Raw genomic sequence first — 1,120,831 nt, 5'->3', positions numbered from 1 at the left:
TTCTGGATACTGAATTTGGAATTCATTTGAATTTGCACGAAGCAGAAATGTTTGCGCTCTGTCAATTGCGATAAGACTGGCTGGCTGGCCAGCGCTACTCTCTCTTAACTTCCCAACCTATATAGCACGTGTCATTTGGGCTGTACTATATCTGATATATATATATAGCTAATCGATCTTGTTACCTGCAGCAGGGGGCAGGGCTGACTGGGCTTAACACTATTTTGGATTAGTATTAAGGCTTTATGAGCTTATGGAGGACCTTAAAAGATCATTTGGCCAGACCCGCACATCCTGTGCTGCCTTTTAAGCATAGCCTCCTGGCAATACCCCCATTCGGGTCCATGCAGAATGCAATTAAAGTGCAAGTGCTACCCGCATATGCTGGCCAACTTCCAACCTGGCCATAAGCGGGCTCCCTCAGTCTGTTCTTCAGAGAAACTTGATTTTTACATCTTATAATTTTCGTTTTATTTCGCCATCCAAAAACTAATTAAGGCTATAATTATTTTATAAATATATATTTGATACTGGTCTCTTGGTCCTTAAGTAGTATTAAAAAAAAGAACTTAAAGTAGGAAAAAAAATGTGTGTGGTGGTGTTTCGTGTTTCGTTTTTCGAGTTATTTACAATTTGAGGCACTTGGTTCAACTCAACATTGACTAGAAGAGAACAGGATGTGGTTTTGGGGATCTTGGCAGCGGTTTCACTGCTCTTGCCATAGAGAGATGTAGTCCAAAATCTCCTCGTCGTCGGGCGTGCAGTCCTCCTCGTCCAGTTGGAAGTGTTCGTAGGGCTCGAATTTCAGCTGGAGCTGGGAGTGTGTGTGTCCCTCGTTGTCGAGGTGATCCAGGTGGTCCATGTGGTTGGACAGTTGCTGGGGAGCTGCCTCGTAGGTGCCGGAGTCGAAGGACATGCTGGAGTTGAAGGAGGAAGTGGGCGAGTGGCAGGTTTGTTGGTTGTTCGCGACAGAGCCAACGCCTCCATTGGCACCTGGCAGGGATGTGGCGGCCACCAAGTTGCTATTCAGAGAGATGGCTGTCAGGGGCTGGTGGTTGAACTGTTGCCTCTGCAATTGCTGCTGCTGCTGGAGAGGATTGGAGGCGGCGGTGGTCGTAGTCTGGTAGTAGGTGTTGTGCTCCGAGGAACTGCAGGTGCTGCTGCTGGAACTGTGGCTGCTGGACTCGTCCAGGCAAAGTTGCAGCTGGGCGACTGTGTTGCTTGTGGCACTACCGCAGCTGGGTGCTCCTCCGTTCAGGTCATCCACCAGATCCTGCAGCCTCCGGATGTACTCCACGGCGATGCGCAGAGTGTCCACTTTGGAGATCTTCTTGTGGGGTCCTCGGCCACCGCCCTTGGTCAGGTCAGAGATGATGGATTGCGGTATATGCTGGCGCAGTCTGGCGAAGCTGTTGTTCACCTGCTTGACACGATTCCGCTCTCGAGCGTTGCGCCTCTGGACCGACTGGGACTGGTCCACATTGTAGGGAGCCGGCGAGGAGCCAGGCGACAGAGAAGCTACCGAATCGGAGGATCTGGCCAGGGCCATTCCCCTCGGCGTATACTTGCGGGTCTTGATGGGCATGGCACCACCCGACTGATTCAGTTGACTTGGCTGGTTCTGGTTGCCAGGATTCGATGGGCTGGGAGCCGGCATTATGTGCTGATAACGAAAGATCTTCGTGGCCGTATTGATGGTCGTGGGAAAGAGATCGTGGTTCGTGGTCAGCACACTCGATGACATGGTTATAGTTCTCGTTGTTGGATTGCAAACTTTTGTCATAAACGCACACAGTTTCTGTTGTTGTTTCGTTTGATTTGGCTTTCGAGTTCGATTAACAGAAAAAAATAAGTGAGGAGAGGAGAAGGCTTGAACTTGATCGTTTGACACCTTGCACAAGAATGAGTCCCTTCGTCCTAAACCCTCACGTTATGTACCCTTCAAGCTAGAGAGTGGCTCAAGAGCCAGGCAGCGAAGCCGCCGTTGAGAGAATCGGAGAGAAACGCGGCGCGCGCGAGCGAGCGAACGAAAGAGCTACCTGTCCAGGTAGGCGAAGTAAAGTGAGTAAAGTGAGCCACAGGTAGTCTCTCTTGCGGCTCTCAGGTAGTACGAACTTGCCCCTTGGCTTGGAAAACTGTTCCCACTCGGCAAAACCACTCAAATTTCGAGTCAAATTGAAACTCTCAAAAAAAAAACGAGAGAAAAACAACGATCGCCTGCATTTTTGAGTGTTCTTTTCGCTGCGGCACGCCAGCAATTTGATTTCCGTGTTAATTAACTTAGCAAAAGTCGCGATCGCCAATTTCATGTGCAGCTCACGCACGCCCCTATTCATTAGCGCCGGACGGATCGAAGAGATCTCGAGGAGATCCTGGCATCCTCCTTATTAGCCATGCAGAGTCAGGGCCGCGAAGGTGTTCGAACAATTTCACATATTCCTCTAATTAAATGATCAAAAGGATCACAGGTTTTTCACCCAACGCACGCCGTTGTTTGAGATGTGACAAAAGTTTCGGATGGCGTGTTACAGTGAGGACTGCGTTTCGAGATAGATTTTTGGTTCAGCAGCTTCAGATGGTATCTCTATATCCCATAGTCGCTTCCCTTTCAGGAAGCTCTCACTTCCGAGTGACCCGCGTGTATCGGTGCATTGGTCATCGTCTGTCATTGACTGAGGAGAACTGCAACTTCACCAATGCCGCTTCCCTTTGTCACGATCATCAATCGATGAGCGAGTGGAAAGGGGAAAGAACCGCCAGCGGCCAGGTGTAAGTTATATTTTTATTGTCCTCAACTCGTTCCCTTTGTTTGCCGCAGCCAGCATTTCCCTTTTGCCAATATCATCGGTGGCAGTGGCAGTGGCGGTGGCACTTCTCCATTTCCATTTGCCAAATCTCTGCTATCCCCGTTCTCCGATCCCAAATTCAAAATCAAAAACCGAAACCAATGCCCAGACTGAAACTGAAAACCAAAGCAAAAACCTTTTCAACCATGACCAGCAAACGGCGCTTCTCTGTGTACCTTCTCTATCTATATAGTATATATTCCTGAATCCTTTGACAATTTCTCTAACCTTTTTTGCATGCTGCACTTTGTTTAGGATTTCCACTCTTCGTTTTTTGCTTTGTAATGCCGGGATCGGTAGTTGGTTTCCATTATTTTGGCATCATTAACACGTTCATTGTTCCCGAGTGTCGCAGAATTTTTTGGCAAACCGACTTTCTATTCAAATTTCCCGCTTTCCCCGGGATCCATTGTGGCGGATTTTGATAAATGTCAGGAGAAAAAACCCAGAGAAATGCTGGTGAAATGCCCAAAATAGGGTTGAAGTCCTGCCAGTCTTTGTGGCCAGAATGATCTATTGTGTCTGCGGCTATCGGACTGAAGTGGAATGCATTTGCGCAATGATTGATAGCTTGGCTTTGGGATCTAAAGATCTCAAGATCTCAAGATCTGAAGAGGGCAGAGCCTTTCTTCTTCCCTTTGTTTCAGCACCTCTGATGGGTCAAAAGTCAAGTCGCGGCGAAATGCAAAGCCAACACATGTAAATCTCGCTCGTGCCAGTTGATCTTTAGCTTCGATCGTATCGGATGCTACCTGTCTAGTCTACACAATCCAGTCAGGATAACGATCAACAGTAGCCCTAGAGAATATCTAGGATTTGGGAGATCTTAAGATAGATTCTATATCCTGGCTGGGTGATCAAGGGGTGAGGAGTATGTAGATGAAGTCATGCCATCTTGATCTGGCATTCACTCACGAAAAAGCATATCTCGACAGAGGTAATCCTGTGGTAATTCCTGTAAGAAACAACCTGAAAACCGTTGCAAGTGATGGCCGGTAACCTGTAAGTTGGCACTGCCACAGCGACGTTGCCCCGACAACCGGTAAACAACAACTTTTTTGGGCCGCTCTGCTTGTTTTGTGTCCTTTTTGGCCGGACTTGCAACGCTTGGAAGATTTAAATGCGTAATTACTTCGATATGAGGCATAGTTCCGGGCCGCGAAAACGGGAAACGGAAAGGACCCTCGGGAGGTGGAAGCGAGATGGGGCGTGCGTTAATTGCGCGAGCAAGCGAGAGGGTCCGATACAGGATATTATGTACTAGACACTCTCTATATATCCTGATCGGAGGGGCGACGCGTGCGTTTTTCCAACGAAACTTGAAATGCAAAAATGAATGCTGAATGTTAAGTGGAACGAGTTCCCGTTGCCAGGACCTGGCCAGGAAGAGCGCAGGAGATCGTGGAGGGAAAGAGAAAGGAACAGAGTGATGGATATTTATAGACTCTCCACGTGCCGTGTCCGTTCTACACGCGAAAAAAGAAAGATGTAGTCAGGTTTAGGTTCTGAGCAAGCTTTCTGATTCTTCAGAATCTCTTTTAATCTTCTTCTTGATAAAATCAATATGGAAATGTGAAAATTTGTTGCCACTTTCATGGAAATTCTACGTTGAAACGTTGCCTGGTTTTGCACAGTGCAGTCAGCGAAGCGTAGTTGTTGGGTCGGTCATTTTCGTAGTTAATATTTTAATTAAATGCAGGAGCAGGATCAGGAAAAAGAGCAGGAGCAGAGGCAGGAGCAGGCGCAGGACTTGCTCCCTCCATTCCCCTGGAAACGCTGTTGAATTTCTGGGCTATGGCGACGCGTGGCAGGTGTATTTAAGCGAACGAATTGGGATCGCGAAGGGGAAAACGCTGGAGAATGGGGAAGTGGTCGGGGCACACCACGGGCTTAGACAACCGACTTCCCTGCCTCGCTGCCTCGCTGCCTGCCTACCTTTCTTTCTGCCATCCGTCGTGGTGCAGCTGAAAAATAAACGAGCGCAGCGCGCCGCTCAAATAAAATGGAAACACACGCTCATTTGCTAGGGGTTGCTGTTGCTGTTGCTGTTGTTGTTGCTGCTTATTTTGCCCCGAGATGCATTTGCAGTTTGTTGTGGACGCCACAAAATAGGGGAGCCAAAGTCAAAGTCACTGCCAGGAGATACAAAAGAGCGGCGTGGATAAAGGTACTTAAGTAGGGATACCGCGCGAACGGCGCATTGAACTTTGCACGGCCCGAAAGTTCAGATCGAGCCCCAGGTTTTTGGATAGCTCGTCATGCCAAATCAAACAAAGAGGGGATCGGTTCGAGAGGAAATTTCAGATTTGGCTTCTCTTTTTGGCCCGTATTTTGGGGTTCGACGTGGGGTAGTTTGACTTGGCCATGAGGCTTGTTCCAGGAATGCCTGTCTTACGTCTTACGGTTTTGCAGCTGTTTTTAGGGCATTGCCACTCCCATTGACCTTTATTAGATTCTATGATTTGCAACTTTACGTTGGAATATTACTTCCCATACTTAACAGTATCTAAGTGATTGTAAGGGGAAAGTTCCATCAAGTTCGCTTTCAGGGCATTCCCAGTTCGAGCTTCCCTTTTGGCTTTGGCTTTGTTAGGGGTTTGCTTTATGAGTGGTCGCGGGCCAACAGAGCCAAGCTAAGATGCTTTGAGAGCCAGACGAGCCAGTTCGATAGACGGACGGCTGATAACTATCATTACTCGGCGAGAGGAGGAGTGTGTTTTGTCCATGTGGATTCGATTTCTCAGTCTCGTCTTTCTGCGGTCTCGAGCTGGATGATCATTGGACCCTGGTGGTGGGATATAATGACGATCAAGATTCGACGCTGGAAGTTGGGAAGAGGAGGAGGGAAAGAGAGGCTAAGCAAAAGGCAGTAGCACGCACCATTAGATGCGGTCAACATGGAAACATCTGCTCTTCTGTGTACTCTTTTGGGGTCAAAAACAAGAACTGAGCGATAGAGATAGAGAAGGCAACTGACAGAGATGGCTAGAGTGGTGTAGTAGAGTGGCGTGCGCCATTTTCGAAATGAAAAGTGTTTCGGAGTTCTACGAGCTTTGTAGATGCCACAAGCCAGAGATCGAAGAACAAAGATCGCAGATCACAGATCGCTGATCCCAGATCCCAGATCCGAGATCCTCGCAACACATCCCCATGCAAATGAAGCCATTTGGCCGGCATATTTATGGCCTACACAGTTGCGGCTCATTAAATTTTAATCAATTTTTTGTGCTCCGCTTTCGCGGACGGCGAACCGTAAATCGCAGTTTAGTTCGGGATTAGCGCATATAACGTTTAATTTAAAAACGCATAAAATTTTGTAACAATGTCGCAGGCTAGTCCAGATGATCCTCCAACTTCATTGATTCCGTTTTCGAGTCTGGAGTTCCATTCCCAGACGGAGGTTGAATTCTTTAAGACTTTTATTGGACTTGACAGGGGCACATCGCAGCTTGAGTGTCTATTTCTGAATGCCCTTTCTTGCGGGGGGAGCTTAAGAGGGGATAATATTGAACTTTAAACTTAACAAACCTATCAAAAATCTAAGCATTTAGTATAGAAAATATGGTAAAAATCTTGGATTTTATGAAGAGTATATGAGAGAGAGTGTATGAGGATAGAGTTTGCTTTGGAAACTCTGGGCAAGGAAAGGATTTTATAGACTTTTAATGAAGCGAATGGCATGCGTTTGGAGCAAGGCAATGGGTTGCTACTCGAAGGAAACAGAGATCTAATTACAGCAGACACTGCCTAGCCTAGTCTAGCCAATAGATTTGCCAACAAATCATCAATCAGCAACGGCATTAGAGCCAAATTCGACACCCTAGGTCGCCTAATTTGAGCTAATCCCCTGGCAAAGTGCGCTCGGGGAGGTGTGAACAGCCACACGAGACAAATACAGGTGAGAAAAAGTGAAAAAGTGAAAAAGTGAAAAAGTGAAGATCGAGAAGGTAAATTAAAGGCGAAGAGATACTGACTGGAATCCTCAATGGCGGGGACTGGCATCCTATTAGTGGCAATTTTAAGCTGATTTACGCAGCACCATGTTCCAATTAAAGTTCTCGCCTGAGCCTCTTAAAAACTCATTAATCACCCGCCTAACTACGTTCACGGATGGTTTTCGAACTGGTCCCCAGATCAATTTCCAAATATTGCAAAAAAAGAGGAGGAGAAAAACGCACAGACACGGCCGTTGGAAAAAAAGGTGCGAACCAATTTGCACCTCAGACGTGGCAAAAAGAAGGCAAAAGGGCAGAGTCGTCCTTTGTCGAAGGGCAAGCCCAAGTTAATTTCTATGAATTTCACGCCTACCAGAATGGAAATTACCCTGGACAAGCTGCATTTGCGCTGATCGACTGATCCTGGCGCCAAGTTAATGGCAAATGGATAAACCTTGGAAGTTTTCGACTTGGCTGCGGGCTCCTCCTTTCTAGGATTCCTCCAGCGAGGACTATGCGCTGCTGCTGCTGCTGCTGCTGTCTTATATATATTTTACGATCTCTCTCTCTCTCTCTCTCAGTTGGTCGGAAACTCAATATTCAGCAGCCCAATTAAACCATTAACATCTAGACATGCACCAATTTAGGTGCCTTCAAATTATTCAACGACCACACATTATAAATTTTAAAGCGCGCAGACCCATAAAAAGCCTCTCGGGTCTTCTTCGGTCTCGGACCCGCAAAACGAGACGAAGGCGGACGAACTTTTGTCACAAGATGTCAAGTCCGGGTGATTTACTCCTTGGCCCCGAGAGTGCCAGCAAAAACTTGAGCCACTGTCTGGCCAGTGTCCAGGCACTGGGAGAAATCCTAAAGTTGAAGTTTCCTTAACCCAAACTGTCTTTATGAGAAGGCAAGGCTGGATTTTTGCCAGTGCAGTATCGAATTCGAGATGGCATCGATGGGTGTCTGGTCCGTTTGATTGCCGGGAAATTAAAACGTTACGCTCGTTGACGCAATGCCCAAAACGAAGTTGACATGGCGATTGGTTTCCGTTTTAATGTGATGCCCCCTACCAGGACTGGGCTGGGATCCTTGGTGGATCTGGTGGATCTGCTGGATCCGCTGGATCTCTGGGGCCATCAATCACCCGAAATCACCCACAGGGATGCGAGGATCGCTGAGCGACTCTCCGACTGTATATATCTCGCAATTTTCACTAATAAAATTGCATAAAATATATGCAAAAGAATTACTCAGCAGCCAGAACGCAGCAGCAGCAGCAGCAGAACTCATGCCGCAGGGCTGCGAGAGAAGCTGAGGCTGTAGAAACTTTCAACACCTTCGCAATGTTTATGGAGTCTCATGGAGCTGGCCAGGCTTTGCCTTCAAATTGTTTCTGATTAGGGCTATGCACTGATCCCACTGATCCCACTTCTCCCGAGGACCCTCCCAGTCCACCTCCACCTTCAGAGCAAGTTGCGTGTGCGGATCGTTCTGGAGTCTGGTGATATATCTGCCTTTGCCGTTCTTGCATATATAATTAAGGAGCTGCAGCTCCTCCGCTTCTGGGTTTAGGGTCAGTGGGGAATTTGGGAAATTAATTCAAAGTTTTTGCAGTTTTCGTTTGGCTGAAAAGTCAGCCTAGAATAGAAAACTCAGAGATGATGTTTGTAATTCCAATTAAAACGAAGACAAAATGGTCTCTGAAATAGTGGAATATATTTTTTATCTTTTTTTTATATATTTTAGTAAAGAAAGTATCTTCTCTGATTCGCCATTGGGCGCCAAGAAATCTCGCAGCTCACACCTTTCCGCGGATGGGGATTCGTTTTGCTGCGTTTGGCTGCTGACCAGATTGTCATCACCATACTGCGAAGTGGAACCTTCCTCTGTGCTTCACACCTCGTTTTGTTCTGCTTTTGGGATTGGGGATCGGTCGGTCGGTGGGGGACGGGGGTGGTAAGGTAGGGGAATCGCCTAATGCAATAACAAATATTTATACTTTTTGCGATAAATGTTTGCGTTGGTTAATAAAGCGATTTGTTATTTGTGTTTTCGTGTCCATAATTTATATGCCTAAATTGGATTAAGTCGTCGGGTCACGCAGGCTCCACTTTTCTGCGGAGGCGTTGGCATTGGCAATGGCGATGGCGTTGGCGTTGAGTGTTCCGAGTTGGACTCTCGGATTTCATCTACGGATCGGTAGCGCCGCAGGCATCCGCCTCGCAAAAGGTGTGAAAAAGTTGAGAAACTTTTCCCTTATTACTTATTTGTTTGAGGCTGAGGCAGGTTCCCAAGTTCCCAAGTTGCCGAGTTTCCAAGTTGCCAAGGGGAAGGACCACGGAGCTTAATGGTTTCTGTGCCTGTACATGGCAAATTACTTAACCGGCAACCTAATGACAACACCTACAAAACAGAGTCCCCTCTTTCTGCCCATCCATCCGCCTAGGTAGCCTGGCACCAGGGTCTCTCGCTCTCCGTTTCTGCTCGGCTCGGCAACGAAGCGATCATTTACAGGGCACGATCATTTATTTAAAAATTATTGCCACATCGATCACCGGCAGAGACACACGATCGCCAGACAGGGAGAGAGAGAAATGCAGACTGGAAACTGGAGACTGCACTGCGAGAAACGAATGGGAACGTTTGTTAAGTTAACATCTATTTTGGCTTCGAGTGACCAATTGCTTAGCCAATAATCTAGAATTTCATACCTCGTTGAGTTTGTTTTCTAATTTACAGTCGAACTGCATTCACAGGTTGAAAAGTCACATTTATTCTAATTTTCGCAAAAAAGAGGATGTTTCCCCTTATCGAAAATGCAGAATTTGGTTCCTCCTTATTTCCTCCTTTAAGAGACAGCATTCTCTCCATAACTAAGCCGATAGTTGCCCGAATCTGGAAAGGCATACCTCGTTGGATTCGTTATTAAATTTCTAACAAAACTGCATTCACAGCTAAAAATCTTTATTTTTATCCATTTCTCGCAAAAAATGATGTTCGAAAATGCTAAAATCGGTTTTATCCCATTTTTCTCCTCAAGGCGACAGTATTAAGCCCATAACTCAGCCAATAATGGTCCGATTATGGAATTTCATACCTCGTTGAGCTCGTAATTCGAATTCCAAGAAAACTGTATCCCCACCTTGGAACGTAAAAATCTTTTCATTTTTCGCAAATTTTAATGATGTTATCTGTTATCGAAAATGTGAAATTAGGGACAAAATTGATTTTCCCAAAATGGAATATCGAGTGATAGGGTTGGTAAGTGGTCGTCATTAGCAACACAAAACAGTTGTTCTTTTGGCTGTGCGATTTGTTTTGACCGAAATAGAGCTAAAAATCCGAAAATAATGTTGCAAATTTCTGTTAAAAATCGGTTTTTTGACTTTTTAGCCATTAAATCAGAGCTCGCACTAAAAAATCAGAACAATAATGATAAAAGCGAGTATAGGGGTGTTAAGTTTCGGTAGTTAACTGCATAAAACAGTCACTGTTTTAGTCGAGCGTCTTGTTTCGACAAAGTTAGAGCAAAGAAACGGAATCTATGCTGTCAAAAGACGTATCCTTTATTTTGGGCTAATAAAATCAGTTTTTTAGCCATATCACAGCCAAAAATGGTCCAAATGAGGAATGTAATACCTCGTAGGACTCGTAATTTGACTGCCATGATTTCCAATTGATTTGCATTCAAATCTGGGAAACTTAATTTTTTGACATTTTTTGAAAATTTTGATGATGTTACCCCTTATCAAAAATGCGAAAAATTGATAAAAATTCAAACTCACAAAATCTTTAAACCAATGATGAGGAAAGTTAGTTTTGGTCGTTAGCTGCTCAAAACTGCTTTTATATTAACTCTGAGCCTTCATTTGACCAAGTTATAGCTATAAATCCGACCAAAACTATGTTAATTTTCTGGCGAAACGCAGAATCCTGATTTTGGTCTCAAACTAACAAGAATTCTTCCCATTACAAAGCCAATAATTGTCGGAATGTAGAATGTGATACATCGTTGAACTCGTAATTTAAATTCCAATCGAACTGTGTCCCCACCTTGAAACGTAAAAATCTTTCAATTTTTCATAAATTTTACTGATGTTACCCCTTAAAGAAAATCCAAAAATTTGTTAAAAATTCAAACTCACAGAAGCGTCAAACCAATGATGAGGAAACTTTATTTAGGTCGAAAGCTGCTCAAAACAGTCTTTACTTTAGCTCTGAGCCTTGTTTTGGCTAAGTTATAGGCAAATCCGATCAGAAATAGTGTCATTTTCTGTCGAAACTCAAAATCCTGATTTTAGCTGAAAAGTAATCAGAATTCTTCTCATAACAAAGCCAATAATTGTCGGACTATGGAATGTCATACATCGTTGGATTCTTTATTAAAAATCCAATCGAACTGTGTCCACAGTTTAAAATGTCAAATTTTCGCCATTTTTAGCAATTTTGATGATGTCGAAAACCCGAAAATTGGTTAACCCCATTTTCCCTTCAAGAGTACACTATAACTCAGCCAATTGTGGTCGAAATACGGACTCTGATACTTCGTTGAGTTTGTTTTTAAAATCTTATCATATCTGCATTTAAACCTGAGAAAGTTTTTTTCAAAATTTGCTTCTTAAAAAGGCGAAATTTGTCTGATTTTCCCCTTATGATTCCCCCTTATAATGATCAGTGTTTTGACCATGGCAACTCAGATAGTCAACAGGCGAAGTCAAGATCTAGTTAGTGGTCTTTCTCTGCGTGTAGGCAGTGTTCCCTGTGCCGTTTCATTATTATAGGGCACGCTCGACTGTCGATCGGCGATCGTCTGGCTGAGTTTCCTCCAGCTTAGGTTAGGTTTCGTTGCCGGACCTCCTCCTCCTCCTCCTCCTTCTCCTTGTTTTTTGCACATTTTGATGAGGCTGCAGCGCATTGGACCGGATATGCTGCACACGCAGCAGAGTGATCTACATTTATTTATGGATCCTGGAACTCGGATGGGCAAGAGGCCTCAGAGCGAAGGAGATGCATAGAGGAAGAGCCACCGAAAATCAATTGTAACTTTTGATTTTGATGAATTGATTTGAGATTGCGTGGCTTTCGATAAGAGTCCTTCCTGTTCCCCATTCCCCATTCCCCATTCCCCGCCTGACATTTTGCCATTCAAATCGCGGCGAGCGAACAGGCTGTCATTAGACCGCAATTAGGCAGCATTTTTCAGAGCCACAGAGCACACACTTCGGGGCGATAAGCATAGACATTATAGGCAATTTGTTGTAATTGAAAATTAAAGTGTCAGCCTGTGGCGTCCAGGGACACAACTGGATGACTGGCTGGTGGATCCTCCCCTCCCTTTTCGGCCCTTCTTCCAGGTCCCCAATCCCGCCAGTCCCCAATCCCCGATAAAGCCTGTCTGGAGATGGAGAGTGGCCGGCATTTATGCAGTTTTGTCCTCATGACATGATCGCCGACGCGATAACGCCGGGCCTTACAAAGTGCAGATCCTGCGCTTACATTAAGCTGATATGCAAATTATGCGGCGGGCTTATTCCGGCGAAACAACAACGTTGATCGTCGATCGTTGAGCGTTCGTCGTTTAAATTAGCGTTAGCAAAAGTATGCCAGGGTCTCGGGAGATTATCGGTTCCCCCGATCGATCCTCGATCGCCGCCTGTATTTGTATTTAAAATTTACAACTTTTTGCCTTTGCCAACGTTTTAATAACGTTTTGATGAATTTTATATGCACCGCTTGTCGTCGATGGCTTTTGGCCATCCGATGCGATCGCCCGATCGCCCGATCCGCCGATCGTCTCCCAAAGAGCCGTCGAGCGGGCGAGTGTCAGTTTATGGGTTTCATTAAATATTTGCCCCTTGATGATATGGCCATCGAGCCGGGGAACTCATTCATTATTGATCATCGCGATGGCATCTGGCACTTGTCGTTGTCGTTGCCGTTGCCGTTGCCGTTGTTGTCGTTCTCCTCCGCGAAGGGGGCGTCTATCGCAGGGACTCGTTTTAATAGTCCCCGCCGATAGTCGATCGATCGTGATTATGTTGTTGCCAATTTTTACGATCGCAACGTTCAGTGTCGTCCAGCCCTTTCTGCATATAGATCGTACTGCATGGACATAGCTGTACGTAATCTGGATCATTTGACAATATCTCTGACTGGGCACTAATTTACGAAACACCGAATGCGAGGCAATTTAATCGATTAAAAGTTGCAGCGAGGCAACTGGCCCCCATCGGCTCATTGGCTGGCTAATAAAGAACCTGATATATTACATGCCGAAAGTCTGGATTTTGGAGTCAGGAGTCAGAATGGGAGTCCTCGCCAGGGATCGCCGGTGGTGGCCACTACTGTGGAGCAACTTAATTTCAATCGCTTCGCTTATTGTTATGGCTCTGTTGTCGTCCTACAGTGAAACAATGGGATCAGCGACGGCAGCAACATTAAAAACAACAACAAAATCGAAAGAGAAAAAAACGGCAGTAGCAACAGCAACAGCGGCACACCAACGAAGCAGCAATAATAAAATTTAAGGAACCGATCGATCGGGGGCCATCTGATGATCTCCCAGCGATCTGCGATCCGCGATCCTCCGATCTCCGATCTCCGGAAAGATGCGATCCGCTCGATCCAATTATTGTGTGCGTTGTTGCAATAAATTCGTTTATCGCCGCCGTCGCAGCGGCAGCCAAAATCATTTAAAAGCGATCAGCTTAGCTTGTTGTTGCAACGTTTCAGATTAAGTGATTGCCGAAAAATTGTTGCCGCTCGTACAGTGCGTTTCGGGAGCAGTAAGCTAGTCCTCAGAGCTTAAACTACTCAAAATGTGGGACTTGAAAGAAGAACTTCAAGGCAAGGAAGGAAATATATCTTTATCATGATCAGGGATAAAGTCACCTTGCACTTATTTGACGCACTGTTCGCTGGCATAGCCAAAAGGGCCGCCTGAAGCCGCTTCCCAGACTTACAAATTGATTGAGTTATGTAATTGCAAAGCAGCTCAGTTGGCCAGAGTTCAGCCCGCCTCAGCGGCCTTTACATGACTGCGCTTTACATTTTAATTAAGAAAACGACGTTGCTGAATAATAAAATAGTATCGGGGTGGGGTGTGGGGGCAGAGGGTCTTCGGAGAGGCGCTTTCCTTGCCCGGCTGTCACAAGAGCGCTTTTTCGTCGATCAATGCCATTTCACTCGATGTCGAAGTGGATGATGCCGTTGAGGCTGCTCTGGCTGCTGGCTGCTGGCTGTTGGCTCTGAATCCGTGTGAAGCACATCATAAATCACCAAGCGACACCGTTTCCAACTCCTGATTTACACTCAGGGAAAATGTGACCCTGAACTTACTTAAAGTAACAGAAAGTTTGAATCTAGATGGATAGATTCTGGTTTTGACCCAGATAGAGCTGCTGAAAATGACTGAAGGGGAAGCCTAGCTCAAGAAACCTTTCCTTTTTTCTCACTGTGCAGTTTTTCCAACTCTCCAGGCTGGTAACTCCATCTCCACGTCGATGTCTCCATGTCCAATGCTCGTGTCTCCTTGGCATTTCTGCCTGCCGCCGCTGCTGCTGCTGTTGCTGTTGCTGCTGCACTTGTTGTAAATTTCCTCCGAAACTGTGAAGCGTCGTTGCACAAGTGCTGGAAGTCTGAAATCTGAATCTGAATGTGCAAGTTGGTAGCATGGCAGCATGGCAGCTTGGCTTTTGGCTTTTGGCCGCGCTTCTGGTTAGCAGTTGCTGTCATGACGTGCGCACAATGCGTGCGCATAATTCAGAGTCTGGAAACTCAACTCCATATGGGGCTGCGTTGCGTTGCGTTGCGTTGCATGCAACACGTAGCAGCGAAGCTCACTCACTCATTCATGCAACCTCCTTCCGCCGGCCCCACCGGCGGCGATCCTCCTCAGCTGTCATCACTCGGCTCATTGATTCGAGCACGGCACACATTCCTTCGGCTTGCCACTTGTCAACACTTCGTTTCAACAACTACTCCTCTTTTGTGAGCCTGACTCTGGCCTGGCTCTGGCCTGTGGCTGGCTCCCTTTGATAAGTCAATCATGCCACAAGTGCCACATTCGAGTGTGGCTGCTGTTTCGTGGCATTGTTCGTTTTTATCTGCAACATAAAGCAAACGGACTTTGATGGGGCCCTCCCTTTGTTTAGCTTATTGTCCTCCGTCCGATATCCTTTGATGAGCCTTCGACGATCATCGTTTGCATTTCCCTGACATCTCCACTTCTTTACGGGCTACCATCAGCAAGTGCCGAGCACTTTGGCTGTGTGGGAAACCCGCGGAGGATTCGCCAGGATCCCATTAACCCGCTGCTTGAGCTGTACACCTAACTGCTGCCAGGGTCAAGTAATTTGCTTCCACTTAACGGGAGGGGTTATGGGGTATGCCCCAATCGGGACTCGATCTCCTCCGCGGTGAGTGGTACAAATATTTTTTTACAGCTCATTAAAATGTAATTTGAAGAGCGGCCAGGGCAGGGCAGCGCAATAAACCGTTGTTGCATTGATATTATCTCGCAAACAGCCGAACCGGATTGCGGATTTCGATGGAGGGCAACAAGGGGGGAAGTTAAGCAAAGTAACACCCGAATAAGTGAGGATGCCGGCTAAATGGCAACTTTTGCGCGGCAAGTTGAGCATTCAACAATTTAATTAAAATGAAATTTCCGAATCACATTCTGTGGGAAAGGAAAGGAAAGGCCAAGGAGCGGGGAGGGAATAACTGATCTTGGCAGCAGGCTGATCGTGATTGCAAGACTTGCCGCCAAAGCCGCATTGCGCCTCCGATATTCCACGGGCCAAACCAAGCTCCAGCCAGTGCTTCCACTGCTGACGATGATCAATGATCGCTGAGCCGACCGACGAGTCCCCCAGATCCCGATCTGAGCATCCTCAACGGATTCGAGTTTAGTATGGGTTACTCTCTATATGTATATATATATATAGATATAGATATATATATGAAGGCATATAAAATAGTATGTAATTCGCCGTGCATTACGTGTATCTGGCGTTGTCATCGTGCCAGTTTACCCGCATATTATTAATTGGATAGCCATAGCTGGGATCTCCGCTAGAATTTATGTGTTAATTTGTCTTGCCGCCAACTGTTGATTTATTTCAGCCAGCTCCGCTTTGCCCATCTGCCTTTTAGCTGCTTTTTTTGTTTCTGTGACTGGTCTGATCTGCCCTGCTCTGCTCTGCTATGCTTTCTTATCAGACCGTTGTGACCATTAGCGGAGGGCCGCGGCAATTTGTTGGCCGGCTGCCAGACGACCGGCGACATAATCATTTCCCCACCGCCACCGCCAGAGCCAGAGCCACCGCCACTGCTGCAATTTGTATTGTTCGCATAATTAAATTGACGCTTGACATTCCAGCCAGGCCAACTCCGGTCCACTCGGCTGACATTGACACGCGCAGCCTCCACACTGCCAGAAAAGGTTCTTGAAATCAATCTGAGGGGGGTAAATATAAGCAGATATTATAGTCTCCAGGGAGAAAGGCATGTTTCTTGAAGGGAATCCATATCCATTTTGGCAATCAAAGAGCATGAACTCTTCCCCTTTTTCGTCCAGTGAACTTTAACTGCTGCTTAGTCGATCGCAACTCCATCTGCGAGTCCGTCTAGTTGGTATAATTAGCGACGATTAAACACTTGTCGGTCCCACCCAGCTGCGGTTGAGAACAAAAGCATTTTATTGCTTTGTCGGGCGGTTCCTTTGCTATTTTGCTAGTCTGCCAAGCTTCCAAGCTGCCAGGCTTCCAAGCTTCCAACCTGCCAGTTAGCTTCTGCTAGCCAAGCTAGCCAAGCTATTCCGCCTCGGACCCAATGGAATTTCTCAAGCGCAAGGACACATTGCTGTTGGCAATTAGGCGCCCGCCGCTCCTCCATTCAATGGCAATTGTTGTCAGGCTTGTTTGATTAGTCTGTAATTGGTGGACGGATCGGGTTCTTGCTTCTTGCTTCGATCTGGCGATCTGGCGATCTGACGATCTGTCGCTCAGGCGATCTGACGATCCAAGATCGATCGCCGTAAATACTTAATTATGAATTTATTGATTTTAATGAACATTATCAATTTGCCATATGGAAAATGGGCACCTCGGACAGGAGACAAAGCATTTCAACAAAATATTAATCAAGTGTGTGGCACCATCAAGGTCGCCGTCCATGGTGGATAATGACAGGCTGCAGCAGCAGCGGCGGCGATCTTCTTCTTCGTCGAACTGGAACTGCAACTTGCCTTGCGATCTTTCGCTGCACAGTGGGAAAAGAATGCACTTTACATTGATACATACTAACCAGCCGAAAGCTGCTTACAATCGTACTTCTATGCCAATGGCAAACGTTTTTCTTTCTGTGCCCTCGCTTAGCTTAGATTGCAGTTCATCAGCGACATTAGTCCAGGATCCATCTAGATGATCGCTGGCGGTAGCGCCCTAATAGAAGATCACCGCCGATCAATTTGCCAGTTGAAGGTATACAATCAGGCTGCTGAATGGGTGAGAAAAGGGGCTGGAGCTTAGATCGATCTCGGGGATCTGTGCGGATAAGGCGTGGCTGGGAGATCAATGCAAGATTGTAAGATATCAGAGTAGAGTGGCTGACCTGCAATCTTCAACAAGTTCCCCTCGAAATGTCACTCCAAATCGATATGCATATGCCTCGGGCGAAAGCTGAGCAAACACTCACAAGGACTAGGGCAAGGATGTGCCAACAAATAGACAAACAAAGTTCGAGTATCTGTATCTTTGGGCCTACGATCGTACGAGTATATGTGAGGTAGCTAAGGGCGCACACGCGTGTCCTGAACAAGCTGCAACTGCAACGGCAACAGGAAGACGTGCCAATGTGCAACGCGTGCGCCTGCCTCGAGTGATAAGGCCTCCTCAAACACACACATAGAGCGTGTGTGTGTGTGTGTATAGAAGACACACTCGGTAGAAGGACACGAAGAAAATATTAATTTACACTAGGCAGAATGTCAGCTGCCCGTTGGCGTAAAAACGGTACAAGCCCCGAAGAAGGCACCGTACACTGGAAATAATATTTTAAACTGAAAGTCAAAAGAGAAATTCCATCAGAAGTTAAGCTTTATGCCCACTTAATCTGAATGATCGAAGTTAATTGGTTGGATTTACAAAGATTTTAAAATTCTTGAAAGAAATTTAGTCAGAAAACCTTTCTCTCAGTGCAGTGGAAGGGCTGCCAAAGGCACGAAATCAGAATGCATCTGCAGTCCTGGCACGCACGCTAAAAAATAAATATGAGAAGCAGCCATTTGCTAACCCCATCGCACACACACCTTGCACACACCTTTCGAGGGACCTCTAACCCGGCGACATAGGAGTCGAACGGGTGTTATATATATCAGCGGGATCGGGGATAGGGAATCGAAATGCAAGTAGAAATCAAGGAGCAAATGCCAGTTGACAGAAACGCCCCCGACATGTGCAACGATTTTTGCAGCTTGCAGCGATTAGGAATCTGAATCTGAATCTGAATGCGGATCGATCGGTTGAACAGGAAGGAAAAGGGGTTACTTCTGCAACGTGCAACAGTGTTGTGGCAAAAGGTGATAAAAGATAGATCTGAGCAGGGGGAGGGTAGGACATAAAATGGGATGAGCAACACGGAAAGAAATACCCTTTCTGCTTTAAATAGTCAGGTATTGGATCTAGAAAATCAATCCGTAAGAGTTAGAGTAGCAGCTTACTTAGTTCAGTTTACTGCCTTAGAGGAAGCTTCGCAGACTGTTGGCTTTTCGGGCCAGTTCATCCCGCATCTAGGTGCATTTGTCATAATTGCCCAGGGGACTCGAGGAGGTGAAACGAAGGCGGTTTTATGCGTCTTGCGGTGGTCTCTCGGTGGTCTGATCTGCTGGGATCTGCTGGGATCTTTGGGATTTGCATTACGCGCAGCCGCAAATGATGCAAATTTCCTTAGAGATTGCCGCTAAGATTAGGCAAGAGATCCTGGCGGCTTAGCCGCAACTAAATGCGGCTTAAACAGTGTTCCTAGGCGTGAGATTTTCATTACGATCTGTTTCAGGTTTTGGCTGGTTGGCTGGTCAGGTTGGCTGGCTCTGGCTTCTCTCCTAGCCATTTCCTATAAATGTACATACGAGTATGAGTGTGTGTGTGTGTGTGTTGTCGGCGAAATTTCAAAAACCCTATTCCCGGGAAAAACGGAGGCTGAGAGAACAAGAACCAGAAGAAAAAACACAATGATCGGTGGGTTTTCCAGGCGGTTTTCCTTGGCAGGTCAGGCAGGTCCTGTTCTGTCCGGCTGCCAGGATATGTGCCCGTCTACGGATTTGTTTGCATGCAAAACAGTTTGCAGACGTGTGTCAGTGTGTGTGTGTGTGTGTGTGTGTGTGGGTATGAAACCCGAAACCCTGACCACAAAAGTCAGTTCACCTCCTCCCCAATCCAGAGCTCCAGAATGAAGAACCTCAGGGTAGGGCATATGCCCAGGAATTATTCCCAAAGGAACGGAATAAGAGTACCGAATGGCCGCGGGACATTCTGGGCTGGCTGCCAAAATAATTAAGTCGTTTCCTCCGACAATTAAATAATTCTCCAAATCGCTCTAAACGTTCAGAACTTTCTGTGGCTTGACTGGCTGAATGGCTGGCTGGCTCCCTGTTTTCGTTTCCCCTCTTTCCCTTGTCGTCACTCCCCTCCGTTTCTCGTCTCTCGAAATGCCACCGAAATTTGTTTAATTACGTTTTGGCTGCGAGCGACAGTTTAACATACGAGTTTCGCGATGCGGCGCAGCGTGAGAAAAATGCATAATTTTTGTAGTGTGATTTGGGCTTGGGTGCCGGCCAACCCATCGCACATTCATCATGGATCACGCAAGACAGTGGGCCAAGGTGGGGGTTTAAGGATATTCTTAACTGAAATTAAAAACCGAATTGCTTTTCTTTAAACTTTCTCTTTGTCTTCTGACAGAGTACAATCGGAAAATGAAGAATGAAAGATAGCCAAGCAGTTAAAACTAAAACTATTGTAAGAACGATAATCCCTTTGATTTGGAACCACTGTGCCACGCCCCCCCTATACGAATATTTTCGGCACAAAGGCGGTAGCGCATAATTACTCTTTTGCTTTACATTCGGCCAGGCGAATTCCAGGAGCTGTCCACGTCCAGCTGGTCAACTTTTTGGCCAGCCTCGGGCGTGAGTCGCAATCCTCATCGGAGAAGGCCTTCTGTTTGTTGTGCATCGCCTTCTGGACAATTGTCATAATGCTTTGTGTCCTTTGTGTCCTGGCACCCATTGTCTTCCGTTTCGGACCACTCGAAACGAAAGCCATTCGAATCTGATTTGTGGGCGGACAGCGTACAGCGGCTTCTTTCTTCGAGGTTTTGTCAAAGGCAATTAGGATTCTTTGACCTGAAGGCGCGTGCAAAGCGGTTTAGGGCCAAGAAAGAATCTTCGTGATCTAGTTAGCGCTGGCAATGGAAGTAAATTGGGTTACCCGGAGGTTTGTCAACATTATCTTTGAAATCTGGTATCTGGAAACTGGGATTTGTGACTTTGTCGCCCTCTGCTGATCTATATCTGATTTTGCGGCTTAGTTCGTGTCACGTGTGGGCGTGCCTCACGCTGATTATCCTCCCAAAGTCGCTCACTTCTTTGGGCCTTCAGCCAAGACCTAGAACATTCATACATATCCTTTGCATAAATCAGAAGAAACTAAGCTAAGAACTAAGAACACAAAAAAACGAAAGCCGTCTCGACTTCGAGTCGTCTGCATGAAATCAATCAAATTGATGCGCTTCGATCGGGGAATATTTAAACTAACAAAGTTGGGAAGGCCTTCTTTTAGAATGCCTTTTCACTGCTAAGTGGGGTATATTGGGACTACTAGTACAGAAGTTTTTGGTTTCAAATCTCTTCATGTCTTCCTGCTACCCTTAAAAAGTAAAAAGCGTGACTTTAATAAGGACTTTCTTAATATCGTAGTGGAATAATGGGTATCTGTTAACCCACTTTCTGAATTTCTCCCTTTCAAGGTCTCCATTCCATGGTTTCTCTGCTACCCTTTAATAGAGGATATTGCAAATCATAAAAAAAAACATTTTAATATAGTTTTTCTTTATATCTCTTAAAATCAATGGGTATCTGTTGGTCCAAGTTCTGAATTTCTGCCTTTCAAGTTCTCCTTTCAGTTGGTTCTCTGATACCCTTTAAAAGAGGATCTTACATTCCACAAAATCATAACTCTTTCATATAGACTTTCTTTATATCTCTTAGAATCAATGGGTATCTGTTAGTTCAAGTCCTGAATTCGCCTCCTTCTCGTTGTCCATTCAATGGTCTCCCTGTTTTAGCATAAAAGCAATCATAATCCGCACACACTGAGCGCTGACAAAAAGTTGTCAATTAGGTTCATCAAGAGCGCATGGCAAGAGCCGATCTCTATCCCGAAAACTCGATCCTCCGGGTTTATATGCATATGTTAATGCAACCTGCATGTAGTCAAATGGAGCAGCAACTTGATCCTCCGCTGTCTGGCTGGCTGTCTTTGGGGTCTTCTGGGTCTTCTGGGTCTCAAGTCCAGACTGCACAGGAAGAAAACCCACTTCTTTGTGAATAAATTAGGGAAAAATAATGAAAAACTCAAACTAGGTTTGCCTTTTTAGTAGATTTCATTATAGAAAACTAAAATCTGGGTTCTTCCCCATGCCAGCTTTGGTTGGCAATCAGATTTTTCTCTCTGTGTGCCTATCTCCTGGACGTGGATGTCGTCACCACCCAGGCAGCGAGCGCATTTATTATGATTGCATTTTGGCCAAAAATGTTGTTTTTTGTTGGTGCTTTGTGGCCGGACTGCTGATGTTGTTATTGGTGTCCCGCTGCTTAGTTAAATGAGACATCAGTTTGGTTTAGTCCCTGGGACTCTCGACCCCATCATTTAGCAAACTGGATTAACCTGGCTACCGGTCGGTATTGGTACTCCTTCTCAGGCCACATCTTCCCCCGCCTCCGGCTCCGGCTCCGGCTCATTTGGGTGGGCGCACTTGCTCTTGTTATTGTTGATAATGATGATGTTGAAGCCGCTGTTCTCTGGCTCTGGCTCTGTTGTTGTTTTTGCATGTAATACTCAAGAGGGGGAAAATCCCCTTCGCAAAAGAAAAGGGAACCTCTTCAGGGCTCCCACAACTCGCAGGACTGTGAGAAAAAATGCGAGGCAGCAGTTTTAATGTCTTCATTACGCGCTACCCAGCGTAGAAGGCAAAACGACAAAAAGGCAAAACGGCAAACAGGCAGCCATATGTAAGAATCGAGGAGCAGGACTGCTATATATTGTTTATTTATGAATGTCATTCAATTTATTATATCATTGTATATTTGAGCCGAGTTGCGTTGAGAGGGAAATGAACGCACAGGTCTGGAATCTCCTCTCCAAGTCCAGTTCAGTCTTCGGTCCTCAGTCTTCAGACCTCAGCCTTCTGTCTCCAATCTTCAGTCCTCCCAGTCTCAGTCTCAGTCTCAGACCAGTCCAGACTCTAGATGAGAAGAAAGGGCGCTGACCAGCTATCGAGCATCAGCATCATCATCATCGTCGTCGTCGTCGTCGTCGACGTGCTCCTCCGCACTAACGGGCTTTTGTGGCAGAACCTCATCGTCTTGTCTTTGGAGCTGGACATTTCTGGACATCGGTTATCGTTCTGCCACAGCCATTTGCATCACTGACCAGCCAAATCGGATCGGAGCTGCTCTAAGCATTAAGACAGGGTATAGTTGGATCAGCAGGTGCATGATAATGGCTCAATTAGGGTTATCTGCTACCCTGTAAATGTATTATATGTAATATTATAGTACTATAATACTCGTTGATGGCCAATTTTGGAATATTTCTCGGCTGGCAGCCCTGCCTTAGAGTGTGTCCAAGTCGGCTACTCCAAGTCGGGAACCAGCGCTGCACTTTGCGATTTGCGATTTAAACTCGTTTCTCTTCTGGTTAGTTGCTCGTTTAGCGCAATGTTCTGATCGCTGCCGCTGTTGCCGCTGCGGCTGCTGCTGCTGCTGGTGCTGCTGCTGCTGCCGGTGCCCGATTATTGTATATCATCATGCCGGCGATTCCTCGATTCGTTCCGTTCCGTTTCGATGCGGTTCCTCCGCGATCTGCGATCCGCGACAAGTTGTCAATGCTTATAAGTCTGGGTATATGGCCTCCTCCCTCGCTGCGACTGTCGCAGTATTGCATAAGATAATTGGTGATTTTCATATCGATTTATGCATCCGCTGCGGCGACTGCGACTGTGACTGCGACTTATTCTTCTGGTACCTACTCCCCTGCCCCCTGTCTTCTTAGCCGTTTAAACATCTTACCATTTGGCCATTAGAGAGCGTTTAGCGCTCAGCGGGAGCGGACCAAAACAATAATTAAATCATAAATTTTGTGGCTTAGATTCTGAGGGCAGCGTAGTCACGCCTCCCAGGCCCCGACTAAGCTAAATCAACGTCAACACTTTGGAATTTATTGCTCTATTTGGTGAAAGTTTGCCGCGATCGAATCACAATAATAAAAATAGTCACACGCCCCCTAAAAACGAGAGGTAAACCGAAGGGCACTGGGAGAAACCCGGGGAGAAAGGCTATAAGAGTGATATTTCTTCTTAGATCTTTCTACAAGGTCTTCTCTCTGAGTGCAGCAACTAGACTTGATCCTCGGACAGCGCAGTCCTTAGTCCTAGTTGCGGTCAGCGATTCGTAGATTGCAGCGGGTCAAACGTTTTGTAAACAATTTGGAAACAAAAACGCCCGCTGCGATCACGTTTCACTTTCTCCTGGGATCATCGCGAAAGGGTGGACCTTCGATCGGATGGATATAAATTCCTATATCAAGGGAGAGGGAGAGGGAGAGGGAGAGCGGGAGCTGGGGACAGCGTTCTCGGAAGGCCCAGATGATGGCTTGTTAATGGCATTTTACGGTGCCTCATAATCAGCGCAATTATGTTGCATTTTCAAATTCCGAGAGCTAGCAAGTGCCGCGAGTTCTGTGGCCTTTTCCTTTGTAGCCAGCCGCCCGATGGCGTCGGCTGGTTTTTCAGTTTTTCAGTTTTTCAGCCTTACAGTTTTCCATTTGCCAGCCAGTTTCGGCTTTCGGTGGCATATCCTTGTTATCCTGGCAACAACCGCAAATGTGCTAACGAATCTTGCCGCCGACGCGACCCGCACACTCGCCCAATTAACGCGAAAACCCAAAACTCGAGATGGCCGGGGAAGAGGCGTTAAACGATCTCGCACCTCCGCCTCGCTGACTTGGCGAAAAATGCTGAGCTCAACATTTTCCAGCTCTTGACTGCGGGAAATTAAAGGCATTTCCCCCCACTACTTCACTGTAAGAATCAGTTTCAGTGGTTACTTGAGGGTATTAAAAGTGTCATTCCTGGTTTACTTCTTGGCTCTTGGCGGATCGATCGATCCCCCTTTCTGGGTGGTGTGTGTCCAGTTGCTTGTTGGCTGCCCCAAAAAGCGGCCGGCTTACAAGATCGCCGCAGAGTGATCGACACTAATCCGGGGCAGAATCCGCTTAGTGACAGTCCGCGTCATGGTGGCAAGTCGATCCTTCGCTGGCACTAAGAAGCTGTTGAGTGGCCGGGTGACAAGTGAGCGGATTGCAGAGGCTTGCTTAGTAGTAAGTGCAATCGATGCGTGGGGAAAGTGGGGGGTGGGGGGTGGAATGATCAGCTAGGGAGGGGTATGATAATGATATAGTTATTATTATTTTAAGGGATATTTAGGGATACAAAGGGAGACAAGGGACGGTAAGGACCTGAGCTCTGGCATTTTAATTGTTATCACTTGTTGCGGCGGCGCAAGTCAACTTTTGTGTCCTGGACGAGGATGAAGTCATTATTCACGATTATCATCCAATTGACTGGCTCGCAGCGATCCTTGCCAGTTATCCTGCGGCTTTCACCTCCATTTCTTTGTCCGATTGCCGCATTTCTATTCATTTGTCTTCTTTTTATTGTCGTAAACCGCTTTCGAATCGCGCTGCATTGATCCCATTAGTACGCCCCATTTAACACCTTTCTGTGGCGGATCAGGTGCACCGGGTCCTTTGATCTCGGGCCGCAGGAGCGTGAAAAAGGATGCTTGTTAGGCCATGATTACCGCGCTGCTCTCAGGACCCATTGTCCTTGAACTACACGCCCCGCAATCGTAACTCAAGCTGTACTTTACCCACTAATGACATCACACCAATCGAAATCGATTCGAATCGAAACGAATCGATTCCCACGATCCTCGTTCTGTTGACACAATCGAGTCGCTCCGTTGGCCAAATATTTGCATAAGCCTTTGTGGAAACCGGAAATAGGATTCCATCCAGCTAGCGGTTTCCCCAGCTAAGCAAACACGTCAATAAGAAGGGAATAAATCCAGTCAGGCAAAGGCTGATCGATCTCATCCGACTGACTCAAAAGTGATTTCTACGCCCACCGAACTCTCGATACCAATTTGGAATTTCGAATCCCAGTTCATCAGCATAACAATCAAAGGCTCGAAACCCTTTTGGCACCCCTCCTCTACCCGCCCTTGGGCTTACCTTTCGGAATTTGCCCGGCCTGTCCTGTCCGCGTCCTGTTTTTATAATTCCATTTTTCACACCACTCCTCGGATATATCCACCTGTTGGAAGCGAGGAGTGGTGGTGGGGCCCTGCCATCAAAAAGGACTTTTTCGTAGAAACGCATCGAATGTGTTCGATTTGCTTAATTGAATTTTTCCCTCCTCTACCAGCTGGTGGAGTGGAGGAATCAGGGCAGGCTGCTATTAATAGATTCACACGCACGTCGGCTTGTGATTTTTAGGATGCCTGAATCGGGGATCCAGGGATAGAAGCAGAGAGATCAGGGAAGTTAGCGGAAGTCTCGACTGTTTACAGAACGGTGCCTAAACTGACGAGAGGGAAAACGCGCGGATTAGCGGAAATATTTTAGAAGGAAAGTAGTTCAAAGGCATTTCCCTAGGAGAAGGCCACTTGGCGCTTCTACATTCGGGATCGGCCTTTGAAGCTCTTTAAGGGAAGAAGCTGGATTGTTCCTCATAATGGGCATTCAATTGAGGGGCTACCCACTGACTTCCCCCGAAGGCGCTGTCTGTCCAACTTGAAAGTGCCGAAGGCTGTGGCTTCTGCTCCTGCCGCGTGTCGTCGTCGGGCCTAACGGAGGAAGGAGGAAATCCCTGGCCTCCGGGTCAATTAGAAAGGCAGTTCCTTAGGGCGCAACCTCTGAAGAGGCTTACAAACGCCTTACGCCACGTCCCTTTCAAAGCGGACAGAGCCTTATGTAATTTGCGTTGACTACTTTTCATTATCATTGTTGCCCTGACAATGGCAATGGGTCTCTGTTTCCTGCCCTTATCCTTCGGCCACGTGCAAAAAAGGGATGTGTGTTTGTTTTGTTTGGTTTTCCATGCCAATCGGTTTCTCGGACATTCACCGCACGCTGCGTCCAGGACAATTGTCCAGTCTAGGCCAGTCCAGGCCAGTCCAGGCCAGTCTAGGCCATCCCAAAATCATATGCATATCTGTCACCCAATGTTGCCCAGATAGACTAGCTGTCTCGCAGCTGGAGGCGAGCTGCCAGGCTTATGCAATGGAGCACCGCCACCATCTCTTCAACGGAAGGAGCTTCAAAGTGGCCGCTTTGCTCTGTGACCTTGGCCGAGGAGTTTTCAGTTTTCAGTTTTCAGTTTTCAGCCCAGGCCAGTCGTCTGTCACGGGCGCGGTCATAACATTTCATTGCCATAATTTCTTATGCAAATATCCTGTGGCAGCGTTGCGAATTTATTAATTACTCGCCAAATGCCTGCAACCACTTGGGATGTAGTCGGGTGTAGTCGGTGTGTCCTATGCTGCACTGCAAGAAAATGTTTGTCCCCGCTCTACTACCTTTGGGAAGACCTTTCAAGTCAACAAAAACCTTTTCTGCGAGTGGATTTAGCTACCGGTTGGGACGGGGCGCCGCTGATCGCAGTGGTATCTCCCGAAAATCTTCTGCCACAGCCACAGCCACAGCCACAGTCCTACAGCCACTGCCACATCCAAAAAGTATATCCCCGCGCGCGCTGTCTGTGTGTATAATTAAAATGTTCAAAAAAGCGACAGTGTTCATTTTTTCATCATAAATTTCAAAAAGATTGCCATTTTGGCGCTGGACGCGCGCGTCTCCCATTTGAAGTAAACCGCGGCGGCAATGACAACGAAGCCGAGCATCGGGAATGATCGGGCTGGGTGGGCAGGAGGGGATGCCGTCGGACGATGTGGACTGGACCACATTTAATTGGCATCGGCTGCAACCCGTTTTTGCTGTTTTTCTGTTTTTCAGTTTTTCAGTTTTGCAGTTTTTCAGTTTATGCCATATTTTTTGTTGTATTTTTTTACGTGGCTGCTTTTGTTTTTTTTTTTTTTTAGTTTTTTTCGAGTAATTTTCAAATCAAACCAAGGTCTCTTATCTCCACCTTCGAGTCGCTGCCTTGTGGCATGCGCGTGCGCAGCGGCAATTTGATGAAATGCATATGAAATCAAAAGTGAGTTTCGACGGGGCGCGATCTCACAAGTCCATACAGTTGCGGCGAGAATAGCAGGTATTTTCGATGCCAAGAGACATCTTGGAATATATCTCTGATATGGCTAGCTTTTATTTCTTTCCTTAAGGCGGTGCCATCTAGCCAGCCAGCACTGTAAGGCTTGGGGAAACACCGAAAGAGAGTGCAGGGCGAGTAATTAGCCCGGTCACGCAGTGTGAATGGCCACCGAACTCTCGAATGCTTTTAAATATTTAAAAGTCTCGTCTTTTGCCACGCGACCTGGTCTAGTCCCGCTGATCCTGGCGAGCTCGCTGATCCCGGAATGCCCCGCCAGCAATTGAATATGTTCTCAGCTTTCAGCTTTCAGTTCTCAGCTCTTTTCGGATCCAATTAAATGTCGTAAATTTCATTATAAAAGTGGCTCTGATGGCCTGCCCAGCCTGGGGACTTCTGGGAATTATGAAAGACAAGAACTTGAGATGGCTAATCAAATCAAAATGCGAGAAGGAGTTTAGTTCTGAGCCATCTACTGTCTCTAAGCCTTAGTTTGTGCATCTCTTAGTGAAAGTTTCTCCATCCCCAAGTGCCCCCGATTCTCGTGTTTTGTTTGCTTTTCGGCAATTAAAGAAAGGCGCTCCCCGCACGAGTCTATAATTAAGAGCAGGAAGAACGCTTTTGAAGATCGCCGGACGCCGCTCTTGAGATAATTAATTTAAATAATTTGGCAAAGTGAAAGCCCCGCCGCTGAATTGAGACATTTGGGCGAGGTAATTAAGGCATTACCAAAGTTTAGGTTAAGGCCAAAGGAGAGGATAAACAAAGACAAGGCTCCCCTCTAGAGATATTCCCCTTCTTCGAGAAGTAAAAGTACTTTCTAACTATGATTCCTTCCTATGCCAGAACATAATCTCTTATGATTGCATTTTTGATCTTTTTTAAGTAATTTTTAATAACCATCAAATGACGGGGGACCCTCGCAGGAGTAATCCCCTCGAATCGATTCCCATTGTGAGTTACGTGCAGCGAAGGACCAGAACGCATCATTATCATTTCAGGTGCATTGTCAAGAGTAATCAGCTTAACTAATGAAAACTTCAGAGTTCCAATTCTGATCCTTCAGAGCGGAGGCACGCAATAGGATTCTAGTTTGGTGGGCGTTTTTAATTGCCAGGGCAGGGCAGGGCAGGGAATATGGGAAAGAACGAGGGAAAACGGGAAAACTGTAACAATGACAAGTGCACCTTTTGTGTGTGGCAAATGGAGGAGGAGGGAGGGAGTTCTGGTCCTTTATTGTCTTCCCCGTCGGCGCTGCACTTGTTTTTCGCAAGAAGTTACATAACATCACAATTACGAGGACAATTCGGTCGGCGTTTTGCCTCTTATCTTCTGGCTTAAGACCTACTAATATATAGATATACAGGACATATCAGTGCGAATATCTGTAATTGCAATGCGGTGAGTTCTCTAGAGGGCGCGGCTCTGCCCCTTTTCTCGCTGCGGAGAAATCTTGGAAGGATGTCACGGCCGAACATAAATTACATTATTCTTTGTCAACATTTGTGAGTCAAAAAGTCGCGTTCATGTTAAACAAATAACTCACTTGTTGCTCCCTGGAAGTTATTTACGAGACATCAGTCAGCATCAGACGGTGTCTGGGCCAGGCTAAGGCAGGCTGGTCCAGGCTGGGGCTGAGTCCCATGGTCCATGTGTTGTAATCAGAGCATCCTTAATAAATCATAAATTTATTCGCCCAGCGTTGCATGTAAAGAGTGCCCTGCATCGGGCATAAAAAAATAAACAAAATCCATAAAGGACGAGCTTAGTCAAGGCAGTTCGACTAGCAGATACTCTCTAGCTAAAGCTTTCTCTCAGAAAGTTGTTCGAAAAGGTCAAAGAGTAGGTTAAAAAATCTTTAAAAAGTATCAAAACTTTAGGATATTTCTCTAATATGAAGAAATTCTATTAACTTATCTTTAATTCTTGAATTTCTGCAGATCTTTCTACATAGGCAGCATACTCTCTCTCCTCCCAAAGGGCTCTTCATGTACGGCCAATGCCCCAAAGGGGTTTGCAAGCGGCCCCGGGGCGATCTGGAACGATCTGCTACATATTTCTGCATATATTTCTGGGATCGATCCCCTTTTCGGGGCCATGTCAAACGTATTATTAACTTCACACAAAAAGCGTTCGATTTTGCACCGTTTGCTGTCGCCGAGACATTGTGTCGTATGTCGTATGTCGCCTGTCGCCCATTGAGACCGCCAATGGAGGAGGACCCGGAGGAACCCTCCCTCTTCTCCCTCTCCCTCTCCCTCTCCCTCGCTTCGAGGCTTCTCCTTTGGCCCTTTGGCCCTTTTGGCTTTTGTTTTTATTACCAAAACCGTTTCACATTTATGCAATGCAAAAACAGGAAAAGCGCCGGAAATAATAATTCGATAAATGCGCCATGAAGAGACCTGTGGGCCCCAGAACCGTTCGATTCTGGGCTCCTCCAACGCTGCCCCCAAACAGGCACAGTGAGAAAATCTCAGTTAGCTGGCAAGGAAATCAGCAAAGAGGATGCCATCCAGAATGGATGATTTCTTGCTGTGCACTCGGCACTGCTTGTTGGAGTTCAGCGGTCTTCCTTGCACCGCATATCGAATCGATTGGCATGGAATCTGGCCCGAAAAGAGGAGATCATTTATGGCGGTCACCTTTCGCTGCTGTTAGTGATTTGCACAGCCAAAAGCTGCCGTCGAGTGACGGAAGTGCGTAGCTCCCCCCCTATTTTCATTGGTCTAGTAATGAGGTTCAGTGCGCAGGACAGGAAGTGCGCGTGGGATGCAGGAGAGTAGCTGAATCCCATGGACAAGTTCAATGTCGTTCGGCATATATAGTCGCTTATTTTATCTGCAACTGCGGCCACTTCATCGCGACAGCTTCCGTTGCGAAAGACCCCAGCGGATTCCTTGACTGCTCCTGACTTTGTCGGGGGCGATCTGAGCAATTGCCGACCTGTGTTTTCCTCTTGTTTCGCCAGCATTGCTGGAATAACTCAAAATTAGTTCAACAATCGATCGATCGATCGCTTGGGAATTGTCGGCACTCGGCCTCTGATTAACTTGGCCATATGCAAAAATGCAACCCCAATGGTTAACCAACTTTATTTATGCAAAGTGGCTTGCTCAAACCGAAAGTCCTGACAAATTGTTAGGATAATTTGTGGTTCGGCAATCGCTGATCTGGCAGATACTTGAGAGTAACTGTAAAGTTACTGTTGCTGGTTGAGGAAAAGGGGGGGAGATCTTGAAAAACAAGGCAGAAAGAGTCTTCGTGCCAAGATCATGCTCAAGATTTACACTTCCAATGTCTATTTCCCAGTCCAAATTTCTAGATACGCAAACACATTCGAGATTTCATTATAGTTATCAGTTTAATGTCCTCCATGTTGGTTCAAAAAAATGTACTTAAGCCTAGATTGTCTTCCATTTACGAGCTAGCCTTATAAACTATATAAAAACTTAACCGCTAATTTGTACAGGCAAAAAAAAAAGGTGGGTTTTGGGCAATATAAATACTCTGTGGCTGAGGTAATACTTGTTGGCCAATCAATGGTTGTTGTGGGCGATGCTTGAGGGCGACTAGCGATTGCGGGCGGTGCAGGGAGAGCCCTACAGGTCGTCCTGCCAGAGGGAGATGTAGTCGAGGATGTCCTCGTCTTCGGCACCAGAGCTGCACGAGTTGTTGCGGTAATCTTCGTAGCTTGTTTCCAGCTTGGCAGCGATGTTGGAGGAAGAAGTGGTGGCCGATGATGCTGCTGGTGTGTAGTAGGAGCTGCTGCTGCTGCAGGAACTGACGCTGCCAGTGGGCGATTGCAACTGCAATTGCTGCTGCCAGGCGTAGAAGTGTTGCTGTTGCTGCTGTTGCTGTTGCTGCTGCTGGAAGTGCAGATGCTGCTGCTGCTGCAACTGCAACTGTTGCTGCTGCTGCTGCTGCTGGTGCTTCTGCTGGTCGTTTTCATCAATGACTTTCTGCAGGCGTCGAATGTACTCAACGGCCATCTTCAGGGTGCTGACTTTGCTGAGTTTTTTATTGGCGCCGGGACCGATTCCACGGCGACCGTTGCTCAGATCGGCAATTACGGCCACGGGAATGTGTTGCCTCAGCTGGCTGAAGCCGTTGTTGACCTGCTTGACGCGGTTGCGTTCCCGGGCATTCCGCCGGATGACAGAGGGTCCATTGACCGGGGAGGAGGACTCCTCGTCGTCGTAGAAGAAAGACTGATTCTCGCTGCCCAAAGCCATTTTCAGTTTTGACTTTTGAGGATATGTTGATGTTAATGTTTAATGACTAAGATGGTCTTTGCTTGAGCGCTGGCTCCGTTCTGATGCCCTTCCCTGTTCCGTTCGGGCTATTTATAGGGGTCCCAGGGCCTAGGGATCTCGCACGCGGCTATCTACCTGCCCCTGCACGAAAAGGTGCAACAACAGCATCATCACTCAAGGATCGCTTGAGTCTCGTGAGCGGAGTGGTTTCTCAGATTTTTCTAGAGAGGCCTCTCTCAGAGCGAGAGAGTGAGACTCTGCGATTTGCAGCTGCCTCTGGCTTGAGTGTTCCCCGTTTCGAGTGGGAAGAGTTTCTCGTTTCTCCTGAGTGGTTTCGCCCCATCTTTTCAGCTGCCCAATGTCTGCAAACCAAAACTTAAACCTGGCTCTGTCGCGTGCCGGCTGCCAACCGGTTTCAAAAAGCAAAAAGGTTCAGACTTTAGGCCCCAGACCCCAGACTTCAGACCCCAGACCGCAGCAGCAACCCCTTTCAAGCAAAGGCGCTCCGGCTTCTCCTAATGAAATTGGCCAGCCAGCTTTTACGACTCTAATAGTTGGGCCTCAATAAATCAGAAGTCAGTCTTAAGGAATCAAATGCTAAGCTCACATTAAGTTTGTGATTGATTTTATGTAGGAACAGCGGCTATACTTTACCATACCAATTAGAAGTAAGAACTACTTCTTAAGGATTACAGAAGAAAACCTTCAAACGACGACATTTCATCGTCTTTGTCCTCAAAGTTGACCTTCTGATCGACTCAGTTGACAGCCATTTGGCAGTCATTGAAACCAAGACCTTGGGCTGCTGTCCAAATCCAAAGTTATATGACCCTCCAAGGGTCCAAGGCCGCCTCGTCAACACCTCAAACGGTGATCCATTCGAGGTTGGAGATCCAGCAAGGCAACCTGATCAGCCGGAGGCACTTTTCTATTAACACTCCTAATGCCCCGTGGTCCTTTATGCCCGTCGTAGCTGTTGGAATTCCTCTTGGCCGAAAGTCGAAAGCATTTCGAAAGCATTTAGGCGGCCAGGAGGCTTCCATTATGCCCAGAAACCATTGTCCGGCGATCGCCGCTGGAGGATTCTGGTTGCACGCTAGGAAACCGAGCCGAAATGGATTTGAATTGGCATTGTCGCACGCTGGGCCTCGTTTAACACTTCGTTGCCGGAGCTGCGGGGGACACGGCGTGGCATTGCGTAGGGAAAGGACATCTGAGGACATTCGAGGACATCTGAGCACAGGTCACTGGGCATCCCCGATTGTCAACCAGATGGCCAGAGACCGACCGGTCGAAAGAATCGATCATATCCGGTCGGTCATGCAAAATTCGTGTTTATGCAATAGAATTTAGGGTAGATTCGGTCATGGTTTTGATATTGTCTCGGGCTTTTCCATGTTTTTAGCAGAGCCACTGCCGCAGCATGCTTAAGGATTGGAAACTATTTAAGGATCCTCTGTAAAGATCAGCTCCTGAAGAGCCTTGCTTGCTTTTTCTTGGCCCGTTTCATTTTCCATTCGGCCTGCAGCTAGCTCCATGGAGATATATTTTGTGCGAGGATCGGTGGATCGGCGGATCGGTTGGCGATCGGCAGCATGAGGCGCTATCATTATCTGACACAAAAATTTAATATAAATTATGTTGACATGTTGGCTTAAATACGTATGTATGGGTTTTGCCTTTTGCTTTCGGCCGTCGGCTGTCGGCTGTCGGTTGTCGGCTTCCTCGCTGGCTTGCTGGCTCGCTGCTTTGCTTACGACCATAATTGAACCCAAAATGAATCGGCGATGCGATGGTCTGGTCGGCTTCTCTGACTTGGGGCCGACTAACTAGTTCAATAATTGCTAGTAAGACACGGGGACAGCAAAACGAACGAAACGGAAAACCCGCGGGGATAAGTCGAAGGGGGTAAAGGGTAAGGGGTCTCTGCATATATGGCATATCCAGCGAATGAAGATGAAGTCGTCATTAATATCGACTCGGCCTGTCAATAACTTGACATCGCATCATTTTTTCCACACTTCTCTGCAGCGGCACCCTTTTGGCACAGTAGAGCCTCGTTTAAGGGACAGCAGCTACCGTAGGTCTTAACAGTACAAGGTCAGGTTATGGTCGTTGTTGGTTTCTACCAATATGGATGGGATCCTAAACTAAACTCTGCTCTGATTATCTGCTATATTAAGAAAGAAGATCATTGATCTAGGAAAGTTGGTTTAGTTTACCAGATATTGATAATACCATATAGCAGGTTGAGATATCGAATCCTTGAGTTCTTCTCCAAGTTTAACCGAAGGCTTAGACAGTCTTAAGCTAAGCCTAGGTATCAGTGATCGTATTTCAGTGGCTGATCAAATCAAAAGTCAACTGTCAACTGTTCATGGCCATCAAATTGCCGCCTGATCAGCGCTGGCCCAGCCGATGAAAGGGCGAAAGCCGCTCTTGATTTCGATTTCGATTTCCGATTCTGCTGCCCCTCCTTACTCCCACTTGAGATATATATTTTTATACATATATATATGATTTATGAAAGCAATGGGAATGTTTCAACGAATCGGTGCGACATCTAAGGTGAGCGATTTGACGCCGCCGATTCTATTTGGCCAATGCCTTGTATCGCCAACTGGCCCGAGATATTTATGACCAGGAGGAGCAAAAGGCCAGACCAGGAGCAGCCAGAGCAGGAGCAGCAGCATCAGCTCCTCCTTGAGAAATCCAACGAACAAGGATGGTGATTTTTGATTAATTGTAATGCGAGAACTTTGATTAATTGCGGGCGGCAAGCTGGGCCAACATAACAATTTGTTTTGGCATTGCATTAAATCAATGGCAAGATGTCGAGGGGGAATGGGCTTTTCGGTTTCGGGCATCATCGCGGCGTGAGATTGTAAGGCCAACACCTCGATAGCCTCTGCTGCCGTATTTATGAGTTGGCTCGAAATTTATGAATGGTCTGGTCACTGTTTTGGCCTCGACCATCAAGCGACAAGACACTGAGAGAAATGTCTTCGTCTTAATCGCAGATCATTCAGGTCAGAAGGGATTCCTAGAGATCTGATACCAAGACATCCCAAAGTGTTGATGAAAACATCTCAAATAATATGATAGCTTTCCGATTTCTTCGCGTGTACGCGCTCTTCTTCTTCGCCTTTCATCTGCTGGCGATTGCAATTATGCAAAAAGTTGTCAAATACAGGAGGCAAGGGGCGTGGCAGAGCATGACTATCAACAAAATATAATCAACAACAACAAGGGCTGCCGAAAAAGTGGCCAACAAAAATTGTACCAGTTTCTGTATTTCCCGACAGAGCTCAGCAGAGCTCTCAGCAATTTACATGTCTCATGGAATCAAGAGCACTCCACATTCTCCGTGTGCCGCCCAACAAAACCAATCAACGCGTCTGTCAAAGCCGCAAGGAGGAGGAGGAGGAGGAGGAGGAGGAGGTGGTGGCATGAGGGGCAGGCTGGAAGCGGTTGCTTATCGGTAGCCGCGCTGAAATCGGCTTCTGGCACTCACGATCAGCACAAAACCCGACAGTCGACAGTCGGCAGTGGACAGTGGACAGTCGACAGTGAAGCCCCCCTAAAACCGAAAACCGTGAGCTGAAAGCCCTTCCCCCGCAGCAGCACCCAAGCGGTGACCAAGTGCATCGCCGACTGGAGATCGACCCTTTAGCGATCCGTGCTCGTTGCTCCTGTCACAATTACAACAGCAAGTGCAGCGAACTAATGACGACCACGGTGGCAGTCCGGTGCCCCCGCACAGTGGTACGAAAGCCAAGAAACTTGGCATAAAAGTTGGACTTCAACTTCTGCTAGGCTACTTACTAGTTATTCCAAAACAATATTCATGAAGTTCATTGATTTCTCATATTTCCCATCTGATGTTGGAGTGAATTTCCTTTTCCGATACCCTCGAGGCACTGTGCAAGTTGACAGGGAAACCTGATATTGCACACACGCGCCTCATGGCCCGAGCGTTAAGTTGAGGTCTTGAGGTCTCGCAGATCAGCGCTGCATACTGGGTATGGGGCACTGGTTACTGGCGGTGCACTGGCCATCGGGAGCCTGTCGTCGAGGCTCGAGACCCAAGACCCGAGACCCGCGACTCGTTTTACCTTTTGGCGTGCGCGTGCAGTGCAATTAACTTTTGTAGTAAGTCAGCCGGGGCAACACTTGACATTGACTTGGCCGGCGATCGGGATGGGGATGGGGATGGGGGATGGGGATGTAGATGGGAATGGGAATGGGAATGGTAATGTGGATGGGAATGGGGATGGGGATCCAAAAGCGTGGACTTGGGGCGACAATTTCACCTGTTGGCTCTTGCTGCTGACACAGTAACTTATATTATTTGCATGCAGGAAACTGGTTTGGGCACGTAAAATGTAAGATGAATATGGCGGACGTTGCCACGTGCAAAAGGCCGAAAATGAAGTAGAGAATGGTCTAGTTTTGGTAGTTTTAGTAGGGGGCGTGGGCCATCAGGGTCAGAGTTCAGGGAGTCGCACGCTGTGATCGGTACACGGGATTAGTGAGCTATTTCGATTGCGGAGGCGTCGCCCCATGTCTGCCAATATAATGTGGGTCACCCTCTGTGACCCCGAACCAATTACGAATGTCCTCCCAATTGGCAGGCTAATTTGTTCTCTCTCCTTCAGCACATCATTAGTTCATGTTTAAGGATGGCCATTATGGATGGGTTTCCCTCGCAGAGAGATCTTCCCCTCATCATCGAGATTGCTACTAACTAAATGCGAAGTCTAACTAAGAACCTAAGTCTAACTTTAACCTTTCTTAGTTACATCTTCAGTGCAAGATTTGCACCTGAGATCCTGAGAGGTTCTGCCAGGCTGGCCATTTAATGTGGGTCACCTGCGGGACTGCTGGCCAATTACGAATGTTTTTCCATTTGTAGGCTATTAATTTTCCTGGGCCCAGCCACTTCAGCACATCATTAGAGGGCAGATCTTGTTCAATTTTTGGTGGCTTGTTCTTGGTTTCGTTTTCAGTTATGTTTTTTGCGGGAATGGGCCGATTGCGTGCGCCTCGTATGCTGCCTTCTGCCTGCTGCCTTCTGCCTGGTGCAGGTCTTAACTGATTCTCATTGATTAATTGCCATCATTAGCATACGGCAACGACGGTATGATTGATATGGATATGGCCAAGTGCATATATATATAAATATATGCAATATATATAGCCTATATGGCTGGACCACCGGCGAAGTTTCACCTCGCCGGAGTGGAATGTGGAGCTCTTAATGCCGCACAGCACCTTAAAAGGCAAGTGGCTCTGAGATTTGGGCATAGAGAGATCCAATGGGCGCTAATTGTTAACAAATTGTTGGCCACAAAGGGAAAAAGAGGGGCGAAAAACACGCAAGGTTCGTCGGTCCTCCAGCATCGGTGTATATTGTATCTCCCCCCTCCTCATCCTCCTCCTCCTTCTTTTTATTTTTATTATTTTTGGCGGCGCACGCAATCCTCGCGTAACTGAGAGAATCCATTACAAGACTTACAGGGTCACGCAGTCCGTACGTAGCCCGAACCCTTTTCCCACATCCCGATCCTACACTACATACACACAGTAGCCGGGAATGTCGGCCGAGAGCGGCATTGTCAAGTTTATTAGACCATTCCGCAGAATGGATGGCATAATAATAATGATGAGGCGCATTCCGAGCATCGTTGCCAGGGCCTGGGAACCGTAATTGAATATTAAATGCAAATTTTAAAATAATTCGACCCAGCAGAACGGCCAGAAACCGCTATCAGCTATCTGACTGATCTCATTTAAATTACAGGTGCTTGTCTTTGAAGTGCGGATGTATTTTCCGGACTCTTGTTAGCCTCTTGCCTTAGCCTTTAACTATAAAAATGCGGGCTTTATACTCAAAGGTCTTGTTGAGTCCCCATTTCTCTCTCAAGAGAATCAGTATTCTGCCCATAACTAAGCCACAAATAGTGAAAATATAAAAGTTTTTACCTTTAAGCTCTCATATAACTTGAGCTTTCATATAACTCATATCATATCATATCATTCAAGGTTCATAATGTAAACTTTTGGCCATGTTACCGCCTATCGAAAGTGCGAAATCGGGTTAATCTCTTCCCCCTCTTTCCCCCTCAAACTAGAAGTATTCTGCCAATAACATAGTCAATAATAATCCGAATTTGGAATGTAAAACATCGATGAATTCGTAATTCAAATTCCATGAAAACTGCATTCACCCTTTAAAATGTCAAAACTTTGCCATTTTTCGTAAACCTTACGAAAAATGCTGAAATCGGTTTATCCCATTTTTCTCCTCAAGGCGACAGTATTAAGCCCATAACTTGGCCAATAATGGTCCGATTATGGAATTTCATACCTCGTTGAGCTCGTAATTTGATTTCCAACAAAACTGTGTCCCCACCTTGAAACGTAAAAATCTTTTCATTTTTCTCAAATTTTAATGATGTTATCTGTTATCGAAAATGCGAAATTAGGGACAAAATTGATTTTCCCAAAAAGGAAAATCGAATGATAGGGGTGGTAAGTGGTCGTCATTAGCAGCACAAAACAGTTGTTTTTTTGGCTGTGCGATTTGTTTTGACCGAAATAGAGCTAAAAATCCGAAAATAATGTTGCAAATTTCTGTTAAAAATCGGTTTTTTGACATTTTAGCCATTAAATCAGAGCTCGCACCAAAAAATCAGAACAATAATGATAAAAGCCAGTATAGGGGTGTTAAGTTTCGGTAGTTATCTGCATAAAACAATCATTGTTTTAGCCGTGCGTCTTGTTTCGACAAAGTTAGAGCTAAGAAACGGCAATAAAACCGGAATCTATTCTGTCAAAGGACGTATTCTTAATTTTTGGCTAATAACATCAGTTTTTTAGCCATAGCACAGCCAAAAATGGTCCAAATGAGGAATGTAATACCTCGTAGGGCTCGTAATTTGATTGCTTTGATTCCCAATTGATTTGCATTCAAATCTGGAAAACTTCATTTTTGGGCATTTTTTTAAGATTTTGATGATGGTACCCCTTATCAAAAATGCGAAAAATTGATAAAAATTCAACTTCATAAAATGGCCAAACCAATGATAGGGAAAGTTAGTTTTGGTCGAAAGCTGCTCAAAACTGTCTTTATTTTAGGTCTGAGCCTTCTGTTGACCAAGTTATAGCTATAAATCCGATAAAAACTATGATAATTTTCTGGCGAAACGCAGAATCCTGATTTTGGTCTCAAACTAACAAGAATTCTTCCTATAACAAAGCCAATAATTGTCGGAATGTAGAATGTGATATAGCGTTGAATTCGTAATTAAAATTCCAATCAAACTGTGTCCCCACCTCAAAATGTCAAATTTTTGTTGATTTTCTCAAATTTTGATGATGTTACCCCTTGTCGATGTTGCGAATCTTGGTTTCTCCCTATTTCTCTCCCAAAAGGACAGTATTCTCCTCATTACTAAGCCAATAATGGTCCAAATATGGAATGCAATACCTCGTCGAGTTTGTTTTCGAATTTCCAACAAAACTGTATACCCACCTTGAAAAGTGATATTTTTGCTATTTTTCATAACTTTTGATGATGTTACCCCTTATCGAAAGTGTGATATTTGGCTTCTCCCCATTTCCCCTAAACATTGGTAGTATTCTTCTCATAACTAAGGCAATAATGGTCCAAACTTGGAATGTAATACCTCATTGAGCTCGTATTTTGATTTCCAACAAAACTGTGTCCCCACCTTGAAACGTGGAAATCTTTCCAGTTTTCTCAAATTTTGATGATGTTACCTTATAGAAAATCCAAAAAATTGTTAAAAATTTAAATCCACAAAATCCTCAAACCAATGATGAGGAAAGTTTGTTCTGGTCGAAAGCTGCTCAAAACAGTCTTTACTTTAGCTGTGAGCCTTGTTTTGGCCAAGTTATAGGCATAAATCCGATCAGAAATAGTGCCATTTTCTGACGAAACTCAAAATCCTGATTTTAGCTCAAAAGTAATCAGAATTCTTCTCATTACAAAGCCAATAATTGTCGGAATATGGAATGTCATACATCGTTGGATTCGTTATTAAAAATCCAATCGAACTGTGTTCACAGTTTAAAATGCGAAATTTTTGCCATTCTTAGCAATTTTGATGATGTTAGCCCTTATCGCATATCCACAAATTGGTTAATCCCATTTCCCTTCTCAAGATTGCAGTATTTTGTCCATAATTAAGCCAAAAGTGGTCCAAACTTAAAATGTCATACATCAATGAAATCGTAATTAAAATTCCATTCGAACTGTGTTCCCACCTAAAAAAGTGAATTTTTAGACATTTTTCTCAAAAATGATGATGTTACCCCTTATCGAAAATGCGAAATTTGGTTAGACCCGATTTCCGCCTAAAAAAGGTTGTATTATGCCCATTACTAAGCCAATATTCGTCCAAACATGAAATGCCATACATCGTTTAGTTGGTTTTTGAGTTTCTATCAAATCAGCATTTAAAATCAGCAGTTCAAAAAGTAATTTTTTGTTGTATTTCCAAAAATTGCCGCTGCTGTCCCTTACGGAAAATGCAAAATTTGGCTATTTCCGATTTGTCCAAAAATGAACTGGCAATAAAATCTGCACCATACGCTGTCAGCTTGAAAATGAGGAACTACAAAGCTAATTTATGAAGTAATCCTAAGATTAAGTCGAGGATGAATTACCTCAGTTTAGAAGTGATAAAGCCATCAGCTAAACCATGGAGTTAAGCACCCGTTCATGGCGATGATCTAATCCTAATCTTCAGGCCTCATCCCTGGAGTTTTCTGCACCCCAATGGTTCCGCCATTAACATTACGCTGAGATCCAGAAGTGTCCTGCATTTAGACTGATGAATAGACCCATCGAACGGACTCAATTTCTCGTGGATCTCATTCACACGTTCTCATATTTCCTGTGCCCACTTGGCCGGGCAATTTAGTGGCCTCCACCTGCCCTGGCATTCTCGGCCCCATATCATATGTGATCGATTGAATAGACGGAGCCGCCCCATAATCTAGAGCCATCCTGATGATCGTGGCTCGTCATCATTATGCGGCCCATGGAGCTGCCATAACTTTCCATCAACAGTTTCAATTTCAATATAGCCCAGCCAGTCCCCCTAGAAGTCCCTCGGCCACTGTCAACGGTCGGGTAAAAGTAGCTAACTACCAGTTTTTCCTCCCTTTTCATTTCGTTTATGTTTCTTTTTCGATTCCCATGCCCTGCCAGGGGGTATGCCAAGTCCTTGCAACGGGCAAGTCTCATGTCGAACGAAGGAGGGTGTTCGAAATTCGCATTTTCTTGATGAATTTTTAGCAATTGTGTTTTCGCTGTTTTGCTGGGACTTTGAGGAGGATGAGCTGGGGACTCTTGGACACATCGCCTGGGGCAACAATTTCATTTTCACTCCCGAGGCACCAGCTTACGACGATGATTATGACGACGAGAGGACGATGATGATGAGCTTGCGGCGACCGCAGGCAAAAGTGTGCCCCAATTTAATTGAAAGCGGTTTTCGAGCGGCCTTGGCCACTCATTTTTTCTTCTCTTTTTTGTATTTTTTTGTATATATTTTTCCCTTTAACTTTTCGCAGTTTCATTTCGAGGTGTTGCCTTTAGCTGCAGCTTTATTGATTGAATTGACGAAATGGAAATTTGTCAATTCTCACCTGGCCATGTGAATAAATATTTGTGGTCGAGTTTGTGTGTGTGTGTGTGTGTGTGGAGTCTCAGACGGAATCTTTGCGGTTGACTTTCAGTTTTTGGTCTTTCGCTGGCCCAGGCAAGGTCAGAAAGTCTTTAAGATAAGGGGCCGAGTAAATACCCCCAGCGCAGCCAAGGGACAACAGCTCAATCGCATCCTTGCGGCCAAAGTGTTATCCTGCCTACAAGAATAACCTTTTAATTAAGCCATGACGATAAGCAGGCCGACCGACCGTTTGACTCTCTTCACGCGTGTTTGTCATATCGGAAATAAAGAAGAACCGGACTTATCGCCACGGTCCTCCATGAATGAACTCTCTCGGATCTTAGGAAGGAAAGGCAAGGGGAAGGGGTATCGCCTCATGAATGAAACTCGTTTGACATTTGGCAAACGATTAGATTGGACCGCAGCAAGTGCATTAGTTTTATCCAGCTGCACACGGGGCCGAGCCTACCTTCCTTTTGCTTTACTTTCTTACCTGCAGATACAATTGTATCTTTTCGTTTCGTTTTTTGTGCGGCTACACGCTACATGCTCGCGCTATCTTTATCGCACTTTTCCGTTGGGTTTCGGGTTCTGGGCTAGGTTCTTCTTCTCTTACTTTTACGATCTTACCGCCAACAAAGTCATTTCTGGTCCGGCAATTTCGCAGTGGCCCCAACCGATGTCATAAACTGCGGCCATTAAAACGAAATTTCAATTGCAGGCGAATCCAGCGGATCGCATCCCAAGGGGCCAGCAGGCCGCGAATTGAGCGATTAACTTGCACTTTCCCTGCTCCCAATCGAGATCTCTCCCTCTGTCGTTCTCCCAAACTATGCCTTAATTTGAGCTGGAAATATATCGGAAAAATAACCAAATAATCGGAGTGTATTTAATAACTTGCTTGGCTTTGTGGCGCCGCTTTTTATTGCAAGCCTAGTTGCAGTTTCGATCCGCTTTTATGTGGCCCCCTGGCTGAGCTCGCATTTCACGCCTTCCTGCGACCTTCGGCAATCAATTAAGGCTTTGATTAAAGAGCATAAAACTCTTGATTTGCCATGCCTTTAATTGAATTCGCTGAGATACCGAAAGCGGTCTGTTAAATACCCTGTTTACAAGCTGTCCGTAATCCACTTTTCCGTTGAGGGGCCAAGCGAAAGACTGAGGCGACGAACTCCGCTGGAAAACAGCTTGAGACGACTTTGTAGGCACTTCTCTGTGGCACAGCGGTGGCTCAGCTTGAACTAGGAAAGAGCTGGCGCCTTCAATTAAGCTCAAATCAGTTTGCTGATGAAGCTGCAAGATGGTTTCCCAAAACTTAAATTTAAAACCGCAGCAGGATATTCAAATGAGAAGGGCAAAACTCATACGAAACGGAAGCCACAAATGGCAGCGTGAAATTAGAGGGCGTCTAACGTGGAATTAGCAGCTCGTTTCGTTCGCCGGATTTATTGCATTTGAATAACTCAAATTATATGGCCAGACCGACTTTTATCTCAATATTTGTTTTGGCCAAAAGCCGAAGGGTCGCAAAATTTCTATAATTTGCATGGCCTGCTCTGCTGCTCTGAGTTTTGGGCTTTCTTATTTTTTTGGCTATGTAAATCATGCGGTCTTAACCGCAAATTAGCCACACGTACGATATTCTCGCGCGTTTCTCGTTTCTGGTTTCTCGTTAAGCCTTAACGCTGCCTTAATGTTAACCAATAAATATCAGACAGACTGGCGTGTTAATAGAGCAAGTGTTGTTTTGCTCACTTTTGGCGTTAAGTGCCTCGCACAGGCACAGGAGGCTTCTTCTTCTTCGAAGCCCTGTCCGTCCGTCCGTCTGTCCGTAATCACTAAGTAAATAAATGCTGCCTGCTCCTTATTCCTCTGTTTGTTTTTCGAAAGTTGGACAAAATGCCACGCCCCCGAAACTGGGGGCATAAATCATCGCCTGGATGTGGGGTGCCGTGAATAATCGCAGATGCACAGTGGAAAAAAAACCGATCTCGCCTAGCTCTATCGATAATTGTGACTCTTCAATCTTAATCTTGTTTTGTTTTTATGAGAAAATTTATATTTTGATGGAAAATCAGGAAAACTTTTCATTTAATGAGTCTTCTTTTGTGTTTTTTCCTGGCCTTAGGAAGTGAGATCCCAGAAGGGGGCCACACTTGTACTTATGTGTGAAATCCTCACCCTCGGAGGGAAGAGTTATCTTTAACGTGCTTATCACCTGTGAAAACCCTAAAAGTATGTTTGGATCTCAGTTACCTTTCCAATGACGCGATCAATCTATCTACCTCAAAGGTAAAACTCTTGCGTGTCGACTGTATGTAGCGCCACCTGTTGGTCGGCTTGCCATGTAAACTTCGCATGACGCCACCTATGAATAAGGCCTTCCCCTGCTCGATCTTCAGCCTGAGTGTCTTCAAACCTTGCTAAAGATCTTGCTTTTTTATACTTTCCGTGTTCTAAAGAGATCCAGAAATATCATCCTCTTTCTGTTTTTAAAAAAATGGTTTATTTATTCCTTGCTTAAAATACAAAACTAGGTGAAATTCTTGATTTGCCACTTGTGATCTTTGATCTTTGTAAAATAACCGCAGTTGCCGTGTGTTTTTTATGCGTCGTTTCTCATGAGTTTCTTTGTCTTTAAATAACCTATACAAGAAGCGAGTGAGTGAGAAGATACCCGTGTACCATTCAGGGGCTGAGTTAGCCCTGGTGCTGGTGGTGCCACCAGCCAGACTGGCGGGCATTCACGTAGTTCTTCAGGCCATCCGGATGTCCACTCGATGGGGCTGGCTGGTGGGTGGGAAAGAGATGGGGACCGCCACTGGTCTCGTAGTTAATGCCATTGTGCTGGTTGAAGATGTAGGCCTTAGGCACCTCCACTCCGGCTGGGCCCACTGTGTTCGTGGAGACGCTGATGCTGGAGACCACATTGCCCGGATTGGCAGGCAAATAGGTGCGACTCGGAGGCGGTGGCGATGACACCCAGTTGGTCTGCGGCTTCTGTGGAAGAATGGGGCGATACTGCTTGGTGTACAAGGGAGGGCCAATGGGCAAGGCGGGCTGCTTGGGGATGGAAACGGCATTCGGGGGTCCATAGGCATTGTTCCTCAGATCGCACACGGTATTCTCGATCAGAGTGGTCAGGGGAGCCGTGTAGATGCGGAAGTTGACATCGGAATAGTCCAGGTCGGAGAGTAGGAAGACGGGCATCCTGTCGGACAGAACCCAGACATTCTTGTTCTCATCGATCTTGACATCGGCCGGGAAGACCAAGCCCACATCATCGCGATCCACAATGCCGTGGAACTGCGGGGTGTACGGCATCGACGAGTGCCAGCATCCCACGGCATTTTGGTCGATCAAATTGAAGAGCTCAACGCCGTCGTCGCTCATTACTCGCGAGGTGGTATGGGCATTGGGACCACGTTCGTCCAGGGCGATGAAGTCATGGTAGCTGTCCTCCGTCCTAGTCTCATCCCTTAGGATCCTTGTGGAGACGGCGAACTGACGATGACTGGCCAGGGGACTGAAGTACAGGGTGCGATAGCCATCCGAACGAATGGGCGAAAGGGACATGCCAAAGATACCCTCCTCACCCCACTGGAAGTTGATTCCGGCCACGTTGAAATCGCCCCTCAACGGGTCTGGGAAGAAGTACGAATGGGCCGAGAACCTCCAGGACTTGTTCTGCTCCCAGGAGTAGGTGATCAGGCCATAGCCCAGCTCATCGGCGAAGTAGGCAAAGGCATCGTCGCAGTTCTTGCCAATGTCCACGGCAATATTCGCGATGAAGGTATTCGGATTGGTGTCCACTCCAGGAAGTTCGTACCTTCGGATCCTGGTGTCGGTGGCCAGGTCGAAGACATTGACGGCGTAGGGGCAGGGATTTCTGGTGGTGTTGCCGATGCCCACGGTGCCCGTGTCCAGGACCCACAAGCGACCGCACTCGTCGACCTTGATGCGATAGGCGGTGGTTATGCTGTTGGCGCAGTCTCCGGCGGTATTGGCACGCCAGTCTGGGTAGGGAATGAGCTCCGGGGAGCCCGTCAAGCTGCGGTCCATGTTGATGTAGGTGAGAGTGGCCGGAATGCCTGGGGAAATTCGGGATATCAAAAGAGTTATTCAGAGTTTAGTTTGGGGATGCGGATTTCTGCTAGCCAATCTACTTAGTGCCGGAAATGGTTCCTTACTAAAAGAAGCTAATAAAAACGTTGTCTTGTCTTCGGCAGATGATGATCTCTTGGAAGATAAAACAAATCGTTAAGGTGTTGGCTCAGACGATATGCTAAACTTAGCATCAATTAACTAAGCACTAACGACGCTTTAATGGTACGACGCTCTGGAAGTGGACAACTTCTGGAAGTTCTAGGTTCGCAGAGCGATGGCGCGACCGCTTGGGCAAACCTGAGTCATAAATTAGCTCATAAAGTGGCACTGTTGCAAGTTGCGTGCAATTTCCGATGTCATTAGCCGGCAGCAGCAGCAACTGAAGCAACTCGCTCTGACATCATCACCAATATATAAACGATATCTTAGCTCTGATGTATGTACATACTCTGCCAACGCCATCGTCATCGGCATCGGCATCGGCAGAGTTTCCGCTCCAGTTGCTTCTCTTCAATATCGCTTGGTTAATTGAATTGCCGGGCATTTTCTGGTTTCGGTTTCTGTATAGGTTTTTCTCTTTCCAAGCGACATTTCCACGCCGCCCCCTATGCAGAGTGGCCCGCCCCATTCGATCCGCCTATTAATCAGCGATTAAGCGATATATTTGACAGCCGATTTTCCGCCCCATCGTCGCCTTTTAATTTGTGAGTGTGTTAAGATAAATCAGACTACTAATTAGTTTGGGGAAATTGATGGTTGTCTCAGGCAAAAGGAAGATGAGGAATCTCTCAGTGATTACTGATCAATATCTCAACTGTTTCGTGGACTTAAACTAGTCAGATGACTAGACTTTACTTGCAAGTTTGTTTGATTCTAATCTGTAAGTCTTATTGCCAGTCTCCGCCCCCTGCAAGTCGGCCATTTTTTGCTATCTCATTTGTGATTGAGATAAGCCTGCGTCTCGGAATGGGCCACACAGATCGAGCGGTTAATGCGTCCACGTCTGCGACCACGACCACGACCAGTCAATGGATCAGTGAATCAAGTGGCTTGAGTGGCTAAATGACCAGTGGCTGCTGACTGCTGGCTGCTGGCTGGTGGCTGCTGTCTGCTGGTTCAATGGCTGATGGCCTAATGAATCTGTATGAAACACGAGCTGTTGGCTCGTTATCCGGCCAATTAATGTTGCCAATTCTCGGTTTCAGTTTCATTTTCAGTTTCGGTTTCAGTTTCTGTTTCTGTTTCTCGATCGCATTCTCATTTCAATTTCAATATTGATTTCTCAGACTCGGATTCGATTTCAATTTGTAATCCTGTCGCTTAGCCCATTACTTATGTGGGAATTACAGAGCCGCATTACGGCAATAACTGTCGGTTTGTTTTGAGTTCGGAACTGACGTGGAGGACTGATTATCTAATGGACTTTGCCGGAATTAGCCAAATAAGAGCCATTAATCAAAACCATAACTGTCAACTTCAGGTGTCTTTTGAGAGCTGTTGTTGCCACCGCCGATTTGCTCTGACTAATTGATTTGCTTCGATGGCCATTGAAGCGTGCCTCAGAGTGCCTCCACTTTGCCGCAACTTTCACGAACTTTTGTTTGCCCAAGCTCGGCCTTCTGGGTTTTGTATTTCTGTGACTTGCGCCGGGCATTCTGTTTTGCTTTTTTTGTCTGTACTTTGAGACCTTCAAGGCTGGGCCAGAATATGCCAAATCCATCCCCATCCCCCCCTTTAAGTTAATTAATATTTCTTGTGATTCCTAATCCCCAGGTAAGACAGTGGCTGACTCCCCAAAACAAACTCGAAAAAGGTTTGCAAACAGTGAAACAGTCTGCGCCGCAGAACAAAGCCATTGTGCAACTCTCACTTCGATCGGACAGAAAGCTAATCATTGGTTAATGGCATAATGCCCATAATAAGTTATTGTCTGTGATTGGATTTCCATTTCCATTTCTGTGCGGCGACCCTGAAGAAGCCTTCACAATTCGGATGGTCATATAATACCATATAATGCCTTAACCCATGCCCAATGCCGCGCTATTGGCTCCGATTTTACAACGGTTAATTGTTTAAAGTTTTCAAATGTAAATCCAACACGCAAGTATCAACCGGATCCGTAAGAGGTCGGTCGACGAGCTAGCAAATCACTTTCCTGGAACTAATCGATGGGGGTTCTGGGCAGTCAAAGGGTTAAACTAGTGGAAGTTTTGGAAGTTTTTGAGGCGAAAAATCTTTGTTTTTCCCGCCCAAAGATGGTGGAGTTCCCCAATTCTACAAAATCAAAACCATTTTTTTGTTCACTTTTTGAAATTTTTACCCCATAGTATCATAGTATCACTGAAAATCGATACATTCTTGCCACCATCACGAGTACATTTTTCATGGCACCTATCGGCGCTCCAAAGGACGGACTGCCCACTTGCCCCACCGCACAACCTGAATTGATCAATCAAGCCAAAAGCGAACTGTCAACAACCGCTGGCAATTCCTCAATCACTCAGATTCCGACCCAATTTGTAAGTGCTAATGATGCCCAAACTTAGCCACGGCACGCTTGCAATCTGCATGCAATCTCCATGTGGAGATCCCCGATCCCCCGCCCGATCACCCCCATCCCACCCACTTACCATCTCGCCAACGGGGGACGGTGACGAAGAGACGATTGCCAAAGTGCTCGACGCCAACGGGTAGGCCGTTCTGGGGAATGTAATCACCGCTGGCCAGAGCCTGCTCCTTGAGCTGGTTGTTCGGGAAGGCGAAGTCCAGTTGGTTCCAGCTGTAGCGCTCCTGGAGCTTATAGGCCGCCCACGAGGGAGTCGCCACCAGCAGGGTGACCGCTGCCACCAGGATCCATCCTTTGGTTCGGAACATGGCACTAGACTCTTGGTCAACGAACACACCAAACACACTTGGCCAAATGGGTGGATGGCAAACAAAAAAAAAACAAAGAAACGAAAAGGCTTTTAAGTTCTTCTGCGGAGGTTCTTTAGTCCCGATCTGGGGGATATCTCTCTTTAATCCTCTTCTGTGGACCGTGGCGCGCTTACGACTGTTGGCCGGAATATGTCGGCTACGTTTTATATGAGGTTTTTTTTCTCCGAAGACGCGGGCAGGCCAATGAAAACGAAAACGAAAACGAAAACGAACTTCGGTGGTTTCAGCGGTTCGGGTGGCGGTTCAGTGGTCGGTCGATTCGGTGGTCGGTTGGTCTATGCGGTTCCCATGGATCGGCCAAGTTAAGGCATTTCAGTGCGTGGCTTTTGTCCGTCATGATTGATTTTCACGCATGTTTAATAAATTCGAGCCCCCGAAACTCAGCTAAAAAGCTGCCTTTCGCCGGGCTTGCAATTTTTCTTATTAACTCTTTCAAGTACTCCGAGTTCTCTATACTACCTTCTGGCCTTCATCGAGCTGTAAGGCTGTGAGGGCTGGAGTGCAATTTGCTTATAAAATATCGATGAACATAAATCAAATGGGGGAGTATCTTTCTGCCTAAGGCAGAATCTGCTTAAGGGGGAGGACATTTCCAAGCACACTTTTGGGCTGAGTTGGGGGCTGCGTCGTAAACTTCTTGTTTGGAAATATTTTAAGGCTTTCGGGCCTAATGTCTCCGTGGAATGTCTCGTTACTCTCAATGGCCGCCTGATTATTTGGCTTAATTTACATTAATGGGAATGGGAATTGGCCAGAGCACTTACTTCTGCATTAGTTTAGCTAGTTTATATGCAAATAGGCAGGGCATTAAGGCTTAACGATGTTAATATAATAATATTTATCACATTTGTAGAGTATTCGGATCAGGTATTTCTTGTCCGGTTCCATAAATCTGAATTACTTGGGCTCGTTTCGACGATTGCCTTAGCTTGAATTTCGATTGGGCCGTTCCGATGATTCACACTTTGGCGAGGGTCAAACTGTTGGTTTCCGCTAATTATGAACAGGTGATTTTTTAGCATAAACTTAGGTACTTGGCTAGATATATAGATACAAGTTGAGAGAGAGAGAGTGAGAGTTACATAACTGCCAGCACTAACTGGACGTAATTTGGCGTAATATTGCGGTCCCTGTGGACCACCTGGACTTTTCGGGGGAGCCCTAATGAATGGGTAATGCTCTAATGGCCATCGCCGCAAGCGTATGCGAAAACTGCAACTGCAACTGCAACTGCGACTCGCATAACTCTTGCACCTGGCCAGCCAGAAATAAGGTAATCCAACTCTAGCCACACGCATAATGAACGAGCTGAAACCTCGTAGCTAAAGATACGTTTTACGAGCTCCACTGAAGAAGTGGTTAGCATTAATCTGCGAACTAAACTCGAAGTAAGGAAAGCATTAGAAGGTAAAGTTGGGATTTCTAGGATATCAGAAAGGAGATTTTACTCCGTTCTTCTCTGAGTTCCTACTCAGAATCTACTTAGAATGTTCTTTAGTGGTTCTCCATTTTGCCACAGCCCAAATCTATTCTAATTTCATGCAAAATATTTGCCATTCGGCTGCCCCTTGGCCGCATTCTGAGCCCTGGCCTGGCTGCTGCGGCTGCTCACCCACAGATCAGTAAGCGGACCGAAAAATATGTTGCACATAATTACGGCTAATGCTGGCTGAATTTATTGCGATCGGCAGGTCCATAAAAAGCCATACTTAAAATAACCAGTACGCTTTTATTAATTAATTGTGTGTGCGTTGCATAACGAGACCAGAGACCAGAGACCAGAGACCAGGCACTGGCAAGGCAATTAATGATGCGATCGCCAGCAGTGGCAGTGGCAGCCGTTGAACCTACAATTTAAATCGAATTGGCTCGTTTTTGTCTGTCTGTTTTGTCGTGTGGGATGCTGCGATGCATGTTTTGGTTTGTTTTGGGTTACAGTTTTCAGTTGCAGTTTTCACAGTTTTCACAGTTTTCGCTGTTTTCGCAGTTCAACGCTGGCAGCGATGATTTATACGCGCTTTTCTCAATAATTGAAACAAGTTATCTGCCGCGGCAAGAGAAGCAAACGAAACTAAAGACAACGAAGCCAAACAACATTATCAAATGGCTAAGTGGCCAGCCAAAGTGGCCAAAAACAAAAACGGATATTTGTGGCATAATTGACAAGTGATTATGCAACCAGCAGAGGCAGAGGCAGAGGCATAGGCAGAGGCAACATTAGACATTATTTACACACAGGATAACTCGAAGTTGGGCGGAAAATAAAACCAAATACCGAATGACATTGCCCGGCCCGTGTTTCATGTTTTGTTTTTCGTTTTCCTTTTCTTCCACTTATGGCAGGCCGCCTGCTTCCACATATCCCCCCCCTCCCCACTTGGCTTTCCATCTTCGATCCATTTGGAAAATGGCATGGAAAACCTGTTGCTCAACCGCTCTAACCTTAGTCGCGTACAGCTTTTCCATTCGTCTTGCTCGATGTTTGTCAGAGTTTTCAAGTTCAATGTCCATGGCCCTGACCGGCCCCCGGACCCCCTCTTTGGCGTACTTCTCTGCCGGATTTATTTGTCTTGGCCAAAATCGGACAGGCCGCAGCAGAGATTTCCTGCTCGCAGGCACCCATCGCAGATGTCCCCGTCTGACATGCACTGCGAGAAAAGCTATCTATGAAGTATTAGCATTCCGAAATTGCATCTTTTGGAGATAAGAGATTCCACTTTGTCAACTGAAATTCTAGGCTAGCCACCAAGGAATCTTGTAAATTGATTTAAGCCAAAAGTGGAAAACATTTAGATCTTTCCTTAAATGAGTTTTAGCTCAGATTAGCCCATTCTTAGTCCTCAAATGGAGTAATTAGATGCCGGCAAAGGCTCTGCCTGCTTGCCGTTTGCAAAACTAAGCAAATAAGACCAAAAGTTTCCGTAATTTGATTTCTGTGTAAGCTTTAGCTCGCTTGCCACATTGCCAAAGACATAATTTGCCTGCTGTGGCACGCTGCACGGTGCACAAGCGGAAAGATCAACTCAAAAAGAGCTTAGGGGAGTGCATAAATCAGCGGGCTGCATTCGAAATTGATTAGCAACTCGTCGGCGGGGCGACTTGGCTATCTTAAGCCATCGCCGGTTGCATTTCTTATGGGTCTTTAAGCCACTCAGTGCGGTAATCGGGCGATAATCGATTAATAATCGCCCGATCTCGTCAAGGCGAACATTTCCATTAGTCCCCGAATGAGCCAATGGGAATGATATACATCTCCCAAGTCAACTGGTTCCGTTCATCATCCAGTTCCGCCGCATAAATCCGTGTAAAGTGTCCAACCTCGTTGGCCAGCAGTCAAAACACTTATTGGCCGCCATCAGCGTGGCTTTCGATATTAATAAAAGTAAATGGAAAACAAGCATAGAGCAGCCACTTACTTAATCTGGGTTTATTATTTTAAATAAATTCCGTTAAAAGGGGTATAAAAGTGGCCATTAAATAAATCAGACTCTTTATGAATTCATTTCGAAATTCTGTTTAAAAGTGGCAAGCCTAGAGCGGGGGAGGTTTCCCTGATACCTAATAATTCTTAGTAGAACCCTTTAAGGCCTTAACTTAACTTTAATGAAAACCAAAAGTTTAGATTAAGGCAGAATGATAAATATTTATTATTACAAAACAAAAAAACAAAGAAAGAAAGAAAGAATGTCGAGAACTTTCTAGTTCCACCACCATGGAGGGGATGGGGTGACGTAGTTGGCCACATTGAGGTAGTCCTGCTGGACGTCATCCGGCACAGAGTCAGCCGACTCCGAGTCACCGATGAGGGATTCATCAGCCTCGCTGTCCTCCAAGGGCTGGGCACTAGCCAGGGAACCCATTAGGGCCAAGATGAGGACCAGGCCAAGGATCAGTTGATGGAAGAGCTTCATGTTTGGAATACTTGGGACGGGGACTTGTGGGTTTGATGGAGAAAGTGATCTGCGGCTGCTTTATATAGTCAAATCGGAACCATTGGGAACTAGGGCTCAGGTGTTTTGCCGGTTATTTTCCGGCCAGCCTTGTTTGTCTTTTCACATGTCTAGAAAAAAAAATGCCAAAACAAGATAACTGGGCTATATTTGCTCATAGCTTTTGGCACGAGCTCTATTGAGCTGGTCAGGGTTGCTTTTTTTTATCTCTCCTCCTAACAAATATTTTACGTTTTTTGCCTGTTTGCCCGTTTTGCTTTTCTGCTTTTCTGCTTTTGAGCTACTGATATTGAGACGTGCGTGCGTGCATGCTGGTGGAGTATCGTTTATTGATTTCCTGGTGAAAAGCTGTTGTTGCTGCTGCCACTGTCGCTTCGGCTGCCAATTAACTTGCTAAAGAGCTGCATTGCTGCCCCATGTTGCAACATTGAAAACGTCACAGCCATGTCGCCCGCTGTCCAGTTTTGGCACTCGCCTTGCTGCAATTAGTTTTCAATTAAAAACTATTTAAATCGCAACGGACGGCCAAGCGGCTTCCTTCTGCTAAATGGCATCATTAGTCACTAGCGCCAAGCTCTTCTGGAAAGATAGCAGCCAAAACTGGCCAAGATGGCACTTCCTCAAACGGAAGCTGAGCTGCAGATATAAACGTGATTTTATCTTCATAATTAGCCAATCATTCGGAATGGGTTTTAATTTGAGTTCAGTTTGATTTGGGAAATCAAAATCAGAATCCAAATCATCAGCAGTGAAAGGGTTCCAGCTGTCTGTCAGCGGGTGCAGGTTGGCTAATCTACATATCGATATATTTTGCCTGAAACGATGAACAATTTTCGATCACACCCCGCTGGCTTTTCGAGCGTAATTAGTTTGTAATTTTTTGTGTTCTTTTTGGCAATGTGAAGGACCGAGCTGGTAGACCCAAATTGTAAGCCTCTAATTATGCATAAAAACTGTGCCTTTGTCTTGGCCAATTAAATTATTTAGCGATAGGCAGCAGCAGCAACAACAACAACAACAACAACAACAACAAAAACATATTAAATTAATTATCAACTGAAGCTGAACCGAGCGAAGCGGCGGACTAAGCTGATGTTTGAACAACTGCTAAACGGAGTTCTAAGTGGGGTGGTGTTTTTCTTCTGAGTGGAACAGCCAGCTGGATGGGTAGGTTTTGGCCAAGCCAAAACGAGCGCCCTTGGGTTCTTGCCACGCTCTGCTTCCTCTGCTGCCTTTTGACGACACGCCGCCGGCCCGAAAGTGAACTGCACAGAGAGAAAAGTTCTCTTCGATTCTTCGAATTTTGAATTTGAGTTTTTGCCTTCTGGCCAAGTCAGCTATTGAGCTTAGCTAGGAAATAAGCGTGGCCCGCAATAAGAGAAGCCGCGAGTTCCGCTTTGGCTTTTCGATTGCCTATTTTGGGGGCGATTACGCATACGCCCCGGTGTCAAGGCTAGCAATGATTTGCTACAAAAATGTAGGCAGACTCGCAATGAATGTACTTCCACTTTTCAAATCAATTGTATGCCAAAAAAAAGAGGGTCTGTCGAAGCTGAATATACCCTTTAATATAGCTTAGAATAGAAACTGATCGATTCTTGCATACCCAGTGATCTGCTTACTCCAAAGATCAGCTTTTTCTTGGGAAATCTTATAAAGTTAAGACTAAATTTTAGCCCTTAATGTTGAAATTAAATAGGTATTTGCCCGTTAAGATAATGCCGCATTAACTTCTCGTAGAAAAGGGTATCGCAAATTGGCAAGCAAATATCAGAGTGACCCACCACGCCCGTTTGGTGTCGTTTTTTTCTCTCTTTTTTTGGCCCTCCAGCCACAAGGCTGAAACGGTTTCGATTCCGTTAGCGATACTGCAATGCATCAGCCATCAGCCGAGCAATCAATCAATGCTAACATTTCACTTTGCGATCGAATTGGATCGAATCAAAGCAAACAAATTGGGCCACAAAGCACGGCCAAAATCGCCGATCATTACCCAAGTTCCGATCGGAACCGGTTCGCGCTGTGACCTAACTAGCTCGCTGGTTACCAAATCGTTAATCCAACACCTCTGGATTTTAACTCCAGTTAAGTTTGCCCGATTCGCTGGGCAAAAGTTTTGGCCGAAAAGCTGTTGGTTAAAGTCTCGGAGCCCAAGCCGAAAGCTCAGGATTGTGTATTGGCAGCAATGGCTGGGTGAATGTCTTGAGAAATGTACATATTAGTGTAGACTAAAGGTAAACTAAGTTAATTACTAAAAAAAAAGTACTTAAGGAGGTAAAGAGTGGGTTAGTCCCTCGCTTAGTTGTACCACCAAGGTGCTGGGGTGGGCGGGTAGTTGTCCACATTCAAGTAATCCGGGTTGGCAGCGGGCAGGGAAACGGAACCGGTGGTAGTGGGCCACCCTCGAGCTTCGACGCTGTCGCGTTCTTGGGGATCTGGAAGAGTTCTGGAGAGTCGATTCCATCTCAAGCGTTTGCTATTGGGTCGCTGCATAACGAACGAAGTCGTAGGGGCTTCCACATTTTTCAGGACCCGCTGACGTTCCAGTTCGTTAAGGGCCTCCAAAATGAGGCTCAACTTCTGGCTGTCCCCCTTGGAAAGGGGGGAAGATACTCTGGCATGGCCACTCTGAACTCTGGTTGGGAGGAGGACAGCCACCAAGGTGGCCACCATGAGAACAAGCCACTGTCTCGACATGATGCTGCACTGGATCTAAAGTGCTCTTAGCGGGCTATCAGCACATTTATAGCCCGTCTATGATAAGGTACACAAGTGTTAATGTTGCATCGACTTCTCTTGACATCGTTCGGTTCTGTTTGGAGAACTCCAAGCGCCTTACGTAACGCTGGGTAAATGTTTGGCCAACATACTGAGCCATGCAAAGAGCCATCAAGGTTAAGTTCAGCCCTGGGGTAGGGCTCGTAGTTCGTAGTCATTAAAAGGCCTCTCGTTAGAGTTTTCATGTTTTACCTTTCGTTTTTATTCGATATATAATTAAAAGTCGTTTTTTGTTCATAAGTGTATCTCAGAAAAAAAATATAATAATAAAAGTATCTGCTAAGCACGCGTCGATTTGGAGGCGTGTTCAGTGGAAAGAGGAAAGTGGAAAGAGGAGGGGGCAAGGTCGGGTATATAGGTGTATATATAGTAGGGGAGGACGGGGAGGACTGGGGATGGATCGGCTTCGGGGATTGGTGCTTAGTGGTCTACGAGTGGCTTGGATCTCCTCGTTCGTGGGCTCGCTCCGTGTGTTCCGTTTTGGTGACTTTCTCTTCGCGCAAGGAGGGATCTTACTTACATAGTATGTCCGCGTCTATCAGTAGATTAATTAGTGTAATATGTGTACAAAGCTAACGAGTCCTTGGTGGAGGAGCAGAAGGAGGAGGAGGAGGAGGAGGCGGCGGAGGAGGAGACTTAAAGGACAAACAATTTGTAAGAGTTAGTATCGCTTGTGTGGTGGCCAAGACATCATCCCAGCTTATGGGAGGATGCAGCAGCGAATCGTGACGAGTATTCTATTCAGGATTCAAAGGAGGCGGATGGCGATGTGTGGGTGGTGTGGAGTGGAGTGGACTGGACTGGACTGGACTGGAGTGGAGTGGCTTTACAGGATCGTGCCGGGCTTGCGGAGCGGCAGGCGACGACGCTGTCCCAAGAGTCCCAGTCCACGGGCCTGCTGTTTCGTGGTTGCCTCCGTCGCCTCTGTGGTATCCTGCTCCTGCTTGGCGGCTCCCTCGGCGCCGGACTCGTCGCTGGCGCCGGCGGACGCCTCCTCCTTGGCTGGCTGTTCCGCGGAAGAGTCGGCCGATGAGTGCTCCTCCTCAGCGGGGGATTCTAAAAGGGGAGAGTCCGATAGAAGATTAGGAACTAAGTCAAAGAAGAAATGAGAATCTCAAGAAGAATCACCTGTGGTGGAGGTGGCGGCTCCCAGGTGGAGTCGTCGCTTGGCCAGCAGGGGATTGATCTTCCTGGGCGCAGGGGTGGGGGCTGCGGCTGCCTTGGGCTTAACCGCATCAGTCTTGTGCGTTAGGGCGTTGAGGCGTGGCCGGGTCTTGAGGCGATTCAGCCCGGAAACGGGAGACGCAGGCGCGGAATCGGCAGCCTCGTTGGCTTTTTCGCCGGACTCGCCGCCAGCTGTCTCCTCCTCCTTGACGTCGTTGTGATGGCTACTACTATCGGCGGCGGAATCCTCGGCGGGTGTTGCCTCTTTGGGTGCCTCCGTGCTGATTCCTGAGCGGCCCAGTTTTCCGCGTGGCAGCAGGCGGTTGCCGCCGGCGCGGTGCAGGTTGAAGCGGGACGGACGCACTGGTTCCGCAGGAGCTGGTGCTGCGGACTTGGCCTCCTCGGAACTGGCGGTGGCACCACTCTCAGCCGCCTCACTGCCCTCGGCGTTAGCGGGTGCCTTGGTGGTGGTGGTGCGACTGCGACCGCGCAGTGCCAAGCCGGGACGTCCTCTCAGTGTGCTCCTTGCTGTGGTTGAAGAGGGGGTGGCAGAATCAGCGGGAGCGTCGCCCTCTGCGGGTGATTCCTCGCTGGGACGTTCGGTGGTGCTAGTGGTGGTGGATCCACGCAGGTTGAAGCGGTTGCGAGCTGTAAAATGAGAGGGAGCAGAGATGATTTCCAAGTTTTTCATAGCTGGGAACATGTCTTAAGCTAGCTTAAGTCCTTGGCCCTAGTCCTTGGAAGGCATATTAAATCATAATCTGATCCCGAGTGGCTGACCTCGCTGATTGCTTTCACTGCGCAAGAAACCCGAGACTAAAAGTGATTTCAATTCACTTTCCCAAAGGCCTGAAGCTTTGCTCTTGACCCAGTTAGCGGAGTCAGTGGCCGAAGGTTGCTGAAGGTGAAATGCTAATAACCGATCAATCAGATGCATTATCTAAGCCAAGTCCGATCTGATCAGCTGTAACTCTGCCCGATAAGTAGGTGTCGAAATGGCAACGAAAAGCTTCTTTCGTTGAAAACGAACACAAAATTTACAATGTAAATATTATTCATGGCTCTGTCTTTGAATGCCTTGAATTAGGCAAATGAAGTTTTAATTTATTTGAAAAACTGGAAGCTTGCCTATCTATCAGATACTTACGTCTGCCGCGGGCGAAGCCCGTGCTGACCGGCTTGACTTCCTTGGCAACCACCGCTTCCTCCTCGGCGGCGGGGGCGGCCGCTGACGTGGCCTCTGGTGCAGCGGTGGTGCGCGCTCCAGGACGAGAACGGCCTCCGATCGAGGGACGCGAGAAGCGATCTTTTTGGGGGGTACAAAAAGAAGATTTTATAGGAAAATATTTCATGAATTCAGCAGGGCAGACGACTTACTTCTTCCCGTTTTGGTGGTTTCGCTGGCCGGGGCCTCGGTGGTGCTGGTGGTGGTGCTGCCGCCCTCGGCTCTGTTCAGCTTGAAGCGATTGCGTCCGGCCAGGCCATTCAGACCGGCTCTCCTGCCTCCGAAGAGGGAAGGAGCCGCCGTGGTTGTGGTCGTCGTTGTGGTGGTGGTTGGTGCCTCCGTGGTAGTGGTGGTGGTGGTGGTGGTAGTGGTTGTGGTGGTGGTGCTGCTAGTGGAGGAGATCTCATCGATCAGCGTGGTCAGGCCGCCGGCCTCATCCTCGTCCGTGCTGCCGGTTTCGGGGGCAAACGTGGTGACACCCTCGGATAGTTCCGATTCCGGAACCGTGGTGGTCTGCTCGTTGTTCAGGTTCTCGTTGGTCAAGATGGCGTACAGATCGAGGGCGGCCTTCTCCATGGAGGGCGTGGTCTGCTCGGATTCCTCCTGATCGGCTGGAACTTCGGTGTCCTTCTCCTTCTTGGACGCCTGCTCCTCCTTGGCCTGTTGCTCCTTCTTCCTGGCCGCCTCCTCCTGCTCAATAGCAATCACGGGTTTCAGCTCATTCTCTCCCTTGCGCGTCGCCTTGGTCTGCTTTTCGTCGGTGTTGAAGGTGGCACTGTCCACCAGTTCCAAGCTGGGACGCTTGACGCTGATCTTCTTGCGCTCGGCGGCAGTTTCCAGGGAGTCCAAGGCGGGCGTTGGTGGCACCTCAATGTTCTTGCCACGGCTGGGGAAACGTGTGATCATGGGCAGACGCTCGGCTTCGATGTCTTCGGAGGCATCCGAGGATCTTCCCTTGGCCTTGCCACTCTGCAGGCTGTTCTCACTGGGAGTGGCTGTCGTGCTCCTCTCGATATTGGTATACCTGGTCTTGCCACGCGTCTCGGGCTCTGCCGCTGCCTCAGCCTTGCTCGGCTCCTCATCCTCCTCGTAGTAGTAGACATACTCGTACTCGTAGTCCTGGCCATTGGGTCCCTTTTTGATCTCAATGCGGGATTTCTTGTTGTTCTCACTGCCCGCTCCCTCCAGGGCAAAGTTCTGGTTGACGAACTCCTCGTGGGGGTCAACAACGATGTCCTCGTCCAGGTTGTCGATCTTCTTGGCAGCCGTGGGCAGGGTGGTCAGCAGTGGAGCAGGTGCCTCCGTGGTGGTGCCCTTCTTCTGGGCCAATTCGGCCTGGGCGGCCTCCTCAATTTCACGCCTCACTTCGGCCAGCTCCTCCTCTTCGATGGCCCTCTTGGCCTCGATGCTCTTCATCACATCCTCGTTGATGAGGGCACTCAAAATGGGATTCAGTTCTGGGCGCTCTTTGGTGGGCAGCAGGTTCATCGAGTAGTCGGCGGGATCTGTGGCCCTTATGCTGATCTTGTGGGATGTATGGAAGCCCTCCTCCCGCTCCACGGCATCGGGATGTTTGTGCGAGGTCTCGAACGGGATCGTCGGAGCTGGACTCTCGCTGGCAGACTTCGAAAGGGGATCCACTGACTCTGCCGCGGATCGAGAGGCCAAGAAGGCTATTAGGAAGCTGCAGGAAGAAGATTAAAGAGGGGAGGGGTTATCAAGATGGCTATAAGTTTATCAACTTCTCTTAAGACTAATCTAAGCTGAGACTAATAAGCCTATTGCTCTCGCTCTGCTTGGCTTTAACCGCTTAAGTACTATCAGCTCCCCATCTTAATTTCTGGCTGGCTGCATTCAGCCATGTCTTAGCCAATTAATCTCTTACAAAAACTCTATTATCGCCTTCGGCTGCCTTTGCTTTATACCCTACCTACCTCGGGCACTCCTCGCTACTCGTAAAACTGTATCTGCCAACTGGCAAACTGCAAACTGCATTGCACTGCACTTTTGCAGGGTATTAAGCGGTTCGTGGAACGCCGTTTGGCCTTTCTTTCTGGTTTCTAATCGGCGCGTGCTCCTAATCAGCCACCATGGCTAGCCGGTTTTCAGTTGGCTTTTCAGCTTTTCAGCCTTTTCAGCGTTTTCAGCCATTTCAGCTCCAGCTGGCGGTCTCCGATGTGCTGCCTCATCTCCAATCTGGCATAAAAAACCTTTCACAATTTCATTAGCCACACAAAGTCGATTGCGCATGCGATCATGATTTGGCCATCATGTCTAGCCGCCGAATGGAGCGTGCAACACCGGCTGTATAGCAGCCACCGGCACCACCGCCACCGCCACACAATAGTTCATTGGGCTCTGCGAATCCGCAAGCCGCAAAACGGTTCCAAAACGACCGGGAAACTAGAGCCAGGAATCGCCAACCGGTTTTCCACAACAAAGAAAACTGAAAAGGTGTTAACCCATTTCGACTCCAGACCAGATCAAACCAGATCCCAGCTGGAGGTCCCCAGTGCTGGGACTTTTAGTTTCAGCTCAAGAAAATTGAAAAGTGAACACGGAACGTAGTCAACTCATTCTGATCAGCGGCGATTTCTCGCAGTGCATGCGAACAGAGCGCTCTTGACGATAACTTTTAACATTTTGAATTATGTGCAAGTCTGGCTAGCTGGCTGGCTGGCTGGCTGGCTGGCTGGCTGGCGTTCACTTCTCGAACAAGTTTTCGGGGACCAGCAAGCGAACAGGCAACTTGGGCTGGCAACACCTTACTGCAAAGGTAGACAACTTCAACTTATTTTAATTGCAACAGCCCCAAAAACGGGCAGCCCAACAATGGCCAAAAGCCATAAGCCATAAGCCTGTGCGACTTCAAGAAAAGTTATAATTATGGCCACATCATGAAGCAGCAGCAGTAGCAGCAGCAGCAGCGGTGCAGTGCAGCAGCCAAAAGGGTCTCTCGGAGCGGTTGGGCCATGTTATGCATGAGGTGACAATGCGCACAGCCGCCTATACTATACTATATAGTATATAAGTTTACCGTTACCCACTTATAATTGCAGTAATCGCAGCTACCGAATCGGTCATTAATGCTATTAATAAGCCCAGGCAGAGAGACCCGATTCGAACTTAAGTGCCGTTCAATAGCTTAACTAACGAATTTGGACCATGGCCAGAGAGATATTAGAGGTGTGAATAGGCTAGGATCCATGGCGGCAGCCTTGATGGAAATTATCTGATTATTAACACTAAACTGAATCACTTCTCTGTAAGTTTTGGCCAATAACGCTGACTGCTGACTGGTGGCTGTTTTATGGCTAATTTCGTGCTAAGTTTCTTGCCCGAAACTCACGTTATTTCCCGCAGTTTATTAGCTTCGATCGAAGCTGCTCAGCCCAGACATGATCTCTGAGTGAGTCACCACACAGAATGCGTGTGTGGATCGAATTCCGAATCCAAACCGTAAACCCGAAGAATCGCTTACACTCATTCATGGCCAGACTGCCTTGACTTGGATTTGCAGTGAACACCTTCGGCCAAATTGGATCATTTATTGCCTGTTTTTCGAGCATTTAACGGCGTTAGCTGGCACTTGACTACTCTAAGCGGCTAAATGATGGAAATTAACTAAGCCGAGTGATGATTTTCGATCGTTTGATGGCTGCACTGTGAGGAATTGGAAGGCTGAATTCAGGAAGTTACATCTCTGGATCTTTGGGTTTATCTCAATCCACCTTCTTAAGAAGCTTTGATTCCACTTTAAATCTTAGTTGGTAACTCCTAGTCCGCTTTTCTGAGTGCACTTTTCCCGCTCTGTTCGTGCAACTCTACGGAACGGAACTCCGCTGCCAATGCTAACCCCTTGTTGGCCATCTTTGCTTTTTTGGGCGCTGCACTTTATGCAACCAGACAAACCCGTGGAAAGGGAGTGCTGCTCATTCCGAAGCTTTTTCAGCCTGTTTAGTCTTTTCAGCTTTTAGCGGGTGTGGCATGCAATTTGTATTTTAATTTGGCAATTCATTTTGGCCAAAAAAACGGGAGAAGAAACATATATATCTGCGGGTGATTTTGGCTCGGATTCGGATTCGGTTTTCAGTTTTCGGTTTTCAGTTTTCGGTTTTCTGCTTGTCTTACAGTCTTCGGCGGCCATTGACGTTTTCGAGAGGCAGTGAAGCGGCAATCAGGCAGTGGCTGGCTGCTAAAGAAACAAAAACTGCTAAATCGGCAGCCGCAATTGCAATAGCAACAAGCATATTATGGCCATATTATAGCCATGAAATGTAAAGTAAGTTTTGCATTGTTAAGTGGATGCGTCGTCGTCGTCGTCGTTGTTGTCTTCTCCTCTCGCAATAGCCGTGTTTCCCTCACATATATTTATAGCTTTTTTTCTGCATTGTTGACCTTTTTGAAAGAGAGATCGCGGCACCTCGCAGGTCTGACCTTTTGCATGCAAAAGTACAACAAATGCGAATACAATCATTCGGCGAGTCATTGCCACGCCAGCGTCGTGCCAGCATTGTGCATATTTAACCGTTGATTGACTGAGTGTCCGCATAAGTGACCAAGGTTAACGGTTGCCTGCAGGCCAAAATTTTGATCTGCTAGCCCCCTGTGGCGTATACTTGATTTTATCTAGCGTATACTTGATCTGTTTATGTGAGCAAAGGCATAGCTTTGGTGGTTCTGCAACAGACATTTTACTTATCAGAAGAACATTTCCAAGAGATCTCCTCAATATTCATCGTCTTTTGGCCAAATTTCTTGTAAAACTGAAATCCCACTGCGAGTTAATCACTATCATTATGCCCGCCAAAATAGTAAAAAGTAACCACTGCGAAGCCCTTAACTAAGTTTGCCAAATGCGTGAAATTGTTAACTTGACCTTGAATGCCTGCAATTGCCTTTGCCCCATGCCCCATGCCCCTTGCCCTGGAATCGGTTATTATCCTATTATTTCATGATTAGTTTTGACCATTTAACTTACATTTTGAGCAGCATTTTGAGCTGTGTTTTGTGGTTGTTGTTGTTGCTGTTGCTGTTGCTCCTAGGTTGCTCTCCTTGTTGTTGTTGTTGTTGTTGTCAATGCTGTTATAGCAACTTTTTCGTTAACTGCTTTTTTACATAAATTTTATTGACACTTTTTGAAAGTCAACTGCTTTGGCTTCGTTGGGGGGGGGAAACAGAAACAAAAAACAAGAAAAAAAAACAATAAAAAATGGATGTAAAAATAAATAAATAAATGACAGAAAATGATTTTTCGAAAAATCTTTAATTATGCACTTTGTGTGTGTTTTTTCTTCTATTTTTTATGTTTTTTTTTTTATTTAAATATTGGACACATTAGCTGGCTGATGTTGTTGTTGTTGTTGTTGGCTAGTTGCTCTTGTTGTTGTTGTTGTTTTTGTTGTTCACTTTGGTCATTTTTCGAGTTGCACTTTCACTTTTCACTTTTATTTTACGTGTTGTGTTGTTCACTATTTCGGCTTTGGCTGTTTGTTTTCCTTTTCATTCCATTCAGCAACAGAAAATCAAATCAATTAAGGAAATCAATTTAACAGTGCGGGAGTGTGTGTGCTGGTGTGTGTGTGTGCCCCCTCTGAGTGTTGTCAAAATTCTTCAAAAACTTACAAAAAATATTCAAAAAAAAAAAAAAAGAAAAGAAAAAGACCAGAAAATGCGTAACTCAAAGTGCACTTTTTGCGGCTTTTTCGAGCTCAAGTTCCGACTGGGCTTTGACTTCTTGAGCCGCTGACAACGCTTGTTTTATATGGCCAACCAACACACACACACACACACTCACAGACACACACACACAGTCCAACACACACACACACACACAGAGACGTGTGCCGGGAGGATATGCTGTCCGTACCATGGACTCTTTTTCTGAAGACCTATCTACTATATGTAGATATAGATGTATATATCTCGGGTCTTCGGGGAGCAGTCACTTTCGATTTCGCTGCCAGCTGAACGTGAAATGGCAAAATGATGAACGCTCCAACCATCGAAAACCGTTGCCGTTGCCATTCTGCCGCCGTCGGCCGAGGCAGCAGCGGTGGCCGCGGCAGAGGCTTCGACTTCAGCTACAGCTTCAGCTTCAGCTTCAGCTTTGGCTTTAACTTCAGCTTCGGCTTTAACATATCGGTAACATCGTGGATCGGGGATCGGTGATCGGTGATCGGTGATCGGGGGGTGCCTTTGGGGTCTTGACTGTGCGACAGAGAGAGCGAGCAAGAGCGAGAGCGAGAGGGAGTGATCGAGCGTGAAGGAGGAGTGCAGAACGAACGACAGGAGCGGTGTTTTACTTCGCTTAGCGGCTTTCGGCCATGTTAACACTAAATCATTCACACCTGCTGCCGATCGTTGTTGCTTTTCAATGGCGTTTGGCCACTAGGAAGTTCAATACTGCACTAGTTTCGGCGGCCCGAAGAGGGATCAGGCCAGAGCACATACACTTGAAGAAAAACTAGAGATTTGCTAGAAAGAGGTTTCCTTTTGCAGTTCTGATCGACAAGGGAATGGAAGGGATCTTCGAACTAAGGGTAGAGGCCAAACTTATACCCAAATCCCTTTCAGGGATAGTCAGGAATGAGCTGGGCTGATATCGATACATGAAACTGATACGGATATGCTTTTTATCAGCTTTGTAGTCTTTTTTCTTCGTGCAGCTGCGACATTCACTTGCATTTTTTGGGATGCTCTCTGGCCGCCTCGGTCTCAGCTAACTGCTGCTGATTTCATAAGCCAAAACTGGTTGGCAGCTGGTCTCAAGGCCGTTTGTTCGTTCGTTCATTCGTCGCAGTCGTCGCAGTCGTCGTCGTCGTCGTCGCTGTCGTTGATTAACCGCATTACACATACGCCGCGTTGGCCGCAGTGGCCGCTTTTTTAACCGCTTCGCCTGCAATTAGCAGGGCACGCAACATGCTCATATGCAAGCCAGCAGCAAGCGGCCAGCAGATCATCACCCCGGTTTCCCCCAGATGATATTATCCAATCTGTTGTGGGGCTTATTGATTAGCCGTTGCTCATTTGCTTACCGAGTATTTATGCAATTCCAACAGCGAGATCACAAGCTGGCCAATTGGATGGGCCAGATGTGGGTAGCTCGACTCTGACTTCGACTCTGACTCTGACTCCACCGAAAGGAGGGGCGAAAGACACCTGCGGACCAGAGCTCCCTGCCAGTGTCCAACTGACACCTTTTTTTCGTCGTCCAGGGTGATGTTGGGTATACCCGGCGGATACTTAATGAAACTAAGCAACCCATAACTACTTCCTAAGCTAGCTGTAGGGTATCATCCCTTATCCCTTATATGAATATTTCTTGGAATATCCATTTCCTAAACTTTTAAGAAGGGGTATTGGCTCGTCTACACACCCAAAAGAGGCATCTCAGCTGAGCTTCAGTTGCTCGGTTTCTCAGTTGCGGTTCGAGTTCGGTTTGGTAATCCCCACAAAGTGGTTAAAATCAACCTGTACAGTGTACACCGAAGACCAGCTCTGCTCCAGCTCCTCCTCGCCTCGCCTCCCTCTCTTCCACCCTGCTCCCTCGTTCCCTTTTTGATTTTGTTTACTTTGCAAGTGATTGATCAATCGGTTTTCTAATTAGCATTGATCGATAAACTGGAACGCTTGCTTTGCTTCTTTTTTCTGCCTGTGATTATGTGATAAATATTTGCAAGCCCCGAAAGGGGGCAAACAGAAACAGAAGAGGCGAGCCCAAGAGCTTCCTCCTTTGACGGGCGAGTGCAGCGAACCGGGAAGTGATCTTGAGGAGCAGCATATTCCTTATATGGTACGGCATGAGGGATCCTTTGGTGGCGTGGCCTTCGGGCAGCAGCTGCAGGGACTTCTTGAATTTCAAGTGATCGTCTTTTGAAAATCCCCCAAGTGAGTCAAGTCAAGCCCCGTCGAGGTCAGATTGATCAAGTTACCCGGGAAGGGGGCACATTGCTATGGATGCCATGCATGCCATGGATGGGGATGAGGATGGGGATGGGGATGGGGATGGGGATGGGCGGGCAAAGAAAAAACCCAACTCTTAATATAAAGAGCAGGTTTCGATCGGGGTAACAGGATGCATTTTTCTGGCATCACCGCATCGACGATCGAGGTCAGGAGCCGAAACACGCTCGTAATAAGTGCCCAGCTAGTGCTAATGAGCAGGGGGCGTGGCATGAGGGGTGTCTCAAGGACGTAGCCGGGAATGATAATTGCACTGGCCATCGGGCCAGATCAGGGAGTGAGCAATTTGGTAATTGCATAACGCAGAGAGAGAGAGTGAAGATGACAGCCAGATGACAGACAGGGGAGGGGCCGAAAGAGTAGCCAGGCTTGGGAAATTTACCAAAAAAAGTGAATCAAATTTGTGCTTTAATACCAAGAACTCCTTTTGAGAGGCCTTAAGCCACAAAAAACCCCGACCGATGACATCACAAAGTGGCTCAAAGTGCCTGTGGCTTTTGCCAATTCATGGGCCAAAAATATCCGGTACCCATTGGGCAGGAAGGAGAGCCCAGCAGGGAGATAAAGAGACTTCAGGTACCGACCGACCGGCTCTTTCTTCGCATTGTAAGAAACTCATAAAATTGTAATAAAAACAAAACCAGCCGCGGGGGGAAAAAGAAAGAAACAACAACTGTTATCCAACATTTCAAGTGTTCGTTCGAGAGTGTATATATATATCTGTACATATATCTATGCTATATATGTGGCCATATCTGCATACAGATGTACGCAAACAGGAGTGGCCAACTTGGAATGTTAATGCGGCCTGCAGTCGTTGGCGTCGCCGAGATCTCCGATCTCCGAGCCCCCAGTCCCCCAGTCCCCCAGTCCCTCAATCCCAAGTCCCCAATCCACTCCAAACAAACAAAAACCAAAAAACGACACTCGCACGTAGGCCCAGCCATCGCCTCGCCTCGCCTTCTCTCTTTCGCACACCATCTACCCGTCTCTTTCTCAGCGCTGTCCTCTGCCGTCTCTTTCGGCCTTTGGGAGTTACGTGAACTCTGAAGGGAGCCGAGGGCGATAACTGACCGGCAAACTGGACAAAAGCCAAAAGAATAAAGCACTCCTTAGGGTACACTCAGAGAAAAAGATTTCCCTTTGAAAGTTGAAGTTTAAGTTGAGACTTTGGCTAAGAAAGTAACTCAAAGATTTGTACTAGAAGTTTAGGATTTCTTTTGTGAAGTTTTCGTTAAAGATTTCTCTCAATGTATTTCGAGTCACTTTTTCTCAGTTTTTCTTATATTTTCAGCCTGGGCGCGCATGTTAGGCCAAGTAAAATTTATAACTGTCAATTATTATGCAAGAGCTGTGTGTGTGCTGTGCGGGGTAGGGGGCGTGGCAGAAGAGAGTGCTGGCAGAGCAATCAGGAAATACCCGAAGTATGCATGTATGTACCCCCCCAGCCAGCCAGGCACTCGCAGAGTCTGAACACGTATCACTCCCCCCGGATTAATACCCTTTTCAGCGGGCGGACACAGAACTTGGCTTTATCTTTTTGTTTATATGCTGCGGTTAATGAAAATATTTTTAATGCCTCGCCGCGGCCGCCGTTCTGGGCTTTATAGTTTCCCAACTTTTGAGGAGTGTCGCCCGGGGGTTCAACGTACGTCAATGGCTGGCCTTTGAAGACTCCGTACGCGGGACGTACGCCTTCTGTCAGGCGTGCTGAAAGGCAGGCCGAGCCGTAAACATCGTAAAGATGATGTTGTCGATCATCATCAAGATGATGGCTTCCACGTAGGCTGCAATTAAATGATTCACTTGGTCGGTCGCACTTGGACATTATTTCTCGATTCGCTGAGAACCTAAAACCGTTTTTTAGTTTCGACGACCTTCCAGCGATTTCCGGCTCATATCTATATAGTTTCTGGGCCGAGTGCCGTTTCACATGCATAAAATGAATAATGAAGCGCGAATCTGAAGTGCAACTTCATCGTCTTTTTGGCTTTGTGGGCAGAAAAAGTGGGTGGATGAGAGATTTCCTTATACGTCGAGTTATGGAAATCAAGCTGAGCATTTTAGCCAACTCAAAAGTTCAACGCATTTTGGAGCTGCTCTTGAGACTTGTTATAAGTCTTTCAGCGAAGACGATTGTAGTTTAGCTTTGAGATTCTGATTGATCGTGAAATGTCCATATGCCTAATATATATCCCAATTTGCTGGATCTTTGGCATTTCCCTGTCGAGTTTACATTCGAATTATAAGCCATTAAAGCGTGTCAATCTGTCGATCGACCCACCCATCCATCAATCAATCATGGCGCCATTGAAATTATGCAGCCAAGAGCGAAAAATTCCAAATCACATATCTTTGATTAAATTATGACTGACTGTGTCGTCTCGCCTCGCTGCTAGTTGTAAGGTTTAAATTCCGATTTTATTTCATTTTCATTTTCATTTTGCTTTTTGCTTTTTAGTTTTAGTTTTATTTCATTGCAATCATTTTGTGACCCACTTCGAAGTGCCTTTGGTCGCGCTCTTTGGGTGTTGTTGCTGCTGCTGCTGCTGCTCTGCGGCTTTTATTTTATTACGAAAATTTGTTTAATTTTAAACTGTTTAACTTGATTTAACTTAATTGAGTCACGAAGGCGACGCAGAGGCAGAGAAGCGGAGATCAAAGTGGAGATGCAGATAGAGATGGCGATCGAAGTGGTAACGCTGCCCGAAAGTTACATAAATTGGCATTAAAACGATTCAATAATCGAATGTCAGGGGGGGAGGGTTACGGGGCGTGGCAGAAGGGGGCGATCAGCAGAAGAGGGACAGCGGACAGCGGACAGAAACTCAAACCGAAAAGAAAAAACCTGAAGCAACCGAGACGAACCACCATTTGGCATTTGCATACAAGTGCCTGTACAGCGGGCACACTCGAGGGCAAGTTGCTAGGGGTAATGTCAAGGGTTTCCTTGTGAAATTTACAAAAAACAACGAAGGTTAGCTCTGGAGCTTAGGGTAAGAAATGGAAGATGTTAAGTTGGCTTTTAGGAAATATTCTAGAATTCTTTGGTTCATCAACTCTCTTAGGGACATATTTTAAGGAGGGAGTACTATTTAGTTGCCCTCAGGCGTACGTGTCTGGTGCGATCAGGTGAACATTAAACAACATGAGCTGCAAGTGACAGTCAGACCCCTTTTCGTTTTGTTATTGTTTTTTTTGTTTTTTCCAGACCCCGAGACCGAAAGGTGAACAACATTTTTTCGCCCCCCTTTCTCGCTATTTTCCCCCCCCCTCCTCGCGCCTTTCTGTTCACCTTTCTCGATCCGTTTTTCGATGGCATTTAACACTTTGACATTAGTGTTGCCACAGCACAGCAAGCACTCTGTGATCAGTGATCATTGATCATTGGGCCGGGGAGTGTGCCGCCGCCTCACAACCTCACAACTTCATTAAATATTTTGCCAGCTTGCCATTTTGCATGGCAAACGACTTGGTCTATTTTTTATGATCCAACTTAATGGGCGGCTAAAGCGCAAAAGCGCTCAAGGTTAAGCCTTAAGCCCAAAAGCGACTCTATATGGTAACTAACTAGTTGGACTAGATTCGGACTCGGATCCGGTATCGGAACTCTGTTCTCTCCCTCCAGGGAGGAGGATTCAAGAATGACCGATGAGTAAGCTTCGCTCTGCTTCGCTCTGCTTCGATTCGGATGCGGACTTCGATTGGCTTATAGAGATTGCAATCATGATCGCGGCGATCGCGTCGTGTTCGTGATCTACTTGTCAACACCTACACACGCCTTGGGATCTCTGAGTGCCTCGAGTGGTTCCGGTTCGACTTCAGTGTTGTTGTTGTTGTTGTTGTTGCTTTCGCTGCACAGCGAGAAAAGATGTTTGGTTTTATTTCCCATAAATTGGATTTAAATAGAGATAGTTTTGGGTATGAAGACTCTGATTAGGGAAACTAACACCTTAGGCTGGGCTTAAGTTAGTTTTTTTGTGTAGAAAAAATCAAAACAACAGGTTGAGCTTTCTTCAGGTGTAGGCTTAAGTGATCAACGATCGGCGCGGATCCAGTTATGCATTTGGCGTGCGGGGCACAACACTGATAACTAATTATGCGACCGCTCTCTGACGTAAGGCCCCGAAATGAAGGGCACTAAAGGCGATCGCAGCGGAGAGAGTGATCGATTTGGTTCGGATCGGATCGAAGCGAAGCGAAGCGGCTTGGATGGATTGTCGGGGCAAAGAAAGTGACATCTAATTGCGATGAAAGCGGTGATGGCGATTAGGGATAACCCAGTGTCGCATAACAAGTGAAAAGATAACTGCGATTAACGCTTGACGATTAACGATTAACGATTAACGATTAACGATTAGCGATCACTGATCACCAATTAGCGATTAACAATCAACGCTGATCGCTATCACTCAGATTTCCCAACGGACGTTTATGGCCCGTCATTTCCCCGAAGAAATCGGAATCTGCTGAATGCCCGAGACCAGCCCAATGTCAAGACCACTCTCATCCTCGATCCGCCAACCTGACTTTGGTTTACGAGCAGAGTGTCTTCCTCCCAGCAGACAATGGCTCACTGTCACTTGTTGGCTGATTAGAAAACTCGTTGTAAAAGGCGGTAACTACTTTCATTACCGTCTCCTCTCGGTTGAACAATCTTCCGAGTGGGTTTTCTTTTTCAAAACACAGTGGTAAACCCACATTTATGGCCTATTATTTCATATAGTAGATAGAGCAGCTATATGGTCCCAATAAATCTGGGTATCAGCGTGGCAAATGGCAAGCCATCTTGGCCAGAAATCACAAATATTTCCGGTCGAGCATGCCATCGAAAAGCCACAGATACCAGAATCTCCCAAGTTTGTCTCGAGTTGAGTTCCACTAAGAACGGGTTATCATCGCTGAATATGCTTTTGTGGACATTTTTATGTCGTTAAATTATTTCACACTTTTGATTTTTTCTTACTAAATATTTATGAAGCTCTGACGTAGAGTTTTTAATTTATGCAACGAATATTTTTTAATATTCCCATTAGGTATTTCGTGGCAAAGGCAGAAGTAGAAGGCAAGGCAGTATTTCTGCAGAATTTTGGTATCAGGGGATTTTCGGGGGTTTTCTTCACTGTTTTTTTTAACCATTTAAGCCCCCTCCTGGTCAGCGATTTGATCAGCTGCGGAATGAATTTTAAGTTTTACCTCTATGCCTTGGAATTTCGGGCGATTCGTCAAACAACCAAAAACAACACTCCACTTTTTTTGCACTCTTTTGGCACTTTCCAAACGCGAACTGTAAATCGAACTTCAAATCTTATGAAAACTGCAAAAAAATATTCAAAATAAATTGAAATCGAGGGTTCTCCTTGACTGCAGGGATGCACCCTCTCCGTTTTTCCTGCCACCGCGTTGAACGCGTCCAATTACCTCTGCAGACTTTCCGTTAATGTTTCGAATTTCGAAAAACTGACGGCAGAAAAGCCAAAAACAAAAAAGCAAACAACAAAAGGAAAACAAGAGAGAAAAGCGCCGCGTTCATAGTCGAAGTCTTTGATACCCTATAACTTTGAAGGTGTCTAACGTTTTCCGATCGAAATGGACCCTAATTCAGAATGGGTATTACCAGAAAAAAAGACAGGAGAATGGGACACACTGCAGCTGGAGAATGGAGAATGGAGGAGTCTCTGCACCCGTCTCTTTCTCCGCTAGTAGCCCCGTCTCTTTCTGGGCCATGGTGTGGGTGCAGTCTGGCATGCAATGTAAAGGCAATCGCCCAGGTCTAGTGACTGGAATCGAATTGGTAGAAAAACGAATAAAATCCAGTCAAAAAAAGGCACTGAGAGAAATATTTGCGTGGTCTTTGGGTTAGAGAGTTTCCATGTTTGCCGGGTTTTTCCCAGTGCAGAAAAGTGTTGCCCGAGTCGCGACCAGAATCGCTGATGTTGTAATTGTTGCAACTGGCAACTGTCGCATGAATGTTGCATGTTGCTGGCTAGGCAGTTGCAGTTGTTGCCTCGCCGTTACTTCAGAGGTTTTTATTACCCGATTTGATATGCGGATCTCGTGTTTAGCAGTCAGCAATCTCTGCTTTCGTGTTTCTCTTATTTTCGAGGGTATGCAGAAATCGGATCTGCCTGATCCTATTGGTATTGGTATTTATCGTGCAGCCATGGCAGGCAGGCTTGGCTCATGAGTCACGGGACTTGATCGATTGAACGAGTGAGCCGCGCTCGTCAATGTCTATGGCAATGTTAATGGACTTGTAAGCGGCAGGAAAAGTGTCCACTGTGCTGGTGAGAAGGGGAGTGGGGGATAGAAATGCCTAAACTGGTTTACTTTATTGGCTTATACAACGGAGTGGCAGTTAAATGTCAACGGGAATTCGGACTGCAAACGATTTCCTTGAAAAAAAACAGCTCAGCGAGATAAGTTTAAAGAGAAAGATTTATTCTTTTGTTAGGTAAACTTTAATGGGAAATCATTTTTAACGGTTTCAATATAAAGAAAAATATATATTTTTACCTTTTACTCTAGCTTAATATTAGCTGTGAAGTTTTTCGGTTTTTGTTTTTGAATTTTAACATTCGAAATCGCAAAACTTGCTGCTGAAAGCAGTTGGCAAGCAGTTCATGGTTGGTGTCCCAGCTAAGTGATGGTTCCACCACTGACCGCATGCCAAGGCGAGGCGCCACAGTGGCTTGGCGCCAAGTTTTTCGAATTAAGCTTAACTTTATTCTTTTTCGCGTTGTTTTGCACTAATTTAGTGCTGTCAAACGGAAAAATTCAAATTGCAAGCTTTGGCGGTGAATTACGAAAGTGTTTTCCAATGATTCAAGATTTTCAAGTTTCTACAAAAATGAAAAGAAAATCATTTTTCATCGATCAATGATCATGATAAGATCGGCATTTGTTTAATTGAACGTTATCATTGGCAGGACCTTATCGCACGGCCGTGTATTTATCATATTAATTGATCGGCTCCCGCGAATTGCAGTCCACTTTGCCGTTAATCGATTGCATCTCCCCATAGCCATCATTAATTTCCCCGCCGTTATCGTTCATATTTCACGCGATTGCGAAAAGGATTTTCGTAAGCTGAGAAATTATGGCACAGCGTCAGTCGGGGGATTCCGGTTGCATTTCCACTGGCAGTTTGATTTTCTATCGAAGTAATCATAAGATTTCTCCCCCCTTAAGAGTTTTCTCTCCGTGTGCCACCCAAATTGGTGTCTTATAACCTGACTAGAGCCATAAATCTCGGGAGTTAGCACTGGCTCCGTGTCCGTAGGGCAGACAAGTAACAAATGGCTGTCTCGAGGTACACGGATTCATGTCAACCCATTGGTCATGGCCCAGGGGAAGACAATTGCAACGCGGCGTCAAAACTTGTCTGGCCAATCACAGCCCAAAAAAACTATCTTTTTAATGACAGCCCGAAAAGAGTTGCAGAAAAAAGAAATGGGGCGGGGAGAGATGAGGGAAATGCATTTGCCGCGCCTGGAGCAGGAAGTCGAGGCTGCAGATCGACTCCGTCTCGAAATCCAGGCTCAAACTCAGACATCGACATCGGCGACAACTGCGAAGAGTGCGTAATTGCTTTTTAAGCCTGATTTCTGAGGCACGCCCTGGTGGCCCCCCCCTCAATCTCAGCCTCAATCTCAATCTCAATCCGAAAAGGAAAAACAAAAAATGAAAATGCCTTACTATTAGCGCTAAAAGCTGAGCTCCAAAACTGTGAGATTACGGCGCCTTGGCGGAAGAGATGTCGCCTTGTCGTTGGCCAAGTAAGTACCCCAAAAGATACATGATGCAGCCAGCCCGCCCGTCGTCGCCCACGTATGAAAACAAGCCAGAGTGCTGGCAAAGGGAAAGTCATGATCCGGCAGGAAGTACTGTACTCTAACTTGGGTAACCTTCTTTTCATAAGGGAACCCTACTTTGTAGTCAAGAAACCGAAGACTTTCAAGCGTCTTGAAACTAGTCCAAGTCCGACATGGCAATGGGCTGTCGAATATGGAGCGTGTAATCAGCGTGAAAACTTAACGCGTCGGAAAACACAACTTCGCGGCCTCAGAGCAAGCGGCAAGCGGCGAGATAATCGTCGATAAAACCCATTGGGCTGGCACATCTGGCCGTCGATCCATTAATTAGCCAACTCCATCTCGTTATGGCCATCGATTTTGAGCGATGTTCGAGCATTATCTTATGCAAAAGTTTCGCAGGCCTGTTAACTTGTCCCTTTCGGCATGTTTGCTTTTCTAACGCGAATTGCGTGTTTTGGTTTTAACGCAAATGTCAAGACTAATCACGGTTAGGGCCTGTTGGGGCTTAGGGCTTTGAAGATTGATCTGCGTTGGGAGAAAGGCTCGAGCTTGGAATTAATGGCCATGTTAAGGGATTTTGAAATTACAACTTCCTGGGGGCATATTTTTGAAATGTTTTGGGAAATTTTTGATAGCCTGTTGGCTGGCTTGTGAAAGGGCGTCTTTCCTTGCCAAAATCAAAGCCTGAAAAGTTTATATTTTCAAAATGTTTAAGCAATATGATGACTCTTTAGAAATATATCTAATATCTGTCTTTTGGCCAAGTCAAGAAGTGGCAAAGTTGCTGGGAATCTTGCATCTGTCCTTACCCAGCAAGGTTTCTCCTGGAAGCTGCCGCCTCACGTGCTGACCCCTCGGAGGCGGCAGGCTTTGGGAAGCGGTAGCCGCGAGCGGCAGCCAAAACAGTTGTACAACATTTACCGGTTTATGGGGCACGCAGCTAAACAAACGACAAAAACAAAAAGAAAACCCAAACAACAACGAAAAAAGCAGCCCAACAGCTGATCCAGCTCTCTTGATATCCATCAGCCTCTCTTACTCGCTGCCCGCTCTCTTTCTCTCTCTCTCTCTCTCTCTGTCTCTGTCTCTGCCTTCGGTTTGGGCCGCTTGTAATGCGCTGGCTTAAAAGTTAACGACTGCGCAGGCGCGCCGCTCAGATCGTTGATGGCGTTCGCAGCGACCGCTTGGCATACGTCGCGTTTTTAGCCGCCAGCGCGATTTAAACCGCCAACCAACCGCCGAAGTGCGTTTTTTTTTCACACACCGCTCTTAACCCCTGTAAGCCCCCCAATCGAGTGTGTGTGTTCGGATGTGTGTGTGTGTTTGCCATTATTTAGGAAGTGTGCTGGCTGGCTTGATTACCATTAAACTTAACAACTATAAAGCCATAAAGCCAAACAGCCTTTCAGCCATTCACACCTACAAAAACAGCGAACTTAAATCCTGGGCTGCTGCTACGCCTCCGTTTCCATTTTCATGAAAAGCTTAACTTGGTTTTTTTTTACGTTTTTACGTTTTTTGTTTTTTGTTTTTTGTTGAAGTGCCCATTTCCGCATTTAGAAAAAGTGCTCGAAGTAATTACCACTCGAAACTCTAACGAAATGCAAATTAATTACGAATAATCGAAAGAAATCATTTTGCTATTTGGATTATAACTGCCTCTGAGTGTGTGTGTGTGTGTGTGTGTGTGTGTATTGCGGTTCCGCGCTAATAGTTTCCTGCATAACAACAACAACAACAACAACAACAAGAGCGATTACAATAATATTAATGAAAACAACAACTTTTGGCCAACAAGCTAAGCTGGCCAAATAAAATTGTTGCGAAAGTGTTTCTTTTTTTTTTTTTTTTGAAGTTTTTTGTTGTGTTTTTGTTTTGCGTTGCATGTGGCAGGCAGGCAGGCAGGCAGGCAGGCAGGCAGGCAAAGGCAGCTGCCGCCGCTGCAAGTTAACTTGTTGCTGCCGTCGCTGCTACCTAACAAAATAAATTTTATTTTTATGACTTTTATGCGAAGCCGATAAGATGACAGCCATAACAACAACAATAACACCAGGCAGCAGCGGCGGCTGCAACTGCAACACAAACAGCACACACAATACCCCCAAGTTGGGTTGAATCGAAGCTGGCTTGCTCTTCATAGCTGGGCATTACTGTAGTTTACTCTTCTGGAAATCTCATCAATTTCCATCAACTTTCTTAGTTTTACCCAGCAATAACTTTAACTCAACGAAAACTCTTCTTTCTGTGCATTTCTGCATCCATCTCGATAGTCTTCGATAGAGTATCTCTCTGTCAGCAAGCTGGAGTGCGTGACCCCGCAGCCTGTCTCTGTGTGAGTGCGATTGTATCTATGCATCGCCATAGTGGCCAGTTTTGCTCTTGGACGACGGAAAGGCAGCCAGCTTTTGAGCCTGATCCCAGCCAAATCCACTTGAATGCCCGAAAGTGAAATTTCACTTTGCAGTTGCTGTGGCCTTTCGGCAGCTAGTTGTTGTTGTTGTTGTTCAGGCGGCTCTTTGATTAACTTAATACGAGCAACCATTGTTAGTTAGTTAGTGACTTGGGGCTGAAGCAAGTGAAGTTTCTCTTTGAATAATCCGAATTCTACCGAACGATCAAGGCAAACACACACATAGAAAAGATGGCAGCCTTCAGAATTAGCAGCCAAATCTGCAGGAGTAGCAGACTGAAAGGAAAGGAGGGGAGGAAAACCAACCAAAACCAAATCAGCAGAGGAGGAGGAGGTGGAGGAGGATTAGCACTGAGTCACTTAGTGATCTGCAGCTGGCTGGCCATCATCTCCATGGCGTCTGTAACCATGGCCAAGCCACCGGATCAGGAAGCCATCCATCACAAAATGGGTAAGTTAAAGGCTGTGTGTATCTGTGACTTAATTAGCTAGCTGTGAAAGTGAAACTAAAGCTAAAACTCAAACTGAAACTCAAACTGAAACTGAAACTGAAACTGAGAATTATGGGGCTCGAAGTCATCAACCGGCGGCCAATGGCCAAGACTCTCGGGCTGGGGATCAAGTTGAGCAGCTGCTGATGGCTTTGATTTGTGGCAGCAGCGCTTTCACTTTGCCAGCCTTTGTTTTGCTCTTGCTCTGGCTCTAGCTCTTGCTCTGTTAAAGAGTGTATGGAGCTAGACATGGGGGCCAGTTTCTATCCCTAAGAAAGCCAAGCTGCAGGTTAATTCTATCAGCAGATGTGGCTCTTTGCGCTGCGCTTACAAAATATCAATTAAAAGGTGAAAAATCTCAGCTGGAGTTGCTAATTTGTCGGTGGCAGAGCGTTGGGTGTTGAGTAAGCCGTCTAACAAAAGGCGAAAAGAAAGCCAAACAAATTAATCAGCAGAAACGAACATGAAAAAGGCAGAGAGAGGGGGGCTGAAACTGAGAGGGGGGATCAAGCCACCAGTTCCAAAAAAAAAAGAAAAAGAAAACAATGCAAAAGACATTTTCCCAGACATTTCTCGCCGCTCTTACGACATCTTCGGCAATTACTGGAAGAGTTGAATCTCCCCGTGGACTGGAGATTGAAGATCGAAAAAAGGGGAAAGGGTGGTGGGGAAGGGGGTAAGAGAGTAGGGTAAAAGGGGACAAGAGACCCACAGACCGCATTTTCCACTTGCTTCCGTATGCTGGGTTAATTTTCCTTTGTTACATGGCAAGACAACTCCATTTGGTCGCGTCGTTCATCTGCCTTTTCCCAACTACCAAGCTGTCCCTCTCTGTCTCTATCTCTCTCTCTCTCTCTCTCTGTATCTCTGTGTCATTATGTCAATGCAGCCTGTACCATTTACCAATTACCATGCACTCTTTCCCTCTTCACGAAACCAAAGACATTTCCCAGTGACATTTTCCTGGCCACAAAGACAATGCCAAAGAAGTAGCAATGAAAGGGACTCAAAATATTTGAATGCTGTTTTGATCTGTTGGGATTGCCTTTCATTTACCCAGCTATATATATATGTATATATCTTCTTGAGATAACAATATCTTTAAGGTGGAGATGTGTCTCAATATTTAGCAACTCATTGGGCCAAAGTCAGAAACCACAGATTGCATCACGACCGCAGCAGCTACCTTGTGACAATTTCCCAGGCCCTGAGTTGAGTATATGCTATATGGCTTGTCAAAGAGATATCTGAACAATCGGCCCACTGATGATGACGCCCCCAATTTGGGCCACAGATCTTAGCCAGCCAGCCCGTCTTATAGCCGAACCGAACCGTATAATGATCCGATCCGAGGAAACGAGGCGGTAAAATGCAACCGGGGCGAACAACAATTGCCATTCATTTGCACAATGAATGAAATTTAATGAGCGCAGCTCGCATAATACAAATAATAAGTACGCCAAATAATGGGTGAAAAGGCCCCTCGAAATATGAAAAATACGAAAAATACGAAAAAAAAACACAAAAGTACATGTTCAAAAATTAAAACCCAAAATGAGTTGAAGCAAACAAACAAATCTTGGCCATAACGTAATGGCCAGGTGTAGCAAAAAAGCCATTGCGGCATGCAACTTCGTTTTTTTTTTTTACATATTTACTCATATTTATTTATGGCCGAATTCATGTCCGTCTACTACTATTTCGCTTGTACAACCCACCAAGTTTTGGATGGTTTTTGACCAAAATTAGTTCTTCCTTTCATGCGTGGCTGCCACTCGCAGTCTGATACCATTTCAAGTGTTAAGAGGGAGTGTTAAGGAAGGCAGATTTCGAGTATTTTGAATATATTTTTGAGCTTTTTTTTTACCTATAACAGCCTAAAGAACGAATGTTTTGTGCAGCTTAAAAGCTAAACAAACTTTCTGTATCATTTTTGGGGTGATTTTCGAAAAATCAAATTTTAGTAAAATTTTGCATTTTTTTTAAGGGGTCTAAATTGGCGAAAAATGGATTAAAATTTACTTTTTGAGGTGTGAACACAGTTCGAAGGGAAATTTAATAACGAATTCAACAATGTATGACATTCCATATTCCGACAATTATTGGCTTTGTCATGAAAAGAATTCTGATTACTTTTGAGCTAAAATCAGGATTTTGAGTTTCGACAGAAAATGGCACTAATTTCATCGGATTTATGCCTATAACTTAGCCAAAACAAGGCTCAGAGCTAAAGTAAAGACTGTTTTGAGCAGCTAACGACCTAAATAAACTTTCCTCATCATTCGATTGATGATTTTGTGGATTTAAATTTTTAACAATTTTAAGGGGTTTGTAAGGGGTAACATCATCAAAATTTGCAAAAAATTGAAAGGTATTTACGTTTCAAGGTGGGGACACAGTTTTGATGGAAATCAAATTACGAGCTCAACGAGATATTACATTCCATATTTGGCCCATTATTGCCTGAGTTATGGGAATAATAATGTGTCTTGAGGAGAGAAATGAGATAAACCGATTTTCACATTTTCTGTAAGGGGTAACATCATCAAAATTTGAGAAAATCAACAAAAATTTGACATTTTGAGGTGGGGACACAGTTCGATTGGAATTTTAATTACGAGTTCATCGGTGTATGACATTCTACAATCCGACAATTATTGGCTTTGTTATAAGAAGAATTCTTCTTATTTTGGGCCAAAAATCCGGATTATGCATTTCGACAGAATATTATCAGAGTTTTTGTCGGATTTATAGCTATAACTTGGTCAATTGAAGGCTTAGAGCTAAAATGAAGACAGTTTTGAGCAGCTTTCGACCAAAACTAACTTTCCTCATCATTGGTTTGACTGATTTGGGAAATTTAATTTTGGGCAAATTTTGCATTTTCGATAAGGGGTACCATCATTAAAATTTTCAAAAAATGTCAAAAAATTAAGTTTCCCAGATTTGAATGCAAATCAATTGGGAGTCAAAGCAATCAAATTACGAGCCGTACGAGGTATTACATTCCAGATTTGGACCATTTTTGGCTAAGCTATGGCTAAAAAACTGATTTTATTGCGCCAAAAATCAAGTAAACGTCTTTTGGCAGCAGATATCCCTGTTTGGTTGCCGTTTCTTAGCTCTAACTTTGTCAAAACAAGACGCACGGCTAAAACAATGACTGTTTTATGCAGATAACTACCGAAACTTAACATCCTTATACTGGCTTTTATCATTATTGTTCTGATTTTTTGGTGCGAGCTCTGTTTTAAGGGCTGAAATATCGGGAAATCGATTTTAAGCACAAATTTGCAATATTCATTTCGGTTTTTTAGCTCTAACTCGGTCAAAATAAGACGCACAGCCGAAAGAACGACTGTTTTGTGCTGCTAACGACCACCACTTACCACCCCTATCACTCGATTTTCGATTTTGAGAAAATCGTTTTTCGGCCAAATTTCGCATTTTCGATAAGGGGTAACATCGTCAAAATTTATGAAAAATGGCTAAATTTGTACTTTTCAAGGTGGGGACACAGTTTTGTTGGAAATTAAATTACGAGCTTAACGAGGTATTACTTTCCATAATCGGACCTTATTGGCCAAGATATGAGCAAAATACTGATCTTTTGGGAGAGAAAAAGGGAGAAACCGAAACTCGCATTCCCGATAAGGGGTAACATCATCAAAATTTCAGAAAAACATGCAAAATTGAACTTTTCAAGGTGGGGATACAGTTTTGATGGAATTTTGATAACAAATTTATGGATGTATGACATTCCGAATTCGGACCATTATTGGCTGAGTTATGAGAATAAAACTGACATATTGAGGGGTAAATCGGGTTAAACGGAATCTCGCATTCTCGATAAGGGGCAACATCATTCAAATTTTCAAAACATTGCCAAAAATTTGACATTTCAAACTGTAAATACGGCAATCTTAGGAATTAAAAAACAAACTCAGCGAGATATAAACTTCAATGTTCTGACCATTATTGGCTAAGTTATGGACGAAATACTGACTTTTTAGGGGAACATAATTTTGCGTGTTTTGGGAGTAGGACAGAGATTCAAGGAGTCCCCATTTCTCGCTGTGTAGTCATGACATGAGTACAAAATTCGATTTATTATTTGCAAAATTCACTTCGATCAACGATCGACGCGGAGGAGGAGGACTGAAATCGGGAGATGTGGTCACGTCGACTCCCTGACTTTGTGTCTTCATCCTCTCCTGTTGCTGGCTTCTGCTGCCACCGGATTTTGCTACCAACTTTGGTTTTCGGTTCATGTTTTTTTCTTCAAGCAGCCTGTGGGCGTTGTGGTGGGCGTTTTTCGTGCTGGTTTTTTGCGGTTGACAGAAGATTGAATGAAGGAGGGGGCCAATATGATCAATCGAAATGGGAAAATTGATTGAGGTGCTTTTTAAGAGGAAAATGTGGCAAGCTGATTGCTGTGGGAAAATGTGTTGGCAAAAGGAAATGGGGTGTTCCTGCACTTCTGTGTTAATCAGATCATCAAACTTGATTACTATTCTTAATTGAGAATATAAAAACTACAATTTTTACCAGAAGAATCAAGGAAAGAGATTCTTAATGAGGAAACTTAACCTGAGATTACTTTTGATACTCAATTTACCTGATTGATAACCAGAAGGGAAACACAATCAAATGACCTTTTGCATGTTGAATATGCATTTGCTTTGCTTTTTAGACAGTTTGATCTAGCAGGGGACTCCCCGTTTGGGTTGCGGTTTTCTTGATCGATTTTTCGCTTTAATTTTGGGGGATTTTCTCTCCTGCCCTGCCCCATTGCCGTGAAGGCGTTTCTTCGCCAGCAATTAACATCTTGAACTTTGACCAAAGTACACAAAAATCGGAACAAAGCCCGCAATTCGTTTAGCTTTAGTTTCGATGCCGTTTGTTGTCTTTGTTTCGGCCGGGCTTTGTGCTTAGCGGCTGTTAAACTTAAATGCTGAGTCTTAACCTTTAAATTCGGCGAACTGGCTGAATGGGAATGGGAACCGTCGTCGTCAGGCGGAGAGTGTAATTACACATATTTTGGGGGCACTGTGTTTGCGTTTCGTTTCGTTATTGGGCAATGCTATCGCAATCTCAATCGCAATCGTAATCGCAATCGAAATCAAAGTCGGTGGCAAAATGGTAAAGTGGCAAAATGTAAACACAAAAGGCCCAAAGAAATGCCGCCAAAATCAATCAATTGGGAAAACAAATGACAAATGACACCGGCAAACGGTAGCGACTTCGAGCTCCGATTTGAGTCGATCGTAGATCATCGAGAGTTATGCAAATCGGGCTAAATCGATAGCCAGCCTGATGATTCGCTTACATAACCAACCACCCGCAGGTCTAATGAGAGGTGGTGGGTGCATAATTAGCCCGGCTCATTAATAACTTTTTTTTTTTTGCTCTACATTGGGCGAAAGTGGCGGCGCAAATTAATCAAAATCAACACAGCCAGCCGCTAAATGCGGCACATTTGAAATCGCGTTTGATCGGCTTTTGTTTTGCATATTTCTGTTCGATCGAATCGATTTTATTCGCAACATCGAAGGTTTTAATGGAGTTTTCAATAGAAAGCCCAGGAACAGATACACTTCCGAAGGGCTTTCTGCTTACAGGGTTCGTCTTGGCATTAAAGTTTAAGATCAGAAGAAGTTCGAGATTCTTAAGCAGAAAAGAAACCTTCCTTTCAGCCTACTCTTTGGCTAACGCTTCTTGGTAGCTACTAGCCACCTTCAAGAGTATTTCCATTTCGTATCACAGATACTTTCCATTTCGAGGCACTTCCTCCGGGCTGATTAATTGCCTTTTGTGGGCCACAGCGCTGGCTCTCTGTGTCGACTGGGACTGTGACTGTGTCTGTGATTTTGCAGTTACAAGCTGTAAGCCCGAGCTTAGTTTATGTGCAATTTGTCGAACAAAATGGTGTGGCAATCGGCTAATACGAACTTAATGATGTCTTCTTTGGCTTTCGCGGGGAAATGAACGAAAAACGAATAACGAATGACGACTAACATGGAATAAACGAACGTCTAACGTAATTGCTCGGTGCGTTGGCCCATGCCCATACCCATGCCCATTGGACATTATTTTGAGCATCGTTTTGAGCATTTTGGCCATTTTCGACACGCACCGCTGGCCATTGCAATCAATCAAATCACGGCAAAGTTCCATTTCCATTTCCCGAAAGCCAAAGCCAAAGCCAAAACCAAAAACAAACAAAAACAAAACGCAGCCTTTGGAGAGGTGAATGCAAATTGCGTTATGAACATAATGATCAGTTTGTGGGGAGTGTTGTAATGATCCCATCGCGCCTCCCCCCATTCCAAAGACTCGACAGAAAATCAATCAGCCATCAGTTTCGCAGCTGCCGAAAAGTTTGATCTTCGATTGGGTTTTCGGGGGATCGAAGTTTGGTATTTTGAGGATTGGAATTGGGATTGGGACTGGGACTGGGACTGGGGATGAGCCAACCGTTTTGGGTAAACAACCATCATCGGCGTGTTGTTTGCTTTGCTCCGGCCGCCAGCTGTTGGCTTTGAGCCATCAAATTGGATCTGGGAGTTACTGGGAGGGAGGATTTTGGGTCCGCCACTCGATGGCCCGAGTGTTGTTTTAATGTTTCCCCAACGACGACGACGACGACGCGGTGGCATCGAGAGCTCTCCACTCTGATTACAATGTTTCAAAAGAGCCCAAATACATCATTATTAAATGGGGGTTATCACTGCGGAAAGGCGGTTTGGTAATCAACGTGATCGAGGAGCGTTTGAACTTTCAAACTGTTAAGCTGTTCAACGATCAGAGATCATTATTTGGGAGTTGCAAAGAGATTTCCATATGAGGTTTATCTTTTATCTCTCTAAGAATCCATTTTCCTTGCTGCTTTCTTTCCATCTTCGCTTTGGGAAGCTGTTCAAGCTGTCCCCTAGCTAACCTTCACCTTGTTGGCCAAAATGATAAAAACAAAACGAATTGCGCGAAAAGCGTTGCTGCACATTGGAACAGAGAAAAAACAAACTGTCCGCTGTCCGATGTACGTGCCATGGTCTCTGGTTCCAGGCCAAAGTGCTGCCAGTTTTGGGCTTTTGGCCTGGAAACGTGTTTGCCGCGTTATGCTGACTCAGTGCTCAGTGCTCAGTGTTCAGTCTGCTCCCAATGTCTGCCGCTCAATGCCCAATGCCCAAATGCTCACTGTCCACCGGGGCGAATGAGATATATATCATGGATATGGATATGGATATGGATATATCACGCATACGCCAAGTGTGCAATTGCAACCTAATTAACCATTCAGCCACACAATAAGCCAAATAAAGTAGATACAGCTACGAAGGCATTACATTTTGATTCGATTCGATTTTGACCGTCAAAAATTGCCAAGTCTCTGAGGGCGCGACGAGCGACGCGTGCGCCCTTGTCTGTAAATATTTTGAAAGGGTCGCCGTCGCCCCCGTCTGGCGGGGCACTCTCGCGCGGCCAATCAAAGTTTTGGCAGAAATCAAATCGAATCCGAAAGCCGCATCGTTAATCATTCCGGGACAGGATTTTGCACAGTCTGATTGGAATTGTTTTGAATTTATTGTGATGGCTTTTTGATTAGGTTTTGATTTTAATTTATGCCTCTCAATGTTTTTTTTTCTGTTTGGGAATGGGAAAGCACGTGCGTAGATCTCACTATTTGCTCTGTTTTTATAGTCCAAAAGGTATTAGTTTCTAATACTAAGTCCTACTCTCTCTTAAGTACAGTGTAGGCCCAAGCAATCGAGGGATATCGATGTAGTTCTTAAGCCAAGTTACTGACACGCCCAGCAGGTTTCTTTAACTTCTTGCACTTCGGAGTCGAAGTCAAAGTCTGACTGAAAACACCCACTCGAAGGCGCAGTTCGGGGCATTGCACAAGCCCGAGAAGTACCTGAATGGTGGGGCTCTGAGCTTGCAGTTGCAGTTGCAGTACGAGAATAGATACGCCGCCGTCTGTGAGCAATGCCTGGGCACCTATGAGATACGATGCCCAGCGAAGCGCTCAGCCACTGCACAATGATCAGTGAGCCATGCAGAGTCAGTCATTCAGTTAGTCAGTCAGTCAGTCAGTTAGTCAGTCAGTCAGTTAGTCAATAAGTCAGCCAGGCAGCCAGGCAGTAGAACAAAATATGGAAAATGCGAAAAACCTCAGAAACAAAACGCAACTAACTAGCCCGTCCTTGGCCAGTCAGCATTATATATAATTATTTCTACAAATTCTTCATTCTTCATTCTTCGCTCGTTGATGTGATCACGAGGCTCTGATTGGGATAGGAAGACTGTTGGCTTAGCGGGTGTACCAAAGACAAAGACTCTAATGAGACCCGGCGATGGGAAAAGTGTTCTGGCGAGAATGATTGCGATTCAGTGATTTGCCAGCCATACACCGAAAGTAAATGAGGCTAACAATATTTTCCACTTATTAGTGAGCTAAATTAGTTTGAGCTTTGAGTTTTCCGGTGTATGGTAGAGTTGCCAAAGAGCTGTGATCCAACATGACTTACAAATAAGCCAACTATGACTGTGTCTGTGTCTGTGGAAGAGACCCTGAGGGTCACACACATATTTATGCCATGCAACAGTTAGCGGAGTCATAAATAATATTTAAAAGAGCCATTTAAATGCTATTATTGCGGCTGACTATGACTGCGAGTGCGAGTGCGACTACAACGCCAAGAAACCACTGCAACTGCGCTTGGCCAGGCAGGCAGTGGTTGCTGCTGCTGCTGCTGCTGCTGCTGCTGCACCGCCAACTCGCTGAGTGAGTGACTAACTGGCAGTTTCATTAGATTAATAACAGTAACGAATACACATAATGGAGATCAAGTGCTTGGCAAGCGCATGCATGGCATACCCTGTAATCTCTTGGGGATTAGCAAATGGCTGAGAACTACGGCCACACTTCCTGGAGATCATCATGACTGCAGTGACCCTGAATGGAGGTTTCAAGACATTCTCCTGGCTCATCCTTAGTCTGCTCTCTTGAGAACCCATTCATAGCCCGCCCATCTCTATGATTGCCCTTCCAAGCCTAAGTACCCCCTCAGAGAAGGCAAACAAATATGATTTATCTATCAGACCAGATCGAGCAGCTAATGTGCCTGTCGTGGCCGTGTGCTGTGCTGCGTTTCAGTTACGTTTCGATGTTCGATGGCATTTGTGATGTTCGTGAAAAGGCACAACAAATCATTTCTATTTCCAGATGCTGGCCGAGAATTCACGAGCCAAATGTTTGACATTTAAGGCTTTTGGAAACGTGGATATATGCTGGCTGGCTGGCTTTTGCTGGCTGGCATTGTTGTTCTTGGCTTGGTTTTGACATTGAAGCTCATCGAGGAGCGCCAAACGGAGATCGTTCGACTCTGCTCCGCTCTGCTCTGCTAATAATTTATGGCATTTCCACAGCGACCTAAGGTCAGGCATTAAGTAATTGTTGTTTATTGGAAAATGTCATGTTCAGTTAGTCGATCGATCGGGCGGCCAATGTCAGCCCAAGCCTCGCAGATGCAGATGCCTCCAGTGCTGCGAACGGAGATTGGGGTCAGCCGAGGTAGAACAGGTGGCACTTCCACGGGCACTTCCCATGTTCCCAGCCGCGGGCATTACAACACTTAACGCATTGTAAGCCATTAACCCAGACAATAGCCCTGATGTTAGCCGGAAATATGGCCCCCGGGTGGCGGGGAAAGAAGCAGACGGACGGACGGACGGACGGGCTCTAATTACAAGCGAAACTCGGTTGAGCTCTGGCTGTGGCGTAAAACTGCAGCTTAATGAATCACTTCAATGACAATGCCGGGGTCAAAATAACGCAGACTTAATGATAACACTTAATGAAAACACGGAGACTGGAACTAAAGTCAAGAATGGTTACTGGAACTAAGTTCAGCTCTTGGGCTTACCTTGGACCCTTGGACTGTAGAATGTAATTACATTTACAAACCAATTATGGCTCGGACACGTGAAATTAATTAAAAACAGAGCCTCGGAGGATGCCTGGCCCGGCCCTTTCAAAGAAACCCAGAAGAAGGCTGAAACCTAAAACTGAGCTTAGCTTGGGATTAGCTTTCCAGTTGCAGAAACAGCGGCCTTGGTCGCTGGCTGAGCTGTGAGGGAAAGATCTCGCTGGCTGTGTTTACATCTCATGATATGTTACATTTCCCGGATGAGGGAAAAATCGTGTTGTGACTAACTTTGATTTATCACAGTTGGTGTTAGGGAGGTGGCGACGAGGGGGAGGTGGTAAGATAGCCAGGCAAAGGCAACTCAATTAAAGTTCAGGCGGTGCACGGTGAAGTTGTCATAAATAAAAGCAGTAGCCGGAGACAGTTTAGGGCGGGGGGACGACACTTTATGGATGCTATTTATAAGACAGCCACTCGGCAGGCCCATAAATCAGAGACAATGCACACCGTTGAGTGGAAGATTTATACGGGCTGTTGGAGCGGGAATGTACCTGCAAGTACACGGAGAGAAATGGGGAGGCTATGGGGTATTAGAGAGGAAACTTTGACCAGATTCCTACTTTTAAGCTAGTTTTTCCCAGGGAAAAGTTGAATATATAGGAAGGTAAAAACTAAAACTAACTAAAATTTAGATAACTAGTCCCCAGCTGATCTCTCTCGGTGTACGCAAGGCGGACTGTTTATGCATAGCTGAAAGCTTATGCCGATCATGTTGGCATGCCAGGCACGAAACTGTAACTCAGGCTCAAAAATAAGAAACCGAAGCTTAAGCTGAAATTGAAACTGAAATTGAAGCTGAGACTGAAACTGAAACTGAAACTGAAACCGAGAGCGAAACGAAATTGACTTGGCTGTGGCTGGCTGGCTCATGGCTAAAAGATGGCTAATTGCCGAGCGACGTGTGCGGTGTGTGTAGAAATTAGCTCCAATGCTAAAGTTAGAGCACGTTATTCGAATCGGAGCAGACTCATTTATCACCCGGCCAAATTGCTGCTCTTCTCTGCCATAATTGTCGGGCTTTTCCAAACTGAAACCTAAACTTAAACTGAAACCTAAACTGAAAGCCAAACAAAGTCAAAACTGAAACTAAAATCGAAACAAAGGCATTCTAAGCGATCGGCGAAGACTTTAATTCTATGTCATTTGCTGGCAGCGAACGGAATCGAAAATCGAAAATGGAAAATTGCCATCTGCATGCGGAATGAGGGGTTCGTGGTGTGCTCGGCATAATTGAGCCACTCCCACACCCCATCGCCACCCCCCTTCCCCTTCCCAACCCCACCAGAAGTCTGTCCTTGTGGCTGCCCGCGTTCGTGTTTCGAGTCTTTTGTTTCAAATTTTTTATTTTGGTTTCAATTCGATTTGTTTTTTTTTTTTTTTTTATATTTTCGGCTGCCTGACATTTGGCGCTGCAGAAGAATTCTTCTGCCTTTATTGGTCAAGTTAAATGTCATCCGCTTGCTTTGGCCTTTAAAGTTCAAGTCTGCAGCGAGCAGGCCCGGCCATCATTATTAATATTCCTGCCCAGATTGGGGTTGGGTATGGCCATCCATCCGCTGACCCGCAGCTCTAGTTAATGCCTGGCCAATGCGGAAGCTGGAGAAGACCGGGGGAAGCGGCATTCTAGCGCTGGGCGTTGTCAAGGCACTCCCAGTTCGGAAAATGATGGATGGCTCTTCATGATTGAAGATGAAAGGTGAGAAGTGCACCCTCTCGCTAAGGGTAGATCTATCTCTGATGAGTTATGGCTAACTATAGGGCGTGCCCCTTACTTAAATCAGTTTTTGTGGCAACCTCGACCGCTGGATTTTCTCAGCCAACAAAAGGCGATGAGAAAAATGCAAATTTAATTATGCCCCAGCAACGGCAACAGCAACAGCAACAGCAACGGCAACCACAAACATCGTAAATGGCAGTCAAGTTTACTTGTCTGTTTGTTGTTTGTTTTCTTAGCTGTTGTTATGTTGTTGTTGTTGTTCCTCCTGTGGTTGTTGTTGCTGTGAAGTTTTTCATTAATTTGGTTGTTACTCGGTGTCTCGGTGTCACTGCCTCGCCAGGCACTGCCCAGCTGTCCCAGACCATGGCATAGAAACCATTTATTCTAACATAATGATCGCGCACCCACTCCATCAGTGATAATTTATAGCATCGCGCATACGCCGTGCTGGTCGTGTGTAAGCATCTTTTGCCGCCACCACCACTACACAGGCCAAAAATTTAGCCATAACTTTGAGAATTCCCATAAAAACTGTGAAGAGTCCGTTGAAGAACAGAAGATAATTATCGTTCGTTTTAAATACCCATTAAGTATAGATATATGGATATAGATATATCTGAACAATTTGTCAGTCTTTTCGATCCGTGTACTGACAATTAACGGGCAGCAAGTGCTGGCCAAGTGGTTAGTCTTGAAATGCGATTCTCGCCGACTCGTCCGAGTGTGTGGATATCTCTCAGCCAAGTTCTACGATTTGGTAGCTCTCCCCGCTGCGGTTCCCCTCTCTGCCTTCCCAGCCATTTCCATCCCAATAACAACTGACATTGACCGCTTGCATCGGCCGGCCGGCTAAGCTTGAGACGTTGGAAAAACTTCGAAAACGAAGCTGAGTCATCATCATCAGCAGCCAGCATCACACCGAAGCTGGCCAGATTCTTTTCGGCCAAGTCAAGTGCAATCGAATTGCAAATGAAGACCAATGAAGTGGCTGGCCTGCAGCGCGGCCTCAAGGTTGCCTCGCCTCAATGCGGAAAACACGAACCGAAGGTGGGGAGCTAGAAAAGGCAAAGAAAAACAGTAATAGAAATAAAGATAAAGGGGCAGTGGGAGGGACGAAACTGTCATTAAAATGTAACATAAAAAGCGGCTAATTGCTAACATTTAGTTATGTATGCAAGCTGCTGGAACGGCCTCATAAATAACCGACACGACACGACTGTCAATTCGAAAATCCAACACCCTCAACTTGCAGATTGCTCGCTGAATGTCAAAGGTTCCTCTATGGTTCCATAAGAGGGGGATCAAGGAGGGGGCTTGGTAGAATGGAAAGTTGCCCAGGCGACCGACATTGACATCCAAAGGGTCGGATTGAAAAGTCCCAGACTGGATTAGTATCCAGTCAGCCAGTAACCCCTCCACCGCTGTAATCCATTCGTGAAAGCCATTCCAGCCAACCTGTTGTGAAAGTGCCGAATGATTTGGAAAATTTATGAGGTGCAGAGGAAAAGCTGGCGGGGGGTGGGCTGTGGAGGGGGGTACACCACGAAACACAACCCACGACCCGGTCCGTGTTTACACGCATGCGCCGCTGTAAGTGCCAACAAACTGCCGGAAAATTGCATACCCGAGCGCTGATGAGTTGCCACAGGAGATGGAAATTTGGGAAAATCCCCAAGGGGGAAGGCAAGCGAAATGGGGAGTGCCTGGAAAATGGATAAGAAATGAAATGAACACCAGGAGAGGTGTGGAAAGGAGTGGAGGGGAGTGCAATGAGTGATCGAGGGGCTTGGGCAATGTTGGGTGACTATCTGTGGGATGTTTAATCATCAGATCGAGTTATAGTTACTCGAATTAGTGTCTTAGTTGGTTGATTTAGCAGAAACCCCAACTCTCAGAGCTAATTTATGGATGTGGCTTTGAGTTTCGGCGGTTTTTGGGGAGGCGCGACAAGTGGGCCTGGCCAAAAGATGATTGCGATGACGATGACGATGACGATGATGATAATGATAAAGGTGATGGACGCATTGAGGCGGCCATTTAACGCCCACTTAGACACGCTTCCCATTGCCCCATTACTCATTGCAACAGACACTGACACACACACAGAGACAGAGGCAGGGTAACAATGTGTTAATTACACGGCTGACGCCCACGTCGCAATCCGATACAATCGGGGGCCTGGAGACTGAAAAATTAAAGAAGAGCCGAGCCATGGAGAAAAACGCGCAACGCCGACGACGATCGCAATGTGCAATTTTGCTGTAAGTGACTGAAGAGACACGCTCATGTCATGGTGATCGCACACAGACTTGCCCATATATATATATATATCTTTATAGATATATATCGGTATTAAGTACACTTGAAGACACGGCGAGGGCTTTTGCTTTGCGGGCACGACGCGCTCAATTTAACGCATACGCCCATTGTGCCATCTACATCTGCCTAGGCATCTGCATCAGCAGCAGCAGCAGCCTCCTTATCGCCTCAGGGTCATCAAATACAAATATATATATATATATCTGGCTATATCTGGCTGATCTGCTGATGTGCCTTGGCTGAGATTTCGCCAGCTTACTCCACTTTTCCTCTGCCTTTGCCTTGGCACTTTCATAATTTCCAAATTTAAGCAAAGAAAACGTTGCCACAGCTCGTGCCTGGCTTTCGTTTCGGAGTAAAAAGCAAAGGTATTTGGCGACTAGCTTAGTTTAGTTTTCCATTTCGAAACTCATCCATCAAAGTGCCGGGGCAATGTCACCTTCGACTGGCCAAGCTAATTCAGATTCACAGAGCTTGAACGTAAACAGATTTGCACCTCGAAAAGTTGATTCATTAAACTTGATCCCATTTTTAATCACCGATTGATTGGCTTCTTAATGTTAGTCGAGAGTTCTCTGGGGGAAACTAATTCGTGTTTGGAAACGGTTTTGCAAGGAGCTTAAAGAGCAGTCTCTTGAGATATGTAAGAGAAAGTCTTTACTCGTCTTTGGATTGCCAGCCAGGCACTTGAAGTTTGAAGTATTTGTGAATATTCGCAACCATCCAAATATCGTTTGATTATTTACAAATCAAAAGCGAAATCGAAATCGAAATCGAAGCTGGTTTATCTTTGCCGTGGGTGTCCTGTGTACGTGATCGATTATCCAGCAGCAAGTCGCGGCAATTTGGTAAATTAGCCAAATCGTGGGATATAGACAGAGATACTGATATAGATATAGCCTTATAGGCCCCGTCAAATGGATAATAAAGTAATCTCCACTTACCACACGACATATCTGCGTGTGTTTGACCCATTTCTGGCAGCCAGCCACTATCAAAGCCGAAAATCGAGCTGGCTTTTCGCTTTCAGCCAAGAGCCGACGGAACCCAATTACAGTTAACAAACTCATTATGTTCGGTGCTTGCCAGTCGGGAGTTGGGAGCTGGGAGTCGGCAGTAGGGGAACCAAAAGCCAAACTACCAGCGGGTGTTGGGCCAAAAACAAACCATATAGCATGCAGAGAAAAGTCTGAAAAATTCCAAAAAAAAATAAGCAAAAATAAAACAGAAAAACAGAAAACAACAGCAAAAGTACAAGCCAGAGCCAAAAATTGTGTTGAAACGACGAAAATCGCATGCGAGTACGAAAGGCTTTTGGCCGATGAGGGTGGGGTCTTAACTATATAGAATTATATATACCGATGCAGAGATCGAGGAGATGGAGATCGTTAGCTCCAAGAGCAGCATAAGCCTAGAACAGCAAACACTGAACACACACACAGAATCTGTGCCAGCTGCCCGGCTCAGCTCAGCTCAGTTCGAGTCACATTTTTATCGACTTTTATCGATACGACATTTGACTGGCCGGCCAACCACAAGGCACAAGGCTCAGAAGCCGAAACTGAGGCCAAGAGCCCAAGCCCAAGAGCCAGAGAGTAATTGAGTTGGCATACGACTTCGCATTGACTTCGCATCGGTTCAGCGTTAACAGACTCCCAGCCAAAGCTCAACTCCACTGGCATGCATTTTGGGGGCGAAGGTGCCAGAATTCGGGCCAAGCCAAAACCTAATGGCTTCATCTTTAATTACTCCAAAATAATAATATAAAATTGATATTAATTTCGATTTAAGATGGCCAGCTAATGGCTTTTCCTTACCCAGTTGATAATCAAGACAAAACTATTAACGATTTGTCATTGCCATGAGCAACCTTCGGTGGCTTACTTCCAAGATAAAAGGCAATGTTTTTGCTACTTGTCATTCGGCTTGGCTTTCTGTGGCCCCACTCGCCAGAGGAAATGTCATCTTCTGCAGCATTTCCTGCTCTGTCGAGTGATCCCCAGCACTCAGCACTCGAGACGCATGTTCGGCAACACATTTCACCACTCGACGTCTGAGCACCGCACAAGGGCTCCTCATCTCATCTCCCTCTCATCTCATCAAGCACCCGGGCACTGCTCTCAACTCTCAAATCTCGAGTGGGTTTCTTTGACTGATTTCTGATTTCTGATTTCTCCTCTTCATTTGGTTATCTTTCAGCCGAGTTCCCGGAAGAGGACAGCGACATGCTGATGGAGCCGAATGACTTTGCCCCCATCACCGTACTGAGATCGCATGAACAGCACTTCCACATGCCGCCCACAACGCAGCTTCAGCCCCAAATCCAGGCCAGAGTTCAGCCCAGGGCCCAGCCCAGGCAATTCCAGACGGCAGCCCAACAGAATCCCGACGAGGAGGACCAATTCCGACCCATTGCCAATCCGAACACCAAAGTAGTTGGGGATTCCCACACGCAGGCGGCCCAGAACTTCTATCCGCCCTTCTACCACGAGGCCCCGCCCCTGGGCCACTCCAGACCCTACTTCGGACATGGACCACCGGTATCGGAGAGCACGTCTCTGTCCCTGCCCCTGCCTCTGTTGGCCCCTCAACAGCAACAACAGCAGCAGCAGCAGCCACAACATCCGGCAAATCAACAGCGGAATTTCGATGCCAGCATACTGGGCAGCGGAGACTTTGGGGTGCTGAGAGGAGGAACCTTCTATCCCGAGGAGGAAATGCCCTATCACCCGGAAGACAACAGTGATTACATCTACGGAGATGCCAACAACGGACACGGACGGCCCTCCGAGGGATTCGTGCAGAAGTACACCTACCCCGAGGAGCAGTTCGCCAATTTCCGGGACTTTGCTGACATCAATACGCCGGCGGACTCGGCCTTCTCCCAGTTCGTGGTGGTGTATGCGGCCAAGAATGCCACTGCGCCGCACTCTCATCCGCATCCCAAAAACATATTCGAGCAGCTGGAGCTGCTGGACAGGGAGAAGGAGAAGGAGAAGGAGCTGGAGAAGACCAAGAGCCAGCCGAAAGCCTCGTCCAAAAGCAAGTCGAAGTTGTCGAAGACAAAGTTGCAGAAGAAGTACCGCAAGAAGGCGGCTCCCAAGTTACCCGATCCCCTAGACATAGAGCCCTTACTGGCCCTCAGTTAAGCTTGGTACTAGCTAAGGTACTATATGCGTAAAAACAAAAACAAAAACAAAAACAAGTTAAAAAAAAGAAAAACAGAAAACAAAAAAGGAAAAACCATGAACAGAAACACCCATTACCACTTTCGTTTCCCCTCCCCCTGTTAGTTTTATTTATTTTATTTCGAGATGAATGCAAGCCACGCCCACAAGATAGAAGAGCCACCGCCCAAGCACCTGTATTGTCCCATCCCTTAACCCATATACGATCTACCATATAATATGCATCCATGTTTTTTTGGTCTGTCTGCTTTCTGTCTCGCATCGTTTGTTAATTCTTAAACCTAGCCCGTAGTCTGCCGCATCTGCACCTGCACATGCGTCTATATAGTATATCTCTTATATGCATATGCGTATCTAATGTAATTATTTTTTGTCTAATTCAGCATAATTTTATTATGTGAGTGTACATAAACGAGAAATGTTAAATCTAATGTTAAACCTAAATAAAAACGAAATAAAATCAAAGCCACACCACGACAGTTTCCTTTATGGCGCCGTCAAGGAGAGTCTTTCCTTAAGGCGTCTCGTATTTAGCGTAAAGTGCATTCAGTAAAGTGGTGAAAGAGCCCGCGGTGCGAAAAATCTGCGAGAGAAACAACCTCAAAGAAGGTTAATCCAAGCTTAGTGACTAGCCAAGTGCTTACCCAGACGAGGAGCGGCCTGCCCAGCTCGAAGAAGTAGGCGCCCAGGACCGTGTCGCGTTGAGCCCGCTGCAGGGGCAACAGCAGGAACCTTCTTTGCTGCGGAGATAGGCTTTGCCAGGGAATCACCTCGTACAGCTGACTGGAGAATCCCTCGGCCTCGAGTCTCACCTGCTCGGCGCCAAAGAGATAGATGCACAGCTGGGTGGTGACGACCATTGAGAAGAAGCCGAGGAAGGCGAAGTTCTGGTCGGTATGCGGCATTATATACTGGCAGATCACGGAGCAGTAGAGCACGCAGATCACCAGGACCTCGACGAAGGCGATCTCCATGAAGCTGGCATTGAACCTTCTGACCAGCCTCAAGAGCCGGGCATGCTCGACGATCAGGCCACTCCAGCCCAAGTCGGAACGCGATGGATCGGAGTGCTCCTGAATCCATTTCAGCTGCTGGCCAAGGCGACGGTACTGGGAGCTCAGGCCCAGGGCACACCAGCCGTACAGGGTGTCCACTCCGGTGGTGGAGCAGCAGAAGAAGCTCAGCACGAAGACCATCAGGCAGCAGTCCAAGGCGTAGATATGCGGTTGGGTCACATCGTACGGTAGTCTGTGATAGGGAGATACAGTGAAACACCTTAGAGGAAACACCTTCTTCACCCACAACTTACGCCACTCGGAACGAACTGACTGGGGCGAAGTCTCCCGTGGAGTGGTATTTCAGCATGGTCAGAGCCACAGGCATCAGCAGAAAGGAGACGCTGGTGCCGGCACACATCATAAAGTAAATGGCAGCCAAGAGTTGGCCACGACGGTTCTGGGACTTCCATTCGGAGTCTCCGAGACTGTCGACCGTAAATGGCTGCTGAATCAGCTGAATGAGGGCCACCAGGTCGTGGGATTTGGCCAAGAATATGGCCATCTTCAGCAGCGAGGAGATCATCTGCAAGCCGTGCATCAAGGCCTCGGAACAGAGCACGATTTGGTTGCGATGTTGGACCATAAAAGCGCAGACGGTGCAAAGTTCAAAGCCGGTGGCCACGAACATGATGCCATAGAGAGCCGGGGATCGCAGAACTCTTCCCTTTGCCTTCGGCACCAAGTCCAGGCCCATGCGGGCAAAGGTGAAGCGCTGCGTCCACAGATTGCCCAGGAATACCTCGAATAGCTTTGACATTTCGCCTCGAACTGAGAGTTGGCAGGGAAATGGATCTAACCGGAAGCCAAGGACTACTTAACACACTTTTTGGGGGCTGGCTGGAAGGAAACTTTTGTGACAAAACTCTGTCAGGCTAATTGGGCCTTTAAATACAAGTTAATTTAGCGCCCCCCAAGAAACTTGGCTAAGTGAAACTGGTCGGCTTGGCCAGCAAATGATTTAATTACACGCCCGAGGCGACTGTCCGTCTAAACCGCCCAGCCAGCACCACTCATGGTCAACGGTGGAGCAGGAAAGTTATTTTTAAGAATATTTATTATTGATTAAGTTTGTTACTAACTTTTAAGATAAGTTACTTACTAAGTTAAGTTGAAATTCTAACCAGTTTAAGCCACAGTGATTCTTATTTTTCACCTGTGACTCCTCGTTTCGTCCCACTGTGCCGCCGCGTTCGTCATGGTTAACGGTAACACTTGGCTCCCGGTCTTGCCGACGTTTGTTTTTAGATTTATTCGCGTCGTATACGAGTATATCTTTCCAGCAGCGACCGCTGCAGTCATGGTCATTGTCCGCTAGCGGTTCTCGCCGCCGTGGGCCGTGGTGGCAGTTTGGGTTTATCTATTCCCGATTTCGGTATATATACAGCACCATATGCCTTGACGTTCGGAGGCTGGCACTTAATTTACGGCCTCGCCTTAGCTGCCTGCGTATGTGAAAGAGCTCTGTGTGCCATGCAAATGCGTACTCGTGGACTCGTGTTAGCTTACATCTGGTCTCTACCATAAGTATTTTTAATTAACCGAGAAAACTAATTACAGAAACTCCCTGGCCCGCCTCCTAGCTGGCAGAATATCAATTAACCGGCAATTGCCGCCCCTTGCAGATCGTGGGAAAATCGTGGTATGACCATAGCAAACTCCTTCTACTAATCTTTGTCTTTGTCTTTATCTGAGTAGAAATAGAACAAAGAAGTAGTTGCCAGGCGACAGCTGTAACAGCACAGCCATAAATCATCTTCGAATGGCCATCTTCATTGGCATGCCCACGCTGCGTATGCTTGATGTGGGCCATTCAAGCAATTTGCTAATTAATAATGGGCTGGCCAGCGATTCGAATCAATCGGAATTGACTTGCAAATGCCTTAATTAATTAATATGCATAATAAACGGCAATTATGGCTGTGGGAAAGGTGTGTAAATGATGAATGGCCATCCCATGAGCTGCACTCGGAGAAATTCCAGAGATTAAGGTACATGACTTGGTCAAGTCAGTGTGGAAATTTGATAGTTTTCCACACAACAAGTGCCTGTGCCGAGAAGTGTCACGCAGAAGGCTAGGCACTCCCCTCTTTAAGCAATGGAAATTGGAAACCAAAAATCTGAAAATTCCCCAACCAAGCTGTGGCAGCAAAAGGCGAAAAACCAAAACAAAAACAGAACGAAGGCAGTGAGACAAAGAGCTAGCAAGCCGCGAACACCCACAGCCCACACGAGGCAGCATTCTGTTGGCCTATGGAACTATGTTGCCAATAAACGCGGGCCATAAAAATTTGTACAAGCCACGGATTCGGATTCGGACTCGGATTCGGGGTCTACAAATCTGGCGACAAGCGCAAAATCACCAGAAAAATTACCTCAAAAAGCGAAAAAAAAAGAAAAACAAAAAGGTTTTACACACTTGGAATCCGTTTGTGGCCTTATTTTCGGTCTTGCGGCTTTTTGGGGCTATTTCCGTTTCGTGCCGCTGAAAACTTTATTAATATACAAATCGTGAGCTTAATTGAAATTTATTGTTAATGAAAACAAAATTATGGCCGCTACGCCGAACTATGGCCACTTGACACGAAAGAACAGCAACGGAGAGCACCGAAATGAGATCGAATCGAATGGAATCGCCCACCGGAGTCACGAGTTTCGGAGCCAAAAGAAGGGAGCCCATTTTTAATTTGGCATTTAAGCGCTCATTAAGTTGACAGAATGCGACGGGTGAGTGACAGAATCTGTGGCTAAATGGTGGGTGGAAACATCTACCGTATGCAGTTCTGGCCAATGAGTATTGCCAAAGATCCAAGAACTGGAGATTTAGATAGCCTTTTCAGCTCATCTAGCTGGGGGTACCTGTGCCCCAGCCAGTCATGAGGCATGAGGCATGAGTCATGACCACTCCACTCATTCACCGTTCTTTTCAAGCCCTTTTTTTTCTGCTGCTGGCCAAATATTTACAATCGAACTTCTACGAGAGCCCATCATCGAGCTTGGCGCGACGGCGGCTTCTGTTTGCCTAACCACTTTGAAGTCTGTGGCTTCTCAGCCTTCCAGCCTTTCAGCCTTTCAGCCTTTCAGCCTTTTAGCCTTTCACAGTTGCCAACTAATGCAAATAAATTGTGAGCAGTCACCTGTCAAGCGGGCTCATCAAGTCCCTCGGCCTGGCTGCCTTCTTATGCCACCACCAAAGCGGTAGAAAAACCCAGAGGAGATTGCGCCGAGGAAGCGATTGTTGTGTGTCCCTCAAACGAGCAACCGTTTGGCGGATGTAACCTGCGCATTCGTTGCATAAAGCCACTGAGCAAAATTATTTCTCAAATGATGCTTCCGAAGAAGCCTCAAGTTTCCAGGAGCTAAGGCAGAGGGAGGGATTCTTCACCAAATCTACTTCAGCGAGAGCTGAGAGAGATGAGGCGAAATGAAGTTAAATTCTTCTACTATTTTGATCATAAATAAGCCAATAATGAACTGAATAAGGAATGTCATACATCGATGAACTCGTAATGAAAATTCCTTGCAAACTGCATTTAAAGTTGAAAAAGTACATTTTTGGCAGATTTTTGCAAATTTTTAAGATTTTACCCCTTATTGAAAGTGCAAGTTTCAGTTTCTCCCTATTTCTACCCCAAAAGATCAGTATTTTTCTCATTTCTTGGCCAATAAAGGTCCAAATGTAGAATGTAATACCTCGTTGAGCTCGTAATTTGATTTCCAACAAAACTGTGTCCCCACCTTGAAATGTACAAATTTAGCCATTTTTCGTAAGTTTTGACGATGTTACCCCTTATCAAAAATGCGAAATTTTGCCCAAAATTAAATTTCCCAAAATCGTCAAACCAATGATAAGGAAAGTTAGTTCTGGTCGTTAGCTGCTCAAAACTGTCTTCATTTTAGCTCTGAGCCTTCTTTTGACCAAGTTATAGCTATAAATCCGACAAAAACTAAGATAATTTTCTGTCGAAACGCAGAATCTTGATTTTGGGCCCAACATAAGAAGAATTCTTCCTATAACAAAGGCAATAATTGTCGGAATGTAGAATGTGATATAGCGTTGAATTCGTAATTAAAATTCCAATCGAACTGTGTCCCCACCTTGAAACGTAAAAATCTTTCAATTTTTCTCAGATTTTGATGATGTTACCCCTTACAGAGAATCCAAAAATTTGTTAAAAATTCAACTTCACAAAATCCTCAAACCAATGATGAGGAAAGTTTATTTAAGTCGAAAGCTGCTCAAAACAGTCTTTACTTTAACTCTGAGGCTTGTTTTGGCTAAGTTATAGGCATAAGTCCGATGAAGATAGTTCCATTTTCTGCCAAAACTCAAAATTCTGATTGCTGCCCAAGGTAATAATACCTCGTTGAGTAATACCTCGTTGAGTTTGTTTTCTGATTCCCAGCAGATCTGCATTTGAACCTTCAAAAGTGAATTCTTCCCCGTTTCTGTGAAAGTGCAACCCCCAATCTCAACCACCAATTCAGATCAGAATACCTGTTTGCCTTTATGTACGAGGTGTGTTCAAAAAGTAAGGTGACTCTTCAAATTTCGCGAATTTCAAATTTTTCGATTATCGATTTTTTTGTTTTGTTATATTGGTACACTCTTCCCTAACATCTGTACCAAGTTTCAATGGAACATCCTCTTTTGTTTGGTTGTGAGAGGCGTAAAGTTACAAGTTGTTTTGCGAGCTCGGCGATTTTTTGCTATCGAAAAATATGGATCAAAGGATTTGGATTTTTTGGCCAAAAACAACACCACAATAATGCCTCAGCCACCATATTCACCGGATTTGGCCCCATGTGACTTTTTCTTGTTCCCAAAACTGAAGATAATCGAAAAATTTGAAAAATTTGAAATTTGAAAAGTCACCTTACTTTTTGAACACACCTCGTATAACTTCTAAAAGGTTTCGATAATCGAAAAATTTGAAATTCGCGAAATTTGAAGAGTCACCTTACTTTTTGAACACACCTCGTATTATTTATTCTCAATCTTAAAGTACAAATTCATATATTTTCCAATCCATATCGAATAGTTTTACAGTTAAAGATTGTTTTAGGGAACAAAGAAGATTGTCCCAGGATAGTTTTCAAAGATCATTAAGTACGTTAATGATAGAAACTGTGACGTTAGGTAAAGAATCGCTCCTCGTTGGTACTCATGAATAATCGTAATGTTGATGATTTTGGAGTTTCGTGAGCTTCGCTTTTGGATTTGGCAAGGCGCTGCTGCCTCTCTCCGGCAAACTGTCAATGTTAATGCTGGAAACTTGAAAAAATGCGACTGCGTTGTATTTGTCGTTTTGTAATGACTTTAATGCCAAGCATAAACAATTATTTTCAATTGCAAAACATTCTTTTGTTGTTCGTCGACCGCCATCCTCTATCCGCTAAAAGCCATTCGCCATCGTTTGTTTTCTGTCTTTTGTCTTCTGCTCTGTGTGTTGTTTGTTGTTTGCTGTTCGTTGTTGCTTGTTGGGTGCAATTGGAATTGTAGATTTAAGATGTCGCAGATGTTCGGATGAGTCGCTGCCTGCAGAAGTTTCTCACATCTGACGGCTCGATGAGTCAGTCAATCAGGCGAGCAGTCAGTCAGTCAATCAGTCAATCGGATGCTCGATCGATTGCCAAGTCATTAAGCAGCACGTGTTGGTTGGTTGGGCAAAAGTGCGTTAGCATAAGCAGCTGCACTATCAAGTATTCATTTCAGTTTCAAGTTTTCAATGTTCAGTTGAGAGGAATCCTTGGCTCTATAATCATATTCGTTCCTCCTCTGTAAGACAGAATCCTTGGCTCCCAAAACACACTCCCTCCCTCTTGCCTCTGCAAGACTGAGACTGCATTACGCAAAGCCTTTGTCCAGTTCTTCAGAGAGCACAGGGGCAGCAAAGTGTTAATGGCCATTGTTCAAACAAGCGATCATTGTGATTACTCATGTCAATTATTATATAAGACAGATGTGTCGGCATGCGGCGAAAGCCTCAAAGAGTAAGCCAGGCAAAAAGCAGCGGCAACAGCAACAGCAAAAGCAACAGCAAAAGCAGCAACCGAACTGCAATTGATTTTGTTGTATAATTTCTACGGCTTTATCTTGTCGGCAGCTGCATGAAATTTATTGAAGATGCGCTGTGCTTTATTGCCGGCGGTTGATGTCGTCGATGGTCGTCGACAGGGTGGGAGGGGGGCGGGGGAATCGCCGCTGCAGCTTAACGAGTCGAAGGAAATTTCGCAAAACGAACGACTTAAGGCACGAACTTCTGGGGCTTGCGCGCCATTAAACTTATCGCCCCTGATCTAAATTACCTGTGAGCTCAGCTGTTGCTGCTCTGATAGATGGTGCATCTAAAGGGGGTCTCACTGTACGAGTATCCAAGCCAATTAAAAACAATTAATAACTTTGCTTAACACAGCATTTGGACTGTCTTGCCTTGCACTTCCACGGACAGAGCCTTTCGTTTGGCAATCTAATTGGGTTATCCAATGGAGCGGCGCCATAAGGGTTGTGTGTTCATGTCGGCGAAAGCAAGAAAACTGCCAATTTGGTGAGCAGAATGGATGTTGAATGTTGGATGTTGGATGCTGGATGCTGGATGATTGGAGAGAGCGAAAGTGAAATTGTCGTCGTCGTCGTCGTCGGTGGCATGCAAATTGAAAAATACTCGCCGAAAGTTGACAATTTCCAGGCCCCATGTTTCTGTTTTCCCTCGCCTTTTCCCCTCAGTGTACGATTTGCTGCGGAGCAGGAAACATTTTGCAGCTATTGGAGTAGCGGATCCGCGGCAACCGGCCATGAAAGAGGAAATCAATGTTGCAGCGGCCGAGAGCAGCAGAAAACCAAAAACAGAAAACGAAAAGCCAAAAAAAGAAAAGTCACACGCTTTGGCTGGAAAGCGAATCCAATTTCACTTGCCTTGCTTGCTGGCCAAGTCAAATGTTTTTGCCAGTTGGAAGTTGGTAGTTTGGTAGTTTGGTAGTTTGGTAGTTATGAGTGCAACAACAACATAAGTGCAGCAGCCACTGCAATTGGGAAAAGAGTAGCAGAGGCAACATCATCATCAAGGCAATTGACAAGATGTGTCAACCCGGACGCGGCACTGAGAGGAATACTTGCCATCGAAATGGATTTGACTCAGCCTAAACATCGATCATGATTCCCAGTTCATCATTAAATCTTCATTTATGCTCTTTCATTACTTCTATCACTACACCTTTTCGCTCAGTGCAGGCGAGAAGAGAAGAAACAAGTGAAATGCGCAGCACGAAAAGGAAAGCGAGAGTTGCAATAGCAATCGACTTGCAGCAGAGGCAATTCGCTTCGATTGCATAGAGGCAAACGAGTTTCCTGTTGGCCAAAAGCGCGTAAAGTGCCCCTGCCCCTCGTTCCTGCTCCTCCTGCTGTTGGTTAGCAATTTTTCACAATTTGCAATTATTGAATTTCTTCGATGACATCAGCGAACGAGAAACGATAACGACGACAACACGTTGTCATACTTGGATGTGGCCGTTGCTGTTGCTGTTGCAACTGCCGCTGCCACTGCTGCTGCGGCTGATGTCGATGGCTTCCTGTCATTTGATTTCATTTCGCTAATGTGTAATTAATTTGAATTTGCATTATGTTGCAGCAGGCGAGTGTTGCGGCTGCTAATTAGCCGTTGCTGGTTGCCACACCAGGGGGTAGTGACTCCCCTCCCAACAGGAGCGATGGGAGGAGGCAATCACTTCCTAAACGGCTCAGCTTAGCTCAGCTGTTGCAACACTACGTTGCCACATGTAAACCCTTAAGGAGGAGTGCGAATCTGTAAGCCCGAATACCGAGTCTGGGCCAACCGCAAGAAGATTGCTGAAAACTGAAAACTGAAAACACAAAGGCAGAGCGGAAGGGGAGGGATCAAGACGGAAAATTTATATAATCATGTCAGAGCCTGACGCAAGATGATGTTGCAAGCTGGCAGCAACATCGGCAGTCAAACAGCAGTAGCGGCAGCAGCGGTAACCAGCGACGAGTGTCATTGACTAATGTTGCATGAAGCGCATAAAGCTGGCAAAAGGTAACCACAATAACCAAAAATCCAATCTATGGAAACCGAAACTCAAGCCCAAAGCCCAAACCGAAACCGAAACAATAGAACCGAAGTTTCTAGCTGCTGCTGCTGCCGCTGCTGCTGCCTCTGCCGAGCTTCCAAATCCAACTTTTGGATGATCAAAGCCCAGCCCCACACTGAAAGAAAATCTCAGAGTTTGTTCTTTGCTAGGAGTTGGTTTTTCCATAAAATTGCATTCACTTTCCACGGTGTAACGGCTGTCGCCGCATTGATGGCTCGTCTATAATTTAATGCCGTTCAGCAGACATCTTCGAAATGTGAATAGGTTGAAACAGGGTCACCTGCAGAGGGGTCTCAGTTGGGGGTGCCTCTGGCGGGCAAGGAGAGCTGTGTGGGTGGGGTGGGTGTGCATTTATATCGATGGTAGCCTGACATTTGTCGGCAAACGTGAAAGGGCACAGGCATTTTTGCCGAAAATAGAAACATTCGTTGTTGTCTGTCAACCTGCACCTCTTTTTCCCTCTGCTGCACTGCGAGAAATCTTTGAAATTGGTTGAGAAATACAAAAGTACTTACTTGGGAATATTTCTCTGCGTGCCGCAGTATCGCTCCTCCAATCGATGGGGCCTCAAAATGCCGCGCTGCCACTTCGATGCGCCACTCGGCGTGCCAAAATGTTAAATGGGACAAGACAAAGGCAAACTCAAGGAGTTTGGCTAGCTAAGGGGGGGGCTTAAAACCGGCCAGTTCCCACTTGCCACTTGCCACTAGCAGCACCGGCAAAACAATCGCCTAACCAGCTGAGCCTTCGCTCTCGGCCCGGCCAAATGTCAGGTACAAATATTGCCACAGAACAGCAAAAGCAATCAAAAATAAACCATGAAAGAAACAAAGCTGCATTCCACGGTGGCACAAACATTGGCGAGACAAAATGGGTTATTAGACAGCCAACGGCCTGCCGCTTGCCCCGAGCAGCGAGGAGGAAAAGGCCAAAGCCTGGGCCTAGACCTGGGCCTGGGAGTACAAATCATCAAGCTGCGGAGTGTGGCAAAGACTGGGATGAACTTTCTGTGAGAATAATATTCGAAGCTTAATCCAAATTGCTCAAATCTTAACTCTATGTATTATTTCCCCTTAGATCTTGCCATGAATGTATTCAAAACCCCTTGAAGGATGTCCCCTAGTCTCGTCTGTTTGGTAAATCAGAAGCAGAAATCGTGTGGCCCGGCGAGTTGCTTGGCACTTTTCGGTTTGCGCAATTCGCGGGCCTCAAAAGATTGACCCTTTATTTGGTGAGCTCACCTTTTGGTTTCTTCTGAGGGCTCTGTGGCTCGCTCCACCGTCTGTGGAATTCTTCTGAAGCGATCAATGCCACAAGAGCCGAGTCAAATGTTGCAAGTCATTGGGGTTTTTGCAACGATTTGGCGTCGATTTAACTTGATTTGAATCGATCATCATAATTCAAAAGAATCCAATCGAATCCATCGAATGCCGCCGATCAATCCGTTTTGGCATTTGGACACCGATTGACAGCCGCCCCACACAGGCCGATGTCACATTTCGCAGAGTTTAGATCGTAGAGCTCAAATCATTGAGACTCCAATCTGAGATGTGTAATCTCTGATCAGTGATCGGCGATCGGCAATCGGCAATCGCATAATAAACGTCCTACGACTGTCAAATGCCAACGAAATGTCATTTCGAATCGGCCAAATGGCATAGCCAGCGGAGGAGAATCGATATGGATTTGGATTTGGATCTCGATTCTCTCCATGGCAAAGTCACAAAGTCACAAATTGACAATTTTCGATTCGTGGGCTTACACGAATGGCACGTACGGTGGTGGGTAACCTTGACTTTCAAACCGAAATGTCAGCGAGGGGAATGACTTAGACATGCAAAGCACATAATCAAAATAAATAAAGCCAAAGACAATAGTCAGTAAGTAAATAGACACACAAAAGATGCCAGCCGAGTGGAGAGACATTCGCAGTCAATCAATCGGACAACCCGTACAAATTGTACATTTTAAACGGATCAAAGTGATTGCAGGAGAGGGGTAAGGGGAGGGTAATGCTGATCAAGGGGGCGGGGCTGTTCAATTAGAGCCACACCATCGATGATCTCAAGGCGAGCATTATGAGAAAACACTCCCTGGCTAGGCTGGGTATCTGCTGACGAAGGCCTACCTTTCTTTAGGAGAAACCAATCTTAGGAGTATCAATCTCTGATATCTGAAGGCCTACTCTTCTTAGGAGAAACCAAAACTTATCAATCCCTGATTGGAATGATAAAGATATCTGACTAAGCTTTGATTTTAGTTAATAAACGAGAATAGAATTCAGTTCAGTTACCTAACCAGAAGACAGACAAGCTGCTAAGGAGTCCAAATCAATGGCCATTCAAGTTACAGTTTAATCCGCCACATATTTGTTTTGATACTTTGATATTGTACAGTCGAGGGTGATTGATTGATGGATAAGAAGATAAGAGAGCCCAAGAGTCCAAGAGCTAGTCAGTATCCATTGTCCATTCATCTGAAAAGATACCCAGCTGAAAGATACAATTGCCGGGGCTACCAGAGTTCGGCGCACCCAGAAACCAGCAGTTCTTATGGAGATCAATTTCGGAAGATAAGATTAGAGGGCGGCCAACGGAACAACAAAGCTGAGCTGAGCAACACCGCCCACGCCAAAAAGGCCAGACACAGTCTCAGTTTCAGACTCAGTCTCACAGAATGAAACCCGATTTTTGGAGCAGAAGTTAGTTGGCAAAAAACGAAGCCAAAAGTGCCGAGAGGCACAGTGGTCGAAAAGACAATTATTAAGCTTAAACAAAGGTTCTTGTTCAACGAATTAGTTCCGTGTATCGTTCATTGTTAATTGTTGTTAATTTGAGAAACGTTTTTGACAGCCAATAAATATGGATTGGGTCTGGACCGGATTGGCTCCTTTCTTCCATGGTTTCCCATGACTCGGTTGGGCCATCGATCTGCCGCCGACAGTTTCCTTCCTGCGTAGACTGCGAGCTGTCCGCACACTTCCCGGAGCAGTGGAGCAGCCACTGTCTCGCTGGGAATATGTGTTGGCGTCGCCGGCCGATTGGTTTCAATTTGTTTCCCATTCAAACACACTCATGTGTGGTGGCATGTGGCATGCGGCTATGCTCCGATCGTATGCTACACGCAAATAAGGAAGCAATTTGCTTCTCTTTTTTCCAGCCACAGAGACCTGAACTGAAGTGAGGAAACGAAGTGAGCTGGCTGGCCGAAAATCTGAGTTCGCAAATTCGCAGACAAATTATTCGCAACGCCAACGCAGCGCCAGAGGAATAATCAAAGAGCTTGAAAATGGGAAAACACAGCAGGGAAAAAGGGTGGAAAACCTCCTGAGCCGTTTTGGGCATTCGAGCCAAGAATTTCAGTGGGGCTGGCGCAATCGTTTATTATTTGGTATTATGCATGCCAAGCGACACCTTTGGCGCTGATTGATTGACTGACGGATTGATTGACCGAACCAACAATCTTCCTATACTATATATATAGTTTGGATCTATCCAGAGGATATATCTGTGGCTGTCACACACGTCAAGGACGAGAATGATGATGACAATGGCAGCCGCGGAATGGCTGCATAAATTTGCATAACGAGAAATGCGAGCAATCGCAAATCATTGCAGCCAAATCATCGAAAAGCACTGGGAAAAACAGTAGAGTAGCTACTTTATGGCCATCTTTGGTTTAATATGAAGGAAAATCTGTGAAAATGCAATCAGAAAATCAAGTTTATAGAAGGTTTTCCTATCAGTTTTATCATAACTTTGAGTTATGTGAAAGAAACAACAATTTATTCGAGTGCATTGCCAAGCTAGTCCCGTGACTCATGTTCCTGCCCAGAGGAGCACTCGAAGACAAGTATTTTCTTGGAGTGCAACTGCAACTGCAACAGCTGCCTGCTGCTGCTTTGTTGCTCTTCATATTTCTGCGGCGCAGCTCTGTCGCCATCCATTCGTCGTGCTGTTCGCTTTTCGTTTGGGACCACCGCTTATCGCGATTTGTAACAATAAGCCGCTGAATAATTTTCGCATTTTTCTTGTTTGATTTCATTTGGCTTGTTGCAAGAGCAGTCGGCCGCAGTGTGCCGCTCGCTGCTAGCTGATCGCTGCCAGCCTTGTTTGCATTTCAATGTCTCTCGCTGGGGCTTTGCGTAAATATCTGCCATTTTATTACAGTATCTTTATCGACCTGGGAGCCAGCCACAAAATTTTAATGTTTAATTGGCCCATTACGGCGGCGCTCATCTCGTCGTTTGGAGAAACAAAGCCTAATGAACTTCCGTTTTGCCTTGGCCAAGTCTTGCTTATGCTTGGGCTGGGAAAAAAGCCGAAGAGAAAGAAAGGTTGCTTGAGTCTTGACTTGAGATTCGAAATAAAGGTAGCCAATCCTTAGATCTCAGCCTAAAAACTCCCAGAACAGAACAAGTTGTTCATCTGCAGCTCTCTAGAATCAGACTGCCGCTGATTGGGGCCTTTCATGGGGCAAACGTAACCAAGTTATTCGTGCCCATGTCAGCCGTATCTCTCCATCTAAGTCAAGTGGCAAACATTCAGCATTCGGATTCCATTTGATTTCAGAATAGAACCAACGATTTGCATTTCCATTTGCATCTGATCGCGATCATAAAGGTTTTCGGTGGTGCGGTAAATGACTGCAATTAACAGGCATTCTTCAGCATTGCCCACGCATCATAGATGCCACGTCAAATCGTCGACTCTTCGAATATCACAATCAAGTTATCCACTTGTCCAAGAAGTAGCGCCTGTCTCGGCTCCTCTGTCCCCATCTTCTGGGCTCTTTGGCATTCGGTAGACGGTCTTCTGTCTACAGTCTTCTCTGTGTGTGCAGTGATTGTTGTTTTAATTAACGAGCTCAGCTCAGCTCGAAATCAATTGCCTGCCAAGCCAAGCAGCATTACACAGGCAAAAAAACTCGATCATTTTATTGTCGTTCTTTTTGGGAAGGGGGAAAAATATGAATAAATTATTTTCTGATTAATCTTAATCCCCTTTTTGATCCTTCAGTAAGGTGCTTTCTGTGGCCTTCGATCCTTCCCTTGGCCATATGAAAACCAGTAAAATGGCCACCAGAACTGCCACGATTACGGCTAGAATGAGCATCATCTTGGCATTGGCCAACCAGTGCTTGCGTTTCAAGCGCCCAGATTGACGGACAAACTGGGAGGCCCCCTGCTCCAGTTGGTCAGCCCGTTCCGTTAGCTCTGACAGAGCCTGATCGCGTTCGAGGACCTTCTCCACATTGACCCTCATAATCCCGACCACCTCATCCACCTGGCTCTGGGTATCCAGCAGCTTCTTCTGGACATCAGTTAGGGACTCTACCTCGCCTTGGGCCCTCAAGTCCTTCAATTCCATCTCGAACTCCGAATCCGAATCCATAATTTTAGTAATAAAGTTTCGTGTGGACAGCTCAGGCTCGAAGTTAGGCAACAGAATTTGAGAGGAAAGTCAGAGGAGGCTTAGTTGGGAGAAGAAGTGGGAGATCTGTACTATATAGATATCAATATATTTATTCACTAAAAACTACATTTATTAACAATCATCTTTCGTTAATCATTTTCTCCGAGTGGGGCTGCTGTTTTTCTGCACTTTGTTTCTGTTACTGATGGGGCTGCTCTACTTGAGCACTTCGGCTTGGATTTCGTCTGTCTAATCTGGGGTCTCTTGCCGATCTGCTAGAGACATTGAACACGGCTGCTCCAAATGCTCAATACGGTTGCCGGTTGCCGGTTGCTGGTTGCTGGTTGCTGGTTGCTGGTTGTTTGTTGCCAGTTGGTAGTTGCTGTAGTGCCAGCTTGTTTATTAGCCCAAATGCGAGTTCGCCTGCTCGCTCGACATTCGCTTTTGGATAATTATTTATTAAGGTTTTACATAACGCAGCCATCTGTCTGTCCCTGTCCCTGTCCCAGAAAAACTACACTGCATACAGCTACTAAACATTAACCGATTCAAGGTTGTTCTTACATCGACGCTACTAGATACAGATTCAGCTACAGATAGAGCTGCAGAAAAGATACAAAATGCAAATACAAAATATGAGAAATCCAACCAATTGCCTTTGACGGCATCCCATTTTCCTAACTTAACACTAAGTTTTTCCCAGTGACGGCTCATCTGCAGATGCAAATGCTGATACAGATGCTCGCAGAGATGAGCTGTCGCCGTTGCCGTTGTCTTGCCAGCTAATGGATAGAGATATTATTTCTGCGAATGTCGAACTCGTCCCTGAACTGTGAACTCGCCGTTTCAAATCGAGATCTCTCAGTGTGCGCGCGCTGTCAACTCATCCGGCTGAACATCTCAACTTTGTTATATTTTAGCCTTTAATGTTTCTGTAAACTTTAACTAGCATGTAGCGCAGCTTGTTGGCCTAAGTATTCGGACTAATCAAGGTGAAGCCATGTCCCTTTCCGCTGGCAAAGTTCCAGTCTCTTGTCTATCTTAGATTTTGTGGGGAGGGCAATCCGCACTGGCCTTTCCGCCTCCTGAATTCAGATCATAGAGTCTTTCTTTGGGGAATACATGATGCTGCCCCATATCGAAAGTGCAAGTTTCGGTTTCTCCCGTTTTCGCTCCCAAAAGATTAGTATTTTGCTCATAACTTGGCCAATAATGGTCGGAATATGGAAAGTAATACCTCATTGAGCTCGTAATTTGATTTCCAACAAAACTGTGTCCTCACCTTGAAAAGTACAAATTTAGCAATTTTTCGTAAATTTTGACGATGTTTACCCCTTATCGAAAATGCAAAATTTGGGCCAAAATTTATTTTCCCAAAATCGAAAAACGAGTGATAGGGGTGGTAAGTGAGGGTCGTTGGCAGCACAAAACGGTCGTTCTTTTGGCTGTGCGACTTGTTTTGACCGAGATAGAGCTAAAAACCGAAATGAATATTGCAAATTTCTGTGAAAAATCGGTTTCCTGATTTTTCAGCCTTTAAATCAGAGCTAGCACCAAAAGATCAGAACAACAATGATAAAAGCAAGTATGGGGGTGTTAAGTTTCGGTAGTTAACTGCATAAAACAGTCACTGTTTTAGCCATGCGACTTGTTTCGACAAAGTTAGAGCTAAGAAACGGCAATAAAACCTTCATATTTGCTGTCAAAAGACGTATACTTGATTTTTGACGCAAAAAATCAGTTTTTGAGCCATAGCTTAGCCAAAAATGCTCCAAATGAGGAATGTAATACCTCGTAGGGCTCGTAATTTGATTGCTTTGATTCCCAATTGATTTGCATTCAAATCTGGAAAACTTCATTTTTGGGCATTTTTTTAAGATTTTGATGATGGTACCCCTTATCAAAAATGCGAAAAATTGATAAAAATTCAACTTCATAAAATGGCCAAACCAATGATAGGGAAAGTTAGTTTTGGTCGAAAGCTGCTCAAAACTGTCTTTATTTTAGGTCTAAGCCTTCTTTTGACCAAGTTATAGCTGTAAATCCGACAAAAACGATGATAATTTTCTGTCGAAACGCAGAATCCTGATTTTGGTCTCAAACTAACAAGATTTCTTCCCATTACAAAGCCAATAATTCTCGGAATGTAGAATGTGATATAGCGTTGAACTCGTAATTAAAATTCCAATCGAACTGTATCCCCACCTCAAAATGTCAAATTTTTGTTGATTTTCTCAAATTTTGATGATGTTACCCCTTATCGATGTTGCGAGTCTTGGTTTCTCCCCATTTCTCTCCCAAAAGGACAGAATTCTCCTCATTACTAAGCCAATAATGGTCCAAACTTGGAATGTAATACCTCGTTGAGCTCCTAATTTGATTTCCAACAAAACTGTGTCCCCACCTTGAAACGTAAATTTTTTGCAAATTTTGATGGTGTTACCCCTTACAGAAAATCCAAAAATTTGTTAAAAATTCAAATCCTCAAACCAATGATGAGGAAACTTTATTTAGGTCGAAAGCTGCTCAAAATAGTCTTTACTTTAGCTCTGAGCCTTGTTTTGGCTAAGTTATAGGAATAAATCCGATGAAAATAGTCCCATTTTCTGTCGAAACTCAAAATCCTGATTGCTGCCTAAAAGTAATCAGAATTCTTCTCGTAACAATGCCAATAATTGTCGGAATATGGAATGTCATACATCGTTGAATTCGTTATTAAAAATCCAATCGAACTGTGTTCACCGTTTAAAATGTCAAATTTTTGTCATTTTTCGAAAAAAATAACGATGTTACCCCTTATCGCAAATGCGAGATCTGGTTATCCTCGATTTTCTCCTCAAAATGACAGGATTTTCTCCAATACTAATATGGAATCCAATACCTCGCAATGTTTGTTTTTTAAATCCTAGTTGATCTGCATTCAAACTTCTAAAAGTGAAATTTTTGACTTTCTTCGGAAAAAAGATGTTACTCCTTGTGGCGAAAGGGAGAATTGGTTACTCACAAGTTTCGCAAGTTTCAACTATGCAAACTTCGGTTAGTTCCGATTCTCATTCGCCTTGCAAAAATAACAAATGAAAAGCTTATTTGATTTATTTTATACTGAAAAGATCTGATGTGGCACGTTTCTGCAAGAACAAAGTGGGGTGTCCAGTATCGATTTGTCGTCCGGTTGGGATTTCTGCATCAGCCAGGCGGGGTGGGAGGACGGGGCTTAGGCAAACCGCATGCACTTGGCCTTCTGGGTGTAGGTGACGGCGCCGTACTCCTCCACTATCTGGTCGATGGCGATCTTGTTCAGATTCTCGAGATAAAGCCGCGTCTTGCGGGACTGGATGATGTAGCTGATGACGTCGTGCATGTTGTCAAAGAAGAGGAAGCCAGCGGTGCCGCAGCTGAGGTCCAAGTAGCGGAATCTGTTGACGTCGCAGGTGCATCCATCGAACAGGAAGTATATGAAGTCGTTGTTGTTGTGGTATCGGAAGACAACGTAGTTGCCCCACGGGGCCATCACGAAGACCCGCTCGGCACACCGGAAGCCGGCCCTCAGGAGCTTGCAGATGCTGTCGTAGCAGCCATTCTCCGATCCCACCACCGCCATCGTTTCCGGGATGCGAAGTAGCGCCGGATAATGATTCGGCTGGGCCCGGAGGACATCGTGGGGGCCACTGGACTCTGGACAGGTATCAAGCGGTTGCATCTGCTTCGGCAGTTCCGGGCATGGCGGGCATGGTGGCGCTTCGACGGGCGCCACAGCAATAGTAGACTTCTTTCCCTTGCCTTTCTTTCCCTTTCCCTTTCCCTTCTTGCCCATGGTTACGGGGGTTCTGCGAGTCTCTCTACGATCTCCCGACTAAACGGACTGTCTTCCAAGTCTCTGAACTTTCAACTCGGACACGGCTCTGCCTGCAATCGCCTTCAATCACCACCAGCGACTAACCAGAAGGGCTCATGTTATTCCCAGAAACCTGAGGAGGAACACGAGAGATGGCTTAGTGACGTTAACTGGAGGGATTGATGAATGGATCAAAAGCTTAACGAAGGAAGGGAGTTCCTCCCTTGCCACGAAGAAGGCATACCGCGTGATACCTCGCACTCACAAGATAGGTTAGACGCTATTCGACACACCGTCCCTTTTGTCTCACAATCTTTCAGTTTGGCCGAAAGGGGAATTTTGGATTTGGTCGAAAGCGAATCGGAAAATTTAGTAAAGATTTCCGGTGGAATACTTTTTCCGAGATCCCGTTGTGTGTTTTGTGTGTTCACAGTCGGATTACTTCTGACCGAAAGCCATCTGGCTGGTGGCAAGTAAGTTTACAGACTGACAGTTCGGGCAAGGCAAGTTGATCGGAAAAACTCGGAAAAACCTTGGGCCTTATGGTTTCAAATCGTAGCAGGCCTTAAGGAAAGGATTACTTGGATGTGTTCTTAGGCAGAGGAATCTTTCGAAATGTGATTGGAATTCAGAAAATCATCGGAACATGCAAATTAGATGCTTATGTGAGTTATTTTGCTGGTCATCCATCTCCCTGTCGGCATATCTATCCATCTTGGTGCCTGGGCATCCGAAACTGGCTGCTGAAGCGCCGTTCTCCGAGAGACAAATGCAAATTAAGCAATGGCCCGCGGCCACAGCAAGGCAGTTTAATTAAGTTGTGTTTGCCAAGGAGGCACAGCCGTGGCCAGATTCGAGATATAGTGATGCCAAACTATATAGCCAGCCGTGCAGGGGCACATGTTCTTGGGCAATCAGGTGGGAAGTGCGATTGCAAAAGGATCCTCGGCCGGCGGCAAAAAGTGAACGGCTGTCAAGGCAATTAAAAGAGGTGCCCACTGTGTGCACTCGGCGAGACCCTTGACGAGCTGGGGGAAGCCAGGTGAACGTGGGATCTGCGGGAGAACTCGAATGGTAATTGTGGAAATATGGAAATATGGCTAAAAAGTTAGAGAGCGAGGCAGCCAAAGCAGCCAAAGCAGCCAAGAACCTGTTGCAGAGTGTTACTGCATTTTCCGAGTGGACAATGGACGAGTGGATGAAGTGCAATTACCCAGAGCCTCGGGTTCTGCACAGTGGAAACTTAACTTAGAAAAAGGTAACAAATACTAGACTACTCCCTCTTGAAAAGTGAAAGTCCTTTCCAAGCTGATTTAAGAATGGGTTAAGGCCCCATCGCCTGACTGCCATAGATATTTCTTGGTAGTTTCGGTTGAGATTCGGGCCAAGATTTTCCGACCACAGTGCATGATTTCAGACGATTGGCCTGATCGCATGCAAATCTATTAGGCACCCAACTCCCCCGGAGATCGCCGACTGAGCCATCGACAGTCTGATATTCGGCCTAGCAAAGTGGTTATGGCTTTGGGTCTCGTGTTCCTTGGCCGGTTCATGTCTTGAGCCGACTACTTTTCCACCTTTTTGTTTGCCCAATTTGCGGCATTAATTTGTTCGGCGCTTTAATCAAACGAAGCCGGCCAATGGTGTTGTATGAACGTGGAAAAGTGCTTGGGACAAAGCAAACTTGGGAATTGCTTATGGAAAATGCAGAAATTATTAAGTAGGTGGAGGTGTATTTTGTCTATTAACTAGAAAAATGATCATTGCAAGATCTATTCTTGTTGAAATTCATTAAACTAATTCCGAACTAAGAAATAATCAATATAAGAAGAAATATAATTGGTTAAGCTACCCGAGACAGTCGCATGCTTTGCATAATTCCGCGAAATTTATGCCTTAAATGATGCCCAAATGCAGATAAGCACGTGGGATCAAGCTCTCACAATTATGTTTGGTATGTTGCCAAGTATTTTCTGCCAAGTTACCGCGATGATGACACCGGCGCTGCATTGCAATCGCAACTACACACAGATCCAGTGGGTTCAGTGGGTTCAGTCGGTTCAGGTGCCTTCGGTGGTTAGAGATTCGAATCCGAATCCAAGTCCGCATCCAGCGGGGCACACTTCTTCTACGAGTATTGCTTCATCCCAGTGAGACTCTCGGCTAATGGGGCAACTCAACCTGTCTCGCCGACAACGTGAGTCGGCAGGTTTAGGACACCCATATGAAGGAATATAAATATATATATATATATATGCGGGTGCTCATCTGTGGTTATATAACCAGCCGCCACAATGTGCAACTTAAACCAGCAATTTGTTGTTTTATTTGTTTTGTGTTTTGGGTTACTCTTTGCTGATATGTTTCCATGAAGAAGGGCTAACATTATTTTTATAATTATTTCATTATTAGAATCTAGTTAGGCAGATCAAGGGGTGTAAATTTGTGATTGTGCTTGGAAAGAAAGTGGATCTTAAAGCTCTAAACTTTGTTATTTTAACTTATTTTATTAGATATTTAAGTTCGATGTTAAGGAAGGCAACCTACTTTATAAGACTATGAAAGATCAGCCAAGGCTTTAGCTAAAGGCCAAAATAATCAGGCGAAAGGGGCTTTTATATTCCGCAGAACTAACAATTTCTTAGATTTTCGTATATAAAAATATAGAAATTATTATAATTTTAAGGATTTATTTTAAGATTTTAAGTCAAATTCAGTAAAGTCAGCGAATTCGAAAGTTAACAGCGAATGTGAATGCTAACAGCCATGCCAGTCAATTTGAATGTTAACTGCCATGTTAATACGATTTTATGCTATGTTATGTTAACTTAATGTTAATTGAAATTCTTCTCATTCCAGGCTACCAATAATTCCCAACTGCTTCTAGTCCAGAAGTCGTGACTTGGGAGCTGCCGGCACATCATAAATCTGTCACGTCATCCTGAAGTTTGTGTGTGTCTGTGCTGGTACAGTGCTTGGAAGTGGTCTATAGGGGTGGCCCAGCATATTGGGTCTGCCGCGACTCTAGGAAGATGCAGTGCGTCATGGATTCTTTTGGACTTGGATGATGTTTCTTCAGCTGGTTGTAGATGTGATATAGCTAATAGCTATCGTGACAAAGGCGGACTGCGGCATGAGGAAATCTGAGTAAGCGGCCATCTTACAAAGTCGATGTTGGTATATTTATGTTTGTTAATGGGTCTTGGAGCTACTTCGAGGTACTTCTTTGGGGTTTAGCTGTATGAAATGCAGAAGTCCAGGGGAAGATTAAGTCTCTGGAGAATGTAATAAGTAAATGTCTTGTCTTGTTTTAAAGAACTACTTGGATCATCTTGACGTAGCTTAAATATTTAAGCATTATTCTCCGATAGGGCTGTCCTAGCTAAACTTACCACCGATTGTTTGTCAAGAGTTAGAAATGGCGATTCATTCATTGATTTGTTCCTTCATCTATGACCTCAGTCACCAAAGTTAAGGTTGTGGCTGAAAAGGTCTGCTCAAAGCCAGTGAAATCCAGTAACCTTCCCAGTCCAAAGTCTTTTCCTGCATAAACTTAACAAGAAGTTCCGTTGACAGCTCTTTCAAACTCAACAGAAACGAAAGTTTCTCTGAAAGATATTCGGCCGTTACTCTTGGCCAACTTCTTCGCTTTAAGTTTTTCAAAAGCTGTAAAGCTAAGAAAGCTAGCCGAGCTAGCAAAGCTCGCTTCCCACCAAGCAGCGACAACTACCAAAGCCACAAAGTTCGAAGTTCGAATAAGCAAGCTTTCGAGACTTGGCCTGAGCTTGTGCTGAATAAGTTTATGCTGACTGTACTTGCAGAGGGGAAATGGCGCATAATTCACGTGGGAATATGTCGCTATTTGGACCGAAAACCCCCTCTTTGGCTTGCCCCCACTTGCCATACTCCTCCTCCTCCTCCCCTTACGCTTTTCCTTTTGGCTCGACTGCATCTCGATTCGCAGCTGGAAAATAGAAAACGGTTTCTTTGACTGGCGACAGACTTCTATCCTGCAGCCTGTTGTGGAGTGCACAGAGAGGAGAAAGCAATCGAACCGCCGATTACTGGGCCACGAAAGTGCAACGAACTGAAAGGCGGCGCCAGCGAGTCTGGGCCAAGCCAAAAATAAGGACGAGGACCAAGTCATTGGGTCGCAAGCCAAATAAAAAATTAATGGCCAGCGAAGGGTGGCCAGCGGGGGAGCATAACTCCCTGGCGCCAACAAAATTTTTATTGCAGCTCTCGAATGGTTTGTTTCTGGGTGCAGGTGCAGGTGTAGCCACTGCCAGGGTAAACAGAATGCCAAAAGGACGAAAGAGTTGCCCAGGCAGCCAAAGGGCAGCTGTAGTTTCCCATTTAAGTACCCTTAAAAAGGGAAACCTTCCAGCGCCCAATGCCTGTTTAAGTTGACCTTTTTCCGTGCTCCCTCCCTTCCTGGCGGATGACCTCTCGAGCTAAACTAAACAGGTGTGATTATCCTTACATCGATTTGGCAACTTCCTTGTCGGGGTCACCAAATCACTTTCAAATACAATTACTCCCCGATTAAGAATGTAATGAGGCGGGAAGTCGGGAAACGTCCTGGGACTCTCCTGGCCTTAAATCCTCCCACGGGCATATACAAACTTTGACAACAAAGAGCCTTCGAGGTGAACTTTCTTTGGGCCTCCTTTCTCTTTAAGCATGCTGGCCATTAAGTTGCTTGTTTGATCTTCTGAAAGTTCTCTAAGAACAGATTTGATATGATATAAAAGTGAGGTGGAGTACTCTTTCTAGGGAAGGACTATCCTGGCTTTCAAGCCCCAACCAATTTCAATTATGGCCAATTGATTCGATTGTCTTTCAGTTAATTTCTGCCAGTTGAGCCAAATTGCCCATGCCAATCGCCATTTTACATTCCAAAGTCGTTTGTGGCTGCGGCATCAGCTTGGATTTGTTTTTCCCGTCTTTGGGGGATTAGCAAAGGGAGCTTTGCCAGCAGTGAGGCGAGACGAGACCACGCGACGCTAAATAAAGATGACACTCGAAAATTGAAGTCCCCTTTCCCCTGCTCTTCCCTCCCCAAAATGTAAATGATAGAAGATGGCAAATTTATGTAGAGACCAAAAACCGAAGACTGATGATTGAAAATTCCATTCGACTTTTTTGTTTGTTTGCCTGCCTGCAATTTGCGTTCCGTTTTCCGACGCTTACGCTTTCGCTTTCGCTTTCGCTTACGGTTTTTTAGGCGCGTGGAAATGCGCATAAGGAATATGCAAACAAGCGGCCTCCGGGCGTACACTCGAAGGAGAACCGCATGGAGCCAGCCCTGTGCAAACATATCAATGCCAAGCGTCGAGGGAGCGCTTTTCCACATACTGAACGAATCCCATATCTCGGGCCTCCCCTACTCTGTCGCTGGCTATCTCTTACGGGTTGGTTGGTGATAAAGCGATTTGGCCAAAGTTGGGCCGCTAAACTGCGGAGCTCAGCGAAAGGAGAGAACACGGCTAAACTGGACACGTGCCTCTAGTTAGGGCGAAAGGCCATGTCCGAGTCGGTTTCGGTGGGATTGAAATCAAGGGAAAATCAAAAGGAAATTACGGGAAATTCGGGGAGGTATTTCAAATGATTTTCAGAACCATTTCAATAGACATCTCAGGCAAGTTAAAGCTTGGTCCTAGCAGGGCATCAAAAGGCGCATCAGTCAGACAAAAGGCAACCGAAAATGTACGACTATTTTGTGGGGGGAAGCCGAGAAAAGGCGTCGGCCACGCCCCGCGTCAAGTGAGCCATGTGTGCGTAAGTGTTAGTGTTTCCTCCCAGGTGCGTCTGTAGGTGTGCGTGTGGATGTGCGTGTGCGTGTGTGTTGGTGTTGGTGTACAAACAAGCCATTTCCGGCAGTTACGCAGGGCGGGTGGTTGCTGGGTGGTTTTGAGTAGCAGTTTGAGGCTTTTATTTTGGCCATGCTGCAAGCCATGTAGCAGAATGCCAGGACAAGATACGAACGATGAAACGGAGAGGAGAGAGAGGGCAGAGAGGACAGAGAGGACGAAGGACGTTAAGCACCGCCGTGAGCTTCAGCTTGAAGGCCCATAAGTGTCCCGTCTGGGTCCCATTGTGCACAGTGGACCAAAAAGCACTATTTTACGGCACTCGAGGTGAACGAAGAGCGCAAAGAGGCAGCCCATTGAGCGAGCAATCCACATGCTCGACGCCAGTTGAGATAATAGCCCTAAAGCCGCTGTCCATAAACTGCCGAAAAGTGCAATTCCCCGGACTTTGCAGTGGCCAATTAATATTGAAAGTTAGTATTTATGAAGCCACAGAGACCACGATTAAGTTACTAACTTAGTTCAAATTTAATTCCAGGTTCAGTACTCAAATATTATCACTGCTTTAGGAGAGTTACCTTCGCTTTCGAGGCCCCTCTCTGGGAGCCACACTGTAACCAGTGTGGGCTCGAGCTGCAGGGGACCCACCGCTTCAGATGGCATAAGTACGCCCTAAAGGCCAAATTGTTTCCCATTTGTAGACTTAACGTTCTTGGGGGCCATCGAGGAGCATCGAACATCGAATGCCGAGCATTGAGCAGGAAACATGGGGGCATTCTGTATTGGGGAAAGTGTTTTGCTTACACAAGACGAAAAAAGTGGACAAACTTTGGGGAAAGTGGAAGAGATATACCTTATATGGTAGGAAATCAAACCCAAAGATAATTATTCTCAGTGTTTTAGGGCCATCAATTGCCCGGGAATGACATTGACGACAGAGAGCCAATGTCGTCGAAGCAATCGGCAAGTACTAAAGTACCGAGAACTAAATGCTAATGTGTAATTAGGCACACCCAGCCAGCCACTCGTGCCGTCTTTAATGATATCCTGCAGGAGCATATCCTGTATCCCACGCTCGTGTCCCCCATATCCTGCGCTTGCTCCTGTGCTACTCCTGTTACTGCTGTTACTGCTGTTACTCCACAATGTTCCCTGTCTGCTGGCCAGGTGACTAATGACGAATCAATGGGGTCAGACGTGGCGTAGCGGGTGAGGCAGGTGACGCTCCCTTTAATCCCCTGAGGGATCTCAATGGCTGTGCATACAAATCGCTGTCGCCAGCATAGCACGCCCTGGAATAATTTATTGCATGTTATTAGCATCACGCATACGCCGCGTTGGCCGTGATTGATGCCACCACATCCCTGCCACCCGCGGCACGCAATGCAATCTAATTGCCAAAACGAGTCGGAACCCCTCCCTTCTCCTGCACAAGAACAAAAAGTGCAAACTTGCGCTTTGTTTTATTTTCTCTTTCAATCAAATCTTTTTGATTTCCCATTCTTAGATTGATTTTCTGTATAATAACAATATTTAAGACCAGAAACTGCAGTAATTTCTTGCTGTGTGACATCTCGCATTAATCATACGCCGCGTGTGCTGATAAATGGCGAGCAGTAAGCGGAGAGCAGTAAGCGCAGAGCCAGTAGACAGTTTCAAATGCAGCTCAAGAAGTAGTTGCAGCTCAGATAAGAACCATGGCAGAAAGACGAGTGCAGGAGAAGCGAAGGCTGGCGGGGGAAAGCAAACATTCTTGGTCCAAAACAATTTGGCGAAGTATGCCCCAGGCAACACGCTGCCACAAAACTTTTTGCGAGGGCTAACAAATGGCTGGCTGGCTGCAGGATGTTTGAAGTCCCTCACTGTACCATACCTTTCACCACTTCTCCCCGGCAGAAAACGGAAAACAGAAAGGAACACCACCCTTTGCATAAACTTCAAAGTCCAGCGGGGAACACAGGCAATGTTGTAAGTGGCCCAATCAATTCGGGGCAAGCAAAAAGGAAAGCCGGTTGTCTGTCGGGGAATATCTTAATGAAACATTAAAGATACATTCTGGCTGAATCAGTTTTGGTTAAGATTTGAGACTGAACTAACTTACAAGTTGAATTTGAAGCCGTGAAAGGCTAGCCTTCCATTCATAAAGGCCTCTGAATTGAAGCCACATCCACATCCGGTGAAGTCTCAGGGCTGCCCATCTCACCAGCCAACGCATTCACTCACTCGAATCGCAGAGGAGAATGGCCACGAGGCAGAGCCCCCGACACGCGTGTATGGCTTTCGAACTTTCACCTATCCCCGCCCCGCCCTCTGCTGCGCATGCAGGCATGCAAATGGCATCTGGGCACCACAAACACCCACCAACAGACACCCATCCCCTGCTGGCACCCCGCCGTGTGTCTAACTACATCAAGTTATTAGCGCTAATAGAGCCTAAGTGAGAGATTAGATCGATGTTATGACTCCTGCCTCCTGCCTCCTGCCTCCTGCCTCCTGCCTCCTGCCTCCTGCCTCCTGCCTCCTGCCTCCTGCCTCCTGCATCCAACCGACGAGCAATCAAGCCAATAAGCACACTCGACGAACTCGAGGTGCCACTCCTGGGCTTAATCGGATCGGGTTGGTATTAGAGGGGTTATTTGGCAGCATCATGTTGCTATATAGCCATATATGACCCGATATTCTCCTTGAAACTTGAGATACTCCAAAAAGATAAGGATCTGAAGGCCAACTTGAATCTAATCAGAAGATATTCCCAATAAGTCTCTATAACTTTAGCAGTTTGAGAGGAAACCTTCAAGCTGTCGACTTCTTTAAGCAGACTTTAAGGCACAAATTTTGTTGAGTGCAACGTGGCAATGTGGCAGCGTGGCAAGCTATGTACACAGTCCATACAGTCGAAGGAAATGGCTGTAAGTTATCGAAGTCATTAGAATTAGAATTTAGATCACAGAAGAGCCTTTCCCTTCGGTTATCTCCCATCTGTTGCCATGATCAATGAGCTAGTACCGTAGATATATCAATATAGCCAGAGATTTATTCAGATTTTCAAGTCATAGAACTTTTCTCTCTCTGCACTGGCACCTGTTGTTGCTGTTGGCCATTGGCTGTTGGCCGTTGCTCGTTGCTCGTTGGTTGCTGCCTTTTGGCGGAGACTGTTGACAGGACTCAGTCGCGTTTGACAGAAGAGTTGACGTTGACGATGCTGGCGATGATGAACGCCGGCGGGCGGCTGCTGTGTGGGCGTGGCACTTGTAAGCGATGATGAATGCGCTGCCACAGTGTGCCGCCGTGTGCTTGGCTTCCTGGGGAACTTGTGACAGTGACGACACGTCAACGACTTCCTCGCCTGCTTCCGCTTCCGCTTCCGCCAGGTGGGCGAAAGGCTGAGAGCCTGCCTACTAGGCGATCTGCTTAATCAATTTAAAACGGAACTTTTGATATTTTACATTTAATTTGTGTCTAATTAATTGAATTGTTTGCCTGGCAAAACCGAAAAAGTTTTCATGGCTATGATAACTTTTACTTTTTCGTTTACTTCCCCGAAACACCAACACCATCGCTTACGCACACACAAACATACACTCTCTCTGGCATGGCGGGCTATAAAACGCAGCTGCTGCCTGTGGGGGAGTGAGGGAGTGTAGTAGCCACACTGGGAGAAAGTGAAGTGTCTTTTGTTTAGATGAGGAAAACATACTTTGCAGGAAACTTAAAGCCATCTAAGACCGACTTTCACTTTCTTTTTTGAGTGCATCGGAACGTGGTTGCGTGCCGCCATTAAATGCCGCTGTGATTCGAATGCTGCGTGCTCACCACCCACCCGCCCCCTATGTAGCTGTATATAGCTTCAGATCAGGCGACGGCCTATACTGCCCTAACTTCTTCTTCCTTATGGTAATTTGCCGAGGTTTTTAGGTCCAGCGCTCGTCAAACTAAAAAGTAGGAGCTTTCCATAGGCGCAGATAAATGATTGCCGAACAAATTTCAGCTGGAAAACTTTTCCAAAAAGAAGAGGCCCTCCTGAGGTGTGATTAAGTGGGGAGTTTTCCGGGGAATTAAACACTCACTGGCTGTGTTAATGGAACTCAATCAGATCTTAATCTCTATCTATCTCTCATCTTTGGAAGACAGACTCGAAATTTGCAACCCAACCTGCTTGCAACTATCTGAAATGGCCTGTCAAAGTTCTTGAAAGAGTCTCCGTCCCTAATGATCAATTTGCAGCAACGCATCCCTCATGCGACCTTCAGAGTGCAAGTGTGGACCTCATAGATGCAACTATTCATGCCTTCGGTGAGGTCGCAGCCATAGCTGAGTAATTAGCGAGAGTTTGGAGAAGCAAACTCAATGTCGCCCTGTCGCCCTCGCTGCTTTTCCCACTTTCCCACGAGCTGCATAAAACTTTCAACAAAGTTGTGCTCCAGATTCCACAGGATTGGGTCAGTGCCAAGTGCCAAGTGCCGAGTAGTGCCGAGCTCCGAGTGGCAAGTGCCAAGTGCCACAAAAAAGGAAAACACATTTCGAAAATTGATTGCTGTCGGTTGCACAGCGGGAAAACAAGGAGGGAACTATCCGGAGCGGGCTCTGGACTCTGACTATAAAGAGTTTTCTTTCGGTGTAGGAAAGGGGTCGCCTGGCATTGGAGATGCCGAGATGCGAGATGCCGAGCCAGTGAGCTGCTACCAAGGTACAAGCCGATGCACGATGATTGCAGCTTATTTCCAGGGGGATCGGGGATTATTGCTGCCAGCTTGTTATTAGCCATTAGCTTTTGTTGCCAGCAAAACATTGATAAACAAACTCTTGATTGAAAACCAACAAAGCGCATGGCTCAGTGAATTTCCGAATGCACCCAAGAGGATTCGCAGCCGCAGCCCTGGGGCGGAAAATCTGTGGCAAAATGCGGGGGCGAAAAGGAATGGAAAACACAATGAGGCCGTCGTGTTTAAATGTTGAACAAGCATGGGCGGGCAGTGGGGCTGGCGGTTGGTCTTTGGATCGCTGCTAATCCCGCTCCTTGTACGAGTATTGTTTCTCTTTCATATCCGCCCACCCCCACATTAATTAAAGGGACAAAACCGATATGCTGAGAACCCGAAGGGCCACACACACACACACATTCCCAGACAAACCTCATCATCATCGTCATCCTTCGATTGGAATTAGAAGAAGGCAGGGCATGGGTAGGAGAAGGGGAAGGGGAAGGACCTGCCTTTGATCTTACTTGGCCTGCGACTAAATGCCACTCCATTCATAGATGAAACTCCAAAGCAGAGAAGACGTCGGAATGGCTGGAACTCCAAATTGGATTGAAGGGCGAAACAGGACTGTTGCTTAATATTCATTGTTACGTTGCAAATGAGAAGAAGTTGCGTTTATCTCGACGGTCTTTCTGTCTTCAACTGCCAATTTGTGACACTCTCTCTCCCTCTTGGAAGTCTTCGCTTTCGGGGCTCACTGTAAAGGATGATACGCGAGTTGGATAGCCAGGCCGTTGGCCAAGCTAAAGTCCGGACAATGTTCAATGGGCTTAGCCAGATGATGCCATCTCAGTCGTTTTGCCATTGTCGTCCAGTCTCTGTTTTCTGGTTTCTGGTTTCTGTTTTCTGGTCCTGGCTTCCTCCTGGCCATCTGATTTCGATGCAGCTTTCACCTTCCTGCAAAATCCCAGGCGAGTGCAAAAGATTAAGATTATGCAAATCGAAGTACGACATGCAAAATGCAACAAAAGGCAAACAGAAGCGCCCCGAGTGGGTGGTCTCAGTTAGCCGACGCCACTGACTGAATGTGTAGGGGGGTGGGTCCCCTTCTAGAGGGGGGGAGTGGGTTGAAAGGCAGCAGTCAGCAGTCAGTAGTGACATTAATGATGTCAGGGACTTTGAGCAGAGCCAGATTTATATGTGTACCATACATATTGAATGAGATATGGAGAGGGCGTAATCCCATGCAGATATTAAACTTTAACAGCCGCCTGACCTCTGAGCTCAAATCAAAACTCATGACAATCTGATTAAATTCCATTCCTCTCGGTCATGGTCATGGCTGGAATGCTCATTAATCATATTACTCCACCTCCATCTAGCAGCAGGGGCTTAGTCAGGCTGTCAGGCTGTCAGGATGAGGGGCTGTTAGTTAGTAGAGCCTAAACCAAGGTGTCCTTAAACCAGATAATCTCGATTAGTTCTTTGATACAAACTTAAAAATCAGTTTAGTGGGAATCCAGAGGCAGACCCTGCCCATTGGGATAATGGCCTGAGCCCTCACCCCTCGCAGCCCCATTAATGAAGGCCCAAATGTCAAATAAGTGAAGGATATTGCTTTATTTTATGCGATTTTATTTCCACGCACACACGGCTGCATATGTAGCCGAAGATGTATACGTGTATATATAGTAGGGAGGGCTTACATGCGTCAATCGCAGGCGTGGCAAGAAAGTTCTTCAGCGCGTAAATTGGGCCGAAAAAGAGGGAAAATCCGGAAGAGATTCAGCGGCGGCGTCGGAGGGGGCAGGCAGAGGGAAAAGCAAAGCACAAAACACAAAACACAAAACACAAATAATAATAAAAGAAGTTAATGAGATTGGAATACAATAAAACTTAAGCGCATTTTTAAGGTTGAGTTTTCCTCGACTTAAGCCCCGGGAAAATCGATTGCTCCCGTTGTGGACTGGACAATCGGGAGAGGGGGTGGTCGACGACCATTGGACAGGAGCAGGGCAGGGCAAGGCAGGCAAGCAAAAGCAGCTGACAGGACAGCAAAGCAACAGGATCCGCACAGGACAACGACAAATTGTTTGGGTCTGTCCCGAGACCAAGGCGCGAATGCAGACGCCGACCAAAGATAAACTTTGGTTTATGCGGGCGAAAAGTAATGATAAGCAGTGAGTAGGTTTTCCAGTTACGAAAGTTGCCTTCTCTGTTCTCTGTTCTCCTTCAGCTGGAAGAAGAATGCACAAGAAGAATCTTGTTTTGATATCCAAATAGCCTTCGTCTAAGGTCTGTCTCCCTGCTTTTCCGTTTATCTGCTGGCATAAACCGAAGGGCCACCCCACTTCTCACTTTTCTCGCTTTTCTCACTTATTCTTGCCGTTCTGTTTGTGTTGGGAGCTGAGAGCTGGGAGCTGGGGGTTGGGAGTGCTGGGAGCTGAGTTTGCTGCTGGGTTATATATCTGTATATCTGGTGGGACTTGGGCTGCTTGGGACAGGGGCGTTAAGAAGATGAGCCTTTGGCCGGGGTGTCGGAGAGCCAGGGTGCGGAGGCGTTCGCAGGCTGTGTGGCCACAGCTGAATCATGGAAACTTATTGAGCACTCGCGCCCGCCTCCTCTTAGGCAGAACCTTTCCGGGCACTCGATGTCCGGCATTCAGCAGGCGGCAGTCGGGGATTGGCTCTCATTAAACTTGGCATTCAAATCACATCGCAACCAAAAGCTAGCCCGGACTTCACTTTCACTGCCACTGCCTTTGCCACTGCTTTTTTCCACTCGGAATCACTTAGGGGCGGCGGTTGGAATAGCAATGTGAATGGAGGCGTGCCGTGGGTGGGTCATCCTGTCAATCCTAAACAATTTGCTTTCTTACTCTGGCAAGTGTGTGGCCAGCAAGCGGAACAGTAACCGACCGAGTCGCATTAAATTCAGGAAAATCGTGATCTAGGAGGGGCTGCAGTCCGGGCACTAAACCCGGCGAATTCTTAAAATTGTTTAAGATGCCATAAAACTCATGCAGAGTTGTGGTTAACTTTTTGAGAGCCAACAGAATGTGCTGTAAACCTGATTTTCTGCTTTCTTTTTTCTTTTAAATGTTAAAATGCCAAAGTCAGCTGTCGAGGAATTTGAAAAGTTTCCTTCCTGATTGGCTTCCTTTTTGGAGGACAGACTGACATGGCGCCCCACAACGTTATCATCGGCTGTATCCTAGCACATCCTGCCATGGCCTGGGGCTATGAATGCCTGGGAATGCGTGGTGCCTCAGGCAGTGTGGGAAAGGAAAGTGGAAAATGGAAAAAGGCGAAAGTCTGATGGCATGCATTGATTGGCCATCGGCATTTAATCACGCTTCCAGGAAAACCACCTCACCTTCTCGCACATCTTGGCTGCGGTTTGGCCAAATTCTCGACCTAAAGTCCAGTCCAGGTCATTCTTCAGCGTCAGGGTGGCTTCTCGCGACTCTGCGTTGCAGCTATTGCAACCTGACATATGCACTTTTTCTGGCCAGTATCTATTATTAAGCAAACTGTGCCAAAAGCCACTTTTTTAGGCTCTTGCCGAAAACAGCCAAGCCAAATCTTAGTTAATAAAGTAAAGCAAAAGCTTTACCCTTACTTGTTGCTTTGATAGGAAACGATTTCTAGGGCCAAAAGGTACTCAGAAGGTTCTGTTTTTAGGGAAATAAAATTCCTCAAGCCTTTCAGAGACCTTCCCAACTCCCAAAAAGTTGAAAGAGTTATTAAAATTCGACTCTTAAATACTTACACGAAGTCAACGCCGACAACCGACAGCCTTGAACGGACAACTGCAGAGCTGTTGACAGAAGTGCAAACCGAAAAGGCGAAAACCAACCAAGCCACCCACCCACTCAACACAACCTCCCAAGAGAGCTCTGAGGGGGGAGCCATTTGACGGTTCATTTGAATTTTCGGCGGTGCCAAGTCAGTTCGCACTAATTAACAGCCTTCCGAGGGTGAAGGAAGCTGGAAAAACAGAAACTGTGGCAGTGGCAAGCAGACGAACGAGCAGCAACATGCCAACACACGGACCACCGAGCCAAACACCAAAAGAACACATCAATCAATCATCGTCATTGTCATTATCATTAGCATGCCCAGAACCAGAACCAGAAAACCAGAAGCAGGAGGAGGAGCAGGGGGAGGAGCAGGAGTAGAGAGAGAGACGAAGTCTGTTGGCCATCATCAAATTTTCATTACCATCAATAATAAGCCAGGGCCAAGAGCAGAAAGCAGAAAGCAGACAGCAGATGATAGCGAGGGAGCGGTGGATGTGCGAGGGAAACTGCTTGGCTGTGCTGTGCTGGAGATAGTAGGGAGCTTAGGAAGGGGCTACTACTAGGTTCTAGGAAGATCACATGGATAGGGCCAGCAGGATGGGATGGGCTAGGGCTAAAGATAGGGATAAAGAGTTTACTCTAATCGAATTGCTTTCAAATTTGATTTGCCCGACTGTTCCATGCACGTAGGCTTTGGCCTTATTGTTATTGATGTGCTCGATGTTGTGACCAGTCCGTTCGTTGCACTCTCCCTTGCCCCTGTGACCTGTGGCCAGTTCTCAGGCAGTGCAATTTGGCCAACTGGGCAGCTCCTTTGCATGTCAGCCTCATAAATCATGAAACCATAAATCAGCAGCATTTCCAAAGATATCAAAACGAAGAGCCAAGCTGGCCAATCAGAGTCTGCGTATGTCACAGCAGACAGCAGCAGCTCAATCATAGAAGTCTTCGGTTTAATTTACCTGCAAAATAAAAATGTTTAGAAAGGACAGGAAGAGGCATCAGATTGTGGCAGAGACAACCTTTAATATCCGCAACTTAAATTGAATTTGTTGCAAATTAAAATGCAATCACTAGAGTCCGCTTCGATGCCACGGGATTGATAAACCAATTGCCCTTTGCATTCCGCCCACTGCTCTTCCCATCCTTTTGCCAAAGAGTCAGTCCTCCGTCCGTCCAGTGCTGGAAATCCCCAGTGCTTATCGGCTATGTGGCCATGCATACACACCTTTGGCTTGGCCTGGGATGGTCCGGATTTCACGCGGAGATGCGGCGACACAGATGGACAAACGGACAGACAGACAGATGGACGGACGGACTGGCGAACCGCAAACAGATGCTGGTTTCACCGAAGGTTTCGTTTTGCCGTTTGGCCAACAGCGCTTGTCAAACGCATCCACAGTGTGGGTCAGGTCAGCAGGGAAGGATTTTTAAATTAAAAAATTATCTTTTTTTCTTAAAATTTAGTTTTGAGATTTGAATGCAATTCGAATAGGAATTGGAAAACAAACTTCATGAGGTATGACATTCCTCTTCGGGAACATTTTTGGAAAATTCTTATTTAGTTTGGGCATAAAATCAAGACGAGGCTTTTGACAGAAAACTGCAACATTTTGTTGTGTTTTTTTAGCTATAACTTGGTCGTTTTAAGACTTACAGCTAAAATGAATACAGTTTCGTGTAGCTAACGATTTGCACTTACGAGCTCTATCACTGGTTTTTTGATTTCGCATCAAACATCATCGAAATTTGAGAAAAACTTTGAAAATTTCGCTTTTCAAGGTGGGGATGCAGTTTTGTTGGAAATAAAATTATGAGTTTATCGATGTATGACATTCTACATTCTGACAATTATTGGCTGAGTTATGAGAAGAATTCTGATTACTTTTGGGCAGCAATCAGGATTTAGAGTTTCGACAGATAATGGCACTATTTTCATCGGTTCTATGCCTACAACTTAGCCAAAACAAAGCTCAGAGCTAAAGTAAAGACTGTTTTGAGCAACTTTCGACCAAAATAAACTTTCCTCATCATTGGTTTGAGGATTTTGTGGATTTAAATTTGTACCATATTTTTGGATTTTCTATAAGGGGTAACATCATCGAAATTTGCGAAAAATGTAAAGATTTTTACGTTTCAAGGTGGGGACACAGTTTTGTTGGAAATCAAATTACGAGCTCAACGAGGTATTACTTTCCATATTCCGACCATTATTGGCCATGTTATGAGAAAAATACTGATCTTTTGGAGATAATTTGTAGGGATAAACCGAAACTTGCATTCCCGATAAGGGGTAACATCATCAAATTTAGCGAAAATGGGCCAAAATTTCACCTTTTCAACTTTGAATGCAGTTTACAAGGAAATTTTTTGACGAATTCATAGAGGTATGACATTCCATATTCAGACTTTTATTGGCGTAGCTATGGACAAAGTTCTGGGAGGATTATATGAAAACAAAACTTGGATAGGAATAATCGTAGGTGGACATGGAAGCGGCTAATTTATTTACTTCCCAATCCGAAGAACGAACTAATCTAATTTAGTTTCAATCTATTTCCATATTTCTCTGACCCCTCCTGTAAGGCCCATATCGACGTTGAGCTTGCCGCGATAAAGAAGCTCCGGGGGACAATGGTGGGTGGCGTGCGGCAGGGGGTGGCTGACGGAGGGGGAGTGGCAACCTGCTGACAGCTTCTGGCTTCCAGGCAGCCTGCATGCCAGACATGAGGATGGATGCATATATAGATTTATATGTGTCTGGTGATTGGTTTTAACATGAAATGTGGTTAACAGTAACCAAATATGCTGGCCGTGGAAGTACAGTGGTCACTGTCTGCAGGATACCAAGTAAAAAAATAGAGACGGAGATATCATTCGGTGTCAGCCCGTCAACCCACTTGACCCCAACGCAGGCACGAGGCCTTTGAAATTGGAAAACTTTGGGCTCTTTAATTATTGGTCTGAAATTTGAACTTATTATTTAGCCAACTTTGGCAGGCTCCCAGCTTGCTCTTCGTCTTCTTCTGATTCGCATTGTTTACGCAGTGTCAATGCCTCAACCGCAACTTTGCGGGGCTGGCCAAATCCAATTTGTAATCAAACCGAAGAAGAAGCCTCTGTTGAGATCGCGAATCTAATGCCCTTTTCTAAGGTCATCTTAGCTAAGCAATCTAAAGGGGAACTAAATGTGAAATATCGATAGGAAGATATAGACAATCTCTCTTTAAAGACCTCTACTCGGTTAGCTTAAGTAGGTTGGTAGGGTGTCTCAAACCTCGTTGGCGCCTGCTTTGCCCTGCAACCCCTCTCTGTTTGCCAGCTGATAATTGAAATTTTAATTGAACGTTCGGCGGGCCAAGGCAGAGGCATAAACAAACACCTGAGAGCAGGCGGCTGTACGCTCCGTGTACCGCTTGCTGATGGCGAGAGACAGCGAAGAAGGGAGTTTGTTGGGGAGTTCGGTGGGGTCGAGACCTGGGATCCACCTGGGCCTGAGCCTGAGCCCCAAATTCCGCTGAACCTGCAAAAATCATTAAAACGAAATCGAAATCAATTGGGCGTAAAGTTTTATGCATGCCTTTATTTATTTATTTATTTTTTTTACATACATCCTTGCAGTCAGCTAACGACCTGAAATGAAAATGAAAATGAAAATTTTTATATGCGGAACATAAAATGATTGTAAGCCGAATTGAGGCCTCAAAACAGCCTGCTGATTGGGCAGAAAGTATCTACAGGGATCTACAGGGATATGGGTTATGGGTTATGGGGCGTTATGGGCTATGGGCTATGGGTATGCCGATGTAATCCGGCGATGTAATTAAGGATTCAGCTCAGCTCAGTCGAAGCCCCTCAAATCACAGTCAGCATTAAAATGATTTAATGAATAGAGAGAGACTCAGTGTCAGTGTCAGTGTCAGTGAAACAGATATGTTAGCAAAGGGTTATCCTAGGCAGTAAGGTGTTAAAGGCAGTTCTGGCTGATCAACTGCATCACGAAGAAGATAGTCTTAGTCTCTGAATAGTAACTCTGTTTCTGGTATAGCAGTTCCTCTGCCTCTTGCCTGAAAACATTCAATTTTCCTGCTAACGAATTCAATTTACGAAAAATAAAACTAAGCAAGCTGAACTGATTTTGGAATGGCTCTACAACGAGCCTCCTCTCCCTCCCCAAAAACTGTAAACGAGGCGCCTAACGCGGCGCCCAAGGATATGCAACAATTTATAAGGCTTTACGCGTCCTTTGACCCGCAACAAGTGACAAGGTGGCAAAGGAGCAAAGGGGACAGAGAGACCAAAGAGGGCAAAGAGGGTGAAGGGGACACACATTTTTCTTTTTGTATCATTAAAAATTGACTGGGAGTTTATTATGATTGAACTGTTTCCATCTGGCATTTGGCACCCGCACGGCATTAATACACATCAGGCAACGGCTGCGGCACGAGAGCTGTACGTGTGCACAGCGAGAAATGTTGTTGATCATTCGATTTCGTTTCAGAGGGTAAGGACCCAAGAAAAAGAAAGATCTTCAACGAGAAGAAGATTCAGAAATGGTGCGGAAAATCAATCCAACTTGTTGGGAATATATTGTAGCATACTTTTTAGGGTAATTATGTTCCTCGAATGCCAAATTTCATAACGAACTGCTTTTCCGGTGTACTCGTACGTGTGTTCTCCTTGTTTTCCAAAGTCCAATGAGAGCTCAGCGGTATGCGTCCCAGTCAGTGTACGACGGATAGACAAGCGGAGACGGGGACGAGAAGGGAGACGGAGACGGAGACGGAGACGTAGACTTTGCTACACACACGGGCACAGCGGTTGGCGGGAGAAGTGAAGCGAAAACAATGCGGGAAAAAGCGGATAAAAGGCGGCTAATGCGGAATGCGGAATGCGGGCAGGTGTGCAGGAGGAGCGCAGTTTTTCCAGCTGCAGAAAGACAAGAAATGAATACGAAAAAATGAAAAAACACAACAACAACAACATATTCACATTCACCAGGCAATAAATAACAATAGAGTCATAGTCATGGCTTCGAAACGTTATGCATATTATAAATCGTATTATAATCGTGTTAGTGTGATTCGTTTTCCATGAATCTTCTGTTTTAAAATCGCTTTTTAACTTGTTTCTTAACTAAACTTTGTTTGGCATTCCCTGAGAACTCCTTCCAGTTCGTCTTTATGTGGTCATTAAAGAGCTAGATATGTTTTCTGATTAGAAGGTTTGATAGAGTTCGTTTAAATAAGATCGAAGAAAGAGTTCCGCTTGGAAAACTCTTCTACATCTATGATCTGTCAAGCCTGGGTGTTATGATTACTTTCACCGAAATGTAAATAGCCTTTATAGGTTCAGCCTTATCATGCCCAGCCATTCGTCTTTCCATCCCATTCGTGGCACTCATTTCGGCTGCAATCCATCTTTTGTCTTGATAAATAATGCTGGCCATTTGTTCGACTCTATCTGGGCATTCATCATACCGTTTGCAGTTAACCTTTCCGCAGCATTCGGTGGTATCCTATGCCATCTGTATCCCCTAGCTGTTGCATCTGCTCCGCTGGAAAGCTCCGCAGGGCAGAGCTTTGCATTCAGCTAAAGCTTCGCCCCGCTTCGTTCCCGCTTTCCCGCTTTTCCTTTCATTCGAAGGAGGCTCCAGCATTGCTGAGATGGGAAACTCGCTTATTTCGTTCATTGTTGTGCTGGCTGACTGGCTGGCTGGCTGGCTGACTGGCAGGCTTTCCTTCGTTCCTTCGTTTTTCGGCATGCACTTGTGGCGCTTTTCCACCCAAAACCTCTTTTCCATTTATCCACCACTCCATGAACCACCCACCACCCACCACCCAACAAAAACAACCTCTCTCACCTTGGCACACTTCGGGTGGCCGGATTCAGGTTCGGATCGAGGTTCGTTATGCTCGTTGCCTGTCCCTCGGCGTCGTGCGAATTCTAGTTTCGGGCATGCATCAAGTGTAACGCTCGGTCCGCTGCCAGTTTTTCCCGGGAACTCGACGCAGCGTGTTGTTCCATCGCTGCTGCCCCAAAACTTTCCATCTTTCCATCTCAACAGCCTAAGCGACCAAACAGTCCTCTGTTGGCCACAAACAAAGGAGTATACTGGCCGAGAAGCGACCGAAGAATTCGCTTTCGAGTGAACAATCTTTTTTTTTTTTGCAACCTGTGCCTGTGTGTTAAGAGTGTTAATTGGAAATCGGAAGTTGATTTGCCAGGAAAACCAGCTGATTGAAAAAATATTTCAAATTGATTCGAAGAACAGGCAGGTACCCAGCAAGAAGTCAGAACTGCGTTTAATCGAAAAACTTGCCTTGCTCGCTTGAAGTTTTACTATTACTAAAAGTTTAACAAAATCTGTGACTGAATATCTCTCTCTATATAGTATATATCTCCATATCGGTATTTTTGGAACGACATCGGCGGGCTACCGACGTATGATTCGGCGAACGATAATTCATTTGTAATCTGCATTGATCGTAAATAAGCTCATCGCTTGTCATAATTAATTCAATGAGGTCTTTTACTCTCTGCTTTTATTATTCCTGCTATGCAGGGCAAGACCTGATATCGGATATATGTGTATATATATCCTGATATCTGATGTCGTAAATTACGCCATACAGGGTGCCTTGCATTTTGTGTGCAAACTTTCAGCGTTTTTTAGTTTTTGTTTCTGTTTTGGCCAGGCGATGATTTATTATTTTAGCCATTATTAGCCGACTTCTTATCGCCCTTTATGCAGCTTTCTGCTTCAATGGGAATCTCTTTTTGCTCTTTTTTTTTTTGCCAAAAAGGAGTAATATATTGGCTCTCGTGTGTGTGTGTGTGAGTGTGTCTGTGTGTGTTTAATTCATTAACTGAGTAATCGCAATCGATAATGCGATAAAATGTTTATTCTACGCACAGATAAACCGCTCTACGGCCAGCGAGTGCTGCCATTGTCATGGCCAACGGCCGATTATTGCACTTATTACTCATCAATGTCATGGTTCCCGATTCGAAATTTGCTTTTCCCAGGAATTTTTGGTTTTTTTGTTTTTTGGTACTCCCCAGACAGGCACCAAAGTGCAAAATGGTTAATGGTTAATGGCTGATGGCGGCCTTTACGACTGCTGTTGGCCCATTTTTATAGCCTTCTGTCTGAGATATAACATAACATATAGCAAAATCAAGAACAGGATATTGGGGAGTCCTTCTCTTATCTCTTATCTACAATCTCCTGTATCTCCTGTGTAATCGCTCACTCCACGCAGATTAACTCCATCCACTCTACGGGTGGATACCCTGCTGGGTATTTGAAGATGCCAGGATTAGGGCAGCCAACGAGCGATTTGCCTGGATTTGCGGCTGAGCTCCGCCTTTCGGCCATGTAAATGTATACCTATATCGGTATATATATATATATCGAAGAAGACATGTCTCTTGTCTGATACATCGTTTATCGTTCCCTTTCATCCCAACTCCCATTCCCATTCTCATTCCCATTCCCATTCCCAATCCAATTCCGCTTAAACTCAAATCAAATCGCTGCGAATATGAAACACTAATTGAAACGACAACGACAACGACAACGACAACAGTCACAGTCTCCCGGAGGGCGGTTGAAAGACCTGCTAGGGGCGTGGCTGGAAACGGGGCAGAGCCATAAGTCAGCCCCTAAGTCGAGGGGCAGTTCATTAGGGGATCAAATTCAAGGCAACCCGAGACAAGCTCACGCACTGACTGCACAGAAAACAAACTGCATAGAGTTTGTAATGAGAATATTGAGTACTTCCTTAGTAAAAGCAGTCCAAGCCAAAAGACTTTCCAAGAGCGAACCTAGTTTTTGGTAATCCAAAAAGGGAACTAAACCCACCAATCTCTGAATGAAAATCACTTTAAGTAGCAGTTCAAGAAGCTGTTTACATTGCTGTCCTTGATCCTTGAACATTCTTCATAAGACATATATAGGAAAGGCCATCACCAAGACGCTTGTCTATAAGAAATCTTGCCTTGTCGGCTGTTCAACACCAACTTAGGCTGTTTTCTTGAGCCGATTCTGTTGCAGGCCCTAAGATGAAGTCGAAGAGCTGACAGCCCAGGAAACGCAAAACTAGAAAAGCAGAAAACTAGAGCGACAACTTTTCCGAAAGACAAAAGACAACTTTTTGCGCACACTGGAGCTCCTTAAGCCACGGCCGTTGCTGTTGCTGTTCGACGAGCAGTGAAAGATATGAGAAAACTCGAAAGGCCCAACTAACTCGGCACTCAAAACTCGAAACTTGTCCCACTGTGGCGAGCAACAAGCGGCAGGCAGCAAACACACATGGCCCATGGCTGATAAGGAGCTCTTGTGCGTCGGCATGTCATTTGGGTGCTTTGGGTCATTGGCTTTTCCTCGTGGAAAACGTCCCCAGCCGCAGTCAGACTTCAGTTGCCGTTGCCGTTGCCATTGCCGTTTGCCTGCACCGAAAGAAAACTGCTGTTAATTTAATCAATTTCCCTATAATTGTGGAATTTAAAATCAACTTCAGTTCGGCCAATTAGCCCACTTGCCAGCGATAAGAGCCAGCCATTGCCCTCGCTGGGTTGTTCTTTTATTTGTTGACAGTGCGGGCGTTCTGTTTCTGTGTTTCTTCCTAATCAGGTTTTTTTTTTTTGCGGGGAGTGTGTGCCTGCGGCAAAGATGCCACCCATTGCCACCCCTTTACCCTTGCTTGTGTGTGTGTGCCATTTGATGGGAGGGACAGAAATTTGTGCCTACATAAATGATAAATATGCATGTGGCACGTTAACCCCACGAACACAACCGCCCGCAAGCCACTCTCTTATCTCGTCATGCTAAACAAAACCGACACAAAATGGCATTTATAATTACTTGAGCCCTCGTTCTGGCTGTGGCTTTGCGATTAAGCCGATCTGGAAAAGCCTCAGCCCCATCCCCAGTCCAAACCCAAACCCTACCTTCATATGGCTTGTACTTTATAGGTTCCTACGAGTATATATGTACACCCGAATGGTTATTGTGACAGATCAAATTGTGCCTCCTCCAGCATCCTTCTTCCATAAATATTCAAATCAATTTGGAGAAAGTTTCCTCAATGGGCAACGGGAATGCGTAATGCCACAAAGAGTTGGGTTTAATGTTCAATGTGCGGTCTGATTATGGAGCTTAGTTTAGTAGTTTATGGGTGGGGAGGGGTCTACCACCCAGACTCCTCTCTCAGACAAACTAAATTATTCACTCGACTCACTTCTCGGTGTCTAAGCTTATAGACTTTTCAAGTTTAAAGAGTCAGGTACTGCTTAAAGATGAGTTAATAAACTGCAGAAAAAATGTATCTTTTGGGCCTCTCTCTCTGCCCTCTGCTTGCTGTGTCATTTGCTTGTTTGCCGCTCATCCCTCCCCCCAGACTCGCTCTCCTTTGTTCCTTTTGTGACATTTCATTTCGCTGCGCCTTGCTTGCCTTGGCTCTGATTGTTTATTTGTTTTTCATTTGATTTCCCAGCCCAGCCCCGATTCATTAGCATTTTGCCTGACCGAAAAGAAGAACCCAAAAACAAAAGGCAAAGGAAAGGGAAATTTATGTTGAGGGAACACCCAAAGGAATTCAGCTTCGTGGCCATTGTTGCCTCTTGCCTGTTGCTTTGCCAATTGTTGCATTGTTGCTTGGCCTGAGCCTGTGATTTGTGATCAGTAATAGGAAGCCCCACAAAGATTAAATTATAATCGCTATTCCTTCGGCTATTCCTGCCTGAAGGCCCCTCAGAAACCACCAAATTTAACAGCCTCCGCCAAGCGATAGAAATGAGGTATAAATTTAAGGAAAAGGAGGGGGGGGATGTGGAGGACATTCAACATTTTGTGACCCTTTCTGCAGAAGGACCACCGTCCACCGTCCACCGTCCACAAACCATACCTTAACACCCTCCTCTATGTACTGGGGCGCTTTATGTTTATAGTCCATGTACGAGTACTATACACATGTATTTATGCTTTTCAATTTTAGTGCTGCACCTGGCTGAATGCTGCTTTCACTGGAGAGCAGGTGAGCCAGTGAGCCAGCGAGCCAGTCAGCCAGTGAGCCAGTGCATTCAGGGCCAGTCACGAACATCAGCCACACATAAAAGCACAAGCAAACACCGGGTAACCAGGTAACCAGGTAACCACCAGATAGGGACATTAGGTTGCTGGCCACCACCCACCCACCCACTCACCAGCCAGCCAGCCAGCTAGCTGAATGGTCGTGCTAATCTGGCGCATACGAGTACCTTCTCCTCCTCCTCCTGCTGCTGCCACCGCTCCAAACTAGAAATGCTTTTGCATTTGCCAAATTTCGTGGCAAATTCTGGTAAGGCTCTTTGCTTTCACCATGGACCAGTTGCATAATTTCCCATAATTCTGTCCTTCCAAAGCCCCAACGATCGAGCTGCTTTATGTGCCTGATTATTCCGTAACACGTTTTACGATCCCATTTATTATTGTCGAATTGCATTAAATAAAAACCGGAAAATGTTTGAGATAATAAAAAGAGGGAAAGCCCAAAGTGAGGAAAGCATTTAGACTAGGAGAGTGCCCTACAAAAAGATGTTGGCTATGCAGAGTATGAGACATTATGCCATTATGAAAGTGCAACAAATGTGAATTAAATGATTTTCGAGTGGCGGGGGATTCCGCAAAGTTATTAGCAAAGTTTTATGGGAACAAAAGTCGGGCAGATCGGGCCGGAAATTGAAGGAATAGTTGGGCAAGGCATTCTTCTTCTGCGCCTTTTCCACTCTCTCCCACTCTGTCCACCGTTCTATGGGAAAATCGAATGGTTTGAGTGCATTTGAAAAGTTGCATTTTCTCCAGCACTTTTCCGCTGTCTCTTCCTTCCATCCCTTCCGACTAGGAATAAGTAAAGAAACCAACAAAATTTCATACAAATTAATTTAGTAAAGCGAAGAAAGAAGAGGGCGAAAAGGGTGGAGGAGACCCTCAAGACAAAACACAGGAACCACAGGCAATTTAGCCGCTCTACGCGTTCCCTCCTTGCAGCCGCCACCTTTGACCCCCGCCCTGCCGCCCCCTTTCTTTTTGCTAGGATAATCCATTTATTCAGCTGACTGCAGTCAATATGCCGCAACTCGTTTAACTTGAGCAAATTTTCGGGCTCCTAAGCCGCAGCCAAAGTTTCCCTGCCAGTTCGGATCAACTTGTCTTAATACCCACTACCCACTGCACACACACACACACACTTACTCACACACACATACAGATACCTACTCCTGAGAGAAGGAAAGGAAAAAATTGAACACACAGCTGCCAAAGTTTGACTTTCTTAAGCGTCTTTCAGTCTTTGGTCTTCGGTCTGCAGTCTTCTTACTGAAAAAATCACAGGCTTCTTGCCTTGGCTTAGGGGAAGTGCATTTTGAGTGCCCCAAAAAGTAGGCAAGCAATATTCACAGGACTAATATCCCGAAATTAAACCACACAGCAGCCCAAAGATCATTAATTCTTAACAATTTCTATAAATTAATCCATTCTGAGGGCTACGGAATGTGGATGATGCCCGGCAATTGAATTGCCCTTCCTCTGTCTCTCGGTCTGGCCGGCGTGCTTCAGCACGGTTTTCCTGTTTCTCCCGCTTTTCCTGGGCTCTTCCTGCCCTGAATGCTGAGTGATTTCAAGGCATTTTCCAGCTATTTCCGGTTGCTTGCAGTAAACTTGTTTTGTTGCAGCCACGCAGCTTGTGGCACATTGTCCCGAGCACTGCAGTTCGCAAGGAAGGGGGTGCTGGTCACAGATCGAATTTCACATTTTATTTTCTGGTGCAAATAATGTTGCACATTTTTAGGGGCACTTACACTTGATATGAAGGAATCTCGGATTAATTTCTTTCCTTTCGGGGAACTTTAAACTCACTCGCAGACCTGCTCTCTCTCTCTCTCCATTACAGACTAATTAATGTCAGCCTTATTGTTCTTGCTTCTCCTTTGCTTTGCCCAACATAAACTTAGTTAGGGAAAGCAGAACCTGCTAAAAATGCCCATAAAATAAGAATAAGCACCACGGCATTTGGGGAAAGCTGCACGCAGAGAAAGCAGTGCCCAAGCAGGGGCCTTAGCCCAACTCGGCCAACATAAATCTGTTTAATTAGTCGGAGTTTCAGCAACTTGAAAGAAGTTTAACATTTCCTTAACTGCCCTGCAAGGTGGCTTTAGCTCAGGATGGTAGCAAAATAGACGATTCCAAGAACTTAGCAAACTTCGATCATCTGAAATGTTTTTTATTGCTGAAACTAAATCAAAATAAGAGACAAGCCAAATTTTAATTTCAAGATCTATGATGTATAACGTTCTATAATATGACAATTATTGGCTTTGTCATGAGAATAATTCTGATTACTTTTGAGCTAAAATCAGGATTTTGAGTCTCGACAGAAAATGGCACTATTTCTGATCGGTTTTATGCGTATAACTTGGCCAAAACAAGGCTCAGAGCTAAAGTAAAGACTGTTTTGAGCAGCTTCCGACCAAAATAAACTTTCCTCATCATTGGTTTGAGGATTTTGTGGATTTAAATTTGTACCATATTTTTGGATTTTCTATAAGGGGTAACATCATCAAAATTTGAGAAAATCAACAAAAATTTGACATTTTGAGGTGGGGACACAGTTCGATTGGAATTTTAATTACGAGTTCATCGGTGTATGACATTCTACATTCCGACAATTATTGGCTTAGTTATAGGAAGAATTCTTGTTAGTTTGAGACCGAAATCAGGATTCTGCGTTTCGCCAGAAAATGATCTCAATTTTTTTCGGATTTATAGCTATAACTTAGCCAAAAGAAGGCTCAGACCTAAAATGAAGACAGTTTTGAGCAGCTTTCGACCAACACAAACTTTCTTCATCATTGATTTGGGGATTTTGTGAGCTTGAAATTTTAACAATTTTTCGCATTTTTGATAAGGGGTACCATCATCAAAATTTTCAAAAAATGCCCAAAAATTAAGTTTTCCAGATTTGAATGCAAATCAGTTGAGAATCAAAGCAATCAAATTACGAGCTCTACGAGGTATTACATTCTTTATTTGGACCATTTTTGGCTGTGCTATGGCTAAAAAACTGATATTATTAGCCCAAAATCAAGTATACGTCTTTTGACAGCATAGATTCCGGTTTTGGTGCCGTTTCTAAGCTCTAACTTAGTCAAAAGAAGACGCACGGCTAAAACAATGACTGTTTTGTGCAGCTAACAAGCAAAACTTTAAGCTCCTATACTTGCTTTTATCATTATTTCTCTGATTTTTCGGTGCGAGCTCTGTTTTAAGGGCTAAAAAATCAGGAAACCGATTTCTAACAGAAATTTGCAATACTATGCTCGGTTTTTTAGCTCTATCTCGGTCAAAACAAATCGCACAGCAAAAAGAACGACTGTTTTGTGCTGCTGACGACCCCCACTAACCACCCCTATCACTCGTTTTTCGATTTTGGGAAATTAATTTTGCGGCTCATTTTCGCATTTTTGATAAGGGGTAACATCGTCAAAATTTACGACAAATTGCTAAATCTGTACTTTTCAAGGTGGGGACACAGTTTTGTTAGAAATCAAATTATGAGCTTAACGAGGTATTGCAATCCATAATCGGACCATTATTGGCCAAGTTATGAGAAAAATACTGATCTTTGGGAGAGAAAACGGGAGAAACCGAAACTTGCATTCCCGATAAGGGGTAACATCATCAAAATCTGAGAAAAACGCGCAAAATTGTACATTTCAAGGTGGGGATGCAGTTTTGATAGAAATTTAATTACAAACTCAGCGAGGTATTGCATTCTACATGTGGACCATTATTGACATAATTATGGGCAAATTACTGTCATCTTTGCGAGAAAAACGGAGATCCCTTCCTTCCCTTTTTTGAGACAAGGTAATATCATCAAATTTAGCGAAAAAGTTATAATATTGCACTTTTTCAACTTTGAATGCAGTTTTGATGGAATTTTAATCACAGATTTATCGATGTATGACAGTCCATATTCGGACCATTATGGACTTAGTTATGGACATTAAACAGTCGTTTTGAGGGGAAAGTTGAGATAAACGAAGTTTGGCAGTCTTTATTGTCTTATTCCCAGGACTATAGTTGATTGTTAATTGCCTCCAAAAGTTAGGAAATGTTTTTGTTTGAAAGTACTAAAAATTAAAGACGTATCCTTCCGCATTTATCAGCGTTTGAAAGTGTCTTTCATTACCGTGAAACAGTTTATTTGATGTATTGATTTTATTTACCCTGCAATGAAACAGCCGCCGCCCTCTTATCGTGCAGGTGTTTATGGTTTTTGTTGCTGTTTCTGTTTCTGTTTCCGTTTGGTCGGAACGGTTTTCGCTTTAATTTCAATTATCAAACACTGACGACCAGCGGCAGAGCGATAAGCAGGTGGCTCGTAATTTATAGCTTTTTGTCTCTCATCAGAACCTTTTCCATTCGCAGGTAAACAGGGGAATTTGCCAAGGAAATTATCATCATCGAGTCACGTAATTAAAACGAAACGTAAGACTCGAGAAAGAAGAGCAAATATTTGCATTTTCCGGTGGCGGAGGAAAGGGAAAAACGCTGGCGGGGCTAATAATAAACTAGGGACGAAGGACTAAGTAAGGACTAAGCAAGGACTGCGGAGCGAGGAGTGTTGAGTGAGGAGTGAGGACCCAACTACCAACCGTTAACGTGGCCATAACAGTTTGCCAGTTAGCGCTACAGTTACTGCTCCACTTACACCGACTGCTGATAATAAAACGCCACAGACCGACGGCGAATCGAAGGAGAAGAAACACAGGAACACACTGAGCGAAAAGCGAGGGGCGTTGATTTATCAGAAGACTCGCTACAAGGACACCCAGCAACCAGCACCCAGCACCAGGCATACCAAGGACTGCAGGATGCGTGGCCGTCACTTACGTCGCCGATTCAGCCTGCAGCCATCGTTCATGAAGGATGACAATGCCGAGGATAAACCAAAGCGTGACAAGTAAGTTATGGCTGAGCGGGGGCCACCCCAAAGGAGCCTGGCTAAAATGTAGCATACATAATGGGGCCCACCTGGCTTGGTCTTATCGTAGTGGGAAGGGGGAAGAACTTTTGAAGATTTGAAGGGCATTAATTGAATATTTCTGGAAGTGTAGATGAGCCATAAGGAAGGGCATTATAAAATCATTTTTGCAACAATTACGGCTTCTTGATCTTGGACAAATAAGTGCTAATGGGGTGTCCGGAATGTTGGCTCCCATAAATTGTCCTCCCTAATGCTTGCCTCCCACAAATCCATATTAAAGTGAAGGCGAAAGCGAAAGCCAGCTTAGACTATAGACTATAAATATGCGGCGGGACATGTGTAAGTCTGGTGGGGAAATCCCTGGTAACCAGACAAAGTGTCAAGGGAGATGTCTGAATGGGGGACAAACCCCTTCCCGAACTTAAATTGCTGCCCACAACGAGGAATCATCGAAGGAGTGCCACATGGAAAAGGTTTTTCCAGCACAACGTGGTTAGAACCAATCCTGTGGGGGGGGGTATGGCCAGATAAGCAGGCAACTCGTACTTTTAACTGGCATCTTTGTTTTCACTTTTCGGGGTAACATTTTCATTTCTTCATCAAGTTCAAAGGACGAAAAAAGCACAAGAAAGAGGAATGGGTAGAGGGAAATGGGTAAAGGGAAACGGCCGTGTCCTGTCCGTCCGTCCGTCCGTAGTTTGCATACTTCTCCTTTGTTTCGCCTGTCAGGACAAGAATTTCATGTTCTGCGGGCCTTTGATTACATTCTTCTTCTTCTTCTTCTTCTTGTTTATCCTTCCCCTGTTGGGAAAATATTTATAGAACGCCATCGCCATCGCCATCGCCATCCAAGGTGCCAAAAAAAAGAGAAAGAAAATACAAGAAAATCTGACAAAACAAAAAAAAAAGGGAAAACAAGACAGGACAGAATCGCGCTTATTAAAGTCTAATTTGATCCGCTGTTGGTTAGACGTCTCCCATGGGACAATTATGCTACTTCTGCTCCTTCGATTTCCCTTTTCCCTTCCCACTTTTCCCTTGGTTCCTGCTGATTTATCGCTTCGCAGGGCCACGGAGGAGGAGAAGGAGGAGCTGTCATTCTCGGATTCTGCGGCTTTGTGGTCATTGTCCAGCCGGAAATGGCATTGGATTTCATCGCAGATGTGCCGTGTTCTCCGCCCGGAATATTTCCTGTTCACTTTCGCTGTCAACCAGCAGCACATGCAGCCGAGATAACAAAGTTTCTTCTTTCAGCATACATGTGGCACTTCAACATTTCTACATTTCTACTACATTTCTGTATTTCAACAACAGATAACCGCATTACGAGGGAATCCCCTTCGCTGTACCCCAATTTCTGCCAGCATCTTGGCATTCTGCATTCGGATATATAATATATATCAGAATGTCATTATACTACAGATATTTGGCTACAATTTCAGCTTACACCACTTAAGTTAGAGCGAGTCTATTCCCCACTTGATCTTATCCACAAACAACAATAAATCCTGAACCTCTATTCCATCCCAGCAAAGTTTCGGAGAGCAACTTTGGGAGTTAATAATAAATGGAAAGTTTGTCTATCAGAAACTGTGTTAGCCTTCATGTCCAGCATCCTAGCGTGGCAGGTAGCTGCGTATCAATGTTATTAGCTTTTACATTTTGAGAAAGAACAAGTTAGTTATTTTTAAAATCAATTATGATGCTGGCGATTCCCTCCCCCCCCCCTCCACCCAGTTCCCAATTAACCTTCAGGCAGACCGCACTCACCTGCATTATGAACCTGCAACATGGTGTTTACCGCATGCATAAGGTCCCTTTGTTTGCTCTACTTCCGCAGTTGCCGCTTTGTGAGGTCGCTGTAATGATTAATTTTAAATGTGGCGCACAGATTTAATGAGCCGCCCATGGGGATAAAGTAAAACCCATTGAAATCGCCAGGGGGCGGGGTGGTTGGCTGTTATTAAATCATCCAACAAAGTGGAGAGCAAAGCCTTGGCTCGGCGCTGGCTGGCCAGCGAAATTAATTGAATTGAAACGAACTTAACCCACTCATGTCACATTTTATGTTTCATGTTTTTCACTCACTCGCTCTGGCTCTGGCTCCCTCCCTCTCTGGCTTTGGCTTTGACACTCCGAACCGAAAATCACGTATACGCAGAGTGGGCAGGAACAACGCGGTGGACGATGCCATCGGACCGGCCAACGCCCGCCACAAAATCGTCGTCATGGGCTCTGCGAAAGTGGGCAAGACCTCGATAATCACCCAGTTCCTGTACAACACCTTCAGCACCAAGTACAAGCGGACCATCGAGGAGATGCACCAAGGCAACTTCTCCATCGCCGGCGTCAGTCTGACCCTCGACATCCTGGACACCGCCGGATCCTACGAGGTGAGTTTTTCACTCCTAGAAATAAGTGTGTTGTCCCTTACCGTTTGATAATGAAAATTCCGTCCGATTGAATGATCGAAATGGCAGGGGAAGAGGCAAGGCCTGATTCAGTCACTCCTTCTTGGTGGCCAAACTATTTTATGATTCACCGAACGTAGTCCTTCTTTCTGTGAGTGCACTCACTTTCCTTTCTGGCTTCATTAAGTGAATCAAATTGTCTGTGGCCAGAGGAGGGGGCAAACAGCCGGAGCAGGCACTCGGGCTGGCTTATCCTGTGGCCGGACCTTCAGCAGTTTCACTCAAGCTCCCCTGGGTCTTCGGAGTGCAGGAGGGGGGCAGGAGTGGGAGGGCTTTTAATTTTAAATAACCGACTCTAATGAGCTGCAACAGGGCGCCAGGAGCATTTAGTTTAGTTTGGCTCTTCAATAATTTCCAACAGCGACAACTGGCCAGGGTTCTGGCTGCACGTACCTCCGGTACCTGGAGTCCTGCAGTCCTGGATTCCTGGATACATGGCTGCTGATTTTCCTGGAACGCGGCTGGCCACCATCATTACCATCATCATCATCATCATCATCATCCAGCTGGCTGCAGCGGAAATTACAGCCTGCGATTCAATTTCACTGGCACTTCCGCTGCGCGTGAATCGAAATGCTCTTGTTCGTGAAAAAGGGGGGTGTGCCACGCCACGCCTCACCTTTCCATGAAGAATATATATATAGTCGGGCCTTATGAATGCAGGCACAATGGCCCGATGGATGTATGCTACAAATGGAGTCAGTCAGGCAGGGATTGCAAGCCCAGTGAAGCCAACTGAACTGTGACTCTCGACTCGACATTCGACATTCGAGGCTGTGTCCTTGGCGAGAAATGAGGGAGCACTTGAGGAATCATCTGCCGCCTGCACTGAGGGAAAATCCATTAAATGTTGATAAAAGTTGATTAATTCAAAGGGAAATGGGAACGAGAAGATTTCTCAACAAGAATGTGCTTGGATATCCAAAAAGAGAAGCTAGAGCTGCAGGAAGCAAGGGCAGACACCCGTTTCTTGCCGTGCAGCATATGGCATATTCGATTTATGTACAATGCAATGATACAAGAGACATGGAGGCCAGAACACAGAGCACACACTGCACACAGCACAGAACACAGAGCACACAGAACACAGACAAGGGAAGAACAGGGAATGGAACTAATGAAACGGACTCGCTCGGCAGCTCAAGCGAAACCCTTGAAATTGGAAATGGGAAATGGGATAATCATTAGGAGCCCGCTTGGAGGAATCATCTCCGAAATCAGGCCGAATCGCCACCCTTGCGTTCGATGGAAGCCAAAACAAACAAGGGGGCCTCTCTGTGTGTGTGTGTGTGTGTAATAAGCAAGCAGCCCAGCGAGGCATAAATTTTAACACATTCACGCATTGCTCATATATTTTACGACCCTCTACCCTCCACTCCCGAACGAAGGGGTGAGCCATAGAGTGCCTGTAGTGGCCCCGAAAACATAAACATACAGCTCTGCTATCTTCCTCGACGTTAAGGAAGCCTTTGATCGCGTGTGGCATGATGGCCTGCTGTATAAGCTGAAATCTCTTCTCCCGACTGCCCAATTCCTCTTACTTAAATCATATTTACTTGGTCGAAGTTTTATGGTTGAAGTAAGAGGAGTGAGGTCAAGCATAAGATCTGCTCGTGCTGGGGTTCCACAGGGGAGTGTCCTGGGTCCCGTGCTGTATACTCTGTTCACTTCTGACCTGCCTTGTCCGAATGAACCAAACACACTTCTGGCCACCTACGCCGATGACACGGCGTTCCTAGTCAACTCCTCTTGCCGTATCGAGGCATCAAGAATCACCCAGGAATTTCTGGACACATACGGCAAGTGGACCAACAGGTGGAACATAGCGATTAATGGAAGGAAATCACAACACTGCTGTTTCGCTTGGAGAGTGCAGTCCCTTCCGGAGGTCAAACTTCACGACGACATCATTCCGCAATCATCACAGGCGCAGTACCTGGGCCTCATTTTAGATAAGCGCCTCACGTGGAGGCAGCATACTTCGAAAATAGCAGCTACTTGTCGTTCCAAGCTTAGGAAACTCTACTGGTTGCTTAAGCCAACGAGCAAGCTAAGCCTAGCTAACAAAGTGCTACTGTACAAATCAATTGTGGTGCCCTCGATGATGTACTGCATCCAACTATGGGGCTTGGCTTCGGATTCTAACGTCATGAAAATTCAAAGGGTTCAAAACCGGGCGTTACGCATGATTGCAAATGCGCCTTGGTACGTCAGAAACAAAGCTCTAGAAGATGACCTCCACATTCCCTCTATTAGGGAACAGATAAACAGGCACTCGAGTCGGTATAACGATCGTCTCACAGCTCACACAAACCACCTAGCCTCCTCGCTAGCTCACACTACTATAAGAAGACGTTTAAAGCGAAGGCATCCAGCCGATCTCTGGACAAGAGGACGCCAAATTTCTCGAGTCCTAAAGCAGTAAATTTAGCATTAGCATTTAGCATTGATCTCTAGTTATCTAGTTATAAAAATTTGTTAATTTCCTTCCTGTTAGGTATTTATGTTATTTGTTCTATGTAGTACTCAACGTATTATAGCCATTAAGTTGGCTGATTGACGTTTAATAAATATTAATATTGTTATATCAAAAAAAAAAAAAAAAAAAAAAGAAAACATAAATCGCCTAGTGGCAGGACATATCATGGGCTGTGTGTAAACACGTTTCTGCGAGTACAGTGCAGTGTGTTGGGTTAATAATAGTCAGCCTTTGGTGGGGCGAGAGGAGGGGCAGGTCAAGTCTGCCGTCACATAATCCTGTGATATATGCGATGCCCGATGGGCGATGGGTGATGGGCGAGAGGGGACTTTTAACCCGACTAAAATCCATGGAGAGTGCACTCTTTTTTTGTGTGTGCCATCTTGCCTTGGGGTGGTGCGGCACACGGTGCGGATGCGCAATCATTTGCAGCCAAGTGGCTCGCCACTCGCAAGTGGCATTGTTCTGTTGCGGCGAAAGGCAAACACAACCACTTCGGAGGACAGTGCGTTTCGCAACGATAAATCTTGCGTCAATCCGAAAACGCACTTCTCGCGAGGAGTTAAGGAAAGGCATTCAAACTGGAGGCTGCAGCGGGAAAACAGTTTTAGCCGAGAGCTTAGGCAGCCGAACCGCGCTTTAAGCCCGGCCATTGCCATCGCCATCGCTGCGGGCCATCAACTCTCGCATTCCGCTGGCTGGCCAAATAGTTTTCATGCTGACTTAGTCCCGCAAGGTTCCGCCATGCGTATGAGTGATATTTTTGCGTGTGCCAAAAGTTAACAGGCCGCTGGCATAGCTGGCTAGTATTTATTCCGCCAAAAGCGACCAGCGACCAGCAACCAGCAACCAGCAACCAGCCAGTGAAATTACTGGCCGAGCGGGCGAATAACTCCGCTGTTTACCTTCCGCAAATGGTATTTGCACAAAAATTCCAATTTGCAAATATTTTTAAAGTCTATACTTACGGTAGGCAGGGGAAGTAAATGTTAAATATTACATTTTAGTCTATGGCTGGCAGAGTGGCGAAGATAGGACGTGGTCGACCCATAAATTACCCATTTCCCTCCTCGTCGAATCCTGATAATTGTAATTGAATTGGGCTGGGCTGGGCCTGGCCTGGCTGAAAAAACTGCAAAATAAAGCTGGCATTGTTTGCCGACCAGCCTGACATGTAATTGGATTCACCCGCCCACCCTTTTCCACATATTCACATTTTACATTTTTCATTTTGCATTTTGCATTTTCCATTCTTTCTTCTCCATTTTGCAAATAAATAACGCAAACCTTATGAGTCGATAATGGCATATTAAGGGGGCTGCTGCTGGTGCTGCTGCTGGCTTTTCCATTTTTCCATTGAGGGCTCAAATTAACCCGAGCCCGGCTCCAAATTGATCACTCATTTCTGGCCACAAGCGGGAGATTGTGTTCCTTTTTTTTGCATTGTTTGTGCCTGGAAAGGTAAACAGGAAGGCACAAGGGAGCGGGAGCAGGACTAACCACATGGACAGCCATCAACCTTTGACATTATCGCGCTGTATTTGCAGGGCATTCACTGGAATTTAGCGGAGCAAAGCAAACAGTTTGGCCAAATGGAAAGATAGCACGAAATCCATATGCTTTAATATCTGTTTATTTGGTTTTCCATTTTTCATTTTTCATTTTTAAATCGAGACTATTTACACTGGCAGAGCTTTGTAGTTGCAACGCAGCCCAGTCCCAGTCCCAGTCCCAGTCCCAGTGTTGAATCAATAACAAATTCCCAGAACAGAGCCATGAGCCTGCCTTTCCTGTCCTGTTGGTCTTCATCCGATTAGGAAAAAGCTCCTCCCTGTGCCCGATATTAAACTATGTTGTTGACAAAGAAAAACCCAGCGGAGAGGGGAGGGGAAGGGAAATTCAATAAATGCAGAGCTTGCCACACGGAGCGGCACGTGTGAATCAAGTTAGAGGAACTCCAAACTAAGTTAAAGTTTTGCATTTTGTTTCAGCCTTAGTCCGAATCAACTAAGTGCATATCGAGTGCATGTGTTTTTTTTGGGTTTTTGGGTTTTGGGTTTTTGCTTACCTTTGCCACATGACGCCACATCATCCGCAGAGAGGGCAGAGGGGGGCTGGCTGGAGGCATTTCCATGGCCAACCTCGCGGAATGATGAGTTTAAATTAAGAGCTAATACTTGGAAGTTTCTCTTCAATTATGCAAAACGAGTGAATTGGGCTGGCAACGGGGCGTATGCAGAATGCGGAGAACTCAAGAGCACAAAAAACTTGAGGAAAGCAAAGCAAAGTTTTGGAGGCGAAGGAGCCGAGCTGAGCTGGCACTTCACTCCTCGTGTTATTTACAGTAATATGCTATCATATCAAGAGGAGGAAAGGCCAGGAAAAACAGTGCCAGCTCTTTTTTGATGAGAGAAAAACATGGGTTTTTCCAAACCAAGGAAAAGCTAGTAAAACAACGCAGAGAGAAAGCAATGGAAATGGGCAGCAGCATGCGAGGGAAAACTAAACAAGTTTCATTGAAGAGCCGAAAGAAAAACGAGATCAGACGAGAAAGCTTAAATTCCACAGCCAAGAGGATGAAGGATTCCTTTTCCAGGAACAGGTTTGCAGGGACGAAGGAGATGTCCTTCATCTATAACCAAAACTCAGCTCATAAGTTAAGACACATTCTGAGTATTAATTGGTTAATGCAAACTTAAGGGACCCATGACAATGTTTTTCCTATTTTCCCAATAACTACCATCATTTTCCAATGACTGTTATGGCTTTCCGATTGGGGTTTCGGGTCTTGGGTCCCTGGTCCCTGGTCTCTGGTCTCTGGTCTCTGGGTTCAGGTTCAAGTTCAGATCCAAGGTCAGTCCTTATCTTCTGCCTTTCACTCTCGGGTTATCCGAACTGCACGACACTTGGTTAGTCATTGTGTCTTTTTTCCAGCTTTCTTGTTTTTCCGTTTCTGTTCTGCTTTTTCGAGGGCCTTCCCTCGGCATTCAGTTTTTGTTTTTGCTCGCCGGGGGTTTCTCATTTGGACTTTCATTTCTCAGTAGTGGCCTGCACATTTCAATGGTAGCCTTTTTATTAACACGGACCGCTTTTCCACCCACAGTTTCCCTTCCTTGTCAGCCTGCCTGCCGGCTTGCTTGCTGGCCTGTCGTCTGTGTGCGTACTCAATTTGAAACTAACTCGGCCCAGGCACATGATTTTGAAAGCCATTAGTGCGCTGTATGGGTGGGTGGCTGGTTAGATGGTTGGCTGGTTGGCTGGCTGCCTTTTTCCCACATTTCCCACACCTCTGCGCCACCCTTTCGTTCGCATTTCCCTGCACAACGTACGAACGAGTATATATTGTGCCCAAAATGCTGCGGTTGCGGTTTCTGCCGCCGCCAGTCAGACAAACGAGAATGGCAAAGAAGACGATGCCAGTGAACTGTCGCCGCAGTTTTCCCGACTGCCCCCTCTCTGCCGCCCATTCAAATCTCCTGTGAGTGCGTGGCTCTAATTCGTTTCATTTGTGTTATGATTCATTTGTTATTCAGTTTCAGCAATTGCATACGGAAAAAGAGTGGCTGTGGGGCTGCTTTGGGGAAAAGTGGGTCAGCTGGAGGAGTGAGGAGTAGGGAAGTAAGCACCTTGGTTAGAAAGTACAGGCAGCCATTTCGGTTTGTTAACAGCAGATAGTAGGTTGGCTTTTTGCTCAGTGCACTGCCACATCGAGGGGGAGCTACCGAAAAATCAGCGAACTCGGAAAACTCCCAGCTGTCCTGGGACTAGCACTGGGACTGGGACTGGGACTCTGAAAGATTCAAAACACAATTCACAAATTGTACACATGCGGACTCTGTTTTGGGTTGGTGGGCATCACACAACCTGCCACAATCGTCAACATGCAATGACATGGGGTCAGATGTCAGACAGAGGAAGGGAGGAAGGGGCTCGGCTTAGGTCAGGGTCAAAGTGGTGGAGCCATCAAGGACCTTTAATTAAACCAGAGACAAGCAGGGGCACACTTTTGTGTAAATATTAATTAAGGAATGTCGGATTGCAAAATGCGGTGAACTTTCGCATGCATTAATGGCAAAGTGATTTCCATTTTCATTTTCATTTTCATTTCCATTTTCATACTTTCCAACCAGTAATTGGGTGAACAAGCTGGGACCTTCTCCCACTCGTGTCTAACAGAAGACTTTCCAGTTTGATGGGGTTATTCAATGTACATTTATTGGAAACTTTTATTTTATTTAAAGGAAAAACTGAACTATTGCCGCATGGCTGAAGGCCATTTGGTTTCAGCTTTGTCCGAGCTGCAAAACATGGCAAATTATCCAATTTTGAAAGCTGTGAGCTGTCGCACGTGAGCACTTTCGTTTGTGGGGAGTTTTGGGCTAATTTAGCAGGAAATGCTATGGGAAAAGCGTTCTGCTGGATGGCGGGCTGGATTTTATAGAATTCCGTGGACTCTCCTCGCGCACAGAACAAAGAGATTCCAATATCTCCTTCTGCTTGATGGGGGTGGGGGATGGTGAAAAGTGTGAAAATGTTTAACGGGCATAGAACACACAATTTGCATTATTATCCCTGATTATTCAAATATGTGCGTGTGTGGGGAATTAATATGCAAATTATCATTGAGAAAACAATTGCCGTTGATGATTGCCGTCGCTGTTGCTGTTGCTGTTGCTGTTGCTGTTGCTGTTGCTGTAATTTACATTCCCTGTTCAGCTCCTTAACTCATTTTTCTGTTTACGCATTTTTATGTACTGCCAGGCAGAACTTGGCCAGGCAGGGAACATAAATTATATATGAAAACATTAAACGCAATAAAAGAGTGTCTAGAAGTTAGTAATATTAGGTTGTCATCCATCCATAGTTTGACACCAGTGGACAGGTTGAGAGTGTACTCAAACCTGTTACCCACGTAACGTAGATTTTGAATACATTTTTCAGCCTTTTTACCTATAACTTCGTCAAAATAAGTCGCACAGCTAAAAGAAAGACTGTTTCGGCAAGCTAACGACCGAAACAAACTTTCTGTATCATTTTCGTGATGATTTTCGTAAAATCAATTTTTGGCTACATTTCACATTTTTGATAAGAGATAACATCGTCTTTTTTTGTGAAAAATTCAAAATATTTGACATTTCAAACTGCGAACACAGTTCGATTGGAATTTTAATAACGAATTCATCGATGTATGACATTCCACATTCCGACAATTATTGGCTTTTTTATGAGAATAATTCTGATTACTTTTGAGCTAAAATCAGGATTTTGAGTTTCGACAGATAATGGTACTACGAGGTGTGTTCAAAAAGTAAGGTGACTCTTCAAATTTCGCGAATTTCAAATTTTTCGATTATCGAAACCTTTTAGAAGTTATACGAGGTGTGTTCAAAAAGTAAGGTGACTTTTCAAATTTCAAATTTTTCAAATTTTTCGATTATCTTCAGTTTTGGGAACAAGAAAAAGTCACATGGGGCCAAATCCGGTGAATATGGTGGCTGAGGCATTATTGTGGTGTTGTTTTTGGCCAAAAAATCCAAATCCTTTGATCCATATTTTTCGATAGCAAAAAATCGCCGAGCTCGCAAAACAACTTGTAACTTTACGCCTCTCACAACCAAACAAAAGAGGATGTTCCATTGAAACTTGGTACAGATGTTAGGGAAGAGTGTACCAATATAACAAAACAAAAAAATCGATAATCGAAAAATTTGAAATTCGCGAAATTTGAAGAGTCACCTTACTTTTTGAACACACCTCGTATATCAGATCGGTTTTATGCCTATAACTTAGCCAAAACAAGGCTCAGAGCTAAACCAAAGACTGTTTTGAGCAGCTTTCGACCAGAACAAACTTTCCTCATCATTCGATTGATGGTTTTGAGAGTTTTAATTTTTAACAAATTTTTGGATTTTCTGTAAGGGGTAACATCATTAAACTTTGCGAAAAATGGAAAGATTTTTACGTTTCAAGGTGGGGACACAGTTTTGTTGGAAATCAAATTACGAGCTCAACGAGGTATTACATTCTTCATTTGGATGATTTTTGGCTGTGCTATGACTAAATAACTGATTTTATTGCGCCAAAAATCAAGTATACGTCTTTTGACAGCATAGATTCGGGGTCGCATGGCTAAAACAATGACTGTTTTGTGCAGCTAACAAGCAAAACTTTAAGCTCCTATACTTGCTTTTATCATTATTTCTCTGATTTTTCGGTGCGAGCTCTGTTTTAAGGGCTAAAAAATCAGGAAACCGATTTCTAACAGAAATTTGCAATACTATGCTCGGTTTTTTAGCTCTAACTCGGTCGAAACAAGTCGCACAGCCAAAAGAACGACTGTTTTATGCTGCTAACGACCAACACTTACCACCCCTATCACTCGATTTTCGATTTTGGGAAATTCATTTTTCGGCTAAATTTCGCATTTTCGATAAAGAAAAATTTACGAAAACTGTCGAAATTTGTACGTTTCAAGGTGGGGACACAGTTTTGTTGGAAATCAAATTACGAGCTCAACGAGGTATTACATTCCGAATTCGGACCATTATTGGCCAAGTTATGAGAAAAATACTGATCTTTTGGGAGCGAAAAAGGGAGAAACCGAAACTCGCATTCCCGATAAGGGGTAACATCATCAAAATTTGAGAAAAACGGGCAAAATTTGACTTTTCAAGGTGGGGATATAGTTTTGTTGGAATTTTAATTACAAGTTTAAGAATGTATGACATTCCGAATTCGGGCCATTGTTGACTTAGTTATGAGAACAAAACTGACATTTTGAGGGGCTAATCGGGTTAAACCAAAAGTCGGGTAATGAATAAATCTAGATTTGAATGCCAGTTTGTTGGAATCTTAATTACAATCTATTTTCCCTTCTGCCCACAGTTCCCGGCGATGCGTGCTCTTTCCATATCCTCGGCGGACGCATTCATCCTGGTCTACGACGTCACCGATGCCACAACCTTCGAGGAGGTGCGTGCGATTCGCGACCAGATCCACGAGACGAAGGCCACCTCCGCAGTTCCGATTGTGGTCGTCGGCAATAAGATCGACCTGCTGGCCGATGGCGAAACTGAGCGGGAGGTGGGTGGCTAACAAAGTTCTTATTTCTAATCAATTCTCCAGCAGAAACAAAGGCCGCGATTCTTCAGAGGACAAGCAGAGGTCGTTTGCTGGCCCGCTCTGCTCTGCTCGGCCAATTTGCATCAATTTTAATTGTCATTTATCCGAAAGCGGGAAAGTGTGACCGCTTTGATTGTTGTCTCTTTTCGGCGTCGTCGGCGTGGATTTGGCTGGAAGGCATCTTTATACAATAATAATCGCTCCATTGTTCCAATTGCCACGCCCCCAGATCCCTCGCAAATTGCTTTTGCCGGCGACGAGGCGGCAACACGAGGCGTTTTCAGCAATTATGTAAAGTTTGTCGGGCGCGCAAAGCGTGGGATGGAAAAAAGGACAAACAGTTTAATCAAAAGTTTTCCCCAACTGGCAATGGCAGTGGCAAAGGCAGTGGCAGTGGCAGCGGGGGGTGCCAAAGGGGAGTCAGTTAAGCAATTTGTCCGAATATTTGCAGAGACAGCCCCCAGTCTAAAAATGGTTGGCAGTGCGAACGCGGTGTTTCCCGCAATATGAGTGACTTCACGTGCAGCTCTGTGGAGCAGCGAAGGGACATAAAACACTGCCCAGCTGTTTCGGATGTCACGGGGAACGAAGAATGTAGCGTTTAAAATGTCAAGGTGGGCGGTGGGCGGTGGATGGTGGGCAGTGAGAGGGGCGTGGCAGATGAAGGGGACTGCAACATAATATCAGAGACAGCAGGCTGGGCAGGACAGACAGACTGGCGGAATAAAGTGCAAACTATGCGCGAAAGTCGCACGAAATGAAATGCCATCAAGTGTGGCAGCACTGCGGGAAATTGCCATGAAGTTGTGAGGACTGTAAGCTGGAGCAGTGGGAAACTAAGGAAAGCCTTTCACCATTTCCCCTCTCGAGTGTTTCAAATATTTCAAGGAACATACATTACCTTGGAAGCAACTGTCAGTCATTTTCGGGTTAGAATCAAACTATTTAAGCTTCAACTTGCTTATTAGTTTTTAAGTATTATTTCTTGCTGTGCCCGTCTTTCGCTTTCTCCTTGGCAGCTTTTGCATAATTAGTGAAAAGGGAGATTCGTGGCATGCGGCTGGGCTGGGAGAAGAAAGTGGAAAGTGGAAAGCCGGCGGGCATCATAAGAACTGCATCTGCGGTTCCCATCCCCGTACCGCCTCCCTTTCCACTTGCAAGTTGCAGCCATTCTGCTGTCAGCTGCATTGCAATTCTTCCCGAAAGAAACGAGCGGCAAGAATTTGACAGACAAAAACTAAGGAAAATGCCAACGGCAAGAAGGCGAGGAAAATGAGGTATGGGTTTCCTTTGAATGAAAGCAACACAGCAGCGCAGCCAATTAGAATGCGATGAGTTGGTAAACACATTGTTTCACGGCTGCCATCTTAGGGCAGTCTCAACTTATGTAATAATATCTAGGAAGTTCTGGGCTCTAAGATTGTCCTGATTTCACGTTGAACTACAGCGATGACAAGGTCTGAGAATCTATAGAAGGGTATGCAATGCCATTTCCAAGATTACTTTCCCGCGAAATAGTCTCGATTGAGAGTACCTTATCGTAATAATAATAATAATGCCCACCCAGCTGATGCGAAGTCGAAGTATTTTGCATATCTTAAGTGGGCATCGCCCCGGCCCCCACATAAGTAAGGCCTTCGGGTCACACACCAAAGTGATTCTAATAAATTCCGGGCATAAAAACTAAGGAGGGTGCTCGAGGGGGGAGGGAAACTCGCAAAGGTACGAATATGAACGGGAAAAGTAAGTTTGCGGCGGAAAAGAGCAGAGGAAACTCCAGTTTGATGGGCAAAATTTTGAATTGCGAAAAGCAGAAATGGAACCGGAACCGGAAATTTGACTTGTTCGAGCGAAAGGTGAAATGTGAAGAGTTTACCGGTCTAATGTATGCATAACCAAGTTGCATAACATCAAAGAGATCTATATCTAGATGACTCCCAAATATCAAAAACTATATCTTGGAAGTGAATATATGAAATCAATTTAAAGGGCCAGCGGGTTTTCCCTCCATTTGGCCTTTATAAATTTTAATTTGGCCTTGTTTACCTTTTCCCTCGCTGCTGCTGCTGCTGCTGCTTTCTCCTTTCTCATTGCTTGTCGCTTATCCGGTGCGTATTTCGCCATTATTTATGTAGTATATGTCCTATATGTAGTTATATGCATAAGTAGTTCGGGGACCAGGCTTCCTGCTTCTCCTTCTGCTCCTGCTCCTGCTGCACTGCTTTCTTTCCCTCCCCCACTGCTTGACACTGCTTACCACTCCTTCGTTCACCTTCATCTTCCTCGGGGTGTATTGACTTTAACCGAGTTCTGATATAATAAAAATGCAAATTGCTAGCAAACGCCAGACTGTCGCGCTCCTTGGCTTAGCCCCTCGACGCCGCCACCCTCTCCCACCTCTTAGTACCCCGTACACCCCCTACACTAAGAGAAAACGCAGCTACTTATGAAGGATCTACTACCATAACCATCGTTATATCACTTATCTCACAAAGAAATGTCATGTTTGTTATTGTTTTTGGCAAATTCATTTCCGTAAATCTCATAAAAAAGAGCTTTTATCAGTTTCTGTATCTCCAAGTGCTAACTATTTCTTCCAGTGCATTTCCTCCTTGCTCTTGCTCTTTTCCCTGACTCCCTTTTTTAGGCAGTGTGTATTTTTTTGTTCAACGAAGCGAAATCAACTTTTTGTTGTCGCCTTTGTGTTGCGGGGCTCCTTTTTTGGGTTAGACCGCTTTAAGCCTTGCAGAGGGGAGGGGGCGGAGAGGTCTGCAAAATTCGGTAGGGTCCGCTTGCCTTTTTGTTGCCGTAGCCGCTCACTGGCGCCCTTTGAGTTTGTTCATTTGGAAGAATTAAGCCCCAACGTTCGGCCCGGTTCAAAGTCAGCAAATTTCTACGGCCGTCTTAAGACGCTCCCCTGCCCCTGCCCCGCCCTGCCCTGCCCTGCCCTTTTCCACCTTCTTTATATTTTTTCAATTTTTTGTTGCCTTTTTCCCATTTATCGGCGCAATTTAGACGTCTATAAGGATTTTCGTTGCCGATAAGAAATAATAAAGTTTGGCTGGGGCTCAATTTTTAGTTGGGTCGTGGCAGGTATTGGGAGGCAGTGGGCGGTTGAGGGTGGCTAGCTGTATGCGAAATGAATTAATTTGTGATAGTTGAGCTGGAAACGGCTTGCCGTCTCTGGCATTGATAAGTTATCAACCAATTTTTAAAGAGTTTTCAGTTTATTAATACATTATTGCTGTTCTTTTGCAGGTGGAGTACGCCACCACGGAATCGGTGGTCACTGTGGACTGGGAGAATGGCTTTGTAGAGGCCTCGGCCGCCATCAATGAGAACATCACCCAGGTGAGTAGAGTCATCTGTGCCATCTTTAAGGTCAGCATTCAAGTGCTTGTAACGTTGCAGGTGTTCAAGGAGCTGCTGGCCCAGGCGAAGATCACCTACAACTTGAGTCCGGCCCTGCGACGTCGTCGCCAGTCGTTGCCGCAGCAAATTGGAAACAATGGGCCGGGCACCCCGTTGCACCACCATCACCACCACAGCCACCACCACCAGTCGCAGCAGCCGCACCACCACAGTTCCGGAGGCGGGTCCTCGGCCTCAACCTCGGCAGCGGCCGCAGCAGCAGCGGCGGCCTCCTCCAGTGGCGGTTCGCATGCCCCGACACCTGCCCAGCTCCAGCACCTCCAGCGAATCCAGGAACGGAGCTTGGGCGCCAAACGCAACTCGTGCAGCATCTCCTAAAGGTGCGGACTCGATTTGAAGGCGGCACCACGGCAGCTAAACCAAACTAAAGCTAAACTTAAAACGGTCTCCTACAAAACGGTTTTCAATACTTCTCCGAAACGGGGCTTACTTCCACGTCAAGCTATTACCTAGAGACAAGCATCTGAGGTAAATAAGAAGGGCAGGCACCTGTACTACTGGTCCTTGATTACATTTTCCACTTTTGACCTAACAAGCAATGCTAACTAATACCCGTAGTTTGAACTTAAACTAATCGCCTTTGAAAGGCATCTTGAATAGTATTATTTTTACAGCATACTTCTCGGCATATTTCAATCTTTAGAAATCTTATTTAGAATCGCTAGGAGAGGAAAGAAGGTCAACTAGCTAATAGACCTGTAGTCTTCAGGGTAATAAAACTAAGCCGCTGGAACGGAGGTTCCCTTCTAGGACTTACCAAACTTTTAAATCTATCCAAAACCAAATCGAACCGCACTCGAGTGTACCTCTCTCTCTCTTGCTATAGTCGCTCTAATAACTTCGGTACCTATATATCAGCCTCCGGTTTCTCAAACTCAGCTTTCAATATATTTATACATATATATATATATATACGGGGAGTGGAAGTATTCCGATATTCCGATATTCCGATAGAGAAAGTTGAATCCTTAGACAGCAGCTCTATGGCTTACTCAGATAAAATACACAAACTACTTAGTCCCAAGGTCGAGAGCATTCTTTTATATGTGTCTCAGCGTTAAACTATAGCTTGATTGTCGTGTGCGTGTGTGTGTGTGTGTGTGTCTAGTTACAGTTTCTCCTTCTCCGACAGTACAGGAATATATATAGATATATAAATATCGATATGTATATGATTTATCTGTGTATAGATTAACCTCGTAGCGAGCCCTGTACTGGAAGACAGCGAAGACGTACATATTTTTGTAGACAATAGGTCGGTAGAACCAGGCGCCAGTGTTGAGAAGCGGAGATAAGACAGCCGGAAATGAAAACGAAAGCAAATGCATAGTTAAGAAGTATCTCAGATGGGCAAGGACTTGCTAAAGGCAGCTAGGACCACTGTCTGTAGAATCTGTAGAACCGTGATGAGTGTAAAATTAGTTGGTATTCCTTTTTTTTTTTTGATCCCATTTAACGGTTAGGTAGTAGTGTTGGTTAATGCCAGAGAAGAGGGAAGAAGATTGAAGGTTAAGATTGAAAACGCAATGAAAACACCAAAGACAAAAGCAAATGCAAATACAAAATACGAGAATACGAGTATAGATCGATAGAAATATGGTACATATATATATATATAGTATATATTTGAAGATGTTATGTGGTATGTGGAGGGAGGTGTAGTCGTTACTTTTGAGATACAGAACGAAAAACGGGCCAAAGCTATTATATGTTATAGTATATCGGTAATCGGAAATCGGTAATCGGTAATCGGTAATCACACGTAATTTATTTGTGGAACAATAATACTATATATACCCGAATTCGAACCCCCAAAAACCAAAAAACCAAAAAACCAAAAAAACCAAAAAACCAAAAACTAAAAAAAACCAAGACAGAGTGTTATATTTATACCAGTATAATAGTTCTATGTATTGCTACAGGAAATACTTCAAAATACTTATATATACATATATTCGGTACATAGCTATGGGATTACTAGACGAGAGTACCGCTCGAAGGCCAAGGCGTATTATTATAACTTTATACGGATATTGATGTGTTGCAATCGAAACGAAACGAAACGAAACGAAAACTTCTAAGAATTTACCATATGTACTTGTTTAGCTCCAGCAAATCGTACAATATCAACTATATATATATATATCTGTGTGTGTGTGTGTGTGTGTTATATGTGTGTCACTGGTTGTTTCAAAATACAATATATATAGTATGTATAAGCCCGATCTGAGGCTGGCCCAGCTCCAAAGACTAGGTGTATCTACATTGTTGTTGTTGTTGTTGTTCTAGTGGGATTCCCCCAGCAAGAGTTGGCCAAAGCACAGAGCAGGGTGCTAGAGTAAGTGAGTAGTAGAAAGTACCTAGAAATACGGGTATACGGAGTGTGAGCATTACAGCATTACAGCATTACGTAACATATAATTACATAGCCATTGATTTAGTTAGGCAGCGCACTGTGGCCACCAGCCGAGTGGAGAAGGCTCTTGGCCTTTCGTCATTACTAATTACCAACGAAGTTCAAACTCACTTCGAGGACACAGTGCGTTAGTTAACAAAAGACAAAAGCAAGCAAAGCCACGTAGAATTGATTAAGGTGTTAGCGATCCCAATCTCGATCCCGATCTCGATCCTGATCCCTAGGTATTTACGCCCACAACAAGTCGCTAAGTTACATATCTTTGGGGGTGTTTCTTGGATTACAACATTAGTTTACATTACTTTAAAGTCATCTCAATGTTTTTGTGGGCAGAAATACAGAGTCGTAAGTGGGATGACCTCCTTAAACTTCCGGAGTAGCGTGTCCCATTTAGTCAGTCAGTACTCTGGCAGCACTCTGGAAGCCCTCTTTGGACGCGAGTTTCTTTGGTTCCTAGGCCACAACCTCTGCAGCTGGATATCTAACAGATAAATAAATATATATATATACATCAATATGAATATTTACATACGGCAATACATATATGCATATACTATATACATACATATACATAATGAATAATTATAAATGTAATTAATAAAAGCGAAAGACAAGAACCGGAAATAAATGCAAGGGCGAGGAATTTTTTTGTGCTTAAAAGTTCCTATTGTGTTTTTCATCCCGTCGAAAGTTTCGCCGGTAGCGAGCTTTAAGCTTTAAGTCAGATGCCAGCGTTATCATTTCGAAATTCCCGCCTTTGGAGTACTCACTGTACTTGGCCCAGACACTGTACAGATTAGAGGCAAAGCACCTGAAGGCGGGGGCGTGGCAAATCGGGCCGAACAATCAATAGTGTCTGTAATCGACGATAAAATTTGATGCAAGGTCAGCCGAGTAAACGTGAAACGTGCAGGACCAAGGATAAAGGTTAGCCAGCGGGGCATTGCAAGGGCTCTGCAAAGTAGCTAGCTCTTTATGTTTAGTCACCCTACACCTATGTCTTACTTTTAAGTATTGCCTTTAAATTTCTTTTAATTTATTTTTGTGTTCTTGTTTTTATTTTGATAGTTGCACTTAGCAAATACATCTTGCTGCAACCCACGGCGTGAAAACACTTCTACCACTAAAAATGCATCACAACACTAAAGTTAACACTCACACACACTCATCCGCACACCATATTCCACACTGAAAGAAGGTAAGAACAGTCACTCTCTGTATCCAAAATCATTTATGAAAGTAGAAAGTAGAAAACCTCTTATATTATACTCAAGAAGTTATCCTCAACTGTAAAATTCCATTACTAATGACTAAGTCAAATGGCATTTCATTTCAAACGAAACTAGCAGGCGAAATTAAAATTAAAACATGAGATTCGTAATTAATCTGATTCATGGCCTATGAATCACATCTCGTGACAAATCTCCACAAAATTTGGCCTCGGCCATACGAAATCTGGAATGCTGGCATTATGGAAAAATAACAAATTGGTTTTCCCCTTACTCCCGAATGAATCTGGATGACTTCTAAGTATAGCCAAGACTCGTAACTCTTAGAAAGTGATGCTGAGTTACCTAGTTTTCCCGCTTCGATTATGAATCCTAGATTCTCTATCAAATGGCAGGTCTTTTCCTTTCCTTCCAAGGAACAAATAGGCCCCAACTATCCAGCGTAGGCCATCAGGCCGCTGGAGCTGAAAAAAGGCGAAGAGGACAATGTCTTTTCATATCAAAACAGACGCAGGCGCACTCCGGTCCACGTTGCGTATTCGCCATGTGAACTGGGTACAGTGTGCACCATAACACGAGTGTGTGTCCGTGTGAGCCGTAGTACTACCGTATTGCCAGTACTACAATTGTAGTGTTTTCATCCTTGCGGTGGGTCAGTGGGTGAAGGTGGGAAGAGGGTCACTTCGTTTTGTGTGTGTTTGTAGATGTGGCTCTGGCTCTGGCTCTGGCTGTGGCTGTGGATGACTGGGCTGGGCGGTCGATTGGCGGCAAACGTCGCCGACAGTTGGCTGCCAGTGGCACACGGGCATTCCATCAACTTGCAACACGCCACGAGAACTCAGGCCCCCAGGAAAAGCGAAGAGCATAGTTTTGTTTTGAAACTACGCTGCACTTTTGTCCACCGGCCGGCGTTTCCACAAGACAATAGGATAATCCGTAATCGGTGGAAAACCGAAAACCCTGTGCAGCTCCACGCAACTCTTGCGATTACGTTTGGGCAGTTAAAGTTGGTCGGTTGGTCGGTTGGTCGGCCCCTGTTTAGTACATATAGTGCATAGTACGTAGTACATGGTACAGAGTACATAGAACACGTGACCTTGCCTGGTAAGCAGTTGGCAGGCGGCTGGAAGGGGGTGGTGTGCAGCGCATGAAGGACCTTGAACATAAAGGTGTAAAGTTGAGTGAGTGAAAAGCAATAATAAAGTAAGTGGTTAGGACCCAGGAGGTGATATAATGGTTACCCAGATATTAAACCCTTACTTAGTGTCTGAATGGTGTGGTTTCCGGTAATCCAAACCAAGTTAATGCCGAAATAATGTTCATATTTTCAAGTTCTGAAAGAAAGAAATGAGAAATGGAAATATTTGTATAGCTTTGGCTCTTGTTCCTTGTTAGTTTCGTGCAAATAGTCATTGGCAAAGTAAATCTAACTTATAGAAGTAGTAATGTTCTTGCTTATCAACTAAATATTTGGATAAATAAAGAGGAACCTATCAGTCCAAGTACATAAACAAGTACTATGACTGCTGGTAACTGTCACATTTCTGTTATTTTTCGTATAACTCAGCCATAATGTCTAGTATTCCCAACTTCTGTGATTTGAATCAGACGTAGAAGCGGATCTGGCTTCTACAAATGCCACAAGCCCATAAAAAACGGAAGTGGCGAGTACCACGTTGACCCAATTCGACATAGAGTCGCCCCAAGTGGGATTGGATTTGGAATTCAAGATCACTGCCAGCCGTGATTCTGCAGAAGCGATAAGCGGTCCGTGAAGAATTCCGGAAAAGTGCCCGATAAGGCCTAAGTAGAGCCCGGTTCGGTCTCAGATAAATCCCAGGCTCACCACCAGCCTCATTCCCCAGCGATAAGCTGAGCCCTTGCCAGTGGCTGTGGTTTCTTTTTATATATTAGGAATTCTTCGCTTTTTGCATGCGGGCAATCTGTGTTCGAAAACCGACTCTTTATCGTTATATATATCCTAATAATGTATATTATTGTGTGGGTGCCGACGGCGGGCTTAAAAACCCAGCCTTTTCGGTTGCCAGCAGTTAGTCGCCTCCGGTCGTCGCAGTCAAGCGGTCGCTAACCAGGATTCCCTGGTCTTATCCTAATCCTGTTTCTTGTTTTTCTTTTCTTTTTTTTTTTTTTGAGTTTTGGTTAAATGAGTTGAATTGCGCGTTTGGAAAGTGAAGTTAATTGTATGTCAGTTTTTCATTTGGCGTGCCTAGCTGACCTTTGTTTAAATATTGCTAGCTGCCTTGTGAAGGGCTTACGTGTGATTGCAGCTCAACTGGCAGGATAAATGTCCTTTGATATTGTCTTTACTTTTTATTTTTTGGCTTTTAGCCTGTTGATAGTGAGTGATTAATATCGAAAAACTATTCAAAGGACGAAAACATCCTTTTTAAAGTGGTTTTGTTTCCGTTTTAAATGTTTCATTTGCTAATCTTACTTTTTGTCTATTTCAAAGACAAACTTATATCCGGATGTGTCAAAGAAATATTGTGACGTGGTTAGCTTTTTCATTTTCGTTTCTCTCTTTTCTTATTAAGTTTGCTGTTCAAAAAGGTTCTAATGGAAAGGATAGACAAACATCTTTAAGACAACCATTCCGCAACGTAAGTTTCCTGCACAAAGTTAGAAATTGTTTCATTTTTGAATTTCCTGCTGCACCAAATCAAAATTTGAATTTTGGCGCCAAATTGAAGGCCGTGTTCATCTTCCGATAGGTATCGCACAAGCAGCGCTGCTTATCAAACGAAGTGCCTCATTTTCAGAAAATTATTCAATAATCATATACACTTAAGCATGAAATAACTAATTTCGTTTTTCGTTATTAAAAAAAAAAACTTTTTATAGTTTTCAATATCCAAAAAGAACCAAAAGTAAATCAACATTTTCAAATAAGCATGAAGAGCGCGGGAAATAAACATTTAGTATGACCGACAATGTGTCGTTTTCGCTGGACCCTTCAGTGTGACCATTGAGTGCTTAGAATGTGCGATGATTATCGCCTGGCGATATCGACGACCCAAGAAATCACGCGTTCTGCATATCGATAGTTGGTCATGTACAAAATACCATTCCTCGGGTAAATTAAAACGCGAAAATTGCGTGAAAATCGGGGAAAAGCGCTGCGACAGGCAGCGGAAAACTAAGCTAACGGTACGCTAACGTGAAGGGAAGGCGGCGGCAACTCGCGAGCGGGAAACTTCGAGCGGTGACGACGAAACGGCAGTGCGCAAATGTAAAATGCACGGAATATTCGCATGTGCAGTGTGATAATAAATAAACGCCACACAAATTTTCGGCGCAGGGGCAAACACACCAATACACAAAAGCGGCGGCGCGTTCGTGTGCGTGCGCCTTTTTTTATTCCGTGTGTGTGCTTTTCTGTGTGTGTGTGTGTGTGAGCGTTTGGATCTGTGTGTGAGTGTGTGTTATCACAAAGGAGCTGGAAAACAACAACACAAATACATCAGCAACAGCAACAGCACGCAGGTGCGTATGTGTGTGTGTTTGTGTGTGTGTGCAATGGTAGGCGGGGGGAGGTGTTGGAAAATTATTCGATTTTCCACAGCGACAATACATACGGGCCATATACATATACAAATGCATAGAATATAGACTTCTAGTGGTATAGGTGAGTGCGCAAAAGTTCTCGAGAGCTAAACTAACGGTTCTTGCCAGACCTACGTGTGTATGTCTCAGATAATTATGCATGTAGTTGTGTGTTACCGTTACAGCGGCGCCTTATAACAAAACCCAACTGCGAGTGTCCGTAATTAAAACATGCGCCGCAGCTAAAATGTGAAAATGAAAAGCGGAAAACCCGCGAGAACTTGCTGGTGCAAGAAGGGGGGCGGGGTGGTGGTGTTGCACTTTGCATTCGCATACATGGCGTATGCGTAACACTTATCATTTCCAATTGGGAGCACCCACACCACACACATTTCCAATTCGGATTCGAAGCTGTGTGTGCATCTTATGGATCTGTGTGTGTGTGTGTGTGTGTGTGCGATTCTGCGGCCTTAGGGGTTGCAACAGCCACCCAAACCACCCCTTAAGATGGAAATTTGTGAGATACACACACGAAACAAAAACAAAAAATAGAGCGAGACGGCTAGCTCGCAGCAGCCTTCGTTCAGATTTCCCATTCGCAATATTCGAGGACGCCACTGTAATGGGATTTTTGGGGGTGGCTTGAAAAGTACAGTTCCAATTGGGAAAGCCAACGTGGCCGCCAGGCTGTGTTTGTTTGCATTCCCAGCTGCCTCCCAAAATGATAGCTCCTATCTTGGCCTGGTTTCTGGTTCATGAATTCTGAATAAAATTTCGTAATGTAAATGCTAAGATAATGACGGCTGTAATTTGAATTTGAATTTGAATTTGAATTTGAAAATGTAATGAAGATTTCTTTCGGTAGTTAACTTTTAGTGCCGCCACTGTGAATTCTTGTTCGTTGCGTGTGTATAGCCCTCGTGTGTGTGTGCCTGTGAGTGGGTGGCTGTGGGCGGCGGGTGGGCGATGCGGTGGTTGGTGCGCCGTCGCCACCGCCACCGCCGCAAAAAACGAACCGCCGCATGCGTAACTTATTTTTTCTCGCCTTTCTTTCGTCTTTCCGCTGTTATCATTGTTTCTGTAGAGTGTGTGCGTCAAGTACACAGCAAGAAAACAACAAGAGAGAGGCAGAGAGAGAGAGAGAGAGAGCAGCTATCGATTATATATTTGCAAGAGGAGACCGAATAAGAAAGGGAAGAACGCACGGTGGGGTAGAATTTGTCTCTCGTGGCAGAAGAAAACGTAGGAAATGTTTACAAAACTGAAACCCAAGGCATCTCCTTTTGTTAACTGAATTTAAAAAGTAATTTTGTAGGTAGAGGAAGACTCTTAGAGAAACTTAAACTAATTGGGTGGGAGATCGCTATTGTTCTTAATAGATTTCCTAGAACTGATAACACTCTATTTTCTGGCATCACGCCCACAGTGACAAGCTCTACTGATTTCGACTTTGATTTTCCAGCCAGCAGCGATTAGCCGCCTCTGTGGTTGTGGATGTGTTGATGTGTTGATGTGTGTGCGCTGACGCAGTGGGAGTTTGCTTGCATTTGTTGTGGTCACACACACACACGCACGCATACATACACATACATAATCTACATATCAGAAGAATAAATATAGACAGGAGAGCACTGCAGCATTAGTAGCGCTCCGACTGTCCTTGGAGTGTTTGAAAATGTTGGAAAAACCAGCCTTATAATCCCCTAAGGATAGCAAAACTCCTAGGTGATCTCCGTGCGCAAGCGCAGTGAGTTTTTTATTTAAAAGAAATCTCATAATTAGTACATAGTCTTGTGAAGAATTGGGAAGTATCTAAGAATATAGTAGAGCTGTAGACTGGGAAATCAAAAGTATAAACCTAATTTAAATACAAAGTGCAAAGGGTCCGACTAGGAGTGGCTTAGCAACTAAGTTAGGGTTTGCCCAGTTGCCTTGGCACCGGCTTATGCTTGGCGCTCGTAGCATGGATCTCGGGGCACTCGGCGCACTTTTTCCAGGCAAAGCCTGGGAAGGGAAAAACCCTGCGCACGCAACCCCGTAATGAAAAGAGACGGGGCACACGACACCACTGGCCATGCGAATAGGTGTGCTGTTATAAACTTGTTAGGGTTGCCTTCATTGTTACTTTTACTAAACATGTTTTTGTTTCTAAACAAATTCACTTTTTATTCTATTGTCTGTACAAGCCAAGTGAAAAGATCCCCCTGTCCTTGATAGAGAAGCCAGTTTGCTCAGCATCCAGATTAGTGTCGCAAGGGATGAACGAAATCAGGTTGGTCCTTGCTCATACAGCGGCTGTCTGTCTGAATCTGGATTGAGCCCAGCACCAGAAGTGGGTTCACCTTTTCGGGGCCGCCACTGTGGCCGGATGTATGGCACGCGCAAGTGAAATGGGCTTACAACCCCTAAAGGGGATGGGATGGTGGTGTTTTGCCTCGCAACATATCCGATGTAGAGGGTGGTTGGGTGGCGCGAGCAGTGCATGCGTGGTGGTTTAAAAAGAACCAAGCAAACGGAGAAAAAAACAGGATAAGCAGTGCTATCATGGGTTAAACTTCGAGCTCGGCGCGTTTGCGTGTGTATTTGTTGCTGGTGGTGAAAGTTGTGAGGTGTGGGGTGTTAGGGGTGGCTTTTCCAGTGTCCGAATCTCTGCTCTCAATTTCCCGTCGGGGGTGTTATTAACCCATATAGCTGTGCTCTTCTGCCAGCAAGTGGGGGAGGCCAAAAAGGGGTATACATTGCACTCTATCGGCCTATTTATTTGGCCATGAGGGAGTAGATGGAGTAGATGGAGTACTGCTGAATGATTATTTCAAGTTTTTGAGGCTTTCGAGGCTTCATTTCCATACGGAGAGGACAAGGCAGCTTTTCGGGACAGAGAAAGACGGACAGACATTATGTATTTATTCGGTATATAGCCATCTCAGGCGGCGATGTCGACGCATGGGCGCAGTATTGATTTTTCACTGCGTCGACGTCGCTGCTTTGTCGCAATCACTCCATGGGGTGGTTTGTGTTTCCCTCTCTTTCTCCCAGCTAGCGCCCTCTCTTTCTGCCGCCGCGTTGCCGTCGTTGGATTCCGAGTTTCTGAGCAAACGCAAATAGAACTTGAGCACAGAGAGCCACTAAAAGCGGTGCCGAGTGGTTCGTTCGGGAGCCCTAATCTAGTTCCAAAAATTGTTGTTTTTTTTATTTATTTTCTGTGCGAGAAAGAAATGTGCCAAAAGTTCTAAACTTGTTTACAAGGCCAAAATACCCGAAAAATTACAACAACAACAGCAAAAAATATAACCAAAAAGTGCATAAAAAGTAAAGATAGCTGAAAGTCAAAGGCGACAGTCGGATTACACTTAACTGCCCGTCACATAAAAATCCCTGAGGCAAGCGAAAACCATAAAAAGCGATTGATAAATGTTTCCCTCGGAATTATTGCTTAGTTGGGCCAAAAGCAAGTGCCCAAATATCGAGCTCTGTCTCAGTGCGCACGTGCAGCGGCCCCCAAGAAAGCGAAAGAGAGGGATGTACTGGGGGAGAAAGAGAGGCTAGACTGCAAATCTGTGCGGGAGCAGAAGAATCTGGGGATTCTGCGCACTCAAACACGGAGAACCGAGAATGCACATGCCCAGAAACGGGCAGTGAGAGAGCGCGATTTGGGTTTGCTTGATATTTTTCAATATGTGAGCAAAATCGTAGCCAGAAAAATAAACAAATAATCGTATTCAGAGAATGCCGAGCATTACATGTCAACTTTATTAATTAAATCCCAATAAGAGCTAGGAGAAGATAAACAGAAAGAGATAGATAGATAGATAGTCCGGCAGAAAGAAAGATAGAAACTTGAAGTTGGATCCTTTATCTCTCGGCTTGTGTCTCAGGGTCAGCCTTCTTCAGTTTTCCGCGCTACCTGTGCCACATGGAATGCTTTTCCTCACCTTGCCCCCATATCTATTAGCATAGAGTACACGTATGTACAACGTACATACACCCAAGTGCCCAAGTACCCGCCGTTTATCGGCTCCCGAACCAAACCGATGCGATCCGATCCGATCCGATCCGATTCATTGGGGCCCTACGAAAAGCGACTTCAACTGATCGTCGACGGCGCTAATCTGCGACTGTGGATCGCTTGAATTACAAACAGTTGTGCATATGTACCTTGGTATATATGGTGTACATACGACCATATGCATATAGTGTGCATGTGTGTGCATGTGTGTGTGTGTGTGTGTGTGTAGATATTGCTGCCGGGTCCGTCCGTGTTATAAAACTTTGAAAAGTTCGCTTTTGTCGTTCTATTATTGTCGTTGGCGGTGTTGCGCATGCGCGCTTTTGACCTGATTCACTTGCCGCTTATCAGCAGAAGCGGCACAGAGAAGCGTTCCAAGTTGGATTGCTGATGGGGGGATGGTGCTGGTGCTGGTGCTGCTGAAGTACCCTGTAGTCGTGGTGGTGAGGCACCGTTGTTGGGGCAGCGTGATCAACCCTCTGAAGAAACTCGTTTCAGCTTGCGTTGTTGTGTTGCCCTACGAATAAGTTAGTACTGACTACTAATGGCACATATTAACTAGAGATTCCACCTTCCATATGCCTTTACCAGTTCCTTCTTTTAAGTAAGAACTACTAGCAGAGACCTGAGAACTAATTTGAATCCAACTTTCCCTCCCCGAACAGCTCTTATCACACTGCGCATGCGAATAGGACCTTCGGGAATCCATTAGAGAAGGTCTAAGGAGAGAAGCGGAGAGGAGAGGAGCGAATCAGCAGAAGGGATCAGTAGGGAATCCCCACCGCCAAACTGGCCACCACAAGCTATCGGTTGGTCGTGGCGCCGGCGGGCAGCCAGCGGAGTTCGGCTGGCAATGTGGTGGTGACCACGACTTCCTCGGGCGCCAATTCCTCAAACGGGGCCAACGGAGGAGGAGGAACACCCGCTGGGAGCAGTAACTCGGGAAGCGGTCTCAATGTGACCACCATCACAACGACAGGCGGAGGAGGCGGTGGCGGCCAGTTGCAAAGTGCCGGCAACAGTTCCCAGAGCAACGGTACCACCTACAAGATCGAAATGCTGGACGAGGACATACAGAGCTTGGGATCCGATGACGACGACGAGGATCTGATCAGCAGCGATGGCAGCTTGTACGACGGAGATCTGGGCTCCATGCCCGTCAACGATGATGTGGCCCACCAGCTGGCGGCCGCCGGACCAGTGGGCGTGGCAGCGGCGGCAGCAATTGCGAGTTCCAAGAAGCGCAAGAGGCCCCATTGCTTCGAAACGAATCCCTCGGTCAGGAAAAGGCAACAAAATCGACTGCTACGCAAGCTGAGAGGGATCATCTACGAGTTCACGGGCAGAGTGGGCAAGCAGGCGGTGGTCTTGGTGGCCACACCGGGGAAACCCAACACTAGCTACAAGGTATTCGGAGCCAAGCCGCTGGAGGATGTGCTGCGCAACCTGAAGAACATTGTGATGGATGAATTGGATAATGCACTGGCCCAGCAGGCGCCACCGCCACCACAGGATGATCCGTCACTTTTCGAACTGCCTGGCTTGGTCATCGATGGAATACCAACGCCCGTGGAGAAGATGACCCAAGCCCAGCTGAGAGCCTTCATCCCGCTGATGCTCAAGTATTCCACGGGCCGAGGTAAGCCCGGATGGGGCCGGGAGTCCACAAGACCGCCCTGGTGGCCAAAGGAGCTGCCCTGGGCCAACGTGAGGATGGACGCCCGCTCCGAGGACGACAAGCAGAAGGTGGGTGGGGTGGGTGTTCCAACAGCCGCCCCCGATCTCCCTTGGATCATACTAACTTCTAAAATCGTTTCCCACTTCAGATCAGCTGGACGCATGCGCTGCGCAAGATCGTGATCAACTGCTACAAGTACCATGGAAGGGAGGACCTGCTGCCCACCTTTGCCGACGACGAGGACAAGGTCAACGCCTTGATCTCGCAGTCGGGCGACGAGGACGAGGACATGGAGCTCTCGAATCCTCCCACCATCCACACGGTCACCACCATGACTCCGCCGACGGGCAACAGCAATGTGAGTTCACCTTACCTTGGGTTAAGTTCAGGTTTTTGTTTCGGGGATGAGCCCTGCGGGATGAAGATGAAAATCTTGTTTTGTTTTTTTTTTTAACCTTTACTGGTTCTGGTTTACCCATGGAGTTGCCCATATTACTAATCCGCACCAGGCATTTGGAAAAGCATACATACCGATCACATTACTAATCCATCAACCAATTTACATCGAATAATCATCACAGCAACCGCAGCAGGTGAACGTGGTGAAGATCAACAGTGCCGGGACGGTGATCACCACCCACACGGCTCAGAGCAATACCCCTGCTCCGACGATCATCCAGAGCACCAATAACCAGCATGTGACCACGACGGCCACGCTGCCCGCCTCCACCAAGATCGAGATCTGCCAGGCCCCGGCACAGCAACAGCAGCAGCACCACCAGCAGAACCACCAGCACCATCAGACCCACGGCCTGCCCAGCACGGTGCACATCCAGCCGGTGGCCGGAGGTCAGCCGCAAACGATCCAGCTGACAACGGCCAGTGGAACGGCGACGGCCACCGCGGTACCGACAACAGCCGCCGCCGTAAGTGCGGCCCAGGCCCACTCGCACTCGCATTCGCAGGCCCAGGCTCACTCGCACTCCCAGTCGAGTGGCAACCAGACGGTCACTGCCCAGCAGATAGCCAATGCCCAAGTCTGCATCGAGCCCATTACGCTCAGCGATGTTGATGTTCGTACTAATCCGGATGAAATGCCCTTTGAATTGCTGTTGTGCCCACTAATCGAGCCGGGTCGGGGGTCGGGACATGCGACTATTCATTCTGGACATCCCAGAATGATGAATCGCCATCGATATTCATATATATAGTAATCCCGTTGGGGATTAGGTTGCAAGTCCTGGTCCTGACCCCTGGCCCTTACATTTTCTGTTCCCTGGATTTAATTTGGCTCACTCTTTGGTTGTTTCTGTTTACTTATCGTAGAACCTGGATGTTGTGGCTCCCTAGGACTCACTTGACTTTTGATTTTAACCAGATACTTGACCTGATTTTGCTTTGTTTGTTTGTCCTTCTGTTGCAGCTGGTTGTTGCCGAGTTATTGGTTATTTCCATCATTATTTGCATCCACCACTACCCGAACACTCGCACTCACATGTAAATACGACTTTAGCCACTCTAAACCGCACAGAACGAACTTAACTTCATTTATGCCCTAAGTTTTGCCCTCATTTACTGCCTGTTTACCTTGTTTGCTTGCCGTTTCTTTTTATTTCATTTAAACGCTTCATTTAGCTTAGGTAGAGTTAGCCATGTTGGTCCGTTACTAATCCCGATTCACCCTCCCCATGCAGTACACCACGCAAACTGTGCTCTCGCAGAATGCCGATGGCACCGTGTCGCTGATCCAGGTGGATCCCAACAACCCCATTATCACACTGCCGGACGGAACCACTGCCCAGGTCCAAGGTGTTGCCACGGTACGTTGATCTAAATCCTAGGGTCCTTACATTACTCCTTACATTATTCTAACATTTTTAACATTGTTTTTTTTTTAGCTCCACCAAGGCGAGGGCGGGGCCACTATACAGACGGTTCAGAGTCTCACCGATGTCAATGGCCATGAGAACATGACCGTGGACCTCACCGAGACGCAGGATGGCCAAATATACATCACCACCGAGGATGGCCAAGGTATTTATTAGCACTTGATATTCCTGGATGTTCCTTGAACTATCATCTCTTACTTCTCCCAGGCTATCCCGTTTCGGTGAGCAATGTGATCTCGGTGCCCGTCTCCATGTACCAGTCAGTGATGGCCAACGTGCAGCAGATCCAAACGAACAGCGATGGAACGGTGTGCCTGGCGCCCATGCAGGTAGATACAAATGCAAATCGCACCACAACCACCGCCGCCGCCGCCGCCAGTTCCTCAACCAGTTTGGCGGGGAATGGCGGCGTTCAGTGCTACTCACTGATCTCGGCGGGATCGGCGGTCTTGGGCCGGCGCAGTGGTGCAGTGGTGGGTCAGCAGGTGCCTCCCGGGGGGCGTTACTATCTGGCCGCCACTACCACTAGCAGCAGCACCACCAGCTCCACCAGTTTCGGGCCGAATAACAACAACAATAATAGCATAAAGATGCCCTTGCCCATGCCCATAGCCCTGGCAACGCCGAATATTCCCCAGGTGGCCAGCACGAGGTCGACCAGGAGGGGCGGGACTAGTGGAGGAGGAGCTGGAGGAGGAGTAGGGTTAATGCTTCAGAAGCGTAGGAAACCCAATGCCTCTCTTAAGAGCAGGTCTCATATGAAATCCAGTGAAACGAGCTGCTCCTCCGGCAACTCCTCCTCCATACGCTGCGTGGACAGCGCCAGCTTGACCAGTGCCCAGATCCAGCTGCCAGCCATCAAGCTGGAGCACCTGGAGTAGAGTCTCGCTCCAGTTCCCTTCCCTAAGATCTAAGAATCCAGCCCATCTCAAATCTAGTCAAATGCGGCTTTGCACAAAAACAAAAACAAAAACAAACACAGAATTGTACGAGAAAGTAGGAAAATAAGGAAAACGCACGCGAATGCACTTGCCATCTAAACGTAGACACGCACATTGTGAATGCCAAAAAAGAAAAAGAAAAGAAAACCCAAACTAGAGCACTGTTAGGGACCTCAGATACTAACCAAGTACGAATTGAATTTAGTGCCGAAGAAGGAATTTGTTGATAATTGAAACCAAAAACCAAAAACACACACACAGCTAGAGCGTTAAATCAAAACTAAAACCGAAAACAAAATTGTTCCTAGTTAACAGAGCTACAAACATTTAACACCTTCTAGTTTTAGGGACTTAGCCATTGTTTATTAGTTAATTAGTGGTTAGTTACATACAGAAACCGTGCACATAATATTGCTTAGAGCGCAACGCAAACCAAATATTAACCCATCTAAGTTGTACTGTACCGTCGGATTAGTTAGCTAGTACTAGTAAGTAGTGAAGCGAACAGGGATCGATCAACCAGTCAGTCCGTCGTACTTGTCGTCGTTAGCCGCCTCATGAGTTTTAGCTCCTCTTGACCCCGTTGACCCTGTTAACCCTGCTAACCCCTTTGACCCACCAATCCAATCCAATCTCTTAAACGTAGACAATTCGCATTGAAAATGCGCTACAGCGGGGAAATGATTTTGCCATTGGAGCTAATTAGCTTTAGTCATGAGATGTGTATGTGCTATATATGTGGTATATATGATATATATGGTATATATAGGATATATAGTATATAGAGGGGGGGTTCGAGAGACTCCCCTCTGGAGTGCGTGGAAGTTCACTTGATGTTGATCTGTAACTATTACCATTATTGCTAATGTGTTTATCCAATCGATGACCATTGCTATTATCACTATTATTATTATTATTATTATTGTGTATACATGTTTTATTTTTTATATATCGGATCTATTTGAATTGTTTTAGACCAAATTTTATGTTTAAACACTGGTCAAGTTGCCAAGTTGCCAAGTTGAATGAGAAAAGAGCTAGCGAGCGAGCGAGAAGCCAACAAATTTTATTGAATAAATCTTTTGTTGTTGTGATTTTATTATAATTTTAATTTGAATATTTGCTAGTACATCGTGTAAGCTGAAGTGCTAATAAAGCTAGCAAATCGACTTGACATTTATTTTGTTTTTATATTTCATTTTTTGTATATTTTCAACTCGATTAATTCCCCTTAGATTAGCCCTGATTTTGCTTTGAGTTGCTGTAAGTATAATTTGTATATTTTACCTTATACTTTTTATGCCTTATTTCTTATCTTTTTCGCCAGATAACAGATAACAGCCAGTGAAGAGTATCGAAGAGACCCGACCCATGGGCAATGTCTTACACTTAATCCAAATTATTAATATTCCTTTTACTAATCCTGACTATCTTGTTTCGCCCTCAAGGTGGAGAACGGCGACCAACTGGAGACCATCACCATGTCGCCGGGAATGCACCAGATGATGATCCAGGGAGGGCCCGGCCAAGAGCCCCAGCTGGTGCAGGTGGTCAGCCTGAAGGACGCCACTCTGCTGAGCAAGGCCATGGAGGCGATAAATTCCGGCAACGTCAAGTCCGAGGACACGATCATCATGGAACAATAGCTGGAGCCCATAGACGGCATGATCTCGCCCGGACTGAGCGAGTGACGTGCCGTGTTTGAGCATCCCGGCTCCCATCCCCATACTTAGGGTTCCTTTTACCCCCACCAAGAGGATGTTTTCCTAGTACCTGAAAGGTGTTGCTAACGGAGGAAGGAACCCCTCGGACTCGTCAATCCAACCATGAACCATGAACCATGAACCATCAACCATCTAATCATCGCATGTCTAGTCAAGAGAGCGTGCTCTGTATAAAGCGATCAATCAGTCTAGTCTTCGTATAGAAAATTATCTTTAATTATTCGTAACTCCCCTAATCCTAAATCATTCTTTTAGTGTTATTTTTGTGCTTTTTTTTGCTCTATAAATAGTTCAATTCTGGGCTGGATACTCATAGCTATAATATCGTAACATACATATGCCTAGACCTAAGCATTATAGGCGTTACTTGTACGTACAACCCCAGATATATACTCGTATATATACCCGTGTAACGTTTGCAATAACTAACCAATGGAATATTCTGAGAGGCGAGAGTCGTGAGGCGAGAGGCGAGAGTCAGGCAGAGATTACAAATTAAACGTACGATCTAGGACAACTGATAACGAACCCATGCAATGTAAACAGAGAGCATCACTTTAAACTTAATTAACTACTTAATTACTAACGATAACGAAACCTAATTATCGAATAAACCATAAAGTGTACGAGAAAGTCGGCCATTTCTTAGGACCTGAAGTGCTGGGCAGGATGTGCGGCTTTTAAGTTGGTGATTTGGTGATTTGCCGATTTGGTGATTTATTTAGCCGGCCCATCGAAGCAGGAAGCCCAGTGACGCAACAATCCGGAAACCTCGGGAAGGTTGCCCACCGAACAGCCCCTCCTGCTTGATCCGCAGAGTGCTTTTGTCTCTGGCTGGCTAAAGCTGGGGCCCCAGCTTCGATACGAAAATTACATGCCAAAATGTGGGAAATAATGGGAGGAGGGAGGAGTGGACACACACCATACACCAAACACCAAACACACAGCACACCAAAAGTATCATAAGTTCATAGAGGCAGCAAACACGTTTTTCGCCGCGCGCTGCACTGCACTGCAATTTAAACGAGGCACGCGGAACGTTGACCCGCTGCTCCACTACACTACAAAAACTGGTGGCTCCCGGGGAGCGGAGGCGAAGGCGAACTGCGACTGGGGGAGACCCGAATGGAAGTGTAACTGGAGATCTGGCATAGGTCGAGGTTGCTGCGCTTCCTCGTTGCAAGTCTACGGAGGCCTCGACGTCTGAGCAAAAACTTGCTAGACATCAACCTGGAATACTTCGGTAAGTCCTTTTACTTTCTTTAACTGAACTTTAGCTTTTATATAGTATTTTGACCAAATCCCAACATATTTTTAAATAGCTATAAAAAGTGAAAAGAAAACCTGTTGCTCATATCGTTTATTTCAGTTCAGTTACCATGTTGGCCATGTGGCATGTGGCATGCCATGCCATTGGCGTTGATTCCATCTTAAACGCCCCTCATCTGAATCATCATCAGTTGTCTGCCGCTGCTTTGGAGAGTGATATATCTAACGACTTGGTCTGGCCGTCCTCCGCCCGGTTCCTTTTGGGATGCGATGCCGCTGCGTCTTCAGCCAGCAAATCACACCTTGCCACTTGCAATTTGCAGCAGCAACTGGCGGCGGCAGCGGCGGCGACAGCAGCAACTTGCGTCTGGGTCGCTGCAATTGACGCCACTTTGTTTGCTTTGTTTTAGCCGCCTTTCCTCGTTTCCACGTGTCACCTGCCTGCCCCCTCTCCTGTGCGTTGTGTAAGAGATGCTGATGCGGGATTTATTGAGCCGCACTTTCGTTTGTTGCCCATCTGCAATTAGTGAAGTGTGGCCACGCCCCCAATGATAGTTTCAAGAAGAGCTAAAGAAGTTAGGTCACCAAAAACCGATCAATATTTTTAGAGTTAGATAAGCAGATTACGAGATACCACGATTTATGCAGGAGATACTTAAGGGAGGCCACACATTTGTGGTTTCCAAAATAATTTCAAATTTATTTCTGTTAATTTTTGAAGCTCTCTTATTGCATATAATCTTCTCATTAGGTGGTTTAATAGGCAATCAAATGCGTTGCATAATGAGAAATAGTTTTTTATGGTTTTCAAGTTAAAGTTTCAACGCTTGCTAGGTGGATCCTCCCACAATCTTTTTGTTGGGCAATACCCAGACTTTATACTTACAAATTATTGCTTATTAAAATGAGATAATCTTTGCTACTGCAACTCCATTAAGAAGTTAATGGAGTTAGTTAATGCTAGCTGTCCTTTTCCTTGCTCATTTTCAACTCCAAAAATTCCATACTGCATATTTTCTTACCCAACTTCGATCTCAATCCCTCCATGACTAATTCCCCATTTGGCCAATCCGTCTGGACACGTTGGCTCCGGTGATTTAATGGTATTCTGCGATTTGTGACTGCAACGAATGCGCGGTCGTCACGCCCAAGATGATGGATTGACCGGCCAGTTGATCGCCTCCGCCGGGCTTTGTCATCGTGGCGGGCTAAATTGCCAGCGATATCCCCAGATGCAAATCAAATAACGGCATCAATTGTACAACGATGCAAGTTGCAAGTCGGCCTGATGTTGCTGTTGTGACCAGCGAGGTTGCCGCTGGTGCTGCTGCTGCTGCTGCTGTTGCTGTTGCGGATTATGCAATGAGAAAGGTGCAGCAGCAACTTGTCTGGCGGGAGATGCGCATTTGCTATACAAACAAATCTTTGGCCGACTGTTGCAGCAAACTGTTGCAGATGCGACAATCGAATGCAGTTGCTGTTATGAGTTGTCTGCCGCTTTCGCCCGATGCCTTTTGCCACCCTGCCGGCACCGAGAGCTCCAAAAACCATAGCCCAGCGCCCGAATCTTCCCCCCTGACTAATGGCGACTTTGCGACGATGATGCGGCAGCATTTGGCCCACATAGCGCCGATGTGGAGGCTCACCACCCCAGTTACACGGAACGAAACAACTGCAGGTAATCCAAAATACCTTTCTTGGTTTTAAGTTATTATATCTAAACCTGATAGGGAGTAAACTAGAAACTAGGTGGTGCTTGTGATTGCGAATTACTTCTGCTAGCAGTAAAAGATCAAATCAATAAGCTTGAAACCTCAGGTTGTCAATATCCGAAACGTAAAATCTAATACATTAGGTACGGCTTGAAGTCGCTCCCAGTTTTTCGCAGTACCCCAGCAGCACCTCCAACATCTGCCAGCCGCAGAGTGAGCGTAGAAAATGGTTTTTCCTTTTGCTTTCTGGCAGAGCGAAGCTTTTCCGGTTAATGTTATGTTGCCTGTGGTTTCGTATATAAGCTCTGGCTGCCATCGATGGTCATGTCAGTTGTGGATTCGCACTTAACCCACTAGTTAACCCAAACGGAGCGTTCCAAGCGATGAAAGTACGGCGCATCGTTCGCAAGGATAACTACTAACTTATAAATTCCTTAACAAATCCTGCGCATGCGCAGCGTGTTCTAACTTTTTTTTTCGAGTGATCCTCATGCAGTGTTCTCTATGTATGTTTCAGGCCTTTGTGTGTCTCTTGCTCATTGGAGCGGCCAGTGTGACGGCCAAACCGAAGCCCGGTGGAGGAGGCGGTTGGTCCTCTGGAGGTGGTGGAGGCGGAGGCGGTGGCTGGTCCTCGGGAGGAGGAGGTGGCGGTCATGGAGGTGGAGGCGGTGGAGGAGATGTACAGATCATTAAAGTGATCACGGAGAGTGGTGGCGGCGGCGGAGGTGGCGGATGGTCATCTGGCGGAGGAGGAGGAGGAGGAGGCGGCTGGTCATCTGGCGGAGGAGGAGGAGGCGGCTGGTCATCTGGCGGTGGAGGTGGTGGCCACGGAGGTGGAGGAGGCGGTGGTGATGTGAAGCTTATCAAGGTCATTAGTCTCGGATCCGGAGGCGGTGGAGGAGGCCATGGCGGTGGTGGCGGTGGAGGCTGGTCTTCCGGCGGAGGAGGAGGAGGCGGCTGGTCTTCCGGCGGAGGAGGAGGAGGCGGCTGGTCATCTGGCGGAGGAGGTGGTGGTCACGGAGGCGGTGGCGGAGGAGGCACCAAGGTCATCAAGATAATCAAGCTGAGCTCTGGAGGCGGCGGTGGTGGAGGCCATGGAGGCGGTGGTGGCGGAGGCTGGTCTTCTGGAGGAGGCGGCGGTGGCGGTGGCTGGCAGCCTGCTGGAGGTTGGGCCTAATACTAGCCGACAATCCTAGGAAGCCATTGAGGCAATTCACATCACCCTTTGTAAATACTGTACGTATCCACATCTTTTTTGTTATTTCGTTACTGTACCCCACAGAACTGTTACTGAATTAAGCAAGAGACTATGTAGCAAATTCCATTTGCTTAGAACACAATTTGCATTTTAAATAAATGTTCCAAGTAACTGTTATTTCACAATTTTGATACATTTAAAAATAACGTCTTTTATGCTGCATTAAGTCTGCTTCTGGACGATCTTCTGTGCGTTTTTGCAATGATAAAAAATATTGTTAGACACTGCCATTATTTTTGCAAAAAAATTAGAAATCACAGCCAAAAATGGCCCAAATATGGAATGTACTACTTCGTTAGCAGCACAAAACAAGACGCACAGCAAAAAGAACGACCGTTTTGTGCTGCTAACGACCACCACTTACCACCCCAATCACTCGTTTTTTGATTTTGGGAAAATCAATTTTGGGCAAAATTTCGCATTTTTGATAAGGGGTACCATCATCAAAATGTTCAAAAATGGGCCAAAAATGAAGTTTCCCAGATTTGATTGCAAACCAATTGGGAGTCAAAGCAATGCAATTACGAGCCCTACAAGGTATTACATTCTTCATTTGGACGATTTTTGGCTGTATTATGGCTTAAAAACTGATTTTATTGCGCCAAAAATTAAGTATACGTCTTTTGACAGCAGATATCCCGGTTTGATTGCCGTTTCTTAGCTCTAACTTTGTCAAAGCAAGCCGCATGGCCGCAGCAATGACTGTTTTATGCAGCTAACAACCAAAACTTCAACTCCCTATACTTGCTTTTATAAATATAGTTCAGATTTTTTGGTGCGAGCTCTGTTTTAAGGGCTAAAAAATCAGGAAACCGATTTTTAACAAAAATTTGCAATACTATGTTAGGCTCTTTAGCTCTAGCTCGGCCAAAACAAGACGCACAGCCAAAAGAACGACTGTTTTGTGCTGCTAACGACCAATACTAACAACCCCTATCACTCGATTTTCGAATTTGGGAAAATCAATTTTGGCCCAAATTTCGCATTTTCGATAAGGGGTACCATCATCAAAATGTTCAAAAATGGGCCAAAAATTAAGTTTTCCAGAGTTGAATGCGGACCAATTGGGAATCATGGCAATCAAGTTACGAGCCCTACGAGGTATTACATTTCGCATTTGGACCATTTTTGGCTGAGCTATGCCAAAAACACCGATTTTTTGGTGCCTAAAATCACGTATACGTCGGTTGATAGCAGATATTCCGGTTCCTTGCAGTTTCTTAGCTCTAACTTTGTCAAAACAAGACGCATGGCTACTACAATGACTGTTTTATGCAGCTAACTACCGAAACATAACAACCCTATACTTGGTTTTGTTATAATTGTTCTGATTTTTTGGTGCGAGCTCTGTTTTAAGGGCTAAAAAATCAGGAAACCGATTTCTAACAGAAATTTGCAATACTGTGCTCCGTTTTTTAGCTCTAGCTCGGTCAAAACAAGACGCACAGCCAAAAGAACGACTGTTTCGTGCTGCTAACGACCAATACTAACAACCCCTATCACTCATTTTTCGATTTTGTGAAAGTCAATTTTGGCCCAAATTTCGCATTTTTGATAAGGGGTACCATCATCAAAATTTTCAAAAAATGCCCAAAAATTAAGTTTTCCAGATTTGAATGCAAATCAATTGGGAATCAAAGCAATCAAATTACGAGCCCTACGAGGTATTACATTCCTCATTTGAACCATTTTTGGCTGTGCTATGGCTAAAAAACTGATTTTATTAGCCTAAAATCAAGTATACGTCTTTTGACAACATAGAGCCCGGTTTTGTTACCGTTTTTTAGCTCTAACTCTCTCAAAACAAGCCGCATGGCTAAAACAATGACTGTTTTATGCAACTAACTAACGAAACTTAAAATCCCTATACTCTTTTTTTTGTTCTGGTTTTTTGCGGCGATTTTAATAGCTAAACAATCAATTTTTGACAGAAATTTGCAATATTATTTGCGGTTTTCTAGCTATAACTTTGTGAAATCATGACGTACAGTCAAAAATACGACTGTTTTGTGCAGCTTTTGAATAAGACTTAATATTAGATTAGCATTTTTACGAATAATTGGCAAAACTTGACAATTTTGTAACTAATCCAATTTAAAATGTTTTTTAGGCGATGGCGGAGCTCTAATGCGGACCTTTATAACAAATGGAATCGGCTATAAAATATTTAAAAGGACCCCGCTTCCTGATCGGAGAAGGACCTTTGTCACGCAGATCGATAGATTTATGTTTGTAAAATAATATGTCCTAAAATGTAAAAACGTTTCAATAAAATAAAATTATTAATTTCATTGTAATGGGTATAAGTCGGAATTTTGGCATATGGGAACTGGCGAAAACTTTTGACAAAAATATGATTAGAAATTTTTGACGAAAATTGGACAAATGTTTTGACCAAATTAGTAATGAAAATTTTTGACCAGTTTTGACAAACTCGTCAAACTGGCCAAAACTTTTGACGAGTTGTTTAGGCACTCCGGGCGTGCGTTTTGTGGCATGTGGGAACTGGCGAAAACTTTTGACCATATATGATTAAAATTTTTGACGAAAATTGGTCAAAAGTTTTGACCAAATTAGTAATGAAAATTTTTGACCAATTTTGGAAAACTCGTCAAACTGGCCAAAAGTTTTGACGAGTTTTTTAGGCACTCCGTGCGTGCGTTTTGTGACATCTTTGTTACACGCCTAAAAGTATGCTAACAATTTTGGGCTAACACTGATAGAATGCCTAAAAGTAGGCTGCTTTTTGTTAATATTCGTGGCTAACCTTTTAACATAGGAATGCCTAAAGTCAGGCTAAAGTTAACATTAACGCAATGCCTAAGAGTATGCTACACTCGTTTGCATTAATGTAATGCCTAAAAGTATGCTGACATTTTGCGCCAGTCGTATATGCCTACAAGTATGTCACAATCCCCCAACTTCTTCAATAAAGCTTTCCATATACGTTTATTTCTATTCATGTTATCAAACATAAAATACATTTTCACGACGAGAGCGTATTCCGGTGTCGGTCGTCAAATGCCATTCCATTGCTCCATTCTTAATTCGATTCACAGAAGTCCTCCACCTTGGAATACTAATTAGTTATCATCACCCGCATCGACCTATTCGCCTGCAAATAAACAAAACAACGTAAAGATTTGTTAGTTTTAAAACAATGCGCATGTAAAAAGTTTTCAACTTTTATTTAGGTATAAGGGTTTACAGTTTTGGTTGTTAGCTGCATAAAACAGTCACTGTTTTAGCCATGCGGCTTGTATTGACAAAGTTAGAGCTAAGAAACGGCAACAAAACCGGGCTCTATGTTGTCAAAAGACGTATACTTGATTTTGGGCTAATAAAATCAGTTTTTTAGCCATAGCACAGCCAAAAATGGTTCAAATGAGGAATGTAATACCTCGTAGGGCTCGTAATTTGATTGCTTTGATTCCCAATTGATTTGCATTCAAATCTGGAAAACTTAATTTTTGGGCATTTTTTGAAAATTTTGATGATGGTACCCCTTATCGAAAATGCGAAATTTGGGCCAAAATTGATTTTCCCAAATTCGAAAATCGAGTGATAGGGGTTGTTAGTATTGGTCGTTAGCAGCACAAAACAGTCGTTCTTTTGGCTGTGCGTCTTGTTTTGGCCGAGCTAGAGCTAAAGAGCCTAACATAGTATTGCAAATTTTTGTTAAAAATCGGTTTCCTGATTTTTTAGCCCTTAAAACAGAGCTCGCACCAAAAACTCTGAACTATATTTATAAAAGCAAGTATAGGGAGTTGAAGTTTTGGTTGTTAGCTGCATAAAACAGTCATTGCTGCGGCCATGCGGCTTGCTTTGACAAAGTTAGAGCTAAGAAACGGCAATCAAACCGGGATATCTGCTGTCAAACGACGTATACTTAATTTGTGGCGCAATAAAATCAGTTTTTAAGCCATAATACAGCCAAAAATCGTCCAAATGAAGAATGTAATACCTTGTAGGGCTCGTAATTTGATTGCTTTGATTCCCAATTGATTTGCATTCAAATCTGAAAAACTTCATTTTTGGGCATTTTTTGAAAATTTTGATGATGGTACCCCTTATCGAAAATGCGAAATTTGGGCCAAAATTGATTTTCCCAAATTCGAAAATCGAGTGATAGGGGTTGTTAGTATTGGTCGTTAGCAGCACAAAACAGTCGTTCTTTTGGCTGTGCGTCTTGTTTTGACCGAGATAGAGCTAAAAAAAAACCGAAAATAATATTGCAAATTTCTGTTAGAAATCGGTTTCCTGATTTATTTGCCCTTAAAACAGAGCTCGCACTATATTTACAAAAGCAAGTATAGGGGTTTAAAGTTTTGGTTGTTAGCTGCATAAAACAGTCATTGCTGCGGCCAAAGCGGCTTGTTTTGAGAAAGTTAGAGCTTAGACACGGCAACCAAACCGGGATATCTGCTGTCAAAAGACGTATACTTAATTTTTGACGCAATAAAATCAGTTTTTTACCCATAGCACAGCCAAAAATCGTCCAAATGAAGAATGTAATACCTCGTAGAGCTCGTAATTGCATTGCTTTGACTCCCAATTGGTTTGCAATCAAATCTGGGAAACTTCATTTTTGGCCCATTTTTGAACATTTTGATGATGGTACCCCTTATCAAAAATGCAAAATTTGGGCCAAAATTTATTTTCCCAAAATCGAAAAACGAGTGATAGGGGTGGTTAGTATTGCTCGTTAGCAGCACGAAACAGTCGTTCTTTTGGCTGTGCGTCTTGTTTTGACCGAGCTAGAGCTAAAAAACGGAGCACAGTATTGCAAATTTCTGTTAGAAATCGGTTTCCTGATTTTTTAGCCCTTAAAACAGAGCTCGCACCAAAAAATCAGAACAATTATAACAAAACCAAGTATAGGGTTGTTATGTTTCGGTAGTTAGCTGCATAAAACAGTCATTGTAGTAGCCATGCGTCTTGTTTTGACAAAGTTAGAGCTAAGAAACTGCAAGGAACCGGAATATCTGCTATCAACCGACGTATACGTGATTTTAGGCACCAAAAAATCGGTGTTTTTGGCATAGCTCAGCCAAAAATGGTCCAAATGCGAAATGTAATACCTCGTAGGGCTCGTAACTTGATTGCCATGATTCCCAATTGGTCCGCATTCAACTCTGGAAAACTTAATTTTTGGCCCATTTTTGAACATTTTGATGATGGTACCCCTTATCAAAAATGCGAAATTTGGGCCAAAATTGATTTCTCCAAAATCGAAAAACGAGAGATAGGGGTGGTTAGTATTGGTCGTTAGCAGCACAAAACGGTCGTTCTTTTTGCTGTGCGTCTCGTTTAGACCAAGTTAGAGGTATAAACCCGATCAAAAATATGGCCAGTTGCGTCAAAAGTCGTAATCCAGATTGTTGCCCAAAAATAATCACAATTATTCTCATAACAAAGCCAATTGTCAATGTCATACACCACTGAATTCGTAATTAAAATTTCAGAAGGACTGGGTTCACAGTTTAAAATATAACATTTTTACCCCTTACTATTATTTATTCAAGGGCTCAAGAGAGTGACCCGGATTCATTCTATTAAAAGCTATAAATATAAGACTTCCAGCTAGCTCGAAAAGTATCCGCTTTTAAATTGACGCTTCCTTAGAGCATCTGCTACAATTGCGGGGGATTTTTGTGATTTGTAAAATTAAAAAGTTATGCGGCTCAGCTTGCGAATTGCTTCTCACATACAGATGAGTTTAGAAGGGAAACAACGAAGTTAAAATACGCTTACATCGAATGCAGTTACATTATCTGGCATATGTTAATGTTCCATCATAGTAGAACTGACCATTAGTTGGCGTGAGTTATCTCCTAGTTGACCCTTGCTTCTCACTGGAGGCCCAGTTAACTATACTGGTTTTGCCAATCTCAGATATATTCACCACTATGTCCGATTCTCTTCTATTTAGAAGATGAGTAAGAGGGATTTTCCAGCAGATGTCATGCATATAATTGTTGATACTCTGCCTGGGTAGCGGGTACACCCGGCGTATGCGCAATGTTTGCTATACTTCCACTACTAAAACTATGCACATCCATAGACATAAAGTCCTTATTCAGTCGAACTAAACATAGGTGTCCTTTAAGTGGGAAAATAGGGCTGATCAGATCACTTAACTAAAACTACCTAAAACGTGGGCGTATGTTCTTAGAACTAGTCAGAGTATTTTTGATTCGCCGATTTCATTATCTCCACTGAGCCATTCAGTAATTAATGTTTAATGCCCGCTAGCCAACGTTATTGTTGTTTAAGTAACTCCCCCGATAGCCTGAGAGAATGCGATGGCTCCCAGTGATGACGACAACGAATCGATGGCAAACAATGGATGTCATATATAAAGATGCACTTTACAGATTGACGACTAGTTAACAATCAGCTTTGGCGTCGAATAGAACGGATTGGAAGAGCTTCAGAATTCGGAACCGGAACTTCAATCTCAACTAGTCAACTAACAAGATGAGGCCCTGGCAGCTCATCACTATTTGGCTGCTAGTCCTGGGCAGCTGCGTGGACTTCACTACTCCATCTTTGCTTGGCCTAAAGAAGAAGCTGCTTTTTGGCGGTGGAGGCGGAGGAGGATTCGGTGGAGGTGGAGGTGGAGGATTCGGTGGTGGTGGAGGCTTCGGTGGTGGCTGGGGAGCGCGGGCGGCGGCCATAACGGAGGGGGAGGCTACAATGGAGGAGGCGGATACCAAGGTGGCGGCGGCGGATATCACGGAGGTGGCGGCGGTGGATATCACGGAGGAGGAGGAGGAGGAGGAAATTATGGAGGCGGAGGCGGCGGTTATCCTGGCGGAGGCAGCACCATAGATGTTTATGTCGTCAAGCCAGTCTACAGCGCAGGAGGTGGAGGAGGTCACCAGTGGCGAGGTGGAGGTGGAGGTGGTGGTTACCAAGGAGGAGGTGGTTACCACGGAGGAGGAGGTTACCAAGGAGGAGGCGGCGGTGGAGGTTACCATGGAGGAGGCGGCGGTGGCGGTTACCATGGTGGCGGAGGAGGAGGAGGAGGACCTTCCCAATGGGGTGGTGGCGGCGGTGGTGGCAGCGGCTCCTACGCAAGCAGCAGTGCTAATAGTTGGTCCTCCGGCGGAGGAGGAGGTGGCTGCCAGTCCTGTGGAGGAGGAGGAGGTGGAAACGGAGCCTATGCAAAGGCCTCAGCAAATGCCTATGCAGGCAGCTGGTAGGCTTCCCCTGGAATTTTTTTTATTTTTTTAACTGTTCCCTTAATTATTTCAAGTTTGTAAAAACAAAATCTAGTGAAGTTATTATGAGAAGTGAATAAAAGGGCTAATATAAATCAAAATGGATGTTTGATCTATATATTTAAGCTGTGACTAAGTCGGAGCCCAAGACCACGAAAACAGTGGCTAAAAATACGAAGTTTGGTTTATCAAATTTTCCCCTCAAGATGACAGTATTATGTCTATAACTAAGCCAAAAATGGCCCAAATATGGGATGTAATGCCTCATTGAGTTTGTTTTCGAATTTCCAACAAAACTGTTTACCCACCCTGAAAAGTAAAATTTTTGCTATTTTTCATAATTTTTGATGATGTTACCCCTTATCGAAAGTGTGATATTTGGCTTCTCCCCATTTCCCCCAAACATTGGTAGTATTCTCCTCATAACTAAGGCAATAATGGTCCAAATATAGATTGTAATACCTCGTTGAGCTCGTAATTTGATTTCCAACAAAACTGTGTCCCCACCTTGAAACGTAAATACCTTTCAATTTTTTGCAAATTTTGATGATGTTACCCCTTACAGAAAATCCAAAAATTTGTTAAAAATTCAAAATCACAAATTCGCCAAACCAATGATGAGGAAAGTTAGTTTTGGTCGTTAGCTGCTCAAAACAGTCTTCATTTTAGCTCTGAGCCTTCTTTTGACTAAGTTATAGGTATAAATCCGATAAAAACCATGATAAGTTTCCGTCGAAATGCATAATCCTGATTTTGGTCTCAAACTAACAAGAATTCTTCCAATAACAAAGCCAATAACTGTCGGAATGTAGAATGTCATACACCGATGAACTCGTAATTAAAATTCCCATCAAACTGTATCCCCACCTCAAAATGTCAAATTTTTGTTGATTTTCTCAAATTTTGATGATGTTACCCCTTACCCCCTAAAATCGGTTTATCTCATTTCTCTCCTCAAGCCACATTATTATTCCCATAACTCAGCCAATAATGGTCAGAATATAGAATGTAATACCTCGTTGAGCTCGTAATATGATTTCCAACAAAACTGTGTCCCCACCTTGAAACGTAGAAATCTTCAATATTTAGCAAATTTTGATGGTGTTACCCCTTACAGAAAATCCAAAAATTTGTTAAAAATTTAAATCCACAAAATCCTGAAACCAATGATGAGGAAAGTTTGTTTTGGTCGAAAGCTGCTCAAAACAGTCTTTGGTTTAGCTCTGAGGCTTGTTTTGGCCAAGTTATAGGCAGAAACCCATGAAAAAAGGTACCATTTTCTATCGAAACTCAAAATCCTGATTGTTGTCCAAAACTAATCAGAATTATTCTCACAACAAAGCCAATAATTGTCGAAATATGGAATGCCATACATCACTGAGATCGTAATTTGAACTCCAGACGAACTGCATTCACAGTTTAAAATGACAAATCTTTTCAGTTCTTTGCAAATTTTGATGATGAAAATGCTAAAATTGCTTACTCCCAATCCTGAAGCCTTGTTTCTTGCAAAAGACAAAAGACAACAGCTGATGGGTCAAAAGGATGGGTTCAAAAGCTTAACTATGAAAAAGTTAAAGGTATTTTACAATATTATTCCTTATCCCTTTGGAGTCGCTGGCTCTCGCACGCAGTAACAACGACCATGCCCACATATTTGCAAAACAAAAACCTGTTTGCCCACTTACTTGGCGGGCTGCAAAAAATGTAAACAAGTTAAAAAAAAAAAAAAGAAAACAACGAGCAAACATGTTCGAAAAATGCCAAAACAACTTTTGCAATGGGTGAAAGATATTTACAGCCAATTTCGTGCTTTCCCCGCTCCTCGTTTTTACGCCATATTTGTGCGTGGGTGAGTCTGGAAATCAAGGAAGTCGAAGATTAACAACATTTAAGATTTTCAATGGTTTTCAAAGTGATTTTCCCAAATTGGCATTTGTTAACTCACTCCGTTAACTGCTCCGAATTGGAAGTTCAATGGATGGATGGTGGATGGATCAGAGGTCTTGAGTCCAATTATCACAGCCGAGTTTCAACATCGTTTTCCTCGCTTCCCTTCAGTGGATTTGATGAAAAGGTTATTGATCGATTCGCTTTGAGATTCTTGACAACTTCTCCACTTTTTTTCCATTTTCTGTCTTTCAGCGAGCAGCTGCAGATGCGCCAGATTCCTCCGACTTCTACTGGAAAAACTCGTTTCGGGTTTTCCCTCGAGCGCTGAACCAAAATGATAGCTCCTTTGGCGCCTCTCTTCTCTTCGAATTTCTCGAAAATCGATCGAAGGGGAGTAGAGGGAGATTGGAAGATTGGCTGTCCATGCTCTAGGAACAAGATTTGCCAACAAAACAATGGATAGCTGCGAGACTTCGCATTTATTTTCTCTGCGTGTAGGTTTTCCTCTCTTGGCTTTACTTGAGCTTTTCCTTAAAGCGTTAACAGGTTTTCGGTCAACTTGGCCAATTGCTAATTGGAACCGATCCGCTTCTCACCCTGCTGCGTTTTTTGCCCGCTTAAAGTTTTTCTTGTCTTGCTGGTTTTCCACGGCGGAATATGGATATAGAGGGGGGGAAACTCATCCGATTCTGCTCCCATTTTGTATTCCCGTTTCCCAATTTTCTGCATTCCACTCGGTAACAGATTGAATCGCATCGAACTGTCTTTGCTTCTGCTCGATAGCTCTATTACAAGCGGAATTTTAATGTTCCCAATGGAAACCGCATCGGCGGAATTGGGACAAGTGGAAAATGGAAAATTGCTGGAGAAAGGAGCCATTAAAGATGCTGCAACGGGAGTGTCAGGAAGCGAAAGAACACGGAATGGATGTCCAATTATCATAAGCAATTTGGGCTAGAAGAGATTCTCACAAGATTTGCTTCCATTCGAAAGGCTTAACTGGGAGTTATCAACATTATTATTGATTTTGGGAACGGGTTTGTATTCCTGATCATGGGGGTCACCCCCTCACAAGGGGGTCTGTCTTTAAGAGCACTTAATATTTGAAAAGAAATAAAACCTCTTCGGGGGGAGGGCGGAATATATGTACTATATAGGGGGGTACCTATTCAGGCGGTATTCGCAGCACGCAGGCCCCGGCGAGTGGCAACTGTAAAACCAGTTAAGGATCCCCAGCGATCGTTTGACATTTTGTCGCCTGGCGCACGATCGCCAAAGGGGTCATCGGAAATGGTAGGGGGTTACGACTTTGGGTGGCGGAGCCGAAGACTCGTCTACGCGACTGCCTCTTCGGGTTTCTTCGGGCGTTCGAGCAAACCGAAAATCAAGCCGCCAGCCAGTCTTCGGTCCGAGCTTAGCCAACGAAGTCGCAGAGCGGAGAAATATCGCAGAGAATCAGAGTTCAAGTGGGAGGGAGAGATATATAGAATATCCCCTCTCTGTCGCACTCAATTCGAGCTGGGCTTTTAACCAAACTGTGCGTGAAATCGGTAAACCAAAACCAAAACCAAAATCGAAAAGCCAGTCTAAAAAATGAATACAAAATCCTTTAGCCCAAAAATAGATCCTTAAGTTCGCGTCGCGTGTGATGTACTATATAGACTTTTTTTTACATATTTTTTTATGGTTTATATAACAAAGTTTCGATTTCATTTCATATTTTTTAGCCAACACGAATTTGAATTTAAAATTGGACACATACGAAAAGGTGAGCTTAAAATCAATATTTGTGGCTAGGCTAGGGGTCTATATACTAGTTTTCGTACAGCCTGCAAACGGGTCTCGGAGCTTGGCTCAATGTCAAGAGTTGGGCTTTCGAAAAGACCACCCCCCGCCCACTGGAATTCGTTAATTAGCATGCCAAGCCGATCTTGGCTTTAATCGCAGATCTTTGAGATCTCTTGCGAGAGACCCCAGCTCGTGCCGAATCGCTTGAAAGCCATCAATCTCCATTTAAACCAGCAGAGACAATAAAGCGACAGATATACCATAATTATGCGAAAAACAACAACGCAGCCAGAAAATTCCTAAAGACAGTTCTTAGTTCATAGTTCTTAGTTCTCAGTTCTCAGTTCTTATTTCTTAACTGAATGAAGTCTTGGGAATGCGTAGAAAAAGCAGGTTGAATGGCTTGGAATGCGGCGTTATGATATCTCAGAGACGTGTCAAGGTCAGCGGGCAGTCAGTCTCGAAAGGGGTAAAAAGCGGACAACGGGATCCTGTTCTGGAATATATTCAACAGATTCCTTTGTTCCCCAAAACCAGGTATGCTCATCAGAAAGTCGAGGCACGAACACAAGAGCTGAGGTCATTGCTCAAATCATTTAAGATTCAGATACCTTCTCAGTCCTCCACTTAAAGAATTTTCTGCCCGTCTGCCGACGACAGACTTAACCGACTTGGAGTTGAGTTTCGGTCCGCGGTTTTCGGGACTCGGCCAGAGAAAAGATGGTACAGGGGCAGGTTGTGCGATTTAGACATCTCTTGGCTTTGGTTTGGCTTTGGCTTTTGACTTGATTTGACTTCGCTTCACTTCACCACACTCAACTACATTCTCGAGTTGACGTGACTCTAAGCGGGCTAATTGAAAGCCAAGGAATATACCCTTATACTTCGGAGTCTACCAGCTTTGATATTTCAAATGAATTAAATCTTTAAATCCTCATGCTAGTCAGCACTTGCCTAGAAGAAATCCTAAGCTGGCTAAATAGATGACGATAGGGGGAGGGAAGGCCTAGGTAAAACCTACTGCAGCCTCCCTCCCTAGGGAAACCAAAATTCGACCTTAAGATTTCTTGGCTGGGGATCAAATTTGTCTGCGTTTTCTTCTCTTTACTTTGTGGTTTGTGTTCTTTTTATGGCCGTACGTTCAAGTGAATGGCATTAGGAATGGGAAGAGGGAAAATGGATCCGCCGAGAGATAGACAGATGCTGGGGCATCTTGTATCTCTATTTGGCATCTGGACGGAGTTTGTTTTCCACTTGCTGGAAGATCTGGGTATGGTCCCCATTCGAAAGTATAGCCGTGTGGACAGACGCATCTCTCGGATTGATTGCATCTTCACTGTCAGACTGCCAGCCCGATGCAGCCAAAGTGAAAGCTAGATCGGTTTACCTGCCCTGTCACCCTGCTCCCAGATCCTTAGGCAAAGGCCTCAGTATGGACAGCTATCGAACCTCGAATCCGGCAAAAGGCAAAAGTGAAATTGCAAGAAAACAAAAACTGAAAGAAATAAAAACCTGCACATAACGACAAACAACTAACAATAAACGACTTTGGACCGAGGACGGACAACTGCTGGCCATTATAATTGGCGGACAACAACAACAGCAACAGAGACAGCAAATAGGACGCTTGAGTGGCTGCCAAATGCCCGGAATCGATCCGATCCAATCCCCACCACTCCACTGCAATCCGGTCCACTCTAAGCCAATCATATCAAAATGCTTACTATCCAAAATCGAAAATATCAAAACAAAAATGGCCAGCAATAAAGAGATACTCTAGTAGCTGGGAATATTTGGCCAAAAGAGAGGTTTGAAGGAGACCCTGACGTTAGGTTAAGCAGCCTATACTATCATAAGGCTTAAACACAGTAGAAATGTCTTAGCCTGTTTATGGAAAGTCATCTGAAAGGGTGATAGAGCAAGCATCACTATCAAATTAGTTCAATCGATCAGGGTATCCACCGATTCGGCTTGGATCAGTAGCCAGCTGGATTCGTTAATCGAATCGAAATGGAAACCAAATTGGCCTCCATGGGACTGGGGGCTGGGGGCTGGCAAAGCCAAATGAGAAATAAAAACCACACACAGACACAGAAGTAAACACAAATAATTAAGCATGTACGTTCGCGAGAGAAATATGATTAAAATTCCCGGGGCATACGCAGATCACCCCATCGAAACCCCCCGTTTTGAGAGTGGCTAGCCAAGAAAGGAAAGCGCGTTCGACGGACGACGAAAATGATTTCAAATATTTTTGCAATTACATTGAAAGTGTTTTCGATTTTTTCCGACGCTGGCGTGCCAAAGGGGTTAATAAGACAGGGGGCGGTGGGAGGCGGGCGGCTTCACTGGCGGCAGGTGTTAATCGCCAGAATGTGGCACTCAAATCGTTATTGCCATTGTTCAGTTTGAGTTATCGTCGAGCGAAGTATTTATTGTTGAAAGTTTAACAGAGCTGCTATAAAAAATCTTCGAGCTTTCCGTTTGGGGGATGATGCTCACCGGAAAAGCATTTCTCCGCGACTTTTACTGGGCATTTCCCTGATACCGTAACTCCGATTTCCTCGGTTCCATTCGATTGCACTCCTTGCAGTGTTATCAATTAGTTTTCCATTTCCATCTTGTGGCTGGTTTCATTTTTATATCTTGGTTCTTTGCGTTCTGTTTCTGTCCCACTTGATGCGTGACATTCGTGACTTTTGCGAAATTCCTCGGACGGGGCTTACCTAGCTCTAACTTTTAACAGATCCCACCTGTTCCAGTGTCCACTGTCCACTGTCCACTGGGAAAGAAGCTGAAAAGTGCATAGGAGGCAATCCGAGTGGCTGCATACAGAAACAGAGACCGAAGAGGCAATAAAACAAAAAGCCAAAACTGAAAACTGAACACAATCAAATCCAATCCAAAGAAGCAGAAGCAGAAGCAGAAGAAGCAGTTGCCTTTGCCGCGGCAGCAGTAGAAATAGCTTTGAAAGTGGCACAAAGTAATTTTAATGCTGAATGGAGCGTAAAGTTGTTTAACTGCAATTGCAATGCATTTTTTTTCTTTCGTTTTTTCTGTTTTTTCAGTTTTTTTGGCCAACAAAAGAAGCAGAAATCCAAAACTAAAACCAAGTGCAATTATTTTTGACACACAAACGATTGCCGCACTTGCTTTTGTTTCATTAATCGTTTGGCTTACAAAATAACCGAAACTCACAAGCGTCTCAGAACGGTATAACTTTGCATATGCCCTGCCATATTACCATATTACCCTATTACCATATTACCCTATTACCATACCGAATGAATGGCCATCTCTAAATTGATCGTGAAGTCTTTAAGTTTATTGATACGCAGCATGGCTCTTCATCCTCATTTGCATGAGAAAGACTACGACGAATGACTACGGGGAAACAGAGACCTCGATCGAGGTGAGGTAATAGCCAGGGAAAGAGCCAGAGAAATGCCTACATCAAGCTCTTCTTCGCTGGATGACCAGCTCAGGCCCTCGATTGGTTAACTTTAATGCGTGTCCCCCAGGCGAATCGAATCGATACTGATTTCTACACTGAGGCAAAAGTTAGCAGCTAAGTAATGGCATCTCGACTATGATTCTGGTCTAAGATGGCAAATCCTCCACCTGATCGTCATTCGAAATGCATTTTGCGTTGTGCAGTGGCCTGGCTGGCTGGCTGGCTGGCTGTAGTTATTGTGACATCGTGGGATCCTCCTCTACGTGGGGCATTACCTCATCCACTCCATGAGCCGCCCCTTGATTATGAGCTGTATTAATCCCCAGCCCAAGATGATGATTAAGTGCATTGTTTTGAGTTTGATTTTAAGCTGTGTTTGTAGTTTGCTTTCTGCTCATATCTGTCTTACACAGACTCAATTGCCCCACAAACTGGAATGCATTTATTGATTGACTTTGGCTCCTCTTTAAATGCTGCACTCTTGGAGCTAAAAGTGTAACGTCACATCTGTTAATCATCATGTGAAACAGGTGCATTCGATCGCTAACAGATTCGTAATCAATATTTAAGAGGCTTACTGATTGCAGTTGCTCATAAAGATCATTGAATGGGTGTGTGGGGAGGGGTTACACTGTGACCCAATTACCTTAGCAGTCTTTTCGAAATACACACCTTCTATCAAGTCTCTGTGATCTGAAATCCACCTATAACCTTCTCTAATATATAAGAGATACTTCCAGAGACTTAGAACTCACAAGCCCCGAGCTCCTCCCCCAAATAGTTAGCACCATTCCAGCCCACTCCCACTATTTATGGATCGCAATAATGCTGTCATCCGATCCCAAAAACTCGGAACCAGAGTCGAGTGCCATCATCGCAACGCCCGCGCTTAGCTCACTTGACTGGAAGGCGATGATCTAATCTGAGACAGGCGAATGGCGACATCAAGCACCGCCACTGCTTTACATCTGAACTTGAAAATCGCGCCAGTGGGTGGAAAAGAGGGGGAGTTGTGAACTCTTCCAACTGGAAGACAATACCGCAGACTCCACGGAAAACGGGGAAATGAGAAGGAGAAAGAGTGGCGAAGATTTGTGGTTAACGATTGTTTGGGGGGAAAAGTTCATTGCACTTGGAGGCGAAAAATCGCTGACTGTTTATTGCTGTTATTTGTTGTCATTGTTGACTTGTTGTAGTCGCTGTTGTGGCTGTTATTTTTGCAGACCAAATTGGCGGGGAGGAGACAAAAAACAAGGTTCGTCGGGTCTCCATTTTGCCTCCACCTTGAAAGATTGCAATTCAATGACTTGAGAAATTCGTCGGCTGCGTTTGTCGCTAAATTTAGGTGAAATTTCGATTTGAAAACGAAAGTGCTGCGTCGCTGAGTCTGTAGTACATGTAATATTTCTATACAGCAGTGTATTTAGCAACGTAAATAGTTTCTTTTATGCTGCTTACTTAATGGGTAAGGTATCAAAGGCTTAGAACAATCTGTTTTTAGTACATAAAACCATATTGAAGAAAACCCTTAACAAGCTGTGGAAGGCAGCGTGCCAGTTTTTAGCACCATTCCTTAGCCTGTCCTTCCACTTTTAAGCACTTTCAAAATGCAATGGCACTCTGGTGCTAAGACAGTCACGTCCATTGATATTGGCAGGAGTTTCTGCGGCTGCGGCTGCGGCTGCGGCGCATGCCAAGGCATAAAAGTATAAACAAAGCACAGAAACCGAGACCCAAAACACGAATTATTGAAATTCATGCCACCTACACGAGGGGAGACACGCCAAAACAAACCCAAAAGCAGGCAAAACGAACGAGATTTTGCATATTTTCACCTTTTAAATGGCTATTAGTGTGCGTGTGTGTGTGTGTGTGCTACCACTGGCCATCTCCCGGTATTTAGGCCAAAACTGAGGCACTGGCTCTGGCTCTGGCCAAATTAGCACTTGGGCCCGGCCGAAACGTTAAATGTGTTAAGGCGAAGTAGAAATCTCGATCGCACCTGAACATGAAATGCAAACAAAATAAACAACAACGTCGACAAACGGCCAAAACAAAAACGAAACGAATTCCAATTGGAACGCACAGGCTGCAGTGAAGCCACAATAAAGAGGCCACTAACAAATATTATAATCAAATTTCAAGCTATTTGCCATTTAAATTAGTTTAAGTTATGACGGAGATCAAAAGATAAATATGACTCGATCGGATTAGGGGAGCTTGACTGTATAAAGTCAAGTTTTTCAATACTTTTTACCGCAATTTTAATTCGGGCTACTCGATTCGTTTCGGCTGCGTTTTTTGCTTTGTTTTCCTCGGAGTTTTTCGCTTATTTCTTCGATCGATTCTTCAATTACGGCAATTAGCCAACAATTTCGCTTTTCTTCTGCACAAAAGCCGGCGGAGGGGAAAAGGGAAGAGACCGAGCCCGAGCCCAAGCCCAAAAATCTTGTTCGGTTTCGGTTTCAGTCATACCGAATCAACATTTATCGCATCGTTGCATTTGAACTTTTTCAACCAAAGGGGGAAGCCACGGGGAGTGGCTTTGGTCTCCCAAGTGGCTAAATTTAACTACGGCGAGGCACGAGAGAAGAAACGCTGAAAATGTTGTTAAACATTCAGGCAAGCTGCAAGTTTGTTGACCGTCATTGTCGAACTTAACATCTCAAATAAAAGCCACTTAATGGGTGCCTAAAATTCATTAGACTCTCCTCCATTTATCACATTCTCAGAAGAATCCCAAGTAATTTCAGCCAACTAGCCAGGCAGGCCAAGAAATAACTCAATTTAGCCGCATATTTAAGAGCACCCCTCAGCGAGTCAACAACTGGGGTCATTAATCAAGCAACCGAACTTTAAACAAACTGCATTTATAATCCCAGCCAAGCTGCGTATACGTAATGTGACCAGGCAGATAATTGGGCTTACGGCCAGGCCAAGTGCCAGCCATATTGATATCCATCTGATGCCATTGGGATGCCTGTCTGGCAGCCGACTGCCTGACATATTTGGGTTGAATGTTAACAAAAAGCAAAAGCAAGGAAAACAGAAAACAAAAGCCAGCCAAACAAATGAGAAAACCAACTCGAACTCGAACTCGAAGCCGATGAATGCCTGACCACAGCAAAATCGGCAAATGTCGCAATTAACATATTTCTCATGTGTGCAAGTACAAATGCACATATGTATATGTATGTGTATATGTATAAGCTGGGGTCTTACATACTCGTCTATGTACTAGGGGATCGTTAAATCTGAGGGGTAATCTGTACATCGGGGGAGAACAATGGGATTCTGGATGGAATTTGGCACGAGCGAAGTAATATGGCACTTCAAATCTGTGCTTTTCCTTTGTCAGTTGTCAGAAGCCCCTCCTTAACTGCTGCTAGTACGCCCCTGTGTTTTTGGTATTCACCTGACATTGCCTCGAAGTCAACTCGAAGTGAGTAAGGCATGAATCGTGGCCCGAACAAGAAACAAAGCGTTTGTTCGAGTGACGAGCCCAACCCTGAACAGCCCAACAGATTTTGGACCAACCCCTCGAAACTGAAAACATGTACTACCCATGGGAAAGATTCGCGGCATTTGGGCTACTAATTGTATGAAAGGTGAGGAGGGCGTTTATTACATAAAAATGTGACTTGTATGTGCATCTAATAACTGCGTATCTGAGAGATCACGAAGAGGATCTGACGGCTAAGACCTGCTGATATGTTATATTTAATAAATTGCTTAAATTATTAGAATATTATGAAATGCATTTCGAAAATGCCATCTTTGGTATGAGTTAGCCATCTTTAAGACTGCTCGCCCTAACAGAGATCTAATTTATGTGACATTTCAATTAGCGCAGTGTCAAGACCATCAGCAACAGTTCAGATAATGTTGACTCACAGCCGCCTAGAGAGGAAACACAGAGCATAGCTTATAGAGATAGAAGATATACTGTAAGCTAAGTGAGATATATGTAAGATATGCAAGATTGTAGGGGAACACAATGGATAGCTAGACTCACAGACTACGTGTGGCACACGAGTGACTGGTGCCAATCGCAGGTACAGCCATCTGCTAATCACGGCCAGAGTCACCGGCACACTCCACGCATTCCCAGCCGTTCGATGCCGATAATTCCGGAATAATTGCATCGGATCGGAGTAAGTCGAGTAGGCCCACTTCATTACTGACACATTCAACCGGCGGCTAATGATACACTTGGTTCGGTTCACTGCCTGATGATTGGCTTGATTGAATGATTGGCCAATTGATTGATGCCGAAGTCAAAGACCCTCGCATCGTGTTCAATGTGGGTCAGCAGCTCTACCATAAGCTCCAAGATCTATTAGAACTGTCCGATCAGTTGACATAACAACTTGCGCAACTGAGAGCCTCCAAGACAATGCCACAGATCTCGACTAATGAACATTTTCATTAAGCCAGCTTTAAAATTGGTAATAGGAAAGAACCCGTATATCTTAACCTCGAAACTGCAGTTCGATGATGGACGAACTTATTCCCAAAGATCTTTTTAAACCTCAACTTTTCTCCCTGCGTTTTCTCTTTAATTTCCAGGTATCGTTTGGTTACCATAATGCATTTGCTTGTTTCGCTGTTTGTTTGTCTAATTACGCAACCGTCGGCGGATGCAGTGCCGCTGCATTGGTGGTTTGACCAAAAGCGACTCGAGTTCCGTTTACCCCGCGCACCCGAATTCCGTACCCAAAACCGCGCTGCTGCAAATATGGCAAACCCATTTCCATTTCCATTTCCATTTCCGCGTGTCAACAAACTTCTTCAGCTCTGCACATCAGTGAAATTTTAAAGAGCAGGGTGGCGCAACAAAGGGGAACCACCGGAACCTGGAAAGTGTCCGCTCGAGTAACTGCACCCATGGTGGGTGCACCGAAAGAAATACTCTTCACCCTACATGGGAGTACATTTAAACTGCACATGACTCTTGAAGGCAATGATCACTAAACCAAAAGGGAAATATAATTCCCATCAAAAAACAAAGGTTATGAGATCAAGAAAACCTTATACTCGAAAAACCTAACTCGATAATCTTGGCCTGATCTGATCTGATTTTTTCGCTGAGTGGCGCGCACTGAAGAAGACATGGCATAGATCACGGCGTGCTCCGGCTTTCAAACTGCAGTTGGTTGGGTTCCAACTTTTACTTCGGTTCATCCTCCGCCTTCAAAATAGCAGATCCCCACACCCGATCCCAATCCCCTCCCATTCCCGCTACTCAGCAGTGGAAAGCCAAGAAGCACGTAGACATAATTTATTGCCAAATGCATGGAAGACTCGAAGTGGACACGGCTCGCTGGCCACGTTCGTGTGTCGTGTCCATGGATCCACAGATACTTGGATGGCTATCTATCTGCCGTTCCCCCTCCCCGCCCCCTTTTGGAACTTTTTCGATTTCTTCGAGGGCCCGGACCGGGCGTAAATTGTTAAAAACTCGTCGAAAAATGTGCAATAATTAAAGCGTATTAAATAGAAAGAAAGAAAAGAGTGCAAGGCAAGCGTAAAGTTGTTACTCGATGCGTCGGCAGCCTAACGAGTCTTAATTAAAGTGAAAATGCCAAAAGATTGGCATGGATACGTCTGTAGACATATCCACGCCATAGATACATCCACTCCATCCATTGCGAAGTGCAGTGTCTGGTTACCAAACTCAAGAGGGTGATGAAACCCCTCGTCTGGGACGGGAGAGTTTTCAGGCACTGGGGTTAGGATATCAATGATAGATCCAATCCGCAAAGCTCTCAAGGGATTACATAAACTATACTAAACTACCCTCCTTGCTAGGCCTAACTACTTTGATCTGCAAAAGGTTAGTCTTAAGTTTTTGCATTGTCTTTGGGAGTACAATTAGACTTAAGCGCTAACTACGATTTCAATTTAATCTTTCAATATTTTCCCATTTCATCAGCTTCAGCTTCTCAACTCAGTAGACAAGCGAAAGATTGTCAGCCGAAGTGTCAATTGATTTTGGGTGGCAACCACGTTTAAACAGAGCCAAGAAGGTGCTTATTAAAATGGCAAATATGCCGGTCTAAAGAATGCTGTCGCGGAAACCCGCGAGCTATCATATTATTTGGCGATCTTATCAGATGGATGAATTCCAGTTTAATCAAAATATTTTCTATTGACTCACCTGAAAATCTTCTCTTTAATCCAATTGCAGCGATGTCATAATGGAGCCAATGACCATGCTGGTGTTGGCCTTCCAGCTGCTGGCGCTCTTCTCAATCGCCGGTGCGCTGCTTATCTACTTGATCTGCAAGGTGCGGGAGGATAGCGCCTCAGCCAGTGCGGATTCCCAACCCAGTCGGGTTGTCCTGGTCACCAGTGCGGATACCGCTTTGGGCCTCCAACTGTGCACCCATTTGGCCAACAAGGGATGCCGGGTTTTCGCTGGAATGAAGGAGGCTCACGATTCGCTACCCGCCAAACTCCTCTGCGGCTGGATGAAGATCAGGGAGTACAGTGAGGAACCCATTGCGGGCACTATTATCCCAATGAGACTGGATGTCACCCGCGAGGATGTGCTACGTGAAGCCACCGTTGCCATGGGCGCGCACTTGAATGCCGACGAGAGGGGTATTGCGGCCGTTATAAACACCAGTGGCAGCGTCTTCCGGGGCAAGGTTGAGTCCCAGGATGTCCAACAGTGGGAACACATGCTTAAGACCAATATCCTGGGCACACTGCGTGTGGCCAAGGCCTTTGTGGGCTTCCTGCGTCCAACACGTGGAAGGCTTCTATATTTGGGAGGCGGAGGAGGAAGTGGAGCTGCTCGAACAGGTGGCGATGGCCTGGTGGCTTTTAATGCCTCCCGCGTGGCAGTGGATAAGTGCGCCGAAGAGCTGCGCAAGGAGTTGCAGCCCTACGGCGTCAGCGTGGTGGCTTTGGACACTTGCGGCATGACCGCGGAGTCATTGTACAAGGCCCCAGTGGCGCAGAGTGAGTTTTTTTTAACAAGGCACATAATATGCATAATTTACATATTTCACCATTCTCTGCAGCCATGTCGTCCACTGCTGGAGCTCCCACACAGTATACGGCGGACGTGCTCAGTCCGGGATCCCTGCAGGTGATCGAGCGGGCGTTGTGGGACTTTGCCCCGCAACAACGCTATCCGCTCCTGAGCCACAACAAGTACCAATTCACGTTGCCATGCCGCTCCTCGCTGCGTCTCCAAAGACCCGTAGCTTCACCCGTCGGCGAAACAGCCACTCAGTCGGTTTGAAATCCACCACCTTCCACTTCCTGTATATATGCTCCTGATCCTGATCCTGATCTTGATTCCGATCCCCGTCTCTTGAACTTATCCCGCTCCAGATACTGTTCTCTGTTTTATTCTATCTGCAAATTATTTTTGTTTGATGATATTTCTTCCTTTAGGAAGGCCTTTATAATAATATTTTATACTCGTTTTTGTACACACTGCTAAGGTGTAATTAATGGACATTGTACGTAATGTTGCGATATATGAAAAAATAAATCTTTGTGCTAATCTACGAAGGCGTGTTCTGTTATCTGTCATCTAACATTCGATGGGTTGTGGGACTTCTTGCAGTTCCTATTCGTACTTCGAGATAAAGTCGTAGCGCAGCACGGAGGCAGGGAGAATATCGCCAGCTTTTGCCAACGGGCGATCAGAGGTACGTCCGGGCAGATTTACCAACACATCCGCACCCACAATGCTTTGCAAGCGACTGCTTATCTGGGATTCGTACACAACAGTGGTAATCAAATGGCGTTATTTCTGGGGGCTTGTGGCTTACCTGATCTCCATTGACACTGGCGTAAAGCTCTCCAGACTTCGAAATCACTGTGGCGCGAACAAACTCTGGACGGCTATCCAAACTAAGGTCGTTGAGCAACTGCAAAAGGATTTCAAAGATGTTGGTTAAATTAAAATATTACAAAAGTGGCTTAAAGTAAAACCTTTAAACTAGTTTAGAAATCATTTGATATTTATTAAAAAATGACATAAAGAACTTCCGCATTTGCCCAAGCACCCTGCAATTAAGGTGAGTTGACAAACTATTTCTTATCGCAAGCAGATAACGCGCTCCACTCGAAAGCAAAAGTGTCAGGTAAACAAATAGCGTCAGAAACGACGACCTACAGCAATCTGGAATCATCTAATTCATTGCCAGATGATAGCCATCATCAATCACAATAGTATGTCGCCACTCACGATTTCGCAATATGGTTAAATCAAATCGAAACCTACCTTCACATTGATCACAGGCAGGGAGCACTTGGACTGATCCCAGCCAGCTGCCCAACGAATGGCGGGAAGGGCGAACAGGTGGAAAGTGACAAAGGCAGACACTGGATTACCGGGCAGGCCGAAGAAGTACTTATCATGGCGGCTGGCAAAAGTCATGGGCTTGCTGGGGGTGAAAAGGTACAGATAGAACATTTTGGGAATGTATTTTCTATTGAGGGTATCTTACCCCGGCTTCATGTTCACCCTGCCACAGTGAAGCTTGAATTGAAGGTCCTCCAGTACGGGCTTTATAAAATCCTTGTCGCCCATTGAGACACCACCGCTGCAAATGACAAAGTCCACCACATCGAAAAGGTCAGACAGCGTCTCCTTGGTCTGTTCGAAATTATCGCTTAGAACACTCGTGTGCATGCAGTCAAAACCAAAGTAGAGCAGCAGTTCCGACAACATGGTAGTATTCGAGTCGAAAATCTTGCCCGGAGAAGGCAGTTCGCGAGGAGTTAGCAGCTCACTTCCAGTAGATACTATAGCCACCCTGGGTTTGGGTAAAGCCAACCTATGGCCCACGGAGGCTAGCAACGATTTGACCACCACGGACGAGGGATCTGGAGCAGGGAAAATACGATCATTAGTGCTCAGATCATGTCCCACGGGCCTTAAGAAAAAAAGAAATGTGTCATTTGGATTCACCGAAGGAACCGAAGGAATACCTACCGCACATCTAAGCCAGGTTGTGGCTCCACCATGATGTCAACCAGGCTTTCCTGCCCGTGCTTGTCACGCTGCAGCAGCTTGGTGTCCTCCACCTGCACCACACAATCCGCCTCCAGCGGCAACGGCGCTCCGGTGTTTATTTTGAAGCACTCGTCCTCTGCCAGTGGCGAATAATTTGGCTGAAAAACAGATGGAAAATAAAAATAGAGTTCCGATAACTTCATAAACGGGACTCACTGCATCACCGGCGGCTATACAGCCCAAAACACGCTTGCTTCCCGAAAATCCAGTGGACTTCATGGCGTAGCCATCCTTGATAGATGCTCGGAAGGGTGGTATGTTAACCGGAGATTTGAGCTGCCAGAGTATCTGGTCTAGTTTGTTGGGCCACTTAACAGTGTTAAAGATTATGGAGAGTACCTCCTGGACGGGCAACATAGGGAAGGGCGAATTGCGATCAGAATCAGTACCTTTCCCAGTTTTATGGGGACAAATGTGTCCCTTATGCGTGGATCCTTGAACAGCTGCATGGACTTTTCGCACAAGGTTTAACTCATCACCAATAAGATGAAGGGCATGGGGGAGGATTTCCTCCACGGTCTCAAAACACTCTTTTACGGCCTTCTCACTGCCGGGAAAGTTAAGGATCAGGGTATTTCGTGCAATTCCACAGATGCCACGGGAGAGAGCAGCGAATTTAGTCTTTTTTAGGGATTCCTGCGTAATGTACAACGACAGTTGAGGGCACTCCTTGTCTAGCAGCGGCCTTGTGGCCTCTGGAGTCACATCCCGTGGTGCAAATCCGGTTCCGCCGGTGGTTAGAATCACTCGTAACCCCTCCATATCGATCCACTTGCGCAGCTCTTGCTGGATGACATCCTTTTCATCCGGAACTACACTTCCTATTACATGGCTGTTGGCAAAAGAATCGCTGATCATTTGCTTTAGCCTGGGACCACTTCTATCCTTCGCCGGGTCCTGCCAACAGGTGTCACTAACTAGGGACACAGAATAGACGTGTTATCAGATATTTTGGGGGACTTGGTGCCACTCACCGGTTAGTACTCCAAAAGTAATCGACTCCATTACGTCATTTGCACCGGTTTCAACTGATCCCACTGACAAACTGACAATTAAATTGTTGAATACAATACATAAATTAGCACGCCAACTTTTTGCTTTGGGTGGTTATCGATAAGCGATTACTGAATTGTGGTGTGTAAACACTGATTTCGATGGCTGGAGCTTTAACCCTATCAAGGGCAAAAAATGTTTATAAAATAAATAAATATATGTATCGTTTTTAAAATAATTGGCTCTAAAAGTTCCTTTTAAAGCTTATATATACATATAAATTAATAAAGTGGGATACTTTAAGTCATTGAGGAAAATATAAATGTAGTTTTCCGTACCTCGTGTAAATCCGAATTAAAGAGATCTCCATTTGTAGTCATATAGCTAGATGGGTTTTTTATTTACACTACCCTACAACAGTACAAAAACACCGATGATGACTGAATACCTCCGGGTGCTCCTGCAATCCTGGACCGGATCAGGATCACTTGGTCTGCTTCTCGCCCTTAGTACGCTCCTCGAGGGGATCATAGCCCTGGGCCATCTTCTCCTTAAACTGCTCATAGGTTCGCTTGCGATCAAAATGCTTGACCCACTGACCAGGACAGGATTGCTCAAATAACTTGCGGAGGTTCTGACAGGCGGAGGGTACTTTTTCCCCGCTGGTGGAGCTGTGCTTTGGAGCATGCTCGTCCAGACACTTCCAGTACTCATCTCGGTTGCTCCAGCACTTGGTGCGCTCCGCTTTGTCCGGGAAACTCATCTTTCTGGTGATTGGCAGTGTTTTCGCCTAGCCGGTTCTCTAGATTTCGGCGTGCTTTCGTTTTCCAACTTTCGCGGTCGCTGTCACTGGCGGGTTCGATTGGTTTTCTGTTAGAGCTTCAACTTTTCAATCGTTTGCAGCCGCCTTAAAAACAGAAATAAGTTATTAAACAATTTATTTTAATAAAATAGAGAGACACCAAAACCAACCTGCAATATTACAAAACAATAAATCAGCTGTTATATTCGATAATTTTCCGGCTTGTTGACCAAGTGGCAACATTGCAGCATTGCAACACTGCGATATTTTGGGCGCTTAAATTTAAAATTCAAACTGTATCAACTGCCAATTAATAGAGCTCCACAAATATGCTTCTTAGTGTTAAGATGAGCTTGACTCGCAAGTCGTAATAATAAAGGAGGCAACTTTTCTGCACACTGATATTTGTTTATTGATCGCACCGAATCTGCTGTTTGTATTTATTGTTTATTTGATTTAATTATTATCTTAATACTAAACGAAATGAAATGTGCCTCTCCCATGGAGGTATACTTTCGATATTCCAACTAATAAGCAATTTTGTGCTAAATAACTCAAAGAATATCTTTGCAAATAAAAAATACAAAAAGCAAACAAAACAAATTAAATGACAATTCTTTTGCTGTCCGCAATAACAATTAAGATAATTAAAAACATACGTGTTTTGTGAGTTATGCTATAATTTCTAAGTGTGATCCGGATGTTATAGCTCCGGGGACATCGAAACCGTACATATTCAATAAAAATCTTGTTGCTTATCGTAGGTACACAAATACGTATTTATAGAAATGCCAGTTGATAAGTCTCAGGGGGACGTCTTATGTCCTTTGACCCCTGATACCTTGTGGCGAAAGGGAGTGGGGAAAGGGGAATGGGTGAGAAGGATGGGGGATAACCTACATCTTAAGCTACATGCTCCTATATTGTCGTTACAAACATTTACAGCTTACACCTATAGACGTAAAACACACTTCAAAGTTTTATAGCCCGATATCCAAGTTCATATAGCACTCGGGGGATCGTTGGACGCGGGGATATGATATCAGGGTTGGATCTCTAATACATACATCTAATGATCGGCTGGAATCGGATAACTCCCTCATTAAGTAAACCGCAGTCCGTCGTTTCAATTCTCTGTCGACTATCGAGGGTTCATGTCTCAAAATGCATAGCAGTTTGTGATCTTGGTCGAGTGATAGCTGGATAGATAATTCCTGTATGTAACCTTTTTGGTCTGAAGCCATATCGGGTGGTTTTCTATAGGGAGCGAGGAGTAAGGAGTGAGGTCTAGGGTGTTATTCTCTTCGAGGCACTTGTGGCTTGGCTAACGTTGCTTGGCAAACTGAAAAACTCTAATACGAATTGTGCATTATAATGCTTCCGATAATGGATTGGAAAGAGGAGGTGATATCCAGTTGGGGTGTGTGCGCGGGGGTGTGACTAAATACAAAACAACTTCAACTTATTTTCTGTTAACTACTATCAGTACTTTACCCTGCACAAACACATACATACTTATATGCATGTTTAATATATATTAAATGGTTGTATAGACACTGTTTCTTTAGCTTATCAGATACATATATACTAATCTAAATCAATGCTTGATATCAAAAACATTCGTTCGCTTACAAATTCCTCGTTTACTTTTGGTTTATTGTTACATTCACTTGCTCGGAACAGTGCATTTTAATAATAATTATATTTTGTGTTCGAAATAAAGATGTTCTTGTGTTAAAAGTACTTAAAAGCAAACATTAAAAGCCTTTTCATTGATTTTCTAAACATGCCAAAACAAAAAACTATAAACGCGCTGATTCTGATTCTAGAGACTGTTCTCTCTCTTTCATTTAAACCTCTGTCTCCCTCATTCTTATGACTAGATGCACTTTTCCGCGATTATATTTGTCCATTTTCCCAGTTTCCCTTAATCTAATTTTAAGTGTTAAACATTTACATTTCGCACGCACACACACGCCCAAAACTCCGGGAGGGGATTGGGATTTGCACATGGCATTTAGTTTCTCATAAAAAAACAAAAAAAAATATTAGCTGATTACAGGTAGCGGTAATAAAAATATTAATAATAGGGTAAACAAATGAATAAAAAATCAAACAAAATTAATATTAATCAAACATTAAAATTAGACAAAAATTTGTAAACCATGAAACATTTGGCAGTCGAAAAGGAAACCCCTCGTTGGGCGTCAATTTCGATTTATCATGCATACGATATAATCGTATATATACTAAATATATGGCGATCGTTCCTGCTGGTGATGTGATGTCAGATGTCTGATGTATCTGGTTAGTGGTGGCTTGGTGGGGGATTCTGTTTTGTCGTCTGAGACTGAATAGTCTGGAATCATTTCGAGTTGAGGTCTTGGAGGCCTACGCCTGCTCCATCTCCTCGGAGGCAATTGTGGATGGCTGCGTTTCCGTTTCCGGTTCCGCTGTATCCGTAGGCGAGGCATTTGTGCTTGAGGATTGGGAGGCGTACTTGCAGGAGGCCGTCAGACAGCGACAGCCCACACTGGACCGGTGTTCTACGCGCCAAAACTTCTCCCCGTAGTCGTAACTAAAACGAAGCAAATAAAAATATCCAAGGGTATTCAAGGTAGGGACATTTCTAGAGAATATATATGAAAGTTCCTATGTTTCTATATGATCCGATAGTTAACAATTTCATTTAATAAGTTTTTGAACTTTTCTAACACCTTCATAGATTCTCTACTTTTTTTTTGCTTTTCACAATAAGTTGAGAACAACCAAATAAAATAATCCAAAATAGACTTACCATATCTCCTCGCCGGCATCGATATCGCGGCAGGCGAAGAATGCTATCTTGGGGAATCTGTAGTCCTGGTGCTCGTAGAAGACGCGAACGGGCAAAACATTTGGCTCACACGAGTGGTTAAAGAACCGGGTCACATTGCCATAATAATTGGCATCTATGCAGTGCCCGTTGTCCAGGTCGTAGTAATAGCTGTCATCAGTGCGACGATCAGCCTCCATAGCGGTCAGAATCTCACCAGTGTAGCTGGCCACAAACGTACCTTTCGGCACGTTGGCCAAGGCCCGAACTCCCCAGCCCTTCGCCTGCTCCTCGCACTCGATAATTTGCAGAGGTGTCCTTGTGCCATTTTGTACTACGCGGTTCTTGCAAGAGAGCTTTTTCAGGAATAAAATAGACCAGCATAAATATAATATATTAGATGTAAAGGTCATTACTCCTAAGCCTCACCTGATTGCAGCCGCAAACATCATTGCATTCGAAGATAACCGCCGGATCCTCGTAGTTAAAGTCGGCGGTTAGGCGGCTTTCGGCGGTGTACCAGTTCTGCGAAGAGGCTCCATTGCATTGACACCGATCGCTACTGCAGCTATCTGGACATGAACAGATGCGCATCTGAGAGACTCGCCGGTCGATCTGCACTGAATTTTGCTGAATAATGCATTGCGTTACGTAGCGAAAGTCGGGCCACATGAGGGAATCGGCCTCATCCTCGTTCTCGGACATTGCCAGTTCGTTACGCACTGCCTGGATGGGTCGTGCTTCTCGGCCATTTGAGGCATCTGCACAAACCACAAAGGTTCTAAGGCCCAGTGGCCGAAAACAACGCATCTGCATGTTAAACCCAACGGTGCGACCGCATTCGGACTCCTCGTTTGGGATGCAATCAAAGGGCAGCTGCTCCGCTTTGTTCTTGATCATTAGATCAGCTCCATTTGCTATCAACGCAATGCACATACGGGTGACAGAGTGTCGGCAAGCAATGTGACTGGGGATTTAAAAAAAATATATTTTTTATACAATGCTTAGTTGGGAGTGCGACTATACTTACAGAGGAGTGTCGCCTTCCACATTCTGCACATTGCAGTCTGCCCCTGCCTGGAGCAGCACAGTAATCGTGTCCAGACCATCGTTGTGCAGTGTCGACCAATGAAGCACTGTATTGTTGTCATTGTCACAGATGTTCGGATCGGCCTCTTGGTTTAGCAGAAAGCTATGGAAGTAAACATTATTAATCATCCTTAAGAAATATCACAATGATAAACCCACCTAACGATGTCCGTATGCCCGAGCTCTGCTGCCCAGACCATGGCCGTCCAACCGCCTTCATCCTGGGCATCAATAAAACTCAGGAAGCTGGTGATATTTCGCGAAGCCCGATAGCTTTCCACAATCAACTGAGTGGCCTCCACGTTACCCGACTTGGCAGCGATATGCAGACACGTCTTGCCATCGGGACCCTTTTAAAAATATACACATTTTAGTATGACTAAACATCATTGCCGCAAAAAGAAATATTAACCTTGATGGCAACATCGGCTCCACATTGTAGAAAGAGATTGAGCATGTCGCACTTCTCGTTCATTACCGCACACATCAATGCCGTCCGCAGTTCGCTGTCTACAATGTTCACGAAATCCTGTGAACTGGCTCCCTTGCAAAGCAGCAGGTAGGCCATCTGGAGAGTACCCGAGTGGGCCACCAAATGTAGACAGGTGCCATTCAAGTACTCACGAATTGGGGTAAGCACATTAAAGTCGGCAGCTGCTCCAAAAAACAAAAGTTCATGAGAAAAGGTGGGCTTATTTGTGAAGTGCAATCACTCACCCAGAATCTCCGCCACACGCTCTAGGTCATCGTTTTGCACCGCATAAAACATATCCCGCGAGGTAAACTCTGTGGTCACGCGTCCACTGGCTGAAACAACATGTCCACGCAGCACTACATTCATCACGGAGTCGGGTATCAACTGTGCAAAGTTGATCGTGTTAAGAGCCTGGCCGGAGTTCAATTTGGAGCCTCCCACCTTCCCCCTTTGCGTTCCATTCGCCTTCAACGTGGAGGATGCTGCGACCGAAGTGACGGCGGAAGAAGATCCACCCTTGCTTTTAACTTTGGCTCCTTGATTACTGGATTTCCCAACGGCTCCAAATTGGGCTAAATGCGAGGATGTCGTCAACTTGGCGGGTTTTCTGTGTGGAAATATAATATTTGTTGGTAAATAAATATTATTTCCTCGTGGGAATCACTTACATTTTGTACTTCTGGGTGGGCAGAAAGACTGGCAGTGACTGGCACTTCATAGTCACCGTAGATGTGCGCTCTGGTGTGTCCAATCCGCAGTGCGGGCACTTAAGCACCAACATAGGACTGCTGACCTTGGCTCCATGATCGTTCTGATCACTACGTCCCTCCTCGTAGGGCGTGTTCAGGATGAAACGCTGGGCACAGTCCGGATGAAAGAAGTGCTGCTGTTTGCACAGCACGAATTTGCCCTAAACATGAGGGGTACAAAAATAAAAGTTAATTTAATGAAGCTAACAAAAAATAAGATTTCCTTACCTGTGTACAAAAGATACCACATCCTGCACAGCAGTTGTGGGAGTGCAAGCGCTTCTTGTGCTCGTCACAGAGGATCATATAGCAAACCCTTTGGCTGGGTCTCAGAAGATTGTGAACCTCTGAAGAGAGCTCGTTGCAGCAGCCAATTTTCTGCTCGTCAATGTGATCGATGGCACAGCAGTAGGAGGAATCCGGGGCATTCCTGGCATAGTACTGGGAACTCTTCTGGCACAGACAAATAAACTTGGCCATTTTTGATGTGCTGGGCCTAGAATCCAAGTCTCGGATAGGCGTAACATCGGCTAGAATCGAATTGTTGAGCGAGTGAAGCTGTTCCGCATCGAGAGTGGAAACGGCCACACCTGCTACGGGTGCCACAGTTCCTCCTGCGGATCCTCTTACTCCTACTCTTCTCGTAAGTTTAGCTGGCTGTACAATTGGATTCCGAGACGATTTTTGGGCTGCTGCAGACGTTGAAGGCAGTTCTTTGGTAACCGTGTTTCTCAATCTCAAAGTAACACTCGGTTTCCCTACTTGCACTCTTGTCGTAGGCACAAATTCATTGTCGGTATTGGAGCTATCGTTATCTGAGGCCTCCTCGCTGTGATTCCTCTGCAGACCAAGATGCTTCAGATGTTTTTCCTTCTGCTTGGCCAGTTTCCGTTGCTGTTTCTTGTTTAACTTTCTCTCCTCCGGCGATCGATTCGCATTAATTCGGGATGCCTTGATGTCGTTGAGGAACTGCTCAACATCCGGACACGGGCGCACCTTGCTTTTGGCCAGAATAGCTGCTCCACTGTTCTCAATGTCACGTTGGGACTTGGAAAACAGTCGCTTCTTTATGGCACTTGTGCCAGCTGGATGTCCCGGTATTCCTTCGAAGTTGCTGCCATCGGACTTGTCGCTCTTTTGCCTCGAGGTGGACGAATTGGAGCCACCGGCGCCTGTTGGTGGTGTCTCGAATTCCCCATCTGCTTGTCCTGCTGCTGCTGCTGCAGCTGCTGCACTTTCCCAGTGGGTCATCCTCTCAATGTGCTTCGTTTCGAACTCACAACGCAGCTCATCGTTTTCCAATATCTTTGTCGTGGGTTTAATTCTCCTTTTCGAACGCTTGGGCAGTTGCATTTCGGATCCTCCAGTGGGAATGGATTTCTTATTACCATTGGTTAAGGGATGCGAGGTTGAGGGTCCCGTTTCTAATTTGAAACCAGGCTGAATCTTTGCTTTGCGACCTCGCTTTTTTGGTGGAGTCTTTTCATCCAGGATGGCTGGTGGCAAGGGTACAGGAGTAACTTCCATCATCGAGAGCCCTCCAGACGACTGGTGTGTAAGTGGCTCTGCCTTAACCTCCTCCCAGGTGCTTCCATCGACGGGTAAGCGATTGCCTAACCGGACACTGCGACGCATCCTCTTGCCATCGCCCAAGGGAGCTTCTCCCAATTCTTCATTCTCGGTTTTCACCACAACAAAATCTCCTAATTGCTGATGATCCAACTGCTCATCGGGCAGCTTCCTTTTACGTCCCGGCTTTTTCTCGACCACCGAATCCTCCACCAGGGGCAGAACATCACTGGAGTCTACCTCGGCATCCGGCCTTATTTTCTTGGCTCGCCCCCTTCCACGTTTGGGAGCAGGTTGTGTGATTTCCTCGGGGGATGAAGTAGTCATTCGTGACGATTTCTCCGGCTCCTTCTTCACCTCCAGACCAACGGGTGCTATAATCTCATCCAGCGTTTGCTCCTCCTGTTGACGGTTCACCTCCACTTGCAGCTCCGATGCCTCGGCTTCTGCATTTTCCACCTGAACACGTTCATCGGTGGTTGGAGTGGGCGTGCCACTGAGTGTGGGCGTATCTGTGGGACGCGGTGTTCTTCGAGTACGACGCGTTCCGCCTGGTGAAACTTGTTCCTGCAAAATACAGACACTCATTCAATGTGCCGGACTTAATAAATCCTCAGTATTAGGTATACTGTCCAGAAGGACCAGCCCTGAAGGAATGCTTCTAATGGCTTTGTCGGTTGCCAAGACAACTGGTTCTACCAAACACACGAGGCCAGCTGGACGAACGGATGAATGAATTGATGGTTTAACCCCCCTAGTTTTGGATGCAAATTCACCAAGAAATGTGTATACAAATCCCCCTCGAACTATGCAAAACTATCTATTATTTATCTTCAGATGAAGTATGTTTATACTCTCATGGGAAACGTTAAGCTTCTTTATTTTATTTCAACTCTTGGAGCTCTTGCTATCTCCTTTTAACCAAATCCTATCTCCTTTAATCAAAATGTATTAACTATATAGGATAAAAATAACTTTTCTTTGTTTTCAAGAATATCTTTTATAATTTACAACTCACCAAGCTAATCGATTAATACGTTACACCTAATGATGATTCGCAGCAGCCACTCGTTACCTAGTGCCCGATAATGATTGGGAATAAAAGTGAACCAAAGACCCATTATAGCTACTTTAAACGTATGTATTAATGCTGGTTGTCTAAAACCGGACAATTTCTTCAAGCTTAGATTGTTCGTTAACTTTTAACTTTATAATTGTTTTTGTTGTAGAAAAACTTAAAGATGCATACGTTTTGTATAGTCGAAGGCCACCGCGACCAGTGCTCGCTAACATGGTCTGTGAGTCTTAATTTGTTAGAAAATAAGTGATTTATATAGGGTTAAGAGCTGTGCATTCTAGGGTTCACAACTGCTAAATTAGACCACAAAAAAAAAACAACAAACAAACGAAAGCATTTCGAAGCTCACACACACATTTACTTACATTTTTATCAGCTGCTGCCTCTGACGGCGTCACTGCCCGCTGCTCGCTGTTCACACACGAATTTGAGTCTGTTGCGTCAGCAGCGACGTCGACGCTGGCAGAATTGACAACAAGTGGAGATGCTGCTGCTTCAGTTATTGTTGTTGCTAGTAATGTTTTTGTTATTGTGGTTGTTGCTAATTCTGCACTTGCTTCCTGTTTTTCTGCTGCTGCTGTCTCCGGTGCTACTTCTTCTTGCTGCGCTGCCGCCTCTTTTTTACGCTGCTCAGTCTTGATGCGTTCACTCTGGCCGCCCTCTTCAGACGTCACTGCCGCTGCCGCGACTTCTGTTGCACTTTTTTCTGCCTGCTCGCTGCTTTCCACTTTTACCGTTATGGCTACTGCTGCTGGTGCCTCTTCCACATTTTCCTTCTCCTTTGCTTCCTTTTCCAAGGCTTTTTCCTCTTCTTCCTTCTCTTGTGCCACTTCCTCTTTAGCTACTTCTTCTTCTTCTTTTTGTTTTTCTGCGTTTTCTTCAGCTTTTTCAGCACTCTGCGCTGCCTGCGTAGCTGCTTCTGCTGCTGCTTCCTCTTCCAACTTCACAGCAGCGGCATCCACAACATCCGCCAAATATCCTTTAATATCCTCAATTTCCTCCAGATTCCTGGCCTCCTTGCGCTCATCCTCCTTGTCTTTGTGCTTCTTGTCCTTGCAGGCAAACTGGTTATTGGCCAAATTGCGCCATTTGAGGGTTTTGTCCTCCGCCAAGTCCATATTCAACAGCGTACCGCCCTCCGCCGTCGAAGTGGCACAGTCGCTATTGAAGGTACTGGACATACTGTTCATCAATTCCACAAAGTCGGTCATTTTTCCTGTTTTCCACTGAAGTTTTCACTTCGTTTCAATTCGCTCTTAATATTTCTTGTTTTTCAGAATAAGAATCAATATTCCATGGTTAGACCAAAAAAGAAACCCTCATCAATTTGGGGGCTCTGGAATATAATTTTTGTTGGCGATAAGATTGCTGTCGCAGTGGCAGCGCAGCAGCAGCGTTTTGCTTTTTTGTTCTCTTGAACTTTTAATTATTTTACACAGATTTTATGGTTTAGCAAAACAAACAAAATATAATAACGAATGATTTAATATAAAATTTGGAGCTTCTCAATCTTTTCTTCTTCTTCCTATTCTGTTTCTTCTTCTCTCCGCCTCTGCCGGCAGCGACGTCGACTGCGCTTTTTGGTGGCCACAGTTAACTGTTTTTTCTTCTCTCCCTTTATTTTTTATTTTTTTTTATTTTTGTGCAGGCAAAAACACGCGACGTCACTTAAATAAATCATAAACTAAATTATTAATAATTACTAGCACTTCTTTTTTTTTGGTGGCCTTAAGAAGCAGAAAATGTTTGTAGAAATCGCTGCTTTGCTGATTAGCTCACATGCTGTCGAATATTGCTCTCTCTCTCTTTCTCTCTTCACCACCTAGATTGTTGTTGTTACACTGCCGACGTCGCTGCTGCTGCGTTTTGGTTGCTGCTGCAGTCACTTTTTTTGATTTTGGAATTATTAAGCTTATTTTTTCATGCCCAATTCTGCGACGAATCTCAATGCAACTGCTTTTAATTTCTATGGCTTCTTTTTAAGGGCTACTTCCGAAGAAGAGGCAAGTTCAGAAGAATTATTATTAAAAAATATATAAAGAAAAGCACACGCACAGACACACTACTGTGTTGGAGACGCACGCACACGCACACTCGCACACACCGCGTAGAGCACAATAACACACAGTGTTACCAGATGATGAAATGGACTTTCCCCCAAATTCAAAAATATTAGTTAACCGTATTTTCAAAATCCCTTTCTCAACGAAATACTGATAACGATAATGAATTTTTGGCCATACGGATCAGCCTATCTTTAAAAGGATATTGTTGAAATTGTTATCGATTATAGTAATAATGTCTTTCTGTGGAAAAGAAAAGATCCTAAGCTTGCCCGTAAAAAATGTTGAATCCTAAAGTTGAAAAACGCCTAATCTTTATACAGCAACAGCACAACAGCTAGAATTGGAAGAAATAATCGATAGTTTTTGGGTTTGGCACCGCTGGTTGGGATATGCACTTAGTAAGTTTATAGGGTTACATGGTTTTTGTCTGAGCTACGGAAATTTGTATATGTGAACACTGGCAAAGGCGTGAAAATAATTGGTACAAAAAAAAACAGACCTTTGTTGTTATTATTATTGTTTGTTAATTTATAGTGAACAGTTGCTGCTGCTTTATTGTTGTAAGCAAGCAATTACTGACACACACAAAAAAACACAGATACAGGCGGGAGAGTGCGAGGGGAATCCCACGTAGAATGTGAGAAAGATGCGCATGCGCGGACGAAGATTGCTTCCGATTATCCTGTCGCTACTCTTGATCGTCTTGCTGAGTCTCTGTTACTTTTCGGGCCAGTTGAGGGATTCGAGGGAATCCCCCGATGACGAGTTCCTGCTACACTTGCCGCCTGAAGCGGAGGAGGATCCCTCTAGCCCCATCCACCTGCCCCCAGCTAATCCCCTCTTAAATCTTACAAATTTCCAGTATTTGCTAGCAAGCAATGTTTGCCGAAAGGCGGAAAGGGAACTCTTGGGTAAGTTAGTAAATTAATAATAAGTTTTTTAAAACTATCATAATCCTCTATGTCTGTCTCGTTTAGCCGTTCTGATTGTGACCTCATATGCCGGACATGATGCCCTTCGATCTGCCCACCGGCAGGCGATTCCTCAAAGTAAACTGGCCGAGATGGGGCTGCAAAGAGTCTTTCTCCTAGCGGCCCTACCTCCCCGAGAGAAGTTTATCAGCCAAGATCAACTGATCAGCGAGCAACAGCGGTTTGGGGATCTGCTCCAGGGAAACTTCATCGAGGACTATCGCAACCTGAGCTACAAGCACGTAATGGGACTTAAGTGGGCCTCCCAAGAGTGCAAGAAGCAGGCCAAGTTTATCATAAAACTGGACGACGACATCATCTACGATGTGTTCCATCTGCGCAGGTACTTGGAGGCCCTCGAAGTGGGCCAACCAGGACTGGCCACTTCTAGCACTCTGCTTTCCGGCTATGTGCTGGATGCCAAGCCCCCCATTCGCCTGCGTGCCAACAAGTGGTACGTTAGCAAAAAGGAGTATCCGCATGCCCTTTATCCCGCATATTTGTCCGGATGGTTATACGTGACCAATGTTGCCACGGCCGAGAGGATTGTGGCGGAGGCAGAAAGGGTGTCCATATTTTGGATCGACGACACCTGGTTGACAGGGGTAGTGCGGACCCGTTTGGGTATTCCCCTCGAGCGCCACAACGATTGGTTTTCCGCCAATGCAGAGTTTATCGACTGCTGTGTCAGGGATCTCAAGCAGCATAGCTACGAGTGTGAATACTCTGTGGGACCCAATGGCGGCGATGAACGACTACTGGTGGAGTTCTTGCACAACGTGGAGAAATGCTATTTTGATGAATGCGTTAAACGTCCGGCAGGCAAGTCCCTGAAGGAGACCTGCGTGGCGGCAGCCAAGTCCCGAGCCCCGGAACATGGTTTGGCTGAAATTAAGCCGCTGCGGCTGAGGTGACCTCGGCTGTTGGATATGTTGACCAAGCAGCTAAGCCAGCTCAGTAACTAGTAATTAATGACATCCATGTGCAAGGGGAGGTAGTAGTATCCTCCTAAAGGTGTGTAATCCTCCCACCACTCATCTTAGTTTGTAGCTTAGCCTAGTTGTTGCAATCAGGGGTGACCCAAACATTCTTTCCAACCGAATTCGTAAAGTCTGAGCGTATTTACTCTGAAACCCATCTAAAACTCGACCAATTTCGATCGATTATCGAGATCAACCCGTTTCGCTGAATTCGAAAGTAGTGTAAGCATTCTTGCAACACTAGCATTACAGCTCCACCAGACTCCGTCCTCAAAAGAATGTTAGATTTTAATATCTTTCTAGCAATTTATTATGGATAAAACTGCATTTATACAATTAAATTTGAGTAAATAAAGAATATTCTAACTAAAAACCTGCAGACTCTTTCTCTAGTTTATTAACACTGTCATTTTTGGGAGAAATTTTGGTGCAAAAATCTGGATTAAGAGATTTAACATAACTGACCATATTTTTGATCGGGTTTATATCTCTAACTTGGTTAAAATGAGACGCACAGCAAAAAGAACGAATGTTTCGTGCTGCTAACGACCAATACTAACCACCCCTATCACCCGTTTTTCGATTTTGGGAAAATCATTTTTGGCCCAAATTTCGCATTTTTGATAAGGGGTACCATCATCAAAATTTTCAAAAATGCCCAAAAATTAAGTTTTCCAGATTTTAACGCAAATCAATTGGGAATCACAGCAATCAAATTACGAGTCCTACGAGGTATTATATTCCCTATTTGGACCATTTTTGGCTGTGCTATAGCAAAAAACCTGATATTTTTGTGGCCTAGATAATGAATACGCCTTTTGACAGTATAGATTTCGGATTTGTTGCCGTTTCTTAGCTCTCACTTTGTCAAAACAAGACGCACGACTAAAACAGTGACTGTTTTATGCAGCTACCAACCAAAACTTAATGCCCCCATACTTGCTTTTATAAATATGGTTCTTATTTTTTAGTGCGAGCTCTGTTTTAAGCGCTAAAAAATCATGAAACCGATTTTTAACAGAAATTTGCAATACTATGCTCCGTTTTTTAGCTCTAGCTCGGTCAAAACAAGACGCACAGCCAAAAGAACGACTGTTTTGTGCTGCTAACGACCAATACTAACAACCCCTATCACTCGTTTTTCGATTTTGTGAAAGTCAATGTTGGCCCAAATTTCGCATTTTTGATAAGGGGTACCATCATCAAAATGTTCAAAAAATGCCCAAAAATGAAGTTTTCCAGATTTAAATGCAAATCAATTGGGAATCAAAGCAATCAAATTACGAGCCCTACGAGGTATTACATTCTTCATTTGGACGATTTTTGGCTGTAATATGGCTTAAAAACTGATTTTATTGCGCCACAAATTAAGTATACGTCGTTTGACAGCAGATATCCCGGTTTGGTTGCCGTTTCTTAGCTCTAACTTTGTCAAAACAAGACGCATGGCCGCAGCAATGACTGTTTTATGCAGCTAACAACCAAAACTTTAAACCCCTATACTTGCTTTTATAAATATAGTTTTGATTTTTTGGTGCGAGCTCTGTTTTAAGGGCAAAAAAATCAGGAAACCGATTTCTAACAGAAATTTGCAACATTATTTTCGGTTTTTTAGCTCTATCTCGGTCAAAACAAGACGCACAGCCAAAAGAACGACTGTTTTGTGCTGCTAACGACCAATACTAACAACCCCTATCACTCGTTTTTCGATTTTGTGAAAGTCAATGTTGGCCCAAATTTCGCATTTTTGATAAGGGGTACCATCATCAAAATTTTCAAAAAATGCCCAAAAATGAAGTTTTCCAGATTTGAATGCAAATCAATTGGGAATCATAGCAATCAAATTACGAGCCCTACGAGGTATTACATTCTTCATTTGGACGATTTTTGGCTGTAATATGGCTTAAAAACTGATTTTATTGCGCCACAAATTAAGTATACGTCGTTTGACAGCAGATATCCCGGTTTGGTTGCCGTTTCTTAGCTCTAACTTTGTCAAAACAAGACGCATGGCCGCAGCAATGACTGTTTTATGCAGCTAACAACCAAAACTTTAAACCCCTATACTTGCTTTTATAAATATAGTTTTGATTTTTTGGTGCGAGCTCTGTTTTAAGGGCAAAAAAATCAGGAAACCGATTTCTAACAGAAATTTGCAACATTATTTTCGGTTTTTTAGCTCTATCTCGGTCAAAACAAGACGCACAGCCAAAAGAACGACTGTTTTGTGCTGCTAACGACCAATACTAACCACCCCTATCACTCGTTTTTCGATTTTGGGAAAATCAATTTTGGCCCAAATTTCGCATTTTTTATAAGGGGTACCATCATCAACATTTTCAAAAATGGGCCAAAAATGAAGTTTCCCAGATTTGAATGTAAATCAATTGGGAATCATGGCAATCAAATTACGAGCCTTTTTAGGTATTACATTCGTCATTTGGACCATTTTTGGCTGTGCTATGGCTAAAAAACTGATTTTTTTTGCGCCCAAGGTCAAGGTTACTCCTTTTGACAGCGGAGAGCTCAATTTTGTTGCCGTTTCTTAGCTCTAGTTTTTTCAAAACAAGACGCATACTTTCTTAAAAATGTGCATATATACATACATACTTACATTTATAAGTACGACCATGTGGACGCGCACACATACATTTCAACTTGTCCCGCGGAGCACCGTTTGCTTTTTGCATAGAGAGTAGTTAATTTCACCATGAGAACAATATGTATTGAACAAAACTCGAAACCTAAACCTTCGATCACATTTTAGGTATTATTTTATCTATTTTTAACACTCTTTAAAACCAAAAACAATGCACGAATGCAATTTAAAAGTGTAGCCACAAGCATGTCAACTGTAAAACTGAAAGAACTTAAAAGCTCAGAAGCGAAGTAGAGGATTACGGTAAAACAGCTTTCTCAAAGATCTTCTTTCTGCTTCACGTCCCACATTTTTCGTGTTCTCTTTATCAAAACTTTTAAATAATTTTAAATAAAAGGAAGGTGACAAATAATATTGATTAGATTTACGATTGCTATTACATTCAAATGTACTTCTCCTACTATTTGAAATTCAAAATTATATGCATACAAAACTATGCAGTTTTACTTTTAAAATATATGTACAACAAATTATCCGAATATGTCATTATCGTTTCTTTATTATCATAAATAAATTTAAATTAAATAAATGCAATACAATTAAGCACAATTCCATTGATTTGCTATCGTTGAAATTACTTTCCTTGTCTCTGCTTCTTCGATCAATTATTCTTAGTTCCGTTTTGATTGCTTTTGTTTACTGTTATTGCGTTCTGTTTACAATTAAATAAATGTGAGGGCGTGTGTGGGTCTGTGTGTGAATGAGTGTGGAAATGGGTGTGTGTGGAGGTGTGTGTGAGTGTGTTTCTGTGTCATTGAGTGCGAGTGTGTGCGGCTGCAGTCTCTATAGAAGTTACAAAAGGGATCATGATCCATTGTCCTATCTCTCTTTCTCTCTATCCCACTCATCTGCCCTATCATTCGCTCTCTCCCTCTTTTTTCTGGCAAGGACAATGTTTCAATTCTCTTTCCATTCCCTTTCGTAACTTTATAGAAAGTACGCGCTCGCAACTTTTCCTTCTTGCTTTTTCATTTTCGTTTCTTTTTTTCTTACAAATTTGCATACGTGAAATGTGCTTGTGTGTAAGTGTGTGTGTGTGTCTACTAGGAAATGGTTTCGTTTCTTTGCTCTCGGGGGAATTTGTATCTCACGCTCTAAGTCTAAATAAATATAAATAAATAAATTGTATATTAAGTAATTAATTTAAATGTATATCATTAAAAAAAAAAAAACAAAAAATTATACGGTTGTCAGTAGTGTGGGTGTGTGTGAGTGTGAGTGGGAGGGGCTACGCCCACCGGGGCAAGAGCGAGACAAAGCGATAGATTCAGAGTGTTCGTGTGTATGTGTGTGAGAGAGAGAGCATATGTGTGTGTGAGTGACAATTTTGTTGTGTATTTTCTTTTTGTTTTCTTTTCTTTCTTGTTTTTCTTTTTTCGTTCTATTCTGCTGTTTCATCTTGCGTTTCAGTTTTCGCTCCTTAAGCTCCGCTTATGCTACGATCTTGTGTGGCTGCATCCACTTCTTCATGTAGTAGCAGAACAGAGTGGAGATGTAGAGCAGGATCATCAGCGCACAGGTGACCGCGAGGGCCAGCACCGATGTCTTCGTGGGGCAGGGCTCGATAATGGTGACGGTTTTGTCTGTAAAACGAAAGGGAGGTACAGTCAGTATTGTTGCATCAGCTGCACTCTCTTCACCACTAACCTTTGGCAAAGTCCGTGCTGGGATCTGCCTTAAAGAACTCTCGCTTCTCATCGCCAAAGTCCAGGACCAGAATCTCCTGGGAGATGTTCATATCGTCCTCGCTCTTGGTCTCATTGCTGCAAGGAAAATGTGATTATATTTTCGGATTACTTGGCCAACCTAAGATCCAACTTACCTCTCGATGGAACGACGACGCCTTCTGCCCAGGGATTCGAATGACTCCATGTTCCATTCGCACACAGCTGGCTCACAGGGTCCCAAGCAGTACTTGACATTGCACTGGAAAATTACACCGTAGCTCTCCGTGAATCGGAAGGCCTCGTATGTAGACTGCAGGGCATTGCCATCGGCGGTGAAGCCGGGGAAGATGGTGGGATCGGTGGGGCAGCCGTCGTCGTCGATGATCTTGAAGCTGGTGCGGGCGTCCTTGGCCATGGCAACACAAGACCGAGCAAAGATGCCATAGGGAGCTGTTCGATATAGACACATTTTATAAATAGAGCTCCTTGGTGCCCTCTTTTCCCACACTCACTGTCTTCGGGAATCTCGATGCGGAAGTTCAGACGGTCTCCAATACGCACAGTCTCCACCTCGCGCTGTCGTGTGTCCAGAATGCGGATCCTTGGTGGTGGGGCCTCCGGCGAAGAGTTGATGTGGATCATTTCCGGATCGCGGATGGGCATCATGCCGAAGGTGATGTTCTTGGAGCTCATGTCGTACGTGCACTTCACCTTGTAGATCTTGTCGGCCTTGGTCATCACCACGCTGTGATGTTGCAAAACCACAGTGTTGGAGTAGACACCAGTCTGAGAAAAAACAAAGAACAAAGTTGATTGGCGTTGTTTCTCTTCATTTATGCTGATGTCGTACCACACTCTGCGTGTTACAATCCTGTCCAGCCATAGTCAGATCCAAACGGAAGGCATCCGAGTTGATGACATCGATGTTGCAGGTCTCCGAGCGTCCCAAAGCGTAGATTCGACCGTTGAAGGGTTTGTTGGTGCGTACCTGGACGGCAATCCTGGTGTCTTTGCAGTGTACGGAAACTAGAAGGGGAAATCAACGATTATTATAAAAACGATTCTTCTTAAATTCACAAAAGACTAACCATCATAGCAAGTTCCGGTCTTGTCGCAGTTCACGTCATTGCGGGTCAAGTTGGTTAGGTTAGGATCCTCAATGGTGTCCAGGCTTACGGGCAGTGTATCGATCTTGTCAAGAGTTCCCGGTGGAGAACCAGCTCCAGAACCGGCTGCCTTCTCGCACTGATTCTCAAAGTACTGACCAATGGGCTCACCATGATCGATCAACGGACGCTCGTGGTTCAAATAGGTAGATGGGCCATCGGGCAGGGTCTTGTGGTCCAAGTGATACAGCCTGCAGTTGTACTGTGCTCCTTGGGGTTGGCCCAAGTACAGGAAAGAGCGGCAAAGGAACTCGGATTCAATCTCACAGGCCAATCGGCAGGCAGATTCGGAGGTAACCTGGAGTTCCTTGTCGGTATAGTAGTGCAGTCCCACGTATTGGGCAACCTTCTCCTCGGAGACTCCCATCTTTTGGGCATTGCCAAACGAGCGAGTGTTTTTGCAGGCCTGAGCTGGCTTCAAGCAGAGATTCTCAAAGTAATCCGTACCCTGGGCATCCACCAGCTGGACAAACTGTCCAGAGCTGCGTCTGTCGGAGTCACTGAGCACACACTTCATGTTGTTATAGTCATACTCCACCGATCGGCAGACGAAGCGCCTTTCATTGAGACAAGCCGACAAGCAGGCCTCCTTGGTGCTGGTGTAGATCAAGGCATTGTCCAGGCCACGGATCACCTTGTTGGGGACCCTCTCGAAACTCCACGGCCGATGGCAGACATTCTCGCTGCGCAGCTGCAACTTCACCATGTAGTACATGTTGGCGCTTCGTTGCGGAGCTGCTGAAGGATTGGCCGCCGAGGAGTCGTTCTGGAGTTGACAATGGGTCTCCTGCGATGGCGACAGGGGATTCACCACGAAACTGAACGCCGCCGCTTGGCAATCAGCCTCCTCGCGACACCATCCTTGGCATTCGTAAAGGGAGAGGTTCTTCACGCTGTAGTATGTATTGCCCGGGAAGTCAAAGTCCGTCAGCTTTTCAAAGGCCATCCGCGCATCGATCTGTCCGGGCAAGACCACCAAGAGGACCAACACGGCCGAGAGCAGCAATGGACCCATGTGCATACCCATGTGCGTCGATGATCGGTTGCGATTTCTCCTGCTCTCCGGTAATTGCATTGCGATCTGGAAATTAGAAAACAATGTCAGAGGTTAGAGGGTTTCCATTATATTTCTTAAACATATATTAATCAGTGAAAGAAGCAAAGTTTGAGAGGAAGAACACATTCTTTATATGCGAACAAATCTTCTTTCCCAGGAGTTAAAGGCTGAGTGCTACTTCCTGCCCCCCACTTTCCATTGAAATAGATCGATCAGGTACAGAGGAAAACAAGTGGTTGGGCAGAGTGGTTAGTGGCTCTCAGTTGAGGTGGTGCTGTGGCTACTACTTCCGCCCTTGGACAGGCCTGTTACACGCTTAACTAAGCGCCGAACCAACCATCTAACCCATAAAAAACTGAGCGGCAGCTGTGGCCCATTCTCATTCCCATTCCCAATTCCCATTCCCATTCCCAATCAGCATTTCCATTCAGACCAGTTCGTTGGCTCAAGTTCAGCAGACATCTTCCCACATCCATGTCGACATCAAACTCTTTGACTTTCGAGAGACTTTAATGAGCTGTCCAACGGGGAAAGGAGCTAGCTACGTTTTATTGACGATCTGCGGTTTGAGTTTCTAACGGCCCACTCCATTCCCGTTCCACAAATCCTATTCCCCTATACCAATAGCAATTCCAATTCCAATCTCTGGCAGCCGCTGCGCAAAACAACTTTTTGGCATTCTTGTGGTTTCCATTGGAGCAGCCAGCAGCAAATTGCTTTCTGCGGACAACCATCCAGCCATCCAGCCAGCCAGCCCATCCAAGTAATCCAACCCATCTACCGCCCCAGCCAATGGTGCATGGTGCATGGCGGTTCAGGGAGTTGACCTGCAGGTGCAAAGGCATCGTTGCTGCAATGTGGTGCATGCATGGTGTATGCCAAAATAGATGGGTGGGTGGTCCTCCTTACCAAAGAAAAGCGAAATCGAATCGGCCTGGAAATTGAGGTATAATTGAGATCCTCTTTGAGTTAATGGATCATTGATGCTGAACAAGAACAAGTTAAGTACTTCTTCTGTATGCAATCAGTTCAATAAATTTCTATTTTCCCCTTTTTGGGCAAACTACAAAATAGGTTATTCCGTTCCCAAGCCAAGGTATTCCCCATCTAATGGCACACCAATTCGGTTAATTATTCATCAGACCATCCATTCGGCGGCCCGAGGGGGATCCATTTGATTCATTCATTCATCTCGAGTCATGGATTATTTAACTGCATGCATTTGCATTCATTTCGCTGTGCCATCTACAAATGGTCAAAGTCTTGCGGAAGCTAATGCCATATATGTTAGCCAGCTGTTGGTTGGCCTCTTCTCCGACGACTTCTTAACTCCCTTTAGTGCCTTGCCTTTTTCCACCTCCCGCAATGACTTCCAGAGCGGCATTTAAGTCGAAATTTATGGGTTTTTAAACGCCCCCATAGGAAGTGGATGGAAGGGAGGGGGAGACCGATTCCGGCAAGGGAGTGCAGATCGTTCTAGCCCGAAGCAATTATATTTACATATTCAATTCAATTTGTTTTGCGAAAATTGTCCAGAAACGAGCGGACACAAAACTCCAACTCCAACTCCAACTTGGACTCCAACTCTGGCTTGGACTTGAAGTTGGAGTTGGGCACTGGCAATGCAATTATTTCATGCATTTTCCCCGCTGAATTCGCCCTCGCCAGTGATTATAGAGCTTGGAACGTGGCCATTACCAACGATATTAAACCAGCCCAACACGAGCTGAAAATGGCCAAATGAAAACCGAGAATCGGTGCCGCACCGTGAAAAAACAGCAGATGGATTCTGGCCTAAAGGCATTTCAATTCTGCTTAAGGCCAAGTTAATATGTCTAAACAACTTACAAATTCTCAGTTTTAAGTTACATTCAAGGTATTCCTATTTGGCTAATACTTGCTAGAACAATTTCGTCCAGTGCAGAGGTTATTGGGAATGGGAAATGGCAAACGATATAACAGGGGCATCGAATTCTCCGCAGACCAGTGCCAAATGTTGAACGTTGCCGGCGTGTCCGATTGCAGGGCAACATCAGCAACATCAGCAACATCGACAGCGACATCAGCAACATCAGCAGCAGCCACTACGGCTGCTACCACAGCAAGAACATTAAACAGCGACAACAAATGTTCTGTATGCTGTATGAAATAGGTGGCAAAGACACCGTGGAATGCCCGCTGATGTTGCTGTTGCAACTTGCGATCCTCCTCGAAGCGCACGACAGCAACAACGGCAACCACTGCGACAGCAACAAGATCAGCAACAGCAACAGCAACAGCAGCAGCCCGCAGCAGCAGCCAGCAGCTACTCAACGGGAGCCAAACTAAAATTGTCGTTGCCCCAGCTGCAACAGGGGTCTGTTGCATCTTCTCCAGCAACCAGCAACAACATCTGCAATTGCTCTCGTTTTGCATGCCTTTAGTAAAAAAGGAAATAAGCGGGCAGGATTAATGTCCAAAGCTCAGACCAGACAATGCGACAAAAGTCCAAGTCCAATACCTTAAATTACCTAAAACTGACTTTTAAAGGCAGCCCCATTTAAGGCTCCAATGGGATTAGGGCTAATACCTTTAATTGTTGTTATTGCCGAATTGATTATTTGTATAAAATTCAACAAATTCTGATTCAAATAACAGCTTAATTCCCTCTATCAGAAGTTATCTTCCGTTGTTATCTTTTTCGAATATCACCTGTAGGCTTTAGGCCCAGTCGTTGGCCAAATGAAATGCATTTGAACCGAGGCAAATGAGCAGTGCGCCCTAACAGAAGCCAATTACAAGGGCTGTGCTATGGTCCGAGATCTGAGGGCCCAGATAAAGCCCAGATTTCTCTGGACATCTCCGGTTGTTGACGTCATTGTTGCAGATTTGCTGGCCCTGGCCCTGGCTCTGGCTGTTGGTCTTCTTCTTTTTTTTTTCGGTTCCTTCTGAGAAAGAATTGCAATTGGCCCGGCCGATTGCCAGCTCACGAAGCTCGTTATTTATAGCCGGGCGGGCGGCTATTGGGTTTATTTTTGGCCTCCGTTTTGCGTCCTTGACCATTTCTAATTTGAGTTTCTCATCATTTCTGGGATTTGCCTACTGCAATTACAGAATCTTCAAGGTTCATGAAGGTCACCACCCCACAATGCCAACTGTTTTTCTTGCCGCTGCTGCGAATGCTAATTATATGGCCGGGAATCGGAGATCGATGGACTGCAGTGCTCCTCATCATCTGGTGGCCATCTCAAATGGTCAATGGTCAGTGCTGGCACGCCCCCTTTAGCCCCCGCCTCTCTCTTTGGTCAATTCTTGTGGCCAGTGGCGCGTACTTGGATTTAAGTTGGCTACCCGGTAATCAAGAAAATTTGCAGTTACGACGAGGAACGCGATGGGAAGCGAGGAACGGGGAGAATAAAACGGAATCGAAACGAATCGCATTTGAGGCAGAGAAGAAAACATAAAACAGAAAACAGAAAACATAAAACAGAAAGCAGAGAAGAAAAGAGAGTGCTGAGGATTCGAAGAGGGGTCTTCAAAAGGTTATCATTAGGCACGCTTACTTCTGCGATCTTCTTCTGCCATCTGCCATTTGCCATCCTTCCTCTGCCCATTCTCATTCTTGTTTGGGACCTCTAATTACGCCAAAGAGAAAAGCCAGAGAACGGCAATTGCATCATAAGCAGATACGAAGCTATATGAATAAGGAAAAGGAAAAAGAATGGACCTGAGATCACATCATTAGAGAGTGAAGGGGAAAACGACGACCGATGAAAGGTCAAAGGGGGCCTGCCTGGCTAACACTAATGACAATGACCAGTGAAAGTAGCCAAAGTCAATTAGACAAGAAGCTGAGATTTCCATTTCTTTTTAGCCCAGAAGAATCACTTCAACAGTAACAGTCACTGTCACAATCACAATCACAATCACAATCCCGGCATAATCAATTAAACGGAGATGAGCAGGAAACAGTAAATGCCCAATAATTGGTCATGCCAAATGCAAAGCGATTTGCCTGTCAATCAAAGGAATTTTTCATATCATTTGAGATCGAAAAAGGAAGGCACGCTGAGGAGCATCCTCGACCATTCACTTTGCACACGATGCAAAAATAACCTCTGGAGTGCACACGATTTCTGGTTTTCAGTCACAGTCACTGTCAATAGCAAAGTGCCAACTTGGCAATGCAAACACAAACACTCGCCTTCAAGGGAATTATGAGGTTCTACCCTGCATACCCTGTACCCTAATCCAAGACGGGAGATATATAGTTGAAATGTGATTTGAAAATGCTCGAAGAATAATGTCTACTTTGATATTTGGAAATTAAATGAAGTTTAAGAGAGTCAAGGGAGCCGACGAGATGGCCATAGAGTCATTCTTCTTCCCTCGTTATGAGTGTGAACGGATGCCAGTCCGTCTGTCTGTCTGCTGGGCCCGTCTTTGGGTGTTTGCCTGTCCACTCGATCAATTGGGCTAAAAGGAAATGGGAAACAGCAAATATACACACTTGCCACAGCAGAGGAGATGCAATTTGTTGCTGTTGTTGTCACAACACGCGAATGCAATGGCCGCATCATCAAATCTGCTACTACTACTTCTGCTACTATTTCTCTCTGTGCAGGGAGAAGGGGAGACAGAACACTCTCAATCACTTAGCTGGTGGCAAGAGACCCCTGGTTCCTCGACTTTTTCTACGTACTCTGCTGCTGCTGGCACCTCTCGCTGCATTTTGCAATTATGTAATTTTCAATCATCGCTGGCTTAAAGATGTGCACTGCGAAAACGTGCAGCCGAGCAAAGTTGAAGCACCTGCCATGCACCATGCGTGCTGTATGTATATATATACATATATATATATAGATATATAGTCTTATGTATATAGATAAGGCTTTTGTAATAGAAGTGCGAAGCAGCAATAATTGCTATCGAACAATGGAAGCGGTGGCCAGCTTTTCCTTGGACAGCTGCCTTTTCCCACTCAGAGCTACCACTTTTCTCAGGCTGTCGTTCTCATTCTCATTCTCATTCCCATTCTCAGGTGGTCAAACGTGCATTTAAGCCTGCTTCTAAACGAAAATATTAAAAGTTATAATTAAAAAAGAAGATACACAGAGAGAGAGAGAGAGAGGGAGGCAGTAAGATGAACACTCGAGTGGCCATATTAAATGGAAAGCCAGATCAAAGTGCCTTGCCAGAAAATTGCATCGAGGTTGCTTGGAAGTTTTCTATAAATTTCTTTTTTAATTTGGAGTAGACACCTTGCCAGATCCTCGCCCCATAGAACCCAGAACCATGGCAAGGCGCCATCTATTAGTCCGCATACGTACTATTAAGAACCGTTACCAATCTAATCGAGCTGACACCCACTTAGTGATAGGCATCCTGAGCTAGAAACGAGGCGGGAAGCTACTAAATCTGATCACCTATATACGATAGGAGAAGTAGCGAGACTTTGGACGAGAAGCTAATGAAGAATGTCCAGAAAGATCGGCTGTTAATGTTTCTAATCCCTGAAATGGATTCTAGAATTCCTAAGTTCCTTAAAATCCTTGGACGTAAGAACTGATCTTACCCATGGCAAGGGCATAATCATAATGGTGCCCAAAATCAAGTTGGCCAACATGAATAAGGCTAAGAGAAAGGTGCCGCTCCCCGAAAAAAAAGGGGGGGAAATTTTCGCGGACAATGTTCTTGGGGCATGTGAAAAATGGTTGCAGCTGTTTGGCTGTTTTTGTTCGGCTGTGGCTGTGGCTGCTGTGGCCGTTGTTGCCATTTTTTTTCTTTTTTTTCGTTAGAACCGGAAATTTATTGCATAACAAGTTGGCAGAAACGATATCCTCTTCTGGGGGAGCTGCCTCAAGGTTGTAGGAGCACACACATTGCAACAGCAACATGTGGGGAGTTATTTGAAAGTGCTGCCCCATCGACGATGCATGCAACAAGATATGCAACACGGCAATCCAACGGGCAAGGGGATTCAAGGGGGTCCATGGGCGGGGCAGCAATCGGGTGTGGCTTCAAACCTCCTGGTCAGCCGATGGAACGTGCAACATTCAACAGAAAACGAAAAAGAAACCCAAACATTTCATAAATTCTTCGCCACGGCATAAATGTTTTGAATGTTCCTTTTCCTCGCTCCAGATGCGTATCGATAAGTGGGGACTACGGGTGGTTCCAGGGTGGACCTACCTATAGGTCCCCCGTCATCGGCTCTAGTCTATTCGGCAGTTGTCTCATCAATCTCTCATTGTCAGTTGGCCAAAGAAAGCACAGAAAGAAATGAACTTATTTTTTGTGTTTCTTAATCACTCTCAAAAGTGAATACTTTGGTACATAAGAAGCTGGTGAGAATCTTTTTAAGATTATTTTTTCAACTTAAAGACAGAAAATCAGCTGTTGTGATAACTTTAATACGTTGTTTTTTTAGCAGTGCAGCAAGTGGGAAAAGAGACTTTTAGTTCTTGGAATCAGGATGGGATGGCGGGCACTTCGTTCTCGGCTCTTTCGCGGAAGTTGGCCAACAAAAGCCATTAGCCAAAGAGCCAAAGAGAATGGGGATGGCTTCGAGTTCGGATTTGGGAGGGAGTTGAAAGACAGAGAAGATGAGTTCGCGGCAAGAGGCTGAGAGACTGAAAGCGAAGATGAGATTGAGAATGAGGATGAGGATGAGGATGAGTAGAGGATTGGGGCTGGCAACAAAGAACAGGAGTCATTAGAGGCGCATTTGAGGCCGTGGAATGTGTTGGAGCCGAAGCCCGAGAAACTCTCTCTCTTGGTAGACCGAAGACTAGAGACCACAACTCCTACTTCAACTCCAACTTCATCTCCAACTTCAACATCAAGTTTCAAGTGGCGGGCAAAAGAACGTTGCATGATTTATGGCAATTATGAGCAGCAACCTCCAGTTTTGCCACGCCAGCGAAGAAATGATGATGACAACGAACGAACGGAGGGGCGAAAGGGGTAGAGAACTACAAACAGCAAACTGCAAGTGCAGGCATCAAAGTTTCAACAATTAATTGCAATTGTGGGCCCTAAAATGTGGGCATGGTCAGGGAAATCAGCGTCGGAATGCCCGGCAACGTAAAGGCAAAAACCAAACCTCTGCAGTCATCATCCAACGCTCAGATGAGGATCACCGACTGGAATGCCAGTCAGAGTTCCGCTCTAAGGGAATCCAGAGGTCCAGATAAATGAGAAGTGATCTTGGACAGGCGACTTCCTTGCGATCGCTAAAGATTCAAAGATCAAAGACTTTTCTCTGCCATTGAACAACTTCCGATGACACAAATCCAAAGTTTGATTAGTTTTCCTCTGTCAAACGATGATCGTGTTTAGTGACCTTATTAAACTATTTACTCCTCTTACTACCATATAACGAATCAAATCTAATACCCGATCATACCAGATGAAGGCTAAAAATGTAGCTCAACCATCCCTCAAAGTAGGCCCTCATCTCCCAGAGGACGCTCCGCATTCCCACACAATAAGTCTGCCTGCTGATCCGCCTCCAGATTGGAAAAGCCATTCCTCATCGATCAACGGGTTGAAGAAGAGATAGGAACTGTCAGGCGACATCATAAGCGAGATGGTCCAGCGCATCGCATCGGCATCACTTTGTGGTTGACATCTCTGTTCTCTGTCCTCTGTTCTGCGTTCGCTGTTCACTTTTCCTGGGGCTATCTGTATCTGTGGCATGTATTTTTAGCCATCTATCTTGGCCGCAAGCCCGAGGAACACGGCTCATTACAACGAGCCCGACACTTGGCCAACAACAGCCACATCTGCATATGGATAACTCATTTGGGTGTGGACCTGGCGCTAGACATCCTCGGAATCACAATCGGCTAGCCGGCTCTAGTCCTCATTAAAAATATTTGCAATTTAAAGAGGAAAACAAGAGGGTCTTACGAGCACTTCGGCCTATTTTTAAATGCAAAACTCGCGCCGTCGCACGACAAGACAGTCAGGACATGGAAATAATTGAATGCGCCGGGCTACAAGTCGGTCTAAATACACGGGAAGGGGGCTGGCTGCACTGCGAGGGGTGGCTAGTGTGGTCATTTTAAAAATGCAAATATGGAAATTACAAGCAAATCTGGTTCAATATTAACCAAACTTTGGGTTTTTGGATTTTCTCTCTGTGCATCTGAGGCTTAACTTCCCCACAGAAGCGAATGGAACGGCAAATGGCAGCAGATGAAGATGACCAATTTGCTGGAACATGTGCGCCGGGGCCAAGCCCCGGGACCGATAAGCAAATGTAAACCAACTACTGGCTCCTTCTTCTTGGCCACAAAGTGGCCCATTGTGGCTCATTTTGTAGTTTGTGCAATTTTAAGAACAACATTTAATTAACAACGGCAGCCCATGGCCAGGGGTTTTTCGGGGAGAGATACCCAGACGTTCCACCTGATCAAGTGGCTCTAATGTGTGTGTCTATCTCTGCTTTGATTTCCTCCTTGCTGTTCTCAGGAATGTCTTATAGTTTGTTTAGATTAGTCTCTCTCTAAACCTAGTGATTTCATCTCGTAAAGATATATCTTTAGCCGAAAGAAGTGTTGAAGAAACAAAAGACTTAGGCAACGAACTTGTCCGAGCAACAGAAACTTCAAAAGTCGGGGCAAAGATTGCGGATTAACTGACAAACAAAAACACAAAAGAGTTACCGTTCCGTTTCGTTCCGTTCTGCTGCTAACTGTTCAAGGCGATTAGGCCAAATTACCAACATTTTTCCAACAATTATGGGCCATTATTGGACCAATTAGATGGCCGGGCTCAAATGAAATGCGCAAACAAATTGAAATTGAAAGAAAGTCGAATGCAAATTTGTGCGTAGTGCAGGTGAGAAGAAGTTGGCGTCGAAGAGGAAGCGGCATTGCTAGATAAACAGGCCAAACGAGAAGATGCGGGCTTACAGAACACAGAACAAACAGGCGGTCGGGCACGGGGCGGAGGAAGAGGAGGAGGGGAGGTGCTATTTGTTTAAGTTGGCTTTAACAGCTTGCGGACGTTCGCCGTTAGTTGACCTGGTTAACTGTCAGTTGAATGAGCGATAAAGGAGAAACGGGGCGGGGGCTTGTACTAACTACAATTTGAATGCTCAAAACTTTAAACTGCCAGATGGCAAAAGGTCGCAACCCTCCGCTTCTCCATTGAACCCACACAAAGGCTGTATTCCAAAAAGAAAAACAACGCACGTACTTAGAAAAGATGATCAAAGGCTCTCGTCGGGATTAGTAGAAGGCGGTTTGGCAAGGGGTGGATCAGCGGCAATGGCAGGGGCAGGAGGCGTGGCCCGGCACTGTCATTAGCCGGCCCTCAACCCACTGTAGATGATCATACGATAATGCTGTTTGCTCAATTCACTTCTCTCTCTCTCTCTCTCCATAGCCTTCTACTCTACACAGGAAACGATTTGCCATGGCTTGGCCTAGGAAGGCCATCGAAATGAGCTCCGAAAAGCCTTTTACAGCCAACTATTTGTCTCTGTGCAGGCTTATCCCATCTCTCTCACTTGGTTGTTGCATGTTAATGATGCACAATTGCAGGCTGCAGCAGTATCAGCGCAACATTGGAATGCCAACAATGGCCACTTGGGCCCATTATGCTCCGATGGACGTCCACGTCTGTCGCATTTTGCTGATTCTGTCGATTTGGCTGCGGCTTGTTATACGCCAAAGCAGCTGAAGAAGACGAGATAGCTCCACCTTCTTCTACTGCCCACTCCTTTCTTCTGGTGCGTGGCCTATTGGATTTGTTTTGGCCATGTCTTGTCTTGGCCCTGATGTCTTTTCGCTATGTGGTGAGTGAGTAGTGCTAATGATCAGCCTGCCTGCCTGCCTGCCTGCCTGCCTGCCCTACGGTTTCCCCATGTAATTGACCTTTCTTTTGACGACTTTATCTTTGCCGCAATCTTTGACTTCTCTCGCCACTTTCATCGTTATCTGTGAAAAGTACCTGACTCAGTCTATATCATTATTTACTATATTATGTATGGTAGTTAGCTTTTATCGATAGCACTAATCAATATTTGTAACTTTCCTTTTGATAAGTGAAAATTACCCCCTTCTCCGCCCGCCTTGCTCATTTCCTAAGACACTCAATCATCTCTCTCAGCGGAATCCCTAGTCGAGTCGCATTAATCTGACATCTTTCGGGAAAGGATGTCTCTCCACTTTCCTAATGCCATCCCAAATCAATCCCCAGAGATCGCTCAAACAATCGGCAGGCACAGCCTGGGTGAAACTTTTCCACTTTTCGCTCAGGTGTCGAACAGAGAGCTTGGATGTGTGATTGGGAAAGTGCGTTGTGCGGGTATTACCCTCCTTCTGTACTGCCCCCCCATCGTCCTCATCGACCAGGCTCCTCCGCCAAATCACGCTCAATTTGCAGCAGTCGCGAGAGAAGTTGGAGAGACTGGGTCGGTCCCCAATGCTGGCATCGAGAAGTGGGAGCCCCAAGTCGGGCAAGCGGTCGGTCACATGGAATTAGGCCAAGTTCTGGCCAACCACACACACACACACTCGTACATACATACTTGTAAAGACACGTCGCCAGTGGCGTTTTGGGTATTGGAGCCATGTCAAAGATTCCGCCGTTTGGGCCAGCATTTCAGTTGCAATCTGTTGGAGGACTGCAAGACTGGAAGACTGGAAGACTGGGGCATGCAAATCCGTTCAAATGCAGCAATTGAATGTGGGTCAGGCGGATATTCCATTTGGCTGGGTCCACTACTTGGGTTCGCCGATCTTGGACACTTGCTCCCCCGGTTCCTTTTCCCACTTTCCACTTCAAACTGAAGTGTTTGGGGTTTGGGAAGTTGAAGCTGAATCAAACCAGTTCCCAGCCGCCATCTCTCTTCGGCTCATTCCTGTGCCTTTTCTCTACACAGAACATGCTTTTTGCATATATTTTAATGATCGTTTGATAAGTCAAAGGTGTTCTACCTTAAAAGCAAATTATTTCTCAAACCCAAACCCAACACACAACTCACTGATCTTCAAGTTGATTTTTATTATATAGAAAGAAGAATGACTCGTTTTTTGTTTCAATGTATTTGTCACTTCTTCTTCTTGTTGTTCTTCTCGTTCTCAAATGAGAAAATGAGTTTCTGCGGTTTCTCGACTTCTTGACTTCTCGGTTTGGTATCCTTACCGACTCGCTTTTTATGCCGCTGGTAATCATAATGATGAGAATGGAATCTCGCGTATTTATGCCAGGCAGTAATCGGTTATAGGTGCCACAAAGCTCTCGACAAAACACCAATTGAAGAGCAACTGCTTACAGAACTGGATGTGTAACCGGGGGACTCGTTTAATGTGTAAACCATAAATCTGAAATCTGCAATCTGCAATCTGCAGTCTGAAGTTTCATTTGCTACCTTTCATTCGCCGTGTTTATTACCTGTAATTTCTCCAGCCATGCGGTTAGATTTATATGAGGCTTCTTCTGCTCGAGATGGTCTCATTAATCGGCCTATTTAACGACCCATTATCGATTCTCATATTATCATTGCACTTATTCCTACCATTTATTCCCTTTCTAATGCTTAGTTCCCATTGCTAATCTAATGATCTTAATCCCTACTTCATCTGCTAAGTTTCTCATTAAAAAAAAACTCTTTCAAATTTCAATTTATAGAAAAGAGAAATCTCTTTTAGCCATCAACTGTCGAATCGATCTCATTCTGTCACCGATTTCCTGGCCTTAACCATTTTCACCTCAGCTATTTGGTTTTTCGTTTCGTGTTTTGTGCTAAGAGCCAAGTTAATTCGCCCGCTTTCTGGCTTCTTGTCTTTGCATTTTCCTTAACTTTTTGTTTGCCACTCGAATGTGGAGCGACCTAACCCAAAACTCTCATTATGCAGTGCCATATAGCCAGTAGCCTCTTTCCTTCCCCCGCCGACTACGTGCCCTGTCAAAAGGTTTCAATTTTTTCCCCACATTTGTCGCTTGAGAACTTTTCATTTTCATTTCTCTTGGAGGGAGAGGAGCTGAAATTTATTATGCACATCGCTGTTGGCACGACCTAAGACAATCTGGCCCAGAGAAGACCTGTGTACCAAATTTCCAACCGAGAAACCACCTCATTCACATGCCACTCAGGCCCCTCTGACTTGGACTTGTACTTCGACTTGGACTTGAATTTGGATTTGGCGTTGGACATGGCCAGAGGTGGAGTGGAACTGGAGGTGATGGAAAGTGGGGAGTGGGGAGTGGGAGGAGCAGCCGAGATCGTGGCATGCCGACATGTGACTGCGATCTCCCAAAGCTGCAAAGATGCAGCTCCTCTTCGTGGGCACAGTGGTTCGCAAATGACTTCCAGCTGAGTTCCTACTAAAAATGAAAAATTTGTGACACAGAAAACTCTTCTTTTTCGGGGAAATTCTACAGCAATCTCTTCTGTTATTAATTGGGTTAAATTTTCAGTAGAAAGCTTCTTAGCTATTCTTCCATGCCATTTTGGGATTTCACTCATTTTGCCAGCAAGGAAAACCAAACAGATATCAATGTACGACGGGGCCATCCATTATTCTCGTTGTCATAACATACGCCAGATGAATATGGCCAAGCACAACACCAACCATTGGCAATAGGCAGCAGCAGCAGAAATGGCTGAAAGGGAAGCCATGGAGTCGATGGACAATGGCAATCGCCCTCCGCCCATTTTATTTATCACTTTTGTCGGTGCTCTTGACTTTGAGTCAGGCCTCGCCACACACTTGGAAAAAACTTTGGGTGGCGTTTTACAGCATTTTATATTTCTGTCTTTAGAGATGCAAAACAAAAGGGATTTGAGTTTCTGTGTTTCTCTTTTTACCGAAGTTAGAACCAAAGAAAACCCTAACAAATATTGGGATTTTTACAAGGGTCGTAGCACAGTTTTTCGCCTTAAATAAATAAGAATTTTGTTCATAACTTAGCTAAAACTGCTCGTAGCGTGGAATGTAATATCTCGTTGAGTTTGTCTTTTAAATCCTAGTCGATCTCTATTCACACTTTAAAAAGTAAAATTTTTGCCATTTTTTGAAAGTTTTGATGATGTTACCCCTTATTGAAAATGCAAAAATTGCTTACTCCCATTTTCCTCCTCAAGACGACAGTATTTTGCTCATAACTTGGCCTATAATGGGTCAAATATGGAATGCATTACCTCGTTGAGTTTGTTTTCGAATTTCCAACAAAACTGTTTACCCACCTTGAAAAGTAAAATTTTTGCTACTTTTCATAATTTTTGATGATGTTACCCCTTATCGAAAGTGTGATATTTGGCTTCTCCCCATTTCCCCCAAACATTGGTAGTATTCTCCTCATAACTAAGGCAATAATGGTCCAAATATAGATTGTAATACCTCATTGAGCTCGTAATTTAATTTCCAATAAAACTGTGTCCCCACCTTGAAACGTAAAAATCTTTCCATTTTTCGTTATTTTTGATGGTGTTTACAGAAAATCCAAAAAATTGTTAAAAAATTAAATCCACAAAATCATCAATCGAATGATGAGGAAAGTTTGGTTTGGTCGAAAGCTGCTCAAAACAGTCTTTGGTTTAGCTCTAAGCCTTGTTTTGGCTAAGTTATAGGAATAAAACCGATCAGAAATAGTACCATTATCTGTCGAAACTCAAAATCCTGACTTTAGCTCAAAAGTAATCAGAATTCTTTTCATAACAAAACCAATAATTGTCGGAATGTGGAATGCCATACATCACTGAATTCGTTATTAAAATTCCATTCGAACTGCATTCACAGTTTAAAATGTCAAATTTTGTCCGTTTCTTTCAAATTTCATGATGGCAGCTTCCTATTTTGCTCTCTGTACGATGAACTCTTCCGTAGATGTACCTACAAGTCATAGATATGCCGATCGACATGTATGTTTCGTTTCGATTCGTGAAAACGTGCGCGACATGCGGAGAATTCAATAAATAAAATCAAATAAATTCGGTGAAAGCGAGAACTTCGGGGCGGCCAAGGGGGCGGGCCAGAAGCAGAAGTCGTGTTGCTGCTAATGGCCTCCCCCGAACCGCCTCATGGCAACCGTAGGCTGCCTCCCCTTGCTTTTTGGCATTTTCCCATGGATCTCTTTTCGTATTTTTCTGGTTTTATGGCTCAAACGCGCCTCACGCCTCGCCAAAAAAAAAACCAAAAGCAAAAAGCAAACTGGCTATAATAAATCAATCAAAGGGAATAGTTAGTTAGGCCAAAAGAATCGAAGAAGGCGGTCGAGAAAAAGCAGAGAAGCCATCTGACTAATTACAGAAAGACAAACGAAAGGAAAACCTTTCAACGAAATGGAAACTTCTTTAAGCCAAACCGATTTTTGCCTACCTGATTTGCTTTCGTTTTCTTCTTGGGTCGGTCTTCGACGTCGTTTTCTGAAAGTACAAACAAACCATAATAATGAGCCATTTGGATGTGACTTGTTTGGGCAAACAGTAGAAAATATTTTGATAAATGATAAATGGCTGGAGGAAAGGCCATCAAATGGCTATAAAAATGCGGCCTAAAAGGTATGCGAGTATGTGCCTAATTAAGTTAACTTTACTACTGGCAAAATGAGGGAAAAATTCAGGAAAAACAAGTAGGAAAATGCCTTTTTTGGCCTTAACAAAGAGATTAAAAATGTCAAAACGAAAGATCCTAATGGGAAAATGAGTGAAAGTAAGGTACTTCGCCTGGCATTTCTTTGGAAATCGAATAATTATTTGAAATTTAATCAACATTGAGATCATAAACTGCAGACTCTTGCCAGTTAGAATTACTTTTTGTGGTTCTGGGCAATCATAATCTCGGGCTGACCGTTTTCCCAGCCTTTTCGGAAGACTCGTCTCCTCAAAACAAAGCCCATCAATCTTGTGATCTAATCAAAATCCACCGATCGAAGCTCGTAGATCACACTAAATTTTTGTGGTTTGCTGCATTTTCCTAGGCCAACAGTCTATATCTTTACAGTTCTAACGGTAAGTCGCAGCTCATCCATAACCACTTTTTCGATTGTTCCATCAGCGGAGGGGAAAAAAAAAGGTGGAAGAAAAACCGAAACTGAATTGCGTTCGCTCTGCATAAATTGCGGTCCAGGAAAGTCTCCCTCTGGCCAGTCTTTTGGCCACTTTGCAAGTCTTTATAATAAAGAAAAAGAAACGAAAAACGAAAAAAGAAAAAAGAAAGAGGAGTAGGGCCGCGGCAGGGAGAAGAAAAATATGTTATGCATGGCAATTTTCCATTTTGAGGCCTCCGACTTTGTCTAATGTCATGTATTATCCAAGGAGAGGCGAAAAGAAGAATGAGCCAAGTGTCCAGAAGGCCAAGACCATTGTCTTTTCATCTTTTCCCCCCCTCCTGTTTTTCTTTGTGGGCAGGGCGCTAGCCAAAAGTGAAATATTTCAAACACCAAGTCGTGTCGCATTCCCAGAGAACTCTGCCGCCGCCTCTAGAACTTGCATCTTGAAGATGCAGATTGCCATTTCTGCAGGCCTCCTCCTGCCTTTCTGGTGTTTGTTGCAGTTTGCAGTTTGCAGTTTGCAGTGTCATCTTTGCTTGAGTAAACAGAGCAGCACCGAATGGAGAAAGGGACGTAGAAGAGACGTTGTGGGCAATGCAGATTTGCATTTGCCCCGCAGATGGATCTTCCTTTGTTCGGCCTTCTCATGTATGCAAATCTCGGCAAGATTTAATGGTCACACACAACGGATATGGATATGGCCAGCTGGTTAGATGGTTAGGTGGTTACTTGGCTAGCTGGTTAGAAGGTTCTCCTTATCCATTCTAATCAATTCAATTACACTTCAAGTCCTTCACATAATTGTAATGGCGGATGGGGTTAAGGATGTTGAGAACTTGTTAGGCGATCTGAACAGATCTCCTCAAGGAGAAACCAGAAAAGGGAAGAACAACTCTCGAAGGCATTTCATAAGTAGATATATTGCTATCTGAAAATAAAAACTATTTCCCAATTACCAATCGCAATTAGTCTGCTAAAAAAACCCAGAAACATTAAGTTAGGCCATCAAATAGAAAGCCAAGACAGTAAACCCCATTTAAAGAGAACCCTGTAAGCCACTTAACACATGGCCACTCTGCAGGTAACCCATTGTATTAGCGGCTATAAATAGAAAACCATTATCCTAATGCCTCTAGACATTTGCTCTTCGGCGAAGGACCTCCCCTGGACATTGTTACCCAAGACACATTCTGCTCCAAATCCCCTAAATTCCCCATGGACTTCAGACTCTGCCATGTCCAAACGATGTCTCTTTCTCGGCCTTCCATTTTCGCCTTTCGTTTCCCTCGCTGCTGTTGATTTTTTGGCCATTAAATTCGAGCAGCGACGACATTACCCAAATGGCTGACATGGCCGGGACATTGATGATGTGGATGTGGTCGTGGATGTGGACCCCAGAATCTAGAGGCTAGGATCCAGAATCGAGAATCCAGAGCTCCCCCAGACTAAACATCTCCGCGGGGACCGCTTGTGCGATTTCTTGGCTGTTCGTTGTTCGGTTGTTCGTTTGGTTGTTTTGGCTTGTTCTAATTGTTGTTTTACCTCGTTCGTTTGGCGTTTGCGTGTGTGATAAGTTGGTACTATATATATACATATAGATACCTCCTGCCTATGCCTATGCCTATATAGTGGCCACAGATCTACTCCTGGCTCGGTTCGGTTCGGTTTGGTTTGGGTGTTTAACTGCGATTTGAGTCACGTTTCATTACTCGTGATGCCAGACAGTAATCACTTGATTTTCCAAGCGGCTTTCTTGTTCCAAGGAGTTGCTAGTTGCTAGTTGCCAGCTCTTGGTGTTGCTGCTGCTGCTCTTCTACTGCTTCTGCTGCTTCTGCTGTCACAGACCAGATCAGACACGAAAAGCTGGCCAACTGGATGGCCAACAGACCTTGGCCAAAAGGTGCTACCAAAAGCGGCAGCAAAATGGCACACAAATCTTGTTAGGCAAGTACAACAGCAACATCACCGTAGCAACAGCAACAGCAGCAGCAGCAGCAGCAACATGTATTCCTCTGCGGGCTTAGGGGTATTCTTTGGGGGTCATAAATAGAGCCTTGCACTTACGCTACACAGGGAGAAAAAACCAACTCAATGTTGATGGTTTTTAGGTTCTAATTCTAATCAAATTCCCTTTGATATTTCATCTTTAAGAAAGATCATATCCCTTTCCTAATCATAACCATTAAAGGTTTCTTTCAGTGCCCCGTGACTCACGAGTTCGTGCCCTCCGAGGATTTGGAGTTGCCAATGGCCAGGTTGCTTCTAATTTGGATTTTATGCTTTGATCTCGTGACGCTTGTCATTGCGGTCACTCGCACATGAAGAGAGCCAGATGAGGCGGCTGAGGGGATCTGAGGGGCTAAAGGAGAAGTAAAAATGAGCCTAAAAGCAGGAGGATTAAAGGTGGCCCAAGAGTGGTGGAGGAAGAGGCCAAATTGCTGGCGACGCCAGCGATAATCAATTAACCTGGCTCACTGGGCAGTCGCCTTCGGATGTGGCCGAGATATTGCTGCAGCCGCATGTTGCATGTTGCATGTTGCTGCGGGATAGCCAATGGATTCGCCGCTGGAGCCTCCTCCCCACGAATCGACGTCGCTGATGAAGTTTTCCGCCGACTTTGATTGCGGTTGAATTTTCATCGCCACATTTTTTTTTTTTTTTTTTCAATTTTCCTTTTTCGCGGTTAACCCCGAATCGAGGTCCAAAGAAAATTCCGCAATTGCTATTCACGGAAAAGCTGCTTGGCAATATTTAAATTTCTGTTTCTGCTGCGGAAAAGCCAACATAAATATTCTTGAGTTTTGAGTCCAATTAAGTTTGTAGCTTTTCTCTTAAGAAAATACTTGAGTAAATATACTTTTTAAGAGCGATTCTTTGTCGATGAAACCTAGTCGAAGCCTAGGAAGATTTGTGGGCGTGCCTTTGGTGGGCGATTTTCCATCGCGTGCGACATTAGATTTTTGGCTGTGACTCCATTTTCCCCATTTTTGGTGGTAAGCACGCCTTTCCTTCCACTCCTTTCCTGCCAGTCCTCATCTGATTTTACATGGCACGTACCGCAGATTTGTTTTTTAACAATCTTGTGGAGTTTTCGTTGTTAAGGCCAGCGCCGAAAGCGCAGAAGGAAAGGCTACGACACGGAGGCCCAAAAAGACGGCAGCTGGCCAAAGCCAAGTCATCCGAGTTGGCCTCCAGTCTTAAGTAGGTTAATTTTGACCGGTTTGTCTTCTCGTTGCCTCTCTCTCTCTCTCTCTCTCTCTTGTTAAGAGTAACCAACAACATGCTGCTCCTCCGCTGTGTCCATGGTCGTCTCTGATGTTCCTGATTGACTGGCGTCGTGGGACTGCGGCATTTGCCTGATTAACCCGAGTTTCAGCTGATTTAATGAGGCAGCCACATGTCGCCTGGCTGCCCCCCCCTTTCGGACTTTCCTTTAACAACTCCTGATTTTGCTTCTTCATTAGAGAGATCTTGTTGAGCGGTGGAGAAACTTAAAAAGCTTGTTAGATGGCAACTCCAACTGGCTATATATCTCTCTTTTAAGGATCAAAAAGGATCCTCTTTTAACTAATGAAAAGATATTCTGATTTCAGTCTTAAGTCTGAAAGCATTTCTACGGACAGCGAAAGAGTTGGCTAAAAGACTTGCAATACCCGCTCCTCTGATTAGGCCTTATTTGAGATCTGCGGCCGCGGCAATTTCTTCTTTCTATTTCTGCCCGATGACGTTGATAATGATGTTGCACATAGCTATCATGATCATGATCATCATGATCATCATCATGATCAAGCTGGTCAGCACAGCGTGGAAATGGAACAGAGCGGAGCGGAGCGGTTGTCGCCATGAAATCATGTTAGAAATTTGAGACAAATTTCTTTGTCGTTTGTGCTTGCTTTCAAATTGCTTTTGGCCATTTCGTTGTCGGCGGCTGGCTAACGGCAATCAAATGGCAAGCGGAATCAGAACGGAATGTCAAAAACCGGAACGGAATGGAATGGCTGGAATCTGAGTGAAAGAACGTCTAATTATGTTACACTGACATGGGATTAGGTTAGGTTTTATACACATAATAAGGTTTGGTCAATCTTAAGTGGGATCGGAAAACCATGTCCTCGACTCCTCCATGGAGATTCCACCTTCTTTATCATGGTAATCCCTAGCACTTCTGGCTCGTTCTTGATTTTATGTAACTATTCGGATGGATCACTCAATAAGCGACTTCCTCCCTGCGCCTTTCGACACTTTTGGTTTGACTGCTGGCCAAGATCGGTAGATACACTGCCAGCATATGCTTGGGGTTTGCAACTCGATGGCTTCACATATTTACATAGCTATCAGCCCAGTTAGCACTTGGCTTAGCCCACAAATGGACAGGGCCTTTTCGTTTTGGAAGCGGGTCAAAAGCAGTCCATCTAGCTGGCGAAGGGCTAAGGCTGTGCTTTTCAGCTTGACTCGACTTGACTTTGGCTTTGACTTTGGCCAACATCGAAGTCCAAGTCAGAGTCGTTTTGGCTTCGCTGCCTTAACAGGCGAAAAAGCGACCAGAACAAAGACTGCACTGAAAGAAAAAACAAGCTGAACTGGCACTGAGGTTAATCATAAGGGAAAAATGATGTCTGAGGCGGTTAACGCATTCCAAGAAGTCCCTGAATCGATGGCATTTTCGCTGCAGTGCACCTCCTATATTGGACTCTATATCCCCAGTCGCTGGTTATCTTCGTCTTGGTCGTCTGCCCCTTTAGCATAAAACATAAATAGCAACTGCATTCAAATGAGTCTGACAAACAAACTGAGAAACTGAGAAACTGAGCAAATGAGAGACTGAGAGACTGAGGGGCCGTGTGGCGTGGATGAAAAATGCAAATGCTTAGACCATGTTGGGTTCGAGATGTCGGTTCTGTTTCTGTTTTGGTTTCTGGAGGGGCTACCTAAGCTAAAGAGCTGGCTTAGCCATCCAGCTAGCCAGCCAACCGAGCGTGGGCAGCTCCATAGATGGCGATGTCGCCTCAAAAGATGATGATGTCCTTTAGCCGCATTTGGGGATTTCGACGGCCCCTTTTCGGAAACCGGAGACCGAACATCGACTACAACATACCAAACGACCGCTGAGCGAAGCAAATATTCTATAATTGCAATTATTTTTCATATTTAATGAAGCCGAAGAGCCCTCACCCGGGCCGGCCATACGATCGATCCGTTGTGATTTTGCTCTTTAATGAGACTCCCAGTTGGCAATTTGATCGCTCGTTTATGGCTAAATTGCTAGATTTGGCTAGACTAAAGGGGATCTGAGCAAGCCGAAAGGATTTACTGAGATTATTACAAGAATAATGGTTAAAAATCATAAAAAATCAGGACTATTAAGTGCTTAAATCTTAATTAAATAAGCAACTTTTACTACATACTATTATTTAGTTTATAAATTGTAGATCTTAGTGCTCCCAGGTTGGCCTTTTCTTTGGGTCACTCTATCTGATATCCCGAGCCTAAGTTGGATTCCAAGTAATCGCTGGACAGAAATCTCGCCACGAAATGGGTCAGGGGAGAAAGACAACTTGAACGGATGGATAAATGATTCCGACTCTTTTTTCGGGCAATTACTATTTGACTAACGCCAAGAAGTCCAAGTCAAAGTCCGGAAAATCTAGCCAGCTGGAATCCCCCAAGCCTCTGGCAACGAGAACAGCGGAAAAAGAGTGATGACAGACAGTCGGGCTGATTGACTGATGGGCCCTAAGTAACTAAAATTGCATAAGTCGGCAAGTCCCCATCCTCATCCTCATCCCATTCCCATTCCCATTCCCGTTTCCTAGGCTTCGATCCTCCTGACTCTATTCCCGATGCGATTCGCTTTGGTTTTCTTTGCTTTTGGTTTAATGCTAATCGAATGTCTCCCGTCTGGATCTTTGTCTTTTGGTCCCCCAACCGCCTGTCAGTCAGTCAAAGATTCTTCTTTGGCCAACGAAGATGAAGTTGGCAGTCGTCCAAGATGGAGAGCCGCAGCTCCTGCTGCCTGCTCAGACCCAAAACAAACCCCCAGCAGCACCAACACACAGTTTCATAAACTCGGCAAACAAATGAAAGCTGCCAGCCACCGTTGCTTCTGTTCTGCCGCCGCCAAACGACTCTTTCCCATTTTCCATCTTCCATTTCCCATTTTCAGATGTTGCGTGCATTAATATTTGGAAATGTTTACAGCTTGTTCTTGGCTTTCTGTTAATTTTAACTATTAAAACTGAATCATTAGCCGATGATTTACAGCCTTACTGCTAGCTAGGCTGGCTGTCTTGTTAGCCAAATGTTTTTGTGGCCCAAAAGGGAAACTGTACCGTAAATCAAAAATCGTTCTCATAATATTGTCTTATCAGCGCCGCATCAACGGTTTCTCCTCTTTCTTTCTCCGACTTCTTTTACTTTCATGCTCAGCTGCTTGTTTTTTAGATGTTGCTGCTGTTGCTGTGATGTTGCTGTTGCTGCTGCTGCTGCTTGTTGTCCGTATTAGGCAGTGCTTATCTCTTTGGGGCTTTTCGAAAGGGGATGGATCTTAGAAAGGGGGGGCTGCTGCTGGCTTTTGGGAACAAGCTGGAACATTGTGTGACAATTTGTAGTCCACAATGGTCGGCTTTGTTGCCCCCTTTGCCCCCTGCAGCCCTCGGCGTTCGTCGACTGCTCTGCTTGATTTTTCAGTCTTTTTCAGTACTTCTCTTCTGGCTTCTTTGCTTTTCCTTGGCTTTCTGGCCCTGGCCGTGGCTCTGGTTCTGGCCCTGTCTCTGGCTCTGGCTCTAGCTTGAAATTGCCCATAAAGTACAAAATGTATGTGAATGGCCTTTGGCAAAACGGCTAGGCAGTGGCAGCAGCGGCGGCAACTTCGCTTTGCCAGTTCATGAAGAGCACACTTTTGTTGCCGCCGTTACTGCCGCACGCAATTTGGAATTTATTTACACAATAATTGGCAAGCTGAATCAATACAGAACGCTCTCGGCTGCCCACAAACAATAAATTCACAATTGCCACTTGATTGCCGAACAAAAGAGAGGGGCAGAGGCAATCGATAAATGTAATTGAAAAGGCAGAAATGTATATAGAGAATAATATCCGAGAAGCAGAGCTCCAAAGTATAATGGCCCAGGGAATTAATCGATATCCACTTAGGGGTCATATTAAATGGAGAGTCTTTCAGTCTTTTCATAAGCTAGTTTAACATTTTTCAGTGTATTTATCGAAGGAAATTTTGAATTTGATTCCGATTAAACTGACCATAATACACGATTTATGCTTTCGCCTGAGAGCAATAGCAAATTAGAGAAGAAACTATTCAGATTTTTTTCAGGGGAAACAGGGAAACTGGGAAACTGGGAAACGGATAAAGCCAAGCAGGGGTAGGGGCTTGGAAACCGCGCGGAAAAGCCCCAAACTCAGATGCCCATAGCTAGATAAGCTCTGAGCTTGAGTCTCCAAGTTCTAGCCCCGACCACAGTCCAAGGCATTCTCTAGATACAAGCGATAGATAGGTACATCCAAAGACCGAGACTTCCTCATAGCTGGGCCTCATAGAGCGGGCCAAGAGTGGATGGCCAAGACCGAGAGCATAACTTAATTAGTGCATGGACAATGACCGAAACCGAAACTTTGGCGAGGCCGCGAGGACAGAGATTCATCGGTTACTATCGATTATCGCCCGGGCCATGTGAGAACTTGTGGTAACGCCCTTTAGTTTTACAAAAAAAAAAAAAAGCAAAAAGAAGAAAAAACAGCGATAAGGCTTTAGTTTAGAGAGACCCCGGACAAGCCCAGAGAAAAGCGAATTAAGAATAGACAAAGACAAAATTAATTGCAATGACAGGCGACTGGAAAAGGTGCGGCTCTCTGAGAGAAACGCATCTTGGCATCCACCACATCACCTACCCAAACAGCATCCACAGCCCGATGATAATGCCAAGGGACAGGCGAGAGTCTGAAGTACTTCTACACGGAGAACTATTTCCTAGGCATTCTGTAAAATTCGGTTTATATTAGCGCGATCTGTTCCCTTTGTTCCCCTTTTCAAATTCTGCAATTTATTTTCGTTTTGTCAGCAGCCAGTGGCAGCGAGTTGGCCAACCTAATTGTAGAAGAGTCGTCAGGGCGGCTCAAACAAATCAAAGTCCTCTGCCCCATTGGCCACTGAACCAGTGAGCTTCGCCTTTACACTGCACCGGCTCTTGCTCCTTCGGGCATTACTCAATGTCACCAGAGGGCGGCTGGGCGGTAGAATGCCGCCAAAGCGTTTTGCGTTGATCGTCAATTAGTTACACTAAGTCGCCACTGGACAATTTATGGAGATGGTAGAGAAAGTCCCTCACGAAGGTGGGTCTAAGGTGAAATTTTTAAATAATAAATCTGGCAAGCCAATGAATGATGAGAATCTAACGACCTTGATTAACCTTTTGAACTGCCAAAAAAGATCTTTACCTTTACAGTCTTAAAGAGTTCCTTATTAGATCTTATATGTGCATAAAAGTTCGTGTCACGCAGCCATCCCTAAAACCGTAAAGACAGGCTAAATAATTGTGAAGACGATTGCCAGTCGAGGGTGCGCATTAAGGCAGCCGCAGAAGGTAGAGATGGATAGATGGATGCTATGGCCAAGTGGACAGACAGATGGACGAGGTTCGTCTGAGTGACTAATTGCCAGGCGATTGCCTCCTGCACCTCAACTATAAATAGAAGTGGACAACCAAAGAGGCGAAGTCGCACAAAAAGAGCCGGGCTGCAATGATGACGATTAGACTTAGATTGGATTGGGTGGAAAAGCGTTTCACTGGTTTCCATCTCCCGCAACCTTCAGCCAGTTCTCTACAAGCCAATCCAATCCCATCCAATCCACTCAACACCTGCCTTGATTTGTGATCGCAATTACAGCGGAAGACATAAAATACACACAAGTCCAGGTTGGGGTTCACCACTTCACTCTCTCACAATCTTCCACCACCTAAAACAAAAGTCTTCCTTCCATCCGTCTTCTTACCTTCTTCGGCTGAAATCTCCTCGTCTGATTCTTCTTCTGCGGCGACTTTAGCTGCAAAGAGAGAAAGAGTTTGTTTCAGTTTAGATAAGGTTTGATTAAAATTTATTATTCTTCTGGGTTATTTGTTTGTTAAGGGGAAATATGATAATTGCTGATGGGTCGTCTTTCAAGGTAATCTACAGAGATTTCTGGCTCCTTCCTCAAAGCAGTTTACCGCCGCCAAGCTTAAGTCTCTGATTTCTGTAGGTCTTTCCAGCATTTTGACAGCTCTTGTCTTGTCCACTCCCCCCTCTGCCTGTGTACTTTCTCTGATCATGGCAGCCCCAAAAACATCACCAGCTTAACGCAATCATCATCCCAGCTGCACCAGCTGCACCGCCGAATTTATTAGGAAGATTGTTTTCCCCTTGTTTTTGGCTTTGAAGGAAAACCAGTCAAAACTTTCAACAAATTATTGATAGATCTCAAGTGAGGAGCGCAGCTCAAGATGATCCCAATTCCGGCACTGCTACGCTTCAAGCTCCTCTCGAGATTGGGATCTGTTACTCGGACCAAGTGTTTTCTCTAACGGATCGCACTCCACCACCACCACTACTCCGGCAGAAAACAATGCCACTTAATTATAACATATCTCGGCCTCTCCATCGCATCGCATCTCTTTCTTCTACATCTCTTTCTATATATATATATATATCTACCATATATATTAATAACAGAAAATGCACTTTCCAGTCAAATGATGTTGAAAACGAGTTTCCAATCGATTTGTGCTGCCGCTGCTGCTGATGCTGTTGATGCTGCAGCGGGGTCCTCTTCTTCTTTTGCTGCTGGCCTTTATTGTTATTTTCTCTTCTCGTTTCGTTTAATTTAAGCCACTTTCCGGGGGGAAGGGGGTTGGTTACGTATATATATATATTGGCCTTTTACGATGGCAAAAGTTGAAAAATGAAAATTCCATTTGCGGCGGCCAGAGAGCGCGCGCGCCTCAGTTTTCAGTTCCCATTCAGATGCCGAAACTCCGATTCTGGTTCTTAAAAAACATGTTTTCTGTGGCATCTTCTTGCTGCGTAACGGTAACTACTAGTAGGTAGATACACAGATACAAAGATCTACAGCTTTTACCCCGCCAGAGCTAATGGCATATTGATATACAGGCGGGCTCCCCCCTCCTTCCTGACCGAACTATAGCATAGCCAGCCACACCCATTTGTGGGTTAAAGTCGCCCCGTGTCGACGACGAGAGCTTTTCCAGCAACGATGCCAGATTTGCATGCTACATGCTGAGTAATTAAAACAACAGCGAATGGCGAATGGTGGCTAACAGTGAGCGGTAAGCGGTAAGCGGTGAACGCTGTGCAGTGCAACATGCCAGCAATTAAGGCGGAGAATAAATGATTACTTGACCGAATTGTAAGTCGCCCCCCCCCCGCCGTCCGAGAGCCATAAAACAAAAGACTCCTCAAGAAACAAACGCGGCTAGGGAAAGCGAAGAAATAAATAATCATTTCCCATTCAAATGAAATGGCCATTGCTATGCAAATGCAAATGCAAATGCAAAGTGCAACGCCTCGCTGGATTTGCTCTGGATTTCAGATTCCGGTGGAGTTCGAGTTCGAGTTAGAGATTCGAAGTTGAAGATGGAAAAAGAAAAAGAAAAAGAAAGAACATTCGCACACTCCAAAAACACACTTTCCACCGCCCTGCCCTCCTCCTCTCAATTGCCATTTGCATACGCATGACGTTCGTAATTAGCCCTTCTTTTGCTGTTGTAAAGTCTCATTAAAGTATCTAGTACCCCCCGCCCTAGTACAGTGAACTCCAGTCCAGCCCACCTGAACCACAGAATAGAAGAGCAAGTACCGAGAACAAGGTATATGAACCTAATGGGCGGCACTCACGCACCCAAGAAAAACTTATAGGCTGGCCAACTCGTTTTTCCCTCCCCAACCACCCCCCCGAGCAACGTCAAGTGCACCGAAAAAACATTTGGAATGTGTCGAAATGAGAACTTGAAATTGACACTGGTCACGGACCCTAAGAAAATGAAATGGGAACACTTTCACACGTTCACGTTCACGTTCACGTTCACGTTAACCACCGGCTAGTAGTTTATCAGCTTTCTGATGACGGACAGATGGGAAGAAGACCTTTCTTTCTTTCAGCGCCCCATCAATCAATTTAAATTTATATTTGAATTTTTTGGTAATTTACACCGAGTAAAGCGAAAAGAAAGGAAGAACAGACGTCTTTAATTGGCTGTAATTATGATCTTAGCATTTCGTGCTTTCGGTAGATAAGCTTGTGAAAGTTATAATACCTTTCTTCTTTCCAAATAAGTTCATTTCGTTCTGAAGGAAAATATGCTAATTTTGGATGTAAGAAATGGTTAAGCTTAGGCCTTCATTGCTCGTGAAAGTTAAAGACTTTCGGCTGTTTCTTGAAGGCAATTGGTTTACAAATACAGAAGTGCTGATTGACGGGCAAATTGAAGGCATTTCAATGACGGCGGCATTCCATTCAGGTTTTATTAAGTACTCTAAAGACTCTAGGCTTGTTAACTTATGACGCTGATTTCCACTTTATTACTCCTAAAAGGCAGTGAGTTTTGTTTAAGGGAATCGTAATTAGCAGTTAACTCAACCTATGAACCTCTTGGCTACTCCTCAACGAATATGAAAATCGTTTTAATGAATGGAATTCATCATTTGATAAGTGATTTGTGACTACGCTCATTCGGCATCGCGTTTCTCCTGAACAATCAGCCATTCAGATTAGCCGGCATTTGCATTTGCATTGTTGGCTTGGAACCAGGCCGGGACGGACCGAGCCATTCATTCACTCGCTTATTGACCATTTAAGTGCATTCATTTAGCGTTTACTGCTATCGGCCTCATATCCCACTGAATATCAATTTTATGGCCTAATTGGGAACGAAAGTTTTGAATCCAGAATGCTCACAGCACAGGCAGCGTCATTGTGCGCTGTGAAGAAAACCAAAATCATAATCTAATAAACTGAAAATATCGAAAAACCGACCACAACTTTGGCCCACATTTTGGTGGCTTCCTCTCTGCGCGCAGGTCCAAGAACTATAAGCTAGCTATATAAGTCATAACTAAGAAGCATTTCGTTTTAATATGGCTTATAATACCAAATAAGGGGAGCGGGGAAGTTGGGCAGTTGGGAAGTCGGCGGACGGCGGACGGCGGACGGGGCTGTAAACAAAACAACCGTTGGAATAGCACAGATTCCTCAAGCGAGATCTTTGATGCTTGTTTTTTATTTTTTTTTATGGCATAAACAAGACTGTGTTTTCGTTTTGTTTCCGTCAAAAGAAAACGAAAAGATTTCAGCTGGAACGACGACGACGACGACGACGACGACACAAGTGCCAGATCATCGTCAGCGTCATCATTATGGCCAAAGAAGAAGAATCTACCCCATCACGATGATGATCTGGCTTATATTTGGTGTAATTACCATGGCCAAACGACGAAGCAAATTCGATTTGGAACAGTTTTCGTTTTATTGCCAAAATGAAAAATAAAAAAAGAGAAAAGAAGAAAGACAATCTAAGAATCAACCACTTTCCTGTCTTTTTTTCGATTCAAGGCCAAAGGCTGGCTTTGGCTGTACTTTCTTTAGCTGGCTTTGATTGCAGGAAGAAGTTCTTCTACTTTCTGATCTGAAACTAAATATATTTCTGTGATTACTCCACAGAACACGAAAACATAGCCCTTTAAGCACTAAATTACAAACTTGCCCGCCCCTCGAGACCAACTCTTTCGCTGACTTTAAGCCAGTCTGAGTACCCATGAGCCCAACTCTTAAGAATCCACTTCAATCATCACTCGTCACTCATGTGATCCTCACTCGCCACTCGTTGCTCATCACCCATCACCCATCAACCATCAACACGGCGGTCTTGTATCGCTTCACCATTCTTCAGCGGGCCCTCGAAACCCCCGAGTGGCGGCTGGAGAGTGGGTGAGCAGCTCTGCTCATTCGCCTGGCGAATCTCCAATTCCAACTCCCAAACAATTGTGTGCTGTCATTCGGCTGGGCCGAACAGGTGCCACCAATTGAATCCGAGCTGACCCACATAGGCAACCCAAAAACGAAGACGGAATAATGGGGGGGAGGAGGGGCGGGGCGTGTATCTGTGCCAAGCCAAGCGGCACAAGCCAAAAGAAGGCCACCAAAGCGGGAAGCTAATGAAATCTGAGATGCTAATGAGGGGAGGCTGAGAACACGAAGAGTGCTGTTCATTAGGTAATCATCGTCAAGCGTCAGTCAAAGACACTCTCTATACAAGGCCAAAGTGGCAATGAAAGGAAGTTCAGGATAGTTTTGGAATTTTTCAACCATCTTTCCAATCCAGGGAAGCAGCTGCAGTCACAGCCAGAGGGCGCTTTTTGTTAGTAACCAAGCTTAAGTTTCCCCAAGAAAATTTCCAAAGTCCGTTGGACTTTTTGTATTTTGATGTGCCAGATTGGAAGCAACCGAAGAAAGGCGAACTGGGTGTGTGGGGAAGAAGGAAAGAAGAAAGAGTAGAACAACACAGACCCAGATGGAGTGACCGCCAGAGGGCGCTTTTCCCGGCTCATCTCAATCAGACCGAATTCATTCGTTTCATTTGGAATTTCAAATTAGTCGGTCGCCCGCAACCAATTTCCGCTTTTGGTCTAAACTGGGCCAAAAACGTACGTTCGTTCGCGTTTAGCGTTAAATCTTTGCTTTTGTGTTCTTTTTTTTTTCTCCTTTTCGTTTTTGGGTCAACTTTGAACACGCATTGAAAAAGAGAAATGTGCCGAGTAAGTTGAGAGTTTAAAGTGGAAATCCGTCTTTAACGAGGAGAAAATGCGATGTTATTTGTCTAGTTTTTCTCTGTCTTATATTTTTTTTTGTTTTGTTTTGTTTTTCTGCCTCAATTGATGGATTGCGAGGTTGGCTTAATGGCGCTGTCGTTGATTTGCATCGCGGCAAGACATTAATTGATGTTGGGATGCTAATGCCTGCCCCTTGGGGTCGGTCGGGTCGGCATTTGGGTTCTTTGTTTGCCGCTTTTCTTTTCTTTAACCGAAGTGCAGAAGTTTTCCCGCCTGCAGGTACCTGGTTTACGGTTCCAGGTTCCATTTCCCATTTCCCAAAATCTCCTTTAATGTTCTCTCCTCTTTGTTCTATGTTCTGCACCTCACTGACTGACTGGTTTTCGTAACATTTTTACGATTCGATTATAAAAGTATAACCCGAGGTCGTTTTTATGCAAGATTATTACATTATTTCCGGGGCGCTAAAAACAATAAAGTTTTCATTCGAACCGAGTGCGTTTTGCTACTGGGAAACCCATTAAACCAGACGCCGCCAGACAGACCAACTGGGGCCCCCACCCTAAAAATGGGGTTTGGGCTGGGTTGGGTTTTCGTGTTGTCCCCTGTCTGCACTGGTAGTATCTGCTACTTCTTCTGTGTTTCTTCACATTGCCAACCGCAATGTTCTTCTGCCACTGCTTCTGCTTCGGCGGTGGTGTTTTTTTTTTTTTTAATGCGTTTCTCATGCTCTCGGGACCGTTGCTTTAGTTTTTCTGCGCACACGCACAAGAACACTGGCCACTAAATGCTTTCCTAATGAATTGGGTGACCATACCGCTGGGTAATAACGGTTAATTGCGTTAATGACTTTAGCAGAATACTGAAAAACTGAAACAGCCAAGAGCCAAACGGCGAGAAAAGAGCATAAGGGGTTAGCCCCCTTGCCACTTGCAACTTCAAATTTTCAAGCTTTACTTTTTTTCGAGATTATTTTGCAAATGGCAAGAAAATCTTAAAACGAAATCTGTTTTGGTAATCAGAAAGGCAAGTCATGTCATTCTTCATTCATAAACATCACTTCCAGGTGTTGAATTTTCCAATGAACTTGGAAATGTAGCAAGCCTTGCAAAGGCATCCCTCATTGGTCATGCACATGAGCAACGTGCCACGGACTTTCAACGAAATCTGTCGAAAGACTTAGGCAACGAACTTTATTCTTCTTTCAAGTTCGTTGCCTAAGTCTTTCGTTTCCTACGGGCCAACGGCAAGAAGGTAGAATTTTGAGCAGGTGACAATTGGCAGGGCAAATATAAGCGAAAGAAGCGGGGAAGAGACCTCCTGGTCAGAGACCTACTCACTCAGCAAGGTGTCACTTCTGGCGACGCGAAAGGAGGCAATCATGATCGCAATGGAAACGAAAACAAATATAGAAAGAAAAAAGAAGGTGCAGCAGAATGGAAGAGAGAGAGAGGAGGCACGCATTATTTAAGTGGAATTTTCTGAATTTTCTATTTACTTTGGGTGTAGAAATTCATGCTTGTTGGGAACATTATTAGGAGTTATGACATGATCGTAGGGCCCCCTTAAGTTTGAATCATTTTTGAAGGCGTTTTAGGAATATGACTAGAAAAGTGATTAGAAATCTTTCTGTTTCTTTTTCCAAGCCTCCTTGTTGTTGTGTTTTTATTTTTAGTATTATATATTCCAAATGCTTGAAGTTTATAGACATTTTATGTTGGCCTTTCCAAAGTTTAACTCAAAAGAGGATGTCCTTATATAGTTTATGATTTATTTTTCAGTTGATATAAACTCTTGGTTCACACTTTTTTCCTTCCACTTTGATTTCAAAACAAAAAAATATGTAAAAAAAAATCACTTGAGCCGAACTGATCTTACCTTTTCGCTTAGTAAATATTGCACTGTTCTCCTGGCTTTCAACGTTAATCCTTTTCGGGAGTGTTTCTCAGTGTGTTTTTGCACTTTCACAGTTTGTGTTTTGTTATGATTTGTTGTGGCGGCGTTCACTTGTGGTTGTGTTCACTTGCCGAAATCGCAGCCGCAAGGAGTGGGATTTTTCACACACGCGATTGAACCAAAAAAAAAAAAGAATGTGTCCACGCTGCTGAAGATTCCGCTGGTGATTGGTGTGTGTTTGGTGTTTGGTGGTGGTGATTGGCGATGAACTGAGCTGGCTGGAAAACTCGAGCGGTACGAGGTGTTAGCACTTCAATTGCATCACGCGCAATGGCTGCTGGTGGCGGTCGAGCGCCACTTTTATGCCTTTCCCAGCGTACCGGATCCATCCAAGAAGAAGAACCCTCCAAGCCCGGACCCAAACCCGAACCCGAATCTCAATCCGAATCCGAAACCGAAACCCGGAGAGCGGCAAAGAACGGGCAGAGAAAGCAGCAGCAGGCAGCACAAGCCCCATTTCTACCGCACTCACTCGCACGCACACCACCAGCACACCACTCACACGCTCCAGCGATCTTACACTGGGAGAAAAACAGTGAAACTTCTTAGTAGAAGATAGTTCTAGTCACTGACTTTTAGAGAAAGAAAAAGCAATAGCCAGAGAGAATCAGTAAACAACTTAAAAATTATGATCAGAACCAAAATCGAAAGACCATCGTAAGAGCCATATATAGTCTCCAGACTAGCCATACAAGTCTCGCAGTGTACGAGAAGTGAGAGATCGCACGACCGAATGCTCTCTAAGATTACAACTCTCTTTCGAGGCTGCTCTCGCTCGCTCTCTCTCTCTCTCTCTCTCTTTCTCTGTCGCCTTGTAAAGTTCATGGGCGGTGGGAGGTGCGGTCGTAGCATTGAACTTGAAAGAAAGAGAGCGAGAGCGAGAGAGAGGGAGAGCAAGAGCGCAGAGCGACCTTCTTCTTTTGCAACGGCACCTGTTAACAGAGTTACAAGCATTTGCATGTACAGTGGGCACTGCGAATGAAGGAACTTTCAAAGAAGTTATTAGAAAACAGAAAAATTTCATTAAAAATGTTGTAAGTAAAGTCTTAATGTTTAAAATATATTCGAATGTCTGTTCAGGGAACAAGTTCTTCCTTCGTTCTTTACGTTCCCAAATCCTTGCATATAATCCCCCCAAGTCAGTAAGAACTGTAGCCAGAGATCTGTGCGGAAGAAGACGAAGAGTTTCCCCCCTCAGCAAGGACAATAAAAGCCAAGTTAATACCCAAAAATAAGCCACTTCTCGTGATTAGAACGTTTTAATCAGCCGAGTGCCTACAATGGAGGCAATAAAGCTGTTATTCCAGCCACCCAGGGCGTTATTGCTGGGATGGCAGTGCCACCGCCACCACCTGATCCATATTCCCCACCGAAAAGAATAGAGCAGTAAACCAACCATGGGGAATATAGCAAGCAGCCAAGCCAACGGCCGTTAAAACCGAGTCGTAATGGACAAATTTTGATCGCCCGGCAAAAGTGCGGAACAGAATGGAACGGAACCAAGCGGCACTTTATTTGAACTCGTTCGGTGAAAGGTGGGGGAGATTTCCAAGGGGTCGGGAGGGGGGTGGGGTTGGAGAAATGACGATGTGAAACACATATTTGCATTATACATTAACGGTCGACAGTTGGCGGGGGTTCGGGGAGGGGTGGAGTGGCAAACTAGGGGAAGCGAGAAACAAAGAAAATAAACATTAAAGTAAGTCGTGGCGGGATTAGTGTAGTAGTCAGTCAGAGCACTGGGAAAAATAATGTTTAATTACTTTTGATAACATTTGGTAAGTTAAGAGAGCTCTCTTAAAGGGATCTTTAAGTCTTCTTAACTGTCAGATTAGAAACAGATTGTTAATATATATCCCAAATCATCTTAGACTGTTCTTTTCGTGCAGCTTTGGGTGAACAGTGAACTGCGAACAGCTAGCAATGAGCATTGAGAACTCAGCCAAAGTCGCTCCACGCACTCAGGTCATTGCCATGCCATGCTGTTGTTGCCTAACATTTGGCCAGCAACAGCAAACGGATAACAGCGAAGGCGAAGGTGAAGGCGAAGAGCGCGGATAACAGAGAATATGCACCTCTCGCTCTTCGAGTAGTGCAGCTGTTGCCAGCAATTGCAATCATAATTCATTAGAACAACATCAATCGGTATCAAAATCGGACTTTGAACAAACAAATAATGATCCTAAATGATGATCGATTGGATTCCTAATTAACATCCCAGGAGTGCTTTGCATAGAGAGATGTTTCAATGAGAAATGATCGCATTTCCATGGCTAAATGTTACTTAGCCTTAGGTTTTGTAGGAGAAAACGTATGTTCTTTGCTGAATGGAAAATTGATCTGAATTCTTTTTTGTGTGCGTAATCGGAAAGGAACAAAGCTTGACATAACAGCAAAATGAATTGCTTTCCACCGAGGTGTGGATGTGCAGTTGCAGTTGCGGTTGCAACAGTTGCATTGCCAGTCGCAATTAAGATCGGAACGAATTGCAGAGCAGAGCCAGAGCCAGAGCCAGAGCCAGAGCCTAGCCGGAGTCGAGAATTCTAGTCAGAATTTGAGAACGCGAACGAGCCGAAGAAGCAGTCACAGTAGCCGTCGCGAAAGCGTAAAGAAATCGCTTCAAATGAGACAGCTTAGAGTTCTCGGGAGTTCTGTCAAGGCGATGTGGGGAATACGCTTTATGAGGAATAAAAACCATTCCTAGCAGTACTAGAAGTAGAGTTTGAAGTATAGTTAGCTAAGCTAGTTAGTTAATATTAATAAATATATATTAAAAATTAGATAATGCCTAGATATTTCTATAACCCAAGACTCTTCTTCATATATAGCTTGACAAACTTGATGTAGAACTAATCATGATCTGTTCAGATTATCTTTAAGAAGCATGGCTCGTCGCGCTCTTTGAGTTCCGCTTAGTTTTCCGCCCCCCTTTTACCCACCTCCTCGCACTGTGTCAAACGAACATAAACAAACATATGGAAGGCGTGCATATGGAAAAGCCCCGTTGTGTCAACCAACTGTCTCGCTCACTGGATTTTGGGCGCCATACCCCGGAAAATCTTCTACCCTGCCGTGCAGGTGGCTCTTCCAGATCTTCTGGTTCTGCCCGCCTGCATTTTCGATCATCGTAAATTGCCAGCTCTGCGGTTCGCTGTCAGCCAGCCTATGCACATTTTCCACTTCCAGTTCGCGTCATTTATTGAATAATTTCAAACACGTTTCCAGATGCTTTTCTTAAGGAAGGTTTTGAAGGATTTCACTTGATCACCATTCTGATCAGCTGATCTCATTGCCACCTGCGAATAACCTTTCACCGACCAGCCGGAATGATCTTATTTGTTGATTTTAGAGCTCTGGCTCTGGATTTAACTTGATTTCTTGCTAATTAGTTTTTATCATTGGGACGGACCCGAGTCCGTGATGCAGGCGCCGATATGGCCCACAGATGATGGCCATTAACCCGTTAGCTTTCTTCCAATGGGAAATTGATTGTCCCAACTAGATTCGTGCCTCCGACTTTTACGAGAGCTAAAAACAGAAACCAAAAAAACCAAAAGTCGTCAATGGATCTCGCCCCGTTTGATCATTATAACCGGAAGCTGTTGATCGCCGAGAGGTCTTAACCGGAGTCTTAACCAAATGACGTAGAACGACCAGATATAATGATGGATTCCCTTTTTTTTTTATATTCAAGAGGCAGGGGCAGGGGCGGTGTATTAGATCTCTGTGTTTTATGGGCTGGGAAGCCGATTGGGTTATTACCAATTGCCTCGGGAATACCTCGGGGTACATGTGATTACATAATTAGAGGATCATCTTGGAGATGTGAGCAGCCATCGAATGGGAAAATCTGTTCAATCTTTTCCGAAATGAAATCATTAGACTTAAGGACTTATAATTGCTCAGTTCTGGCATGCCATGGAATTTTAGAATTTCAAGTTTTAGTCAGGCTAAAAGCAAACCCAATGATCTCAAGACAGTAGTTAGGTTGAAGGAGTTCCAGCTTGGCCTACAGCCATAGCTCCTAAAGAGAGAGACTCCTTAGAGAAATCTTCTAACCTAACCAGAACTCACGGCATTAGCGCTAATAAAGCCAAGAAATCCCCATGATCATTGCTCATCTGCGTCTGCTAGGCAATCTGTGCTTGTGGCGACCGCTTCGAAGGTGTCCATCATGACTTGGCCTAAACCTGGCTACGTCAGTTACCACATTCCTTGCTCGGCGCTCTGCGCTCTTCACACCTCTGCGCCGAGTGGCAGCAATTCCGTTTGTCCGAAAACAAAACGGCCAAAAAGCCCAAAAACCCATTACCAACATACAATCAGCCAACGTGGCTAATTAGCGCCTTCAAAGGCAGCACTAAATGCGGAGGAGCACGAATGCACTGCGAGAAATGGGATGTAAGAAGATTCTTCTTTAATATTTAGATGTGATTTCCTTTTTTCTCAGTGTAACCGCCTCTGTGAGAGAGAGATGGAGACGTCAGAATGGTGGGCCTGGCGAGCGGTGGATGAGGATTCGGAATGGGGATAAGCTTGGTCATTTATTATGGCCAACGGCTGACGCTGATCCACCAACGAGCCAACAAGCCACTAAGCTACCAAGCCACCAATCCAGGTGATGAGCGTGTGGATTGGGAACTCGGATTTAGCAGAGCGGCAGAGGCAGAGGCAGTGGCAGAGGCAGAGCAGGAAGCATTTGGGGGCCTGAGTGGCAGGCGTTACCCATTTAGGAGCCTAATTAATTTTGTCCCATTCCCCGGTTGCCCTGACATTTATCTTAATATTTTTTGGCATCACCTGTTGACAAGATAGCGACGAGGTGGAGGTGGATCTGCTGGATGTGCTGGATGTGGTGGACAGACGGACGACAGTGATTGCCATTTTGCATTTTGCCAATTTAAATAAAGATGCCGGAGACATGCGAAGCGCCCATCGATCATCGTTTGCGGTATGATAAAAAAACCAACCCAGAGGCGGAGGAGAATCTGCACAAGATGAGGGAAAAAGTGAAATGCCTTGGAATCCATGGAGGCGGGACTGGAAAAGAAATAGAGGAGGAGGAGACCCGCTGGTCATACAATTGCTGGCCAAGATGATGATGATGATGATGCTCCGCCATGAGCCGCAGACACTGTCTCTCGCACCCTGGGCATTAGAATTAAGCTGTAACTTTGCATCAAAATTAAATTTATAGCTCCGCAAGACAGCCAAAGGAAAATCAGAAAAATTGCTGGCACAAAAACCACAAAGAAAATGGAAAAGATTTCAGTCTTCAGTCTTTTAATGGAAGATCCAAATGCCCTGGAATGGCCAGGAGTTAGGCATAAAATCGGAACTAAAACGGCAGCCTTAACCACAGGAATGGAAAGGGGAGTAAAGTTCAGTTCTAAATCTTAAAAGCAGTTTCTACTTTTCAACATAAGTTTATATTCTAACATAAACCTTTAACAGTTCCCAACTATTCCATCACTCCCCTCCCAATACCCTGTTCAGCACAAAACAGAGCTAAAGAGACGGCAAAGTATATATATATATATAGAGGAGAAAAAATCGCCACTATAATAACCGATGCGGCCAAGACATTAAGTCGACATTGGGGTGAGGGGGCGGAGAATGATGATGATGGTGGGGTGGTGTGGTGTGGTGTGGAAAGCGAGCGCAAAGGGGTGGCCAAGAGGGGGAGGCGATGACGGCCGTCGTCACATTCACATGTGAAAGTTGTACGAAAACAAGAAAATTTATTTAGAAAATCGCAAAATGTGAGCCGTCAAGGCGGCAAAAATAAAAACCAAAAACCAAAAAAAAGGTTGGAGACTTGGCCGGGTTTGCATGCTGGCTAAAAACGATCAGACGTCTATGATGACCATGGTGCTGCTGGATGATCCACTGTCACCAGTGGTGTGGAGTATTCCGACAGTCGGTCGTAACCATCACAAGAAGTACATCAAATTATAAACTTGGAAAATGTTCAAGTCGGAATGGGATGCCTCTATCAAACGAAGTACAAGACTGGTTCCGCCTCTTCCCCGCACTGACTATCATTCATCACTCATCATTGGCGAGTGCACATGACCCATTTGCGTTGCATGGATTGGCACATATATGCAGATGTCGGCTGAATTGGGTTTATGCCCAGGCCAGAGTCGGTAGATGAGTGTGTTCCCCTCCCCCTTTGAGGAAGAGGAAGTCCAATCAGCGGGTAACTGATTGCAAAGACCCGCCAAGTGATCAACACTTCTTTCTAATCGTTAAGTTGATTTCGCCCGGGTGCATCGCAGATCGTTAATCGGCACTCGGCACTCGGGCTCTGTAATTCGGGGGCGCTGCTGTTCTCTCGTTAAAAACCCACAGATCGTGCAGGTCCAAATTGAAAATAAAGTCTTCTTTCGTTGTGTAATGAATCAAAAGATCTTCATGTTGATTTTACCATGCATTGTGTGTTACCCGCTCTTCTGTGATTATTCTTCTTCTGCATGAGTACCAACCGAAGAAGAGCTAACTAAATTCAAATTGCAGATAATTTCCAATAATAAAAGGAGTTCTAACAATGTTCTCTACCCCCCACACAACACTCGTTAAAAGACACTCAATCATAGATATACTCCAAGGACTTAACGGCTCATTTTACTGCTGCAGTTTGTGGTTGTAGATCTACGACCAATTACGAATTTTCCATTCAAGTCGAAGATGACCTTCATTTGCGATTTGCGATACGATTGATCGATCTCCATTCTATTTTCGCTTGGAAATAACTCATTTGCCTTGTTTTTTTCCCTTTCCTAGTTCTTAGTTTGCATTCTTGTAGATAGGAATTTTCTATTTGCCCAGATGAAGTGGTTGGAAAACAAACAGCGGACAGCGGACAGCAGACAGCGGTCAGCGGAGAACAAAGCGGGAATCAGTGCAGACTTGGCATCACTCATTCCGCGTCCGTTAGTCAGCTAAAAGCTATAGGCAAACACCGACTGAGATAGTCGGCGATTTATGGATATAGAGCACCACTATAGCGAAGGGGTCAACAAAATGTTCGCAACGGAAGAGGCGAAATAACAAAAGACCTAGGCAACGAACTCGCAACCGCCTCTCTGCTCATAATTATCACCCTGTCCATATTGTTCTAACGTGAAAGTAAAAACCGTTAAGAATTAATATCTATTTGGCCAAAATGCGCAAATAAAGAGAAGAAGAAGAAAAGCTGGCAAAAAACAAAAATGACAAAAATAAAAATAAACTTTTTCTTTTACTGGGTCAGCTGTGTTGTTGTTTTTTTTCTGTGTTTTTTTCTGTTTTCTATGTCAGTTATTTGCCTTTTCTTTTCTGTTTTTAACTCTTTTTATTTGGCTTTGTTCTCCTTGCCTCCATCCAACCCGCCAAATAAGATCCAACAATTGGAGGGCAAACAAACGACGCTGGCAGAACCCCCCATTTTGGCCATATAAATATTTGGCGATTTATGACGATTATCAATAGGAAAGTGATACACGACCCACACAAGCCCAAAAGTCTTGAATTGCTGACCCCCCAACCAAAGAACCCAACCCAAATTCGATCTGGCTAACGGAGGAAGAAAGTCTAAGCTGATACCACAACCACTTCGCCATACTCTTTCTGGGGATTAGGAGACTTCTTAAGAGGCAATCTCGCAGATATTCCAACAAACCCCTCAAGATAGCCCGCATGCCCCAATCACACTTTTCGCAGGCCTTAATGAAATGGCAAGACAATGCTAATCAATTTGCATACTCAGGAGGCGTCGGAGCAAATCTAGTGGGCTGGGTTCGGATTAATGATGATGGTGACGCCACAGTCGACTACAGTGAGTCATCGTCGTTGGTCGACTAATGATTGCTCTCAATCCAGACAAGGGGAACGGGTTTCGATTTATTCGTGTTCGGCAATCATGTGCCGTTTTCTATTGCCATTCCTGTTGCTGCTACTCTGCTGTACGATTACATTCCGACCACGACTCCGATTCTGCTCTGAGGTGGTCTCTATATATCGGTATCGGATCATATACTTTTCTATAATATCAATCATAATCAGCGACTGACGTGCGGTCGTTAATTTCGTTTGGGTTTTGTCAATTTGCCTGGAACGCGACACATTCTGTCAGCGAACGCGACAGCTAACTGCGAGATCATTACCGCCAGATGATTATCTCTCGGAGCCCATTCATTATCATTATCATGCTATGATTAACAGCGCCAACAGTAGAACACGCCAAAGAACAACTAACTGTTTAGCTATGCTAACAAACTGATTTGCTTTGTCTATCATTATCAAAAGGGGTTTAACTTATCAGATAAAGTCGCTTTTGAAACTCCAAAATGAAATGCCATCATCAGCATATATCCTTCCCATACCCAGAAACCTGTTGCATAGAAAGTAGGCTGGCTATTTTCATAAAATCAACTCAATGGATTTGCCAATTTATTCCAATGATCATTTCTGTCTCGAAGTGTTTCTCCTATAACTTCATTCGCCGAACTGCAGTTGCCGGCCCCACCCCGAAAATATGTTAAATGCAGAGGCAATGTCAAGTCTCATTACCATTTGGCCATTGGACTTCACCTTGTCCCACTGCCCCCCACCACCACCCCGTGCGATTGTTAGCCGTCTTGCCAATCCATTTGGTATGCCATTTAGGCCAAAAAGACAATATGGCACAAGACCGCTCCGCTGACAGTTTGACCAGGCGGCAACAATTGACCGATTTCCATTTTGCGGTGGCTATCCACCTTCCCCCCCTTCTTCCGCACTGCAAACTGCAGCTCTCCATCTCCATCTCCGTTTTCTTCCAGCTGCAATCCTCAACATTCAAAACATCCCACTCCTGGTTTTCGACTGTTTCGCCAGCCAACTGATAACTGAATGAGACATTGGCCAACACCAACATGCAACATGCTAAGCACTGAGCGAAAATCAAGGTTTTAAACTGATTTTGGCTTGCATTTTATGACTCAAACTAAGAAGTTTTCTTTATTAGATAAAGAATTATGTTTGCTTTTTTGTTAATTCTATTGATAAATAATTAATAATTGTGATTTTTTATTACAAACTGCTTTGGCTCTGTGCAGCAACTCGGCCTGGCCTGCTCCTAGTAGTCAGTGACCTAGAATGCAGACTCGGCTTTAACTTGAGACGAAGCCTCAGCCTCAGAGTCAGTCTCAGCCTCAGAGTCAGTCTCAGCCTCAGATTCAGACTAAGATTCAGATTCAGCTTCAGCTACAGCTTTAGCTTTAGCTTTGGCTTTTACTGTTGTCTTCTTGTCTCCGACGATCCGTTGTCGCTGTTCTGCAAGCTGTTGCAAGTTGTTAATGTTGCTGTTGCATGTTGCTTGTGGCCCCTGCTCTCCCTGCCTTCGAAAAGGGCGTTCTCGTATTTTGCATTTCAATAACAACTTTTATATAAGATTTCAATAATTTTTCAAAAGTTCTTCGGTTTATCGGAATCCGATTCACTAGGAAGTTAGGGGCCCCCAAAAATATTAGGTCAGCATCTCGGTATTCGGTATTCCAGGGTATAACAGTCTTTGGTCATTGTGTTATTATATTCTCGGTTTTTGTGTCGCTGTCGTCGCTTGCAGCGTTTGAGTTTGGTTTGGGCCAACTCTTCGTTTACCAATACCGTTTCGGCCAACAAAATAAAAACAAAAAACAAAAAACGCGGCAGCAGCTCCAACTTATTAGCATAATCTCGAGGCATCGCCGCCTCTCTCCGCTGGGTTTCTCATTATGCCTGCAGTTTTGGAGTCTTGGCCAGAATCCAAGTCGAGGTCTCGGCCAGGGTCTTTGCCGGAATCTTAGTCTCAGTCTTAGTCTTAGTAGTCTTACTCTGACTGACTGGCAGCTCATCATCGGCGGCATCAATTCGCCGTTTGCCGTTCGCCGTTTGCTGCCTCGCCGCTTGGCGTGTGAATGCGAATTTCCCAGCACTTGGAGAAATCCTCACCAGAAGAAACCCAAAGCGGATTAGAACTATTGATTCCACGCAGAATCAAGTTGGACTATATATGAACTGATCAAAAATATTGCAAGTCTCTATACTGATTTTTAAAACAAAAACAAAGAGCAAGAAATATCAATAAGAAATGCCCCAATCGATGTGCATTCAAACTTTGAAAAGTAAAAAAGGGGAAATTTGAGGGATTTTTCAAAAATGGTAGTTTTTGTCCATAACATAGCCAAAACTCCTCGTAACATGGTAAAGTATACCTCGTTGAGCTTGTTTTCTAATTTCTTGTCGAACTGCATTCTCCCTTTGAAAAGTACAAAGTCAAAGTAATTTTTCCGGAAAAATAGATGATGAAGAGATGACCCCCCTTATCGAAAATGCAAAATTCCCTTTATCCTGATTTATCCCTCAAAGTCACAGAATGTTGTCCATAACTAAGCCAAAACTGCTCGCAGGGTGGAATGTAATATCTCGTTGAGTTTGTTTTTAAAATCCTAGTCGATCTCTATTCACACTTTAAAATGTCAAATTTTTCTCATTTTTTGTAAATTTTGATGATGCTATCGAAAATTGCTTACTCCCATTTTCCTCCTCAAGACGACAGAATTTTGCTTATAACTTGGCCAAAAATGGTCCAAATGCAATACCTCGTTGAGTTTGTTTTCGAATTTCCAACAAAACAACAAAACCCACCTTGAAAAGTAAAATTTTTGCTATTTTTCATAATTTTTGATGATGTTACCCCTTATCGAAAGGGTGATATTTGGCTTCTCCCCATTTCCCCCAAACTAAGGTAGTATCCTCCTCATAACTCAGTCAATAATGGTCCGAATATAGATTGTAATACCTCGTTGAGCTCGTAATTTGATTTCCAACAGAACTGTGTCCCCACCTTGAAACGTACAAATCTTTCCATTTTTCGCAAATTTTGATGATGTTACCCCTTATAGAAAATCCAAAAATTTGTTAAAAATTCAAACTCACAAAATCCCCAAATCAATGATAAGGAAAGTTAGTTTTGGTCGTTAGCTGCTCAAAACTGTCTGCATTTTAGGTCTGAGCCTTCTTTTGACCAAGTTATAGCTATAGAACCGACAAAAACTATGATCATTTTCTGGCGAAACGCAGAATCCTGATTTTGGTCTCAAACTAACAAGAATTCTTCCTATAACAAAGCCAATAATTGTCGAAATGTGGAATGTGATATAGCGTTGAACTCGTAATTAAAATTCCAATCTAACTGTATCCCCACCTTAAAATGTCAAATTTTTGTTGATTTTCTCAAATTTTGATGATACCCCTTACAGAAAATCCAAAAAATTGTTAAAAAATTAAATCCACAAAATCATCAATCGAATGATGAGGAAAGTTTGGTTTGGTCGAAAGCTGCTCAAAACAGTCTTTGGTTTAGCTCTAAGCCTTGTTTTGGCTAAGTTATAGGCATAAAACCGATCAGAAATAGTGCCATTTTCTATCGAAACTCAAAATCCTGATTTTAGCTTAAAAGTAATCAGAATTATTCTCATAACAAAGCCAATAATTGTCGGAATATGGAATGTCATACATCACTGAATTCGTATTTAAAATTCCATTAAAACTGCTTTCACAGTTTAAAATGTCAAATTTTTGCCATTTTTCTGAAAAAATGATGATGGGTGTAACACCCCTTATCGAAAATGCGAATTTTTGTTTCTCCAAACTCTACAGTATTTTGCTCATAACTTGGCCAATAATGGTCCAAATATGGATTGCCATACCTCGTTGAGTTTGTTTTCCAATTCTTATGAAATCTGCATTCACAGTTTAAAAAGTCAAATTTGGGACATTTTTGGAAAATTTTGATGATGTTATCATTTTCCTCCTCAAAATAACAGTGTTCTGTCCATAATTCGACAATAAAGGTCAAACTATGGATTCGTTTATGCAACTTATCTAATAATAATACAAAACTTCACATATTTAACTAGAATTTCTCGCTGTGCAGCTATCCGTGCTTGCATGTTTGGCATTCTTGTGCCAGTGCAACGCAGTCCCAGGCCAACGAAAATTAGAAGCGACTGGGCTGGGATTCTTCTAGCGACTCTTCTCTCTTTGTATTTGGCATAATTTGTGACTTTATGGCAGACGGTCGTCTTGATGCCAGCTAACGGCATTTATAACCTTTTCATTAGCTTTTGATTTGAAACTCAAATTTGTCTGCGATTCTCCCCCGATTTTCCGTCATTCTTTGTTGGCTTGCTTGGCTTCTTAACTCTTTTTCCCCTCTTTTCTCATTTTGGCAATTCCATTTTTTGTTGGCCATGTTTTGGTCGACTGATTTCGAATGAGGGCGGCATCTTTTTGCCAATTCTCGGCTAATACCGAGTGTGCAAACAAATCTATATTGGGCTCAACGGCGATGACGACAGCCAACAATGACAGCCACGATGACTCCACAACTCAATTGAGTTCACTTGGGCAGCCAAGAATCCAGCAGCGAGCATGGGAAGCCCTCGAAGTGTGGCATTCTGAGAATGCCAACTGATAGCAGATTTTGTTTCTAGTCGATCTAGTAACTAGTTCGAAGCCAATCGGAATGGGACCACTGGGCTGGATTTCACAAAAGAAAGCAATACGAAATTATCTTCTTTATAAAGCAATTCATGGAGTAAGTTCCTGTGTTTGACACATCTACAAGAAGATTAAAACAATTTCTAATAATATTAATTAATATTGAAAAACCTTCGAGATTCCGTAATAATGCGTTGAAGGCGGCCCCCGATTGAATAATGAATGAACGAAGAAAACCCAAGCCAATCAACGGTCAATCAAAGAGTTTTCTTCTTTGCTGGTTTCTCAAAAGGGAGACGACCCTACCAGCTCTTACCAGTCTCTGTCATTCACAAAAAAAAAAATGAAATAAAGCAATAAGAAAACAACGCCATGAAGATTTCACTGGCCAATGAAAACGAAAACGAAATTAATTTCACAATTGTGGCAATTAAACGCAAAATAAATGCGGTCTTAAGATGCAGGTAAAGCCCGCTGTCCACTGCCTTTTTGCCTTTTTTCCCTACACAGAGAGAAATGTGATGGGTACTTCTGAAATTTAATTACCAGGTGTTAGAAGAGTGATTATTAATCACTTTTTAAGTATACTTTACCCTTTAAACCCAAAGTATAGCTTTTCTTTCTGTGCATGTTTTTAGCCCCCCCTGTTAAGAAGAAAGACGACGAAAAGAACGCGAGAAGCGGATGAAACTTGGTAATGATCTACGCAGTTTTCATTTCGGACAGTGCGTGCATGTCCCAGCCTATGGGTCTTCTTCACTTTAAGCTTTTCATTATATACCCTAGCTAGTTGGAAAGTCAATTGACTGGAAAATGAAAGACTTTAAAGAAGACAAGTTGGTAGGTGAGTAAGAATTACTTTCAAGAAGTTTGAACTTCTCGCTTAGTTAGTTCAAAGAAAGATCATACAGAAGTCGGTGCTCTTGGCAGACGGCTGATCATTTGCAGTCGAAGCAAGTAAATTGCTCGGCTTTTTGTGGCCAGCAGCAGAGGCCCCCCTTTTGTAGACTTAGTGGCATTGAAGGAAATTTCACTTTGAAGAAAAGGGCACACGCCGCTGCTCGCTGCTTCGGCTGATTCGAATTTGGACTTCTCTTATTTTTCTATTACGCCTTTCATTTCGGAGACAATTATTTTTCTTTTCTTAATTTTTTGTGTTCGTGTGTGTTAACTTGATTTTATTTTAATGTCTGGCGTGTTCAGCAGCTTTCTTGTTATGGTCATCGTCACCACCATTCAGACGACTTGGTTGGATCTAATGGGTTTTACTTTCATTGCGGCCAAAATGCCGAAAATAACTTCTGGTTCCCCCAGCTGATTTCACTCGAGCACCGAAGGTCTTTCTTCTTCGTCTGAGATAATCTCTTTACCTATTTCGAATAGCCCCGAAAAAAACCAAACCAAAAAAAAAAAGGCAGAAGCTTTAGGAAAGACCATTGATTTATGACCAGGTTGGAGCTCTCGAAAGAAAAGTTCCCAATCAATGGGTGAAAGTGCCAGAGCAAGATTCTATTCTGTAATGCAAATGAGGCAGGGGTTCGTCGAGGCATTGTAACCCCCCTAAGACTAAAGCCCAAAAATAATAGAGCTCTTGATCATGGCCACTAAGTCAGTCCAGTTGGGATTCTCTCCGTTCCCCTTTTCGGATAGCTTGGTATTTCTGCCCTGTAATGGCTTCTAAGTAATGCCACAACTCCGTTTGGTTTCTGGTTCTGGTTCTGGATTCTGATTCGGATTCGGATTCTAACTCTAACTCTGAACACCGGAAATGCGAGAAAAACGAACAACAAAAGACAAAAGACGGCGGACGGCAGATGGCAGGGCAAACGAAAAAAAAAAAATAACAAAACGAAACGAAGCTATAAATCCAGAGAGCGCGGCAAAACGTCGGTGAAGAAAGTGAGAACAGTTATGTAGTGTAACCGATGCCGTTAGATAGCTCCGAACTCCCCAGCTCTGATTCAGATCCAGAACCAAAATCCCACCAAAAACAACAACAACAACAACAGAAACAAAAACAAAAAACAAGACAAACAAAAAGAACTAACGAGGAAAAACAAAGTAACGAACGCAAACGCAAAGACAAAAAGCCAAATCTTTGGCCGATCTTTTTTTTTTTTTCGGCTGGCGAAAAACTTTCTTTCCCAAAAGGAAATGCATGAAAAGCGATTCTCGTAACGGGTCCGTGGCTCGACCAATTCTTCCCCCATCTCTGCCAAAGATTCTCCTCCACGAACAGCATTGCATTTGTCGCCTCGAATTCGATCTCCTGGCCCTGCTTAAAGATCCCCAATCTCCTCTTCGACTTTTCGCCGAGGCTGTGAAAAATAGTTTTCGATTTTCGTTATGGTTTCTGTTTCTCTGTGGCCCCCTGTGGCCATCACTCGATCACGGGGATCGAGGATCGACCAGACTGGACTAGATTCGGTCAGGAGACTTTGATTTCAAGATGAATGCTAAGCTCTGCTCTTTTACCAAGGATTCCTTGTCTAATTCTTAACTTTTAATCAAAGTTTTCCAAGGTAAAGTAAATACTTAAGAGAGTACGTAAAATATATCATCAAGAAAGAAGAAAATTATCCTATTCATACAGGGTATCCCCCAAGTTCATCTCAATCCAGCGATGTGATCGTTCCTCTCCTGCAACCTTCTGCCTCCGAAGATCGATTGATGGCTGACGGGCTCACGTCATCGACTCACGTTTTATGCTGTGCCTGGCGCTTTTTGTTTACAATTTTGGCTCTTGCCTTTTGCCTTTTGCATGATTTGAGTGCATTCCGTTAAATAGATTTTCCCAACATCACATTTCACTCACTTTGGAGAACGAGGAATGGGCACAAGCTGCCTGACTGCCTGGCATTGGGATTGAATGGAGCGGGGCAGAGGGATACGTTGTTCCTGGTCAGCATTCGAGGAAAGAAAGTGATTTCTGATAATTGGGGATGATAGATCACAGATTGCTAGATCCCAAATCCCAGATCCCAGATCCCAGATAGCTATAACCCAACGTAGAGCAGAGACCATCATCAGGAGGACCGGACCGGTGAGTGAAAGCCACCGCAGGGCGGCACGACAGTGTTCTAACCCCATGGAGGCGACCTCAGATGTCTCTGCTCCACTTGGGAAAGTGTAGCCAGGCCGCGAGCTCCACACGCATGACCAGCTAAACCATAATTTGCTCGAGCTCTAAGCATTTCATTAATGGAAATGGCAGTGGAGAATTGAAAAGAATGGAGCTATGGAGCCAAGGAGTTGCACCGAAAAAAGGTTTATAACTTTTTTTATAAAATAAATAATGAAAAAATATTCCATTTTACACTGACTACCATCTGAATAATCTGTCTGTATATAAGAAGATTATTATTTAAATATTATTCGTGCATTTATCTCTCTGTGTGGAGGTGGAGGCGGAGGTGGTGCCTTAGGAACCCCAGCGAAGCGAGGGAACTTTGTATTTGTGGTTAGTTAGTTAGTTAGTTAGTAACTCTCTCTCTCTGTCTCTCTGCCTGTCCTCTTGACAATGACAGTTAGGCGAATTCCATTTGAGGAGGAGACACAAGATTCTTTGTGGTTTCAGCTTACATGCCACACTGACATTATCAGAACAGAGAACCCAGAACACAGAACCCAGAAATTAGAAATAAGAACTAAGAGCCCAGAGATGAATCCATTTGGCTTCGCCTCGGAATCACTGGCATTACGTAAACATCGAAATTGTGGGCTGTGCAACTGTTGTCTCTTTGTCTTCGTTGTCGGCCTCTCCCGACAATTTTCCTGGGTCTTGAGTCGAAACTCGTCGCGATCAGCGATAAATGACAGCACCAGAAGTCTGAAGCAGAAGGCACTCTGGAGCATGAAGATGGAGGCGGCGATGGGAGACACATCCCTTCCATTTCCTGTCCTCTAATCCAAGCACAAGTGTTTATGAACTGTTAGAGTTAACTAACTAAATCGGAGCAATAACACTCTTAAGAATGATGATGGGATGTGGTGGTTAGCCAGCCACAGTGCCGAAATGGATCTTTCATTTAATTTTCCAACTCAACGAAGGTTGAAGAACCCTTATACTTTTCGGCAGCACCTTCTACGGGTGCTCTAGTTTCCATTTTCCATTTTACCAGTTTCATTCATTCGGGACTTGGGGAGTCGTCATCAATCATGTCGGCCATGATCCATTAGGATCCAAACACGGTTTCAGTTCAATGCAATTTGTCCATATTTGCTGCTGCCATGCCTCGAGATTCCCCCCCATTTTCACTCCAAACTCCACTCCTGATTCCACCATTCCCATTCCCCGATTTGCTGGTAACTAAATATGGCAAAAACGCCAATTGGTGTCGACAGCTCTTGGCCATTCTTCGCCTTTTGTATCTGCCTGGAATTGACACCGCCCAAGGTGGAGGGGGGGGCAGAGAGAGACGGTCCTCTAAAGGCATTGTTCGGATGCAGATGCTCCTACTGACACAGATTCACAATGCTTTCCAGGCCCTTTCAAGGGGCTGTCTAGGGGGGTGGGTGGGTTCTAGGTAGACCATATGTTATACATAAGCCTGAAAACTATCAGTGGATGATGGAGGGGTCTAAAGCTCTGGATCGTTTCATAATGGCAACAGTTTGAGCCACAATTTGCCTAAACGAAACTCATTCGACAAGTGCAGTTGTTGGCTTAAATACATAATGGCCAAATGCGTTCTCAGGTTTCTATTTAGAGTTCCAGTGCTTGAGCTTGACCGACTTCCCGAGAGATCGTATAGAAGAGGGTTCAATCTTCTTCTGCTGCCGGTTCACCCCAGAGAGCCACATTATGCATCTGCACAGAGGTTATTACCAATGATTGGGCCACGACAAGAGGTGAATCTTGGCAGAATGTTGCATCTTCTACTGGTGGTAGTGGCAGATGCTAATGCACTCCACTTTGACTTCCATTTGCCTAACTGTTGCAAGCAAAACGCAACCAGAACTGGGTCATCGTCGTCGTCATCATCATTGTTGATTAGATTAGCTGGCGATGGAGAAGGAGATGGAGTGGTTTAGAGGGGGAATGTCTTGGGCCTGGCATAGCCCATGTGATTCGCCTTCAGGGTGTCACATTTAGCCCGCGTCGGAATTGGAGCAAATATGCGCATCAGGGCATCCAAACAGCCACCTATCCCCCTGAGCCTATAAGCTAGCCTCTTCTGCAAGGCACTGAGAAAAATTCACAAACTTCCATAACTTTGAAACTGCAAAACATAATGGCAAGTTGGATTTAGAGTTACTATACCTATACTATTGATCTAAAACCTATTCTTTTTTCTCACTGTGTAGCTTTACCCATCTCTCGATCTTATTATGCGCGCTCGTATTATAACGGTCCGCAATTACCATTCACCGCTACCAACGCGAGCAGCTCGAGCAGCGCCCGCTGCTAATGTGGATCGCTGGTGGATGGATGGATAGTGGCGGTACCCCGTCCCGGGTAGCCCCCCCCTAGCCTTACCCTTGCCATTAACCCACTCGGAACCTCGGCTGGCTGTTTGCCAGCACGTAATTAGTCATTTTCCTGGAGCACCTCCCGCACCATTGTCAAGTCTCCAAGACTTCCAAGTTGGCTTAGTGTCGTTGTTCTCGTTTTAATATTATGTGTATTATTATTATCTCGTTGCCTGGCTTTGTTTTATTTCAAGCCAACCACCCCCCTCCCCCTCGTTCTTCACACGCCCCCAGATATGTGCACTTGGAAAAAAGACAATGTAGTAAGTTCTTTAAGGAAAAGTCATTTTAACAGATGGGTTTTTCTCGTTTCTTAGTGATTCTGCGATGATTTCTTCTTTGTTTTGGGACTTTTCCTTTCCAAACTATCTAGAACTTTTCTCTGAGTGTTAGATTCGTAGGAACTGGCAGGGCAGCATCTTTGGAAACCGCAACTAAAACAGTTGTGGGTCTCAATTGGCTCAATTGCAGTCTTCAAGCGTGACAGAAATGGAACAAAAAACTACACGGGACAAAATGAGACAAAGGTGGAAATGGGGGTGGAGTTGGGAATTTTAGGTTGCGGACACACCACCACCCCCCATGCCAACCCCCTCCCCCCTTTCAACAACCCAAAAGAAGTGCTGAATGTTGCCGACTTGGAGGCGTGACGACGAGTCTCTGACATTCGCCGTTGCCGTTGCCCATTTTTGGCCCCTGATGAAATCATTCTAAATAGTTAGCCAGGCCAAGATCGAAAGAGACAAGCAGCAAGCGATTTCCAGCGACTGGCCTTCGGCTGTAGAGCTGCGGTGGTGAGCGCCCAAAGCGTCGGAAAAGTGGAAAAACTCTTCGCCACAGACGATGATGAGAATTTAATGGAGATGGAGAATGCATTTACATAAACGATCCGTAGATTTCGTAGTGATGGACTCCGTCCGAAGCGAATAACTTGTAACAATCAAATAGACTCTCTCGTTAGATCTACGAATTAGTTCCGCTCAAAATGATTGCGACTAATCGAAAAGTTGCTAACTAATCACATGGAAAATTTATGCTTTTTTTAGAGAAGCTGCCAGCAAGACAGTATCAATATTCACGATAAGATCATTAATCAAGATCGAAATGAAGACACCGATTAATCTCGTGGCGCAAATCATCAAATGACTGAGTAATTAAGATTTTGTCAGGGTAATCGATAACTAATCGAACTAGCATTCCTCTTGTTCTTGTAAATTCAACCAGTTATCCCCATAACCATAGAACGACTCGGAGATTGTCTCACCTCCGTATCAACGTATCTCGCGAAACATCCTGCTCAAAGTCATAGAGTCACCTTTGAGACGATAACGAAACCGGAACCGGATTCCCTGCGGATGGCCAAGTCCAAGACCAAGAGGTGGCTGGCTGATGGTTGATGAGAACAAGCATTTAGCACAGTAGTCCCAGAGACGATCTGGTTGCATTTGCCAAAGGTTTGATGAACTCCTCAGATAATTTGCATCGACATTGGATTCTAGTCGGTTGCGGGATAAATTGAAATGCGAAAGACCAGCGAGTGAGTGAGAGTCCAAGAGTCAGTCAAGGAAATCATTTTCCACACTCCACTGGGGACACAGTGTTGCCCAGCACAACGGCCACAGATCGTTGTACCAACAAAGTAAGAAAGGTACAACTTCTCGTAACTTTGTAACTTTTGAATAAACTTCTTTAGATACAAAGATAAAGTTGCAGTAGTTAAAACTATTATAAAGAAGGGTCAGAACTTTTACAATTCTAAGATTAGTAAAACTTCTTATTACGTACACCTGCCTAGGTACAAATCTATATAGAATATGCCATTGGCAGCCCTATGAGAAGCCTCAGCTACTATTGCGGTTAGCCAATGGAAAGCAGTTCTCAGATTCAGATTCATACTGGGGATGGATCCGATTCAGATTCCGATTACTCGTGTCTGCTCATTTGTCGCTTGGCTGGCTCTTTCTGGTCTGGTCTCTTCGCACTTCGATCTTGAGATCTCAAATCTGGGGATCAATTTAATGCCTGCATTTTCTGTGCAGTCATCCCGGGTCCTGGCCCCGGGCCTTTTGAGTGGGTTTTCTGGTTGGCCAACCAATGATGCGGGTGCCAAGCAGCTGTGGGTTGGGGCATACAGTACAGTACATAAAAACTCATCCTCTCAGCGGTTCTCCAAGTGCACTCTTCAAAAAAAAAAGATAACAAATTGTAGTTTCTTCTGAGAAAGACCTCTAAAAACAATCCATCTTTTAGAATTTGAATTTGAATCATTACACATTTTCTGCAAGTGCATTCGCCAGCCCATTCATTCGTTGTCTGGGCTTTCAACACTTCCAAGCTGGCTGACAGATTTCCATCAGCAAATTCATCAATTTCAGAAATTGAAAACCCCAAAGGAGGCAACGACGACGACGACGGAGATGGCGACTAGGATGGTGGATAGACCGAAATGGCTTGGAGAATAGAGAATGAATCTCAGGGCCCAGGCCCAAACCATCCCATCATGAGATATAATTTCTGGCCTAATGAAGCATAAAAGTGGCCGCCCGGCGAATTCTTTCGATTGTGAAAGTCGGAAAACCACAGATGGGCAAGTCTCTCAGTGGCGCGATTCCCATGATTTCAAGCAAATTAGACAAAAAGAAAACCCCGACCTGACCTGAGAAAACACTGGGCTCTGACCCCCCTGGGTTCTGCTGCCTGGGCTCTGACGACCCTTAAAAAACAGCCTTGAACTGCAGTGCAGTTCTGGCAGCACTTCGCTTATGACAGTTCAAGTTAAGCAACACATCAAAATCTAAATCAAAATGGAAATGGAAATCAAAAGGGTCTTCAAATTATATGTCTGTCTAGATGTGTGATTTGATTGATTTTGATTTTGTTTAAGCCCAGGCCCAGTTCAGCAGTCAGTTGGGGCCAGTTCAGCTCTTTACATTTCCATTAGGAATGCATTCTGGCTAGCAGACAGGCAGAGAACTTTGCCACCATTAAAGCTAATCAATTTCAACCACTGGCCGTCCATCAAAATTTGTAACAAGCCCCGCGGGGCGTTTGCACAGCAGATGAAGATCAGGGATCACTTGGCTTGTTGGCTGGTTGGCTGGTTGGCTGGTTGGGTGCTTGGTATAAGTTGGTTGCTTCGTTCTGTGGCCAGAAAATAAACAGCAGGAAAAGAATGCAGGAGGAGAAGCAAGCAGCTCTGGTCTGGCTGTGTGATCTCCATTTGACATGGCCTGATGCTCGAAATGATTAACATGTTGCACTCCTGGTAGCCGCCGAACACGAGAGGATAAATGCCACGGTTAGCTGGAAGTCAAGTGGGCTGGCCAGTTGGCCACTTGGCCGGCCGACCACTTGGCGTGACGAAAGCAGTCAATCAACAGAAGGATCAACCGGGTCCAAAAGGCTCAAGTCCTTGGGCTGGATAATAATTTCCATTGGCAAATGTGTTTGCACTCAAGTAATATGGCTAACAAAGTGTTTGGGGCAGGTGGATGGGTCATTAGACCCAGCCCTTTTATGTTGTTAATACTGATGGAACATCGGATGGATGGATCTTGAAAGGAAACTAAGACTGAAAGAGAGAGAGAGATCTTAAAGGAACTGGCGATGGATTTGTCACACTCCATTAGAACAGCCAAGAGTCAACGGACATGTCAACGTTGATGGATCTGCAGGCTCATTAAGCTGTGCACTCCACTTCCACTTCCACTTCTACAAGGAATGTCGGCGGGCACCTCTTTGGGGCACCTTTTGCGAGTGCGGTTTGACCAGCACGAATATTCAATTAAGGCAAATTACAAACTTCAGAGCAGGAAAGTGATTCGCCGGGGCAACAGAATGGCCACCAGCGGCAATTTGCACACTCATCGAGGAGGACCTGGGGCTGTGCGAGGCTGCGAGGCCCCGAAGATTGCGACCGAGTTGAGTTGTCAAAAGGTTGAAATTAGCCTTGACCCCTTGGCTGATGGCTAATGGCTGATGGGCTGACGGCTAATGGAGATGCCTGGTAACAGTAATGGTACCAGGAAACTGCACTTAGAAAAACCAAGAAGAATAACTCTTTTGATACGAAAAAGTAGTAAGCTGAGCTGATATCAACACCCTTTTTTCTTTCACTGCCTTACGGTTGTGCCAGACCACATCCTTGACTTGGAAACGCGGAAAATCAGGCATGTCCAATCCAAGTCCAATTAGTGGGCCGAGACAGGCGACCTAACAAGATCGTCAGATTGTCTCGCCAATGACAAGAACAAAACAAAGTGTGATCGGGGGAATAGAAGATAGAATTGAAACAGGAATAGGAATAAGAATAAGAATAAGAATAAGAATAGGAGTAGCAATTGGAATGCGAAGGGGATTATGATTAAGTGCGTCCACGTTCCATGTCTCGCGCTTAGTTTTTCCAGCTCACAAATGAAAGTTACCTTGACGAATGACCCATATAGCCACAATACCAAAAAGGGTCAAAGATAAATGCGGAGGCACGAGTGCAAAGACCCATACCCATACCCAGACCCAGAGCATTGGGCCGCTCGTTTTATTTCAAATTAAATTATTATTTCCCTCTCTTGTTGTTTACTTAAGTCCGTGTTCTGGTGGCCAATTATGTCTTTATGGGCATAAGTAGAACCCAGACTAAGGCCCAGACCGAGAAAACCCAAGAGCCAAAAGCCAAAAACCAAACCAAACCGAACCAGACCGAATCGAAGAGCTTCGGGGGCCTGCCCCGCATAATTGCATAAAGCCAAGATCGGGGAATCAGGGGTATCAGGCAATCAAAGATCTGATCGCCATGGCCCTAGGTTTTCCACTTTCGAGTGGAGAAGCATACATGCATCGATTCGATCGATTCGAGTTTTCTACCATGTAATTATATAAATTAAAGAGCATTTAGAAAATTTAGCAGTTCTAATGACCTACAAATTGTGAATGCCCAAGAGACCAAGAGAGACCGAGAGACCGAGACTAGACCACAAGAGAGATATCCATCGACGATCCGAGAGGTGAGTAGGTAATGCGCCCCGAGTTCCATTTATGGCAATTGGTTCGAAATGATGGGAAATCGGCAATAAAGCAATCACTGCAAATTACAAGCTTCTGTTGAAAACGAAAACTCGAAAAACTCTCAAATCGATTTGGATTGCCAGAACCTTTGTGCCTCTTTACCTCTATATATGCTGGCGGAGAAAGTCTGGCTAGAATTTTGAAAGTCTGGCCTCCAATTTAAATAGTTAGCCCGTGATGATGAGAAGGTCGAAGTACACACACTCGACCATCAGTGTGTCAAGTTATCCCTGCACTCTTCGAATGATTGCACAATCTCGAAGCCCTTTCCCTAAGTCGGATTACAAATGAGTTTCTCATAAATCGCAACGCTAGTCGACAGCCTCGGCAAGTTATTGGTGCCTGGAACACCTGTGACCCCCAACGATGATCACTGGGCAATTGCATATCGTCGATCGAGAGGAATGATGGCGGGGACGGGGCACACATGCAGATGATACAAATGACCAGCACAGCTGGACGACTGCCCCTAACGAACTGGACAACCGACTGGAGGACTGGAGCCCGTTACCTTTACCAAACTTGGAGCCCAAAGTTCCAGCCAATTGACGAATTGACCCAGGCATCAGGCACAGCCTGCACAGAAAGAAAAGTTCTTAGTACCTATGATAGGATGGATATCAAGATGAGTTTTCCACGAGAAGAAAATCAAGGGAAAATCACATCCTTGTTTCTTTCTGTGCTTGTAGTTTGGCTAACTGGATTCTGGGACACTCGACAGGCCATGGGAAAATGCAAATGTCCGAGTTGCAAGGCACATTAGCATATAGCATGCAACATAGAGTCCCGATTATGGTTATGATCAGCGTCCGCACATGTTAACAATGTGTCCCGAGCTAACGGTTTCCCCCACCCAAACCCCATATACACATCCCTTTTTTATCGAAAGGGAAATCCTTGGGTAAACCTCTTAGCATCCGAAACGGTAGCTTGATCTTTGAAGATCCGCTGATGGATTCATTGACCTGGTAACCCCTTGGCAAACGGTGATCAGCCATTGTCTTAATTCTCCTGCTGCTTCTGGGTCATCAACTATCAAAATATTTTTGCCATTAAGATCGGTGATTATATATTGTGCTCCCTCCATCCCCATCCACCGGAATCCCAGACGTACTGCCATTGCCATTGCCATTGCTTGCTCCGCACTCAAATAGATGGGCAAAGCTTCATTTGGCCTGATGATGATTACTCTACACTCGCCTTGCTCTTTCCCTTCTCCGCCTCCAGGTTTCGCCCGATTCTCGAATCTCGATTCCAGATGCCAGATGCTAGATGCTAGATGCTAGATGCCAGACGATTTTCTGCTCCTCGCCGACATTTGCTAATGTCTTCTGCCGTACCGTTAGCAGTCGTTAGGCGCTAAAATCGTAATAAGTTAGCGAATTTCGCCCAAGTCCAGGGAATTTGTCATCATTCTTCTGTAAATTCTGCTGTTGTGCCAAATGCATTTGGGAATAACCTTCATTATGCATCTTAAAAAGGTACAGCCTTTAGCATTTCTTAGGAAGATAACGAACCTTGACCTAAAATTTCTTAAAATGCAGAAGCAACTTTCGAAGTATGTAAAATAACAAAGGAAACGTCCTCCTCAATGTCTTTCAAGGCTTAAGAAAGACAAGTTAAATCTTATTAAAAGATATTTTAAACTTGTTTAGTTAAGAGCCGAAAGCCCCATAAATATGCTAACTTTTAGCTACCAACGCTGGCCAAAAGTGTGCAACATAAAGCATAAAGGCAGGTGGCTTTAAGTAGACAACGGGTAAAGTCTTAAAAGCCAAGACTGCGGCATTGGGCTTATATACCATAAGTATAGACCAACAAGAAAATCGGCGAATTTCCCTTGAAGTTATTTAGCAAGAGTTTGAGTTTGTGGGGGAATAACTCACTCGGTGCCGATGAAATCGATAATCTGCAATAACTCGCGGCATTTCCTTTCCTTTAGATACCCTGACAAGAGCCGCAATAGCTATTCGATTATAGACATTATACTAAAAGCTGGCAATCGTCTATGGTTCCTTGCGGATATTCTTGATTGATTTCCATTCGGTCGTTTCATTTTTGGCAAGCCTGAGAAACACTCAATAGCCAACGAAGTAAGAAACCAATCCATTTGTTCCGGTATTGGCAAGGAAAATTTGTTAGCGTGTTTCGGCCATCGGTTTTTCCAGCGGCTTCGTTTTGGCTTCTCTTTTTGGGGCTTGCTGTTTTTTTTATTGTTCCACCGCCTCTAGACTAGCCAGCGTAACCATGGAGTTTCTGGCAAATTGCATCACAAATACGGCTCTGGCGTTTACCAATCCACACTCGCTGGCACACTCACTTAATGACGACGACTATCACCCAGTCGGCTGGCCAGTCATTGGAAAACATTGCCTCGTTGTCGGCTCGTGCTGATCCAGAGATCCAGGGGAGTGCGTCCATTGCCACACAGAAAGAAAATGTGATCCATACTTCGTTTTAAACCCCATACCATCGGCTTCTTATATGATAACCACTTTCAATATTCTTAATAGTTAGAGTGAGTTTCCATTACTATGATATCTCAGTTTCCTATTTCTAGACTTTCAAAGGCTTATCCTTAAGTTTTTGGTGACTGTGTAGAAGATCATATTCGAATCTCATTTGGCCATTTCGCAAGTCCGAGGTCGTTTGTTTCATCTATTGGGTATTGCAAAACGCTGACTTGTTTATCTCCTAATGAGCCGCTTTCCTTGCGCCTGACTTCTGGCTTGGCCAAAAGCTTTTCCAATTACGATCTCAGGTGTTGGACCTCCGCTGGAATCAAGTATTTCACGTTCAAGTCGCGACTCTGGTTTCAAGTCTCAAGTCTCAAGTAAAATTACGCATTAAACGCAGACGCAATCCAAAGGAAGAAACATGAAATAGTTTGTCAACCTTTCGGTGGATAGTTGGCCAAGCTGGCTTTTCGGGGATCGAGAGATCGATGTAAGCCGTTTTTTTCTATCGGTTGTAGTCCTATAATATTAATATAGTAATATTATAATGATATCCTATTCATCTTCAATGACTTGTGACTCCATAAACTGATCTTTCGTTTCGTTTTATACTCACTAAGATATTCATTCATTCTAGTTTCAAGTTTTTAGGATAGCTCCTTAAGGATAATTCATACTAAACTCAATCTGGGTTATCCCACTTTCATGCCACAATCTCAACACCAGTTCTTAGACATCAGACCACTTTATGCAATCGAAGGCGTGGATCAATGGCTTTCCACTGGACATTGGACATTGTTTGGTGTGCGAATGAATGGTTTTTGGATTATTGCGACATTTTTATGCCAGGTGCCTGTCGTCGTGCCGCTACTATTATTGTGGTAATTGTTTTGGGCCATGCATATGGGAGCTAGTTCTGCCAGTTGTCCGATCAGGTCACTCCACTCCACTCCACTCCAGTCCAGTCCAAAATCCAAGCCGAGATCACCTCTCTTTTGCGAAACAGGCACACCGCACACCACACACACACACACATCCATTCAGCTTTGCTAGCAAAAATTGATCATAAAAAGCATTCGTTTGGTTTCATTTAGGCAGTTGCCTTCGCATTTGGCCGTTTGCATTTGCAGTTGTCAGGTTTTTGCGAGTGCATATAATATGCCTTCTGCTTGTTTGCTTTATAGCGCTTTTCCACACACTTCGGGGCTGAGCAATGGGAGTGAGTCTCTACTCCAATAGTTTAAAACTCCCATATAGCCACGAATCCGAGTCTGAATCCGAATCCGAATCTGAATCCGAGCTACGAACTTCGAGCTCCCAGCTCCCAGAGTTCCCAGCTCTTAGATGCCAACGTTGGCGGCGCTTGATCAGTTGCGGTTTTTACTTTCATCGGTTCGGTTGACGTCGTGTGGTCTAGCCCAAAAATCATACAAGACCTGTCCAGAAAACACACATTTCGGTTAGCTTTTCTTTGCATTGGCTTGGCTTGGCTTACACACATGTTTGTCCATCCAATTGCCACTTGGATTGTGTTATTTTGTTTGTTTTTTCGGTTGCTTGTTGGTGGGGAAACAATTGAATTGCAAGCCATCCCACTAAAAAGAGTGTGTGTTCACAGTTAGGGGGCAAAAAAAAAACAGACCCTCACCTTTCACTTTTTCCCCAGTTGGACATTCTAATGGCAAACCTAAAGCTCCACCTGCAGACATGCAGATATTTCAGTCAGTTTAGTTTCACTTCTCTTTCTAATCTTACTCAACTCTTCTTCTCAGAATCAATCAAATAACTTTTAATATAAGAAATCTATTTGGTTTCCTTAAATCAATTAAGACCGAATTGCATAATATGGTGGAAAGCAGTGCAGTGGGCAGTCCCGATGATCATCGTCACACCATCTTGGCGAATTGATACGCGGAAGTTATATAAACAATGATACCAATAACCTCCCGACGCTTCGGCGCTTTTCCAGCTTGGCCACGACCACGACGACTGGCGGTGGTCACAACACGTTTAACGAGTTTTTCTCTTTCGGTTTTCAGGAAATTTTGCAATTTCCCCCAGCAGCAGCAGCAGTTTTTTTTTTTTTTTTTCGCAGACAGCCTCCAAAACGAAGCTGGTCTGCTTAGAAACAAATCAAAACGAAAATCGATTCATAAACAAGTGAAAATTACGCCAGGCCAATGTCCAAATTCCAAGATTATCCATGTCTCTCTAGCTCGCACTTGCTCAGCTCACAAATCCTGGAAGCTCTTATCACGATGAAGCCTTCGTTTCAGGAAACCACCACACCCATGAACCAACTGGCCAGAATCTGAGATTGCGACAATGACAGCGGAGGAGCACAAGGGAGTAGAGAACTGTGCGCGCAACTGCGTCCCCCGGGAAAACCAGCAGAATACCTAAGACAATGCAGGGCAGAGATTAGCCAGACATTGCACCAGAGACTCAATAGCTACAGGCACAGGCCCACAACGAGCGTACAGATTCCAGTGTAAAGTGGCAAAGTGGAGAGAAGGGGGAAAGAAGCGCATTTTCCAAGTGTCCAGGTGGCAAATATGCCAAACCCAAGGATTGCCTCATTGGCTCTTCTACTGCTAATCTGCTGCTTTCCCACCACCAAGTCCTCAAATGAGACACAAAAACAGGAAGCGGAGGCCCTCACAGGACATCGGTTTGCGAGCAGTAACAGCAACATAACCATCTTGCATGAAGTGCAAGAAACGGACACCGAGTCACCATTAGTCCTGAACACGCACGAGGTCCTGCCGCTTAAGCCATTGAAAAAGAAGCCCTATTTGCCGCTGGAGAAAATCATTCCGACCATTGAGTATGTGAAGCCACCGCATCCACTAAAGGAGTACGAACTGCATCCGGTCACTTTCGACTTCAACTTGGGCGACCTGGAGGATCTGGAGCATGAGGTGATCAAGAAGGGGGATCTCAGCAGTCAAGAGCAACATGTCCTGGCTCTGGACACTAGCTACAGTCCCTCCAATCCCGATGAGAACGATACTGTGGATGTGGACATAGCCGAGCTTTCCACAGAGCCCACAACAGCCACTTCGCCAGGAACGACGACTCCTTCGACGACTACAACCACCACAACTTCCAGTACTCATATCCTAAAAATTCTGCGCAGTAAGCCCCAAATGGCGCCAAAATCGGGACGCGATCTGCTCAAGCAAAGTGGAGACGATGATATGCAGCTGAAAACCTTGGGCAGTACCATCAATAGCATCAACCCCTACCTGGGGGTCAATGCAAATGGCACGGGAAACAGCAGCATGGCCGAGAGTCTATACGGCCAGGCCAACTACTTCCAGCTGGTGGCCAATCTCTACGACCACTTCTTCTGGCAGATTTCGGAGATTCGGACAAGTGTTCGTACAGGTTGTGGTCTCGAGATGCAAGCCTACCTAACGGCCCTGCACTCCAGTTACGAGTGGGCCCAAAGAGGTGAGTCTCTGCCAGGGACTATCTCAACATCTTATTCCATATGAACCGTTTCAGCTTATGATTCATCTGGACGGTATCGTGGTCAGTTGCTCTTTGGCAACGACAAGTGGCTTGGTCAACTGTCCTTCTGCTATGAACTCAATCGTCAGAGTTCCATGGAGGAGCGCAAGCACTTCGAGTTGGAATTCTATGTGGCGGATGTGGCACTTCATTTGCCCCGGCTAAATCGATCGGTGTGTGTTTTTGTTTGAGTTTTTAAAGTTCCGCAAATCACTTATCAGTAATCCTTTTAATCTTCTAGATGCTTCTGAGTCTGGGCGAGTGTTTACCCAAATCCTGTTCCGCCCACGATGTTAAGTCCATCCTGTCCCTGGATCCTTATGCTCGAATGCTAACTGTTTTGGGGGCACACAATACCTCGGTGCAGCAACCACCGCTCCAGGTTCTGCACGTTCGCACTGTGCCCGGACTTTATAGTCACTGGCGGCAGCTGAAGTTCCAGGTGTTCATGTAGGTTGTCATCTTAGAAAATCTCTGTACATAATACAAGCTGTTATCCCACCGTAGAAGCTTTATGCTGACTCTATTTCTGGTGATTCTGGTAGCTTCATATTATCAGCTCAAGATCGACGAACGTCGTTTGGTGGTGGCTTCCATTTCGGCTATTAGTGGCAAATGCGATGGAGCCTCAGCGAAAAACAGTGGCTTTTATGGCAAGCCATTCGAGCTCTTTCAGATGCGTCCCTTGGGCAGCACGAATGCCGCAACAGATGGTCCCGAAATGGATGTCAATGGTAATAGACAGCGATCTGGGGACTCTACTGACATGGCAGATGGGGTTTCAGGTGTTGTTGGGGATCCCAACACCTCCACATCGATGAGTTCGATGGCGGGTAAATCGGAAATGACCGATTACCAAGTGGAAACTGGAAGTTGTGCCGGGGCCACCGGAACGTATGAGGCAGAGCAGCCGATTGGTGAGTGTTCAATTTTCCCAGTCATCCTGCAGCTTCCCTACTTTTACTTTTCCAGCTTTGCACCAACAAATACTCTTATGCTTTGCCTTGCAAACCAATGCAAAGGCGATTCTAAACATCGACAAAACCAAGGAGGTAAGTTTCGAGATAAAATGTTCTCAAAGCCCATTCAGCTTCTACTGCTTGAATTCAATAACAGACTCACACGTCCTGCCTGCATGGTTTGCGAGTCTTCTCTGTTCTCTGGACCATGATGGTGCACACATATCTGCAGATGTTTGCCATTGGCGAGAATAAAGTAAGTATGAACTTAACTTGATAGAAGATGCCATGAGTAATAACAAAAAAACAAACTCAGTTTGAAAGGGTCATCACAGAGCGCTCCTTTTGGTATCAGGTGATTGGCAATGCCACCTTTTCGGTGGACTCGTTCTTCTTTATCAGCGGCCTGCTGGTCACTCTGCTCTACCTCAAGCAGGATCGCAAGCAACCTGCCGAGACCTGCCTCTTTATCAAACGTAGCTTTTCGGAAACGTTCATGATGCTGCTCTATCGTTATCTACGACTCACTCCAGTTTATCTCTTTGTTGTTATCTTCAATGACTTTGCCGTAAGGTGAGGTATATATTAAGTATAACCCTTACGATCCTTGGTTATAATATAAGTACCATATTACTATTGCAGACAAGGACTGGACTCGTCGGTGTTTCAGCCGGCCAAAATCGAGCACAACACGTGCCGCGTCTATTGGTGGCGCAATATATTGTACATAAATAACTATTTTCCACAGACGGAGATGTGCATGATGTGGAGTTGGTATATGGCCAATGAAATGCAGTTCTATGTGATGGCTGCTTTGCTCTTGGCCTTGGCCAGAAAGTGGGTTGAACCTCCTCAAAGTCCTAAGAGTTAGATCTCAGTTCCTTTTGATTTTAGGTACTTTAAAGCCGTGGCTGTCACGTTAGTCGTATTTCTGCTAAGCTCGTGGAGCATCTCTGGTATTATCTCCCTGCAACACCAGTACACCCACAAAGTGGCCCTACCTTTCGAGTCCTTTGACTTCCTCTATGACAAACCCTGGCAGCGAGTGGGCTCTTACATTGTGGGTAAGTCGTAAATACAACACTTGTAACGCCTAAGTACTAAATTAATGAACATGTTTAACCTGTCCCTAACTTAGTTAACTTAGAAAACGAAGATCATATGCAACAAAAATCATAGAAATTAGACTTCTAATGATTTTACTAAACCTTTTTAAGCTCTTAGTAAAAGTAAACAAAATTCTTGACTCACCCGAGACTCACTCCTTCTTTCCACCGTTGTTTTGCAGGAATGTGTGCCGGCTACGTTTTGTACAAGGTGAAGACTCCACCGTTGGTTTCCAGGCGTCTGAACTTGTCTCTTTGGGCGGGCAGCCTGCTGGTGCTCATACTCGTGGTCTTTGGCGTTTGGGAGGGCCAATTGAGCACCGTCAGCACTGCCTTTTACGTGGGTGTGGCCCACACCGCCTTCGGCTGCGGTTTGGTCTGGATCGTATTGTCATGCTGCTGGGGACTTGCGCCCACCGTAAATGCGATCCTGTCGTATCGCGTGATGTGGCCGCTTTCACGACTTACATACTGCGCCTATCTGATCCATCCCATCATAATGTTCATATGCTCGTCGCACATGAGCGGCACTGTTCACCTTAGCAATCCTCTAATCCTAACCTTATTCCTTGGCAACGCCGTCGTCTCCTTCGGCTCAGCTTTTGTTATATCCGCCTTTTTCGAGGCGCCCGTCATCCGAATACTCAAGATTTGCTTCAAAAAATGATCGAATCTGTATATATCCTGTACATATAATGGTACTTACGTTAATTATTGTCCATTTCGTTGATTTTTGGTTAAGCTATCCAGAAACACGTGAGTCTAGTTGGTTCTCCATTTTTGTTTTTTTTTTTTGCGCGCGTCTGTAACGGAACAATTTGCATAGAGATGGCACCTGTTTATTAATATCTGTAGGCCTAGATATGTGTTATATTTGTATATATTAAGAGGGGTTCGTCAGTGCAAGTGGAGTGTTTGAAATAAAATATAAAATATTAACATAAGCTTATGGAGTGATTTCAATCTGAATTTCTAATTCAATGGATTTTTTATGACATTTCAGGAAGCAACAATGCTATTAGACAAGCTGCCTACGTAGTTTTTCACGCTTGATTCATCAATTTCTTCGAAAACAGATTAGATTATTATATAAAACATAAATTCTTATAAGATTTAAGCACAAATATTTCAAATTGTTTTGTTTTCCCTCTCTTTGCTCGATTATTCGATACTTCGATATATCGATATATCATGCTGGTAAGTTTACTGCGACGACATCGAAGAATCGATAAGATTTGCCTTCACTGTTGATTCGTTACCACCTCTAATACACGTGCGCCTGTTTTGATTTCTTGTAAACAAAAATGCTTTTAAACTAATAGTTTTAGCCGCAGCCAGTTGAATAAGCCAAAATATGTCGCGAATTATAGTTAAACAACTCCCCAAGCATGTGAGTAGATGGAGTTTTTTATCTTTGTCATGTTGAAAGAACCCTACAATCCGCCATCCAGATTACCGAAGACAAACTGCGTCAGATTTTCGGTGCCCAGGGAACGATTACGGATCTTCAGCTGAAATACACGCCCGATGGAAAGTTCCGACAGTTCTGCTTCGTGGGCTATAGCTCTGAGGAGGAGGCCCAATCGGCCATCCAACATTTCAACAACACATGCATCCAAACCAGCCGGGTGCGCGTAGAGGCCTGTGCCGCTTTGGGCAGCGAGGATAAGCCACAATCCTGGAGTAAGCATGCAAAAGACAGTAAGAAAAATCTAGACAAACTAAAGGCAATCGAGGAGGAGGCGGCGAAGGCCAATGAGTCAAAGAAAAAGAGCAAGGAGAAAAAGGACAAGGTGGAACAGATTTTGGGAAGGCACAAAGATGATCCAGAGTTCCAGGAGTTTCTGCAGGCGCATGACAAGTCGCGTACCTTGTGGGGTAACGATTTGGGTGTAAATAGCAAGCAGGAGGATGAAGAGGAGCAAGAAGAACCACCAGCTGGAAGGGATGACAGCGGGGTAGATGCAGATGCAGGGGATGATGATGTTGCCGATGAGGATGTGGAAGATGATGAAGAAGACTCTGGTAAACTGGCAGAGAAGCCCATCAGCGATCTAGAGTACATGAAATCCCTTATGGCCACCAAATCGGGGGATAGCACCGCAAAGAAATCCAAACCCAAGGCGGATAAATCTAACCTGGAGTTGTTTACAATCAAAATTCAGAATGTGCCCTACACCACGAAACGTCAAGAAGTGCTGAAGTTTTTCAAGCCGCTTAAACCCTACTCCGTCCGACTGCCTACCAATGTTCACGGGTTCTGCTATGTGGGCTTTAAAACGGAAAAAGACATGGCCAAGGGTATGCTCAAAAACAAGAGCTTTATCAAGGGCAAGCAGGTGTTCTTTACCGACTTTACCGAACAGAACAAGTTGACTAAGGCGATCAAGAGTGGAAAACAAGTAGCACCAGTCGCCGCACGTGCCGGCAATGCAAAGTGGAAGCAGCAACAGGAAAGTTTGTCCAAAGAAGATAACATTTCCGAGTCTGGCAGAATATTCTTCCGGAATCTGGCTTACACCACCACAGAAGAGGAGCTGCGCAAGGTCTTTGAACAATTTGGTCCCGTGGTAGAGGTTAATCTGCCGCTAGACAAACTCACTCGGAGAATTAAGGGCTTTGGAACTGTTACGTACATGATGCCAGAGCACGCATTAAAGGCTTTTAATACTCTAGATGGCACGGATTTCCAAGGACGTCTCTTGCACCTGCTCCCTGGCAAGGATATTGAAAAAAATGCACAAGAGGATTTGGATGAAAACGATGCCAGTCTCTCTTTCAAAGAAAAGAAGGCATTAAAACTGAAGAAGAACGCACAGAAACCCATTGGCTGGAATACACTGTTTCTAGGTGCCAATGCTGTTGCGGAAATTCTATCCAAGCAATTCAAGACATCTAAGGAACGGATCCTGGACACCAATGACGGTGGCAGTGGAGCCGCTGTTCGTCTGGCCTTAGGAGAAACCCAAATCGTCAACGAGATGAAGCGTTTCCTGGAGGAAGAAGGCGTTCGGCTGAATGCATTCGATCAGCCTGCAAAGAAGCGCTCCAATACTGTGATACTGGCTAAGAATTTGCCGGCGTCCACCGAACCTTCGGAACTAACGCCCATCTTCAGTCCTTTTGGTCCGATTGGCAGAATTGTGCTGCCTCCCAGTGGGGTAACTGCACTCATCGAGTACTGTGATCCCTTTGAGGCAAGGCAAGCTTTCAAGAAGTTGGCCTATAGCAAGTTCAAAAATGTCCCACTCTTTTTAGAGTGGGCTCCCGATCAGGTATTTACCAGGACTCTTAGTGGAGAGCCAGTGATTCCCAAATCGGAACCAGAACCCAAGGAAGAAGTTAAGCAAGAGGAGAAGCATGAAATTGAGGAAGTGAAAGAGGAGAACGATGATCCTAGAGCAGAGGATGCGGATGATGAGCCCGAACCAAATACCACACTCTTCCTGCGCAATCTTAACTTCAAGACCGTGAAGGAAACTGTTGAAAAGCACTTCCAGCACTTGGGTAGCATACACACCGTGGAGATAGCCAAACGAAGAGATCCCGAAAATCCTCGGAACTTTAAGTCCCTGGGCTACGGCTTTATCCAGTTCAAGAAGTCATCAGTAGCAGAGCATGCTCTTAAGAACTTGCAGCTCACGCACATCGATGGCAATCCTGTGGAACTTAAGCGCAGCGATCGGGTACTCAAGTAAGTCGTTGGATAAAAATCGCAGTATCCAGGTCACTAAAAGACTAATCATTTCCAGGACTCAAGACAATGAGGGAGCCCAGCGTCGGCTGGCCTCGCAGAAGAAGCAAACTGGTACGAAAATCTTGGTGCGGAATATTCCCTTCCAGGCGCAATACCGCGAAGTTCGCGACATATTTAAGTGAGTAGTGATCATACCTGTTAAGAAGATCTTGATACTATTTCTAATTCGGTTTTCCAGGGCCTTTGGCGAGCTTCGTTCTTTACGTATTCCCAAAAAGGCTACAAACGGCGAGGAGGCGCATCGTGGTTTCGGTTTTGTTGACTACGTATCTAAGGCGGAGGCCAAACGGGCGTTCGACGCCCTGAGCGCTAGTACGCATCTGTACGGTCGTCGTTTGGTCCTCGAGTGGAGCGCCAACGATGACAACCAGGACGTAGAAGAGCTGCGCAAGCGGACGGCTGCGAAATTCGGTGACAGTCAGGCAGCAGCGGCGGCCAAACGCAGCAGGAAATCCTTCTTCGATGTAGAGTCCAGTCTCCAGCCGAATCAAGATGAGGACGAGGACGAAGACGAGAAGTAATCTTAAGCTTAAAGTTTGATTTGATTTGATGTATAAAGTACAAGTTATAATACAAACAAATTATAATTTTATAAAATCGAAACTAAAAACAGTTTTCGTTTAAACAATCCGGCGATAACACTAGCCGAGTCTCGATAGCAATTTCTAAATAGAATATATTTTATTTTACGCTTCTGTTTATATAAAACCTAAATAATTAATATAAAACAAGACGAAAAAAAAACAGAATTTTATAAGCAAACACATACATCGTACATCGTATATCAATCATTGATCAGCCAAAAAAACTCGCTACCTCACTTTAGTAAATTATAGTACTAGTAATAGTAATTAATTATATATAGGTTGGTATATACGTCTCTAGATATATACGTGTAATATTGAAAATATTTGCAATTGTCTGCTTTCCTTTTGTCTTTTGCAATAGTTGCAGTAAGCAAAAGGTCGCATCTAAACGTAAAACATACAGTCTACAGATCTACGGAAATATCTGTAATACATGGGAATAATATTTAGTAAGCGGAGGAGCAGCTATTTAGTGTTAGACACTTGATCATCCCAGGTGTGTGTTGTTGATGTGTGTAATGCGTGTGTTAGCCCGCCATTGAGCAGATTTGTTCACATCCCTGGATCCTTTCACAGATCCTAGGGCTTCCGTATTCCTCGCCAGATTTTTAGTTTCAGTTTCGGTTTCTGGTATATACAATTGGCAGCGCAGGTGTTTTGAAGTGTTTTAGGTGTTTTTTTTTAGGCGAATTCCAAGCATTTTCAAGGTGTTATTCAGGCATTTATCGGAGCTTTAAGGTGTTTTTGTGTATCATTTGTGCAGGCATGTGGGGGCGTGGTGTATGCGTTGGCTATCCATCGAATTTCTTTCGAATTACCGCTATTGCTTAGTAAAAAAAATATATAATTTATGTATATATATATAAATATATATATATATTCCATATGTATATCTGTGCAGGCGGCCTTCTGGGTCCTAATCCTTCTTGATGCGTGCCTGCAGGAAGCAGTAGAGGATTCCGGCCTGGGCCATCACGTCAACAGTGCTAGCCGCCAGGGGATCTTTCTGCTTCACCTGCGTTTGTCCTGGCCTCAGCAAGGTGGGCCCAAAAACCATGGCCAGATTGTGCAGCGACATCTTGTTGTCCGCCTCCTTTTCGTGGACCCTATAAGTAAGGACAAATGACATCAATAAAAAAGACGAAGCTCAGTACACACACACGAAAACCCACCTAATTAGATGATCTAGAATGGAGGTGATGGAGGCCTTGTTGGCCTGCGGTAGCTCCTCAAAAACTTTGAGCAGCTCGTTGATTCGCGTGGTTTCGTTGTTGTTGCTAAAGGCGCTGAATGTGTCAAAGAATCTTGGATACAGTTGATCTGTAAATAGGGCTTCGGGCAGCTCCCTTAAGAAAGTCTTCAAAATGCCAGTGACCGAATGGATGTCGACCTCGCGTAACAGCTGCTCTGCCTCGTAAGAATCTGAAAGAAAGCAGATTTTTAAAGGCAATTACATTAAGTGCCCTTAAAGCCAACTACATACCCGACTCAAAGGCCTTTTTGAGCTTGGCCAAATCAGAGGCGGAACCGCTGACACGATAGCAACCAACCTCCAGCATCCCCCGTCGCTCCACCTCCCGAATGCAGGCACTGATGATGAACGGAATGTCGCGTTTTTCGCGTCTAAACATAATCAAAATGCACATAAGTAAGCTGATGAATTTATATGGTTTTTTAGGTATAGACTCACTTTAATACTTGACTCATTTTGGCACCGAATAGGGCTCCTGGCTTTGTGGTTGCGCGGCAGAGCTCTCCGGGAACGAACCGGAAGTTACAGCCGAGCTCCAAGGTCTCACTAAGCTTTATTGTTCGCGGCTGCGTGGTTTCCGTAAGCCAACTGAGGCTCAACTGTGGTACCAAAATATGGAATATTAAAGTAAAATCGATTTATTGCAGTGGTTAGTTAACCCACCTTGAGTATGTGCTTGGCTTTAAGGAGCGGTCGTTCCTTGGCCTCATAAAGAAGAATGCGGACATTTTGGCTGCCCTCCAGTTCTAGCATAAAGCTCTCGTTCCACAACGGCGTTTGGCTGCGACACACCATCTTGGTGGTGGCCTTGCGGAAATAGTGGCCGTAGGAGTCCACCTCGATGCAGATGTACAAGTCGGACGCCTGTTCCAATCCGCTCAATCCCTGGACACCCATGTGCAGGTCTCCAACCAGCAGGCTCTCGTCGTTGGTGTTGCGCATCAAATACGAACCCATTTCAGTCTTCATGCCCTTCTGCATGGCTACAATGAAGGCGGTGACCTCCAGTGAATTGATAGTATTGGCTCCAGGCAGGTTGCACTTTTGCTAAACAAATTTATAAATGTACATATTTGAATCCAATTTAATGAAAACAAACAATCAGATGGAAACACTCACCTTTAGCGACGTAATCGAGTCGATCCACTGCGTCCGCTCAAAATCTGAGCTGAGGAAGAAGGTCATGGTCTTGTTATTAGCTTTGTTGCCCATTCGCAGCACCAAATTTGGCGTGGCCAACACCAGCTGTGACTCCAGATCGGCCAGTTTGCGGCGATACTTGTCCCCGGAACGGACTCCTCCGCCACCACTGTTGGCCACCTCCATAGCTAATTGATCTCGAACAGAGCGCAAATTGCGTTTCACTTGCGAAATGTTCGCGGGACTAGATTCCTTGAGCTCTCCCGCAGGATCAGCCTCCTCGTAAATGGATATGTCCTTCAGCGGAATGAACCACTTGAGCTCATAGTCGATGCGATCACGCCCCAGCGCCTTGTACTTGGCGCACGCAATCACATCATTGAAAAGGAAGAGATGCCGCAGCTTGCGATGCCCATCGACCAGCTCCACGATGAACGAATTGCGCACCATGCGTCTCAAATTCCGATTAGATTCGCTGGGCAGCCGCTGACTAACCACATTGAACTGGTTAAGGAACATCTGGATGATCTTCTGCGCCTGTCGCAACGGCTGGTGATCCGGATGGGCATTAGGCGTTTCGCGCAGCAAATCGTTGAAGACCAACGCATTGATCTGCACCCGCGCCACTGGTTTGTGCAGCAGATCCTCGAGCGTTAGCGATTGCTCCGTTTGCAGATTAACCACAATTGTCGAGACGATCTTCTTGAACTGTGGATTATTCGCACTGCACTTCTTCACCGTATCAATGGCGTTCTTGTAGTTGTGCAAAAAGGCGCTGTATAGGTCGAACGTCTCCGCCAGTCGACGAAATGGCTCGCCGATCAGCACATCGCCACCTTCGTGGGACACAATGGTCTTCAGGTCGGACAGGAAGCCGGTGTGGAGATCATAAAGCTCGTCGATCTTAAAGAAGATCGTGTTCTCCTCCTCCTCCTTGATCACAGGCTGCGAAGTATTCAGGGTCGCGTGGATGGCCTTCTTATACTGCATTGGGAAGAAATTTCCATTAGTCACTTTAGTCACCTTACACGACTTAACTTAAGTTTGATAACTTACCTGCATCATTTTATTGAGGCACTCCACGTAGATCGTCTCGCTCTGAATAATTGAGCTGAGTATGGATCGTATTTTGGCACCTCGGGCGTTTCCGCAGACCTAAGAAACGGAAAAACAAACGGCTTGGATGAGATGAGAGGTTTTGGGAGTGGCTTATGTACACACAAAACATGGATGCGGGCAAAGTGACTACAACCCTTTCAAACCAAGGCTAAAATATATTACAAATGGCTAAAATGGCATAGAATAACCTTGCAAATCGGAAAGCCGTGGTCATAACAAGTGTTTCTAAAATAAAGTTAACTTAGGTAACAATAACTAAACGGCTTTGTGATATTGCAAGGCTATGTTAGCGCTGAAACCAAACCGAAATCTGGAATGAAATGGATGAGACAGAGATGGGGATACGCTGATCGCTGCACAATAAATGGGAGGAAACAGGACGCAACTATAAGGGTATATAGTTTTTGGGATCGTGTGCATATATACAATTGTACAGAACAAAACAAAACAATGGATGTACACGACAGACAGAACTCAAGAAGGGAACACACGCATTACTCGTATAAATAAAAAAAAAAGCGCATTCAAAAGCAATAGCCATACAGATTATGTACACAGTATATATATTATATATATATACAGAAATAAATGATCTATGAAGTGGATGCTAGTGACGGGAAGATCGTAAGAAGCATCCACTATATGTAAGTGCAATGCTACAATATGATAAGCTATGGCAGCTATATAATCCTGATCCGGTACTCACAAGTATCGCTGAAACTAAGTTCTGTTGGGAGAAGAGAGCAGAAACGAAAAATCTTGGTTAGTACGGTATTAGTATATAAGGTTTAGATCTTAATTTGTAAGTGGTTATGAATTTCGAATGGGGGTTCTGGCCAACGAAAGTGTAAAAATAAAAATATGTTTATTAGGAAAGTTTATAGTAATGATCCTAAATATTCTTTCTGTTTAGTTAAGATTTTGAACTTATGATTCAGCTAGGGAACTGCTCGTAACTGTTATGATTAACAAAATAAGTCAGTAATTTATGTATCTTTTATATATAGAAAATGAGTCCTAAACAATCTGAACATAATGCCTATACTCCCCTTACTTATTTCGATTTAGGTTTCTGAGATTCTACTCCCTAGGAAAGCGCATGCAATTTGAATTTAATTAGCGATTACAAAAAATATGTTAAGTGCCGGAGCGTGCGCTTAGTCATCTTAGTCATCAGGAATTACATCAACCCTAGTCTATAAGTTAGCTTTTAGCTTGGGTATTGGAAGTTACGAATCTAATATATTGGGAAGATTCTTTAGCCACAACAAATATCTACGTTGATTTGGCTGGGAGTGGTATATGCTGCTTTGGCACTGAATAACCAGATGATGCGCCTGCCTGTGTAATGACAACGAACCTTGCGAAGTGCTCCCGGCGTAGTTTGTGACGTGGTCTGCTCGTCGTGCGAAATTGTGCGCAGTATGGGCGGGCCTTCGTACTCCCCGTCGCTGTCCAGCGAACTTGAGCGCGTCTCATTGCTCTGTCTGTAAAATATATCAATATGTAACAAATTCACAGATTACTCTATAGCCTGGACTCACTGTAGAAAGTAGTCGATATTGACGTAGTTGGAGGTCCTGCCTGGAGATTCGGGATCCGCCACATTGGCCAAGGGCAAAGTGCTGCTGCCGGGCGTCGACAAGTCATCGCGGCTGGAGGAGGAACCGGTGCGTCCGGGCTTGATGAACACGTATTCCCCGTCGCCGTTGTCCAGCGGCACACTATCATAGTAAGGCTCATTATCCGCTGCAGTTCCTCCGGCTGTCGCCGCTTGCTGGGAAGCCGCTGCCGCCTTGGCGCTATCCGAACTCAGTGATGATACGCTCTCGTAGCTCTTGATCTATGCGGGATGACAACAGATTCATTAGTTAGATATTATTCATGTGAAAGGAACAACTCCAACACGTACCACCTCTGATATGCCTTGTGAAGCCAGCGATTCCTTGGAGCCCACACTTCGCTGGTTCGTCCCTGATCCTCCCGATCCCTCCGCATCGCTAGCCTGCAGGCAAGTGCGTGACTTCTTCTCCAGACTGCTAGTGGAACTGCTGTCCGCCGTTGCCAGTTTTGCAGTTTTGTTTAGGCTTCCAGTGGGCGAAGCACCCACACCCGTACGTCCTGGAGTTAATGATCGTCCGGGTGTGGAGGCAGTGCGCCCTAAGCTGCCACCGCCTGAGGGCGACGAGTCGTTTCTCTTCGCCTGCTCCAGACCATCTGTCTTGCCCACCATCTTGCGACCGAGCTCCTCCATCAGTTCGGGATTGTTTACATTCACAAATTTTCCCAGCTCCGGTGTGGTTTTCCGATTCGCCGCATACTTGGAGTCTAGGTTCTCAGATGACTTTTGGCGCAATATGTCCGAGGGCTTGATATTTCGCTCCAGCGAATTGCCCGGACTGTCGGAAGATAGGCTGCCGCCGGAACTGCTTGGCAGGGGCATCGTGCTGCCCACGAATGGAGTGTCTCTTTTGGGCGAGGACGACAGCTGCTGGCTGGGAATGGTTGGCGGCTCCACGCGCCGAATGTTCTTTGGTGGAGGTCTGCAATGAATGCAAAAAGGAGAGATATTAGTAAGGGTAACTACTACCTAGACATAGTTCATAGCTCATAGTTCACTCACCTGGGTGGCATTTTCTTTTTGGCCTCCACATGGGCAGCGTACGAGGTGAGCGATGGCGACAGCGGAGGAGCAGTGGCTTCCGCATAGCGAGCGAATGTGGAGGGCGGCGTGGGTTGCTGTGGCTGTGTGTCATTGACTCCCGATGACGAGATTGCTCCATCGTCAACTTCTTTGTCTTTGGCCTCCTTGACCTGGATGACGGTGACATATTGCGATGTGGACTTGCGCAGCGGCTGTTTCGTGGATGTTGATGTGGACGAATCCTTGTCGGCTTCGCCCCCGCCTGATCCTGATCCCGCTGCTGAGCTCACCGCTCCATTATCTGGCTGCGCTTTTATAGAGGCTGCCAGTTCTGTGATGCACTGCTGTAGGGCTCCATTGGTGTCCTTCTCGTTGCCACTGTCCTTGTCTCGGTCCTCCCGCTCGAAACTCAGCTCCGCTATCCTCTTGTTTGCCCCTGTGGCCGGTGCAGAGTGGAGTGGACCGCTTGCCGGCCCTGTGCCTGTGCCACTCCCACTCCCACTACTCACGGCATTTGTGTGTGCTGGGTACTTGTTGTCCGTGTTCAGCGACAGACGGTCCTTTTCCTTGCCGCCCGGTGAAGTGGACGTCTCGCGCAGATTTAAACTGGATTTCTGTACATAGAAAGAAGAAGACAGAGAGGTCAAGTGAGCAAATCAATTCAGCGATCTTTGACCCAATCAGTAGCAATGTTAATGTAACTCAATTAAGCCAGTGGGTCCCAATGAATGAATTTACTTTTCAGAAGACTCCACATGACTGAAAACGATAATAACTTAAAAACTAACTTTTATTATATAGACTCTACTGATCCCTTGACTTGATTTGCTTACTATATATATCAGTTGTCATTAGAAAAGTTCCCAAAACAATAAACTAAATCAAATTCGAATCCTTTAAAACTATCCTCATATCATATTAAATGAAATAGCATTCCTTCTGAGTTAGAAATTAACCTTTTGATTACGCGGAGAGATTTTAATTATAGAAAAGAAGACCAAAAAAGTAAGCCAATAATTAGCATATGCAAATCAAACACGTTGAGAGGAGAAATCGGAAACAATTCTTTGATTGCAGAACCAAAACGAGAGTAGGCGAGGGCGATGGCAAGATTCTGGCCAATTTCCCCGGCCAAGTGCTAATTAAGCTGGCTCTAATCCCAAAGCAAATACCCACAAAAGGGCGCCAACGCCTCTGCAAACTATGTACCATTTTTTGTAGCATTTCATTTGTCCATTTTTATTTTATTTTTTTTGTTTTTTTGTCGAGACTCCAAGCACGTAGCGCATTTCATTTCGTTTAATTTCATTCCGATTCGGCCGTTTTGGCCGTTTCTCCACTTTAAATGGCTAAAAACCTACAAACTTGGCTCAAACTCAAAATGCGTGCGTGCGTTGGATCTTTCTTCTTTTCATTTCTTTTCTCTCCTCATGTCTATGTCTCTTCTTTCCACACAATTTTTGGGCTTTGAAAAAGTGAAAACTCCACCGGGTAAGCAGAAACAAACAAATAAATGAAATGAAAAAGAAGAAAAATAAGAAGAAAATACAAAATAAATAAATAAATAAAGAGAGCAGCGACCAGACAACGCTCCTATTACCAAAAGTGAAAAATTGCCAACCTAGTTGGGTAGCTGGATGCCCAAGTATCCAAGTGGGAGGTGGCCAAAATGGCTGGCTAGACTTTGGATGTGACCAAGCGGAGCGATGAAGAAAGCGTGCCCAAGTGCGACTCAAGGCAACGAAGGTCGATGGCTACTTGGCCAGAGCTTCTGCACTGGGAGAACAAGTTAAGTTCGTTTTTAAGGAAGATTCATTTTGAATTTCAGACTTTTATAGTCTCAGAAGTAATCTTGAATTAAAGTTCACCTAAATTATTAATTAATTACCAGTTAAAGTAGGAAATATGTTTATATTTATTCCCACAAAATATAAAACTCTCGCTTTTTTCTCTCTGCATTGATACAAATACTTAGCATATTGTTCAATTTGCAGGCACTTGGGGTCATAGGCAGCTTATCAGAGCCGCATGTTCTCATGGATGTGCGGGTGAGTAATGGCAGCTTAACCCCTCACAGACACTTGTCCTCCGTATGGGACAGGCATGCCTCAGCCGATGTCACCGATAAAACAATAAATGCTATAACAAGACAACTTGACTTGAAACCCCTATAAGTATAAATCATATTTATGTTTCCTTAACTTAGAAACTAATAAGCCTAAACCTTAGATCTAAATTCATGAATCCTTTATTCAGAACCTAAGATACATATTTATAGCGCAGAGAAAGAGTAGACCCCATGCTAATGAGTGTTAATTGAAGCAGCACTCGTCGTGTTTATGACACAATAGTTATTTCCAGAGAATCATGATTCAAAGTATTCAAAGTTTTGGAATATCGTTTCTGTGACAGCCGCCTTGCTCTGCATACATTACATGTGTAATGCTGATAAAGCCTCTATTGGCCATTAAATCACCAGCTGACTCTATCGGAAGTTTTTCAATCCCGCAAATTTAGAACAGCTGTTCCCCCTGTTAGTCAACTGCAAAGTTTTTCAACTTTGTACGGGCTGCTCTAATCGCAATCTCCTGGCCAAATGCCGCCCGCATGTAAAGCCCCTTTCTCTATCCCCTTCCCCATGCACAGGCCCTATTGATATGGATTGCAGCTTATCAGCGGACACATTGTGCGTCGCTCACGCCTTTTTCAAACGCCCGACGCTCTTTTTTTCCTTCTGTTTGTTCACAGCTAAGATCACAAATATAGCACCCACAGTTTATAGTGACTGTTATACATATGAAACCACAAAAACCACAGTTCGATAAGGGCAATAAACCTTTTAAATGCATGCTGCTATTTATCAGTTTGGAATTTATATCTCAGAAAGTATTAAGGTCTACAGTAAGTGCAATCTCTAAATCAGATCTCTGTTTCTATTATCCTGACCCCAACTGTTATTTGTAAATCTAAAAAAGCGTATATAATCTAAGGGATTATCCCTTTCCTAAAAAAAATACCAATCATGCAGGATTAGGTTCTATATAAATTAGTTTGTAAAACTTTCACTGAAATCTTTTTCGATTTATTGCCAGCCCAAACAATTTGCTTTTTGCCAAGTGCTATTGCTTAATTTCTTGGCTAAACGTATATATATATATATATATATATATATATATATATATATATAAATATGTAGCATATATAGACATAGCAGGCCCAAGATATAGATATAGCCATGTCTACGTGTGTGCGCTTTGTTATATGGCATTTTGCGATAAGTTTTTATTGATTTCGACTTGTGATAATATAACAACAATTGTTGCAGCTTTCGGATGTTGGTTGTTGTTGTTGCTGTTGCTTTTTCGATTTAAGTTTCTTTATATTAATTGCAGGGTATACATATGGTATAGTTAGGTCTGTGGGTTGTTGAGTTCTTAACCGATTACGCACCCCTCTGGACCATAATTTGAATTTCTCTTTAAAGGAAGCCATGCTCCCGAATCAGCGCCACTTTGTTGTCTTATTTTGTTTTTTTTTTTGTTTGTTTTTTTTTCTCACTCCAAGGGAGTGACCCTATGTAATCTCGAGGGTGGAAGGAAAGGGGTGGGCCGACGACTTAGTGACGATGACTAGGCGACCACGAAACTTGAGTCAACCGAAAACACGTTAATAAACACACACATACACACGCACGCTCGCGCGGAAAAACGGAAGACGGAGCTCTATGAATGCGAACGCAAAAAAAAAAAAAAATTATTAATATTTTTACGTAATTTTTTGTTATTGTTTTTGCCCTCCGTGTTTTGCAGGTGTTTAATTGGGCTTTTGTTCTGGCGGTTTTTCGTTATTTCTCTCGGTTGTAAACGGCAACGCACAACAGCGAATCGGGATATATCGAATATGTTCACTTATTCCGCACAGATAGTCATTATATTTGAATATTATATATATATATTCGACGCGTATCCGGATCCCTCCGTTTGTCCCGTCACTGTTATTCACCCAAAACTATACTGGCGACAATATACGACAATATATGCAGCGACGCCAGCAGCAACGCGAAAAACCTAAAGAAAATAATACCCACACACCCACACACACACACTCCGCTTTCAGAATAAAAAGTGCCTATGGTGTGGGTAGATAAGGGCCCGGTCAGAGATATCGGAGCGAGTGCTATAAGTGGCAGAGCCCACGGACATACGCACAGGCCTACAGTCCAACTTTCGTAACCCGAACAGATCGAAAACTCCTTTTGATTAACTGAGCTGCAGGCTCAAGGAAGGCAAAATGTAGTTTGATCCTCTACTTAAAATAACTCTCTACAGCAGTAGTCCCTCCAATCAAAGGTTATTATTCAAAAAATAACAAATCCCTGACATTTGGTTGTTCTTGCTATCGAAGTATGACTGATCTTATACAGGGTCACAGAGAAAGCAGCTCAGCTGTATGACCCAAAAGCTAATTCTGATCTTGAAAGACTCCGAATTTTTTATCTAAAGTCAAGTCAAGGGGCTTGAAAGGCTTTAAAAACTAAAATCTCGAATAGACTTTCTTTTTCCAAAAACTATGAACTAGTTCACTATCGATAATTTTAAACACTCCGCTCTATAAATTTCTACATTAGCTTCACTGACCTCCGTTCCTCCGCTCTCCCCTCATTTCTGATAAGCAGGCAATGACATTTGCAAAAGAAATCGAAGCCGAAAGAACAACTCACTACATAAGGCTGAGCGCCTGGTAGTATAACCCCAGCCCTTCCCGATCGAAACAGAGAAGCTATATAGGCTCAAGTTTATACCCGAGAGGATGGGGAAGGTTTTCAGTGAGTTCACTCGGGAACACAAATTCGAAATCCCAGAACAGTAGTTCTTATATCACATGAAAGATCTTTATAAAGTGATATTAAAAAGGGTTTTCAATTCAATCCTTAAACCTAAAACGCATCATCATAACTTTATCACCAACGATGAAAGCTTTTAATAAACATAGTTTAGTATAGTTTAAGTATGACCGATAATTCCTTAAATTCCTTAAATAACCCCTAACTAGTTAGTCAACGAAGCTTATATACTCACAAACTCTTTGTCCACATTGGTGGTGCTTCCTGGCGGCGTTCCATTGGTGGTGTTGCTGTTGCCATTGTTGGTGCTACCGCTACTGCCGCTGGCGGCCTCAAAGAGAGCCGTTGGATCCCCGCCTGAGGCGCGGTACTTTTCCACATCGGACAGCAGACGCTCCAGGTACTCCACATAGAGGGTCTCCTGTTCGAGCTCCTTGCTAAGCTCAAGGATACGCAGCTTGTGCCGCTCGAGGCTGGCCCGCACATCCTGTTCCCAGGCGTCGGATAGTGAGCTCTGCGGAAAGCGCTGCATCCACAGGCGCTGGAAGTCGTCGAAGACGCTCATGGTGCCCGGAGATCCTCCTTTGGCTGCTGCTCCTCCTTTAGTTCGCTGGCTTTCGTTCACTGGTTCCTCACTCCAAAGATGCGGTTGACGATGATGCTATATTAATGATGATGATGATTCTTCGAGATGATGACGAAGAGAGGGCGAGGTTGCCTTTTATGTAACGACGAGCACCAGTTGTGCGTTGTCGCCTTCACCGCCTGCAAGAGTGTGTGTGTGTGTGTGTTTGAGTTTCGTGTCTGCACTGAATTTGTATCTGTATCTGTATCTGCCTCTTATTTTTATTCTGTGTGCGTCACAGTTTCAGACTCGAAATCTGGATTATCCTTGCGTGTGGGCAGCCGCACAGCCAAGAGCCATAACAACAGCAACGAGAGCACCTCAATGAGGAGAGTTCTTTCAGGGCCCTTTGTCTTACGGTGAAAAACTCAGGGCTGTTTGGACTTTGAAGTACAAATCAGTAACTCTAATTATACGAGTACCTAGTAATCAGCATGCCCTTTATGATCAATATATTGAAAAGATTTGAATGCTTAGAACTTTCATTCTTTGAATATACTGGAGAAATGCTGGGGAGTATGCTGGGGAGTATCCATGAAATTAATGCTAATATTTATATATTGGATTTATTTTCCTCTTTTTTAAAAGATATCAGCAACGATGCACGCTGTTACATTTTTATGTTTGAAATATTATACTGTTATAAGACGTCATGAAACAACAGATATATACCAGTTTGAATATTTACATTATTTATCGTGTAAGGTTTATCTTTATTGGCGCTCGACGATTGCCAGACAATTAACCCTTGGAGGGCTTAATGAAAATAATTAAAAAAAAAGACGGAAATCTTGAAGTTTTTTGTAGCAAAAGTTTTATATATTAAAAACTTTCATTGGATTTCGAATTCGAAAAGAACAGTTCCTAATTTAAACAAATTCCCAATTGGATTTCGAGTTCAAAATTAGCGGTTAAATAACCGGTTGCACTTGCACTTGTATATTATTTTGTGGTTGTTGTGGTTTTTGTTGTTGTTTTTCCAGTTGCAGATGCTCTTGTTGTTGTTGTGCAGTTGCCCTTTCAAATTGCATTTGTATGTGTGCGTGTTTTGATGCTGCCTCGAAACTTGCTTGTTTCTTTTTTTTTGCATTTTAACCAAGGCCAAATTTATTTTTCTTGTTTCTTGTTATTGCAATATTTTTTGGAGGCGCAGACGCAATGAATTTTCTTTGAGACTTTCTCGTTTTTCGGTTTTTATCAAAACGACAACAAAAGCGTAGCAGCCACACACACACACAGAGATCAGCACATACACAGACATGGGCAAAGAGAGAGATTCCTTTAACAATTGTTGTTGTTGTTAGTTTTTGTGTTTTTCTCCCCTTCCACTTCTTTCTCTGTTTCTTCTTCTCATATTTGAGAGAGACAAATTCAGTGGGCGTTGCAGCCACAAAATAAAATAAAATGCAAAAAAAACACTGCACTAAAATAATATTTCCTTTCACAGCACTAACACTTGCACAGTTATCCTTGTGTTATCTTTTACCGTTTGCCATTCCAATAAGATTTCGCTTAGAAAAAAAACTACATATATATTTCACTCTTGGGCAAACACACAAACACATTTGCATATGTGCAGCATTAACGGGTTGGTGTGCGTGAAAACTCGGCTTTGGTTTTTGTTGCGCTTTCAATTCGGATTTCCTAGACGGTTTCCCAACCGAACCTTACGTTTCATTTTCCGCCACGATTTTCATTCATTATTTTTACGATTTACTTTCACATTGATTTGATATTTAACATATATACACTGCACATATATATCCCAGCCGATTTTACAAAAAAAAAACGATTTCGTGTTGGCGATTCGAAGCGAGTGAGACCGTTTGTGTTAAAGCAATAAATCTACTTACCTGACGTTAATACTACAAAATTACCATTTACAATATATTTAAGATTAACTAAGCCTTAATTGTTTTTTTTCTATTGAAACAGTTTTAATTCCGTAAATTACTATTATTATGCTCTAACTTTGGTTTCGCAATTTCTTAAACCGAAATACCATTTTCAGTATTAGTAGTATTAATACTGTTTGGTGTTGCCAGATTCGCCTTCAACGGTTATTTATTTTAAACGTCAATTTAAAAAATGATAATCAACGAGAGAAATCCCCAAAGATATATCAAAGCTATATTTATTTGCCAAGAACAAGGCTAAAGTCCAGCAGACTTGTTTCTTTATCGAGACCTGTTATTACTCATTGATATTAATTAGTTTTGCCTGCACGTCCCCCTATTTTTAGCCAAGAAAAACATTCCAGATTGACCTTAAATCGGCTTATCGCCACCTGCCAGATAAAATAATATAATATACAATTAAGTCGCGACTTCTGATTTCGTTTCTTTGGTTTTTGCCGGCGGCCTCTTAGTCAGCCGAAACTTTCTATTTCTGACGTAGCACAGATTTGGATACGGCTATATGGCTATACGGATTTGAAAAGAAGCACATGGATATGATGGGCGTTGGGTTGTCTTATCACCAATTGAAAACCCAGATAACAGGATGGATATATAAGGCTCTCGATGCCGTCCGATGGCCATTTAATTAATTCCGGTGTCGGCGCTTTCGCTGTCTTATTTTATTACTTGTTTCAATTTAATTTAAGTTCGTAGTCTTAAGGATACACACACACAAAATGTCGTAAGTATTTTCTTAGTTCAGAAATTGTCCAAAACTCAGTTGAGGGATATGAACCTTTGATCATGTGGTAACGCTGATATCTATTTATCGGTTTCTTCCTTATTAAATACAAAAACCGTTACAATATATATGCAAGATTAAGACTATAAGTATCAGAGCACTTTTTTTCCTGTGTAATAATGGAATTTTTAAGACCTTTTGGTCGCAGCACCCTTTGGGATGTGAGTCCGGAATCTCGAATCCGTTGGTAAATATTAGATATATACCATGTTGTATGGGGAGCTGTTCGACGCCTTTGGTGACCTATTAGTCGGGTACGGTGACCTATTAGATGGCAAGTGTCCCACCCGATAAGATCGCACTTACCAACTGAAGTATCCTCCATTTCGGTGGCACTAATACCCTGTCGATCCGTAACCCTTTTTTAGATGCTGCAAGAAGTACGCCGTTTGCTGGATAATCCTCGTGGTGGCTGCAGTCGGCGTGACCTTGGGCCTGGTCTTCGGACTCCGGGGCAAAGCGGAGGAGCCGCGTCGCATGGGCGCCGTAGCCTCGAACGGCGTGGGCTGTGCCGAGATAGGTGGCACGATGCTGGACATCGGAGGATCGGCGGCGGATGCGGCCATTGCCACAATGCTGTGCGAGGGCATTATGTTGCCCCACAGCCTAGGCGTGGGTGGTGGCTTTGTGGCCACCATTTATTCCAAAGAGACTGGCTTCATAGAGACTCTAATTGCCCGGGAAACTGCTCCCGCAGCGGCCACCCAAGACATGTTCGTCGGAAAAGAAATTACCGGTGCACTATCCTGCGCAGTTCCCGCCGAGATCTATGGTTACTCCAAGCTGCATCATAAATACGGCCGGCTGCCCTGGCGAACCCTCTTCCAGCCCAGCATTGATCTCTGTCGACATGGCATATTGGTCTCCAGATATCTGGCCGGAGTTCTTCAACGTGAGGAGGAGCGCATCAGGAACGAACCGTCTATGGCCGAAATCTTCATCAATCCGAAAACGGATGAGGTCTACAAACAGGGTGAGATTATGTACCGACACACATTGGCTGAAACCTTGGAAATCATCGCGGATGAGGGCGCCGATGTCGTTTATCGCGGCGGCAGAGTGGGCAGGAAATTGGTCGAGGACATCCAGGCAATGGGCGGCATCATTACCGAGGATGATCTAAAGAACTACGAGTAAGTCCATAACTATTCCTTACCTGGAGAGCCCATTGAAATCTTTTCATTTCTTATTCTCCAACTTTTCCAGTGTTCGTTGGGAATTGCCGCTGCACTCCCACTTCAATGGAGGATACGAGCTGTTCACCTCGCCCCTGCCCACCAGTGGTGCTGTGTTGACCTTTATCCTGAACGTGATGGAACCGCTGTACACGGTCAATACGGACAAATACTGGCAGCGATTGATCGAGACCTTCAAGCACGCCTATGGCCATCGCACCAATTTGGGCGATATCCATTATGAACCAGATGTTCAAGACATCTACGAGAAACTCATCGATCCGAACTTTGCAGCTGAGATCCGTGAACTGATCCTGGACGACAGAACCTTCGAGGATATGGCATACTATGGAGCCAACTTTGCCAACGAAGAGGATCATGGTACAGCACACATTTCCGTTTTGGCACCCAACGGAGATGCTATTTCGGTGACCAGTACAATCAATAGCCATTTGGGAGCTAAAGTGAGATCCCGCCAAACGGGCTTCATCCTAAACGACGAGATGGACGACTTCAGTACGCCAGGGAAGGTTAATACGTACGGGATTCCAGCCAGTCCAGCGAACTTCATTAAGCCAGGCAAACGGCCTATGTCCTCAACGTGTCCCAGCATCGTTCTGGATACCCATGGCAATGTCAAATTGATTGTGGGTGGAGCTGGTGGCTCCAAGATCACCACCTCGGTGGCCCAGACCATCCTTAGATATTTTGTGCTCAACGAACCCATTGAGAAGGCTGTTAACTCGGGTAGATTGCACCATCAACTGGCGCCCATGCGCATCGACATGGAGCCGGATGTTCCGAAGCATACGGTTGCCTATTTGCGAAAAATTGGTCATGAGATCATGTTCCTTGAGGATGACAAGGCCTATTCCGCCCAAACGGCTATCGGAATCCTGGGCGGCGAACCACATCCCATTTGCGATCGAAGAAGAGTGGGTAGCGCCGTCGTCGTGGAGCCAGATCGATTTGACTAGGTCTGGATTAGGGGTTCATTTCATCTCAACCTTGGAAAAACCACCGTGGGGAAAGAGTGCCGACAGATATTTCCGTTTCCAAGCCCCGGAAGTTCGTTTTGTACTGTAAGAGTTTGTTTGTAACGATATTGTTGTTTTTAACCATTAAAATTGTTTGTTTATAGGATATTTAAGGAGAATCTCTGTTGGTAGTTGGGATATTATCAAGATTTCGACAACATCTTAAAAAGGAAATTTAAAATTTTATAGTTTAAATAATATATATTTCTTTTAAATTCAATATACAAAAATTGGGTTATTAAAAACGAAAAGAAGTCTCATTGACTCGCATGAGTTGGTTTCCGGTCTAGTAATTCTTCAATTGATTCTATAAATGTTTACTTCCGCCTAACTGTAGATAATTTAAACTGTTTTAAAAAAGTGAAGCATGTAACATAGGAAAAAAACCAGTTTATTTTTGAGAATGACAAATTCTGGGTTTGTATTTACAAATATATTCCCCCTAAAAAGGCTAAGACTCTTTTTTTAAGTAGGGTCCAAGGTTTCAGTGTCACAAAAGTGAACAATTTATACATTGTAGAATTCAATTTGCATTCTTTTTCGAAGAAAGAACTTCATGAAATCCCAAAAGTTAAATGTATTTTTACACTTAAAGATACTATTTTTGTAATATAAAAAGAATCGGCTGGCCGAAGTTACATTTTCTATTAGTTTCAGTTTGTAAATAGCAAAAATAGATGATTATAGATGGTCTATATTTAGGCGCACATACCTTGTATATGTATTTGTAGATGGCGTGTGTGCTTGGGGCTTATACTAAACTAGGGCACAAAATTAATTAAACAATGTATTCAGATATATAAAAACACAACAGGCACAGCTTCTGGAATCAGCATCGGTCGACGTTTGGTCATACGCTCGATAAGACAACACCGTAGAGGAGGATTAAGGTATTTTGAGATTTTCACGATGGGCTCCTCTAATCTATACGTCTGCCCTTCTTCTTGGCCATTTTTTGCTTTTTATGAGCCGCCTCCATGCGCATATCCTCGAGATCCTCTTGCATTCCTGTGAAAAACCATTAATTAGCCTGGCTTTCTCGGGAGTTTTTTGTTCGGAGCCAATAACTCACCCAACTTCTTGCTTATGAACTCCTCCCGCTGCATCTGCGCAAAGCTGGACTCCATTCCTCGATCATCATCATCCATTTCGCGATAACGCCGCTTATCATAGCCAAAGATGTCGCGGATGTGTGAAGAAATATCCTCCTCGCAGTCGCCATCATCAATGAAGTCGTCCAACTCAGAATCGTACTCGTCTTCATCATCGTCGTCGTAAATGCGTCCTAAATAAAGAAAATGCAAATTAAAATAAACGTAAGATTACTTTTTGCTGTGATCTTACTTTTGTTACTTGGCTGTTCTTGAGGTTTCCGTCTCTTGACATCTGCAGGCGGGAACTGCCTGCCGCCTGATGATCTCTGTACATCCGCGGGTGGAAATTGTCTCGTTTTGCCAGGCGCCGGAGCAGCTGGACGATCTTTTGATGGGATGGAAGGCCGATCCCTGGGTGGAAACTCTCTAACAGCTCCGTTTTTGTTGGCCGCCGCATAAGGGTTCTTTGAGGGGGCCTCCCTGTTTGAACTGGAGCTAGATTTCACCGCCGCCAATGCATTTGCTCCTGGTTTGGCGGGTAATGGAGTTGACTTACCAGCTGGTTTTATACTTGAGGCAGGATTACGGCTAGTAGAGGAATGGGAATTGGAACTAGAGGAACTGTGTGAACTTGAGCTGGCTTTCGCTGGCGGTGGGGCCAGGGGTTTTTTGAAGCTTTCACTTGGTGGATTCGCTGGCTTGGCTTGATTGAGCTTGGGTATGCGTCCGTTCGGCTCCATACGATTGGTATTAGTTTTTGGAGTCTCCTTGCCTTCACTTTCCCGCATCTTGTCGCGCTGTGCGCGCTGCTCCTTTTGTCGCTGGCGTTCCTCCATTTCACGTTTCTCACGGGCGGATAATAAACGCTCCGGCTCCTTTTTCTTTTCAGGCTCAAAGATCACGGGTTCGTGTTGTTTCTTTTCAGCGAGACGGAGAAGAGCTTGGAAGTCCATTGGCGGTGGTTGAGCAGTTCGCTTTAACTTGGCCTTTCGCGACTCCTCCTCCTGCCGCTTCTTACGCTCCTCCTCGCGTTTCTCCGCTTCCGGATCGTAAAGCGTTTTGGATGTGCTATATGAACGGGCAACGTTGGGATCCTTTGACTTGGAGGCGCTGGTTGCAGGTGTACTAGTGTTTCTCTGCCGTGTGTGAGACTTAGCCTCCTCCTTTTCCCTAGTGATGGCTGCTTTTACGCGCTCCTTGGTCCCGGAAAGATCTCGTAGGGATTGTGGTCTACTGGGAGCAAACCCCTTGTCCTCCTGCACATCCCGCACCTTCTCAATGTACTTTTCGTAGAAGGCATTCGCCTCATTAGACACATATCCATAATCGTCGCCCTGCCCTTCCCCCGCCTCGTGACCATTAACGGCTCCATCGCCATCCTTGGCATCCTCCATAACGGACTTGTTGGCCGACTTGGTGACCTTGAGCATTTTACGGATCTTGTTTTTTGATTTTTCGTCCCTTTTGGCCAACAGCTCGTTGAGTTTCTGGCGCTCCTCGCGCTTCTTTTCCGCCTCCTCGGCCTCCTTCTTTCGAAGAAACTTCTGGATATTGCTTGACAGCTGTTTGGACTCCTTGGACTCTTTTTTGGGTGGCGCATATTTTGTGCTATAGTATTTGCCCTGTCCCGGGCCCTGCAAGTGTAAACATGGACTTGTAGAGCTCGAAGCTGGTATTTGGGGTCAGTGAACGCAGGTAAAACCACTTTCCCCTAGCCCGCCTTATGGCGTCCTTCGGAGTTGGCCACCTGGTCACCAGAATACCCACCTCGTCCTTGGTGGCCGCATCGTTCTTCTTTTTGGCGTAGTGCAGCAGGGCCCCAAAATCCATTTTGTGATCCGTATCCGTGTCGTCTTTTCGTGTCGATCCAATGTTACCAGATGTTGAAATGCGACTGCTCTGCCCCCAACCTGACTGTTCTTGACTGTCCCGTATTATGTACTAAAAAATCCGGCACTTTCCCTCTATGCTAAAATTCGTTCCATGTCTACTCAGTTGGATATTGAACAGGATTAGTACTGCATTATTATTTTACATTGTATTTATATCACTAGCGTTACATTCACATCACATCGTTATTGTGTTATAAATGCCAATCGATACTACATTTCATCATAGGCCTATCGGGACACAGATATCGAAAGATGCAATTGCCTGAGGACTATCGAAAGTCGGCGAGGAAATAGAAAAAAAAGCTGATATTGTGTTGATTTTAAAAGGCGTTAAAAATCTGAATAAAGGGCTTTCCCATTGGCTGACGAATTAGCCATGCCCACCGAACCTGACCAGATGACCAGCGAGTACAGCAAGAGCGGCAATCCAGGTGCCCAAAGTCCGGGGACCAAGGAATCATCTGCCGACGACTGCCTCCAAATTAACAGTGCTGAGGAGGAGGGAGCATCCAATCCTCCCGATTCCTCCTGTTTCTGCGAAAAGCAGAAAGACTCCACGGACATGGACATAGACAACGACCTGACCACCAACGAGCGAATGCCCACGGTAGATGAGCTAGACCAGCCGAAAGAGCCCAAAACGAAGCCCCCAGAACTGAAGGAAGAGCAAGGCCAGGACCAGAAATTACTAGAACAGCTCCCCGTCCAGACGCCCAGTCCTACGACTACGATTAAAATCGAAGAAGAGGACAAGCCAGTAAAGCCGCCATCGCAATCTCAGTTTCAAGAGGTAATCCCACCCAACTCGCCGGAGGCACTGCCAAATCCCAGTCAGCGGCCAATTGGCAAGATTACCCGCAGCAGTCTGAATGGCACAGGTAACCAAGTGACCACTAAAACACCAACCATCATGAAGCGTCTGCGGAAGAGCACGCGCTTTAAGTCTAAGCAAACGGGTAAGGGTAATCCTGGAGGCGGCAATAACCAACCAAATGGCCACAACAATGGACCAAATGGAACCACCGGTAGCTCAACACATCTTGCAGGCGCAGGTGCCCATCCTAGTAATAGCAACAAGCATGGAAAGTCCGGTCCAGCTGGTCCAGGCGGAGCCACTGGAGCTCGAAATCGTCGTACTCTATTTAAAAGGCCAGCTCAAAAGACGCCAAAAGTCCAGGCTTGCACCAAGTTTGTGGAGAGTGTTTTCTACAAAGGCAGCTATATGCAAATTGGTGATATCGTAAGCATCGTTGATGGGGATCACAATCTATACTACGCCCAAATACGTGGTCTGCTTGTGGACGCCTATTGCGAGAAGTCCGCGTTCCTCACCTGGCTGATTCCTACGCAGGACAGCCCGGATCCCCAGGAGGGATTCGATCCGTCTACCTACCTAATTGGTACGTCTTCGCTTTTATTAAAAGTTATAATTTCACTTAAAGATCACTTCTTTCGATCTTTCAGGACCAGATGAAGAGCTATCCCGGAAGCTCTGCTATCTGGAATTCGTGATGCATGCGCCCAGCAATTACTATTTCGATCGGAGCACCCCGTTCCCCCTGCCGGATGTTGACGAGTACACAGCTCAGAGATCTGGTGGCTATATCTGGACGCGACTGCCCGTAGTGAAGCGCGAAAAGGGGAGTGGGCACAAAACGGGCGGCGTCTCCTAGCACGAAAGGTGGCCCAAGGGCAAGAAAAAGAAGGCCAGAGTCCTGAATTTAAATAATATAATTTATTGAGTGAAAAATACAAAAGTGTGTCTGAAAAAAAATGTTTTAAGATTTTACTGTATAGAGCCACACACTCCCAGATTTTATTTAATGCTTTCCCATACTAAAAATTCAGCACGATTTGATAAATATTCTTTAAGGAATCTTAATACTATTTTATCTGGTAAGAAATTGTATTCCTATTAAATAGGCCATGTTGTCTTCGGCTAACAAAAACTCTTTCTAAATGAAATATTAAATAGAATACCTAGAATAAGAGCCAAATTGCATTTTTAGATACATATCAATAAATCGTATTCTCTTAACAGCTTGAAGAAAATAACCATTTTTGCACCCTTTTTAAATAATTAGTAATTGGATTTATGATTTTATAAAACTACTCTTTAACTTCTTTAAAAGTTTAAACAATTTATTTGACGATTTTAAGAATTGATTGTCTGTAAAAAAAACATTTGTTTAAGCCCTATTAAAAACATAAATAAATATATTTATTGAATTATTATTTGTTTGTTTTTGTAAATAGATTAAAAACAAAAAACTTGTAAAAAGAATATCGAATGGATAACCCATAACATCGATATATATTTACTCATTTTAAAAACCGATTGGAGATGTGAAATTATCGATAGTGGAATCAATAGTATCGCAATTACTATGACAGTAGTAAATAGTAGTGGTATTCTTGCAATATAAATTTTTTTAAAAATTTAGCAAGTACGTTAATTCTTAAATATTTTAAGTTCATATCATATCATAATAAACATCAAATGTATTAAAAAAAAGCTATACATTGGAAACAAAAAAAATGCAAAATGAAAATTTTTTTTTTATATATACGTACATAATTTTTAAAATACATTTAATTACTGATGGTACAGGAAATTGCTTAGATAATGAATGTAAGTTTACTAAGAGTCTGCGGTTTTAAAGCTTCCCGGTTTTCTAAGATGAAAATCATTTTATGAGATATCCTGTATATGTGGCTGGTATGTAAATACATTTTGTAGCGCATTTGGCTGGTGAAAGCATATTACAATAATGTTGCTGTAGTATTAAAAGCTACACTATTAAAAGGTATAAATAAATAAAAGTAAATTAGTACTCGGTCTCATCAGAATGTTAGAGTTAATTTTTAGGTCCTTTACATATATTATTTATTTTACTTTAAATATGGTAATAATATTAATGGATGCAAGGTATCGATAGTGCCATCGATATATTGACTGCTGTATTCCCGACCGTCACTGACACGCATTTTCATTGTCTTTTTTGCGAAACGGAACAGCTAACCGGAATTAGTTAGTCAATTGTAGATTTCGTTGCGAATTATTACTCAGGACTAATCAGGCTAAGGCCAGACAATGGAGGTGGACGAGGAAGAGTTCGAGGTACCTTCAAGCAGCAGTAAGGGCGAGAAAAAGCGGTTCGAGGTGAAAAAGGTAGTGCAAAAAAGCTTGGTCATTGGCATTGAAAACGTTATTAATATCCTTTTCTTTCACCCAAAAACAGTGGAATGCCGTTGCTTTGTGGGCCTGGGGTGAGTAATATTCTAGTATTAACTCCTTACAGTTAAAAACCGTAGTTTCCAATTTCCAATTTGCAGACATTGTGGTGGATAATTGCGCCATTTGCCGCAACCACATCATGGACCTATGCATAGAGTGCCAGGCGAATCAAGCATCCGCCACTAGTGAAGAGTGTACCGTGGCCTGGGGCGTTTGCAACCATGCTTTCCACTTCCACTGCATCTCTCGTTGGTTGAAGACCCGCCAGGTATGCCCGTTGGACAACCGCGAGTGGGACTTCCAGAAGTACGGCCACTAAAATTGAATTCCTCAAGGAACTCCTGATGAAGCAGCCTTAAATTTCCCTGAAGTTCACACCAAATCATCCTGTAAACATCCAAGCTTGAACTCTTTTTTTGTTAGAACTTCCTTTTCTGTTCCTGCAAATGGTACTTCCAGAAGTAGGAAATCCTCAAGGATCTTTGGATTCCTTTGTTAACCAACCGTGAAAGCTGCTTCATCAGGCCATTTAAATTATATACCTTCGTAGACGTTAAGCAAACGGATCGAAGAATTTGGTATCCTTCACATCGGTATCCGGATTCTCTGATTCCCCGACAAGCCGACATTTTTGTAACGCATTAAATAAAAGCTGAATAAGATGGAGAAAACTCCTTTCTGTGTTGGAAATTTGGCTTATCTATCTAGTATTTCGTAATCACATAGAAAACCCCTATCAAAGATAGAATTTTGGGATGTGCATAATATTTGGTTTGAGTGGAATATTATGAGAAAAGCTTCTGATTAGTGTAACTGCTTGCGGCTTAGACTTCAATTAAATGGTTCAATATGTCTGCAAAACAATCATATTAAGCATAATCTTTAAAAAGTCTCCACCTATAAATAATCGAGCTAAAAATCATTGTAATTAGCAAAAGGTCCTTCGTTCAACAAATATGGCCAAAAAGATTGAAAAATAACAAAAATCAACAATTGACATAGGAAGAAAAACCATGCATTTTTAAAAACTAAATGTTCTTTTTAGTTTATTATGAATGTTTTGCGACCGCACGGTCGCGGCTGCTGTAAATTGTTGGTGGCTTAAAAAATAATACACAGTAGTTACACATATGAATAAAGTATATAATATATATCGAATATGATTAATGTTAATTATATATGCTAGCAACTAAACTTATAGGTAAACAAAAAATAATCGTATCGTTAAAAAATCATATCCATATTTATTACTACAGGTAATAAAAGTATAATCGAATCGGTTTGTAGGCCAAATACATTTGGGTGTGTATGTGTGTGTGTGCAGTTGCAATGGCTTAGTTTTTTAAGAACTAAACTTTCAAGAGAAGAAGAACAACATAAGAACTAACAAAATATGGATAAGACGTTTCGGGGCTTGGAATCAAATGATGGAGTATGCATGTGTGTGAGCTGATTTGATTGCATTGAATCGAATGGATTAAACGATACATTGAACTGTAACTAGACTATTTAAATCGCTGAACCACTTGAATCACCAATTTTTCGAATTGTTTTTAGCAGTTTTATTCGTATCTTCGGTTTAATCATTTTATTTTGCTTCCGCTGGCTTCATAATTCAATTCTCCGTTTCGTTTTGCTTTATATACATTGTATTCTGTTTTGTGAGAATTTATGATTTGCTATGTTTCGCTCTTTCCCCTTTCTACTCTTCTGATTTGTTATTATTAATATTAAATTTGTTGTATATATATATATATATTTATATATATAATTACTTAATTGAGTTGTTTATATATTGCTGTTCTTGTTGTTGCTGCTGCTGCACTATTGTTTTGTTGTTGGCTTTTGTGGGATTTTCTAAAGTATCCATTATATATATTTATTGGTTTCGTTTGTAAATATAAGATTTTTGTTTCATATAAAGTTAACGTTAGGTTGTAAGGCGTCTAAAACCGCTGCTAATTGCGTTGTTGTGTCTGTGTGCATTGCATTTAGAATATGATTTCTATATCCTTCCTCATATTCGTTATTGTTTTTATGGATCCTGGGCTGCTTGTTTTTCGTTCTGCTGGTTATTCCTCAACTGTACATGATTTGGATGCGATTTAATTCTATTCTTAGCTTTTTTACTATCAAATTGCTGTTGGTGGTACTGCTGTTGCTGAAGATGTTGCTGCTGCTGCTGCTGCTGCTACTGCTACCGATGTTGCTGATGTTCCTCCTGTTGCTGTCGTATTTGCAACTCGTTGCATTTGCCTCCAATCTTTTCCTACTCTTAAGCTTTAAATTTCCACCTGCAAAAAGAAAACACACCACGCACACACACACACACACACGCAACATGCAACGCGAACATAAAATAAAGGACACAAAGGATTCGGAGAAGTTGGGAGTAATCACAAAGAGAAAAAGAGAGAAATAGAAAAGAAAGCAAAAAAAAAAAGAAACAGTTATAATCAGGTATATATATCCGGATTCGATTTAACAAATTTGTCAGCCTGCTTTTTGCTTTCTGAATGTGAAAACCAAGGATATATCAAGGATCTACTTGGACTAAGATCTAATTCTAGGGTTTCTATAGGGTTTTACAGATTCAGCAGCAGCAGAGGCAACGACGCCAGCAGCGCAGCAATCCGTGGTCTCCCACCGTTGCATTTCCTGTTTTTTTCACATTGTGCTCCTCCAAATCCTTGTCCTGGATTTCCCTCCTCCTTCTTGTTCCTCCCCTTCTCTTGGCAATGGCAGCTGTGCTTAGTCAATTTGCTTGGAGATCAGTCGTTGGTTATTTCTGGCCATGATGGTTGTTATGATGATGATGAGAGGCAGCTGAGGCTGTCGACGTAGAAGTGGCAACAACTCCTATTCCTCCACCGCCGCTGGACTTCTGCTGGTTAATCTGCTGCTGATTTTGCAGACTGGCAAAACTGGTGGGCGCCAGGAGGGCACATGTGCCAAATGTGTGCTTTGGCATGCTCAGGAATCCAGCTCCTCCTCCTCCTGAAGAACCACTGCTGCTGCTCACAATAGCCTGTCCCTGTCCCGGACTTGAAGTTCCCGTAAACTTTCCCAACTGGTAGTAATGCATCGCATAGGAATCCTCCCCAGCACCTCGCTGTTTGCCATTGGGAAAATAGCTATTGCTGTTGGTAGTCGATGTGCAGGCCGATTGAAAGGAGCTGCTGGTCGTCGATGAGGGTGATTGGGCAGCAATGGGTTGACCCACCGTGGATGAATCCACTGCTTCTGCGGATGAAGAAGTGGCTCCTCCTCCGCCGCCAGACGAACTGGTGCTGCTTGAGGAGGTATTCACAGTCAAACTGGTGCTGCTGGCATACGATACATTAAAGGACTCATCACCACCGCCGCCACTGCTGTTTAGGTCATCCATGCCGCTACCCGCTCCCTCTGCTGCTGCTGGTGGAATGTCTATTGTGTGGGATTCGTTGCCAAAGATCAAACGAAGACGCTTTTTCTGCGGTGTGCCATAAACACTACTACTGCTCGGCGCTGGCGATCTGCGTTGGCTACTCCTGCTCCGGCTGCGTTGTTTCTTTCTCTGCTTCTTGGTAGGCAGCTGCTGCTGCTCCTCCTCCTTCGGCGGCGGCTCGTCTTCTTCGGCAGCTTGCTCTTCGTCTTCGTCGTCGTCCTCTTCATCTTCCTCCTCGTCATCATCGTTTCCATGCTCAGAAATGCCCTCCATTCGCAGTATCTCGTACTCAATGCCATTGGAATTACTGCCGGTTAAATTAAGTGCAGCTCCAGATGATCCTTCTCCGCTTGTTCCACCGCGATGGGAGCCAGCCGCATTCCGGCCAGATCCTCCATTGCTTAGACTCGTTCCGAGTTCAATAACCTCGTCAAGGATCGGCGAACGTTTCATGCGTAGCGTTAATTTCAGCCGGCGCTCTGGGGTCTTAAGCAGAGGTTCCACATTACTTATTACAGCGGATGAGGTGGCAACTTCTCCTGTCTGGGCTCTCTTCCGTTGGCCCCCACCAGCAGATCCCGATGGTAATCCACCCAAGGCTTCGCAGTGGATACTCTGCGCCGCTGCCAAGGCTGCTGCCCGTCGACTACGTTTCTGCTTGACCGGTGGATTAATAACCCCTTCGTCCCTTTGGTGCTCCTGCTGCGGCTCCTTGATTGATTTGTTGGAAGGAGGGTCGGGATCGAAGCTAGCCAAAAGGTTTTTCTTGTAGGCGGGACTCGGGCTGCGACTGCGATGCATTGCCTGCTGCTGCTGCTGCTGATTTTCTGAGGATGTGGATGTAGATGAGGGTATGGACGAGGCCTCACTTGGTGCTGGCTTCTTCGATTTAACACTAAGTCTACCGCTAAGATTAGAATTATGATTAATTCTACTGCTATTATTACTATTATGATTATTACAATTTGTAATCGTTGTTGCTTTGTTGCTGCTGCTGCTGTTGTTTGTTGTGGTTGCAATGTTATTGTTATGGGCAGTGGCTAATCTGGCTACAAATCCTCCTCTTCCTGCACTATTTCGCGTCACACGCTTCTCCTGCTGTTGCTGCTCCTTTTGCTTCTCCTCCATCTTCTCTGGATGTGGTTCCTCCGCTAAGATCAACGTTTTGGGCGGCTGTTGATGATCCAGCTGCTTTTTCTCCCGCTTTTGCTGCTCGCAACTGGTGTCGCTGCTATCACCGTCTGTAAGCTTCTCTTTCTGTCGTTCGCTACGCCTAAGCTGACGCTGCTGACGTTCGTGCAGAGCGGCGATGGCCATCTGGGCTGGCTTGCAGCGGGGCACAAGGACCACTGGTGCCTTGGTTGGCAGCGGAATGCTTGACACGACCACTGGTGCCACCACTTCGTCTGTGGAAGCGGTGGATATGCTGCTGCTGGTACTATTCACTCGCATCGATTTGCGCAGGTTACTTGAGCGACCACCATTAACCTCGGAGCCTGCTCCGCCGGCCACGCTGCCCCCTGTTGCTGATCCAGTACCTCCTCCCGGTCCTGTTCCTCCTACACCTCCTGGTTTCTGCATGGCCGCCATTTGTTGCACAGCCGCTGTGGCCTCGGCTCCAGTACTTGCATGCTGGCCGTGATTGTGGTGATGGTGATGATGATGATGATGGTGATGAAAATGATGTTGATGATGATGCTGCTGCTGGTAGGCTGCATTGGCCATTATCATCTCGGCATCGTACTTCGTCATGCCCTTTTGGCGCAGCTCTTTCATCGTGAGTGGGGAAACCACAACGTTAGGCAGTTTCTTTTCAACCAGAGAGACAGCGGCAGTGGCCTCCTTGCCGCCAGTTGATGGCTGCGATGGAACAGGCACTGCGGCTCCACCAGAAACCACCAGCCCATTCGTGCTGCTGCTTTCGCTGGTGCCAGTGGAATCATTAGTATTGCTATTGCTGTTCGAGGTGCTGTTTGTGGAGTTGGCTCGGCTTTTGATGCGATTGATCCGATTGTCCGTCTCCCTCAGGCGATAGCCACCGTTATTGCCAGGGCCACTGCTTGCCAATCCGAGACCCATGCTGAGACCCAACATCAGGCCATCATCCTTTCCGGCAAAAGCTCCAGTTCCACGGCGTTCACACGTTTCGCACTCACAATAGCGATTGGAATCCCCAAAGAAGTCCTCGCCATAAAAACAGGTTATCTCCTCACCTACCTCGATGTCGCGAAGGACCTTTACACACGCGGTATCCCTTCCGGTGGCCAAGAACTTGCAATTGGCGCGACAATCGTGGTTGATATAGGCAGCAGGACCTAGCCACAATTGGGCACAATTCTTACGGCAACTATACATCACCGAAAAGTCATTTTTGCCTGAATGTAGCAAGGCAGCCTCCTCCGCCTCCGTCAGCTCAGCGATGCAGCCCACCAGACATTCGATCTTGTCGTTCTTTGACCAACGCTTCGTCGAGCTGATCTTGGCGCCGCGTTGCTCCTCCAGTGAATATCTATAACAGGCCTCGATCGCAAACCCACTGTCCTTGTCGAAAACACGCAAGTAGCGAACGATCTGAAATGTATTAAAATTAAAAGGGATCTTGATTAATAGGCATAACAATTATTACCTAGCATTATAATAATAAACAGATAAACGTGGATATATGCACAGCATTTTGGAAACTGCCGGAAACTTACATGATCGTGAAGCCGCTTAGTGGCGATCTTGTTCTTATTCTTCAGATGACGCGGAATCCATGGACCATCGTAGATGCGCTGGATGGCCACATCATAGTTCTGGGTGTGGATAAAGTCATCCACAATGGCCTTCAGCTGCTGAGTATCCACCTTCAAGGGGCGGAAGCGTATGTTCATCTTGTGGGTCTGAAAACCAAGATGTGGGTCTAGGATCAGCGATGTGGCCAGGTCATCATTCTCGGAGAGTTCACGCGGCGACATGCCAGTGGATTGAGAAAGGCGGCTGACGGCACCGCCGTTGCAGCCATTGAGCCCACTGACCACTGACCCCGATCCAGAAGATCCTCCGCCACTGCCATTCGAGGAGTGATGCGACTGATGGTGGTGACTGGGCTGTTGATTCGCCTGTTGATAGTGGGCATGTGGATGGTGATTGGCCGCCTGGTGATGCTGCTGGTTTCCCTGGTGGTGTGCAGATGGCGGTGCGGATGGCGAAGGGCCATGTCCCTTGTTGGACATGGACGACAACAGAGACGCAGCTGTCGTCGTCGACGAGGAATTGGTGGCTAGTGAAGACGTTGCGCTGGTGGTGCTGCTGGCCGAAGCGGTGGAGCCACCGTTTGAGCCACTGGAGCTGCTGCTGTTTGTAAATCTGCTGCCAGTTTCACCACGCCGCGTGTTGTTCGAGCCGACGACCATTCTGCAGGACAGTCTGAGAAGATAAAGAACCATTAAAATTTAAAATATTTTAGAACATAATGAGAGTGAGTGGTGGAGTCAAGTAGATTAAATGATTAAAGAAGATTCTAACATTAAATCAAATGACCCGGCAATTATCAGCTGTTTTTTTGATTTTAAATCGCGACGAATCGCATCGTTTTCGTCCTATCTGGCAACGCCGCTGTTCTTAAGTTACATGGTAAAGAGCGAGATGCCCATATATTTTCCAGGACTAGGACAAGTGCAAAAGATTTGCACTCACACACACACACACACTTTTTTTCTCTCCCTCTCTCGCAACAAAGGATAGTATTAAAATTATGTTTAATTTGCAAAGCAGCTGTTTAGAACAATAAAAATTGCTCATATATTTCACTTATCTCGTTCTGAAATTTATGGTCGTAATTTTATTTTTATTCATACGGCTTCGCGAACAAAAGAGAGAGAGAGAGAGACCGAGTATGTGTAACTGAGGTCGTCGACAGACCTCTTCCTCTCGCTTGCACTCATTCCAGGCCCTTCGAACACACACACATACACGAAAAAAAAAATCAATTAACTTGACAAGCACATGTAAAAAATAGTATCGATCGACAAGAAAAACAAAGACAATACGGTAATCCTCGAATACACACACACACTTACTGCAAAAAGTATTAAGCATATCTATGTGCGCGCGACTGTGGCCGAACAAAATGCGAACCCAACAACAAAAAATGTATTATCGATTTACATGCACAGCAAACAGTAATTTCAAATTTTGCATATTCTTGAAGCTGCGCGGCAATAGCAACTGAAGTCTTTTTTTTCTGGGCTAACAATAGTCGGCGAAACCATAAACTAACATAAACACAAGTGGGTGGTGCTGGGAAACATGGCTGGAAATGAATATTTGTTGCTGGCCGAATTGTTCTGAATGGACATGAATTTTGCTTGCAAATTGCTCTCTCAGCTGTTTACAAACGCATACACAAACGCACAGGCACACGCACGCAGGCGAGAGTGAGAGAACGCATATGCGCAGTGAGAATGACAGAAAAGGGTTGTCAAAAGCACAAATCCTTGCAAATTTCAAATAATTAAATATGGGAGAGATATTATAGAATTACTTAGGGCCTAACTAGATAGCTCCCTGGGTATATAACATCTGGAAAATGTTTACTTTGCGATATAGGTTTTTTTGTTAGTATTTTTAGTGATTTGCCAACCCTAGGCCTTCGTTACATGGGAACGAAAAATGGCGGCGCCTGTTAGACACACACACACACGAACGGTCGCACACACTGATGTGTTTATACACTTCTTGCTGTTCCTTCTTTTTTGCACTTCTTTCGATTGTTGTAAACATTTACCTTAAATGAATAATTCACTAGGGCGCTATTGTGCCTCTCGCTCGCACTTGCAAAACGATGCTTTGTCTGCTACTTTTGTGAGTGTGTGTGCGTGCGTCTTTTTCCACGGCTTTTCGTCGAGACACGCACATATGCAAAGCAACACACTGGGCTGGAGCTGGAATTGGTTTTGGCTGCGTATCCAAAATATATCGCGCTTGCTGTGCCAAATCATTTTAGCTCTTAACGCCTTTGTTTCCCAAAAACATCCAAACGCTATCCATGGCTCGCGCTCTCTTTCTCGCTCATTCGCTTGCTCGCGAGACGCTCCAAAAGTCGCGAGTCGGGAAGGGAATCTATCCCTCTCCTTCACGCCTAGAAGCTGCTGCACACACACATACACACAGACGGATACATATATTCCTTCGCCGAGCGAGACGTGTGTACGTGCGTATGTATGTATGCCTTTTTTCTTCACTTCTTTTTTTTCACGCGTCCTCCGCTCCGTCGAACTAACTTTTCAAACTTCTACAGCCGCTTTGTTTTCAGGATAGGAAAAGATTGGTTCTAATTCGTACTTAATTTACAAAATGCGGCTGCTTTTTTTCCGCGATTATTCCGATTCACCAGTGTGACCGCGGCTGGGCCATTGACGAATGCCGCCAGTGTGACCGTTTGGCGACTGCGAATTGGCATCGATAGCTATCGATTAGTTTCTTAGCATGTACACCTACCATTGATTTTCAGTATAAATATTTTTTTAGTTTTGTTTTATTTATTTTATTCAACAATAAAATATAAAAAAGAAGAAGAATAAAAAAGGTTACCAGTAAAATTTTATTTAATACTTGCCAAATATTAAACTTTAAAAGTAAAATAAATTTCTGCGATTTACATAAATGACGAATTAAATCCCATTAATAAGATACTGCATGATAGGAATTTGTGAATCAATTAATTAATTTTAAACAAGTTCATTTATTGAGGAATACAAGTTTTAAATAAATTATCAAGACCTAGTTGCATTTTAACTTATGCCTAATAAAAATTGGCGAATGATTTGTAGCTGGGATTTGTGAATTTTCATATAACAATTTCAAAATATTTGAAATGATCAATCGTTTTATTAAATAAGATTTCTAAGTTTTTACGCGATAAAAGTCTTATATAAATTAGCAGCGCGTAGCGTTCATGTAAGAATAATTATGCTTTGTTTAATTTTTTTTTATTGTATAATTTATCAATTTTTAAAAAAGTGTGTTACTTGCATTTGGGTACCCTTTTTCTGTTTAAAGAGCATTTAAATACCAAAACGTGTATTTTTAGCAGCAAGGTATATTTTTCTTACTTTAATGCGGCCACACTTCTTATCTTCACTGTTAATTTTTCCTTGTCAATCGTTGACGTCTGACTTTTTATCAGAAATCAAACTAGCTGCCGTGCGAGAATTGCTGAAATTCGAAGATAATTTACCAAGGTAAGTAGCGGCTTAAGAGGAAAACATAAAAAGTTAGGGAAATGGCTGTGGACCAAAGCGAAAACGCACTCACGTAAACATACACCAACACTTACCAGCACTGCGCGTTTGTATGTGTATGAGTGCGCATTTCTGGAAAGAGTCATTTTTTTTATTTTCGTTATATTTTATATTATGTGCTCATTACACTAAGTTTTCTACCTCCCTTGTTGAAGTATTTTAAGGTCACTAAACATTATGTTTCATACGAAGATTATGTTTAAAATGCTTTACATATATATATAGACCATTTGCTTATTATTGAACACTGGTGGCCAATCATTTATATATATACCCGATTCATTTTCCAGGAAAAGCGAACGAAAAACCTAAAAATGCCTAGCATCAAGTTGCAATCTTCGGATGAGGAGATCTTCGATACTGACATCCAGATCGCCAAGTGCTCTGGAACCATAAAGACCATGTTGGAGGATTGTGGCATGGAGGACGATGAGAACGCCATTGTGCCGCTTCCCAATGTAAACTCCACCATTCTTCGCAAGGTCCTAACCTGGGCCCATTACCACAAGGATGATCCCCAGCCAACGGAGGATGATGAGAGCAAGGAGAAGCGCACCGACGACATCATCTCCTGGGATGCCGATTTCCTGAAAGTGGATCAGGGTACCTTGTTTGAGCTCATCCTGGCTGCCAACTATCTGGACATCAAGGGCCTGCTGGAGCTCACCTGCAAAACTGTGGCTAACATGATCAAGGGCAAGACTCCCGAGGAGATCCGCAAGACCTTTAACATTAAGAAGGACTTCACGGCTGCCGAGGAGGAGCAAGTGCGCAAGGAGAATGAGTGGTGCGAGGAGAAGTAAAGCGTCATCGTCGGCGGGATCAAATTCAAGGCCAACGGATGCGGAGTTAATGAATGGCGGTCCTGCCTCGTCGGAGCTTTATTTAGTTGCTACTCTCATTACACATTTTTTTTTCTTTTTTCGCATTTGTTCTTAACTCTGATAGACCCTTATATTGAACTCCTTATTTTGATCTGCTCCAAGCGTCCTTCGTGCTTGATGTGATTCGCGGCGAGTCTTTTGTCGTACATATGTTTTCATATATAGATATATATGCGAAAATGTAAAACTATGTAGCTATATGCATAAGAACCATTTGATTTTACTCAAATAAATATGTACTACTCACACACATACACACTAGAAACCAAAAAGTTTCCTGGGATTCCCCGTTTACGGAATGCCTTTCAATTTCATGAGAACCTGCCATGCCGATTTTTCGAAGAAGGGGATTCCATGAAATGCCCTCTGTGCATTATAGGTCTGTTAAAATGTATAAACTAATTTGCATTTGATTAATAACACATTGTAATTGGCAATATGATCTGCCTTGATGCCTTTGGAAGGGAAGTTGAGCGTGTGTTGGCGACAATAGTTTCAGAAAAAGGCAGGTGAGGTGAGATTGCTCTCTATTTCAGCCATTTTCAGCTGTATATGAATGTGTGTATGCATTGTCAAACTGAAGTTAGAGAGCAGTGACTGTAAGAACTCGTAAAATTTGAATGGCAAATGCGCGCCAATGGAGTCATGTAATGTTAAGGCTAACGGTTAACAGAACTTAGAAAGCTCACAACAGTCGGTTAAGTGTTATCGATTTGTAGCAACGGTTTGAATATTGTCTATTCATAATCATACTCTAAATTATTATTAAAGAATATTATCAGCCATGTAAACTTAATGTAATGGAAATGTTTCTCGAATGTTTTTATTTGCTATTGGTTTTTTATACTTTATCTTTTGTTTTTGTAAATTTACTATAACTTTTTTCAAGTTTTTAACGTATCTTGGACCAAAATGCAAAGCACTTTTAGGAGTTAGCTAAAGCTTTTATCGGTTAGTCTTAACCGTTTCGGCTTCAGTGGCGCCAAAAATTCCAATTTTAATGGCGCGGAATTTAAAAATAATGTCAAAATAAATTTAATTACTGATTTTCTGAGGCTTTTTATATGAGTTATTTTTAAGTTTAGTAAATAGTCTGCCCATTAGGTCCTTGGGAACTCCGAAATTTATGTTTTCTTCATGAACTTGGATAAAAAAGCTATTTAAAATGATAATTTAAAGTAAGCAATATAAGAAGAGTATAATACGAAGATTTTACTGTAGAGTTTTTTAATAGAAATAGCACAGGTTGGGATATAAAAATCTCATTTTACCTTCGCAGGATGTCTGCACCTGTTTGGATTGTTCTTTGTAGTGCCGCTCATTTTGCTGGCCTGTTTATGGGTCCTGATTGCCAATACCGAACAAAGTAGATAAAGGTCTTGCAAGCGGAAGCAGGAAAGAAGGAGATTCGAGAGCGGGAAATGTATTGAGCAATCGCTTTGAGTGTGCTTAAATGTCCGTGCCAGACTTTGGGAGTTGATCGATGGCCAAAAAGCTAGAGAAGCGAAAAACTTGGCAAGCGAAAGTTTTCAATTCTTACCGGGATTTCCTGTTGGCCCAACTGACATTGAACTTATTGGTAATGCTTAAAGGTATGAGCTTTTAATATCCTACTTTAAGTGAAGTCCTTAAAAATAATGCCTTTGATTGATTTGCATCTTAAATTGCAGTCTCCCCTGCATATTGTCTTCGTAACTAGCAAATGCCAATTAAAATTAAATCGAAATTGTAATTTCAATTGGCTCTTTGTGTTTTGATTGCGCAGCGTGGCAAGTTATTAATATTGTTGGTTTATTATTATTATTATTTTTCAGCTGTTTCTGTTTTTGTTCGCCATTGTGTTTGGCTTGGAGCCTCCTTCTCTTGAGGAGCTCACCATTTCAATTATCACGGGGGTTCCCCCCCGTTCTTCCTCCTCCCCAAACTGAGACTGAATGCCGAAAGAGGGCTGGGCAAATAAAACCAAGGCAGAGCCAAGGAAAAAATTGCGAAAACGGCCTGAGCAGAGGAGCGGAAAAGAAAGAAAAAAGGGTTTTCCACTCCCACTGCCAAGGAGTAATTAGTGTGCATTTCCTTGGAACCCCCTCCCAAGCGCCGCCATAGCCCCCGCACTCGCGTGTGTTTGTGCAACATTTGCTTTTCCACTTCGTTTGCGACAATCAAATGTAACAAAGGAGCGGAAAAAAGGTTGCACAAAAAACGAAGGAAATTCCAGTGGGGGGGGTATATGGAGTGCAAGGAACAGGATGAAAATGGAAGATCAGGAGCAGGAACCCACACACTTCGAGAAAAACCTTTGGCTCTCTTTTCCCTGTCATTATGTGGACTAAAAGAGAAAGATGTTAAAATTGAAAGTATCTTTCGCAGTGCTTTAGCCGGAGCACCTGCCATTTGCCATCGCTACGCGGCACTCACCTGGCCGGTCCCTTTTATCGTCTAAGTCGTCGTCCTCCACTGGAACGTGACATTGAATACGTCTGCATCCCGGTGGCTCCTCCTCCTCCGCCTCCTCCTCCTTTACCCGATTTCTTCCACTCTTCAGTTCCTGGCCAATGCTAATCTCTCTGTAATTAAGACTGTCACTCATTCAGGCATTTGCTTGCCATTCAGTTTGCCCATCTTGGGAAGTTGGCAAGTCCTACTCCTTTCGTCCTTGCATCAATGGCGCAGGCGGATGGCTGGGCGTGGACCATTTGAATTGCCTTTAATTGCATGTTGTTCTTGCTCCCACTCCCACTGACAATTTGGTTGTTGTGCAGCCTTTGCACCCTTTATGGGAGCAGCAGAATAATACGATTTTCCAAGGGGTTTCAGGTTCAGGATCAACTTGTGCGGATCGTCCTTGCCGGTGAAGTGAATTGGCTGCCCCAAATGTGATTTTCATTTACTTCCGCTAGACTTTGCTTTGATTATTGAAAGTATACAAGAAAGGAAACCAAACAATGGGCCAGTCTAGTAATTAAGACTGCCCAGAAGGGTCACTTTAACTATGTTTTAGGGGGGAAAGTTTATAGCTTCTACAGATTCTGGGGGTAGAAGGAGAAAACCTATAAGAAAGACCCTTTAAGATCCATATTAATCCCAGATGGTCTTCAGTTTTCTATCCAAACACCATCTAAAACTCGAACAGCCTTTGTTTTGATCTAAAAACTGATTAACACCATCAATTTGAGGGGTCACCTAATCGCTGGGTGTGACCCATAGCTGTCCGTAGTTTATTTCGGACTGAATGTAGGCACTTGCTGATGTTGTGTTTCGCCATTCAGTTGCTTTATGATCCGGCACCATAAATTAGCGAGAGCATTGGATCAGCCAGAGACTTCGACTTGGACTCCACTCGGCAGTCGACTCTATTAATATCCGAGTGGGGGGGGGGCGGGTTTGCCCCAACCCAACGGCAGAAGCACGAGATTTATGGGCTCCAATGGGAATGCGTGGGATGTTATCGTAGGACTTGTAGTACTACTATATCGTCCACACATCGGCAAATGCATAATCCACACATCCGTACATACACATATGCGGTGAGGCAAAGTGTAAGTGTAAATTTCATCTGGCCTCCGAGAATTCCCCTCGCTCGCATCACCAATGCAAATGTAAATAATGCAACTTTCGGTTGCTCCATCTATCAAAGTCTGTTTGGGTAAGGGGAAGTGTGTGTGTGTGTGGGGTAGGGGCAGGGGCTGCTAAAACGTTTTGTTTATTGTTGGCATCAACTCTTCCGCCTCGGCTTCTGGCTCATGTGTTTTGTAATGCACTAGGAACGATGATGGGATAAGCTGTACCGACGTTGCCACGAATGATGGTTAAGAAAGGCAATTCAGAAAGCGGACAGCAGAGGTGTCTTATTCTTATAGGTTCTTAATTAGTTCTAAAGTTCTGATTAATAATGAATTACTAATCCCCAAGATATCTTTAGAATCGATAGAGCTCCCCCTTCTTTCACCGCCAAACTCCTTCACTTCGACTTCTATTTATATGAACTCCCTTCAGCGTTCATAAGAACTAAAATATCTGCCATAGATACATGAGGTCTGCAGATCTTTATTGTTATTGTTAGTGCTGCTGCCGCGGCAGTTCTGAAATCTTGAGTGGCACTTGAACATGAAATGGAAATGCCCGAGAATCCGTATGCATATTGCGATCATGAATGTTCCTCCCCTTTTAGTTACTTCGAACGGCCATTGACTCGGAGGAGGAGATTCTCCATGGTTTTATTTCGGTTGGCATCTGTTGCCAGGTCTTATTATTGGTCAGCTGAACAGTGCGTTTGGCTAATATGAGGCTGGTTAACTACTTAAAACTGAAAAACTTCAAATCGAAAGATTAAGCTTAGTTTAGTTTAGTTTAAGAAGGAAAGCTCTTCTAAGGAAAGATCTTTTAATCGGTGATTATTAGTTGGACTTACCATTCTGTGCCACAGCTTTTTACTTAACAGATGTTATAGGCTATATATGCTATATGCTATATGCGCATATATATTCCTGAACAGTCATAAACAGAGCATGCCGAATGGTGCTTCAGTGGCGTCATAAACTCCTCTTTCAGCCCTTCCTCCTCCGCTCGTAAACATTTCTCAAAACAATAAAAGATAGCTGAAATTTACGGAAGAAAATGTGCTAAAATCTCTCGACTTTTATAGAATATTCGAATCACTTTTGTTTCTGTTGTTCTTTCTTCTTTTGTTCCTAGATCTACATTCCGAAAGTTTTGGAACGTGCATAATGGCCACATCTTGGCTGTGGTGTTTATTTGGCCCGATACTCGTATATTCCAGGCCATGCAACTTCCGTCTTCCGTTCTACTGAATATTTTGTTGCAATTAGCAGCAGAGGCTCAGCTGGCAGCTGTGGCGTGGAATTTCCAATCGAGTAATGGTAATATCGAATCGGGAATTTCCCAAGGAGCCAAGGGGGGAGGTGTGTGTGTGTGAGTGGAACAAACTGAAACGAAACCGGTCAAGCGTCCATGCAAATTGTTGAAAATCATACACAGGGTGCCGGGCAGAGGTGTGGCCAAAAGGGGGGGGTGGGACAGATTCTGCACGCCTCCATGGGTGGGGCACTAGTGGGGACAGAGGCGGAGCCAATGGACAGTTGTGCATGAAATTTACATAAAAAATATAGAACGAAGAATAGAACTAGGAAGGTTTTTCAAGTTAAATGAGAAGTGGGAATCCCCTAAAATGCAGGCAACTTTCGATAATCAAACGATAGACAATATTCTCGATAATGTTTGCATTTGAAGACCATGCAGAGCATCGATAAATAACACTAAGCAATTACAAAAATCGATTATCTAGCCATAAGATCCTTAGAAGTAAGAATCAAAGTGCCATATCTCTTAGCCAATGTGCCCTGTAAGAAAAGTGGAATATGGCCCTGCCAAGATTGGCAGCAGCTGTTCGGATTTTTGCTCGGACAATTGTATCTCCACTGGCGTCTTCTGCATTCACAGCTCCACCGCCTCCTCCGCCTGGTCACCTCCCCCCGAATCATTTAAGCAATTGCAGTTAAAGATTGGATTGACTGGCCAAGGGAATTTGGTAAGTTGGTCGGAGCTAGGAGCTAGTAGTAGTGGCGATGTTTGGCTTAGATGCATACAATGCCATCTGGCGACGAGGACACTGTCCCTAAGGACACTGAGCAGGAAGGATGGAGGGAAGGCTGTGATGTCAAAAGACAGGAGCTACGGAAAATGCGGGCACCCAGAAGGACGCACAAAAGTGTGCTACAAAATACAGCTGCAATGCAATCGAGGGAAATGAATTAAAAACCTAAAGGACAGGGGCGGAAAATGTTAAAAGGGGGGGAAGGATGAAAGCTAGATGATAGATAGGCAGGAAAAGCGGAAACTTCGTGACCGTCCAGGTTCCTGCCGGCTTTGCTTGGGCCCAAGAGAAAAGTGAAAAGTGAAAAGTGATAAGCGGCTTAGGATTTGGCTAATGAGTCGTTACCCTCTTACCGCTCTCATTACAGCCCGCTATCTATTTCACAACCTACATATTGCATCTCACAGATACGTATTTCTGTCCGCCTGCTGTGCTATTTTTCCCCTTTCACAAATACCCTTACAGAGGGTATGTTCTCTATGACGTTCTAGAAAATCCAAGCCTGAAAAGGGGTCAGTCATCGCTTTTCAAGGCAGTTTGTGATCTAAGGACATTATCCTTTGAGGAAAGTAGAAAGTTATAGATTGGAAATCTTCAGATTTCAAGCTGTTATATATATCCTACTACCTATAGTGTATATTTGCAGCCTCAGTGTCCGCATTAAGCGCCTCTTTTTCCCGGTTTGAAGGCGACGCGTGTTTCCCGAACTTTTGACAGCAGCCCTCTGTTGCCTCATCCCTCGTATCCCTCAGATCCAGCCCATTCTACCCCTTGGAAAACCGCAACTTTCACCACAAAGTATTCAAAATTAGCACGCAGCCCTGGCAAACCACACACAAAGTTACTTGGCCAGGGCGCAAAAACCATAAAAGTGAAATTGATGTCAGGAAAGGCAGCTGGCGAGCGGGGTGGGAATTGAAACAGGAAAAGCAGGCGGTGATTGGAAAGGGAGAGGGGGGAGAGGGGCGACCAGATTATGACACGTTAGTGGTGCATATATTAATGGCAGACTCCTTCTCGGCTTCTACTGGGCTGTCACCTCACAGCAACCTCAAGTCATCTGGCGAATGTCGAGATTTTCTGCGGTTTGGGTGGTTCATTTTCGTTGGAAAAGCGGGTCTTAGTGGAAGGGAGTGAGAGCTGAGCGGTGCTCTAGGGGTGGTCAGCTATGCATTATCTGCTTATAGCCATTAGTATGGCTCCAGGAAGTTACTGAAGTTCGGTTCTTGTTTCAGCGATTAATCAGATCTTTAAAGGACATTCAAGGGAGTTAACCGAAAGTCCTTGGAAACTAATCCCAGATCGATAAGTTCCGATGCTGCACTGCACCTGCGATTGAATTTGTTTCGATGGCAATCTATAACACAATTCATCAGATATCAAGAGCCTTGAATCGAGTGCAATTTCTGCTAAATTGAAATAACTTTGAGACTTCCCCATCGATGCAATTACCCAAACTGAATGGAAATGGTCAACCGTGGAACGACTACACTGAACAAAACTGCTTGCAGTTTGTTTATTACTAAGGAAAAGGATTGTCCTGGATGGTCATAATAGAGTTAGAGGAGAAAACTATATCATTTGATAAACTTTTATCAGAAAGTTAAGTTTTCATCTTCGGCATTTCCTTCTGTGCATTATTGGCTGTGGCTCAGAGGCAGCAATGCCGGGGGCAACCTGAGTTATGCAATCCGAAGTCATTCGTTTGGCTGGCACTAAAAAAGAAAGCGAGCTTCTGGCTCCTTCTACCACCCACCTTGGCCTCACTCACCTGCCATTTGCTGTGTGCTCGCTTGTTTGTTAAATTGAACAATTCATTTTATTTTTTCTGCACTCGCCATTTCGATGTTTGCCGCTCGACACTCGGTACTCCGGTACTCCTGCAAGGATATCCTGCTGCTCCATAAAGGACAACAGCAAGGAAAGCTCATTTCACCTCGCCTTCCTCTCTCTCTCTCTCTCAAGTGGAAATGGCAGTGAAGTGCGATAGTTTAGCATTTGTTTGCCTTGCCTTTGTTGCAAATGAATGCGCTAGATTTCACTTGCATTTTATTTGCAAACAATTTTCAATGTTTTTCGCCCTCCGTCCCTGGGCGTCCCTGGGCGTCCACGGCTTCCCACTTTCCTCTCGAGATATGACACAGCGACAGTTTTCCATTTTCCATTTTCCGAAGCGCAACGAAAGTTGTCAGCTCTGGCTGAATCGGGCCATCAGACCGGAAGTGTCCTGAACCCAATTAAAAAGAAATTGGCAACTGTAATCAGAGTGAAAGCTCGTACACTTTTTCCTACTGAGGCAAACATTTTATGGCAAAAACTGAAATCTGATATCTGAAATCTGAAATCTTAATGCCCCGAAACATTTTCGTTAATGTTTGAGCTTTTTAACTTGTCTATCAGATCTCAAATTAAGTTCTTAGTTAGAACGAAAAATCTTAGAGAAAAGACTGTAAGAGAGAAGAGTAATCCATAGTTTTCCCCCAAAAAATTCGTTCATTCTGATATCCTTCCAAAGTGACTATATTTGTCTCCCATAACTAAGCCAATAATGGTCCGAATAGGGAATGTCATACGTCGATGAACTCGTAATTAAAATTCCAGAAAAACTGCATTCATAGCTTGATAAGTCAAATTTGGGCCGTTTTTCGAAAATTTTGATGATGTTACCCCTTATCGAAAATACGAGAATTTCTTACTCCCATTTTCCCCCTCAACACGACAGTATTTTCCTCATAACTTGGCCAATAATGGTCCAAATAGGGAATGCAATACCTCGTTGAGTTTGTTTTCGAATTTCCAACAAAACTGTATCCCCACCTTGAAAAGTAAAATTTTTGCTATTTTTCGTAATTTTTGATGATGTTACCCCTTACAAAAAATGTGAAAATCGGTTTATCTCATTTCTCTCCTCAAGACACATTATTATTCCCATAACTCAGCCAATAATGGTCCGATTATGGAATGTAATATCTCGTTCAGCTCGTAATTTGATTTCCATCAAAACTGTATCCCCACCTTGAAACGTAAAAATCTTTCCAGTTTTCGCAAATTTTAATGATGTTACCCCTTACAGAAAATCCAAAAATTTGTTAAAAATTAAAACTCCCAAAATCATCAATCGAATGATGAGGAAAGTTTGTTTTGGTCGAAAGCTGCTCAAAACAGTCTTTGCTTTAGCTCTGAGTCTTGTTTTGACCGCACTAGAGCTCCAAAACCGAGCATAGTATTGCAAATTTCTGTTAAAAATCGGTTTCCTGATTTTTTAGCCCTTAAAACAGAGCTCACACCAAAAAATCAGAACTATATTTATAAAAGCAAGAATAGGGGTTTAAAGTTTTGGTTGTTAGCTGCATTAAACAGTCATTGCTGCGGCCATGCGGCTTGTTTTGACAAAGTTAGAGCTAAGAAACGGCAACCAAACCGGGATATCTGCTGTCAAACGACGTATACTTAATTTGTGGCGCAATAAAATCAGTTTTTAAGCCATATTACAGCCAAAAATCGTCCAAATGAAGAATGTAATACCTCGTAGGGCTCGTAATTTGATTGCCATGATTCCCAATTAGTTTGCATTCAAATCTGGAAAACTTCATTTTTGGGCATTTTTTGAAAATTTTGATGATGGTACCCCTTATCGAAAATGCGAAATTTGGGCCAAAATTGATTTTCCCAAAATCGAAAAACGAGTGATAGGGGTGGTTAGTATTGGTCGTTAGCAGCACAAAACAGTCGTTCTTTTGGCTGTGAGTCTTGTTTTCGCCAAGTTAGAGGCATAAACCCGATGACAAATTTGGTAATTTCTGTAAATCTTAAATTTCATGATTTTCCTCTTAAATGAATCAAAATTATTCTCATAGCAAGCAGAGTTTCCTTCACAAAAGTTAAATTAACAAATATATTAACTATCCTTGCACTTTCTACCAATTAAAGGCTTCGGCTAAGTTTTCACGCGACTTTAGCTGAGATCCCTTTTGGACTAGAAGCCAGGGATTGCAACGGCTTGGGGCGTGGCAAAATCAGGCAATCGCTGCTGATTTGGCCCGTATGCAATGCTAATTACGGACTTGATGGCGGTCATTAGGCTGTGCAAGTGGCTCTCGCTGGCCGCCCCTTTTTGGCGGTGGGCGTGGCAGTGGCCACAATTAGAGCAAGTGCATCGGTCCCGAGACCATTGCCCGAACAAGCTGCTCCAGCTCGAGTTCCTAAGAGTTCGTCAACGAGTTTGCGTGTTGTCACGCCTGGCCTGCAATTTGATGACTGCCCATAAACAGCGACAGCAGGAAAAAGCGGGCCATGGCAGAAAGGAGCGAAGAGGATCAGCCCTTAAGGATACCCTGGATATCCAGAAAGGCCAAAAGAAAGATTACAGATCTAGGGTTAAGACAAAAATAGCCTACAGATCGTGTAGAAGAAGTCATAAGCCATCTTTTCCCTTCAACTTTCCTGGCTGAGGAAATCTTGAAAGTCAATCTGATTCTACCGAAAGCAAGCTAGCTGAACTATCATGCCTCTTTAAGGGGTATATAGAAAAAAAGGGAAATTAGAACGAATGAAGGAGTCCGTAAAATAAATCACTCATACGCACTGGGGGCCCGTTAGAAAGCCAAGGGTCACCATCAGTGGGAAATGGTGACCCAATTTTCATTCAAGCAAGGAGGAGGAACACCATACTGTCCGCTAACGTATCCCATTTCAAATAGTTGTAATTGAAGGAGTCCCGTGCGCGCCATGTGGCAAATCCCAAAATATATTCTACGTCAATCTCTGGCTGGCTGATCCCCCTCCTCCTCCCCCTCCTCCACCAACGCTCCTTGGGGTGGGTCTTAGCCTTGGCTCAGCTTTCCACTTAACCTTTTTTCGCTTGGCTAAGGCCATGGCTCGGGTTTGGCTTTGGTTTTTGGCTTGTCTCGGCCTTGTCCTCTTGTCATCCGCGCGCTGTCGTCGTTTCCTGGCTCTCCTCGCTCTCCTCGCTCCCCTTTTACACCCGCGATTCCGCAGATTTTCACCCAAAACTTTCAAGAGCACTGAGAAAAATCTTTCTACTTCATAAATCTCCTTTGATTTCGCTTAGGTTACTGCTAGTTTTTCTCAAGGAGAGCCACTTACCATGAGCCATCATAACCACTAGGATTTGGTTATTATTTTAAGGCTTTCATTTCACATTTTCTTGGAGTGCACTTTCCTCCGCACTTTTCCGAGCTTCTGCATGTTCTCGGATTTTCACTTGGCAATTCAATTGCATGAAAAAGTAGACTGCCTGCGCTTCTATTTTCCGCTCTTCCATGTCCCCATCCCCTTTTCCTAACTCTCCCCATCTTTAGCTCGTTCTGCGCCTTGTTTTTTTTTTCACTCTTGCGCTTTTCTTTTGGTGTGATATTAATTCTATGGGAAATCCATTTTCAGCATAAACGTGCCCATTGAATCGCTTTCGAGCAGCCGTCAAATGCTTGGCGCCAGACTTTTTGCAACTACCATGGCTCCTCCTGCTCTTCCTACTGCCACGACTGCTTTATCCTCCATTGCTCCTCCAGTGCTCCCCCATTGCTCCTCCACTGCTCCTCCTTTGCTCCTCCATTGCTGCTTCCTCCTTCCGCTTTCATTGTTTTTCTCCGGCTGTTTGTGTGGCATTTGCTTCATTGGCCGCACTCCCGTGGAATTCAATTGGACGCGCGACTTGTTGGGCGCCATAACCTCAGCGGCGATTGGGCAGTTAACAACACTGATGAGGGGGAGGCGGTGATGTGACAAGCAACTTGAATACCCAACATTCCAAGTGATAATTTCTATCCCAGATAGATCTGAGACTGAAAAGTTGTTTAAAAATTAAAGGACATTAGGCTAAGGATTCGTTTGGTTACTTCCAGCCAAAGGTGACCGGGTAACCAGGTAACACCTGACCACCTGACCACCTAACCACTCTAGGAAAAGCATGAAAGTTGCATTAAATGGCTATGGGGATTCCGTAAACATTCGATTGACATTTCGGTGCCACACTCAATTGAGTTTCTGTTTGGCATTCGATAAGCAGTCGATTGCCATTCCTCAAACATTCGCTTGGAGAGCAACAAAAAAAAAAAAAAAAAAGAGAAAGGCAGAAGAAAGGGAGACAGATATATCCATATCCCCTATTCCAGTTGCCATCTATGCAGCTAACAATCCATCTGTCTATCCATCTTCCCTATCCCATCTATCTATCCGTCACACACCCACTTTACAGCGGCATCTGCATGCTACAGTTTCTCTGGCCACCTAACACCCACCCACCCACACCCCTCAGTCACCCCATCCCCCCTCTTCACACTATCCCTGTTAAACTGTTGAGTGACTTTCAACGATTTTTGGATGCATCGCAGTGACGGAAGCTGCCGTCTGCTCGCCCAAGATAAACCAGCAAGCCATCTGTGTCTGCCCCTTCTGCCCCTTCTGGCCCATACTCCACCCTCTGTTTTTTCGGCCCCTTTTTGAAAAGCCCCCCTCTCGTTACCCTCCTGTTATACCCCTTGGAACGCCGTGTGTGGAATTCCCCGTTCTGCAGGAGTTGAGCCCTCACCTGCGCCAGCTTGGAAATCTCGAAAAACTTTGCTTGATGAGACTGTTGCTGATGCACTGGCAGAAAAAGTAGGGGCTTTAGGGGGAGTTAGTTAATATGACTAATGAACTTAATACAAGTCGAATACTTAGTACAAGATTAACAATAAGCAGGGGAACTGTATCAATGAGTTATTATTATTTTTTTCCGATTTTTGTAAACCTTTTAGGGGGCCAGTGTCCTGCCGGCTGCTTATGCGGGTTCAGGCTTGGGTTTACTGGGAGGATTGGCAGTGGGGTTCGGGGGGTGCTCCCTTCTTCTTTGGGCAGGAGTCGTGCAAAAGTTAAGCAAATCGCATATTTTATTCATGTGTTCATTAGGCAGCTACAATGTGCGACCGAAAATGTTTAAAGGAAGCGACAGGGGACAGGTATGGGGGTCCTTCTTCTGGCAAGAAGGAGTTCAGCTCGATGAGTGTGTGTGGTGTGTGTGGTGTGGTGTAGTGTGTGTGTGTGTGTGGTGGGCCGCCTGGCAATTCATGAAGCTGCAAAATGGGTCGCCAAGCGAGAACTTCAAAAGGGAAACCGAAAAGGATGCAGGGACACATTCAGGCACCTTCTGCCAATAGAATTCCAAGGGGCTGGCTGGCTGGGCGCACTGAGTGCATCACTGTTATGTAAGCCAAAAACGGGGACACCCTGATAAAGTCACTCGGTGTGTGTCCTTAAAGCCTGGCTGACTGTATGGCTCTATGGCTATATGGCTCTATGGCTATATGGCTGTCTGGCTGCCTAGCTGTCCGTCCGTCTATCTGGCTGCCTGGCAGTGAGGACATAAATTTTTACTTAAATTATATGACGCGACATGACTCCAACCGAAACACACACACACACATACACACACAGAAATATTGCTAGAGAAAAAAAGATGGAAAAAATTTGGTGGAAAATGCCCGCCGCATAAATAAAACTCTTCATTTGGATGCAGGGCAGGGCAACTGCAGCTAACTTTACGTATGTCACCGTATGTCCCCTTAACCCCTTAAACCCTTTAACACTCTCCTGCTTGTTGGCTCCTTTCACGTTCTCTGACGTGGTCAAATGCATTTCCATTCCCATTTCCATTTCCACGCTGCCAAGCCAAAACTGCAAACAAATTTTTCGCTTGCCGCGAGCTTTTTGACCAAAAGTCGGCAAACCGCCGGGCAAAATGGACCAAGGCTTCAGTTTTGGCAACACGGAACTTGGTTTGTGACCAGCAAAGGGTGGAGAGGGTGAGTGGGTGGTGGGTTCCTGTCCTATAATATAGCCTGGTAAAGTCAATTAAGCAATCGAAAAGAAGAAAACAACCTTAACTCTTAACTCCGAACTCTCCTTTGATTAAAGCTTCATAGCTCTAGTTTCCTTTCAATTTCAATCATTTGAGAATGTATCGATAATGCTTATCGATTTCGCAATGCAATCAATGGCCATCAATCGTTCGGGAATAATCGCTGAAATACGCTGGCAATTACCTATCGCAGACATCTAATGAGGGCCACCGAATCCATCGAATCGCACATCATGGCCAGGGAATTCCCAGCACAGCACAATCATTGACCACCAACGCCACTCCATCACTTAGTCCACCAATGCCGAATGGCAGAGACACCCATCGATCCGAAACGCCCATCCTGTCGATTATCGAATGACCATAATTAAACACCCTTCGAGGTGGTGGACTTAATACATTTTGCATTTTGCATTTTGCATTTCGAATTCTAAATTTTCATTTTCATTTTCATTTTCATTTTGAATTTGAATTTGATTTGAAAAAAACAAGGCTGGGTCGCGACTAATTACGGTTTCGCTGGCGTTGAGGGAGTTTGGATTACGGTTGGTTTTTGGCCCGAATTCGGTTTCAGTTTTTATGGCGTTTTAATAATTTTTGAATGGCATATGTTTTGGTTTTTGGCTTTGCTTTTTGGCCGCTGTTTGGTTTCAGTAGGTTTTGGGTCTTGCTTGCTCCTCTCGGGCTTGTACAGGTCATGCCTATGCGAAGCGACATTGCATAAATATCACGCATACGACAGGTGGGCCGTAATTTCATTTTATTAACATTTTCTTGTCACTTTTCGGTCGCAGTTTTATTGTTGTTATTTTTTTTAATAAATCGACGGCAAATGTTGTTGCTGCTTGCATAAATTAAATGCTGCATTTATGCACATCAGTGCCCATTTAAAATTGTACAAATTGATTAAGAACGATTCGCATTAAAAATTTTCAAATTGGATGAGTGCGTTGTTGTTATTATTGCCCCTTGCCACTTGCTGTTGCCATGTTGCCGTGTTTTCTCTGTTGCTGTTGCCGTTTCGCATTGCTGATAAATGATGTGAAAATCAATTAAAATAAATTACCAGACTGCCGAGCGATGGGATATCAACCGGATTGCCCACCGGAGTGCGAAGCAAACATGCCAGCCAAAGTTTGTCCACCTTCCAAACAGAGAGAGAGAGAGAGAGAGAGTTGGTAGTTAGGCCATTAAAACCCATATATATAGTATAGCCAAGACATATTATGCACTGGTTTTGGGACATCGGGAATCATGAATAATGCAATCGAAGCCCGGCCCGATAATACGCTGTTGATCGAAATGATTTTATACGATTTTAATATGTTGACTATTAAATTAATTTCATATCATTATTGCGCCGCTGAGCCAACTGCCAGATTATCTCCGCACATTACTCAAAATTTATGGCAATAATTGCGGATAATTCGGCAGGCTCAGTGGAAAAGTGGAAAAGCACTCAGCCAGCGACATGGCATGCCTCGTTTCTGGGGCTTAGAACTTAAGCTTAGAGACTGACATCCGCATTATAGCATCATTAGCATCTTTAATTCAACACGTTGGCCATTTTAATCGTTCTGGCATATTATGTTATAACACTATCGCGATGTTTTTGCCCCGATTTCCTTTGTCATTGTAAGCGCATTAACAAAAATGTGCAACAAAATGTTGATGGCTGACAAAGATGCTTTGCCCGCTATGGCGACTATGGCGATTATTTATGCATATTGTTCAGATTTGCATATGGCGAATGTTCAACAACGGATTGCCGTTGCTGCTTTGGGTTTGGGGGGCGTGTCACGGTGTGTGTCACAGTGTGGCACATTTTGTGCTGTGTGTTGCATGTTTTTAGGCGACGTTCGACGTTCAACGTTCCACGTTCCACGTTCGACGTGCATATCCATTAATAATAAACCAAATTACCTATATACCGTGAGCTCGCTCGCCCACTTCTTTCCCTTTTCGTGCCCTATATTGTGGCTATATCGCTTACGGCTGGCTATATCCTGATTTCCAACCAACCCCCCCCTTAGTTTTTCCTCCCCTTTTCACCGATTATCCGCTTGCCCAGTGCAATTTAATTATGCAGAACTCGCCAGAAAGGCGGCGGAGTAACGGGAGGGGGTTTTTGTGCCAAATCGGGGTTATAGAGCCTTTCTGTCTGGACGGGAACAGCATAGTGCACCCCCTTGCTGTGTATATATATATATATATATACATATGTGTGTTTGTACACATAATATGCATGCACACGCAGCACATTTGGGAGCAGTTCGAGTTGTTCCTGTTCCGGGTCCTGTTGTTGTTGTTGTTATTGTGATACTTTTTTTTGTACATTTTTTTGTTTTTTTGTGTGGCTTGGTGGACGGCGGAATTGCCTGACCCGGATGTAAGCCAAACATGGTGGCCACAGGGTCATAGTGTTGGGAAATTGACAAGGGAAAGAGCCAACTCATCACTGAAAACAAAAGTGTTGCCTACATTTTGGGGCCCAACAAGGAGTCTCCTTAAGGTTGCTTTTAAGGTTACTTAAAATGCTTAATGCTTATCTAGTAAGTAAGTGTAGGTGAAATTTACTTGCCCCAAAAAACACGGCTCACTGTGCCTTTTGCATTTTTGCCACCTGTTGTTGTTGCTTTCGCTGGCTGGCTAGCTGGTTGGTTGTTGTTGTTGTTGTTGCTGGGTTTATGCATATTTTGCTCATGTTCGACAAGCAAAGGGACATGTCGTGTCAGTTTTTTGCGCTTATATATGGGCCAAGATGGCCAACACATTGGGCCGCCATTAGCGGCCATCGGGATTTGCATGTTTGGGCGCGTGTCTCGCTTTTACTTTCACATTAATTGGCGTGGGCGGTGAAAGGTGAGAGGAAACCAGAAAGCATTTAACGCGCGTTTCGCGTGAATGACCTCCCTCAACGCCCAACAGGCCAAACTGCCCAGACCGCCCACAAAAAGTGACCGCATCGGAGAGGCTTTAATTCCAGGTAAACCGTTCCGTTCCGTTCTGTTCTGTTCCACTTCCACTTCCACATTCCCCAGTGCAATGAACCGCTCTTGCTGGCCCATAACGCCAAAATCCCAGCGGATTGCTGCCAATGATTAACCCTTAATGGCCACTGGGCAAACACACACAAAATATATGCCATATATGAATGCCATTATTCAAGTTGAGGGCTTTTCAAATAATTTTCCAAATTGCTGAAAGGCACTCAGACATTAGATATAGCCCTAAAGTCTATCCTAAACTATTTTCCATTTAATAAAGTAAAATTTTCATATTCGTTCGTTCAATGGTAAAAACCACATTGGATTGGATCAAGCAGAGTTTGGCTAATAAATTCCTGCACAGGGCGAGTGCATTTTTCTTTTGGCCCTTTGGTTTTTCCTTCTCTCTTTTCCGCTGCTTCCTCTTATTGTTTTCCCTTGATTTTAGCTGACTGAACGCATAAATCTGCGGCTGCGTGCGACTTTCGCCACCCGCAAACGCCCACAAGCCGCCTTTATGCTGCCGGAAGACTTGATGAAAATCTTTGTTTTCGTTTCGGGAAATGCTTAAATTATGTTGCCTCGGCGACGCCGGCGACGTTGTTGTAGTTGACTGCCTGGGAACCAAGAACTGCAAATGGCAAATCTTCAGTGGAGTACGGGAAGGGGACCAAAGGGGGAGGGGGGACCAAAGTGCAGCAGTTGACAGGCAAATGAAGTGCAGCAATTTACATAGTTCAACATGCGGAAAGCGGGCGAAGGGCCCAGCGTGAGATACAAGTTGCAGTTCTATGGAAAAGCTTTCTTGGCTCTAAGAACTACTAGGCAAGATTTTCCGGATGTTCGGAATACGATTTTGGAGGGAAAATTGTAAAATCAAAAACCGAAATTCGTTGCCTTTCACTACGAAACTTTATGACTCTTTCCACCTGCGAATTAGGCAAGCAAATTCATAATTTGCTCAGCCACAAAAGGATTGCGAGGAAGAAGGAGTTGTACTTGTCATTCCTGGGCTGTGCTGCCATTACGGCTGCCGCACTGCCTCTCTTGTTGTTTGCCGAATGTTGCTAAAACGTGTGCGCATAAATATTTAAATGCCAAAAAGTCACGTCTTGAATAATTGTTTAACTTGTGTGTGTGTGTGTTAGAGAGAGTGTGTGTGTGTGTGTGTCTTAGGGTGCTATTGCTATTTTAAGAACTTTTTCAACTAAGTGCAGCTGTTACTGTTACGGCCTCTGTACCTTAACTCAGAGCCCTCTAGCCCGCTCTAACCGCTCCCCTAGATTGCCATCATATCCTTATTTCGCCTGCGACTTGCGTCAACAGGCACAAGGATTCATTATTATGAACGCAAATTACTCAAACTCCCACATCCACACCCATGCACGATTAAGTAAGGCTTCTGTGTGTGTGAGAGAGGGTGGGTGGTGCGTTTGCATGTGTGCTGCTGCTGTTAATTTTCATATTAAATCCGTTAAAATGTGCAAATACCCAACAGGCACTCACCGAGCACGGACACGAGGCACGTCGCCCGCCTAGAGATGGCATCGTGCCACGCATCAGCAGTTGCAAGGTCGCTTAGTGGGTTAAGCTTACCCAAAGATATCTTTAGCTGATTCCTTATTCTATTCCCTTTCTAGATTCCCATCTTTCCAATCACTTTCGAGTCACGGCCTCATCTCATCCTTATCCAACCGCACTAAACCAAATCCATTCAAGATGAGGCGAGGCAAAGTCAAGTCAAGAACGATGATGGCGCGTGCCACCCCCGGGTGGGGAATTTCAATAAACGAGCATCGTGTAAGTAAAGTTATTAAAGGTACTTATACAACCGAACCACCAGCAGCAACAGCCTCGCAGCCACCTTTGCTGGCTGTATGTATGTGTAGTTACCTACTTACCTGTGTAACTACTTACATTATGCATATTACTTTCACCCACTTTCCACGGCATTTTTGGCTCTTCAAATGCGCAAAATGTAATACGGGTTGAGGTGAAAACTGGTTGGAAAAAGGTAGCTTGCCACATCGTATCTTAGAAGGAAAGGGTTCCCTCTCATTTGGGAGTTGAAAAATCAGTTTATTTTAGATATTAAACTAATGAAGGTAATTGCTATCTTTACAGCCATAATTATGGCTCAATACTTTCTTATTCTGACAGAGCTAGTAACCTGTAAGAGAGAGAGAGAGTTGCGCAAATACTTTGAGATTTCTATGTTGTTCGTCCTGCGGCATCCTGACCATCGCCTTGAGCATAACAACTTCCATGTGATTGTCAATTAGGTTGGGTCAGTGGTGAACATGTGCATGGTTGCATTTCGCTCCGACAAGCACAAGCATGTGCAGGTCAGGGCTTGACAGCAGGAGCTAAAATTCGCAAAAAAAAGAAAGAGGAAACGCCGAACGCAACTGTACCGCATTTGTGTGCGGGGCAACATTGTGCCATGCCAACCGAATTGTTAATAACTGGCAACTGGCACGTGCTTACCTGCAGCTAACACGACTTTCACCGGCTCCCTGCTTCCCCATTCATCCCTTTTTTATCCTCTACTTTCGAAGGAAGATGGCCATAAAAAGCCAGGGCAAAGGAAACATTTTCACATGCCCACAAATTAGTGGCACATTTGGGAGAAGTTCGCCATGTGTGTGTGTGTGCTTGGATGGGGATGTGTCTTTTGTGGCTTTCATGCAGCAAAGTTGCAGCCACCGAACAACCCACAACAGGCCACAAAAACAGCATTAACTAGCTGACAATCCTTAAAGTGCCTGGGACTACGAGATTCAGGTGGCAAGTTTTAAACTCAAATGGGGGATGTCAAGATGTTAAGGACTAGTAAACTAGCCCAAAAACTAGTAGTAACCAGGCTAAAAAGAAAAGCACATTTGCAGTAACATAAATTCATCATTTTCGGCGATTTGGATAATTGGCGCCCTAAGCGGTCTTCACCGAAACTGCAATTGAAATGCTTCCAAAAAATATTGTTCTTTGTGGATATTCGGTGCTTAATTGAAAACCAACAAGATGCTAATGACAACGAAAAAGTTCAACCGATATGTGTATTTGTGCAGTTCGTGCAAACAAACGGACACGTATCTGTTTTTATAAGCACGTGGAGCTGTCAAGGACATGAAATCGGTAAGTTCATGTTGTTGTTGATTCTGCCGGACAAAGCGAATAGAAAGTGCCCAGATGGGTGGGGCCATCCATCCCATACAGTTCTTCGAATCAATAAAGAGCTCCCGGGCAGTTCACCATTCACCATTCCGAAGCTCATTACAAACAATAAGCAAACAATGACGGCGTACCAGAGGGTAATAAATAAAAATAAAAATAAACAGAAGCAAATAATCAAGTTAAGACTTTAATTTGGGTATTTAAAAAAAAAAGGTTGCAAAAGGCAAGGAAAGTACTCAAAGTATTAACGATAAAAGTCGATTTACCAACCTTTCAGAGGGGAGTGTATCCGCCCATTGATCCTTTACTGATATCTTCATTGGCATGACCTGTCAAAGGCTATCAAACATTAATAAACGGCATTCGGTTGGTTTGGATATCAAATGGTCGTTATTATCACGCTCTTCACTTCACTTCAAAGTGCCAAAACGCCGTGGCAATCACACACATTTTATGGGCTTTGATTGCTTTTGACATTTATTGATTTATTTTTGGCCGTGCAGCCAATGCAGACATGCACTCGTGTGCGTGTGCAGCTGGGATGTAAATATTTATAAATTGCTGATATGCAATTAAAAATTACAGCAACAAAATGACAGCTGCCTCAGGTGCAGCACCACATGAACATGCAAATTAAGCTCCGCTGCAGCTCTTTAAAATGCAAATCTGGCTGCCTGTTCGAGGGTGTTTAAGATTTCCACAATCTCGGATTCAAATTTATTATTTTTAAAAACATCAACTGCGTTTTTGTTATGGGAAGAATTCTGATTAATTTGAGGCAAAAATCCGGAATTTGAGATTTACAGAAATTACCAAATTTTTCATCGGGTTTAAGCCTCTAACTTGGCGAAAACAAGACGCACAGCTGAAAGAACAACTGTTTTGTGCTGCTAACGACCAATACTAACAACCCCTATCACTCGATTTTCGAATTTGGGAAAATCAATTTTGGCCCAAATTTCGCATTTTCGATAAGGGGTACCATCATCAAAATTTTCAAAAAATGCCCAAAAATGAAGTTTTCCAGATTTGAATGCAAATCAATTGGGAATCAAAGCAATCAAATTACGAGCCCTACGAGGTATTACATTCTTCATTTGGACGATTTTTGGTTGTAATATGGCTTAAAAACTGATTTTAATGCGCCACAAATTAAGTATACGTCGTTTGACAGCAGATATCCCGGTTTGGTTGCCGTTTCTTAGCTCTAACTTTGTCAAAGCAAGCCGCATGGCCGCAGCAATGACTGTTTTATGCAGCTAACAACCAAAACTTTAAACCCCTATACTTGCTTTTATAAATATAGTTCAGATTTTTTGGTGCGAGCTCTGTTTTAAGGGCTAAAAAATCAGGAAACCGATTTCTAACAGAAATTTGCAATATTATGTTCAGCTTTTTAGCTCTAGCTTGGCTCAAACGAGACGCACAGCCAACAGAACGACTGTTTTGTGATGCTAACGACCGAAACAAACTTTCCTCATCATTCGATTGATGATTTTGGGAGTTTTAATTTTTAACAAATTTTTGCATTTTCTGTAAGGGGTAACATCATCAAAATTTGCGAAAAATGGAAAGATTTTTACGTTTCAAGGTGGGGACACAGTTTTGATAGAAATCAAATTACGAGCTGAACGAGATATTACATTCCATAATCGGACCATTATTGGCTGAGTTATGGGAATAATAATGTGTCTTGAGGAGAGAAATGAGATAAACCGATTTTCACATTTTTTGTAAGGGGTAACATCATCAAAAATTACGAAAAATAGCAAAAATTTTACTTTTCAAGGTGGGGATACAGTTTTGTTGGAAATTCAAAAACAAACTCAATGAGGTATTGCATTCTCTATTTGGACCATTATTGGCCAAGTTATGAGGAAAATACTGTCGTGTTGAGGGGGAAAATGGGAGTAAGAAATTCTCGTATTTTCGATAAGGGAATCATCATCAAAATTTTCGAAAAACGGCCCAAATTTGACTTATCAAGCTGTGAATGCAATTTTTCTGGAATTTTAATTACGAGTTCATCGACGTATGACATTCCCTATTCGGGCCATTATTGGCTTAGTTATGGACAAAACTACTTTCAGTTGGATCGGAAAATTAGGATTACCCAAATTTGGCTTTATTGATCACCAAAAAAGGAAATCAATCAATAATATTCCCAGATTTAAATGCCTGCTGACTGTTAGGTGATGATTATTTGTATATTTAAAAAGCTTTTGCAAGAAGGAACCAGAAAATGAAAGAGAACCGACAAGCCAAAGATCTTTGGAAGCGCTATCCTCTCTTTCGCTCCTGCACTTTTAAGTTCTCCTTTCTCCTTTCGGCTTTTGCAGCTTTTCTGTTTTCATTCCACGAGTTTTTTTTTCTCCTAGGTTACAGTCGCACATTGTTTTGATTTTAAGTGATTTGAAGTTTGATTTAAAGTGATAGAAATTGATTAAATAAAACATATAATGTAAGTGCAAGGCTGTGTTATAAGTTTTGTTTAATTTATATTGTTTCCTTTGCGAATTTACCTGTTTTATATGCGTAAATGCATTATCCATCCATTATGTGTATAGTGTTCACTATTTATTTGCTATTTAATTCAAAAAATTAAAAGGTACGTAATTGTTTGTTAATAACATCCGCAAGCCTTAACTATAAATTATTTAAAATCAAGTTGAATTTCATAAGGAAGACTAATAAGAAGAAGAACAACATGACAGCTCTGCAGCAAACGGCAGATCTTTAAAACAGCTGTTTTAGCCGTTATCTTCTCTTTCGCTCCCACGCCTTTAAGTTCTCCTTCCATTTTTTTCAGCTATTTAGTTTTCATTCCTCAAGCTGCCCTCCTGAGTTACAGTCGCATGTTGTTTTTGCTTTTAAATTGTGAAAGTTATTGGAAAAATCATACATAGAAAGTAATTGCATGATAGTGTTTTAAGTTTTGTTTAATATATATTGTTTTTATGGTGAAATTAGCTATTTCATGTGGATAAAGGCAAAGGGTGCTCCGCTGGATCAGTGTACAGTACATATGTATAAATACGTTTTTATGTGTACATTTATGTATATACATATGTTCATACTTTTTTGCTATTTAAAGGTACGTATAACTTTGTTAAAAACAACCGCCAAACTAAACGATATTAATAAATATCAATTTTAATTTGAAACTTTAAACTTCCAAACAGGGAAGACTAATAAAAAGAAGAACAACAAGCAAACGGCAGATCTTCAAAACAGCTTTTTTAACCGTTATCCTCTCTTTCGCGCTTGCTGCTTCCCACCACATCTATTCAGTCGGCTGCCATTCCTGAAGCGTTGCAGATTTAAGCTCCGCTAAAATATTGTATCTTTTAAAAAGTGTTAGAAATCGGTAAAACAATCAATACAACGTGGTCGCAAGATTGTGCTTAGAATATTGTTTAATGCATTTTGCATTAATGGTGAATTTAGCTAATTGCAATGCAAAAATGCCAGTGGCGCTGCTCCGGCAGCACTAGCAACTACAAATATAAATTACAAGCAATAATTATATTGCTTTGGCTTATAAAAAGTGGTAAGAATACAAAATAATACTTAAGAAGTGATCGCAGGTCAGTGTTTTGATTTTTGTTCAATATGTACATATACCGTTTTAATGGTAAATTATTTAGGTGTGTTCAATGCGAAAATGAAGGTGGCGCTCTGACGGCAGCACTAGCAACTACAAACATATATTATTCATATACAAAATGTGCAAACAGATATTGTTTTAGCCTTTAAAAAGTGGTAAGAATACGAAAAATAATGCTTAAGAAGTGATCGCAGGTTAGTGTTCTGATTTTCTTTCGATATGTACATTGTTTTAATGGTAAATTATTTAGGTATGTTCTGTGCAAAAATGAAGGTGGCGCTCTGACGGCAGCATTAGCAACTACAAACATATGAAAATGTGCATACATTTATTGTTTTGGCTTTTACGAAGTGGTAAGAACACGAAAAGTAATACTTAAGATGTGATCGCAGGTCAGTGTTTTTATTTTTCTTACATAAGTTCATATATTGTTCTAATTGTAATTTTATTTATGCGAAAATGCATGAGGCTTCGCGGGACAAGTGAAAAAGTGTGACCGCCCTACGTATTTACATATATGGCGTTATCTATGGCGTATGCATATGCAAGCACACATATACGCATACACAGGAGATATATTGGCAAAGGAAGTGGAATGAAGGACAAGCAAGAAATCCCAATAAGAACGCCGAATAAGATGGAAACTTAGGGTAAGTGGCTCTATTTATTTTGGTAAATGGTTTTGTTAAGGCTATAAGCCAATATATTTAATCGAGAAAGTTGGTGATTTTGTTAAGATTGTTATTAGACAGGGCCTACATATGTATGTCAATTTATAAAGACAGGTTAGGTTATGTTTGCTAACAGGTGTCTTATAGTCGAGGCATTATCCAATGTTGTTTATGTTCTTAAGTAGTTTTTCGACTGATTCACTGGTTTAACCATAGTAAGTTGTGCGGAGGAGGGCAAAAAACTGATACGACATGCTGATCACCTTCATGAAGGTGTTAAAAGATATCGGCGGAAAGGTGGGCGGTCTTATGGAGGCGGGCTTCTGACTGCGGGCTATAATAAACTTCAGGATGCGCTTATATTTTGTGCTGCAGGGCAACCAGTTCTGGTTGAAGGCAGAATGGCCAATCCGTGAGCTCTAAAATGTGCCAAAAATATATAAAAATAATATTAAGCCATTTAAAAAGACTCACTGAGGAGATCATCTCATCGCCGTAGTAACAGACCACAAAGACTTGAACCAGAGAGGCTGAGAAAAAGATAAAGTACAGCACAATGTCCTCCACATTGGAGGCCGTAATCTGGAAACCAGCGAAGCATATGACCAAAGAGGCAGCAATGAAGTTCCACAGAATTAGGAAGCTAAAAATGTTGTTCACCTCCTCGCTGAGGCTGAAATATTCGAAAAAGAAATCAGATAAGTCTCTGCAGATTTCGAAATACCCTTCAACCTACTCCAAAGCTCTGGCGTGGTAGACAACCAACTCGTGTAGATATTTGATATTTTCCTCATCTGTGTGCTCGCCGCCATCGTAGGCCTCCAGGTCGTCGGCTATGAAATTAAAATGCATGGTCAGCTGGGTGATGGTTGTGATAAGCAGGAGGTCCACGCAGACATAGGAAACTCCGGCCACATAGGCACAATGAGCCAGTCCCCAGTAGGAAAACCAATAGACTGTCAGATCCGTTTCGGCATCGTAGGGGAAGAGTATGTGAAAGCCGTAGTTACGTTCAAAGATCTCCGAGCCCATGAGGTAGTACTTAATGGTGGACTTAATGGCCGGATAGAAGCTGAACGACGAGGTGTAGGTCATGCAGAGGATGGTGAACAGCGTCATCACCCTGTTCATGTGTTTCCTGTAGTAGGGTACGTGGTATTTCCGCTGTGCCTGCAGGTCTAAGGGGTAAATCTCCTTGAGATCATCCAGTAGTCTCACCAAACGTCTCCTATTCACTGTCAACCCGAACTGCTTAAAGTCAGCCATGAAACTGAAGCCGATGCAAGGTGCCACGGCTGTGGCCTCCAGTAGAGTTGTCGTTGACATGATGTGCACTATGAAGTAAGCGATTTCGCCTACCACATAGGCATTGAAGTTGAGAAAGCCGAGCACTAGATAAAAGCGCAGCAAGTAACGCCTGACCACATTGGGATCCCTGTCCGAGTACAGATCCTCGCCGATGGTCTTGTAAAAGGTCATCGGGAATCGGGTGAGCTCGTCGAAGGTGACCACCTCGTCGTCACCCTTTGCTTTGCGTTTGCGGAACAGCATGACGGAATGCTTTAATCGCCGAATCCATTGGGCTTAAACCTTTTATAGTGTTCGTCAATGGGGTGCCATTAAATTGCCATGAGCCAGCCTGCGCTGACCTCATAATTACTTAATTGAATTTCGGGTAATTGCAGACACCTGCCAACAATGGCTTGCTAAAATATTTAGGCCTTGGCGTTGGCCTGTAGGAATGTTCCCATGGCTACATGATAAAAAACTAAGGTCCTCTAAAGTTAAGAACTTTGGATTGATAGAGAAAAATCATTTATAAAGTAATATGTTTGTGGCAGAGTCTCCCGTTTAAACTTTTGAGAATTGCCAGAACGCTCTTGGGTTTTTCTCCAAGTGCACATATAGAATATAATCCCCGATGGCTGATGCCAAATTAATTCAATTAAATGCCAAAAGGATTTTCAGAGGCAGGCCTCAAAAGTCACCAGCCTTAGACATCAAAGGCAAGTTCGCAAATCAAGTGGCAAATGTAAGTACCATTGTGCCTGGCCTGGCGAGTCCTTGATCCCATACACTCTCAAAATGCCAAACATATATTTATATATATATGTGTGCTTGGTGTATATCCTTATATTAGCCAATCCGTAACGCAGATTTGACGAAGGGTGTGGTTTCCATAACTGCCGCCCCTCTTTTTGGGTCTTCGCATATGTTCGCATCTTGGAATTTTCATGCTGAAAAGGTGCTCGGGCCGCAGCCAGTTTCAATTATTCATTAGGAATGCCGGTCCACTTACACCGAATATATATATCTTAATCTGCAAACAATGTGCTTGCCAGTTTCCTCCATAATGCCAACAAAGGATTGCATTGGATTGCGAAAACAATACCCTGATAAAGCCAAGTACTGTCTTTTGATAGCAAATGTAAAAATAATTCAATAATTATGCTTGAAATTCGCAGGAAAACAATTGGTGCTTCTTAGGTGCTGGCAATTGGAATTAAACGAAGGATTTTCATTTTAAATCTTGATGAGAATTTGCTGGTAGACCTGAAAGTTATTCCCTCGTTATGTGGCCCCCCATAAAAACTGAAATTGCTTAGTGGAAAACTGTCAATGAATCCTTAGAATTCCAGAAATTGCATTCGATGGATAATGCTGTGGCATGCACTAATTGCCAACATGCAACATTCAACATTCAACACAGAGAACATTCCTGATCAGGGACATGGAAAATATATAAATTCGATGATTTGTTTACCTTACGCTTAGTTTGCGGTTAAAGTTTTGCAATTAAATGCTGCATAAATTACATGGCTGTGCGAATGCGTCAAATAATTTACGGCAAATTGAAATTAATTTGAGTTATATTACGATATGTATATATATATATAAGATATATGCCCGCAACCGAATGCACAAGCAAATCAAATGTAAACTTTAATAATAATAATAATTCGGAGCAAAAAAGCCCAAGAGGAGGAAGCCAGCCAGCCAGCCGGTCAGGCAGTCAGACAGTCAGACTTGCAGGCGTCGTTGATGGTCCTGGTAATTAGTTTAAAAAATACTTATTTATGGCCATGGTTGAGTTTGTGAAAACGAGTTGATTTTCGTATATGCCACACTGCCGTGTGTACTGGCCTGGCCAGCAGCAGGCAGTGTGTGTAAACATGTGTGTGTGTGTGTGTGTGTGCAGTGGGTAAACAATTAAATCGGAGATATCAGTGCTCATTGGGCTAATAATTGAGTTAAATATTTGCACATCGCATGCAAATTCAAAACAACTCAGGGCCGTCGTGTGCCATCAGCCATCGTCTGCCTCAAATTGAAATACATTTTAATTTGAAGCGTTGACTCAATTATTAATGCAAATTAATTGTATTGCCATTAGCACAAACGTGCCGCACTCGTACTGGTCTGTCTGTTATTTTTACAGCTAGCATTGGGACAGTGTTGCCCCCACACTGTGGTGCAACAGTTGTCACCTGATCGCCGCCGTTTTATTTGCATTAAATTAATTTTTTAATTAGATCTGCGGGACATATGGCCTGCATGGTCCTGTATATAGTACAGGCAGCTTTTCCTTTGTGTGCGGCCCTGGCCAGGCCATCAGCTGAGCTTCTTCTGCTTGGAAGTATTGTGTTACCCAATTAAAATGATAAGCAAGCTGAATTTGATATCTACTCGCGTAGATGGTCAGATTTAAATTTTGTATAAAAGCGAGCCAAGCTTAAGGCTGTTGGATTAACTTAATCAGCTTCTATTTAGAAGTATTTAAGTTTTAAGTTCTTTTTTTTTTAACCAATTGTCTTCAAGCCCATTAGGCTTAAAAGCCGGCTAACTATCTGGGGAATATATGGCATGCAGGGGCTGGGCATTGTGTGCGCTTAGTGAACTGCATGATTAGTAGTTTTGTAAACACGTGTAATACCCAATTTTAATTTGCATGGCATTTACCGGGAAACAAACTGCAAATGCGCATTAATTTTGCAGTTTCAAATTGCATGCATTTCATGGGAATTATCTATACTTCAATTTACTGGAAACCTAGTGGCAGGTAGCCATCAGGTATCAGCCATCAGCCATCAGCCATCGACAATGGCAATTTAAGAAACATTCTTAAGCCCACACGCAATTGGGCAATTGGTAGGAAAGTTCGTATAGGCCGCAGGGTTTTCCGAAGGGGAAACTTCCATCACTTGTCGATATTTGCCAATGTGCCAGAACAAAAATTTCTATTACAATTTTTGGCTCAATTTTTTGCCTCACTCAGGTTTGAACGAACTATCAAAGGCCAAAGGCGCATTGGGTTTCAAAAGAGATGTGTTTTTGCCCTCCCCCCCGCCTTCTCGCCCTTTCCCTCTCCATTCTGCATTTTCCAGCTGAGAATTGAGCTGTCGGCTGTCCGTACACACAATACCTGCATCTGTGTGTGTATGTGGGGATATGTGTGTGTGAAAGGGTATTCTCGACCATCAAAATGTCCTTAGACATTTCGGTGAAATGTTAGCTCAAATTCCTTTGCAAGTGGTCCGCATTCTTGTCCCTCTAAGCTACTTTGAAAAATCAATTTTTTTCAGATTATTTAGCTTTTTGATATAATCTTAGAATTTATCTTAAGACTTTCTTGGTACTTTAATCAGTTTGTGGCTTAGTTATTAAGCAACTTAAAATGTGTTTTAAATAATAATTAATATTCAAGTTACAGTCCCTGGCAGAGCATCAGGAGTCGTTTTGATCGTTTTTCTCCCTGCAGCTTTTCCGGTCTTTTTCTTTTTTTGTTCATTTTTCCTTGTTGGTATAATATTCAAATTGGTTGGCCGGGCAAAGAAATGCAAACTCAAAGAGGTCCCTTCCACCTTCTTCTACACAGGATGCCCATTTTTTTCTTCCTACCTCCGAGATGGTTCTCGGGCACTGCTTCCGACACTACCAACATTGTTTGCGAGTGGGGCGAAATATCATCCATCGGTCCTTGCAGCAGGCCAAAGGTAACGAAATCTGCCCAGAAAGCGTAAGGCAAGCCATTAAATGCTCGATTTGACACACACACACACGCACGCACGCTCAGGTGGAAAACTTTTGGGGGTGAGAGGAAGGGAAGGTGGGAAAGAAATAGATAACGCTTTAATTGGAATAGAACACTTTCCTTTGGCAACACAAAGCAAAGGCAAGAGCAGCGAGGAAAATGCAACAAAATGAACTCAAATCGGAGCTATACTTCAGCTGCATAACGGTAAATGCAACGGTAAACCTCTGCTCCTCTACACATCTCCTCCTCTCCATCTTCTATTCCCTCCTTTAGCGTTTATGGCCACTTAACGCGTAACGGTAAAAACGGCCATCGACAAAGAAGAACAAGAAGAAGAAGATGGAGATGGAGAAATTCTTGCAATTTATTGACTACCACAACCAGCGGACATCGTCCATTGATTGCCAATTGATTTGTCGAGTGTGTGGGCGTGCCTAGGGGGGGCTAGGTTGGTGGCCGTCTGTTGGGAACTAGTAGGTTCTAGTGGGCGTGGCAGTCGGGTAAAGTGTGGCCAAGTAAAAGCACAGAAGTCAATGTTGATCGTCGGTCTTGGGCAAGTGTCCAGTGCCCGCATGAGTCACTATTAACCCGTGTTTGTTCTGCTGTCAGAAAAATGACCCGGGACTAGACTACCCTCCCTCCTATGGCGTGACTGCTTTTTAAATATAAACCAAAGAAGGGTTTCACAATTCTGGATCTTTTCTTGCCAGAGAATTGCAGTTACCCATAAAATAAATGATATTTTTCAAGACAATTTGGAATCCTTAAAGGGTTAAACAACTTCACTGGCAACTTATGACCCGAAATGAACAAGAGGAGCTGTCCAGGACTTGCATATTCGTTAAATTTACCGCAGAAAGCGAGACGGAGAAAGGTCCTGAGCCTGAAAGGAGACAGCACATAGACCACATAGCTTATGCAGACGAGACCGAGACCGAGCAATGGAGTGCCGTAAACGGAGCAGCTGCACAGATAGAAAAAGGAAATCAGTTTGCTATAAACTTGATATTATATAAGATTTATCAGATTCATATATTATGCCATTGCTTACCACTTGGTTAGCCCTGGATGATACTGGCACTGGGAAATCTGAGAAGATCAACAAATTGATCAGCATATCATATCAGTTTTTCTTTCCGTGTGCAGATGGCACTGGAGCACGAGCAGAAACCGTTGCCGTTGCCGTATCCGTGCACCCGGACTCGCACACCGGAGCCGGAGTGATGGCCCGTGGCCCAGGAATCGCAGCGGAAGGGTATCCCCCTTCCAAAGGGTTTCAGGATGCCAGGACGAAGTACCAGGAGGCGGCAGTCGGCAGTCGGCAGTCGGTAGTCGGTAGTCGGCAGACAAAAGCACGCAAAAACTTTGTTGCAAAACACTTAGCACACACATATGAATGTGGGGCAGGCGACAAAGGTGTCAGGAAAGATGTTACCAGGATTATGATTATATATAGATAAGGAAGGATAGGGATTTCCAAGTTATGTCTCAATGAAAGTAAGGAAGGATTTTCAATTCAAATCAAAAGCTAAAAGAGATGTAAATCGGAGGCGCCACATTGGTCGCCTGAATTTTACATGTTAAATGCGCGCCGCCACACATTTCTCATTGAGTGCGGCTATGCGGAGTACGAGTGCAAGGATGCCGGTGTATGAGTGTGTTGTGCATTGTCTGGTTAGTCCTTTCCGCATATATTTGAAAATAAAGTTACGACAAGTTGCACTCAATTTTCAGCATTTACTGTCAGCGCACAGGCACGCCATGCCACGCCATGCCACACCAGCCAGTTGAGCAGTGCAGTGCAGTACAGTGCCAGTCGGGGAAAGCGGAAGCAGGGCGAAAGGAGGGAAAGTGAGGGACTGGGCCCAAGCCACTGAGCCAACAAAAACTGTGTCAGGCACAATGATGGTGGACAGTGGATAGGACTCACAGGGAAAACAAAAGCCAGCCACCACACACAAACAAAAAACAACAAAAAACCAGGGTCAAAATGATGGAATAATCAGTTAGTTAGTAAAAGTATTTACTAAATGTGGCAAGAAGGAGAAGAAGGCAAATAATTTTTAACAGCAAATTGGGAAAAGGTTCTTGGCTTAATAATATTTTAGTTATCAGTTTTTTTTCTGTGTGTAAAACCGAAAGACAAGCAACGCATAAAGCGCTTGAAATGAATACGTGTAACAATTGTTCACCCTCTTGGGGCCCTCCCCTCTGTATGCCACGCCCATGGGCATAGCAGCCCCTTGACCCCGTCGACTGCTGTTCTTATGCGATTTGCAAACATTTTCATTATGGTCATGGACATGGAAGGGAGCGTGCTACTAAATTGATCAGGAATATAGTTTTACATATGCATGAGAGAAATCTCCTGGAAGGAAGCTGTATCGTTGCAGGTGCCCAAGGTCCGCAAAGTGGGAGGAATATATTATAGGCCAACGTTTTAAATTGAAACATGATCTCAGCATAGAATGGGTGCTCTAATAGCAATCGACAAAAGTTACTTTCTAAAACACAAAACAGCAGTTAAGATCCAGAAGGATAATTAATAGCTAAGGCATCCCGGGGAGTACGTGATTTTCGGATCTGACTCCTACTTACCATTCACAATAACCCTTTGGGAGATGGTTCCCAGAGTGATGACTGGTAAAAGTAAATTCCTTGAAGTGCTGAGTTAGCGATAAGCGACTTTCGAAGGACAATGAATGGTAGACTTCAACGGTACGTGAGTCCTGGCCTGTGGTCGCCGTGACTTGTCTTCTTGTCACTCCTCCTCGTCCCTCATCCTCGCCAAGCAGCACCATTTCCCAAATGAGTCCGATGTGGTTGCATTTTTGCTCAGCAAGAGCGTACACTCGGAAAAACCATAACTTGATTTGCACAAGAAAGGTGGCTAAATGGGCAGGAGTTATTACAGTTTAACTTCATTAATAGTTAATCTTCAGAATGCTTTCACTTTGTTTTTATTTAAAACTCATCTTCTGTCTTTTAGAAGGAGTTGGTCAACATGGCCAGTAGATTTTTGGCGTGTGTCTGGTGGACTCGGCAACCGGAGATAAGCTCTGCAGGTGGTTGGCCCACTCCCCCACTTCTGCCCACATTTGCATATGGAATTGTGTGGTGCGTGTGAAGTAACGCCAACGCAAAAAGGGGGGGAGGGGACTGGCCAAAGTGGGGAACGAACGAACGAACGACCACCACCCACATGCGCATCTCATCTCATCTCTCGCATTCTGAAAAATGTCACAAGCTGGCTGTCACCGCCTCCGGCAGCTGCAAGTGTGTTTAAATTTCAACAAATTAGCTTAGTAAATTAGCTGCTCATAAATCTGTGGCCATAAAAACACGGACGCGGATACGGGATAGAAGAGTGGTGGATAGCAGGGGAGAGACGTACCGCTGGGATTTTTCATTCACGGAATGAAAACGAAGAGAGACAGTTGGGACAGGCAGAGCGACAGCATCTGTCATTGGCTTAGTTTCCCATTTTGGCCAAGAACTATAGACCATAACCAACATAATTAACTGTATCCAGTATCACGTACGTACACGAGGAGGTGGCACCTACTTTTGTAATGATTTTCGGGATTTAGTTCGGTCTGTAATGACCACATCCAGGCATCCCCTCTAGTGGTCATCCCCGTCCAAAAGGAAACTATTTTTGGATATGTCAGTGATTAAAACTGATTTAATGCGGAGCTGGGCAATAGAGATTTAGGTAGTCGTCATGCTGCATCTTGCTGCATCTCACGAGCTCGCTGGCACTTCGGACTCCAGTGATAAACTTGGTAATGGGTCCGTTAAAACCATTTAGTTTCCCTTGGATGCGTTAGACTTGCTGGGATCGGTGTCACCTTGTCCACCCTCCTCCAGTTCGGCATGTCCTATAGGTCCAGGTGGTACATAGGGATGGCCCAGCCGGTTGTGATAGATTCCAGCGGAACGTAGGCGATCGTCCAGTTGGCCACGGTTGGGCATCAGCTCACCCTGGCTGGGATCCACCATACGGTGGGCCACTTGTCGTCCGATGCTCAAGAGCTGACCAGTTCGGTAAGTGTGTGCTGGTCCGTCACGTGGCACCAATGAGTTCAACTCCGCAGCCGCCCGGCTGCCGGACAATTCCGGGCAACTCAGCAATATGTCACGGGTACGTTTGGAATTTTGCTTGACCAATTTTTCGACAATCTTACTGATCTTAACCTGATCCTCCGTCTTTATTTGATTGGTCATATTCTGTAGGTGTGTTAAATAGTTGGGGTTAGGAAAACCTTCTTAAGAACTTACGTAGTTTTTTTTTGCTTTTTGGAAAAATTGAAAAGTTTTATTTCAAAAGTGCTAGACACGAGGCTCCAAATCTGAATACTGGCAGGGGGTAAACCGATTGAAAAAACGACTACTGAAAGACAACTTTATAAAGCCTACTTTGATCTATAAAATCGGTGTGATTAGAGTATTGGTTTTTCAGCACTTAAGTTAATTAAGTGCTGTGAGTTGTTTAGGGAAATTATTAGTCATATTAGGAAAAAGTTTTCCACTTCCACTCCCTGCCTTGCTGCCTTGCTGGCTCTTATCAAAACCAAGTTTATTTCCTCATTTTTCGCTTGGCCAGCACAGCAAAAGTACTGCTTCGCCCTCGTCTTTCGAGGTTGCTGCACTCAGAGTACACATAGACAAAATTATATCGAAAGTATATAGTTAGGAATCGAAAGTAATATGTGAAAGTAGTTGGCAGTTAGGATTTTTCTGGAGAGCAGAGATATATAAGCTGGCGAAAAAGGTTTTCCACACATGGAAAACTCACACAACTCACAGAAAAACACATGGAAAACATGTGCATTTGAATGTGAATATCAAATGGATGTCGAGCTGTGTAGCATTTGGCGAAGGACTTTCAAGGTCCTGGCACGTGGGCCACATTAGGACCAAGCCAGCCCAGAAATAAGTTGTAAAGTGGAGTGCTGAAGGGGGGGTAGGGCAGTGGGGTGCTGGGCTGGTGGACTGCTGGGCTGCTGGGGTGACGGCCATTTCCAAGCAGTTAAAATAATTGCAACAAATTTTCAAGTTTTCCTTATTATCCCTTTTTGCATGCTCCTGCACATAATCCAAACGCAAACAACAGACTGCAGCATGGGCGGCACCCAAAGGGGGTGGGTGTTTGGGCTGCCTGTGCGAGCTCGGGGCGGCAGCCACATAAATGTTTTAAGCTGTTGTGAATTATGGTAATGAATGTCAGCGCAAACTTCCGGATGCCTGGGCTCAGACCGAAGACCAGACTCGGCTAAAGCCTGCCATATCCACCTGCCCCCCTCCCTCCGCTCGTGCTTCTCATGCTTCCAAACGGTGTGGTGGCCTATCCACCGCCGCCCCTCCCTCTTGTGTCCTTTGTTTTGGCCGTCTTTTGTTCTTGGCCACGTCGCCTCGTCGCCACTCGACATTGGCCAGTGGCAACGGCGGCGTCGGAAATGCAACGTTTTCAGCTGCATGCGAAACATAATTGACAAACGGTTACAATGACAATCGCCGACTGGGGGTCGGTCAACCCTGGATCCAAATCGCTGAAGAATTCTTATTTTCGATTCTAATTATCGAAGACAGAAGCTTCAAAAACAGGGAACAAGGTGCAAAAGCACAGTAAATACTCTCTAGATGAGAGGTATTCGAAAACCGCCTTCTCTTTTTTCATATTTCCTGCATTTTCAAGTTGCTTTGGCACCACTATGCGCGTCGCATGCCGCAAGACAATGCCACAATCCGCAACAATGCTGCTGTTGCTGCTGCTGCTGCTGCTGCTGGCCTGGCCAAGCACAGTCTGCCAGGTGGGTCTGCCCCTGACCGGGGCGTATCCGTTGGGAATCCCCACCACCTGGAGGCCACCAGGCACACCAACGGCACTCCTGATTTACGGCGTCGCGCATTGCCATTTTTACCCGTCCATAAAAAATTGGACACCAGTTGATAGAAGCTCCAACTTGTCGCAATGCAGCAGGCAGGCGCCTCGTCGAAAACCGCAAACAGCTCCTCCAAGCCACCCACCCACTAGGCGGGCATTGAAGGGCAATTGCTTATCGAGGGAAAGGCTGGAGGCGAGTTAATCGAAAAGAATCACAAGTTCTCGATAAGTAAGCTTCGATACAAAAAAGGAGCTTAAATTAAATTCGCTAAAGCTGGAAAAAGGGAAGATTTAATGAAGGCTTAACTGGGGCTTAATCTGATATAGTGAAACTAATACAGATTATGATCAAATATCGCTAGCTAGGCTTTTGTTTCTCGTTTAAAAAATCCAACATTTGCCATTAAATTAATTTAATTTTTAAATTATCAAATTTTGTCGATGAAAAGAAGCTGATTTTTGAACAAAGCCCTCATTAATCCGCAACTAATTGAGCGATTATCGGCAAATTCCTTGTGGGGGAACAGCTTTTGACAACTTAAGCGGTTAGTTAGTTAGTTAGTTACCTTGTAATGGCTGCCACGCCCCTTGGCCGTCTGCCACTCTGTTACCCCAGAGTCAAGTGGCCGGTTGTAATTTCGTTAATCGATAAAGTGTCAGATTAACAATGCTCGACATCGACATCCAGCAATGACAGCCAATGGCTTTGCCATGGATATATGTGTTTGCAATATGCCATTGACACCTCAGTTTTCGGCAATTACGCCCACGGGACCACGCCCACCACTTACGATGCACAAACCAAAGTCTAAGAACTTCTCGATCCTCCGGTTTAGCCCCTTTCCGTTCCGCCGTTTCATCGCCGCTCACTCAATGTCGCATTAGTCACACAAAGAGGAATTTTGATTAAATAAGCTGCCACATACAAACACTCTAACACGTGGGCATGCCACACCCACTTTACACTTGAAGAAAAGTTTAATAATGAAAGAAACTAAACTTGCAGCTGGTTGGGTTGTTCAGGAGAGTCAGTCTTTGGTAGAGTTTTTAGGAACGAGATGATGATGAGCCTAAAGTCTGGGTCACACATTTTCTTCAAGTGCAGAGCTCTACTTGCCACCTTCTGCAATCTGCAATTGCATTCGCCAGATGCGCTTCATTTGACAGAAATTTAAATTCGATTAGCCAAAAGTGTTCGTGTCCGTAACGACAGTTCATGTCCGCAAATCCGCAAATCCGCATCCGCAGTCGTGTGTCCATTGAACGGCTACAACTCCATCACCATCTGCATCTGCATCTCCATCTGCATCCTAAAGTCCCGAAGTCTCCGTCCACATCCACGACGAATGCCAATAACGCAAAGTCCTGGCTTATATCCCTGTCAAAATGGCACGGCCATGGGGCGGCAGCCCCGGCAGGGGGTAGGTGTTGATTGGCAACACGAACTCGAGGGGGTCAAAAGTTGCAAATGCCGAAGAACAAACAGCAACAACAACAACAACAATAAAAGGAATTGGATTGGAATGACTACTGCAGGAACTTGTTGCGCTCTCCCTCCGAGTTTCCAGGGTCGCCCGCGGCTGTTCGGGACGGAAGGGGCTCGGACACGTGGTAGCAGTTGCGGTTCGTGGCCCAAGCCAGATGGATTTTCGTGTGCAAATAAATTTGACAGCTGCTAGTCGGGATTAGGATAATGCCCTTTCTCCTCGGATCATTTTGGATATTCTCGGTTTTGCGATATTTCACGATTGTCAAGTTTTAATATTTAATCGATTTTTTTTGTTTTGAAAAACTTAAAAAGAAGGTTTTCTAGTTTTAAAGTTTAAAAGTCACCCAACATGTTGATTGCATTTCCCATTTCCAAATGCAATTTTCCCATGTTTAAGGTTTCCATTTCAAAGTGAAGGGCATTACGCAATGGTTAGCCCTTGCAAATCCCAATTTCCCTGTTGTTTTCCACGATTTTTCCGTTTGTTTTTGTTGCATACTTTGTGTGATTTGCCAACGAGCTTGTCAACACCAACACCCCCCTGGGCTTCTGGCTCTGGAAAGGGGTTTCCAAATAATGTGGATGGAGGTCAGATGAGTGGAGCTGCTCGCTGGCTGGCTGGTTGACCGGTTGTGATTTGTTTTTCCTTTTTTTTTCTCTCAAATGCATTTCGCTTGCTTGTTGTCTGCGCTGAAAGAAATCAAAGAGTATTAAGTTTAGGTTGAAGATAAAACTAAGCTTAGTTGGGAAGATTAAACTAAGCTTGATCTTAAACCAAAGTTGGAAAATTTGAAAGGCTAAGAAGTTAAGATTACTACACAAATCTGGGGAGCTAAAAGGTTTTTCTGAGTTATTTTTCACTGTGCTTTTTTCTATTTTCCATTTTCCATTTCCCAATTCACCCACACACACACACACTTTCGCACACCTTTCTGTTGATGTTTTTGCCGTTTTGTTGCTGCCGCGTCCGTATGTAGCATAATTTTTTAAGCACATTTCAAATCAATTTGAGTGTTAAGCCATGTCCGACTGACCAATCGACTGGCCATGTGGAAATTGAATGGATCACAGGTCACATGGAAATGGCAATGGAAATGGAAATGGGGAGTGAAATGCTCCGTTAATCATTTAACTCAATTAGGCATAATTAAGTTTTATTTTTTTTTCGTCGTCGTCGGGGGCGGTGTCGGTGTCGGTGGGTTTTTGGGGGAATTTGTAATGAAGAGTCAAATTGCAATGACACAAAATGTAGGAATAAATAATACCAAGATGGCTATCGCTATCTGGAGCATGAGAATTGCTTTTTCAATTACAATTACAATTAATAGCTGAAAAAAAAAGGTCGTGTTCCGTCGCTTTCAAATTCAATCACGTGAAAAGAGTTACAGCTTCCCTTTCCCAATTTCTCTTTTCCCTTTTAATTAAGTGGATCATTTAAATGTGATTATGTTTTGTTTTTGACTTTGTAATTCCCCTTACAGCGGCTGGGCAAGTCAATATTATTAGTTTGCTGCCAAATATGAAATGTAATATCTCATTGACTTTTTTTTCGTATTCTTATCAAAAGTGCATTCACAGTTTGAAATGTCAAATTTGGGCCATTTTTTTTAGAAAATTTTACGATGTTACCCCTTATCGAAGATGCGAAAATTTCTTACTCCCATTTTCCTCCTCTCATATCTTGGCCAATAATGGTCCAAATATGGAATGCAATACCTCGTTGAGTTTGTTTTCGAATTTCCAACAAAACTGTTTACCCACCTTGAAAAGTAAAATTTTTGCTATTTTTCATAATTTTTGATGGTGTTACCCCTTAACGAAAGTGTGATATTTGGCTTCTCCCCATTTCCCCCAAACTAAGGTAGTATCCTCCTCATAACTAAGGCAATAATGGTTCGAATATGGAATGTAATACCTCGTTGAGCTCGTAATTTAATTTTCAATAAAACTGTATCCCCACCTTGAAACGTAAAAATCTTTCAATTTTTCGCAAATTTTGATGATGTTGCCCCTTACAGAAAATCCAAAAATTTGTTAAAAATTTAAATCCACAAAATCCTCAAACCAATGATGAGGAAAGTTTGTGTTGGTCGTTAGCTGCTCAAAACTGTCTGCGTTTTAGGTCTGAGCCCTTCTTTTGACCAAGTTATAGGAATAAATCCGACCAAAACTATGATAATTTTCCGTCGAAATCCATAATCCTGATTTTGGTCTCAAACTAACAAGAATTCTTCCAATAACAAAGCCAATAATTGTCGGAATGTAGAATGTGATATAGCGTTGAACTCGTAATTTAAATTCCAATCGATCTGTGTCCCCACCTCAAAAAGTCACAATTTTGTGGATTTTCTCAAATTTTGATGATGTTACCCCTATCCCTTTATCTCATTTCTCTCCTCAAGACACATTATTATTCCCATAACTCAGCCAATAATGGTCCGATTATGGAATGTAATACCTCGTTGGGTTTGTTTTCGAATTTCCAACAAGACTGTATACCCACCTCGAAAAGTTCAATTTTTGCTATTTTTCATAATTTTTGATGATGTTACCCCTTATCGAAAGTGTGAAATTTGGCTTCTCCCCATTTCCCCCAAACATTGGTAGTATTCTCCTCATAACTAAGGCAATAATGGTCCAAACTTTGAATCTAATACCTCGTTGAGCTCGTAATTTGATTTCCAACAAAACTGTGTCCCCACCTTGAAACGTAAAAATCTTTCCATTTTTCGAAAAATTTTATGATGTTACCCCTTACAGAAAATCCTAAAATGTGTTAAAATTTCAAACTCACAAAATCTCTAAACCAATGATGAGGAAAGTTTGTTCTGGTCGAAAGCTGCTCAAAACAGTCTTTGGTTTAGCTCTGAGGCTTGTTTTGGCTAAGTTATAGGAATAAAACCGATCCGATATAGTACCATTATCTGTCGAAACTCAAAATAATGATTTTTGGCCAAAAGTAATCAGAATTATTCTCATAACAAAGTTAATAATTGTCGGAATATGGAATGTCATACATCAATGAATTCGCAATTAAAATTCCATTCGAACTGCATTCACAGTTTACAATGTCAAATTTTATCCGTTTTTCTCAAATTTTGATGATGTTACCCCTTATCGAAAATGCGAAAGCTGATTACTCAAATTTTCCTTCTCAACAAGACAGTACTGTATCCATAACTAAGTCAATAATGGTCCAAATATCAAATGCCATACCTCGTTGAGTTCGTTTTTTAATTCCTAATAAAACTGCATTCACAGTTTAAAATGTCAAATTTTTGCCATTCTTCCCAAAAAAGACAATGTTACCCCTGACAAAATATCCAAAATTTAACCATAAAATGAATTTCTCAAAATCGAAAAAAAACAATGATGAGGGTCGCTGGATTTGGTCGATAGCTTCACAAAACAGTCATCCTTTTAGCTGTGCGTCTTATTTTGACCAAGTTAAAGATATAAAGCCAAAAAAATGTTAATTTTCTGTTAGAACAATTTTCAAATTTCGGTTAATGCCGATTTCCCCCTCAAAAATGGTATTATTCTAACCAAAATCTCATCAGCTCCTGTAAGCCTTTCTGTACGTACAACCATTATTATTACTTCAGCTTTTAGTTAATTAATAGATAAGCCTTTACCTTGGATTTCGTTTTATAAAATTGAACTGAAATGAAAAACTCCATAATTTAGCATTTTAATGACATTTCCCGCTTTATTTAATTAACTTTTTGCTTTGTCCAACTTTCTGGGCAGCCATTTAAAATGATGTCCATTTCCCGGGCATTCTAGATTTGCACTTTTCATGGGTTTTTCTCACTTTCCTGATTTTCCGTTAGTCTGATATTTCAGCTCCCAAAGGTAGGCAACACTTTTTTGCCACTTGATAGGCAAAAGAAAACTTTTGCCTGGATTTCCGATTTGCGTGTGTCCTGTCCGTCCTTTGTGTGTTTATGTGTCCCCATGCGTGTGTGCGTGTGTGTGTGTGTGTGTGGCAGGCAAACAGAAGAGTGAAAGTGGTGAAAGATTAACTCAAACGCCTTTACACGGCAACACCCACACAGTCGCCGAGAATCTCGGCGTCGGTTGAATTTTGCCAACTTGTTGCGCAAACGACAAAATTTCCAACTCAAAACAATACGACACATGCGTGGGCAAAGGGGGGCGTGGCTGAAATTGAGTGAAACAGTTGAGTAACTTTTGGTTATTTGTATTTTGCTGTTCTTTGTTCGGTCGAGTGAAAAGGGATGATGGAAAATGACTCACGGAAAAGGCATTTAATGATCGATTTGATAGGGAAAGGGGATTAAAGGAAGTCTGATTAGCCACAGTCTGATATTTTTGGAAATATTTCTTATAACTTTAAATTTAAAAATAATATTGATCTGTTTTTTTTTCGAACTTTGCGTTCACTCGTTATTGACGGCAAGTGCACTTCTCGCTAGCTATTCTCTTTATAAATACATATACATATGCATATATATATATATACATATACATAAATTTATATATATATGTATGATTAAAAAGTTCTTCTTTTCGGCGAGTCCCCTAGCCCGCTGCCTCGCCCCTCTCGCCGGCCCTTGGCCGCTTAATTGTTGTGTTGTTAATTAACTGAAATCGCATTAATAAAGTTACTTGAAAATGCGCTTGCCAGCGTGTGTGTGTGTGTGTGTGTGTGCGTGGTTACTGACGACGAGAGCGTGACACGGACTGATGATTCTCACGAATATTAAATTCGTTATTTAAAATCAATTTTAATTTCCATATCAAATTGGAAAGTTAGATGGGTTTAAGGTTCTCTTACTATGTCTAAAGGTTTCGTTCTAATCATCTCAAACCATTTTCTTGTTCCTCAAAAATATGTTGATTTGGGTTCTATATCAATTTAAACTCTGATATATTATTGATACCCTATAAATGGAGTATCATCCCACAGTGGGGAACTGCCAGCTCTAGAAAGGCTGTTTGTCTGGTCGTTTTCTGTGTGTGGAGCCGCCGCAGCGCATAAAAAGTTTTAATTGGCAGGCGACGAAGTTGACCTGTGACCTCTGGCGGGACACACACGCACACACACACTCGCCCAGAACGAGCACACTCACACACTCGCAGAGGAGCGACAACAATTTTTAAGTGCATTTTGAAATGCACATTTTATTTCTCATCTTTCCCTGCGTGTTGCGCTGCTTCCTCTTTCTTCAACTTGTGTGTGTGTGGAAAATGGGAAAACACGCACACAACTTACAATTGCATTACATTTTGCATACATTCTGTGTGTGTGTGTGTGTGTGTTTAATTTTAATGCGGAGAAAACGCCAAGTTTAATAGCCAAAATGAGTTGTTAACACACTTTAAAAATGTATGCGCCAAAAAATGAAAAGGTGAAAAGCGAAAACGAGGGGGGTAGCGTAATCGGAATTTATTTATTTTGCATATTTGTACATGCATTTTCCATTAAACACTCCTGCAACTTCACAATGCCACAGAGCCAAAGTCAGAAGTTGCAACTGGAGCACTCTTTACTAATTACTTAAAACTGAAGCAGCATTTTAATTTGTTTTAAAAAAATGAAAAGCTGAAGAGCAATTGAAATTCTGGCCTTTCCTCAAATATTTTTGTATCATTGATACTACCTACTTATTTTTAAATTAACTAAAATAATATATTTCGTTTGTGAACTTCGCCAATCAAACGGCAATCGGATTTCACTCAAACATTCGCTTCTCGAAGTTGAGCGAAGTTGGCTATTTCGAGTGAATGTGTGCTGGTTTTGAGTGGATTTTGCACAGTGGGAAGGATATGATTTGATTGTGAGATTATAATTAACGTGAAACTTAGACTATAGTTCTGTTAACGACTTTGCAACATTTTATTGTTAGATTTTTATGTTATTTATTATAATTCTTATTTTTTAATTTAAACAAAATTGTAGGTATTTTTTTTTCATTTATATAAATACGAGGCTTTTCTTTTTGATTTAAAAATATTTATTTTAAATAATATATACGCTTTTATATATTATATATTAAACGCTTTGATTATCTCTTAATTTAAACTACTACCTACCCCCACATACATTTCCCTCTCTGCGGTTGCGCCACTTGCTTCGTTTTTGTTAACATACGCGTCCCACTATGCATGTCGTCGGCAGAGGCCGAAGCAGCAGAGCCAGCAAGCAGCAGCGACGTCGCAGCGAACAGCGAGCAGCAGACACTGCGTCAGAGGCAGCGCAGTCTGTTTTCTGTGCGCGTAGTGAACGGTTGTTTCTCGGCTGCTCGTCGACGAAATTGCAATTTCTGCGATTGCGAACTGCGATTTGCGACCTCTGACTACCGGATTCTCGAGTTTTTGTTAATTGTTGTGATTTTAGGCGTTTGCTGGACGTTTTTGTTGTTACCTATCTAGTGGCAAAAACAAATTAATTAAAATACAATACATACATCAAATTTACCAAAGTAAAGAAGAAGAAAAAGTAGTAAGCAGTAAGCAGTGAGCGCGCCGTCTCTTTCGCACCGATCGCGTTTTTTGTTGGATTTTTGTTCTGTTATATTATGTTGTTGTTCTGTGTGTGAAAATATGCCGCCAAAAAGCTAGGCGAAATAAAATAAACATTGTTTATTTAAGCAAATTTATTAAATGTTACTTAGCCACGAATATTTGCCAGTGTGTGTGTGTGTGAGTGAGTGTGTGCATGAGAGAATTGCATGTGGAAAACGGGTTCAAAAACCAGTCTTAAAAACCCAAAAGAAAAAGGGTTCAAAAACAGTGAGAGCGATAGAGAGAGAGATGTTTTTTTGGTTTTTGCTTTTGTGTTCGTTCTCATTCGTTCTCTCTCACAATTCGTTTTTGATCGCCCTCTCTCACGCTCTTCTGCTTCTACCTGTGGCAGGTGTGCTTGTGTGTGCGTGTGTATGTGTTTGTGTGTGCGCAAATGGCTGGCACAAAGCAAAAACTCCAAGAGTGACGTTTAAAATTTCATGTTTTTCTTCGCTTTGTTTTATGTTTTAGCCAAAAAGATGTGAGAGATGTGTAATTAAAACTAGACCTTAGACTAAAAAGTAGAAAAGGCGAAGGAAGACGGGTGAAAAGAATCAAGAAACTCCAAGAAATACCAAAAGCCAACAACAAATGCACAAATCCGCGGCGTCGTCGCTGCGTCGACGTCGTCCAAAAACAACAACAGCAACAGCAACAGCGACCATTGAGATGCCGTCGCTGCCGCCGTCGGCTTCGCTGCTTGCAGCGCTGCTTCTGCTATGCTACTGGGACAGCTGCTTTTTTTGTTACGCGGGTAAGTTTTTCTTCTTCTTCTTCTTAATGCTTCTTGTTCTTTTGCATTCCCCTACGTTTCGTTCGTTTTTGTTTTTTCGTCTTCGTCTCTTTTTTTTTTGACGAAAAACAAGTACAAAACAAACAGCCGTGGGAACTTCGAAACAAGAAGTAGCCGTACAAAAGGCAACTCGAAAAAAGAACCCTCGCGTTCGAATTTGAATTCGAAATTCGAATGATCGATCGCTGCATTTCTTCGATTCTCTGTTTTGCTGCTCTCAATTTTTCGACTTATCAAAATTAAGGCAAGCAAACATAGTAAATTCGATCTACAGTGAGGCGTCTGCAGTGTTGAACCGTTTGCTTTTTGAATTCTAAAATTTTTCATCCTCTTGAGTTTTCACTGTAATTTGATTTATTAAAAAAAAAAAAACGTCTGGGCAAAAATAAAACCAGCTTATCTAGCCTCTCTGTTTCTGGAGTGTGAAAATATTTCACGCTTTTCCACGATCAACTGGAATTCGTATTGTTTTTCCGTTTTTCTGTGTTTTCTGTGTGAAAATTATAAAAATGGAACCAGAATCATTAAGCATAAGCATAACTGTTAAATGAGCTTTACTCGCGAGTCTAGAACTTGAGTTGCGTGATTTTTTTTTTACTGCAGTTTTTATTACAGCGGAAAAAGTGAGAAGTTTGTCTCATATCGCGCAGTTCATGGAAAATCTACGATTATGCTGATTAAAAATGTTGCCAAGGAGCTGCCTGGGCAGAGGAAAATATCCGATTACATAGTTTATCGTATCTCTTTATCTTATCTTTTCCCAGGAAGTTCCAGATTGGTTCCCATTTATAGTATTATTTATTTGAATTGTTTTCCCCTGTGAAAAGCTTTTTTTACTCTGCGATGCATCATCATTCAGCTGAGTCTTTCTGAGATATTACAGATTAAAGAAGATTGAGCTGAAGTCTGCAAACGACACGTAAGAATGCTGTATGCATATCTAGCTAAATACCTCAATTCGAAACATAAACTTGTATCAGAATGGCCATACATAAACTATGTATAATATTTCCACAAGTTATGTTTTAGATATTTTTAAGCCTCACGAAACCCCACGAAACATTCTTCAATGCGGTGATTTGTTTGTACAATAAATCCCTGCCCCCGGGGCTGGCGAACCAAACATTATATTTTGCATTGTATTATATGCCCGCCAAACCAAATATTAAATACAAAATCAACAAATTTCCGATTTGAATTTCGCGGGGGCCAGTGCACATAACCTCACATTTGCGCTGGGGTTTTCAACATGAGGCGTCTGAATAGTTTATGGCGTTGGGTTTGTCGGTGGAGAGGGAAGGGGTTTCTCGGTTTCTGGGGGGTGCGGGGTGAGGACGGAGTGTAGTCACCACAATGAGTCCCTTAGGCTCCGTTTGTGTTGCTGTTTGCATTTGAAGGCCTTTGGTTTTGCGGGGGCGTTCCATGGAGCCTGAAATTGTTCTGCAAATTGAACCCTACAGATAGGGAGCAGGCCAGGCATAGAGTAAATCTATCTATGAAGTTGAAATTTAATCGGAAATGCAACAGCAGAACGTATCCGTTTGTCCAACACAAACAAATTAAGCTATTAAATGACCACTTTTTTCTTACTGTGTGGCGATATGCCACGGAAATGAGTAACTGCAGAGGCAATCAGAAGTGTTGGGGAAAGGGAAACCCCCTGATCTTGTTTATAAATACTTTTGCGATATTTTCGGTTTACGTTCACTGCAATCTGACCTTGTCTTTGCGAGGAGGGGTGGAGGTGGGTGCGGTAGTTGGGCGGATCAACTGCAGCTGAGCGTGGAAAGTGCTGAATTAGCTGAATTTTCTGTGAGCTTTGTATCGTCTTGCGTCTGCTTCGCTTTTCTGTCCGTTCTTTTCTTACAGATATATTTATTTTTTTGTTGTTTTTCGAGCCATCTGTTTCTGCCACTGCAGGTGCTCCCCCCACCTCTCACTACCACCCACTTTGCAGTGGATGTCAAACTGTTGGCCTGACTAAGAAACGGGGAAATGAAAAGAACACGACCAAGAAATCTGACAAAAAATGCAAATTGTTTGTCCAGCTGCTTTACTTTCGCCTTGTCTTTCCGCACTTGTTGCCCCGCCCTGCCTTCCCGGCCTTCCCTGCCTTTAGCAAGTTCTTACACTGAAACTAAAATGGTTCTTTTCTAAAGTAATTATTATGCTAATTAAAGTTAGAATGCCTTTTTCTTAACTAATTTGTGGGGAATTTCAGTGACTTCTAATGGCTGCTTCTTTTAGTGTTAAGAACAGTAGAGAGTATTTCTTTCAGTGTCCTGGTTCCTTGGCCAGTTTCTGGTCTTCCTTCTTGCATTTCTTTTTTTTAGCCCATTTGTGTGTTTCCAATGGATATTTTCTGGCATCATCTCGGGTTACACGGCAAACACACGAAGCCAAAAACTAAAGATGCATCAGATGGAGGAGGAGAGGAGCGCCACGACAGTTTTATAATTGGCTTCAGCTTGCTGTTTGTTGTGTGCACCTCAGGACCCATCCGGATCCCGGATCGCATCCCATTGCCAATATCTCTGCCCTTCGCCGCCCACTCTCTCTCTCTCTCTGTTCATTAACTATAGTGACATCGACTAAACAGTGCAGCGAAATCGCTTTTTGGGGCCAACAAGAAAGACAGACAACAAACACCAAAAGTTATGAAAACGAGCGAGAAACGAACATGAAATCACTTTTTAAGCTCTTCCCGCTCATTATTGTTTGTTTAAATGGCGAATGGAAAAAAGGTTGAGGCGCAAAAATGTTAAAAAATATAAAAAAGAGCTGCGAAGCGAAATAATTTATAAAGATTGTCCAAGGGAATTGACTGTGAAAGAGATATATACATATATAGAGCGACTGCTGATGATGATGATGATGGCTATGGCTATGGCTAGTCGGCTGTGTAAGGTAAACAAAGCGGCACAGTGCGTTTCATAACAGCAAGTCAATTAAGCTCGAGTACGGTAATCAGAGCGGGTCTGGAAATAGCCAAGAAAAGCGAAAGTCTGATCGGAAAACGATCACTGCTTGGGGTGGGGGAGAAAAAGTGTAGAGAAAAAGTTTAACTAACCCGTATGATAAATTCCATCGCAAATTGTTAGTTTTCCCAACAAAATTTTCATCTTGTTGGGTTAATTTTCACTCCGGTGTCGTCCATTCGATTATCGCTTGATGGATGGAAATAATCCTGCTGCCGATGATATCCAGAGTAACCATTTTATCGCAGTCGAGTTATGGGTGGTGTTGGTGGTGCACCTACGAAAATTCGATTAGTTTTCCTCTGCATATCTCTTTCCGGTTTCTGCGTTCTGTATTTGCGGTTTGCTCTCAGTTATTTTTCGGGGGGCCAGCACAGGGGGTAGGGGGATTCATCAACATTGTGACACGATTATTATGCTGTGTTATTCCTGTGTCTATGACTGGGGAAAAAGAGTTTCCATTTCGCCCGTTGACTCTCCCTTCGGGGGACATATTCTCGATGTCCTGTCAAACTGTTCTGGTCCTGCTCCGCCACACAATCTCGGAACGAACTGAAAATCTTCTTTCGTTTGCCACTGCACATTTTCCGTTAACAAGCTTGCTTTCTGGATTGCCATTTTATAAGCCAGTAAGCGCCTTTGGCTAGCAAATCTCTCTCTCTCCCACTCTCTCTCTCTCAAATATTCGAGAAAAATGGCAATTCGAAAGGAGGAAAAAGGATCGAATGTTTTTCTTTGATTTTGTTTTCCTTTTTTTTTCTAATTTGGCTTGGTTTCCCTGGCAAAAATGATGATCAAAAGCTAAATGCTGGCATTATCTATTGGCCATACCATAATATGGCCGTAATACAGGGCTAATTTAATAAAGGATTTCCGAATCGAAGCGCCGACGAAGCTTCGACCGCATTAGATAAATCAAATTTTTCCGGCCAATTGTTTGAATGCGTCAAAAATTGATTGACCCGCAAATGGCCATGGGCGGGGGCCACCGGAAGGGAGGGGGGGCATTGTTTGTCCTGGTGTGGCTTTCGAGCATTATCCTAATGCCTTTCTATTGACAATGTAAATCGGGCGAAGCTTTTGGATTTCGGCATTTACACACAGGGGATGTCAGGGAATACCCACCCAGGGGCTTAGCTAAAAAGGGGGTAAAATTTGAAATTAAATTTGGAAATTATTCTCGAAACTGTAAAAGGCTGTAAAAGGGGGTCTCGTAAACTAGAAAAATCAACCAGTGTTTGGGGAAAAATCATAACCAAAAACCAAAAGATGGAACGCATAAATAACAACAACAATAACAATTATCCGATCTATCGGAAAATGCAAAGTGTTGATGCATGGGAAAAGCGATGGAGGGAAAACTAAAACAGGGGCAAGCAAAACAGCATTTACGATGCCAAATTACAACCAGCGAGGGGGGAGGGGGGCAATGTTGACCGGTCACATATATATAGGGCATTATTCCCCTTCCGTTGCCCCCCCTCAAAAAAGAAAAGAGGAGAAAATCAACACCCATTCCCGTCGCATTGCAGTTTTGCCCGATTTCCCGCTGTTTTTCCCCCCTTCTGGGGTTGCGCCCCCCGTGGAGCGATAGATTGACCAAAAGTCAAATGTGTCTCGCACAGTTTGACATTTTCGCTGGTTTCGCGCTGGCAAACTGTGACAAATGAGCTAACAGTTTGATGATCCCCCCGAATGAGGCAAATTAAACAGGCGACGAAGATTGTTCTCCTTCCGAGTGTCCTCCTTGAAGTTTTGATACGGTTATTAAACAGATTGGCAAGTTTTCCGCTTCTCGCAAACTTTCCAAAGTGTTTGCAAAATCAAAAACTATCAAAATGAGCAACTGCAATTGGGAAGTGAAACTTCCAGAAGTGCGGACTCTTAAATGCGAGTTAATTACGAACTGCACTTTGGGGAGTATTTGTTTAGAAGCTTTCGCGGCGTAGCCTTCTGCTTCTGTTACTGCTTCTGTTTCTGGAAATTTCTAATTAATATTAGCTTATTCTTTATCTTTTTAAATCTGAAAACATTGTGAAAGAGATTTGTGATTAAGATTCGTTGTCTGGCATTTTCTGACTCGTTTGGCCTGGCCTAAGCCCCAGTGATTTTCGAATTTGCTGCCAAACTGAGTGCTCAATTGTGCTTAATTGTTTGAATTCATAGAAATATCTACAAGATACAAGAGGTACAAGCTACAAGATACAGCAGCAACAGCTCGTTAGTGCTGTATCTGTATCTATATCTATATCTATATCTATAGATTGTAACTGCTTGTGTAAATATTTCTTGATTTTTCTTGCCTTGTGTTGGTTTTTCTGACTGATTTTCCTTTCAGCTTGCCACGCATTTCAATTAGCATTGATCCACTTGCAACAAAAGAAACTTGCAAGAAGCGCGCAGTGGCAGTAAAACAAAAACCCATTAAAAAATGCAATCAAAAATGTGTTTTGCCACCCCCCACTCCCCCTTCTCTGGCCCGCAATAATGATTTATTTATACATTTTTGAAGAATATTTTTATGGCTTCTAATGAAGCACGTCTGCGGATACAGTTAATGTTGGTTAATTAGTGAGGAGAAGGAGGATGAGGAGGAGGAGGCCACCCCCTCTCTGAATGTCGATGACCAATTCTCGTTGATTGTTTCTTCTTTTGTTACCTTGATCCATGAAGAGTTTTATTGCACTTGCCCCCCCCCACCTCTAGCCTCAGCGGTCGTGCAACGATTTTTCTTCAATTAATATGCGAAAGAGGTAAAGCCACCGCGGCGGCATGTCAGAGGTGTGGCAAAGAGGAGGGCCGAGGGCCAAGCGGGCGAGTGATTGAGTGAGGCGAATGTCTTGCGCAGGCAAAAAGCACCACGATCAAGGCCAGGCCGGGGAAGGGGCACTGCGGCGGGGAAGGGAACAGGGGTTGGGTAGGTCGTTGCATGTATGCTTACCTTTTGCTAGCCACATTTGCATAAGCGGCAAAGCAACCGTCGAGGCATTTCACTGTGACTTGCATACAGAAAAAGAGTTTGAAATGTGGCAAAGGCAAGCTGAAGATCGAATGTTCTGAGAATACCCTGTATGTTGGTATGGTTGAGAGATATTAATACCCTAAGATACTAGCTGATACCAGCTAACAGGGTGTTAAAGTTATAATGCAAGTTGCAAGTTGACTCCAGAATGCCCGGAACCCTTAGTTTATAGGGTATGAGAGTGAGGCGCCTCGCCACGGGTGCAGCGGACCAAAGGCAGGTGCAAATTGAAGGCACAAACACCAGAAGAAGGAGAAGCAAACGAAGAAGAGGCAAAAGAAGAAGCCGCTGAAGAAGTTGAAAAAGAAGAGGACATTCTCTAGAAGAAGAAGACCCCGCTATCATTAGACATTTCCGGTCTTTAGCTGCACTCACACAGACACACTCCTAGCACACACGCACACCCAAAATCACAGACACAACACACACACACGCCCTCCACATATGTTGCAAGCAACACACACATGCATTGAGGCTGGGCACACGTGTCGGATTGCGTGGAAAGAGAGGCAGGCAGATGGGTGCCCAGAGAAAGAGAAAGAGAAAGAGAGTGTCTGAGGCAGGTAGCCGAAAGTAACATAAGGAGTACCAAAAGTATGCCTCATGTGGAAAATGCCACCAAAGAGGGCGAACGGGAGGTCACTAACAAGCTGCAGCAGCATGAAGTTTCAAGAGGTTTTCCACAGTCTGCCAGTCTGTTAGTCTGCCTTGTGGAAAACTCATTGTTGCCTTCTTTTTCATTTGTCATTAATTGCTGGAAAAGTTTTAACTACGAATATCTCACAGGCAGACTTATCGATTGACTCCTCACTAATAAGATGTTTTTCCTCACTTGCTTCCTTCCCTGCAAAGTTTTCCAAGTTCTTCGCTCTTATCAGGCAAGTTTATCCGGATAATTGTCTTTCAAAATCAGGATTACGACTTTTGACACATTTTTTCTGTATATTTTTTTTAGTGTTTTTCAACTTACAACTTATTGGAAATTAGACGTAAAGCTAAAATATCGACTGACCAAACCTAACGACCTCTATTCTTGCCCTTCTGATTTTTGATATTTTAATTTTTTAACAAAATTTTGCATTTTTTGTAAGTGCTAACATCGTCTTTTTTGGGAAGAATGACAAAAATTTGACATTTTAAACTGTGAATGCAGTTCGAATGGAATTTTAAATACGAATTTAGTGATGTATGACATTCCACATTCCGACAATTATTGGCTTTGTTATGAGAATAATTCTGATTAATTTGAGGCAAAAATCAGGATTTTGAGATTTGAGATAATCAGATAATGGTACTATTTCTGATCGGTTTTATGCCTATAACTTAGCCAAAACAGGGCTTAGAGCTAAAGTAAAGACTGTTTTGAGCAGCTTTCGACCAAAACAAACTTTCCTCATCATTCGATTGATGATTTTGTGGATTTAAATTTTTAACAAATTTTTGAATTTTCTGTAAGGGGTAACATCATCAAAATTTGAGAAAACTGGAAAGATTTTTACGTTTCAAGGTGGGGATACAGTTTTATTGGAAATTAAATTACGAGCTGAACGAGGTATAACATTCTATATTCGGACCATTATTGGCTGAGTTATGGGCATAATAATGTGTCTTGAGAAGAAAAATGAGATAAACCGATTTTCACATTTTCTGTAAGGGGTAACATCATCAAAATTTGAGAAAATCAACAAAAATTTGACATTTTGAGGTGGGGACACAGTTCGATTGGAATTTTAATTACGAGTTCAGCGCTATATCACATTCTACATTCCGCCAATGGCTGGCTTTTTTATAGGAAGAATTCTTGTTCGTTTGAGACCAAAATCAGGATTATGCATTTCGCCAGAAAATTATCAGAGTTTTTGTCGGATTTATACCTACAACTTGGCCAAATGACGGCTTAGAGCTAATACAAAGACAGTTTTGAGCAGCTAACGACCAACACAAACTTTCCTCATCAATGGTTTGGCGAATTTGTGATTTTGAAATTTTAACAATTTTTTGGATTTTTGTAACATTATCAAAATTCGCGAAAAATGGGAAAATATTTACGTTTCAAGGTGGGGACACAGTTTTGTTGGAAATCAAATTACGAGCTCAACGAGGTATTACATTCTATATTCGGACCATTATTGCCTTAGTTATGAGGAGAATACTACCAATGTTTGGGGGAAATGGGAGAAGCCAAATATCTCACTTTCGATAAGGGGTAACATCATCAAAAATTACGAAAAATAGCAAAAATGTTACTTTTCAAGGTGGATAAACAGTTTTGTTGGAAATTCGAAAACAAACTCAACGAGGTATTGCATTCCATATTTGGCCCATTATTGGCCAAGTTATGAGAAGAAGAAGAGGAGTCTTGAAGAGGAAAATGGGAGTAAGCAATTTTCGTATTTTCGAAAAGGGGTAACATCATCAAAATTTCCAAAAAAAAGGCCAAAAATTTGACATTTTAAACTGTGAATAGAGATCGATTAGAATTTAAAAAACAAACTCAACGAGGTATTACACTCCACGCTAAGAGCAGTTTTGGCTTAGTTATGGACAACATTCTGTGACTTTGAGGGAATAAATCAGGATAAGCGGAATTTCACATATTCGATAAGGGCGTCATCTCTTCATTAGCTATTTTTCCGAAAAATGTTAAAGCAGTTCTTCGGGGTTTTTAATTATGATTCCATCGTTTTATGCCTTTCCACATTCCGACCATTATTGTCTTAGTTATGGCCCAAATCCGATCATATTTTGGGAGAAACAGCTTTCTTGTGGCCAAAACACTGGGCTTGCCTTTGGTTTTTACTTAAGGATCATATATATTACGGTCTTTGAGCATATCTATCCCTCGATGGAGGTACCATCCAGGGCATTAGGAATATTCCTATTTATATACAATTTTCCCGACATATCTTGCCTTTATCAACCCCCCTTAACCCCCTCGTGGCCCGCTGCAAGTCGTCGTTAACTTAACTATGCGGTTACACGTTCTCGTGGCTGTAGCGTATTTAGCATACCGCCCACCCAAAGAGGGGTTGCTATGATGGGGGCGTGGCTATTGCTAATTTTATTATGCAGAAACAAGCACACACACACGCACACTTTTACATTCCACTTTCGAAGCGCTGCTTTATCACTTTCTACATGGACTCGAATCTGGTCATAAGGAATTCACCTTAACCCCCCTCAGTGCCCCCTTCCTGGCCCAATTGTTGACGCTTTTAAATATTAAATAAGAGCCAGAGAAGAGAACAACGGGAAAAGGGAAAGGCAAGCAGAAGAAAGGTGAGCCATATATTTTTCAGTGCTTGGGCACGTTGTCAATACCCCAAACCCCCCTGCCCTTCCCCCCGTGGCAAAAGGTGTAAGGCATCCCACTTACCATCTTACCATCTTATGGACTTACCACTAGGAACCGAAACTCCCCCGTCATCCGTCACTTATTTGTAGGAGTCGCCCTGTGTCGGCGTTTTGAAGTTTGCTCAGTTTTTGTGTTTTTTTTTTGTTTGCATTTTGATCAGCTTCGACTTTGGAGATTTGCCAAGAGGGGAGGGGTTTCCTTTCCGCGCGCTACCTTTTGTGTTCTTGTCTTTTATTTTCTCTTCTTTTTTCCGCTTCACCCACTCCTTTGCCTCTGACACTGTTGACAAGTCCCCCGCCTGCCTTCCTCCGCTCCCCTTCTCACGGCTGAAATTTCTCCTGTCTTTTTTTTTTCTTTCTGGCTTCTTGAGTCGCATCGCCGGCTACTTCATCTTGTTCTCCGTCGTCTCCTTCATTCCACTTAATTGTGGCCACTTTTTGAGGGGGGTTTGTGTACAGTCGAAGAAAATCTGACTTACTATCTGAGTTCCTGTCCAGGTATGGCAAATCTCGGGATGAAACCAACTTCTGGGAGGTATAAGAAAAAGACAAACTATAGACGTCATTGACCTGATTTCTTCGAGTGCTGCATTGCTGGGGATATAGCCATATCTCGTGCCTTAACTACTTGTACATTTTATTGCTTTTGTGTTTTATGACGCCTCAGCGTGTGCTGCTGCAATTTATATTCATTTTCATACCTTAATCGCTTATCCCCAAGCAGCTGGAGGAAGGATTCTGTTCCCTGTCCTCCCTCTCACCTCTTCTCGCCATTCTTTTGTAAGCCATCCGTTATCCCTTACACGCCCACCCCCGCCCATTGTTAATAGCAATTAAGTTCGCTTTTAATATCTCATAATTGGCAAATTTGAGCTGATAAATGATCGGAGATATATATAGTAGGGGGAAAGTGGATTCCTTCAATGGGAATCCTTTGAGCCTTTGCACCTGCCGCTGCTTCAGCCTGGTGAAGGTATCAGTATGGATTGCCGCTAATCAGTATGTATTTTTATCTACGAGTAAATGTCGATGGGTTAGATAGTTAAAGCTGCTTTGTTTCGATGATTTACTATATGTTATTTGGGATTATCTTACTTTAATATATGTTAATCTCAGAGCCAGAATCCGCTTCGTTGCAGGTGGCAAAGTCTTTCTCCGCCCTCGACAATTGCAACAGATAATCAACAACAAACACACCAGCTTGATAATGGAGCCCCAAAGACCAGAGCCCATGCATAATTTGTGATAATGGGGCACACACACACACACCTATAAACACCTACACACACAATCACAAATGTAGAAAAACAATCGAGCGGACACAAAAGGAAAAAATCCCCCAAAAAACAAAATCTTATCACCCACAATTGTTGACAAACGAAGGTGGAATGTAAAAAAATAGAATTTTACCTTTTGGCTTTGTTTGCACTGCCATTGCAGTCGTTTCAGCCCCCCGCCCTGCCCCTCTAATGAGTCAGGAGCCTCATGTGTTGGCTTAAATGTTTCAACATTCAACATTTATTGTGGCCAACACGTTGGCTTATCTCAACGTTGGTGTTGCCCTTTCCGTTTTGGTAAAGAGAGATCTTTGGTTTGGGGGAAAGCAGATTCATTTTCTGTGTTTTTCTTGTCATTATTTTATCATTATTACTTACAGTTGATGGGCTTATAAACTAATATTTTAAAGTTTAAGAGTTTTTTCCAAGGGTAACTCCTTTTATAGGGCATTAAAAGTGTCTCTACTTCATTTTTGGAGTTCATTCGTTTTCGTTTTTTGCGCTCATTGGTTATCAATTTGAGTTGCGCTGTTGGCCTGCCATGTTCAATTTGGTATCGATGATGGATGTTGGCCCGGCGATTAGCTAATAACCCACCCACCCGTCTCCGGCTCTGGCTCTGTCTCTGTCTCTGGCTAGCAAGAACAGCAAGGTGTTTTCACTGGGAAATGGGTAAATGGGGGAATGGGGGAATGAGGAATGAGCTCTAAATGGGAAATGAGACAGAAAATGCGGCCAGACGAATCGAGCAGAGCAGAGTCGAGTTGAGTTTTCTTTTTTTTTTTTTGGCTTTGTCAAGCAGAGAATTGTGCTTAACTCATAAAGCCGGTGGAACAGGCTAGGCCATATATACAGAATAGCTCCTCCTCTACCTGTACACAAAAAGCATGCCCCAAACCCAAACCCAAACCCAAAACTCATTGGTAACCAGATGCATGCCAATGGCATGAATCATGAATATTGATCTCCCTCTTTTTGAATGGGTCTTGGTGTTTTGGTGTTGTTGTTGTTGCGTCTGTGACTCAGTTCGGTTTTGGCCTTTGGTTGTGTGTTGTTGTGCCTCTGTTGCCAACCGCTTTTTGGCCAAGAGGAGTGTGTGGAGTGGAGAGCGAGAGCGAGAGTTGGGGGACATAAACAAGAAGCGGAAATGGTCAACAGCAAGAGTAGTGTACACGTATAGAAAAAAACACCTTCATAACTATTTGATATTCGCAACTTAACTGGGCTATAAAGTATAAAGATGGTTAAGATACTTCTTCCTGTTGGCCAAAAAATTGTTTAGTTTCAAGTGCAGTTTGAAGACTCATTTCTAGATTGAAATTAATAACAAAATAATGTTAAAAATCTATCAACTTGACTGCTTTTCATATCAATTTCGTTCTGTGTATTGGCAGCAACGGCAAAATGTATCCGAGGCTCTTCAAAATGAATTGTCATCATCATTTTGTTGTCGCTTGCATCTCCTTTTGGGGCCAACTGGGGCGGGCGACACCTGGTTGAGACTAGTTTAAGGGGGGGGAGGTATCGGGTTAGTGCTTTGAATTCTTCTTCTGGTGAATCGGTCTTTAATGGATTTTAGTATTCTTCTTGGGGGAATTTGTGCTTAGGCTAAAAAGGTTGATTTTGCATTTTGAATCGCTAATTGACTTGCCACAAAGCTCTGAGGTATGACCAATGTGGAGACTTAACAAAGCAGGTTTTTTGAATTTAAGGTTTGTTAGGGAGAGTTTTTTAAGGAAAGAAAAGATAAAAGATGACAGATCAAAGAGATCTGTTGGATAAAGATGGGAAAATGTAAGTTTTGCATTCTCCAAGTTGGGGCTTTCTTTCTTTCAGTCTTAAAAACCTAAGACTTGTCCTTGCCACCTTCACTCCCCCCTCTGAATAGCTTCTCATTGCCAGTGCATCAATCACTATGGATCTTAACTTTGCAATGCTTAATTGAAATCAAATTCGTGTGAATTTGCAATCATAATCTGAAGTAATCTTTGCTGAAAACTTTGATAAGGTTTCACGTTCGCCTGTCATGTAAGTTCTTGACCTCGGACAGAGAGAGAGCGCTCTGGCTCTGAATTTTGTTGGATTTTTTTTTGATTACAAAAAGAGTCGCCTGCCCTAATTGGGTAAGTGGCATAGATTCCCATTTCCATTCCCTTTTGAAACAACCACCCACCCTACACCCACATCCACCACCACCCATAAATAAAGCCCCCGATTTTGTCTGTTCTTTGTCCAACTATTTGAGTTATTTGTAGTTTGCGTGCGGGCAGCGCATTTCGCATTTCTCCCTCTGGAATTTTCCGCCGGATCCCCGCCCTCAAATCAGTGTAATTGTTGAGATTTTTCCTGCCCGCCAAGAAGGGTTTAAGGCTGGCTGGGGTATACGAAAGGGTCGACTGACTGACAGTCCCTAAAAACAAAAAACATGCGAGAAATGCCTGTTTTCACAAGGCAAGGGATGAGCATAACTTTCGTTTTGATGTTTTTCTTTTGTTGACTTAATATTTGTGTGGCAGTTGCAGGTGGATGGGTGGTTGGAGGAGGAGGAGGGAGGTACTTATATAATTATGTGGTAATTATGTTGTTCAACTCTTTGTCCCAGTTCAGTCTCTTTATGCCTTTACAAGCGGCTCAAAGCCAACAACAGCAACATCAAATTGTACGCTGACAATTGACAAAAGCGAGTTGGGGAGTCAAACAAAAGGAGGTCTTAGCAGGGGGGTGGGGGGTGCAAGGGGCAAATAACAAGTCAAGCTCTTTTAAATCGAAGTTTAAGTGGTCGCCCGCCAAACGGAAAGCGGGGCAAAGAGCTAGGGGGAGGGCAGCTACATGATGTAGACATGCCTTAGTTTTTCCTACTTTCAGAGGGTAACCCATCTTTGTTAGGTACTTTATCTTAATATATTTTATAACCAATCTGAAAGTTAGTTTCTTAAGTTGCAGTTTATAAGGAGGTATATCTGGATGTTTAGTTTCCAAGACACCCCCCAGTGTAGGGTATTCAGAGTTCTGGCTGATCCAAAAGTTCATTGACGATTCTTCAGCTTGTTTGTGTCTTCTGCTGTTGATTGCGCATCTTCTTAATTAATTTGACATAAATTGCAAGCGAAATAAAACGCAAAGAAAGGACAGAAACATGTGTATTGTATGTGTGTGTGTGTGTGTGGGTTTGTGTGTGTTTGCCGCCCCCTCTGGAATTTCCTCAACGGCGGCAGCTTGCTCTTCTTCTTCGACTCCTCCTCCGCCTCTACTGCCAACCAGTTGCACACACAGTCTGTTGCAAAAGTTGGCGCTCGGCAAATTTGTTTGCTTAAGCCCTTTTGTCTGTGTGTTTGTGTGTTTGCTTGTGCGTATGTGTGTGTGTGTGGGTGTGTGTGTGGGTGTGAGTGTGTGCGATTCTGAAAAGGACGATTGGGCAAAGTAAACTTTTAATTGCATTCACTTTGCATCAAGCACAAGCACACTAACACACACATACTAACACACACAAACACACACATACTAACACACACAAACACACACACTAACACTCATGCATATGTATTGTATTACACACTATACTTAATTGGGCATCATATTGATCGGAGGCAGCAGCTTCATTAGTCCCCCGAAATATGGCCAAAGTTGCAATCCATTCCCGTGGGAGAAGTTTTACAGCTTCGATTCAGAGCTGAATCTGTTAGTCTATTTGCTGGTAATTAGTTTAGGGCATTAAGTTGAAGGGAAAGCGATTAAAAATGTTAGTTAATATGTAGAATTAGGGAAATGGAAATGGAAAATGAAATCTAAAGAGCAACCTTTTTTGCTTGGCCAAAAAGGCGGCTCGGCTATCAAGTTGGGTCATCGAGATTGTGAAAGCACACCACCCAGCACCTTGGCTATCTGCCTTTTCCCTGCCTTTTTCTGCACATTTCTTAATTTTAATGCCGTAATTTTTGTTTATTTCCCTCTTTTGGCCATTAGACGTAATCGGAGGAGGCCAGAAACCAAATCAAACTGGCCTGAGTTTCGCTCTTTGCTTTTCGCTTTTCCATTTCTTTACTTTTTGGCCCATTTCAGTTGTTAATTTCAGCATCAGCAGAGCGTAACAAAGGGGGGTTAAGGGGGGCAGGGCAAAGCAGCTTGTCTTCGATAAGGTTAAGAAAGAATGTAAATATTTTGCCTATTAAAAGCTAAAATTGAAAATTGCTTAATGTGGATGGATGGATGGCTGGACCTGCCCCAATGTGATTTTTGACCAGGCCCAAAGGGCAGTAAAAATGAAGTTAATGAATTGGAAAGCCAAGCAAGGAGGCAGGCTAGCAAGCAGGTGGTTAAGAGTGAGCATTAACCCTTGGCGGCTAATCACTTGAGTTGATCTGATCCTCGTATATCGTCTTTTAACACTAGAAAGCCGTTCAGTGTGGAGCTTCCTTTAAGTTACATGAAAATTTATTTATGAAAATCAAAGAATTTAAGGCCACACAGCTGTTCGTTGTTTGTGAAAATTCCATACTTATTTTCCTCTTGGCGGCTGCCACGCCTTGTTTTCCTTTTCGGTTTTCCTTGGCCCGCGGTCGCTTATTATAATTGTTTTGTTTGTTTGCTTTTGCGTTTTCCCCTGCTTTTCCCCTGCTTTTGCTTTGCTTTTCCACTGCCTTCTGCCTTCTGCTTTCTGCCTTCTGCTTTCTGCTTTCTGCCTTACAATTTCATTTCTATTCGCCACTCATTTTCCGCACATACTTGGCTAATGACTTTCGGTTTATTTATTCAAAATTTGATTACGTTTCATTATAATTTTTAACAATTCTGCTGTGAACTGCGGTCGTCTCTCACCCCTCTGGGAGTTACACTTTCTCACACTTGACTGCCAGTTTCCCGTGTTTTTCTTTCACTCTTGGCTTTTTCCCTGCCTCCTGTGGCATAACGCCAAATATTTACGCCTTTTACGCCAGTTGCAACTTCCAGAGCCCCTCCACCCCTCCAGAGCTGCCCCTTCTTCTCCTCTCCTCCTTACATGAATTTTTCAATAAATAACGAAAGTAATTAATTCAGATTTTTCTGCTCTTTCGCTTAGCAAACGTCTTTGGGCTTTTCCCTTTTTAAGAAAAAATTGCAAAATATTTTTATCTCATTGGCTGGGCGAGTTTATTAACAGCTCTGCCAGACCTTGAAGGTGCAAATAAATCGTTGGAAAATCTTTAAATACTTTATTTAATTTGATTTCAAAGATAGTTGGGCTTTGAAATGATTCAATAATTTCCATAAAATGGTATTAAAAGGGGAAAATCTAGCAAAGTTTCCCATTTTTCGCTTAGCAAACCATCTGTGGAAATTCCTTTAGCAATTGTAAGGGCATCTCAGATTTGAAATGGAATTTCCTTCGTTCCCCCCCCTTCGTCCGGTTTTCCCTTTGACACGAAATTTTAGCATTTTTTCAAAGAACTTGTGCAACGTGAAAATGCCGTGTGAAAAGCGCTTTTGATGAGGAGAGGAGGAGGACAGGGTGAGTGAGAGGGGGGGGAGCAACTGTTTGCTAGGCGGTTTGACCGCAGCCACGCCCACTACTTACCAACGCCCACTCATATGGAACGCATCAAATAAAAGTCGGCCACATTTCTGCGTCCCCGCTGTTCATTTTCTTCATTTCCAGCTCTTTCTGCGGTTTACGCTTCATTTTGTTGGGTTTTTCTTTTTTTTTTTGCTGTTTAAAACAAATAACAACGGTGACGAAACATGGGCCAAGAAGAAGAAGAAGCGGAAGGCGGAGGCGTGGCAGTTTGGTTTCTTCATCTGTTTTTTGATTTTTGAAAAATATTTCTCAACTTTTAGCAGAGATTAAAGTCAGCTTTTTCCATATGAATTTGAATTTGAAGTTTAGTTAAGTTTTTGGTGTTTCTTCTCTTTCATCTTTGCTGCTGACTGTGCCCCGTCTCTTTCTGCTCGCATATAGCCCATCTCTTTCCCCAACTCCGCTACAGTGACTCCTGCCGTCTCTGTCTGTCGCTGGCGCTTAATTGAGCATCAATTAAAAATGTCTCGCCTCATTAAATATACGTTTAAGGAAAATAAAACCAATGAAAGAAGATAAAAGCGGTAGAGAGAGGGGAGGGGGGAGGGGGCTGGGCAAGGTAGAACCAAAGAAAAACAGAAAACAGATAAAGCGGAAAAGCTGCAATGAAAAAACACATGCGAAAGGCTTTTCTTTATTTCCCCTTGATGAGAGTGCCAGTTTCTCGACGATCTTCGCAGTTCGCCCCCCCTCCCATGTGCCGCGGTGTCCCTTCTATGGCTTTTCATTTAAATATCAACTTACGCCTCTCGCTTTTTATGTAAATTCAAGCTTTAAAGGGGCTGCTTCTTGCGCTTTTCGCTTTTCGTCATGACTCATTTGCATTTTCCCTGTTATGAGTGGCAGAGGAGTGGCTTGTTGGCTGTGGGAAGTTCAACTTGAAGCTGAAAACTGTGACTTATTGCCAAACCATTCGAATCTATATCATTTCCCTAGAAGAGCCACGCAAACTAAACTGTCCGAGAAGTTAACAAGCAATCTAACTACATTGCCAGCCATCCATCTGGCAAGCCAAACTGCAATCAGTTTTGACCCATTTAAAGTTATAAACCAACATTTGTTGTTTTTGTTGTTGGCCGGCCAGCCGTTTATCATCAATTTACAACTTCGCTGGAATTCTCTGACCAATTTGAGATTATCGATTGAGGCCGCCTTTCGGCGCTGATTGACGGCGACAAAAACCAGATCGCTGTAGTGCAACCAGCAACCTGCAACCTGTGACCAGCAACCTGTGACCAGCAACCTTTGCTTCATGGTTCACCCTGTAATTAGATTAAAGAGTTTTCGACTTGTGTCGTCTTTCTCTCTCTCTGTTGCTGCATTTCCATTTCCGCTTTTCCCATGACCAAATTAAAATAATTCCAGCGAACATAAATGCCGAGTCCTCGCATATAAATCAAATCTTTTCCACTCCGCCCACTTTTCTCGGGCTGTGCTCGTAATTAAAAGATGCACTGCATCCAGAAAGCAGCGGGAAATGCCAGGAAGGGGGGGTGGAGGAGATTTTTCGGGGGTCTCTCTGGTCTCGCTGGTTGGTGGGTGCCACACATGTTTGACACAGATGCGAAAAGCTCGTAAAATGCGATAAAAAGGGAAAGGGTAAGGGTAAGGGCAAGGGAAAGGGCAAGAGTTTTCCAGCTGGTAGCTGGTAGTGCAGTGTAATTCAGAGCTGGAAATTATGTTGTGCAGTGTGGCAAAGATTTATCTGGTGTAGTTAGGTGTAAAATAGTGTGGTAATTACTTGCGAACTGCAGCGAAAGCCAAAGCCAACCTTCTTTTTTAGGGCCCTCAATTAATAACTTTAAGAGGGTGGTGAGGGGGGGGAGTAACTTTAATGGCCAAACAAAGGACGACGGCAAGGAGGACAATAATCAAGTCAAGCTTCCTAGGGGGCAAAGTGTGCGAAAGAGGTGCGTGGCCTTTTGCAAAATGCACAGAGGTCAACCCTGTGTCCCAGTAGATATGATGTTTGCCCCTATCTGGCTGGCTGGCTGGCTGGCTATCTCCCTCGTATGGCATCTCTCAGATCCGTGGCGCATCCTAACCTCAAAAAGCGAAGAGAATCGTATTCCCGCGGGCATTCTCTTCATCCTCCCTCCCATCCCCGCCCCCTTTAGAATACCTGTGTGTCTGTGTGCAATGTGGCGCACTTCCTGGTTGGGCGCAGGTTGCTTTCCTGTCCTCCCACCCCATCGACTTTTTCACCTAAAATCTCCTTCTCCCCCCCCCAGTGTGCTGTGTTGCTGTTGTGCCCGCTTCTGTTTGTTAATGAAAAGAATGAAGGAAACCGACCAAGTAGGGAAAAGGAGTCAACCTACTGGTTACCCTGCATAAGAGTTTAGATTTACTTAGATACCCCTTTGGGGGAGATGTTTAAAGGACTTCATGGCTATCATCCAACCTAATAACTCTCTAAAAGGTTTAAGTTAACTGGGTTGAGAATCCCAAGGTATTTCCAAGTCGATGCCAAAAGGAAAACCAGCATTAAAGTTAAGCCGAAACAGCTGAGAGCGAATTCATGGCTGAGAGTAGAACGCGGAAGCGTCAACATGTTCCCATCTCATCTCGTTCTATCCTATCCCATCCCATCTCATCTCATCTCATCGCCTCAGAATGTTTGTTTGCTCAGGTCGGGGCAGACATTTTTCCAGCCAGCCCCTCACAGCCCCGCCTCATGCTCACAAATTTTCCATCATCTTTGGTGTGTTGCTGCCGCTGCTGGTGCTGCTGCTGCTGCTGCTGGCTTTCTGCAACTATTTTGCAACAATTTTTTCCGCACTTTGCTTGTCAAATTATTTGTTGTTTCTGCTTGGTTCTCCACTCTACACTCCTCTCCACTTCTTGTTGTTATTTTCCCACTCGCTTTGCCATTTTGCCATTTTCCATTCGGAATGCGAACTAGACTCCTTGTGGCACCGCTTCTAAACCGTTTGCAAGTGTTTCGCGCCCATTTCGGAACGTGTTTTCTTCCCATTTGCGGCCAAGGCAGGCCAAACCGTTTGTTTTTCCAACTCGGCAGGCTCTCCTTCTCTGCGGCTTCGCCATGTCGGAGAGGAGTCTAGTCTCTGTTTTTTATGCTGTGTTTGCTGTAGTAATTAAAATGCCAAATGTCCATAAATAGAACGACTACGAATGGGAATAAGAATATGAGGCACAAGTCCAAATGGTAATGGAAATGGAAATGGAAAATGGAAAGGGGAAACTGAGAGATGAGAGCGCTGGAAGCTGGAAGCTGGAAGCTGCGAGCAGCAGAAACAGAAACCGAAACAGAAGCTGGGACTCAGATCTTTAATTGAGATCATAATTCATTGGAACTCTGCACTCGCTCGCTCGGACTGGCCGGAGATCCCTCAAAAAACAGAACGAACATAAACATTTTGTCTGTTCCAGCAGGAAGTTCGTATTTAAAATAAAAAAAAAAGAAATGAAAAGCAACAAAAAAGTAGAGACAGTCACGCAGAGCACACATGGAATGGAGGGAGGCGGACAGGCCAGAATGTTCAGTCAATTAGCATAAAGACCTTTGACTTCCCTGTAGTGTCGAGGCCCAGACCCAGGCCCAGGCCCATTGGCCAGCTTTTCATTTCGTTAGCATTGGCGATATCAATCGGAAAATTCGGTGATTTAAAGTCTGACTTGTAAACGAAGCCATAACGAATGTTTGCTTAGCCATTTAACAGGCAACTAAGGGTCAACAAAGTTCATGATTAGAGAGGGTTTAAGGGGGTGTGGAATATCGATGGGAAAATGGGAGTTGGCTTCCCTTTTAAGAATTAAATTCTTTTAAATATTCTTTGATAGATCACCCCATGCCTTGTGGACAGTTTTTTCCTCATTACTTCCACATTATTAGATTACATTTTTCCCCTTTTCATTCTCATTTTTATATTTCCTTTTCATTCTTTTTGTTGTTTTATGTTATTACGCTTTATGTTTGTTCGTGTTTTGTTGTTGTTTTGTTGTTGTTTGTCGCCTTGCCTTGCTGGTGTTGTCGTTTTAACGCATTTAAAAGTCATTAGTCGCAGGCCTCCATCAGCATTTCTCTGCCTGCTGCCTCTCTGATATCCGAGAAGGGGTTTTCCCCTCTGCATTTTCTTCTGAATTCCCCTGGTGATTGCATCGCTTCTGTTTTGGCCCGATCAGTTGGCCAAGTTCTCTGCCTCGGGGCTCTTTATCTATCATGCACTGTCATTAATTGTCGTTTAGTTTAGTCCTTGGTTTATGGCTTCCCCCCACATAAGCCACCCGCTCCCTGTCGGCGTAATTATGTCCATTAGCGTGCCGTGCCGCAGTTGCAGGCCAAAAGGAGCCGGCAGGCAGTTTCAGATTCAGATTCTCTCAGCTAAAACCCCTTTCCAAGTCCATGCCAGGCCAGTTCAGGCCATTTGGCTCAATTGTCTTGGCACGTTTGTGGTCGTCTCCCTTCGGACTCCTCGGAACTTCAAACAAATTTGTGCAACTCACGCAGGCATGGCCTGTGCCTGCCTTACTCACGTCTAACACATCGATGTGGCAGGGTCAGGCAAGGGAAAGCATACACTTTGGAGGCTTGATTTGTGGGATAATATCAGGTTGATAAGTTTGATATGGCCAAATTGATATTATTTACTAATACTAACCAATGGAAAAATGCGTTTTTCCATGCTGCTGCTGCCATGTTCCCTTCGAGATTTATAAGGCTCTTTGGCCTGACTTGCTTTTAAAAATACTTCCCCTTGTTTTTCGCATAGCTCCTAGCGTCGTCGGCCTATTTATAAAAGCCACTCGAGCGTAAGGCTGGGAAATTCGGGGAGAAGGAAAACAAAAAGCAAAAAACAAAACAAATTCAAGAGTTAATTTGGCTAGAATGAGTTCTGGCTTAAATTGATTTTAGATTTTAAGTTATATTTTGGAAAAAAAAGAGAGAGAAATGGGTATTAAGTTTAATCTCGTTTACAGTTGCTAAATTACTTTAGTTAGTTTTCCTATCTGTTTTCCATAACCCAACTCATTTTAATGGCTTTTCCTCAAAAATATTTTCCATAAATTTAACAATCCCTTTGACTGATTTAAGGTGTTCTTTCTCCTTTGCCTTTTGGCATTCCCGGGAAGAAGAAAGGGAAAGGGAAAGGAGAAATGCTGCTGGGAAAATGTTGCCAAAATGCATTTCTCGCTGCTTTGTCGTCGCTTCTCTTCGGTTTTTATTTGATTTTATTTGTTTATTTTCTGTTGCCACCGAATGTTGCTCATGACTTCTCCTCCTTACCTCCCCCCCTCCCATGGCCATTGCAGTATTTTGTTTTTGTTTGGCTTGGGACGCGTTTATTTGTTTATTTTGTTGTTTGGCTGTGCTGGTCCTTGTATTGGGATTTTAGGGCCAACTCTCGTATAGAGCCAAAAGAGCAGCAGCAGCAGCAGCGGGAGAACAACAAGTGTGAGGAGTCTGCTGGTACAGTTTTAAAGGCATTGTTAGTCCAGATCATGATGTAATTTCCAATGTCTTATTAATGGCAAGAAATTTCTTTGTTCTTTCTCTTAAATTCCAGCTTGTTTTCCCCTTCCATTAGCCCTGCTTCCCCATTGAGATCTTCCCCCAATTTCATCTAAGCTGGGGCGCCACATTTCCATGTCATGTCTAAGCGGTAATACCCTCGTCAGCGTTGAAATGGAGTCTTTCCCCTTTCTTAGTTCCAATGAATCTCTTCTTAAATATCATTTACTATATACCCTATAGCCTATACCATATAGCAGACATGCAGATGGTCAATTTCTTTAAGGAGCTACAAATGTTTGGACAGCCTTCCCCGAGAAGAATAAAGTGTGTCCCCCCTTTTATTTGTTCTTGGCACCGTCCTGCTGTTTTGCTTGCCGCTTGCCGCTTGTTGTAGTCGCCGCTTGCTTAATTGGGCGGACAGCGCGCGACGAGTTCATCGTGAGGAAGGCATTGTTATTGTTTATGTCACACATAACTGGGGCACTGCCGAACGAGCCTAAATCATCTGTCTTGATGATGGCAGCTGCGTCTTCATTTTTTTTTTGCTTTGCCCTTTTCTTGGGAGTCTGCTTAAGTGATCAACCAACAAAATTGAAACCCTCAACGGCCCACCTAATCCAAATGCTAAAACAATACGAAAAGTTCTCGAATTCTAATTGATTTTCTTTTTGTTTTCTTTCGTTTCAGGTGAGTTCCTTGTCTCCAAGAGAAGCTAACTGGTGGCTCAGCCACTCGCAGTGAGTCGGGAAATTCAGGGGAGGAGGGGAGGTTCCATGTCATGACTTTCGTAATTAACCATAGATTGCAGATTTATGCTTATGCACTCAAATCGACTTTCCACCACCGGCTATTAATGAAATCTAAATCACATTAAGAGCTGATTGAAAAATAGAATGGAATTTATGACCCGTTCGGGCTAGTTCAGTATTTCAAATTACATTTTTATGGCCAGAAGTTTATTGATTTATTTTCTGCACTTTATGTTTGCCACACAATAGTTTGTGTAAGTTTTCCACGGCTTATAAACCGTTTATGAATGGTTAAGCATTCGCTTTTCCTTTTTTCCCCTGATAACGCTGATGATATTAACCGGACTCGGGCATATTATTAACCCCTTGCACCTCCATTCCTCATTGGAATCTGCATTGCCGGAATCCCTTTCAAGCCTCCAACTTCCAGCAAATAAAAAACCATGGGCGGTGTATGCCAGCTTTGAGCTGGCCGCCAGATAACCCGATGAAGTGCCTCAAAGCGGGATTCCTTCATTACTCTGGTTTATGGGAGGGTATACAGGCAGGTATATACTTTTGGAATCACAATAAACTGTGATATTTCCACCTTAAAATCTATATCCTTAGTTCATATCGAAAGTTAAGGGTATATTGAGAAGCGGCTTGGCCTGCTTTTTGCACTTTTTCCACCGCAGTTGAGAGTTCATTTGTTGTGTGGAAGCCTTCGGGCCAGCAGAGAGCGGCATTTGGAGTTGCCTCTGGTGTTGCCGCCTGCTGGCTGCTGGCTGCTGGTTGCCCCTTCACTTATTATACTTTACTGCACTTGCACTCGTGTTTGAACTTTTACTCCATTCCTGAATGCATGTGCAGCGGCGTTCATGGAGAGCGTTCTTTATGGAGTTAAAAATGCATATAAATCGCATTTAAATTTCATGCCTGACACTTTGTGCCCTGGTTTTTGTTTTTCTCACATTCTGGCCTCGCTCTTGCCCGCCGGCCTGGCCACCCTGGCCACCCTGGCAATTATTCCATTTTAATAAACCATAATTTATTTATTTTTTTTGGCTATTTTTAATTAAGTAATTGATAGATTCCAAAAAGGCCGACCGACGGTGGCGGGTGGGTGGCCAAAATCGATGGAATTTAATTAAATATTTTCCGTTTTCTTGTCCATAAACTTTTATGCAGTCGGAAAAGGGTTGAGAGAGGAGGAGTGGAGTGTAGGTCACGAAAGGAGAGCTTCTCTATATTTTCGGTGGTAGCGTAGTCCTTTGGTTTTTGTGGAATGTCAAGATGTCAGCCGCGAGCACAAAATTATCAAGTCCCTCCGCTCTCTCTCTCTGCTCTGTCTGACCCGCATTAATCCCACCCACTCGCACCTGGCGGTCCTTTTGTTTGCCGCCTAATAATCAACACACACTTTACCACACACGCACACTGAGAGAGAGAAAAAGGAGGAGGAATAGCTAGTTTGTCGACCTTTTGTCTTGCCTACTTACAGGCGTTTTGTCTGCGACCGGCAAGCAAAGAGAGCAAGTCACGTTCGGCATGGCGTGTGTAATTCACGAAACTGAATCGGTTAACATGGAATAATTATTAACAGATTACATGGCCGGTCGGCTGTTTATTTGCTTTGTAAGTGTAATTGCCATGAAAGCGGTTTTAGAGTTGATTAACTGGGCTGATAATTAAAATCTGGTCACAGTTTAATGGGTTTCCCTTTGTCAAATCACCCGTCAAATTCGGCTCATTTTAGTGTGGCCAAGTGTCATTGGCATGCAATGCAGGGTTGCATTGTGGCATTCTTGATTGGTTCTTGAGATGTTTTACACGGAAAATACTTATTTGGACTCAAATTTCCCTCTAAGATTGAAACAAAATGTTGGCCCAATGTACGGACAGTCACTTTTTTGGCTTCCTTCCCTCCCACTCAGCTTATTTGCCAACACTAATTATCCCCGCCACTAACTAGGTTTTTGGCTCGGCGGAGGCGTGTTGTTCTTGGCGTAAACTAATTTTCAAAGTCAATGTCGCGACGTGGCCTCCGTGCAGCGTACTTCCAACTTTTCCGCTTTTCCAACTCTCTGGCTAAAACCCCTTTTCCATGTAACTTCCCTATGCGCTGCCGCCTGGCTTTTCCTCTATTGCTTGCCCTAGAGTCCTGGGGAAAACTTCTGGCTTTGGGCTCTATTGTGTTGGTGTCGGTGTTGCTATGTGTGTGTGTGTGGGTGCGTGAGAAGTTTTCATTATATATTCATGCAAGGTAGCCCTCTTTCTACATCCCCTACCCCCCTCCCTACCTACCCAAACACATTCACACACAATTTGCTATTAGACGGTCGTTGAAAAGTTTTCGACTTTTGGGTTCGCACAATTCAATCAACAACAACTGCAATGGCAACTTCTCAGCCGAAAGGTGGTAAGGAGAAGGGGGGAGAAGGGGGATGAGAACTACAGAGGGAGAAACTTCAAATATAAACCCCTTTCTTCTCAGAACTTGAATAGAAAGTAGAAATGTTAAGACCCTTTGATTTCCCTAAGTGTAGCAACCAGAAATCATGCAGACTGAGATTTGTTCAGAACAAGCAACCACCCACCCACCCACGCCTCTGCACGTAAGGAGAATATAGAGCCATAAGAAAAACGTGTTGATTTGCTGAAATCATTTTCATTTTCATTTTGATTTTGATTTTCATTCTGATTCTCATTCTTATTGGATGAGAGGGAAAGTTCCTCAATGCTGCTGCTGCAAGTCAATTGTTTCATTTTCTTTGTTCTTTGTGGCTTGTTTTTGTGTAGTTTTTTTCTCTCAATTCCTCTTCCGGATTTGCCACATCGAAACAACCTGTCAATGTGCCAATGTGCTGGCTGCCATGAATTCATTTCGTTGGCAACTTGTTAGAGATTTTTAAGCTTCCCCCAACTACTACTACTAGTTGTTGTTGTATTTGGGAAAAACTTTATAAATGACCAAAGCTTAGTAATATTATTTCTCCTTTCAATCCTCAATTAAGGCGAGTCGTTGAATAGCAAGAGGCCGGCTCTCTTCACTCGAGTTAATGAATAATTAGGCTGCGAATAAAACATGATCTCTCGGCTTGAATAAAGTGCTCCCCTTAAGTGGTGAAAAGTGGGAGAATTTCGAGTGGACTTCTCGCTGGCGGGCGAAGTCAAGTTCAAATCCCCTGCAAGTGGGCCATAAATCGTTGCCTACTTCTAGTGAATTTGTCGCTCAGCTCAGCTCTGCGAGGAAGGGACAGTGCTAGTTGGCTGCTGTCGAAGGTAGAAGTTAAAAATTGAAAATGAAAAATATACACATGGACTGTGTGGGTGGTGGGTGGTGTATCCCTTTTCAAATGCCAAGTGGAGGAGGGGATTTTGGAATTTTGCATGGCATCGGAAATAATTGGGGGGGGAGTTTTCGGCTGCTCCTCCAGCCGAACAAAGGAGAGATTTGATTAGCTTTGTCAAATTGCCCAGCAACTGGAATTCATGTAACCTCCTCCTCTAGCTGCCCACTAGCCACGCCCCCCTCTGACCCTCTGAACTGCCAGCTTATGCAGCTGGTCATTTATGGTCATGGTTGTGGGCCGAAGCTATGCGAAGCTCCCATCCAGTCAAAGGGATTTCAGGTCTGACTTTGATGGACGCAAATTCTCAGGTCTGAGCACAAATACAGAAGTTCATGAATTTTTGTCTAAAACTAAAAATGTTTTCATAAGACACACAGGAAGAAATGTTGCTCTGGTAGAATGCCAGTCTAGGTAGGAAGAAGGGGAATTCTCTATGATGATTCATGGCAGTATAATTCATGACTAACTGACTGAGTGAATCGAAAGCATAAATATCTGGTTCTGCAATCTTCGTTTTATATTTCTCCCGCCGTTTTTATGGTCCTCTTTCGACCTTTGTCTCTGGGCTTTAATCACTCAACTGGCTGCTTTCTTCTGGTTTATCATTTTGCTTCTTAGTCATGCCTTTGTTAGTCACTCTGCTGGCGATAGTTTTTGACTCTCTGCTTTGGATCATTCAAAGTGTGCATTTTTCTACAATTTCAATTTCAATTTTCCCCTTAAGCTATACGAGGTGTGTTCAAAAAGTAAGGTGACTTTTCAAATTTCTCGGGCAACATATTTTCGATTATCGTTTTTTTTGTTTTGTTATATTGGTACACTCTTCCCTAACATCTGTACCAAGTTTCAATGGAACATCCTCTTTTGTTTGGTTGTGAGAGGCGTAAAGTTACAAGTTGTTTTGCGAGCTCGGCGATTTTTTGCTATCGAAAAATATGGATCAAAGGATTTGCATCAAATTTTGTGTAAAAAATAAAATTAAGTGCTCTGAAACACTTGAAATGTTGACAGTGGCATACGGTGAAACTGTTCTGAGTAAAAAAAATGTGTACAAGTGGTACAAACTCTTCCAAGATGGCCGGGAAGATGCCAATGACCAGCCTCGCTCTGGACGCCCAAGCACGTCAACAACTGATGAAAACGTTCAAGCAGTGACGAAAATTGTTTTGGAAAATCGTCGAATCACTATCAGAGAAGTTGCTGAAGATGTCGGTATATCGCTTGGCTCGTGCCATGAAATTTTTTCAAACGTTTTGGGTATGAGTCGTGTGTCAGCGAAGTTTGTTCCGAAATTGCTGAATTTTGAGCAAAGAACCGTCGCATGAGCATCGCTCAAGAGCTGTTGAATGACGTCAACGACGACCCAGATTTACTCAAAAGGGTCATAACTGGTGACGAATCATGGGTATATGGTTATGATATCGAAACCAAAGCCCAATCGTCCCAATGGAAGAGCCCAGACGAGCCAAGACCGAAAAAAGCAAAAAATCGCCGAGCTCGCAAAACAACTTGTAACTTTACGCCTCTCACAACCAAACAAAAGAGGATGTTCCATTGAAACTTGGTACAGATGTTAGGGAAGAGTGTACCAATATAACAAAACAAAAAAAACGATAATCGAAAATATGTTGCCCGAGAAATTTGAAAAGTCACCTTACTTTTTGAACACACCTCGTATATATGATATAGTAATTTAACTGATCTCATCTGCAGACGAGACTCCATCCAAGCGGAATAGATAATTTCCCTTCTCGAGGCTGCCTCGCTGCCTTGCTGCTCCCCAAGTTTAATTAGATAACATGTCTCGGAACATGTACTTTCCCTTCTCAAGTCCTGCCTGCCTGCCTTCTCCCCTCTCACTTTCCGCCTTTTTGGCCGCCTCAATCTGCGTGTGACCCCAGACGTTTCGTTTTGTGCGTTAATTAAAATTAAGAAAGAAATAATAAAAAATAGAATAAACTGGAAAATGCAGCTGTGAGAGGAGGAGGAGCTCCTTATCGCTGGGGCAGCCAAAAGGGAAACGCCAAGAGGAGACAACCCCCAACCCCCCTCTATATACACACACACTTCTATATAAACTTATGTATATGTATGTGTGTTCTGGAGAGGGGCCAAGAGGGGAGATAAATGGAAATAAAACTTCTTATTCTTGGCTGCTGTCTGACAGGCGATAACAACACAAGTTGACTGCACTTTTTTTCTTATATTTTTTTTTGGAGTGTCTGTGTTTTTGATGCAGTGTTGGTGGGGTAAGGGTGGGGGGTATCTGAGTTTCAACTGCACTTATTTAGAAATTATGCGCAACTTAGCCTTCTTGCATTCGTTCTCCACTCGGAGCTGCAGCTCCTTCTGTCCTGCCCTGCTCTGTTTCTTGTTGTCAACAACTTGTTCCCCGGCAAAAGTTTCGGAGCCATGTCTCAAACCCAACAATAACCTGGAAGCACTGAGCACAATCTTCCCTTAACTAGTTTCTACTTCTCCTAATCAACTTGTTAATTTTTCTCTCAGTGCCTTAACCCCCCCTCTTTCGAGTGCATCTCCTTCACTTTCCTACAAGTAGTAGCGCCATCAGGCAAAGACAAGTAAATCCTTCTACAAGAAGTCGCGAAGATTTCAGTTTTGGCCTCGCTTTGGTTTCTGCTGCGGGGCCAACAAGCAACACTCTACCAGGGAAGTGAATTCAGAGGGGGGTGGTAGATGGCTGAGTAGTACTCCAAAGGGGGTGGGGCTAATACTCGTACAGAAAGCGGGCCTCGACTGCCTTGCGACTGATTGAATTGCCTGATTGCTCTGATTGCCGCCGCCAGACGTCATCAACATCATCAATTCAGCAGACAGAGAAAGTGCTGGTGCGGGGCTAGAGATAGGTGGGTGGGTGGTCGAAAGGGCGGTTGAATCAGCAAGACAATTTGGAGACGAACTAAGTGGTTGAGTAGCTGAAAGGGCAGTGAAATGATATCATGAGACATGATTTTCCCCAAAGAAAAGATCACAAAAATGACAACGATTGCATCATCGTGTGATCGAATGTAAAAATGAAGATGATTTAAAATGTAAATATTGAGCTTACCGGCAGCTATCTTATCGCTACCATTCCGGGGGCCCATGAATCATGGATATACTCACTCGTTCCATTTTCCTATCAAGGGTCCCGGCGATCTCCTCCTTCTTCTCCTTCTCCCTGGCAAGTTAATCTCCGAACAGGGCTTGTGGCCCACTTTCCAGGCTGGTTTTTAGTTGCCTTATCTGCAGCGCCGCTGCGATAAATGTGAAATGTAAACAGTACTTACTCCCCTACCAATTACGTTTAATATCGATAACAGAGCTGTCTGGAATAAAGTAGAGCAGAGTCATCGATGAATTAGATATTTGGATTTAGTTGTAGTTTGGAAATGTTTGTGGAGTGATGTAGTGGGGCGTAATCTTATCTCTTGGACAGGTTGTTTGGCTGTAAGCTAGCTACTGAAAAGGAAAGAGTTACCAAGGGGTACTTAGATATGATCTTAACTACTTTTTATCGATTATTTCGATAGTTGTGGAAGCTCTTTGAACATCTGTCGTTGTGGTACTTCTGTTTTTAAACACTCCCCTTAAATGCCACTGAAGTGGAACCAACCACCCCAACTTTTTGCTTCCTGTTTTTGTTTTTCTGTTAACTCTAGTACCAGGTACGCCTCCTCCCCCCAACCCCCCTTATCACCCATTTCGATCTTCTTCTTTTCCCTCCTCACTCCCAAAAAGCCGCTCAACTGAAATATGAAAATTAAAATTAACAAATAAACGAAATTGAGTTAACTTCCGTTGCAGCTTTTCGCTTTCTTTGGGGTGCGGTTGTTGTCGTTGTGGCTGTTGCAATTCTAGAGCTGCCAGCACCACAAGCAACAACAACAACAACAGCACGGCCAAGAGCTGCAATTTGGGTTAAAATGATTGGCGAGCGGGTTAACAAAGCCAAAGCAAAAGCAAAAGAAAAAGAGGCCTGAAAAGCAAAGAGTCAATGGCGCAGCAACAAAAGAAGCGAAATAAAAGAGCAAAACAAAAAGCCAAATTGAACAGAATGCAGTTCACTGCCTTCACTGCACTCCCTTCACCTTTTCCACATGTGTGTGTGGTGTGTGTGTGTGCTGTACTGTGTGTGTGTTTCAGCCACATTTCATTTTTTTCGTGCCATCGACACTTGGCGATTTGTTGCAGCGTCCACTCTTGGCTTTTTGATTGCCTTTGTGTGCGAGTGTGTTCTACTTTTCCGCCCAGAGAGCTACCACCGCTACCCTGTAAAGCGACAGTCAGGGCTATGATGGACCCCCTCTTTGGTGGGGTAGCTATACTACTATATACACCCGAAAAAGGATGTTGAGTGATTTGTGGCCCTTCATCTGGGCAGACACCTAAAGTGGCCTTTAAAACTTACAAAGTTTGGGCGCTTCCCCAGGAAGTCTCTCGTTGATTGATTGACTGATTGATGTATTGCACAAGTTTACAGGTCCTCTGGCAGTCCATCTTGGGTTTGTTTTTTTAATATGTTTTTTATTTTTGGTGCAGCCACTTGGCTGTTTTCCTTTTCTTAGCCATTTCTGTCTCTGTTGTTAACTGCAGCATATGTCGAAACTGACCCAAAGACCAGAAGGGGGGGTTAACTTCTCAGCCAGCCAAAAGCAGCATGCAAAAAGGCGGAAATAAGGCACTTGAAGTGACCTCAAAACCAGAGCCAGCTGCGATGGGGGGTTTGAGGGAGAATGGGGGGGGGACTCGAACATGTGAGTAATCGTGCGCGCCACTTGCCACTGCCTCCAGCCGAGCTTTGGCTTAAAACCAGTGTTGGGCAGGGCTATAGGGCTTACAGCCGAGTAGAGTTAGGTGGGGAAAGGCAATTCTTAAGATTGGTTTGGTTATAGTTTTCGAGGTAAGACCTTCTTAACTTGATGGGGGAAAAGGTGAAAAGTGGTAGAACTTAGCTAGGGCACTTCTCAACACTGCCTTTAACTTGGGGGCCTTGCCCGCCCTGCTTTTACCCACCTTCCGAACACACCTGAGCTTAGCTGCTGCAGTTTCTGTTCCTGCAGCTGAAAGACTCCAGCTGGTCTCTTTCCTTTTGAGTTTCCTTCGATTCATTCCGCTTTATGGAATATATATACTCGTAAAATGCCTGAAATATTTCAGCAGCAGCAACAGCAGCAGCAGCAGCAGCACTGCAATGGCTGTGGCTCGAACAAAAGGTTAATACTTTGACGGCTGGAAAACCTGATTTACTTGTTCTCCCTGCTTGGCCCTCCTCTCCTCTCTCCTTCTGGCTTCTCGTTCTTTTGAGCCGTTTTTCTACTGCTGTTGACCGACCTGCTCAGCGCCTGAATTTTCCAGCGGTTATTTAAGGTTGCACATTAGCCGACTCCATCCTTTCTTCTGTCTATTTTCTGTTTTCCACTGACGAACGTGTTGAACACATGGCCCTGGGTTCGAATGACGCCCAATTGCATTTTATTCGTATCTAAGGGGAAGGCGGCGCGCACGCAAAGAAAGGAGTATTTTTTATGTATTTTGTGATTTAAAATTAAGTTTTTAATAGTTAAGAAGGAGGAATTCTAGATTTCTTGTTACGTTTTAGATGGTAGACGATGAAATTTCCCCTTTCTGGGGGAAACTAATCGAGATTTTCTTTCTGTGTGCTTTTCCTGTTTGGTGTTTGTGGAGTCTGTTGCTGCAATTGTGGCATCATCTGCCCCCGCCCCAATGGCACAACCCCGTTCCGAACCAAAATAGAGGAATAAACAAAAACATTTTTAGACGATTTCATCATCATCAAGAGGAGTAGCAGAAGAGGCAGCGGCAGCAGCAGGCTGCAAGTATAAGAAGAGGCAAAAGTTAAAGAGCGGGGTGGGGTGTTGAAGGGAGGGGGAGTAAGAAGATGCCGCCGCAGCTTGAATCAAACTAACGGATGCAACACCTCCCCAAATCCCCACAAGCCCCGCATCTTTAGCCCGTCTTGCGTTTTCAATAATGAAAATAGCAAAATTGTTTATAAATCCAGAGCGATTGCAATTTGGTTTAATGACGATTGAAAGGATGGGTGAAAGGGGTGAAAGGGGAGGGTATTGGTTAGTAAGTAAGGAGGGAGAGGGCAGACGGGATCATCTTGCAAACGATGCGTTTTGTAAATTGGGTTAATGCGCGAGCATAACGATTTCAAATCCATTGGGTGTGCTTGCGAAAACTTTGGAAATTTCGCAGGCTAAGTGATTGAGAGAGAGAGAGAGAAAAAAGAGAGAGAACTTTGAATGGGAGAGATAATGGTGAATCGGTTGGAAGACACAGTGGCTGGTAATGGCCAAGAGACATGCGAATGATATTCCTTAAGCCATCGGTTTTAAGTTTTCAGCTTGGAAAATCAATTGATTATAGTCTTAGGGAAACCGAAACTGAAACTGAAACTGAAATTGAAACTGAAACTTAAACTGCTAAAATCAGAAGCAGCTATAATTCCCCCAAGCCATTTGACTTGAATCAATATTTGCCAAACAATTTGCCAAAGTAGCAGTAGACTGCGGCGTCGTCCTACAGAGATCTGAGGAGGAGGATGTTAATAGGAGACTGCTCTGGGGGGTTTTTTGTAAAAATAAATTGCTTTGCTCAATTAGCGGTTTTCCCCCCTGCCTGCCTTGCCATGCCCTGCCCTGCCCTGCGCCCTCTTGACCATTATTGCATTTCTCAATTGCCTCGAGGAGAGACTCTCCAAGCTAAATTCTTTTCAATTCGGGGCCATCCATTTGCCGAGGGGCGATGCCAGCCCTGCTTCAGATTGATGGAGATGGGCTATATATACCATATAGATCGCCCTATCTCGCTTGCCTCAATCTGCTTGATTAGCCAGGTGACCCCGACCCCCACCTTCGTTCAATTCTGGCTTCCCGTCTTGGCTGCGAAATCTGAGTCGAGCGAGACCGTCTCAAATTGTGAGAGTTAATCGAGCTCTAAATTGTCAGTCAGCCAGCAGCTGTCGGTTTAACCCCCCCCACCCCTGGCCAACCAACCAACCAACCAACTAACCATCCATCCATCCAGTCAGCCATCCAATCCCACCCATATCCAAGCGCCTTGGATGCTTCAGCAGTGAGCGTTACGCTTCAGCTGTGCCAGCGACGAAACCTAATTATAATAATCAGGCAACACGGAGGAGAAAAACTTACATATGAAAGGAGCAGCAGGGGCTTATCGATGAAATCATCGATTACTTTACCCCCCCAAAAAAAGAACCAGTTCAAAGTCTAAATGGAAAGGGTACTTAGGGTAGCTTAGGGGCTTAACTAACCGATAGTTTAAACTATCGTACCACCTTGACACCATCTCACGCTGCCATCGTTGATAGTTTGGGGCTTCGGCGGCTGGTCGGGCATTGTTTCAATGTCGGGTTATCACTCCGCTTCCCGCGTAAGTTTCTTCACTTTGGGCGAGTGCGTGTTTGAAGTGCCAGACACTCTCGAGTGGCGAAAGGGAGGAAGGGTGTGTGTGTGTGTGTGTGTGGACCAGAAGGGGGGGCTGGCTCTGCTGCACGCTCCTCAGTCACGGATGACGGGGGGAGCCTGCCTGCCTCTGATGCTGCAGCAGCAGCTGTCGCTGACAGTGCAAGGAAATGCGCTAATTATGTTGTTCTTGCCACTGTTGTTGGGTTGCTGTTGGGCGAACTCAAGCCCAGTCTAAGCCCCTGCTTGGCCTCCCCTTTTAGCGACCTTGATTGCAACAGCGGAAGAAAAGAAGAAGATGATGAAGAAGACAAAGCAGAAGGTGTACGGCAGAACAATGAGCAAAGTTTTGAGGTTATGAAAATGTCAACAGGAAGCAGCCAGCAAGTGCAACAAAACGAGAAACGAGAATTCCCCTGATTATTATTGCGACAGTCTATCAGTGGGGGTATTAAGAAAAAAGAAAGAAAAGCTGTTTAAAATGTGGAAAACGCAGAAGCCAGAAGTATAGTAAAAATTATGCTACGACCCATCTTTGATGTGAGAAATCGAAATTCAAACAAATCCTGATGATTAATGGAAGGGCAATAAATCTGGAAAAGCTCAAAGAAATCTAAACTAAACAGAACTAAAGTTGCTTTTCCGGAAAATGTGTTCACTTTTATTGTTTCGTTTTATTAGTTTTCAATTTGCTGTTTTTCCCAATCTGAAAACTCAACTAATTTGACTTTTTCCCTCTCTGCTGTGTGTGAAAACCAAGAAGAAACATGGAAGCCCAACGATAAAAGGTTCGGACAAACCATAACCTAAACCTAAACCTAGAATTGTTTATTCCCAAACAGCAAGTAAGGTTTAGTTAAGGTTTCTTGGGAAAAAGTAAGTTTTTTCTCTCTCTGTAGAGATGAAGTTACGGAGAGAGAAGGGGAAAAACAGCAACAGAAGCAGACAACAAGCGGCAATAAAGTAAAAAATTATTTATATGTAACATGTAATTCCGGGAAGCTAGCAACCCAAACTGAACTACTTAAAGAACATACAGCCAAGGGCAGGGGCAGAGGCACCTACCTGCCCCCTATCTACCTCTCCACCATCATCTTCCACGTTGCCAAGTTGTCGTGTCCAAGTCCGTAACTCCCAATAAGATGGCGAAGCTTGCTCTCCGTGTGTTGCCAGCCAGCCAGCCAGCCAAGAAATACTGACAGCTTTTTGAGAGGTTGTCTGGGAAAGGCAGGAAAAGCAGGGAAGGGAAGGGAAGGAGTGGGACTACATAAATAAAGGGACAAGGGAGGGGCGAACAACAGTGAACAGACAATGACAATTGCTGGAAAATCATATTAAAATAAAAGCGCAATAAACAACACACGAAGAGGAGCATAGCACGTTGGGTGTAAGAGCACAGGATGAGGTTGCCTGCAAGCTTCTACCTACTTTTCCTTGCCAAATCCTGGACACCCACACTCCCTTTGAGGGGGTTTATTAAGTCGCATCAAAACACTCATAAATTACATGAGATTCCCCTGGATGAGTCTGAATGACTACGGGCATTAACGGGCATGACCGCAGTGAGTCAGAGTTCATCGGAGCATAGCAAGTCCGGATTATCCTTAGGGTTAAGCTGAATGTTAAGATATAAGTTTGATTCCTTTTAAAGCTGTCAATGAGCCTGCTTTCGATCACTAAACTGTGGCCCCGAAGCGTTGCTTTTCCAAGAGCTGCCTCAAATTAGTGAAATCTAGCGAAAGAAATGAACTGAATGAGCTTCCTAGCGCAATTTGGAGATACGATCCATATACAGAGTGTGTCCTTCATGCTCAAATGATTTCCGTTGTTGCCACCAACCACCGCCCCACCACCCACCGCTGCTGGCTGGCACAAATTTAGCCGCTTTTCTTTGGCGGATTTTCAGTGGTGTTCCACATATTTTCCTTTATATTCCTCGCCAGCAGTCAGGTGCATTGTTGCCGCTGCCATAATGAGCCCGAGAGTGAGAGTCTTGGCCAGAAAAGCCAAGCGGAAAGGATGGATGGATGGAGGTGGTGCCACCGGAGCAGCCCCCGCTGCCATAGAAGCTACAAAAGCTACAGAAGCTGCGGCAGCAGCTGATAAAGCAGCTTGACAGCCAGCCAGCCAGCCAGCCAGCCGAGGCACCAGCTAAGCTGCTGCCGGAGAATGGCCGCCGTGTGTGCTAAAGTCTACTAAAAGAAAATTGCATGCCATCCAATTTTTCGTGGTGCACACGCGCGCTGCACTCACAAAAACAAAAAGGGGGAAAACTACTTGGAAATTTGATATTTGATAGTCATTGAATTAAAGGAGTAAATATTGCTGGATGTGGATATGCTGGAAAATCATGAAAAGCCAAGCCAAGCCAAACACTTTTCTCTCGCTGTACACACTGCGAAAGAGGCGCATGTGAAAACGGGTTTTCCCCTGTGAATTCTTCCCAGCCAGAGCGATGAGAAACTGCGGCCAAGGAACTGGTTCGCTGCACATAATTAAATGTGGCTAAATGTACCGGCAGCTTGGGAAAGTTCACTTTTGTTTTAATTGCAACTAACAAGTGATTATCGCTTGTATGCAAATCTGTGGGAGGAAGCCGGTGCAGTCTTGGCCATCTCGAAGTGGAGTGAAGTTCATCTGGCAATCTTTTCATTTCTTTTGGTGGAAAACAGCGCGCCATTTAGGGAAAATAATAATTACCTGGTCGAGTGGTGATTCAAAAAGGAAACACAATTTGTTTTTTCCACCAATTTGGCAGGCAGTTTGATGAATGCGTGGAAAATTATTGGAATTTTCAGCTGGTTGGCACTTGAATGCAAATTTTCGGTTGCTGTTAATAGAAATTTATGCAGATTAGAAGTCCAAAAGGGTTCTATTAGTTAGTGCTGCTTGGGATAGGGATAGGGATAGGGATCGTGATCGGTATCGGTATCAAGATAGCTTTAACTTTAATAACTTTCCCGTCACTACTGACCTGTCTAATTCGCTTGTACAGCGAGACAGCTAACAAACATCTTTCGCAGGTTATTTTTATCGCAGGTCTCAGTTACGGCCAGAGTGTGTTTTTTCCCTTTTAGCCAGAAAGGAGAACTACACAAAAAAAAACGATGGCCTGGCCAATGGCCATTTGCCTCTTGGTCAGCAACAATGTCAGAGCAAAAAAATGTTTTTACAACTGCGCCGCCCGCCAGTGAATTCCGCCCCCCGAATTCCCTTTCTGCCAACTTTCAACTACCCGGACCAATGGCAAACTAAATGCCATTGGAACGGAGTCGGACGGAGTCTGGGGCACAAAAAAAAAAAGGGCACACAAAAAGTTAAAAAAAAAAAAAAAAAAAAAATGAAGGAAAACAACGTGAAAATCAATAAACTCTGAACTTAAGTTTGAACTTTCTTGTTCGAGTTGTCGGGCAATTCATTGTCATACATATATGCCCGACAATGGAGATATATGGCGGGGGGCATGCCACTTGCCCTGGCTCGGGGCATAGTCGATGGCTCAGGCAACTCCCTAGGCAGGCTTTGAATTAAATATTTCCCTTTTTAGATGCCTCATCAAAGGATTTTTGATCAGCAGTTACTTTTCTTAAGAATTTTCATAAATGAATTTTATTATTTATTTTCCTAGATCTTTTTTCTCTCCCTATATCTTTATTCAGTTAGCATTGCTTGGTATTAATTCCGTTCAGTTAATTCTGTTTTGAGAGTCGAGCAGCCGAACTGTTTTTGGCAGACAGCCCGGCCCTGACTTGCCTGCCCCCACCCTCCTTGCCAGCAGAGTGCCAAGAATTTTTCCGAATGTCATTTTAATAGTTTCTCGCCACCACACACTCCCTTGGCTTTGGTTGGTAGTTGTTTAGGCAGCCTCAGTTTTGGCCATTTGTCGCAACCCAAACTTTTGCAGGGCTTCAATAAGCCTGTACCTTCCCCGCTTTCCCTCTTGGGGTTTCCCAGGTTGATCGTCTTTTGGCCGCAGGCTTCATTGATTCCGGATCCGGAATGGGTTTTTCTTGTATTTTGGACAGACAATAGTTCAAAGTCAGTTGAGCCGGGGAATTAGTGTTTGAATAATGTCTTCATTTCCTCCAGCCGCCCACTATCCACCAACCACCACCCACCGCCATTTAACCCGTGTTCCTCTGGCCGCAGCTTAACCCCTTGTTCAGTGTTACGTGCGTAAACGCCGCCGCAAAGGATTAAAGAAAAAATCACGGAGGGAATTTAAGGCGGGAGTGAGGGGAAAACAAAAACAACAACAAAAACAAAAACAAAAAGAAGAACAAGAACAAAAGAACGAAATAAAATAGAACGGGACTAGTGATAAGTGCAATTTCTCACGTGAAACGACAGACAGACAAGGACGGGGCCAGCTTGTGGGCGAAAGAGAGAGAGAGAGAGAGGGGGCAGCGTGGATTAGGCGACGGACCAGCGACAGCAATGAAATTTATGAGACATGTCAACGACGGCTGTGCTGGCCAGCAAAACTGAGGGAATGTTCGGCGGGCAGAAGGTCCACCCCGCAAGGATAAAACTATCGCGAGAAATGGGGAACTATTTGTGGGGTTTTCCGGGGTAACACCCTTTGATAAACGACGAAAACGTCAGCTGGACAAAACCAGAAAAAAAAGATGGGAAATTAAATAAAAACGGGGTGACAGTTGCTTCCCCTCTTCTAAATAGCCTTGTCTTCCCTCGGAATACTTTCGCTTCTGGATTTCCCTTTTCTATGACCAAACCGTACACTACTTTGTCCACAACTAAGTCAATCATTTTCCAAATGCTACTTTCTGTTAGAAATAGGTTTCCTGATTTTTCAGCCTTTAAATCATTGCTCGCACCGAAGAATCAGAGGAATAATCATAAAAGCCAACAAAACCGAAATTTCTTCTTTAAGAAGTAGGTTTTTCGACTTTTTAGCCATTAAATCAGCTCTCGCCCCAACAAAATCAGAACAATACTGTTAAAAGAAGGTATAGGGGTTTGAAGTTTTGGTTGTTAGCTGCATAAAACAGTCATTGCTGCGGCCATTCGGCTTGCTTTGACAAAGTTAGAGCTAAGAAACGGCTACCAAACCGGGATATCTGCTGTCAAACGACGTATACTTAATTTGTGGCTCATTAAAGTCAGTTTTTAAGCCATATTACAGCCAAAAATCGTCCAAATGAAGAATGTAATACCTCGTAGGGCTCGTAATTTGATTGCTTTGATACCCAATTGATTTGCATTCAAATCTGGAAAACTTCATTTTTGGGCATTTTTTGAAAATTTTGATGATGGTACCCCTTATCAAAAATGCGAAATTTGGGCCAAAATTGACTTTCACAAAATCGAAAAACGAGTGATAGAGGTTGTTAGTATTGGTCGTTAGCAGCACAAAACAGTCGTTCTTTTGGCTGTGCGCCTTGTTTTGGCCGAGCTAGAGCTAAAAAACCGAGCATAGTATTGCAGATTTCTGTTAAAAATCGGTTTCCTGATTTTTTTGACCTTAAAACAGAGCCCGCACCAAAAAATCAGAACTATATTTATAAAAGCAAGTATAGGGGTTTAAAGTTTTGGTTGTTAGCTGCATAAAACAGTCATTGCTGCGGCCATGCGGCTTGCTTTGACAAAGTTAGAGCTAAGAAACGGCAACCAAACCGGGATATCTGCTGTCAAACGACGTATACTTAATTTGTGGCTCATTAAAATCAGCTTTTAAGCCATATTACAGCCAAAAATCGTCCAAATGAAGAATGTAATACCTCGTAGGGCTCGTAATTTGATTGCCATGATTCCCAATTGGTTTGCATTCAAATCTGGGAAACTTCATTTTTGGCCCATTTTTGAAAATTTTGATGATGGTACCCCTTATCAAAAATGCGAAATTTGGGCCAAAATTGACTTTCACAAAATCGAAAAACGAGTGATAGGGCTTGTTAGTATTGGTCGTTAGCAGCACAAAACAGTCGTTCTTTTGGCTGTGCGCCTTGTTTTGGCCGAGCTAGAGCTAAAATACCGAAAATAATGTTGCAAATTTCTGTTAAAAATCGGTTTACTGCCCTTAAAACAGAGCTCGCACCAAAAAATCAGAACTATATTTATAAAAGCAAGTATAGGGGTTTAAAGTTTTGGTTGTTAGCTGCATAAAACAGTCATTGCTGCGGCCATGCGGCTTGCTTTGACAAAGTTAGAGCTAAGAAACGGCAACCAAACCGGGATATCTGCTGTCAAACGACGTATACTTAATTTGTGGCTCATTAAAATCAGTTTTTAAGCCATATTACAGCCAAAAATCGTCCAAATGAAGAATGTAATACCTCGTAGGGGTCGTAATTTGATTGCTTTGATTCCCAATTGATTTGCATTCAAATCTGGAAAACTTAATTTTTGGGCATATTTTGAAAATTTTGATACCCCTTATCAAAAATGCGAAATTTGGGCCAAAATTGATTTTCCCAAAATCGAAAAACGAGTGATAGGGGTTGTTAGTATTGGTCGTTAGCAGCACAAAACAGTCGTTCTTTTGGCTGTGCGCCTTGTTTTGGCCGAGCTAGAGCTAAAATACCGAAAATAATGTTGCAAATTTCTGTTAAAAATCGGTTTACTGCCCTTAAAACAGAGCGCGCACCAAAAAATCAGAACTATATTTATAAAAGCACGTATAGGGCTTTAAAGTTTTGGTTGTTAGCTGCATAAAACAGTTACCCGTTTGACTGTGCATCTTCTTTGGGCAAAGTTAGAGACATAAACCCGTTAAGGAGTATGGTCATTTTCGGTCTAACTCATAATCCTGATTTGAGCTCAAAAATAATCTGAATTTTTCCCATAACAAAGCCCATAAGGATCGGAAAGTGGAATGTCATACATCTATGAATTCGTTATTAAAATTCCAGAAAGACTACATTCACAGTTTAAAATGTCAAATTTTGGTAATTTTTCGCCAATTTTGATGATGTTACCCCTTATCAGAAATGTGAGATTTTGTGAAAAATTCAATTTTCGAATATCAGCAGGGAAAGGATAGGAGGGGGATCGTAAGTTTTGGTTCTTAGCTGCCTAAAAACAGTCGGTGGCTTAGCTGTGCTTGTCCTTTTGACCAAGTTATAGCTAAGAAGCTATACGAAATATTGGCATTATCCGTCAAAAACAGTTTCTACGTTAAGGCATGGTCAAAAGTGTTCGCAATATGGAATCATGAATATATATGTAACTATATATCTGGCTTCTTTTTTATTTGTGTAAAAAGAATTTGTATTTTTCGTTCTGAGAGTGCAACTTGAAGCCTCGGTCCCAGAAGCCAGCAGTAGTTCCATGTTTTCATAGCTTCAACTCTGAGAATATATGTGAATATATATATATTCATAAAGATATATATATATAGAACGAAGCAATTGCCAGTCTTTCTCTTTCTCTCTCTCTCTCTTTCTGGCCATCGAGCAGCGCGCTTTAAAGTAATTTAAGGCGTCACATGTGGTTTTAGCTGGGTGGAAAGCGAGTTTCGAGGGAGTTGTTTTCCCAACCGGGCACTTTTTTGTATAAATTACTCGCTTCTTGACCCGGGAAATCTCCCACAACCCCCGGGGAATAGTATAGCCGCAGTACAGCACACCGCCGCCCCGCACTTCAGTTGATGTCTATAATTACTGAAAATGTCCCCTTCCCCTTCCCCTCCCTCCCGGAACTATTTCGGGGTGAACGTTTTTATTATTATTGAAAATTTGCTGCCCATTTATCTTTGGTTCCTGGTGCCGCCTGGTGCCTGCTTTTCCCTTAATCCCCTGTCCCCTTGTACTTTTCTATATTTAAAGGCGACTTGAATGAGATCATTAACATAGCACATATGCCGCCCATTTATAGGGGCGTTGCGGGAAAACTACCCCAAGAAAAATGTACATTTCGAATGAGTGGAAGTTTTTAGTAACACTTATTAATATGTACTAACTAGAACGTGTTCTAAGCAGCTTGAAGTACTAGGCTTATGAAATCGTAGAATAACTCACACACACATTTCCCAGCCACGCTCAAACTTGAGAGCCTTGAAAAGTCGCCCAAAGTTTGCTGAGAATGTTGGCCAAAAGTTACCACCTAGCTTAATTTATTTACACTTGTAAGTTTACCATTCTGGAAACTATTTTTTTCAGCCGGGAAATGTATGCGATGCGATGGGATGCGATGTGAGGGGATATAAGTATGTGGGTTAAGAAGTGTCAGAAAAGGGGCAACCAACCAAGCAGCTGCAGGAGGAGGAAGAGGAGGAGGAAGTGGGTCTGGGGAAAAGCTAACCCAAAGAAATCAAGTTGAATTGTTTGTGCGGGTTAAAGTTTGATTGATGTGCCGTGTCCCGCGTGCAGACAACATGAAAATTAGTTGAGAGACTCTCGAAAGTTGAATGCGGCATGGAATGGAATGGGACGCGGGGCGGGAGGTTTTGGATAAATTCCCCGGGTCATATAGTTGGAATGGAGTGATTGACGGCTAGGCAAACGAGCCGGGCATTCTGGAAACGCTTTAAAAAAAAACAGTACACAAAATGAGAGACAGAAACAAACTGGCATGTAACTTGATCTATAGGCTGTGTCTGAGTCATAAATGTTTCAGATTCGGTTGGCAACGGGAAAGGGAAACTCTTGTAAGGAAACATTTTCAAGTGGAAATCGGAGGAGTAACAGCTTGGGTTCTTATTTTTAAATAGCAAATATCACATTGAATTGGAAAAGTAGTTGAAAATGAGTAGCATCCTGTACTAGCAGGGTTATTTTCCATTACGGAAAGAATATTTGTTAGCAAAAAGCCAGAACAAAGCCCTGGGAATGTGGGAATATCAACAGGATCTTGAGGCATTTTAAATAACCACCTCCTCTTTAGGTATCCTTCAGCTCTTCCTGCATTTCATCTGCAGTTTATCCCTCATTCTAAAAGGATATCAGATTCAAGTGCGGTCTCTCTGTGTGTATATGTGTGTGTGTGTGTTTTAGGGTCTTTTCTGACCCCTGTGACCACCCAGAAACACGCCCACTTGAGCCCGATTGCCGTAGCCAACATTAGCAGCATGTGTCTGTGTTTTATCATTAACTTGAGTTGCCTGCCGCATGAGGAAGTTGCCTTGGTGTCCTGCGAGGGAGAGTGTGCCTTGCATCATTGGGCAAACAAATGCAGCAACAAAAGCCGAGGCTGCTGCGGGTTTGCTTTAGTGGCTGCAATTGCTGCATACAGCAGGCAGCATGCAGCAGGCAGCATATGTTGCATGTTTTGCATGTTGCTGGGAGGTGGGCAACTGACACAGTTTCCTGTCGGCCTGCAGCACTTGAGTGCGTGTTGCAAATTGAGCGCATCACTAAAAACAGACAGCTGCCACAAACCGAAAAAAGAAGAATCGGATATTTGATATTTCGGGGTTAAGTGTAGAGAAACAATCTCAGTTCGAGTGATTAGCTTAAAGTTTAAGTTGATCTATAAAGATGTAAGTTTTAGTAGAAACTCGATTTTGATTAAGCATCTAGATAGAGCGAGAGAGAGCCTTAAATCAGGGCTTGTGTGCCTGAGAAGAAGGTCGTCCAGCTGCCACAGAAGCATATCAAATGTCCGATATATGGAGAAGCCATGCAAAATGGAATTCGCGGTGGGCTGCGCATGCGCAGAAAACCGCAAAAGCCAAAGGGAGGGAGCCTGGGGCAGTGGCGGGGGCAGGGCAAATCCATAGCCAGAGCCAAACCCTAACCGAAGCAAAGCAAACCCATTCTGCAAAGAGCGTGCCAGAGACAGCCACGTGGAGATTCCATGGTTGCCAATGCACCTAGCTGACTTCGCCACCTGCTCCGACCCAAACCCTCTGCCATTTTCCATGCCCCATGCCCCGATGATTGCAATTTAACGCCTGCTTTGTTTGATGGCAGGACAACGTGCAGTGGGCCACCTGCTACAGATGCACAGAGAGAAACCCGTGGATAGATGTGCTCAGATAAGTCGTTATGAAATCTGAAATTCTTATGCCAGAAACTATATAGAGAGAGGTGACAATCTGTGTGTGTGTGTGTGTGTGTTGAAAGCCCGCTTTTCTGATTTTCCGATTTCACTTGGAGGTTCTTTCGTTTGGCTCAGTGCCCTTTGGGAGGTTGGTCATCATGTCAACGCCTCTGGGCGTCGGTGGCCTGTGGCAAGAGCGTCATTGACTCGGGCTGAAACCAAACAAGGGCTCAGCAACTAGAACAACTAGGCAGCAGCCAACAGTCAACAGCCAAGTGGCAATACACACATACACAGAGGGGGGAGGGAAGGGGAGCACCCACTTACCACCAACACTGGGGCAAATCATCATTATCGTCACCATCGTCACTATAGAAATGGACATTATTCGCAGGTTTGGACACACGACAAAGATCAACAAGCACTCACTGGGGTGCGAAAGGTTGCAGTTGACCGATTGATTGGCATCCTTAGCGGTTTCAAGATTCCATTCAAAGTGCTTTAAGGGCGGGAAAACCATGCCCCCTCTATACTACTTTTAGGTGAAAGGGAATAACCTGTATGTAGGGCCAATATGTATTAGGTTTTAAGCTAATTAGTTTATGTTCGGGCAGCACTTGGTGGCTTCTAGCTAGAAGGCCTGAACTGAACTGCTCACGACTTGCTGCTCGCTTTGATGTTTTCCCAATTGGCATTTTCCATTTGACGCTTGCAATGCTGGAATGTGAATGAATGCCAATTAAATTGTGTTTGTTGGCAGCCGAAAACGTATGCAGGAAGTATCTCATGCATATGTTATTCTATATCCTGAATAATTTACTCACCACCAATCGGCCATCAGTTCGAAACGCACTCAAACATAGAAGTTTCCTTTTGGTGTCGAATGTGCCTCGATGAATGCAAATTTTCCCTCCTTTGATAATTGCCCTTGATATCATTGTTACACCATGTAGCAGCAGCATATAGTATCTATGCATACAAATGGCAAATATTTATGAAAAATAATTTACTCAACTATCATCTGTATGTCCATACATCCACTCTTTCCCTTCCGTCCGATACTTGGTTATCCCCAAAAGCAAAACAAAGCAAAACAAAACAAAACCAAAACTGTAAAAAAAAATAACTGTAAAATATGGCAGTCTCTGTTTGCAGTGAAAACGAATTTATAATCCCCCAAAACGACGGAATAACAAAATATTCATAATGCAGGGAAGATGGAAAATGGGAAGCTGTTGGGTTGGGGGAAAAACAATTCAGTCATTATAGTGCTGAAGTTGCGTAATTAAAACCCTTTGTAAGGGGGGTTTGGTATGACTATGTTTTGAGTTACTGATCTGGCCGAAGGGCATCGAACAGTCGGTGTAGCGCACCCTTCAGGTTCCGATACCGATTCCCTTTTGCTTTGCTTTCGCATTTGCCCAAACTGAGCTTCTCGATTTCAGTTTTGGGTTCGATTTGCGTGGCCAAATTAAATAAAAATGCAAATAAAAATAAGAGTAAAAAGGAAAATGAAAACAAGAACACGAGCACGAACACGAACAGGAAAAGAAAGAACACAAATGTGTTTTAATATTTTTTACGCAAAATGAAATAATATGCGAATGTTTTTATTTATTAAAGCTGCAATTTATTGTTGTCGTACTCTCTGTGGCATATTGTTGTAGTTCCTGCAACCTTACTTTGCTCGCAACCGAAACCACCTCGGCAAAAAAAACTCCCAGAAATGGGAAATAAAATGCAAGTGCAATCGATCTTGCCAGTATGGGTTGTGGGTATGGGTATAGGGATATATGGACATGAATACGGATTGGTTATATATAAGTGTGTGTGTGTGTGTGTGTGTGTGCTGGTTCAGTTCAGGTTGCTGTTGTCCGCTTTTTGTTTTTTGACTCGCTTCCTCCATCTCTCTCTTTCTCTCTGAACTGCCATAAATCAAACATTTTCATCTTTAAGCCTTTTGGTTTTATGCTAAAGCCGTACAAATCGGCCCTCTGAAACGTTTTGGGGTGCGAAGCTTTTAAACAAATCCGGTTAATGTTCGATTCGGGCACGGGTTTATCGAGCGTTAATTGCGGATTTTTTGTGGTTGCTTGTTGGGGGAAAAAAAGAGGATAATGCCGAGATCTTGGCTTTATTACCAACTGGCAGCTAAGCACTTGTTTTGCCTACTGTGTCGTCCAAGTTTAGCTCTTACTTAACTTAACTGGAAATGAAATCCCTCGAATGCCCTGATGAACATTAAATAAAAGTATCTTTCCATCTTTTCCCTTATTGCAGATGCCAATCCTCAGCCGCAGCCTCAGCCACAGCAGCAGCTGCAGCAGAATCAGCTTGTCCAGCAACAGCAGCTCCAGGCTCCACGATTCACCACGCATCCGTCGTCATCGGGGTCGATTGTCAGCGAGGGAAGCACCAAGATACTACAGTGTCATGCGCTGGGTAAGTTGACAAACATGATATGACTAAGAAAAGAGAAAGTTCTCTCTCTCTCTCTGACAGAAATATAACCTCAGTGTCCCAGAAACCCTTCTTCCGCGCTGTAAACAGTAAAAACTAATCCGAAAATCACTTAATAGCCTGCCTGTTGACAAAACTGAATCGAATGCGTATAATTTGGTCAGTAAACACATTTTTGTTATGTCCGCGACGGCACCTGCTGGGCTGGGCGTGTCAAACATAATATCCACCGTGAGCGGCATTATAATTCCCTTCTGGTGAGGGTTCATCACTCCCCTTTCGATGTCCTTTCGGCCTTCCAACAACACAGAACAACACACAACACTTGTCCCTCAAAACGCCTGACAGCTAAGCTGAAAGCAAAAGAGGGGGCTTAGTGTAAAACGAAACCATAAACGAAAACACTTTTTTGTTTTTGTTTTTGTTTTTGTTTTAGCCCTGCTCCTCGTGCGCGCTTTTGAAAGATAATGAAGTAGAAAAACAATAACTTTTATGAGGTTTCCCTCTCAGCTGGGGCCCCGCTTCTGCTTCAGTTGCACAGTCCCGTAGTCCCGCAGTCCCAATCCCGATTCCACACCCACTTTCATTCCCAGGCGACCGCCAAGTAATCCTTTGAGCGCTTTAGGGCGTGCCCAAAGTCCAGAGTCCCGGGTTCCCAGCTTGTTCCCAGGTACACGTAATGCTTCCTCCCGTGCTTTGCCTGCCGCCTGAATTTGACAGTTTCGAGTATCGGTTTCATATTGCGTCCCCCATCTCCCACCCCCCAAGAAATATGCCCAAAAAGAAATGTTATGAACTTACCTTGGACTGTCCTGGCCGCCTTGTCCTTCGGCCTTGTTTTTGATACCCTTGCAAAGGCTACTCAAGTTGGGTTATAGAGGATGTCCATCTTACTGGCAGTTGCTAAGTAAAGCAGCATTTAAGATATCTATTAATCAAAATGCATATTGGGAGAATAATTTTAATACCTATTAATCGACGAACTGATTATTATTGCAAGGGTATGCTGAGTTAGGTTTTCCGAAGCTTTCCCTCTTTCGTCTTTGTTTGGTCCCTCCGTCACGTGCGTTCGACTCTGGCCGTTTTCCTCGAATTCCTTGCTTCTGTTTTATGGCTGGCGGATTCGCAAAATTAGCCGTGAAATGTCCGTACTCTTGGCCAGAAATGTATGCCTTGTTTGTTGTGTCTTAATTGGCAAATTACGGCTAACGGCGAGTATTTAAAGACTGGTTTGGGGTTTCACCAGTAACCCCGATCTCAGCAGTTAACCTTTGCAAGAATGGGGAATCAAGTTAAGACCTTGAAAAACTCCCCAAAAACAAAGCATGTAGCTTTTCAAACATTAATTCTCCTTAAATGGAGAACTAAAGGGAAACTTTAACTAGGAAAAATCCCACTTTCCCCGGAAAACCCTTCTGAAGTAACTGTTTGTGTGGCTTTTCAGGCATAATCGCCGTTGGTTTTTTGGCCTTTTGCGAGGGGTCCCCAATGCTGCCGCCTTGGGTTGTCGTCAGCATTTTGATGCACATTTGAGCAGCAAACACACACACGTGCATCTGTGTTTTTGTGCGCATTTATGGGGATCTATGCAACGACACCCGAGAGCCGTGCACTTTGCATAAGCTGCAAGTGGGCTCACAAAAAAAAAAAAAGAAGAAAAACAAAAAAGAAAATAGAAGGAAAATAAAAACAAATGCAAATCTCTTTAGCTGCTCTTTGGCGTTGTCACACATGCCACAACGTTCGCGCTTTCAGTCACTTTGGCGGTTTTAGCTGCCATCTCATCTCCCTTTCCCTATTGCATACTCCTCTCTCTCTCTCTCTCTCTTACCAAGATAGTTTATGGCTAAAAAGAAACGAAATGGGGCTATTCTCTCTCTATGAGGAGGGAAACTCCTACCTTTTTTAGTGTTTCGGTTGCGATTTTTTGTGACCATGGAGGAACTCTCAAGTAAAACAAGTTCCCCCCCGCCACCACTCTCTCTCTCTCCGTCTCGTTTCTCCCGCTCGTCCTGTCTCTGTTCTTTGTCCCATTGCCGTCTCATCTTGGCTGAGCTTAACGTTTCGCGACAATTGTGAAAACAACACGAGAATTGTCCGGAAAATGGCAACTGCGTGGTTAAAGTATTGAGATACCCTGTAAAAATAAGAAAAGTTCAGAGTTTTCCAAGGGAAATGGAGGCTGCTTGAAGAATCTTTGGAGAGTGCATATGGTATAGGGGAAAATGGATGCATTGTAACCTTAACTAATATACCCTCTTTGGGGAAACTTCAGGGGCATAATGGCAGTATAAAAGCTAAGCAAAATGTGTGTGGAATTGTTTCTGGCCAACAAAATGAAATGCGATGAGGCCGCATATTGGTGGGAGCGAGGAAGATGATGGGGTTGGGGAAAAGTGCACATAGAGTGAGAAGGGGGAAGAATAAGGCTTCTTCAGGTTCTGCTGTTTCTGCTTCTTGTTCTTCTTCTTTGGCTGCCTCGCAAATGTAGCGCATTCACTTGCAACAAAGACTTTTTTTATGGCAGCAACAACAACAACAACAACAACAAAAGCCGCCAAAGCTGTTTTCAGTGGCAATGCTGCAAGCCCGACATGTGTCGAACAAGAAGGGGGCGACGAATAGGAAAGAGACAAAAAAGAAACGCATTTGCAGAAGAAGGGTGGGAAGGAAAGGGTAAAGGGGGGGTAGAACTGGGGACAGTTTGGAGACAGAAACTCGGCAGAAACGTGCGTGGTTAAAGTCTTTCTTCTACTTTCTATGCAGTTGAAGAAAAAGTGTATCAACTTGATATACTTTTATCGGGGATATCTTCTTGATGAGGCTCTCTATGTTACTCCTCTCTATTCCCCTGCAGTACCAATGATTTCCCAATGAATCATATAAAGTTTTCCTCAGTGCACTTTTATTCTACTTCTCCGACCTTTCTTCTGCTGCGAAAAAATAATGTGTGAGAGCAAAACACTACGAGAAGCACAAGCAGAAGAAGGTAAGCTGAAAAATTGCAAACTATTGTTTTTGTTGTTGTTGTTGGCAGCAGCTTTTGTCGCAATGTTTTTCCTCTTTCTTTTTTTTTGTCGTAAATCCTGTTGTTTACTCGCAGAAAGAGACGGCAGAGGAGGTGGCAGAGAAAGAATAAGCGATATGCCTATATAGGCAACTCGTGTCATTTAGGCTGAAGTGGATGGCTTTGCTTAATGTTTTGTGAGGGAAGAAATCGCATTGCTATATGGTATGTGTCTATGCCAAGGAGTGTGTGTGTAGGTGTACAGGATACGGGCATCCGTAGAGGAGAAAAGAAAGTATTCCTGAAATTGAGAAGCAAGAGAAATTCGAGAAAAAGTACTCATGCAAAATGATAGAAAGGATACAAACAAGGATATTGTGTATACTCAAAAAAAGATGAACTCCCTTCCCTCCCCTGCCACCCAACGGAGGAAGAACAAAAAACTGCAGGCAGTTAATGAACGAAATTGCGTAAATACCTGAACTAGGGGGGGAAAACTAGGAAAAAGTAGTCAGCAAATTCAGTGGCTTACAAAGTTAAATTAGTATCAGTTTGAGGGGAATTCAAAGAGATATTACTGATACCCGACTAAGTCTAGATTTCTGCCAGCTCTGCAAGTAAATTTCCTTTAACCAACCAATTTGGCCCTGCGTTATGGTTGTTCTTCTGCGGTGTGAGTTGCAAACAAAACTGCATGCAACCTGAAAAAGAGGAGACGGACTAACAACATGTGTAAACAAAGGCAGCAAATGCATAAAAGTGAAATGTGCAGTTAAAAAGTGCAGCAGCGAGAGAGGCAAGACAAAGGCAGAAAAGCCTTTTGGCCACTTTTAAAGTTTACTTCGCTTCAAGTGGCGCAGCAACAAAAACACCAGAAAGTACTTTACAAGCATATAAACTCACCTGGAGGACAGCTGTCCTACACAGAGAGAAACGATCGATTAGGTTAGAGTAAATCTGATGATTTAAGATTTAAGGAAGAGAGCTAATCTAACTTCTAACTAAATCTAGGAGATGTATTACAGAGAACCAGCTTCTATATACATATTTTCCTTTTAACACACGTTTATCTTACTGTGTAGCAGCTTGTTGGCCAGGTCCAAAGGCGTCAGCGCATTGCACTGTGCATAATTTAGCAAACATGTGCCGGTGTTGCCACAGAATAACAAAAATAGAGAATAGACCAGGACGGGAGGGCAGAGTGAGTGAGGGAGAGAGGCCGACAGACCAGACCACCGAAGACTGAAGGCAAATTAAAATTGTGTAAGACAAGCTGAGGAAACACGTGTTAAATAATGAAGAGGAAACCAACCTGCATATATATGGGGTAGACGAAAAATATGCAAAATGTTGCTAAAAGCACCGACAAAGTGCAGCAAATCATGCGGCATGCACAGCGATTTGTAAACATTTAAGCAAACTTTCAAATTGGTTGGGCAATTTCGCCATAAAAGAACGTGCACTGATATGGTATTAAAAAACCGAAACCGAAACAGAAACAGGTCACAGGCAAATTAATTAAATTAATCTGTATTAATATAACTCATTTGTCCTGAAGCTTTGATATAAATCTCACATAAATTCCCTCCGTTTCAGCCACAATGTGTGTGAGCTCTCGACAGCGTGTCCTATTAATTAGTAACTAAAACGTGAGTGAGGTCAAGGAAGAGAGGGTTTTCCGCAGCTCTTTAAACCATCTGACGGTCCCTTAAAGAGCCGCTTTGACTTGATGAGCTTAATGCCTGACCCCCGAATAAAATCTAACAAAAAACAGACTGATTTTCTGGCAACACAAAAGTCTATACACAGAGGTTGGTTTCCAGTTTTCTTTTTTTTTTTTTGAGGGACGGCTTAGTCCGGGATGAGCCGATCTGATATCTCTGGGGCCGAGAGTCCAAGTTGACGGATTGGCAAATGGACTTTCGGGCTTTCTGGCCCTGCCTGCAAAGAGTGCGCTTGACAAACATTGATGGTTGGTCCGGAGTTGGGAGTTATGAATGTGACGCGGTACTTCCAGTTCCTGTTCTAACATCCTACATCCTACATCCTGCATCCTGCATCCTGCTTCCCATTTCCTCCCAACTCCCAGTGCCCTGTTCTTAAATGCATTTGATTTCGTGGAACCTTCGATGGGCTGGCGTGCTGGCGTTGGCCACAAATCAAACAATTTCCGCTATGCGGGCAGAGGGGCTACTCCCCCTTTACACATACAAATGCAATTTGTTGCAGTGCGTCGCCTGTTTATTGAATTTATTTATATGCAGTTGTTGGACTTGCTTAGGCACACCGACTGGCTGACTGATTGATTGATTGATTGACTAACTGATTGACTGACTGACTGGCTGGCTGGCTGATTGAGTGAGTGGCGTTTGGCTGCTGTGTGGCAAGCCGCAAAGGCAAAAGCAACGGAAATATGGTGATGACTTGTCGCTAGTTCTTAGGAAGTGAGAGTGAAAAAAAAGTGTAGCACATTTTTATGGGCGGCAAACGGAAATCGCAATTTTATGGCAAAGCTGTAAAGGCAGCTTGCCAGGAAGTTTAAGTGATTGAATGTTTGCATTTCATTTAAGTTTCTTTATATATTTTTTGAATAATTTCTTTTTCCCGTTGATGATTCCTTTGATAAAGTTGGCTTAAAGTCTGCATGGAATATCTCTGCGGCAAGGAAATGAAATTTGTTTCCCTTTTTAATGAATTTTGCGCTCTGTCAATTCCATTTGGCCTTCGGTTTACCAGGACTCTCTCTCTCTATCCCTATCTGATTGACTATGACCGCTTCCCAAGAGAATGTAAATTTCTTCTTTTTTTCTTGGCCTTCTTGGTCTTCCTTCCTCTTTCCTGGCCTTTTTTTTTTTACTGCCTTGAGTTTTCCTTGGCTTTGTACTGGGCTTTCGGAGTGACAGTGACTTTGTATGGCTTGGGCTTAAAGGATTTTTGTCAGTTTAGTTATTAAAAACTCATTACACACATATGTGAGCACACACACTCAATGACAAAGGGAGACATGTGCAGGCACTGAGAGAAACCAGAAGTTAAAGGAAGTTCTGATCCATTTTTGGGGGAGAATCTTGGATTTTTATATGATTTTTAAATAATAATAAAGATTATAAGTTTGTTTTTGAAGGCTATCAGCTATCCTTAGAGTGTATTCTCTAGCAAAAGTCCGTTGGGGACCTGCTCCATCTCACTTACCCTGAACTTGCTGTCTCTTTTTGCCCCTCTTCTCCGCTTATTGGGCCTTCGCTTCGATTTAGCGCTGACACATTTCGCTGGAGAATGTTTGTTTCTTCGACTTTTTGCACTATTTTTTCTCCCGTTGCTGTTGACTAACGGCACTTTGATGTGTGTGTGCGAGCATGTGAGTGTTCGTCCTTGTGTGTGTGTGTGTGTGTCTGTCTGTCTGTCTGTGTGTATTTGCCTTACAATTCCCCAAATTGTAATTTTATAGCAGCGTCATTGCCCAAAATGCTCAAATAGACTTTTGCCTTTTGGTCCGTTCATGTAACTTTTTTTTTTCTTCTTTCTCTCTCTTCTGCTTTCTTATCCTTGGGTATTTTCTATCTGGCCAACACTTGAGAAAGTTTCGGCTGCTGCCACTGGGATTCTTCTTAGAGCCTTTTCTTAGGTCCTTCGCCCACCCCTTTGTCTCCCTCCATGCTCAAGTTGATTCCTATTCTCGGCTGGTAGTTTCCAGTTTCGCTTCTAACTCGGCTCAATTCGATTTTGTCTGCAAACTGAATGAAGTGAATTGCATTGCCATTGGCCACGTTTGGCTACCCGGATGCTACCCTGTAAGTGACCAAAAAAGGACGCTGTTAGGGTGATAGTAGTCCCAGATCTCTCGGAATACCTTCTTTCCATTAGAGACCATTAGATTCTATCACTAGGGTATCAAATGGAGTTCTTAAGGCTATGGACAGCACGAAGTACACCCCAGTTCTCCTATCTTTGTCAACTTTATGATCAACCTTAGAAACTTATGGCTGTTTCCATGTAAGACTAAGATGAATCCCAAATCAAGATGCCTTCACCACAGGGTATCCCGGATTAGAGCAAGCTAAACACCTAGCCATCAACCCCAATTCCTTCATGAGCCGAAGTCCCCGACTTAAGCTCCTTGCAAAAGCGTTGATGGCCCCGCCAGGATTTTGGCTTGGGCTTGCCTTTGGGTTTGGGTTTGGGTTGTCGCTTTCCCTCCCTCCCGTCGGCTGGATGACCGGATTTCGGCCTCCGGCAATCCAATCCGTCTGCTCCCGTTCGGCGTTCGGTGTTTGGTGGCCTCCATCCTGTGATGTGATGTGCACTCAATCCTGTTGCATCCTGGCCAGTTAGGCGAGTCTCATATTTTATTCAGACTTTCATTTAGTTCAGTCGGCCCACTTGGCCCCGCTGCCGCCGCCGCCGCACCCCTTTGGGTCACATGTAATTTTTGTTTAGCCATTCCAATTGCAATTCCATTTCGCAAAGGGAGTTTGGATGGGTGGAGTGGGGAGGGGAGGGTTGGCTGAGTGGGCGAGAGGCTGGCTATATAAATCAACTTTAATTTAAATGCTCGGCTGCAGCAATGAAATCAGAATGAGCACTCTATGTGCGCCCCCTTCCCCGCTGCCCCTATATAAGGCAACGCTCCAGTTCTAGAGCTTTGGAGACTCTTCTTTCCTGGGCGGCAGCTCAAACAAATGGAGCCATCTGTGGCCAGAAGAGTGTCCTTTGTGAGGAAGAACTTGTCCGGCAAGCGATTTAATTGCGGCATTTGGCGGGGACGGAAGAGGTGATAGCAATGGGAGGAAGGTTTAAGCTTGATTGGAGGAAATAATAAAGAATAGTAGTAAGAAGAATCTTGAAATCTTGTTAATATATATATATCAGAGGAGTATCCTATATATAGTCTTTAAAAAAAAGAGTAATCTGTAGACTTGAGACATGCAATCGTTTCACCGCCAGTGCCCTGGCAATTGGCTGATGCCTTTGTCAGCGCAAATCAAATAAAACCAGGACTTAATGATATGTACGAGATACCCTTAAATCACCCATCTCTACCTCCCACACACACGCACGCCCACTATGATATTTATTAAAGCATTTTTCGTTTTCTCGCATCTCCAGGATACCCGCAGCCCACATATCGATGGCTGAAGGACGGCGTCCCTGTGGGCGACTTCTCATCCGGCCAGTTCTACCGCTTCCACAGCACTCGGCGCGAGGATGCGGGCAGCTATCAGTGCATTGCCAGAAATGATGCCGGATCCATATTCAGCGAGAAGAGCGACGTTGTCGTGGCCTGTAAGTTCATATTCCAAGCGGGAGGGGGGTCTCTCTGACCCTGCGGGGCACATCCTTACAGCGATTACGCCGCATCATCATCATCATCATCATCAGCAAAAGTGAAAAATTGGTAAAAATACGAGTTGAAGGCGTGGAAATTCGAGATGCTTGCAGGATAATTGCATTCCCTTGCTAGTTTTTTATATTTTTGGGCAAGGCTTTTGATCAGATTGAGTTACCAATTAAGAATGATATTCAATCTCCTTAGTTCTTATTAACTGGCTTAGTATTTGGCTATTAAAGAGTGATGGAACAAGGTCAAGGTATACACTTTTAACCCCAAACTAAAACTGAGACCCAAATTAGTCATCGAACATTGGGTTAAGTGTGTCGTCTTTCAGCTTTCCTCTAAGATGGGCGAACAAAAAAGGGGGTTTCGAAGGAGGCGGAGTACTAATCAAACGGCTGTCACAGCAGCCAAGTTTTAACCCCCCTTCGCCCTTCCCCGCCCTGATAAATGTTTAGCTGCTAATTTTTCTTTAATGCGAACTTAATTACAACAAGAACCGGAACGTGTGTGGAGCAAGGAGGAGGGGCTGAGGGTTAGGGGTCACCGGGTTAGGTGTGGATGGAACGAACAATTAGACGAGTAAGTGTGAGTGACACTTGAGCTCTCTGCTCTCTGCATGTGTGCGTGCTTATTACCCCTTCACTACTACTTGAACCTAATAAATCGAGCTCTCGACATGAGAACGACCTCCGTGGAGGAGAACCCTTATGGCATCGCTTAAGCTCAGTGCTGCGATAGGTACGAGCTAGGTTTCTGACCAATCTTTTCTTTATTGTACCTTTTCCGATGATAATATCATATAATAATGAGAAGGAAATCCACTAATTTTCCTGTTTTTCCAACAAAAACCAAGCAAAGAAAAGTTGAAAATGATACGCCTAGCTACTTAGGTACTTTTCTACATGATGAGACCGAGTACCTAAATACTCCACCAGCGCTGCAGATAACCACCCGCCACCCCTAATGGTGACCTTCTTTTCGGGAAGGGGGCATTTGACGTGGGCGTGGCTCACTGACAGACTGACTCAATGACTCGTCGACTGGCTGACTCGCTGACTGGTTGGCTGGTTGGCTTGGAGCAGCAGCAGCAGCACCGTCTTGAGCATTTAATTAATTGTAGGACCGAAGATAGGGGAGTGAGCGTGCCTAAACTGAACTAATAACCTTTAAAGCTCGCTCAACCGGGTAGTTCTTGAAGGAGGCCAAATGGGGGGGCTGCTTAAGAGCGGGGTCAGGGGTTAAATTGACTTGCCCGCAGGCCGCGCGCGTTGCCTTCAATTCAATTAGCGAATGACACCACAGGAAGGCGCAGAGCAGCACTCCCTCTGGGTTTCCATGGAATTTGGCGTACTTCGATGAGAGGGGGTGGGGGGCAATGAGGGGGGTCGATGGCCTGGCCAATTTAGACATTATGAGCTGAGGAATATCAGCTGAAGTTACCATAAATGGTCTGACTAAATAGAATATCGATTACAGTGACTTAACTTGGATTTCTAATTCCGAAAAACATTTTTCTTTTTCCTCCCCACAGATATGGGAATCTTTGAGAACACCACCGAAGGCCGCCTGACGGTGACCAGTGGACACCCTGCGATTTTCGATATGCCAGCCATTGAGTCCGTGCCCGTGCCATCGGTTATGTGGCAATCGGAGGACGGGCCTCTGAACTATGACATCAAGTACGCCTTCACCCAGGCCAACCAGCTGGTCATCCTGAGTGCCGATGAGAACGATCGCAAGGGCTATCGGGCTAAGGCGACCAACACGCAGCTGGGCAAAGAGGAGAGCAGCGCCTATGTCTATCTGAATGTCAGCGGGGATCCGTATATAGAAGTGGCTCCAGAGATCATAGTTCGTCCGCAGGACGTGAAGGTCAAGATGGGAACAGGAGTGGTGGAGCTGCAGTGCATTGCCAATGCCAGACCCTTGCACGAACTGGAAACTCTTTGGCTGAAAGATGGTCTTGCCGTGGAAACGGCTGGAGTTAGGCATGCCCTGAATGATCCCTGGAATCGAACTTTGGCCCTGTTGCAGGTGAATAGCTCACATTCCGGTGAATATACCTGCCAGGTGCGATTGCGCAGTGGTGGTTATCCGACCGTGAGTGCCTCGGCACGCCTCCAAATCCTCGAACCCCCCGTCTTCTTTACACCCATGCGAGCTGAGACATTCGGGGAATTCGGTGGACAGGTGCAGCTGACCTGCGATGTGGTTGGCGAACCCACGCCGCAGGTCAAGTGGTTCAAGAATGCCGAATCGGTGGATGCACACATTGAAAGCGGAAGGTGAGTTGAGGGAGATCCATCCTTCTGGTCCCTAGCTAAAGCTCTTTCTCTTTTTGCAAATCCCATCGCAGATACGCCCTGAACACGGATAATACTCTGGTAATTAAGAAACTAATCCTGGATGATGCCGCCATGTTTCAGTGTCTGGCCATCAACGAGGCGGGGGAGAACTCGGCGAGCACCTGGCTGCGCGTGAAAAGTAAGTCAAGAGCTGATTTATGGCTATGCCTGCGTGACACGGAAGCTGAATGTAGGAGCTATTGGAATGGAAAACTAATGAAGAAACCGGAAAATATTCAGGTTAATCGATAAATATGTTAATATTGCCAAGCCCCACAGTCGGCCGTGTCACACAAAGGCAGGATAAGATGAAGTTAAGGAGATTTAATAATGCCTGAATGCCCGTCGCATTGGTCTACTAAATAATTGCTCTTTCCATATGCCTCCTCTCCCTATATCTATATATCTCTCTCTTTACATCTCTACTCCATATACCATATAATCGTGAATATTTTTGCATTTTGACCTTTTAACCTTTATTAACCAAAAAAACAAAAAAAAACAACAAAATTCATAGCAAAAACGGCCAAGAACCGCGTGAAGCGCTTGGCCCAGCCGCGAATCCTGAGCGTAAGAGCTTCGCATGCTGGCTTGGGAACGGAAAAGGGATCGGGATCGGGATCGGGATCAGGTTCTTCCTCCGGTAGACGCAAGGAGTATCGCTTTGGTATGGGCATACAGCTGAATGCCACACAAAAACACATCAACTTCTGCACTCAAACACTTACCTGCACTTACCTCTAGCACTGCACCTTCCTTATAGAGCAAAACCACCCACGAACTTCCCCCCCTCGTTAGACTACTACCTCCAAACCACCCCTAGAAAGTAGCTCTTTTGATTGTTTTGCGATTGAATTTGTTGTTTTATTGGCTTGGCTTGCTGTTATTTTTAGTGCCTTTGGCATCCAAAGTCTAAGCTTAAACATTATCTGGCAGTAGTGCTCCTTTCCTTGGCTCCCTTCTTTGGCCCAACATCTCCTCCTTCTGTGCCACGGACCATTCTTAATTTGTTTTTCACCCTGCGGGCGGCTCCGTGTTCGTTTGGCAGTCTTGGCCAAGCGCCTTTGGCCAACAGGAGGGAGGACCATTTGGAATTTTATCCTGCTCTACGAGTAGTATTTCTCTGTTCCACTCTCTATTCTGTTGCTTTATCAAATTTGTCAAAAGCAGAAGAATTTCTCATTCAAGTTGATTAGTCCCCGGCAAGCGCTTCGCCACCTTCTCTTTTGGCCAAACCCAACACCCATGCCATGGTTAATCTGATGAATCTTACTTTTATGTCCCCGAAAAGCAGAGTTTTTCTGCAACGAACTAAGTCTTTGTCAATTCGCAAGGCATTTGCCTACACTGCGAGAAAACGTCTTCATTCCTTTATGGTTTTTGCATTTATTTTAGTTTGAGTTTCAATGGTTTTGGCATTAATTTAGTTACTATCTAACCTTAAACTTAGTTTAATCTTCCTTAAGTGCACCCTTTGGATATTAACCCTCTGAGAAAGTAAGCATTTAAATGGGTTAATGTGAATTTGTCATTGAGCGACGGGTAGGGTAAGTGTATGAGTTAGGAGGGCTTCACCTTCAAAAGGCTCTCCCAAGTACCGTTAAGTGGCGGGTCAAATGGCTGTCTTAGGGTTGCCAGCCACCCGAAAAATAAAACGCACACACACCCTCGCGAATATGACTTGCTCTGTGGGACAATTTTGCATTTTAATGAATTTCATAATGCGAAAATTAAGACTGACACACAAGTCACACTTCTGGGTAGCAGAAAGAGAGTGTCCTGTCATGCTGACATGACATCGTAGGGTTTCCTTTTTTTGCTCCTTTCGTTTGAGTTGCGAGTTCGAAGTTCCTAGGCAGCCGCCTAACTGACTGCCGCCTGACTGCCTGACTGGCTGGACGAAGAATAATTCCTCATTCATGAGCCTAACCCAAAAAACGAGTGACTCCGCGCTGACGCTTTAAATATTTGACAGGCAGAGTTGAGAGAGTTTAGTCCTTTGACAGCACGAAGGACATATTGTTTTGCGGGGTCTAAAATAAGTTTCGTCTCTGTGTCTTTCTTGATGGGACTTTGAGCAAAGTTTGTACTGCCCCCAACCCCAACCCACACCACCCCCATCCTCTCTCGCTTAAATTTTTATGGCCAGAGAGCTAGGATTTTCATGTAAATTTCAAATTTCCATGCATATTTTGCTGAGTTATTCTTATGTTGCAGCATCGCCCTGCCTCATTTCCATCTATTTTTATCTGCTCTTCTGCTTTCTCCCTTTCCTAGCCCTGATGCTGCTGCTGCTTCTCCTGCTGCTGCATTGTATTCGAGTTAAACTAGTTAAGAGATTTTGTCGTCAGCGGTTTATTGAAAAACTTTCCAGCTTTTATAGTTAACTTGGGCAAGTTTCTGATATTTCTTACTCCTGCCCACTCCTACTACTCCCTCTCAGCATGACTGAATGGTAACCAATCGTTGCGGCTCATTTAATTTTATTTGCCTAGGCTAATTCGAGACAATTTGTTTGTCTGCGCCAGCGCATTTTACGATCCTAGGCGGCGGCGGGCCATCATTTAGCCTCCAAGCTCACTAATTCTCTGCCCGGCTTCTAGCTTCCAGCTTCCGTATCTCGGGGATAAGTTTTATTGCCGGCAGAAGTTTCTCTTCCCTGTTCTCTGTTGTCTGTTGACCGACTGCAGTTGGTTGGACCTGTTGTTGTTGGCCAACAGGATGATGAAGGAGCTGCTGGCCGCCTAATCGGCTTTGTTTCTGGCCGGGAGTGTGTGCCCATGACCGCCCGCCTTCATGCCACTACTAGTCCTTTAGCCAGTGAGCAGTGAGCTGGCCTCGTAATTGGTCTATGCCGAGATAATCCTGATCAAGATCAAAATCGGATTATGAACACCTTTGGCCGCTTGCTGTTTGACTCCCGGGCTTGGGCTTTCTGATTCGATTGCCCAGAGGGTATGCTCAGAAACACTGCCAGCGTGTCTTCCACTAAGAGAAAAGTTAGATAAGTTTTTAAATTCCGAATAAGTAGTTGGTTTATATACCAATTTCTATATTTAAATCCTTCCCTTTCGCTGCTAAGGCTATCAGTGCTCATGATTAATCCTGCACCCATTCGGCGGACGCCCTTCTCCGCGCTTCTCAAGTCGCGCACTTGGGACCCGCTTGATTTCATTTTGCAATTTCTTTCGTTTGTTGTCTGTGCGCTCGTTTATCTGCTGGTGGAGCTGCTCCTTGCTATGGCAACAAGTGTTTGGCATTTGTATTGCTGATTCCCTCCCATTAGTACGTACAGCAGCAGCCAGAGAGAGAGAGAGGGAGGGGGAGGGAGAGTCCCTTCCCTATTTTCCGCTTGGAAGGCCACTTGAGGGATAATCCTTATGCCGGAGCACTTTTCACTTAGATAGGCGAAGAAGTTGAGTTGGGAAATTATTTTCCAGCCTTTCGCGTTCAAGGGGATTGCTGCTTGGGTGTTCGTCGGTCCTAAGACCTGGCTGCATTTTAATTGCTCCTCCTGCCCCTCCCCCTGCCTCTGCCCCTGCCACTCCTGTTTGTCAAAGTTTTGCATCTTTCTGTGTTGGCCTTTTCTCTGGAGCGCTCGCGCGCCTTCTTCACTTCATTTTGTTAAGTTGGCGGAAGGCTGGGCGCTCGTGCCACCTCGTACTGTGCTGCTCACCTGCCACAGTCAGAGTTTTCCACATCGCATTTTCCGGCTGCCTGAGCTTTTCCCGGCTGCCTCAACTCTCGAGTAACATAATTTCGTAATTTCCCGAAACGCAAAAGTGATTTTAATCGCCGCTTCCTGCCATTTCCAAGGTGCCTGCCTGCACTTAACACCCACCGACCAACCAACAGCCCGCCCACCTATTCATTTGTTTGTTTGTCTGTGTGTATGTATGTGTGTGTGTGTGTGTGTTTGAGTAATTAGGTGACTTTGGGGCGGGGTGGGCGTGGCTGTTTCATTTCCTTTGGTTGCCTGATGGCTCAATGCGATTTCCACTGTGCGAATTTGTAGAAATTTCTTTTTATTTGCCCAGTCGAGAGTTTCGTTTTCATTTTCATTTACCATGGCCCCCATGGCCAACAGGTGGCGCATTCGTCAGAGGTCATAGGTCAGCCTAGGTTAAACCCACACCGCCCCAGTGATTGATTGTAACGAACGTTGGAGTTTCTAGTTGATAGGTCCGCGACATGCCAAGCCCATAAAAAGGAGTTTCAAATTCCAACTTGCCAAGTTAGCCCTGTTTGTACAGTAATTCTGGCCATATTAATGGCCCTTGGCCGTAGTATAAATGTTAGTATGTATTCTAAGTTAACTATTTTTCCAAGTTAATCACCCCCAATTCGATAGTTAAACATTCCCAAAGAGTGATTTTCGATCAGGTTGAAATTCTGTATCAAAAACTCTTTGGTCGGTCTTAATGAAAGGAAGCCCCTGGGAAAACGGTTCTTTGTGCTTATTAAAATAAGAAAAGGGCGCCGCGGCAAAAGGAAAACTGAAACGAAAAACCGTTTAAGCGGTGCCAATTGATGGGTGGGTGGGTGGTTGTATATTTTAGAGCCGGGCACAAAGGGCGGCACGAGGGCTAAAAAACAATTCGCATGCTAATGCCGGACTCTGGAACGGGTGGCCACTTCAATGGCCAAGTAATGGCAATTATTGCCATCGCACGCCATTGCCCCCCCAGTTTTCCCCCCCTACCATCCTGCCTACATACTTTTGCCACTTGTCCGCCTGAGTGAGCGTTTTATTATGACTTTAAGTTGATGGCGCGGCCTCTTTAGTGGGTCAACTCGAAATTAATTACGGCCCACCCCGTTTGGCGAAGGCAAAAGGGAAATGGCCCAAGTGCTGCCTCGGCATTCACTGGGAATATTTTTAACTACAAGTAATAATGAATTTACAGAAAATTTTCAAGTATTGTCCGGGAATGAATTTCCCCATGTGTACCATCGGGCGTATACTTAATAAAATATTACGTATACGCCCCATTTGATTGCCAAACATAAATCATTTGCGAACTTGACTTCGATTTAGTTTGAATTTATGCTAAGCACTCCGGCTAGCTGTAAGTTTTTATTTGTATTTTCCGTATTTCCGACTCCCTGGCGAATTCTGCCGCAAATTGTTTCTCCTTTTTAGCAGGCTCTTGCTGTGTCTTTAATATGCGCCTTGCGTGAGCCATAAAAACGGGGCCAAAAGACCTGGCCAAGAAAGGTGGGGAGGTGGGGTTGCTCCTTACTGACCACCACCGGGCCCAGCTTAAGCACACTTAACACGTTGCCCGGCAGAGCAAGGAGTCTACAGCTTTAAATTTTTCATGCCAAAATTAAACCCGATGCTGTTTAATATCCTGCCCAGCTTAATTGTCCTTTAAGTGCATATCAGACAAAAGTTACTTGCTGCGGCCCTCGAGAGCCCGCTTAATCATGTTTAACCCGACCCAAAGTTCGCCTCCCTGCCTGCCAGCCTGCCTGCATATTTTCCAAGCTCTTTCTTTTCGAGTTTTCTGCTAGTAGCCAGCCGTATCGCAGTATCGTAATATCAAGCAGAGTTGTTGTCTTTATGATTTCCCCAACAATTGCAACTGCAACGGCGAGCACTTAATATCTTAATGTTGCAAGGAAGCCTCCCTCCTGGCTGGGTGTTTTTATGTTTCTTTATTGTAATTTTATGCACTTATTTACATAAGCGTAGTTAACGGGAATGCTTCATCATGCGAAATTATTACGAATATTATTACATTTGCCCTCGCTCGCTAGCGCTGTGCCTGTGCGAGTAGCAAAAACAGTTAAAAGCAGCCTCAGTTTCGGCCTTCGAGCGCGTGGCATTTGGCCATAACAATGAAGGCTGAAGGCGGCAGGCGGCAGGCAAAGCCAGCAGAAACAGAATCAGCCCCAGTCCCCTGCCACCATCCAGTGCCACTCAAAATCCAATAAATAATTTACATTAACCACCCAGAAGAAGCAGAAGCAGCGTCAGCGACAGCAGCAGCAGAGCCAAATGGTCTCGGGAATGAGCAGGATCGAGGGTGTGTAAGGCATCCATCCAGCGGCATGATTAATTGGCCAGCCTTTAATTTGGTGTAATCATAATTGCAAAAGTCAGCACACAATGAGGGGGGCTGCTGGTGGACTGCCGAGAGGTGGATTGAGTCAATCAAGCAGTTAATCAAAGAAAAATAATCAATCAGAATCAATTGAGAGCTCAGCTTGGCTCGGCATCGAGGAGTTCGCCAGGAGAAGAAGTGAGAAAAAGAAATGCTTATTAAGATGATTAAAGGGCAGACCAGCTACTAAGCACAGCGTGACAAAGAGATGTAGTGTTAAACACAGAACATAGATGATTTCTTCCGCCTTTTTAGAGTGCAAAAACTGTTAGCAAAAAGTGTAGTTTAACGACAAATAAATAATTAACAGCATGACTAAGTAAACATTTGGCAACGGCAGTTAAATCGACTGAACTCTGAGCATGAAAAAACGGGGCAGGCATTCCCTCAACACAGCTGTAAAAAAAACAGCAAAAATTTGATTTCAAACATTCAAATATTTATGATTTGTGCGTTGAATTATTTAAGAGTATCATTCATAGGTTCTCGCATGTAAATATTCCTCATTGTTTATTCATCAATAAGTTGTTTATAGATTTAATTTAATTAATTTTGTTTCAGCTCTGCTGAGTTCCATCTTTAGAAGCTGAAAAAAAAACAACCAACAACCACACAGCCCACAACTCTTAACTAGCCACTAATTGCGTTGAATTTTTAGCCTAGAACCCACCTTGATTGTAGCCTTAGAGCTTAACTTTTGCCACATTTTAATCGAATGCCTTTGAATTTCCACAGCCTCGGCTCCGATCATGGAGCAGCCGCCCCAGAATGTCACCGCCTTGGATGGCAAGGATGCCACGATCTCCTGCCGGGCCATTGGCTCGCCCAATCCCAACATCACCTGGATATACAACGGTGAGTGGAGTCTCGCAAGCACAACACCTACCTAGAGCATGACCAGAGCTACCCCCTCCCCCCCACTAATAATGACAATGCTAATGTTTATTTTTGTTTTTATTTTTTATCCATTTGCCCGCGCTAACCAAAAACCAATACCAACCAACTTGTAATGCTAACCAAACTGCTTGCTGCGTGAAAATCCGTTAAATAACCAACCAACCTGCCGAAATCAGAGACCCAACTGGTGGACATATCCAGCCGGGTCCAGATACTCGAGTCCGGGGACCTGCTCATCTCGAACATCCGATCCGTGGACGCGGGTCTCTATATCTGCGTGCGGGCCAACGAGGCGGGCAGCGTCAAGGGCGAGGCCTATTTGAGTGTTTTGGGTGAGTTGCCTGCCTGTCCTGTCCTGTCCCCATACCCAGCTTCTCCAGGAGATAACCCACCGAAAATTTAATTGCCTGCCTGCTCCACTCTACTCCGCCCGTCTGTTAGTTACAAGTGCGCCTGTCTAGTCGGACGCCTTTGAGTGTTAGCCGTTTTAGTTAGCGGGGCTTTCGAGGGGGGCTTCAGTTTTATGTTTTCTGTTTTATGTAGCAGCCACCCTTTGCCAGCTTTTAACGCTTGTTAATATATAAGCTAGGTTGGCCGACCATTAGTTTTCCACCTTTAAAACTAACCATTTTGGTTACCCTCTTTGCACATTTTGTTCTAGCCCAACCAAGCTTCAGCCACCTTAAAGCTAAAAACTAATTGATTAAAACGGGTCCAGAGTTAGTTTTACTGGCTGGCTTATCCCTTTCGTCGTAGCAGCATGAATGGAATTAAATTCTATTTTTTAAGCGAATGAATTCTTTAGCCAAGTATCTCGACTTAACCCATCGATTGTTAAACGGGAGCAGGCTTTGATGTTGGCACATCCTGCGACTGTTGCTGAAGCGCTGTCATCCGCCCACCGAAGTCGTCTTGTGTAACCACAAAAGAGATTCAAATTGAGTTTGCTTACCAAAAATGTTCTCCATTAAACTGGCAGTTGTTTGTGCACCTGTTTTGGCCCCCCTCCTCCCTCTTTGTATTTATCTCAGATATACTACTATCTATCTAGCTCTCGATTGCCAAATGATTGCCAATGACATTCGCTGCACACGCAGAGAAATATCTTTTTATATAGCAGAAAATTGAGTTTCTTTATAGATTCCGATACTATGATCTCTCCTGTATAGCAGCTTTTGCTGGCTACACTTAAGAATTAAACTTAAAATTTAAGCAAATCGAACAAATTTTGTTCTCCGTGTGCCTTGTATGTAGCCTGTTTCTGTTATCTGTGCGTTAGCCTGGCCCTAACATCGCATCAAATCAACTAAAATGCATGGTCCAATAATAATAATGTATGTCATCAAAGCCGCAGCAGCCACAACAACAACCAAAGCCGTGACAACGACAACGACAACGACAACGATGGTTGCCATTTGAAGTGCTCCCTCCTGGGCAGCGTCAATTGCTGTTTGGGATAATACGAAAAATGCCCAGCCCAATATTTTCCACATTTCCACACGTCTCTGTGTGTGTCTCTCTGCGAGTTTGTTAAATGGGCGTATGGCATGGGCATGGGCATGGGCATATGGCTTTGACTTTTTGCAAGAGAGAGAGAACCAGAAAACCAGAAAATCCGAAAGCTTCAAATGATTTTTTAAGGGTTTTTGTTGACTGCTGCCGCATGCCCCTTGCCGTTCTGCGTTGTCCATTGTGTTGTTTGTGTAATTAAAGTTGATTTGCACATGCAATATTTTTGGCCCTGAGCACACACTAGTCTGTGTGTGTGTGTGTGTATGGCACGTGTGCTGTGTCTGTGTGTGTGGTCCTAAAAGGCAGCATCAATGTGCGGCTAATTGGCAAAACGCCGGAATGCGGCCCGCGGACTCCATGGACTGTGGCCACTGTGCTGATGGCAGTTTTCCATCACCCCCAGCACTCCGTTCCTGCTGTGATGCATAGAAAGAAGTCTAGCAAAGGAAAGCCATGGCAAAGAATTCGAATCGGAACGATGGCTCTTTTGGTTAATAAATTAGTTAGCCAACTGAAACTCCCAACTGAGATATCGACCTCATAATAAGACATATTTTGCCACTGCCGATGAAACCAATCTATCCTGTAATACCTCTCCATCCAGGGTATGACTATTGAAGGCTGGGCCAAGAGGCAAGCCAGGTTCATTTGTGGACCTTTCGCTCCCGCCATTCATCGCAGTGCAGTTCATCTCGTCCCCATATGGGAAGCATGGCTTGGCTTATGGCAAACAGAAACCGACAACAACAACAACATGAAAAAGAACGACTATAACACCATCGGCAGAACCAGCATATAGCACCTGCACCGCCACCCCACCACTGCCACCACCAACAATGTCTGGGCCACGGGGCGCGTTGAACTTTTGATGCATGCGGGCCAGCAAGTGACTGAAAAGGGCTAAAAAAGAAATGCCGAGCGGGGTGGCAAAGGAAAAAGGAAGGAAGGGAAAGCATTAAATAAATAAAATCAAAAGAGAAAGCCGTACACAAAAGGGAGCACAGGAAGGGGTGCCTCAGGAGTGCAGGCTGAACCTACGGACTGCGTAGTACCCTTTAGTACAGTTCAGGTGGAGATCGAATGTGCCACGACTATAGTGCTTGCAGTTACTAACTTTTGCAGTTTACTACTAATAAATATAAATAAAAGAGGTTCCTCTCAGCAGCAAGAGTCTTCTTAAGATACAGGGTGCTCGCCATAAGGGCTTCATGTGTCACTTTTGGGGTCTTAAAACCTCATTTTGCTCACCTTCCGGGTTACCGGGTTTCTCTCCGCGCGTTAAGGGATAAGCCAAAGGGGCAGCTGAAAGACGAGGAGCAGGGAGGCGCCTGCTGCTGGTAGGCGGGCAATAAAAGTGGGCAGGGCTGTCGCGACTTGTCATTTGCCACACAACTTGCGGTCATTTAATCTGCATTGCCGTGTTGTTAATGTGTTCCATCCATTCCTCCTCCTGTCCAGAAACTCCTCTTATTTATACTTTTCCCCTTCTTTCTTTTCTTTTTTTGCTCTTTTCCCGCAGTGCGGACACAAATCATCCAGCCGCCGGTGGACACGACGGTGCTACTTGGCCTGACGGCCACCCTGCAGTGCAAGGTGTCCAGTGATCCCAGTGTTCCGTACAACATCGACTGGTATCGCGAGGGTCAGTCGTCGACGCCCATCAGTAACTCGCAGCGCATTGGCGTCCAGGCGGACGGACAGCTGGAGATCCAGGCAGTGCGGGCCAGCGATGTTGGTAGTTATGCCTGTGTGGTCACCTCACCCGGGGGAAATGAGACTCGAGCCGCTCGCCTCAGCGTCATTGAACTACCGTTTCCGCCCAGCAATGTGAAGGTGGAACGACTGCCGGAGCCGCAGCAGCGCAGCATCAACGTGTCCTGGACACCGGGCTTCGATGGCAACAGTCCAATATCCAAATTTATTATCCAGCGACGTGAGGTCTCCGAATTGGGTAAGTTTCGTTGGTTTCTTTACACTTTTATCTTTATATATTTTTGGGTAGCGTAGAAGTTGCGGTTTGCGGTGGTTTTGGGTTAGCAATGGATTTATGATTTATGAAGAGCGGGGTGAGAGCGTGCACGGGGTGGCCATTAATAAGCAAGGAGGGAGGGGATGTTGGTCAGAAAAGTGGCCAGTACTAGATTATATACCAATATAGTTTTTAAGGGTTTTTGCTTTCAAATTGTTGCAACTATATAAGTTAAGAAAAGATATTTTAATCGAAAGTTTAAACCAAAGAGCTACCGCTGGTTCAATCTAGGCTCAAGGGCAACTACTAACCACAAGTTAGAGACGCTCTTTGAGCCGCTCTTCGAGCAACAGCTGGTTCAGTCTAGGCTCAGGAGCAACCACTAACTACCAGTTAGAGGCCCTCTTTGAGCCGCTCTTTGAGCAACATTTGTTTCAGTCTAGGCTGAGGAGCCACCACTAACCACCAGTTAGAGACGCTCTTTGAGCAACAGCTGGTTCAGTCTAGGCTCAAGAGCCACCACTAACCACCAGTTAAGAACTCATTACAGACAACACAGAGGAAACTTAGATTTTGATCCGTTTCTTTTCGTTCTCTCTTTTTCTTCCATTAAATTTATTTTGAACAACAACAACAACAACCAACACCCGGAACGAACCGAACTGTAAATCGATATCCGATATCGATATATACTCGCATATATATATATATATATATTATTGTATTATTGATCAAACATTTTGTACATATTCGTTGTCTAATTTCGTAATTGTAATTTGTTGTTTTGCACTTTGTTTCCATCACCTTCACATCTACAACAACAACAACAACAACAAACATCACCACTTGGAACACGCTGTACTCTGCAACTGTATAAATACCACCCCCTTTCACCGATAACTGTACACCCCCCACCAACCCACCATAACATTTTAACCCAACCTAACCAACTGTATCTTTAACTCCCACTCAACACTCATAATTTCCCCACGCCCACCTCTCTGCCTGCTGTTTTTCCGTATCACATTAACATCACAGAAAAATTCGTAGGTCCAGTTCCAGATCCCCTGCTCAACTGGATCACCGAGCTGAGCAACGTCTCGGCGGATCAGCGTTGGATCCTGCTCGAGAACCTAAAAGCCGCCACCGTCTATCAGTTCAGGGTTAGTGCTGTTAATCGTGTGGGCGAGGGTTCGCCTTCAGAGCCCAGCAATGTCGTCGAACTGCCGCAGGAAGGTGAGTGCTTCACAGATCCCGCTCCGGGGATTCCCCCTTCATCCTTATTTTGTGCATCTCGTAAACGTATATTGTGTGTGTGTTGTATTGCTTTCCCTGAGTTGATTTCGTTTCATTTATCGATATTTTAGTTATCGAAAACTTTCAGTTCCCTTAACGATCGGAAGCTCTTGTAATTAGCGGATATTTTTTTATAGTTTATTTAACTTATTTCTGTTCAACTTCAAAGATTCTTTTTGTAAACTAAAAGTTTGTAAAGTTAACTTTGTTGTTTATGAATTTGATTTTGATTCATTATATCTCGATAACTCGATATATAGCCTTGTATAGTGTAAAGAACTAATGCCGAATACCCTGTATATGTATTGTACTTCTAACTGCTATCGTTGTCATCACGAAACTGAATTTTGATAACCGCCTTTGGTCGCCGCCTGAGCGTAGAGTTTCCGCTTCACCGAGGTATATACATAATAGACCAGACTCACGCCCCCTTTAAGCCCCTCACACACAACCACACCCACACACACACACCCATGAACGGAAAACAAGAACAAAAAACACCCAGAGAGAAGTACCGACTCTCCATTTAATGGACCAAAGATGAGCCCTTTATGATCTTCCACTAACATGCATCTTTTTCGATTCGCCCCACCCGTTTAGCTCCGTCTGGCCCGCCGGTGGGATTTGTTGGATCCGCTCGGTCCATGTCGGAGATCATCTCGCAGTGGCAACCGCCCTTGGAGGAGCATCGCAACGGCCAGATCCTGGGCTATATCCTGCGGTATCGCCTGTTCGGGTACAACAATGTCCCATGGTCCTACCAAAATATCACCAACGAGGCCCAGCGCAACTTCCTGATACAAGAACTAATCACCTGGAAGGATTACATCGTCCAGATCGCAGCGTACAACAACATGGGCGTGGGTGTCTACACCGAGGGCTCCAAGATCAAGACCAAGGAGGGAGTGCCAGAAGCGCCGCCCACGAATGTCAAGGTGGAGGCTATCAACTCGACGGCAGCCCGGTGTCGGTGGACACCGCCCAATCCCCAGCAGATCAATGGCATCAATCAGGGCTACAAGATTCAGGCATGGCAACGACGCCTCATCGATGGCGAGTGGAAGGACATTGAGAGGCGCATGAAGACAGTGCCGCCAAGTCTGATTGATCCACTGGCGGAGCAGACAGCCATCCTCGGAGGCCTGGAGAAGTTCACCGAATACAATATCAGTGTGCTCTGCTTTACGGATCCCGGCGATGGTGTGGCCAGTGTTCAGGTCCCAGTGATGACCATGGACGATGTACCCGACGAGGTCACCGCCCTGCATTTCGATGATGTCTCCGACCGATCGGTGAAAGTTCTCTGGGCACCGCCGCGCTTCTCGAACGGTATCCTCACGGGCTATACGGTTCGCTACCAAGTCAAGGATCGCCCGGACACGCTGAAATCCTTTAACCTGACAGCGCACGATACAGAGCTGACGGTGAACCAATTGCAGGCCACCACCCACTATTGGTTCGAGATCTTCGCCTGGACGCGCGTGGGCAGTGGCTCTCCAAAGACAGCCACCATCCAGTCCGGCGTAGAGCCAGTCCTGCCGCATGCACCCACCAGCCTGGCACTATCCAATATCGAAGCCTTCTCCGTTGTGCTGCAGTTTACTCCGGGCTTTGATGGCAACTCCAGCATTACCAAGTGGAAGGTCGAGGGTCAGACAGCCAGGAATATGACATGGTTTACCATTTGCGAGATCAATGACCCGGATGCAGAGACCTTGACCGTCACTGGCTTAGTGCCGTTCACCCAATACCGGCTCAGACTGAGTGCCAGTAACGTGGTTGGCAGTTCGAAACCCTCGGAGGCTACCAAAGACTTCCAGACCATCCAGGCCAGGCCCAAGCATCCGCCATTCAACGTGACCGTCAGGGCCATGAGTGCCCAGCAGCTGAGAGTCCGTTGGATTCCACTGCAACAGACCGAGTGGTATGGCAATCCCAGAGGTTATAACATATCCTACAAGCAGTTGGTAAAAAGTCCCGGAACCGTGAAATATCTACCCCGCTCGGTGGTCATCGAGGATCATACGGCCAACTCACATGTGCTGGATGGTCTGGAGGAGTGGACACTGTTTGAGGTGAAAATGAATGCCTGCAATGATGTGGGCTGTTCCAAGGAGAGCGAGACGGCCGTGGAGAGAACTCGTGAAGCGGTACCGAGCTATGGTCCGCTGGATGTCCAGGCCAATGCCACATCATCCACCACAGTGGTGGTGCAATGGGGTGAAGTGCCCCCGCAGCATAGGAATGGTCAGATAGATGGCTACAAGGTGTTCTATGCCGCTGCAGATCGGGGACAACAGGTGCTGCACAAGACGATACCGAACAATGCCACCTTCACCACCACCTTAACGGAGCTCAAGAAGTTCGTGGTGTACCACGTTCAGGTTTTGGCCTACACAAGATTGGGCAACGGAGCCCTGAGCACTCCACCCATCAGAGTTCAAACCTTTGAGGATACTCCCGGTGTGCCATCGAATGTTAGTTTCCCCGACGTCACCCTTACCATGGCTCGGATCATTTGGGATGTGCCAATGGATCCCAATGGAGAGATCTTGGCCTATCAGGTCACCTACACCCTCAACGGAAGTGCCATGTTGAACTACAGCCGAGAGTTTCCACCCTCGGACCGGACATTCCGGGCCACTGGCTTGCTGCCCGAGAAGTATTACAGTTTTAGCTGCACTGCCCAAACCCGTCTGGGATGGGGCAAAATAGCCACCGCTCTGGTGTACACCACCAACAACAGGGAGAGACCGCAGGCACCGTCAGTCCCGCAGATATCACGGAGTCAAATTCAAGCCCATCAGATCACCTTCAGCTGGACACCAGGAAGAGATGGCTTCGCTCCACTGCGTTACTATACGGTGGAAATGCGCGAAAACGACGGCAGGTGGCAGCCGCTGCCAGAGAGAGTGGATCCGTTGCTGAGTTCCTACACCGCCGTAGGTCTCAGGCCCTATATGACCTATCAGTTCCGTATTCAGGCCACCAATGACCTGGGACCCTCGGCCTTCAGTCGGGAAAGTGTGGTCGTTCGAACTCTTCCCGCTGCTCCAGCAGCCGGTGTTGGAGGTCTCAAGGTTGTGCCCATCACGACTACGTCGGTGAGGGTGCAGTGGAGTGCTCTGGAGACGGGAATGTGGAATGGTGATGCCGGAACTGGTGGATACAGGATTCTTTATCAGCAACTCTCCGATTTTCCCACTGCCCTGCAGTCCACGCCCAAGACCGATGTCCATGGCATCAATGAGAACAGTGTGGTGCTTTCGGATCTTCAGCAAGATCGCAACTATGAGATTGTGGTGCTACCCTTCAATTCCCAAGGTCCTGGACCAGCCACGCCCCCGGCTGCGGTGTATGTGGGCGAGGCAGTGCCCACTGGGGAACCGAGAGCCGTCGATGCCGCTCCCATTTCCAGCACCGAAGTGCGTTTGGTATGGAAGCCACCAAAGCAGAGCATGCAGAATGGAGACATTCTTGGCTACAAGATCTACTATCTGGTCACCTATTCACCGCAGGCCCTGGAGCCTGGTCGCAAGTGGGAGGAGGAAATCGAGGTGGTCTCGGCCACAGCCACCTCGCACAGTCTGGTGTTCCTCGACAAGTTCACCGAGTATCGCATCCAGTTGCTGGCCTTCAATCCGGCCGGAGATGGACCACGATCGGCGCCAATTACGGTGAAGACGCTGCCGGGAGTGCCAAGTGCTCCGCTTCACCTGCGTTTTTCGGATATCACGATGCAGAGCCTGGAGGTGACCTGGGATCCGCCAAAGTTCCTCAACGGCGAGATTCTGGGATACTTGGTGACCTACGAAACCACCGAGGAGAATGAGAGTAAGTTTATCTCCCAGGGACTATCTCTTCTAGTCAAGATTTTTAACGTATGCTCCCCCTTCTTGCCACCACGACAGAGTTCAGCAAGCAGGTGAAACAGAAGGTGTCTAATACCACACTGCGGGTGCAGAATCTGGAGGAAGAGGTCACCTATACGTTTACGGTCCGGGCCCAGACGTCCGTGGACTACGGTCCGGGTGTAAGTGAGAATGTGACGACAGGACCCCAAGATGGATCGCCAGTGGCGCCGCGTGATCTCATCTTGACCAAGACGCTGTCCAGCGTCGAGATGCACTGGATCAATGGACCATCGGGCCGTGGACCCATTTTGGGCTATCTAATCGAGGCGAAGAAGCGAGGTAGGTTTTAGTTTCCCGACTCGAAATCGTAGAACTGGTTTTGGCCTTGCATTTACTATATATGATCTCTCTCTCTCCGATCTCTCTCTCTCTCTTCGTATATTCCTTGGATCTCTTCCATTTTGCATTCGATTCTTTCTTGGTGACTTGGTTCTAAAATGACAAATTCTTTCCAAAACCTAAAAATAATCTAATTAAACATTTTGAAATGCTTGCGTAGAAAAAGGAGAGCCGTCATTCGTTTGTAAGTATTGCTGTCCCGTAGAAATTAGAATTAGTCATTAGATTAACAAACTAGAAACTATTCATCTTTGGCCTTAGTTTACTCTAAACATTCTAATTTCTTGATTTGAGTATCCTTTTAGTCCCCTTTTTTACCATTTCTAAGCAGAAACTAACTCTTATCTCCCCCTTTGACCAGACGACTCCCGCTGGACGAAAATCGAGCAAACTAGAAAAGGCATGATGCAAGACTTCACAGTCAGCTACCACATCCTGATGCCCTCCACGGCATATACATTCCGGGTGATCGCCTACAATCGCTACGGCATTTCGTTTCCCGTTTACTCCAAGGACTCGATCCTGACGCCCTCGAAACTTCACCTGGAATATGGTTACCTGCAGCACAAGCCCTTCTATCGGCAAACCTGGTTCATGGTCTCGCTGGCAGCCACCTCTATTGTGATCATCGTGATGGTCATCGCCGTGCTGTGTGTCAAGAGCAAGAGCTACAAGTATAAACGTAAGTACAAGAGATCTTTATCATAAAGGCAAAGCTAACTCGAATGTAATCCCTTGCAGAGGAGGCCCAGAAGACTCTAGAGGAATCCATGGCCATGTCCATTGACGAGCGACAGGAGTTGGCTCTCGAGCTATATCGGTCTCGTCACTGCGTTGGAACTGGCACCCTGAACAGTGTGGGAACTCTGCGCAGCGGCACCTTGGGCACCCTGGGCAGGAAATCCACCAATCGACCCCCGCCGGGTGTACATCTTGGCAAGAGTCCACCACGACCCTCGCCCGCCTCCGTGGCGTATCACAGCGACGAGGAGAGCTTGAAGTGCTACGACGAGAATCCGGACGACAGCAGTGTTACCGAGAAGCCCTCGGAGGTGAGCAGTTCGGAGGCATCGCAGGTGAGTTGAGGGAAAAACAGTGACCAAGTAAAATATGCCAGAAGAAGAAGCTTGTAAAGATGACCTTAAGCCTTAAGCAGACTCAAGCTAATAGATCTTTAGATACTAAACCTATGTCTTAAGCTAACTTAGTTGATCTCACTTACTAACCCAACTAAATTTCAAATTTGACACGCTCTTTGGAAGCAACCAATTGTCTGTCATAAACAAACATATTTTACTAAGGAGCGTTCACCTGCTTGATGAGCACTATGATCAAGGCATGTGGACTAGATCGTGTTTCCCTCATGTTTTATGTTTGTATAAAGTCTTGAGTTTCCTAAAAATTTACAACTTATACCGGAGAAGAAACTAATTTAAATAAATTTTACTCTTTGTTTTAGCATTCGGAGAGCGAGAACGAGAGCGTGCGCAGCGATCCACACTCGTTCGTGAATCACTATGCCAACGTGAACGACTCATTGCGGCAGTCGTGGAAGAAGACCAAGCCGGTGCGGAACTACTCCAGCTACACCGATTCAGAGCCGGAGGGTAGTGCAGTGATGAGCCTCAATGGTGGCCAGATTATCGTTAATAATATGGCCAGATCGAGGGCACCACTGCCCGGCTTCTCGTCGTTCGTCTGACAATCAACCGAGTTCTAAGATCTAAGCACCAGTAGCAACGGCACCGTCATCCGCGAGACCTTTGTCTAGGCTTGGAGGAGGAGCTGGGGGCGAATCGAATCAATGGAGGAGGACGACATACCAACACACCAACACACCCACATATCAGACTGATCCAGTACAGTACCTCCAGGCCTCAGCCCCTCCAGCTCTCCGACGATGCCCTGCTACGGGGATATACATAAAAATTATACAAAACACCAGACATTCGGTTAGGTTATCTTGTATGCATTTAGTTTTAGTTTTAGTTTCTAGTTTCTAGTTACGAGAGATCTGAGATTTGCGAGCATTTGTGTGCCCCTCACCTTGGGTTCTGGTTACTTGCCTTTTAACTGTTTTTGTTTTAGCCAAGAATGTTACCTGTAAGCAGAACTTTGATCTGTATAATCTGTATCTCTGTAGAAGAACAAGCCAGCCAAGTTAGCATCATCTGAACTTACCACTGCAGCTGTAGGACAAACACTCAACCCAGGGTGCCCAGGCAGGGGCACATTAGTTTTAGCCGCCTGAGTTTCCCAGCATGACTCTGCTCCTAATTTTTTTTAGTATTTATTCGTGAATGTGCTGTGTATGAGTGCGGTGCCGCCTGCCACGACGCCTCCAAGCAATGGCATTTATCGGATGGGGCATGGTAACTCGAATCGGAATCCGAATGCGAATCCAAAATCCTGTGATAAGCCGATTCTCCGTGCCCCATCGAGTTTCGTCGAAATGATTTCCAATTTGTGTTCAGCGCGTGGCAGGGCAGCCTTGCCTGTCTTTCGAGTGACTGAGTGAGTGTGAATGATGTACGCGTTTAGTCCGGCGCAATCTCATTATATTTAAACAAAAAAAAAACGACAAGCAGTTATGTTTTATGTTTATTTCTTTTTTTTTAGTGAGGTAGAAAATGAAGAAGCAGAAGTTTGGACGGCGAGGAGGGGGAACACCGATGCAATCGGTGGACTAGGTAGGAGAAACCAAGAGAGAAAGTTCAAGGGAAAGGGAAAGGGAAAGAGATATGTAAACAAAAACAAACTTATAACGTGTAAGCAAGGATAAATGTATGTTTTTTTTTTTTGGTAAGGCTAAAAACGGAAGAAGAAGATGAAGGCTTTGGGAATGAGCAGCAGAATAGCTGACGACGACGAAGGCTTAGGATACGTATATTCATCAGATATATTGATAGGCCATATTAATGCAATTTCTTTACCACTTAAGCCCACAAACGAAAGCAACTGTAACACACAAAGCAAGCAAACAAACAAGCAAGCAAGCAAGCAAGAAAACAACAAACAAACAAACAAACAAACAGACGAGCAAACTTGCAGAGCTGCAAACACAAAGAAACGAAGGAAGGGTTCTTCTCGAGCGCATGCGCAGCAGCAGACTTAGCACTAAGTACGATCAGTACCGATCTTTTTAGAGGTAAGATGCATTTTTTTTTTTTGTTAGTTGGGGCCCAGTCCCGCCGGGGGGACTTAGCCCTGGTACTCTAGCTCGTAACACTTCGATTGTTCAGTCCCTGACGCCCGTAGCTGTAAAATCGTACTCGTAATTGTATTTGAATGCAGTTTATATTTATGACTATATTTATATATCGATGTATACATGTATATCTAAAAACCTAAACGACTGATTATATATTTTCCCCCGATTAGTTGTATACTTCACCTTCCTTTTTTTATACTACCTAAACTACGAAGCATTAACTACGTTTAGACCACTTTGTGACGCCCGCTGAAACGAGAATTCGGGAATTTGGGAAACTCTCCGCGCGTTTCCACTCAAATCGCAAGCTAATTTCAACTTCAAAGACTCGAAGCACAAGTTCATCTAGTTAAGTAAATGTAATTGTAATTGTAATTGTTGAATTGATGATTGATTGGTTGATTGATTGATCGATCGATTGATTGATTGATCCTCCTCCACTAATTGAGGGGCAAGTCAGTCGATGGAGAGCGGCTTTAGAGATGGAAAAGGCGGAAAGGCGGAGCTCAAGGACTTGGGCTCTCGGGGCAAGTTCAGAAATCCGTGCAGCAAGCGCAAAGTATTAGAATATTGATAAATACAATTTAAATGTGTAAATGTAATTGATGGAGCATCCGAATATGAATCAATAAAAGAACCACAAATCAATGTGAAACCCCCAATCGTTATCCTTAATCCTTACTCCTTCTACTCCTTTTACTCCTTCTACTCTTTACTTTACTTCATCAAACTAACTTTCTTGTTTTTCCAGACTTTCTCTATTCATTTCCACATCTCTAATCCCCTAAATAAAAGACAAAACGAAGCATTCTTTCGGCAGGCATTTACTCAGAAGTCAGGAGTCCATCGACCCAGATTGGCTTAATACTAAGGAGGCTGATCTAAACTGGACTGTCTGAGGTCATATCCTGCGTTTCCGGCTGGGCCTTGGTGGCGCCCTCCTCCAGTTCCTCATCGTCCTCCTCCTCTCCCTCGCTTTCTGTCTCGCCATCAGCTTCCGCTTCCAATTCCTGTCTCTCGATGTGACGAGCTGCCGGCTGGGATGCAAACGAAGAGGATGCAGTGGCCAGATGAGGAGACGATGTGGCCGCTGTCGAGGATGAGACCAAACTGGGCATACTCACAGGGCACATGCAGGGCACAAATTGGATGCGACTGCCGCTGGAGGACCCTGGCTCCGACACCACACTCTGCTGCTGCTGCTGTGGCTGGTAGTTGAAGTAGTCCGGATACGGATACTGGGGCCTGGCATTGTACAGATTGCTCACTCGGCGGTTGTACGTCGGATACTCGCCGAAGCGCATTAAGGTCGAAGTGGATCCATCGGAGAAACTAGAGCTGGTGGACTGAGGGTGAGCTGATGGTGGTGGTGGTGGTGGTGGTGCAGGCGTTGTACTGGTGGTAGTCGTGGTAGTACTAGTCGTAGTTGTTGGTGCCGGCGTGGTTGTCGTTGTGCTGGTCGTTGTGGTTGTTGTTGGCGCTGGAGTGGTGCTAGTACTAGTACTGATCAATCCCGTCGGAGCAGTTACCTCCTGCCTGGAAACCGAGTCATGTCGCCGGGCAGCCGCATAACTGGTCACCGCATACGGATCATACTGGGCTCCGGGCAGCAAAGGAGTCTGTGCAGCTCCAAAGCCAAAGAATCCGGGAGCCAACGGCTGGTAGGTGTAGGTTCGGAAGTAGGTAAGCGGGATTTGCTGCATCATTTGGTGGCCACCACTGGGCTCCCTGGTTTCCCTGCGGACATAGTTCAGGTGAGTTCTTGCCGATCAACAGTCTCGGTTTTCTACTTACGTTGTTGTCTTTGGCCACCAGAAGGCGTTGGAGAGCTTGGAGCCGGCCAGGATTAGAGTGATCTAACGGGGAAGAAAGAAGGAGCCAGGATTACTTTCACAGAGCAACAGATACTTGGGTAAGTCCTGCATTTTTCTATTGCTTTTTTGGGGAATATTTTTCATGGTGAATCATTCTAATAATCAAATTTTGATCAATTTATGATCAAATCATATAACCTTTTCCATAAAACTATCCTTAAAGAGTTTTTGATATAGGATCTGTACATAAATTTTCCGATCAGTTTTTAAGTTTCTTAGCAGCCATTATCACGATTATCAATCACTTTTATTATACAACAAAAAAAAAAAAAAGGAAGGAACTTCTCTTGTAACCTGTAAGGATATTCCAAGTCCTTTCTCTCACATACCACAAATTTAAGCCACATTTCTATTTGCATGGCACACACTTCACTGGGGGGTGGGGTGTTGGATTTCCCGGTATCCTTGGGAAACTATTAAAAAATATGAAAAAAAAGAAGGAAGAGCGATCTTATGTTAACCACTCGCGTTCGCGGTTGCCTTTGTTCTAAGCCCAAAAAGAGTCACGGTCCGAGCTTTTATAGCCGAAAACCGGGGATCGGTGGTGTGGTGGCCCATGGCGATGCTGGTCAGAACAGAAAAGCCGACGCCAAGCAGGTTTTTCCCCACAAGAAGAAAATATGGAAGGGGCAGTAAGGTAGAGTGGCAGAGGGTAGAGCCCTTCTTGTAGAACAACGAGAAAATTAATTGCAGGCTGCAGAGCGAAAACTAAGCTGGGAAATCAATAATAATGAACGGGCGAACAACCTGGAGAGGTGCATCATTGACAAAGTGATTGAATGAATGATGGATCCACTGACGGAAAGGGGGAAGGGAAAGGGGTAGGGGCAAGGGATAAGGGGCAGGGGCCACGGCTCTTAAAGGGGCCGCATCCATTCGATTGGCCATAAAAATTTGTTGATGACTTTTCTTTGCTTTTTAACACATTCAAATTTTGTTTTTCTTTCTGATTTGGATTCTGGAATTTGGAATTTGGGTCAGCCGAGGCCTTAGGCCCAAACAGTCCGATTTGCACGATGGGTTATGCAACTATATGGCCGCCCCAATAGCCGATCGATCTCAATAGAGTGGTTCCCTATTCTTTGCTTTCCAATTTACGACCGCCTTTTCAGAGCACGGCCTCTGCTTTGTTCCCCAGGAATTTATGGCTTTATGGCTGACCTTTATGATTATTTCCAAAACTGTTCCACTAGGCGACCGACCCATTACAATCTAAACTGTCTCATGGCATTATCTGAATGGCTATATACTCGTCTAAGAGAGGCGTTAATGATCACCTCTGGTGGTTCCCTGTCATAGCCTGGCTTACGCCGAGTTCTAGGTTGTAGTTCTGCTCTTCTCCCTTCCAATTTCCCAAATGAAAATGTCTTTGATCTTAAGTTACTCTTTAATCTTAGATATATGACTTGATATTTTCATTACCTCCGCGGCTTGAAGCCGTTCTCTATGTACTTGGAGGTGTAGTACTTGGTCTGGTTATCCGATCCCAGAGAGCGGTGATGGGGTCCCTTGTAACTGAAATTGAAGAGAGACTTGATATAGTTGGTTGATTTATACGTTAGAAGACCTCACAGACTCACCGGGAATTCAGGATAAACCAGGTGCTGGGCTCCCTCTCCGATGAGATCCTTGCCGAGCGATCGCTCTTCTCTAGCAGATTCTTGGATGAAGTATGGGCTTGGGGCTGGAGCAGTTTGCCCAGCGTATAAACTGGAAAGGCGTAGTATTCCCTCTTAAGGGCATAGCGAGAGCTCTGACGCAGAGGTTGGGGCGTAGTGGTGGTGGTCAGGGCTTCCACCACAGGTCGCTCCAGACTTTCGTCAAAGTAGACGATCTGGAAGGGTTCGCTGGTGCTGGTGGTGGTGGTGATTTCCGTTGGCTCGAGTGGTAGTTCCACCTCCGTTTCGGGTTCCTGTACTGTCAGCCAGTCTCTTTCATCAACATCCTCCTCCAGGCCATCGTCAAGATCACTCAGCTCCTGGAGCTTATCTGGCTGTATTTCTTCACTGGAATAATGCCGGTGATTGTCGTTGTGAGGAGTTGATCGGCGCAGGACAGTCTGCCATTGCATCACCTCCTGGGGGGAGTGGAAAGCCTCGTATTGCTTGGCTTTCTTCCTTTTCCGCTTGCCCAGCTTGGCCATTTCCTCGATCTTGGGCAACTGTGTCTCATAAGCCGGAGGAGTTGGTGGTGGAGTGGTTGTGCTAGTGGTTGTGGTGGTGGTGGTGGCGCTAGTCCGTCCCGGATCACTGATAGCCTCATGTGCGTAGAAGGGTATCAAAGTCAGGTTCATCAGCTCCCGTTGTCCTGGCAAACGGAACCGCTCCACTATGGGCTTGGGCCGGAACATGGGCGTCGATGGGGGATAGAGAACTTGGCCTGGCACTGGTTCCTGCATGGGATATCGCCTCCTGCTCAGCATGGTGTTCAGTATCAGTTCCCCCCTAGTTCCATTATACACGAAAATGGGATAATTATCCCTGCCCAACTGCAGGGAGTTCTCTCCGGGAGCGTTATCGAACACGGGCAGCGTTCGACGTCCTTCGCGACGATGACTCCTGGTTTTCTGTACGGGCTGAACGTACTGGTGAGGCAGCTGCAGGCGATGTGGCATCATAAAGCGTCGCTGAGGCGTAGAGGGTAATCTGGGAGGCGATGCAGGCAGGGCATCCCGATCTTCATGCCTAACCAGAAAGGTAATCGGTCCAGGCTCAGCTTTTTGACCTCCTCCTCTGCCCTGCCGACGGGTCAGCCGTGGAGACATCCTGGTGGTGGTGTCATAATCCGCTTCTGGGCGGTCTAGTCTGTGCCTTTTGGCCAGTCCATCCTCCAGGATCCACAGAGGACGATGCCCGTTCTCCAGGTAACTTTGTCCCGAGACCACTGTAATCCAAAGTAATAGAATCCAAGGCACCTCCATTTGGCGCGACGAAAGTCTGTGAAATGGTCAACCAGCCACTTCGAGTACATCACTTTATAGGGCTAAAGTTGGTCTTGGTTTTTGGCTGATGGCTGATGGCTGATGGCGTAACAAACTTTCGTTTTGGGCGAAAATCGCACAACTCGTTCTGAGTGGGTCGGCAAAGGTCGCGAAGCAAGTTGTCCCCTGCCTGCCTGCCTGCCAGTGGGTCACTCGGTGTAATGTAGGTCCGAAACCAGAAGAAAGAGTGCCTTTGGCACTGATTTGATGTTGTCTGAAGCTGAAATGGGCAATAAGAACTTGGCTAGTTAACTGATAACATTAATAGTGGTAATAAGAACTAGTTTGGCTATAATCTTGGGCCACTTCTAATGCAAATCTGAAGATGTTTTACGGAATGTAGCACTGACTTTTCATAGGGAACTTTTTCAATGTCTTTAAAAGAGAGTCCCTAACCCTTGGATCTCTTGTCAGAGGTTTTCGAAGTGCCTGCCTGGTGGTTGGACAGCTGCCAGCTCCACTTCAGCATCAATGGAGCCAGCTATTTTCCAACTCCATCTTCGTGGCCCATCAGCTGTCAAAACTGGCATTAATCAAAACACTCTTAACCGATTCCCTTTGCTGCGGAGGCCGGCCTGCTCCTCCGGCCCTCGGCGAGAGCATCGCAGTGGAAGTGAATTTTCGGATTTTCGGGGATTCTTTGATGGGCAGCCCAGACCTTTTCTCAGCGTGTCCACACGGCTAAAAAACATATATACTTTGAAGGTTTATATCTTTTTGGTTAGTGACTATCATTTGAAAGATAGTTTTGATAGACTCCGGCCAAGAGAGAGGTTAAGATCTTATCAATTTAGTATTTTGAAATATATCTCATAACACCAGGTAAAATCATTATTTAATCACCTTCTTACCATATCAGTTTTTCTCTGTGCAGGGCTCAGTTTTCTGTTTTGACCGCTGGTTGTTCTGGGCCAACTTGTTCTTGTTTCTCAAGGGCCGCCAGTGTGCAACAAGTGGAACATTCTGACCAAAAAAAACGGGGTTAATAGCCTCTGCCGGACGGACAGCTGCAGGCGGTCGTGAGTTCTCACTTTGTAGCCATGGCCTTAGAATGAAAATGGGAAATGGGAAATGGAAAAATGATTGATTAGCCCTGTATATCGCGGCTTTGATCGATCAATCGGCGCTTGCATGTGGCATGTTGTTGCATTCTACATGTTGCGCGCCTGTAAAACTCGTACTAATTACGAACGAAAAAGATGCGTTTTCGAGGCGGGACAAAGACTTCATGTGGGATATTTGTGTGATCTCCAGCCGGGTGGAAAGACGAGAAATTGCCTGCCTGTCCTAGCGAAATGAATCGAAAATCGTTTTCCCATCGATCCCCATTCATTGATGATCCGATCCTCTTCGCCAGCTCTTTGATTCCGATTGCGTGACTTGACAGCATTATTAAGTTGGTAGTTGGCCAGAAAGAGAGCAGTACGACTCCTGGACTGGCCTGGATTAATTCGCTTTTAATGGCCTCTAATGCGTTTCAAATTCCCCCTGCTACTCTCACCCTCAAATGTCATAAATTCCACACATCCACGGTCCACCAAGATCCAGCCAGTCCCTGCTGTACGTCACGCCAACTCGTGCCTATAATTAACAGCCAGAAATATTTGGACAATCATAAAACACACGCAGACACAGACGACTGCCAGAAGAAAAGGCATCTAAATCATTGAGATGCGGGGATGGGAGAATCATTTTTGACACCGACAATTTGTTCTATCAATTTCGGCATTCCGCATAGAATGCATTTTATGTAAATGAAAGTTGTCCTTAATCTGGAGCCCGGCCGCGTCGTCTTGTATGTCTGATTGATGTCCGGTGTGCCCTGAGCTATGAACAATAAACCAATCAAGGGCCAGAAGATGTCAAACGATTTGTTTGTCCATTGTGTGGCTCCTTCGCTGCGGAGTGTGTTCACATGGGCGAGGAACATCATTAATGCGATGCACAGATAACCATCTCTAATGGTTGCGATAGAAGAGTCTATGGCTGGCTTCTTACAGCTACAGAATTCCATTGGCCAAGTCTTAGATATTTGTGGAACTTCTTAAATTTTTCTAGTCCAAGTAACCCCTTCGCTATGCCTATCAACTTGGCAACTCAATATAAAACATTCCAAAATTAGTTCAAAGTTCTTGATTAAATAAAAATTTGGTATAAAGTTACCCTTCTGAAGTACAATTTATTAATTAATTCTGCTTCGAGTAGGTACTTAACGTGTCAATCTAACTCTCAACTATATGTTATTCTAGATCCTACGTATCTTTCCCAAGCTCTCAGTTATCTTATCGAAGCAATTTGTCCATCTGTCTGTAAGCCTGCCCATAAATAATATAGTTATATTTATTGGCCTAATCGCTTTCAATTGCCATGTCAAATGCCAGTGTTATCTGAAAGATACTTCAGTGCCATCCTGAATGTTCTACCGGTTTCTGCTTGACAGAGGCGGCAGGCCTCTGTCTCGAACTCTCTGTACCTGCTGCCCGCAGGATACAAAGTGTGAATGGGTTTTTGGTTTCTTTCTTTGAGTTCCCCTTCTGCCTTCTGAAGTATAGAATTTTTCCATAGGCCGAAAAAGAGCTTTCTTTTGTCAGATATCTTAAGCTTTTCGCCGGCTGAAATCGCCGTCGTGAGATCTGCGATGACGAAGACCCCAAAAAGAGCAAAGCTCTGCGATCCCAAGATCTGCGTGAGCAAATTCAATTAGCGAGTCGTTCCAGCACATGTTGCTCTCTGGGTCTCGTATTCCGATTCCGAATCCGAGTCCGGCGAAAGCTTAGCCCCGACCCCGTTCCAGCGCTGTCGTCTAATTCTCTACTTCTGCCCCACCCTCTTTGCACAGAGAAAAACAAACTTAACTGAGATCAATTTTTTGAGTTTATTTACGTTTAATTGGTGGAAATGGCCTTAACTGGCCTAACTTATTTAACTGAAATACTGAAAATGCTTAAAATATATGATTAGTTTATAATCAGGAAGCTTAACGGGTAAAAGAACATTTCTTTGGCTAACAAGTCCAGCTGTTTTTCTCTCCGTGTGGCCTTTTGACTTGGACGGCAGGCACAAGCAGCTGCCTCAGCCTCGAGCTCAGTGCGAATTGCGTTCTCGAAGCGTGTGGTGGCGGTTGCCCCTGTAGTTAGTTCTCACAGTTTTTTTTTTTACACTTTCTGAGTGTTGTGTTTTGGTCACAGTTGGCTCTGAGTTGAAAGTGACAGCAGTCGATTGTTTTGGCCCAGCATTTAGTCAGATTTTGTAGCAGTTAGTATCTAGTTAATACCATTTGGACAGAGAAGCAGAACCGCCTTTGCAAGGATGGCCGGACAGCAGCATGATATCTCGCATGCCAAGCGCGCCGCCTTTCAGGTTTTGGCCGGCGGTTCGGCCGGATTCCTGGAGGTCTGCATCATGCAACCCCTCGATGTGGTCAAGACCCGCATCCAGATCCAGGCCACTCCAGCGGCGACTGCCGGTGGTCTTGGGGAGGTGAGTGTTTACGGGGTACTCACGTACTCGGCCAGATAGCCAGGTATCTACCAGATAGATAACGTCAACTCGGGATGATGGTAGGAAAGCGGAAAAACACCTAAAAGATTAGGAACTTTTAAATGGGAAGCTCCACTCTTGTATTTAGCGGGAGAACCAAAAACTTTCTTATACTTTTTAAGCACAATATCCGAAGAGGCTGCTTCTAAGATATCTATCTATATCTAGCTTCCCCCATCAGCTGTGGGTTGTTTTTGTTTTGCTATGGGGCTGGGGCTTTTCTTTTTTGGATAAGGGCAAACCAAGGTCACGGACACGCACTCTCTATGCTCTCAAATTTGAATTGGCTCTCTCTGTGTTTACATTTCCACTGCCAAGGGGCAGACAATCCATATTTATCAGCAGTCGAAGTGAAATGCCGCGCGCGCTCCCCTGGAATTAGCTTATCAGCTATGTATATAAATACATATATATGTAGACCCATGCCAGACGTCCCAAACATTCACCAATCCCAATTGAAATCAGAATTATGCGCCGATAGCAGTCCGGCTCTTTCAATTTTCTTCCGACACTGGACACGCGTGCGAGTCATTAGTTTTGGGTTAGCTTCTGCTTCTAGGGAAGGTGCCTGAGAAGCCACGGGTGCGGAGAACTTTGTTTACTACTTGTTATGGCCCAATTCCTCGAGAGGTCCACCTATCTAATCTGGGTGTTTGCTGGCTGCTGCTTTGGGATATCTTTGTGTTAAGAGGGCCTTTATTTAGGAAAATACCTATATTATGGTTTAAAAAAACCCGCAAACAAGAAAGAAACAATTGCTATTATTCGTGCTTAGCTTCAGGAGATATACTTTATGGAACACAATAATTTGTGTGCAGACCCCAGCATAAAAATGTCTTAAAACTGCGACACAATTTCGTTTTCTATTGCATCTCTCGGCTGACGTGCTGCGATGATTAAACAAATTTACGATTGCAAATAAAAGCAGTCAAAGAAAGGCATGGAGGAGGCGGTTGACTGGCGGCGGGGGAAATTAGCACGCATATAGCAAATAAATTTATGTGGAACAATGCACGCAGTTGCCCGTAGATATAGATATTTTCCAATGTGTTGAATTTGCTCATTCATTCAGTCATTGCGACAATACATTATTTAAGAAACTTTTCATTTATTTCATATTTACCCAGCTTTTATGAACAAAAAGGAATATACTTATAAAGTTATTATTATTTTCCAGCTACACTACAATGGCGTCTTTGACTGCTTTGCCAAGATGTACCGCCACGAGGGCATCACCTCATACTGGAAGGGAATTATGCCGCCAATTCTAGCAGAGACCCCCAAGAGGGCCATCAAGTTCCTGGTGTTCGAACAGACGAAGCCGCTCTTCCAGTTCGGCTCACCCACGCCTACGCCGCTGACCTTCTCATTGGCCGGACTGACAGCAGGCACACTGGAGGCCATTGCCGTGAATCCCTTCGAGGTGGTCAAGGTGGCCCAGCAGGCTGATCGGCAAAAGAAGATGCTCAGCACGTTCGCGGTGGCAAAAGGCATCATAAAGCAGGACGGACTGGGCTTTCGAGGGCTCAACAAAGGCATCACCGCCACCATGGGACGCAACGGAGTCTTCAACATGGTGTACTTTGGGTTTTATCATAGCGTGAAGAACGTGGTGCCCGAGTACAAGGAGAACCATTTGGAGTTCATACGCAAGGTTACCATTGGTTTTCTGGCCGGCACGCTGGCTTGCTTCGTCAATATCCCCTTCGACGTGGCCAAGTCGCGAATTCAGGGACCACAACCAGTCGCCGGCCAGATCAAATACCGTGGAACGTTTAGCTCCATGGGCATCGTTTATCGCGAGGAAGGTTTCCGGGCGCTGTACAAAGGACTCGTCCCTAAGATCATGCGTTTGGGTCCAGGCGGTGCTATCCTCCTGCTGGTCTTCGAGTACTCCTACAACTACCTACTCCACAACTACTCGTAGTTGCCAAATCCCCCAACTAGATAATAGGAGGCATCCGCCTTTACCTTTTTTTTTAAATATTATGTATATTTCATAGGTAGTCGAGTAGTCGAGACAACGCAGTCATGTAACGCTATATTATTTATATATATATATATATATATATATATATATATATATATAGATTTGCAATACTATGTTTGGTTTTTAAGCTCTAGCTCGGTGAAAACAAGACGTCGTGAAAATGTATTTTATGTATGATAAAAAGAACAATTTAATAAAATAAGAAAAAAACGAATATATAAAGCATTTTTCGAAAAGTTAGATGATTGTTGCACACTTTTAGGCATATGCGAATGGTATGGAAAAAAGGTTGCATACTTTTAGGCACACACTACTGTTATGACAAAAAGTTTGCATACTTTCAGGCCTTCGCTGTAAACATGACGAAAAAAGCTGGCATACTTTTAGGCATTAAACATTTAATTTTTGCGACAATAATTTTTAAGCAGGGAAAACGCAACTTATTTTTCGTCAAAAATTTTGACCAGTTTTCACAAAAATTTTTCATTAATACATTTCGTCAAAACTTTTGACGAGTTTTCGTCAAAAGTTTTGACCAGTTTTAAGAATATTTCGGTTTTCGTCAAAATATTTGACCAGTTTTAAGAACAATTCTGTTTTCGTCAAAAGTTTTGTCCAGATTTCGGCAACGCTGCTATTGCGTCAAAAATTAAGTATACGTCGTTTGACAGCAGATATCCCGGTTTGGTTGCCGTTTCTTAGCTCTAACTTTGTCAAAGCAAGCCGCATGGCCGCAGCAATGACTGTTTTATGCAGCTAACAACCAAAACTTTAAACCCCTATACTTGCTTTTATAAATATAGTTCTGATTTTTTGGTGCGAGCTCTGTTTTAAGGGCAGTAAACCGATTTTTAACAGAAATTTGCAACATTATTTTCGGTATTTTAGCTCTAGCTCGGACAAAACAAGGCGCACAGCCAAAAGAACGACTGTTTTGTGCTGCTAACGACCAATACTAACAACCCCTATCACTCGTTTTTCGATTTTGTGAAAGTCAATTTTGGCCCAAATTTCGCATTTTTGATAAGGGGTACCATCATCAAAATCTTCAAAAAATGCCCAAAAATGAAGTTTTCCAGATTTGAATGCAAACCAATTGGGAATCATGGCAATCAAATTACGAGCCCTACGAGGTATTACATTCTTCATTTGGACGATTTTTGGCTGTAATATGGCTTAAAAACTGATTTTATTGCGCCACAAATTAAGTATACGTCGTTTGACAGCAGATATCCCGGTTTGGTTGCCGTTTCTTAGCTCTAACTTTGTCAAAACAAGCCGCATGGCCGCAGCAATGACTGTTTTATGCAGCTAACAACCAAAACTTTAAACCCCTATACTTGCTTTTATAAATATAGTTCTGATTTTTTGGTGCGAGCTCTGTTTTAAGGGCAAAAAAATCAGGAAACCGATTTTTAACAGAAATCTGCAATACTATGCTCGGTTTTTTAGCTCTAGCTCGGCCAAAACAAGGCGCACAGCCAAAAGAACAACTGCTTTGTGCTGCTAACGACCAATACTAACAAGCCCTATCACTCGTTTTTCGATTTTGTGAAAGTCAATTTTGGCCCAAATTTCGCATTTTTGATAAGGGGTACCATCATCAAAATTTTCAAAAAATGCCCAAAAATGAAGTTTTCCAGATTTGAATGCAAACCAATTGGGAATCATGGCAATCAAATTACGAGCCCTACGAGGTATTACATTCTTCATTTGGACGATTTTTGGCTGTAATATGGCTTAAAAACTGATTTTATTGCGCCACAAATTAAGTATACGTCGTTTGACAGCAGATATCCCGGTTTGGTTGCCGTTTCTTAGCTCTAACTTTGTCAAAGCAAGCCGCATGGCCGCAGCAATGACTGTTTTATGCAGCTAACAACCAAAACTTTAAGCCCCTATACTTGCTTTTATAAATATAGTTCTGATTTTTTGGTGCGAGCTCTGTTTTAAGGGGCTAAAAAAATCAGGAAACCGATTTCTAACAGAAATCTGCAATACTATGCTCGGTTTTTTAGCTCTATCTCGGCCAAAACAAGGCGCACAGCCAAAAGAACGACTGTTTTGTGCTGCTAACGACCAATACTCGTTTTTCGATTTTGTGAAAGTCAATGTTGGCCCAAATTTCGCATTTTTGATAAGGGGTACCATCATCAAAATTTTCAAAAAATGCCCAAAAATGAAGTTTTCCAGATTTGAATGCAAATCAATTGGGAATCAAAGCAATCAAATTACGAGCCCTGCGAGGTATTACATTCTTCATTTGGACGATTTTTGGCTGTAATATGGCTTAAAAACTGATTTTAATGAGCCACAAATTAAGTATACGTCGTTTGACAGCAGATATCCCGGTTTGGTTGCCGTTTCTTAGCTCTAACTTTGTCAAAACAAGCTGCATGGCCGCAGCAATGACTGTTTTATGCAGCTAACAACCAAAACTTTAAACCCCTATACTTGCTTTTATAAATATAGTTCTCATTTTTTGGTGCGAGCTCTGTTTTAAGGGCAAAAAAATCAGGAAACCGATTTTTAACAGAAATCTGCAATACTATGCTCGGTTTTTTAGCTCTAGCTCGGCCAAAACAAGGCGCACAGCCAAAAGAACAACTGCTTTGTGCTGCTAACGACCAATACTAACAAGCCCTATCACTCGTTTTTCGATTTTGTGAAAGTCAATTTTGGCCCAAATTTCGCATTTTTGATAAGGGGTACCATCATCAAAATTTTCAAAAAATGCCCAAAAATGAAGTTTTCCAGATTTGAATGCAAACCAATTGGGAATCATGGCAATCAAATTACGAGCCCTACGAGGTATTACATTCTTCATTTGGACGATTTTTGGCTGTAATATGGCTTAAAAACTGATTTTATTGCGCCACAAATTAAGTATACGTCGTTTGACAGCAGATATCCCGGTTTGGTTGCCGTTTCTTAGCTCTAACTTTGTCAAAGCAAGCCGCATGGCCGCAGCAATGACTGTTTTATGCAGCTAACAACCAAAACTTTAAGCCCCTATACTTGCTTTTATAAATATAGTTCTGATTTTTTGGTGCGAGCTCTGTTTTAAGGGCTAAAAAATCAGGAAACCGATTTCTAACAGAAATCTGCAATACTATGCTCGGTTTTTTAGCTCTATCTCGGCCAAAACAAGGCGCACAGCCAAAAGAACGACTGTTTTGTGCTGCTAACGACCAATACTCGTTTTTCGATTTTGTGAAAGTCAATGTTGGCCCAAATTTCGCATTTTTGATAAGGGGTACCATCATCAAAATTTTCAAAAAAATGCCCAAAAATGAAGTTTTCCAGATTTGAATGCAAATCAATTGGGAATCAAAGCAATCAAATTACGAGCCCTGCGAGGTATTACATTCTTCATTTGGACGATTTTTGGCTGTAATATGGCTTAAAAACTGATTTTAATGAGCCACAAATTAAGTATACGTCGTTTGACAGCAGATATCCCGGTTTGGTTGCCGTTTCTTAGCTCTAACTTTGTCAAAACAAGCTGCATGGCCGCAGCAATGACTGTTTTATGCAGCTAACAACCAAAACTTTAAACCCCTATACTTGCTTTTATAAATATAGTTCTCATTTTTTGGTGCGAGCTCTGTTTTAAGGGCTAAAAAATCAGGAAACCGATTTTTAACAGAAATTTGCAATACTATGCTCGGTTTTTTAGCTCTATCTCGGCCAAAACAAGGCGCACAGCCAAAAGAACGACTGTTTTGTGCTGCTAACGACCAATACTAACAACCCCTATCACTCGTTTTTCGATTTTGTGAAAGTCAATTTTGGCCCAAATTTCGCATTTTTGATAAGGGGTACCATCATCAAAATTTTCAAAAAATGCCCAAAAATGAAGTTTTCCAGATTTGAATGCAAACCAATTGGGAATCATGGCAATCAAATTACGAGCCCTACGAGGTATTACATTCTTCATTTGGACGATTTTTGGCTGTAATATGGCTTAAAAACTGATTTTATTGCGCCACAAATTAAGTATACGTCGTTTGACAGCAGATATCCCGGTTTGGTTGCCGTTTCTTAGCTCAAAACAAGCTGCATGGCCGCAGCAATGACTGTTTTATGCAGCTAACAACCAAAACTTTAAACCCCTATACTTGCTTTTATAAATATAGTTCTGATTTTTTGGTGCGAGCTCTGTTTTAAGGGCTAAAAAATCAGGAAACCGATTTCTAACAGAAATTTGCAATACTATGCTCGGTTTTTTAGCTCTATCTCGGCCAAAACAAGGCGCACAGCCAAAAGAACGACTGTTTTGTGCTGCTAACGACCAATACTAACAACCCCTATCACTCGTTTTTCGATTTTGGGAAAATCAATTTTGGCCCAAATTTCGCATTTTTGATAAGGGGTACCATCATCAAAATTTTCAAAAAATGCCCAAAAATGAAGTTTTCCAGATTTGAATGCAAATCAATTGGGAATCAAAGCAATCAAATTACGAGCCCTGCGAGGTATTACATTCTTCATTTGGACGATTTTTGGCTGTAATATGGCTTAAAAACTGATTTTAATGAGCCACAAATTAAGTATACGTCGTTTGACAGCAGATATCCCGGTTTGGTTGCCGTTTCTTAGCTCTAACTTTGTCAAAACAAGCTGCATGGCCGCAGCAATGACTGTTTTATGCAGCTAACAACCAAAACTTTAAACCCCTATACTTGCTTTTATAAATATAGTTCTGATTTTTTGGTGCGAGCTCTGTTTTAAGGGCAAAAAAATCAGGAAACCGATTTTTAACAGAAATCTGCAATACTATGCTCGGTTTTTTAGCTCTAGCTCGGCCAAAACAAGGCGCACAGCCAAAAGAACGACTGTTTTGTGCTGCTAACGACCAATACTAACAACCCCTATCACTCGTTTTTCGATTTTGTGAAAGTCAATTTTGGCCCAAATTTCGCATTTTTGATAAGGGTACCATCATCAAAATTTTCAAAAAATGCCCAAAAATGAAGTTTTCCAGATTTGAATGCAAATCAATTGGGAATCAAAGCAATCAAATTACGAGCCCTGCGAGGTATTACATTCTTCATTTGGACGATTTTTGGCTGTAATATGGCTTAAAAACTGATTTTAATGAGCCACAAATTAAGTATACGTCGTTTGACAGCAGATATCCCGGTTTGGTTGCCGTTTCTTAGCTCTAACTTTGTCAAAACAAGCCGCATGGCCGCAGCAATGACTGTTTTATGCAGCTAACAACCAAAACTTTAAGCCCCTATACTTGCTTTTATAAATATAGTTCTGATTTTTTGGTGCGAGCTCTGTTTTAAGGGCAAAAAAATCAGGAAACCGATTTTTAACAGAAATCTGCAATACTATGCTCGGTTTTTTAGCTCTAGCTCGGCCAAAACAAGGCGCACAGCCAAAAGAACGACTGTTTTGTGCTGCTAACGACCAATACTAACAACCCCTATCACTCGTTTTTCGATTTTGTGAAAGTCAATTTTGGCCCAAATTTCGCATTTTTGATAAGGGGTACCATCATCAAAATTTTCAAAAAATGCCCAAAAATGAAGTTTTCCAGATTTGAATGCAAATCAATTGGGAATCAAAGCAATCAAATTACGAGCCCTGCGAGGTATTACATTCTTCATTTGGACGATTTTTGGCTGTAATATGGCTTAAAAACTGATTTTAATGAGCCACAAATTAAGTATACGTCGTTTGACAGCAGATATCCCGGTTTGGTTGCCGTTTCTTAGCTCTAACTTTGTCAAAACAAGCCGCATGGCCGCAGCAATGACTGTTTTATGCAGCTAACACCCAAAACTTTAAGCCCCTATACTTGCTTTTATAAATATAGTTCTGATTTTTTGGTGCGAGCTCTGTTTTAAGGGCTAAAAAATCAGGAAACCGATTTCTAACAGAAATTTGCAATATTATTTTCGGTATTTTAGCTCTAGCTCGGCCAAAACAAGGCGCACAGCCAAAAGAACGACTGTTTTGTGCTGCTAACGACCAATACTAACAAGCCCTATCACTCGTTTTTCGATTTTGTGAAAGTCAATTTTGGCCCAAATTTCGCATTTTTGATAAGGGGTACCATCATCAAAATTTTCAAAAAATGCCCAAAAATGAAGTTTTCCAGATTTGAATGCAAATCAATTGGGAATCAAAGCAATCAAATTACGAGCCCTGCGAGGTATTACATTCTTCATTTGGACGATTTTTGGCTGTAATATGGCTTAAAAACTGATTTTAATGAGCCACAAATTAAGTATACGTCGTTTGACAGCAGATATCCCGGTTTGGTTGCCGTTTCTTAGCTCTAACTTTGTCAAAACAAGCCGCATGGCCGCAGCAATGACTGTTTTATGCAGCTAACAACCAAAACTTTAAGCCCCTATACTTGCTTTTATAAATATAGTTCTGATTTTTTGGTGCGAGCTCTGTTTTAAGGGCAAAAAAAATCAGGAAACCGATTTTTAACAGAAATCTGCAATACTATGCTCGGTTTTTTAGCTCTAGCTCGGCCAAAACAAGGCGCACAGCCAAAAAGAACGACTGTTTTGTGCTGCTAACGACCAATACTAACAACCCCCTATCACTCGTTTTTCGATTTTGTGAAAGTCAATTTTGGCCCAAATTTCGCATTTTTGATAAGGGGTACCATCATCAAAATTTTCAAAAAATGCCCAAAAATGAAGTTTTCCAGATTTGAATGCAAATCAATTGGGAATCAAAGCAATCAAATTACGAGCCCTGCGAGGTATTACATTCTTCATTTGGACGATTTTTGGCTGTAATATGGCTTAAAAACTGATTTTAATGAGCCACAAATTAAGTATACGTCGTTTGACAGCAGATATCCCGGTTTGGTTGCCGTTTCTTAGCTCTAACTTTGTCAAAACAAGCCGCATGGCCGCAGCAATGACTGTTTTATGCAGCTAACACCCAAAACTTTAAGCCCCTATACTTGCTTTTATAAATATAGTTCTGATTTTTTGGTGCGAGCTCTGTTTTAAGGGCTAAAAAATCAGGAAACCGATTTCTAACAGAAATTTGCAATATTATTTTCGGTATTTTAGCTCTAGCTCGGCCAAAACAAGGCGCACAGCCAAAAGAACGACTGTTTTGTGCTGCTAACGACCAATACTAACAAGCCCTATCACTCGTTTTTCGATTTTGTGAAAGTCAATTTTGGCCCAAATTTCGCATTTTTGATAAGGGGTACCATCATCAAAATTTTCAAAAAATGCCCAAAAATGAAGTTTTCCAGATTTGAATGCAAACCAATTGGGAATCATGGCAATCAAATTACGAGCCCTACGAGGTATTACATTCTTCATTTGGACGATTTTTGGCTGTAATATGGCTTAAAAACTGATTTTAATGAGCCACAAATTAAGTATACGTCGTTTGACAGCAGATATCCCGGTTTGGTTGCCGTTTCTTAGCTCTAACTTTGTCAAAGCAAGCCGCATGGCCGCAGCAATGACTGTTTTTTGCAGCTAACAACCAAAACTTTAAGCCCCTATACTTGCTTTTATAAATATAGTTCTGATTTTTTGGTGCGAGCTCTGTTTTAAGGGCAAAAAAATCAGGAAACCGATTTTTAACAGAAATCTGCAATACTATGCTCGGTTTTTTAGCTCTAGCTCGGCCAAAACAAGGCGCACAGCCAAAAGAACGACTGTTTTGTGCTGCTAACGACCAATACTAACAACCCCTATCACTCGTTTTTCGATTTTGTGAAAGTCAATTTTGGCCCAAATTTCGCATTTTTGATAAGGGGTACCATCATCAAAATTTTCAAAAAATGCCCAAAAATGAAGTTTTCCAGATTTGAATGCAAATCAATTGGGAATCAAAGCAATCAAATTACGAGCCCTGCGAGGTATTACATTCTTCATTTGGACGATTTTTGGCTGTAATATGGCTTAAAAACTGATTTTAATGAGCCACAAATTAAGTATACGTCGTTTGACAGCAGATATCCCGGTTTGGTTGCCGTTTCTTAGCTCTAACTTTGTCAAAACAAGCCGCATGGCCGCAGCAATGACTGTTTTATGCAGCTAACAACCAAAACTTTAAGCCCCTATACTTGCTTTTATAAATATAGTTCTGATTTTTTGGTGCGAGCTCTGTTTTAAGGGCAAAAAAATCAGGAAACCGATTTTTAACAGAAATCTGCAATATTATTTTCGGTATTTTAGCTCTAGCTCGGCCAAAACAAGGCGCACAGCCAAAAGAACGACTGTTTTGTGCTGCTAACGACCAATACTAACAAGCCCTATCACTCGTTTTTCGATTTTGTGAAAGTCAATTTTGGCCCAAATTTCGCATTTTTGATAATTTTCAAAATTTTCAAAAAATGCCCAAAAATGAAGTTTTCCAGATTTGAATGCAAACCAATTGGGAATCATGGCAATCAAATTACGAGCCCTACGAGGTATTACATTCTTCATTTGGACGATTTTTGGCTGTAATATGGCTTAAAAACTGATTTTAATGAGCCACAAATTAAGTATACGTCGTTTGACAGCAGATATCCCGGTTTGGTTGCCGTTTCTTAGCTCTAACTTTGTCAAAGCAAGCCGCATGGCCGCAGCAATGACTGTTTTTTGCAGCTAACAACCAAAACTTTAAGCCCCTATACTTGCTTTTATAAATATAGTTCTGATTTTTTGGTGCGAGCTCTGTTTTAAGGGCAAAAAAATCAGGAAACCGATTTTTAACAGAAATCTGCAATACTATGCTCGGTTTTTTAGCTCTAGCTCGGCCAAAACAAGGCGCACAGCCAAAAGAACGACTGTTTTGTGCTGCTAACGACCAATACTAACAAGCCCTATCACTCGTTTTTCGATTTTGTGAAAGTCAATTTTGGCCCAAATTTCGCATTTTTGATAAGGGGTACCATCATCAAAATTTTCAAAAAATGCCCAAAAATGAAGTTTTCCAGATTTGAATGCAAATCAATTGGGAATCAAAGCAATCAAATTACGAGCCCTGCGAGGTATTACATTCTTCATTTGGACGATTTTTGGCTGTAATATGGCTTAAAAACTGATTTTAATGAGCCACAAATTAAGTATACGTCGTTTGACAGCAGATATCCCGGTTTGGTTGCCGTTTCTTAGCTCTAACTTTGTCAAAACAAGCTGCATGGCCGCAGCAATGACTGTTTTATGCAGCTAACAACCAAAACTTTAAACCCCTATACTTGCTTTTATAAATATAGTTCTGATTTTTTGGTGCGAGCTCTGTTTTAAGGGCAAAAAAATCAGGAAACCGATTTTTAACAGAAATCTGCAATACTATGCTCGGTTTTTTAGCTCTAGCTCGGCCAAAACAAGGCGCACAGCCAAAAGAACGACTGTTTTGTGCTGCTAACGACCAATACTAACAACCCCTATCACTCGTTTTTCGATTTTGTGAAAGTCAATTTTGGCCCAAATTTCGCATTTTTGATAAGGGGTACCATCATCAAAATTTTCAAAAAATGCCCAAAAATGAAGTTTTCCAGATTTGAATGCAAATCAATTGGGAATCAAAGCAATCAAATTACGAGCCCTGCGAGGTATTACATTCTTCATTTGGACGATTTTTGGCTGTAATATGGCTTAAAAACTGATTTTAATGAGCCACAAATTAAGTATACGTCGTTTGACAGCAGATATCCCGGTTTGGTTGCCGTTTCTTAGCTCTAACTTTGTCAAAACAAGCCGCATGGCCGCAGCAATGACTGTTTTATGCAGCTAACAACCAAAACTTTAAGCCCCTATACTTGCTTTTATAAATATAGTTCTGATTTTTTGGTGCGAGCTCTGTTTTAAGGGCAAAAAAATCAGGAAACCGATTTTTAACAGAAATCTGCAATACTATGCTCGGTTTTTTAGCTCTAGCTCGGCCAAAACAAGGCGCACAGCCAAAAGAACGACTGTTTTGTGCTGCTAACGACCAATACTAACAACCCCTATCACTCGTTTTTCGATTTTGTGAAAGTCAATTTTGGCCCAAATTTCGCATTTTTGATAAGGGGTACCATCATCAAAATTTTCAAAAAATGCCCAAAAATGAAGTTTTCCAGATTTGAATGCAAATCAATTGGGAATCAAAGCAATCAAATTACGAGCCCTGCGAGGTATTACATTCTTCATTTGGACGATTTTTGGCTGTAATATGGCTTAAAAACTGATTTTAATGAGCCACAAATTAAGTATACGTCGTTTGACAGCAGATATCCCGGTTTGGTTGCCGTTTCTTAGCTCTAACTTTGTCAAAACAAGCTGCATGGCCGCAGCAATGACTGTTTTATGCAGCTAACAACCAAAACTTTAAACCCCTATACTTGCTTTTATAAATATAGTTCTGATTTTTTGGTGCGAGCTCTGTTTTAAGGGCAAAAAAAATCAGGAAACCGATTTTTAACAGAAATCTGCAATACTATGCTCGGTTTTTTAGCTCTAGCTCGGCCAAAACAAGGCGCACAGCCAAAAGAACGACTGTTTTGTGCTGCTAACGACCAATACTAACAACCCCTATCACTCGTTTTTCGATTTTGTGAAAGTCAATTTTGGCCCAAATTTCGCATTTTTGATAAGGGGTACCATCATCAAAATTTTCAAAAAATGCCCAAAAATGAAGTTTTCCAGATTTGAATGCAAATCAATTGGGAATCAAAGCAATCAAATTACGAGCCCTGCGAGGTATTACATTCTTCATTTGGACGATTTTTGGCTGTAATATGGCTTAAAAACTGATTTTAATGAGCCACAAATTAAGTATACGTCGTTTGACAGCAGATATCCCGGTTTGGTTGCCGTTTCTTAGCTCTAACTTTGTCAAAACAAGCCGCATGGCCGCAGCAATGACTGTTTTTATGCAGCTAACAACCAAAACTTTAAGCCCCTATACTTGCTTTTATAAATATAGTTCTGATTTTTTGGTGCGAGCTCTGTTTTAAGGGCAAAAAAATCAGGAAACCGATTTTTAACAGAAATCTGCAATACTATGCTCGGTTTTTTTAGCTCTAGCTCGGCCAAAACAAGACGCACAGCCAAAAGAACGACTGTTTTGTGCTGCTAACGACCAATACTAACAACCCCTATCACTCGTTTTTCGATTTTGTGAAAGTCAATTTTGGCCCAAATTTCGCATTTTTGATAAGGGGTACCATCATCAAAATTTTCAAAAAATGCCCAAAAATGAAGTTTTCCAGATTTGAATGCAAATCAATTGGGAATCAAAGCAATCAAATTACGAGCCCTGCGAGGTATTACATTCTTCATTTGGACGATTTTTGGCTGTAATATGGCTTAAAAACTGATTTTAATGAGCCACAAATTAAGTATACGTCGTTTGACAGCAGATATCCCGGTTTGGTTGCCGTTTCTTAGCTCTAACTTTGTCAAATCAAGCCGCATGGCCGCAGCAATGACTGTTTTTTGCAGCTAACAACCAAAACTTTAAGCCCTATACTTGCTTTTATAAATATAGTTCTGATTTTTTGGTGCGAGCTCTGTTTTAAGGGCAGTAAACCGATTTTTAACAGAAATTTGCAACATTATTTTCGGTATTTTAGCTCTATCTCGGCCAAAACAAGACGCACAGCCAAAAGAACGACTGTTTTGTGCTGCTAACGACCAATACTAACAACCCCTATTACTCGTTTTTCGATTTTGTGAAAGTCAATTTTGGCCCAAATTTCGCATTTTTGATAAGGGGTACCATCATCAAAATTTTCAAAAATGGGCCAAAAATGAAGTTTTCCAGATTTGAATGCAAATCAATTGGGAATCATGGCAATCAAATTACGAGCCCTACGAGGTATTACATTCTTCATTTGGACGATTTTTGGCTGTAATATGGCTTAAAAACTGATTTTAATGAGCCACAAATTAAGTATACGTCGTTTGACAGCAGATATCCCGGTTTGGTTGCCGTTTCTTAGCTCTAACTTTGTCAAAGCAAGCCGCATGGCCGCAGCAATGACTGTTTTATACAGCTAACAACCAAAACTTTAAACCCCTATACTTGCTTTTATAAATATAGTTCTGATTTTTTGGTGCGAGCTCTGTTTTAAGGGCAGTAAACCGATTTTTAACAGAAATTTGCAACATTATTTTCGGTATTTTAGCTCTAGCTCGGGCAAAACAAGTCGCACAGCCAAAAGAACGACTGTTTTGTGCTGCTAACGACCAATACTAACCACCCCTATCACTCGATTTTCGATTTTGGGAAAATCAATTTTGGCCCAAATTTCGCATTTTTGATAACGGGTACCATCATCAAAATTTTCAAAAAATGCCCAAAAATGAAGTTTTCCAGATTTGAATGCAAACCAATTGGGAATCATGGCAATCAAATTACGAGCCCTACGAGGTATTACATTCTTCATTTGGACGATTTTTGGCTGTAATATGGCTTAAAAACTGATTTTAATGAGCCACAAATTAAGTATACGTCGTTTGACAGCAGATATCCCGGTTTGGTTGCCGTTTCTTAGCTCTAACTTTGTCAAAACAAGCCGCATGGCCGCAGCAATGACTGTTTTATGCAGCTAACAACCAAAACTTTAAGCCTCTATACTTGCATTTATAAATATAGTTCTGATTTTTTGGTGCGAATGCTGATTTAATGGCTGAAAAATACAAAAACCTATTTTAACAGAAATTTGAAAAAGTCAAAAACCTGTTTTTCACAGAAGTTTGCAAGATTATTTGCGGGTTCTTAGTTCTATCACGGTCGCAGCAAGACGCTATTATCCAAATTTTCCAAAAATGGCCCAAATTTGACTTTTTTAACTGTGAAAGCAGATTTGATACGAATTAGAAAACAAGCTTAACGAGGTATTACATTTAATAATTTATGGCATTCCCTATTTGGATAAATAATAGTCTATTGAACTACTAGCCTAAAATATTGCAAATTAATAAATATTTAAATTTTCTTGCACCAACTTCCGACAAAAAGGTGGCCGCATACCTTATTTTACCGACATACGGCTACATATCTCAACAATCCTCGCCTGGCCACACTGCTATAAGTGAAATTAAACGATTTTTAACGAATAAAACCGACAAGTAAAACTGTTTCGCGGACAAACGACGCAGAGCGCATCAGCAAAAACGAGTAGAAGCATCAAAAACGGGTTTTTGTAATTAGCATGCACATCAGTGGCTGATGATTTACGCTTGACTGTTTCCGTTTTTTATTATTTCTACAGTCGTCTCTCTTCTCCGGGTGAAACACTAATCCGGATCACATGATGGCCTCCAGTGGTGGTGCGAGCTCCCATGTCGTCTTTGTGGCCTGGGCAGTGTTTGCCTTGCTGGTGACGCACGGCAGCGATGTTGTGGATGCACGGCGTAACCAGGGCAGCAACCAGCGAAAGACCTCCTCCTCCTCCTCATCATCTAGCTCCTCCAACTACGGTCACGTGACGCAGCCTAGCTATAACACGAACGGTCATGCCGCTGGAAACTCTCATGCGGATGTAGCCAAACTGAGTTACCCTAACTACAACTCGCAGCCGAATCGTCCTATAACCGCTGGATCTCCAGGGTCTCAAGGATCTGCCCCCCAACCAGGCTGGAATGTACCGCAAGGCCCTCCGCCCGCCTATTCCGCATCCAATCCCGTTGGCGGAGCCCGACCGAATATGCACGAACCGCCGCCAGCCTATCATGCCCCCAACTACGGAGCAGCTCCTCCCAGCTATGGAGCTGCCACTGGATCAAATATGCATCAGCCGCAGTACTCAGGAGTTCCAGCAGGAGCTACCTACTACCCGGCTGGAGGGCACAGCGGTGGCTATCCTTCCAATATCCCCGCTGGGGCTACGTACTACCCATCCGCTGGTCATTTACCTATGGGCGGTGGCTATCACCCAGCTGCTGCTCCACCTCCGGGAGCCACCTACTACCAGGCGGGATCGGCTTTACCGCCCGGAGCTACCTATTACTCTTCACCGCCGCAGCAATCCTCCTCTGGCCTTGGTTTCGGTAAGTTATAGTTTGGAATCTGTTACCATTTACCACATATAATGGGTTAGATGGCTCATCTCAATTTGCTGACTCATATTAGCTTTAAATATTAACACAATTCGATGCCAAGTTTGGTGTTATTTTAAGCCCCACATCTGTTTCTGCGCTTTAATGTTTAATTTTTCACAGGCACTGGACTGCTCGCAGGTGGCTTGGGAGGTGCTCTGCTGGGGCACGCTCTAACACCCTCGGGAGGAAGTTCCTCATCGCAGCCAGTTGCCGCAGCTCCAGCTGCTGGACAGGATCGTATCATTATTATCAACAATGGTGTGCCGGTGAATGCCAGCGATGGCACCACTGTGATTAACGCAGCCGGAGTGGCTGCTGCCCCAGGAGCAGTTCCAGCAGCAGCCATGCCTCCTTCCAACGTCACCCAAGATGCCCAACAGCCAGCTGTACCCATGGCACCAATGGCACCCTTTAATCCAGAGGCCTCCAACATGACCGCACCAGATGCAGCTGCTCCTCCACCAGCTGGTGGGATCATTTGTGTGCCAACCAAAGTGAATGAAACGGACCCAGCGGACAGTACCAAGATGGTAGAGGTGGAAAAGATAGCCTGCTACCCGGCACCCCCGCCACCAGCTGCTCCGGCTGGCGAGGGACCGGCTCCATTGGCACCCATGGCCCCAGCTCAGCCAGGATCTCAACAGGTGCAACAAGCTCAGGATGTAGCGGCTCCACTTCAGGCATCCGTTAAGTCTAACACCAGTGGAGCTCGCTCCTTGCAAGGATTGACCAGTGAGAGTTTGCTCATCGTAATCATGTGCGGAGTACTGGCTAAGCGCTTTGCTGGCTACTAAATAGAACGCTTCTGGAACGTTCCAAGCTGCATTGTGTGCACTTGCTCACTCAATTACCCTACCTACTGTACTTTCCTCCCCAGCTTTTGTGGCCTTGGCGCGCATGGTTTATTTGCGCGCTGGCCAAGATCGATAATTCTGGCGCTAATTGGACGAAAATTGTTAATTTATGCCGTACCATCTCCGATTACAGTATTCACAGATAAACAAGCTGGGTTCCCTGTTTAGAATTCTCCCCTTCTAAAATCCCCCTTTTCCAACTCGGCCTTCAATTGTGATGATTGCGATGGGAATGGACACCCGTAACCGGACCCAGACCATCCCAGTGTGCTCGTAAACAAAAAAGCAAACATTCGAATATCTCAGAATATATATGTATTACACTATCTACTATATGGAACGTAACCCTTACTCAAAAGCCCCTGAAGAAAGACAAAAAAAAAGAATGTAAGTTCTCACTAAAAGTGTATATTTTTCTAGAATTGTTAGCGTAATTGTTGCTTGTTTTTTGTATTGTTGTAAGCAAACGTATTAGTTGCACTCCTCAATTGTTGAATAAAATAAAAGCTTTCGCCCACACGCGTAACACCCTACACGTAGTGGTTTTATTTGGCGATGCCGGTGCTCACGGTGCACATTACCCACTCATGCAAACACCTATATAAATAGGGAGCTGAATAGTTAATGGTCCGCTGGCCCAATGATGAGCCACGGCGGTTGTCCGGACTATTTTGGTACGTCTGTTTTCGTAACGACAAAAAAGGCGTACTTTGTTTCGCCCCCTGAGTGGGTAAACAAAACGGTTGACGAGGCAAGACAGCAAATATTTAAGATGAAAAAAAAACAAAAAAGGCAACCTTAATATGTATTCCCATATACGAGCCAGCTCATCTGGAATATTCTGATATTTAATAGAGCTCATGAAACAATAGCTTAGGTCACGGAAAACACGCTATGCATTTCCACTTAACAACCTAAACCAGTTTCTACACATTGCAATCAATTAAAAATTATATTAACCTTTCGTATTCGAACTGAACTAGGTAAGTCACACTATCTTACACTATCCTAACGAATAGAGAAACGCTTTGTGCAATTCATGTTACCCTCTCTGAGGGCATCATAAGCAACTTTCACCGTCAGAAGCAAAAAAAAACCATCACGGAATAAAGCGAGACAGAGGTACCAAATCACTAAGCTTTTTTAGCTAGTATAAGGAACCCAATGGCGACTAGTGAATACCTTACTAACAAACAGATCTACCAAGAGCTAGCAAATGATTTTGAGAATAACTCGAGATTTCTCGAGGAATATTTTCCAATCGATTTAAGGCAGATTTATACAACTACAATAAAAACCATATCAATCTCGAGGCTCACATACAAATCTTTTATTGCTGTGAACCCAAAGGGATTTTTTCCTTCAGTTCACACCTTATTGTTAGATTATAAAACCACGCCCATTCAAGGACATAAGATATATAATAAAAACGAATGTAAACGTAGGGTTTTTGCTGCTACACTTTACTCGGCATCGTCGTCCTCGTCGTCGTTGGAGCTGATCCTGAAGTAACGCAGCTCGTACGAGTCCTTCTCGTTGGCCACCACACGGATCCAATCACGAAGACTGTTCTTCTTCAAGTACTTCTTGGTCAAGTACTTAAGGTAGGCCTTGGAGAAGTGCACGTCAGAGCTGACATGGAGCTTCAGCTTGGAGCGCTCGAAGGTGACGTTGTTGCCCAGGTTGTTGACCTTGCCATTGACCTTAAGGCGAGCCTTCACGTACTTCTCCTGCGGACAGAAAAGGAATAGGGATTCACGGGTTAGTTCTGCTTGGATTTGGGTGGGATTTTCAAGGATCAGCTCCTGTCGGCAGTTAGTCGAGTTAATGTCTCTGTCTTTGTTAAGGCCAAGAGTCGATTGTGAAGAACAGAAGGCCCAAATAAAGAAGAGTGACCAATTTTTTGATTTGCCACTGAGTACACTGCCATCAGAGCGACGCATAAAGCTCACTCTCTGACGGCAAATCGGCGTGGCCTGTAATTTGTATATTTATCCGTGTACTGAATGAGCAATGATGGGGATGGAACCACTAGGTTCGGTACTAGTTAAAAGCCAAAGCACTGACAACACCTAACCTGATGGTTCATTCCCTGTTTGTAAATGCAGCTAAAGATTGTAGTTACCTGATCCTGTGGAGGGGGCGACTCTTCAAACGATTTAGCGCCCTGCTAAAACGCGCGTTTAGCGCACCTCGGTTTGCCCACTAGTGGGTTAGGTTAATTTGGTTGATTTTTCAAAACGTTAGACGAAAGAAGCACCTATTGCTGCTAACTGCTACTAGTTGGGAAAACCTGCAGTGCCACAAGAGCGGACACCATAAGCAGGGCGCACTATGAATTTCGGCCTGAGGCGCCACGGTTGTGAACGCACTCAACCCAGGGCCCACCACGTGGCGGTACACATAGCACGGCTTGACGCTGTTCACAGACGGTTGCACCACTGGCCAGTGCCAGGTCACTGGCGGTCAGTGGCTACCCCGTTGTGCAGTGCCCAGAGCCCCTTGACAACTAGCGCGATTGGGAGGCGCTGCGGAACACGTGTGCCCAGATGAGAGGCAGCGAAGGATTCGATTCAATTTGGTTCGGACGTAAACAAACTTAAGGCTATTCAAAATCTACAGTTAATGCTGTTCCATAAGTTGTTAACCGCCTGTGGCACGGTTAAAGTCCGCTGGCGGCAAATTGTCAAATGGAGAGACTTCACTTTAACCACAACTTTTTATCCAAAGCCCCTGTTTAATTTGGAGGGCAATGAAAAGCTTGGTGTGGTAAACTGATACTGATACTGATACTGATTTTTAGGTTATTTTACGGCTGTATTGCTTTCAGGTCTTTAGAGGGAACTTTTCTAGTGTTGGGAAAGCTATAAATGAATTGGTTGCCATTGTTTTTTAGGTTATAGAGCTGCTTAAACTGCAATTTTGTCATGAGTAGTGCCAATTTTATGTAAATATTCATAAGTTCCCAATGTTTCTTTTATAAGAAACTGGAATAGATGTAATTATTAAAGAAATCATTATAGCAACTTTGAAGACTGAAATTTTGAAGATTGCAACACATTCTGAGTCCCTCATAATACCGTAAAAGCAAGTACCAAAAATATTCCGTTATTTGATATTAAGCGAGTGAGATAATAGATTCTTTAGGGACTTACGAAGTCGGCTACGTCCATGATGCTGTCCTCAGCAATGTTGGTGCAGTCGATGGTGAAGCGCAGAGAGACCTTCTTCTTCTTCTGGCCCTTACCGCGGAGCACGTTCTTCTTGACCACCTTGCTGGGAGCAGGGGCGGCAGCCTTGGCCTTGGGCTTAGGAGCTGGCTTGGCTACGGCAGGGGCAGCTGCAGCAGGAGCGGCAGCAGCAGCCGGAGCAGCGGCAACAGCCTTAGCGGGAGCAGCCTTCTTAGCCGGAGGAGCGGCAGCCGGGGTGGAAGCAGCCTTCTTGGCTGGAGCAGCCTTGGCGGCAGCGGGAGCAGCAGCCTTGGCATCCTTCTTGGGAGCAGCGGCGGCCGGAGCCTTCTTTGCGGCATCCTTGGCAGCGGGCTTGGCAGCAGCTGGCTTGGCTGCGGCGGGCTTGGCAGCGGCGGCGGCTGCCTTCACATCCTTGGCAGCCTCAGGTGCCTTCTTCACGTTCTTGGCAGCGGCGGCGGCGGGCTTGGCGGCCTCAGCCTTTGGCTTCTCCACTTTGCCCTTGGCGGCGGCTGCAGGAGCGGCCTTCTTTTCAGCCGGCTTGGCAGCGGCGGCCTTAGTATCACCCTTGTTGGTCTTGGCCTGGTGGCCCACCGAAAAAAAAAAACAGAAAATATCACACACACATTCGCTTTTTAGATTATTTCACTTCTGGATACCGCCCCACTGGCCAGCGCCTCCACATTACACAACTTGGATAACCCGTTGGCCAGGGATCGGTGACCAGACTCAAGTATCAGAACACTTACGGTTGGAGCCATCTTGTCAGTCGAAAAACCACGAGGAAAAAGAACAGAAAGCGGAAGCAACGGCAAGAAGAAGAGAAAATTAGACTGGCCAAATGTAGTCAAAGTGGATATACCGAAACACCACTCAATACGGATACAGCCTTAATATTGGAACTTAGACAGTGTAGTCGAGACTCAAACTATCCATTTAATCTGTTAAAGTACACTTTATTATTTATTTGTATAAGGTTTGTCTTAGTTAAAATAAATTTCCAACAATTGTTTCTGACGGCCTTAGTATCGCCAGTTTTCTTTTTGTTATTCATAAAAGCAATTAAATATTCATTTGTAATTCGGGAACGATAAACTAAGGGTGGTAAGCATCGATATTTCCAAAAGAATAGTCGATACTTTTGTCTTATTTTTAGATTTGTAAGTAAATGTTCAATGTTATCGTTATATTTTCTATATTTTTTTTTTTAAATTTTGCAAATTTTGTTTGTAAAAAGTTAATTTATTTTATTGGAGCATAATCATCAAGAAACACTATTAATAAGCGTTTATTACAAATTTAAATAGTATTTTTTAGGTGGCCAGTATATATTTTTGACTTTTCCGCGGTCACACTGCATTTCTAGCTCTTTTCGTGTTGCTGATTTCAATCCGCTTAACTCGTGGCGAAATTTGCATTTCTCATTTTGCTAACAATTCGCATTGCAAAACAAAGTGAGTACATCGAAAGCAGTCCCCCAGTTCACCGTCACTTACTTGGTATATGAACTTTTCCAGATGCCGGGCGTTGAAACGATTAAATCCTCTTGGGCGGATGAGGTGGAGCTCGATTACGGCGGCCTGCCTCCGACCACAGAAACGGTAGAGAATGGCCACAAGTACGTCACCGAGTACAAGTACAACAAGGACGACAAGAAGACCAAGGTGGTGCGCACATACAAGATCTCCAAGCAGGTGGTGCCCAAAACAGTGGCTAAGCGTCGCACCTGGACAAAGTTCGGGGAGTCGAAAAACGACAAGCCGGGCCCCAACTCCCAGACGACCATGGTGTCCGAGGAGATCATCATGCAGTTCCTTAACTCCAAGGAGGACGAAAAGGCCAACGATCCGCTGCTGGATCCCACCAAGAACATCGCCAAGTGCCGTATTTGCAACGGTGAGCATTGGTCTGTCAATTGTCCGTACAAGGGTACTGCGATGGACACCAATCTGATGGAAAAGAAGGCCTCGGCCGCCGCAGCAGCTGCCGTGGATGCCCCTAAGTCCGGAAAGTATGTGCCACCGTTCCTGAAGGACAGCCAAAAGGGTGGATTGGGAATGCGAGGACGCGATGATACGGCTGCCATCAGGATTTCCAATCTGTCGGAGTCGATGACCGAGGCCGATCTCGAGGAACTGGTGAAGAAGATCGGACCTCAGAGCAAGATGTATTTGGCCCGCGACAAGAACACCGGACTCTGCAAGGGATTCGCCTACGTGCATTTCAAGCAGCGAAAGGATGCGGCTGCTGCAATCGAAATCCTCAACGGTCACGGCTACGACCATCTTATCCTAAGTGTGGAATGGTCCAAGCCGCAGAACAATTAGTTAGTCACGTCCCCAATACCCGCGTTTATTGCTTATACAAGTTCGTAAGGATCAATCACACAATTATGTCCCTATGCTATATAAGTTTGCTACAAATAAATCTTAAAAACTGCCTCCAGGGGCACCGAAAACGAACATATTGCAATTAGATAAGGAAGATGAAGGGATTTGGTATTCAAAATTGCTTATTAACCGAAAATTACTTTTACTTGGTCTTTAAAGAAATCGAATGACTTAACTTTCATGCGACACTAAGACTACTGAGAAATTCAAAACAACTAGTACAGCTGTCTCCCTCATTTTAAAGTTACATATAATACCAAATCCTTTATTCGTTATAACGAGCTATATTTTTTATTAATATTTTCAATATAAAGTCAGCTCGGAATAACAAAAATTCAGCATTGATTTAATATGATTGAATTAAGTAGATTTAATTAATGAAATCTTAATATGAATAAAATAAAAATACGTATATTATAATAAAAATTTGGTTTAAACTGTCGTTTGTTTATATCGCTGGTTTTTTATATTTAGAGTCCACAGTAGCAAGTCCCCTAACCCCGACGGTCTGGCAACGCCATCGTGTGCATGCGAAAAACAAAACTACCTTATGTTGTTGTTTTTTTGTGTTTGCCACCGATTTGCGTAAATTGTGTTTGTTTTTCTGGCTAAAAATAGAAATCAGATGCCGCAAAATATTCAAAAAGCATTCGAAACAATATTTTTGATCTTCAGGTGTGCGCTCATTTTCAGTCGTCAGTGAGACGGGCCCCCAGGCGAAAGTCGAAGGTGTACATAGTTCCGTTCCGGTGAAATGGAGAAGTTCAGCACAGCCAGTTCATCTAAATCGGCATCCTCACCCAAATCCAAAACCAGAAAGAACCCGGCACCGCAGATAAAAAGGGGCCAGCGGATTCTCACGGAGAAGCCGTTTGCATTTGTTTTAAAGTCCCAGTATCGCTTGGAGCGCTGCGATAACTGCCTGGAGGCGTGAGTCTGGCAATTGGTTTCCGTTTCCCGGGTCGCTAATCGGTAATTCCTCTTTGCAGAACCAAGGTGCTGAAGTGCTCAAACTGCCGATATGTGTCCTACTGTCATCGCTCCTGTCAGATGCAAGCTTGGGCCCAGCACAAGCACGAATGTCCATTCCTGAAAAAGGTACACCCCAGAATTGTGCCAGATGCTGCCAGGATGCTGTGTCGTTTAATTCTTCGTTTAGAACACGGAGGAGATCTTATCCGGGGCTATTATACCGAACACGGCTCCCGAAAGTTCCGCGACCTTATGTCCCGTAGGTCAGCCATCTGATGCCCTATCAAATCCATGCTAATAGCTGATAATATTCTGCAGACTACGCCGAAATTAAGAACGATCCCATGCGACTGGAGCACTTGGACTCGTTGCACGCCGTCCTCACCGATATGATGGCAGAGAGTCCTAGCACTGTGCCAAACAAGACGGAACTGATGAGCATCTACGGTCGTGTAAGTGGGTAGGCACCTGCGCGAAAAAGCAGGAGCGGATTGTGGGTGACAGATTCTGTCCAATTCTATCAAGTCTCTTTGATTGAAAGATATTTTTAGTAAACGAAAAATATTTCTTGACTTAGGAGAAGTAGTGCACATACATATACATCGTACTCTTACCTATGAACCTTAGAAAATCTTAAAATATAAGCTCATTACAAGATTTCAGTGGCTGCTTACGCTCCTGGTCGCCCAAATTAGATAGCAATCAATGCTGTTTGCCTGGCGCCTTGCCAGGCAATTGATCATCTAGGAAGGGCTATGGTTCACATTCCCCAGCGAATAGATACGCGGGTGCTCATGCTGTTTTTCCTCTGCTCTTGCAGCTCATCACCAATGGCTTCAATATCTTAGACGCCGAGATGAACTCGATTGCCACGGCCATATATTTGGGCGTCTCGATTACGGACCACAGTTGCCAACCAAATGCGGTGGCCACCTTCGAGGGGAACGAGCTCCATGTCCATGCTATTGAGGATATGGAGTGCCTTGACTGGTCAAAGATCTTCATTAGCTACATTGATCTTCTTAATACACCGGAACAGAGACGTCTGGACTTGAAGGAGCACTACTATTTTCTTTGCGTGTGCAGCAAGTGCACGGATGCCAAGGAATCAAAGGAAATGCTGGCTGCCCTGTGTCCAAATCGGAATTGTGGAGTGGGCGTCAATGTCGAGCGTACCAACTGTCCGCGATGCGACGCAGGGATCAGTCCCAAGTTAAGAAATGCCTTTAACGAGGCGATGGCCCTGACTCGGCACAATTTGGAAAATATGAAAGACGTGGCCTGTTAGTTGATAAGACAGATATCCGTCTACAAATTAATATACCATCTTTTTATCCTTCAGATCTCGATGTGTGCAAGGTGTGCCTGGATAAGCAGACTGGCGTGTTCCATCCCTTGAACGTGTGGTATGTGAAGACCCTAGACTCAGCATTTGAAGCAGCCATCGAAGTGGGCAAGTGGGCCGACGCCCTGGATTACGGCCAACGCCTTTTGCCAGGCTTTCGAAAATACCACGGAGCCTGGAATCCGCTGCTTGGCCTGCTTCACATGAAGCTTGGTAAGATTCAGTTATACGAGGGCCATGCCAAGGAGGCACTGCACCACTTGGAGGAGGCCCAGCGCATTCTAACCGTAACCCATGGCAGGGATCATAGGCTACTCAATGAGCAGCTTTACCTTCTCCTTCTCCAAGCTCGACATGAGGCACAATAATGGGATCTTGTGGTTTTATTTAAATAAAGCTTAGAATAGAGACTATTTTTGTTGCTGGAAAAATGGATCGCATTTTGTTGCTAAAATAAGTCTTCTAAACCGGAAGGCAATCTAAAGTATAATTTGTTATTTACAATCAATCAAGACTATCATAATATATTTCGTTTAGCATTTAAAGTGAACTCTTGAGGGGTTTTAATAAGGAGTCATGAAGGCAATCTCCAAGGTATTTTATCATTTTAAACTGTGCTTTTATCCAAAAGAAAGAAATTTCACAATTTAACTCCCCTGCTTCGGGAAAAATCCATCTTCCCTAGTGTGTAGCCTATACAATTTGCGTTATGGCCTTTGCGCGGCGATCCGTGTCCTGAAAGAGGGCCCGGATTAGATGCCTTACCTCGTCTGACTTGTAAGTAGCCGTCAGTGGTCCGGCACCGTCGCACCACAGCTCTGTGATCTCCTTGAGCGAGGCGTTCATCATGGTTTTCAATTGCTGCAGTTTCAACCAGGATAGGACTTTGACTACTTCGTTTGGCTCACGGAAGAGCGTGGGCGCCCGCTGCAGGACCACGTCGATGAGGTCGCTCAGCTCGCAAGCCATCGTGGCAGAAATGTCGCGCAACGTAAAAACGCGACGGATTAGCTCGGCGACAAAAGTGTTGATCAGCTCGCAGAACGTGACATTATACACCGTCTCTGGAAGCACATTGGCCCACACGTTTTTCAGCAGCTCTAGCTGACGAAGACACTGGCGCACCAGCTTCAATGGACCGGAGCCCATCGTGTGCGGACTTTCGAACTCGAAGCCTTGCATAATCTCCATTAAAATAGAGGACTGGTAGTTAACCTGCACCCGGAAATGCTGCTGACCTGTGGCCTGCAGGGTCTTGGCTAGCGCCGCCAAACTTTCGATACCCTTGTTGGCATGCTGAGCTACCCAGTGGGTAAGGTACATGCAGTTGTTGTGGAATAGTACCGCCTGCTGGGGAATGCTGTCGAGTAGCTTACGGTGCACTTTGGGCACTTCATCGATATAGGTATGCAACATGATGGCAATGACGCCGGCTAGAGGATCTGTTTGGTCTTCACCCATTTTTTCCGTGGGTTGGCGCAAGATACGGTCCATCAGTTTGACAAAGTCCTGCGGGAAAAAATGTTGAGATTGGTGAACTGAATATATTATTTAGCTAGGAGCCTGATTTACCTGCGCACTTTTGGAGACCATGCATCGTGGAAAGAGGAAGGGGTCGTTGGCCACTTCGGTGGTTAGATTGTTAGGCGCAATCAGCACCATGTCTTGCAAATCCCGCTGGATGATCTCGCGTGCCGTATCCAGAACCCGACTAAACAGCCGATTGCGATAATAGGTTTCGTACTGCTCGACAAACTGCCCCAATGCCCGATCATGGTCTGGATTAATGATAAATGAGTCTGCTAGCAGCTGCTCAAACTGTGTGACGTCCTCGCATAACGTTGAGGACTGATACTCCTCCATGGTTTCGGGTACAGCTGGTATCAGACACTCATCCACCAGCAACTGCAGCATCTTGTCCTTCACATGATCGCCTATTATGCTGAATACGTGCTGCTCGCTGGAAACACTGCAGTTAATTCCAGCCAGCGTTTGCAGGAGCAGCCGGAAGTTCTCCAAAACTTGCTTGTAATTCGGACGAAGCTGCGCAGAGCTGGGCTCCTTGGTGGCGTAAGATAGCGACAGTCTTATATACGTACCACCGTCGGCATCTTCGTTATACTCCGCCATCACTGGTCTAAGGGTTAGTGGTTCGATGCAGTTGTCCAACAAGAATTCGCAGAGACGCACAGGATTGTAGGGCTCCTGAAAGAGGGCCTGTACGATGTCCTGTAGTTGGGCCTGATCCCGACTCACTTGCAATGTGACGCAACGCGATGTGGGAAAGGATTTGCACTGAAGTTGAACCAACCGATCGAAGCGCTCTTGAAGGCTCTGCTGCAATAGATGCGCTTGAACATGGTACTTCACCTTAATGGTTTCGTAACAATCGAGAGCTTGAAAGACACGTCGAATCTCGGGAGTGGCCACCTGCGACGCGTTCTCTTCGCCGGCATCATCGTCGTAGATGAAAGCCCTTAAACGACCTACGAGATCTAGAATAACCAGGTAATCCTTGATGGCTTTCGCCTCCTCCACGCACTGAAACAGCTCATCGATCTTGAGGACGTGTTCGCTGACTCCGAGGCCTAAAAGGATCTCCCTCAGCTGCCTACCGCTATCCGCCAACTTGGCATTCGCCTCATTCAAGGCGCCCAGTCCTTCAGCGCCCACGGTTTCTAGAAGATCATGGATCTCACGATTTAGGGATGCCGACTCTTCCAGGAAAATGTCCGGCGAGGTATGGTTGGGCATGAACTCCGTGTAGTTGTCGTCGATATGCTTGCGGACGCGCACCTGGAAGCGATTCACGCGCGTCAGCACTTTTAAAATGGCTGATTGAGTGGCATCCACGCTGGCGCATCCATTACCATTGCCGTGGAACACCTCTTCCAGCACCTTAAAATGCGGCGCCACTTCCTCCATATCCCGCTACGTTATCCCTTTGCCAATTGATACGAAAGCCGAAGAAATTACAATTTGTTTTGTGGCGATTGTTCGCTAGTGACTGGCAGCGTTCAAAAATCCGATAACAATGCTTCAATATGCGGTTATCGTGGAAGTTAGCTGGAAGAGTCACATTATGTCTTTTAAAATAAATGCAAATCAATCAAAAAGGAGGAACATCTCTTTTTCAAACTTTCTGGATGCTGCTAAAGCTTGTCAAAAACAAAAAAAAATTTACCTTCACGCTCCTAACATATTTATGCGAAATATATAACGACGATTTTACCAAAAATAATATCATTGTGATCATAATACTTTTAAACATTTCATGTTGACTTTTTAACTTTGATAATCCTTTCAATATATAAAAATTTGATTTAGTTTTTCCCTTGATCAAAGTACTATCAAGCTCTTGAATAAGTAGCTAGAAAAAAGCGATTCTTACTCTTATCGACAGCTTGGAAATATCGATAACTCCGCCATTTTTGAAATTACTGGCAGCAATGTACTCGTCTGCTGGCGTCGCATTTCGTTAGATTAGGATAGGACCTCATAAATCGAAAATTCCTGGAGTATCGGGTTGCCGGTGGAAAATCACGTTTCCTTAAGGTCAAGATCTAGATCAAACCAAAATTACTAGAAGACTACGGTCCGCCGTAGTTTCAAGTGTTATCCCATTGCCCAGTGTTTGCGGGTCTTATTTTGTTCTTTAACTCACAGCTGCTCTGGAAAAAGGTAAGTTGTTGGTGGAAATAGTGTCAGAGGAGGTCATAAGATGGTTTTCCCAACTAGCTTCCTAGATGTCCGTCGAGGATCCCAGTTCCGTGGCCGTGGCCTTGCGCGTGCGCCCTTTGGTCCAATCCGAGTTGGATCGCGGCTGTCGTATTGCCGTGGAACGCTCCTCGGATGGAGTACCACAGGTTACGGTCAACCGGAATGAGTCATATACTTACAACTATGTCTTCGATATTGGGGACACCCAGAAGGAAATATTCGAAACCTGCGTCCAGGGTAAAATGAAGAAGCTGCTGCATGGTTATAACGTTACTATCCTTGCATATGGCCAAACTGGCTCTGGAAAGACCTACACCATGGGCACTGCGTTCAATGGAGTGCTTGATGATCATGTTGGTGTGATACCACGAGCTGTTGATGATATATTCTCGGCTATTCAAGACATGCGGGAGGAGTACCGATTTTCGGTAACCTGTTCCTTTGTAGAGTTGTATCAAGAACAATTTTTTGACTTATTTTCGTCGCAAAAGCGCGAAAAGGCCATTGTGGATATCAGAGAGGTCAAAAACAAGGTGGTCATGCCGGGCCTTACAGAACTAGAGGTCAAATCGGCCAAGGATGTGACTGATCACCTAATGCGTGGCTCCGCTGGACGAGCTGTGGCCGCCACGGCCATGAATGAGACCTCCTCGAGATCCCATGCCATCTTTACATTGACTCTGGTAGCCACGAAACTGGACGGCAAGTATGTTTGGGCATCTCTATATAAGGATATCTAATCATTCGATCGTATTTATTCCTGACAGACAAACGGTCACCACTTCCAGATTTAATCTGGTGGATCTGGCTGGCTCGGAACGTTGTTCAAAGACTCTGGCTAGCGGGGATCGATTTAAAGAAGGCGTGAATATCAACAAGGGCCTTTTGGCCCTGGGCAATGTGATCAATGCCTTGGGATGTAAGTATTAGGAAGGGGTTACGCACCTTTTTTCTACTGAACTATCAAGAGATTTTCTTTAAATTGCTCCCGCAAACTGTTAAGGCGGGTAAATCCTAATATTGTTTATCAATTTTAGCTGGCCAGGCCATTGGATATATCCCCTATCGGCAGTCCAAGCTGACGCGCCTATTGCAGGATTCCCTGGGTGGAAACTCGATTACTTTGATGATTGCCTGCGTCAGTCCAGCTGACTATAATGTAGCTGAGACCCTGAGCACCCTACGCTATGCGGATCGGGCTTTGCAAATCAAGAACAAACCAGTGGTCAATCTTGATCCACATGCAGCGGAGGTCAATCATCTAAAGGACATTATCCAAAAGCTACGCGTGGAGTTATTGGGAGGCGGCAAAATGAGCAACTCTATTGCTAGCGCTGTTGGAGCCGCCGGTTTGGCTCCCATTACCGGTGAAGAGTCACAGGCTGGTCAACTTGCTGCGGAAAATCAACGCCTTAAGGAACAAGTGCGCAGTCTGCTAGACAGCAAAAGAACACTGCATCAGGAGCTTCAACAATCACTAGCCGATCTAGCTGAAAAAGAAATGCGTGCCCACATCGCAGAGCAGGCCCACGATAAACTCCGTTCTCATATGCTGCAACTAAGAAAAAAACTGGATCAGCGGAAAGAGGCGGGCTTGGCAACTGAAGATGGAGGTGGTGACAATTCGCTAAGTGAAATCACCCATCTGGTGGACCTGGTGGACAATGAGTTGCAGCGCACTCACGAGGAACTGGAAACTCAGGTTCAGGAGACACGCCAGCAGCTTAATGGTCGCTCTCATTCCGAAAGGGACGAAAACGGCAGCCAAAGTGGTGGGGATGAAGTCCATGAAATGCTGAACAGCCATTCAGAGGAGTTTACCAAGAAGCAACTAAATTACGTAGGAGAACTACGTAACATTAGGCGCCAGCTGGAACTTAAACAGGAGCTGCACGACCGCATCACTAGTAACTTTAACAAGCTGGAGCCCGAAGACGATTTAAAATTGCGGCAGTGTAACCAGAAAATCGATGACCTGGAGGCGGAACGTCGAAGCCTTATGGACCAGTTGCGCAACATCAAGAGCAAAGATACTTCAGCGAAGATTGCAGAAGAGCGCCGCAAACGCCTGCAGATTTTGGAGCAGGAGATCTCCGAACTACGCCGCAAGCTGGTCACCCAAGCTAGCATGCTGAAGATGCGCGAAAAGGAGAGTGAGAAGATTAAGAATTTGAATGGTGAAATCCAGGTTATGAAGGAAACAAAGGTGAGGCTCTTGCGGGCCATGCGTAGTGAAACGGAGAAGTTCCGTCAATGGAAGATGGTACGCGAAAAAGAACTCACTCAATTAAGGAGCAAGGATCGCAAAATGCAGTCAGAGATTGCGCGTCAGAAGTTACTGCATTCCAAGCAGCAATTGGTTTTGAAACGTAAATGTGAGGATGCTGTGGCCGCCAATAAGCGGCTGAAGGATGCCCTCGATCGACAAGCTTCAGTGCACGCCCAGCGTCAAAAGTACGCCAAGGATCACGGAGGCTCCTCCAATTCAAACTCAAAGACAAATGTGTGCTTTGTGGAACAAGAACTTGAGATTATACTCTCGCTGATCGATGCTGAGCACAGCTTGGAGCAACTGATGGAGGACCGGGCGGTGGTCAACAATCACTATAATTTGCTGCAGCAGGAGAAAACCAATGATCCTGTGGAAGCAAAGGAGCAGGCCCTTTTGCTGGCCAATCTCGAGGAGGAGCTGGAAATGCGAAATGCCCAGATTGCCGATCTCCAGCAGAAGGTCTGCCCCACCGATCTGGATAGTCGCATTCGGGCCTTGGCCGAAGGTGTCCAAAGCATTGGTGAATCCCGGATTGTTAGTAAGCAGCTTTTAAAAACTTTGGTGCAGCAGAGGCGCCTACAGGCTGCCAGCTTAAATGAACAAAGAACGGCTTTGGATGAGCAACGCACGCATCTTCTTGAGTCCCAGCAACAAGAAGAGGCTGCAAACAAACGCCTGCGTTTGCTCCAAGCCGAACATGAAGAGCAGATGATGGCGCAACAGCGTGCTTATGAGGAAAAGGTTGCCGTTTTAATCAGAACAGCTAACCAGAGATCAACAGAAAATCAGCCTTCGTCGACGGAGGAGCAGCACCGCCAGCAAATTCTTGAGGAACTGCTCAGTAGTCGAGAAGCACTGCAGCAAGAACTGGACAAACTTAAAGCCCAGACCAAGTCGAAAGCTAAGGTTGCAAAGGTTGAGCTCGAAGATCATGATGAAAGTGTACTAGCATTGACCGATGAAAACTCTGATATTAGTGATGATCCCGACTGGGTGCCTCAGAAATCGAGATCCAAGGTGAGTTTGGCGGGGTTTCACAGAACAAAAAATGGTAAACTCCATGTTTTTTACCCATACTTCTGTTTCTCTCTTGAACTTTCTGCAGAGACTCCAGTCGGAATCTATACGCAATGCCTCTCACCGAAATCCTTCTGAGGTTTCCAGTCCATTAGAATCTCAGGATGTCAATGCTACTTCAGCCGGTAATGCATCCATCCAATCGCTGAATTCTACACAGGCAGAGGAAGGAAAACGTGGTAAGGGTTGCAAGTGTCGGACTAAGTGCAACACCAAGCGCTGCGGATGCTTTGTGGGCAACAATGCATGCTCCGAGAGCTGTGTTTGTAAGACTAAATGTTTCAATCCCACAAATATTAAATCGCCACAAAATGGTGAGGGCGATGGTCAGACAGGCATGGTCATTAAGGAGGAACCAGTTAAGCACGATGAAACGTCCGATAATGCTGACGATGAGGCGGAGACCACCAAAGAAAACCCGGTGAAATTCGCTACACCGGATACGCCTGGCAAGCTGTTGACCTCACCGAAGCGATCTGCTCTGAACGGAGTGGAGGATTTCAATGGACCCAAGTTGGCAAGGTTGGCAAGAATCGTTAATTTTATACGTGCCCAATTCAAGTCTCGGCTTTCATTTTGCAGAATGTCAGGACTGGCATTTGCCACGCCCAAGCGGAAATTCTTTTAATGCTGGAAGGATGCGGATGCGTTATTTAAACACGGATGCGAAAGTGAACTAAAAGAAGCCGAAAATGCAACAGCAGAAAAGGAGGAGGGTAGAGGAAGCCCCTAGTAGACGTCAGCACGTTTCAAAATAGCTATATTAGTCTCGTTTTTATATGTTTATGTTATCGGTAAGGAAATGCTCGTAAGGAAGCCCACTTCAACAAAGACTGTATTACCCCTCCATGTTTTACAATGCACAAATATAGTAACTAGTAATCTGCATCAGTTAAGTTTTGGTTGATCTGAAATGATTTTGGAACCCAGCACGGATAAATTTATAAAATCCAGTCATGTCTCACACATTGTCATTCCCTTTGATAGATAGATAGATAGTTATTCCTAGCAGGTGTAATAAGGCACCTTTCAAATTTGTGCCACCTCAGGAGATGAAGGGCTGTACTTCTCCGCGAATGCATGGTTGCGAGAGAGATAGATATATATATATTTATTTCCATATAAGGAAGACTTCCTTTTCAGAAGTTGTTAAGTTTCTATTAAATAGTAGCCCAAATTGTAACTGTCTCCTAACTGTCTTAGAAAGAACCTAAATATTATTTTGCAATCTAACTCCTTTTACTATTGAAAGGAGATTGAATTTTGGTATAGAAGGAAAAGGCATGATATGAATGTATTTAAAGAATTTCTTTCTAAACAAGGATACTTTATCAAAATCGAATAAACCAATTTATGAACATAACTTTCTAGTTGGTATTGTTATTTATCTGGTTAATAACCCCAAGCCCACAAAAGGAAGACATTATTATATTTTTGACATTTTATTCTTGTTTTTGTTTTTGGTTCTTTTTTCATAACAGTTTAATGTGTGTATGTGAGTGTGTAGTGTATGTGCGACATCCTTTTTCGCGCTTATTTGGGATTTACGAGGTGATTGCAATGCACGTGTTCCATATTTCTGGGGGTGTGTTTTGGGCGTGGGTTTCAAAGCACCGATAACAGTTAAACAGAATGACGAAGAGAAATAAACAAAACGAGTAAATACAGAGTAATACAAAATCAAAGAACATAGAAATTCGACGGGGCCTCGAGGAGATCCAGGATCTTTGGACATTTATCAAGATCAAATCCTTCACACCATCATGAATCTTTTGGGGTGAAGGAAATCATACGGGAAGAATGTCGATCCGGATCCTCGGGATGTGGGGGTGTATATATGTCTTGTAGAGCATGCCGTATACATATATGTCATATGTACATGCCAAACAACACACAAAGTACATCAATATTTGCACATGTAAGTACATAAGTCTAAACATTCAAGTTTGCTTCGCTTTTTATCCCTGGGTTCGGGTGTGAATGATATTTAACAGATTATCAATTTACAATACATCAATGTACACGTTTTTAAATAATCGTAAACATAATAATAAATCTACAATATACATACAATATTTATGTTTATATAAATATAGCGCATTCTTTCACTACAGACTATACAAAAAAATATTTATAATGAAATTACACTTAATGGAGAGTTTTTGTTTGTGGTTTTCTTGGATCCTTTCAAGTCCCCCAATTGTTATTGTTGCTGGTGAGTGGTGTATGTTTATAGATCTTCTATTACGACGTTGTCTATAACATTTGTTCTTTCGGGTCAAATAACCTTCTGTTCTCCAAGTTGTTTCCTTTTTTTCTTTTTTGGCAATATTATGAATGATCATGACTTTAGAACGAAACAACAACTATATGCGTGTGTGTGTGTGTTGTGCGGGTGTGTGTGTGTGTATGTGTGTGCTCGTGTGGGTGACTCTTATTCTTAGAAAATGTACAAATAAAGTAAATCAATCTGATAGTGACAGGGCAACACACTGATCCTGGCCATATTGTGCGAAATTTTTGTTTGCTTTTTGCTCTGTTACATTTGGTTATGGCTACTTAATGACTCCCATCTCCAGTTCGACAATATCCTAAACAGTCTCCAGTACGCGAACATCCTTCTGGACCACATAGAACTTGTGCTTTTTGCCTACCAGTCCCCAAATTACGGCCACATTCTCGATGACCACATTCACTGGTATCGTGCATACCGCCCCCAGCACGCAGGCCAAAAATCGGAACAATCCGAAGCGGTATAGCGAAAAGGATTTGATTACGCCAAAGACGTACATATAGATATTAATAGCCGCTATGAAGGCGCACACAAAGTCGACCAGATTTGGACAGGGAATGGGATACAGTGCCGCAAAGATGATGTTCGACGTGGACAACGGCATGGTGACCCACGAATAGACACTGATGCCCAGTAGCAGCTTGTGCTTGAAGGGTATCATCTTGGAGTGCACCACCAGGAGGATGCCCTGGAGCCAACGCTTTCTCTGCTGCAAAAAGTCCAGCAGTGTGAACGGCGACTTCTCGTACATTTCGCCCTCGATGAAGTTGAAGGTGTATCCTTGGCTGAAAGCTCGCATCGCAAAGAAGCAGTCCTCGGCCACCGAGCCATCGATTCCGTTGTCAAACGACACTGAACGCTCTGCACCCACCTACAAAAAAAGAAAATAATTAGCAAGGTTCTTTTATAAATAAAGAGAGTCGGAATTAGGCTCGATTTTTGGGCAATCAGTTTGGTCCTTATTTTCTTGGCTAATAATGTAATAATAAAATGAATTACCTAACAAATTTTTAGTTTATGACTTTCTAGTTAAATAGCCCCTATAAAATACTAAACATTTTTAATTCATTCGTTAAGTGCAAGAATTAGGTCGCTTTACGTTTGGGGCTACGTTTGGGGCTTATGGAGCTGTCAAACTTGATAAAAGACCTTTCGAGTAATTAGTAGAATTTCCCAAGAATCGAGTCACTATATTAATGGAATTACCAACCTGGGTGACCACATAGCTGCCCTTCCAGCTGAACAGTGGCTTGTGGAAGAGCTTGAACTGCAGCCGCAGCTTGCCCATGTCATCGGAGACTCGAAAGCTGTCGGCCAATGTGGTCAACCAATTGACCACGTTCTCGTTGGCATAGGTAATCAGTCCCTGGCCGAATGGGTGCTTGCCATCCAGCACAAAATTGATGATTCCACGGACCGAATTCTCCGTTAGCAGCGTCTCCTCATCCAGATGGACAATCCAGTCGCTATCGTTCAGCACATTGACCTTATCCTCCAGACAATACTGCAGTGCCCGAGATTTAAACAGCGCTCCGGTTCTCGTCTTGTACTCTTTTGGCACTACAATCTCCCGGATGCGGCGATGTTGCGCCAGATTGACCGCTTTGTCCGTAACTACTTCGATTAGAAAGTTCTCCAATCCAGTATCCAGACAGGTGTTCATGTTGCGTAGAACATTTGTCTTGACCAAATCCGCGAAATCGCCGCGTGTGACCACCCGGATGCATATGAAGGGTGCCAGCAAGGGACTGCCCTTAAGGACAACCTTCTCGGGGAAGGCATTGTAAAATACCAGGCCGCAAAAGTTGAATAACACCTGGGGCAGCGTCAGGAGCGTGAGAAAGCGCAGTAAGTACAGCAGAACCGTGGCAAATTGGCCGTATTCAGTCCATGGATCCACGAGCGTAAACGAATTCTCGTCAATCTTAATACCGCCGGAGAATACTTCGAAGGTAACTATCACAGTGATGAGCAGTGTGCAGTGCAGCAGATGCTTTGTGGTAGAGTTCATCTTGCTTTGCGGGTTGTGTGCTGTTTTGTTTTTTGTTGTTTTTGTGTTTGTGTTGTGCAGAAAGTATCTTAAATGGCTATCGTCCTCCTGCCTTAAGTAAACTTATGCTCCGGCGTCTCAGTGTAATCCTTATCTGCCTCCGATCCTTGTTTGTTCGTTCGTGTCCGACTCAAAACAGAATGATGAGTCAGTCAGTAAGCTCGCCGGCCAGAACTAACTATATAATTTTGTAAGTTGTTTGTGCCTTAAACTCAGCGATTTCTGCTGAGCGCAACGGAAGTTGACCCAGACACCCCAAGTCGTCGATAAGTTGTGCTCCAAATCCTCTATCAGCTCCTGGGAGTGCTACTCCGGCGTGGCGTCTCCTGGGCTTCCTCTTCAGCTATTGGTGAACTTGGACTTCGTTGCTGCCGCTGGCGTTCGCTTGCTTGCATTTGAGACTCTCAGCTCTGTTTCCTGGTCAGACATTTCTGCGAACGAAACGAAAACGAGATGTGTGTTTAGATATCGGTTTCATCGTTCTCGGATTTATGTTTATAATAACATTTCATGCAAATACTATAAGCAAGTCCCAACTGTTACAGTTGAATTTAGCTAACTACAATTTCAGGCTATACACAATTTGTATCTCACTCTTTTGTGACTTGTAATCTGGCATTAAAAATTAATTAGTGCCGTCCAGGCGATTAACTCAATTATTTTAACCTTTCACATCGGCCACATTTTGTGTTATTTGATTGAATTAGAACCGAGTGATTGTGACCGCATTAAAAACATGTTAATCATTAGCATCCCGTGCCTGACGACCCATAACTATTGATCATATAACCGCCAGCCAGCCAACCAGCTTCTGTTTGTCCATACTGAGATATTCCCCCTACAGAAAGCCCGCCCGTATAAATTGTGGAGCAATTGAGTGAGTTCAAAGGCCAACGATTTGATTACAATTGGTACACTTCATGAATTCTCTTATTCATATTATCCCGAATGATGGCGCTGCCCTCGAAATTATGAGAGGAATATTTTTGGTTTGCACTGAGATAACATCTGATCACCAGAGCAACTTACATACTTATTTATAATCGTCATATAAACGAATGTATGCACGAGTGTGCCCATCAATATCCGAATGATATTGTGCTTGCAAATGTTTCCATTTGCTGCCGCCTGTGTGCTCTTTTCATAATGACTAAGCGTGATATGATTAGAAGTATTTAAAAAAAGAAAAAATGAGCAACCTACTGAGTAATACCTTACTCGAGCCCGGGGAAACCAGGAAATGTTTATACTAAATAAACCTTCGAGTGACACTTTCGAGTGCATGCCAGCAAGAGCTAGAAATCAAATTAATGATAAGAACTCTCTTTCTCATTAATCATCAATCAATAATCAATATTATTATGCATATATACTGACCAGAGCACGGAGAGTACAAAATGTACAATAAAAGTGCATTCATATTTCAAATTAAAAGTAATTAAATATTTGCTCAAATACAATATTTGTTATCTAATCATTTGGACAATATAGTAAGCAATCTACAAGCACAAAAATACAATTAAACTTCATTCGTAAACCCCGCATAAGCAAAGTAATTCATAATACATATACCATATCTCTATATATATAAAATAAACGGGGGATTTGCAATCAACGCCCCTTATACACTGTGGCGAATATGTGCGAGGAAGCTGAACAAAAGGAAGGAAGTGTCAGAGTCGAAAGTTGAGGCGCACATTCGATATGGGTGAATGGCTGGAATGGAGACTTACTGCCCAGCAGAAAAATTAAAGAAAAATCGCCGATCGGAGTGGCAGAAATGCCAGCGAAATTTTCCGTCGCTTCGAATCCCGCGGGCGTGTCCAGCAGTCTGGGCATTTTCCAAAGTAAGGGCGGCTGGCACATACATAAATACCACACACACACGCCCCATATCGATTTATCCATATCTGTTTAATTGAAGGGAGGAAACAGGCTAGGAACTCGGGAACCCAGAAACTTGGGAGGTTGGGCTGTGATAATAAAACTACGAGGGCTAGCTACCAATAAAATGTTTACCATTCGCTCGTGTTTCTGGAGCTCAACTACTTTTGCTGGATTTCTGGTTCTTGGAAAGGCTCATTTGAGTGGTTCTAAATTTACTTGAACCCAATTTGAAGTGGTCACCGTGACTGCTCGGTACAGTCCTCCCCAAAACTAGAACTAAAATACTTAAAGGAGCTACAAGCTTCAACCTCCAGAAGGATTATGGATATATTTATATGGGATTACTAACTAATTTATTATAAAAATATAAAACGTCAAGATATTTTATGAATTCCATACGGTTTATTTCTATGACTTTTTATCACAAACATTTGCCCGATCGTCTAATAGCTTTCCCTGATTCCATTCTAGCAGATTTTTACTGTGCTGGTCGGTTATTGTGGTACTTCAGACACCGTGATAACAAATTCTTCAGCCGGAGTATATGGCACTCGGACCCGAGTACACTATTTACAATCCGTTGACGATAAGCAACGGCCTTCGGAAATTGCGAAATCCTAGATACACGCTTTTGTACGTCAGAGCGGTCTGATTCCGTCGCATGGTATACCACCCAATCCCTGGCTGGTTATGTTGTGACAAACCCAAACCCAAATGGGTATCTAACGAAACCGGTGCCGATGACTCCTGGAGCTGGTTATCATCGAGTGATCCGCATTTGAGATTCCAACTGTGAATGAATCAGACGCAGGAGGTTCAACGACAGTTCCGGAGAACCCAGCCTCAGATAACCCGAACCTTTGTTGGTAGGGGCGTTGTGAACTTGGATCGCTGGCGATAACCGGTCCACTCATTCGACTAAAATATCGTACTGTCTGACTGACTGACTGGCTCGTCGCAATAATTCCAACAGTACAACAGTAATACAGCTTTTCATTTGCTGGTTTTATTTGTTTTCTTTTTTCGCAACCGACTGCGAGAAAATGAAAACGAATGCAACGCTCCAACGATTGCAGGGCACTGCAAAACTCAAATACAGTGAGTATATGGGTTAAGGGAAAATCCAAAAGTGGAATTAAAAGCGATTATTGCTTAATGTCGACGGAGGAAGCCAGATGGCCAATCACAAAAAATTCCTTAAAAGGGTAAATTTTATATAAATTCCTGATAAAGTCTTCGTAAGCGATAAGTCAGCATTAGTTTCTTAAATTCTGCCATTATAATAACAGAAATATATGGATTTCGTAACAAGATTATCTTGAAGTGATTAAAACCATATGTACTTATAACTTTCAACCCAAAACGCGAAAACAGAACGCTGATTTACACTACTATTTGCAAGCGATAACTACTGTAGTGTACAATGGCATTGCCTATGTATATACTGGTTAATTGCCGCGGCACATTGTTCCCGGGGACAATTCCACGGCAACGGTGAGAAGCTTCAAGTGCAGGTAAGGTAAATCTAATCGTGAGCACCTGCTTTGAGTCACATCATAGCACTAGGGCACTTGAGAAGCTTTTCCATTGCCCAAGTTAATAGTTCACGTTGTACAGTATAGGCCTGATCTATTCTCAGTATTCTCACTTCTCAGTTCCCTTACTCGCCAGGGCCCATTAATTAGCACGTCTCTAGGCTGGCCTAGAAGTCACTTTAAGTAACTACACGAATCACACAGAAAAAAAAAATCGGATAAAGCTTTTATAATAACGTAATAGTGTTACATATTCATGGTCAGCGCACTTTTGGCTAATCTCTAGCCAAGGAATGAGAACTCTATAACTACAAATATGTAACCATATTTTGCCATTATATAAATCCGGTGTTTAACTATAGATATTAACTAAGTTCAAACATCAAACATTTTTCCCTGTGCACTACACGAAAGCCAATGTCAAAGTCCATCGGAGTGCTCTATGAATGGGAAATCCCCAGTTCACTGGGGATCGTTCCAGGTGTTATGAATTACAGGCACTGCCAATGGGATGTTTTGTTTTGTTTTGCCCCCCTTAAGACCCCCCGCTCACCAGTCCATTATGGCGGGTTTTCGTTTTTTTTTTCTATTATTATTTATTATTCGTATTTTTTCGTATATTTCGCTTTGATTCGTTGCACGTTTTCGACGCGATTCGATTTGTTTTGTACGCGCGTTTTCTGACTCTTCCTCTCGTGCTTGGAGCTCCGAACACGGTCGCCGGTACACTAAGCTCCATAGGAATCGGTCAGGTACACCAGCCCATATGAAATATAAAAGTGTCTGTGTGTGTGTGTGCGCCGTCATAATAATAAATTAAATACGTTATCAAGCGTAGAACACAATCAGAGGAGGGCGGTGGGCGGACGGTAGAGAGTGGAAATGGAGCGCCGCTAACCATTGTTGGTAGTATGTACTTGGTACACGTAGAAGAATCACCTCCCAGTAAACGAAAACCCCTATAATAACAGCCTAGTGTTACGTATTGGCCAGGAGCTATCGGCACTGCGCAAATCTAAGCCATCATCTCAATTCGATGCATTAAACGTCACTTTAGTGATTAACCAAATCGAATTGGGACTTCCAGAGTTTAATGATTCACTTAGTACTTAAATACCTAAACCGGATTTCTTTCGTTATCAATTGATGTTAAGTTTTCCACAGATTTTTAGGAGTGTCTATTTATTCTTTATGATTCGCACACTTCTTGAATACCGATCGTAAAAAGTGAACTATATTTTTCAGACAGACAGCAATTAAACCAAAAACAATGTATATTTATTTATAGTAAAAACCATAAAACTAAAAAAGAAATTAAATATACTACAATAGATTTTTCTTTCGAGTGTAAGGCTTGATTATGTCGTAATCACGACGAGGTTGCCGGTCACTTCTTGAATCATTGGAATCACAACAACGAGTTCAGATAATAAGAAGTGCCTGCCACAGCAGGTGACTAATTTGGAGCGTTTGCACTCTGCTGCTTCTTGAGATATATCGTCATGGGTTAAAGAGATGACGATTGCCATATGGAGAGGTACGTCACAACATTTTTAGGATGTGTATTATAAAAGAGGTAGAGACATGAACAATATCAATATATTCTAAACTCCTTTCAGGGCCATTGGCCAGCAAAACAGACCAAATAGATTCACAAGATGTGGGTAGTCCATCGCCCGCTATGACATCATGGGTCAGAAAAACTGGGATAGTTGTGGGTCATTCCAATGCCATGAATATCAGATGCCAGTCTGCTGTACACCCAATTCTGAAGGATCGGAAGAACTGGAGCAGATAACTGATAGGATGATTGCATGTCGAAAATTATTCGATAAGGACATTAGCACAGTCACTGACCGAAAGATGGGTGCGAGTCTCCTTGCTGCAGAGTGGCAACGAAGGTAGATTCGGTAGGCACTACCCCCGACATGACGTAATACAAAGGGCAGGAAGTTAGGGACAGTGAGGAATAGGTAGGAGGGACATATACTGAATTCCAGGTGATAGTTTTCTTGTTCGCCCCATTATGGGTGTTCTTTTGTGCTGTCGTTTGTCACGCGCCTCCAGTGAAGGAGTAATGGACGGTAGTGCCCGGCTAGTTTTGGAGACACTTATAGGGCTGAAAAAAGAGACAGAAAGACAGGTCCAAAGCGCTTATCGCAGTGGGCTGAGCAAACACCAGCAAGCACACACGGGGCGTGTTCGTTTGTATCTGTGCGTAGATAAGCGCCGGCAGAGCACACAATCAGCATTCGTTAATTGTGGCCACAAAGGAAATGTGGGTGGGATGAGTAGGTTGCAAGTCGCACTGCAAATGCACTTCTCTCAGGGATAAGATCTACAAAAATTGTTGCAAAAACTACTTTATAGAGCTCTTTGGTTGTTCACATTTCTATAAATCTATTAATATATTAAACTTATGTCGTACTTTTTCTCATGACCATAATATCCTTATCCATTTAGTGTATAACGTTCTATATCTAAAGCCCTCATATCTTCTTATCTAAATCAGCAATTCAGAAAGCGCATCTGGTCTAAGCCTAAATAAATGTATCATACGAGTATGTGTTAAAAGTAACTACTATATACATATATCTTAAAGAGATCTAGATCGGTTTCTTAGCGGATATCTTTAGAATAATTATACATTTCCTAATAAACTGTATGCGATCAATTATAATGTTCTATTTTAGACAACAATTTCTTGCCGAGAAGACGTTGATTTTTACATTTGAAGTACAAAATGTTTTTAATCATATCCCAAATATTTGGTTAACTCAACGTTTCCGGCAAGCGGCAACAGTTCTCGCGGCGGAAATACAATGTTTATACCGCCGAATTGTCAATGCTGCTTAGGTGCCTTCCTCCACAATTAATCTATTCATTGGGAAGATGTTTACATAGACTTAAATTAACACACAAATGCATGTACATTGCTTTCTTTTCGTTTTCTTTTCTTTTTTTTTTTTGTAGAGACTGTACATTGAGGGAGTGCTGACATAAGGGTTAAACACACACCCTGCAGCGCCCGACACGTTAAAGGGGGGTTAAAAGGGGGCCAAACTAGCCCGGCGGGCGAAACTCTCGCTCAAGGACATTCCCCGCTGGCTATGAATATTGAATGCAGGCGAAAGTCACGTGATCCCGAGTAACTTTCCAAGTTAACAGGTCACAATGCCACACCGAAAAATAATAACAAAACTACACGCTAGCTGCACAACTCCAATCAAGAAAATAGGACTTTAGTTCGCTAGCCTTAGTACTCCAGAAAACTTAAATTTAATATTTACAAAGGAAAAAATCCTTTAATTAACTAATTTCCAGAAATGTGTATAAAAATCTCACTATATTGGCAGATCCTGCTTAAAAAACTTATTCTCAAACTGAATTAGAATTCGGAAACAGTATTTGTATTTGTAGGATGGCTCTGTAGCTTAACATATTTTGTCAGGATTGCATATATTTTTTTAATATATTAACGTTTTTTGTAAATTGTATATTTCTTCATAATATTTTGCCCGCAGCTGTGCACATACACAGACGACAAAAACAACGACTAACCGAAATGTGCTAATAGGCAGCCCAAGGGCGGCGAAAAGAGGCGGTCAGGAGGGGAGGTTCGTTAGCGGGTGGCTAACCAAGGGCGTAGACAGACAAGGAGTGTGGTGTACATTGATGTTAATGTGGTTTTTATCGAAGTATTTGTGACTATATCTGCATTTTATATTATGGACTTATTTATTGATTCAGCGACTGACCCCTGCGAATATATTCGTAGCTACACCCGTGGAAAGTAAACATGTATCTTTACTTACCATGTTTTCCATGCCAAAACGGAGTGGGAAGAAGAAGAGGAAGTGTCCGAATGTTTGGGTTTCTTTTTCTATCTGTCCGTTGATTTTCTTTGCTTTTCTCTACGCTGCAGGTTGTTATTGTTATTGGTGTGGCAGGAGGCTTGAAGGCGTGTCGAGGATGGGCGGGAGTTTTCCGCGTTTTTGGGTGTGCCGCGAAAATTATATACTTCTTTTGGCGCCTCTCCCGTCTTTCACACTCTCTCTCTCTCTTTTCTTGCTCCCGCCGATTTGTTTGGTTTATTTTCGTATTCGAATTTCTTGTTGCTGGGTTTTTGTTTTTGTTGGTGATCTTGAGTTGTCATTAATATTAGCAAATTTTATATTGGAATATATGTATATATTTTTAAACGTTTGTTGCCTTGCTAATTTTCTGCCGAAGAACACTCTCCCTCTCTCTTCACCGGTTTACGCCGCTTTTTCTCTCTCCCTCGCTCTAGGCGTACTTTGCACAAAAAAAAAATTAATGAAAATATAGACGTTCGGAAGAGCACAAGCTAACAACGAGTGTTAAGATTTGGTTAAAGGAAAATCGATTTTCCCACCAGCACGTCGGTTTTTGTTGTCTTATTGCAACTTTTTCACTAGGCTTGTTGCGGTGTGTGTGTGCGCGGTGCGGGGGTTTGTGTGTGTGCGACGGCGGCGGAGCGAAATTTATTTGCAAAGTGCCAAATTCACTGGGCGACTGTTCTGCGGATTGGCGCGCACATTGCAGAGGATTCGGACTACGGATTCGGTCAAGTTCAGATTCGAGAGTCGAATCCGTGTTCTCCGAGTTTCGTCGGTTTTTCGATTTTCGTTTTGCCGAGTGACCGTCGCGCACCGCTGTGAAAATGCAGTATTGTCCGGTCTTATTGGTGGCGTGTAAGTGTGACCTCACCAAAAATAATGCACTTGAGAACGGTAACACTGCAATTGGCGCCAGAATATGAAAAAGTATTACTTAAAAAATTAAAACTAAGAATTTAGTTTTATCTTCACCATAAGGAAATATTATTTTTCGTTAAAATTACTTACGATGTTTTAAAAAATATATATTATAAACACTATTCGAACCAATATCCTAACTAAATATACATTTATTTAAATTTAGCTTATACAATTTCGATTTAAGGATGAGAGCAATATTATCCACCCTACTGTTAGTAAAAGCCAAACAAAATTCAGATATTACAAATAAGTGACTCGCCTCGATAACGCCCAAGAGGCAGGGGCCCTTGGGCGCCACCGAGGACGTGTTTCCTTTTATTCAAAATTTACATTTCGTATTTTATATATATTCTTTCTGGCACTCGGGAGTTTCCCAAGTTCCTATGCGTGTGATTTTCTTAAATTTAGTTTTCTCGTCACCGAAAGATCATCATAAGTTTTTGTGGGTGTGTGTGGCTGTGTCAAAGGGTTACAATCATTTTTGGGGGAATATTCTCGCGTTTGGTGGCCAAGAAAATAGGCTAATAAATATTTATACATTAATTTGTTTTTTCTTCTTTTTCCGATTTTTTTGTTGGGTTTTTCCTCTTCTGCCTTAGAATGTGAATTTTAAATTGTGATTTAAAATAGAATTTAGGGGTTCCTCCTTTAAATTATGCATACAAAAAAAAGGGGTATTAAAATTAAAATTAGACTTTTCCTTTCACATTACATTATCAAAGAAATGTATGTGTGCAGGCAGAAGCCAAAGCTGATCCTCCAGCTGGATACCAGCCACTCTATGTGTCCGACTTCCACAGTTTAATGGTCTTGTCGTTCTCGAGCGCGGCAGAAGCGATGATGTTCTCCGTGGGATGGCAGGCAGTGCACAGCACGGTGTCAGTGTGTCCCTGCAGTTTCTGCACCACCTCCTTGCTCTGTAGATTCCAAATATAGACCATGTTGTCCTCGCTGCCGCTTACGATCCACTGAAAAGTAAAAATGCGTTGTATGAAAAAAACTATTACAAAAATAGTCGGAAATTTGTTAACAGATTTGTTGAGACATTGGTAAATTCATTAATTTATAAATGGAAATGACGTTAACATCTAACATGGAAGAATCTAATCTCACCTTTCCTCCTGTCACCGAGAAGTTGGCAAATATGCAGTACTTCTCGTTCTTGTGGCCCGTATACGTCTTGAGGCACTTGCCCTTTGAGTAGTCCCACAACTTGAGCGTGTTGTCCAATGTGGCGGCCAGGATGTATTTGCCGTTTGGCGAAAATTTGACAAAGCTGACAGGCGGGTTGTCGTCGTCAATCAGGGTCTTCAAACACTGTCCGCTGGCCGTGTCCCAGATACGGCAGAGTCCATCGTAGCTGCTGCTCACAATAAGTGAGCCATCCCTATTGAAATGAACTGCAGAAACGGGATCCGAATGAGCGGGCAGAGTTTTCAGGCACTTGCCAGTGCGCACATCCCAAATGCGAACGCTCTCATCGAAGCTGCCGGATACAATCAGATTTGACTGCGGATTAAAGTTGCAGCAGAACACATAGTTGCTGTGCCCCTTCAATGTCTTCAGACTCTTTCCGGTGCTGAGCTCCCAGACCTTGAGGGTCTTGTCATCACTGCCGCTGACGAGGAGTCGCGAGTCAGAGCTCCAGGCCACATCACTGATGCCCAACTTGTGGCCAGAAATGGTCTTCTCGAACTTGCCATCATAGGCTCCCCAGATTTTGATGAGTTTATCGGCGGCTGAAGAGTAAATGAGGAGATATAACTAACAGTTGGTGTGCAGGTGTTATTGCTTACTTAAAGGCTAAGTTATAGTTTTTCGGCTTGGGAAAATATGAGCCAACAATATGATTGTGATAACATTGTAAATAAGTACGACTTTAAATTATATACTTACATGAGCTAGCTAGCCATTCGCCATTCGGACTAAACTTGACGGCTGATACTGCCTTGGTGTGTCCGGCCAGGGTGAACTTCAGCGTGTAGTTGGGCTTCACGGATAGCGAGCTTTTGTTGGAGGCGCTGCTGTTCGAAGAGGTGGTGGCCCCCGGCTGGCATACCGAATTCGGCTGCAGCGAATTCGGGCCACTAGGTGCCGTGGGAAGCGGTTGCTGTGGCGGATGCACTACTCCGGGATGGCCGCCATGTACGGCTCCGATGGGCACCATGTCCTCCGTATAAGGGTTATCCTCCTTGGCTTCCCCTCACGCCTACTTGTTTATTTTCCCTTTTTTCGGCACGCCGCACACGTGCTTCTTCTTCTTGTTGTTCCGGCTATGAAAACGCCGCCGATTTTGCGGGTAAGTCCGCTGGATATTTTGGAATATTAGAAACTCCTTCTGTTTCCGGTGGTCACCGGCCGCTCTTTGCTCGGCTTTCAATTTGTTTATTTAAGCAAGCGCTTGGTTTTCGGCTCGTTTGTATGCCACACGTGAAAATAATAATAATTATGGTCACACTAATAAATAAAATAATTTGGCGGTGTGACCAGAATGGATTAACACGAGAATCTGCTTACTGTAGGTGTACACCGTCATGGGGTTGAATGTGTTGGTAGGTTTCCTGTAGGAGTTTCTATGCATGTAGTTGTGTAGAAATTGGCGGGAAATGGCTTTTGATTAATTTTTTATTAATTATTTTAGGTACAATTTGCATCATTCGCAGAAAATGTTACATTTAGAATAAATTTATATATGTAATTTGCACATCAGTAGTTGTACACTTTCGTCCAGTCGGATAGTTGATAGGTTTCTTGTTTCTTATTTACATAGTTTTTTTGGAATCTTTAGGGATTGATTTTTAATTAATTTTATTATGTATAATTTATAAAAAACTAAGCAAATATTGCATTCCCACAACAGATTAATAACACAAGCATAGCCTAGCAGTATTTGTACACTATCGTCCCGAAGGATATATGGTAGGTTTCCTGTAGAGGTTTTTATGCAGTTTTGTGGGGATTGCAGTTTTGGAATTTAATATTGGTACATTATTTATTTGTAATTATTAAGTTCTTATTAATTATTAGTTAAAATATACATTAAACATAGCAAAAATCGCGATTCGAATTAAAAAATTCGAAATAAAATAAAATTTTCTGTAAATATATTGCTGACAGATTAATAATATTCTTTGCTTCTGTGCAAAGAAATACGAATGTTAGCGACATACATATCAATAATAATGTTAATAGTATTAGCTTTATGTTAATTTAATAAATAAATTTATTCCTATTGAAATTGTTTGAAGAATGGTTTACATTGGTATATCCGCTTGTGGACTTCCAAAGCTCAATATCAAGATAAGAAAAATATTATTTTCTTAAGATGGAGAATGATACAGTTGTATTTAGTACTAATTTAGTAGATAGTTACTAAGCTGTACTTAAACTTTTTCAGTGAAATTAAGCATTAATTTAAAATAATTTTTAGTTTTCGCATAAAAATTGGCGGCAAAAAGCTGGCGTAAGTAGGTATTTCCGCTAACAACGGTCACATTGGACATCATAAAAAAAAACTAAAACAAAAACAAAACATTCCCCTTGAAGACGCCAGATTGGCAGAAGCAGCCCAGCAGAGGGAACAGGACGAGTTGAACCCAAGGACTTGACCAGGATGAACGGACTTCCGCCGAGCAAGCACTACAATTTAACGCACTACCAACAGCGTTACAATTGGGACTGCGGGTTGTCCTGCATTATCATGATACTCTCTGCTCAGCAAAGGGAACAGCTCCTTGGAAACTTTGATGCAGTGTGCGGTGAAGAGGGTTTTGGATCCAGTACCTGGACTATTGACTTGTGTTATCTGCTAATGCGCTACCAGGTTTACATTTACCATAATACGTTTAATTTAACCTTGGCATTCAATATGTCTCAAAACATTTGCTAGGTGCGGCACGAATACTTTACCCAAACGCTCGGCATAGATCCCAACTACGCCCAGCACACTTACTATTCCAAGATCATTGACAAGGACGAACGACGGGTGACGCGCAAGTTCAAGGACGCCCGGGCACATGGGCTGCGCGTGGAGCAGCGCACCGTTGGCATGGAGGTCATCCTGCGACATTTGGCCCGCCATGGACCCGTCATTCTGCTAACCAACGCCTCGCTGCTTACTTGCGAGGTGTGCAAACGCAATGTCCTGGAAAAATTCGGGTAAGATGTCTATCTAGCTTTCCCAAAATCCAATTCCTAATTTCCAAGTCCCAAATCCCTAATGAAAAGATGTTTTAATATACCTTGCATCGTTCAAAATACACGCCTACATGAACCCAAAAGGTACGCGGGACACTACGTTGTGCTCTGTGGATACGATATGGCCGCCCAGAAGCTTTTCTATCACAATCCCGAGGTCCACGATGGCCGTAAGTAATCCAACGACCAACAACAAATTTGCTATCCTAAAGCCAAATCATTGATTTTTAAATCTTGGCTCTGTTCCACAGACATTTGTCGGTGCCTCATAGAGTCCATGGACACGGCTCGACGTGCTTACGGCACCGATGAGGACATCATTTTCATCTATGAGAATAAAGCCACCAAGGAGTAAAATGACTACAACCCTAACAAGGAATAGAAACAGGAGTACCTGCAGTTGCCAGGTTGCCAGGTATTGTGAAAGGGGTATTGGAATCTGTGCTTGTGATATTAGGACTTTAGAATGAGACCATGTCGGGGGACTTAGAGAAGAAGGTTTAATGAAAGAGCTGCTTGGTTAACTTTGGCACAACAGTGTACTTTATTTAGGTATTGTTAGCAGTTGGTCCCCATAAAAAACAATTACGTTTATGGTAACTAGCCAGGCAGCTGCCCACACTATGTAGGCAAACTGTCAACGAAAAGTAATCTAGGGATATTTCTTAGTTCATTTCCCCTCATATTTGTTTAGTATACTTTATGTAGTGCAATATTATTCCAAACAAAATCTAAAGGTTAGCCCAGCATCTGTGCATTTGGGCCCAGGCTCTAATAATGCAATGTAAAGTATTATGATCATTTTTGTAAGGTAACTTTTCCGGAGAATCCTAATTTGGACTCATATTTCCGATAGATATTTTGAAAGTGGAACTTAAAAGGAAAATCGCACTGAACAGAACTTGCTTTTCATTTGAAACTTTAAAACTAACTTAAATATATATTGTTAAAGAAATGTTTGCCAATAAGAATTAGTTTAAGGGATCAGAATTGCTTGAAATTGTCCTTAGCTTATTTTTCGTATTCCGTATACCTAACTAAGTTCCATATTTGTTTTAAGAATGCATTCCAGAAAACTATGCTTGTATGTAGAAAATAAAAACATTATTGTTCTGAATTTGAGCCTGCAGGTCGCCTTCTTAATGGGCCGGCTCCTTGTTATCCTGGTCATTTCCACAGATTGTTTTGTAGAGCTGCTGCAACTTGATGTGGGGCGACTCTACGGGCAAGATCACCTTGCCATTTTCATCTGTGTATTTGTCGTAAGGTTGCTCAGAGAAGACAATGAATCCATGTGAGCGGAAGATTTTTTGGGAGAAGATACCAGTGGCATCGGCTTTCAGCAGACGGAACCCATTTTTTTTGGCCACCGCCACAGATCGCTTGACCAGCTCATTGGCAATTCCCTGACCGCGATAGGAAGAATCCACCGATAGAATGCGCACATCAAATACGCTGTCAACATCGAAGTGCTCGAAGAGATTGTGCTTGATATTGTGACAGTGTAGGAGCTTGAAGATCTTCTGGAAATCTTCATCGCCATTGGAGCCCAGTTTGTCCAGCGCTTTGGCCGTGTCTCTTGGTTTCAATATGCCATTTAGGACAACGCCGGCTATTTTACAGGTTCCCTCATCCTTCACATCCACAGCCATCACGCTCATACGATCCTTTATGGCCTCCGCACAGTGATCCTCTAAAGCGGAGCAACTGCTTCCGTTTTGGCATAAGCCAGCGGCCTTGTTCAGCGGCTCGTCGGCAAAGAAGTTGCGACGCAGGTGCTCCAACACTTGGCCACTGTGCTCCGGTCCGATCATTTTGTACTCCATGTTATCGCAGCCGTCGGAGTCACTTAACCTACGGATGCTAGCAAAGTTCTGTTTGAGGAAAAAGTATTCTTATTAACATTAAACCAGTGTTTGATATTCACTATAATTACTATTACTTTCACTTCCCTTCAAGCCTTAATATATATTTCAAAATTTGTATTCGTTTCGTCATACTAGATTTAAAGGCTCAACTAATTCATAATTTCACCATTCATGTAACCGAAATAAATTGCTTAAAATAACTGCTTAGAGAAGTAGAATGTATATATCTGGTACTTGTACATGCTTATGTGAAGGACAAACTTTTTCTATAACTCAATTAGTCGCAACTCTCTGGCTGCCCTTTTAACTTCAAACCTTTTGTTTCTCACTCGCTCCCATTGCACTTTCCCTATCCTTTGTGGCGCCCTAATGACACACCCCCATCGAAAACCGCCCCAGTGACACTCCCCCGTCCACATGTCTATTTAATCTTAAAGACCGTGTTAAAGGTCAAATCACCTGTGGTAAACCGATTTCGATTTCAATCCCATGGAATTTAGAAGTTAGTTCCACTTACTCTGCAAATCCTGGATGCTTGGATCGGATGAGCTGGACGGTTGAGAGACTTGTTGTTTGTTTTCCTCGGCCAACTGGCGTAGCTGGAAAAAATGTGTAACCTACTTGCGGGCGCTTTCAGATGCGAAATGCGACTGGAGCAGCTGGAGCAGCCGACAAAAGCGAACCACCAGCAACAGCATCTCATTTGTGCACTTGGAGAAAATGTTTGAGACTAAATTATACTTAAAAATAGTTTACTAAGTTAATAAGTAAAGTTGTTAGAAGTGGAAGCACAATGGAAAATATTTACTTTCTAAAGATTAAAGTTTAAATAAATGAGAAAGTCCGATAAAGATTTTGTCAAGATTCTCTAAAAAGTTTACTATATGCGCTCAGTGTACGCCCTCGTGTTTGCCTCATTGCCGAAGCATGCGAAAAATGCTGTCCTTTGGGATGGGATGGAGCGTCGTTGTTGTTGTCGAGTGACAGCCATGCGTATACGCAACGTACACACACTTTGGCAACGGGAGCGATTGCCTGGCCGTGACTTATGCCCAAATACAAATACCCATACAATTGCTGGCCCAGTAAAATCGAAAGTTTTCCCCGTTCGCATTACCCCGGAGAATCCATCAAGAGTCTCCCCCCATTCGTACGAATACCAACTGTTGATCCGGCCTTTGTGAGGTTATATTCGCCGTACAAAGGACACTTATATACAGATTTTGACTTTCTCAATGTCTGGGACGTGCCGTATTTAAAATTGGAGGGGGAATCCCTAATTTATCGCCTTTGACACAAAAATTAGAGGATAAAATGCGTTTTAAGTAAGCTTATGAAGTAAATTTTTGCTGAAAATGTTTTCTTAAATAAATAAATTACTTAGAAGAGCATAATTGTACTAATTTTTGGACAATTGTTTATTTTTTACAAAGTTTTTTAACAGATATGTTTGTACATATCCGTATGTTCCGCACGACCTTGACTCTTTTGGGAGTCTAGACAACGCCCCACGGACAACTGTTGCATGACCATAAATCCCACTACTTTCTGACCTTTCATCACCTCGCAACTCCATGCTATGCATATTCATTACTTTAATTAATACCCCTACTTGGTCGCCACTGTGCTGTGGCCAAATGGGGCACACACGTGTCCATTGACACACAATGGCAAAACTGCACTGAAAAAAACAAAGTTTGACTTTTCAACTACTAAAATAACAAGGATATTTCTATGCCTTATACATCATATAAACAAAGTCTAAGTATGTGAAGTGATGAATATAAGGAGAATATATATAAGATATAAATTGCTGTTATAAAGTCTTTTCTGTCTCTGCAGACGAGTGCCTAATAGACACTATGTACACCCAAATCGAGGCACATGACGCCACAAGACGCATATTCAAATTGCGTGACACTGGTCCGGATGGACGTAGCGGTAACCGCTGCCGGAGACCCGGAGACATCCAAATAGCCGGAGCACAAAGGTATTTCAAAGTCAGTGCCGCTGTGTGCTTATCTGCGTGTGGCAGCTAGCTCTTTGTTTGCCGTTTGAGGCACCCACCCGAAAATTGGTGTGCGTTATTGATGACAATCAGCTCAATTGAAATCAATCTGCGCTAACGGTAATAAATGGAAATGGCATCTCTGCACGCCAGAAATCTATCAAAACGACAATCGGTCTATCGAAAGTGACTATCGAAGGGTTTTAATCAAAAGCTGACCTTGAAGTGCTGTATCCTTAGAGTGTTCCCTTGAAGTCCGACTTGGGCCAGGCGTCCCAAATTCATGGCCAAAAGCAGTACAAATTTTGGAATTTGTTAGAAAAAGTCATATTGTGTTAGAAAAGTGGTTTGGAAAATATTTGACAAGACGGGAATTAAAAATGTGATCAAAGTTCTCATTTAATTAAACTAACAACTTGTTGACAGCATAATTTGATACCAATTAGAGAATTTTTGGCATTACAATGGTTTAACTAATTATTATGATCGTACCACTAATAATTGGTTGTTGGACTATAATTACTGAGATCACAAGCATATCAGTTAGTAAAGCCTATAGTTCTGATCTAAATTCACAGCAAATAGATACTCCTTATCTAGATATTGAAATACAACTTATAGTAATTATAATTACAATATTTGTTATGCTAAAGAACAAAGTGATAAGATATTAGAGCATCAGCAGTCCGCATCTGAAATATTGTAAAACCAAACTCTATAAATCTCCGTGCTAGAAACGTTTATAGATTGGATATACCTTTTATCTAGGCATACCGAGCTATAAAGTGTGACAGCTGTTCCGGAACAGCTGAGTGGCGGCCAATTCTATGCCATCCCGAGATCGTCACTCTCTCGCCAGGTCGCTAGATGAGTCTTCATTCTTCATTCGCTGGCCCAGTTTGTTGTCGTGCTGTTCGCCGTTCGCTGATCGCTGTTCTCCGTTCGCTTTTCCCTCAGTTGTCGTCTGTTTTATTTTCGTGGTGTCGCATATATTTAGTAAATATTTTGTTGTTGTTATTTATAGTTCGGATTTGGTAGGCGTGGTGCGTGTCGTATTTGTGTTTTTATTTTTTTAGTAGCCTTTTTTGTTTGAGTTTTGATGGCAGCCAAAGACCGCCTGCCCATATTTCCCTCACGTGGGTGAGTAGTTGATCCTTGCTGGGAGTGTTTCTTTGTGGTATTCATAAAGCCCTTTGTAGTGCCCAAACGCTGATGAAATCGCGTTTGGCCGGCGCCACCAAGGGACATGGTTTGCTTAAGAAAAAAGCAGACGCCCTGCAGATGCGTTTTCGTCTGATTCTGGGCAAGATCATAGAGGTGAGGTGTTGAACCTGTAAAAAGGAAGCTGCTATCAGTTCTCTTTCGAATTCTAGACAAAAACCCTGATGGGTCAGGTGATGAAAGAGGCTGCCTTCTCCTTGGCCGAGGTCAAGTTTACCACCGGAGATATCAACCAGATTGTTCTGCAGAATGTGACAAAGGCCCAGATCAAGATACGCACCAAGAAGGATAACGTGGCCGGGGTGACGTTGCCTGTTTTTGAACCGTATACGGATGGTGTGGATACCTATGAGCTGGCCGGACTGGCACGTGGCGGTCAGCAGTTGGCCAAGCTGAAGAAAAACTACCAGAGCGCCGTGCGCCTGCTCGTGGAGCTGGCCTCGTTGCAGACTTCATTCGTGACCCTCGACGATGTGATCAAGGTCACCAACAGGCGGGTGAATGCCATCGAGCACGGTGCGTTTCAGTTCCTATCCATTTCTAAACTAATGATTCCTCTCTTATCCAGTGATTATCCCCCGCATAAACCGAACCATAGAGTACATCATAAGCGAGCTGGATGAGCTCGAGCGTGAGGAGTTCTATCGGCTGAAGAAGATTCAGGATAAGAAGCGCGAGGCTCGGAAGGCATCCGATAAAATTCGCGAGGAGCAGCGTCGTCTGGGCCAAGTGGCCGAGACCAAGGAGGTGCAAAATATCCTCGATGAGGACGGCGACGAGGATCTGCTCTTCTAGACCGATTTTATGTATACATATGTATAGCCTTCCAACCATATATCACCCACCTGTACAACCCACCTGCTGCTAGACCTGAACACCACCACCCAAACACTCAACTCGGCTACCTCACTTCCCAAAAGACCACCTCTCGTTTTTGTTGTCGTTCGTTGTGATCCGGATGTTGTAACATGATGTTGTCGTTCTTGGAAATACAATCCGTAATCGTAACCTTTGTAATCGCTATGTTTGTGGTTTCAATTGTCCATTGGCTGATGTGTGTCTAAATGTACTTGCACTACGAAAAAAAGAGTCAGCTAATATCACGTATACGTAGAAGGTATAGCAAGAAATATTAAGTATACGCCGAAAATGTAGGGATAAAATATCAAGTATACGCAAAAAATAATAAGTACTGAAATTAGTTAGAAAAAATTGAATGATTTTAAATTAATCATTTACATTAAATATAGGATGACCAAATAGGTACAATAAAAATATTAAGTATACGTAGTAATGAAGTTGGAAACCCCTTTGGAAAGAACATTTTTTTCCAAATCTTTTGTGCCACTTTTTTTCTCAGTGCATGTTTATTTGTTTACCCTTCATACCTTCAAAGCATTTTTATAAACTATAAATAGGCTATTAATATGCAAGTCGGTTTGCCTAGCACTAGCAATTAGTAGCCTAATTCGGATGTAATTGAGACAGTTTAGAATAGGAAGCTCTGAGCTTCGAAGATAGCTAACGATAGGCAAATCGCTTTTCTCTTTAAGTAGGCAATTGAATTTGTTCCTACAAATGCATTCTGGAGAATTTGAATCACTCAATCAATAATTTAAAGATCATTTAGAGATCCCCAACAATAATTTGATGGCCCATTAAATCGTCCGATTAATATCTTTTCCGTTTTTGGAGCTTAAATACCCATTAGCAGCTCGTGCCAATCTGTATGAGCATTCGGACCTGATCCAAAGTCAAGATTAAGAAAGTAGGCAGGTGCATTAGTTTAGTATTTATGCATATAAAATCATGTTTATTCATTTTCCATTTAGCCTTAAACACGTAATAGTTTGCCAGCGACCACTGGGTGTTCTGGCTTTAAGGTTCCCATTCTAAATTCGGCTTTAATTCTTAGTTTTGAAAATTGCGTGAAGCGAAAAAGAACCCAAAAAAAAAAGGAAATCAAAACGCGATTCGTGATTTCTCACACACACAAAATATTCCATTTGAAATGCATAGTAAGCTTAAAGTTAGGTTGAATATTGAATATTCGCACTGATCGTTGATCAGATGATGTGACATAATGATACGTTCAATTTCCGTTTATTTACTCTTTGTTCCTCTTTACCATTCCAAGTGCTTTGTACTCTCTTTACGGGTGTAATCATAATATATATGTTTGTATATTCAATATACGATCTATGCTCCGACATTTCTATCAGGTTTCTCTTTTGCATGCGACAGTGTAAATACGAAGTATGTAAATATGTTTTTCTCTATGTATGCTTTATGTAAATACCGTTACATATATGTATGTATATTAAGCATCTTTTAAAAAAAATCGATTAACAATTACATTTATCAATTACACATATCCTTTTCTATATATATATATTTATGTATATGCCAAAAAAAATTGTGACCCAACAGTCTGTTGGTAAATATACAAAAATATTGGATACATATATGTATGTATGTGTGTGTGTGTATATTGATCGGTATTTATCCTATTGAAACTTATTGCGGTACTTTCGAAGCCGCTGTATACAAAAATCGTGCATACCCTTCAGCTTTTTAGTTTAGTTTTGTTTAGTTTAGTACAGTTGCGCTTGCAAGTGCTAGGCTAGGCTCTTCTTCTTTCTCTCGCTTTCGTTTTCTATCCATAAGGAACACGGAAAGAAGGAGAGCAAGATGGTGTGTGTGTGTGAATGAGGGAGGGGATGGAGATCGAGGCGCTTCAAGCTTTCGGCATTTTCGTAATCGCTTTGGCTTTTGCCTTTGACTTCGTAATCGTTGCGATTGTTGCGATAGTGGCTATTGTTGTTTTTGCTGCTGCTGCGGTTGTTGTTGTGGTCGTAGTGGTTATTGTTGTAGCTACCGCTGCCAGCGTCGACGTCGGCGCCATTTGCGACGTCATAAATATTTGCTGCGTCTTCTGCGAGCCCGGCATCACACATTTGTCCTGCAAACGAAAAGCAAGACACAAGAGAGAAAAGGGGAAAGTCCGAAAAGAGTGCCGCATTTTGAGTGGGAAACAGAGATGGAAGATAACCCAAAGAGGGATTTTTTTAATTTTTGCTTTCGATTGCGGACCCCATTAGTTTTATATTGATCGTGGCAAAGTTTTCGTTGCAAAACAAAGCGCAGCTAGCAAAATTCAAGGCAGTGGCAGTGAACGTGATCGATCGTGACTGGCAGAGTGACCAGATCGGAAAACAGAAGCTCTTTCAAATAATAAAGTTTTTGAATTTTTTTGAATTTTAATTGAAAAATTTAAAATATGGCACATAAAAATCAAATACAAATAAATAAATTAAATAAGCATTAAATTAGATAAAAAGTTGGTGGAAATAATAACACCCTCTGCTGTATTATAAAATTAAAACTTATAAAAAATTTTAAAACTAGCTAAAGGAATATATAACTTAATAAACCTAAGCCTAATAAATAAAATAATAAATTAAGAGTATTTTTTCTCTGTTCTTTTTTAAAAATGCTACAAAATATACAGTTAATAATTTAAGTTAACCACATGATTTGGTCACACTGCACAGTAACGTTAATATTTGAATCTAATATTTAAAAATGAATAAAAGTAAAAGAACATGCCGCTCAAGTTTTGCTGGAAAATTGATCAAGTAATAACCGTGTGCGAGTGTTTTTTTTTTTTTGAGTGTATTTGCGTGTCCAGAACAGAATGTGGCGCTATTAGAAATTTATTGTCATCAGAAAAATTAAGTCGAAAGTTAAAGGTAAAATTCATTTGACGCAGGAATGGCCGAATTTGGGGAAGGGGGGTAAAGGGTTTCAAAGTTTTCGAGAAGGGATCGGGTTTGTCCTACATAAATGAATGTATGGTTTATATGTACAAGGTTACGTTCAGGGCAAGAGAGGCAAGCCAAAAACAAGATTGGGGAAATGATGAATTAATGAATTTAAGATCTCTATAAATTTGATAACTTAAAATGCTAAGCTTTAGAAATGCTAAGGAGTTTTCACAGCTAAATGATTTAAACAAAAATCGAGTTTATTTGTCCTTTTTTTTGTTTTTAGCTTGGCTCCTTTCGTAAGATGCAGAGGGAAAGACATACATAGGCAGGGAGATTTTGGTTCCGGTTTAATTTCGTTTTTGGGGTAGGGGAATTTCCGGTCCGATGGGTGGGTGCTGGCTACTGTGGTGGTGGCTACATGGCGTTGGCTACTTCTACTTCTACTTCTTTGGCTACAGCTATATGGCTACATCTACGGCTAGTTTTTGGGCTACTGCTCTGACAACTCAAATACAACTGACTCGGGTGGCACGGATGACGCTGACGGTACTCTCAGTACCTTTTGACCCCGGAAGCAGATGCCCATTATCCACTTGGAGCCGCGAGTCCGTGATCCCGTGCCTCCTCCTACTCCCGTTTCCTTGCTGTGAATCCGCGAGATGGCTGGATCCGGTTCCGTTTCCGGTTCCGCCTTCTCCACTCGATCCTTGCTCTTTTCGCGCGCTTTGTTCTGAAGCCGTGGTATCAGGCGCTGACGCTGTTGAGGCTCATGGATCATCACAATGCTGGCACTGCTCGGCTTTCTTCCATTTAGCCTTTTATTCGGGGGTGATATTCTGAGTTTATACGATGTTCTTATGAGAATCATTTGGAGGTGACTAACAATCAAAAACTTACCGTTTCCCGGTGGCCGATGGATCGCCAGCCGGCTGCACTGCATCCGTATCCGGCGCCGTGTTATAGGCCCCCGAGTACATAGACGCCCTCTTCGGCGCCCATTCCGGATGACCTCGAACCGACAGCTGGGTGGCCAGACTCTTCAGCAGCACTGCCCGGACCTTAAGAGGATGTTTGGTAAATATTCATTTGAATCTTAAGGAATTCTAGGACTTGGACTTGGAACACCATAGCTTACCTCACCATTTAGAAAGCAGTAAATGAGAGCTATGAAAAATCCCTGGAACGAGGTGAGAAAGTGGGTGCCATACGACCAGACCGCAAAGTTCGTGGCCGTTTTCAGGGGAGCCAGTTGATGCAGCAGATTGGTAATACCCAATAGTGGTAGTAGGACTATCGCTGCCCTAACGGCCTTCCGCGTCTGTTCTATATCGCTGGCCTGCGATTGGCGTAACTTCATCACCAGCACACGAATTATATTTACCAGGAAACAGAAATTGAGCTGAAAATGGGACAAGGTTAAGTTAAGTAGATTCCCTTAATGAACCGTAATGAAAACCCACCAGTATAACTGCTAGTCTTGGTCCCTCGAGGATCCAGTAGTAGGGTGTGAGATTGTAGTTCCACAAGCACTCGCCCAGCGTCGTGTCCATATACATCACCGTACACCTCGCCCAAACGGTGGTCATCAAGATGGGAACACACCAGCCAAGTCGCGAGAAAAACTTAAGGGGGAAGCTGCCCTGGAAAACGGCCACCGTCACCATATTATGCAGGTACAAACCCTCGATGAACATCCACATGAACATGGCGGTACGGGCGTACTCCAGAAGGACATACGAGGCCTCGCATAAATACGGCTGCAGATCGCATAAAGGTTTGTATTATTAATGTTTATAATATTATAATAATGGAAAGCCTACCGTATTCTCAATGACGGAGAGACTCGTGTTGGTGGCCGCCTCCTTGTTGCCCCGCCGGAACTGATCCAGATACAAGGTCAGCCGAATGATCACCTGCAGCACCATGGCGACGAAGAGGTTCTTGTGGATCTTGGTGCGATTATTCCTCAGGGAGCGGAATGTGCAAAATATCAGCAGCGAGACTATCAGAGCAAATAGGGAAAGGCAAAGACCCACGATCTCCAGGGTTCTGGTCTTCCTGGCAATGTCTATATAGAGCTATATAGTATCATAAAGTTATAAGGTTGGGTTCTTCCATAGATAACTTCAAATAATTTCAACTTACGTCGAAGTCCTTGTTGCCCATCTGCTGCATGAGGCGGATAATCTCCGGCTTGTAGCATGGCCCATAGTCCGTCCATCCCGGAGGACTCGCCTCGGTGGCATTTGGCCTGCTGCCCCATCGGCCATCCAACTCGCACTTTCGGATGGCAAATTCTGGGGATCGAAAAGAAGGGGAATTCGACGGATTAATGAATGTAATCGAACTGTGACACACTGACTGACAAGTGCAATTATGCCAATCGAATGGGCGACCTCGTCCAGCCAAAGATTGGGGCTAAAAATCTAGGCACGGCCGTGCCCGTTGAAATGAGGCCAGGGAAATAATGCACTGTCAGAAATTATATATCTCTTAAGGAATTTTGCATTTTGAGCTTATAGTTCATGAAAGTTCAGGGGAAAAGTTTAAGTTTAGTTTTCTGTTAACACTGGACAGGCTATACCTGTTAGCAGTATCCTTTTTTCTCTCAGTGCATATTGCCCACGGTTATTAAAATGCAATTCCCCCTTGGAAAGCGTTCAATTTAGCGGGTTAGCATATCGAAGGGGTCGCAACCTTTTCGGATCGTAATTAAGCAATCGATTGGCTGGTGTTTTAAACCTTGTTAAACGGGACGAAGCTCAGGTGAAGGTATGAGCATGGAACACTCGGACAACCCCCGGCATTGTCCACGCCCACTTTCGGCCCAGTTTCGAAGTGACCTCGTCGGGGATATATATATGTACGTATTGGATATCTAGGGTTTTAGGGGGCGGGAAACGGAACGGTAAGGATTGGGAGTTCGGTTGAATGGACGCGCCAGTCATGCATGTAAATATTGACATCCTTTCGATGAATACGAAATCATGTAATTGTTTGCCGTCCAGCACTTGAACGGATTCCCAGCTAATGATCCGTATAATTGTGACCGCCAGATATGAACTTCGGATGGTATGATAACCGCAGGACGTGGCTTTCCGAGTCAAGAACTTCATAAATTGAACAATTAAATATCAAATAAACTTAAATTAAACTAATTACATCTTAATTAAATTCAATTTAACTGATTTCCTAATAACTAATTTCCTTACTGCGTGTATCCACGCCATGGAATCCGCCAGGACAGTTCATCCGTGCAAGGACCCCAGCCGGAGTGGGCGGCCAACAGAGCAATGTGTCCCATGTCCAGTTGCAGTAGAGACCTAGCCAAGGGGTATCGAAAAATAAAGATTGTTGTTAAAAAATATCACAACTCTAGGGTTTTCTGACTCTTATTATATATAGTATTTCGATCTACTTGGGGTTACTTTATCCCTTTAAGCCAACTCACCTGTTTGGGGTAGGGTGTAATTGACAAAAAGCGCCGAGCAGTTCTCAAAATTGGTGGCCGCTGCCGATGCGAGCGTTAAATTCCATGGTGCGGTGATGTTGAGATTACTGAGTACCTGATCCGTATCCGGATCGGGCAGGACGTCCATGACAGCTGGCTCCAGGGCCATCTTGGCCACGCTGGCCACACCATCGAGCAGGTATGCTCCTGGCGATTCCGTTGTCGAGGAATCAAAATCGTGCAGGATTGGCACTCGTCCGCCTGGCAGAGTGTGCGAGGATGTCGGTTCCAGCATGGACTTGGACTCCAAGGTTCCGTATGAGGATGCAGATGCAGATGCCGATGAGGATCCTGATGAGCTGGACTGGCGCAGCAAGCGGGTGAAACGCTGGGCGGAAATGCCACCTCCGGAATCAAGAATGTTCGACAGGAGGGTCATTTTTCTCCATTCGACCACATGATGAAGTTTCTAGGGAAGCAGCAAAGAGGTAAATCTTATAAGATAAAGTCATAATACTTCTTGGAAGCTGTGGGATTTAAATCTCTCTCCGATTTCAGTTAGGATTTTGACTGCAAGTCATTGTTATGACAAGTATATAGCTTCCTCCGAATCTCAGAATTCCAAAGTTTGCTCTGGAATTTAATTGGGGAGCAGGAAATCGGATTAGTTTACTAGCTGATTTCCGGGTAATACGCCCACCCACTTGCAACCTTCAGCAGGCGTAGCTTTGTCTTCAGATACCAATCTGCATAACATCTACAAATGCATGTTCGTGTGTGTGTGTGTGTGTGTGTGAGTGTGCGTGCGTGAGCATGTACGTGTTGCAATTGGAAATTGATCTCTTCCCACTTCCGTTTCCGTCGCCGTTGCCGTTGCCGTTTCCATACGCCCCGTTATCCGGGTCAGATTTAATTGAAAGCTTATCGCACAATGAGACTTCGACGGGCTCCTTTGTTTGCCGGATCTTCTTCCCGCTGGCAGAGTGCCCGGTGTTAACGCAGTTTATGATTGCCCCCTAATAAATACCCAGCTTATTTATAGCATCGCTGCACCGGAGTGCAAACATCACGGCCCACACATCATCCTACTCTCTCATCATATACATGTTTGTATGAATGTGCAATGTATGGATGTGCTGCACATATCATTGGCATTCACATTTCAGCACCGATTGTTGGGATTATGTCTGGCGAAATGGCAAATGGCCAGGAGCACACATACACGCAGAAAAGAAATCAGCGAGATTTCAATACGAATTGTTCAGACAAGTGATTGATATCAAAAAGGGCGATGTGTATTTGTAATCCTCTCTGGCACTACAATTCCAAAGTCAACATTCGAAACTATGTGTAAAATCATTATCATCATGTGATTGACCATCACATACACATTTTTCTTGCCATGTATTAAGGAAGAGCTGCCAGGAGTTGCATTTTCCTGTTTTCTCAATTTCAATCCAAGACTGCCCATCGCATGTCCTTGTTCTTTTCGAATTGAAGTAATCTCAGCACAATCACAGATTAAAACTAGCCAGCTAAGACCCGTTTAATAAAGGCTGAAAAACTAAGTTTAAGCTTTTTGCCAAATGAAGTTTATTATTAAATGAATAAATTTCCCTTGGAATTATATTGTTCTCTCAGAAAAACCATTGCTTGTCTATCATTAGTGTCTCGTTTTCTGAGGAAACGGATTCCTTGCTGAAACGAAAACAAAACTATTTTAATGGCGGAATTACGTTGCCACCTTCGAGCCATTTGTCGCCAAGGCTAAAAGGAATGTAAATTGCTTCAATGGCAATGACATAACAAATTATGATTTCATAGTGGGAGCTATTGCCGCCCCCTCCAAAAAACCAGAATGGCACAAGGAGTAGGAGTAAAGAGGGGCAGCACATGCCGTACCATTTCTTCCGGAATAGCGTAAACATCCGGAGGACCGTCGTCGTACTCCGCCCAAAAGTTGTTGATGCTGCTAAGCTGCCCCGAAATGCCTTTGAGTGCATTTTATATAATTTCATAAGAATTTCAATTTCGCCAGTAGTCGCTGCTGACATATGCATGCAGGATATACTCCAGCCCACATTCCCCAACTCCCCCAGGCATTCCCCGGCCCCCCAGGCATTGTCCTGCTCGATATTTCGGTTGCATAAAACCAGAGGCATGCTGCCCACAAAACATACTTTATGTAGATGTTTAAGGACTTGAATGTCCTGATTAAGTAGGACTAAACTATGAAATATTAAATAATATATTAAATTCAGCTTATCTTAGCTGCTTTCAAAGTCTAGTTGCTTGATTGGTACAACTTAATTATACTTTTAAAGATCAAACCTACTTAATATCTCTCTCTCTCTCTCTGTGTGTGACCTTGATTACTCTGCTTAGTTGGTACGCCCATGTAAAGTACTCGCTTTAGCGATACTAATCGATACTTATCGCTGCAGCGGCCCGATGCCAAGCGCGTTCGTAATTAAGCTAACTAAGCGCAAAAGCCTCTCAAAGTCATCTGAAAAGCCAGACGAGGACCAAAGGATTGCAATTGGATACCCAACTGGATGTTGGGTGTTGGCTGCCGTTGGATCCTGCTCCTTCGCATTGCCAAGCAGACGAGCACCGCAGACGGCAGACCCGGATTTGGGTCACTTGGCAGCAGTTGCAGCGGGCCAAAGTGCGGTGCCAAGGGGGTTAGGAGGTTGGCTGCTCAAGGGACCCGATTAAATACTTTTATAATTTAAAGTTAGCCCCAGCCAGGCCAAAATGTGTTGACTTTACTTAGGAAGATGCTAACTAAGATGATTTTAATAAACTGCAGTAAGATTTTCCAAGCTGTATATGCTTAATTAAGGCCAACTACTAGGATTTAGCAATAGCAAATCAAGGCAATCATTTTCCCAGATCGTATAAATTCGTTTTAATATTCACACCCTTGGCATATTTTTCTTAAGCAATCCAATAACCGAACGAGCTGAGTTCATTCGTTACAGTTTGCTGGCCAACATGCTGGGTCAGTTTAATAATTAATCAACTTTCTTATTGGACACTCAGCAATTCAATTATTTAATAGACATCGCTTTGCTCCGAATAAGTTGTCAATGCCATTGGCTGTGTGGATATGTGAATGTGTGGATTTAAATTCGTTGGTTTATGGGCCTTAAAAGTGTAATCAACATTGAACAGCATTAAAAAGTCATTTTGGCTGACGTCGCCCGACTTGAAAATTGGGTTGATTGTGCCCTAAATAATGGGCGCGCCGGCTTTTGCCGATCGATTGTTTTAGCATTTTCATCGCCCCCAGAGGAAAGTGCAGTTGAAGTTTGGTGTTTTTCTTTTTCATAGGCTCGGAAATTTTGTTTGGAGAACCCAAGGCGTTGGGGCGTTGGTTTTTACTTATATTTCGCTGCCATAATTATGCCACAAATGAAAGAAAATGAATCTCAAGAGCTCCCATTCAGGGAGACGAAATGCATTGAATGGGCCAATGCTCGCTAACAAAAGGCTAGTGGGGGGAAAAGTGGTAAAGCGTCGACGGAAAAGCGAATGGAAAACGGTGGGGAAATTTGGCTGAGAAAGCTGGGTGGGTGGGCTCGGTTAGGCGGCTAGCGACGCTATTTGAAAAGTTTTCGCGCTATTTGACGAGCCAAAGGACTTTTCACAGCGGGGCTTCTGAAGCCCAGAGTTGTCATAGCAAGTACAGTGCGTTTAAAGAGTGTAAAGCCAATATAAATTAATTAACTTTGAACTTTGTCAAAATAGGGAGCAGATCTAACGGCCAAAACTAAATTTTATCATAATTTTTGAGCTGGTTAAATTTTCTGAAAAATGTAAAACATTTTATATTTTCAACTTCGAATGCAGATCGACTAGGAGTTAAAAAACAAGCTCATCGAGGTATTACATTCCATATTCCGACCATTATTGGCTTAGTTATGGACATAATACTGCCGTCTTGAGGAGGAAAATGGGAGTAAGCCACTTTCGCATTTTCGATAAGGGGTAACATCATAATTTTTACGAAAAATGGCAAAAATTTGACATTTTAAAGTGTGAATACAGTTTGCTTGGAATTTTAATTACGAATTCAGTGATATAAGACATTCTATATTCCGACAATTATAGGCTTTGTCATGAGAATAATTCATATTACTTTTAGGATTATTATGAGTTTTGACAGATAATGGTACTATTTTTCATCGGTTTTATGCCCATATATTAGGCAAAAAAAGGCTCAGAGCTAAAGTAAAGACTGTTTTGAGCAGCTTTCGACCAAAACTAACTTTCCTCATCATTGGTTTGATGATTTTGGGAGTTTTCATTTTTAACCATTTTTTGCGTTTTCTGTAAGGGGTAACATCATCAAAATTTAAGAAAAATGGCAAAAATGTTACTTTTTGAGGTGGGGACACAGTTCGATTTGAAATTTAATTACGAGTTCAACGCTATATCACATTCTACATTCCGACAATTATTGGCTTTGTTATAGGAAGAATTCTTGTTATTTTGGGTCCAAAATCAGGATTATGCGTTTTGACAAAAAATGTTCATAGATTTTATTGGGTTTATACCTACAACTTGGTCAAAAGAAGGCTCAGAGCTAAAACAAAGACAGTTTTGAGCAACTAACGACAAATACAAACTTTCCTCATCATTGGTTTAGGGATTTTGTGAGTTTGAATTTTTAACAAATTTTTGGATTTTCTGTAAGGGGTAACATCATCAAAATTTGCAAAAAATGGAACGATTTTTACGTTTCAAGGTGGGGATACAGTTTTATTGGAAATCAAATTACGAGCTCAACGAGGTATTACATTCCAAGTTTGGACCATTATTGCCTTAGTTATGAGGAGAATACTACCAATGTTTGGGGAAATGGGGAGAAGCCAAATATCACATTTACGATAAGGGGTAACATCATCAAAAATTATGAAAAATAGCAAAAATTTTACTTTTCAAGGTGGGTATACAGTTTTGTTTGAAATTCGAAGACAAACTCAACGAGGTATTGCATTCCCTATTTGGACCATTATTGACCAAGTTATGAGCAAAATACTGTCGTCTTGAGAAGGAAAATGGCAGCAAGCCCCTTTGGCATTCGATAACCATCAATTTTTCGAAAAGTGGAAAAAAAAATTTACTTTTTAAACTGTGAATACAGTTCGATTAGGAATTTAAAGGCGAACTCATAGAGGTATTACTTTTTATATTTGGACCATAATTGGCTTAGTTATGGGAACAATACCGTCATTCTAAGTTAGCTTTTATGCTTAAATCGGTGATAACCAAATTTCGCGTTAAGTAAAGGAAAATAAAAAAATAATATTCGCAGATTAAATGCCTGTTGACAGTGATCTAAAGATTATGTTTATGTTTTCAAATGCATTGACAAAGAAGAGGCAAAAAGTGAGAGAAGAAAGGCAAAGACAAAGATCTTTCAAAGCGTTGTCCACTCTTTCGCTGCTACGCCTTTTAAGTTTTCCTTTCATTGCCTATTCGTATGTAGAGCTGCTCTACTACGCTGCGGTTAAGCATTGTTTTGGCTTTTAAAAGAGCTAGGAAAAGATAAACTAATCCCAAATTGTGATTGGGCGATTGTGTTTTAAGTATTGTTTTAACGTATATAGTTTTGTGAATGAATTGATCTATTTTATATGCAAAATTCAAAGGGTGCTCCGCGGTACAAGTCGAAATGTAGGTACTTACATGTGTCTTTATGTGTGCATTTCTGAATTAATTGGCTTTTTATTTATAAAAATCAAAAGGTACGTAATATAATAAATAAGCGCACAAATTTAAACGATATTATTTAATATCAACCTGAACGTAACACTTTAAATGATCCACTGTGAAAGACTAATAAGAAGCAGAGCAGATTGTGAATGGTGAAGCAAACGGTAGATCTTCAAAACATCTGTTTTAACCGTTACCTCTCTTTCGCGCCTGCTACTTCTCCCCACACTTCTTCAGTTGGTTGTCATTCATGAAGCGGTGCAGTTCTAAGCGACATTAAAATATTGTTTTAGCTCTTGAAAAGTGTTGGAAATAAGTTAAATAAAACATTTAAAGTGTTCGCAGAATTGTGTTTAGTGTATTGTTTAATATATTTTGCATTATTGGTGAACTTAATAATGCACAAAAGCACGAGGTGCTCTGCCGGCAGCACTTGAAACTACAAACATATTTTAAAAGCAATAAATGTATTGTTTTGGCTTAAAAAAGTGGTAAGAATATGTAAAATAATACTTAAGATGTGATCGCAGGTCAGTGTTTGATTTTTGTTTGATATGTATTACGTTTTAATGGTAAATTTGTGTATGATCTATGCGAAAATGGAAGTGGCGCTCCGACGGCAGAATTTGCAACTACAAACATATTTGCATAAATGCCAATTTATACTGTTTTGGCTTTTAAGAATTGGTAAGACTATCTAAAACATTACCTAAGATGTGATCGCAGGTCAGTGTTTTGGTTTCTGTTCAATATGTGAATTGTTTTAATGGTAAATTATTTAGGTGTGTTCTATGCGAAAACGAAGGTGGCGCTCCGACGGCAGCACTTGCAACTACAAACATATTTGCAAATGCGTGATCACATATTGTTTTGGCTTCTAAAAAGTGGTAAGAAATGTAACATAATAAATAAGATGTGATCGCAGGTCAGTGATTTGATTTTAGTTCATTATATTCATATGTACATATACATATTGTTTTAATGGTAAACTTATTTAGGTTCTTTGCCAAAATGCCTGTGGTGCTCCGCGGGACAAGTGCAAAAATGCGCCCGTTTACATACATACATACATCTTTACGTACATATGTACACACATATTTACAACCTTATCTACGACGTACGCAAGCACAAAGAGGAGGAGACAAATTGAAATTAGAAATGCGACGCAAAGTCGGAAAGAGGAAATCAACAAAACGCAAAAATAACTGTGAATATTATGGATAACAGAGGTAAGTAACCGTAAAATCTACACTTTAGGTATTGCTATTTATTTCTCAATGATCGAAAGAGAGTTTTCTTATTTCGCGAATTTCTGGTTTATAAAAAACATTTCCAATTGAAAATACATTTATTCTCTAATTGGTTTTCTAGTTAGAATTTGATTGCATTCATTGATTAATTTCTATAAAAATTTCACCACTGTGTGTGGTTTTTCGTGCACAGAATGCAATGCCGTTCAGTCACGTTTAATTTTGGGTAAAAAAGTTGTAAGCAGAAAAATTTATTTTAATTCTGAGGCTGCTCATTAATGTTGGCTTGCATTTGTTTGTGCCAATTAAGGTGCCGCAAAGGATTTTCTAATTGCAACAGTGTGGCCAATCTAAATGAAACGCACTGTAGTCCGTGCAGACGGACGGGCGGGCCAATTAAGGCCCAACAAAGAGATTTCCAATTGAAAGTTTGGGCCAATGTTTAAACAGTAGAAAAATGAATCTTAAATTTTAGGGATTTCCCAGGGACTTCCAAGTGAGCCCAGACAAGTGGCCACATTAAAAGGCGATTCTGTAGAGGAGGGTGGTGTATGGGGAGGCAGGGGCGGGGGTTCATGGTTACATCACCTTTTGGCCAGGACCTTAAAGCATCCAAAAGTTGGTGGTGCTTTGCTTTTGTCACCGCAGGACATTTGCCGCTTGGCTGAGCCTTCTGCAGCTGCTTATACAATTTGGCATTGAAACTGCCACTGTTTGCAGTTGGTTACACGGCGAGAAAGTAGTTGGATTAGATAACTAAACTAGGCTATATACTGTACGATAAATTAGGGTTATATCTTTACTAAATAACAGCTTCTTGCATTAACCAATGTTTCAGCAAGTTTTCAGACTTTTCTACAACATTTCTTTGAGTGTAACTAACTGGTGAAGCAGTTTTGTTCTTCAGAATCCACAGTTTTGTTTTTCCTTCACATCTTGGATCGATGCAAGTGTCTTGGTCACGGTCTCGTAATTGAATAACTGAATAGAACCCACCAAAAAAGGGGGAAACCTCTAAGGGGCTGAATTCTGAAAAATGAAAGTCCTCCCGATAACGCCTCGCCGATTTCTGTGTTGATATTTTACATTGAAATCCATTTGACAGGCCCAACAGATTTTGACAGGTCATCAAGCTGTTTTGTGTGCCTTGTATTGAATGCCACAGAGCTTTCTGTCCGCTCAGACTTTCCCCGTCCCCGTCTTCGTCTCCTTGCCACAGAAAACTACAGAGTGTGTGTGTGTGTGTGTGCAACTGTTGCATTACTGATTACGCTATTGCTGTGCAATTTGTCAGATTGACACTCTATAAATCAATATCATCGGGACCGAACGTGCCGGCCTAGCAGCACTTACTGCCATTTGTTGGCACTGCCAGTTACAGTCGCCATAATAAATAGTAGTAGTGCATTGGTACCTGTGCCAGTGTGTTCACTGTACCGTCAGGTTCAGTGTCAATGCCAAATCGCAGTCTAGATTGGCCTTTGAAGGGAATAAAAGATTCTAGTTTTGTTGATTATAGAAAAGGGAAAACCTTTAGAATTTGTTATTTTAAACAAGTATTACTCATTTCTCGCAGTGTAGACAGCCAACAAAAGACGCTTGAATGCTCTCCATGAATTAAACATTCTCAATGGATTACTGTCTTCAAAACGGACAGCCATTCGATGCAATTTTGTGGCGGGTTTTTCAAAGGGGAGGAATATCGAGGTCACAAAAGAGTTTACCGCTTTGTTTAATCGCTGCTCCATTTTGCATTTTGCATTTCAATTTGTATTTGTTCTTAATTCATCTAAAATGACAATTGAATTTAAGTGGCTGACAATCCAAGAAGTTCCCTTTACAAGCCAGTTCTATGGAATTTCATGGGCCATTTCTTCAATTGAAGCCTTCAAAATCAGGTTTCGTATCACGTATCTGCTTAAAGCCGCTTAAAAAGGTTTCAAATATTTCAGATTTTAGATCAGGGGCGATGTTTATAAATAACAAATAATTGGGGAATATATTTCCAAGCTCTCTTCTTACATAACTCGCTTGACCAGCCTATGTATATTTGGCATTAATATCTCTCTGATGGCTTACACACATATTATGCAATCGGTAGAGCGTCCAGAAGTTCACTGACCAACCTAAATCAGGATGAGACTTACGCAAACAGCTTACGTAAGACACCAGCAGCAGCTCAATATATTCGCTCAAACATTGCCCAATAATAAGCTAGTTACATAATGTTTATTCAAATTTACAGAGCTTTAACGGGCACCTGTTGATGGCCCAACTTCTGAACTGGTGAACCCCTAGATACCCCACGATCCCTGCCTCCCCCAAAACGCCTCCAATCATCGGTATGGTTGTGAAACGCACTGTACACTCACGAAAAAAACTCAAATAAGCTGAGAAATCTCTTGTATTGGATTTCTATTTTTGGAAAACTGTTTTGGGAAAGAGCTTCTTCATGGTATTGAAAGTGTTTCTTGTTTTCCCTGATAGCAAATAGCTTGAAAACTTAAAAACCATTTTGATTAGTGTAGGGAGACCCAAGGTTCGCTGCTTGTTTGCTCTCGTTCACCTCTACGTTTTGTGGCCCACGGTGCTGGCAGATTGGCAGTGGCCCCAAATTGGCTGCCTGGCTGCCTGGCATCACACAGCCCACCCACAAGACCGCCGAGCCACCCACAACCACCCCACTAAGCTCTGGCCACGAAGGAAATTCTTTACTCGTTAGCCGGCACAAGTCGCAGTCAGACCTTGACAACGAGGCAACAGGATCTGCGCTGCTCTGGCGCTCTTTTTGCCCATCCAAAACGTTACATATAAATATGCACACTCAAGGAAAAGAATTCGGCATTTGATTTGTTAAATTTTAGTTTAGTTTCGATTAATTTGTAAGAATTTCTTCTTTGATTTTCACAAAAGGAGATAGTCTAAGCTCCTTGTTGATATGATAATGGATTTGGTGACTCTTTCAGAGTTTCTTTTTGATTCAAATTATTGAGTTTTATCGTTTTAAAGTTAAATATTATTCTTTAATTCAATGTAATCTTTGATTATGATTTGTCTATTAGACTTTTTTCTTGGTGCAGCTTTGTTGTATTTTTATATATTTGGCAGACTGCCAGAATAATTCTCGTAACTCTCGTTTTGGTTCGTTGGCTGATTGTTGTGGTCGCCTGCTTTCCTGCTTCGCCGCGCTTTCTGCCTGCTTTCGTGCAACGTCGACTGACAATCCGTGATTCTGAATATATATATGTGTAGCTATATGTGTGCCCACCGATGTATCTGTGCCGTTCACTCGGCTCGTTTAACTGCCGCGGTGGCTGGTTGATGATTTCGCGTTTCGAATGACATCAAAATAATGATTCGCTCCTAATTGTTGGGAATACAATTATGCATAATTATGTTGTTATTACTTCCAATTCACTTTGGTTTGTCTATTCTTGTTGTTGTTGTTGTCATAAATATTATTATTATTGCTTGGTGGGCACGGGTCCGGGTCCGGGTCTTTCATCTGTGCTTTCCTGGAAACAAAAAGAGTCTTCAAGGGTTCGATGGGGTTTTTGCTATACATAGGTGGGGGTGTTATGCCTGGCAAGCCCTTGGAATAATATGTGAAGAAATGCTCCAATCTTCTTACATCATCATCGCACATTTACTTTACTTTCGTTGGGAATCGAACTTTCCTTTGTGTTTTTTTTCTTGTGCAACACAAGGCGAGCGGAAATATTCATCACATTCTCTCTCGCAGACGGAACCTTTTTGCTAAAATGGTTTTAAGTGAGTGAAGTGATTTGCAGAGGTGTTTTTGGAACAGCTTTGCCTTGGATGAAAAGTAAAACAAACATGAATTGATTTAATGCTAGTACAGTACACTCTCAGTTACTTGAAACAGCTGAAAAGCTGAGTCTCATTGGGGTCAACTGATTACTTCTGGGGGGTATCTGATGGGTGATGTTTTCCAACTCTAGCTCAAGGATTTCCCTCAGTGATATTCCACAGTTCGAATTCAATCAGTTCAGATGGCATACGAAATAACCATTGCTAAAAGTCCAACTGCAACTGCAACTGCAGCTGAATGTTAATGGCCAACTCCGGGCTGAGCTGCCGTCAATAAACGGAAAATGTTGGGGGGGGAAAAAGTGAAAAAGGCAGGAAGTGAAAGCCAGCAAGCGAGCCAGCGAGCGAGGAAACTGAAAGCTGACAGCTGCATATTGTTTGACTTATTCGGTGGACTTAACCCACTGACAGCCGCTTTCAAAGTGCGCAGCGAGGTTAACCCACTCGCTACCGCTCGGGATTGCCATGTAAAATTGTAATGGAATCCGGATTAAGGATCAAAAAGACTCGACTCGGCTGTCAGGTGGGGATTAAGCCAATTGAGTGGAGAGTGTGCGAAGGTGGTGGGTGTGGGAGTGTGGGTGTATTTTAATTGAGGGTCGCTGATGAGGCTGCAAGGTCAAGGGTCATCCGCTAACAGCTGACTGCGGTTGGCTAATTGCCCGCCCGCCGATGCTCTTTGCCTGCAATTTTTCACATTTTGCATTTCGCATTTTGCATTTTCCCATTTCGCCTACATGTGGCAGGCACTAAGTGGCTGGGCCACGCCTCTTCCAGCAGTCGCCACCGACACCGCCTTACTTGGGCATTTCCTTTGTGAGCCAAGCAGCTTACGGCCCACCACCATGGCCACTATATGCCACATATATCCAGCATGTCCTGCTGCAAAAAATTATGTAGCATACTTTGCTGCGCTTTGCAGTTGTGTTTTCTGCGTTCTGTTTTTCGGGGTTTTGGGTTTCCGCTTGGCTGCCCGCCTTTTTCCACTCGCCACTTGCCTTTGTGTTTACTACACTGGAAAAAAATAATGGCTACTCTAAGGAAGTTTATTCTAAATTTGGTTTTTGGGAATTTTGTTGAGAGTTTCTTTGCTTTCTAAAGTGTGGAAAATATTACAGAAGATTTTTGATCAAGATTTTTTGTTCAGTGTACTTTGGATTAGCATATCTTTGCTGGGCTGGGCTTTGGCAAAACCACAGACAAGATGGAAACACTTTTTTGCTGGGTAAACAAAAATATGGCAGAGCAGCAAGGAAAATATCTGCGGATTAAACGGCAGGGCACTCGCTGGCTCGGCTTATTGCGTGATATTTGCTTTCTGCATAAAATTAATAAAAAAAAGGCAAGTTACGTAAAGTTATTAATAACCAGGGAAAAGTGTGAAAGTCAAATGACGGTTAATTAGGTCGATTAAAAGAGAAGTTGACACGATTTGTGTCTTTGTTGGGAAACTGTGGCATGATATTCGGAGGTGTAAGAGCAGAATCGGAATCATGAATACGTTCTGTGAGAACTATTATGTATGTTAACCAAAGGAGTATCAACTAGCTAGTAGCAACTGTTAGTGCATCGCTCCTCCTAGTGGGAAGACCTTGGATGGTGGTGTAACCAGGGAGTTAATTGCTTGAACGGATGGTTGGTTGTCCCTGAAAACTGGGACAGCAGGACTCGTCGTCGTCGTCGTTTGATTAGATAATAAGCATCCGGTGGGGGAGCGGGGATTGGACTACCAATTGGGATGAATGATGATTCGCGTTGGGTTCTCGGCTAATTGGATTTGGCTGGAGTCCAGCCAGTAGTTCGCGCTTCGATTAATTTCGCATACTAATTGAATTGACTCGCATTTAGTGCGAAACAGAAACAACAACGCCCTCGCACATGGTGTGTGTGATTAATATGGGTCGTAAAATTCATTACGCATACGCAACGTAGACCGCAAAACAATGCGGGCGCCACAACCAATCGATTGCGCTGCCACACACAAATGCATGAATTCAAATGAAAAAAAAAAAAAAAAAGAATTAAAAACAATTTGAATAATATAGCAGTTAATCAAATAATTTGTATCGCTTTGTTTTTGGTTTCAGAGATCGAAAGGGTCGGCGAAATGAGATGCCAGTTTCGGCAATCAGATTATCAATTACGCCAAAATGCCAGCCAATTCTAGCCAAATCAAGGCTCTTTTCTAATTAAATCGATGTTCGCCACTTTTTCGGTTAAACGATTTCGATTGCGTAATGTTCCGATTTCCTCGATTACACGCACTGACCCTTAATTGTTCTTCATTCTGTGTGCTTTTCTGGTATTCAATTTGTTTCACTTCAATTACCACATACCCATTGCCAGCGCCCTCTCAATGATGGTTAACTTTGTGGAATTGCCCTCAGAAGTTCGTAAATTAAAGGCATTTATTCATCGTTGAGTTTTTATTGGGCGTTCGTCGATTAATGAATACATTTTAGGGCAGTTTTTTCAGCTCCTTTTTATAACTCTTATCTTATTGAAAAATTCATTTTCTTTGGCTTTCGAATCGTCTTGCTCCTGAAAAAAGCAAAACAAACGAAATAAAGTTCGAGTCCTGCTTGGTAGCCTTCCACTTAATTGGAAGTCAGTTGACTTTCACCCCCCCCCAACACACTAATCAACAAAATCGAGGATCTCCCTTACTGCTGGGCGTGGCCCAGGACCGCCCTCTTGGTGCGGGTGGGAAATACTTACATTTTCGCTTTTCTGCTGCGCTCTGCACTTTCCACATTTCACATTCTACTTTCGCAGAAGACAAAGGACCCCGAAATATCAGACAACGCCAAGAGGTTGTTCTCTATGTGGGCAAGGCAAGGTGGTGGCAAGGCGGAGGAGGCGGCTTTCTTCTTATTATGTATTATGTGTATTATTGTTGTTATTATTATTGTGGCTGGCTTTGTTTGCCAGACTTGGTTGGCCAGGCCAAAAACTGTTGCATTGTTCCGGCTACGCAATCCACAACAAAACACGATGAAAAAAACATACAAACACACACACACACACACACACACAGAGATGAAACAAAAGCTGGGGCACATGCCACGTTTTTTTACTGCCCACAGTTCGGGGAGAGTGGCGGGGGTCGTTAGGCGGTGGGTGGATGTAAGACAATGCGGCAATGAAATGTTATACCCAGAGTCCACTGTAATCGCAATATCTCAAGTCTTCCTGCGGAACAGTGGCTTAAAAGTGGGTAAATTAGCAAATAAATAAAAAATGTCACAGAATTAAGAAAGAAATTGAAGATTTATTAAAGTTAAAAGGTGAATTTAAAAGAGTTCTTTATATCTGAAGAAAAAAACAGTAAACTGTCTTGAAATGGAACTGAGAATGTCGTTAAATCGATTTCAATTCAGTGTCATTATTTTTGCCCCTAGTTCTGGTTTCTGTCCCAGCAGTTTGGCCTGCCATTTATGTTAATCAGCAGAGCAGGACAGAGAGGCGGAGGGAGCAGGAAGGCTGAAGGGCTCAAACACGAAACGTTGTTTATGTATGTGTGTGTGTGTGTGTGTGTGTGTGTGTGTTTTTGCACACGCTTAAAAATGTTCTACTTGCTGCGGGAGAGAGATAGAAGGGATAGCGAGGCACGCCAAGATTTGCATATAAAGCTGTAGCGACTGCCATGCATCACTTGTTCTACTTATAAATGAGTTGTTGTAAAGATGTGTTTGTGTGTGTGCGTGTTTGAGTGTGGCCATGTGTGTGTTTGAGTGTGGTGAGAAAGCAGTGTGACCTTGATCTTGATATGGTATCTTTATTTCAACAACAGAAGAACAGAGAGAGTGAGAGAGAGAGTGAGAGAGAGAGGTCATGAAAGGTTTGCTTGAAGAAGGAATTAATAATTGTTTTTCATGGAAATTTAAGAATCTAATTTGACATTCTTCTATAAGAAAACCCAATAAGGAAAAGTGTTGAAAATAGCTCGGTGGAAAAGTTGAGCTGCTTAATAATTGCATTGCGAGGATTCCTCGTTATTTGCATTCTTTCTGCCCGTTGGCAGTTCTTGGCCCTTGCGTGGTCTGTCTGCCACGGTGGCTGCAATAAATTGAATCGCCTTTATTGGATCCTATTACTTTGCCATTTATTTTCAAATATACCTTTTTCTCCAAGTCCACTCGATGGACATCGATGGGAATTCAGCTGTGAATCTCGGCCAATTCAGAAGTTGCCCAGAAGTGGCGAAAGTTTTTCAAACTGAACTCGAAGCGGTGGAGAGAGAGAGGGGGAGGGGCATTCTCTTAACACAGCTATTTCCAGATTTCCCAGCCTCTATATTTTTCTCTAGTAAAGTTTTTAATTATTGTTTGCATTTTTCCCGTCCACCGCCAATGGCCGCCAAAATGACCAATGGCGCTGGCCGAGTTTTCTTGTTGTCCTTGCCACGATTTTTCCTTTTTATTTCCTCTCCCAGTTTTCTATTTCACCCTTTTTTTTTAGGCCTTTTCTACTCTCATTTTGCAACAGACGACGACGACGACTACGACTAGGCCTGCCATCAAAATTCACGGCTGACCTTGCCACTTGCTTTGTAAAAAACTATAAATCCCGCACACACAGATATGGATGCACGCACACAAAGACAGCTGACCGCGTCGAGTAATGGTGTGTGTGTGTATGTTTGTGTGTGTGCGCCCTTAAAGCCATTCGCCTTTTGGCATTTAATTAACTTTCTCGGTTTGCGCGGCATTTCTCCCTCGCCTTTCCTCCATTCCCTTTATTCCAGATTATAAATATTTGAAAAGTACATCCTTTTTAATGTAAGAACAAATTAAGGTTAACTCTGGGCGGGCTCTCTCTGCCTTTTTCCATCTTCATGTGTGCCTTTTAAGGGGCTGATGAACTATTCTTTATGTTAAATATTTTTATTTTAAAGATTGTTTTGAATGCCCGTTAATTGGTAATGAAGTTACGAGTTTTATGAGACATAGCATTGCATGTTCGTATCACTTTTGGCTTAGGAGAAAAATGCTATTATTTTGGGCAGAAAATTGGGGATAACCGAATTTTGCATTTTTTATAAATCATCAAAATTTGCAAAAAACGACAAAATTGTGATATTTTGAGGTGGGGACACAGTTTGACTGGAATTTTAATTACGAATTCATTGATGTATGACATTCCCTATTCCGACAATTATTGGCTTTGTTATGAGAATAATTCTGATTACTTTTAAGCTAAAATCTGGATTTTCAGTTTCGACAGATAACGGTACTATTTCTGATCGCTTTTATAGCTATAGCTTATCCAAAACAAGGCTTAGAGCAAAACCAAAGACTGTTTTGAGCAGCTTTCGGCCAAAACAAACTTTCCTCATCATTCGATTGATGATTTTGGGAGTTTTAATTTTTAACAAATTTTTGATATTTTTGTAAGGGGTAACATCATCAAAATTTGCGAAAACTGGAAAGATTTTTACGTTTCAAGGTGGGGAAGCAGTTTTCTTGGAAATTAAATTACGAGCTCAACGAGGTATTGCATTCTATATTCGGACCATTATTGCCTTAGTTATGAGGAGAATACTACCAATGTTTGAGGGAAATGGGGCGAAGCCAAATATCACACTTTCGATAAGGGGTAACATCATCAAAACTTAAGAAAAGAGGCAAAAATTTTACTTTTCAAGGTGGGTATACAGTTTTGTTGGAAATTCGAAAACAAACTCAACAAGGTATTACATTCCATATTTGGACCATTATTGGCCAAGTTATGAGAAAAATGCTTTCAAGTTTGGAGAACCCAAAAATTGCATTTTCAATAAGGGGTAACATCATCAAAATTTTCGAAAAATGGCCCAAATTTGAGTTTTTAAACTGTGAATGCAGATTTGATAAGTGTTAGAAATCAAGCTCAACGGGGTATGTCAATCCATATTCGGACCACTTTTGGCTTAGTTACAGGCTAAAATACTGAAAGAAATGATAAAAAATAATAAAAAATCATTTCCAACAGGCATCAGTTCTTAAATGATAATTTAATATTAATGATTTTTTCATAATTTAGAAATCCAAGTATAACGAAAATGACTTAAAATTAAAAAGGATTTGTGAGTTGGATTTGTTATTAAACTTTTGAACTTCTCATTTCGATTTTGGGCACAAAGTTACGTAAGGTCAAGTGAGTCAGAAGAGTCTTGGCAAAATCACACTCTAACCGGCACGAACGAACAAAGAAACTTAATATAGTTTTTGGCATTTTTGCGTAGCCTCCGGCCTAGCTGGCTTAGGCCCCTTAAATATGTTGCCAAATTAAGTTGAAAAGTCAGTTTATAGTTGCGGCCCAAAGGGAATTGGTTATGAGTGGCCTAAAGTGGCTCACAGCCAAGTGAGTGTTTTATGTGGCACCTGCCGTATGCAAATTTGCAGCAAGTTAAGTGAAATTAGCGGCTTGTGCCGCCCAGGAGGTAGGTCCTTTACCTCCCCTTTTAAGTACCAAAAAACTCTCTTATTTCCTTCCCAGAAATTTGGCACAATCTTCAGCCTGAAGGTTTCATTTTTCTTTTTTTGTTTTGGCAAACTCACACTTAGAAAATATTTGAATAAAAAAGATTCTTAATTATAAATCCTGAATGCAGATCTCTTTAATTTGTGTTTTTTCTTCGTGTAGTAAACAGAGTTCGTAACTTGCTGATTTCCAGAATCTGCAACTCTTTAAATTTCGCTGACTAATTGCCTTTGCAGCTTAATTTTACTCAAGGAGACAGCATTGAGGGCGAAAATGGATGTGGTGGGTGCGACCAGGCCAGGAGCAGGACGGACTAGTCGTGGTCGTGACAGCAACTTTCATTTGACATTAGTCAGTCGCCGTCTTTGTGGTCCTGGCAATTGCAATTTGCCAATTATGTTATGCATGCCTTGTGCAAGGACAACTGAGATGTGCATAAATTAAGGATCACAAATGCTAGCAAAGTGGGGTGAAAGTGGGGGGGGACAGTTGCTGCTCTCTAATGGCGTCGATTCAATTAGAAAGTCTCGGGTATAATTGCCATGGCAGCCAAATGAAATTGACAACAAGTCAACGTTTGGGATGTTATTAAAGACGAAAGGACGATGGCGGGGGGACTTTGTTAGTTGCTTGATTAAATTTCTTTTCGATCGGTTTTTAGGCTGCTTTCTAATCAAAGCTTAAGCTTTAGCCAAATTAAACTGCACTGGCAGAAAGTGAACATGGCTTAATATTAGCTGTATTACCTGTTTCTCAATTAACATAGAAATATTTGCCTTGTAAAATGTCCTATTTATCGTCAGTCTTGCATGAACAGGGTCACACTGCCTTAGTTTGCCCAATTTCTCGCAGTGCAGCCACACCAATGGTGGTGTGTGCTTGACTGTATTTATATACCCACAGGCGTACACAAAGCAGAGCAATGTAATGTCACATAAGGATGCGAAGCCGAATAAGAAGAAGAAGCGGTCCCTTGGCTTCTTCATCTTCTTCTTGCTTGCGCCTTCCATGCATCTTGCTGCATGTCTGCTTCTTCCCACTCATTGTTAGCCTAAGGCAAATGCAGTTGTTCGACCAAAAAAAAAAAAAAAAAGAAAAATAAAAGTATGGCATAATAATGTGTTACATGTCATGTGGGTGAACGTGGGCGAAAATCAATAACGAAAAATCTTCGAAATAAAAGTGCAAAAAAAAAAGAATGATACGTAAAGCGACAGTTTGGCATGCACTGGTCAATAATCATTGTAAATTACGAATCGATTAGGAAATGCTCGCCTCGTGCTCGCCTTAATTGACAGTAACTGAAATTGATATTGCAAATTAAGAGTAAGTGCGGTCTAAGGTTGGTTCTGATTAAATTGTGGTTGCTAAAAAGGGAATTTAAGGAAATTTAAGGGAAATTATAGAAGAAGAAAGCTGAGCAGGCTGGGAAGTTTTGCGGTTATTACGCTTGGCAGGCAACCACCTTCTTGTACACTTTCTCTCAGTGCAGATGCAAGTGCAAGGATTATGAAAGTCACGTAGACTAGTCATAGGTGCAAGGATCTCACACACACACACACACTCACTCAGACATTCAGTCACACACACAATTGCCTAGGGCGTCGAATTCCGTTTTAAATGCGCTCAAATGCGCAAATAAATTTAAGAGGCAACGCTCCATTGCCACGCCCACTTTATCCCAATGGCATCCTTAGTGTGTTAGTGTATTGGTGTGTGTGTTTGTGTCTGTTAGTGTGTTAGTGTGTTTCCACTAAGCCGATTTAACTGACAATTCTGCCACAACAACAACTAGAACACGTCCTGAGAGCCCAACACACACACACACACACACAGTCATAGTCATTGAAAAAAGAAGAAATCACACACAGACATAGACTGACATCCTTTCATGCTTGTCTGTATAGGTTACAGCCCATTGACAGTTAACTCTTACAACTCGCACTTGAAGGATTTCCGAATTTCCGAATGGCGGAATGTTTGGTATTTCGGTATTTCGGAGAAGGCAGCAGTGTTAGGTGGGAGGAGAAAGTCGCGCTTTTCATTCTGCGATCCTCCACATAAATGGGGGGGGACTTTAATCCGCAGGACATAATCCCATCAAAAGCTTTTAGTGGCAGCTTAGCCCGAAACTATTCGCTGATCCTACTGCCTGATATTTGCTTTTATTCCACCCACCGTCAATGCAATGACGGCCAAAACAAACTTGTAAATCATTTTTTTAAGGCTTTCTCATGAACAAATTGTTTTCCCATTCCAAATGTTCATTGAACGAAAATAACTTGTAAAGTAAACACCTTGCCAATGTCTTTTTGGGATATATAAATCAAGTTTCTTGCATTATTTGATATGAATTGTAATAAAGTTTTTAGATGGATAGAATGTATTTCTGAGACTTTGTTTATGTAAGTTTTGTAACCTTTCAGCAGGCATAGTTTTTCGCATTGTTTAAGTTCAAAATATTGACTTTGAGTGCCTGAAAACATAAATAAACTCAGAAATAAATCTTTGTTTGGTTATTCAACATTTTTATAGTTCATTTTGAGTTGGTTGCCAGCCATTCGAAGACATTGCCTACCAGTTTTCCTCGTAAACAGTTACGAATATATTTTCCGGGGCAATTCCCCAGTTAAGGTTTAAGGTTTCTAGTTAATATTTTATGGCTGCTGGCTTCCGTTGGATACAGCTTCCGGTTGAATATCGTACGGCGTTTTCATTCCGATTTCCGATAAATCAGAGACTGCATGCATCATCATCTCGTCGTCAAAAAATTTGAAATGTTTTCCCAACTGACGTCAATCCCCCCTGTTCCTTTCCTTTCCTTACCCTTTTGATTAAAAATAAACTTTGCCTGGGCTCTGTTTTCACTTACTTTCCAAGTTTTTTTTTTTCATAAAAAATGCCAGAAACAAACTATATAATTGATTTATTGTTTCAACAACATATCCCCCTTTGTTTTTCCGTAATTCCCCCGCCAGCTGTTTTTATGCGATTTCCCTCGCTGATGCCAATAAATTGTTTTTCATATCAACTCGCATATATATCAAATTCAGCGTTAAATGTTAACTGCAGGCGGCAACAAAAAGAGCTAACAGCAGCAGCATGGCTTGTTCCAGGGATCAATGGCCAAACTGGATTTAGTTTTTTTCATATTCTTAAAATAGATTTTTAACTTAAAAAATTGATTTAAATTTTAGAGAGATAAATAACAACTTCTATGGCTGGTAGTGTAAATGCAAATTGATTGCAGGCAGATTCGAGGTCAAAGAGCGAATGGGGAAAATGTGTATGGGAAAAACCAAATAGGAGATGAATAAATGAATGATTAAATGTGCATTTTTAGGTACAATGCTTGCTTTTGTGGGGGGTGGTAAAGGGTGGATTTGATTTCCGCTCTGTTACCCAGGGTTACATTTCAATCACATTCTGTGCTAATAAATTGTAGAATTTCCACTCCCCCGCTGCCTGCCCTTCTTTTTTGCCCATTTCACTGCTCACAAAAAAACAGAGAAGAAGAACCCAAAACATCAGAAAAGCTCAGCTGGGCTAAAATGGGAAGCCAAGAGTGATTAATTAGTAACGCTGGAAACGGGGATTGGCTCGGCTTTTTAGTAACAATTGATATTCGAGTACTCCCACAATTATGACATTTCAACAAAATATATATATATATCTGGAAAAGCTAGTTGAATTCGCCATGCAGATCGGATTTATTTTAGATTTCAGCAAGTCCTTCAGAATCAATTTAGAGCCTCTTGCCTGGCCTTTGAAGTCTTCGACTCCCAACTCCTTTTTCGTGGTGAGTGTCTTGGCTTAATAAATTCCCCCACAGTTCCCCCTTTCGAGTGGGCAAATAATATGGACTCAAACCCTTGGCAATATGAAACTGAGGAATTTTTTGATTTCCTCAAACCCAAAAGTAAAGGCAAATTGCAAAGGTATTTGGAAGCAAAATAAAGTTGGCCTAAGTACATATATGTACTGTTTTTTGCAAAGAATTTTTAAATAGAAATATCTATTTTATATGCTTTTTTTTTGATAGTTTTTTTTGGTTATTAATTTAGCTAACCTGCTTTACAAGCTCTTCATAAAGGTTTCTTACTGTTTTAATGAACATTTCTAACTTCCAATAGCAAGCAATTAACACAATAATATTCTCAATTAAAGTCCTCCCTAACATAAAAACGAAAGTATTAACAATTTAATGAGACTTACACGGAATCCCAGAACTCCGCTCTCGTGGCAGTCATAATTCTTTCGAACGTTGCTGTAGGTAAGTGGCTTATGGCTCAGACGTAACGAAACGAAACGCAACGAAATGAGTGAACGACTAGGACTTATAATTAGATGAAGGGCCCTTAACATGGTTTCGTTTTTTGGGATTTCTCTGTCCACTCTGTCCACCACTGATGAGGCCCCACTGTGGCTGCTGGCTCTCGGAAATTTATACCCACTTTGTTTACGCTTGGCTTTTTTTTTTGTTTAGACACTTGCTCGGGCAAACTAGCAAAGTGAAAAACTCGCCCAACTTGCAGCTGATAAACAAATTTTCGGCGCTGGCAATATTTGCACATTACGCATACGCCACCGAGGCGCATCGGAACTCTGTACTGGCACATCCACTGGCAATTCCAATTCGAAATACGCTCCTGCATCCGCATTTCAAACATTTTATTTGAGCTTCGACACATTCCGCACTTGTCCCACCGCCTCCCTCCACCCCCTCAAAAACACGAAAACATTTGACACAGTTCGAGCGGAGGAACTTTTGTTATGCAAAAAAAAAAGGAGGGGCAAAATGGGCGAAGCACTTGACAGGCGAAGAAAAAGGTTTTCGGCCATGTCGCTGCACTGTGAAAATCGCAGGGAAACACCCAGCCTACACTGGAATTGTGAAAATTGTCAGATTTTTGGAATAGTTTGGGTTAAAAACAAGGGGAAAGGCAACTTTTCTAGCTTCTCAATAGATTATTTTACTTTATGAAGTGAAGAATAGGAAAATTTGAATCTCCCCTTTGGCCACCTTAGCCCTATCTTTCTCAAAGTGCAACCTAAAACAGCGAACAGTGGACAGATGTGGTTGAGATGGGTTGGCTGTGCCGCAAGTGGCAAAATTTGATTACAAGAACGTTTAAGTTGGCCGCAGGATTCAGGCACCGATAATGAGGTGGCCAGGTGGCACCACGAAGGACAGGTCTGGGGATCTGTCGGGGATTCCACTGCCACTGCACCTCACAGTTTCCACAGTTCATTAGAGAGAGAGAGAGAGAGAAAGAGAGAGAGCGAGAGTCAAGGACACTTGGAGTCTCTTCCACGGCACACAAAAACACTTCACGCGGCACTTTGGACAATGCTAACGAGCTCCCACAACGCCCCTATTTGTATATATTGTACGTTTGGCAGTGTACTATTTGGGCAGGGCGTCTCCTCTTGAAATATAAATACTAAATGTCGTTTCCTTCAGTTCATCTGGAAGATGCAAAGATGCAAAGATGCAAAGATGCAAGACGCAAGATGCCACGGCTGCAGCCCTCAAGCTGTTTTGGGGCAAAGTGAAAATGGAGTGGCGGATAGGGCAGGACAACAATGAAGTTATACCAAAAGTATGACAAGAGTAAACATTTGCTGCTCAAATGATTTGAAATGGGTGAAGGGATATATATGTGATAAGTGTAGGGATAGGAAGGGATATATATAGGGATATAGCTGTCAGAGAGAAGAAAGTTGCTGAGGCGTGTGTAGGTTCTCCACTGCGCGGCAGGCTTGTTCTTAAACCACAAAGATTGTTAGCTTATGGCTTAATGATTGATATATCTTGATGGATTTTGGATTTTTGATAAAGATGTAGTGGGTCTTGATTGGAAACCTTTGATCTGATCATCCCATAGATGGACTTAACTGACTTAAAATTGATCATTTAAGGGCTAGAAAAGCTGATCAACAGCAGTAACCATACTAGGCAGTGATATTCCTCTTAACAGATGAGTTTTTAAACTAAAACCACCCTTTTTTCACCAATTTATTCACCTAAATGGTAGTTTAGAACGCAATGCCATAGCCATATTGGCAATAAATAAACAAATTAACCGAAACTGCCGCCCCTCCTAACTGATATGATAATTTCCACAATTCTAACATTTGGCTTTGTGATTCCGTAATGAAGCCGCTTGGCCGAGATTAAAGCAAACATTCGGGCCAAAATAATGAATAAATATTAAAAAAAAAAAAGGCGGGCAAACAGCACACGGCTAGAAGAAGTTTTTTTTTTTTTTTATCACAAAAAAAACGGTATTTAACCCGCTGAAGTTTGTTTGTTAACCAATTAACACTCACCCGCCGGTTTAGCTGCTGCTGCTGCTGCTGCTGTTGTGTGTTTTTCTTTTTGTTGAATTTTTGGATTCCGGATTCGATTCAAATATTTGTTGAGTGTTTTTTTCCAGAGCTTGGTAATTGTTTTTTGTTTTATTTTGTTTTTTGTTCTAAACTCGCGTTGAAAAAACACAGCAAAAAAAATGGTAAAGTCAAGTTGGGCGGTTGAACTTGAAAAAACGTTTTCGAAAGCGGCTTGAAATGAGAATTGGGAACTTTGCGTTGGCTAATAATTGCTGGTGGAAAAAGCGAAACGAACGCCACGAGTGCCGAAGCCGTTATGACAGAATCTGGCTAGCTGCCGAGCAACTTATCCTTAGCGGAAAAGCGTAAAAAGCCGAGCGGAAAAGCCATGGCCCGAACGGCAATCGGCTGCTGCTGGCCGCCTCTGCTCTGCAACTGCAGGTGAAATCGGAAAATGGTTCGCTCTTTCTCCTCTCTTTTTTTGCATTTGCAAGTTTCACTGTTGTTTGTTTGCCTGTTTGTTTACTGTTTACTGCCACTGCCTCCTGTCTCTGCCTCTGACTCTGCCTCTGCTTCTGTTCTCCTAGCCATTGGCCGTGCAACAAAAGCGAAAATAAATTTCCGTTGCCGGCAACAACACCCACAAACACACGCAAAATAGCTATGAAAATAACTGCATAGAAAAGCAAGAAAACTGAAACAAAGGCTAAGGCTGAGACTGAGACACTTTTAGACCTTTAACACGCATTTCCTAAAAATAAGTTAATGCCAGACACAAATGTTTATCGAAAATTCCGAATGAAAACTAAACTATTTCAGGCAAATTGCTATAACCCGATGATTGTTGATTTTAGAAAAATGCCAAGCTGCTTCCCGTTGTCATAGTCATAGGTTTTGATCTATTTTTCGGTTGGCAATGAAACTCGAATTCCCTTGACAGTCGTTCACCGGGCCATTTCTGCACGGTAATGATGATTGACGTGGCCAACGGGCCGAGGGCGAGAAGATTCTGACAACGAATGATGGATGCCCTGAAAAGGATTTATGGGGTACTGCTGCTGCAGCCGTTTGCGAAAGGGATTTATTGGGCGGCAAAATGTAGGCAACACTTTCTTGGCAGCAAGAAGTAGCCAACACTTGCTGCTGACACACTCGGTACAGTGGGGCTCATTTCTCAATGACACTATGTATATGCTGTAACCATGGTGTCCGGAAGGTGAATCCCCACCTGCTGGACTTGCCACTATGATTCTTGCTGCAGCTGCAACAAGGCAACAAGGCAACAATGCAACAATGCAACTTACAACTGAAGTTCTCGCAGTGAAGCACGTGACTAACTAAGCGGCACTGGGGCACAGATGAGTCGCTATATTTAGGCATATGTGCGCCGCCTCGCATCGCTGTCACAAACAAAAAGCGATGCGAAGCGATGCGCCCACGTCAACGCAGGCGGCAGCAACTGTGTTGCAAGCACAACAGCAGCAACATCAGCACCGCAGCAGCAACAGCAACAGCAGCAGCAACGACGTCAACATTGGCCTAGTCACGTTTTGATTCGTTCCTCATTCGTTTATTCTCGCTCCTTTCATTTCGTATCATTTGGTCTGTGTTGCCACTGTTGATTTGTCTATAAAGTTGGGGCATTCCCGGCTGCAGCCTTGATTACGAAGTACGATCTAGAGGGGAATGTCCAGAAAAATGGGATATAGGAGGGGATCTATAAGGTCTTGCTACTGATATAATATCTGATTACTATAAGATTTTAAGGCCCAAAAAGCACTCTTCGATTAACTGCATTTTACAGGGTACTCGCTTTTCAATTTGAACTGGACAGAAGGCGGAGAGAAGAACAAAAACTGTAGGAAAATTGTAGGAAAACTGTGCCAACATTGGCCTGCAGTGTTTAATTATAGTCACTGACTAGCGGGATGAATGCCCGACGAACTGACTCTCTGACTGACTGACTGACTGACTGACTGTCCGACTGACTGACTCTCTGACTGATTGACCTATTTTCCCCTTGTAATGCGGTCAAACGCGCCGCTTGTGCTTCTTCACGTTCATAAATCAAATGCCGCTGCCGCCGCTGCCGCCGCCCCACACAGATACATGGCCATGTCCATGTTTGTTTTGGCCAAACAAAAAATCTGCAGAATTCATAAATCAGGCAAAAGCACTCGAAGGGTTCGCAGTTGTTTACCGGGCCTAGTCCAAGTTTATTTCCGAGATCGTAAATAAGAAAATGTGAGTCTGAGTGTGCACAGCAAACACATTCGAAGGTAGCAGCTTTGTTTTGTTTTGTTTTGTTTTTTTTTTCAAAAAAGCAGAACTGGAAATTAGAAACTAAAACTGGAAGCTGGTAAGAATGAATACTAGGTGGCTGGCGATCTGTCCCTGAACTTCGGTTCCCGATTAGAGGCGTCTAATCTCTGGCGATTGTTTGCCAAACTATAATCTCTCTCTCTTCACCGATTTAGCTGCGGAATAGGACTTGGCTTGGCGCTGGCACGTCGAGCACGAGAACGAGCGACGTTGAGAGGCGACCGGCAACTGGGGCGAAATCGAAACTGCAACTTAGCTCGAGTATCAGATGCTAGATGCCAGATGCTAGGTGCTATATGCTATATGCTATAAGCTATAAGCTATATGCAGCCGAAGTCGGGAATCGAGGAAATATGATGATAAAGAGGCGGGGAGGCAGGCGGACAGAGCAACAAGCAAGCAAGTGGAAAAGGGAAAAACAATGCTAATGAGAACAAAAGATGCAACACAAAGAGGGAATTTAAAACAACGGCGACAACACCTGTAAGTGCATAATAAATTTAAATGTGCAGCAGCCACACTCGGAGAAAACTCTACGGCCTAGCTGGCAATGAATTTGGAAAACTAAACACAAGTTTTGCATGTTTTTTCGCCTGGGAAATGAAAGGAAATTGAAGTGTGGAATGAGGATGAGGAAAATTGTATAACCAGCAGCAGCAGGACCTCTGTAGCAAGATGTAAATGCAACGGGGCGACAACAATCTTGCAGCAGCTGTGGCAGAAACGATTAAATAAAAACCCATGGCAACAGGTTGCAAAGGCAACAGCAAAAGTGGCCGACCACTTGCAACATTCAGTGGAAAGACAACGGCAATTTGTGCTATGAGCAGCCAATTTGGGGCAGAAACATAAGCCCCAAAAGCTGACAAAAAGACACCGCAACAGAGCTATCAAATTATAGAAAATATAAATAAAGATATAGATACAGATATAGATACAGCTACAGATATATCAAAAGGGAGACTGCAGCTTGTCTTACCCAGAAATCCGCTGAATGCAGCGGGGGCATAAATTACAGCAAATGAGAAAAGCGAATGAGCAAAAATTAAATAAACATCAGGAGAAAAATGCAACTGTCAAAGGAAAATTGTCGCAGTTTAGGAGGCAGCCAAACTCAACTTGGAAATACCCTGAGAAAGGCTATAAAAAGTATATAATTTTTAGCAATTTTCCAGGCTTAACAACTTTAAAATGTTAAGCCTGGAAAATTGGGTCATGCTAAAGGTGATGACTTAATTTGGCATTTAGAAAGATTTCGCGTAATTTTTGCAATCTTGATGATGGATTCCCCTCTCGGATGAAGAACTCTGCCAGAGCGCGGAAAATGTAAATGCTTGGAAACGGTGGAGGAGGTGCCTGGAAACAAAAGGCAAAAGCGCAGCTGATGACATCCGCCAGCCGCCCTCCCCCCAAACACCACCACCACCATCACTCGAGTGGAAAACTAAAGTAACTTTTTGTTGTTATTTTGAATGGAGGAAAACGCTTGCGTGCATTATAATAATCAGAAATATAGTACAGATCTGTACTATATAGTATTGTATTTGTATTTCTGCTTATTTAATGCGATTTTTTCTCGCTGAGATTTAAATTTTGAAGTGCCACTCGCGTCGGCACCTGAACGAGTGGACTTCTCCTGCAGGTGGTGGAATGCCCGCCCCTGGCTACGCTTGTTTGTTTGCCTTGAATGCGTCGCCTTTGTCCATTTGAAAGGGAAAATAAAGCGAAGAAAAGGGAAATAACAAGAAGAAAAACTGAAAAAGTGAAAAACTTGTGCAAATGAAGCGTTAAATTGACTGAGTGCCGAAGGAAAAGCAGGGAAAAGTCTCCTCCTACTCCTCCTCCTTCTCCTTCTCCTGCAACTAAATTGGCAAAGGAAAAGCTGAAGTTCGTTTCTATTTGTGACATCTTTAATTGTTCGAAATGAAGTTTTTGTTTTCTATATGCAATTTGGAGATCGGGGAGATATATCTTTCGGCATTCGCCAAAAACGATTTTAACATCTGTCAGGGCCCCGCCATCTGGCCGTGTTTTTTTTAGTTTAAGAGTTTCGATCATATTTAATGTCCAAGCCTTGTTTTTCTTTTCGGGAATTTTCTTTTCTTTCCCAACCCCTTTTCAGTTTCCCATTCACTCAGTTCAGGGCAATTTGCGCAATTTATATGCTTCACTGTGCTTACTTTTTTTGACTCTGCTCAGCTTTCGGGCAAAGGAAAGGTTGTTTGGTCTACTTAGAAGCTAGGGTTATGGGCTAAGATCTACATTTTTAACAACTATAATGACTTAAGAAGCTGGTTTAAGGTTAGTGCTTGAACCAGCTTTACAGGGTATCCCAAGTGCCTTGCTCTTGCTCTTTCCTAACCTCCTTCCGACATGCAGGCCATATATATTTTTTACGACTGTCAGTTTGTGCTGCGTTTGGCAACAAAATTTGTTTAAACGAAGCGCCGGCAGGGAGAAAAATCAATTTTTTATTGCCCTGTTGCTTTAGTTTGTTTAGATTTTATCCAAATTTATTAGCAGCCAGCGAGAAGAACGTTTTTTTTTTAGCCTTTTATGATGGCTGTCTTGCCCCAAAGAGTTGACAAGGCTCAAAGTTAGTTTCTGCCCAGATCTTTGGATTCTATAAAAAGTTCAGTTTTAATCTTAAAATAAAGCCTTTATATTGGAATTTACAAAAGTTACTGGCTGGGGGCGTGGCCCGGCGAAAGAATCTATTTGCCTTTTGATTGCCTTTTAATTACTGAGCGAGCAGCAAATAAACATAAACAAAAAGGCCGTTTTGGCCAAGAAGAGGAGGTCTGTATTTAGCCGGCGAGCATATGTACTCACTCTGGTATATAGATGAAACGAAAACAGAACCCAAAAATAATAATGAATCAGAAGAAATAAACTTAATTTCTAACATTTTTCATCTTTTCTTTGCCAGGCTGATGATGGCGGCAGCTGCCCTCTAACAAAGGCTACCAAAGTGCTTCTCAAACTGAAGTCGATCAGAATGCTGGGCTTTGGGAAGACAATTGGAGGTCAATGGATATAGGTAAGTTATAGGTGAGAACAAGACCAACAATAGGAAAGACATTTAATTAAGGCTTTTAAATCGATGGGTAGTTTGGGTGGAAAAGCGCAAGCTATTTCGGGGATTAGGAAAGGGATTAGGCACAGGAAAGCAGGCAGCCAAAATCATCAAAGCCCAGAGTCTTGGCTTAGCAGGAGTAAGTGCATCTGGGATAGGGATTATTGCCACCTGTAGGGATTCAAAATGTGACGTAGAAAGGGCCTACTTTGGCAAAAAGAGCTTATTCGCGGAAAATTGTGGGCGTGAAAGGAGGGAACACTCATAGTTTGATTTTTGGTTAGCATTCATTCAGCTTTGCCTAAGCAACCTAAGCAATCTTTCAAAAGTTGTTAATAATAGAAATGAAAGTGAAAGCAACTTAAAGCCAAGTCCTATTGAGAGGTCCTAAGATATATCTGCAAATCCTTGGCTTGGCTTTTAACTTTCGCCGTTGACTTTTTGGCAGTTTGGTTTGGTTTTCTGGCGCCTTTCACGCCTCCCCCCCCGAAAATTCGCACAGAAGGAGGTCAATTTAATTAATGTGAAAAACGAAATGCGAAATGAAACGAAATTAAATTTCAATGCCACAAAAAAACCTTTAGATGCCTATTGATGGACAGGTGGAGGCGGGGCGGGGCAGGCACAAAGCCCGGAACGTTGGCCTTAATTAAGCTAAAAGCCTAGCCAAAGGTCTTGCCAAAAAATATCCAAAGATATCCAGCTAACAATTAGCAAACGCTTTAGCAGGACAACAGTCCTTTTCCCTAACAGCAGAGTTTTCCCCCTCCCCCCTCCGCACAATTGCACAACCCTGGGGTGGAAAATGTCAACTGGTTTTCCCCCTATTTGTAAGCCCAAGGTTTGAGCTTCTCCTTATGCAAGCTGCAGTTTGCAACTTGTTGTTACCTTGCCACTTGTTGGGTTTTCCGGGCTAGCACTGTTCCACGAGGTTTCCACGTAACCGATTTTCCTTGAAATTGGCCAAAGCACATCTTGGTCTGTCAATTTGGAGAAGAAGAACCTGTTTGATGGAAGAAGATAGCTCCAGATTTGACCTAGAACTTGGTCGGGATGTCAGTTGCAGGTGGCTGAAGCTGAGATACAAATTTAGTGCTAACTTTAGGTTAGTTTTAAGTCCTTAAATGAGCTTCCTTGAAATCCATTTTCCATGTCGCAATTACGGTTGTTGGTAAGCTGGCAATAATTGGTCTTTGCCAATCACACGTGGCTGGAAATTACCGTTTTCCTTAGCCATTTACACATTATTATTCCCTTTTTTTGTTGGCCAAGTAAAGGGATGGACGTGGAAAATAGGGAAAGCTGTTAAATTATTCACAGCCACAATTAGTTTTCAATTACAAAATGTCGCCCGAACGTCGTAATTCACGCCCACTTTTCACCGCCCTTTTCTTTTTTTTTTTTTTTACGTATTTTACGTATGCCAAAGCCAACAAGTTGCCGTTGCGAAACACGTGACTTGGCCAGGAAAAAAGTGCTGAGAGAGAGGTGGATGAGGGGTATGGGAGGGCAGGCAAATATTTAGCGTAAAGCTCGGTAACGGAAACCAAAAAAGTGTTGCGGAAAATGTAAAAGTGAGTGCAGATATGGTGGGGTGGTGGTGGGGGTGGATGTTGGAAAATGAGCAGGACAGGGAAATCCTCAGTGCTGTCAAAGGGATAAATGGAAATGACTCTTAGGATTATTATTATACTCTTCAGAAATAATGTTCCTATGCGGGGATTATCTTTGCACTTATGACTGAAATAGACATCGAATCGCTGGCTGAAACCGAAATATCTTTGACCTTGAAAGTAATCACGATTTTTCCTAAAGTCTTAATCGTTTCTAAAGCACTTTAATCATGGCTTGTTGTATATATTAATGTGTGTTTGCTAAATCTAAGTATTTAGGTCACGAATTATGTGTGTTCTGATATTTAAAAATCTCAACTGTTATCACGATTGCTTCTGCTTTCTAAATATGGAAATTAAACTAGAATAATATTATAATATTATTATTATATTAAAGTAATTTATAACATTTTTTAGTTCATATTTTTGGACCTTTAAAGTAATTAATATAGATTTATAACAACTACTTTCTTTTCCTTAGAAAATTCTTTTGGAAAGCTTTTGCAAAACACATTTTATTGACTTGGCTAAAAGCTTTTCAGCAGCCGCTCTCAAACTGTGAACAGCTTTTCACTTTTGAAAGTGGCTAACAGAGCCGTGTGTATTCACCACACCAACGTGGTGTGTTCGCCAGGTTAAAATCGCTATTGTTGGGGTTTTTTTTTCTTAACGTTTATAACCGATAACCTCGGCTTGGAATTTGATAATTACAATTGTTTCAGCCTTTGTTCCAATTTCGAGCCAACCACCGCGATAAGGGCCCACCTTTTGACTTCCCAAATTATATTTATGTGTTTGAAGTGCACACATGTCCGAATATTAATTACACTTGAAAAAGTGGAATTCAAATAGGTAACTAACTTATAAAGATAAAATATATACAAAATTAAAAGAGATTAACTTAAAAGGCCTTACTTGTTTAGTTACTCCATCAAAACCTATGTTAAAAAGAAGACTTTCCTTGAATTTCCTTAATAGCTACCCTTTTTCTCACAGTGCAGACCTTCCATTGTCATCACTTGATTTGGCGTAATTAACATATATTCTGTGATTATTTTTAGAGCCTCTTCTTATCAGCGAACGGAAGCTGTGGCAATTTGCGAGGCGCCACTATTTAAATATTCCACACTAAAAGACGAAAGAAGGTAGAGGAGAGAAAGGGGGACCTAGGGAATAACCCAATTAACACGGGAGGGAAAAGGTGGGGTCATGAAAAATCGCAACGTGTCCATTGGTCCTCCGTTTGGGGCGTCGGCAACCAAGTCCGGTAATTCAGCCTTACGCATGCGTCGTTTTCGGATGTCATTTGGGTCAGGCGCCAATGGGAAGACGCCTTACTGGGGGTGGCGGTGGGGGACGATGTGGGCTGAAGGTCACATGTTGTAGCTAGCACAGTCCATGACCCATGATTAGTTGACACAACTGACTTAACCGCCAAAGCCAAGAGGCTTTGAAGAAGAACCTTTTCAAATCGATTTCCTGGTCAACTTTCCCTGAAATGAAATAGATTTTTACTTCTCACTTGATTTTCGGAACATGCAGAAACTATTAAGGCATAGAATGTACCATTAAATGTAATTTCATCAGCAGCCGAAAATGTGCTAACTAAATAAAGTATAAATCATGACCAAATAGGCTAATTTTATACTCATTTACCATGTGAGTGCTGAGTTGCAAAGAGAAGAAACGAAAAGTGAATGATTTTTAGCCCGATGATCGCACTTTTAAGATGATGTTATATGCAATGGCTGCACCTGTTCTTTGGCCTCTTGTTGGAGCATGCAGTTTCTGCATACCGATAAGTACACAAAAAGCACAAATATTTTGGCAGCCATAAAGTTGTAAAAACTGCACTTCCATCACTTTTCCTTCTGGTGCTTCCAGTTTTTACACGTTTTAAGTTAAATCGTAAATATATTTTATTAAGCTGCCTTAAATGTTGTTAAATTAAGCTCAAAACAGCCGCCTTTTCAAGAGGGAGAAATATTTTTCGGGTGTCAAATGCAAAAAAACCTCAAGGAATAGTGCGAAGCTTGCGGTACTTTTCGTAGAAGGGAGAGGATTTGCAAATTTGCAAACCGGCTGGCCCAGCAACAACAAAAGAAGAATAGAGAGCAAGGAGCAACGGTTTTCACTTGCTTATCAGTTGACCCAGAGAGCGAGAGGCATAGGCGGCCCTTGACTATATTTCAAGGGGGCTTAGATTTTAACTTTTATCTCGTTGTTTTTAATATTAACTTCATTATATTATTTGTTCATTTTGGCATTTAGTTTTCGTTTTAATTTGATAAAAATTATCCAGACCCCCATTTTTATAGTCCTGACTACGTCCTAGAAGTATGGAAAGGATAAGAAGAGCACGAGGAGAGAGAGCAGGCGCGACAAACTCTGCGTAAGCGGACACCCACGCATGTGTGGGGAAGACGGGGACAGGGGATAAGCGAAGAAGCAAAGAAGCAGAGAGTAAAGTGAGAGAGGAGTGGGCGAGGAGAGAGCGGTGCATCGACGCAACAGGCTTGCAATAGCCATTAAGCGCCGTTATAACAATAACAAGAGCACGCAAATCGCTTCGGCTTTCGTCTCGTTTTCGGCCTTCGTGCGTCTTCGGAGCGACGTCGACATGGCAGAGGCAGCGATGGGAATCGCAGCAACGGTTCTTAGACATTAGGTTGCGCGCCATCGTTCCAGGCGGTCGCACATTCCACGGTGCGCTGTTTCTTTTGTTTAATGCGTGACTCTGACTCTCTTTGTGGAGCGTTAATTTTTTTTTTAAGTGCTCTCACATCCACAAAGTGCCGACATTTTCCGAAATCCTTAAAAAAAAAATATCCTGGTGAAAACGGTTCAAGGATAAAAACCTAACCTTAGCTCCTTTTCTTTTCTTTGCGACTATGATCCAAAAAAGGAACCCACTCTCTCCAGAAAATAGTGTTACGCGAGTGTAAAACAAAATTTGGAAAAAAAAGAAAAGAAAGAAAGAATGAAATCGAAAAGAGTGGCAACCCGGACGAAAATGGGGAAAACAAACTTCAGCTAGGAGTGAAAATAAGATCTTTGGGAGATCTTGCAATCTTTTCGAAGGGACTTCTCGAACCTAACGGTTTCGGGTATTTTTTGTTTTTTGGGGGTTTTTGGTTTCGCCGAGGTCGACAGTTTTTGCTGAAATCGGGAAACGCGTCCCGTTTCTGTGTTCTCCGATTTGTTTCCCCCTTTATTTTTTTTATTAGTGCACCGAGAAAAAATCGACCATAGAATTCAGATTTTAAAGTATTTTATAGATTAATTAATGTTAGGAGTTTTTATGCCTAAAGCAGGGGACACATTGTTTTCTATAGTTTCTATAGTTTTTCAATTAACGTATTAATAAATTATTTCGGGGCTTTTTTTTCTTGTGCAGTGCCATAGCCGTAACAACAACCTGCCAGCCGTGAAAAACCAAACTCAAATACGAACCGAAACTGCCTTCACACAAGTACCTAAACCAAACCCATATAGCTGCCAAATAAACCAAAAATACCAGAGACACCACGCCGTAACCGCTGTTACCCGGAAACCACAAGATGGGATCGCCGGGATCCCAAGCGCCCGCGATCGCGAGAGGTCACACGGGATCGCTGCTCCTGCGTCTCCTTGTCGTGGCCTTCGTCCTCAACGCCTGCCATGTACCGCTGACAAATGCCAAGGTGAGTTTTGTCTGCAAGAAATTGGGGGGAACTCGTAGTGACTCTCTGTTTGCATTAATTAAGGCAGTACCGGAGGTCTGGAAACCTTGATCGGGGCTATAAAATGGATACTAAAACTATCAATGATAAAACTCTTAGCTCTGACCAGTCGAAAGTTGCTAGGCATTCGGGTAGCTACACCTTTGTGCGTGGCTTTAACAGCTTTGATTTGAAGACTTGCTAAGCGGCGTAGTCAAAATGTATAGTTTCTGCTTTGATTAACTGCTAAAAAAAAAGTGAAATTTATATCAGGGAAAAGTCTAGTTATAATTTAGCTTGCTATCAACAGTTCCACTTCCGTTTTGGCTTCTCTAGCCCAACGATCACTAATTCGAAATGATACCATCGACGAACTTGAACCATTTTCCATGACACACATTATTTTCCCAATAGAGCGGCTAAGTGATTAGCATAGGAATTATATAGATGCCCTGAGGGTTTCTTTTTTAGGGGGATTTGACTTAGGCTTAGGCTTAGGAAGCGATTTAAAACTGAAAGTCCAATTCAAACGGTCTGTCCAAGCAATGGCAAGGACCGGACTTCGAAATGACCAGGGGCCAAAAAAATATAATCATTGAGACCACCCGGGTCATCATCGGGGGTTATCACTGTTTCAAAAAAACAGACACCGAATTCATTTCATTTTCCTTCCAAAATCATCGAAGCGACTTTTGAATGCTGCGATTGTTTTCGGTCCTCTTTGCCAATTATTATGAGGAGGAGTCGATTGTTCCAGTTCTAATTATATATATATATGTTATATATATGTTATAGAATGTGTGTTCGTTTTTCCACCATAATGAGGGGCGATGATAGCGCGTTATCAGCGAGTTAATGACATGTTGCCCACAGACGTTGTCTGCAATGAAATAATTTCTTAAATTAACATTTCAAATCACCGCCATTTATATGTAGAAGAACCTTTGATTTTCGATGTTCTGATGGGCCAGTAGTACCTGCTGGACAATTCTCCGACTGTACTGTTATTTGTTTTCTTTTGATTTGTTTTGCTGCAGCGCTGCTCACACTTTTTATCACATCGGAAGTTGCGTAAATGAGGCCAAATTCGAACATATGTGTGTGTGTCGCCTGGTCGGGTCTTATCGTTGGAGCCCTCACGCTTACAAGGAGCCACTGCAAATCGGACTGCAAACGAGGTCACTGCTGCAGTCCGATAGCTCCATCCTCTGCGCTGGCCTATCCGGCGTATGCGTATTGCCATTGCCGGTCAATGGACATTGCGCATACGATCAGGTGGCCCGGCCACTTTAGGTTCATATCTCATTTTATCTTGGGTTTTATCCGCTCAAGATTGATAAGTGAACTTGAACGAGTCGTTGGCACTTCCTCTAACCGCAAAACTAGAACTTATCAGGGCCTCTCTGTAGATTATGTCATCATCAAAGTTCATCCTGTTTAACATTTTTGATATTCTTGGTTTACAAATGGCATTCCATCTGTTTGTGATGGTGATCTGCGCCTGGCAACAGATCTCAGATGTTTACATCGACGGATGAGTCCCCCTTTTTGGCGGCTGCACAAGGGTATCCCCTTCGATCTTTTGGCTTATATGGCCACTTGTCATCAGATATATATCCCCCCCCTGATATCTGTCAAACAAACTGTCAAACAAATATTTGCATCATCAACACCAACTGCAGGCCAAACAAGAGGGAAAATTAAAGCAGCCAAAGCACCGACAAAACGCCAGCCCCGCCAGATGAGAAAAATATTCATTTCGCAGCTTTTTCGACTTGGCCATATCGTTTTGGTTTCTTTTTCAGCTTTTGGGATTATGTTTTCTTTGTTTTTGTTGCTTTTTTTTCGCTTTTCGCTTTTCTGTTTCTGTGTGAAGATGCGTTCGTTGGCACATTCCCTTCGGTTCGCTCGTTCTCCTTGTTTTCAGTTTTCATTTTTCAGTTTTCAGTTTTCAGTTTAGTGTTTTCTGTTTCTGTTTTCTTGATTTCTTGTTTTCGTGGCTTCACGGTTTCTGTTTCGATTGTTTGTTTGTGCAACATATGGACACAAGATGTTGGACCCTCGATCACACATGTGACCGGCTGTGCCTGTATATCTGCCATTCTGGCTTTATTGGATCACTGGGAGAAAAGCCTATTAAAGCCTTAATAATATCTCATCAAAATGGCAAATTTCTTGCTAAACTATTTCTCAACGTGCAACTTCACATTCGCATAGCGATCACATGCAATTTTCTGTGGAAGAGTCATGCGAGCATTTGTTTAAATACTAAACTGAGGCTGCCTAACGCATACTTCTCCTCCTCCGCCCTCCCTTAACCCATCTGCACCCACTTGAGCTCAAGTTCAGACATTGACCAAAGGGGCGGGGCTAAGGGGCTAAGGGGGGCCAACTGGCACACTTAAAACTGTTTATACGACATGTGCGAGATGCGAGATGGGAAATGGGAGAGTGAAGTGCCTGGCTCTGGCTTTTCCCTTCCTATTTCTGGTTATATATTCCTCTAAGGCTGATTGCCGATATCGCCGAGTGTTAACTTTGTCAAATTGGCATGTCGGAAGGCTTCCATTACCATTAGTCATTACGGGGCGACCTGGTCGGGATTCTCGGATTCCCAGACTTGGCTCTTCTGCGGATCCGGAATCTATTTTCCCCCTGGCTGATGTATGCATTTTTGGGTGGAGGAAAAGGGGGGGTGTAGGGGGTTTAGGGGGAATCAATGAACGAAGATGCTGGCTGGCTATGAGGCAAGCATTTATAAATAGAAGGCGACAAGATACCAGAGACGAAAGTTTCTAATTCGAGGCAGAGCAGGAGAGTTGGGAGTAAGCGATTTTTTGATGATACCCAGTAAGACAGCTCTACAAGATCCTTGATCGTACTTAGATAGTTTAGAAGTCACTGGAAGTCACTAAGAGTCACTGAAAGTCACTGAAAGTCACTAGAAGTCGCATAGATCTAATTACATATGTCCAGCTAATGAGCACAGAAAGCAAAGCCGCCAAGCTGATGATGAATAATTGAAAATGAAAACTCTTTCAGTCCCCCGCCACCCCTCGCCCTCTGGCACCTGATACCCATTGGCAGGAATGTAGAATGGGTACACCCAGCTATTTGCCTCATAGACTAAACACTGAAAAGTAACTCCGCAGTGTAGGGTAAACTAAATACCAATTTCCCAGCCTGACTTTTCATTTCTCACTTTGCTGGCCCACCTCTTCCTTCCCCTCCCTGGCAGGCAGGTTTTGTAATTTAATATTTGCATGGCGCGTCTGTGGGGGCACAAATACACTATACTATATACGAATATATATATATATAGTATATATATGGTGGTGGCCTAGCATATGAACAATTATTGTTTGACTATTGCATTGCGTAAATGTTGAAAATAGAAATAAGCAGCAGGAAAATGAAATAAAAAACACATCACCCAACCAGCCCATTAAGAGCATTTTTCGGATGCGGATGGAGATGGGGCGGGGAGGAAATTCCTAAACTGTCGCAATTTGCCTTCTGAGTTATTGCAAAATGCAGGAGGCAGTGTGGGTGAACTATATATCTAAGATATATATATATATATCTAGAAGTTTATATATCTCATTGTGTCATCGGCGGAGACAAAAAGTAAAGCAACATTTTACAGGCGAATGACGCCATAAAAATGTGCTTGAAAATTGCATTTAAATTTTCTGTTTATGCCAAGCAGTGATAATAATAATAAAGCTTAGGAAAGTGTCTGCCAAGAATCGAAGATGATGATGATCCCATCGCGAAACTTAGTATGCAGGGGCCGATCAACGATTTTTGGGTAGGTCTCATTCTCATTCTCATTCTCATTCAGGGCCCATCGTTAGAGGAGGTGATTTAAGCTATAGAGCTTCTAAGATCTATTAGACAGGGGCCTGCAGTATGGTTTTTTCTTTTTATTACATTGTAAGAAAGTGATAATGGCATACCGATCAGGTTGATAGTCTATATCTATCTGTCAGGTTATAGAACAAAGTCAAAGCCTGATCTCTGATGTTGATCAGAAACAGAAATAGAAACAGATTTAAACTCTGGCGGGGGGTGGCACTTTAATGAGTGAAATTTGAAATTTATTTGAATTCGAAGTCTCTGGGCCTGGGGCAAGCTTTCAATTAAGGGAATTGACTGGCAATTACAGATCGATCGAACGAACGATCGAAAGGCAACTTCTTTCGGCGTCGTCCTAATCGTTAATCATAATCAAGGCGGCGGAAACTGGGCTGGGCTTTTGGAAATGAAAAAATGAAAAAATCAAAAAATGAAAATCTTATGCGGGTGACATCAGCTTCTGTTTGGCAATCGCGGGCATTAATCTTAAACGCTTTTTTATTTCGGGGAAATTAAAAAATGCCTGCACAGCAGCAGCCGCCGCAGATCACGATCGAGATATTGTATCCCAGTTGTGGCGCCTCCCCAATTTCGATGCCAATGGAGTTGCATCATCAACATCATCATCAGCCTGAAGATGACTCCAAGCATGACGGAGTTGGGGAGGAGGCAGCCCTGGCACCCATTTCAATGGAAATCATCCACAGCTCTTTAATTTGTATTAATTGCTGCCCAAGCCTAAATGGCGAAATAAATTCAACAATCAATTCGATATTGTGGATCCAGTGGCTGCCAAACTGCGCCGCAGCCGCTTAACTTTTCAAGTCAATTAATTAGTAAACAAAGCATAAAAGCAGCAATCAAACAAGCCAAAAAATGATGCATAATTATGCAGATTCGTTAATTTGCCATTGCCTTACGCGACTTGTATATGTTTATGCTTTAATAAGCCCAAAAACACTTTGATTTTTGGTATCCAACCTTTGTCAGGGCCAGCTTGGCTTTCCATAAAATAAACACTTCAATTTTAGAGAGAGAGAGAGAGATAAGCACTTGTTTTATTAATTAATTCTATATAAATAAAATACCGCTTATCAGCATTAATAAATCATGGCAAGACAGCAATTATATATAGCTCATTGCAGCAGAAATCGTAAAATTAAAGATTAAGGCATCGAGAGCTAATAGAGATCGATGGAGAATGGCTTTTTAATGGGCATCTAGTGGTTGTTGCAATTAAGATTACACCACTGTACAGTGATCTCTGGTATAGTTTCTGATAGGAGATTTATCAGAGTCCAGTAAAGAGTGTTCCCTCTTCGAGGTGCCAAACTTCGGGGGGACGGCATTTAATATTTATACATTTTTCGGCATGTCAGCTACTTTATTGATATTTCATCGGAGAACAAAGGCGTAGAGTTTTGGGCTAATTGCCGTTAAGAAAGAAAAGGGGGCTCCAGTCAATTAAGGAAAAATGTTCCCTTAAACTTAAACGGAAAGCCAACGAGTATCTGGAAGAAACCCCAGACCGGCCAGATAAGATATAGAGTCCACATACATAGGTGGCATAGTTTTCGATGCTCATGTTGTTGCCAAGTTGATAAGGTGTCAACTGACTGATAGTGAGACCAGGTTATGGGATCGGATCGGTAACGTAACTCAAGCATATATATATATCTTTACTATATATATATATATCTTTATATAGTGGCCAGCACTCGTGTGCTGATGAATCTTAATTTAATGCATATGCGGCTGACATTTGCATGACCAAAATCGTGTGAGATCGTCACTATAGTTAAACTGGTTTTCTGTTTTCTGTTTTCTGTTTTTTCGCTTTTCGTTTACTTTTCGTTTGCCCGCAGAAGCTGCCACAGTTTATGATTATTTTATTTGTGGCCAGAACTAGTTGCCTTATCAACCCATTAGCCATTAGCGAGACCTTTTTTCCGGACCCAATACCCTCTGACTAAGCCCACAAATATTTTTTGAATCCCCTACTCATCAGATTCCACGGCCTCTGCTCAGCGCAAGAGTGTCCATTGCCTGCGATTGTTCAGTTCAGTTTTTGGCCAGATCAGCGGTTTTATTAGCGCAAGTTCATTAGCTTCTAGCAGGAGGAGCGTGTTGGATGTCGTCTAGGTGTGATCAGCTGATGTTCCCTTAGCCCCGCACACATCGGGTTTCAGGTTGGAAAAGTAGGCGAAAGTTCTCGGGAATTTGGGGGAACTGATAGTGGGAAATGGGAACTCGAGTTGCTTTATATTACGGCCAAAGTAGAAGGTACATGGGGGAATGTGTGGCTGATGTAGGGGTGGGGAAAGTGTGAGATCTGTTAACTATGATTAGAAGAGAGTCTTCTACCGTAGTAGTTGCTTGGCCAAAAATCGGAAACGAGTTCCCCGCAGCAGCATCATTATCGGGCTTATCCGCTATTATTGATTTATGCATTAATAATTCAATTAACAAACCCCCCTTCTCCGTTTATCTTTCAGGTATGTGACGATTTTAATCAATTCGCAAAAACCAAAATCTATTACCATTCGACTCGATTCGATTCGGAGAGATTCGATGGCTGAGAGGCAAACAGACTGCTTGACGCTGGGGGAGACGCCCCTATAGCCTAGCCCCCGATCCAGCGATTTCTGGCGATCACTAAATGAGACCCATTAGCTGTCAAAAGACAAATATTTGTCGCTGTCACCGGGCAGGGGCAACAACAACAGCGTTGACTTTCGGCCCAAAGCCAAACTTGATTTATTTCCTGTTTTTACAGTGTGTGTGTGTGAGTGTGTGTAGCTGTGTGTGTGTGTGTGTGTGTGTGTGTTGCTCTTAATGAAATGAAACGTGCCGCCAAAAAGACAGAAAAAAAAGAAACAGATAGAAATAGCCCAAAAGCAACAAAATAAGCAGACGGAGACGATTTCTTTTGGCCTGAAAGAGTGAAGAAAAAAAACAGCACTTGACCTTGGAGTTCCAAGTCCCAAGTTCCAAGCTGACATCCCACAGACATTGGTCACAGTTTTAGGGTAACAAGAGGGGGAGATGGATAAGGCAATAAGATAGAAAGATAGAAAGTTGGAAAGATAGAGATATAGAAAGATAGAGATATAGAAAGATAGAGATATAGAAAGATAGAGATATAGAAAGATAGAAAGATACAAAGATACAAAGATACAAAGATACAAAGATACAAAGATACAAAGATACAAAGATACAAAGATAAAAAGATACAAAGATACAAAGATACAAAGATAGAAAGATACAAAGATACAAAGATACAAAGATACAAAGATACAAAGATAAAAAGATAAAAAGATAAAAAGATAAAAAGATACAAAGATACAAAGATACAAAGATACAAAGATACAAAGATACAAAGATACAAAGATAAAAAGATACAAAGATACAAAGATACAAAGATACAAAGATACAAAGATACAAAGATACAAAGATACAAAGATACAAAGATACAAAGATACAAAGATACAAAGATACAAAGATACAAAGATACAAAGATACAAAGATACAAAGATACAAAGATACAAAGATACAAAGATACAAAGATACAAAGATACAAAGATACAAAGATACAAAGATACAAAGATACAAAGATACAAAGATACAAAGATAAAAAGATAAAAAGATAAAAAGATAAAAAGATAAAAAGATAGAAAGATACAACGATAGAAAGATAGAATGATAGAATGATACAAAGATACAAAGATACAAAGATACAAAGATACAAAGATACAAAGATACAAAGATACAAAGATACAAAGATACAAAGATACAAAGATAGAAAGATAGAAAGATAGAAAGATAGAAAGATAGGGAGATAGAAAGATAGAAAGGTAAAAAGATAATCTTTTTTAACTTCTTATCTCAAAGATACAAAGATACAAAGATACAAAGATACAAAGATACAAAGATACAAAGATACAAAGATACAAAGATACAAAGATAGAAAGATAGAAAGATAGAAAGATAGAAAGATAGAAAGATAGAAAGATAGGGAGATAGAAAGATAGAAAGGTAAAAAGATAATCTTTTTTAACTTCTTATCTCAAAGATACAAAGATAGAAAGATAGAAAGATAGAAAGATAGAGATATAGAACGATACAAAGATACAGGAGGGGGTCACTTAGATTGAGACGTAATGAAAAGATTTTTAGATATCAAGTCTATATCTAGCAGCCGCATGACTAAACAGTTTTTGAGGCTCATTACCTGTACGATTACCAGTCGCTTGTTGACATCTAACCTCACGTTAAGCTCAATCCGAGAATCTGAAGTTAACCACCTCTTAACACCCGAACATATTTTCCGAGAAACTAACATAAAAAGAGCTGAAAATGTATTTCGCCATAACTTGTTGCCTTTTGAAAGGCAGCAAATTGTTTTTCTCTGGGTCAGAGAACCCAGCCGAATGGTCTAGGAGTTGGTGTGGTACCGAATGAACCGAATGGCCTTCCCAGTGACAGCAGTACCCTTCGTCGGCAGTTTGACAGGCATTGATGCACAGAGACTCTGACAGAGGCCAGGCTGAGACCCAGTTATGATGAATGCATAGAGAGATGTCTTTGAAGGGGGCGGGGGGGCTATGCCCATGTAGGTGCAGCTTACGCTAATGCAGTTCAAGTGTTTGAATCATAGAAGAAATAACTTTTCTGTTTTCCACTCGCGCAAAATGTGCAGCAATGCGAGTCGAGTCCGCATATATACAGAGTCCCCGCCCGAAATAGAGTCCCTTCGCGGGCCCTCAACGAAGAGAAGAAATCAACAAGCCGCAAGTTAAGAGGTTGTCCCCGAGATGCCCCTCCCCTCCCCACCCACGCTCTGTGTGTGTGTGTGTGACAATGAGAAGGAGGTCTACGGCCAACAACAATGGCACTGAGAGAAATTCTGATTAGTTTTCCTTTTCATTTGGAAATCAATCCGTAAGTTCTTCTAAGAACTTCCCTAAGCTTTTCTGCCAGTGCAGTTCTTAGCAGATTTTCAGGCAGTAAAAGTAACAGAGTCTGTAATTACGTTTACTTGTTGTCTGCTGTCGCTGTTGCTGTTGCTCTTCCCTCCTTTTCCCTTTCGCATTGTAATACCTTTAATAAGCAGGATGACGTTGCACTTGACAACAACTGCAGCATCCAGGAGAGCAAGCGAGATGGCTGGCTTGTGGGGGAGTGGGGGAGATGGGGAGGGCTGGAGGAGAGCAGGTTACCTTTGTTGCAGCTGGCGGGCTTTTGTTCTGGGTGCCGCACTTGAGGTCACCTCTATATGGCAGTCCCAGTCCCAGTCAGTATAATGCCAGCCGCCTATTCTCATCTCCCGATATTCTTTCAGAGGTTAGTTTGGTTGCCACAGCCAAAACAACAACAACAACAACAGCAGTCAAGGGTTTACGCAGTGCGGCAGGCATTATGGAGGAACTTTAAAACTATGTTTGGGAAGTTAGCCAGGAATCTGTGATCCTAAGTTTTGGGGCTGTGATTCCTTCTCAAAGGGTTGGTAGCCATCAGAACCCATTTCATAGCCTGGCCAGGGATAAATTACATAAGGCCTGAACCTCCCTTTTAGCCAAGTCTTACTTATCTGATCCACATTAGTGTCATTATGATCCCCCAAATGCGGACTGAGTTACCATAAGGCACCCCCAGCCCCCTAGATTACCGCCTGTTTTTGGGCATCGGGAGCAGCATATAGGCCTATCGGCGGGGATCGACTTGGATCGGGAAACGTGCTTTGCATACTGGCCCCTGGCCGCGCCCACTTGGTGCGCCAAACACGTCGCAATCGCTGAGCCCAGACAAAAATCAGAAATGAAAAAACAAAAAGCAAAAACCCGGCAGACAGTCTTCAAACTTAGATTGGAATGGCCTAAGCCGGATAATTTATGCCGCTTCCAAGACGGTTCCTCTGCCCGTTCCGCGACGCCTTTTGCATACGCCAGAAAATCAGAAAAAATATCACTAAAAATAAAAAATAAATATAGGTATATAGAAAGAAAGAAAGAAAGAAAAAACAGAGCCTGGAGAGGCCTGCAGAGGCAGAAAATTGTCGGGCCACAAAAATGTTTTTTGGGCCATTTGATTGATTCCTCGCCCCGCGGTTTTTACGATTAGTCGGTGATGAGGTAATATCTGGGTAAGGCGATAAGCCCGATCCGAGGTCGGTGTCGTCAGCGGGGTAACGATAAGTCTTGCCGGTACGATAAGTTAACCGCCGGCTACGTCAATATTTAATTTATAGATATTGCCCAGGCCTAACCGCACCGCACAGACATTGTATGCCAAACTTTATCCCACTTTTTGCTAGCCAAGACAGTAATAATGCTGATCAATCAGATAGCTTGATCTGATCTGAGAGAAAATATATCTTAATAACCAGAGGGGAAAACAGAGATCTGGGACTTTGTCAGCTTAAAATTGTGATTTTTGGAAGAGAAATAAAGTTTCTCCTTCCCCCAGAAGCCACTTTAGTTTCCTCTTCTAGTTGGAATGAATATGACTTCATGTGTACTAGTTGATCACTTATGGTGCACGTGCTGGCCAGCAAGTTGGCCCATAAGGAAGTTGCCAACACGAAATTGAAATGGAAATATAATAAAATAAAAACTGATGTGGCTATTAAACAATCTGTGCGGACTGTTCGTACTGCCTGCCAACCGCCTCCGTACATTCGTACTCAGACTGACTCAGGTAATTAAGTTTAAAGTTGAGGCACAAAAAGCATTTGGCTGAGACTGAGACGGAGACTTAGGCCCAAGCAAAAATAAAAGAAAATCAAGTTGAAAAACCGGCAAAAAGCGACTGAACTGTGAAGCACTCCCGTCCTTCCATACACTGCCAAAGAAAAAGATATATGCTAATGTAAAGACTTTGTGATTTTCGTTAGATAGATAGCCAGATTTTCTCTCTGTGCCGGTGCAGTTGCAGCTGCAGCAGCTCAGTCGTCGTGCTGACCCACAACGAGAGGCGCCTTCGTCACCAACGCCGCCCCTTTGTCGCTCGCCGTTCGTCACTCTCGTCTCACGGCGTCTGTGCGTGCCTAATGAGTTGCTGTAATGCAAAACCGAAAATTTTCATACGACGTCTGCCCATTGTGAGTGGCTGTAACATATAGCCTGGCCCACATAGAATCAGATCCCGGACACAGTGGCTCCTATGAGTAGAGGAACTAGAACTAGAAAACTAAAAAGGCTGAAAGATATTTCATAATAAACTTGTAAGATAAGTAAAGTTTGGGTTAAAAGTTCTTAGTTATTCTTAGTTTTGGTAAAAAGTAATAATTAAACCTGAAATTGTATGTCTTTGGCAGTCTCCACTGTGGCAAGTGTCTGGCTTAGGTAGCCGCGGAGTGTCTAAAACAAATTGCACGCAATTAAACACGCTCCATGCCGACTGCATCTTGCCCCACTCGCTGGTGCAGCATTCGGTGACGTACACGGGAAAAAATGTTATAAGAAAAACTGTGAGATTCCTCTTTAACCAGATCGTATATAGATGACTAACCATTACTGCCTGTTATTATCATTTCCGAATAAGTACAGAACTACAGGGTTTCCGGTTTTTTCTTTCGGTGTACTGATATGAAGCAGCGTCACGTCACCCGCCGGCGGCTCTGCCATTTGCGATTTGCATCGCCCACCAAGGAGTAGGGGACCGACCGCAGTGGCTTAGCCTAGCCTAGCCGCTCTCCAAAAGCCCCCGAAAGTTGCTCCCCTCGCTCCTAGTTGCTGTAGGTTCTTCAGTTCTTTACTTTTATGACTGTGTAATTTCGATGTTAACATCTTGATGGCCGAACTTTGATTAATGGCCTCTGGAGGGGGTCTTTTGATTTTTGATTTTGTATTTCAAATTTCAGTTTTCTTAGCCCGATGATAGTGCCGGCTGCAAACTGCACTCCGCCACGCCACTGGCCATGTGATTTATGTGGCAAATAGCTTACCGGATAGTCAAATCATATCGCTCGCTCCCTGAGCCTATGACATCATCCGACTGGGACTTCACTCTCGGCGGTCCACTCGGTTTCGTTTTTTGCTCTTTTTGCTTTTTTTGCACTTGCTTCGACTGGTTCTGCGGGGTATCTTTTGGATTTTGGGGTGTTTAGGGATGACTGACATTAGACTTTGATTCTTAGATTCATGGATCTTACTAGGAGCTAACTTAATGTTGGTTTGGGGCCATCAAATCCCATCTTCGGCAGCTCATAGCTAGCCTCAAAATAGTGGGATCAGGGAGTGTTATGTCTTCTATAGCTCAGTTTGTTTAGTACATGAGTTTTGGGCTTAAAAAAGAGTATCGAAATTTTCGAATATTTTTAGTAAATTTTTGAAAATTATGAAAAAATCAGAAAATCTACAAAAAAAATCAAAATTTAGATTTGAATGCAACTTTTTGGTTTATTAAAAAAGAAACATTTCGAGGCATCCCACATAGAAATCGGAATAAAATTGGAAAAGTTATAAGCTGAGAAAAACGTGATTTTGGTCATTTTCTGAGTTACCTTTTTGGCAGTTTGGATAGGGAAGACAGCCTAAAAATTTCGAAAAATCGAAAAAATTTCAAAATCCAGATTTGAATGCAACTTTTTAATTTATTAAAAAAGAAACATTTTGAGGTATGCCACTTAAAGATCTAATGAAAATTGGAGAAGTTATGGGCCCGAGAAGTTTGGGTTTTCCGACCGTCTAACCTCGAACCTCTTTTCTGGAAATTTCATAAAAAAAAAGTAAAAAATCTCAAAAAATTTGAAATTCAGTTTTAAATGCAGATTTGTAGTGTTTTTAAAAACAAACCTTTAGAGGTAAGAGACTTAGGAATCAGATTAAAGTTGGAGAAGTTATAAGGCTGAGAAATATGGGATTTTTGGCTAATTTTGGATAACCATTTTTAAGGTCATTTTTAAGGGGTAACAAAGGGGTCATAAAGAAGTAAAAAATCTGAAAAAAAATCAAATTCCAGATTTGAATGCAACTTTTTAGAATATTAAAAAAGAAAGATTTTGAGATGTGCAACATCATAATCTGATGAAAATTGGAAAAGTTATGAGGCTGAAAAATATGGGATTTTTGGCTATTTTTTTTATACACGTTTTCCAGAAATTTTGAGGGGGTCATCATAAAAAATGAAAAAAATAATAAAAAAAAAAATCAAAATCCAGATTTGAATGCAACTTTTTATATTCTTAAAAAACAAACATTTTCAGATGTGCAACATCAAAATCTGATGAAAATTGGAAAAGTTATAAGGCCGAGAAGTACGGGATTTTGGTTAAATTTTGATAATCGTTTTTACGGTAATTTTTAAAGGGGTAACATCATAAAAGAAGTAAAAAATCTGGAAAAAAAATCAATAACCAGATTTGAATGTCACTTTTTAGATTATTAAAAAACAAAGATTTTGAGATATGCAAAGTCAAAATCTGTTAAATATTGAAAAAGTTATGGGCCTGAAACGGCCGTGATTTTGGATGAATTTTAAAGAGAGTTTCTATTTTGGGAATTTTGAAAGGGGTAACTCAAAGGGGTAACCTCATAAAAAAACGTTAAAAATCTTAAAAATTTGGAAATTATAGTTTTAAACACAACTTTTTAGATTGTTAAAAAAGAAAGATTTGAAGGTATTCCACTTAAAAATCAGATAAAAAATGGAAAAGTTAAAGGCCCGAGAAGTTTGGGTTTCAGCCCCCTTTTTGGATAACCTCTTTGCCTTAAGTCCGTTTGAAAGGGATTAGAAAGCATCATAAAAATGTAAAAAATTAAAGAGAAAATTCAGCTTTAAAGGCAGATTTGAAGAATTTAAAAATACAAATTGTTAGAGGTAATTAATTCTCTTCAAAATCGAACAAGAATTGGCCTTAATATAGGCTGAGAAGGTTATCAAAAAGACTATATAGGCAGGGAATGTCTAGTATAGAGGATACTCACTAGTCTGTTACATCATCAGCAAGCCATCATTTTGCTCTTTTTGCTCGACCGACTGCTGGGTTGGATGCAAATGACACAGATTCGCGACAGAGACTCGGTCGCCTGGAGTTTGCATAAATCTGGCTGATCGCTGATGGCTGATGGCTGCTGGGTGATGGGTGATGGGTGTATTATCGCGAAATGTGGCCCAAGTACACAGGGTGACCTCAGACGAATGGACGTCAGTCGTGCGGTCACCTTTTAGCTTTTTGCTTTTTGTGGTCCGCAGACAGACGATAAGCTACCGCGAATAATTGCCACCTCCTTGGGCTGCCTTCGTGATGAATAATAATAATATTAGTTTGGGGCAGGAATGCAGCAGTCACTGGAACTCTGTGGCAGGTCTAATACCATATATCGTAGGCTATATCTCTGGCAAACAGCGATAAATATATATACTAAATCTGCGCCTATTTAGCTAGTGATTAACGTTTCCTGGGAAAATATTCCAAGGTTTCCCGCCACTCTTAATCACCTGTTGCATCAGTTTTCCATTTTCCCTTTTTACTAACTTATAAAAATGATTAGTTAGTTAGCTTAAGGAGTGTAGTTAGCCAAAGAGTGGCGACATTTAAATGCCACAAAATGTTGCAAGAGGCATATCGGGATGTGCTGCCATCTGGCATCTTTCTTTCTGGGAAATAGTAAGGGAAGCGGGAATAGAAATAGCGCAGAGGGCAGGGGATTCCCCGGTTTTTAGTGTTCCTTGCTGTTGCTGTGGTTACAAGGTCGCCCCGTCTGGCGGTACCGGTTTCCCGAACCGGCGAGGTCCGTGTGCCAAGGGGTTAAAAGGTCAGATTGCAAATTGCGGTTGAGTGAGGCAGTGAGGGAGTGGCAGTCAGTTAAAACTTGCAAAAGTTTAGATAAATTAAAACTGAATACACACGTGGCCACAGAGATGTTTCTGCCGACACAAAAACTTTAACTGATACTCTCGCCCCGCCTCATGCCCCTTGCCCCTTGCCTCATGCCCCCTCCGCTGCCGCCGTCTGTCGGTCAAATAAAATTTGTAGCAGAAGCACTCCAACAACCAGCAACAGGAAGCCCGAATGTTTTTGCCGTGGAAAATTCGGGGTAGTCTCTGAACTTGCCTTTTTCTAATTGAGATCGGGTTTCAGGCGAAAAGAGCGCCATGAAGGCAGAGCAGGGCAGAGCATCTCGAACTGTGGCCAAGCCAGGGTTAAGCAGGGCGCAGCCTAGGCCTCATTAACCTGCTTGAAAAGATCTTCTACCCTACACTCAGGGAAATTGGCAAAAAGGGAAGCTGAAAAAAAAGCAAAAGTGAAAAGTTTGTTCAACGAAAGATGGTAAACTCATTTCGACCAGTGCCTGGCTAACCATAATTAATATTCATTCAATAAAAACGCAATCAATAAACAGAGGTTGAGGGGCCTTTTACAACTTGTGTGGCATATCGCGGAGTGTTTGTTATCAGCCATCCAGCCATCCAGCTATCAGCTATCAGCTAACGGCTAACGGCCAACGGCTGCCTATAAATATAAAGGCAACTCTAGAATGTGTGTAATAAAAACGCACTGAGCTAGCAGCGGGCTAGCAGCGGCAGCATAGCCAGCTGAAGAACGAAATTGCGTAAATGCTTTTTATAGAAGTTCAAGTCATTGAAATTCGAATTCACTTCCTCAAACCAAGGCAGCATTTCTATATAGAAATATATATATATATATAGGTTGGGATCTATATATTCGCCAGCTGCTTTCATAATCAGCTACAAAGAGAAGGCAGAAATAATCAAAAACCGAAAGGAAAGGAATTTCGAGGCCCTCTTGGGACAGCGACTCAGCGAGACTTGGAGACTCGAAAACTGAAAATGTGGCTGATGAATTTGCCCGGCTGGGGCAATAAAGCAATTCGTTTCCACTTAAACAAATAACCGGCGATCAAAGCGACAACTCGAAACAAATGGCCAAATGAATATCAGACGAGATCTGATTTGTTTTGTTGGCGGGGGAAACATCATTTCTGTTTGGGGTCACCGGGAAAGTTGTATGGAAATAGCTGAGGAGGAGGGCGGGCATGTAAACAAATTGGAAATGTGGCGGCTTTTCCAAGAAGAAGCCGAGGAACACAAATTGATTTGCCTGTCAAAATAAAATAAATCTAATGAAAATACAAAACATGAATGATCAGAATGGGAATCGGCATCGGCATCGGAATGATGTGGCAAGCAGCAAGAAGCATAAGTCTTACGCAATGTTTGGCTCTCAACTGAAGTCATCACTAAAAATATGAAGAGGAAAGAGGGAGGTGGGCTAGGGGAGCCCCACACGTGGTCCCATAAAATGTGATACCAAAGCTGGGGAAAGGGGTTGCTGCTCAGCTTCAGATTATTACAAAGTAAACACGAATGGCCAAAACAAGAGGGTCATAAAAAGGCATGAAAACAAAATGCAAAAAGCGGCGAGAACATGGCTCATAAAAGTTGGCAACAATCGTAATGTCAAATTCACAACCCCCCGAGAGATGAAATGAAAATCAAACTAAAACTCAGGAAAATCAAGAAATTCTAAAAAAGAAAAAGCAAAAGCAAAAGCAATTAACTGGCTATTAATATTGGAAATTGTTACTGGAAATTGTTGAGTTTTCATCACACTTTTTGTCGTCCCCCTTAATTTGTAACTTAATTAGGCACATTAATTACCAAGCAATTGTTGGCGGAGCAAAGTTCAGGTAGGCGAGTAATGCAAATTGATGGACTGCTGGACTGCTGGACTGCACACCACCCAGCCCGCTTTCCTTACATTTTCTTTTGTTGTTTTTCGTTTTCGTTTTTTTTTTTCGGCCACTAATGCAGACAAATGACAGGCAAAGGCAGGTGGCAGGATGAGGACTTTCCGGGGGAGGGAGCATCCGGCTCATTGTCACGTAGCTTCTAAGTGCCACAAATTACGCACGCAAATTGGCTTTGTGGTGTCAGAGTGGGTGGTTGGGTGGTGGCTTGTTGGGCTGCAGCATCGATAGTTTTCCCAGCACAGTCAGCAGGGACAATTTGAGTTTCTAGAAAAACCCAAAAACCCAAAAACCAAACCTTTCTTACCAGAGAAGAGAGCAACTTTTTCTCTCGGTGTATGCAGCCCCGAAGAAAGAACAAAAATTCGTCCATTAAATGGGGCTTAGGAGCAGCAGCAACAAAGTAACTGCACTTCCTGCGAGGCGATATATATATAGATGTATATTCCGAGGGCGGACGAGAGGGTGCTGCGAGGGGGGAGTGGCTCAAGCTGGCTGACAACTTAATATGAGGCACGAACCAAGTCAACCAAGCCGGCCAAGAAGCCTCAAGTCTCTCAAGCCGCATGTCAAAAAAAAAAAAAAAAAAAAAAGGAAGGGGAAAGGGAGATAGTGGAAAGGGGGAGGAGGGAGGGAGGGAGGTTGGCGGCTGAAATCTGGCGGAATGCTGCCGACAACTTAAAGGCGTTAATGGTCGTTTGTTTTATGAGAAATTGCCGAAACGTGAGCGGCATTCAGAATTTCAGCTGCTGGGGAAAGGAATCGCTGGCGAGAGACGACATCAAAGCGCCCAGGATCAACAGTCGCCAGGCGTGCTCTGCTGTGGTCCGCTTTGGTTGTATTTTTTCCAGCAGCTTCTGTTCTCCTCCTCCTCCTCCTCCTTGTGGCCAAGGGACGTGACAACCTTGGAGTGGCTTCAACATTTAAATGAGTTTGTGCAACATAACAAGAAACATAAATATTAGCCTGAAAAGCATTGTCTGTCTGTCCAGCTGCAGTGAACGATGAACTGACACCTGCCATTTGCCATTTGCTATTAGCTATCTTAGAATGTTGCTCTGGGATACGGGGTATGATGGGTTGTTTGGTCATTGAAAAGAAGCAATCAGAGAGAGAGAAAACCCTTTTTCCCTAAAATAACTTTCCTGAAGTCCGAAAACACCTCGCATTGCCCCTGTTCGTTTTCCCTTTGTCGTGGGGAAACTAATTTCCTCTCTATTGTAAGAGCCTCCTCCCACATGAGTCTCGGGATGAGCAGGTGGTTGCCGGGTTCAGCCGGGCTAAATGACAATAATGGAGGTGGAAAGACGACAGCAGGTCAGTTCACAGTGGCAATCAGCGCGCGGCAGCTGAATTGAATTATTTGTTTATGTCAGCGAAATGAAAGGTTTCCCAGGGCATTCCAGTGGCTAAAGGTTTTTCTTTTGATTTGATTTTTATGTTTGAACTCAAAAAAAGTTGATTCAAAGAGCAGAAATGGCTTGGAACTAGAACTTAATCAGAGCTAGCTAAGGTAGTTAGAAGTTATCCGATTTTCTTGCAGTGAAAATTCCATTTCTACGCCCACGGAGAGAGCTAGAGATATGGGGGAAAAACTAATTAAATCAAAGCAATTGCTAAAACGTACAGTTTAATTAAGAACATGAGCCAGAAGAGCGGGCAGCACTTAAGATTTCCTGCTGAGCGGGATCGGAATTGGAATCGGAATCTGTGCATAGATCTCTGTGGGTCCCCAGGTCCCCAGGTCTCCAGGTCGCTCCCAGCTGAATTTTCTGCCTGGAAATCTTGGAATCTCAGAATCTCGGCATTTCGGAATGATGATTGACGGCCGTCATCGCGTAATCTTCTCTAGGCGTAGGATTATGGCGACAATTGCTTTGCACTTGCTCCACAGACCCAGATTCTTTGGCTTTGGATGTCACTCGATGCACTTTCAACCTCCATTCCGCTGCCGCTCTTTACCTTACTTACCCCTTCTCAACCTCTCTGTGTGTGTGTGTGGCAATGTGGCAGTGTGGCAATGTGGAACAGGAACTCTGGCTGTGTCTGGCTGTGTTCGCCGGGCAATTACCTTGACGCTAGTTTTTAATCAAATTTTCACATGCTTCTACCCCCAATTTCCTTTTACGTTTGCCCATTTTCCTACCTCCCCCTCTCCGCCCGCTTACCTGTGATAATTGTGGCCGAAACACAAAGTTGCCTCCTGCCTATTTCGTAGACACTGTCTGGGGCTCTGCCTAATTCTTGATACCCTTTTTTGGCCAGGGCTATGCTGGCAATGTTTTCCACTTTGAGCAGAGTTTTCATTTCAGATTTGGATTGCATTTTCATTTGGCAGGGAAATCCTTGCTGTTTATGTTTTTTAACCTTTTAGAAATGCATTCGGAATTCGCTTTTTGCCAAACTGCGCATCCTGGCTCTTTGCTCTTTTTCCCGTTCCGTTTGTTTGTTTTATTTTCTGTGGTTTATGGGGGGGTTTGCCACGCCCCAGGACAACGGCCCACCGTCTGGCGTGCCCTTTGGCCACAAATTGTGCGCAGTCAGTCAGTCAGTCAGTTAGTCAATAACTTTTTCTTTCGGTTTTCATCGGAGCAGTGCAGAGGAGGAGCGGAAGGGGGGGAAAATACTTCTTCATGTGCGATCGATTTAACGAGAATTGGCCGGCTGTCTGCCGCGATTTTTGAACATGATGAAAATAAATTGCCAGCACCAGCATATGTGCGCCAAATTTATGGCTCGCCCAAAAAAGAAAAGGGGGAGTGGCCCAGTCTCAGTGTGTAATTTGTCTTGCAGGAAATGAGCCCAGGCTGGAAAAGCAGAGGAAAATGCCTTGTCCATTTGAGGGTTCAATGCACGCATACTGATTTGATTGGGCGGTGGTCGGTGGTCGGAGGTTTTTCGTTTTGTTTGTGGTTGCAAATCGCGACCTTCCGCCCCAAAACTGACCCACTTGGTGTAGCCTCCCTTCCACCTCCTTCCTTCTCCACCCACACTCGCGTGAGCAACAAGTTGAGACAATTGACAGTAGCCAGGCAGGCATTCTGCGTGCTTATTTTGTTTTTTTCTGCTCTCCTTCCTTCTTGTTTTTCCCCCCGCTTTTCACTTGCATAAATCTAGATGCAGTTGCAGATGCAGTTGCAGATGCATTTGCGCGAAAATGGGTTCAAGGACACGGCGTTGTCATCTAATTGGGCGGGCACATAAATAACATTGCTCATTGTTTCCACGCCAGCGTGTATTTATTTACTCATTTTCACCGTTCATCGTTCACCGTTCGCCATTGCGTATGCGTAATAATTCATTTCGAGACTCATTTTGGGGAATGCATCTGGCAGTACAGTGGGCACAGCTAGTTGAAGTACTCTATTGTTTTATATGCTGTTTGGGGGAAAAAAACTGAAAAGAGTCATTAAATTTGTAGAGAAAAATCTGTAAGACAGTGATTCCAAAACTGCCGTTGCTTGGTTAATGCAGTTTGGGAGCCACTGTACTGATCAGGCCATGCTGCTTTTTGCATAAGCGAACAGCTCGAGTAATCACAATAAACGCCAGGAATCTGTGTCAAGCATTCCGACCGTCCGTCCAACGGACACTGCCTAAAGCAATCCGCCGGAGGCTATCCAGGCTAGCAGATGGTTTTGAGATCGAAAAACTTGAAAATCAGGGAAAACATTTAATATATCTCAAACTGTACCTGGAATCATAATCTTAGTTTACTTTTGAGATCTTTAAGGTAGTATCGATGGCTTAGACCTGATTTTGGCAACATTATTATGTACAACACACACACACACTATAAGCAAGCACAAACTTGAGGGCCAAACTTCAGAGTTGTGGCACGTGACTTCATAAGGCAGCCAGCCAGCCAACCAACCACCCACCACCCTCAAAGCTCTAAAAAAGAATCAGACACAGCGTAGACAGAAGGCAGACAATGCTTAAAACTGAAACCAAAATTCCTCACTTTGATTTTGGGCAAGTGAAAAGTGTTTAAGGACATAGTTTACCTTGGCCTAAGGCTATGGAATTTCCCAAGTTAAATTTAAGGAAAACTTCTTCTATATTCCATATGCTGCTCTCCCACCTTTTGTCCCACCTCCGAGTGCTATCTGCCATTCCTGTGTCTTTCCATTATCTTTTTGTTTATCGAAGTTTTTTCGATAAGAGGATAGAGTGTGCTGGGGCCATGCACATTTGGCCCACATTCCAATTCTTACACTGGAAAAAATCAAGCTGATTAGGAAAACTTGGTTAAGTTTGTTAAGTTAGCCAAGTCAAAACACAGATGTTTACAGTTAAATAATCAGTTAACGTTCAAGTTAAAGTTAAACTCAATTTAAATATTATCCAAAGTCTAATATATATACTATTTTCCCTCTGTGTATGAAAACGTGGGAAGAGCAGAGCTGAGGAAAAGCTTTCCTCGGGCAAAAAGAGAGCATCGAACATCAATTTTGTGGCCAGATATGATCGTTTTCGGGCTTTGATCAGGGGCTGAGGGGTCGTCAGAAGAGGGCGGTGGCCTAGTGAAAAGGGGCGGGGCTGTGTGTGTGCCCCACACATGTTGGACATGCGGGCCAAGTGCTTTTTATCAGCCAAAGGCAACAAGAAATATGACGTAGCACGCGCGTCTTTCCCTGACACTTCCACTCAACCGAAAAAGGGGAGGGGTGGGAGAGGAGGAATTACAAGAAATGTTCGATTACCGAAAGAGAAATGAAAAGAAATTGACACTTGAAATCAATGCTCAATTAAAAAGTCGACCAAAATAGATCGGAAGTGGGCAAGAAAGGGGTGGGGAGTTCTGCTAAGAATGGAAAAAAAAAAGATAAAAAGAGGCATAGGGCGGGCTAGCTAGCTCAAAGTATGAAAATTCTTAATGGGTTTAGTGGGACTTAACAGAACAGAATGTGTTCTTATTTAAGCTTATGAAATGTGAAATTTCGATAACAGAACTCACGAAGATAATGTACATTTTCCGGCTGGCATTCATGTTAAAGCTAACAGTTCTGTTAAGCTTTGTGAATTAGGTGAATATCTAGCCAAGACACAATGACTGTAAAACTACATCAGCTCACTTCCTTGCTTAGCATGGACAGCAACCGCTGTGGCAGCTTTAAACAAGAAAAAACCTTTATAAAAGCTGCTCGGTGTGGGGAAAACTTAACTTAACTGAAAATGTATTAACATCCTTTCTTGGTTTTTTTTATTCTTTTAGCAAATCTTGAGTCTCAGCGATGACCTGGACTTCATGCTGGCGGACGAAACATCGCTGCAGGGCATCAACGAGTCCGAGGGACAGCTCATTAAGGATGACGTTGTGGAAGATGATGACTTTCTGGAAGACGATGAGAGCCTGAAGTCCGTAGAGGAGGATTTGCCAGAGAAGGACGAGTCTACGCCCAACTGGTTCAGCCGGAGTGTCCATCGTGTCCGACGCTCCATCAACCGACTCTTCGGCGCCGATGACGAGGTCAAGGCAGAGCAGAAGCAGCAATCTAAGCGGGCCAAGCAAAATCGCGCTGCTGCCATGGAGCGGCAAAAGGAACTTCGCGCAAGGTACAAGGAGAACCAGAACCGCCAGAAGCAGGTACGAGCAGAGCGCCAACTGGAGAAGCAGCGCTTGGCCAAACGGGCCAACAATGTGGTCTTCAATCGCGCCACCGATCCTCGCAAGCGGGCATCCGACCTATACGACGAGAATGAGGCATCCGGCTACCATGACGACGACACCACCTTCTGTAAGGTCATTCTAAAGTTAGTTAACTATTAAAATAATTCATATTTCTCTACTTAGATCGCACCTACTTTGTGGTCTCTGAGCCTTACTCCAACGACTACAGGGATCGGGAAAGCGACCAGTTCCAGAACCTGGAAAAACTCCTCGACGACGATCTGCGCAACTTCTTCCATCGCAATTACGAGGGCAATGATGACGAAGAGCAGGAGATCCACACCACTCTGGAGCGGGTGGAGTGAGTTGGAATATCAATTTCCCAAGCACCTTGTTACCATTTTCTAATTCCTCTTTCATTCCACTTTGTAGACCCACCAAAGACAACTTTAAGATTCGCGTCCAACTGAAGATTGAGCTGCCCAATTCCGTCAACGACTTTGGCAAAAAGTTGCAGCAGCAACTGAATATCTTCAACCGGATCGAACGTCTGGGAGCCTCCGACGATGACATATTCTCCTTCATGGAATCGACTGGTGAGTTCTTAGGGAGGCCTCTCTCTCTCCCTCTCTCTCTATCTCTATCTCTTCCTGCGACTATCTGCGTTGCTTTGGTGTGAGGTGCCGCTTGTAGTAATGATTACCTTTCTATTTCCCCAAACCAAGGGATGCAAACTTGACCAGGAATGGTAATCTATTTGAAACTTTCTTAGCTTGATCAGTTTGCATCCCTCTTCCCTCCTACACTAAATCACATTACCCAAACTTTTTCTCTATCCAAAACCCTGAAAATCAATCAATCAAAAGAAGATACTGTTGGCCATGGTGGGGCTCAAGGGGTGGCGAAACCGCGGGTGGATGTATCTGTAACACCAAGTGGAGTAAATACATATCCTGAAGTAAATCCAGTCACCGTCCGTGAAGGTTTGTCAATTTATCTGCGAAATACAACGAACCGGAAGCTACGAGATTGCCCCAATGTGTGATTAACCCGGCAAGGCTCGTCGAACTGCGAACTATAGTAAACTATCGCTAACATGATCGTGTGGGTCTGCTCTGGGTTTTATTTTCTCATTGATTGGCTTTTAACTTTCGAGGGGTTTTCGAAAAGCGTTTTTTGGGTAAAAAATGAAATGAAATCCGGAGTAGACCTTAATGTGCTTAAGGAAGTGACCTGTGTGTTTGTGTGTACGTGTGTGCCCTGAACGTCTTTCTCATCAACGAATTTGTGTTGTCATCCAAAATGTCATCCAAACTTTTCTCTGTCTCCTCATTTCTGTGATCTTTGTCTCAAATACTGTCTCTACGTCTTTTTGGGAAAATTGCCATCAAGAATTGCCACGCCCCCAACGCTAATCAACTTTGTGACCTCACAGATTTCTATGAAGAACCAGTCGAGGTGGCATTGCCCAAGGAAGAGGTTGAGGGCTCCGGCAGCGATGACGCCACCTGTCGTGGAGATGCCACCTTCACCTGTCCCATCAGCGGCAAGGTCATTTGCGATGAAATGCGCTGCGATAGGGAGACCCAGTGTCCCGATGGCGAAGACGAGGAATTCTGCAACTATCCAAAGGGTAAATCTCCCAGAGAGTTCAATCCCCAGCAGCAGCTCATCATAGATCGTTCGTCTAATATCTAACATTCATACTAAAACTTAAACTGAAACTAAAACTGAAACTGAAACTGAAACTGAAACTGAAACTAAAACTAAAACTAAAACTGAAACTGAAACTGAAACTAAAACTAAAACTTAAACTTAAACTTAAACTTAAACTTAAACTTAAACTAAAACTAAAACTGAAACTTAAACTGAAACTGAAACTAAAACTAGAACCATTCTTGATGGAAACTCACTCATAGAGCTGCTGATATTACTTCGATAATTCTATCGGAAAGCAATCGAAAGCAGCTCTACATCCCTCTGCCCATCACTTAACTAGAAACTAGAATCGTTCGCTCATTTCCATTTGATTTTCGCTTTTTCGATTGATTTCGTTTTGTTAATTTCGATTACTTTTTTTCGTATCTCCTTTTGGTTTTTTTTTGACGTGGCTCAGTTTGCACTGAGGATCAGTTCAAGTGCGACGATAAGTGTCTGCCGCTCGATAGGCGCTGCGATAGACGCATCGATTGCGATGATCAGACGGACGAGGCCGGCTGTAATTGGCCACCCAGCAATGAGGGTAATAATGACGAAGAGGCTCCGCGTCCAGATGAGGATGAGCCCCTAGAACCAGAACCTAAAAATGATCCCGAACCTGATACTGGAGATGATGAAGATCGCGAAGAATTACAGGGTAAGTTTTTTGGCTTTATGTTTTTGTTTTTTTTTTTCAGATTATTTTCGTTTTTTCATTTGATTTTGTTTTTGTGCTGATTTCGATTCGGGTTGGTATTATCTAAGATATAGCTCTAGCTTAGATCCTTCTCGTCTAGTAAGAAGGCTAACAACGGGCATCTTTGAAGTGACTTTTTCCGGGGGCATTTCGGGTGATCTCATTGCGTTTTCGATCGTTTAGCTGTCCGCATACCGAACTTTGCTCTCTCTCTATGTAATGGCCAAATAAATTCCGCATATTAATTGGCCCGATAAACTAATATTTCCACTGAGTGGCATGCCACTCAGCCATTCCATTCATGTGCTGGCCCGCTCTCTCTGTAATATCTTTTTGTATTTTATTTATGGCCTTTCGCGGGGGTCGTTTTTGTGTGTTCTTTCAACTTGAATTAAGCTTACTCTCGCGGCCCATCAATTGGGTTAAATATTTTGATTTTCTAATGGATTTCCAATGCATCGGAATCCATTGGACCCCATCTCTTGGCCTCTTTTGGCACGTTCTTCCACTTAACTTTGCTTTAAAGGCATTTCTGGCCTGGCATATATTTTTTGGCTAATTTTTGTTATTAAGAAAGAAATACTATCAGGAGGAGGGGGAAAGGCCGCCTTACTGCCTACTCATTGATTTTGCTCTTGATTTAGTTTCCTTTCTAAGAACTAAATTTCCAAAATTTTTGCCCTGCCACTTGCCCTCCCAAGCATGACCCTGAGAACACTTTGCACCCACCCCCCACCCAATTCAGTTTTTTGTTTCTGTGGCAGCAACCGAACTCATGCTGTGCAAATTGCAGCGAGAAAGGAAGCGAAAACAGAAAACACACATAAATGTAAATAGCAGCAGCAAAGACAAAAAGGCGAAACAACAGCGTTGTACCAAAAAGTGAAATTACAAACCAACTTGCCACCTCCCCAACCACACCCACACCTCGCCCGAAAACCACCCCACAAGCCGCAATTCTAGCAGCCCAAAAAACCCGATTACAATATCCATGAAATATGCCACAAAAGTCGCTAGCGAGCGAGTCTCCCTGCGAGAGAGAGAAAAAAATATGTTATATAGATGGTGATTTGGGGTCTGACAGCAGGCATTGGGTGTGTGATGGGGAGAGAGGGTGGGGGGATGGGTAGCTGCACTGTGTCGACAGCTAACAGCAAAAACAATTTGCAACAGATTAAAATTACCCCTAAGCGTATTATAAACTTAAATAATCCTCTGGCAGTGCAAGAACAACAAGGGAAGGGGGGGGCCAAACCCGAAATCTACCGAATCTCTGGACGGACTCCTTATTTCCCGCTCGCTTTTACTACTTTTGGGGGGCGTGTTAAGTGCTGTCAACGAGATTAAATGCAATGTCAGAGGTCGCCACCCATCCACACGCACCAAACAAAAAGAAAAAGTTGTGTCCTTGGAAATTTAATGAATTTTCAACACTCCAGGGTTTGCCTCCTTCGAAAAAGCCAAGAAAAAGCTGGCCAAAAAAGGGGGTGGAAAACAAGGGATACGTTGGAATTAGTTGGGTTAGTGTTTAGATGTCTTGTTGGATGAACTCTTTTTGGCCAAACTGCAGTCTTATTAATCAAGAAATTAGTGGCTAAGGAAGTGTTTAAGAATATTAACTGATATAAGAGGAAAAAACGTAACTTTCTTGCTGAGAAAACTCAACTAGAAAACTCTTTCCAGATTCAGATTCAGATTTTCAGATTCTTGGACAAGGCAAGGGACCTTGAGTTGGATTCTTCACTTCGGTTGCCCTTTTTTTTTTTGGGTTAATGAAGGCAATATCCGTGGTTCTCAATGCAGCTATACTTTATACTTTTTTATGATACTTTTTTGTCGTTTGGAAATCCGAAACTTTGTTGGCTTTTCGAATGCTTTCGAAAGTGCGTCAGCGGAAGCTGTGCTCACAGCTTGCAATTGAAGCTTGAAAATTGTATTTTCAGAATCAGAATCTGTGTGCGTGTGAGTGTCTGCTTTTATCATTATGTTATGTAGTTGGGAAATCTAATTACTCCTCCCGGCCCCACCCCATTTTGTAATTTGGTAACCAAAGTTGAATTTATGAAGCACACATATTTGTTGCTGTGCACTTTTGCGGCTTCATTGGATTTTTGTTGATTAAATTTGGCAAAGACAACTTGCACTTTTCCTCGTTCTTTTTACTGTTTTTTTTTTTGTTAACCCTTTTTGGTTTTTTTTGTACGAGTCAATTAGCGGCTTCAGTTTGCCTGAACTGTGTTAAATGGCTGCAGATTTCAATGTGCAACCACACACACAAACAGCACCAAAACAATGCTCAAATGGACAAGGAAAGTGGGCAACATCTAGGTGGCCGGGCCTGGGTTGGTGGCCACACATATGCAAATTGAATTTGCCAGCCAGCCAGCCAGCCAACGCTTTTCTTTTCTCGCCAAGCGCCAAAAAGGGCGAAAATTAAGCCAAGAAAGAAGTACACAAACTGGAAAATAGACAAAATATATAGAATAGCTGGGTGTTGTTGTTTATACTAAACAGAGAAGACCTGAAGATACCCTGTAAAAAAAATAGTGATGAAAAATAAGTTGCTAGCTTTAGTAGCAGTTCAACTAGTGACTACCCCTGACAAGGGCCCTAAATCATGTTCGAAGAGCCATAAATTTTAGGAATGTTAAATAGCTGTGAGCTGTCACAGTTTGTGAGTCACATTTAGAGTTTCAGTTACAGAATATTTATAGAAATTTGATTCGATTTAAAGATTTTCCTAAGTCCCAACTACCCTTGTGTCTCAGAGACCTGTGAAAAATCTGTGGAAATCATAAAAAAGCATAACAGCAAACAATGCTCTCTCTGCCCTCCCCCCTCAAGGGAGTTCTGCATGTCTGATGAGCTGCTCAGCAGTGTGTGAGTGCGTTGTTGGGTTTATGCCGCTGATTTTTCCCATTAAGATTTTTCCTAACTAAAAAAATTGCATAAACCAATATTCAAGTAATGGAATAAATGCGAATTTATGGATTTCGTAGCATGTTATGTACAAAAACATTCTTATTCGTGTAAAAGCCGTGCGCATAAACGCAAATTGTATTGCCAGAGAAAAGTGAAAAGCTTTCTTCCTTCCCCCCTGCCTTTTGTTTTGTTTTCTGTATCTTGATCTTAAAAATGCTAAAAAAAAAAAGAAGTAACAATAGTAAATTAAACAAAATGCAAAAAAAGAAGAGAATTATTAGGAAAATTAGCGATCGACTTGTGAGAAATCTGATATAATTTGAGACTTTGGCGCAAGCGCAGCATGTTGACGTCAGAACAGCAACATGTTGCCAACGGCCTTTGAGTCGTACCTTCGGCAACATGTTGCTAGCACCTGGTTGGCTGTTTGCACTTCGGCTAGTTTGGGTGTATGTGTGTGTGTGCGCGCCGGATGCCGTCATCTTCGGCGCTTTGTTCTTGCCTCGGCCTTCGGGTTCTAAGTTCGTGTGCGTCACGAGCAAGCAGGCAGCTATGTTGCATGTTTTACGGTTTTTTGAGATTTTTAATTTTAATTTTTATTTTTATTTAATTAAAATTGTGACTTAAAATTAAAGTAAAAATTCAAAAAATATAAAAAATAATAATAAAAATATAAAATTAAAGTAAATATAAAATTTAAGCAGTAATTAGTAAAATTTAAACAGCACTAAAAAACCAAAAAAAATAACCTACTTAACCTCCAAAAATAAAAATTTAGAAATTTAAAAATATAATCACTTAGTTTAATAATAAATGCAACTTTTGTTATACACTTTTTCCTTAAGTATAAAATATGTTTTTTAGTTTCTTAACTTATCTTTTGCTGGCTGGTCATCTCTTTACCCGAGATGCCCAGCGCACGCTTGGCAACATTTTGTGAGCGAGTCGGCAACATTCCGCTACGCCTGCTCAACGAACGCTTGCGAGGCTTTTGCATTTTCAATTCAGTTCAACGTGAAGCGTTTGCGTGTGCGTTACGTTGGCGCGACTTTGGCTCCAGTTCAGTGATAGGAAATATCAGATACCAGATACCAGCTACCAGCTACCAGAACACCATCCTTGCTCCTCCAAAATCTCAACGTTCTCTAGTTCTGTGTTAGGACAAGTGTAATCACATTTTTTTTGTTAACATTTTTTTTTAAATTGTGCTAGAAACTATATAAATGTAAAAAAAAAAAGAAACAAAAACAGCCATTTGGTGTGCAAATTTCTGTTCTGTGTGCGTGATCTCAGCTCTGTGAGAGAGCTTCTTCTGTTTTCCCAGTGAGGAGGAGGAGGAGTCAATGTTGATTTTGGACTTACGCCCGTTAGGTCTTGTAGATCTAACCTTGTTACTTGAGATAAAGATCTAGTGGGTTTCCTTTAAGGTTTTCATAGACTTGGTTTTCCCCGGAATATCAAGATTTCCTTTAGTGATTTTTCAAAAGTTATTTTATTGGAATTTTTGTGATTTTTCACTCCAAGGAGTGTTAGGAAGTAAAGTTTGGCAACTTTAAAAAGAGGATAATCTATATCCATTAACTTTTCTGTTCTGTTAATATTGAAAAGGCTTCTAAAATCTAGAAAAGGCTATCAAAACTGCATTCCTTTTCGTATATTTCCCCAATGAAACTTCCCAAAAGCCCAAGTTTAGTTTTTCCCTCGCATTTCGTCTAAGAACATAACGTCAAACATGATCAGTATGGGAATCGAACAATGTTTGCCCAGCTCTGGCTCATTGGGAATGGATAAAACCAAATATTTGCCATCGGTTATTAATTTAGCTGGCTGACATGTTGTGGTTGGCCATGTTATTGTTGCTCTTGCGGTTGCATTTTGAGGTGGCTGCTATTAATGCCATTAATGTTGTGATTGTGATTGGGATTGCACGTTGCACGTTGCACGTTGCTGTTGGCGCTGCCATTGCCTGTTGCCAGGTCGTAAATCTCAATCAAAGAAGTTTGAGAAGCCCAGAGGTGGAGACTGGGCATATAAATCTCGCTCTGTAGAGACGGAAAACAAACAGCCGAGTGAAAGAAAAATGTTAAGTATTTTAGACACTGATTGCGCTGGCTACGCCCCCGAAGAGTCCTCCTTGCCTTCGACTATAAGTGCCCCGAAAATAGCTGGGAAAACTATGGGAAAATTGCGGGTGAACTGAGCTGACAAATTTTTCCGACGGCGCTGACAAAAATATCCGCCCAAATATGGACGAAGCGAAGTTATTTTTGGAATATTTTCGGATTCATTCTGTGATTTTCTGGAATCTGAATTGCTTGGCTCTTGGCAGTTCTTTTCTTGACTCTTCAGCCCTTGGGCTGGCTGTCTGTCTGTCAAATGCAATTTGCTTGGCTCGGCACATTAATAATGCTAATTCCAATGCTAAACTGTGAGGATCGGCGGGGATCGTCTTGCGGAGTTTGTGGGAAAACAAGTGGCCAAATTTTCTGCAATGTCTGCACTTTTTTCATTGCCCTTAAAATTGGCCATGTTTGTTGTTAGAGAGCGGGAGAGCGGGGTCTTTAAATGATAACATAGAGAAGGGGACTTTTTAGGAATTCTACTCTGTGGAGTTTCAAGAAATTTGGCTGTGAACTTTATCTTTGTCACTTAATTGGGTGGGGACGGGGGGTGTTTAAGGCCTAAGGAAATGTGATTCAAGGTGTTGGGTTTGGTTAAAGTTTGGAGAAATTTAGCTAATTAAGTTTTGAGGAATTTTTAAACTTTGAGATTGCCAAAGAGGAGACTTGCGAGTGGGGAAACTAAACTTGAGATCGTTTAAGTTCTGAAAGAAAAGGATCGCTGGCAGTAAGGGTTATAGATTATGATTTAAGCCAGCAGTTTAGCCATGAATGTACTTGCCACTTGCTAGTTGCCACTTCCCAGTTGGCGTTCTTAAATGGACATTAGATAAAGCGGTGTATGCGTCATTAATTTTAATGACTGTTAATATATGAAGGCGTTGGTTGGTGGGAGTTTTGGCTAAAAACTTGGCCGCAATTTGAGTTTCTAATGACTCCGAAAACTCATCATTAACAACTCGCGGCGGCTCCTGGGCAGCAGCGTGGCTTTTTGGGATGAATGCATCTTGGGTGAATGGAATCTGCCGTAGCATCTCATTAACGAGAGACGCCTTTATTGTGTGTATACGCTCTGTGTGTGTGTGTGTGTGTGTTGGCGGTGTGTTGGCGGCGTTGCAATTCTCCAATTTATTATGCGTAACATGTTGGGTAACTCGAAACTTGGCCAAAAAGAGCTGCCGGCTGAAGACCACTTACCTACCGTTTCGACCAACCGGCTAAAAGCATTCCTTTAATGCTTGGTTAATTGAAACATACTCTCCATGCCGCCGGCAAAAGCAACTTTTTAGCGATATAATAATTGAAAAATGCAGGCATCTTGCCAAAGCCGCATAAACAACAAAGCTTTTAGGCGCCTATCTAGCAGATACGTTTATCTGTTACTCAAAAAAGCAGAGAAAAAAACGAAGAAAAAACAGCAAAAAACTAAATCTGAAATGAAAATGAAAAAGAAGGAAACCTTTCACAATCGCCTCTTGATGTTGCACTGAGATCTTGGCCAGTTAGCTCTGGATCTTGAGCCCTCTACGTAAACCTCCTCCTAAGTTCAAGTTCAATACCAAAAAGAAAAAATACCAAAAAATTCTGGTATTTTATGGGGGGAATGTTCGGCTTTTTCCTGCCTACTTTGCAGAAAATCGCCTAAAGAAAACGCTGATTCTTGGGGAAGTATATTTAAATGATATAGACTATATATATATATATATAGTCCAGATATTAATTGGTCACGTTTCGGATATGTTTGCTGTGGTTGCTGATAGTAGGGTGAGTCAGGCCAGGCTGGGGCTGGGCTGGCTGGGTAGATCGAAACGAAATATGCTTGCTCTCATAATGGGAGGATTACGTAACTCAAGGGGGAATCGTGTTGGAGCGATCGCAACATGTGGCTTAAGTGCTTGAATAATATTGAAGATTTTCATGGCCAGATAATCTAGCCAAGGGTGTTTGCATAATCATTAGTTTTTCATGGATTTTTTTTCATTTTCTAATAAATGAGAAGTCTCCCTAGCCTAGCTAGGAAAGTGTCAGTTTTCTGATGTATTTTTTTTATATTTCATTTGCAAACCGATGCTGAACCGAATCAAGAACAATATTTACCATTACAATGTCTATACATTTTCCAGGCGGATGATAAAGGTTTTTATTATTGTCATTTCTGCCTCAATTTCCATTTGACACCCCGCCAAAGGGCGCACACACACACAATGTCGTCTCTCTGTGCTATATGGAAATATATTTGATACGAAGAACAGACAATTGAATGCTGATGAGGCCAGCTCCTGGCGGGAGGCACTTCATCCTCAAGCAAGGCCTCCTCGCTGCGTTATTTAAAATTAAGCAACGCCTAATGGCACTAGCTCAGAGAAGCTCTTTTCCACGCATCTCGCTGGTGTTTTTTGAGTTACACAGAGAGAAAAGGTCTCTACTTTCCTTACCTCTTCTTAATTTTGATTCATAAATTCAATTATTTTCCAAGTAATATTCATTTTGTAAGCCTGAAAAGTTAAGAAAAGAAATCTCAAAGGGTAAAGCCTTTTCTTGAAGTGCAGCCCAGCCACTTCTCGACTTTTGGCCGCATAGACAAAGACGGAAGTCCGGAGTGGACTTCACTGTGTGTATGTGTGTGTGCTTGTGTGTGTGTGTGTGTGGGTCACCATTGAGTGGGCGTTAGAGTGCGGGTCACCAGTGGGCGGGTTGTTTTGGGTCCTTCATTGCTTTCATTTGTAACGGAAATGTTTGTTAAAGTATCCTTCTTTTTGTTGTTGTTGCTGTTGTTGTTAATGCGTTCAGTTTGCCAGCGGAAGTGTCGTCGCTCGCCGGGTGCGGTCACGCCCCCCCCTGCCACCCCTTTTCTGACCTCTAAAGCGACGCCTGCTGTGATTTTTATGCGCCAGAACAGAAACAGAAATTTTCGCACATTCCGAATGAGCTGCTGAGAATAAAAAAAAAAAAAATGTAAAAGAAAAATAAAAAGAAAAAGAAAAACATGAAAATGAAATGAAAAACAAGTTGAGGCAAAGATTGAGCTGGAAAATTCCTTCCTTACCTTCCTCCTCTCTTATTTTTGTAGTTTGTTTGTTTTTTTTTTTTTTTTTTTTTTATAAAATATACTATAGCCCGCGCTTGTGCATCCGCATCCGCATCCAAATTTCGCATCCGCGATGGGACGGCGCCTGAGGGCAGCTTTCTGGCTGCTGGCGGCCCTGATCGTCATCGAAAAGCCACAGAAAAGCCTCGCCCGCGGCACCTATCTCAGCTATGGTGGTAAGTCTGCTGCAAAATGGGGGGTGGAAAACCCTGATCAGAGGAGTCTAACTTAGTCTTAAGGCTGTGTAAAACCAAAACCTTAACTTTTAAGTAGGGGAAACACAAAGTTTAAATCGGTTTCTTGCCCTGGCACTCGGATGGCAATTCATTTCAATCGACCGCCCCCATCCCATCCCCATTTAATTGCCCCTCAAGTGACAACAATTGCCGTTTTGATATCGAATTGAGAGGAATTCACAAATTGAGAAATTGAGAAATTGAGAACTTGAGTCATTCTTGGAGGCATTGAGGAATGCAGCTGCAGCAGCTTGGCGATGATGCAGAGATTGGAAGTGCCAGTGCATTCGGATGAGTGTTGAGTGCTCCGCTCGGTGTGTTGATTTTAGTCGAGTTGCGCAAATCTAGGCTAATTGTTTGTCGCTGTTGCAATAATGATGCCAGCGACCAATTAATTTGCACAAACATCTTAATTTAGGAAGCCGCGAAGAGAGCGCACTCGACAACGGACGGGGGCCGCCGCACTTGATAAGTTAAGAGTGCCCGCTGATGCTGAAGCCGCCCGACTCTAAGAATAGAATAATTATCTTGATAAGCCTCGATGAGCTGCAAAAGAATTTCCCTTCCTGATGGCGATAGGCGGCGCTAGAGAGAGAGAGATCATCTAAGATGATGCAAGAGAAGAGCTGGAAAGAAGTCATTGGGGAAAATGAGGTGTTCACTCGCCTAGTTTTTTCTAAATAATATTTACAAAGTTACTAAGTCTGGTGGTTACTCAATCTATTAGTCAGCCGATAAGGTCTGAGTATATCACCCTGCATATCGCCCTTCCTTGGCATTTTCTTCTTAGCTTAGTAAGCTAAGCCTAACCCTTGGTAACAGAAGTAGCCGCCCCCCTCATTGTCTGGCTGGCTGGCTTGCCTCTTTGTAAGACTGAAAGTCTCTGTGACTGTAACTGTTTTCTAGGCCTCTGGTCACGGTCAGTGAGAGAAAGATTTGAGTTTTGAGTTTTGAGGTTTAAGAAGAGACAAACGAACTGGTCATCGGATACACCAGGAACCGTCAGCAGAGAGAAATTGAAAACGGTTAACTGCTTCGGCATCTGGCGGGCATTACAACAATGTCATCCTTGACTTCATTAACCGTAACCCGATCGCATTGAAGTTAAAGCCCCAAAGGGAGCAAACAGCTAAGAAACTAGCAAACCAACAAACAAACAAAACAACAAACAAAACAACAAACAAAACAACAAACACAAACAAACAAGGCAAACGAACAGCAAAACAACAAACAAAACAAGCCGAGCCCTTAACATAATGCGAAACTATTATTCAGCACTACTGAAAGGCTTTCTGGAGTTGAGATATAGATGCAGATCTAGTTAGGGAACAGACTATACTATATCCTATATACTCTATATCAATATCTAAAGAGAACTCTCTTTCAAAAGGGTATTCAAGCTTCGCCTCGCTGCTGGGTTTTCGTGTGTCATGAAATCAAGTTTTCAATTCGGGACTCTTATTTACTCCGCTGCTTGCAATTGCTAGAAGAATGAATTGAAAGATGTTTATTTTTAGTACAATGTGCCACACACTGGCTGCTGCTTAACCCCCCTTAACCCCCCTTAACCGCCCTTAACCTTCTTGCCACCAACCTTCCTTCTATTTGTAGCGAGTTTTCTTTTCTGGTTGCCTGCTTAGAGCGCTTCCTGAAAGCGCTCGAGAAAATGAAATGAGATCTGGCGAGGCTCTTGAATAAATAAATGGCAAAGGGGAGGGGGGGAAGGGGGATATATATGTTTGCTTAACTGAAGAATAGGAAGAAGAAGGCGTCGAGCTCAAGCTGAATGCTCATGCGCTGATGTAAGCGCCTTTTGCGAGAACAATTAGAAAACGCTTCGGAGTGCATTTCCAGCATTTGCAGTTGCATTATCCGGCTGAGCAGTGAGTGTTGTTCGGTTTAATTCTATTTTTTTTTCAGGGTTAACTTAACGCTTGTTTACCGTTCTGGCCCAGAATTGTTTGCCTTGCCTTGCCTTGGCTTGCCTTGCCTTTGGCTTCAAGTTTTTCCCATCTCCGAGATTTTTCCTCTTTTGTTATGTCGTTCCATGTTGTTTGGCTGTGTGGAATGGAAAACCCTTCACTGATTCTTTGCGCTGACTTGTATGTAATTTGATGCTTATGCCATTAACAAAAATGTCAAAACGTCTAAATGCCATTGGGCATATGACTATATATATGTATAGAGCTTTTCCAGCCATCCCACCCCCTCTGCATTTTCCAGGCACGTAATTTGCTTGTTGAAGGCGCGTGCGAAATGTCAAGAGAGAGAGAACCTAGAGAAAAGTCGCCTTGCAGATTATACCAAAAGAAAAGTTTTTCGCAATGAGATTTGATATTTGCGCCTGGACTTGGGCAAAAAAAGAAAACTGAACTGAAAACTCGAGACGACGGAATCGAAATGGGATCTGTATTGTAGGGGGGGGAATGGAAAATGGCCAGACATTGTTGCGTATGCGGAAAAGAGGAAAATCTGTTTAGCTGATTAAATACGTGACTTAATTCCCAGTATCTAAGTATCTTAAAGGTATAACCACCAACCCCCACCACCCACCTGATTTATACAAATTTATGCAGCGGCAGCGCAATTAGAATTAACATTTGATTGGCCCGATTGACAGGCCCAGGCGAGTGACGATTCCAAGTCAGCTTGGCCTTGCTCGCCATTCAGATATTGAATGTCCGAAGATGTTGATCTGCCTGCCAGGGCTGTACACTGCACTGGGAAAATGGAGTTTTCCGGAAGAGGGTCATCCAATAGCCAATTTGTGTGCAATGGAGGATAACCTGGGGGCAGGAGCAGGACACTGCCTGCATATGCATTTCCTTCGATAATTGGCTGAAGGAAGAATCGGAATATCTAAAAGACACCCTCATACTTAAGCATAGTTTTTCTCAAAGTGCATGCTGCAGTTAATGCATGCCATTAATTGGCACTGCATCTCTCTCGCTCAGGTCGTAAGTGTTTGGCACGTGCATGGCTAAAAAGTGGCTTATTTATTAATTTGTGTTCCCAGCATCGCCTGTCAGCGTTTTAGACGGCTTTTTGTAGTTTATTTTGCCCAGCTCTCAATGCAAATGCAAAAAAGGCCAGAAATGCTGACAGACACTTGCATGACAACTGGGACAACTGGAACAACGCTCAACGCGCTCAACGCTCAGCGAACGCAACCGACAACGGGACAGCAAAAGTGAATTTACGAGCGCACTGCAGATGCGGTCAGATACCGCATAATGCATCTAGCCAGCCAGCAGATAGATTCAGCGATTTGCCAGCGATAGGCCCTCAGATGGCATCCATCGGAAAAAGGGAAACTGCGGCGGCATTTGAATTGCGAAAAAGGAAATCAATTTGCAAAACGAAAACGGAAAATGCAATGCCGCGGTGCAGTCAAAGATTCGCTTATGAAAAACTATCTTTAAAGTTTTTAGTTTTTGGAGCAAAGGGAAAAGTTTCCAAGCAGAGCAGAGAGAGTCTTTGAGATATGATAACTCCCCCCTCCAATCCTTCAATCATTAAATTCCTGTGACTCAATCTTGGGGGACCAAATCGGAGATGCATTATTCATGAGCTTTACGATCACACCTGCCTAATGAGCTCAGCAGCAGCAGCAGCAGCTGACTTTCTGGGCAAATTGCGGGGTATTAGAGCTGTCGATAATGCACTCAAATTGCGGCTGCACCCACTTGACTTCCAGATGCATTGGTGGGGTGGGGTGGACTGGCGCCTTGAGTTGGCTTTTACTGGGTTACTGGGCATGACCGACCACTGCTTGGGCTTGCTTGTCTTTTTTATCAGCAATGCAAAAATCTGACAATCCATAAAAAGAAAGAACAAAAACACAAGCTAGTGGCCTAGAGCACTTCGTTATCTAAATGACGTAAAGAATTTTAATCGAGCATCCAAAACGATAAACGATGTCGGCGAAACGATATTGAGATGGCATGGCAAGGGCGGATGAGGGGAGGAAGTGCAGATCACACACTCACGATAGCTTAAACACTGAGAGAAATATGGCTAGTAAAAGGAGTTTTTAGAAAGGGAAGTCCCCTTTAGAATTTCATACCAAAAGTGAAAAGTTTTTCTCTCAGTGCTAGAATGCAGGCGGCGGGAATGCATGTATAAACTGCATTTGAACTATTTGTAATTGCTATTACAGGCGGCTTGACATCATCGGCCGACAGCTGATGCCATAAGAAAGACGACGACGACGTCGCTGATGATGATGATGATGATGATGATGCTTAGAAAGAGATAGCTAGCTCGTTTGAAGAAAGAGATAGCTATCTGAAGGCATACAAAGTGCCGCCGCATCGAGAGAAATCTGAATATTCCACTACGGCTGATACCGAAAGTGGAGTAACTATATAGATGGATCGCATCTGATATATATATATGTTATATATCCCAATTCCGAAGTCGGGAACCTGGAAGTGCATTCCAAGCGAGTGATTGGCCAGGAATTCGAATATGCCACGAGCTCTTAATCATTAGTTATTCATTCATCCGATGAATCATGTCAGAGTCGAAGGCCCGGAAAGGGTTAATGGCTAAAAATAGAAAATAGACCAAGCGATATATGGAAAATATTGCAGTTCCTTATGTCATTCATATTTATGAGCCATAACTATTTGGAAAATTTTAAATTTAATGCCCTCCCTTACGTAAAATGTCTTTCAATTTAAAGCAGCGAAAGGCAGGTTCTACGTTTATGATCTCTGGGAAATTGGCTTTCGGGGCATCCTCATCATTTTTGGGGGGACCCTATCTATTTGGGTGAATCTGGGAATCTCTAACTTTGTGCCATTTGTTCTGTTCTTCCTTGGCCATCGATCAGCCGCTGCCGCTGCCGTTGCCGTTGCCGCATTTGCATATCCATGTTGGCCTGCATTTGGCAATGAACTTCATGATTCTGGCTGGCTGTTATGGTTGGGAGGAAATTAAGGGGGTTGGAATGCGAAAGGGGGTGAAAGGGGTTAGAGGAGAGAGGGCCTGAAACCGAAGCGTGTCCTGGCTCAATCATAGAAACGGTTTCCACTTTCCGCGGCGGCCAACAAATATTTGGCCACAAAATGGTTATTATGGTTATGTCTGCCCGGCCCGCCCGCAATGATTAATGACAATCGCTGGATTGAACGTGTCTCTCCAATTTCCCTACTTAAAGGCTACTCCTTTTGCCCATGTATATATATATATATATATATAAAGAGAGAGAGAGAGAAAGAGAGAGAGTATGTATAAATGTTTGTCATGTCTCGCTGGCCGATAGCATTTAATTGCTCAGCGATATATCATAAGATAGCGGGCACTCGTGTCCCCTCTCAAGACTTGAAAATTAAATAAATAAATTGTATAAAATATTTACATATCCCCCCTGGCTGCTGCTATATGGATATGCATGCATTTTATGCAGTCCAAAGTCAACTCATAAACCAAACGAAAAAAAACGAAAAAAGACAAAAAAGCGCTGTGAGAGAGGCCAGGCAAATCACGCATACGACATGTGGTGCCAGCAGGCGAGCTACTAGTGCCCTGTTGATATTTGCCAGGCAGTTGCAGTGCAGCTCAAATTATGGCAAATACGAGGTGTTTCCGGATGTGGGCTTGTTGTGGGTGTAGTAAATACGTTAAGCTAAGTTCAAATTTAACTCATAATTGAGACAATGAATCTGATAGAAGTCTTTGAAGCTTTTCATTTTGGGTTTAGTTCACTGACATTCAAGGATTATCTTTATGTTATTATATATCTTTAATCGTTTTAAAGGCTAATCGGTTTGCCGCAACTGTGTGGCCAATTTCCGCCCCCCCTCTCAGACAAACGTCATTAATTGCTGCCCGTTGACTTTTGTTGGTTTTCTTGCCAGCCGACATTTTGTGGCTCCTGTTGCGGTTTTCTCCGTTTTCCGCTTTCCACCTTTCTACCTCTGCTCTCCCCCCTCCCCTCCCGCAGCAAAAGTATTTAAAAACTTCCAAGCAAAACGCAAAGAACTAGGAGAAAAAAAAACAACTTGCGATTCGTTTTTGGATTTGTCTCCCATTCCCCCCCCTTGCTCCTGCTGCTGCTGCTCCTGTTCTTTGGGAGGAAGCTCACCCCCCGCCTTGCGAAAACTCCTCCTACGGTTTTCGGTTTCCGTTTGCTGTTTCGCCGCCTTCCGTTTCCCTTTGTCACTGGTGCCTGGCACGCGCTGACACTTTTACTTTGTCCACGGACCACTAAGGGCGGCAACCGGCAACTGGCAACTTGCAACCAGCAACTAGCAACTAGCAACATGCGACAGGCAAAGGGGCAAGCCGGCAAAGCGGCAACCTACAACTCCGAACGGAAACAACTCAGTTCACATTGATCAAGTTCTGGCCCGATGTCATCTGGAATCCAGTTTGACATAATCCCTCAATCAAAGGGCATAAACTCTATGAAAGATCGGAAAATTCTTTTTCTTTTTGAAATTAAATATGTGTTTTAAGGGAATTTCTACTTCGCCAGACAAGATCTTCAAAATGTAACCCTAAAAAGTGAAGAAAATTTGAATATATCAAATATTGTTGCATACTTTTCGGCTGTGTTTAAGCTGTAATCCCTTCCCTAAGGAGCCATACAAATTGAAGAAGAGTTTCTGCTTCGACCAAGGTCTACTTTAATATAGAGCTGCGATTGCCACTGTGGCCGCAAATGATAAATTTATTTAATTTACCATAAATTGGCAGAGTAACTAAGACGACGCACGCAATGACAACGCAACCCTTGGAGTTCTGAACCCTTAACCCTCTGCTTCGCCTGGCTCCCTTTCAAGGAGTATGTCTTACAGCAAAAGTTTATGCAAAACAAGCCACAAAAATTAACGTTTGTCACATTGCGCATGGAATGCGACAAATCAGTGGCGAAACTTTAACCCGCAGACAGGTCTTTTCTTTCTTTCTTTCTTTCTTTCCTTTTTTTTTTGTTGTTTTGATAAAGTAGGAGGAGGGGCGTGGCAGGCACACATGCCAACGTCAAACAATCTCATCGATTTAGCAGTAGAAACCAGAAGGTTTTAGCCAACAAGTTGTTGTCGACGCCGACGATTCCTGTTTTGGGCCTTCTTGTTTTTGTTTTTGAGCTTATTTATGCGACATTTTCATTGTGTGTTTACGGCTACGAACTGAATAAGTGAAATGTGGAATAGATTGAAGAAGCGGCAAAAGCGAGGAGAGGGGGTTAAATGGGAGGAGGGGTGGCCATGGTGGGCGAAAGAGCCGCCGCTGCTGCTTGAGCAAACAGAGCCACATGCAAAGGCGCACTTAAAACTGCAGACGCCACATAATTGTCGCCCCTGCAGCAGCTGCTGCTGTACATAAAACCCCCTTTTGCCCTCTCCCACTTCTCTTTTTTTTGCCACACATGAGAAATCGCAGCCAAATTGGTCAGCAAATTGGGTTTATTTAGTATCTAGAAATGGGCTTAAACCTAACTTCGATTTATGGCTAACTTTCTGGTCTGGAAATGTCAACAAAAAGTGGTTTTTCCTTCAAGCCATTAGCAAGCCAAGGCATTGTTAGACAAAATACCAAAGTAAATATTAACACGAATGCCTTTTAGTAAAAGATTTCTCGCAGTGCAGCTGAACTGACGCAACTGTCACTGGTTTTTGACACGGTTTCCCGCACTCTTTCTTTGCGGCGCATCGCGAGTTAAGCAAACTGCAACCGAAAACTAAACACTCGGGGGCAACCTTTACGACCTACGAAACCCCAGAAAGGTCTGAAAGGTCCAACCCTCCCCCCAAGCTAATGACTCATTAAATAACGCGCTGCACCAAGGGGTTAAGGCGCAGGATGAGGCCGGAGGCTCTGTGCATATTCATGAGCTTCGTGTTAAGCTGCCATTTTGACGTCGACTGTTGGCAGTGTTTACATAGCCGAAAAAGCCGAGCGGAGAGAAACAGTGAGTGCACACACGAGTCTGAGTATATGAATATGAATATGAATATGAATCAAGCCATCAATCAGAGTGTGTCCCTGTCTCTGTGTCATTCGAGTGCGTCGCTCCGCTGCCACTTGACATGCATTCGAGCCCCCGCCGGCAGCAGGGGGTTAAGGGCTGCCACTGCTGCCGGGGATCTCTCTGCCCAAATAACAAAATGAATATGATCATAAATGATGGCCCCGGCGGCTTTTGACTGATGGAGATTGATTTAACCGAGCAGCTTAGGCCTTAAATCGCAAATGAATCGTTGGGATTCCTTCAACATACTCAAATGCCCGCTGCGATTAGGCAAGTCATTCGTGTATTAATGTTATTAGTGCTTAAAATGTATTTTTGGGAAAAAAGAATTCGATTTCTAGATCAAATTTTGACAATTTTAGAATAAGTTAATTCTTTGCTTTTGGGAAAAATCAGGATTACGTTTTTATACGGAAAGAGTTCTTATTTTTTAGCGGTTTTTCTCAAACTTTGTCAAAATAAGGCGCACACTCAAAAGTCCAACTGTGCTGCTATGAACGAATGAATCATCATGAACCCTACGAGGTATTACATTCCTCATTTGAACCATTTTTGGCTTTGCTATGGCCAAAGAAATGCATTTTTTGTTGCTTAAAATCACGTAAAGGTCTTTTGGCAGCAGAGATTCCGGTGTTCTTGTCGTTTCTTAGCTCTAGCTTTGTCAAAACAAGACGCACCGCTAAAAGAATGACTGTTTTATGCAGCTAACAACCAAAACTTTAAACCCCTATACTTGCTTTTATAAATATAGTTCAGATTTTTTGGTGCGAGCTCTGTTTTAAGGGCTAAAAAGTCAAGAAACCGATTTTTACCAGAAATGTGCAATACTATGTTAGGCTCTTTAGCTCTATCTCGGCCAAAACAAGACGCACAGCTGAAAGAACAACTGTTTTGTGTTGCTAACGACCAATACTAACAACCCCTATCACTCGATTTTCGAATTTGGGAAAATCAATTTTGGCCCAAATTTCGCATTTTTGATAAGGGGTACCATCATAAAAATTTTCAAAAATGGGCCAAAAATTAAGTTTCCCAGATTTGAATGCAAATCAATTGGGAATCATAGCAATCAAATTACGAGCCCTACGAGGTATTACATTCCCCATTTGGACCATTTTTGGCTGTGCTATAGCAAAAAAAAAGTTTTTTTTGTGGCCAAAATCTTGAATACGCCTTTTGACAGTATGGATTTCGGATTTGTTGCCGTTTCTTAGCTCTCACTTTGTCAACACAAGGCGCACGGCTAAAACGGTGACTGTTTTATGCAGCTAACAACCAATACTGTAAACCCCTATACTTACTTCTAGCAGTATTGTTCTGATTTCGTTGGGGCGAGTGATGATTTAATGGCTAAAATGTCAAAAAACCTATTTCTGACAGAAGAGATCCCGGTTTTGTTGATGTTTCTTAGCTCTAACTTTGTCAAAACAGCACAGCTAAACCAGTGACAGTTTTATGAAGCTAACAACCAACACTTTAAATCCCTATACCTGCTTTTACCATTATGGTTCTGATTCTTTTGGTGCGAGTGCTGATTTAATGGCTAAAATGTCAAAAACCCTATTCTTGACAGAAATTTGCAATATTATTTTCGGTATTTTAGCTCTAGCTCGGCCAAAACAAGGCGCACAGCCAAAAGAACGACTGTTTTGTGCTGCTAACGACCAATACTAACAACCCCTATCACTCGTTTTTCGATTTTGGGAAAATCAATTTTGGTCCAAATTTCGCATTTTCGATAAGTACCATCATCAAAATTTTCAAAAATGGGCCAAAAATGAAGTTTTCCAGATTTTAATGCAAATCAATTGAGAATCACAGCAATCAAATTACGAGCCCTACGAGGTATTACATTCTTCATTTGGACGATTTTTGGCTGTGCTATAGCAAAAAAACTGATTTTTTGGTGCTTAAAATCATGAATACATGTTTTGGCAGCATAGATCCGCCTTTGGTTGCCGTTTCTTAGCTCTAACTTTTTTAAAACAAGACGCATGGCCACAGCGATGACTGTTTTATGCAACTAACAACCAAAACTTTAAACCCCTATACTTACTTTTATCATTATTGTTCTGATTTGAACACTGATTTAATGGCTTAATAATCAAGAAACCTATTTTCTACGGAAATTCATCAAATTTCATGAAAATTTTCAAAAATTGACAATCTTTTGACATTTTTAACCGCAAATACAAATGCAGTTCGACTAGGAACTTAAAAACAAACTCAACGATAATGACATTATATATTTGGACCAAATATTGGCTTAGTTATGGACAAAGCTTAAAAAGAGAACTGGACATGTTGTTTTTCCAGCTGCCTGTATTTTGCACTTTTCGTGTTTCCTTTATGGGAAGAACTAATCAAGATAGTTGAAATTCCAAACAGGGAAACCATAATTAAACGGACCGACAAGGTTGTCTGGGCCATTTCCCATTTCCCATGCTCTCCGCCATAGCCCTTACCCTTTATTAATGTTGGCCAATTAATAATGTGAGACATCACGCATACGCCACGTATGCGAGATTTGCATCAGGACATGGCTCTTCCTGTTTAACCCCTTTCCCCCCTTTGGCTAGCCTACCTGAAAAACGAAAACGGAAATCGATTAGTCATAGGCATAAAACCGAAATTAACGTTTATCGCTGATAGTTTTTTTGGGGTCGTAATTAAGAGGTTTTTTTGAGAGGGGGGGGGGAGGTTTGGGAAAGAGTTGCAAGGTTAAGGTAATAACACTTTTGCATGCCAGACGGCGACGATTTCGACCAAAATTTTGTTAGATATTTACTTGGCTTCTTTGGTACTTTATTCTACGGTTTAAACTAGACTAAAATGCTGGGTTTTGGCGCTTTTTGCGACCCCCTTTGAAAGCACTTTGGCTTGGCTGTTGATAAAAGCGAGTTAATGATTCGATGGAACGCTAAGCGCTAACGAGCAATAATCAAATCAAAAATACTTTTTACAAATTGCTGTTAAACAGCTTTTGCTCTCCTCTCCCTTGCCCTCAAGTCTCTCATCTGAATTTTTATACAATTTTCGTGGCATAGCGAAGTAAACAATTTTCAGTCAGCTTAACCCCCTAACCCAAACCCGTTGCATGAGGGACTTTTCTTGCCCCCTTCTCCAAACCACACCACCGCACACACACAGACACCACACACCTCTTAACTTGTTTGTTTGCGGCTTTTGGCCTGTTGGCGCTCTTTTGCGTTTTCCATGCGCCCGCGCGTATCAATTATCGACTCGAATTTAGCCCTCCTTTTGGACGACTCGTCTTCCCAGCTTTTCCGTACCGCATTCACCACCTTTTTTTCCTTTTTTGCTCTGAGAAATCTACAACTGCGGTTAAAATAATATAAGCTTTTTACTTTGAATATAGATAGCTCTTTATTGGAATTTCTAATGATTAAACTTGTATTTATTATTATTAATTAATATATTTAATGATTTTGCAACTTTGTTTGGACTAAAAAAGAAAGAAACTATTCGTATTGCCGAAAGTGTATGAATGTTGCATACTTTCCGGCGGCGCTTTAAGTTCAAGTGCAAGTCAGCGGGGGGTAAAAAGCGGAAAAAACGTCTGCCATCCAAACTGATCCCATTTCAAGGAGGAAAAAAAGTCAAGAATATAAAGCTTGGCTAAGGGGGGGAGGATTTCCATTTGACACTCAGCGAAGAAGACACAATGCAACAATGGAGGTGGAGGTGAAGATGAAGCCAAAGGAGCTGCGAAATAGTGCAATCTGGGAATGCGGAGGAAAGTACCAGTCATTAGGGGTTAAATTTATGGGCATTGGGAATAGTAAAAACCGGTAATTGATATAACCAATATTTAAGAATGTTGGCAAAAGTACAGCATGTAAGTTGAATACTTTCTCAGAAAAAAAAGAATAAAATTCAAATGATTAAATTTGAAATTATTCAAATAATCATAAACGTCCAGACTGCAACACAAAAAACAATGATAGAAGAAGAAAGACAAATAATAGGAAAAGTGAAAGGTGAAAATCCCCAGCTGGACCAAACCGAAACCCCTTCCCCCAGCCTTTGCCAATTTCTTGCAACCTTTATCAAGAAACACCAGAGGAGGAGGAGGAGGGAAAAAACTTGTTTTCCGACTTGCGGATTATAATTTGTTGTTTGTGTGCTTCTGCGGGGCCGTCAAAAGGATTAGGATCACACGTCTGGCCAAATAATTGGAGCCCAACAACCTTTGGCAGCCGAAATCCTTTATGCGCTCCTTCTGGCCCCTGCCTTCTGGCCCACTATTTGAATCTTTAATGTCAATAAGCAGCGCGGCAGTTGGAAAATGAAAACAAACACAGAGGCTAAGAAATAAAAATCATATTTGCCGACTGACTTGGGGCGCCTTTGCACTCCTTCTTTTTGGTCTTTTTACCTTTTTGACTGCCTGACTGCCTGCCTGTCTGCAATGAAATTGTCAAATTGTTGGCCGGAATTTTCATCGCCTTCGTGTTGAAAATTGCCCAAAAAGTAAAACTTTGGCGATTTGTGTTCAGCCCGAAAGTTGCTTAAGTTTTCGCCACTGCAGTTCCACATTAACTGCCACATTCGCGATGACAAATTGTTGACTTACTGCGGCCAATGGCCTCAGTTCCTCAAAAGTGAACTTCTAATTGTTTTTATAGACTTTTATTTAACAATAAATCTTCACAGAGTTAAAGATCAGATCCTGCCGTAGGTTAAACCTTAACCCAAACATTGTAAAAAATCAAGTGGAATCTTTGCTAATTGTTTGCCCTCGAATTGGCTTTGACTTTAAGCTGCTCTGATTACAACACTCCACCCGCACTCCTGCCTCTAATGCTCGCTTAACTTTTCTTTACTTTTAATTAGCCTCAGCTCGCGGCTCTTCTGTTTTCCACACCACCCCCCCTCCCACCAGCTCTCTTTGTTATCTATATCCCTGTGCGCGGCTGTTTCCCGGCTGCTTGTAATCAAATCCGCGCTGTGTCACTTTGAATGGGGCTATGCGAAAAAAATTATCCAAAAATATTTGTGAAATTACTTAAGAGTCTTGCGCTGCTGCTGCTGCTGCTGCTGCTTTAGCTTTTGCTGCTGCTCTCCTGTATGAAATATTAAGCGGAGTTAGGGACGGGCTATGCCGGAAAAAAGGGTTCAAAAGGCCAACAAACATGCACAGGAAACTGTGGCTAACGAGGGGTGGGGGGACTGCTGACTGCTGACTGCTGTCCTGTCACACAACAAACACCTAACAAACTTTTGCTTTCAAGTTGACGAGGGGGTGTCGAAGTGGGCGAGCGAAGTGCCTTCATGGGCCAGCGGAAGTCCTTGTTAAACTGCATCCGGTTGTCATCTAATTGCAGGCTGTCAAATCCATCCAACATTCTAAATATAAAATTCTCGACTTTTTATGTTTATTTGCAGAGTGTATGGGCAACGAGTTCAGATGCAACGATGGAAAGTGCATTGATGCCAGCCTGCGATGCAATCATGTTTCGGACTGCAGCGAGGGCGAGGACGAGAACGAGGATTGCCGTAAGTAATACAGGCGACCCCATAGATAAGGTCTAGAACAGATCTAGCCAGTAGAGAGAACACAGTGCTAATCATCAAGAACTTAAAAGTGGGTGTTTACCCCACCCACAAGACACCTTTTACTTTATGGTTAAACTAAGCGAGTCTAGTCTTTAAGTTGTAGTGTAAACTGGTTCTCCGAAGTTCTTCGGTTACGCCAGCTGTGCTTTCTAAGCTTATATCGTATCTAAATATCGTATCTTAAGTAACACTAACCGGACATCGCTCACCTTGATAACTATTACTACTATTGATAGTAGATAGTAGATAAGCAGCCATTACATAAGCACTACTAACCCTATATTTTTCTCTCGTTTAACCCCCGAAACATGCTAACCGCTACCACTAACCAACAACCCATACTACTAACAGCCGCCGCCTGCAGCGGAATGGAGTATCAATGTCGCGACGGCACACGCTGCATTAGTGTTAGTCAGCAGTGCGACGGTCACTCCGATTGCAGCGACGGCGATGACGAGGAGCATTGCGACGGAAGTGAGTAACAGTCCATCTAACCATCAACTCATTCACATCACATCTGTAGCGTTGCCAGATTATGGATAGTAAAAGGATATTCTGGCAACTGCTTACAAGATCTTATCATCGCGCCATTACTACATCAATTTGTATCTTCGTTTGAATCTTCATTTTAATGCTGCCATGGTACAGTTGTGCCCAAGCTGCGATACACTTGCCCCAAGGGCAAGTTCACCTGCCGGGACTTGAGCTGCATATCGATTGTCCATCGCTGCGATGGTCGGGCCGATTGTCCGAACGATAGATCGGACGAGGAGGGCTGTCGTAGGTGTTTGGCAATGGGTTAATTAACCAACATAATGATCCATATTTGCTATGTCCTATCATCCATATTTTCCTGCTTCTCGAATGGGAATGCAGCCTGTCTTTACGACAAATGGCAGTGTGACGATGGCACCTGCATAGCCAAGGAGCTACTCTGCAACGGCAACATCGACTGTCCCGAGGACATTTCCGATGAGCGCTACTGCGAGGGTGAGTAAAGCGAAGCGTTGCTCATGGTTCTTAAGATTACCGTTCCGAGGCAGCAGTGGTAAGTTCATACCTATACCCTATCACCCACACCACCCAATCACACAAAAATCACCAGCACATTGTCACCTCACCTCACCAATCGCCCAAAAAAAAAAACAAAACTAACAAGCCCATATCGATCGGCGTCGCCAGGTGGCTATGAGGATGGGGAGTGTCGGTTCGATGAGTTCCGATGCGGAACCGGTGAGTGCATACCGATCCGTCAGGTGTGCGATAATATCTACGATTGCAACGATTATACCGATGAGATTAGCTGCGGTAAGCAATTCGTGTTATCGATAATAAGTGTCTTCTCCTTTTTCTCCGCTTTGCTTTGTCGTCTCTTCGTGGGTAACTAAAATCGATTATTTGGTGTTGGTCTCCTCCCTATCTATCTGTCTATCTCTGTCGTCTTACTCCCTCTTTTGTCAGCCTCTTTTTCTGTGTGTGTGCTACTTCCGCTTGTATCGCTTTAATCGCCAGTGGGGCGAGATACCCAGCTATCGAAGTGTGTGTGTCAATCGTTTTTAGTTTGACCTTGATTTTAACTCCAATCATTTTATTTTTCTTTTTCCCCATCAACCCGATAAAAAATGTGTATTGAACCCTTGGTTTTGGTTATCGAATGCCCAAAATTAATCGATTAATCGCACGAAAACCTCCTTTGGAAACCAAAACAACAACAACGACGATCTACGAAATTGGCGAAACGATAATATTATAACCTAAAATGCATGATTTATCGAAAAAAAAACCCCTAATAACCTTAAAAAAAATCCATGGTCTGCATGCGGTTTTCCCATGTGCCCGTCTATCGTAAACCCCCATCAAAACTAATAATCGGACGATAAACAGGCGAAGAGGTGGATAGCGTGGGCATACCCATTGGCCATTATCCGCCTAGGCCAGCACCGAAGAACGAAGACTGGCTGCACGAAATGGACGTCCATGATTACCATGTGTATCAGCAAAGTCATACCTGCGAGAGCAATCAATTCCGCTGCACTGCCTCAAATGTCTGCATCCCGTTGCATTTGCGATGCGATGGCTACTATCACTGCAATGATATGAGCGATGAGAAGTCCTGTGAGCAGTATCAGCGTAGCACTAGTACCCGTCGTCCCTACATCACCACGCCCACGCACACCTTCACGACCCAGGGCCCGGGCCAGCTGGAGCGAAGCAGCACCCTAGCCAGCAGCACAACCAGCACCACCAGAGCCACCACCGAAGCACCTCCTCGTTGGCCATGGTCAATACAAACGACAAGCACCGAGTCCACGACCACTAACCTAATAACAACAGTCGGCGTAGCGAGTAGGTGTCCTTGATAAGCATTGAAAAGTGTAGCATACTTAAGTGGGTAACGGAAAGCCAGCTTGCTGGTAATAGAGGGTATTATCTGGCAACAAAATAACTGCGGATCCAAGGTTGATTTTGGTTTTCCTGGCTATTTTGTTGCTGGGCTACCGAGCATGGAGGGATTAATAATTGGTTTAGGATAATTGGTGGCATTACCTTATGAATCTAAGCCGCGTTGATGGTTCAGGAAGCGTAGAGTTAAGTAAAAGTGCATGCCATGTTTGAAACATTGAAACCCACTTTAGCCTTAACCAACCCAGCAAACCATACACACACACACACACACGCAAGTACAATTTAGTTAGTTTAAGCATTTAATTTATAAAGTCTTTTAATTGATATGCCTCATAATCCCCAAGTCCCCATACCTGTACATATATATACTTTGCTCACTCGTTCTCTTCTCTTTTTCCGTTCTCGTTATGGCTTGTTTTACTATCATTGCGATTATACATATGCCCTATTGTGTCACCCATCATCAACGCCCCCCCCACACACACACACGCGCATACACACATCACAGGCAACTCGCCCCAGTCGTGCCTCGAAAACATCGAATTCGCGTGCCACAATCGCGATTGCATTCCGATTGAGAGCGTCTGCGATGACATCCCCGACTGTGGACGCGGCGAAGACGAGGACGACGCTCTGTGCAAGTGTAGCGGCGACAAGGTGAGACCCACAGCCCATTCGCCATTCATCCATGCCGCCCAAAATATATATACTTGGTGCTTTTTGATGCTTTTCCACGTCAATATGGTCAAAATTATCCCATCAGATTCAATTTATTTCCTTTTTAAATTGCAAAATTAACTTCAAAGTGACTGCTAGCTTACTTCCTATAAGTAATCTTAGTTTTTTGATCCTCATATCCTCGATTCTGATCCTTCAGAATCGTATTTCGTATCAATTAGCACTTTGTAGATATAAACAAAAGCTCCCCCAAACACACACACACAATCACACTTGCTAGAGGTGGACGACCTACCTTTGACACCTGTACAAAACACCAATTCTCATGCTTTCTTCAGTACAAGTGCCAGCGCGGCGGAGGCTGCATTCCGAAATCCCAAGTGTGCGATGGCAAACCTCAATGCCGCGACCGCAGCGACGAGAGCTCCTGCCGTAAGTACCATCTCTATCATCGCTATCTCTATCTCTATCTCTTTCTATCATAACACAGGGATTTCGTTCGATTTCGATATCGATTACGAACCCTGCCTTCTTTTTTTCTCCTATCCCTTTTCTCCATTATCGATCATTCTCAGTCACCTTAGCTTTTGGTTAAATTACCGTTACATTTATTTTAATCATAGACTAAGTTTGAGTTTCGATGCTAACTTAGATATGTAAGCAGCTCTTTGCTAATTGGTTTAACTGCTAACTGCTAGCGCCCACTCCACACCGAATTGCCCTCATTTCACAGACATAGACTTTTGTTGCTAACTGTACTTTCTGTTTTGTTCTCTCTTCGTCCCCGTCTATACCGTGTAAAAATCTATCCCGTCATTTGACACCCTGAAACGTAATTATCTGCTATACCCGCTATCACACAACACACACACAACGCCCGCCCGCCCCCTGAAAACTCCGATCTTCAGACCTCCATGGAAGATTTAACAAGACTCGCTTGGGGGTCCAGTGCCTGGACAGTCAGTATCAATGTGGCGATGGAAGCTGCATCTCCGGCTACAAACACTGCAACGGCATCAACGATTGCGCCGATGCCTCCGACGAATATAACTGCATCTACACCTACGGAGACACCTACGGTAGTCCCTTCCTCCCATCCATCTACTCATCATCCATAATGTTCTGCAGTTGCGTGGGGAATTGCAGAATGTCAAAGGGGTTACTTGAAGAGTGTCAAGGGCAGTGCCTTTGGCATTCGTCAGTACAGTCAAGATTATGCTCTGCAATTTAAACCGCAACTAGATCTATCCGCATGCCTAGAACTTGATTCTATCATTTATCTTTTATCTTTCATACTTTTCATATAACAAACACCACCACCCACAACAACAAAAAATGAACGATAAACAGACGACCCGGACAACAATCCACTGAATGAATGTGATATCCTTGAGTTTGAATGTGACTACAGTCAGTGCTTGCCGCTAGAGAAGAAGTGCGACGGCTATGCAGACTGTGAAGACTTGAGCGACGAGCTCGAGTGTCAGTCGTACACAGGTAAAGATCCCCGCCGTAACGGGGCTAACCGAATGGCTCCAGGTGCTACTTCCACTAAGCCTAACCACTCTAACGATCCAACCAACTCGCTTTCATGCACCTCCTCATTCCACCACCACCCCATTTCACATTCACATTCACATTCACATTCACCTCATCATTCGCAGACCATTGTCTAGAGTCTGAGTTCGAGTGCGACGGCTACTGCCTGCCCCGCGATCAGTTATGCAACGGAGTTACCACTTGCCAAGATGGCAGCGACGAACGCAACTGTACTTTCTGCCGTGAAGACGCCTACCTGTAAGACCTTGTATCCATCTAACCACCAAACTTCCCCTCCATTCACATTTATCTTTTTGTTTTTGTAATAGAAAAATCCATCCCACCCCTCCATATCCATTCCGTTCTACTCCTTTCATATCATAATCATTTCTCTACTCTTCCATGTTATGGCTCTTACTCCAACAAACGACACAACAACACACATCCACATCATCCACCATACCACTCGAACATCACCCACCATCGACCATCGCTAACCGACATTCATCGTCCATCGCCTGCAGTTGCAACACCGGCGAGTGTGTGGCCGATAGTCAGAGATGCAACGGCATCGCCGATTGCGCCGACAGCAGCGACGAGCGTCACTGCGGTAAGAAGAAGTGGCCCAAGAACTTGAGCCACCACCGGACCCACTGAATCCAAAAAAAAGTCCCCTGCACCCACCAACGTAGAATTAGTCTAAGTTAGCTGCTTTGCCTTGGGTCGCTTGATTTGATCGTAAAATCTATTTATTGGTTTTGACTCTCTCGTACCATCTACTTGGTCCTTCGAATATGAGTTCTCATGGTGATATTATCTTTTTGAATTCAAGCAAGGAGGTATTGTCCACCCAATAGGCTAGCCTGCAATGGCACTTGCGTGAGTCGGAGAATAAGATGTGATGGCAAACGCGATTGCCTCGATGGCTACGACGAGATGTATTGTCCGGGTAACGAATCCAACCTCCTCCAATCTTCCTTCTTGACTTCTTCTGAAGATGGAATTATTTCAAAGATTCTTTACCTTCTATATGGATCAGAACTAGATCAGATTCTTTATCTCTTCTCTAAGATGACTTGAGTCTAAGCTATAAGAATATATAGACCATGGATCATGGATCCTGTTTATGTCTGAAACGAATACCTTGCTATTTTCCTACAACTTAATCGCTTCCTTCTAAGCTTTTCTCATGCAATTTCAAGATCTCATATGCTCTCCTTAAGCCCTCCTGCAACCCAGCATTCGTTTATTGTTTGTCTTATTTTGTCGTTCCATCTTTTTGCTAACATAAAACACGACCACAACAACAACATCAACCATCAACATATATCCGTTTACACCACTCAACAACACCACAGAGACCAACAACCATTATCCCACACAAAAACCGAGTCCGAATCCCATACCGAGAGCCTGCCGCCTCAATGAGTGGCAGTGTGCGAATCTCGAGTGCATCGATTTCAGTTTGCAGTGCAATAATATTAAGGATTGCTCGGATGGATCCGATGAGGACCTCAGCGTTTGCTTCGGCACGGGTAATCGAGTCATTGTCCTCCAATCCAACATTATATCCTTAGGATACATCATAAAGAACAGAAAGATATATACTGGAGGTTAATTTGATCTTTTCGTTCAGTTTAACAAGATCCCATAATCTCACATATTGAAAATCACAAACACATTGCCATACCATGCCAATTAGCCATTAGCATCTGGAATAAGATCAAGTTGACCCCCCGCTTCATAGGCATAGTTAATTAATCTCTAGTTTTTTAAGACTCTCCGCAAAGGAAGAAGGTTTGTATGTGGTCATAGCCTTAGGAGCTAGCCAAACTAAGATATATGCATAAACATCCCGCTTTCTTGTCTCTCGTTCTTGCTGCGTCATCCACACATCCATAAACCACTCACAATCCACTCTGCATGATGTTACCGATGCCAACCATTTAACCATAAAGCCACCACCCGACTAAGGCCCAGCGACTGTGGCCCGGATCAGTTCTACTGCGATGAGTCTTGCTATAATCGTTCGGTTCGATGCAATGGCCATATGGATTGCTCTGATGGCAGTGATGAGTTGGGATGCTCCATAAAGTCACTGCCATGTCCCCAGCACCAGTGCCCCAGTGGCAGGTGTTACTCGGAAACTGAGCGATGCGATCGCCACAGGCACTGCGAGGATGGCTCCGATGAGGCCAACTGTAAGTCTCCTTCTCCATCGCCTTCCCCAAGTTACATCTTTCATAGCCATTTACCCACCTTTCTGATTTTGAGATCGTAAAGAAGGAGGTCTCTCCGTATGTGGAGATCTTGATTAAGTTTGGGTCTCCAGTCTAATATCATCTTCCAGGAGCAATCGAAATCGATTTATCTTTATTTTTCAAGCACCTTTGTAAAGTTTTCTATCCGTAAGCACGGCGCTTGAGCAGCACCAATGTGAAAAGATTTTTATTTCGCACATTTAACGTTTTTTTTTTAAATTCCAAAAACTTAATTTGATTCGAATTAAAGTCAAAGATCTGTAAGGATTTTACAAGGGTACTGTTATTGCATCCCCCACATCGTACTGCATCCAAAATATGAATATCGTATGTGCCTTTTCAGTTGCTAATCTGTATATCTTTCTCTCTCTATTATCCGTCTCTCACTCCGATTCTCTTTCTCTCACGCTTTCTCCACTCTGCTTTTGATCGTGTGACTATATATATATATATTTGCCTTAAACATATATCTATCTCACTTGATCTGTGATGTCTGCACTACCAAAAACCACCAACAAAAACCACAACAACACCACTGCATATACCACCACAACCTCCGAATCGTATACAGGTACCGCCATCCTGTGCAAGGATAACGAGTTCCTCTGCTTCGATCGCCAGTTCTGCATAAATGCAACCCAGCAGTGTGATGGCTACTACGACTGCCGAGACTTTTCCGACGAGCAGAACTGCATTGGTTAATAAAACAGCAAACGATTTGGTTTAGATTTCCTTGATTTTGGAACAGATTGCCCTAGCTGTAGTGTGTCCGTTTTATGAAATATGTTTAACTGTGATATTATTTCAATGATTTATCCGTTTTTTTATTCTTATAAGAGTTATTTTTAGATATATATTAAGTAGGCGACCTGCATGCTTCGAACATTGTATGCACTGTTTTAGATACTTTTTTCTTTTGTATTATTTTCAAATCGAAATTGACCTTACCCTTTCAGCAGTTGTAGCCAAGTTAAATATGGTTATTTGTTGGCCTGTATTTGACCCGCATTCTTGACCTTAATCCACAGGCTGTGCCGCCAATCAGTTCCGTTGCAATAATGGCGACTGCGTTTCCGCATCGGCTCCCTGCGATGGAATCCCTCAGTGCAGTGACCATTCCGATGAACTCAACTGTGGTGGAGGCCATGAATGTCTGCCCAACCAATTCCGCTGCAACAGTGGCCAGTGCGTGAGCTCCGCAGTGCGCTGTAACGGAAGGACCGATTGCCAGGATAGCTCCGATGAACAGAATTGTGGTAAGTAAAGGAGTTAGCAGCTAGCCACCGTCCGTCATATCACCCATCATCATTGCTGCTCGAACACTGCATCATTCGCTCGCTTATGTATGCCACAAGGTCATCACCATGTTGAGGTCAGCCAAGGGAGCACCGGAAGTCCTACAACTACTAGCACAACGGCCATAACGCCACTGAGAATCATCTGCCCGCCCACCTCGTTCAAGTGCGAAAACGGACCCTGTATTTCGCTGGGTCTGAAGTGCAATGGCCGGGTGGATTGTCCATATGATAGTAGCGATGAGGCGGATTGTGGCCACATCAGCAACGATATTGATCGTAAGTGGGCCAACGCCAACCCACCGAAACACCGAGATGCCACAAAACCAGAAATAAAATACATAACTGTCTGAATTTCCCAAAAGTAGCTACTAACAGAGTTCAAGGGCTAAGGCTATCGCACATCTATCTCTTTATTCCCCTATATCACCCGAGATCACCCAAGCATAATCGGTAGACAGCGCTACTTTGTACGAGACTAACTCTGATTTTGTTTGTTGTTTATTCCCCACAAACAGCTGGAAACAACAACAATTCTGGACGCGGATCGCCCCAGTTCAATCTCAAGACCTATCCAGACAGCCAGATCATCAAGGAGAGTAAGTATCCTGCAAGGCATATTCGGCCTAGCCCCATTGTTCTCCTATATCTGAAAATATTACCAAAAAAGATGAAAGATGTTTGTTAAATGTTTCGGGAGCAATCGATCTCGTTAATTTGATACTTTAAAAATGATTTTTGGACATCCCTAATTGCCGTTCTTTGTTCTCGTTAATGCTTAACCCAACCCAATTCTCTATAAACCAAAATATAAATATAAAACCGCAGGATATATTAGGGAGGGTAAGTTGGCCTAACTACAATCACATTTTGCATACGTAGAAGACAAATATTGCGAGAGCACTTGGAAAAAACCCAGCACCATCAGCACCTACTACGATATTGCACGAACAAATTTGGCCAGGAGTGGAGTTGTACATTGAGTCGAAATTTTCCAAACACCGAATCCCTATAGAAACCCCTCTATATAGCATTGATTATTATTGTATTTATATATAGTTATGACACGAGTGGGGATTACTGTATGTTATGTTCGAAATTCATGATAACTGAATATCGTATATGTAAACCCCACTTTGATAGAGTTACGAGTCTCGTAAGCAAAATGCATTTAGCTACCCCCCCAAATCCCTTCACCAATCTCTGCTCGTCTGCTCTTTGAAATCCGTGTTTGGCCCTTGTATTAAGAAGCCTTTATACCACAGGTCGCGAGGTCATCTTCCGTTGCCGAGACGAAGGTCCCACACGCGCCAAGGTCAAGTGGTCCCGTCCCGGTGGACGACCTCTGCCCCCTGGCTGCACCGATCGCAACGGCCGCCTGGAGATCCCCAACATTAGGGTAAGTTCTTAATCAAACTCTAAAGAGAGTTTTATTATTAAAAAATAACTAAAATTACAGGTTGAAGATGCTGGCACCTATGTTTGCGAGGCTGTGGGCTATGCCAGCCACATTCCTGGCCAGCAGGTCACCGTAAACCTCAACGTCGAGCGCTGTGAGTATGAGTCTAAGCTTAAGTGGGTCCTTCATTTGGGTTCTCTAAGGGTTAAAGTACTCGTATTATCTCTGTGCAAGCAGCCTGGGGAGAACACAAGTACGAGGAGCTGCGCTCCAATCGTATTCGATATGGAACTGTGCCACACATCGATCTTGAGTTCTTTGGACTAGGTAGGGTTATACCAAATAGGGGTTACCACTACACTTGTTAACTAAGGTAGCAAAGTGTTGGTAACTCCCTAAACAGAATATGTCATTGTCCAAATTGCTTATTAACTTTTCTATTCACATTTTGCCGCTTGGCTTTGTTATTGGTAAGCTTTTGGTTAGACTTTCAAACTTCAAAGCAACCATTAAAATTATTCTTTCCGCTCCTTGACTATCCTCCTCTCAGATAACGATGTGGGATCCCGTCCGGACACAGCCTGCTCAGAATACCAGGCCACCTGCATGAACGGCGAGTGTATTGATAAGTCGGGCATCTGCGATGGAACTCCAGACTGCTCGGACTCCTCCGATGAGCAGAGCTGCAGTTTGGGTCTCAAGTGCCAGCCCAACCAGTTTATGTGCGCCAATTCCAAGTGCGTGGATCGCACCTGGCGCTGTGACGGCGAGAACGACTGTGGTGATAATTCCGACGAGACCTCTTGCGATCCAGAGCCCAGTGGTGCTCCCTGCCGTTACAACGAGTTCCAGTGTCGCAGTGGTCATTGCGTCCCCAAGAGCTTCCAGTGCGACAATGTGCCCGATTGTGCCGACGGCACCGATGAAGTTGGTTGCAGTAAGTATTTGTAGTAGTACCTATCATTTCTATTTGATAACCGCTAATCTGTTTCTTCAATCGCAATCGCAGTGGCCCCGACTCCGATCCGCCCGCCACCCCAATCGGTCGCCCTGTTGGAATACGAAGTGCTCGAGCTGACCTGTGTGGCCACCGGAACACCAACGCCGACGATCGTTTGGCGTCTGAACTGGGGTCATGTTCCCGACAAGTGCGAATCGAAGAGCTATGGCGGAACTGGAACCTTACGCTGTCCCGATATGAGACCACAAGACAGTGGAGCTTACTCGTGCGAGATCATTAATACACGTGGCACCCACTTTGTGACCCCCGACACCATTGTCACCGTAACCCCGGTGCGTACAGATGTCTGCGAAGCTGGATTCTTCAACATGCTGGCCCGCAAATCGGAGGAGTGCGTCAACTGCTTCTGTTTCGGAGTGTCCAAGACCTGCGACAGTGCCAATTTGTTCATCTACGCCATCCAGCCACCGATCCTATCGCATCGCGTTGTTAGTGTGGAACTGAGTCCCGGTCGCCAGATTGTCATCAATGAGGCTGCTCCAGGTCAGGACCTGCTCACTCTGCACCATGGCGTTCAGTTCCGGGCTTCGAATGTTCACTTCGGTGGCCGGGAAACACCCTACTTGGCCTTGCCCGTGGAATATATGGGCAACCAGCTGAAATCATATGGCGGAAATCTGGTCTACGAGGTTAGCTACATGGGCAATGGAAGACCCGTCAAGGGACCAGATGTTATAATCACCGGCAATCGTTTCACGTTAACTCATCGGGTACCAACTCAACCGGGTCAAAACAACAAGGTGAGGATTCCCTTCCTGCCAGGAGGCTGGCAGAAGCCCGACGGTCGCAAGGCCTCTCGAGAGGAGATCATGATGATACTGGCCAATGTGGACAATATTCTGATTCGTCTTGGCTACCTCGATAGCACCGCTCGCGAAGTGGACCTCATAAATATTGCCTTGGACTCGGCGGGAAGTTCTGATCACGGATTGGGCAGTGCCTCTCTTGTGGAGAAGTGCTCGTGTCCATCTGGTTATGTTGGTGATTCGTGTGAGTCCTGCGCCTCTGGCTATGTGAGGCAGCCTGGCGGTCCTTGGCTGGGTCACTGTGTGCCGTTTGTTCCGGAACCTTGTCCATCAGGCACCTACGGAGATCCTCGACGTGGTGTGCCCTGCAAGGAGTGTCCTTGCCCACATACCGGCAGCAATAACTTTGCCAGTGGCTGCCAACAGAGTCCCGATGGCGACGTGGTATGCCGATGCAATGAGGGTTACACGGGCAGGAGATGCGAACAGTGTGCAGCTGGCTACCAGGGCAATCCATTGGCTCCGGGAGGGGTTTGTCGCCGAGTTCCCGATACTTCTTGCAATGTGGATGGCACCTACAATATCTACAGCAATGGAACATGCCAGTGCAAGGACAGCGTGATTGGCGAACAGTGCGACACGTGCGCCGCCAAGAGTTTCCACCTCAATTCCTTCACCTACACCGGCTGCATCGAGTGCTTCTGTAGCGGTGTAGGCTCGGACTGTGGTAGTAGTACATGGTATCGCGACCAGGTCACGAGCACTTTTGGACGATCGCGTGTTAATCATGGATTTGCTCTGATCACCGACTATATGCGTGTTACCCCGGAAACCGTACCGGTGTCCACGGCCGCAGTACCCAATGCGTTGAGCTTTACTGGATCGGCTGAGCAGGCTGGCAATACGCTATACTGGAGTCTGCCAGCACCCTTCCTGGGCAACAAGCTGACTTCGTATGGTGGCAAATTGAGCTACACCCTGAGCTACAGTCCCCTGCCCAGTGGCATAATGTCTCGTAACAGTGCCCCGGATGTGGTGATCAAGAGTGGCGAGGATCTGAGGCTCATCCATTACAGGAAATCACAGGTCAGCCCCAGTGTGCCCAACACGTATTCCGTGGAGATCAAGGAGAGTGCCTGGCAGCGCGGCGACGAAGTTATTGCCAATCGAGAACACGTATTAATGGCCCTCAGCAATATTACCGCCATCTACATCAAGGCCACGTACACCACTAGCACCAAGGAGGCCTCGTTGCGTCAGGTGACTTTGGATACTGCCTCGCCCACAAATCTTGGCACAGCACGTGCCGTCGAAGTGGAACAATGCCGCTGTCTCGAGGGCTATTTGGGTCTTTCCTGCGAACAGTGTGCTCCTGGCTACACCCGCGACCCAGAGGGAGGAATCTATCTGGGTATCTGCAGGCCTTGTGAGTGCAATGGACATTCCAAATATTGCAACAGCGATACCGGAGACTGTGAAGTGAGTATCCTAATCGGAAGACAATAACCTCTATGCCTTCTAACCAACTCCCTTCTTAAATTCCAGAGCTGTTCTGACAACACCGAAGGACCAAACTGTGAGCGATGCGCCCCCGGTTATGTTGGTGATGCTACCCGTGGAACTATTTACGACTGCCAGCCCGATGACAACTACTCGAGGCCTCGTCCTCCTGCACCCGGAAATCAAACATTCGACTGTAACGTCTATTGCCAGCCGGAAGGTACATACGCTTGCCGCGGCAACGATTGCCAGTGCAAGAGGAATGTGATTGGAGATCGATGCGACCAGTGCCGTCCCGGAACCTACGGTCTTTCTGCCAAAAATCCAGATGGCTGCAAGGAGTGCTACTGCTCCGGATTGACCAGTCAGTGCCGTTCGGCGCCTCTGTACCGCCAGCTGATACCAGTGGACTTCATCCTCAGCGCACCCTTGATTACCGATGACAATGGAGAGGTCGTGGATACGGAGAACTTAACGCCCGACATATCCAACAATATGTATACCTACTCGCACCTAACCTACCTGCCCAAATACTGGAGTCTGCGTGGCAGTGTGCTGGGCAACCAGCTCGCTTCCTACGGCGGTAGCCTGGCGTACAGCCTAATCGTGGAGAGTTATGGCCACTACGAACGTGGCCAGGATTTGATACTGATTGGCAATGGACTCAAGCTGATCTGGTCGCGACCCGATGGAAATGACGACCAGGAGGAGTTCAACGTGCGATTGCATGAGGATGAGCAATGGATGCGTCAGGATGGTGGATCAGCATTACCGGCTACCCGGTCAGATTTCATGACTGTCCTAACTGATCTGCAGCACATATTGATCCGAGCCTCACCCAAGGTGCCCACGGAACGCACTTCGATCGGCAATGTCATCCTGGAGAGTTCGGTGAGCACAAGGACACCGGGAGCCACGCATGCCTCAGACATTGAGTTGTGCCAGTGTCCATCCGGATATACGGGAACTTCTTGTGAGTCCTGCGCACCACTCTACTACCGTGACTCCAGCAGAACCTGCAGTCCGTGTCCGTGCGATGCTGCCAACACTGAGTCCTGCGCTTTGGGCAGCGGCGGTTACGTCGAATGTCGTTGCAAGGCCCGCTGGAAGGGCGATCGCTGTCGCGAAATTGGTGAGTTAAATGGTTATAAAATCGGAAGCACCAAACGTCGTTCGTCCATCTACCTGCTTACCAAACTACATGACATACTGTCCAGATAATGTGCTCGTACTTTAAGCGACCTCCCATGTCCAGGTTCGAGTTCGTGTTTGTGTACTAGCAGAAGGAAGCCTTTTCTATATCCTATTTATATCTATATAAACTTTTTATACCCCCTAAGATTTAGCCCCAGTCCGTTTATTTTGTTATAAAAAAGAGTTATATTTTATGTAAGATGGCAATTTGGTCTTTAAAGTACGCTCTTTAAGCTGAAACTTGAAAATTTTCATTGTCTTTAAGAAGCTTGTCTTTCTGAAGGATCAAGTTTACTTTTACATTGGCTTAATCTGAGTAGGGGGTATCAAGGAATCGGATTTACCGATTATTAAGGTCTTGCCTATCTCATTTACTTTTTCCTTTCTCTCGGACTTTTTTTTTGTTTTTCAATCTCCGTCATTAACTGATTAAAAACTTATCGAAATTCGATAACAATATAAACGAAACCAAAAAAAAAAAAAAACGAAAACGAATTTAAAAATTGCAATCACCAAAACCAACAAACATCCCATCCATCCACATTCTAGACACATCGCCCATTATCGAAGAACCGCCCCAGATATGTGATTTAAGCCGGGGCTTCTGTTGCAGCGGCTTTCAGTTCGATATCGCACCGAACGAGACAATCTCGTACAATGACACGGTGAAGTTATATTTGGACAACAGATTCATAGGAAATATGACCAAGCTGCGCTACGGCTGTCCATCGCGAGGTTCGCTCCAAAACTCTCCGATCCATCGAACTGATCCCATTATGATCCACACTCAGGCGTCTTCCAAACACTACAACTGTTGCTTTTCTAATACCCCTTCCCGTACCACCTCTATCTCTCACACCAGCACACCTAAAACTCCACTCTACACCCTATATATACCATATATATATATATCTTCCCAGCTTAGATATGTGTAAAGATCCTAAGATCTGTAGATCTGTGTGTGTGTGTAGAGCGAACCTAACTCGTATATCTGTGACCTAAACCCCAAGTAGTTCGAGTGGGAATCTGGGAAGTTTCCCAGACTCTTGTAATTGGGTTAGCTCCTGTATTATCTCCGCCTCTTCTTCTCCGACTCTGTGTCTGATCTTTCGGTGATCTCAAAACCATTTAGCTAGTCTATGTGTCTTAGTACTTGTCTTACCCCAAACGTAGTCTTTGTTCTCTGTGTACAGATGCCGAGCTAGAGCCTCCGAATCCTCTTTGACAAGCTCACCAAGACTACCAATCTTGTCTTTCTCTGTCTCTGTGTGTACTATATTATATTATTATATAAATGTGTATCTTAGCTGCCAGTCTATAACGTTAGAGATCGTAAAGCCAACGAATATTGGCCCAACGAATATTAACCCCAGGCTAGAAACTGATTTCTGAATCCATAGTCCATAGTGCGCTTCATAACTTTGGGACACAAAGTAGGGAATTAAAAAGTAGTTTTCACTAACAAGTAACTATGTCTGATTACTATCAACTTACCGATTCAATTTGATGACTTTGAGCTACTACCGAAAATTGGGTATCTAACATGGTTCTGAAACGCACTATCTCCGTGTTTTTGTTAACCAATCTGTCGCCTAACCCTCGGAACTGTAGGTCATCAGGAGTGATCTCGGATTCGGGATGGAGACTCCAAAAACCAAAACTAAACTTCTTACTGACTTCGTGTTCCAAATAGGAGTCATTAAGCCGCAACCACCTGTCACTAACACACATTTAAGACCTCCTAAAACGACCTAAGTTCTCATATGGGTTTTGCTTTTAAAATCTAAAATACTTCTGATAAGGATTATAGACTTATCATCTGGCTTAAACCAAAAGATATCAAAAACTCAGATGAGAACTTGCCTCGCTTAGAGAGGGGGCTTTACTGACACCGCAAGGAACTCAAAAGCCAAAGCTTTTGTCTAATCGTTATTTCCCGCTACTCCAGAAACAAACGACCCCACTCTGGGACCAGATACCGGCATTGACGATCCCGTGCGCACCCAGATCATCGTGTCGATTGAGAAACCAGAGATCACCATTGTGCCAGTCGGCGGATCACTGACCCTCAGCTGTACCGGTCGAATGCGCTGGAGCAATGTGAGTTTACAGGGCTGTGTAGTTGATTTTTTAAATCTTTATCTTATTATCTTTATTTTCTAATCACCCAGAGCCCAGTCATTGTGAACTGGTACAAGGAAAACAGTCAACTGCCCGCTGACGTCGATGTCGAGGGAGGTGACCTGCATCTGTTCAACCTGCAGATCAGCGATTCTGGAGTCTACATCTGCCAAGCCGTCAACAACGAAACCACACACGTCTTCAAGGACACCGTGTCCATCACCATTTCCCGTGAGTGCTGGTTATCTGTCCTTAGAAATGTATCTTAACTTATAATCTAATACGAAATGCGGCATTTGTCAAAGGATATGCCCAGGAAATGCTGGCGCGCTATGGTATTTACAATATTTAACTGCCTGATTCCGAAAAAATAGTTTTTTGAGCTTTCAAGAACGTCTACGGCTGTTACAGAATTCTCTAGAGTTTTAAAAAGTTAACTGCTGACGTCTTCCAGTCCCTAGAGACTTCTGTTCAGCTCTGTATAAATCTTAAACCCATTTTGATGTACTTTATCTCCTTCTTTAACCCAAATTTACCCTTTAGAGATTAACCAGCGCTCGCCGGCCCAAATTATCGACTTGCCAAGCCACGTCACTTTCGATGAGTATGTTAGCAACGAGATCATCTGCCAGGTGCGCGGCAACCCAGCACCCGTTGTAACCTGGGCTCGAGTGGATGGACTTGCCGATGCCCAAAGTACACAGACATACGACAACCGTCTGTTCTTCGACTCGCCCAGGAAATCGGACGAAGGTCGCTATCGTTGCCAGGCGGAGAATGCCCTGAGCAGGGATGAGAAGTACGTGGTCGTCTATGTCCATAGTAATTCTCCCCAGCCACCACCGCCGCAGGATCGCTTGTACATCACCCCGGAGGAAGTCAATGGCGTGGCCGGTGAATCCTTCCAGTTGGTCTGTCAGTTCACTAGTGGAGCCTCTCTCCGCTACGATTGGTCTCACGACGGTCGCCCCCTGTCCTCTTCGGCCTACCGAAATGTCCAGATCCGTGGCAATGTCCTAGAAGTTCGCGAGGCCACCGAACGGGACTCTGGCGTCTACACTTGTGTGGCCTTTGACCTTCGCACACGTCGCAACTTCACCGAGAACGCCCAAGTTTATATCGAGCGACGCGGGGAGCCACCAATCCTTGGGTAAGTTGGAAGTTCATGATTAGAAGTCTAGAGCTTTATGAGATCATGATATCGTTTTGTATTCCGCAGCGACAAACCAAAGATCACAAGCTTGGAGCAGAATATCCTGATCGTGCAAGGCCAGGATTATAGCATTACCTGCGAGGCCAGCGGAACGCCATATCCCTCGATCAAGTGGGCCAAGGTGCACGACAATCTGGCCGACAATGCCCACATCAGTGGCAATGTGCTGACCATCTACGAAGCCCGCCTTGAGAACCGTGGCGTCTACACCTGTGTCGCCGAAAATGCCCATGGCTCCGACCTGTCCAGTACAAGTATCGACGTTGAACGTAAGTGATCAGAGATCCAATATTTGAATAGCCTTTATCCCCGTGAAACTATCTTTGTACTTTACAAGTTGCGGTTAAAGATGTTAGTAACTTAGACTTAGTAAAGTCTTTTAGACTTACAACCAAAGTTGTAGTTTAAATCTAAAACTTAGATCTACTTTGGAATCTCCTTTAACCGCAACTTCTTCTTTTTAACCAACTTGTCCCCCCAAAAGAGGTCCCAAACTAACGATGCCTTTGCTGTATTTCATATTGTTCTCTCTTCCTTCACAAACACACGATTTCTTGCCCCTGCCCCAAATATTTTTGTGTTTAAATCCAAACCCCTTAACCCCTTAACCCCTGATTTCAATTTAAACCCAATACTTCGCCATGCAAGTGCACAAAAGTGGAGTTGGTAATAAGACAGGTCCGCACAGTCTGATCCTAATACTAATTGGTGCCACCACTGTCGTTTGCTTGTTTGCAGCTCGGGAGCGACCGAGCCTTAAGATTGAGTCGGCGCCCCAGGAACCATTAACGATTGGCTCACCGACGTCCCTCTACTGCAGCGTAGAGGGTATACCCACTCCGACCGTCGAGTGGGTTCGAGTGGACGGCCAACCGCTATCGCCGCGTCACAAGATCGAGGGACCCGGATACATGGTGTAAGTACAGTAAAACCATCAAGCTTGCTCTTTAAAATTGAGACTTTATTTATTTTCCTCAGGATCGAAGACATTCAGATTGCCGATAGCGGCGACTACGAGTGTCGGGCGAAGAACACAGTGGGCGAAGCGAGCGCTGTGGCGAACATTGTCGTCCATGAGCCAACTCTCGTCCAGATACTGCCTGACACCTCAAGCGTTAGACTCACCGAGGGCGATGAACTCTCATTGACCTGCATAGCCAGTGGCTTCCCCAATCCCACTGTATATTGGATACCACCGAATCGGGACAGGAGCGTTTACTCGGGACCGGAGCCCCAGGGCAATAGGGCCCTGCTCAAGATCTACCAGGTGACCCAAGCGCATGCGGGCATATACACGTGCAGCGGCAACAATGAGGCTGGTAACGATGTACGCCACGTTCGCGTAGAGGTCCAACAGAAACGTGGTGACATATCAGAAGGTGAGTCTGGTGAAACCTGTCCGTATGCTGAGTAACTAATAATTAATCTTAATCTTTATATTTCACAGTGGATGCAGATTCCGATTCGAATAATCCGTACTATCCAACGCAACGTCCTCCAGTCCAACAGACGGGCAACAACCAACGCTTCTCGACCGATTATGGTGAAAATGTGTCCCTGACCTGCGACATTTATCCGAGAGTGAACACCGAGTGGGAACGCGTCGATGGCCAGCCCTTGCCTAACAACGCCCACATTTCGGGCAATAAGCTGAATATTGTGCATGTGACGCAGCAGAATCTGGGTCTGTACCGCTGCAATGGAATCGGTCGCGACGGCAATGTGGAGTCTTATGTGGTGAGGGAACTTGTAATCGTGCCCCTGCCCAGGATCACTTTCTATCCCAGCATTCCACTGACGGTGGAGGTGGGCCAGGATTTGAATGTGCAGTGTCTGGTGGAAAACGTGCGACAGGGAGATGTTTATTGGAGCACCGACAACAACCGGCCTTTGCCTAGGTGGGAAACATAAGAGAAAAAAGGGACTAGTGAACACTTTTCTTACCCGTATTCCTTTTTTTCCCCCAACTCCAGTTCGGTTCACATCGACGGCAATGTCCTACGCTTCGAGTCCATCACTCCGGCAGCGGCCGGTGAATACCGCTGCTCTGCCTCGAACCAATATGGAAATCGATCGGAGACCGCTAGAGTTGTAGTAAAGAAGCCCGGTGGCTACACGACAGTTCCGCAGTCGCAGGTGCAAAATAAGGTAGAGGGCGAAAGCATCATGTTGCAATGCAGTTTGACCCAGTACGGCCAGGAAAATCACGGCAACGTCCAGGTGAGCGTTCTTCTACGTAAGAAATTATGAATTTGTAAAAGTTTACATAGCAATAAGAATGCCAGCTGTAACATGGGAAAGACCCCAATTGATGTTCGGTTTGTGATATTGATTACAGTTCCAATGGTTCCGTGATGATGGCAGCGCATTGCCGCACAATGCCCATCCGGAGAGCCAGGTGCTGGTGCTGAACCATTTGCGACCCGAGGATGCGGGACGCTATATCTGCAACTCGTACGATTTGGACAGAAGGCAGCAACTGCCAGCCGTCTACATCGACTTGCAAGTACGACGTAAGTAATCGCAACGCGTTAGGTTTTTGAGGCCACGGGATCTCCGACACCGGCTCAGAGCTGGCGTCGGATCCGCCGTCGGGTCTGCAGTCAGAAGATGTCCTTTCCGACAATCGACCTTTCTCCCATCTCTCCCCCCGAAAAAAGAAAAACACATAAAAGTACCCCCACCAAAAATGAAAAAACCAACAAAAAAAAAAAGAAAGGAAATTTATACAAAAAACTTTTATAGGCCAGCCCGAAAATCAAACAAAATAATTAAGAAATACCCAAAAAAGAAACGATAATTAATGCTTAAATTTATAAGAGAAGGAAGATTTTTCAAGGATTAGGCTTTGTTAAGCAGGTTTGATCGTTCGCTGATTTTACTAATTCCCCACTCAATATAAATATCTATATGTATGTATATGCATATGTATATGTATCTATATGAATACGCCTATATATAAACACATCAATGTACTCGTATCTGTTAACCTAAACTGTAAAACTTTAAAACTTGATAAACCTCCCCCGAAAAGAAAAAATCAAAATCTACGAAATCGAAAGCAGAAAACACCTTGTAAATATGCAACGGAAATTGTCAGTCCACAACAAAAACAACAACAAAAACAACAACACCTAAAAGCAAGCAATATCTCTATGTATATATGTATGTGTAGCACCATAGGCAGCGGTACCAGGGTCCTACGAACACACTCTGTATATAACAAAAGATCAAACAAAGTTATCGAAATCATTGCAAAAACTTTGGTGGTGGTGGAGTCCCACACGAAAAGCGACAACTGCCAATCATGTAATCAATCAATCAATCAATCAATTTAAAGTACAAGTCCATTGCATGCAAAACAACAAGTTCGAATTCGAGAATTTGCCAAAATTATTAAGCATTTTTTTTTGTTTACCGAATTGAAACTAGAAATCTAAGCTCTGAAAAAGCGAAATTATACACCACACACGCACATTTTAATATATGTATATATATATATATATATATATATACGAACATTCTTACAACTTGATAAATCTTAAGCATAAATGGCTGCCAAAACATTTCTAATACGATACACCTAAGCGAACCCCACGAAAAGTGAGAAATAAAACATAATATTAACATTAAAAACTTGCACAACAAAATGTGTAAAGCAAATTGTAACATATTCTTTTTATTTACACCCCAAGCCCTTATAGATACGAAGTGCCAAGAAAAGAAGATAACTTTCTTTCTAAAACAATTTCAAAGTAATTTTCCAGTTTGAAAACGTTATGGCATTCACATCTGCAAGGGCTAACAGAGCTTCGGTTAACCGATTCTGGCCATAATCTGTTGCGTTTTTATTAACATTATTGAAACCCCATCCTGGTGTCGGCTCTCCTTTCTCCTCATTGCCCTACTTACCCCTGGTGATTGTTTCCTTCAGTGCAATTTGAAGACTTGTTAGATTTAACTTAGAAGTGGGTTTTGGTTGTCAACTGTTTGTTTGTGTTTTTTTTCGTGTACATTAGTAGGTTTAAGTCAATAACAAGTTAATTACCTAAGACTTAAGCACTGCACAAAATGTAATGCCGGAGTTGCTGCATCATCACTGCAACTTGCACCCTGAAAGCACACTGAAAGCACTTAATACGAAAGGAAAGAGCACAAATTCGATTGTAAATAAAAACAAAAAACAATAAACTTAACTTTGGTCTTGAATCAGATAAAATCAGTCAAACAGTCAGATAGAGAAAAATCAGAAGCTAAAAAGCTGAAGCCGTAGGTCTTATAGTTCCACCTACTTCTTTTTAAATGCAAATGGAACACATTAATTAATTTCATATTTATTTCTTTCTCTCTCACGCTTTTCTCTCTCTCTCCCACTTTCTTACATGTGCGCTTGTTGAAATATTTTTAAATTACCCTTTGATTTGACTTGACTTAAACTATATGCTATACATTTATATCAAATCGGTACAATGTGTGCGCTTTTGCTGATCTTATGTCAAACACACACACATATATATATATAAAACACAAACAAATTTAATGATATGGCATGCAACTGCAACTGCAACTGCAAACGAACGACGCAACTACAACGACCCAGGAATCACTGCCACCCAGTATCCTTACAATCGGTACAAGGGCGGCGTCTCCCTGAAAGACACGCCCTGCATGGTTCTGTATATTTGTGCAGGTGTGTTTAAGCCACCGCCGCCTAACCAAATCTAATAGCAGCGATCCTCCATTATATGATATCAATATTACTTGTATTTTTTTTCATTATTTTTGATTTTGTTTAACCTTTTTTTTCGTTTATTTGCATTTGTTTTGTATTATTAATCTTATGATCTTGAAATCTGTATTATGTACTGCCTAACCCTAGAGTAAAATAAGTTTTATAAAAAAAAAAGAAAAGAAAAACGTAATGAATACCAAAAAAAAAAAAAAAAGAAAGAAAAAAAACATGTAAAAACGTTGCTTTAATGAAACTCCCCCAACCTGCCACGCCCACTAATGCACAAAGTTAGACCCAAAATAGAGCCCCAATTTTGTATTAGAGAGTAGTCTAGTAGAGCACCACCGTAACCTCACACCAGCATGCGTGGAGACCCAATAACCACAGTCCCAAGGGCAGGATACCTTAGTTGTACGTTCAGGGTTTAGGGACTAGTACTAACCAAGGGCTTCAGTGCTGCGGAGACTGTAAATTTTTGCTAATTTTTTACTTTGTGCCTTTTCAACAAACGAAAATTCCAAAACCAAAATACCGATAATACTTAATATAACGAAACACACAAAATTCGCAAATAAAAAAAAAAACGCCGCAGACTTCAAGACCAGCAAACTTTCACCCTCGAAGAACCTGAACTCCGGACCAGCAGCAACGGTTCGGCCACCAGCAATTTCCTACACCTGCCAACCCAACGACTTCAAGTGCGTTTCGCATCCGCACACTTGTATCCGGGCGAACATGGTGTGCGATGGGATCTACGACTGTACGGATCACTCAGACGAATTCAACTGTATTGCCGCCAACAAGGGAAACGGAAAATCCGGATCGAATTCGGGAGGATCGGGGAGCTTTAAGCGCTGGAAGAAGAGCCGAAAGCATGGAAGACAGACCCTGATGAAGGCCGCCAAGGATCCAAGGAAGCTGATGAAGCGCAGCTTCGGTTGGTCCTAAAGTTTTCTCTTCACCCTTCACCGCAAAAGCTCCCACTCCCACTCTCACTCTCAGCCCTGGTATCGCTATCTAATACTCAACTGTACTTACGAGTCCCCCATAGTGAAAGTCCTCCTTGTAGTTCCCCGTTCCCATTGCTTTCCTTTCCAAATCCCAATCTATTGTCCTCCACCTTCTCCTTACTATCTAATTCCGTAATGATCGTGGGTGCACAAAATCGTAGAGTTGAAACGATTGCAAGGCGATTATCCATAGCCGACCAGCGATAACCGACCAACCAAGCACCAAGCAAAGACAATTGCGCAGCAAGAAAAGGATCAACGTCGCACACGCACCTTAAGGGCTTGATATGTAACAAATATCGATAAACGATAGCTAAGCATTCTATACTTTTACAGCGTTCAGCGGGTTGGCAATTTAACAGGTCCTAACCTTATATGTATGTCGACTTGCATGCGACAGGCCACGTCGTTACTAACTTACTAGATAACCCAATTTAGAGTTACGAAATTTGTGTAAATAACACAAAACACTCAGCCACACACACATACACATACGCGCGCACACTCCAAGTCACATGATAAAAACTATATAGTTAAGTAATCGAAATTTTTGTAAAATGTATCGTTAACTGTATATATATATATCCTTATATGTATCTATGTAACTCAAATCGAAATGAAACATCTGATAATTTAGTGGTAACCCAAGTCGAAATTATAATCGTAGAGTCCAGCTCTCGAGATGAGAAACCAAAAAAAAAAAAATGAAAACCAGATTAAAACCAATATAAACGACCCATTCGTAACCCCACATGTATTCGTATTTTGTGTGATTCGATTCGTAGCAGTATTGAGTAAAAGTAGCTCCATAAAAAGTAGTCCACCTCACCACAATCCACAAAGTCCCCTCTCTGTCGCCTCTCTATATATGTGTATCGTATATCTATGTATTGTCTAACTAGGAAACCAAATTCCAAATTGAAACTAAAACAAAACTATAGTGCCATATGAATCGAACGATATCTTTGATATTATTCCTAATGTTTCTTCTTTCGATGAAGACTGACTTCCATCGATAACGAATTTCAACTTATCGTTCGATAATTATCGCCTTTCTGTTTGAAACGCCTATTTTGATCTGTAATTTTGCTAACTGTTTTTTATCTCTCTGTGTATTTTTACTATCTTATTCCCATTTCCATGGCTCACCACACAAATACACACAAACACAAATACAAATACACCACCCAAACATCTACACATATACACACACACACACAAACACACATGCACCCATGCACTTGTGAATTGTCGCTGAATTGTGAACGTTCCGCCCATCCTTGTCGTCCTTGTCGACCTGTCGCCCCCCTTTCAATGTGTGTTGTGATTGTGATTGGGCGGAATCAGCGGCGACCCCGCCCCCCAACATCTACCTGACGCCACAATTACCAGGACGAAGGGCCGACTACAGCCTGAAACTGGATGAACAATCCTCAAGCTTGCAAGCTGGTGAGGGCACCAGTGTCGAGTGCTATTCCTCCGACGACACCTACACCGATGTCGTCTGGGAACGTGCCGATGGAGCTCCACTCAGCGATAACATTCGGGTGAGTACTGCTTTCAAAATATTGTATAAGATATCTTCGTCCTTCTTATTTTTCCATCTATAATACTTAATTGACCACCTGCAGCAAGTGGGCAACCGCCTGGTGATCACTAACGCGGCCTCAACCGATGCCGGTAACTATGTGTGCAAGTGCAAGACGGACGAGGGAGATCTGTACACCACCAGCTACAAACTTGAGGTCGAGGATCAGCCTCACGAACTGAAGAGCTCCAAGATAGTCTATGCCAAGGTGGGCGCAAATGCCGACCTGCAATGTGGAGCCGACGAAAGCCGACAGCCCACCTACCGTTGGTCTCGCCAATATGGACAACTTCAAGCGGGACGCAGTCTACTCAATGTAAGTCTTAAAATTAGTTGCACAGATGAGTACTGATAGAATATAAACCCATTTTGCAATTCCAGGAAAAGCTTTCGCTGGAAAGCGTGCAGGCAAACGACGCCGGAACCTATATTTGCACGGCCCAATACAGAGATGGTGAGACGGTGGACTTCCCCAACATTCTGGTTGTGACGGGGGCCATTCCCCAGTTCCGGCAGGAACCCCGCAGCTACATGAGCTTCCCCACTCTACCGAACTCCTCGTTTAAGTTCAACTTCGAACTGACCTTCCGACCGGAAATTGGCGATGGGCTGCTGCTCTTCAATGGACAAACCCGCGGAAGCGGTGACTACATCGCGTTATCGCTGAAGGATCGCTATGCGGAGTTCCGCTTTGATTTCGGTGGCAAGCCATTGCTAGTACGAGCCGAGGAGCCACTGGCGCTGAACGAGTGGCACACGGTCCGTGTGAGTCGCTTCAAGAGGGATGGATACATCCAGGTGGATGAACAACATCCGGTGGCATTCCCCACCCTGCAGCAGGTAAGTCCTTGAATGACATCTTTAAGACACCGCATTCTGATAAATGCCTTTGGCAGATACCTCAACTGGACCTGATCGAAGATCTGTACATTGGCGGAGTGCCCAACTGGGAACTGCTTCCCGCCGAGGCAGTTAGTCAGCAGCTGGGCTTTGTGGGTTGCATCAGCCGTTTAACCTTGCAGGGACGCACCGTGGATCTGATGCGGGAGTCCAAGTTCAAGGAGGGCATCAACGATTGCCGTCCCTGTGCCCAAGGTCCGTGTCAAAACAAGGGCGTGTGCTTGGAGAGTCAGACGGAGCAGGCCTACACCTGCGTTTGCCAGCCGGGGTGGACTGGAAGAGATTGTGCCATTGAGGGTACCCAGTGTACGCCAGGAGTCTGCGGCGCCGGACGCTGCGAAAATACAGAAAACGATATGGAGTGTCTGTGCCCACTGAACCGATCCGGAGACCGATGCCAGTATAATGAGATTTTGAATGAACAAAGCCTTAACTTTAAGGGCAACAGCTTCGCAGCTTACGGGTGAGTTAGAGTTATCCCATTAAAAAGAACTCCAGCTAAACTAATAACTTGTCAATTTGTGTTTCGTAGAACTCCTAAAGTCACCAAAGTCAACATCACACTCTCTGTGCGTCCATCTAGTTTGGAGGACTCCGTGATACTGTATACGGCAGAATCTACCTTGCCCAGCGGCGATTATTTGGCGCTGGTACTTCGTGGTGGCCACGCAGAGCTGCTGATCAATACGGCCGCTCGTTTGGATCCAGTGGTGGTGCGATCTGCGGAACCGCTGCCCCTGAATCGCTGGACCAGAATCGAGATAAGACGTCGCCTGGGCGAGGGAATCTTGCGTGTGGGCGATGGACCAGAGCGAAAGGCCAAGGCACCGGGATCAGATCGCATTTTGTCCCTCAAAACGCCCCTCTTTGTGGGTGGCTACGATCGGTCGACGGTCAAGGTCAACAGGGATGTGAACATAACCAAGGGCTTCGATGGCTGCATCTCCAGGCTGTACAATTTCCAAAAGGCCATTGATCTCTTAGCTGACATCAAGGATGCGGCCAACATCCAAAGTTGTGGGGAGACAAATGAAGTAGGTGGCGATGAGGATGGCGACAACGAGCCACCAGTTCCCCCTCCGTCTCCAGAAGTCCACGAGAATGAGCCATACGCGATGGCTCCTTGTGCCAGCGATCCTTGTGAAAACGGAGGAAGCTGCAGTGAACAGGAGGACATCGCCATATGCTCCTGTCCATTCGGTTTCAGTGGAAAGTTCTGCCAGGAGCGTAAGTTAAAACAATGATTAATGGAAAAGCCATTTAATAATCCTTACCCTGATCTTATTACAGACCTCCAACTGGGCTTTAATGCCTCATTCCGCGGCGATGGATACGTAGAGCTTAATCGCAGCCATTTCCAATCCGCCTTAGAGCAATCCTACACCTCTATCGGCATAGTCTTCACCACCAACAAGCCAAACGGACTTCTGTTCTGGTGGGGCCAAGAGGCCGGAGAGGAGTACACCGGACAGGACTTCATCGCTGCCGCTGTAGTGGATGGCTATGTTGAGTTCTCCATGAGACTCGATGGCGAGGAGGCTGTGATCCGAAACAGCGACATCAGCGTAGACAATGGGGAGCGTCACATTGTAATCGCTAAGCGGGACGAAAACACCGCCATGCTGGAGGTCGATCGCATGCTGCACTCGGGTGAAACGAGACCCACCAGCAAAAAGTCGATTAAGCTGCCGGGCAATGTGTTTGTCGGTGAGTAATTGGGAAAACAAGAGTGATCTATAATAGTTATATGAATATTATTATTAAATCAATCATTTTCTTTTCTAGGTGGCGTTCCTGATATCGCGGCATTCACGGGCGCCCGCTACAAGTACAACTTGAACGGCTGCATAGTGGTCGTCGAGGGCGAAACCGTGGGCCAAATTAACCTTAGTTCAGCTGCCGTCAATGGAGTGAATGCCAACGTTTGTCCCGCGTAAGTATGCTTCAGATGCCTGAGTCTTCAGCTTTGATTATTTTATCGGTACTCTGCCTGCCTGCCTGCGACTAGTCTTTGGAGTCCTTCTAGCCTCGTTCATCAGGAAAACGGTAATGATCTAGCTATGAGTAATAACCATGTGGTTGGCAGGGATCTGAGTTTCTTTGACGAGCTGGATCAACCACCACCGGTGCATATCTTCTATCCGCGTCCCAAGTTCAACGACTTGCCCACCAGCAAGGCCCATCAAGTCCTACTGTCGCTATCGCTCGGGCTATCGATGGTCCTCTTGAGTTGCCGCCTGGCGGTGATATCTTTGGGTCTTTTGCCTGCTCCTAGCTAAGCTCAATTAGTCAGGGACGCCGCAGAAATGATATCGAATCAGATGGGGAAATCGTTAATCGCCGGCAGTTGACTGTTGGCAGCTCTACTGTACCCCTACTCAAACACAGAAAGGAATCTTCTTCCAGTTTTGTTAACCTATAAAAGGCGGCTAAGACACTTGCTAAGTGGTTTTATGACTGGCTAATTAGCTGGTAAACATTATTACAGATTTCAGCAAGTTTAGATAGATAATTTCAAGATAGAAAAATATCTTTTACGATATTCTTTAAACAGTAAATATTAAAATGGAAAACCCAGCAAGTGTCATAACTGCAAGACCGAACCCATTTAACCTACTAAACCTTTATATAGTCAAATACATTTGGGAGTGTTACCATTGGAATTACCGTGCCATATCACTGCAGAATATCATATTATATTATACAAAGTATAGTTAGAACCGCAGCCAGAAAACGAACATAGATAATCGAATAGTATTAAGCCATTTAAAGGATAGTTAGACTAAGACTTTTTTTTCCTAGTCTATTAGTTAGCACAGAATCGAACATATTCGGAATATACATATATATATATATTGTACTGTTACAGATCTTGTCAAATATTAGCCACTTCTAGCTGGATTGTTCTCTCTTTGATGCCCCAACTCAGGGCACTCAAGTCTATAACTAAATGAATATCTGAACACATCCGAATACCAATTATCGATAGGTAGAAAACTCGTGCATAGATAGGTAGTCGAATATATATTATATATACTATAGGAAATCCCCTCGAAACAGATGTCTGTGCAATCTATCCTGCGATACCGAAGCTCTAGCTCAATGTAGTCGAAACGCATCCTGCATTGTGACCAAAGCTATACCTAAAAATTATTCTTATTATGTAACTTCGAAAACGCAGTGCGTTTCAGTTAAATATGCAAAAGAAATCAATTGTAATTAGCGTTTAATTTTACCTGATCTCAACTTATCTCGAAAGGCCCACTGGCTCCTAATTGTAATATTATTTCATATAGCTGAATATTAACCAAGATTATTGCGTAGATGTTCCGATTAAGATAAACAGTTCTGAACTCTCGTTTATATAGTATATACACGTGTTTAAAGTCAGATAAACAAAATATATATATATATACATATATGTGTCAGTATGTATTGATATCGAATGTTTGGAGAATCAAAGTTCTTCGCGTTGAGGCAAAGTCTGAAACTGCAGTTTAGCAAGGCTTTTAACCGACTTTTACATAAATGTTAATAATATTAAAGTTATAGTATAGGGATTTAATTCCTAATGGTTTTGTACTTATTTTGTTTATCAGTTGGCTATCATTACCGTTTCCTTTCGATCATTTATTGGTTATAATTTTTCTAATTTGTTTTTATTTTCCTTACCTTTTTCTTTTCTTTTCTTTTCTTTTCCTTTTTTTTTTTATTAGTAACGACGAGCCCCTGGGAGGAACCGAACCGCCAGTCGTCTGAGGACACAACCAGCAACCGAAATTAGCTTTTTAATTAAACATTAACAAAATAAACAAAAAGAAAAACAATTTTTATATATACAACATATTAATAAGCAAGCCTCAAGCAAAACCACAAAAAAAATTGAATATTATTATATGTCGAAAGATAATATGAGAAACAAAAAAAAAACAAAAAATCAAGAAACGATCACTTCTACTACAATTGCTTCTTCGATCCTTAAGTCTAGGTTAAAGATTGTAGCAAGAAAAAAGCAAGAATATCACAAACATTTATTTAACATAAACGCCATGCGAGAAGTGAAACGAAACAGAAACAATAATGCAAGTACTGCAGATAATACCAGATAATACAGATAAAGCCTAGAACCCTAAGGACTAACTAACTAACTAACTCGAGCAACAACAACGCATACTAGCCAACTGCAACCACAAACAACCACAATAGTGACGGCATTTTAATTATAATTTTAGTCTCTAGCTTATAACTATGACTACGAATCGTTTTTTTTGTGAACCCAGTGTAAAATGTTGGAAATTGGAAATTGGCCCCACACATACACATACACATACACATACATACACAAGTTATTAATTAAATATCAATTGATACCATATTATGCTAAATGAAGTACATACTACGAATGCAACTATTGTGAACGAACGAAAGCCGTTGAGTGGATAAAAGCAAAGCAAAAGCAGAAGATATATTAAAATGAAATCAACATCAGTTCGAAAGGTGTTTAATTGTGGGCGGAGTGGGCCGGAAATTAAAGGTATTTATATTTTAAAATCACATTTATTTGGGTTTTTACGGGCCAAATGGTAGAATAATAATACCAACGATCCCAACAAGTGATTGGCAAAAACACCCAAATTAGCAACAATTTGGCACGTGCTTCGTTGGTGGGTGGTAAAAAGCATCCGCCTGGATCCCGCCACCTACCAAGGACCCACTCTCAAAAGAGCCCCTCGCGCAGCCTCTGGCTATCTCTTCACTCTTCTCTCTCTCCGCTTGCGCTCTCCGGTTCACTTCCTCTCTGCCGGCGCGATGGTCTCTGCATCGTCTCGTGCTCAGCTGAGGGGCCCATGTTCACTTCGCTTCGCGCCGCCGACCAAGAAAGACGTGTGTGCGGAGAAAGAGAGTGTGCTGCGCCGTCGAGCGAGTAAAGCAGAGATATAGTGTAGCCCTTGGCGCCCGCGTCGTGCTAATCAGCTTTATTTATTTATTTACCCTTTTTTTTGGCTGTTAAAAATATCAGTGTGGAGTCGCCCTAAGTTGGTCACACCAACTAGGAAGTGCAAGAGTCCCGAGAGAGTTTGCGAGAGAGTTCCCAGCGAGGGAGAGCGAGAAAAGTGCGTGTGCCAAGTTTGTTTTTATTTTTAAAACGGCAAGAATCTAAAACGGCAGCGGTAGCGGCGTCGCGTAGAAAACACCTAATAACTATAAATTATGGTCTCGGCGGAACATCAATAATTTCCGAACGTTTGTCAAAAAAAAAACAATAAAAAAAAGCGGGGAAAGGCCGCTGTAGTGATCCCCAGATTCTCAGATCGCCAGATATATCGAATGTCGTCCATTCAGCGGATGTGACTAAGAGCCACAAAATTCAATTTAACCCGATGCCAATTGCCGTGTTCTTGTGTTTTGTATTGGAAAGGCTTTGAAAACGCCATAAAATTTTAATAGGTTTATTTTATTTGGGTTGCCTTTCCTCTCGGCTCTTATTGTTCTTTAACTGCTTGTTTTTTGTTTGTTGTTTGTTGTTTGTTGGGAAAATCGCAAGCAAGAATGCCGCGTCAAGTGATCAAAATCTAATCAACATATTTACCGTTCGTTTAGCGTGCGACAAGGAAAGGAGATTGACGAGAAGCAGAGAGCATCGCGTGTAGAGGATTTAACTGCCCTTCGAATTTACAGCCAACAGGTGAGTTTTTTAACGGTAAATTTGCCAGTAGCTGGAAAGTAGTTCATCTGGTCAGTACAGTCCGTAAATGTCGGTAAATCAGAGAAGCCCCCATCCCCCATCCCTCGTCCCACGACTAACCACTGCCATATCGATGGATTCCAGTTGACAAGTGGCTATGTCCTTTTTTGGCCACCAGGCGATGGCCATTGGCCAAGTAGTGGCCAGTAGCCAGTGGCCGTTACTTTTATGTGTCAACGAGCCCCCAACAAAAATAACAACAAGAGTCGCACATCAGATTCAGTGCGTACACAAACCATAAAAGTGGAGAACCAAACCTGTCATCCGACGAGGGGCTATGAGACCATCCTTCATTCCCCCTTTTTTTGCTTGTTGATAACATTAATGAACTGTCTATGTGCTAAGCACCAGAATAGAACCCCCAGTTAGGGAGAGGATGAGGAAGTGGAAGAACTTGCAAAACTACAGTGCGGCCTCTTTAAGTGGGAAGCACTTAGCCCAAGAGAAGAATTAGGGAATTTTTATAGCTGCATATTTTAGTATACAATCGGATATGCACTAAAACCCAATTACAATCAAAACTGTTAGTAGACGCCTTGCGCATTCAGTCGTAGCCAGGTTCCTCTGTAGTTTGAGCACGCACATTTTTGTTGCCATTGGCAAGAGGTGAGAGAGCGGAATGCAACAGGCAGCTGGTCGCAGAACAAGATCATCTAAGAGAATGAGAGATATATCCAGAGAACTAGGCTCATGGCCAAAACCAAAACCCATACCAAGACCAAAACCCAAACCGGAGAGCATTCCCATTTTCCTGTCCGTTCCCGCTAACAATAAATCAATGGCCGGGGGAAAAGCCCAACAATAAAAATCAAGGCAAGTGTCGTCGTTTCATTCTGCAGGCCAAAAAGGGAAGGGAATGGGAATGGGAATGGAAGTGGGATGGGCATGAGAATGAGAATGAGAATGGTCAGAGAGCCTTTGTCTCGTTGTTGATGGGATTTCATTATTACTTTCGATTGTGGCCCATTGAGACACAGTTCCTCCGCTCCGTCTTCTTCCTCAACGAAATGCAGACAAACAAAAAGGTCTCTGGGTCCAAACAAAAATAAACATGCCGAACAGCATCATCATCATCATCACCGTCATCGTTCCCATTCCCAATGCCCGATCCCAACCCAATCTTATACCATCCACATCGTCATCTTCCTGGGCTCCTTTGCTGCAACTCTAATCGCATAAGCAGATAGACCTGGTGCATGGTGCATTGAGGATGAGGGGAGTAGAAAGACAGGAACACACTGAAAGAAGGTTGAAAATAAATAAAGCGATAAATGGAAAATAAATTTCAAAAAATTGCTTTTCAAGTGGCTCTGCATCAGGACCCCCGCCCCCGAATCGTAGGTCTATTCAGTGTGGGGTCTTTGCTAACTGACGAATCTGGCTAACTGACTGAGCTACCGATCGAAATCTTGGCCAGAACAGGTCCTTTTCACCGGGAGAAGACAGATCTTTAAGGCATGTATTTAAATTGGTTTTAACATAAAACGAGATGTTTTTGGTTGATCAGTAAAAGGTTTAGACGTTACAGACATTAGGCCCCTAAGAACTTGGTTGTAACCTAGAGAAAGCTAACTTACATTCTGATATTGAAGAAATTTTACTTTGCGTATGAATTTTTCTATGTAAACCATAGTTTTGCTCTCAAATTTCATGGCCAAAACGATTGCGATCAATTCTCGCACTCCATTACCACTGATCCACTGATCTAGTTCCCATTCAGCCCACATTCTACCATATCTCACAGTCATAATGAGGAAAGCAGAATGCTGCGAGTGCATTCGCCATCAAAATTAGACATTGACACCTTTTCCCCTTTGGGATTTGTTCGATTTCGATTCCGAAACGGATTTTGGATTTTGGTTTTTGGTTCCGTAAAAACGGCGCATAAAAATTATTTCACGCCACGCCGAAATGGGCCCCAAGAAATTATGATTAATGTTGAAAACATAAATTGGATTTGATTTCTGTTTGTTTGCCGCTTTCGTGCAGCTTTGTCTCGCTTTTTTCTCGCTCTTTTTTCGGTGTTTTGTGTCTTTTTGGGGGCCTTTTCTTGGCCTTTCCATCATGAATGTGTTTCTTTTTTTTTTTATTTTTTTTCGCTAGGTAGCCGCCGCCTGTTCATTAGCACAGACTAATCATTGGAGCACAAGAGGCTGCCGTGGGGCAGGAGAAAAAAAAGATCGGGAAAAGGTGGCAATCAACGCGAATGAATGAATGCTCGAACTCTCGTCTCGACTTTGAATCTTGTGAATGAGCCTGAGACACGGAGAGACTTCATGAATGGAGGGTTTTCGTTTCGTTCGGAGGAGGAGGGGTTATGTTTCTCCTCGCCTTTTTTTTTTGTGATCTTCCCTCTCCACAGCGGAAGTGTAATTGCAGGCTGATTGGCCCGGATTCCGATTCAGATTCGGATTTGGGAGTCATCTTGGCCTAACTTGGCTCTCTTCTCAAGCGGCGCCTTTGCATCATTGGGTAAATTAGCTTCCAAAAAAGACAAATGATGGCAACGAAGAATGGGTACTACTCAGCCAGCTGAACATGAATAATTGTGGAGTAGAAAACGGAAGCGCATTACAAGCCGCCAACGTAATGTGATCACATATGTTCTTCTGAATGATTCCACGCCTCCTATAGGTTCCAAAATTCTGGGTTTAATGGAGGAGGGAAAGCGAATCTCAGGCACGTAGATCTCCAGCTTATCGAGTAAAGGCAATAAAAAATCTCTGGAATTAAGCACATCAATAATGTTAGCCAGATTGGGGAATGTGGCTCTATAAAAATACTGGTTGCATATGAATTATCGAAAATATATTAATCTGAAGGGAAATATTTACTGTCCGAATATGATTACCTAGTGGCTCCAGAAGCAGCAGACTAGGAAAGTAACTTGTACGACTGCATCCAGAGCAATGTCACCAGCAATCCAGAACTAACCGCAGTAGTTTGAAACAGAGACAAAGACAGTAGTGGTGCATAAGTAAATGTTCCCCCGACACGGAGCACTCCTTATCAGCGGGGACATCGGCGGTCCGTGACGATGACAACGGCAACTTTGGAGCGGCGACACTAATCACCGGCAGACAGAGGGAGACGGACTGAGAGGAGAGACCAAGACGGCTGACGGAGACAGACAGGAAGTGGGCTATTTGCACTCCAATCCCAAAACAAGTCATAATTTTCGACAATGGGCCGCAGACGACACAACGGTTACGTGGAATTCGGCTACCTCCTCCTTTCCTCCTTTCTGCCTTTATCTCATATATCTCCGCCCTCTGGAGTTTTGATAAAGTGGCTCGTCGGCGGGACGAGAGACATTTAATAAGCGACAATTTAGCGCTGAAGTCTGACATTGACACAGGTAGAGAATCGCAGTAACAATGACCAGGTAGTCTCCTCCGCCTCCGCCTCCTCCTCGTTCTTCTTCTGTTTTCCCTTGCCACCGTCGTGCTCAGTAGTTCAGGAACTCTGGCAAGTGTTCACCGAACAAAGTCAGAGGGATGTGCGGATGTTGATATCTTCAGCGTAGATCGGCCGGGAATAGGTCGCCTGGACCATAAAACCATTTTAAACGCTTCACTTCAGATCACAAGAGGGCTGACAAAGAAAATGTAAGGTTCCGGATTATGAAATAAGGATTGGGAATGAATGGTAGATTATTGATTTTTGAATTTGAGTTTTCCTTATTTAAAAGCTAAATAGAAACAAAAAGTGTTCTAGACGAACTATTTCTGATCGGTTTTATGCCTATAACTTAGCCAAAACAAGGCTCAGAGCTAATGTAAAGACTGTTTTGGGCAGCTTTCGAACAATACAAACTTTCCTTATCATTGGTTTGAGGATTTTGGGAATTTTAATTTTTAACCATTTTTGGCATTTTCTGTAAGGGGTAACATCATCAAAATTTGCGAAAAAAGGAAAAAATTTTACGTTTCAAGGTGGGGACACAGTTTTATTGGAAATTCAATTACGAGCACAACGAGGTATTACATTCTATATTCGGACCATTATTGGCTGAGTTATGAGAATAATTCTGAGTTTTTGGGGGCAACAATCAGGATTATGAGTTTTGACAGAGAAAGGTAATATTTTTATGGGTTTTATGCCTATAACTTAGCCAAAACAAGGCTCAGAGCTAAATCAAAGACTGTTCTGAGCAGCTTTCGACCATTACAAACTTTCCTCATCATTGGTTTGATGATTTTGGGAGTTTTAATTTTTAACAATTTTTTGCATTTTCTGTAAGGGGTAACATCATAAAAATTTGCAAAAAATGGAAATATTTTTACGTTTCAAGGTGGGGACACAGTTTTGTTGGAAATTAAATTACGAGCTCAACGAGGTATTACATGCTATATTCGGACCATTATTGCCTTAGTTATGAGGAGGATACTACCTTAGTTTGGGGGAAATGGGTTCTACCCATATATCACACTTTCGATAAGGGGTGACATCATCAAAAATTATGAAAAATAGCAAAAATTTTACCTTTCAAGGTGGGTATACAGTTTTGTTGGAAATTCGAAAACAAACTCAACGAGGAATTGCAGTCCGTATTTGGACCATTATTGGCCAAGTTATGAGCTAAATACTTTCGTCTTGAGGAGGAAAATGGGAGTAAGCCACTTTCGCATTTTCGATAAGGGGTAACATCATCAAAATTAGCGAAAATGGGAAAACTGAACTTTTCAAGGTGGGGATGCAGTTTTGATACAACTTAAATACCGATTGTCTTTTCGAGTTATTTTAAATCGAATTTTAAGTTATAAAGGAAAATTAAGCCCTTGGCTCACCCTTACAAAACCTTCCGAAAGTTTCCCCTTTACTTTCGGCTAATCAATGAACCGATATAAAATCATAAGATTTTTGATGGATTTGATTTCCCATTTTTTCCCGCGCACACCTGTTTCAAGCAGTTTTTTTTAATTTGAGCTTCTCCAGAAGGGAAAGCAACTTCGGGGGGCTGGGGGTGCCTTGGAATGGGAGGCCTGGGGCAACGATGATGTATTAATTTCCCACAAGCACTGTGGAAATATTGAATAATCGAACTGCCTCGATTTCCGACTAACTAACCATCACTGCACTTGGTTCCTCAGGGTCAGGGGCGTGGGGAGAGAGAGGGCCCTAGCCCAGCACGTAGCTATTAGCATTAGATAAGGGGGGTAAGGGGGCGATCACCAGCTGTGAATGGGGTTCGGTTCAGAACATTTGTGAACTCAATTAAAATAGCAGACGATCGGTATTTCTACGGCCATCTCCCTCCCCTTTATTTTCGATCTCGCGGGATCCATGCAAATGCTGAAAGCCGAGATTCAAATGCCGATTCGAACTTTGCACGTCTCAAAGGCCCCCGTCCATGTGGTAATTAAACCTGCGTGGAAACAGGAAAAAACGAAACGAAATAAACACATACCAGAGTGAGCAGTAACATGAAGAGTAGGAGACCGCGAATGAATAGACAGACATTCCTCGGCCACCGTGGGGCAATTAGAAAATGAGTTCGAAGCCAGCCAAGTCAGCGAACGCGAACGTTTCATTCCGAGATCCAAGATTCGAGCTCCATTCGCAGGCCAACTGAAGTCATAGATCAGCGTTCATGATAAGCCAGATCTGGAAATAAGTTAAGGCTCTCGAGAGGCCATATGCGGACTATGGAATACCTACGAAGGCGCCTTAACTCCGCCTAAACTCCCAAACCTGTACAAAGTTTAATTATTGGTAGTTATTTTCAGTGTAAATAAGCTAAATAAGGTCCAAAACGTATACTAATTGACAAATACTGTAATTATAATATTAAGCTGTAGGTTTTGGACATTGCTTTGGTGAGACCCAGTAATTTTCAGTATGCGTTTTGCCACTAAAACTGTTAAGCTGACCTCTCTCTTGGAGTCCAAAAGTTTCAAAAAATATTAAAAAAAAAACAAATAGCTTTTCTAAGCAGCGAAACAAAGTACTTGGTTTTAAGTTGAAAGGCTTCTGGCATACCCTTTAGCCAATCAAGTGAACAGGGTATCAAATTTGCTGCTGCGTGAGTAGAAAGCAAGCTTTTTGAGGATGGAGAGAGGAGGGTGATCGCTCCCAGCCTGGTATTTTCTTGTCTTTCTCTTGGTTTTCTTTCATTGGAGTTTTTGAAAGTCTGCACCGGTTTAGAGAAGTTATTAGCAAAAGAGCGAATATGTTGGTAAAATGTGTAACAGTAAGTCTGTCAGTAACGGTTCCGATACACATTTAACTTGAGAACTTAACCTCTTGCACCCGTTTCGAAAGCAGAAGTTCAAACATCGATCAATGCGGAGCCCCGAGCTAATGATTTCGTTCGGCTCTTGTCTAGCTTTTTCCCCGCCACTTTCCTTAATTGGAGGATCAATTTGCTCACTCAATCGAAACATAATGGGTGGAAAGGGTGGTGGTGTGGGTAGTGGGTAGTGGATAGTGGGCTAATTTGGCATCTGCAATGTGCAATGAACCGTGACCCCTGAACTACGTTCAGTCCACTGCCAGCTGCTTCATCGCCACACTTTTTCCTCGACTCTCGCACGTTCATTCATGGAAGTCGGGAAAATGGTAGCAGAGTTTTACAAAAAAAAGGTTTAAACGGATTTCATTCATAAACAGACGCCGCACAAAGTTCAAAACCCGGGAACGGGAGATGGGTAAATGGGTAGCGTCGCCCACGTAAGAGACACCATGGAGGGGGGATTAGAAATAGCTACCTGGCAACAGGAGATAACAGAGAGAGAAAGAGAGAGCGAGAAGGACTGACAAAGAGAGGCTGCATTCGTAACTGCTTTATTACAAACAATGTAATACAGTGAAAGATGACTAAGAAGTTCGAGCCGGGATAAGTTTGAGATTACAGAAAAAGTAGAAAAATCCGCTTCTTCTATAAAGATTTTAAGATGATGCTTTATATTCAAGATTATTCTGTGTAAAGTTCCTTTTATCCAAGTTGCACCGTAGTCAAAGAGCAAGAAGGTGGGCGTTAAGACAGAGATGAAAGGGGCGCTCCAAACAGTGGCTGCTGCATCCGCATTTGCATAAGGGATAGACGAAAGGGAAGAGAAGGCAAGGGAAAGGTATATATGTAGATAGAGAGACGACCCACGGTCACGTTTGTCATTTTTCCCCCTTCCCCCTTTCCGCGTTCTTGTAGTTTGTCCCTGGTCTTCAGTTCACCTTGGAGCGCATACCAAAGAAGACACAGAAGAAGAAGTAGGAGATGGAGATGGCGGTGGAGAAGGAGAAGGAGAAGCAGAAGTAGACGCGGGTCCAGAAACCCAGGGCAACCTTTTCATCGATTGTGTCTCTGTTTCAATTCCCTCTCTTCTCTCTCTTCCCGTTTTCCCGTAAATTCACTGGAAATCCGAACTGCATTCCAAGGCATCGCTTACCGCGATCATTGAGCATCAGAAGTCTCCAAAACCCCGTCTACTTCCCCCGAACTCCCCTTCTCCGCTAATTGTTTCCGACTTTTGACTAGACCCCCCTTTCCCCTCTCTAACCCTCTGAGTTCTGTCTTTGGCTTCGAATCTTTCAAGGGCAAGAGGTATACTACATATCGTTCGAAGGGAGGGGAGTTTGCTGATAGATTCCTTTGGGCAAAATTAAAACCGTTTCCGGAGAGAAGAACCCCAAAAGGAATTCTACCAATTAAAAGCAGCTTCAAAAACCCCTTCTCAATGGAAGGTTATTTACGGGTAATCTTTTCAGTGCTTTCCTAAATCAACAGTTTCCGAAGCGATTGATAAACCGAATTTGTATCATGTTTACTTTCAAATTAGAACTTCTGGGTATTATGGCTTATAGCAAATATTGATACAATAATTTTCAGGGTTTAAAGGAATAAAGAATTAAAGAATTTCCAAATACCATCAATGTTTGTGTGCCTTGAAAAAACATGACTGAATATATAGAAATCGAAAGGAAAAGGTAGCCACATCGTTGGAACTATGGACCCATTGTATTGTCCCCAAATAGAATTTCTGGGCTCCAGATCCCTGAGGCGAATCAGCCAGTTGAAGTCAGATGGGAGGGCGGTAGGCTAGCTCCCCCCGCACCAGAAAAATGCGCGGCATTCAACGAACCCCGAAAAATGAGAATTTCTGTTTGTACTTCAAATTTATATTCCTTTTCGTATGCTCAGTTGTTTATTTTGTTTGGCTTTTCGTTGTTACGTGATAAAAACTTTGTTATCCATTGATTCTGGGGGTCTGATAAGGAATCCCTTGGGCCCTGAGGTTCATTTTGCTGAAGTGGAGAACCACCGGACTGTGGGGAGTTGCCTAACGATACACACACGTACATCCGTCCGTCCGGCGATTCGGGTAAATAAGCGAAGTAAATAAAAAAAAAATTAAATTGGGTTTATTGCATTTCATGTGAAAAACAAACCGAAAAGAAGAAGCTGAAATGAAACCGAAAACGATCTAGCCCCTGGCCCCTTCCCGCTTCTCCCTTGCGGTTCCCCAAAGTGGTTGCTCTTTTTCGGAATCGTTCATCAAATCAAATGCGCTCAACAGTGTTCAATCATTCAATCGACCAGCTAGGCCACAAATTTGGGGCAGCCCGCCCCATTTGGGGGCCCCGAAAACCCCTTTCATAACACTCGCACCGCTTTTACGCACCGCTAAGCTGCCTTTGCGCTCCATGTTTCTCGTTTGTTTCAATTAAATGTCAAAATGCCAATTAATTAAAAGCCCATAACGGTAACGGAGGCCCACTGAAAAGTCCCCACTCAACCGACGCCACTGCCGGTTGATCTAAATTACAAATTTGTCGTACCCGAAAATAGATAATATGATCTAATAAAAACTGAAAGAGCAGTCGCACAACAATAAAAAAAAGAGCGCGGCACAAAGGCGGAGCCGCCTCAGGTGAGTTGGTAGGGAGGGGGTGGTGGCTGGAAGGGGGGTTACGAATAGAGGGGGTGCCAAAGGGGCTAACTCAAATGTATCACTTGCTGATGATGTAGATTCTACATTGTAGAATCGGATTCTTTTCGCTCTCTTCCCCCACTGATTTCATAGCTCTCCTCTTCTGTCTTTCCGCTTTGTTCTCTTTCCTCCTTTTGCCACTTTCTGCTCATGTTTATTTCTGTCTGCCACGCCCCATTGCGCCTACGTGTCTGAATTTCTGCATCAATTGCATTTTTCATGGGAAACCAACTCGAGACAGAAAGGAAATCTTCACTTCTCGCTGCCATTGCACTTCGTCTTTTATGAATCATATACCATCTTATATGCCATCTTCGAGAGGGGGGAAAGCTCTGAAAGTTCTGGCCAACCAACTGCATTCTCGCTGCCTTGACTTTAGAAAAACATTTGGCATACATTTTATTAGCTGGCGATCGTTAAATGGCTAAGGAAAGGATGGCCAGTTGGCTGAAAGATCCACAGCAAAACTATAAACTAACCCAAATATAAAGCTCTTTACGTAATTTAGTTAATTTCCTTGACTTTGACTTTGTTTTCAATATAAAACAAAGATTTTAATATGTTTCCCCAACAGTTTAATTAACCCATAACACCCCCACATTAACCCCTGTAATTTATTGTAATGCCTTTTGCTTGATGGTTATTCGTGCGACAAAAGCGGCAAGCGGCATTCAGTAACGCGACAGCGACAGCGCGTGCTTAATTGCATAATTAATTCGCATCTCTTCGTTGTTGATTGCACGTTTTGTTTATTTTTGGCCAGACCAATTGAGCTGTTGTGAGATCTCTGAGTTTATTTTGCCAACATCAATTTTCGACTGGCCATCATCGATGACGAAATTCCCGCCGGGAAGCTTGCATTTCAGTCTCAGTCTCAGTCTCAGTCAACCAATATACGACGAGGGAAAAAGTGTGCAAGAACTGGAGCCTCGCAAAATTTATGAAATGAAATTGTAACCCAACACCGCTGCACGTTCCTTTTTTCCAAGTGAGTGAGTGGGCAGATTCAGACTTTGCTGTGCGCCTTCAGTTTCAAGGGGTACGAAATGGGGTAAATGTATTGGATGTCCATCAAGGAGTTAACAAAATTAAAGTAATTTGCAACTCCCTTTTTCTCATAGTTTAGCATGTAACTTAACTCATCTTTTAACCAAGAATGAATATTCCAAAGATAATTATCCAAAATTGCAAGCCCGTTAAAAAACAGAGGGTATCTGTTAGTCGCTAGGCAACACCACGACAGTTGGCTGGCTTCTTTCCCCTGGCAGTTTCGCCGTTTTTGCCGAATCGCGTGCCTTACAGCGAAACCAAAAAGTGCCACTCCCTATATATTTCAATATTGCTCGTATCTGGTATCAAATTTTATGCGTGATGTTTATTTCTTAAATTTTTCGGTAATTTTATTCTCGTTTTTCGTTGTTCCCTTGTTCTTCTGACACCGACTATTTATGCATAATTAAAATTAATGAACATATTAAGGGAGTCGCTAGAGAAGAGGGTCCAAAGCACGGGGCAGGCCAACAATGGGAAGTGGTGACCATTGTTTAGCCCGCAGGTAATCGAAGAAGTTGGCTCGCGTTTTAAATTACCTCAAAACAAAAAGACGAACAAAGCTTAGGCGAAAATTCTGACGTAAATTAAGGTGTCCGAAATGGAAAAGAGGAAGCAATCTTAAGTCGGCCCAACCCATGTTTAAATTAGGTTTTCAAACTAAACTCGAACATAGGAATCTTAGAAAATATTAGTGATTGACATTTTCAACATTACCTTTTGATATTTTCAATTAAAAATCCTTCAGCAATCCCCAATTTTCCCACTCCAAAGGCCCAAATCCAATTTGCTGACGATCACTGTGCTGCATGGGAAACCGAGGGAAAACCGAGAAGAAAATTGAAAAGGCAGCCAAATGTGGGCCAATTTAGATGCCACCCGGCTAGTGGCAAAATGAAAATGGAAAACGAATGGGAAAAGCGGCAACTTTTGTGGCCGCCTGCCAACCGCCAACCCAGCAAAAAAACAGAAAAACAAAAACAAAAACAGCGCCAGAATATGATCAAAAATTACCATGAGTGTAAGAGAGGGAAGCACAAGGTGTGCTGCTGCCTTATTTTTTAATATAGTTTCGTTTTTTTTCGGTCTGCCTGGGCGTTTTTGTCGTGCGAAAAAAGAGATACAATTTTTTATTCGTTTGCCCCACATGCGAGAGTCTTGCATTTCCTGTTTGCCGCCAAATTAGTTGATATTTTCCCGTTGATGAATTTCATATTAATTTGCGCAATTTGCCAGAGCCTGTGTGGGCGGAAAAGCTTAAGAGACTCATTAGTCGAAGGAGAAGCAAAGGGGCGGCCAGGAAGGGAATGCGGTGAAAATGGGGAAAATCTAATCTCTGACCATTAGGGCGCCCACATGTAACTCAACTCCGAGGAAAAGCGGCTCGTAAAGCGGTCGCAAAAGGTTGGATGTATACTGCTTGAAATGCACCGCCAGAAAAATTAGAGTGCGAAGAAGGTGAAGGTGAAATAAATATAAGAAACGATCTCTAGTTTTGGCCAAAATATGGGTTTTTAAGAAGAAAAACGTAAGCTAACCAAATTATGCATTTTATGATCTTTTTTTGAGAAAAATGGCCAAATTTTGACATTTTAAAGTGTGAATGCAGTTCGACTAGGATTTAAAAAACAAACTCAATGAGGTAATACATTCCATATTCCGACCATTATTGGCCAAGTTATGAGCAAAATACTGTCGTCTTGGGGAGAAAAATGGGAGTAAGCCACTTTCGCATTTTCGATAAGGGTTAACATCATAATTTTCTCGAAAAATGGCCACATTTTGACATTTTAAAGTGCGAATACAGTTTGTTTAGAATTTTTATTACGAATTCAGTGATGTATGACATTCCATATTCCGACCATTATTGGCTTTGTCATGAGAATAATTCAGATTACTTTCAGGCAACAATCAGAATTATGAGTTTTGGCAGATAATGGTACTATTTCTTATCGGTGTTATGCCTATATCTTAGCCAAAACAAGGCTCAGAGCTAACCCAAAGACTGTTTTGAGCAGCTTTCGACCAAAACAAACTTTCCTTATCATTCGATTGATGATCTTGGGAGTTTTAATTTTTAACCATTTTTTGCATTTTCTGTAAGGGGTAACATCATCAAAATTTAAGAAAAATGGCAAAAATGTTACTTTTTGAGGTGGGGACACAGTTCGATTGGAAATTTAATTACGAGTTCAACGAGATATGACATTCGACATTCCGACAATTATTGGCTTTGTTATAGGAAGTATTCTTGATATTTTGGGCCCAAAATCAGGATTATGCATTTAGATAGAAAATTATCATAGATTTTATTGGGTTTATACCACAACTTGGTCAAAAGAAGGCTGAGAGCTAATATAAAGACAGATTTGAGCTGCTTTCGACCAATACAAACTTTCCTCATCATTGGTTTGAGGATTTTGTGAGTTTGAATTTTTAACAAATTTATTATTTTTCTGTAAGGGGTAACATTATAAAAATTTGCGGAAAACGGCAAATATTTGACATTTTAAAGTGTGAATACAGTTCGTTTGGAATTTTAATTACGATTTCAGTGATGTATGACATTCCGTATTCCGACCAATATTGGCTTTGCTATGGGAAGAATTCTAAATATTTTGGGGCAAAACTCAGGACTATGAGTTTTGAAAGAAATGGGGTTTATGGGGTTTATATCTCTAACTTAATCAAAAAAAGAAGCACAGCTTAAAGAACGAATGTTTTGTGGAGCTGAGAAATATTTCAAGATACTTAAATCTTACCATCTCGCAAACATCTAGATGGTACATACTGTAGAAGAGTGTTCTGCCAGTGTAGATGCAGATGACTTGTGAAAGAGAGGGCCAGCCAGATCACTTGGTAACCTCTGAGGCCGGCATTTTAACCTAGCTGCAGGGCGACATGGAAATAGAGATGAAAAAGCCTAAAAAACAAAAATATCTTAATGACGGGGCAGGAATTTCCCGAGGGGCGTGGGCCAGCTGACGAATGTTTATGATAAATGGCTCGACAAGCTTGTTAGGTGGAAAACCAGAAGACCAAAAGACCGAAAGACCAAAAAACCAGGACAGACAGACAGAGACAGTGGGGAGTTGCGCAAAAGCCAGAAAACGAAACGCAAATTGAAATTCCAAGATCAGAATCGAGGCAGGCCAGAAAAGAGACAACAAATTATGGCAACGCACCAGCAGGAAAACAAAAGCAAAGAGTGAGACGGCGCAAAAAACTTAATGCAATGAAAATCAAATAAATTGCAATGAAAGAGCCCGAGCCCCAGCAACAACAACAACAACAACTACAACGAGAACAACAACAGCAAGCCCAAAAACAACAATGACAAAGATAGCAATCACTAAACATGGTGGGCCATAAAAAAAACAACGAGGGCAGCCCAAGACAAGTATTTGAAAAATTTATAATAGGCATGCAAATGAGGAGGCCGCGGGACTCTGGAGGCAATCGAAAATGGATAAGACTTGCCATGAGCCAAAAAAGCAGGAAAGGAAAACAAGGAATGCTGACCGCAGAAAGCCAGACCCAGACCAGAAGAGAGACAGTGAGAGAGGGAGATCGCAAATTGAACGATATTCAAAACTGGACTCGAGCCACCCATCCGAGCCATCGAAAGCCCCAGTTCCCCTTACCCCATTCCCATTCCAGATCCCAAAGCCCAGACTTCCCCCTCAAATCAGGCAACGCATAAATTTTGAAGCATGCTCTGCAAGCATGCTTTGAGCAGGGTACCCTGTTGTTGTTAGGTTGGCACCAGTTTTTACTTACTTACTTAACATATATACCTAGTTATATAAACAAAATAAAAGTTATAGTAACAAAGGTACTTCTGAAGCTAAGTATCAAATAGGAAAAACCAGTATGGATGCCTTTTATAAAGAAACTCTTGCAAAAAAGCATACTTTTCCAGGGTATTTGACTAGTCGTTCCTTTATCCCTGACTGTTGTTTCTTATTTTTATATGAGACTCTGTTTCTGCATTTTGCATTTGGCAGAATGGCGCGTATTGCTGTGAAATGTGAATGTGAATGTGGACGTAAATTGAAATGGGAATGGGATGTCGATGGCTTTCACCCGTGGAATGCGAGCAGCGGGAAAATTGGCTCAAATGTCGTTGGCTGCAGGGCGGCTAATAATAGTGACATCCAATGTGGAAAAGGGAAAAGGCAAAAAAAAAAGACCCGAGAAATTGCACATTAATTATGGCAAAAGTAAGAGGCAGCAGCAGTTGCACATCTGCAACATACTCGAGATGCCGGTGTCAGGTAAAAAAGCTCTGCTGTCACTTACTTTGCTGCCGTTGCACCTATTTCTAATTTGCTGACCGACAAATAAAGCCGAAGCCAGTGTGAGTCATCGGCAGCAGCGACATCAGCAACATCAGCAATGCCCCCCAGCAACATGTTGCTGTTGTGCTCAGATGCAGTCAGTTCTGCAAAATCTTTGATGCGAAATATGATATCTGCCGTGACTTGGGATTCAATTTTGATTTTTATAATCTGCCATTGGCTTGTGCAAATATTCAAATTGACTAGCCTTTATTGAGTTGTCACTTTTAATATTAAACGATAAAGCTATTAATTTAGAAGCAGTCTTAAGTCGACACACATAAAATTCCGAATTTATTTATAACGAACCAAACTTGATTCTATTTGCTACCATTATCGCCCCATGATGACGGACAAGCGCCATTTAAGTTATGAAATTATTTGTGAGGAAATCGGGGGATCGCCACCTGAAGACCTGCCGTAATATTCCCCAATGGATCTGCCAATGGCATTCCAAGTTTATTTCTATGTTTTGTGTCTGTTTTCATCGTTCATTTCTCACTTGGCTTTTAGAAAATTGGAAAATATTTATGAAAAATGACAACTGTCACTCACCAACACACACACACGAAACCCGCTTTCTGGGGTGGCGCTCGTTTTATTTTTATTGTTCTCTTTCACATTTTTAGCTTTTGTTTCTTGTTAGCTTTTTGTTTTTGCTTTTGTTTTTGTTTTTATTGGGGCCCTGTTCGACTTGGCGACTTTTCAAAAATTCTACAAAAATTATGGCCCAACAACTGCATGTGTGGGTGGGTGGGCGAAGTTCCAGAGAAAAGCGAGGGAATCGCATAAATTAATTAAAACGTATTGGATGGAAATCGAGAGACTCCACCGCCCGTCGCGCTCCTTTCGTTATTATTTATCTGCTTTTTGGCATAATTTTTAGCCACTCGCTTCGGAATTTTGTATTTTCGGAATATTTATGACATTTGTTCGCTTGGGAATTTCTGTGTTCTCAGTCTTGGTCTTAGTTTTATGTCTTTTTAAATGGACAGGCAAACACTAAAGAGGAGTTTTCGGTTTAGCCCCAGGTACGAGGGGTACTCGCTAGGGGGATTTAGTTTTATGGCTTCCGATTAAATTGAATTTGTTAGTCTTTTTAGGTGATCGCACATGGTTTTTGCTTCCTTTTTTGCGTATAAAGCTAATAGATTTAGTTTTTTTTGAAAGTGTTTATACCAAAAAAAGAGTTTGAGCAAGCCAAATATCTTCTTCTAGTGCCGTTCACACGCACGTGTCAGCTCTTTTTTCACCCATCCACTCTCCCAGTTTTGAGGTTTATTTATAGGCTTCGCATTTATTTGCTTGTCGCCGAGCTTTTTGTGCCACTTTAGGCCTCAATTATTTTGAAATTCATTAAAAGTGTCGTCTATTTTCAATATTTATGTGTATCCATAGCCATAGCCATAGCCATAGCCTTACCCATACCTATACCCATATTTATACGTTCTCCGGCTTATTTACAGGCGACAGCAGCAGAATGCAGTTCTAAAGAAGCAACAGATCCGACTGAACAAGAGACGGGAATACTGAAAAGAAAGAGACGGAAGGATTAGCGAGTGACGCCGAGTACAAAAGGTAACTAAACTGCTAATCTTAATCCTGAACGCGGCGGCGCCCACGCAACTCGAGTGGAGAATACACAATATACTATATGATCGCATAACCATTTTTACCCCGATCCCCTAAAAACTTCAGTTAGTGGGCGTGCAGCTTCGATTCCGCTCCCATATAACCCCGCCCGACTCGAGTTCTGAACTAAAAACGTTCTTTTTGGTGCTCTTCTTCTTGGCTCCTAGCCCATACAAATCGTTTTTGGGACCCACGCACTCGCTGAAAAAATATATTGGACCCATCAGGAGGAAAGAGGTTGCGAGGTTGTCTCCTCATACAATCCTATCGCAGCTCAGCTCATTCCATTCTATGCCATCCAGAGCCATCCCAAGCCATCCCATGCATTTTCATTTCGTTCCAAGCAAGAATTGCAACAGAAACAGGTGGGGCAAACCCACCAGCTTCTTCATCATTGGGACCATTATGATCTCGAAGATCATCACGATGATGATCATCCTCCTTTTGGTCGCAGTAGAAAATCCTGTTGCCTGTCCGGTGGAATGCAGATTTCGAACTCGTTTACATGCGAGTTTCTTCACCTTCTGCGCCACCGCCCTGGCGCTTAACCTGCCCTCCAAGAAGGCCATGCACTGTGAGAAAATCATTTTACAAACCTAGGGGTAACACGATATACAAGCCTTTCGAAGCTTTCGAAGTTCATCATCCACTTTGGACGCCACTTGTTCATCTCAGAAAGAGTCTTAAGGGGCCCCACTTTGGGCGTCACAGCGCTCCTGTTGTCTCCCTCTCTCCCTGTGCGTGTGTATTGGGCTTGGTGGATACTGGTGTGTGAGTGTGTGTGTGTGTGTGGCTTGGCATCTTGTTTTTGGGCTCCGGTTCCGGTCGCGCTCAAAAGAAGATTTCAGCTGCTTCTGCTTCTCCGGCTGGCAAAACAGGTTCCATTGCTCAAGAATTTTCGCCGATATCTTCCGCCAGTGTGTGTGAGTGTGTGTGTGTGAACAGTGGGGACCCGCCGCAGTGAACAGTGTTCTGAAGGGAATGACCATGACAAAAGCCGAGTAATGGGCAGGCTTTAAATTGTATTAAAGCCATGACATGTGATTTTAATAAGCTTCTATAATAATATGACCGACTTGAGGGAAATGTAGTTTAAAGTTAAACCCAAGATAATGCCACATTAATTATGTGTAAAGCGAAGCATCGTGAAGATGACTTCTGAGGGTGACACTGCATAAACTTCTGTCCCAATAAGTAGACCATAATTTTCTCTCGCGGAATTCAATAGACCGCCGCGATGGGTCTGTCTTAATCATCTGCCACTGTGATTGGGGATTTTGTAGTTCGTGGGTCTTTCTATTGCTCCTTTTCTGCCAGCAACTGTTGCTGATGATCGCAATGACGATGACGATGATGATGATGAACTGGCTCTCAGGTTTTATTGAACCCAGTGTAGCAGTGTACGTTAGTAACCACAAAACAACGACAACTTGTAGCAGGTGTTAGTGTTTTACAAGCTGTTAACTGCCGCTGCTAATGGCCAAGTGCAAGGGATGGGGAAAGGGGTATCGCTTATGACAACGCCAATTCATATAGATAAATTTAACCACCACTGTGGATCTTGCTTCGTTACGCTTCGAACTTATTTAATGAACTTACACACGGTCTCAGACCTGAGACCTGAGACTTGAGACCTGAGACCTGAGACCCGCTCAAGATCTGAAGACTCTTCTCTCTTCCGCTATTCAATTCAATTGTCTCAAAGACGGTACGCCACGCCCAGCCCAACGCCGAATGTCTTTTCTAACAGTTTTATGCTAATTTCTGACAGGCAAACAGACAGCGACTAAGATAGTACACCACGAAAAAAAGCCATTGGAATGTATAAATTTCTCATGTTACAGAGCCAAACAAAGGGGCGAAAGACTTAATCAAGATTGCTGATTCTGCTAAGAACAGCGACAGATTAATATGTCCCTATCTAGTAATTCTAGATCTAAACTTGAAGAAAGACCCTCCGAAAATGCCTGTCATTTAATTTGAGTGAAGCAAAATGCTTTTGGGTCATTAGTTGGGGGGAAAAACTTAGCCTTTCTAATAGTGATAGCCATAAATCATTTTGCAATATAGAAAATGGAGTTACTTTTCCCCAGTGTACCGCTGGTGATAGTTCTTTATGATGGAGATGGAGACGTCGCTTAACATATTTATTTGCCATTAATTAATGCCTTTTAATTTGGCATCCCGCTTTGATTAATAACCCTTCTTAGTCGCGCCTTCTGATGTCCGTGAATAGATCGGCAAATGAGTCAACAAAAGGAGACTGTCGTTGTCCGTGGCTAATCAAATTAACTTCTGGCCCGAAAACAAACAACCAATTAATTGTGCTGCCAACAGCTGCAACAACAGCAACAGCAGCAACAGCAGCAACATTGCCAGCTGACGACAGCAACAGCCATAAACAGCGATCCAAGATCATTGGCCATATTTGGCTGGTTGGTGAATAATGCATGGCAGCAACATCTGCTTGCTGCTCGTAGCAACTACAACTAGCGTCTAGCAACTGTTGCTTGTGGCAACCAGCAACATGTTGCTGCCGTTTCATAATCCCACTAGTTATGGCATTTCGAACACTGTATTCTTTGTGACCAGAAACAATCGCCTAATTGTACTGGCACATGTGTTTTGCCTTGCAATTTTCACAGCAGCAACATGTTGCCCATTAACAGGCAACTAATAGGTGCTTATTGCTAGTTGCAGTCTCTCTGCATCTGAGGCCAAATCGCGTGCTGTCAATGAAAGGCAATCAATGTTTGATTATAGTTAAAATAGTTTACACAGCAGCAACATGTTGCCAGCCATGCAACAATGGTTGTCTTGTTAAGGCCTGGCAATTTAAATAAAAATGCCTAAACCAATTTTCCCCACAATGGTTAACTGTTTACAGTGGCAGCTATGTCTGCCTATAAATCTAAGCAGGTGCAAGGTCGCCATCAGTTTGATACACTTTGAATTAGGAGCAATAGCAAGAGAGTGCCTCTAGGTAAAGAATTTGAGGTAAATCCCTTAGTCAAATTCCAACACCATCTTGCTATGTCATTTTCATAAAACCTAATTTGTCCACCTTGGAAAAGACCTCTTCCTGGTGCTTGCTATTTCAGAGCAATGTTAATCCATTAATCCTTCTTTCCTATTTAGTGCGATAATTTAGCTAAATTTTTTTGTTCAAATTTTCTTTCTGTGTGGGCTAATGCAGCGCGCATCTGTCGCAGACTTCTTCGTTCTGCTGGTTTGTTGACTCTTTTTCCAGTTTTTTTTTTATGGATTTTTGCAGCGCTCCCCATTCATTTCCTCTGGTTCAGTTTTAAGTCTTTTGTGGGGTTTTTCAGCCTGTGTTGCTGTTGGCCCAGGAATGCGCATTAATTTTCAACACACGCAACCAGCAACATCGGCACCAGCAGCAGCAAAAAGTGGATGCGGATGCGGATTGCTGAAGGGGCAGGCACTGGAACCTGCGTCAATTTCGCGCTTTACTTTTGTTGTCAGATGTTTTAAATCAGCGTCGAGCTGGTTTTCGACTCCGTGTTGCTGTTGCTGTTGCTTTTGCTGCTTGCTCGTGTGTAGGCAGTCCGGTTTGCTCCTTGGGTTAACAAGTGGCCACCACCAGCAGCAACATCTGCAACAGTAACAGCAACAGCAACAGCAACAGCAACATCGGGAGCACAACAGCAACATCGGCAGCTGCACGCGCCTTCGGACCAATAATGACTATCAAATGGGAGCCGCTTTGCGATTTATGTGCGTCAGGAGTTTCGCTGCAGTGTCTGATGCACAGGAAGAAATTCTATATGATTTCTTGATCAGTTTAACGATTCTTCGTTTCATTTTCAAAAAAGAATGTTTCATCAAGTTGGTAGCTTTCTAACCACCAATGCTTCGAAACTACTGAACTATCAAAAAAGTTTCATCAATATTAATGTACCTTAATAATTAGTGCCCCGAGTATGTCGATATGTTTTTTTTTTATCTGTGCAAAAGCGAGGATTCGAAATGCAGGAGGAGTAGTAACCAGGGGGCAGGACCGTGGTGGATGCCTAACGACTGGGCGGCCGTTTTCCTGGAATTCCGCGCGCGCTTTTGTGTTGTGGCGTCGTTTAAATTTCAAATCGAGAGCCCCCAAACTGTCGCAGGCCAGACGCTCGTCCAACCCGTTCTTGAACTCCATCCTTCGTTCTTGTTCCCTGCCCCTTTGTTAAAAACAGGGCAGAGCAGCTCATAATAATGACACGCCATTAACAATCTGGGCCTGGGACGACGAGTCCTTGGGTCCGCGGTGCTGAAGCTCCAGTTTAAATGGCACATTGCCTGGCCCGACTGCTTCCGTTGCCACGCCCCTTTTTGTAGGAGTTGGAGCAGTAGCAGCAGCAGCAGCAGCAGCAAAAGGAGCAGGTTGTACGACCCAGTACAGTACGGCCCAAGACACTGTCGCATTCCTCGCAAATCAAATGGTCAGAGATCTCTCAAGCGTCGAGAATGAGGTTGGGGTAATGAAGTCATTTTACTGCCTTAAGAATTCTGCATCTGATTAAATTAAAATCCTTAATTAATATCCAGAAATCTAACACCCTTCATATACATCTTGAAGATCAAAACCAAATCTGCTCTATTCATTAAAATCGTTTCTTAACTTTACTTTCTCTTATCAGATTTGGACCTGCTACAGAGATGGCTGCAACTAGGCTTGTTTTGGCCATTTTATTGGCCATCAGTATCTTAACTATCAATGCCAACGATAGTGGTTCCTCTCCAGGAACGTTGGGTATTCTGTTCGAGAGGTCCCCCGAATCAGCGGTGGCTCCCAAAGGAGATGAGGTGGTCTTCGAGTGCGAACTTAATCTTAAGCCGGATCGCTTGGAGTGGAGGTTTAAGCGCAGCGGATCCTTCGAATCTTATCAATATCTTAGGCCTTCGGCTGGTTACAATGTGACTAGCGGAAGTGAAGGTCTTGCCTGGAGACTGCGGATCTATGTCAGTGCCCAGACGGCGGGAGACTATCAGTGTGTGGCTTGGTTTGGTCCCGGTGCATTGGCTTCTACGCCCGCCCGCCTGGCCCTAGTTTCTATTGCATTAGATGGCGGTCAGGGATCCGTGGGATCTAGGGGATCCATTCGCTGGAGTGTAGCGCCCAAGAACTGCCTGCTCATCCGTTGTGGCAGCGTTATATCAAATCCACCAGCAATTTGGAGTTTCTACAGAAACGGCAAGAAGCTGCCACAGTCGGAATTGCTGCCTGGAGCTGCGGGAGCACTAGTTTTGGATACAGTAACCGGCAAGGATGCGGGCAACTACACATGTGTGGCCACAAATTCCATAACAGGAGATGAACTGAGGCTTCCCCAGGCAATTGAATTGAGGGTGGACTACACCGATAGAACACCACCGTACTTTCTACAACGACCACCCACCGAATATTCAGCTCGTCCCGGGGAAACTGTTGTGCTCGAGTGTCCTGGAGTTGGATCCCCCCGACCCCGAGTTATTTGGAGTAGTCCCAATGTGGTGGGCATCTATAATAATAGGAGCAAAATCCTGCCATATGGATTGCAGATCACAGATCTGAAGCCCGAGGATCAGGGTTCTTATATCTGCATGTTGGACAATGGAATCGCTCCGCCCATCGACCACACCATCAAATTGAGTGTCCTACAACGTCCAACGATCTTGAGAGGGCCAGCTGCCACGCTGACAAACGAAAGTAATTCCTTGCTGTTGGACTGCTCAGCCTCGGGGAATCCCCAGCCGGATATTTACTGGCTCATAAACGGGGAGGATGCCTCCAAGGATCCGGAAGCCGTGGTGGACAATCGGAGCCTACATCTGCAGCGAGTGCAAAAGAGGCACGCCGGAGTGGTACAGTGCTTCGCGAAGAACATTCTTGGAGAGGTAAGTTTGGAGTAGACTTACGACAAAAACTAATATTTCTAGACTTAAATGCCTTCGATTGGGAATTAAATTACAATCTCAACGAGGTTTAACATTTCGTAATTCGACATTTTGGCTTTGTATACTAACAAATTAGGAGTACGTAAATTTTCCGGAAAAAATTTGGCATTTCAAAGTGAAAATACATATCGACTAGGATTTAAAAATCAAACTCAACGAGGCATGACATACCATATTTGCGTCATTATTGGCTTAGTTATGGACACAATACTGTCGTCTTGAGGAGAAAAATGGAGTAAAAACCATTATTGGGGATCGTAATAAACCAAATCGTTCAATCTAACCAAATTAAATCTCCAACAGACTAGCGAGGCCAACACACTGCGAGTAAATCCTCTGGAAATCACCGGCGAGGATGACGAGCCACTAGGCGGAGTTCCTATGTGGCCTGCTCATGAATCGAACAGTGGAATGGGATCCTCGTCGACACCATCTGGTGGTTCCAAAAACAAGGGCGGGAGGCGGAAGTACAAAGGTGAGTGCAAAACATTGATAATAGTTTTTGGATAGGAATGAAACCACAAAAATTTCGAATATCTTACAATTTTTATTCATACTTTAAAATCAATAATTTGTTAAGAAATAATTTGTTTTTTAATCGATCCTAATAAGTTTTCATCGTGGATTAGCTGGCCACGCCCACCATTACTGTGTGTTTTGTGTGTGTGTATGTGTGTGTGTGTGTATAATTGATTGATTGCGATTTACAATTAGTGATGGCTTAGTCGGTAATCCTGGCCAGCGGTGGACTTAAGTCGCACCGGTGTCCCCCGCCCCGCGACAACTAGAAAAAAAAACCTAAACAAAAATGTGTATGTAAAGTGGGATGTGGAGTTAGGGAATGGGGATTCAGGATAGGAGTAGATGATAGTTTTAGAGCTAAGACTAAAAAACTAAAAGCCCCCAGGGGTGAAGCGATCCAAGTAGGCATCCGCGTCCTCTTCCTCCTCTTCGGCATCGCTAATGTCCTCCAGATCTCATGAATTAGAGCACTTGCGTAGCTGTTCCTCCTCCTTCTGCAGGATGCGTATCTTCATCTTTAGCTCCTCGACTCGCAGTCGATGTACTTCCTTCATGTATTTCAGTTCATCCTGCGCCTTGTTGAGCTCGATGCGCTTGGCTTCTGTAGACAGCTGCTGCTCCTTGCAGCGCAGTTCTGCCTCGCGGATCTTGAAATAGTTCATTCGCTCCTCAAAACTGTCGGCTGCTGCAGAGGATGAACTGGAGGCTCCGTTGCCTCCTACTCCGCCCAGGCTAGTGTTGTTGATACTCACGGAAGAGGCTGTTGATGTGTTGACCGCCGCTGAGTTCCCAGAAGCCGAAGCGGCTGTGGCAACAGGCACTGGAACCGCTGTAGGCACTGTCGTTGCCGCCGTTACTGTGGGCAGGGCGCTAAAAGTGAACGTGGGCGTGGCGGCAGTAAGCTGCATCTTGACTGCCGCCGCTGCCGCTGCTGCCTGTTGTTGCTGCTGAACGGCAACTGCTGCCTGTTGTTGCTGCTGTTGCTGGTGATGCACTTGGACGGCAGCGGCCAGCTGCTGATGTTGAGCGGCTGCCAGTTGCTGCTGAGCGAGCTGTTGGGCCTGAGCTTGGGCTTGTGCCTGAGCTTGTGCTTGGGCCTGTGCCTGCGCCTGGGCCTGCTGTTGTTGTTGAGCCTGATATTGGGCCAAAGTGATTTGCTGCGGTTTGATCTCGCTGATGATCTGCTGATTGTAGCCACCGGCGGTTATAGTGGCCATTGGATGCTGCTGCGCCTGGGAGGGTATAGTGTGGATCTGGGTGGCTAAGAAAGGAAAATAGTTTTACTAAAAAATCGATTCTTAAACAAAGGGCGTATTATCTCACCAGTAGCCTCTGATGGATGCTTGATTTGCAGGATGATTTCCTCACGGGGTCGCGCTGTCTTGAAGTGAAGCAAATCGTTTAGGGTAAGTTTCTCTGCACTTATCTGGTCCACGTTGATCTGGTGGGTGTTGATCATGGTGGCATTTGCCGCCGCAACTGCGACCGCATTGGCCTGTTGAATCTTTTGCATCTCGGCGGCAGCGGATTGAACTTGGGCCTGTGCTTGTGCCTGCGCTTGCGCTTGAGCTTGGGCTTCCTGCTGCTGCTGCTGCTGCTCCATGGGATCCTCGTCGATCTCGCTCACATCGTTGCCATCCATCTCGATCTCGTCGAAGGTGTCCGCTTGGGGATTGTGTTCGGAGGCATCAGGGCTGATTTGGTACTCTGGCTCCACCTTTACCCCGTCGTGTTGCTGGTGGTGCTGCTGCTGTTGTTGCTGCTGCTGTTGGGGCACCGCCGAAGCGACAGCCACGGATACGGTACTAATCTTAGCGCTGCCAGAGCTAAGATTAGAGGAGCTGTCTCTGTACGGGTACTGTTTCCGGAGTCTGGGGAACAAAATAAAAAATCATCAGACACAGTCAATCGAAACCCTTATTCTTTATGTTCGCGACAATAATCAATGTTTCATAAATAAAAAAAGCACGCACCTGGAGTTCAACCAGAACTTCTGGATCTGCTTGATATTCCTCATGGCGCTCACATGCGGATGAGAATTGAAGTCTTTGACAATCTTATCCCACGTTTCCCGGACGGAATACTTGTTGCGCTGCTTCTTGCGGTGCTTTATATCAATGACTTCTTCGTGTAAATGAAATAGGGTGTACAGGACTTCTTTTTCCTCGGCAGTGAAACGCGGGGTGAGAGGCAACTGATTTTTGGCGGACGAGTTACCTCCATTGGTGACCACCACAGTGGCACTTCCAGTGGAACTTTGTCCTGCATTTCCGCCTCCATCCGACCCAGCACCACCCCCTCCACCGACGCCATTTCCTGGCCCACCCCCTTCGCCCTGGGACGACATTTGAGTTTGTTTTGAGTTTTTCACTTGAGTTCTTGGTGCTTCCTCTTCGCTCTATACACTTATACACACAAAGCCACTACACACGCACACACACAGACGCACTAGCGCGCGCGCCCGTGTGTTAGTGTGCGTCAGTGTGAGTCTTTTTTGTCGCCGTCTCGCTTTCTATTGCACTCCACATACGGCCCTAATAAAATATTGCACTATACTCTATACGATTTGTTATTATTTAATAGATAAAATTTGTATTAGTCCGTTTAACGGGACACCCGAGTTGCGGCTCAATTAATAAATCGCTAGCACGCACACATTTTCACTCGAGTACAGAAAAATACAAAAACAAGATGGTTATCGATATCAGGAGGCGTTATTGTACGAACATATCGACCAAATGATTAATAGTAATGCGGTAACACTACAATATCAAAGTTATCGATTTCTGTTGGTCTGGTAACGCTAGATAGATTAAATCAGGGAGTCAAACTCAGAAAACAATCCGATAATAAAATTTAATACAAATTTCGTAATTGCAGCCCTCATGGTGCCGCCATCGAGACCCAATGTCACCCGATTGTCAGACGAATCCGTAATGCTCCGTTGGAGTGTGCCCCAGAACTCTGGACTTCAGATTACCTTCTTCAAGGTACAATATCGTCGTTTGGGCGACGGAAAAAATCGGCGGGAAAACTGGCAAACGACTAGCGATAATATTCCTTACGGCAATAACTATGCCTCCGGGTCGGGAAATAATCATTGGCGGCAGCGGAACAGGGATCGAGTATATGAGGTGGGCAATCCGTCCAAAAACTTCACCTCCTCCGTAACAGGATTGACCGCCGGAAAATTCTATCGTTTCCGGATCGTCGCCGTATATTCGAATAACGATAACAAGGAGGGAAATACTTCCATCAAGTTCTTCCTACAAAATGGAAGTGCCAAGTCTAATTTACCAGTGCCAGAACTTCGCGAGGTGGAGACTTTTTCCGAGTCCGCAGTGGTGCTCCATTGGTCCCTGATTTCCACGGGACAGAGTGAGGAAATAGACGGATATTATGCCTACTACAGACCCGCTGACTCGGCGGCGGAATATATGAAGGCCACAGTGGATGGTGGTAGAAGCAGGAGCTTCAAAATAGATCTCCTTCGTCCAGGAACCGCCTATGAATTCAAATTGCAGTCCTTTAATTCCGATGCAGCCTCCGAGTTCAGTGATATCCTACAAGCAAGGACCAAAAGTAAGTTACCTAGTATTTTCGCCTTTTCTGAATTCACATTAACGATATTATTTTTATCTTTCTAGAAGCCAATGAGCATACTGCTTCTTCCCCATCAACTCCAGCGCCTGCCAATAAAACCGCGGAACAGCAGCACAACTCCATGTATCCAGTGATTGCAGGAGCTGCTGGCGGAGGTATATTACTTCTCATTGCCTCTTTAGTGGTTTGCTTGTGTCTGAAGAGGCGAGAAAACACCCAGCCGGAAGGTAAGTGTAGACACTATAACAGAAAGGGCCTTAATTAATATTCTTTGTCTATCTACAGATGAGAACAAACCGCAATTGGAGCACATCCAAGCGGACTTTGTGACTTCCGCCGTCTTGGGAGTGGGTGGACACCACAAAAGTGGGGATGTGAGGCGCCTGAATGGAGTAATACCCCGTATGAATATCACACCTAATCCGCTGGCTCAGGAAACGGCATCTGATAAGGTAAACCATACACTTTCGGGACTAAAATTGAGCCCACTTTTCACACAGCTTCATCCAAAACTTTTCGCTGGTTGGTTGGTCAAAATTCAAAATATTATCACCCCTCCGAATGTGGTATCTCTGTCTCGCTTGCCCTCTCTCTCGCTGTCTCTGTCTCTTTCGCTTGGTTATTCTGCCAAATCTCGTCGAGATTCGCCTGCCAATTGAGCGTCCAATGTTCCAGAACCGCAACGTGATGGAGCTGCGCTTCTTGCCTCCGCTGGCGAACGGAAATGGAAATGGCAATGGCAAATGCATTGCTCGGGATCTGGCCCTGGAACAACCGAACGCAGTAGAACAGCAGGATGATGACGGGAACGAAGACGACAAGGGAATGCCGGCGGTTGCCTCGTCCTCCTGCGAAACATTAGAGGCCTGCGACGAGGCAATCAAGCTGAATCTTCACCAGAAGGATCCGCAAAAGGAGCCGCCGAATCCGGTGTTGGAGGCGCCCAGCAAGCCACTGCCCCCGCTACCCAAGAAACCAGCTAACAACGCTGGCCAAGTAAGCGTTGAGGTTGAGGTCTATAGTAAAAGCACACGGATGGGACTTAATATTAATTTAAATGATCATCTACCATATGATATTTCTATATTAATATTCAATCCTTGTGCTATTATTTGTCCTCATCCGTTAACAGGAAAAGCCAACCCCCAGTCGCGATTGTTTTGTCCACATTGCCATTCATTCACCCATGAGAAAGAAACGACTTCCCCAGTTTATCCTAATAATAAATTTTTTGTAAATTCCACAGACCAACTCTGGCCTGCACCAGAATGGACTGCATCACGCGCAGCCGTATCATCCGCCTGGCACTCCCACTTTGATGCACAAGCGATTGGAATACCACCAACAACCGCCGCCGGTGCCTCCGCACTCAGCCTACTATCAACAGGCACCAACGCACCAACCGTCGCCAATGATGGAGCGCAGTGGAAGGGGACACCAGCAGCCAGGAGGTTACCATCTGGAGGAAGGCACACCGACGCCAACAAGGATTCCCTCCTTGAGGAGACAGCGCCGTACATCAGGCAGTCAGGTGCATAATAGCCACAGCAATCTTAATCTGAATTTGAGCCACCACAACAACAACAACCTGCCACCGCACCACCAGCATCTGCACCACCATCCCGGCCATGCGGGCGGTCTGGTGGGCATACCTATTGTGCCAGGGAGTCCCAGAGTTCAGAGATCTCCGATGCCCAACAGGGCCATGATCAAAAGGACGAGACTTGGCAGCCACACTGACAACATCTCGTCGGGCAGCCTGAACAGTATTGAGGTGTGATGGCTTGAAGAAGGAGCAGAACAAGGAGGACCACTAGACTATGCCACAAGCAAAAACAGTTCCCCGAAAACAGACAGCTTCAACTACGATTAAGGAGCCTAAACTTGGCGTGTATTATTATGGTTATTCATAGACCAGGCCGGCAGAGCAGTTATAAACACTCGAATATTAGTTTTTAAGGCACTCGGTACTGTTTAGTTTTCCAAAGGCCAATCAATTTGGCAAATTATTTTGGCTAAGAACTAAAATTAGTCTTTAAAATTAGATAAGTGATTCGGGTTGAAAGTCTGCGCCATTATTTTTTTTCTAAAAAATTAGTTTGTTTGATAGTTTTGCGCTAGAACCAAAAATGTTTATGAATTCTTAACGATTTATAGAGAAAGAGAGAGATCACAAGCTAATGCAATTTAAAGTTTGATTTCATTTGATTTAATTCAATTTAATAAGAACGTTTAGGAGCTTAGTCGTTCAACGCTAATCCTGCTAGCAATTACATTTGATATGAAAAAGAGCTGATAATTATTAATATTTTACTCTTTCCTTGTCGCTGCCGGCCAGATAGTCAGTAGGATTATTAATTTTTATTTTTTTACATATAAATTTAATTATATTGTTCTGTGCATACCCCAGGGGGCTGAATTGCATCTCGACTAAACCATTTAGCATAGTGTTATTTATTTATTACAGTGTAAGCGTCAACGACTCGAATTGATTAGTTCAATTAGATTAAGCACTCTAACTAGCAACCTAACTAACTGTAACTGCAAACCAACTATCTAGCATTAATGCAATACATTTCGAAATGTCACTAATCACCCGACATCGTATATTAAGCACACAGCCCACGCAAGACATCCTAATTTATTTTTAAGTTAAAAAACTGCAAAGTTTTAAAAGTACATATGCGAATTTTGAAATTAAAAAAGAAAGTTCTTCAAAATGTTCAAGCTGTAGTTTTTGTATACTGGTAATTCAGTTTGCAAATATGGAAATAATTGGGATTTAATATAATCAATAAAATTAAATGATTTTAAAAAGTAACGAGAATTCTGTAATTTTATAGCTTAGCAAAAACACGAACCTTTAGCAAATACGCCAACCATACTTTGCAAAAACACCTACCGCTTAGAGTGTATATCGGTTTTGTGCCACCACTAAGTAAAAGAACAGCTGTTTTGTCACATTAGAATTTAATTGCAATTGGAATATTTATTAGTTTGAAAATTTGGTTACAAAAAGGCGATAAACAAGCTTATTTACAAGCTCCACAGTGTCTAACTACAAGACTGCAAGCAGACAAACTGTAAGAGAACACCGGCAACATGAATTTCCTGCGGCAAACTTTCGGCATTACGAAACAGTTGACATCCCGGGGTAAGTTAAAAGCGCATAAGTTAAGAACTGTACTTTTGTAGCTTGTTAAGTGTTTTCGTGAGGATGAACTCTTAATATAAGGACCCGGCCCTTTGAAATCCACAACTTTGCAATAGTTTCATTTCCTCATATGGAAAATCAAACAAACTGCAAGTGCATTAGTATTTGTGTTTCCCTTGCTTTTGTATTTGGTTATTTCCAACTCTTTTTGTAGAGCGCGTGGCGGTCTCACTTTTTCCCTGCGAATATTTTCATAGCTAGTTTCACATGCACATTCCACAACTCCCCCGCTTTTGATTGTAAAAATAATTGAAAACCTGTCACCCCACAAATGAACTGAAAGCGCAAGAACAATAGAAACGTTCAACCGCAAAAAAAGGTCGCAGTTCAGAGGACAAAAGGTCCCGGATTTGTTTGTCCGGCAATCCTGCATATGGAAATTATTACCTGCCGCTTGTGTGTGGCATTTGGCATATTTATAATTGGAAACGTTGGATCTTCCCCAGTTGTCGCATTGTTTCTGGCCAAAAGGCTTGACGGGACTATGATCGCCGGTATGCGCGTCATTTGGCTGCAATTATTGTCGCCGGTCACAGACTCCATTCCGCACTATTCTCGATTTTCACAGAGATTAGCTGTATGACAAAAGAACCAGGGCCAGCACCAGCGGGCATTGTCAATCACTGACCAACTGTCCATGGGAATGACCCTGTTGTCCGCATTGTTAGACGGGGTACAGTCGTGCTTTATATTGATGTGGGATTTCAATCGATCACTTTCGCTTACTTCTTAGCAACTTGTATTTGATTTTTATAAAATATATTATTAAAAGGATTGTGATGCCAGGCTTGAGAGACATAGTTACTGTAATGGTAATTTAGTATATATATTATTTTTAAAAATTATAAATTAAAAGGAGTTTTAGCAATTATTTTAAATGTTATATTGCACTTACTAAATACAAGTCATGAAGTCTGCTGTTGCGCGAATTAGAGTAGGAAAGAAATACTGATTCCATAAGCATATCTGGCCAGCTTTCTGCTTAAGAATAGAGTTTTGGGATACTGAGGCTTTAGATTCTGTAGATTTGTGGTTGGAAAGGAGTTCAGAAATACCATAAAATAAGAAACATATTTGTTTGCTTAAAAATCTAACCTATCCATTCTTCTTTTGTAGCCATCCAGAGCAGCTTTGAGACCGCTGTCCGCGGAATGGCCTCGTTGCAGCAGATGCATCGCAGTGGACCGCACGTTAAGACGCGACCACCTCGCCAGCCTCTCGATGGTAAACCCTTTGCCAAGGGCGTTGTTCTGAAGACACTGATCAAAAAGCCCAAGAAGCCCAACTCTGCCAACCGCAAGTGCGTCTTGGTCCGGCTCTCTACTGGCAAGGAGATGGTTGCCTACATCCCCGGCATTGGGCATAACCTACAGGAGCACAACATAGTCCTTTGCCGCGTGGGTCGTCTGCAGGATGTTCCCGGAGTCAAGCTGAAGGCTGTGCGCGGAGTTTACGACCTGGCGCACGTCATCAAGAAGGGCCAATAGTCATATATCGCTTCATATACACATTGTTCAAATGCATAACTCAACAATCAAAAAACGGCTGTTTCTTTACGGATTTGTGCAGGTTAGTGGTTAGTATACAAGTAGCAACAAGTGCATAGGCATAGGATCAACTGCCATGTAGCGATTCTCCGGTTGGCTGAATCCTCGTAATCTTAAGTCAACAGGGCGTCGCGTCATCTTTACCTAAGAATAGCTAAGGTCCTCAGGGGAAAAAGGTTTTAAACGGCATTTTACGCTTTAGCTGGCAAATCCTTTTGCCAGAATCCTGTTTGCTTTTTAACAGAATTGGCAAATTTTCTGCCAAATAATCGTTAGCTGAAATGGGCGTCTCTCCAATCCGCCCACTCTTCACAGTTGTAAATTTCAATAGAAAATCCGGAAAGTAGTTGGTTCTCTTTTGGGCATCCTGCTGGCTGACTGCTGACAATTGACTAAAGAAATTGAGTTTTTAAAAATGCTTCGCAGCGGAAGAAGTAAAACGTAAATCGTTAAATCGTCCGCCTAAAACTATTAACGACAATTAAATAATAAGCACTCAAAATATTTGTGCCAGTTTCTATGATATTTATCTACTATATTATCGAGCTGAAGGCCCCCGTTGCCATTGCTGAACATCATCTCTATCTATTAATTTCAAATTACTTGGTAGATCTTCATAAATAAACCTACTATATTCTATTAAATACACTAATAACCAGATGTCGGATTATTTATAAGCCCAAGATTTCTGGCAATATTTGATTGAGCATAAGTTAGATAAACTATAGGATGCACGCGGCGCTCTGTTAATTTGTATCGTATGAGGAATTTAATACATTCGTTGGGTAGCTATGAAATAATCTTAAGTTATGTTTTAAATCTTAAAAGACTGCCAGAATATTCTCTTAAATGTATAATAATTTGACCTCAAAAGTTTATATAAGTGCTGAATAAGTTGAGATGCTGTGAGAAGCTTCTGAACACGATAGAGCACCTTATATATATTCTTTGCTAGCGTCACTCTAACAATTCTTAGTCATCTCTAAATTCTCGCTCTATAAAGCTTGTCTAGGTCAAAGGAAAATAAGTAGGTTCTTTATATAGGGACAAATCATATAATTTTTCGGTATAATTTAAAAGAATATGGATATTGTACTGTTATATCTATATAAGAAGAACATCTCTGACACTTCTTAGTCCACAATGTCGGTCGATTTCAAAGTCAATTCGAGAGTGTCCTGCGCAGGATTCACCGTTAACCCATCCGCTCACAAACATAGTCGCAGAATCAGTTAGGCAAATACACTGAAAGACCCTTTTTATGTAAGCCGACATCGAGGCTGTCGCCATGTAGATGTCCTTTTTTCCACATCCTTGAAGGAATGACATTTTGGTGACCACAGCAATCCTGTTTCCTCTGTCCGCCAGACATTGTGTCAACAGAATGCCAGAAAACCAGTAAACCAGGACCATGGGTGTACCGTTAGTCCGGTCCGCATACGCATATCCTTAGTCCTGCTGCCTGATTGAGCCATTATGACAGCAGGTCCCTTGTCCCCGAATCGTTCGTCTTCGCTTTTTTCTGCTGAGTCAAGTTGTCCAACATTTTTGGGACTCGCCTTTGTTTGCCGGCGTGCATAATTTTTATCAATAAAAACGTCATTGTCCAGTGTCCAGAAAAAACACATACGAGTCCTGCTTCCGTTGAATCGTCGAAGGATATTAGCTGCTTTTTCTTCAGCTCCTTTTGTCCTTCGTGTTAACTGTAAAATTTGGCAAATGAAAAATGACTTGAAGACTCATGCATTATTGGCCAATCATCGAGGCGTTCACACGTCTGTGGCTTGGCCAAAATGAATTGGCAAAACATCTGGGAAAAACGACATTTAAAAGTTGTTATCCTCACTTTGATTTCGGCTTAGCTTCAAGGAAATTTGACAAATATTTTTTGAATAATTCCCAATTCGAGTACTTAGGCTTACGAATGGGAAATAACAAATTGAACATACGTAGTACGAGGCTTATTTAATGTTTATCAAGATGGAAGACTTAAGATTTTAACAGAATTTCCTCTATAGGAAAGCTGAGGCTAGGCAAAATGAACCCTGCATTTATTGATTTCCCTCATGCGTATTGAATGATAACTCCTTTTATTTCTGCGTTTCTGGTCAGTTATGTGGCCAGAGGCTTTATCAGCTACGTGGGATTGGAATTGGCAAACCCACATCCAATTGATGCCGTCACTTCCCCGATTGTTTTTACTCTTTCTTTTAATGGGAATGGAAGTCTAGATAGGGTGGCAGAGTCACTAGAGTTTGACTAGACGAATTGCCAAACATTTTATTTAATCATGGACACGTGTTCGACGACTTCTCGGGGGTTGGGTGGCAAGGGGTTGATGGCTACCACCCCTAGCTGATGATACTCACAGCCCTGCAACCCTCTGCAACCCTTGCATGATGTGAATCTCGTAACCACGAAACAAAATGGCGCTGCCAAATGGCTGAATCCAAGCCAAATATAGTGCCCGTTTCGCGATAAAAATGGTTTCAGCTAAGCTCTATACCCCAGGGATTCGTGATCCTCAGATTCTGCATTGATCTTCTTAAGATCGCAAAAAAAAGAAGAGCCTAATTGGCATCTTGTTGCCTTGGTCTTTATTCTCTTTCTTTTTAAACAATCGAGATGTCAAGTGTGAGTCAAATAATGATGCATAACCCAACGCCAGACAAATCCTAGATGTTGCAACCGAGATTATCCTTTGGAAACATCATCATTTTCCTGTAATCGATTGTAGAAAAAGGCGAGAGCCGAATATATCTCCCTAAAGAGATCAAACTGACAAAAAACGGGAGAAAAAAATAGAAGGAGAAGCAGCAACAAACGACGGGCGGGCCAAACCACACAAAGGACGATCTTTCTTCTCGCTCTCCTGCGATCCCGGAATGTGTGTCATTTGCCCACGTGCAGAGCACACTCCAATCACAGGCGAGAAAAAGGACACACTTTTGTCGCCAGGTGATATGGCCAAAATGTCAATCAGGATTCGCGATCCCCATGCTGATCGTCCCCTATTTTCATATTTCAACCCCAAGGCGATCGCAAATCGCATCTGATTTGCCAGGACCGCAGTCTCAACTCTTTTCGATCTGTGTTGACATATCGCCAGAGATCCTAGTGATCAGAATGTGTTTACTCATGACTCCTAATCCCTTCCCTTTTGGGGCGTCACGACCGATTGACAATCCTTTTCAGCCAGCGCATGATCAGCACGTGGCCGCCGTGATCGTGAGTTTTGATATTTAATATTCGGAAAATATTTATTGGAGTTTTTCCAACTAATTTTGTGGCCTGGCAAAATAATATGCTTTGATATTGGTTTATGTTTGTTTGAATTCTAAGAATGGCTTAAGTAGCCTTTCTTAATATTAAGAGCCCATCATAAGTTTACCATAATTTGATTTAGTTAGCATTTTAGATATATTCTCAATTGAACTTCATAAAGGGAAAAAGGGCATAAAGGATGATTATTTTTATAAGTTCATTTATTTATATATTTTAAATCGGAGGTTGGAACACATAAGCATAGCTATGTTTCTTAGTCTTCCCATGGATTCGAAAGTCAAAAGAGCTAGTCCAGCAGACTACTCTCTGGACTTCTGTGGGGATCAGGAAATGGGATCATCGGAGGCACTGCTAGCTTTAGTGGGCATGACCAGTGGCTTCCCAGATCTACCTAGTACTAAAGCCTACCTCTCGATGACCCAGTTTCCCAATCCTCGCTCAAGTGATTTTGCAATTGACCTAACAATTGGGCTAAGCGCGGGAGGGAATATGGAAATCTGGGGATCTAGACATCTAATCTTACGGATTTACGTGAAACTTTTGCAATCGAACTGGCCCCTTGAGCTCGAGCATTATTTGGCAATATACGAGCAGGCGGAGTGGCCTAATCTGGTGGACTGTGGACTGATCCCGTCCCGCGATCTCCTCCTTCGCTCGTAATCTGAGATTAAATTAAAATGTCGCAGGAAGGCAGGAGAGACGGAGGGCGAAGGTGGGCCTGTTCGGGACTCACCTCTGTTTGCGCTAAATCCCCGAGATCCAGAGGCCTAATCCTTTCGCTTGGCCCGACTACCTGACTACTGATCCGATGGCCCAGATCCCGAAACCATGCAACAGTCGCGCTACACACGAATTAACCTGATTAAAATTGTATTTTTCCCAAATTTATGGGATTAAGTTCCGTTCAAGTTCCTTTAACTCGTTTAAGCTACCGGATTTAGTTCAAGTGCTCGCCTGGATCTCCCCGGGAGATCTCAGGCCACTCGGCCTCTCAAGCCTCCGTGAGCCGATTTTTATTGGGCTGGCTTAATTAGCACAATTGTTTACAAATTTACCTTTCGTCATGCTGCAAAAGGATCGTTCCAGGATCCTCCTGAGATCGGTGTGTGAAATCCATGTCCCGCACACGCCCACAGCTCAAAATTCTAGACCTGGAGTCTTATGTTCTGCAATTCAGAGCAGATCAGCTATGTGTGAACCGAGCGTACTTCAATTCCATTTAAAAATTAGTGTAATCCAGAGCGAAAACGCTGTTCCATGCCTGTGCAGTGAAGCCCATCTCGTTGTCCCATTTCCCAATCAATTAGCTTGTGCAATTCATAAAGAAAATCTCTTAAAACCATGCTCTGATCGGCTATTGGCCGCTTTTGCCATATCAAACAGATATTGATCACTTTTATTAGTGCTAAATTGTGCTTGTTAAGTTGCTGAAATCATTTACAGCATGTTGGATGGCTTTTTGGCATAGGCTGCTTAACTCACTCCGACTTTCCTTCCGCGGGGCAGCTGTAAAGGCTTAAGCGGCCTTCCATTGGCGCCTGTAGAAGGATTCTTAGGTGGCTTGTGGTGTGGTCATGGCTATGGTGTGTGCGTTCCCTAGAAGACGACACAAATTCAATGCTTAAGCAAATAAAAACAAATATTTATGTGTAAAAACAAACCCCAGACGAGGCCCAAGGGCCTGTTGGCCGTAGAAAAACAAATCGTTTGTATGCCCCGTTGACCAAGCAGAAACACGTGCCCACTTATTATATTTTGGTTGGATTCCATTCCGGGGCTGGGAAGTCGAACTAACTCGCCATTGATGCTGGAATAACAAAAACGCAAGTCAAGCCATCGAAATGGATTTCGAGTCGCGTTTCCCCGACAGAAAGTTGCAATATGTTGTGTATTAGAGGCAGAGCAATTTCGATCCCTCAACCAATTCAAGTCCCATTCTCAGTCTCATTTTCATCCTCAACCTCATACCCATTCCCATTCCTAACTCCGATCTACGCCCCCTCGAGATTAATGAGGATGTGCGGCGTGTGTTTACTCTGCTATATTCCAAGTCCCGATTCCAAAATCCAGGATCCGAAGTCGAATCCTTTCACTGGACATGGGCATGAGCCACATGTGTTCGATTTCCAGCTGCTGACCACACTGGACATTGAACACAGTGAATACAGAACAGTGAACACTAAACCTGGACACTGAAAAAAGACCACTGAACACGCTCATTAGGCAGCCTTCCACTTAAGCATGAGTTGGCTGTTTTTGCATCTTTGATAAATTAACCAACAATGGAAGGCGAACTGTCGCTTGGCTCGTGTGGCTCTTTAAATGCTCAATTTCTGTGGCGGTTCCCTCAATTTCCTTTGGGATGTGACCAAAGGAAAGCTGAAGAATGGCAAGCACTTCCAAAACCCCATGTATCCATCGCAATTTTGGTACTATGATTTTAACTTCACTTATGAAGATCATATTTGGCCATAATTTTCATTATAACGATAACCCAACCTTAAGGAACTCGCTTTTTCTGACTGATTTAAAACTAATAATCTGCTAACAATTAGCCAAAAGTCTACAAATTTGAGCAATTAGCTTTACTAACAGCATATCCCAAAATCACCTCGTTTGCCACACTCCAAGAGAAAGGATCGACTGCAGGCTTCGTGGCAGGAGGCTGTTGAGGAACTTTCTTCCAGCAGTTCCATTGAATCGTTCCAGTTAACAATTAGTGAAGGAAAGTCGTGTGGCTCGTGTACCGAAATAATTCCACAGCCAGCGGTCCTTAGTCCTTCCAACCGAGTCCTTTCCTAATTATGCGTCGAAAAATTTAGAGCCTCAAATTACTTGAACAGTCCCAACAATTCGAACAAGAACGCAACATGAGCCACGGCAATGGAAATGCAAATGCCATTCGAGTTAATTAATCACGGCAACTTGTGGCAAATTGTATGCTGGGGCATCCAAGGATCAACCGGAACCGATGATCATTAGGAGTTTTGAGTTTTTGAGTTTAGAACGCCGAGCTAAGATGGCGTGGCATATGTGAGTGTTCCCCCTTTGTGTCTGAGGATTTGTTGGAAAACCCTGGCTAATGGTCTCCGCTGACATGCGAGACAATAAACGCGATAGATATTTATATACGGTTTGGTAGAGAAAAGGATTCCGGGGGACAGCGGGTCAGTTCCCAGGAAGAAGAACTCTTTTCTACGCTCCGATGATCTCTATTTGGCAAATAGCCCTCGATAATGACAAAAAGATAATCGGCGAAGGGTAAGACAGGAAGTGATCTGCTTTCTTCGCATCGTTTCCACTTGTCTGGCCACAAATTTGAGGTTGGCTGGCCAGATAATCTTATAATATTGCTACGCCAAGGCACAAATGTTCTCAAGTTTCCCCGACTTATTGTCAAAACAGACCCAGTATCAATGACAGAGGATTTCTCTATGGAGTGGGGCAGGTGGTGGTCACCAAATCGATTTAGTTAGGAGCTGGGGCGCAACGCACACAACCAAAAACTAATTTCACTGACTCCCAATAAATGTGTCAACGCGCCAAATTGATGGAGTGGGTGTCCGTCCCCAAAACTCCAAACCACCCCAAACTCCAGTCATCCACCCTGCTGCGTCCCAAAAAGAGAAAAAAAGTGAAAGAAGGGTTGAGACAACAATTGTAGGAAATTGCCAAAAGTGACCAAAACAGCGGTCAGCATTACGGCTGACCCGCAAAAATCCCAGAGAGCAACCACTTGTAATCAACCCAACGACATCCGGTTTTTGTTATCATTAAGCAACCGCCAGGGAAAGTAAGTCGGAAAAGGGCTTTCCCGCCCGACTCGACGCAGAACCCTTTCGTTTGCGATAATGAAAATGCCCCCGATGCTGTCTGTCTGTCGCCTGCTATTTATTTATTAAATGCAAGAGACTCCCTCGCCTCCGGATGGACACAATGGACAATGGACTGGGTCAGCTGGCACAGCTGTCACATTTTCCCTAAGCCCTGGATCTCTGGACCCGTCACCCACTGTCTCCATCCACCGCATCCCCCACCTCTCAATATCTCTGTGCCTATATCTTCTGGCTTTAATGAAGTTGCCGGGGATTCATTGCCTAGAGAACCCGTTTCCCACCAGACGGACAAAATGAAGTCGCTGCGGTGGTGGTTTTCCGAAATCCCTTCCAGCTGTGGTTTTTGCCTCTGATTGGTTGACTCACAGGGCTCTACTTTATTGCGAGTCCCGGAGTTTGGGAGAGTCTTGAATTTCGTTATAGGGCCACCAAAATGGCGCAATACTTGGCAATGGAGGATGTAACGTAATACGGTGATGGAACAACTTCGTGATAGGAAAAAGTTCTACTTATCTATCTATCTACTATAAACTTCTATACTTTTTCATAGATGTGAGACGCAGCTCTTTAAGAACGAAGTTAATCATTGGCGGGGTCAAATCACAGTTATACACCTATCGGTTTTACGAGTATAGACTAAGGTCGCATAGTTTTTGCTAACTGAACTAAAAGTTCATATTTGTAGTCCCCAGAAAAATGCGTTTACCTTTTGTGATTGTTTTGGATGACGTTGTGTAACGTCAGGGAAATCTGTCTGTTGAGCTCGACAGTTAGTCAAGTCATGTTGAATCCATTCCCGGCTTAAAAGTGGAGATCTTGCAGGATCTGGGCACTTGTCTTCAGGGGGATTACGCGGCTCGGAACACGCAATCTTATGCGAGATTAACTTGAGGCAGCCAGATAGTCAGGATTAGCTTGGAAGATCGAGAGAGCTATACCTGGTCACCTGTCGGATCATTGGGAAAACTCCTGCCCACAGAGCTTCCAAAAATATTTGTGTTTTTCTTCCGAGAAGCAAAAAATGCATTCTTGAAGATGAAAATGAAAATTATGAAATGATATGCTAGTCCATAATTTTGTCAGAACTGGGGACAATGGCACATTTTGCCACCTACAAAACTGTGAGCACAAAAGGCTTAAAGACCGTTTAATCTCATGGATTTATGGCTTGGTCGTTTTTAGTTTCATGTGAAAAAACTCGAGGCAAAAGGCAAATATGGCTCTCAAGAAGAGATCAGATCAGAACAGAACAGAACAGAACGGAACTCGGATACAATGGGTGTGGCCGGGACGAAGACTTTACAGGGTTAAATGCTCATATTACGAGCTGGCCAGGAGTCACTCCATGAAAGAGTTATGCGGAATAGGGCTTAGGACCGTTTAGTTCCGTTCTCCGTTCCAGGATTTCCCGTTTTTCGTCCGATTTCGATTGTATCTGGGCAGCATCCGTTCCGCAGGGAGATCGTGTTGGATGGATATGCTTTATATGCTGATGGGAGTTAAGAGATGGTGCGAACTGACAATTGACACAATTACCAGGACGGCCAAATCCGCAAACCGCTGCAATGGCATTTTGACAGCAATTGTCCTGGCCAACAATATGATCTGGGATCTTGGGCTCCGAACTGTAAACTGTTATCTGGAAAGGAAGAGGGGGCTGACAGTAGCCATTCTAACGGGGTTTCGTAGGCGGCTTTGCCCCGGAACCAAACAATGAAACAAAAAGGAGTGAAGCAGAAAGGACGCTACCGCAAAAAGGTGTGAAAATTTCAAGGGCCGATTGATAGATTGAGTGGGCCCGAGAAAATAAAAGAGTCGTGAGCCTCGATCGCAACTCTTTTTATGGGGGCTCTGCGACCCGGCAGTTTGATTAACTCCAGAAAAACCCCTAACGGTCCCCGTTCGCTGACTGACAATGGAATATGTGGCAGCTAATCAACAGTAAAATGCATAAAATTAAGTGAGCAATGAAAGGGGATTATTGGGAATAAGGGCCGGCGTGCCGAGTTATTTGAAATGTCTCACATTATCCGCACATAACTGTACCCCAAGCGGTTCTCACACAAATAGATACCGAATGCGGATCTGAGTCTTCGAACAATGGCCTAAACGTTGACAGTTCATCAAAGCGAATGATGCATGCAAAATGAATATTCCATCAGCGGCAAATACCCTGCAATCGAGCAGCAGTATAGCCATGCACTATGAAAAATCATGTACCTATTCTACGAGCATTTCAAAGCGAGCTAAAGTGATAACTGTTTTATTTTTTTATAGTTCGTAAAAACCACTTTCTTTGATATATTCTCTCTGGAGTTTTCACTCAGTGTAAGAAGTGATCTCCCACACTGAAATCAGCCGTAAAATGTGGCTTTCTTTGGATTGCTTTCTTTTGGTTGTCTTGTGTGTGTGCGAGTATTTTCCCAACCCGAGTATTTTCATTTTCCGTTGGCGATGGGCGTTGACACGGACACACCCCTCGATCCCCTGTATCCTGGCTATTTTCGTGAGATCCTGACAACAGGACAACAGTCACAATGATGGCGTAAGGAAGTAGCAAGTTAGTTTTGCCCATTTAAATAGCACTTCGGCAGTCGAGCTCTTTGTACGGTGATTTGACGAACATTATATGGCTTTATTATTACTGTTGTGTGGGGTCTCCCCTTCGATCGACCCATCGATCACCCCTAATCTTGACTTAGAACCTTGAACTTATCACGCCCCCGCCAGCCGTGTTTGGCATTTTAATGTTAGGTATTGGAATTTCAATATTTGAATATTTAAAGTCTGTGAGCTGGCATGTGTTTGGCCCAGGCAAACTTCAGATAGTAATTCGATAGACTTGCTGTCGCCCCATTTTAGAAGATGAGGTTCGCTTGATAAGCGAACCAAGAACCTATCCGAGTCTCCAGGCAAATGCCATTTGGGTAATCAAAACCGCACTAATTGGCATAGTAATGCAATACTGCTTTAGACTCTGGATGCCGGACTTTGGATTTCGGATTCCGTATTCCGGAATTGAGATTTGTTCGAGATCTTTTCGCTTCGATGGTCAGAAATGAATGAAGGACTCTATTTGAAGCGGCTCGACGTCTCTCAATTAAAGGATGCCATAATTGAGCAGCCTTTTGCTGGACGTAGGATTAGGAGCCATAGGATAACAATTAGCCAAAGGATTTGACGACGGAAGCTATGGCCATTGTGGGTTCCTTTTGAGTACTTAACTTGTGTCTTTTTAGTCGGGGGATCTTTTTGCTGTGCTGTGCACTTCCGTTTGCGGAAGTGGCCGAAGTAAATCCTCAGAAACATCCAACCTGAGCAATGCCCGTTCCCATTATCCTCGGCAAGTGTGCACTTTGCATATGCCAAGGAAAACAAACAAGTGATCCATGGTCCTCGATCCTTCTTTCTCAATCCTAGTTAGTCTTTTTCGCTTAGCCCAAACACTGTGCAGCGTGAAGAGAGGTTCCTTTGTCCTACCGAGGAGCACGTGTAATCCCCGTTCACTTCCTCGCCGACCGACTACTTACTTCCTCATTAGCATAGCATCGTAGGATATAGGGATATAGACGAGCCGAAATGCCTTTCCTGATGGGCTTAGGCGGCCATCGTGGCCGAAAATTAACTGAATTACGTACGGCAAAACTAATCATACATTTGAAAGCAGTCCCACTTTATCAATTGTGATGGAAGAACGGACCTTACAGGAAGTTGTTTCTTGTTCGGTTTTCTCCAGGACGGTTGCAACTCTCTTAAGTTACTCTTCATTACAAGAACCTAATATACGATAGAGAGGGAATCTAGATAATATGATTGCAGGACTCTTAGGTTTTTAGGGATAAAATGGCAAAAAATGCATTTGTCCATGTGAAAAACGAGAATAACATTTCGAAGAAAGAAAATGGCACTCCTAAGAGTCGTTACGTTGTTTTCAATTTGGTTTTACGACATGTAAGGCCCGTTTGAAATTATGGATTCCGATATGCGGCTGTTAACCCATTAAAACAAAGGACCGCGAAAGGAGTTAACGTTGATTCCCCGAATCCATATTTAAAACACTCCCCTCACCCTTTTCGGGCGGGCCATATACGGCGAAACCCCTTTCAGTCAATTAGTCGCTGATTTTCTTTGTGTCGCCTAGCAGCGAACCAATATAAAAATCGCGGGCACAATGGACAGAGGAGAGAACCCTTTTTTTACGGACCGCCGATGTCCAGAAACTTAAGTTTATGGCACCTTAAAAAACGGCAGCGGTCTCCGGAGATCGCGGATACGGGTTCGGAACGAGGCCTTTTCGCACGAAGCGTCCATTATGCAATAAAACTCTGGCTGTTTTTTAGGCAATAGTTAAAACCATAAAGTGGGTGGGCAACCCGTTCGGGAATCAGGTAGAAGATTCCGTAAAAAACGCGCCCAAGGTCACCACTCAAAGGATTGCACAAATATTGCATCTTTGGTTCGGAGCTCATTATAACGAAGCAACAGCAGTCGGAATATATGAATATATGGTTTTATGGTCTCTGTTTTTTAAGTTTTTTTTTTTTCGCTGAACCTGGTTTTTACAGGGAAATTGGCCAACTCTTTGGCTTCGACTCTGGCCGCGACTTTTTATGGTATCTGTTCGGGATCAGTAGGGCCTGGTTATATGGCTAGGATATGTTTTCGAGCGTAGGGATCTCAGGTAAACGATCGGCTCAATGACGAGGACGAGGACGGGGCCGAGTTTTAGTTTAATCCACCATTTTTACGGTTGGATTAGCGCACGGATTAGTGGATAAGTTCGCGGTTTTTTTTACTGATTACTGGATCGATCCCTCTTTTTATTTGCAATATCCGACTGAATGGAGAGCTGTAAAAAGTGAATGAATGAAAATTAGACAAGGTGGATGTGAGAGTCTAATGAAATCGAAAAAATGAATACAAAATAGTGTTATTGACTTTATGAGCTGTGCGACTACGTGTACTTTGTGAATATATACTGAAAAAACATAAGTAAGTTTCCTGCCGATTTGTTTCCCATGGATGCTACGCCAACTTTTCACTGTAAGCCACTTCCGTTCGCCATCAAGGTGACCGTTAGATTAAACAGTTAAGTAAAGGCAAACAAGTTGTGGAGGGTCCCACGCCACAGCGGAAGCCAAAGGTATAAAGGATAATGCAGCCATGATGTTTGAGAGGAGGGATAAACAAGAAATTGTCAACATCACGGACACTTGTCGCAATGTTCCTAGACTCTTGATCCTCTAGGTGGCGGCGTCATGAATCAAATGGCCAGACTGGCGAGTGTCCTTGGCCGGATTCGGGGAACGCAACTCTCCGTTACGAAAATGCGAAAAGGATGCGAATTACGACAGACGAAAGAAGCGGAAAACTGCAGAAACGCCAGAACTCGGCCTAATTTCCATAATTTGTCACGCACAATCCAGCGATGCAGATTTTGGATGGGCTGGTCAGCAAAAGGATTTCCAGACAAAAGCGCAAAACAAACGGATTTAGAATTCGCAACCCTTAAACATTGTGCATCTATCATCTACAGTCCGAGTTCTGCATAGTCCTCTAGAGCCAGTGGCTTTCTTTCTGGACAGAAATGTATGATATTGCCCTAGTTTATGGATGCTACTTTAAAGGGACTTCAACTTGAGGAGTATTCTGGAAACTTTGGACGTATCATAATGATTGATCTATACTCAGATGAAAAAGAGTTATAAGGAAATATGTTGATTTATTCACAAAAGACATTGCTGTTACATTTATATCTTCAGCTAGTTCTTGTACTAAGCACTAGCGCAGAGCCGATTCCTTGAAAACAAAATGTAAATCACGTCAAAGGCGACATAAGTTTCCCTGCTTTTCCTCATTGAATACCACTAAAGCCGCGGAAAAAACCATATCCTTTCCCAAGAACTAATGGAATAAAAAATTTCGAAAACTCTTTCTTTTTTTTTTTTTTTTTTTGGTAAATTACGCTAAATGGCGAAGTAACAATCGTACAAAGAGCTAAGATTTTTGCGAAAACCAAAGGAGGAGAAAGGGGCAGTCGCACCCTCGTAAAACCCTTTCGAAGGCGGCTAGACAGAGATGGCAATAGATGAGAGTGGGACAGGAACAGAATCACCCCTTTGCCCTTTGTACCGCCTACCTGCCTCGTACCGCTTCGGGTGCTCGCTCGTGTCCGCCATTTACATCTGAATGAAGCGTCGGCGCAGCCTCCGGATTTTGGGTATAAATTCAGGGGGTATCGGCGAGAGGAAATCAGTTTGCGTTCGACATCGTCAGCGTGAAGATATAGCAAGAACATAGCTAGACCAATCTATATAATCATCAATCAGTTGGATTAAACCCAGAAACATACATCATGCTAATGCACGAGAAACTCATCGCCGGGCAGTTCTTCGATCTCAAGAATGGTAAATTAACCACGCCCCTTGGACTCTCTTCGATCAGCAAACTAACCAGTCTTCTCTCTCCTGATCCTATAGATCGCAAGCCGTTGATGCACCACCATCAGTATCAGCACCACCAGACGCATCACCAGCAGCAATCACTGCACCACTTGCCGCACAGCCAATTGCCGGTTCAGGGATCCTTGGGCTTGCCTAAAATGGATCTCTATGCGGCATATGCCTACCAGCAGCAGTTGCTAGGAGCTGCACTCAGCCAGCAGCAACAGCAACAGCAACATCAGCAACTGCAACAGCAGCAGCATCAGCAACAGGCATCCTCTGCTGAGGTTTTAGATCTTTCACGGCGATGCGACAGCGTTGAAACGCCCAGGAAGACTCCATCACCCTATCAGACCAGCTACAGCTATGGCAGTGGTTCGCCCTCTGCCTCGCCCACCAGCAATCTTCTGTATGCCGCCCAGATGCAACAGCAACAGCAACAGCAGCAACATCAGCAGCAGCAACAATTGGCCTCCCTGTATCCCGCTTTTTACTACAACAACATTAAGCAGGAGCAAGCCACTCCGACTGCTGCCCCACCAAAGGTCACACCCACCGCTAGCCTCCTACAGACCTTTGCTGCCGCTTCTGCTGCAGCTGCCGCAGCTGCTGCTGCTTCATCGACCAACTCACCGAGACCCGCAAGCAATGCCAGCACTATGCAAATAGATGTCATGGAGAATCCCCAATCTCCGGCTGTTGAGGCCACCACACCAACCACATCCAGCAGTGGGGATGCAAGCAAGAATACTCGTCCCTTTAAGGCCTTTCCCCGGGATCCTTTGGTCATAGCTGCCAATTTCGCAGCCACCGATGTCCTTCTGGATAATCCGCGAGTGGAGCGCTACACAGAATACCGAAAGAGGGTTCTCGAGCAAATCAGGAGCTCCAACGGAGGATCACGCACCGTGACCAATCCCAAAATGCGAAGGACAAACTCAAGGAGCGGCTCCGTCAACGAAGGCAGCTCCTCGAACAACAATAGCGAAAGCGAGGATCGTGCTGCGGCGGAGGAGTCCAGCGACTGCGATTCCCAGGCGGGCAACTTCGAGGGAAAATCCTCCACCAGCAACTCCACCAATTTGGCCAACACCACTGGTGTCAACTCTGGGGTCAATTCGGGCAGCCAGGTGAAGGATGCCGCTTACTACGAGAGACGCCGTAAGAACAACGCCGCAGCCAAGAAGTCCCGCGATCGTCGCCGCATCAAGGAGGATGAGATCGCCATTAGGGCCGCCTATCTGGAGCGCCAGAACATTGAACTGCTGTGCCAAATTGATGCCCTCAAAGCCCAATTGGCCGCCTTCACCTCTGCCAAAGTAACCACCGCCTAAAAGTCCATTCCTCTCTTGATGCGTTGAACGCGAAGATCCGAATCGTAGATCCTATTTTTGGGTCAGCTTATCTGTGAATAGTTTAGGGGGCTCAAATTTCTTTTTTTTTTTTACACTCGCATTTAAGTACTGTAAGTCCTTGGAGTATACGATATATTTGTAAAATGTGTTAGCTATAAGTGCATCTCGCAATCTCACCAGTTATCTAATCAATCGAATCGCCTATAGATGTAGAAGTCCCAGATAGCTCTTAGTATTTGCCTAGTAAGTCATTTTTTTCATAACTCTAAGAAATAAATTTCAAAATAAATTATAAATAAAAACCTTAATCGGTATTTTTCAATTCATATTTATTATCTTTAGATTAGAACCGCAAAATCTTTTTAAATGCTAATCGATTCAAAACTAAATTACCATCCCAACATTTCATATACAAGTTATGGCAAAATACTGTCATTTGTCAATATAAAACAAATTTCGCATTTTTGATTAAACAAAAAAATGTTTCTTTTACAGGTTTGAATGCAGATTGACCAGGAATTAGAAAACGGATGCGTTGAGGTATGTCATTCCATATTTAGACCAATATTGGTTTAGTTATATACCATAATTCAGGAGAAAAATGAAATTAACAAATTTTCGATAACATCGGCATTTTTCTTTTGAAAATTGGCAAAAATAATGCAATTTACTCTGTAAAAAACTGATTTTTGTAGCGTTTCTTAGCTCTAACTAACGCACGGCTAAAACAGTGACTGTTTTATGCAGCTAACAACCAACACTGTAAACCCCTATACCTTCTTCTACCAGTATTGTTCTGATTTCGTTAGGGCGAGTGATGATTTAATGGCTAAAAGGCTGAAAAAACCTTTTTTATACAGAAGAGATCCCGGTTTGTTGCCGTTTCTTAGCTCTCACTTTGTCAACTCAAGGCGCACGGCTAAAACAGTGACTGTTCTTTGCAGCTAACAACCAAAACTGTAAACGCCTATACCCACTTCTAGCAGTATTGTTCTGATTTCGTTGGGGCGAGTGATGATTTAATGGCTAAAAGGCTGAAAAAACCTTTTTTATACAGAAGAGATCCCGGTTTGTTGCCGTTTCTTAGCTCTCACTTTGTCAAAACAAGGCGCACGGCTAAAACAGTGACTGTTCTTTGCAGCTAACAACCAAATTTGTAAACCCCTATACCTACTTTTACCAGTATTGTTCTGATTTCGTTGGGGCGAGTGAAGATTTAATGGCTAAAAGGCTGAAAAAACCTTTTTTATACAGAAGAGATCCCGGTTTGTTGCCGTTTCTTAGCTCTCACTTTGTCAACACAAGGCGCACGGCTAAAACAGTGACTGTTTTATGCAGCTAACAACCAAAACTGTAAACCCCTATACCTACTTTTACCAGTATTATTCTGATTTCGTTAGGGCGAGTGAAGATTTAATGGCTAAAAGGCTGAAAAAACCTTTTTTATACAGAAGAGATCCCGGTTTGTTGCCGTTTCTTAGCTCTCACTTTGTCAAAACAAGGCGCACGGCTAAAACAGTGACTGTTCTTTGCAGCTAACAACCAAAACTGTAAACGCCTATACCCACTTCTAGCAGTATTGTTCTGATTTCGTTGGGGCGAGTGATGATTTAATGGCTAAAAGGCTGAAAAAACCTTTTTTATACAGAAGAGATCCCGGTTTGTTGCCGTTTCTTAGCTCTCACTTTGTCAAAACAAGGCGCACGGCTAAAACAGTGACTGTTCTTTGCAGCTAACAACCAAATTTGTAAACCCCTATACCTACTTTTACCAGTATTGTTCTGATTTCGTTGGGGCGAGTGATGATTTAACGGCTAAAAGGCTGAAAAAACCTTTTTTATACAGAAGAGATCCCGGTTTGTTGCCGTTTCTTAGCTCTCACTTTGTCAAAACAAGGCGCACGGCTAAAACAGTGACTGTTCTTTGCCGCTAACAACCAAAACTGTAAACCCCTATACCTACTTTTACCAGTATTGTTCTGATTTCGTTGGGGCGAGTGAAGATTTAATGGCTAAAAGGCTGAAAAAACCTTTTTATACAGAAGAGATCCCGGTTTGTTGCCGTTTCTTAGCTCTCACTTTGTCAAAACAAGGCGCACGGCTAAAACAGTGACTGTTCTTTGCAGCTAACAACCAAAACTGTAAACGCCTATACCCACTTCTAGCAGTATTGTTCTGATTTCGTTGGGGCGAGTGATGATTTAATGGCTAAAAGGCTGAAAAAACCTTTTTTATACAGAAGAGATCCCGGTTTGTTGCCGTTTCTTAGCTCTCACTTTGTCAAAACAAGGCGCACGGCTAAAACAGTGACTGTTCTTTGCAGCTAACAACCAAATTTGTAAACCCCTATACCTACTTTTACCAGTATTGTTCTGATTTCGTTGGGGCGAGTGATGATTTAACGGCTAAAAGGCTGAAAAAACCTTTTTTATACAGAAGAGATCCCGGTTTGTTGCCGTTTCTTAGCTCTCACTTTGTCAAAACAAGGCGCACGGCTAAAACAGTGACTGTTCTTTGCAGCTAACAACGAAAGCTGTAAACCCCTATACCTACTTTTACCAGTATTGTTCTGATTTCGCTGGGGCGAGTGATGATTTAATGGCTAAAAGGCTGAAAAAACCTTCTTTATACAGAAGAGATCCCGGTTTGTTGCCGTTTCTTAGCTCTTACTTTGTCAAAACAAGGCGCACGGCTAAAACAGTGAATTTTCTATGCAGCCAACAACCAAAACTGTAAACCCCTATACCTACTTTTACCAGTATTGTTCTGATTTCGTTGGGGCGAGTGCTGATTTAATGGCTAAAATGTCAAAAACCCTGTTCTTGATAGAAATTTGCAATATTATTTTGGGGTTTTTTACTCTATCTCGGTCAAAACAAGACGCACAGCCAAAAGAACGACTGTTTTGTGCTGCTAACGACCAACATTTACCATCCCTATCACTCGTTTTTTGATTTTGGGAAAATCAATTTTGGCCCAAATTTTGCATTTTCGATAAGGGGTACCATCATCAAAATTTTAAAAAATGCCCAAAAATGAAGTTTTCCAGATTTGAATGCAAATCAATTGGGAATCATAGCAATCAAATTACGAGTCCTACGAGGTATTACATTCCCCATTTGGACCATTTTTTGGCTGTGCTATAGCAAAAAACTGATTTTTTTGTGGGCAAAATCATGAATACGCCTTTTGACAGTATGGATTTCGGATTTGTTGCCGTTTCTTAGCTCTCACTTTGTCAACACAAGGCGCACGGCTAAAACAGTGACTGTTCTTTGCAGCTAACAACCAAATTTGTAAACCCCTATACCTACTTTTACCAGTATTGTTCTGATTTCGTTGGGGCGAGTGATGATTAAACGGCTAAAAGGCTGAAAAAACCTTTTTTATACAGAAGAGATCCCGGTTTGTTGCCGTTTCTTAGCTCTTACTTTGTCAAAACAAGGCGCACGGCTAAAACAGTGAATTTTCTATGCAGCCAACAACCAAAACTGTAAACCCCTATACCTACTTTTACCAGTATTGTTCTGATTTCGTTGGGGCGAGTGAAGATTTAATGGCTAAAAGGCTGAAAAAACCTTTTTTATACAGAAGAGATCCCGGTTTGTTGCCGTTTCTTAGCTCTCACTTTGTCAAAACAAGGCGCACGGCTAAAACAGTGACTGTTCTTTGCCGCTAACAACCAAAACTGTAAACCCCTATACCTACTTTTACCAGTATTGTTCTGATTTCGTTGGGGCGAGTGAAGATTTAATGGCTAAAAGGCTGAAAAAACCTTTTTTATACAGAAGAGATCCCGGTTTGTTGCCGTTTCTTAGCTCTCACTTTGTCAAAACAAGGCGCACGGCTAAAACAGTGACTGTTCTTTGCAGCTAACAACCAAAACTGTAAACGCCTATACCCACTTCTAGCAGTATTGTTCTGATTTCGTTGGGGCGAGTGATGATTTAACGGCTAAAAGGCTGAAAAAACCTTTTTTATACAGAAGAGATCCCGGTTTGTTGCCGTTTCTTAGCTCTCACTTTGTCAAAACAAGGCGCACGGCTAAAACAGTGACTGTTCTTTGCAGGTAACAACCAAAGCTGTGAACCCCTATACCTATTTTTACCAGTATTGTTCTGATTTCGTTGGAGCGAGTGCTGATTTAATGGCTAAAATGTCAAAAACCCTGTTCTTGATAGAAATTTGCAATATTATTTTGGGGTTTTTTACTCTATCTCGGTCAAAACAAGACGCACAGCCAAAAGAACGACTGTTTTGTGCTGCTAACGACCAACATTTACCATCCCTATCACTCGTTTTTTGATTTTGGGAAAATCAATTTTGGCCCAAATTTTGCATTTTCGATAAGGGGTACCATCATCAAAATTTTAAAAAATGCCCAAAAATGAAGTTTTCCAGATTTGAATGCAAATCAATTGGGAATCATAGCAATCAAATTACGAGTCCTACGAGGTATTACATTCCCCATTTGGACCATTTTTGGCTGTGCTATAGCAAAAAAACTGATTTTTTTGTGGGCAAAATCATGAATACGCCTTTTGACAGTATGGATTTCGGATTTGTTGCCGTTTCTTAGCTCTCACTTTGTCAACACAAGGCGCACGGCTAAAACAGTGACTGTTCTTTGCAGCTAACAACCAAATTTGTAAACCCCTATACCTACTTTTACCAGTATTGTTCTGATTTCGTTGGGGCGAGTGATGATTTAACGGCTAAAAGGCTGAAAAAACCTTTTTTATACAGAAGAGATCCCGGTTTGTTGCCGTTTCTTAGCTCTCACTTTGTCAACACAAGGCGCACGGCTAAAACAGTGACTGTTTTATGCAGCTAACAACCAAAACTGTAAACCCCTATACCTACTTTTACCAGTATTGTTCTGATTTCGTTGGGGCGAGTGATGATTTAACGGCTAAAAGGCTGAAAAAACCTTTTTTATACAGAAGAGATCCCGGTTTGTTGCCGTTTCTTAGCTCTCACTTTGTCAAAACAAGGCGCACGGCTAAAACAGTGACTGTTCTTTGCAGGTAACAACCAAAGCTGTGAACCCCTATACCTATTTTTACCAGTATTGTTCTGATTTCGTTGGAGCGAGTGCTGATTTAATGGCTAAAATGTCAAAAACCCTGTTCTTGATAGAAATTTGCAATATTATTTTGGGGTTTTTTACTCTATCTCGGTCAAAACAAGACGCACAGCCAAAAGAACGACTGTTTTGTGCTGCTAACGACCAACATTTACCATCCCTATCACTCGTTTTTTGATTTTGGGAAAATCAATTTTGGCCCAAATTTTGCATTTTCGATAAGGGGTACCATCATCAAAATTTTAAAAAATGCCCAAAATGAAGTTTTCCAGATTTGAATGCAAATCAATTGGGAATCATAGCAATCAAATTACGAGTCCTACGAGGTATTACATTCCCCATTTGGACCATTTTTGGCTGTGCTATAGCAAAAAAACTGATTTTTTTGTGGGCAAAATCATGAATACGCCTTTTGACAGTATGGATTTCGGATTTGTTGCCGTTTCTTAGCTCTCACTTTGTCAACACAAGGCGCACGGCTAAAACAGTGACTGTTCTTTGCAGCTAACAACCAAAACTGTAAACCCCTATACCTACTTTTACCAGTATTGTTCTGATTTCGTTGGGGCGAGTGATGATTTAACGGCTAAAAGGCTGAAAAAACCTTTTTTATACAGAAGAAATCCCGGTTTGTTGCCGTTTCTTAGCTCTCATTTTGTCAAAACAAGGCGCACGGCTAAAACAGTGACTGTTCTTTGCAGCTAACAACGAAAGCTGTAATCCCCTATACCTACTTTTACCAGTATTGTTCTGATTTCGTTGGGGCGAGTGATGATTTAACGGCTAAAAGGCTGAAAAAACCTTTTTTATACAGAAGAGATCCCGGTTTGTTGCCGTTTCTTAGCTCTTACTTTGTCAAAACACGGCGCACGGCTAAAACAGTGACTGTTCTTTGCAGCTAACAACCAAATTTGTAAACCCCTATACCTACTTTTACCAGTATTGTTCTGATTTCGTTGGGGCGAGTGATGATTTAACGGCTAAAAGGCTGAAAAAACCTTTTTTATACAGAAGAGATCCCGGTTTGTTGCGGTTTCTTAGCTCTCACTTTGTCAAAACAAGGCGCACGGCTAAAACAGTGACTGTTCTTTGCAGCTAACAACGAAAGCTGTAATCCCCTATACCTACTTTTACCAGTATTGTTCTGATTTCGTTGGGGCGAGTGATGATTTAACGGCTAAAAGGCTGAAAAAACCTTTTTTATACAGAAGAGATCCCGGTTTGTTGCCGTTTCTTAGCTCTTACTTTGTCAAAACACGGCGCACGGCTAAAACAGTGACTGTTCTTTGCAGCTAACAACCAAATTTGTAAACCCCTATACCTACTTTTACCAGTATTGTTCTGATTTCGTTGGGGCGAGTGATGATTTAACGGCTAAAAGGCTGAAAAAACCTTTTTTATACAGAAGAGATCCCGGTTTGTTGCCGTTTCTTAGCTCTCACTTTGTCAAAACAAGGCGCACGGCTAAAACAGTGACTGTTCTTTGCAGCTAACAACGAAAGCTGTAATCCCCTATATCTACTTTTACCAGTATTGTTCTGATTTCGTTGGGGCGAGTGATGATTTAACGGCTAAAAGGCTGAAAAAACCTTTTTTATACAGAAGAGATCCCGGTTTGTTGCCGTTTCTTAGCTCTTACTTTGTCAAAACACGGCGCACGGCTAAAACAGTGACTGTTCTTTGCAGCTAACAACGAAAGCTGTAATCCCCTATACCTACTTTTACCAGTATTGTTCTGATTTCGTTAGGGCGAGTGATGATTTAACGGCTAAAAGGCTGAAAAAACCTTTTTATACAGAAGAGATCCCGGTTTGTTGCCGTTTCTTAGCTCTTACTTTGTCAAAACACGGCGCACGGCTAAAACAGTGACTGTTCTTTGCAGCTAACAACCAAATTTGTAAACCCCTATACCTACTTTTACCAGAATTGTTCGGATTTTGTTGGAGCGAGTGCTGATTTAATGGCTAAAATGTCAAAAACCCTGTTCTTGATAGAAATTTGCAATATTATTTTGGGGTTTTTTACTCTATCTCGGTCAAAACAAGACGCACAGCCAAAAGAACGACTGTTTTGTGCTGCTAACGACCAACATTTACCATCCCTATCACTCGTTTTTCGATTTTGGGAAAATCAATTTTGGCCCAAATTTTGCATTTTCGATAAGGGGTACCATCATCAAAATTTTAAAAAATGCTCAAAAATGAAGTTTTCCAGATTTGAATGCAAATCAATTGGGAATCATAGCAACCAAGTTACGAGTCCTACGAGGTATTACATTCCCCATTTGGACAATTTTTGGCTGTGCTATAGCAAAAAAACTGATTTTTTTGAAAGCAAAATCATGAATACGCCTTTTGACAGTATGGATTTCGGATTTGTTGCCGTTTCTTAGCTCTCACTTTGTCAACACAAGGCGCACGGCTAAAACAGTGACTGTTTTATGCAGCTAACAACCAAAACTGTAAACCCCTATACCTACTTTTACCAGTATTGTTCTGATTTCGTTGGGGCGAGTGATGATTTAACGGCTAAAAGGCTGAAAAAACCTTTTTTATACAGAAGAGATCCCGGTTTGTTGCCGTTTCTTAGCTCTCACTTTGTCAAAACAAGGCGCACGGCTAAAACAGTGACTGTTCTTTGCAGCTAACAACGAAAGCTGTAATCCCCTATACCTACTTTTACCAGTATTGTTCTGATTTCGTTGGGGCGAGTGATGATTTAACGGCTAAAAGGCTGAAAAAACCTTTTTTATACAGAAGAGATCCCGGTTTGTTGCCGTTTCTTAGCTCTTACTTTGTCAAAACACGGCGCACGGCTAAAACAGTGACTGTTCTTTGCAGCTAACAACCAAATTTGTAAACCCCTATACCTACTTTTACCAGAATTGTTCGGATTTTGTTGGAGCGAGTGCTGATTTAATGGCTAAAATGTCAAAAACCCTGTTCTTGATAGAAATTTGCAATATTATTTTGGGGTTTTTACTCTATCTCGGTCAAAACAAGACGCACAGGCAAAAGAACGACTGTTTTGTGCTGCTAACGACCAACATTTACCATCCCTATCACTCGTTTTTCGATTTTGGGAAAATCAATTTTGGCCCAAATTTTGCATTTTCGATAAGGGGTACCATCATCAAAATTTTAAAAAATGCCCAAAAATGAAGTTTTCCAGATTTGAATGCAAATCAATTGGGAATCATAGCAACCAAGTTACGAGTCCTACGAGGTATTACATTCCCCATTTGGACAATTTTTGGCTGTGCTATAGCAAAAAAACTGATTTTTTTGAGGGCAAAATCATGAATACGCCTTTTGACAGTATGGATTTCGGATTTGTTGCCGTTTCTTAGCTCTCACTTTGTCAACACAAGGCGCACGGCTAAAACGGTGACTGTTTTATGCAGCTAACAACCAATACTGTAAACCCCTATACCTACTTTTACCAGTATTGTTCTGATTTCGTTGGGGCGAGTGATGATTTAATGGCTAAAAGGCTGAAAAAACCTTTTTTATACAGAAGAAATCCCGGTTTGTTGCCGTTTCTTAGCTCTCACTTTGTCAAAACAAGGCGCACGGCTAAAACAGTGACTGTTCTTTGCAGCTAATAACGAAAGCTGTAATCCCCTATACCTACTTTTACCAGTATTGTTCTGATTTCGTTGGGGCGAGTGATGATTTAACGGCTAAAAGGCTGAAAAAACCTTTTTTATACAGAAGAGATCCCGGTTTGTTGCCGTTTCTTAGCTCTTACTTTGTCAAAACACGGCGCACGGCTAAAACAGTGACTGTTCTTTGCAGCTAACAACCAATACTGTAAACCCCTATACCTACTTTTACCAGTATTGTTCTGATTTCGTTGGGGCGAGTGATGATTTAATGGCTAAAAGGCTGAAAAAACCTTTTTTATACCGAAGAAATCCCGGTTTGTTGCCGTTTCTTAGCTCTCACTTTGTCAACACAAGGCGCACGGCTAAAACAGTGACTGTTCTTTGCAGCTAACAACCAAATTTGTAAACCCCTATACCTACTTTTACCAGAATTGTTCGGATTTTGTTGGAGCGAGTGCTGATTTAATGGCTAAAATGTCAAAAACCCCATTCTTGATAGAAATTTGCAATATTATTTTGGGGTTTTTTACTCTATCTCGGTCAAAACAAGACGCACAGCCAAAAGAACGACTGTTTTGTGCTGCTAACGACCAACATTTACCATCCCTATCACTCGTTTTTCGATTTTGGGAAAATCAATTTTGGCCCAAATTTTGCATTTTCGATAAGGGGTACCATCATCAAAATTTTAAAAAATGCCCAAAAATGAAGTTTTCCAGATTTGAATGCAAATCAATTGGGAATCATAGCAATCAAATTACGAGTCCTACGAGGTATTACATTCCCCATTTGGACAATTTTTGGCTGTGCTATAGCAAAAAAACTGATTTTTTTGTGGGCAAAATCATGAATACGCCTTTTGACAGTATGGATTTCGGATTTGTTGCCGTTTCTTAGCTCTCACTTTGTCAACACAAGGCGCACGGCTAAAACGGTGACTGTTTTATGCAGCTAACAACCAATACTGTAAACGCCTATACCTACTTTTACCAGTATTGTTCTGATTTCGTTGGGGCGAGAGATGATTTAATGGCTAAAAGGCTGAAAAAACCTTTTTTATACAGAAGAGATCCCGGTTTGTTGCCGTTTCTTAGCTCTCACTTTGTCAAAACAAGGCGCACGGCTAAAACAGTGACTGTTCTTTGCAGCTAACAACCAAAGCTGTAAACCCCTATACCTACTTTTACCAGTATTGTTCTGATTTCGTTGGAGCGAGTGATGATTTAATGGCTAAAATGTCAAAAACCCTGTTCTTGATAGAAATTTGCAATATTATTTTGGGGTTTTTTACTCTATCTCGGTAAAAACAAGACGCACAGCCAAAAGAACGACTGATTTGTGCTGCTAACGTCCAACATTTACCATCCCTATCACTCGTTTTTTGATTTTGGGAAAATCAATTTTGGCCCAAATTTTGAATTTTCGATAAGGGGTACCATCATCAAAATTTTAAAAAATGTCCAAAAATGAAGTTTTTCAGATTTGAATGGAAATCAATTGGGAATCATAGCAATCAAATTACGAGTCCTACGAGGTATTACATTCCCTATTTGGACCATTTTTGGCTGTGCTATAGCAAAAAAACTGATTTTTTTGTGGGCAAAATCATGAATACGCCTTTTGACAGTATAGATTTCGGATTTGTTGCCGTTTCTTAGCTCTCACTTTGTCAACACAAGGCGCACGGCTAAAACGGTGACTGTTTTATGCAGCTAACAACCAAAACTGTAAACGCCTATACCTACTTCTAGCAGTATTGTTCTGATTTCGTTGGGGCGAGTGATGATTTAATGGCTAAAAGGCTGAAAAAACCTTTTTTATACAGAAGAGATCCCGGTTTGTTGCCGTTTCTTAGCTCTCACTTTGTCAAAACAAGACGCACGGCTAAAACAGTGACTGTTCTATGCAGCCAACAACCAAAACTGTAAACCCCTATACCTTCTTTTACCAGTATTGTTCTGATTTCGTTGGGGCGAGTGATGATTTAATGGCTAAAATGTCAAAAACCCTATTCGTGACAGAAATTTGCAATATTATTTTGGGTCGATGAATACGCCTTTTGACAGTATGGATTTCGGATTTGTTGCCGTTTCTTAGCTCTCACTTTGTCAACACAAGGCGCACGGCTAAAACAGTGACTGTTTTATGCAGCTAACAACCAATACTGTAAACGCCTATACCTACTTTTACCAGTATTGTTCTGATTTCGTTGGGGCGAGAGATGATTTAATGGCTAAAAGGCTGAAAAAACCTTTTTTATACAGAAGAGATCCCGGTTTGTTGCCGTTTCTTAGCTCTCACTTTGTCAAAACAAGGCGCACGGCTAAAACAGTGACTGTTCTTTGCAGCTAACAACCAAAGCTGTAAACCCCTATACCTACTTTTACCAGTATTGTTCTGATTTCGTTGGAGCGAGTGATGATTTAATGGCTAAAATGTCAAAAACCCTGTTCTTGATAGAAATTTGCAATATTATTTTGGGGTTTTTTACTCTATCTCGGTCAAAACAAGACGCACAGCCAAAAGAACGACTGATTTGTGCTGCTAACGTCCAACATTTACCATCCCTATCACTCGTTTTTTGATTTTGGGAAAATCAATTTTGGCCCAAATTTTGAATTTTCGATAAGGGGTACCATCATCAAAATTTTAAAAAATGCCCAAAAATGAAGTGTTTCAGATTTGAATGCAAATCAATTGGGAATCATAGCAATCAAATTACGAGTCCTACGAGGTATTACATTCCCTATTTGGACCATTTTTGGCTGTGCTATAGCAAAAAAACTGATTTTTTTGTGGGCAAAATCATGAATACGCCTTTTGACAGTATGGATTTCGGATTTGTTGCCGTTTCTTAGCTCTCACTTTGTCAACACAAGGCGCACGGCTAAAACGGTGACTGTTTTATGCAGCTAACAACCAAAACTGTAAACGCCTATACCTACTTCTAGCAGTATTGTTCTGATTTCGTTGGGGCGAGTGATGATTTAATGGCTAAAAGGCTGAAAAAACCTTTTTTATACAGAAGAGATCCCGGTTTGTTGCCGTTTCTTAGCTCTCACTTTGTCAAAACAAGACGCACGGCTAAAACAGTGACTGTTCTATGCAGCCAACAACCAAAACTGTAAACCCCTATACCTGCTTTTACCAGAATTGTTCTGATTTCGTTGGGGCGAGTGATGATTTAATGGCTAAAATGTCAAAAACCCTATTCGTGACAGAAATTTGCAATATTATTTTGGGGTTTTTTACTCTATCTCGGTCAAAACAAGACGCACAGCCAAAAGAACGACTGTTTTGTGCTGCTAACATCCAACATTTACCACCCCTATCACTCGTTTTTCAATTTTGGGAAAATCAATTTTGGCCCAAATTTCGCATTTTCGATAAGGGGTACCATCATCAAAATTTTCAAAAATGGGCCAAAATTGAAGTTTCCCAGATTTGAATGCAAATCAATTGGGAATCATAGCCATCAAATTACGAGTCCTTCGAGGTATTACATTCCCCATTTGGACCACTTTTGGCTGTGCTATAGCAAAAAAACGGATTTTTTTGTGGCCAAAATCATGAATACGCCTTTTGACAGTATGGATTTCGGATTGGTTGCCGTTTCTTAGCTCTCACTTTGTCAACACAAGGCGCACGGCTAAAACAGTGACTGTTTTATGCAGCTAACAACCAAAACTGTAAACCCCTATACCTACTTTTACCAGTATTGTTCTGATTTCGTTGGGGCGAGTGATGATTAAACGGCTAAAAGGCTGAAAAAACCTTTTTTATACAGAAGAGATCCCGGTTTGTTGCCGTTTCTTAGCTCTTACTTTGTCAAAACACGGCGCACGGCTAAAACAGTGACTGTTCTTTGCAGCTAACAACGAAAGCTGTAATCCCCTATACCTACTTTTACCAGTATTGTTCTGATTTCGTTGGGGCGAGTGATGATTTAACGGCTAAAAGGCTGAAAAAACCTTTTTTATACAGAAGAGATCCCGGTTTGTTGCCGTTTCTTAGCTCTTACTTTGTCAAAACACGGCGCACGGCTAAAACAGTGACTGTTCTTTGCAGCTAACAACCAAATTTGTAAACCCCTATACCTACTTTTACCAGAATTGTTCGGATTTTGTTGGAGCGAGTGCTGATTTAATGGCTAAAATGTCAAAAACCCTGTTCTTGATAGAAATTTGCAATATTATTTTGGGGTTTTTTACTCTATCTCGGTCAAAACAAGACGCACAGCCAAAAGAACGACTGTTTTGTGCTGCTAACGACCAACATTTACCATCCCTATCACTCGTTTTTTGATTTTGGGAAAATCAATTTTGGCCCAAATTTTGCATTTTCGATAAGGGGTACCATCATCAAAATTTTAAAAAATGCCCAAAAATGAAGTTTTCCAGATTTGAATGCAAATCAATTGGGAATCATAGCAACCAAGTTACGAGTCCTACGAGGTATTACATTCCCCATTTGGACCATTTTTGGCTGTGCTATAGCAAAAAAACTGATTTTTTGAGGGCAAAATCATGAATACGCCTTTTGACAGTATGGATTTCGGATTTGTTGCCGTTTCTTAGCTCTCACTTTGTCAACACAAGGCGCACGGCTAAAACGGTGACTGTTTTATGCAGCTAACAACCAATACTGTAAACCCCTATACCTACTTTTACCAGTATTGTTCTGATTTCGTTGGGGCGAGTGCTGATTTAATGGCTAAAATGTCAAAAACCCTGTTCTTGATAGAAATTTGCAATATTATTTTGGGGTTTTTTACTCTATCTCGGTCAAAACAAGACGCACAGCCAAAACAACGACTGTTTTGTGCTGCTAACGTCCAACATTTACCATCCCTATCACTCGTTTTTTGATTTTGGGAAAATCAATTTTGGCCCAAATTTTGCATTTTCGATAAGGGGTACCATCATCAAAATTTTAAAAAATGCCCAAAAATGAAGTTTTCCAGATTTGAATGCAAATCAATTGGGAATCATAGCAATCAAATTACGAGTCCTACGAGGTATTACATTCCCTATTTGGACCATTTTTGGCTGTGCTATAGCAAAAAAACTGATTTTTTTGTGGGCAAAATCATGAATACGCCTTTTGACAGTATGGATTTCGGATTTGTTGCCGTTTCTTAGCTCTCACTTTGTCAACACAAGGCGCACGGCTAAAACGGTGACTGTTTTATGCAGCTAACAACCAAAACTGTAAACGCCTATACCTACTTCTAGCAGTATTGTTCTGATTTCGTTGGGGCGAGTGATGATTTAATGGCTAAAAGGCTGAAAAAACCTTTTTTATACAGAAGAGATCCCGGTTTGTTGCCGTTTCTTAGCTCTCACTTTGTCAACACAAGGCGCACGGCTAAAACAGTGACTGTTCTATGCAGCCAACAACCAAAACTGTAAACCCCTATACCTACTTTTACCAGTATTGTTCTGATTTCGTTGGGGCGAGTGATGATTTAATGGCTAAAATGTCAAAAACCCTATTCGTGACAGAAATTTGCAATATTATTTTGGGGTTTTTTACTCTATCTCGGTCAAAACAAGACGCACAGCCAAAAGAACGACTGTTTTGTGCTGCTAACGACCAATACTTACCATCCCTATCACTCGTTTTTCGATTTTGGGAAAATCAATTTTGGCCCAAATTTCGCATTTTCGATAAGGGGTACCATCATCAAAATTTTAAAAAATGCCCAAAAATGAAGTTTCCCAGATTTGAATGCAAATCAATTGGGAATCATAGCCATCATATTACGAGTCCTTCGAGGTATTACATTCCCCATTTGGACCACTTTTGGCTGTGCTATAGCAAAAAAACTGATTTTTTTGTGGCCAAAATCTTGAATACGCCTTTTGACAGTATGGATTTCGGATTTGTTGCCGTTTCTTAGCTCTCACTTTGTCAACACAAGGCGTACGTCTAAAACGGTGACTGTTTTATGCAGCTAACAACCAAAACTGTAAACGCCTATACCTACTTCTAGCAGTATTGTTCTGATTTCGTTGGGGCGAGTGATGATTTAATGGCTAAAAGGCTGAAAAAACCTTTTTTATACAGAAGAGATCCCGGTTTGTTGCCGTTTCTTAGCTCTCACTTTGTCAACACAAGGCGCACGGCTAAAACAGTGACTGTTTTATGCAGCTAACAACCAAAACTGTAAACCCCTATACCTACTTCTAGCAGTATTGTTCTGATTTCGTTGGGGCGAGTGATGATTTAATGGCTAAAAGGCTGAAAAAACCTTTTTTATACAGAAGAGATCCCGGTTTGTTGCCGTTTCTTAGCTCTCACTTTGTCAAAACAAGACGCACGGCTAAAACAGTGACTGTTCTATGCAGCCAACAACCAAAACTGTAAACCCCTATACCTTCTTTTACCAGTATTGTTCTGATTTCGTTGGGGCTAGTGATGATTTAATGGCTAAAATGTCAAAAACCCTATTCGTGAAAGAAATTTGCAATATTATTTTGGGGTTTTTTACTCTATCTCGGTCAAAACAAGACGCACAGCGAAAAGAACGACTGTTTTGTGCTGCTAACGACCAATACTTACCATCCCTATCACTCGTTTTTCGATTTTGGGAAAATCAATTTTGGCCCAAATTTCGCATTTTCGATAAGGGGTACCATCATCAAAATTTTAAAAAATGCCCAAAAATTAAGTTTTCCAGATTTGAATGCAAATCATTTGGGAATCATAGCAATCAAATTACGAGTCCTACGAGGTATTACATTCCCCATTTGGACCATTTTTGGCTGTGCTATAGCAAAAAAACTGATTTTTTTGTGGCCAAAATCATGAATACGCCTTTTGACAGTATGGATTTCGGATTTGTTGCCGTTTCTTAGCTCTCACTTTGTCAACACAAGGCGCACGGCTAAAACGGTGACTGTTTTATGCAGCTAACAACCAATACTGTAAACCCCTATACCTACTTCCAGCAGTATTGTTCTGATTTCGTTGGGGCGAGTGATGATTTAATGGCTAAAAGGCTGAAGAAACCTTTTTTATACAGAAGAGATCCCGGTTTGTTGCCGTTTCTTAGCTCTCACTTTGTCAAAACAAGTCGCACGGCTAAAACAGTGACTGTTCTATGCAGCCAACAACCAAAACTGTAAGCCCCTATACCTACTTTTACCAGTATTGTTCTGATTTCGTTGGGGCGAGTGATGATTTAATGGCTAAAATGTCAAAAACCCCATTCTTGAAAGAAATTTGCAATATTATTTGGGGTTTTTTACTTTATCTCGGTCAAAACAGGACGCACAGCCAAAAGAACGACTGTTTTGTGATGCTAACGACCAACACTTACCACCCCTATCACTCGTTTTTCGATTTTGGGAAAATCAATTTTGGCCCAAATTTTGCATTTTCGATAAGGGGTACCATCGTCAAAATTTTCAAAAATGCCCAAAAATTAAGTTTTCCAGATTTTAATGCAAATCAATTGGGAATCACAGCAATCAAATTATGAGTCCTACGAGGTGTTACATTCCCCATTTGGACCATTTTTGGCTGTGCTATAGCAAAAAAACTGATTTTTTGTGGCCAAAATCTTGAATACGCCTTTTGACAGTATAGATTTCGGATTTGTTGCCGTTTCTTAGCTCTCACTTTGTCAACACAAGGCGTACGTCTAAAACGGTGACTGTTTTATGCAGCTAACAACCAAAACTGTAAACGCCTATACCTACTTCTAGCAGTATTGTTCTGATTTCGTTGGGGCGAGTGATGATTTAATGGCTAAAAGGCTGAAAAAACCTTTTTTATACAGAAGAGATCCCGGTTTGTTGCCGTTTCTTAGCTCTCACTTTGTCAAAACAAGACGCACGGCTAAAACAGTGACTGTTCTATGCAGCCAACAACCAAAACTGTAAACCCCTATACCTGCTTTTACCAGAATTGTTCGGATTTTGTTGGAGCGAGTGCTGATTTAATGGCTAAAATGTCAAAAACCCTATTCGTGGCAGAAATTTGCAATATTATTTTGGGGTTTTTACTCTATCTCGGTCAAAACAAGACGCACGCCAAAAGAACGACTGTTTTGTGCTGCTAACGACCAATACTTACCATCCCTATCACTCGTTTTTCGATTTTGGGAAAATCAATTTTGGCCCAAATTTCGCATTTTCGATAAGGGGTACCATCATCAAAATTTTAAAAAATGCCCAAAAATGAAGTTTTCCAGATTTGAATGCAAATCATTTGGGAATCATAGCAATCAAATTACGAGTCCTACGGGTATTACATTCCCCATTTGGACCATTTTTGGCTGTGTTATAGCCAAAAAACTGATTTTTTGTGGCCAAAATCTTGAATACGCCTTTTGACAGTATAGATTTCGGATTGGTTGCCGTTTCTTAGCTCTCACTTTGTCAACACAAGGCGCACGGCTAAAACGGTGACTGTTTTATGCAGCTAACAACCAATACTATAAACCCCTATACCTACTTCCAGCAGTATTGTTCTGATTTCGTTGGGGCGAGTGATGATTTAATGGCTAAAAGGCTGAAAAAACCTTTTTTATACAGAAGGGATCCCGGTTTGTTGCCGTTTCTTAGCTCTCACTTTGTCAAAACAAGTCGCACGGCTAAAACAGTGACTGTTTTATGCAGCCAACAACCAAAACTGTAAACCCCTATACCTACTTTTACCAGTATTGTTCTGATTTCGTTGGGGCGAGTGATGATTTAATGGCTAAAATGTCAAAAACCCCATTCTTGAAAGAAATTTGCAATATTATTTGGGGTTTTTTACTTTATCTCGGTCAAAACAGGACGCACAGCCAAAAGAACGACTGTTTTGTGCTGCTAACGACCAACACTTACCACCCCTATCACTCGTTTTTCGATTTTGGGAAAATCAATTTTGGCCCAAATTTTGCATTTTCGATAAGGGGTACCATCGTCAAAATTTTCAAAAATGCCCAAAAATTAAGTTTTCCAGATTTTAATGCAAATCAATTGGGAATCACAGCAATCAAATTATGAGTCCTACGAGGTGTTACATTCCCCATTTGGACCATTTTTGGCTGTGCTATAGCAAAAAAACTGATTTTTTGTGGCCAAAATCTTGAATACGCCCTTTGACAGTATAGATTTCGGATTGGTTGCCGTTTCTTAGCTCTCACTTTGTCAACACAAGGCGCACGGCTAAAACGGTGACTGTTTTATGCAGCTAACAACCAATACTATAAACCCCTATACCTACTTCTAGCAGTATTGTTCTGATTTCGTTGGGGTGAGTGATGATTTAATGGCTAAAATGTCAAAAACCCCATTCTTGAAAGAAATTTGCAATATTATTTGGGGTTTTTTGCTCTATCTCGGTCAAAACAAGACGCACAGCCAAAAGAACGACTGTTTTGTGCTGCTAACGACCAACACTTACCACCCCTATCACTCGTTTTTCGATTTTGGGAAAATCAATTTTGGCCCAAATTTTGCATTTTCGATAAGGGGTACCATCGTCAAAATTTTCAAAAATGCCCAAAAATTAAGTTTTCCAGATTTTAATGCAAATCAATTGGGAATCACAGCAATCAAATTATGAGTCCTACGAGGTGTTACATTCCCCATTTGGACCATTTTTGGCTGTGCTATAGCAAAAAAACTGATTTTTTGTGGCCAAAATCTTGAATACGCCCTTTGACAGTATAGATTTCGGATTGGTTGCCGTTTCTTAGCTCTCACTTTGTCAACACAAGGCGCACGGCTAAAACGGTGACTGTTTTATGCAGCTAACAACCAATACTATAAACCCCCATACCTACTTCTAGCAGTATTGTTCTGATTTCGTTGGGGTGAGTGATGATTTAATGGCTAAAATGTCAAAAACCCCATTCTTGAAAGAAATTTGCAATATTATTTGGGGTTTTTTGCTCTATCTCGGTCAAAACAAGACGCACAGCCAAAAGAACGACTGTTTTGTGCTGCTAACGACCAACACTTACCACCCCTATCACTCGTTTTTCGATTTTGGGAAAATCAATTTTGGCCCAAATTTTGCATTTTCGATAAGGGGTACCATCATCAAAATTTTCAAAAATGCCCAAAAATTAAGTTTTCCAGATTTTAATGCAAATCAATTGGGAATCATATCAATCAAATTACGAGCCCTACGAGGTATTACATTCCCCATTTGGACCATTTTTGGCTGTGCTATAGCAAAAAAACTGATTTTTTTGTGGCCAAAATCATGAATACGCCTTTTGACAGTATAGATTTCGGATTTGTTGCCGTTTCTTAGCTCTCACTTTGTCAACACAAGGCGCACGGCTAAAACGGTGACTGTTTCCTGCAGCTAACAACCAATACTGTAAACCCCTATACTTACCTCTAGCAGTATTGTTCTGATTTCGTTGGGGCGAGTGATGATTTAATGGCTAAAATGTCAAAAACCCCATTCTTGAAAGAAATTTGCAATATTATTTGGGGTTTTTTGCTCTATCTCGGTCAAAACAAGACGCACAGCCAAAAGAACGACTGTTTTGTGCTGCTAACGACCAACACTTACCACCCCTATCACTCGTTTTTCGATTTTGGGAAAATCAATTTTGGCCCAAATTTCGCATTTTCGATAAGGGGTACCATCATCAAAATTTTCAAAAATGCCCAAAAATTAAGTTTTGCAGATTTTAATGCAAATCAATTGGGAATCATAGCAATCAAATTACGAGTCCTACGAGGTATTGCATTCCCCATTTGGACCATTTTTGGCTGTGCTATAGCAAAAAAACTGATTTTTTGTGACCAAAATCTTGAATACGTACAGTATAGATTTCGGATTTGTTGCCGTTTACAACTGTTTTGTGCAGCTTTTGAATAAAACTTTTTATTAGATTAGCATTTTCACGAATAATTGGCCAAACTTGACAATTTTGTAACTAATTCAATTTAAAATGTTTTTTAGGCGACCAAGTCGATGTGGATGGTGATGTCTAGGACTTTGAGCGGAGCTCTTATGCGAACCGTTATAACCAATGGAATCAGCTAAAAGGACCCCGCTTTCTCATCAAGGAAGGACCTTTGTTACGCAGATCGATAGATTTATGTTTGTAAAATAATGTATACTAAAATGTGAAAACTTCAATAATATTAAAATAATATAATCCGGACTTTTTATTGTATTAAGATTAAAAGAAATTAAATAAAATTAAAAGAAAAATCGAATATATATGCAATGTTTTATTGAAGAAATTGGGGATTGTAGAATAGTTTTACGCATTTCATTAATATTAACGAAAAAGGTTTGCATACTTTTAGGCATTTCACTAATACAAGAGAAAAATATTAGCATACTTTTAGGCATTCCGCTAAAACAAGAGAAAAAATTATACATACTTTTAGGCATTCCAAAAAGTGTCGGCAAAACTTCACAAATGAGTTGTTTAAAAATTCGTCAAAACTTTTGGCCAGTTATCAAAATTCGTCAAAAAATTCTATTACTAATTTCGTCAAAAGTTTTGACGAAAACTAGTTAAATGATTTTTTGACGAATTTTCGTCAAAATGTAAAAGTGGACAAAAGTTTTGACGAAAATATTATTAGGTAAGTTTGCCCAATTCCGGCAGAATTTGCAATTGGTCAAATTTTTTGCCGAAATCATGCATCATATTTTCATTGCACATTGGTCAAAACTTTTGACGAAATTAGTAATAGAAATTTTTGACGAATTTTGATAACTGGCCAAAAGTTTTGACGAATTTTTAAACGTCTCATTTGTGAAGTTTTGCCGACACGTTTTGGAATGCCTAAAAGTATGCTATAATTTTTTCTCTTGTTTTAGCGGAATGCCTAAAAGTATGCTAATATTTTTCTCTTGTATTAGTGAAATGCCTAAAAGTATGCAAACCTTTTTCGTTAATATTAATGAAATGCGTAAAACTATTCTACAATCCCCAATTTCTTCAATAAAACATTGCATATATATTCGATTTTTCTTTTAATTTTATTTAATTGTTCATTTTATCATACATAAAATAAATTTTCGCCACGAATGCGTATTCCAGTGTCGCTAGACAAATGCCATTCCATTGCTCCATTGCTTCCATTCTCAATTGGATTCATAGCAGTCCTCCACCTCGGAAGGCTAATTAATTATCATAGCCCGCATTGACCTCTTCGCCTGCAAATAAACAAAACAGGTATGGTTTGTTAGTTTTAAAACAACACGAATGTTAGAAGTTTTCAACTGTTTTTCTAAAGCTGATTTCCTGATTTTCTGCTACTGATAGGGGTGGTAAGTGTTGGTCGTTAGCAGCACAAAACAGTCATTCTTTTGGCTGTGAGTCTTGCTTTGACCGAGATAGAGTAAAAAACCCCAAAATAATATTGCAAATTTCTATCAAGAACAGGGTTTTTGACATTTTAGCCATTAAATCAGCACTCGCTCCAACTAAATCCGAACAATTCTGGTAAAAGTAGGTATAGGGGTTTACAGTTTTGGTTGTTGGCTGCATAGAAAATTCACTGTTTTAGCCGTGCGCCTTGTTTTGACAAAGTGAGAGCTAAGAAATGGCAACAAACCGGGATCTCTTCTGTATAAAAAAGGTTTTTTCAGCCTTTTAGCCATTAAATCATCACTCGCCCCAACGAAATCAGAACAATACTGGTAAAAGTAGGTATAGGGGTTTACAGTTTTGGTTGTTAGCTGCATAAAACAGTCACCGTTTTAGCCGTGCGCCTTGTGTTGACAAAGTGAGAGCTAAGAAACGGCAACAAACTGGGATCTCTTCTGTATAAAAAAGGTTTTTTTAGCCTTTTAGCCATTAAATCATCACTCGCCCCAACGAAATCAGAACAATACTGCTAGAAGTAGGTATAGGGGTTTATAGTATTGGTTGTTAGCTGCATAAAACAGTAACCGTATTAGCCGTGCGCCTTGTGTTGACAAAGTGAGAGCTAAGAAACGGCAACCAATCCGAAATCTATACTTTCAAAAGGCGTATTCAAGATTTTTGCCACACTAAATCAGTTTTTTTGCTATAGCACAGCCAAAAGTGGTCCAAATGGGGAATGTAATACCTCGAAGGACTCGTAATTTGATGGCTATGATCCCCAATTGATTTGCATTCAAATCTGGAAAACTTCAATTTTGGCCCATTTTTGAAAATTTTGATGATGGTACCCCTTATCGAAAATGCGAAATTTGGGCCAAAATTGATTTTCCCAAAATCGAAAAACGAGTGATAGGGGTGGTAAGTGTTGGTCGTAAGCAGCACAAAACAGTCGTTCTTTTGGCTGTGCGTCTTGTTTTGACCGAGATAGAGTAAAAAACCCCAAAATAATATTGCAAATTTCTTTCAAGAATGGGGTTTTTGACATTTTAGCCATTAAATCATCACTCGCCCCAACGAAATCAGAACAATACTGCTAGAAGTAGGTATAGGGGTTTATAGTATTGGTTGTTAGCTGCATAAAACAGTCACCGTTTTAGCCGTGCGCCTTGTGTTGACAAAGTGAGAGCTAAGAAACGGCAACAAATCCGAAATCTATACTGTCAAAAGGCGTATTCATGATTTTGCCCACAAAAAAATCAGTTTTTTTGCTATAGCACAGCCAAAAATGGTCCAAATGGGGAATGTAATACCTCGAAGGACTCGTAATTTGATGGCTATGATCCCCAATTGATTTGCATTCAAATCTGGAAAACTTCAATTTTGGCCCATTTTTGAAAATTTTAATGATGGTACCCCTTATCGAAAATGCAAAATTTGGGCCAAAATTGATTTTCCCAAAATCGAAAAACGAGTGATAGGGATGGTAAATGTTGGTCGTTAGCAGCACAAAACAGTCGTTCTTTTGCCTGTGCGTCTTGTTTTGACCGAGATAGAGTAAAAACCCCAAAATAATATTGCAAATTTCTATCAAGAACAGGGTTTTTGACATTTTAGCCATTAAATCAGCACTCGCTCCAACAAAATCCGAACAATTCTGGTAAAAGTAGGTATAGGGGTTTACAGTTTTGGTTGTTAGCTGCATAAAACAGTCACCGTTTTAGCCGTGCGCCTTGTGTTGACAAAGTGAGAGCTAAGAAACGGCAACAAATCCGAAATCTATACTGTCAAAAGGCGTATTCATGATTTTGCCCACAAAAAAATCAGTTTTTTTGCTATAGCACAGCCAAAAATGGTCCAAATGGGGAATGTAATACCTCGAAGGACTCGTAATTTGATGGCTATGATCCCCAATTGATTTGCATTCAAATCTGGAAAACTTCAATTTTGGCCCATTTTTGAAAATTTTGATGATGGTACCCCTTATCGAAAATGCAAAATTTGGGCCAAAATTGATTTTCCCAAAATCGAAAAACGAGTGATAGGGATGGTAAATGTTGGTCGTTAGCAGCACAAAACAGTCGTTCTTTTGGCTGTGCGTGTTGTTTTGACCGAGATATAGTAAAAAAACCCCAAATAATATTGCAAATTTCTTTCAAGAATGGGGTTTTTGACATTTTAGCCATTAAATCATCACTCGCCCCAACGAAATCAGAACAATACTGCTAGAAGTAGGTATAGGGGTTTACAGTTTTGGTTGTTAGCTGCATAAAACAGTCACCGTTTTAGCCGTGCGCCTTGTGTTGACAAAGTGAGAGCTAAGAAACGGCAACAAATCCGAAATCTATACTGTCAAAAGGCGTATTCATGATTTTGCCCACAAAAAAATCAATTTTTTTGCTATAGCACAGCCAAAAATGGTCTAAATGGGGAATGTAATACCTCGTAGGGCTCGTAATTTGATTGCTATGATTCCCAATTAATATGCATTCAAATCTGGAAAACTTAATTTTTGGGCATTTTTGAAAATTTTGATGATGGTACCCCTTATCGAAAATGCAAAATTTGGGCTAAAATTTATATTCCCAAAATCGAAAAACGATGGACAGGGGTGGTAAGTGTTGGTCGTTAGCAGCACAAAACAGTCGTTCTTTTGGCTGTGCGTGTTGTTTTGACCGAGATATAGTAAAAAAACCCCAAATAATATTGCAAATTTCTTTCAAGAATGGGGTTTTTGACATTTTAGCCATTAAATCAGCACTCGCTCCAACGAAATCAGAACCATACTGGTAAAAGTAGGTATAGGGGTTTACAGTTTTGGTTGTTAGCTGCATAAAACAGTCACCGTTTTAGCCGTGCGCCTTGTGTTGACAAAGTGAGAGCTAAGAAACGGCAACAAATCCGAAATCTATACTGTCAAAAGGCGTATTCATGATTTTGCCCACAAAAAAATCAATTTTTTTGCTATAGCACAGCCAAAAATGGTCTAAATGGGGAATGTAATACCTCGTAGGGCTCGTAATTTGATTGCTATGATTCCCAATTAATATGCATTCAAATCTGGAAAACTTAATTTTTGGGCATTTTTGAAAATTTTGATGATGGTACCCCTTATCGAAAATGCAAAATTTGGGCCAAAATTAATTTTCCCAAAATCGAAAAACGAGTGATAGGGGTTGTTAGTATTGGTCGTTAGCATCACAAAACAGTCGTTCTTTTGGCTGTGCGTCTTGTTTTGACCGAGATAGGGCTAAAAACCCGAGCATAGTATTACAAATTTCTTTTAAAAATCGGTTTCCTGATTTTGTAGCCATTTAATGAGCACTCGCCCCAACAAAATCAGAACAATACTGTTCAAATTAGGTATTCAAAAAATATTTATAGAAAGCATCAGTATTTCAAGCCGTAACGAGGTTTGACAAATGGCTTTTACTCTTTTCCTGTGCAGAAAAAAACGTTTGCTTGGTCTTACGCATTTTACGTCGACATACACAACATGATCATTTTACATTGGTTTTACACGGTATATTACTTATGCTTCGGTAGTGTCAAAACGGATTCTATTTTCTGGTAAGAAACCAAGCTGTCGTTAGCACATGCTCGAACCGATAAGTTTTCTTATCGATTATTTCATTTGTATTGAATTCGAAAATATGTTTAAATAATTATAAATTAGGCTTACAATGATGCGTTTTTTTGTAAAATTAATATAAACTAAAAATTATATGAATAATTAAGCTTGTTATTGTAATGGAAATATAAACTGGAACACTGGTTTATTTAAAATGAAGCAATTTTTTAAGCATCTGTTCCTTTATTATTTCAATAATCTTGGACTTGAATTATAGACCACCAACTCTTACGCAATCTTAAATATATAGTATAAGCAAAAGTGTCCGTACAATATCTTTGCCTTTTATCTTAAAACCCTTAGTAACAGTCTATTAAATGTAAAAATGAATAGGTATTGGCAGAGTTTTCATTTATCAATCTTCTGCAGCCAATCTGGTGAACCCCTCCTTCCAACTCTTTTCGGCATGCCAAATCGATGGCAGATATAAGATATACCCGATCATCGATTATGGCAGGCCGAGTCCATTAATAATAAAAACAAGAGGAAACGCTATAGTCGAGTGCCGCGACCATAAGATACCCGTTACTGTTGTACAAAATTTTAAAATATTATTTTGCTAGTGGAAATTCACAAGGCGCCACCTATTTTCAGAGGAAGTATGTTGAGTATGCTTATAGTGACGTCACTGCCCGTGTGAGGCCTTATAACCTTAATTTCTTCATAAATAGCGAAATAATGTTCCGATTTGAAAAATCTTTGGTAAATCGATAGATATTAACAAAAATAAGTTATACAAGGTCAAACGAAGGCATTCATAATAATATTATAGACGCCACAGTTTTCCGCGCTTTGTGGGCGTCAGAGTAGGCGTGGCCGGATGCAACTTCGTAAAAAGTTGCAAAGGCATATCCTAAATACGTGATCCTAAACAAAATTATGTAGCTCTTATAGTTTTTGAGATTTTTGCATTTTTGGTTGTTCAGATTTTGTGGGCGTTAGAGTGGGCGTGGCTTGATCGAAAAAAAAACAATTCGCATTGGGAGCATAATAAAAACCTACATGCTGAATCCGAACTTTCTATCTTTTATAGTTACCGAGATATCAGCTTTTCTAGAAAATCCGAAAACCGTCTTTTGAGCCTTGTGGGCGTATGGGTGGGTGTGGCCGGATAGTAGTACCACTATAAGATGCGCTGCCAATTAAAGATTATAATTTTTGAATTTCAACTTTCTAACTGCAATAGTTCCTGAGATTTCAGCAATTTTAGTTTTTTGCGATTTGTGGGCGTTAGAGTGGGCGTGTCAGGATGCTGTAATAAACTTGCGCTTTCCCGGGACCTCAAGAATCTTCATGCTTAATCTCAACTTTGTATCTGCTATAGTTCCTGAGATCTCAGCGTTCATACGGACGGACGGACGGACGGACGGACGGACGGACGGACGGACGGACGGACGGACGGACGGACGGACGGACAGACGGACATGGCTCAATCGACTTCGCTATTGATCCTGATCAAGAATATATATACTTTATAGGGTCGCAAAAGCTTCCTTCTATCTGTTACATACTTTTCAACGAATCTAGTATACCCTTTTACTCTACGAGTAACGGGTATAATTATGGGGCGTTTACAAGAGGTTGTCATGACAGTCGCTTGACATTTATGCAACTTTATGAGAAGGAGGACAACGGGCTAAGGGGAAATCCACCCCGCTGGCGAAGGCCGAATGACAAGTCTATCAATTTTTCACACACTCCTCAAGAAAATCGCGAAAGGGACGGGGATGGGAGGCATTTTCCGAGTGATTAGAGGACCTCCTCACTCAAGGGTTAACGGCAATGCATGCAAAATGTTGTCGGCTTCATTGCACAATTTTCCCTTCGTTTTGTTCGCTGCATATCGAATGCAATAATTTTTGACAATTTGCGAAATTTAAACGTCATGAATGGCAGTGTCTTAAATTACAATCCTTCCCCCTGCACTCTTTGCTCTTTTTATTTTGCTGGCCAAGATGGCATCTGCCTACCGGAAAAACTGAAGAAAGTTTTGACATTGACTCTTCTAAAAAGATGTCCTTGATTCATAGACTACTCATATGGGTATCTGTTTCAAGTTCGGTCTGCAAAAAGTTGTTTATCTACCATTTCTGGAATTTTGATTGTGATTTTGTGTCCCGTCATCCGCTGACAGCTCAATCGGGACAATGTCCTGTGACGTGAGGTCCTTTCTCGAGTCAAAATCCCCGAAAATATGTAGCGTCATGCTTGGCCAGCCGCAACAACATCCTTGAGATTTACATGACAAGTCGGGAGATGGGACATTTCCTTTTTTTAAGGAAGAATCTGCCGGAATGAGAATGAGGATCGCAGTCGTACAGCTCGACAGATGTCAATCAAACGAAATTAACACATCGTCATTGAAATAGGTCGTTGGTCTGCTTTTCTTTGGTCTCCCATAGCCAAAGCCACTTCTATTCCATCCAGGTCCTTTCCATTTTGGGCTAAGTCGCATTAGGCGACTAATGTTTTGCTTTCAATTTTTGCGATTTTCGCGATTATTGCGGTTGATTGCATTTTACAGGCATTTTCGGTTCTGTTCGGTTATTTTTTTCATCGAACTGCCCCGAGGCCGAAAGGTCTCTAATGGGATTACATAATATCATTAATCAGCCGGGTGAAATCGGAATCGGAATGCCGCGGCTTATGACATGTGCCACCTTCCGCTGGCGAGGGGGTGGATGTACCCAAAAACTGGCATCCCATCCCTTCGATGTCCGGGACACGCGCTGTAATTATGTAATTACCGATATGGAATACGGAGAGCCGATACCGATAGAGATGCCCCGAGACACTGACCATCGCATATCGTACTAATTGCATTAAATTGTCCAACACGAACCGATCAGCCAGATGACGCTCGATTCCGTATCATCCCACACCTCTGCCTGCCGAACCGATGTCCTTTTTATTCTGTTCTGTTTATTGGTATTTGCTTATCGCTTCATGCAACTTGTACTATTTTGATAGGCCTAAAACGAATGCATTTTAATTGGCCATGCGACGTTTTGTCCCACCGCATTATAATTTCTTAATTTCGAGTCCATGCGCTGGGGGTGGCGTTTTGTGTAGGTTTCGCATCGATGTTTACTTAGTTTTATAGAGCTGTTTCCCTTGTTTATTTGCCTTTTAAGCCGGACTTTGTCCGATGGACATTGATCAATCAATAAAAGCATGATATGGACCTACGCCAAGGGTGCTTAATGCAAAAATGGTCTGCTGTTATGTTAGGAGTACTCGGATAAGGCATTTGCTTAGTAAAAAATGTACAGAACTGTACACACCGCTTAACAAAAGTTGTTATATCGAAAAAAGGCCATGAATTACATAAATATGGCTTAAACCTTTTAACCCATCTTTCTTTAAATCAATATCTTGCATTAAAACCGGCCAAGGGTAAACTGAGAATGTCTCATAAGAGGGTTCAAGAAGAACTGCGCATGCTTACCGAGCTATGACCCTGAGAAACGAAGAATTATGGTGACCGCAATCATTTCCACTACAACTACTCCCCCACAGGAGCCAAGGAGTCGAATCGCCCCAGGGAATGTCCAGTCTTCGGGGTCCTGACTGTACAGTAATTGTCGGAAGTGCAACTACTTAGAGGCTGACTTTGGACTCCGCGCTTGAGTGACTCTGTCTTCCTTTCGTACCTACGGATATCTTGAGGTAGTCTTTAAGTTAATTGCAGCATTTAGGAATCCCGTGCGATGTGGCACAGGCGATAAGAAAGGGCTGTGGGGATGGGAAGGTATGAGTCCAGCAGATGTCAGAGGATCTTAACACATTCTGGCAGTTCCTTAAGCGACTTAGTCCCGATTTGCTTTGTGTGCCCGGGTTATGTAAGCCAGCTTACGCTGGTCAAAACTCTAACTCCAATGCCTTGGCAACCCCTAACCCTTTGTGCTCATAATTGAACTGTCTTTGTGTCCTTGCACGGGACTGGGTGTCAAAATATTTCCTCCACTTTGGACCTATGCTAATTCCGGGACAGCAAAACATGGATTTTCATGTCTGTAAAATATGATTGCGCCTAATCCCTTTTGTCAAGGAGATGACAAATAAATATTTCCACGATGTCATGTCAAAATATCATCGAAAGGATTCACCCTGACACGGTCACAGATTTTCATTTTTCATTTCTCGGGTATTTCTGAATTTTTTATGCAAATTTCCCTGGGTTTCCTGGGGGGTAACTGACAACCGAAGACTGTGAGCCTTAAGGCCCTGACGCAAAGTCCATTAAGGTGTTACATGGGCAACAATCTTTGCCGAGTAATTACAGGCTTGTTAGCTATGGTTGCAACAACATTGCTTTCTCCTCCTCTGGGGGTGCGACGTTTTTTCTTTCCCGACATCTTGGGTTACGTGGGAAATGTTTCCATTTTTTATGAATTCCTTTTTTTCTGTCTCGTCCCTCGCAAGGCATCACTTACGAGAATCTGTCTGATCGGGATCGGATCATCGGGATCAGGGGGATTGTCAATCAAGGTGGCAAGCGGATTTCCATATCATCGAACTGCAGGGCTAATTACATGCGAAGGATGCGTCATGAGGGTCCTGACTTTCCCTATTCCCTTGTTCCATGTTATTGCATAATTTATATTTAATAATCTTCGAATGGTCAGTGAAAGGAAACTTGAGATATGCTAAGCTAGTTTTTGAAAGAAAGGTTTTTATTCTTAGACTCGGTAATACGAAGTACTGCCTTTGTTCATTTTAAGCCATTATCTTGATACCAAACCATCTAAAATAGGCCAACAAAAGCTCTAGGCCAAAATGGAAACTCATGCAAAGCGCTTAATGTGACTAAACTGCACTAAATTTTGAGTAATCCAGCTGTATTTCTAAATTAAATGGCCAACAAAGTACACGCTATTCCACCTAGCAAAGATCAGCTTAGAAAAGATTTATATACCAGAAAGTCCCAGGAATTGACAACCGATACCGAATAAGATTGGTCCGCAAAACTAAAACGTTGATGCGGTACTTTTGAGTCCTGCCCTGAATCGATTTAGATTGAGGGAAAGCCTTTCAAGAGCTCCTCCTGGCAGTCGGCTCCAGGTAAAAGGATAATAGGCGATAAGTCCGGTAGCCACGAAGGACGATGGACGCAGCTGCAATCCTTAGTGGACCCTCCAACCACCGAGCCACTCGGCGCACCACAGTAGAGCCGGCCAAGACAGTTGCTCTAATTTAGAGACGTTTTGGGTAATTTTTGCGCAAGGAATCGGAAAGGAAATTGAAATTGAAATTGGCTCATCTCGATCCTTTGTTGAGGTCCGGCTGCCGGACATTCGGCACTTTCACGCTCCTTAGTCCGGGGCTCTGAGCCCCGAGTCCTCCCAGCGTGTGGAACGTGACAAGGACGAGTCCGAGGACCAGGATGATATTAAACAAAGCCGAAGGCCAATAAATCTGCTACGCATCGGCAGCGCATCAAAAAATTGACAGCCCGCCTTTGTTTTCGTCGAGAGCTCGTGAGGCGAACAAAGAACGCGCCAATTCGAACTGGACCGTTCGGCATCGGAGCAAGACAGTGCAGCCCAGATCGTGAGGATCCTAGCCCCCCGCTGTATCGTAAAACTTGAGGCGCCAATTGCGGTTTCTATGCAAATCGGGCGCCGCCAGACCGGCATCAACCAAAGGATTCGAGAACAGCGGGCGGGAGGAGCCAGTACTTGTATCGGTTTAGGAGTTATAAATTAGTCAAAACAGGACAACAAGAACAGAAAAACGACTGGTTTGTGAAGCTTACAAGCAAAACTAACCGTCAATTTCATTTTTAGGCTGACATACTAAAGTCTCGAATTTTTTATAAGGGGTAACCATCAGCTTTTTTATGGGAAAAATTACAAAAATTTGACTTTTTAAACATACAGAATACAGTTCGACTAGGAATTCGAAGACAAACTCAGCGAGATATTACATTCCATATTCCGATCATTACTGACTAAGCTATGGACATAACACTATCCTCTTGAGGAGAAAAATGGGAGTAAGCTATTTCTGCATTTTCGATAAGGGGTAACATCATAATTTTTTGTGAAAATGGCAAACATTTTGGATTCTCAACTTTGATTGGAGATCTACTAGGACTTAAGAAACAAACTAATCGAGATAAGTTGAACCATTTTTGGTAGTGCTACCAGAAAAACATAAATAGTGTTTCTGTAAAAAAAATCAAATTTAAAACTCCTTCACTGTTTTTTCGTCGTGACTTGGCTGTGGACCTTTGATTATACTGTTTCGGTGTACATTTTTAAGATACTCTTTTAATCTTAATTCTGACTACCCGAGGAATAAGTTGAATAAAGTCTTTTGTGAATAAATGTGGGCATTTATTTGACTAATACCCTATAGGTCAAGCAGTGGTCAACGCTGGTCAGCGTCTCTGCCTACTGATCCGCCCATTTTTTATGTACGGCCCAACATCTTTATTTGCCACACTCGGATTTTCTTTCTTTATATCGGACAGGAGATGTCCCCTATCTCTTTTTTAAGTGGCCTGTTGAAGCGTAGAATGCCTCCCCATTTCGCAGGACACACCCAGCAATTAGGTAAAAGGATGGGCCCGATCCGCACTTTCTTTTTCTCGAGTGTGCAGAAACTGTCGCACATAAATTTTAATTAACTTTGTTTTTAATTGTTGCAAATTTATGTTCGAGGGGCTGGGAGATCTACTTCTTGGGTTTGCTCCTGCGAGTCCTTGCTGATTCTCGCTGTGGGCAAATGACAAACGAACAAACCGAAAAGGGATCGGCATTCGGATCCTTTTTTTCGGATCCTTGCAATATGTGCTCTAAATTATTTGCAATAATTTCAGCCCCGGCCCTCTGATTTTTTTTGCCCACTTCGCATCCTTTCCTTCAGCGTCCCTTTGTTGTAATTTACTTTTTGCTTCTTGGATGCTGCAGATATCTCCCGTTGCGTATCTGTATCTGTGTATCGGGATCTTCGCTGAATCGGTATCTGTCTCTCTGCGTCTGCGACTGCGACTGCGTTTGTATCTGTGTTTGTATCTGCTCTTCATTATGGCATCCATTGTCTTGCACGATGTCTGCCTCAGACGCATCCTTTGGGTGTCCTTCGTGTGTTCCAGTTTGCTCTGCCTCTCCTTTATTTTTTCAGGGTCACAAATCGAGTCTGAGAGCATCCCCCCACCCCACATGGCCAGGATTCGTTTGCGAAATTGTCTCGTATTTGACAGTTGACAGTTGGTCGACTTTTGAGTTGGAAAGTTATGAGCATAAACATGATATTTGCCAGGGGCCCGTTATTGCTGTTGCTATTGCAATTGCCTATGGCTATTGCCATTGCCATTGCCATTGCAGCAGCTCCTTGCCATTTATCCTTTATATTCTGCCAGTCATTTTATTCCCCTGCTGCCCTGCTCTCAACCTAACCGAAAAGTATCAGCGTAAAAAGTTATGAAATCAATTAATCATTTCAGTTCATTTATGATTTAATGGTTTCACTTTTTTGTGGGTTCCGCTCAAAGTCAAAGTCGTAAAAATCCCCACAGCCTTTTCTTTTTTTTTCTTTTTTGCAAAATGCGTTAATGAAGTCGCGAACTGGCACTTTCCCTACTTCTATTACCATTTCTATTTGAATTTCCCCCTTTGGCAAACACTTTCCCCTTCATTATGCAAAACGCAAACAAAGCCGCGCGACAAACATTTGATACACTTCTGAGCATTTTCGAATACGCGTACCATTCTAGGCGGCGGCGCGCAGCAAATCAAATATCGATAAATTTCGCAAACAATGCGATCGCGGGCGCATTAATCACAGGCAGCAACAATAAAGCAGCCCTATCTATGAGGTCCTGCGAAAGTGCTCGATCTGCATGTTAGCACACATACTCGTGTATGCAAAGGCGGTCCAAGGGGAGGGAAGTAGGGACGAGCCGATCAGAGAGGATCGAATAGCTACATCAGAAATGTCAAAGGGCTTAAGGCATACTCAAAAGTCTAACTAAATCTATTTGGTTAGCTCAGCCTTTTTAGTATTGCAGATTTACTCTGCGACCTGCACTTTCTTTTGCAGAACCCTTTAACCCTTTAAAAACTAGCTAGAAAAAAGAGTAAGCGCGCATCTCTGGCAGGATTTGCAAAGTTTATGCGCGAAAGTGGCGGGCCTTTAGCCACAGGCCATCGAGCATGCAAATCCCTTCGGTTCTTTCCTACTCCGCTTCAGTAGCCCGGGACCTCGGAATCTCAGGAGACCCTGAAAGAGTGAGAGTGAAAGTCAAGTGCCTCTTGGCGACGCGCTCTCCCTTAAACAAGCGTGCGAGCGAGCGAGAGGGCAACGGGGGCAGGGGGCGGGGGAAAGGGACGGATGATCCAGTCGGGGCGGAGTGGTAAAAAAATGCATGGGCAATTTGCATATAGCATGTACAGCGATCGGGACTGGATCGTGACTTCGGGCAGCCCTTGAGAGGCAGGGTCCTTGGGCTCGTTAATTAAGCGTAAAATCGTCGCACACGAAATGCTGAAAATTCAAATTGAATTTGAGTGGTTTTCGTGTAGTTCTTTATCCATTTGTTTTTTCTTGTTCTTTTCCTTTTTTCTTTGCTGTCCTTTAAAAACCGCAGAAAATTCGAGGATTATGGTAATTTTGTTCAGAAAATTACAAGCGAAGACAAATCGGGATACGCCTTGTTTGTCAGGATGCTCGTTAAATCATATTAATCAACATGCCGATGATATCCCTTCTTTGCTTTGAAAACTCTCTCAAAATCCCATTTAATCCTTTTGTGCGGCTATTCAAACAGCGATAACTCAGCGCCACAAAAAGGATTCGACGCAAGCAGGACATAACGAGGGCAAATCGTAAGAAAACTAGGTAAAAAGTAAGCAAAAGGAAAGGATTTCGCAAAAGAAAAACGCAGGAACAGAGTTGAAAAGTTGAGAAATTGAGAAATTCGCCATTCGGTGGATGGAACGAGGCAATCAATTAACTACCCGGCACCCTTTCTCTCCCAATCGACAGGACAAAGGCCGATCGAAAGATAGTCACAAAGAAAACCTACAAAACCAAACAACTTTCACCGCAAAAAAAAACGAAAGGATAACGTGCGAAACATACGATCCCCGTTAGCGGAGATCTTTGAGCGATCGAAAGATCGCAAATAAAGAGATTAGTAGGGGACCAGAGCCCATTGAGGGAAAGTAACATATATATTCGAAACGAGATCAGATCACCAGATAGCGCCCAGCAGCCTTGGTCACGGACACTTTGAGTGATCCAAGTCCAGAAAATGACGAGCTCGGATCACTTGAGCCTCACTTAGGATCGCTGGTCGGTCATCACTTGAAGATCACTCAGGGATCTCGATGATCACTTCATCTACAGCTGGCCAAGAGCCACATATGTGGGCAGTTTTCTTTGATCTTGTCATCAGATTATTGGTTCCATATTTCATATTCATATTCATATTCCTTGGCTGCGGCTATGTTGTAAGGACAGACGATGCTCTTAACTTAACTTTACATAGGAAGTGGTGTGACTCCATCAATCTTCAAAAATATATAATAACTGATATATATATCATATAATAATCAATTAGTAGCAGTATTTTGACTAAATAACAGCCAACGAGGAACCTTTTAGAAACTTGATAATTTGATAATGAACATACTTACTTCACCTGAACTTTCCCCCTGCTGGGTGAACAACTGACGCTTTGCCCAGGACTTTTCCCAGAGTATGTAACGTTTTTCTAATGCTTCATTCCGGAAGTGGCGAACATTTTCAATTAAAGCCGCCCAAGAATATAAATTGCATTTGCGGCCGCTAAAGAGCCGCAATTAATACTGATACCAAACAACGACAAGTGGCTAAAATGACGAGGAGCTGTCGGCCAGGAAGTTGCACTGGGCAGGGCTAATTAGCCTGGCCAACCTGGGCTTCCTTCTTTCCTTCTTTTTTTCAGTTTTTCAGTTTTCCAGCCTGTTGCTGTTCTAAACGTCCATTCAAATGAGGGGGAGAAAAGGAAGCGGACTTCCTTGAGGGGAATGAAAGCAAGTTTAATAACCAAGCGCTGGCCGATAGACATCTAGATGTCATTTTCGTGTGGTGGCGCTGTGGATGAGTGGATTGGATTGGGGTAGGGGATCTCCGGCCAGGACAGGCAACTGTGGGAAAGGATGAAACTAGCCAACAGAGTGATGAAATAAAATCATAATACCTCTGTTTTTTTTTCAGGAAGTTGAACTAAGTCTAAGAACTATTTCAGAGAGATTTGTTCCTAACTAAGAAGAATCTTATGAAGCTTATCAAACTCTCAAGTTTCCTGCCCAAGTTCCTGAGGATCGAAAGATACTTTGTAGCCAAAGACATCTCTGTCTGGAGATTCCCTTTGTTACAGAGAGTACTCGTAGGCCACACAAAGAGAGAGAGAGAGAGAGAGCGATGGAGAGAGCGAATGTCCTTCTGCCCGCTGGGGTGCCTCTTGCGCAACAACCCCTAACCCCGTAACCCCTAGCCATTAACCCCTGAGCGCCGAGCGGGTATAAAACGCAGCCCGCTCCCCGTACCGCTTCAGTTTGTCAGCGAGAGCGGTCGAGAGCAGAAGACTAGCAGAGTCTAGAGATATATCTTTTTTTTTGTGCACCAGAATCCGAATCATACAAAATGCTTAAGTGGACGGCATCGGGGCAGCGCCTGAACGAGATTCCCATGCAGGATCAGGATCCCAACAACACCCAACGGAGGCGACTTCAAAGGAGGCAGAGACGTCAGAGAAGGGCCACGATAGCCAACAAAGAGAATGTGCCCGATACAGTGGGCTATACCTCCACTCCAGTGCCCATTTCCCGGCTGCTTAACAGCCCCTTGGTTTTGGCTCCTCTGAGCGATATTCGAAATGTCACCCCGGAGCCGGTGGTCCGGAATCAGGCTCCCCAAAGGGTCCAGAGTGTCAGATATGCCACCACCTTGCCACGTTTCGCCGAGGATTACTCGCCCAATGGTCTGCCAAGTGGCCAGCATCTGGCCCTGCGGGGTCTGCCTCCCTTGGATCCTTTTCTGGAACAACCACGCTATATAGTCGGCTCGGGTGCTGGAATAATTCAGCTGAAGCAGCGCAAGTTGGACGATGAGTTTGCGGCCACGATGGAGCCTGAAGTCCAGGAGCCACCCACCAAGATGGGAGCTCGTCCCAGTACTCCGCAGCCCGCTTCCACCCAAATGGGTGATCAGACATTGGATCGCCTCATAGATGCCATATTGGACTCCGCTTGCAAGGCAGACGACAGCAGCAAGAAGAAGACCAGGAGGTCCACCTTCAATCTACGTCGACGAACCTTGATGAAACAGCAACTGGAGTCGAATTGCCCTCAAGAGGTCCTGTCGCCATCCTACGCACCGGGAGATGACCCAGCTGCCGATCTAAGCTTTGGCCTGGTGCCTCTGCCCATGCACCATCTGATGGCAACTCCAGAGCCGGCCTCTCCCTTGACCAAAATACCGCACAACGTGCTCATTCAACTGGCAACTCCTGTGGTTCCAAAGCCTGCAACCTGCGACAATACCTTCTGCATGGAGACACCAGTAAAGGCCCTGAAGAGGGGCCGCAAGGAGATCATCGCCAAGGAGTCACCCATTAAACGATATAAGGTCGACGAGCGCAACTACTTCGAGGTGGGATTGGCCCTGCCTTCATCTATCTATGTATAAAGAGAGGTCCTTCGAAAAGAAACCTGAAGAAAGCCACGAGGAAAAGAAGAAACGAAAGAAAGAGAGCGAGCAACGCTGACAAACGGGGGGAAAACGCTTAACTATGACGCTTAACTAGTTCCTAAGTCCTTAACTAAGCAACATCACAATTTTGTAAATAATTTCTTAGACTAATTTGTAAATTTTAATAACCTTTTTTTTTGATACTGCTGTTATGTAGTTTTTGAAAACACAACTTTTTTTTCCATTATTTAATTTTAAACAAATATTTATTAATATTTTAAGCCAACATTTTTTTCAAAATATATGCAGTAAAATCAAAAGCTATGAAGTGAATTTCTTATTTTTAGCAAAAGGAATGGTTTTTGCTATGTCTTGTTGTGGTTTAGCTCTTGGGTGGGCACTTTTAATATATATTTAAAAGATATTTTATAAAAGATTTTTGTAAATATTAAATCTTTGGCCAAAAAAGATTATTAAAGATATAAAAAACCATTCTATCCCATGAAACCATTCATTATAGAACTCCACTAACTAACTAACTTTTTGCTTGAAAGTATTCATATACGAGCTTGATCATCTGTAGGAAAGACGATAAAATATTATGGTAATAGAAATTCGTTCAATAACGTGAAACATCTGCGGTCACCATCGTCATCCTCGTAAGATCCTAGCTCGTGCCGATTGCATTTTGACCTGCGTAAGACATATATTTATGCAGTTGCTTGACCAAGCGATTTGCTTTGCTTTTTCAGGCGACCAAAACAAACAACGCCGATGCCGATACAGGTTGGAAATTGAGAATTATTTAATGCCTGACAGGTACAACGACACGCCCCCGGATCCAGGAGGAAAAGAAGGAAAGAAGCAGTCGAAGTCAAAGGCAGATACACAGGCAACAGCTGGGTATCTCTCTTGTTTCCAGGGATATGGCTGGAAAAACAGAGGATGGTCTAGAGGTTGGCATGGACTAAGGATCTCAGCCTTATCCACATCCTCACCTGTGCTGCTCAAATGGCAATATTCACATCGAATTTGGCTGTTTAATGTGATATGTAAGAAATATTATATACATACATATGGTATATCATAAATGAAATCCTTTTTAAAGTTATAATTTCAAGCAAGCTGCCAGATCATCCCCCGTTTTCAGCTTTTGTCTGTCGCTCTTGCAGCTTAAATTAATCCTACCTAGAATCGTTTTGCACATATTAAAGTCCTATTAGTTATCTTTCTATAAGCTTGCAAAGAGAGAGACACCCCCTGTGACATATTCACTTTTGAAAGTTCAACTCATTTTTTAGTTATGGTTAATACTAAACTGAGTCCTTTCAAAATCTAGCTATTTCCCACTGTCAGTCTGTCTCTGATCATCTCTGATCTTAGGGCACATGACACTTGTTAACACTTTGACGCCCTCGCACACACTCTTTTGGCACTGTAATTCGATTTGAGTGCGGTGTAGGTTCATCTATACCTTTCTCATTGGAAAGGTTTTCTGACTGCTGCGGAAGGAACCCGCCTAATCCCTCGATCCTGCAACCTGTCATCGCATCGCACATTTCTGTGGGCTTGTCCCTAATTTGTAGGCCATTTAGTCTGCGATGCGATAGATAATTGAATTATTTTTATTGTTCACATTGGGCTGTTCGCTGTTCCCTGTTCGCTGTTGGCTGGTTCTGGGTAACCGGTTATATGCCCTGCTGGGTGCACTTGCTCCGCTCGACGTGACCAGCTGTGCTCACCCGCATCGTTAGACCAATTTCTAATATCGTCGTCTTTGGTCACACCCCTTTGTTTCACGGTCTAACCCTTTTCTTTAGCCTGAACTTGGCTTAAAGACGCAACGAATTTACATTTCTTGACTCGTTTCCGTCCTCGCCTCTTTCGTCTCTAACTTCCTTTGGGTTGCGTGTCACTTGGTAAATCGATAAAAATTTAATTAATTGCTTGTAAAAGTGATAAAAAACAAATGCTCATCGAAAGGGGGGAAGTGCCGATGGTTGAGCATCAGTTATGGGGGCTCCTGTGTCGCTAAGAGGGTGTGGAAACACTGGTCACAGCTGACAGATCACCGATAAAGGGTTAATGTTCAGCTACTTTAGACCAACAAGTTTTTAGGGAAGATGGCTCTGACCTTTAATATCACATGATTTTGGGCGTTTCAAAGGTACTTTAAGTACGAAAAAGTTAAACTTTATAACAAATTCATATCCCTAACCTCTGGTGTAAAAGTAACCCAATTATCTAGGAGACTGGAATACATCGAACTTCCTCCTTTACACTTACTAAATAAGAACGACTATAAAACCCGATTTCCTTTGGTCTCAGTCTCAGCTCCTCCACCTCCTTACATTTTTTGCACTCCTTCATTATGCAGTTAGTGAATCAACAGCTGGCCGCAGAAAAAAGGAAGTGCTGCGGCTGAAAGGGATTCTTAGTTCTTAATTCGAAATTCAGGATTCTGGATCGAGAGACCTCGGCTCTCGGGGGCAGGAACAGATTTCGCCAGATGCCGATGCATTCGCGGATTTTCGTACTCGTTTTTCGTTGTTGATTGACAAACAAGACGCTGCCAGCGCCGCGGGCGAATTGGGTTTTCAAGGAACCTTTTCTGCGCCCTTAACCCCCTAAACGCCCCTGCCTCGGAGTCACCGTGCCAACGAATTTTCGCACTGGCCCCGGGGCAAGAAACTTTCTTTTACGAAAGGCAAGCTGCAAGCTGACTCTCCCCAAAACGAAAACCACAGAAGGAACAAAACGTAAGGCAGAACCCCCGCTAAAAAGCTGGTAAGCCGGCTTAGAAACCCGGCCACCATCCGCATCCTGGCAGGATACTCCACTCCCGTTCGAGGTCCCGAGGATTCCCAAAAACTGTCAGTGAGTGTGTTCCAATAATTGCCAAATATTATGCAAACAATGGGCATCCAAATTGAAATCCCCGCTCGCCGCGTGTGGCATATATTTAATATTTAAATCCCGGCAAGGGTGGTTGCTGCATAATTATAATACATTTTCCAGCGCGAGCTGCTGCAATCTGTTAATGATAAACAAATTTTCCACTGCAGTCCGTACAACGGCGACGAATAAAAAAAAAAACTGAAACATACAAACAAAAAAAAAAAAAGAAAAAAAGAAAACAGAAACTGAAGCGAAAGGGTTGCAACATTTTGTTGCCGCTGGCTAACAGAAAATACGGAGGATTGCAGCGGCAGTGAAATGAATTTTTGCAAGCCCGCTAATTAGCTTAGCGATCGGAATCGCATCGGATCGGATCGGGTGAAGTGGGCAATTCGCAAAGTGTGAAAGTCAAAAGTCCGCTGCACGGTGAGAAATTAAACTAATTTCTGGTTAAATACTAGAAACTAAATGCTTTGGGGAAGGCAAATCTCACACTTCTAGGGATATCAGGCTTATCGTTTGGGTAAGTAAGCCTTACCTTTCTGAGGAAGTTTAAGTAAAGAAAGTTCTTCCATTGCATATTGATTAAAAAGAGGTGAATAATATAACATAACTTTAAATATGACTCCTATTCTTAACTCCTTGTAGATCCTATATCAGTTCAAAGGTTTTCCAACATTTTCTGGCCGTGTAATGATGAGTGGGCAGAATACAAAATGCAGAATGAGCGATCGGCGGATGACGGCGCAGTTCCGGCGGCTCGGAGTGACAGTTGGCCGTGTGCTATATGCTATATGCCATATGCGACATATGCGATATAGGAGTATTTTTGTGTGCCACGTGCCATGTGCCCCGTCTGTTGCCGCAGGTCAAAAGGCACACAAGTCATGCAAATTTGCAGGCAACTAATGATGCAACTTGAAGCTTTTTGGGCCGGAGCATCAAGCCACCCCATGTAAAATGGTAATGGAAATAATAATGGTTACAATGCATCTGCGATGTTGCAATGTTGCAATGTTGCTGGTGGCACATTGCAAGTTGCTCGTTGCTCGTTGCCCGTTGCCCGTCGCTCGTTGCACGCTCCACGAAAAGGGGGTGACTTGTACGGGCGACAAAACAATAAAAATGAATATAAAAAATGGGATTGCGAACGAAACGCTTCCGGGCGATTACACGCGTGCCGTCGTCGTCCCTCTTCTATTTGGGTGAAAATTTACATTTTTTCCAGTGGCTGTTGCTGTTCCTCGCTTATGAAAAACAAATATGAGCGAGTTTTCGAGTTGAGCTGAGTCGAGTGGAGGGAAATTCGGGAAACTGCCCTGTGTGTTTGTTGTTTCACGAGCAGTGAAGTGGACAAAGAGCGGGGAGCTTAAACGTTTTGTAAATCGCTGACATTTGCCTGTCAGTTTGTCAAAAAAAGAAATGTACATCAAAAAAGGGGAGGGGGCGTGGCCGAGCGACACATTTTTTAACGGTCCTTCGTCCTGGTTTCCATCCCGCAACTGGTCCTGATTGACATGATTCGCACTTGACTTGCTGCGCAGGCGCGCATTAGGTGAAAGCAGGGAAAAAGCAGAGCAAAGCCAAAACCCGAAATGCCGAAGTGGGGGTGAAAGGGCGACCGGAATGAGAATCTCGAAACCGGGCCCTGCCAACAGGATCATCATTCCTCTGAGTCCCGCTAATCGCCTAATGAAGCCAAAGCACTTTTATTTATTTATTCATTTTTTTCGCTTTACTTCTTTGCCATCACATTCGGCTCTCGCCTGCACAGTGGGCAGAGAACGCAACATTTTACGGCCAATCTGAAGTGTTGTTTTATAAAATAATAATTTAATTTTTATAAAATAATAAGTATAAATATATTATATTAGCAATATATTAGTGATTAAAATATAATTACTAAAGAAGAGTTTAGTTAATAAACTGAAACATAGCCCACTGTGCAGGCCACTCGAGTCCCCTGTTTTCTCACTCTAGCCTTTAGTCTCCCGTTTCCGCACTCTCTTCCCCGCATTCCGAAGGGAGAGGAGGCAGCGAAAGCAACTTTCAGCGTTAAGCTGCGCCGTGGAAAGGGAAGGCGAATAGTGAAATAGTGAGTGAGAGAGGGGTGGGTAATGCAGATTTCTATCTGATGGGCAAACAAAAACCGCAGTGGGTGCCGAGTGGTGCGGAGTACACCACCACCACTGCCACCACCACCCCGGAAAAGTGGGTTTGGTGGCATTTGAATGCGAACGCCGTGCAACGTCATTGGCAAAACAAAGGCCGCCGTCGCTTATGTTAATTTATGTGCTATTAAAAGCGGCGCGGGCACTTAACTCGTCATTGCCCCGGGCCTAATTCCGCCGTATGCTATATGCGATATATCCCTATGATTGGACGCACGTGACCCAACTGGACGTCGAAGGATCGGCCACCGAATAATCGCAGCCAAAATAAAACCAAGCCAAAAAAAAAGCTGTCAACGACTAGTTTTGCCATTTAACTTGCCCAGCGACGTGTGCCTCCGATTTATTGAGAGGTTTTAATAGAGAGTCAGTCTGTGAATTAGCTGAGTTTAAATTAATGGGGTTATTCCGGGAATATGCTAAAGTAAACTAGTCTAGAATGCAAAGTTTGTTCTATCCAAATATCCCTCCAAAAATGTTAGTTGTAAGCCCATAATTAAGTCAATAATGGTCCAAATATAGACTGCCATAGCTCGTTGAGCTTGTTTTTTAACTTCTAGTAAATCTGCATTCACAGTTTGAGAAGTCAAATTTGGGCAAATTTTTAAAAATGTTGATGATGGTGCCCCTTATCAAATATGCTTAATTTGGACCAAAATTGATTTTTCGAAAACCATTGCAAAATCATCACTCGCCCCAACGAAATCAGAACAATACTGGTAGAAGAAGGTAATGGGGTTTTACAGTTTTGGTTGTTAGCTGCATAAAACAGTCACCGTTTTAGCCGTGCGCCTTGTGTTGACAAAGGGAGAGCTAAGAAACGGCAACCAATCCGAAATCTATACTGTCAAAAGGCGTATTCAAGATTTTGGCCACAAAAAAATCAGTTTTTTTGCTATAGCACAGCCAAAAATGGTCCAAATAGGGAATATAATACCTCGTAGGACTCGTAATTTGATTGCTATGATTCCCAATTAATATGCATTAAAATCTGGAAAACTTAATTTTTGGGCATTTTTGAAAATTTTGATGATGGTACCCCTTATCGAAAATGCGAAATTTGGGCCAAAATTGATTTTCCCAAAATCGAAAAACGAGTGATAGGGGTGGTAAGTGTTGGTCGTTAGCAGCACAAAACAGTCGTTCTTTTGGCTGTGCGACTTGTTTTGGCCGAGCTAGAGCTGAAAACCCGAAAATAATATTGCAAATTTCTGTTAAAAATTGGTTTCCTGATTATTTAGCAATTAAAACACAGCTCGCACCAAAGAATCATAGCAATAATGATAAAAGAAAGTATAGGGGTTTAAAGTTTCGGCTCTTAGCTGCATAAAACAGTCATTGGTTTAGACATGCGGCTTGTTTTAACAAAGTCAGAGCTAAGAAACGGCAAGGAATCCGGTATTTTTGCTGACAAAAGACAAAATATCAGAGTCTCTGTTTTTGCTGTGCGAATTAGTTTGACTAAGTTAGAACTTAAAAAGAACACAAAAATAAAGAGATTTGTTGTTAAAGTTTGTTTTTTTTCCCAATCTTTTGGCATTTCCCCGACACCTCTGAATATGTGCCAAAACCCATTCGTTAGCCGTTAATGAGGAATCGGGATTGATTTAGCCACCATGACAAATTAAACTGCGTTCGCCTAATGAGGTGCCAAGGGTTTTCCCGGGGAAAGCGGCAAAAAGCAATGATGAAAAATGCTGAAAAGCCACGCACAAAAGGGCGCAACAAAATGATTCTTCTTACATTGGAAATTAAAAAAGAAACAAAACCAACAGCACAAAAAGTGTCGAAAAATGCACAAAAACGGGAGGTATTTTTGGGTGTGTGAATCGATCGGACAAACCCCTTGCTAAACTTGCCTTTGTTGAGGGTTTGTTTTTCCTTTCTTCGCTAGACAAACAAAGCATTTTCCCATTTTTTGGGTGCATTTTTTGTGGATTCGCACAAAGAAGGCGAAAAGTGGCAAATGAAGCGTTGATAAAACGCTCAAGTCACGTTTGTTTTTTCCTTCTTTTTCTTTCGCAAGACGGCGCCCGAGTTGCGGAGAAATTTGATCATAGATCATCGTGTCCTATATCTATAACCCATCCATCTGATCCCAAGGAGACGAGAAAGCAGCTGTGGGACTCAGATCATTTGCTAATTGCTGTCAAAAGTTCTCATGTAACGAATGTTCAAGGCGAATTTATTTATGCGAATTTAATGAGAGTTTTTGTGGCCAGATCAGACAAAGAGGAAATTCCTTACAAAATTAAAGGTTTTCCCCGCAGAAAAGTTCTACTATCCTTTTTTTTTCTTTACTATCCTTTATGGTAGTATCTTTATAATACAGACTTTTAATCTATATCACACTACTACAGCCTCTGCATAACATTAGATCGACCAACAAATTGCAATGGATTGGATTGAACAATCGATTAATAAGCAATTATTTGCTGCTTTGGTCATCGGCCTCCAATTTTTCGCCCTGATCCATAGATCATCTCCGCTGGACAGCAGCTGCTGGCGCTGTTGATTATATATAGGGCGTTCTCTGTACAGGCCTAATTGCACTGAGTGGACAGACAACGCCCAACTTTTGCGTTTCGGGTTTAGGTTTTACCCGCTATCGGTGCTAATCTAAAACGTTTTCCCCTGTATTTTCCTTTCTCTATTTTTTTTTTTTTTTCGGTGCGAGTGTGTGGGCATTCAACAAAACAAACGCTGACCACGTGTCCTTGGCCAAATGGGAGCGGGCTAGTGTAGGGGGAGGGGTGGTTTAAGGACATGCTGGTAGAGTGACCGCAACAATGGTCGCGTTTAATTACAGTTATTGTCGCACCCTTCGGCTCGCATTTGCATTTGCATTTCCATTTCCATAGCTAAAGTACCACCTTCCACCTTCGGCACGTGTGGCGCACTGAGCAAAATAATTTGAAGTCACATTGCCTTGCCTTGAAGATTAATTACAAACAACATTTATGGCCCCCTTTTATGTGAAAAATGTCTGTGAAGTTCTCATATTTATTCCTACCCACAAGTCTTTCTTTCTGTGCACTGGACAGTTGAGCTCTCAAGGAGCTGCAGCCGCGACAATTGCGCATTCTTCGGAAAGTTCAGAACGTGTAACCGTTTTCCTTTTAATTTCCCGGCGCTCAGCCAGGAATGAAATTTATGTAAATTAAATTAAAACCCAGCGCTATGAAGTTCAGACCAACAAGCGGAACGACATATGGCCAAAATGCCGAGCAATTGTGGATGAGCTAGAGGAGCATAAATTTCAAGCAGCGTCGCCTGTCAGCGCCCACAACCCAGCAGTGTCTTAGCTCCAAGGACTTCTAGCACCCCGTTCCTGTCTTCATGCTTATGGGCACATAGCTTGAACCCTTTTGGTAACCAACTAGGCGACACTTAAGATAAGGATCAGAGGCCAGCCAGCGACCAACTGGCACGCCCTTCGCAGCAAGACAGCTTTGACAGCCCAAAGCGGTCTGGGTAATTCGATTCGAACTTCAGTGATCTGCTAGTTAAGATCTTTCTTAGGATCTACCTTAACTGGGCTTCTTAAAATTCAAACGATCTTGTTAAGAGTGGTAAAAGGTTTGAAAAATATCAAGATTATTTACAGGACAATTCTACTATGCTAAAATTTAAACCCATTAACAAATTGCGGGCTGTTTGGTTATAGATATAAATTAGTTTCACTTCAATTTGACAAGCTCCTTCGTAATCGCCTTAAACTGAACTCTGAAAAGGCTTACATCTTCACAAAACGATCATCATTAGGAAACTGGCATGCGACTGGCGTCTTTAAGAAACCACAACAAATTAGAGTGATCGTAAAACCCTTTTTCATTCACAGAGTTTTTCAGGTTTTTATCTTCGATCATTGAGAGCACATCCAGCAGCGCGGATGGTTGGCACCTACAACCTATAACCATGGGAGAATCCTTTTCGTCATGAATATATTACTAAGGCCATAACTTTGCCAACGCATCATCGCATCTGATCGACATTTATGGCGCATAAATTTCGACTCACTTTCTACTTTCTACTGTCTCCCTGCCCTCGTCATATTTCCCTGCGATTCCTGGCCAGGCCAATTAAGTGCATCGAATCGGACCCGGGATTCGTCACAGCCAGACATGGATTGCGAAAATTTAAATACGGGAAATGGTGAAATAGTAAAATGCCGAAATAGTGAAAAGGTGACAGGGGACCGGGGGGTTGCTGCTGGCTGCCCCTGAGTGTCATCAAAACAATGTTTGCCAGCTAGTTTATGAGCTGCGCCTCATTTCCCAGCCAATTTTGCATGTTACCTTTCCCAGTTTCGCAAGGCCATGCGTTTTCCCTCTGCCTTTTTTTTCAATTTCACATTAATTTCTCTTCAATGCCCCCCATCCCCGTTTTGGGATCGTAAATCGCTGAGAATCATATGCAAAAAACATTGACCGCAGCGAAATGTCCACAAAAAAGTGGCAAAACTGTCGTAAAATGTGAGACAAGAGTGTTTGCCCAACGTTTTTGGTGGGTTTTCATCGGCGTTTCGTCGGGGGTCATAAAAAACTGAAGGGAAAACCAACAAACCCATTTCCCTGGTCAAGCGCAACGACAGGGGGTCGGTCGTCTGCATCTTTTCGGGTGTCTCCGAGGAATGGGATTACGGATTACTGATCTTTGGCTGATCTCTCCAGCTGAATTTATTCAACGACCAGCGGGATGTCCTTCTTTTCCTGAATGGAATGTGATTAGTGTCCTTTCAGTGGCTGTTTTATTCGTGATCTCGGTCGAGTTTCAAGACCAAGACTAGATATTGCACATCTTGGGTTATGCAAACCACCTATGGGGTCTTGTAGGTCTTTCCTCTGACAAATATTTGATTCCTTATTTATTATGGGAATTCTCTGGGAGTTTGGCCAAGGGAATGGTATAAAAGTTTCAAACTTCTTTCACTTTTAATCAGATTTTTAGAACTCTTACCCTGTAAATATTTCGTTTATGACTCGAATATCCTCAACGTTGACTTTAATAAGCCGAATCAGGAGAGCATTCATAACTCATGGCCTGGTTATGAAAATCGCCGTATGGGGCATAATTTTGCACATTGATTTTCCACTGTCCAACGGCAAAGGACAAAGACAACGGCGAAGGTCCTTGCAAGATGGAAAATTTCATGGCTAATTGGCAGCGTGTCCATTGGTCAGCAGCTGGCAGGACCAAACCATTTCGAGGACCACACCTTGATCTGCTTTAGTTTCTGACTTTGATGGAAGACGGAAATCAGAAATCGGAAATCGGAAAAAGTGATCGAACCCTGACTGATTTGCATTCTCACGATTTGTTTGCTAGCAACGAGCCAAGAGAAAAGAATGCCCCTGCAAATGAAGTAATTTCATGTAAATTACGAGACAGGCGCCCTGCTTTTCAATCACTAAACGAGCCATAAAAAATCCACAAGAAAAACCCCCGACAAAAAACCACACAGAAAACAGAATGGAAATATAGGAAAAAATCACCCATAAGAAGATCTCATTAATCTCCGAGGTATTTACCTTTACATTGGCCTTGGCTTGGGGTGGAGAGGGATCTCAGGGTATGGGCCAGAGGATATGCAAACGCCGCGAGGGTCGAAGAAGTCCACAACAACAATGATCGCATCTAATAAATTTCCCTTTGATTTCCTATTAAAATCTGTTTGTTCTTGTGGTCAGCTCGGCGAAAAATTCACGCAACGCTGGGTTTTTCGGAAAGGGTGGGGGAATTTTCGGATCCAATCCCGGCTTATGACAGTTTTCGGCCAGTTTATGAGGACTTCATTAAAACCAATTTAAGATCGCCGCGAGATCGCCGTGGGAAATGCGCCAAATTCGCAGAACTTATGGGTATAGTTCGTCGGATGACTTATGATATAGCAATATAGGAAAAGCAATAGTTATAGAAAGTACACAGTACCCAGTACAGTACAGTACGTGCCGGAAAAGATTAATGATGCAACTGCTCGGAACTGTCAGTAAAAGGTGTTAGTGGCAAGCTGCAGGAGGAACACAGGACAACCGCATCCACGGTGCGCTCAATTTACTAACAAACTTGTCACGCAATGCCACACTGGCCCGGTCATTAATCATTCCAATCAATCCGTCAGGCAGTTGCCGCGATTGTGGTCTGTGTAGATCTGTACGGAGTGTGGGTTCCTACTCTCTGCTGCGGTTTCCACTGCGGTGTGGGTTGTCCTGGCGCTGACCAGGACCTCGACTGACATTCTAATTAGTGCTCGTTGACAGTTCGCCCCGGAAATGGACAGAGATCAGTGTGGAAGCACTCCATTTGAGCGATTCGAGTTCGGGGGTTCAAGTCGATGTGCTTAAGTGAGCCATTAAAACCAGCTTGTAGGTGGCAGATCGACCGAGGAACCGTCGCCATGCTTGATCGATCGATCGACTGTGATGGCCATTCATTAGCCCAGTTGTCAAAGGTGTGTGGGTTCATCTGCAGTCGAAGATTGTTTGCCGATTCTGCCAGATCTTTAACCTCGATGCCAAGGTTTGCCCTTGCATCCACGTGGTTAAGATAATGGCCGAAATGCAGGAATTCAAAGATAACCTTTCTCTAATATCTCTTAAATTCATTTTAAGTTTAAGACTTTCATCCTAAAAAGTTCTCAGAGTCAGTTCTACATCTCAAAGTTAGTTTATTTTCCATCGATAAGAACCCGAATAGCTTATCAAGAACGCCTAAGGAACAGACATTCTTTCGGAATAAAGGCAGACATTTTCAATTAATTTTCGGCTTTACTCTTTTTTTTTTGCCATCTGGGTCTTGGGCCCCACGGCGATCACGGCAGGCTTTGGTAACTGCCAAAATAAGATCTCGCCCAGGATCGCAGGCTGCATTCGCATCCGAGAAATGCGCTTGCACAGAAAATCAGAGCCTGGGGCCTCGTAAATCAGGCTGCCAAATGTCATTCGGCGACTTGACATGCTGCATAACAAGTTTCTCAGTTTTTTTCCTTGGGTTTTTGGCTAAAAAAGTGAGCTGCATTATTTCGAATCAACGTTTTTTATCCGGCGGCTTCGTTCGGTTTTTTTTTTGTGGGCTGCCTGTCAAATTACTTGAGGGCGCCGCGATGTCTGAGAATCCTTTGTGGGTATGAGGACGAAAAGGATGCAACTGCAGACACAAGACACGACGGCCCAAGGATCTGCAGTGCAGACAACTCTTTTTCTCTCGTTTTTTTATTTTGGGTGGATAAACCTTTTTTTCCGTTTCGTAGAACCCTGTGAGAAATGCAAATTTGGCGGTGGAAAAAACAGAAATTTGTTTGGGAATAGGAGTGGAAAAAAGTGCTGCACTAATTTGATTTTTTGAGGAGATGCAGTCTTGAGAAGGGTGCTGCCCACCCCCCAGAGATCTGTGCTCCTGGCAACAGCATAGCCAGCAGGATCACTAAGGACCGCTCAGTAGTAGTCAGTAGTCAGCAGTGGCTGCCATTTTTTGGTCATTTATCAAATTTCAAGCCAAAGCAGATCAGCAGATCAGCACAGCGTGTGCGTGTGTGTGTGTCAGTGTCTGTGTGAAGTGAATATCAAAACAGAACAAGGACATCGGAGTCGCAGTTCTTGCTCTCTTTGCGGAAAAGTCCTTTTTCGGGGCGCGTCCTGTCGGCCTGTCAATCAAAAGTCTTCTTCGATTTTTCCCAGATCCCTTCTCTATATATCTATCTCTCTCGCTCTCTTTTCTTTATATATGAATATTTCCCAACATTCCCACATTTGCATTTTAGTTGGCCTTACTTAGGCATGCAAATTTCAAGCAAATCCCTGAAATCCGCAATATTTATCGCTTACATGCCGAAATCAAGTTTCGCACAAATTAGGCAAATTTCGGGCCACCCATATATGTCAAGGGGTTTAGGTTGGTGTCAACCCAAAAGGCTAATGCCTAATGCATTCGCAATTAGTTTGCCAAACCCTCGACTCTATCGGGATTCAAATTGAATTTATAATCGATTTAGATCATTTTTTTTTTTTTTTGCAAAACTGCCAACACACACAAATGTCAAATCCACCCCGGGACCGCCACGATGTAACCCTTCTAACCTTCCATCAACCGGAGATATGTCTGTTGTTGTTGCTAATTTCGATTCTAATGAAGCGCGAATTACGAAAACATGGAAATCGTATCAATTACAGAGACAAAGATCAGCCTCAAAATCTGCCCTTTGAATCTCAGCCAGCGGCCATGAAAAGCGCAAGCATGGGTTGAGTTTTCCATGGGGGTTAAGCGAAAGTCCTTTGAAAGGAAACTCCGATCGATTGGAGGTGGGCTAAATCAAACAATATAAATATATAAATAATATAGAAGATCCTTTAACTGGCGAAACTTGAAAACCTTGAACCCATCAAGAAGACAAAACACTTCGTTTGATGGCTCATTAAGTATTCTTTCAGCCAACTTCCTATGAGTCAAGAACTTTCCATCGATACAATGACATAACAGATCCACAGCTGTCCGACTTTTGACTGAAGGACTTGTGGGATTCAAGCGGTCTCAGCGGGATTGGGCAACCGTTTTCTGAAGTACTCTTAACCGACTCCGTTTTCCACGAAAACCCGACCAACCGAACTCCCCCGCAATCCTCAAGGAATACGCAATGAGAATTGCATTGCCATTACGATCGTATTGAATTCTGTTTTGGGTCGGGAAAAGTTGATGGGAGCTCGTAAAATGCCAAGATCGACAGCGGACGTCACATAAACATAGCCAACCGGCTGCTAATATAGGGCACGAGTCCTAAAATCCTACAAGGACCCTTGGTTCCAGGATCCTAGCATCTGGGCAAATATTTGCCGAAGCTTCGGCTCGTAAATTGCCGCCTACACACAATGGGAATTTTTGGGACCAAGTACAAATCAAAGTGAAAGTAATGACCGATACCCCTGGACAGAGACATTAGGCTACTGTTTTTGTAGTCCCGAAGATCTTGGCTTCTGCTCCTGCCGTTTCCCGTTGGCAATTGTTCCACATTTTGGACAACACACGAGACAAATCTGGGCTAAGACACCTTGCGACGTCGCCGTGTGGGTTTCCTTTCTTTTCCCACTTTTTATTTTTACTGGTTCCTCGCCAGCTGTCCGTAGACCAGATCATTGTTAACAATATAGGCACATATACGAGTATATATGGGCAGAGGCAAAAAGCAAAGTCTGGCCAAACAACACAAAGGATCCATTCGACCAGGATTTACCTGCTTAGCAGAGCGACTCTATTCTTTCACCGGAAGAGCGAAGAGAGAAAGGAGCGAAGGGAGGTTCAACAGGAGGTTTTTTCTGGTTTTTAAGCGATTGCTCTTACCTTTCACTCAGCGCCTCCTGTCGGATGGTGGCTGAAACTCCGATCAGCTGAAGTCCTGAGATATAAGGAGAAATCCCTTTGGATAGAGCTCTCTAATCTGCTTGTTTCTCCCACGGGCTATATATAATAATTTTTAGTTCTAGTTGTTACCAAATGTAAACCTATATTTACAATTATCTAGACTGCTTATCTCTCATTTAACACAGTAATAAATCACACTATCGCGACACCCAAACTTGTTCACTTCACTTTCATTACTAATCGCTGGTTGCCTACTCTTCTTCAAATCCCTCTTGAATTCATTATCTTTTGCTTCCCCTTTACATACGTAAACATTACAACTTTCTCACCTAGTCCCCACTCGGCTCCCTAAAATAACTGGGGAATAGAGTAAATATACAATAACAAATAGTCATTCATTGATAGCTTCTCATATTCCTTATCTGATATTCTTTTCAGTTTCGTTGTTCCCACAGCCGAGATTCCGTTAGTCTGCCCACAACATCAATGCCAAAGAGAGTTTTGAACCACGTTTGCTATCACTACGCTCTCTTTGAACCGCTCTCTGGTGGTTGATTTTCCAATTTGTTTAACTTCGTGCGACCTTCGTGTCACTTCGGTCTTCGTACTTCTGCCAGAGCCTATGCCGAAGCGTACTCCTGGGCCGATCATCATTTCCGTTTCTGACCTCGTGCGAAGCAGACACGTGAACTGTAACTACGAAAACATAAAAATACCTTTGGCTGAATAACTATTTCGATTTTTTTTTGTGTGCAAAAGTTATTCTAAAAATTATTTGTGTTTGGACAAACTTGCAAAGATAACTTTCCCAGACCTAAGCAGTGCTGTAAATCAAGGTGTACTGTAGCGTAAGCCGAGTTGCAGTTCTTCAGGCGACCTAGTCGCAAGCAGATCAAGTTACCAGGTAAGTCCATACCCTACAACAAGTCATACAATACGGGCCTAGCAAAATGATCGATCCGCGTTCATCTAGGTCGATCGGTCGATAGATTGCTTGATAAGCTCGGTTTCCGAAACGCCGGCACAGCTGGAAGAAAAACAATCACAATCGCACCCATGAGGTAGCCGTGTTTGTCTTTGCTCTAGCTCTAATTTTAATTTAGCCAAAAGAAGGGAAGAAGAAGGGACGTAAGTCCCTAACCCCTAGAGACAGAGATCCAGATCCAGATCTCGGGGCCCACAAGCAAAAAAGGGGTGGTGCGTCCTCTAATACATTTAATTTGTTGCTGTGTGTTTTTTTCCCCTCAACTTCTTCTTTCTTATTTTTTTTTTTTTTTTTGTGCCACCCCAAGCTAATCCGCCGGGCACAAGTCACACACACACACATTCTTCGAAAGATCTTGGGCTGGAAAGAAAATATTTTTTTTGCTCGCCTTTACCGGCTGCCTTTCCTCGTGCAATTTCGCCCGGCTTTTCATCTTATTCTGGGGCTGGGGTGACGTTTATGGATTACACGAAAACCCATTTCCTATCTCACTCGCCGTGAGAGACAAAGGCCAGGATCTCTGGGAGGATTGCTTGAGGTCCCTTTCGGCTTTGCCGATTGCCGGTTGCCGCATTTTTGCAAAATGGCATCATTATGCTGGGGCGTAATTGTTGCACACACACATGCACATACATAGACAGATAAAAAGGATCGCAGACCATAAAGCATCCTTAAAAGACTCCTTGCCCAAAAGAACCCGCTCAATTTTATGGTTGGCAACCGCAGCGCAGAAATCTGTTAGGGAAATTAGCATAAGTTTAATTTCAATTTAAATGCAAACCTGAAATTCGCAAGGACAGCGAACCAAATGGAGGACCTGGCGAGGAACTCGTTTGCCGCAAAAACAATTTGCAAATTTCCTGCTTTGTCCTGTCTTGCACTTTGTTTGCCAGTGTGCCTCCTTCATTTGTTGCCTTTGCCTTACTGCCTCGTCGAAATTGTCTGGAAGAGTTCCCAAAAAAACCAAAGGACGGCAAAAACAGAAGAATGGGAATACAACCGAAACCAGATCGGAACCCGTCGCTCTGATCCCCTTGTTTGGCAGCCAGCTGCCAAGGACCAAGGCCCTAACCGAGCCTAACCGAACCGACCCGATTTGCCAACAAGATCCGGGAAATCATCCAGAAAAATCTATTCTATTTTTGCAGCAATCTGCCAAGAAATGTTCAGGATAAGGGCCAACATGCCAAGGAATTTGTAGAAATTAAATTACAGTTTTTAATCTGAATCGATTAAATAGATAATCAGGCTCTCTATATATCTCAATGATGGAGAATATTGACACGATTTTCTTAAACCTTTCCTAGATTTCCCTGTTTAATAATATATTTTGTTATTACTTTTTGATTTTTGCCAGTAGGGACATGCCAACCATGACACGGATGCATCGCCACTCCAGTTCCAGTGCCGTGGTAGAGGAGTCACGCAGTCGGCGGCGTGGAGTGGGCGTGGTGCAAGCAGCGGGAGACGCCAACAAGGAGAACTTTGGGGTGCACTTTATGAGCAGTCCCTTCGGCAATGCCAGTTTGATTGCCCTGCAGGATCTGAGCAATGTTCATGGAAAGAGTCCGCAGCGCAGGAGTTTCAGTGAAGGAAGTGGACCTAGGCAGGCTACGCCACAATTGGCGGCCCTGCGCTGTTTGCCACGCACCAACGGCGGAGCATTGGGAGCAGTTGCTCTCGAGGATTCGCAGCTATCGTCATCGCGAATGGGTGATACCACTTTGGATCGCATGCTGGATGCCATAATAGAATCGGCTAGGAAGGAAGTCAGGTGCACAAAACCATTGGCTACCACTGTTAATGGTTCTAGTGCCGCCACCACAACGGCCACCATTCTGGCGGATAACGGGGAGTGGAGCGAGACCAGCGTCCACGAAATGGAGGTGCGTACTCCCACCCACTTAAAGCGCCAGCGGGTGGTGCGGCGTAAGAACCCACACAAAACCTCCACCCAAACGCAGGCCCATCAAGTCAAGAAGGAGCAACTGCAGCTGATTCCCAGCACCAAACGCTGTCTGAGTTTCTCATCCAGTTCCGCATCGAGTGATTTGGATGACGATGAGCAGCAGGTGGCCAAGAGAAGTTCGCTGGCCTCCCCTGCGACCACTCCCCCGTCCCACAGTAGCAGCACCTCCCACAGCAGTGACAGTAACAGTAACAGTGGTGCTGACTTGGAATCAAGACAGCGGGGCAGCATCGATGTGAGCCTTTCATATAATGCCAAGGAGCAGCAACTCAATGTACATGGTGAGTTCCAAAGGTCCCAACCCGATATACATTCCCTTAAAAGGGATAAGATTTATAAAGACAGCTTTGATTATGATTCCTAGAAGGCAGCTTTAAAGACCTTTTAAATGTAAGAAAAGCTTTTCAGCCAGTCGGGCATATCTTTTACCTTTCACCTTTAAGCAAATAGAATTTATTATAGCCAATGAATTTAAGTCCTTGGGCAGGAGTAAGCCATCAAAGTAGGAAACAGTAGCCAAGGGCACAAAATATATATCTTGCAGACGCAACTCAATTTCGCTAAATAGGATTATCAGGGGAGTAGCCTGGCAGGGTTTTAAAATCCCTCATCCTGACCCGCATGCCCAAGAGATTCATTACAACCAACTCACCTGTTAATTGCTTTCTCCTTTCTCCACCTCACGCTGTTGCAGTGATTCGTTGTCGGGACTTGCAGCGTTCCCATGGCAGTGGAAATGGCAGCATTAATGCCTACGTCAAGGTGGCTCTGTCCGGAGGCAACCATCCACCCGGCTACAGTGGACACTCCTCCGGTGGAAGCATGAGCTCAGGCTATCAGCGTACTGCCGTCCATCGGCACTCGGGACGTCCGTATTTCGATCAGCGGTTCAACTTCCATGTTTCCAGTGGCGAGGAAACTACGGGCCAGTACCTTCAGTTGGCCGTGTGGCATCGGGATCGCCATTTAAAGTGAGTACGAGTACGGTCGAAAGCCAAGAAAACAACAAGAAAGTAACCCCTAGAAATTAAAGAGTGCACGTTAGGAAATGTATTGATTGTAAAGCTAGGTAAGGACGGTAAGAATCCTCTACAGGATTGCAGGTCCCTTAAAGTTCTCAACAAATGCCAGAAACCTATTTTAGGATATCCTAACTACTATTCAAGCAAATTGCATATAATAATTAATAATTATATCAAGCAATATAGTAATTTAACAGAATCAATAAGGGAAATTCCCTTGGTATCCTGTAAGAAGCTTACAATATTACCAGATACCAGACCCCCCAACTAATATCATGTTTTTGCGCGTGCCATCATCGTTCGCCTCGTCCTGTTGTAAGTCATTCACCCCTAAACGCTTATCGGGGGAAGTGCTGGAAGGGAATGGGATTGGGAGCCCTACTCCACAGACAGGCAAAAGACCAAGTCTGGTTAATTGTGGCGCTCTTCCTGGCCTCGTGGCACCTCCAGTGCCTTTCGCACTCCTAGTGCATTTCCTGCACATAAACAAGCGCTCGGCCCCTGTCCCCTGGATTTTCCAAAATTCCAGCGCTTGCGCAGTGGCTCGGGCACGCGACTTCCAGCGACTTTCCCAGGCTGACCTGCGCTGCTCACAGAGTTTTCCCGAGTTTTCCCAGCTCAGTTCCCGTTACTCAGTCCGAGTGGCAAGCTCGCGTGGAAAGCGACGAAAAACGGCGAACGACTGGCAACGTTCGAAAGCGCAGGAAATCGAGGAAAAGTAGGCCCAAAAAATTATATATCCTTGCGGGCCCTGAAAGGCTGCAATATCACTTTTTGTTTACCTTTTTTTCAAAGTGTCCTTAGTGTTTCGGAATATCCTAGTGCCCAAAGAAATATGCAACAAAAACTTATATAACTGTGTATGTGTGTGTGTGTGTGTATGTAAAGCATGGAAAGTGTAGCATAATTTTGAGCATGCTGCTAAACAAATTGCGAACAGGAAGTGGAAGTTCTGCGCGTACGCGTGTGTGTGCGTGTATGTGTGTGTAGGGCTCTGGAGTATCTGTTTGAGGACTTTTCGCAGCATGCTCGAAATTTAATTAAAATTCAAGGACATTCAGGAGCGGAGCACTCGAGAAATAATAATAAAAATGGTCAAGTGCTAAGTTTAATGCCAAATCGATGCTCGTGCTTAAGGCGATTATGCAATAATCACCAGCTCACGCACACTCACACACCCCCTTCTTGTTTGCCGTTCCTTTCCTTTCCTTTTTTGTTTCTTTGCTGTCAGCAGCTAATTGAAGTGGCCAACTAACTAAATGTACACCCGGGAACCATATCACCTATTCCATTTTCCTGCCTCACACGCACCTGCCTCTATTTGTTGGCCATGCATAATTTACCCTCAACTGAGTTGTGAAAATAGTGTAGGCCAAAAGAGGAACGTTTTAAGTCAATTTACAAAACGACTGGCCTCTGAATAATTTATGCCCAACTTTTCGGCACAAAGCGGAGGAGTGGTACGAGTACGAAAGTCCAACATTTTTAATGCACCTTCCAACTGACAGCTGCGATTGCAATCGCCTCGAAAACAAAAAAGGAAAAACACCAAGAATTATATGAAAGCCCCCGGACCCTGCAAGGAAAATCAATAAAAGTGACCCAAATACGCGCGCCAACTTCAGCTAAAGTGGCCAGTGGAAGAAGCAGCAGACAGAGCCTCAAGCCACTGTCATACCACCCACTGAGCCACCCACCCGTCAAACTGAACCACCCACTGGGCCAGCAACCCCCAACCACCATAGCAAATTGGCCGGGCCAAGCGCATTTCCGGGCCACATGTACGTACTTTGTGGCATGTAGAAATGTGGAATGTGGCAGCAGCTTAGGGCCGCTAATTGATTTATGTCACGTACGACCGGGAAAACTAGGTGCTAGCGGTTGGGGGTTACGAGGGGGCTTCTACGGATTGGATTGGATCAGCTGCGGGCGAGCCACCTTCACTCACTTATAAATAGACAATGTCCGTCAGACGTTGCAACGTGACGCAAACTGACCAAAATCGCTATTCGTATTATCCAAAAGCAGGGGCGAGGGGCCAAGGATTTCGGATTTCGGTGTACAACCAGGCCATAGACCATCTCAAACTCCCATCGCTATAAAATATTCAAAGGACCTCTTGAAACCGAGAAGTTTATTTAGAAAAAGGGTTTGCCATGTTAAGTTGGCCATCAAGAAGAAATGGTTAAGAAGGACACTTAAATAATCTTTTAGTGATAGGGAAAACCCTAAAGAACCAACACAGCTAACTAATTCGTTTACTTCCTTTGCAGACGCAGCGAGTTTCTGGGCTGCACCACCTTTCCACTGAATGAGCTAGTGCATCCGGATTCGGGCATCACGGCAGGATCCTACAAATTGCAGGCACAGGCATGTCCTCCGCCTAACAACCGCAATAGTCAAACAAAAGGCAACGCAGGCCAGGATCGGCAACGGGAAGCGGAAACGGAAGCGGTAGAGAATCGGAACCAGGAACATCAACTAGAGGACTCCCCTGCAGATATGGCAGCCGCCGCCACTGTCACTCCCCAAAAACCAGTAGTCCCTGGATCTGGGTCGGGCTCGAACTCAGCAGCTATGCCCTTGAACGATGAGGTGATCAGCATTAGCATCGATAGCATGGGCAAGGAGGATAGCCTGCTGCCTCAGCAGCCCCAGCAACCCATGAAGTTGAGCAAAAAGGCACTCCACCAGCGAGATGCCGACGAGAATCTGTTTCTGAGATTCCTGGAGCTGGATCCCCCAGCGGATGGCAATGCGAACAACACAACCCAGGCACAAACGACGGGCTCCCAAACTTCGGCTTCGAAAGCCAACGAGAGCAATGCCAATCACCTCAACAATGGGACATCCAGTGGCAGGAGACAGTCCACCATGCCACCTATCGCAGTAGGAGGAGGAGGAGCTGCTCGTCAGCATCAGGGACGAACGCCATTCACCATAACGAAAAGACTAACACGAACGGAGGAGCGGGGCTTTGGATTCTCAATAGTTTGGACCCATCCGCCGAGAGTGGAGAAAATCGAGGCGGGACTTTCGGCCGATCGATGTGGAATTCTGCCCGGCGACTATGTGATCTTTGTGGACAAGCACAATGTGGTCACGATGCCCGAGGCTGATGTTCTGAATTTGATACGATCGCAGGGTTCGTCCTTGACGTTGGAGATATTCAGAAGGTCAGGCGCGGGCGCCACAACAATCACGACGGACTTGGGCCAGAATAATGCCAATATGAGCACCAGATTGAGTGCAGCCGTGGGTTTGGGCAGCGAGGAGCACACGTTGGCCACCACCACCACCGGAACGACCACCGTGATGAGTCTGCAAAGAACCGCCAGTACGAGAATCCAGCCGGTGGGCAACAGTTTGAGCCGACCGGCCACCGCCTGCTCGGGAACCACTTCCTCCATCGAGGCGGCCAAAAGGAGGCTCCATCTGCCGCAGGTCACCTTCAGCAAGGAGGTAGGCAAAGGTGTCTTCGTCTAAGGATCACTTTTTTTATCCCTTTTTTCGTGTCTTTGTGTACATACGTATTTGTTAAGTTTAAGTGTCTAAGTTATCGCCATGCTGGCTATCGTTATTTTTATTTTTATTATTATTATTACTATTATTATATTATTTATCCTTTTTTTTGCCTAGCCGAGGCCTCTAATTTGTTTGAGAGTCCTTAAGCTCCCTGCGACCCCACAACGCTTGACAATAAACTTTTTTTTCAATCCCAAGTTTATGTTTTATTTGTCCACGTAACCCAACCCCTCCATACATGTCTAACTTTCTTTGCTTTCTTTAAGTCTATCTCATTGTGCCTTCCCCATTCCTATCAGCTCTCATTACTTTCAAGAACAACTAGCCTAACGATACCCCTTGAACCCTCTTACTGCCCCCAGTCGATTGTGCCCATTACGGACAACCGTAGGCGCTTTCTGCTCCAGCTGATTAGTCGGGAACAGAACTTCACGGCTGCCCTGCACTTCGGAGTGGATCGATTCGTACAGCCGCTGGTGGAGCGAAAGGATCTGATCTCGCCGAATGATCATCGTACTTTGTTCCAGAACATCGACGAGCTGCTAAGGATTGCGGAGGACATCCTGGAGCAATTGTGCAGCAGCGATCAGCAGGATCAGGAGCCACATATGAACTTTGCCTCGCGGGTCTATCTGTCCAAGACAACAGCGATCTGTGCGGCGTACAAGAAGTACTGCAACGGAATCAAGCGGGCGGATTGCGTTTTGGTCAATAAATCCCGACAGACGGGTTCCGAGTTTATAGCTTTCATCACTGAACCGGCGGTTCCACGTAAAAGACCCGACCTCACCATGTTTATCCATCGACCACTGCAACATTTTCGCGAGATCCTCAAGTTGATGCAGTTGCTCGCCGGCAACTGTCATGTGGATACTGAGGAGCACAAGAACTTCAGCACGGTTATCAACGAATTGCAGGCTGCTTATCGGGAGATCACTGTCAGCAGTGGTCTAATGGAACCGCTAGGTGAAGGTCGCCCACTGTTAACCCTCCAGGATCTGGAGTCCCGAATGGTCTTCACCAAATGCAAGCCTTTCACGTTGGCCGTTCAGGGTCGCCAATGGATCTTTGGTGGGGATTTGTCTCGTGTTGAGGGCCGCTCCGTGAAACCCTATTGGACTTTACTCTTCAGTGACATCATCGTCTTTGCCAAGGTCAGCCGGGATCGAGTCCTATTTATCACGGAAGAGCCCATACCCATCGCCAATGTGGTGGACTCTTGTTTTCACATGCGGAAGAAAAGTGAGTCCCGACTGTCCAATGTTCCACTTCCTGACTTTACATTCTATTTATTCTCCTTAGCCACCGAGTTCCGTCTCACCGTGGATCCCAACGGCCGTTTGGCGGAGAGTCCTACGGGCTACTGTGCCCCCGATCTCACCCGCACACCGAAACGTGGAGCCCGCCGCAAGAGCCTTATTTTGAGGGCACCTTCGCTGGAACTCAAGGCAGTCTGGCAGAATCTTCTCCAGCGGCAGATGTAAGTCATCCGTTTTAGGGGTAACACCAGCTACAAATCCTACTATTGGAGTTACGGTGGTGTAATCCTGGAAAGAAACCCATCGAGATAAACACTAATAACTTTTCTATCCCCCTAGATTCCTAGTGAATGCCGCACTGGGCTCCACGCCTTTGTCCAGTCCCTTGGACTCGCCGGATGTCCTTAACACCCTGGTGCCACTAAGCGATATTGGACTAACCACCGCCTCCATGGGGTCAATGAAGCTGCCCTCGTTGGACAGCATCCACCTGAAGCAGCAGCAGAAACAGCAGGTGCGTCTCTTTCGCAGCAAGCGTTTGGACAGCGGTGATTCCTACGAGAATCTTCAGCGGCTGGCCAGTGCTGTCCGGCACCACTGTGCCAGCACCACCACAAGCAGTGCCACCCAGACGCAGTCGCATCCCCAGCCGCCCCTTTGCACCACCTCGTTGCCCTCGCGCACCACTTCGCCAGCCCGAAACCACCATCCGGTTGGTCAAGGTCATGTGGGCGGTTCGGTTCCCAATGGAGTGGGTGTTGTTGGCCTTAACACGAATAGCTCGTGCTTGAGCAGCAACGCCAGCTTGATCCAAACCCAAACGCAGGTCCACACCCAGACCATAAATAGTTCTCAGGCCAATTCGCAGACACAGACCTCCGTTTTGTCCCTGTCCAGTTGCAAATGCCTAACGGCCATACCGGAGGTTACCACTGAACCACCCATGAATCCACATCCCTCCCAGAAACTCATGGAGTTTAGCCTGAGTTCAGTGGGTCGTTCTTTTATAGATGAATCCGGTGGGGTGGTTGGTGGTCAAGTCTCCTTGACGACTCCCGAAACACCCACACCCAATATTTCACCCACTACTTCGCAGCCCTGCAACTCGGACGCCTTCTCCAATGACTTTGTGGCAACCTCGGCAAGCGGGAAAGTAGCAAATATACCCCTAGCTGAATTCGGAGGCTCTTGGGATCTGCTAGAGCTGGACCTTCAGTTGCATGAGGTCAATTTGGATCCCTGCTACGACACTGATGTGGAAGAGTGCATCTTTTTGGGCGACGACGAGGACAGGGAGGGAATTGAGGGTCAGGGAAACGACGAGGACAGTGACGAGGAGGATAGCGTGGTGGTGGACGATCCCTTTGGCATGCTACCCACTAGACCAACGCCGCCGGATTCGCTGGACCTGTGATTTGACTTCTGGCTACAGTCAGACCCCGTTAACAGCCCCTTGCCGCACAATCTTTGAATCTCGACGAGCTTACTCAACTATGTTACCACTGATCTACCCAAGAACCATCTCTCTATCTCTCTATATATATATATATATACTATATATCCAGCTCAAACGCCGCTTTGCTCTGCTTTTGCCTCAGCTTTTGGCCAAGTTTCAGATACTCACAATGAAAACTTTTTCAGTATAGTGGCAGCCTCTCTACGGAAGATTGGGGATTGACTTTGCCAGGATATCAGAATGAGAAACCTAAAAAGTGAGGAGAAAAAAAACGAGAATATATCACCTGGATCTTGGCTAGGCTTTAGCCTTCTTCTTTTAAAAGTGATTTCATGCCTCAAAAGAGTCGAAGAGAGTTCCCCTGCTACTACTACTGCTTTTCTCGGAGACTTCTCTTGAGGTGGAAACTTTCCTTTACCGTAAATGTCAAACCAAATTCGATCCAGGTGACAAGCAATAATTGACTCTAATTGGGAGTGAGAAGTGACATTTATCCGTGGAAAAGTGTACATAGACATATAACCATCGCTCTCTAGACGTATGTATCTCTCTGTTGTGTGTTGTACATATATACTCGTGTGTTGACATCCATTGAGTACTCCTCCTTCCCGTATACATATGGTATTCGTTCCATCCAAGTCGATTCTGAATCGAGTGTAAATAGCAACGAACCGTTTGGACGAGAGCAGGGTCTAAGCTTCGATGAGGATTGTATGTGTGTACTTAGTAATGCTAGTACTTAGATCTTTTTAGCAATATATATGCGTATACATAGTATACACACCCTAGTTATAGCCATCTATATATATATATATATTAGCTAGTCAAATATACACAACACAGATGCAGAATCTGCGACATCGCAACTCCATCGGAGTTAGCGCTTTACAAAAGTTTTTAGCTTATAGACATACCTACAATATGCATATATATATGGATGTCCAGATACCTACTCACTATATTCGTACTAACCATTTGATTGATTAACTTCTTTGCCAATCCAACGGAAATCCAAAAGCAAAAACCCAAACCAACAAGTTAACCTTATACTAATGTTAAAAAAAGAAGCTTCCATTTTGTAGCCAAATTGAAAACCTATTGATTACTGTTATTGCTGTTGTTATCCTACATTAGCCTAGACCTAGTTTCAACCCAACTTCCCCCTATAGTCTCGACTCGGATCGGATCATCCTCGTACGCTAAGTTAAACCTTTAGCCAAATTTCTTGTAGTCTCGCTCGATTATTCGATTTAGCTTGTTAAGTTGAACTCGATTGGCCAAAAAAGAAAAAAAAAACCCAATTTAAATCAAAATCTAAATCAAAATTCAAATTCAAATCCAAATTGTATATACTCTACTTCCTTATATACAGACATCCTTATAAGTATTTACATATAGTATCCGTATCCGTATCCGTATCCGTGTGTATCTTCAAACTCTAACGAATCTTTGCTCAGTCGAAGGACTTTTGGCTGGATGGGAGCTTTGCTACTTTAATGTATCTGATTGATCCATCGATGTCAATTATCTATGACAAGCACTTTGTTGCCTTTGAAAGTCTATCTTCAGGTTACACACATACATATGTATAGTTACGAATAAGTATATGAATCAGCACTAGGATTGCCTTTGCACAGTGGGTCTCAGAAGTAGTTTCTTGAACATTTTTCTTAGATAAAATCTCTTTCGATTTCTAGATACATTTTCCAACATCTTCTTTGAAATAATTTCTTAGATTTTCAATATTTTACCAACTCAAATTGTAGTGTTTTCATATCGTATTTAATAGTTTTCAATTTGTTTAACATTAGTTTTGCCTAACTTTTGAAGTTAAAATAACTTTTTTTTTTTTTTTGTAATGAAATTTGTAATTTTGGTCCCATAGTGCAGAGTCAGTTTGGTGCTAAAGCCATCCAGCCAGGAGGTTTAGTTTATCGTGCCCACACATACTAATACACAAACACACTTCGCACACAGACATCTATTTGCAAATTTGATCTACTTGTTGAATATCAAGCATACGCCGCGTTGTCTTTTGCGGTTACGTTTTTTGTGTGTGCCTTGAGCCATAAACAACAACTTTCTATACACATTTACACACAATATATATATATATACCTAATATTTAGATTCATGTTCATATTCTGTAAAACTTATGTACGTCTAGAAGTTTTCGATTTATTGTTTTTCGACATTTTACATAAGACGAGAGGATCGAGAATCGAGAATCGACCGTTTGAAATTGAGATTGCGAAGAGAAACGATGAAATCGAATAATAATAAAAACCAAATGATTCTTTGACTAAAAACGCTTGTGATGTTCTTTTTATTTCACTTCCAAACAAGAAAAAGAAAAAGAAAAGAGAAGAAAAACAAAGGAAAAACCAGTAAATTCAAACCATGTAGAAACCCACCGAGCACTCACTGAATTACCATATAGCTCCGCATAAGCAGATCCTGGTTAATCCACCGATCCGCAGAAAAACAAAAAAAACCAAAACAACAATCTTTTTTTTTTCGGAAACCAAGAATGAAAAAAAAAAAAGAAAAACAATCAAAAAACCAAAATTGATAAATTAAAAATTGTGATGGACTCAATTTTAGTTTTAAGTTCGAATTGCTTCTTCCTATTCTTGAAACCTTTTTCAACTTCAATTGCTTATTAGTTGTTCGTTGTGTGTCTGTAACCGCTTTCGTTAACCGTTGTCTTTTGTCCTATATATAATATATATAGATATATATATTGTATATATATATATATATGTATATATCGTAAAGTCCCCAAGTCCCTTTTAACCCGTACTCCATTGTTAGCCAAAAGCAAGCGTTTTTAATCAAAGATGGACCGAGATTATTGTTTCCGTTTCGTTTCACCGCTTCGCCAAAAAAAAAGCTCAAAAGTTACCTCAGCTAGAGACATGGCCCAAAAGCAAAGCAAAACCAAACACAAAGCAAGGCCCGAGCAAAGCCAAAGCAAAAGCAAACAGAAAATGAGCCCATCACAAATTTTAATTTGCCAAACGATAGGCGGGTGGCAGTGTGTGGTGCTGGTGGTGGTGGTGGAGTGGTGGTTAGAGCAGCTCAAGGTCACGATGTCCAGGTCCAGGTAACGTATTATTTACATTATCGGATCTTTTCCAGCAGCGCAGCAGCAATTCCCACGGCCATGCCCACTCTGCCGGCGGAGAAGCCACCGAAAGATCTGCGGATCGCTGCCACGGTCACGGCCACAGCCGTGGTGTCCATGGTGGTCATGTGGAGCAGATCGAGCTGCTGATCGACGAGAAGTGTCGCATTCTTAACAAGACTGGCACACCCAAGTCGAGTGCCTTGCACCTGGCCAACTGGATGAAGGGCCAGCTGGACAAGCAACAGCAACAGGCTCGGCTAGCGGCCATTGCGCGATCCCAGGAGAATGTAAGTGCCGAAGATGAGCAGCTGATCTTCAACAGCGACAGCGAACAGGACGAAAGGATCACCTACTGGACCCGTCAGCAGCTGGAGAAACGCACCAAGGAGCTGAATCTGGCCAAGGAGAATGGCGGCCTATCGGCGAAGCCCAATTTCGGGGGCAAACGATTGAGCGGCGTCGAGGAACTAAGCATGAGTGCCACCTCGGATATATACTCCACATCGGAGGCGGAGGGCGTCACCAGTGTGATCAGTCAGTCGCACAGCACCACATCGGACAGCCAGGTATTTCTTTCCTTATCTCTCCTCATTATTAAGGAAAACTCATAACTATAGCTAAAATATCTGCCTGCTTACAAGTAGCTTTCCATGCTAACCCTGCTCTTTCTCCCCAACTTTATCCCATCTGCTACTTCCGCTCCACTGCCAGATAACCGTACGCTCGAGTCCCATTGTCCTGGACAAGCTGGCCGTTTGCCGTCATTGTCACAAGAATTGCCAGCAGAGCGGGCCGGGCGGAGCTCGTGCTGGCAGCGGAGGCGGGGTCAATAACTCCAGTTCCACGCCCGTCCTGCTCTGCAATTCCCTGAAGGTCCAGCACAGCCAATCCTCGCCAAATCGCTGTTGCAAGCTCAACAATGGCATTGCGGGCTCCGTGGATTTGGCCAATACGAAAATGAGCAATCGGACAGGAACCGGTAGCGTGACCAGCATGTCCAGTAGCACCATAACGGGGGAGCTGTCCTCCAAGGTGGTGGCCAGTAGCAGTCGCCGGGAGACCGGTGACACCGAAAGCGACGTCGCCCAACTGATAACCGATGAAATTTCCCAATCGCAATCAGAGGCCACGGATGACAGCGTCGGTGCGATGCCCAACAGTAGTAGCAGCGCCGGTGAGGGGATCCCAACCAGCATCGGCTCCCAGCTACGTCATCTAGATCCACCAGTCTCAGCTTCATCCTTGCCCAATGGTCACTGCTCGGCCGGCGGTGGTGGTGGTGGTGGCGGCTCGCCAAAACCGCTGCCGCCACCACGACGCACCCGCATTGTGGCCCAAATGTGCCAGGAACCAATCAGGCCAAAGGCCAACCAGCAGGTCAAGGCCATTGTTACCTTTACGGAGACAGCCAGGATAATGCGAAGCAGTCCGACGAAAGGATCGGGATCCGGCTCGGGCTCGGTGGGTGGTTCCCCCGCCAAATATACCGCCTGCCATTGCCGCTGCACTCCAGAGGACTTTACCAATGCCCAGCTTTCTCCGGACAAAATGGAGCATCAGACCTGTAAGCTACTGGAGTCACCGAAACAAACGGCCACCACTCTGCAGCAGAAACAGGAGGACGAGCAGTTGTCCCTGATGCTCATTGGCTTGGCTCAATTTGCTCCAGCAGCCAAGCTTTGTGGACAGGAAAGGATCTCGAAAGAGGAAAATAGTACACCCACGATATCAGTAGTTCCACCCACTCCCGATTCGGTACTCACTAAGACCAGCACTCATGTCTGGGACAACAGTGGTTGCTCCTCGAATGGCGGGGGAACGTCCACCACCAGCACCGCCACCACAACAACCAAACAGCCCAGGCAGGCTATCATTGAAAACATACCAGAGGACTCGTGTGACGAGTCCCCTTTGGATGAGGAACCACCCTATCGACCCATGAGCAGTGCTCTCCGGCGATTTGGCACCATGTCCAGTCTAGAGAAGTTACCCTCCGATGACCGAATGGATGAAGGCGATGAGCTGGACGACGATTTAGAACCCTTTACACCAAATGGCCACGATGACTATGGTCCCCAAAACGAGGAAGAGGACGAAGAAGATGCCGGTTCGGAACGAGCTTTAGTGCAAAACGATTTGGGGGCATCGAGTTCATCGGGAGTTATGGTCAACGGCGAAGTCCTGGCCAGTGGAGCGTGGACAAATCGAGCGGGTGCCTATGTCACCGACAAGATGTCCTTTTTCGAGGAGTCGCGGGCCTTCATAGATAAATATTTGGGTCGCTGGAATGCTGGCGATACGCAGCAGCAGCAGCAGCAACAGGGCACAGCCTCGGAGACGGATGAGCAGATGGACGAGTGTACTTCGGGAGCCACTAGTGGTGAAGAGGTTTGGGGCACGCCCACCAGTGGCGGGGATAACGATGATCAGGACATGCAGCTCATTAATTCGGAGAACACGCATTCGGTGAGTTTCTTTACATTCGAAATGTATTTATGATGATAAGGATTATTTTTATATAGTCGCCTACGAAGTCGAGCACCTCTTTGAATGACGACGATGACACGGAACTAATGATGGACGAGCTGCTGATGGCACCACCGATGACGGCTAGCACGATCCGAGGACTATTGCCACGGTATGTAGGGTTTGAGGGAGAATTCCGGATTGATTTGGCAATCGGAAACCCAAAGACACACCCACCGATAATCACACACAGCTGGTAGAGAAACCCTAGGCAGTCGTTCTCTAACTGTTAAACACCATAACGAGTATCTCGACATATATTATATATCTACCATAAATTAGTATAGCTTAGTCTAGTGCCTCCATTGATCCTACTGTTAATAAGAATACGAATTTTCTTTTTTTTTTGTGTACTTCTTTGGAAACTTTCTTTCGTAGCTTTTACAGGTGTTTATTCTATCCTTTCCATTCGTTTCACACACAAACACACACACCCATACGTATATCACCCAATCCAAAATTCAATTCGATCCAATGCCATATAATGTATCTCTATCTGTAACCACTATATATCCTTATAACTAGTATTGCTCACTCATTTGCCGGCTAGTCCTAGATCTAGTCATAGACATAGTCAGGTCGATAACGAGCGAGAGGGATCATACCTATGTAGCTTAACCCTCTTAAACTTACATACGTATATATCTTTTTACCAACGTATATATATATATATAACTTGAACTAAGTTTTGATCATTCGAAATTTGATATATCATTTACGCCATCGACACTCAATCAATCAACACATCGATCGACTTTTGCTAAATTCCAATTGAAATTCGTTTGCATACGCCATACACACGTATTATCGAAATCGTATATCGTATATCGTATCCGTATCCGTAACCGTATCCGTATATCGACGTAGACGTCGCCTTGAGCCCCTTTTTGAGGAGGAGACGGAGAGCGACGAAGAGAAGACTCAGCAGGACAGCGATGACGTCAAAAAGGTGGGTCGTTATTACAGCAAATCCCGACACAAGCCCCAAAACCAAAAAAAAAATATCGAAATGCAACCGTGTTCTGTGCTCGCGTTTCCGCATTTAAGCATTTCCGCTGCATGGCAAACTACACTGTACAGTGGACACTGAACTGTACGCAGGCACCGAAAAAGAGCGAGACGGAGAGATAAGTCTGCTTGGCAGGGATTATCTTCCATCTGCTTGAAAACTTTAGATATTATCCACCTGCATGTAGCCCCCCAATCACTCAACGAACTAACCTTGAACCTTGAATTGACCTTGGTTTGTCTCTTTATATTTTGTCTGTACTTTCATAAACCATCATCGACTGCAACTCATCTTCATCTTCATCGATTAACCATCATCACCATCAACCAATCAATCAATCAATCAATCAATCACGCTAACATCTTTTGACATTGTATGTAAACTGTACTCCTTTTGCCTATATGCTCATTGTGTTCGTAAATCGTTGTTGCTAAATACAAATACTTGTACTTGCATAGAAGGTCGTAGTGAAATTAGTGAAGCTTTAGCCCATCCTGCAATACTGCGAGCTCATCAACATCACACGTCCGGACAAGATTGACGTACAGCCACCAACACAACAGGACCACCACCCACAGCCTCCTCCGTACTAACCCTAATCGTACCGATCCGATCTTGCTATCGAAATTCCGTACTGTTAACGAACCAAACAATCACATCCTCCTCATCTTCATTCCATGTCGAACGGCGCCAACCGCTAGCAGGAATTTCTATCCCAACCAGAATTGATTAGTTGAATTCTATTCCCAACAATTGGTAGGGGGAAGCAACGACCAATGGCCACTACCTAGAGGATTCGGCTGGAAGTTCAAGCGACAGCGAGGCGGCGCCACCAGTCCCACCACTAGCTCCTCGGCCAGTGGTGCCGGATCGGGAGGAGGATCCGTCGGTGGAGGACCTGGAGGAGGATCCAGCGGCGGAGGACCAGGAAGACACGCACTCCAGCGTGGAGCGTCTACTTCCGAATCTGGCCACGAGTGCGATGGGGCCGCGTCCCTTGCTCACCACCCGATTGCTGCCCACCACGGCCATCGATCCTCAGCCGCCGGCACCGCTGGTGGCCTCATCCTGCGAGTATCTGCTCGATCAGCGCCCCTCGAGCGGCACAGGACGCGACCCCGTCGCCGGGAACAGCAGCACCACCACGACGCCATCCACTCGGCGGGCGCCTCCGTCTCCGGTGAAGCCAGCAGTGATGCCGATCGTGACGATGACGACGACGACGATGACGACGACGATGAGGACGATGACGACGACGACGCCGAGTCGAGCTCCCTCATCGATTACTACAACAACCAGCAGCGCGAGCGGCACTACGAACTCCGGCGGCAGAGCCAGCGGCAGGCCTCCGAGATTTGTACCGCCGCCGCCACCTCCGCGTCGCTTGCTCCTCACGCAGACCGATCTAAGCGCTGCTCAGGCCAAAATGGTAAGCAACCGGTGTGTTTAGAGTTCTAATCTTTAACTGTTATCCCTTTCAGGAGCCACCTCCAAAAAAATCTGGCGCTACTGCTGACAGTGGCTGCTCGGCGGTTGTCGGCGCCGCCGCCAGCGTTTCGGACCCAATCGCTACCGGGTCAAGGACAACACTGAGTACCAGCAGCTCGGTGGCGTTGGCCCAAAAACGACCGTCATCAACGATAATCGAGACCTGCCTGCTGGGGGCACCCAGGCCCGCCTCAGCCACTTCATCAGCAACAGTCTCGAGGACGGCAAATCCGATCCACCAGAGTCCCACCACCCTTCGTCATCAACCCCGTTCGAAGGGGCAGCAGAGCAGCCCAGCTGCAGTGGCTCTGTCACCGCCGGCGGCACCACCAGACACACCCGCTGCCCCAGTGCCCCACGCTGGATGCGGCCTAAGCCCAAGGCTGGAAATGCGGCTGGCCCTCAATCACGACATCCTAGGGGACGAGGACTTGATCTGCTACGAGCCTGGTCCCGATCTAACAACTATTCTGGGGTGAGTAGAGAATACCAGGATGGGAATCAGTGGAGGTTAAGGATTCATCTAATCCCTTATGCAGGCACGACCTCTCCACATTTCATCGTCTGACGGGTCGCGATTTATTGAGTCGTTCAGCCACGAACAGGGTGCAGCCAAAAGAGGCTGTCATATCGTACTCTCAACATCGCAACTCAAAGATGGACACCCCGACGGTGAACCGCCGGCCCCGCCCCCTCTCAGCGGGCGCCTTGGGCGGCTCGGCCAGCAACAACAACAATCACAGTCGCAGCAGCAGCAGTCACGGCAGCAGTCCGCTCGCCGGTGGTTTAACCCGTGCCGCCGCCGAACCAATGGGTCATCTGCACCAAGCGGTTCAAGGTGGTGGATCTGTTGGTCGAGTCGTCGGCGGGAACGGAAACGCCGGCGACAACAGCATCGGCTCCAGCTCCAACAAAGGCGGGAACAAATTAGGCGATCTGGAAATCTTAGCGAGACGAGAGAAGATATACTCCATGTCTCAATCGAGGAGTGGCTGTCGAGTCAAGGAGACGACGTCCACGACCACTCTGGTGACCATGGCTACGGAGATGCGTTCGGGGATGGATTCGGAGAAGCGCGACTCTTCCTGGCCCAAACGAGCAGCTGCAGCAGCCTCTCTGACGAGGACGAGGAGTACTACTTCGATGGACGGAGCGGCAGCCATCAGTACCACAACCACAACAACAATGACTGAGGAGGCATTCCTCGAGACCGAAGTGGGCAGATCTAAGCGATTGTGAGTCGGCTTTAAGGCTATATATATGTTATATATATATATTCAATATTTAATCGATCTGCAGAATCAACTTTATAAAGCGTCGCAACTCCGAGATTACAGCCAGTAGCACCAGCAGCACCCCCAACTTCTCCGACGGCGCCTTTGGCGAACAGCCACATCCGAGCCACAGCCAGAGCAGCCTTCATCTCCAGAAGCTGCCGCCAGGCCAGTCGCAGGCCCAGGACTCAGTGGAGATGGCACAGATGTCGCCACGCAAGGATAACGTAAGTTATAAAGATAACTTTTATATCTCCTAACCCAAAGTTATTCACTTTGACTTTAGGACAAGCCATCACTGAACCGCCGCCTGTGGAAGCAGATCATCAAACGCCGACGCACCAACTCCGTGTCCCAAATAGTCGCAGGCTAGGGAATCACCACTTGACCCACTTTGTCCCTTCTGTTACTGTTTTTCTAACTGTGTTGTGTGGGTAGATTTTAGCTAAGTATCAAAAGAGCCTCGATTAACGATTAACGATTACCGATGAGCAATGATAAATGATCGATAAGCGATGTTAGATAACAATTTGCACGGGGCAGCCCAACCATATCACGGTGATCGTAACGGGCTGTCTCACCGAAAGAACTGGCTAAATGCAAAACCAAACACTTAGTAATATGTTAAGATTTTTGATACGACTTTGTAGCTAGCGAATCCCCCGGATCGCAACGATTCCGGGCAGCTCTAGGCGTCCAATTGCGTCCAAAACAAACAAAAAAAACGATAAGCGATAAGCGATTAAAACGATTTTTAATCGATATAAAAATCGATTCTCCTGCCAGCAGAGCCAAGGTGGCAGAACCGAGTCCCAGCCAAATAAGATATAGACAACGATATAGCCAGCCAGTCAGTCAGTCAGTCTCTGTCAGTCTCTGTCAGTTGGTAATATTGGGCACACTCTCACTCACTCTCACTCACTCGAAAATAGAAATTTTAGCCATTAAAAGAAAAAGGAAAGGAAAAACATAACACTTGCAGTCCAGCCAAATGAATTAGGATCTAGAGGAGTTCGTACACTGACTATTTTTTTTAGAGATCATGATTATGTCTTAAAGCTTAGCAGTTTCGGGTTTATGTTGCGGGATCGAGACGGTGAAATTGCCTTACGAATTCAATGAACTATTGTATGGATAGCTTAGCGTAGTTCGAGTAGTCTTTATACACATAACATTTACAGCCTCAGCAGTTAGTAGTAGTAGTAGTAGTAGTAGTACATAATATGTGTGGTATGTCGTTAGTTGTCGGTCGTAATACAATTTTTAGTACTTAAATTCCACGTTTTCTCAACTATTTACAAATGGAAATTTTTGCATCAGTTAGATCTTATATAAATATATAGGGAATCTTGGTAGTTCATTTCACATTGAAATTTATATTGGAATTGGAATTGGAATTAGAATTGAAATTGAAATCGGAATCGGAATAGGAATCTGAATTGAGGAAACGAAAATTGTTTAGCTCAGCGCTGAGTTTGAGCTAGGGAAAAACGCTAACAAATTATACGAATTAATAACAAACGAGATCAAGTACATTTATCAGCTTTAATAGAAAATCTAATATATATATATATATATATATATATATACATGGATCTAAATAGTTCTAGATATAGTTATATATAATTGACATATACGAATTACTTTTGAATAGTGAGTACGCGCGATCGAGTTATTAGGCATTTATCACTCGCATTCACTCACACACTCGAGGCATTCATTGATCCAGCCAGCACGTGAGATATTTAGCGATTTACTTTGTAAATTCAGATACACTCAAAGGCAAACACACTGAGATTTTATGGCTATTGAAGTAAGAACAGTAAGACAAAACATCCATTTGCGGAGTACATTGATTTTGTTGGTAGCAAAAGTAGAGGTCAGTAAAGAGTTTCTCTTGAAATTCGTTTAGAAATTCAATTATTTAATGAACTTATTTCAAAGGCAAGCAAGCGCAAGCATCCAAATAAATTCAATATACAATAAATCAATATCGAATACATCATCCTTGTCTTTTCTTACTTAACATATTTATATTCGAATATTTATATTTATATTTTTAGCGTGTGACAACGGCAAAGCAGCCGTTCAACGTGATCAATAGCTTAAATTGAGAACCGAGAACCTTGTGTTTCACTATCCACAGCTGAGAATACCCTTTCTTATTCTAGACCAAGTCAGAGTTTTACTTTAAAATGATTTCTGAATATAAAAGTTTTTGATTTTCAATATGATTTAATATCATTTTTTTGCACTAAAAACTAAACTTTGATGGCGATTTATTTCACGTATCTTAGATAATCATATTATACCCCCAACTTCAGTTAGTAAATTACTTTATTTGTCTCAGTTCTGTGTCAAAAGTGCAATGGGAGTACATTGGAAGGGTGCTCCTATGGAAAATGTTGGTCAAATTAATTGTAATTCCCGTGGAGCTGGGCTGGGCCCCGTGTGCGTGCGCCTGGTTAATGCACATTCCCAAGATCGGGGAGGTGGTGGGCTTTCGGGAGGGAGGTTGGTTGCTCGCCAGCACAGCTCTCCCGCTCTTCATAGTCAGCTGGCAACCGTCAGCCGCCAACCGCCGAGCAACTGCAGCTGAGCCTCAGAGTCAATTTTCAGCTGAGCGGTTCAGTCGAGAAACGAGTTTCACGCCGAACGGACGCTCACGCTGCGTCGATTTCTCGCGGATGAAAACTAGGGAAAGAATTCGCAAGGTTTTGTTTATTTACATACGTTACATGGCTTTTTAATTGGCTACGCGTGTGTGAAACTGTTCGAGTGTGTGCAAAATAATTTGCTTTATTTTTTTACAATTTTTTTTTTTTTTTGATTCGAAACGTTTGAAAGTGTCTACCGAAAGAAAAAAAAATTAGCCCAAAAAAAAATTAAATCAAAAAGAAAGATAGAAAAGAGAGTGTGTGTGAGAGAGTGTGTGTTCACCTGGGTACAGGCATTATGGACCGATGCATGTGAACTGACAGGAAATAGAGCGCCATTAAGCCAACAACACTAGAGCAGAGCTCAGCTTTCAGCTTCTAGGCACATCAAAAGGCAGTTAGAACCATGGAAAGACGCGGCCCAAAACAGATTCGCTAATTGAGGTCGTTGTCTAGGTAAGTTGTCAGTTCTTCTGGTTTCCGTTTTGCAGCAGCTCTACAAAATTCACTTACGACACTTACAACTGCAACAAAAACCGAAATAATACCAACGACTTGCTGCGATCTCTGATCGCCAGATAAAGCTACCACCAAAACGGTAAATTATGCCGGTGTGCTGGGGGCAAAAAACTCTCCTGGTCGGCAAAATTCACACGTTGCACAGTGGGACAAAGTAATTGAAGTGTGTGTTTGGGTCTGTTTATCCGCCCAAGAAAGTCTTTACTGTATCCTATCCTTTCTCCTGAAATCGTTTTAAACAGAATCTGATTCATATTTCTTATTCCAAAAACTATCATTTTATGGAGCAACACATTCTGTTAAGAAATTATTCCCCTTAACATGAGTTGTTTTTAAGATTATTCAAAAACTCATTTAAGCTTTTATGGTCTTTAAGCTGCTGGTGGCCGAATCATTTGATTTCACCTGAATTGGTTTTTCCACGGAGACTGGGAAATCGCTCTATTTTGAACTGTGCTTGCCCCAGGGTGGCTGGCCCCTGCAAAAAGCGGAAAATCAAAATGACAGATAGTCGGACTTCAGGCTTCGTCAGAAGAAAAAGCCACTGAGTCAGCAGTGAAAGCAGCGGATCGGATTGGTTTGGATCGAAAGCTCTCTCGATCTCTTTGCTGAACTCTGGCTATCTATATCTCTGCAGATCGGCGGGGGGTTGAGAACCAGAATACTAAACCGTCAGAGGCCTGACTCTGATAATATAATTATCCGAACGGGCAGGCGGCCACATAACTGAGCGGCAATCAATGGTTTATGGCCATAATGATGCTGGCCCGATGCGGCGTCGATGAAAACCACAGCGGAAACGGCATTATCGCGGCTCTCAACTATCGATCAAAAAAGCAGGCAGCCTCAGCTATGTAAGGTCGAAGCACGGCGGCTAAATGCATATTAAGTAATTTCCACAAAGTGAGAAGCGCAAAAAAAAACGAGATAAAACGTAAATAGATACTTGTATGGCTCTATTTAGCGCATGTTTCCTTTTCAAAAACATTCGCAGCATGTTTTTTAAATATATATATATTTTGTTGGTTCCGCTAAGGCAAATGGCAAGTGCAAAAATTTGTTGCGAAAATTGATTAACATCAGACTGGTGGTAGGCGAGATGGAGATGGAAACGTTAGAGGCACCCTCCGCTCTTTTCCCCTGCCCAAAGGCCGGCAAATTTATGAAATTGCTGGTCAAAAGTTTTTAATTGAATCTCACATAAAAAGCAAAAAGCAAAAGACGTAAGAAAAAAGTAAGATGTGAAAAAATCAAATAAAAAGCAAGGCAAACAAAAACGCGGCGACAAAGACAACAAACGGTGGTGATGATGATTGGGACATGAAGCTCGGAACTGCCGACTATTTCGGTTTTTTTTCTTCTTCTCATTTTGTATTTGTTTATTTTTTGATATTTTTTTGATATTTTTTTTTTTAATTTTAATGTACACATACATATGGCGTTTATTATTTGGCAACTTTTGTCTAAGACTTTTCACTGAGAAACCGAGCTTGCCGATCAACTGATAAACTGGTTTCGCAGTTTATTGAATTTTATACAGCATTTGCATCGGCTTTAGCCGCCGAGCAATAAACAATTTGAGTGAGCAAACAAAAAGATGGTCGCTCATCGAGTTTGTCCAAGGTATTTGACCCACCACTGCGGCAGTTAAATCAGCAGCAGCAGCAGCAGCAGAATTGTTCCCATTCCGATTGTGTTTCTGATTCTCATTCTGATTCTCACCGACGCGCAATAAGCTCTCGGGAAGAGGCCCTGACAACCCCTGCCCAAAAGCAGCTGCCCAGCAAGAAGCTTAAGTCCCGGCATGATTCCAAAGGCGAACAAAAGACAAGTAAACAAAGTCTTGGGTTACCATTCACTCACAAGAATCTGCGCCTTATTTCCCTTCCGTTTCAGATCACTCTCTTTAATACACTCCAACCCCCTCACACACCATCGTGCCCAAAAAAAAAAAAGTCCCCCCCGGTGGGCGCCACAACTTTATCTCACTTTTTGTACCTGTCACTCTGCCGCGCAAGCAGCTCCTCTCACTTTCGTTCGATTTTGGGCAACCCGCGTGATGAAGGGCCTTTCTAAATCTTTAATGGCCAGCCCGATGGCCGATGATCCCCTTTTACCTCTGATACTGGGCATTCTGGGTAATGCGTTGTGTACACAAAACTGCCACAAGCTGTGCAACAAATGCGGGAAAGATAATAGGGCCGAAACTTGATTTCGTTATCTCTTCGATGTTTATTTCTGTGTAAATTAATAAATTCTCTTTTGAAACGTTTTCATTCATAAAAGATTCCATGATGTTAACTATTATGTTCCAATGTTATAGAGTAGGCCTTAAAATAGCACTTTACAGTAAGACAGTCATTAGAAAAGTTCTTAGATTTCGCACCACCACAGTTCCCACCTCGTCTGTTCCCTTGGGATACGAGATACGAAGCTGGCTTAAAGACTTCCTCTATGATCTATAGCTATCATGTAATGCCTCTGTAAGGGGGTACTTGAACTTCCATTCTACGATCTCGATTCTCCATTCTCCGATCTCCAGAGTCTCGGGTCTCCGTTCTTCAACTGACGCTCCGCTGGCGACGACGCTCGCCGAACAATGGAGTTCTTGTTGCTGCTGAATTTCCACAACCCCTCGTCAGTATCCCGCGTCCCTGTGCATTGTCTATATATAATCCATGGGGCACAAAGCCCATACATAGTAATTAGAATCATGCACGAGCATACCTTTGGCTGCCTTTGGTATCTATGTAGCTATGTATCTGCGTATCTAGAGGTTTGGCTTTGGCTTTGGCTTTGGCTTGTTGTGTGCCGAGTGTAGAATGCTCAGAGTTCGCTGACTGTGACTTTAACCGTTGGCGTCTGCGCCTCAGTCGTTAATTTAGGCTTCAGTAATTATGAGCGACAGAAGCGGACCATTTCCCATTTTGCCCCAAAACCAAAAGCAAAAGCAAAAGCAAATCGAGTTGAAGAATTTGATTCGGGATCGGAGATAGTCAGCTCCATGCTATTAATCACTGGAGTTGGTCAGTTGAAAATTCAATTTCGTGGCCACAAAAGTCGACAAATTAACGTCTTTTTAATTGCTCGTGCTGTTGCTTTGGCTTTTGCCACGACAAAGCATTCAACAAGCAGCAGCAACAACAACAACAACAGCAACAAGCAAGCAAACAACAACAACACCAACAATGGCCAATTGTCATGTGAAGTCGTTGAACTCAAGAGCCCCCCGCGACAACCACAGTTTATTTTCCCCTCCCTTCCGACCCAGGCTGGTGTATCTTTATTTTACTTTATTTAACTTTTTTTCTGTGTGTGTTTGTGTGGTTTATCCATGTTTGTGCCGAGAGCTGGGGTCATCACAGTTATACAATAGATCAGCTGCTGATCCATCATTTTAGCCCTCCATTAAATTGTGAAACAAAAGTTTGGCTGCAGTTTGGCTTTTGGTGAAACATAAAACCCAAATAAATGTACCTACTGGTAAGCAACAAACAACGAAAAAGAGCAGCCATTTGACTAGGCATGACCTTGACAAGGGCAGCCGCTCAGCAAACGTGTTTGCTCTCTAAGCAAACCGGTATGCTCCCCATCATCACCATCCATCCATCCATCCATCCATTCCCTCCACAACGCCAGCGAGCCGCTGATATTTTAGACACTTTGGTGACGCTTCAAAGATTTTCCAACGCAAAAATTGTCACACGAAAAAAAAGGGGCGACAGCTAAGCTAACAGAGAATACTATATTTACCACGTGCCGCGGCAAGAATCCGAGCATGCTGGCAGCAAAGCAAACTTGCAACACAGCAGCCAAGCAAAGTTGAATGGTTGGAAGGAATTAAACACTCTCGAAAAAGCAAGCATGCATGAATAAACAAACGAAGCTAGCTCTATGGGTAAAGTAATGCGAAAGTGGTTTCTAAGCTTGAAAATAAAATATAATATATATGTTCCTGTTCGATCAGTCAAATAAATAAATAGGATTTATTAGGGTAAACCTTAGGAATTCAGTGCTATTGCCTTGCCCACGGCTGTATGCATACCTATATGGGCTGTCTAACAATTGCAGTTCATTTCTTGCCGCTTCTCGTTTTTCCTTTTCAATTGCAATTGCAATTCGACTCAATTGTGCCGAGTACGAAAGCGTGAAAAACTCGACGGACCCAACCAGTAATCATCATGGGGAGTTGACCGGCCACTGACCACTGGATGGTATTGGTTTTTATTGGCTCTACATCTGATGTTTGGGACAAAACAGTGTTGAAATTAGCCAGAAAAGGCTGAAGAGGATTTAATGTGAACTTGAAATGCGGGGTGGTAATGTGTCTTACAGGTCGGGGGCCTCCAAATCACCCAACCATGGCATCATCTTTCGCCAGGCGGGACTTGCATAATTTGCCTACATTTTAAGCCTTTGTTTACTTTGATTTGTGTTATTACTTAATTGCTTTGAACCTGAAAACTGCTGACGAAAATAAAACAAAAAAAAACCATAATTTATAGCCCGTCTTTATGCAAATCTTCGGGCCATTTACATATGATTTTTTGTAAATTCTGGTTTTTCGTGGCAATATTTATTTTTCGCTTTGTTTAGCTGGAAATGCAAAACACGCGCTGTCCACAAAAAAACAACAAAATTAGACAAAAAAGCGTCCAGTTCCAGTTGATTTCATTGTCACCAAAAAAAAAAAGCGCGTTGACATTGAAAATGGCCAAAAAGAAAAGGGGGCACAAGAGAAAAAAATACAGAAAGAAAGAGGAGAAGCCCGAAAAGCCGGAGAGTTGAAATGGGATCGCATTGGGGCAAGTGGGTCAGCATGAAATCGACGAATGTTGGGCAAGGGCCGCTGACACCCGAGTAGACTGAGAAGAAGACTCTGCAGAAGAGACAGAGGGCGAAGATAGAGCAACAGCGGGTAGCGGGAAGACGTGCGTGAAATACGCCCCAAATGCACAAAACTGATTTGGCCATATATTGTACAATCATAGCAAATATCGGTACGTGATTTGGCTTTATAATATAAGATATATTATATATGTTATGGGGAATTGAAAAACTTAGGTAATACCCAAAAAATTGTTCTCTGTGGTTGACATTCCCTCTTTGCCAAGAACTTACATGTGGAATGCTAATATTACCAGTACGTAACTTCAGCAATAGTTTCCAGTTACAACTTTGATAAGTAGTCTTCCCGGAAGAAAGAGTATAAACAGGAAATATTAGCAAAGTCAAGTCACCTAATGTCTGAAGATGGACTCTACTCTACTTTTAACCACCATTAGAAATACCCCCGCAATCGATGGCACATTTCAACATCAAAGCTTTCGCACATAATGCATATAGGAGATAGCAGATAGCAGACGTGGCCGATCGATTGAAATCCCATTGGGTTTAGCTAATGTCCATTGTTAGCTGCCTGAGGACGTGCCTCACATGAGCGAGAGACGCTCCCAAAACACACATTTCGATCATTGTATAATCTCGGAGACTCAAAGACTTGGACACTCGTCGATATCTTGAGCCGGGAGCTACGTGACATGACTGAGGCATCGGCGGGTCTAATCTTTTTTATATAAGTGCTGCCTGGAATTCCATTAGCCGAACTCCGAAAAATAGCGAAAAACGAACTGGAGCTTAAATCAAGCGGCGCTTGCGTGTTGCAAGTGTTGCCAGTTGCAGGTTGCAAGTGCTTCCTGCTCGAAAAGGAGGCATGCAACACGCATCCAGTTGGCGCGGAGTGATCAGTGATCGGGGGGCCTTGGCCAACTTGTTTGGCCAGTATGCGAATCTCGAAAGAGAGAGACTTGTTGTCGATACTTTACACTGAGCGAAGACAACGAATGCTGCGATATAGCAGATAGTCCTGAATTTATTCCAATAAGTCGAATACTGTTCTTATTGGAATTTAATTCTTGGAAGTTTTTTAAAGAATAACTCGAATTGATACCAATTTAACTTGGCCAAGTTCTCTTGGCACCATGTTCTCGATTTCAGCCTTCTTTCTGTGTACATTTTTTTGGGGGCAGAAAGTAAAACCCGCAACTTGCCACAGCTGTTTTTGGCCAGGTCTCTGTGTGTGTGTTTTTTTTTGGCCAGGTCCGAAAGTCTGAGTGCCTTGGGTGCAGGTGACATACTTTTCTCAACGGCCTGTCCTAAAATAATTTTACTTTTTCTTAGCCGCCAACTGGTTGGCTAACTACTTTCTCTGCCCTGATGGTGGATTTCTTGGCTGGTTTCTTGGCTGGATTTCTTGGTTTGATTTCTTGGCGGATTTCTTAGCTGCTTTTCTATTGGGGGTCCATTTCAAGGTCAGCAGCGACAGTCGTGAACGTAGTTTCCCACCATCCAAAAGCTGTGACTTGCATTCGCAATGAATCTTAATGCCAGCCAGCCAGTCAGCCAGCCAGCCAGATGATGGCCATTATCCGCGATGCAAATATATGGCTGACAGTTTTCGAGTCTCGTATCGAATCCGTTTCCAAGTCCGGGCAATGACATTCGCCCGGGTTTGTTCCCCCTGGTATTTATACTCGTATATTTATACATCGCTTAATGTGTACTTTGGCTTTTTATTTAGCTGAATCAAAGTCCGAATCGCTACTGCATTCCAGGCGGTGTGAGCTCATCCATTTCTCGACTGCTCATCCGGCTTCTGGAGCGGATCACCAGGGTAATCGGAGCCTCCTCCCGTGAAATGTTGCTATGAAATCGATCCAAAAGGGGGTTACCAGGTGCTTACGAATCGGAACCAGGCATGGATTTCAGTTCAAAAGAATACTCGTACATCACAGATCAAATATGTAGCCCCTTAAGAGGGAGTGCACCTACCTAAGACCGGTTTCTAGGCGTTTTTTAGATAGGGTAGATAGGCTACCCTTAGAAAAAATATGACTAGTTAAATGCAAATTTTTAGTTGGTTTCCATTTGACTGGCGTTTTTGTCATATTTGGCCAGGCCATGTTCACCCACTAATTGGTAGTTCGGCGGTGGCACCTGGCCACCTAGTTACCCATTCAGCTGTCCAATTTCATTGATAAACATTTGCCCATTTGCCCCACCCACCCACATAAGCACACAAACACACACAGACTTACACAAATAGACATTTTTGTAGCCCATAGAAAGAGAGAAATAGTGAAATATCTTGAGCCAAGGTGAGCCACATTTGTTCGATTCAGTTCCAATTGGTTCAATGCACCCCACCCAGTGGTGCAGTGGTGCACCACTCTGTGGTGCAGACACTGCACTTCCAATGGAAGTGGCCACCACCACCACCTCTTTCGGCTCTTTCGGCGCCTGTCCAACAATCCATGATCAATCGGTGCAAATGGCCAAAACGAAGTTAGCCGCATTTTTGCTGCCCCAACTGCCCCAACTGCCCTGGCTGCCAAACAGATGCAGATACTTGCACTCACGGATATACAGATACGAAATACAGATTCAAGATACAGATATGTGGATGGCATGGGCGGCAATTGTTCAGTTCAAGTGGCAACCGGTTGGATGCGACGCGCAATTAAAAAGCGCGGCCAACCAAGGCAATCTAACCACAGTTGAGCATCTTTAAGCCGAACTGCCATTGGAAATCACCGAAAGATCTTAGCCTTATAAGGTACCACTTTTCGATCACAACCTACAACTTAACTTGCCAAAGGGCTATTCAATTCAATCAACGGAGGCCCCACTGTACAACTAACTATATAATAAGGTGAGGCGAGCTCATCTCTGTGTGGGACTAGATTGGAATGGTTCGCTTTAGATTGTGGATGGGATTGGAGAGACCGTAGAATGGAGATGGCAGATTTCAGATTGCAGATGGGATTGGGACGCGCACTTGTCGACGATTTCCTGTCATTAGTTTGGCTGCATGTCAAGGTTGTTCGTCGTGGCGAGGCAAGCCCAGCAGCAACATCAGAAGAAGAGTTGAGGTGCCAGCCAATGCAATTGTATCTGCCTGCCACAATGCAATTAAGGCAGTGCGTTAAACGTCTTTCAAATGAAATGCAAGCCAGTTATTACCCAAGTAAGAAAGCCGCTTTAACCAGAGAAAGAGAAGCAAAAGTTGCTAGCTGCAAGTAGCAAGTAGTTGCAAGTTGTTGGTGCAGCAGTTGTTGCTATTGCTGTTGCAGCTGCATTTCATTTCGCTTCACTTTCTTCCAGGCAGCAGTTTTCCAGCTCGTTTGGCTGGTGGGCGGGGTTGGGTTTTTTTTTTATTTTTGAAAAACCGGCATCTCCTCCGTTTGCAATGTGGAAAATGCACTCTAACAAATTATTATGAGCAGCACTTGGCTTGCAATTGGCTATGGATGTGTGTTGCTGTTGTGCATGTTGTGCCTCGGCTGTGCTGTTGTGCTGTGGTTGCAACACTCAAACACTCAAACACCCAAAAAATAATCATAAAAAACCCGATCTTGACAGGTTGGTTGGCTATGCACCGTTGCCGTTTATTGGGCGGCATTTCCAGTGCTCCGAAGTTCCCAACTCTATAAAAACACTTGCAGGTGGTCAGATCTACAAAAAGGTAGCCACTTAATGGGGGACTTAAATGGGCGGAGAACCGCAGATATTGATTAGTATTTGTTTAAAGCTTTTCTCTAAGAAAAGTTTAGCCACTAACGGGATGCTTGACCTAGCATTAGCTATAGGAAAAGATTAGTTATTAACTTAACTTAACTCATCAAAATCTATATTACTCATTACTACAGACCCTTGATAGAGTTACAGCTGAATCAAAGTCGAGCTATATGTTGGCACACAGCTGTGCGGCAGGCAAAAGTTCTAGGCTATAAATATTTCATAGCAGAGTAGATTAAACTACTATAGTATATGGGGGAAAAGTGTGACGGGGATCTGCGATAATGTTAGTTTGATATGTAATACAAGACGGTTCAACATGTGTAAGTGGATATCTCCTCCTGTGGCACTCAGCTCTGTGAATATGAACACATGTCTGTACGCAAATGTCTGTCGCAGATTGAGCCACATTGAATTGTTCGGACGGCTGACTGCACTTGCAACGCAATTGCGACCGTAATTGAATCAGCTGCTTGGATCTCGAATCGAAATCATCGCAGACGCAGGCAACTGTCAGTTCGGTTAAAACTCTCAAAAGATCGAGTGGTCGGTCTGTGGGGATCCAAGTCTGCAGTTGACCCCATTCTGCAAACTAATGACTGACGTCAGAATTGGAGTGCAAGTCGCAGTGCACAGAGAGAAAAGATTTATGATGATATGCCGCCACTTTAGGCCGCCTTAGGCCTTCATTTAATCATTCATTTATTTAGCCTCTTTTTTCTTCCCCTGTGCAGAGTCACTAGGGCGCTGACAGTTGCCTCTGGCATTGATTGAAGTCTAATTAAAGCGAGGCATGCAGAAAGAAGAAGAAGAGGAAAAACTTAAGGGCCACGGCTAACGGGGCTTGTTGTGGCCCGGCCCCGGTATGTAGATCAACTCTTTTCTTACCTATGCCATGCATTTTCCTCACCTTCCGCTCCGTGGCAAAGAAAAAAGCAGCAAAAAGGAGGTTTACCTTTTCCTAGGCGTGCCACTAAAATATTTATGAAAGATATGCCTCGTAGAAATCTTTCGAACCCGACCCGACAGCTCCGGCAGCCAATAATCATAACTATTATTACGCTGATCATATGGTCCATTGTCGAATTTGGCATCGCAAAACTTGTTTACGGCTTGTTCTCTGTGTTCTTCTTGCCGCTTTTCGGAATGAGTTTGTGCTACTTTTCGCAACAACTACGAAAAAAAAAAAAAAAAAATGAGGCAAAACCAAAAAAAAAAAAAAAAAAGAGAAAGAAAAAAACAGAAGAATTCCCTCAAATCGGGGTCACCAAGTACCACAGCGAGGAAGTCTTTGTCTGGGGCCTGGATAAATGCCTCAATGATATGTTGTTGGCTACATGTTGTTGCCACACATATCGAGATCTATATAGTACACGAGTACGTCTGATAGCTACGCCCCCGTCTGCGAAGAAACCTTCGCGACGACCAAAGACACGACTGTGTTAAGGTTGAGGTTATCATAGACCCCAAAACGTGCCCGAGCAACTACAAATAAATGGAGAGATATAATAGCTACAAGTACAAGTACAAGTACACAGCGAGTGCCAACAGATGGTATTATATTGTGTTTTTGCTTAGTTAGTTTGGGTGTTCCAATGTTCCAATGTTTCGGTGGCGCCCTCGAAAATGCCTCGCTCATATCAGGCAGACGATGGAAAAAAGTTAACTCTAAGCCATACCAAAATTTATTGGAATTCTTTTCGTACATTATCGAGGGGTTCCGATAATACAGAAACGCTAATATGCGAGTCGAACAGGCCTTAAGTGATCAAGATACGGTCAGTCGGTCTGGTCGGCAAGGAAGCCATGTTAGATAGATGCGATAGCAGGTGGGCCAAAACAGGAGTCGAAGAACCCTAAACCCTAAATAACCCCTTGAGCTGGTTTTCACTATCCAAACAAATCGATGGTTGGCAGTTAAACTTACAGAACATTTGTATATTTTTAAGATTATTTCAATTTATGTTTATGATAAACTCTCTAAAGGTATTGCGGTTTCAGTGACCCATTAAACTTAAAATAAGAAAACTTGTAAGGTATCTGAGTAATTCTTTCTTTCTTTTAACCTCTCCTAAAACCAATTTGATGTCGATTTCTTTAGATGTTCTAGTTAGATGTGCAACAGCAGCTAATTAGAAGTCGATTCGAAGAAGGTGGCACACACCCTATAACTATAGCTAGTCTCTTGGAGTGTCCATTTATGGTGGTTCACCTATGATGTCATCCGAGTGGTAGTGTGCGTGTGCGTTTAGGTGAGGCTTCCTTCCTATTTTTTTTTCTTTGATTTCTTGACGATGGGCCGAAAATGGTCACGCATTTAGACATCGGCACTCCTGGTCGGTGAAAAGCGTTGGAGGGTTTCTGCTGTTGATTTTATTTTTAGCGAAAGGAGCGCCAATATACCACTTAAAAAACTAAAAGAAGGTGGTCGGGCTCCCACGCCAAATAGTTAACTGCGATTGAAGGTCGTCAATCAGAACGCGAGACTTGCGCAATTCTGCCAGCGCTGCAGTCAGCGCAGCTCATCATCATCTGACTTATGCAACGCACTTAGCTGGAAGTTTTAGTTCAGTTGGCCCAAGTGCGGCGACAAGTGAAGATACAGATAGATACACAGAGCAACAGATACTAGATACCAGATACCCATATTCCATAGTGAAATACAAGTACAGTCAAAGAACAGTCAAGTTTTTTATAACTCTGATTCCTTTCGAATATAAAGTTCTAATCGATTGGTTTCAAAATGCTAACCAATAGCGACTTTTATAGCAAATGAGAAGTGATTTTCTACATATTAATTTAGTTACTATGTTTAAAGAAGTGATTTTAAGACTTACCAGCATTATTCTGTTGAACTCTGTCGAGATCTGTAGAGTTCAGTCGTGCAAAGTTCCAGTCGCAAACCTTTTAACCAAATTCCAGTTCCCAGAAAGCAAAAATAAGAACTTTAGTAATAAACTTTTAAAAGAAGAATATCCAATCGGAATTCTAACTTACAAATCCAAGTCTTCGATCCAATCAGAAAATCCAAAAACCATTTGGCATGCACTTTTTCGTGCCTCCTTTCACCTGACGTTGTTGTCGCAGCAATCATTTTGCATGGTCTGATAAGATAAAGCAAGAGCTCCTCCAGTCGGGAGAGCCAGGGAATGAGAGAGCAACTCTGTTTTTTTTTTCTGCCTGTGGCTCTATTATTAGAGAGTTACCGTTGCTTTATTATTGCCACTATTATTGTGTTTGATAGTGTGTGTGTGTCGGTGTTTAGAGTTCTCTACGTGTGTTTGTGCTTTTGTGTTCTATGCATAATTTGCGCGTTTTTGTTTTCAGTTTTGTTAACGTCGTCGTCGGCGCCGCCTCGCAGAAGTTGCTTCTCCTCTCTTCATCCAGAAAGAGAGAGAAAGCCAAATAAAAGAAAAAAAAGAAACACCGCTAGCCGCAGTTAGTACGCAATTTTTTGTTGTTTTTCAAGTTTACCTTAAGAGCTACATAAATTCTAGTGTGCGTGTATTAATTTATTTCTGTTTATGACAACGTGCAATTAGCCGAACAGCAAACACTGCATTTAATTGCGGCAAAGCAAAGTGAATAGCCAAAGAAAGCCACGACGAATAGAATTGGAAATGTGAAGTGCGAGAAGTGATTCGTCACGTAGATCGGGATTCTAACCCAACCGTTGGAAAAACTATTTGCCACAATCTTACACCTGTCTGCGAAATAATAGTAGTTTAAACCAAACTAATCTTCAACTGTATATCATATATGATATTTGTGTTACTATTATTTTGAGTACAACTGTATTCGTTAGCCGCAAACAAAACAGTAGTTAAAGTGCAGTAGTTATAATGTAATCTGTGTGAAATTAACGGAAAACTTGCCATTGGCCAAGCGTCCGACGATTTGTTTTCAATTAGCTAAGGAAGTTGGTTTTAGTCGGAAGGGGTAAACAGCTAGAACGTGGCTTAAAATACGGAAAATAGTCGGAATATCGATTTTATACTAACTCACTTCTTGGCCACTCACATCGTCTGCCTCATTCATATTTAAACCCATTCGAACCCGTTGCCTTCTATGGTCTCGCAATCAATTACCATTTCTTTTTCGTATCTTCTTTTGGTTATATTATGCCATCGATTCTTTTTATTTTATTATCTATATAGCTTTTCGTTGATTGATTCTTTAGCTATGCTCCCTAATTTCCTCACTTTTGGACCCGCGTGAACCAAGACAGAATTGGGCAAGAAACTAGCAACTTGTTTATAATTGGAATAACGAATAAGATAGAACCCATAAAGATTTTTTTAGGTAATCATATATTCCCAGGTTTTGCCCATTTTTGCTAAGGGTTATATTATATATATTCCCCTTTGATGGTCCTTAATGGGTTTTTAAATAGATCTATCCACGTCACTCCTGAAGACCCCAATCGAATGTCTAACGTACAGTGACATCTTCTGAGCCATTAGAGCTACAGCCGGGGTACGTGATAAGTGTCAGTCATAGGGGCATATACTACCTATACACATGTGCAGGGTATTTACCAAAGAACCCGAGGATCGGACATAGCAGAGCGAAGCGGCCTAATCAAGTGGCTCAAATTGCCGCACAAATTGAAATAGATAATGGCCAGCAAGTGTCAGGGGCGACATACATACATACATACATAACAACAACGACGACTAAGACTTAGCATATTCGGGATTAGTCATGCGTATCACTCGGCTGATAACTCACAACAAGCCAAACAAAAGCAGATAAAGTTGTCGCAAAAACAGGTAAAAACAGTGACTCGAGAAAGTCATTCCACAGGTGTTTCTGGGTATATCGACTTACCAGGCGATTGGAAATTTGCATAGCAGTCTAGTTGGATCGGTGATGATGTTTATAGAGAAACAATGATGAGCACCAATAAAAAAAATTCCCGCACGTCGCTTATCCACCATGATATCATCGCCTAACTTTGGAGCAACCTCAAGTCGATTCACTGAATGCAATGCCGAACTTCAATGTCAGTGTCATCGATTGAACAGTGAAAACGATTCGCAGTCAAAACATCTCTATATTTAAGCCCATGATGAAGTGATACCCCCCGACTTTCCGACATTCCCAATAATCACATCGACAGAGCTGGCCCATTAATCATCTTGTATTTGCACTTCTGATTCAACTTATTTAACATGGAGCGGTACTTGGGGCCCCCAAAACAATAATGCTTACCTTTTCTTTAGGCACATGTGTAACGGTAGAAAGTTGCCAATTTTAAGAGTACACATAACGGTGATACTTATCCAAATGACTGAAGACATTAGCCGTGAAATTAGCATTCGATTATGGAAGTCGTAGTTTTTTTGCCTGGGTTATCTAACCCCATGATGTAGAACCATAAAGATCCGAATGGGGAGGACTTTTATGGGTTCTATTTAGAAATAAAACTATGCTTGTCTTGATATATTCCAAGACCATAAAGATCTATTAGCGACTACAATCAAAACATTTCGATAAAAGCTTACTAATAATGATGTCTTTCCATGGTTATTCAGTCAGAAGATTCTTTCTTTTAGATTATCTAGTATTTCGATATGATAATGGGCCTTCCTTGAGATTCACATTTTCAAAGCCAAAGATATAACCAACTCGTGAGGCCTCAATGTTGCTGATCAATCAAGTTCTCGCAACGATAAGTGATCTCTGAGTTCGCCAAGTTTTAAAGACCTTGTTTCGAAACGATCGTTTTGATAAACGCCGGAATGGAAATCGTTCGCACTTCACGTTATAGGTAATATCGCTCGATGTTTGTCTGTTAACTGGGCTACTCGTGTCAGAAGTGGAAATCGATAGAGGGTTACTTAACCATCTCCAATCCGAAACACACGGAGCCAACGTGCCAAAGCAAACAGTTCAATTACGTCTGATTGTTCAGCTGCAGTTAGCAGTTGGCTCTGATTCATCGCTATTCAAATGCTATATGCCCATTATAATGGGCAATATATTTAGATAATCGAGGGCTTATATATGGCCATAAATGTAAGCGCCTTTATTCCAGCCATTTCACTCATACAAAGACGATAGGCAAAGTATAAAGTTCACCATAGAGTACCATCCGAGTGTAATTTAATTTTTATTTCAATTAGCCAGTTCACAAGGGCCACCAAACACTTAACGCTATTAGCCAAGCTCATTATTTTGGCAACACCACAAGCCATGTTTATGGAACGTGATGATTTAAAACAAAAACCACAATAAAAAACATTTCTCATCGCCGCCTCATGATAGCTGAGGAATTTCAACTTACTCATGCTTATTTCAAGGGGAACTTTAGTGACTGACTATAAAAGCCTTTGGGCCAAAACCAAAAACAAAACAAACGCCGTATTGATAACCCAAAACTGGTTAGAAGAGTTGCTAAAACGACTGAGGAAATACCCAATCTATGGCCATAATGGATAAATGGTAAGATTAGGGTTTTACGTTTAAACGAATGATTAAGGTGGATCGAAGTGATCGAAAAGTGAGACATTCAATTCAGGTGTAATTGCCTCAAAAGCTTGAAATCCTCAAACCCCATGGGGTATTTTTTTTTTTTGGCGAATTCATGGGGATCGACGTGATGACTCCATGTTGAGTTTTATATCTAATTAGGCTGGTTAATAGTCGAGCTAATAAGTCGGGGCTGCTCATTAAAAAGTAAACACAAATCGATTGGCCACAGGCAATCACGAATGTGCACAGTGCGGCTCATTAAAATAAATCCATTGACTATTTTGGGATCCCAGGCGGATATAGCCGCTCATATTAAAGGCTTAATTAAAATCTTATTTTTTAAGCTGATTCAAGTTCTTAAATCTGGAATACAGAAACTGAATGTTACAGCTTATATATATAGCAACTATCGAGTCAGGCAAGCTTTATTCTGAATTCAATTATCGTCATTTAGTTCCATTAAATCTGTTTATTTGTCGTTCGAAAAGGTTGTTTACTGAATTGGATTCCCAATTAAGGGAAACTATGCACTTCCCGTGGGAATTACTTGCGATTAACCTTATAGATCTGTAATGTACTGTATACCTAATGAAAATGTACATGAATGCACGGGAAAAAAGAAGGATTTGGTTGAAAAATATCACCCATAAACTTCTTCCTATCCTAAACTACTCCTATCCCTTAGATAGTGGCATTATCATTTGAAAATAAAACATAATTTCAAAGAGATTTCCCTATTTGTTTTCAGTGCAAAGACAATAGAACAAGTTGGTGCTGCAACAATTGGCCGTAATTTGCATGGTCTTGCACTCACACCGCTGCACCACCTAACTATGTCATTAGAATTTACTACTGAGTAAACAACGCCACGCCCCCCTTTCCACCCTCTTTTTCCTATCTTGCTTATAGACATCTATATATACTCGTATATATATTGAAGTCGCCTTCGCGATTTGCATTGTGTGCAAATGATTCGCACGCGACAAAAAACGCCCGCAAGTCGCGAACTTCTCATTGCCGCCGACGATTTCGATTTTCTTGAGCTTATCGCTCGCATTTTGGCCAGTGCCTTTGTATAGGTGTGAGCCATTAAACAGCCTGGCCGACAATTAAGCACTAAGCCAGGCGCAAAAGGCAAATAGAAACGGAGAAAATTTAATTGATAAAGCGAATACGTACAAGCTAGAACTATCAAGTCGACTTTGGAACGTACTTTAGAAATCGAAATTGCCGTTTATTGTTGGGGAAACTAACATATAGCTCTTTATCTTTGGGAAAGGGTATTATGGATGTGTCTCAAATTGGAAGAATCGAGTATGTGTATGTGTGGCATTGATAAACAGCAAAAAAGCAGTCGCCAGCCCCCCCTTCATCATCTTTATCAGCCAGAAAAAACTGATAAGACCAAGCGTCTTTTGTAATCGAGCCGCTTTTAACTCGCTTTCTTGCCGTTTTTCACTTTCAGATTTCGCAGCGCACAAATCGCACGCCATTTTCTAGCATGCTCTAGGAATATTACGAAACCCGATCGAAATTTTAAGGAAAACGCTGAGTTGCAAAAGTTGAGATTCGAAATCGAAATCGAAACCGAAACCGAAAAGGAAACGGAAGTTGGTGAAGGTGGAAGAAGCGGAGAGCGATTGAGAGATAGGGAAACACTTCGGGAGCCACGCCCACAACATGAGCAGCATGAAGGGCGGCTTCTCCACACTAAATCGTTGGTTTGGCCGGAAAAAGGGTAAGTGGTCAATAAACTTTAAACGCCACTAAAACAATAAACTTTAATTAGCCTGACAATTTATTTTTATCCTATATGGTTCCCTATCTACTGTACTATATTGCCACAATCGCTAAATACAATCCAATAAATACTTCCTAAATGAATATTTGTTGTTCCAATAGATAGAACCCTAAGAAACTCAAATTCTAACTTGTAAAATCTTAACTCCCCCTTTTCTTACCGTTAGACAAATCCGGCACTGGCAGCTCTTCCATGGGCAAGTTGTCCAAGTCGTCGACACAGCTTCACCATTTGTCCACGGACACGGACGTAAACGAGACTAGTCAGCTAGAGTACAATCGGATAACCCCAGTGCCTGCAGCCACCAGCAATGCGCCCTTTGAGCAGACTTTCCGCATCACCGTTCTGCTGCCCAAGGATCAGCTTTTTGTGGCCCGACTGGGTGCCAGGGTTCCTCTGAGTAAACTCCTTTCGCTTGTGTGCGACAACAAGCAACTGGATGCGGACAAGTACGAGTTCCGCAGTCCAGGTAAGAGGATCTACATATACTTTTGCATTACCCAATATACCTTACTTAACTATTTTCTTTTTCCAACTTTTAGTGGATGCTAGTCAGGTGTACAATTGCGAATCGACTATCGGAGCTGTGGGCCTCTCAGAGATCCGACTGTGCCACAAATCGGAGTCCTACGACAACTTTAATCCGGATGTGATGCACAAATTCCAGCGCACCGGGGCTGCCCGAGATTCGTTGAGCAGCAGTTCGGACTTCAGTAGCAGCCGGCACTCAAAGGTTACGGCCAAAACGCCGAGTCCTTACAGTTCAAGCAATTCACTGAACTCAATGGACTCCACGGGGATGAACTACACTCGTACGCCAGTAGTGGTGCCGCCGGCAAAGGTATTAGCCCCACCGCCGCGTAAAAAGCGAACCGCTCCCAGGCCACCCAGTCAGATTTGCATTCCGGAGCAATCTGTTCCGGATATTCCGGCTGCTAACTTGAAAAGCGAGCCAGCCTATGCGGTGATTGTCAAGCGACCACAGCTCTGCATGTCCACGCCAAATCTCTCTGGTCCTCCGGAGGTAGACTGCAACGGCAACAGCTCAAAGTCACCGGACGAAGACTCCGCAGATGGGCATTATGCCACATTGGATCTGAAACCACCAGTGGCTGGTGGTCCGGAACCAACGCCACGGAAACGTTTGGTGCAGATCAAGAAGAAAACGGCACCGGCTCCACCGCCAGATTTTCAAAGTGGCGGAGATAATATATCATTGGCTTCTCTTCCGGAACCAGTTACACCTACGCCGAATGTACCGCAACCAGCTCCTAGGATTACCACACCTTTGCCCGTCGCTCCGGCTGCCAATCCTCCTCTTCCCCAACTGAATGGCAATGGTAATGGATCGCCCAATGGAAATGTCTCCAAGGTCCTTCTCAATAGAACACCAACCCCGGAGCCCCGATCTTTAGGTAGTGCCACAGAGGATGATGATAACGATGCGGCTTCGAAGCAAGCGGATTCTGGTATTGGAGAACCAGCACCATCGCCTTCGGCCTCACCAGAACCCGAAGCGGAGAAATCGCAGCAGGAATCGAGTTCCGAGGACGACGAGGCCATCAAGGTATACAATTTCAAGCTGTGCCAGACTTCCAAGAAAGACGAACCATTGGCCACTAGCTTTGCGGAGTTGACAGTGCTTGCAGCCCAGGATATCGTTGAAGAGGAGGAGCATGTACAGCAGCCGGTGGCCATGACGAATGGCAATGTTGCCACTCCCAGTAGCGAGACCTCGCTTACTTCATGGAATTACTCTGTACCCATATCGCCACCTCCCGACTTCTCCGACCAGCAAATGCAGAAACGCAGTGCGGGTTCGGTGAGCCCCGGCTCGCCGCTGGACGAGATCGTGGATGAATTGGCCACTATAATTAACCAACAGCGTCTGGACACGTTGATCAAAAATCAGCCCGATCCCCGTCTAGCCGAGATTGAGGCAGCTAAGCCGAATCGTTTGACCAATTTTAGCATAGCTACGGCCAAAAGTACAACGAGGATTACCCGAGCTGGCTCTTTTCAGGCCGGCGGATCCGTCGAAGAGGCGGAGGTAACCTCACCTGGCGGAACTCTGAGTCATCGCAGCACTTCCCATGTCTCCCTTAACAAACTGGAACAGAACGGCAATAGTTTGGGTCAGAGGCGCTCCTCCAGTGAGTTGAGCATTGGCGAATCACCTTCATTGCAAAGTCTGGAGGTGATCAAGACGATCTTGAACTCACGAAAGAACAGCTTGGCTGAAAGTGGTGGCAGTTCGCCATCGCCTGTTACAGAGCAACCAAAGATCATAAAGGAACTGGAGATCCAGGCCAAAGACGAGCCCAGCAGTCCACCTACTACTGCTATTTCAAAGCTGTCAGCTACACTTGTCGAAAAACAATCGACTCCTGCTCCCAACGTTGTGCAGGAGCCCGAGCAGAAGCAGTCCCCTCCTCCGCCAGCCCTGAAACAATCACCTACTCCAATACAGAAGCAAAAGCCTTCATCAAGTGAAAAGCCACCAATACCTCCTGTTGTAAAAACTGTCCAGGAGCAGGTTACTCCATTGGCTGAGAATGGAATTTCTGTCCAGAAACAATCGCCTCCTGTGGCCAAGAAAGAGTCACCTGTTCCAGCTCCTAAGCCATCGCCACCGGCTTTGAAGAAGGTTCCAGAGCCATCTGCACCAGTTCAAAAAGTGCTCGTTACATCTGTTTCAACTGTTCAAACGGTTAAAGAGGAAACCGAAATCTCGGCCAGCTCCAAAACCACCATAACACCTCTTAATTCCCCAGCCACTCCAATCAGTCCAGTTAGTCTGAGAAACCCGATCAATAGCACGGAAACCCAACCAAGTCAACTGATTGAGTCTGCTCCGAGCTCCAAGCCTCTGCCGACAACTTATCGCTACTCCGGACCACCTAGCATCAATTTTGCCACCTGGAGCGAACGACCCAAGTCCACTGTGGCTATTAAGAACGAAGGGGACTACATCTTTGGCGGTGCAGGGAAGTCTCAGACGGTAACCTCACCACCTGCCAAGCTCACCATTGAAGTGGCTTCGCCCATTTTGAGAATGGGTATTCCCCAAAGGAAGGAATACCACGTCCCCATTACGGTTAAGCCACTGAAAGATGTCAGTCAATCTGTGGAGAACGAACAGCCGGTAAAGCATGAGAAGCCGGATGTCCAGAAGGTAAAGGAGCAGCAGGTCCAAGAGGAAACCTTTTCGGTTCAAGTAAAGCTTAAAACGCAGGTTAAACCATCTCCTGAGAAGCCACTGGTTGAGACCCAAAATCAATCCTCCACATTGCCACGTCCAGCCAAAACCAATCGATTCACTCTACCCGCTGGCCAAAGCAACCAAATGGTTTCCAACTTGGCCAGCAACTCCCTGCCACGCCCCGTTTCTACCTTTGAGAGGAACCGACCAGCGGAGGCCAATCCTTCTCCAGCTCCCTTTGGTCAGAACACCTTACGCCGCACAGGCTTTAAGGAACGAATGTTGGCCAAAGAGCAGCAAGAGCAGGAGCAGGCCTTGAGGATAAGGGTGTCTGTAAATGGAACTACTCCTTCTTCAGCTGCGACGTCCATATCCCCGCCAGAAAGCAAACCAGTGCCGCCGGCGAAGAATGTGAATGTGGTTCTAAAGTCCACCAAAACGGAAGTTAAGCTCCAAGAGCCGGAAATCAGACCGGTGAGCCTGCAGGTCAAACTTAAGCCCACATCCCAGCCAGCAGCTACACCCTCACCGCCACCACCGCCGCCGGCACAATTAGTTCCGGCCCTGAAGCCTGTGAAAACCAACGGCGGACGCAGTGGACCCACAACTCCGGATCCGCGTTCCCAGCTGATGGACGCGATACGGAATTTTAAACGAGAGGAGCTCAACCGATCCTGAGTTTTCCAAAAAAGAAACAGTAGATAAAATTCAAGCACAAAATCACAAAGGCAGCGCACAAGTTATATTATTTTTATACCGTTAACAGTAAATTTTGTGTTGAGTTTGTAAATAATTTTGAAAAAAGCCACGATTTAATAGAACGTTTTTTTTCACACCCCATTCCCCCCGCGCTTTTAAAGCGCCCAATAACCCAATTTTTTTTTAACTAATCTTAGTTTTTGTTATGAACTATGTAGTTTTTTAATAATTTGTTTTAGTCATTAGGTCACAAGAGAACCCAAAAAAAATATTAATATAAAGAAAAACGAAACATTTATCTATATATATATATATATATATATACAAATATACATATGTGTATGTTAATATGCATAAATAATATTTCGTACGTCATAGTGAAATATAGTAACCAATTTTCTAACCAATGGGACTGGTCTACTTAGTCGTGTCAAACAAAAAACAAATGGTAGCAAAAGCAAAGGAGCCCGAAAACAAGAGTTAAAAATGCTAATAAATTATTTTAAAGCAACAGCAGTTAATGCATTTAGCGTTGATGTATATATATGGCATTGTATTAAACTGAATAAAATAAAATACAGAAACTAATAATGGTCGTTCTATACTTATGCAGTGGGCACTTAATACATTGATAATTACTCAATGTTAAAAAGATAAACAACCATCTTGAGCTTAATTTTATAAATATTATACACTTTAGAACATTTGAAAATAGTATTTACCTAATATTAAGCACTTCAGAAAAGTTAAAAATAGTATTTACATACCTAAATTTTCCTTCGCCCGAAGCTGCGCCAGATAACTGTAAATTCTTTTGGCGCCTTAAAAGACTTCATTCTTAACAAATAATGGAAAGCGAACATCTAAAACATAAAACAATTTATAATTAGCCGTTGTCAGCAGCAAAGTTAATCCACTTCCTTTAAAAATAAATTAAGCAACAATTAAGCTTTTAAAACTTACCGTTTAACTATTTTTAAATTATCCGCTCCTGACACCAGCGTGTTTTAGTTCAGCCGTAACATCGATAACTGCGCTCAGTCTTGCAGTTACATCGATACCTGCGCTCTGTTAGGTTGTAACATCGATAAAAGTGCTGTAAGCGCTCCATATGATATTTTCTGAGATATGGCAACCCTACATAAAATTGTATAATTTACTTTTTGTGTTTTCTTTGATTTTGTTGAATTAAAAATATTAAGATCAAAGAAATACAAACGGACAATGGCTCTGCGCATCCTGAAGACATTGAAGCAGGTGAATAACCCACTGGCAACGACATTGGGTGGTCTACAAAAGCAAGAGCTGATTCACACGACGCCGGCATGCTGCGAAATCCGGAAATTGGCCCGATTACGGGTGGTGGACAACAGTGACTTGGGCAAAAAGGCGATGGCCGAAGGACGACCACCTAGATGCATCCATGTGTACAACAAACGAGGAGTGGGCCTCATCGGAGACAAAGTTTTGGTGGCCATAAAAGGACAGATGAAGAAGGGCATCCTCGTGGGACTCAAGCAAAATCAGAAGCCCAAACAACCCAAGTTTGATAGTAACAATTTGGTTCTCATCGATGATAATGGTAGTCCGTTGGGCACTCGGATCCATGTGCCTATTCCCACGATATTGCGCACCATCCTTAAGGAGAAAACACTGTCCAAAGGTGCTGATTACACAAAGGTACTAGCCATCGCCAGTAGATATGTTTAAGTCGTTTCAAATCCTTGGGAACCCGCCTTTCTGTTGCTAAATGAATAAACTATATCCAACCAAATCCAATTCGACATATCCTTCACTTCTTCATCCCAGAGATAACAGCTTCTTTGTTGTAGTATAAGTATAATGTGTATAATGTAATTGCGATCAGCTAGTTTAGTTTAGTTTAGTTTCAGTTTAGTTTGCCTAACGTATATAAGTTATGATGCAGTTATGTACACATGGGCGTTGCAGTTTAGTTTACAGTTTTGTAGTCAGAAATGCACTTTGTCAGTTCCAAGGAAAGCAGCAAATTTCGCTTTGTGGCCGGCAGGCAACCCATCTCTTTCACTTTGGTGGGCAAACCTGAGCCGACCCTTTGGCGAATCGCTTATATACAGAGGGACAAAAACGAAAAATATATAGAAATAGGATACCTTTGATCACGCGGGATATAAGTACAGGTACAGGTCGCCGTCTAAATATTCCCAGCACTGCCGAAGAACTGAAAGTTGTTGAAGTTCACCGGCGTTTTAGGACTTGGCAGATACAGAAATTCATCGTTCTGCAACTGGGATTGCGTCAAGTTCGGTTCACTGGCACTGCAATGGATTTTGGGCAAAGTGCGCAGCATGTTCTCCAGCATATTGAGTAGAGGCCTAAAGAGCGGGCGATCCTTGGGCGTATACTTAATGCAGTCCTCGGCCAAGCGTTTTAATGCCTGCGGTGCATCTGAGCGCACTTGACTCATATCTGGACGTAGAAGTCCTCTCCCCACCATAAACAAGATCTGATCCTTGTTGCTAATATGACCATAGGGCAGACACTCGGCCAATAGTTCATACATCACGATACCAAAGGCATAAACGTCCGATTGGAAGGAGTAGGGATTCAGTTCCTGCATGCGAATTACCTCTGGAGCCATCCATAAAATACTGCCCGTTGGCTGATTGGCCTGCTTTTCACCAGACCATCGAGTTTTCGCAGTAGCCAGTCCAAAATCGCCAATCTTCACGGAAAGATCCTCGTGCAAAAAGATGTTGTTCGACTTGAGGTCTCTGGCAGATGGAAAATGTTTATTATATTTTTGATCAAGCGAGGACGGTATCATTTATTTAAACTTACCTGTGAATGATGTTCTTGGCATGGAGATAATCCATACCCTGGGCCACTTGACGACCAATATCGATGAGCGTGTTCAATTTAAACTTCGTTTCGCTGACGTGAACGTGCTTATAGAGGCTACTGCCCTCGCACCATTGGGTCACAATTGCCAGAGATGGCTTGGACACACAGCCCATGAAGAGCAGGATGTTGCAGTGACGCGTTTTCTTCAGCATGGCCACCTCGTTCTTGAATGCCTGCAACTGGGCGGGACTCGGGGTCTTTACGTTAAGCGTCTTAACGGCCACGGGACCGTGCCAGTGGGCTCGATAAACGGTTCCAAAGGACCCAGATCCGATCCGGGGTCCTATCAAAATCTCCTCAGCCAGGATATTCTGCAAAGATGATATTAGTAGTATTAGTATAATTTAAATTAATAACCATGAAAATCCTTCGTACCCAGTTCTCTTCGGAGCTCTTAGCATCCCTCAAAAGTATATTCTTGTTGCTCTCATCGGCGGACCTTGCCCTGGGTCGATTATGCTTCAGTGTACTGGTGGGCGATGCCTGCGTTGAGTTGGAGTGATCAGTACATGGGTGCTAAAGTATGTCAGAACATTAGTAAAACTAGATGATTAATTATAAACAAAAATCTGCTAATTCACCGGTAATGGAGGCCTCGCTTGCATAATCAAACTCCGCTGCACTTCGCTTGTAATTGATCGAATGTTGTTTATGCACACATTTGGAGCGGAATTCGATCGATCATCCTGGCTGATCCTTGGCGGACGACCCTGCCGATGGTTTCCAGAGGACGAGGATGGTGGCTTAGAGCTGCTACTACTGCCGCTGCTGCTGCACCGCCGACTACGACTTCTGCTGCTCATATTAATCCGGACAGCAGTGCCCCTACCTGGGAAGCCGACTCCGTTATCCGGATTCTCAGCCAGGAGTAGCTGATAATAGCTTTCCATAGGAAAGGGCTGGCACAACATGGGAACTCTATTGGCGCACCTCTGATGAAAACGGAAATTACACTGGCTGCAGTAAAAGCCATTAAACAATAGCCTTCGACAGCCTTCGCAAAAAACTAACGAGAAGAAGGTCTTCCTTATAATCTGGTGTTTGATGTGTGTCCTTATCGGGAATTTATCCAGCAGCCGAACAAATATCTCCTCCACGTGTAGAGTGCCTATATCCGTGTGCCAAGGTATGATATGTCTTCCGGAATGAGTTGTGCTCACTTCGCACATATCCGGCGTTAATTGCCGGAGTTTCAGGGCCTTCATGAGGGCATCACATAGTCGTACTCCTGAAATTACCTCCACTGAAGTGCGCTGTTGATTGGGCAGATGAGCTCTTAACAGGATCTTGGGCTGACGGGTCAAAGTTCCACATTGGCTGCCCGGCTGGGAGCCTAAACTATCCGTAAGATCATTGCCATGATGCACTCGAGCCAATTGGCGCTGTTGCTGCAGGATTTGGGTTTGATTTTGATAGTGCGGTTGCTCCTTGAATCGCTCAACCAATGAGGAGTCCTCTTGGTGATCTTGGGAATTCAGTCGCTCCATTAATTCCTGCTCCTTGGCCTCTAGTTCGTGGAGTTTGGAGGTCAACTCCTGGTATTCTGCGAAAGATTATTGTAGATTGAATATAAATATTAAGAGTGAAGTATGTTAGCATGCATATGTAAATATATGTATAACAAGTGGTGTTTGGAGGTGTGTCCTGTTATTGGAAAGAGTTTTATTTTACTTACCCATTAAGTACATGGCTGGTGGCTCCTGCAGATTGGCAAACTTGGCATTTAGGGCATCGATGTTCTCCCGGGTTACATGTTTGACCAACTGGACATTGTGAAGCTCCTCGGCCAATGGATCGTATAGATCGCTATCGCCTTCGGTGGACGATTCGCTGGACATGTTGTTGCTGCTATATACTATATCCTATATCCTGTGACCATGACCCCTTACTAAAGAAGCCTTGACTTCTTGAAGGAAAAACTCCTGCGCTTGCGTTTTAGTGGAGTTTTAATGGGTGAGCCACCCACATCCACTTCTGTGGGCGGGGGGCAGCATGTCGTCCTTGACTTTTTTTAGGCTTTTCTGACTTTTCCGGGTTATAAGATCCAACGTTTTTCACCGATATCTGGCTTGTTTCCTTTCCAACCTTTTTTCGAGTGCACCCACACACTTGCAGACGCACACAAACACCTTGTATATACGGTATGTATGTATAATGAAGGTCAGTGTGTGCAAAAGCAGCTGAACTTGAGGATTTCCAAAGGATTTAGGGCTGTCAATTATCCGATAACACCCAGCCGGCACCATTGATGGCTGCTCAACTATCGAAATATTATCACTGTTGACTGGCTATCCTTCTATTTCACTTTAATCCCAATAACTTATTTAGTTTCAACAAGTTTTACTACATTTTCGACTTTTTGGTTTAATCGTTATCAGGAAGCGTGATTGACAGTGTCTATCGACTAACAATGTTATCTGCTGGCCTATCGGTCATTCGATATAAAAAGGTTCGTGTCTCCGCTACATATTGTTTCCAGATATGAAACATTGGTGCTTGCAGCCCTGACATCGAACAAAAAGACAGCAGGTGGAGCTCTTGAGCGCGAAATTTGAATTTTTAACACCAGCTTTCCCTTTGTATCGCAATATGAACTCATATTTTTTGTTAAGCCCTTTCAAAAAGAACCCTTTGCTTTTAGTGTTTTTCTACTTATAATAATCATTTGTATAGCTTCGGTAACTTCAAACACCTTTTCTAAAGCAAAATTTTATGTAAAAAATAAACAGAAAATTTCTTATTCTTTTTTAAACGTGAATAACGTTCGTGAATCATACAAAAGTGCGATAAGCATGGTGAATATTTTGAAAAGACCTCAGAAAATTATCTAATTTTTCGCTTTCACCTGCAGTTTTCGTTCCCTGCCCCAGATATGGTATTCTTCTCTCAACCACCAGTGGAGGAGCAAGAACAAATGGACTGGGTTCAATCTCAGGAAATGCCCTTCAACAACGGACATTGGATCAATAATCCCGTTTCGCTCTACTACCAAGGAGAGATTCTATGTGAGTTTTCAAATATAATACATATAAAGGGACTCCTTAAAATTCATTCATGGCATTCCATATTTGGACCCATATTGGCTGTCGTCTCGGGAAGAAAAATTGGAGTAACCAATTTTTGCATTTTCGATAAGGGGTAACAATACATACATAACATACTTTCCCCCAGATATGCCCAATACAGTTCCCTTGATCGCTCCTTCAATACCCGAGAGAACCTATCCTTGTCGACGGGGTCCCCACACTTTGCCACGCGATGAAGCTACTTGGAATTCGGCCCAGCCGATTCTACATATGGCCTGGGATGCCTTCGAATATGAGCTGAAAAACCGTTGTGCCTTGTGGAAATCATATAGGTTGGGATCTTTAGCCGATCCCATAATCAATCCATCGCAGTTCATAGCCGAATATATGGTCAAGCACATGAGTCCGGAAGTCTTCAGGGCCGGGAATCAACCACGTTTTGGACCCTCACCTAAAAACACGACTGGTCTGTTCTTTCTATGAACCACCCACGACGGAAGATTTCCATAATCTTCAATCGACGTCATAGATGTATTGTGTCGACTCCAGGAAATAGCATTTCGGAAATCTTCTGTGCAATGGTTTGATTTGGTTTTAACCAGAAACCAACAGATTACAGGATTGTAAGACTGGAACCGGGTCACTCCGATACCATTCATTTCTCCTTTCCCCGTGAATCGCCAAGATATTACATGGTATTCTGAAAATCTCGCTGATCGGCTCTAATCGTAAGCAAAGCAGTCTTAATTGTTATTGCAACTATTTGTAAAATTGTCTACAATCTGAATTGGCATCATTATATACAGTGTACATGGCAAACAGTCCGTTTTAAATTGTTTTTGTAAATAAAAAGGTGATTTCATTTAACTTAGGGATATACCGACTATATAGTCACATTCCTAACTAGGCAAATCTCTCATAAAGACAAGGGTAATTGCTAATTTCTTACAACCAGAAAAATGAATACGATTAATTATAAACATTAACATTAATAAAAAAAAAATGGTTTATACCTCTCACTCATTCATTATTTTAGTTTCATTTAAAACAAATTATACATAAAAAAAAATGTAAGTATATGTCAATTAAATAAATAATAAATGAAACCTAGCTTTTTGATTGACCTTCTGGTGCTTTTCCGTCAACTGGTGGCCACAGAGGCGTCAGTTCGCTGAGGGCCACGTCGTACAGCAGATTCTGGTACTCCTCCAAAAGGACTAAAAAGATAATGGATTAGTATCAAGTTATGTTCGGAAGACAGTGAAGCTTACAGTGAGGATCACTTATCCACTGGTCGAGCAGCGCCTGACGGTTGTGGATCTGTTTGGATATGAGAGCTCGCTTGAAGCGAAGCACCTTGTCGTTCATGCTGGACCAGCTTTTGATTACAGAGGCGGGTGTGGACTTCAGTTTTCCCCGGAAGTCAGCTAACCTAGAGCAAACTTGACCATCTAGCAGAAACATGCCAAAGTAACTGAAAATGTTAAATAAATATATTATTTGGTTGAGATGCAAGGGTCAATGTTTAATACACTTACCAGCAAGACTTCTCGCTGAGCGGCATCTCAACCTCGCCAAGTGGCAGCTCCCAGCCTGACTTACTAAACGTGGCGTCCACATGACAGTAGATCTTGCCAGAAGTCTTATCGAATCTGGGAGCGGGATCTTCGCGTACCTCACGTATGTTGCAAAGCAAAGGAACATAGAGAAGCAGCCACTCTGGTTCGATGGCGGTGATGCCGCGGATGAACATCTTGGTGGAATCGCCGTTCTGCAGTTCGTATGCCTCCTGGTAGACTACCCACTCTGGTGTTTTTTGACGCAACACAGAAGAGACGTGCAGGAAGGCTGGCTCTTCCATGTCGGCACAATGGTAGGCGTACTTTAGCCGCCGTCGTTCCTCTTTGTCAGCAATATCGGCCAGAGGAACCTTCCTAGCCACGCGGTCGCCCATGCCAGCCAGTAGAATTTGTCGAAGGAACCGCGCCTGTGCATCTGTGGGAGGCTTCAGTTCGGGATCCACGCCCAGCTCCACGTCGCTAACATTCAAGTTTATCTCGTTGGTCAACTGGACGCGCAACTTTCGAACTTCACTGACCGCTTTCTGTCGCAATCCATTTGTGGCACAGAACTCTGCTAAACTTCCCTGCGATCCGGCATATTCCGCAGCTCCGACGGCGCGTAATAAGACCATTGGGTCTCCGAGCAACTGGTAGTTACCGCTGGCTGCCCAGCTCTGGCGTTTACGGTGGAAGCGATTCGCGTCGGGCGCAACATCGTCATCCCTTTGCACACCCGTTTCTATTAGAACCTCCTGAACTGAGAGTGCGGCCACTAAGCAGACTGTGTAAGGCAGCAGGTTCTGCTGATGGGACAAGGCTAGCATCTTGCCAAAGCGCGGCGCCACGGGGAAACGGGAGATAACATGGCCCAAACGAGTGACAACTGGTGGCAAATCCGTCTTCTCCGACTTGGTAGCCTCTAGGGCACCTAGCACAGTCAACCGGCGTTCGGCTGCCTGCAACTGCACCTGATCCGGTGGTGAGGGAAAGGGAAAGTGCACCACGCGATCGATGCCCATGCAGCGCATCTGCAACATTAGATCCTCGACTGGCTTCTTTTGGATATCCGGCTGGGAAAAGTCCTCGAAACAGTCGTTGTACACGGCACTTGAGTAGAGACGATAGCAATGGCCGGCGCTGATACGACCCGCTCGTCCAGCGCGCTGATCCGCGGAAGCCTTAGATGTGTAGGTTACCACAAATGCACTCACCCCAGTCAGTTTGTCATAGAGACGAGTCTTCTGGCGACCGCAGTCTACCACATACTTGATGTGCGGAATGGTAAGCGAGGTCTCCGCAACATTGGTGCTGACCACACACAGCCGACAGCCCTCTGGAACAGGCTGGAAGATGCGGTTCTGCTTTTCAGAGGAGAGCAGCGAGTAGAGGGGCAATACCCAGAGTGGTTGCTTCTGGCCGGAGCCCATTCCCGATTCCTCATCTAGACCTAGTTCTTCGTCATCATCAAGATCTTCGTCTAATCCATCCTCTCCTTCATTCTCATCCTGCTGTTCGTGCATGTCCGCTTCCGTATCATCACCAGGAAGCTTGTAGTCGTCCAGGTTGATTTTAGGTAAAGCGATTTGGGCCAGGAACTTCTTTTTTGACTTCTTTATATTTCTAATAACCCGTTTCATGTCAAACTCTAGCTCCTTTGGATCCTCTACATTCTCACTCGCATCATCTTTTACTTCCTCTGTGGTTTTTACCGAAGTCACTTCAGCACTTTGCGGCACATCCTTGGCTGGCGGCTTATATGGAAACGAGCGTCGAAGCATGCGCACCAGCTTATTGACCTCCTGCTGTCCCGTGACGAAGATCAAGATGCCGCCTTCCGGTAGCTGATTGTGAATCTTTAAGGTCTTGCGATATGCCTCCGCCACATAGTCATCTGGTGTTCGCTTCTGGAAGTGAATGGTCACCGGAAACTGCCGAGCCTCGACTTTCAGTAACGGTGGTGGAATCTTAAACAGTCGTGTATTCTCCGTAAAATCGGTTACTCGTAACGTTGCGGACATGATGATCAGCTTTAGCGGCTGGCCCCGTTTGTGACGCAATGGAACGATCCTCGAGAGCAGGCCCACCAGTATGTCTGTATAAACACTACGCTCATGAGCCTCGTCCAGGATGATCACTGAGTACTTGCTAAGCAAGAAGTCAGTTTCGATTTCCTTAAGCAGCACACCATCGGTCATGAACTTGATTTTAGTCGCCGGAGTAACGTTTCCCTCAAAGCGAATGAGATAGGAAACCTCGCTCTCCGGTAGGTTCATTTCGTGGGCCACTCGCTTGGACATGGCTATGGCAGCCACTCGACGCGGTTCCGTCACACCGATCATCTTATGCTGGGCGTAGCCAGCCTCATATAAGAACTGCGGCAACTGAGTGGTCTTTCCAGACCCCGTCTCGCCCGCGATGATCACAATAGGATTTTCATTAATGGTTTCCATAACCTGCTGCTCCTCCGCAAGGATAGGCAGACGAAGACGGGCTTCCTGCACTTCAGTGGAACGATGTACGGGCACGTAGACGGTCTGATGAATGCAGGCAGGTGGGGCAGATTCTGGTTTGGGTGTTATTTTGGGCGGTTTAACTTCGACTTTTGGTGGAAGAGCAGCCACTGGAGTGGGTATGGCAGCAGGCAGAGCAGGCGTAGATGATTCTTCATCATCCTCGTCATCAGAGGTGTCCTCGTAGTCATCCTCTAAGCTAACCACATTCGGATTCTTGCGCTTAGCCTCCAGTTCCTCCTCCTCTTCGGCGAGTAGCCTGCGCTTGGAACCCTTAATAGCATTCACACGGGGACCCGATCCCGAAGACTTTTCGGCAAGCACTTGTGCCTGTCTCTCCTTCTTTTTAGCTAGATATTCATCCAGGGTAGGCAGGCGTTTCAGGCCCACCGTTTGCACCTGGCTGATGGATGTGTACTGTTGCAACTCCGCCTCCGGGATTTGCACGGCTGCCAGATCCCCCAAGAGTTGGGCGCGCTAAATAGGATAAGATTGGTTTGAGTGATTTTATTTTATTTTCATAAGTGTGAAACCTACCCCCTCCTTCTTCTTTTTCTTGTCCACAATCGCTTGTAGGTGCTTGCGCTGCTTTTTGGTGAGAATCTTCACGTGCTGCACCTTGTCAACCTTGATCTTGGTGGCTCGCTTCTCGGAGGGCAACACCAGAGCGTTGGCTTCATCGTAGCCTGCCTTGCTGACGCCAGCCACTGCATCCACATCGATTTGAATCTGTACGAGAATGGGTTGTACGGATAAGGATTCAAGCTGGTTTATATTTACAGATTTCAAACCTTCTTGACAGCCGAGTTGTCCACAATGGTCTGTGGATTCTGCCGCGCCTTGGCATTATGCACTTTCTTGCCCATGATTCCTTTAATTATATTATTAATAAGGTAATATTAATATTTATTTAAAAAAGAAAACATTGTGCTAAACCACACGTGCAGCGCCGATAACAAGCTTATCGATGACAGCATTGCCGATATTTCGATTGATTTTATTTTAAATGTGTAACAGTAAAAATATTTATAGAAACTATATATGTTATATTTTTATCTGACAAGAGACTTGTATCAGGTTTTATTTACTTGATATTTTTTCTCAAACGATTGTCAAAAAAATATCGATGTACCTGGTCGCAGCTATCGAAACTATAGTGCTGTCGGGAAACAGATCGCAATTTTTCATATAGAATTTTTTTTGTTACAAACTAAGCGTAATTTTAAGATAAGTTCGCTCTCCGCTTGTTGTTCCGATTAGACTCTTTGTCCTTGAGTCCTGACCCTCTCCTCTTCAGTTAAATTTCGCTCTGCAATGGTGTCCAAGAACCAATTCCAGCCAAATCGGGCCATGCAGTCGCAACACCACCCGCAGCAACAGCAACAGCAGCAGCAGCAGTATCAGCAGCATCCGCAGTATCAACAGCAGCAGCAGCAAAACCAGCATCCGCAGCAGCGAAATAATCAGAGCATCAACAATAATAATAATAATTACAATAATCCCCGTGCAGCAGCAGCTCCGTATAGAAAACCATTCCGTCCGGGCAACAATATTTCCGGACCAGGTGGAAATGGTAACGGCAATGGAACCAATGGCAATGGCAACAATCAGATGATGTTCTCATCCAGCCAAATGCCCAGCGATCCTCTGTACATCGACTTCAACAGTCCGGCACCTGGAAACAAACATCAAGGCGACGGTCTGAAGAAAAGGCCCTTAAAGGGCATCAAACAGCAGCAGCATCCCAATCCGAACCAGCAGCAGGGAAAAATGAACAGCCCAAATAACAAACAAATGAGCCAAATGCAGCCTTTCAACCACCAGATTAACGGCGGCGACTGGCAGCGTTTTCCGGGAAACAATCTCAACCAGAACCGCTTCAATGGGTTCCAGCGCGGACCCCCTCCAAACCGCCCACCCCCACGTCACATGATGGGTCCGCCAATGGGACCAATGGGTCCTGGACCACGTGGACTCGGACCCATGGGTCCCGGAGGCCCTTATCCGCAGATGCCTTTTCAGCCACCGATGCCCGGTATGCGTGGTCCCCCTATGCCGCCTATGGGTGGACCACCACCGCCTCCGCCCCCGCACTTTATGCGACGGAATGGACCCGGTCCGGGTCCCATGATGGGTGGTCCACCGCCTATGCACATGATGGGTCCGCGGATGCCACCACGAGGTATGCCACTAGGCGGACCTTTCGGACCAATGAACATGAACGGCGGAAGGATTACGAAGCCCAATCCCAAGCTTATCAAGCAGGCGGTGAAGGGAAAGAACTCTATTAAGACCTTAAAGAATCTGATCAATCAGTATCCTATCGACAAGCCCTGGGTCACGGAGGAGATTCGCATCGAGCACGACAAGAAAGTGGACATTGAAAACCGGTTGAAGGGCCACAAGGACGACGAACTCTTTTCCCAGTACAGGGGGCAGCGAGACAAGTTTGTTAACCTCTACGAGGCGGCACGAGAGGAATACCTTAAGCAGGAGGCAGCCAGCGTCAAGGCCAAGGTGAGCATAGATCCCTAGAGTCTTAACTTTCCTCCCAAGCAGGTGTCTCGCTTTAAATGTATCCCTTCAGGGATGCACATCGATACCGGCTACAATTTCGTTTTCGGCTAAAATCGATTTGCAGCCCCATAATGTTATTTGTGATTCCCAGTCCCGTCCCTCTTTGATGTGTTTCCCAGGTAGGATGAGAAGAAAGCAAAGAGAACGAGAAAGTGATCCGCAATCTGCTGAACTACACCTACAATCTCCTAGAGCTGCGGAACAGCAGGTTGCGACCACTCAAATTTTCACCTTCGGTTTCCTTGGCACGAATATTTAAATCCGCAAAAGAGAAAATTTATTTGGAATACCTGTACAAAGTCTTAAGAACTTCACAGATCAATAATAATTATTTTTAGATCTTGCATACATGGTTGCCACTTTGTATTCAATTTTGATAAACTAATATTAACATTTTGACTTTTTAGGTGGCAGCTGCAGTTGCATCATTAAATGCACTCTTAGTAACTTAATAGCCTTGATTTATAAATACTTATTAACTAAACGAGCCTCAGCATTTAAAACTTTAACGGTTTTCATTTTCACATTTTTCTAACGTGTTTAGTTATAAAAGATATTAGCTTAAAAAATTACAAAAAAAAAACATATTATTTGATCAATTTAAAACTTTGTTATTTTTGCGGGTTTCCAAGGCCTGTTTCTTGGGAAAACGGTCAGAGAAACTGGCAAAATGCATTTGAAAACGAAAACAGATCTGAGAGCTCTATTCACACACTTGAAAAAATGGCTTTTGAAACCCGTTGGCAATACTCGTATTTCTTTTGCAGGATGCCAAGTCAGACAAAGACAAAACCCAAGAAAACGCAATTTCAAATCAGAGCGCCGCCCCTCAGGCCGGAAGCGCTAAAGATGCAACAATTCCAAATCCCTAGGCAGCCAATGCAACCGAAACCGAATACCGAATCAAATCGAATCGAACCGAATCAAGATCAGGTCGACTCGCAGAACATTAAATCTAAAAACAAAACAAAAGCAGTGCAAAACTAAAACTAAATGAAAACAGAGAAAAGCGAGCAAGAGCAAGGGTCTGACAAATGAAGACGTATAGAACTCAAGATCCCGACTCAAGATCGGTTATACACACATCCTCCTCCTGAGGAGGTGCTTTTGTCACACGTTGCTTTTGCGACTGAGAACTGAGCTTAATAACGATAATATTAAATACAAGCCCAGCGATGATTATGTGGAAGAAATTCTAATTATAAAGATTACGTTAAAGAATAATGCATAACGATTCACTCATCTAACGATTATTGTTAATTGTGACCGTAACGTAAAGTAGAGAATTGAAATGTAACCGTAACGTAACAGTTTCCTTATTCAAAAAACATTTTTTCTATTTAATTCTAAACAGCGGCAATATCAATTATTTGTACACATTATTATACACCCTTATATTTATATATATTCGTATATATTGATAATATATAGTTAATTATATTTCATATTCGCTACCCGTGTGCTTGAAAAGCAAAATTATTTGATTATTATTATACGCCGATTTCAAGCACACGGGCCAATAGCACTCTGTAAGCCTTGGATTACACCACTTGATTGTATTTTTAAATTAATTCTTAAAAATTACAAATTAAGATCACTCTGTGAAAGTGTTCTCGATTGTGTGCATCTATGGATTTGTTTTTGTGTTCTTTGTTCCCGACTCCCTGACCCTGACCTCAGTCCCCCTTGTTTACCCCTACCAAAAAAAAAAATAGAATAATAATGCTCTCGAGCTCGAGGATCTAGATGACAACCTGACAAGTAACCTTAAAGCGGCTAGGACTAGCGAATGTAAAGCGTGTAGTTGCAGGGCCCGTTGTATATTGTATAAACTCTCACATAAATAGCTTTCAATTACGGCCTGTATTTACACAGTCTGATATCTCAGTTTGCAATAATAACTGGTCACTTATATTTCATATATTTACTTTGAAAATCGGACTGTGTAAATAAACCTTTAGTTATGATTTGCTGGCTTTGAAATTCAGAAACAAACGAGAAAGACATAGTTAAGTATATTCTGGTTAGACTCAACGTTCACTTTAAACTGTCTTTTTAGCCAGTAATGTAGCACCAATTTCCACACAAACAAATCAGTTAACAGCGATCCCTCAATTAGCAATAACTCAACTGACTGCAAAATCGGAAGAGTACAAGTAATTCTAAGATATGCGGATAGATAGTAGACCCTATCTGTTCGTTAGCACGTTAAAAACCTAATTGGATATAAACTAGATATCATATATAGTCAGTGAGGAGAGACATAACCCTCAGGTAGCTAAATAACATAATGGAAAATAGGGATTATTAAGACTAAATATAATAGATTATAGCCCTTTGACCTTGCTTGTCGGGTGCTTTTGGACCTAATTGTTAAATGATACCATATAGACACTACCAACACTCACCCCATCTCCACAACAATGAAGAATAATGCAGAATAAAGAAAGATTTCCAACAAAAACTAATATCACTTTGAAAACTTTTACTTTGGGATCATTATATTGGGCCAATGGCTACTTTTCCCAGGCACTTAGCCAAAAAGTTGGTCCAACAAGACATGTAATAGCGCAATCACAGATAATCGCTGGAATATAAAAGCTATAAGACTCCTTGGTTCAGCCCAATTGTAAGCAGGATCATGGCAATGGAAGGGCAATCTAAGCTGGACACTCACAGTGCCTTATATTACCACTGGCGCGTTTGGGAGCTCACTGGCCTTATGTGTCCTGCGGGAGTATCTCGGTTTGGTTATCTGGTGTACTCCATAGTGATCAATTCGGTGGTAACCGTGCTGTTTCCCTTGAGCCTCTTAGCCCGGCTGTTGTTCACCACCAACATGGCCGGAATGTGCGAGAACCTGACCATTACCATTACGGATATTGTGGCTAATTTAAAGTTCGTGAATGTGTTCTTGGTAAGGGAACAGCTCTATGAGATTCGTTCGCTCTTAAAGGTAATGGACTCAAGGGCCAGGCGTGTAGGAGATCCCGAGGAACTATCCGCCTTAAGAAGAGAAGTGGACATTGCACAGGGCAGTTTTCGAACCTTCGCCCGGATCTTTGTTTTTGGTACCACCTTAAGTTGTATCCGTGGGTTTCTACGTCCGGAAAGGGAGCTCCTGTATCCGGCATGGTTCGGCATCGACTGGATGCACTCCACCACAAACTATGTGATCATTTATATCTACCAACTCTTTGGATTGGTGGTGCAGGCTATTCAGAACTGTGCCAGTGATTCCTATCCGCCTGCGTTTCTCTGCCTGCTCACTGGCCACATGCGTGCCTTGGAGCTGAGAGTGCGACGGATTGGCTATTTGCCGGACAACTTCAAAGAAGATTACGATTCCTGGCGGGAAGAGGTGTACGAGGAGCTGGTTGAGTGCATCCGTGATCTAATGCGAGTCTATCGGCTAAGGGAGATCATCCAGCGCGTTCTTTCTGTGGCCTGTATGGCCCAGTTCGCATGCTCCGCCGCCGTCCAGTGCACCGTGGCCATGCACTTCCTTTATATGGCGGATGACAACGACCTCACGGCCATGATAATCTCAATTGTTTTCTTTACGGCCGTTACTTTGGAAGTGTTTGTCATCTGCTACTTTGGGGACAGGATGCGGACTCAGAGCGAGGCGTTGTGTGATGCCTTCTACGCCTGCAACTGGGTGGATCAGCTGCCCAAGTTCAAGAGGGATCTGCTCTTCACTCTGGCCAGAACACAAAGGCCTTCGCTTATATACGCAGGCTACTACATAGCACTCTCACTGGAGACCTTCGAGCAGGTGATGTATTCTATCCTTAGAAATCCTTTATTCCGTACACCAATATCTATCTACTTTATACCAGGTCATTCGGTTCACCTATTCAGCTTTTACTCTCCTGCTGAGGGCCAAGTAAGTTGAGATGAATGAGTTTAAAACTATAAAGGTAGAGGAGTGACCTCAAAGTAATAAAAATTAAAGTAAGAACTTTGCTTAAAAATATTTCAAGTCACCGTATGCCTTTAAATTAATCTAAATTAAATTCAAATTTAAACTGTCACTGCGGAGTTTTATTGAGTTAACTTGTTCCTTCCACTAAATCTGGCCCTCTGCGGTTATTTTCAAATCTCCCGAATCGAATTGGAGTCTCCAGGAGGACGTTTTTCCTTGTCACCCAGCTGTTGGAGCATCCCGTTAACCTGCTCCACCGTGAAATACACCTGTTGAAATTTTAGATTTAATTTCTCGTTTGGTTTGCTAGACGCCTTTTGAACACTTACCTTGGCCACCTTGGGCATCTTCTGTGGTCAGTCCATGCCTCAAATCAGCTTTACATGTTTTTAACTTAACAAGCTAACTAGTAAATTACTAAAATACAAATCAACTAAATCGTCAAGGAAATAATGCTACCAATAAAGAATTTCGATAGTAGTATGCGTATATCGATAGTTATGTGGATTATAACGTTTCCGCTGCCTTTGAATTTGCTACAGGGAAGTGCGCGAGTTGAATTCTCAAAAATCGTTATTAACATTCGCACTTTCAAATATGTACAAAGGAAATAAATTTTTTTTAATTGATTGAATTTATGTGTATTCAGAACTTTCATATCTTCAAAATTAAATACTTGTATAATTTCTTAGCACTTTTAAAAGAAAAATCATCATATTTTTACTTTTTAATTAAAAACTTCATAAGCCAAACTTCACATTTCATCTTTTTTCCGAAAAATGTTAAAATTTTAAGATTTAAGATTTAAAAAACATGTTCAACGAGCTATTACATTCCATATGTGGGCCATTACTGTCATAGTTATGGACACAATAATTTCGTCTTAAGGAGAAAAATGTGAGTAACAAATTTTCGTATTTTCGATAAGTAATTTTTCATAATTTTTCCGAAAAATAGCAAAAATTTGACTTTTCAAAGTGTAAGCACACATCGACTAGCACACATCCACAAAGCTAGAAACTTTTTAATAAATCAAGTAAAGTCAAAATCCTAGAAGGTTTCAAAATGCAAGCGATGACTGATTCCTGATCCCTGCTCCCTGATAGATAAGCAGATGATTTCCCATAACGATTGTTAAAAAGCTGGCCACGTGGGAAATCGAACAGATTGCAAGATTGAAAGATTGGAACCGGGTCACTCCGATACCCTTGTGTTGCTCCTTGTTCTTCTTTCCCCGTAAATCGCCAAGATACTTCATGGAACTCTGAAAATCTCGCTGCTGGGCTCTAATCACTAGCAAATCAGTTTTAATTGTTATTGCGACTATTTGTAAAATTGTTTACAATCTAAATTGGCATAATTATATAAAGTATGCATGGCAAACAGTGCGTTTCGAAATGACAAGATCGTGGGAGTAGATAGAGTACCTCAGAGTTAGCTATGAGTCGTACTGTAGATAGAATTGATGTCAATATAGATGCTTTTCAAGAATTGCTTTTTGGTCAATGATTAATTGATGAAAATGATTGAAATGCGGTTAATGATTTGTTTTGAAATCGCACTCCTAATCGCATGACTACTTATTCGTAATACATGCGTGTAAATAATATATATGCTCATATTCATATACATATATAGTCTGGCATATAGTGAACTCGATTTTGTTTACAACTTGTGACCACGCGCCGTTTAAGTGATTCGCTGGCTTCTGTTTCATGGGAAATGGAAAAGCTCGGGGTGAAAGTTCACCGGGACACACACTCATTTTTTGTGGGTGCAATGTCCCTTTGGGTTTTTCGGGTCTTTCGAGGGGGTTTTTCAAGGTCACCAGCCGGCCAGACGGATGGCAGACAGTTCCCCAACTCCCGATTTCCGATTCCCGATTCCCCCGACCGCCCCCTCAGATTACGAATACGAAGACGGTTACGGGAGTCAAAGAGTCGGAGAGTCCGGGAAAACAGATTAGAGATGGGTTTTGTGGGTCAGTGGTTCCTATTTCATTGACGGGTGAACTAAAATCAAACCAACCTTGAAATGCCGAGTAAACAAACAGTTTCAGCCTATACTCGTAGTAATTCCATTGAATTTAATTCATTAGACGTGTAAATTCTTTGAATGGTCACAGACACAGCTTTACTTGTAATTAATTTGCTAATATAAAGTCATAGATTCAAGATTTTTGATCGTTTAATTTAACTTTCTTATACTTTTTAAAGCAAAATGTTCACTTTATAGGATAATTTCTATATTCCCTGATTCACAATGATTGTTGAATTTAGAAATTGGTCTTGTAGATTAAATTAAAGAAATAAACTTAGTTAATTTGTGCAATTTTTGGGTGTTCATTGAGTTCAAGGTCTTGCTGGTTTTTGGTGGCTTCAATTCCAGTTCATCACTCTTTGAACCACTCGTGGTGTTGGCGTTTTGTGTGCCAGGCGTTGACCTTGAGGCCTCTTAACCGATTGCAGTTCATTGGCAGCTGAAGAGCACCACCCACCGGCCCCAAAGTTAAGGCCAAGAGAAAAGGAAAAAATACCCGAAAAATGTGTGTCTATGCCCGCTGCTGGCTGCTTCTCTCGATTGTTGCTCTTTGCTCCTCATCTCAGCCACCCAACCACCCATCAGCTTCCCTCGCACTTCTGCTGTTGCTTTTTTTGGGGTCGTTGGCGACAGTTTATTGACATCGGGCGATAATTTCGTGAGCTGTTTTTTCACAATGCCCCAAAAAAGTCAAAAGAAAAAAGGAAAAAGCTCAAGAATCTTGAATATTTAAATGCAAATCGAATAGGACACACAGGTGATATTTATACTCTGTATATCTGAATCAAAATGGAAGTTACTTTTAATTAAGTGAATTGTAATTGAAAATACTTTGGAATTGCAGTGGCGATTAAGCAGTGTTGCCAACGAAAGAAATTCAAATGAAAGCTTGTTATGTTACTCATCTTATTCGGAAATATAACATAATGTGAATGGGAACATTCCTTAACAACAATTTATTATGAATCATCATAATATTTATGAACGTGTGATAAGCCAAAGGAAACTTAAACAGAATGAATGATGCTTAGGAATAAATATTTACTTACTAAACTAAAGCCAGGACATTCATTAGAAGCTCGATCAAAGAAATTCCAATGAGTGTTGATTCGATGGAACTTGCAACTTAATTGCAAAGTTCAATTCGCTAGAATGGGAATTTGATTTGTTATTATTGTTATTTTTGTTGCATATATATTACGATTGCAGACTGTTGTCGCCGATGTCTAGGCTTTTGGTATCAACAACAAACCTCCTCCACGCTTCTGGGTCAATAATCTGCGTCGGAGCTATAGATTCCCCGATGTCTTGTGTTGTTGGCGCCCGATTGCCGCAAATGTCAATCAATGAAGATCCAATTTTAGCACAAGTAAACAATATTCGCTCGATCGCAACTGTCAAACCCCTCCAGCCACCCGAGCACTCCCACGAAAAAGGGTGTGGCGCCTCCCACTTGTCGCTTATCTCAACCTCTGGCTAGAGGAAAAAACCAAGAGTCTGTTTTCCCAGCTTCAGGGTGAAATCGATCTATCGAAAATATCGATCACCTGCCATTGATCCTTGACTCAATTGGTTATCAGTATCGTACTTTACTTCGAATTCTTAAAATAGATAAGTTTTCCAAACCATTATCCTTCTTCTCTTTACCCATTATTGGCAGGATCGTACTATGTACTATACAAGCATTACCTATCGATCCATTCACCCATCGTTTGGTTATCGTTCCAAATCGAATCGTTGACCCTGACGTGGCGTGCCTCCCGTGTGGGTCTTCCCACCTTGGACTCTGGCCTGCATTGCGTATTGCTCATGGCGCTCAGATCAGATCCCGATTCCTCCGCCCATTTCCAATCGCCGCCTCCGATTGTCTCTCCCAAAACAACAGATGGCTTTCCTACACGCAGAGAAAAACGGAGCTTTTCGTGAAAAATACCTTTGGCTTGAAGAAAATTGAAAAGGATTGATGAGTTTCTGGTGTTGGGGATCGATAGGATGAATATCCGAAATATTCAATTTGGATGTTTTGATATTATTTTTCTCAGTATGCATGTCTGTACAAGCCTTGGCTTATCTCGCCTCCCTCCCGCAATCACCACTCCTTCTGTCTGTATTCTTCTCTTTCTCTCTTTTAGCTATGTTGTTTTCCTCGGCGGAGAGTCGAGATTAATGCTAAAAATAGGGATCTTTTATTTTGAATCGAAACTAGATCACGACAAATTCACGTTGCCGTTGTTTACGGTTTTTTCACTGATGGACGGACGGACGTACAGCGTACGCTGTACGCCCACAGACCCGTACCGCCCCCCTTTTGGGCTGCCCCATTGGCTTCCGTTCTTCATCGGCTGCACTCGAAGTCGCAGTTCCAGCAACAACAAAAACATCAACAAGCTTATCGCCGAATCATTATCTAAAAGCCAAGCCAAGCCAAGCCCAAGACCTAGTACATATATAGGCTATATCTGGTGGCATATAGGATAATTCCAGGGTCTTCAAGAACAGATCCAGTTCTAGTAATTGAAAAGCTAATCATGGCATTTCCTTATCAAAATGGCTACAACCTGATATCATTCTACAAATATAAACAAATTAACAATTATTATTATAACCAATTGAAGACTTGCAGTTTAGTTAACAGTAATCAATTATAATTGTTGAAATTGGGGGCAAGGGGTTACGGAAATACCATGTCATATACGAGCACACGAGCCCATATACATGAGCGATAGTTTGGAGTCATCTAAGCGACTGAACTTTGTCGCTTTGACGAAGCGTTAACGTTAATAGGGAAAATGAAAATCAACAAGTGTATGTACATATGTACTTATATAGAGCGTGGATTGGATGCTGCTTTTCCACTGATGGATTTACTCTATTTATTGTTGTTGTGCTTTTTGTTGCTGTGTGCATTTGTCACTCACACTGGCACGATGTTGGTATGTACTTTGTTCAAAGACGATCTTATTAATATGATTATTCCATTGTATGGTTATACAGTCAGACTTTCCTAACCCGAACTATCATCTTCTATATCAGGTTTTATCTTGGCATCATTTTGGGCTAGCGAAAAGAGGGCTCTTGTAGCCATAAAATGTGCTTACTATAGTCCCAGTATGATTCATCTTTCAATGAATATAATATGCGATAAAAAATCCGAAATTTGCAAGCTCAGCCTCAAGTCAAACAAATCAAAACGCAATTAAATAGGAACAGGAAACCTGCTGATAATGGGATATTATCATTCGAAATTTACGTGACATAAACTTTAAGTTTGAGATACAAGATACTAACCTTACTTTTCGATATTGCAACCCATATAATACTACCAGGGAAAGGTTTATGGGTAAACCCAGGAACCCATCACTTCTATGCAACTTGACCCATAAAAGTCCAATGTATAGATGTTGGCCTGTATTAACGCTCTCAAACACCCACACACCCCACGCAAACACTCGGCCCCACGGTGACCCAAAGTTGATTGAATGTGTCATGGCCGGCAAATTGTTTAATTTTAAGCATTTGTTTGCGTTTACTGTGTGGGTTTTTTTTTTCTTTTTTTCTTTTTGCAAGACACTGGACTTTGCTTCCAATGGCTGTGGTCTCTCTCGCTCTTCCACCTGCAGTCCACGTGCTTTCGCATTCGCTGCATCTTCCCTTCTCACTCACACGCGCGTAAAGTGAGGCTTCGTTTTGCTCTGGCGTCTCGGCAACGGTTCTTTTCCAATTTGGCTGTGAAACAACGAAGAACGTTCTTCCAAGCGAGCGAGCGAAGAATTCGCTGAGAGTGCAATTAAAAGCGTGGAAAGCGGAAGAAAGACAGTGTGTAGAACGTTCTTCCGAACGAGGCGATCGGGCGAGGGAGGAGTTCGCCAAGAGTGCAATTGAAAGGGTGGGGAAGGTGGAAGAAAGTGGCGGGAGAGAAGAGATAAGAAACCCTCTAATTATAGGCACCACTGATGGTCTAAAAATAAACAACCACAAACACCAGCAAACAAACAATTAGAGGGAGTCAAACAGCTGTTGATTCTACGCTCTCCCACAGAAAGAGATAGAGATAAGGACGAACTGTGAGAGAAGTGAATCGCAGCAAGCGAATGAGAGAGAAAGAGAGCGGCGGGTGATCGCTAAAGATAGGAATACGTGGTACTCCCAAGAAAACGGCAGCTTTACGTTCCAGCATTCAAGCGTCCAACTTCCAAAAGCGTTTCCAATTCCAAGCCAGTCGCAACGTCAGCGGAATACCGCTACAAATCGCTATATTTCTCAGTCGTCTTTCCCATTCACTCTCTCCTCCTCGTTCTCCTGCGGTCAGTCACATATACCCGCACTCTTCTGTTCCTGCCACAATACTTCACGCGATGCCACAACAACTAGTGGACGCAGCAGCAGCAGCAGCAACAGCAACAGCAACAGCAACAGCCGCAACAGCAACAGTCGAAAACGCAGCAGCCGCAGCAGAAGTTAACCACTTGTTCGATTGCCCGCACTCCAATTGCCAATCGATAGCCAAAGGACATTAACCGTTCTTCAAACTCAAAGCTCGCGGATATTTATCGATTCGTTTTTTTTTTGCACGTACAAAACCTCGAAAAACCTTAAAACCCAACCTACAAACCCACCAAAAAAAAAAATCAAAAAGCAAAATTATCCCCTATTTTTAGTCGTTTTGTTTTGTTTTTTTTTTTTTTTTCGTCAATTGATTGTGATTTTGAAACTGTGTGATCGCAAAAGAAAATCTGCAAATTACCAAAAAAGAAAGTTCCTTAAGCAAGTGATAATCCGATAGAAACTCTGAAGACAAAAAAAGGAAAGAGAGCGCCTGGAGATATATAAATATATATACATTTACATCGAGCTACAATATACATATATATATATCAACGCATCGATCTTTATACATCGAAGACTACAAAGGAATCCAATAAATACCGTCACAACCCGGAAAGAACAGCATGCTAATGTAAGTCTCAATCGTAATGGTAAAAACTTTATTCAGGTCTAGATTATTGTAGGAAACTCTTTATCTTTAGGAAACTATATTTCCAGAATAATACTTGCAAAAAAAAAGGGAAAGTTCAACGTTTCTGCTTAAAGTACATTAATAAATTCCTTTAAAGTATGTATAATATTCCAAGAACCATAAAGTATGACAAACTCTTATCAGGCTTGTTTTTCAATTTAAAAAACAAGAGATTTCAAATGAAAAACAACCAAATCATTCATAAATTAGCAGCTCCCTCAAGAGCTTGTGTAAAAACAAAGCCCCCAAAAGATTGCTGAGAAAGTTCAAGACCCATCAAGGATGTGGAAAATAAGTGTAATACCAGCAGCCCCTTGAACCATCCTATCATGTCTATAGAGACAGCCTTAACCTCTTCTCGATTCTTATCAAGATTGAAAACAAAACTCAAGCCAAGATCGGTTCTTCCCATGGAAAACAAAAAAACAAAAAACATAAAACTGAAAACTGAAAACAGAGAGCAGAGAACAAAAATCGAAAAAACAAAACAAACAAACTAACCGAAATCAGGCAAGTAAGTGGTGTATGATTTCTATATATAGATCCCTCGCATATCGCTGTGAAAACGAAAGCGAGAGAAGTGGAAAAACATTGAACCACATACTATATATAGAGTGTGGTTGGAAACCGAGTTTCCAAAGGAGAGTCATAAAGGCAAACAATAACAATAACAAAAACAAGAGCCACATGGGGCACAAGCCCCATGCCCCAAGCCCCAAGCCTCAAGCCCCACACCACATCTACTGCTCCTCCTCAGAGTCACACTCTGACTTTCTGATTGTGTATAAAAAGAACTCATGTTCCAAATGATAAGTGGGGAGCCGAGCGAGCGAATCGGCGGTGGGTTATTTTTAAACACTGAAGTTTATGTAAATATATTTCCTGGCCAGCCCAGACACAAACAATAACAGAATCGAATGGAAAATACAATAATATTTGAACGCTGATAAGGGAGCCAACCAACCAGCCAGTCAACCAACCAACCAACCAAGAGACACCAGACGCGTGTGGAAGGCGGAAGAGAAGGGGGAGTTATCTGTCTCCGGTTTGGTAGAAGTATGGTATGTCCTTGTTGCAAATCGTTAGCATCATATTGGGTGGAAATGATGGGATTATCCTGAATTGGATATTAGATAGAGTATCAGTGGGTTAGCTAACTTATAACCTATATGCTTGGCATTCTTAGAATTATTAATTAGATGTAATGAAAGTTAAAAAGTGTTAAAATCAAACTTAAAGATAGAACAGACATCCATACCTAACGAAATGTATATTTTGCAGATGATTCCCGAAGTGCCATCGTCCAAGATCCTGCTAGTCCTGGCAACCATAGTCGCCGTCGTTGCACTAATCAGCAGTTGGGTACCCCAAGTCACGGCCGTACCATTGGCCCCCACGGACCACGACCAGAAGCGAGTAATGTGCTCCAGCAATCTCAGTTATGTAATACAGGAGATCTGTGCCGCTGTAGGAACAATAGGCCACGGCGACCTTTACAGTAAGTTAATGTCTGATTTAAAAAACTCCCATTGCTAACTTGCATTTTTAATTTCAATCTAAAGCCACCAGTTCTGAGAAGCGCAGGAAACGAGATATGCAGAATGTCGCCAGTACCTGCTGCAAGCAAGGAGGTTGCTCCTACAGTCAGCTGCGGCAATACTGCAGAGAATAACATTTCCGTATGTCCGTTTTCCAACCCCGACACTGCACTCCACTGCACTACAGCACCATCCCACTCCATCACTCGTAACCATTAAGATAAAAATGAGCAAGCAGCAGTCTCCCCTAGAGTATACTAAGTATATTTTACTAATTTAAACTATACACTAACTCAATTCTGTACAATAAAAGAAATTCAAATGAGCGAGATTGAAACGGCAAAGGGGTGTGCGAGTTCAAATGCAATCGATTAAGTTTAACTGCAGTCTTGGGAAAAACACTAAACGTATCAATTAAGTTTACCAACCGAATTCATTGCAATATTCACTTGCCAACTAAGATCTTGGTAGTAGCTTTTAGATTTTATTATTTCAATTTCCGCTAACGAATCGTAACCCATTTTTGGTAAACTTCTAAGGAAAAGAACTCCGCCTCGAATATCCACACACCCCCTTTCATTAGACTCCTCTATTGTCGGCGTTATAAGCCCACAAAAGCGAAATCTATTCAGAGTGACACTCAACGGGATTGTCATGGGTCTGAGTTAGGGTTTCTGAGCTACAGCAAAGGGTCGGGTCGGTCATACAATATGCACACCCTTCGAAGGGCCGGCCACCACATTTAAATTGAATGCCGGGCGTAAAACTTTTGAAAAGGACACTCGCAAGCTGGCCAGCAACGAATATGGGGTCAAATGATGATGATGCGATGACTGCAAATTAGATTACAAACGCTGACGATGATGATTTTAATGATGGTGCAAATCAGCCGCACATGGGGGTACGAGTACCCCTTTTAACCTCTCTTTTCAACTCTCTTCAACTTACCCCGATTTACGAGCCTCGAATCTATGAAAACAAGAAGAGCTTCAAAGCTCTTACTAACGCAAAAAAAAAAAAGATAAATCGAATATTTAGCACTTGTAATTCGGATGAATGCACATGAAACGAATCTATTCCTATATAGACACCCTTTATGTCGATTTTAAATCGGTTTAACCCTTTTAAACTGCATTCTTCAGTAATCGTAAAGAGTAATTGCATTACAAAAGACCATTTGAATAAATAAAAAACTTATAAATGTTTACTGACTGTTTCAAAAGGTTTTTAGAAAACAAGAAATCTACGAAATATCTGGTGAAAATCTGAAATTTCATTATTTTAACCATAAGAATTTAGACATTTTTCGTATTAAAGAACTGGGAAGATTTGCTACATAAGCGGCTTGAAAACACTTCGCTTAGTCGAAATGCCAGGTCCAGTTTGTAAAATTCATATTACGTTAATTCCAATTACTTTGAATTTTGATTTTGATTTCGACATAATGATCATGATGATCTTTAACGTTTGAAATAGATCCTGCGGTAGAATAGGGCTCGGCTTATAAATCCTGTTGGGGGCTGTGCCTGCATCTCTCTTTCGATTTTTGCAATCGACTCTTCGTTGAGCTGCTGGAGGTCACGGATTCCATTCAAGCCATCGCCTTGTTCACCTTCCTTTATAACTTCGGTTGTTGGAACTGCGTTGGCTTTGGACGGGTTCTTCCTAACCGACGAGAGGGGTAAGGCCTTCTTGGCGACCTAATAATAACGTTCTCAGAAACACTGTGGCTTATATCGCGAAATCACTCACCTGGAACCAGGATAGAGACCAGCTGGTCTTCTCAGTAGAGGGCAAGCTCCAGCGCAGGACTCTTCCCATGTCACGGAGTTGACCCATCCACTGACTTACTTTAGCTTTTGCCATTGTAACTGGATTTGAAGACAGATAAAACTGAAAATGAGAAATGGAAATCTTTGAAAATTGAAACTTCAATGAAAATAATTTAGAATTTACGTTTTAAAAATATTTATTTATACTTGTGTTCTGGATGCGAGCAAAGGTATAACTGAGGTTAAGGAGCTGAGCTGGTAGGCAAATCGACTTGACAGTTCTATGCCAAGGCCACTTTGTTTCAGTTTTTTGGGACCTGATCCCTGAATAATGTGACATATTAAGTGAGTTTAAATAAAAGATATGAGTAAGTCTAACATCTGGGCTTCTTTAAAATGGTTTCACGAATTCGCTTTCATTAAAGTATTCTTTTGGGAGGATACTTGATATGTGAGAGTTATTTTCTGATACTTGGTAGCAAATTGAAACGAAGTAAAAGCCTTCAGCCTTCAGTGGACACTCGACGGACACGTGTGTTGGAAAATGTGGTACGGGTGGAGGATGACAGCGTCTGGGAAGCGAAAAGGCAGGAAATGGTGGGGGAGGCACAAGGAGGATAAACGACACCAGACAAACTTCGCCTCGGCTTTGGGTTTGGAGTTCCGGGTTCACCATACCATGCCAAACCGAACCATCTCCCCATGCCCATCGCAACGACATTGATGGAGCGAAGCCATGGAACATTAGCTAAATCTTACAGAAAATTTCGCACTGCATGGGGAAAACGGAGGGTGCAGGGTCCAGAAGTATCAACCTCCCATTCGCCCCTTCTCGGGGTTGTAAAGGAAAACATAGCTCAAAGGGTCGCCATACACAGGGAAAAGCAGGGAAAGGATACATACATCCTTACGAAGTGTATTTTTATGATTTCTGTTCTTTTTCGAATATTTTTTTAAATATATAAAACTAAAGTTTAAGTTTTCTTTTTTTAAGTAACTGGTTTTTACTGTACTAAACATAATGTTTTTATTTTTCTTTTTCTGACTTAAATTTTTCTCTCTGCAGGGATGCAATGGATGGAGATGGGTAGTGTCAACAGAAGTCGTATAGGGACACGTTCAACCCCAGAAGGGAACGGCGAACGGAAAGTACAGGAAAATCCCAGTCATCCAGGCAAGAGTTGCGAACTTTGGTTTGGTCCTGTTTGTTTTCCTTCTTTTTTACGAGAATGCCCATTTCTGGATTCAGTTCACCCAAAAAGCCTAAGGAATGTAATGAAGCAAAAAAGAAAATTCATCCTGGCAGCTTAATGTAGGAAAATGTCTAACTAAAACGTAGACAATGGAAACTGGTTGAATAAACAATTACTAAATGCAGAAAAATATAATCAAAACATCAATAAAACATACAGAAACCTTCCAATACGAAACCCAAACTTAGTAATTTATTTCTGAATGGAAGGGGCACAACTTAACAGGATCTCCTATCTATCCCGGGACATAAAGTCCCAGGGAATGCAGACGATGCCATCGGTGGGCACTGACCAGTAATTGGTAATGTGCAAGCTAAGACCTCGGCAGGACTTGACGCCACTTTGGAGTAAATGCCTCAGGGCCACCACCATCTTATCAGGCGTCACGGAGTCGTCCTTGCTAAGTCGCTGCAAGCCCAGCTCCTCTTGGCACTGCCTCCAAAGCTGACGCTCCACCTGGATGTCCCTGCGATAGCGACTGAATCGTCCAATGGCCACATCCAGGTTACGGCATATAAACTCCACAAGATCGGGTCCGGAACAGGAGGCGGGCGCCAGGAACAGACCCGTTTGACTCACTTTCGGAGTATCACTGTCGGGCACAATGGCCAACTGATGATCCTGCAGCGATGGCGGCAGCTCCTGGACACTCTCCTCCAGTTTCAGGTGCTCACTAACCGCCCGGATGACACGTTTCAAGCTGCCCGCATAGGCACGGGCCTCACAGCCAGGTTCCGGGACCTTACGTCTTTCTATGCGGATGCCAAGAAGCACGGCGGATAAAGCCTTCTCATACAAGGGCACCAACTTAAGCTGCTCCTCGTGCAAACGCATCTCGGACAGAAAAGCCAACCATCCTGATGGGGAATCGCCGGAGAAAAGCATTACATCGCCCTCCAAACTGATGCCAGTGTACGGGGCGAAGACCAAGAAACGATTCCGCAAGACACCTAGCTGATTGGCAACCTTTTGATCCTCCGAGAACTCTTGGAGACTCCTAAGGCAATCGTGATAGCGCTCCATATTGCAGCCACAATCGTATCGAGTGCCTCGAATGCCAAGTGACTGGATCAGAGAGCCTTCTAGTTGCTCAATTTTGGTGCGAAGTGTGGTGACTTCAGCGGCCTGGGATCTGGCCAGAGCCTGACGCATCCACGTGTCCAGTGAGTGCTCCTTTTGGTCCTCCTTAACGAGATCCTTAAAAGCACTGAAGTTCTTTTGGACTGCCGCGGACTGGGGCGGTCGAACCTTTTCCCTGCCCAGTTTTGATTGCTCCTTCCTCAGCACTTTTCCCAGCTCCTTTTCCATTTCTAGACCCTACATTTCAGTGGTTTTCTTTAATATTTAAGAAATTTTTGATAAAAAATCGTTGGTTTTACCAGCTTCACCTTTTCTGGTTCCTTCCCCTTTGGCAACAGCTTACAGGATCTCAGGATATTCTTTATCACTGCCCTAGGATCCAGCAGATTCCTATCCACCTGCACTCTGACCAGGCGACTTACCTCCTGACCACCATCCTCATCCGAACCCGATGGCATATAGAACTCCAGTTGGCCATCGGGCGGAAGGCAACTACCGGTTGTGCCTGTCAAAGATTCCAGATGGGAGCTAAGCAGACGCAGAGACTCCTCATTGACCCGCTTTTCAGCTGGACTGCGAGCTAGTCGATCCGTCTGGATGGCTTGGTAAAACGGTTGGAGAGCTGTGACCAAATCCGTACTTAACCAACGCCGATAACAGTCGATGATCCTGCGGCGGACCAGGAAGCGGACTGTGGCCATTATGGGTGCTGCCAGATCGTATGAATTTTGAAAATTATAAAAATTGTAATATTCCCAGTTGATGCTGACAAATTTTGCAATGACTGAAAACACAAACAACTCATAGAACTCATGACAAAACGATAATAAATAATGTAAATATTATTTAATATTTAAAAAATCTGCAAATAGTCCTTTGTTTCACCTGCCAATACAACAAACATATGTAGTTTTGCATTAAACATGAAGTTGAGCTGCTCTAAAGTATCAAAAAATAGCGAATTTGCTGCCCTACGGTTACCCATGTGTGAACAAAAAATGAGAAAAGGAATATTGAGGCAATCCCAGAGGCCACATAAAATTCGCCCTCCTCCTCCTACTCCGTTCATTCCAAAGCGTTGACTACACCAGAAGCAAATAAAACTTTAGCACACAAAACACGCACATAAAAAAACGTCTCACGTTAACCCTATAAAGCTGGTATATTTGTTAAGTACGCAGATTCCCTTTTCCCTTTGCACATTCCCTTTTGTCATGCTCGATGGTACACTCATACATACATACATACATACATACATACATATATACATACATATACATATGTATGTAAATAATAAATAATGCCATCAAGTATGCATGTCAGGACATGTCTTTTTATTTTTGAAAAAGTTTTTAAAGATTTCTATATTTAAAGCAAAATCGGATATCAATATCTTAATATTTCTTGAATTTCTTATCAAATTAAAGTTTACTGGCAATCGGGGGTTAATTATCAATGCTAACATAAAGAGAAAAACGCAGAAGCAAGCTCAAAACTCTTCGTCCGAGAGCAAAGAGAAACGCTAATGGTATCCCCACTTGGAGCTGAGCGGAATTGAGAGCTGGCGAGTTAAGAAATGAGGAAAATAGTTTCACACTTTCGTGAGTCTCGTTTCTACTCGTTTAGCTCATTCTTCTCGCTAAGCGACGAGTAAGCACCAGCAGACAAATCCTCTTGGCGTGAAAATGCACACATGGGTAGGCCTAGACTCGTGGACACCGCCAGCCAAGTGGTCCTCCTCCCTTGCCGTATTGCGAAGGGCTAACATCAAGCGGCACTACGAGCGTCTTAATCCTGATATAATCTTTCAGCGTCTCAGCATTCCCTCAGCAACAACAAGCGAAGCATACGTGTTCCTTAGCCAGACCATGAGTACGTAACCCTCGCTTATAATATCACAATGATACTATATTTATATATTTATCTCAATAAAATAACTGTATATTTACAATCTTTTTGATACTTTAAGGCTTAGTGACCAACGGCATTTAATTCTTTTCAAAATTGAAATTACTTTTTCGACATGTTTGTGGCCAAAACAGGAGTGAGAACGAACCACCTAACCGCCACTCAAAGCGCAAGTAACAAGGGTAAAATATTGCATCTCCGGCAGCTGTGAAACATTAAACTGAGCTGCTTAAACACGCATTCGCGCCCTCTCTTTCATCCGCCCTATACCCACCTCTCTCTCACATCGCACTGTAGTTGAAAATTACTTTTTGCATGTGTTTTTCAGTTTCTTTCTGTTTGTGTTTTTTTCCCATTTTGTTTGCTGGCCCGTTTCCATCGGTTGCCTTTTCACACATGCCACTTATTAACCCAAGAGTGGCAATGAGGACTGAAAATATTTATTTAGAATACATAACAACTTTTTATTCCTTATTCAGACCTACGGCTTTCTTTTAATCTTCTTAGCTAAAACTTTTTTAATCGGATTTTCACCGACCTGTAGATGCCAAAATGGGACGCCCCCAATTAGTGGATACTTCGCGACAGAAAGAGATGCCACTGCAAGTTGTGCGAAAAACTATTGACCCATCGACCGGGTAATGTAAGGCGACCACTATAGGATTCACCACCCAGACATTATCATCCTGCAAGTGCTGAGGACACGCTCATTCCTAATTCGGTAAGTACCCTGACAGCTAAAACATATCTGATATTATCCACCCACTTTGCGCTAGGATAGGCATTTTGTTAATCACAAAACTCGGACACATCAACGAAATAGCTTGGAATGGCCCTTGGTCGTTAAAAACCGAAACCAAAAACTAACCGAAACCGTTTCAAACCGGTTCAGTGCCTCGATATGTTTCAGCGAAACCGCCGTTCGTAGTGGTTAGTTTTCGGGTTCTGCTCTCTGAACCGCTCCTCTCTGAACCGTTCTCTTTCCATTTGGTTCACAGAACGGTTTTTAAATTGCTTGCGGGCTGAGCACGCGAATTTCATTTAGTAAACGAACGTAGCTCAGATACGGCGCATCAAGATCCGTAAACCAGAATAATGTCGAAAAAGTACCCAAATCCGGTGCTTGAGCACTTTATCTACAGCGAAAATACGCGAAAAAGCACATGCAAGAAGTGCTTCTTCGACATGGCTGGTCGTCACTCCGAGAATCTGATGAGACATCTCAAGCGCAAGCACGAGGATGTCTACAAAGTTGTCCGTGCCAAGAAATTTGCCATACGAACCATTCTCGAATACCAACAGAAGGCGCCAAAACAAGGCGAAGTATTCTCCACAGATCAGATCCTATCCTCCATGTTCCACTTCACATCGAAACCGAAAAAGATTCGCATCTCCAAGGTATCACGACTAGGATTTAATACATATTTTAAAAACCGTAAAAAGTCCAAAAACTAAACAGAATCCTTGCCTTCCAGGTTGCTTCTCAGTTGCCGTCGAATGGTAGCATAGAAACCGCCGGCTTAATTGATAATGAAGTGGTGGCCGTCGGCGACAACGAAAACAACGCTTCTGGCAGTCAATTCGATGACATTTTCATAGGGAAAACCGAGCTGCCCGATGAGGTTGATCTGTCGAATGACACTGAGGACACCGAACTAGCATCAGTAGCCGTGTCCGCGGCCATACCTTCGACATCGTCAACGGCAGCCATCAATTCCACTGCCAGCTTGACTTCCAGTCCTGCTCCTGCGACATCTGTTGCTGCTCTAACTCCTTCGGCTCCTGTGGATTCCCCACTCGCCAGCGATGATGCCGTCTACCTTCAATATCTGGCCAACAAGCTGAGCAAGTACTCCGAACGCACCAAGAACATAGTCCAGTTCCAGATCAATAGCATTCTGTACAAAGCGGATATGGGATGTTACGGAGAAGCAGACCCCAAGCTTCTCGATTCCAATTTCATTTGAATGACCATCTTTATGGTCTCTGTGTAATTAATTTTTGTATATTCAATTTTGAAGTATGTTTTAAATAAATTATCCCACGAGTTGTCAAGCAGCTAAAAAAGCAACCGCCGTTAAGGGTTGTTAGCGGGCATAAGGGATGTCAGATATTTGTCTCTATTATGATGTTGTGATTATCACAATTTAAATCAGAAGCAGTTTAAGATTGCTGGTTTAAGATTAAGAAGTAAGAATATGTGGAGACTAACCCCTAAATTAATTATCCAAGATTTTAGTAAAAGCAACGAACCATAAGTTTGGCCTATCAACTTATACCTACTGACCCTTAGTCGCGTTAGTTAAACCTTTTTTTCGGGTGAGATATTTATTACCTGACAAAACAAAAAGCATTTAAAATGTCCACAAATCAGGTCACTTACCCCCTTGAGCCTGTGCCACATCGAACAGAACATTCCGGCGGCAATCAGATCGTTTACCCCAAGTTTGTTTTTTTTGGTTGATGGGATAAAAAGTCGAGGGTTTTGGGGCAAGTCCACTATCCGCACAGGGTCAACATCTTTGAAATCCCTCGTTGGGTGGGTAAAAAGTGCGTAGAGTTGGCATTTTCGCTTTCCACTCTTGTGGAAAGTTTCGTTTTTCGTTACTCATTTTCCCCGCGAGCCGATATGTATTGGTTTGGGTTTGTGGCTGTGCTTGTGCTTGTGTTTGTGTTTGTGTGCTCTTTAAAGCGACGGAAAGAGCAGCAAAGACTGACTCTTCACTGTGTGGGTCTGTATCTGTGTGCCGGCTGGCTGGCTGACCGGCTTTGTTTGTATCTCTCTTCCTGCAGAAACTTGGAAACGAAACCTGCACCGTCTGTTCCGACGCCCCTTCTCTTCCCACAGACCCTTCATCCTGTCTGTGTGTGTGTGTGTGTTTGTGTCGTCTGTTCATATAGGGGCGCCCTGTGTACTTGTAATCCTCCGCAACTCCACCTCTTGATTATATATCGCTTCAACCCCCGTCCCCCGTTCCTCGACCTCTCAGCAATTCGATTTATGTGCAGGCTATACGTTCAGCGTCCTTTTGGCGTGTTATTAAAGGTTCATTACTAAATACCAACGAACTTCTGTAATACGTTGAACCATCTGTCACTAGAACTGCAAATATATTCAAAAATATTCATATTAAGGTTGCTTCCTAGACAGCAATAGCTTAATTATTTTCATCATCATGTTTATCCTAAAGTGGAAATCAATTAATTTCTATTACCTATTGACCTTCTGCAAATACCCCTCTTTACTGTCAGAAAAATGAAGCCCCGAAACTTTTATATAAATTCCATTCAAGAAAGTTCAAAGTTTCTTTTGTGGGGGGATGAAATCGTGTGAAGTTTGGTCGCTAAACTCTAATGCCACTCAATTATGTTTGAGTTACTTGAGATTTGTGTTAAGGGAAAAAAGTTGTAGCTCTAAATAGGGTACATACCTCTGCCACGCACACCTGCCTCAAACCTATCATACCTACATTGCCTTCTAGCTCCTTGCTACGCTCACCTTCTAATAGGTAGAAACAGAAAACACAGATAGAGGAAAACTGCACTCGTAGTATCCCTTGATTAGGCTAGGGAATTCCGTTTAGGAATTAATTACATTCCAAGCAGATTTTTCTTTCTCAAACGCAATTGAAATGTGTTTGCCACATGTGGGCGTGTCACTGATAAGACGGTCGCTTTCAGGACACCCAGGGGAAAGTTAAGGTTTCATCGGATGAATGATGGTGCCTGTATGACGATAAGGAAATGGCAAAAGGAATCTGAGCCTGAAGGGACCATAGAGACGTTATGCCGAGCCATATGGTGGAAGTGCGATAAACGTGGCAACGAAGGCCAATCAAGCTACATTTTCCACATCCTTCAATCGGTAAGGAGTCACATTCCTGATTCTCAATTTGCTAAAAAGCTGCATTCTTAATACGGTTTTAATATGAGCCTTAGTTAAACATTAAAATCACAGATAACACGCATATTGACAGGAAATAAACTGATCAATTCTTGTTTAGGTTCCCCCCCAAAAGAATCCACCAGATAACAAAAAGATTCCCGTGGGCAGAGTCCCAAAGAAAATAATTAGAGGACAGCCCCAACTGTTTACCCAGCTACCCAACCCCTTTTGTTTTTTCGCCTCACCAGCAGAATAGAGTGAGCATCCAAACACCCCTTTTGCCAGATTCCAAATTCCAAATACAGAATACCGAAAACCGAATACCAATCCGAAATCCCCAACCTCATCCTCGAGAGATTGCGAGAGAGATGTGTTCCTCCAGCCGCCAGACGGATAAGTAAACAAATTCAGCTTTATCTTCAATAGGAAACAAGGAAAACAGAGTTCCCCGTCGAGGTTCGCCTTTGATATTTAACAGTATTTGAACAGCTGAAAGATGAGAACAAAAACACCAACCTCGCCATGGATACACACACTCTCACCGATGCGAAGGTATAAGAACACACATCTACACACATGTGTGTGTGTGTATGTAATGTTTGCCAACAAAGGCCAACAACAAGTTGCCATGGGAGTTGCCACCAAAATCTTTCGTTCGCACTCAAGGCAGCAGAAAAACAACAACAACAGCAACATCAAGAAGCGCAACAAGAAGCCGAGGAATAGCTATAAAACCAACAGCAGTAACGGGTGTACCAGGAGTAGATGAAATACAGTGAAGACTAGCTAGGGTATAACCTCTGCTAAGGTATTTCTTCATACAGTGCAGTTCTAAAGACAATCTGCACTGTACATCAGGCCAAAGGAGATATCGTTTAGCAGTAACACCACTAGAATGGAAGTGGAGAGCAAGAAGGATAAAGAGCAACAGGGAAAGAAAGCACAAGAAGAAGATGAAAATAACTGAAACAGTAAGATCCTGAAAGAGAAGGAGAGGCATACGCCATGTATGCTGCGACAAAGCTAATCCCAATAATCTTTTAGTTTTCACAAAGATAACAAGATATAACCGTTCGCGATTTCCATGGCCATGCCTCTTATCGCGCTGATTGATTCCAGGGAATGGGGGTGGCACCGCTTTTTTCCGCTTTTCCACTCCGACCTTATGCAAACTAGGCATAAAAAGAAAAACATAAAACATATGAGAGGGATGGAAGTGGGGATGGAGATATGGTAAGGTATGGAAAACACAAGCACCATGACAGACTGCTTGACATTTCTCCCTTGGCTTCCATGTAATTCGCTTTACTTTTTTCCTTTTCGGCTGTTTCCCATTTTTTTCCTTCTTTTTTTTTTGTAAATAAAATAGATGAAAATCAATTTGACGTGTCTTGAATTCTGTTTTAGGTTTAAAGAACTCGTTTTACAAAAGATAAAAAGGCGAGCAGCAACAGCAGCGAAAAGGGAAAGGCAGAGGAACGAGGGGAGACAAATGGAAATAAACTCCGAACTGTGTACACGCAAAGCGAAGAAGGGGAAGGTAGTGCACTGAAAGAAATAACTGTAACTGCTAATCTGTAGATTCCAATAACAAAGCTAGACACTGACAGTTCTATTCCTTCTAGTAGTTGATTACTCAAAGGTAGCTCTAGAACTAGGACTTCTAGTTTTTTCCCGTGTATAGGTGGAGATCCGAGCGATATAAAAGTGAAGTGTGGAGAGCAGAGAACTAGGAACGTGGGGAAAACCTACATAATTCTTGTAAAATAAACACACACAAAGAACACAACAGAATGTGGAATACGAGGAGAACTTATCGAATTTGTCGCTCCCATCATCATTTAAGGGTGGCAATAATTACATCAATCGCTTTACCATTTCAATTTGAAAACAAATCGAGCCACTCGAACCCCACAACAACAACGGCGGACGACCCCCCAGGGGAAAAACCAAAAAAAAAAAAAAACGAAAAGCCAACTGAGGCGAACGGAACGAGGAAAGAAATGAGGCGAGAACTGCAGGAAGGTCCCGGGTTCCCGTAGAATAAATACACATTTAAGATGGCTTTGTCGGATTCAATTTGGTTCCACAAACAATGACACATGCATTCCGAATCTAGATCAAGAAATTTCCATACGCTTGTCCCCGAATCTCGGGGAATTAATAAACCTCAACTCCTTAAGTCTATTCACAGGAGGAAGTCGTTGAGCGTAAAGGATTTTTGGAATAATTACGAAACCTTACCTTTTTTTGGTAAGTCTCTCAAGTTTTTTAGGTTGATTGGATCAAATATAGAGATATAATTTGGTTTTTAAAATAGTAAAATATTGATAAATTAATAATAACATAATGCAATGTACAAACACTCCACAAAATTGCAACCACTGACTGGACCGGTTTTGTATTACAGCTTCAAAGGGATTCTTCGAATGCGTGCTTTTTTTACATGGCAACTGTTCAAGGGTGTTCGGGAAACCCCCTCGAGAATTCCAAACAATGGCAAAGGTCTCAGGAGTAGGCATTCAAATTGGTTATTGGTATACAGTAGACAGTATAATGAAAAAATTAAGGCCTTACAAGCCAGAAATTAGGCGGTAAAATTAAAAATCCCAAGAGAGAGTTTTTTGAGTAACCTTATTGGGGTGGTCTACGTCTAGTCCACAGATCAGTTAAGTTAGTTTCGCCGCAACAAGAACATATCGATGACCTGATTAACTGTTAATTAATCAGTTAATCCATTGTTATACCATTTGGTTAATCGGCTGATGTCAATCGAGGACACAAGCTGCATTCATTGGCATCCATTTATCCAAGTCCTAATCGCATTTCCGGGATCGATTCAAAATCGTTTATCGATGACACAAATGGATGCCTAATCGAATCAATTTGCCGCCTAACCCATATTCCCATATTCAGGCGTCAGACATCTAGCATCTCAACTCATCATCTCAACTCATTTCATCTCCTAGCCAAAGGGAGTTTTCCTGTTTTTCCTCCACTTTCCAACCGACACACAGGTACACACACACATATACATAGACTATGTGAGTTTTGTGACGACAATGCCCCTCGAAGGTAATGGAAACGACGCGACGGGAGACGTCAACAGGAACGCTGACGTCCACCGCCACCGCCTGTCAGTCAAAATGGGAAAAGCCGGGGAAAGCCAAAGGGGGTGGGAAAACATGGGAGGGAAGTCCTCATGCAGTCACAAACAACAGCCACCGAAACCTCATCATAATCATCATCATCATAGTCCTCGCCGTCCTCCATGTCGTTGTCGCCCTAAAAAAAACACAAGTCGTGAGGAAAGAACATTGGGCCTTACGTACTGCGGAAAGAAGCTGTTCGGTATTTGAACACCTGGACCTCTGGAGATTACCATATATAAGACCGAAGACAAATACAATTTGCCGAGTGACTTCCGAGCTTGGCCACGTGTCCAAAGTTTATTTTACACTCATGTCAACCAGCGGCACAAATTAATCGAAGATTCTTTTGAATAAAATCACCCTAATGTTTACTCAAAATCTTTACAAAAATATTCCTCATTTCGAGTACTGATAATCTTGAACTTTTAATCATATTAATCTCAACCATATAATCTCAACCGTCATAGAACATATCAATTTTGCAACAAAATTGTTCTCTCTTTGAACACCTGAATGGCCCGCTGAAATAATACAATTATTCAGGTTGAATTAATTATTCATCATTATTATTATTATTGCTTCACAAATTTCCACCCCTGCATCGAATGCTTTCAGCCGTAATGATTAAGCCGTTAACCAGTATTTTAGAACAAATAATCTACAAGATGGGGTCTACACATGGGGTGGAAATGAATTATATACGATTTGTGTCACCTTTCTTACCACCAAAATATCAATTAAAATTATTAACCCTTTGTTTATTTCATTTAAGCATCGTTTGACTTCTCTTCTTTACATAATAGCTCAGGTGATTTCATATGTGTTCTTGATTTTCAATACAAAAGACTATTTTTAAGTCCTCATCGTATATATGTATGTATTTTCGCATTTTCTATAACATCATCGGTTTTTGGGAAAATTTAAAAAAATTGACTTTTTAAACTGTGAATAGAGATCGACTAGGATTTAAAAAACAAACTCAAAGAGGTATTAAATTCCATATTTGGACCATTATTGGCTCAGTTATGGGCATAATACTGTCGTCTTCAGAAGGAAAATGGCAGTAACCAATTTTCTCATTTTCGATAACGGGTAACATCATCAATTTTTCTGAAAATTGGCAAAAATTTGACATTTTAAAGTGTGAACACAGTTCTTTGGGAATTTTAATTATGAATTCAGTGATATATGACATTCCATATTCCGACAATTATAGGCTTTGTTATGAGAATAATTCAGATTACTTTTAGGTAACAATCAGGATTATGAGTTTTGACAGATAATGGTACTATTTTTCATCGGTTTTATGCCTATAACTTAGCCAAACAAGGCTCAGAGCTAAAATAAGGACGGTTCTGAGCAGTTTACGACCAATACAAACATTCCTTATCACTACTTTGATGATTTTGTGAGTCTGAATTTTTAACATTTTTTTGCATTTTCTGTAAGGGGTAACATCATCAAAATTTGAGAAAATCGGCAAAATTGTTACTTTTTAAGGTGGGGACACAGTTTTATTGGAAATTTAATTACGAGCTCAACGAGATATTACATTCTATATTCGGACCATTATTGGCTGAGTTATGAGAATAATTCTGAGTTTTTGGGGGCAACAACCAGGATTTTGAGTTTCGACAGAAAATGGTACTATTTCTGATCATTTTATGCCTATAACTTATCCAAAACAAGGCTCAGAGCTAAATCAAAGACTGTTCTGAGCAGCTTTCGACCATTACAAACTTTCCTCATCATTGGTTTGATGATTTTGGGAGTTTTAATTTTTAACATTTTTTTGCATTTTCTGTAAGGGGTAACATCACCAAAATTTGAGAAAATCGGCAAAATTGTGACTTTTTAAGGTGGGGATACAGTTCGATTGGAAATTTAATTACGAATTCAGCGCTATATGACATTCTACATTCCGACAATAAATGGCTTTGTTATGAGAAGAATTCTTGTTATTTTGGGGCCAAAAATAAGAATTATGCGTTTTGACAGAGAATGATCATAGATTTGACCGGGTTTATTACTACGACTTGGTCAAAATAAAGGCTTAGAGCTAATATAAAGGCAGTTTTGAGCAGCTAACGACCTAAGCAAACTTTCCTTATCATTAGTTTAGCGATTTTGTGATTTTGAATTTTTAACAATTTTTTTGCATTTTCTGTAAGGGGTAACATCATCAAAATTTGCCAAAAATGGGAAAACTTGCATTTTTCAAGGTGGGGATGATGTTTTGATGGAAATCAAATTACGATTTTAACGAGGTATTACATTGCATATTTGGACCATTATTGACTTAGTTATTGGCAAAATATTACCAATTTACCTTTCAAATATTCTTGGGAGCAGGAGTACGAGTATTATGCTAGATGGTAGACGGTAAATGTATACATGTAACATATATATAGGCCGGTGCCCTTTCAACGGGACGCACTTAAACTAATTAAGCCCCTCATTGCCGGGCAACCAGAAAAAGCGGACAAGAAGTACGGGGTGTAATGGGTAGAGAAAAGCCCGTAAACGATTTTGCGGGCTGCTGCATTAAAATCCATCAACGGAACGACAATGGGCGTATTGAACAGCGTCATCGCTACACATACCCCTCACATGTCTTCTCGCTCTCCAATTCTTGGGCTCAGCTCAGCGGGGGTCGGTTGCATTCGAGGCAAGAATGCTATAGTCGAGTAATCCCGACTTTGAAATACCGCTTACTCTCTGTTAGACACCTTAGAGAGGTATCAAAACGCAACCAGCTTTAGTAACTTGGCTAGTTATGACCGAAATTGCTGAGTTTTTGGTATGTGAGTAGGTTTTAACATATCCATATATCTACTATAGGTTTTGAGATACTTTCTCGACTTATGGTGTCTGCCAAGAGAGGGCCAGAAATGCCTTACCTATCCCCGATCGGTACATACCCTTTGCCCATTCATTCTGCCGGGTAGAGAACGAGAGGGTTTGTTTGCCGACCAGAGGATTTGTTCACGCCGCGTGGTGAACTTTCCCGGGATGGAGTGGTGTCTGGCGGAGATGAGGATGATTTGGTTTACAGAAGGGGGTTTTCGGTGGGTGGTGGATGGTGGATGTGCTACGCTTCGATTTGGCTTGATGATGCGTTGGAGTGCGAAGCATCAACACATACTCTACTGGGCGCCAGTTGCGACGTAATTAGTTCTTGGTCAAGGCCCAAAAAAAGATTCTTCGTAATTTCCGAAAGGTAAATGCAGTTTTCAAAAGTGCTTACAAGGGCAGACGTTGCTGTGACGCAGTTCTTTTTGAAACATGGCCTACTTTTATCTAAAAAAAAAGTAATAATTGTAGAGTTATATTTTGCCTTTCAGATTTCATGAGAAAAATAGGCCAGTCGACATGAAAATCGCAGCGTTAAACATTTTTTTGATTTTCAATTAAGAAATCAAAAAGAAAATGATTTCATCAAAGGCGATTGGAATCAAAAAGCGTTTTTCACTTTAATTGCCTTCCGAAAAGAGTGAGCATAGAGAGTGGGGAAGAGAGACGGAGAGCAAGCAACCCCCCAATGACATTTTTGTTTTCTTTTCTGCTTGTAAGAGCAGCTGTATTCATTTTGAACAGCTGATGGCCATACAAAATTTATGATGACGCCGAACTCACACAAATCTTACAGACGAAGAGAGCAATCTTTGGCGAAGAGAAGCCCCGCACGCTCTTCGGTGTTCTCTTTTTGATTTTGCTTCGAGGGGGATCACACTTCCGAGTGAGCGAGACAGAAAGGTTTCGGGGAGGCACGATCTTGACAAGTAACAGTTGTTCTTATCGGCCCCCCTCTTTTTCTCTTCTCTTTTCATTTCTTTTATTTTCTTCTCTTCTCGTTCCTTATGTTCTTCGGCCCCCCGCTTTGTCATGTTGCGTTTTTGTGCTTGCACTGATAACAGCTGACAAAAGTGTGCGCGTGTCTACAGTGGTGGGCAAGATTATAGCACCTATACCACCATAAGTAGTACAAATAACTTAGTAAATCTTTAATGTGTTTGAACTGTATTGCTTTAGAGTAACTTGACAACTTTTCTTTTTTCTGATTGTCTTGTGCTCGTAATATTCGTAACTGAAAATATATATCTTCAGTGCTATTTTTGTGTCTGCAACTACCTGTGATTGTGATAGTGATTGACTTGACGAACAGCTGCACATGTAAGATGCCAGAAAGGAGAGGGAGAACAACAGCAGGCGAGAGGTCAATGCCAACGGATCGGATCCTGGTGATCTTTCCATTTTTTTTTCAGAATGGATATCCCCTGTCCTTATAGAGCGTACCTCTCGCTTGGGAGAGATCCTGTTTAAAGAAAGAATGTGTGTTCTTCTTGCCACTCTTAAACTTGAATTCTGGTTTCTTTTAAAATATCCGAAACATGAACAAGTTGTATGTATACTTAATGGATTATCTATTAGCCACGTTTAGCACGTATGCATAGCACCCAACTGCTTTCAGCCAAGTTATAAAGCGGTGAGGGTTAAGGGGGCTGCGTGGTGACCTTAAACTCCTTTTCAAGATAGTGTTGCCAGGCAATTAACATATTGTTTCTACATAAATTGACTTCCGAAGGCATTCTGATTCGATGAAAGTGAAGCAATGAGCTCTCGTTGACTTACAAACCTAAAAATCGACCATATCGCTATTAAACGATTTTGCCACTTCCCGAACAACAACCCCCCGAGAAAGGAAAACCCTCTTTCGGCATAATCCCTGCTTAATTGCTGCCCGCTTTTGAGACATAACCAGTGACAACCCTGCCAAAAGCAACAAACCGACACACGAAAACGCATACTCTGTCACACGTTGAGAAAAACCCCGTCACAGTGAGTTTTTCTACATGAAAATGATTCCAGGTTGCGTATATTTTCGTGGGTTGTGTTTCTTTCTGTGTAGTATAACACCCCCCGCCCCAACCGTGGAAAACAAGGACACCCCTGCCCCTGCGCCTAGTGCCTTTGGCCCTTTATTTTATTGCCTCTCGTCGTGGCTGCCAAACACGAATACACACACACACACATACACAGCAACGTAAGCACACAGATACAAAAACGAGCGAGGGAGATGGCCAGAGGCGGGGAAAAAGAGACAGCAAGAGCCAGGCACCGCGCATAGAGATACAGAAAACGTTGATTATTAATTATGAGACGCTATGGCCGATAACTGTGGGCTAGTTCGCCATTTACTGGGCCTTTGGCCAAGCCCAAGTTGGCTAAAATCTCGAAAATGTCCGTCTGCGAACTGGTTGCAAATGGTTTTGAAAAGGCTATAGACATGGACTCACACCACTGGCTTACTCACTGGCACATGTCACAAATGATGATTTTAACAGTGCATCTGGCCTCCATTCTACAGTGAAGGAAAATGCGGCAGGGTAGTGAGTGATACGAATAATATTGATTGAAATAATATTGATTCCTCTCACTTCTTTGCATTCAGACTCAATAAATGGTCGGCTAATTAAGGGAAATCTATCTTTTATCTAAGCTAGCAAAGTTTTCCTTAGAAGGATTGTTTGATATTCCAAGACCAAGTCTGAAGATACATTTGCACTGAGAGATGGGAATTAATTTATCAGATAAACAATAAAAAGCTAAAGTTGTATATGTCGCAAGGCCGAAGCCTTAGAAAGTTGTTGTTCATTTGTTTCCTAGGGGGCAAAAGGGGGACTGGCTAACCCCCACCTGACCATTCCTTATGGCCTGGCCTTATGGATTAGCCAAAGAGTAACTCAATACCAAATACAAAAACTTCCAAAACGAAGCGAACGGAGAAACGAGCGTGCAAAATCCATTTAAGTTGTACAACTTCAGTTTTGTGGGGCAGACGGTGGTTAAAAGGGAGCGAGAAGGAAAGACAAAGACTGCGAGAGAGAGGGAAGTACTCATTGCACTTCTCCGGCATATAAAAAAAAAACCATACAAAGCCAAATAAACAAAAGCATAGACAGCAAACACAAAAAGTCAGCAAAGACAAAAAGCAAAAAAGCAAAAAGACAGCAAAGACAGTGAAACGACGCCAAACTCAAGCAACATTTGATTGTCGGCCATGCACAGCAAACCAGTATAATTGCACAAACACACACACACACAAGCACACATCGACACAATCGCAAACTGTTGGGCTTACACAAATACACACAAGTGCGGTCAAAATGTTAGGTGCCAAATTGCAAATCTACTGTATTAGTACCTAATTAGAGATACAGTTTCTCAAAAGGTTGACTTTCTTATCATATAGATTTAGATAGACAAGATAGATAAAGATATAGACAGATGAGATTAGTTGATGAAAATATTGTAGACAAGTCCTGGTAGAGAATATGGCTTTAAAGCCAATTATAGTATTTCGCATCATAGAACTCCTGTTTTGACCTCTGCTGTTGGGTTACGTTTTGAGTTGAATATATTTACATTTCGAGTGAAGGGCGATGCGCTCTCTTTTTTGCTTATTTAGTTTTTGTTTTCGCTTCTTGGCCAGCAAAATTAACAAACAAAAAAGTAATAATCAAATGGGAAGCTAAAGACAAAAACGACACAAAAACAAAAAAACAAAAAAAATACATATGTCGCTTGTTTTGTTTTATTTTGTTTGTGTGTTTGACCTCGTCGTTGCTGTTGCTCTCTCTTTGGCACTTTTAACTCTCTTTTGAAGAGAAGGAGCGCAATGACTTGCGAACAGCGACGTTGACGTCGACGTTGACGTTGGCGTCGGCGTCGTCATTGTTGCGCGGCCGTTTAACTCTGTGTGCCCGCACGTGTGTGTATGTGCGTGTGTGAGTGCCATGGTCTCATTTCAAGATAATCGCTCTTCTTCTTCGACCACTCTTCTCCCCCTCCCTTTGCCTACTTTGCTATTGTAATTTAGCGGTTGGCTCTTTGTTGTTGTTGCTGTTGTTATAGTTTATGCTTTTTTTCTCTCCTCGACTGCTTAATGTTATTAGTTTTGTTATTGGCTTTTATTGAAATTGTGTTTAACCCATTTAAAAAGCGTGTGTGTCAACAGGTTTTGACCCCAATTGCAAAAAAAAGGTGTCAAAAGAGGTGGATAAGTAAGGCATGTGCTCTATAAGGAAGTGAAAACAATGGAGCAATTGGGAATTAAGAAAAACTTAGTCATAGTTCTACAACAAAAAGACATACACAATGGCATGATAAAAGTATCTGGAAAATAAAACGCATAGGACTGTATTACAAAACAACTTAAAGAGAAACCGAAACTGAAAACGAAGAAAAGAAATTACTTTCCCATAACGAAGATTTCGGGTTATGCGATTGTGTTTGCCTTTGAAATTATCAAGATATTTTAAGACGGTTCCCTCTGCTGCCGTAGCCCCCAAATCTCCAACCTCTTTTCCTCTTTATCCAACCTCCAAAACTAACCAAGCTGATCTTGAGAAATCCCAGACGCTAAATCGAAAACAAAAACACGCTCAATGCGAGAAAAATTGAATTTGTTTATGTTTAAACGCAATTACGCGTGGAATTTGTACGAAAATCGACGCAGCCTCACAATTTGTTGCTCTTTTTATGGTTTTTTTTTTTTGTTTTTGCAACAAACGAAATGGAAATTGACAAAAGCTGGTGAAAATATGTATATATATAAGTACATACATATATATGTACATACATACTTATGCACATAAAGTAAAACAACTTTTGTTGTCTTCTTTGAACTTCCGGCATTTTCTTGCTCATCTGAAATTGTTGTTATTTTGCTTTCGTTGCTGTTATTGTTTTTGTTTTTGTTAACACGACACGTACTGCAACAAAGTTGGAAATGCGTTTTGCGCAAAACCTGTTAGGAATTCACGAAACACGAGAAAAGCGGCAAATTAAGGAAAATGAGAAACATAATTAGAGGCAAATACTAATCATACAAGGCTAATACACGGCGAGAAATATATCTATTGGGGTTAAAATCTCTATCTATTATCTTCAAGCTTTTCAATTCACTTAGAATGTTTGTTTAACCAGCTAAAAACGTGGGAGATACAGTGAATTACCGAAAATATAAATAGATTGGCGCTGAATTGGAATTCTTGCGGCGCACAGTGCTCATTGCAATGAGCCAGATATCATCAAAAGAAAATATGCCAAGAATTTTCCTAATGGAGGAAGGAGTTGGAGTTACTGAAAGGGCGAGAAGTCGCGGAGAGGGCGAAACAAATAAAAATCAGTCGAATAACGCATTTAAAGACACTCCAAAGCCAAAACAGAAGACCATAAAAATGTTTTCTTCACGGCACTGAAAGAGCCAGCAAGCGAGCGAGTTGGGGAGGGATGGAGGATGGGGGAGCAAGCGAGAAAGAAGGGGCATTTCGTGTTACAGTTTCAATTTAAAAGGAAAAACGTTTCCCACACGCACGAAAAAAAAACACACTTACATACAAACATACACACAAGCGGCTTCATCATCAATTTCTAAATGCAAAACCGCAATAAAAAAACGAGTAGCGTGGACAAAGGCAAAGACAATGCAACGCCTTAATACCCTGTAAACTACTCAAGCTAAATCAATATAAAATACTAAACTAAAAAACAAGGAGTGTAATAATTTTATTAATGTAATTAATATACTTAAGTCCCAATTAGTTTCTTTTAACTTCTAAGTTCATTAGATGCCATCTTTAAAGCTAACTTGTATCTTTTTCAGAGAAGAGTATCTCTAGATCGAGCAACTCAACCCTCGAAAAACGGAAATCGAAGCGCACAAACTTAACAGAGAGAGAGAGAGAGAACAAAATGCTCTCGCAGTTCGGGTAGTGGGACCAAAAAGAGACAGCAACAACGACGGCGCACGTGTAACCGTAAAAAGAGTGAAATAGTAAGGGGGCGGGCTAGGCGGGCTAGGCGGGCCGGGCGGGTCAGGCGTGTGTGCGTTGTGAGTATCTGTGAGTAAGTGCGTGTGTATTTACTTTGCAAAATAACCACCCAACTAAAAGATGGTTGACAAGATAATTGTTGCCCTCTGTCTGCCTCTCCCTCCCCATTTTCGCCTACTTGCCCACCAGTGCCCCGCTCCCCACCTCTTACTTTTGGAGTGTTCGGTCGGAAATGGGGAAAACCCTAGATATTCGATTTCACCAGCAATTCCTTCTGGACTTCAAATAAATAGCAAGAATAATGTAATAGATCGGTGTAAGAAAGAACTACGAACCGGAAATTGCTAAGATGGGCTAAAAAGGGTTTCTTAACCGAAAAAGTTCGGTATTACCAATATATTACAACCTTTCTGGTGACATAGACCACACAAATTAGAGTAAAAGTCAATAAATAATCCGTAGCATCCGGTTAAAGCCAACTAAAACAAATCGATTGCATTGTAATGGGGAATTTTCGTATTTCAAAATGAAATCGGGAGTGCAGTCGTTGGATATAAGCACATGTACCATATCAATATGGTAGCGTCATCGTCATTGGATACCTCGTCGCACCTGTGGACTCGCGATTAACCGGCGGCCAAAATATTTTGACTCAGCACTTTAAACCCAATGTCAGAGATAGACAGAAGCAGAAACACGAACTCGCCGCACGCTCGCGCTCGTTCACTCGAACAATAAATATATTTGTGGGGCATTAGCCTCTAGATATTTGTTTGATATGCGCTTTAAAGGTTGGCATTATTCAAGGTTGTGTTTATTTCGGCCGCAAATTATTTGGGGCATTGTCCGCTCTCGGCCATGATGGTTTAATAGCCCCCATTCCACCCTCAACATTCCCATTTCGCTCTCTCTTATCACTAAGATAACGAAGTTGGGGAAACACTTTGGAGGCCTTGCAATACAAGGAGAGATACTACATCCTAAACCAAGTTATTAGAATATTTGTAAACGGGGTGAGAGAACAAGAGATTCCGTATCTCAAAAACCACATAACCTTTTTCTAATTAATTAGCCACAAACAAATTAAAATCAATCATAGCCGTCATTACTGTCGTTTTACTTGGAAAATGTTCGAGTAAAGGATGGGGAAATAAGATATAGTAAACCATTTTTTATCACCGCTGAGAGCCACCGCAAGGGAGAGAGAATTCGAATTCGGATGGTGACGTGACCATCAATCAAGCGCCTTTTGCTTTTGCTTTTTCTTCTGCGTTTGCTTTTGCTTTTGCTTTTGGCTTTGTCTTTGCGTTTGCGGATCGAATCGGATCGTTTCGAAATTCAACTGCAACACACAAAAAACATTAAAGACCAAACGAAGGCAGACGTCTCCGTTTGAGTTTCAATTTCAGTTTTGGGTCTTTTCTGTCTGCCCGCCTTTTTGTCTTCGTCTTTTTTTTCTCGTTTCTTTGTGGTGTTTTTAGGGCTCTTCCCCCAGACAGGCGGACAATTTCATCAATGTCTTTGCCGCCACTGTAAATGCTTGAGATACAGATACATGCCCATTTGCTTACACCGTCGGTCAAGGCGATAGAAGTTCGTTTATGGCTACTCAGCCAGTCGGTAGATAGCCTCATATAGTATTCTCTCCGGGCATAACTGGCATTCTTAATTGAATTCAAATTCAGAAATGATTCAAAGGTGGCTTTCTGTTGAAACACTTAACCCTTTAGGTGCTAGAAACTTGAGCTCACTTGTTTGCATCGAAATCCATTTGTAGTACAACTTGGGTGCTTGTGGAAACTTTCGTGTGTCCGCCGAACTTCTTTACATTTTTAAGGTCTGGTTTTTGTAGTACACTTTTGCTGTAATCCCCCCTGAAGAAAAAACATAACGAAATTCCCCCCAAACCAAACACAGCAGCTCGTATTTATGTGCATTTGTATTGCGCTACGTAGCATACATTTTCAATGTCACGTATCGCCGTTCAATTTTTGTTGTCACACAGATACACAGACACACACGCCGAACAGACGCACACGCACACGCACAGTCAGACAAAAGAGAGCGCGCGTCTTCATCAGCAACTTAATTATTAAATTAAATGCGCTAAATGGCAGCACACGCAAGTGCCAATAAAACAAAATACGAAAAATTGAGGGTGACGAGAGCAGGGGGAGTGCTGAAATGGTATGGGGCTGGGGGGTGGCGCCACATGCTGCTTACAACCTTGTCCGTTAAGAGGCGTCGCTGTCGACGTCGACGTCATTGGGCTCCACACTTCACTCGAAAATCCACTCCCACATGCCAATTCTTTGCTCTCTTTCTCCTCTTCACGGCTTCTCCTCCTGTCGTTCGTTTCCAATGAAATCAAAAGCATGGACGTTGTTTAAAAAGTGTGTATGTGGGGTCGAATGAAGTCAGAGTTGAGATATACTAGTAGTAGTACTAAACTGCTAAGCTAAAACTGAATAAAATGTATTACAATGGTAGAGCCTCGTTAATTTGGAAGTCAATCAGTGACAAAATCAGGAAGTGCAGGCCTTTCGAATTGTAATTACTTTACATGACTTCGACCTGCCCTGTTAACCGCAACCTCCACCAACCCCTGTCTCCACTGTTGTTTCGCCCATGAGCAGAACCCTTCGCAAATCAAATAAAACTGTCTCACGCTCTCTTTAGACTCTCTTTGGCTGATTATGCGCCGTGTTCCAGCTCTTCCGCTCTCTCTTTGCCGCTCCGCATGGCTGTTTAATTTCCTTGGTTGGCTTGGCTTTGATTGACTTCTTGGCATCTTCAACGCTTTTTTATGGCTTTTATGGCCATAAAGCCGCTTTCGACCGCCAGCTGTTGGCCAAAAGCAAAAAGGCAACAACAATGTGAGTGGGTAAATCGCAACATATGTATGTATGTATTTACGTACATATGCATAGATGCATGCACACAGAGCCATATTTAACACACAGACACAACGGTTTGAATGCAATCACACACACACACGAGCTAATAGTTATGGTGGCACAAGTACACCAGAGGAACATATAATAACACTGGAAACTACGATTTAAGATATACATAATAATAATATGAGTAATTATTTGGATATTAATTCATAAATACCTTAGATACCCTTATCCCTAGATTACTGTAGTGTACGTACATTTGTACATTTGCATTTCTGCTGTATGCCCCACACATGTGTACTTCGTGTTGTTGCTTTTGAGGAAAAAAAACCAAACGTAAAAAGCGCGCGCGAATACAGGTCGACGCTCGTTTGCTTTGGACAGCGCAGCTGGCGTCGACGCAGCGGCGGCAGCAGCAGCAGCGAAGTCCGTTGGTTATGATTTTCGGAAATTCCCATTTTGTTTAACAATTAAAAAGAAAATGTTAGGGAAAACCACCCAAGATAAGCAGATCGTTATGATGTTATATTTCTGAGAGATTCATTATTAATATATATATACAAATGTAATTAAGTTATAACTAAACTTTTTGCATATCATAGGCTACATATTTTCCTATAAAAAAATCTTTTAAACTCGTTTGAAACACCTTGTAATGTAGTTTTTGTATATTATCAACAAATGTGTGATGAAATTAATAAACCTTCCAGAGAAAACGACTTTTAAAGAAGTCATCTTGTGCTAAATACCCGTGACCATTCGATTATTCAATGAACTAATTTGCAATAGTGTTGTATTTGTGCATCATTTTCACCATTTCAAACTTTTTTGTTTATTAGATTGCTCGCCAAATATGGTTCAAGGTTTCGTTTTCTTTTCTTTGCCATAATTTTTTAGAAGCGTGTGCGGACTTTGTTTTGCTCGCTGATTGTGGTTCGTTGGCTAATTATAGATTTTTAGGGGTGTAGTGTACGGAATGTATTAGCGGGTCCGCTTTCTTGTTGTTGTTCCCAGTGCTCCACTTGAGTGTCAAGTTTGTTTACGTTTGCCAATAATTCGGAATCTTTGAGATACTTTGGCTATGATTTCCATTTTTACATGTGTGCCTGTTTTTGTTTTTTTTTTTTTTTTTGTCCGATTCAAACCTGTTTTTGCTTTGCTTTTTTCGTTCGACTTTGAAATGCGAGAAATACAAACATATGTACATACATATGTACATCCATACATAATGTATGAAATAAAAAATATATATAGAGGAAGCAGCAAAAAAAATAATACTCACCATTTTTAAATGACGCTCTTGATATCGAATTTGACAAAACAAATATGTAGTCGGCCAATTGATAAGCCATTTGTGACGTCACAGCCTGTGACGCGCTTTAAAAGTCGAGCGTAAAAAAGGAGATAAGCAAAAGAGAAACTCTGACATTATTTGAGTGCTGGAAAACAAGAGCTAACAATTAGCTTACCGATCAGCTTTTAATATTTAATAATGGTTTTATAAAAACGATATACAAAACACGATAATGAGCCCGCATTACCCTACGTAACGATGCCTTAGTCTTACGTTACGTAGATCCGCCATCTAATGGCACACAAATCAAAATCCAAATCGAAACGTGCCAAAGCAAAAACAATAACAAAGCAAAACTGCATTTGCTGCACACCATACACAGATGCGAAGTTCGTACATATACACAAACGCAAATGCGGGCTAGATACATGTGTAATCTATGTTTATGCGCCAAACAGTTGATGAATGAGCATTTCATAACTTAGGAGGGCATCGTAACAAAACGAATGTATAGAACTTTGGTCATCTTCACATTTCTACATATGGATTTATTTCATAAAACCTTTTATTTAAACGTATTCATTAATTCATGAAGTTCCCCCCAGCATAAACACAGTAATAAACTCACACAAGCGCGTGGAAAACGCCGAGTCTTGACAATACGGTGATTCTGCGATGAGTGGAAGCGAGAAAGGGCAAATCGAAACTCCCTCTCCCCTTCTCACTCTTGGCAACTGCACTCGCACTAGCACGAAACTTCGAGTTCGACTTCGACTTTTAGATTGTATATTTCTCGATCGCAGGCCACAAAAACCAAAAAAAAAAAAAATAAAAATGTGCGATGACGAACAAGAAGAAATAAAGAAGAAGAAGAGGATTGCCCTTGGGTAGCAGTTGTTGCTGTTGCTGTTAACTGCTTTTTGGTAGCTAAATATTTGAAGGCTTTTGAGGTTATTATGCTGCAATGCATTGTTTTGCGTTCGGATCACTGTATTTACGGTTGGTACTTAAACGAAAAAAAATGTACTAACCACAAAACGAATGTACAACCAACAAGAAAAACATTGCGGTCTGTTGTTCGTTTCCAAACAAGTTGCGGTATTTAAAAGACAATTTGTGGAAAATATCTTTGGGAACCAAGTAGCAACAAGACAGATATGCGGGAGTCCCAAATTCCAAATTCCCAAAACTTAAGGATCTCATAAGCCAGTTACCGAATTCTAGATGCAAATACAAGAATCATGAATCATAGTTTGAATTTTCGTATATGTATAATATTTGTATTATTGTATCATAAATATCATACTAATCGAAGCGCATTATCGCAAATGCAGTTGATGAGTCAAAGAAAACACGAGGTCTTCACATTTAGGGTTCAATATCCCAATGGCCCGTCGGGGGTATTTCCATATCTCTACGTATGTTCATATCTACATATATAGGTATATATACATATACATATACATATACATATATATATATTTTAGTAACTACCCTTACTCTCTGCTTCCTCCGTTCACCACCGATTGAAAGACGAGCAATTGGATATCGAAAGTGGTATTGGAATTAGCCGGAGTAGTACTCTTTGAATGGGGATCATCCCACTCAATTAGCGTGCGGCGTCAAGGGCGTAGTCGTAGTTTTAACTAGTGGTACTATCCCTATGCTCATCCAATTTATAATAACAGAAGTTGTTCTATTATAAACTTAAGGGTGTACATATGTATAAGAAAGTGGTTTTGTATTCTTCAGTAAAGTACTATTATATGATTGATATTTTCTGGCCACTTATCAGTAGTTTAATATACCCCTGAAGATAAATACCTGCCTGGCTACGCCCTTGTCTTAGTCCCCCTTTCCGTCATATCCCCCACACACCGTAATTACCGTTAACCAAGCTTAGCATTGTCTTTGGCCCTCTGTAACGTAACTGTAACTGTAACTAGCGCGCTTTCTCTGCTCTGCCGACGTTGACGCCTCTGCCATGTTCGTTTTCGGGCTACTGGCAAGTACAGTGGTCACTTTAAAAGTGCGAAACATTATGTGCGACCAAGTAGTAACCAAAAATGAGTACATCTTACAGTTGCCACTCAACGAGTGCCATCTGTACAATTTGTGAGGCATGAATGGAATGGAGTGCGAGAGGATTGGCGACTAGACAAAGAGTAGGCCGATAGCCCACCCTCTCGACCAGCCCCAGTACCTCCCCTCCCATCCCCTGATGAGACGGAAATCCCGAAGAGAGTGGGGAGAAAAGAAAACAAACTGTTGGCGGCTGCTTTCTCAGCGCGAAAGAGCGTGGCAGTAAGAGGGAGCGAGGGAGAGACAAGGCCGCAATTAATTACAAACTCACCCAGCTGTCCCCACACGTTGACTCCACCCCCCTCCACTGTCTTCTTGTACTTCCTTGCACCCCCTCTACTGCTTTGTCTGTATGTTAAAAGTGGCACGTATCAATGCTGAAAGCATAAAAACACAAAGAGACCAAAAAGAGTCGCTCTCTCGCAGCCAAAACAAAAAATGTAGGAGACTAGGCAAAAGAAGCGGAGAGAAATGCAATGCCTAAAATAGGTAAAGTCCATATAAACTATATATGTTATCTTTTTAAGTTGAGTTCACAAATACATATAATAAAATTAAGGAGAAAAATATGCACTTTTTTCTCCGTGCTTATGAGCTCCTTTCATTACCCTTTTTTCTTTTTGCTTTCTTGACCAAATTATAAATACCCACACAAACATGCGTTCCAGTGGCAAAACAACAACCACCATGGTAAAAAATGGCAACTGTCTGTGTGTATGTATGCGTGTGCTTATGGCTTCTTCTTTCTTTCTAGCAGACAGATGAAATCCACTGAAATAGAGTTGAAACGACTAAAAGTCTAACAATGCCCCGAACACAGTCATTTCTTAAATGCAGCCAAATCAACAAACATAAAGGGATATGTTTGGTTGTGTTTGTGAGTGTTTGCAGGCCGACAAACATGCGCAGGCTGAAATCTGCTGACGACGCTGAGGCGGCATTTATCACTCCAAAAAACGTGGGTCTCCGAGGGGTTGGGAGAGGGGGGCCGCATTGGGAGTCATTGATTTTCGTTTATGAGTCGAGCAGGCGACGCTCTCACTTTTTATACGTTCATTCACACGCGGTACAGTGGGCCAACTCTACAAAAATTCAAAGCAATATAAGTATTAAAAAATAAAGGAAAATATCCAAATTTTATTTATTTAGTTTATTTGTAATACATTTAAAATTTCAAATAAAATATCATATATTATGCAATAAAACGAAATTTCCAGCCACAGTCTGTGGGCTGTAAAATAGAGTTGACATTGACCTAGGGTGGTTTGTCAGCTCTATTTACCTGTGGTTCAACATTCTTGCCAGGTAAAGTACTGTAATATTTATGAGAGCTAGTCTTTAAGACGATAGATAATCCTCAACAATCCCCGCCATCCAACATAATCCGCTGATGTGTTACTCTTCAAAGGGTTTGGAGGTAATCCATTGTAGAAAATAGTTTTGGTGTTTGTTGGGTTTATTTATAAGCCAGATCTGGATCACATATTATAAAACATATTGAAATTAATTTGTATATACATATTTTGAAAATATATGAAAAGTCCTGAAAGTCCTGCAAAAAGCCTTTTTTACCCACTGTGCACTCCGTTTTGAAGTGGCCACTGCAATGAGAGCGGCAACGCCAAAGAGAGAGCACGAAAGAGCGCAAATATCAACTAGAAGATGGTTGCAGAGGATGCAGAGGACGAGGAGGATAATGGGACAATGGAAGAGGAAGAGATTGGGGAATTTAAATATGTTATAAATAAATAATTAATGGAGCTGCTGATGGTCTTTCAAATGAAATTGGAATTCGCATTTGGCAAAGTTTCGATTTCGTTTTCTTAGCGTGTGACTTACGTTTACCTGCGAATTAAAAAAAAAAGCCAGACCAAAAAAGATTTAAAGGCAATACACTAAAAACATCTTGAAATTCAAACAAAATGATTTCGACGTCGACTGCGCTGCTAGCCGCAGGTAGCGCTTTGAGAGTGTGTGTGCGCGCTTCGGTTTTTATTTACTTTGTTCTGCTTATTTTTTCCAGTCTCTCTCTGTGTTTTTTGGTTCTTCTGTTATCGGGCAGCAAATTGAAAGCAATAAATACTTAATTGTTAGCTTGTTGTTCTTGTCTTGCCGTTGTTGCTGTCATTGCTGCCGCTTAATTACGTAATTCCGAATTTATCTGGGCGACTCGAAGAAAATGCAAAAGAGCGCCAAACGTGTGGCAGTTGAAATGGAATTGCAAATGCACCGAATGAGCGGGGAAAGTGGATTGAAAAGGCTTATCATAAAAGAGATGAAAAGACAGAAAACTATTCGATTTTGATATTTCCTCTGGATTATAGTGATATAAGACACAGAGATATTTTCTACCATTCACAATATACATACATATGTACATACATACATACATTTGATTTGAAGTTTTAAGATACTTAACTAATTATCTCCCGTTTTGATAATTCTTAGAAAGAGAGCGCTAAAATTGATAGCACTTTCCCGAGAATAGCGCAGGGGGAAATGTTTTGAGTTTATTTGTCCACCACTTGTGACACAATTAGCTGATAAAGTTCTTGATGTTTTTCCCCACAGCCTCTGGCGAATGTGAATCATCATTGGCGGGGCTTTTGTTTCGCAGAAGCTTAAATATGAATAAACAAACAGCAAGTACTGGGCAATTTTTAGTATTTTATAAACATTTTGCACAAACACTAGCAAACATTGTATGTCGTCATCGTAAGCAACGAAAACCACAGCAGACGTCATCTTCATCGTCATAGGCGCTTTAATAATAGTACACAAAAATGATAAACAAAGATCCCCCGCCCTCCCGATTCAGCCCACAACGCACGCTCATGAACTCTTCCCTCTCTATCGCACCCGCACTCGCACTCTCTTTGTTTAAGTGCAAATTTGCATTGTCTCTTTGTACTCGTCGCACACAAACAAACAGAAGTACACACATAATCACACACACTGATAAGTACCGAAACTGACCTCACAATTGTTGTTGTTTTGATTATTTGTGACCGTTATGGTTGTGGATCATTCTAAAACTGTAAATTAAGTTGAACTCTTTGAAATTGATGAGAAGGGAGAGGGATGGTTGTTTTCAGTCTTGATTTATTCATTCAAAAATGAAGCCTTAAAGGAATAACAGTAAACCCATACATAAATACATACGTACATGCATATGTACATACACATGCAACTACATACATATAAACATATTTGATCATCTGAAATGAAAATAAGTAGAATACCTTTTACCAAGTATATTCTAGTCTAAGTACACATTTAAGCTAGTTAAACTACTAAACTGAAGAGGTCACCGCTTAACCTTAGGCTTGATATGGCATTCCAATGGATTCGAATTATTCCAGTTCATTCGCGTGGATCTTTAATTAGTAACTAGCTCAAGTGAGGATGATTGCCCTAGGAAGTATTTTGCATTTTCAAATCCAGCCAAAGTCACTTTTTTTTACATAATAAAGTGGCAGCAACAACTGTGCGAATTATGCTCACCACCCAATCACCCACACAAACACACCACCCACTGACCAGCGTTTTGCTTCCGTTACAAATGAGTAGAAATCTTTGCGACACATATACATATTCCCACAGCAGCGGTGCGAAAAATAACAGCTAAAAATAATGACACATCGAAAATGAGTAACTGAACTGCCTTCAATAAAATAGGAAATTAAAAACAACATCAGAACATTATTCCAGCAAGTTAAAAGATATCTAAAACGTGTGGCGATGCTAGCTTAAATCAAAGTTAAACGCTCTGGAGAGCATGCTATTATATCTGCCACAGCTGTGTGTATATAAACAATACGCACGTAGGCCAGTTTCGCTCTTTTAGTTGCTCTCTTAGGAGGCAAGCCGTCACTTCCGTTTCAACGGCTAACATCTGTGGGCACTGCTGACGTATGCTCTCACTCTCTTCATGCTACCGCTGCCTGCGCCGCTGCTCGCGTTGCTGTTACAACCACACAGTGGTTGTCACTGTAAACGATGCTCTCTCTCGCTCTGCCCATCGTAAATGTTAAGACACAATGGTCGCTGTTAGAAGAACGCTGAGTCTTAACAGTGCTGTTAAGAATACAGTGCATCTCAACAGTACTGCTGAGACATTGAGAGAAACTCTCGCTGCCTGCGTCGCAGTCGCTGCCAGTCCAGGCAGAACACACAGATGTTGGCCGCTACCGCCGCCACCGTATCGGCAGTGAAGAGCGCCGCGCCGACGTGTGCGGTTGGGTAAAAAATCAGCGGTAAACTGTGAACGGTGAACGGTGGACACTATACGCAGCCCCAACTTTATACTACGAAAATAATAGAAACAGTTTGATGACACCCCCGCCCTCTGCAATTTCGAGTCAATTGTGTGCCTAAAACCAAAAACAAACAAATAAACTTAGCAATTTTTGTTGAATTTTTTTCTGTGTTGCGTGTGAAGGCGAAAAGAACAAGTGCAAAAATCTTAATAAAAAACTCAAAAAATTCAAAAGTCCTGGATTATTTTGAATTTTGGCAAAGCAAGGACAGCGCGACTAACGGTAAACAGCCAAGTGAAATCTCAGGCAAAAAAGCAAAGTAAAGAAATACAAAAGCAAAGGCAGACGGTGGAAGAAGAAGAAGCAGCAACAGCAGCAAGTGCGAGAGAGCAAAAAAGAGCTCTGGAAAGAGAGCGGTGTGTGTGTCTGGCTGTGTGTGATTTCCTTAATTCAAATGACTTATTGAAACTCAACTTAATCAAAATCAAATTGAAAATCAAAGCAGAAGACGGCCAAGTTGATTTCTCCCAAGGAAGAAATATCCAAAGACAAGCCAACAAACACAATAAACAAAAACAAGACAACAAACTCGATACACACGCTTGCTCGCTCGCTTGCTCTTTGAAAAACGCACAATGACCTTGCCCACAAACACACACGCAGCTGCAAACGACGCCGGCAGCGGCAATACCAACAACAACAACAGCATCAACGGCATCAGCATCAGTAACAACAACAACAACCATAACAACAATAACAACGGCAGCAGCAGTGACGAAGATTCAGACATGTTTGGACCACCGCGCTGCTCCCCGCCCATTGGCTATCATCATCATCGGTCGCGGGTGCCCATGATCTCGCCAAAGCTGCGGCAGCGGGAGGAGCGCAAGCGAATCCTCCAGCTGTGCGCCCACAAGCTGGAGAGGATCAAGGACTCCGAGGCGAATCTTCGCCGCAGCGTCTGCATCAATAACACCTACTGCCGACTGACCGACGAGCTGCGTCGCGAGAAGCAGATGCGTTACCTACAGAATCTGCCCAGGTGAGTTTTTCATTATTATTTTATATTATTATTATATAGATGATATGTCAAGAAACAGAAATTATTGGTCTAATTAAGTACTACCTATAGTATTTGTAGGGGAAAGCTATAAGCAAGTGACCTTAATTAAAAAGCCACAGAGATTAGTCTAACTAATTGGTCTTTATATAAATTTTTACCTAACTAACTGGGAACTAATGGTGTTACAGGAAAATTGTTTTTAGAAGATAAATTAGCGTAGGTTATTAGGTAGATTAAGAGGAAATCTATGATTATTACCTAAGATATTCACATCTTTTGATATATCTTGAAAAGGTTAACTAACTGGAAAGAGACATTACCCTTTATTATAGTCAGTAGATGTTGCCTTACTTAACTGCCAGCTACCTGGTTCTATTTTTAAATGCAGTTATTCAATAAGCTATGACCAATATGTCTGTAAAAGCCACGAAAAACCCCTTAGTAAGTCACTGTGTCCGGCATTTCAAAACTAAATAAATCTTCTCAAGTAGTTAGTTAGGCAAACGCCCTAACTGAATCCTCGGTTTAACGAGCCTTTTGAATATATATTGGTTGGGCATAAATAACGATTAGAAGCTGGAAAAGTTGTTAGAGTGATGATAAAGATGAGCGCATAAACCATTTAAACCAATTTTGTTTACATATTTGCTGGAAATATTTGTAAAAGAACGAAAACTGCACACTGAGCATTGTGATTGTGTTGAGTAGTTAAGTCCAAGTAAAATAGATTTGCAATTCAGCAATTATGTCTGCCAGTCAAGCCAATTAAGAGACACAATTCTGTGGCATTTGCTTCGCACTTTGCTTTTTTGAATTCCCACCCCCCTGCCACCCAAATGATGGCCAAATGCCCAAATCGACAATACAGTGGGAAAGCAAAGCTAAAAGCCGTCTTAACCCGACACATCTGACCGAAAACCCTTTGATACCTGATACAGTATGTAAATTTTGCCAAATAAATTAACTCATTATACGAGTGGGTGGAGTGTATCTCGCAATATTATTTCAACCTCCAGTGCAGGTTACACTCATCATCATCATCATCGTTGTGATGAGCTGGTGGTGGTCATGATGGCGATGATGATGATAATGATGTGTGTATGTCATGTGAATTGTGAACTTGGGGGCGACGCCCACGCGGCGGATGCTTGATTTGTTTTTGCCCTTTTAAAGTGCGTGGTGCGTATTGTACCCGTACGTATATATATATATATATATTGCTATATATATACATATATAGATGTACATATATATAGATGTGCGGTTGCCTGGGTTTTAAAGGTTAAGAGTTGAGAGTGGGCGACTTTGCTCTTTTCCCAGTTGCGTGGCATTTGCGGTAGTTAAAACTGAAAGCTCAACAGTAAGCAAACGCGATAATGCAAGGTGTCGCGCTAAAGTATATACATATATAGCCAAAACCCAACGACTATTGACAGATAGTAACTGCAAAAGGGTTTTTGAACCCGTAAATTGGCAACAAACTTAACCGATTAACTGATATTTTATGATGCAAAGGCAAGTCATGTAGAATTAGGACTTTGAATACTTAACTATTGATATTTAATTTTTGGTGCAAAGTGTCAGCTTGGTAGTGTTGCTGCTGCTGCCAACGATGATGCAATTATTCAGGCCAGGCCAGGCCAGTCCCAAATACAAGCGAATACAACAAATACTAAACAGCATTTGCTATGGCTTCCATAAGGACTATCTATCCGTCTATCCGGCTCTGGTCTGGTCTGCCCTGCCCTTCCCTGCCCCTTCAGCCCATTCTGCCCCCTTCTTTCCACTGGCTCAATGCCGATGATACTGCAATGTTGCAGCAACAATCCGACAGATACGAATATACTTGTGAAGATACAATGGGGGATAGACATACGTACGTACGTACATGCCGACAGACAGATACGGATACAAACACAAGGAAAGCGGCATATTTCATAGCCAACAACATTCAGGCCAAGCTCAGGCCAAAAACCAAAGAAAACCCAAAGCAAAGGCAAAAAGCAGCGCAAAACGAGCAGCGAACCAAAGCAAAAGCGAAGCATAGCTAAAAGCAGATACTCAGAGACATAAAAACGCGACACGAAAACGAAACTAAAAACAGTGGGTTCAACGGAAACAATGGAAAAAGTTGTTGGGATTTTTCCAACCGTATTTTTTTTTTTTGGCCAGCAATTAGGAAAAGGGCCCAGATAGTTCAAAAATTTGAAATGAGCATTTAGCAATTTATAATTGGGTAATTAGGCATGTAATTCTATGTGTAGATAATCTAAAGTTAAGCTGATCATAGATAGGCTTGCAGATATATCTTAAAAAACTTTTCAAAGCACTGAAAACAATGTCCAATTGATATGTTAAATATTCCACCAATAACCAATTGAAACCCCAAAGATAACAGCAAACATTCCACTTAATCAATCAACGAAAAAAAAAAGAAATAATAAAAATAAAAAAACAGGAACACAAATGCACACACGCAGCGGCCGAAAACAAGAAAAACAACAGCAGCAACAACAACAGGCAAAAAAAAAACAGCAACAACAAATAAAAGAAACGCAGAAAGAAATCAAAGTCAGAAAATAGGAATTTACATACATACATACATCCATACATACATACATACATACATATATGCAAACAGACAGACGGACAGACAGACAAATGCTGCTCTGTCTCTGACATTTTTTTTTATATTTTTTTAATTTTTGTATCTGCCGTTGGTGTGCGCTCGTTGAAATAATCACGTTCCACTTGCAACAAAAAACAAAAAGCAAAAAAAATAGCAGCCGCAACAACAAGCAGGAGGCGATGATAGCCAAAGCAATTGTTGTTGTTTTCGTTTTTTGTGGGCACATGCCAACAACAACAACAACAGCAGCATACAGTGCACTAAACCTTCAGACTTTGCCAGCACATAAATGTTTGTACACCCATACATACATACATGCTTGCATATATATGCATGTGTCTGTGTGTCATTATTTTGGTCTTGCCTCTTCCACACGTTCGCTGCGTCTTGCCTCTTTTTAGCCTATTTTTTTGTATTATATTTTAATTATATCTGCATTTTTTGGTTTTTAATTTAAAGAAACATATGTTGAGCAGTCGGAGACATTTGTATGATTTTTTTTTACCATAAATTAACAAAAAAAATTGGGTTTTCAGTTCAAAGAAATAATTGAAAAAACGGTGATTGGCTTTTAAATTTTCAAATTAGCTAAAACTACGCTTGGCTATAGTTTCCATAAAAACAAATTGTTTTATATTTGGCTTCTTCTTCTCTCTATATGAGCACTTCCTTAACCGTTAACTGGCACCACGCCTCCTGTTTTTTATTTTATTTTTGGTATTTAAGCCCACCTGCTCTCTCGGCCATATATAATCTATTTATCTCTATCATCAGCAAGCTTGCTTTCTTTATTTCTGCTTCTTTTTGCCCGCTCGTTTGCTTTCTTTCATCAGAGAGCCAAAGCCCAAAGCCAAAGGAGAAAACAAACAAACAAACAAACAATTCAACATACCGTTACACGCTTTGCAAAGTTAATTCATCGCCGATTTTCCTTTTGGCCAGCATTGCTGATGCCTCGCGTTTCCGTTTTTTGCTTTTGCTTTTTACTTTTTGCCTTTTGCTTTTTGTTTTTGTCTTTGCTTTGCGCTTTGCGCTTTGTTTGACATGTTTTCTCTTCGCCCCTTTGCACACAAAGCTTACACTAACACACACACACACATACGTACGCACATGTGGAATAAAGTGTGTACGGTGTATTTTATGCTCATGTGCTTATTATTACTCTGCTGTAGCTTTCCTGTAGTTGCAATCGATAATTTAATTACGGACAAAAATATGTTAAACGGTGAAATTGAAATAAGCACAGGGGGCTGCTTGCGATTGGGTATTATGATGGTGGAAATGGAGATGGAAGTGGAACGTGGAGCGTGGGCATTTGTAAGAAGGATGTGGCGGAGATGGCGATGAACGATAAGTTATCGCTGATATTCGGACATCCTTTGGCGTGTGCTTATCGTCTTTGATCGATTGATTTGCATGGCGATAAAAATGCAATCATAATCATAAACTGAACCTGTCACAATCGAAACGGTATTTCAAATCACGATATTTGCCTGGCTTGTGGCAAACTGAATCTGAATCTGAATAAGTTGAATTCGAGATTGTTGTAGTTTGGTGGTAGTTTCGGAAGTTTATCTACACAATATCCACGCTGCTCATTGCTTATGCATCCGCTCGCTGAAATGAAATCCATACAAATTGCCGCCGCTGCTGCTGCTGCTGCTGCTTGCGCCTGCCTTCTTTTTATGCATTTTAAACACTCTCGACATTACGCCAAGCAACAGTCGACGTCGTCTCTGCCGCTCACTACAACAGCAGCACCAACTACAATAAAGGCTACAACAATAACCAGAGAAACTACAAGAGCGTTAACGACAGGCGGCAGCAACAGCACCAACAACAGTTGAAAAAGCAGCCACAGCACAGCAACAGGAAAATATGGCAGCACAAAATGAAGAAAAATATTGAAAAAACCCAGACAAACATAGCAGCTAGAGAAAGAAAAATTTTAATAAAAGTGAAACAACAAAAAGTCAACGAATTAAAACCAAATAACTAAAATATAGACTTCTAATCATCTCTAAAAGTTAAATATCAATAAAAATATTACAAGAATATGAATTATTATAACTAGTTAATGTCTTACTAGTTACAATCCCAAAACATTTATTATAATACTAGCCGAAAAATCGACCGATATACCCAACTGAAAGACGCTCTTATCCAATCGCTTACCGCATCTCCCTCTCCAATCGCCAATCTCCCATCCGTCTTTCAGAAGCCCCCTTTCAGCCCGGGGATTCCCCTCCCTGCACCGTGCTCTTCGTGTCCAATGCTGCTTCCTCTTCCACTCTTCCACTCACCCATACACCCGCAGAGCGGCAGACATCATCGCCTAGTGTAGTAGTATGTGACTGTGGTAGTGCGATGGCAGTGCACAGCATTTTGTGTAACCCACTCAGGCCGCCCCATTTTGTGGCGTCGTCGTAATAATTTCGCGACTGCGACTGCGACGAAGTTTTTATAGTTTTCTGTTATTTTTTTTTTTTTTTTGCTTCTTTCTGTCTTTGGGGGGCTGCTTTCTTGTCTCTCTCTAGTTTTTTTTTTATTGTGATTCCGATTCGGATTTTGGATTCGTGAGCTGCCGTTTCTTTTTTTTCTTCCATCTCATGATCTATTCGGTAACGCAAATTGCACCACCAACTACTAGTCACCCCGTTTTAGTTGGTTTCTTTAAAATCCATTAGTTATTAGTAGTTCGGTTAGGATTCCTCTAAATGCCAATTGCTCTTTGTTTTTGCCAACTATTTAGAACAAGTCAAGACGGCGAACGAGAAGAGTGGCGGTGGGATAAAGATTGGGTGAATAGCAACTAGTTTCTGTTATTGTTTACCTGCTTATATTATTTTTAATTGTTTTTCAGTTCCCGCCCACCAACCTTGCGACACGCGCGCGCATTTCTCACTCCCTTTCGCGTCTTTCGCTTACGTCGTTACCCCCTTTTCGCGTATACCCGATTCGCGCTTATTTTGCGGCAATCGAGTTATCAGAGAAATGCTCGAGCTGATAAGCAGATAGAGAGATACACGACGTGTGCGGATGGATGGTGATAAAGTTGAGGTGTTGCTGGGGATATATTCAATTCAGGTGCCAAGGTTTCAGTTACTTTTTCTTCGTTGTATTTGTAATTGAATTTACAAACGTAAACGAAGCGTAACGAACCGAACCCAAGTTAACTGAGCTGTTCCGACTTTTCTTTTGTCTTTGAAAGCTATATCTTATGTACTCGTATTATATAGTAGTTATTGTTCACTCGTTTTATTGAGTATTTGCAAATACGAACTCTAAAGTTGAATGGTTATTTATTGGGATTTTTTCCGGAATTTTCAACCACATGCCTATTTAATTTTGCAAGCGGGTTGGGTTTTTTTTTTGTCCATTTTCCTTTTCGTTTTGTTGAAAAGGAGACTGTGAAATGAAGTTGTCTTTGACACGAAACTGCCATCGCCCCCATGTGGCTTATGCCACGCCCCCTCTTCAGAGGCCCCTTCTGACTTTTGCCGCCCCCCTCGTCGCACACTGTTCGGAGTCTTCCGACTCTTTCTACCCAATCGTAGCCACCTCTTTCGCCGCCCTTCTTCCGCATACACGGACCAAGTCAAAAGCGCGCTCAATGACCCCCAACAGCGTCCTACATTCGCGACTTGGCGCCCCTTTTCCACCCCCTCCTGTGCCGTCGCTCCCCTTTTTTCAATTCAGTTTTTTTTTTCCTTTGCTTTTGTGTGCACTTGTCGTTTGACAACGTTTTCGTCTTTCTTTGCCGCTTTCGCTCTTTTCCATCGCTTTTCCGCTTTCCCTTCTTCCCGTTTTCTGGCTACCCCTTCTCAAGTGCAGCAGGGAAAATCCTTGTGCTCCTTGCCCCCGTCTCTTCCATTTGAGAACGAATTTCAATTCGATTAATCAAAAACGAAATACAGGTCAACCTTGTGTAAATCGTAGTAAGAATCAGATCAATTACTAAGATTTCTAGCTCCATCTAGGAAAAGCTCCCTTTAAAAGTGAATATTTCCCAATGTGAATCGAATTAAACGATGATATAAACCGAAGGCTTGCTTATGTCTACGGACTGTGTAATAACACAAATAAAAACATTGGTTAAAGAGCCTTGAACTGGAAACCCCCCCGCCCCAAGTAAAGTAAAGTGGAGAAGAGGGGGGGTGTGCAAACACAGCCAAAGGTTGACCAAGTTTACTTTTCCGGGGGAAAAAGAGGCAAGAGATTAACGCGTAATAAGTGTGCCCCAATTTCTGCTTGAATTCAGCGAGGAAGTCGCCACACATATTTAATGTGGCACGGACAGGGGAGCGACTCTTGGGGGGTGGTTAACACAAAAACGAAAAAGACCGAAAAAAAAGCATCGAAAACGTGCGCAAAATGAAAAGGCAGATAAGACAGAGTGAGACAAAGAAGGACAGGGAGGGAAAGCAACTACAAGTGAAAAACCCCCACCAAGTTTTTTGTTTTTTATTATTATTTTGACCAGCTATCAAGCATATGCTACAGGAATATATATGCATATAAGACTATATAAAATCGTATTGTTATGAATGAATCAAATGACGAATGACGTCACAGGCTGATCAGCAGTTATAAATCCAAAGTTTCTCATGATTAATCAGTTGTATTAATAACTTTAAGCTGCCTCCGGTGACTAAGGCAGGACGTAAGATATAAGATGGTTATTTTTAGGCTATATAAGAACTCATCTTCCTTTGGGAATTTCGGATTTGATTCATTCTGTATTTCACAGGCCTTTGAAAAGTGTGTCATTAACGGATGGTGAAGTGTATCTTTAAGATTGTATCTTCTCGTCAGTTATCCGTTATTGAAATGGAAAATGTAGAATAGTATTTTCGTAAGTCATAAACTTGAAGTTTGCCATAAAAGTGGAACTGACGTGGTGAAAAACAAAGCAAATTCCACTTGGCAACAAGCGGGAAGTCGAGTGTATTGGTAACTATGACAAATTGAGGGCCTTAAGGTTTATAGGGTTCTCAACTATTTGGCCTGGGAAATGGACCATAAATACGAGGTGGGCTTGATATGCACTTGATGCCCTTATTTTCTGATCAATCCAGTTAGAGGGTCTGCTGGGCCTGGGCAGTACCTACCGAGTTTATTAGCCATTAGCCCCACTTCTTGGCCTGCCCTGGGCTGGTCTGGCCCTCTCTCTGTCTCTCTCTCACTCCCTATATCTCTGTCTAACTCGGTTTGGCCGTAGCGTAGCTTTGTGGGCCACTTGTGCAATCAGTTTGTGCCCCCTCTGCTAGCCATCTTCTCTGGCGCTGCCTTTTGGCACCTCATTTGGCCAGCAACTGCTGCTCTCTTGGCTGCCTTTGCTGCTCTTGCTGCTCCCATTTTGTTTTGGCCGTCCATCATTTCAAGTTAACGGTTGCGCGTGCATTAAAAGCAACAGCAACAGCAACAACAGAAACAACGAAACTAACACACTTTTTGCCCCCTGCCTACTCTTTTTGGCCCCTCTTTTGGCCCCCTTTGTTGTACGCTTTCTGGTTTTTTGGTTTCTATAAGTTGAGCGATTTTTTGTTGCCTCTTCGTTTGGGCTTCGTTTCGTTTCGTTTTGTTTTGTTTTTGTTTTTGTACAGATTCCTCCATACTTTCGCTTTTTCCCCAACCATCTTGTAGTTTTTTTTCTCTCTTTTTTTTAGTCCCTTGGTATTGCTGCTTTTGCCATTCTTGTTGTCAGTTGTATTGCTTTTGTTGCGTCGCTTTAATAGTCAACATTGACATGCTCAGCTGCGCATTTTAATGCGTTGTGCCTGCCCTGCCAAGCCACCCACCACCCACCCATCTCCTTTCCTATATATATATATATATCGATATGTACTTGCTGGCTCCCCTCTGTATTTTCCACCTGTACACGGCTATGAATTTCCACAAATTAGGTGGCTAATCGGGGGCTTGGATTTAATACCTAATACTAGGTAATACATTTACAATTTCACGCGGTATATATTATGTTTAGAACTGCATTTTAAGCTTGTAAGGAATAGGAATCTTCAATCGAATGAAACTAAAACTGAAATGGGAAACCCATTAAGTTGTTTTCCTACCTCTCTGTACATTGGCATTTTCCCCTGACTTGTTTCAACATTATTATTTCGTGTTTCGTTTTTTGGTTTCGACCGAAGCGCAGTCACATCTTCTTTCTGCCTTTTTTTTTTTACTTCAAATGGTTGCCATATTGAAGGAAAAGTGAGGGAAATGTGAGGGGTGCTTTTATTGAAAGAGAAATTAACTGAAATTCACTTCGCTGCTGGTCACCAAGAAAGGCAAAAAGGCCCCGGTGCCAGCCGCAGTTGTTGGCCCAGTTAATTAAAAGCGCACCCCCCGAAGACACCCGCTTACCCGCTCAAATCCTCCCGTAAATCCACCACCCATCGCTGGAAAACCCCTTGGAAAAGCCCTTGGAAACAAACATCCTGGGTGGGTGTTGGGTGTTGGGTTTGGTATGGTATTGGCCCTGGCTATATTATCGATGGGCGTTGAAATGTTTATGGCCAGATTACACCATTAACTGATTTGGCACACAGCTCTGTGACATCGATAGGTGGGTTAAAGCCAGGAAGGGATTTAGGTTTATGATGTGTTAGATCAAGATAGAGATACTTTAAGTTGTTAGGAGGAACTATTGGCAATTATGAATTCCATCTTAAAAGTAGCTAAGCTGTGTATTCCCTACATTTATCGTTTGTATTTCTACCACCGACCGTTGACTAACTTTCCCTTCCACTTTCTCTCTCTTTTTGCAGAACCAGCGACAGCGGCTCAGCCACCGAACTGGCGCGTGAGAATCTCTTCCAGCCGAACATGGACGACGCCAAGCCGGCCAGCAATAGCACTAGCAATAACAACAAGTCCTCATCCTACGGCGATGCCTTCATCTCCACCTCAAACGGATCCTCGTCGTCATCGGGCCGCGGTGGCATTTGCTCCATGGAGAATCAGCCGCCGGAACGTCAGCAGATGGTGGCGCCAGCTGGGGCATCCGCACCCGAGGCGGCCAATTCGGCACCGCTATCCGTTTCCGGCTCGGCATCGGAGCGAGTGAACAACCGGAAACGCCACCTATCCAGCAGCAATTTGGTCAACGATCTGGAGATACTCGACAGGGAACTGAGCGCCATCAATGCACCCATGTTGCTAATCGATCCAGAGATCACCCAGGGTGCCGAGCAGCTGGAGAAGGCGGCACTGTCCGCCAGCAGGAAGAGATTGAGGAGCAATAGCAGCAGTGAGGACGAAAGTGATCGGCTGGTGCGTGAGGCCTTGTCCCAGTTTTATATACCGCCGCAGCGTCTGATCTCCGCCATTGAGGAGTGTCCATTGGACGTGGTTGGTTTGGGTATGGGAATGAATGTGAATGTGAATGTTGGAGGAATTGGTGGAATTGGTGGAATCGGTGGAATCGGAGGAGCAGCAGGCGCTGGCGTCGAAGTTTCTGGTGGCAAACGTATGAAGCTGAATGACCATCATCATCTCAACCATCATCATCATTTGCACCATCACCTGGAGCTGGTCGACTTCGATATGAATCAAAACCAAAAGGATTTCGAGGTTATCATGGACGCTCTGAGGCTGGGAACGCCGACGCCGCCGAGCGGCGCTAGCAGCGATTCATGCGGACAGGCGGCAATGATGAGCGAGTCGGCCAGCGTTTTCCACAATCTGGTGGTCACCTCGCTGGAGACATGAAGGTACCAGTGAATCCCCGAGCAGCAGACAAAGATTAAAGCGTTTAGATTTTATATAAGACACTTGCATAGAGTTTTTAAGGCAACATTTAGGCTACGACACATCTACTAACCTAAGCTATTATATACATATATATATATATAAACATGTATATATATATATATATATATATAAAACGGAATCGAGATGAAGATGAAGAAGATTCGGGCGGTTTGGCCAGTATTACTCATTAATGGCAGTCGCGATTTGTAAAAACAAAAAAATACACAAAAAATATAGTTATAGGCAAAGAAGATGAAACAACAGAAACAACAAAACAAAAACAAAAATCAAAGAATTTGTAGTCAAAACAGCAGAAACAAATAAAAAAAAAAAAACAGAACAATCTATAAGTTAAATTTAAAAACTAAAAACAAAACCAATCCATAAATGTAACAAATCAACAAAAATTCAGTTGTGGTTTCCATTTCGGTTTCGTAGAGAGCTCCCCGTTTTTATATCTAAAGAGGAAAGTGAAAATGCAAAGGAAAATTGTACATTAAACTTCCAACTGAACAAAAACTATGTAAATTACATAAGCCAAGCACATTCCACATTGCTTTACCAAAAACAATATCTCAAATTTTGTGTTCCTACTGAATTTTTGTTCGTTTTCCACACACATGCATTGGATACCTTCAAATATCTCACATACGCAAAATATCAAAACATATATTGCATTTAGGAAATATATATATATATTTTTTTAAACAAAACCCCGCAAGTTCTCCTAGTCAAGCAAAACAAAGAGAACCTCCTCCCAAAGCTCCCAACAAAATTCTAAAACAAAGCAAGGTTTCATTTTATAAATTTCCAAAAAGAGTTCATTTATTATTTTATTTTTGCCTCTGCACAAACACAAGATGAAGACAATGTTCTGACAAGAAAAACTGAGACATGAAAGCAAATTTAAATAGCAATTTAAACAAAAAAAAAACTAAAATCGAAAAACAAAACCACAAAAATATACAAAAAAAGTGCAATTAGAATTTTTGAAAACATTGAAAGCAAGCCTCAAAAACAAAAACAAAAGTGCATTGAAAAAGATTTAAAAACAAATCGGGCAAATTAACAAATTATAGAAGTAATAATTAGTAGTAGTAATCAAGTAAACAATTTAAGGCAAACAAACAAACAAACAACAACAAACAAACAAACAAAAAACCCAAAAAAATAACAAAACAAAACAATTTTTTCTTCGAAAAAAAATGACGGCTGTGATAGAATTTTAAGTTTTTTGGCTAAACAAAAAGAAACCACAAAAAGTTAGCATTAAAAAGGAAAAAAAAAACAAGAAAAAAGCAAAACATTAAGTACTACAAAAATATACATATACCAGGCATAAAATCATGAATATTATGATCTATGTGTAAAATGAACATTTAGTATTAGTAAAAACAAAAACAAAGCTAATTGTGTAGAAGAAAATGCGAGCAGTACTTTCTTTTAGCGAGAGAGAGGCGAAAGAGAGAATCTCTCGACTTTCGCTCGCTTGGCTTTCATTGATTTTATACATACATATATCTATATATATATTTGAAGATATATATATATGTTTTTTTTTTTTAATTTTCTATAAGTTGCCTCGCCTCGCCTAAGCTTTCGTTTTCGTTTGACGTTTCTCGCTTTTGTTTTCGTTCGCGTCTTACGGCCCAAAAGAAACCAGACCACAAAACAATCTGTTCCCCCAACGGTAAAACTATATATGATATACCTTTTGATAGGCTATAGTATTTCGATACCTTAAAGGGCGGGAAAGTCAAAGACTCAAAGAATCTGTAAAGAGTGAGGGAGATTGAGAGCAGATCATTGATCATCGATCACCGATCACCGATCACCTTCTTCTACTGTTGTCCCCAATTCACACAATTTGTTTTTAAGGCTTAAGTTTTTTTGATATGATTATTTTTGATATGTAATTATTATGATAATGTAATTATTGTGCGTTTTCAACTAGAAGAATTACTTAGCCTATGTACGTACACGTTTAGTGAACATTATCCATATGTATTTCCATTTTAGTTAATATTCCTACATATACACACACTACATAGTTAAACCAATATATACATACATATATAGTGTTCTGCCCGATCCCCTATTGATCGTGTCGCAGGCCAACTATTAAGCATTCAAAGCTATGCAACAAAGGCAAAATAAATTATACAAAAAAATATTACAAAAAGTTTTCATTTTGTTTCTTTGGTTCTTGTAGATGGTTGGTTTTTGGTTTGATATGCATCTTTAGACATAGCTTTTGTGATATGACTTTTCCATTTCCATTTGATTTACATCGATAAATGTATTTGCTATCGATTTGTTTATGTTTTTTCCTGGATTCTAGAACTTGAGATTCATTTTCCTTTTATATTTTAATTCGAAATTTTGAAACTCCTTTAATTTTTTTATCGAATTTCTTTTGTGCCTTTGCTCTTGGCCCATTTCGATGGCCATTATCGATAACAATTGCCCAATATCTGCGCTGCGTGCGCCTGTGAGATCATCGTCATAGCTGCGAGCCGAAAATTTGTCTGCTGTTGACCTAGCCCAGGGTTAAGCCGCTGGCTGGCTTTGTTTTGTTTATACAAATTTGGGGGTCAAATTTATTGAAAGCAAAACGATCAACGAACACACACTCGAAACTGTTCCGTTGACTGCATTCCGCTGACTGAATTTCTGTGTATTTTCGCTTTGAATGCCAACTTTTTGGAGCGACGCTCTCCGTGTTTTAGATGGGTCTTTGGCTTTAGCTTTCGGCTTAGTTTTTTTCTTTCGGTTTTTGGGGCTTCAAGTTTTCAGTTTTTATTTCGCCAATGCCGCACTCGTTCAACGACTCTTGATTTTTGGCCTTCGCAAAAAAGATTTGTGGTTTTTAGTACGACGGATTCATTATGGTAGTTAGTAGACTTTAGTGGGATCTCTAGACAGTGGAAAATATGCCAAGACTTCCTATATTCTAAATGATATTTTGCGATTATTATTATAAGCCTTTTCTTTGCTTATCCCTTAAACAGATCGATCGAATTGGGGGAACAGAAGTATATATAATGGGCCATTTATGATTTGCCAACTGAATAATACCTCTTAATCTATGGACCAGTCTCTCTAGCACATACACATTACATACATACATACATACCTACGTATTATATATAAAAAACGATATTGACTTGATTTCCTATCAATGAATTGAAGTCACACTTTCGTTTTTAATTTGAATGTTCCAAATGATTTAACTTCATAGAGATTATATATATATATATATTTAGTATATACATACATGTAGAGGAGTTTAAGGATACATAAGTGCTTTTTAATGGAATATATAGACCGCAACAGAGAAATAACAGCTCACAATGTGAGTGCAAGTAACCATGTATTGGATGACAAATGACAAACATATGAACTAAATATACAGAGCCTAGTCGTACGTATTTATTATGAGTTGCTTTTAGTGTGATAATTCATTAGCGAAGGTCATAAGTGAACAATTTGCAAATAAATTCTAAGAAAAGCAGGTCATTTTGTTTCTCTTCTTTGGTAATCATATAGTTAATATCATTTTAGTGTTGTGCCGTAACTATGGAATGAAACTATCCATAAAAAGATCAACGTTGTTTTTCTTTTATACATTTTATTAAGTTCGAAATCGAATCGAATTGGTCAGTGGTCTTGCCTGGACATCTAGTATCCGTATCCCTGACTGCAGGGCGCTGGAGTAAATACGCTCGCACAGCTGAATACATAGTTTTTGGGGCACGGCGGAGAGGGGACCGAAGCTCCTCCGTAGGCTGGAGAGGGTGCAGCAGATCCGTAGCCACCAGCTGTCCTTGCCATACCGAGGATTTCATCCATATACATGCGAGCATAACCCGATGATTTCGAGGCAGGAGCAGAATAACCAGAAGATGCAGCAGAGGACTTAGATGCTGAATATCCCGATGACGATGCAGGTGCTGAATACGATGAAGCAGCGGGTGATCCAGACGATGCCGGTGCTGAATACGATAAAGCAGCGGAGGCCTTTGGTGCTGCATATCCAGATGATGCTGGCACTGAATATCCAGAGGATGCTGGTGCTGCTGAGCCCGCAGAATAAGCACGTGCTGATGAATATCCAGAAGATGCAGGAGCTGAATATGTTGGCGCGGAGTATGACTGAGCCTTTGGTGCCGAATAAGATGGTGCAGCAGGTGCTGAATATGAGGGAGCAGCAGGAGCCGAGTAAGAAGGAGCCTTGGGTGCTGAATAACTTGGGGCAGGAGAAGCTGAATATGATGATGATGCAGGTGCCGAATAGCTTGGAGCAACTGGAGCTGAGTACGATGAAGCCTTTGCCGCTGAATACGAGGGGGCAGTAGGGGCAGAATAGCTGGGCGATGCTGGTGCTGAATACGATGGAGCTGCTGGAGCTGAATATGATGGTGCAGCAGGCGCTGAATACGAGGGAGCTGCAGGTGCCGAGTACGAGGGAGCAGCAGGCGCGGAATATGAAGGACCTGCAGGTGCTGAGTACGATGGGGCTGCAGGAGCTGAATATGAAGGAGCAGCAGGAGCAGAATACGATGGGGCAGCAGGAGCTGAATATGATGGAGCAGCAGGAGCTGAATATGATGGAGCAGCAGGCGCCGAATACGATGGGGCAGCAGGCGCTGAATAAGATGGAGCAGCAGGTGCCGAATACGATGGGGCAGCAGGAGCTGAATATGAAGGAGCAGCAGGAGCAGAATACGATGGGGCAGCAGGCGCTGAATAAGATGGAGCAGCAGGTGCCGAATAGGATGGGGCAGCAGGAGCTGAATATGAAGGAGCTGCAGGTGCTGAATAAGATGGAGCTGCAGGTGCCGAATACGATGGGGCAGCAGGAGCTGAATACGATGGGGCAGCAGGCGCTGAATAAGATGGAGCTGCAGGTGCCGAATACGATGGGGCAGCAGGAGCTGAATACGAAGGGGCAGCAGGCGCTGAATAAGATGGAGCAGCAGGCGCTGAATACGAGGGAGCTGCAGGTGCGGAATACGATGCGGCAGCGGGGGCAGAATAGCTAGGCGACGCAGGTGCTGAGTACGATGGGGCTGGAGCTGCAGGCGCTGAATAAACCGGTGCAGCAGGAGCAGAGTATCCTTGGTCCTTCGGCGCCGAATAGCTGGACTGCGAATTGTAAACGACCGGAGCGGCATAGGCCTGTGATGGAATTTCCCGAGTGTGCCTCTCCTCGTAGTCGAACTCTGACTCAGGCAGACCCTCGTCGAACTCCTCATTCGCGGTGGCCGGAAGCGATAGAGCGGTGGCCAAAAGGCAACCGATGGTCACCAGGTTCAACAGTCGTCGTCCACACATTGCTCACTGAATCTTGACTAGAGTTTCGAAAAACGGGACGGGTTTTATATGGCCAAGAGAAAAACAGATCAGCGAAATTTTCGAATCCACCAAGAATATTGCGCAACTGACGACAGTTGGTGAGTTGGATACTCGATGGGTTCACTTTGTGCCATTCTGCATTTGGAGCGGTTCCATTTAAATTCGCCAGATTCGATCGTTTTCCAGTCACCTTTATTTTTATTGCGAATAGTTGAGTCGGCGTTGTGATGGGAAAGCTTGTTATGACTTTTTAATACCCTTCAAATTTATAAGAAATTTTCTTTTTTCAACTTTTCTAGCTGTCTTATTAATTAATTTTTCTTATGTCTTAAAATTTTATTGTTTTAAGATTTATTTTAAAGATACATGAGTATTTGAGTTTAACCACAACTTACTTAAAGTCCAAACAACTCGAAGAAAAAAGGGTATGCACAGTAATTAGTATATTTATGTGTCAGCACTTTCGTTTTAAAACTCGGTCATTGATGGAATGCTGAGCTGTCAATATGTGGGTTGAAAAGCTGCTTCAAATAAAAAAAATATTTATTTGCAAACTAAATACTTGTAAAAATTATATTTCTTATCGCTATAACTTTTCTGGTTTTGGCCAATTCAGGTAAAAAATATATGTAAAATAATTCTGCATTTCCTATATATTTTAGTAATAAAGAATATCTCTTCTTGAAAAATCTAATTATATATTAAGTTTAACCCATATATATTTTGATTTAATACTTTGCTTTTTATTCGTTAAAGCTTAACATTTTGAATTTAAATTCGCGCGCCCTGTTCTTCGCGGCCTTTGCAACACTGTTTATCCAAGTGTCGAACCCTATGATGACATTATCGATTGTTATCGGCCGGCGGAATCAACACGTCAACGCTTTCTTCCTCTTCTTCGCGTGCCGCTGCTTGTGATTTTCTTCTTCTTCGTCATCGCGGCGACTGTGTTTTTTTATTCTCCACAAATCAAATCGCACTCGACGTTGTGAATTGAATAATTAATAATTATTTGCTTTGCTGAATAAAAGTCGATTGGCGAGTGGAAAGTGGCGAAGGACAGCTGGAAACGACCAACAAAACGGGACACGTAAGTGGAAAGCGGTACTTCGCTGGAAGGGTTGTATATGGAAGAGGGAAGGGGCGGGGGCACAGACAGCTGCTTGCGTTGCAAAAAGCGGAAAAAATAAGTGAAAGAGAAAGAATTGCGGAAGAAATGTGGAAGTAAAAAAGGTTATTGCTCTTTTTGCCAATTTTCATCAAAAACTCCACAAAAGGTGTTACTCCTAATTAATACCACCGGTAAACTCTACTTAATTAACAATAAATGATCTATGTACTTTTTTCGTTTGCCACATGAGCATTACTTCTGAGGGATCATTCCAAGTTTAGTGCTTAGTTCTTTAAAATATGTATGAAAATCGAAGTAATACCAGTGATGTCCAATTAAGCAACATTTAATATATGTAATAAATGTGTACAAGTCAATTTGTGGGTGTATTTAAGGGGTTACCTGCTGATATGGAAACATATTGAACCAGTTCGAATAAAATATATAAATTTAATATTGATATGTAATTTAAATACACTGCCAGGTTGTCATTGTATGTACAGGTACAGTATAGCTTGTAATTTATAAAGTGCACTTTGTCAAATATTTTAGTAGTACAAAAAAGTTAGGTGAACGTACAAGTATAATCCTATTGAAATATTATTTATGTTATTGTCATTTGTATATCTTAAGGCACGAAGAAATTCGATTACAAAGATAGATTCCAATAAGAGTTTTAGTTCTGGAAAGATCTACCAGTGGTACTTGGGTCCAGAAAGATCTACCAGTTTCTACATATTTGTAAGCCATACTTTCACGGTAGTTATTTTAGCTCTATTTGTTGTTGTGAGATGTGAAAAGGTATATTTAATATAGTTATTCACATATTTTGTGACTTCCGCAGACCATGAAAATCCTGCTCCTACTGAGCGCCCTGCTGGCGGGGATTGCCCTTTCCCAGGGAGCCGCCGTGATGTCCGTGGATTTGGGCACCGAGTGGATGAAAGTGGGCGTCGTGTCGCCCGGAGTGCCCATGGAAATTGCCCTGAACCGCGAGTCTAAGCGCAAGACTCCTGCAATCCTGGCCTTCCGTGATGGAGTGCGAACTATTGGCGAAGATGCCCAGACCATTGGAATCAAGGATCCGAACTCGGCTTATGGCTATCTTTTGGACTTGCTTGGCAAGACCATAGATAATCCCATTGTCGATTTGTATAGGTGAGTTGGGTTATTTTGGGCCACGTCATTGCTGCGAATTAATGACTTATCTCGAAATCTATTTTTTTTTATTTAGAAAGCGTTTTCCATACTACAACATTGTGGGCGATCCGGAACGCAATACCGTGATCTTCCGCAAAAGCGACACCGAGGAGTTCTCCGTGGAGGAGTTAGTTGCCCAAATGCTGGTTAAGGCAAAACAATTTGCCCAGGAATCCGTGCAACAACCGATCACCGAGTGCGTTTTAACCGTTCCCGGTTATTTTGGTCAAGCGGAAAGAGAAGCCCTGTTATCGGCCGCCCAATTGGCTAATCTCAAGGTGCTCCAACTGATCAACGATTATGCAGCAGTGGCACTTAACTACGGTGTCTTCCATCGCGGCGAGATCAACGAAACAGCTCAGTATTTCCTCTTCTACGACATGGGTGCCTATAAAACCTCAGCGGCTGTAGTTAGCTATCAGCTTGTGAAGGACAAACAAACAAGGGAAATCAACCCTGTGGTCCAGGTTCTTGGCGTTGGTTACGACCGCACTCTGGGTGGCCTGGAGATTCAGTTAAGACTGCGTGACTACCTTGCACAAGAGTTTAATGCCTTGAAGAAGACCAAGACCGATGTAACCACCAGTCCTAAAGCTCTGGCCAAACTTTTCAAGGAAGCCGGACGCTTGAAGAATGTCCTGTCTGCCAATACGGAGTTCTATGCCCAAATTGAGAACCTACTGGAGGACATTGACTTTAAATTGGCCGTTACTCGTGAGAAGTTGGAACAGATCTGCGAGGATCTTTGGCCCAGGGCCACCAAGCCATTGGAGCAGGCTTTGGCATCTTCGCACCTCAGTTTAGATGTTATCAACCAGGTGATATTGTTTGGAGGCGGTACTCGAGTTCCACGTGTCCAGGAGACTATCAAGGCCCTCATTAAGCAGGAGTTGGGAAAGAATCTAAATGCCGATGAATCCGCTTCTATGGGTGCAGTCTATAAGGCAGCCGATTTGTCCGCCGGCTTCAAAGTGAAGAAGTTTGTTGTCAAGGATGCCACGCTGTTCCCCCTGCAAGTGGCTTTCGAACGGGATCCTGGAGATGGAGCCGCTGTGAAACAAGTGAAACGCGCCCTATTTGCCCTCATGAACCCCTATCCCCAGAAGAAGGTCATTACCTTTAACAAGCACACAGACGACTTTGAGTTTTATGTGAACTACGCTGATTTAGATCGTTATAGCAAGGAGGAGATTGCCGCTTTGGGCAGCTTGAATGTGACCAAGGTGCAGCTCAAGCAAGTAAAGGAACTGCTGGAGAAATCAAAGAAGGAATTGGTGGACAACAAGGGTATCAAGGCCTACTTCTACCTGGATGACTCTGGCATTTTCCGCTGCACGGGTGTAGAGTATGTGTATGAGAAACAAAAGCCCGAGGAAGATTCGGATGATGATAGCACACTCTCCAAGTTGGGCAGCACTTTGAGTAAATTGTTTACCAAGGATGGCGAGGAGAAAAAGGAAAAGGAGGATTCGGAGCAGGGAGAGGAATCAGCTAATGCTGGTGAAGAACCAACAAAAACGGAGGAGACTGAAAAGCCCAAGGAAGAGGAAGCCAACAGTAAAGAGCAAAAGTCTGAAGAGACCAACAAACAGGAGACTGAAGCCAAAAACGACACCATCAAGCTAGTGACTGTCAAATCCCCTGTAACCTATGAGTCTCAGACGCAGTTTACTAATCCTTTGGCCGGTTCCAGTTATGATATCTCTGTTGCTAAGCTGGCCGCTATTAACAAGGCTGAGGAGCAACGCGTTCGATTGGAATCAGCTTTTAATGCCCTTGAAGCCCATATTATTGAGGTACAACAGAAATTGGACGAAGATTCCTATGCCAAGTGTGCAACTGATGAGGAAAAGGAAAAACTCCTGGCGGAATGCAGCACTTTGGGTGAATGGCTGTACGAGGATCTGGAAGATCCCAAGGCGGAAATCTACGAGGAAAAACTGGCACAACTGAAGAAGCTATCCAATGTATTTTTGGCCCGTCACTGGGAGCATGAGGAGCGACCAGAGGCTATAAAGGCACTCAAAGGAATGATCGATGGCGCCGAAAAGTTCCTGGTCACCGGACGCAATCTTACCAAGGACACTAATCCCGAAAAGGATGTCTTCACTCAAGTTGAGATCGATACGCTGGATAAGGTCATAACCGAAACCAATGCTTGGCTAAAAACAGAGACTGCCGCACAAAAAAAGTTGGCCAAGAATGTAGATATTCGCCTGACTGTTAAGGATATTACGGACAAAATGAGTCTACTGGATCGCGAGGTTAAGTATTTGGTAAACAAGATTAAGATCTGGAAGCCCAAGGTCAAGCCAACTGCTGACAAGGATAAGAAGAAGGAGGAGGAGGTAGTGACCTCTGGCAGTGGCGATGGCACCAAAGCGGAGGAGGCCGAGGAGCAGCAGGAGCAGCCTGAAAAAGAGGAAGCACAGGAACCTATTGAGGAGATTACTCCAACGCCCTCAGAGCAAGAAGCAAAGACACCACACAGTGAACTCTAAGGGACCCGATTAGGAGAATTAAGAGCATCCGGAGCAGCAGGAAGCCAAGTGCCTGTCTTAGGATTCGAAGGAGGATTCAAATGGGGGTTTAAAAAGGGGGGAAAGACGGCAAATGGCCACGAAGCGGGGGCGTCTTAATTTCTATGATTTTTTTAGCTAAAGTTGGGGATAAATTATGCTACTTCTAATCTAAAACAAAAAATCACAAAATAATGTAAACCGAAACGAAACTAAATGTAAAAACCATTTTCCATTTCCACACCATTCCGCATAGGAAATACAAGACTTGAAGAAGTACTCACAAGGTTCCCTCTATGTATCCACTATATCTTATTGATCTATTGTAGCGAAAGTAGCAAAACGAATTGGGCGGGGAGCTGAGTTAAGATCGCAATAAATCTAAAATCGTAAATATCGATAGAGAATCGAATAAAGTTTGTATTGTATTGTACTCGGACTGGCCTTTTAACTTGCCTAAAAATATAAAATGGCAGCAATACTCAAGGAATTCAACACAAAAGACGAATTTTACGATTTCTTTAAATTGGAAGTCAAGTCAAATCTCCCGCCTATAGTGTGACCCTACAAATTTTTATTCTCAAAATGATTCGTCGATAGCGGTTTCACGGCTAGGGTATTTTGCTCGCATTGGTGGTGCGATAAATGAAAATCAATGCTATCGAAGAAATCGGTTTTGTTCCACCCCCACCGTTTGTTGTTGGTAAAAAGGTAAAGCGGGCGGACGTGCGTGGACCTGAGTTTAATTCTCCGTGTCACAATTTTCGCTGCTGTGTGCGTGTATTATTTTGTTGTTTTACTGTTCTTTTTGTTGTCGTTTTCCTGAAGAATTTTCTTCGTTGCTGTTTCGCTTACAATTCCATGCATATTTACACAAATGTACGTGTGTGAGTGCAAGAAGAGTTGCTGTTTTTTGTGGACGTTTTTCAATGTGTCTGTGTTTCTTTCAGTTGTCCGTGTTCCGTGCAAACAAAGGATTTGTTCTTGGGGCTCCGTACACAGTTAGTTTTTCGCTTTTGTCGCTTAAATATTGATAAATGATTAAAAGCCAAGTTGCAGGCTGCGTTTGTGTGTGTGCGAGTGTGCCAGTGTATGCCAATGTGTTTGTGTGTATGCAATGCTGAAGCGTAGACTAAAGAGAGGGGAAAGAGGGGAGATGGGAAACAGGAGAAGGATGGCAAAGGAAAGGGGAAGAGGGAAAACAGTTATGCAGCTGTGCACAGTGGAGCCTCGGCAAAAAAATTGTATCAGTTTTCGATTTCCGATTGCCCATATTTAACACTTTCCTCTTTGTCATGGTTTTTCTTCATCTGTCTCCATTTTTCTGTCATCGCGAGCTTTTTCTGAGTAAAGATTTCCTTGTGCGAGCACACGAAAATAACAAACGAAGCAGAAAACGAAGAAGAAGAAAGGTGGGATAATAGATAAACGCAAAATTTGGTTTATTTTTTTTATTTTGCCAATTTCCAATCGGTTTTTCGATGAGTTCCGATCGTTGCGTAGGCAAGACCTGCTGCGCGAGCAAGAGAGCTAGCATTTTGCACAAGTGTGTGTCTCAGGTTTTGTCTGCGGTGCATGTGTGTGTGTGTAGGCCAACTGCCGTTTGTTGTTTTTGTTTTGGCTAGCTAGCAGCAACAACAATAATAATTTATAAGTTTATAACAAGAAAAGTGAAACACGTGTTTAAAACTCGAATTACAGCCTAAAAGCCCAGGATAACCAACAAACAAACATAAAATAAGAGAACTGAAAAAGTTAACCAAGAAAAAACGGTAATAAGTCGGGAAAATCAAAGTGCAAAATTGAACGCCAAAAAAGTAGAGTGTGAGCGAGACAGCGCATGCTGGGCGCCGCAGGAGCTGAAGAAGAAGAAGCAGTGAGAGTGAAGTTAACTGGAAGTGGAGTGGATAGAGGAAAGCGAGAAGAGAGCCAGAGAAAACAACAAAGAACAACCAGGCGACTCAAAACAAGTCGCCTTTTAAATCTACCTCCAAATAAAAGCAAACGTCAGTTTAGCAAGCACAATAACAAAATAAACAAAAGTAAAAACAAAGACAAGGGAACATCAACTCAATAAAAAATTTAAATCGGAGCAAATCACTTGAAAAGGGAAAAGCGCCATCTAGTGTCGCGAGTAAAATCAGCAGCTGACAGAGAAAAAGAAACCGAATAAAGAGTAAAGGAGCAAAAAGATTTAAAAAAAATACAATCTCTCTTCGCCTGGAAGTTGAAAAGGAACAGCAAAAGAGAGGGGGGAGTTAGCTCCCTCAAAACTTCATTTGGACCACGAAAATATTAATAACAGTAAAGTAAAAAAAAACCCAGACTCGTTGCCTTCTAAGCCCGCCACAAGATGGCGTGCCTTAACACCTTGAAGCAGGAAATCAAAACGCTGGAGAAGATTTTCCCGAAGAATCACGAGCGCTTTCAGATCCTCAATTCCAGCGTCGATGAACTTCTGTGCCGGTTTATCGATAAGAATGGAAAGCGCTACGATATCCATGCCAACATAACGGTGAGTCGCCTACAATTTTCCTACACAACAAAAAGCTGGATTGATAGGGCTAATTTAAAACGGTATCAAACTTTCCTACTTACCTTTTTGTTTTTAACAATGTCCTCATGTGTTGATTCTTCAATTAGGAATTAATAATTTTAAATTATTTTGTCCTATATTGGTTGTAAAAATACTACACAACTTTCCATCAAGAGCAGAACTTATGTTGTTTAGCTATGACTCATAATTTATGAATAGAAATGCAAATTTAATAAGCTTGCTAGTGGATTTTAAACTATTTTGGCCATGAATCTGACGCAAAAATTTCAAATATTTTTTTTGCACAAAGCTCCCAATTGTACACAAGAATATTACATTTAAGTGAGGTGGGAGCCTTTTTCTTATCATCTTCATTTGTCGTTATCGATAGATTTGTAAATTGGTGTTGGAGTAGTGCTGCGATAGCTCGGTATTGACAAATGATTAGGAGTTGGGGGCGGGGAATTTGAGTTCTAGGTTCCTATGTTAGACCCGGCACTTGTATTGCACTTTTGTCTACTCCACTTTACCATTTTATGCTCTGGGACGATAAATTTATTTATACTGTGATTGTAAAGGCTTCTATATGTAAATATAAATGTAGCAGTGCCCTGTGACTGTTAAGGCCTGAAGTTAATCGTTATTAATCGTATTTTAATATTAATATAAAAAAAAATATATATATACATATATATTAACTAACATTTTTCTAGTAGTTGAGTTGGATTGCTAAGCAAGATTATGATTATATAGCAGCTTCACTGCTTCCAACAAGTTTACTATCTTTAATATAAACTTTATAAAGAAATTTTCGTAATTTAAGTTTAGTATGATTCAGGAAATTATCCTATTTCAAGTTTATCTCTGTGTACCATCCTAATTTTTTCATGCCTTCCAGCCCTTTCAATTTCTCCTTTCTTCCTTGATATATTGCTATCCTTGTCAGGTTTCTGATTCTACTTCTTTCTTCAATTTTACTTTATCGTTTTAACTTCTGTCTCTTTCCCGCTCATGCGTGCTTATATATGTGAAGATTTGTGCAGATTCTTTATTCCCACGCTGCTCAGTTGAGATGGGATAAATGTATATATATACATATATTATATATATACATGTGTAGTAGTCGATGCCCTTTGGCTGCTCTCTTGTGCCTGTTCTCTTTGTGATCTTCTGGTTTTTGGCCAATTTAGACCGATATTTTCAATGGCCGCTGGAGGATATAGTCGGCTGATATAACGTATAATATTTATCGCTATTTTATAAAATCATTTGACATGAAGAAACCTTTCTTAGCTGGGAATTTTCCTTTTAGTTCTCGTTTAGGAACAATTTTGTTGCATAAACTTTTTCATTGATTCGCAATTGATATCCTCTACCTTTCGATATAAACTGACACCCTCGATCAGGTGTGATTCATCGGCTACCAAGCTGTTCCATCTGTTTTCTGTGTTCTGTGCACTGATCCCCGCTTGGTTCAACGATCTAATTAAAAGTCATAATTTTGTACTTGCTGTCGGGTTCGGTTCTCTGTCGTTTATTATTTGTTTATTTACATGTTCATGCAAAGTAGCCTCAACGACGACGACAATTTCACCTGAGAACGGCAAAAAGCGAGAACGAGAATGGAAATAAGACAGATCTTCTGTCTGTGTCCAATTGTCGAGTGCAAAGTCAAAGTCCTTGACCCACCCCACACACGCGATTCGCAAGGCCCATCCCCTTTGTCTAGAAATGCAGTAGATTCCCGATAAAACGTACCGAGGTTCATTTATAGCTACTCTTGAGAAACAAGATAATCTAGTAATATATAAAATTCATGTTGGAAAAATTAATAATTATAATATTGCATAGGTATGGAGAAGTCAGGCTATATAAGTTTGGGTTTTATTGATTTCAGAATCGGCAACAGGTCTGATTATCTTTGGCGATATTTTCTCTAATCTAAAAGGTCATTAACGAAATCTTTCGTTAGCTTTATGAACTTCAAACCTGATAAACAAATGCTTATGTTTTCGGATCTTTCCTGCAGGAAACGTATCCGTCATCGCCGCCAGTTTGGTTTGCCGAAAGCGAGGAGACGAGCGTCACAAATGCTGTTCAAATACTTAGCAATACAAATGGACGTGATAATCACGTGATTAATCAGGTGAGACCTTCTAAGCATATACATTAAATAAGTAAAATAACAACTTAAATCCGATATCATGCAGGTGGGCATACTTCTGCGTGAGCTGTGCCGACTACACAACGTTCCACTGCCACCCGACATCGATAATTTGGCCCTGCCGCTGCAAACGCCGCCGCCATCCGCTTCTCCACTCCGCTGCGAGCAGAGGCCAGGAGGTGGTGGAGCGGGGGGCGGTGGAGGTCCGCACGGCAACGAGGAGACAGATTCGGATCAGGAGGAGATAGAAGATCCTATCGGCGAGAGCGAACAGGAGAGCGAGGGTGATGAAGACTTGCCGCTGGAAATGGATGATGTACGAAGTACAAACAAGGTGAGCTATAACTGCAGGATATGCGGATAAACCCTCTTTCCTGAGAGTTTTCCAGAGAGCTGGTCGCAATTTCTAGAGATTCATAATGTTTCAACTGAGCTTTTCAAACCTCTTTTCTTTTATCTAATTCTTTGATTGCCTGGAAATTTATTTTGTCCATGCAACCTTTCCAATATTTGAAAACATTTTGTCTTTATTACCGTGACATCTGCTAGTCCGTAAGGTGGAAATAACATTTGATGCAAATTGCGTTTAAATTGATCAAGTAATTATATTTGTTGCACTCGAAATTGAGTTCATACACAGCTGCAATTACTATCGAATTTGTACCGTAATTGCTATGGGAGAATTCACTTTAATTCGACTAAATGATTATATATGTATCTTGAGGGAATCGCTAAAATGTCAACTAGTTTTCGACCTGTGAAACTTTAATTCCGATTATAAGTGTTTGTGCTATATTGATTAATATTATTATATTATTGATTGCAGAAGGACGACATGGAAGTGGAACACCTAGCAACTCTAGAAAGACTGCGTCAAAGTCAAAGACAAGACTATCTTAAAGTGAGTTCATTGATACTTGGTGAGATAATGAAATTTGTCATATGAGGGTCTTTTTTCGATTTTAGGGTTCCGTTTCGGGTTCCGTGCAGGCAACCGATCGCTTAATGAAGGAACTACGTGATATTTATCGATCGGACGCCTTCAAAAAGAACATGTATTCTATTGAGCTCGTCAACGAGTCGATTTACGAGTGGAACATACGCCTCAAGTCTGTCGATCCGGACAGTCCGCTGCACAGTGATCTGTTAATGCTCAAAGAGAAGGAGGGCAAGGACAGTATTCTGCTCAATATCCTTTTCAAGGAAACGTATCCCTTCGAGCCCCCCTTTGTGCGCGTCGTCCATCCGATCATTTCAGGTGGGATTAGTAGAAGACAGTAATTTGTGGGCTTTATTTTAAATGTTGTTTAAATTTACTAGGAGGCTACGTGCTCATCGGCGGTGCCATCTGCATGGAATTGCTGACCAAACAGGGCTGGAGCTCGGCTTACACCGTCGAAGCTGTTATCATGCAAATTGCAGCCACCCTCGTCAAGGGAAAGGCGCGCATCCAGTTTGGGGCCACCAAAGTAAGTAAAATCAATGAAATTTAAATATTGTTATAACCATCTTCTATAATAAATAGGCACTGACCCAGGGTCAATATAGTTTGGCTCGAGCCCAGCAGAGCTTCAAATCTCTGGTGCAGATTCACGAAAAGAATGGTAAGATCAAATTATATTATATATAGCCTAATAAGAGAAACCATTTTAAAATGAGTATTTTCTTTTCACAGGCTGGTTCACACCACCCAAGGAAGATGGCTAAGACAGAAATATCCCCCATACGCACACCCTTTCTGGAATAATGCATGCAGCAAACATTATATCCCCATCTAAGCCCTCACACGCCACTCGCCACCCGCCACACACATTTCCGTATCCGCATCCATCAAGCACACATCCCGCACTTACAGCCAGTTCATTTTGACCTGGTTAGGACAAAATTGGACGGAGCTCCAGAATGAAAGGTAATGGCCCAAAACCTTGTTCGTTTGCAACGCCGAAAAAAATTGAACAGGCGCCCATCATCCATACGCATATATATATTACACGTATAAACGTAAAGCGGACTTGCAAAACAAATCCTTGTATTCATGGTTACCGTTTCGTTGCAAGAAAATTCAGATGCTTAGGCCCCATTCGTCTTCTATGTAGTGTGTAGTATTCTTACCAAATCCTCCTGCCTAAAGTCGTGTATCTTGTACAGAGTCTTGGAAACTGCAGTTGAATACAATTGGGAAGAAACCAGTACCGAAGAGTGTAAAATGTAAAGGCAATATCTATTTTGTATATGAATATTATTTGTAATTTGTACATGTAGTGGCTTCAAAACCTTCCAAACAAAAACCACCCAATACCCACAACCCGCACACACACTCCACACACACGCCTAAAATGTAAACTAGTTAAGACGCCTAATTGTATTCTTATTTTAATTTAACCAATCTGTAGTATGTTATATTTTTTTCTCCTTATCTTGTAAGCGAAAAGTAAAAGAAACGGCAAGACAAAGTGTGCGATGTCGAGCAGAATAGATATATATATATATACCTATAAATACATATAAATATAATTAAACATAAATATAAAGATATATATTAAAATTAGCGCGAGAGTTTAGCTTAAGCAGAAAATACAGAACGATGCGTCGAAGATGAGCAAATTCTAAGTGTAAATTCGTCTTTCCAAATAATCGTAAAATAACGTAAATATAAATTTAAAAAAATCTAAATTAAAAACAAAAAACAAAAGCTAAATCCAGTAGTTGGAAAACAAAAATCGAAAATATTGCAATATTGAAATAAAAATATACATTAATGTAAAACAAAAAGAAACAAGTTAGTTCGAGGGCAACTGTTTTGCTGGCTCCATTATCAGTTTTTTTATTCGTACAACGGCAGACAAAATTTCAATGTACATTTTAAAACGGAAATTGGCATGCACGACAAAATGTTCATTTTAAGTATGTATTTAATAAAGAACGATATATACATGCATATTGTTTAAAAAGTGCTTATTTGAGACTTGGAGATATGAAATATTCTTTGGGGTACACCACAACATATTTTATATAGACCATAAGACCCAATGATAGCAAAGGTTTTTGTTTTTCTTTACATATTTAATTTTGTCTACGTAAAATTGCTTCTCTTTATATCTTAAAAGTAAAAAAAATACACTTAACCTACAGCGTTCTAAGATAATTATAAAACAATCTAAAGTAGCAACAAAAATTATGTTTTAGGTATGACTTTTTCACCTAGTAGCCTATACTAATTTTATTGATTTTTTGCTTAAACTATTTGCGTAGATCATTGAATGGCCAGGTTTTGGGTCACTCCACCATGACGATGTACTTCTCCGCCGCCGAAGAGGGCTGCATTTTCTGTACCTTAGTTTCCACATAGGTGGATTTACGAGTCACCTCGCCATTGTCCATTGAAATACCAATAAGCATGTCCATAGCTCCCTTTAATCGCATCAGCTCGACAGTCAGTTTAACTTCCTCCTGGACAGCGGATGACAATCGTTCCAGGGCCTCCATTAGCTGCTGACTGCAAGCTACCAGTTGCTGCTCAAAGACATCCAAGACTGTGCTGGCGGCCATCATAAGCGGACGCATGAATCGCGTCTCACCCAAATGGGTGCACACAAAGTCGATAAAATTGACGAGCACGGTGTCGGGGCGATCAGTTAGAGATTTGTCCAGAGCTCGTCGATGCAACAGGTCCGAAATGACAGCCACCACGAGCTCGGGCTTGTTTTCTATTTTCTGCGCTAACATCACGTCGTCCAAAGCTTTCTTATGGTCAAACCGGCGCAGATGTACATCATAGGCTTTCAATCCAGGTCCTTTTACTCGGTCTTTGATGGTATGATCCACTTTCTGGGTATTGTTTAATCGTACTCGTTCCGTGTAATGCTTGCGCGCTCGAGACGAACGTATCTTTTTTAAATGGCTGGGTTTGTTATCCACCATCATGCGACGAATGGAGACCAGACCATCTACCATTCCAGCCACAACAGCCTGATCCCCGCTAGCTACAGCCATGCTGACTACGGCATTGGGATATGTTAATGTGTGCACAGTCTTGTAAGTGCTCACATCGTAGATTTTGACATGGCGATCAAGCCCGCCGGAGAACAGCCTCCTTCCATCGGAACCTAACCGCAGACAGGTCACTGTTTTATGATGTTGAGACATCATGGTTAGCAGCCGGCAACCGCTGATAAGATCCCAAACGCGAACCTGATTTCCACCGGCGCTGACAAAGATGGAACCGTTGGGCAAGAACAGCATGGACTCCACCGGAGCTCCATGATCTAAAGTGCGCTGCACCACCGTCTCCGCACGGGTATCGTAGAGATTTATCTTGCCATCGTATCCTCCCGAGACGAACATGTGCGCTGCATGCGGATGCATGGCTCCGGCACGAATATAATCGGTGTGCACATCCTCGTAGGTCTGCACCACCTTCTCGTTGGCTACGTCCCACATACGAACCGCCTTGTCGTCGCCAAAACTGGCCAGCTGCAGTTTGTCCGCCGTGAAGAAGGTGCGATGCACTGGCGCTTTGTGTCCCTTGAACAGACGCAGGATATTCCGGCTGGTTGTATCGAACAGTTTGACGTGGCCCTCCTCGTCGCCGGCGGCCAGAAGTCGCCCATCCTGTCGGAAGGTGGCACCGTAGGCAGTTTTCTGGAATCGCGAGAGATTCTTAACCACCAGCTTGGTAACCAGATTGTAGATCTGCACCCGCACTGAACAAGTCAGCACAAAATTGTCCGGATCGCTGGGGCTAAAGTCGACATAGTCGATGGTGTTGTGCTCCTTAAGGACTTCCGGTTTCTATGGACCAAAACGAAAAATAATGATCCTGTTGCCCGGGGTTTATCTTTTAAAACTCACCGACAATCGGTCCCAGTAGATAGAATCCGGGGTCTCTACTTGCGCCCGCTGCTGAAACCGTCTTGTGTTCAGTGGGAGGAAGTTGCTCTGCATCCTGGCTTCTTAATTCTAATAATTTTCTTTTAAAAGCGCACGTGTTTAGCAAAAGTAAACCCACGAATAATCAGTGTGACCAGTTATTTCAGCAGTGCTGATAGTCTGGCTGGTTTCAAGATATATTTGGTGGCGTGGGTGGCATCAACTCGCAATAATATCATTTTATATATAGTTGGTCGTTTTTTATGTAGTTAACTACAAATTGCTTTCAAAACTATAGGGTGATGCACAAATGATTGGAAAAAAACACAGTTTATAGATTCTTCATCTGAACTTAAATACAGCTTTTATACCATGGTTTTTTTTTCGCCAAATGATGATGCTGTGGCCAAGCACTTATCGATAGACGTGGCAGGTGTGTGTGTTATCGTAAAGAGGCAAACACATGTTTGCAAACAAACATATGCTCGTTGGGAACCAAAAGAAAGAAAAACATTTACGAATTTGCGATCCGCTGGAGAACCGCGCTTTGGGGAGAACCTGAGTGACAGCCCCTCGCATTGGGCACTAAAATAGTTTAATAGAGGCTAGATCTCGTGTCCCGACTTAATTGAAATTTATTTGTTGTGATGCGGTCGCCGCTGGGGGTTCCACAGTCGTAGAGCCAGGGTACTAGTCTCCGCACATCTTCTTCCTTCACCTCTTTCTCCCAAATTCTTAATTAACCGGAGGCATTGAGCATGTTAATATTAATTGGAAGCAATCAATGTGCCTGAGACTCTCGAATCGAACGGAACGGAAGCAAGATCCCCGAAGAACCATCCACATCGGAATTGCACATCAGACCATTTTCTAGATCCATGGAGGAGGAACGCAACGAGAAGAAGGTGCTCTGTGAGAAGATCATCAGGGACATCAACGCGGTGTTCCTCAAGGATCAGGATCTGTAAGTTCATTATTCTACTTTATACAGGAACCAAATTTGCCATAGAATTAAAATACCAATAGTATTAGGCTTATAGAGAGTCTCTTTAGGTCATAAGGTCATTCGAATCTTTGTTCTTGGGTCGCTTTATAAATCATTGCCTAATTTCTGTATATGTGTTTCTGTACCCCTAACAGAGCCTCCTTTGAGATCATACCCAAGGAAACAAACTGCAACAAGTCCCCGGTGGTGCATGTGGAGCATAATCTGGGTCTGGAATCGTGGTGTGCGCAGCATGTTTACGACCACGCCCACCGGACCCTTATCTCCCACCGTCGGCAGACGTCAGCCCAGCAGCTCCGGACTCTCCAGCAACAGCAGCAGAGTGACTCCCTTGCCAAATATCTGAATGTAGCCTTGCTGATAAATCCAGATGTGACCACCTTTTGGCACATTCGTCGACAATTGGTGCAAAAGAACCGGCTGAGCATCAACAAGGAGCTACAATTTTCCGCCCTCGTTCTGTCTATAAAACCCAAGTCGAACGAGGCATTTGCCTACCGTCGTTGGCTGTACTCCTTCCAAAGTAAGTGGATATCGGGTGATATAGACTTAAGAGACAAACTTAATCACATATACATATTTATTTGGTCAGGTGCCGATGCTATCGATTGGCCCAATGAAATTGGGATCTGCGAAAGGGCCGCCGATAGGTGCGCTAGTAACTACCACGCATGGTCGCACCGCCAGTGGATCCTGCAAAGTGGCCCATGCCTGCTCCAATCGGAACTGCTTCGAACGGAGAAGTTTATGCGCAAGCACATCAGTGATTACAGCTGCTATCATTACCGCCAGGTGCTCCTGGGTCGCGCCTATGAGCTCAACTTTACCCTGCCCAACGACTCCGTAGCCAGTGGCTCATCTCCGTTGGCCAGTCTGCAACAACTAATGGTCAACTATGGCCTTAAATGCGAACCCAAAGCCGATGAACTCTTGGAGCTGCTCCTGCCCGGAGTTGACCGGAGTTCCATTAGCAGCCAAAAGCTGAGATCATTCCTCTACTGCTGCAATGTGGCCGCCAACGATATGCGGCTGTGTGCAGAGCAACGATTAATGTACGGACCACGGGACTGTTTCGAGCTACATCGCCGTGCAGCCCTCAAGTTCGTCGTAGAACAGTGCGTTCGCCTGCAGATAGGGTTGGCCAGCGGTCAACAGTTTCCCATGGCGGCAGACGATCTGCGATCGCACTTAGAAAACTTTGACTTTGAAAACCATCCGTTTTTGGGTGCCGTGCGACGGGAGGAGTCCTCTTTAGGCGGCAAGCACAGGCGCTGGTGTAACCTCCACTTAAGCTTTGGCTATCCGGCGGATTAGACAGCGGGACCTGAAAACCTTGAGAAAAGCTCAAAACAATCTATCCTCAATCCCCAGTAGGATTATTTACTCTTTGCCTGTTTCCGTTTTACATCCGTTTCAAACTGTTTCAAGTGCATTTAAATTACGTGTAATCTTTAATCTGTGCTTTATAAAAGAAATTTTTTGAAAACCAGAATTTGTTGCAAGCAGTAATGGCTTTTTATGTTAGAAAAAAATAGAAAAGACGATTTGAAACGGATTTGGAAACGGAAAAGGTTCTCTATATAAATATTCTATATATGCGCCCCAAAGACAAAGTTCAACTAGCCCGATAAGATGACCGGGTCCCTACTGGTCCACCCATTGCATTTCGATATCTGTTAGCGTTAACTGTTCTGGCATAATTTGTTAGCCTTTTGTTCAGAAGTACGGTTTTAATATTATCGCCATACCTTGCACGTGTTTGTTGTTAGCCAATTTGCAGTTAGTTTTTAAATAAATCCAACCAATAGACGACTTGACTTGCAGCTTTATAAATGGGATAATATTTATTATTTGCAAAACAACAAGATAGAAATTATTAAAGATGTTTCTATAAATCTTTTTATATTCGGAATTTTGGTCCAATATCTTTGTAGATATTAGTGTGGTGCTTAAAACTGAATATTAACCTTAACATACATATATTATAAAATCGACTTGGACTATACTTTCCGTTTAAAAATATCGATGTGGTAGTAACAAAAAAAGGATGCATAAAATGCATCATAGGGGGGTTCTTTTTTCGTAATATCGGATGGTATCGTTTTTGTGGCATTGCAGCCACCCCCTCCTCGAGTCTACTGGGGTTGTCGGGCGCTAGTGCGCATGTCAGGGATGCGAGATGCTGTCGAGGGCCCGAGATGACAACAATTTCAGCAACGGACTCAGAATCGCCAGCCAGTAATCCCTACCAGCTTTTCAGTGTGTTTCTGAAGCAGTTTGCGTGCGGCGGTGTTTTTGTGCAGTGTTGAGTGGCTAAGAGTGCTGGCTTGTTTAAGGGCTTACAAACAATTTTCGACCCGACCGGACCCGAAAGAAGTGCATAAAAGTCTTTTAAAAACTTGAAAGTAATTGCAGAGGTTTGTTATTGTTAAATGACTTTTATTATGAATATATGTATGTAGGTTAAATAGTTAAAAAGAGAGCATTGAGACATTGGGCATGTGTTGGTTTATGTGGGTGCTTTTCTATGGCTGTCTTTGTTTGATTTTTAAAATATTCATTTACGTTTTTCATTTCATTCATTTTTGCATTTTTTTCCCTCCCTCCTTCATTTTTTTCCACCCCCTAGGGGCGTGGGCCCTGAACTGCGCCTCAGTTGGAATTTATTTCGTGGGGATGAGGTGTGTCTTGTGGTAGGTGGTAGTGGCAAGTCTGTTTATGAGTTGATTATGGGCTGCGAAGTGGTGTGCTATTGTCTTCAGGCCTTGTTTCCTTCTAGAGCTTCCTTCCCGATCTCGTCCTACCTTATGATATATGTATATTCCGAAATACCTGACCCTAGGGCGCTTTGGCTGCACATGTGCTGATAACTCAAAATGGACACACCTGATGATTTTGTGGTAGTTTGCGTGTGTGTGCGTGTGCAAAATTTCTTTTGGCCATGGGAACACTCGCGGTTGCCATAATAGCAGCTCATGGCAATTGGTATAAGTGGATTAGGAGCACGGAGAGCGGTGCTTTTATGGACATATGCACTTACACACATAGTTGACTTAGCTGACCATTACCAGGTCACTTCGTTGGAATTTTGAGCTAAATCAGTTCAAATGATAAACTAGTTCCCTTTCCCATATGTCCTTTTAAGCCTGGTGAGCTCTTTACGTGGAAATTTTAGATAACTACCTTGAAGTAATAGAGTTCTGAGGGTTCCCCTGGACTTTGTAATTATATTTTCTCATAATTTTAGTTTGATCCTTTATGGAACTAAAATAAAGTATACGTTATACGGTTAAAGATTGGTGATTGCTGGTATTAATTCATTTTTATTTGTTTTCAATATATTTTGTATTATAAGCACTATTGTTTTAACAAGAAATGCATGTGAATGTGCTAGAATGTCGTGAGTAACGGAGCGGAAAGTATGTAGCCCCTTGGCCCACATAAGTATGCAATGCATGTATGCCCAGCGGATGTGTGCGAGCCTGTGTGCGCCATTGGGATCTTGTGTGTGTGTGGGTGACAGTTTCCAGGTGCAGGTGACAACTCAATAAGCAGTCGATAGATGGCGATACCGTTCGATAATATTTCCTAGGACTTTTTCATTTCCTGTTTCTTTTTCCTATTTCACAGGGATTCCGTAGCATCGAAACTATATTTGCATTACACATTGGGGGCGTGGCAGGTCGACGACAGACAATGAACTTGACAACGCAGCATGGACAATAACTTAAGATTGGATTGAAATAGGATGCCAGTGGAGAGGCAACGAGATCAGGAGCAGCATGAGTTCGCCTCTTTGGAGCGATGCCAGTTCCGGAATCGCAGCGGCCGTAGAATCCACATAACTCAGAATCAACTCCGATACGTTTCGATAAGTGGTCAATAATCGCCGGAAATGGGCAGTCTGCCGAATCTTCACGAACTGGAGGAGGTGGAGCGGAAGCGGGAGAAGCGGAGGGAGTATGAACTTTTGCTGGAGCAGCGGGCTCGAGACACTAGTCGCGAGCGGGAGCGACTCTCCGCTTTCGCCCAGCAGCGTAAGGTGAGTTATAATCCATAAAATTTGGTTATCGATAACATAACTGCCGATCAAAGAAAGTGTCTTGGTTAGTCATTTACATTTGCCTTACTAGCTATCCAAGATCCCATGTCTAGTCCTATAACAATATATTTATATGTATTACCCAACAGCAATCCTCCTATAATGCCTATATAATGGCTGGTCTGGGGATTGGTGGAGGTTCTTTGAGCCTCAATGCCGCCGGAGGAACATCCACCGGAAACGGAGAGCTACCGAGTGGCAATGGAACGAATGCTGGAAAATCGCAGAACCAAACGCATGGCACCGGATCCGGATCTGCGGTTCCGGTGGCCACCAGTGGCTTTGCTATACTAGGCATGGGCAAAAAGTATGCTCCACACTCCCACCACCATCAGCATCAGCATCAGCACCACCAGCACCATCAGCATCGCCATTCGCTGACCACCAGGCACCGAGTGCTCAGGACCCGTAGTTCAGGAGGAGCCCAAAACGTCTGGGACGAGCAGATGATGGAGGTAAGTTGGTCAATAGATTCCAGTTCACAGGTTAAATAGTTTGTTAGGGGATACTGCGTTATTCGAAAAGAATGTTAACATGTGTGGCAATAACATAGCATTTTTTCTTACTGTGTGGTTGGTGAAAGCACTAGTCACTTTTTAATAAAATCAGAGTGCAGCACGATGTAATGGACATCGAGGTTGAGCTCTCTGTTGCCATGGACACATGACCATCTTGCGGCTCAATGTCGACAAAAAAGGTGGTTAGTGGTTAGCAGTGGGTAGATGTCAGAGCTAGCAAATTGATTATCTTTTCTAGTTGCACAACAAGTAATTAAGTCAAACCTGGCTGGCATTTCCCATTCCCTAAGCTCCCATTCCTTCCATCCAACTGTAATTGAAGCCCAAGGTTGCTGGCTGCAACGCCACTCGCCTATTATAATCCTTGAATCTATGTGACTTTACATTTAAGTCATTAATTACTGTAATATGTTGTTGGCTTCTTGTAGAAGCAGTAGAAAAGTGTTTACTTGCCTAAACCCGACCTTCTTAGTAACGCAAATTTTCTTTATCTTTTCCAGCAGCACTTGACCACATATTCACCGTCGCCCATTTCGACTCGTTCACATCGAATAAACCCAGTATCCTCGTACCAAGTGCAGGCTGCCTTGGCGGCTTCGCGTCGTCGAGAGTCCATAAACAGCTCAATTGGAGCTACCTCCATTCGGCGATTGATAACGTTGAACAATCGTAATTGCCGGCACAAGGTGCCTGCCCTTGTGCGCCAAAAAGTGTGGCGCCAGTTTAGCTGTTTAAGTTTGGCTCATGGATTGATGAACTGCGTTCTGTTGCCGGTGATGGCCCTCCAAGGCTCCAATGCGGTGTGGCACCATCGGGAGCAGTGGTTGCCACTTGGTCCGGAGATAGGATCCCTCCTATTGAGTGCTCTTTTCCTGGTTGCCGCTGGAATGAGCATTCCCAGTGTTCGACTGATGAAACGATATGGTTATGGGCCCCTTTTGGCAGTAAACTACTTAGCAGTGGTTTTATTCCTCCTATCGCATCTGTACGCCTCCATTTATACTCTTTTACCCGCCTATTTGCTACTTGGCGTGACCCTGAGCGGATCTGCTAGCTCTAAGGCAGCCTTGATTGTCCATTTTGGAGGGAAGTTAAGCTGCTCCTGCGAGTCTCAGCAATCCCAGGCGGCGGTAGATGTTTTGCACGAGGAGCACAAGATGTTCTGCAACCGGGATCAGAAGGTGAGACGTCTAGCCAGGTGGTTTAGAGTTTCCCAGGATATCGGACTCATCGGAGGAGCCCTTCTAGCCTCCGTTCTGTTAGCCTGCAGCGATGGAGATTTTACGGGAGATTGCTCAGGACTGGTTTACTATGGCAATGAGAGCTGGCCACCGCAACTGAGAGATTTCTACAATAGAAACGAGCACGGCGACAGGATATGTGGGGTAGACATGTGTCCTTTGAGAGTGCAATCGCTTCTAGCAGCGGGTTGGGCCAATGGAAGCTCCATACCCAGTTCCATTTATGCTGGTTTCATCGAAAGCGAGCCTCGAGTGGCTGGGCAATCCCTGCTATGGCTTTATATCTTATTCTCAATGATATCCTTGATCCTATCCCTGGTGATAATGGTGGACAAGATACAATCAACTGGCTCTTCGCGAATGGAGCGTTTTAGGGATGTTAGCATCACGGATACTCTGCTTTTTGCCGGTCCTTTGGCTTATTTTGTGGGCACGGAACAGGCGTATATGTTGGGCGACTTCCTGAGAGCTTTTGTTACCTGCTCTTTGGGGATTGGGATGATTGCAGGCGCCTTGATTGGCATGGGCCTCATGCAGCTCATTGTTTCCTGCACTTTAAGCATGCTGCTAAGACACGTCAAGAGGATCGTCGTAATCTGTGAGTTTCATATTTATTTATAATCCAATACAATAACCTAATTCCCATTTTCAGTGGCTGGTTTCTTCTTTCACTCCTGCCTACTGCTGGCTCTGTCCAGTTGGAAGCCCTCAAGCGACGATAGTGCCCTTTTCTACGTGATTGCCGCCTCGTGGGGCGCCTGCAACGGTATGTGGGAGACCCTCTTGCTTTCGCTCGTCACACTCAATCATGCCAATCATGTCACGGAGGTTCAGGCGCCGCTGCAGGCGCTTCGATTCTTGGGACTAGGATTAACCTTCGCCGGACACGGTTTCCTCTGTGAATCGATGAAGATAATTGCCTTGGTAGTTCTGCTGGTTATCAGTGTGCCGCCATATGCCACCCTAGAAATCCGATTGGAGGCTCAACGCAAGGCAACGCTCGTCAGCTTATGACGCAGCATCTTCAGCTAGTCCCGACGATTGCGAAGGGATGTCGTGGCCCGGACGCACACCATGTGACATGTTCCGGATATGGATACGGACACGGAACCGGATCCGCGGCCAGATCTCCTGCAATCGCAACCCGTCAGTATTGAACGTGAGACACAAGTCAAGCGACGCAAGCTAAACTTTAAGTTTTGCGGCCAGAAGTTGAAGGATATGGATAGGGATACTGTTTAGGTATAGGTTTAGGCATCCGTAAACTCCAACTGATATTTTTCAGTTATTTTTATTTTTCAATTCCATGGATTATGTTTCCCTATACCGTATACACTGAAATCCGCTGGCTTAGAGGATAAGACTAGTTAATAAGATTGATCTATACTCCATGTATGAGGGTTTCCTTCGATATGGGTGCATTCTCAATTCGTAGCATTTGCCAGTGCCAGTAATGTTGTTCCATGTCTATAACTTATCTATTAAATAGAGCAAAGGAAAGAGATCAAGAGAAAGAGAGGAGAAGAGCTTTATGAGCCACAATAATAATGTAGCATGTAGAACGTTATCTATGTACGAGTATATCCGATCTGAGATGATACGATATCAATTGCTGTATCTACATATGTATTTTGCCACAAGGCCTTGGTCGATATGCTGCCCAAAACGGTTTTTGTGCCACCAATGTGTATTTCCTAAAGTAAACTCCTAGGCGTAGGTCTATTCAATTCGAACTCCAATTTGCAATTCCCCAAACAGAACCGATCCGGTCCAGAATTAATATATGTTATGTATGTATTTTATCGGTGTTATGTGCGTTATGTAGGTTTCGAGACCCTCCACATTCATGTTACCCTAGGTGTACCAATTAGGTATACTGTATAAGGTATACCTATTCCGGATTCAGATAATGCTAGCTGAAAACTGTTATGATAACAAGGTGAAATCCTAAGGTCTAAGGTCTAAAAACAACAATGTTAACATTTTGAGAATTTTGAGAATAACAATTTTGCGACCGTTGACGATTTCATACATCGGGCTAAGTATTACGAGTATGTTGCTAGCCATATACTACATATATATACACATAGACATACTGTATATTTTTTTCTTAGTGGCGGTTCCATCTCAATATTGAATAAAGCAAATCGCAAACGAGTTAAGCCCGTGAGCCAAGTAAAACGATGAGATCGAGTTCTACGTGTATTGGATGTGTATTGTATATTGTAGGTGTCCATCATCAGATCCAATAAAGATTCCACAAAAAGTGTATTGCTGGTTCGACTTGGGTTCTAATGAAGATATTAAAACCGCTCGGGCCTTTGCTTAATTACAAACAACTGGATTCATTTGTGCGGTTTAGTTTTTGGCGAGCTTTGCTGCGGAGCTTTTCCTCTCGCCGATTGGAGCGTGAAAAGCTAAAGATCGTGTCGGAACAATGGGTATGTATTTGATAGGAATATGTGCGGGCTTGTTAGCTTTATCAATTGGTGTACTTAGCTAAGATACTTGTTTAGTTAGTAGCTTTTTGCGGCCCCAGAAAGACGCATTCGCCTTCCTCAATGGATAAAGATAATGGGAATAAAGACACCGCCTCCAAATCCACCTCCTCATCGGATGAATGGGGCGACAAGCTGGCTGAGCTGATTGCCTGGTTCGAGGGCAATCCCAATCTGCCCGAGAAGATCGGTAACTAAACAGGCAAATGAAACTCAAATGCGTTTCGCTTCGATTGATAACCAGCTAAGAGCCAGACAAAACTAATGGGCGCGCAATAACCTGATATAGTTAACGATTCATTAACCTTGTAACTGGGCAGTGGCAAAGGTCAAGTGCATGGAATATTATAGAGTGATATATCAACGCTTCCTCCTTTCATTAGAGTATCTAATGTCTCTTAGATAGTTTATTCTTTCGGTGTATTTACGGATTATCTCACTTATGGTTAATTCCTATTTATTAAAGCGGGTTTATTACTCATTTTAGTTTTCTTTGTTATCTAAGGATTTTTTTCTACATTATTTTTTAAATGTACTTTATATAGAACCAATAGTAATGCTACGATTCCTTAAGTGCATGGCATTTGATGTTAAACGCACCAAATCCCTGGTGGAACTCAACTACAGTATGCGGAATAAGCATCCGCATCTGTTCATGGATCGCAACATGGAGGACGAGATGACCGCCAAGGGTCTAAAGGTGTCGTAAGTAAAATATGAAATAGAAAACTATATGCCTAATTTACTTCCGCCTTGAAAGGGATCTTCTGATATTACCCGGTATTACGCCCCAAGGTACTAAACTGCTCTTCTTCCGTATGGCAGATCTGGATCCACATACGGTGGGCATAACAACTGAAGTGTAAACCAGCTTTTAAATTCAATTTTCTTATAGCGTAATTCCGTGGAGGAGACCAAAATCTTCTTCATGATGAGCGATGCACGATTCACAATACCAGATGTGGAGCGAGGAGCAGGAAACGTGGAGGATTACGTTCTAGACGAAGCCGATATTGCGAAAGGCGATGTTCACATCGTCGACATTGAGGGTTATACCTTACGTCATCTGGCCTACGTATCCATTTTTGTGTTGCGTATTTACATGAAATTCTTACAGGAGGCATATCCCTCTCGTTTGCAGGCTATGCATGTTATCAATTGCCCCTCTTATCTGGACAGGCTCATCTCTATGATGTCTCCCTTTCTCAGGGAGGAAGTTCGGAACATGGTAACACTGAATGGAGATTTTATGTTTTAAATTTTCTAATGGAATTTCGTTACAGATTAAGTACCATACAGGGGGCCTGGAAAGTCTCTATGAGGAAGTGCCCAGGGATATGCTGCCAGATGAGTATGGCGGCAAGGCTGGCTCCATAGCGGAACTCAAGGCCCGGGCCGTTCAGTCTATCAAGGATAAAACGTAAGTTAACTTAAGCATTATTTAAGATTGCGAATGTTCCTACATGTCGCTCAAATTTGGACTTACAGTGCCTACCTAAGCGATGAGCGGTACTGGAAGGTGGCCTCCCAAAGCAAGAGTCGATGGTCCTGGTTTTGATATTCGGATATTCAAATAACTTCCACAGATATCCTGCGAACGTGATTTTATTAAAATGTGATTAAGAGGGGCGCTTGCCACAGGAAAGCTATCGATTAGTCGGGGAATTCCCATAAATACCTACAGGGTTTAAAGCTTAGTTTGTCAGCTTCAAAAGTATAAAGTAGACCTTGAAAAAGAATTTCTAACTTTTTTATTATTCTATAATATTTTTATAATTTACGTTAAGTGCATTTTTTTTCTATTATTAAATAAGGGACAACTGCCTGTTTATTAGCAGCAATGTGAACAATACACTTGGTATACCAATAAATAATATTAATTGTATTTAATGAGATTTTATTACACCCAAAAGTAATTAAAATTACTATTATAGCTCCCCTTAAAAGTGATAAGAATGGAAAAGTAACATATCATATGGAAGAAATTTCTTTAATTTCTATTAAATTTGAAATAAAATGTTTTTGGCAATATAATTTTAATTACCTAGTAAAAGGAAATCTAAATTTCTTTTGTAAATGAAGCAAAAATTGTCATTATATTTTACGGAATTTGGATGCGGCACACGGCCAGGTGATTAGGCAGATCCAGAAGCTGGGAGGGAACGTATTTAGGCACTATTAAGCACTTTGACCAAACGACGGCACAAAGCAATTATGAAATTACGTGTTTTTAATCGCAGACGCATTGCCATTGAATATTCAAAGCTAAATCGATGAGCAAAACCGATTTGAGACTCGCAGTCAGTCGTTTGCCAGGCTTCAAGCTCAACGGTTCGAAAGTGATTTTCAAAAGTGATTCGAAAGCGATAATTCCATCCGATAGGCGATACAACAGGTGTACAGTGAACAATTCGATAGCCAGGCGTACCAATGAGCAACGCGAGTGTGAATGAGACGGAGGCCAGCGGTACGACGGAACAGCTGCAACAGGAAAGGGACCTCAAGGAGCTGCTCGAGTGGTTCCAGCAAAATGACAGACTTCCCAAGGAGATTGGTAAGCAAAAGACCTCAAAGAGCGTGTGGGAATCGCACATCCGTTCACCAGACACCGGCCCATCCAATACCATAAAATCACTGCCCACCCACCTACCCTCCCACTAATGAGGTCGTTAGTAGGCCGCCCCACTCGCTGCCTTACGTCACTACAGTGTATTGTATACAAACAAACAACAATATATAGTCAAGCTTCCCTAAGCCAATCTTTCAACTCGTATGAGTTTGTTTATAAATATATATTTCGAAATAGTCTAAAATATATTAATATTGATAATAAATAAAATATTTGCAGAGCCGCTTCTGCTCCGACGGTTCTATCAGTGCATGTTTGGGGACGTGGAGGAGACCCAGAAGCTCATCGAGGTGAACTACGCCCTCCGCAACCGACATCCGCGCCTGTTCATCCAGAGGGATCCCCTAGATGCGGATAGCCGACGCACCTTCGACTACGCGTGAGTGTGTCCTTATTTTCAGGACAGGTTTCTTTAAAGTAACCAAAAACCGAAGTCAATCTGCATTTGTACTTAAAAAGTTTACGAAACTATTAATTTAAACATGAACTTTTTTGGTGCTATTAAAAATGTATAAAATTTACATATCACAGGGACATTTTACCGCTGCCTGGTTTGACGCCAGACAAGTACAAGGTATCGCTGTACTGCTTTCGGGACTTTGATGCCACCAAGGTGAGTTGTATAACTTCTTTATTGAAAAAGTCCCATCTTCTTCAGATCAATCTCATTCCCAGATGCACCACACGGAGGATACGCGCGCCTTCTTTATGGTCAGCGATTGTCGTTTTGTGACGCCAGACGATCCCGGAAACACGGATATCTTATCTGAGGGGGAAGTGCAGGTTTTCGACATGAAGGGTACTACCATGCGACACATTTCGAGGCTGACGATCAGCACGCTTCGCGCATACATCAAGTTCCTTCAACTTGCATTTCCGGTGCGCCTGCGCGCCATCCACATGATCAATTGTCCATCATACTTGGATCGAATTGTTAGCGTGGTGAAGCCATTCATCAGCGAAGAGGTCTTCAAACTGGTCGGTTTTGAATGGGATACGATATTATATATGTCTTAAAATATTATCATATTTTCCAGATCCGCTTTCACACCCAGAGCATAGATACTTTGTACGAATTTGTACCGCGAGCCATGCTGCCGGAGGAATACGGCGGAGAAGCTGGATCATTGGAATCACTGCGGACTCAGACTCAAAAGTCCTTGGCTGATCATCGGTGAGTTTCTTAACTGCAAGCCTGGACTAGTTAGTAACGCCTCATTGATTTGTTATAGCGACTATCTGATGAACCCCGATCACTGGGTAGTAGTTAAACCAGAGAAGCGTAACGGAAACTCGTGGAGATTTTTCAAATGATTTGGCAACGGCATAATAGCCAGTATTGTTTTTTTTTCGTATTGATAGACTTTGTATATGTGCCTGTGTATGTAAATGGTTCCTGCAGAATTTCGTCTCTTAAATAAAGCTCATATTGTAATTACAAACGTTAATTTGTGCATTAAGATTCTTGTTCAAGAATGTTAAAAAATGACTCATTTAGCAGTAAAATCCTTATCCATTTTATTTTTAGTCTAAACTTGGTTAAAAATTATACAAGTCTTTCATTTTGGAGGTATGGAAATGCGAAATACACATAAATAAAATTATTGCAGTTAAAAGCAAATATTTGAATTTGTACATATTTAAAAGTGCCAATGATGTACTTTCGCACTAAAATACATCTTTTACACTTTCACAATACGAAATTCAAAGACAGTGGAGACGTTGTAATCGTCAGAACTATCGATATACGCATACTACTATCGAAACTCTTCATTGGTGGCATTATTTACTTTCTTGACAAATTAGTTTTTAGCAATTTACTAGTTAGGTTGTTAAGTTAAAAGCACACCAAGCAGATTTCAGACATGGAGCGGCCACAGAAGATGCCCAAGGTGGCCAAGGTAAGTGTTCAAAACGAGCCGAGCAAACACAACAAGAAATCAAATCTAAAATGTTCCCAGGTGAAGAACAAGGCACCGGCAGAGGTGCAGATCACTGCAGAGCAACTGCTCCGTGAGGCTAAGGAGCGAGACTTGGAGATCCTGCCACCGCCTCCAAAGCAGAAGATCTCTGATCCCGCCGAACTTGCCGACTACCAGCAACGGAAGCGCAAGACCTTCGAGGACAATCTTCGCAAGAACCGCATGGTCGTCAGCCATTGGATCAAATATGCTCAGTGGGAAGAACAGCAGCAGGAGATCCAGCGTGCACGCTCCATTTGGGAACGAGCGCTGGACAATGAGCATCGTAACGTGACCCTCTGGTTGAAGTATGCAGAGATGGAGATGAAAAACAAGCAAGTGAACCATGCGCGTAATCTGTGGGATCGGGCGGTAACCATTATGCCGCGAGTGAATCAGTTCTGGTACAAGTACACCTACATGGAAGAAATGCTGGAAAACGTGGCCGGTGCGCGTCAGGTGTTCGAGCGCTGGATGGAGTGGCAACCTGAAGAGCAGGCATGGCAAACCTATGTCAACTTCGAGCTGCGCTACAAGGAGATTGACCGCGCACGAGAGGTCTATGAGAGATTCGTTTACGTGCACCCAGACGTAAAGAACTGGATAAAGTTCGCCCGCTTCGAGGAGTCACACGGGTTTATCCATGGCTCGCGGCGCGTCTTTGAGCGGGCTGTTGAGTTCTTCGGAGACGAGTACATCGAGGAGCGACTGTTTATCGCCTTTGCCCGTTTTGAGGAGGGTCAAAAAGAGCATGACAGGGCACGTATTATCTACAAGTACGCTTTGGACCACTTGACCAAGGAGCGCACGCAGGAGATTTTCAAGGCCTACACAATACATGAAAAGAAGTACGGGGACAGGGCCGGTATAGAGGATGTAATTGTCTCAAAACGCAAGTACCAGTACGAGCAGGAGGTGGCCGCCAATCCAACTAACTATGATGCATGGTTTGACTATTTGCGTTTAATTGAGGCGGAAGGTGAGCGGGATCAGATCCGCGAAACCTACGAGCGGGCCATCTCTAATGTGCCGCCCGCCAATGAAAAGAACTTCTGGAGGCGTTACATCTACCTGTGGATCAACTATGCTTTGTACGAAGAATTAGAGGCGGAGGATGCGGAACGCACGCGACAGATCTATAAGACCTGCCTAGAGCTAATACCCCACAAGCAGTTCACATTCAGCAAGCTTTGGCTGCTGTATGCACAGTTCGAGATTCGCTGCAAGGAACTGCAACGGGCACGCAAAGCTCTGGGCCTGGCCATCGGAATGTGTCCTAGGGATAAGCTCTTTAGGGGCTACATTGATCTGGAGATACAGCTACGTGAATTCGAACGCTGCCGATTGCTTTACGAGAAGTTCCTGGAGTTTGGCCCAGAGAACTGCGTTACCTGGATGAAGTTCGCTGAGCTAGAGAATCTACTGGGCGACACGGAGCGGGCAAGGGCCATTTTCGAATTAGCTGTGCAGCAGTCGCGTTTAGACATGCCAGAGCTGCTGTGGAAGGCGTACATCGACTTCGAGGTTGCCCTTGGTGAAACAGAACTTGCCAGGCAACTATATGAGCGACTCCTGGAGCGTACGCAACATGTCAAGGTCTGGATGTCGTTTGCAAAGTTCGAGATGGGCCTCAGCCACGGCGACAGTGGTCCGGATGCCGAACTCAACCTGCGGCTAGCCAGGAGAATCTACGAGCGAGCTAACGAGATGCTCCGACAGCTGGGCGACAAGGAATCACGTGTTCTGCTTCTGGAGGCATGGCGCGACTTCGAGCGTGACGCTGCCGATTCGCAGGCGCTACAAAAGGTAATGGACAAGATGCCAAGGCGGATCAAAAAACGGCAGAAGATCGTCTCGGACGATGGCGTCGAGGAAGGCTGGGAGGAAGTATTTGACTACATCTTCCCCGAAGATGAGATGGCACGTCCCAATCTTAAGCTACTGGCAGCCGCCAAGATGTGGAAGAAGCAGAAGGACGTCACGGAGGACGATATTGCCGTTCCAGCTATTGCATCCGAGCCAGAACCTGCAGATCAAGCTCCAGCGGAAGCGGCGCCTAGCGGTGATTGATCAGGAACAACATATTTTCGCAATAGTCTATCAGAATTCAACATGCACACCAAAACTGCAGATCCTTGCAAGTTGTTTGAACTTGAAAGGAACAAACTATTTCAATAAACCTCCATAGTGACATTTTAAATTTGCAATTCATTTGTTGAACTTTTTAAATATTTTTTATTAATGTAAAGGCAAACGGTCATTCAAAATATTTTTAAGTAAAGTTGTAACACTTGGTATTACTTAGCCCTCAGCAAGAGTGCGAGGTTGTGTGAGCACATATAGGTGAGCTTTCCTTTCCACATACAAAGGATAATTAAAGACTCCACGACTCCACCTGATCGAAGGTCTCCAACGAAAGAGGAATAAGCAGATTCACAAACGGCGCGGCTGGATAAGCGATCCTCGATTACTAATCCAGTCTGTCTTTAGCCCATTTGGAGGAATACCAGAATCTGCTTAACTTTGTGGGCACAAGTGGATGGAAAAGAACCCCAAGGCTAAATAAAAAAGGTAGAAAACTGCAGGTGCTTTTGTATAACAAGTTTCATTTATTATTTATTTAATTGATATATATTTATATAATTTTTTTATGTATAATATAAATATGAAATTTGTTTTAAATGGAACTAAAAAAATGGAGTGGAGTGAGGGGGAATAAAAATGTATTTGTTAACAGCTAAGTTTCGATAAATGTTTAATACAATCCATATATGTACATAGAAATAATCAATATTCATTGTATTTTGTTTTTTCTTTTTGTTGTCTGTTAGTTTTTCTCTCTTGATAATTAATCGTAAGTTAATCCTTCTGCTGGTTGTGAAAAATTAGCATTTACACTTGTGTTTATGAGAGATTTGGCTAATTGGGCATGTGGCTATATAGTGGGTATATGCCTTGGTTATATACGCATCGAACGAACGGAACGATTGGATTCGGATTGGCCGACAAACTGTAGCTTTGTTCGCTTAGCTTCGCTCTTCCCTATATGTACATGTAAATCGCTAGTTGGGATTGGGATTAGGATTCCGTTTGCTGCAGCTCCTCCTACTTCCCAGACTTCCTGACTGGGACTCCTCGAATGTCATCCTCCATACGTCTACAAATGTGTGTGTAGAAAAAATCAGTCTAATATATTAAGGCAACGTGAGAGCTTTACATGTCGTCATTCCACTTGATCCTCGTCCTCATCCTTAACCTCTTAATTGTCTAGGAATTGTGTGTAATATCTTAGTTTTGTAACTTGAATCCTGTCCGAAGTTCGCTTATCGCTTATGCTAATTTTATGCGATTTCTGTATAATTTGTGTACTCTTTAACAATCAATTTTGGTATGTTTTGTGTCTGTGTGTGTATATATGTGTGGGGGATCATTAACTTTATCTTTAAACTAATTTCCTTTAAATATACATTTATAAATTCTTTAGGTTTGCTTAATATTTCTGTATTGGCTAGCAAGAGGAGAAAGAACAAAATAGGTAATGTTTGAGAAGCATTTGGTTTTCCTTTTCCGTATTATACATTTCGCAAATTACAAGATTTGTTTGGATATCTATCTTATGATCTCTGTCCAAGCTCTTGCTCTCGATTTGCGCTCTTTTTCCTATATACTGAGTATAATCTATAACTTTTCATTAATACTAAATATTGAATTCTTTGTTTTTTGTTTTGTTTTTGTCTGAATTATTGTAGTTTGCTCCTAATTGCTAAGCATACACTAAACGCAGTCGTTTTATAAACTTTACTTTGATTTCTTGGAAGTGTTCTCATTTGTTGTTTGTTACTCTGGCCACGATCGGTGTTCGGATATGGGGCTACACCCATGCAAAGAGGCACACAATGCGGAAGCCCGGAGCAGGGTCGTCGTCTCCACTCTGCAATATCTGTCTTCATATTTCTGCTCTTTGCTGATATGTATTACAAACTTGTGTCCATGGCCATGTTTACCTGGGTGTGAGTCCATGCCGTTAGTGTGTTTGCTTGGCAAACAAATGCAAATCTTGTGTTGGCAGGTCCATCGTTATCCCTTTAGACCGTTGTCCCCGTCTCGCTTTTGTCATTCCCATCGCTTGGTGGCTCCTCCGAGGCCAATTCACGGGTCTCCTCTGCATCGACTGCACCCTCCTCCTGACTCTGAGAAGGAGAAGTTGGGGAATTGGCACTGGAAGTGGAGCCGGCCTCAGCAGGAACGGGACTAGACGGAGGTGTTGGTGGAGCTGGCTGCTCTTCGGGCTTGAAAACGGTTTCCTCTTCCATCGGCATTTGCTCCTGGGAATCCACTACTTCCTTCTCTTCCTGCTCTGGTGCATTTTCTATTTCCCTTAACCCTTCTTCACCTTCATTGGCAGTGTCTGTGACTGTGGCTGTGGCTGCGACTTCCTCCTCCGTCACCTCAGCAGGTGCCCCTTGTTGCTGCTGGTGAACGGCATCGTCCAGTTTTTGAAGCAACTCCGGCGACAACTCACCCATATCATAGAGTCTTCGCTTGCTGTTGTCCAAGATTATCTCCTTCCACATACTGACCAATCTGGTGAAGTTCGTCAAATCGCCAGGATCGTCATGTGGCAATGGTATGGAACGAGCAGATGAAGTGTCCTCATCCTCAGAACTGCTGCTGCTCACTGCTTGGATTTTGGACTTGTGCGGTTTAGAGGCGTTGCTGGTTGTCGGCTTAGATGATCCAGTGCCTCCAATAATTGGAGTTAAGCCCGCCAGCTTTAGTTGGATGTTGTACTCGTGGAAATCACGCTGAATGGAGCTGCGCCTCGAATTGGCAATGTCCTCGGTGCTGCCCATAATCTGATTGTATTCCCTTAGACCCAGCTCCTCAACGGGCACGTAGTGGTCACCGATCTCCACGAGGTAAACGTACCGGTTGACATGTGAACGAAAGCGCACGTCCTTGTGGTTGGGCGTCCAGCAATGGACCACATGGCCGACCATGCCAGCACTTGGCTCCCAATCCTTCCAGGACAGTCTACCGCCGTTATTGCGCATTCGCTCGGTGGGCCACACTACGGCATCGATGATATCTAGGCAGTCGTAAATCTGTCCGAAGTTTATCATTATTATCCTGATTTAAAGGTTATAAACTACTTGTTATTTCTACTCACCCCAGTGTCATCCACTATAATAACCTTCTTGAATATCTCAATGCGCGGCTTTCGGATGACTGCACCTCCTCCAGTTCCTGATACCGGTCCCGATCCTGCGGGCTTTCCTTCCGCTATTGATGCACTCGTTCCCGTTTCAACGGAGGTGAGGCAAATCGGTCCCTTGGTCTTCCGTGGATAATCTCCAGGCGTGGTAATAATGTTGCCCAGGCCAACTCCCATTCCCAGACCAAGGCTGCCGGAAGATGAAGAAAGCTTTGTGCTGCGCGGACTTGGCTCATGTTCCACTTGGGTTTGAGGTGTGGCCAAATCTTTTCCAGACTCTCCCCCTGCTCCACCGCTGGCAATGGGCAAGGTGGCCCTGCGCTCATGGTCTCTGCCTCGACTGCTACCAACTTCAGCAGGTCTGCGACTGCGAACTCCGCCGCTACTTGTTGCTCTGATGGGCCCACTAGCTCCTGTTCCTCCAACTCCAGTTCCGGAAGTTTCCTGATCTCGTTCTCTGTTCAACAGACCGGCAATCAACGTTGTGGAGGTGGGTTTCACAGGCATTACGGCCAGACCTCCACGCACCACTGCCAAACTATCACTTACATAGTTTCCGCCTAGATTGGCGGGAATAGCTCCTCCAGGAACATTTCCTGAGCGCACGCTGTAGTAACTGTTTACTGTGAGAGTGTTGTAAAGTGGAGCAGAGATAAATACGGGCGCCAAATCACCGGATTCACCACCCGTGCTGCTGGCAGTGCCTGGAGCAACTACTCCTAGACCAGATCCTGCTGAGGCACCTACTCCAGTGGCTGTTGATCCTGCACCTACTACGCTGCCGCCGCTTCCAAAGTTACAGGCACCAAGCTGGATGGGTCCTGATCCCGGATGCGGCTCTAGAGCAGATCCCGAACTGCAGCCCTGACGACAGCGCTCACGAATGCGGTGCCACCAACCCAGCACTGTGTGTCGTATAGTTTCCAATGTAATGGCGCCTCCAATCACCTCACACAGTTGAGCGTTTGTATCCGCATAAGAGGTAGTTAGTGGAGACACGTAGATGGGATACCCAATCGGTTGGTCGCAGCTGGAATTAATGATATTGCGTAGCGCCTGCTTCGCATTTTGGATGCTCCCGCGCTCTGGATTCCGATTTCGCAAGTAGATCAGCTCTTGCTGTTGACCTGCCCACAAGCCTCGGACGCACTCCCGGTTGAGCTTGATCACCCGGAAGCTCAGACAACGCTTCGTCAGCCGGATAATGCGATACTCATCCGACCCTTCCTCCATAACGTGTCGCAGAGCTAGTAAATTGGGTGCTCCTCGGAGAACGGCACTTCGCCATACAGGATCCGCCTCATGCGAAATGACTAGCTCGTTGGAGCAGTTGTCGATGGCATCGTAAAGGGCATGTGGATCCAGAAACTCATCGGGATTGGTAATGTGGTCCTGCTGAAGCTTAAGTGCCATTTTAACCGCCGGAGCCACAACTGAATGAAGAAGCTCCATGTCCGCAAAAACCCATTCATCGCGCGGCGAAGTGATCCGGAAATCCCCTTTGAAAAGGGCATGCAGACCGTGTAGAAAAAACTCCACACCTGTGAGTGAACTGTGTGATGCGGTGGCCAATGATCGCCTGGCAAGAAGGCCCAGGGCCAGGCAAAGGGAGACCAGCGGTGCATCTTTACCCACGCTGGCCAGCTTTAATCGAAGTGTTGGCTTTTCTTGACTTTCTTTTCGATTTGTTGGACCTCCGGCTCCTGCTCCCGTGGTGGTGCTACTCTTGGCCAGCTTGACGAATACGTTTTGATCCATATAGGTCACATAACCACCAAGTCCTGGAGCACTTTCTGATGTTTGCCGGGATATATTAGCAAAGCTATGAGAGCTGCTCAGCTGCTGATCTGCGCCAATGGTGTCTGGTCCTCCTCCTGTGCCACTGACATTAACTCCTCCTGTAGCTCCTACTCCTCCTCCGCTGCTCTCCTGAGCAATACTCTTTTGCGGACGACGCAACTGCTGCTGCGACTGTGATTTTGATTGCCCCGAAGCTGGACCGGCTGTTCCACCATGTGCCGAAAGATTCGGGGTGCTCTTCGAATCATTATGGGCAGGGGTGACCTGAGGCGGAGGAGCAGCGGCCGCCGTTGCTGGGGCGGAGGACGCTCCTCCAGTACCTGCTGGTGCTTGTGTAGGTTGCGCAGCTCCCATAGTGGCAGCATCTCGGCGCATGTCCACGCAGTAGTTAATCCATTTTAGGTACACATAGCAAAAACTTGACCGTGTGATTCCCACCGCCCGAAAGTCAAAGTCCTCGTCTAAATTAAAATTGAAAATGGGATCTAGGTCGACGAACTGGCGACTCAGCGTGTGCTGCAGAGCATCCTGAATGGGGCCGGATGCCAGCCACTGTTCCAGCTTGGGATTCTTCACCACATAGTATATGATACTCTATAAAAATATCTTTTTTTAGCTGAAGTTATCGCGCGAAAATATAACAAAGCTCACCTTAATGTAGTAGGTGATGAGCACCTTACGGTACTCGAACACCTGCAGCGTGGCACTGGCTAAATTGTCTGATATGGAGTACCCCTCGATCACATATTGGGCGGCGACCACCTGCCAGGCTAACCAGCGGGTGGAGAACATAGCATTAGCGCTGAGTAGTCGCGGCAGGTGCCCTGGATCGCAGCAGCAGCAGCCATCGTTGTCCTCCACATCCTCGGTAATTGCCTCTACCTCGCGCTGCTGGCAGTACGTGCCTCGAAACTCCAAACCACGCATTTGGAATGTGCACAATCCGTTGCCTAGCTCAATTATGTGAACCAAGCAGTTTAGATCGTCAGAAGCAAGAACTGTAAGTATGGTAATTGTAATAAAGTTCATTTGGAGCAGCATGTTAAGGTGTTACCAAAGCAATCTCCCTGATTCACATTTCCCCAGCGGCCCATTAGGAGATCTCCGCACAGAGAGTGCTGCAGAGAACGGGTCAGGTGCTCGTAGAAAATGCTGTTAAGGTTGTTATCATCTGCACCCAAATCCCGTTCAAGCTGTGAGCTAAGCCGCGTATTGGAGTGGTCTATCCGACGTGTGTTGTAGTCCCGCTCCCAGAATTTAATGGGTCGAACGTACGATGTAAGGAAAATAGCGCTTCCCAAAAAAGGATTTAGCGGAGTTGAGAGCAGGGCAGATATACCTGCCTGCAAGAACAGCATGGCCGAGTGGGGCACACTGAACGGCTGTGCGAAGGCATGGAAGGCAGAGCCCCAAGTAATTTGCCACGGAGCAATGTAAGTCACAATGAATTGCAGCTAAGGAAGGAATTCGTTTAGACTAGGTATAATCTGATAGCCTGGTGGAGTTCTCACCTTCAGAAGGAAGTCACAGCACTTGCGGAAGGCCAGCGATACAAAGAAGTAGTCAATGATGAAGGTCTCCGTGGCCATGGCAAAGTCGATGCGGAATAGCAAAACCGTAAAAATGATGATCAGGTACTGGTTGGTTGGATCGGAGTAAGCGTTCCTCACGACTGATCAGCGATGATTATAGTGAAAGTGAGAGAGACGGGAGATCATAAATTTTAGATTCTTATATACCAAAAACTAACAAATAATTTTTTTCTTTATGATGTACTTGGAAGACTCACACTTTAGAGCGCAGATGGCCACAATGAGGGTGCCCCAAGGTAATCCAAACTTGGTCACAATTAACTGCGAGTCCGCCGTCAGAGAGGAGATAGCCAGCAGCGGAAAGAGCACATTCCGCTCCAGCACACTGAGGTAAATGTATAACTTCTCAAACCACATGATCTTAGGCGCGTTAAGCACTTCGTACTGGCCGAATTCACGTTGCCGGAGCAATGGACGAGCGAAGCAAAGCCACGGCATGTGCTTTCTCATTTGGGGCACAATGTAGTGAAGCAGGAGTCCCAGAACGCCAATAAAAGAGTATAGTACTACGTTGAGATCCGGTTGCAGAGCGGTAAACACAGTGCTGGAGTGTAGCCCCAGTACACTGACAGCTAAAAGGGTCATTACCACCAGATCATTCTTCAGGCGAGTGGTTACGGTGGCCTGAAGCTTTCTTGGCAGTGGATCCGGAAGGTCATTGCCAGTTCCATTTCCATTGGCATTTCCGTTGCCACCACCACCACTGCTGTTTTCACTGGCCTCGGTAGTTCCAGTTCCTGTTCCCAGATTCCCCTGGTGTTGTTTTTCATTGGCAGGCGCTTCTCCTTCGGCGTCGGGATATGCCTCCAAGCAAGCCGGTGTGGCATCTGTAGTGGCAGTACCCGCTCCAGCTGTCAACGTAGACATATCTCCGGGATTTGTGGCAGATGAGCTTGAGATCTTGTCCTCGGCCTCATCATCATTAGCGGCTTGGTCATATGCATCCGCCAGTTCGTTCTTGCTTGCCTCCTCACTGGTCAGTATATCCCCGCGATGTTCTTCACTCTTCACCGCTTCTCCAGCCAATGTACCGGCTTCCGCCGCTGGTTCTCCTGCTCCTATGGAGGTACATGAACTAGACGCTGTGATGACTCTCTTACTGCTGCTTATGGTCTTGGCCAGGGTTTGCTGGCTGCTGCCTAAGGACGAGGCTTTCGACTTGCTATGCTTCTGAAGCAAATGCAGATCCTGTTCTGGATCTAGTTGATCGTCGGCTTCTTTCTCCTTTTCTTGCTGGTTCTCATTGGCAGTTAGCTTTTCCAGCGAGCTTAGTTCGATCTGCTCCTGCTCTGTTTTCAAATCTGGCTGTCGGCGCTGTTTTGGTGTACTGGTGGGTAACTGGACGGTAGTGCCAGCTTCTGTTGCATTAACTGTTTCGGTTGCCGCTGCCTGTTGCACTTGGCTTAGATCCTCGTCCTCATCGTCACGATACGTACTTACAATACATGTTTTGATAAGCCGCCACAGATGGCTAAAGTCGCTGGCACACCGGGACAGGTGGTAGCTCAGAGGCACCAGCATGGCGCAAAAGATTGAGAATAGAATGTACTGCGTGCCACGTTGCTCATCTAATGCTCCGTACAGTGGTCCGTACAACAGCATAACAGCAAGCACCGAGCGCACAACGCACAAAAAGGAGCCTGAAAGTATTTATAAATTAGTCTTATTTCAGGGTCGAGATTAAAAAGGGACTCACCTAGCAGACTGCTTGCAGCATTTCCCCCAAAGACGTGCATGTCAATCTGCTCCAGTAGGTACATAAGGAACGTGTTAATCTGCGGACACAGTCCCACCGAGAAGATGATGGGAAAGCACAGCAAGAGGATGTAGAGGGAGTGTAACAGAAGAGCTACCACATCGGCGGGCGAGTAACGCATGCCAAAAAAGGTCACAGGGTCCGGCGGCCGTTGCCCATAGTCTGTATCCAATCGTTTTAGGAGAAGGAGCATACCTCCCCCTAGGCAGAAATATATAGCCCGCGAATAGGCTACCGTCTTGTTAAAACCATGAACTGGCGACGCTGCATCCGGCTGAACACTTTTCACCAGGGAGTATTGAGCTCCAGCGATTACCGCACAAAAGAGAAGGGCGCACAGATCCTTGTAGTGGTCATGCTGCAGGATAGCCGCGCCTAAGCAGGCTACCATGGTGCATAGCATGCTGGCCAGGAGCACATGCATCCAATGTAGATCCCGGTCGAACAGAGCTAGGAGCTCCAAGCGGTCCATGGCTATCTTGAACTCGTGCTCCTGACCGCACCATTTGAACCGGTACTTGTAGAAACTCTTGGGAGCTGCTGGCTTTTCTGCTGCGGAAAGGAAGCACGCAGGCCTCCAATAGTCGCAGTATGGTGCAAAATGTTGCGCATCCACATGCAGCATTTGTTGGTTCAAATGACTGATTTGACTAATTTGGCTGATCTGGTTGCTAGGATGATTCGCCAGACCTAGGGCGCTTAAAACTCCTCCACCGCTACTCGACGCTCCGCCTCCAGCTCCAGAAACTGAAACAGAAGCAGCCTCACTGGCGTTGGCTGCCACTGCCGCTGCCGCATCACTGAGTTGCTGCAAAGCGTCCAATTGGCTGCGTGCCACCTGCCGTTCGTTGCGAATCACATTAATCAATCCCTGGACAGAGAATGGTGCGCTTGATGGATGCCGCGAGCTGGAACTACCTCGCATTAGCATGCCGACCTGGTGTTGCGTCATCTGTTGGGTTGCGAGAGTGTTTCCACGAACTCCGGAGTTCGCCTCCGCTGCCGCTGCAAGTTGCTCGCACATCAACTTGGCATCCATACGCAGTTTATCCCTCGCCAATGCCCGCTCTATGTTGGTCATGTGCTCCACACTAGAACCGGAAGTGGAATGGGCACCCTGGAGAGCTTGAATGGCATCCTGATAGAACTGGAAGTGTGCGTTGGACATGTTCGGCGGAACGAGGCTGCTGCTCGCCGGGATGGGAGTACCGTCCGCCGATCGGCCAGTAATGGGTCTGCCGCGCTCATCTACAGCTCCGCCGTGCATAAGCCATAGCATCTTATGAATGTCAGCCGTCAAGCTGTCGGACAAGCTGATGCTGTGCGTTGAATTTGAGGAAGAAGAATTGCGGGAGGCCATCTTGGTCTGTTTTACCAGAGCAAACTCGTTACTGACCTCGGGAGCATCTGCGGGTGAGCCTCCTCTTCGTCTTCTTCTAAGTTCATCCACCTCTCGGTATTTCACCACCTTTGGAATGGCTCCCAGGCTCTTTGCTGCCATTTTTGATGTGCAGGGCTGCTCCTCGTCCAATTGGCCTCTTTGGGGCTGCTGATGGGGTTGCTGCTCTGACTCCATGCCAGCTAGAAGTTGATCCTTGGAGCTAGCACTAACTTGCTCGCAATCGCTGGACGGGCAGCCCGAATCTGCCTCGCTGCGAATGGGAACGGGTGCAATAGGGGCCGGGATTACTGCCCCAGATTGGTGAGACAGCTCCTGGCGCAGTTGCTTGTCCGCCTGGATCTCTCGCAGCGTTGCTTGATTACGATTGCGGTCGCTAAGTAGCGGGGAACGCGATCCTGTGTTGTTATCCTCCGCTTCCTCGTCTTCATCATCATTTCCGCCAATTACCACAACTGCCACATCTGGAGGGGCTCCAGATGATCCTGCGCTCTCCGTTGGTATCCCTTTATGATGCTGATGGTGCAAATGCGAGTGGTGATGGATTTCGTGGGTTTTTAGGACATCATCCAGTTGATTGTGCGTCTGCTGCAGTTCGCTAAGAATGTGCTCCAGGTTGTCGTCGAAATCTTTAAACACGTCCTCGGCAGCGGCGTCGACGTCTGCCAGGAAACCGCCCACATCCGATTCGGCACTGTAGTGCGTTTGGCTGCAGCCCAACGCCCGCGTTCTTCTTCGGATTGGGACATCGTCTACCTCATCGTCATCGTCGGCGTTACCTTGACCCAATCCTGAGCAAACGTCGGCGTGTTCCTCGTGTACCGTCTTCTCGTCAGAATGCTCCACAATGGGATACACTGGAGGTTCAATTAGAGCCGTTGTAGATCCACAAGCGCTGGAGCTTCCGAAGAATAGGCTACTGCAGGTGCTGCCGTTACCAGGTACTCCATTTCCGGCGGAAGCATTTGCCTCGCTATATCCTTGAGTTGGGTACAGATTGAGGTGCTGGTTTCGCACAAGACTTTTGCTCGGAGGTGGCAGCGGATTCCGCATCTGTTGTTGACCCGAGATGGCTTCCACGCTGTTTGGATGCGGACTGAGATTGGATACGGAGGGCTGCGGACAAAGCACCTCCAAGGCGGCGCTCTTGATGCGCCTTACACCGCCAGCTCCACCACTTCCTGCTGATGTTCCTGCTTCTCCGGCCTGACCCCTGTTTCCTCCACCGCCCACCAGAGAGGATTTGTTGCCCTGGCTTGATCCATGTTTGTAGCTGGTTGCGTTGGAATGTCTCCGTCTTTTCATCCCGGCAGCAGAACCACCACCTCCTGCAGCTCCATTTCCTCCAGTACCCGATCCTCCTGCTCCCGGTGGGGCGCCTCCTGCCAGCTGAAGTGCGGACATTGTGCTAGTGGGATCCTTACGGATAATCGAACCGCCTAGGTGATGATGCAGGTAGGGGTGATGGTGATGATGATGATGATGTTGGGCACGGAAAGTCGGCTGATGCGGCTGTTCAATACCCAAATCAGATTTGGTGTAGCTATCGTCCTCTAGGTACACATCCGGAAAAGGATCTAAGTCAGAAGAACAAAAGGTGAGAAAGTGATATAATTATGTTACCAAAAACACTACCTAATATCCAGGATTGTAGTGCCCGGCTGCGGACGTCGGAGACTCCGCCGCTGCCCGCATTCCTGGCCAGACCTAGTTCCATATCTTCCACATCGTTTGCAGTGCCACTTCCACCTCCGCCAATCACCGCTAACGCACCTATGCTACTGGCTGCGCTGTGGTGCGGAAGTTGCAGGATCGGTTGAAAAAGACCGCCACGGCTCTGGTGCTTAAGCCGTTCGTCGTGCGTTTCCGAGCTTCTGTGGCGCTGTAGACGAGTGGATCGCCCGGGATTTGCCGATGAATTCGAGTTTGGGGCAATTACGACGACGGCGGTGGAAGAAGAGGGTGCATCTCCCCCGCCTATGCCCGCCGACGGTGTGCTGGCTATGAAGTGCTGGCGAGGATTGGTTTGACCGCGCGCCTTGCTCGTTGGCTGGGAGTGAAGAAATGAAGGAGCCGCTGTGGCTATCGTGTCTGACTGGTTCCGCATCAACTTATTTTCCACGCTAGAGTTGGCAGCCGCTGCCGCAGTGTCCAAGCTGCTCTGGCGCTCCAGACGTCGTCGGTGGCGCCGGCTAAAGACTTCGGAGCACTTGCGCGACAGGTGTCCCGTACGGACATGCTGGACAGGTGGTGCTCCCGCTCCCGCAGGACCTAAAGCTCCAACAGCTCCGCCCGATCTGCTTTCGCCGCCGCTGCTACCACCATCGGCGCTGCCCGCACTGCTCCCAGCCGCCTCGACAACCTCTGGATAGACAGTTAGGTATTTGTTGAACAGATCCGACTGAGCGGCGGCACTGGTGGTAGAATTTCCGCCTGGTCCCGTGCTCCGAATGGACTTGCTGACGCTGGCAGAACCAGCCAGAGATTGCTGATCCTGCTGGCTGCCGCCTGACAGCATGGAGGGTGCGTAGAACATTAGTTCAATAGATTCGGAACTGTTCTTGCGATGCACATCGACCTTAAGATCTGCGAAGGAGGTGCATTAACATCCAGGTCGAGATTACAATAAACACAACTCACCAATGATGCTGTTCACATTGTCGATGGACATGATGCTGTTCTCCTCGCTGGCCTCATTGATGGCCTGCTCGACGGAAATGCGTGAGCCACCCGGTCGGATGACCTTCATCTCGATGCCGCCCTCGTCGTCATGGCGTGACTCCGTCTCCTTGGTGACCTTGAAGAATTGGCCCTTCAGGTTCACCTCAGACATGGTCTGGGCGCGATCGTATAGCCGATGCAGCGCCAAATTGGCCAGCTTTACCATCAAAATGGTCAAGCTGGTAATCACGCAGTACAGGCACCATGTCAACCAAGTGCTTGGAAAGTACTGGAAAATCACAAGAAGGTTACAAAAGCCTAACTATGGACAATTCTCTTTTGTTGACACTCACCAGGTAGGCCACAAAGGGCGAGCAGAGCAGGTAAAGCCACAGGTAAAGGTGCACCACGTTGCAAAAGACACCTTGGTGCGGATCGTAGAAGTAACCGCCGGTCAGCGAGGCCCACACGCCCTGGCGCAGAATCTCCAAGGTCTGTGAACCCATGGTGGCCTATACTGCATCGCTCAGCCGACGGATGGATGAGGATCCACGCTTCTGCTGCTCCAACTTCCGGATTACTCACAAGAGGAGCTGCAGTTGCCCTTCGACACTCTTCCGTTTCCGTTTGTTTATTTGCTGATTAAGCGTGGCAAGCTTCAAGCGGTCCGTGGCCGGCGGGCGGGGCCTTGAGGAACGGTGGCAACGGGCGGAGGTGGAGGCGGAGGCCAAGTTGCTGTTTTTTCTGGGGGAAAGCTGTGGGGCGGGAGACAATGCTGCGGCTCTATTGGAAACACTGTAATTCCAGGTTGGCGTTTCGCCGTAGTTGGTTTTCCGGGGGTCTCAATGCTGCTGCAAACGGATAAATCGAATATCGCTCGCAATCCTGAAGAAATTGTAATTTTTTCTTTTGTTTAGATCATCCGTTTAAATCATCCTCTTTAATGAGCAAAACCAAATCTATCTGAACACAACAACGAAGATGCTTACCAACGCATGTTTTTGTACAAAACAAAAGAGCAATTACATTACTTATTTAATTATTTTTTATATTCCATTCCAGTATAGTATAGTATTTTTTTTATTACTTTCCTCCGATATCAAGAATTGATAACATAACTATCGCTTGTGTCCCATCCGCAGGCGAACAGCTGTTTTTCCGATAGGCTTAAGGCAAACATTTACTGACATCGAATGGATAGGTTTGGGTTCGGTGCAAAGCTATCGGTTCAATCAGAACTGTCGAACTATAGACATGTTCAAAAATGTACGCGCCAAAAAATCTATACTAAGGGATTACATGTGCAGGTCGAAATTTTCTCCTTCTAAAGAATTGAGTGCTATGAAATTGAATTTTTAATTCAAAAAATTATATTTCTTAATACATTTTTAATTCATTATTTGGAAAAACCTGTATTTAGGACACCATCATATAATTTTATCTGCTTCATGGAACAAATAACCATAATAAGCATTATAAATATTAAATAATACTGTTATATATTCTTGAATACTATATATTTATTGTTTAACATTTGTCTTTTAACAACAAATAAAACCAAGTCCCTTTTCTAAACATTTTTTAGATCTTACATGATTATATAATGGCATAGCTGATAACCAAATATTTTTGAAATTAAGTTCGCCTTACTCCAACTTAAATTTATTTTCATTCACACTTAATCTACATTTTAGCCTAAAAAAAAAAACAAACAAAAAGGACATCTATCTAGGGAATCACAAAGAGTCGGGATAATCCGGGCGATCGTCCACGATCTGGTCAGTCTGCGCCCTATTTTGGGCGCTACACAGTCAGCGCTCCTCGCTGCTGCTTCCATCGCCGCCGATAAAGTCGTCCCTCAATCCACCCCTGTGCTCGTAGTTATGGTGGTGGTGAATGTGCTCCTCCTCCTCTTCGAGTTCTGGGAGAACAGGAGGTGCCACCGGCGTCTGGAGTGGGTGGTGGTGCTCGTGGTGATCATGGTGATCGTGGTGGTCGTGATGATCGTGCTTTTCGTGGTGGTGTATATGCTCCTTAGTCTGGTGGATCTGGATGGGCCGATGGTCCTCGTGGATTACTTTTTTCTCCTCCTTCAGAACGAGTGGCTTGTGGTGGTGGTGTACATGTTTCACCACCGTGTGTATGTGCTTCTCTATTTTCTTGTGAATTGGCACGTGGATAACGATTTTTTTCTTCTTCTGGTGACCTCTGAAAGAGTATAGGAATGTTGTCATATAAAATTGAATACATTTTAAAGATTATCCTTTAAAAATTCAATTGTTACGACTGTTCTGATGTTAATCAGATAAATTCCTCATCAATCAAATTTTTACTTAATCCCTTAGTGATTCATACCCCGCATCCGTTTCCGGTACGCAGATGAGCAGCAGAACCAGTGCCACCACAATCGAAAGCCTCAGCAGCTGCAAAAAATAAGAACAGATTTTGGGTGTAATCCTCGTTTAATCATTTGTTACCCCAGGTTGCCACTCACCAAACTGCGGTTATCCATATCGTTTGGTTAGAGATCCAGGTGTTTAGGTGTTGAAGGCTCCGACGATGCGGCTGCTTTGATTGCTGCCCCACTGCGACCATTTTATTTATACATGCCCCACGGAATGCGGTGGAATACCAATACTCGGCACCGGTTGGTGGCGCTTCCGTGACGCAGTCCATCGAAGATATGGGCAGAGCCATGGGTTTTCAAAAAGCTTTGGAACAGCAACATATGATGGAGCCGCTGCGCACGCGCCGCAAACAACAAGCTGGCTGCTCAGTGGAAAACCTGCAATTTTCATTCGGCAAATTTATTTCGGATGGCAGCGATCATCGTGTCATGGCTTGTGGGTGGGTTTTAACCAGGTGAGGACTCTACTGTGCGGGCTTACACTCTATAGCCAAACATAAATTAGCCCTAATTTGTGGAGTATACATGGCGAGAAATAACTTTTCTTACTATAGGTAAATATATGGTATAGTATATTTACATTTTAAATCGCTTATTTTACATTTAAAAAAAAAATGTTTTCGTATTCTTGGCTTTGGCAATGCCTTTACATATAATACAAAACTTATTCATATACATAAGTTTTTTCGGGCTTTTTTAGCAAAGAACATTGGCAATACAATTAACAAATAAATATTTCCAGTGTCCAATTAATTAAATAAATGGGATACCAAGATTTCCCGATTTGCAGGGCATGGGAGCTTCGTTCCCATTGTACAGTCTTTGTTTTTCCGTTTTTCCGTTTTGTTTCGTTTGTGTGTGAACTTCTTCTAAAGTTTTTGTTTTTTTCAGCAGCTCACGCAGACGGAAGGCACGGAAATCTGCGCCCGAAAGTGAGGCTCCAAAAGCTGAGAGGCCCCAAACCGAAGACCCAAACTCAGTCAACGGAAATAGCAGAAGCGCAACATACCCAGATAGATATGTTGCATGGCCGCCAGCCCCTGGATTTTGATTCCCCACCCACTCTCCCCGCTTAACTTAAGTACATGGCACGTAACGCGAGAAATAGAGAAATATGTACGTTACAAATAGATCGCATGCACATCGCTCATATTTATATTATGCAATCGTACAGACGATTTGCCAGATTTGCGGGTGTTATTTAATTGCGAATCGCGAATTTATTTGTTGTCCAATTTTAAATGCGATCACTGTAAGAATGTGGAGGCCTATCGATATCGTTGACAGTCATCGGTTGTAGCCCCAACGAAAAGAAGAAGCAGCGATGAAGAAGAGGAGAAGAGCAAGTGAAAAGAATGGAGAACAGCGATAATAGCGTCACCCCAGCACAGTGGGAAAAGTCATAGGTTCGTCTGGCAAATAAGTAAGCTTCAATTTCTACTATCATCTCTGTAAAAACACGTCTGTTTCACAATTTCCGGTTTGTGGTTTTTCATAAAAAAAACTTTATTATTTTCATTCCAATGTCAAAGATAAGATATACGTACGTAAAACACAAGTTTAAATTGGAAATTCTTATGGGTTTACAGATTTGTTCTTATGGGCCCACTGTGCCCAGACTGGCTGAGTGTGCGAGCGTGTGTGCGCCCTCCAATCGAAATCTTTTTTTAGTATTGAAAGAACAGTCGGGCAAGAAAGTTGGGGCGCAGCAAAATTGAGCCAGACAAAGTAAATACCTCAGTAAAGGCATACATATAGACAGTATTTCATTTCGATGAATTATAAGTGAATTATTTGTTACTAATATTTGCCCGCAGTGTTTCAGTTAGTAGTTTTCTATCCGCCATTTATTTTCTGTTTTTGTTTTGGTGCGTCTGTGTGTGAACCAATTGTTGCTGTTGCGAGAGTATTGGTGCCGTGATTAATAAATTCCCAGTGACAAAGACCAAAAAAAAAACAGTAACGTAATGTGAAAGAACAGCGTTTAAGAAAGATCACGTTCCGGAGATATTTTGTTTAATTTACTTGGAGATTTTGATTTCGAGTTTTTCTAGTTGCCATTAAAATTGACGAGTGTGTGTGTGCATGCGATCATTATCCCAATTGGGAGCAGCTCCCCTTTTCCCCAATTGGAGCCTCCTGGGAACAGTTCGTTGTGATCAGAATATAATGGGTATTGAAATTGTTAAGCAGCAGCACTCGTAGAGCTTCTGATAAGAAGCTACGTCGATCAACCTGTTCGAATTAAACTTGTGTGTGTTTGTGCAACAATTGTCTACAATTTGTTAGCCATAAATGGTCACAAACCGCAAAAGTCAATAAACCCCTGCCCACAACTCAAAATTTCGAACCGGGCGTTGAGAATGGCGAAAATCAATCGAAAGCAAAATTCCATAAGTGGCGGACGTACATCACATGTATTTCCATAAAGTTCGATATTTTTATATTTAGATATTCATCTGTTAGTGAGTGTGTGTGCATTGCAGGTTCTAAAAATCCAGAAATACTTTGTTTTCCCAGTTTCTGGAGGGTGAAAGAGAGGAGAGACCTGTACCCCCACCCAGAAATGGACCCTCCCACGCATTGAATAGCCTGTTCACCTCTAGAGGTGGTCGTATTTTCAATGTCTTTGGCGCGGAATTGGTTTTCCCGTTTCCCGCATTTCCCATTTTCTATTTCTCACTTACCACCTTTTGCCGTAAATCATGGCCAATTAAGGTCCGCACCCTTGGCCAGTTAATGCGTCACTAGAGCCAGGTCCATATCCAATCCGATACCCAATATCGACATCCCCCAAAAGTCTGGCGAGTGACCTCACTAGATGCGTCATCGTTATTAAAGCGAAAGCCCAAGCAAACAAACTGAATCAACAGAACAGAACCAAAACAGAAAAACTCATAAACGAAAACTTCAGGCGATATAATCGCTCGATAAGTTATTCAGGCGAAAAACCCAAACTTTAGAAAACTCATGGTTTCTGAAAAAGAGGGACTTGCTTCTCCGAAAAGAGTCGATTAATTCCGTACGAACATTTTTTAAGTTTTTAGATTATCTATTTTGTTAGCGGCTAGAACTCAGAGTTTATAGCATTTCAAAGATATCTTACTTATAAGATTTTTTATAACAGATCTAGCAAATTGCTTGGAATTTGAATTGTGCACAAGGCTAATAGTTACATATGTGTTGATCAATTGATTTACATGAAGCTGTGTCCATATCGATTTATTGACTTCCATTCCAGTTTTAATTGAAGTGCATTTTGTTATTACATTTGGCTGCTGTGATGAGCCAGGGTTTTGAAAGAAAACTACTTCCGAACGAAAACTAGACCAACACTGATTATTTGTCCCGAGTTGTTACTCTTATCTTAAAATCGAGATGGAATTCCAAAAGATAACCCCCTGAGATGTTTGCCCAACTTTGTGGTTCTTACTGTGCTCATTTAAATGATTTCTTTTCTTCCAGTTAACTAGATATCTGGCCCAGAAGAAAGAGAGAGGACAGCAGCAACTCTGAGATAAACGAGACTTAACAAAAAGGAAAGCAGACGAAACAGCGCAGCCAAAATGCCTGTCTTCCACACAAAAACCATCGAGAGCATATTAGATCCTGTGGCCCAGCAGGTAAGCATTGTCTGGAGATGGGGGTTACGTTTTGGGAATTTGGGTTAGAGGGCTGAACTGTTCTTTGAAGTAAATATTTCGCCCACATAGCAATAACGATTAATGAAATTGGCGCCCAAGAAGGTAACTCTATATTGTTAATAAAACGTTGGTTAACAGAATCATAAGTCCATACCTTGTTAAACCTAGATTATTTAGATGGTTGATGAAATATTGATTTACCAGGTATCAGAAACATTCATTTCCACTCCACTTTCCCTAAACTCACTGATCGATAGCAGCTACTTGTCATTTGCACCTGACATCATCGAACTGCATCTGTGGGGCATGTGTCGAGTATAATGCTATATAATAAATGTAGTCCTCGTCGCCCTTCCCGATCCAATCGCCCCCTCAATGTACATACATATATCCATTTATTTATGTGTGTTTTCCATCATGAGTTGAAACAAACGCGCGGAAAGGAGGTGTTCAGCGTCTTTGTTGCTTTGTTTTTTGGCGTTACTTAACGGGTCTAAAAATAAATTAGGTAGAAATAATAAGAATAAATGTTGATCAGAGGCCAGCGGCCAACCTGAGCTTCTGAGGACAGGCGGAATTTTAATTTAATAACGCAACAAATGAATATGAAAAAATCAGGCGGAGCAAAGAAAACAAATCAGACATGGATGCGGGGGCATGAGGGGGTTTTGGCCGAGATCCAAAAATAGCAGCATAAAATACGTTTAGTAAAATCCAACAACGGCGGCAACAACATTCAGCATCAGCATCATCGAGAGGAAACAACCAAAATAAAAACATTTACGATGGACGAGCCATGAAAATGAAATCATGGCAAAAGCAAAGCAAAGCAAAACCAAAAGCATAGGCTATAGGCTATAGGCCATAGGAGGTGAGGACCTAAGGTGTGGGAGTAGTAGGTGTAGGTACCATACACTATAAACATCTGTCTCTGTAGGTGTGGGCATCCATCGGATGTGGATGAGTGAAAACTGTGGTCTGAAAACTGTGCCAAAAAGCAAGCCCACAGCATTAGTCATCCGCCGTGGGGTGGATTTTGTATGGTGTGTGCTGCTGGCAAACAAATGAATTAAAAACGATCATTCAGCACATCAATCAGCGCATGGATACATAAAGTCGGGCACATATGTCTCTGTCTGTATAATTAGTTGTTGGAGAGGGCTTCCTCCTTGCTGCTTAATTGCATAATTAATTAATCAACTAGGCCAATTGCTGCTAATTGCTAAAGCGGCGCCCAGCGCAAAAGGGAGGCCCTGTAAATGTATTGCCCGCTCAGTGGTTAACCACATTATCCCCTGGATTACACTAGTAAAGTGCTAAGTCTTAAGTCGTCGACTTAGCTGCGCTTCGATTTAGTTTCGGCTTAGTGGGGCGCTGTGGAGATTAACGAAGGTGGCGACTGTTCAGTCTCTATAAATAGATAAATAGCCATGGCCAAAAACACCTTGAGCAGGTGCTGATGTCAAGTCCAAATGCCATGCACCATGTGGCGTTCCATGGCGCCGCCCACGCTGCCCACGCCACACCGAGTCCGCATCTGTTTCATCTCGATCGGGCTCCGCTAGCTTTCCGAATCTGTGAATGAATGGAGCGAGAAGCTGTTGGATCGAAGATAAATCCAAGTGGCTTGCAGTCGAGCGATCACACAGCACGACCATTAACAGTTTTGCTTCCATAAACAACTCTATTGGAATTGATTGATCAATCAGCGCGCTCGAATGGAGACGGACGAATTGTGTAATCACTGATCACCAATGGGTACGCGTTCTTGTTACAAGATCGATTTTTTGGCATTTAATTTAAGAGCCTTTAATGATAAAGCGGATATTAAGTAAAGAGAAAATTGGGGAAATAATTTATCGATTTATTAACATTACTTTAAAAGATTTTGTATTTAAATTTAGGGAATCTGCAGGCCATAATTTTCCGTACAGCTCAGAAGGGGACTCCCAGTTTTTAATAGATTGAAACTCCATACAGTCCTATAATCCATTACAAACCTTCTCAAACGAATTCACAAACCTCGGTTTCTGTTTGAAATCTATACTAAAGAATCTCTAATTTTTTTTCGCGGTAGGTATCTCGCCTGGTGATCCTGCACGAGGAAGCCGAGGATGGCAATGCGATGCCGGATCTCAGTCGGCCGGTGCAGGTGGTGTCGGCTGCGGTGGCTAATCTGGTGAAGGTGGGCCGCGAGACGATCAACAGCTCCGACGACAAGATCCTTCGCCAGGATATGCCTTCAGCATTGCACCGCGTGGAGGGTGCCTCGCAGCTGCTGGAGGAGGCATCCGATATGCTCCGCTCCGACCCGTATTCGGGTCCGGCGCGCAAGAAGCTAATCGAAGGGAGCCGCGGCATTCTGCAGGGCACCTCCTCGCTGCTGCTTTGCTTTGACGAAAGTGAAGTGCGAAAGATCATTCAGGAGTGCAAGAGGGTCCTGGACTACTTGGCCGTGGCCGAGGTCATCAACACCATGGAGCAGCTGGTGCAGTTCCTTAAGGACCTGTCGCCCTGCTTGAGCAAGGTGCAAAGGGAGGTGGGCGCTCGCGAGAAGGAGCTGACCCACCAGGTGCACAGTGAGATTTTGGTGCGGTGCTTGGAGCAAGTAAAGACCCTGGCACCCATTCTCATCTGTAGCATGAAGGTATACATCCACATTGTGGAGCAGCAGGGCCGCGGAGCCGAGGAAGCGGCTGAGAACAGGAACTATCTGGCCTCCAGGATGAGCGACGAGCTGCAGGAGATCATCCGTGTGCTGCAGTTGACTACATACGACGAAGACACCAGCGAATTGGATAATCTCACGGTGTTGAAGAAGCTCTCCAATGCCATATCAAATAAAATGGAGCTGGCCAACGAGTGGTTATCGAATCCCTATGCCTTGCGAGGCGGAGTGGGTGAGAAGGCTCTGCGTCAGGTGATCGACAATGCCACAGAGATTTCGGAACGCTGCTTGCCCCAGGACTCGTACCCCATTCGCAAGCTGGCTGATGAAGTGACAGTGATGGCCAACTCTTTGTGTGAGCTGCGTCAGGATGGCAAGGGACAGAGTCCGCAGGCGGAGTCCTTGGCTAGAGGAATCCGCGATCGTCTGGGTGAGCTACAATCGCTGGTCCACCAGGCAGTGCTCGGTGTGGACAAGGCTGGAGTCCAGCAGACGGCCCACACCATTCAAGGTCGATTGGAGCAGGCGGTGAAGTGGCTGCAGCACCCAGAGATCAACGATGGAGGCCTGGGTGAGAGGGCCATCAACTTGATTGTGGAGGAAGGCCGAAAGGTAGCCGAAGGCTGCCCCGGCCACCAGAAGGCTGAGATCCAACAGCTGTGCGACGAGGTCGAGCGCCTCAAGCACCAGGCAGCGGGATCCGGACCAGCAGCCAAGCAGGCGGCTAAACAGCTCACCCAGAAGCTCTACGAATTGAAAGCGGCCATTCAAAACGCCCTGGTCAATCGCATTGTGCAGGACTTTATGGACGTGAGCACTCCGCTCAAGCAGTTCACAGAGGCCGTACTCCAGCCGGAGGGAACACCTGGTCGGGAGCAAAACTTTAACCAGAAGTCCAACAACTTGCAGGCCTTCAGTGATCGTGCATCGAAGACCTCAAGAATGGTGGCTGCCGGTGGAGCGTGTGGCAACAAGAAGATCGCCGAAATTCTTCTTTCTTCTGCCGCCCAGGTAGACTCCCTAACGCCGCAACTTATCAGTGCCGGACGCATTCGGATGAACTATCCGGGCAGCAAGGCGGCGGACGAACATCTTCAGAACCTAAAGCAGCAGTATGCGGATACAGTGCTGCGAATGCGAACCCTCTGCGATCAGGCGACGGATCCGGCAGACTTCATCAAAACCTCCGAGGAGCACATGCAGGTGTACGCTAAGCTCTGTGAAGATGCCATCCATGCCCGCCAGCCGCAGAAGATGGTGGACAATACCTCGAATATTGCCCGCCTGATCAATCGAGTCTTGTTGGTGGCGAAACAGGAGGCTGACAACTCGGAGGATCCTGTGTTCACGGAGCGTTTAAATGCCGCCGCCAACCGGCTGGAGCGTTCATTGCCTGCAATGGTGGGAGATGCCAAGCTGGTGGCCACCAACATTGCCGACCCGGCTGCAGCGGCGGCCTGGAAGAACTCCTTCCAACGGCTCTTGGGCGATGTGCGTGAGGTACGGGATGCCATTGCGCCACCGCAGCCACCACCGTTGCCAACTTCACTGCCGCCACCCATTCCGGAACTGAGCGCTTTGCATCTGTCTAACCAAAATGGTTAGTATCCATCCATCCATTCCATAAAATATTCAAATTTTTGTTAAAAATAATAATTAATTTAATTGACTATTGCTAACGTTTAATTGTTTTCCAGCTGAGCGTGCGCCGCCTCGTCCGCCACTGCCCAGGGAGGGACTGGCGCCAGTACGTCCGCCACCACCGGAAACGGATGATGAGGACGAGGGAGTCTTCCGCACGATGCCACATGCAAATCAACCGATCCTGGTGAGTTTCACAATAATGTGAATTTGGTAAATAGTTTGTCAACCTCATTTTGTTTCTAGATCGCCGCCCGAGGCTTGCACCAGGAAGTGCGTCAGTGGTCTTCCAAGGACAACGAGATCATTGCGGCCGCAAAGCGAATGGCTATCCTGATGGCCCGTCTCAGCGAACTGGTGCTCTCCGATTCGCGGGGTAGTAAGCGGGAGTTAATCGCCACCGCCAAGAAGATCGCCGAGGCATCTGAGGACGTGACCCGTTTGGCCAAGGAGCTAGCCCGTCAGTGTACCGATCGTCGTATCCGCACCAATTTGCTTCAGGTGTGCGAGCGCATCCCGACCATCGGCACTCAGCTGAAGATCCTGTCTACTGTAAAGGCCACAATGCTAGGTGCCCAGGGATCAGACGAGGATCGTGAGGCCACAGAAATGCTGGTGGGCAATGCCCAGAACCTTATGCAGAGCGTAAGTTATTAAAAATATTTAATACAGGAACTTATAACATAAATAACATTGAAAGCTCTTTTTCTTCTAACCCTCTCTCTAACTTTGCTCTATTTTCATTGCTAAATTCCTTACTTTTTATTGAATTTTCCAGGTGAAGGAGACTGTGCGCGCCGCTGAGGGAGCCAGCATCAAGATTCGATCGGATCAGACCAGCAATCGGCTGCAGTGGGTGCGCCGGCAGCCCTGGTACCAATACTAGGCGATATAGAAGGACTAGGGCGCTGTAGCAAGGACCCGCCCATCTGGCCAAACGCCACCTGCCACCTGCCACGTGTCTTGTGTAACATACAAAGCTAAACACTAATCTTAATGATTTCTATTTTAAATGTTAATCCCCTAATATGTTCCATCTAAAATTCAGTTATGTAAGTGCCTGCAATTATTTATTATGCGCTCCAAGAACTCGTGCTCATGTCCCCACCCCTTTGCCCCGCCTGATTCTATTCTAATTTTGTTTCGATATTTGTAAAATGTATTATTAAGCGTGCAATAAAAAAAAGCGAAAATCATAAGAAACGAAAGCAATATGTACATACAGCAGTCAGATTTAAGCGAATGCAATGTATAAAATAAGTGAACATATCCATATGCAGTGGGTGTATCCTCCAAGGAATTTTAAAAAGCCTCCCCCATGTACTTGTAGTGTACTAACAGAAGCATTTATTGAGACCCTCGTTAATGTTTGAAATCTAACTCACTAAACCAGCGAAATCACCTGCTGACGGATGTCAAAAGCCCAAACATGTAACCCAAAAATGATGTGTGTCATGTTCAATATATAATTGAAATAAAACTGAACTTCAATTGTTAATTGGTGGGTTTAATCTGAATGTAAATGGTCTTCATTGTATTCCTGTCTACTTTTGTGCACATGTGGGACTTTTTTGGTACAGTACCTAAAAGCATGCTACAATTTTTCTAGGATCTATAACCCTAAGTTGCTAAAAAAGTAACAGTAAGTTATCGAAAAAAAACAAATATAATTTTTTTTACACTTAATGAATATATTTTAATAAAAAAAATACATTAAGTGAGCTTAAAAATGTTGCGTGCTTTTCGGCGTACAATGCTAATACGTATTAAGTATACGTAAATTATTGCTTATTTGAGCTGCTATGAATTCTTCAATTAAAATTAGGTATACTCACCAATTAAAACCTAAATGAAAATGATTGTTTTGCTTAAGAACTTTTTCTTTATATAATACATTTTGGATTTTGATTATGAACTTATTTTAATCTATTTTGAGCCATGACCGTTAGTGGGTTAAGTACAATGGCCAATAAATGGCTAGTGTTTATGCCTCGATACCCGCATATCCGCCAGCTGTGCCTGTCCAGCGAACAGTCGGGAAATCCGAGATCCACAACAGACTATAATTAGCTGTCACTCCGAGAAAATCGAGAAAACTCGCACAATCAGAGAGTTTCCGTTGTAGCAGCGATCAGTAGCGTTTCGGTAATCGGCGGAATCGAGAGGAAGTGGCTTTTAAAAAAGTCGATATGTCCACCAGTTCATCTGTTGCGGAAGAAGAACCGAGATCTTCCAGTCAGATGACCATCAGTGCCTCCACACAGGAGTTAGCCGAGCTGATAGACATTCATTTGGGTGATTTGCGACCCAAGGAACCCTCCTGGCGGGTGGCAGACTCTCCCATTTCCGGCAGGGGTATATTTGCCACTAGAGAAATAGCACCTGGTGAAGAGCTGTTTCGGGAACATACGTTGCTGGTGGGTCCAACGGCTCATCGGTCCACAAATCTGCGGACTTGCACCCTTTGCTACCGTTTGATTCCGGGATCTACGGATTCGGAAGCACTTTGTTCGGCGGTATGTGGCTTACCAGTTTGTTCGGAATGCCGGGATTCATCGCGCCATGAGCTGGAGTGTAAGCTTTTTCGTAAATGGAAACCCTTAGAGAGTCAGAGAATAGAGCCGCGCGCTTTAAGAATTCTCAGTGTGGTGCGTTGCTTCTTCCTGGACGAAGCTGGTAGGAAGTTGCTGTATGCCATGCAGGCTAATATGGATCGGTACTATATGCAGGAGGTGCAACGAGCTGCCGACTGTTTCGAACACTTTCCAAGGGAACAGGACATGTTAGACTACTTCTACCGCACCATCTGCGCCTTTAATACCAATGCCTTTGAAAGTCGGAGCAGTGTAGATGGTCACGAGGTTTTGGTGAGAGCTTTGTTCCCTTTGGCGGGACTCTTGAATCACCAGTGCACCCCAAATGCAGCGCACCATTTTGAGAATGGGGAGACTATTGTGGTGTGCGCCACCGAACGAATTCCGGTTGGAGCCGAGATCACAATGTCGTATGCCAAGTTGCTGTGGTCCACCCTAGCCAGGAAGATATTCCTCGGGATAACCAAGCACTTCATTTGTAAGTGCGCACGATGCCAGGATCCTACGGTGAGTTCGCTGACTTGGAAAGGGAGATGCTTCTCAACTGGGCAAATGAGAGCGTAAGTGTCGCAATCGTTTAGAAGTGCCACTAAAATAGCTTTATCGGTTGGGCCGTAAAAATGTCAGCCCAGGGGCATAGGCATAGGGGTTTAAGGTACCAGTAAATGCACATTATAAATATATTTATCTATTTTAATTATCTATATATCTTAATATCTGCAATACGTAATACCAGGTATATAAAAAAAAATATATCGAATTTCAGAAAATAGATTTATTTAAAAAATACTAAATGCTGATATAAATTCCAAAGAAACTTATACATCTTCTGCTAAAAATAAACTTCCTTATAAGACCCCATGGACCTAGGCTAGGGCATTGCAATATTAGCGCAAGAGAGATATATGAACACCAAAAACGTAAAGAGACTGAGTGAGTGACTAAGGCAAGAACGAGGGCCAAATGCAAAGCAAACGCGTTACTAGATGATCACCAAAACTGGCCACATTAAGGACAGGCCTCCAGTGAGTACTATCTTTATTCTCAAGAAAAGCTCACAGACGAGTATGCAGGATAATTTATTCCAAACCAAATGAATGCATGATGACAAATTTTATTTTTATTATTAAATTTTAAAGATATAAATTTCCCTTTGTTCCCATTGGAAACTGCAAGAGCCAGTGACAGTCGTGCTTGCCGCATTGTGGGGCAATAATCAGCAGAACTATCTTCCCATAAAATACACACTGTTATCTTTTGTATCTATTTTAGCTTGCCATATTCTTATATGGGGGCGCCACAACTGGTTCAAGAACTTACATACAACATTACATTATATTCTTCATTTATTCGAAAACGGGCGCAGTAAAGATTCCACATCACGTCAAAACAACCTCTTACCACATTCCGCCTTTCATTTCCATACCCCTTTAACTCAGTTGCATGCCACACGACAATGCTAGGTTTTCATTTTCTTTCCCCTATTTTTGTGTGCCTTTAAATAAACATTCTCTCACACATTTTTTAGTATTAAAACGGAAGACCTAGAAAACGGCCAGACAATTTAGAATAATTTAAAATTTTTCGGGTATTTTGGTTTGCATACTGTTTAAGGGATTTACACAATATTATAAACATCCTATTATTATGCCAAAAATATTTGAAAGAGTTAAAAATCTAAATGATTTCCACAAGTTATTTTATATCTGATTTTCAATATGCGAAATTTTGTTAATGTCGTTCAATTTTATGCCCATAACTAAGCCAATAATGATCAAAATATTGAATTTCATTATGAGCCTCTTTGAGCCCGAAAACTGATTTTCCCACAATCGAAAAACGGATAGGTAAGTGTAGGTCGTTAGCAGCACAAAACAGTCGTTGTTTTGGGTCTGCGCCTTGTTTTGACCGAGCTAGAGCTAAAAACCGAAAGAATATTGCAAATTTCTGTCAGAAATAGGTTTTTGATTTTCTAGCCATTAAATCAGCACTCACCCCAACGAAATCAGAACAATGCTGTTAAAAGTAGGTACAGGTGTTTACAGTTTTGGTTGTTAGATGCATAAAATAGTCGTTCTTTCAGCTGTGCGACTTGTTTTGACCGAGCTAGAGCTAAAAACCCGAAAATAATAATAATAATAATTGCAAATTTCTGTTAAAAATCGGTTTCATCAGTTTTTCGCCCTTAAAACAGAGCTCGCACCAAAAAATAAGAACAATAATGATAAAAGCAAGTATAGGGGTGTTAAGAGTCGGTAGTTAGCTGTACAAAAAAGTCATTGTTTTAGCCATGCGGCTTGTTTTGACAAAGTTAGAGTTAAGAAACGGCAAGAAACCCGGCATCTCTGCTGCTAAAAGACGTAACATACTTTTGGGCACAAAAAAAATCAGTTTTTTGGGCATAGCAGAGCCAAAAATGGTCCAAATTAGGAATGTAATACCTTGTAGGGCTCGTAACTTGATTGGTATGATTCCCAATTGGTTTGCATTAAAATCTGGCAAACTTCATTTTTGGCCCATTTTTGAAAATTTTGATGATGGTACCCCTTATCAAAAATGCGAAATTTGGGCCAAAATTGATTTTCCCAAAATCGAAAATCGAGTGATAGGGGTGGTTAGTATTGGTCGTTAGCAGCACAAAACAGTCGTTCTTTTGTCTGTGCGACTTGTTTTGCCCGAGCTAGAGCTAAAAACCCGAAAATAATATTGCAAATTTCTGTTAAAAATCGGTTTCATCAGTTTTCCGCCCTTAAAACAGAGCTCGCACCAAAAAATAAGAACAATAATGATAAAAGCAAGTACAGGGGTGTTAAGAGTCGGTAGTTAGCTGTATAAAACAGTCATTGTTTTAGCCATGCGGCTTGTGTTGACAAAGTTAGAGCTAAAAAACGGCAAGAAAACCGGAATCTATGCTGTAGAAAATCGGTTTTTTTGACTTTTTAGCCATTAAATCAGCACTCGCCCCAACGAAATCAGAACACTACTGGTAAAAGTAGGTATAGGGGTTTACAGTTTTGGTTGCTAGCTGCATAAAACAGTCATTGTTTTAGCCATGCGGCTTGTTTTGACAAAGTTAGAGCTAAGAAACTGCAAGAAAACCGGAATCTATGCTGTAGAAAATCGGTTTTTTGACTTTTTAGCCATTAAATCAGCACTCGCCCCAACGAAATCAGAACACTACTGGTAAAAGAAGGTATAGGGGTTTACAGTTTTGAATGTTAGCTGCATAAAACAGTCGTTCTTTCGGATGTGCGACTTGTTTTGACAAAGTCAGAGCTAAGAAACGGCAACAAAACCGGAATCTCTGCTGCTAAAAGACGTAACATACTTTTGGGCACAAAAAATCAGTTTTTTGGGCATAGCAGAGCCAAAAATGGTCCAAATGAAGAATGTAATACCTTGTAGGGGTCGTAACTTGATTGCTATGATTCCCAATTGGTTTGCATTCAAATCTTGGAAACTTCAATTTTGGCCCATTTTTGAAAATATTGATGATGGTACCCCTTATCAAAAATGGGAAATTTGGGCCAAAATTGATTTTCCCAAAATCGAAAATCGAGTAATAGGGGTGGTTAGTATTGGTCGTTAGCAGCACAAAACAGTCGTTCTTTTGGCTGTGCGACTTGTTTTGCCCGAGCTAGAGCTAAAAACCCGAAAATAATATTGCAAATTTCTGTTAAAAATCGGTTTCATCAGTTTTCCGCCCTTAAAACAGAGCTCGCACCAAAAAATAAGAACAATAATGATAAAAGCAAGTACAGGGGTGTTAAGAGTCGGTAGTTAGCTGTATAAAACAGTCATTGTTTTAGCCATGTGGCTTGTTTTGACAAAGTTAGAGCTAAGAAACGGCAAGAAAACCGGAATCTATGCTGTAGAAAATCGGTTTTTTGACTTTTTAGCCATTAAATCAGCACTCGCCCCAACGAAATCAGAACACTACTGGTAAAAGTAGGTATAGATGTTTACAGTTTTGGTTGCTAGCTGCATAAAACAGTCATTGTTTTAGCCATGCGGCTTGTTTTGAGCTAAGAAACGGCAAGAAAACCGGAATCTATGCTGTAGAAAATCGGTTTTTTGACTTTTTAGCCATTAAATCAGCACTCGCCCCAACGAAATCAGAACACTACTGGTAAAAGTAGGTATAGATGTTTACAGTTTTGGTTGCTAGCTGCATAAAACAGTCGTTCTTTCGGATGTGCGACTTGTTTTGACAAAGTCAGAGCTAAGAAACGGCAACAAAACCGGAATCTCTGCTGCTAAAAGACGTAACATATTTTTGGGCACAAAAAAAATCAGTTTTTTGAGCATAGCAGAGCCAAAAATGGTCCAAATGAAGAATGTAATACCTTGTAGGACTCGTAACTAGATTGCTATGATTCCCAATTGGTTTGCATTCAAATCTGGGAAACTTAATTTTTCGCCCATTTTTGAAAATTTTGATGATGGTACCCCTTATCAAAAATGCGAAATTTGGGCCAAAATTGATTTTCCCAAAATCGAAAATCGAGTGATAGGGGTGGTTAGTATTGGTCGTTAGCAGCACAAAACAGTCGTTCTTTTGGCTGTGCGACTTGTTTTGCCCGAGCTAGAGCTAAAAACCCGAAAATAATATTGCAAATTTCTGTTAAAAATCGGTTTCATCAGTTTTCCGCCCTTAAAACAGAGCTCGCGCCAAAAAATAAGAACATTAATGATAAAAGCAAGTATAGGGGTGTTAAGAGTCGGTAGTTAGCTGCATAAAACAGTCATTGTTTTAGCCATGCGGCTTGTTTTGACAAAGTCAGAGCTAAGAAACCGCAAGAAAACCGGAATCTATGCTGCTAAAAGACGTAACATACTTTTGGGCACAAAAAAATCAGTTTTTTGGGCATAGCAGAGCCAAAATTGGTCAAAATGAGGAATGTAATACCTCGTAGGGCTCGTAACTTGATTGCAATGATTCCCAATTGGTTTGCATTCAAATCTGGGAAACTTCATTTTTGGCCCATTTTTGAAAATTTTGATGATGGTACCCCTTATCAAAAATGCGAAATTTGGGCCAAAATTGATTTTCCCAAAATCGAAAATCGAGTGATAGGGGTGGTTAGTATTGGTCGTTAGCAGCACAAAACAGTCGTTCTTTTGGCTGTGCGACTTGTTTTGCCCGAGCTAGAGCTAAAAACCCGAAAATAATATTGCAAATTTCTGTTAAAAATCGGTTTCATCAGTTTTCCGCCCTTAAAACAGAGCTCGCACCAAAAAATAAGAACAATAATGATAAAAGCAAGTACAGGGGTGTTAAGAGTCGGTAGTTAGCTGTATAAAACAGTCATTGTTTTAGCCATGCGGCTTGTGTTGACAAAGTTAGAGCTAAAAAACGGCAAGAAAACCGGAATCTATGCTGTAGAAAATCGGTTTTTTTGACTTTTTAGCCATTAAATCAGCACTCGCCCCAACGAAATCAGAATACTACTGGTAAAAGTAGGTATAGGGGTTTACAGTTTTGGTTGCTAGCTGTATAAAACAGTCATTGTTTTAGCCATGCGGCTTGTGTTGACAAAGTTAGAGCTAAAAAACGGCAAGAAAACCGGAATCTATGCTGTAGAAAATCGGTTTTTTGACTTTTTAGCCATTAAATCAGCACTCGCCCCAACGAAATCAGAACTCTACTGGTAAAAGTAGGTTTAGGGGTTTACAGTTTTGGTTGTTAGCTGCATAAAACAGTCCTTCTTTCGGCTGTGCGACTTGTTTTGACAAAATCAAAGCTAAGAAACGGCAACAAAACCGGAATCTCTGCTGCTAAAAGACGTAACATATTTTTGGGCACAAAAAAAATCAGTTTTTTGAGCATAGCAGAGCCAAAAATGGTCCAAATGAGGAATGTAATACCTTGTAGGGCTCGTAACTTGATTGCTATGATTCCCAATTGGTTTGCATTCAATTCTGCGAAACTTCATTTTTGGCCCATTTTTGAAAATTTTGATGATGGTACCCCTTATCAAAAATGCGAAATTTGGGCCAAAATTGATTTTCCCTAAATCGAAAATTGAGTGAAAGGGGTGGTTAGTATTGGTTGTTAGCAGAACAAAACAGTCGTTCTTTTGGCTGTGCGACTTGTTTTGCCCGAGCTAGAGCTAAAAACCCGAAAATAAAAAAATAAAAATCGGTTTCATCAGTTTTCCGCCCTTAAAACAGAGCTCGCACCAAAAAATAAGAACAATAATGATAAAAGCAAGTACAGGGATTTACAGTTTTGGTTGTTAGCTGCATAAAACAGTCATTGTTTTAGCCATGCGCCTTGTTTTGACAAAGTTAGAGCTAAGAAACGGCAAGAAAACCGGAATCTATGCTGTAGAAAATCGGTTTTTTCACTTGTTAGCCATTAAATCAGCACTCGCCCCAACGAAATCAGAACACTACTGGTAAAAGTAGGTACAGGGGTTTACAGTTTTGGTTGTTAGCTGCATAAAATAGTCGTTCTTTCGGATGTGCGACTTGTTTTGCCGAAGCTAGAGCTAAAAACCCGAAAATAATATTGCAAATTTCTGTTAAAAATCGGTTTCATCAGTTTTCCGCCCTTAAAACAGAGCTAGCACCAAAAAATAAGAACAATAATGATAAAAGCAAGTATGGAGTTTACAGTTTTGGTTTTTAGCTGCATAAAACAGTCGTTCTTTCGGCTGTGCGGCTTGTTTTGACAAAGTTAGAGCTAAGAAACGGCAAGAAAACCGGAATCTATGCTGTAGAAAATCGGTTTTTTCACTTGTTAGCCATTAAATCAGCACTCGCCCCAACGAAATCAGAACACTACTGGTAAAAGTAGGTACAGGGGTTTACAGTTTTGGTTGTTAGCTGCATAAAATAGTCGTTCTTTCGGATGTGCGACTTGTTTTGCCCGAGCTAGAGCTAAAAACCCGAAAATAATATTGCAAATTTCTGTTAAAAATCGGTTTCATCAGTTTTCCGCCCTTAAAACAGAGCTCGCACCAAAAAAATAAGAACAATAATGATAAAAGCAAGTACAGGGGTGTTAAGAGTCGGTAGTTAGCTGTATAAAACAGTCATTGTTTTAGCCATGCGGCTTGTGTTGACAAAGTTAGAGCTAAAAAACGGCAAGAAAACCGGAATCTATGCTGTAGAAAATCGGTTTTTTTGACTTTTTAGCCATTAAATCAGCACTCGCCCCAACGAAATCAGAACACTACTGGTAAAAGTAGGTATAGGGGTTTACAGTTTTGGTTGCTAGCTGCATAAAACAGTCATTGTTTTAGCCATGCGGCTTGTTTTGACAAAGTTAGAGCTAAGAAACTGCAAGAAAACCGGAATCTATGCTGTAGAAAATCGGTTTTATGACTTTTTAGCCATTAAATCAGCACTCGCCCCAACGAAATCAGAACACTACTGGTAAAAGTAGGTTTAGGGGTTTACAGTTTTGGTTGTTAGCTGCATAAAACAGTCCTTCTTTCGGCTGTGCGACTTGTTTTGACAAAATCAGAGCTAAGAAACGGCAACAAAACCGGAATCTCTGCTGCTTTGTTTTGACAAAGTTAGAGCTAAGAAACTGCAAGAAAACCGGAATCTATGCTGTAGAAAATCGGTTTTTTGACTTTTTAGCCATTAAATCAGCACTCGCCCCAACGAAATCAGAACACTACTGGTAAAAGAAGGTATAGGGGTTTACAGTTTTGAATGTTAGCTGCATAAAACAGTCGTTCTTTCGGATGTGCGACTTGTTTTGACAAAGTCAGAGCTAAGAAACGGCAACAAAACCGGAATCTCTGCTGCTAAAAGACGTAACATACTTTTGGGCACAAAAAATCAGTTTTTTGGGCATAGCAGAGCCAAAAATGGTCCAAATGAAGAATGTAATACCTTGTAGGGGTCGTAACTTGATTGCTATGATTCCCAATTGGTTTGCATTCAAATCTTGGAAACTTCAATTTTGGCCCATTTTTGAAAATATTGATGATGGTACCCCTTATCAAAAATGGGAAATTTGGGCCAAAATTGATTTTCCCAAAATCGAAAATCGAGTAATAGGGGTGGTTAGTATTGGTCGTTAGCAGCACAAAACAGTCGTTCTTTTGGCTGTGCGACTTGTTTTGCCCGAGCTAGAGCTAAAAACCCGAAAATAATATTGCAAATTTCTGTTAAAAATCGGTTTCATCAGTTTTCCGCCCTTAAAACAGAGCTCGCACCAAAAAATAAGAACAATAATGATAAAAGCAAGTACAGGGGTGTTAAGAGTCGGTAGTTAGCTGTATAAAACAGTCATTGTTTTAGCCATGTGGCTTGTTTTGACAAAGTTAGAGCTAAGAAACGGCAAGAAAACCGGAATCTATGCTGTAGAAAATCGGTTTTTTTGACTTTTTAGCCATTAAATCAGCACTCGCCCCAACGAAATCAGAACACTACTGGTAAAAGTAGGTATAGGGGTTTACAGTTTTGGTTGCTAGCTGCATAAAACAGTCATTGTTTTAGCCATGCGGCTTGTTTTGAGCTAAGAAACGGCAAGAAAACCGGAATCTATGCTGTAGAAAATCGGTTTTTTGACTTTTTAGCCATTAAATCAGCACTCGCCCCAACGAAATCAGAACACTACTGGTAAAAGTAGGTATAGATGTTTACAGTTTTGGTTGCTAGCTGCATAAAACAGTCGTTCTTTCGGATGTGCGACTTGTTTTGACAAAGTCAGAGCTAAGAAACGGCAACAAAACCGGAATCTCTGCTGCTAAAAGACGTAACATACTTTTGGGCACAAAAAAATCAGTTTTTTGAGCATAGCAGAGCCAAAAATGGTCCAAATGAAGAATGTAATACCTTGTAGGACTCGTAACTAGATTGCTATGATTCCCAATTGGTTTGCATTCAAATCTGGGAAACTTAATTTTTCGCCCATTTTTGAAAATTTTGATGATGGTACCCCTTATCAAAAATGCGAAATTTGGGCCAAAAATTGATTTTCCCAAAATCGAAAATCGAGTGATAGGGGTGGTTAGTATTGGTCGTTAGCAGCACAAAAAACAGTCGTTCTTTTGGCTGTGCGACTTGTTTTGCCCGAGCTAGAGCTAAAAACCCGAAAATAATATTGCAAATTTCTGTTAAAAATCGGTTTTATCAGTTTTCCGCCCTTAAAACAGAGCTCGCGCCAAAAAATAAGAACATTAATGATAAAAGCAAGTATAGGGGTGTTAAGAGTCGGTAGTTAGCTGCATAAAACAGTCATTGTTTTAGCCATGCGGCTTGTTTTGACAAAGTCAGAGCTAAGAAACCGCAAGAAAACCGGAATCTATGCTGCTAAAAGACGTAACATACTTTTGGGCACAAAAAAATAAGTTTTTTGGGCATAGCAGAGCCAAAATTGGTCAAAATGAGGAATGTAATACCTCGTAGGGCTCGTAACTTGATTGCAATGATTCCCAATTGGTTTGCATTCAAATCTGGGAAACTTCATTTTTGGCCCATTTTTGAAAATTTTGATGATGGTACCCCTTATCAAAAATGCGAAATTTGGGCCAAAATTGATTTTCCCAAAATCGAAAATCGAGTGATAGGGGTGGTTAGTATTGGTCGTTAGCAGCACAAAACAGTCGTTCTTTTGGCTGTGCGACTTGTTTTGCCCGAGCTAGAGCTAAAAACCCGAAAATAATATTGCAAATTTCTGTTAAAAATCGGTTTCATCAGTTTTCCGCCCTTAAAACAGAGCTCGCACCAAAAAATAAGAACAATAATGATAAAAGCAAGTACAGGGGTGTTAAGAGTCGGTAGTTAGCTGTATAAAACAGTCATTGTTTTAGCCATGCGGCTTGTGTTGACAAAGTTAGAGCTAAAAAACGGCAAGAAAACCGGAATCTATGCTGTAGAAAATCGGTTTTTTTGACTTTTTAGCCATTAAATCAGCACTCGCCCCAACGAAATCAGAATACTACTGGTAAAAGTAGGTATAGGGGTTTACAGTTTTGGTTGCTAGCTGTATAAAACAGTCATTGTTTTAGCCATGCGGCTTGTGTTGACAAAGTTAGAGCTAAAAAACGGCAAGAAAACCGGAATCTATGCTGTAGAAAATCGGTTTTTTGACTTTTTAGCCATTAAATCAGCACTCGCCCCAACGAAATCAGAACTCTACTGGTAAAAGTAGGTTTAGGGGTTTACAGTTTTGGTTGTTAGCTGCATAAAACAGTCCTTCTTTCGGCTGTGCGACTTGTTTTGACAAAATCAAAGCTAAGAAACGGCAACAAAACCGGAATCTCTGCTGCTAAAAGACGTAACATATTTTTGGGCACAAAAAAATCAGTTTTTTGAGCATAGCAGAGCCAAAAATGGTCCAAATGAGGAATGTAATACCTTGTAGGGCTCGTAACTTGATTGCTATGATTCCCAATTGGTTTGCATTCAATTCTGCGAAACTTCATTTTTGGCCCATTTTTGAAAATTTTGATGATGGTACCCCTTATCAAAAATGCGAAATTTGGGCCAAAATTGATTTTCCCTAAATCGAAAATTGAGTGAAAGGGGTGGTTAGTATTGGTTGTTAGCAGAACAAAACAGTCGTTCTTTTGGCTGTGCGACTTGTTTTGCCCGAGCTAGAGCTAAAAACCCGAAAATAAAAAAATAAAAATCGGTTTCATCAGTTTTCCGCCCTTAAAACAGAGCTCGCGCCAAAAAATAAGAACAATAATGATAAAAGCAAGTACAGGGATTTACAGTTTTGGTTGTTAGCTGCATAAAACAGTCATTGTTTTAGCCATGCGCCTTGTTTTGACAAAGTTAGAGCTAAGAAACGGCAAGAAAACCGGAATCTATGCTGTAGAAAATCGGTTTTTTTCACTTGTTAGCCATTAAATCAGCACTCGCCCCAACGAAATCAGAACACTACTGGTAAAAGTAGGTACAGGGGTTTACAGTTTTGGTTGTTAGCTGCATAAAATAGTCGTTCTTTCGGATGTGCGACTTGTTTTGCCGAAGCTAGAGCTAAAAACCCGAAAATAATATTGCAAATTTCTGTTAAAAATCGGTTTCATCAGTTTTCCGCCCTTAAAACAGAGCTAGCACCAAAAAATAAGAACAATAATGATAAAAGCAAGTATGGAGTTTACAGTTTTGGTTTTTAGCTGCATAAAACAGTCGTTCTTTCGGCTGTGCGGCTTGTTTTGACAATGTTAGAGCTAAGAAACAGCAAGAAAACCGGAATCTATGCTGTAGAAAATCGGTTTTTTGACTTTTTAGCCATTAAATCAGCACTCGCCCCAACGAAATCAGAACACTACTGGTAAAAGTAGGTTTAGGGGTTTACAGTTTTGGTTGTTAGCTGCATAAAACAGTCGTTCTTTTGGCTGTGCGACTTGTTTTGCCCGAGCTAGAGCTAAAAACCCGAAAATAATATTGCAAATTTCTGTTAAAAATCGGTTTCATCAGTTTTCCGCCCTTAAAACAGAGCTCGCACCAAAAAATAAGAACAATAATGATAAAAGCAAGTACAGGGGTGTTAAGAGTCGGTAGTTAGCTGTATAAAACAGTCATTGTTTTAGCCATGCGGCTTGTGTTGACAAAGTTAGAGCTAAAAAACGGCAAGAAAACCGGAATCTATGCTGTAGAAAATCGGTTTTTTTGACTTTTTAGCCATTAAATCAGCACTCGCCCCAACGAAATCAGAACACTACTGGTAAAAGTAGGTATAGGGGTTTACAGTTTTGGTTGCTAGCTGCATAAAAACAGTCATTGTTTTAGCCATGCGGCTTGTTTTGACAAAGTTAGAGCTAAGAAACTGCAAGAAAACCGGAATCTATGCTGTAGAAAATCGGTTTTATGACTTTTTAGCCATTAAATCAGCACTCGCCCCAACGAAATCAGAACACTACTGGTAAAAGTAGGTTTAGGGGTTTACAGTTTTGGTTGTTAGCTGCATAAAACAGTCCTTCTTTCGGCTGTGCGACTTGTTTTGACAAAATCAGAGCTAAGAAACGGCAACAAAACCGGAATCTCTGCTGCTAAAAGACGTAACATACTTTTGGGCACAAAAAAAAAATCTGTTTTTTGAGCATAGCAGAGCCAAAAATGGTCCAAATGAGGAATGTAATACCTTGTAGGGCTCGTAACTTGATTGCTATGATTCCCAATTGGTTTGCATTCAATTCTCCGAAACTTCATTTTTGGCCCATTTTTGAAAATTTTGATGATGGTACCCCTTATCAAAAATGCGAAATTTGGGCCAAAATTGATTTTCCCAAAATCGAAAATCGAGTGATAGGGGTGGTTAGTATTGGTCGTTAGCAGCACAAAACAGTCGTTCTTTTGGCTGTGCGACTTGTTTTGCCCGAGCTAGAGCTAAAAACCCGAAAATAATATTGCAAATTTCTGTTAAAAATCGGTTTCATCAGTTTTCCGCCCTTAAATCAGAGCTCGCACCAAAAAATAAGAACAATAATGATAAAAGCAAGTACAGGGGTGTTAAGAGTCGGTAGTTAGCTGTATAAAACAGTCATTGTTTTAGCCATGCGGCTTGTGTTGACAAAGTTAGAGCTAAAAAACGGCAAGAAAACCGGAATCTATGCTGTAGAAAATCGGTTTTTTTGACTTTTTAGCCATTAAATCAGCACTCGCCCCAACGAAATCAGAATACTACTGGTAAAAATAGGTATAGGGGTTTACAGTTTTGGTTGCTAGCTGCATAAAACAGTCATTGTTTTAGCCATGCGGCTTGTTTTGACAAAGTTAGAGCTAAGAAACTGCAAGAAAACCGGAATCTATGCTGTAGAAAATCGGTTTTTTGACTTTTTAGCCATTAAATCAGCACTCGCCCCAACGAAATCAGAACACTACTGGTAAAAGTAGGTTTAGGGGTTTACAGTTTTGGTTGTTAGCTGCATAAAACAGTCCTTCTTTCGGCTGTGCGACTTGTTTTGACGAAATCAGAGCTAAGAAACGGCAACAAAACCGGAATCTCTGCTGCTAAAAGACGTAACATATTTTTGGGCACAAAAAAAATCAGTTTTTTGAGCATAGCAGAGCCAAAAATGGTCCAAATGAGGAATGTAATACCTTGTAGGGCTCGTAACTTGATTGCTATGATTCCCAATTGGTTTGCATTCAATTCTCCGAAACTTCATTTTTGGCCCATTTTTGAAAATTTTGATGATGGTACCCCTTATCAAAAATGCGAAATTTGGGCCAAAATTGATTTTCCCAAAATCGAAAATCGAGTGATAGGGGTGGTTAGTATTGGTCGTTAGCAGCACAAAACAGTCGTTCTTTTGGCTGTGCGACTTGTTTTGCACGAGCTAGATCTAAAAACCCGAAAATAATATTGCAAATTTCTGTTAAAAATCGGTTTCATCAGTTTTCCGCCCTTAAAACAGAGCTCGCACCAAAAAATAAGAACAATAATGATAAAAGCAAGTACAGGGGTGTTAAGAGTCGGTAGTTAGCTGTATAAAACAGTCATTGTTTTAGCCATGCGGCTTGTGTTGACAAAGTTAGAGCTAAAAAACGGCAAGAAAACCGGAATCTATGCTGTAGAAAATCGGTTTTTTTGACTTTTTAGCCATTAAATCAGCACTCGCCCCAACGAAATCAGAACACTACTGGTAAAAGTAGGTATAGGGGTTTACAGTTTTGGTTGCTAGCTGCATAAAACAGTCATTGTTTTAGCCATGCGGCTTGTTTTGACAAAGTTAGAGCTAAGAAACTGCAAGAAAACCGGAATCTATGCTGTAGAAAATCGGTTTTATGACTTTTTAGCCATTAAATCAGCACTCGCCCCAACGAAATCAGAACACTACTGGTAAAAGTAGGTTTAGGGGTTTACAGTTTTGGTTGTTAGCTGCATAAAACAGTCCTTCTTTCGGCTGTGCGACTTGTTTTGACAAAATCAGAGCTAAGAAACGGCAACAAAACCGGAATCTCTGCTGCTAAAAGACGTAACATACTTTTGGGCACAAAAAAAATCTGTTTTTTGAGCATAGCAGAGCCAAAAATGGTCCAAATGAGGAATGTAATACCTTGTAGGGCTCGTACCTTGATTGCTATGATTCCCAATTGGTTTGCATTCAATTCTGCGAAACTTCATTTTTGGCCCATTTTTGAAAATTTTGATGATGGTACCCCTTATCAAAAATGCGAAATTTGGGCCAAAATTGATTTTCCCAAAATCAAAAATCGAGTGATAGGGGTGGTTAGTATTGGTCGTTAGCAGCACAAAAACAGTCGTTCTTTTGTCTGTGCGACTTGTTTTGCCCGAGCTAGAGCTAAAAACCCGAAAATAATATTGCAAATTTCTGTTAAAAATCGGTTTCATCAGTTTTCCGCCCTTAAAACAGAGCTCGCACCAAAAAATAAGAACAATAATGATAAAAGCAAGTACAGGGGTGTTAAAAGTCGGTAGTTAGCTGTATAAAACAGTCATTGTTTTAGCCATGCGGCTTGTGTTGACAAAGTTAGAGCTAAAAAACGGCAAGAAAACCGGAATCTATGCTGTAGAAAATCGGTTTTTTTGACTTTTTAGCCATTAAATCAGCACTCGCCCCAACGAAATCAGAACACTACTGGTAAAAGTAGGTATAGGGGTTTACAGTTTTGGTTGCTAGCTGTATAAAACAGTCATTGTTTTAGCCATGCGGCTTGTTTTGACAAAGTTAGAGCTAAGAAACTGCAAGAAAACCGGAATCTATGCTGTGAAAATCGGTTTTATGACTTTTTAGCCATTAAATCAGCACTCGCCCCAACGAAATCAGAACACTACTGGTAAAAGTAGGTTTAGGGGTTTACAGTTTTGGTTGTTAGCTGCATAAAACAGTCCTTCTTTCGGCTGTGCGACTTGTTTTGACAAAATCAGAGCTAAGAAACGGCAACAAAACCGGAATCTCTGCTGCTAAAAGACGTAACATACTTTTGGGCACAAAAAAAATCTGTTTTTTGAGCATAGCAGAGCCAAAAATGGTCCAAATGAGGAATGTAATACCTTGTAGGGCTCGTAACTTGATTGCTATGATTCCCAATTGGTTTGCATTCAATTCTCCGAAACTTCATTTTTGGCCCATTTTTGAAAATTTTGATGATGGTACCCCTTATCAAAAATGCGAAATTTGGGCCAAAATTGATTTTCCCAAAATCGAAAATCGAGTGATAGGGGTGGTTAGTATTGGTCGTTAGCAGCACAAAACAGTCGTTCTTTTGGCTGTGCGACTTGTTTTGCCCGAGCTAGAGCTAAAAACCCGAAAATAATATTGCAAATTTCTGTTAAAAATCGGTTTCATCAGTTTTCCGCCCTTAAAACAGAGCTCGCACCAAAAAATAAGAACAATAATGATAAAAGCAAGTACAGGGGTGTTAAGAGTCGGTAGTTAGCTGTATAAAACAGTCATTGTTTTAGCCATGCGGCTTGTGTTGACAAAGTTAGAGCTAAAAAACGGCAAGAAAACCGGAATCTATGCTGTAGAAAATCGGTTTTTTTGACTTTTTAGCCATTAAATCAGCACTCGCCCCAACGAAATCAGAATACTACTGGTAAAAGTAGGTATAGGGGTTTACAGTTTTGGTTGCTAGCTGCATAAAACAGTCATTGTTTTAGCCATGCGGCTTGTTTTGACAAAGTTAGAGCTAAGAAACTGCAAGAAAACCGGAATCTATGCTGTAGAAAATCGGTTTTTTGACTTTTTAGCCATTAAATCAGCACTCGCCCCAACGAAATCAGAACACTACTGGTAAAAGTAGGTTTAGGGGTTTACAGTTTTGGTTGTTAGCTGCATAAAACAGTCCTTCTTTCGGCTGTGCGACTTGTTTTGACGAAATCAGAGCTAAGAAACGGCAACAAAACCGGAATCTCTGCTGCTAAAAGACGTAACATATTTTTGGGCACAAAAAAAATCAGTTTTTTGAGCATAGCAGAGCCAAAAATGGTCCAAATGAGGAATGTAATACCTTGTAGGGCTCGTAACTTGATTGCTATGATTCCCAATTGGTTTGCATTCAGTTCTGCGAAACTTCATTTTTGGCCCATTTTTGAAAATTTTGATGATGGTACCCCTTATCAAAAATGCGAAATTTGGGCCAAAATTGATTTTCCCAAAATCGAAAATCGAGTGATAGGGGTGGTTAGTATTGGTCGTTAGCAGCACAAAACAGTCGTTCTTTTGGCTGTGCGACTTGTTTTGCCCGAGCTAGAGCTAAAAACCCGAAAATAATATTGCAAATTTCTGTTAAAAATCGGTTTCATCAGTTTTCCGCCCTTAAAACAGAGCTCGCACCAAAAAATAAGAACAATAATGATAAAAGCAAGTACAGGGGTGTTAAGAGTCGGTAGTTAGCTGTATAAAACAGTCATTGTTTTAGCCATGCGGCTTGTGTTGACAAAGTTAGAGCTAAAAAACGGCAAGAAAACCGGAATCTATGCTGTAGAAAATCGGTTTTTTTGACTTTTTAGCCATTAAATCAGCACTCGCCCCAACGAAATCAGAATACTACTGGTAAAAGTAGGTATAGGGGTTTACAGTTTTGGTTGCTAGCTGCATAAAACAGTCATTGTTTTAGCCATGCGGCTTGTTTTGACAAAGTTAGAGCTAAGAAACTGCAAGAAAACCGGAATCTATGCTGTAGAAAATCGGTTTTTTGACTTTTTAGCCATTAAATCAGCACTCGCCCCAACGAAATCAGAACACTACTGGTAAAAGTAGGTTTAGGGGTTTACAGTTTTGGTTGTTAGCTGCATAAAACAGTCCTTCTTTCGGCTGTGCGACTTGTTTTGACGAAATCAGAGCTAAGAAACGGCAACAAAACCGGAATCTCTGCTGCTAAAAGACGTAACATATTTTTGGGCACAAAAAAAATCAGTTTTTTGAGCATAGCAGAGCCAAAAATGGTCCAAATGAGGAATGTAATACCTTGTAGGGCTCGTAACTTGATTGCTATGATTCCCAATTGGTTTGCATTCAGTTCTGCGAAACTTCATTTTTGGCCCATTTTTGAAAATTTTGATGATGGTACCCCTTATCAAAAATGCGAAATTTGGGCCAAAATTGATTTTCCCAAAATCGAAAATCGAGTGATAGGGGTGGTTAGTATTGGTCGTTAGCAGCACAAAACAGTCGTTCTTTTGTCTGTGCGACTTGTTTTGCCCGAGCTAGAGCTAAAAACCCGAAAATAATATTGCAAATTTCTGTTAAAAATCGGTTTCATCAGTTTTCCGCCCTTAAAACAGAGCTCGCACCAAAAAATAAGAACAATAATGATAAAAGCAAGTACAGGGGTGTTAAGAGTCGGTAGTTAGCTGTATAAAACAGTCATTGTTTTAGCCATGCGTCTTGTGTTGACAAAGTTAGAGCTAAAAAACGGCAAGAAAACCGGAATCTATGCTGTAGAAAATCGGTTTTTTTGACTTTTTAGCCATTAAATCAGCACTCGCCCCAACGAAATCAGAACACTACTGGTAAAAGTAGGTATAGGGGTTTACAGTTTTGGTTGCTAGCTGCATATAACAGTTATTGTTTTAGCCATGCGGCTTGTTTTGACAAAGTTAGAGCTAAGAAACTGCAAGAAAACCGGAATCTATGCTGTAGAAAATCGGTTTTTTGACTTTTTAGCCATTAAATCAGCACTCGCCCCAACGAAATCAGAACACTACTGGTAAAAGCAAGTACAGGGGTGTTAAGAGTCGGTAGTTAGCTGTATAAAACAGTCATTGTTTTAGCCATGCGTCTTGTGTTGACAAAGTTAGAGCTAAGAAACTGCAAGAAAACCGGAATCTATGCTGTAGAAAATCGGTTTTTTGACTTTTTAGACATTAAATCAGCACTCGCCCCAACGAAATCAGAACACTACTGGTAAAAGTAGGTATAGGGGTTTACAGTTTTGGTTGCTAGCTGCATAAAACAGTCATTGTTTTAGCCATGCGGCTTGTTTTGACAAAGTTAGAGCTAAGAAACTGCAAGAAAACCGGAATCTATGCTGTAGAAAATCGGTTTTTTGACTTTTTAGACATTAAATCAGCACTCGCCCCAACGAAATCAGAACACTACTGGTAAAAGTAGGTATAGGGGCTTACAGTTTTGGTTGCTAGCTGCATAAAACAGTCATTGTTTTAGCCATGTGGCTTGTTTTGACAAAGTTAGAGCTAAGAAACTGCAAGAAAACCGGAATCTATGCTGTAGAAAATCGGTTTTTTGACTTTTTAGACATTAAATCAGCACTCGCCCCAACGAAATCAGAACACTACTGGTAAAAGTAGGTATAGGGGTTTACAGTTTTGAATGTTAGCTGCATAAAACAGTCGTTCTTTCGGATGTGCGACTTGTTTTGACAAAGTCAGAGCTAAGAAACGGCAAGAAAACCGGAATCTATGCTGCTAAAAGACGTAACATACTTTTGGGCACAAAAAAATCAGTTTTTTGGGCATAGCAGAGCCAAAAATGGTCCAAATGAAGAATGTAATACCTTGTAGGGGTCGTAACTTGATTGCTATGATTCCCAATTGGTTTGCATTCAATTCTGCGAAACTTCATTTTTGGCCCATTTTTGAAAATTTTGATGATGGTACCCCTTATCAAAAATGCGAAATTTTGGCCAAAATTGATTTTCCCAAAATCGAAAATCGAGTGATAGGGGTGGTTAGTATTGGTCGTTAGCAGCACAAAACAGTCGTTCTTTTGGCTGTGCGACTTGTTTTGCCCGAGCTATAGCTAAAAAACCAAGAATAACGTTGCACATTTCTTTTAAAAATCAGTTTTTTGGGCATAGCAGAGCCAAAATTGGTCCAAATGAGGAATGTAATACCTCGTAGGGCTCGTAACTTGATTGCAATGATTCCCAATTGGTTTGCATTCAATTCTGCGAAACTTCATTTTTGGCCCATTTTTGAAAATTTTGATGATGGTACCCCTTATCAAAAATGCGAAATTTGGGCCAAAATTGATTTTCCCAAAATCGAAAATCGAGTGATAGGGGTGGTTAGTATTGGTCGTTAGCAGCACAAAACAGTCGTTCTTTTGGCTGTGCGACTTGTTTTGCCCGAGCTAGAGCTAAAAACCCGAAAATAATATTGCAAATTTCTGTTAAAAATCGGTTTCATCAGTTTTCCGCCCTTAAAACAGAGCTCGCACCAAAAAATAAGAACAATAATGATAAAAGCAAGTACAGGGGTGTTAAGAGTCGGTAGTTAGCTGTATAAAACAGTCATTGTTTTAGCCATGCGGCTTGTGTTGACAAAGTTAGAGCTAAAAAACTGCAAGAAAACCGGAATCTATGCTGTAGAAAATCGGTTTTTTTGACTTTTTAGCCATTAAATCAGCACTCGCCCCAACGAAATCAGAACACTACTGGCAAAAGTAGGTATAGGGGTTTACAGTTTTGGTTGCTAGCTGCATAAAACAGTCATTGTTTTAGCCATGCGGCTTGTTTTGACAAAGTTAGAGCTAAGAAACGGAAAGAAAACCGGAATCTATGCTGTAGAAAATCGGTTTTTTGACTTTTTAGCCATTAAATCAGCACTCGCCCCAACGAAATCAGAACTCTACTGGTAAAAGTAGGTTTAGGGGTTTACAGTTTTGGTTGTTAGCTGCATAAAACAGTCCTTCTTTCGGCTGTGCGACTTGTTTTGACAAAATCAAAGCTAAGAAACGGCAACAAAACCGGAATCTCTGCTGCTAAAAGACGTAACATATTTTTGGGCACAAAAAAAATCAGTTTTTTGAGCATAGCAGAGCCAAAAATGGTCCAAATGAGGAATGTAATACCTTGTAGGGCTCGTAACTTGATTGCTATGATTCCCAATTGGTTTGCATTCAATTCTGCGAAACTTCATTTTTGGCCCATTTTTGAAAATTTTGATGATGGTACCCCTTATCAAAAATGCGAAATTTGGGCCAAAATTGATTTTCCCAAAATCGAAAATCGAGTGATAGGGGTGGTTAGTATTGGTCGTTAGCAGCACAAAACAGTCGTTCTTTTGGCTGTGCGACTTGTTTTGCCCGAGCTAGAGCTAAAAACCCGAAAATAATATTGCAAATTTCTGTTAAAAATCGGTTTCATCAGTTTTCCGCCCTTAAAACAGATCTCGCACCAAAAAATAAGAACAATAATGATAAAAGCAAGTACAGGGGTGTTAAGAGTCGGTAGTTAGCTGTATAAAACAGTCATTGTTTTAGCCATGTGGCTTGTTTTGACAAAGTTAGAGCTAAGAAACGGCAAGAAAACCGGAATCTATGCTGTAGAAAATCGGTTTTTTGACTTTTTAGCCATTAAATCAGCACTCGCCCCAACGAAATCAGAACACTACTGGTAAAAGTAGGTATAGGGGTTTACAGTTTTGGTTGCTAGCTGCATAAAACAGTCATTGTTTTCGCCATGCGGCTTGTTTTGACAAAGTCAGAGCTAAGAAACGGCAAGAAAACCGGAATCTATGCTGTAGAAAATCGGTTTTTTGACTTTTTAGCCATTAAATCAGCACTCGCCCCAACGAAATCAGAACACTACTGGTAAAAGAAGGTATAGGGGTTTACAGTTTTGAATGTTAGCTGCATAAAACAGTCGTTCTTTCGGATGTGCGACTTGTTTTGACAAAGTCAGAGCTAAGAAACGGCAACAAAACCGGAATCTCTGCTGCTAAAAGACGTAACATACTTTTGGGCACAAAAAAATCAGTTTTTTGGGCATAGCAGAGCCAAAAATGGTCCAAATGAAGAATGTAATACCTTGTAGGGGTCGTAACTTGATTGCTATGATTCCCAATTGGTTTGCATTCAAATCTGGGAAACTTCAATTTTGGCCCATTTTTGAAAATATTGATGATGGTACCCCTTATCAAAAATGGGAAATTTGGGCCAAAATTGATTTTCCCAAAATCGAAAATCGAGTAATAGGGGTGGTTAGTATTGGTCGTTAGCAGCACAAAACAGTCGTTCTTTTGGCTGTGCGACTTGTTTTGCCCGAGCTAGAGCTAAAAAACCAAGAATAACGTTGCACATTTCTTTTAAAAATCAGTTTTTTGGGCATAGCAGAGCCAAAATTGGTCCAAATGAGGAATGTAATACCTCGTAGGGCTCGTAACTTGATTGCAATGATTCCCAATTGGTTTGCATTCAAATCTGGGAAACTTCAATTTTGGCCCATTTTTGAAAATATTGATGATGGTACCCCTTATCAAAAATGGGAAATTTGGGCCAAAATTGATTTTCCCAAAATCGAAAATCGAGTAATAGGGGTGGTTAGTATTGGTCGTTAGCAGCACAAAACAGTCGTTCTTTTGGCTGTGCGACTTGTTTTGCCCTAGCTAGAGCTAAAAACCCGAAAATAATATTGCAAATTTCTGTTAAAAATCGGTTTCATCAGTTTTCCGCCCTTAAAAAACAGAGCTCGCACCAAAAATAAGAACAATAATGATAAAAGCAAGTACAGGGGTGTTAAGAGTCGGTAGTTAGCTGTATAAAACAGTCATTGTTTTAGCCATGCGGCTTGTGTTGACAAAGTTAGAGCTAAAAAACTGCAAGAAAACCGGAATCTATGCTGTAGAAAATCGGTTTTTTTGACTTTTTAGCCATTAAATCAGCACTCGCCCCAACGAAATCAGAACACTACTGGCAAAAGTAGGTATAGGGGTTTACAGTTTTGGTTGCTAGCTGCATAAAACAGTCATTGTTTTAGCCATGCGGCTTGTTTTGAGCTAAGAAACGGCAAGAAAACCGGAATCTATGCTGTAGAAAATCGGTTTTTTGACTTTTTAGCCATTAAATCAGCACTCGCCCCAACGAAATCAGAACACTACTGGTAAAAGTAGGTATAGATGTTTACAGTTTTGGTTGCTAGCTGCATAAAACAGTCGTTCTTTCGGATGTGCGACTTGTTTTGACAAAGTCAGAGCTAAGAAACGGCAACAAAACCGGAATCTCTGCTGCTAAAAGACGTAACATATTTTTGGGCACAAAAAAAATCAGTTTTTTGAGCATAGCAGAGCCAAAAATGGTCAAAATGAGGAATGTAATACCTCGTAGGGCTCGTAACTTGATTGCAATGATTCCCAATTGGTTTGCATTCAAATCTGGGAAACTTCATTTTTGGCCCATTTTTGAAAATTTTGATGATGGTACCCCTTATCAAAAATGCGAAATTTGGGCCAAAATTGATTTTCCCAAAATCGAAAATCGAGTGATAGGGGTGGTTAGTATTGGTCGTTAGCAGCACAAAACAGTCGTTCTTTTGGCTGTGCGACTTGTTTTGCCCGAGCTAGAGCTAAAAACCCGAAAATAATATTGCAAATTTCTGTTAAAAATCGGTTTCATCAGTTTTCCGCCCTTAAAACAGAGCTCGCACCAAAAAATAAGAACAATAATGATAAAAGCAAGTACAGGGGTGTTAAGAGTCGGTAGTTAGCTGTATAAAAACAGTCATTGTTTTAGCCATGCGGCTTGTGTTGACAAAGTTAGAGCAAAAAAACTGCAAGAAAACCGGAATCTATGCTGTAGAAAATCGGTTTTTTTGACTTTTTAGCCATTAAATCAGCACTCGCCCCAACGAAATCAGAACACTACTGGCAAAAGTAGGTATAGGGGTTTACAGTTTTGGTTGCTAGCTGCATAAAACAGTCATTGTTTTAGCCATGCGGCTTGTTTTGACAAAGTTAGAGCTAAGAAACGGAAAGAAAACCGGAATCTATGCTGTAGAAAATCGGTTTTTTGACTTTTTAGCCATTAAATCAGCACTCGCCCCAACTAAATCAGAACTCTACTGGTAAAAGTAGGTTTAGGGGTTTACAGTTTTGGTTGTTAGCTGCATAAAACAGTCCTTCTTTCGGCTGTGCGACTTGTTTTGACAAAATCAAAGCTAAGAAACGGCAACAAAACCGGAATCTCTGCTGCTAAAAGACGTAACATATTTTTGGGCACAAAAAAAATCAGTTTTTTGAGCATAGCAGAGCCAAAAATGGTCCAAATGAGGAATGTAATACCTTGTAGGGCTCGTAACTTGATTGCTATGATTCCCAATTGGTTTGCATTCAATTCTGCGAAACTTCATTTTTGGCCCATTTTTGAAAATTTTGATGATGGTACCCCTTATCAAAAATGCGAAATTTGGGCCAAAATTGATTTTCCCAAAATCGAAAATCGAGTGATTGGGGTGGTTAGTATTGGTCGTTAGCAGCACAAAACAGTCGTTCTTTTGGCTGTGCGACTTGTTTTGCCCGAGCTAGAGCTAAAAACCCGAAAATAATATTGCAAATTTCTGTTAAAAATCGGTTTCATCAGTTTTCCGCCCTTAAAACAGAGCTCGCACCAAAAAATAAGAACAATAATGATAAAAGCAAGTACAGGGGTGTTAAGAGTCGGTAGTTAGCTGTATAAAACAGTCATTGTTTTAGCCATGTGGCTTGTTTTGACAAAGTTAGAGCTAAGAAACGGCAAGAAAACCGGAATCTATGCTGTAGAAAATCGGTTTTTTGACTTTTTAGCCATTAAATCAGCACTCGCCCCAACGAAATCAGAACACTACTGGTAAAAGAAGGTATAGGGGTTTACAGTTTTGAATGTTAGCTGCATAAAACAGTCGTTCTTTCGGATGTGCGACTTGTTTTGACAAAGTCAGAGCTAAGAAACGGCAACAAAACCGGAATCTCTGCTGCTAAAAGACGTAACATACTTTTGGGCACAAAAATCAGTTTTTTGGGCATAGCAGAGCCAAAAATGGTCCAAATGAAGAATGTAATACCTTGTAGGGGTCGTAACTTGATTGCTATGATTCCCAATTGGTTTGCATTCAAATCTTGGAAACTTCAATTTTGGCCCATTTTTGAAAATTTTGATGATGGTACCCCTTATCAAAAATGCGAAATTTGGGCCAAAATTGATTTTCCCAAAATCGAAAATCGAGTGATAGGGGTGGTTAGTATTGGTCGTTAGCAGCACAAAACAGTCGTTCTTTTGGCTGTGCGACTTGTTTTGCCCGAGCTAGAGCTAAAAACCCGAAAATAATATTGCAAATTTCTGTTAAAAATCGGTTTCATCAGTTTTCCGCCCTTAAAACAGAGCTCGCACCAAAAAATAAGAACAATAATGATAAAAGCAAGTACAGGGGTGTTAAGAGTCGGTAGTTAGCTGTATAAAACAGTCATTGTTTTAGCCATGTGGCTTGTTTTGACAAAGTTAGAGCTAAGAAACGGAAAGAAAACCGGAATCTATGCTGTAGAAAATCGGTTTTTTGACTTTTTAGCCATTAAATCAGCACTCGCCCCAACGAAATCAGAACTCTACTGGTAAAAGTAGGTTTAGGGGTTTACAGTTTTGGTTGTTAGCTGCATAAAACAGTCCTTCTTTCGGCTGTGCGACTTGTTTTGACAAAATCAAAGCTAAGAAACGGCAACAAAACCGGAATCTCTGCTGCTAAAAGACGTAACATATTTTTGGGCACAAAAAAAATCAGTTTTTTGAGCATAGCAGAGCCAAAAATGGTCCAAATGAGGAATGTAATACCTTGTAGGGCTCGTAACTTGATTGCTATGATTCCCAATTGGTTTGCATTCAATTCTGCGAAACTGTACCCCTTATCAAAAATGCGAAATTTGGGCCAAAATTGATTTTCCCAAAATCGAAAATCGAGTGATAGGGGTGGTTAGTATTGGTCGTTAGCAGCCCAAAACAGTCGTTCTTTTGGCTGTGCGACTTGTTTTGCCCGAGCTAGAGCTAAAAACCCGAAAATAATATTGCAAATTTCTGTTAAAAATCGGTTTCATCAGTTTTCCGCCCTTAAAACAGAGCTCGCACCAAAAAATAAGAACAATAATGATAAAAGCAAGTACAGGGGTGTTAAGAGTCGGTAGTTAGCTGTATAAAACAGTCATTGTTTTAGCCATGTGGCTTGTTTTGACAAAGTTAGAGCTAAGAAACGGCAAGAAAACCGGAATCTATGCTCTAGAAAATCGGTTTTTTGACTTTTTAGCCATTAAATCAGCACTCGCCCCAACGAAATCAGAACACTACTGGTAAAAGTAGGTATAGGGGTTTACAGTTTTGGTTGCTAGCTGCATAAAACAGTCATTGTTTTAGCCATGCGGCTTGTTTTGAGCTAAGAAACGGCAAGAAAACCGGAATCTATGCTGTAGAAAATCGGTTTTTTGACTTTTTAGCCATTAAATCAGCACTCGCCCCAACGAAATCAGAACACTACTGGTAAAAGTAGGTATAGGGGTTTACAGTTTTGGTTGCTAGCTGCATAAAACAGTCGTTCTTTCGGATGTGCGACTTGTTTTGACAAAGTCAGAGCTAAGAAACGGCAACAAAACCGGAATCTCTGCTGCTAAAAGACGTAACATATTTTTGGGCACAAAAAAAATCAGTTTTTTGAGCATAGCAGAGCCAAAAATGGTCAAAATGAGGAATGTAATACCTTGTAGGGCTCGTAACTTGATTGCTATGATTCCCAATTGGTTTGCATTCAATTCTGCGAAACTGTACCCCTTATCAAAAATGCGAAATTTGGGCCAAAATTGATTTTCCCAATATCAAAAATCGAGTGATAGGGGTGGTTAGTATTGGTCGTTAGCAGCACAAAACAGTCGTTCTTTTGTCTGTGCGACTTGTTTTGCCCGAGCTAGAGCTAAAAACCCGAAAATAATATTGCAAATTTCTGTTAAAAATCGGTTTCATCAGTTTTCCGCCCTTAAAACAGAGCTCGCACCAAAAAATAAGAACAATAATGATAAAAGCAAGTATAGGGGTGTTAAGAGTCGGTAGTTAGCTGTATAAAAACAGTCATTGTTTTAGCCATGTGGCTTGTTTTGACAAAGTTAGAGCTAAGAAACGGCAAGAAAACCGGAATCTATGCTGTAGAAAATCGGTTTTTTGACTTTTTAGCCATTAAATCAGCACTCGCACCAACGAAATCAGAACACTACTGGTAAAAGAAGGTATAGGGGTTTACAGTTTTGATTGCTAGCTGCATAAAACAGTCATTGTTTTCGCCATGCGGCTTGTTTTGACAAAGTCAGAGCTAAGAAACGGCAAGAAAACCGGAATCTATGCTGTAGAAAATCGGTTTTTTGACTTTTTAGCCATTAAATCAGCACTCGCACCAACGAAATCAGAACACTACTGGTAAAAGAAGGTATAGGGGTTTACAGTTTTGAATGTTAGCTGCATAAAACATGTGCGACTTGTTTTGACAAAGTCAGAGCTAAGAAACGGCAACAAAACCGGAATCTCTGCTGCTAAAAGACGTAACATACTTTTGGGCACAAAAAAATCAGTTTTTTGGGCATAGCAGAGCCAAAAATGGTCCAAATGAAGAATGTAATACCTTGTAGGGGTCGTAACTTGATTGCTATGATTCCCAATTGGTTTGCATTCAAATCTGGGAAACTTCATTTTTGGCCCATTTTTGAAAATATTGATGATGGTACCCCTTATCAAAAATGCGAAATTTGGGCCAAAATTGATTTTCCCAAAATCGAAAATCGAGTGATAGGGGTGGTTAGTATTGGTCGTTAGCAGCACAAAACAGTCGTTCTTTTGGCTGTGCGACTTGTTTTGCCCGAGCTAGAGCTAAAAACCCGAAAATAATATTGCAAATTTCTGTTAAAAATCGGTTTCATCAGTTTTCCGCCCTTAAAACTGAGCTCGCACCAAAAAATAAGAACAATAATGATAAAAGCAAGTATAGGGGTGTTAAGAGTCGGTAGTTAGCTGTATAAAACAGTCATTGTTTTAGCCATGTGGCTTGTTTTGACAAAGTTAGAGCTAAGAAACGGCAAGAAAACCGGAATCTATGCTGTAGAAAATCGGTTTTTTGACTTTTTAGCCATTAAATCAGCACTCGCCCCAACGAAATCAGAACACTACTGGTAAAAGTAGGTATAGGGGTTTACAGTTTTGGTTGCTAGCTGCATAAAACAGTCATTGTTTTTGCCATGCGGCTTGTTTTGACAAAGTCAGAGCTAAGAAACGGCAAGAAAACCGGAATCTATGCTGTAGAAAATCGGTTTTTTGACTTTTTAGCCATTAAATCAGCACTCGCACCAACGAAATCAGAACACTACTGGTAAAAGAAGGTATAGGGGTTTACAGTTTTGAATGTTAGCTGCATAAAACAGTCATTCTTTCGGATGTGCGACTTGTTTTGACAAAGTCAGAGCTAAGAAACGGCAAAAAAACCGGAATCTCTGCTGCTAAAAGACGTAACATACTTTTGGGCACAAAAAAATCAGTTTTTTGGGCATAGCAGAGCCAAAAATGGTCCAAATGAAGAATGTAATACCTTGTAGTGGTTGTAACTTGATTGCTATGATTCCCAATTGGTTTGCATTCAAATCTGGGAAACTTCATTTTTGGCCCATTTTTGAAAATATTGATGATGGTACCCCTTATCAAAAATGCGAAATTTGGGCCAAAATTGATTTTCCCAAAATCGAAAATCGAGTGATAGGGGTGGTTAGTAGTGGTCGTTAGCAGCACAAAACAGTCGTTCTTTTGGCTGTGCGACTTGTTTTGCCCGAGCTAGAGTTAAAAACCCGAAAATAATATTGCAAATTTCTGTTAAAAATCGGTTTCATCAGTTTTCCGCCCTTAAAACAGAGCTCGCACCAAAAAATAAGAACAATAATGATAAAAGCAAGTATAGGGGTGTTAAGAGTCGGTAGTTAGCTGTATAAAACAGTCATTGTTTTAGCCATGTGGCTTGTTTTGACAAAGTTAGAGCTAAGAAACGGCAAGAAAACCGGAATCTATGCTCTAGAAAATCGGTTTTTTGACTTTTTAGCCATTAAATCAGCACTCGCCCCAACGAAATCAGAACACTACTGGTAAAAGTAGGTATAGGGGTTTACAGTTTTGGTTGCTAGCTGCATAAAACAGTCATTGTTTTCGCCATGCGGCTTGTTTTGACAAAGTCAGAGCTAAGAAACGGCAAGAAAACCGGAATCTATGCTGTAGAAAATCGGTTTTTTGACTTTTTAGCCATTAAATCAGCACTCGCCCCAACGAAATCAGAACACTACTGGTAAAAGTAGGTATAGGGGTTTACAGTTTTGAATGTTAGCTGCATAAAATAGTCATTGTTTTCGCCATGCGTCTTGTTTTGACAAAGTCAGAGCTAAGAAACGGCAAGAAAACCGGAATCTATGCTGTAGAAAATCGGTTTTTTGACTTTTTAGCCATTAAATCAGCACTCGCACCAACGAAATCAGAGCACTACTGGTAAAAGAAGGTATAGGGGTTTACAGTTTTGAATGTTAGCTGCATAAAACAGTCGTTCTTTCGGATGTGCGACTTGTTTTGACAAAGTCAGAGCTAAGAAACGGCAACAAAACCGGAATCTCTGCTGCTAAAAGACGTAACATACTTTTGGGCACAAAAAAATCAGTTTTTTGGGCATAGCAGAGCCAAAAATGGTCCAAATGAAGAATGTAATACCTTGTAGTGGTTGTAACTTGATTGCTATGATTCCCAATTGGTTTGCATTCAAATCTGGGAAACTTCAATTTTGGCCCATTTTTGAAAATTTTGATGATGGTACCCCTTATCAAAAATGCGAAATTTGGGCCAAAATTTATTTTCCCAAAATCGAAAATCGAGTGATAGGGGTGGTTAGTATTGGTCGTTAGCAGCACAAAACAGTCGTTCTTTTGGCTGTGCGACTTGTTTTGCCCGAGCTAGAGCTAAAAAACCAAGAATAACGTTGCACATTTCTTTTAAAAATCAGTTTTTTGGGCATAGCAGAGCCAAAATTGGTCCAAATGAGGAATGTAATACCTCGTAGGGCTCGTAACTTGATTGCAATGATTCCCAATTGGGTTGCATTCAAATCTGGGAAACTTCATTTTTGGCCCATTTTTGAAAATTTTGATGATGGTACCCCTTATCAAAAATGCGAAATTTGGGCCAAAATTGATTTTCCCAAAATCGAAAATCGAGTGATAGGGGTGGTTAGTATTGGTCGTTAGCAGCACAAAACAGTCGTTCTTTTGTCTGTGCGACTTGTTTTGCCCGAGCTAGAGCTAAAAACCCGAAAATAATATTGCAAATTTCTGTTAAAAATCGGTTTCATCAGTTTTCCGCCCTTAAAACAGAGCTCGCACCAAAAAATAAGAACAATAATGATAAAAGCAAGTACAGGGGTGTTAAAAGTCGGTAGTTAGCTGTATAAAACAGTCATTGTTTTAGCCATGCGGCTTGTGTTGACAAAGTTAGAGCTAAAAAACGGCAAGAAAACCGGAATCTATGCTGTAGAAAATCGGTTTTTTTGACTTTTTAGCCATTAAATCAGCACTCGCCCCAACGAAATCAGAACACTACTGGTAAAAGTAGGTATAGGGGCTTACAGTTTTGGTTGCTAGCTGCATAAAACAGTCATTGTTTTCGCCATGCGGCTTGTTTTGACAAAGTCAGAGCTAAGAAACGGCAAGAAAACCGGAATCTATGCTGTAGAAAATCGGAAATCAGAACAGAAATCGAAATCAGAACACTACTGGTAAAAGTAGGTATAGGGGTTTACAGTTTTGGTTGCTAGCTGCATAAAACAGTCATTGTTTTAGCCATGTGGCTTGTTTTGACAAAGTTAGAGCTAAGAAACGGCAAGAAAACCGGAATCTATGCTGTAGAAAATCGGTTTTTTGACTTTTTAGCCATTAAATCAGCACTCGCCCCAACGAAATCAGAACACTACTGGTAAAAGTAAGTATAGGGGTTTACAGTTTTGGTTGTAAGCTGCATAAAACAGTCGTTCTTTTGGCTGTGCGACTTGTTTTGCCCGAGCTAGAGCTAAAAACCCGAAAATAACATTGTAAATTTCTGTTAAAAAACGGTTTCATCAGTTTTCCGCCCTTAAAACAGAGCTCGCACCAAAAAATAAGAACAATAATGATAAGCTGCATAAAACAGTCGTTCTTTCGGCTGTGCGACTTGTTTTGACAAAGTCAGAGCTAAGAAACGGCAACAAAACCGGAATCTCTGCTGCTAAAAGACGTAACATACTTTTGGGCACAAAAAAAATCAGTTTTTTAGGCATAGCAGAGCCAAAAATGGTCCAAATGAGGAATGTAATACCTTGTAGGGCTCGTAACTTGATTGCTATGATACCCAATTGGTTTGCATTCAAATCTGGGAATTTTCATTTTTGGCCCATTTTTAAAAATTTTGATGATGGTACCCCTTATCAAAATTGCGAAATTTGGGCCAAAATTGATTTTCCCAAAATCGAAAATCGAGTGATAGGGGTGGTTAGTATTGGTTGTTAGCAGCACAAAACAGTCGTTCTTTTGGCTGTGCGACTTGTTTTGCCCGAGCTAGAGCTAAAAACCCGAAAATAATATTGCAAATTTCTGTTAAAAATCGGTTTTATCAGTTTTCCGCCCTCTAAAACAGAGCTCGCGCCAAAAAATAAGAACAATAACGATAAAAGCAAGTATAGGGGTGTTAAGAGTCGGTAGTTAGCTGTATAAAACAGTCATTGTTTTAGCCATGCGGTTTGTTTTGACAAAGTCAGAGCTAAGAAACGGCAACAAAACCGGAATCTCTGCTGCTAAAAGACGTAACATACTTTTGGGCACAAAAAAAATCAGTTTTTTAGGCATAGCAGAGCCAAAAATGGTCCAAATGAGGAATGTAATACCTTGTAGGGCTCGTAACTTGATTGCTATGATACCCAATTGGTTTGGATTCAAACCAAGACCAATTTCTGTTAAAAATCGGTTTTATCAGTTTTCCGCCCTTAAAACAGAGCTCGCACCAAAAAATAAGAACAATAATGATAAAAGCAAGTATAGGGGTGTTAAGAGTCGGTAGTTAGCTGTATCAAACAGTCATTGTTTTAGCCATGTGGCTTGTTTTGACAAAGTCAGAGCTAAGAAACGGCAAGAAAACCGGAATCTATGCTGCTAAAAGACGTAACATACTTTTGGGCACAAAAAAATCAGTTTTTTGGGCATAGCAGAGCCAAAAATGGTCCAAATGAAGAATGTAATACCTTGTAGGGGTCGTAACTTGATTGCTATGATTCCCAATTGGTTTGCATTCAATTCTGCGAAACTTCATTTTTGGCCCATTTTTGAAAATTTTGATGATGGTACCCCTTATCAAAAATGCGAAATTTGGGCCAAAATTGATTTTCCCAAAATCGAAAATCGAGTGATAGGGGTGGTTAGTATTGGTCGTTAGCAGCACAAAACAGTCGTTCTTTTGTCTGTGCGACTTGTTTTGCCCGAGCTAGAGCTAAAAACCCGAAAATAATATTGCAAATTTCTGTTAAAAATCGGTTTCATCAGTTTTCCGCCCTTAAAACAGAGCTCGCACCAAAAAATAAGAACAATAATGATAAAAGCAAGTATAGGGGTGTTAAGAGTCGGTAGTTAGCTGTATAAAACAGTCATTGTTTTAGCCATGTGGCTTGTTTTGACAAAGTTAGAGCTAAGAAACGGAAAGAAAACCGGAATCTATGCTGTAGAAAATCGGTTTTTTGACTTTTTAGCCATTAAATCAGCACTCGCCCCAACGAAATCAGAACACTTCTGGTAAAAGTAGGTATAGGAGTTTACAGTTTTGGTTGCTAGCTGCATAAAACAGTCATTGTTTTCGCCATGCGGCTTGTTTTGACAAAGTCAGAGCTAAGAAACGGCAAGAAAACCGGAATCTATGCTGTAGAAAATCGGTTTTTTGACTTTTTAACCATTAAATCAGCACTCGCCCCAACGAAATCAGAACACTACTGGTAAAAGTAGGTTTAGGGGTTTACAGTTTTGGTTGTTAGCTGCATAAAACAGTCCTTCTTTCGGCTGTGCGACTTGTTTTGACAAAATCAAAGCTAAGAAACGGCAACAAAACCGGAATCTCTGCTGCTAAAAGACGTAACATATTTTTGGGCACAAAAAAAATCAGTTTTTTGAGCATAGCAGAGCCAAAAATGGTCCAAATGAGGAATGTAATACCTTGTAGGACTCGTAACTAGATTGCTATGATTCCCAATTGGTTTGCATTCAAATCTGGGAAACTTAATTTTTCGCCCATTTTTGAAAATTTTGATGATGGTACCCCTTATCAAAAATGCGAAATTTGGGCCAAAATTGATTTTCCCAAAATCGAAAATCGAGTGATAGGGGTGGTTAGTATTGGTCGTTAGCAGCACAAAACAGTCGTTCTTTTGGCTGTGCGACTTGTTTTGCCCGAGCTAGAGCTAAAAAACCAAGAATAACGTTGCACATTTCTTTTAAAAATCAGTTTTTTGGGCATAGCAGAGCCAAAATTGGTCCAAATGAGGAATGTAATACCTCGTAGGGCTCGTAACTTGATTGCTATGATTCCCAATTGGTTTGCATTCAAATCTGGGAAACTTCATTTTTGGCCCATTTTTGAAAATTTTGATGATGGTACCCCTTATCAAAAATGCGAAATTTGGGCCAAAATTGATTTTCCCAAAATCGAAAATCGAGTGATAGGGGTGGTTAGTATTGGTCGTTAGCAGCACAAAACAGTCGTTCTTTTGGCTGTGCGACTTGTTTTGCCCGAGCTAGAGCTAAAAAACCAAGAATAACGTTGCACATTTCTTTTAAAAATCAGTTTTTTGGGCATAGCAGAGCCAAAATTGGTCCAAATGAGGAATGTAATACCTCGTAGGGCTCGTAACTTGATTGCTATGATTCCCAATTGGGTTGCATTCAAATCTGGGAAACTTCATTTTTGGCCCATTTTTGAAAATTTTGATGATGGTACCCCTTATCAAAAATGCGAAATTTGGGCCAAAATTGATTTTCCCAAAATCGAAAATCGAGTGATAGGGGTGGTTAGTATTGGTCGTTAGCAGCACAAAACAGTCGTTCTTTTGGCTGTGCGACTTGTTTTGCCCGAGCTAGAGCTAAAAACCCGAAAATAATATTGCAAATTTCTGTTAAAAATCGGTTTCATCAGTTTTCCGCCCTTAAAACAGAGCTCGCACCAAAAAAATAAGAACAATAATGATAAAAGCAAGTACAGGGGTGTTAAGAGTCGGTAGTTAGCTGTATAAAACAGTCATTGTTTTAGCCATGTGGCTTGTTTTGACAAAGTTAGAGCTAAGAAACGGCAAGAAAACCGGAATCTATGCTGTAGAAAATCGGTTTTTTGACTTTTTAGCCATTAAATCAGCACTCGCCCCAACGAAATCAGAACACTACTGGTAAAAGTAGGTATAGGGGTTTACAGTTTTGGTTGCTAGCTGCATAAAACAGTCATTGTTTTCGCCATGCGGCTTGTTTTGACAAAGTCAGAGCTAAGAAACGGCAAGAAAACCGGAATCTATGCTGTAGAAAATCGGTTTTTTGACTTTTTAGCCATTAAATCAGCACTCGCCCCAACGAAATCAGAACACTACTGGTAAAAGAAGGTATAGGGGTTTACAGTTTTGAATGTTAGCTGCATAAAACAGTCGTTCTTTCGGATGTGCGACTTGTTTTGACAAAGTCAGAGCTAAGAAACGGCAACAAAACCGGAATCTCTGCTGCTAAAAGACGTAACATACTTTTGGGCACAAAAAATCAGTTTTTTGGGCATAGCAGAGCCAAAAATGGTCCAAATGAAGAATGTAATACCTTGTAGGGGTCGTAACTTGATTGCTATGATTCCCAATTGGTTTGCATTCAAATCTTGGAAACTTCAATTTTGGCCCATTTTTGAAAATATTGATGATGGTACCCCTTATCAAAAATGCGAAATTTGGGCCAAAATTGATTTTCCCAAAATCGAAAATCGGGTGATAGGGGTGGTTAGTATTGGTTGTTAGCAGCACAAAACAGTCGTTCTTTTGGCTGTGCGACTTGTTTTGCCCGAGCTAGAGCTAAAATCCCGAAAATAATATTGCAAATTTCTGTTAAAAATCGGTTTCATCAGTTTTCCGCCCTTAAAACAGAGCTCGCACCAAAAAATAAGAACAATAATGATAAAAGCAAGTATAGGGGTGTTAAGAGTCGGTAGTTAGCTGCATAAAACAGTCATTGTTTTAGCCATGCGGCTAGTTTTGACAAAGTCAGAGCTAAGAAACGGCAAAAAAACCGGAATCTATGCTGTAGAAAATCGGTTTTTTGACTTTTTAGCCATTAAATCAGCACTCGCCCCAACGAAATCAGAACACTACTGGTAAAAGTAGGTATAGGGGTTTACAGTTTTGGTTGCTAGCTGCATAAAAACAGTAATTGTTTTCGCCATGCGGCTAGTTTTGACAAAGTCAGAGCTAAGAAACGGCAAGAAAACCGGAATCTATGCTGTAGAAAATCGGTTTTTTGACTTTTTAGCCATTAAATCAGCACTCGCCCCAACGAAATCAGAACACTACTGGTAAAAGTAGGTATAGGGGTTTACAGTTTTGGTTGCTAGCTGCATAAAACAGTAATTGTTTTCGCCATGCGGCTTGTTTTGACAAAGTCAGAGCTAAGAAACGGCAAGAAAACCGGAATCTATGCTGTAGAAAATCGGTTTTTTGACTTTTTAGCCATTAAATCAGCACTCGCCCCAACGAAATCAGAACACTACTGGTAAAAGTAGGTATAGGGGTTTACAGCTTTGGTTGTTAGCTGCATAAAATAGTCGTTCTTTTGGCTGTGCGTCTTGTTTTGCCCGAGCTAGGGCTAAAAACCCGAAAATAATATTGCAAATTTCTGTTAAATATCGGTTTTATCAGTTTTCCGCCCTTAAAACAGAGCTCGCGCCAAAAAATAAGAACAATAATGATAAAAGCAAGTATAGGGGTGTTAAGAGTCGGTAGTTAGCTGCATAAAGCAGTCATTGTTTTAGCCATGCGGCTCTGCTGCTAAAAGACGTAACATACTTTTGGGCACAAAAAAATCAGTTTTTTGGGCATAGCAGAGCCAAAAATGGTCCAAATGAAGAATGTAATACCTTGTAGGACTCGTAACTTGATTGCTATGATTCCCAATTGGTTTGCATTCAAATCTTGGAAACTTCATTTTTGGCCCATTTTTGAAAATTTTGATGATGGTACCCCTTATCAAAAATGCGAAATTTGGGCCAAAATTGATTTTCCCAAAATCGAAAATCGAGTGATAGGGGTGGTTAGTATTGGTCGTTAGCAGCACAAAACAGTCGTTCTTTTGGCTGTGCGACTTGTTTTGCCCGAGCTAGAGCTAAAAACCCGAAAATAATATTGCAAATTTCTGTTAAAAATCGGTTTCATCAGTTTTCCGCCCTTAAAACAGAGCTCGGACCAAAAAATAAGAACAATAAAGATAACAGCAAGTATAGGGGTGTTAAGAGTCGGTAGTTAGCTGTATAAAACAGTCATTGTTTTAGCCATGTGGCTTGTTTTGACAAAGTTAGAGCTAAGAAACGGCAAGAAAACCGGAATCTATGCTGTAGAAAATCGGTTTTTTGACTTTTTAGCCATTAAATCAGCACTCGCCCTAACGAAATCAGAACACTTCTGATAAAAGTAGGTATAGGGGTTTACAGTTTTGGTTGTTAGCTACATAAAACAGTCGTTCTTTCGGCTGTGCGAATTGTTTTGACAAAGTCAGAGCTAAGAAACGGCAACAAAACCGGAATCTCTGCTGCTAAAAGACGTAACATACTTTTGGGCACAAAAAAATCAGTTTTTTGGGCATAGCAGAGCCAAAAATGGTCCAAATGAAGAATGTAATACCTTGTAGGACTCGTAACTAGATTGCTATGATTCCCAATTGGTTTGCATTCAAATCTGGGAAACTTAATTTTTCGCCCATTTTTGAAAATTTTGATGATGGTACCCCTTATCAAAAATGCGAAATTTGGGCCAAAATTGATTTTCCCAAAATCGAAAATCGAGTGATAGGGGTGGTTAGTATTGGTCGTTAGCAGCACAAAACAGTCGTTCTTTTGGCTGTGCGACTTGTTTTGCCCGAGCTAGAGCTAAAAACCCGAAAATAATATTGCAAATTTCTGTTAAAAATCGGTTTCATCAGTTTTCCGCCCTTAAAACAGAGCTCGGACCAAAAAATAAGAACAATAAAGATAACAGCAAGTATAGGGGTGTTAAGAGTCGGTAGTTAGTTGTATAAAACAGTCATTGTTTTAGCCATGTGGCTTGTTTTGACAAAGTTAGAGCTAAGAAACGGCAAGAAAACCGGAATCTATGCTGTAGAAAATCGGTTTTTTGACTTTTTAGCCATTAAATCAGCACTCGCCCTAACGAAATCAGAACACTTCTGATAAAAGTAGGTATAGGGGTTTACAGTTTTGGTTGTTAGCTACATAAAACAGTCGTTCTTTCGGCTGTGCGAATTGTTTTGACAAAGTCAGAGCTAAGAAACGGCAACAAAACCGGAATCTCTGCTGCTAAAAGACGTAACATACTTTTGGGCACAAAAAAAATCAGTTTTTTGGGCATAGCAGAGCCAAAAATGGTCCAAATGAAGAATGTAATACCTTGTAGGACTCGTAACTAGATTGCTATGATTCCCAATTGGTTTGCATTCAAATCTGGGAAACTTAATTTTTCGCCCATTTTTGAAAATTTTGATGATGGTACCCCTTATCAAAAATGCGAAATTTGGGCCAAAATTGATTTTCCCAAAATCGAAAATCGAGTGATAGGGGTGGTTAGTATTGGTCGTTAGCAGCACAAAACAGTCGTTCTTTTGGCTGTGCGACTTGTTTTGCCCGAGCTAGAGCTAAAAACCCGAAAATAATATTGCAAATTTCTGTTAAAAATCGGTTTTATCAGTTTTCCGCCCTTAAAACAGACAGTCGTTCTTTTGGCTGTGCGACTTGTTTTGCCCGAGCTAGAGCTAAAAAACCAAGAATAACGTTGCACATTTCTTTTAAAAATCAGTTTTTTGGGCATAGCAGAGCCAAAAATTGTCCAAATGAGGAATGTAATACCTTGTAGGGCTCGTAACTTGATTGCTATGATTCCCAATTGGTTTGCATTCAAATCTGGGAAACTTCATTTTTGGCCCATTTTTGAAAATTTTGATGATGGTACCCCTTATCAAAAATGCGAAATTTGGGCCAAAATTGATTTTCCCAAAATCGAAAATCGAGTGATAGGGGTAGTTAGTATTGGTCGTTAGCAGCACAAAACAGTCGTTCTTTTGGCTGTGCGACTTGTTTTGCCCGAGCTAGAGCTAAAAAACCAAGAATAACGTTGCACATTTCTTTTAAAAATCAGTTTTTTGGGCATAGCAGAGCCAAAAATTGTCCAAATGAGGAATGTAATAACTTGTAGGGCTCGTAACTTGATTGCTATGATTCCCAATTGGTTTGCATTCAAATCTGGGAAACTTCATTTTTGGCCCATTTTTGAAAATTTTGATGATGGTACCCCTTATCAAAAATGCGAAATTTGGGCCAAAATTGATTTTCCCAAAATCGAAAATCGAGTGATAGGGGTGGTTAGTATTGGTCGTTAGCAGCACAAAACAGTCGTTCTTTTGGCTGTGCGACTTGTTTTGCCCGAGCTAGAGCTAAAAACCCGAAAATAATATTGCAAATTTCTGTTAAAAATCGGTTTTATCAGTTTTCCGCCCTTAAAACAGACAGTCGTTCTTTTGGCTGTGCGACTTGTTTTGCCCGAGCTAGAGCTAAAAAACCAAGAATAACGTTGCACATTTCTTTTAAAAATCAGTTTTTTGGGCATAGCAGAGCCAAAAATTGTCCAAATGAGGAATGTAATACCTTGTAGGGCTCGTAACTTGATTGCTATGATTCCCAATTGGTTTGCATTCAAATCTGGGAAACTTCATTTTTGGCCCATTTTTGAAAATTTTGATGATGGTACCCCTTATCAAAAATGCGAAATTTGGGCCAAAATTGATTTTCCCAAAATCGAAAATCGAGTGATAGGGGTAGTTAGTATTGGTCGTTAGCAGCACAAAACAGTCGTTCTTTTGGCTGTGCGACTTGTTTTGCCCGAGCTAGAGCTAAAAAACCAAGAATAACGTTGCACATTTCTTTTAAAAATCAGTTTTTTGGGCATAGCAGAGCCAAAAATTGTCCAAATGAGGAATGTAATAACTTGTAGGGCTCGTAACTTGATTGCTATGATTCCCAATTGGTTTGCATTCAAATCTGGGAAACTTCATTTTTGGCCCATTTTTGAAAATTTTGATGATGGTACCCCTTATCAAAAATGCGAAATTTGGGCCAAAATTGATTTTCCCAAAATCGAAAATCGAGTGATAGGGGTGGTTAGTATTGGTCGTTAGCAGCACAAAACAGTCGTTCTTTTGGCTGTGCGACTTGTTTTGCCCGAGCTAAAGCTAAAAAACCAAGAATAACGTTGCACATTTCTTTTTAAAAATCAGTTTTTTGGGCATAGCAGAGCCAAAATTGGTCCAAATGAGGAATGTAATACCTCGTAGGGCTCGTAACTTGATTGCTATGATTCCCAATTGGTTTGCATTCAAATCTGGGAAACTTCATTTTTGGCCCATTTTTGAAAATTTTGATGATGGTACCCCTTATCAAAAATGCGAAATTTGGGCAAAAATTGATTTTCCCAAAATCGAAAATCGGGTGATAGGGGTGGTTAGTATTGGTTGTTAGCAGCACAAAACAGTCGTTCTTTTGGCTGTGCGACTTGTTTTGCCCGAGCTAGAGCTAAAATCCCGAAAATAATATTGCAAATTTCTGTTAAAAATCGGTTTCATCAGTTTTCCGCCCTTAAAACAGAGCTCGCGCCAAAAAATAATAACAATAATGATAAAAGCAAGTATAGGGGTGTTAAGAGTCGGTAGTTAGCTGCATAAAACAGTCATTGTTTTAGCCATGCGGCTAGTTTTGACAAAGTCAGAGCTAAGAAACGGCAACAAAACCGGAATCTCTGCTGCTAAAAGACGTAACATACTTTTGGGCACAAAAAAAATCAGTTTTTTGGGCATAGCAGAGCCAAAAATGGTCCAAATGAAGAATGTAATACCTTGTAGGACTCGTAACTAGATTGCTATGATTCCCAATTGGTTTGCATTCAAATCTGGGAAACTTAATTTTTCGCCCATTTTTGAAAATTTTGATGATGGTACCCCTTATCAAAAATGCGAAATTTGGGCCAAAATTGATTTTCCCAAAATCGAAAATCGAGTGATAGGGGTGGTTAGTATTGGTCGTTAGCAGCACAAAACAGTCGTTCTTTTGGCTGTGCGACTTGTTTTGCCCGAGCTAAAGCTAAAAAACCAAGAATAACGTTGCACATTTCTTTTAAAAATCAGTTTTTTGGGCATAGCAGAGCCAAAATTGGTCCAAATGAGGAATGTAATACCTCGTAGGGCTCGTAACTTGATTGCTATGATTCCCAATTGGTTTGCATTCAAATCTGGGAAACTTCATTTTTGGCCCATTTTTGAAAATTTTGATGATGGTACCCCTTATCAAAAATGCGAAATTTGGGCAAAAATTGATTTTCCCAAAATCGAAAATCGGGTGATAGGGGTGGTTAGTATTGGTTGTTAGCAGCACAAAACAGTCGTTCTTTTGGCTGTGCGACTTGTTTTGCCCGAGCTAGAGCTAAAATCCCGAAAATAATATTGCAAATTTCTGTTAAAAATCGGTTTCATCAGTTTTCCGCCCTTAAAACAGAGCTCGCGCCAAAAAATAATAACAATAATGATAAAAGCAAGTATAGGGGTGTTAAGAGTCGGTAGTTAGCTGCATAAAACAGTCATTGTTTTAGCCATGCGGCTAGTTTTGACAAAGTCAGAGCTAAGAAACGGCAACAAAACCGGAATCTATGCTGTAGAAAATCGGTTTTTTGACTTTTTAGCCATTAAATCAGCACTCGCCCCAACGAAATCAGAACACTACTGGTAAAAGTAGGTATAGGGGTTTACAGTTTTGGTTGCTAGCTGCATAAAACAGTAATTGTTTTCGCCATGCGGCTTGTTTTGACAAAGTCAGAGCTAAGAAACGGCAAGAAAACCGGAATCTATGCTGTAGAAAATCGGTTTTTTGACTTTTTAGCCATTAAATCAGCACTCGCCCCAACGAAATCAGAACACTACTGGTAAAAGTAGGTATAGGGGTTTACAGTTTTGGTTGCTAGCTGCATAAAACAGTAATTGTTTTCGCCATGCGGCTTGTTTTGACAAAGTCAGAGCTAAGAAACGGCAAGAAAACCGGAATCTATGCTGTAGAAAATCGGTTTTTTGACTTTTTAGCCATTAAATCAGCACTCGCCCCAACGAAATCAGAACACTACTGGTAAAATTAGGTATAGGGGTTTACAGCTTTGGTTGTTAGCTGCATAAAATAGTCGTTCTTTTGGCTGTGCGACTTGTTTTGCCCGAGCTAGAGCTAAAAACCCGAAAATAATATTGCAAATTTCTGTTAAAAATCGGTTTCATCAGTTTTCCGCCCTTAAAACAGAGCTCGCGCCAAAAAATAAGAACAATAATGATAAAAGCAAGTATAGGGGTGTTAAGTGTCGGTAGTTAGCTGCATATAGCAGTCATTTTTTTAGCCATGCGGCTAGTTTTGACAAAGTCAGAGCTAAGAAACGGCAACAAAACCGGAATCTATGCTGTAGAAAATCGGTTTTTTGACTTTTTAGCCATTAAATCAGCACTCGCCCCAACGAAATCAGAACACTACTGGTAAAAGTAGGTATAGGGGTTTACAGTTTTGGTTGTTAGCTGCATAAAACAGTCGTTCTTTCGGCTGTGCGACTTGTTTTGACAAAGTCAGAGCTAAGAAACGGCAACAAAACCGGAATCTCTGCTGCTAAAAGACGTAACATACTTTTGGGCACAAAAAAATCAGTTTTTTGGGCATAGCAGAGCCAAAAATGGTCCAAATGAAGAATGTAATACCTTGTAGGACTCGTAACTTGATTGCTATGATTCCCAATTGGTTTGCATTCAAATCTGGGAAACTTCATTTTTGGCCCATTTTTGAAAATTTTGATGATGGTACCCCTTATCAAAAATGCGAAATTTGGGCCAAAATTGATTTTCCCAAAATCGAAAATCGAGTGATAGGGGTGGTTAGTATTGGTCGTTAGCAGCACAAAACAGTCGTTCTTTTGGCTGTGCGACTTGTTTTGCCCGAGCTAGAGCTAAAAACCCGAAAATAATATTGCAAATTTCTGTTAAAAATCGGTTTTATCAGTTTTCCGCCCTTAAAACAGACAGTCGTTCTTTTGGCTGTGCGACTTGTTTTGCCCGAGCTAGAGCTAAAAAACCAAGAATAACGTTGCACATTTCTTTTAAAAAATCAGTTTTTTGGGCATAGCAGAGCCAAAAATTGTCCAAATGAGGAATGTAATACCTTGTAGGGCTCGTAACTTGATTGCTATGATTCCCAATTGGTTTGCATTCAAATCTGGGAAACTTCATTTTTGGCCCATTTTTGAAAATTTTGATGATGGTACCCCTTATCAAAAATGCGAAATTTGGGCCAAAATTGATTTTCCCAAAATCGAAAATCGAGTGATAGGGGTGGTTAGTATTGGTCGTTAGCAGCACAAAACAGTCGTTCTTTTTGCTGTGCGACTTGTTTTGCCCGAGCTAGAGCTAAAAAACCAAGAATAACGTTGCACATTTCTTTTAAAAATCAGTTTTTTGGGCATAGCAGAGCCAAAAATTGTCCAAATGAGGAATGTAATAACTTGTAGGGCTCGTAACTTGATTGCTATGATTCCCAATTGGTTTGCATTCAAATCTGGGAAACTTCATTTTTGGCCCATTTTTGAAAATTTTGATGATGGTACCCCTTATCAAAAATGCGAAATTTGGGCCAAAATTGATTTTCCCAAAATCGAAAATCGAGTGATAGGGGTGGTTAGTATTGGTCGTTAGCAGCACAAAACAGTCGTTCTTTTGGCTGTGCGACTTGTTTTGCCCGAGCTAGAGCTAAAAAACCAAGAATAACGTTGCACATTTCTTTTAAAAATCAGTTTTTTGGGCATAGCAGAGCCAAAAATTGTCCAAATGAGGAATTTAATAACTTGTAGGGCTCGTAACTTGATTGCTATGATTCCCAATTGGTTTGCATTCAAATCTGGGAAACTTCATTTTTGGCCCATTTTTGAAAATTTTTTTTTTTTACCCCTTATCAAAAATGCGAAATTTGGGCCAAAATTGATTTTCCCAAAATCGAAAATCGGGTGATAGGGGTGGTTAGTATTGGTTGTTAGCAGCACAAAACAGTCGTTCTTTTGGCTGTGCGACTTGTTTTGCCCGAGCTAGAGCTAAAATCCCGAAAATAATATTGCAAATTTCTGTTAAAAATCGGTTTCATCAGTTTTCCGCCCTTAAACAGAGCTCGCGCCAAAAAATAAGAACATTAATGATAAAAGCAAGTATAGGGGTGTTAAGAGTCGGTAGTTAGCTGCATAAAACAGTCATTGTTTTAGCCATGTGGCTTGTTTTGACAAAGTCAGAGCTAAGAAACGGCAAGAAAACCGGAATCTATGCTGTAGAAAATCGGTTTTTTGACTTTTTAGCCATTAAATCAGCACTCGCCCTAACGAAATCAGAACACTTCTGATAAAAGTAGGTATAGGGGTTTACAGTTTTGGTTGTTAGCTACATAAAACAGTCGTTCTTTCGGCTGTGCGAATTGTTTTGACAAAGTCAGAGCTAAGAAACGGCAACAAAACCGGAATCTCTGCTGCTAAAAGACGTAACATACTTTCGGGCACAAAAAAAAATCATTTTTTCGGCCATAGCACAGCCAAAAATGGTCCAAATGAGGAATGTAATACCTCGTAGGGCTCGTAACTTGATTGGTATGATTCCCAATTAGTTTGCATTCAAATCTGGGAAACTTCATTTTTGGCCCATTTTTGAAAATTTTGATGATGGTACCCCTTATCAAAAATGCGAAATTTGGGCCAAAATTGATTTTCCCAAAATCGAAAATCGAGTGATAGGGGTGGTTAGTATTGGTCGTTAGCAGCACAAAACAGTCGTTCTTTTGGCTGTGCGACTTATTTTGCCCGAGCTAGAGCTAAAAACCCGAAAATAATATTGCAAATTTCTGTTAAAAATCGGTTTCATCAGTTTTCCGCCCTTAAAACAGAGCTCGGACCAAAAAATAAGAACAATAAAGATAACAGCAAGTATAGGGGTGTTAAGAGTCGGTAGTTAGCTGTATAAAACAGTCATTGTTTTAGCCATGTGGCTTGTTTTGACAAAGTTAGAGCTAAGAAACGGCAAGAAAACCGGAATCTATGCTGTAGAAAATCGGTTTTTTGACTTTTTAGCCATTAAATCAGCACTCGCCCTAACGAAATCAGAACACTTCTGATAAAAGTAGGTATAGGGGTTTACAGTTTTGGTTGTTAGCTACATAAAACAGTCGTTCTTTCGGCTGTGCGAATTGTTTTGACAAAGTCAGAGCTAAGAAACGGCAACAAAACCGGAATCTCTGCTGCTAAAAGACGTAACATACTTTTGGGCACAAAAAAATCAGTTTTTTGGGCATAGCAGAGCCAAAAATGGTCCAAATGAAGAATGTAATACCTTGTAGGACTCGTAACTAGATTGCTATGATTCCCAATTGGTTTGCATTCAAATCTGGGAAACTTAATTTTTCGCCCATTTTTGAAAATTTTGATGATGGTACCCCCTTATCAAAAATGCGAAATTTGGGCCAAAATTGATTTTCCCAAAATCGAAAATCGGGTGATAGGGGTGGTTAGTATTGGTTGTTAGCAGCACAAAACAGTCGTTCTTTTGGCTGTGCGACTTGTTTTGCCCGAGCTAGAGCTAAAAACCCGAAAATAATATTGCAAATTTCTGTTAAAAATCGGTTTTATCAGTTTTCCGCCCTTAAAACAGAGCTCGCGCCAAAAAATAAGAACATTAATGATAAAAGCAAGTATAGGGGTGTTAAGAGTCGGTAGTTAGCTGCATAAAACAGTCATTGTTTTAGCCATGCGGCTTGTTTTGACAAAGTCAGAGCTAAGAAACCGCAAGAAAACCGGAATCTATGCTGCTAAAAGACGTAACATACTTTTGGGCACAAAAAAATCAGTTTTTTGGGCATAGCAGAGCCAAAATTGGTCCAAATGAGGAATGTAATACCTCGTAGGGCTTGTAACTTGATTGCTATGATTCCCAATTGGGTTGCATTCAAATCTGGGAAACTTCATTTTTGGCCAATTTTTGAAAATTTTGATGATGGTACCCCTTATCAAAAATGCGAAATTTGGGCCAAAATTGATTTTCCCAAAATCGAAAATCGGGTGATAGGGGTGGTTAGTATTGGTTGTTAGCAGCACAAAACAGTCGTTCTTTTGGCTGTGCGACTTGTTTTGCCCGAGCTAGAGCTAAAAACCCGAAAATAATATTGCAAATTTCTGTTAAAAATCGGTTTTATCAGTTTTCCGCCCTTAAAACAGAGCTCGGACCAAAAAATAAGAACAATAAAGATAACAGCAAGTATAGGGGTGTTAAGAGTCGGTAGTTAGCTGTATAAAACAGTCATTGTTTTAGCCATGTGGCTTGTTTTGACAAAGTTAGAGCTAAGAAACGGCAAGAAAACCGGAATCTATGCTGTAGAAAATCGGTTTTTTGACTTTTTAGCCATTAAATCAGCACTCGCCCTAACGAAATCAGAACACTTCTGATAAAAGTAGGTATAGGGGTTTACAGTTTTGGTTGTTAGCTACATAAAACAGTCGTTCTTTCGGCTGTGCGAATTGTTTTGACAAAGTCAGAGCTAAGAAACGGCAACAAAACCGGAATCTCTGCTGCTAAAAGACGTAACATACTTTTGGGCACAAAAAAAATCAGTTTTTTGGGCATAGCAGAGCCAAAAATGGTCCAAATGAAGAATGTAATACCTTGTAGGACTCGTAACTAGATTGCTATGATTCCCAATTGGTTTGCATTCAAATCTGGGAAACTTAATTTTTCGCCCATTTTTGAAAATTTTGATGATGGTACCCCTTATCAAAAATGCGAAATTTGGGCCAAAATTGATTTTCCCAAAATCGAAAATCGAGTGATAGGGGTGGTTAGTATTGGTCGTTAGCAGCACAAAACAGTCGTTCTTTTGGCTGTGCGACTTGTTTTGCCCGAGCTAGAGCTAAAAACCCGAAAATAATATTGCAAATTTCTGTTAAAAATCGGTTTTATCAGTTTTCCGCCCTTAAAACAGAGCTCGCGCCAAAAAATAAGAACATTAATGATAAAAGCAAGTATAGGGGTGTTAAGAGTCGGTAGTTAGCTGCATAAAACAGTCATTGTTTTAGCCATGCGGCTTGTTTTGACAAAGTCAGAGCTAAGAAACCGCAAGAAAACCGGAATCTATGCTGCTAAAAGACGTAACATACTTTTGGGCACAAAAAAATCAGTTTTTTGGGCATAGCAGAGCCAAAATTGGTCCAAATGAGGAATGTAATACCTCGTAGGGCTTGTAACTTGATTGCTATGATTCCCAATTGGGTTGCATTCAAATCTGGGAAACTTCATTTTTGGCCAATTTTTGAAAATTTTGATGATGGTACCCCTTATCAAAAATGCGAAATTTGGGCCAAAATTGATTTTCCCAAAATCGAAAATCGGGTGATAGGGGTGGTTAGTATTGGTTGTTAGCAGCACAAAACAGTCGTTCTTTTGGCTGTGCGACTTGTTTTGCCCGAGCTAGAGCTAAAAAACCAAGAATAACGTTGCACATTTCTTTTAAAAATCAGTTTTTTGGGCATAGCAGAGCCAAAAATTGTCCAAATGAGGAATGTAATAACTTGTAGGGCTCGTAACTTGATTGCTATGATTCCCAATTGGTTTGCATTCAAATCTGGGAAACTTAATTTTTGGCCCATTTTTGAAAATATTGATGATGGTACCCCTTATCAAAAATGCGAAATTTGGGCCAAAATTGATTTTCCCAAAATCGAAAATCGAGTGATAGGGGTGGTTAGTATTGGTCGTTAGCAGCACAAAACAGCCGTTCTTTTGGCTGTGCGACTTGTTTTGCCCGAGCTAGAGCTAAAAACCCGAAAATAATATTGCAAATTTCTGTTAAAAATCGGTTTTATCAGTTTTCCGCCCTTAAACAGAGCTCGCGCCAAAAAATAAGAACATTAATGATAAATGCAAGTATAGGGGTGTTAAGAGTCGGTAGTTAGCTGCATAAAACAGTCATTGTTTTAGCCATGCGGCTTGTTTTGACAAAGTTAGAGCTAAGAAACGGCAAGAAAACCGGAATCTATGCTGTAGAAAATCGGTTTTTTGACTTTTTAGCCATTAAATCAGCACTCGCCCCAACGAAATCAGAACACTACTGGTAAAAGTAGGTATAGGGGTTTACAGTTTTGGTTGTTAGCTGCATAAAACAGTCGTTCTTTTGGCTGTGCGACTTGTTTTGACAAAGTCAGAGCTAAGAAACGGCAACAAAACCGGAATCTCTGCTGCTAAAAGACGTAACATACTTTTGGGCACAAAAAAAAATTAGTTTTTTGGGCATAGCAGAGCCAAAAATGGTCCGAATGAAGAATGTAATACCTTGTAGGACTCGTAACTTGATTGCTATGATTCCCAATTGGTTTGCATTCAAATCTGGGAAACTTCATTTTTGGCCCATTTTTGAAAATATTGATGATGGTACCCCTTATCAAAAATGCGAAATTTGGGCCAAAATTGATTTTCCCAAAATCGAAAATCGAGTGATAGGGGTGGTTAGTATTGGTCGTTAGCAGCACAAAACAGTCGTTCTTTTGGCTGTGCGACTTGTTTTGCCCGAGCTAGAGCTAAAAACCCGAAAATAATATTGCAAATTTCTGTTAAAAATCGGTTTTATCAGTTTTCCGCCCTTAAAACAGAGCTCGCGCCAAAAAATAAGAACAATAACGATAAAAGCAAGTATAGGGGTGTTAAGAGTCGGTAGTTAGCTGCATAAAACAGTCATTGTTTTAGCCATGCGGCTTGTTTTGACAAAGTCAGAGCTATGAAACGGCAACAAAACCGGAATCTATGCTGTAGAAAATCGGTTATTTGACTTTTTAGCCATTAAATCAGCACTCGCCCCAACGAAATCAGAACTCTATTGGTAAAAGAAGGTATAGGGGTTTACAGTTTTTGTTGTTAGCTGCATAAAACAGTCATTGTTTTAGCCATGTGGCTTGTTTTGACAAAGTTAGAGCTAAGAAACGGCAACAAAACCGGAATCTATGCTGTAGAAAATCGGTTCTTTGACTTTTTAGCCATTAAATCAGCACTCGCCCCAACGAAATCAGAACACTACTGGTAAAAGTAGGTACAGGGGTTTACAGTTTTGGTTGTTAGCTGCATAAAATAGTCGTTCTTTCGGATGTGCGACTTGTTTTGCCGAAGCTAGAGCTAAAAACCCGAAAATAATATTGCAAATTTCTGTTAAAAATCGGTTTCATCAGTTTTCCGCCCTTAAAACAGAGCTAGCACCAAAAAATAAGAACAATAATGATAAAAGCAAGTATGGAGTTTACAGTTTTGGTTTTTAGCTGCATAAAACAGTCGTTCTTTCGGCTGTGCGGCTTGTTTTGACAATGTTAGAGCTAAGAAACAGCAAGAAAACCGGAATCTATGCTGTAGAAAATCGGTTTTTTGACTTTTTAGCCATTAAATCAGCACTCGCCCCAACGAAATCAGAACTCTATTGGTAAAAGAAGGTATAGGGGTTTACAGCTTTGGTTGTTAGCTGCATAAAATAGTCGTTCTTTTGGCTGTGCGACTTGTTTTGCCCGAGCTATAGCTAAAAACCCGAAAATAATATTGCAAATTTCTGTTAAAAATCGGTTTCATAAGTTTTCCGCCCTTAAAACAGAGCTCGCACCAAAAAATAAGAACAATAATGATAAAGGCAAGTACAGGGGTGTTAAGAGTCGGTAGTTAGCTGTATAAAACAGTCATTGTTTTAGCCATGCGGCTTGTGTTGACAAAATCAGAGCTAAGAAACGGCAACAAAACCGGAATCTCTGCTGCTAAAAGACGTAACATACTTTTGGGCACAAAAAAAAATCAGTTTTTTGAGCATAGCAGAGCCAAAAATGGTCCAAATGAGGAATGTAATACCTTGTAGGGCTCGTAACTTGATTGCTATGATTCCCAATTGGTTTGCATTCAATTCTGCGAAACTTCATTTTTGGCCCATTTTTGAAAATTTTGATGATGGTACCCCTTATCAAAAATGCGAAATTTGGGCCAAAATTGATTTTCCCAAAATCGAAAATCGAGTGATAGGGGTGGTTAGTATTGGTCGTTAGCAGCACATAACAGTCGTTCTTTTGGCTGTGCGACTTGTTTTGCCCGAGCTAGAGCTAAAAAGCCGAAAATAATATTGCAAATTTCTGTTAAAAATCGGTTTCATCAGTTTTCCGCCCTGAAAACAGAGCTCGCACCAAAAAATAAGAACAATAATGATAAAAGCAAGTATAGGGGTGTTAAGAGTCGGTAGTTAGCTAGGTATAGGGGTTTACAGTTTTGGTTGTAAGCTGCATAAAACAGTCATTCTGTTGGCTGTGCGACTTGTTTTGCCCGAGCTAGAGCTAAAAACCCGAAAATAATATTGCAAATTTCTGTCTGAAATAGATTTTTTGATTTTTTAGCAATTATGTCAGAGCTCGCACCAAAAAAGCAGAACAATTATGTTAAATGTAGGTATATGGATTGAAGGTTTTGGTCGTTGGCAGCAGAAAACAGTTTTCGTCAAAACTTGTGGAGAAATTTTAATCCCTTTCCGAAAAGTATGCTAAGATTTTTTAAAACTCCTAACTTTATTCTAATTCGCAGATTAAAATGCCAATATTAGTTTTTTTAATATTTTTATTAAATCGATTTCGCATATTGGATTCTTACATATAAAAACATACATCAGTTACCGCCACTGGAAGATCAAATCCAACGAAGAGGACGACGTCTCCGGTGCCAGATCACAGACCCAGCGACGTATTGGGAGCACTTCATTTTCTGATTTGGGATACCATCATCTATTTTTTTCGAAAAATGGCAAAAATTTTACCTTTCCAACTTTGAATGCAGATCTACAAGAAGATATACATTATTGGCTTAGTCATGGGCAAAGCAATAACATTTTTTTAGGGAAATCGGGACTGACAACATTTTCTATTTTAATGAGGGGTATCTTTTGTTCGAAAATTGGCAAAAAATTAAATTTTCAACCTTAAATGCAGATTTTATAAGAATAAATAAATAAGCTCAACAAGGTATGAAATTCCATATTTGGTCCAGTGTAGGCTGAGTTATGGATAAACAGAATTGTGATTTTGTCTCTCTAGAAAAGAAAACCCCAACCCTTTGGTAATTTGATATGAAGACCAGCTGATTGCTTTTCACTAGACTAGCGCGTTATGAGAACTATTTAGTAGTGAAAGAGAAAACGAGTGTCGTAAAAGTTTACAAATGATTAACGTAAGTCCGCAGAGGAAAAGTCGTGGCAGGACAGTCCCACTTCACCCCAGGACATGTGACAATGCGTGACATTCGCTTCGGAAAATGAACAGGTGGAGAGTGTCCCCTCCATGATTTACATCTATGTCCCCACCTGGTCACGTGCCACGGCGCTCACCTCGTTTTTTGCGGCTGTTGTCCCTGTTCTATTTGTCCCTGAAACACGCAACTCCTTGGCCAGCGATGTCTTAATTTATGTCTCTGCCACACGCACTGCTATATGTAGTTGAAACCATGGAAAGTTGGGTGCACTGAAACTCAAAAAGAAACATTTCGTTAGAAAATAAATAATTTAATATTTAAATGTTTTATAATTTATAATTAATTCAATCTACCTTAAGAAACAGTTAAGATTTATTTATTTATTAGAAAAGGAAAGACTTGTTAAAGGACCCTAAGGAATTTTTAACCAATATTTTTGTCCAGTGCAATGGCGTGGGAGACAAACACGCCTGGTATCAGTGTCGCTGCATCTCCGCAAATAATTTTTCCAGCTGCTTAGATTGCCGTAGGGTGGCGCCAACAGAAAACGATTGGGGATGGGTTATGGGGTATGGGTAATGCTACTATGGCTTCGCTTCACTTTATGGCATCCATAACCAACCGCAGAGCAGACGAAGGAGGGAGGGAATGAGCATGCGGAGAAGGTGGCGGCCACGCTGAGGTGTTTGACGAACAAATTGACAGAGGGAAGTGTTCTTGGATGACTGAATGGCTGATGGCTGATGGCTGATGGCTGCATCAATGTTGTTTCTCTTTACCCGCTTCTGGTCGTCCCAGCCCCCGTATAACCACCCACTGGCGAATCCAATTGAATGCAACAATAGCAACCACAGCAGCGACAACAACAGCAACAACAACAACACAAGCACAAATTGAATAAGAGTCAAAAGCAAAATCCGCTTTGCGTCGTCCCAGCCAAATGTCTCTATTTCCCAGTGGCTCACCAAGTAGCTCGAAGTTCCCGATTTTAAAATCAATTCAATGTTGTTAATTTTCAAATCAAAATATACAATTTTCCTGGCTAAAATGAAAAAGGAATTTTTTGGCCATAATATAGCTTTCAATTTAAATATAAATATTATTTTGAATGTTGAATATTTTTTATTTCTTCAAGATTTTCATATGACAAAATGGTAATTTTGGTTTTCGTAAATGGGAACATTTCGTCGAGTGTGTGTTTTTAGTGTGCGTGTGCCGTGGAAAAAATCATATTTGACTGTTGTCGTTGTTGTCCCCTTGCCCCTGTTGCTGTTGCTGTTGTTGTGCCCCTGCTCCCATTCCCCACCCCCTTTTGCCCTGGTAGATGCCTCTAATTTGTGTTTTTTTAGTTGTGTCTAATGCTCTCCGAGGGCGTCGGCGTGTCCACGTCATAAGCGTCGCTGCTTTGGTGGGTTGGTTCCACTGTCAGCAGTCAGTTGTTGCTGTTGTGCTGGGTGTTGCTGTTGTGCCTGGTGTTGCTGCTGCTGCTGCTCATGTTGCTGCTGTCGTCGCTGTCGGTATATCGCTGCTATTCCCGCATAGACCGCCCAGCTGCGCGGAGACATCTTCAATCGCTGAATTGTTGCGCGTCGCGTTGGTTCGCCGCAGTTCCGTCCGTCTTCCCATCAAAGTTGCCATGTCCAGTCCCCCCCAATCCCCTCGCGGAGGAGGAGGAGACACCACCCTGGCCGCCCTGGGTGCCCATATGGCCCCCTGTCGCAATACCACGCCCGAGCAGTTGGCCCAGCTGATAGACGCCCACTTGGGAGATTTGCGCCAAGAGCAGCCCAACTGGACCATCAGTTCCTCTAAAGTGGCTGGACGCGGGGTGTTCGCCACCAGAGACATTGCCGCCGGCGAGCTAATATTCCAAGAACGAGCCTTGGTCACCGGACCAACGGCCAGGAAGGGCCAGCTTAGCAGTTGCATCTGCTGCCATGAAACCTTACCCCAAACTGGATTTCTTTGCCGACATCGCTGCACCTTGCCTGTTTGTGAATCCTGTTCAGATTCAGAGGAGCACCAGGCAGAGTGCGAGCATTTTCGTCGCTGGCAGCCAAAGGATGTCGATGCGGAGCTGGAGCAGGTGAATCCCCTGTCTTTGCGAATCCTCACTGCAGTTAGGGTCTTTCATTTGGGAAAGGAACAACGGCATTTGGTGGACGCCATGCAGGCGAATGCCGAGCGGGCTTACCGGCGAGAGATCATCAAGGCTGCCCAGTGCTTTCGAAACTTTCCCACCACGGATCGGGTGTTCATGGACCAGCTCTTCCGGATTGTGGGTGTGCTGAACACGAATGCCTTTGAGGCTCCCTGCCGCTCTGGTGGTCACGAGACGCTCCTGAGGGGTCTGTTTCCGCTGACGGCGATCATGAACCATGAGTGCACCCCAAATGCGAGTCACTACTTCGAGAACGGGCGATTGGCAGTGGTGCGAGCAGCGAGGGATATTCCCAAGGGTGGCGAGATTACCACCACCTACACAAAAATCCTTTGGGGCAATCTCACCCGGAACATCTTCCTTAAGATGACCAAGCATTTCGCTTGCGACTGCGCCCGGTGCCACGACAATACTGTGAGTACGGATTATTGGAAAACGCGGTCTCGTGATATTATTGCTAGGAAAAAATCTTCTTCCCGTTTTCTTGTCGTCAACTTAACTCCTTCTTCACTTTTTGATTTAGCTTAGCTATAACTTTAACTTAAAACTTCTTAAGTATTTCTCTATGCGAAATCCTGTATATATAACTTTTTATGTCAGAACACCCAGATAAAGTATCATCTCTGATAGAAGTTGAATATCTTTACTTTGACCTCTTTTACCCAGTAATTTAGTAATTTATAGCTACCCTATAGTAAAGCTGCTTGTTGGTATTTTCGGTAAGAGCTTTGATGGGATCTACATTTTGAGTTCTAAATTTAACGAATAACGCTCTAATAAAACATTTTTATTAAGAGCTTTTGAGTTTAATTATATATTCTAGCTGAAGACCAGACATTACAATGAATTTGCAATATCAGGCCTTTAAAGTTCTTGAGCATCGTCGATCATGTGTAACAGATACTAATCCCGAAATCCAGGTTCTTCAAATATTATATCAGAAAAATGTAATATAAGATGAATATTTAAATAACACAAAGGTACTTTTTTATTTAAGGCCAGAGTATCCGCCAGATAGACAACTCCATCCCGAAAAAAGCCTTAAGAGCATCACAATCTTTCGGCCCCAAAACAAAAAGCAATTATTGAAATTTGAAAAACATTTCACTTAAATTTCGACGAAATTTCTTGGCCAACGTCGATGTCAACGACGCTCTAAAACTATGGGTGTGTAGGGTTGTGTGCGGTATATATACGATCCACATATCCGGCCATATCTATTTATGTGGCCGCTCTTTTGCCGCTCTGGGATATGTTGAATAATGGCCTCTGGCGTTGGCAGTGGCCGCTGGCCAGGCCACCTGACACAAATGCGTTCCCTAATTAAATTAGTTCTATGATTTGCATCAACCAGGGCCCAGTGGCGCCAAAAGGGGGCAAAATATGCCAACCACGCAAAACTCTCTTGACCGTTTAATCAGTTTTTATGGCTACCTGATGGAAAATGTCCTTATCAAAGTTGAATTAAAGCTCGAAGGCAAGGTGGTTTTATGAAAATAGAAATAAGGCTTTGCGATTCGTCTACAAATTTAAAGAATTGGTATACAATATCTACTTTTTAAGTACCAAGAAATCAGTTTAATTTTAAGATTCCAAAGCATATATTAGAGGTCCATTGATCCAATTTTAATGCTACTGACACACATACACAGCCCTCAAATTACCATGAGCATGACACACCGAATGCTAATTTCGATTCCGATTAAAAGTTTAATGAACTGAACGCCGTGAATGGACAGAGGCGGACATTGAACCAGACATATCTTTGATACCCAACATTTTCTCACCATCCGCCCGATAATCCACTGATCTTTTAACTATTCTTCTTGTAGGAGAACGGAACTTATTTGTCGGCGCTTTTTTGCCGGGAGCAGGGCTGTCGGGGTCTGGTGATCCCCGTCCAGACCCGTACATTGCAGCCGGATTGGCGGTGCATCACATGCGAGAACGTATTCCCGCACTCGAAGATGGCCAAGTACCAGGACTTCGCCTTGAACACCATAAACAATCGGATTAACTCGTGCAGTGTACAGGACATGATCCACTTCATCAACGATCTGTGTCCGCGATTCTGTCCATCCTCGAACTATGTGTTGATCGAGGCCAAGCTGAACGTCATCTGGCGAATGACGCGGTTCGACCGGGAGGAATACACGCCGGAGGAGATGGGCCACATGGATCGCTATCGCGAGGAGGTTTTGGCCATACTCCACAAGCTGGGAGCCGGGGAGTGCACCCTAAAGAAGCTGATCACTGGGGAAATTCAGTAGGAGGGAGATCCTCCCCTGAACTTGTGAATAACTATTTTTTTTGAGTGTGATTGAGTGAGTGCTTTTGTCAAAGAATGACTGTTTTTGGGCTCAATGCCCTTTTGTTGCTATTTTATTCTTAGTCACTTAAGGAAAACAATAAACACTGAACTATGTCTATTTAACAAATTCGTTTTTTAAATGGTAGGCACACCCCTACTCGGGAACGCCTCTGTCCCTTAGGCAATAAATATGAAAAGCCAACCAGCCACGAAGATCGCCGATCTGCGATTAACCAACAAGTTGAAAATTGCTGTGATACAAATTCTGAAATGTCTCATTATTCTGGGTATTTCTTTTATGAGATTATTTTGGCAAGGCATACTATCTAACAATCTCTTGTCGAAAGGCACTGAGCATTATCTATATGGCGTGTACGGCACATAAACAAGCGATAAACCCTAACAAATTGAGTGAGCAAAAATACATTTATTATTTAGTATATATTGAATCGTGAATCGTAAGTATGCCAAAAAATCATCATGTCAATGTCCATCGGAAAATCTATGGATCTTTAAAGATTAAAATTGTTACCATTCAGCTTAAAAGATTTTCGTATTAAGCATAGGCTGGTCTTCTTCCTAACAAATCCACCTCTTACGGCTTCCAAACAAACAGTCTTGTCGTTTGTTGTTGTACAAAAGCTTTCTTTAATGGCATATACACAGACACACACACGCACAGGCATACAGTCATAATAGAATAACAATAGATTTTCTAGTACACTTTGTTATTGATGTACATAATATATAGGTATACATTTGCATGCATTTGCAATGAAGGTTTTTATGGGAATGGGATGTAGGGCGTGGGGCGAGGAATGAGGGGCCAGGGAAAGGTTTCTATACATAAATAATCAGATATGCTCTAGCTGTGGCATACACTCGCACATAAATGTCTGGCCTAGGTCTAGGACTTAATCTAACCAAGTGTCGTGTGCATCAGTATATCTCTAGATTTATAGTTACAATAGAAAAAAAACAAAAAAAAATAGAAATGAACAAAAAACAAGGGGCGGAGGATGAAGTGGGTGGATTACTAACTTAGGGCTAGGTGTTCAACATGGTGCTTTTGCTCCAATTTGGCGGCCTGGTGTCGTTGGAGCGGCGGAATAATGAACATCACTAATCCACTAATGGCGATCATAAGTCCGGCCATCAGGAAGGCAGGCGCATACGAGTCCGTCAAATCGTACATCCAGCCTGCGGAGCAAACCAATCAAAGATCGTTATCAATTTGCAACACCTAATTAAAAACTTTCGACTTACCTCCGATGGGTGGACCAATAAAGCTGGCAATACCCTGGAAGAGCAGCAGCAGCCCGAAGGCATTGGTCAGCTTGTCGAGCCCCAGCAGGTCCACCAGGATGACCGATGTCAGACCTACATAGGCACCGATTGTGAAGCCAAAAACAATGCAGTAGAAGGACAGGGATTGGTAGTCATGGCAGAGCGACACCATGGAAGTGGCTAAACAAATGGAAAATCAGGACAAGGTTAGACCCTTAGGTTGGACTAATGAGGAACTACAAACTCACCAATTCCGCAGGCGGTGAGGCAGACATTGTAGACCAGCAGGCGGTTAACCCACGGCTTGTCCGATATGTAACCCAGGATTATACGGCCCACTGTGTTGGCCACGCCAATCGTGGCTAACAAATGGCTGGCCTCTTTCTTGGAAATTTCCAAGGTCTCCGCATATGCCGCCACATAGAGATACGGAATATTGAAGCCTATGCTCGTACAAAAATTGGACACGGAAAAGATCAGGAATATCATGTCCTTCAGCAGCGAGAAATTCATCATCTCGGCGAACGTGTCGCGGGTCTCCTTGGAACACGTGATGCAGCCACAGCATTTGGTTTCCTCCTGAAAATGTTAAAGTGGATTAGCAGATCTCACAATAATGGACTCTACTCCTCTATAATTTACTAACTACACTATCTAGCTAGGCAAGAAAGAATTGCAGAACGGTCAACAGATTTAGCCAAGTATTTTTGACCAGAAAGTTTTGGGATTGTCAACTCGTCAACTTCTTGCCATGACACCCCAGTCGAATTGGGCGCGAAATTAGCATGGAAATTTAATGGGGAAGCTTATGTTAACCAAATTACAGCGTAATGAATATGCGTGATCGTTCAGTTAAGCGGATTGACCACCGGAGCCGCTTTCCAGTGTTGTGTGAGCACTGGTCAGTGATTCACAGTACACCATACAGTGGACATGGAGGAGTTCTTCGAAGACACCGAGATATTCGTGACGGGCGGATCGGGAGTGGTAGGCAAGGCGCTAATCGAAAAGCTACTGCGGTCCTGCAATGTACGACGCATATATATACTCCTGCGTCCTCGAAAGCAACTAACGGCAGAGCAGAGGCTCCTCCGACTACGCCAGGCCACTGTTTTCCATGTGCTGGCCGTCGAGAAGCCACATGAGCTAGATAAAATAGTGGCGGTGCCTGGAGATGTCTCCCTGCCAGGACTGGGCATCCATCCAACGATGATGCAGCGTATGAATAAGGTTTCCCTGGTGTACCACTGTGCGGCTACCGTGCGTTTTGATGAGCCACTCCGTGTGGCTTTACGGCTGAATGTAGGTGGCACCTTTGAGGCTCTCAAGTTCGCAGAGACTCTGCCCAATTTGAGGGCCTTCGTCCACGTATCCACCTTCTACAGTAATCCCTATTTGAAGCGGGTGGAGCCTAAGGTGGGTTGGTTGGTGTTTCAAGATAGCCTTGTCTTGCTTCTGTTTCTGACTCTGTGACTTTGATACTTGCAGTACTACTCCTCGCCGATGGACTGGCAACAGTGTCTACGTCTGCTCGATGAAGTCCCAGACGATGGGATGCTCAATGCCCTCACAAGAAAGTAAGTAGAAAACGGGGAAACAGGGAAACGGGAAACCAGAGAAGAATATACAAGGCTACCGATCTGTATTTTTATCAGGATTCCATTTAAAGGATTCTATATAATGTTCTATTGTTTGGTTCTCCCATGACTTCTTGTCCCAGGTTGATTGTGGGCTTCCCCAACACGTATACCTTCACTAAAAACCTGGCTGAATCCTTGGTGAATGAATACCGCCATCGCTTGCCGGTAATAGTGTACCGTCCATCCATAGGTATTCAAAGGTTCCTAAATGTATCTTAAACGCAGATTTATAAAGAATAATCTTCTAGTTCTTTTTGCGGTGGACGACCCATCGCCTGGTTTTTCACCCTCTTTGATGGGAGCCATGGGACTGTTCGCATTAGTGGGCGCTGGAATCCTGAAGACCGTTTACCTGGGCAGGGACATTCGTCTGGACATCACGCCGCAAGACATTGGCATCAAGAGTATGTTGTGCTACACAAAGCGGGGTTACGAGATCTATAAGCAGGGTCCTCCAGCCGAGCTACCTGTTTACCTATCCTCCTCCTGCACCCACGTGCCGCACACTTTTACTCAGATTGCCGAGCAGATGGATACGCTGGACCTGTGGAAAGATGTTGCCTTCGAAAAGAACCTGATGATACCAGGTTGTCACTACACAGACAGGCGATGGGTCTATCAGTTCCTCGTCTTCACTAAACAGATTTTGCCCGCCATGATCATCGATCTGCTCCTGAGAATCTTTGGACAGAAGCCAGTACTGATGAGTGCGGTTCGTAAGGCATACCAAACGCTGGAGGTGATGCAGCCCTTCATGTTCAACAACTACGACAGTCCCGGGGTAACTGACATGGAGATATTGTACAAGGAGAATAAGGGGTAAATGGGAAACATCGCGGGGAGTCGGATATTCCTCTCAAACCCTTTTTTATTCCAGCACCGCTTTTAATTTAGATGCCTTCCACCATCCGGATATCCATGGCCTGGTTATTAAATCCTGCGGGGAAATGCTCTTTAGTATCCGAACGCATTTACTTCGGGAAGATCCAAAAACCCTGAAACGCTCCGTTTTCATCCTAAGGACGTGAGAACTACCTCTTCTTTTGAGATATAATTGTCTTTATATAAAATCCTTTCAGCAAGGTTATCCTCTACCGGTTGTTCCGCATATTTCTGCTCTACAAACTCGTGCTCTGGATCTGGGCGAGATTTTTGACGCAGCTTCTTTAGATAATATTCATAATATTACTTTTATTTTGTTACATCATAGTTTCATTTTTTTTTTTTGGTAATCTAAGGCGTGTCGAATTTGAAGTCAGTTCATTAAAAATATATTTTGTTGTGTTGATAAATTATGGCGGATTTTAGTGATATGGAAGAAGAGATGGATCGCCCGGAGGAAGGCCTGATCAGGGTTCTTGAGGATAAAAATAACACAAATTCCAATTTCCCTAAATGGCAGCATATTTATCGCTCGGTTCTAAAAGTTCTACGGCCTGGATCGGTACATTGGTTCCTGTTAAACTGCTTCCTTGCAGTGCTGGTCGTTATCTTTTTTGGAATCATTCACCATGACCACAAAAGTATTGAGTGTCCCATCACAGAAGTCTCTCGAATCGACCAGATTAAATCATTCTTCGTAGAGCTGCGCTGTTATTTGTCAAATGACTGTCGCCACACTAAGCTGTGGTTCTCTGACCGAAAGCTTAAACCGAAGCAATACACTTTTAGGTTCTTCGGATGGACTTATTAATTTTATACCAAGTGATCGATAAAAACCTATTTATATTTTTAAACCAACTTACTTTAACATTTACATGAATTCCGAAGTGAAAAAGTTATTCTGAAGAAATTCAAACTGCAAATTTGGAAACCAGTTTAAGGAACCCAATAACAAAGTGAGTCCTAAGCTAACTAACTAAATGATGTTTCTTCTACTATATAACGTTCTAAATATTTCGAATTTTTTATGAACAGGTTAAAGAGCTCACCTGACTCTGTGATACACTGTTGTTCTGGCGAAGGGATCCGTACCGCTTGATAACGCCGGATCCGGACATGGAGCGGTTGAGGTCGTTTCTGGAGCTCACATAGTCAGGCAGATTGTGAAGGGAACCCTGGATAAAAAGATGCAATACTATTAGTTTCAAAATTACATGGACATCGGGATAGGGAGGCACACCTGATAGAGGGCATCAGGCCGATACATGGTCCCACTGGCACTCTTTTCGCGATGAGCATCCCTCAAAGGAGTTAGCTGCAACTGGCTGTGGCATTTGCGGGCAATGTCATCGTTGCTAGTGCTCTTCACCACCGCCTGCGGTGGGGTCACCAAAGTGGGTCCCTGCCCATTGATGGCGCCATTCGAGTTATTGTTCTTTAATATACAAATTAGTAATTAAATTCCAAAAAGAAGGAGGACCCTTTGTATGCTAGACTCACCAAACTGGGCTTAAGGTTGTGACCGACACTGTTGGATCGGCAGAGAGCGCCGCCTGATACCGGAGTATCTGTGCGCTGTGGAAGCTGCAGGTACTGATCCTTGGGTGGAACCTTCAGGGGCTCCAGTTCCGCCGGCGTGGTATTCTGATCGATGATAGCCGACTTCTTGCCCAACTTGGGAGTGCTCGGCGTGTTTGGTGGTGTGTTTGGAGGTGCCTCCAGCTCCAGTGGCCGAAACATTGCCCCAAAGATGATACAGTTTAGCACGATTCCACCCATAATCAACATTGCTCCACGCCATCCGAAACTTCCAATCAGATACTCTGTTAGAGGAGCAAAGATAAAGGTGCCCAATCCGGACCCGCAAACAGCGATTCCTGTGGCCAGAGATCTTCGGGCCTCAAAGTACTGAGTAACACTCACAATGGCCGGCAAATAGATAAGCCCGAAACCCAAGCCCGTTCCAAATCCGATCGTAATAATCAGCGTTAGGACATTCTGGGCGAATATGCTGACGATGATGCAACCGGCAGCCAAAATGGCACCTGCAATGGTAACTGCTCGACATCCATATCTATTCACGAACGATGAACTGATCGGTCCTGCAAGTATATATAGTTTTTTTAATCGATTCATTAAATATCCAAAGAGTTAACTTACCGGATGAGAATGTTACGCCCACCATTATAGAAGCAATCCATGCCGTGTAACCTTTGCCCTCGTTGAAGTATTCCAGGAACTCATTGTAAAACATGCCAAAGGAGTATGTCATGCCATCGGCTGTGGAAAAAGATTAGATACAGACATTAGAAGATGCCGTAAAGTAGGTCCCAAAAGTCTTAAACCCCACCAAAAGTGGATTTCGTTCGATCAAACTGGTTACCAAGCGTTTGGCTCTTTGACAGGGCCGTAAATCAGTTTAGTTGGCAATTAATTACGGCTCCCAATTTTATCAGTATCCCTCACCACTCTACTGTAGCCCCCGGACCAGCAATCGGTAACTATTTCCGTGGCTAGGTAATTACAGCCAAAACGGCGATAAGATTATCGGCTAGGTATCGACGGACTGGACACTTGCCCACAATTATCATCCAATTGATAGTTGTACGGCTCAAGTGGCGGCTGTACTCCAGCTCGCAGCTCCACTACCCTATTCTCCTCGTAAATCAGCAAGGCTATGCAGCGTATTATGTTTGGACCTTGTCGATTATTTCAGCTCCCAATCTATCCCGGCTGAACACCCTGATTTGCGGCGATTAGAGTGACTTAAATATTTACGATCCCCCAAAATCCATGAAATACTCAAATTCTTTTATTCCCTTCCACTTCGGTTGCCGGGTCAGTCCAAGGCTGGTGGGCTTGATTTATTGCAGCCGTAAAGGTGCCAGAGGCATAACTACTGGACGGAGTCACCAGTTGATCAAGTCCTTCACCAGTGAAAACCCGAAGGGCACAACCGTGGCTTAATTGAAACTCAAAACGGTGGAGGCACTTCCATTGCCAATCTTGAAATCGCCTGCTGAATACCCTGCGTTCGTTTCGAAGGATGAACTAATGATAATCTTGATGATTGCTCTATTTCCCCTGTAGAAGCTCCTGTATTCTACTAATTGACTTTAACTTACTGACTATATGTATCATGAAGGAGCCGAAGACCACCACCCATCCCCATCCACCGTCCGGCGGAGTGGGCTGTCGCTCGAGATCCATATCACAGGTCTCATTCTGTTGCTGGGATTTTCTGCGAGTTGGCGGTCCGTGAACCATGTTTTTCGTATCGCTCTAGGCTTATTGCTCCGGTTGCCGAATGGACCTTGACCCGACTGTAGCTCTCCTCTCCCCCCTGGTGGCACCTGCTGCTGGTTCTGCTGCTCCTGCTGCTGGATATTCCACTTAAAGCCAGCCGCTCATGTTGCGCCAACTAAAACGAGAGAGATTGGATGTGCAATTAGAAACAAGTCACTTTTCTTGTCAGGAAAGTCATGTGCCCCTCGCCCAGCTTTAAAATTGGGAAAACACGTGATGAAGAGGATGTTGTCGTTGTGCCTCGGGGGTTGTTGTTGCTATTGCGTCTGCCCCGATTATCAGAATTCATTGAACCTCCTAAAAACAGCTAAACAGATTTGTTTCTATATACGACAACAAATGTATTATTTTTGGAGAGATTACAAATTACAGAATAATACGAAATATCTGCGCACTTTTCAAGTCTAAAAATATACATTGTGGAAATTTATATTTTCTTCAAAAATTAATTAGTAACTTATTTATCGAAATGTCACATTTAACATTTCGAAATTAAGTTTCATCTTTTCGGGTTATTATTGAGATTATTATTACTTATTTATGTTTAATTAAATCAAATTTAAAAGCTTTTAATAAATATTTTAATGATGTGCCAAAGGCAAGCAAACCAAATCAAAGCGGTTATCAGACTCTCAGTCACCTCTTGACCCGAGCACCCAGACCGCCCCCTCCTCATTAGCAAACTCTCTATTATCACCGTTATTTGGCAGATTTCACTTACAATTCCATTGTCCGGCGATCGTATAAACAAAAATCCGAAATGGGCGAAAGGGGCGGTAACCGGAGGGATAGGGATTAATATACTAAAGTATATATGTATTACGGCACTTGGGCGTGCCTTATCAGTTCAGAAAAACAACCGACTATAGAAGATCGGAGCTCAACGGTTTGCCATTTGGACCCCCAGCAATCAGCACGGAAAGTCTTTCGTTTATGCGGCTTAAAAGTTATGAACACTTACAGCTCCTTAGCGTATTAGCCTTGACCCGTCATAAATTTCATTTGTTTGTTTTTAATACCATAGGTTTTTAGCAAAAATTTCATTAATTCCCGGAGACTTTTAGCCACTTCAGACAACTCTAATCATTGGCCAAGGTGCGAATTACTTTCGTTTATTGTGCTGATTGTTTTGTTTTGTTCTCGCCTCTTCAGCTGCAGCACACAAAAAGATACGGAATATCGAATATAGAATATATAGACCACATACGAGTATATGCACATTTATCTCCAGCAAATGCTGCCGCTGAATCGCCGTTGTTATGGCTGCGTTTTTGTGAAGTGAAAACAAAGCGCAAAAGTTGCAACAATGCCGCAGATAATTGTGACGTGATAAAGAAGACTGAGCAAAAACAAATGCTGCTTCACTATTTCGAAAGCCGTATCAGCAAGTACTTGATATGCTCACACATTGCAATGAAAGCCAGGCATGAACAAAAGCTAGAGCTGAACCTAAAATTGATTAGAGGCGAACAATCGAATCGTGGTCGACCGGGAGGGGGGCGTAACAAAGTGGCATATGGCACATAGTATATACCCGCACTAAGTCAACAGGAAGCGCATCTCCAACTCATATGGCATGATTCATCCGTCGGTGTCGCTCTTTTGTGCAATCAGTGGCAATTAAAACAAAATAAAATCAAATCAAACGCTAGATGAGAGCCGCCAACTTTTACCTCTAGAACCCCAAGAGATTCGGCAATATCATAGTTGACCATGACTTTCAGGCGTTACGCTTAAAAACAAAAAAATCTACTAATCGCCGACAAAGAGATTGCGCATACGCAACGTTGGCGGCGTTGACTAAAAGAAATTACGTTCTACACGAAATTTATCATTAAATATCCGCCCACTTGACCCCAACTCATCTGATACACAAAGTATAAGCTCGTCAGTTAAGGGACTTAAGCCTTGAAGACAACTAAATAAAGGAGCAGTATGAGAAAGTTGTGAGACTGATCTCCTTATGAATTCTTCCCAGTCTTTTTTCCGTATTGAACTCTTAAAAGTAATCTATGAACCAGTTGCTAACTGGATCGTTTAATCGGACAATTACTGCTAAATTCTACTATATGTATATGTGTCCCCCTTCAGTTGTTTATCTTGCACTTTCGCCTGGCAACGACACCAATGCCCCTCCTCAAAAAGCGATAGCACTCAGACTGGATGCACCCAGTCACCCAGCCAGCGAATGGAGGGCACCGCGAGGAGACTTTGCCCTTGACCCATCTGCATTATGAGTGCGAAAGCCGAGTGATAGTCCCAAAAATGTGTCAAAATGTGCGCAGTAAGCAAAATGCAATATCAGCAGAGGTAAAAGAAAGAAAAAAAAAGCAAGAACAACACGAACTGTTCGATTACGTGAGTGCACTGAAAATAATTTCGATGTTTTCTAAAAGAAATTATCATATTAAAACTAAACAATTCAGTTACTTATTTTACTAGTTATTTGATTAATTTTAAGTATACAATTTACGGTTTGCAATATCTCAATTAAAGTATTAAACTGTCGAAATAATCCACAGATTAGTCGAATTTTTTTTTTGGTGTAGGGACATTTTTATTGTTTTGGTTTCTGTTTCTGTTATTGTTTTTGTTTTCCCTGGTAAGATTGCAGCTAGCAAGCATTGATGGCTAGGCAAGTGTCATTGAACCACCAACAGCAAAACAACTGAATGCGACTTGCCAAATAAAAGAAGCGATACCAAAGCTGATGATAGAGAAAACTGTGAAAATGTGACATGCTAGGAATGCGAGGGATTCACCCCCAGCATATATTTTCCGATTCCAGTTCTTAGCTCTTTAATTATAGGTATAATTAGAATGGCTTGATTATGTCCCCAACAGCCTTTGTCTTTTCAGATTTATGGTTCGATTATCCTTGTCCGGTTTAAACTGCATCTCAGCTGGAAAAGCTCTCCGTCGGTTAGTCGCACTGTTTATTATGAATTTAATTCACTTTGCTTGACACTAAATGAATTTTAGCTTTGCGGTCACGGATTTTTAATTGCCTTGGCCTTGGACTTACTTTGTGTTCACTTCCCAGTCGGAATCCCCGATCCCCCGCAATCTCCCATTAATCAGATGCACCTGACCAGGCTGTTGAACCTGGTCAGGGTAAGATACTGACCCACTAACCGGATTGAACGGGCTACGTATAGATTGCATTGTATACATTCCAGGGAAAACGAGGAACGCGCTTGCAGTTGGGTTGCCAGGGGGAGAAAACTGGGAGCTTTTCTTGCATTTTCTCCTTTTTGATTTTGGTTGCCTAGTAAATTTCATTAACTTCGATTATTTTATTACCATCTTTTTAAGTTTAACTTTCTCAAAAGCTTGCATTCTAAATAAATCATTTGCTTATTAACAACCTTTTACTCTAAATTGCTCCCCCTGATACTCCCTTAATATTTATGTATGTACATATGTACACCTCTGTTTAATCTCTCTATTTACCACTGATCCCGATCAATCAATTTCTCAACGATCTTGTCAACATGGCCTTAAACCTTCGGATTTAGTCGATATCAGTATCGATCACGGCCACCTGTTAAGCGAATAAGGGGGAAGGGTAACGAAGACACTTTCTGTATTTCTCTCCCACGATCTATGTCTATAGGCACACTAAATAAAAATAATAGAAAGAAACCGAAAAAGAAACAAATCCGTTTAAAAATAGTTCGTCGAAAAGTGCATTCATGATATTCGATGGATTTTCTTGTTTCTTTTTCTCCGTCTCCAGGGCGATTGGGTTTTGCTTGTGAGGGTAAACACGGGGGATGATCCGATCAGATATGGGAATTACGACATGGAGCACGTAATACTACAGTTAGTCCCGCCTTATCTGATCCAGTCGACTTACCTTTCCGATTGTGTATTAAGTGCGTCTCCTATTTGGTAATTATTTTGTGACTGCCCGCACTCTTCTGCTTTGTTTCCTTGTGTCTTACTTTATTTATTGCCAAAGTGTGCGAATATTTTTACGACTTTGTTGACAATTTTTGTTCTTTGCGTTACAGTTGCAATTGTCCAATCGTTGAGATTATGGAACGCTCGGGGCGCTGAGTGTTCAATAAAACTGAATGAATTGACTTCGATCGGATCGCACTTTAATTATGGCGCTCAGCTCACAGGGTCCTTAATAGCTGGTCACACCAAATAAGACCGTGCCACATATGTCCTTTTTGGTCACACTAAATGTTAACTAAAACGGTTTAAACACGGACTAAAGCTTGTCACTGATTGTTCTTCTATTTGATTGATTCAATGTTTTTATTTATTCCTAAATTCCGGGAGCGTGACAATTATACTTTTTTTTCGGCGAGACGCAACCGATGTCGCCGTTAGCAGGCGACCAAATAAAATTAAATGCGAACTGTGTAAGAGCAAAACGCCGAGCAGACCGAAGAAGGAACGGCGGCAAAGAAAAAGCAAACACTGAAAAACACTCTCCTCTCCGGCTTTCTCGCACCGCGCTCTCTCTTTTCGTCCGGCTCTTGGTCGCTTATCAGTGGTCAGCACCGCTGGAAAAGAGCACATATGGAGAGTATTATATGGAGAATTTTGGAAGGGAGAGCGTTACCTAGTGATCGGAGTCAATCCGCTTTGAATTATAGAACCCTTATCAGTTTATAATTTTTTGTACAGGTTTTTTGTGCTTCCAAATGTTGTCCACAGGCAAATAACACGGGGTTTTCTGGCGGGCGGTGGACCTGGGAGGGGGTCTCGAATGCTTATGGCTTTCTGGGCAGAGTGTTAAATATTAATTAACAAATTTGCTCGAGTTGAACTGTGCGTAAAACGAAATCACAACGGCCATAACAAGAAAATACAATCATAACAAATTTGAAGCAAGCAGGGCAGAAAAATACTCTATATAGAAATAGTTATTTAATATTCCAAGCTTCCTTTAAATGAACTTCTTTCAATATAGTTTTGCATAGCTTTACATTACATTTATTCCAAAGTTACCTCAATATTACTATTTTTCCCTAGAGACCTGTTTAGTCTTAATAATATATACAAAATATGATTATGATTTAAGAGTGAGCCCATCTTCGGTCAATTTAAAAAAAAATCAACTTGAAGCATGTTTCAAATTGTACCTGTAGGAGAAGTAACAGTGGAACAGAACCAATCCAATTTCCATAAAAAGATCTTTTATACTTATTTAATAATTCAGTTTGTATTCGATTCATTCATTCTTCTTCATGCTGTTCATGCTGATTTTTATATTTTAAAAGTTGTGAAAACCAAGGTGCTTGGAAACATTAAATGGTATTACCCTACACGAACTAAGTGGAGCGAAATACCAAACTTTCCCTTACTCACGGGATTCCCTACACGGTGTAACACTGTGCGTGAAGAGTCATATCAACCATGGTGTCCATTGATCAACATTGGAAATCTGACTCGAACGCGCTTCGCACTGATCGCATAATTTGCTGAGCAAATAATACTTTTTAATGCTAAAAATATACACGCAAAGACCCCAAGACTAGACTGAAGGCAGTCGGTCACAGGTTGGCCACCCAAGACGAATTGCTTGGCCAACCCGTGATCCTATATTTATAAACGCCTGCTTACCTCCTGCGCTCCCAAACCCCTTTTCCCTTGGGTCATTTATGATTGTCGTAATGCGACAATATTGATAACCGATTATGCCAGGCCGTTGATAACGGCCTCGCTGCTAAGGGGACTATTTTAGAACAGGAACGGGAACGGGATTGGGAATCAATTCCGCATAGCGCGTCCGAAGGTGGCCATTCCACGCCCCATTTTCAAATGATAAGATAGTGGAGTCCGGGGCAGTTGAAATGGAGCGTTACTGCAGGCTCAACTTGCTGCAAGGAGCGAACTGGCGCCCAAGTAGGCACTGGAAGATCAATCTTTTTAGAAATTAAGTTTACCCAGGTGCCAAGTATCAGATAAAGTCAAGCCGGAGCTCGTATGTTCGATCCACTATTTTTTTCGAAAACTTGTAGACTATATAATCTTTTGTCCTTCAGACAATAAATAATATATTTCTTAAAAATGGAGTTCGGCATGCTCGACAACTTCCGTGTTCGGAGCGATCCTGTCCAACTATTCAAGCTGATTATCTCTTTGGATCTGCCAATGCTGGAGGATGAAACACCGCCTCCGAGCTTCTATTACGATTTGCTGGAGACCAAGAAAGTTGAACTGAGGCGCAGTATACACAGCGGAAAGCTTCTTGTGACCCTCAGTAGTCAGACTATAAATGAAAATAAGCCCCAGTTAGAAGTGCAAAGTGTTCTGGAATCATACACATCTCTATACGTAAGGCCCGACACAGTTCTCTCCACGAAAAATCAGCATTCTTTGAGATATCGATCACTGCGCTCGTTGATGAAGCTCCTCTTGACCTTTTCCGTACTGCACACCATCTATGTGATGTCCCAGATAGCCGTCGGAACCTCCATTGCCTATGGTTGGGAAGCCTTGTCCACGATTACGTCTTCGTCACAGATCAAGAAGAAATCCCTGTTATCCAGCATTGGTCAATACATTTCCGGCAAACTAACGTCCCTGCGCAGTGGATGTTTCTAAGACCGCTCCTGAGATCGCAGACGTCGATGGTGTTGATCTGTTTATTTTTAAACCCATTTCGCTATTTATACGAATGAAAACTCGACTATGGTTCCAACTACTTCCAGTCCTTTCCTTCACCGCCGACGTCCACTGGCTGTTGTTGCTTTCATTGTTGACTACTTTGCAGATTACGACTAACACGGAGTGCCCGAAAATACGGATTGCTGTTGATTGCTGTTGTGTACCCAAGACAACGACAACGATCCGACTTGACGATAAGCCTCAGAATATATGTACAAATCTCGGTCAATAGCTCACCGATCCATAGCCAAATAAAAACCAGGCTGAGTCTTCTAGTTCGAATCTCTGACACTCTCTCGAAGTGTGTAAAAATATTCCATGGCGCTAGTTATGTTATATCCCCCAAAGCACGGATCCGTGTACAATGATCCCATCTCGGTCGCGTCTTATCGGTGTCAAACACCTTTTGCTTAGTCTATGTTAATAGGTGCATTCACTTGCCTTTTCCCAATCCGAAACGGAACTCGATTCCCAACTGGCGCCAGCGTGCAGTACATTCCAATGCAAAATATGAGGTTATTACATACACTTTTCGGTCTCAGTAGGTCAAAAAAAAAAAAACTTTTATACTTCTAATATCAAAGATTTACCATTATTCAATCTGATCACCTAACCTATAGGTCTGGCTTATTAAAAATGATTTTTATATATATGTTGAGTGGCCTTTATCGACGATTTGCGGCCAGGCTGCTAGCCTAGTACCAACTATTGATTTAATTGCAGCTGATGGCCAAGGAAACGCTGGAATCTTCGTTGCACGTCAATGTCAAACAGGCGAAAAGCCGGAAAATTGAGCTGCCAGGGAAAGCACAAGTCAATGGCATAATGTGCCAGCTGGATAATATTCATGCAAATTAGCTGACAAAACAAGATTGACATTCGGCATTCAGCAGCAAATTGTCTGCATCGGCCATTTTGTTATTTCACTTTTTCCACTTTTCACGAAACATGCCGCATTGCCATTTTCCCTGCCACAGCCCAAAAGCCAACTATAAGAACTGGTTAAAAAGGCAAATGCCAAGAGCAAAGGCCGCGCCAATTCGGCCAAGGGGCGGCCCAAGAGGGGCAAGGACGAGCCAAAAGCCCAGGATATATAGTATCTGGGCGGGTCGTTTGCTCGGCCGCCGCCTTCTATTTAACATGCACTCGTCAGAAGCGCTGGGCCGCATTAATATTGCAACGTTAGGCAGGACGAAAGTCGATCCAAGGGGCAGGACTCTTCACAGCCACCTGTTGAGTGTGGGCCTTCGCCTGCTGCTGCTCCTCCTCCTCCTCCTCCTCCTCCCCTTCGTCCTGCTGGCCATCACCTTCTGGTCGCAACAATCAGATATGCACAGACACACACTAGCAAACAAGCAATGCAACACTCTGAGCCCATAAAGCCCTCTGTTCGCAGGGGCTTAAGTTGATAGCACCGACCATTTGGCTAGCATAGTTTGTTTGATTAAATTATAGGAAAACTAACTGAACTAAGGAGCTTTAAAAAATGTATTTTAACTAAAGGTTATTTCGAAGCAGGATCCTTTTTGTAAGTAATAAACTTTGTCAAAATTTTGGAGACATTTCTCAGGAACGAGAATTTAATAAGAAGAAAATCATCGCAAATCCTAGAAATAATTTTAGTAAAGATTGAGCCACAATTTTAGTGCTAATATTGCGACCTCGATAGTGGCATTCCCGTGTGAGTTCTCGCTAATTATGCACGGACTAATGAAAGGCATGCGCTCTCGAGCGAAAACATCAGAGTTTACACTCAAAACATCGGTGTGGGAATCCAGGTATGCGGGACTGTACCTACATGTAAGTATATATCTTATGTATATTAGAAGCGATCAAAGAAGTCAGCGCGTGGTATAGTGAAACTGTCTCATTGCGCAGAGTATCCGTAAAAGTTTCATAAGCTATCTTCCTGCCTGTTGTCACTGTATCTCACTTTCACTTTCACATCCTTCCGGGGTTCCCCCACTACTTTCCCTCTTCTCAACGAGGATGCGCTGCACGTGCCGCGAATGTGTATGTGACAGGTGGTTATATCAATGCACCTGAGTTTGCCCCCCGGCGTCACGTTCTCACCCGGCCACAATGTGTTATGCATATGCATAGATGGCAAAGACGGCCCTCTTTTTACTACTAGTTGTGGCACTAGGATTATGGAAACACTATACCCAAAAGGACTACATTTTTGGGTCGAAGAGAATTATGCCATTTTGCATTTCGCCGCCATTTACCAATATGTACATGTGTAGCAAAAAAAAAACTATGGTAAACAAAGGCTAAAGGTTAAAGGTTTGCTGATGCATTTACAGGTTTTTAATTTTTACTAAATCGTTACTCTTATCGTCAGATTCAAGACGTGGTTAGCTATAGTATAGCAAAGAACATGGGTGCCTTCGGACAATATAATGGAATTACACCTTTTTATGGTTCTATATATTTTTCAGAAATATTATGATTATCAAATTAACCTAATCCTTTGGTGTCGAATTAAGGAGTATTTATTATGTCTGGACAAGTAATTCTTGGCACTTGGCCACTTACCCTTGCACTTTTCGTTAAACCGGCACGTGGCACGTGCTGCGACCGGTCGATCCTTGAGTCACGGATACCGATACCGATACAGACTCGGATATGGATAGAGGCACTTATACCACAAAAGGCAATAGCCAAGATAGGAGCGGTCGAAAATCGAACTTTGTCGAGAAATTAATTGGCAATCGGTTGGCCGTGGAATCCAGCGACCCGCAATTAGCGGATGGGCTGCCATCCGCTGTGCTGTCCGTTAACCGTTGTCCGGACTGCCGAGCCGAACCGGACGGGATTGAGTTGAACTCAACTCGGTATATTCGCCAGCTTGCCGCTGGACTCAAAACAGAGCTTTACGTTTGATGATTTTGAAATGCAGCGCCGACAGCTTTTTAGCTTTTTTCGGGGAGCTTTCCGTGTGGGTAACGACATTGGGGGCCAACCCATCCTATAAGTTTGCTGCCCAAGTCACGTTGCATACACCACCTGAAACACGGATAACATGTGTTTAGGATTTCAGTATCACAGCTGGAGATTTACCCACCCATATGCTCAGTCCATGGCCACTTGTTGCTGGTGGACATTAGGTACTTGTTGAATCGCCCAGAGGCTCTTCATAAATTAACCTCCCGGATTTTAAGCTCCCTGCAAAGCAGCTCAATTAGGAACTCCGTATTCAACTCATCACCAACTGGACGCTGTAATCCGAACGTATTTCCGCCTAATTAGAAGGCCATACATACGTCAGTGGCAATTAAAATGTCTGCTTCGTGGAACTCAACAGAACCTTTTGTATATGCAACTAATTATGTTATCCCATAAGCCCCATTTTGTATGAGGATTTTCCGTTTAAATAAAGTTTTTAATAGGATTTAATAAATGGTTTGTTTTGAATCTTAACGCAAATGAATAAATGCGCTTGTGGAAGCAGCGTAAAAAGTTAAATACATTCTTACGTAGGAGGAGCATGCAATAGGTTATTATAATTGGTTACGTATACGAAATGCGATGATGCACGGAATGGGGGTCTTCACTTGCAGCTGCGTTAGGTGACTTTAGGTCTGCACTTCTAGATTCCTCCTCTGGCCCCATCTTCCTCATCCTCCTCCTCGTGGGTATCAATGGTGTCGTTGGTGTCTGCATTCAGATCCACCCAGTTGTCATCGCTGATTTCGTCAATGGTATCCGTATCATCCACTACGGCAGCAACGCTAACATCATCCGTTGATCCCGAATTGGTAGTACCCGTGGTGGTGGTGGCTGTAACGGCAGAGGAGGGTCTCAATAGTTCCTCCTGTGTGGCTGGAGTCGGGGTCGTCGACGTGGTATATGATGCAGAAGAGGGTGTCTCCGATCGGTAGCCTAGTCCCGTAAGATATGAAGCGGATCCAGATCCTGATCCGGATCCAGAACCCGATCCCGATCCCGACCCTGATCCTGATGCAGATTCTGTTGCCGTGCCCGTTTTGGAACTGCAGCTGGCTGTTGTTCCCGAAGTGGAGGCGTCATCTCCGGTTATGGCATCCTGGGACAACCTCGGACGTGGTGCCCCCTTTAGCTTGTTCTTCTGCCGGGCGATCTCGTAGTCCTTAAGATCGGACAGCTTCAACGTAATTTTCTGTAGATCGCGTTTTAGCATCTTTTAAAACAAATATTAAGCGTGAATAGCTGAACAGTTATTCAAGTAGGCTAGTGGTCATACTGTGTCAAAATTATAACAGAGACTATTGTATAACACGGTCACTTTTTAACTTCTGCTGAGGGTTTGGCAGACAAGTTTAACGACTTTTTCAAAAAAGGTATTTTTTCCAATTTTTTTCAAAATTCAGTCTCACTTGCTTATAGTTTGAAATTCGCATGGCCGTTTTTTTTTTTGCCTTTCATTGTGTTTATAAGTACAATGAACCCTTGCAAGACAATCTTCTGATTTTTGTTATTTATGCGTTACTATATATTTCGATAATTTATGCCCATTAGATACAAATACATATATATATATTCATAGTTTACAGACAGAAAAACCACTCATTTGTTCTTTAAAAAAAGTTCTCAAATGAGTTTTGTACTACATTTCATAAGATATCATATATATTTTTATACATTTCATGGCTTTCCAGCTCCGTGAAAGTCAAAGACATGAGCTATTTGCTGGACATTTATTCTGTGCTGAATGTTTCACGAAAAGAAATATATATATATGTATGATAGTGCAGTGATGAGCATGAAGCGATCGAGAAAAAAAATTGTGTGGATAATGATCATGGATAGGTGGTGTTCCTAATAGAAGCCGTAGTGGCCGTGGTGATACGGATAGTAACCGTGGTGACCGCCGTAGTAGGGCGCCGCATGAACGTATCCGTAGCCACCGTAATAGGGACTGGCCAATCCATAGCCGCCATAGTGTCCATGTCCGTAACCACCGTATCCGCCGTAGGCTCCATATCCGTGGCCAAATCCATAGATGCCCCTCTTCTCCGTCTTCTTCTCATCCACGGCGGACGGCTCATGTTCCAGGGTTTCATGAGCTGGCTCCGAAACTGCTGCCCAAGTGCCCACCATAAAGATGGCCAGGATGACAAACACACACTGAACAAAGAAAAAAGTTTGGGTTTTAATTTGGTTTAAAGGTAAAATGGGATTCAGTTAGCAATAGCTTAAAAGTTCTTCATGTTGATATCTTTCTATACTTGTATTGTTTTATAAATATTTTTGCAAATTACTGAAAACTTCGCATTAGCGATATGACACTGTTTCGAAATTATTTCAGCAAGAAATGGATTTGAAAAAAAAATCACTCTTTTAAGTTATGTAAATAGTCACTTAAAAAAAAGGGTTTCACTCGAAGTTATTCTTGACCGGATTTAATCCTTTCTGTTGCTGCTGCTTACCAAGAACTTCATGTTGCTGCTGTAGTTTTTGCTGAATTACTAGTTGACTTGATGAGTTGGGCGCCAGGCGAGGTTTGTTGATGGCTGCCAGTTGCCCGGCGCTTTTATAGTCACCCGGCATGGCTTGTTGTTGCTTGTTGCTGCTACAGTTTGCATAATTGCAAACTGACAACAACAGCAGCAGAGCAGCTGCGCAGCAGCAGCGATTGTTGCAGCTGAATTGAATGCATGACGGGTTGAGGACTTGAAATCGAATATTGTTTATGTTGCGAGAGCCAAAAGGTCATCCATCCGCTCATCCGGCGGAGTTGAGTGGGCGTGGAAACTAACGATATCGGTTATAATTGCAATCGTAGTCGAAATTCTAAGATCACAGACCTATTGGGCAATCAAAATTGAAATAAGGCAGCCGAGTTAGCAATGCAATCCACATGCAACATGCAACCCGAGACTCCGAAATGCGTTCCACAATCACCGAGTGCCCTTTCGTACATATCGTATAACACTTTCACTGGCATATCAGATAGTTTACACAGCCAAAAAGGAAGCATTACCTAAGCTTGCCCAGAAGCTGGGCCAAATATTGAAATGCCACAAACTCCGTGGGAATTGCACATGCATGTGCCAGCATTATATACAAATTATGAACAATTGCACGTTTAGCAGCATTTTGGCATTTTTAATTAAGCTGCCAGCCCAGCTGAGATCTCTGCCAGATCATTTCCAATGCAAGCTCTTATCGAAAGAATATCCAACGTGCACGATTTTCGCGGGGACCTCTAGCTGAAGGGGTATATTCGTATTGGGCCAAAGGTTGTTGCCCAGGTTCATAGTCATTCATTTTTATAGGAGTAAACGAGGTTTATTTAAGAAATTCTTGTATTGGGAGGGAGGAATCTTACCAAAAGAAAATTGTAGCTTAAGGAAAATTACATCATGTTTAACAGAGTGGAAAACTTTTTGGAAGTACATGAAGTTGATCTTCTTTAAACGTTTATAAAAAACTATTGGCAATATATTTATGCCAAAAAGAATAAAATTAAATAAAAGACATATCTAGTGTTTGAATTTTCTTTCAATCTAAATCTTAAGACTGGGTTAATATTAAGCTGCTGGATATCCAGCCGCAGAGACACCTCCTTCCATCGATCATTTCCGTCTGCTGGGGGCTTGCTACCCGTACCCAGTATAATACCCCTACAATGAAGGACGACCTTGACCGCAGTGACAATTGCAAATCGCAGTTTCAGTTTGTGCTTTTCGGAGTTCCCAAGTCATGAATGAAGCAACGCCGGAGGCAACATTGTTGAATGAAGCATGGAAAACAGCTGAACGCAAGCGCATTTTCATTTTCCCAATCGTCGACGAAGTCTCGTCAAAAGTCTCTTGGCAAAAGTGGGTGGCACCTCCATTGTCTTCTCCTCCCCGCGATTGTTTTGGCATCATATCATTTAATATTAATGCCCTGCGCATGGAGGTGAATGCACGCGAGACGCGTTGGGCAAGCGGAAGCCATCGGGGGGTCTAGTCTGCGATCTGAGATCTGGTCACGATCCGGAGATGACAACATTTTTGATTGCCAGCTAAATTATAATTCTTGGCTAATTCTAGTCTGCGGAACGGGTCGATGTCGATTGATTGATTCCCCATTGTGACCGGTTTGATTTACGGCCCAGACGGCTAATGGCTCATTGTTGGGTTGGTTCCAGGGCCAGATCTTGAATCTTGAAGTCTCTTCATTGCTGCGGATTGCCATCCATATTGGCCAGCTGTCCGTGGTTACACAACAACAACCGGCATTCTGCCATATCATTTCAGCTGAAAATGTTTACATTTCCTTACAATTTATTGCGCTTAACAGACATTTAACAATTAAAGGGGGCAGAGAATAGCGGATCCTAGTACTTAAGCTCCTTGGCCTTGTCATGAGCACCCTCGTCCAAAAGCTTCAGATCAGCCTGCTGCTTCTCCGGCCGGATGACCGTGTAGTAGTGGTAATAACGCATCCCGAGGATGTAGGTACCGTAGAGGGTGACCCCGATGCAGGCGTATACGGCACCGCGGTGCAGCTTGTCCAGCAGGGAATTCGCGTTGATCGGCTTCTTTTGCATGGCGTCAAATCCCTTCCAAATCCGTGAAAGTAAAACCGTTTCCTCAGCTGTTTAGTCAGTGATGCCAGCGGCTAATATATCGATAATACAGCACTACAACTGGAATAATCGTAGATAATATAGCCAAAAAAAAGCCAAATTACACAGCTAAATAGCAGATACTCTATGTTATTTCTATATTTTTCGAAACAGTTTACATTTAAAAAAAAATGTCAAAGGGTTCACATTCTGATCTTTTTTTTTTATTTCGTTGAGCACACAAATAACTAGGAAATGAAAAAGAAATTCTGTCAATGAGCTAGTTCTAGCTAAAAAAAAACGATTATTCGGCACCTTCTTTCTGTTTGCCCATCCCTACATCTCCACTGGCACGTGTTTACAAACTTGTGTACTCTACAGAAATTTAACGTCTCGACTCCTGAAACGCCATTGTGAAATAGCTGGAATACAGATATATCTGGAGGATTAATGGATCACGAATACGCTGGCGTTAGCCCGCTGGGCGCCGGTGAGGGAAAGAGCGCCGCCTCGACTGCGTCAATCCTGTGCTGCGAGTGTGGAGTGGTTATCCAGCCCAATCCAGCCAACATGTGCGTCACTTGTCTGCGCAACCATGTGGACATCACGGAGAGCATCCCGAAACAGGCGGTGCTCCACTTCTGTCGTAATTGCGAGCGCTATCTGCAGCCGCCCAACGAATGGATTCAGGCCTCTTTGGAGTCTCGCGAGCTTCTAGCCCTATGCCTGAAGAAGCTTAAGGGATTAAAGGAAGTGAAATTGGTGGACGCTGGCTTCATCTGGACGGAGCAGCACTCCAAGCGCATTAAGGTGAAGTTGACCGTGCACGGAGAGATCACCGGAGGAACGGTTCTACAGCAAGTCTTTGTGGTGGAATTTACAGTGCAGAATCAGATGTGTAACGATTGTCATCGCACTGAAGCTAAGGATTTCTGGCGCTGCCTGGTGCAAGTTCGGCAGCGGGCAGAGAACAAGAAGACCTTCTACTATCTGGAACAGTTGATTCTCAAGCACAAGGCCCACGAGAACACATTGGGCATAAAGCCGGAGCACGGTGGCCTGGATTTCTTTTACGCTAATGATAACCATGCCCGGCGCATGGTCGACTTTCTTTTGACCATGGTTCCCGGGAAGGTGACAACCTCGAAGCGTCTCATCTCGCACGATATTCACAGTAACAACTACAATTACAAGTACAACTGGTCAGTAGAAATAGCACCAGTGTCGAAAGACAGTGCCGTTTGCCTGTCGAAGAAGCTACGCCACCAGCTGGGTAATCTATCTCCATTGGTCCTGGTTAACCGAGTGTCCAGCAGCATTCATTTGATTGATCCTCTGACTGCACAGATTGCAGAACTTACGTCACAGGTGTACTTCAGGTGGGAATAATTTTCTTTGTTTATTTCTTAATAAGCTAACTGGCTTGTCTGTTTTAGAGCTCCTTTTGAAGCCATCTGCAACCCGAAGCAGCTTGTTGAATACGTTGTCATGGACATTGATGTGATTATGGAGAAAGATCGAAAGACTTATCCCGGCCAAGGACAGGTCTCTTTTAAGCATGCCCTCTGCGACATTTGGGTAGTGCGTGCTTCGGAGCTGGGCATCAACGATAACCCCATTCACACACGCTCCCACTTGGGTCACCTACTCAAGGTGGGCGATTCTGTGATGGGCTACAACACCGGCGAGGCTAATATCAACGACCAAGAATTCGACAAACTGTCACCGGATTTAATTCCAGATGTGATCCTTGTACGCAAACACTACGATCGCCAAACTAGACTTAGCCAGCGCGTGTGGAAGATCAAGCATCTGGCAGCGGAGGCCACAGATGAGCGCAGCAAATACGATTACCACGAGTTCCTCGATGATCTCGAAGAGAACGAGGATATTCGAGGACAGGTCAACATCTATCGCGATACCAACAAGACGATACCAATTGAGGTTCAGGCCACTGGCGGAGATGTGCCGCAGATCACGCTGGAGGAGATGCTGGAGGACATGACGCTCGAGTGCGCCGATGACGATATGGGCGAGGATGAAGGAGCGGCAGATGCCGAACCGCAACTGTAGTTTCTTTATTTTTTTTTATTAATCATATCCTTTTTTTACCCATGTATGACCTGTACATATTCGCTTAATACACATAAACACCTAGGAAACTAGAGGGAAACTTATTATTTGGAATATTTCCTTGGAAACTAATTTCACCTTCATATAACCAACGCACTTTTGGAATACTAATTTCTTCAATATTTCACTTTGTGTTGTGAAAGTGACCCCATAAATCACAAGCTCCCGAACTTCGTTCAAGAACATTGGCAATGTTATCTTAAATAGTACATTTTCTATTTCTTTTTGGTATAGCATTAGGTTGGTAACAGCAGTGTCACAAAAATTTTAGCTAAGTCTGGCTTTTTGGTATGATCTCGCTTCAAGAAAGTCCCAATTGCGGTTTCTCCTTAAAGAAGTACACATCGTCACAATCGCATCCATGATCCGTCTCCCATACAAGCAGGGCTCGCTTTACGATGGGTAGAATGTGCTTTCTGGTAGCCTGGACATTATGCTGGCGCAGGAAGCAGCCGCCCAAAAAGCGGGTATCTTCCACATGAGGTCGCAGATCGAGTTTCGGATCGTTAGACTCCATCAGTGCATGTCGGATGCACTCCACAATTTGGCTCTGGCCAGAGAGAGAGATCAAGGCCAAGTCACGCTGCACTTGACCGTCGACAGGTGAGACATACATTCCCAAAATAACCAGTAGGTTACTATCCACACCGAACTCGCGTACTGCTTTTTCGGCACCATTTCTCTTCACAAAATCCCTAACAAGAATAGGCATTCCAGCTAGGGGAACAATCTGGCGATCAGTTTGTAAAATCTTCATATCCTTACGCAGCACTTCGGTTAGAGTAAGTTTACTGATATCCGCCCTTGCAGCAACTAGCTCATCGAAAAGGTTGCTTCTTTGATTTTCCTTGAGGTTTAACTCCCTTTCTAGCTGTTCCACCATGTTCACATCCTTTGTTCCAAAGCGTTTGGCTGCCGTGGAAAAATTAATGGTGTCCAGCACGATAGTTGCGTGCAACAGCTGAGCCACGCCAGCGGATTTGGGTTGTTCCTCGGCCAAATATCGCTGGGCCACCAGAGTAGCGCAGGAGCCTACAGCCGCATCAATGTCTCGCGTGCAATCGGCTGGCAGCTGCTTGAAAGAAGGACTACTATCCTCCAATGGCCTGTGATCCAAAATCTCCGTAACGTTCGGTGCCAGTTGACTGACATGGTGATCCACAAGGATAACTTTTACACCCTGAGCCACTTCTCTCGGTATATCATCCCGAAAGAGCAATACGGGTTCCGCTATTCCACACTTGACAAACAAGTGTCCCACCTCGGTTTTAAGGGGATAATCCTGACGAGGAATGTTCAGGATAGGGACATAGTCGTGCTCTTGATATCGCTGAGCGTAGACAAAGGCCAAAGTGACGGCTGATACGGCTGAATCCAGGTCACACGACTCATTTCCTATTACCAGATGCAATTTCCGGCCGGAGTCAACAGGAGCCGCTGCCCAGGCAGTAGGTGACGCTTCTGCCAGATGCTGAGGGAGATGAGAAGCCCTATTAGTTCTGAGTTCTTTTACTACTTAACCTGAATTAGTTTTGTTAAATACTTACGCGTCCTAAGGTGCCACGGGCTTGGGCCAGAAAACGTAGAAAACACATTTCTCAAGGAATTGTCGGAAGAGCAGGAAATATAAACGGATCAGTTCAAGTCCATACAAATCAACAGTTGACATTTATCGATTGGCAAATGGAAAAAGCTAAAATGAAAGCCAGATGTTCATTTAATATACATATTGATGTATGTAAATATATAGTTGTGTACCGACTGGATAGGCCGGATTGCAATCTTGTTGTTATTTTGGAAGCAAAGATTAACATCATCTTTTTTTTTGTTTGAGACATGGAAAAAATGTACATTTTTAATTTTAAATGCAGATCTCAAAAAAATCAAGTTCAACGAGATATGAAATTCCATATTTGGACCATTATTGGCGTAGTTATAGACAAAATGCTACCAATTTTGAGGAGGAAATCGGGATGCACGTCATTTTTTCTTTTCAATACTTCGTATGCCGTATTAATAGTACGTTAAATATATTTTCTAAACCCATATATGCGAGAAGAAAAGTTTATAATATTATATTATTATAATGTTAAATTCAAAAAACAGTTTAAAATCCGTTCAAATTTGAATCATAACAATATTCGCTTACAAATTAACCAATTTAGCGGGAAAAAGCCGACTCTGCCCATTACTAGCCACCTGATTGTTATCGATAACTAGATTTAAATCGCCATGGCGCCAGTAGGTTCTTAAATATTTATTTTAATTCTAAAATCACAAATTATTAATATATCCTCGGTCGCAAGCCTATATTCACACCGCACTTCGATCGCAGCACTATTTTAATGGAAGGCTCCACATCTACGCCGATTGGTAGCAGCTTGTAGTGTCGCATCATCTTGATCACTATGGTTTTCGTCTCCAGAAGTGCAAACTTTTGACCAATGCAGTTCCTCGGCCCTGCGGAGAAGGGTATGTAGCTGTATGGACTCAGTCTGGAGGACTCTTCTCCTAGATGCCTCTCTGGTTGAAAGAGTAGTGGATCAGCAAATAGTGCTTCATCGCGAAGGAGCTGCCAGAGCAGTACGACTACGTTGGTTCCCATTGGGATGTAACCACCATCTAACAAGAATAGAAAAATATGTGAATAGCCCATATACATAGGTCTTTCCTCCTCTCACCTATGTCCAAATCTTTTTCTAAACAGCGGGCCACTGCTGGAATAGGCGGATACAGACGCAAAGACTCCTTGACCACACAGTTCAGATATGGAAGAGCAGCAAAATCGGAGTGGATAACACCTTTATTTAAATCCCGTCCGTAGTACTCATTAAGCTCTTCAAACAGCTTTTGCTGCACTGCCTCATGTCGAGAAAGCAGGTATAAACAGAAAGCGGCTGCCGAAGTCGTTGTATCATGACCCTCGAAGATAAAGGTGTTGACTTCATCGCGAATCTGTTTGTCGGTTAGCGGTTTCCCACCCACAGTGGCCTGCAGGAGAGTGTCCAGCAGGGTGTGTCGTTTCTCTGGCTGTTTCTGGCAACACCCTGTGGCCAACAGATGACGACGATGCTCTATAATACCATTTGTGAACTGATGTAAGCAGTTGACGCTATATTCTTGCTTTTTAAACCCAGTAGACCAACACAGTCGGAAGAGCTGGGGAAGTAGCAGATGCGGTCTCATAAACCTGGTGGCCAAGATGTTTGTCAGACTAAAAGAGGATTAAAGGTATTAGTAAGTAGCTTAAAAAGTCACGATTGAGTATACCGCAACATACTCTTTTACAGCATGCACCACATCCGAATCCTCATTTCCTTGAGCATTCACACTTACGCCCATAGCCGTTTCTGTGATGATATCGAGGGTAGCCAAACCTACATAGGGATAGATATTCACGGCCTTCTCGTCATGCGACATGGGCTCCAAACGCTTCACCAACCTGCTGCTCTGTTTGTCGAAGATCTCAACGAACTGCTCCAGGATGCCGAAGTGAAATGTAGGCGTAATGATCTTACGCATCGTATGCCACTCCTCACCGCGGCTCAGCAAGAGTCCATTACCCAGCCAACCACGTAGAGCAAGATACATGGTGCCCTTCCTTAGCTGATGATTACTATGCAAAAGTGCATCTACGTGTCGTGGTTCCGCTGTAACCACAATCACACGGCCCAGTACAGTACCCATAAAGCACCGACCAAAACGGCGAACATATTCGCCGAATTTCTCGTGGAGATCTGAAATATATTTACTAAATTTACAAAGTGAAGCTTCTCGACAACAACTTACTATCCGGCTGGAAACTACGCATCTGCCAGGCGGATCCTACTAAAGGAACTCGCGAAACACAGGGCACCACCCCATGTAGAGGATGTCGCAGTTCATTCAAAGACAAACGAATTAGCCAGGCCACCAGACGAGCCACCAGGAGAGTCACTAGCAAAGCCACCAACATGTTGTACCCCCTGCAGCGAGTCGCGGAGTGGGCTTTCTGACTAGTCGGCTATCTTATCTGAAGTACCTCAAATGGATTACTTATTTATACACCAGGTATTTATTGCTTTGCGTTTAGGTTTATATAAGCAAACCGATTCGAATAGTGCGCCTGTTGCTAGAGTGAGACGGAGTGCTAAAACACTAAGATAAGCGAGACGGAAAATTCACGGGCCAAAAACTAGCCAGCTGTTTTTTTTGTAAAAACATCTGGTAGAATCGGTCATATCAGAGAATTTGTATATATGCACATATGTATGTAGTTCCACGGACTAAGTTGTATCTAGTTAAATGTTTTATTTATTTATCACATTTATTTTAAACCAATATAGTTGTTTGACCAACAAAGAAAATCAACTCGTAGCGCGAGGTTTCAATCCTAAATGCACGCCGTTGGCTGAACGCAGGACAATATTCATTGAATGCTGGGGATCAGGACCCAAAGGCAGCAACTGGAAGTAACGGAGGAGCTTGCTGATTGTGCTTTTCATCTCCAGCAAAGCAAACTTTTGGCCTATGCAGTTCCTTGGTCCAGCAGAAAAGGGTATGTACGCATACGGATGGATCTGCGGAACGTTCGCCTCGAATCTCTCCGGTCGGAACATATCGGGGGACTCAAAGTACTCAGGATCACGAAGAAGAACAAAAATGCCCACTGTGAAGTTAGTGCCTGCTGGTATACGCTTGCCACCTTATAACATTAAAGACTGGTTAGTATAAAGAATTAAATATATTTGCACTACCTACGTATTTCCACATCCTCAGCGAACCAGCGGCCTATCATGGGCACTGGAGGATGCAGACGCAGTGACTCCTTAATCACATTCTCCATATACTTCAGCTCACCCAGATCACGCAGAGTAACCTGCGTTTTTGGATCTTCTCCGAGCACCTCACGGATTTCCTGCACCAAGCGTTCTTGCACCTCTGGATGCCTAGATATCTCATATAAACAGAAGGAAATGGCCGATGTGGTTGTATCATGGCCCTCAAACATAAAGGTGTCTACCTCCTCCCGGATATCCACATCGCTTAACGGAGCTCCATCTATTGTAGACTGCAGCAGCACATCCAGTAAAGCCATACGACGCTTCTGGCCTAGATCATCCACCTGCTCATCTGTTTCTTTAGAATTGTTTACCAGCGCCTGACGCCGTTCACGAATAATGTTCTCGGTGAAGTCGTGCATCGTCTTGATAGCGGCATCCTGGCGTTTAGCTTCTGTTGGCTGGGTCAGCCGGAATATCCAATCCACTCGCTGCCAAGCGTTGATAAAACGAGTAATCATGATGGTGGTGACCCTGTCACGAAGAAAGAATCAGCAGATAAGAAGTGATTTTCAAAATTACTCTTACTCATTGACTGCCTGGACATAAGGCAGATTTGGATTCTTCTGTGCATCGATCTTTGTGCCCATGGCAGTTTCTAAGAAAGAGAAGAAATAATATATATAGACATGGATAAATATCATTGCTCACCTGCAATTATATCCAGAGCAGTTAGACACACCACCGGAAAGATGTTGATGGGCGTCTTTCCATCGGCCCTGGACTGAAGCTGTTCCACCATCACAGCGCTTTGCTGGTCGAAGATCTCCACGAACTGCTCCAATATCTTAAAGTGAAAGGTGGGCGTGATTATCTTCCTTCGACCGTGCCACTTCCTGCCCGTGCTCATCAGCAATCCTTCGCCCAGCCAGCAGTGAAGTAACTTGTACAGATTATTCTTCGTGATATGCTGCTGGCTACTCAGCAGAAACTCAATGTCCCGGGGATCCGTGGAGAACACGGCCAACTGGTTAAAAATCCACACCCTGTAGAGGCGACCGTACTTGCGCTGGTTCTTGGTTACAAATTCCATGATTTCTACAGATTATGAGGAGAGGTTTGCAGTACAATTGGCAATATTTTTGACAGGTAGATAACGAAATCATTTTGGACTTAGTCTTTAATTTTTAAAATTTTTAACATGAACTTTTTATAATATTTTAATATATTTCTTTTATTATATTCTAAGGCATCTGAAAATAATGAAGGCATCATAGAAATGGAAGGAAACTCACGTTGGGCATTTAAACCGCGGTACATAAGCACATTTCCCAGCAGGGGAAGCGGCCGGGGACCTGGAAGCAACATATCGTAGCGCCGTTTTCGGCAGAAGTAATCCCACACAAGCAGTGTGGCGAACGCCACCAGGAGAAGCAGACCAACAACACCCAACATTGTGCAGTGTCGACGAACGATTCACTACTGACAAATATTATAAATAATACACTTCATTCTTTATCTCCCGCTAAGCGTCGTGTGCTTTAAATCTGGAATCTACGCAGCTCTTAAGAGAGAATGAGTTCTCTAAGAGAACTCGTTTAATTAGTGCAGCTGCAAACACGAAAGGCTGACGAGCTCGTTACGGATAAAGAAAGCTAACTTCAAGATTATGGCCTTAGTCATGATTACGGTAGGCTATTTATTGAAAGGTCATGCTTAGTCGGCTAACTGAAGCGAAAATCAACTTATAAGGTTGTAAGGATGTACTGTATTATTTTAAATAAATATTATCAAAACAACAAAATATTTGAATGCGTTTTTTATAATAATTCTATATTTTCTGGCATTGTTATTGGATATAAAAGTATTAAATAAAAATAAGAAAACCCTTATCGAATGATCTTCCTCATTATCAATTTCCTTCCATTAAAAGATCTTTCCCGAATGTCCTATAAAATTCACGGTGACAAACCCTTTAATTAATTTCAAGTAATCACCATGAGTTGCACATATGTCCATCCTGTCACCATGAAATTTGCATTGTTATCAACAGCTGTATTTCAATTTGTTTAACTCTACACTCTTATCAGTCGGTCGGTAATACAATTGAGTTAACACCGACCTTACAACAGTCGAATTTATCGATCACCTATATACTTACATATATATACTTTTATTAACATTGTAAGATCCAGTGTTTCTAAATTGGCTAACTTATTGAGAGGAAGCTAAGTTCTTATCAATTTCGCTCGTCATGATTATTCAGGATATGAAGGTAATGATATAGGAAAATAGTAAAATGTATATCTGTTTTTGAACGATCGATTTGGTCTGATTAGTTGAGGTTTAATTATATTCAATGTAAGCGCTAATGTACCCCACATGTTGTAGTTTAATATTTAAATCATTCCGTAAAATATAGTTTAACCTGTTATAGAACAGTCTAACATCTGCTCTCTGATCTCTGATTGCATTTTAAAAACTTAAGAGCGTCTGGCTTAAGAGAGATCCGTGCATTCATTAAGAACTGAATGTACCACCTTTGGGGATTCCCTAACATAATTGATAGCAGCTTTATATTTGTTGTCTTTTTTTCTGAGAACAATCTCTTGGTATTAAAAAAATATATATAAATTTAAATGGACCGCAGAATTCTAGCCAAAGCCAACTGCCAACTTCTTTTGAAATATTTGTTTTGTTTTTGGTTCCACGCGTTTGACGAAAGCTTCTGATCTAATCTGTTGTATACTCTGGTACTATGGTACTATAGTACTACCATCGCCAGATAGCGGCGAGCGATTTTTCCCGGGCCCTCGCCCGCGTTATCCATGGCGGGGGGCGGAATCGTGTCCATATTAATCAGAACTTTTAGTCTTCCGATAAAGCCAAAGCCTTGAATCATGATGAAGTTGCACTTTTTGGTTCATTCATTACAAAATTTTGGGACAATGACCCACTGATATATGGAGATCTCTATAGAAATCACTACCCTACAAAGCAAACTGATATGGTTGATGTTGGGAAGGGATATTCCTGGGTTGACACTTGAACTGCCGGCTAGTTTTGACCCCGCTCGTAATATTTGGCCTTCTCCTTGGTTTTTGGCTCCAGTCCACTGATTGTGGTCGCCTTATCTCAATCTGTGTCGACTACAAAACAGCCCCGCCGCTGAGTAGAAACAACCAGTCGATGGTAAACGGTGCCACCGTTAGATAGATCAATCCCATTTCCACTATAGAAGAATTGAAGCCATGTATTTGGAGATTTTTGCCATTCTCCTGACGACCCTGTTCGTGTGGGATTATTTGAGGCACAGGCGCCATAATAGGATGTACGCCGCCGCTGGAATCCGCGGACCCAGGAGCTATCCTTTTGTGGGAACAGCACCGACTTTGTTCAAGGAGTCACCCAAAAGTAGGTCATAACTATGTCAACAAAACAATTCCATACAATTAGTTTTTGTGATTCTGATCAAAAATTTGCTATCAATATTTCTTAAGTGGATTTCGGAAAGGATAATTTGTTTATTAAACTCTAAATCATCTGATAAAATGGGTGGTATGGAAATGAAGTAGTTTGTTATCACCTAATATGAGTTTTTTTTTTGGCACAAATTTGTACCATTTAAAAACCAATCTCTATACTATTTATTTTAGCAAAAAACGCAAACTTTAAGGACGTACTAACGAATTTTTAAACAGAAGTTTAGCACTCTTATGGACAAAATTATAATCAACCCATTTCTCCTGCAGCTGTCTTCTCTTTACAATCCCGACTGATGGCACAGTACGGTAAAAATGTCAAAATGCAAATGATTGGCGAAAGTGGCTTCACAACCGCCGATCCCAAAATGATTGAAGCGATAATGAGCAGCCAGCAGACCATTCAGAAAAACAATCTTTATGGACTTCTGGTCAACTGGCTCGGCGATGGTCTACTCATTAGCAAGGGAAAAAAGTGGTTCCGTCGCAGGAAAATCATCACACCCGCCTTTCACTTCAAAATCCTGGAGGACTTTGTAGAAGTTTTTGACCAACAGAGCGCTATTATGGCCCAGCAACTATATGACCGGGCGGATGGCAAGACCGTGATAAATATGTTTCCTGTGGCCTGCCTGTGTGCCTTGGATATCATTACGGAAACGGCCATGGGTGTGAAAGTTAATGCCCAGCTACAGCCTCAGTTTCCCTACGTCCAATCAGTCACAACGTGAGTTCTGCCACTAAATATTTGTTAACATTCTGACGCTTAGTATGAACGTATCTTTTTAGGGCCTCAACCATGTTGGCTGAGCGCTTCATGAATCCATTGCAGCGTGTGGATGGCATTATGAAGTTATTATATCCCAAATTGTTTGCCAAACTGAATGATTCTGTAAAAACCATGCATAATTTCACCGATTCAGTAATCACCGAGCGACGCGATCTCCTCCAAAAATCCATTGCCGAGAATGCGGATGCCAACGCTGCTCTCTTTAACGAAGTGGGGCAGAAGCGTCGCATGGCCTTGCTGGATGTGCTCCTGCAATCCACTATCGATGGTGCCCCTTTGAGTAACGAAGACATCCGCGAGGAGGTAGACACTTTCATGTTCGAGGGTCACGACACTACCACCAGTTCCATAGCTTTTACCTGCTACTTGCTGGCCCGACACCCTGAGGTTCAAGCCCGCGTCTTCCAGGAGGTTTGCGATGTTCTTGGTGATGACAAATCGGCTCCAGTCAATATGCAGCTGTTGGGCGAACTGAAGTACTTGGAATGTGTGATTAAGGAGTCGCTACGGCTGTATCCGTCGGTACCGCTAATTGGACGCCACATTACCCACGACATCGTGCTAGATGGCAAGCTCATACCCGCCAAATCTGATGTGATCCTTTTTATATACCATGCGCAGCGCGATCCCGAATACTTTTCCGAACCAGACAAGTTCCTGCCGGAGCGTTTCAGCATGGAGCGAAAGGGCGAGATCCACCCATTTGCCTATACACCCTTCTCTGCGGGTCCAAGGAACTGCATCGGCCAGAAGTTTGCAATGCTTGAGATGAAGAGCACTATCAGCAAGCTGATACGGCATTTTGAGTTACTTCCTCTTGGCCAAGAAGTCGAACTAGTGATGAACGTTATCTTGCGTTCCTCTACGGGTATTAACTGTGGCTTAAAGCCTCGCGTCTATTAGGGACTATGCCGTGGTCGTATTTTTTTTTCTAGTTTTACGTTAATGGTTCTGTAAATATTTCAATAAAAACTTGTAAAGTTATACACAGTGATGGATAGTGTTTTACCAACAATATTATAGGTTTATAATATTCAGCAAGTATTAGGATTTTTTATAGATTTCACTTTTATAATGCGAAAGAACATTTTTAAGTTTTAAGTTTAAGGCTTTTAGATAAGTTAGATAATTCATGAACTTCGATATGACTTTTAAGTGAACAAAAATGAAGAATTAGAAAATTGGCATCAATCTCTTCTAAATTTCGACTCTCAATCACTGTACACACTTTTGCAGGCACTATGCATTGTATTTCAATGGATACTATATTAGCTTTAACGGGCTCGTACTACAACTCAAAAAAAAAGAAAATTCCTGCGGGGAAGCGGGCTATTAATCCCAGGCATAGACTTTGCCCGGGGTGGGCAGCTTAGAGGAAACGACCTTCGCCGCTTCGGCAGTCTCTGCTGCAAGCTGCTTTTGCTGCTCCACCAGGTCAATAGGCGGAAAGACCTCGCGACGGGCATCCCGCTGGCAGTAATAGTTGGCCGACGCTAGATGGGATGGTCCGTCGGGAATATTTGGCTGGGGCTGGGTGCGATCGGCTAGTCCATCCTCAAAGCGCAGCGCCAGGTTATGCTCCCGCTGTAAATTTATTCGAATTAATCACAGAATTCCAGTTTTCATCTTACATAACGGAAAATCGAGTTGCCTGGCAATCAGAGATACTCACGCCTAGGAGGAAGGCCCGAATGCGCTGCAATATAGGCGAAACGTCACGGCGCAGGGCAGACATCCTGATTCTAGGTCAAAAAATAACTAAAACTTCGAAAAAGTAACCCGACTGATTATGTTTAATATTTTGTTTTTCTTTTACAAACCTTCGATATCACTATCGATAGTGTTGGTGGTGGCGATATCGTATGTTGTTTCTGTTATCGATAGCATCGAATTTTTTTAGGCGTTCACTCATTTCAAATTCTGTAAGTTTTTAATCAATAGTCGATAATATATTTTATCGAATATTGTAATAGTATTGCCGTTTTGTTTAAATTGAAAATGTACTAAAACTATTTTATTGAGTTAAAAACGTAATATTAAACCATTTTAACTCTTGGAAATACAGAACAAAACTATTTGTTTATACTGTTTTAATGTAATTGTATTCATTTTATTCATATTTTATAGCGTTATCCCAACTTTGTGAGTGGAAAACTTTAGTTAATTTCCAAAGAGTAATGATTAAAAAATTGAGGAAACTGGCTCCTTTGGTCGTCCATTAATGATATACATATAATAATAATAAATAAATAGTCGCTCTCGTTTCTGTCTTCAGTGTTGTGTTGCTCTAATTGTAAATTAAACTAAGTACGCCGTAAACTAAGCTACTGCAATTTAAAGCTGCCGCTTTAGTAGTTGCGAGAGTTTCTTTTAAACGATTCCAGGGGATGTTTCTTTCGTCCTAGCCGTCAAACTCCCCCAGCCTTAAGCGGCCGTAGACTCTGGTTGGGACTGGGCTTCGTCTGGCAAGGATTGGCTGCTTGTTTCCGGGCTGGGCGCCAGCTGTTCCACGCTGACGGTGCGCACAAACTCGGCGGAGGCTTCAATCACAATTGTGGGCAAATCATCAGTCCCTGCGGATGAAACTAGAGGAGCCACCTCCGTTTGTGTTTGGCTGATGGTAGGTGTGATTTCCTCTGCGGGTGGTGCTTCTGTTGATATCACAGCCACAGGCGCTGATTCAGATACTTCTGACTCAACTGGCTTGATTTCAATGGAAGCTGGAGTTGTGGCTTCAGCTGGAGCTGGAACTGGAGCTTCTACAGGTGCAGGTACAGCTGCTTGAGTGGGTTCTACAGAAAGAACAGGAGCTGCCACAGGAGAGGATGCAGATGGGGAAGCATCCACAGGCGCGTCTACAACAGGCGTGGCTACTACAGCAGGAGCTTTAGGCGCCGGCGATGGCGACGCTGACTTGGCCTTGACAGACTTGCCCACCGCCGGCGAGGGAGTCCTGGATTTCAAATTCTGCTCATGAGCATTACGATCCATTAAAACCGATGTGGACTGCGGAGGTGCCGGACTGGCCGCTCTTTTAATGTCCTCAATCTTGGCCTCCATCTCGGTGCGTATTTCTTTAATGGGTTTCAGTAGGAACACAGGAACATTGTCGTCCCTTCTCTGGTACAGCATCTCTCCCTCAAAATCAACCAACTTATGTTTGCGGGCGCGCAACAGGATGCCCACCACCTTGTCTGATATATAGTTGTAGATCTGCAAGACCAACAAGTCCAATTTAGAGGGTTATAAGCAGGAATATAACTCAAATAACTCACATTGAACAGCTCCCCAAAGGGAATGACGCGCATGGTGGGCTCATCCTTGACGTCGTAGCCCTCCGAATTGATGATCTGGCACAGCTCCAGCATTTCCTTCATCACATGAATGTTGGCCTTTTGCCCACGCATCTCAGTGAGGCTGCCGGCTAGTGGTTTTCCATACTGGTCCTTTGAGAAAGTCGGCTTTGGCGAGGAGGCGCGTCCGTCCTGGGAAAAGGGATTCAGCAGCTGGGACTGCTTGTGTTGCGTTGCCTGGTTGTTGAACATGGCTACCTTGGAGGACAGTGGCGAGTCCTGTAAGTATTAGATGACAAGGATTTGGCGTTAAGTAGGGTTAATCAAAGTAACTTTTCGAAAGGAAGCCAAACTTTAAATTTAACTTGAGACAGCATTGCCAGATAGGCAGCAGGTACATCACCGAGATTAAAGTTCGCGTTGCCAATCCACCCACTGGGCGCGCAATTAATGGCTTTCAAATTCTACAACTTGGTTGAACAAGATCTCGCGGGAAAATTAATTAGCCGCAATTAAATAACAGCGGTCTTACATTTTGTGTAATTTTTCATCTAATAAGTGCAAGATTCCCGCACCATGAACCAAAGGAATGCGCAAATGTCGTGGCCATAAATAAAAGTCTCTAGCGAAAAAGGGGCAATGTGTGGGCGGGGCAGCGCGCTCTTTGACGAACAACTGAAAACATATATATCTATATGTATATATATGTCTATATGTATGTCCACTTCCTATAGCACAAGTAAAAGCGAGAGGTATTCACAAAAATCAAAAAGAAAACAGGAATGACCTTCACGGCCAATTTTCGCCACTAGGTGGTGTTTATTCTATTTGATTATGATATACGGGGGCGAAATGAGATGAGTGGATTCCTTGATCGAGTTGCCCATGAATAATAATGGCGATGGGTGTGGCAATATTATTGACTCTTTCCGCTGCTGTTTATATAATTTGGCATTTTGGCAAAGGCCGTATGACGCTCTAAATTTGTCTCTTTGATCAATATCCAAAAATTCGTCAATCAGACGAATTTCATTCATATCACACAGGCAAAAGCGTTTTAAAAATAAACCCAACGATGAATGAAAAGCGGCCAGAACTTGGCAACTTGGTTTTCAGCCGCGGGAAGAGTTCGTTTTTTCACCCCGCGGAGAAAGTCTGGGAAAAATGCATAAACTTGTCCATAGACATTAGTTTCGAAATTTTTCATTTCGTCACTGCAAGTGCTGGGAAGTCGCTTCTCCAGTTGGGGGCGATAAAGGTAAAATTTATATGGCAAACAAGGTCCACATATCTCTCGATTTAATGCAAATGCAGTGTGAAAAGCCAACGACCCAAGAAACTAAGTTCATATGCGAAATTAGTTAACAATTGTGGGAGAATGGGAGATATATATATATAGATATATATATATATATATATATTGTGTGTAATTTCTCCACTAATTAGCTTACAATTTAAATAATAATATTTTAAGTATCTCAAGAAAATATCATTTTGGATAAATAAATTAGAGAGAAACTGAAACCGATATTGTCGCAAATTTGGGCAACATATTTTAGCTGCAGCTAGCCGGGACCGAGGCGAATTGGTTACGTAGTCCTCAGTTTTACGGATCTATTTGTCGGCGCCGTTGTCACTCTCGAGAAGTCTGCGCATTCTATATCTACAGCTGTATAGCCTCTATATCTATGCGAATGGGCACTGGGAATGGGAATGGGTATCTATGCATATTCAGCATTGCTATTTCGATGGTCATTGCCAAGAATTTTTCCGTGTTTTGATCTTTTTCGCTGTGCGAAAACCCGTTCGTTCCTCTGCGATTCTATATGTTCTATTTGTCTATATAGTGGGCAAAAAGTAGGGGTGTGTATATTTTGGCAATTCATGTGGCGACAAATTAAAACAAATACAACAACATTTCGAACCGTTCGAACCCATTCCGTCGTCGTCTCCGCTTTGTTATTGTTTCCTTTGGCGACCAAAAATTCTTTATATCATTTCAATCCTAATGATTTTTAATCATGCTCTTGGAAACTGTCCAGACATTTTTCTCGCGGCTTTTCGTTGACATTTATTCTGGCCATTTGCATTATTATTTTTCTTTGCCATTATCTTGTTGGCATTTTTTGTTTATTCTGGCTCCTCACGCATTTCTTGTGGTTTTTTTTTTAGCGCATAAATAATTTTCGGGCATTTGTCGCACGAGATGTGCGAGCGGAAAAACTAAAAAAACAATACAATGTGCCTGAGTTGTTGGGATCTTTTTATAGTTCCCAGTGCGGCATTCCAAACATTGCTTTAAATCTTAATCCAAATCCCTTTTTTCTGGCATATTTTAGTCGCAGAATTTTCTTAAAAATAGTGCCTTTATCTTTCCCCTAAAGCTTCCCAAATGTGCTTATTAACAGTATGTTTATTTTTCCTGTTCCTTTAATGTTTTAGGTATTTCTACTTAAAATTTATTCAGAACTATATGTTATCTTTGCCATATCTGTGTGTCTTGACTTTTAGTTAAACACCACATTTAACACATAATGATTTACATTTTTCGATTTAGCCAAAATGAGCAGGAAAGTTAAATTATTGATAGTAAACAAATTAGGCAACAATATATCCACGGATCATATATCTAAATATGGGAGCTATGTACTTACCACCACGAAGCGCAGGGCTCCCAATTCGTGCGATACGTCCGTCATGATTGCACTGGGTTTCGCTTTATTGGCGGTTTCCGGATTTTGGCTGGGATCTTGCAGATTGGTGGAATATTATTACGGATCAATCTGGTCCGGAAAGTGGTGATGGCTGCTTTTTGTTTGGCCTTTGGACACCGCGAATTCGCAACACTTTTGCCTGTAATCAGAAAGAGAAAAGAGTTGGAGACAAAGGCCACGATGATGGGAAAGAAAACCAATTAAATTTAGCAACAAACAACATTCATAACAATGGAAATGTGTGTGCCAATTGTGGATGAGTTTCTGTTGTTTATTTTGTGTCTATGTCTCCATGGCGAATTGCCAAACAGCGTTTATTTACTTTTTTACCAGTTTACCATTTCCTTTGTGACCCAGACCCAGACCTCCATTGAGGTGCATGGTTCCGGACTGCAGACCCAACCCATCCGATTCCAAAGCCAAGCTACAAAAGATCATGATGATGAGCAGTGGCAAATAAAAACAGAAAACAGAAAACAGAAAGCAGATAGCAGAAAGCAGAAAGCAGATAGCAGAATGTGTAAAAGACAAAAACAGAAGCAAAACAAAGCGAAAAAGACCGTTAGGCCTGAACTTTAGAGCGCCCCTCGCACTCATAGTCGTATTATATGGTATATGGTTTACAGTAGTAGTAGTCAGTAGTATTCGTATTCGATCCCGAAAGATGAACCGGAATTCGGTTTCGTGCCCATTTGCCGTTTTTCCCATTTGGAATTAACTGGAAATTGCTGTGCATTAACCCCTCCGATTTCCAGCTAGCTTGAAGCCATCGACAACTTGCTACGCATGTCATCTACACTTTAATAGTTTTTAAAGTTTGATGGTTTGTAGCTTTGGGCAGGGGGAATAATCTAAAAACTATAAAAGCCACTTAAAGTGTCGCATAATCTGGTAAAACCCTTAAAGAGTTTTGGTTACTTGCTAAGAAGCACTCAATCAGTTGTATCACAAAATATGCAGAGATTAAGAAATGATTGTCGAACTTTTGGCAATAATGAATGAGGTCTTAAAATTCCCCTAAGATAACAAATAAAACATTAAGTAGGCAAATAAAGTTGAGTCTGGATGAGTTAGATGGGGAATATTCAACTCTAAAGTGTGTTTAAACACTCTAGAAAGAGCCAAGCTCCCAACATTGTGTTTCTTTCTTTATAGTATGCTATATTATATAGTCTCTATAGTATAGTTCAAGATCTTTTTAGAGAGTAATCGCCCTTGTAAGCAGTCCTCGATTGGTGATCACTGACCGGTGCTTCTAATTTGTTTGTTGCTTGTTTAGCAAGGGGACTTCTCCCTTATTTCACACTCACTTTTAATGGGGTTTCTAGAAGAAGCTCCTCTTGTTTTTGGCTTTTAGTCTGGTGGGCTAGATGGAATTCCTCGATGTGTCGGGCTTCCAAATTTCCGTTTCGATACGATCCACTCACAATGCAAAATGTAAATTGCACACGTTTCTTCTTTCGATTTAACAACGCAAAAAAAACAAGAAAAATGTCTCTCAACTGGGTGATAGATATACTGCGTTCCGGGTAATATATTGACTTATTTGACTTGATTTGGATCAGATCGGTACTGGGGTATATATCTTTTGTTTTCTATCTCTTATGGGTACACGCCGTTTGGTTGATGGGACCAAAAGTGAGCGCCGAAAGCGATCGCGCTTTCTTTTTATAGCCGCGATGGTACACACACTTCGACACTCACACCTACGGCCACTCATACACACACGGCGGGCAGCTGCTTTTCCGATTTTCAGCTTTTCTGCTTTGTCTTCCCGCTCTCTGGGAAATGGCTCTCTGCGTTTTCTTTTAATTTAGACCGTTTTTAGCGTTTTTACCCGCTTTTTTCCCATGAACAAAGAAACTCCCAGAAGTTTTCAAATGCACCGACGGATGTTCATGGCAAGTTCAAGGGAGCACCTGGTATTTGCATGTGCTGGTATATCCAAAGGTACTACCAACAGTCGGGGGGTCACTCAACACCAGCTTACGCGCTTCGATGATCGGAGGGTCCGAGTTCGACCGCAGAACAGATTTCGATTCCATTGCCCTCTAAGAAGCCGCAGAGGAAAGAGCACGAAAGCGGAGAGGGATACACTACGGGAAAAGTAGTAGTTATTAGTAATTTGAACGTTCATATTCATTAGTTTTTAAAATATAATAAACTATTTTTATCTTCATTAGTAAGTCGAAACATATTATTATTATAATAACATTTGATTATATCATAATTAAAACGCTGAAAGATTCTTGTCCCAAACTATCTTTACCTTCGAATTTAATTCAAAAACTAAGCCTGATAGCTCAACATTTTTTGCTCAGTGTTTCGGCGTGTGTGAATTGGAGAGAAGTGAAAATCAAATCAACGATGCAACGCTCGTGCCGTTCGTAATGCTCTTGGGAAAAACCGGAAGCGGTCGCCCTGCCCGGCCCCCTCTTACCCCCCGCCCCTCGGCAGCCCATTCATGTAGACCCGAAATAGACTGACCATCTAACGGTATGCTGATGGCTGGGTCTCGTTTCGATCGAGGGTTCATGTAACGCGCTGATCGTCGGAAGGAATTTTGGATGCCATTCAAAAATCGCCCCCTGGCAACAGCAGGAAACGCAGCTTTCAGAACATCAGCTCAATTCCCAGGAATTCTCAGGTAGCCACAGTCCCATAACTGAAAATCTGAGAATCCCCGAACTGAGCAAGCGAAATGCGCGTGCCCAGCTGCCTTGGCTTGTCAGTTGGGGATCGGACTTGGTCCACCCGGCCCGCCAATCTTTAATATACGAGTTTATTCCGCTAATTAAACAAATTCGACTGCATTGTTCGCATACGATACAGGGTACTGGGATGTAGAGGTACGTTGGGCTTCAGGGTTAGGATAATTGCGTATTTAAAAGACCAACTTCTTCTTGTTTTCTTAGCTCTTTAAGCCCTGTCAAAATAATAGAATGTTATTAAAAATAAATACAAATATATTTAAAAGCATACCCTTATCTTGTAATGAGCATGGAGATGAATCCCACATTTTTAAAGTTACCTTGAATACCAAACTTGGAGCACAAATGGGTGGATCCTCTCAGCCACAAGTGGTTCAATGGGCATCCATGCGGTCCATCACTTCCTTTGGACTAGTGCCACAGCAGCACTTGCTTGTTATTGTTGCATGTTTGGCTGACAGCCACAAGTGCATGGCGATGCGATTTTGGTGGCAATTATATATATATTATATACCACAATGCACGTGTGTGGGTGGTGGGGGGTAGGAGGAATGAGCAAGATGGAGGGCCTTCTTTTAGCCATATATACTATATAGGTAACCACCAGCAACATCGGTTTGCCTGGTTTGGCAGCGGCCAGCACATAAATAAAATCAACTCATGAATGAAAATGCGTTCGCCTGAGCAATTTCCTGTTGCAGCTGAGGAAACCAAAAGACCGACGACTAAGTAATCACCAAATGGTTAGCATAAATTATTTGATAGATCTGCCACACTGCTGACAGCACTAGTTTTCCCTCAACTAAGAAGAAGACTCAATTGTTTTGAATTACATTTTCCAAAAACATAATACGAACCTCAGCACTTGGCCTATAATATTTTTCCATTATTTTTGCTTCTTGCAAATGCGTCGTATTTTCTGGCCCATAAAAATTTCTTCAAAACAAATTCGTTGCTAGAAAATAGTCGATTAAATGGAAATCTTTTTGGATTTTGGATACTTCGATATTCCTTTACAATATTTTTTTCTATATTTGTACTTTCTGTAATAACCTATTGAAGAGCTGTCAAACAGCAAGGGACTTTGAATCATTTGCCGTTGCATTTTCGATTCTCTTAGCTGAGAATTTGTCAGCAAAAAGGCGAAATAATGTGTAATTCAAACAATTAGTTGTATTTATTTGTGAAAATAGCCAACTGGCAACGTCAAAATGAGCAACTATATTCGGAATTTAAGATGATTCATACCGAATTTCGTGGGGCGATGTCACTTCTTCGATGTGAAGAAACCGATTTGCTAATTTTTAATTGTTGGACGGGTTAAGTAATTTGGCTGAATAACGGATATTGCCTTATTTGGCCAGTGAGTGCCGCTGTTTTCAGATCGGTGGCGTATACGTAATGCAGGCCAATGGGGGGGAGGGAAAATGCGCATACGCCGCGTGTGCTTAATCATATGTTTTATTATTGCCATTATGCTGTATTATTAGTACGGGCATGCATTGTGGCGCAAAAGACGAAAAAGAACGATACGATGGCTCATCCTTAGGTCTATATATAAGCAGGCACTTGGCCCGCATTGTGAACATCCATAAACAGTATAGCTCATGAAAATAGTAACTACATGACGTCTGAAAAAAAGATGAGAGAGCAGAACAAAAAATATTTCTATATTGGTCCCCTGAGGATCTATTTAGAATGGGAACTTACTTTAGAATTTAAGCCGCATTTATGGCGTTCGTATTATATTAGTAATTGATTTTTTATTTGAAAAAAACGTGCTAACAACTTTGGTTATTTTGACCGTTCGTATTATATATCTACGCGGCATGGATATAGGGTATATGGCATATACTATGCGAGTACTAGATGCCAAGTAGGCAAGTGCCGTTGACGCAAATTGCGCGCCTTTGCCAAATTGCTTTTATTTTTATTGTTATGATGTAGTGCTCTCCAGAGTTGAGGTCGCCTCTTGTCCATCTATCCGTTGCACTTCGCTTTGGGCAGGCATCCTGGCCAGATCCCCAGCTAGGATTGCCTTTCAGGGGGCTTACTTATAGTAAAACACATAGTTATAGAAGTTATAATAATATTAGTTAAGAATGAAAATATAGAAACTAAAAAGTAACCCTGATCGGAGACATAATAGGTCTAGTTTCCACTCACCGTTCCACACTTTAATTTCAAGGCAGAACCCCCTGAAAAGGAATCCTTACTACGCCCCAGTGGTCACCTCATAGAATTGTCGACTTGGGAGCGATGCGCAATGTTAAAATGAACAAAATTGGAAACAAAATGAAAAATGGAAATGCCAATGAAATTCCAACGCACATCGAGAATTACCTCCCCACTTCCTCACTGACACCCACAAGCTATATGGCTATACATCCGACATCGAAAAATCGCCAGCACTTGTAAGACATGTGTAAATATTTACGTTCCGCCTTCTTTTGGCTTGGCTGAGGGGGGCAGGAGGATATCTGAGATAAAGTGACGTCGATGTCGACGACCGACGAGCGGCGACGCAAGAATTTTGGAATTTGGCATGGTCGAAGGACGCCTGTTGTTGCCATTGTTGTAGCCACCGATAAATATACACCCCGCTATATATATACATATATATTTTATCTAGTACGCAGTGGGCGAATGTGCATGTGTTTTTGATCGGGACTCGGATTTGGATTCGGATTCTGATGCGGATTTCATATTCGGATGTGGCTGCGGCATGAGTCAACTGGGGGGCTGCCAAATGGGAATTTCTAATTTGTGCTCGTGCTCAGCAGAAATTTCTATATGCAAAACCATATTCGCAGCTGCATAAACATCTGCAATTGAAAGGTCAGAAGGATTCATTAGGGAAGTAATTAGGGGAATTTAATAGGAGGGGTATGGGATTTTATAGGAGTCTTAATTTAAAATGCTGACCTGGGTTATCAAAGACATTTTTGGATCGCTTGCTATGTATTAACAAAGCAGTAAATGAAAATTATGTTGAAAAAATATAAATGAAAAAATGAAAATGATGCATAAAAGTCAATAAGGACATAGAACAACAAGATTTTCATAAGATTACTGAAATACTATAATAAAAACAGAATTTTTATTAAATTCTATACTATAAGTTATTATTTGGCCAATTTTGAAATGTAATTTTTCTAGCAAAACATTTCAAGTTCGCGACTTCGTCATCGTTGTTTGCCTGCCATCACAGTGGGATGTGAGTGGGATGGCCTAAATATAGAGCATATGGCCCAAAATAGATCGGCCATGTGGCCATTGTGACGTCAGGGGGAAAGGAGCTGGATGAGTTGCGGTCAGGTGCTCGCCCCCGTCGAATGTAAACAACGATCGCTGGAATGGAATGGAATTCCATGGCTCTGGTTTGTTTACATTCGATGCCATCTCAATCACAATCACAATCACTTCGTCAGTCCAGAGATCTCTTTCGGAATTCGTTCTCTTCTTCCGATCGGAAGATCGGTTCCTTTATCTCTCCGAAATGCCGAATGGCTGCCAATCTGTCAACCCCAGATGATGACCCTTCCTTAGATTTTGTGCAAGCTAAGGATGACTAGGGGAATGGGAAAAAGAATGGACTGAGAGCCCAAGTGCAAGTTGGGTGCATGGTCCAAGAAAGACAGACTTTTCTTATTTACAAAGTTTAGGTTTAGGCATAGCTTTGATTAATAAACCGATTAGGTAAAGAAAGAGGTTGTTGGATTAGTAACCTAAAATGACGAATTCTGAATATATAAAAAGTAATCGTCAAACTAGAGCTGATTCATTTTAAAGTGACTTCCAATCGCATTTTTAATGGCTTTTGATTTTTGATCTCACCAGCTATGAGCTCCAAAATGTCATCACTATTTCGAGTTACTGATAGCGAGCATCAGCCCAAGTTATCAAGTGTTGAGTTAGTCGCCAGCTGCGATTCTCAAACAAACAGAAGCTTCGCCTTCAGTGAATTGGTCAGGCTCCAAATATGTGGCTGTTTATATTAGTTCTTTTGCTCCTGGTGATCCTCAGCCTAGAGATGTGGCGATTTATGAGGAACATGAAAACGATTCCGGGACCTTTGCCTCTGCCCCTGCTGGGCAACGCACATCTATTTTTCGGTCTCACGCCGGCAGAGGCGTGCCTAAAGATCGGGGAACTGGCGGAGAAACACGGCGATACCTTTGGCCTATTTCTGGGTCCATCCTACAGCGTTATGTTGTTTAATCCGAAGGATGTGGAACGGGTTTTGGGCAGCACACAACTGCTGAATAAGTCTCAGGAGTACTCCTTCCTCGGACGATGGCTGAACGAAGGCTTGTTGGTCAGCAACGGTCGCAAGTGGCACCGCCGGCGCAAGATCATAACTCCGGCTTTCCATTTCCGGATTCTAGAGCAATATGTGGAGATCTTTAATAGGCAATCCCTGCGTCTCGTAGAAGAGCTAGGCCTGAAGAAGAGCAGAGGCCAGGAGGGAATCAACCTGGGTGAGGCCATTCACCTCAGTACGTTGGACGCTATTTGTGGTAAGTACACTAGAAAAAAAAATGTCCCATATTAATATATTATTAATGTTTACGGAAATTATATTGATGGAGAGATAAGTTTCGGATAAAACCAAACCAAGCCATGAAATCGGGACTGCTATATATTTAGACTTATATTAGTGGCCGTATTCTAATTGAGAAATCCGGGGGGGAAACCTGTCGAAAGCACTGGGCCAAGGTCCAAATCTAACTCACCGCCATAAAACACTAAATACAGCTACCAACGGCGATAAGGTTTCTGGGATCCGGGGCTTGTTTGGTGAACAGTTTCGGTAGTTAGCTGGTTATCGACAGTACGATTAGATATCCTCAGAGCGATTAGCATCAGGCGCATTAGCTACACTCAAAGAAAATATACAACTTTTATATTGCATTAACACTTACGCTGCATACTAGATTTACATACCATAAAACCCACTACAAAATATATTTCTGAAGTCCAAAAACACTTCATCTTGTTATTTTTTAACAGCTCGAAAAGCCAGATTTTAAATTAACTAAAGCCATGCTAACGGCGATTCCCTTAGTGTACTCTTTGATAGATAATCAATGCTTTTGGCCGTTTTCATTGTGGTTCTTAAGTTAACAGCTTGTTTGTTGCTGGATCAGTAGTTATTCCGTCTCCACTGCACGGAGATTGATTAAGTAAAATTATTAAAATAAATACATACCCACCATAACTATGTTCCTGGTTATCGGCGCGATCCTGGCCAGCGCCCTATTTGTGGGTCTATTGGTCTATCAGCTGAAGTTCAAGCGATTGATAGAGCTTATTAGCTATATGCCAGGTCCTCCGGCACTGCCGTTGGTGGGTCATGGACACCATTTTATTGGCAAGCCGCCGCACGAGATGGTCAATAAGATATTCGAGTTCATGAACACTTACTCAAAGGATCAGGTGCTAAAAGTCTGGCTGGGACCGGAGCTAAATGTGCTCATGGGCAATCCCAAGGATGTGGAGGCTGTCTTGGGTACATTGAGATTCAATGACAAGGCTGGCGAATACAAGGCTCTGGAGCCCTGGCTAAAGGAAGGTCTGCTGGTCAGCCGGGGTCGCAAATGGCACAAGCGTCGCAAGATCATTACCCCCGCCTTCCACTTCAAGATCCTCGATCAGTTTGTCGAGGTCTTTGAGAAGGGGTCGCGGGATCTACTCAGGAATATGGAGCGAGATCGCAAGACTCATGGCGATGCTGGCTTCAGCCTCTACGATTGGATCAATTTGTGCACCATGGACACAATCTGCGGTAGGAATTCGCAGAACAATCATTAGTTTACAGGAGAAATTGGGATTATTTACTAGTTAAATGGAGATTCTATGGCTTTTCTTCACCTTTTTTCCGCTCATATCTAATATTTGCCCTAATTTTGCAGAAACCGCCATGGGTGTCTCCATTCAAGCCCAATCCAATGCCGATTCCGAATATGTCCAGGCAGTAAAGACCATATCAATGGTGCTGCACAAGCGGATGTTCAACATCCTGTACCGATTTGACCTTACGTACATGCTCACCCCGCTCGCGAGGGCGGAGAAGAAAGCCTTGAATGTGCTCCATCAGTTTACGGAGAAGATCATTGTGCAGCGCAGGGAGGAGATCATCCGAGGTGGAAACAATCAGGGAAGCAGTAACGACGACGCTGATGTGGGTGCCAAGCGTAAGATGGCCTTCCTTGATATACTTCTGCAATCGACCATCGACGACCAGCCACTGACCAATCTGGATATCCGCGAAGAGGTTGACACCTTCATGTTCGAAGGTCACGACACCACCTCTTCGGCACTGATGTTCTTCTTCTATAACATAGCCACCCATCCGGAAGCACAGAAGAAGTGTTTTGAGGAGATCCGATCCGTAGTGGGTCAGGATAAGAGCACGCCCGTAACATACGAGCTCCTCAACAAACTGCACTACGTTGATCTTTGTGTGAAGGAGACCCTTAGGATGTATCCCTCCGTTCCACTGCTGGGGCGTAAGGTCCTCGAGGATTGCGAGATAAGTGAGTACCTAAAGGAAAACATGATCATTAGTTTTTGACATCACGAATAACTACTTTTACTTCACTTTTTCAGATGGAAAACTTATTCCGGCCGGCACTAATATTGGCATCTCACCGTTGTATCTGGGAAGACGGGAGGAGCTCTTCAGTGAGCCCAATAGCTTCAAGCCGGAGCGATTCGATGTGGTCACCACCGCCGAGAAGCTCAATCCTTACGCGTATATCCCGTTTTCGGCAGGACCTCGGAACTGCATTGGCCAGAAGTTCGCCATGTTAGAGATCAAGGCCATCGTGGCCAATGTCCTGAGGCACTACGAGGTGGACTTTGTGGGTGATACTTCAGAGCCGCCGGTTCTTATTGCCGAACTCATCCTGCGCACCAAGGACCCGTTGATGTTCAAGCTGCGGGAGCGTGTCTACTGAACCACAAACTCACACTTTATTATTCTATAAAATAGAAAATAAATAACTGAAATTATGAGAATCACTCGCATGTATATATGTATTAAAATAAACTTTTTTAAAACAAGCGGTTTTTGGTTTGAGTCTGCACTTAGTGCTTTATGGTATGATTACATTGCCTTAGAGATGGGGATAACACCAAGAGCCGCGGTAGAAAAAATTATATTTTTTAATGCTCACATATCGATAGTAAATCGCGCACAAAAATGGTCGATATATCGATACTATCGAGAGTGGTTAGCCCAGCTCTAAAAAAGTGTTTCTAGAAAAACAGAGAAAATAAACTTTTTCGTGCATTTTGCCTGTGCAAAAAGCGAGAATCTGTTCGCGTTCGTTTGCCGTACGTATTGCACAACCTCGTGCAATAAATTCGCGCGGATTTTACGACCAGAGAATCGCGAAATCAAAAAAATATTCGCAGCAAGAAGAAGAGCGAACGGCAGTAGCAGCTATAATATAATTGTCGCTGTTGTTGTGGTTGTTTGTGTTGGTGTTAGTGCTAGTGTTAGTGGTGTGTTATGTTGTTGTTGTTGCTGCTGCCTCCTCTGGGATGATGCTGTAAAGTAAAGTAAAAGTGGTGGCAAAAGCAAAAAGCCCGTGTGTGTGCAACGCAAAATACACGCTGCAACTAGGGAGCAAGCGTAAATGATGAGAACGATGGCGATTTGATAGGCCCGCAGTAGTTTCGAATAAAACAAGCTGAGTGTTCGTGGTACAAAAAATTGCGCCAATAAGCAAGAGCAAACGCAAACATCGTTTGTTTTATTGCATTCCCTACACACACACACACAACCACGCACTCGGTCGCATACATATGCGATGCAGCAGCAACAGAGATTTTTTTGACCACACTCACTCACATCCACATGCATCCACGCAGCAAAAGGACAACAACAACAAAAACAAAGATAGTCAAATGTTTAACTTGAGGTGAGTATTGTTTCTGTGGATTAAAATTTCTAAAATTGCAACAGCAAGGTGCAACAAATTGTTTATTTTGGTCTTTTGGTTCGAATTGGTTTTGATTTGATTCGGATGCTCGTGTGTGTGTGTGTGTAAAAATTGGAAATCGCTCGTGCGTGTGTGTGCGTTTGTATGAGCGCGCACTATTGTGTGCTCTTGCTCGCACCCACGGACTCCTTATGAGCGCGCGTTTGTTGTGTTTTGCTGTTGCTGCACTTCTCTCTTTAACTCAGCCAAACAAATCGTTCACTTTTAGTAAAATTCAATAACTGTCCGCAGTGCAAAAATATGAATTAATAGTTAATGATGCTGTAGTAAGGTCCAAATTGTGGTCTATATCCTGCGAAAATTTTGACCGCCTAGCTGTTGGACTCGCGGCAGGGGCATAAGTTCTGTTTTCAGTGAATGGTAAACATTATGTTGTTCTCTTTACTTCTCATCAAACTAGGTTTCTACTTAACTTAAACCATTTAATTTTATGTTTTGAACTAGTGGCTTAAATTGAAATAATTTTGATATTTATATAAGCCTGATATAATTCTCAGAGTATTCGGATTTCTGTGCTCCCTCAGAAGTTCATATGTTAAATCGATATTTCGAAACTATTTTGAACTTGTTACCTAGTTTCAGTTAATATTTCTAAATAGTAAACAGTAAATTTTAAATTAAACAATTTTATACAAATTTCAATTTCTTACTTAATGACCGATGCGTTTGCTGCTGATCTTTACCATACAAAATGACAAATAATATATGTACATATTTCTGAATTGCAGTGATCTGGTTGCCAAGGATTAGAGCCACCATTACAGAGTGAGAGGATACGAGAAGGAGCCAAGGAACCACCGCTAGCGAAGATGTCGCGTTGGGGCAAAAACATCGTGGTGCCGCTGGACTCGCTGTGCAAGGAGAAGGAGAACACCAACCGGCCTACTGTCGCCCGATCCGTGGGGACTGTGGGTAAATGGGGCAAGATGGGCTTCACCTCCACTCGCACCTACACCCTGTCCGCCATCCATCCGATGGCTGCGGCAGCGGCGGCGGCTGCAGCAGCCGCAAGTCCCTCCCAGAGTCCCGCCTCCACGCAGGATCACGATCCCAACGACCTGTCCGTTTCGGTGCCAGAGCCGCCGAAACCGAAAAAGTTCTTCAAATCTAGGAATGCAGCTCCGCCAGAAGTCATAGCCCAGATCATCCAGCAGATGCCCCATTGCGGAGCCAGTGCATCGCCCATGCGGGATCAGTTCTCAACGGGGACGGGAGGTGGTGGCGCCACGCCTACTTCCAGTGCCCAGGAAGCGGTCGGACAGAAGCTAAAGCCGGGCAAGGGCGGCAGTTCCGCAGAGCGGAAGCGCAAGTCGCCCAAGAAGAAGGCATCAACAACGCCATCAGCAGCAGCAGCTTCGACGCCTTCGACGCCTGGTGCGTTTTACAGCGCCTCCGATCGGGATGGTGATGGGCTAAGTGACCCCGCCTCGGATCAGCCGGAGCCGTCCAGTGCCTCGGGCAAACAGAAGCAGAAGAAACCGAAGGAGGAGAAGAAGCTGAAGCCAGAGGCACCGCCATCACGGGTTCTAGGACGCGCCCGCAAGGCCGTCAACTATTGTGAAGTAGAAGAAGATGAGCGCTATCCCACGCCCACCAAGGATCTGATCATTCCGAAGGGGTCGCGCCAGCCGGCAGATGTGGCGGCCACGGCAACTAACGCCTCCGCATCGGAAGCTTTTATCAGCTCCACGTTCGGCAGCCCGGGATCAGAGCCCTCGCTACCCCCGCCCACATCTGCACCCAGTGCACCCGCGTCTATGTCGTCCCAGCTGCCCTCCGTATCTGGCGGCGCGTCAAATCCTCCGAGTGCCTCCCGCACGCCAGAACATCCTCCCATCGTGCTGCGAATCTCCAAGGTAAGTAGCGGAGACCAGCCATAGATAGTATGTTTAGGATCTGTGGAAAACACTTAGGTTTTAAAATTAGTATAGAATTAGTATAGAAATTATGGAATAAGAAATAGGGGAAATTAATCTTAAATCTGTTTAAGCTTAGCTTATATTGGTCTGTATTTAAATCCAATTTTAAATAGCATTTCCACCACGTTAGTGAGTTTCCCTACCTTTTTTTTTTTTTTTTTTTTTGCCTTAGCCCCCATTTCACCACTCCCTTTCCCGATAAATTTCTCCCAGCAAACAATTATCCAACTTCAACAATTAGTCGAGTACCCCGAATGCGATCGCTCTCTCCACCTCTCACTCTCACCCTGCATTCTCTACCAGGTGCTTCGTCTTACTCCTCTCTCCCTCTCGCCCATCTTGAACGCTGTGTGTGGGAAAGGGAAGGCAGCGCAGCGCGCGAAGCAGTGTTAAATTACGCGCGCTTTTACATGGCAAACCAATGGAATTGGAGTCTCTCTGTCGAGTTGTTGGTGTTTTGTTTTTCCTTTTCGCTTCTGCCTCTCTTTTTTTTGTTCCGTTCCGCACTTATCGGTGGCTTCTTGCCCAGTTCGGTTCAGTTGGAGTGTTAATTATCGGGGAACTCGATACAGTGGTCCCCATTTCATTGCCAGATCAGCTAGAAGTAGGCCCCAGCAAGGAGAATTCCAGTGAAATATCCCATCTAACGTGTTTCCTCTTTTTGGGCTGTTTTTTTTTTTTTAGGGTACTTCGCGCTTGGTTAGCACGGATAGCGAGGAGCCGCCGAGCAGCTCTCCCGCTCACCAGAACCAACACAACCTGCTTCCGGTAATAGAGGACGAGACAGCTGAGCGCATCGGAGACGAAACAGTTCCTGCAAGTACGCCAAAAATTACAGTGAAGCCACTGAGACCGCCACCAGCAGCAGCAGATTCGGTGGAAGGATTATCAGTGGCAGGAGGAACAGCAGGCGATTCCTTTGAGGAACGCAAGTCACTGGACCCAAACGAAGACGAGGAGGACGAAGAGGAGGAGGAGGACGAGGAAGAGGAACCGCCAGAGATTAACTACTGCACGGTCAAGATATCGCCAGATAAACCACCCAAGGAGCGTCTCAAACTGATCATCAAGACAGACGTGATTCGCAACGCCATCGCCAAAGCAGCAGCTGCTGCGGAATCCCGCAGCGAAAAGAAGTCCAAGAGCAAGAAACACAAGCACAAGCAGATATTGGCCGCGGGATCTGGAGCAAATTCAGCATCTGGATCCAATCCTGCCGAGCCCAACTCGGAGTTTAAGACGCCTTCACCTCACCTAGCTTTCAGCGAAGCCAATAGTCAGCAAGCACAGCATCCGCCATCTCAGCATCATCAATTGCATCCGCAGCGAGGCTCCACGGTTATATCGCCCACAACTCGATCAGATCACGACTTCGACTCGCAGTCTTCTGTGTTGGGGAGCATCTCCTCCAAGGGAAATAGCACGCCGCAGCTGTTGGCGCAAGCCGTGCAGGAGGACAGCTGCGTAATTCGCAGTCGGGGTTCCAGTGTGATCACCAGTGACCTGGAGACGAGCCAACACTCCTCCCTGGTGGCACCACCCTCGGACATTGAGTCGCGACTAGAGTCCATGATGATGACCATCGATGGAGCTGGCACGGGAACATCAGCTGTTGTGCCAGAGACCCCGCTGCAGGAAGACATACTGGCTGTGCTGCGTGGAGAAGTCCCACGACTAAATGGCAACACAGATCCAGAGCCAACAGAGGAGGAGGATCAACAGCAGCCGAAGAGAGCCACTCGTGGTAGGGGCAGGAAGGTTAATAACAACGCGGATGTACCACCTCCAGCAACGGAGACCAGAACACGAGGCAGGGCCAAAGGTGCGGATGCGAATGCGGCTGCTATTTCGCCGCCGGCACCCAAGAGAAGTACGCGAGGCACTCGAGGCTCTAAAAAAGCCGAGCAGGAAATCGAAATGGAAGTAGACGAAACGGCGACGACTGCGGTGCCAGCGAACGAGGACCAACTGGAAGAAGCTACACCTCTGCCGAGAAGAGGTCGCAATGCTGCAGCCCGAGCCAACAATAATAATTCAGCCAGCGTCAACAACAACATCAACAAGATAGCCGCCAGTCTATCTGCCAAAGCCGAGGCTAGTCGTCTAGTGGAAGGAGCTGCTGTTGGGGCACCACGTAGTTATGGCCGAAAGCGAAAGAACCAGCAGGTGACGCAGGTTCTGCAACAGGAACAGGCGCCCGAAGAAGAGGAAACTCCAGAGGCCGAAGAGGAGCAGCCCACGCCCGCAAAGATTCCACACACCGATCACAGGGAACACTCGCCGGACCATGATCCGGATCCTGATCCAGACGAGCTGTCGAACAACTCAAACAACTCTTCGATGCAGCACGACGGATCCTCCTCCTCACCCCCACCGCGCGATTTCAAGTTCAAGGATAAATTCAAGCGAACTCTTACCTTGGATTCCCAGGGTGCGGCAAATGCGGGAGCGGGAGGAGCGCCGGCAGCAGCAGGAGTATCAGCTGAACCCTCTGGTGAACAACGAGGAGCTGTTAAGTTGGTTATATCGAAGAAGAAAGGTAGCATCTTCAAGAGCCGCGCACTAGTACCATCCGATCAAGCGGAACAGGCGACAGTTGCCAAGCGGCATCTGTACAAGCATAGCTGGGATGCCGCGCTGGAGGCAAATGGCGGTGGTACCGGCAGCGATGCCAGCAATGCCTCGGCATCCGGTGTAGGCGTAGCCGGGGCCAAAGATCATCTGCTACATCATTTGGTGGCGGGCAAATCCGATGGTGATTTCGGTGACAGTCCCTCGTCGAACAACAATGGCTCCTCCAGTGCTTGTAGCAGTGCGTCAACGTTGCGCGGTGACAGCCCGGCTCTCGGAAAAGTGTCGCGACTTGCGACGAAACAGGGAGTGCCAGCCACCTCCACCAGTGTCGATGCGTTTGACCTGGATTTGGAACCAATTGCCGGAGATCTCGATCTAGAGCGCAGTGCAGCGGGAGCAGTTTCTGGCGGAGCGGGTGGAGTAGCAGGCGGTGGAGGAGGAACAGGTAGCGGCGGACCCATTCGCGTCGATCGTAAAACTAAGGACTACTACACGGTCGTGCGAAATGTGAAGACGGCCCACCAGATCCAGGAGATCGGGGAGTACCAGGAAATGGACGATGATGTCGAATACATCCTAGACGCACTCCAGCCTCACAATCCACCTGCGACGCGCTGTCTATCCGCTCTACAGTTGGCAGCCAAGTGCATGATGCCAGCCTTCCGGATGCACGTGCGTGCCCACGGCGTTGTCACCAAGTTCTTTAAGGTGAGTTCTAACAGCTCATATAAGTGAATAAGTTGTTCTTTGGAATTTGATGTTCATTGATTTTGGGAATCGAATTGGATTTTAATATTAAAGATATCAGCTTTCGGCAGGGCTTTAGTCAGAATTGCAGTTTTTTTGTTTTGAAAGCTTGCAAGTTGCTGGATATTGAATGTCTTAATAAACATGGAATATTACTGGGAATCTTATAGTTCTTTGTTCATATGAACCTTCATTAATAGAAGAGCCCGGCTTGTATCAGTATATTATTACTTTCACTAATCAAAAATAATAGTTCAAAATGATAATAGCTTCATGGATTTTCGGAATAAGTGCCATTTTCAATGGAAATATGCAAAATAATAAGGGAAATAATTAATCGATCCTGTATATTTGTAGGCATTATCCGACGCCAACAAGGACCTTAGCCTGGGCTTGTGTACCTCTGCGATCATGTACATCCTCTCCCAGGAGGGTCTTAACATGGATCTGGATCGTGACTCCCTCGAACTAATGATTAACTTACTGGAGGCGGACGGTGTGGGTGGAAGCACGGAGAGTGGACACCCAGATCGAGCAGGCTATGACCGCAACAAGATGAAAGTCCGAGAACTGTGCGAGGAGATCAAAGCGCAGGGTAAAGGCACGCATCTCAACGTAGATTCTTTAACAGTGGGTACGCTGGCAATGGAGACCCTACTCTCGCTGACATCCAAAAGGGCGGGTGAATGGTTCAAGGAGGATCTGCGCAAGCTAGGAGGTCTGGAGCACATTAACAAGACCATTTCGGATTTCTGTAGACCGGTGATTGCCAGCACTACAGAGATTAATTGGCAGCCGGCGCTACTGGACAACATGCAAACGGTGGCACGATGTCTGCGTGTCCTCGAAAATGTAACGCAACACAATGAGGCCAACCAGCGCTACATGCTCACCTTTGGACAGGGAAAAGCTGTGGAGACACTATGCCAACTGTATCGCCTGTGTAGCCGACAGCTTATGTTGCATCCATCGGTGGACTGTGCTGGCAGCAATAAGGAGCATCCGGGTGTGGCCATGAGGGAACTGCTGGTCCCGGTGCTCAAGGTACTGATTAACCTGACGCACACTTTCAACGAGGCGCAGCCATCGTTGGGAGCCGAGTTGCTTGGTCAGCGGGGAGATGTGGTGGATACGAGCTTCCGGCTGCTGCTGCTCTCGGCAAACTACATTCCCGACCACTGTGTCTTCGAGTTAAGCATACTGGTGGGTATCTAAACTTAATCTTCCATATAAGTTCTATATATTCATGGTTGATTTTCCTATCGTTAGGTTCTAACCCTGCTAATCAATCTGTGCATGCACACACTTCCCAATCGGGCCGCATTAATGCAAGTTGCTGCTCCGGCAGAGTACGTGGCGGACAATCCACCGGCCCAAGGAACTGTGAGTGCATTGCAAGCTCTGCTCGAGTACTTCTACAAGTGCGAGGAACTAGCCAGGTGAGACTATAACTTTAATTCTAATGTTTTGGTGTAGTTCATAAATTGTTTATTTTCCCAAACTTAAAGATTGGTGGAGAAGAATACAGACGCCTTCCTCGAGAATAACGAGAAAGGAAAGAAGAAACAAGAAGAAGTGGAGGAGACGGTCAACAATCGTGAGTGTTTAGATAAAAAATCCTCTTTGATCCATACTAATCCCTGGGCTAATCTTATCCAACAGTTCTGCAACGCGCCGGTCATCACATGGAGCATACGCTGAAGGGAAGCTATGCCGCCATCCTGGTAGGAAACTTGATCGCGGACAATGAGCTATACGAGTCTTTGGTGCGACGCCAGCTGCGAGGGCACAGTTTCAAGGAGATTATCGGTGTGCTGGAGAAGTACCATACATTCATGAACCTTACCTCCAGCGTGAGTATTATTTTTCTCTTTATAATCATATATCCTAATTTTACACATCGTTAACTTATTCTCAACCCAATGTAAACTATGTGTATCTAACTTATAATAATTCTCACCCTCCATTTTGATCAGTTGGAGGCAGCCTTTGTGGCGCACATGAAGTCTACGAAGCGCATCATCGATAACTTCAAGAAGCGCGACTACATTTATGAACACTCGGATGAGCACGACAACACCCTGCCTCTAAATCTGGAGACGACGGCGCAAGTTTTGGCCGTGGGAACGGACACGTCGCATACTGCTGCCGCCTCGTGCTCATCCACTACTTCCGCCTCAGCTTCCTCATCCACATCGCCCACAGGATCGACAAGGGTGACACGGGTGTACAAGACGTACAGCAGTCACAGATAATCGGACACGGGATCGGGATCGGAGAGCCATCGCCATTGTCGTTAACCACACCGAAAGCCTGCCACCAAAATAAAATTATGTTGTTTGTGATTATGTAATTTGTTTATGCGTTGATATAGCAACCACTATATGTATGTGTATAGTATGTAATGCACCTAGTTTCAGTCAGCTGTACCCCCACATATATATATATATATATATTTAAACCTATATATATGTATATTAAAGTATATGGCTAAGAGCGTTAGGATACAAAGCGATCTGATCTGTTTATGCGTTTGTATTAACCCAAAGTGATAGCAAATTCTTGAGCATGGTCTGCGTTTTAACTAAAAATATGATATGATATAGAGATTGACGAATTGAAAGCGTGAAAACAAACCCCGAACAACACAAAGATCCAAATCCCCTACTGATATGAGTACGTTATATAGTCATAAGCAATATTAGCAGCTAAACGTCGGCTTACCCTCACGAAAACTTACACCCATGTAAATATTGTTTAAACAGCGATTTTATCTGACGCGACTAGGTTTATTTCGAATGTGTTTTTTTTACCTACTCTTACCTTAAATATTAAATCATTTTTTTATTCGTAAATTTAAAAACGCTCTCGACAAAAAAAACTGCAGGAGAAAGAGCGAGAGCGATCGACATAAGTGTAAAGTGATGGAGGAGAAAATCTAGTTTCGATGAAGAAAATAAAGTTATTTTATTGCCTAAACTTAAGCTAAAGAAAATCTACTTATAAAATTAAAATTGATCAATAAAAATATATATATATATATATAAATATATATATGTATATGGATATATGTGTACGTTTACAACAACAAAAATGTCATATTTAGGCTACAAAATCAGATTTAAAAGAAGCAAGCGCGCGTGCAAGAAAGAAACAATTTCGGGAACAAAATATATATTTATTTTGTGTTTTCAACGAGTACATAATATATTGTTCTTGCAGAAAAAACAAACAGAATTAAAACTAAAATTGAAAAACATACGAAGTTGTATTATTTTGGGAAGTAATACTCAAATTGTTTATACAATATAAATAATTTGTATTCTGGGGTGTTGAACTGCAACAAATTTAAAATGATATATATATCATCCAATATAATGTTTATTATTATATTTTCAAATTCAAAAAGAACCGCCCAATTGGAACGAGCTCTGGTGGAAACCAGCTATCATTTTTTTAGATCGTGTTCATTTCATGGATTATCTTTATGAGGGAAACATAACTAAAACATAGCTCGACGGATTTACTTAACTTGGCCACCTTTGTTTTTTTTAAGATGAATATTAATCTAATTCAAATTAGTTTGATTTTTTTCCAAATGTCAACCTCTAAGACTCACGCACGTGACGTCAAAAATACCACAGTCAGCTGTTTCTGGTATTTTTGTGGAGAGCAAGCAAGTATTTTCCCGCTTCCCACATGTAATTTTTATGTCATCAGGCGGTAGTCCAATTGGCTGTTGCCGCAACAAAAACCGGGGTCAAAACAAAACGCCGGCGTTAACACTTATCAATTAAAAGGCGCTTCAAATCTCCAGCCAAATCTCCTGCTCAGCTGCATCTGGTCAGGACAGGATCAGGATGTCGACCCGTCGCCAGGCTATCACGTTATACAGGAATCTCCTTCGCGAATCGGAGAAGCTGCCCTCTTATAACTTCAGGTAGATGTGGTGAAATAGGGTAAATTATTTAGAGGGCTGAGCTTACAGGGGTTTCTCATATTTGTAGAATGTATGCTGCCCGCAAGATACGCGACACATTCCGCGCCAACAGAGGCATCCGAGATTATGGGGAGATCGATCGGCAAATGGTCGTGGGCCAGCAGAATCTGGAGCTGATACGTCGTCAGGTGAGTCGGTTCCTTGGTTCGTCGCCTGTCACCCCTTATCAGCAATGATACCTTTCATCTTGATGGTCACACACCCAACTACTTGTATAGTTTCTGCCCTGATATGATATATAGAGAGCCGTGGTATTTGGAGAAACGAGTCAGCGTTTACTGACTAAGATCCAATTATCACGTTTTGAAGATAACCAAGTCTGTAATTATTTTTATTTTTACATCTAAATATTTGTATTTCCTTGTTCAAAACGCTTGAAGTGATCTCAAAAAGAAAATATTGAACTTAATTTGAAGATAACCACTCTTCTCCTTATCAACTATCATGTCAGCTGGTGAAGAAGAATCAATAAAGATTAAAAAAGAATATAGTTTCCAAACTAAATTTTACTTTTGATCGTTGTCTCGCATATCCAATGGGTAAATGGGAAATCCAATGCCTCGCATTGCCCAGTTAAATAGAAAACGAAAGTAACCATTTTAGCCCCTTTTTTCTTATCAGTCGGTCGAGTTTATTAACCTTTGAATGTCTATAGGTGATCATCGGGCACCTGTACAGCGCCGACAAGCTAGTAATTGAGAACAAGAAGACCTTAAAGCCCTCGGATGACTGAGGGAAGCACGAGCGAAAGAGGTGGTAGCTGAAGAGAGTACAATAGCAAAGGAAGAGGAGCATGAGCTGTAGCAGGAGGCGTTTCTAATTGAAGACACAACTCGAAAGACTCGATCACACACAACACAACACACCACACATATTGTTGATTTTATAGGGCACTTTGCATCCATCAAACCAAGAATCGAAATCATTTGCAAGCAAAAAAAAAAACACCAATTTAATGTTATGTTTAACAACAAAGATGAAATTATATATACATACACATATATTAATGGTATAAATAAGTACTAAAGTACTCCAGAAAAAAAAAAAGAAACATCTAAAGACCCCGGCGCCAATGACATGGAATGTGAGAGCGGTGGAAGAGGAGGAGAAGGTGGAACCTACGCCTGGTAGGTACTGGCAGACACATTGCCGCCGGTGCCCGTCCAGTTGGTATGGTGGAACTGGCCTTCCTCACCCAGCAGCTCATAGGTGTGGGCTCCAAAGTAATCACGCTGGGCCTGCAGCAAGTTGGCGGGTAGCTTGGCTGTGCGATAGCCGTCATAGAAGCTGAGAGCAGTGGACAGGGCCGGGACGGGGATTCCCCAGCGGAATGCATTCGCCACAACCTCACGCCACGAGTCCTGGCCGCGATCAATGGCCTTCTTGAAGAAGTCATCCAGCAGCAGGTTCGACAACTGTGGCTGCGACGTATACGCATCCTTAATGTTGCCCAAGAAGACGCTGCGAATGATGCAGCCGCCGCGCCACATCAGCGCAATGCCGCCGTAGTTCAGCCTCCACTTGTTCTCGCTGGCTGCCTCACGCATCAGCATGAATCCCTGGGCATAGGACACGATCTTGGCGCAGTACAGAGCGTGCTTGATGTCGTCGAGGAACTTGGCGAGGTTTTCGACTTCCGCCTTGGTGGATGGTCCCTTCAGCAAGCTGCTGGCCTGGACACGCTCGTCCTTCAGAGCGGAGAGGCAACGCGAGAAGACCGCCTCGCCAATTAGCGTTACGGGTACTCCGTATTGCAGGGCAGCAATAGCCGTCCATTTGCCCGTGCCCTTCTGGCCGGCGGTATCACGAATCCGCTCCAGAAGATGTCCCTTACCGTCCTTGTACTTCAGGATATCACGCGTGATCTCGATGAGGAAAGAGTCCAATTCGGCTGAGTTCCATTTTCCAAACTCCTCAGCCATCTGGTCAGCCGATAGTCCCAGGCTCTGCATGATGTGGTAGGCCTCGCAGATCAACTGCATGTCACCGTACTCGATGCCATTGTGCACCATCTTAACGAAGTGTCCTGCACCTCCATCGCCCACCCATTCACAACAGGGCTCGCCGTCGGCCTTGGCGCAGATCGCCTGGAAAATGGGCTGGATGAGGGGCCACGCGGCTTCATGACCACCAGGCATCAAAGAGGGTCCATGTCGGGCACCCTCCTCGCCACCACTCACACCGGATCCCACGTAGAGAAGGCCCAGTTTTTCCAGCTCGTCGCAGCGACGGGATGTGTCCTGGTACTCAGAGTTACCGCCATCGATGATCACATCGCCGGGCGAGAGCAGCGGCACTAGCTGCTGGATGAAGTCGTCAACCGCACTGCCGGCTGCAATTAGACAGATATTACATATGATGATTAGAATATAGTTGTTATTTATATTCATTCAACATCTACTTGATATTTCCGTATAAATCAATTCTATTTCTTACACCATTCACGCGAGTGCCAGGTTCTTTTTTGATGAAGAAATCATCGATTTAGCCAGAAAGTAGAGCGTGCGATTGGACAAGGTCAGTTGGCTGATTTTGGAAAGTCACTGTTTTGCTTTGGAGGTCACCGTGAGGCGTCCCTTGTGCTGGGTGAGCACTTCTCCAGCGCAATAGAACCAGATAAGGCCAACGAGTCGTGGCGATAATAGCATTGATCTATCTAACTAGCGGTCGTTGGTTGGTGAGACACACCAGCGGTCAACATTTTGAAACTGTGGACTTTATGTTTGGTAATCGATGAAGCCCAGCAAAGGTTTTCTTTATGATGATGACAAGCGTTTTGATATAATCTACTATTATCTCTATCCATACATATCAAAAAATCCAACTTGTATTCTAGAAAGTTCCTTGCAAATTAGAATAAAATTGATATACAATTACCCTTGGTCTCAATTCCATTTTGGGAAAGTTCACACGACTGGTCATGCAACTTTCGGATATAAATTCAGTAATAAGCACTGAGTAGTTATATTTGCGACCTGAACTGTATGTAGAAAAGGCAATCCGCGAACAAAATGAATCACTCGCCTTGCAACTTGCCAGGAAGGTCGGCGGGACAAATGATCATGTGTAAGGAAGATTTCGGATTTCGGCCTAGGCCAATCCGAGGAAATCCCCCTTCGGAAATCGGCCATTGTGTGTGACCTATAATGAATGTCAAAGATTTCTCTCTGCGCCGGTGTTTTTGTTGCTTTAGCAAAATCAAAAGGCTAGGTAGGAAGGTGGAGATAAGCCGGGCACGCCGATCAACGTACGAACTAGAGGTGAGTGGAATTTCGGTCATGCGAGTATGCCAGACGGAAGCGTGAGTGACCTGGAAATCAGCTCATGCGTTCGAAAATGTGTTTTTGAAGAATGATTGTTGGCAATTTAGCACTGCTACAGCTAAAAATATATGGCTAAATTAGGCAAAATCGAATGTTCTGGCAATAAGCCTGGCTACAAAATTGGGTTTTTATATAAAATATATGTTTTTGTTTTTTAAATATATTGTGACTAACCATTTTACCATTTAAGAAGCTGTTTCGTAAAATGCAAACTATATATAAATTTATTTAAGCTTCCAGGAGAAAATATCGTAACCCAAAAACACCCATCTCTAAGCATCTTTACAAAAACAACCGCTAAACCAAGCTTTGAGTTAAAATCTCTGATCAATGATCTCTGAACGTTGTTTTTGTTGTTTCTCCTACTCTTGCACCTTATCCACCTGTTTATCCTCTCTTCCCCTTTGCACATTGCAATATGAACCGCGAAAAAATTCGTTTGATGACTTTGCTTTGACTTCCACTCGCAAAAAGCGCGCACACATGTAAGACTGAGTCACTAACACAGCGAAAACGGAGCGATCGCTTACAGGTTTTTAGATTTTTCGTTTTTTTTTGGAATTATTTGAATTAGCAACTCACCCTTGACTAGCAGCATGACCTTGCGGGGAGTTTTCAGCTTGGACACCATGTCCTTCAGCGAATCGGCGCCAATCACGTTGGTGCCTTTAGCCTCATTGGCGAGGAACTCTTTGACCTTGGCCACCGTGCGGTTGTAAGCGCACACCACAAATCCCTTCTCATCCATGTTGAGTATCAGATTTTGGCCCATAACGGCCAGGCCAATGAGAGCAATGTCCGCTTGTCTGCGAAAATCCACAAAAAAAATTGTCATTAAAAAATATTGAAAACAAAAACAAAACGAAAAGGGCTAACTCTTCTTACTCACCCGCTCATGTTTAGTGTGTGTGCTTATCGTGCGGTTTCTAATTCAACAATGAAGCAAACTCCCCAATGTTACAATTTATATATGACACTGTTAAGTGCCAGTCCGCCGATCGATAGTTGGCGCGATAGTGTTACGTATCGATTAATGTTAAAAAGCTCTGCACACTAAGCTTTCAGAGAGCGGCTAATTCAACTGATCTTATTTATTATTGTATACACTGTGATTTTAAGGGCATACACTGCTGAGATTCAAAGATACGGAGATTCTTACTAAACAAATTTAATATATGATATCTTGGATACATTGTTGTTATGCGATTCTATAAAAAATTGCCATTAATGTAATGCTATAATCTGATTTAAATGCATTGCTATATTCCGATTTAAACCAATTTACCAATATTTAAGATTTCTTCTTAAGCATTTCAGAATCAGATTGCAGTTAATTATAAACAATTTATTATGCGTTTACGGAAAATAAAAAAAAACAGGACTGTAGACTTATAAATTAAGACCTCCGACTTAGTTGAGCACTTTGTAAGGATTGAGAATACCGTTGGGGTCCAGTAGCTTCTTCATGTCGCGCATATAGCTAATGGCTACTGGATCCTTGGAGTAGTGCAGGTAGTCCTTCTTCAGGAAACCAATGCCGTGCTCCGCACTAATGCTGCCCTTCAGCTTGGAGGTGTATTCATAGACAAAAGGCTCCACCCGTTTGTAGATCTCGTCGTTGAACTCGTCGCAGGAGACGTTCAGGTGTAGATTGGAGTCCCCCAGATGACCATAACCGCAGACAACGGTTGCCAAAGGACCGCACCTCTCCCGCATCACGTCGACAATATTGTAGAAGTCTCGCAGAGGCAGCGAGATGTCGTACTTGAAGCAGAAGCTCTTCTCGATCAGGCCTAAGGGCACCATTTCGCGGATCTTCCAAATCTCCTGCACCTTTCCAGGATCACCGGTCACGGTGCCATCCTGGATTTCACCTCGCTCCATGCCATCGCCAATAAACTTATTGATTTTCTCCTCGTCGTGATCGCCATTGCTGCCCGATGTCTCGATCAACATATAGAAGGGAAAGCCGGAAATCGGGGAGCTTTTTTCAGGGTTCAAAAAGGATTAGTAAAGTTTAAAATGGAGTTTGATACGGCCAACTTACTTAAGGAACTTGAACTGCTGGAGGGCAGTGGTTAAGGCGCGTTCGTCGATCAACTCGCAGGAGCTGAGGATTTCGCCCAGATTCCGCTTGGCACTGACAAAGGTCTTCAGGACATCGTCGAAGGAGTTAAGGCCAATGAAGGCTACGTTAACCGCTCGCGAGGAATGGGGACAGAGCATCGATAGCTTCGTGACGACGCCCAGTGTGCCCTCCGATCCGATGAACAAATGCTTCATGTGGTAACCCGTGTTGTCCTTCTTGAAGTTGGACATTAGGTCCAAAACCTGACCGGTGGCCAGCACAGCCTCCACACCCAAAACGGATCCATGTAGATTGCCGTAACGCACCACACGTACTCCACCCGCATTGGTAGACACATTGCCACCGATGTGGCAACTGGCCTTGGCGCCCAAGTCCAGCGGCACCGTCAATCCCACCTCCTTGGCCCTCTGGTCGAAGTTCTCTAGGATACAGCCCGCCTCCACAACGGCGATGCCGGTGACCTCGTCCACAGATAGGACCTTGTTCAAGCGCGCCAGCGATAGCACGATCTCGTCGCAAATGGGCACGGATCCGCCCACCAGTCCAGTATTTCCACCCTGGGGCACCACCGCTAGGCGACGCTCATTGCAGTATTTCAGAATGGCGGCCACCTCCTCTGTGTTTCCGGGTTTCAGAACCAGCTTGCTGTTGCCTAATCATAAACAAAGGAATTACTTGGCGGAGGTAGTTCATTTTCCCCTAATTTTATCTCCATTTTGTAATAAAAAGAAAAACTAAAGAAAAAGCCACGTCTCTATTATCAGAATACCTTCAGAAACTCTGAGTAGGTTTATCTTAGAAAATAGGAATACTTTCGAGAGCACTGAGCACTGGTATCTCCACATAGTCAAGAAGATAACTAACCTCGAATCCTTTTGAGGAAGCAGATGTTGTAACCCTCCAGGTCCTCGGTGAGGACAAAGTTTTTGCCCAGGAGCTGCTCAAAGTGCGCCACATCCTTGTCCGTCAAAGTGGCGTAGTTGCCGCGCTGCACATTGTCCGTGATCTGAAATGGAGCAGTATCTTAGAAATAACTTGGGGCAACAGCAGTGAAAGGGAGTTCTCACCTCGGTGAGTTCAGGAATTGGTGCCCCGCTGCCCGCCATTGTGCGCACAGTGGTTGCGATGTAAGGGGTGTTGAATGTGGGGTGAGTGGCGGCCAGGGCGGCGCGAGTGGTGGGTCGCCTCATCAAGGTGGTGGCACCGGCGCTGGCCAATCTGCGCACTTGCATCAGCTGCTGGAATCTCATTCTGAAGGGTTGTTGAGCTTAAGCGGGCGATCTGTTTCCTTCGTTTGTCTCTGTTATATAACTCTCTGAAATGAAGATGAGGATTTTTAGTAAAATAATTATGTTATATACTATATATGATTTGCCACGAATTTCACTTCTTTATAATAAATTTGTCTGCTTATTACATTTTCTCAATTAGAATCTTTACTAAACGTTTCTGTTATTTTTTATTATATTTTATTGGCTAATCAGAGGAGCAGAATTTTCTTAGCCACTGTCTTCGATTAGACGAAACCCCAAACTGCCGGACTTCCCCGGATCGCCTGGATGCTTATCATATTATCACGCCACTAACCATGAGTTGTGGACGCAATCTTCTCCTCAACGCGGACCGTATCGCACTGATAACATGGCTCCCAGGAAACCGAACTTTTCCACTAGACCCCTCGGGCTCCGAAGCTATATCACTATATATGACACTGTTATCAGTCCGTCTCGGCTTTGCGCGTGCATAAAAAAATTAGCATATTTATTTTGGACCACGCACACACTGACACACACCTAGGTTGTAGTCTGGTTGATCTGGTTTGAAAAGTGCAACCCACAATCCGCAGAGTCAAGATCTTTATGAGGCGACGCAGATTATCGCTGGCAGGTAGTTTCCCAACCGACGATGATCATAAAACCATTTGGGTCCAGGGACGAAATGACTCTACCTGGAGTATCTGCACCACCAGGTCACTGTGGATTAGTTAGGACAAATCTCTTGCATTATAATGTTGAGTGATTTGGTGTGAAAATGTTGTTATTCGAAAAGGATGTTTAAATATTTTAAGGGGGGCCGACTGGGATATAGGATATCTATCAAATAAATGTATCTATAAAGTATTAAACTAAGTGAAGAACATCTTAGATTAAAATCGAAATACTAGAAAGTAAACCGTTTTTTAACAGCCATCCCTGATTAATTTAAGATTATTGTTTATTTATTTTCTCTGTTCTATTTTTCCGACCTTTCCCTCTCTCTCTCTCTCTCTCTCTCCCGCTCTCTAAGTTGATTACGTCAAAAGATTGGAGCTTTTGTCTCTGCGCCTGTGTGAGTTAAACCGCACGTGTGTGTGCATAAACAAGTAACCATAAACAACAACATAGGGTTAACAGGTAGCTGATAAGAGCGATAACTTTATCAATTGCCGTGTGCGTATGTAAACCGGTTGTTAAACAAATGACAGCAATGTCATTGCAAGTCCATAAAGGGTTTTATTGGTATCCTTTATTTGCATATCACTTAGGAACTATTCATTTCGATGCACACTCAAGCACACACACACTCACTCAACGGGAGAGCCGCACGCGCCAGTTCCCTCACTGGAAAGTAGAGAGCCAAAACCAAACTCAGCAACTAACTTGAATCTTTTTTCTGTAATTACTATTTACCGATGTTCTCCTAAGGATAATCACTTTATCCATAGACACTCCTTTGTGGGAAATCTCACTTGGAACAGCGTGTAAACCGGAACCACAACAAACCGCAACTGAAAAATAGAAACGCAAAAGGGGGCCAAATCATTTAAGAGATAAGTTGAGCCCCCCTAAACCATATGATCGCTGAGTGAAAGCTTTCCATAAGCGAAAAAGAGAGAACTGAGCTTTCCGATTTGGCGAAAGAGAAAAAGCTAATTCAGTGGCGTAAGCAGAAATTTGCCAAGGTATGTTATAAAAAATGGCATATATTTTGAATTTTTAACTTTGAATGCAGATCTTCTATGACTTAAAAAACAAACTCAACGTAATATCACATTCTATATTTGAACCAACATTGACTTATTTATGAGCAAATGCCTTGACTTTGAGGGGAAAATCGGGATAAACGGAATTTCACATTTTTGATAAGGCGTCTTTTTTTTGCGAAAATTTTAAAAATTTGACATTTTAAAGTGTGGATGCAGATCGACTACGATTTAAAAAACAAACTCAACGAGGTATGACATTTGATATTTGAGCTATTATTGACTTAGTTATGAGCAAAGTAAAGTGACTTTGAGGGGAAAAATTGGAGTAAGCAAATTTCGTATTTACTATAGTCATCATCTTTTTTGCGAATAATTGCAAACATTTGGCATTTTAAACTGTATTTTTGAAACTGCAATTTTGAAAAGCATAAGAAAACACGCTCAACGAGGTATTGCATTCCATATTTGGACCATTATTGGCCAAGTTATGAGCAAAACACTGTAAGTAAGTAGTAACAAAAATCGGATTTTCGATAAGGGGTATCATCATCAACATTTTCGAAAAATGGCCTAAATTTGGCATTTCAAACTGTGAATGCAGTTTTGATAAGCATAAGAAAACACGTTCAACGAGGTATTACATTCCCTATTTGGGCCATTAATGGCCAAGTTATAAGCAAAACACTGTCGAGTTTGGGAAAGCCAAAATTCTCATTTTTGATAAGGGGTTCATACAAATTTTCGAAAAATGGCCCAAATTTGGCATTTCAAACTGCAAATTCAATTTTTATAAGCATAAGAAAACATGCTCAACGAGGTATTACATTCCATAATTGGACCATTAATGGCTTAGTTATGGACAGACATACTGTCGTCTTGGGGGGAAAATGGGAGTAACCAGTTTCCACATTTTCGATAAAGGGTAACATTTTCAAAATTTGCGAAAAATGTAAAAAAATTTACGTTTTAAACTGTGATTGCAGTTTTCCTAGGATTTAAAAAACAAACTCAAAGAGGTATGACATTCTATATTTGGACCATTAATGGCTTAGTTATGGGCACAATACTGTCGTCTTGAAAAGAAAATTAGCAGTAAGCAATTTTCGCATTTTTGATAAGGGATAACATTATTTATTTCGCGAAAACTGACAAAAATTGATCCTCTCAAAGTGTGAATACACTTATGAGCTTAACAAGGTCTGACATTTTATATTACGGCAATATTTACCTTTTTTCTGTTTAAAACAGTGTTTCTTAAATTAAAATATAAGCACTGCGACTTTTCACAAAACTAATCCACACTTTTCTTATGTTTATTAGTTCTTACTAAGTAAAATAACACACACAACTTTTCTATAGCAACTGTTATACTGTCTCTCGAATTCACCACTCCACCACAGGCCACGCCCAGTGTATCTGCTAGAATACCCCACCTCTTTCCTGTCAGTATATCGCCAACACTTTCCCTCTCGCAGACTGCAGAATGATGCTGTCTCAGTTGCACCTTCCAAAGAAAAAGAAAAACTTCTTTCGGTGGTGTGCCCGTTTTTTATTCGCTTCGATCTTCCGTCGGCATTGTGTGTTGCCAATTAGCAGCGTCTTTTCTAGACGGTATTCTTGTTGTTGTTGTAGTCAAAGCAAAATGGAGGTCTTGGAATCCGGATTATAGTTTCAGTTCTTGGTTAAAAAACTCACCAAAATATTAATAAAGGTGAATAAAATCTTTTTTATTCAATGGAATGACGCTGAGAATCTCTATTTGTTTTAAGGGTGGCAATGTGATTACTTTAGGATTACAATCTATCAATTGGTTTTCCATTTCAAATATCGCTATCTTGTTTAAATTAGAGCAGTCTTCTTAAGAATACATAACCGAAACTTAAGGATTTATCGAAAACATGTATATATAAGTTAATAATTTAAATATTTGTAATGTTCTTATATTACATATAATAATACTACCACGCAGTGACTAAATCCTAGAGGTTTTAATTGAGTTTAATTGTATTTACTAAAGCCAACACCGTTATACTTAAAGTTGAGAGTTTCATTCGTTGTTTTCCTTTTGACATTTGTAGGGCTGCCTTTACACCTTGAAAAGTTAATTTGTTTTCGATTTGGAAAACATATTTATGCTTGCTATACGTAATCTGCAATAACATCTGAAGCAAATGAACAGATCCACTTTTTACATTTTAAGATTGTGACAAAGGAAATAAGAATTTTTACTTCGTTTTTAGTAGCTTTGGTATGTATGGTCATTTAAGTTTTGAAACTTAAAACAAAGTCTTAAAACAGTTTATTTATTAACGTTTTACATGCATTCCATTATGGTTTTATGTGATTACACATAGGCTTATTATGATGTATATATAAAATATATGAAATTGAGATCATAGAAATCAATATCCATCTCAACATTTTCTAAACGACATGGAAACATGCGAAGAATATGAGCTGTTAAGGCGATACCGAATAGGTTGCCCCTAGGGAATGAACTCGACACGGTACCCCCTCATTTTTCCACAGTCCCAACAGATTGTTCACACCCCTAATGAGCTTAGGGGTTGGATTCCAAATTCGGATATCCGAATTGTTTGTCTTTTGAGGGTAATTGTATCTTGTTTTTTTTTTTTTTTTGGGAAATCGCCTTGTCCGACGCAAAGAAAAATGGTGGAAAAGGTTGGTTTGATTCCAAAGGTCGTGGCGAAGTGCAAGTGTCAAAGGGTTCAACCCTTTTTCCCGGCTTCCTGTTTGTTTTGAAAAGGATCATATCGAATCTCAAATTTTAGTACAGTTTCGAGAGGTATTTTTTTTATAGTTTTTCGTTATCAATATTAGTATAATATTATCTTTTGGTGGCTTTAGGGTTGCATTTAATATTGTTTAAGCTTTAATTTCCAAAAAACCTCTAATCATGAAAACTTAAATTAAAATGAATATGCTTATTATTTACACAGTTTTCAGTAGTTAACTCTTAGAATTTTGTTTTTCAATATTTTACTGCATCTTTCCCAATACTCCAGCAAACCAATTTTGATTAATGTCCCCTGAAATCTTGTTTGAATTTACTTAGGACACGGATTCGGGGAACTTTGGATAGTCCATAGCACTGTCACATATGTAGGACTCAAGGGACGACGGAAGCATTTCATCCACTACGATATTGAGTTCAGAATCGATCCCAATTTTCGAGGACTTCCTGCTTACGCTGCACATGACAGGTCAATTAAGTGTCCTCGAAGGACAATGGCAAACATAATGCCTAGGGGTGAATTGGTAACAATGGAGAATTGGCGATAATAAAGAAACTAGGGGCTGTTGAAGAAGGAAACATTACGGATTGCAATTATTTATTATAGGGGTTTGGTCCATCAAACAATACGAAGTGTACTAAAAAGTCAGCTGTAAATATACAATTTTTTTGAAGAATAAATACCTTTTCATATGTACATATGTATAATAATAACTATATTTGTATATCTTGAGATACAATTGGCATATTATAATGCTTCTTGTTTTGTATCTGGTTAATAGATATCAGATGAGAAAAGCTAAACACATTATCTGGTGGAATAGCTTCCATTTATTTTGTGGTGATCCTTTAGCAATCCATTTTCATTTCTAGCCACGCCTTATAACAATAAAACGTCAGCCGACTTCGCTGTCGCTGGAACGGACTTCATTACGTCTGCAATAAGCCCAGCAACAACACAAACAACCTCTTTTGTTTATCACTTAAACGCACACCAGCGCATATACACACGCATACCCGTTAGTGTATGCAGATGTTGATCTTTCCAACAAAAATGGTGAAGGAAATTCTAACAATTGCCAACAGCAACTATACAACACCAGGTATGAACGTGTGCGTGTAAGGCAAATGCGCCAGAGCGAGAGGCAATGTGCGAGTGTAAGGAAGCACGCGGAAAGCAAAGTACGCTCATTAGACATTTGTAATTTTAACGAAATGTTTTCACTTGCTCTCTCGCTGACACCCCATTATCCCCATTTAACAATAACCCAATAAGTTGGGCGCATGCTCGACTTCTTGTACAGTTGAGCGCGCGAGGAAGTGGTGAAGCAGCCAAATAACGGAGGTGGCCGCAACTAATAAGAAAAAAGCTCAGCAAAAAAACGAACAAGCCCAATAGCTAGTTGAACCCACACACAACGCACAAACACATCAAAGCAAAGTAGAGAGCGAGAGAGCAAAAGCACTTAACGAGCATGAAAATAATATGGCGGCAGCAAAAAGCCAAAACAAATAAGACGAAACGTAATTCTGTCGAACCCAACCATCAAAAAACAACAACAGTAATCGCAATAATGAACGTTTGTTGTTGTTGGATGGGGTGAGGAGGGAATGAAGAAGACCAACAAGAGGCCATACAACTACACCTATGTATGTATGTATGCACCCAGGCAAACACAAAATGAAAAACGAAATACGAGAGTCAGGCACAGTGGGACGGAGGTGATAAATATTTTGCTTAAAATAAATATATATAATAATAAAAAAATGTATATTACTGCAAAACAATTAATACCAGTTTTCCTTTCCTTAACGAAGTTTGATAATTGCAGCACAACATTTTTTTGTCTTGGCTCATACTATAGATCTTCAAAAACATCTTAACCACTTTCTTTTCTTAGTAATTTTATTATATTTCCATATTGTCATCAATACAGTTACCAATGAAATGGCTCCACTGTTCTTAGGCGACAATGACTACAGCAGAGTAGAAGCCTATGACAATGGATCTCATACCAGTGTTCGAAAGAGTGAGTGAAATAAGCATTTCGCTCTGCCTCTGCGCATTCGGTAGACCCCCCTTTCAGAAACATCGTCTGTTTCCGACAAGCACAACTAATAATAAAATAAAGCCGATCCGATCCTATGCAAAAAAGAAAATGAGGGAGGGAGAAAAAAAGTAGAGGCAGTTGGTAGTAGGTAGTGGTGGTTGTGATGGATCGAAAAAAGAAGATGAAGTATAGCAACAATCGAAATCGAGCTGTAGACATTCGAGTGTACAGACACTGAAAACTGGATTCGGTGTAGGGTATTTCTTTTCAGCGGGGGAAGGGGCTCACTATCGAGGTGGTTGAAACCCACACACATACACACACATGCCCGCCAGCTGTAGCCTCGATTCCTGTTTTTACTCGTTTTGCTTTGTCAACTGAACTGCTGCCGTTTCATTCCAACCCCAAAGCGCGCAGAGGGCATCTCACTTGCGCGTGTTTTCCGACGCGGGTCACCCCTAGTGCCATCGCACTCGCACCCTCGCATTTCAGTATACAGAAAATATTTTAGTCGTAAAAGTGTCTTCAGAGCAGAGAATCGAAACCGTTCAGTTCGTGTCCCATGCCCAGCTGCACACTAACACATCAGAACACATATTACACACAATACACACATGCGCATTCATGTGTTTCCCGAACGACAGTAGAGTTGTCGCTGGCGCGCGCGATTCAGTTTCACACAAAACTTTGCGGCGTGCGGTTCTTGCACTCTACTCTGCTCCGCGTTCGTGTTGGTGCTTTAGTCGTATAAATCGCATGTGTATTGAACGGAGAAAAATCTCGCGCCGACGCAACGTACACACTTGATACCCTATTTTGTTGTTTTTTTTTTTTTGAAAAGTGCTAACGGTTCTGTTAATTAGTTAGTGCAGATGTTTGACATGAAAAAGTGATGCCGCGCCACAGTCGAAACTCTAGCTGGCGAACCGTCGCTGCCGACATTTGCAGTGAAAGAAAAGCAGGCGTTTAGATTTGTCGCTATGCAGTATGTTTTTCGTACATATGCATGATCGCGTGCACAGGTGCTTAGTCGTTACACTGAAAAAAAGTGACTGCTGCTAACAGGGAGAATTCGAAGTGGAGAGTAGTGACTGTGAGTGGAGTTTGTACTAATTACTACTGCCCGTGCACGATACACTCATTTACACGCAACCACACACACAGACAGACACACACTTAGTCGGATTCGTATTCGTATTCGTTTTTATGTACATTTTGTTGTCTTGCGTTTAACGTTACATACATGTACATATATGTTTGATGTTGCCTGCTGTTTGTTTGTATTTATTGCCTTCTCATATTTGTGTATGTGTGTTTATTAATGTAAAATACAACATTATAATACAACAACAAGAACAGCGTCTAAAGGCCAAGCCAAAAAGAAAGCGCCATGCCAATGAAAACAACAAATACACCGAGTGTCTCCGCCGCCGCCGAAAACAAAAACAAAAAGAAATCGCCGCCGACGCATGCATACCTTTAATTTATTACACATATTGTTTTTATTTTGAATAATGGATCGTCGTGCATTGAAGTTTATGCAAAAAAGGTATTTTTATTTGGTTTTGTTATATATTTTTTATTACTTACTATTTGTATTGCCTGTTGTTGTTTGTTTAGTTGCTCTTGAATATATAGTTTGTGTATATTGTCCGGATCGTGACACATTAGCCATCATTCTCGTGGAAGTGCAACGGGCGATATTCTGTGTTCTGTCATCAAAAAATGCGCTCAACTGGCGGGCCAAAAAGAATAAATTCACAAGACCCAAAACGAGTTTCCTCCCTCTGCGCCTTCCATCTCCCCCGCTCCCAAGCAACACACGCCCCCTGCTGTTCAGTGTTCTTGCATTGTTGACAACGAATTTCGCAATGCATGCCTGTGTTTGTATGTGTATTTGTGCGTCGTCTGGTGGTGGTTGATTCCCCTCTCACCAACTTCCTCCCTCTCACTTGCCGAGGCAACTTTGAAAAAACACAACAAAAGTTCTACCAAAAGGTAACAGTTTTGGTTGTTGCTGAAACATACATGTGGCAACCCTGGTAGCTCTCTTACAGATTCTCTTTCTCTGGCTCGCTCTCGCACTGGCGAAACAGGGTTGTCAACGGTGAAAAATATGAGATAAATAAAACATGCAAGTTTACAGTTTTATTTTTTTCAACGACTGAATTGAAATAAACTTTTAACTATTTAAATGTAAATTATAACAGCCCTGAAAACCTTTTTAATTTCGTAAAATTTATTGTATTTGACAACAGCTGTTTACAGTTGGCAACCCTGTTTCCACCGAAAATACACCTCAGCCTGTAGGTGAGATTGTGGCAGTGTGTGTGGGCTGGCCGTAGTTTCATCTCGTTCGCTCGCATCTGTTTTTTTTTCATCGCAAAACTCGTTTGTGTATCAATCAATAGGCTGTCATGACACCCTCTCACTCGCTCCCTCGCATTTGCACCCCTGATTCCGCTGGAAGTGATGTTTGATTTGGATTTTAGTTACCCCTCCTGTCACCCTTTCTCTGCTTCTGTCTCTCTTGACCAGTGAGTGTGTGTTTGTTTCCCCCGCATTTTTATCATTCCCTTTCCTGCTGTTACTACTATTCCCCCGGTTGCAACGAAATTGTTGTAAGAGGCTCACACACACACATAAACTCCAAGTTGGAAACCAGTCTTTTTTTTTTATTCTCAAGAGGTTTTTCACTGCGGGTGGCTGTGAGCTCAGCTTACACACGCACACCTTCAACCCTGTGGCAAAAATTCCACCCCTCTAGACCGCCCACCACCCCTTGCTTCCCTTCACTTTTGTGTTTTTAAGGGGTAGCAGCGATATGAGGGCTACCAAAATACTTTTACCGGCTTTTATAACTCATTTCGCTTGTTATTCGGCCTTCTTCCTACTTTCCTTTTATGCTCTCGCTTTTTATGGGACTCACGCGGGCTTTTTAGACGAGGGAAAGAGAATGGTGGGGGGAAGGGAAGGGATCAGCCTCTCCGGACCGGTGGGCATCACAGTTGCGGCCAGCAAAATAATACACACAAAATAATACATACCGCGTTATCTCCGTTATCTACCGTTAAAATCTCAATTTTTGTTTTTAGTTCGCATTATGATGGTCTTTTTTTGAAATTTGAAATTATTAATTAATATACATATGTATGAATGATATTACCGTGTTGTCCGCTTCTGTTTCTCCCAACTGTCATCATATTTAACATTTCGATGCGAAGGTCCTTGAACTTTGCCTGCAATTCGCAAGTATTGTATTGTAGTGAAACAATAACATTAAATAAGCCAGCTGCGGCGCTAAATTAGTTTTCCGGCTTGTTGTTGACTGTAGAAAATGCAGTCGGCTGCGATGCTTCACATGGAAATTCGAAAACCCATAGATAAAGATCGATGTGAGGCAGTGAGTCCGCTCCATTCTTTCCCTCTTTCAATGAACACAGAGTCCTTTTCGCATTTTGCCAAATGTTCATTGCTGTCGCAAAAGGGGCGGGCACGGGGAATGTATGGAATACAAAGTAAAAGAACATTTTGGGATTTTTACCTAAATGTAAAGTAAGGGAAAACCTTTTGCAATAAATCAATGTTCCACTTTTTTATTATGGAAAAAGGTTACTGCCGTGCACTCATAAAAATTCAAACTAATGAGTGATTAAAGTAATATTCACGTTTTAACTTCGTAGCCACATGATCTGGAGATTAAAAATTCTTTACCGTTCGACTTATTTACTTTTCTCGCATTTGTGGTGCGACTCAAGTCGTCATATTTAATATTTACCTTGCAAATACGTTTATTAAATAAGAACCTTTTTGTTTGCTAGTTTCAGCATTTGTCTCACACATTTTTAATGACTAAACCCGTATTTTAATATTTACCAAGTAGCTTGTGTTGTTTTGGTAATGGTGTTGCCTTGATTTCAACTATTATAGTTAACTTTCAAGATTATTTGGTTTTAAAGTCTTTTGATTATAAGCTATACATTTCATGAATTATTGTAAATTATAATTTACCTAATTACCCAAAGTAGCCAAAGTATACTAAATTAACTTTCCATAAACCATCGATATCGTAGGTAAACATAATGGGTAAAGTCATTTCCTCAGCTGGGAGATCTGGGAGAGCTTGTTTTGCTTGTTTTTCTTTGGTTTTGTTTGGCTGAAATGTGGAGAAGCGGCAGGGGGAGGAGATGCTGACAACCTGTTTGCCTTCGGCCATGTTATTGTTTGTCGCTAGGACAAGAGAAGACCATTAGGCACACAGTTCTTCCAATTTATTTGCATGTGGTCAAATCAAATGTTTACTGATCTCGGAATTGCCCTTTTCCAATCCCGCAGAGCGGACACAGAAAGCGATACCACTACACCAGTGAGCACCACAGCATCCCAGGGGACATTAGCATCGGCCATATCAGCAGGTGGGACTCTACCCCTGAAGGACAACTCAAACATCCGCGAGAAGCCGTTGCACCACAACAACAACACCAGTTCCCAACACACACACTCACACCAGCAACAGCAACAACAGCAGGCTAGCGGCAAGCAGCTTGAGCGGCCACTGAAGTGCCTGGAAACGCTCGCCCAGAAGGCGGGCATCACGTTTGACGAGAAATACGATGTGGCCAGCCCCCCGCATCCCGGCATTGCCCAGCAACAGGCGACTCCAGGAACAGGAACTGCTACGGGAACGGTATCAGGCACAGTTACTCCCACAAGTCTTCGTCACGGAACCCCACCAACTGCCCGCAGGCACACTCACACTCCAAACACCCCGGGCAGGCCCAGTGCACCCAGCACACCCAACACTAGCTCCAACTCGAACCCGAATTCTCACGTCCTTGCCCGCCACACCAGTCTCACGCTGGAGAAGTCACAGAATCCCGGCCAGCAGGTGGCCGCCACCACCACAATGCCGCTCCAGATCCTACCGGAGCAACTGCAGCAGTTCTACGCAAGCAATCCCTACGCTATTCAGGTGAAGCAGGAGTTTCCCCAGCATACGGGCGGCGGCAGTGGAACTGAGCTGAAGCATGCAGCCAACATTCTGGAAGTCCAGCAGCAACTACAACTACAGCAACAGCTATCGGAATCTAATGGTGGAGGAGCAACGCAGGGTGGCGCCGCAGGATCACCCAGTCCGGCCAATTCGCAGCAGAGCCAGCAGCAACAGCACTCTACTGCCATCAGCACCATGCCGCCAATGCAGCTGGCCACCGGAGGTGTTGGCGGGGATTGGTCGCAGGGGAGGACTGTGCAGCTGATGCAGCCCTCTACCAGCTTCTTGTACCCGCAGATGATTGTGTCGGGCAATCTATTGCATCCAGGCGGCCTCGGCCAACAGCCCATCCAGGTCATAACCGGCAAGCCCTTTCAGGGCAACGGTCCCCAGATGCTCACTACCACGACGCAGAATGCCAAGCAGATGATTGGAGCACAAGCGGGATTCGCCGGGGGCAACTTCGCCACCTGTATTCCATCAAACCACAACCAGTCGCCCCAGACGCTGCTTATCTCGCCGGTGAATGTTATCTCCCACTCGCCGCAGCAACAACAGAATCTGCTGCAGTCGATGGCCGCCGCCGCCCAGCAGCAGCAACTTACCCAACAGCAGCAGCAACAGCTAAGCCAGCAGCAACAGCAACAGCAACTCACCCAGCAGCAACAACAGCAGCAGCAACAGCTGACAGCCGCTCTGGCGAAAGTGGGAGTGGATGCGCAGGGCAAACTGGCCCAGAAAGTGGTCCAGAAGGTGACCACTACGAGCAGCACAGTGCAGGCGGCGACGGGTACAGGGTCCGCTGGAACGTCACAGGCCCAGCAGGTACAGCAGGTCCAACAGCAACAGCAGCAAACCACCCAAACCACTCAACAGTGCGTCCAAGTCTCGCAGTCAACGTTACCAGTCGGAGTCGGCGCCCAGTCGGTTCAGACTGCCCAACTCCTGAACGCTGGGCAAGCGCAACAAATGCAAATCCCCTGGTTCTGGCAAAACGGACTGCAGCCCTTTGGCTCAAATCAGATCATCCTGCGTAACCAGCCAGACGGGACCCAGGGCATGTTCATCCAACAGCAACCGGCGACACAGACCCTGCAGACGCAGCAGAACCGTAAGAATATCTATATAATAAATGGCATTTGTTCAGATACTAAGGTACACTATTTCCCACAGAGATCATCCAGTGCAATGTGACCCAGACTCCCACCAAGGCACGCACCCAACTCGATGCACTTGCTCCCAAGCAGCAACAGCAGCAGCAGGCAGGCACTACTAACCAGACCCAGCAGCAGCAGCTAGCTGTTGCCACTGCCCAATTGCAGCAACAGCAGCAGCAACTCACGGCAGCAACTCTGCAGCGACCTGGAGCTCCAATTATGCCCTCACAATGGAACCCAAGTGCGTCCAGCCAGTTCCGTATCCACACAGACAGCTCAAAACCAGAGTTTGCTGAAGGCCAAGATGCGTAACAAGCAGCAGCCCGTGCGACCCGCTCTACCCACCTTGAAGACAGAAAATGGTCAGGTCGCAGGCCAAAATAAAGTGGTGGGTCACCTGACCACCGTGCAGCAGCAACAGCAGGCAACGAATCTCCAGCAGGTGGTCAATGCGGCGGGCAATAAGTGAGTAGTCTCTGATGTGCAGTATCAATATGATGATATTAACTATTACTTACCCGAATTCCTACAGAATGGTTGTGATGAGTACGACAGGCACTCCCATTACCCTCCAGAATGGACAGACTCTCCATGCAGCCACTGCGGCAGGAGTGGACAAACAGCAGCAACAGATGCTCATTCAAAAGCAGCAATTCCTACAGCAGCAAATGTTCCAGCAGCAGATCGCTGCCATTCAGATGCAGCAGCAGGCGGCTGTTCAGGCCCAGCAACAGCAACAACAGCAGCAAGTCACCCAACAACACCAACAGGTAAACGCCCAGCAACAGCAAGCGGTGGCGCAACAACAGCAGGCGGTTGCCCAGGCACAGCAACAGCAAAGGGAGCAGCAGCAGCAAGTTGCCCAAGCACAAGCACAGGCGCAGCAGCAGCAGGCACTTGCCAATGCTACTCAGCAGATCCTGCAGGTGGCGCCCAACTCATTCATCACACCCCAGCAGCAGCAACAACTTCACAACCAGCTGATCCAGCAGCAACTGCAGCAACAGGCTCAGGCACAGGTCCAAGCCCAAGTGCAGGCCCAAGCGCAGCAGCAACAACAGCAGCGTGAGCAGCAGAGCATCATCCAGCAGATTGTAGTGGGTGGAGCGGTGGGAGCGACCGCCCAACAGCAGCAGCAGCAATCGCAGCAGCAAACCGGACAGCTGCAGTTGAGCAGCGTGCCCTTTTCGGTTTCTTCGACGACGACGCCAGCTGGCATAGCTACCTCCAGTGCTCTGCAGGCAGCTCTCTCCGCCTCAGGCGCCATCTTCCAGACAGCTAAGCCTGGCACTTGCAGTTCCTCATCGCTTCCCACCAGTAGTGTGGTCACGATTACCAATCAGAGCAGCACTCCCCTGGTCACCAGCAGTACAGTGGCCAATCTGCAGCAGGCACAGGCTCAGGCTCAAGCTCAAGCTGCTCAGATCCAACAACAACAGCAGCAGCTAATCAACGCCACCATAGCGGCAGCATCTCAACAGCAGCAACAGGGACCACCTTCACTTACACCAACAACGCCCTCACCCACCACTAATCCCATCCTGGCCATGACTTCGATGATGAATGCCACTGTGGGCCACTTATCTACTGCTCCGCCGGTGACGGTTTCTGTGACTAGCACTGCTGTTACTCCATCGCCGGGTCAGCTTGTAACGCTCAGCAGTGCTAGTAGCGGGGGAAGTTTTCCTGCCACGCCCACAAAGGATGCGAATTCGAAAGCACCCACCGCTACTCTGGTGCCTATTGATTCGCCAATGACGGCTGTATCTGGTCAAGACATCTGCACCACACCCAAATCCTCCGCTTCTGCAAATATCAGTTCGTCCGTAGAGGCCAGCAGTTCCACGAGTGAGGCTCTGCCCAATGGAGAAGTCGCAGATCGGGCGTCCACGCCATCGAAGACACCTACCACTCCCAGCAGTAAGCAAAGCAATGCAGTTCAGCCGACGAGCAGCAGCACCACACCCAGCACTGCTAGCGGAATGGAGGAACCCAAGGTGCCTACCTCCATCAATTCGTCCGCTACTGCAACTCCAATAACGACAACTATTAGCAATGGGATTGGAATTGCCAAGACGACAGGAAGTACAACCACTACCACTACATCTAGCACTTCAACCACAACGTGCACCAGCACCACCACGACCACATCAACTGGCAGCATAAACGGAGTAAAAGATCTGCCGAAGGCCATGATTAAGCCTAATGTGCTAACCCACGTCATCGATGGTTTTATCATACAGGAGGCCAACGAACCATTCCCTGTGACCAGGCAACGATATGCTGACAAGGATGTCAGCGATGAACCGCCAAGTAAGTATAAGCCACCGTTAGCCTTATATAATCCCAAACTTACCTGTTTCCTTTTGCTTCATCAGAGAAAAAGGCAGCCATGCAGGAAGACATTAAGCCATGTGGGATCGCGTCGGCTCCAGCAGCGGATATGGTTGCTTGCGAGCAGTGTGGCAAGCTGGAACACAAATCAAAGCTCAAACGGAAGCGCTACTGTTCGCCAGGGTGCGCCAGACAGGCGAAGAATGGCATCGGTGGAGTGGGCTCAGGGGAGACCAACGGCCTTGGAACAGGCGGCATTGTTGGAGTGGACGCCATGGCGTTGGTGGACAAACTGGACGAAGCTATGGCCGAGGAAAAATGCAGACAGAAGCCCTACAGGCAATGTCCGAATCGCTGCCCATCCAAGCGGCTCCAACAGAGGTTCCATCGATTCCAATGCCGGTGCTAGCGGCTATCCCAGCGTCTTCCCCGCTTTCGTTGCCGCTGGCATTGCCGTTGCCAGTTGCAATACCTCCTGTACCTATGGCAGTAGCTCCGCCTGGAGTGGTCACTCCTGCAGTGGCACTTCCATCCTCCAATGTGAATGTGAATGGATCGGATCGCCCGCCAATCAGCAGCTGGAGTGTGGAGGAGGTTAGCAACTTCATTCGAGAACTGCCTGGATGTCAGGACTATGTGGACGACTTTATTCAGCAGGAGATCGACGGTCAGGCCCTGTTGCTGCTCAAGGAGAACCATCTTGTGAATGCTATGGGCATGAAGCTGGGCCCAGCCCTCAAGATCGTAGCGAAGGTGGAGTCGATGAAGGAAGTTCCGCCGCCCGGCGAGGCCAGAGAGGCAGGAACTCAATAGAAGCTGGCAGAGAGCGCAAAGCCGCAATAGATGATCTCCTAACCGAACAGTGGACCTGGTACAACCAAGTCTGTGATGCTGCGTCCATCTGCTTCTGAGTGTCAGGGCAGGCCAGCAAGTCCCAAAACCCATAAGTGTATATATTACTCCAAGATCATTTTTAAGCATTAATATATTTATTTAGAATTAGAATTTACACCCAACAGTCAGAAAACGAATGGAATTACTTAAACTTAGTACAAGCTACGAATAATGTTATAATTGACCTGCCAGGCCAGTGAAATCGATATAATATTAAGTTAAGATAAGTTTAGTTTAGAGCATAAGTAGCATTTTAATAACACTCGCCGTAATGTATAGTTTTTACAAGTATTTTCAACTAAGAAAATGTACCACTAAGCTTGTACTAATAACAAAAAGATTTTAAACTTGCGAAAGAAGAGATAAAACATCTAAATGTGAATTTGAACTTTTTGCTAACAATTTTGTAATGCCTAGACTTAAGCCTATTTTTTTCAACGCTATTGTTTTGCTATTGCTAAACAAAATAATAAATGCACTTTATAGTGTTTAATATATATGAAATTTATGTTTTGTGGTTTTATTTGGAGAATGTTTGTATGGAAAATCGGTTAAAAGTAAACATAAAACTAAATGGTTGATTAAGGTTCATAAAATGCGTTTTTCATTAGTTTTCAGAACCTTAAAATGTTTCTGAATTTGATAATAATTTGGATTATAAATACTAAAAACTAAATGGTTAAATAAGGTTCATAAAATGCATATTTCAGGAGTTTTTAGAACCTAAAAATGGTTCAGAATTTGATAATAATTTGGATTCATCAAATGAAATCTTATAAATCAAAGTTTTAACCTTGATAGGGCTAGAAAGCAGAGATAACAACGGCCTTAAAGTCATAAAATAGATTGGATATATAAATAAATTGGTTATAACAAACAATTCGGATAGGGAACCAGAAAACAAGTAATTTTAAATGTCGTTTATCGTTGTTTTTTAAATTTTAATCTCTGGAATTTTTTTAGAGCTTTCTAAACTTAACCTATCGTAGTTAACGGGAAACAAATTTTATGGGTACATGATCCACAGGCAACACATTTTATTGTAGCTAATGCTATTGTCAGATCTGCACAGATCTGATTAAGAAAGTTAGTTGCAAAGATTCAGCAATTTGTAAATCAAATTGCCAAGAATATAACTAAACATCAACGGTTTTTTTCATTTACCAACAGATGTATAAAAGGTTTACCACTTGGCAAGGTTTCAATTGCAAAATCTTACCAAAATACTCGATTGAATATAACGACTTTAATTAGGAAAAGAATTAGAGATTGAAAATGTCAACCATTTCCTTTATTAAAACTGTTATACTAGAAACTCACCACATGGCTCTGACACGCCCACAAAAAAAGCAATGCTGCAGAAAGAGAGCTCCCAGTGCTCTGTTGTTGTCCTTGTCTTGGCCTCAACACTGTAGAGGAAACGACACACCCAGCGCCTCTCTTACTTCTCACCCTTAACCAACCCTCCCCTCGTTTTCCATTTTTTCCGCTTCGACCTTCCCGTCGGCATTTTGTTATTGGACGCAATTAAGCAGCGACGCCGGCAGAGGCAGAACAGCGACTTTGGGTTGAGATCGGTAGGTTTACCTATGAATTATTGTTGTTGTATTGTGGTGGCTCGTAAAACAAAATGGAGTACGTTAAGTCCGCCTAAAAAATGTATATATATATATATATATTCATAACACTCTTACTTTCAAAAACATTATCTCTACCTAATTTATACACATGAATAATTCATAATCTTAATATACTACAACTTTTTGGAACATTACTTAGTTTAAAAATGACTAACATTTCGGCTATATAACTTTGCAAGCCTACAAATAAGTTTCAGAAGTTTAACTTTTACAATAAACAGTTCTACCACAAAAATAGCAACATTGTGTTTAAAGGTGTAAATTATAATAAGAATATTAGATAATCAAATCACCAAAGTTTAGAGACGTTTAACTTTAAAGTCGGCATATTATTATCGATACTAATATTTTTCGATTATCAATCGAAAGTTCGCTAATGATGATATGATAAAAACTGCAATCATAAAAGGCAGAAATTCGAGTTTAAACTAGAACAAAATAAAAAGTTTTTATCAAAATTCCTGGAATATTAATAATACTATGATACAAAGAATATGCTAATTTAGTGAACAGTATCAAAATGTAGCCTGGTAAGTAAATTTAATACTAAAAATTACACATTAAGCTTAGTCTTTTACCCAAATGGAGAATTCATCACTGAGTACACTGCAACTCCCTTTGTTTGTGTTTTGGTGCCTTGTGATCACCTCAACTAACCGTTTCACTACCCCTAAAAATATTATAAAGGGTTGAATTCGGTGTCCGACCAGTTTATAGACTAAAAAGCAATGATTTCGGGGGTAATTGTAGCTGTTTTGATCATCATAGAAATCATTTGCACTACCGCCTAAAATGGTGGTTAAGGGTGCACAGAGGTCGCCAAAGTCTGCAAGTGTCAAAGGGCAACCCCTTTTTGCAATCCTGAAAAACTCACTTTATCCCCTTAAACCCTTTTTATAGTGGCGGCGAACTGGGTACAGTAACTCACCTCTCTGGGGAAAAACTTATACTTATTTGGGCTGCTTTTTATTTTATTTGTATTATTTATCAAAAATATCTTTATAATTTCTCTATATAATTTTTCGTTTTAGAACATCAAACCTGAATTTATAAATCTATATTGACTTATGATTTGTGAATTATGATAAAATTATCGATACGAAATTCACAAATTGGCCCTAATAAAAAGTATACGTGTCAGAAGAGAGCATAAAGCATCCCTGCAGGTGATCCCACCAACTCCAAAGTTACAGGTCACCCAAGGACTGCGGAACGGAATCAGGGTAAAGCTTTACGATAAAGGGGATGATTCGATTAATGCCAAATGATTTATTAAAAGAAAATGTTCCGTTAAAGAAATAAACTGAGTTCTACTTCTTTTTATATTTTTTCAATTAAAAATTGTACATTTAAATGTTTATTTTCAAATCTTTGGTGCATTTCAGTGCTAAGAGGCATAACCAAAAGATGGCACCTATTAAAACATTTTGTAATACTTCTTGTCATAGGTCTTTTAGCAAATATTCACTGTACCCGTAGAACAGGAATACGCACCCTTCAATGTGTTGGAGATCCTGTAACAGATCCATTTTCACCGTTAGCCACGCCTATGACAACAATGTTAATGCCTCTGCCGGCTTTATTACGATTGTAACAAAAACATTAGGGGCATGTATCTATGCAAATGTTGATTACTTCAAGATTTCGAGTTTTCTAAAATGGTGAAGGAAATTCTGGCAATTACCAACAGCAAGGATACAACAACAGGTAAGTTCGTGTAAGTTTGTATTACAGAGTGCAAGGGAGAGCGATGTATGCGCTAATGCCTAAGAGCGAGAGGCCATGCATATGTACGTATGTATGCACATACATATATAAAGAAAGCACGCGCAAAGCAATTTACGCTCATTAAGCATTTGACAATTTTACGAAATGCAAATATTAGCTCTCTCGCTCACACCGCATTCGTCCCAACAACAATAGCCCAATAAGTTGGGGGCAATTAATTGACTGGCAAGAAGAAGAGCGCATGCTCGACTTCTTGTACAGTTGAGCGCGCGAAGAAGAGGCGAAAGAGGGAAATAACGTCAAAGGAGGACGCTGGCAACTAATAAGAAAAAAGCTCTGCAAAAAAAACGTACAAAACCAATATCAAGCTGAATCCACACACAGTGCACAAACACACACCAAAAGAGAACAAAAAAAGCAAACCAGAGAGTAAGAGAGCAAAAGCACTTAACGAGCATGAAAATAATATGGCGGCAGCAAAAAGCCAAAACAAATGAGACGAAACGAAATTCTGTCGAACCCAAAGCAAAAAACAACAACAGTAATCGGAATGATGAACATTTGTGGAGCTCAATAGCGTTGTTTTTGGATGGTGTGAGGAGGAAAAGAAGAACACCGACAAACTCACGTATGTATGTATGTATGTATACACAGAGGCAGGCACAACATGAAAAATGAAATACCACAGACAGGCACAGTGTGCTAGAGATGGTGAATATTTAAGTAAAAATTTATACACACGTGTAAGAAACAACGAATACCAATAATATACATTTATAAAATAATCTAAATTTTGATAACGATGTACGATTTAACGATATTTCCGGGTAATTTTTTGTTCTGATAATGGTTTTTAGATCTCTAAAACTATGTCGACAAATTTTGTTTGTGATTATTTTTATAATTTTATTTGATATACTATCAAATAAGTTTCTAAAGAAATGATTCCACTGTGCCTATGCGACAGCGACAACAGCAGAGTCGAACACAATAATAATGGATCTCATGCCACTGTTTAGCAGAGTGAGTGAAATAAGCATTTCGCTCTTCCTCTGCGCATACGCTATCCCTCCCCTTTCTCGTAAACCGTCTGTTTCCGACAAGCACAACTAATAATAAAATACAGCCGATCCGATCCGATGAGAAAAAGAAAATGAGGGAGGGAGAAAAAAGGTAGAGGCACTAGGTAGTAGGTAGTGGTGGTTGTGATGGATGAAAAAAAGAAGATGAAGTATAGCAACAATCGGAATCGAGCGGTAGACATTCGAGTGTACAGACACAGAAAACTGGATTCGGTGTAGGGTATTTCTTTTCAGCGGGGGAAGGGGCTCACTGTCGGGGTGGTTGAAACCTACACACATACACACACATGCCCGCCAGCTGTAGCCTCAATTCCTGTTTTTTTTACTCGTTTTGCTTTGTCAACTGAACTGCTGCCGTTTCTTTCCAACCCCAAAGCGAGCAGAGGGCGTCCCATTCACACGCACTCTCCAACGCGGGCCACCCCTAGTGCCGTCGCACTCGCACCCGCGCATTTCGGTATAGAGAAAAGTTATTAGTCGCAGAGAGACGAAACCGTTCGTTCCATGTCTCATGCCCAGCTGCACACTAACACACGCAACACACACATGCGCATTCATTTTGTTTCCCAACCGAAAGTAGAGTTGTCGCTGTGGCGCGCGGTTCAGTTTGAGACTAAACTTGGCGGCGTGCGGTTCTTGCGCTCTCATCTGTTCCGAGTTCGATTTGGTGTCGCATATGTATTGAGCGCAGAAAAAGTCTCGGAACGACGCGACGCACACATACTCTGCCATTGCCGTTTTATTTATTTTTTTTTTGGCGACAACTGCACATCTGTGTTGACGATTGACGATTAGTGATTAGTGAATGCAATACCGCAATACCGGAATACTCAATGAAAATGAGGAGAATCGAAAATAGTTACGGTCGTCGCGACGCTGGCGACGTAAGCATTGCGCTGGAAAGTGTATCGGATAGTGGAGAGTGTCGTCGCCTGGAATAAAAACAACGAAAGAAACAGAAACGCCAAAAAAAAAAAAAGAAGAAAATACACAATTAATGCTGTGCGGCGTTTAGAGTTGTCGTCGTTGCGCTTTTTTATGTAAGATCGCGTGCACAGGTGCTCTTTATAATACATATATGATGTGCATACCCTGTAGACCTAAGAAATGAAAAATGAAAACGATAAAAACTGAATGGAGGAGAAAACATATTTTTCGAGACGCCGTCGTCGGCGCATGCTCTTTGCTTGTTGTTTGCCCCGCATTGTTGTCATTCCTCCCTGCCTCTGCCTATTCCTCTTCGTTTTCCTTCTCTTCTTCGTCTGTTTCTGATTCTTGCAACTTAATTTTCGGTGGAAAGGAAAATCAAATGATGATGGCTTTGCCATTGTTGTAAGCCGTCTGCCTGCACACACACAAACACAAAATCATGCATTCACTCAAACACTCGCACAGTGGAGAGAAACCAGTCTTTTGGTTGCAAGTTTGAGGATGATGCTGCTGTGGCTAGTTCGATTCCGAATCCGTTCCACTCTCACCCTACCTAATGGAAATCCACCCCCGATACTTACCAAGGGTAACTGTAACTTCAAGCCATTACGGGGGTCACCGGCTGCTCCTCCGTTGGTCATCTGAAACCGCGACCATTAGTTACTTCTGGACAACTAGGAACATTTCGGGTTCGTTTGCAGGTCTTTGAACCTGCCCTCGTGGATACCACTGTCATGATGGTTCTATGCGCCTTGGCCATCGGCAATGGGAACACCATAAATAAAGGTCGTCTCGCTTACTCCCACTTAAACTCCCCTCTGCGGGGGAGCAGTAGGAGCATGAGGAGGAAGCATAGGAGGAAGGCTGGAAAGGATGAGCAACAGAGAGCAGGAGAGCAAGGCAACTAAAAATAGAAGTTGAGGGCACAGGCAACTCTGACAAGTGACCTCCTTTAAACACTGTGTTGCATACATGCAAAACAGTGTACTTTTAGTGGGTCACGGAGCATTATAAATTGAGAAATAGTTTCTAACGGAGGTTCCTGCCTTGCGATCATTTAAGAACTTTGAAAAAACACTGTAAACATTAGTAAATCTTTTAAAAAGAAAATTAAACACAGAGCAATATTACATTTTTGAATAAGCTTTAAGGACCTATTTCAGTTTAAGTTATGTAAACTTATTTTTTTTTTTATTATTATATTTCCCGTTTTACTTAAGCGATGTCCCCTGTAGCTGAGTTACCTTGTGTGTGAATGATCACCCAAAACAAAGTATATCTCGTGCCGTCTCACTTTTTCGTCTCGATTTTGTTTTCGTTTTCTTTGCTGTTTTTGGACGGCGAGTGCATTTTTACACGATCCCGTCTTTGTCTTTCTCAATGATCATGCGTCTCTTTCGCACAATCTCTTTTCACTTCCACCGTTTATCTTTTCAACGCAAGTGAGAGTGCGAGTGCTCTTCTGCTCTCTCCACTCAGCTGGGAGAGAGGGAATGAGAGCTCTTTGGCGGGAGTGACTTGTAGTCACCATTTGTTGTTGTGTGCTTCGTTGGTCAAGCGATAAAAGAATATGAATACGAATATAAATATGAATATGAAGCATGCCCCACGCATTCGGAGTCGCCCCAAGTGTGTCTGTGTATGTTTGTGCTTATCCGCGATGTTTACTGATCGTCTGTGTCCGCTTCTTCGTTCTCTTTTTCCTGCAGTGCGGCCACAGAAAGTGAATCAACACCAGCAGCAGAAGCAGCAACAACAACACCGTCACCAGCATCTTCACCTGCACACGGCGTATCGGTAAAAGGTCCCACAAACACTCAAGAGGATCCCCAGCGACCACTCAGGTGCCTAGAAACACTTTCCCAGAAGGCAGGCATCTGTTTAGACGAGGACATTGCCAACAGCCCATCACAATCTCCAAGCACCAAGGCACGTGGAACAGCCGGAACACCACCCATCAAGCGGCGCCACCCACTACTGCCGCTTCTAAGCAGCTCACCAAGTACACACAACTCAAAAACACGCAGCAACAAGCTGGAGAAGTCACAGAGTCCCGCCCAACAGGTGGCGGCCGCTACCAGCGTGCCGCTACAGATCTCCCCTGAACAGCTGCAACAGTTCTATGCGAGCAATCCCTTTGGCATCCAAGTGAAGCAAGAGTTCCCACCACACACAACTGGCGGAGGGGGCGCAGAGTTGAAGCATGCTGCCAATATCATTGATGTCCAGCAGCAAATGCAATTGCAGCAGCAGCTCTCAGATGCCAGTGGAGGCGGAGGAGCGGGAGGTGGAGCATCGGGGAACGCAGGAGCAGCAGGAGGAGCACCTAGTCCAGCAAATTCTCAGCAGTCCACCGCCATCAGCACCATGTCGCCAATGCAGCTAGCGGGGGCCACTGGAGGAGTGGGCGGGGATTGGACTCAGGGGAGGACTGTGCAGCTGATGCAGCCCTCTACCAGCTTCTTGTACCCGCAGATGATTGTGTCGGGCAATCTATTGCATCCAGGCGGCCTCGGCCAGCAGCCCATCCAGGTGATAACCGCCGGCAAGCCCTTCCAGGGCAACGGTCCCCAGATGCTCACTACCACAACGCAGAACGCCAAGCAGATGATCGGAGCACAAGCGGGATTCGCCGGAGGCAACTACGCCACCTGTATTCCGTCAAACCACAACCAGTCGCCCCAGACGCTGCTTATCTCGCCGGTGAATGTCATCTCGCACTCGCCGCAGCAACAACAGAATCTACTGCAGTCGATGGCCGCCGCCGCCCAGCAGCAGCAACTTACCCAACAGCAGCAGCAACAGCTAAGCCAGCAGCAACAGCAACAGCAACTCACCCAGCAGCAACAACAGCAGCAGCAACAGCTGACAGCCGCTCTGGCGAAAGTGGGAGTGGATGCGCAGGGCAAACTGGCCCAGAAAGTGGTCCAGAAGGTGACCACTACGAGCAGCACAGTGCAGGCGGCGACGGGTACAGGGTCCGCTGGAACGTCACAGGCCCAGCAGGTACAGCAGGTCCAACAGCAACAGCAGCAAACCACCCAAACCACTCAACAGTGCGTCCAAGTCTCGCAGTCAACTTTACCAGTCGGAGTCGGCGCCCAGTCGGTTCAGACTGCCCAACTCCTGAACGCTGGACAAGCGCAACAAATGCAAATCCCCTGGTTCTGGCAAAACGGACTGCAGCCCTTTGGCTCAAATCAGATCATCCTGCGAAACCAGCCAGACGGGACCCAGGGCATGTTCATCCAACAGCAACCGGCGACACAGACCCTGCAGACGCAGCAGAACCGTAAGAATATCTACATATTAAATGACATTTCTTCAGACACTAAGGTACACTATTTCCCACAGAGATCATCCAGTGCAATGTGACCCAGACTCCCACCAAGGCACGCACCCAACTCGATGCACTTGCTCCCAAGCAGCAACAGCAGCAGCAGGCAGGCACTACTAACCAGACCCAGCAGCAGCAGCTAGCTGTTGCCACTGCCCAATTGCAGCAACAGCAGCAGCAACTCACGGCAGCAACTCTGCAGCGGCCTGGAGCTCCAATTATGCCTCACAATGGAACCCAAGTGCGTCCAGCCAGTTCCGTATCCACACAGACAGCTCAAAACCAGAGTTTGCTGAAGGCCAAGATGCGTAACAAGCAGCAGCCCGTGCGACCCGCTCTACCCACCTTGAAGACAGAAAATGGTCAGGTCGCAGGCCAAAATAAAGTGGTGGGTCACCTGACCACCGTGCAGCAGCAACAGCAGGCAACGAATCTCCAGCAGGTGGTCAATGCGGCGGGCAATAAGTGAGTAGTCTCTGATGTGCAGTATCAATATGATGATATTAACTATTACTTACCCGAATTCCTACAGAATGGTTGTGATGAGTACGACAGGCACTCCCATTACCCTCCAGAATGGACAGACTCTCCATGCAGCCACTGCGGCAGGAGTGGACAAACAGCAGCAACAGATGCTCATTCAAAAGCAGCAATTCCTACAGCAGCAAATGTTCCAGCAGCAGATCGCTGCCATTCAGATGCAGCAGCAGGCGGCTGTTCAGGCCCAGCAACAGCAACAACAGCAGCAAGTCACCCAACAACAGCAGCAGGTAAACGCCCAGCAACAGCAAGCGGTGGCGCAACAACAGCAGGCGGTTGCCCAGGCACAGCAACAGCAAAGGGAGCAGCAGCAGCAAGTTGCCCAAGCACAAGCACAGGCGCAGCAGCAGCAGGCACTTGCCAATGCTACTCAGCAGATCCTGCAGGTGGCGCCCAACTCATTCATCACACCCCAGCAGCAGCAACAACTTCACAACCAGCTGATCCAGCAGCAACTGCAGCAACAGGCTCAGGCACAGGTCCAAGCCCAAGTGCAGGCCCAAGCGCAGCAGCAACAACAGCAGCGTGAGCAGCAGAGCATCATCCAGCAGATTGTAGTGGGTGGAGCGGTGGGAGCGACCGCCCAACAGCAGCAGCAGCAATCGCAGCAGCAAACCGGACAGCTGCAGTTGAGCAGCGTGCCCTTTTCGGTTTCTTCGACGACGACGCCAGCTGGCATAGCTACCTCCAGTGCTCTGCAGGCAGCTCTCTCCGCCTCAGGCGCCATCTTCCAGACAGCTAAGCCTGGCACTTGCAGTTCCTCATCGCTTCCCACCAGTAGTGTGGTCACGATTACCAATCAGAGCAGCACTCCCCTGGTCACCAGCAGTACAGTGGCCAGTCTGCAGCAGGCACAGGCTCAGGCTCAAGCTCAAGCTGCTCAGATCCAACAACAACAGCAGCAGCTAATCAATGCCACCATAGCGGCAGCATCTCAACAGCAGCAACAGGGACCACCTTCACTTACACCAACAACGCCCTCACCCACCACTAATCCCATTCTGGCCATGACTTCGATGATGAATGCCACTGTGGGCCACTTATCTACTGCTCCGCCGGTGACGGTTTCTGTGACTAGCACTGCTGTTACTCCATCGCCGGGTCAGCTTGTAACGCTCAGCAGTGCTAGTAGCGGGGGAAGTTTTCCTGCCACGCCCACAAAGGATGCGAATTCGAAAGCACCCACCGCTACTCTGGTGCCTATTGATTCGCCAATGACGGCTGTATCTGGTCAAGACATCTGCACCACACCCAAATCCTCCGCTTCTGCAAATATCAGTTCGTCCGTAGAGGCCAGCAGTTCCACGAGTGAGGCTCTGCCCAATGGAGAAGTCGCAGATCGGGCGTCCACGCCATCGAAGACACCTACCACTCCCAGCAGTAAGCAAAGCAATGCAGTTCAGCCGACGAGCAGCAGCACCACTCCCAACACTGTTAGTGGAAAGGAGGAACCCAAGGTGACTACCTCCAGTTCGTCCGCTACTTCAACGCCAACCACGACAACGATTAGCAATGGGATTGGAATTGCCAGAATGACAGGAAGCACCACAGCTAGTACCACCGCTACCACAACCACCACCACTTCTAGCACTTCGACCACAAGTTGCACCAGCACCACCACAACCACTACGACGAGTAATACCAATGGTGCTAAGGATCTGCCTAAGGCGATGATAAAGCCAAATGTGCTAACCCATGTCATCGATGGTTTTATCATACAGGAGGCCAACGAACCATTCCCTGTCACCAGGCAACGGTATGCTGACAAGGATGTCAGCGATGAGCCGCCAAGTAAGTATAAGCCACCGTTAGCCTTATATAATCCCAAACTTACCTGTTTCCTTTTGCTTCATCAGAGAAAAAGGCAGCCATGCAGGAAGACATCAAGCCATGTGGGATCGCGTCGGCTCCAGCAGCGGATATGGTTGCTTGCGAGCAGTGTGGCAAGCTGGAACACAAATCGAAGCTCAAACGGAAGCGCTACTGTTCGCCAGGGTGCGCCAGACAGGCGAAGAATGGCATCGGTGGAGTGGGCTCAGGGGAGACCAACGGCCTTGGAACAGGCGGCATTGTTGGAGTGGACGCCATGGCGTTGGTGGACAAACTGGACGAAGCTATGGCCGAGGAAAAAATGCAGACAGAAGCCCTACAGGCAATGTCCGAATCGCTGCCCATCCAAGCGGCTCCAACAGAGGTTCCATCGATTCCAATGCCGGTGCTAGCGGCTATCCCAGCGTCTTCCCCGCTTTCGTTGCCGCTGGCATTGCCGTTGCCAGTTGCAATACCTCCTGTACCTATGGCAGTAGCTCCGCCTGGAGTGGTCACTCCTGCAGTGGCACTTCCATCCTCCAATGTGAATGTGAATGGATCGGATCGCCCGCCAATCAGCAGCTGGAGTGTGGAGGAGGTTAGCAACTTCATTCGAGAACTGCCTGGATGTCAGGACTATGTGGACGACTTTATACAGCAGGAGATCGACGGCCAGGCGCTCTTGTTGCTAAAGGAGAACCATTTGGTGCATGCCATGGGCATGAAGTTGGGCCCAGCCCTTAAGATTGTGGCTAAGGTTGAATCCATGAAAGAGGTTCCTCCACCAGGCGATATAAAGGACACTGCGCTCGGAGGAGCGCAATAGTGTCAGCGGGATGAGCCAGGTGAAATGATGCCATCGCCCTCGTACTCGATTACACCGCCACCTTACTCGCCGGTGGGTCTGGGAATGGACAGTCAAACCGCTCCAACTCGCACAGCTCCTGGCAGCACTCCGCCAGAGTCTGAAGATAGCAGCGGGGGCAGTCACCTGTGCTACGACCTGACCACTCGACTCTGCCACGACCTTCGGCTGGAGGAGGAGCCATAGCTCTGGACCGGGTCCAACCAGGTCCGTCGCCCAAGCTGAATCTGATTCGCTTGAAGCGAGCTGTAGAACTTTTTGTACGTAATCTAAACTAAACTAGCGGGGTGTTCGCGTAGCTCAAATAGCAGGCCGCCACATGTATGATAAAGCATAGACTGTTATCCCAGTCATCGATTCATCAACTTGTATAGAACTTCATCACTACACCTAAGCGCTAAGGTATTTATTTAAACGATATTATTCATTACACTATGAGCATAAAGAAATCACTTAAACTAGAGGTAAGCTGGGAATACGTATTTACATAGTTAGAATTAAAAATGAAGCCTGAAGTAATTCCTAAGTGAAACTGAATTGAATACGACAACCTAAACATGTAACTTATTGATTAATTTAGGGCATCTGAAATACAGTCGGATTTCCATAGCTCGAATTTGTGGTCCGAGTCTTTTAAAAAATTTTAACCACCAACTACCATTTCTTTGTCCATAACAAATCCGTTTAAAACTATTGGCTGGCTATCCCCCAAAATAAGAACAATCAATAACCGCAAAATGTGAATATTTATAGTTAGGAAATCTCCTTAAATTCTAAAAAAAAGAAATTAATCTGAGTTATGGAAGTTCGACAGTGCTAACCTTAGGTTACACATATACATACACGAGCAAATATATTATAAGATATATATAAATTATTTGAAAGTTCCGTGGTTGTACACCTTATTTTTTTTTACAAAACCTTTTTTTTCCTATTGCTGAACAAAATAAAAACTGTCGCCGTATAGTAATTAATGAACGTGAATTCTTCCGATCGAGTTTTATTGGAGTGAGGTTTATATACTATTAAAGTATTATTATCATTAACTGCAGATGAGAGATCAGTTCTGAAGAGTGTCTGAAAATCGAAAGGCAGTAAAACCATGTGATTTCTCGAAAGGTTATTTGTAATATGGTTTATTCAATAATATATCATTTTTTCAAATATGCAGACACATAAAAATGTTGAATATATCTTCAATATCGTTATTATCGGTATAATGTTTCGAACAGCTATGCCTTTTAAGGTTTCAATTTAATTTAATTTCATATAATAATATTTTGTGGCTGTGTTTAATGTTTCGTTTGTTACGTTTATGTAGCGTTTTGCAGATTGATTTACATATAGATTTGCTTTAACATTACAACGATTTTGTTTTTTGTTTCTTGTTTGTGTTTTGCTTGGTTTGTCTATAATTTATTTGGTGTTTTCTTGATTTTCGCGATCAAATTTGTTGCGTTTAATTAATTTGTTTCGTCTTACGATCTAGAAAGCTACGAAAACTTTGTTTATTGCGTTAATCGCGTTTCGTGGCGTCGTGGGCTTGTTTACCTTTTGTTCTGGATTGTTACCTATATAGTTCCAATTAAATCATCGTCATCATCATCGTATCGTTCAACAATATTCGCAGTATTCTACACATATATCTAATGCTTGTAGGTCGGTTAATAATTAATATGCAAAGAGAACTACGCTTTAGTTGTTTCTTGTTGTTGTATATAGATAAATATTTGCTTATTCGTTTTTCATCGGATTCTTTGGAATTTTCACAGGGCACAATGCCCTGAAGTTCGTCTCTAAATATATATATTATTCATACTCCATATGGTATATGGTACTATAACACTTGTATTATGCAAATTGGCAACATTTGAACAAAGAAAACGTCTCCATTTGGTTTTTTATTCTTGCAACATCGAAACCGCACCGAGGTTTCCCTAAAAATTGAACAACTCCTTCGGATTATGAACACGGAGTGAGGTTGCATTGTGTAGTTATTAGCATTTAGAAGTTTTTGACGTTGAGGAGCGGGAATAATGGAATTTGGGATTTGGTTTCTAGTTTTTGGGCACGGGATCGTTTGGTTGAGGTATGAGGTTCTTAAGGGGGTGGAGGCTTAGGTCCTACCCGAGAATATCGTTATCTAAAGTAAGTCACTTAAGCAAGTTTATCTTGGTGTTCGCTTCCTACTATGGATAGTTGGTGTATGGTTTACATTTAGATATCGCCTAGATACAATTTTAGAATTAATTAGGTTTAAAGCGTTTCTTTGCTCTTGGTTTTTTTGGTTTTTGGTGTTTTGTTGTTTTGGTGTTTGGTTCTCCTTTAATATTTTCTTATCCCTCTTCAATATTCACTTCGTTATTTTGATTTATGTTCATTCTTATTGATCTTAACATCGTTGTTTCAAAATGTTTTTGTGCTTTGATGTCTTCGATGAGGCCTATTGGTGTTTTGTTGCGTGTTGGCATTTGTGCTTTGTTATTCTCCGTTTTCTCCATCCTCCGTTGGCTGCTCCTTTGGACTGCGTTCTCCATATCTTCCATATCCTTCATATCCGCTCCGATATTACCACCTCTGTCTACATGCTATAGAAATATTCAACACGAGAATAGTGTGGGACTTGAGTTGTCCCACATTTCAGGATCAAAACAAATCGTATCCCCAAGAGGGACTCACAGATTTACAGATTCACATACGGATTCACCTTCGTTTCGTTTTTGGCGGCCACTTTGTCGCCGCCCAGTCGAAGCCAGGCTTCGACATATTCCATTTGAATTATCGTATCATAGGCTAACTATATAAAGTACTAGATCACGCACTTACAAGCACGTTCGTCGTCCGATCGGGTTCACCCGTTAGTGCTCAGATGGTGGGTGGAAGGTCAGGGGTCAGTTCAGATTCGGGTGGTGGGGGTGAACACATGACTACTTATTGTTCTAAATGGGAGGGAGACTGGATGCGACTCCCTCATCTTCGTCTCCTTTTCCCTTCTGTAATTCAATTTGTCGTCTTGGTCGAAGAGGCATCTCGATATACGATTATGTATACATATATGTATGTATTACATATATATATGTATGTATGGATGTAAGGCTAGTAAGTTCCTAAGTGTTTGGGTTATTGTTTCAGTTCGTTGAGGATCGGTTGTAATATAATATAACGCTAAAGTTGAGAACCAAAAAAGCAAAAGCGTTCAACAATCATGCAAGGAAAATAAAATATAATGTGCTTCTTTCTTTTTTTTTGTGTATCGCATATAAAATGTTTTATTTTTTATGTATAAATACAAATATAATTTGTGTTGGTTTTTTTTTTTAGTTTTGTATTCGTTTTTCAGTTTTGTTTTGTATTTTTTTGTTTTCTTTTTTTACGCAAGATCAAGATGAATAACAATTTAAAGCACTTACAAAACCATAAGGTAAAATAAGATAAAATAAAGGTATATTTTAAAAATATTACTTAGATTTGCACAATAACCTAATGGGTTTAATTCGCTGCTGCTGTTATATTGAGTTATTCCTTCCTGTAAATTGTATATTTTTGATTTTGCTGGTGGATTCTTATTTTGTTTTTTTTTTTTTTCGTTTTTAGCTGTACCTTAGGAGCTACTGTGCTTACCTTAGGAGCTACTGTGCTTAAATATTGCATATATAGTTTGATTCCGCTACAGCTACAGCTACAGCGTTTGAAATAATAAACTTAGTCAAAAAGAAAACACTCGTGCATGCACAGAGAGAGAGAGGGTGAGAGAGACAGAGATGGGGAGACTGGGGTAGAGAGAAAGGAATAGAGAGACACATACGCGCAATTAAATTATAATTTCTAAATTTATAAATTTCTAAATACAATTTGCTGCGATCATTTGAAATGTAACACAATGGGTAAATCTTTATAAATAATCATCAATATACAATTTATAATTTTGTTTTAAATACAATTTTCTTCTTCGATCATTTGAAATGTAACACAATGGGAAAACCTTTATAAATAATCATCAATATACAATTAAGAACATACACATACAATCATCACTAAATAAAAGGGAAAGGGGGGGCGGTAAGGGGGGAAACCAGAAATTGGCTGCTAGAGATATAGATCTAGATCTGGATCTGGCGAGCTGTAATCTTAGTTTTCTTATCCTAGGGACGACACGCTTAAGCGTTTCTTAGCTTTTTCTGTTCTTTTTATTTTTTATTTTTACCGCTAATCTGTTCTATTCTGTTCTCTTCTCGTCTGATCTGTTCCTATCTGTTCTGTTCGGTTGGCGTCTCTGCTGTCCTGTTCTGGTCTGATCTAATCGAATCTGATCTCGCTCGCCTCCGTTCTCATCTGCTTCAGTTACTGTTTCTGTTCTCGCTGTCACTCGAATCACAATCAACGCTTTTTGTATCATTATCGTTACGTGCTTACTGCCTTAGTTACTCCTCTAACTCCTCCTCTCTCGATTTTGTCAACACTTACAACACTAAAAACTTGATTTGCACTCCAACCGGCTACCCGATACCGTTTCAAATTGAATTTGACGGAATTTCTTTTTATGTCTGAAAATCGATCATTTCGGGGGGAAAAACAAGGGAAAACCGGAACTAGATTTCACTTTTCCGGCAATCGAGAATTTAAATGGCTTAAAACCACTCATTGGGAACCTATTATACTTTCAAAAAAGTTTATATTTGAAATTAGTCAACATTTCTGGTTTGAAACCAGCGCAACAAATTTACGTTTTTCTTTTCTTTTTGGCATGAGTCAAAGATCAAATCAAAAGTTATTGATTTTCAAAAAAGTGAAATGAAATTAATTATAATTCCGGCAAATTCAAGAGATTTTAAAACTGGGAACGGGACCTAATCATTTTGTTGCTGCGATTCTTCTTAAAAATGTGTGTTTTTTTTTGGCGGATCTGCTGCAGTTCCGCCCAGATTGTATCATTAACTTCCGGTTCGGGGGCTCTGAAAAAACTACTACATAAATATGCCTGGGGGTGTGGGGTTCTTCTGGGGTTTCTTTTTCGGGTGGTGGGGTTACTGCTTTGCGTGTGCAGGGAACACTTACAACATAAAGCGAGACAATGACGTACAACTAAGCATTACACACAATTACAAAAAAGTATATAGATTACAATTAATACAAAAAAAAAAAAAAACGTAGAACGTGGTACAACAGTAAAACATAGACAAGGGTTTGGGGTTTTTGGGTTTTTTTTTAGGGGGCGGCAGGGTGATATTATAAATGAACTCCACATGTGGGGTTTTGTGTGCGTTTGGGTGGTCGGGGTTTTGGGATTGGGTGTCAGGGGGCGTGTCAAGGGGCGTCGCGACTTAGAAATTCATTTGTCATGTTTTGCGCGGCGGTGTCGGCGGTGGCGGCAACGCAGGCGCATGGCTCGGCGGTCGCAGGCCGATCATGTCTTTGGGAATGTTTTTGTATTTTGCTGAAAGATGACGGGACTGGTGAGCAACTTGAGAATGCCAGGACGCGGCCGCAGCGGCGGCGCCGGCTGCTGCATCTTACCTGCTCCCGCCGGAGCAGTCGCCTGCTCTTCGCGTTGCTGTTGCTGCTGCTGTTGCTGTTGCTGCTGCTTCAGCGAGTCGCTGTAAAAGTTCGACTTGCGCATATTGCCGCCCAACCCCAAGCCGATACTGCCTAACATGGCGTTGATGTTGCCGTTGCTGCTGTTGCTACTGCTGCCGTTGCTGCTGCTGACGCTGTTGTTGCTGCTGCTGCCATTGTTGCAGCTGTTGCTGCTATTGCCGCTGCCATTGTTATTGTTGTTGCAGTTAACCACCGGCAACGGCGGCTGCTGCTTCGAGGCATGCTTGTTGCCGACGACGCTCATGCCCACGCCCATGCCCAGGCCCAACCCAATGCCTGAATCCGCCGATGGCGGCGTTAGTGGCGTCTTACTTGGTACTAAACTTATGCTAGAAATTGCTGGTGGTAATGGAGATCTTTGTGAATCGTTGCCAATTTCGCCCGTGTACCTGGAGGGTAGATTTAAAATCTCAGTTAGTTCGGTCACACATGGAAGTCTCTCAAAGATTTTACTCACTTTATATTGGTGTACTCGCGGCCAACCTGCAGACTCTGCTCTTCGGCCCGCTTTCGGGCAATCAGGGTCTGGATGTAGTGCTGGACCGCATAGTAGACGAACTTGTACTGCGCCTCCGTTTGCACGAGACCGGAACGCTGTGATCGGACCATCTGAATGGTGCGCTGGATGTCGATTTCGGTATCCAATCCTGCGATAAATCGTATTAGGGGTTTCGATTAGGACGTCTGCAAGTTAGTAATTATAATAATGCCCAACTTACCATTGCGTACGATCTGGTCGAGGATCATGTCAATCACTATGAAGGTGCCAGTGCGTCCGATGCCCGCCGAGCAGTGCACACAAATGGGACCCTAAAAATACGGGGAATAAGAATATTAAAACTTCATGTCCAAGTTTCATTTGGAATCAATGAAACTTACCGGTTTTTCTCCGGCCTGGGCCAGTTGACTCTGTCGGGTGTTAACGTCCTGCAAGAAGTTCAGCACACAGCCCGGATCGGCAGGTACTCCGTGATCTGGCCACACCTGGAAGTGGTAGTGGAAGATCCGGCGCGCTGGCTGATCCCGCCAAGAGACGAGGAACTCGCGTAACGTGTAGTCACTCGTTGAGTTCTCGGTAACGCACTGTATCCGCGCCGGACCGAACTGCTCCGATCTACCCTCGTCCGGCCAATAGCGGGCGCACTTTTCCTTTCCCCGCTCGTACTCCTTTGTGGTCATGACGATCACCCGAGTGTTTTCTTGCCAGACCATGTTCCAGAAGTCCGTCACCGTGTTCACTTGCGGGGTGAGTAGGCAGCCCTGGGTGGCGATGTAGGTCTTGAACATTTCGCGTTCCCTTTCCCGTTCTCGTTCGGCCATCGACATGGATCCAGCTATGGATCCCGATCCGTATGACGAGTCGTTAGAGTGCTTCTTTAGCAGTCCGGCCAGACAGCCGGCTGTGCCGCCCGTGAGATTGGTGGGTGTTCCGGGTCCATTAACGCTGCTCACACCACTGGCTCCAGAGGATCCGGAGCCGGAGGAGGGCGAGGACGAGGCCGAGGATTCGCTGCGCTTGTGCTTGCTCAGCGAGTCCGACTTGCGGCTGCAGGTGGCACAGTTGCTGTACGGCAGCGTGGCGCTCTTCACGGCGCACTGCACGCACGTCTTGTTCTGCAGCTGGCAATTGGAGCAGTTCCTTTGCGTCTGGGCTGCCGTGCAGGCGGGGCACGAGGGCACCGAGCTGTTTAGACTCTCCGACGAGCTGCTCATGTTGTACAGGTCGCCGTCGGTGGGCAGGCGTATGTAGTTGGCATTGATGTACTCAGCCCCGGCCACGCTGTGCTCCACGTCCAGCAGCTTGACGCGAGTGTGGTCGTCTGGGAAACGAATAGGGAAATGAGTTAGTTTATTCTATGATTGCTAAAAGATTTCGCAGATAACTGAGGTTCATGAAGTGGGTTATCTTACGAAGGTCGATCAATTAAATTCAACTTAGTAATAATCCTTTTGTATTGCATACTTTATGAGGATAAATGAATCAATCTTCAAGTCACAGAACTTTAATTGCAGTTGGGTCATTGGATCATCGGTAGCTTCTATACTCACATGGCAATATGTTACGGTAGCGGTTCTTCAGACGGTTCTCCTGCTTGTAGCCCTCGTTGCGCGAGAAGGTGTCCCGACTGTCCTGCTGCAGCGACTCAAACTCCTCCCAGAAACCTCCCTGGAATAGCAAACCACAGATTAAGTACAACCAAGAATCAACGGATTTTATATAGTTATAGCCCACCTTGACAAGCTGTTCCACCCGGGCATTGATTCCGGCCGCCGTGCTTCGCGTGGCGTTGAAGGGTTGCCGCAGATGCACCACCGTTCCACACGTCTCCACCATGGGATTACGCTTGTAGTGATCGATAAGTTTAGACAGAGTGGCAAACGATTCGCCGCCGCCGACATCGTACTTCTTATCCTGTAATCCGGGGAAATTTCGGTTATTAGAATTAGCTTTTTGAGTTTTGTAGTATTGGTAATCAGGGCATTATAATGCGGGGCACGTGGAGGGGGTTGAGTTCGATGGAGCGTCAAGAGATTAGCTAATAAAATCGAAAACGTGACTACAATGTCAAATGGGAAAAAGGCCAGCAAGACATGTAAATGGCATAATTGCAACCGCAAAAACCGCGAACACGGCTAGAGTTGTGGTTGCTGTTGTTGTTGTAGTAGTAATAGTGGAAAAATTGTTTTGGGGGAATTACGTTGAAACTGGAAACGCACTGCTTGACCCGGTTGAAGCTCCTGATTCAAGCAGTTGCATGTCCCAAGGCAAGCAGGCTAGTATTTCGAATTTATATACAGTAAACCCTCGATAATTTTGATTGAATGACGAGTTAGAACATTTTAAGTATTAAAACTTGTTTAGGAAGCTTACATAAGTTATATTTTGATTTGGCTAAGACTACCATGGGAAAATGCACTTAAAAAGGCCCAAAGTTCTAGCCAAAGGCAGCACAGCGTAGTTAATAAATGCACATATGACTCGACTGTAGAGCCAAGGTCGCGCGATGAGGAACTTTATGGGCAGTGCGACTTTGTTGCTATACTGGCATCGATTTGCATTTGCATTTTGCACCCTGCTGGAGGCGGGGCAGGTCGGTATGGAAGGGTAGGGAGTTGTTATATCTGGTTAGTTTAGTCCGGTGGTTACATAGTCAACATACCTGCCATCGAATCATGACATGCGTTACTTTGTCGTCCGTCCGCACGGATAGGACGAAATCGCCAGGCTTGCTCTGAGATTCACGGACGAGAAACGAACCATTCTTGCCTCGCTCCAGGATCAATTTTTCCGCTTCCTTGCCGGAAAGATTGCCATGAAACCATCTGCAATGGGGAAATGGAAGGATAATCATTAGTGTTAGGATTATATGGTTATCTATGTAAGCATTATATATATATTGTATATAGGTTGTATATATCCACCGATTGATGGCGCATCCACTGAACGAACTGAGCGATTGACTGACTGACTGACTGAGTGCTCGACTGTCGACTACGTGTGCGCTCAAACTGCAATTACAAACTATACGAGAAGCGCACAAAAGCGCAAAATACTAGAGCCAAAACCAACAACAACTAAAACTGCAAAAACAGCAACCGCAAAAAGCAACAACAACAACAGCAAATACGAGTAGGAACCAAGCAGCGCAAATACAAATCGAATATAGGTACAGTGAAGGTTCTATGCATGAAACTTCTGAGTAAACAGTCTTTTATAAGCTTAGTCCACACGTAACAGTTCAGCCTTTTACAAAAACATTTAGAACTTTGCTTTGTTTCTTCGTGAAATTGAAATATTTAAGCAGCAACCAAAAGAGGTTTTACTGTAGACATATATGTGCTAAAGCACACACCAGCAAAAATTCGAAGAAAACAGTCAAATGCAAGGCGACAATGGCAATAACAACAGCATTAGTGGCAGCGGCAAAAAAAAAAAACACGCATACGCCGTGTGGAAAAGCGCAAGTTGCATCGAAGGCAGCTGGTTGAGGCCCGGGACTTATAAGTCGACCCGTCTGGCCTGCTCGGCCTGGTCGACTTGACAGACTTGAGATTGTCATCGCCATGGCAATTGAAATTGCATTTTGCGATGTGACATAGAAAAAACGCCTGAATTAGGCTTAAAAGTGAGAACTGCAAAAACTCTAGCTTCGAAAAGCTAGCGCTTATTTAGACAGACAAAAAGGATGCCTAAACTAACCTAAATCGAATCATAATACGTTCAGATTTTATCAATTTATCAGCGAGCACTTTTGCACACCACCCACTGTCGGCTTTTGGGTTATTGGTTATTGGTTTCGCTTTGCTCGGGCATCCTATACTGTTTTGCATAAATAACACTAACTTAAAAAACTTGCTTTGAATGCCATTAGCGACCATGTGCCGCTGTTGTACTGTCCATCTTTTAGCCCGCTTTCGAGTTCGTCGCCACCGAGCGAATAAAAAAAAAAGGTACGGAATTCAAGCAAAATCTAAAAAACAATTGACAACAGTAAGTTGTCCTTAAGCCGGTTTCAACTCAGTGTTTGGGTTCATAGATATCGTAAAAAATGTCATCGAGAAGGCGAGCATATGGGTGGGAATATGGCAAGGGGCTCTCAAAAAAGCTCATGTTTAATTTATGCGGCAGCATAGATGTGTTAAGAGCTCAGTTCCCCCGGATATCCCCCCCGCCGCTACACAGAGAACAAAAAACGTGCAACTTTCAAATGGCCATAGTTTAGTATATGACTTCCTTTCTAGAGATAATTGATTTTTCCTATGATTATTATATTTCACAAAAATGTTCGCTGTGCATATTGATTGATTTTAGCCAGCTAAAATCATTCATCTTCCGCGTGCGAATGTGTATGTGTGTGTGTGTTGGCCTGGCTATTAATAGAAATTCATGTAGAAACAATTAACATTACATTAGAGCCACAAACACAGTCGTGCATTTCAATGCTGTGCCTCCGTCTCCGTCTTTCTCTCCCATTGTCCGTCTCGCTTCCTCGCTCTGTTTTGCAAGTCTGTTACAGATTCAAGGTGGCCCGAACCCGATCGGTTGGTAGTGATAAGAATGAGTTTTATTGGTTTATTTTTAGCAAAACGGAAGTTAGCAATCCATTACAGCGAGTCTGTGCTTTGGGACACTGCTTGCCTGCACATAGACAGGAAAACACTGCTTGACTTGTGGCTAAAGCTTGGCAACTGCTTGCCAGAGGCACAGCCTAGAGATGGAGATTCCATTATATTGCTATTTCCAGACACACAAATCTGGACTTATTCTATTAAGAAGCAATTTCCGTTTTACCACAGTCTTTGGTCAATATTTACGAACTGCGCATTCTTTCCAATGAATCAACACACACAGATTTTGTTTATGGAAAGGTTCTCGCGATATTTGCATAAGGCAATTCACAGTTTTGGGACCACATCATTAGACACATTAGAGTAATGCTTGGCCGATCATTGTTTATTTGCGATCAGAGATCGAGTAGAGATTATTCAGATTCGGGGACGCATCGCCTTCTGGCGTCTGACCCCTTGAAATCGAGTTGAACTTAACAATTATCGCACCCCACATCGATCATATCTCCCCTTCTACGAGTATATTTCTCCCAAATATCCTTTGTGTCATTCAGCCAAACCTTGCCTCCGCCCATTTCGCTGTTGAACTTTAATTTTAGCACTGTGACGATAATATAACACAGCGCAAATTACTCTCTCCCTGGAGTCGATTTAAATCGGGCAGATTGGTGGTGGCGGCTGGGGGGCTGGAGGGGGGCTTAAGTTAATCGCAGTCGACAAAAATATCAACAGAAGTATTACCTCCGGTGGACGTCAGTGAAAATTTCACAACTTTTTGCATCATTTACAGTTACACTTACAGCAGTGAACAGCAGGCGGGAATGTGTTATATTTACATACGAAGGAAGCTGAAGCTGAATCTGAAGCTAAAGCTGCGCGCCATTCATGAAAGCGCCGCCTAAGGTCAACAAACAGATTTACATGCACACACGAATACGAGTACGAGTACGATCAGTATGTGCAACTGATTTGTACACAATATCCGAATCCCTGAGTGTTTTAATCGTTTCGTTTGTCACAGGTTTATTTATTTTTTTGTGTGCCAACGCACCTGGAAAGGCGGCAGCGAAACGGGTTGTTGAGGGGTATGGAGAATGGGAAATGGGGAATGAGGGAGACGAGGCCTTCATTTAATTAACTTCTCAGCTCGAAAAGGTAGTGAATAAGCTGCTTATCCATACCCTAACCACCCACGCAGAAGAGTTTAGTCTAGCTAAGGAATCCAGTGGCATATTTTAAATATAAATATAGTTTTCCTTGGGGTTGGTAAATAGTACAAAAGCCTATAAATAATTATGAAAAGATAAAGATAAAGATTCTCTACTCCACTGACAAGGGAAATATTGGGCTGGAAACCTAAACTTTCCGTGCAGTTCTTCCCCCTTACATCTGGGTCTTTCCATTGAAAGCTGAGAGCATCTTGCAGTCGGTCGGTTGCATGAATTTGCACAAATTAAAGTGATTTTATTTGATCAACAGCAGCACATGGTTGTGCAACGGAAAAAACGGAAATATGCAAAACAGAAGGCAGCAATGGAAAGCCATTACGAGAAATGCAATTTCATAAATCGTTTATCAGCCTTATGGCGAGGTAAACAAAAATACGACTATATCGAAAGATTAATAGTGGGTCGAAGACAAACATCTTGCCAAATGAGGAGAAAGGGTGAAAGAGGGGCCTTCCCCCATTGTTGACCTAGTGCAGTGACAAGTGACAGACTCGACGCGTGACTCGATTCGAGGACCGGAAATCGCCTCGATTACTTTGTCACAACTAATGGTGAATCAGTCGGAGATAATATTACTATTATTATTAACTTCTCCAGCAAATATAAGATATGCTAATAGTAAATACTAAAGAAGAGCTTTGCATATATTAGAAGTCAATCAAATATTAGCCCCAAAGGGCAGAACTGCAAAGTATCAAGTTAACAAGCCAATCAACACATTCACCCATAATGAATCAATTCCGATAGGCATCGACATAAATAACTGACAGAGAGACGGGCCAACGGACCAAAACTGACTATAATACCAATTCAAAGCCAACTAAAAGTCAAAGATTATTTATGGGACATACCATATACCATATATACCATATTCTGGGGAAATGTGCAAATCGAGACTTTTGAGATACACACACAGGCAAACAGAGATGGCACATGGCATAAGTCGCTGAGATAAACACTTATGGGAGATCGCTGAGGTAGTGGGATGGAATCTTTTTGGGAATGTGGAATGTGGACGACGACGGACAGTGAGACAGTAAGCCAGTGAGACACCAGAGACATGGGTAAACATTCTCTAGGAGAATTGAAAAGATAATTCTGATCTGGCAGTGGACTAAGATACCATGTCTGCCGTGGCCATTTCGACGAACTCTATCCAATTCTACGGTTTCACAAGTGCGTAATTGCACTTAGAAGCCTATTACTCAGTGCCCAACTCACCCACAACTCAATCTTCGACTCTAAATGCTAAAATCAATATCGAAATTTGGCTTGACAATGGGTTAATTGTGTGAGGGGGTTGATATGCCATTATATACCACTTTTGAGTGGCGATCTTACAGCCCCTTCACTCCCCGGACACTCACTCATTCATAATAGAATGTCAATTTACGACTGCCTTTTTATTTTTTCTCATCTGCACGATTGCTTGATTTTTGTTATCGAATGCTCTGTGTAAATATTTACTCATTTTGCGTGGCAATTTTGAACACATGACAATTTGTTTTTGTTATTGTTTATTTCGGCGTCAAATAGCTGTGATTGCCTGCCTTATTAGGGTTAATGCTAATGGGCACCAGATTGGCTCCAGACCTCTCTCGAATCATTTTCTACGCTGCGACATGTGACTGGCCCATGGGGCGGATGATGGATATATATTTAGATTGCCTTCTCTTTGATTCTTGACTAAAATATTGATCACCTTTCTTTACCAGCTTAAACTGCTTATAACCAAAATACTCTCCAAGCCTAATCCTTACCCAAATCCGTTTCAACAGGGTATTATTTAATTCGCATACCAAAAAATAATTAATTTGCACTTTGATAACAATTAACGCTTAATTTCGCACGCGTCCCAAATCAGTTAATTCGATTTTTTTGCTAGACTGGTTTGAATTTGATCGTTTTTTTTTGGTGATGGTCGGGAACTTACGTGTAACCATGGAGCTGGACGCGCATGTTGGCCAAAAGGGATAGGGTGCTGTTCGAGCAGCTGGCCTCGCCGAAGGCAGCTGGGAACTGGGGCGGGGTGGCTGTCCAGGAGGTGGGCGTGGCCGGATAGGAGGCATACGAAGCCTGGGGACTGGGTGTGAGACGGTGGAGGGATTCCGTGGACGTTGAGGCGGAGGCAGCGGCAGATGGTTGAGCGGACAAAGGACGACGTCGTCTCTGGAGGCGACTGGCGTTTTGGCCAGTGCTCTTGGCCACGCCTTTAATGATCTGGGCCAGCTCGTCGTGGGTCATGCAGTTCTTGCAAGTCGTTTCCTGGACTTCCGGTGTTTCCGGAGGCGTGCCCTTCGACTTCTGACGCTTGCCGGCCTTGAACTTGCCGCTCCTCTCTCGCTCGTCCGACCGCCTGCCCTTACTTCCGTAGTGCGCCTGTATGGCTCTTTCGTATTCAAAGTTTCGCTGCTTATTGTACGCATTGTTATTCACATTACTATTATTATTGTTATTATTATTTGTATTATTATTATTGTTGTTGTTGTTAATATTATTGTTGTTGTAGACTTGCTTCTCCTGCAGCTTGTGATTTACCACATTGCCCAGCGAGCTGGACAACTTTTCCAGGCATTTGTTGAACAGCATTTTCTTCACTCTCGTTTTTCCGCACACACCAAAACAAAAAAACAGCTTAGGCAGTTATTTTCCAGTATTCGAATATTCCAATGTGGGAAAATGCGTCTTGGTTCGGCTTTTATATTACTTTTTGTTTTTATGTAACAACTTGCCCACACACACACACACACTTACAGACACAACAACAAGACACAACCAGGCGGCACACACTGAAACACACAGAAACTAGAATTCTTGTTTTTGCCGCTGTTTGTTTTGCTTTCTGTTTTTCTGCTTTCTGTTTTCCGTTTGCTTTTTATTGATCTTAGTCAGCTCGATTAAGGTGAAATGTGTATAGTTTGTTTTCAAATAGAGTGTTCGTTTATTATTGCACAATTTTCTTGATGGCCAACAACAGTTTCTTCTCATATGACTTGACTTTGGGGGCTTTGGCCACGATGGTGTTGCTGCTGCTGATGGTTTTGACCTCTGCTGGCGATGCGGCTTGCTCGTTGAGACGCGTTTGTGCCGCCATTAAATGCTCCAGGACAAATGTGGCTGAAGGCATAATTTTCGCGCCTTGGTCTTTTTTTAAAAAAAAAAACAACAAAAACACACAAAATTTCGTTGGTCGTCACTAAAAACAAACGATGAACTGCTTGCCGCAGCTGCGAGCTGTAGTGAGCAGTGAGCTGCTTGCTAACCCGTTGGACCGCAACTCGAGAATGAAGCGCCTGCTGCCGGGTCTGAAGCTTTTTGCCTCGGATTTCGACTCGGAATCGAATTCTTGACGTTGTCTCAGCGCGGCTTCTCTCTCTCTCGGCGATTCAATTCTTCCGCTCGCTTAGTGGGTATATCTCTCAGACGGGAGCTGTGGGCTGGCGGTGTTCTAAGCGCTGGGGTATGAATGAATCTGAATCTTGTCTGGCTGTGGACGACGCTTTTTGTTTTTAAATACAGCCGCCGCTCTGGTTAACCCTTCCTGACGATCTCGTGGGAAAGAGGGGGTTTTTGTTTATGGGCTTAATTAAGTGTCAGCAAGACAGAAGTAACAAAAAACAGCGAAAACAACGAAACAATCAAAACATTGATTTGTTGTGGGTGTGCACTGCTTTACATTGGCTCCTATCGCAGGCTCTTTAAACTGCTTTCAGTACCGTTTTCCAACAACTTGTTTATTCAGAGCAAGCAGTTTCCACTTTAGCTTTTTAGTCCTACTTCTTAATTAAGAAACACTTTTACTTCTCACCTTGTTCGCAATTAAGAGATAGTGCTAGGCAATCACTAACTAACACCTGAAGATAAACGCGCCCCCTCCTAGCTTGTGAGTAATGACTGTACTCCTGGATGAATCACTGAGAATTCATCGCAATCAGAATCCGAATCATATACATTTCAAAAAACAAACACAGAAAATTAATGCCAATCCGAAAATGGTAATTTCGTGATACGAGTGTATGTTGTTGTTGTTGTTGTTGTTGCTGTTGCTGGTTTGTAAGAAAAAACAAACAAATAAAAAAGGCGCTTTTAGCGCCGTCCGTTGCCTGCCACCGGAAATGAAACTGAAACCACACACACACACATAGTCACAATTGTGGCGGCCATCTAGGCAAGGAGTTGGTTGGCCGAGAGGCAGGCGGGAAGGTGGAAGGTGGGCAGCTAGAAGCGCGTAGTGCCAAAGCTCTCTTACAGCGCAGGCGCAGACGTCAGAGGTGTGAACGTGCGCAGAATATGTATTTTTTGGTCAACAGAACAAAATCGACAGACGTGCGTCGGCCTGCGAACTGCGATCCGCGATCTTAGCAACACTTAACAACCACCAACCTCATACTCATACCTCCCCCGATGACTATATATACAACTTCGTCATAGGTTTTTCGCTGGAACGCAACTAGAACGCAATCCCAAATCAATTGAAAATGCCTTAAAATAAATTCAATACAAATCGAAAATGCAAAACATAATCCAGTAAGGGGAAAACCAATGGAGATTTGCATGCATCAATGCAAACAGGATGTCCCAAGCCAGATGGACCAGATTCGTCGGAAAACTGCAAGGGGGTTCTATTAGCCAGTTAGTTCGAATGTCAGTTAAGAATATTAGTTATTCATTGCAATGGAAAACTTGCAACGTAGTGAAAGTGAGTCGAGAAGATTGGAGATACCTGTTTGGGTACATATTAGCAACAAGCTAAACCCAAGGTAGATTCGAAAAGAGCTAGGCCAGCTTGGGATGTATTTGAAAATATCTTTGAAAATAAAACACAGTTGACATCTAACTTGATCGGAATATCTATAGACTGATTACAAGCGGTTGCCCAACCTAGGAGCAATCTTGATCGGTGCTCCAATCCCGAGAGCTCTGCGACCTTGGCAATCCCGAAATCGTTGCTGGACCCAGACCGCATTTGGGCAAAGCCAAAACCAATTGGTAGGTGCGAGCAGGGGAGTGGGGATGAAATAAACATAATTTATTGTTCATATTTTGTTGTTTCATCGGCGGCGAAGGGAGGTGTAGTTGATATGCCAGACACATAATCACGAGCCGATCATTAATTGTTCGCCATTCCGAATTCGGTATTGGGATTTGTGATTTGGGATTTGGGATCCCGGAATGGAAGCCAGGTGAGAAGCCAAGACCTAATCCGTGGGTGAAGCGTGGCAGGCCGAATGCCCGCCAATCGATTTGGGTGTCGGTGCAAGGACTGATCTATGGACGTGCCAGCACTAAATCAGCCGAAAGCCAACAGATCTTTTTGCGGTGATCGCCGCAGCGTTTTGTTTTCGCAAATATAGTTTATGGGCAATAATATCGGACAGTTGTGAGCTGAGTATAGCTCACTATATATATATATATATACTTTGAAATGTGTGCCTTGGAATCCCGTCCAAAAAGGGGCAAGTCAAGAGCCGACGGAGAAAGGCAATTAGGGAGCTACTTATATTATTTACAAATAATTCACAGATCATGCAGCCACTGACAGTGGGCGTGTGCTAAATCGTAGCATTACACAGATCAAATATTAGTTACTATGAGATGAATCTCAAACATCGATAGACTGCCACGAAAGCAATACTTAATCCTTCTTATATAAGCCCAGAATGTGAACTACTGTAAGATAGGTGAGTCAAAGGCATTAAGTCTAGAAAGACAAGCCTAGTTTTAAGCGAAAACTAGGTGAATTCCCCTATATCTAGGGAGATTTATGATATTGTTTCATATTTGGCATGCTCTACAAACCCAAAATATCTTCCGAGATTTACGATCATCGTCATAATTTATATTATTAGATGGAATACTAAGTGAGCACGTTCATGTAACGATAACGATCTTTTTGTTTTTGTAATCATATCAGCTCTCGGCATCCGCAAATAGACGGGGACTCACGCGCCGTTTAATGGCGGAAAAGTTTTCCTTTTGGTTTTGGTTTTGGAAGGAAGAAGAATATTCGGTCGACTCGTTCGTTGGCCCCCAGAATTTCGATTTTCTTTTTCGTTCCGACGAATCCCATCCCCATGTCCATTAATTGCCTCCGATCTCACCTTGTTTTTTTTGTGGCTCTTTGTTTTGATGGAGTTTTTGGCGAGGGATTTACCTGAATATATAATTGCGTTACGGACGCATTTGCCGTTCGTGCCGGGAGCTTTAAATTGTCGTATGCTGGACAGTTTAGGATACCAAATATAATGACCGATCATCTTAATTTGCGTTCATTCCTATATAAACGTGCCTTTAAAATTTAATTTAGTTCTTGGGATTTACAAAAGGAAAACACTTTAAGTAGTAAGGGGCCATCAGAATCTTATAATATCAAAATCAAAACTTAAATCGTGATCATCAAATAAGCAGCTCTAAATGCAGTTTAGCAGCCAGATTTAGTTAAGCGTTTAATATTTGATGTCGACAATTAAAGTTCAATCAATCTACGATAATTAGATTGTTATTATATAAGCAGTAGGTCTGGTTGGCCAAGTACAGTTGTGACTGCATCAAGCGGCACCATTAGGCCGTCCGGCGATCTGTACTTTGTAATCAGAGCGTCAGCTCAGGAGCTGACAGCTTGATCGGGTGCATCTGGCGAATCTGGCGATGATGCTGTTTGACCGGGGGATGAGATCGTTCCACATAAGCGATATAGTGGATAAATTCCTCGGGGGGACGACAAGTCAACAGTTTGTGTGGAGTATGTGACGGATGACACGATCGAGGGCACTGACAGACACAGACTGTGTTAGAGGGGCAGCCGGTGGGGGTGGATGGGCGGTAAAGTACCTGCAGCCAAATACATGTGTGAGGGTGTGTGTGTGTGTGTGCGTGTTTGTACAATTCAATTTATTTACGTATGTGCACAGAGAACAATATTTATAAAGTTATTTTAATTCCAAGTAGCTACTGTTGTTAAATGGTGGCCTGAGGGTTAAAGATCTACAGATCTGATTTGATTTTAGATAAATATCGTTGATAAGTGTTTTTTTTAAACCATTTATGATCACTAATTTGGATGATATTTTCTCCCCGTGCACCGTTCTATAGAAATTTATTACTGCTGTTGTTACGGCTGATGCCTTAGATACAGATACGGATACAAGTGGAGGTTGGGGTACAGATACAGATACAGATACAGATACAGCTATTGCTTTAGCTAAAGCTACGTGCACGGCATAATTTATAAACCATTTGTAGGCTTGTCTTAATGGCGAAAATTGAAAGCATTTAGCATTTCAGGCACTGGAGAGTGTGATGCATGGCTGGATGGGCATGGGCAAGGGCCAAGGCGAAGGGAAACGGTTAGGAAACTGGGGCTGAAGTGCCTGTGGGGTAGGTGGGTAATGCCATTAACCATTCACCAATATCCATTATCCATTATCCATTATCCAACACAAACAATTTGAAAGCTTAATTGACGATTGTCAGATTTGAGTTGCTCCTTGACAGATCGCCCAGGCATTGGAATCAGAAGAAAGTGCGCGAAACTAAAGCAATTAACAATTATCGTCTTTAATTGCAACGATTAAGTGGGCAAAGCAAGCTGGTAGGCAAACAAAAACAACCTTACTGCATTGCATCGAGTGATTTGCAATTCGGTTGCACTCCAATCGCCATTCTGACTCGATCAAAGGTCAAGATCAGCGGCGACAAATAGAAATGGGAATGCAATCGAATGGTGAAATGTTGCGGGGAAATTGGTCAACAGAAGGTTGGAGAATGTCTTGGCAATTCAGAGTGTGTGTCTCCCAGAGGGAAACTACATTTCCAAATGGCATCCTCAAGTAGTATGTGTAAAGTTGGGATTTAAAAATCCGCTCTTTGGCCTTAGATAATCCCTTTCTGCTGGAGTTTAGCCTTAGTCCAGACCAAAACGGTTTTAACTAATCAAATTTCCCAGCTGTAGATGGAACTAAAAAGCTCCATTGTATGCATATTACTTTGATTTCGAAAACTAAGCAGAGGTTTATTAATAAACTGACCGCGTAAATTTTCCACATCCCATAATAAACCCACTTTTGCGGACTACTGACGTTCTCAGCCTTAATTTAAATCACCCCCTGACCAACCCCCAAAAATATCATTATGATTGCTTTCGACCCCAACCCTTGTTTGACGTCACCGCATATCAAATGATTTTTAGCGACTCGCAGATCGATTATAAGCCATACGACACCTTCTCAGGCTAAAAATAAACGAAGCTCGGATCGAGGAGCTTTAAAAATAAACCAGAATCGAAAATAAGCATAAACGTCACGAGCTTCAGTCAAGGATAAGTGGTTGGTGGTTGAGGGGCTGGTAAACCTGATTGGGGGGTTAAGGAAGGGTTAAATCAAACGTCAGCCACGAACAGCTACGTTCACAAAAATAGTGGATCTTATAGAAATATATGTATGCTTGATATGAAATACACTAATAAACTGGTTTCAACGAGACAGCTTTAGAATCCAGAGCTATATTATTTCTTCTTTCCCTTTCATTTGTTATTTGAATTTCTCCTTCATTTACGCCTATTCTTTTGACCACAGCTGTAAGCGAGCACACGTTAGCACCGTTAAGATTCAAAATCAAGTTGGCTTTTACATTCTTCTCTCAACTGGCCACCAAATTTAGAGGGGGCGGCGGTGGGCACGGCCAGGTAAGGTGGCTGACCCGTTAGGATGCGGAAAATGCACCGCACGAAGCAAGTCCAAAAGCAGAAGCGACAATAAGACACGAGACAAGGCGACAAACAAGAAAGACAGAACGAAAGAAAGGGGGCCGTAAAATATTTGATGGCCTGGTAGGTAGAACAGCGGGCAAAGAAATATTAATAAGCAGCAAATACAATAAATACAATAAATAACGAAAATATTTCGCGCGTGTGGGCTGTAAAAGCCAATATAACAACGACAACAAAGACAATGCACTGCTTGTATGGTCACCGCCTGGTGCTAGTGGTGTGGGCGTGGGTGTCTGCGTGAGCAACAGGTGTGTGGGTGCCCGGTTTAAGTGGAATTAGAAATTATTCACCCACAAATTTCATCTCGTCTTGAAAATAGGCTGCAAAGCCAAGCTCAGCGAAACGAAAACAATTCAAAATAGCAAATAGAAAGACTAGATTAGGAAATCAAAGCTTTCAAGTATTCTTCAAGTCACATTGATCCCACATGGATCAAAATCTATAGGATTGCCAGTTAGTATTACTTTTGTTATTAATATCTATATAAGCTATAAAGTATATACATATATAGTAAGTAGATCTGGGAAAGGTTAACAAATGTCCATTTAAACATTTTCCTGAGAGTCCACAAGTCGGTTGGTACTCTCTTGATCCTTGATCTATGATTTATGCTTAATCTTTGCTGCTTATCTCTTGTTCTAAAGTTACACAATATTATCTGACTTGAGACACGCTTTCTGCCTGGGATTAAAAAAAAAAAAAAATCGTAACTCACCGAATGTTTATTAATATAAGATTGTTCTGTATCCAGTGCTAACAGCTGTTCACGGGCCAAACAATAATAAAATACGATTTGAAGGAGAAGTGAGGGATGGCGAAAGGGATGCGAATAGTGGCCTTGCCCCAATTTCAATTCCAATTCCGTTTCAGATGCCAAAACCCCGATAACAATTGGGGAAAGCTTGATAAGCGAACTGCTTGAAAACTGATGTTTAGACTTTAAAGTGCTCGCACACAAGATCGTTTGTAAACATGGTGTATAAATAATAAATCCGACCCGAAAGCAAACAAACACGATTCATCCTTGGACACAGTGGAGTGGAACTAATGTGGGTCATGGGAATTCCATGAGAACAGATTGGTGACCCAGTTTAAAGGGAAGTCAGTTCCAATATCTTCAGGCTATTTTAGAATCTGGTCGAATATATAAGTCATGGCGGATATGTAATAGAAAGTACTTCGCAAAGGATGACAATATATTATGAAAACGTATCCTAAACTGAAAGATATCACCTTTTTATATCTTTTCAGAATTCTGATATGGCTCAGGGGAAGGAAAACAGAAGGAATCACTCTCTGATCTTATATCCAATTATTACTAAACCGAAAAAGCAACAAATCAATATACGATTAGGTAAGTACCCGTTTTAAAAAGTTCTAGAGTAAGTTCTTATATACTAGTTCTCATATGACCATATGGGTCCTCTTATCCGGGACTCACCTTTCTGTGGTGGGCTCGGCACAGATCAGCGGCTGCTTCAGCTCGATGGCCTGGCCGTTCTTTTCCTTCAGCTCGCCATTCTCCATGTAGTATTGTACCAGTTCCGGCAGTGTGGCAAACTTTTCACCTGCAAAACGGACGAGGGGTTTAAGTAGTTGACCTAGTCGTGGTAAAGGGAAGGGGAAATCGCATCACTTACCGCCATAGAGATCAAAGAAGTCGCCATTGTTTTGGATTTTGATGTGGGTCACCTCGTTGCCGCGACGTACGGAGAGCGTAAAGGCGCCCGGATTCGAGGAGGAGAGGCGGGCGAGGAAGGAGCCGTCGAATCCCTGCTCCTGCAGCAGTTTCTCAGCTTCGATGCCAGATATCGTTGGGTGGAACCATCTGTGGATGGAGGATATACAGATTAGGTGGTATTGAGTAAGTGGTCGCTGGTTGATCGTTGGGATACGTCAAATGCCATTGGTTCCCGCACTGGCAACAGCTGACGGATCCACAGAGAAGGATATGTCGCTTAGTCTATTAACATCCAGTGTTTCCTGCACTGGTTACCAAGTGGACAGCAGTGGCTGTGGCAGGTGCAGCAGTATAGTGCTTTTTGGTAAACTGTCACTGGCTACCACAATGCTTACTCGGTCGGCAACAGCTGTAGCTGTGCAGCGGTAACGGTTTTGTTGCATCCACTGTTTCCTCGACTCCCTCGTTCATCACTTTATTGCACTTTTTATCTCAAAAGTTTTTTGTTTCTGTTTTTCTTTTTTTTCGCTCTGCCTTTGCTTTGTATCTACTTATACATATGTAAATAGCCCAGTTGGGAGCGGAGCGTGCGTGTGTGTGTTTGTGTGAGTGTGTGTGCAACTGCGTGCGTGTGTGTGCGGTACATTGTCAAATTTCCTATTGGATTTACCTTCGCGATGACATTTTCTTATTGAATGCACACTTAAAAAATAAATAATGGTGACACTTAACGGAAAAAAATGAAACTTATGAGTAGATGCTTTGTTTAAACTTATTTTTACAGTTGGTTGGTTGGATACAAAAAAAAAACTATTTTTTTACTGGGCTGTGCGGTGTGGCCAGACGATGCAAAAAAAATCCACATAGTGCGAGGCAACGTTGGTAAGGAGCTTGAGTAAACTATTAGCGCGGTCACAAACCATAAACGTGTACGTACTGAAAGGCTTGATTTCAAAAATGGAAATACACGAATATACCGTTACTGCAGAATTTACTTTCAATTAAATTTCCGTTAGGTTTACTTTTATTAGAAGAGTTTTTTATTGATTGGGTGAGCAATTCACCTGGTAAAACCACAACACAAAAAACTTGAAAATAAAGAAAATAATTTGAATTCATCCCACAAAGTAGCAACTGCAAGTTAATAGGTTTTTCTTCTTTTTATTCAAGCAATTTAAAAGTTTTTCGGGTTTGTCCATTGTACATAGAACTATTTATTTTGTGTTCTCCTTTCACTAATTTATCAAATAAATATAATTTCCATTCTAGGCTGCCATTAATTTATTTTTCATTCGACTTTAACATGGACTCTTGAAATAATTTACAAATACACGTACAATTAAGGGATTTCTTCTTAATTTTGTATCATATTATATGATTTATATAGCCTTTGTTCCTTTTTGTTTTATTTTACTTTGCAGAGACCTAAAAAAAGTCATATTCCATTTAAAGTTATGCTTTTTAGTAAATACGTTTTCATTTGATTTATATAAAGCGCGACCATATTTGATATACATTTATATTTTGTATATAGAGTCGTAAACACGTATGCAGTTACTCTTGTGTGTGTGTGTGTGTGTGTATTTTGTCTTTTATATAGGTTTTCCATTTTTGGGTATGTCTTGCATATCGTTTACTAACAAAGGTACCTAAGATTTGCATTAGATGTGATTCAATTATCCTTTATTCGAAGAGACGATCAAATGGCCTGGAAACGCCGACCTCTTCCGGCTACATTTTCCATTTTTCCTTTAGTTTTTTTTTGTATGTCTTGTGAGATGTGAAACATGATATTAGTGTGGTTCTTTTTTTGGACTTGACTTGATGCAACTTTATATATTTGATTCTTAATTGCTTAACGTTTTAGGTTTGTTTTGTTAGTGTGACTGGTAGCTTAAAAGGTAAAGAAAAGGGGTACTTTTTCATTGGTAATCATAATAAAAAGAAGAGCACTGTGCGCCTGACTGTTTCTTTTTCTCTTTGCTAATTTTATTCGTTTATAGTTATTTGTAATTGTATTTATGCTTGTTTGGTAAAAGTAAATAACACAGCGTTTTGTATGCAAATTAAAATTAAATTTGTGTTTCCTTCATTTACATTAAACAATTGTTTTGAACAAAAAAAACAGAACGCATTTTATGGCCTCGCAAAACAATAAAAATGAGTAAATTAGGTATAGTAAAACTTAAAGCGATGCGAAAACAATTCTGATGCCCGTCTCAAATGATATAAATTGCACTCGGAACACATGACGGATCTTCCAGGGGCTGGCCATACACCTCTTACAATCAAGTTATATATTACATACAAGTTACTTATTGTACACACTAGGGATTGGCTGCCGAACGCGCAGATACGCCCGATTATTCGATTGCATATAGCTGGGTAGCGAACATAATGCAAGCAGTATTATATGGTTTTCGATCTGGATATTACACATATAGATGAAATATTTCAAGCTTTACCACCGTCTTGGTTGGGAGCCTTGCAACTGGCTTCAGATGCATTTATCATTAATATATATATATATTAAGCTTAGTTGGAGTTGGAGTCAGCTCTATAACAATACGAATGCTCATTAGTATAAATATCATCTTCGAAGTTTTTGGGAGAAAGAATGGTGGCGGAGATGTGAGTATTATTTTTGCCACGGGGAGGACTGGCTTAATCGTTATAGCGCGCTCTCCGTAAATATTTCGTTAGATATATATGTGTGTCTATATATGTATTATATGTATGTATTTTGTTGCATATTTTTGATCTATCGGGGATCGGCAAAGAAGATCCACTATCTTCCAAAGAGAACTCCCATTTTGGTGTCCAAAATATCAGACACTCATAGGAATGATCTCAAAGCAATAGATATTTCGGGCTCCTTCTTCTTGGAAATCTTGCTCCTCCTGAAGGCAGGCAATTGCTTCGCCTGAGTACACAGATTGCATTTAAACGATAATTTAAAGTACAAACTAATCATTAAATTATGTGTGTTGTGTGTGTGTGGGTGTGTGTATATGCAAGTTCTATATAGATGTACGGTATAATTGTATAAACACAGACAGAGAGATAGAGCGATAGCTAGGGTTCCTAATCCTCGGCTGATACTACGGCTGATGGGCTTATGTGGGGCAGAGCACCTTCAGTATGTAGTCCGTGAGAAGGGCTGGCACCGTCGGGCTGTCCTCGTTGATGGCCTTGAGAACTGTAAGAGATCGAAGTTTTGGTATTAGAACGTCTTCAAAATTATTCTCCCAAATACTTACTCTTGATCAGGACCTGCAGGGACTGGTTGTTGGGCGTACCGTTCTCCAGGTGATACGGAATGACAGTGGTCAAGTACTTGGGCTCAGGACCTACAATGGGGACAAAGGGTTTCATTAAATAAGCAACTCTGAACTTGATGGGTTCACGAAACTCACCCTGGAACTTGCCGCGCTTCTTTTCCACATGGTACTGTCGCCGCTTGTTCTGGACGGCCAGGAGGAGCGAAATGAAAGAGTTCTTCAGCTCCTTTTCGAATTCCAGCTCGTCGCGCAGGGCCAGCTCGTTGATGAGCGTCTCGCTGAGCTCCTGGATCAGCACTTCCATCTCCATGTACAGTTCATTCAATTGTGTCGTGGTCAGATATTGCAGTTCTGCAAAGAAGTGTTAGATCAAAATTTCGGTATATCTAAATGGAATAGGGTTCTTACTTTCCGCGTAGAGGGGCGCTCCCAGGACCTCCCGCGCCTTCTCGATGACCTCTGAATCGCAGGTCTCCGGCTCGTCCAGCGGGCTCTCGGCCTCGTCCATGATGTCGTCGATCTCCTTGATGACCTCCTCCACCGTCTTGATCGGCTGGTCGTCCATATCCCCGTTCAATCCATTAAGGATCAGGGCATGCATGTCTAGGTCGTTGGCCACCGCTTCGTCCTCGCTGGCCAAATCATTGAACTCATCGCCTGGAGTCTGTGCATCCAGGCCTGATCCAGATCCGGAGCCTGATCCGTTACTGTGTGGATATGCCTGGCTCTGGTGGTGCAGCTGCTGTTGTTGGTTGCGCGCCTGCTGTTGCTGCTTCTTGGAGTTTGGGATCTGGCCCAGATTCAAGGTGGGCATGTGCATCTGACGGGTGTACGACTTGGACCAGTCGATGGGCAGAATATTGCCGAAATTGCCAGTGATGGTCCACCACATTCTGAAGGGAGAAAGCAAAAATGTATTACCATATCGAAACTACAATTTGAATAAGTTTTTCTGCCAAGAAAGTGGACTCCTGAGCTCAAGGCTTTCTTTAAGATTTACGTTGCAAGCGAAAGAAATGCCATTTATTGGAGTGCCTTGGCAGTCAGTAATGAGTTTTTTCCTTTCATCATCATCTCATTCTTTGCATAGCACTTTGCACCTCCTTGCACCACATTTTCCCCGCCCTGGAGGCATGCCTAGTTGGACCACAAAACTCGAGAGCTTGTACTTATCGGGCGTGCGGGCGTGGTGGTGCTAGTGTAGTTGGTGGGTGGTGCTGGCGTGGAATAGAACTGGCGCAATAAACTGCCAAGTGCTGGTGGCTTTTTTCTATGGGAGGCCTAAGCAACTGACAAATTGCCTTGCAGGCAATCATGCACATCATTCCCGGAGATAATGAGGCAGATGCAGTGGAATCTTGGTTTTGAGAGGCAAATGTCAAAGGGAAAGTTGCGTACAAACATACAGTGGCACTTCATATTATATTCAGATTATCTGTCACTGCAATCATTACCCTTCCTCCGCTTTGGATTCCCTTGGCCTTTGGCAATGAGCCCATATTTATTGCCAGAAGAGTTAGTCAGTTTTTCAGACAGTTTGTCTGTTTCGAGTTTGCTGGCACATTTGCTATCAAATTTCATGATCATTGCCAATCATTTAATTGCCCGTCGGCTGTTCCCCCACTTTGGCCACCGATTTTCCACTTCTCAGTAGATTTTCCCCATAATTATTCATGCTCTACATTGCCAGGCAATTGACTGCACTTTGCCGATTAGTTGAAGATGAGTCGGTCACTTAAGGCGAGGAAAGCCAAGTGGAATGTGGAAATCTACTGCTCTGCTGATGGAAAATCTAGCCTAGAATCTAGAATCAGCCAAAAGGTCTAATACTATATGAAACCTTCGGTAAACAATAGGAAAATCAATTTGGAAATGTATGTCAAGCAGCAGTTAGCCAGATTTGCATTTCACTCTTCATTTTATGGTAACCAAAAAATAGGGCAAACGAACTTCCGTGCATCATTTTGCACGAAGAGAGCAAATGTTTTTTATGACAACAATGGGAATTTATTTTTAAATTCCAGCCATCATTTTTATGGAACCACCACCTCTCCCCCACAATGCCCCAATGAATTTTCATATTTCACTTGATTTTTTCGCTTAAAACAAGAAAATAAAAATGCAACAACCACTGCGACGCACAGTGAGGAATTTCTGCATTTGCAAATATTGGAAAATAAAAGCAGGCAAATAAAACAAGAAACAAAAACAGATGCTAAGAGAAATTGTTCGTGACAACACGCGGGGGGCGCTGATTATCGTTATGGGCCGGGGGTATGGGTAGGGGCTTCAGCGGGGCCTAAGAGGTAACTGCGTCAGGTAAACTAGCATATATAGACAGTGCGTTTCATGAGCATCACTATTTATCTGTTCTCGGGTGCAAAACTATGAATGCAAGCATTTGGAATTCCAACTTAAGCGATTAGTCAACATCTGTCTAGATCTAAGCGAAGTGATAGCTTAGTCATACAGTTTTGGAACGGACTGTAGCGTACAGCCACACTAATAAATATGTGAATTTGTCTAGTGCAGGGGCTGTATCTCTGTTCGGTATGTGTCGAGGCCGCTATATAATTTATATATATATACATATATCTCTCTACGTGCCAGTGATGTGGGCAACACTTTTGGAGCACACAATGGTGTTGGTCGGCGGAGACGAAGAGGCGGACAGATTACGAATGAATATTTAAACTGCCATCAAAGCGAACTAATTACGGAGCACTCACTCCGCCAAGTGAACAACAACTCTTTCAGGAAAGCCGGACAACGGGACAGCCGGACCCGGCTAATCTAACTCGGAAATGGAATGACCGACCGGGTATCAAGTGAATTTATACGCACTAAAATTGACACATCACAATTTGTGTTGGCCGTTCAGTCTCAGAATTTGGGTCACAGCGGATGAGTTGGCATCGTTAGGGGTTCAGAAATAATGGGCTATGACCTTGTTTAGAACATTTTCCCCATATATCTTAATAAGAAATATGTTATATCGTATTGCATTTAGTTACAAGGAAAAATCAATCTGTTTTCACTTTGATATCTTATGAAGAACCTCTCTGAGTTCCCAGTTCTTCATCTGCAGAGCTCATTTCCTTATCGCTGACAACCAATTCAGATTGCAGCCCCAACTCATTGGCTACTGCTCCGCGTTCCATTGGCATTCCACAAGTTTCCATCATCGACTCGGGCAATTAGTGCACAGACTCACACGCACCCATCGGCAATTATAATTACGGGCTTCATGTATTATGGAGATGGGATCTACCCACTGCCCACTTATCTTAACCGTGCCCCGAACTCTTTTTCGGGGGCACTATTGTTATCTTTCGGGGCTAGAGGCGTGCCACTTCCAGCCGCTGGGCAGTCGAATGTGAGTATTTGAATGCGGGGCCTGGTGCCACATGTTCACATGTCCGACAATTAGCAGTTTTAGTCTCGAAAAACGCCCCACCAAACGAAACATGAGCTCATCATTTGGACAAACATCATATTTAATAACAATTGGGGAGGGGTCGTTGAATGCCTCAAGAGCCGAAGACTTAAATACTCTTTTTGTCTTCTCTGATTATAAGTTATTTGTGATCTTCAGTGTGTCAGTGATCAGCCTAAAATATTCTAATTAGATTAATCAACGATGGCAAACTAGCACTTTAACTAAACTTTTGCTTAAAAGTCGTAAAGCCATTTGCTTAGGGTAAAAAAGCAATGAAATTGAAAATAAACAACAGTTTTTGTTGATTAAAATTTATGATGAAAGGGAAATATTTTAATGAATTTTAATTGTGTGTACTTAGATAAATTCATGTCTCCAGCCGATGAATCAGCGCCGCACAAATTAGCCATCCGATCATGATGACGTCCATGATGATGATGATGATGATGGTGGCCAGTCAAACTGGCCAAGTGTCCCCTACCATCAGCCCTTCACTTCCCCCTTTATATTTTCACTCAATTGGCTTCGTTTCGCCCACGCTGTGTGTTGACTGTTTTTCTCTTCTTTTTTGTTGTATTTTTTTTTTAGATAATAATGCTTTGCATTTTTTGGCTCTCTTCCTGAGTTTTGGCTGCCACGATATTGGAATTTCATAGGAAATGAATTATTTGGTGAGGCTATTATTCACTATGAAATGACTTTCTAATACGATTGGAGATATTTTTTAATGGCATTCAAAGGGAAATGGAAAATTGTGAGGCTATGAAGGTGTCGTTATAGAGACCCAAGTTTTTAAACTGACAATAGAGGTAGCAAACTTCATATTGACGATATTGTTCATGTAATTAAGAGATATCTTTCTATTTATCCTGAACTTTTGATTGATCATAATAAGGAATTCCACCACAAACCGATTGAGGTAAGCCATCTTTCCACCAGTTATGAGCTCTAGAAGTTAACATTTGGGTCATCATTCTGCAAGCTAACGAAACCTATAGTATCTATGTTAACTGTTTTTCTAATCAAATACTATTTAATAGCTGAAAATACCAATTAAAGGGCGGACCCAGGGAGGGGGAGCAGGGCGCTATCAGGTTTCCCAAGCAGTTTTACCATTTGAAATGCTGCTTTTCGACGGCTATTGTTGTCTTTATTCGGTTGTTTTGTATTTTTAAGGTTCGTTCACACGTATTTTCACTCAACCACATCGCGCTCCACAATCGCACTTAATTTTCGGCAACTTGCAGCTATATTAGATCCTATAGACTACTTAATGCTCTTTAATGACTTCTAAATCAAAATAGCTCAAAAAATATTATAATTTGGGTTTATCCCAAAACAAATAGAAAGATGAAAAAACCAAACGAGTTTAAATGACTTTTTACATGAACATTAGCCAAGCCTTTTGGTATATCTTATTTCTCTCAGTGAAATCAAACGAAATCAAGGAAAGGGGGAGAGTAAGACAGGTAAATCGGTTGGATTTTGGGGTGCTAGGTTTTTTTTTGTTTGTTGCTGTTACATTGTTCATTGTGCGGAGTGTGAAAGTTTTCGCTTTTTCCCTTTACCTTTCCCTCTTCCTCGAAACTTACAGGGTGACCCTGTGCTGGTTTTTTACTCACATATGCATACAGTTGAGGCCCAAATAATAGTAGCCAAAGCTAGCAAATTATTGTGTTTTATTTTATATATATTAGTTAGTTTTCTTTACCTTTTGCTATTGTTTTCTGATTAGGTTTCCTTAACTATTGCCATCTCTAAGCTTTTTCACACGCCCACTGCCATCATTTTGGACCCAGCTGTATATATTTACTGTGACAGCAAATACATGAATAGAAAAATGCCACCACAAACTAAAACACACACTTGCAGGGTAAAAACTAAAATAAAAAAACAGCAGCAAGAGGTAGGAAAACCGAAAACCGAACCATGTCTTGCACACACTTCAAAGTGTTTCTAATTTTAGGCTGTTCACACTTTGCGTTGGCACAGGACCACATACTCATATAGCCTATGCAGTCGATCCAAATCCGAATCGAGCTGTGTGTTAATGGACGGTGTGGTGGGGTGGGGTGTGCTGTGGATGGATGGAGAATCGGGGACACAACGGTGACAAAAGCAAAGTAGTTGGGGGAGTTGCGTTCATTGCGAATTCATTTCAAGGCTACACAGCTTCAAAATCGGTCAAAAGCTATATCACTACGCGAATCCTTAAAGATAGCAACTATTATACAATTTGGTAGTTGATCTTAAACTATTTACTAAACTTAATAGCAACATCTTCATTATTTGAATTCATCTGATATGCCAGAAATTGTATGTGTAAATAAGAAAAATGTACACTTTTAAGCGAGGTTTTGGCATTTTGTTTCGGTTGCGTGCCTGGGCAAAATCAATTTATAATTAATTTGTATAAATAGGCCATTAACATTAACAAAACGCGCAAAAGAGAGAGAGAGAAACTGAGCAATGTCTATGGCTTCAGTTCGGCCTGGCTTCCATGGCGATCTAACAGCGTCCGAAACCGCAGAAGAAAATGTTGGCAGTTATGTGGCCCATAAACATATAACAGCAAAATGCAAACAAAACAAAAACCTATAGTATACACATCTATGTTGTGTTGCGGAGGGAAAGCAACGACCGCGGAGAACCAGCTTACTGTGATGAGTAGCTGGTAGCCCCCACATATGTATCTATGAGCTCGATTCGAAGTAGATTGGCCAAAGTAACATAAAAACCTATGTCTAACGTAATATTATCGGAGTATATCGGGGAAAAGTATTATAATTTCATATTGAAAGTCCGGTTGCATCCGGGAATGTGCCGAGATGTCAGTCAGTTAAGTAAGCACGTTATGCAAAGGATTTATTCAAACAAAGAGCAGACAGTCGCCCCCGCAGGCGACGGCTTTGTTGTTTTCAAATCAAGGACTGTTACGAGTCGTCTGTCGGCGGAGCATTCGTTGGAGCATCCTTGGCGCATCCTTGGAGCACCATGGCACCCACTTTCCACTCTTTCAACTCATTGTCAGAGTCAGAGATGCAACTTCAGGTACAGATACAGATACATTTATACAGATGCCTTTGCAAAGGCTCATCTCAATTATACAATACTCGTCCTTAGCTCTCTGGGCCCCAATTTTCCCCTATTTCTTTTTCTCTCTTTTCTCAGAGTTTTGTCCTTGACTGTATTCCAAATGTTATTTTGTTTGTTTGCCCTGTTATTGTTGATGATGTAATATTGCCGCAGGCTTCCGCCTCGCTCGTGGGTTTGCGCCGGATTAGTCATCCTGATATATCTCGTCGATGGCAGTCAGACATTTCTAATATTCGAATGGCGCCCCAAAAACAGTAGCCGAAAAGTTTCTCCTTGGAAAATTGAGAGAGGTTAGGTCAGGCAATTAGCATTCGGGGTGTGGGCAGGTACTGTGGGTGTTTGTGTGCCTAGTTGTGGATGGCTTGTGTCCCCGGGCGACGCCTCACAAACAATGCCTAAAAGGTTAATGTCCTTTGGCCCTCTTGGCTTTAGACTGCAGCCAACCCCTAAAAGCCTGGTCCGAAAAGTCGTTGTGACCAGAAAATGGCACTCATGCAATTTACCCAACCCATAGCCACCCCTTAGTTCCTTCTGCCTACTTTAATGCATTCAAATTGATAAGTATTCAGCGTTATTTCCCTCCTTTCCGCAAAACACGCATACGACACGATGTCGGCATGACTCATCCGTCGGATACGGAACTACCCAACTAGTGTTACTGTCGCACAGCACACAGAGAAAAATAAGCGAAGAAAACACTCTTGTAGAGTAGTAGAAAAATATAAAATACAAAAACAGATCGAAATATTTCAATGAGATAAAGTTTACATAAGTCTTTGTTATATACAAAAACTTTTCCTGTGCATACACTTTTCTATTTATTTTCCCTTCAAATATTTTCTCTGTGCATAAATTTTATTATTGTTTTTATTTGCCACTTATGTCAGAGGGCTGTTATTTTGCCCGCTAGGCCGTGTCCTGTTAACCAACCCCCAGTCATACATCCCCTGCTGCCGTCACATGTGATTATTTATAGCAGAGACCTTCTTAATTGATTACCATGCAGCTCAGTGGCTGCCCTCGCCCTCGAGTCAAGTCAAGACTTTAAAGAAAGCCCTATCAGAGCTTGAGTTTGGGCTGCCAAGGGAAAGAAAGTCCTTGGCTAATCCTGCAATTGTCAGCCAATGAACCCAATTTCAAAGTTGAGTTTCAGCTTGGAGCAGTTCCGACGTATTAAGTTAAGGCTGTGAAGTTGCTTGAATCTACCCACAAGATTCAGATGTCTTATTCGTCCTTCTAGACTCGCTTTTAAAGACCTTGCCTTATTAGAAATGATTTAATAGTAAAAGGCCGCAAACTCGTCAACAGGTTCCCTAACCAAATACCAATTAAGAGCAATCAACGCTTCGGCATTTATTTAGCTGCAGCTAGATGAGCCTGCTGATGCAAGATCTCGAGTGCCGAGTGTCGAGTGTTGAGTATCGAGTGGCATTGCGTGTGGTCAATTAATAAGCGAATGCTCTAATCGATCTGACTTGGTAGATCGCCAAGATCGCGATCGACCAAAGCCGCACAGACTCTGTGAATCGAACTGCTCCAGCTGCAAGCTGGCCAGATGGAAAGAAACAGCTTTTGGCATTTGCCGTAAATGGTTGCGAACAAGTTTTTTCAACACACACTGGTAATAATGCTTACAGTCAACGTAAAAAATGCACCAAAAAGATGATCACCGTTGGGTAATACACCAGGCAATCAGCTATGCAAGATGGCAAGCTCAAGAGTCATCTTCAAGCTTCAGGAGCATATTTGTAAATTTAATGTTGTTTAACTGAAACTATTAAACTTGAAAGGTCTGTCAATTGTAAATTATGGTAGAACATGAAGAGCGGACACTCTATTCCGTTTTAAGTACGACATGCGGCAGATGCAAGTTGTGCACCCGAAGCTGCAACGACGGCAGGATGCAGGACATTGACCTCTGCTGCGAAACAGGAATCGATTGAGGTCTTGGGGATTTGGCCGCAAAAGTAGGTCGCCAGCAACAATTCAATTATGAGCAAAAAATCACAATCGGCACCATGTCGCGTGTGTTTCGCGCGAAAGAAACCGAACCGGAAGAATGCTGACCATATGGAGCACATTTCGTATATGCCGTAAACCCCAGCTGTACTTGGCATATGGTCAGCTCGAGTGCTAATCGTGCCAGTACTACGTAGCACGTATTATACGCTTTAAGATGGAGTCTCAATACTTTGGGAACAACCTTATTGTGATTATTGCGATAATTATATATGGTGAACTATGTGAATATTCAATAGAACTAGAATCTTTAGTTGTAGAATCTTTGGCAACACTCAAGTAAATCCTGTTGAGCTGCCATTAGAATTATTGCTCTGCAAGAGTGCTCCAATTATCTTGGAGTATGAGCTTGTCCCCCTGCAAAGAGCTTTTCCATGTTGAAGCAAAATTGGACTTTGGTCGGAACCGAACTTCGTCCTTGGAGCAGCTGCCACTAATCAGAGCGGAATGCAGTTGAAAACTTGGCCAGTATCAGTAGGAAGAGAGAGAGAGAGAGAATGAGGGGGCTGTTAGCACAGGATAGTTTCTCCAAAGGGGACTGAAACAATAGAGCGACCTTCTGCCCTGGCAAACTCTATCAGCACAATTTCCACAGAAACATTATTAAATAAAGTAAATATTGACAGCAGGCGTAGCGTCGCAGTTGCGTTTAACGCGGCAAAGCACAAGAATTTGCTTACATCTGGGGTAGACTATACAATATCCTATGTTCATCATTGGGTTATAGGTTCTTGGGTAAACTGAAGCTTTTATTTCTGGTTCTCAGTTGGAAATTCTCTCTTTCATTTTGAATAAACTTAACTAAAGGCAGACCTTTCTTCATTATACATATATTGTTTACTAACCTCTGATTCAAATCTGGAACACATCTAGTTCAAAATGCCGATAATACACAATTTCTACTGTGAGAGGAGCAGCGCACAGGCAGTGACAGTTAGTTGGGCAGCACAAGATGCACTCGTGTGGGTGCCAAAAGGATGGGAAGGGGTAGCAGAGAAAGGTAGGGATAGAGAGACTGCAAGAGAGCGAAGGGGAAGGGGACAAGGTGAGAGCGGTGGCAATGAATACTCGTAAAATGAAAAACGCAATTAAGACAAACTGCAGCAGAGCGAACGACTTCGGTTGACTGCGCTGCTGCAGAGTTTTGTCATCTCTCCACTCATTTCCAAGCATCCATGGAAAGGGAAATGTGGAAAGAGGAATGGGAATGTACGAGGGCAAAGCATCTGCATAGAGGTTAAACAAGAATCACGAAGAAAGAGCAAAAGCAAAGAGTTATTCATTCTGATTTACAGAAAACAACAAATATATATTATTTATTCCAGCCATTTATGGCTTGAATTTCATTTCGATCTTTTCTGAATATTTTACAAATATTTTGAACAAACATGTGTTGTCAGATATTTAAGTACAGTGAATATACGTACATAGGTAGAGCTCAATTTAAATTTATAGAAGATTACTTTTAAATATTATTATAAAAGTATCTAAAAATTGATAGATAGATTCGAATGAAATCGGCATTTCTTGGGGAGCCCTGAAAAAGATATTAGTTAACAAAATGCCGACGAGACTTTCATGATCGTTAGATCAGACGCCAGGGTACCCCTTAGCGGCTGTCCACAGTGTGTTTATTTATTTGCACAGGATGTGAGTGAGTATTTGCGCTCGTAAACACACACATACATACTCATGGATCGCGGGTGTGCACGCGATTATCAAATTTATGGCTGATGTCAGCCAAGGGGGAAAGAGAAAGAAAGACAGCGACATGGAGCTATATATGTATAATACGTATAAATATATATATGTAGTATTGTTATTCGCTTTTTGCTTGGTTGCCAGTCGACATCGAAGTCCAATCTTTGAAAGCTGGAAAGTGAAGCTGCCCCAACCCCTTAAACCCTTAACCCCTTACACGACTCTCGATTCCCTGGCCAACGCTCCATGAAGTGTTTATCTAGCCACTAGATGTAACATGATTTATTGCCTCTCTCTTAGTCTGATTGTCGACATAAGTGGATCAGCGTTATAATGGGGCTACCACTACGGCGGTACTACAAGGTCTGCAGGGTGATATGCAGGGTGCCACCGCTGCATCCGTGTACAAGGCGCAACAGTCTCCGAAAAACAGAGTAAAACTGCGAACAGCAAAAACTCCTGGCACTTTTATCGATCCAACAAGAAAGCACCATTCAACCACCCACCCTTCGCGGTCCGGGCAGGATTACGTCGTTATGTGGCGCCGGGCTTGAAAACGCCAGCCAGGGATGGGTGGGTGGTCAGGGGCCAGGGGTCAGGGGTTACGGGGTAGCGGGATGAGTTTGGAGCATGCGCATTTAACATGCGCAGCGTCGTAATAGACACGAAAGCCCAAATACGCAAAACATCGCAGAATGCACTTTACATAACTATGGAATTGTTATTATTGCATGCGGCATCCTTACGCCAGGTTAATACTTTACCGGAAAATATACCAACAGATAAACTACAATACAAATCAATTTAATTAAATATTATAGTATTATCTGATAGAAGCACCTAGTTATTGACTACTTTTGGTTACCGAAATTAATATTGGATTTCTTGTTTTTATTATTTGGCAACGAAATTAGTTTCTTGGTTCCTTATATTATGCATTTGCTCTATGAGTAAAGTTAATAAGAAACTGAAAGTACATATACTCACTGGCATTCGTTCATGATCTCCTCCTGACTGCGCACTTGCACTGGAGCCAGCTCCTCAACGTTCTCCTCGTAGTTACCGAAACACTTGGTTATCTTCTCGTCGAACGTGTTGACTAGATCCTCTAAGCTTCCGCCGAAGGTTTCCGTAAAGTTGTCTACATGGTCGCCGACAGCGAGGGATCGCTTCTCCAGGCCATCCAGACCAGAGCCTGTCCCTTCACCCGGCACTAGTCCCACATCGGACAAGCCGAGATCTATGACCGATCCGCACTGCAGCGTGTTGCAATTGGGGCTTATGGAGCCAGCTCCTCCTACGCCTCCACCGTTCTTGCTCACGTGCGCATCACGAACAGCATCCTCTAGGAGCCGAAGCTTGGCCGCATCGGGCTTGCCGCCGGAAGAGGAGTCCTTCAGATTCAGGTTCAGCGTGTCGTTAAGGGCGTTCTGATTCGAGATGAAGTCACAGCCGCCCCACTCGTCCGTCTCCTCGAACTTCGCCAACGGAGCCTCAAATTTTAGCTCAGCCATTTTGGTGCCGAGGTCACGCATGGCACGCGAAAAGGATTCTCTCAAGGATTCGGCGGATTCCCCTTCCGATTCCGATTGGACTTTTTGGGGCAGTGTTTACTTGCGCGCTTCCCTTATATTTCACACAAACACTTTTCCTTTTCCACCGACTTTTTTTGGGATGGCTGCAAAAATTTTGCAACCCCTAATTCTTGTGATGGCTTTGGGCTGGGGGTTGAGCGGGGTTTTCAGCGGGGAAAATGCCCCGGAATACTTAACTCCGGAATTCAATTTCGGGCAACTCCAATTGGACTAATTCCACTCGCCCCACGCTTGACTTTCTGTCCGTCCGGTCTGCTCACGGGCACAATAAACACCAAACAATAAAAAAAAACAAATCACTAACACTGTCGCGGCTCGGCTGCTTATGTTTTGTTTTTATAATATATGTCTTAACTTTTAGCGACTGCGCTGCTCTCTTTCAAAATTTCGACTCAGCAAAAATACAGAGCTGGAAAAGTGTAACCAGATATCGCATTACACAAATGCTCTCATACAACTAAAAACGCACTTAAAAATCCGGTGGTTTAACAATCAGCTAAATTTAAAAGCAACAAATGGCAACGCCGGGAGCTTAGCCACGACACAAGCCAGTTTTAGTGCACAAATGATGTGTCTTAATAAGCAAATAATTACCTATTTTTGCCACTACCCGGTGGCAGCACCGTCGATAACTCCTTGTATAAAATCACTCACGTTATCGGTTAGTTCAATAAAACAAAAAATTAACAAATAAAACATAAAAATAAAAGCTTTACGTTGTGACTCGCACAACGTGGACTCTAGGCACGAATGGCCAGCCGTGGGGTTGGCGCCGCTGTGGTTCACACGACGGTGACAGCCACATCGCTGACGGTGGAGACCATCACCAATGTGCTGACCACAGTGACATCGCTCCACTCGAACAGCGTCAACATCTCTAACAACAATAGCAGCAGTGCTTCGGCCCCTGGGGCAGATGGAGTGGTCGGCGATGCAGGGGGTGTGGCAGCGGCCCAAACGGACGCCAACAAGCCGATATATCCACGTCTCTTTAACCGAATCGTATTGACGCTCGAAAACAGCTTAATTCCGGAAAGTAAGATCGATGAGACGCCATCCAGCCAGGACGGCCTGGACCATGAAACGGAGAAGGACCTGCGGATACTGGGTTGTGAGCTCATCCAGACGGCGGGTATCCTACTGCGCCTGCCGCAGGTTGCCATGGCCACCGGCCAGGTTCTCTTCCAACGCTTTTTCTACTCAAAGAGTTTTGTGCGACATAACATGGAGACAGTAGCAATGAGCTGCGTGTGCCTGGCTTCCAAGATCGAGGAGGCTCCGCGGCGTATCCGGGACGTAATTAATGTGTTTCACCACATTAAGCAAGTGCGGGCGCAAAAGTAAATGATTCTATTGACAATGCCATATATACAATAATCATTTCCTTCCATTTCCTCATTTCCTGCAGGGAAATCTCGCCTATGGTATTGGATCCTTACTACACGAACCTAAAGATGCAGGTGATCAAGGCCGAACGACGCGTTCTCAAGGAACTTGGCTTCTGCGTGCATGTGAAGCATCCGCATAAGCTTATCGTTATGTATCTACAGGTTTTACAGTATGAGAAGAACGAGAAATTGATGCAGCTCTCCTGGAACTTTATGAACGATTCGTTGAGGACGGACGTCTTTATGCGGTACACACCGGAGGCTATTGCCTGCGCCTGTATCTACCTGAGTGCCCGCAAGCTCAACATACCTTTACCCAATTGTCCGGCGTGGTTTGGCATTTTTCGCGTGCCCATGGCGGACATTACGGATATCTGCTACAGGGTGATGGAGCTGTATACGCGTTCAAAGCCGGTAGTGGAGAAATTGGAGTCCGCCGTGGACGAGCTAAAGAAGCGGTACATGGATGCGCGCAACAAGACGAAGGAGGCCAACACACCTCCAGCTGTAATCACCGTGGATCGCAACAACGGCTCGCACAATGCGTGGGGTGGCTTTATACAGAGGGCGATTCCACTTCCCTTGCCCTCAGAAAAGTCACCAGAGAAGGATTCACGGTCGCGTTCGCGCTCCAGAACGCGCACTCAGTCGCGGACACCGCGCTCTCGCTCGCCAAGGTCCAGGTCGCCGAGTCGCGAGCGCACCAAGAAGTCCCACCGCAGCCGATCCTCACGCTCGCGCTCCCGATCGCCGCCGAAGCACAAGAAAAAGTCGCGCCACTACTCGAGGTCGCCAACGCGCTCCAGTTCTCCGCACAGCAAGCACAGGAAAACGTAGGTTACTACTTAGTTCTTTGGCTCCCCCTTCGACCTAACAGCTAGAGTAATGAACTCAGAAAGGCCATTGAAAATTAACTTTAAGCATTTGCCCATTTGTCATATTATAATTTTATAATCCTTACAGTAAATCGTCGCGAGAACGTTCTGAATATTACTCCAAAAAAGACCGCTCTGGGAACGCTGGCAGCAGCAACAATGCCAATGATGGAGACAAGTATCGTAACTCTAGCTCGAATTCTGGCAAGCACAGTCGTTACTCCTCACATCGCAATAGCGGTGGCGGTGGAGAAGGAAGGAGTGGAGGAGGAGGTGGCAGCGGCGGCGGCGGAGGAAGCGGGAACCACGGCAGCCGAGGTGCTCATAAGCATCGGGATGGCGATCGCTCCAGAGATCGCAAGCGCTAGGGATTGACAAACACACTCCTTTTCATTTAATTGCTTTGTATTTTACAGATTTACAGATCATTTCTGCCGATTAGTTCGATTTAGTAATTCTAATGTGTAATGTAAAAACTAACTCGGGTAAACAATAAATGTAACTCCTCAATCAAACAGCTGTTCGCCATTTGGGACGAACAAATGCCAATCTTTGGGAAACACTTTGCATATATCACAGCAATCCAACAGAGAAAGAGCATTAGAACGAGAAGGATGGTAGTCAAGGGGCAGCAGTTGAAAACCCCGAACAAGTACATTATCCTCGAGATCCGTGCCATTGCCCTGGGATTAAACATAAAATGTTGAAGCTGGATAAAGAATCGCTGGCTAATCCAGCCTAATATCTCTACTGTAAAACTAAAATGCTTAACTCTATATGGTGGTCGCGTAGGACATCAGGGCGATCGATGGGTGCGACAGAGACACGTCGCGGAACTCCTGCGTAAAGGAGAGGATGAAGAAGCTGAAAATGGTGGCAATGATCCACTCTGAAATAGAGCTGACCACGTGGAAGTACCAGCCGCCGTCCGAGGGATACCTAAAGGGGAGAGTAGAAATTAATTCATGTATGTATATAATTCAAATGTACATATATGAATATTTTGAAGATGTGATTTTGTATACGCACCACTTCCGCGGATTCTGTCCCTTGAACAGGATATGCGACATCACGCCCGTGACTGCCAATAGAATGAACAGTATTGTGCACACCACGGACATTGCTAGACGAAGGTGAGCGTAAATGCGTGTGCCCGACATGGGGAAGATTAGATACGAGATAAGCGCCTGCATCCAAAAGTATAAGGTGCCACAGCCGAAACAGCAAAAAGCTCCTATGAAGTGCACAATCCGTACATTCGTTTCCTGGAAATTGCCTACGAAACTAATGCCCACGCAGGACACCAGTCCAAACCACAGGGCCAAGCGGTTCTGGCGGAGCACCGAGGCGTCCAGGTCCGGATGGTGTTCGTAAAGTTGCAGCACATGGCGATAGCGCACGTAGATAGTAATTCCCACTGTAATGCACGAGGGATTAAATGAGAGAATTTGCAATAATGCTGTCGCATCTAATCAGCAGATGAGTCATCATCTCTGAAGACGGGATGCCGGGAGAGATACTCACGCAGAACGCTGCCTATGTTGATGAGCTGCCCGAACACACAGCTCTCAGGTGAATATGTGGCCGCATCGCTAATGTAGGGAACAGTGGGCACAACATGCCCTTCCAGAACTGCAAAAATGTACCTGAGGAGCGGAAGCAACCATCAGTTAGGCTAGATTGTCAGATAATAGCTAAGAATCGGCCACTATGTACTTACGTGCCAATGAAGGTTACCTGGAAGATCAGGAACGTGGCTACCGGCAGCAGATAAACCCTTGACATCTCGTCGTAGGATGTGGTGAATTTAGTGACGATGCACTGCAGCACTGGCCACAAAAAATGTACGTATCTAATTTAATTGCGCTGCAATATACTAAACATGGGGGTACAATGTTTGGGTCTTTAGCAGTGCTGCTAACTCAGCTGGATTATAGCTGCTGCGTATCCGCTTATTCAGCGAGATCTGATAGTATTTTAAAGCCAATAAGGGGATTCCTGATTTTTTTCACATAATACTTTGATCGGTGATTCCAATTTATTAAAAATACCTATTTAAGTTGTACTATATAATCAGTGTTTCCCATTAAATACCAGAGTTTTAACAATAATGCTATTTAAAAAAACGTGCAAAACATCTTCACCAGCTCGTACAATATATTTTACCGAGGAAAGCAACAATAACAACAAATTAGTACGACAGGGTTATCTGACATTGGAAATAATGTCCGTGCGCCTTCTATTGGCCAAGTTAGAGCTATGAAACTGAAACAAAGCCGGGATCTCTTCTGCCAGAAGGAGGTTTTTTGATTTTTTAACCATTAAATCACCACTCGTACCAAAAGAATTAGAAATATTATGTTAAATGTAGGTATATGGGTTTGAAGTTTTAGTTACAGCCAAATTAACGACTGTTTTATGCTGCTAACGACCAATACTATCCACCCCTATCACTCGTTTTTCGATTTTGGGAAAGTCAATTTTGGCCCAAATTTCGAATTTTTGATAAGGGCTACCATCATACAAATTTTCAAAAATGGGTCAAAAATGAAGTTTCCCAGATTTGAATGAAAACCGATTGGGAATCATAGCAATCAAGTTACGAGCCCTACGAGGTATTACATTGCTCATTTGGACCATTTTTGACTGTGCTATGGCCGAAAAACTGTTTTTTTTGTGCCCGAAGGTATCTTACGTCTTTTGGCAGCAAATAGTTCGGCTTTTCTGCAGTTTCTTAGCTCTAGCTTGGTGAAAACACGGCTAAAACAATGACTGTTTTGTACAGCTAACTACCGGCTCTTAACACCCCTATACTTGCTTTTATCATTATTGCTCTGATTTTTTGGTGCTAGCTCTTTTGGCAGCAGAGAGTTCGGCTTTTCTGCAGTTTATTAGCTTTAGCTTGGTCAAAACAAGACACAATGACTGTTTTGTACAGCTAACTACCGGCACTTAACACCCCTATACTTGCTTATATTAATATTGATCTGATTTTTGGTGCGAGCTCTGTTTTTAGGGCGGGGAACTCAGGAAACCGAATTTAAACAAAATTTGCAACATTATTTTCGGTTATTTAGCTCTAGCTCGGTCAGAACAAGACGCATAGCCAAAAGAACGACTGTTTTGTGCTGCTAACGACCAATACTAACCACCCCTATCATTGGTTTTTAGATTTTGGGAAAATCAATTTTGGCCCAAATTTCGCATTTTTGATAAGGGGTACCATCATCAAAATTTTCAAAAATAGGCCGAAAATGAAGTTTCCCAGATTTGAATGCAAACCAATTGGGAATCATACCAATCAAGTAACGAGCCCTACGAGGTATTACATTCCTCATTTGGACCATTTTTGGCTGTGCTATGGCCGAAAAACTGATTTTTTTTTTGTGCCCGAAAGTATGTTACGACTTTTGGCAGCAAAGAGTTCGGCTTTTCTGCAGTTTCTTAGCTTTAGCTCGGTCAAAACAATTCGCACGGCTAAAACAATGACTGTTTTGTACAGCTGACTACCGGATCTTAACACCCCTATACTTGCTTATATCATTATTGATCTGATTTTTTGGTGCGAGCTCTGTTTTTAGGGCGGGAAACTCACTAAACCGAATTTTAACAGAAATTTTCAACATTATTTTCGGTTATTTAGCTCCAGCTCGGTCAGAACAAGACGCACAGCCAAAAGAAGGACTGTTTTGTGCTGCTAACGACCAATACTAACCACCCCTATCATTGGTTTTTCGATTTTGGGAAAATCAATTTTGGCCCAAATTTCGCATTTTTGATAAGGGGTACCATCATCAAAATTTTCAAAAATGGGCCAAAAATGAAGTTTCCCAGATTTGAATGCAAACCAATTGGGAATCATAGCAATCAAGTTACGAGCCCTACGAGGTATTACATTCCCCATTTGAACCATTTTTGGCTGTGCTATGACCGCAAAACTGATTTTTTTTTTGTGCCCGAAGTTATGTTACGTCGTTTGGCAGCAGAGAGTTCGGTTTTGCTGCGGTTTCTTAGCTCTAGCTCGGTCAAAACAAGACACACGGCTAAAACAATGACTGTTTTGTATAGCTAACTACCGGCTCTTAACACCCCTTTACTTGCTTATGTCATTATTACTCTGATTTTTTGGTGCGAGCTCTGATTTTAGGGCGGAGAACTCAGGAAACTGAATTTTAACAGAAATTTTCAACATTATTTTCGGTTATTTAGCTCTAGCTCGGTCAAAACAAGATGCACAGCCAAAAGAACGACTGTTTTGTGCTGCTAATGACCAATACTAACCACCCCTATCATTGGTTTTTCGATTTTGGAAAAATCAATTTTGGCCCAAATTTCGCATTTTTGATAAGGGGTACCATCATCAAAATTTTCAAAAATGGGCTAAAAATGAAGTTTCCCAGATTTGAATGCAAACCAATTGGGAATCATACCAATCAAGTTACGAGCCCTAGAAGGTATTACATTCCTCATTTGGACCATTTTTGGCTGTGCTATGGCCGAAAAACTGATTTTTTTTGTGCCCGAAAGTATGTTACGACTTTTGGCAGCAAAGAGTTCGGCTTTTCTGCAGTTTCTTAGCTCTAGCTCGGTCAAAACAAGACACACGGCTAAAACAATGACTGTTTTGTACAGCTTACTACCGGCTCTTAACACCCCTATACTTGCTTATATCATTATTGCTCTGATTTTTTGGTGCGAGCTCTTTTGGGAGCAGAGAGTTCGGCTTTTCTGCAGTTTCTAAACTTTAGCTTGGTCAAAACAAGGCGCACGGCTAAAACAATGACTGTTTTGTACAGCTTACTACCGGCTCTTAACACCCCTATACTTGCATTTATCATTATTGCTCTGATTTTTTGGTGCCAGCTCTTTTGGCAGCAAAGAGTTCGGCTTTTCTGCAGTTTCTTAGCTCTAGCTCGGTCAAATCAAGACACACGGCTAAAACAATGACTGTTTTTTACAGGTTTCTACCGGATCTTAACACCCCTATACTTGCTTATATCATTATTGCTCTGGTTTTTTGGTGCGAGCTCTGAATTTAGGGCGGAGAACTCAGGAAACCGAATTTTAACAGAAATTTTCAACATTATTTTCTGTTATTTAGCTCTAGCTCGGTAAAAACAAGACGCACAGCCAAAAGAACGACTGTTTTGTGCTGCTAACGACCAATACTAACCACCCCTATCATTGGTTTTTCGATTTTGGGAAAATCAATTTTGGCCCAAATTTCGCATTTTTGATAAGGGGTACCATCATCAAAATTTTCAAAAATAGGCCAAAAATTAAGTTTCCCAGATTTGAATGCAAACGAATTGGGAATCATACCAATCAAGTTACGAGCCCTACGAGGTATTATATTCCGCATTTGGACCATTTTTGGCTGTGCTATGGCCGAAAAACTGATTTTTTTTTGTGCCCGAAAGTATGTTACGACTCTTGGCAGCAAAGAGTTCGGCTTTTCTGCAGTTTCTTAGCTCTAGCTCGGTCAAAACAAGACACACGGCTAAAACAATGACTGTTTTGTACAGCTAACTACCGGAACTTAACACCCCTATACTTGCTTATATCATTATTGCTCTGATTTTTTGGTGCGAGCTCTTTTGGGAGCAGAGAGTTCGGCTTTTCTGCAGTTTCTAAGCTTTAGCTTGGTCATAACAAGGCGCACGGCTAAAACAATGACTGTTTTGTACAGGTTACTACCGGATCTTAACACCCCTATACCTGCTTTTATTATTATTGCTCTGATTTTTTGATGCGAGCTCTGATTTTAGGGCGGAGAACTCAGGAAACTGAATTTTAACAGAAATTTTCGACATTATTTTCGGTTATTTAGCTCTAGCTCGGTCAAAACAAGATGCACAGCCAAAAGAACGACTGTTTTGTGCTGCTAATGACCAATACTAACCACCCCTATCATTGGTTTTTCGATTTTGGAAAAATCAATTTTGGCCCAAATTTCGCATTTTTGATAAGGGGTACCATCATCAAAATTTTCAAAAATGGGCTAAAAATGAAGTTTCCCAGATTTGAATGCAAACCAATTGGGAATCATACCAATCAAGTTACGAGCCCTAGAAGGTATTACATTCCTCATTTGGACCATTTTTGGCTGTGCTATGGCCGAAAAACTGATATTTTTTTTGTGCCCGAAAGTATGTTACGACTTTTGGCAGCAAAGAGTTCGGCTTTTCTGCAGTTTCTTAGCTCTAGCTCGGTCAAAACAAGACACACGGCTAAAACAAAGACTGTTTTGTACAGCTAACTACCGGATCTTAACACCCCTATACTGGCTTATATCATTATTGCTCTGATTTTTTGGTGCGAGCTCTTTTGGGAGCAGAGAGTTCGGCTTTTCTGCAGTTTCTAAACTTTAGCTTGGTCAAAACAAGGCGCACGGCTAAAACAATGACTGTTTTGTACAGGTTACTACCGGATCTTAACACCCCTATACCTGCTTTTATTATTATTGCTCTGATTTTTTGATGCGAGCTCTGATTTTAGGGCGGAGAACTCAGGAAACCGAATTTTAACAGAAATTTTCAACATTATTTTCGGTTATTTAGCTCTAGCTCGGTCAAAACAAGATGCACAGCCAAAAGAACGACTGTTTTGTGCTGCTAATGACCAATACTAACCACCCCTATCATTGGTTTTTCGATTTTGGAAAAATCAACTTTGGCCCAAATTTCGCATTTTTGATAAGGGGTACCATCATCAAAATTTTCAAAAATGGGCCAAAAATGAAGTTTCCCAGATTTGAATGCAAACCAATTGGGAATCATACCAATCAAGTTACGAGCCCTAGAAGGTATTACATTCCTCATTTGGACCATTTTTGGCTGTGCTATGGCCGAAAAACTGATTTTTTTTTTGTGCCCGAAAGTATGTTACGACTTTTGGCAGCAAAGAGTTCGGCTTTTCTGCAGTTTCTTAGCTCTAGCTCGGTCAAAACAAGACACACGGCTAAAACAAAGACTGTTTTGTACAGCTAACTACCGGATCTTAACACCCCTATACTTGCTTATATCATTATTGCTCTGATTTTTTGGTGCGAGCTCTTTTGGGAGCAGAGAGTTCGGCTTTTCTGCAGTTTCTTAGCTTTAGCTTGGTCAAAACAAGGCGCACGGCTAAAACAATGACTGTTTTGTACAGGTTACTACCGGATCTTAACACCCCTATACCTGCTTTTATTATTATTGCTCTGATTTTTTGATGCGAGCTCTGATTTTAGGGCGGAGAACTCAGGAAACTGAATTTTAACAGAAATTTTCAACATTATTTTCGGTTATTTAGCTCTAGCTCGGTCAAAACAAGATGCACAGCCAAAAGAACGACTGTTTTGTGCTGCTAATGACCAATACTAACCACCCCTATCATTGGTTTTTCGATTTTGGAAAAATCAATTTTGGCCCAAATTTCGCATTTTTGATAAGGGGTACCATCATCAAAATTTTCAAAAATTGGCCAAAAATGAAGTTTCCCAGATTTGAATGCAAACCAATTGGGAATCATACCAATCAAGTTACGAGCCCTAGAAGGTATTACATTCCTCATTTGGACCATTTTTGGCTGTGCTATGGCCGAAAAACGGATTTTTGTTGTGCCCGAAAGTATGTTACGACTTTTGGTAGCAAAGAGTTCGGCTTTTCTGCAGTTTCTTAGCATTAGCTTGGTCAAAACAAGACACACGGCTAAAACAATGACTGTTTTGTACAGCTTACTACCGGCTCTTAACACCCCTATACTTGCTTTTATCATTATTGCTCTGATTTTTTGGTGCCAGCTCTTTTGGCAGCAAAGAGATCGGCTTTTCTGCAGTTTCTTAGCTCTAGCTCGGTCAAAACAAGACACACGGCTAAAACAATGACTGTTTTGTACAGGTTACTACCGGATCTTAACACCCCTATACTTGCTTATATCAATTTTGCTCTGGTTTTTTGGTGCGAGCTCTGATTTTAGGGCGGAGAACTCAGGAAACCGAATTTTAACAGAAATTTTCAACATTATTTTCTGTTATTTAGCTCTAGCTCGGTAAAAACAAGACGCACAGCCAAAAGAACGACTGTTTTGTGCTGCTAACGACCAATACTAACCACCCCTATCATTGGTTTTTCGATTTTGGGAAAATCAATTTTGGCCCAAATTTCGCATTTTTGATAAGGGGTACCAACATCAAAATTTTCAAAAATAGGCCAAAAATGAAGTTTTCCAGATTTGAATGCAAACCAATTGGGAATCATACCAATCAAGTTACGAGCCCTACGAGGTATTATATTCCGCATTTGGACCATTTTTGGCTGTGCTATGGCCGAAAAACGGATTTTTGTTGTGCCCGAAAGTATGTTACGACTTTTGGCAGCAAAGAGTTCGGCTTTTCTGCAGTTTCTTAGCTCTAGCTTGGTCAAAACAAGACACACGGCTAAAACAATGACTGTTTTGTACAGCTTACTACCGGCTCTTAACACCCCTATACTTGCATTTATCATTATTGCTCTGATTTTTTGGTGCCAGCTCTTTTGGCAGCAAAGAGTTCGGCTTTTCTGCAGTTTCTTAGCTCTAGCTCGGTCAAAACAAGACACACGGATAAAACAATGACTGTTTTTTACAGGTTTCTACCGGATCTTAACACCCCTATACTTGCTTATATCATTATTGCTCTGGTTTTTTGGTGCGAGCTCTGATTTTAGGGCGGAGAACTCAGGAAACCGAATTTTAACAGAAATTTTCAACATTATTTTCTGTTATTTAGCTCTAGCTCGGTAAAAACAAGACGCACAGCCAAAAGAACGACTGTTTTGTGCTGCTGACGACCAATACTAACCACCCCTATCATTGGTTTTTCGATTTTGGGAAAATCAATTTTGGCCCAAATTTCGCATTTTTGATAAGGGGTACCATCATCAAAATTTTCAAAAATAGGCCAAAAATGAAGTTTCCCAGATTTGAATGCAAACGAATTGGGAATCATACCAATCAAGTTACGAGCCCTACGAGGTATTATATTCCGCATTTGGACCATTTTTGGCTGTGCTATGGCCGAAAAACGGATTTTTGTTGTGGCCGAAAGTATGTTACGACTTTTGGCAGCAAAGAGTTTGGCTTTTCTGCAGTTTCTTAGCTCTAGCTTGGTCAAAACAAGACACACGGCTAAAACATTGACTGTTTTGTACAGCTAACTACCGGATCTTAACACCCCTATACTTGCTGTTATCATTATTGCTCTGATTTTTTGATGCCAGCTCTTTTGGCAGCAAAGAGTTCGGCTTTTCTGCAGTTTCTTAGCTCTAGCTTGGTCAAAACAAGACACACGGCTAAAAGAATGACTGTTTTGTATAGCTTACTACCGGCTCTTAACACCCCTATACTTGCATTTATCATTATTGCTCTGATTTTTTGATGCCAGCTCTTTTAGGCAGAAAGAATTTCAGAATTTTCAACATTATTTTCGGTTTTTTAGCTCTAGCTTGGTCAAAACAAGACACACGGCTAAAACAATGACTGTTTTGTGCTGCTAACTACCGGATCTTAACCACCCCTATACTTGCTTTTATCGATTATTGCAAAATCAATTTTGGCCCAAATTTCGCATTTTTGATAAAAGGGTACATCGTCAAATTTTCAAAATACCAAAAATGCAGTTTCCTAGCTTTGAATGCAAACCAATGATCATACCAATCAAGTTACGAGCCCTATGAGTATTTTGTATAGCTTACTACCGGCTCTCTAACACCTAAACTTGCTTTTTTCATTATTGCTCTGATTTTTTGATGCCAGCTCTTTTGGCAGCAAAGAGTTCGGCTTTTCTGCAGTTTCTTAGCTCTAGCTTGGTCAAAACAAGACACACGGCTAAAACAATGACTGTTTTGTATAGCTTACTACCGGCTCTTAACACCCCTATACTTGCTTTTATCATTATTGCTCTGATTTTTTGGTGCCAGCTCTTTTGGCAGCAAAGAGTTCGGCTTTTCTGCAGTTTCTTAGCTCTAGCTTGGTCAAAACAAGATGCACGGCTAAAACAATGACTGTTTTGTACAGCTAACTACCGGCTCTTAACACCCCTATACTTGCTTATATTATTATTGATCTGATTTTTGGTGCGAGCTCTGTTTTTAGGGCGGGGAACTCAGGAAACCGAATTTTAACAGAAATTTTCAACATTATTTTCGGTTATTTAGCTCTAGCTTGGTCAAAACAAGACGCACAGCCAAAAGAACGTCTGCTTTGTGCTGCTAACGACCAATACTAACCACCCCTATCATTGGTTTTTCGATTTTGGGAAAATCAATTTTGGCCCAAATTTCGCATTTTTTATAAGGGGTACCATCATCAAAATTTTCAAAAATAGGCCAAAAATTAAGTTTCCCAGATTTGAATGCAAACCAATTGGGAATCATACCAATCAAGTTACGAGCCCTACGAGGTATTACATTCCTCATTTGGACCATTTTTGGCTGTGCTATGGCCGAAAAACTGATTTTTTTGTGCCCGAAAGTATGTTACGACTTTTGGCAGCAAAGGTTCGGCTTTTCTGCAGTTTCTAGCTCTAGCTTGGCCAAAACAAGACACTCGGCTAAAACAATGACTGTTTTGTACAGCTAACTACCGGATCTTAACACCCCTATACTTGCTTATATCATTATTGCTCTGTTTTTTTGGTGCGAGCTCTGATTTTAGGGCGGAGAACTCAGGAATCCGAATTTTAACAGAAATTTTCAACATTATTTTCGGTTATTTAGCTCTAGCTCGGTCAAAACAAGACGCACAGCCAAAAGAACGACTGTTTTGTGCTGCTAACGACCAATACTAACCACCCCTATCATTGGTTTTTAGATTTTGGGAAAATCAATTTTGGCCCAAATTTCGCATTTTTGATAAGGGGTACCATCATCAAAATTTTCAAAAATGGGCCAAAAATTAAGTATCCCAGATTTGAATGCAAACCAATTAAGAATCATACCAATCAAGTTACGAGCCCTACGAGGTATTACATTCCTCATTTGGACCGTTTTTGGCTGTGCTATGGCCGAAAAACTGATTTTTTTGTGCCCGAAAGTATGTTACGACTTTTGGCAGCAAAGAGTTCGGCTTTTCTGCAGTTTCTTAGCTCTAGCTTGGCCAAAACAAGAAACACAGCTAAAACAATGACTGTTTTGTATAGCCTACTATCGGCTCTTAACACCCCTATACTTGCTTTTATCATTATTGCTCTGATTTTTTGGTGCCAGCTCTTTTGGCAGCAAAGAGTTCGGCTTTTCTGCAGTTTCTTAGCTCTAGCTTGGTCAAAACAAGAAGCACGGCTAAAACAATGACTGTTTTGTACAGCTAACTACCGGATCTTAACACCCCTATACTTGCTTATATCATTATTGCTCTGTTTTTTTGGTGCGAGCTCTGATTTTAGGGCGGAGAACTCAGGAATCCGAATTTTAACAGAAATTTTCAACATTATTTTCGGTTATTTAGCTCTAGCTCGGTCAAAACAAGACGCACAGCCAAAAGAACGACTGTTTTGTGCTGCTAACGACCAATACTAACCACCCCTATCATTGGTTTTTCGATTTTGGGAAAATCAATTTTGGCCCAAATTTCGCATTTTTTATAAGGGGTACCATCATCAAAATTTTCAAAAATAGGCCAAAAATTAAGTTTCCCAGATTTGAATGCAAACCAATTGGGAATCATACCAATCAAGTTACGAGCCCTACGAGGTATTACATTCCTCATTTGGACCATTTTTGGCTGTGCTATGGCCGAAAAACTGATTTTTTTGTGCCCGAAAGTATGTTACGACTTTTGGCAGCAAAGAGTTCGGCTTTTCTGCAGTTTCTTAGCTCTAGCTTGGCCAAAACAAGACACTCGGCTAAAACAATGACTGTTTTGTACAGCTAACTACCGGATCTTAACACCCCTATACTTGCTTATATCATTATTGCTCTGTTTTTTTGGTGCGAGCTCTGATTTTAGGGCGGAGAACTCAGGAATCCGAATTTTAACAGAAATTTTCAACATTATTTTCGGTTATTTAGCTCTAGCTCGGTCAAAACAAGACGCACAGCCAAAAGAACGACTGTTTTGTGCTGCTAACGACCAATACTAACCACCCCTATCATTGGTTTTTAGATTTTGGGAAAATCAATTTTGGCCCAAATTTCGCATTTTTGATAAGGGGTACCATCATCAAAATTTTCAAAAATGGGCCAAAAATTAAGTATCCCAGATTTGAATGCAAACCAATTAAGAATCATACCAATCAAGTTACGAGCCCTACGAGGTATTACATTCCTCATTTGGACCGTTTTTGGCTGTGCTATGGCCGAAAAACTGATTTTTTTTTGTGCCCGAAAGTATGTTACGACTTTTGGCAGCAAAGAGTTCGGCTTTTCTGCAGTTTCTTAGCTCTAGCTCGGTCAAAACAAGACACACGGCTAAAACAATGACTGTTTTGTACAGCTTACTACCGGCTCTTAACACCCCTATACTTGCTTTTATCATTATTGCTCTGATTTTTTGATGCCAGCTCTTTTGGCAGCAAAGAGTTCGGCTTTTCTGCAGTTTCTTAGCTCTAGCTTGGTCAAAACAAGATGCACGGCTAAAACAATGACTGTTTTGTACAGCTAACTACCGGCTCTTAACACCCCTATACTTGCTTATATCATTATTGCTCTGTTTTTTTGGTGCGAGCTCTGATTTTAGGGCGGAGAACTCAGGAAACCGAATTTTAACAGAAATTTTCAACATTATTTTCGGTTATTTAGCTCTAGCTCGGTCAAAACAAGACGCACAGCCAAAAGAACGACTGTTTTGTGCTGCTAACGACCAATACTAACCACCCCTATCATTGGTTTTTAGATTTTGGGAAAATCAATTTTGGCCCAAATTTCGCATTTTTGATAAGGGGTACCATCATCAAAATTTTCAAAAATAGGCCAAAAATGAAGTTTCCCAGATTTGAATGCAAACCAATTGGGAATCATACCAATCAAGTTACGAGCCCTACGAGGTATTACATTCCTCATTTGGACCGTTTTTGGCTGTGCTATGGCCGAAAAACTGATTTTTTTGTGCCCGAAAGTATGTTACGACTTTTGGCAGCAAAGAGTTCGGCTTTTCTGCAGTTTCTTAGCTCTAGCTTGGCCAAAACAAGAAACACAGCTAAAACAATGACTGTTTTGTATAGCTTACTACCGGCTCTTAACACCCCTATACTTGCTTTTATCATTATTGCTCTGATTTTTTGGTGCCAGCTCTTTTGGCAGCAAAGAGTTCGGCTTTTCTGCAGTTTCTTAGCTCTAGCTTGGTCAAAACAAGATGCACGGCTAAAACAATGACTGTTTTGTACAGCTAACTACCAGCTCTTAACACCCCTATACTTGCTTATATCATTATTGATCTGATTTTTGGTGCGAGCTCTGATTTTAGGGCGGGGAACTCAGGAAACCGAATTTTAACAGAAATTTTCAACATTATTTTCGGTTATTTAGCTCTAGCTCGGTCAAAACAAGACGCACAGCCAAAAGAACGACTGTTTTGTGCTGCTAACGACCAATACTAACCACCCCTATCATTGGTTTTTAGATTTTGGGAAAATCAATTTTGGCCCAAATTTCGCATTTTTGATACCATCATAAAAATTTTCAAAAATAGGCCGAAAATGAAGTTTCCCAGATTTGAATGCAAACCAATTGGGAATCATACCAATCAAGTAACGAGCCCTACGAGGTATTACATTCCTCATTTGGACCATTTTTGGCTGTGCTATGGCCGAAAAACTGATTTTTTTTGTGCCCGAAAGTATGTTACGACTTTTGGCAGCAAAGAGTTCGGCTTTTCTGCAGTTTCTTAGCTCTAGCTTGGCCAAAACAAGAAACACAGCTAAAACAATGACTGTTTTGTATAGCTTACTACCGGCTCTTAACACCCCTATACTTGCTTTTATCATTATTGCTCTGATTTTTTGGTGCCAGCTCTTTTGGCAGCAAAGAGTTCGGCTTTTCTGCAGTTTCTTAGCTCTAGCTTGGTCAAAACAAGATGCACGGCTAAAACAATGACTGTTTTGTACAGCTAACTACCAGCTCTTAACACCCCTATACTTGCTTATATCATTATTGATCTGATTTTTGGTGCGAGCTCTGATTTTAGGGCGGGGAACTCAGGAAACCGAATTTTAACAGAAATTTTCAACATTATTTTCGGTTATTTAGCTCTAGCTCGGTCAAAACAAGACGCACAGCCAAAAGAACGACTGTTTTGTGCTGCTAACGACCAATACTAACCACCCCTATCATTGGTTTTTTAGATTTTGGGAAAATCAATTTTGGCCCAAATTTCGCATTTTTGATAAGGGGTACCATCATCAAAATTTTCAAAAATAGGCCAAAAATGAAGTTTCCCAGATTTGAATGCAAACCAATTGGGAATCATACCAATCAAGTTACGAGCCCTACGAGGTATTACATTCCTCATTTGGACCATTTTTGGCTGTGCTATGGCCGAAAAACTGATTTTTTTGTGCCCGAAAGTATGTTACGACTTTTGGCAGCAAAGAGTTCGGCTTTTCTGCAGTTTCTTAGCTCTAGCTTGGCCAAAACAAGAAACACAGCTAAAACAATGACTGTTTTGTATAGCTTACTACCGGCTCTTAACACCCCTATACTTGCTTTTATCATTATTGCTCTGATTTTTTGGTGCCAGCTCTTTTGGCAGCAAAGAGTTCGGCTTTTCTGCAGTTTCTTAGCTCTAGCTTGGTCAAAACAAGATGCACGGCTAAAACAATGACTGTTTTGTACAGCTAACTACCAGCTCTTAACACCCCTATACTTGCTTATATCATTATTGATCTGATTTTTGGTGCGAGCTCTGATTTTAGGGCGGGGAACTCAGGAAACCGAATTTTAACAGAAATTTTCAACATTATTTTCGGTTATTTAGCTCTAGCTCGGTCAAAACAAGACGCACAGCCAAAAGAACGACTGTTTTGTGCTGCTAACGACCAATACTAACCACCCCTATCATTGGTTTTTCGATTTTGGGAAAATCAATTTTGGCCCAAATTTCGCATTTTTGATAAGGGGTACCATCATCAAAATTTTCAAAAATAGGCCAAAAATGAAGTTTCCCAGATTTGAATGCAAACCAATTGGGAATCATACCAATCAAGTTACGAGCCCTACGAGGTATTACATTCCTCATTTGGACCATTTTTGGCTGTGCTATGGCCGAAAAACTGATTTTTTTTGTGCCCGAAAGTATGTTACGACTTTTGGCAGCAAAGAGTTCGGCTTTTCTGCAGTTTCTTAGCTCTAGCTCGGTCAAAACAAGACACACGGCTAAAACAATGACTGTTTTGTACAGCTTACTACCGGCTCTTAACACCCCTATACTTGCTTTTATCATTATTGCTCTGATTTTTTGGTGCCAGCTCTTTTGGCAGCAAAGAGTTCGGCTTTTCTGCAGTTTCTTAGCTCTAGCTTGGTCAAAACAAGATGCACGGCTAAAACAATGACTGTTTTGTACAGCTAACTACCGGCTCTTAACACCCCTATACTTGCTTATATCATTATTGATCTGATTTTTGGTGCGAGCTCTGATTTTAGGGCGGGGAACTCAGGAAACCGAATTTTAACAGAAATTTTCAACATTATTTTCGGTTATTTAGCTCTAGCTCGGTCAAAACAAGACGCACAGCCAAAAGAACGACTGTTTTGTGCTGCTAACGACCAATACTAACCACCCCTATCATTGGTTTTTCGATTTTGGGAAAATCAATTTTGGCCCAAATTTCGCATTTTTGATAAGGGGTACCATCATCAAAATTTTCAAAAATAGGCCAAAAATGAAGTTTCCCAGATTTGAATGCAAGCCAATTGGGAATCATACCTATCAAGTTACGAGCCCTACGAGGTATTACATTCCTCATTTGGACCATTTTTGGCTGTGCTATGGCCGAAAAACTGTTTTTTTTTGTGCCCGAAAGTATGTTACGACTTTTGGCAGCAAAGAGTTCGGCTTTTCTGCAGTTTCTTAGCTCTAGCTTGGCCAAAACAAGACACACAGCTAAAACAATGACTGTTTTGTACAGCTTACTACCGGCTCTTAACACCCCTATACTTGCTTTTATCATTATTGCTCTGATTTTTTGGTGCCAGCTCTTTTGGCAGCAAAGAGTTAGGCTTTTCTGCAGTTTCTTAGCTCTAGCTTGGTCAAAACAAGATGCACGGCTAAAACAATGACTGTTTTGTACAGCTAACTACCAGCTCTTAACACCCCTATACTTGCTTATATCATTATTGATCTGATTTTTGGTGCGAGCTCTGATTTTAGGGCGGGGAACTCAGGAAACCGAATTTTAACAGAAATTTTCAACATTATTTTCGGTTATTTAGCTCTAGCTCGGTCAAAACAAGACGCACAGCCAAAAGAACGACTGTTTTGTGCTGCTAACGACCAATACTAACCACCCCTATCATTGGTTTTTCGATTTTGGGAAAATCAATTTTGGCCCAAATTTCGCATTTTTGATAAGGGGTACCATCATCAAAATTTTCAAAAATAGGCCAAAAATGAAGTTTCCCAGATTTGAATGCAAACCAATTGGGAATCATACCAATCAAGTTACGAGCCCTACGAGGTATTACATTCCTCATTTGGACCATTTTTGGCTGTGCTATGGCCGAAAAACTGATTTTTTTTGTGCCCGAAAGTATGTTACGACTTTTGGCAGCAAAGAGTTCGGCTTTTCTGCAGTTTCTTAGCTCTAGCTTGGTCAAAACAAGACGCACGGCTAAAACAATGACTGTTTTGTACAGCTAACTACCGGCTCTTAACACCCCTATACTTGCTTTTATCATTATTGCTCTGATTTTTTGGTGCCAGCTCTTTTGGCAGCAAAGAGTTCGGCTTTTCTGCAGTTTCTTAGCTCTAGCTTGGTCAAAACAAGATGCACGGCTAAAACAATGACTGTTTTGTACAGCTAACTACCGGTTCTTAACACCCCTATACTTGCTTTTATCATTATTGCTCTGATTTTTTGGTGCGAGCTCTGATTTTAGGGCGGGGAACTCAGGAAACCGAATTTTAACAGAAATTTTCAACATTATTTTCGGTTATTTAGCTCTAGCTCGGTCAAAACAAGACGCACAGCCAAAAGAACGACTGTTTTGTGCTGCTAACGACCAATACTAACCACCCCTATCATTGGTTTTTCGATTTTGGGAAAATCAATTTTGGCCCAAATTTCGCATTTTTGATAAGGGGTACCATCATCAAAATTTTCAAAAATAGGCCAAAAATGAAGTTTCCCAGATTTGAATGCAAACCAATTGGGGATCATAGCAATCAAGTAACGAGCCCTACGAGGTATTACATTCCGCATTTGGACCATTTTTGGCTGTGCTATGGCCATAAAACTGATTTTTTTTGTGCCCGAAAGTATGTTACGACTTTTGGCAGCAAAGAGTTCGGCTTTTCTGCAGTTTCTTAGCTCTAGCTTGGCCAAAACAAGAAACACAGCTAAAACAATGACTGTTTTGTATAGCCTACTATCGGCTCTTAACACCCCTATACTTGCTTTTATCATTATTGCTCTGATTTTTTGGTGCCAGCTCTTTTGGCAGCAAAGAGTTAGGCTTTTCTGCAGTTTCTTAGCTCTAGCTTGGTCAAAACAAGATGCACGGCTAAAACAATGACTGTTTTGTACAGCTAACTACCAGCTCTTAACACCCCTATACTTGCTTATATCATTATTGATCTGATTTTTGGTGCGAGCTCTGATTTTAGGGCGGGGAACTCAGGAAACCGAATTTTAACAGAAATTTTCAACATTATTTTCGGTTATTTAGCTCTAGCTCGGTCAAAACAAGACGCACAGCCAAAAGAACGACTGTTTTGTGCTGCTAACGACCAATACTAACCACCCCTATCATTGGTTTTTAGATTTTGGGAAAATCAATTTTGGCCCAAATTTCGCATTTTTGATAAGGGGTACCATCATCAAAATTTTCAAAAATAGGCCAAAAATGAAGTTTCCCAGATTTGAATGCAAACCAATTGGGGATCATAGCAATCAAGTAACGAGCCCTACGAGGTATTACATTCCGCATTTGGACCATTTTTGGCTGTGCTATGGCCGCAAAACTGATTTTTTTTGTGCCCGAAAGTATGTTACGACTTTTGGCAGCAAAGAGTTCGGCTTTTCTGCAGTTTCTTAGCTCTAGCTTGGCCAAAACAAGACACTCGGCTAAAACAATGACTGTTTTGTACAGCTAACTACCGGATCTTAACACCCCTATACTTGCTTATATCATTATTGCTCTGTTTTTTTGGTGCGAGCTCTGATTTTAGGGCGGAGAACTCAGGAAACCGAATTTTAACAGAAATTTTCAACATTATTTTCGGTTATTTAGCTCTAGCTCGGTCAAAACAAGACGCACAGCCAAAAGAACGACTGTTTTGTGCTGCTAACGACCAATACTAACCACCCCTATCATTGGTTTTTAGATTTTGGGAAAATCAATTTTGGCCCAAATTTCGCATTTTTGATAAGGGGTACCATCATCAAAATTTTCAAAAATGGGCCAAAAATGAAGTATCCCAGATTTGAATGCAAACCAATTGGGGATCATAGCAATCAAGTAACGAGCCCTACGAGGTATTACATTCCGCATTTGGACCATTTTTGGCTGTGCTATGGCCGCAAAACTGATTTTTTTTGTGCCCGAAAGTATGTTACGACTTTTGGCAGCAAAGAGTTCGGCTTTTCTGCAGTTTCTTAGCTCTAGCTCGGTCAAAACAAGACACACGGCTAAAACAATGACTGTTTTGTACAGCTTACTACCGGCTCTTAACACCCCTATACTTGCTTTTATCATTATTGCTCTGATTTTTTGGTGCCAGCTCTTTTGGCAGCAAAGAGTTCGGCTTTTCTGCAGTTTCTTAGCTCTAGCTTGGTCAAAACAAGATGCACGGCTAAAACAATGACTGTTTTGTACAGCTAACTACCGGCTCTTAACACCCCTATACTTGCTTATATCATTATTGATCTGATTTTTGGTGCGAGCTCTGATTTTAGGGCGGGGAACTCAGGAAACCGAATTTTAACAGAAATTTTCAACATTATTTTCGGTTATTTAGCTCTAGCTCGGTCAAAACAAGACGCACAGCCAAAAGAACGACTGTTTTGTGCTGCTAACGACCAATACTAACCACCCCTATCATTGGTTTTTCGATTTTGGGAAAATCAATTTTGGCCCAAATTTCGCATTTTTGATAAGGGGTACCATCATCAAAATTTTCAAAAATAGGCCAAAAATGAAGTTTCCCAGATTTGAATGCAAACCAATTGGGAATCATACCAATCAAGTTACGAGCCCTACGAGGTATTACATTCCTCATTTGGACCATTTTTGGCTGTGCTATGGCCGAAAAACTGATTTTTTTTGTGCCCGAAAGTATGTTACGACTTTTGGCAGCAAAGAGTTCGGCTTTTCTGCAGTTTCTTACTCTAGCTCGGTCAAAACAAGACACACGGCTAAAACAATGACTGTTTTGTATAGCTTACTACCGGCTCTTAACACCCCTATACTTGCTTTTATCATTATTGCTCTGATTTTTGGTGCCAGCTCTTTTGGCAGCAAAGAGTTAGTGCAGTTTCTTAGCTCTAGCTTGGTCAAAACAAGATGCACGGCTAAAACAATGACTGTTTTGTACAGCTAACTACCGGCTCTTAACACCCCTATACTTGCTTATATCATTATTGATCTGATTTTTGGTGCGAGCTCTGATTTTAGGGCGGGGAACTCAGGAAACCGAATTTTAACAGAAATTTTCAACATTATTTTCGGTTATTTAGCTCTAGCTCGGTCAAAACAAGACGCACAGCCAAAAGAACGACTGTTTTGTGCTGCTAACGACCAATACTAACCACCCCTATCATTGGTTTTTCAGATTTTGGGAAAATCAATTTTGGCCCAAATTTCGCATTTTTGATAAGGGGTACCATCATCAAAATTTTCAAAAATAGGCCAAAAATGAAGTTTCCCAGATTTGAATGCAAACCAATTGGGAATCATACCAATCAAGTTACGAGCCCTACGAGGTATTACATTCCTCATTTGGACCATTTTTGGCTGTGCTATGGCCGAAAAACTGATTTTTTTTGTGCCCGAAAGTATGTTACGACTTTTGGCAGCAAAGAGTTCGGCTTTTCTGCAGTTTCTTAGCTCTAGCTCGGTCAAAACAAGACACACGGCTAAAACAATGACTGTTTTGTACAGCTTACTACCGGCTCTTAACACCCCTATACTTGCTTTTATCATTATTGCTCTGATTTTTTGGTGCCAGCTCTTTTGGCAGCAAAGAGTTCGGCTTTTCTGCAGTTTCTTAGCTCTAGCTTGGTCAAAACAAGATGCACGGCTAAAACAATGACTGTTTTGTACAGCTAACTACCGGCTCTTAACACCCCTATACTTGCTTATATCATTATTGATCTGATTTTTGGTGCGAGCTCTGATTTTAGGGCGGGGAACTCAGGAAACCGAATTTTAACAGAAATTTTCAACATTATTTTCGGTTATTTAGCTCTAGCTCGGTCAAAACAAGACGCACAGCCAAAAGAACGACTGTTTTGTGCTGCTAACGACCAATACTAACCACCCCTATCATTGGTTTTTCGATTTTGGGAAAATCAATTTTGGCCCAAATTTCGCATTTTTGATAAGGGGTACCATCATCAAAATTTTCAAAAATAGGCCAAAAATGAAGTTTCCCAGATTTGAATGCAAACCAATTGGGAATCATACCAATCAAGTTACGAGCCCTACGAGGTATTACATTCCGCATTTGGACCATTTTTGGCTGTGCTATGGCCGAAAAACTGATTTTTTTGTGCCCGAAAGTATGTTACGACTTTTGGCAGCAAAGAGTTCGGCTTTTCTGCAGTTTCTTAGCTCTAGCTCGGTCAAAACAAGATACACGGCTAAAACAATGACTGTTTTGTACAGCTAACTACCGGCTCTTAACACCCCTATACTTGCTTATATCATTATTGATCTGATTTTTGGTGCGAGCTCTGATTTTAGGGCGGGGAACTCAGGAAACCGAATTTTAACAGAAATTTTCAACATTATTTTCGGTTATTTAGCTCTAGCTCGGTCAAAACAAGACGCACAGCCAAAAGAACGACTGTTTTGTGCTGCTAACGACCAATACTAACCACCCCTATCATTGGTTTTTCGATTTTGGGAAAATCAATTTTGGCCCAAATTTCGCATTTTTGATAAGGGGTACCATCATCAAAATTTTCAAAAATAGGCCAAAAATGAAGTTTCCCAGATTTGAATGCAAACCAATTGGGAATCATACCAATCAAGTTACGAGCCCTACGAGGTATTACATTCCTCATTTGGACCATTTTTGGCTGTGCTATGGCCGAAAAACTGATTTTTTTTGTGCCCGAAAGTATGTTACGACTTTTGGCAGCAAAGAGTTCGGCTTTTCTGCAGTTTCTTAGCTCTAGCTCGGTCAAAACAAGACACACGGCTAAAACAATGACTGTTTTGTACAGCTTACTACCGGCTCTTAACACCCCTATACTTGCTTTTATCATTATTGCTCTGATTTTTGGTGCCAGCTCTTTTGGCAGCAAAGAGTTCGGCTTTTCTGCAGTTTCTTAGCTCTAGCTTGGTCAAAACAAGATGCACGGCTAAAACAATGACTGTTTTGTACAGCTAACTACCGGCTCTTAACACCCCTATACTTGCTTTTATCATTATTGATCTGATTTTTGGTGCGAGCTCTGATTTTAGGGCGGGGAACTCAGGAAACCGAATTTTAACAGAAATTTTCAACATTATTTTCGGTTATTTAGCTCTAGCTCGGTCAAAACAAGACGCACAGCCAAAAGAACGACTGTTTTGTGCTGCTAACGACCAATACTAACCACCCCTATCATTGGTTTTTAGATTTTGGGAAAATCAATTTTGGCCCAAATTTCGCATTTTGATAAGGTACCATCATCAAAATTTTAAAAAATAGGCCAAAAATGAAGTTTCTCAGATTTGAATGCAAACCAATTGGGAATCATACCAATCAAGTTACGAGCCCTACGAGGTATTACATTCCTCATTTGGACCATTTTTGGCTGTGCTATGGCCGAAAAACTGATTTTTTTGTGCCCGAAAGTATGTTACGACTTTTGGCAGCAAAGAGTTCGGCTTTTCTGCAGTTTCTTAGCTCTAGCTCGGTCAAAACAAGACACACGGCTAAAACAATGACTGTTTTGTATAGCTTACTACCGGCTCTTAACACCCCTATACTTGCTTTTATCATTATTGCTCTGATTTTTTGGTGCCAGCTCTTTTGGCAGCAAAGAGTTCGGCTTTTCTGCAGTTTCTTAGCTCTAGCTTGGTCAAAACAAGATGCACGGCTAAAACAATGACTGTTTTGTACAGCTAACTACCGGCTCTTAACACCCCTATACTTGCTTATATCATTATTGATCTGATTTTTGATGCGAGCTCTGTTTTTAGGGCGGGGAACTCAGGAAACCGAATTTTAACAGAAATTTTCAACATTATTTTCGGTTATTTAGCTCTAGCTCGGTCAAAACAAGACGCACAGCCAAAAGAACGACTGTTTTGTGCTGCTAACGACCAATACTAACCACCCCTATCATTGGTTTTTCGATTTTGGGAAAATCAATTTTGGCCCAAATTTCGCATTTTTGATAAGGGGTACCATCATCAAAATTTTCAAAAATAGGCCAAAAATGAAGTTTCCCAGATTTGAATGCAAACCAATTGGGAATCATACCAATCAAGTTACGAGCCCTACGAGGTATTACATTCCTCATTTGGACCATTTTTGGCTGTGCTATGGCCGAAAAACTGATTTTTTTGTGCCCGAAAGTATGTTACGACTTTTGGCAGCAAAGAGTTCGGCTTTTCTGCAGTTTCTTAGCTCTAGCTCGGTCAAAACAAGAAACACGGCTAAAACAATGACTGTTTTGTATAGCTTACTACCGGCTCTTAACACCCCTATACTTGCTTATATCATTATTGCTCTGATTTTTTGGTGCCAGCTCTTTTGGCAGCAAAGAGTTCGGCTTTTCTGCAGTTTCTTAGCTCTAGCTTGGTCAAAACAAGATGCACGGCTAAAACAATGACTGTTTTGTACAGCTAACTACCGGCTCTTAACACCCCTATACTTGCTTATATCATTATTGATCTGATTTTTGATGCGAGCTCTGTTTTTAGGGCGGGGAACTCAGGAAACCGAATTTTAACAGAAATTTTCAACATTATTTTCGGTTATTTAGCTCTAGCTCGGTCAAAACAAGACGCACAGCCAAAAGAACGACTGTTTTGTGCTGCTAACGACCAATACTAACCACCCCTATCATTGGTTTTTCGATTTTGGGAAAATCAATTTTGGCCCAAATTTCGCATTTTTGATAAGGGGTACCATCATCAAAATTTTCAAAAATAGGCCAAAAATGAAGTTTCCCAGATTTGAATGCAAACCAATTGGGAATCATACCAATCAAGTTACGAGCCCTACGAGGTATTACATTCCTCATTTGGACCATTTTTGGCTGTGCTATGGCCGAAAAACTGATTTTTTTTGTGCCCGAAAGTATGTTACGACTTTTGGCAGCAAAGAGTTCGGCTTTTCTGCAGTTTCTTAGCTCTAGCTTGGCCAAAACAAGAAACACAGCTAAAACAATGACTGTTTTGTATAGCTTACTACCGGCTCTTAACACCCCTATACTTGCTTTTATCATTATTGCTCTGATTTTTTGGTGCCAGCTCTTTTGGCAGCAAAGAGTTCGGCTTTTCTGCAGTTTCTTAGCTCTAGCTTGGTCAAAACAAGATGCACGGCTAAAACAATGACTGTTTTGTACAGCTAACTACCGGCTCTTAACACCCCTATACTTGCTTATATCATTATTGATCTGATTTTTGGTGCGAGCTCTGTTTTTAGGGCGGGGAACTCAGGAAACCGAATTTTAACAGAAATTTTCAACATTATTTTCGGTTATTTAGCTCTAGCTCGGTCAAAACAAGACGCACAGCCAAAAGAACGACTGTTTTGTGCTGCTAACGACCAATACTAACCACCCCTATCATTGGTTTTTCGATTTTGGGAAAATCAATTTTGGCCCAAATTTCGCATTTTTGATAAGGGGTACCATCATCAAAATTTTCAAAAATAGGCCAAAAATGAAGTTTCCCAGATTTGAATGCAAACCAATTGGGAATCATACCAATCAAGTTACGAGCCCTACGAGGTATTACATTCCTCATTTGGACCATTTTTGGCTGTGCTATGGCCGAAAAACTGTTTTTTTGTGCCCGAAAGTATGTTACGACTTTTGGCAGCAAGGAGTTCGGCTTTTCTGCAGTTTCTTAGCTCTAGCTTGGCCAAAACAAGAAACACAGCTAAAACAATGACTGTTTTGTATAGCTTACTACCGGCTCTTAACACCCCTATACTTGCTTTTATCATTATTGCTCTGATTTTTTGGTGCCAGCTCTTTTGGCAGCAAAGAGTTCGGCTTTTCTGCAGTTTCTTAGCTCTAGCTTGGTCAAAACAAGATGCACGGCTAAAACAATGACTGTTTTGTACAGCTAACTACCGGCTCTTAACACCCCTATACTTGCTTATATCATTATTGATCTGATTTTTGGTGCGAGCTCTGTTTTTAGGGCGGGGAACTCAGGAAACCGAATTTTAACAGAAATTTTCAACATTATTTTCGGTTATTTAGCTCTAGCTCGGTCAAAACAAGACGCACAGCCAAAAGAACGACTGTTTTGTGCTGCTAACGACCAATACTAACCACCCCTATCATTGGTTTTTCGATTTTGGGAAAATCAATTTTGGCCCAAATTTCGCATTTTTGATAAGGGGTACCATCATCAAAATTTTCAAAAATAGGCCAAAAATGAAGTTTCCCAGATTTGAATGCAAACCAATTGGGAATCATACCAATCAAGTTACGAGCCCTACGAGGTATTACATTCCTCATTTGGACCATTTTTGGCTGTGCTATGGCCGAAAAACTGTTTTTTTGTGCCCGAAAGTATGTTACGACTTTTGGCAGCAAGGAGTTCGGCTTTTCTGCAGTTTCTTAGCTCTAGCTTGGCCAAAACAAGAAACACAGCTAAAACAATGACTGTTTTGTATAGCTTACTACCGGCTCTTAACACCCCTATACTTGCTTTTATCATTATTGCTCTGATTTTTTGGTGCCAGCTCTTTTGGCAGCAAAGAGTTCGGCTTTTCTGCAGTTTCTTAGCTCTAGCTTGGTCAAAACAAGATGCACGGCTAAAACAATGACTGTTTTGTACAGCTAACTACCGGCTCTTAACACCCCTATACTTGCTTATATCATTATTGATCTGATTTTTGATGCGAGCTCTGTTTTTAGGGCGGGGAACTCAGGAAACCGAATTTTAACAGAAATTTTCAACATTATTTTCGGTTATTTAGCTCTAGCTCGGTCAAAACAAGACGCACAGCCAAAAGAACGACTGTTTTGTGCTGCTAACGACCAATACTAACCACCCCTATCATTGGTTTTTCGATTTTGGGAAAATCAATTTTGGCCCAAATTTCGCATTTTTGATAAGGGGTACCATCATCAAAATTTTCAAAAATAGGCCAAAAATGAAGTTTCCCAGATTTGAATGCAAACCAATTGGGAATCATACCAATCAAGTTACGAGCCCTACGAGGTATTACATTCCTCATTTGGACCATTTTTGGCTGTGCTATGGCCGAAAAACTGATTTTTTTTTGTGCCCGAAAGTATGTTACGACTTTTGGCAGCAAAGAGTTCGGCTTTTCTGCAGTTTCTTAGCTCTAGCTTGGCCAAAACAAGAAACACAGCTAAAACAATGACTGTTTTGTATAGCTTACTACCGGCTCTTAACACCCCTATACTTGCTTTTATCATTATTGCTCTGATTTTTTGTGCCAGCTCTTTTGGCAGCAAAGAGTTCGGCTTTTCTGCAGTTTCTTAGCTCTAGCTTGGTCAAAACAAGATGCACGGCTAAAACAATGACTGTTTTGTACAGCTAACTACCGGCTCTTAACACCCCTATACTTGCTTATATCATTATTGATCTGATTTTTGATGCGAGCTCTGTTTTTAGGGCGGGGAACTCAGGAAACCGAATTTTAACAGAAATTTTCAACATTATTTTCGGTTATTTAGCTCTAGCTCGGTCAAAACAAGACGCACAGCCAAAAGAACGACTGTTTTGTGCTGCTAACGACCAATACTAACCACCCCTATCATTGGTTTTTCGATTTTGGGAAAATCAATTTTGGCCCAAATTTCGCATTTTTGATAAGGGGTACCATCATCAAAATTTTCAAAAATAGGCCAAAAATGAAGTTTCCCAGATTTGAATGCAAACCAATTGGGAATCATACCAATCAAGTTACGAGCCCTACGAGGTATTACATTCCTCATTTGGACCATTTTTGGCTGTGCTATGGCCGAAAAACTGATTTTTTTTGTGCCCGAAAGTATGTTACGACTTTTGGCAGCAAAGAGTTCGGCTTTTCTGCAGTTTCTTAGCTCTAGCTTGGCCAAAACAAGAAACACAGCTAAAACAATGACTGTTTTGTATAGCTTACTACCGGCTCTTAACACCCCTATACTTGCTTTTATCATTATTGCTCTGATTTTTTGGTGCCAGCTCTTTTGGCAGCAAAGAGTTCGGCTTTTCTGCAGTTTCTTAGCTCTAGCTTGGTCAAAACAAGATGCACGGCTAAAACAATGACTGTTTTGTACAGCTAACTACCGGCTCTTAACACCCCTATACTTGCTTATATCATTATTGATCTGATTTTTGGTGCGAGCTCTGTTTTTAGGGCGGGGAACTCAGGAAACCGAATTTTAACAGAAATTTTCAACATTATTTTCGGTTATTTAGCTCTAGCTCGGTCAAAACAAGACGCACAGCCAAAAGAACGACTGTTTTGTGCTGCTAACGACCAATACTAACCACCCCTATCATTGGTTTTTCGATTTTGGGAAAATCAATTTTGGCCCAAATTTCGCATTTTTGATAAGGGGTACCATCATCAAAATTTTCAAAAATAGGCCAAAAATGAAGTTTCCCAGATTTGAATGCAAACCAATTGGGAATCATACCAATCAAGTTACGAGCCCTACGAGGTATTACATTCCTCATTTGGACCATTTTTGGCTGTGCTATGGCCGAAAAACTGATTTTTTTTGTGCCCGAAAGTATGTTACGACTTTTGGCAGCAAAGGAGTTCGGCTTTTCTGCAGTTTCTTAGCTCTAGCTTGGCCAAAACAAGAAACACAGCTAAAACAATGACTGTTTTGTATAGCTTACTACCGGCTCTTAACACCCCTATACTTGCTTTTATCATTATTGCTCTGATTTTTTGGTGCCAGCTCTTTTGGCAGCAAAGAGTTCGGCTTTTCTGCAGTTTCTTAGCTCTAGCTTGGTCAAAACAAGATGCACGGCTAAAACAATGACTGTTTTGTACAGCTAACTACCGGCTCTTAACACCCCTATACTTGCTTATATCATTATTGATCTGATTTTTGATGCGAGCTCTGTTTTTAGGGCGGGGAACTCAGGAAACCGAATTTTAACAGAAATTTTCAACATTATTTTCGGTTATTTAGCTCTAGCTCGGTCAAAACAAGACGCACAGCCAAAAGAACGACTGTTTTGTGCTGCTAACGACCAATACTAACCACCCCTATCATTGGTTTTTCGATTTTGGGAAAATCAATTTTGGCCCAAATTTCGCATTTTTGATAAGGGGTACCATCATCAAAATTTTCAAAAATAGGCCAAAAATGAAGTTTCCCAGATTTGAATGCAAACCAATTGGGAATCATACCAATCAAGTTACGAGCCCTACGAGGTATTACATTCCTCATTTGGACCATTTTTGGCTGTGCTATGGCCGAAAAACTGATTTTTTTTGTGCCCGAAAGTATGTTACGACTTTTGGCAGCAAAGAGTTCGGCTTTTCTGCAGTTTCTTAGCTCTAGCTTGGCCAAAACAAGAAACACAGCTAAAACAATGACTGTTTTGTATAGCTTACTACCGGCTCTTAACACCCCTATACTTGCTTTTATCATTATTGCTCTGATTTTTTGGTGCCAGCTCTTTTGGCAGCAAAGAGTTCGGCTTTTCTGCAGTTTCTTAGCTCTAGCTTGGTCAAAACAAGATGCACGGCTAAAACAATGACTGTTTTGTACAGCTAACTACCGGCTCTTAACACCCCTATACTTGCTTATATCATTATTGATCTGATTTTTGGTGCGAGCTCTGTTTTTAGGGCGGGGAACTCAGGAAACCGAATTTTAACAGGAATTTTCAACATTATTTTCGGTTATTTAGCTCTAGCTCGGTCAAAACAAGACGCACAGCCAAAAGAACGACTGTTTTGTGCTGCTAACGACCAATACTAACCACCCCTATCATTGGTTTTTCGATTTTGGGAAAATCAATTTTGGCCCAAATTTCGCATTTTTGATAAGGGCCAAAAATGAAGTTTCCCAGATTTGAATGCAAACCAATTGGGAATCATACCAATCAAGTTACGAGCCCTACGAGGTATTACATTCCGCATTTGGACCATTTTTGGCTGTGCTATGGCCGAAAACTGATTTTTTTGTGCCCGAAAGTATGTTACGACTTTTGGCAGCAAAGAGTTCGGCTTTTCTGCAGTTTCTTAGCTCTAGCTTGGCCAAAACAAGAAACACAGCTAAAACAATGACTGTTTTGTATAGCTTACTACCGGCTCTTAACACCCCTATACTTGCTTTTATCATTATTGCTCTGATTTTTTGGTGCCAGCTCTTTTGGCAGCAAAGAGTTCGGCTTTTCTGCAGTTTCTTAGCTCTAGCTTGGTCAAAACAAGATGCACGGCTAAAACAATGACTGTTTTGTACAGCTAACTACCGGCTCTTAACACCCCTATACTTGCTTATATCATTATTGATCTGATTTTTGGTGCGAGCTCTGTTTTTAGGGCGGGGAACTCAGGAAACCGAATTTTAACAGAAATTTTCAACATTATTTTCGGTTATTTAGCTCTAGCTCGGTCAAAACAAGACGCACAGCCAAAAGAACGACTGTTTTGTGCTGCTAACGACCAATACTAACCACCCCTATCATTGGTTTTTCGATTTTGGGAAAATCAATTTTGGCCCAAATTTCGCATTTTTGATAAGGGGTACCATCATCAAAATTTTCAAAAATAGGCCAAAAATGAAGTTTCCCAGATTTGAATGCAAACCAATTGGGAATCATACCAATCAAGTTACGAGCCCTACGAGGTATTACATTCCTCATTTGGACCATTTTTGGCTGTGCTATGGCCGAAAAACTGTTTTTTTTGTGCCCGAAAGTATGTTACGACTTTTGGCAGCAAGGAGTTCGGCTTTTCTGCAGTTTCTTAGCTCTAGCTTGGCCAAAACAAGAAACACAGCTAAAACAATGACTGTTTTGTATAGCTTACTACCGGCTCTTAACACCCCTATACTTGCTTTTATCATTATTGCTCTGATTTTTTGGTGCCAGCTCTTTTGGCAGCAAAGAGTTCGGCTTTTCTGCAGTTTCTTAGCTCTAGCTTGGTCAAAACAAGATGCACGGCTAAAACAATGACTGTTTTGTACAGCTAACTACCGGCTCTTAACACCCCTATACTTGCTTATATCATTATTGATCTGATTTTTGATGCGAGCTCTGTTTTTAGGGCGGGGAACTCAGGAAACCGAATTTTAACAGAAATTTTCAACATTATTTTCGGTTATTTAGCTCTAGCTCGGTCAAAACAAGACGCACAGCCAAAAGAACGACTGTTTTGTGCTGCTAACGACCAATACTAACCACCCCTATCATTGGTTTTTCGATTTTGGGAAAATCAATTTTGGCCCAAATTTCGCATTTTTGATAAGGGGTACCATCATCAAAATTTTCAAAAATAGGCCAAAAATGAAGTTTCCCAGATTTGAATGCAAACCAATTGGGAATCATACCAATCAAGTTACGAGCCCTACGAGGTATTACATTCCTCATTTGGACCATTTTTGGCTGTGCTATGGCCGAAAAGCTGATTTTTTTTGTGCCCGAAAGTATGTTACGACTTTTGGCAGCAAAGAGTTCGGCTTTTCTGCAGTTTCTTAGCTCTAGCTTGGCCAAAACAAGAAACACAGCTAAAACAATGACTGTTTTGTATAGCTTACTACCGGCTCTTAACACCCCTATACTTGCTTTTATCATTATTGCTCTGATTTTTTGGTGCCAGCTCTTTTGGCAGCAAAGAGTTCGGCTTTTCTGCAGTTTCTTAGCTCTAGCTTGGTCAAAACAAGATGCACGGCTAAAACAATGACTGTTTTGTACAGCTAACTACCGGCTCTTAACACCCCTATACTTGCTTATATCATTATTGATCTGATTTTTGATGCGAGCTCTGTTTTTAGGGCGGGGAACTCAGGAAACCGAATTTTAACAGAAATTTTCAACATTATTTTCGGTTATTTAGCTCTAGCTCGGTCAAAACAAGACGCACAGCCAAAAGAACGACTGTTTTGTGCTGCTAACGACCAATACTAACCACCCCTATCATTGGTTTTTCGATTTTGGGAAAATCAATTTTGGCCCAAATTTCGCATTTTTGATAAGGGGTACCATCATCAAAATTTTCAAAAATAGGCCAAAAATGAAGTTTCCCAGATTTGAATGCAAACCAATTGGGAATCATACCAATCAAGTTACGAGCCCTACGAGGTATTACATTCCTCATTTGGACCATTTTTGGCTGTGCTATGGCCGAAAAACTGATTTTTTTTTGTGCCCGAAAGTATGTTACGACTTTTGGCAGCAAAGAGTTCGGCTTTTCTGCAGTTTCTTAGCTCTAGCTTGGCCAAAACAAGAAACACAGCTAAAACAATGACTGTTTTGTATAGCTTACTACCGGCTCTTAACACCCCTATACTTGCTTTTATCATTATTGCTCTGATTTTTTGGTGCCAGCTCTTTTGGCAGCAAAGAGTTCGGCTTTTCTGCAGTTTCTTAGCTCTAGCTTGGTCAAAACAAGATGCACGGCTAAAACAATGACTGTTTTGTACAGCTAACTACCGGCTCTTAACACCCCTATACTTGCTTATATCATTATTGATCTGATTTTTGATGCGAGCTCTGTTTTTAGGGCGGGGAACTCAGGAAACCGAATTTTAACAGAAATTTTCAACATTATTTTCGGTTATTTAGCTCTAGCTCGGTCAAAACAAGACGCACAGCCAAAAGAACGACTGTTTTGTGCTGCTAACGACCAATACTAACCACCCCTATCATTGGTTTTTCGATTTTGGGAAAATCAATTTTGGCCCAAATTTCGCATTTTTGATAAGGGGTACCATCATCAAAATTTTCAAAAATAGGCCAAAAATGAAGTTTCCCAGATTTGAATGCAAACCAATTGGGAATCATACCAATCAAGTTACGAGCCCTACGAGGTATTACATTCCTCATTTGGACCATTTTTGGCTGTGCTATGGCCGAAAAACTGATTTTTTTTGTGCCCGAAAGTATGTTACGACTTTTGGCAGCAAAGAGTTCGGCTTTTCTGCAGTTTCTTAGCTCTAGCTTGGCCAAAACAAGAAACACAGCTAAAACAATGACTGTTTTGTATAGCTTACTACCGGCTCTTAACACCCCTATACTTGCTTTTATCATTATTGCTCTGATTTTTTGGTGCCAGCTCTTTTGGCAGCAAAGAGTTCGGCTTTTCTGCAGTTTCTTAGCTCTAGCTTGGTCAAAACAAGATGCACGGCTAAAACAATGACTGTTTTGTGCAGCTAACTACCGGCTCTTAACACCCCTATACTTGCTTATATCATTATTGATCTGATTTTTGATGCGAGCTCTGTTTTTAGGGCGGGGAACTCAGGAAACCGAATTTTAACAGAAATTTTCAACATTATTTTCGGTTATTTAGCTCTAGCTCGGTCAAAACAAGACGCACAGCCAAAAGAAGGACTGTTTTGTGCTGCTAACGACCAATACTAACCACCCCTATCATTGGTTTTTCGATTTTGGGAAAATCAATTTTGGCCCAAATTTCGCATTTTTGATAAGGGGTACCATCATCAAAATTTTCAAAAATAGGCCAAAAATGAAGTTTCCCAGATTTGAATGCAAACCAATTGGGAATCATACCAATCAAGTTACGAGCCCTACGAGGTATTACATTCCTCATTTGGACCATTTTTGGCTGTGCTATGGCCGAAAAACTGATTTTTTTTTGTGCCCGAAAGTATGTTACGACTTTTGGCAGCAAAGAGTTCGGCTTTTCTGCAGTTTCTTAGCTCTAGCTTGGTCAAAACAAGAAACACAGCTAAAACAATGACTGTTTTGTATAGCTTACTACCGGCTCTTAACACCCCTATACTTGCTTTTATCATTATTGCTCTGATTTTTTGGTGCCAGCTCTTTTGGCAGCAAAGAGTTCGGCTTTTCTGCAGTTTCTTAGCTCTAGCTTGGTCAAAACAAGATGCACGGCTAAAACAATGACTGTTTTGTACAGCTAACTACCGGCTCTTAACACCCCTATACTTGCTTATATCATTATTGATCTGATTTTTGATGCGAGCTCTGTTTTTAGGGCGGGGAACTCAGGAAACCGAATTTTAACAGAAATTTTCAACATTATTTTCGGTTATTTAGCTCTAGCTCGGTCAAAACAAGACGCACTGCCAAAAGAAGGACTGTTTTGTGCTGCTAACGACCAATACTATCCACCCCTATCATTGGTTTTTCGATTTTGGGAAAATCAATTTTGGCCCAAATTTCGCATTTTTGATAAGGGGTACCATCATCAAAATTTTCAAAAATAGGCCAAAAATGAAGTTTCCCAGATTTGAATGCAAACCAATTGGGAATCATACCAATCAAGTTACGAGCCCTACGAGGTATTACATTCCTCATTTGGACCATTTTTGGCTGTGCTATGGCCGAAAAACTGTTTTTTTTTTGTGCCCGAAAGTATATTACGACTTTTGGCAGCAAAGAGTTCGGCTTTTCTGCAGTTTCTTAGCTCTAGCTTGGCCAAAACAAGAAACACAGCTAAAACAATGACTGTTTTGTATAGCTTACTACCGGCTCTTAACACCCCTATACTTGCTTTTATCATTATTGCTCTGATTTTTTGGTGCCAGCTCTTTTGGCAGCAAAGAGTTCGGCTTTTCTGCAGTTTCTTAGCTCTAGCTTGGTCAAAACAAGACACACGGCTAAAACAATGACTGTTTTGTACAGCTTACTACCGGCTCTTAACACCCCTATACTTGCTTATATCATTATTGATCTGATTTTTGATGCGAGCTCTGTTTTTAGGGCGGGGAACTCAGGAAACCGAATTTTAACAGAAATTTTCAACATTATTTTCGGTTATTTAGCTCTAGCTCGGTCAAAACAAGACGCACAGCCAAAAGAAGGACTGTTTTGTGCTGCTAACGACCAATACTAACCACCCCTATCATTGGTTTTTCGATTTTGGGAAAATCAATTTTGGCCCAAATTTCGCATTTTTGATAAGGGGTACCATCATCAAAATTTTCAAAAATAGGCCAAAAATTAAGTTTCCCAGATTTGAATGCAAACCAATTGGGAATCATACCAATCAAGTTACGAACCCTACGAGGTATTACATTCCTCATTTGGACCATTTTTGGCTGTGCTATGGCCGAAAAACTGTTTTTTTTTTTGTGCCCGAAAGTATGTTGAAACAAAATGACTTTTTGGCAGCAAAGAGGTTCGGCTTTTTTCTGCAGTTTCTTAGCTCTAGCTCGGTCAAAACAAGACACACGGCTAAAACAATGACTGTTTTGTACAGCTTACTACCGGCTCTTAACACCCCTATACTTGCTTTTATCATTATTGCTCTGATTTTTTGGTGCCAGCTCTTTTGGCAGCAAAGAGTTAGGCTTTTCTGCAGTTTCTTAGCTCTAGCTTGGTCAAAACAAGATGCACGGCTAAAACAATGACTGTTTTGTACAGCTAACTACCGGCTCTTAACACCCCTATACTTGCTTATATCATTATTGATCTGATTTTTGATGCGAGCTCTGTTTTTAGGGCGGGGAACTCAGGAAACCGAATTTTAACAGAAATTTTCAACATTATTTTCGGTTATTTAGCTCTAGCTCGGTCAAAACAAGACGCACAGCCAAAAGAACGACTGTTTTGTGCTGCTAACGACCAATACTAACCACCCCTATCATTGGTTTTTCGATTTTGGGAAAATCAATTTTGGCCCAAATTTCGCATTTTTGATAAGGGGTACCATCATCAAAATTTTCAAAAATAGGCCAAAAATGAAGTTTCCCAGATTTGAATGCAAACCAATTGGGAATCATACCAATCAAGTTACGAGCCCTACGAGGTATTACATTCCTCATTTGGACCATTTTTGGCTGTGCTATGGCCGAAAAACTGATTTTTTTTTGTGCCCGAAAGTATGTTACGACTTTTGGCAGCAAAGAGTTCGGCTTTTCTGCAGTTTCTTAGCTCTAGCTCGGTCAAAACAAGACACACAGGCTAAAACAATGACTGTTTTGTATAGCTTACTACCGGCTCTTAACACCCCTATACTTGCTTTTATCATTATTGCTCTGATTTTTTGGTGCCAGCTCTTTTGGCAGCAAAGAGTTCGGCTTTTCTGCAGTTTCTTAGCTCTAGCTTGGTCAAAACAAGATGCACGGCTAAAACAATGACTGTTTTGTACAGCTAACTACCGGCTCTTAACACCCCTATACTTGCTTATATCATTATTGATCTGATTTTTGATGCGAGCTCTGTTTTTAGGGCGGGGAACTCAGGAAACCGAATTTTAACAGAAATTTTCAACATTATTTTCGGTTATTTAGCTCTAGCTCGGTCAAAACAAGACGCACAGCCAAAAGAACGACTGTTTTGTGCTGCTAACGACCAATACTAACCACCCCTATCATTGGTTTTTCGATTTTGGGAAAATCAATTTTGGCCCAAATTTCGCATTTTTGATAAGGGGTACCATCATCAAAATTTTCAAAAATAGGCCAAAAATGAAGTTTCCCAGATTTGAATGCAAACCAATTGGGAATCATACCAATCAAGTTACGAGCCCTACGAGGTATTACATTCCTCATTTGGACCATTTTTGGCTGTGCTATGGCCGAAAAACTGATTTTTTTTTGTGCCCGAAAGTATGTTACGACTTTTGGCAGCAAAGAGTTCGGCTTTTCTGCAGTTTCTTAGCTCTAGCTTGGCCAAAACAAGAAACACAGCTAAAACAATGACTGTTTTGTATAGCTTACTACCGGCTCTTAACACCCCTATACTTGCTTTTATCATTATTGCTCTGATTTTTTGGTGCCAGCTCTTTTGGCAGCAAAGAGTTCGGCTTTTCTGCAGTTTCTTAGCTCTAGCTTGGTCAAAACAAGATGCACGGCTAAAACAATGACTGTTTTGTACAGCTAACTACCGGCTCTTAACACCCCTATACTTGCTTATATCATTATTGATCTGATTTTTGATGCGAGCTCTGTTTTTAGGGCGGGGAACTCAGGAAACCGAATTTTAACAGAAATTTTCAACATTATTTTCGGTTATTTAGCTCTAGCTCGGTCAAAACAAGACGCACAGCCAAAAGAAGGACTGTTTTGTGCTGCTAACGACCAATACTAACCACCCCTATCATTGGTTTTTCGATTTTGGGAAAATCAATTTTGGCCCAAATTTCGCATTTTTGATAAGGGGTACCATCATCAAAATTTTCAAAAATAGGCCAAAAATGAAGTTTCCCAGATTTGAATGCAAACCAATTGGGAATCATACCAATCAAGTTACGAGCCCTACGAGGTATTACATTCCTCATTTGGACCATTTTTGGCTGTGCTATGGCCGAAAAACTGATTTTTTTTTTGTGCCCGAAAGTATGTTACGACTTTTGGCAGCAAAGGGTTCGGCTTTTCTGCAGTTTCTTAGCTCCAGCTCGGTCAAAAAAAAAAAAAAAAAAAAAAATAATTTTTTTTTTTTTTTAATTTTTTTTCTTTTTTCTCCTATTTTTTTTTTTTTTATTTTTTTTTTTTTTTTTTTGGTGTCAGCTCTTTTGGCAGCAAAGAGTTCGGCTTTTCTGCAGTTTCTTAGCTCTAGCTTGGCCAAAACAAGAAACACAGCTAAAACAATGACTGTTTTGTATAGCTTACTACCGGCTCTTAACACCCCTATACTTGCTTTTATCATTATTGCTCTGATTTTTTGGTGCCAGCTCTTTTGGCAGCAAAGAGTTCGGCTTTTCTGCAGTTTCTTAGCTCTAGCTTGGTCAAAACAAGACACACGGCTAAAACAATGACTGTTTTGTATAGCTTACTACCGGCTCTTAATACCCCTATACTTGCTTTTATCATTATTGCTCTGATTTTTTGGTGCCAGCTCTTTTGGCAGCAAAGAGTTCGGCTTTTCTGCAGTTTCTTAGCTCTAGCTTGGTCAAAACAAGATGCACGGCTAAAACAATGACTGTTTTGTACAGCTAACTACCGGCTCTTAACACCCCTATACTTGCTTATATCATTATTGATCTGATTTTTGATGCGAGCTCTGTTTTTAGGGCGGGGAACTCAGGAAACCGAATTTTAACAGAAATTTTCAACATTATTTTCGGTTATTTAGCTCTAGCTCGGTCAAAACAAGACGCACAGCCAAAAGAACGACTGTTTTGTGCTGCTAACGACCAATACTGACCACCCCTATCATTGGTTTTTCGATTTTGGGAAAATCAATTTTGGCCCAAATTTCGCATTTTTGATAAGGGGTACCATCATCAAAATTTTCAAAAATAGGCCAAAAATGAAGTTTCCCAGATTTGAATGCAAACCAATTGGGAATCATACCAATCAAGTTACGAGCCCTACGAGGTATTACATTCCTCATTTGGACCATTTTTGGCTGTGCTATGGCCGAAAAACTGATTTTTTTTTGTGCCCGAAAGTATGTTACGACTTTTGGCAGCAAAGAGTTCGGCTTTTCTGCAGTTTCTTAGCTCTAGCTCGGTCAAAACAAGACACACGGCTAAAACAATGACTGTTTTGTACAGCTTACTACCGGCTCTTAACACCCCTATACTTGCTTTTATCATTATTGCTCTGATTTTTTGGTGCCAGCTCTTTTGGCAGCAAAGAGTTAGGCTTTTCTGCAGTTTCTTAGCTCTAGCTTGGTCAAAACAAGATGCACGGCTAAAACAATGACTGTTTTGTACAGCTAACTACCGGCTCTTAACACCCCTATACTTGCTTATATCATTATTGATCTGATTTTTGATGCGAGCTCTGTTTTTAGGGCGGGGAACTCAGGAAACCGAATTTTAACAGAAATTTTCAACATTATTTTCGGTTATTTAGCTCTAGCTCGGTCAAAACAAGACGCACAGCCAAAAGAACGACTGTTTTGTGCTGCTAACGACCAATACTAACCACCCCTATCATTGGTTTTTCGATTTTGGGAAAATCAATTTTGGCCCAAATTTCGCATTTTTGATAAGGGGTACCATCATCAAAATTTTCAAAAATAGGCCAAAAATGAAGTTTCCCAGATTTGAATGCAAACCAATTGGGAATCATACCAATCAAGTTACGAGCCCTACGAGGTATTACATTCCTCATTTGGACCATTTTTGGCTGTGCTATGGCCGAAAAACTGATTTTTTTTTGTGCCCGAAAGTATGTTACGACTTTTGGCAGCAAAGAGTTCGGCTTTTCTGCAGTTTCTTAGCTCTAGCTTGGCCAAAACAAGAAACACAGCTAAAACAATGACTGTTTTGTATAGCTTACTACCGGCTCTTAACACCCCTATACTTTCATACTATTTTTTCTGTTTCTTAGCTCTAGCTTGGTCAAAAAAGACACACGCTAAAGCAATGACTGTTTTGTATAGCTACCGGCTCTTAATACCCCTATACTTGCTTTTATCATTATTGCTCTGATTTTTTGGTGCCAGCTCTTTTGGCAGCAAAGAGTTCGGCTTTTCTGCAGTTTCTTAGCTCTAGCTTGGTCAAAACAAGATGCACGGCTAAAACAATGACTGTTTTGTACAGCTAACTACCGGCTCTTAACACCCCTATACTTGCTTATATCATTATTGATCTGATTTTTGGTGCGAGCTCTGTTTTTAGGGCGGGGAACTCAGGAAACCGAATTTTAACAGAAATTTTCAACATTATTTTCGGTTATTTAGCTCTAGCTCGGTCAAAACAAGACGCACAGCCAAAAGAACGACTGTTTTGTGCTGCTAACGACCAATACTAACCACCCCTATCATTGGTTTTTCGATTTTGGGAAAATCAATTTTGGCCCAAATTTCGCATTTTTGATAAGGGGTACCATCATCAAAATTTTCAAAAATAGGCCAAAAATGAAGTTTCCCAGATTTGAATGCAAACCAATTGGGAATCATACCAATCAAGTTACGAGCCCTACGAGGTATTACATTCCTCATTTCGACCATTTTTGGCTGTGCTATGGCCGAAAAACTGTTTTTTTTGTGCCCGAAAGTATGTTACGACTTTTGGCAGCAAGGAGTTCGGCTTTTCTGCAGTTTCTTAGCTCTAGCTTGGTCAAAACAAGACACACGGCTAAAGCAATGACTGTTTTGTATAGCTTACTACCGGCTCTTAATACCCCTATACTTGCTTTTATCATTATTGCTCTGATTTTTTGGTGCCAGCTCTTTTGGCAGCAAAGAGCCCGGCTTTTCTGCAGTTTCTTAGCTCTAGCTTGGTCAAAACAAGATGCACGGCTAAAACAATGACTGTTTTGTACAGCTAACTACCGGCTCTTAACACCCCTATACTTGCTTATATCATTATTGATCTGATTTTTGATGCGAGCTCTGATTTTAGGGCGGGGAACTCAGGAAACCGAATTTTAACAGAAATTTTCAACATTATTTTCGGTTATTTAGCTCTAGCTCGGTCAAAACAAGACGCACAGCCAAAAGAACGACTGTTTTGTGCTGCTAACGACCAATACTGACCACCCCTATCATTGGTTTTTCGATTTTGGGAAAATCAATTTTGGCCCAAATTTCGCATTTTTGATAAGGGGTACCATCATCAAAATTTTCAAAAATAGGCCAAAAATGAAGTTTCCCAGATTTGAATGCAAACCAATTGGGAATCATACCAATCAAGTTACGAGCCCTACGAGGTATTACATTCCTCATTTGGACCATTTTTGGCTGTGCTATGGCCGAAAAGCTGATTTTTTTTGTGCCCGAAAGTATGTTACGACTTTTGGCAGCAAAGAGTTCGGCTTTTCTGCAGTTTCTTAGCTCTAGCTCGGTCAAAACAAGACACACGGCTAAAACAATGACTGTTTTGTACAGCTTACTACCGGCTCTTAACACCCCTATACTTGCTTTTATCATTATTGCTCTGATTTTTTGGTGCCAGCTCTTTTGGCAGCAAAGAGTTCGGCTTTTCTGCAGTTTCTTAGCTCTAGCTTGGTCAAAACAAGACACACGGCTAAAGCAATGACTGTTTTGTATAGCTTACTACCGGCTCTTAATACCCCTATACTTGCTTTTATCATTATTGCTCTGATTTTTTGGTGCCAGCTCTTTTGGCAGCAAAGAGCCCGGCTTTTCTGAAGTTTCTTAGCTCTAGCTTGGTCAAAACAAGATGCACGGCTAAAACAATGACTGTTTTGTACAGCTAACTACCGGCTCTTAACACCCCTATACTTGCTTATATCATTATTGATCTGATTTTTGATGCGAGCTCTGATTTTAGGGCGGGGAACTCAGGAAACCGAATTTTAACAGAAATTTTCAACATTATTTTCGGTTATTTAGCTCTAGCTCGGTCAAAACAAGACGCACAGCCAAAAAAACGACTGTTTTGTGCTGCTAACGACCAATACTGACCACCCCTATCATTGGTTTTTCGATTTTGGGAAAATCAATTTTGGCCCAAATTTCGCATTTTTGATAAGGGGTACCATCATCAAAATTTTCAAAAATAGGCCAAAAATTAAGTTTCCCAGATTTGAATGCAAACCAATTGGGAATCATACCAATCAAGTTACGAGCCCTACGAGGTATTACATTCCTCATTTGGACCATTTTTGGCTGTGCTATGGCCGAAAAGCTGATTTTTTTGTGCCCGAAAGTATGTTACGACTTTTGGCAGCAATGAGTTCGGCTTTTCTGCAGTTTCTTAGCCCTAGCTCGGTCAAAACAAGACACACGGCTAAAACAATGACTGTTTTGTACAGCTTACTACCGGCTCTTAACACCCCTATACTTGCTTTTATCATTATTGCTCTGATTTTTTGGTGCCAGCTCTTTTGGCAGCAAAGAGTTAGGCTTTTCTGCAGTTTCTTAGCTCTAGCTTGGTCAAAACAAGATGCACGGCTAAAACAATGACTGTTTTGTACAGCTAACTACCGGCTCTTAACACCCCTATACTTGCTTATATCATTATTGATCTGATTTTTGATGCGAGCTCTGTTTTTAGGGCGGGGAACTCAGGAAACCGAATTTTAACAGAAATTTTCAACATTATTTTCGGTTATTTAGCTCTAGCTCGGTCAAAACAAGACGCACAACCAAAAGAACGACTGTTTTGTGCTGCTAACGACCAATACTAACCACCCCTATCATTGGTTTTTCGATTTTGGGAAAATCAATTTTGGCCCAAATTTCGCATTTTTGATAAGGGGTACCATCATCAAAATTTTCAAAAATAGGCCAAAAATGAAGTTTCCCAGATTTGAATGCAAACCAATTGGGAATCATACCAATCAAGTTACGAGCCCTACGAGGTATTACATTCCTCATTTGGACCATTTTTGGCTGTGCTATGGCCGAAAAACTGATTTTTTTTTGTGCCCGAAAGTATGTTACTACTTTTGGCAGCAAAGAGTTCGGCTTTTCTGCAGTTTCTTAGCTCTAGCTTGGCCAAAACAAGAAACACAACTAAAACAATGACTGTTTTTGATAGCTTACTACCGGCTCTTAACACCCCTATACTTGCTTTTATCATTATTGCTCTGATTTTTTGGTGCCAGCTCTTTTGGCAGCAAAGAGTTAGGCTTTTCTGCAGTTTCTTAGCTCTAGCTTGGTCAAAACAAGATGCACGGCTAAAACAATGACTGTTTTGTACAGCTAACTACCGGCTCTTAACACCCCTATACTTGCTTATATCATTATTGATCTGCCTTTTGATGCGAGCTCTGTTTTTAGGGCGGGGAACTCAGGAAACCGAATTTTAACAGAAATTTTCAACATTATTTTCGGTTATTTAGCTCTAGCTCGGTCAAAACAAGACGCACAGCCAAAAGAACGACTGTTTTGTGCTGCTAACGACCAATACTAACCACCCCTATCATTGGTTTTTCGATTTTGGGAAAATCAATTTTGGCCCAAATTTCGCATTTTTGATAAGGGGTACCATCATCAAAATTTTCAAAAATAGGCCAAAAATGAAGTTTCCCAGATTTGAATGCAAACCAATTGGGAATCATACCAATCAAGTTACGAGCCCTACGAGGTATTACATTCCTCATTTGGACCATTTTTGGCTGTGCTATGGCCGAAAAACTGATTTTTTTTTGTGCCCGAAAGTATGTTACTACTTTTGGCAGCAAAGAGTTCGGCTTTTCTGCAGTTTCTTAGCTCTAGCTTGGCCAAAACAAGAAACACAGCTAAAACAATGACTGTTTTGTATAGCTTACTACCGGCTTTTAACACCCCTATACTTGCTTTTATCATTATTGCTCTGATTTTTTGGTGCCAGCTCTTTTGGCAGCAAAGAGTTCGGCTTTTCTGCAGTTTCTTAGCTCTAGCTTGGTCAAAACAAGATGCACGGCTAAAACAATGACTGTTTTGTACAGCTAACTACCGGCTCTTAACACCCCTATACTTGCTTTTATCATTATTGATCTGATTTTTGGTGCGCGCTCTGTTTTTAGGGCGGGAAACTCAGGAAACCGAATTTTAACAGAAATTTTCAACATTATTTTCGGTTATTTAGCTCTAGCTCGGTCAAAACAAGACGCACAGCCAAAAGAACGACTGTTTTGTGCTGCTAACGACCAATACTAACCACCCCTATCATTGGTTTTTCGATTTTGGGAAAATCAATTTTGGCCCAAATTTCGCATTTTTGATAAGGGGTACCATCATCAAAATGTTCTTAAATAGGCCAAAAATGAAGTTTCCCAGATTTGAATGCAAACTAATTGGGAATCATACCAATCAAGTTACGAGCCCTACGAGG

The 1,120,831-nt window shown here is 43.2% G+C and overlaps 102 protein-coding genes and 3 long non-coding RNA genes across 194 annotated transcripts; 55 read left to right on the top strand and 50 right to left on the bottom strand.

Moving 5' to 3' along the window:
• Positions 1–489: 489 nt before the first annotated feature.
• Positions 490–1,883, bottom strand: LOC108105419 (achaete-scute complex protein T4). The gene has a single exon (XM_017211967.2). It carries the CDS (start codon positions 1,781–1,783, stop codon positions 707–709), a length of 1,077 nt encoding a protein of 358 aa, XP_017067456.1. The 5' UTR covers positions 1,784–1,883; the 3' UTR covers positions 490–706.
• A 28,852-nt stretch (positions 1,884–30,735) lies between these two features.
• LOC108105420 (achaete-scute complex protein T5) lies at positions 30,736–31,698 on the bottom strand. Its single transcript, XM_017211968.2, has one exon. The coding sequence runs from the start codon at positions 31,630–31,632 to the stop codon at positions 31,000–31,002; it is 633 nt and encodes a 210-aa protein (XP_017067457.1). The 5' UTR covers positions 31,633–31,698; the 3' UTR covers positions 30,736–30,999.
• A 12,145-nt stretch (positions 31,699–43,843) lies between these two features.
• Positions 43,844–48,500, bottom strand: LOC108105526 (protein yellow). The gene is made up of 2 exons (XM_017212155.2): positions 48,092–48,500; positions 43,844–45,445 (listed from the first exon to the last, which is right to left on the bottom strand). Exons 1-2 carry the CDS (start codon positions 48,333–48,335, stop codon positions 44,055–44,057), a joined length of 1,635 nt encoding a protein of 544 aa, XP_017067644.1. The 5' UTR covers positions 48,336–48,500; the 3' UTR covers positions 43,844–44,054.
• Positions 48,501–52,033: 3,533 nt separating this feature from the next.
• LOC108105441 lies at positions 52,034–52,371 on the bottom strand. Its single transcript, XM_017212026.1, has one exon. It carries the CDS (start codon positions 52,307–52,309, stop codon positions 52,097–52,099), a length of 213 nt encoding a protein of 70 aa, XP_017067515.1. The 5' UTR covers positions 52,310–52,371; the 3' UTR covers positions 52,034–52,096.
• A 2,107-nt stretch (positions 52,372–54,478) lies between these two features.
• On the bottom strand, positions 54,479–55,044 carry LOC108105422. Its single transcript, XM_017211971.2, has one exon. It carries the CDS (start codon positions 55,019–55,021, stop codon positions 54,647–54,649), a length of 375 nt encoding a protein of 124 aa, XP_017067460.1. The 5' UTR covers positions 55,022–55,044; the 3' UTR covers positions 54,479–54,646.
• Positions 55,045–55,311: 267 nt separating this feature from the next.
• On the bottom strand, positions 55,312–70,866 carry LOC108105521 (mucin-19). 2 transcript variants are annotated; one of them, XM_017212148.2, is made up of 6 exons: positions 70,677–70,866; positions 62,497–62,673; positions 57,668–59,199; positions 57,438–57,596; positions 56,255–56,938; positions 55,312–56,182 (listed from the first exon to the last, which is right to left on the bottom strand). In XM_017212148.2, exons 2-6 carry the CDS (start codon positions 62,508–62,510, stop codon positions 55,953–55,955), a joined length of 2,619 nt encoding a protein of 872 aa, XP_017067637.1. In that variant the 5' UTR covers positions 62,511–62,673; positions 70,677–70,866; the 3' UTR covers positions 55,312–55,952. The 2 variants fall into 2 exon arrangements, with proteins under 2 accessions (XP_017067637.1, XP_017067636.1); XM_017212147.2 differs by lacking the exon at positions 70,677–70,866 and adding an exon at positions 63,385–63,510.
• Positions 70,867–74,446: 3,580 nt separating this feature from the next.
• Positions 74,447–93,868, top strand: LOC108105525. 2 transcript variants are annotated; one of them, XM_017212154.2, is made up of 3 exons: positions 74,447–74,575; positions 75,918–76,158; positions 92,426–93,868. In XM_017212154.2, the coding sequence occupies exons 2-3, from the start codon at positions 75,939–75,941 to the stop codon at positions 93,373–93,375; spliced, it is 1,170 nt and encodes a 389-aa protein (XP_017067643.1). In that variant the 5' UTR covers positions 74,447–74,575; positions 75,918–75,938; the 3' UTR covers positions 93,376–93,868. The 2 variants fall into 2 exon arrangements, with proteins under 2 accessions (XP_017067643.1, XP_017067642.1); XM_017212153.2 differs by having other exon boundaries at positions 74,457–74,540.
• A 60-nt stretch (positions 93,869–93,928) lies between these two features.
• On the bottom strand, positions 93,929–95,229 carry LOC108105409 (odorant receptor 1a). The gene is made up of 3 exons (XM_017211956.1): positions 94,724–95,229; positions 94,059–94,662; positions 93,929–93,997 (listed from the first exon to the last, which is right to left on the bottom strand). Exons 1-3 carry the CDS (start codon positions 95,227–95,229, stop codon positions 93,929–93,931), a joined length of 1,179 nt encoding a protein of 392 aa, XP_017067445.1.
• Positions 95,230–107,499: 12,270 nt separating this feature from the next.
• LOC108105421 (synaptobrevin-like) lies at positions 107,500–107,992 on the bottom strand. Its single transcript, XM_017211970.1, has one exon. It carries the CDS (start codon positions 107,969–107,971, stop codon positions 107,573–107,575), a length of 399 nt encoding a protein of 132 aa, XP_017067459.1. The 5' UTR covers positions 107,972–107,992; the 3' UTR covers positions 107,500–107,572.
• Positions 107,993–111,067: 3,075 nt separating this feature from the next.
• Positions 111,068–112,283, bottom strand: LOC108105416. Of its 3 annotated transcripts, none has more exons than XM_017211965.1 (2): positions 112,072–112,283; positions 111,068–111,960 (listed from the first exon to the last, which is right to left on the bottom strand). In XM_017211965.1, the coding sequence occupies exon 2, from the start codon at positions 111,804–111,806 to the stop codon at positions 111,207–111,209; it is 600 nt and encodes a 199-aa protein (XP_017067454.1). In that variant the 5' UTR covers positions 111,807–111,960; positions 112,072–112,283; the 3' UTR covers positions 111,068–111,206. The 3 variants fall into 3 exon arrangements, with proteins under 3 accessions (XP_017067454.1, XP_017067455.1, XP_017067453.1); XM_017211966.1 differs by having other exon boundaries at positions 112,082–112,283; XM_017211964.1 differs by having other exon boundaries at positions 112,093–112,283.
• Positions 112,284–114,779: 2,496 nt separating this feature from the next.
• LOC108105518 (ras-related protein Rap-2b) lies at positions 114,780–159,730 on the top strand. The gene is made up of 6 exons (XM_017212144.2): positions 114,780–114,974; positions 140,617–141,151; positions 143,337–143,568; positions 153,011–153,208; positions 156,506–156,598; positions 156,659–159,730. Exons 2-6 carry the CDS (start codon positions 141,063–141,065, stop codon positions 156,995–156,997), a joined length of 951 nt encoding a protein of 316 aa, XP_017067633.1. The 5' UTR covers positions 114,780–114,974; positions 140,617–141,062; the 3' UTR covers positions 156,998–159,730.
• Positions 159,731–168,665: 8,935 nt separating this feature from the next.
• Positions 168,666–173,576, top strand: LOC108105445 (DNA-binding protein Ewg). 4 transcript variants are annotated; one of them, XM_017212030.1, is made up of 6 exons: positions 168,666–169,640; positions 169,721–169,930; positions 170,154–170,645; positions 171,267–171,392; positions 171,471–171,606; positions 171,669–173,576. In XM_017212030.1, exons 1-6 carry the CDS (start codon positions 168,951–168,953, stop codon positions 172,340–172,342), a joined length of 2,328 nt encoding a protein of 775 aa, XP_017067519.1. In that variant the 5' UTR covers positions 168,666–168,950; the 3' UTR covers positions 172,343–173,576. The 4 variants fall into 4 exon arrangements, with proteins under 4 accessions (XP_017067519.1, XP_017067518.1, XP_017067522.1 ...); XM_017212029.1 differs by having other exon boundaries at positions 168,846–169,640; positions 170,163–170,645; XM_017212033.1 differs by lacking the exon at positions 170,154–170,645 and adding an exon at positions 170,996–171,069 and having other exon boundaries at positions 169,444–169,640.
• A 97-nt stretch (positions 173,577–173,673) lies between these two features.
• LOC108105451 (DNA-binding protein Ewg-like) lies at positions 173,674–174,752 on the top strand. The gene has a single exon (XM_017212039.2). It carries the CDS (start codon positions 173,884–173,886, stop codon positions 174,046–174,048), a length of 165 nt encoding a protein of 54 aa, XP_017067528.1. The 5' UTR covers positions 173,674–173,883; the 3' UTR covers positions 174,049–174,752.
• Positions 174,753–177,297: 2,545 nt separating this feature from the next.
• On the top strand, positions 177,298–180,649 carry LOC108105449 (glycine-rich protein DOT1). Of its 2 annotated transcripts, XM_041818455.1 has the most exons (4): positions 177,298–177,496; positions 177,625–178,018; positions 178,052–178,343; positions 180,476–180,649. In XM_041818455.1, the coding sequence occupies exons 1-3, from the start codon at positions 177,491–177,493 to the stop codon at positions 178,282–178,284; spliced, it is 633 nt and encodes a 210-aa protein (XP_041674389.1). In that variant the 5' UTR covers positions 177,298–177,490; the 3' UTR covers positions 178,285–178,343; positions 180,476–180,649. The 2 variants fall into 2 exon arrangements, with proteins under 2 accessions (XP_041674389.1, XP_041674388.1); XM_041818454.1 differs by lacking the exons at positions 177,298–177,496; positions 180,476–180,649 and having other exon boundaries at positions 177,539–178,018; positions 178,052–178,553.
• An 8,247-nt stretch (positions 180,650–188,896) lies between these two features.
• Positions 188,897–200,252, top strand: LOC108105448 (uncharacterized oxidoreductase SAR2567). Of its 2 annotated transcripts, XM_017212035.1 has the most exons (4): positions 188,897–189,021; positions 189,212–189,252; positions 198,917–199,695; positions 199,758–200,252. In XM_017212035.1, exons 3-4 carry the CDS (start codon positions 198,927–198,929, stop codon positions 199,979–199,981), a joined length of 993 nt encoding a protein of 330 aa, XP_017067524.1. In that variant the 5' UTR covers positions 188,897–189,021; positions 189,212–189,252; positions 198,917–198,926; the 3' UTR covers positions 199,982–200,252. The 2 variants fall into 2 exon arrangements, with proteins under 2 accessions (XP_017067524.1, XP_017067525.1); XM_017212036.1 differs by lacking the exons at positions 188,897–189,021; positions 189,212–189,252 and adding an exon at positions 198,697–198,755.
• Positions 200,253–200,314: 62 nt separating this feature from the next.
• Positions 200,315–202,855, bottom strand: LOC108105447 (molybdenum cofactor synthesis protein cinnamon). The gene is made up of 7 exons (XM_017212034.2): positions 202,744–202,855; positions 201,926–202,686; positions 201,689–201,867; positions 201,201–201,629; positions 200,975–201,137; positions 200,520–200,618; positions 200,315–200,458 (listed from the first exon to the last, which is right to left on the bottom strand). The coding sequence occupies exons 1-7, from the start codon at positions 202,772–202,774 to the stop codon at positions 200,315–200,317; spliced, it is 1,806 nt and encodes a 601-aa protein (XP_017067523.1). The 5' UTR covers positions 202,775–202,855.
• Positions 202,856–203,131: 276 nt separating this feature from the next.
• Positions 203,132–203,775, bottom strand: LOC108105450 (cytochrome c oxidase assembly factor 6 homolog). Its single transcript, XM_017212038.1, has 2 exons — positions 203,735–203,775; positions 203,132–203,669 (listed from the first exon to the last, which is right to left on the bottom strand). Exon 2 carries the CDS (start codon positions 203,523–203,525, stop codon positions 203,247–203,249), a length of 279 nt encoding a protein of 92 aa, XP_017067527.1. The 5' UTR covers positions 203,526–203,669; positions 203,735–203,775; the 3' UTR covers positions 203,132–203,246.
• A 217-nt stretch (positions 203,776–203,992) lies between these two features.
• Positions 203,993–213,468, bottom strand: LOC108105444 (histone-lysine N-methyltransferase EHMT2). The gene is made up of 10 exons (XM_017212028.2): positions 211,705–213,468; positions 208,921–210,828; positions 208,612–208,853; positions 208,186–208,550; positions 207,881–208,122; positions 207,628–207,818; positions 207,410–207,571; positions 206,809–207,346; positions 206,362–206,735; positions 203,993–206,142 (listed from the first exon to the last, which is right to left on the bottom strand). Exons 1-10 carry the CDS (start codon positions 212,548–212,550, stop codon positions 205,956–205,958), a joined length of 5,055 nt encoding a protein of 1,684 aa, XP_017067517.1. The 5' UTR covers positions 212,551–213,468; the 3' UTR covers positions 203,993–205,955.
• A 364-nt stretch (positions 213,469–213,832) lies between these two features.
• On the top strand, positions 213,833–215,729 carry LOC108105535 (beta-1,3-galactosyltransferase brn). 2 transcript variants are annotated; one of them, XM_017212167.1, is made up of 3 exons: positions 213,856–213,886; positions 213,940–214,316; positions 214,383–215,729. In XM_017212167.1, the coding sequence occupies exons 2-3, from the start codon at positions 214,052–214,054 to the stop codon at positions 215,288–215,290; spliced, it is 1,173 nt and encodes a 390-aa protein (XP_017067656.1). In that variant the 5' UTR covers positions 213,856–213,886; positions 213,940–214,051; the 3' UTR covers positions 215,291–215,729. The 2 variants fall into 2 exon arrangements, with proteins under 2 accessions (XP_017067655.1, XP_017067656.1); XM_017212166.1 differs by having other exon boundaries at positions 213,833–214,316.
• A 2,765-nt stretch (positions 215,730–218,494) lies between these two features.
• On the bottom strand, positions 218,495–252,968 carry LOC108105505. 2 transcript variants are annotated; one of them, XM_017212127.2, is made up of 9 exons: positions 252,608–252,968; positions 245,901–245,951; positions 236,221–236,267; positions 220,771–221,929; positions 220,533–220,708; positions 220,195–220,468; positions 219,838–220,132; positions 219,663–219,778; positions 218,495–219,598 (listed from the first exon to the last, which is right to left on the bottom strand). In XM_017212127.2, the coding sequence occupies exons 4-9, from the start codon at positions 221,921–221,923 to the stop codon at positions 219,447–219,449; spliced, it is 2,166 nt and encodes a 721-aa protein (XP_017067616.1). In that variant the 5' UTR covers positions 221,924–221,929; positions 236,221–236,267; positions 245,901–245,951; positions 252,608–252,968; the 3' UTR covers positions 218,495–219,446. The 2 variants fall into 2 exon arrangements, with proteins under 2 accessions (XP_017067616.1, XP_017067617.1); XM_017212128.2 differs by lacking the exon at positions 236,221–236,267.
• Positions 252,969–279,563: 26,595 nt separating this feature from the next.
• LOC108105411 lies at positions 279,564–284,721 on the top strand. 2 transcript variants are annotated; one of them, XM_017211958.2, is made up of 11 exons: positions 279,564–279,643; positions 280,461–281,640; positions 281,695–281,873; positions 281,942–282,150; positions 282,208–282,617; positions 282,673–282,752; positions 282,817–282,915; positions 282,976–283,232; positions 283,302–283,496; positions 283,554–283,723; positions 283,948–284,721. In XM_017211958.2, exons 2-11 carry the CDS (start codon positions 280,740–280,742, stop codon positions 284,430–284,432), a joined length of 2,985 nt encoding a protein of 994 aa, XP_017067447.1. In that variant the 5' UTR covers positions 279,564–279,643; positions 280,461–280,739; the 3' UTR covers positions 284,433–284,721. The 2 variants fall into 2 exon arrangements, with proteins under 2 accessions (XP_017067447.1, XP_017067448.1); XM_017211959.2 differs by lacking the exon at positions 279,564–279,643 and having other exon boundaries at positions 280,389–281,640.
• Positions 284,722–285,017: 296 nt separating this feature from the next.
• Positions 285,018–288,125, top strand: LOC108105479 (probable RNA-binding protein 19). The gene is made up of 4 exons (XM_017212095.1): positions 285,018–285,155; positions 285,217–287,459; positions 287,518–287,640; positions 287,701–288,125. Exons 1-4 carry the CDS (start codon positions 285,120–285,122, stop codon positions 288,041–288,043), a joined length of 2,745 nt encoding a protein of 914 aa, XP_017067584.1. The 5' UTR covers positions 285,018–285,119; the 3' UTR covers positions 288,044–288,125.
• Positions 288,126–288,172: 47 nt separating this feature from the next.
• LOC108105478 (active breakpoint cluster region-related protein) lies at positions 288,173–301,549 on the bottom strand. 5 transcript variants are annotated; one of them, XM_017212090.2, is made up of 14 exons: positions 301,404–301,549; positions 299,343–299,872; positions 294,244–294,878; positions 293,533–294,163; positions 293,165–293,463; positions 292,981–293,107; positions 292,327–292,347; positions 291,558–291,656; positions 290,481–291,485; positions 290,025–290,408; positions 289,800–289,960; positions 289,593–289,732; positions 289,282–289,531; positions 288,173–289,215 (listed from the first exon to the last, which is right to left on the bottom strand). In XM_017212090.2, the coding sequence occupies exons 2-14, from the start codon at positions 299,670–299,672 to the stop codon at positions 289,026–289,028; spliced, it is 4,272 nt and encodes a 1,423-aa protein (XP_017067579.1). In that variant the 5' UTR covers positions 299,673–299,872; positions 301,404–301,549; the 3' UTR covers positions 288,173–289,025. The 5 variants fall into 5 exon arrangements, with proteins under 5 accessions (XP_017067579.1, XP_017067580.1, XP_017067582.1 ...); XM_017212091.2 differs by lacking the exon at positions 301,404–301,549 and having other exon boundaries at positions 299,343–301,384; XM_017212093.2 differs by lacking the exons at positions 299,343–299,872; positions 301,404–301,549 and adding an exon at positions 297,715–298,267.
• Positions 301,550–302,179: 630 nt separating this feature from the next.
• On the top strand, positions 302,180–304,927 carry LOC108105512 (scoloptoxin SSD14). 2 transcript variants are annotated; one of them, XR_001772362.1, is made up of 4 exons: positions 302,180–302,372; positions 302,801–303,565; positions 303,639–304,689; positions 304,749–304,927. XR_001772362.1 is itself a non-coding variant. In XM_017212137.1 (3 exons), the coding sequence occupies exons 1-3, from the start codon at positions 302,368–302,370 to the stop codon at positions 304,582–304,584; spliced, it is 1,716 nt and encodes a 571-aa protein (XP_017067626.1). In that variant the 5' UTR covers positions 302,180–302,367; the 3' UTR covers positions 304,585–304,750. The 2 variants fall into 2 exon arrangements, 1 of the variants encoding a protein (XP_017067626.1); XM_017212137.1 differs by having other exon boundaries at positions 303,639–304,750.
• Positions 304,928–305,341: 414 nt separating this feature from the next.
• LOC108105511 (protein SPT2 homolog) lies at positions 305,342–307,813 on the bottom strand. The gene is made up of 4 exons (XM_017212136.2): positions 307,506–307,813; positions 305,989–307,372; positions 305,717–305,929; positions 305,342–305,652 (listed from the first exon to the last, which is right to left on the bottom strand). Exons 1-4 carry the CDS (start codon positions 307,566–307,568, stop codon positions 305,564–305,566), a joined length of 1,749 nt encoding a protein of 582 aa, XP_017067625.1. The 5' UTR covers positions 307,569–307,813; the 3' UTR covers positions 305,342–305,563.
• Positions 307,814–307,875: 62 nt separating this feature from the next.
• On the top strand, positions 307,876–309,685 carry LOC108105536 (GATA zinc finger domain-containing protein 1). The gene is made up of 2 exons (XM_017212168.2): positions 307,876–309,030; positions 309,095–309,685. The coding sequence occupies exons 1-2, from the start codon at positions 308,007–308,009 to the stop codon at positions 309,301–309,303; spliced, it is 1,233 nt and encodes a 410-aa protein (XP_017067657.1). The 5' UTR covers positions 307,876–308,006; the 3' UTR covers positions 309,304–309,685.
• A 903-nt stretch (positions 309,686–310,588) lies between these two features.
• Positions 310,589–311,539, top strand: LOC108105484 (RING-box protein 1A). Its single transcript, XM_017212101.2, has 3 exons — positions 310,589–310,802; positions 310,873–310,900; positions 310,967–311,539. Exons 1-3 carry the CDS (start codon positions 310,725–310,727, stop codon positions 311,185–311,187), a joined length of 327 nt encoding a protein of 108 aa, XP_017067590.1. The 5' UTR covers positions 310,589–310,724; the 3' UTR covers positions 311,188–311,539.
• Positions 311,540–311,990: 451 nt separating this feature from the next.
• Positions 311,991–319,698, bottom strand: LOC108105483 (histone-lysine N-methyltransferase Suv4-20). Its single transcript, XM_017212100.2, has 3 exons — positions 319,064–319,698; positions 316,992–317,703; positions 311,991–316,866 (listed from the first exon to the last, which is right to left on the bottom strand). The coding sequence occupies exons 2-3, from the start codon at positions 317,688–317,690 to the stop codon at positions 313,651–313,653; spliced, it is 3,915 nt and encodes a 1,304-aa protein (XP_017067589.1). The 5' UTR covers positions 317,691–317,703; positions 319,064–319,698; the 3' UTR covers positions 311,991–313,650.
• A 688-nt stretch (positions 319,699–320,386) lies between these two features.
• Positions 320,387–321,713, top strand: LOC108105410 (S-phase kinase-associated protein 1). Its single transcript, XM_017211957.2, has 2 exons — positions 320,387–320,519; positions 320,870–321,713. Exon 2 carries the CDS (start codon positions 320,894–320,896, stop codon positions 321,380–321,382), a length of 489 nt encoding a protein of 162 aa, XP_017067446.1. The 5' UTR covers positions 320,387–320,519; positions 320,870–320,893; the 3' UTR covers positions 321,383–321,713.
• A 23,672-nt stretch (positions 321,714–345,385) lies between these two features.
• Positions 345,386–346,922, bottom strand: LOC108105414 (putative odorant receptor 92a). Its single transcript, XM_017211962.1, has 3 exons — positions 346,108–346,922; positions 345,846–346,044; positions 345,386–345,790 (listed from the first exon to the last, which is right to left on the bottom strand). The coding sequence occupies exons 1-3, from the start codon at positions 346,920–346,922 to the stop codon at positions 345,578–345,580; spliced, it is 1,227 nt and encodes a 408-aa protein (XP_017067451.1). The 3' UTR covers positions 345,386–345,577.
• Positions 346,923–354,073: 7,151 nt separating this feature from the next.
• Positions 354,074–354,790, bottom strand: LOC108105429. Its single transcript, XM_017211999.2, has 2 exons — positions 354,688–354,790; positions 354,074–354,636 (listed from the first exon to the last, which is right to left on the bottom strand). Exon 2 carries the CDS (start codon positions 354,631–354,633, stop codon positions 354,214–354,216), a length of 420 nt encoding a protein of 139 aa, XP_017067488.1. The 5' UTR covers positions 354,634–354,636; positions 354,688–354,790; the 3' UTR covers positions 354,074–354,213.
• A 9,228-nt stretch (positions 354,791–364,018) lies between these two features.
• LOC108105452 (protein sidekick) lies at positions 364,019–441,291 on the top strand. 11 transcript variants are annotated; one of them, XM_017212041.2, is made up of 17 exons: positions 364,019–364,231; positions 364,785–365,067; positions 410,522–410,683; positions 418,815–418,991; positions 420,575–421,328; positions 421,400–421,527; positions 421,906–422,055; positions 428,234–428,353; positions 428,572–428,727; positions 431,427–431,858; positions 432,915–433,112; positions 433,773–437,006; positions 437,084–437,365; positions 437,586–437,609; positions 437,787–438,107; positions 438,167–438,501; positions 438,885–441,291. In XM_017212041.2, exons 2-17 carry the CDS (start codon positions 364,905–364,907, stop codon positions 439,125–439,127), a joined length of 6,879 nt encoding a protein of 2,292 aa, XP_017067530.1. In that variant the 5' UTR covers positions 364,019–364,231; positions 364,785–364,904; the 3' UTR covers positions 439,128–441,291. The 11 variants fall into 11 exon arrangements, with proteins under 11 accessions (XP_017067530.1, XP_017067531.1, XP_017067532.1 ...); XM_017212042.2 differs by having other exon boundaries at positions 364,019–364,251; XM_017212043.2 differs by having other exon boundaries at positions 364,019–364,258; positions 432,927–433,112.
• A 155-nt stretch (positions 441,292–441,446) lies between these two features.
• LOC108105455 (uncharacterized protein DDB_G0290587) lies at positions 441,447–443,012 on the bottom strand. 2 transcript variants are annotated; one of them, XM_017212053.2, is made up of 3 exons: positions 442,840–443,012; positions 442,431–442,492; positions 441,447–442,373 (listed from the first exon to the last, which is right to left on the bottom strand). In XM_017212053.2, exons 1-3 carry the CDS (start codon positions 442,867–442,869, stop codon positions 441,518–441,520), a joined length of 948 nt encoding a protein of 315 aa, XP_017067542.1. In that variant the 5' UTR covers positions 442,870–443,012; the 3' UTR covers positions 441,447–441,517. The 2 variants fall into 2 exon arrangements, with proteins under 2 accessions (XP_017067542.1, XP_017067543.1); XM_017212054.2 differs by lacking the exon at positions 442,840–443,012 and adding an exon at positions 442,649–442,672.
• Positions 442,451–451,234, top strand: LOC108105457 (mitochondrial 2-oxodicarboxylate carrier). 2 transcript variants are annotated; one of them, XM_017212056.2, is made up of 2 exons: positions 442,451–442,548; positions 450,208–451,234. In XM_017212056.2, the coding sequence occupies exon 2, from the start codon at positions 450,244–450,246 to the stop codon at positions 450,955–450,957; it is 714 nt and encodes a 237-aa protein (XP_017067545.1). In that variant the 5' UTR covers positions 442,451–442,548; positions 450,208–450,243; the 3' UTR covers positions 450,958–451,234. The 2 variants fall into 2 exon arrangements, with proteins under 2 accessions (XP_017067545.1, XP_017067544.1); XM_017212055.2 differs by lacking the exon at positions 442,451–442,548 and adding an exon at positions 448,570–448,970.
• Positions 443,929–445,430, bottom strand: LOC108105454. The gene is made up of 2 exons (XM_017212052.1): positions 444,091–445,430; positions 443,929–444,025 (listed from the first exon to the last, which is right to left on the bottom strand). The coding sequence occupies exons 1-2, from the start codon at positions 445,428–445,430 to the stop codon at positions 443,929–443,931; spliced, it is 1,437 nt and encodes a 478-aa protein (XP_017067541.1).
• A 12,786-nt stretch (positions 451,235–464,020) lies between the features above and the next one.
• LOC108105466 (translation initiation factor IF-2) lies at positions 464,021–466,431 on the top strand. The gene is made up of 3 exons (XM_017212066.1): positions 464,021–464,146; positions 464,216–464,993; positions 465,165–466,431. Exons 2-3 carry the CDS (start codon positions 464,255–464,257, stop codon positions 465,836–465,838), a joined length of 1,413 nt encoding a protein of 470 aa, XP_017067555.1. The 5' UTR covers positions 464,021–464,146; positions 464,216–464,254; the 3' UTR covers positions 465,839–466,431.
• A 773-nt stretch (positions 466,432–467,204) lies between these two features.
• On the bottom strand, positions 467,205–469,932 carry LOC108105469 (60S ribosomal protein L22). Its single transcript, XM_017212068.1, has 3 exons — positions 469,836–469,932; positions 469,054–469,668; positions 467,205–467,628 (listed from the first exon to the last, which is right to left on the bottom strand). The coding sequence occupies exons 1-3, from the start codon at positions 469,845–469,847 to the stop codon at positions 467,362–467,364; spliced, it is 894 nt and encodes a 297-aa protein (XP_017067557.1). The 5' UTR covers positions 469,848–469,932; the 3' UTR covers positions 467,205–467,361.
• Positions 469,933–470,410: 478 nt separating this feature from the next.
• LOC108105470 (eukaryotic translation initiation factor 3 subunit G-1) lies at positions 470,411–471,544 on the top strand. Its single transcript, XM_017212069.1, has 2 exons — positions 470,411–470,540; positions 470,604–471,544. The coding sequence occupies exon 2, from the start codon at positions 470,604–470,606 to the stop codon at positions 471,411–471,413; it is 810 nt and encodes a 269-aa protein (XP_017067558.1). The 5' UTR covers positions 470,411–470,540; the 3' UTR covers positions 471,414–471,544.
• Positions 471,545–471,649: 105 nt separating this feature from the next.
• LOC108105468 (histone-lysine N-methyltransferase SMYD3) lies at positions 471,650–474,203 on the top strand. Its single transcript, XM_017212067.2, has 5 exons — positions 471,650–472,406; positions 472,466–472,707; positions 472,767–472,900; positions 473,269–473,731; positions 473,791–474,203. Exons 1-5 carry the CDS (start codon positions 472,231–472,233, stop codon positions 474,159–474,161), a joined length of 1,386 nt encoding a protein of 461 aa, XP_017067556.1. The 5' UTR covers positions 471,650–472,230; the 3' UTR covers positions 474,162–474,203.
• Positions 474,159–476,855, bottom strand: LOC108105465 (centromere/kinetochore protein zw10). Its single transcript, XM_017212065.1, has 2 exons — positions 475,366–476,855; positions 474,159–475,302 (listed from the first exon to the last, which is right to left on the bottom strand). Exons 1-2 carry the CDS (start codon positions 476,716–476,718, stop codon positions 474,487–474,489), a joined length of 2,169 nt encoding a protein of 722 aa, XP_017067554.1. The 5' UTR covers positions 476,719–476,855; the 3' UTR covers positions 474,159–474,486.
• Positions 476,856–477,239: 384 nt separating this feature from the next.
• Positions 477,240–481,758, top strand: LOC108105520 (chromosome-associated kinesin KIF4). The gene is made up of 6 exons (XM_017212146.1): positions 477,240–477,474; positions 477,532–478,219; positions 478,281–478,432; positions 478,551–480,802; positions 480,891–481,384; positions 481,445–481,758. The coding sequence occupies exons 2-6, from the start codon at positions 477,540–477,542 to the stop codon at positions 481,488–481,490; spliced, it is 3,624 nt and encodes a 1,207-aa protein (XP_017067635.1). The 5' UTR covers positions 477,240–477,474; positions 477,532–477,539; the 3' UTR covers positions 481,491–481,758.
• A 640-nt stretch (positions 481,759–482,398) lies between these two features.
• LOC108105497 (beta-1,4-mannosyltransferase egh) lies at positions 482,399–493,297 on the bottom strand. 2 transcript variants are annotated; one of them, XM_017212114.1, is made up of 3 exons: positions 492,443–493,297; positions 484,366–485,636; positions 482,399–484,026 (listed from the first exon to the last, which is right to left on the bottom strand). In XM_017212114.1, the coding sequence occupies exons 2-3, from the start codon at positions 485,164–485,166 to the stop codon at positions 483,454–483,456; spliced, it is 1,374 nt and encodes a 457-aa protein (XP_017067603.1). In that variant the 5' UTR covers positions 485,167–485,636; positions 492,443–493,297; the 3' UTR covers positions 482,399–483,453. The 2 variants fall into 2 exon arrangements, with proteins under 2 accessions (XP_017067603.1, XP_017067604.1); XM_017212115.1 differs by lacking the exon at positions 492,443–493,297 and adding an exon at positions 489,181–489,362.
• A 343-nt stretch (positions 493,298–493,640) lies between these two features.
• Positions 493,641–495,880, bottom strand: LOC108105530 (protein will die slowly). The gene is made up of 3 exons (XM_017212160.1): positions 495,305–495,880; positions 494,522–495,147; positions 493,641–494,376 (listed from the first exon to the last, which is right to left on the bottom strand). The coding sequence occupies exons 1-3, from the start codon at positions 495,573–495,575 to the stop codon at positions 494,188–494,190; spliced, it is 1,086 nt and encodes a 361-aa protein (XP_017067649.1). The 5' UTR covers positions 495,576–495,880; the 3' UTR covers positions 493,641–494,187.
• A 1,023-nt stretch (positions 495,881–496,903) lies between these two features.
• LOC108105527 (protein GUCD1) lies at positions 496,904–498,722 on the top strand. Of its 2 annotated transcripts, none has more exons than XM_017212156.2 (4): positions 496,904–497,231; positions 497,298–497,566; positions 497,636–497,775; positions 497,857–498,722. In XM_017212156.2, the coding sequence occupies exons 1-4, from the start codon at positions 497,022–497,024 to the stop codon at positions 497,958–497,960; spliced, it is 723 nt and encodes a 240-aa protein (XP_017067645.1). In that variant the 5' UTR covers positions 496,904–497,021; the 3' UTR covers positions 497,961–498,722. The 2 variants fall into 2 exon arrangements, with proteins under 2 accessions (XP_017067645.1, XP_017067646.1); XM_017212157.2 differs by having other exon boundaries at positions 496,906–497,231; positions 497,690–497,775.
• LOC108105528 (dopamine N-acetyltransferase) lies at positions 498,126–500,102 on the bottom strand. Its single transcript, XM_017212158.1, has 2 exons — positions 499,991–500,102; positions 498,126–499,479 (listed from the first exon to the last, which is right to left on the bottom strand). Exon 2 carries the CDS (start codon positions 499,429–499,431, stop codon positions 498,745–498,747), a length of 687 nt encoding a protein of 228 aa, XP_017067647.1. The 5' UTR covers positions 499,432–499,479; positions 499,991–500,102; the 3' UTR covers positions 498,126–498,744.
• A 2,233-nt stretch (positions 500,103–502,335) lies between these two features.
• On the top strand, positions 502,336–503,719 carry LOC108105502 (probable V-type proton ATPase subunit D 2). The gene is made up of 4 exons (XM_017212126.1): positions 502,336–502,621; positions 502,681–502,798; positions 502,855–503,218; positions 503,271–503,719. The coding sequence occupies exons 1-4, from the start codon at positions 502,581–502,583 to the stop codon at positions 503,495–503,497; spliced, it is 750 nt and encodes a 249-aa protein (XP_017067615.1). The 5' UTR covers positions 502,336–502,580; the 3' UTR covers positions 503,498–503,719.
• Positions 503,720–503,804: 85 nt separating this feature from the next.
• Positions 503,805–536,070, bottom strand: LOC108105501 (PDF receptor). 3 transcript variants are annotated; one of them, XM_017212125.2, is made up of 10 exons: positions 533,527–533,863; positions 509,924–510,392; positions 509,685–509,795; positions 508,618–508,769; positions 508,293–508,550; positions 507,933–508,229; positions 507,608–507,871; positions 507,370–507,530; positions 507,032–507,308; positions 503,805–505,664 (listed from the first exon to the last, which is right to left on the bottom strand). In XM_017212125.2, the coding sequence occupies exons 2-10, from the start codon at positions 510,360–510,362 to the stop codon at positions 505,440–505,442; spliced, it is 2,184 nt and encodes a 727-aa protein (XP_017067614.1). In that variant the 5' UTR covers positions 510,363–510,392; positions 533,527–533,863; the 3' UTR covers positions 503,805–505,439. The 3 variants fall into 3 exon arrangements, with proteins under 3 accessions (XP_017067614.1, XP_017067612.1, XP_017067611.1); XM_017212123.2 differs by lacking the exon at positions 503,805–505,664 and adding an exon at positions 535,996–536,070 and having other exon boundaries at positions 506,017–507,308; positions 533,527–533,757; XM_017212122.2 differs by lacking the exon at positions 503,805–505,664 and having other exon boundaries at positions 506,017–507,308.
• LOC108105504 lies at positions 516,456–516,854 on the top strand. Its single transcript, XR_001772361.1, has 2 exons — positions 516,456–516,534; positions 516,646–516,854. It is a non-coding gene; the product is annotated as an uncharacterized LOC108105504 (long non-coding RNA).
• A 7,088-nt stretch (positions 536,071–543,158) lies between the features above and the next one.
• On the top strand, positions 543,159–620,836 carry LOC108105423 (basement membrane-specific heparan sulfate proteoglycan core protein). 21 transcript variants are annotated; one of them, XM_017211993.2, is made up of 49 exons: positions 543,159–543,243; positions 543,935–544,220; positions 566,028–566,550; positions 566,607–566,784; positions 566,856–567,019; positions 567,290–567,406; positions 567,859–568,056; positions 568,540–568,779; positions 590,575–590,685; positions 591,097–591,219; positions 591,394–591,525; positions 591,622–591,735; positions 591,928–592,053; positions 592,630–593,091; positions 593,660–593,808; positions 594,168–594,261; positions 594,738–594,911; positions 595,180–595,326; positions 595,494–595,626; positions 595,893–595,978; positions 596,201–596,317; positions 596,727–596,903; positions 597,327–597,569; positions 598,201–598,326; positions 598,658–598,885; positions 598,985–599,203; positions 599,443–599,523; positions 600,190–600,323; positions 600,384–600,477; positions 600,874–601,260; positions 601,333–603,569; positions 603,636–604,722; positions 606,733–606,884; positions 606,956–607,136; positions 607,449–608,055; positions 608,125–608,387; positions 608,857–609,034; positions 609,097–609,497; positions 609,566–610,016; positions 610,092–610,338; positions 610,457–610,631; positions 615,208–615,407; positions 615,492–615,764; positions 615,830–616,288; positions 616,345–616,811; positions 616,881–617,575; positions 617,639–618,055; positions 618,134–618,281; positions 620,065–620,836. In XM_017211993.2, the coding sequence occupies exons 2-49, from the start codon at positions 544,098–544,100 to the stop codon at positions 620,105–620,107; spliced, it is 13,881 nt and encodes a 4,626-aa protein (XP_017067482.1). In that variant the 5' UTR covers positions 543,159–543,243; positions 543,935–544,097; the 3' UTR covers positions 620,108–620,836. The 21 variants fall into 21 exon arrangements, with proteins under 21 accessions (XP_017067482.1, XP_017067461.1, XP_017067462.1 ...); XM_017211972.2 differs by lacking the exons at positions 591,394–591,525; positions 591,622–591,735; positions 596,201–596,317; positions 598,201–598,326; positions 598,985–599,203 and having other exon boundaries at positions 594,738–594,908; XM_017211973.2 differs by lacking the exons at positions 567,290–567,406; positions 591,394–591,525; positions 591,622–591,735; ... (1 more) ...; positions 598,201–598,326; positions 598,985–599,203 and having other exon boundaries at positions 594,738–594,908.
• A 363-nt stretch (positions 620,837–621,199) lies between these two features.
• LOC108105426 (interference hedgehog) lies at positions 621,200–650,834 on the top strand. Of its 2 annotated transcripts, none has more exons than XM_017211995.2 (9): positions 621,200–621,462; positions 621,950–622,034; positions 637,881–637,992; positions 642,693–643,929; positions 644,293–644,464; positions 647,392–648,093; positions 648,159–648,341; positions 648,400–648,566; positions 649,361–650,834. In XM_017211995.2, the coding sequence occupies exons 4-9, from the start codon at positions 642,712–642,714 to the stop codon at positions 649,892–649,894; spliced, it is 2,976 nt and encodes a 991-aa protein (XP_017067484.1). In that variant the 5' UTR covers positions 621,200–621,462; positions 621,950–622,034; positions 637,881–637,992; positions 642,693–642,711; the 3' UTR covers positions 649,895–650,834. The 2 variants fall into 2 exon arrangements, with proteins under 2 accessions (XP_017067484.1, XP_017067485.1); XM_017211996.2 differs by lacking the exon at positions 621,200–621,462 and adding an exon at positions 648,790–649,110.
• Positions 644,534–647,208, bottom strand: LOC108105427 (regulatory protein zeste). The gene is made up of 3 exons (XM_017211997.2): positions 646,485–647,208; positions 645,835–646,382; positions 644,534–645,772 (listed from the first exon to the last, which is right to left on the bottom strand). Exons 1-3 carry the CDS (start codon positions 646,856–646,858, stop codon positions 644,967–644,969), a joined length of 1,728 nt encoding a protein of 575 aa, XP_017067486.1. The 5' UTR covers positions 646,859–647,208; the 3' UTR covers positions 644,534–644,966.
• Positions 650,835–651,048: 214 nt separating the features above from the next.
• Positions 651,049–687,614, top strand: LOC108105534 (40S ribosomal protein S12, mitochondrial). Its single transcript, XM_041818475.1, has 4 exons — positions 651,049–651,268; positions 652,445–652,897; positions 668,290–668,334; positions 687,410–687,614. Exons 1-2 carry the CDS (start codon positions 651,217–651,219, stop codon positions 652,813–652,815), a joined length of 423 nt encoding a protein of 140 aa, XP_041674409.1. The 5' UTR covers positions 651,049–651,216; the 3' UTR covers positions 652,816–652,897; positions 668,290–668,334; positions 687,410–687,614.
• Positions 666,220–668,008, top strand: LOC108105533 (protein giant). The gene is made up of 2 exons (XM_017212163.1): positions 666,220–666,403; positions 666,476–668,008. Exons 1-2 carry the CDS (start codon positions 666,352–666,354, stop codon positions 667,771–667,773), a joined length of 1,350 nt encoding a protein of 449 aa, XP_017067652.1. The 5' UTR covers positions 666,220–666,351; the 3' UTR covers positions 667,774–668,008.
• Positions 687,615–688,428: 814 nt separating the features above from the next.
• On the bottom strand, positions 688,429–718,740 carry LOC108103301. Of its 2 annotated transcripts, XR_001772215.2 has the most exons (3): positions 718,662–718,740; positions 718,491–718,607; positions 688,429–688,624 (listed from the first exon to the last, which is right to left on the bottom strand). It is a non-coding gene; the product is annotated as an uncharacterized LOC108103301 (long non-coding RNA). The 2 variants fall into 2 exon arrangements; XR_001772214.2 differs by having other exon boundaries at positions 718,491–718,723.
• LOC108103299 lies at positions 702,927–704,372 on the top strand. Its single transcript, XM_017208721.2, has one exon. It carries the CDS (start codon positions 703,045–703,047, stop codon positions 704,086–704,088), a length of 1,044 nt encoding a protein of 347 aa, XP_017064210.1. The 5' UTR covers positions 702,927–703,044; the 3' UTR covers positions 704,089–704,372.
• A 419-nt stretch (positions 718,741–719,159) lies between the features above and the next one.
• LOC108103296 lies at positions 719,160–740,159 on the top strand. 6 transcript variants are annotated; one of them, XM_017208715.1, is made up of 18 exons: positions 719,160–719,415; positions 720,854–721,746; positions 722,160–722,436; positions 723,105–723,209; positions 724,761–725,949; positions 726,375–727,254; positions 727,315–727,492; positions 727,611–727,785; positions 731,872–732,423; positions 732,569–734,323; positions 734,380–734,495; positions 734,762–734,770; positions 735,251–735,332; positions 736,153–736,821; positions 736,874–737,355; positions 737,420–738,115; positions 738,180–738,381; positions 738,441–740,159. In XM_017208715.1, the coding sequence occupies exons 2-18, from the start codon at positions 720,861–720,863 to the stop codon at positions 738,525–738,527; spliced, it is 8,340 nt and encodes a 2,779-aa protein (XP_017064204.1). In that variant the 5' UTR covers positions 719,160–719,415; positions 720,854–720,860; the 3' UTR covers positions 738,528–740,159. The 6 variants fall into 6 exon arrangements, with proteins under 6 accessions (XP_017064204.1, XP_041674403.1, XP_017064198.1 ...); XM_041818469.1 differs by lacking the exons at positions 723,105–723,209; positions 734,762–734,770; XM_017208709.1 differs by lacking the exons at positions 723,105–723,209; positions 734,762–734,770 and having other exon boundaries at positions 731,869–732,423.
• A 625-nt stretch (positions 740,160–740,784) lies between these two features.
• On the top strand, positions 740,785–762,674 carry LOC108103297 (nascent polypeptide-associated complex subunit alpha, muscle-specific form). 4 transcript variants are annotated; one of them, XM_017208716.2, is made up of 4 exons: positions 740,785–741,267; positions 757,850–758,122; positions 758,352–758,654; positions 758,728–762,674. In XM_017208716.2, exons 2-4 carry the CDS (start codon positions 758,065–758,067, stop codon positions 762,063–762,065), a joined length of 3,699 nt encoding a protein of 1,232 aa, XP_017064205.1. In that variant the 5' UTR covers positions 740,785–741,267; positions 757,850–758,064; the 3' UTR covers positions 762,066–762,674. The 4 variants fall into 4 exon arrangements, with proteins under 4 accessions (XP_017064205.1, XP_017064206.1, XP_017064208.1 ...); XM_017208717.2 differs by lacking the exon at positions 740,785–741,267 and adding an exon at positions 752,224–753,345; XM_017208719.2 differs by lacking the exon at positions 740,785–741,267 and adding an exon at positions 752,224–753,349.
• Positions 762,675–763,195: 521 nt separating this feature from the next.
• On the top strand, positions 763,196–763,860 carry LOC108103300 (39S ribosomal protein L14, mitochondrial). The gene has a single exon (XM_017208722.2). The coding sequence runs from the start codon at positions 763,311–763,313 to the stop codon at positions 763,794–763,796; it is 486 nt and encodes a 161-aa protein (XP_017064211.1). The 5' UTR covers positions 763,196–763,310; the 3' UTR covers positions 763,797–763,860.
• Positions 763,861–763,908: 48 nt separating this feature from the next.
• LOC108103298 (raf homolog serine/threonine-protein kinase Raf) lies at positions 763,909–767,374 on the bottom strand. The gene is made up of 5 exons (XM_017208720.1): positions 766,645–767,374; positions 765,551–766,512; positions 765,345–765,485; positions 764,907–765,280; positions 763,909–764,839 (listed from the first exon to the last, which is right to left on the bottom strand). The coding sequence occupies exons 1-5, from the start codon at positions 766,805–766,807 to the stop codon at positions 764,260–764,262; spliced, it is 2,220 nt and encodes a 739-aa protein (XP_017064209.1). The 5' UTR covers positions 766,808–767,374; the 3' UTR covers positions 763,909–764,259.
• Positions 767,375–767,657: 283 nt separating this feature from the next.
• On the top strand, positions 767,658–768,862 carry LOC108103320. The gene is made up of 3 exons (XM_017208750.1): positions 767,658–767,764; positions 767,821–767,974; positions 768,141–768,862. Exons 1-3 carry the CDS (start codon positions 767,762–767,764, stop codon positions 768,476–768,478), a joined length of 495 nt encoding a protein of 164 aa, XP_017064239.1. The 5' UTR covers positions 767,658–767,761; the 3' UTR covers positions 768,479–768,862.
• A 139-nt stretch (positions 768,863–769,001) lies between these two features.
• On the bottom strand, positions 769,002–773,028 carry LOC108103319 (probable ATP-dependent RNA helicase kurz). The gene is made up of 5 exons (XM_017208749.2): positions 772,859–773,028; positions 772,605–772,796; positions 769,534–772,544; positions 769,267–769,469; positions 769,002–769,212 (listed from the first exon to the last, which is right to left on the bottom strand). Exons 1-5 carry the CDS (start codon positions 772,931–772,933, stop codon positions 769,103–769,105), a joined length of 3,591 nt encoding a protein of 1,196 aa, XP_017064238.1. The 5' UTR covers positions 772,934–773,028; the 3' UTR covers positions 769,002–769,102.
• Positions 773,029–773,201: 173 nt separating this feature from the next.
• LOC108103317 (DNA-binding protein K10) lies at positions 773,202–776,251 on the top strand. Its single transcript, XM_017208747.2, has 2 exons — positions 773,202–774,584; positions 775,412–776,251. Exons 1-2 carry the CDS (start codon positions 773,382–773,384, stop codon positions 775,514–775,516), a joined length of 1,308 nt encoding a protein of 435 aa, XP_017064236.1. The 5' UTR covers positions 773,202–773,381; the 3' UTR covers positions 775,517–776,251.
• A 943-nt stretch (positions 776,252–777,194) lies between these two features.
• LOC108103318 (odorant receptor 2a) lies at positions 777,195–778,537 on the top strand. The gene is made up of 2 exons (XM_017208748.1): positions 777,195–778,422; positions 778,487–778,537. The coding sequence occupies exons 1-2, from the start codon at positions 777,286–777,288 to the stop codon at positions 778,535–778,537; spliced, it is 1,188 nt and encodes a 395-aa protein (XP_017064237.1). The 5' UTR covers positions 777,195–777,285.
• A 5,801-nt stretch (positions 778,538–784,338) lies between these two features.
• On the top strand, positions 784,339–787,493 carry LOC108103315 (probable insulin-like peptide 6). 2 transcript variants are annotated; one of them, XM_017208745.2, is made up of 3 exons: positions 784,339–785,569; positions 786,911–787,127; positions 787,192–787,493. In XM_017208745.2, exons 2-3 carry the CDS (start codon positions 786,911–786,913, stop codon positions 787,299–787,301), a joined length of 327 nt encoding a protein of 108 aa, XP_017064234.1. In that variant the 5' UTR covers positions 784,339–785,569; the 3' UTR covers positions 787,302–787,493. The 2 variants fall into 2 exon arrangements, with proteins under 2 accessions (XP_017064234.1, XP_017064233.1); XM_017208744.2 differs by lacking the exon at positions 784,339–785,569 and adding an exon at positions 786,189–786,690.
• Positions 787,494–788,349: 856 nt separating this feature from the next.
• LOC108103313 lies at positions 788,350–812,223 on the bottom strand. 3 transcript variants are annotated; one of them, XM_017208741.2, is made up of 3 exons: positions 812,173–812,223; positions 788,920–789,060; positions 788,350–788,867 (listed from the first exon to the last, which is right to left on the bottom strand). In XM_017208741.2, the coding sequence occupies exons 1-3, from the start codon at positions 812,212–812,214 to the stop codon at positions 788,628–788,630; spliced, it is 423 nt and encodes a 140-aa protein (XP_017064230.1). In that variant the 5' UTR covers positions 812,215–812,223; the 3' UTR covers positions 788,350–788,627. The 3 variants fall into 3 exon arrangements, with proteins under 3 accessions (XP_017064230.1, XP_017064231.1, XP_017064232.1); XM_017208742.2 differs by lacking the exon at positions 812,173–812,223 and adding an exon at positions 795,564–795,698; XM_017208743.2 differs by lacking the exon at positions 812,173–812,223 and adding an exon at positions 789,124–789,706.
• Positions 790,363–792,087, bottom strand: LOC108103311 (T-cell activation inhibitor, mitochondrial). Of its 2 annotated transcripts, none has more exons than XM_017208734.1 (2): positions 791,572–792,087; positions 790,363–791,509 (listed from the first exon to the last, which is right to left on the bottom strand). In XM_017208734.1, the coding sequence occupies exons 1-2, from the start codon at positions 791,971–791,973 to the stop codon at positions 790,424–790,426; spliced, it is 1,488 nt and encodes a 495-aa protein (XP_017064223.1). In that variant the 5' UTR covers positions 791,974–792,087; the 3' UTR covers positions 790,363–790,423. The 2 variants fall into 2 exon arrangements, with proteins under 2 accessions (XP_017064223.1, XP_017064224.1); XM_017208735.1 differs by having other exon boundaries at positions 791,581–792,087.
• LOC108103312 lies at positions 792,885–795,239 on the top strand. 5 transcript variants are annotated; one of them, XM_017208740.1, is made up of 4 exons: positions 792,885–793,144; positions 793,242–793,362; positions 793,725–794,578; positions 794,656–795,239. In XM_017208740.1, the coding sequence occupies exons 3-4, from the start codon at positions 794,276–794,278 to the stop codon at positions 795,145–795,147; spliced, it is 795 nt and encodes a 264-aa protein (XP_017064229.1). In that variant the 5' UTR covers positions 792,885–793,144; positions 793,242–793,362; positions 793,725–794,275; the 3' UTR covers positions 795,148–795,239. The 5 variants fall into 5 exon arrangements, with proteins under 5 accessions (XP_017064229.1, XP_017064227.1, XP_017064226.1 ...); XM_017208738.1 differs by having other exon boundaries at positions 793,688–794,578; XM_017208737.1 differs by having other exon boundaries at positions 793,242–793,901; positions 793,962–794,578.
• A 7,327-nt stretch (positions 812,224–819,550) lies between the features above and the next one.
• On the top strand, positions 819,551–832,252 carry LOC108103309 (ras guanine nucleotide exchange factor P). Its single transcript, XM_017208732.2, has 2 exons — positions 819,551–820,632; positions 830,056–832,252. The coding sequence occupies exons 1-2, from the start codon at positions 820,226–820,228 to the stop codon at positions 830,996–830,998; spliced, it is 1,350 nt and encodes a 449-aa protein (XP_017064221.1). The 5' UTR covers positions 819,551–820,225; the 3' UTR covers positions 830,999–832,252.
• Positions 832,253–834,654: 2,402 nt separating this feature from the next.
• On the bottom strand, positions 834,655–836,377 carry LOC108103308 (DNA-directed RNA polymerase II subunit RPB1). Its single transcript, XM_017208731.2, has one exon. It carries the CDS (start codon positions 836,375–836,377, stop codon positions 834,722–834,724), a length of 1,656 nt encoding a protein of 551 aa, XP_017064220.1. The 3' UTR covers positions 834,655–834,721.
• Positions 836,378–837,302: 925 nt separating this feature from the next.
• On the top strand, positions 837,303–841,661 carry LOC108103316 (hypoxia up-regulated protein 1). Its single transcript, XM_017208746.1, has 3 exons — positions 837,303–837,488; positions 838,354–838,667; positions 838,744–841,661. Exons 2-3 carry the CDS (start codon positions 838,357–838,359, stop codon positions 841,208–841,210), a joined length of 2,778 nt encoding a protein of 925 aa, XP_017064235.1. The 5' UTR covers positions 837,303–837,488; positions 838,354–838,356; the 3' UTR covers positions 841,211–841,661.
• Positions 841,662–841,935: 274 nt separating this feature from the next.
• On the top strand, positions 841,936–848,866 carry LOC108103305 (ubiquitin-conjugating enzyme E2 Q2). The gene is made up of 9 exons (XM_017208728.2): positions 841,936–842,002; positions 842,930–843,743; positions 845,794–845,910; positions 845,975–846,262; positions 846,755–846,829; positions 846,895–847,186; positions 847,249–847,397; positions 847,454–847,532; positions 847,604–848,866. Exons 2-9 carry the CDS (start codon positions 843,582–843,584, stop codon positions 847,633–847,635), a joined length of 1,194 nt encoding a protein of 397 aa, XP_017064217.1. The 5' UTR covers positions 841,936–842,002; positions 842,930–843,581; the 3' UTR covers positions 847,636–848,866.
• Positions 848,867–848,976: 110 nt separating this feature from the next.
• Positions 848,977–851,010, bottom strand: LOC108103303 (U3 small nucleolar RNA-associated protein 15 homolog). Its single transcript, XM_017208726.2, has 2 exons — positions 850,780–851,010; positions 848,977–850,719 (listed from the first exon to the last, which is right to left on the bottom strand). Exons 1-2 carry the CDS (start codon positions 850,870–850,872, stop codon positions 849,205–849,207), a joined length of 1,608 nt encoding a protein of 535 aa, XP_017064215.1. The 5' UTR covers positions 850,873–851,010; the 3' UTR covers positions 848,977–849,204.
• Positions 851,011–851,230: 220 nt separating this feature from the next.
• Positions 851,231–853,615, top strand: LOC108103304 (protein prenyltransferase alpha subunit repeat-containing protein 1). The gene is made up of 3 exons (XM_017208727.2): positions 851,231–851,761; positions 851,938–852,326; positions 852,396–853,615. Exons 1-3 carry the CDS (start codon positions 851,676–851,678, stop codon positions 853,115–853,117), a joined length of 1,197 nt encoding a protein of 398 aa, XP_017064216.1. The 5' UTR covers positions 851,231–851,675; the 3' UTR covers positions 853,118–853,615.
• Positions 853,616–853,712: 97 nt separating this feature from the next.
• Positions 853,713–859,935, top strand: LOC108103302 (UNC93-like protein). 3 transcript variants are annotated; one of them, XR_001772216.2, is made up of 6 exons: positions 853,713–854,220; positions 855,434–855,845; positions 855,995–856,360; positions 856,924–858,262; positions 858,317–859,715; positions 859,779–859,935. XR_001772216.2 is itself a non-coding variant. In XM_017208725.2 (5 exons), exons 2-5 carry the CDS (start codon positions 855,699–855,701, stop codon positions 858,676–858,678), a joined length of 2,211 nt encoding a protein of 736 aa, XP_017064214.2. In that variant the 5' UTR covers positions 853,713–854,220; positions 855,434–855,698; the 3' UTR covers positions 858,679–859,935. The 3 variants fall into 3 exon arrangements, 2 of the variants coding, with proteins under 2 accessions (XP_017064214.2, XP_017064213.2); XM_017208725.2 differs by having other exon boundaries at positions 856,927–858,262; positions 858,317–859,935; XM_017208724.2 differs by having other exon boundaries at positions 858,317–859,935.
• Positions 859,936–860,053: 118 nt separating this feature from the next.
• On the top strand, positions 860,054–862,047 carry LOC108103321 (alpha-tocopherol transfer protein-like). Of its 4 annotated transcripts, XM_017208752.1 has the most exons (7): positions 860,207–860,352; positions 860,708–860,867; positions 860,923–861,004; positions 861,058–861,237; positions 861,304–861,390; positions 861,446–861,582; positions 861,651–862,047. In XM_017208752.1, exons 1-7 carry the CDS (start codon positions 860,226–860,228, stop codon positions 861,718–861,720), a joined length of 843 nt encoding a protein of 280 aa, XP_017064241.1. In that variant the 5' UTR covers positions 860,207–860,225; the 3' UTR covers positions 861,721–862,047. The 4 variants fall into 4 exon arrangements, with proteins under 4 accessions (XP_017064242.1, XP_017064241.1, XP_017064240.1 ...); XM_017208753.1 differs by lacking the exon at positions 860,207–860,352 and adding an exon at positions 860,054–860,105 and having other exon boundaries at positions 861,058–861,390; XM_017208751.1 differs by having other exon boundaries at positions 861,058–861,390.
• Positions 862,048–862,481: 434 nt separating this feature from the next.
• LOC108103323 (alpha-tocopherol transfer protein-like) lies at positions 862,482–864,237 on the top strand. Its single transcript, XM_017208755.2, has 6 exons — positions 862,482–862,716; positions 863,011–863,170; positions 863,323–863,404; positions 863,467–863,769; positions 863,829–863,965; positions 864,024–864,237. Exons 1-6 carry the CDS (start codon positions 862,593–862,595, stop codon positions 864,103–864,105), a joined length of 888 nt encoding a protein of 295 aa, XP_017064244.1. The 5' UTR covers positions 862,482–862,592; the 3' UTR covers positions 864,106–864,237.
• Positions 864,238–864,558: 321 nt separating this feature from the next.
• On the top strand, positions 864,559–866,952 carry LOC108103307 (protein crooked neck). The gene is made up of 2 exons (XM_017208730.1): positions 864,559–864,692; positions 864,753–866,952. The coding sequence occupies exons 1-2, from the start codon at positions 864,657–864,659 to the stop codon at positions 866,820–866,822; spliced, it is 2,106 nt and encodes a 701-aa protein (XP_017064219.1). The 5' UTR covers positions 864,559–864,656; the 3' UTR covers positions 866,823–866,952.
• Positions 866,953–867,054: 102 nt separating this feature from the next.
• LOC108103306 (protein pecanex) lies at positions 867,055–880,278 on the bottom strand. Its single transcript, XM_017208729.2, has 11 exons — positions 880,165–880,278; positions 879,529–880,060; positions 879,155–879,464; positions 878,150–879,100; positions 875,056–878,091; positions 873,557–874,999; positions 873,279–873,439; positions 872,822–873,221; positions 872,419–872,765; positions 869,923–872,361; positions 867,055–869,857 (listed from the first exon to the last, which is right to left on the bottom strand). The coding sequence occupies exons 2-11, from the start codon at positions 879,679–879,681 to the stop codon at positions 868,838–868,840; spliced, it is 10,260 nt and encodes a 3,419-aa protein (XP_017064218.1). The 5' UTR covers positions 879,682–880,060; positions 880,165–880,278; the 3' UTR covers positions 867,055–868,837.
• A 708-nt stretch (positions 880,279–880,986) lies between these two features.
• LOC108103295 (uncharacterized histidine-rich protein DDB_G0274557) lies at positions 880,987–881,733 on the bottom strand. Its single transcript, XM_017208708.1, has 3 exons — positions 881,670–881,733; positions 881,531–881,598; positions 880,987–881,383 (listed from the first exon to the last, which is right to left on the bottom strand). The coding sequence occupies exons 1-3, from the start codon at positions 881,685–881,687 to the stop codon at positions 880,987–880,989; spliced, it is 483 nt and encodes a 160-aa protein (XP_017064197.1). The 5' UTR covers positions 881,688–881,733.
• A 1,503-nt stretch (positions 881,734–883,236) lies between these two features.
• Positions 883,237–891,033, top strand: LOC108103310 (vinculin). The gene is made up of 6 exons (XM_017208733.1): positions 883,237–883,310; positions 885,048–885,205; positions 887,304–889,494; positions 889,592–889,722; positions 889,782–890,180; positions 890,314–891,033. The coding sequence occupies exons 2-6, from the start codon at positions 885,149–885,151 to the stop codon at positions 890,419–890,421; spliced, it is 2,886 nt and encodes a 961-aa protein (XP_017064222.1). The 5' UTR covers positions 883,237–883,310; positions 885,048–885,148; the 3' UTR covers positions 890,422–891,033.
• A 613-nt stretch (positions 891,034–891,646) lies between these two features.
• Positions 891,647–945,994, top strand: LOC108103648 (SET domain-containing protein SmydA-8). 3 transcript variants are annotated; one of them, XM_041818452.1, is made up of 2 exons: positions 891,647–892,636; positions 945,393–945,994. In XM_041818452.1, exons 1-2 carry the CDS (start codon positions 891,725–891,727, stop codon positions 945,828–945,830), a joined length of 1,350 nt encoding a protein of 449 aa, XP_041674386.1. In that variant the 5' UTR covers positions 891,647–891,724; the 3' UTR covers positions 945,831–945,994. The 3 variants fall into 3 exon arrangements, with proteins under 3 accessions (XP_041674386.1, XP_041674387.1, XP_017064693.1); XM_041818453.1 differs by lacking the exon at positions 891,647–892,636 and adding an exon at positions 892,681–893,154; XM_017209204.2 differs by lacking the exon at positions 891,647–892,636 and adding an exon at positions 942,550–943,974.
• On the bottom strand, positions 940,690–942,369 carry LOC108103632. Its single transcript, XR_001772240.2, has 3 exons — positions 941,753–942,369; positions 941,536–941,668; positions 940,690–940,990 (listed from the first exon to the last, which is right to left on the bottom strand). It is a non-coding gene; the product is annotated as an uncharacterized LOC108103632 (long non-coding RNA).
• Positions 945,995–946,495: 501 nt separating the features above from the next.
• LOC108103647 (monocarboxylate transporter 12) lies at positions 946,496–957,352 on the bottom strand. Its single transcript, XM_017209203.2, has 9 exons — positions 956,846–957,352; positions 952,806–953,101; positions 951,841–951,960; positions 951,181–951,782; positions 950,921–951,115; positions 950,730–950,855; positions 947,407–947,737; positions 947,138–947,338; positions 946,496–947,071 (listed from the first exon to the last, which is right to left on the bottom strand). Exons 2-9 carry the CDS (start codon positions 952,945–952,947, stop codon positions 946,908–946,910), a joined length of 1,881 nt encoding a protein of 626 aa, XP_017064692.1. The 5' UTR covers positions 952,948–953,101; positions 956,846–957,352; the 3' UTR covers positions 946,496–946,907.
• Positions 947,793–950,093, top strand: LOC108103649 (fatty acyl-CoA reductase wat). Its single transcript, XM_017209206.2, has 6 exons — positions 947,793–948,574; positions 948,647–948,735; positions 948,879–948,988; positions 949,047–949,617; positions 949,676–949,822; positions 949,878–950,093. Exons 1-6 carry the CDS (start codon positions 948,092–948,094, stop codon positions 949,966–949,968), a joined length of 1,491 nt encoding a protein of 496 aa, XP_017064695.1. The 5' UTR covers positions 947,793–948,091; the 3' UTR covers positions 949,969–950,093.
• A 1,251-nt stretch (positions 957,353–958,603) lies between the features above and the next one.
• LOC108103629 lies at positions 958,604–959,889 on the top strand. Its single transcript, XM_017209176.1, has 2 exons — positions 958,604–958,930; positions 958,992–959,889. The coding sequence occupies exon 2, from the start codon at positions 959,017–959,019 to the stop codon at positions 959,551–959,553; it is 537 nt and encodes a 178-aa protein (XP_017064665.1). The 5' UTR covers positions 958,604–958,930; positions 958,992–959,016; the 3' UTR covers positions 959,554–959,889.
• Positions 959,890–962,993: 3,104 nt separating this feature from the next.
• On the bottom strand, positions 962,994–963,845 carry LOC108103628 (GPI-anchored hemophore cfmA). Its single transcript, XM_017209175.2, has one exon. The coding sequence runs from the start codon at positions 963,776–963,778 to the stop codon at positions 963,209–963,211; it is 570 nt and encodes a 189-aa protein (XP_017064664.1). The 5' UTR covers positions 963,779–963,845; the 3' UTR covers positions 962,994–963,208.
• Positions 963,846–964,072: 227 nt separating this feature from the next.
• On the bottom strand, positions 964,073–965,099 carry LOC108103630 (shematrin-like protein 1). Its single transcript, XM_017209177.1, has 2 exons — positions 965,028–965,099; positions 964,073–964,725 (listed from the first exon to the last, which is right to left on the bottom strand). Exons 1-2 carry the CDS (start codon positions 965,037–965,039, stop codon positions 964,417–964,419), a joined length of 321 nt encoding a protein of 106 aa, XP_017064666.1. The 5' UTR covers positions 965,040–965,099; the 3' UTR covers positions 964,073–964,416.
• A 1,755-nt stretch (positions 965,100–966,854) lies between these two features.
• On the bottom strand, positions 966,855–967,203 carry LOC108103627. Its single transcript, XM_017209174.2, has one exon. The coding sequence runs from the start codon at positions 967,136–967,138 to the stop codon at positions 966,926–966,928; it is 213 nt and encodes a 70-aa protein (XP_017064663.1). The 5' UTR covers positions 967,139–967,203; the 3' UTR covers positions 966,855–966,925.
• A 276-nt stretch (positions 967,204–967,479) lies between these two features.
• On the top strand, positions 967,480–969,321 carry LOC108103650 (60S ribosomal export protein NMD3). Its single transcript, XM_017209207.2, has 2 exons — positions 967,480–968,535; positions 968,593–969,321. Exons 1-2 carry the CDS (start codon positions 967,607–967,609, stop codon positions 969,227–969,229), a joined length of 1,566 nt encoding a protein of 521 aa, XP_017064696.1. The 5' UTR covers positions 967,480–967,606; the 3' UTR covers positions 969,230–969,321.
• On the bottom strand, positions 969,196–970,948 carry LOC108103651 (exopolyphosphatase PRUNE1). The gene is made up of 2 exons (XM_017209208.2): positions 970,837–970,948; positions 969,196–970,760 (listed from the first exon to the last, which is right to left on the bottom strand). Exons 1-2 carry the CDS (start codon positions 970,882–970,884, stop codon positions 969,591–969,593), a joined length of 1,218 nt encoding a protein of 405 aa, XP_017064697.1. The 5' UTR covers positions 970,885–970,948; the 3' UTR covers positions 969,196–969,590.
• A 583-nt stretch (positions 970,949–971,531) lies between these two features.
• Positions 971,532–975,506, bottom strand: LOC108103641. Its single transcript, XM_017209192.2, has 10 exons — positions 975,345–975,506; positions 974,761–975,147; positions 974,638–974,707; positions 974,030–974,583; positions 973,641–973,973; positions 973,378–973,400; positions 973,079–973,280; positions 972,570–973,026; positions 971,971–972,503; positions 971,532–971,911 (listed from the first exon to the last, which is right to left on the bottom strand). Exons 1-10 carry the CDS (start codon positions 975,502–975,504, stop codon positions 971,574–971,576), a joined length of 3,057 nt encoding a protein of 1,018 aa, XP_017064681.2. The 5' UTR covers positions 975,505–975,506; the 3' UTR covers positions 971,532–971,573.
• Positions 975,507–977,295: 1,789 nt separating this feature from the next.
• LOC108103640 (probable cytochrome P450 4d14) lies at positions 977,296–979,240 on the top strand. Its single transcript, XM_017209191.2, has 3 exons — positions 977,296–977,463; positions 977,802–978,258; positions 978,321–979,240. Exons 1-3 carry the CDS (start codon positions 977,301–977,303, stop codon positions 979,222–979,224), a joined length of 1,524 nt encoding a protein of 507 aa, XP_017064680.1. The 5' UTR covers positions 977,296–977,300; the 3' UTR covers positions 979,225–979,240.
• A 327-nt stretch (positions 979,241–979,567) lies between these two features.
• On the bottom strand, positions 979,568–980,173 carry LOC108103643 (NADH dehydrogenase [ubiquinone] 1 alpha subcomplex subunit 7). 2 transcript variants are annotated; one of them, XM_017209197.2, is made up of 3 exons: positions 980,142–980,173; positions 979,994–980,085; positions 979,568–979,905 (listed from the first exon to the last, which is right to left on the bottom strand). In XM_017209197.2, exons 2-3 carry the CDS (start codon positions 980,054–980,056, stop codon positions 979,654–979,656), a joined length of 315 nt encoding a protein of 104 aa, XP_017064686.1. In that variant the 5' UTR covers positions 980,057–980,085; positions 980,142–980,173; the 3' UTR covers positions 979,568–979,653. The 2 variants fall into 2 exon arrangements, with proteins under 2 accessions (XP_017064686.1, XP_017064685.1); XM_017209196.2 differs by lacking the exon at positions 980,142–980,173 and having other exon boundaries at positions 979,994–980,135.
• A 231-nt stretch (positions 980,174–980,404) lies between these two features.
• Positions 980,405–985,921, bottom strand: LOC108103655 (flocculation protein FLO11). 2 transcript variants are annotated; one of them, XM_017209211.2, is made up of 4 exons: positions 985,639–985,751; positions 984,269–984,467; positions 981,597–981,893; positions 980,405–981,534 (listed from the first exon to the last, which is right to left on the bottom strand). In XM_017209211.2, the coding sequence occupies exons 2-4, from the start codon at positions 984,311–984,313 to the stop codon at positions 980,746–980,748; spliced, it is 1,131 nt and encodes a 376-aa protein (XP_017064700.1). In that variant the 5' UTR covers positions 984,314–984,467; positions 985,639–985,751; the 3' UTR covers positions 980,405–980,745. The 2 variants fall into 2 exon arrangements, with proteins under 2 accessions (XP_017064700.1, XP_017064701.1); XM_017209212.2 differs by lacking the exon at positions 984,269–984,467 and having other exon boundaries at positions 985,639–985,921.
• A 4,952-nt stretch (positions 985,922–990,873) lies between these two features.
• LOC108103645 (cytochrome P450 4d1) lies at positions 990,874–994,062 on the top strand. 2 transcript variants are annotated; one of them, XM_017209202.2, is made up of 3 exons: positions 990,874–991,559; positions 992,955–993,578; positions 993,652–994,062. In XM_017209202.2, exons 1-3 carry the CDS (start codon positions 991,022–991,024, stop codon positions 993,999–994,001), a joined length of 1,512 nt encoding a protein of 503 aa, XP_017064691.1. In that variant the 5' UTR covers positions 990,874–991,021; the 3' UTR covers positions 994,002–994,062. The 2 variants fall into 2 exon arrangements, with proteins under 2 accessions (XP_017064691.1, XP_017064690.1); XM_017209201.2 differs by lacking the exon at positions 990,874–991,559 and adding an exon at positions 992,187–992,827.
• Positions 994,063–994,263: 201 nt separating this feature from the next.
• Positions 994,264–1,003,275, top strand: LOC108103644 (protein wings apart-like). 2 transcript variants are annotated; one of them, XM_017209198.2, is made up of 8 exons: positions 994,264–994,970; positions 995,780–996,907; positions 997,655–1,000,252; positions 1,000,649–1,001,494; positions 1,001,561–1,001,730; positions 1,001,800–1,001,888; positions 1,001,954–1,002,144; positions 1,002,268–1,003,275. In XM_017209198.2, the coding sequence occupies exons 2-8, from the start codon at positions 995,861–995,863 to the stop codon at positions 1,002,544–1,002,546; spliced, it is 5,220 nt and encodes a 1,739-aa protein (XP_017064687.1). In that variant the 5' UTR covers positions 994,264–994,970; positions 995,780–995,860; the 3' UTR covers positions 1,002,547–1,003,275. The 2 variants fall into 2 exon arrangements, with proteins under 2 accessions (XP_017064687.1, XP_017064689.1); XM_017209200.2 differs by lacking the exons at positions 994,264–994,970; positions 995,780–996,907 and adding an exon at positions 997,382–997,574.
• Positions 1,003,276–1,003,988: 713 nt separating this feature from the next.
• Positions 1,003,989–1,005,292, top strand: LOC108103639 (protein bcn92). Its single transcript, XM_017209190.2, has 3 exons — positions 1,003,989–1,004,231; positions 1,004,299–1,004,419; positions 1,004,947–1,005,292. The coding sequence occupies exons 1-3, from the start codon at positions 1,004,152–1,004,154 to the stop codon at positions 1,005,022–1,005,024; spliced, it is 279 nt and encodes a 92-aa protein (XP_017064679.1). The 5' UTR covers positions 1,003,989–1,004,151; the 3' UTR covers positions 1,005,025–1,005,292.
• LOC108103637 (6-phosphogluconate dehydrogenase, decarboxylating) lies at positions 1,005,217–1,008,579 on the bottom strand. The gene is made up of 3 exons (XM_017209189.2): positions 1,008,504–1,008,579; positions 1,008,197–1,008,420; positions 1,005,217–1,006,623 (listed from the first exon to the last, which is right to left on the bottom strand). Exons 1-3 carry the CDS (start codon positions 1,008,509–1,008,511, stop codon positions 1,005,410–1,005,412), a joined length of 1,446 nt encoding a protein of 481 aa, XP_017064678.1. The 5' UTR covers positions 1,008,512–1,008,579; the 3' UTR covers positions 1,005,217–1,005,409.
• A 359-nt stretch (positions 1,008,580–1,008,938) lies between these two features.
• LOC108103636 (D-2-hydroxyglutarate dehydrogenase, mitochondrial) lies at positions 1,008,939–1,012,462 on the bottom strand. 4 transcript variants are annotated; one of them, XM_017209186.2, is made up of 6 exons: positions 1,012,373–1,012,462; positions 1,012,271–1,012,303; positions 1,010,771–1,011,018; positions 1,010,568–1,010,709; positions 1,009,662–1,010,355; positions 1,008,939–1,009,598 (listed from the first exon to the last, which is right to left on the bottom strand). In XM_017209186.2, exons 3-6 carry the CDS (start codon positions 1,010,951–1,010,953, stop codon positions 1,009,025–1,009,027), a joined length of 1,593 nt encoding a protein of 530 aa, XP_017064675.1. In that variant the 5' UTR covers positions 1,010,954–1,011,018; positions 1,012,271–1,012,303; positions 1,012,373–1,012,462; the 3' UTR covers positions 1,008,939–1,009,024. The 4 variants fall into 4 exon arrangements, with proteins under 4 accessions (XP_017064675.1, XP_017064674.1, XP_017064676.1 ...); XM_017209185.2 differs by lacking the exon at positions 1,012,271–1,012,303; XM_017209187.2 differs by lacking the exons at positions 1,012,271–1,012,303; positions 1,012,373–1,012,462 and adding an exon at positions 1,011,291–1,011,365.
• A 5,702-nt stretch (positions 1,012,463–1,018,164) lies between these two features.
• Positions 1,018,165–1,027,356, top strand: LOC108103635 (polyhomeotic-proximal chromatin protein). Its single transcript, XM_017209184.2, is given in 7 exon segments — positions 1,018,165–1,019,023; positions 1,021,810–1,023,578; positions 1,023,641–1,023,846; positions 1,023,848–1,024,089; positions 1,024,157–1,025,937; positions 1,026,003–1,026,269; positions 1,026,272–1,027,356. Coding segments are annotated over 7 exon segments (4,800 nt in total). The 5' UTR covers positions 1,018,165–1,018,988; the 3' UTR covers positions 1,026,772–1,027,356.
• Positions 1,027,357–1,030,150: 2,794 nt separating this feature from the next.
• LOC108103626 (polyhomeotic-proximal chromatin protein) lies at positions 1,030,151–1,039,767 on the top strand. Its single transcript, XM_041818467.1, has 6 exons — positions 1,030,151–1,030,199; positions 1,032,192–1,032,342; positions 1,033,942–1,035,524; positions 1,035,587–1,036,034; positions 1,036,102–1,037,900; positions 1,037,966–1,039,767. Exons 1-6 carry the CDS (start codon positions 1,030,151–1,030,153, stop codon positions 1,038,742–1,038,744), a joined length of 4,809 nt encoding a protein of 1,602 aa, XP_041674401.1. The 3' UTR covers positions 1,038,745–1,039,767.
• Positions 1,039,768–1,042,210: 2,443 nt separating this feature from the next.
• On the bottom strand, positions 1,042,211–1,061,952 carry LOC108103633 (tyrosine-protein phosphatase corkscrew). Of its 5 annotated transcripts, XM_017209181.2 has the most exons (11): positions 1,061,796–1,061,950; positions 1,061,085–1,061,272; positions 1,060,886–1,061,012; positions 1,047,540–1,047,702; positions 1,046,612–1,046,791; positions 1,046,428–1,046,545; positions 1,045,258–1,046,198; positions 1,045,098–1,045,188; positions 1,044,836–1,045,025; positions 1,044,298–1,044,767; positions 1,042,211–1,044,217 (listed from the first exon to the last, which is right to left on the bottom strand). In XM_017209181.2, the coding sequence occupies exons 1-11, from the start codon at positions 1,061,807–1,061,809 to the stop codon at positions 1,044,120–1,044,122; spliced, it is 2,580 nt and encodes an 859-aa protein (XP_017064670.1). In that variant the 5' UTR covers positions 1,061,810–1,061,950; the 3' UTR covers positions 1,042,211–1,044,119. The 5 variants fall into 5 exon arrangements, with proteins under 5 accessions (XP_017064670.1, XP_017064669.1, XP_017064668.1 ...); XM_017209180.2 differs by having other exon boundaries at positions 1,042,211–1,044,767; positions 1,061,796–1,061,952; XM_017209179.2 differs by lacking the exons at positions 1,060,886–1,061,012; positions 1,061,085–1,061,272; positions 1,061,796–1,061,950 and adding an exon at positions 1,052,611–1,053,840.
• Positions 1,061,953–1,062,270: 318 nt separating this feature from the next.
• On the bottom strand, positions 1,062,271–1,076,665 carry LOC108103634 (fasciculation and elongation protein zeta-2). Its single transcript, XM_017209183.2, has 5 exons — positions 1,075,649–1,076,665; positions 1,064,815–1,065,299; positions 1,064,542–1,064,757; positions 1,064,386–1,064,475; positions 1,062,271–1,064,324 (listed from the first exon to the last, which is right to left on the bottom strand). The coding sequence occupies exons 1-5, from the start codon at positions 1,076,194–1,076,196 to the stop codon at positions 1,064,242–1,064,244; spliced, it is 1,422 nt and encodes a 473-aa protein (XP_017064672.1). The 5' UTR covers positions 1,076,197–1,076,665; the 3' UTR covers positions 1,062,271–1,064,241.
• Positions 1,076,666–1,076,877: 212 nt separating this feature from the next.
• Positions 1,076,878–1,079,034, top strand: LOC108103652 (cyclin-L1). The gene is made up of 3 exons (XM_017209209.1): positions 1,076,878–1,077,596; positions 1,077,665–1,078,477; positions 1,078,608–1,079,034. The coding sequence occupies exons 1-3, from the start codon at positions 1,077,007–1,077,009 to the stop codon at positions 1,078,885–1,078,887; spliced, it is 1,683 nt and encodes a 560-aa protein (XP_017064698.1). The 5' UTR covers positions 1,076,878–1,077,006; the 3' UTR covers positions 1,078,888–1,079,034.
• Positions 1,078,907–1,080,449, bottom strand: LOC108103654 (DNA damage-regulated autophagy modulator protein 1). Its single transcript, XM_017209210.2, has 4 exons — positions 1,080,240–1,080,449; positions 1,080,044–1,080,165; positions 1,079,549–1,079,936; positions 1,078,907–1,079,458 (listed from the first exon to the last, which is right to left on the bottom strand). The coding sequence occupies exons 1-4, from the start codon at positions 1,080,302–1,080,304 to the stop codon at positions 1,079,293–1,079,295; spliced, it is 741 nt and encodes a 246-aa protein (XP_017064699.1). The 5' UTR covers positions 1,080,305–1,080,449; the 3' UTR covers positions 1,078,907–1,079,292.
• Between the last annotated feature and the right edge of the window lie 40,382 nt (positions 1,080,450–1,120,831).

This window comes from Drosophila eugracilis, unplaced genomic scaffold (assembly GCF_018153835.1).
Source record: "Drosophila eugracilis isolate 14026-0451.02 unplaced genomic scaffold, ASM1815383v1 contig_2167, whole genome shotgun sequence".
Classification (NCBI taxonomy): Eukaryota; Metazoa; Arthropoda; class Insecta; order Diptera; family Drosophilidae; genus Drosophila; species Drosophila eugracilis.
The sequence above is the reverse complement of the archived record's forward strand: the minus strand, read 5'-3'. Positions and strand labels throughout refer to the sequence as shown.

Bases quoted from the DNA above. Each gene is read 5' to 3' on its own strand.
- LOC108105419 (XM_017211967.2), bottom strand. From the start codon at position 1,783: ATGACAAAAGTTTGCAATCCAACAACGAGAACTATAACCATGTCATCG.
- LOC108105420 (XM_017211968.2), bottom strand. From the start codon at position 31,632: ATGGCTTTGGGCAGCGAGAATCAGTCTTTCTTCTACGACGACGAGGAG.
- LOC108105526 (XM_017212155.2), bottom strand. From the start codon at position 48,335: ATGTTCCGAACCAAAGGATGGATCCTGGTGGCAGCGGTCACCCTGCTG. The intron at 45,446-48,091 runs GTAAGTGGGTGG...GAATTTCCCCAG, and splicing joins CGTCCCCCGTTGGCGAGATG to GCATTCCGGCCACTCTCACC.
- LOC108105441 (XM_017212026.1), bottom strand. From the start codon at position 52,309: ATGAAGCTCTTCCATCAACTGATCCTTGGCCTGGTCCTCATCTTGGCC.
- LOC108105422 (XM_017211971.2), bottom strand. From the start codon at position 55,021: ATGGTGGCCACCTTGGTGGCTGTCCTCCTCCCAACCAGAGTTCAGAGT.
- LOC108105521 (XM_017212148.2), bottom strand. The intron at 56,939-57,437 runs GTAAGTATCTGA...CTCATTTTACAG, and splicing joins GGGCTTCGCCCGCGGCAGAC to CTCGCAACCGCTTCAACCTG. The intron at 56,183-56,254 runs GTGATTCTTCTT...CTCCCCTTTTAG, and splicing joins AGCCGCCACCTCCACCACAG to AATCCCCCGCTGAGGAGGAG.
- LOC108105525 (XM_017212154.2), top strand. From the start codon at position 75,939: ATGGCAGCCTTCAGAATTAGCAGCCAAATCTGCAGGAGTAGCAGACTG. The intron at 76,159-92,425 runs GTAAGTTAAAGG...GTTATCTTTCAG, and splicing joins AGCCATCCATCACAAAATGG to CCGAGTTCCCGGAAGAGGAC.
- LOC108105409 (XM_017211956.1), bottom strand. From the start codon at position 95,229: ATGTCAAAGCTATTCGAGGTATTCCTGGGCAATCTGTGGACGCAGCGC. The intron at 94,663-94,723 runs GTAAGTTGTGGG...TCCCTATCACAG, and splicing joins GTCAGTTCGTTCCGAGTGGC to ACTACCGTACGATGTGACCC. The intron at 93,998-94,058 runs GTAAGCACTTGG...TTTCTCTCGCAG, and splicing joins GCAGGCCGCTCCTCGTCTGG to ATTTTTCGCACCGCGGGCTC.
- LOC108105421 (XM_017211970.1), bottom strand. From the start codon at position 107,971: ATGGATTCGGATTCGGAGTTCGAGATGGAATTGAAGGACTTGAGGGCC.
- LOC108105416 (XM_017211965.1), bottom strand. From the start codon at position 111,806: ATGGGCAAGAAGGGAAAGGGAAAGGGAAAGAAAGGCAAGGGAAAGAAG.
- LOC108105518 (XM_017212144.2), top strand. From the start codon at position 141,063: ATGCGTGGCCGTCACTTACGTCGCCGATTCAGCCTGCAGCCATCGTTC. The intron at 141,152-143,336 runs GTAAGTTATGGC...ACGTATACGCAG, and splicing joins GATAAACCAAAGCGTGACAA to AGTGGGCAGGAACAACGCGG. The intron at 143,569-153,010 runs GTGAGTTTTTCA...TTCTGCCCACAG, and splicing joins ACACCGCCGGATCCTACGAG to TTCCCGGCGATGCGTGCTCT.
- LOC108105445 (XM_017212030.1), top strand. From the start codon at position 168,951: ATGCTGGACGAGGACATACAGAGCTTGGGATCCGATGACGACGACGAG. The intron at 169,641-169,720 runs GTGGGTGGGGTG...TTCCCACTTCAG, and splicing joins CCGAGGACGACAAGCAGAAG to ATCAGCTGGACGCATGCGCT. The intron at 169,931-170,153 runs GTGAGTTCACCT...TAATCATCACAG, and splicing joins CGCCGACGGGCAACAGCAAT to CAACCGCAGCAGGTGAACGT.
- LOC108105451 (XM_017212039.2), top strand. From the start codon at position 173,884: ATGTCGCCGGGAATGCACCAGATGATGATCCAGGGAGGGCCCGGCCAA.
- LOC108105449 (XM_041818454.1), top strand. From the start codon at position 177,598: ATGCAGTGTTCTCTATGTATGTTTCAGGCCTTTGTGTGTCTCTTGCTC. The intron at 178,019-178,051 runs GTGGTGGCGGTG...CTTCCGGCGGAG, and splicing joins CGGTGGAGGAGGCCATGGCG to GAGGAGGAGGCGGCTGGTCT.
- LOC108105448 (XM_017212035.1), top strand. From the start codon at position 198,927: ATGGAGCCAATGACCATGCTGGTGTTGGCCTTCCAGCTGCTGGCGCTC. The intron at 199,696-199,757 runs GTGAGTTTTTTT...CATTCTCTGCAG, and splicing joins CAAGGCCCCAGTGGCGCAGA to CCATGTCGTCCACTGCTGGA.
- LOC108105447 (XM_017212034.2), bottom strand. From the start codon at position 202,774: ATGGAGTCGATTACTTTTGGAGTACTAACCG. The intron at 201,868-201,925 runs GTGAGTCCCGTT...TCTGTTTTTCAG, and splicing joins GTATAGCCGCCGGTGATGCA to CCAAATTATTCGCCACTGGC. The intron at 200,619-200,974 runs GTAGGTTTCGAT...ATCCTTTTGCAG, and splicing joins TGCCTGTGATCAATGTGAAG to TTGCTCAACGACCTTAGTTT.
- LOC108105450 (XM_017212038.1), bottom strand. From the start codon at position 203,525: ATGAGTTTCCCGGACAAAGCGGAGCGCACCAAGTGCTGGAGCAACCGA.
- LOC108105444 (XM_017212028.2), bottom strand. From the start codon at position 212,550: ATGACCGACTTTGTGGAATTGATGAACAGTATGTCCAGTACCTTCAAT. The intron at 207,819-207,880 runs GTTAATATTTCT...TATTTTTAAAAG, and splicing joins GAGCCGATGTTGCCATCAAG to GGTCCCGATGGCAAGACGTG. The intron at 207,347-207,409 runs GTAAGTATAGTC...TTAAATCCCCAG, and splicing joins GTGGAAGGCGACACTCCTCT to TCACATTGCTTGCCGACACT.
- LOC108105535 (XM_017212166.1), top strand. From the start codon at position 214,052: ATGCGCATGCGCGGACGAAGATTGCTTCCGATTATCCTGTCGCTACTC. The intron at 214,317-214,382 runs GTAAGTTAGTAA...TGTCTCGTTTAG, and splicing joins GGCGGAAAGGGAACTCTTGG to CCGTTCTGATTGTGACCTCA.
- LOC108105505 (XM_017212127.2), bottom strand. From the start codon at position 221,923: ATGCAATTACCGGAGAGCAGGAGAAATCGCAACCGATCATCGACGCAC. The intron at 220,469-220,532 runs GTACGACATCAG...GTTTTTTCTCAG, and splicing joins ATTGTAACACGCAGAGTGTG to ACTGGTGTCTACTCCAACAC. The intron at 220,133-220,194 runs GTGAGTGTGGGA...TATATCGAACAG, and splicing joins CATCGAGATTCCCGAAGACA to CTCCCTATGGCATCTTTGCT.
- LOC108105411 (XM_017211958.2), top strand. From the start codon at position 280,740: ATGCCAAACCCAAGGATTGCCTCATTGGCTCTTCTACTGCTAATCTGC. The intron at 282,151-282,207 runs GTAGGTTGTCAT...ATCCCACCGTAG, and splicing joins CTGAAGTTCCAGGTGTTCAT to AAGCTTTATGCTGACTCTAT. The intron at 283,724-283,947 runs GTAAGTCGTAAA...GTTGTTTTGCAG, and splicing joins AGTGGGCTCTTACATTGTGG to GAATGTGTGCCGGCTACGTT.
- LOC108105479 (XM_017212095.1), top strand. From the start codon at position 285,120: ATGTCGCGAATTATAGTTAAACAACTCCCCAAGCAT. The intron at 285,156-285,216 runs GTGAGTAGATGG...TCCGCCATCCAG, and splicing joins TTAAACAACTCCCCAAGCAT to ATTACCGAAGACAAACTGCG. The intron at 287,460-287,517 runs GTAAGTCGTTGG...AATCATTTCCAG, and splicing joins CGCAGCGATCGGGTACTCAA to GACTCAAGACAATGAGGGAG.
- LOC108105478 (XM_017212090.2), bottom strand. From the start codon at position 299,672: ATGAGCGTCTTCGACGACTTCCAGCGCCTGTGGATGCAGCGCTTTCCG. The intron at 294,879-299,342 runs GTGAGTATATAA...TTCTATGTACAG, and splicing joins CCAATGTGGACAAAGAGTTT to AAATCCAGTTTAAATCTGCG. The intron at 289,532-289,592 runs GTATGTAGTTGG...GCTTTCTTTCAG, and splicing joins CAAAAAGGCCTTTGAGTCGG to ATTCTTACGAGGCAGAGCAG.
- LOC108105512 (XM_017212137.1), top strand. The intron at 303,566-303,638 runs GTAAGTCCATAA...CAACTTTTCCAG, and splicing joins GATGATCTAAAGAACTACGA to TGTTCGTTGGGAATTGCCGC.
- LOC108105511 (XM_017212136.2), bottom strand. From the start codon at position 307,568: ATGGATTTTGGGGCCCTGCTGCACTACGCCAAAAAGAAGAACGATGCG. The intron at 307,373-307,505 runs GTGGGTATTCTG...TTACACTTGCAG, and splicing joins ATGCGGCCACCAAGGACGAG to GGCCCGGGACAGGGCAAATA. The intron at 305,930-305,988 runs GTAAGATCACAG...TTCTTTATTTAG, and splicing joins AGAACAGCCAAGTAACAAAA to GACGCATTTACGACGACGAT.
- LOC108105536 (XM_017212168.2), top strand. From the start codon at position 308,007: ATGCCCACCGAACCTGACCAGATGACCAGCGAGTACAGCAAGAGCGGC. The intron at 309,031-309,094 runs GTACGTCTTCGC...TCGATCTTTCAG, and splicing joins TCCGTCTACCTACCTAATTG to GACCAGATGAAGAGCTATCC.
- LOC108105484 (XM_017212101.2), top strand. From the start codon at position 310,725: ATGGAGGTGGACGAGGAAGAGTTCGAGGTACCTTCAAGCAGCAGTAAG. The intron at 310,803-310,872 runs GTAGTGCAAAAA...ACCCAAAAACAG, and splicing joins AGCGGTTCGAGGTGAAAAAG to TGGAATGCCGTTGCTTTGTG. The intron at 310,901-310,966 runs GTGAGTAATATT...TCCAATTTGCAG, and splicing joins CGTTGCTTTGTGGGCCTGGG to ACATTGTGGTGGATAATTGC.
- LOC108105483 (XM_017212100.2), bottom strand. From the start codon at position 317,690: ATGGTCGTCGGCTCGAACAACACGCGGCGTGGTGAAACTGGCAGCAGA. The intron at 316,867-316,991 runs GTAAGTTTCCGG...AATACATTTCAG, and splicing joins CTAAGCGGCTTCACGATCAT to ATCGTTCGCTACTTGCGTGT.
- LOC108105410 (XM_017211957.2), top strand. From the start codon at position 320,894: ATGCCTAGCATCAAGTTGCAATCTTCGGATGAGGAGATCTTCGATACT.
- LOC108105414 (XM_017211962.1), bottom strand. From the start codon at position 346,922: ATGCTGTTCCGCAAACGCAAAGCAAAGGGTGACGACGAGGTGGTCACC. The intron at 346,045-346,107 runs GTAGGTTGAAGG...CGAATATTTCAG, and splicing joins TACCACGCCAGAGCTTTGGA to CCTCAGCGAGGAGGTGAACA. The intron at 345,791-345,845 runs GTGAGTCTTTTT...GGCACATTTTAG, and splicing joins GCGATGAGATGATCTCCTCA to AGCTCACGGATTGGCCATTC.
- LOC108105429 (XM_017211999.2), bottom strand. From the start codon at position 354,633: ATGACCAATCAAATAAAGACGGAGGATCAGGTTAAGATCAGTAAGATT.
- LOC108105452 (XM_017212041.2), top strand. From the start codon at position 364,905: ATGCACAAATCCGCGGCGTCGTCGCTGCGTCGACGTCGTCCAAAAACA. The intron at 428,354-428,571 runs GTGAGTGGAGTC...TGCCGAAATCAG, and splicing joins CATCACCTGGATATACAACG to AGACCCAACTGGTGGACATA. The intron at 438,108-438,166 runs GTAAGTACAAGA...AATCCCTTGCAG, and splicing joins CAAGAGCTACAAGTATAAAC to AGGAGGCCCAGAAGACTCTA.
- LOC108105455 (XM_017212053.2), bottom strand. From the start codon at position 442,869: ATGCAAATAGAAATGTGGCTTAAATTTGTG. The intron at 442,493-442,839 runs GTATGTGAGAGA...CTTCCCCGTTAG, and splicing joins AAATGTGGCTTAAATTTGTG to ATCACTCTAATCCTGGCCGG. The intron at 442,374-442,430 runs GTAAGTAGAAAA...CTATGTCCGCAG, and splicing joins TGGTGGCCAAAGACAACAAC to GGAAACCAGGGAGCCCAGTG.
- LOC108105454 (XM_017212052.1), bottom strand. From the start codon at position 445,430: ATGGAGGTGCCTTGGATTCTATTACTTTGGATTACAGTGGTCTCGGGA. The intron at 444,026-444,090 runs GTGAGTCTGTGA...CTTCAATTTCAG, and splicing joins TGGTTTATCCTGAATTCCCG to TTACAAGGGACCCCATCACC.
- LOC108105457 (XM_017212055.2), top strand. From the start codon at position 448,800: ATGGCCGGACAGCAGCATGATATCTCGCATGCCAAGCGCGCCGCCTTT. The intron at 448,971-450,207 runs GTGAGTGTTTAC...ATTATTTTCCAG, and splicing joins CTGCCGGTGGTCTTGGGGAG to CTACACTACAATGGCGTCTT.
- LOC108105466 (XM_017212066.1), top strand. From the start codon at position 464,255: ATGATGGCCTCCAGTGGTGGTGCGAGCTCCCATGTCGTCTTTGTGGCC. The intron at 464,994-465,164 runs GTAAGTTATAGT...AATTTTTCACAG, and splicing joins CTCCTCTGGCCTTGGTTTCG to GCACTGGACTGCTCGCAGGT.
- LOC108105469 (XM_017212068.1), bottom strand. The intron at 467,629-469,053 runs GTAAGTCCCTAA...TTCTGTCCGCAG, and splicing joins TCATGGACGTAGCCGACTTC to GAGAAGTACGTGAAGGCTCG.
- LOC108105470 (XM_017212069.1), top strand. From the start codon at position 470,604: ATGCCGGGCGTTGAAACGATTAAATCCTCTTGGGCGGATGAGGTGGAG.
- LOC108105468 (XM_017212067.2), top strand. From the start codon at position 472,231: ATGGAGAAGTTCAGCACAGCCAGTTCATCTAAATCGGCATCCTCACCC. The intron at 472,901-473,268 runs GTAAGTGGGTAG...CTGCTCTTGCAG, and splicing joins TGATGAGCATCTACGGTCGT to CTCATCACCAATGGCTTCAA. The intron at 473,732-473,790 runs GTTAGTTGATAA...TTTATCCTTCAG, and splicing joins AAATATGAAAGACGTGGCCT to ATCTCGATGTGTGCAAGGTG.
- LOC108105465 (XM_017212065.1), bottom strand. From the start codon at position 476,718: ATGGAGGAAGTGGCGCCGCATTTTAAGGTGCTGGAAGAGGTGTTCCAC. The intron at 475,303-475,365 runs GTAAATCAGGCT...TTTTTCCCGCAG, and splicing joins TGGTCTCCAAAAGTGCGCAG to GACTTTGTCAAACTGATGGA.
- LOC108105520 (XM_017212146.1), top strand. From the start codon at position 477,540: ATGTCCGTCGAGGATCCCAGTTCCGTGGCCGTGGCCTTGCGCGTGCGC. The intron at 478,433-478,550 runs GTAAGTATTAGG...TATCAATTTTAG, and splicing joins TGTGATCAATGCCTTGGGAT to CTGGCCAGGCCATTGGATAT. The intron at 481,385-481,444 runs GTTGGCAAGAAT...TTCATTTTGCAG, and splicing joins AATGGACCCAAGTTGGCAAG to AATGTCAGGACTGGCATTTG.
- LOC108105497 (XM_017212114.1), bottom strand. From the start codon at position 485,166: ATGAACTCTACCACAAAGCATCTGCTGCACTGCACACTGCTCATCACT. The intron at 484,027-484,365 runs GTTGGTAATTCC...CTTTTTTTGTAG, and splicing joins GCAGCTATGTGGTCACCCAG to GTGGGTGCAGAGCGTTCAGT.
- LOC108105530 (XM_017212160.1), bottom strand. From the start codon at position 495,575: ATGGTGCCCATCGGAGCCGTACATGGCGGCCATCCCGGAGTAGTGCAT. The intron at 495,148-495,304 runs GTAAGTATATAA...TTTACTCTTCAG, and splicing joins CGAATGGCTAGCTAGCTCAT to CCGCCGATAAACTCATCAAA. The intron at 494,377-494,521 runs GTGAGATTAGAT...TTTACTTTTCAG, and splicing joins TCTCGGTGACAGGAGGAAAG to TGGATCGTAAGCGGCAGCGA.
- LOC108105527 (XM_017212156.2), top strand. From the start codon at position 497,022: ATGAACGGACTTCCGCCGAGCAAGCACTACAATTTAACGCACTACCAA. The intron at 497,232-497,297 runs GTTTACATTTAC...AACATTTGCTAG, and splicing joins ATCTGCTAATGCGCTACCAG to GTGCGGCACGAATACTTTAC. The intron at 497,776-497,856 runs GTAAGTAATCCA...TCTGTTCCACAG, and splicing joins TCCCGAGGTCCACGATGGCC to ACATTTGTCGGTGCCTCATA.
- LOC108105528 (XM_017212158.1), bottom strand. From the start codon at position 499,431: ATGGAGTACAAAATGATCGGACCGGAGCACAGTGGCCAAGTGTTGGAG.
- LOC108105502 (XM_017212126.1), top strand. From the start codon at position 502,581: ATGGCAGCCAAAGACCGCCTGCCCATATTTCCCTCACGTGG. The intron at 502,622-502,680 runs GTGAGTAGTTGA...AGCCCTTTGTAG, and splicing joins CCCATATTTCCCTCACGTGG to TGCCCAAACGCTGATGAAAT. The intron at 502,799-502,854 runs GTGAGGTGTTGA...TTCGAATTCTAG, and splicing joins TTCTGGGCAAGATCATAGAG to ACAAAAACCCTGATGGGTCA.
- LOC108105501 (XM_017212125.2), bottom strand. From the start codon at position 510,362: ATGACCCTCCTGTCGAACATTCTTGATTCCGGAGGTGGCATTTCCGCC. The intron at 509,796-509,923 runs GTGAGTTGGCTT...CCCCTTGGCTAG, and splicing joins TTACACCCTACCCCAAACAG to GTCTCTACTGCAACTGGACA. The intron at 508,230-508,292 runs GTAGGCTTTCCA...TGCGATCTGCAG, and splicing joins TCTCCGTCATTGAGAATACG to CCGTATTTATGCGAGGCCTC.
- LOC108105423 (XM_017211993.2), top strand. From the start codon at position 544,098: ATGGGATCGCCGGGATCCCAAGCGCCCGCGATCGCGAGAGGTCACACG. The intron at 594,262-594,737 runs GTAAGTACCATC...TCCGATCTTCAG, and splicing joins CAGCGACGAGAGCTCCTGCC to ACCTCCATGGAAGATTTAAC. The intron at 595,979-596,200 runs GTAAGAAGAAGT...TTTGAATTCAAG, and splicing joins CAGCGACGAGCGTCACTGCG to CAAGGAGGTATTGTCCACCC.
- LOC108105426 (XM_017211996.2), top strand. From the start codon at position 642,712: ATGGCTGCAACTAGGCTTGTTTTGGCCATTTTATTGGCCATCAGTATC. The intron at 648,342-648,399 runs GTAAGTGTAGAC...GTCTATCTACAG, and splicing joins AGAAAACACCCAGCCGGAAG to ATGAGAACAAACCGCAATTG. The intron at 649,111-649,360 runs GTAAGCGTTGAG...TAAATTCCACAG, and splicing joins CAGCTAACAACGCTGGCCAA to ACCAACTCTGGCCTGCACCA.
- LOC108105427 (XM_017211997.2), bottom strand. From the start codon at position 646,858: ATGTCGTCCCAGGGCGAAGGGGGTGGGCCAGGAAATGGCGTCGGTGGA. The intron at 646,383-646,484 runs GTGCGTGCTTTT...TTTGTTCCCCAG, and splicing joins AAGTTCTGGTTGAACTCCAG to ACTCCGGAAACAGTACCCGT. The intron at 645,773-645,834 runs GTGAGATAATAC...TTCCTTTCTTAG, and splicing joins GCATCCATCAGAGGCTACTG to CCACCCAGATCCACACTATA.
- LOC108105534 (XM_041818475.1), top strand. From the start codon at position 651,217: ATGAATTTCCTGCGGCAAACTTTCGGCATTACGAAACAGTTGACATCC. The intron at 651,269-652,444 runs GTAAGTTAAAAG...CTTCTTTTGTAG, and splicing joins GAAACAGTTGACATCCCGGG to CCATCCAGAGCAGCTTTGAG.
- LOC108105533 (XM_017212163.1), top strand. From the start codon at position 666,352: ATGCTAATGCACGAGAAACTCATCGCCGGGCAGTTCTTCGATCTCAAG. The intron at 666,404-666,475 runs GTAAATTAACCA...CTGATCCTATAG, and splicing joins GTTCTTCGATCTCAAGAATG to ATCGCAAGCCGTTGATGCAC.
- LOC108103299 (XM_017208721.2), top strand. From the start codon at position 703,045: ATGCTTAAGTGGACGGCATCGGGGCAGCGCCTGAACGAGATTCCCATG.
- LOC108103296 (XM_017208715.1), top strand. From the start codon at position 720,861: ATGCCAACCATGACACGGATGCATCGCCACTCCAGTTCCAGTGCCGTG. The intron at 721,747-722,159 runs GTGAGTTCCAAA...ACGCTGTTGCAG, and splicing joins GCAGCAACTCAATGTACATG to TGATTCGTTGTCGGGACTTG. The intron at 738,116-738,179 runs GTGAGTCGGCTT...ATCGATCTGCAG, and splicing joins GTGGGCAGATCTAAGCGATT to AATCAACTTTATAAAGCGTC.
- LOC108103297 (XM_017208716.2), top strand. From the start codon at position 758,065: ATGAGCAGCATGAAGGGCGGCTTCTCCACACTAAATCGTTGGTTTGGC. The intron at 758,123-758,351 runs GTAAGTGGTCAA...TCTTACCGTTAG, and splicing joins TTGGTTTGGCCGGAAAAAGG to ACAAATCCGGCACTGGCAGC. The intron at 758,655-758,727 runs GTAAGAGGATCT...TCCAACTTTTAG, and splicing joins GTACGAGTTCCGCAGTCCAG to TGGATGCTAGTCAGGTGTAC.
- LOC108103300 (XM_017208722.2), top strand. From the start codon at position 763,311: ATGGCTCTGCGCATCCTGAAGACATTGAAGCAGGTGAATAACCCACTG.
- LOC108103298 (XM_017208720.1), bottom strand. From the start codon at position 766,807: ATGTCCAGCGAATCGTCCACCGAAGGCGATAGCGATCTATACGATCCA. The intron at 766,513-766,644 runs GTAAGTAAAATA...AATCTTTCGCAG, and splicing joins ACCAGCCATGTACTTAATGG to AATACCAGGAGTTGACCTCC. The intron at 764,840-764,906 runs GTAAGTTTAAAT...TCCATCTGCCAG, and splicing joins GCCAAGAACATCATTCACAG to AGACCTCAAGTCGAACAACA.
- LOC108103320 (XM_017208750.1), top strand. The intron at 767,975-768,140 runs GTGAGTTTTCAA...ACTTTCCCCCAG, and splicing joins CTACCAAGGAGAGATTCTAT to ATATGCCCAATACAGTTCCC.
- LOC108103319 (XM_017208749.2), bottom strand. From the start codon at position 772,933: ATGGGCAAGAAAGTGCATAATGCCAAGGCGCGGCAGAATCCACAGACC. The intron at 772,545-772,604 runs GTAGGTTTCACA...TATCCTATTTAG, and splicing joins AGAAAAAGAAGAAGGAGGGG to CGCGCCCAACTCTTGGGGGA. The intron at 769,213-769,266 runs GTAAGCTTCACT...TTATCTTTTTAG, and splicing joins GTGGATAAGTGATCCTCACT to TCCTTTTGGAGGAGTACCAG.
- LOC108103317 (XM_017208747.2), top strand. From the start codon at position 773,382: ATGGTGTCCAAGAACCAATTCCAGCCAAATCGGGCCATGCAGTCGCAA. The intron at 774,585-775,411 runs GTGAGCATAGAT...TTTCTTTTGCAG, and splicing joins CAGCCAGCGTCAAGGCCAAG to GATGCCAAGTCAGACAAAGA.
- LOC108103318 (XM_017208748.1), top strand. From the start codon at position 777,286: ATGGCAATGGAAGGGCAATCTAAGCTGGACACTCACAGTGCCTTATAT. The intron at 778,423-778,486 runs GTGATGTATTCT...ACTTTATACCAG, and splicing joins CACTGGAGACCTTCGAGCAG to GTCATTCGGTTCACCTATTC.
- LOC108103315 (XM_017208744.2), top strand. The intron at 787,128-787,191 runs GTAAGTTAATGT...TTCAATCTAAAG, and splicing joins AGGCCACGGCGACCTTTACA to CCACCAGTTCTGAGAAGCGC.
- LOC108103311 (XM_017208734.1), bottom strand. From the start codon at position 791,973: ATGGCCACAGTCCGCTTCCTGGTCCGCCGCAGGATCATCGACTGTTAT. The intron at 791,510-791,571 runs GTAAAACCAACG...ACTGAAATGTAG, and splicing joins AACCAGAAAAGGTGAAGCTG to GGTCTAGAAATGGAAAAGGA.
- LOC108103312 (XM_017208740.1), top strand. From the start codon at position 794,276: ATGTCGAAAAAGTACCCAAATCCGGTGCTTGAGCACTTTATCTACAGC. The intron at 794,579-794,655 runs GTATCACGACTA...CTTGCCTTCCAG, and splicing joins AAAAGATTCGCATCTCCAAG to GTTGCTTCTCAGTTGCCGTC.
- LOC108103313 (XM_017208741.2), bottom strand. From the start codon at position 812,214: ATGTACGTACACTACAGTAATCTAGGGATAAGGGTATCTAAG. The intron at 789,061-812,172 runs GTATTTATGAAT...TCTCATTTTCAG, and splicing joins TAGGGATAAGGGTATCTAAG to TTTTATCTGTCTTCAAATCC. The intron at 788,868-788,919 runs GTGAGTGATTTC...CGTTATTATTAG, and splicing joins GGTCTCTATCCTGGTTCCAG to GTCGCCAAGAAGGCCTTACC.
- LOC108103309 (XM_017208732.2), top strand. From the start codon at position 820,226: ATGACCTTGCCCACAAACACACACGCAGCTGCAAACGACGCCGGCAGC. The intron at 820,633-830,055 runs GTGAGTTTTTCA...CTCTTTTTGCAG, and splicing joins TACCTACAGAATCTGCCCAG to AACCAGCGACAGCGGCTCAG.
- LOC108103308 (XM_017208731.2), bottom strand. From the start codon at position 836,377: ATGTGTGGACGACGACTGTTGAACCTGGTGACCATCGGTTGCCTTTTG.
- LOC108103316 (XM_017208746.1), top strand. From the start codon at position 838,357: ATGAAAATCCTGCTCCTACTGAGCGCCCTGCTGGCGGGGATTGCCCTT. The intron at 838,668-838,743 runs GTGAGTTGGGTT...TTTTTTATTTAG, and splicing joins CCCATTGTCGATTTGTATAG to AAAGCGTTTTCCATACTACA.
- LOC108103305 (XM_017208728.2), top strand. From the start codon at position 843,582: ATGGCGTGCCTTAACACCTTGAAGCAGGAAATCAAAACGCTGGAGAAG. The intron at 847,187-847,248 runs GTGGGATTAGTA...TAAATTTACTAG, and splicing joins CGTCCATCCGATCATTTCAG to GAGGCTACGTGCTCATCGGC. The intron at 847,398-847,453 runs GTAAGTAAAATC...TATAATAAATAG, and splicing joins TCCAGTTTGGGGCCACCAAA to GCACTGACCCAGGGTCAATA.
- LOC108103303 (XM_017208726.2), bottom strand. From the start codon at position 850,872: ATGCAGAGCAACTTCCTCCCACTGAACACAAGACGGTTTCAGCAGCGG. The intron at 850,720-850,779 runs GTGAGTTTTAAA...TTTGGTCCATAG, and splicing joins TCTACTGGGACCGATTGTCG to AAACCGGAAGTCCTTAAGGA.
- LOC108103304 (XM_017208727.2), top strand. From the start codon at position 851,676: ATGGAGGAGGAACGCAACGAGAAGAAGGTGCTCTGTGAGAAGATCATC. The intron at 851,762-851,937 runs GTAAGTTCATTA...TACCCCTAACAG, and splicing joins TTCCTCAAGGATCAGGATCT to AGCCTCCTTTGAGATCATAC. The intron at 852,327-852,395 runs GTAAGTGGATAT...TTATTTGGTCAG, and splicing joins TTGGCTGTACTCCTTCCAAA to GTGCCGATGCTATCGATTGG.
- LOC108103302 (XM_017208724.2), top strand. From the start codon at position 855,699: ATGGGCAGTCTGCCGAATCTTCACGAACTGGAGGAGGTGGAGCGGAAG. The intron at 856,361-856,923 runs GTAAGTTGGTCA...TATCTTTTCCAG, and splicing joins GGGACGAGCAGATGATGGAG to CAGCACTTGACCACATATTC. The intron at 858,263-858,316 runs GTGAGTTTCATA...TCCCATTTTCAG, and splicing joins CAAGAGGATCGTCGTAATCT to TGGCTGGTTTCTTCTTTCAC.
- LOC108103321 (XM_017208751.1), top strand. From the start codon at position 860,226: ATGGATAAAGATAATGGGAATAAAGACACCGCCTCCAAATCCACCTCC. The intron at 860,353-860,707 runs GTAACTAAACAG...TACTTTATATAG, and splicing joins CAATCTGCCCGAGAAGATCG to AACCAATAGTAATGCTACGA. The intron at 861,583-861,650 runs GTAAGTTAACTT...TTGGACTTACAG, and splicing joins CAGTCTATCAAGGATAAAAC to TGCCTACCTAAGCGATGAGC.
- LOC108103323 (XM_017208755.2), top strand. From the start codon at position 862,593: ATGAGCAACGCGAGTGTGAATGAGACGGAGGCCAGCGGTACGACGGAA. The intron at 862,717-863,010 runs GTAAGCAAAAGA...AAATATTTGCAG, and splicing joins CAGACTTCCCAAGGAGATTG to AGCCGCTTCTGCTCCGACGG. The intron at 863,770-863,828 runs GTCGGTTTTGAA...CATATTTTCCAG, and splicing joins GCGAAGAGGTCTTCAAACTG to ATCCGCTTTCACACCCAGAG.
- LOC108103307 (XM_017208730.1), top strand. From the start codon at position 864,657: ATGGAGCGGCCACAGAAGATGCCCAAGGTGGCCAAG. The intron at 864,693-864,752 runs GTAAGTGTTCAA...AAATGTTCCCAG, and splicing joins AGATGCCCAAGGTGGCCAAG to GTGAAGAACAAGGCACCGGC.
- LOC108103306 (XM_017208729.2), bottom strand. From the start codon at position 879,681: ATGGGTTCACAGACCTTGGAGATTCTGCGCCAGGGCGTGTGGGCCTCG. The intron at 873,222-873,278 runs GTGAGAACTCCA...TTCCTTCCTTAG, and splicing joins GCTGTGACTTCCTTCTGAAG to CTGCAATTCATTGTGACTTA. The intron at 872,362-872,418 runs GTGAGCTTTGTT...ATATTTTTATAG, and splicing joins TCATCACCTACTACATTAAG to AGTATCATATACTATGTGGT.
- LOC108103295 (XM_017208708.1), bottom strand. The intron at 881,384-881,530 runs GTATGAATCACT...ATACTCTTTCAG, and splicing joins GTACCGGAAACGGATGCGGG to AGGTCACCAGAAGAAGAAAA.
- LOC108103310 (XM_017208733.1), top strand. From the start codon at position 885,149: ATGCCTGTCTTCCACACAAAAACCATCGAGAGCATATTAGATCCTGTG. The intron at 889,723-889,781 runs GTGAGTTTCACA...TTTTGTTTCTAG, and splicing joins ATGCAAATCAACCGATCCTG to ATCGCCGCCCGAGGCTTGCA. The intron at 890,181-890,313 runs GTAAGTTATTAA...TGAATTTTCCAG, and splicing joins CCCAGAACCTTATGCAGAGC to GTGAAGGAGACTGTGCGCGC.
- LOC108103648 (XM_017209204.2), top strand. From the start codon at position 942,724: ATGCCTCTAATTTGTGTTTTTTTAGTTGTGTCTAATGCTCTCCGAGGG. The intron at 943,975-945,392 runs GTGAGTACGGAT...TTCTTCTTGTAG, and splicing joins CCCGGTGCCACGACAATACT to GAGAACGGAACTTATTTGTC.
- LOC108103649 (XM_017209206.2), top strand. From the start codon at position 948,092: ATGGAGGAGTTCTTCGAAGACACCGAGATATTCGTGACGGGCGGATCG. The intron at 948,989-949,046 runs GTATTCAAAGGT...ATAATCTTCTAG, and splicing joins AGTGTACCGTCCATCCATAG to TTCTTTTTGCGGTGGACGAC. The intron at 949,618-949,675 runs GTAAATGGGAAA...TTTTTATTCCAG, and splicing joins TTGTACAAGGAGAATAAGGG to CACCGCTTTTAATTTAGATG.
- LOC108103647 (XM_017209203.2), bottom strand. From the start codon at position 952,947: ATGGTTCACGGACCGCCAACTCGCAGAAAATCCCAGCAACAGAATGAG. The intron at 947,339-947,406 runs GTGAGTTTGTAG...CCATTTGTTTAG, and splicing joins CCTCACCGCCTGCGGAATTG to CCACTTCCATGGTGTCGCTC. The intron at 947,072-947,137 runs GTAAGTCGAAAG...TTTGCTCCGCAG, and splicing joins TATTGGTCCACCCATCGGAG to GCTGGATGTACGATTTGACG.
- LOC108103629 (XM_017209176.1), top strand. From the start codon at position 959,017: ATGGAGTTCGGCATGCTCGACAACTTCCGTGTTCGGAGCGATCCTGTC.
- LOC108103628 (XM_017209175.2), bottom strand. From the start codon at position 963,778: ATGCTAAAACGCGATCTACAGAAAATTACGTTGAAGCTGTCCGATCTT.
- LOC108103627 (XM_017209174.2), bottom strand. From the start codon at position 967,138: ATGCAAAAGAAGCCGATCAACGCGAATTCCCTGCTGGACAAGCTGCAC.
- LOC108103650 (XM_017209207.2), top strand. From the start codon at position 967,607: ATGGATCACGAATACGCTGGCGTTAGCCCGCTGGGCGCCGGTGAGGGA. The intron at 968,536-968,592 runs GTGGGAATAATT...TGTCTGTTTTAG, and splicing joins ACGTCACAGGTGTACTTCAG to AGCTCCTTTTGAAGCCATCT.
- LOC108103651 (XM_017209208.2), bottom strand. From the start codon at position 970,884: ATGTGTTTTCTACGTTTTCTGGCCCAAGCCCGTGGCACCTTAGGACGC. The intron at 970,761-970,836 runs GTAAGTATTTAA...CATCTCCCTCAG, and splicing joins CCCGTGGCACCTTAGGACGC to CATCTGGCAGAAGCGTCACC.
- LOC108103641 (XM_017209192.2), bottom strand. From the start codon at position 975,504: ATGTTGGGTGTTGTTGGTCTGCTTCTCCTGGTGGCGTTCGCCACACTG. The intron at 972,504-972,569 runs GTATGTTGCGGT...ATCCTCTTTTAG, and splicing joins GTGGTGCATGCTGTAAAAGA to TCTGACAAACATCTTGGCCA. The intron at 971,912-971,970 runs GTGAGAGGAGGA...TATTCTTGTTAG, and splicing joins AGAAAAAGATTTGGACATAG to ATGGTGGTTACATCCCAATG.
- LOC108103640 (XM_017209191.2), top strand. From the start codon at position 977,301: ATGTATTTGGAGATTTTTGCCATTCTCCTGACGACCCTGTTCGTGTGG. The intron at 977,464-977,801 runs GTAGGTCATAAC...TTTCTCCTGCAG, and splicing joins GTTCAAGGAGTCACCCAAAA to CTGTCTTCTCTTTACAATCC. The intron at 978,259-978,320 runs GTGAGTTCTGCC...GTATCTTTTTAG, and splicing joins TACGTCCAATCAGTCACAAC to GGCCTCAACCATGTTGGCTG.
- LOC108103643 (XM_017209197.2), bottom strand. From the start codon at position 980,056: ATGTCTGCCCTGCGCCGTGACGTTTCGCCTATATTGCAGCGCATTCGG. The intron at 979,906-979,993 runs GTGAGTATCTCT...ATAAATTTACAG, and splicing joins TTCGGGCCTTCCTCCTAGGC to CGGGAGCATAACCTGGCGCT.
- LOC108103655 (XM_017209211.2), bottom strand. From the start codon at position 984,313: ATGACGGACGTATCGCACGAATTGGGAGCCCTGCGCTTCGTGGTG. The intron at 981,894-984,268 runs GTAAGTACATAG...TAATACTTACAG, and splicing joins GAGCCCTGCGCTTCGTGGTG to GACTCGCCACTGTCCTCCAA. The intron at 981,535-981,596 runs GTGAGTTATTTG...TTGGTCTTGCAG, and splicing joins CCTTTGGGGAGCTGTTCAAT to ATCTACAACTATATATCAGA.
- LOC108103645 (XM_017209201.2), top strand. From the start codon at position 992,263: ATGTTCCTGGTTATCGGCGCGATCCTGGCCAGCGCCCTATTTGTGGGT. The intron at 992,828-992,954 runs GTAGGAATTCGC...CTAATTTTGCAG, and splicing joins CACCATGGACACAATCTGCG to AAACCGCCATGGGTGTCTCC. The intron at 993,579-993,651 runs GTGAGTACCTAA...TCACTTTTTCAG, and splicing joins CCTCGAGGATTGCGAGATAA to ATGGAAAACTTATTCCGGCC.
- LOC108103644 (XM_017209198.2), top strand. From the start codon at position 995,861: ATGTCGCGTTGGGGCAAAAACATCGTGGTGCCGCTGGACTCGCTGTGC. The intron at 996,908-997,654 runs GTAAGTAGCGGA...TTTTTTTTTTAG, and splicing joins TCGTGCTGCGAATCTCCAAG to GGTACTTCGCGCTTGGTTAG. The intron at 1,001,731-1,001,799 runs GTGAGACTATAA...CCAAACTTAAAG, and splicing joins AAGTGCGAGGAACTAGCCAG to ATTGGTGGAGAAGAATACAG.
- LOC108103639 (XM_017209190.2), top strand. From the start codon at position 1,004,152: ATGTCGACCCGTCGCCAGGCTATCACGTTATACAGGAATCTCCTTCGC. The intron at 1,004,232-1,004,298 runs GTAGATGTGGTG...TCATATTTGTAG, and splicing joins CTGCCCTCTTATAACTTCAG to AATGTATGCTGCCCGCAAGA. The intron at 1,004,420-1,004,946 runs GTGAGTCGGTTC...GAATGTCTATAG, and splicing joins TGGAGCTGATACGTCGTCAG to GTGATCATCGGGCACCTGTA.
- LOC108103637 (XM_017209189.2), bottom strand. The intron at 1,006,624-1,008,196 runs GTGAGTTGCTAA...GTCTAATTGCAG, and splicing joins GGTCATGCTGCTAGTCAAGG to CCGGCAGTGCGGTTGACGAC.
- LOC108103636 (XM_017209186.2), bottom strand. From the start codon at position 1,010,953: ATGAGATTCCAGCAGCTGATGCAAGTGCGCAGATTGGCCAGCGCCGGT. The intron at 1,010,710-1,010,770 runs GTGAGAACTCCC...GCTCCATTTCAG, and splicing joins CAATTCCTGAACTCACCGAG to ATCACGGACAATGTGCAGCG. The intron at 1,009,599-1,009,661 runs GTAAGTTGGCCG...CCCTGAAAAAAG, and splicing joins CAGCAGTTCAAGTTCCTTAA to CTCCCCGATTTCCGGCTTTC.
- LOC108103626 (XM_041818467.1), top strand. From the start codon at position 1,030,151: ATGGTGAAGGAAATTCTGGCAATTACCAACAGCAAGGATACAACAACA. The intron at 1,035,525-1,035,586 runs GTAAGAATATCT...TATTTCCCACAG, and splicing joins CCTGCAGACGCAGCAGAACC to AGATCATCCAGTGCAATGTG. The intron at 1,036,035-1,036,101 runs GTGAGTAGTCTC...GAATTCCTACAG, and splicing joins GTCAATGCGGCGGGCAATAA to AATGGTTGTGATGAGTACGA.
- LOC108103633 (XM_017209178.2), bottom strand. From the start codon at position 1,053,266: ATGCTGTTCAACAAATGCCTGGAAAAGTTGTCCAGCTCGCTGGGCAAT. The intron at 1,046,792-1,047,539 runs GTATGTTGACTA...CCCGGATTACAG, and splicing joins ATGTCATGATTCGATGGCAG to GATAAGAAGTACGATGTCGG. The intron at 1,045,189-1,045,257 runs GTAAGTTTCATT...CCGTATTTTTAG, and splicing joins CCCAGGCCGGAGAAAAACCG to GGTCCCATTTGTGTGCACTG.
- LOC108103634 (XM_017209183.2), bottom strand. From the start codon at position 1,076,196: ATGCGTGACCTCGGCACCAAAATGGCTGAGCTAAAATTTGAGGCTCCG. The intron at 1,065,300-1,075,648 runs GTGAGTATATGT...TTCTCCCTTCAG, and splicing joins GAGATCATGAACGAATGCCA to AATGTGGTGGACCATCACTG. The intron at 1,064,476-1,064,541 runs GTGAGTTTCGTG...TCCCCATTGTAG, and splicing joins GAAGCGCGGCAAGTTCCAGG to GTCCTGAGCCCAAGTACTTG.
- LOC108103652 (XM_017209209.1), top strand. From the start codon at position 1,077,007: ATGGCCAGCCGTGGGGTTGGCGCCGCTGTGGTTCACACGACGGTGACA. The intron at 1,077,597-1,077,664 runs GTAAATGATTCT...CATTTCCTGCAG, and splicing joins AAGCAAGTGCGGGCGCAAAA to GGAAATCTCGCCTATGGTAT. The intron at 1,078,478-1,078,607 runs GTAGGTTACTAC...TAATCCTTACAG, and splicing joins CACAGCAAGCACAGGAAAAC to TAAATCGTCGCGAGAACGTT.
- LOC108103654 (XM_017209210.2), bottom strand. From the start codon at position 1,080,304: ATGTCAAGGGTTTATCTGCTGCCGGTAGCCACGTTCCTGATCTTCCAG. The intron at 1,079,937-1,080,043 runs GTGAGTATCTCT...CGTGCATTACAG, and splicing joins CAACATAGGCAGCGTTCTGC to TGGGAATTACTATCTACGTG. The intron at 1,079,459-1,079,548 runs GTGCGTATACAA...TCTCCCCTTTAG, and splicing joins GGACAGAATCCGCGGAAGTG to GTATCCCTCGGACGGCGGCT.